This window comes from Anas platyrhynchos, chromosome 3, assembly GCF_047663525.1.
Source record: "Anas platyrhynchos isolate ZD024472 breed Pekin duck chromosome 3, IASCAAS_PekinDuck_T2T, whole genome shotgun sequence".
NCBI classification, from domain to species: Eukaryota; Metazoa; Chordata; class Aves; order Anseriformes; family Anatidae; genus Anas; species Anas platyrhynchos.
Genome location: NC_092589.1, coordinates 9,079,600 through 10,083,584, shown reverse-complemented (window position 1 = coordinate 10,083,584; position 1,003,985 = coordinate 9,079,600). Strand labels below are relative to the sequence as shown.

The following is a 1,003,985-nucleotide window of genomic DNA, read 5'->3' as shown; positions in this document are numbered from 1 at the left end:
GGGGCGGGGCGCGGCGGGGGAGGCGGGGCCGGGCGCCGAGCACTCACCCGCCGCCGCCGCCGCCGCCGCCTCCGCCCTCCGCCGGCCCCGCGCGCCCCCGGAACCGCCCGGCCGCGCCGTTGCCTCGGTGAGGATGAGGCGTCCCGCCCCCACCCCCCCCCCCCGCCGGCCGCCCATTGGGCGCGCCCGGCCACGCGACCGGAAGCGGCGTCGGGAGGGGGAGGGCGCGGCCGATTGGTCGGGAAAGGGGAGAGGCCCGCCCCGCTGAAGGGAAGGAGCCAATGGTGGCGCGGGGGCTGCTATAAAAGGGGCTCGGGGAGGGGCGGAGGGAAAATGGCGGCCGCGGACGGGCCGGGGTGGAGGCCCCTGTGCCCGCGGCGCCGCCCGCGAGGAAATGGCGGCCGGGGGCGGCCCTGAGGGGCACGGGCACGGGCACGGGCACGGGGAACAGCCTCAGGGCAGGCTTCCTCCTCTCTCCTACCTCGGAGAGGCTCTTCAGCAAAAGCGAGCATAAAACTGGAGCTGTCTATGAGGGGTTTCGCGCAGGGAGCGGGGCTGTGAGGGAGCTGCTGCCTTCCTCGGAGGGGGAAGCACGAGCTCTGCTTTCTTCCAGGGATAAAAATAAAATGCAAAAAAATAAAATGCGTTTTCGTGATTTTTCTGTCAGATAATTTCCCATCCCACTTGAGGCTGCCCGGAAGGACCTCATTTAGTTCTCAGAGCCTGTTCTGTGACAGGAGTGTTCAGTTCCCATTTGCTTCTACCCCTTTTGCTCTAAAGGAGACTCAGCACCTGGCCCAGCATCATTTTCTAGAAGTACCTTCCCCGGAATGAAGGCTACGATGAAATCCTGTTTCCCTCGTGCTTCCTCAGACATTAATTTCAGCCAGCTGTACACCACATCACTTATCCCCCCCCATGTCCATTTATCCCCATTTATCTGATCTGAAAAAAAAAATCCTCATCTTCATCGTGGGACTGTAAATCTAGACTTGGGGAACTTCTCTGAATTCCAACTAAAAACCATTTATTTACTGATTCTGGTATTACAAAACAAAGACAGCACTTATTAAAAAAAAAAAAACTTTTCCCCTTTCCCCTGTTCAACTTCCTTCCAGACATCTCCCAACAATGAGGGTTATTCATAAGTTGCAAACACATCAGGGATGTTACCACTCCACCAAAGTTCCTCCTACTACAGTTACCACCATGTTGTTCCTCTTTCTCAGCTTCTTCTACCCTTTCTTATGCATGTTTTCATTGAGGCTCCACCAGCTTCACTGATGGGTTCAGGTTCATCTATGTCCAGTGGTGGGTCCATTGTAGAATTGGCTGCATCCAGCACAGGGCAGCCCTGCAGTTCCATCCTCTCCATGCTGCTACAAAAACCTTACTAAAAAATAGGAAAAAGAATGGATATTATATATACATGTATCTATATATATGTATATAAAATGAACTCTTCCTTCCTGACTTGGCAATAGTCCATCAGTTTTCATTGAAAACTTAGAACTTGCACCCTGAGTCGCCTTTTTTACTCTCCTCTGCTTCTCCTTGCCTACATCCAGGCATCCTTCGACGCAATCTTCTCTGACCTGGTTCCAGCATACTGCCTTGCCATGAAGCATGCCCCTGTACAAAAGGATCCCCCGCTCCCCAATTCCAATTTTTAATTTCAGAGTTTTTATTCATTTACCAGCTTTCTGTTAAAGGAATGTACCACACAAACACAAAATCTTCCTTTTCCTTAACTTCCCAGATTCACTGCTCAGTTAGAATACATTCAGACTCATTCTTCCTCACTGTTTTCTGGGCCACCAGCAGCTTACAAGGAAAGAAAAAAAAAAAAAAAAAAAAAACAACTTTTCAATAGCTATGCAGTAAAGATAGAAAGGCACTTGTGACTTAATGCTGGAGGAAAATAGTGTGAAGGACAGCTCTTCACCCAGCATTGGCCCTCTGCCAGGCTCTACGATGTCTGTCCACCGCTTTGGATTTTGTTATATGTTCACTGTACCAGTGCTTCTGCATGGCTGACCACACTATATGCATGAGAAGTGAATTAGTTTTGTACTAATCCCCAATTCCACACTGTGAGAAAAGAAAGCAGAGGCAAAAAGACACTATATGCTGACAGCACTCAGCTTGAACATAACACTTCTCACCTTTTCCTTTCCAGGACTCACTAATCACTTAGTCACTATGACTTGCTGCCCCACTTTTGAAGTGCTACAGCAATAATCAGATAATTAGATTTCCTAGCACACACATTACAGAGTTGATTGATGTATTTTCCTCCACTCCTCTCATCAGTTTCCCTTGTGCTGCTGGCAAGTCTGAGCAGACTCTGGTTATGGATTAGCAAATGTATTTCAGATCCCTCAAATAAAATAGACAGACATTGACGCTTTTTTATTATTATTTATTTTGTTCTTTTAAAAAACTGTTGAAAATAAGGGAAACAATTTGTTTTAAGAGTATTTAGCTTTTTTATTATTATTATTTTTAAAGATAGCTTTTTATTAAGCACAGTACCAAGACATACTTTTCTGGACCCGTTGACAAGTAAACCACAGACCTATTGCTCACTCTTCCAATAGGAATATATTAAGTCACACCAAGAGGTGCTTGCAGCCTGGTATCACATTTACAAACCTAACCTCATTCCCACCCCTTCGCCCCCCCCGCCCCCCCGACAACAGAAAATAGCACACTGAAGGCAAAATAAAACATATTGAAAACAGCATCAAAAGGAGAAAAAAAAAAAGTGCCAAGCCCAAGTCATTAACTCATGCCAAAAATAATTAATGTTACATGTAAGGAGGAAATAAGTGGAGTTATAAGAAAGACATGCAACAAACAAAATCATAGAATCATAGAAACACAAGGTTGGAAAGGACCTACAAGATCATCTAGTCCAACTGTCCTCCTATCACCCGTACTACCCACTAAGACGCTAAATTGCATCTTGTAGCACCTCATCCCGGTGTTTCTTGAACTCCGACAGGGACGGTGACACCACCACCTCCCTGGGCAGGCCATTCCAGTGCCTGACTGCTCTTTGATATCAATCTTTTTATATCAATAAAGATACTAAACAAGATAGACCCCAGTACCGACCCCTGGGGGACACGGCTTGTAACAGGACGCCAGCTGCACTTAACTCCATTAACCACTACCCGCTGGGCACAGCCCTCCAGCCAATTCTTTACCCAAAAAGTGTACCCATCCAGGCCACAGGTAGCCACTTTCCCCAGGAGAATACTACAGGAGACTGTGTCAAAGGTTTTGCTGAAGTCTAAGTAGTCTACATCAACAGCCCTTCCCTCATCTACCAGTCTGGTCAGACAGTCGCAGGAGATGAGGTTGGACAAACACGACCTGCCTTTCGTGAACCCGTGCTGGCTGGGCCCGATCATTTCACTGTATTCTCTGCCCTACATATGCTTGATATGATCAACACGCTGGAGGGAAGGGCTGCCATCCAGAAGGGCCTCAACAGGTTGGAGAAGCGGGCCTGTGCAACCATCAGGAGGTTCAACAAGGCCAAGTACAAAGTCCTGCATCTGGGCTAGGGCAATCCCAACTACAAATACAGGCTGGGCAGAGAATGAATTGAGCAGCCCTGAGAAGGACCTGGGGGCGTTGGTTGACAAGAGCTCAACATCAGCTGACAATGTGAGCTTGCAGCCCAGAAAGCCACCCATATCCTGGTCTGCACCTAAAGCAGCACGGCCAGCAGGCTGAGGGAGGTGATTCTCCCTCTCTGCTCTGCTCTCGTGAGACCCCACCTGGAGCCCTGTGTTCAGCTCAGGGGCCCCCAGCACAAGAAGGGCATGGACCTATTAGAACAAGTCCAGAGGAGGGCCACAAAGATGATCAAGGGGCTGGAGCACCTCATACCAAGACAGGCTGAGGGAGTTGGGATTGTTCACCATGGAGAAGAGAAGGCTCCGGGGAGACCTTATAGCAGCTTTTCAGTACCTAAAGGGGCGAACAGGAAAGGTGGGGAGAGACTCTTTGTCAGGGAGTATAGAGATGGGACAAGAAGTAATGGCTTTCAACTAAAAGAGGGTAAACTTAGTGTAGGTATAAGGAAGAAATTCTTCACTCAGAGGGTGGTGAGGCACTGGCACAGGCTGCCCAGAGAAGCTGTGGATGCCCCATCCCTGGAGGTGTTCAGGGCCAGGCTGGATGGGGCTTTGGCAACCTGTTCTGGTGGGAGATGTCCCTGCCCATGGCAGGGGGGCTGGACTTACATGATCTTTAAAGTCCCTTCAAACTATTCTGTGATTCTATGAGTGTTATTAGATTGTTAATATACTGCTCTTTTCCTCTTAAAGTGGTATTTGAAGTTAAGTATTCCCACTTGTTAGGTAATGTTTAAGCACGACTTAAGGGAACACATTACTAGTGCACAATTTCTTTTCTCTCTCTCATCCTTCACTACCTCACAAATGATAGCATGAAAAAGCACGACCTTTCTACTTACTGATACTACTGTGCATGGCAATTCTACAGTGCACAGCAAGATTTGCCACTAAATAAGTATATTAAGTTACAGATGATAGTGTTGATCTCTAGGTATTGAAAAGTCTCAATCAAACAGCAAAGATGCAGTGTTTGAGGTCTGAGTGTTTTCCTGATTTCTACACCTCGAAAGTCCAGATTTGCTTATCTCACCATTCCTGGCCAGGAGAGTCAAGAACTTGCACTTGACCCAGGAATTTAAATTTACACATAATGTATTCATTTCACTTATTTCTAGCAAACAAAACTGAGCACTGAATTGTAATATACATTGATATTATTACCTTGTTAAGGCAACTTCTGTTTGGAGTGCTGCACTCTACTCTGGTTTGACAAGGCAATGCATTTATGTGTTTAGAGGAAGATACTGCCTGACCTGCAAGAACTGTCTACAGAACAGCAAGTGACTTCATTTCAGTTCTCTCTTGATACCTCATGGTTTGTTTGTTTTTAAATAACACTTTGGCAAATACCATCATGAAACTCTTGGTATCTTTGTCGTAAATCTAAATGGAGCATCCAGGAGTAAAGCCACAGCTGCTTCCCAAGAAAGAAGAGCAAATTCCAAACAGGTGATACTTGAGCTTTAGTCCACCTGTGTGGGGACACATACCACTTAAAGATGATCAGAGCAACACACGGAAAAGACAACTAGAGATTACACCATCAGAAAGGAAGTTTTTGCTTAGAATATCAGAGAGAAAAACTGAAAATAGACTGCGAGATGATACAAAAAGCCTGATTTAGAGAAGACAGCAGCCAAATAAAGGAGTTCATGGACATTTAACTAAGCACAGTTTATACTTGTAACTGGTTCTTCATCTGACTGGATACTTGTGTGTTTGTATAAGTAAGGACACCACTCACCCATCTCTAAGATAAAACCAGGAAATATTACCACATCTTGTTCTCCCATCTTAGCCACAATTCAGCACTGAGCCAGTTGTTTCTGTTACCAACCAAAAATATTTTTTCAGTCACGTTCTCTGTAATTAAGCTGGACTATATTAAAAGACATTACAAACACACTTCCCGTTATTCTGCAACAGCCAAGTAGAATTTGCTCATAGCTCAAAGCCAATCTCACCTAGCAAATTTAAGACGGGATGTTTTTAAGAAAGCCACATTCCTACTACTTCTTCTGACTGTATCCTCAACAGCCTCTCTCTTTCTAGGGCAAGGGAAAACATTCGCAATAAAGTTTAAGCTTTGCTGTAACTGTAAACAAGTAAGCCTTCCTCCTTTTGTATCTTATATATTTTTACTTTTTTCTTCCCTTTAAATAAATTCAAACTCAGCAGGCCTTTTGATCTATCTGAACTAAATTCTGCTGTTTGACACTACCAAACTGTAAATAAGAACTGGCAGCAACAATATCAACCAGTTGAACAGGCCAAAAGCAACAGGTCTATCACAAATCATAGGCAAAAAGCTGCAAAAGGGGTGGAAAAAACTGGCTGGGACTCACATAACTGGGGAGATAATGAAATGAACAGTCCTCAAGAAAAAAATAAAAAACAAAAAAGGTAACTCAGACTTGCTCTGAAACAGCACCATCAGCTCTAGTCACTTCTTCATCCAACCACAAGCTTCTTCCTAGTGCACCCTAAAGTCAGAGGAACCATCCCTTCCCAGGCTCATGCAAAGCTGCAGCAACAGCCAGTCATATCCTAAGAGGCAGAAGGCATACTTGAATGTTCCTATAAGGGTAACACATTTTCCACTCAGTTTTGATAGTCTCTTGCAGGGAACAGTAGATCCATTCATTTAACAGAAATGCTTTTGGATTGCAGACTGCCTGGTATTGTATTCTGGCATAGCTCCCTTAATTTCTGTGGAATTTGGCCAATTTACTCACCAACAATCTGATTCATAGTTCTATAAAACTCTTATCACTGATCTCAGAATTCACCAGGAGAAAGAAGGATACTTTCACATGGCTCCAAAATGGAACAAGATCAAAACCAAAACAAATAATAAATAATAATAATAATACCATCCCCCCCCCCCCCAAAAAAAAAAAATGCAGACCCATTCTGTAAATGCTCAGTTCTTTCTCAACACAGGATGTGCAGTTCACTATATTGCCAACACATCAAATACTTAGTACCAAGACTAAGAAAAATGCAGATCCAGATCAACCACGCTATTTTTTCCATTATAACACAGCTTTACCAAATGAACAGGAGACAACTGGGAGCTTAAAGCATATTGGTTTTGCATGTCATTTCCAATATGTATATTACAGTTGAAAAACTTCTTGTGTAAAAAAAACACATAACACGGAGTGAAAAGAATTGATTTGTATCACCACAAAACAAAACTGCTTTTTTTTTTTTCTTCTGTCAATGTAAAGTAAATAAGTGAGGCAGCTAAGGTCTTGTATCTCAGATTTCTAAAATAAAGTTAGTCATTCCCCTTCCTATTTTTTTCATCTTTTTTGTAGCTTCTTATCCAAGTAAAAAAACAAGCAGTAGCATTTAACTAGCATGACAAGGGCATTTTCTAACAGTAGCCTTCAAGACTACTTACATGTCAGGGCCAGTGCCCAATGAACTATATACATTGTTACGGGTACTTTTTTTTTTTTTTTTTGGCAATGTGGAAAGAAAGCTTGTCATAATGCATAAAGACTAAAAAACACTAAAAACATAAGACGAAGAGACACTTAAAAGTTGGAAAAGCATGCAGAAAAGAGTATCAAATAATATAACATAATTTCCCTGGAGAGCTTAAGCAAAAGTCAAGAAACCAACCTACACTTCAGGAGTCCCGAGGTAGCACTGTAAGTTTGTGCAATTCTGCCACAACTCTATCTATTCTCAGTCATCACTCCCTCACTTACAGACCTCTGAAAAAGAAATAAAGAATGCTTCACAGATATTTGACCTTGGTATATAGACTTAACGTGCCTAAGGATGAGTTTTGTGGATTATCTCATGCAGTGCAAGCACTTTTTTTGACCCTCACTGTTCAATATCTCCTTAATTCATATCTATCAAATCTATGCAACACATAGGCAAAAAGCAATCACACTTGTGCAAGACACAGAAGCCATTCACAACCTCATTAGCAGCAAAAACCCTACTTCATAAAAGAGGATGCTAGCAGGCAGTATTGCATTCATTTCTAAAAGTACAGAAAAATATGTTGTTGGAATAGCGGCTTTTTTTTTTTTTTTAAATAAGAACTGCAAATGACTTAGGGCATTTTATTAAGCATTCTATTACTCTCATGTGAAAATAATTCAATGTGCTGACCGGTATGATTGCAGCATGTGTATCCGAAGCTCTGTTAAAATCATCTTAGACTTTGAATCAGGAAGGGTTATTTTTCTCTACAGCCAAACAATCCACAGCACATAAGCAACCTTTTCTCAAATAAAAACAGCAGTACACAAACATTTAGCTTATAAATGAAGCAAAAGGCAAGACACCACAAGACCATTTCAGGATTTAGAACAAATAAAGAACACACAAGAACAAAGAAGGGAAGGGAGATTTGTAAGAAAGCAGATAAACTACGGAAAACAACAATTACAAGGAAATCAAATGATAATGAGGATGAAAAGCAAATTTCAAGGAAGATAACACAATCAAAACCACACTAACTAGGGTGAAAGGTAGTTAGAGAAGGTCAGAGGGACGAAGAGATGGTTAGGGGGGCAGGCAAGTGAAAACAGAAGGTCCCAGAGAAAGAGGAGAATGTCAAAAAACAGGTACAGGAGAAGCTGAAAAACATGGCCAAAGTAAGTTGTCAGACGAGGCTCAGAAAGGCCAGAAGAGAAGCTCGGCCCCAGAAAGACAAGGTCCTGCACAAAGAAAAAACATTGCAAATGTGTGAGGTGTGAAAAGTTGTAAGAAGTGAGAAAGGGCAAGATGATAGGAATAACGTTTGACAACACGTTCAAAAAGCAGGTAAGAGGACAACGTAGTAAACAGTGTCAATCTGAATGCAAAAAAGAAGGTCCAAGATAAAAATGGACATGTCAGATGACATGTGGAAAAAGACCACCAGAAAAAAAAGCAGAGGCTTGAATAATTGAAAGGCGGCCATAGAAATGCATGTCAAAAAATACAGGTCTGGGAGAAGGCCAAGAAGGAGGTCCATCAATGGCAGGAACATAATAGACATTATGTTACACATTTAGAAAAGTATTCAGAAGAATGGTTTAGTAACAAATGCTGGTCTGTGTGCCGAAGTGAAGGGCTCGACGTATTTCCTGGGTTTAAAGAGACCCAAGAAGAGATGTCAGAGAGGCCAGGCCAATGCTACAAAAAGAAGAAGGCCCAAGGTGGCCCAAGAGACAGAAAGCACCAGAAGAACACAATATACTAAAGCAGAACAAATATGAAGAGATTTTTTTTTTTTTTTTTTTTAAAGGAGCATTGAATTGGTACAAAGAGCAAAAGAGAAGGTGAGAGAAGATCAAAGTCAGTGAAGATCAGATCAGAAATAATAAAAAGACTTTAAAGTTGGGGAACAGTACGAGACAATATGGGCAAAACAACAAAGCAGAGACCAGAGAGCTGGAGGAGAAAAAGAGAAGGTGTAGGGAAAAAAACAAGAGGTGAGAGACAAACAAATGTGAGAAGATCAGAGAAGAATTTGTCTGTCAATAAGGGTAAAAAGAGGGTCAGAGGGAAACAGATTAAAAAGAATTAGATGTTTGAAAAATAAAAAAATCGTAGGAAATGCTACCTCGGCCTCTGAAACCAAAATCGATGGCCCGGGAGGGGGGCCCGGTATTTTAAAGAGATTGAAAACACTATTTCATCCTTCAGTTAGAAGTTATCTGTACAGCAATATCAAAACGTTATTGAGGTTACTTAAGTAATGCAATACAGACTTTTATCTATACATCTGTGTATATAAATTGGTTAGGTAAAATCCAAACATATTTAGCAGTAGGGATGGAAGTCAACATGCACTTGCTTTGTGCAAGATATCCCTCACCATCAGTTTCATTTCAGTTAAGTTACGTCCTGAGATGTAACCTGCATTCCCTGAATAGAAGCTTGAAGAGTGGGTACTTATTTTTCACAGAATCATCTAGATTGGAAGAGACCTCCAAGATCATCGAGTCCAACCTCTGACCTAACACTAACAAGTCCTCCACTAAACCATATCCCTAAGCTCTACATCTAAACATCTTTTAAAGACCTCCAGGGATGGTGACTCCACCACTTCCCTGGGCAGCCTGTTCCAGTGCCTCACAACCCTTCCGGTAAAGAAATTCTTCCTAACATCCAACCTAAAACTCCCCTGGAGCAACTTAAGCCCATTCCCCCTCGTCCTGTCACCAGGCACGTGGGAGAACAGGCCAACCCCCACCTCACTACAGCCTCCTTTAAGGTATCTGTAGAGTGTGATAAGGTCGCCCCTGAGCCTCCTCTTATCTAGGCTGAACAAGCCCAGCTCCCTCAGCCGCTCCTCGTAGGACTTGTTCTCCAGGCCCCTCACCAGCTTCGTCGCCCTTCTCTGGACCCGCTCAAGCACCTCGATGTCCTTCTTGTAGCGAGGGGCCCAAAACTGAACACAGTACTCAAGGTGTGGCCTCACCAGAGCCGAGTACAGGGGGACGATCACCTCCCTAGCCCTGCTGGTCACACTGTTTCTGACACAAGCCAGGATGCCGTTGGCCTTCTTGGCCACCTGAGCACACTGCTGGCTCATATTCAGCCGACTGTCCACCATCACTCCCAGGTCCTTCTCTGCCTGGCAGCTCTCCAACCATTCCTCTCCCAGCCTGTAGCTCTGCTTGGGGTTATTGCGCCCCAGGTGCAGGACCCGGCACTTGGCCTTGTTGAACTTCATACAGTCAACCTCAGCCCATCGGTCCAGCCCATCCAGATCCTCCTGCAGAGCCTTCCTACTTGGAGCAAATACCGAAGGGGGTGATCCCATGGGCTCAATAAGAAGAATTTAAATGTGTTTGCAGCAAGGCAGACTCACTGGCATTCATGCCAGTACAAGTGCATTCCTACAAAAACACAATGTAGCTGGGAATTTCCATGAGGTTCTATCAAATCAGGCCCTGGTATGTGACAATATACATTAATCATACTAGCTTCTCACAGTGACACAAAGTACAAAGAAAAAAACAGGTGATACCTCTGATAGCTACCACCTAGCCATGACTGTTGATTTTAAACCAGGAAGATCACATAACTTTATTAAAAAGCAAAAAAAGTAATTCATCTACTTCACTTCATAGAAGACCATCTGAAGCTGGCGACGCTAAGTTGTGGCCCTCAAGTACAACGCTTAACTGGCACAGACAAGAAAGCCAAGTTCAGCACAGTTCACATTTATTTCCTAAGACTTCTCTTGCCTTTTTTTTTTTTTTTTTTTTTTTTTTATTATTCTTCTCTTTTGGGGGCCAAGAGGAGACCTGCTTTAGATAGAGACACCCTGACTTAAACTTACTTTTATCCCTCCCTACTCTACGAAAGGGAATCTTCCAGGCAACAAAAAGCTGAAACTTCATTTTGGGAGCTTATAATGCTTTTAGAAGCCTGTTAAAGGACAGAGGAGCTGGAAAAAAAAGGGACTACAAGAGGAGAAGACTCGCATCCTTCTTGTATCCCCTTTGACCCAGATGAGAGGGCCACATCATATAATCCATTCAAGACAACCTGAACCATTTAACCAATAATTCATCTGGGAAGCAGCCATTAAAAAGAAAACACCACTACCAACAACAAAAAAGCAGAAACAAAAGTGGTCCTGTATTGACCATTCCAATTTAGTTCATGAACTTCGCAACTCATTTCTACAATCAACAGAAAAAGAAGCTGAAAACATCAAGTATCAACAGAAATTGTTAGTTGAATGACCACATGCAAAAAAAAAAACAATAAATACAGTATCTGAAGGCAATTATAAAGACAGGAATCAATCTGCTCAGATACTAACTTATTAATCCCCCTCAAAGACTGTCTGATCTTTGCAGGTAGCATAAATAAGCCTGTGGTCTTTTCCAGGCATGCTTGTTGTTTCCTCTGCAAATGAAGAGGCCTCTTCTTTGACTTCCAGCCAGTAAAATAATGTTTTTTCCAGATAATAAGCCAGTTTACATAAGGAAAATACTCCAGCATCCTGGACCTGTCTAAATAGCATTCCACGTACTCCTGCCCGTTCAACACCCACACACAGTTATTTCCAACACTCGTTCCATAGCATCTCCAGAAATTCTAACTCTGTGATTGTGTTCTTCTCTCAGCCAGCTTTCACAGTCGCATCTAGGTGAAGGCCAAGTTGTAAGACACAGGACTTCTGAGAAATGAAGCTTCAAATATGAATTCATCAGCCGTTGCCAGAACAACCACTAGTAGAAAATCCCCAAAAGATTTTGCCTTTATTCCTTAAATAAAGAAGCCAAGTTAGATGTGCACAGGATATGTACTGGCTAATGCAGCAGGACAGTCATCTCCCCATCATCCATTATGGGAAAGCAGTAAGCCAGGACTCAGAACAGTGGTTTTCAGAGTTGCCTATCATTTCACTTCATGCCCACACAAAACAGTGTGGATTTTCATACATTCATTTACAAGTCCACACTTGGGCAAAACAGGCCAAGCTGGTGACTAAGTAAATTGGACTAGATTTTCTCCATAGGTTTTACCATCTCATTATTTTTAGAGGTTTTGACCTGCATGGTGGCTTTTCTGCAGCTCTCCATGGGTAATGATTTAGCCCAAACCAAGGTTGTTTTACTGCATTCAAGGTGTGATACAGTTTCAGTAGGAGTCTTCACAACATCCTCCCGTTCAGATTCTATGGTACTGATCCAACTGCAACAAAGAGTTCAAGATGCTTAAGTTCACTATAAAAGCCTTAATAATAATTGGCAGAATCAATCTCTATAGAAGTTCTCATCCTTGGGATGTAAATTGTGGAAGAAAATTCCATTCTTATCCCTTAGTCTAGTTCATGAGCTCCAAAATGTGAATTTGCTGACAGATGAATTCAGATTGATAAAAGAATCTATGCAAGTTTATTTCAGGGTAGAATTTACACTACTATAGTTTTTTTTTTTTTTTTTTTAAATATATGCATTTAAGTTCATTGCTGTTACCTCTCTTCCATCTATTGCACTTCTTACCTTTTCAAAAAATTTGGCTTACAGCAAAGTAAGGCAGCCAATCTGTGATGAATGCATCATTACTTACGAAAGCAACAAGTTTTGGTGCCAAATGTACGTCTTTGGCCTCTCAAGAAAGCCAGGTAGCTTTAAATTTACTAATAAGTTTACGCTTCTTCTGAATCGCTCTACTTGGTACTGCTCTTTGTTGTTGTTGTTCCATTAGGATAAAATGAAATTAAAATTAAAATGAAATTAAAAAGTGTAACAAAACAGGTATTTTGGAAAAGATGAGCATCTGGACACCAAAATATAGCATAAATGCTTCCCTGCATGGCATTTTCTTGTCAGACCACAGCTCAAAGAAAAGAATGCATTTGCAATAACCAAAACCAAATGCCATAGCTGATTTCACAAGCTCCATGCTTGGTTTTCTCCATGACATGGCTTTGGTTCCTAAGCATTCATGTCTTTATTTTTTTTTTTTTTTTTTTTTTTTTTTTTTTTTTTTACCATCATAGAATTCTAAAATCCACCAAATGAGGAATATTTTACCTTTAACCTGCAAGCTGTTGAACAGACATGGAAGCTTCTCATCAACAACTACGTATTTGGGACAGGGGAAAAAAAAAAAAAAGTGTAACTCATAGTTGGTTTGGTAATTACTGACCTTACTGACCTTCTTTCCCAACTCCAGCTGCCAGGACACCCTGCAGAGCTATCCCTGGGCAAAACCAGACACCTAATTCATCACCTCACATCTTCCTAGGCTCTCTCCCTGCTGGTTGTTGGTCCTGCTCAGTTTTCACTTCTATAGAATTCTTTAAGGAAAGAGACCGACAGCTCGGGCTGTGCTACCCAGCAAAAAAATCTTGCTTGAGAGCAAGGCACCAGTTCTTGGGGCAGCTCAAGCTCCCAGTCCATTCTTTGGTTGCCCTGGCATTAACCTAAGGAGAAAAGCAGATGGGTAAATTGGGTAAATGAGGAAGGTAAAAAGCTTACGCTTAGGAATTTGGTCTCCTCATAAAATCAATCTTAGTTGCATGATTTTAACCCACAGAAATCACAGCCATCCTGAAACAGTCACTTTGCTATTCTTAGTCATTTTGGTAACCGGTTCTGTTAAAACTTCTATTTTCCATGAACAAACCACCAACTCACTCGAGCAGTGGTTCAGCCACACACGCTGCAGACCGCAATAGTTTTTCTGTTATAGCTTAGACTTAAAACGTCAATCTTTGACTCATGCTGTCAGAAGTCAATACAAACCGTATTTGCCTCAATTGTCCTTCCCCTCTCCCTTGCCCCAGAAACAGAAACAGAGGAAGGACTGAGTGCAATGGGTAGAACTGCAGTGCAAAGCCATGAAGCTGTGCAGCGCCACAGAGTGTGTGGGACACAGCCCAGGAGCATTTGCCCAGGAAGACGTGGCAATCAGCCTTTGGATGATGCGTCTCTTCAAGTATGGGACAGGAACAAGGTTTGCCAGTGCAGTCACTGGAGGCTAGAAACAAAGTTGTTTAAAACTTGCACAGTCTCACAAGGCTGAAACACAAAGCTGGAACAGTCCTGAGTACACATTACTCATATGCTAATGAAGAGGATATAAAGCAATAATGACCTTAAGTGACATTTATCGAGATTGAATTCAGAGCCCAGACAAAAATATTCCCATTTGTAACACTACATCAAGTACAGAAAAGATAAACAATACAACAGGCTTTTCTGACAACTTTTCTTGCTTTTTACAGAATGGTCCTGTGTGTGTTAAGTTGCAGCCTTTTAAATGCAAGAAATTCATCTTCTCAAAGTATTTTATGAAAATGACTAATGAAAACTACTTTGCCAGAGCAACTACTTTTGTTGTTCTTACCATAGGTAGAAAACTAAGGTACAGGAATTCAACTCCTGATTTATAACAAGTGAAAAACAAACTAATTACTCTGGTAGTTTTAAATACATGTAACAATTTCATAAGACTATTTTTAGAGACACTAGTGTTTCATCTGCTTTGTTTTTTAAATGTCACAACACAACTTACTGTTATCTTTGGACACTACCAAAGCAAGAAAAGAACAAAAAGCCAACTATTGCTATTAATTGGAAATAACATGTTTAATTTCTAGAAGGAAGGAAAAATAGAAAACATACGTGGCTCTTCATCTTTGGTTGTCTGATCTTCCTCAGTTTTCAAATAAATCACCTTTTTTAAAAAAAAAATTTTTTTCTTTTTTTTTTTCCCGCTCATACTGGATCTTTAAGTGTCTGGCTTAAACACTAGTGTGAGCTCTAATGGCTGCCAACTTGGAGACAAGCTACTTTATACCAAACCTGCCTAAGTTACTAGAAAAGTGAGTCTTGTCTCACTTTAACAGCCCCATTTTGTAATGCTAATCATCACTGTTGCTGGTTACATGCCACTTACTGAAAAGACCATCATAGTTTAAAGTTCAGTTTAGAACTCCAAGGTGCTATTTTAATGTTCTTAAAGGATGAGATGGTCAAAACCATCCTTTTTTCTTGTTTTTGGTTTATACCAACAGGGGTAATGAATTGCAATGAATTCAAAATGAGACATGACCACTGTAAATTTAACTGCAAAATGAATACAGTCTTCTATGACAGAAGCTTGTTTCCTTATCCACACTACCAGATGCATATGCGTACACTTGTATCACTTCTGTATGACACATTTTCTTAGAAGAGTAACCACTGACTCTTTGATCGAGATGCCAAAACACTTCCCTTAGTGGAAAATTCTGTTTCCCAAAGTATCTTTCTTCCCTTTTCTTTGTGAACTTAAATCTTCCTGAATATTATTATGCTCTTCGCTGCTGTTAACCAATGCTCAGAAGCTTCTCACTGTTTCCAGCAGGATAGGTTTTCCTTATTCTCCATTACACTCTGTCAGTTCCAAACTACCAAATGCGCTTTATGGGTCCTGTCATCTTGCTTGAAAGGCCAAGAAGTCACAGAAGCTGGATCAAAGTCATGCACAAAAGATACTGTATTATTTCCTTAGCTTTTTTATGTTAGCTACTCAAAAGTGAATGCGAAGATGTTCACCTGTTTACAGAGAACAACACTTTTAAAGTTCTAGGTTTGCAAGCATTCTTCAGGCACATCAATACCTTTTTTTTTCCCAAGAGTACTTTGTATCTCCATGTGTACTTGCATATTCTGTCTCTTACCGAATTTTGTCCATTTTTGCCATTAGGTATACAGCCTCCTCTGCTAAATCTGACTCTAATCTCCTTCACTTATCAAGACATATTTATGTAAGCACTAGTTCTGAGTATCTGAAGTTTCTAATTTGAACAAAGCACTGTTAAAGCAGAGGTTAATGATGACTTAAAAAGTAACCATACTTCTTCATGATTATGAATTACCTATCAGCTCCATGATTCTAATATTCTCAGTCTTTTTCGGTACAATATTGTATTTCTACTACAGTTGATATAGCAAACACTTCAAAAAACACCTTAAGACTAATTAATCGATAGGACAGTTAATTGAAAGGACTAGGAAAAAACAGTATTTTCTGCTTCCTGTATTTAGCTTCCCTGCACTGTTGACAACTTCATCACTGACACCGATAGCAACAAGGACCAACAGCAGGGTTTCTAAACTTGACTTTAAAAAAAAACAAAAAACAAACAACACACATACCAAGTCTCACAGTGTTTCAAGAGGAACTACATTAATGGGAATGCAAAATTAGGAAGAGAAAGTTTAATTTTAAACACAGTTTTATTTAGGCGTAGAAAAAGAAAACAGAGCTAAGTGCCCAAAAACTCATTTGGGCAAGTTTTAAATGTCTATTTCTAATATATATTAAAGAAATTCTTCTAAATAGCATTTTTTCCCATTAATTAGCCCTTATAAAATCCATGAACTCTTCAATTATTTGGAGTAGAAATTAATTAGGTAGCATATATGTAAACAATTAAACGTATACAATAGACCTGTATACAAAATTTCTTCAGTGTTTAGTTATATTACTACCTTTCTAAATCAGATATTTATAGACTTCTGCAGAATTAAAAACATAAAGACTGAGTCTCAGCTCTAAACCCTCTGCAGAAGTGTTTTTTTTGTTTGTTTGTTTTTGTTTTTCTTTTAATATAACCATAACTATGGCTACTTTTTGTAGCCATCATCAACACTTCTGTTCAGAGACTGCATGATATGAAGCAAATAGATCCGATACCATTAATTCCCTAGGTTTTCAAGGTGTAGTTTTTCCAACAACAGAGGAAAACCATTTTGGGGGCAGAAAGAAAGGGTTATCGTTATTCTAGTTACTTTGGAACTGTCACTGAAGTTAAATGATCTTTCTGGAAATTTTAGGTGAACAGGAATTAGACCAAACTGTAGAAATGTCAACAGATGTTGTCAGAAGAACATCCACAAAAGTGAAGTCTGAGTATAAATGAAGTTCAGTTATTTAATTTTCTGCTTTTTTCTTGCCTGAAACTGTTCCGTTTTGGTTTTGACTGACTTTATTAGCATTGATAAAGCAGGATCTGTAGATTTCTTTGCAACCTCTTTCTTTGCCATCTTGCTCTCCTGCTCCTTGTTTGTCTCCTTAAGACCTTGCTGCTCTTGTTCTCTTCGGCGAGCTTTCTCTTCTAAGATCTTTTCTACTGCTTTTGTCTTCTTGAAATTTGGATCTGAAGGATCCACATTAAATAAGGGGGAAGTAAACATTGCTTGGAACCTTGTGTCAGCAACATTGACCTGAAGCAGAAAAAAAATATATATATTTTAAGTAACCTTTACCCATAATAGCAATGTTTCTAAATACAATATGAGCTGCTTATTGAGCATATGAAATGGTTCATCATGCCAGGAACTGCTCAGGTTGCAAGTTTTCAGTGAGTATAGAGTACCACAAGATCATAATGGTAAACCAGGTGAGTGAATACTTGTACATATTCTGTATAAGCATCAATCAGCAAACCAAGAAAGAGTCTATAGTCAAGAACAATTGACCAGAATCAAAGACACGGTGGAAAATTATTAGAACAAAATGTACCTGTGAGTATTTACTCATTGAGTTGTAGAAGGTCTTATGTATTGCCCTGTTACCTCACACAAAGTTAAAATGTACCCTCCCCTTCAACCTCGTGTCAAGATATTTTTGTTTGTTTTCTAAAACAGCCTGTAAAACCCTAAAAAAGGTAGATAGAGCTGCTTCGCCTTCACCTAGAAACAAGGGAGAAGGATATGGAACCACTAAGTTTATCCCAAAAAGAACTGATACCAACAATTAGTATCTAAGTTATTCTAGTTAATCTTCAAAAATCAAGCATACAACATTACCTGGAAGTCATCTTCTAATAACTCTTTCTTTTTCATTAAGAGTTTCTTTTTCTTCTTGCTCAAGTTCTGCTGTTCTACAATCTGCTTATAATTAAAATGCTTTCTGCCATCGTCTTCATCATCCATCATAAGTAGAGCCATTTCAGCCTGTTAGAAAATAAGAGTTGATGTACACAATGAAATGGAGTTTCCTATGAAAAAATACAGCAACTATGTTAGTGAAGTCTATGATTCTATACACAAGTTGAAATAGGGTTGTTAAAACAGTATTATATCAAGCATAACATTATTGCACCTCAAAATATGTAAATAACACAAATTATTATTTTTTTTAAAAACTGCAGATACACATTTCAACTTTCTAATATGTACTAATAACGTAATTTGAGAACTGTATACCCTAACATCAAAAGAACAAGTATCATTTTTTACGGGTATTTAAATCACAAAATAATTGACATTCACAAACTTCATAAACGTAATAAATTCTGAGAATGAATAAAAAAAAAACAAATAAGCAATAGCAAACAATTCCGTCTTGAAGGTTACAAGCCAATAGGACAAACATGCTGAGACAGCTTTAAAGCTAGAAATTAACCATCCAGCGTTCTTTCCATGCCCATTTACATTTTAGGGTTACTAAACTGTTGATCTGGTGTTCAACTACAGTTTTCCATAAAGATATCCTGGTATAATCTTCGGGGCCAACTACCAATTTCCTTTGGTGATTTATTCCAAAAGCTCTCACTAGTCAAATTATACAGCTTTATTCTATTGTTATCCTAAGGGACTTAATAGTTCCACTCACAAGCACATCTCCAAGTATTTGCAGAATTCAGGCAATGCAACATCTGTAATTCTCAATGTTTTAAGCCACTTTACCTTCTGCTTTTCAACTTCAGCTTCATCTTCATCTTCATGGTCACTTTCAGCTGACTCTGCCTTCTTCTTTGAACCTAAGTGCAAAAATAGACATGCATACATTTATTCAAGCTTTTGCATGAGACCATAATTTACCTATCAACAGGACCTTAAAGTACACCTCATTTTCTTTCTTTCTTCAACATTAGATGCCGAAAACCAATGAAAAATTAGCTAGACTTAAAGCAATAAAAATCTACTGAATATTTGCATAGTTCATAGAGGAAACAATATTTAAATAGATTCTACTCTATTTTTTTTTTTATAGAGCAGTAGAGAGGATCACAACAGTGCAGGCAAGCATAGCAACTCTACTCCCACAGTATTTTAAATCAAAATTATTTTAGACTCCTAAGTCTAACTGAAGTATACTACAGTTTTCAAATTGTTCATTCTTTCTACTTAGAGAATGTAGTAAATACTTTAGAATAAAAAGCAAATGTGCACCTCTTCTCTGTATCCAGAATACAAGCCTGCCAGCTGAGTAAGATAAAACATCAGTCAAACAAAAAACACATTTTTAGAATTTATTTGTAAGCCTAAAACATCATATCTTGCCGTTAAGCATTAGGGTAAAGAAGACTTATTTTCATCCATGGGGATAAAAATATGATTGACTGTTCAGACTGAATTTTCTTCAGATAAAGCTTTCTTACTCTTACCCTTAATGTTATATGCATAATGCTAATTAGAGACAACACGAGTAGTAACAGCATAAAGCATGAGTCAAACGTAAAGTTTATGAACATGTCTGTTTTCATGAACCCTATGAAATTAAATGTATTCTCTTTGGAACACCCATAGAACTGGATCAAGAAGGAGCAGGAAAAGAGGAAGGTTTTGACCTGAAACACATACTCTGACCTTTGAGCTTGGAATTTCATTCCCAGGCAATTTATTACAGTCCACTGGGGGTACTTTTAAGGAAGATTTTGGCTCCATTTTGTTAAGCCAGATTTGTAGTCAGACTAGAAATACAATCATGCCAGAAAAATGTCAAGTTGTATCACTAAGTATACTCTGGAACAGGATGCATTTCTTGAAGAACATTTTTTCCTCCCTTGACTACTCTCTTGACTCTTTCTAAATAGATTCCAAGCTCGAAATGGATTTCTGGAAGAAACTACTACCAGCAAAAAAGTTAACTATCCAGATGCAGTGTCATTAGCTCACAAGCTGAATTGTTGTTCTAGCAGTTCCAAAAAGTATGCAGGAAAATCAGACTCAGATACAATATTGTTACCTAACTTAAACAATTTATTTTAATGTACGAAGGGAAGAAATACCTGTCTTATGTAAGGTTTCAACAACTTGCAAGTCTTCTCTATCTTTCCAGAACTGATTAAACTAGAGCAAAGTAAACAGAGCACCAGATGTGCAAACTGATGACAATTATTCTGAAAGTTAAATCTAAGTCTCTTACAGCCTTTCCACCTACACCTCTAAGAAGTGCCCTCAAAATATCTTCCCCCATCTTTCACTGTGTGAAGAACCACTAAAGCGAGGATAGCTTACGCTTCAGGCTTCAAAGACTCATGATGCTGCAGACCGGGGTGAAATCAGGAGACAGTATCAAACTAAGCTTTTTTGCACAGAGGAAGGAGGTAGAATAAAAATAAAAACTAAAATCCATTAATTTCTTGCTGTGATCTTATGCAGCTAGAGCTGCAGTCTCTCTCAGCACTAAAACTACTGCATTGCAGTGAAAACAGTTGGGTTTCATAAGTCACAAAAGTGCCATTTTCTTTCTTTTTATGATAGTCCTGACATAGTCCATCTACCCACATACACTCTCTAAGTCCATCCCCATCTTCTTCTGCACATACATCACACAATATCCTGAGTTGGAAACTATCACGTTAATAAGCAATTACACCGTTCAGCTATTCCTTTCCCCAGCTTAGGCTGAAACAAGAAAAATACCATTTAGTTTCAGGTGAGCCCACAGAAGCAGACACACTGAGACTGAAATTGGCCGAGCCAATTGACAGATTTACAACACTTTTTTCAACAACAAGTGTATTCATATAAATCAAACGTGACAAGTGCTTTTTATTTCCTTTAACAATACCAAACCAGAAACGAGCTTCTGAAATACAGACATCAAGGTTCATATACTTACAGTACTTCACAGAACTAAGAGTAACCTGACAAACACACACTTGAGTAGACTTTACATAACTTCCAGTCTTCCTTTCCTAGCACTGGTGCTTAAACATAATACGAAAAACTGAGGCTCTTTGTCTAACACCTTCTTATAGTCTTGCTTCCTTTAAACTACCCCACCTCATCAAAAATGAAATAATGCAAAACCCTTGAATGTTTACAATCAAGAAGTCAAACCAGTATGGGAGCAAATATACCACTGCAAAACACTAACAGCACTACTACATCCTCATTTTTTGCTCTGGTTCACCTGAGTCTGTAATATGTTATGTCATACACTTCTCCAGTATAATTTAGTATCATATGACAGGCAGTTTAAGGGAGCAAATTCCATCTTTCAGGGGAATTGTGGAAGGCTTATGTAGAGTTACAGACAGCATTAAGTTGAATGATTGTATCCTAGTTATGAAACTGTTGCCAATAAAATCTTCTCTGAACTAGGCTTTAACTCATTTTCCTCAATCAGGTAAGCAAGCTGTGCTTAAAAAGAATCCCAGCTATTTTACAGAGACCATTCTTAGCAAACTTGGGCAAAGCCTGACAAAGTTGAGCTGTGTAACAATAAAATGTCAGCTGGCTTGTAGTCAACCACTATTCTCCCTTTGAAACTTCTCCAGAGTTAGCCACGTTATGTTTTTCTCCTCTTTCTCAATAGATTATCAATAATCTTGCAGACTGAAGTTTCACTTGCACAACCTTTATGTCTGTTCTGATATCCCCAAGGGCTCCAAGCAGAGTAAAACCTATTCTCTTTATTATGGATGAGAAGGTTCAATCATCAATACACAGTCATTCTCTGCTGAGTCCCTCCACAACACAAGCAATGTCTTACATGATGCAGAAAAACATCTTCCGAGATCTTGCATACAACCTTGAAACATCAAATATTAGTATGAGAATAGCCACATAGTCTTGCTATTAAAAAAAAAACACAAAAAAAAAACAGAAAAAGTATTGGAAGAAATAGCATCTTTCCAACAAGTTCTGAAAAGTAGCCTACACACCACTCATCACAGAAGTCTGGCAGAAAACAGCACTGCATTACGCCTTCCTTAAATTAAGCTGATACTTTCTATGAAACATGAATCCAACTCGCTGTTTTGTACTTCAGATTATTAAGACATTCACATAAGTACATTAAGAAAAGTCCAGCTTTTGTTTTTGAATTATTTACTTTCTCCTAACACAAGCTTCTAACCATCAGGACATAAGCCTATGGTGTTTGATGTCAAATTAGAAGTAGTATAGTTTTGGGTTGTGGTATTCGTAATTCTGTTGCTAACACCTCATCCCCTTGCCCTCTTAATATGCAACCGTATGAATCACTCCTAGGCTTTGGCTCTCCAGAGCCTTCAACTTGCACTTCTTGATTATCCTCACCTTAAAATTTTAGCTACCAAAATCATACTTCAAATAAATTTGTCGTCACAGCAAAAGCTCATTTCAACACCAGACCAAAAACTTGAGAAAGCAGCATCCCAAAAATCTGAACTGGACAAGTTAACTCCCAAAATATTACACTTCAAAACATCTTACTATTGTCTTTGTGCCCATATAATAATGCTAAACCAAATTCCTAGATTAAAACACATATGGGAAGTCTGCTATCTGTTTAGCATTAGATCATTACAATTCCGAAAGCTTGAACAGTTCTCCATTTTCTATCTAGAAAGGGTACGTATACTAAAGATTTATTCTCAGAGAAATAATTAATATATTTTCACACTGTAGATAACTCTTTAAGCTGTCCACAAATAAAAAAAAAAGTCATAGAGGTATCCAGTTTATTATTTCACCGTTTGGTTTGCTACATAGCCAGAGTACACAAGTAAAAACATACATCAGACTGAGAGAAAACAACATTACTTTCTTATGAGAGACAGATTTATTTATTTATTTATTTTATAACATATCAGATGTTTCTGTCATTTATATAACTGACCCAACCATCAAAGGGACCATATAATCTGTCCGGAAAAAGGCTTCCAAGGCAACCAAGACTTTTTTCCCTCCAGAATTTTTAGGGGAGTAGACTGTTTGCTTGTTCTAAACAGCCATCCCCAGTAATTGGCTAAGTGACAGTTTCTGATTACAGCTGGGAGAAACTTTGCATTGCCATTATGTATATTACAGTATGCATCATTTTATCAGGAATCCTGACTGCAATTATAGGCAAGTGACACACAGTTTTTTCCATTCTGAACATGCCATCTCTGCATTTACACTAGCCTTTGTTTCTAAAGCTCGTTATTTAAAGAAAGAGCACACTTATTTTGACTCACCTGTTTTCCCAAGCTCTTCAGCAAAATATGGATCATTGAGATCAACATCAGATGGAATTTCATCTTCACTCATTTCTTTCTCAGCAGTAGCCTGCAACAAAGCAGAAACATTATTTCAACCAACATATAAACTACAAAAGTTTCACTGGAATAAATGTTCCTTCTGTCAGAAACTATGAATGTGAAAACCAAAGCATTACATGCTGAACCATCACGAAACTAGAACCCACTAGAAATTGCTAGTTAAGAACAATCTATTTAAAACCTGTATTACAGATTGCAAGCTTTTGTTTTTACCCAAAAAAGGGCAACTTACATTTTCCGAGGAACTCTATAAGCTTATCACAGACAGCAATGCAGTAGCTAATCATACTAGCAAACATGTGCATAAGCTGTAGTTCTAGGTACATAATTGTTACCTGATTGCTCTTAACTCCTACCCAGAAAAAAATTAAATCCTTACTACATCAAGTAGTGTACTACTATTCTGTTCTTTGTTACTTCAAAAGTGCAATTGAAAAACAAAACACAACTTGTCATGTTCTTGAAGCGAAAACTCTTCCTACCCAGGAAGTCAGAGAATCAAAAACCACTATGGTACTCTAGGAAAATGTAATTCCGTTACTTGCTCTATTCATGTGCTCTTTGCCAGACACTGCTTCTGAAAGACAGAATATAGCGTGCAAAAAAACCCCACAACATACATCTGACATGGCATCATGGGACTGGTGTGTCCTTATGTTCCACAAGGACTCTACCTTGGGGAAAAGCTTGAGTAAAGGGCTTCACTTTATGCTTCAAAAAATCAGAAGGGTCAAATTTGGATTTAGAACAGCAATTTCTGTTACCGGAAGAAATCAGTGATACACCTCGCTCCTTGACCTAATTTATCAGGCCAAACAAGAATATTACACTATCAAAAGTTGCTCTACTACCTAACAGTGCAATTTAGTTCAGAGCACTCATCTTCTGTATGATTAAAGAAGTTATTCATGAAATGCCAGCTAAGCCTGAACTAGAATGGACAGGATACCTCTAGTTACGGGTTACACTTATAAACGTTATTCTGCAACATGAACCGTATGCAAAGTAATTAAGATTATACAGAAGCTAGATTCTATATACTGCATGTTTTTTTCCTTAGTATACAAGCAAGAGTTTCATTTATCTGCCTATTCCTGCACATCTCTGCCACAGGACTCAGTTACTTCACAATTACTTTCTGTGTGGAAGAAAATGAAGCAACAGAAATCTTTGCATTTTTATAGAACAACTTTGCTATCCATACAACAAAAAATTTACTAGATTTGCTTTTGTAGTTTGAAAGTTGAATGATTCTTCATAGCTATTAGTTCTTGGCTGCTACAGCTCTGACAAGAGTCTGTACGGTTCAAAACTACAGCTATCATGCATTCCAACTTTGCACCAAAAGCATACCATAGCAAAAAGACCCTTCCTAATGCATTCAGAAGATGCACAACTTAAAAAAGAACAAACAGATAAATGACGTTTTTTGTAAGAACATTATATATGATCAGTATTAGCCTGATGTCCTTCAGCTCTGTAGATCTGATTAGAATTAAGACTTTCCAAATGAGCAACCACTGCACATTTGAGCCATAAAACAATACTGCACTCCTGCCATAAAACAAAAGTACCCCCCCATTTATCTAAAACTAGAACAGCAACTTAAGAAAAGGAAGGAGCATCTCCTTTTGCAACTCAGAGCAGACATTACCTTTCTCTTCTTTTTAAGGTTTCTTTTTTCTTTCTTCTTCTCTAGGTATTTTTGCCATGGAGTTAGGTTATCCTTTCCTTCCAACCTATTTTTGACCATTTCTTCAGCATTTTCTTTGAGGCCTAGTAAAAATAAATAAATAAATAGGAGGTTAAAGAAATTGGATCAATTTGAACTTTTCCTTAACCAACTGCTTTTCTTTTGCAAAGGAAAAACCTAGTTTTTCCTTCCACAAGTCAATGAGAACAAGTATCGCTTGGAGCAACATCTCCATAAATACGATTGGTTTATAGGTTTTGTTTTTCCAAATATAACATCTTTCCAGTAACAACTCATACAGGAGTGAGATGATGAGGTTGTGTGTGCAATATTTTATTCCCAGCATCCTTACTGTTCCTCAAAAATGTCACCTGTTCAGACAGTAGACTGCACAGTCTATGAAGTCTACCACTTTAAGGCTGAGAGTAACATAATAATGCAGTAATAACAAAGCACCCTTAAATTTAATGTACCTTACTATTATTAGTTAAGCTTCACAAAAACACTTCAAATCCAGTCCAGTCATTCCCATTTTTTGTCCACGGGAAAACAAAGATTGAGCTGACAAAGCTTGTGAAATATTAAATCACTACAGGGCCGTATCACAGCTGGCTTGAACCTGTAGCTTGTGCTCTCTGTTTCCTGTTTCACCCAGAAATATTTGATGGTTGTTGCTGTATCAGTATGCCCCCACTGACGTAATAAAGTTGTTATGTAGCTCCCTTACTAAGGCAATGCTGCAGTGTCTTCATCATCTTCATCCACCATTGTAAGAGAGAAAAAAATTATTTTCACCATGTTTGAAGTCAAAATAAATCTGCAGCTAGGAAGCATGGAAGAATAGAAATAATAAAACAAATAATTTCTTGCATTATGTACTAATATCACAATGTGATACGTGCCAAGTCATTCAAGGCAAGATGTTTTCAAGTAATCTAGTCTTAATTCTGTTGTACCCTCAGGATAACAAAACAAATATGAAAACCTGCATCTTGGGTTTAATTCCAACTAACAAAGGAGTAGAGGGAAGCATATTCATAATTGCAAAGGTTAGGATTTTTCAGTTGTTTAAGTCATGCAGAAAAGCAAGATCTTTCTCAACTTGGATTGCTGTTTCCTACTTTTTATTTTGCCCAAGACACTTCAAATAGAAAATTGCACCTTGTTAAATACAAAAAATAAAAACAAAAAACAGAGCATTGTCTCTTGTATGTAAGTTCACAGAGAACAAAATGTTTTCTAATCCACAAAAGTAGAAATAAGTAATGCCATGAAATCCTGATTGAGTATTATGCATACATTGCACAATCTACCTAATAGCTCTTAACTAAGAAGTCTGTTTTCCTTTTAACAGATAAGAGTTTTATTTCACAAAACTATTTTTAAAGCTATGTAGTACCAGTCTGCTTTAATGACTAAAGCTACCCTAAATTAAGAAATAGTACACCTCTTGTACGACAGGAAAGCTAGATTCAGATTCAATGTTTAGGGTAAATTACAGATGTTTTTTTTTTAAAAAAAAAGCTACCATTGGAAAGAAATTAAGGGACTTAATTTAAAAGATTATAGACCGCTTGAAAGAGATCAGCCTTGAATCAACAGAAAAACATTTAAAAGAATGTCCTCTAGTATCACCAGGTACCATTTCAAGCTGTATTAACTCAAATGAAACAATACCAGCTGCCGTTGTGTTGAGGCTGAGCACCTGAATTTGCACCACTACACCTTGAACTTTAATACAGCTCTCTTGCCAATATGCATTGATAAAGCTTCTCATTGTGTGATCACATTTTACCTTTGCCCACTCTTAACCCTGTTTGATACAGAGGTAATTAACACGCCTCAATATTTTGTGTCACTGTACAACATATAGGTAAGTTACTGAACATACTAGCATATGGCCAAATTACCAAAAATAATTGAACTCTAGAAACAGAATGGAGCTTTCTACAACGTCCATCATTACAGTATTTAATAGTGCAAAAACGTCACCCTAAAAAAGGAATCCACTAACCACAGTGTCCCCATTTTACAGCTGCCTTTATAATCTGAATAAACACTGACCTTGATGGGCACCTACAACAAGAAAACCTCACGATGGAAAGAGATTAAACAACTTGCCTTGCAACACACTGAAGCAGAATTCAGTGGCAAAAAGGCAGAATCTGCTTCCATGAAAAGAAGTAGTAGCCCAAGCAATGAAAGATTTGCTCCTACTTGCAAGTCCTTCATTCATTTACTACACGTTTTTTTTTTTTATTTTTATTTTTATTAAGAAAGCCTTCCCTAACAAAAGAGTCTGATATTCAGTAGTTAACATCCTCCTTTTGGACATGACTGTTAGATCTCGGAACATGTAGGGATCATGTTTCTACTCTTCCCACCTCCAGGTCTGACCCTTGCTATCTCTTCCCCAATCCTCCTTGTTCCAACCATCAGGGATGCTGAAGAGCATCCCTTCCCTTCAATTGCTGCCCACCTCTCTAATTCTAATCTCCCATTTCTCATACTAGCTTTATCGCTCAAGTCATATGGACGTCTCCAGGTGCCCCAGACTGTATTTTCTCCCAGCTCCCAGATTTCTCATTTGACCTTTGTCTGCTCCTCATCAACCCTTCCAGCTCTTCTCAGAAGGAACTGAAAACAGATGGCATAATGGCAAAAAATAAATAAATGGGCAGCCTTCATGGACAGCCCTACCTGTCCCTAGAAAAGCAGGCACAACATTTTTCCAACAAGCTGCAAACACTAATTTCTCTTCTTGCACTTGCCTGCTCTCCAAAAATAATTCCAAGGCTAGAAATCTAGTTACAGCATGTCTGAAACACGAAGTGTGGACAAGGTCTAAAAATGTATTAAGCCATGCTTTATAGGAAGAAAAGAAGGAAGAAAGAAACACCACGTAAAACAGTCTTCTAATATGCTAGAAAGAAGCCAGAATTAACAGTAAGAGGCAAGCCAGTGCCGCCACAGAAACTGGTCACTGAACAAGCAAACAAATACAAAGCCACAAAAAAGTAAAGGAAAGTGTGCTGTACAGGTTCACCAAAAATGTGCCACTAAGAAACCCTCACACAGCCAGGGCTGTAATTTAGTCACTTCCAACAATACATGGTTTTGTCTCTGAAGTCTAGGAAAGGGCAGTCATAATGCTTCCTAGAAACTGAACTACTATTACTTGGGATTATTTTTCAGCAGGTTTTGGAGAAAAAAAGTTACTGGTCAGGTAGCAACCTTGCAGATTCTCTCTAAAGACTGGATTAAGAAATATATATCACATCTCCAGAAGGAGGGTGTATGTGTGGGGTGGGGGGGGATTAAAAAAAATCTCAGGGGAGGTTACAAGATTTCTGATTTATTCGCCTAGAACATGGCATCATTTGATCCATCTGGCACAGAAGGACTTGGAGGAAAATACAACCCTTTCTTGTGGTATTTGGCAGTCTCATGAAAGGCCTTAGAGTTTCTCCACAGATTAGAGTGGCTTACAAACTACTGTCCAGACCGCTTCCCGAGAATAAGAGTGTATTTAAGTGGTCAAAAGACTTGATTGCAGAACTGGAAAGAAGTCATCTGCTTTAGGTAGACTTATTAACTGGCCATACAAAAAGTTAAATTAAGTTTTACCTGCTCCTCCCCGTTTCTATTTTTAAATAACTGAATCACTAGTCATATTTAATTTTTACAAATAAGGGCCATGAAAAGAAGGTGTAAAGTTAATATATATTAGCATGCAACCAAATCATACTTGAACTAGGGGATTAGAAGCGTGAAAAACCCCATACAACATTATCAGCTTAAGTACTGCTTCTCACATTACTGAGGGAAGAAGGCTGAAACAGAAGTTTTGCTTCTCTAAACAATGAAAAACTTTAGGCAATCTAACTGCTTGCAACTGTCACAGTTACTAAAAGCTAGAGAGATGCTTCTCAGTAAATCTATATGAGTAAGATGAACTTACATGTACTACCTCACCTACTCCCCCCAAACAAAAGTAACAAAAGAACTGATACACACACCTTGTTGCAGTTAGATCAAAGAACGGCCAGCAGAAGGACTCTGATAACATTACAATTTGTTTGCCACAAATATAACACATCTTGGGTCAAGACAGTTTTCCTAACACAGCACTACTCCCTTAAAAAACAAACACACACACACACCAAAAAACCCTTAGATGCTAAAATGTCAAGTGTGAAGAACCACAGCACTGAGCACACACTTCTTTGTGCTGCGTGAGGTAGGATTCCTTATCATTTATCTCTCTATCTCTATCAGAAGCAGTGATCTAGATTGAGACAGATTTTGATTCAATTCTGTCATTTTCTTGCCCCACATAATCTGTAACAACATACAGTTGGGGGCCACCATGCACTCTAAGGCATCTGACTGCCTACTGGTCTACTTCTGATGAAAACAAATTTCAAGGTTTCTTTAAAGCTCAGCTACATATTTACATCTCATTCTTCCCAAAGGAAGAATTTAAGTCCAATAAAAAAAGCTGTATGAGAAACTGGCTGAATAGCATCAAGAACAGCAATTATGGTCTTCTCCCTCTTCACCTTCTAAGGAGAGTTTGGGGAGCTGGATAAGAATGCATAGTAATTGTTGCTCAGATCAGCTATGATTAAGAAAACAGATGGATGCTTAAATATAACATTGATTTTGTGCCTAAAAGAAACAGACCAAAGAAAGTTGGAACTACATCTAATTTGTTTTTGCTGGCACTGTGGTTTATTAAAACTATTATGATTCAAGAATAACTGAATCATTCACAAAGTATGCTTTCTATAACCATGTGTAAATATTTGTGCCAAAACTCAAATTTTTAAATTAATTCAGATCTGCCTTTCAATTGAAGAAAGTCGTAGATTTAACTGTTGTAGTTCTCTCTATATTAAATATTTGGGCAGGAAAATGACCTTGCAGTAAGTCCATCAGATTGAGGCAGAGTTTGATAATAAAAGCATTTCAAGACGAAAGTTGGTTCTAAAAGACCTAAGGAGTCTTAAGAGATGATAACAAACGATTTTTAAATTCCCAGAACACTCCAAATGGAACATAATTAGTTCTTTGAGAATTTCAATATGCACATTAGTTCAAGGAAAGGGTAATAACTAACATACTTCTCTCCCATAAGAAATCGTAGCCTCAATTGTGTGTATTTGCCAGAGCTATAAATGATGCAGCAACTGCATTTCACTCTGAGCGCCACCCCCTTTCAGGTGTGCAGGACCTTCTCTCCAAATGCTGTCTGAAGTCTACAAAGGCTACACGTTGCCACATATTAGAACAGTAAACAAAGTGAAGACACTCTTCTTTGCTTTTAAGGCTTATTTCAGAAAGAAGCCATCCACTTAATGAAAAATAAAAAAGGGGAGTTAGGACATGAATAGGATTTTAAAAGCAGACTGACAAACTCAAGAGTTGGTAGGCAAGGGAGCTGAGTAACAATATCACAAACTCAATTCAGGTTTCCAAAGCCTGAATGCTCTTGTAATACGAAATAAAGAAACAAACTACTAACCTTCATGAGGTCAGTCAAAATACCATTACTAGCTATTAGCCCTCAGAATACAGCCAGCACCATCAGTTTTACCCATAGTTTTTGGAGTTTCACTTAAAAAGGCAAGCGAATGCTTCCACGACATCCAGAACCTCTGATCTTGGAAAATACTCCAGAGTATAATACAAGAGGAAGAAATTAAGAAAAAGCTAATACATGCTATAAAATCAAAGTTGCAAAATTGACATCAAACACTGTGAATTCCTAACGTAAGCTTCATCGTGCACACACGTGTGCTTAATCCATCATGATACAAACCCATCTGAAACAGCACCCAGGCATCCTACTGACTCTAAACAAGGCCGTATCTACCAGGATGTATCTTTGCTGTCTGTTTTGATTTTACAAAGCATGTAGCCTGACAGAATAACAGGAAGGATGAGGAATGCTGGGTGTTACCACCACTCCTCTCCATCCCTTCTTCTAGGGAGAGGAAAGTGTAGGAGGAGTCCTAGGAGCTCCACAAGGTGCGATAATGAAGGGGTTGGACTAGATGAGACATGGAACAATGTCAATTTTCTAAGTCCAGTTCACTAAAAAATAAATGAGGGAGTCACTCTATTGGGGAATTTGATTCTATCTGTATTATGTTCCCAAACATCAGTACAAATTTTCTTGCAACATGCAAGGTGCAGCTGATGAAACTACACCCTTCAGCAAACTTGTTGCTCTCCCCATGCCACTAAGTTTCCTGCAGTCTCTTTTCATTTCCTGCAATGGATGGTTTGCTCTAGATCCCTAACTTCAGCACCATCTTAAAAAATAAATAAAAATAAAAAACTTCAGTTTACCTATGTATGAAAACTCAGCTGCCTTGAATGCTCAGTGATACAATCAAAAAAGATACTAACCAAGCAACTCCAGAAATGCAAATACTGACACACTGTGGACAGATGAAGTAAAACATCCCTACAGCCTTGTCGGTAAGCACTTGTCCCATAAAGCACGTTGTATCTTTGATTTCAATGAGTTGGCCCACACCAGAACAAGATATTAAAAGGGAACATACATATTCAACACAAGTCACCCACGTGAATTCAAAGTAACAATAGTGCAAGTCAGATATGCACTTTGAGATGGAATTAACACATCAGTTAGGATGGGGATGAGTTCTAGCACGGCTCTGGTCTTATATGTACAGTAACAGATCAGATCGTGTTCTTGTATAGACTGCAGTCCTACGTGTACTGAGCCAATACAACAACTGTTGCCCCTAGAAGGGGCATGTTACACTTTCATCATTCAACCCTCTGAGCCTTCACCAAACGCTGGACTCTTTAACTCAGCAGTATAGATTCACTTCCTTTTTTTCCAGAGCAGCTCTGCCATTTTAGCAAATTAAATTAACTTGCAAATAAATCTATCAAGTTCTAGGGCTGGTACATGCTGTCAGAACGAGCTTGTGGCCAGGATGAAGGAAGAAAGGCTACAGAAGAAAGCATCCCTTTTTTGGATGTAGTGTCTTGTTCAACTGGCTCATTACTTCTCATGGAAGGAGCACGCTCGTAAACAAAACCTAAGCGTCTCAATGCGTTTTCATTCCGAAGGAAAAGAACAGACAATAGTTTTCAGATCTCAAGAAGCGATCTGCTGGGATTCTATATGGTAAAGTTATCTATACATCACTAAGTATCCCCTAAGCTTGCTTTCCTGGTAGCTTTCCTTCCCACAGAGCTGTCTCACTGGAAGATCAGACTTCTCCCTTTTCTGCTCCCCCAAACCTTTCGCATTAAGCAAGCAAGATTTTAAAACCACTCTCCTCCAATTTCATGCTATGTTTCCAAATCATATTGTTTCATTTTTAGAAGTGTAGGTATGTTTTATGACTCTATTGCAAACATGAATTTTACTCAAATAAAATCTATAAAGCGATGAATGAAAAAGCAAGCACAAGAAAAACTGGCAAGTAAATAAGCTACACAGAGAATCTTACAGCTGAGGAACTGAGTTCAGTCATTATTTCTTCTATTTCCTCCATTGTATTCCACTAGGATTTCAATTTATGGGAAAAAAGTCAGTTTCTACTACTATAAATCATACACCTTACATCGTATCCCCATTAACAGGCCAATACTGCATACTGCCCAAGTCTGTAAAAGAAAAAAGTTAAAGCCTACCTGGAACCCATTTAATCTCCATTTCTATACCCTTTTCCTCTTGCTTTTTCTCTTTTTCTTGGATACTTTGCAGAAGTTCTCTGTACTTGGCAATTTGTTCCTCATCATCTTTTTGGCTTTTCCTGGGTTTATCATCTTCCATTTCATGATCTACATCATCGCCTAGAAAGACAAAAGAGAAGCTATGGAAGACAACCTCAAAGTGATCCATTTACATTCAAGGAACACACCTAAGGAACATTAAATCATTTATAACAAAATAAAGTATTTTCATATATTATTCCCAGAAAAAGTAACCAGTTCTAGAACTCCCCGGCTTCACAAAAAAATAAAATAAAAGAATATCTGAAAAGGCAAAGAGTTGGTCCAACAAAGGAAACCACTGACAGAACACAGCATCCTTTACTGTGTTTTACAACTCTTGGAGTCCCTAATGTCCCTGGCAGCACAGTAATAACATCAAAAAACCTAAACCTAAAAAAAAAGTTGTGCAAAGCATCTTGAAATTTTAACAAATTACTCAAGCCTTTTTATTAATTCAACATGTCACTAAAGATAAAAAGCAAGATGGAAGCAGTTTTGGCTATTTTTGCTAAGGAAAACACAATTACAATGTGACCTGCAATAAGCTTTCAAGAAGCATTTCAAAGAGAACAGGCTTTTTAAGCTTTAAAGATGCTGCAGCTCCTTGAACAGTAGAAATCTAGCTTTGGGGCTCCTTTTTACTTTTTCTGATACTGTTGTTCTTTTTCATCCCATAACCTTAAAATGCTTGTTGTTGGCTAGGATTGGAAATTTTGACTGTTCAATTAACTGCAGCTGCTTTTCCACTTTCCTCATCAGTAGCAGAGAACTCCTAAGACAAAAGCATCTGCTCACACAGCAAGCAAAAATGCATTCAGCTCTTAAGAGTGAGAAAAAAAATAAGTGACTGTCTTTTTTTTTCTTCCTGATGTCATAAGAAACGGTAAGCAAAGCTATCCTGGATGGGAACTGAAGAGATCCTTTGGCTAAGAAATGCTCCCTTGAAATGGGGTAACGAAGGGGTGACTCATTTGTATTATTTGCTAATTTTGCCAGGAGAAATTTAAGCGGTGACACATTGTCACACTTTCCAGTTTTGATACAAGTTGAATTTCTTTTGTCAAAACCAATAGCTTTAAAACAAATGTTAACATTGCCTTCAAAAAACTCCTCAGAGCTTTTTCATTCTATAAGCAAATAAAGAACTTTGAAAACAGCTGCAAGAAAGGAAAGGAAAATTAACTGAATATGTTCTCAAAGTTTGTTCGGAGTTCAAGTAACCTTGCTGCTAGCTTTCAAGCATCACACTGTGTTGCACAACATGAGGAACCACTTTCTGATGGATATTAAGGCAGTAATGTTTTCTGCCAATATGTTTTTTAAAGACTTTTTGAATAAAAAACACGGCCAAAACAAAAAGGTCTGGTGCACTAACAGTTACATTGTAATAGAAATACAAGCAAGAAAAAAAAACAACTTAGCCTGTGAATGAAAAGAACGTAAAAGCAGATGAAATTAGGAATATAAAATACAAGTCAGACTGGGTTCCCATCTAGCCACTTCTGAGCAGGGACATCCTAGCCTGCACAAGCACACACAGAGATATCCTTTAATTCTAAGCCGCTGAACAACTCCAAGAGGTTACATGAATTTTTCAGAAGGAAAGCCAAGTTGACCTTTGTTCTGGGGTTTCCTAGAACTTAATCCATCTTTTTTTTTTTTAATAAAAAATACACACACAAAACACGCTCCTACAAATACGCCTTAGAAAAACCCCCAACCAGCAAGTCATACCAAGCTTCAGGTGTTTCATAAAAAGAAACCATCAGGTTGTGGTGCTTCTATTTTATCCCAAGAAATTCCATCTGGGCTTGGCTAAATCATTAACTGGTAACTCCTCTCTCTGGCTTATGTCCTTAGGAATTATTTTAGCAACATGCCAAAACTAACCCAACAGGAATATTTTAAGAAGTCAGATCCTCATTACCATTGAAGCAGCAATAATGCCTCAGCATCTACAGAGTAGTAAGGGAGAGAAGCCAACCCAAATCACATTGTGTGCAATGCATTTTATAAATACCCATTGAATTCAGCGACAATCTTAAAAAGCTGCATGTTTTATCATCTTCCAGTTATTATCATCTTCCTTCTGTAACAGTCCTAGCAAGCATAAAAATGAACAGTATTCATATGTAAGACACCATATGTACTGTCATATGATAAAATATTAAAGATCCATTTAACATAACTAAGCTAATGAGCAAAATAGATTTAAAAACGTAAAATATTTATTAAGTGTACTGATCTTATTTACCATTAATCACTAAAAACTACATCAGCAGCACAATTAAATGAGTGAATCTCCACCTCGCAAATCCTCCTTCCGAGGATTACATTTTCTTTCCTCACGTGTGCATCTCCAGCATTGGTGCTGCAGCAGAAAAGCCTCCTGTCGTACAGAGCTTCTAACACAAGACTCCACAAAGGCAGCAGAACTCCTTGCTCAGACTCCTGCTGTGCAGAGCAGGGCTCTCTACAGAACTCCCTGCACATAACACCCCATCAAGAACAACTACTCAAAACCACCCCAGTTCAAGCGTTATGTCATATAGTCTCTTTGGGTACTCTGCGTGGCAGAGCAAAGCAGCACGCAAATATGATCTTTTTATTGCAAAGAAAAAAAGAAAAAAAAACAGCACAAAATCTTAGGCATCAACACCATGCTGCTTAATTTGAAGCGTCGTTTAAAATGCCATAAACTAAATCATTGGTGCTCACAATCAGAATAGCAGTTACGGGCTTGAATTTGATGCACGCCACAAAGTTTTACTAACCGCAACAAATGCATCCAAGCAACAGAGTTCAGAAGCAATGTAAAGGAGATGCTTTGTGCCCACAAGCTACTATATACCAAGTCCATGAAATTGAAATACTTGACATTACAAATCTGTTGTATCACAACAACATTGGTAACAGACATTTTTAACTTAAGAAATGTAATAAAAACGAAATGGACCAGGGCAACTAAAGCTGTTTATAAATAAAGCATACAAATAAATAAATTAGATGGCCAGAACATTTCTTCCTTCTTATCACAGTCCTTACCTATTTTTCCCTTTTGTGCATAGTGCCACATAATTCTGCTGGACAAAATCCTGCTTTGTATCTAGTAACTCAATGGATAAAATGTCAGGAACACGTTACAGACATAGCAACACCACTCCTCTATTAACAACTTATTTCTCAAAACCATTATTAGGAATTACACAATTTGAGGTCTCAAATGTGTTAGTGTGATAACATAACTCTAGGTCGATCTCTCTCCCTTCCAGAAACAAAAGTTTACTTAAAATTTCTTCAGTGTTGCTCACTTCCAGATTCTATCACCATGCTGTAACAGACGCTGTTCTTTTAACGCAGCAGTAGCCTTGAAAACCTGAACTCAAAAAAATGAAATACTTCTCTCTGTAGCTACTGCTCCTATTAATACATTTTACTAACCATTACTAGAGAAAATTAAGGTCATGGAGGTGCAGCTTATAAACATATTTTTATGTAATATGAGAAACAAATGGACACTTATCCTGCCAAGATATTGCCAAGTCAAGTCTGCTGCCAGCAGATTTCCCAACTCCATAACCAGAAAAATCTGTCATGCTCTTTTGCACACTTCAAACACATCTGATTACAACAACCTACTTTAATGCTGTATAAACCCATTTTAACATCTGTTTGAAAGACTTGATTAAGGCTTAATGATATGTTCTTTTCCTTGTAATTTAGGCTATATATATGACCAATTAAGAGTAGACTGATTTTTAGAGTGAAAACAAGTAAAGTACTTGAGGAATTTGCACTATATGCAGAAGACTTTAAAAGTTACATGACATTCTCTTCTTATTTTTAAGAAGCAACAGGAATCCAAAAGCAATTAAAATTTGCTGCTACTTCAGTCTTGCTGCTACTCCAGTCTTTCATAAGGTTCCCTTGAACACATTCTGTAACTTACCTTCCTCCCCCATAATGTAAGACTTCGGAGTACCAGAAGTCTCATACCACATTTTTTTTCTCTACTGTCATTCACACTCTGATTACCCAAGAAGAGCTACTGCTGCGCCTAAGGACCTTTGTACAATCTACATCTTCCCCAGGGCCCTCTAAAGTCTGGAACAGGTTCCACGTCCTGTCTAGGGTATCCCAGCAAGCCCAGCCTAAGGACAGCTTCTTCAGTGTGTCCTTGCCCTGCAGAGACTTTAGTACATACACAGAGGGTCATAAGGATGGCAAATCACTACATATATAACACTATACTACATTACTATTACTATACAGTATTATATGCTAAATACCGTAAATAGAATTTTCCAGTTGAAGTATTACATTACCCTGAAAAATAGAGAGGTAGGAGAAAAAAAGAAAGAAAAAGATGTTGTACTTAGAGGCCCAAGCTACTAATCATAAAACAGCCACTTCGAGACTAAATCATTAGGGAAACTCCTGATCGCTCACCATTGGATGTTTTTTTGTTTGTTTGTTTTAATAATTAAGTCAGTGTTACTCAAACTCTACAGAAAAAAAGTTTATTTTTATTCAGAACTGAATGAACCTGATAGCTACCAGTCTCTAGAAAAGTCAGTCAAATGTACAATGAAAAGTCTCTTCTCTTTAACAGTATTATCAATATTAGCAAAAAAGAAGATGAACTATGATGTTTCTATTTGAAAAACTCCATTTATAACCATTATATTTGACTTAATTAAACATTAATTACACTAGGTAAAGATATTTTGCATGACAAGTGAGAAACAGGAAGCTCTTTGAAAGCAAGGTTTAAATATGAATATCAAACTGTCTCATTTATCAATGCTCTGAATAATCTGTAACTCCTAAATCAGCTAATATACTTCACAAATTCCATTGCAAAAGTGTTTCCTTTGTCTTCAACAAAGAATTTGGCCATTTTGAGGTCATAATGGTGATGTTATTTATTTGGAAAATCAGAATCAGGTCTGTATAATGAATTTCAGCTGTGGCTTTAAGAGAAATTTTAGAAATTTGAACATGTGTTTTCTTACTATGGACAGAAAACGCTGGAAAAGTTTGTTTTTGCAGTCACTATTTAACTCAAATAAAAACAAAAACAAAACAGAAAAACAAAGAACAAGAAGAAATAAAGGGGCAAGGAAAAAGGAATGTCAAGTCCCAGTAAATCAGAGGAACTCTACAGCTGCCGTGTTATCAGGCCTAACTCAAAGACTTACAGAATTTTTCAAGTTTTGCATTATCTGTCAGCATTCTATCATCAATCCATTTATCTCCTAATTGAAATGCGTGAATCAAAGATACAAATGTGCTCACCGCCCAGGTCCCTCTACCTTTAGGTCACATATACAGAAAAGTGAATATACACCATTTTCAGATATGTTTAGGTCTGGAGCAAAGATAGGTTATTTTTAGAGTAGAACTTGACCACACCTTCTCTATAAAGAGTATAAGTAGTACAGAGTATAATGAGTCCCTGTAAAAGGAGACATTCAAAGCATTTTCTGATGTTATGGAATTTGCACAGAATTTTGAACATGAGTTAATTAAATGTAGCTATTGACTTTGTGAACAATGTTTATGTAGGTACCTTGCTGCTGTTCTTCCTCTTCTTCACTAGATGAAGCCAAGTAAGCTTGAAAATCCATATCAAGGAGCTCCTCTTTTTTAAAAGTTCTGCTAAGTGACATTACTCGCTCGTGATCTGTTTCATCCCATGTTACATCTACCTTAAAAATAAGAAAGCCACTTCTAGAAGCTGAAGCACTAACATTAAACATGTCAAGACAGTTTTTTTTAAGAAAAAAAATCGCTACCTTCTACTTAAAAAATGTAAACCTATTAGTTATGTTACTACAGAACAATTACCTATAATAATAATTTATTATAATACATTTCATTATAACTTCTTTGAAATTCTTCAGCAATGGAAGTTTCAAGGAGTTTTAACTACATGAAAGAGTAAAGAAGTCTCCCATTGCATTCAAGGGTTCTGTAACATCAGGTCACACCACCCAAGATCTCTGTCAGCCAAGTTTCCTTTGTGGCAGCAGATACCAGTATTGAAGCAGCAGCCTCCAACTTCTTTCCTCTCTTCCTCCAGCACGAACTCATTCCTGGAATCAGGCATGGATTGCAATAGGGACAATAAAGTGTTTGCGCAACTGCGCCCTCAACTAAGAAGATGAAACACATAACTGAAAAATGATCCTGCAGAAATTACTTAGTTCTCAACTAATCACTTCTCCAATCCGGTTCATTTCATGGCCAGATGAACATTCTGGCTGTCACATAAGACAGTAGAAATGGATTGCTACAAGGAAGGGAAGCAACTGTTTAAGCCTGACACTGCCACCAAAAAGCCTCTTGAACTACACCCAAACATCCATTTTCAGCACATTAGAAGATTTAATTGTGGATAACAAAGTTTAGTCCATGCGCAACTTGTAAGAGGGGTATTACGAGGTCAAAATGGAGTATTCAATTTCTAACAGAAAAGCCGAGCCCCTCATACAACAAAATTAAAGCTTATACATTGGGTCACAACGTGCAGCTCTGTAACATGCCTGCGTCTTGTAACATGCTGGATGTCTCTATTTTGAAATGCTTAAGACAAGCAGGAAGCTCTTCCCTACCACTTACATATAATTTAAAATCTGACAACAAAACTAAACAAATTAGAAAAACATTATGAAAGCATTGTAAAGATACCTTTGATGTTCCCATAGCAGCAGATGTGAAGTACTTTGGCTTATATACAGATACATTCACTTCTGAGGCTACATCTTTTGGCTTATCATCAAATGTAACATCATCTGGAATAAATCTTACAGGCAGATAAAGCAGGTTATTATTCAAATATACTGGGAAATTTCATAGTACAAGCAGTCTTAAGCTTTTCACAAATATGGTACGTCAGCACAAAATAATTTGCTAAAATATAGCCAGTAAGCCTGAGAAGGAAACCAAAGCAATACACAAATACCACACACACACATTAACTGTCTGGCTTTTGCACAGCTATTCCACGGATTTTCAGTCTTTACCACCACCATGCTGGGGAAGTAAACTGAACAACTTGCAGTTTGGTAGTAGGCAGAGTTGGGGTGGTATTTTGTTTGTTTGTTTTGGGGGTGATTTTTAGTTTTAAAGGAATTATGTTTTAAGTATTTGCTTTATAGGAAGCTTTCTAATATTAAAAATGAGGAAGAAAAAAGTAAAATACAATTTTAAATCAGATGAATTTAAAAAAATCAAAACATTTTAAGGATGTCTGGTACATCATTAACATTATAATTAGTAGGAAAAAATTTAGAGACAGGTCTGGTATCCAGCAGAAGTTAGATTAAATAAAAACCTTTGTGCACTACATATGAAATTGAGTTTTTATTTTTAATCACTACAAATGTAATATGATGAATACTATTCAACACTAAAATTTAATAAAGTGGAAGATTAGGAAAAGCATTGGAGAATTTCATACAGCTGCCTGCTGTAAAACATTATCTTCCTGTGTTTAGAAGCAAGAAAAATTGCGTGTTTATTTGGCAGAGTTGGTCTCCTCCAGAATGATTCAAAGGATAATGAATTAAACTCTTCTAGACAATGATTCAAAACAAAAAAGTTATCTTTCACCAATTTCCAAGGGTGCCCATTAATGTGGGTTCCAGCAGACAAAGCCAGCTTCTGTCCAAACTTACCATGATTTAGTAACCTCACTTCTGCTCAGACCAGAAGACTTTTTGGTAACAAAAGGAAATACTAACAATAAAGCACCACTAGAACTTAAAATTCTTCTTCCCAAACGTGACTTTTGAAATATTAGAGCTTCCTGCTTATTCACAGGAACTAGCATAGTAATCTATTGCAGCTTCAGGACAACATTCTTGCCCTGTTGTAAGCAACCCTGAAAAAGCACGAGAGCAGCTGTATGTTGTCCCGTTTTCTCAACAACTTGAATTTTACCAAAAGGTTGAAGATGAAAGCAGAACATTTTACCCAAGAATAATCTCTCTATTCAGAGCTCCTCTCAAACTTGCAATTTTCAAAAAAAAAAAAAAAAAATCATCTTTTTTTTTTAAATGAAACTTTCCAGCTAAAGGGAAAACAAACAAACAAAAAGAACTCCACACCTTAACAATGTATCGATTGCCTAATTTAAAAAAAATAAATCTCATTTTGGTTACAATGACAATATTTTTTAGTTGAGATTATTTAAAATTGGTTTTAATTTTATTGGCCCCTCTCCCCACCCAGGATACATAGGTAAGACAGTCAGCACTGAATTTACCTCAGGTCAATAAAAGAGCAGCTACTTTCAAATTCCAACCCATCGCATTCCTCATAAATTTTGTTGGCTGTTTCTGGAGAGTCACATTCTACAACTGCATAGAAGTACTTCAGTCGTTTAAACTGATACTCCCTTAATTTTTCCCTGCAAAGCCTGCAAAAGTAAGAAACAACATAATCAACTTAAACACATACACCATTCAAACACACTCCTCATCTTTTATTAAGCTTATATGTTAGTTTGAAGTTTTATAAACACCCATTCAGCTTTACTCAAAAAACTAATTCATAGTTTGATTAAAGGAGGTGGTGTTTCACTCAGTGCTTTTATAATGGTATTTTCCACAAGATGAGCTAGCATGCTAGGACTGGAGTCGTGAAATTCCCGACTTCTAAATTACTAGCAGCATTCAAATCACTTGAAGACCTTATGCAGCAGCAAATCTATCCAGCTCTGCCTCCTACAGGCATCATGAGGTTAGCGTCTCTGCACAGGACACACAGGGTAGCATCTTTGCATGCCCCAAGTAGTACCATTTAATCTTTCCTGTCCAGGTGTCTGCACTTATTTAGCTGAGCTGGCACCTGAAATCCTGGCTCCTTGCAAGGCTGATGAAAACCATTTTCATACAGAAGTAAAGTTACATGTTAAGAACATTAACTAAAACCACAAGACTGTAAGAGGACAGGATTTCAGATCCTCATGCTTGAGAGAGACAATATTGGAGTAATGAATAAGAAAGTGATATGGCTGAGAACAGGAATCAGGATACTAACTTTGGTAGCACAGGTGGTGCTGTCATCACAGAAGATGAATCAAAAGTTAAAATGAGTAAAAGAGAAGCTTACAAGTAGATGAATTGGTGGAAAAATGGAGACAGATCACAGGGCTGAGGTCCTGGCCTGTGACTGTGAAGGGTTTGTGCAGAGGTATCACAGACGTGTCTGAGATATCTGGATTTCCATTCATTATATTTGAGCGTCTGGAGCCCACTGAGCAGTAAACCCAATACTTTACAGTGCACCTTGAAGCACAGGGTGAAGCTGACTTCAGCACACGCTTTAAGTTCATTATACAATTCCCTGATGCACCAGAGACTTTCCGCAAAGAAATTTACACTGTTTTAGAAGCATCCAAATTTTCCAAATATAGGGCAGTCCAGTGGGATATATTATACAAAACGGGCTCCACACAGGTTGCCAAACATCTGGAAAATCTGGAAAAATATTAAACCAAAACCTCTCCAGTTCCATACAGACAAGACTTTCAAGCAGAACAAGAGAGGAGCAGAACAAAACAAAAAGAGACATGCCTGAAGAAGCCTGGACAACGGTAGGCCTGATGAGCTCAGCCTAGTAAGCCATGGCCGCTGCAGGTGGCATGCAGGAAGTCTCAACCTGGGAATTCTTGGGCTAAGTTATGGTCCCTGTTGGTTACGCAGATAAAAGTTTTGACAGTAAACAAATGGAGTTTGTTGTATGAAAGGCAATTTGCTGAGAAAAACATCTTAAGCTCTCCACACATTCATTCCATTTATTACTGCAACAAGCTACGCAATAAAAAATTTCAAGTCACTTATCAATATGAAAATTTTCTCAAGTTTTATCATAATGCTTCTATTCAACGCATTGACAGCGAACAAGAGTCAGTTCTAAAATCTCTCTCAAAAAAAGGTATAAAATAAATTTGTCCACAGGAAACTCCCACAAATGAAACTCTGCAAAAAGCAGCTGACCAGGCTTTACAGTAGGAATTAAGGTTTCTATCTCTCATTTGAAGACTAAGTTAATACCCGTCTTTTTCTGTGGTATTCTCTGGAAGATCTAATAGTTCTGCAGGTCCTTGTTGTTCTTCCTCTTTCAATCTCTCTTTTCCAAACTCTGAAGGATAAATCTACAAATACAACAGAAAAATAAATTTTAACTGCAGCAGCATAACACATACCAACTAAGAAAACAATCTCACCAAGCCTTTTAGAGTTCACTGGTTTTATCAGAAGAAAAATAAAGCCATCAATTCCACAGTTTAACACCCTCTTACTGTTAACTTACAGAAAAGACTGCGGAATAAACAGGTTTAAAAATGAGAATGCTTTCAGACAGATGAAGAACAGAAGCCCTGACAATGCGGCCCATTTCAAAAAGGACTGCAGTAATAACGCTTCTCAAAAAACTTCTGCTGGACGCAGATACTAAAAATGGAAAAATAGGACTTAACTATCAGAATTTAACCAGTTTATAACAACTCAAAATTGATGACCTCTGAAATAGCAACAATGACTGTAAAGCACTTGGAAACTGCCAGCTTTAAGATTGAGTTATCTACCCCATTGGTTAGTGGAAAAACAAACTAGCTACAGAGATGTAGTCTACAAGACTTGGAGAATTTCACCACTGAGCTCAGCAAAATTGCACTTGGAGTTGATTTCTCTTTTGGTTCTTCCACGGAACTCTCTCTCTTTGCAGACTTTCCCCCCTCTTTCCAGTAAAAGTCACTACCTCTTTTAGAAATCACGTCTTACCTTAACATGAAGTATAGTCCCTCCTTTGGGTACAAAAGAATTAAATAAAGCCAGCAAATCCTTAGCCTTCAGCCTATCCCAATCCATGTTACAAACTGCCAGTCTGCTCGTAATCTGAATGGGAGAAAAAAAAAAAAAAAAAGGACAAAATTTGTAAGTTTAATTCCCGTCCGCTTTGTGGAATACACAATCCTCTAGCAACTTCCTTAAAAAAAAATAAAATTAAATTAAGTCAGCAACAAACTGCAGAAAACATAAAAGTAGTATTTTCCCCAAGGCTCAGTATTTCTTAAACTAGCAAAAGCCAGAAACAGCAATCAACTGAGCAGATAAAAAGACACAAATGGTGAACAAATGGTAAAGCAGCAACTGGTGCACTGGACTGCACCAACCACAAAATTGGGACTGCATTTATAACATCAGCACTTAGGACTGAGTTATCATCACATGGTTAGTCACAACAGCAGTAAATATCAGTGCTACAAAATCACCACACTACTATGATTTTGTATACAATAATTGTGTTCAGTTTTAAAGTCCTGTTTCATTGTCTAGTAAATTAACTTCGTCAAGCATGAATTAAAAAAAAAATCAAATTAGAAAAGTGGAAACAAATAAGTAATCAACATCAGCAGTATTATTAAAACTCCAGAATTTCTTAAAAAGCTCAATTCCATTGTTCTTTCATTTGCAGATAACATTTTCATAGATAAGCCTCTGCTTAGATGCAGAGGAACACAGGAGAGAATGCCCAAGGTCTCTTATTCTCAGCCAATTTCATGATGGCTTGCATTTTGTAATGAGAAATGCTGAAAAAACACTATGAAAAATACTTTCACAAACAGTTATATAGATGAGGATCCACAATCAACTCGTAACAACATACACCTTTGACGTAATCACATAGCAAATTTCCATATGCAGATGTAGTTTTACCTCCTCTCCACGAGGGGCATCTTTATCCAGCTCACCCCATGAATGCTCAATCTCAGGCTCCTTTGGAAATAGGTCATCTAAATCCCCTTCATCCTCTGAGCTTGTTTCAATGTTCCCTATACCTCTAGCTAGATCAGGCCCCATATCACTTTCATCGTCTTCTGAATCACTATCTTCTTCGCCCGTTTCCCCATCGTCTTCTGACTCCTCTTCTTCTGTTTCTGCACACTCAGAGTTTTCTCTCTCAGAAGTTTCTTCCTCTAATTGGCTTTCACTGACATCACTTTCATCATAGGTGTCTCTGTGCACAGTCCCTAAAATATAAACAATACTTATTTTTATGCTTCAACTACATATGATCTTTTACAAAGAGGAAAAAACAAAGGTTTACTTAGTAAGGAGTTAAAAAACCTCTTTTAGTACATAACACAAGAACAAGTTGTATCATGGAAGTACAAACAACAAATCATCAGTATTGCCTCTTCAGTTTGTCTAATTTGTTGCTCTTCAGTCCTACAGCTGTATTAGCAAACTAGTAAGAATAGTGTTATTTTATTTTAATTATATACAGAATAAACAGATTAAAAGTTGGGTTTTAATAATGCAGGCTATACGCACAGAGATAGTATAAACAGTTGTTCAAGTCACCTGTTCTCTCTAATTCCCTCTTCTACTCAGGGCTTATGCTGCTCTTCTTATGCTTTCACTTAACTGCTGATATTAAGTTCTCATGGCATCAGACCTTATATTCAACGTTCATTTTGGCAAATACACGAATGTACACACAACTATACACTTTACTTTTCTAACTATCCTAACAAACTATTTCAGCTCCATCAAAGGAAAAGACAACATTGTCCACGATGTTACAGAAGGACACTCTGATTCTTCAGCAACCTGAGTCAATTATTTTATGGCTGATATTGTGGGGAAAAAAATATTATATGGATAAAACAACTGCAACAACACACACATAAATATAGGTGAATTTACCCGTTGCTTTAACAACTTACCTGATTCTTTTGTTTTTCCTCCTAGGGAATGATCCTTCCTAGGAGCTTTATCTGATTTAGCACTACTTGACTGCAAAGGCTTTTGCTTGTTTTGAACTGAAACCAATCTTCCCCCTGATTCATTTCTTCGCTTGTTTTCCCCGGGGGGCGAGAGGTCCTTGTTTCCCTGACACCCATCAATTTCCATTACACTTTTCTTAGAGTCCTTTTTAAACTTGGTCCTCGATGCAACTTTCTGCCCCTCACTTTGATCATTCAGTTTTGACACTACTTCACCCGTTTGGTCAGCCCCTTGTTCGCTTAGCTTACTCTCTTTCCTAGGGTGACCATCAGCAAGTGGTTTTACACAATCTACTTCTTTCGGCTTAGCTTTTTTCTTCTTTTTTTTCTTCTCTGTGCATACTTCACTATCACCTTCTGAAAGTTCAGAGTCAGACTCTGACAGGGCATAAAACTTCTTCAGGTTCTCCACAGAGGTATAGTTAACAGGGCGCCCTCTTTTATCCACCGCACACTTGAGCTTGAACCTCTTGTCGTGGAACATCGATCGGAAGCGCTTGTCGATCTTGATTTTGCGATCTTTTTCTGGCATCTCCCAGAACCTGGGATCCCTGGTGACACGGCTGAACCGCTCATCGCTCAGGATTTCTTTTTGGGATGCCATTTTGGACGTCAATCAAGGCTTGAATAACTGGAATGTGAAAGAAAAAGTATAATTGTAGATGCACAGCCGCAAAAAGATAAAGAATAAAGTCAAGTTTGCAACCTCGACCTAAAACGCTTCCCTAAGCCATGCGCTCTCAAGCCCTGGACGCGGCGGTGTGAGAGGGACCAACAGCGAGCTCAGACCGCCCCCCAGACAACAGACCCTACCGCTACCCCACACCCACCGCTCGGTAACGACCGTTAAAACCCAGACAGGACCGTTACAGCCGTTAAACGGCCCGCACCGGCCGGCAAAACCTCACCTCAGCGCACCCCTCGCTGCCCCCACGGCTACGGCGGCCGCGGCGGCTCAGCCCGCTCGCAGCCAATGCCGCAAAATGGCGGCGGGGCGCATGCTCGGGGAGGGGCGGGGCGGGGGAGGAGGAGGCGGGGGCGCGGCGCGCATCATGGCGGCGGCGGCGGGCTCGCTGTGGCGGTCGGGGGCTGTCAGGTGGGGCGGGGGGTGCCGCCGGCTGTGGGCGCCGCCGGCCGCCGCCGCTGCTGCTGCCTCCTCCTCCTCCTCCTCCTCCTCCTCTCCCCCTCCGGGCGTGCTGAGCCCCTTCGATCGGCGGCTGAAGCGGAAGCAGAAGAACTGGGCGGCGGTGCAGGCGCAGCGGGCGCAGTGCGAGTACCTGCGGGAGGAGGTGGGGTGGGGATGGGGATAGGGACGGGGATGGGGATGGTGGCACCGTGCCCCCGGCGGCGCTGACCCACAGCCGGCTGTCCCCACAGGTCGGCGGCAGGGTGGCCGACAGGCTGCTGGACATCCCCAGGTGGGTCTCGCTGCCCGGCGGCTGGGGGCGTGCTCGGAGCGGGGCTGGGGGGAGCGCGGCGTTAAAGCGTGTCCCGCCTGTCCCCCAGGACCTTCCCTCTCGCCTTGGACCTGGGCTCTGGGAGAGGTTACATAGCGCAGCATTTAACCAAGGTACTGGCGTGTCTTGCTTCAAAATGTCTAAAATAAGCGCGTGTTCACCCGTCTGTTTTCTATTAGGGCGCTGTTGTAAGATAAAATAACCCTCTGAATGCTAACGAGGAAATTGCTTTATTTATTACCTTGTACATGTATCTACAGTCCAAAGGTGTGTCTTTGACAGGCTCTTAATCATAGAGGCATCCAGGTTGGAAAGGCCCCCTGAAATCAACTAGCGGAGCCTCTCCTGCAGAGAGATCTGGACAGATCGGAGAGCTGGGCGATCACCAACCGCATGAAGTTCAACAAGAGCAAGTGCCAGGTCCTACACCTGGGACGGGGCAACCCTGGCCATATGTACAGACTGGGCGATGAAACAGGGGAGAGCAGCCCCACAGAGAGGGATCTGGGGGTTGTGGTTGACAGCAAGTTGAATATGAGCCAGCAGTGTGCCCTGGCAGCCAGGAGGGTCAACCTTATCCTGGGGTGCATCAAGCACGGCATCGCTAGTAGGTCGAGGGAGGTGATTGTCCAGAGGAGGGCGACCAGGATGGTGAAGGGCCCAGAGGGGAAGCCATGTGAGGAGCGGCTGAGGGCACTGGGCCTGTTCAGCCTGGAGAAGAGGAGGCTGAGGGGGGACCTCATCGCGGCACACAGCTTCCTCACAAGGGGCAGGGAGAGGCAGGTGACCTGGTCTCTGTAATCACCAATGATGGGACCTGAGGAAACGGTGTCAAGCTGAGGCAGGGGAAGTTTAGGCTGGACATCAGGAAGAGGCTCTTCCCCGAGAGGGTGGTTGCACACTGGAACAGGCTCCCCAGGGAAGCAGTCACGGCACCAAGCCTGCCTGAATTTAAGAAGCGATGGAACTGTGCACTTAGCCACGTGGTCTAAACTTTCGGGTAGACCTGTGCGGTGCAGGAGTTGGACTCGATAATCCTTATGGGACCCTTCCAACTTGGGATATTCTATGTTTTAACCTAGTGCTGACAAGTCCACCACTAAACTATGCTACTGAGTTCCACATCTACACATTTCTTGAAGACCTACAGGGATGGTGGCTCGACCGCTTCCCTAGGTAGCCTGTTCCAATGCCACACAACCCCTTCAGTAAGGAAATTTCTCCTACTATCTAACCCACACCTCCCCTGGCACAACTTGAGGCCGTTTCCCCTCACCTTACTTGATGCTTGGAAGAAGAGCCCAATCCCCACCTCGTTGCAAACACCTTTAAGGTAACTGTGAAGTACAATAAGGCTTCCCCTGAGCCTCCTTCTCTTCAGGCTAAACACCCCCAGCTCCCTCAGCCTCTCCTCATAAGACTTGCACTCTAGATTTGAAGATTAGACAAATAGTGCAAGGGAAGCTACTGTTGTGGAGTAGTTAACCTTCAGTCCTCAGTTGGGAGATGCATATTTTTCGGTTGGTCTTTGTTGCACACACTTAACTTTGAACAAGAACTATCAGTATGGAGATTTACAAATGGAGAACAGTTTATCCTTCATAAACCATGGAATGTGTAAATGTACCTCATTGTCTGCTGTTTCGTGGTTTATATCTGACTGAACCTCAAGGTTATTACTTCTACCTTGACTATTCTCCCATGCAGCAATCAGTAAGTATCGTGCTAGGGGAGAAAAATACCTTCAACTTTATGAAAAGTTTAATTGTTAGAAATTTCTTATACATGCAAGTGTTCAAAAATAACTATTGTCAATTTATAAAACAACTCAAATGGATGACAGAGTTTCTTATTTTATTTCAGGAAATTGTTGAAAAACTTGTTCAAGTTGATATGGCAGAGAATGTTTTTGTAAGTGGCTTTCTGAGTGTTAATGTATTTAATTCCATAATGCCAAAAAGCAGAAGGAATACATTTCTGATGATGTTTTTATTATAACCCAACATTAGAAAAATGCTGTAGAATCTGAAGTACCTACGATCAACGTTGTAGCTGATGAGGAATTCCTTCCTTTCAAAGAAGATACATTTGATCTTGTTGTTAGCAGCTTGAGGTATGTGTTAATCGTTTATTGACACTTTTTTTTTTTTTTTAGGTAAAGATGTAAGTCGTGCTGTATGAAATGTGTTTGCATGGTCAATGTGACCATACAGTATGAAAACGTGGTGGCCTGATGGTTCTTAACATTTATTTCCCTCAAGGCACACATACCTTCTCCTTTTTTGATTTTTCTCTACGTTTTTAGCCAGTGTTTCCAAACTTCTGCAGCTTAAAAACTTGTTTGTTGATTTGACTTTTGAAACATACTTAGCATATACGTTCTTTTGCCTTTCCCCAAACTTTATTTATTCTGCAAATCTTTCTGGTATTTCAGTTTACACTGGGTGAATGACCTTCCTAAGGCTTTTAGAGAGGTAAGAAACTGGTTTTTAGTGCAACTATTTTCAAATAAAAAACAACACTTACCGTTACTTCCATTCAGAGCTCTATATATTTCTTGTTCTTTAAAAAAAATAGGCACATGAATAGCTCATTAGTTGGGTATTTTTTGCAGTATTTCTGGCAGTTTGAGGAGTACCAGTTGATACTTCTATTAATTTATTGTCTCAAAGCAATTTAGGACAAATAACTACAAAACAACACATTTGTATAATATTTTATAGTTTTAACAGCTGAGATCATGGTAACTAATGTAACCTAAGTCAGTATTACTGATTTCATTGTCAGTCGCACTTAATAGCTTTCTAAATGTTTTCTAAATCAAACTAGTCCAAACCTGGTTTATGGAATTTGTGTTCAATATTTGCCTCAGCTATCTTTTTGAATTACAACTTTAACCAGATAAAAGCTTTCTGATTCTTATGTGAAGCAAATATTTGTAGGAAAAACCACAAACGTTGTTGAAAAAACTCTGATTTTGGGGTTACCTAAGCTCCTTTTTGCAGATGAATTTTTTATTTTTTTTTAAATCTCCTGGCTTTGGCACAGGTGTGAAGAACATCTTTTCCAGTTTGGCGTTTTTTCCTTTATTTCAAACATACCATATCCTATCACATGTTCATACAAATATGAGTACCCTATTATGGAATAGTAAAAATAAGAATTATAATGCCCACAGTATTTGTTTTAAATAAATAATAAACCAAGCTTGGAAAGAAATACACTATTTCAGATTTTCAATTTTTCAAATTTCCAGATAAAATAATGTATTTTGTGTTTCCTAGTTGTGAATGTAATTTCCAGTGATTCTCTTTCTTAAGAACAAATAGTCTCTTCTGAGAACAGATCATATATCTTGCAGTGTTACCAAAAGCTTTGGTGGTGCATCTTGCCAAGTGGAATAGTCAATAATAAAAATCTGTTAAAGATACTACAATGATTACTTCTAAGTTCATTTAAAAAAAAAAAAAAAGCTAAGAATGTCTTAGTTGCACAATATTAATAAAAATAAAAGAAATAATATAATTTTTCTTCTGTTGTAGATTCACCAAGTCCTTAAGCCAGATGGAGTATTTATCGGTTCGATGTTTGGGGGAGACACTCTCTATGAGCTTCGCTGCTCTTTACAGCTAGCAGAATTAGAGAGAGAAGGGGGTTTTTCTCCTCATGTATCACCGTTCACTGCTGTATCAGATTTAGGACATCTCCTGTCAAGAACTGGCTTTAACACTCTGACTGTGGTAATTATTAAAAAAATAAATAAAAATCAGAACAACGTGGAACATCAGAACTGGTGTATGAGAAATGCTACTTCCAAGAGTACATTACTAATGTGGTACTTCCTTATTTCTGCATGTAGTGCACTTTGCTAAGTAAGTTTCTGAAATAGCCTGAACTAAATCTGTTCTTGGCTGTACTGTGATTTTTAAAACCCACGGAAGAGTATCTTTGGCTAGTGGCCCAGTAGAATTTGCATGGTCGTTGTAGAGAGATGTGTCACAGAATGTTAGACCTACTTGAAAAAATACTCTTGCTGTTTCTTCTAAAAAGAAGAAAATAATGGCACTTCAATTAAAACTTGATTACATTTGAGCTACTAGACAAAGTTCTTCATCAGTGTTGAGGGAGTATATTTTTCTGAGACATACATGGTTCTGTTTGAACAGAAAGTTGACATAGTGCTTTGTTTTTAAGTTGATATGCTCTACAATTAAGATTCTGAATTATTTCAGGATACTGATGAAATTCAAGTAAACTACCCAGGGTTGTTTGAGATAATGGAAGACTTGCAAGGCAAGTATATACTTTGGAAATATAAACATTTTCTGTATCAGCAATACCAATGCACAAGAGTTTCAGCATGTTTATTAACTTCAAATAAAATGTACTGTAATAGTGAAAGCATTACTTTTTTTTCCTGATACCTAGTGAGTCAGAAACGTAAGCCCATCAGTAGACTTTTTTTGGGAAGCAAAAGTCAAAAATTTGTACTTGTGGCCTTCTGTAAATTTTCTGTTGCTTTTTTTCTCTTGTTCTTTGTAAGCCTCCTCAGTGTAAACTGCTGGAAAGCCCTGAGAGGAAGACAGAAGCATATATCCAACATAATGACTTTTAATGTCTTTTTTTTTTTCCCTGTGAGCCTGCCTAAGTAATAGGATGTTCAGGACACCGTTTTGGAGTGAGAATAGACCCTCACGCTAGAGTATGAGGAAAACACACGCAAAAAAAGTGGTGCTTAACAATTGAGTTGGTGTTCATTTGTCATGAATTGCAAAGTAGTTGTTGGTATGCAGTCAGTAGTTACTTATGGAGCAATTCAGGGCATCTTCTTATTTCAGGTCATCTGCTGTTGTGTAGAGTCAATACCTTAATGAAAATAGAACTTTAATTCCCTGCAGAAGCATTCAGATACAGTAAGTGATTAAGGAAAATTATCTAAGATTAGGTTTATGATTTTTTCTTATTAAAAATCTTCTGGGGGTATTTAGTTTTGATGATAAAAATACGAGTTGTGTCTGAACAAACACTTTGTACTTGGTGGGTAAAAAAAAAAATTATTAGAAAATCTAAATGCTTGAACACTCTGGCTGGAAGGTAATAATCTGAAATCATTCCTAGCAATACAAACAGTAAATTGCAAAGCATGGGCATTAAGAGGCTTGGATCTGTACAGGTAAGAAACTTCCCTGCTGTAGGTTGTACTCTTACAGTGAGATTCAGAGGATTCTGTACTTACTCTGGTGTAATAAAAACCTGCCATTAGTGCATGACACTTAACTCATGATATATGCTGTATCTTCTTTTCCTTAAAGCTGAAACATATTTTTAGGTATGGGAGAGAGTAATTGCTCTTGGAACAGAAAACCTCTGCTTCACAGGGATACGATGCTGGCAGCTGCAGCAATATACCGAGGTAAGTATTTAATAGGTGAGTTCACCTGAAATGACTTTAAGAATGTATTTTCCATGTCTTTTCTCCGACCTCTATGTAAAATAAAACCATTTTGGAATAGAAAAAAAATACTATTTTAGTACAGGTATTTTTAACCTTAATTATAATGACAGGATCTGAACTATATTGATACACCAGTAAGGGATATTTTTATTGTCCCAAATCTTTCACTGAGGGTCACTATGATGAATAAGTCACACTTGGTTCTGATGTTTTGGGAACTGATTGTTTCTTAAAACTGATGTTCTGTACACCTTCCCACTTTCTCCCTTCCTGTCCTGGCAGAAATGTATGGAAATAGCGATGGCACAGTACCTGCAACATTTCAGATCTTCTACATGATTGGCTGGAAATTCCATGAATCACAGGTAATGTGAAGCCAAACAATTTTCTCTTTGAAGGTACATTTTGAAATGGCTGGTATTTTAAAGGGTTTTTGTGAAATAACTTTTTTTTTGTTTAAAAAAAGCACTGATTTTTTTCTCTTGTTTTTTTTACTCTTAGGCAAAACCTGCCCAGAGAGGTTCTGCAACAGTTTCACTTGGAGATCTGGCAAAAATAGATGGACTTCTTACGAGAGAAAAAAAATAGTTCTTCATGAAAAATAAAGTTGTTTTGAAGTTCCTATAAAACTCAGTGTGTTTAGTCTCCACTTGTACTTAAAGACATTTTGAAATGATAGCAATCTGCAGGCAGCAGGGGATTTTTTAGTGCCTATGCTACAACATCAGCTGTGTAAAATAGTATTCATTTTTTTTCTAGATAAATATTTGAGTAGTATTCTAAGTGCTCAATTTGATTAAATGACTGTTCTGAGATGTAATGTCTCTTTGAGTATTTCAATAGCAAAGACTGCTCCTGGTATGAGTTGCAAGTCTGAAGTGTACATCACCCTGCATTGTTTTCAAATTATTCCTAAAGGATGGTGGATCATAAAGAATAATAATATTTGGTGACAAATGTATATATGAGGCATACTATAAAAGATATTATCACCAAATACGCAGACCTAACCTAACATGTTTTTTTTGTGGGCTGGAATGGAAATTAAGGCTTCAAAGTTACTGTCAGTATCGTTTGAAATTTGAATGTTTGACTTGCGTAAAAGAAAGTAATTGGGTAAGTGCTGTACTGTAAAAATATCTTCAGTTGCTACCTTTCACCTGTGTCACGCACATTCAATTACTTCTCTCTCCACTTGCAAAGACAGAAATAATTGTTTCTGAAATAAGTGGGAGAGCTTAGCTATAAAGAAGGCTGTATGTTTAATTCTAGCTTGAGCAGAATGTATCCTGATTAGACTAAGTTTACTGAAAGGAGTAGCTAGCAGAAAAGTCAACTAGCACACACGTGGACTTGCACGCTTCAAACCAATTAGCTTACCATTGGCATTCTCTGGAATTTTTGCTGTTTTTTTTTTTTTTTGTTGTTGTTGTTTTGTTTTTTTGTTTTGTTTTTTTTTGTTGTTTTTTGAGTTGCAAGGTATTTTTACACATACATATCACAGCATTTGACAAATTAGAGGTGGCACTTTATCTAAATATTAGTTTAAAATCACATTTGCCTGTTATTTTCTGCTTTTCTACCTTTAGAGACTGAAACGCATGAAGTATATAGTTTTTCCCCCTTTAGCTGTTGCATGGGACTATGACTTTTCCCATAAGTATCTATTAGCAGAAATTGATCTTAATTATGAATATGGCCCATTAACCTGAGTTGTTTAGAAACAATAGCCCACCCAATGATTTCACTTGATCATGATATTGATAGAGAACAGTAGAATGGAAAAGCATGACAAGTATATAATCAAGCATATTGTTCAAGCAGTTCTATCATTGTATGTAGTAGGTGTACCAACACTGGTGTAAAATAAAGCTTCTCTAGGCCTGCTGTAATAAGATTATCCAGCAGGTGGAGTGTGACAGAATGTGGCACAGTCCAAATACACAAGGTAGGCAGAAGCCTTAATATTCTGTCAATGATTTTTGAGTTATGATTCAAAACTAATGCAGATATTAAAGTTACCACCTACTGCTTAACCAGTATTCAATTTCCCAAATTGCAGAAATGCTGTTTAGAAACTATTAATGCGGTATTCAGCTGGCTAGAAGACTAATTTAAGAGCCTACTGTGGGGGCTTATTTTATCTGAGTAAGAAATGGGCAGAGAAAGCACAAACCACCCTGATAAAGAGGGAAAGAATCATCCATTAGTTCTGACAAGCCTAATCCATAATTTTTCAAGGGGAAGGAGCTCATCTTCCATTTTTGTTAGAGAACAGTAATGCTCCTGGGCAAACAGAGATGGATGGGAAATGGTTTTATAACCTTTATTGCCCTTAAAATAAAGACTAAAATCTAAAGGAAGAACTTGTCACACCAACAGCTTCTGGTTCTCAGAGTCTTTCAGTGGCCTCAATACAAGATACTGCCTCAGTTTACAAGTCCTGTTTTAAATAAAGTTCACTTATTTCAAGGGGAACTCACAAGTTTCCTAAATGTAGGCTTCTATGGAGCTGTGTCAAATGACTGCAACTTTATGCATTTTTGCTTCAGCAGGTTAATTTCCAGTCACTTCAGCTGGTGGCTGTGACTCAGATCTGTTAAGGGAATGAGGAGGTGGAATGTGCTGGGTAAATGTTAATTGGAGATGTGCTCCTACTGTGCTTGTGTGAAGCACTCAGGAAGAGAGGGAAGGATTTCCAGTTCTTTGATTCCGTGTTCCAGGGGTGGAATATGTAAACAGCAAAGTAGGTATGAATGTGATTTGGTAATGGGAGAAGGTATCTTCTGGATAGAGAGAAATGGAAGGAAACTATTCTTAGCAGTTCTTTAGCAGTTGGAAGAACACAGTGTAAGTACTTGGGTGACTTGGAAAAGGGTTCGGAATAGAAGAAGTGGTGAGTAATAGAGAAATTACTTGGAGCAATGTTAATTGGGAATTAGGGAGCATGACAGGTAAGGTGTTTGTTTCCCTGACTGATGATGTTTGATAAACAACCTTTTGTGTGTTTGACAAAGAAAACTTTGAAATGCATTGCCATGCTATATGAAGGTCATGAATGTTCAGGTTTTCACTCTGCGCTAGGTTTTTTATTTCTTGAGTTTTTTTCAAGTGGTATATTAGGGAAATAACAAGTCAGTGGCCCACAGAAGTTGAAGAGAGCCTGAGGATTGACCACCTAGTGTATTGGCATATGAGGTAATCTGTAATGCTTGCTCCAGCTGAGCAAAATTCAATGGAAAAAATGGTCAGAGAGCAGCATGGATGCCACTTCCCAACTTTAAATAACAATGCAGAACAGGTTGTGACTTTCATGTAAAATAAGATGAGAATGCCTGTGTTAAGTTGGGAATAAACATTTGCATAATGTTACCAGCAGTGAGGTATGAATGTGCAAAGATACAACCTTATACATATTTAAATAAATAAAATACTACACTGAGGTGCTGCTTCTGACACGAGTAAGTCTTTCTGCTTGCTAAGTTTCAAAAAAAAAAATTAAAAAAAAAAAAATCCCCTATTATTACTTAACTTATAGAATTGCGGAATGGCCAAGGTTGGAAGGGCCCTCTGAAGATCATCCAGTCCAAACCCCCTGCCCAGCAGGATCACTCAGAGCACATCATGCAGGATGACATCCAGGCGGGTTTTGAATATCTCCAGAGGAGTCTCCACAACTTTTCTGGGCAACCTGTGCCACTGCTCTGTCACCCTCAGAGTAAAGAAGTGCCCTCTCAAACTCAGCTGGAACTTCCTGTGAACTAGACTTTGACTGCAATTATTTGGTAGCATTTCTTCTTGGAATTACTTTTTTTCTGGTTCCCAGTAGTCGTTTTCTTTGTATGGCACTTCTGAATACCTTTGAAAAAAAGTTAGTTTATTGTGAACAGAAGTTTTTTTCATGTAAGGATCTTATATTTTGATTCTCTTTTTTAGATTTAAGACTAGTGGTTTCTGAAATTATAATGAAGATGAATGTTATTATTAGTTTTAGTCTAGACTATTTTGAACTCTGCATATTAAAAACCAGCTTTTGCAGAATAAGTAACTTTTAAAAAGCAGTTGCTAAGGTGACATAATGTCTCTTATAAGCTAGGTAGTTTTAAAAATCTGCACATGATATGAAATGTTTTTCTCCTGAAGTAGAAACGAAAATTAATTCAGGAAAATAATCCTTTTGACCAATCAAAAGTTAATAAAAAAAAAAAAAAAGAAAAAAGCTTAGGAGGACATTTACACTTAATGAACATTAGTACCTGAAGGTCAAAGTCAGTGATCCTGATGTTATAATATCTGAGAGTCAGAGACAGTGATCATCAAGGATCCTGCTCCTTCAGGGTCTTTGATGACAAGGTCTGTCAATGTGCAGTTTTATCCAAGGCTACTTAGGGTACAGGGGATGATAATAAAGCCCTACATTTTGTATCCTAAGCATTAGATTTTGCAGTTCCTATGCTTTCAAATGACTCAGAATTTGAATTTAAAACATGGGAAAGGATCCTTGATTACCTCTAATTTATAAAAATAAATAATTACCTCTAATTTATAAAAAATACTTCAGCAGAAGTTCAAAAGGGAGCCTTACAAAGTAGTTTAACTTTTTAAATCTGCTTAAAAACAAAACAAAACAAACCTTTTCAATGTTTTCTAGAAGTGAACTAAAACTAAACTTTTTTTCAGTTGGGGGGGCACATCCGTGTTTCAGATGTTTTTTTCAATGGAATATACTAATGCAAAGACCTGATCTAGTGTTTTAAGCTTATTAGAACATTTTGTTCAAGAAACTACATTAGGAAAGGTAGCATTTGTCAAACCCAGTAACTGAATCTCCACTTTTCAAAGGCATTCTATTTTGGGCCAGATTAGGGAGCTGTTGATTTGGGCAAGTACAGTCACTCTAGCGGTTTGATTGGAAGCAGTCTGAGCACTGAAGCAAATTTGACCTATGTAGAGAGCCAGTTGATTTCCTGCATTCTTAAGTGCCCTCAGGTGAAGGAGAGGAAAAAAATAATAAAAATTAAAAATTAAAAGTTGTGTTTTAGACAAAGGCTGCATGCATAGCAGTGTGAAGTAGAAAACACTGAAAAGTGCACATGCTTGTAGTAGAGGAAAATGACTCATGTCTTAAATCAAGCTAGGATCAAAGTGGTTTGTTGATTTATTAATAGCTTGTAATTAACTGTCAGTGAACTGTATATGCAGGATTAATACCAGCAATATAGCAGATAAATGGCCATCCCGGAGCCTTACAAAATGTTAGTAAACACCTTCAGATACCTAATACACCCTTCTAGAGCAGTCTCCTACAAGTTTGCAGTGATGTGCTCGCCCTCCTGGGAAGGCATATTCCCCTGTCTGCGCCAACTGCTTCCCTTTTTTTGCACAATTACAGATTTTAGTGCTTTTGGCTCTTGTTTTTAAGTTGACTCTTCTTTCCACCCAAAGTCTCCTGGTAACTGGTTGCTGTTTAACCCAGTTGATGGCGGCCTTTGTTTGAAACCTGGGCAGGTTTTGAGCAAACACCCTCTCAGGTTTGGGTGTTGTGTTCACACATGTGCTGAACTCGCATTTCTGTATTAGCAGCTGTTGTGATCCAGGCTTTTTGGCCAGGAGGCCAAAAAAAATCCCTGTGGATTTCCCCCAAAATTTCAAGCTGTTTCTTGGGATGCAAGGCACATGGATAAAATAAGAGAGAAAATAAGTCCTTCTTGGAAAAATGTTTCCATTGAAGCACTGGGAATTAATATTGGAGAATCTTATTTGGCCTCAAATTGTGCATGATAGGCCAGGAAGTATCATGATATGGCTGTCTTGTCATGGTAAGAAGGCTTCATTTTTACCATACCAATGAATTCCATCTAGTTTGTGTATTTGTTCTGAGTTTTGTAGGAATTCCTTATATTACATACAAGTAGAAGTGCAACTTGGAGGTTGAGATCTGCACACTGTGTGACTTCTGATCATGGGCTTATTCTTGTAATATTACACCCAGAGTTTGTGTGAGTACACTAGGAAAACAAGGAAAAAAATGAACCTTGTAAATAAATGTATATATGAAAATTTTCATACTTCTAGTCAAATATAACTTATAGTTTCATAGATGACAAAACTACAGGATCAGGAGAATGTTGAATACATTTCTGCTCTATATAAGCTCAGCTTTCAGCTAAATGTACAACCTAAGAAAAGGTGTGTGGGGGTTAATTAGTACAGGCATTAATTTAAATGGATCAGAACTCTAATCTTAAACTCACTTGTAATGTGAAGTGCCCTAATATTGAGAAATTATTTATTCTGTGGAAATATCAAAAATTAACAATTTATTGGAATCTAATGAGTAACAGATAATACATATTAGATGTATATTAGATTTAATTAACTTCAAATTACAGGAATTTGGATACTTGAATTGCCGGACTCTGTATTCTCCCAGAACTAAGCTGCTAATTTGTGGATGGCTGTAACACCCCTTCTTTAGCTCCACCATCTCATCTCTACAAAGTACGTAATGCTTTAGCATCTAGATGTCTAGCAGGTGCATCCCTTCCTTCCAGCATCTACTTCAGGGATGTGGTTAACTCTCCCTTTCTTTTCTTCTGTGTCTTCTCTTCTTCTTTTTTTTTTTTTTTTTTTTTTTTTTTTTTTTTTTTTTTTTTTTTGTGGAGAATTCATTGGTTTATTAAATTTCTGGAATTATTCACTGCTTTAATTTGATGCAGAACTACAAACATTTGATACAAGGCTTCTCAAGTTACTTCCTAGTATCAGAGCTGTTTTCACTTTTGTAATTAAAAATGTAATTCCCATGAAGTACCACTTTAGACATGATTATCATGTTTCCCAGTCAGTACATTTCCTGACTCAGCCAGAGATTGTATGATCTTTCAGGAGTAATATAGTAGCTTGGAGGCAAAGGCTGTAGCAACATTTAGCTGGTGAACTAGTGCTGAACTTGATAAGTAACCAGGGTCAGACTGTAAACTGAAGTCATAGCTTAATATCCATGAAACATGAGTTTGCATAACATCCCATCCACGCCTAATTTTTGCCTTTGGATTTCTGCAGTTACCTGTAGTTCTTTCTGGAACTCCAAAAAATAGCAGGGATGTAGCTAGTGCCAGGAGGTTTTGTTAGTCGGATCTTGAACAGAGCATTCCTTAGATGATTTTGCCTACAGGAGTTAGCTTAGAAGGCACTCTCAGGGGGCTCTGAGGTGCTGTCACACCGCTGTTCAGTCAACAGAGTCAGAGCACTTGTTTGTTGCATGGGTGACTGATCTTCGATTGCAACCTTTCACAAAACAAACTGAAACATCTGTTGTTTTATTTATAGGTGAGCTTTCCAAAGCATAGCTTACAGGGTTTCGTTTGTTTTTTCCCTCCCTCCTGGCTCAGTGAATTTTTATTGTATGCAAAGTGGAAATTTAAAAACTGTATAGATTGGGTAGATTGGGTATCTATTCAGGGCTGTTACAGCCTGGTGGCTGCTACTTTTTGGTAGCTGGGAGTTAAATTATCCCTTATTGAGAGGGTAGGCTTTAATTTGCAGCTTCTGTAACTCTGTGTTTAGAGATCTCAGAGGTACTGAATTAAAAGGTAATGGTATGATTATTTATTGGCCCCATAAATGTGTTTGGAGTAAACTTAGTTGTTCCACTTCGGGAAAGGATTCAGGTTCATGAACCCAAAGGCCTCGTAAGTGTGAGGAAGTGTTTTCCTGCAGCTCCCTGCAGTGAGTTAGTATAACTTGACACAGACAAAATTACTCCAGTATTGACTACTGGGCAGCTTGGCTTCATTATATTAGCTTTCCTGAGTCTCCGAACAGCCACATAGAGACTGTGCATCATTTTACATGTAAGTCAGAGTCCCCTGGCTATAAAAGGATCTAAGAGTTAGATGTCACAGTACTGAAGGCTGCAGCATAGCAATGTTTTTGTAGGCCTATCTTTTGAGTTTCTGTTTTTGAGTATTGCTAAATAACTCCCTCCATTTAACTGTACTTTAAATATTGTTTGTGTTCTAGCAGTTGACCATCTTGAAAACACATCAGTGTGACTTAGTATAGCACTTGAGATGAATTTACAAATGAATCTTGGCATAAGACAAATGTATTTTAACACTTCGGTTTGTGTGCCTGCTTCCTGCATATTTATTTTCAACCTTCAGTTGATTAGCTGCTTTGTCTTGTATACAGAAATGGCCTGTTTAATGCAGTGGGAAGTCAAATAAAAGCCAGCATTTGTTAATGGATGCTTAGAACAGGCACAGTCAGACATTTTAAATTATTCTAAATAAGCAGTAATTCTAATTTATTTCTAAAGATAGAAGTATAACAACCCAATTACCTAGTTTCCTCACAGACTGTAATGAGTACAGTTAGCATAAAATTGGTCTATAAATTTAATGGGCAGTTTCTTGTTCTGTGGACTTTGAACATACTAGCAGAAACGTGGTAAGCTGTGTTAGATTCTGTAGAGTAGCTTGCTCCCATTGGATGCCTTCTTGACAAAATGCCTTACTGTAAAATGCCAATCAAATCTGTTCAGTACGAGGAGTTCTTAAAGTATTGGCTCAAACAGGGATGGCAGTAGACCGGAGAGGGATGTTCACCATTCCTTCAAGAAAAACAATCATTATTTGTCTGGGTTAGCATTAGGGTGGCTTTTTTTCTTTCTACTGGAGAGTATTATGACTGTGGATTCAAACTTCAAATACATGTCAGGATGTAACTAGTGTAAGGCCAACTCTATATGTGCAGCCTCATAACTTGCATCATTTTTTTCTAAATGTAGCATATGCACAGAGATCAAAGACTTAAAAAAAAAAAAAAAAAGCATGTTAATACCCTACTGATAGAGGAAGGGAGTGCTGGAGTCCCACTGCTGATACAGGGATTCTCAAACCAAGATTCAGGCAGCTGCTGCTGTACGTGTGTGCCAGTAGTTGTGCACTCTGCTGGATGTGTCCCAGCATGGGGCTTTACAGGATTCCTAGCTGATGTGATCCAAAGATAATGGGAAGTTCTTTGTGACCATACTCTCATACAGTAAAAATAACTGAGATGGGCATAGCAAAGTTGCAGTTACTTGCTGTGACTAAAGTAGTAACAATTATGGACCATGAGAATACATACTTAATACGACATAAGCAAACACATAAGGCTTGCAGAATAGAACCAAGTATTTCAAGGTATGTTTTCATGATGGGCTTCTGATTTCCCTCTCCTTTGCAAGCAGGCATTACTCTAAAGAGCGAGCCCAGTCCTACATAAAAACTGATTTCATTGTTTTTTTCTATTAATCCTATTTTCAGCAGTGTTCTTATGGAACAGACTTTCTGACCATACTTCATAAATAACATTATTCTTCAATACAATGCTATTTTTAACAATGCAATTAACTGACAATATTTTTACTAAAAGGTACACCCGAGAAGAGAATAGAGCAGTAATAAGGACATTAAAAACAATATTTAATTGACCACATAAGGTTTGTATTTTAGTAAAACATCTCTTTTCTTTTTGATAATGTATTTTGCAGGAAATACAATGTGATATGTCTGTAGTTTCAGTTATTATCACTTGCATTACATGACCTGGCAGTTTGTCCAGCTCTGAGGAATACAGCTAACTGGATGTTGCTGACTGCTTATATTTAACCTTTTTCTCAAAACACAAAAAGGCATAATTTTGCTATAAAAGTATGAAAATCCCTTTGCTTGTAAGTTTTACTCAACTTTGCAGTATGAATTGACCATAGGAGAATGAAGTCTGTAATGAAAGGAAAATGTAACTTGAAAACGTACAGCCATGGAAGAGGAATGTGTGTGATAACCTTCAAGACCTGCCTCTTTTACCAAGAACTAGAATGAAACTAAGGAAAGAAAAATGTCTCACAACTTGTTTATTGAAGTTCATATTCAAACATACCAACAAAGACTTGAAATGTATTAGCAGATATGAATTTTAAAAAATCAGTAAAAAGCAATGTTTTTTCTTTAATCTGAATACTTCCAATTGTCATATGTGTATTTTTCCATTTCACCTCTTGACGCCCTACCTTTACATAGTATAGTCAACTCTCTGGTTGTTTTTAATTTTCAAACTGTGTTGCTTAGAGGTACTCAATCATAAATCACAATGTCATTTAGTAAATGGAAAGAAACAAACCAGAGTGCACATCATTTCTGGATTGAATGATAAGTCAGGTTGCCACGAATGCTTTGGTTTAAGACCTTGACATTCATTTTCTCTCTATAGGCATTTATGTCAGGAAAACTCAATTGTCTGAGCACTCTCAGAAAGCAAGGGCAAGAAGTGCCCCACTATGACTAAAGCAAATTCACTGAAAAATAAAAGTCTGTGGATGTTTTTTTCTTCAGTATTTTCTATAACGGTCAGACCTAAGAACAAAACAGAAGTTTCATAATTGGTAGCATGTAAACTGTTTTCGTTTGTTTTTAAATTAAAAATGAATGGATATTGACAAGAAAAAAAAAAAAAGAGTTAAAGATGCACGCGTACAAAATTGGAATGTGATATGACAGGAAAATAAGTCTTGTAGCCTGGCTTGGGCTCAGCTTTTTGATTCCTTGTGCAGAAATTAGATAAACAGTCACATGTAAAATCTGACAGTGGGTCACACGAGTCTGTGAGTGGAGCAGCTCTGGAGCTGTGGCCTCCAGATTACTGAGTTATTGCCATCTGCATTTGTCATTGCTGAATTACTTTGCTGCTGGGTTTTAAAGCTGGTGATTATTGCCATGAGCTACTCAAAGGGACTAAAGTGTATAGCTACAGACAGTGAAGCTGGCATTTATGGCCTCTGTTTAAGTATCACTCTTCAGAACAGTCCCAGAGAGTTACAGGGCTGGAAGGCCCAGTTTAAGGCAGCAAGCTCCTGATCAGTGTGCATCAAAGGAAGGGGAGGAGGTAGAAAGAATTAGACAGTCTTACAGTTTCTGTCTGCCCCTTGTTGTTGATCAGGCACTGAAGTGCAAGGCACATGAAGTGGCTTAAGTTTCTGTTTTCCTCCCCAGATTGAGGGAAAGTATCAGTTCTGAGCAGCGGATTTCTTACAGTAGTGTGTTCAGCCTGCAAGTAGAGGGACTTTGGAGCGCAAAGCCTTTGTTTTGGGACATGACTTGAGGTAGCAGTTTTACTTCTTGTTAGCAAAAATAAAATACTATTGAACTAATAATGTTTGGAGCTATGCTAGCGAAAGTTTTGCTTTTATGGCATTGCATATGCATAACTACTTAGAACTTGGCAGAAAAGAAACAGTGTATGAGTGAAGAAATAATAGATATTTTTTTTTAACCTAAAATATGTAGAGGTTATTCCAAGCAGAAGAACAAAATAAAAGTGTCAAAGTAATGATGCTCTGAAAAGGACTCAGAAACAGGGCATTTGGAGTGGAGAACTTGGACAACACCATCAGCTAAACTGAAGCCTCAGATGTAAGTACAGGTAAGAGGTGTCGAGTTCTGAAGCTGAAAATGAAAAGCCTGGATCTGATATGGAAGATAAAGGAATGACAAAACCAAGTGCTGAGAGGGGTATTTAGCAGCAGTATTGCTAACAAACCAAAGAAAGCAGAGTGACAAGCAGGAAAAAGGGTAATGTCAAAAGTATCCACTATGGTTTCAGGATCAGAGAAAGAGGAAAAAGGATTTAGAGAACAATGTGAAAGGAAAAGAGGCATCCCCTCAGCAGTAGCGTAGGGAGAGGAGAAATAGGCTCGAGTATCCTGATAATGGAACAAAAGAGAAAGTTTGATGGAAGAGAAAAAGATCTAACAAAGTTGAAAAAAAAATATTTTTGATAGCTAGCTGGAGGTGACGAGGCACACCTTCAATTCTACTGCTAAGATTGGGATCTGGGAGTACAGCCAGCAGTAAGAAGAGATTTAGATCACTTAAAGACACAAATGACTTTTGGAAATACTGAGAATATATGATGTCACCTAGGTGAGAGTGACAACAGGCACAGAGCTTCCCTCAAGGCTGCAGGAAAATGAGACGTATCTTTTATCAGCTTATGCAATGAGATGAAGTTGTAGAGGGAGGAGTTACTACTTGTCCTTTCTTTGACATTATAAAGACTGATAAGCGAAGCCACTGAGAACATAAAGGACACAATGAAGATGAGATCTGGAGTCTGTCAGCATCTTTCTGGTCACTTTGATAAGTCAAGTTTCAGAGCAGGAAAGGGAGAAGTATGCTGTATATTCAAAGCCATTACAACTAGTGGAGCAACAGGAATAACTTTGCTGTACGAGGCACTGAAATCAAAGTTTTGGAGAGAGGTTCGCTGGAACTGGTTTGGTGGAGAAGATGAGAGACTGAAAGTGAAACAAGAGTCAGCTTGGAGAGTGGTGTAGGCTGCCTACACTGTAAGAGAAATTCAGAGTAAGTCCAGTATTTTTCAGCACTATGAACAAGCCTGAGTTTTAATGCCCAAGAAGTGAGGGGAAGAATGAATTTCTTTTGCCAGAGGAGATGAAAAGCAGCTCCTGTGGCTGCTTTTACCCAGCTGAGACAGAGCAGGGCTGCAGCCATTGCAGATGAGAAGTCAGGTGCTGCAATGGCAGCTGCTGTGAGACCTAGCAAGTCTGTCCTTCCTCGTCTTCCTGCATGGTTCTTTTTCCATGCTGCTGGTCTGCAAGGTTTTCTATTCTTTCCTACACTCTTCCCCCTTCCCAAGCCCAGCCCAGTAATTGCTTGCTTTGCCAATAAGGGAATAAAAATGAAGAAATGTCATATAAATGGTTAAAAGGTAAAGACAGCCACAGGGATGTCATCAACAGCAGAGTGGACTGTTTTTATTGGTCATATGAGAACATGTTTCTGTTCTGAAAGTAAACATTTTGCTATCTAGATGGAAAAGGTAAGTCCAGCAATCAAAGTTAATATTACAAGCTGATTTAAAGATACAGGTGAGGAAGTACTTAAGGATATTTATTTGCTTCATGTTGGCAGCTTCATAAGATGCAATCCGTTTGTTTTTGAAGGCTTGAAAATGTCTTGGAGCTTCTCCTGTTGACTGGTAAAGAGTTTTGTGCTTAGAGTGCTGTCATCTCACAGGGGCACCTTTCGTAACACTGAGCGAGCCTGAATGACTTCAGTAAAGGATCCATAAGACATTTAATCCTGATCTGAAGAGCTTGAGTGTCAGTGAACCTACCACAGGCCTTATTGGCAATGGTTAATTATTTGTACCTTTTTAAAAAAATTGGACCTTATCTTAACCCTAAAATCTTGAGCTTCTAGATGTTGAGTTCGGTATGGATTGCTGTATGAGACAGTAGGCCTTCACTGTCAAAAAACAAAAAGAAACTTACCAGGACTGGATGGTGATCGAATTGTATTTTAACACTTTTGGATGAAGAATCAAGTGAATGTCTCTAGAACTGTTTATTTTTGATGTAGTATTTAATTAAACTAAGTACTATATATTTAACAAAGAACATATTTTCACCTGTTTATATCAATTTCGGTACTTAATTTCCTTCACATTTTTCATGAGTGAACAAGATGACATTTTTCTTTTTCTGGAGTAGATTAATTTAGCTAAAGACAACATTTCTTTTACAGCTTTAGTAACTAGTTATACGGATTGAACACAGTAGATGACTTTTTTGTAGAGCATATTCATGTGTGATGATTATGTAAATGAGAATCACGGTTGTACAACCAAAGGATGTGAAACCCTACTATCTCTCTGTTGTTCTTAATAGGCTTAAGGCTTTATAGTGCATCATATTTTCTGAACTGAAGCAAGAACTAATCCTTTGAAGACAGAATAACTGCAGTTTGTAGTATCAAACCAAATGTGAATCAATTTCACCAATTTGGGAAATAAAATACATAGTACAGAATTTCTTAGACCGGTTTTGCAGTTCAAAAACACTTTGGTAAAGTTGGACAAATAGCTAGCAGTAGAACTAAGTGCGATTTTACATGTCTGCAGCACATCTGAGCAATCAGCCTGACCTTAGTGTTTTAATATGCATAATCTATTCTATGGTTTAATGAGATCTTGAGCTATTGGCTCTGAAGATTATTAGTACCCTGGTGAATAGCCCTTCAATCTTCAGGCATGCAATGAGAATTTGCTTCCTCTTTCAATTCTTCAACTTCTTGGCTAGAATTTATTATTTCCCTAAATATAAGCAGCTGCAGAATTTTATTATACTTTATATTACCCCTTTCTTCTATATTTAACTTTTATTTCAATAAATAGATTATTGCTTTCCTCCTGTAATTAAGTACAAATCAAATACAATATTGTAATATTATATTAAAAACATAAGAAATATGACACCTTTTCAGCTGTCATTCTTAAATTCTTAAAGGCAGGAGCGCTACTCTGACAGCAACGTGTTCTTCCAGAAATATCTAGTCAATATGAAAAGTGTATCTTCTCCTTATAGATGTGATAGTAAAGTCATAAATATCACAGATGAAGCGTTCTGTTCTTTCCCACTTGAATTCCATTTAGAGAGAATTCTTTTTCTACCTAGTTCATCCATTCAGTATCTGGATAATAATGACTTCCTTCAAAAGTTTCTGTTGGATATGGGTTGTCTGGACACCAGCAATCTATATTGTGCTCAAAATATTGAGCAATATTCTCTACTGCTCAAACAATAGTGAAAAAAGTGTGAATCTAGTGAGGGATTATGTGTTAGTTTCATAATCTTTTAGTTTTATGTAGTGACTAAATAAAAATTTCTGTTTACACTATGGATGACTAATGAGAATTCTCTTTCATGTTCTAGAATTTGGTCAAGATGAGCATTGTGGACCCAAACCTTTCTTCATGCGAACTTTCAGAGTCCCAAGTTTAAATTCAACCCTGTAGTGGGTTTACGTGGCAAGGTTTTGGTAGCAGGGGGCCATAGGGGTGGTTTCTGTGAGAAGGATCTAGAAGCTGCCCCATGTTTGGGAAGGGCCCCACTGCTGACCAGAGCCGAGCCAATAAGCGATGTTGTTTTGCGCCTCTGTGAGAGCATATTTAAGACAGGGAAAAAAACGCTGCACCACACAGCAGCTGGGAGAGTGAGAGAAGTGAGGAACAGCCTTGCAGGTGACCTGGCAGGAGCTGCTGCCCGTGGGGGACCCAGGTTGGAGCAGTTTTCTCCTGAGGGATGGACCCCGTGGTACAGACCCATATCTGGAGCAGTTCTGGAAGAGCTGCTGCCTGTGGGAAGCCCACGCCGGATCAGTTCGTCAAGGACTGCATCCCGTGGGTGGGACCCCACAGCACAGGGGATGAGAGTGACCAAGAAGGAGCGGCAGAGAAGAAGTGCTGTAGACTGACCATAACCCCCATTCCCCTGTTCCCCTGCACCACTCGGGGGGAGGAGGTGGAAGAGGGTGAATGGGGGGGGGGGGGGGGGGAGGTGCTTTTGGTTTCTTTCCTTTGTTTATCACTTCTCTAGCTTGTTAGTAATAAGCAATAAATCTTACTGTCTCCCTATGCCGAGTCTGTTTTGCCCGTTACAATAATTATTGTGTGATCTCCTTGTCCTTATCTCAACCTTTGAGCCCTTTTCATCGTATTTTCTCCCTGTACCTCTGTGAGGAGGGGGAGTGAGGTGAGAGAGCGGTTGTGGTGGAGGTCGGCTGCCCACTCGAGCGGAACCACCACAAACCCGTTTAATATCAATCACAAAATTAAGTTCAAGAATTAAAGTTCTCTATAGAAATAAAAGGGGAATCACCTGCACTAAGGGTTTGATCCCTACCTAAGACCTACACGCTTTTGAAGGCACCTTTCTCCCTTTACTGACTTTAAGGTAGTACAGGGCAGCAAAACGTCTGATCCAGAGCTGGCATGTAAGCTCAATGGTCTTCACAGAGCAACCAAAATGCGTAGTGTATCTTGGTTCTTTGTCTTTGGAGTTAAGTAGGCAAATACACAGCATTTCTCCAAGTTTACTTCAGGTATTATTTAAGCATAAACTAAGTGAATGTTGTTAGTCTGTATCCTAGAGATATTTCTTTCTTTTTATCATTAACTCTAATTTATCTGCTTTCAAACTGAGTCACTAATTACATTATTTCTAAGAGCCAAATTCTGTTTCCCTTGGTACATAGAGGTGAGAAGAAGGCTTGTATACTACTGCATATATAAGAAAACAAATAATTTCCATTATGCATGCATGCGGTCTCTGTTCTGCTAAACTCTGCCCTTTACTCTTTTGAACATTTTCCAACCTACATGGTGTGATGCAGGAGCAATCAGCCCATTCTGTTACCAGTGTCTGAGTCAAGCTACAGCTTTTTATTTAAAAGAACAAAGGGCAGGCATCATACTACTCTTGTTTACCTGAGCAACTGCATTAGAGCTAGCCATTATGAAGACCTTAATTACAACAATTTATCAAATTAGCCTTAAAATAATACATACCATTTCCCAAATGCCATAGAATTAGCATATCCTCTTTTAGCTGTCTTTATGAAATTGTAAACATTCTTAAAAAAAAAAAAAAAAAAAGGAAAGAAAAAAAAGAAAAAAAGAAATAAGAAAAATATCTTCTACCACCCCAAGCTGAAACAAGCTTGATATGTCATATGTTTTAACTTTGTTTAAAATTGTTGAAACACCCAAAATGTGTTTCCCTGATTAGGTTTTGAGTTTGTGAATTCCTGTGGAAAGTGGTTAATGCATGAGCATTCCCACTCAGCAGAGTAATTTGTAACAGGGACATGGCCATAGTTTATGTGGGAGGTGGAAAGTGGCTGACTTGAGGTCATATGAGAACAGTCACATATTTCACCTCAAAAGACTTTTCTCTAAAGAACAAGGTCAGGTTAACTCTACGAGAATCATACAAACCTGTAACTTGAAAGGCATCTTGAAGTGAATTGGCATATATGGAAGATGCCTGACTTTATGTGAAAATATGCATTAGTGTTTTTTAACACTAATTATTAACACAATATATTCCCTGTTCTGCCTCAGTTGATGACAGTGTCTCCAGAAGTGCTCAGTGAAATATCAAATGTAATCGATACATACATTTGTGTGTGTGTGACTTATATTTATCTTTTTGAGGGGGCAAGCCTTAGGCTTAAGAAAGTACTCTCATCTTCATTATTTTGCAAAGCCTTGAAGACTATGCTGACCTAGTAAGTCAGAAGTTGTTCCATCTTCTGTTTTGACAGTAGGGACAGAAAGAGAAGAGACTCACTTTCTGATTTAATTCCTTTTCCTACAGTGCTGAAGTGAGAAGGAACTTTCTCCCTGTTGTGGTTTAACCACCTTTCACTCTCTCTGGTGGCCTCAGTCCCCTTTTATCTGGAGATCTAGAGCCTACTTTGATTCCAGATTTGAGGCTTCTATGTCATACTTCTGTTTTATAACTATGATGCTATTAGCAGCTCTTAGGATCTGGATTAGTGTTTTGTTTTTCAGGGCACAATGAAAAGAAGTAGAAGACCTAAATCACACTCTGAAAAGTCTTAAAATTAAGTCTGATCTTCTGTGAGCTCCTTAGTTCTGTAGGCTGTGCCTGTCTTAGCAAAATGGGTGAATCAGTGGATGAGGATCACAAAAACAAGCAGGTGATGTTGCAGACTCACTGGAGTACTCATTAGATATGCATTTTGGAGGGGAGAGGAATTTACATCTAATGAATTAATATCTTACTCTGTGAACTAAACGCACATTAATGGTTTCAGCAGAAACTAGTCTAGTTAGTATACACCAAAAATAATCCACAATGTAAGCCAAAGCAGGTAAGTGTGGACAACAGTGAACCCTTGATTTCTATTTTTTTTCCTGTAACCACACCACAGGCCCTAATGAGTTGTATATTAAGCATCAAAGGCACTTTGTTTATGACAGTGACTATCTTCAGCAACATTTAGGAAAAACTGTTAGAGCGGGGGGCTAAAACACATCCACATAAATACCCAAACCACTGTTTCCTTTCGTGATGTTCCTTTTTTGCCTTACTCCTCTGAGTAAAGCAATTTAGCAAATATTTGAAATTGTCCCCAAACCTTCCTCCTTTCTGTTGTCCAAGACATTGTTTTGTGGTTAGAGGTTCAATTTTAACATTTTTTAAAGATCTTTGATCTTTTTTAACCTAACAGCAGTTGCTTGTGAACTGTAAGACCTAAAGTTGAGATGAAATAGCAGTATATGGTAAAACAAAGATCTCAAACCATCCAGCTTATGTTAAACATAATTAATGAAACTGTGTATAAACTTGTTTAGCTAAATGGGAAAAAAATACACAATTTCCAATGCTCTTCTTTTCTCCTTTTAGTAATTATTGGACTGCTCAAAAAAGCAAGAACAGTATCTAAGTGTAAGATCACTCCTTAATAAAGTCAAACAGCAAAATTCCTGAACAAGTCAGCACAAGGTGGATTGTTTTGGGGGCATGGTAGAGGGTAGGTAGATAGGTTTTATAGTTAAGAAATGCCTTGGCTCTACTACTATTGTTTTAGCATGATTCAGAACAACTGACTTGCCTCATGGTCTTGCCTAGAGAAGCGTATTGGTGAAATGTGAGAAGCAATCAAAAAGCCTCTAACAAATCAGCATATCAGTTGTTTCGCTAATGGCTTGACAGGAGCTGGATTGGAGAATGAGAGAAGCAGAGTCTCCAGTTTGCCCTCTGCAAGGCAAAACATAAGAATTAAAAGTTGGAATAAAAGTCAATGCAAGGGCTTACACTAGAATTTATCACGTTTGCCCTTCATGTGCAGATACAAGGCCAACAAGAGGTGAGAAATAAATTGTATTTACCAAAACTTAGTGAAATTTAGTGCGTTTCTCTAAGCTCTGCACTTATTGTTGCTACGCTAATGTGACTATTTCAGGACTGCGAGTTGGCAAAATACGGTATTTTCATTTTAAAAATTACTCATGTAAACTTGACATTCTACTGCTTTTGCATTAATGGCAAAATCATCTTCTGAGAAAACACACATTAATAGTAGGAGAAACTTCAAATTGCTAATTTTAACTTCAAATGGTAAAACCTTGTTCCAGCTATATAACATACGCAGTTTCTTATGAAACTCACTATACTTTGGAAACAAAAACAGAAAGTTAAAATTAAGAACGTGTGACTTTATAAAGCCATGTGGCCATGTTGTACCCTACTTACAGTATAATCCTGTGAATCAGGAAAGCTGCTAGTTAACAGCTCACTATTGGGGTTAACGTTGCTCCTACCTCTACCCACCTGCTGCTTGCAGAATGGAGCTCGTCACTATGTCCCACAAGAAGCTTAGTCAGCTCTCTTAAATAAATCACAATAGTATGTTTTCAAATTGTACGATAAAACCTAACACTCACTCTTGCAGTTGATGTAGGTTACAGTTAGTTGTAAATAAAAGAAGTATTTGCAGGACTCAGAACTCAACTGGCTGAGCAGATTTTGCTTATGTCAGTGAAGCAGTACAGGTCTCATGAGCTACGGCTCTGCTGGCTGAGCTTAATTTCTGTGAAATCTTAAATGTAGTTCTCTCATGCTTTACAAGACTAAACAGGGTGTAAGTATAATCATGTGAAGACGTTAAAGCTGCCAGTTTCTAGAGTCAGATTCATTTCTTGCCTTAAAGCACTAGTGGACTGCTGAAATTTGGGATGTAATTCTACAATGACAAAAAATGTATCAAACTACAGCTGGTGGTAAACTTTGCAATTCTTCTTCTTATTATTATTTAGAATATGATTAAACCAGAAACATATTTCAGGAAAAAGCATACCTATTTCACTTGGCAAGGATTTCTTAGGCACAATTTTGGAATTCTGGTGAAGAATGGGAAGAGAATTAATTGGGTGGTGAAGTCCAAGCTCAGTGCAAGTCATCTCTTCATCTCTTTTTGCATGGTGGGGGGGGGAGGGGGCGAAGATGTTGGATCTAATCTAGAATAAAAATGCTTTTGAGACCTCAAAAACATTGGCATTTTTTCCAGTGCAGACTACCAAGAATTGGGTACAGTCCAGAAAACTGGTGGCAATGGCTTAGAAATGCACATAAGCACATAATTATAAAGGCTGGGAACCCACAAATCAAACTTCTAATGGATACTGGTATGTCTTTTTTTGCTCCCTATTCCAGGTTTTTTGTTGCTACCATCTGGAATTTAAAAACATTAATGATGATTATGAGATTAGAAAGATAAAAATCTACAGCAGCTCCCACAGCTATTAGAGCAAAGCTCTTTCCGTGCACCTGAGGGAAACGTACTGTACCACATGTACAGTATTCTCAGAGAGATTTTATTTTGACTTGATTTGTTTTTATTAAATATATATATTTGCATAAATATAAATATATAAGTATTATTAAGGAAAACAACAATTCTTCAGTGCCTTTAAAAGGGATGAAGGGGAAAGATAAGTGCATAATTCATGTACAATTTGCAGCCAACCATCCTGCACAGGTGGGAAGGTTCAGAGGAAAAACAAACAAACAAAACAAACAAACAAAAAAAAAACACACACACACAAAAAATAAACACCACAAATATACATTTTGAAAGAAGATGCTACAGTATGAAAATGAGGAAGGAAAAGCAAATTACAATCTTCTACAGTTTAAGCTATGAAATGCTAGTTCAGTATAAAGGAAAAACATGCTGAATCGCTTGATAGATTTGTCCAAGGCAAGGGAAGCTTCATGGTTAAGAGTGACCATTTCTAAAAATGACTGCAACCTGGCACACAGTTTCTTGCAAAGCTGCAATAAACTGCTATCATAACAATTTCCTACTATATAACTGCAGCTTAAATTGTTACCTAGTACAGAAATCCTTGGTCATGGCATTTTGTTTCTTTATAATCTTGCCTACCGTAATACAACAGTAAATGTCTCAAAAGAATTGCAGGAAAAGAATGGTATTTTTCAGGTTCTCTGTGGGAGACTGGAGCAGGCTGCCAGGCAGAAGTTTCAAAAGAAGCATTGCCATGTGAGATGTTACAGGAGTGTGGAGCAGCTGAAGGACAGGGAAATATTGTTATACAAGCTTTCTAGTTCCTGGCTACAAGATTTGTTGTAGAAAATAGAGTTATGAGCTAATGCAAATCCCTAATCTGTGCAACGATTTCCATAGTGAAATGGGAAAAGACAATCATTGACAGAACTCTGGCAGAATGGACCTAAGAGAGGTGGCCACCCCAGGTGTCCATCTGTGGACTACATCACATGAAATTTGGGTGAGTGAAACCGTTTTATTGGCAAAAAGAGTCTGATGCACAGAGAGTGGAATGAGCAGGTCTGGCTCACAGGGACAAGGAAAGGAGGTGAATGGCAGTGGACTAACAGGTGCTTTTTCTTCTTGCCAACTGATGTCATCCAAGGCAGCGTGCATCAGCTCCTCAGTCACAGGGTAGGTACCGAACTGTGCCAGGCTTTGTATCCCACTCCTTTGAAATACAGACTTCCTGGGGAAGAGCAGAGATCCTGCCAAAGTACTCAGTGGACTCAGTCCAGCCTTGAATACTCCTTTCTTCCATTTTAAGAAGGCAAAAAGAAGGGCAAAATGTGTGGAAAGTAAGCCCTCACTTAGAAAAAGGAATTCTTGCTCAATCTAAGTGTAGGCAAAGGTGGTGCAAACCTTGATTTGATTAGCATGTATGCAAACGATTTACAGTTACTTATCTCTTTTTTCCCTAGCGCTTTTGTCCTAAACTGGTTATTTCAAAGGCAAGGCAGTGATCAGCTACTTTTGTCATCCCCTCTGAGGGAAGCGAGCTTTGAGGGTGTTGAACTGCACTCAGAACAGTGGAAAACAACCACCAGGAATTACAGGGAGGCTTCAGGACAATACCCTGCTCAGGAAGAAAAGGAACAGGTTCTGATCAGAGGAAGATAACTGCTTATGCCTGAAAATTAAAAAGATGCCCTTGAGGAGACCACACAGGGATCACAGGTTCAATCAGCTCCAGAGATGAAGCTGACGGGTAATCGCTAGATGGGTCATTTACCTAAGTAGTTTAGTGGCTGCAATAACTATTCATTATTGCAGAGCTATCAAAATGATGGTTCTATTTTTTTTTCCTCTCCTTTTTTTTTTTTTTTTTCTTTTTTTCCATGGGCTTCCTTCCCTTCCCTGATAATATAGAGAGGAAAGCAAGAGAGCCATTATATTAAATAGCTCTTAAATAAGGTGGAACAATGAGGTTGGTTGTAAGTAGTTTTGATAAATGTTACTGAAAAAGGAAAAAAAAATCAGCAGAAGAAAGTATAGCTATTAACACAAATGATACCTACACATGGGTTTGGAAAGTTCTTAGTCCAAATTAACATAACTTCCTAGATTTATGTGAGTAATGCCACAGGAGATTGATAGTCTTTCCTTCTGAGCTCAGGAGTAAAAGAAGAAGAAATTTGGGCATTTAAATCATTGTCATCTGATTAAAGGTAAACTTAAGCCAAAGAAATCTGGAAGTGCAAGCTGCCTAAGAACACAACCTGGCATAACAAGTTATTCAAATTTGCATGCTGGATAGGTTAAAGAAGCCAGAGAGCTTATATCCATCAAAGAAATTTGTTCCTGCAAGGAGAAATCTAATCTGTTTGCTTAGACGTTCAGCTAAGATGCAAAAGAATTATATTCAGTTTTATGGTTTGTAAAGACACCACATGCTCGCTGGACAGTTAGTTACTTGACCTCTGCTGGGGTTCCTATACAATAAATTAGTATAATAACCAAAAACATTGACTTTCCTTTGGTCAAGGTCATGTGCTGGTAACCAACAGAAAAGATCACTGCCAAGGTGCTGAAACTTTGTGCTCCAACCATTAATAGGTAGCTTAGAGAAACAGGAATGAATGTTTTCTTTCTGTAAGCTTTGGTAATGAAATCTGTTCTCACTGGAACGCGTTAATCAACCCTGTTTGATGGATTGATGATCTAATGTTTACTGAAGTCAGCAGAAATCTTTAACTGGGTATTTAATGTATTTTTTTTTCCTGTCTTGCTGCAATGCTTTTGGTCAGTGGACCAGCTGAGGAAAAATACTCAAGAATTTAGAACGAGTATTGGAATGCCCTTGGGATACGTACAAGCCAACAATGATCCAAAGGAAAAACACAAAATCAACAATTCTTCAACAAAATCAACAAATCCAAGAATCTTCAGAGTTACACCATTTGCAGCTTAAAAGTAATGGTAACCTCTTTTAGTTAAGACTGAAAGACCCCAACCACTGAGAATAACCTTGAATACAATCTGCAGGTAAGAAACAGAAGAAGGAAGGGCACATGGTACAACAAAAGGTTGCATCCAACTGCAGCCCATCAAGCACGCATAATTACATGAGAAAAAATGTAGTGGAAGATGGAGGGAAGGGGGAGAAAATCAAATGATTTGTTATTATTAGAAACTAATTGCTGTAGATACTGTGAATCTTGTTAAACAAAACTTTTAACAGATATTTTTTTCTTTCTTTTGTTAGGCTGCAGCTTTATTTCAAATAAACAATGGCTGCATACTGACTGTGTGCAAACTTCTGTTCTGACCCACTCAATAAATCCAACTAAAAGATGATCATCTGGCACTTACAGATCTCCTTCCTTAAAAAATGAAATAAAAATAAATAATAATCTAAAGCTGATTTCATATACATCAAGAAAATGTATAAATTCAGTTTTTGTCTGAAAGTGAACTCAAGAAACGTACAGTTTGGCATTATATTCTACTACATCTTTTATCAGGTAAGGCTAGTCTTGATTCACACCATAAAATACAAGGTCATTCACTAATAAATTTTATCATCTTTGATTAAACCCTGGATGAGGATTAAACCTATACATAGCATGTATAACTGAGATGCCTCTCTAAGAGGCAGCAGGCCTATTTCTGGCCCAGCTGCTTAGCCATCTAGTTCAGCATGAACTCTGAGTGGTAAAATTGCTTCTGTGGTTTTTATTTAGATTCAATTTTATCTCAACTTTAAATTTATGGGGTTATCTTCTGTAGGGTTTCACTTCAGCAATGAAGCCAAGGACATGTAACACGCATATACTGAACCATATGTTTAGTTCCTTTAACAAATCGGGCTCACGGGTCCGTGTGATTGTATGTGGCGCACTGAATTATTTTCAAAAGATGGTAGGCCCAAAGCTATTGCCCTCAGACCAGCAGGCCGAGCTCAAGAAAAGCACTGATGAAACACCGTTACTGAGCTTTTATAAAGCTTTGCAAGGCCAATAAATAAATAAATAAATAAAAGAAATTAAAAGAAATTGTGGTGAGGATGTGGCTGCTGGGGGGGTTTCAGAGAGCTGGTGATGGTAGTGGTAAGGCCCAAGACTGATACGTTCCGCCAGCATCGGCTTTGTACAAACTTTAAGTGCAAGGATACACACAAAGCTGAGGAAAGCTGTAGAAATAGTTTCTGAAATCATAAGATTCTGTTTTAATGAGAATGAAGATTTTAGTTTTTGCCTCTCCTGGAAAAAATGAAAATTGTGTGTAGTTCATTTTGTTTCCCACTTCTTTTCTGTGATTCACACATCCTGATATATTTTACTATAAATAACAGCTACATGACAAACTTCTGTAGTCACCATGTTGGTGTGTTTAGCCTCCCTTCACATCAGGGTACTTATTTAGTAAATACCTGGAATACAGTTTGTAAGTACTGGGATGTTCTGTAAAATTCAGTGTATCTACAAAATGTTTGAAGGAGAGTTATAATCTACTTGTTTTGTCTTTTTGATAATGGTTTCTGGAGTGATTTTTATGTCTCCAGGGCAAATTGATAAACTTGGAATGAAAAGTAGGATTTAGTCCTAGAGACCAAAATCCCTAGTAGGGCTTTAAATTCCACAGCCAAGGCATTTTTATGAAGTAAGGAGAGCACATGAGGTCTTCAGGTAAGGCATTTTTCCACAGTATGTGTACAAAGTGAAAATGTGTTTTGAAAATTATGTTCTCACTTGAAATTTATACTACTATCCATTATATATTGTCTTCAGAACTATATTTTCAATACCATTTTATTGTACAGTGATAAATGGTTGAACAAAATTAAAAAATAATGAAAAATGGGCAATGAGATAACATTTTTACTATGACTTTTCTGGTTTGTACAGATAAGGGAGCATATGAAATATAATGTTATCAGTTTAATCTACATTACTTTGGACACTACCAAACTTATGATTCATTAACAGAAACGTGTTTGCTATGTAGCTTTTGTACCAGTTATGTTGCTTAGCAACCTCAACTCCAAGATAATGATGTCTTACTGCCTGTGATTAAATAATGTTTTTCGCCCTGTATTGTTTCTGATATATCTAGCTTATTTATTTTCTTGTTTGCAAACTTTGTTCCTTATTTTTCATGCCAAATACAGCAAGGTATGTATACATCCCTTGAATAATTTTATACTTAAAATTCATCACATACAGTCACCTACTGAAGAGAATGCAAACAGCACAATAGTATTACAGAATAAAAAAAAAAAAAAAAGGAAAAAAAAAAAACACTGTACAATAATGCAAAGAACATATAATGGAGAAGCAGTCTATGAAATTACTACCGATAGTGCTGAATAAATCCTTAAAACCTTTTCAGCAGAAGTGCATTGCTAATAACCGTGGATAATGCACTACTTTTCTGATTTAATTCTCCTCTTAAATAAATAAATAGGAAGCTATGGGACTTGTCCATATGCAGTGCTAAACTTTGGAACTGGTCCAAAAGAAGTGAAATAATATACTTCAAATGGTAGCAAATGCCTTCCGATGCTGTTAGTAGATGGATCAATGCAGTTTAAGTATTTACAGAAGTCTGTTGGACCTCAGCATTAACAGTATTCTGAGCTATCATCTGAAGGACGTCACACATGAAAATGGATATGGGGTGACTATCTATTGAATATATTTCAAGTGATTCTGTTAATTCCTGCAGAGCTTATTGCCATGGTGACAGTGACAGAAATTAAACAAACTGGAAAAAATTTAATTTGATCCATCCTGAATAAGATTCCAAAGGGAATCACATCTAGAGTGATGATCACATCTAGAGTCACATTTAAGCAGTAGGAGCCAAATTCAAGAGTGACAGCTCTTCAGCAAATTAGACCAGCCATGCCTGCTCCAAGGAAGGGTTCTGTCCACAGATTTGGTCTCTGTATCATACATTAAATTCTGTCTTGCACCATCTAGGAAGTGGTGGTTTTGGAATGGAGGCCTAGATAGGAGCTACTGATGTGAAACGTGTGCTTCCAACATGCTGGCATTAAATCAGTAATTCTGCACGATACAGAAATTTGTGACTGAAGTACAATTCATGTAGAATGTGGATGCAATATGATGGGGAGTATGTGGCAGCACCAGCAGTTACAGCAAAATAAGTGTTAAGAGACTGGGACTTGTATTGAACACTCGGGACACTGCTCCCAGGACTCTTCACCCAGTTGTAGCCTTGAGGAATATGTTTGAATCCTAACGAGAACGCTTGCACTCTATACAACCACAGCACAGATGATTCCTCTGGAAGACCCTGCATCCTAAACCTAGGAGGATGGCAACAAGTTGCAGCATATCATGTATGCCTTTGCTTTCTGGTTTCCCAACAGGAGAACGTGTATTTCAAACAAACAAGGAGAAACACACCACGTGTAGCAAGCTTAGCTAAAACTTATGGAGCTACTGTAGTCAGAAGCAAAACACTAGCTGCCAAAACAAGTAAATGGTTTCTCTTTGTGCTACAGTATTACTTTCATTCGAAATCCTGTCAATTTATTCAAGAGATGTGAACAACTCCTTGTAGTAGGACATTTACCTGCTGTTTTGAAGGGCTTCTAGTGTATCAAGTTACTTATGGTTCTCATCTACTCGCTTTTATTTCAACAATGATCCTTTCTTAAAAACAGAAAAATTCTGTTCTAGCTGAGCATTTGGAGTGGGTTTATAATTACTGAACTTCACTTTCACTGTGGTGTTGAGTATGTGAGGATGTTATAGAAGGCGGGGGGGGGGGGGGGGAGGGAGGTATCTGTAATGTTTCAATTATGCTCATGTCTATAATGACCTTATTGTAATATTGACTGCTTTTGTCTAATGATGTAAAATCTCAGCGAACTCCTACTGGATCCTTCTGGAATTTCATAAATACTCTTGTGAGAAATATTTTGAAAAACAGATGTTTCACCTCAATAGAAGTTGGAAGTTGTCCTGTATAGGGCGCAGCATCTCCACGTAAAGCATTTGTTTCAAATGTATACTCTCCAGATGTGTAACAAATCTGAGACTGTGTTTGGTATCTAGTTTGAACTGGAAACCCTGTCTGCTCATCCTGTTGTTGCCATGGTTGCCATGGGATCTCAAGCAAATAAAAAAGTGTTCTTCAGAAGGAAATTCATGCAGCCAAAATGCAGAAACCTTGTGAAGAGGAATACTGAGGCCTAATGAGAACAGAGAAGGGTCAAATAAAATATCCTCTTGAGTGACGGGAATTCTGTTAAATTTAGTTTATTTTTACTTTATCTTGCACCAAAGAAGAATGCTTATACAAGTAAAGCTCTGGCAGCTGGAGATCCTCCTGTACTTGAAATCAGAGATAGTATAATTAAAATACTTTCTGTTTTGCTGAACTAAATATTATCCTGTACAAAATTGTCCGTGGGAAACATCCAGGAGGCTGTTAACAGGCATACAAGGCTGAGGATCTCATCCACTATTAATTATGAATGAAACTAATAGAATTTGGGCACCTGATTTCTTTTCATAATGAGATCCCCAGTGGGGAGGAGTTAACAGTGATAATGTTGGCAGGCTCTGGAGGTAAAGGTATGCTAAATGATAGAGAGCTGTAATGGGAAGTGAATCTTGTATGAGTCGAGAGAAAACAGCTACTGGGAATAGCAGGGTATTTTTAAAGGAATCCCTATCACCCATGTGGTTAGCGCATACGTAGTCACAAAGGAGTTTTACTCAGACCAAAATTCTTCTTAGTGATATCTGGCATGTAAGAAACTTGAGCAAATTGGAAAGAAACCACTGTGATAACTTTTTTTTTCTTTTCTTTTTTTTTAATTATAGCTATTCTTTTTCCTACAGGAAAACATGTGGATCCTGCTAACATTTATAGACAAAGGTGTAGCTTTGACAGTTAAATATAGTTTTCACTGGTAGCGTACCAACATCTGAAATAAACTGTTCAAAACAACTCTCACATTACACAGTTACCCAAAATTCAGATTTAAAACCTTCTTGGGGAATCATATTTAATATTTAGTTAAACATTGCCAATTACCTTTGGATCAACCGAATAAAACAGAATTCTATTACTCGTCACAAAAAGTGATATGGAACAGCCTATTCCATTACGAACAGAGCTCTGAACATTAGCAATCCTTTTAAAGAATAAAAAGGAGGTGCATTATAAAGGTTCAATGGCTCTCATTAAAATTAGTTATTCCCAACACTGATCAGGAAACATGATCCTCTTAACACGATCTCAGAGAGGATACTGCTGTTTTGATAATTACGAGACCCCAATTTATGTTAAGTTATAAGTAAAAGTAAACTACATCTTACTGCTGTTCAAATATTTATAAGCTTTCCAGCTGAGCAGTGCTAATTAAAGCTTTATACACTTAAAAAGAAAATTTAAAATAGTACTTCTAGCTTGGCTTTTATGAAATCCTTTTTCACCACATTGTCATGTAGCAGCACAGCTGCAATGACTTTGCATGCAGAAAGCCACCACAACTGAAGAGTAAATCAGGAGCTACAATTTTTTTATTGCCTTCAAATTTCCCATGACTGTTGTTTTGTTGGCACTGGTACACCCTAATTCAAAATTGTTGGATTCAAATTTACTTATTTAATTTGAATGTTTCTCAAGGCCTCTAGGAGTAGTCGTAGAGGGTGTAGGGGCACCCATCGGAACACCAATAGCTATTCTTTCCACTGTCTGCAAGCTAACTAGAAAATAACTTTGTTTACAGAGATCTTTCAAGTTTTGTTTTTCCTCCCATGCTCTCAGAGCAGTAGTTTGAATTTAATGTGACTATTACTTAGTAGTATTAATGTTAACGTCAGGTTAGTGTTAATAACATTAAAGGAAAAAAAAAAAAAAAGAAAAAAAAAGGAACTTGAAGCTAACTTAAAAAGATAAAATATCTCGTTCAGGCTTACCTAAAGCCTCTGGTGAGAGACTGGGCACCTGAAGCCCTTTGCATTTTTTAAAGCCAGCGCTGGATTTATGCTGAAAGCTGCAGAAACCTGAAGACTTCGTGAAGGAAGCCACCAGATGGAGGGACAGTAAAAGACTGTCAGGTTACTGATAACTGAGATCAGTTCCTCCATCCAGACCAATCCTTGCACCTGTGCAAAGGGAGGATAGCATGCGGTAAGAACAAAGCACCTACATAGATAAGATCTGTGGTATAAAGGAAGTTATGCAAGAGGATTAAGCTAAAGAGGGGAGAAAAATGAAATTTCCCCCTGCTATACTTAGAAGTGATTACTAGCAGTTCTTCTGGTTGGAAAGAACTGAGGCCTGCTTTCTGAGTAGAAAGTGATTTTGGAGGCCTTGCAGCTCCATGGAGTTTCCCTTTAATAAACAAAAAGAAGAGGCACAAAGCATATATGCATGTGTGTACATCTGCGTGTGTGCTACACAGCCGCTTTGCACCTTTGTGCTTGGGAATTTCTGGGGAATAAATAGAGAAGTACTTAGAAAGGAAAAATACATGCCCTGAAATTGCTGGTTTCAAATGTTTGTCACTAACTAAAATGAAATTTGTTCAGCATTGTTATTACTTAACAAAGGTGACATAGGCAATAATACTGCAAAAAAAGAAAGTACAGGAGTATTCTCCTTCTTGTAGCGTGCTACAGCAAGGGGTACTCTCGGTAGAGTGCTGTGCATCAGGCAGCAGCTCTTTGCAGGAAGGTGGTTTAGCTACTAAAGTCTTTCAATGCCAAGTGCCTTGTTTTCTTACTGAGCACAGGAAACTTGTTTATTTATTCCATAATAAAGAGGAATGAGGGCGTGCTACTTCAGGTTAGTTCCTGAATTGTTTAGTAGATGTTTCTGCTGTGAACAACTGCTAGAGAAGCACAAACTGCTGCCTTGTTATGAAGAGCCTCCTTCCTTCTCAATCTACCTTCCTTCATCTTTAAAGTCTACGTGGGATTTTCAGCTAATTTTGTGTGTGCTTTTAAGGATAAACATTATTATCTTATATTTTTCTTTCTGTCTTTCTTTTACGTTAAAACCCACAACTAATTTAAGCACATCTTTATATCAAAGATTAGTACTTAAAAAACTCTATTAAAGCTCATTGCTGCATTTTATCAGGTGGATCTGGTTATCGTTTGTAGCTAAGCTTCAGTCTTTATATAAAAAAATGCTATTTTACATCCAATTGACTGTCATTGATATTAAAAGCTTTATTTCAATATATTACATCTCTTACATAATGCCTTACAGTTTCTACAGAACTGCTTGATTTGTCCCAGTAATGCACTGGTATGATACAAATTATAGCATTACTTACCGTTGGTGTAGTCATGTTAATATAATTGTACAGAGTAACATCTTATTGCAATAATAGAATAGACTAAAAAACAAAACAAAACAAAACAAAAAACCACCACATAAAACCCAAAAAGAAACCATAGAATGGTTTGGGGTAGAAGGGACCTTTAAAAATCATCTGGTTCAACCCCGTAACCCCGTTGCTGTGAGCAGGGACACCAGATCAGGTTGCTCAAAGGCTGTCCTACCTGGCCTTGAATACTTCCAGTGATAAGCCATCTACAACATCTTTGGGCAACCTGTTTTGGTGTCTCAATCATCCTCACCAAAAAAAAAAAAAAAAAAAAAAAATTCTTCCTTCCAATTTAAAACTCCTTAGTACAAACTGTTTTACAGTAAATGTGATATATTCATGACATTTGACAATGGTCATACAGTTCATACCTGACATTGTGTAGTCCCTTACAATTCCATTGTGTTCACAAACTCAACTTTTTTTGTGTGTGTTGGGTTTTTACTTTTTTTCTCACTTTTTGATTTTTTTCCTCCACCTTTTCTGCTTCATATCTCTTGTAAACGTTTCCTACCATTTCCTTTCCTCTTGCCTTTTGTAGGAGGGACATTCCAGTCTTAGCGCAAGCAGGCTTCTGCTTCTCCTTAACAGGAGCCTCAAAGGAACAGTGGCCAAATAAGAATGTTTCTGAAAGACTAAAACTAGAGTAAGCTTATAGGATACTTTTTAGCCTCCAGCTGCTGGGAAGCTCAGACACTTCTTGACCTGAGCATTTAATAACCCTCAGTGGTTTTATTTTCTTTGAAGTTGTCTAGTCTCTCTGTGTGCTGCTGTAAACTTTCAGCACTCCCTGCACCTTTTGGGAAGGACTTCCTCAAATCTGCTCTTCACATGAAGAAAATTCTCCTGCTGTTTTCAACCAGCACATAATAACTTAATTTGATCCCCCATAATTTTTGCTTTGGAAAAGGCAATGAATACTTGACCTCTATCCAGTCTCCCTCCACCACTTATGATTTTGTAGGTCTTTGTCATATCCCTTCTTAGTCATCGTTTTTCCAGAATGGAGAAAAATTATGTATTTAACAAGTTTCATCCAAAAAAAGTTTATAAAAATGCTTTTAATACTTTGGGCAAACAATACTACATATGAAAGACACTGTCCATTCTGTAGAATGATGGCCAGTGTTCTGTTTGGCTCCATGATTATCATGGTAGAGGTACCTGCTTTTGTTAGGCATGCCTTTATCATCACTGGCATGGGACTGCCCCTTTACTTTAATTTATATAAGAGATTATTCTGGCTTTTGTCTTTGTAAGAGAGGTAATCGGTTTTCTTTGGTTAATGTTATTGTTGAATTATGGAATGGATGAAGTTGGGTTGGACCTCTGGAATTTGCCCAGTTCAATGACATTGCTCAGGCACGGTCACACAGAGCAGGCTGCCCAGGACTGCATCCCATCAGGTTTTGAATATCTCCAAAAATGGAGCCTCCACAACCTCTCTGGGCAACCTGCTCCAGTGTGCAACCACCCTCACATAAATAAGCATTTTTTTATGCTCAGCCAAGTTCGACTGTATTTTAATATGGCTCTTGTCCTATCTCTGAATACCACTAAGAAGAGTCTGTTATGAATTTCTTTACTGCCCTCCATCAGCTATTCCTGAGCTTCCCAAAGCAAAGTTGTACCAGGAAAGATAGAGGTGAAGAAGGCATTGAGCACCTTGGTCTTTTCTCTATTCTTTGTCGCCAGGTCCCATGTCCTTTCAGCAGCAGACCCATATTTTCCCTAGACTTCTTACTGCTGATATAGTTGTGGAAGCCTGTCGTCTTACACTTCACATCCCTCAACAGATTTGGCTCCAGATGGGCCTCAATTTAAATGCAACAGATGATTTTATATAGATTTAGCTAATTCCAAAGCCTTGTCACAAGTCAGTCTGGCTCTAGTAGAGGTTTCAAGACTGAGTTTTACAGATGTTACTTATTACTTGAAGAACAAGGAGGTTAAAAGAAGTAAAAATGCAACTCCCAGCCCAGCACAAGTGTTACTTTGGACCTCAGTTAACTGAAATGTAAGAAAGAAATCTGTTATATTTTTGTTCCGATGAAGAAAACCAAACTCTTCTGGAGCTGGTATATCTGATGAAGCACTTCAAAATGGAATGTCACATATGAAAACTGAATTAACTTTTTGTAATGTTCAAACTGGCCCTCTTTGCTTAATAATTTGCCTTTAGAAGAATGCGTTGTCATTTCATCTCCTCAGAAGTATATCATCACCCACCTGGAGCTTCTATGAAAAATGTAGCTTCTTATTATGACTAGCTTGTAATTAATAACATTTTTGGTGATAATTAGAAATATTTAATTGATTACTGAGTTGGCTGTAAAAAGGATTTGGCATAGATGGTTCAGTGCTCTAAAAGCACTACTTTAGAAATTTCCTTTGCCTCACAAATCCATCTGACACATAGTACAGCACTGTAAATTACTATTGACCACAGTATAGGTTTAAAGTCTGTGTATTTCAGTTAAAATACATCGAATAGTGACCTGAGTTCAAGAACTCATGTTTTTCCTCTATACATGACCATTTCTTCATTTCAATGTGCTGAACATGACCATTTCTTCATTTCAATGTGCTGACTGCACACTTTTCCCCTACTGAGTCACAGCTTTTACCATGACACAGTCTACAGTTGTAAAGTAGTTTTTGAAAACTTGTCTGTAAAATACATAATCTACTTCCAAATGCAAATTAAGTAAACTATGATGAATTGGGCCTGCAGTCAAAAAAAAAAACACCACTCAATTAAAAATCTAAGCAAATGCTCAAACATTTTACCATATGGAAGTACCTTGAAGTATGAATTCAAAATTAACCCTGTATGGGGTTAACATGCTGAACTGGGAAAGCAGATCACAGTTTTTGACAAAAATGTGAATACTTGGAAGTCAAGAGTAACACTTTGATTTACTGACAGATTCATCATCCTCTTTTACAGCAACCATAAGGAAGAAGAGAGCGTGCAATGTGGTCCTCCACCCTTGATCTGCAGGCAAAGAGGTGTTCCCATCTATGTATGTGCCTTACTTGCAACTTGTAGGTTTTTGGTACATGCACGATGAAAATTTTTATACCATATGTGTGAAACGAGATAGAAATGACCTTTTACTATGATTACCATGGTGACAGTCTTCTTTTTGGTACCAGTAAGCTGTTTATTAATATTGAATTAACTACAAAGGGACAGCTGGAGAGGACACGATATAACATGTAAACACAGAAGAATGTGAAACTTCAGAAAATTTAGAGCACAATCATTAACATAGACATCTGTTTCAAAAAATCTTTGCTATTCCATTGTCTTACACTGCCAGCATGCTTTACAGAAGACAAATGGCATGGAGAGAAAACAAGTACTTACAGCTAAGGCTGTCAACTTGCAGAGGAGTTATATCTTACAGTCTTAATCTTTGACTTTCATTCAGTGTGTCCTGGATGTAAAGAGGAAAAGAAATTATGTGACATTTTGTTCAAAACCATTTTTATTTTTGATGCATACATACATTTATGTGTATTTCTATATATCGTTCATCATTCCCAGTAGCAATAATAACTGAAATAAGATGTCACCTGCTTCTCTACTTTTATTCTTGTTATATAGTGTGTAGATTAGAGTCTTTGTTTTGCTGCTGTACGAGATACTGAGCCATATTTGCAGCACTTGTTAAGACTGACATCCCATAAATAAAATGTTTGCGCTTATCTACTTTTGAGATGGCATGAATACGTTCACATACGGTATGAGCTGAAGGAATCTGGGTTTTCTAGATTGAAAGAATACAGGTTATAATTGGTAACAGCAAATAGAGTGATCATCAAGAAGATGTATACCTGTATTGACTTTTAATAAACACGAGTAGTGTCCCATTTTCACTGTTTGGCAGAAGACATTTCAGTAAGTATTTAAAGATTCTGCTTTATTAGCACAGGAATTTAGTTAGAACAGGAATGAGATCTCCAGTGTCACCTATGAAATCTCATATTTGATGATATTTAGTATGTTAGATTCCTCAGAAAACAAAAAGCAAACAAAGGAACCATCCAACAGGAAACACTTAGGTCTTCCACTTGTTACTACCAGTAATTTTGCATATGTGCTTTTTTTTTTTTTTTTTTTTTTTTTTTTTATTTTTCCCTCTGGAATTGTTCTCATTCCAAGATCCTGCTCTTTTCCAGACTAATGCATTTGCTTACGTTTATGCACCACAAATATTTTGACCAAGTCAACACATTTCTAACATTTCTATAATTTACAGACCTGGAACCAAAGAGTGTGTCTCAACAAGTCAGTAAATCTGGTAGATTCTTTCCAAATATAACATCTGCCAAATTTAATGCAAACAAATTTGTAGCAGGGGAGGCTTTCGTTGAGGAGACGGGTTAGTTGGGGTTTACTGCTTAGTAATGTGTCTTAAAATGTAACTATCTCTCTACCTGGGGCCTGGAGCAGTCTGTCTCCATTTCGTGGTAGCTGTGCCACCATGGAGGTTCATAACCCTGCTCACCCACAGCAAATCAGACTTGCAGCCCAGGTGTTCCTGGTTAGTGTTTGCAATCTACAGCATTTTGCTGTTGCCCGCTCAGCTAAATGTTTAATGTAAAATGCCCTCACTTCAGAGCAAGAGTTTGTTTTAGACTAGTGTCCAGCATTTCTTTGGCAATTATTAATTTTGCTGAACACAGCATCAAAATAGCATATTAGCAGTAACCTTACTTTTGTTACACACAGTTTTCTTCTCCTTAAAAACAATATTTGCTTTTCAGTGCTGTCTGGAGTCTCTGACCTAACGCTGAAGAGATATGAACTTTGAGCCACCACACGGCTGTAAATTACAATTTCTTAGGTAGGCATTTTTTAGGATGCATTACCTGAAGTCTAGTCTGTTGTTGCCAAACTGTATCAGTCTCTACAAGTATGATAGGCATGGTGTGAAAGATATTTTATTTAGGGATGGTAGTTCCATCTTATCCAAACACTTTGGTGACATTTTTCATTATACACCTTTAAGAGTCTTGCATTCTTGATTAAAACACAAAAACATCCACTGAAATTCTCAAATTCTCTCAAACTTTTGTTTCACTTAGTGCAAGTGCCATGGGCATCACAATCACTTAAACATTTTTCTAAATGTCTGTCTGTTTGCATTTCGCATTGGCCTGACCTAACTCCCCCACAGCTGAAAGGTCATGTCAGGCTTCATTCACTCTACGTCAGTATAGCCTCTGCTGATGGCCTGGGGATATATATACAGATCTAGTGAAGGTGGCTATATGCCTTGTTTTATTGTTGTTGGAATTTGACCTATAAGAAGAAACCTTGCTTCAGCTTTTATCCTGCAGAAACATTTTTTTTTTTTTTAAGCCAAGGAACTCAAATATTGTTTTTCCCTATACTGCTTTTCTTCCTCATGTTTGAGTGGACTAATGAAATATATCTGCGATTTGTGAAAAAAAACTTGCTGTTTTTTCATTATTCAAATAAATAAATTAAAACTGTCCATGGCTATTGCCAGACATCTTGTTAATGCCCCTCATTGTTGATTCTCATTTGGAGCTATTCTTGATCTACTTTTTCTTCTGCAAGTGGTTGCTTTATAGAAGCCTTCATAAAGGGACAATCTTGTAATTCTTCTAAGAAATCTAATTTCATTTCTCATTATCACTTCATCAGAATTTGGAGTGCATCTTCTTGAATTCAGGTATTTCCTTATCCCATCTTAGTTTTACTTTTCAAAGCATTACTTTTTCAATTGGAATTTGACATCACTTTTGAAAGAGCATTTATGACCGTGGGTGGCATTGAACCATCATGAAAAGCAGCTGGCACTTTTATGTGCAGCAGCTGCCCTTTGGGACTAAAAAGCTCTTCAGACTTCTCTCTGCTCCTGCTCAGATGCAGGAATATACTAGGAAAATGAGACCAGACTCTAACATCAGAGCAGTTTTGACAGTTTTATTCAGTTTACTTATATTAGGCTATCATACCAGAAAAAGAAACTGTACTGTCAAGTTAATGCGAACTTTAAAATCAGGAAAATATCACCGCTGAATCACTGCAGTATTTCATTTGAATAGCGTGATGTGAAACTGCATATAGCAGGTGATGGCCGATTAAACATGGAAAGAAAGGTAGAGACAGATCTGGTTTGAGGCTGGATAAAACCTATGTAACAGTTTGCTGGCAGCGTTATATCTGTAAATGAAAATTTGAGCAAGATTTGCTGTTATTGTTTATCAAGTAAAGTCAGTTTTACTAGCAAAATCCCTTTTACATCAGCCTCATTGTGTCTGTATTGGAAGAATAGTGGAGAATTAGTACAAAAATGTTATAAAAATAAGATTCGTTGGTGTTTCAAAAGCAGAACTTTTTTTCTTTTTTTTCTTTCTTTTTTTTTTCTTTTTTTTTTTTTTTTTTCTGGATTTAAACTCATTTTTTCCCTAAATGACTATTGCTAGTTTTTCTGTTTTCTGGGTTTCATTTCCTTCTATCATGATTTGTATTCTACTGGCCATACCAATCTAGTTTTTAAATTACTTCTATCAAACTAAGATCAAACTATCTTATCTTAGTATTATAATATTAATATGATTCGTTGTTTTCAGCTTGGCACTCTTACTTAAGAATGTACATCATTTACATTCAGTTAAGACTTTATTTGCATGAAGTTCAAGTGCGGTAGCTTTTTTTCCTGGAACGTTTTTCACATTTTAAACATGTAACCATTCTAGATCACCTTTTTCATAGCTTGTGTAACTTTATTAAAATCACATTTGCTCTAGGCAATAACCTAGCCTAAAGCTGAAATACTGACTGTGACCCTTTTGAAGGATGTAAAGAATTTATCAGAAAAAGCATTGTGTCCTTTTGGCAATGTTACAATTAATTATCCTTGTCCCATTATATATCTAGCATGTATATCACTATCAATTGGCCAGGGTGAACTGAAATACATCCTGCTATTCCATATTTCATACATAAACTATGTTATATTTAGGCAGATATTGTTTTTATAGAAAGGGTACAGTTATTAAAACTTACTACAAAACTCTACTAGGGCAGATACAGTCATGCATTTCTTAGTCCAGCATTAATCTAGCATCTTTAATTCTCAAATGCTACGGTGCATACCTTCTGATGCTATCTTAAGTTGTGCATTTAATCAGAAAAATGGAAGTAGAACATACAATTTATCTACAAGTAAAATTGTAGCTGATCTTTTGTTTAATGTGGATTTTACCTGCTGCATCTAGATATGGCTTAGTGTTGGGGGACTGATAAAGAGTTGTTCTGTCAGCTCTACTTGAAGTAACCTCATTACTCCTGAATTTTTCCCTGAGGCTATTTCTACCCCATTTTGTACAACTAGAGCAACATGAAGAGACTGAAGTTTTGCAGAAAGATGGGTGGAAGGCATGAACTACTAATTTACTTTTTTTTTTTTTTTTTTTTTGTGGTCTAAATAGCTGGCTTTCCTTGTACAAAAAACTCACCGAGAATACATTTTCCAATTAGACTGTCAGAAGGCACGGTTCATTATTAAGGTCTGAGAAGGTATGCTCAAGGTGTTTCTTACATGTTCTTAAATCTATTACAATTAAACAATATTTTTGTTTTAATATTGTTATTTACTTTTTAGGGTGAATTTCAATACGGGAAATGATCAGTAAATAAGATGAGCATCAAAAGCAAAAGTCACCATGAAAACTGTTCTGCTACCTTTAGTGAAGCAGACTGTAATGACAATGTTAGAATACATATTTCATACACAAAAGGCTGTTACCATTTCATGATCTACAGAAGTCTTTCATGATGAATGAAGTATTTGTTTATCACATTATTTACCTCTCAGAAAAGTTAACATTGTTTTTAAATGCAATTTGAGCAATGTCCAAAGAACTAAATTGTTTAATAAATACACACTGATTTCAAATGATGTTGTACTGATAAACACATTTATTTCTCCACACTCTCTGCAGCAGCAAAAGAACTTCAGCCTAAAATACATGCAAATCTCTAGCAGAAAGATTATCAATAAAAAGCTTACGGAGAGCAGTCTGTGATAATACCATTCACAGATAAGACCCTTCTTTGGTACAGCTTCTTATTTCAAATAAAAGCATTGAAATGCAACTTGATTTAGGCATAAAATGAGGTATTTCCAAAATTCACTGCTTAATAATTCATACCTGGAAGCAGATATGTGATAAGCACTCTTTACGTACACCACAGCTACAATTTAACACTTCAAATTGAATACATTTAGTAAGTGATATCTTCACAAGTCACATCTATGGAATATTGATTTGGTTACTAAAAATGAACAGATGTAAAATGAATGACCACTTTTCAAAATGTGGTTGCATTCCCACGTTCTGGGACAACTCTAGCTGTATTTGGTGCATTTCTACTTCCATTAGATTACTAGTTTAAGAATCTGGACAGGTTTATCAGTTTTGGGAGTACATTTCATTTTCTTACCCTATCAGCAGCAAGATAAGAGACACTGACATTATATGCTATTATAAGTAACAACTGCTCTTGCTGTTTAAGCTTTTCCCAATAATGATATATTTCACCACAGTAATAATGATATTGTTATCTCAGATTTTTAATAATTTTATTTAAAATTGCAGTTATCAACCATCATGAGGGAACACTTACCATGAGAAACTCTTTTGCCATCTTGGGATTTGAAAATTAGCTCTCATTTTTTCTACCCACTTCAGATGCTCTGTGTGCAAGCATATTGCATGGGCTAGCTGTGTACTGGTGGCTAACTCTCAGGCAGATGGACAGAAGATGAGAGATGTTCGTGGCTGTGCAGCTGTGAGAAGGAGCGTGGTTTCTGTGGGGCAGTGACCACGGGGTCCTGGGGCCAAATGCCAAGCAGCGTATCCCACTGATGGTGGAAGCTACCCTCCGGAGATGTGTTTCAGCCCCCTCTCAGTATTCTGGTACTGTATTTGTGAGTTGGGCTACCATGTGATCTCTCCATGGACCACTGACAGCTATTTTCCCCAGTACCTTGTGTCCGGATGGCACAGAACTCCTTCAAGGCAAAGCCCAGCAAGAAGCATGAGTCCTTAAAGCGTGTCCCAGAGAATGGCTATAATTACGGCCATGGCTTCATAATCTTCTATCCCTGGCAAGCTCTGCGTGTGGCTCGTACCATCAAATACCAACTACACTGTATGCTGAAGGACGCCTGCATCTGGGAAACCCAGCATCCACACAGTGGCTGACCCTCGTTTCTTGTGGCTGCTCCTGCCAGCAAGGTTCAGCTGGCCTCGTTAACACCACACCAGTGGACAATTAAACCATGTTCTCAGCGCCTGCTGGCCTCCATAGTATTGCTTTGGGTATTATTGGATATCACCACAGCCTGCCTTGAGCCTCCAGAAAACTACTTCCCAGGTAGATGCTTAATGCCCAGCTCCAAAGCTTCCTTCAACAGAGTGAATGTAGAGAAGTGCTGCCCATCCCTACCTTTACAGAGCTGGGTGGATGCAGTCTGGATATTAGCATTAAAAACAAACAAACAAACAAAAAGGTATTCAAGACAACTCTTTTCAAATTCATTACCAGAGAGATAATATCCACACTGAAAACAACTATGTGACACAGTTTGTGACCGAGGTGGTAGTACTAAACCTCCATCCTGATAAATTATACTTTGAAATGCATTTCCTTGGTTTGAAACATTATTTTCTCTGTGGTTTCCAAAACAATGCTTTCTGCTTAAAATAAACAAGTTATCAGTCAGGGTACATCTTGTTATAAAACTGTTTTGTTTCTATTCAAACAATATATTTGGAAGATAGATTTTCTTAATTTTCTTATTAATAATGTCATTCTTTTTCTTTAAAGATAATTCTAACACCTTAATAAACCTGTGGGATACTTATTAAAATATGAGATTAAATTCAAATGAGCACAGTACAGACCTCTTCTTAAAAGGACTTCCAGGAAAGGATCACTGTAGGAGAAAAAGATTATATTCATTTTCCAACCTATAACAAAAGGGAGAATGTAGAGCGAAGCCGTGACCACCTACATGAATAACCATAAATTAAGTAGTGTTCTCTGGTTAGCCAGCCATTTATCCTCTAGACAGCTATGCGTGAGCAGGTAGAAAGTCTGCATTTGCACCAGAATGGATGATGGGGAGGCTTGGTTATCTGTTAGGGCTAACTGTGCTACGTGAGCTCTGAGGGATTTATGGCAGAGGATATTAGGACCTTTACTGAGCTCGTGTAGGTGACCCATGGAACAGGACACCCAACGCAAATGCCTTCTGCATCAATGCAGAGCTAGAAAATGGCCCAGGAGAGAGACAGTGCTGTAGAGCCACGGTGATAATGCTGCCAGATTATGGAGATCCTCAGAGGAGAATGAGCAGGGGCTGTCATTATGGCCCTACCCAGCTCGGAGCAGGAGGGATGCATTTTTTACTCTCTGCTTTCTCCCATAGTGTTAGTAGCTAAGCCTTGGATTTGCTGTAGTAAATGAAATTCTGTATATGCAATAAATAACTCTCCCTCAGCCAAAATATTAAAAAAAAAAAAGTTTTCCTGTTAAGTTCAATAAGAGCAGGCTGGAGCTCATAATATGGTTATTGGCCAACTTGCTGGAGAGAACAAAAACGAAAATAGTTTCCCACAGGAAATCCTCATGGAGTATAGATTACTCTAAGGATGTACACTGACACTGATTTTGGCACATAAAGCACAAGTCATTAATACACCAGTGACAAAAATATTGCAACAAGGTAAACCAATAAAGTTATAGGTGATGAGTACTACAGAAATGAAAGTCACCTCTGGGTTAAATCATGCACAGGTATTACATTAAACTCCTTTGATTTGTAGCTATCAGTGTTTACTGTGTTCTCTGAAGATGTGTAAAAACATTTTTGCATGGAATATATCTGCAAATGTAAATTGTATTGCCCATTATGAAAATGTGAGAGATAAGTTAGCAAAAATAAACAAAAATATTCAGAAATTTGTTTCCTAATGAATATATATATATATATGTCCCACTTGTTGCATCATATACTATAACATCGATGATACAGTAACATGCTATACAGTAAAGCAATAAAATACAAGTGATGTGGAGGACAATTAATTAGCAGCATTCAGGCTGAGTAACATTGTGAATCTCCTATAAAATCTGTACTCCCAAATTATGAACTAATTTTTTGCAAAGTGATATAACATAATTAAACGAAAAAAGTACACACAAACTGCTATGATATCCAGGTCTTAGATAAAGCAGTTATTTACACTATTGTTCTCCTCTCACACCAAATAATTATATAGAACAATTAAATAGAACAATTTAGTTGAGAGGAGAGTAGCAAAGCGGATATGGGTTGTATTGAATTAAAATAAAGAAAAATATAAGGAAAAGGTAGATTTGGAAGTATTGTAATTGGAAGTATTGTAAAAAAGGGAAGAAAAGTATGTGTTGTATTTAGAGGGGGTAAAAATACAGAGAACAACTAATGGAGAGATGAGCAATAAACAACAAGAAAAGTTAGGTGAAGCAAAGATAATGCAAGAGAACCCAAAAGAGTAAAATGAAATTAGAAAGAAAAATAACCTGGAAAATAACTGTGCCACTGTTTCCACAAAGTTGAAAGACACACAGACACCCATACCATTATTGTTCTGAAAACCCTGCAATCAGCAAGAAGTTATGTGTTTGGTTTTTTTTTAAACTGGAGAGGTGAAAGTGCAAGATGGGTGTTGACACACTTCAGCAAATGCAGCAGAGGGTGGGACATGTTGCCCAGAAAGGCTGCAGGATCCCCGTCCCCAGAGGTTTTGAGCACACAGCTTGGCAAAGCCCTCAGCACCCCAGCGTGTCAGCTCCCTTAATTCCCTACCAGCTGTAACTCTCTGTGTATCACAAGCGCTATCTCGCTCCTATTAATTAGCAGATGTACTTTTGTAACTGATGTGTGCCTTGACAAGAGATTTCCCTCCGGTCTACAAAAGGTGCATAGAACTGGTGAGAGTAAAACAACAGAATCAAACAGAAATGGTGAGGATGTCCATGGCTAGATGGCGTTGTTTGAAGGAAAAACAAACAAGGGAGGTGGAAAAGCAAGCGGTTGAAAAAATAACTATTTTTTCTTGTTACAGATGAATTAAACGCTCTAGTGATGTAATTTACTGAGTTTGATGATGCAGGATGTCTGTTAAAAGGAGTAAAATGTATACCATTTACATTCAAGGTAGCCTATTTTTTTTTTTTTAACAAAAACTATTTCTTATTAGCTTTGCACTGTACATAATCTTAAAATTTTGACTTGTCTTTCCAATTCTTACATCTTTTATCTCCTGTCTGTGCTCATTCTTTCAACTCTCAGCTCTACCTCTTTTTTTTATTTTTTATTTTTTTATTTTTTCCTGTCTGGCTACAAAGCTGTTGTAAAAGACAAAACAGATAAAATAGCAGAATAATGAAAGTGGATGTCCCCTCTGGTGAGATCTAGAATTCCTCAGTGGAGAATATAAAACCTTCTTTCATTTTTGACACTTGAAAGCTTTCTTTAATGATGTCATTTCAGCCTAATTTTATACACCCAGCATGTTAGATGTCTTTTAAAAGTGTTCCCATCTTTTATTGTTTTTAGCAACCAATTAATCCCCAGCCCAACTAGTCCCAGTTGCTCAGCTGGGTACTGGAGGTTTGGCATAGCCTGCTGGGGTTACTCGCTTACCTATTGCCCCTTGCAGTCTTGAAACACAGATCAAGCCTAGATGTAGACATGTGCAGTAACAGTGGAAGAATCAGTGCAAAAAAAAAAAAAAAAGTATCTTTTTATCCCTTCATATAGTTACCTTACATAAACCTTTCTACTGCCAGGATGTTGTTTTCTCTAGAAAGAGAAGAAGCAATATTCACATAAGGAATTTTATAATTAGGAAACATTTCAACTACCAACTACTGCAACTGCAGAATAATACCTCTGCCAGATCTGATTGCATTTAATTATTTTCTGTCCTTTCAAAGCCACTAGATGATGTGACTCTCTTGACTGCACGAAGGTTGTACATAGCCAGCAGAGGTCAAGTCCCCAGCAGACATGTGTTACGTCAGTAGAGCCTATTGAAGTTAATAGAATTACTTTTATGTACTTTAAGTTTGAGCACATGGTTAAGCTCTGCATTTTCTTCTTCTGTATTGAGGTCACTTTGACTGTTTCAATCTATTTGTGTTTTCAATTTCCACTTTTTACTGAGGGCACTGTAGGCTGAGCAGGAATTCCACATTTTCGAGTGGCATACTGAGAAGCGATTTCCTGCCTAAAAGTTTTCCTCTTCATTGCATACTTTCTGGGATGCATCTTAGTTTGTTCTGATACAGAATTAAGACTTAACAGTAGTTCGGTTTCCAGCGGCCACTGGCAGAGGCCTGAACAGGCTTGTGTGAGCTCCCCCATCAGAACTGCAAACATCTGAACCTCTGCAGACCGCCTGGGACCAGGTGTCAGTCTGGCATTCTGCTACCTGCTCCATTTGGTTGGTTCCAGGGTGGGACACTTCTCTTTTCTCCCTCTTTTCCTCCTGAAACAGGAACAGTTCCAGGAGCAGGAGGTGGTTTCAGTGCAGATCAACAGCTGTTTCTCTTTCCCTTGTATTTTTAAATGTTTCTTATAATGCTGATCCCAGAGAGGAGCACAAGGTGAACATTCCTGTCTATTATTTTTTTTTTGGTCTCTTTTGCTGTGCATAAAAATAATCAGGTCTCTCAGTTTCTTTGGAACCTCTGAAAAGCTCCATCTCCTTTGTCCTTGCATATGCGAGTTTTGATCATAGGATGTGAATTAGGGGAACAGTTATCTTTATTATAGTGCAGAATTCTGTTACAACACAGCAATGACTGGACTAATTAAAACATGGATCATTCTTGCCTGGCATATATAATCACACCTCATCTTTCTGAACTGTAATTAAGTTTGGGGTCTTCTGTCATTTTTGGGAACATACTCCACTCTCATTTACATTACAAAACTGAACTGTGCTAGGGCACTACTGTGTTGGAACAAAGTTTACCAAAATAGTTGACTTAAAATGGGTTTGACTTCAAAGGATCTACAAATTTCTCTTCAAAAAGTGTTTGTGATGTTCTAATAAATCTAATAAAGATAACTGTATATCTCAATATTAGAAAATAAGTCTTCCTGGTCAGAAGATTCACTTAATGTGTTTGTATTAGATTATTTCAATGATTATCTCTAATTGTTTTAAGTGTCTAATGTTTCCTTTGCTATCAAGAATGGCCATTTCTAGATACAGGTCTAAATATCCTTCACTGGATAAAAGATATTAAACTGAACTACTATGAATTTTGAGTACTTGTTAAATAGTGCCTATAGTAAATCATATAAACAAGCACATCAACAGTACAGAAGCATTTTTTTCCTCTTTGTTTGAAGAGTTTAGTTATCACAGTAGTTGCTGCACCAAGATGTATTTCCCTGGCAAAATAGATTAAAATCAAAAAGGTGTAAGAAACCCACGAGTATATTGTCTTTCATTTTTCTCTCCAATCATGATGCTGGACAAAGGGAGCCTGTAGTTGCTTGCCTCATCCTCAGCTCGTTTGCCCAAGGCAACAAACCAGGGAAATTGCAGGTAACAATTTATCTAATCCTTATCATCAGTTAACTCTCTCTCTACCTGTCGCTCGGCATAATTTTATTAACAGAAACTTCACCCAGGTATGCTCGTAGCTTGGAAGCTCATAAGGGGGGATGCGACTCTCAGATAAAAGAGAAATGATGTGCGTTTTCTGTTTCAAATGCATGCTAGTGAATTTGAAAGTGAACGTGCTAGTGAAAGGTGACATTTTATCAATGATATTGTGGAAGCCATGCGAGAGGAACTCAGAGCAGTTTCACTATGTGATACGAATGGACAGGAGGAAAGACTCGGTGGTTAACGTACACGGGCTGTAAATTCGCATTAGAATTTCCTGCTGTGGAAGCGTGTGTTGGCACAGGATTTAATCAAAATCAACAAGACTGTGCTAACACAGCTTACTACACAAACAAGCTCTGATAAGTGAAAATAATGACTATCAAGACAGTTTTTATTAAATATAAATCAGTCAAACACCCACTTTATATATTATATTGCTCTATTATGTTATTGCAATAATAAATTACTTTTGTTTACTAGCTACTCAAATTACACATTTCAAAATGTACATACATCAGGAAGGAAATTTTCCTAACAGAAAAGTTGTGATCTCTTTTTTTTTTTTTTTTTCAGTGGGATAGAACCAGAGGAAATCATCTCAATTTAAATTCACATTTAAAATAATGTCATCAGTTAATTAAAATGGCATTTACATTACGAAAATTCAGAAAGATTTTCTGAGAAAACATTATTTCATCTTTACCTTTTTCATTGTACTCAAAGTTAAATAGTGTAAATACTGATGAAGTAAAGGACTACTGAATTCACTTTAATTTTTTGTTTCACGCCCCAGCATTCAACTTTGAATTCATAACCAAGGCAGTGTCTAGGTTTAAAAAGAAAGAGTGAGAAGAGAAACCCAAATATTTTGTGTTAAACAAGATAGAAACATGTTTCAGTTACACTGAAAAAAAAAGTACTTTGACTCGTTTCTGTTTGCAATTTCTGTATTATTCAGTTGTTTAGATTTTACAAAAGAAAGAAGTATAAAATCTGAAAAGTAAGAGGAAAACATGGCAGTGCAATCATTACCACCTATTATTAAAAGATCATTTGCATTTTCTGCAAATGTAAGAGGTTTCTTATATTTATAAACAGGCATGAACATGCTTTTTGAAGAATAAGGAAGTTCAGATCTATTCTTCGTAACTCATGTTACACAACCTTTGAAATTAGCATACTGACTTTACAAGTACTGAGTAGTTCACAGGCATATTTTAAACTGTTTAATGGGGCAGCTCCAGACTGCTCGGTTTTGTTGCCCTCAGTGCAAAGTCTACAAACATAGTCCCTGGCCCAGCATCATGTTGTGTTTGTGGATATTCACTCACGTCTGACTTGATGTAGGACTGGGCTGTGATGCATCAGTTTGCCATGTTGAAGTGTCCTCCTCTCTTCTGCATAGATTTTCTCAAATATTTTTTTCAGATGACCAAGATCAGGAATGATTGACTTCCATTCCTGTCCTCTCAAGTGATGATTTTCATTCCCCCTTTAAGATCTGCAGCTCAAACTAGCCGTCTTCTTCCCCTCTTCAAGTGTGCCATTGGCACAGATGCCACTACTGACCCTCCGTGGAGCCACTACTCCTCCAGCAGCTACAACCCACCTCCTCCAGAGACCTAACTCTGCTCACTTTTACCCCGCTTACAGGCTCACTGAGGGATCTGTGGAGATGCTTCCTTTATGTTGGTTGGGGTGGTTGATAGCGATCACAATGCTATAGACAGGTGCTGAATGACCCAACAGTTTCCAGTGCGGTTCTAGCTTTTCTTTCATCCATTTATTTACTTATACAGTGTATTATTCATTTTCTTACTAATTTACATTTCCTATTATATCTCTAACAGGAACTCTCTAACCCGTCATTATTTTATCCTTGTGTTAAACAAACATTCATTTTACGATCACAGTAGAAACCTGTATTCTGTGCAGCCTACACATATTTTAAACACTATTTCTGGGCTTTTCCCATCTTCCTGCATAGGATGACAGAGAATGTTCACTGGGCCATGGATGCTCAAAAACACACAAATCATTAGTCTAATACTAAAGATGCATTTTTATGCTCATTATTTCAACAGAACATGTCTAGGCCTTCTAAGTATTGCTTTAGCTGGCAGCGTATATACCTCGCTACAGTCTTCTCCAAAAAAAAATAGATCAGGTTTTTTAGCCTGAGTGGTTTTCATCTAAGTACTAAAATGCTGCTTTTTAGTGAAATTTTCCTGCCACATTTGCCACCGCTGACTGCTTCTCTGAAAGATCACCATCCTTGACTTCCATCCTTCAGCCCTAGCAGTTCTGCTCTCACGTTCCTGGCCATTGTGCTGTTGGTTTTTGCGTAGAATTTTCCTCAGTTTCTCTCCTTCAGCGTCTCCTGTGAATTCTGTTCATGCTCACTCTACATAGTTGCTGCAAATCTAGTGTTGTCCTTGCACAATTTCATCCACTTACATAGACAGTTAAGTGTCTGCCTAGAGGCAGAAGTTAATTACTGTATTGTGTGTTACACAGATTAGCATTGTGTCTAAGCATCACTCCACTTCTAGGATGCTACCTGTTAGGAGATGTTTCTTGTGTGGTAACAACAGGCAAACTTAATACTTCAGGCTAAAACTCTGATCAACAATGTTATGAGCAAGAAAATAAAATGTATTTATATATATTTAATGTTATGCTTCTGTGCCAGCTAGCCTGTTACAGAAAGAAAAAGACATAGCCTATGTTTTGTTCCCTGCTTTCCTTAGATTTCATTGCAGTGTGTTAGACTGCTGCCAGCATCCAGGGAGCAGGATTATTATTCTTGTCATGTGGATATTTTCTTCCCTCTGCTGACTGAGAGCCACAAACTTGTCAGACAGAAAGTCTGATATATTTGTGCCTTTTTTCCTTTAAAATTCACCCATGGCAAACGTTACATGTACTCAACCAAGGAAAAACATCCTTCTTTATAAAGAAATTAGGTGTGCTCCCCAAACTGCATTTCTAATAGCCCATTTCCCATATATTATTCTAGCTCTGGCTGTGGGAATTGCATGCTTGCAGGCAGCTGTGGAAGAACTATTCATGTTTCATATCTACAAAGCTGAACGTTTTGTTCCTATTCAGGAACAGCAGGGAAGACCTAGCCTAAGATAGCTGGTAAATGACTTAAAATTTCACTTGACCTGGAGGATCAGTGATCTTTGGAATCCAGAATCACCACTATAAGAACTGAACACCAAATCATGCTCACGCTGAAGTCAGTGACAGAATTTCTTCCTGCTCCGGTGGAACCAATTGTACCAACAGCAATTGAGAAGAAACAAACACAAAAAGTAAAATAAGTTTTTTCTTACCAGAATTGGAAAATCTAAACACTTCTATTTTTAAGTTGAAGTTTTACTCCCATCTTTTATCTGTGTCATGGAGTTATATCTTACACAACTCTAATGTAGCAGCAATTAAGATTTTTATTATATGACTTTATAGCAAATAAAAAGATTATATGATTTTAACCATACTTAATCTGTATGTAAGTATTAGTCATTTAACGCAGAGATCTAAAGAACTTGCTACAATAAAAACAGCAATTTAGTTAAAGATTTGTGAATGGCGAGGTTCACCCAAGGCTTGCTGCAGGTTCCTGGGGGGTTCTATATCCAGTCGTGTGCTTCCCAAATCCCCCTTTAGAGTGAATTACTTACCTTATTGGAGTTTGTCCATGGATGAACTTGTTCCTGAAGGTGTCAGCCATGAGATGTGCTTCCTCGCAGGGGTACCCTGAGAGACATCCCAGCACAGAGGGGTGATCAAGGGCAAAGCCACTCAAAGAGTTCTTGCTTGGAATCACTATTTAAAGGATTGCAAAGTCATTGTGTTTTGGTGAGTAATTTTCCAGGACTCAGGTGTTTTGCCAGTTTGTTTGGGAATCAGGTTGCACAGTCCCCCTCTTTTGTACTTCAATGCGTCCTCATCAATGAGTCTCACCACAGGGACCAGGTTTGAGCAGAGGGGAGGCCTGACTGTCCGGTGCCTGTCCTGCATAAACCACAGGTGTCAAGGGGAGCGAGGCAGCGTCAGGCTTTGCCACAATCTGTAGATAACAGAGGAACGGTGTTGAGATGAATTTTCCTTTGATTACAGAGAAGAAAGCGATGAGGCGCCACCTTTATTAGATAAAGTGATTGACTTGTAGTCAAGCTCAGATTCCTTATCAGATTGTTTTCTGGACTCTGATTTGATTCATTACTTCCCATGAGAGATTTCATGGTAACGAGTGCTGCCTGCTCATTGTTAACGAGCTGTCCGGTTCAAGGAGCTATCACATTGAGGCCTACCATGGCTCTCAAGCCTGAACAAGACTTAGGCCAAGTACAGGAGCAGAGCATACCCACCACCATCTGGTCTTCTATTTTGGTGCTGGCTCAAATATCAGGCTTTGGTTTTTTTTTATAAAGATATATATTTTCTTTATATATTTTCCAAAATGATGGCTGTTTTAGCTGCTTTTACAAATGCAACTGAAGAATGCATGCAAATGCCCTGGATGAGAAGCGAGTTTTCTCTCTCTCCCCTTCTGGTCCAATAAACGTTGATTTATAAAATGTGGAACAGATCCCACAGGACTTTAGAATATTCAGTAGCTTGGTAAATATGGCAATGATCTAGGATATGGGTTCAAATATCTACTGTACACCATATACACACACATGATTTAAACTAAGATCTCTTTTATGCCTCTTTATCTGTTGGCTTTTCTCTCATTTTCATTATCAAGTTGAGAAAACTGTGCTTGGGCTATGAGAGCATATCACCTGGCCAAAATGAAGAGATCACGTAAAGATACAGTAATGTACCCTTAGGAGCTGATCTAATCTGAATATTGAAATATGCTTTGTGAAGAGGAGGCTTATTCTGATTTGAACTGGTTAAAAGGCAAACTTTGAGTGTTCCCTCGCACCAGTAAGTGTGATAAGACAAAGGATTCTGCTGTGAGGAACTGCACAGTGACTTAAGATTAACATCAACACTGCAGATGCTGTTGGCTCATCAGAAAGGAGAACTTAATAAAATAGCAGGTATTCCTGTAACTGGTGAAGCTAGAATCATGTCTTCTTACAGATTTTTGCTTTATGCTGCTTTAAAAAGGAAAGTTTAAAAGAAAATGTAAAGTTTAAAAGCTTGGTCCTTTTTAAAAAATACTTCAGATATATCACCTCTAAAAGCAATATTTCATTTTATGTAAAGTATTTAAATTAAATTGTACCTCTTCTAAGTTCCAAGCCAAAGTGCACAGCGAGAGGGGGCATTTTGCACTTTTCTGTTTGTTTTACAGCACATTGTTACAGACTTTCTGTAAAGAGAGAGTATTTCACCAAAGACGGATTAGCTCCTTCCTGACATGACCTGATAGAAAATATCTCAAAACGCCGAGAAAAGACAACAATCTTTTCCTCTACTAATCTTCAAAAATTCCTTCAGTTAAACCGAGAGCATACTTTCTACTGGATAATTCAGTCTTTTCTGATATTTTGCCTTAACCATGACAATTGAGACTTGGTAGCTATACATGTCAATTATACATGTCAATGGTTCCCTGAGTGCGGTATCTTTAGGTAGTTTCTCAATAGACCTGCTTTATCTGATGTTGCCTCTTTCACTTTTAAGAATGGCAATGTTGTGTATCTTGTACACGATGATTCCAAATTCACAGTATCATTTCTTGTTGTTTTGTATCAGATTTCTTGATATTTTATTTTTTTTTTAAATTGTGCTTATTGAGCATTTTATATGTAGTTTATTGACTAAGAAAAAACACATGCTGGTGAAGTGATGAGGAATAATGCCTGGAAAAGTTCGTGTTTTTTCAATGTATTTCTGAAAACGGACAAAGCCTTAGTAATGCTGTGTTGTGCCTCACCTATCTTTGTTACAGGCCAACTACAAGAACATTATCACCAAAGACAAGCCTGCTCCTGACAGAGTGAGTCTTTCTATACGATTTAGCTCAAACGAAGTGCAGACTGATGAGTTTGTGCGCGTCCTTCTGTGAAGCTCTGAAGCACCTGCCAGCGCCTGTTTTGTCCCAGGGCTGCATCCTCTCGCCTGCGTGAGTTAGGGCCGGTACATCCACGTGTGGTGTAGCGTGGGCTAGCAGGATCTGTAGGGCTGCTGGCAGGCCTCATTTGTTTCCTTATTATGTTTGCTTATTCCCCTATGTTTACTTATTCAGGCTGCAGAAGTTTCTGTGTTTATGCAGACATGGAAAATAAATAAATAAATAATTTAACCTAAACGCTACCAGCAAGCCTGGCAGGTACCAGCTAGGCGAGGTCAGAAAGTGAAAGAGCACACAGGCTGAGGTGAGGGATGTGCAGTTTCTGAGAGGACCTGAACCCGTGCGAGGCGCGGGTCAGTGGCGGTGCAGGGGAATTTTGGAAAGGACAGCGCAGCGCGCCGGGACCACGCGCAGCATTGATCTCCCCACATCCCAGCGGGTGCTTTTCCTCCCGGCTCTGACTCCTCCGAGCCCCCGTATGCATTTCTCCCCGCCGGGCCGGGCCGGGTTGGGCTCCCGGGGGCCCCGCAGGCCGCAGCCCGGACGCCGTCGCGTAGCAACGCGGCGGAGCTCCGGGCCCCGGCGGCAACCCGGAAGCAGAGGGGGCGCTGCTCCGCCCCGGGCCGGCCGGCACCGCGCCGCCGGGCCCCGAGCGCCCTCCCCGGGGGCACCGGGGGCGCCTCGCCCGTTAATGTCGCACCAAGCACCCCCCGCACACACAGAGGGCCCGGGCTGCGGCGCCTCGTCCCCGTGCATCCCCGTCCCCGTCCCCATCCCCACGCGAGCACCGCCGCTTCAGGCTCCTCCCGGCCGGCTCGCCCGCCGTGCCCGGTCCGGTGTCGGCGGCGGCGGCGGCGGGCGGAGGAGGGGGCTGCTGAGCGGCGGCTGGCGGAGCCAACGGGCGGTGGGAAGGGGGGCGGGCGCTGCGGGGGTGTCGTGCTGGAGCGAGGCGTGCCCCAGCCGCCAGGCACCCTGTGGAGCCGGGGAGCGACGTTTGCACGGCGCTGGTGGTGGTGGTGGTGGCGGCGGCGGGCGGCAGCAGCAGCGGGCAGCTCGGCGTCCCCTCCACCCCCCCCCGTGAGCCTGGGGAACCTGCAGCTCAAAGCCGCCGCCAGCCACAGCGCCATGTACCCCGGCAACAAGCGGAAAAAGCTCTGGCGGGAGGAGAAAGGTACTGCCGCCGCCACGGGCCGGGCCCCGCCGCCCCCCTCCGCCTCCCCACATGGCCGGGGGGCGCCCCCCGAGTCCCTGCCCCAGTCCCTGCCGCCCCCCGGGCTCTGCGGGACCCCCCCCCCCCCCCCCCGGGGTTTTGGCAGGGCAGGAGCCGGACCCGGAGCCGGCCGGGCTCCAAAGGTGCCCGTCCCGCTTTAACCCGTGCTCTTCGTGTGGGGAGGGGGGAGAAAATGGTGTGTTTTTTTTTTTTTTTTTTTAATTTTTTCGGGATTTTTGGCCCCAACGCGATGCTCCGCCGGGCTACTTTGAGGTGCGGAGCCTGCGGGTTCTGGCGCGCCGCTGCGAAATGGGCCCCCCCCCCCCAAAAAAAAAGGAGCCTGCCCCCCTGCCTCCCCCCCCGGGCTCCCTCAGCCCGGCTCCTGCAAGCATGGGGCAGGCGCCTCCCGCTGACCTTGGTGTCCCCGTGGTGGTCACCCGGAGAGCAGCGGGACCCTTTCGGGAGAAATTCACGCAGCAGGAGTGTAAATATTTACATCGGCTATCTGAAGAGGCTTCAGGAAAACAAACCTTGCCGGGGGTGTTTACAAATAACCCAGAAACCTACAAGGGGGAGAGGAGGGAAAACTGAAACGCACCAGTGGGGTTGTTACAAGTTCTCTCTTTTCTCCTATGTTCCCTACGATTGCGTGTGTATTTCGAGGCAGGAAGGCAGACGACCGGTTCAAAGGATAGCATTCGTTCTCTTTGTGGAGAAATCCAGTAGGCATATGGAAGGAGAAAACCTGAGAGCCACAAGCAGGCTGATCGCTCTGTAGGTTAGCTGCTTCCATCAAACTCGCCCCTGAGGCAGGGAGTTACATCGTGTGTCCGTGTTTCTTTCAGAGCTGGCTTGCAATGTGCCTGTAGTCGAGGTGAGACAACAAATTTCTGCCAGATTTGAAAGTTTCTCTCTTCCAGAGCAGAGAAGATGGAGTTAAATCTTCTCGGGTGTCGCTTGTGTGCCATCAGCTGTAAGCAACTTCACCTGTGGAAGCCCTTCCTGCTGCCTGTTGTTGCCTTCCAAGGAAATGCTTTTATGCAGGGGGCAGCTGGGGGAAGGCACCTGGCCAGCCCTGGTGGGAGTTCCCACTGTTCCCCTGTTGCTTCCAGCTTTGTTGTTTGTGCAAGTTTGCAGCACGTGGACTCTAAACCCTAGGTGAGGAGGGTGCAGTACAGGGGCTGGAACAGGTGAGGTGCAGGCACGCCTTCATCTTGATGTGCTGTGAGGATGATGGTCTCATCAGAGCCACGATAACCACCATCTGTTGAGCAGGGTGACACTGGTGAACACAAGCTGAAGCTCGTGACTGCTGCTGAAGTTATTCTGGCCAGCGAAGCATATTTCTGAGCACTAGCTAGCCAGAACTTGGTGTCACTCTACGTAGTGAGAATTAACAGCATTTGCCAGTCTTCTGCTCCAGTAGCTGCTTCCCAGCATTACGTTTGTGGTGTTGGCCCAGGGTTTTTCAGGCGTGTGTGTGAAACTCTGGCACATTACTGCTGATGCTGGTCTTTAGCTTGTAGCCCTGTGTGATTATTCTTACTGAGCATTCTCTTTACTAGAGAGCAAAACTACAGAAGCACAACTTCTTTCCTTCCTATGCAGGTTGTCCTTGAAAAGAAATTTTATGCCAGGCCTGCCTCTGCTGTTCCTGCATACTTCCAGCTCCCCACAAAGCTGATTGCTCGTGCTGATTCTGCTCTTCCCTTGAAGCTTTGGGTGTGATCATTTTGAACCTTTTATGTTTTGAAGAAGTTCCTATTCTCAAAAAGTGCAAACTGCTAAATACTAAGTTCAAACCCACTTGCTTTCCTTAATTACTTCTTAGTAATTGAGGATTAGTTCAATTTCTCACAGGGTAGATCTTTCCTGTGGTCCAGCGAAACAGTAGGAGCAGGACTGTCATTGATTTTGGAGTCTTTATGGTATGCGACTGGTCTGCCCATGAGCTTCCAAAGCACTTCAACAGGTGACATGCAGAAAACAGTCTTTGCAGCTAAAGATGTTGGAGGCATCTTCTGGGAGGTCTGTGTGCAATTTAAACTCACTTTAAAGTCTCACTAGTGACTTGGAAGGGCAAAGCTTCGTACACCCTTCTTCTAGAATTGTGTTTTGGAAGGTGGGGAGCTGCCTCAAACTTCTTCAGCAAAAGGCAGTCAAACTTTCAGTGTTAGTTGGTCCCTCCAGCCTGATGCACCCAAATGTGCTCTCTCTTTGTCTCGTGTTCATGTTTGTCTTCTGTAGTACTTTTAACAGGCACATTAAGTATCTTGTATGTTTGAAGATGAAGCACTAGAGTTAAGTGTGTATCCATAATGTATAATGAAGATTCTAATCACATTTTACTTTCATATTTGTAACTATCCAATTAAGATACACAGCCTTAATAAGGGGAGAGAAGTGGTGTTTTTGACAGTACAATTTCTTCTTCAGTTGACAAAAAACATCAAAAAATATATATCTTTTGATAAGAGTCTGTGCTCAAAACTTACCTTTGGTATTTTAGGCTGTACTGACTATACTCTGCATCATTAGGAAACTTACATTATAATAGGGTTTTTGCAAAATAAGCTATTTTCTTGAAAGGTTTGACCTAAGAAGCAGTTTGTTGAACTCATTTACTGTTCCTTCAACTTGATCTGAATATTAGCATCTCTTTTTAGGTCCATCTAGTCCTTTATGCCAAAGGCAAAAAATATGGATCTTCCTTGCCCACATAGCTCTTAAACTCTTTTTGATCATCAAAGAGTATTTATTCCTGATTAATGTGTCAAGAAAATCTATTAGTATGGTAATAGTAGTTCAGTGCCACTGGTAAAATGCACCCAGAAACTTGATTAGCTCATGGAAGCCTTGACATGGTCTGTTCTTTTTATTCCTTATGCAAGGACACATTTTGTACAAAACTAACACTGAGCATTAAAAGCATATTTCACTTCTGAGTGAAGTCATCCTGCTTGATGGGGTAGGGAAGGAGAAGAGAATGCAGCTACGAGAATCTGGTGCTGGGTCAGGGCCAGTGGGGTGTTTTTTCCTCACCTCAGAACCTACTGCATTTATAGGCAAGTCTGAAGACAAGTGAAGTTGGCACTAGCTGTCAAAATTGTACAGCCCATGCAGTTGTACTTTTTGCTAAATGCCTTTTTTTTTTTTAAAAAAAAAAAAAAAAAAGGACATGGTTACTGTTTCTCAGATTAAAAAACAAAACTAAACAAAAAAAAATCCATGTGTACTTCCGTGGGGTAATCAAGCATGTTATACTGATGTTCAAGTACAAAACTATAAGCCTTAGCCTGAGCTCTTGAATTTAAACCCAGCTTCTGCTTTACAGCACTTGAAATGGTCCTTGAATCGTGCTGGTCCTGGGCTGCTCTTTAGTTACCTGGGCAGCCAGCGGAAGGCAGTGGGCTTCCCTAGTGCTCGGGCTTGTGTTCCACCAGTTTGGCAGTCACATTTACAGACTTGTAGTACTTTTTCTTGGGTAACGAACTGTTAGCTTAGTATTTTCAGTAGCTGCTGATTTTGGCCCAAATCGGGATGAAATGCTACTGGATGTGTTTTAAGCAAATGATAGTAGATTTTGCATGCTGGAAGTTGCATTGTTCGCAGAACAAAACAACCAAACAAAAATGCCTCTTACTTTTTATGACTCCAACCATCAAGAAAGTGACATAAGATTTGACTTTTGCTGACTTCTTTTTGTAATATGTTGGCACTCTGTTAATTTTGTACTATTCTTCCTTTCATTCTTTGCTGGCATACATAAACTTGTTTCAGGAGATAAATGCATCAGTTTTGATGTTCAAGATGTTTTTCTAAATTACATCTGTTTTATGAATACAGAACCTAATGAATGCATTATAATGCCTGGAAATTCTATAAAACAACAATTCCCTACTTAATGAAGCTGCTGTTGGATCTCTGATCTTGAGTTTAAGTGACTGGAAGACGAGGTGCTGTAGTGATGAGGGAAGGAAATCTGGACAGTTGAGAGAGCAGTGAAGCGGCATTTTTTTGCTGAACTGGGATATCCAGAAATAGGTGCAGGCGGTTGTTTAAATGCACTATGTTCAGCTCCTATTATTTGTAACTCATCAAATCACCCATGCTTGTTTCTTTCAAACTGTATTTAATTGCTTCAAGGACATGGAATTGGTCACTACTTGGCCAATGTACAAGAATATATGAAAGCTTGCAAAACTTTTTTTTTTTCCCTTTCCCCTAAACAGAGCGTTTGCTGAAGATGACCTTGGAGGAAAGACGCAAAGAGTACTCGAGGGAGTATGTTGCATTGAAAGATATTCCAACATGGATGGAAGAAATGAAAAGTAAGAATGAAAGTGATGGTAAGTAAAATGGGGGAGTCTTTTTAAATAGAGACTGTTCTGCTTGCTTAGCCTGAAGTTACTGTTAAGAGAGCCAGGACTTAGAAACCCTGTTACTGCTAAAAGTGGCAGCCCTATGTGGGGGCAGGAGTGCTTCATTGAGAGAGGTGGGGGGTGGAAAACACCAAAATACCTTAAAGCCTTGCTGGCATCCACTAATTTTGCAAGTACATGCAGACAGTCATAACAACACTGATAGCCTTAAGTATACGAATTAGTTATTCTCTGCCTCAGTTCTTAGTTTCTAGATAAGATATTTTCTAGATATTCCAGTGATCAGCCATGCGTAATCCTCTTTTGTCTTTAAAATTTAGCAGGCATCATGGAGTGGGGAATCTGGGCAAAATGGTGGTGTTCTCGTAGGTAGCTGAAAACAGCATTTGTTCCTGATGATCCAACATGTTTGCTTGGGCTGAGGTGCACCAGCCTGGCATGCATGAACCCCTCTTCTCTTAGTGTGTGCAGCATTATCAGGATGGCCAGTAGAGTTGTCCAAATACTTGCAGTGAACGCTGTCCAGAAATGTGAGTCTGATTTAATAACATAGATCAAGTAATTGAGGTTTAGATGGATGAGAATTTAATTCTGTTACAGTGCCTCATTCTTTTTCTAGTTCTCCTTCATTCATGTGTGTGTGAATAGGAGGGAATTCTTTGGTGTGATTTCCTTTGTTTTATTTCTGTGTCTTGGCTTAATTTTGATTCTTGCAATCTAAGTATGCAATGTGAAGTGCTCACAATTGCAGTTTTCTTACTGCTGCAGATACAGGAGTAGGTTTCTGGCCCTTTTGTTACCGTTAGGGGCTAATACTTACTAGTATGAACAAGAGTATAGGGTGATCTTGTGACCATGGCTGACCATAGTCTTTATGATAATATTCAGTGTAAGATTGTAGTACTTCCTTTACAGTCTCGAGGGGCTAACAGAGTTGCAGATACCAATGTCATAAGCAGATAATGCTTTCATCTCTTCCTAAAAGCCTCCTTAATGACTTTTGAAGTGAAAATATATATCAGAAGTTGCTGAGCTTTTAAACTCTGACATAGCTTTATTACAACAGTACTCACAGACCTCTTTCTCCCATTACAGTAGGTCTTTGATATCTTGTAAAGAAGCTTGTCCATCTAGAAAACAAGGGCTGCATAATAATCAAAAGATTACCTGACTTCTCCAAAGTTTGTTTAGGAGGTCTTTGACATATGAGAATATGCAGTCTGTCATGTAGTTTAACTGGGAAATTCTTTATCCTTCTTAGCCTGAGCTATGCTTTTATTCTGACAACTCTCAAACTCAGTATGAGCTGCTGAAATTCACAAATCTCCTGCTACATGTCCTGCTGAACCTGACAAGGTGTGGATTTATGTTGCGATTGCTGTTACACCTCACATAAGCAAAATGTCAGTGTCTAATATGTGGGTATTGGATCATGGCAGTAGTGAATTTATTCCGTTGTAGATGTTCTTGCAATCCCTGCTAGTACCCAGTGCTCTGCAAAAATGCTGGAAGGCAGAAGTTGTTCAGAAACACTTTCTTCTCTGCTATTCAAGGCTTTTGTTAGACTGCACATTCAGGAGAAAATATCCTTAGTTTTCTAGATTTATTGTAAATAAGCCATGTGGAATAGTGACCTTGTAGAAGGTTAGAATACAGAAATAATTCCACATTTCAACTGATCAGTGCAATTAAAAGAAATCTGTGTTAGTGTAACTTTTACCGCATCTGTTTCAAACTTTTGTTTCCCTTAAATGTTGACTCCACTCTGAAGGCATCAAGAGTATACGAAGGGATGAAGCTCCAGGTGTGCTGAAGTCTGTGATGACTTGAGAATTCCCTGCTCAAATCCTGCTATTTTCTTCAAATGAAAGGCTACTTCTTCTTGCAGTGACAAACTAGAGAGGTCTGAAGGAGGAAAAAAAAATCTGTACGCTTGACAAGCCAAGACAGCAACTGATGAGGAATGTGGAAAAAGCTTTCTACCATTTACTTCAAACACTGTATACTGTGAATAAATGACAGATTGATTAGTAAAGTGTGGAGTAGCTGTTCAGGAAGAGTGATGAGGACAAGTCAAGAAAGGAACCAAGAACAAATAAATGGAAGCAGGTGTGATCAATCTTCTGCTGGAGTAAGAAGCTGTAGGAGAAGGGGAGAGCCTCTGGGCCAGGCATAATGCCCACAGATGCACCAGGCTGGAAACAAAAGGCATTCAGTACTACACAAATGTTTGTACTGACTTAGGAAAACCATCTTGTGAACAATACAAAGACTTTATGGTACCAGTTTTTAAACGTGAATGGCTTGCTGGAAGGTGTTATGAGATTAGTTTGGCACCCGCTCTGCAATGGAAGTTTAACAGGACATTATTAAAGCCTTTGGAACTGCTGAAGCTGAAAGGATTGAAAAGCTTCCTGTTGGGAAGGAACCAGCCTCTGACTGTTCTCATACCTCTGTCTGGTCTTTAACAGGAAGTTTGGAGAATATACCTTAGTTGTAGAGGGAAGTTTCTTCCCCTGCTCCTCCTTCACTCTCTGGTGTGAAGTGGTATTCAGAACCAAATTGCAAACCATACCTGTAAAGCTTTGAACAAGTTGATCTTAAAGTGAGTTATAAAAAGGCTGGAAATCTTAACAAGTGTGGGATGTGTAACAACAAAGGATTCTGGGGAATGAAATAAGGGAAATCTCAACGGCAACTGACAATTCCTTTGTCTTTAGTGATTTATTTTTTTTACAGCAGCAAATGTGTGAGAATGATGAGGTTGAAAGGAGCTGTGTATAGTTCAGCCTCAGTTTTACTCCTTTGCAACTGAAACAAAATCCTGCAGTTTTATAAGTCATCTTACATGGATGTGGGTCTTGACGTGCCTTAAGAGCTGAAATTGGTTTGTGTTTTCACATGGAATTTGGCCGATACTTCTGATGCTTTTCGCTGTGAGTGGGGCAAGGAGTGATGTGGAATGGAAGCACGTGAGCTTGGTACCCACTGCTGTGAACGGAGAGAAGCAAACTGACACAGGCATGTGTTTTTCTGGGAGGTCTATGGTGTCAGCATCCCTGGGGTTTGAGAAACAACTTGCCAGACTGTGAAAGCGGACCTCAGAGATCAAGTACCATAATACTGTCCATTCTCCTTGCGCTGCTGTTATTTAGGAGCGGTCCTTTTTAGTCTCAGAGGAGATAGTAGTAAGGGAAAGAATCTCTTTATGTCTACAAAACTTCCTCAGGAGTAAAACTTTTGTTTTAACCACTGAGAATATGAGGAACTGTCCACTGCAGGGACTAAGAACGACCCTGTCATACAGGGAGAGGTAGTATGTCAGCACTGAAACCCATCCTTTCTCCCATACCTCATCCTTTGGCTGTACTTGAAGGCAGGCACTTCTCATCTGTTTGGTTACATACTTTGAAGAACAAGTCCTTCCTGACAACTTACAAATAATGGACTTTTTTTCTGAAGTACTGGATTTTCTATACTTCTGTTTCAATGCTGTTTTATATATATACAACCTTATACTAGACACTTATCCTGTACAGAAATGGTAATTTGTGTGTTGTTATGCTTGGTGAATAAAGAAATGATGTAGAAGAATAACTAGTGATGTGTTTTGTTTTTTTTTTGAGCTAAAAGTACTATCTTTTTCGTGAATACACAGTTATTCCTGAAGATGTCTTTAGGTTTCAGCAGGGAAACTTGGGAAAAGGCTTCTTCTTTCAAAGAACTTTTCTTTGAAAGCTTTTCTAAAAATCAGTGTTTGGGGAGTTGTGTTGCTGTTGATGTTTGTTTATCAGTAATAGATAAATGCTTTATATTAATGTAGTAATTCTAACAACAGAATTCAAATTTAACTCCAACATTTTATAATCCTGCTGTGGGCTATCGTAGTTCTCAGGTTTTGTTGGTACAAAGAAAACAGCAAATTCAGGTGATGGTTTAAAGGTGTTCGCTAGTGGTAAGAACTACTTTCGATTCCTTTAAAAGGAAGGATACAGCAACTTGTGGGACTTAAGTTGTTTTTATTTAAATGGTATGAAGGGTCTGCAGTCTCTTTTGTTTTAGCAAGTTTTGAAATACGTAGATGTTCTAGCTGCCTTTGAATTTTCTTAGTCTCTTACTTTTAGAAAATGATATGGTTGAATGTGTTCAAATAATCTACTTGAATGCCAAAGGTTTTATGTATAATAGTAAGGTTTGGGTTTAATACCAGTATCTTTGTACTAGAAATCTGTAGACATCTGAATAGTCACTGGGTTGACACAAGAGTATAGAGACAAAGCAGCTGTATAAGCCACTCAGTGCTTAATGCTAAAAAGAAAGTTTATGATAATATTGAGCTTTATTGACCAGCATTTCTTGAGATTGTTAACTAACCACCAATAATACTGGCTACTTCAGAGCTTCTCCTGTTAGTGATGTGAGTGTCTCTCCTGCAGGAATCATGAATCAAGGTGGTGATTGTTCTTTTACCCGTCTCTATCTTGTTTTGCTTTTTTCTTTAAAAAGAAAAAAAAACACACAGCCACTTCAGAAAGTAAGCTGCTACCCAGCTACAGGTGAAAATCAGTCAGAAACGTACAAGTAAGAAACAGGGTCTTGTTAAACTGCTGTTACCTCTAGTGGGTCATACAGAAGAAGTAATTACGTTCTACAAGAACATTAAAACTTTCAGAAGTTACTTGCTAATGATGGGGTTCTCTCAGTCTGTAATAGCTCTGCAAAATCACGCTTCCAAGATCACATACTACCAACAAAGCAAGTCCATCAGCTTGCATTATCTTCTTCCTTTTAGTGACTTGAACAACTGTCTTTAAAACAGATTTCTACCTGAGTGACAAGGATGAAAGAAAATTGAGACATTTAGCTCTGCGTGATGCTTGCTGTCTGTCAGTCAATGAAAATTGTGCTTTTGCTGCTGGCTCTGTTTGGTTAAGTTAGTAGCACAAGAACTTTTCGGCCGAGCTAGTGTATAAAATGGGAATACCTTGCATGTCACAGTTCAGGTTCATCTGTTGTGGTCTTAAATGTGAATTTCAGCTTCACTTAGACTCAGTGCTGTATTTGCTTGTTTTGTTTCTTTGTTTTTATTTTAATGTTTTGTATATTGGATTAGCTCTTCTAAGCGTACACCTCAGGTGTTCTTTTCCAAAGACGGCTTTGCAATGCACGGAGATGGGAAAATATCTCTGGGAGCAAGTTCATTTGAGAGTAGGCTGAGAAACAGTTATCTTTTGGATTTGGTTTGCTTTTATTAGCAAGTATTCCTACTCATGTGGTGATAACCCTGGCGTTATTAGATAATTCAAGTAGTGTGTTTGGGGGGGAGGTAAGCTGGTGAACAAAAAGAATCAATGTGTATTTGATTGACTGTGTAACTTGTTGGTGAGCAGTATGTATATAACCTTTACAGGATGGACTTCTTGCCAGAGAAATAACATCTGTTTTACAGTTCTCCTCAAAGAAAAATCTTACTTTCAGTGAGATGGTTATTAAAAAGCAAGAATTCAGCTCAGTTTATTTATACAGACATATATATATGTCTGTATAAAGACATAATGTAAATGTTCTTTATATATATATATGTAAAGAACACATAATTCAGAGTGGTTAATTCTATATAACAAGATAAGTCACTTGTCCTTGATTAAGATGATGACTTCTTTGTAAGCTCTTGTTCTGTGATTTGTTTGTTTTTTTTTTTAGCATTTTTTTTTTTTTTAACATCCACATAGCATTAAGCTGAACATGTCCTTGATGAAGCTATCATTTATGGCCCTTTTCTATGCATCTGAGAACCCCTTGCATTTTGATGTGGCCAACCACAGTTAACTATAGGAAAGGATGCTGCTATCAGCAATAAATTCCAAGGTGTTCCTTGGAAATGGCTCGAAGTGTGGTGTTTTCCTAGTTCCAGCCTGGAGTTTTTCTGTGGCTGACTTATCTCAAATTTAAGAGTTGAAGGGGAAAGAAGGATAGTAACTTCTTGAATGAGATAGCTGTTTGATGTATATGGACGGAACAGTAATTGGTCATGTGTATCCATTTCCAGAAATTTCTGTTTATGTATTTGTCTGTTTTTCTTCCCTGATGGACTTATTTTTCCTTTCAGTTTTTGTGTAATGGATGAGCTCCCTTTTGCAAGATCAGATCTCCAAATTAATTTCTTGTTCTATGAAGACAGTTTCAGTAAGTCATCTAGTTTTGCTCAGTAGGGTAGTTTGGCTAAAACCTTAATCTATGACTTATGATAGATGGTAGCATGTGTGCTCACAGTCTTTTGCAGACAGATGTGAGCTGATGTGCCAGCCTGACTAAAAACCATGCGTCTCTGATTAGCTTGAGGCCAAGATCAAGCTGTTAAATTGTACCCTTGTCAGTGCTGAGTAGTGTGGACCTGGTGCTGTGTTGACTGGTTACATGACTTCCAGATAACCTTCACTTCAAATACAGGCCGGTGTCCACCTGCAGAAAACTGGGACCTTCTTTTTACTGAAGAAGAGAGCTGGCGTTGCTTGCCTTGCTTCACTGCAGCTTAGTTGTGACAGACATCTGTAAAGATGCTGAACTACTGCCTCAAGTAGGACTTGCTGCCTGGGGCTAACAACAATTAGTGATCACGCAGGCTAGGCCTGCCAGCTGCTGCTTTCCAGACGTGGGAGGCTCACAGCAAGTCTAAAAGCACATGGATATCTTTGTGGTGGCTACACTCCCTTGATAAGGTAGTGGTGTCACTGATAGTTTAAGCTCATTGAGCTCTCTGAGTGGTAGTAGCCAACTTTCATGCATAGCTGCGTTTGCTTCATGCACAATTAAACACATGATTACATGTGTGTTAAAAAGCTAATCACTGGAAACCAGATAAGCTTGATTTCCCTTTTCTGGTTCACTAGAGCCGAACTGCTCGGTTCAGTAGAGCCAACTCGCTCACCACAGAGAAATGTCTATAACAGACAAGTAACCTTTGAGTAAGTTGTTGTAGTACTTCCTACGTGAGGTGGTATGAGGCTTTCTCTGTGAGGTGGCGTCTAGCTGATGTGCCACCAGAAAATCCAGCTGGCACAGAATTCATCTACCCTGCGGAAAGGGCTGCATACAGATGTTTGCTACAAGGTGCAGGAAATGTTTTCCTGTGCTGGAGAGTAGGCTTGAACAATCCAGTTTATATTTAAGCTTTTATTTTGCACGGTTTTAAAACAATTGAAATTATAATTGTGTGGCTCCATTTCACTAAGATATTTCTTATATAAATGGAGGGAGTTGAGCATCATGTTTGTGCACAGCAAAGGTTTGCAGCTGTTTTGTGTTAAATGGGCACATAGGAGTTTGTGTGACCAAGGGCCTTCACCCAAGTTTCCAGTTGTTCTTGTGGACAGGATGCTGTAGAACTCACATCTTCCAAAACGAAACCTCTCAGCATCATGTTGATGTAGCCAACACATTTATTTCTGCAAGTTGAAGTAGTTCTCTACACATATCCTTGCAGGAGTAGCATCTTGAGGAGTTAATGATCAAGCACTGAGTTGGTAAAGACTGTTGTATAGTTTACCAAGAGGAACCTCTCCGAAAGACTGAGTCCATCCATAATGCGGATCTGAAGAAAGAGTAGAGCTGTTTGCACATTTGTTTTACTTCAGAACACTTACCTGCCCCTGGCTTTTCTCACATAGGCTTTTTTTATGTGAATGTGGGCCGTTTGGATGCTCTCCTTTATACTGATGGTTACTCTGTAAAGGTGTTCAAAGTTGCCTGTCATATTTGTGCAGCACCTGAAAAGCATTTAGTTCAAGTTCAGCCTGGGTTGGATTGATTTCTGTGTGCTTAGTGTCACTCTTTTTGAAAAAGGAACTGCTTAGAAAAAGACACTGCAGGGTTCAGTTCTTGGATGAACATAGTGTGTGTTGTATTGCTGTACTTCTGTTGGAACAGTTAATCTAAATTAGCTGAAAGAAAACCCCAGACTTCGTGGTAACTGCCACTGAGGGTATGGATCAGTTATGTTTGAAGAAGCAGAGGCAATCTCTTTTCCACTTTTTTGCCAACATAGTTTTAAGTTTAAGTGCATTACAGGTAACTAAATCCAGATAAAATAAGGCAGTGCTCACCGAATTATGCCTGCAAGGACTTATGCTACAGTATTCTAGTGCTTTAAGGCTTGGTGTCCGTCCCCCGTCCTCCCCCCCCCCCCCCCCAAAAAAAAATAAATAAATAAAAATTGTATTTTATGTGGATTTGCAGAATAAGATGGTACTAAACATTGCTCCCAACTGTTACTGAGTTGGTATTGCATCCTATTTCTGAGGACCTTACAGTAAGCAACTATGGTTCTCTGTACTGGTGAGAATGGGAAGAGCCCTCTTGAAATACTTACAAGGTTTACTTCGTACCTTGCTGTTTGGATTGAAGTTATATTGTTTCTTAGGATAGTGAATTGCTTTTTTTTTTTTTTTTTTTTTTTGTCTTTCCCCTCAGGTGGGAAAATGCTGCAAGGTAAGCCTGACCCAAGTCTAAGGTCTTCATGCAAAAGACATTTTTTTGTATTTGCATAAAAACATACCTATCTGTACCCCTGGCACTAGAAAACTGAAGTCCCTCTCCCATCTCTAAGCAGCGTTGTCAGTATATCTCATGCAGAGATGTTCCTGAATGCCGATGGCGTGAAATGTTTGCAGGAGTTACGTAGTTTGCTGGTAGTAACTTCTTATTTCCAAGCTCCACAGTAAGTACTACAGAAGGTATAATGCTGAACTAGAGAAATGGTTGCTTAGCAATGGTGTAGGAAATTTATATGACAGAGGATGTAGAGTAAAAATTGGCTGCTTAAAAAGCTAATGAATTTGCACACTTTAAGCTTACTTTAATTCTGCTTGATGCCGCATGTGTTGTGTACGCCTACTAAAATGTTTATACTTCTAGGTGAATAAAACAAATGCTGCTGAAAACGTAACACCTGGTCGCATACTGCTTTTTTCCAGCCAGTTTCTAAAATTGGCTGGAGTAATACTGTGGTAGTGTAAGTTTGGGGTGAAGGTGATCTCAGGAAGTACTGGACTGATTTGGGCATACCAGTAATAGTGTTATGAGTTCTGAGATATTATCAAGACATGGATCTTGCAGTTAAGGTGATCTGGTTTGTCTTTGAAGGAGTCTAGTGAAGTAGCATCACCCCTAGTCTTTCAGCTTTATTAAAAAAAGAATGAACATCTTTCTCTGATGCCATAAATAGTAGTCAGAAAAAGTGCATGTTTTTTTGTCTCTCTGAATTGTCGTTGTTAATTACAAGTTCTCTGCAGTAAAGACAATCAAGTAGGGATTGGGTTGGAAGTGTCACGGTGTAGTTCGTGTCTCTGTGTGGCCTCAGGTGACTGTTTAATGTACTTCCTACAGAACAGCAGTGAGAGTTGGACTGAAGGATCTGTGTATCTAAGTTTTTGGTATCCCTCAGATCCAGGTACTCGTGATCAGGCTTGGGCAAGAACTTAATAAATATTCTGTCCAACAGTGTTGTTAGTCCAATACATTGTCACGAAGCCTCAAATCCCTCTGAAGCCTCACATTAAGAAGAAGAAAAAAAGACAACACAAGATAGTTACTGAGTGAGTTTCTTTAAATATGTAAAGCACAGCTCCTTCTGGGGTTCGGCTAAAGCAGCAGACATGCATATGGCCCCGAAATAGTGAAACCTCAAGGTACAGAAGCAAGCATAGCAGCTGGATGCTGACTCTCCAAGTAAACACAAAAATACCCTAGGGCCTCAGCCTCCTTACGTTGCGTCTTTGCTCTGCCACTGTGCATGGCAGTGAGGTGAGCAGACTTTGATTTATGAATTGACAGCTGTGTGTCCCTGCAGACCAGATCGTATCACAAATGCAGGCTGAGTATGTATTCCTTTTCTTGTTATCCCTGTTACCACTGCTTTCCCAAACTTCATTCTTTGGTATTTCTGCATTGCATATGAAGTCTTCCATAGTTTCCCAGGAACTTCATGAAAAGGTCCAGCCTTTCTGTGCTTTCACCTTCGTCTTCTCACAGACAGTGGGCTAATTTTGCCTCTGCCTTTTTTTTTTTTTTGGGGGGGGGGGTGTAGACTGAGGAAATGTAGGAATGTATTGCTGCAAGGACTACACAAGACCTTTGTAACACCAGAATAAACGCACTGTGCATGAGCATTATTGCATGGATTGTTAGGAACATTGATTTCTTTGTCAATTCTCATGGTATAACCCTCTCTGTCTCTAACCTGTGACATAGCCTTCAGTGTCTTCCAGTTCCATAATATGGCTGAAAAGTAGAGACTCTTAATTATCAACCTGTTTGTGGGCTGCTGATAAATGTGTATTAACGTGGATCAGAGGAGTTACTTCTGGGTAACTCCTGGGTAAGGTCTGGGGCATATCTTCTCCAGCCTAGACCCCAGCTCTCCCAGTCTCTCCTTTATAGAAAAGAAGTCCCGGGTGGGATCTTGTGTTTCTAAACATGACAAGAGGGTGTAAAAGGGACAGGAGGCAGCTCCGGCCTTCTCAGCAGTGCGCCGTGACAGGACAGGAAGCCATGGGCACTACTTGAAAGAGAAAATCCTTTGAAAATAAGAAAGTACTTGCTTCCTATGAATGTTTGAACCCTTCAGCAGGTTGCACAGATTGGAGACTCATGGAGACTCCACCACCATCCTCGGAGATGCTCCGAATCCAACTGGCCAGGCTGCTGGGCAGCCTGCTGTGGGTGGCCCTGCTTTTAGCGGGATGTGCTGGGCTGGACGTCTCTAGAGGTCCCATCCAACCTCATCCATTCTGTGTTTTGTGGTGTCTGTGTGCCCCACTGGCTTCATACTTGACTACAATCCCTGGCTAATCCAATTATGCCACTCTGTAATTAGCTGAAACAGCGTATTGGCAGAGTACCATCAGAGAAGGTGTTGGTGTTCATCACTGAGTGCCTTTAACTTGCATGTAGTGCTGTGTTTTTGGCTAGGTAGAAACCAATTTGTCTATGGCAGCTGTTCCCTCCCTGTGCCCAGGTTCTGTTTGTGTTCAAGTCCAAGAAGTGGCAGAGCGAGTCTGTGCTACAAAACTCAAGTACTGCATCTGTGAATGCTTTCCTGTGATGATGAAACACGTGGAAATAATGCTTATCTTGATTTTAAATAAGCAATTGCCTGTCCTGCACAATCATCCACTGTTAGTAGGAGTGGAGGCAGGCACGTAATGTAACAGATCTTACAATCTGGCTTTCCTAAAGCTCTGTAAGCGTATGCAGAAACAAATGGAATGGAAAGCTGTGGGGTTAGTAATTGCTGATAGTTTGTCATTTTTAATCTGTACAAGACATTTGTAAAACAAAGCATGGGGAGGAGGGGTTGGAAGCAGTGAGGACAACATGCTGAATATTTAGTAGGATGATTGCTGCACTGTTTCTGGTGGTTAGATGCTACAACTTGCTCTACTCCTTTGTTTCTTCAGCAGCCCATGTGAAGAAAAGTGGAGCAGCGTCCTGATCCTGCCTTCTGTTGGGTTCTCCTGGGAGGGGAGGTATTGGCCTTTGCCTGGGGTCGATGTTGGGTCTTGCATCCCTTGCTTGGGGCCTTTACCCAGCACTGCTCGCTGGCCCTATTACAGATTGCTGTGGGAGAAAGCATTGTGGGGACACGTGTTTCCATAAGTAGCTGTTGTGGCAAGGATGAGATAGCAGAGATTTTTCTTGTTTTATTGGAAATAATTTATTTCCTACAGCAGTGAATTCTATAGCTGTCTATAAATGATGAAACTCACCCATTTTCAGCTTTGTTGCTTGCAGTTTAGTTTGTTGCTCATATTTTTATGAACTAGAGGGAAACACTGAGAAATAGGATTTGTTAAACAAAATTTAATTTTAACACTGCAGGCTTTTGAGTCTAGCTGCAGTAAATCCTTTTCGTTTGTTCCTTCTTTGATTTCTTCTCCTATCTGCTTTTGCTCAAGGAATGCCACGAGCTTTCTTTGCCAAAGGTATTGCTTTACACTATGGGTCTTTAATAACTATTTTTTACTACCGTGTGTGTACTCTTTCATTATCAGAGCTGAAAAATTACAATGTGTTTTTAACAGAAGCTCTTCCAGCTGCAGGTTTTTCTCCTCCCTTTGGTAGCAAGCTCTTTGGTATTGCTGCAGGGATTCCTGTAATTGGACGTCTGAGACGGTTTCAAAAATTAAGATGCTTTAAAGCGTATGAGAAGTCAAAATCCTGTTCTGCTAAATTGCAGATCAGGTGTTAGTCAGCACGGGTTACCTGTGATATCCTTTGGAATTTGAAATCTTGATTACGTCTTTGAGACAAGGGTGGGGAGGGAGTACTTGAGAAGACAAAAGACCAGGTGAAGAATAAAAGGGGGCAAAAAAAAAAAAAGCAAACTTTGAAGTATCAGTTTCTATACTGAAGGTGATAATGTAGCGGGGGAAAAATGTGGTTTTCTGATCAGAGGGGTTAACGTGCCTTCTGAAATCTGGACAAACTCTTGATGGAAGTTTCTTGGACACTGGGTATTTTAGCAGGGACTTGGTTTGGGTTGGTTTCACAGAGGTGTTAGGTCTGTGGTGTGCTTCTACGTTGTCATCCCAGCGTGCTCATGCCTTTGATGGGGGCTCCCTCTAGTGAGCTGTTCATAAAGTCCTTTTTCTTCCAAGCTCTGAAGCGCTGCTTGCTTTGGTTCAAAGCATGGTTCTTCTTTGCTAAACCTGATATGGCTTTTTCTGCAGATGTGTAAGGTGCACCTGGGTGCTGGGATTGTCCTTGTCTTTTGGCGCAAGCTGGAGGGAGCTGCAAGTAAAGCAGGGAGGTAGGACTGCCTATTTGCTCTGTCTGGCATTAGGGCCTGAGCCGGTGTACTTCATGTTTGGAGACAGATGTGGATAGAAAGAGCTCAGAGACATCATGAGTGTAGTTGAAGGTCCAAAGGATGTGACCTCAGTGAGGAAGCTAAAAAGGGAAACCAATTTCTTAATGAAAGAGCATGGAAGAAGGAAAATGCCGGTGGTGGGTGGAGAGAGGACAGGGCACCAGATGTTTGCATGGGGATACAACAGGTGGGCTTTGCTTGGCAAGCTTTTCTTGACAAAGCTCTTCAGGATAAGCTAGTGCAGTCTGTTCACAGCTAATGCTTTTTAAAATCAAACTTGGCACCACTGAGATATAACAGGTAGAAATACTATGCAGAGTATTGCTGTGCACAGGTGGTTGAGCTGCAATTTGAGGAATTTGTTTAAAAGAAGTAATAGCAAATAGCTCATGGTTATTTAATACACACTACTTGGCGTGCTTGGAAACATCCTTGCAAACAAAAGCACTCTGTGATATCAGATGAGATGAACATTGTTTATCGTATTGGTCGGGACCCTCTTTTTCTTTGTCCACCTTGGATTAAAAATGTAAGTGTGCCACTACTGGATCGTATCAAAGGTCTGCATTAGCCCAGTGTCTGCTGGCCAGCTAAGGATGCCAACAGGAGACTGCAGGAGCTGAGAAAGCAGATGGAAATGCTTTTCAAGGATACTGTTTTAGCTTTTGTCAGCCTGAAGCAATGGGGTATCTTAATCTAACAGCGGCATCCTTGTGCTTGATGTCTTCAGATGGATCTGATGATACAGATTTGTCCAGCTGCTCTTGGGCTTTCTGTAACTCTTCACTATTAAATTTGTAGAAGAGTATTGCATATGGTGGAAGGGATGTGTGTGTTTGTTTGTTTTTTGTTTGTTTGTATTTTTTTTCCTTCTTTGCCTTTTAAATCTTCTGGATTTATTTGAATCCTTCCTAGTTGTATTATGAAAAACAGTAAGCACTCAGTTTGCTTTCTCCAGCTTCGTTGGTAAGCTCTATTCTGCTCTGCAGGATATGGACTTCTTCTGGTCCTACTTTGTACTTTCAGTTCAGCAATGCTTTTGCTGACATGAAAGCTGAATTGCATGTGGTTTTGTGGATGTGGGTGTTGTGTAGGTTCATGCAGTGGTGTAATAAAGGCTCCTCCCTCCTTTCCTCTTCCATCCTGTTACATAGAAAGCAAAGCTGTCAAGATAAGAGCTTGATACAGCAGTGCATGTGCATTACTGGACAAAAAGTTAGCCTTACTTGGGTATGACTTCAAACAAATGTTACCTTTTTTAATAGGATTTCATTGTGTTACAAATCAGTCAGTGCACTATTGCGTTACATGTCCCTTTGCTTTCCGTCAGCTAAACACAAAACCAAGGTGAGGATAGTTCTTGATCAAGCTGAATTGACTGACTTATTGTAAAAGCTAACTTAATTTTCTTGAGGAAAGGAAGAAACATCAGTGCTGTGTTGTAAGCAAACGGTCAGATGAGAGATGTGTGTGGTTGGTTCAGCGTCGTGTTTCAACAACCAATGCCAGAAACCTTGGGAAGTGTCTAACGAGGGGACAAATGTCTGGTGCTATTTCCTTGCATTTTCCTTAGCCATGTGTTGTTTGCACCTTGGAGGTCTTCTATGCCAGAAGTAGTATCACCGTAATTAATAGGGTGAAACTCCTGAATGAAGTTTCTTTTTATGGGTTTATTCAGTTCTTCTTTCTTCTGATGCAAGTTTATTTCTGGCATTCACAAAAAATGAGTGGGATAAATAATTTCAGTGTTTTTTCTTAGAACTCGTTGCTGTTGGAAGGAGGCTCTCCTATCTCATCATATACGGCAAGATCACCCATACTTGCGTGCTTAAGTTAGGATTGGAACAGGCTCCTGAGGGTAGTGGTCAAAGCACTGAGCCTACTGGTGTTCAAGAAGCATTTGGACAACACCCTCATGCGTTTGGGGTGATTCTGTGCAGAGCCAGGAGCTTGATGGTCCTTGTGGGTCCCTTCCAACTCAGGATATTCTCTGACTTTGGCTCTCCCACTGCTCTGACAGTAGACACATTTGTGGATTGTGTCTGTTTGATTCTTCTCCTTACAGATGGATGCAGTGCTACTTCACAGGTTGTAGGTAAACTTTTTCCAGGCTTATTATAAATCTGACATCAGTAATTTTCAAAGATGCCACTTTCAGTGCACTTGGCCTAAATGAGAATGAGCTTGTCTTTTTGCTTTCCTCTCCCTGGGATTCCTTTTGGATGAAACTTTCTCCACTGCTGCTGTCTGATCTGTGAAAAATTAATCTCCTTTTATTTTTTTTATTTGCTTCTGACCCAATCACATAATCTTCATGGAATGCTTAAAATATTGCACTTAAACTGTAGTTTGAGTTCAGTCGTAGTCATGACTGCTATCTGTTCACACAACATGCATAGCTATTTGCACAAGTCCTGAGATTAAGGAAAAAAATAGGTATCAGAATTGTGGGAGTGGGGTAACTCAAGAAGGCCAAACTAATGCTGTTTATTGCTGCTTTGTTACAGCTCACCACAGTGTGTGTGTTTTGTGTTCTATTTAAGGAGCACCTCCCAGTAAAACCTTCTTTTAATTTTGAGTGCAAGATTGACATGGGATAAGAAGTGGGGTGCAGAGCCTCCATGTGGAGGGAAGGAAAGCCCTAGATACCATCTTACCAGGCACGCATAAGCCCAAATAAAGCAGAAGATGTATCTCATGCTAAAGAGTTTTTATTTTTTAGCAGCTGTTTTAATAACCACGGTTTGATTTAAACTGGCGATCTGAAGGCATCCAGGCTTCTAGTGAAGCTGTTTGGTTGGTATACGTTCAGTTCTTGCTTGTGAGCAATGACAGCTGTGGTGAGACAGGAGCAGTTCTTCCAGCAGAGAGATCCTTCCTAGACAGCCTGTACTGCTCAGCTGGGTGGTCTTGAAAACCTTTTAGTAGTGCTTCTTAAATTTTTCTGTGGCTATGCTGAGATTTCTGTAGAGGTCAGAAAATGCAGTCTTAGTCTGTTTCCTTTTTTTTTTTTTTTTGTCCTGAAAGCTTCTCATGTTCAGAGTAACAGACAAAATTTTCTGATCTTGGAATCAGTGGTACCTCCACCTAGAACTGAGATGGACTTTGTAATAGACTTGATGTAGCTCATTTGTTTCACAGGACATGAGTCCGAGTTGTCCTGGCCTTTCAACTGTTCTGCCCCTTGAAGATGCATTCTGGACAAGCAGTGTTGAGTCAGACTTGAAGTTCTGATTTGCTTTACAGGCAGGTGTTCTTCTCTCCAAAGACTTCCCAGGGATGTTTCTCGGGTTGTGGGCACAGCTGGTGTCTGCTGTGTCTTCTAGTTGGGTATCTTGAGCATCAGCACAAGGTGGGGATAATACAAATTCCTGTTCTGTATCTCGTATTGAGGACTGGTGTTACATAGCAACCATTTTGGAGGATTTATTTCTTGAGGAGGATGTACGTACAGCTGTTTCTTTAATAGAGCAAGAAATACTCCCATTATGCCACAAGTGCAAGGTAAATCTGTCACTGCTAGGATTTTTATTAATGCATTAGTATGTACACGTGCTGTGTGGCCTTTGTGAAATATGCAGTGCTCTGGGCTTGCTGGCTTGTCCTTGCTGGGCTACAGTACCATGAATTACAGTGCAATACCTGCAGCATATGAGTTGCTCAGGCATATTTGATGACAGTGCACCATTCTTAGTCACAGATCTGAGATTACAGCGTTACCTTGGAAGGAAACTTTGCAGTAAATGAGTGTAGTTTTGTTCTGTTTTTTTTTTTTTTTTTTTAATTTGAGGAGATAAAAATGTGTGTGGTTGAGGAAGAGATCGGAGACAAAGCCAGAACTGAGCAGGAGAAGAAAATATCCCCAATAAGATAGCAGTTGGACTTTGTTAGGAAATGCTGCATGCCAGTCCCAGAGATCTAACAGACAGCAAAAGAAAAACAGTTCTCTCCTACAACTATTTGTGTTACATCAGGGTTACTTCTTAATCAGGGGCTTATAAGTAGACTTGAGTGTTCTCGACTGTGGGTGAGACTTGGCTCTCCAAAGCTTCCATCAATCTTAAGCACTTCTCTGCAACAACCAGGATGAAATAGCTGAAGCCAAAATCCTCTCTTAAATCAGCTTTTTTTTTTTTTTTTTTTTGAGGGGGAAGAAATGAGGGTAATTTGCCCAAGATGTACAGGCAGCATGTGCTTTTACTGCCGAGTTGTATTAAAAACAGCAGTGATGGGGGTGGTTCTTGTGGGGCATACAAGGGACTTGCTGAAGAGGATGTAGGAGATCATCTAGGAGCATTAGTTTTTTTGTTGTTTTTTTTTTGGCTTATGACGCAGTGAATTTACTAACTTTTTTTTTTGTGGGGAAGGAGTCTTGCGAGTGGTTTTGCTGAAATGTGTTCAGGACTCATGAACAGGGAGAACTGCAGGTGAATTTGTGATGTATGCAGAGGCCAGGTCAGGAGGCAGTGATGGTGTTGTGTGGCATCCTACAGACAGAGCTGGATGACTTTGCTGGTGAATTGCCTAAAGTAAGGGCTATCTCTGCACTGCCTCTCACCCAGAGGTTAGCAATAATGAGAATTTATTTCTATATTCTGTGCTACCTGTTCTCTTCAAGGCTCTTCTAGGTGAATTTTCTGTGTTTTTAGTGTAGGGTATTGGTATAAATACCCTAACATCCAAAATGTACTTGATAATTAAATTTAAATGGTTTGGCTTGGAGAATTCAATGTGTTGGTGATGTTAGCCTGTGGTATGGGACTTGAGCACAAGGTGGAGGGGAGAAAATTATGGCTGGGGTGTGCTACATTTGGCAGTGATCCAGTAGGACGTTCACTGGAGAAAGGTGGGGAAAACTGTCCTGCTTGCTAACAGAACATCCTTTCCTTGCTAACAGGAAAGCAGATAATAAATCACACTGTGTAAATCAGTCAGAGGTTGATTTTTATTTTAATATGACTCAACAGCAAGCTGCAATGCTTACCTTATGTGGAAAAACTGAGGAACCCTGTAATGTTTGTTAGTTTAGGATAATAAAATATTTTAAATAGGATAAAAAACGCGGTACCTCTTGTGTAGAGATTACTTTTCGTCCTATCTAAGATGCTGAGGCTGATCTGGGTAGCAATGGAATAATAATAGCTTTAGGAACCAAATATAGGAATAAAATTCATGAATATACACACTTCAGTACAAAACAACCTTTATGCTAAATATAAGGCATAGTCGCAATGTATCTTTTTGCTGGAGGTGACATGGACTTTACACTATGCATGTGATAGCTGATCTAAGCCAGAATTGAGTAAGACTAATTATTTTGGAGAGGCTGAGATAAATGATGATTTCTGAGAGCAGTTGTTTGTGCTGAAGTTAAAGCAATATCTAAAATAAATGCAACTTATTTCTATTTGTGGTTGCTTATAATGCTGATGGATTGGAGCAGATGTACTCTAACTTATGGAAATTGATTAAAGTGAAGGTTGATCAGAAATATTTGGAGCCAGATTTGTTTACGTTGCTTCTACTCTCCTGCTAAATCTTCCCTTGTTTGTTTTGCTTAAAGGAAAATACTTACTTTGAGGATTGAAAGCTATTCTCCTCTTACATTGTCACTTCAGAGGCTCAGTTCTGTTTCTGGTCAATATATGAGTTTGAGCTTCTTGAGACCTGTAAAGAACTAAATTAAAACAAACAAACAACAAAACCAAACACAATCTTTCCTTCTTTCCCTACTTCTTTTCTAATGACTTAGGTGTCTTGCAATGCAGACGCTTACTGGCTGATAAGTGCGTGTGGAAGTATTTGAGGTAACTGAACAATTTTACAGATAATATGATGCTAGGGAAGTGAATTGGTGATGCAAAATCATGAGTTTACCAGCATATGGGACTTAATACGACACCGTTCAGTAAGGAATCCATTTGAAAGCTGATTTATGTGGAGTCTTCCACCCCCTTCCCGTAAAGCAGTTGACAGTGGCCAAGCTTGGAGTTGAAATTCACTGGCGTTTTTGTTTAGGTTTTTCTTCTCCCTGCTGTGTCAGGACTAGTTCTCAGTGGTGGGGCTGTTGACAGGCTGCTTGCTCGGTGCTGTTACCCAGCTCCTGAATAATTCTGGGTCTGATAAATTAATTCTGGGTTGGATATATTATTGCTGCAGTGGGAGGATTATCTTAACTAATTCTTTTTTTTTTTTTTTTTTTTTCGGTAATTTTCTACCCTTGCAGCTACCCAGGAAAAGTATTTGATGGAAGTAGCTCTAAAAAAATGTGTATGTGCATGCTGTTTCTTAACCAGAAGGTATTTCAGTAGCTTTGTACCCGCAAACAAGCAGGCTGCAGGGAGATGCTGCTGGAGTCTGCGGGCTGCTGGTGCCCTCGCGAGGCCAAACCACAAAATGTCACGGTCCTGTGAGTGGAAGTGCTCACAACTTACAAGTAGTCATTTTAGAGCTGCTTTTGTAACCTGGTTTTGTTACTTTCTTGTCCCGTAGGTGAAAATGCGAAGGAAGAACAGCAGGGGAAGAAAAGCCTGAGCGAGAAGGTCTCCCTGTACAGAGGCGACATCACGTTGCTTGAGGTCGATGCCATTGTCAATGCAGGTAGGTGACAAATGGTTTATGTTGGTACGGCTTGAAGATCCTTTCTTGCGGGGATATCTATGTTGCGAGCGTGAGCTCTGGAAAGCTGCATAAAATTGCTGTGTGCTTTGGAAACCCGTTGGAAACTTTTTCCTGAGTTTCTCTATTATGTCTGTTCATCCTTTTGTGTCTGTACCTTCGCTATGCAAAGGATTATTCTGAAACTTGAATATCATGGTCACCAGGGGAAAAAAAATCATCCTTTTTTTTGATTTAGCTTGTATAGCTGGGACTTCACACTTGATAGTGGCAGAAAACTGAACTTTGATACTAAACTACTGCAGTACATTATTCTTTTTTTTTTTTTTTTTTTTCAAATCAAGCTGTTTGTAGAGTAGATGATGTGAAACTGTTAACAATAAGGTGATAGGAGAAGTGGCTTACTGTTTTCTGTGGTTAAAATACTTCTTGTAGGGTGATTGTGTCTTTTGAATTTTTGGTTATGAGCTACAGAGTGCTAAACGTTTTAAAACTTCGAGTTTAGTGACTGTGGCCCTGTGTACGTGATTGAAGTGAAGAAATGTGTTGCAGCATCTTGTGACAAAAAAGCATATGCAATTTATTTCTTCATGTTAATTGGAGTACTGGTTCTTTTGTAAGAACCAATTTTTGGTATTATTTATTGGAAGGAAACTTACTGCATTCTCTGTAATGGAATAAAGTATGGAGATCAACTGCCATGCAGCCTTGGGGATGTATTTTGCCTACCATGATAAAAAGCTATATGGAGATGGCTCGTGCCTTTTGTAAAAAGCATAGAAACGTTTGCTTATGCAGCATGGAAGTTGGTATACCTAGTTTCTTGGGTTGCTTTGTATTTTCTCTGTACACAACTCCACACGTGGAGACATGCTAGTGGGTTATGGGAGTACATGTAGAATCATCAGTTACTTGTTGGGGTTCAAAAATTTTAAAGTAAAGACTTTATTGGCAAATACAAGTTGCTATTAGTCTTCTAGTTAACTGATGCATTAAAAACTTTCTACACTACTATGCAGTAGCATCCGCGTGGTAACACAATCCTCTCCTCACTTTTGGGAAGACCTCTGAAGTTTTAATCTTAATGTTTTTCCTGATTATTTCAAAATGACATTTCCTTGAGTACTTTTGCTGACTTCCTTATTGTTCTACAGTAAGTAAATATTAGCATGCTTTTCTTGATTTATATTTACGTTGTCTTTATTCATGGGCCTCCCTAGAATCGCAGGTTGGAATTGGTTGCGGAGTAGCTTTGAAATGGAAATACTTCACTTTTCTTGCTTTTGTAGTGTCCTTAAACCCTACATTCCCAATTTGGAAACGATTCATTCCTCACCAGGGTGAGGATCTGTTTTCTGGCTTCTGCAGAGTGACAGAGATGGTAGCTGAAAATGATGGGAGCTGATGTGTCATTTTGCTAAAATCAGTGTCAGTTATGTACCCCCATTAATGTGCTCATCTTTGAGAATGATTCCTTAAAATTTTCTTGGTAGCAATTGTAATGCAGACAGATAGTAGTTTAACTTCATGTTTTGCCTGGGGTGTCCAGTTATGTTAATTTCCTATCCTCCTTTTCTTAAGGCTTCTATTGAGATTTGCATAAAAATTTGTCTTCTAGTCTTTTTTTTGTGTGCTGGTTATTACACTCCCACTCCAAGCTGGGCATACATGTGTTTGGGGAAGGGAAAAGGGGCTATTTGGTCCCGCTGCCCCTTCCCTCTTTAAACCCATTTTATTTTTTCTGAAGGCAGTTTCTGATGGAAGGCATTTCTGTGGACCAAATGGGTGGTGTGAGGGGGGAAAAAAGTTCCAGATAATACTGGAAAAAGTTTCAGATAATGTTGGAATATTGACACCATAAATGAGCAATAACAACCCCTACCTTCAATCTACTGTAACATTTTTGAGCTTCTACCTCTAAAGTACAACGTGGATTTAGGGAGCAAATCTTTCTGCTGGATATTAAAATTTAGTCCATAATAGGTGGTGCACGGCCTGAGTTGTGGCTCCGAACAAATCGCTTCCTTCTGTCTGCTTGCCCACTGCTCCTACACACATGGAGTATATGATGAATTACCATTAATTAATACAGGGGGAGGGAGGAGGGTGCTTTGCTCTTTATAACATATCATGTGGCAGCTTTTTAATTTGAAGTAGATACAGGAGTTGTGTTTTGAAAGTGGGTGTGATTGTATGTGTCCAAGTAGTCAGATAACTTAAATTGCAGTTGATCGCTGCTGAACAAGTATTAATTCACTTGCTACCTGTTGAATCTTACTGGCCATGTTCTAAGATAAGGTGACATGTACTGGTGTGCTTGTGAGTTAGTATTTACTGAAAGCGAGATCAAGAGGCAACAATTCTGTGGGGTGGGGGGAATGGATGATTTTTTACTTTTATTTGACTGGATGGATGACTTGCAGAATGCTGGAAGAAACGCTACTTCTTAGCTTTGAAAGCTATTCTTTGTACTATGCTTTTGTACAAATACCTAAGAAGAGAAATCTTTGATCTACAGGAAAAAAGGAACATCATTATTCTATTCTAGTTGATGCCTACTGTTAATAAGTCTATAGTGTTATCTGTAAATGAGCAACTAGCCAGTTCCTACGGTTACAGCATCTAGGATGCTCCCTTTAGTGAACAATACTTGAGTACTGCAATCATATCAAATGCTCCTAAATTTTAGTTTACATCATTTGTCTTGCTGTGTGTCCCTGTCCTAGTACTTGAAGCATACAGAACTGGAAATTTCTTGTTTCATTTTAAGTCTCATTCTTGTTATTGAAATACATATATGCCTTTCCTCCCTCAAGCTTTTCTTTCAAAACCGCATTTAAGTGTTTAAAGGTAGTATTTTTCTTAATTTTCATAACTGGATTTTCTTCTGGACTCTTTCACCCCCACCTTTGACCTAGAAATACATAGTCTGTTTAATTTTGAGGCATCCCATTTTTCTCATGTCCAAAATTACGTGTCAAGGTAGGACTATGCATCGGAACAGTGAACTGAATACATTACCAGTGAGTTATGCTCAAACGAATGTGTAAGTGTAGACAGTGGCTGAACTATGCCTTTCCACATAAACAGCTTGTTAATGTGCAATCAGTCACTGCAGTTGCCTTGAACTTGGTGCTTAATGAACAGGTGGGGAAAAAGGATGAATTCTAATCTGGAACAGATCTGACACCAGGCAATTTCGCTGATTGCTAATCCATTTCATTTGGCAACTTAATTTATCACACAAAATGTTCATCTTGCAGCTTCTGAAGTTAGAAATTACTTCAGCAGTGGCCTGTCTGAAAATTATGAGGGGGTTAGAGTTGGTAGCTGGCCCTGAACTAGCATCGCACGTACACTGATTTCCCCACCCACCTTTAAGCTCCCTGTAGGATTTTGCACGGGGTGTGTGCGTTTATCAGCACTGAATTTTCATCTGAGCTAAATGCACAAATGGTTACCTGCACTGAGAGCTTCCCATTGAGTCTGATGTCTAGTAGCATGTTTTCTAAGCACATTTGAAAAGTTTCACCTGGGGTGTGCAGGTAGGGGAACTGAAAACTTGTATTGAAATCAGTCATCTGGCATCTGCCTATAGAACTTGTGCTGCTGTAATTTCCTCTGGGAACAGTACCATTAATGCCTACAAACTGTTGTTAATTTGGTTTTTATCTTTAGCGTGAGCAAGCCAAGGTGTTAATCAAAGGTTGCTCAAGTTAATTTACAGTTGGTGCAATTATATTTATATATATATAACCCCAGATTCATTTATACATGTATTTCCCACTTATTTATCAAAAAAGTCAACATTAATTGTTGGGGGAATCAGTCATTCTTCATCATGGCATCTGTGAGTAAGCTTATTAGCGCTTTCTGTGGCAAATATGTTAAATATGTCTGGCAAGTAGTAGACATGCCTAAAATTTTTGGCTGCTTTATTTTGTCTCATCTGATTTCAGTGTAGTCCTTCTCTTTGCTGTAACACTCATTTAGATGAAAACTGTAAGTTTGTGTTAAGTGATGTTGATCAAGAGAATGAAACCAAAGAAAAGCACATCTAGAGGTGTGATTTAATTCAGGTGGATTACTTTAGCTGTTGTCTTGGTCAAACAACTTTTGCTCTAAGGATGTGACAAAGGCTTAAGATGGAGGAGACAGACTCAGATAGGCACTGAAGCAAATACAGCCACAGTATATTTTGAAAGTATCCCAGCTTTAATGTTACGGTATCGCTTACGTAGCAGAGAAGCCTTGTGGGTGCACCCATTGCTCAGATGTGGGCCTGAGCATAATTCTTCCTGAGTGCTTCGTGCCTGTGAGCTGAGGGTGTCAGGCGATGTAAGGAAGATCTGAAGCCTAAGCCTGCAGCCTGTGAGGAAAGCTTTGCCCCTCAGCCTGCCATATGGCCAGATGCTGCAGACAGCATCTTAACAAGCAGTGGGATGCCAGTGTTACTTTTTTTTTAAAAAAAAAAAAAAAAAAAAAGGCAGAGAAGAAAACACATTTTCCATTGAAACAAGGCACTTAATTATAAGGCGGCTCCTTCGACTAACAGATTGTGGACTGAAGCATGGGCTCTGTCAAAGCAAGTTGAGGTTCAAAGCAATGCTGTTTGACTTTGCATGTTGTTAGTCTCCCCATGCTGCCCTAGAAATTAGGGTGGAATAAGGTGAGGGTACAGAATATCTAAAACCCTGGCACAAAGCCAGGTGGCCAAGCATCTCCTCTGACTGGGTTCAGAATAGCCTCATAGTTTTCTGATAATCTAATAGGAAACGGGCAAGGTAAGAGACTTTGTAGGAGCCTGATCTAACCTGATGGCCTATGGTGCATGTATTTATTTAATTAACGATGTAGTCTCAACAAATGTAGATGCTTTCAGATGTTATTTGTTTGCTGAGACTAGCCTGATATCCTTATTTTTTTGTGCATCCATTGTTGAGCCCACTTACAGTCTAGTACTTCTAGGTTTCCTGGGACAAGAATTGTCTATATAAATCATGCTGCTGTTTTTGTGCATTAAAACAAACAAACAAAAACTGATCCGGCTTCCTAGGTGCTTTATGAACACAAAATATGTCAAGTAACTTTTTTGGCATGTTCTGGAATAGAGAAAGATTGAGTGGCAGAAGACATGACTAGCATCATTTGTGACTTGTGAGGTTTAGAAACAACTCATTGAATTTTAAGCACAGAAAATTGCTGTCTGTGTGGCTTCATTTCAGCTCATCTCCTTACTTCTCAGGTTTGTACCTGGCCACTGGGCAGACTTTGATCACTAAAACCAGGGACTGTATGTATTGTGAGTAGGACAGAGCTGTGAGGGCTCTGCTGGAGATCCACATTTCTAGCTGTGCTCATTATTTAAGTGATGGTGTAAAATGCCAGGCCTGTCATTGTATCATCTTGTCTTGGAGGGTCTCTGCCTCCTGACACTGCTTTATTTTATCATCCATGCTTTGAGGGAGTGGTGATTATAATCCTTGCTCCTGTTTGTAGAACTTTTCCTGTGTTCCAGGACTGTAACATAGGTTTTACTAAATGCCAGACCACTGTGATTATTGATCCTTCATGACATGGTTTCCCTGAACATTTCCGGTATGTCCCTTCTACAGAAAGCAAAGCACCTGTGAAGCTGGATTTTTTCAAGGCTGTCTTGCAACTGGGATGTGCAAGGAGTGCCATGACTGCTTTCTGACAGCAGGTGGCAATAGCTCTACTGTGATTGTGAAACCACTTCTTGCCTGTACACCTTCATTTTCCTGGACATAAAATCAGTAATGACTTAAGCAGAGGAAGCAAAATACACGCATTCTCAGGCTGCTTGTTGGATGGGCTAGCAATGTGGCTTGCACTTAGCCAGTGTCTGCTCCATTTTGTTACGTGTGTTGGAAAGAGAACATGAGACAGCTGTGTTTTGGAAGAACCTGAAGCATCTCTTATTTCACAGAAGAATTTGTTCAGGAAGGATCTTGCTTTCAACCTGTTCTGTCCTGTGTCTGATAGTGGAGCTATGTCTTCCTTAGTGGTGTGATGGAAGTGTAAGAAACTAGTTGAGATCTTGCATAATTACACTTTGTTTCATAATATTAAATCCACTTCTAATCAGGGCTTGTGGGGGATTATCCAAAGGATTTTTTTAAAGCCAATAGTTGTAGCAGTGTGTTCTGAGCTAAGATATGCATGCAGCATAGTGTTTTTTTGTTTTTTTTTTCAAGAGTTTGCATTTAAAAAAAACCAAAACCTTCCAGCAACTGAAAACTGGTAGAAAAGAGACAAAAAGGCTTCTTTAAAGAGTCTGCTCTCTGCAATACCTACAAAATCTTGATAGCAGGTGGTCAGCTGGTGGGCTGAGATTATGCATGCTGTGATAATATTGGCCCCTCATACTTCTCTGTCTACGTGCATCTGTTTGCGCTTTCTTACCTTTTATATTGTAATTATAAACTCATTGGGATGGACTAAGTTCTGGATTTGTACAGATCTTTCACCGACGGAGATCATGTTGAGCTAAGTAATACAGTATTGTTAGCATGGGAATTAGTATTCCCATGTAAAACTTAATCCCATTAAATATAAGCACTTAAAAATAATTGAATAGTGGGAAGCATACATTGATCAGAGCAACTGAACTTCAGGTTTATTTTCTACTGTATCTGGAAAACAGATACAGTTTTAGCTGCTCGCTAAAAATTGAACTGAACGTAGCTTCAGTTACTTGTTACATAAATAATTATGGACTCAATAATAACTCTGTGGGTTAGTCTTCGTTTTGACCTATGGCTGTTAGAAATTGACTTTTTCTGTCAAAAGGAGACTTCTGCATGATGTTGCAAAAGCAGAAGTTGGTTTCTTTCAGAATTCAATGTACTCTCAGTTCAAGATTGATGTTAAGAGTACAGCTTGGCTTTCAAATCCAGTCCAAACCCCTTTGTGTGACCTGATTGTCACAATCACTGCAGTTAGTACCTGCCGGCAAATGTATACATATATATATCAAAGTGTGGTGGAGGTTTGCAAAAGCAGTATTTGCTTGTTAGCTCCAGTATGCTGGTGAGTGTTTGCATCATGTGCAAGTAATAGGGGCTCAGGCACCTGTCCGTCTGTGCACTGTTGTTGAGAGTTGTGAAATATGCTGTGTTGTTAGGTTGTTTGCGGGGATTATTTTAATAGCAGTATTGAAGATGCTGTAAAGCCCTTTGCTTTCTTCTGAGCAGTGCTGTGGTGAGCCACCACAGCTGCTGTACATCCCCGATTCCTGTAAAGTTTGTGCTTTGAGGTGACAAGAATGTTTGAACATGGTTTTAATATCTCCTGACCAGATTGTCACTTGTACAACGTGCTCGAATGGCTGAGAGAGGGGACCTACATAGTGCTCTTCTTTCCTCCTTTGGGTATCGTCCCCTCGGTGCTGGCCTGGTGGCTGGAGCTTCGCTCCTTCCCCTTTATGTACCGGCTGCTCTCTGAGCTGTCCTGCAGGGCAGGCAGTCTCATAAAGAAGAAATTACTTGGCTCTTGTAGGAACTGCATTGTAATGGCCCTTATTCTGTGGTGGTTTCAGCGGCGATGCCTCAACGCCCAGGGCTCTTACTGCCTATTGTGTTTGAGAAGTTGAAGTTTGTGAAAAATATGGATTCAGAAAACTTCTTAGGATTAACTGCTTTTTTTTTCTCTTCTGTCACTTCTGTGCCTACGCTGCAGTAATTTTAATCTGGTGTACAATATGAATTGCTTAAGTATGCCTCCATGATTTCTTTTATGCTTTAAAGTTGGATCCCATATAGTAATAAATGGAAATAGTTGATATCTGGTGTATCTAGTTGTAGGCTGCCTCAAAAAGATGGTTGTCAGCTGCATTGGATTTGTATTTAGAATCTTTTGCATTCCAAATCTCCTTTTAAAAGCGTGAGAAATGCTTTTAAATTTGAAGTGTGAACCATATTGCTTCTTCAAGAGAGCTATACTCTTGTGTCATGTGAAATAGCTTTTATTTAAGAAAGATTTGCTATTGCTTTCAACTGTATCAAATCAGGTTATAGAGGAAAATAAGTCTTTCCAATGACTTAACATGTTAGGTAGTAATAACTGGCAACCTATTTCCTTTACGTTTCTTAAAAAAAATAAAATACAATTGTGGGGTATAGCCTGTTTTAAAGAAACTGGTTGGCTTTTCATCTTCTTGGTTTGTAGTGATTATGTTAAGCAGTAAGGTCCAAGACACTACTTGACTAATTCTGAACTTCTGCAAATCCAAGAACTGATACTGTTCTTCCTGAACCTAAAAAATTTTAATAGGGACTTCCTGAATAGCCTGTCAGTGAAAAACAGTGGATTTTACCCACAGAGCTCTCCAAACCATGTTAAAAATGGAGGGGTAGAAGAAACCTAGAGTTTATGCACAACTTATTTCTGGAGTTACGGAAAAATTTTCTATTTAAGCTGGTTGTTAACTTCAAAATAAAGCAACTGAATCCCCACTGGAGGTGGGCTGGCCTGGGACGGGTAGAGAAGTTAATTTTTGCTTTCACTCCTTGGATAGATGCAGCTCAAAGGCTGGAGGCCCAGTGGCCTTGGCCTTGTATCAGCAGCAGAGTGTTGCCTACCAGCACCTCTGGCCCTGGCCCAGCTCCCCATAGCTGTTGGCTATTAGATGACACAACCCAGTCTTTCAGAGAGCTGAATGATCAGCTGTGGGACTGTTGGGCCATAACTGCTAACTTCTGCACCTTGCACCTCCTTTCTGGTGAAACTGAAACTGCTCCCGTGGCCCAGACTTGGTGTTGTGGCAGGGCTTAGAGCCCAAAGCTTTAGGTCAGTAGTTCACTGCTTCAGAGGCTGAAAGCCCAAGGTTAGACTAGTCCCAACACTAGCAATAGGTTCAATTAAAGTAAAAACTGTTTACTGAATTCAAGTGAATTCACTGACAGAACAAGGGATGTGTTTAGATGGAAGCATTTGTCTGTATGTTGCTGTCAAAAACACAGCACAAGTTTTAAGGTTCCTACTTCCTTGTAAGTGCTCGTGGGCTTTAGTTAGATCTGGCTTTTTGTTCTTTCTTCATGCTGGCATCACCTGACTCAAAGCAGGTTTTGAGCCAGAAAGTGTAGCTTAGCACTGTTGCTGCCACCTTCCTCTCCCCTCTCATCCCCTAACACTAGCACCTAGTGGAGTGGCTTGTGCTGATGGCACTTGGAGCTGTCTTGGGAGAAGGGTAGGTGACAGTGAGTTTGTTCTATGTTGCTGCTTTTCTCCCTCGTAGAAAGGCACTGTGATCTGTTACCAGATGTAGCCTCATAATTGCAGATGAGCATCTCTAATCACAACCTTCAACCTTGGTCTCAGCAGCACTGGGCACCAGCAGTCATTTATTTAAAAGATTTTATTATTACTATTATTATTCAGACCAGTGCTAATCATTCAGGAAAGCTGAGTTTTGTTCTTGTTGGCCTTTTTAGAAATCAAAGGCTGATCTGCTTTGCCTGGGGGTGAGAGTGAAATGGATGTCTCCTCTGTCTTTGCTATAGACACTGTGCCTTGGGGAACTCCCCTGAGCACTGCTGGAGTCACTTCATATTTCATAATCTCCTGCTGACAATTAAGTCAATTCGCTATTGCGGGCATGATGGAGCTAAGCTAGGACATGTGCCTCTTCCAGGCAGGACATGGAGTGAAAAGTTAACTCTTCTGCTTTGATTGAATCCAAAACTGAAGCATATCATTCCCTGTCCCTAGCTTGGAGCATTTATGAGGTTTCTCTTCTTTGTAGGAAGATGATAAACCTTCAGTGGACTTCTTACTCCTCAAGTAATTTTCATTTTATTTTATTTTATTTTAAGTGGAGGAGGAATCGAGGCAGGCATGAGCTTGGTGCATGGCTGGGAAAGCATCCCCCTTCAGCAGGAAAGGATCCAGGGAGCCCTGAGCTTGACCTAAGGGCTGCGGGAGTGGGGAAGGACAAGGCCTCAAGACCCTGAGCTTGATGGCTTGGGGGGCTGAGGCCAAAAGGAAAAGGGGACAAACACCTTGGATCTGTGCAGACCAAGTCTCTCTCTTGCCCAGCATGGTTTCTGACTGGATCAAGGTTTTATTTTTGAAATTCCCCAGCCAAATGCTAGTTTCCTACTGCTGGAAATGCTGCTTAGAATGTGTGATTTTTGTTCAAGTTATTGTGCGTAGTTTTACTGAACATATAACTTGGTTAATATGTTTCTGTTCTAGCTTGGGACTAATCTCTCTTCAGTCCTTGCCTGAATAGTGTTATCAGTTTGGCGTTACTCCGATGAAACAGAGGATGATTTAACTGTAAAAAGCACAACTTCTGGCTGGTTGTAGAGAAATCAGCTTATGAATTGGCTTATGTTTTTTTGCTTGGGGTTATTGCATTTTACAGACATGGGGTCTTTTACTTGATGTTTGTGTACTTTTTTTTAGTGTAGGATTTCATTCTCATGTCTGTACCACGGCAGCTAAAGTATATTTGCACTCATTCTTTTTTGTTTATTTTATTTAGCTGCAGTTTAGGTGTTTTTTCCAAGAATAGCAAAGTAAATATTCTGCACTGTCAGCAGGTTATTTGGTGTTGTACAAATGCCAAAGATAAATCTGGTATAATTAGTAAGACTGGAGAGTTTTGAGTTACGATCTTGAATTCTGTTCACTTGCAATGTACTCCTTGAGTGCCTATAATGAATCTATGAATTAGATTAGAAAGAAAATATGCATATAAAACAGAAATAAGGCTCACTTTCTCCTTTGGAAACCTTGCTGTGAGAAGCTGATACGTTAATGGCTGTAGGATTTCAATCTCTAAATATCTAAACTATTTTATCTTAAGAGTCAGAAGTCCAAATCTGGTACATCTGATGCAGTTTCCTTCCCCTTTGTCCAAAATGTTTGCTTCTCAGAATGCATGACTAACTCTTTTTGGTACTAATGCATTAATCTTCTGAAGTTTAATATCTGCACTGTATGTAATATACCTGCATCATATCAGATAGCTTGCAAGCATTATGAAAACACGGGTTTTAAATAAGGTAGCTGTATTGATTGAATGGATTTGAGTTTAAGCCTTAAGCCTGGAGAAAGCTACACGAGTTCTTAAATTTTAAATTTTAGTGTAGGCATATTCACTTTGGCTTTAGTAGAATTGTTCATATAGAATTTAAGAACATATACAACTCCTGGGGGCCAAAAAAGACTCTTTCTCATCGGAGTTTTCTCCCAGTATTTAATAAAAAGGCACTAATTTTTGTTCTTTTTAAGAGCTGCTCTCTAATCACTGTAGTTCATTATTTCAGCTTCAAAGTGTAGTCTGTACAGAGAGGCAATGAGGTGTATCCACATCGAGAAATTAAGCAATAATCATGTAGTTTGGTGTTTCAACAGGCTTTGTTCATTAGTAAGTACAATGATCCATTGTAAGTACTTGCTGTAGTCATGATGTTCTTAACAATCTGAAACTTAGACTCTCCAGAACATATATTCCTGACTGAAGCAGTACTGCCAGGAGTACCAAATGCACTTCCATGTGTCTTACTGTAATGGCAACTGTTCTGCAGAGTCATTAAGGGAAGAAAATCAGGAACAGTGTGATGTTTGCCTGTGTGTGTGCATGGCTTTGGATTTCCCAAGAATTCATGCCCCTGCTAAGAGTGAGAAGAACATCCAGACACGGTAGAATGATTGTAGAAGCTCCTTGAAATAAAACACAATTGGAAAAATGGAAGCAAGAAAAGGAGAAATATGGACACAGCATGGAGGGAGAGGGGGAGACACTGGGGTAAGGAAACTGGACTTAGATGCAGGTGGCCATGGGTGGAAGAAAGTGCTAGTGGTTTGGGTCTGAATGAACCCAAATTCTTCTTGAAACTCCACTGCCTCAAATGTTAGTGATTAAGACAATGCCTACTGATTGTCAGGCTCTTTTGGTAAGGGCTCTAAGAAAGGTATGCTTTGAATTCATGAGAACACCTGGATGTGCCAAGGATGCAAGTGGGAATGGGAAGTGGTGGTTTGACCAGGGTGGTGTGGGTCAGGGCTGTAATCATTTAGCAATTTGGGAGCTTCTGGGCAATAAAAGCAATTAACACTTCTTTGAATGAGAGGGACCGGTCTGTATGTGTGAACTGCTCCTTTGGAAACTGCCAACCCAAGATTGTCCTGGACAAACATAAAGACTGAAGTCAGCTACTTGGGGAAATCTTTCAGCCTTCCAACCGCAGTAAAGCAGTGCAGCTTGAAGCTGTGTATAAATACGTTTTTGTTCATGGCATGTGCAAGAAAACTGTAAAATGCTTGCATGCAGCAAAAGAGGGGGGGGGGAACAGCGTGTGATTCTTGGTTATTTTTGGTATTGTGAAGAAGTGATTAAGCAGTAACTTATTCCCACTTTGTGCAACTGAACCACCTGCGTGTCAAAAAAAACCACCAACAAACCAACCCCCTGATGTTTGGCTGTGTTACATAATCCAGGCTACACTTGCAGCCCAGGAATGAGAGAAGATGCCCCCGTGTGCCAGGATCTGAGCATGGTGTCTGTACGAGGGTTTCTGGTGCAGCACTGCTCAAGCCCTGGTGCAGTGAGCATGGCCGGGGTTCTGCAGGCGTGCTCGGAGCAGCTGACTGATGCACGCCAATGTTTAGCCAGGGAAACAGAGTACAGAGCAGTAACTCATAATTGATTAACTATTGGTGTTTATATCTGATCCTGAGAAATGGCTCAGTGTATAAAAATCACCGCCTTTGTATTACACTGGGAGCAAAAGGTTGGTGATCCCAGACCAACATTTGGCTGCTCTTTTGCCGCCTAACAAGCATCAGACATTTATAAATGGGCGCAGAGTTCAAACCTCTGCTCTCGAGTCCCTTTGAGCACAGCCCTGAATTTACTGCGGAGATTTTTGGGTCGCTAGAGTGTGCTGCGAGCCCGGCTCTGTGTGGCACGGGCTCTCTCCCTGCTGCTGCTGGGCGACCCTGCATTTTTCATCCCGTTGCTTCGCTGTCGCCTGGGCAACTCGAGCGAGTTCCCCTGCTATTTTCTTTGTGCTGCGCCCTGCTCCTGCGAGGAATAATGACCCGGCGGCTTGTCAGCCCGCTACCTGGGTGCCCCAGGAGAGAGAGCATCGTGTCACGAAGCTTTGCAGCGGGGCTGCCTTCCTTTGGCCAAGCAAGGAGCCAACGCGGGGCTGCCACGCTGAGTTGGCATCACCAGCATTTCGTGGAGCCTCTCTGCAGTAACACGGGGCTGGGCTTCCCAGCTTTGTGCTGATGGGTGCGTGGAGGAAGATGTGGGCCTGTGTGTGGAAGAGAGGTGGTGAACACAGTGCTTGCAGATGTTTTAATTTGCTCGATCCAAAAGCCTTAGTTCAACTTCTCAAAATATACGGCGTTTGTTTTCAGTGTTCCTGCATGTTGTTCTTCGGTAGAGAGGCACAAATTGCAAGTAGTAATTTTTCTGGATATTTAATGCTTTTCTGCTTGGTCAGGAAAACCTCTTATGGTTAAATTCTTTTAATATTTTTGGAAAAGGCTGAGGCGGTTTGAATGTCTAGCTTGAGGGCAAATCCAAAACTGTAAAAAAAAATGTAATTAAAAGATTTTTTTACTTCTGCTGTCCTGTCTTATTTTAATTAAATTCATCGTCTGATGAGAATTGCAGTCTGAACTACAGTGGGAAATCCATAATGTCTTCTCATGGATGAAGTTTGCAGCTGACAGTTCTCCTCGGCGAGTGTGCTGTGAGTTTCTGCCGTAAGAATAAAGGCTCAGCCACGCAGGCAGTGGTTTCCTTAGGGACAGGCGTAAAGCAGGGGGGTTTCATACAGGGAAGAAGGACCATTATGGATCCAAGCACCTTCTATTTTAAGTGTGAGATTGACAATATGTATTTGTGTACAGGTCAAAGCAATAACTTCTGACACCAAAATCCAGATGAAAAAAACTCTACATATTTCTGTACCTGCGCATTGTGCAAGGAGTGAAAGGGGTAATGAGCTTGGGTGTGTTGTTTAATGCTGTGCTGGAAGGCACTCCAAAGAAGTGTGAAGTCACCCTGACCCCTGTGCACACAGCGGATTACCAGCGGTTTCTGCGGATCAGGCTGTGGCCAGGGCAGCCTCTTGGTTGTTACTTGCAGCTGCATGCTCTGCTGCATGCTCTGCTCTTAATCCCACAGCTCATTCTCCAAAGTGGGCAGGTGATCTTGTGCAATTTAACAAAAAACTCTGGGGAGTAGGGGCTTAGATTAGCTAGGAGGAAAAAAAAAATAATTACTTTGAAGTGTCTCCTTTCCTGCCCCCCTGATAATTTTGACCTTAGGCAACAGCAGGTTGTCCAGCTCCTTTCTGTCTCGGTTGAGCACATGAGTAAAGTGGCCACGTCAGGCAGGCAGAATCCCTAAGTGGGGTTCGTGTTTTACAGCGACACGATAGCGCTGTTTAATCTGGAAGTAGTTATGGCTGCTAATATGTCTGGAATTTCTGCCAGATGGTCACTTTCTTGGCTAGAACGGTGCAAGCTACAAGTAGGGGGGAAGGAAAAAACGAAGAAGAAAACACCCCTGCAAGCAGGTCCAGCAGCTTTGCTTTGTTCATGCGATGCATGGAGCTGTTTTATCCCATGTCTGTAACTGGACGTGATGATCCTAGCTTTAGCATCCAAAGCTTTGCAAAGTAAAAATTCTCTTTTCACGTTGGAAAGGGGATAAATGCTGCTTATTAATTTTTGCTTCACTAACGTGAGAAACTTTTTTTTGAGCTTTATGTTAAAGTTGTAAATTTTGTTGGAAAGCTAGCAAATGGAACATGCCTATGAAGAGATTAAAGTAATTATACTGCAATGCCCCACTAGCAACAGAGAGCAGTCTGGGATAAAATTATTTGGAAAGATGCCAAAGCCAAATTTTGTTCCGTTTTAAGCTAAAACTAATTAAAGTTGTCAGGTCTTACAGTGGTCAAAGGTTGCTTCTCTGCTACTTGAAGTAAATGAGTCTTTTTTTTCTCAATCAGTAACGCTACCAGCTACATGTTTTCAGCTGACTTCATACTCAAAAGAAGCCCAAGAACCTTCTAAAACAAGAATGTGCATTTACCTCCGCGCATATCTACCTTAGTGTGTTAATTAGCAAAGCCTGGTCATCATATGGAGCTAACTGACTCACCTTTGAACGCTTCCCTGGCTCTGCCCATTTGTCTTTTTGTCTATGCCTGCCTTCTCTTTGTTAGTCTGTTTTATTTGTGGAGAGGAATTCTTGTGAAGAAACTTTACCAGGAGGCTATTTTAAGACTTGGTTTCAGAAAAGCTGATTCGGGTGATTCTTGTGCTTAAATCCATTTTACAAGGTTGAGATCAAGTACAGTTTCCTAGAGAGTGAAGTCTGATAGAATATTAAGTCTCTAAAACAATTTTTAAAATGTCATATGCCAAAAAATGGTTAATCTCTGAAAGTCTGTGGAATGAGCTATCGATCCTGAAGACAGCTGTGAGCTTGCTACCTTTAAGCAGTGTAACCACCCCAAAACTCTCAATTTCTTTTCTTCTTCTTCTTCCAAACCACACTAAGTATCTTCCTCCCTCATATAAATGTTGGAATGTAATCATTCAAAGCATGCTTACAGCATTTTCAAGAATGGAGAGCCTATACGTACTGTCAGCAGCAGGGTTTTTACTAGGAACTGCATAGGGAATTAAGTTGCTTAAAAAGTCAAGGTGGTTAAAAGGAGAGGAGTTGGAATTTCTTCTCTGTTACGTGTGTTGATGCAGAGGTGGGTGTAGCGGGTGCACATACTTAGGGTTTAATACTGGAATGTTAACAACTGAATTCTTGGAGTCTTGCGTTTTGTAACTTGAGGGTGGGAGGTTTGAAAATGCCTTTTCCCGTGTCCAAATAGCTGCATTTACCTTCCTGCTTCTGGCTTGCTGCGTGATGGAAAACAGCATGAACTTTTGGAAACTGCTCTGCTCACGTGCATGTGTGCACACAAACACAGAAGCTTTTAAAAGCATAACTGAACAGTCATTCTTCAAAGCTTTTCTTATCAATTGAATGCAAAATTTGGGCACTAGTTGTTTTGCCACTAGCTGGGCAAAACTGTGTATAAATGATATTTTTTTTCCTGAGGAACCATCTAAAAATAAATTTGTTTGTATTACTTATCAATCTGTTTACCTTCCCCTCAAAAAAAAAAAAAAAAAAAAAAAAATCTTGGATCATATTTTTTTTTAACCTCATTTGAAGTCTTACTATTAAATGTAGCTGAATCTACATTTGGTTATGGGGAGGAAAAAGAACTGAGAAGATGTGGAGTAAAGAGGCTGACATCAAGCAGAGCTCCTTGCTGAAATGCTGGATGTATTTCACTTTTAAATACCACTTTTCAGTAAACTTGTACATCTAAAGTTTCACCTAGCTCTTTTGTAGACTTACCATAAAATTTAGATGTCAGGCCTGACTGGCTAAATTCCAACTCAGGTAATTAATAACTTGCCCTTGCAAATTCATTTGGGGTTTTTTACTCCTTGTTTTTTCTGCCCTGAGCACCTTTGAAGTATGCTGCACATATTTTTTAGTATGTGATACCTGCTTTGCATGAATATCCTGAAGAGCGTTTGGGAGATGAGCCTGAAAGCGTGAGTTGGGGTTGGATGTCAGTCAACTTTCTCTGCCTTTGAATGTCTCAATCCCGATATTTTGTTGAAGGTATTGAGTTAAATTGGCTCTGTTTCTTCGTCTTAGGAAGTAAAACAGCTTAGGTGGATATTGCAGGTTGCAGAGAGGTGCTTTTACAGCTATTAACTGTGTTGCCAAGGTATTTTTCATATATTGCAAATGCCAAACATAAGAGATCAAACAAGTTGTGTAAGACTTGCTTTGGCTTTGCAGCGTCGATGTATAATTTCAGTAATAATGCTTGAGCATAATTGTGAAGCAATAACATGGCTTTCCTGTGAATTGTAGTGGTTGGAGAGCTAGCACATCTGTAACTATTTGCTGTAAGCTTTCAGCAGTGACTGTGCAGAAGACACTTATTTGACAGGACTGCAATGGCAATCATCTAAAGCAAGCTTAACAAAGCCTGTGGGACTCGGATAACTTAGTTACAGCAGGTGCTCGCTAAATCAGGGTTTAGCAATTTGTTGCCTCAAACCATGCGGAAGGCAACCAGTCTGACCAGAACGTCAGTTTATAACATGTCCGCGGAGATTGCTCCAGAATGGCCAATGTGCAACGTTAAAAAGGAACTAAACCATCTTTTAAAAGGGAAAAATTATACTTGAGAGGAGCAAGGAAGCGCAATTGCTCTGCTTCATCCTTCAGTAAAAGAATCTTAAAGGTATTTAACAACAATTAAAAAAAATGAAAAGGCAACACTTAAAGTCCATTCTAATTGGGCTTGTAACAAATTTGTTTTTATGTGCTGCCCAGCTCAGAGATTTGCCTGCTGCTCAGTTGTGGCACCTCCTTCGTGTTTGCTCAGAGCTTCCCTCGCATTTGCAGACCTGCACAGTTTGACCATAACGTGCTGCCCCATGGTGATGGGGGACTTGTCCTCCACCTCCAGCATCGACCAGCAGCCTTTAAATGCCAACTCCTAGTTCTTTTTAGAGCTGTTTGCTATGATTGCTGCACCATTCCCAGACCACCTTCCCACCAAACCGCTCTTTTTTGGTGGTCTCACTCCCCGTGGAGCACGAGGGGAGCTGCCTGCCTTCGTCCCTCCGAAGAACAGGGCTAACCTGGATGTTAAACTTCCCAACCCCTAAATCTTCTTGCTGTAAAAGTGATTAGACAGATTCACAGTCACCGGGCCATAAATGGGTAGTAAAAGGGCTGGACGTAGATACACACTAACATCCTTAACGGAGCAGTTAGGGATGCGGGGGGATACAGGGAAGGCGCTTGCCCGACTGATATGTTCTCCCCGAGCATCGTCCCCTGTTGCTCCCATCAGGGAGCGAAATACTGGGCTAGACAGACCATTATTAGCCTTACCCCGTACAGCATTTTTTCCTCTTAATAGTAATTCGGAGTAGGTGTCTCTCGCTCTTAAAAAGCAAACTGCTCATGCTTCTCAGGACAGGTTCGTTTCCCCTCTCTGCCTCTGTCACCAGGCATGAGTTTAAATTTGCATAAAACACGGAGGAGATGCTGCTGCAGTATTTCTAATAGCACTGATGTCTAGAGCCATCTTCTCCTTGTAGGAATAAATGTCACAAGCTAATCCCACCTTCTCTAAATATTTTTTCCTTTCCTGTTCGCAAGTTGCCTTGCGATGACTGACAGTTCAATTATTTCAGCACCATGTAGTTATCAGGGGTGTCATGGCATGGTGTGTATGCTGTATATGTGGACCCCAGTAGTTTCAGCCAAACAGAGCAGTGACCTGAGGCTGGTGCTGTGTTCCTAGACACAGGAATATCCAAGTTGGTAAGTGACCTCACTGTGCTGTCTGCTGGGGGTTTGCTCGGGAGCATAAATAAGCAACAACCACTAAAATGGAGACAGCGTGGAGGTGGATGTACCTTTTTAACACAGCGTTTTAATCAAGTACCAGGTACTCAGGAGAAAGTGTTGTCTCAGCATACACAGCACAGCTAAGACGAGAGCATTTTGTTGTGAAGCTCACAGCCGATTGCCAGATTTCTTGCAAATTCAGATTAAAAATCCATGCCCTGACCAACTGCGCTTCCCATTCCGAGTTGCTAACAATATCTAGAAACCTTATGTTAATCGCTAAAACCCACAAGCCCCTGAACAAGCAAACAAATCAAAGAAGTCATGGATTAGCTTGTTTCGCTGTCCTGGATGACTTGTTTTTCAGTATGCTTCTGGGGATTGGTTTCTGCTGCCCACCAGTTATTTAATCCTGTTTTTAAAGCGGAAATTTGGTGGAAAATCTACTAAATCTTCCTTTCCAAAACAGAAGGGCTTTATTGTTTATCACGCAACAATTAAAATGAATATGAATGTCTGTTTACGAAGGCACTAAACCTTGTAATAGCTTTCCTGTTTGTTTGGGGGTTTGCTGAGGTTTTTTGATGATTACCAGTGCCAGGTAGGAAACAATAGCCTTCTGAAGGAGAAACTGCATGCTGTTTTTTTGCAACGTGTTTTTGTTTTGTTTTGTTGGAATTTGAGGATTAGGTAATGAGGATAAAGGAGGCAGGCCTTCAAAGGGTGCCAGAACAGTAACTGGGGTCTTTCAATTAATGAGTGAAATCCTTGAACTTTTGGTGCTCCCATGGCAAAAGTTATTTTTGGGCAAAATGATAGGTGTGTACACGATGCTTGCTTTTGTTGTTGGGTGCCTCAGTGGAAGTACTGAGCGTTTCACCTCCAAAAAGTGCAGAGTTTTGAGGTAGCTTTTAGTTTTATTTATTACTGGTAAATAGCAAATATGCTTTTCACGTTTCATTTCACAACTTGAACATATTATGGGCAGCCTGTGGGTAGAAGACCCTTGAAGCTTTGTGGGTGCAGCTGTTGAGGCAGCGACCGACTGCAGCCACCAGTCCCATCCCAGTTCAACCACTGCCCACAGGCTGACGAGTGGCACGGACACTGGAGCCAAAAGCCAGGGCAGGAGCACAACTCACGCTTTCTACACCAGCCTCGAACATGTGTTTTTGCTTTCATCTGTGGCCTGCAGCTGGAGGACAAAGGGGAGATTTTCAAAAGCCGTAATGAGAATCAAGGGCCGAGATCCCATTGACTTGTGATGAAAGCCGGGGGCAGACGCCCTCGTTGCGCATCACAAGCTTCCCTGCTTTGTCCCCGGTTGTCCCGAGATGCTGAGGGTGGTGACATCCCCGTGGTGCCTCCTGCACCCCTTCGGCACCAGAAGTCGTCTGGTGCTGCTGCTGGCGACCTCTCCCTGCAGTGAAACTGCTTTACAGGAGCAAGCAGCGAGTTGCTGCTCGGGTGCGTTGTGCAGTGCATACCCCCAGGTACCACGGTGAGAGGCAGTTCGGGTTTTCTGAAGCCGTGCTGTTATTCCAGCACACTGGCGAAGTTACATCTGGGGACCTGCAAAAGATGTCGTACAGGCCTCCTCTGAGCAGCCTCAGGAATGTCTTTGAAATACATCTTACAACTCTGCTTACAGGAAAGGTTGTTTAATAGCTTCAAAATACTTCGTTCCATCAGTGGCTGATACGGTTACGGGAGCTAACAGGATTTCTCCCTTCACCTCCCTCCTTCCTCTCATAGTATGTGGGGATACTGTGGTATTTGACATGTTTTTTACAATATTGCCAGTCACAACCGTGGAAAAAAACACTGCTTTCCTTAACCATCTGGATTTTCCTCTCCAGGGCGGCTTTTCCCTGCAGGAGGAGGCTGCTCCCAGGAGCAGGACGGGTCAGTGCACGCTTGCAGAAGCTGCCTTGCAGTGCCCAAGCAGAGCTTCCACCTTCTGGTGCTTGTGGAGCGGGGTCACAGCCTCCCTCTGGGAAGGGGAGGGAGTGGTGGTGTTGCTTTGGGGAGTTTGTGGGCACCAAAAAGGCTGGTTGCATTGATAGTTTAAATGCTATTGGGTACTGCACGGGAGCAAACCTGGTTTTAAATCTCGGTGCTCTCTGATTATCAGCTGCCTCCTCGCTCTGCTGGGAGTGCATCATGGCTTAGATGTCAAGAAAAGGCTTGAAATCACTTGTAGTTACTTCTGGTAAAACTTTTGGATCTTTTTTTTTTTTTTTTTTTTTTTTTTTTTTCCATGTATGGAGACCTTTGCATTTGGTATGCTTATTTTAAGTGCACCATTTGGTTGTAAAACTGCAGGGATCCAAGAATCCCAAATTCAGTCTGGGAAGTCTGGTTCCCTCCAGTTGCTGTGGGGTTGGTGGGAGAGAGCATCTAATTTTGCTTTAGGGTATGAATTTACAGTGAGTACCTCCGTGTCCTTTTTTTTCTCAAATATTTTAGGGGTTAAGGCAGATGCAGCTGGCTAAGAGGTAACCCTTGCTTTATTTTTCTTTTTTTTTTTTTTTGAAAAAGGTCTTCGGATGCATTATGGATGAAGCTAGAGACAAAGTGCTTTTAAAAAAGTTTATCCTGCACAGTCATGCTCTATATGAATGTGCAATCTATACTTCTTATAACGACTCAACTGTTGTCCACCTTTTTGCTTGTGGCTTTCCTCCATAATTCAATAATCATTGTCTTTATTATGTATATAGGAAATGATGAATGATCACTTTATAAACTACACAAACACAGTGTTGCAAAGTATTGGGAATGGTGCAGGCTTGCCATTTGTCTTCAGTTAGGTTGCACAAATGCCTGCATCTTGCCTGAACTGCTGTTTGCCAAAGCTGCCCTTCCGAAAGGGCTGTCTGTGGAACAGGATGGCCTTGCAAGTGCATCCTTTGCCTCAGTGTGCAAAATTTGCTGTTATATTGCGTATGGATGTTACTTTATCATAGCACATAAGACGTTTCAGTATTGCCAAAAACTAAAGCAGTTTTCGTGGCACCACAAAGTAATCTATGTTGTTTTTGGTGGTTCCTCCTAAAAGTTGGAATATATTTTTTTTCAACCTGAACAATTACTGCTGGAGAGCTCAGATGAGGTCTCTGGTTTTGGCTATTAATATTACGCCCTTCAGCTGTTCTGTCTATATCTTTATAATTATGTAACTTTACTTTGGGTTTCATCTTTTCATTATATAAACTTTTGTCAGTTTAAGAACAGATTATGAAAGCACAAGTCAGGAGAAGCTAGTCTTGGGTGCTTCTGAAAAAAACTGAACATAAGGGCAGAAGTATGGTAATATCTTTACTGCTGATAAAAAAAAAAAGAAAAGGAAGAAAAATAAAAGATGGGAAGGGAGGAGACAGGGAACGTTTTTAACCATCTGAGCAATGTTTTCCTGGCTATAGCCAGTACTGCCTTCATACTGAAGCTGTACGGTTACCTGATGCATTATCCTTCCTCTCTGTGGCTTACGTAACGTTTGCCCAAAATCTAAGTTGTTTTGTGAGTGTTTTGATAACTGAGAATGTGACAGAAGGTTATTAAAAAGTAGAGATCTTGAAAGTCTCCAGAATAATTAAAATGCATAAAACAAGTAAGTAGCAGATGGCAAGCAAGCGTTTGAATTAAACCAATAACTCTTTAAATACATAACCTTAACAGCTAATGTACTGACATGGCAGACTGTACCAGAATTCCTATCAGCATTGTTTTAATGATTGCAAGAGCTGAAATAATGTTAAGACGCTATACTAAAAATAATAAAAACCATTAGCTTGGTGGGCTTTAGGTTTGATCTCTTCCTCACTCCCTCCATTCACATGGACTATGTTTTTCCTGCTGGAGTTGCACACGGTTGCATGCGTGGAAATGTATTATTTCTTTGGATTTGGGACTTGGCACAACAGTATTATCAGCTCAAAGATGTCTTTTATACTTGTTTTTCTTCCAAGATTGGTCAAACCAAGGGTCTGCTTCCTGCAGCAGTGGAAGAGCTGATTGCTGTGACAGCACGCACAGTATTGTCACTGTTCCCTGCTTCCCCAGCCACGAACACGGGAGCAGAATTGTGCTGTACACAAGTCAGAGAAACCTGTGCTCTTGCTAATTCTTCAGTTTAAACTATAGAATAAATGCTTAAATGGTATTAGAGACTTTAAGAGCTTTTATAAATATTGTTGTGGTAACAAGGACACGTGAGCTAATACATGGCTAATTGGATTTTTTAAATAAAAATGTTTTGGTGGAGTATTGTTAATCTACTCTTTACTTGCCTCTGTAGCATGCTTATTTATTTTGTAAGAAAATGTGTTTGTTCAACCCCCCCTGCCACCCCAGCTCCCCGTGATTTCTGGCCTCGCAGGCTCCTTTAGGTGTCCCCGTTCCTGCTGTTCTCATTCTTCAGGGCATGGGGGAAAAAAAGGAAGAGTGAAGGGCAGGGGAGTTTCAGTCCACACGTCAGTTCATTTGCGTGCGTGTGTGCGTTAAGCTTCTCATCTTTCTTTCCTCCTTGCGATCACTTCATATTGAAACAAATACATAAATAGTACTTCCCTGGGTTTTCTTAAAGGCCCTTTATAACTTCTGTTTGGTGTATCTTCAGCAGAACTCCTTGGAACAACTCCTCGGTGTTGCTGGCTGCCATCATGGGTGGTGATGCCCTGGAAGCATGGCTGGCAGCCGTGGGTCTGGAGGCAGAAGTCGGCTGTAGGTACGGAGAAGTTAGTGAAACAGCAGCAAGGAGAAATGTGGTAGCAGAGGCATCTGCCACAGTTCTTGTAAATTTTCTTTGTGGTAGAGCTGCCCGGTGCTTCCCTTTGAGTTACATACTTGGCCTTCTCTTGGTCAAATCTTAGCTTTTTACATTCAGAAATCAACAGCTTATAAAAGTCTGAACAATTAAAAAGCAAATGTGTTACAAAGATTTCCTTTTCAGAATCTGTAGAAAGGCAGGATAATTCTTGTAGAACTGAAATGAGGAAGTTCAGCAGGATGTCAAGATACTGCCTAAAGCGTGTGTTAACAGAAGGGTGGCACCAGGTAGTGCTTTTGTTACGACACTGTAAAAAGCTACACAAATATTTCCTGTTACCTCTCTCATGGAAACTCCTATTTTTACTTGGCTTACCACAGTAATGCTCCTCTACTCAGTAGAATGTCATTGCCAGATATTTTGAGTAAATTGTTTTTCCTTCAAAATGAAAAAAATTACCAACAAATCCAATTGTGTAATGAGTTATGCCAGAAATGCAAGTAAGAAACTTGAATATGCACAAATAATTTTGTTTGAATTGCTAATGAAGTTGACAGGCAAGGAAACAAATGGCATGCATTTTTATTCATCCAACTCCATTATTTTATTGGAGAACTTTTAAAACTTATTTGTGATATAATGACTGCTCCTTGAACCTTATCCTTGTATCAGTCTCTTCTTAATTGCTTTTAATTCCGTGTAACGTTTTGTCCCAGTCTCTTGAAGCATTGTACATGCTCTGAATGCAGACATGGGATATGGGGATCTGAGTTACGCTGAGTTATGCTTCTTTTGGTGTTCTCTGTGCTTTTCACCACATGGGTATCCTTATTTTTCTTTGTAAGTCTACTGAAAAGCTTTATCACTTACAGTAAAACAGAGCACTTGCTTTTTCCTTATTGTATTTGTTTTCACTTCTCTAAAAGTGTTTAAAATTGCTGGTAAATAATAATAATAACAGAAAAAAACAAGTAATCCCTGTGTTGTTAGTTGAAATGATTTTATGATGTGTTGACAGCCCAAAGCTCCTACGTGCCTGTCTTGAGCAACCCTAAAAATTTCCCTCTTAGTGTTAGGGAAGAAATTCAAATTTTATTATTATTATTTTTAACATATTAAGAAAGTATCTGTTGGTGTTTCAAACATAAATATCTTACTACAGCAGCATTTTGTTGAGCTTGCTTGACAGCTGTACACAGACTAGGTTTTCTTTATTGTTTGTAGAACTAGTTTTCTTTATTTTGGTCTCTTTCTCAGTGTAGAAATTATGAAATGATACTGATATACAGCCAGCATTGCACTGGAACTCAAATTGAAAGGAAGTATTCCTTTTACAATTAAATTTTGGTTTGAGATAGTAGTGTAAAAAAGACGGATAGGAATGGTGATAGACCCTGGTCTTTTTTGACATTAATTTTTCTTGTAGCGCGTTATGTAGTGAGGTTGCTCAAACATTTTAGCTTGACTAAGATGACGGTTTCTTCTTAATTCTCCTGGAAAACTTCTGTCAAGTAATATTTGGTTAGCTGGCAGCAGAAAACCCATGGCTTTCAGGTGTGTTTTGGCAGGCTGTTGGCTGAGACCCTGCAGTCTCCATTGGTATTAAGCCACAGGGTGAAGCTGTCTGCTGCCTTGGCTGGGTTAAACTTCCCTCTATCAGGTTTTACTTGTGCCTTTGCCTTTTAAGGTTTTCATACAAGTAGATGAGTTCTTCTGAATTATGTGCATCTCAAATTCAAGTGTTTTGAAGTCTTTGTGGTAGCTGTGTTCCTAAAATATGCAGCCGTCTGGGTGACAGACTGGAGAGGCATCCCCAGATGAGAGGAGGAGGAGGAGGAGGATGAAGGCGCGGTGACGAAGCCAGGGTGCAAGTCTGCTCACTGCTGAAGAGCGTGCCTATAAGAAGCCGCTATCGTTGGGAAATTGGAATAATTTGAGAGAGCAAAAATGTCAGCTGCATAATAGGAAAGGCTTTGAGTGTTCTCCCGAGCAAAACAGTCTTACAGCTGAGCTCAGTAATGCGAAGGGAAATGCAGCGCGGCGCCTGCACCAGCTCTGGGCTGAGGCCTGGCCCGACCTCCTGCAGCCTCTGCCGCAGGGCAGCCAGGGCAGCTCGGGCATTTGCATCTCCTGTCTTGCGAAGCAAGTTACTCAACACACACACCTCGAATTTTGGAGCGCTGATCAGGAATGGAGTCAGAACTACCTAATGGAATTAAATTTGTGATGAACTGCTGCTGTTACAAGGAAGGATGTTCATATGCAAGACTCGTAGTTCGTTCATTCATTGATTAACCTGCTATCCAATCGAGCTTTCCCTTCATTCAACAAGTGAGATGTTTATTAGCCACGTCTCCATAAAGCAAAACTACATGTATGAATTCAACTTCTGTATGTTGTCACCAGGAATAGTATCCCTTGCAAAAAACAGACCGGGCTTCGTGCAAGTCAACAGCTTCTTCAATGAAATGTGTCTTCAGACAGGGCAGCACTGAAGCGATTTATGGGAGAGGTTTGTAATCAACTGATAATTTAATTAATGTAGCATCTTAACTACTTGTCTCTGATTTAACTTTTTCCAGATGTTTAGTTCTTAATGAAGAGCTCTTTAGAGGCTCATGAGGAAGGCAACATCTGGGGAGCGTTTATGGCAAGTTTGTGTGGAAGTAAAGAAATGTTCTTTTAGTCGTTACCTTTCACATCAACACAGGCGCTTCTGAGGTTTGGGCAGGTCACACACATTTTTACAAATATACACAGATATAAAAGAATAAAAAATGTAAAAACTTTATGTACTGTGGTAATGCGCTGATTTTTAAAGCAAACCCACAATTGTCTCTAGGCAAGGGGTAAACACCACTGTACACTGGCAGCGTTTTTGTGGACTTGGACAAAAGTACAGAGCTTGTAATAAAGTGACACAAACAGTGGTTGACCTTCAGATTGGTCAGCTGTTCCTAAATAAAGCTAAACTTGCTCCTGCATTACAGCATGACTCAGCCTATAAAATAGAAGAGTTGATCTTCAGCACTCTAATAGGATGCAAGTGATAACAAGAACTGTGACTACTGAGTTTTCTTTTGCTGAAAGCTTTTACCTTAGCGTGCTTGTAAGGTTCTGGTGTTAGAGGCAGTGTGAGCTGGTCATTTAGTTAGCCTGGAAGAGAGCAAAAACCAGCAGGACTTGGAAATGGCTGTGTCCAAGCATAAAAAGCAGTAGCAAATGCTCTCTTGAGCCCTGTGCTAATGGGGCAAACAAAGCATTTTATGTTATTGAATGTGCTAATACAATTAAAAAAAAAACACACTTTTTTTTTTTTTTTGTCCATACGTTTTAGGTAAGTTATCTATATTTTTGTAGAAAGCTGGTATTTAGTAGAAATTCAAGTCTTGTCAGCCGTTCTTAACAAAAGATGTTTGTGATCTGGGGTCCTGACATCCCAGGACAGTCCCATTACTGTAATTCCACAGCGTAAGCCTTAAATGTATCTGGAGATTTTAATGGATCACTTGGGAAGTAAATCTCTTTGTACCTGCCTTAAGCCAGATGTTGCTGATACAAGAAGTTGAAGTTCCTATCTCTTTCACTTGAACACAGCTGTGCACTTCTGTAAGGGTCCCTTTTCTGAACTGTAGAGAGAAGTTTCAGATTCCATCCCCCCCCCCTCAAGCCCCCAAGGCAATCTTATGCTCTGTAATTTCAATTGTGTAATTTTATAGATTTTTCGGGAGGAGGTAATTTTTGATACATTTCTAAATCTAATGATGCTTTAAAAATGCTTTATAACTCTGATGCATTCACCTCATTCTTCAGTTTCTGTTGCCTTTCCTGTTGTTGATCAAGTTTCTTTATGTTCTTACTACTTAAATAGCATGCCAAAAACCTATTTGCTCCCGATTGATATTGCTGAATATTGATGCAAAGCAAAATTAAACATTAGGTTTAAATAATGGACTTGTTTTTCATACTCCTTGTTTTATTGTTTTCTAATATAACTGTAATCAGTGAATATTGTAAACAATTCATATAACTGTGACACAAATAAAACAGGATTGAAATTTTATGCATGATAGGACACACAGACTGTTAATGTCTAAGATGCTATTTATTTTTAATAAACTAACAATTCCCATTTGCAACTCTAACAGCTTTTCTGAATTCTTTTTTTTTTTTTTTTTAGAAGTCATACTAGTTACTTCCCAGTTCTTTCAGGAACGCCTTAAATCACTGGTAGAAATCCTGCTCATGAAATCTGAGACTGTTGTCCTGTGGTAACCAGGACTTTCTCTGCTTAGGAATCCTGGAAAAAAATATTTATGACTAGTAAGTAATGTGTCTTCAACAGGGAGGGAAGGCTTCTTCCACCCTGAGTATCTTGGTAGTAGTTGTAAACCCAGTCTCTCTCCCCTACATACATGACCTGAAACTCGAAGCATTTTCTCTGCTGTCTGCAGAAGGTTTTATTTAAAAATAAAAAGTGGGAGGATCAGGTGTTGGGGAAAGTGCTTAGAAACACATTCCCTGGGGAGCTGCAGGTAGCAGGCAGCTCCTTTATCAAAAACAGGTTTTAAATTGCCGAGAGAAGGCATCTTCACTGAGAAATTTTGAAGTAGAGGGAGAATGGAATGATGACAGCAAAGAGTAATTTTTGGCTACTTTTTCTCTTGGTAAGGAGTGGATGGGGTTTAAAAAAAGGAAAAAAGTGAAGGGGGTATGATGAGGCAAAGTGTCTAAGGGAGAAAGGAGAAGCAAAGGGGCAGGTAAAGGGTAAATATTGGTGAAGAGGCGTAGAGGAGAAAAGAGGTTGATGAAGTTGACCTGTTCTTTTCAGGATGGGGTTACTCCAGCCTAAGATGTAAAAGCCTGTTTTTATGACTTCAGTTTTGAAAGAAAATTATATGCAGTATTACCAACGATGTTTAAACAGGATGCACAGGACTCATAGTCTTAGGTTTAATGAGCTAAGGTAATTACACCATCCCATAACTAACCAAGTAGTAACAGAATGGATTTTTCCTCTACGAGATGCTCTGGGCTTGTAGTTCCCTGATTTAATATACTCGTGTAATTGCACAATGTTATAGTTCAGCAAGTCATCTGAAGGCATTTTGGTTCTAAGTAGCATTAGGAGAGCGTGCAACTTTCTTTCCACTTGGTTTCCGCTTAACCTAGCACTTCTGCTTCCCAGGAAGAACCTTGTTGACGTAAAATAAAAGTAGTTGCTGAATTTCAGCTGTCTGCGTGCATGCAGGGAAGAAACGCTTCCCAGTCTCACATTTTCAATTCCTCTTTTATTTTAATGAGTGGAAGGCAAACTACAGTCTTTCTGTTGTAATGTATTTTTTCTGTAGACTAATTTTACAGAGGAAATTCCCCTCAGTTTGGCCCTCTGCTTATTCTGCAGGTGGCGGAGCAAGGCAGCATCTCCCACAGGCAATTTGAGCTTTCACACAATGGGTGTCTCTCAGCTGAGGTAGCTTCTCCTTTGGAGCTAGCGACTTCTCTCCACTCTCAGTAGACAGAGATGGAAAGTGTTTAACCTAAGCAAAATAGCTAATTTAGACCTTTCTCTTTATTATTAAGCATGGTTTATTTGACTTCTTCATCACCTTTAATGGAAGTTTGCAACTGTCTGTTTCAGACTTTTCTTTCCACCTCGTTGGTTTTAGTGGATGAGACAGCCTGTTTAGATGGAGATAACTGAGTTCTTGTTCAGGAACGTGGGCAGCCTTTGAAGTGGGACACCTCAACGAGCTGCTTCCCCAGCACACTCTGCAGATGTCCAGAGGGTACCGGTGGCTGTCTCCAGATAAGCCACACGGACGTGGTTGAGCAGACAGGGAGGGAGCCCGGGAGTGCTCAGAGATGTGACTGTTGGTGGCCAGGAAAGCTGCATGACACAGCAGGATTTTGGAAGACATGAGTCAGTGGGGTCATGAGACTTCTGTGGGTTTTGTTTTAATCTGGAAGTCTTCATTAGCTGACGTGTCTTGTGCTGTCTCATTCGAGACAAACACGTGACTCTCAGTCCTGGTGATGTGCACATTGTGCAGCACAGCCCTGCATGGTGCTGCTGCTGCCTCACCTCCTCCACGTGATTCTAACAAGCCTTTTTTTTTTTCCTTCTTAAATTTAGCTTAATGATCTTCTTATCTTTCAAACAAACAAAAAAAAAAAAGGCCCAAACCCTCCCCCAGCAGTGAAATAACAGCTTTCTTTACTTCCTTGTAAATTAAAGAGTTTGCAGAGCAGCAAAGGTTATTTAAAATGCATCATAGAATATATCTTACAGATAGAAAGGCCACCAAATAAGTGGATGTAGAATCATAATTTGACCAACTCTGGGTTCTTTTTGAATGCTGACTGATTAGTATCACTTGGAAATATAAAACAAAGCAGCAAAAATTGTTTCCTTTTTCATGCTTTGAGTGAAAATGTTTTAGGTGTAAGTTTTTGTACCAACTATACTGCTCCTGAAATGAGATAGAACTGTTAAGCCGAAGGGCAAGTTGGCCATTATACTTGCCTTTTTAATCAGCTGAAGAAGGCTTAATTTTACCAGCAGTTGTTTTTTTTTTTCCTCCCACTGTCTTGAAGAGTTGGCAGAATATAAATGATGGATACTTAGCGAATAGGTACCTGGTGTTTCCTGTCATTCAAAGTGATGCTGCTTTTGCCATAATGTTACAAAAAAGCATTGAATGCATCTGTTTTCCTGGCACTGTAACAGTCCAGCAGCTGCTTGGTTTTGGTGGTTTTGTCAAGTTGCAGGTCAAAATTAGGACTTGTTTGCTGTCAAGAGAATTCCAGCATTTGCAAAACCAATATTTTATGCTGAATGCTTTTCTATAATTGCAGTCTAATCTGTATTTCTGCCTTGATAGATGAAATGCATACACAGCATGAATCTGATAATTGTATGTGACCCTTCTGGTGTATGTATGCTGTTTAGTTTATAGTGTACAAAGCCTATTGACTATGCAGCTCTGAATTTTATTCTTTCTGAGCATATGGAATAAATATTGTAACCCTGGGAAGTGAATGACATCCTGCTTGTCTTGCAGAAGTGTTGAAACCCCTCGTCAACACAGTGAGGTGTCATCTTGAATCTACGGCTGTAGGAGAGGTTGGGTTTGTGGCTAAGTGAAAACACTTTTGGCTATTTACCGTGGAATTGTAAACTATACATGCATGACAGAAAAAAATAAATGTTAGTCTCACATTTTGAAACATGAGTGAATAGTGTGTACTAACAACTAGCCTAGTATGTTTTTTTGCTAAAAGCCTGAATTTGAATTAATGTGAAATTAGTGACATGTAGCCTTACTTAGAAACCCATTATGGGTTCAATCATTATGTAATACTTCAAAAGATAAGTACACTTAATCTCTTCTGACCTACATTGGTAGTTTTTTTTCAGAATTTGCCATTCATCTCCCACTGTACCTTTTACCTTCTCTTCTGCCCTCCTTAAACCCAGTTGTAAACTGGTTTTTTTTTGCTTTGTCATCTTTTTCCTGTAGCAGTATACCAAGTATAAATAATATAATTCATAAGGCCTGTGAATACCATCAAAGCCCACTTTAATCATTTTTTCTTCCATGTTACTTAAAAATGCCCTTTTTTTTTTTTTTTTTTTTTTGGAGTGACATTAGTGTATGGCGTCAGTGGTGGTTTTAAGTTTAAAGTTTCATGTAAAGTGCCTTACCTTTATTTTTATTTATTTATTTATTTTTTCCTACCATTGCCTTTTCAGCTTGTAGCAGCTCCTGTAATTTAGCTTGTACTACCTGTGGGCAAGTCTGCACTGTAACTTGTCATACTTGCATTGCTACAGCCGTTCTCATTGCTAAATTTTTTTTGGAAGCTGTAAAGCAACAGCTGAGGATGCTCAGTGTTGATGATAGATGAGTGCTTCTGTTGTTTGATGTGGTTTGTATTTGTTAATAAGTGTTAGGCTCTACACTTCCTTTAAGAAGTGGCCGTCTTCACTTTTGCAAGATTTGCGTTTAAATGAATTTTCTTTCTGTAGTGTAATGTCACAGTAACAAATACACTGCATTTTAAAGTACTGGGTTAAACGCACTGCGCATGACTGAAAACTTTTATTTTGAACTTTCACTAATTTGAATTTCCCACAGTTGCTTTTAAGATACATTCCTTTCTTTTTTCTCCTGGCCAGAAATAGGTTCTGACATTTTAACTTCACTTCCCTCTGTAATGATCTCACGTGAAATGAAGAGAGCTGATATTTGAGCCACTCTTTAAAACAGACAGTGGTCTCACTTTGAAACCCTCAACTCTTACTAGTTCTCGTGGGTCTTTAAATTTTTTTTTCCACCATTGAGTTAGCTTAATTCATGTATATTAGTGCTGTGAGTGGTGGTGTACAAAGTTTTTCCGTCCATTAAAATGCTTCATGCTTAGCGTTACCATGCAAATGAAATAATGCAAGAGACATTTTTTCCATGTATTTTTTTTTTTAATAGGAAAGAGCAGTAGAGCAGTAACATGTGCCTCTTATGTATTAGAGCATGAATGATTGGATTGCAGTGACTTTTGAAAAGACAACAATAAAATTCTGTATCTCTGCTTTTATAGCCCAAAATCTGGGTAAGGAAATGTTCAGAACAGGAAAGCATTTACACCAGTATAACTAATGTTTTAGTTTCTCTGGTTTTATACAAGAAAAAAAAATTATTTTTTTTTTGGTCATAGATATAAAGGAAATATATTTTTCTAAAGATTAAAATACTGAGAAAATACAACCTTATTTTCCTTCTCTACATTTACTTCCATCCTTTGGCTTCAGTCTTTTCGAATTCTGGTGTTCTTGCTTGTATTCCTATTCTCAGACAATGTTATGATCTTTTATAACCACTCTTCTCTAATGGAAGGTTGCCATTTAGGGCACCATTTGTATTTGTCCAGGGCTGGTTTGTGCTTCTTTCTTAACCGCCCACCAGCTTCACCTTCATGCAGTGGCACCCTGTTGAAAATGCTTGTGGACAACTCCACGTTTCACTGTGAAAAAATGTGCTATGTGGCAAAGAGGTCTTAATCTGCCACAACTTCTCGTATGCCACAACTTCTTGACACAGGTCAGAAAATAAAAGTGTTTTCACCACACTTTGGAACGTATGTTCATATAATCTATTGCTCGAATGTGAATACTGGCACCAGATTCTGTTCTCTTACCGTGTTTGTAGTGGTTTACCCAGATGTAGGTTTGCTGGTATTTGGCATCCTTGACTTAATTGCTGTTTTTCACAGCTAAAATCCACCTGTGATTCTTGATTATGTTATCATTGAATCAGGGCTGCCAACTACCAGGTAGAAAAAAATTAACTTTGCAAACATGAATAAGAAAAAAGAATGCTCCATGTAACTTATATTTTCCCAAAGTGTTGCAAAATAGCATGAGATTTCTAGTGCGGTTTGTATTTTTTTTTCTCCTACCATGTGCTCGTTGAATTGCAGTCAGTGTAAACAACATTTGTTTAAAGAACGGAAAAAAGCCCAAACCCTGGAACTGCGAATGATGATCAAAAGAAACCAGAAGCAGGTTGGAGGGAGTACTTTCCTCCTGCCCCCTTAGCTTCTTTTCTGGAACAGTATTATTGAATGCTGGCTGGCAGTGCTCTTCCACTTGTTCAGGGCTCTGGCATGGGGATGTGGTGGTGAAACATCCAAGTTTAGGGACCGTCTGTGGGATGGCAAGCAGATGGTCTTCCTTGCCTCTGCTTGCCTCGCTCCAGGTGTTAAATGTTTTCCTCTGTATTGCAGGGGTCTTAGTCCTGATGGTTTCTGCCAGTACCTTCTCATGGCCAACTTTTCAGTCTGGTAGTAAAATCTGACAGAGAAGGCTTGGAGAAGCTTTAAACAAATTCATGCGCGAGTAGGCATTTATTCAAAGTATTCAAAACCAATTTGACTCATTTTTCTCCTGCTCCTTCTCCCGAACTTACTCTCTTTCAACAGCTACCAAACACGGTGTTGCAAAGCAAAAGAATTTGCAAGGCACCAGGAATTAGGGCTTCAGTGTTGCCGAGGAATAACTTTGCCATTAGATGCATCTGTGTCTGCTGGTAATTTATATGGGGTTTGGTAACAGATGTGAAATTAGAATTTGTTCTAACCTCCTGTTTTGTCTTCTGTTGCTCTCAGTGGCTTTTTATTTGGTCATGGTAATTTTCACAGATTGAATTCAGGTTTGTTTGGATATCTTCTTTCCCAGTGCTGTTATGAAACCAAGTTCTCTTGTTATGGATCTGGTGCTGCCAAGTAAGCAGAAAAGTTAGTAAACAGTTTTCAGAGCAGACAGCTTTCCTGTTGCTGAACATGAGCAGAAGCCATCATCAGGAGCTTCTGGAGCTTCTCGGGGTTACTGTTGTGGTTTTAACTTTTGACAAAGTATTGTGTATTTTTGGCTATAAAAACACATTTTTCTGAGAACTCTTACTGATGCCCCCAGTGGCACAGCTCCAGCCATGGGATCAGAGTAATAATCCTCTTCGCTGGACCTTCTTCAAATAGAGTTTGTGTTAGAAAACCCTGTTTGCTTGTTGTTGTGATTTATAGTCTGTTGGTTTGTAGGTATTAGATAAATGGCCCCAGCAGGGACTGAGCGAAGTGGAAAGGAGAGGAACATCCCAGATACCCAATGCTTAAACTTTGATTAAGGAATATTAGTGGGTGTTTTTCCTTTAAGGAAAGAACAAAGTGGGGGAGAAACATGAGGCATTGGTGACTACATGTTATTTGTTGTGAAAATGTTCAGTTTGTATATTAATAGAAATATAAAAGTAGTCATTGTTTTAGCATAAAAGCAGCTGGTACTGTTTGATGCCAAAGATCTTGATGCCAAAGAGAAGTTCCAACAAATCCTATTGAGCAGAAATAGTAAGGGAGAGAAAGGATGATTCATGGCAACAAAGAAGTACTGGTGGAAATAACACACAAAGGTAGCTCTTGGTGAGGACGTTTTCAGGCAGGGATGTTCCACGTGGTAGAGTGATGCTGATCCCTGTGAAATATCCTGCTAGCCTTCAAATTCTTTCAAGAACATGTTGGGAACCTGTAGGGAATCCATTTGAAGCCTGTGCTTAAATGGGTACAATATTAGCATTTGTTTGTCTTTGAAGGGGATGTGACTATGCAGTATTTAAAATCCCTTGGCCAAACCATTTGAGGCACGGTTTTTATGTGATGATAACAAATGCTTTTACAGGTACGTTTGACTTGCCATTTTCTGTTAAGAAGCACGTTGCTATAACTCAAAGTTTTGTATTGTTTTTGCAGACAGGTATGAGACAGGTTGAATGCACTAGGTGTCTTTATGGGGGCGGTCGGGGAGGTTACTGAAGCTGAAATGGGATTGTATCAGAATCCCTGAAGACTCAATCAGGTGTTCATAAAGTTTGATAGATTAATCCTACATAGGGTAGGCGATAGCAAAGCCCTGAAGTGCCTTTCCACATCTAGGGAATGTGGAAAAAAAGAAAAAAAAAAAAAAAAAAGGAAAGGAAAGAAAAAAGGCAGAATTGTAATGGTCTATAAAAATAGAGCCTTAAAAGCAGACTATGTTGGTGGCTGGACTGGTGAATTTGGCTTCCCTTGGTAATGGTGCCATGATGGCTCCATTCAGCTTACTTCCAAAATGTTGTGAGAATTAAAAGCAACAAGCTTCTTCAAAAGTACATTAAAATGTAGGATGCTGTATTTCGAAACAAGATAAGAAATGTCAAGTCTGGAGCAAGCAAGTCGGGATGCATGGTATCAGTTCGTAACTCTTCACACTTCCAAAACAGCCTTCGATGCAGTTTAACAGCATAAAATTTCATGTAAATTGTCAGTCAATAGGAAATACATTGACAATAATAAAATTATTACCTTACTGTATTGTATTGAAAAATACATGATAGAATGTTATTTTCTGAAAGAAATTGATTTAGAAAAAACAATTTTATGCATTGTGCAAAAGGTAGTGTAACGCTTGCAGTATAATGTTTAAATACTGAATTTAGCATGAAATAGCAGCAGAAAACAGATGAGTAGAACAGAATGAAGCTCCTGGGGAAAGGTGAGCTAAGACAGACACCCCAGTGACAGCTTTTGGAGTGCTTATTTTAGAATTAATTATTCATACGCATGTGTGTCTTTTTGAAAGTTAAACCAGTGGTTTTAATACCTAGAAGTAGCATGATGGGTGTTTATATCAATCAGTGTTTTAGTAACTTTTGCCATAAAAAGTTAAAAATCTACAGTGTTCAAAGTAGTAACTCACTGGAACTCATTTTTGCACAAAGTGCACAAAGTAGAATAGCAGACTTGCAGAGAATTGTTTACATGATGTCAGTAGCCATGTTTAAGGTACTGTAAAATCTGTAATTGGTATTTTCTTGTTTAAACCCAATTAGTGCAAGAGCTTGCATCATTGGAAGAGCAGTAACCTTTTTTTTTTTTTATCACATGTAACTTCTGTTGCACATCAAATTAGCAATTATGATAGAAGTGTATCAGCACTTCTTACAAACATGGTAGTATTTTTTTGAAGTAAATAATTACCTCTGTTCCAAAAAGTTAAATTTTTCGTAGACTTCCACACAGTGGAAGTCTGTTTCAGGGTTTATTAATTGAGTAAATAACAATCAGTTGACTAGTCAAAGCTGTTGCCTGTTATATCTGTAGGGTACCAAAATTACCAGCAGCTCTTTGCAGCTCTTCCCCTCTGAGAACATGCATGCTGGCAATCTCAATTAAGCGAAGCATCTTGATATTTCTTATGCAACAAGCGTTGTCGAAAAAATGTGTACAATAGTGTATTTTTTACTGTGGTGTCTGTCACTGGTCTCAGTTAACAAATTCTCTGAAGCACGTTCCTTACCTGCAAGTAACACACAGCAACCATGTGTAACCCTATCATATGGCGCTGTTCTTGACTTCTTACGCAGGAAGCACTGCCTGTAGGGACTGCTCAGAAGTTGAAGGAAAATCAGTTATCTTGCAAAAGTGATGTTTAAACTCCTGATGTTAAAACCATCCTAGAAACGTGCACTATTTTAACATTCACTGCAATTTGATTGGAATTCTGATTTTGTCTGTCCCATCAATAGTCTCAAGTTGTGACACCTTCAGTGGGCACCAACTAAGAGGAATAAACCTAATGCCTTTATTTCATAAACTCAGTACAATTATGTCTTGGCTGATTTAGTCCAGGCATTGTTGGAAGAATGAAAACAGTTTTCCAATTCTTAAGTGTATGATGTCCAGCAATTTTTCTCTCAAGTGTCCAAACAGATGTGCATTAAGATAACTACATTCTTGAACCCAGATGCAAAGAGTGCATTTTTCCCTTCCTGTGGTCCCAAGTACCACCTTTACACTCTTCTTCTCCACAACTTCCTCCTTTTCCTGTTTTTTTTTTTTTTTTTTCACTTTTTTTTTTTTTCTTTTTCCTGGCTGCCTTGTGTACCCTGGCTCACTGTGGGTGTGTGGTGCTTTGTAAAGCTGTGGTGTTTTTTTCAGGCAAGATGTTAACCTAGATTTTTGTAATCCTTGCCGACTCACTGATTTGTTGCCAAACACACAACTAAATACCTTTAATCTCTGTCTCTCTGAAGTTGCTTAACAAGTTTGAAAGTTACTACAGGGTAGCATGATCACAAGTGCCCCTTTCCCTGGAAAAACAGTTTGAAATTGCAAACAGAATATCTTCTGCCCTTAAAATGACCTGGGCTTCATGTCTCCAGCTGCCTCACTGACTGCCAGGGGAGTGCCTGGAGATCTTGGGGATGTATCTTGGTGTATGTTTCCCCAAGAGCTGCAGTTGTGGCACACCTTCCAAACTATAACCGTGTGGCTGTAGTGAGCCTTGTGCCCCTAGATCCCAGGAACTGTTGTGGTGGGTTGCACCCTGTTGGCATCTCCTCCAGAGACCGTAATATTAAGAACTGATGGCCTAGGTGGTTCTTGGGGCTGTTGGACACTGGGAAACTATGCTTGTGATCTTAGACACCTGACTGAAGTACTATTTTAGATGCCATGGGGTGGGCAAAGGTGTTTGTGAGGGACAGGGAGACTGTAGCAGGGAATTACTGGAGACCGATGTCCTTCTGCTTGCAGTAGCTGGGAGTTAGGACGGGCCACGTGTCTCAAGTGGCACAAGACACCTGTGTTTAAACAACTGAATTATTTCACCGTTCCTTTTTCCTAATACCAAAGGTTACACTGGCAACAGCTTGCCTGATCTAGTATTTCTCTATCAATCAGAACTGTTACCATTTGCTACTGTTCTGCAAAGTATTATAGCTCCCTCAGGCATTAAATTTACCAACTTGATTTTAGTGTCATGGATTGCTGTGCTATTTGAATTCTCTTTTTCTATTCCTTTTGATCCTGGTTGCAGCTGAACTTCTGAATGCAAAGGCTTGTGTCAACTTGGACACATATTGATTGCCTTGTCTACACAACTGTGTTGTGTGATGCACTGGGTGCACCTGATACAGCCATTTTCAAGAGCATTATGAAGAACAACTGTAGCATTGATCATTATCTGCCACTTCTTACCTTGGAATAAATTTAGAGGATGGGGCTTCCAAAGTCTTCTGTGATGCAGACTTCTTGCAGATGCAAAACCATCCAAACAAACAAAAAAACAGCACCAAACTATACAAAACAAGAACAACAAAAAATGGATTTCACATTACCAATAGTTCTTAGTTCTACATTAAAGAACAAACATCAGCATTGTTTGATATTTGTTCAAATGATTTCTTGACAAAGTCATCATGGATGAAAATAAACAAAATGTTATTACAAATTTAATAAATTCTTGATTTGTATTTGCAGGAAGATGATGTTTAAAAAGCTTAATGTTGTGAAGCTCATGATCTATCCTTGTGGTTTCCAGGCTCTTCCACTCATACATTTTGTCATTCATCAAAATTTCTCATTTGTCTCCAATGTTCTGTAATTGAAATAAGGAATATGGGATATGGCATTGGCAGTGGCCTCAGTTCTCAGTCCTATTCATGCATAAAAATTTCTTATTTCCCTTTCTCGGGACAAAGTTCGTCAGATGTTTTCTGTATTCATTTAGCAAATTTTCTGGTGCTTAGTATAGCAGATTGTTTTCTCTGATATCATACAATTTCAATGAATATTCTCAGATATTTCTGAGGAGAATGTGTTGTGGTTTTTTTTTTTTTTCATAGCAATGTCAATTTGTATATCTCAAGACCTTGTATCCTTCAAGCTTGCTTGACTTTCATAGTAATGCCAACTTATTTCTCGAGATAGTTAAGGAATGATTTATTTTCTTTTGCTTTAGAGATAGTTTTATTCTTCTGAGGGGAAAAAAGCGAAAGGCATAAAGCAGAGGAAAATTGACAATATTACGGAAAACCCTGAATGTAAAACAGCTGCAACATGTTCATATGTTATGGGAACTCTTGCTTTATGAGTTGACTCCTTTACCAGACTTCTGAAGCTGATATATTACTTCTGAGTAGTACTGATTGAGACTGTAAAAATCTGAGGTCTTGTAACTGTAATGCTATAAAATAGGTTATGAATAAGCTTATGAATTTACATTTTTTTTTGCTCCCTGAGGCATTCAAAGATAACAGTATGTCTAATTTCTCTGGGTAGTTCTGTCTGTTAAGTAGCCCAGGGACTAAAATACTTAATTTGTTTTCTGTATCATATATATAATATCTAGTTTGTAGAAATGGGCTTGTCAATTTAGCGGAATTGGATCTAAGATCATCAATTTTATTCCCTCCCATCTGTTAACCCGGCTTCTTTGTTTACCATGCGATGTCTAGGAAATACCAATGTTATAGAGCTGGAGCGCTGGTGGAAATCTTATTTCTGCATCAAAGCAGAGTCACCTAATTCTGTCACTGCACAGGAATTTAAGCTTAAATCCTGGTGTTCCCAAATGACTGGTGTGGACCCCTTTACCCAGGAGGCTTGACTGTAGTAGCAGTGGCATGCTGTGGTGAAGCTGGGTCGGTTTCTCCCTCAAGTTGGTGTTTCTTGGGACATATGATGGGCTGTACGGCTGCCATAGGCCTCCCTGCCTGAGCGTCGGCTGATGACGAGCTCTGGATGTGCTAGGGAGAGGTGCAAAGCACACCCCTGATGCCTTTTTCTTTTCCCCCAATGTTGTGGGAGAAGCCTTTAACTTGGATTCCTTGGTTCTCCTTTCAGGAGGTTGAGAGAAGGTGCACCACGGTTCCTGCAGCAGCAGCAGGCCTCTGCGGGTCCACCTTGCAGTTTGCCGCTGCTACCCATGTAGCAACAAGCTCCCAGGGTGAAGAATGAGTTCACCTGTTCAAAACTATTCTTTTCCTAGCTTTTAAATGCACTCTAACACCATGCTGTGCATCCAGTTTCTCTGCTGCTTGTGCTTCTTTGCAAACCTGGGTTGCGTCTCACCTTGGCCTGCTCCTTTCCAGACCAAAGAGCCTCAGCCTTCCCAGACCCTCCTCTTAATGCGGCTGCATGCCTGTGTGCTTTTAGCTGTATGGTTTTTAAATTATAGCCTTCTATGTAATCTAGTCGATCCACAGGACTTTGGCAACGTTTGCAGTCTGTGTTTGCTGGGAGATAAGCAGCAGCCAGACTAAACCTTTTCACCTAAGAGAATAAATGTCCTCGCAGAGCTGTATTCTAGAGATTTGTAAAGAATTAAGAAATAGTTTTAATGAAAATTCTCAAGAGACTTTCCTGTAGCACTTCTGGATGACAAAAACATAATGTAGGAGTCAGGCTAAGCCACTCAGTTTTTCGTGATTTATACTCAAGTAAATCTTCTGTGGCACTACAGATCTTTAAAAAGAAACAACAAAAAAGGAGAACTGAACCAAACAGAAGAAACAACAAACCTCAAGCTCACGGAAGGGGTTAGGTTTAACATTAGACTCTCCATCGTTTTTTATTTTGTTCTGTTTTCCCCCCGACCCTGGGCACGCAAGCCCTACGTCCCTCTGATGCCAGGACGCGGGCAGGACGCCGTCATCGCCGTCCTCCTGCGGTGCGTGCTGGAGGCAGGCAGCCCACGCACACGTCTGCCTGATGCACAGCGCGGTGCAGGCTGGGGCTTGAAACCATCAATCTTCTTTCAGTCTGAAACAGAACTTGCTTTTGGAGTTTCACAACAACTCTTACAATTAGCTGCTTCCCCCCACCCCCCCACCCCCCTTCTTTTTTCCCTGAGAATCTTGCTTTTTTCTGCCCTCCCTCCGTTGTAAAGACTATTGTTCAAATTTTTTCTTGTTTTGTTAAATTTGCTTTAGTCACACGCTGGGTGGTGTGAAGAGCCCTGGGGTTGTCAGGTAGCTTGCCAGGGCAGCATCTCTTGTCGGTTTGGGGCAAGGCTCCGTGCCCTAACAGAGCTCTGGGGCTGTGTCTCTGGTCCAAGGACATTGCTTTCGTGTTCTAATTCTGGCAGTAATGTTTGAGCTGAGCTGATTAACAAGCATACTTTTAAATCTTTGTATCCAATATATATATATATAAACTCTTCTTCTGTCGTAATAAATAAGGCATTTGTCTCTAAGTTCTGTGGTCTTGCTGTGTAGTTATTCCCCCTTCCCAGCCTTTCTTTGTCTGTCATTTCTTCAATTTTTTTGCCAATTTATTTTAACCAGACCTTTCATTCTTTGTTTCTTTACAATCTGGCAATTTATGCTTCAGCTATCCTAAGACTTTCCCCAAATATGTCTTTGCTCATACCATTATCTGTGCTCCTTTCACTCTCTGTGTTCATCAGACTTGAGCACGCTTGCATCCTCTCACATGTATCGTGCTTTCCATTTTCCAGTTCCAAATGCTGTCTTGCTCTGGTTCCCTGCTGCTCTGCTCCACTTCTCTATAATCTTACAGAAGAGTGATGTTAGATTGCTTTTCCATGCAAGCTCCTTCCTCTGATTTTTTTCTGAAGAGACGTGAAGAAGAGCAGGAGCAGACTCCAGCCTCTCTGGCAGCATGTGCACTGGGGGGAAACAAGCACAGCTTTAGGACTCCTGATGAAGGTGTCACTGATGACCAAAAAGATAAACCTTGTTCAGTCCCTCCCTTTGTCAGGTGAAGCTTTTTCCAAGCCATCTCAAAATTGCAAAATAAAAACTGCTTTTCCATAAAGACTCGTTTTACAAATGGGTATGAAGGTAGCATCTGGATGATTTGCATAAAAGTAAAACAAGGACTTAAGAAGAAGAAACATGCTACCTCTTATTTATTGGTCTGCAAATGTAATGATGGTCAGAAGATGTTTTCTAGGACTTCCTTCTTTTCATGATTTAAAGCAGTGTGCTCTGTCCAAGGACTAAATAAAGCTGCATTTTCAATTTTTGTTTTCCTAGGTTCTGTAAGTTTCAGGTTTCTACACTAAAAAAAGTTAGGGAAAATGCCATTCTTTTCTTTCAAGATAGGATAGAAATTACCCACAGAGCTAGAGTAGATTTATGTATTTAAGTTTTCAAGTTGTTTCTTTCCCTTTTCCTCTTTCATTTTCCTTGCAACATCTTATCATAATTTTTCATTCATGGAAATGAATCTTTCAGCTTTTTGGAGACAGCGATACTGAGAGATATGCTTGGTTGCACTCAGCAGAAATGGTGTAACTAATATTAATTTTCATCATCTTGAAAACCTGTTAAAGGAAGTTCAGATGCATCTAAAATTCCCTATTAATGTTTGGTCTTTGACTGAATAAGTTATGGGCGTATCAGTTCGGGAAGTGGTGTAGTCCTGGTGGGCAGAGCTCTCCAGCGAAAGAAATTGGGGTGGGGGGAAGGCAGGTTTTATTACACTATAAACCAGAGTAATTGACTGTTCAGACAGAAGTCAAATGATATGGGAAGGTGTAAAAGAAATTAAGAGGTTCAAACACACATCCTTCCTTGACCGTTGTGTCCTGGAGGGTGGATTCATTCTGCCAGCCTTGATTTCAATTGCTGATTGACTTTGTGGTGGCAAGCCCTTACCTCGAGACACAGTGTTTGCTCAATTTAGTGTTGTCTGTGTTTTTAATAAGGACATGAGGGGGGTTACCCTGGTCCGGGTATGATTAACTGCGGCAGGATGCTGCACTGCAAGCATGTAGTAATAAATTTTCCGTGGAGTATTTTTTCAGCCTCCTTTGACTTGTGGCTCAGATTTCTTGAACATAGGTGGTCTCTCTGTTGTTAGCATTTGTCATTTTTTTTCTGCTGTGAATTTATCCAGCCACTTTTTGTGCCTGTTTAAACTGTACTACAGCTTAACTGCAGACACTGGTTTCTTCTGAACTTGCTTCTTGCTAGTTTCATTGGATTTTACCCAACTGTTGCATTGGAAAAGATGGGAAAAAGTGTCCCCTTGCTGTCTGTTTTGTGCCAGTTCCACCTATAAGACCTTTGATTTTCTGTTCACAGTTGCTTCTTTGCAAGTGGAAGATTTCTAGTCCTTGAAACTATCAGTGAAGCATGTTACATCCCTGTTTCACCCCCTCTCCAGGTCGTGTGTGAGTGATGAAGACGGCAGGTCCCAACTCAAGAATGTGGCATTTCCCTAGCAGTCTTGCCACTGAAAACTGACTGTGCGCTCCATCCTCCTGCTTGCTGTCCATCTTAATCACTTTGATACGCATATGAGGGCCTTCAATATCCCACGGCCACCTCTTTGAATGCCATTGATAAGATACTGTAGCATACAGAAGCATAAATCTTGCTTTACACCATTTTTTTCTGATCAGCTGAGAAATGAAAAAATGGTAGTGGACACCTAAAATTGTATTCATGGCTGGGTTTCGCTTTGTTTTTGTTATGATAGATCTTTTTTCTCTTGGCTCTTCAACTTTTGAAAGGCAGCTTGCTTTCGCTGCACTTCACATCAGTTGATTAGGGAGTGCAGCCATTTTAAAAGGTCTGAAAATTAAGGAGAATTAATACATTGAGACAGGAAGGAAGGATGAAATCTATTTCTTCTCTTTGACTTAACTTTCTACTTCAGTGGTAAATTGCAGCAGAAATGTAAAAAGTAGGGCAGCACTAGAAAGTGGGAAAACTAATTGGTGAAAAACATTATTACTTTTTGAAAATAAATACGTCAAAGTGCAATTCCAAATGGGGAAGGCATCTGTTTTCACAGTGATGATGCAAATGGCACAAATCTAATAGTAAATTACAAGACTTCTCTGAGGGACTTAATCCCTTCTCTATCAAGCGGAGGCTGCTGCATATATTTGCATTAGAGTATTCTATTCTTGTTAAAATAATTGTGTGTTTAGCAAATTTCTTGGTGAAATGGCAGCCTCTTAGCCATCTTTGCAATTACAGATCAACAGTGTCCCTATTCAAAAAGAATATGTATTTTGTTACATTTAGTGGAGCAACAATACCATAATATGTCTTCTTCTCCAAAGCAGTGTGAGAAATGCTTAATAACATAATTTTTGTATTCAAGGAATAACTGTAGTGCAAGTATAAAGGATTTATTAAATGAACAAAAAATTTAAACTCTCTCAAGAGACAAATTACTGAATACTTGAATCTTAACATCCTAGGATGAATAATTGTCTTTGATTAGATTTCTGTTTACTTTTTGAAAATCTGGAAAGAGTAACTTTTTTTTTTTTTTTTTTTTAACTTGGTAAATACATTGTATTCCTTGTAACTATAAATACAGCCTTTCCTGTTTTGAAGTGGGTTCACTGACTTTGGCCCTTTAAATGCATATTTTTATCTCCTGTGCACTTGGAGAGAAAGGTTTGTGTTTTAAAGAAAATGATAAATTCTAAAGGGCAACAGATAACATGATTTATCTCCTTTAAAAGAGAGAAGAAAGAAAAAGAAAAAAACACTACACACAACCTCCCCCCTCCCAGATCTGTAGGCATTGGCTTTTTGCTTTCTAATTCATGTTTGGGAAAGGGGAGAAAAATCACGTTCATATTTTGTAATTGGGTATATTGATATGTTGAAGATACCAGATATATTCAAGGAGAATGAGAGGTCGTTTGTGTTTCCAGCTAGTTTCTGCCACACTTTTCTGAATTAAATATGTTAATATGACCAAAAACTTTGAGCCACTGACACATACTTTAAAGACTCTTAAACCTAGAGGCCTGTTCTTATTTCATTAATTTTCCCTTAAATAGCGGTGCCTAATTATGAGACGCATTAGAGCTTATATAAAAGGGGAAAAATCTGATGTGAATAAATCAAATTTTCTTTTCCCTTCATAGGCCTTCTAGAGGCTACTTTTGAACTGGAATAACAATAATGACAATTAAACAAAATTACTCTGATCTCAGGAGTCTTTTCTAACCACGGGAGCTGGACAAATTGGAGTTGAAAGGACCTCTCCAATTAACATGTCGTCTTCTGCTCATGTGTTGGACAATACACTGAATAGCCAATTAATTACAGATGTTTCAGTCTGTGTGGTTTTAGGTCGGATCATAGACATGGCTTATGCCTCTTGATAGCTTTTTCTCCTCTAATGGCATAATGAGAAAATAAGCACTCCAGCGACAGTGTGGTAAGGCAGCCAGCATCTAAGCATCCCAAGTGCAGCACTCTGAGCCTGGGAGAAATGTCAAAGTAGAGTGGCTTCCTTGCACTGGCGTCCTTTCTCTTCTGGATAAAGGCTTGAAAAATAAGGGTAGCACTGAGAAAATGGTTAAGAATCTGCATATTCAAGTCTTTCGAGGAAAATATTGCTAAGGATAATTACTCTTTTTTGGAGGGTAATTCATTCATGAACATTTAAAATAATTTTTAGCTTTTTTTTTTTTAATAACTTTGGGGTTAAAGAGTCGCTTGAATGGATGCAACAGCTGTAGTGCCATGCCTATTTGGGACCTCAAAACTAGGTGAGCTTTGATAATGTTGTCTACAGGTTTAGCAAAAGATCCCAATTCACCTTTGAGGTGCAGGGTTTACTCTCACCTATTTCAGCTTGGGTTGGTACATGAAATTGAAATGCTGTGAATGAAGGTGATAACAAAGTAGGCTGAATATTCAAGAAGCTTTCTGTGCCTTACTAACACTCTTTAAGAAACTGTTGTCGTCCCAGATTTTCAGGAGCCCAAAGGCTGTTAATCTTCATATATTTATTGTATGCCCTGCCTCACTTGAAGGCTGTGTCTCAGGAGACGTGCCTGACTTTTCTCTTCTGCAGTATGGTTGTTTGCAAGGTCAGCAGCTCGTTTCACTGGATGCTGACTACAGTTTTCACTTGGCCTATAAACTGTATTTTGCACCCACAGAGCTGAAATCTGTGCACCTTATGCACTTATGTACTGCTTCCAACTTTCAGCAGCGCAGGGTTTGGAAAAAAAAATGCAGTCCTGAAATGAAATTATTATTTTATTTTTTATAACTTTAACTAGTGCATAATATTCTCCTTTACCCTTCAAACTTTGAGAAAAGTGTACAGTCGGTGACAGATGGCTGATTAGGTAGAAAATGTGTGCATGAGCCGTATTAATAGAAATGTATGTGGCTGAACCACATTAGTGCTAACCTCACTTGTTGAGATCCTGAGAGAGGTTGATAACGCTTATTATGAAACGCTGAAGTGACAGATTAGCCATTAGGTTTTTATAGTCGACATTTTCCTTAAATGCTTGTTGTTGCGGGGTGTTTTGGCCTCAGAAATTCACATGCTAAAGGTATAATATTATTTCATATTTGGCCACCTGAGAACATTATTCCTAGGGAGGATCAGTGATCATCTATTAGCTGCAATGCCTTAAGCAATGCACTTGTGCTCTTGTTCAATATAAGGGGCAGTAGCAGGAATGCCCCCCAAAGAGGCAATGGGGTTTGTTTCGGAGGCAGAGGGTGGCCAAATCCTATCCTTCCCTGCAAGACCAGCTTTAAGGACTTGCTAGGGCATGGGAGGAGGATGTCGAGTGCAGATTCTGTGGTTGAACCAGAAAAAAAATGTATTTGTTGGAGCTGCTTTTCACCATTGTTTTGTCCTTTGGGCTGGGCAAGGTTAGGGGACGGCAGTACACAGCGAAACTGGGCTTTGCTGACTGCTGGGAAACATTCTTAGGTTTGTATTTAAAGCTGCCGTGCTCAGTAGCTGTAGCAAATATGTTATTTTCAAAATGCTGATTGCTGTGGTGCTGGTGGAGATCTAGTGATAACTTGGGCTTTTTTAGTTCCTTTCGTTTGTATGTGAGGAGCTGTTAACCTGATGGAAGAGGCTGGAAGTTCCCAGGTCCTAAATAATATTTTCTCCATTTCTCCCTGTAATGGGAAGGAGGCGTAAGGAGCTCAGGAGTGGTTCTGGATCTGTAAAATTGTATTGGAGCAAATGAAGTGCCTCTTGAATGCAAAATAAATAGGTATATATTGATGTCATCTACTGTTAAGCTAATAAAAGATGTCTGCAGCTTAAAATCCATTTCATTTTCTTATATCTGCACCTCCTAAATAGCTCTGGTTTCAATTTATTTTGTTGACTTCAAGAAAAAAATGTTTATTTGGACATTAAAAATTGAATTGTCAATTCCATTATCTTCCTTGTGCACTTCAATTTCAGGCTTATCTGCATCAATGAAAAAGTGTTCCAGGAGATTTTTTTTTTTTTTTTTAATTGAAAAGGATCTATTATTCCTTGCAAAGCCTATGTAGAAGGTTGCACAGTTACTAATAATCTGGGGTTTCCCCAGTGTATGCTTTTTGCTTGCTTTGAGTATTTGCAATTAGAAGTCTCCATCTCAATGGGATAATTAAAAAATAATTTACCACTTGGAAGGAATGGGTCTCTTCGGGCAATCTGCACTGCTATTGGTTAATTATTACTAATTTTTGGTTATTTGATACAGTTCTTCCTGACCTAACATCTGCATAATGTAGAGGCTAATGAGAACAGAAATTAAGCCTGATAGTTGACATGTCCTCTGTTCAATTTGAGAGGGTAAGGTGGAAAGAGATTAAAAACAAAATTGTTCAAGTAGGACTTCAGCATTGCTGGAAATTTTACACTACGCACAGATTTTTTTATGGATACATAGGTGGAGAGAGAGGCACACAATTTATCAACTTTTCAGTTGCTTTTTCTTGTGCTAGCTGAAAGTCAGATTACAGAACCTGAATGTTAGTGTACTCTGCATAAACTGAGCACCTCCGTGCTGTGGGACTTGCTCTAAAATCCAAAGTTTTTTGGTTTCTTTGCCATAAACAAGCTGCTTACAAGTTGCTAAGGAAATACTTGCATTGCATGACACTCAACGATGTTTTTTGTTACTCTGCATACACCTGAGTAGCATCACTGCTCTCAAACGATGCCAGGCTGTCGGGCTCTCCAGCTGCCCGTGCTGAGGAGGGAGGGATGCGTGCCCGTGGCTCCTCCCCACCCTGATACTTTTTTACATCCCCCAAAGTCCCCAAAGCATGACCAGGGTTTTGCCGTGTATCGATAGACAGTGCAAGGGCAGGAGAGAGGCAACGGGGAGTGCTTTGCAGAGACAAAACTGTCCTGGCTTCTCTAAAAGAAACTGTTCTGTCTCAAAACTGATAGCAAAATTCCTCCTGGTATTTAATTTGTGTTTTTATTTAATTCTTTTTATCTAATAGGAGTCTTTAATGGCCCGTGGGCACAGGGAGACCGATGACATAAATGGAGTGCTTGCACAAAACAGTGTTTGTGATTTTATTTTAAAGCAAATAAAGGTAAAACACATGACAAGACCATTATGGGAGATATTAATCTGATGTTCAGTGTAGGTCTTGTAGCTCTTAGTGGTAAAAGGTTGTTTTATTGGGCTGGGACCAGGTTATTCCAATTAGCTGTGACCATGGACATATTTATTCAGATGCTAAAGGCCACCTATCACATTTCAGAGGTAGTTTACCCGTGTAGCAGTGACCTTTAGTGATCCAAGAAGCATTATTTCATTTTAAAAAATGCTCCATTTTGCTTTTGTTGACTGCAGAGCAATAAAATCATGTTATACTGTGAGTTTTTCTTAATGAGAAAATTGCCATCTCCCAATTGAGAGAATTATTATGATAAATGGGCAAAATCTGCTTCCATCTCAAAAATTACACATTTTTTCTATTCAGCAGCCACATAGCTCACGAAATATGACGACAGATGCAAACAAACAAGTTAAAAAACCCATACAATAAGATCACAACAGAACTTTAAAAAAGGGGGAGTGCAGAATATGAAATGAAGCCATCTGTCTCTGTGCTACAAAGCATTCATTCTCTTTGAGGGTGTAATTATGGATCTGGCTTTTCTGTTGCTGGATTTCTGTACGAAATTGTCCCTAAGAAAAACAGTTGATTCCATATAATGTAAAAATAACTTGTGTTACTGCAAATTCTCTGGAGTACTGGCGCGGAGTTATAACTTCCATTCCTCTTCCCCATTCAGTTACCACCATCTCTCCAATGGCATTACACAACAATAGCCCTATTTGCGTTAGCAGTTTACTGACCTGGCGCCTTGTCAGTTAAAAAAAGCTCTTTTGTGCTATATCAGTAAAGGAATTTGGCATGCTGGAGCAGTTCTTTCTGAGGCTTCAGGTGAATTCTCACTCCTGCTCCTTGAAGTGACTCAAGGCTTTTGGGTCTGGTACATAGTAATTACCACTCTGGAGTCAAATTGAAGGAGCTACATTGTGTTCTTACAAGAGGGGAAAATGAGCAAATTTCAGTTTTGACCCAGAATTCTGGAACATAATTTAACCTATTTTTAGGTAAAATATTAGTACTTCAAATAATATGCAGAAGTATATGTGAATCATTCAAATTAGCCACGCTTGGGGTCTTTCAGTCCCTTGTTTCGCTTAGTCAAATTACTTTAAAAGAAATCTATTAAGACTTAGTGTTATAATAGAATGGACTCGGGTCATTTTTTCTTGGACCACAGCTGAATTATAGTGCTGTCCTAAGGACAGGAAGGCAGCGTGCAGGAATTTCTCACTGTTCTGCGTAAATTATTTTATTGCTTCTGTAATTTCACTCTACTTAAAAATGAGGTTTCTGAAAGAATTACAGAATAAAACAGAATCTTCTCGTGTGAAAATAAGATAGCTTTCCCCTCCTTATATTGCCAACTGAACTTTGTTTCTTGATTGAGGTGGTGTCAAGTATCAACGCAGTGCTGGGATGTGTCTTGGCACAAAAACTAATAATGCAGTTAAGGGAAATGTTAGGAGGAGTGAAGCGTGGTGATGCTGAAGTGCCGAATGCACCGTTTTACTCAGAGAACTTGAGAGCATTCAGGACATAATTAAAATAAAGAAGCTGTTTTTTGTTTTGTATGTACCTGTTCTCCTCCTGAATAACTTCGTTATTTGTTACAGACACACGTAACTTTGCTGCTCTGTTCAGTCCCCGCCTTGTCGTCATTTGCTCTTCCCGAAGCTTGGTGCAGTGTTTGTGAAAAGCCTAGTCCTTGAAATATTATTATTTACCTTTTCAATTTCCCATCAAACCTTTTAGTGAGGTCATATTTGCCATCAGTTAGCTCAGCAGCTTTGTGTCAGCTTAACGTTGTGCACCCTCTGTGCTGGTTTGCTGCTTTCATTTTGGGCCTAGGCCTGCAGTAGGCCAAGCAGGTGATGTGGGATGGAGAAGAGAGACCAGGAGGCCCTCAAAACACCCATGAATTCCTCCAGCCCCAGCTTCGGTATCAGCTGCTGCCTGATTGCGGGTATCCCATCAGCTTCCCAGAAGGGAAGAAGCGAAATTTCTTTTTTCCATGTACAGGCAAAACCTGTTGGCTGCTACGAAGTTAAGAGTTGGTTTTGATCTATATTTTAAATACTTGCTCACAGTTCTGGCTCCGAAACAATACTCTTTGTCTTCCAACCTTTCTTTCCAGTCACTTAGCATAAGTGAAAGGTCTTCCCTTTGAGCTTGGCCCAGCGAGGCCCTTCTTGAATGTGCTTCCTGCCTCTCAGTGGGTGCACAGACGCTGGTGGTCTGCACTCTTCCCTCTCCTGGACAGTTGCGTTGCTGTGGGTGGCATCTGCTCTCCTGCTTTCTTCCAGTCTTCCTTCCCATAGCAGATGCTTGTTTTAAAAACAAGTATTAATGCATTAGTATGCAACGCTCAGAGCGGCAATTTGAGAACACAGTTAATGTAATTTTCCTGTTCTGTAACACTTGTTTTCCTTGTATGCAAACTCTGGTGGAGTAGCTGTGACAATCTTTTCAGTCGAAGTTTGCATATTAATTTTGTGGTGGCTACAGGGGCTGGTGACAGCGTGGGCTTTAATAAGTCTGGCTCTCCGAGGCACTGGCGTGTAGCTTGGGCTGTCTTTAGAGAAGACGAGAACTTGCTCCTATCGCCACGGTGCCAATGAAATCAAGAAGAAGATTGCCCAGGTTTTGTCATCTCCTTGGCAGTTTTTCCTAGCAAGAACAGGCATGGTTTCTTGCGTTCTGTACTTCAGATCTTTTTATTAATTCAGTGATTTGCCTTCTCTACAAGGTGAAATGTGGACACTCTTTGCAGTTCCTGAACATCAGAAATTTGATAATGTAGATGCTGCAGGGAGTGGAGGCTTCTGTTGCTGACAGAAAACAAGGCGCTCTCTAGATGAACTGTATCAGTAAGGATGTTTGAATACAGGAACTTATTTTCAATCTAACCAGTTAAGGAAACTGGAGCAAATTTGGGCTGTAATGTGTACCCAATAAAAAGCAAATTGACCAAGCCTTAGCAAAATGGGCAGTGACAACTGGGTGTGGATGTGGGTGGTAAAAGGCAGGGGAGCAGTATTTGTGTGATTTCACTGTGTTTTCCCACCAGATACGTGGGATGACCGAGTTCTTTTCCTGCTGAGCTGCCCAGAAGCTTTGGCCATGCTCTGTTGGGTTAAACGGATGCTTGGAAGAAAACCGAAGGCTTAAATTGGAAATCTGTGAAAAGATGCTCAATTAGAGCTGAACATAGGCCAGAGGATGTCCAGCATGCTTTGAAGAGCATATTGATTCCCTCCCCACCTGAAATCTGAACACTACGGTCATTTCTTAATTACATAGAGCACAGCATGAAATTCAGAGGAGGACGGATGGCTGACATTATAGCAGGGCGAGTCTGTAGTGTCGCACACGACGTGCTCTGTATGGACACGGGCAGTTAAGTGATGCAGCCGAGTGAGTAAGGAGCAGAGGAGTCGAGGGACAATCAGCAGCTCTGCCACTAATGTGTGCCGCTCGGGACAAATCGCTTCGGCTCGGAGTGAAATATCGTTTTCATTAAATGGAAGGTACACTTCTGTTGCTTGCAGTGGAGCTTGGTTTCATCCTCTGCAGTTTCTTGTGTTTTCCAGAGATGATACGCAGAAGAAAAATGTATAATATCGAACGTCATCAACATTATTACAATTCTGCCAGCAGAGAAACAAGCAAATAAAACCTATTGTGGCTGCATGCATTAAGACTTTCTTTGCACTGATGCTTTCCTTAGTTATTGAACAATTTTGCATTCCTCATTTCCATTTCTTAAAATCCATTGTTTTAATGACATTTTAGTCACGTCTTACATTTCAAGGCATTTTCTTTCTGACAAATTTGCCTGTGGCATTTGCATACATGAGGTTATTGTACTTAATGAGAATGTCTTTTTCTCACTAAAAAACACATTTTTTACAAAATGCATGTAGTAAATTAGAGCTTTTAAGTACATGTTTAGCTGTACAGACTATCAGAAAGAAAAACATTTTAATACATTGTGATCTCTGTACAAGTATTTCTGAAATACGGCATGATAGACTACAATAGACTTGGGTTCTCTAAATGAGTTTGGATCTTAGAAATGGTTATTGAAGATGGTTGAAAATTTGGTGGCAAGGGAGGGTGGAGCTTTGCTTTACGTTACTTTTAAAGCAGGTTGTATGAACCTGCTTTAAAAGTAACGAACCTGAATAAAACCCATCTTCTCTGCTCCCATCCTCACCTGTAGTGCAGTCCATGCAAGTCCAGCCAGTCTTTCAGCTGCTCTTACACATTGGTTTCTAGACTCGAGCTAAGTTGCACAGAATTCACAAAATGCCTTTTATTCCTCACAGAGCTGGAATAACAGCCAGTAGAGACAAGAGGTCTGCAGGTACCAGTCTCCAAGTTTGTAGAGTGAAGAGAGAGATGTTACCAAGGAAAGAAGTCATCGTCTCATTTCCCTTAGTCTGCTGACTTTCAGCTGCTGTTAACCATGGCCTAATTAGAACGGGCCATGTAGTTGTTCACTTTTGGATAGGACTATTTGATAATGCAATTTTATTTGGTCCTAATTCTTTCTTTAATTTGCCATTTCACATTATATCATTGAGATCTACAGAAACTTAAAGCTGTGTAGGTAGGCATTGCACATTCCTAAGCAATATTTTATATAGGGTGCCAGTACTAATGTACATGTAACAGGAGTGGTAGAGTTTGTTACCCTAAGTTCTCAACTACACAAGTGTTCTCAGTGTTTTGCTGAGCTTTTTTTCTTTGTACTGCATTTTGCTTCCCTTTTACGGCCAGTTTATGCAACACATCGGTTGCCATATTCAGAATGAAATGACGGTGTCATTGCTGGCGTGCCAAAGCAGCTTGTATTTCAGCCTAGTGCGACATGGGGAATCGGTGCATTGCTAAGGAAAGAGGTGGGCTGGAGTCTGCTTTTATTAAAGCACTTCCAAGGCAGTGGTTTCCCACCCATTGATTTTTAAACTTTGAAGAAAGCCTGCTTTGTTAGGAATACTTGTTCGAACCTACTCTGCCTTTATTTTAAACACCATAAAGTTCAAATTGAAACTGCCAACACAGGTCAAACAAAAGGTAAAATATAGTGTTGTTTTTTATAAAGGAAAAAAAAAAAAGATTTAGTTATCAGTAATGAGAAGAGTTGAAATGGTTGAAATGTGTCTTTACTCAGAGAATGAGTATGTGAGAAGGAGGAAAAATAATGGCAGAGAAACTTCTTCGTAGGCAGAACAAGGTCTCGCCCCCTACCTCTTTTTTTCAGTATGCTTCATATGGCTAAATAAGGCAGCTGCTTGTGTAAAATCATGGCTGTATGGGGAAAGAGGAAAAACTTCACGTGGTTCTGGGCAAAGCAAAGCTGTGAAGTCCGTAAGTTATTGGCATGAGTCGCTAAGACCGACTGCAAACCCAGAACGCTGTCACTTCCATGATGATTTTTCTGGTTGTAGATGCCAGAGGAAAGAAAAATGCTTTTACGTGCGTCTGCAGTCATCCTGCACATGACTTACAAGCTGTGCTCTCTGTTCGAGGGCAAACTGAGGTTGATGACTAGAAAGACACCTTTACCACGGGTGGCAAAACTCAACTGAGCTCAAAAGAGGTTTCTGTAGAGGCCTCAGACAAACGGGAATTTTCTTCCAAAGAACCTGTTGGGATTTGTAGCTCCCGAAGATGACTGTTGAAAACCTGCTGCATGGGGGCCGTAACTATCACCTTGGGAGGAAGTTCTTAGGGGATTCCTCCTCCTCCGGGGCGTTTTAACAGTTTTACCTTTACATCAGAGCTAATAAAATGCGTATGAACGTGTTTTACTGTGGCAAATTGAAGGTATGAAAGTAAATCCTACTCAGATAATGGTTTGCCATATCTTAGTTGTAGAGAAATTAAAAGAATAGAAAATCCTTTAATGTAATTAGTTGTTGTTTTTTTTCCTGATTTAAAGTCTAATCTCTTTGAACTGAGGACTTGCTACCTTGTAGAAAAGAGCCTAGCCTTTCTGAATCCCAGTCTTTAGTCTTGGAGATGTGTTTTATGTAAATATTTTATCTTAAACTATGATTAGAATATCGTAATAGGCCACCTAGAGAAAAAAGTGCTGATGAAAACATTTTTTTCTAAACATGCCTGCCAATACAGATGTGTATCGGACTCTGTGTACAGACAGCCCATGCAGCTTTAGAGCCCTTTGATGTGCAGTCTGTAAGGATGAGAGATTAACCTCCTTCCCTTGTCAACAAAGAGTTCTTACTTTTTGTCTTTTTATGGGGCCTTATCCTGAAGTCATCAAAGTCTGGGGAAACCACCCTATTTATTTCAATGGGAATTGAATGAGGAACATGATTTCTGTGGTCCAGTGTTTCAAAACAAAAACGGAACAAAAACTTTGCAGTAAAGTAATAATTGCATCCAGATGAGTTTCTCTAAGCGGTTGTGAAGCAGCTGGTGGATACGCATTGATCTGACCAAATTCAGCTCCACTTGTTTCTGAACATGGGAAAATCTGACGCAATCTGGAAGTAATTAACGTGAAACCAACAGCTGCCCCCGAGCAGTCCTTTTTTAAATGAGTCACAAATAAAAAGGCTAGAAATTTCTAAGTACGAGGTACATCATCCACAGTGCACTGCAGAAGGTGTTTTTTATCAGTAATGGGACTTCTAGTTTTTTAGTTGTGTGGTTTGTTTTTTTTGTTTGTTTGTTTTTGATTTTTTTTTCCTTTTTTCTTTATTTTCATCCTGCCTCTGGCAGTGCTCAGGGGCAGGTGTTCAAGGAAGACAATGGAAACAAAACAAAAAAAAGACAAAAAAGATAGTCATATCTTACCTGATCTATGCTCTTGTCTCTAAAAATGGACCATAAATGTATCTCAGCAGTTGAAGTGAATTTATTTGTAGTATTTTGAGTAAGGAAAATATGAGGGCAGTGGCCCCGTGTCTTTTTTCCATGAGGTCTGAACTGCTGAGCTGTTAGTGCTTTGACCAGAGACCCTGAAAATAGTGGCTGGGTCAATAAATAAATAAATAAATAAAAGAAAAAAGAATAAAAAAAATGGTATTTTTTAGAGGCAATGGACACAAGAATGGAAACATCCTTAGGTATGCTTTCCAAAACAGCTGAAGAACATAAGAGACATTTCTTAAGGTAAAGAGAAGAAGAGGGAACAAAGGAGGAATTTAAGCAAAATGCACTGATGGAAAAGCAGCAAGATGTAATATACTCTCAAGCTTCTAAAAGAGAGAAACAAAATTAACTTCTTAAAATTATATTATGACTAGCTAAGCTGTAACATAATATAGTAAATCTCCAAGTATTATGTAATAAAATTAGTCAAAAGATGACAAAAGCATAAACAATGCACTAATGAAAAAGCCTTGCAGGACTCATATTTAAATTGGATTGTGCCAGTTTGATTTATGTGAGTGTATAAGTACGCTCGGCTCAAATGTCTGTGGAAGCATTGACATTATCCCCTCTCCTGCATTCTCTCTCTTTTTTTTTTTGTATTTTGTTGTCATTGTCGTGTTGAAGGATTGGAAATATAATGCTAAATATAGCACTGTTGTCAATTACAGATTACTGGGAATAGATAAATCTGTTTTCTTGTGTAGTCTGAGAATACAATTAGGAACGAGGAGAAAAGCTACACGTTGCTGTACCACGCTAGGTGATGGAGTGGCTCGGCTGAGCTCCCTTGGCTCAGCCCAGCCGCACAGAGCGCCTGGCAGCAGAAAGCCCCTCGCCTGGGCAGCACCGGCGTGTTTCAGAGCAGCGCTCCCCCAGTGCAGCTCACGCTGCAGCCCAGAGCTCTGCGTGTGCTGTGACTTCAGAGAACACGGTGCATGCAAATCCCCTTTTTCCCAGCACTGTTTCTGAAGGTACCCCAGTGTCGCTGTGGTACCAGTGGTGGTGGGGACTGCTGGGCCAGCCGTAACGCCCGTGAGCCTGCAAGCAGGGCAAGCCCTGGTAGCTGCTCCTTATATTTAACACGGTACAAAGATGAACGTTTCACTTACAGCTGTGAAAAATGAGAGCAATCAGAGGCTTATCAAGTCCATACCAGTTCCTTGCATTTTGCCCCTTCCTTTTTCTGCTCCCCCCGATCTGCTGATAAAAATACCACTTGATGCTTTATCAGTGAGTTGTTTCCAGCTGCAGCATGCAAGAATTGCCTCTCTTTTTAGTATTGCAAGGCACTAGAGCTAGCTCTTCCCATTGTGTTTTACCATGAGACAAAAGCATTTGAAACCTGTTCTGAAGAAAAGCACGTGGATGTTGGAGCTGCTCTGTAACACAAGTTGCAAAGTAGCATAACGCAGTGGGAAAGATTCAAGTATAGATATATTAAAACCAACTTCTTCTTTTTTTTTTTTTTAAATAAAGTGGGATCAATTTAAAGAGTTAAAAACAGGAATTTAATATATACAAACATAGTGCTAGCTGCTCAGGCAGCAGCTGGATGCAATAGGACGCAGCAAGCACTTGGATGTTGTCCTGCCCAGGAATCCTCTTTGCTTGCTTGGGCTGCAGACATCTGCTTGGACTGAGTGACCTCTGCTCCCGGGCAGGCCTGGAGAGCAGCCACCCACTTTGGTGGCTCGGGGACGAGCTAACGGGGGTTTTAGTGGGATCCCTGTGGTTCACTGTTAGGTATGCGTAGATTTCTGTGCTCCTGCACGGGCAGCATCCAGCCTGCTCGCAGCCTGTGGCTTCTGAGCTGCAGCGAGGCAGCGCTCTTCCCTTCCCCATCTCGGTCCTCCCACACGCACCATCCGCATAATTTTTCCATAATGCATGGCTGTCTGGGTGCGTATGATCTGAATTTAGGTAGTCACACGTACTCTTATTTCTCACGTACAAACATTTATCTGTATAATTTATCTAACCAAAGCTAATTATTGAACACCCGAGCAAGGTTTTTTTGTTGCGTTTTGAGAACGCATCATGTGATGTTTCCTTTCCTTAATGAAGATCCTGATATCTGCTATCTTACTTCTCTGGTGCTTGCTTGATTTCACTGGATATCTTGCCTTTCTGTTGATAAAAATGCTCTTACGGGAATTTTTACTAAGCGTGACAACACTGTTTGCAAAGCAAGCTATTTTATTAGATAAACGGCTGGCTTTTCAGAATTGCTCATTGTTGGATGAATCCCATCTCGTTTACGTCGGTGGTAAATCCTTCATTAGTATCAGAAGTAGCACAGTTAAGGCAACACACGAGCGCTTTTCAAAACCATGCGCTAAGAAGGTGTCTGTCTGCTTGCAGGACTGACAGGATAACAAGCTCATTGCTTCAGCTACAATGCTAGAATTTGGCTATTTGCATAATATGGAGCAGGAACTTACTTTACAATTCATGAACAAGCCTTTCAGACAGTAGCTTCAGACACAAATGAAATTTGTGAATGCTTCTCAAGTAAATTGCTGGGTTTGAGTGCATTTCGTTATATATCGGGAAGCCAAAATTATGCTCAGATACCCAAGCGCAAAACCAGGGCGTAATTTGGCGTTTGTGCATAAATAGTTTCTGAACGAGGGTGGTGGGGAAGCACCAAAATGATGCTGTATTTAGTTGTGCATGTAATAGGTAAACTTGGTTATTCAGCATTTGCATCGTAAATGCATCAGTTTGGTTAATTAGCTGGCTATAAAGACAAAAAGGCTGCAGTTAATAAGTGCATCAAGATAAGCCTGTGTTGTTTTTTTTTTGTGCGTGTGAATACTGGAGCACAGCGGAGAAGCCATGCTTGCTCTACAGCCAGCAGAAGCTCTGCTAGGTTTCCAAAGGGCTGCTGTGCATACTCAGCGTCCCGAAATGCTGCTGCTGGGGCAAGTGGAGGAAGGTCGAGTCTTGTGTGACGGCTGCGTGATAAAAACTTGCTGAGGAGCAGCTTGGGTCGCAGAGAACTTAGGACCTCTTTGGTGTCTCACGATAATTAAGTGGTCCGTTTTTATTTAACTTCTTTCAAATAGGGTTATAATTAAGCAATAACTTATGCAATAGGAGATTAAGCATCAGCAAATGTCGGCAGCTCTCAGAGACGTGCCCGGGGCAAAGTCCAAAATGCTTCTGTAAAATTAGAGGGTGAAACAAAGAAAAAAAATAGTTGTTATAGGAACAGGAGACAGATTCTGTGAGTGCAAATGGAGATTGAATTAATTTTCTTAGTGTTACGATGAACTGGAAGAACGTGGAGTCAAATATGTATCCCTTTTAATGTGGTTGCTGTACCGTCACCGCAAATTAAAAAAAAAAAAAAAAAGTATCTGTAACCAGATAAGGAGATGCTATCAGACACTTTTAATTTTAATTAAGTTTTAACGTATTGGAGGAATATATATTTAAAGAATTAATTAAAGTATTTGCTGTATAAGAGATTTGAGTATAGGAAATGAGTTAATTGCGGTATCATAGGGGATCTGTGCTTTGCAAGCTGTTTTGTGATGCCAAAGAAGCATCTTCATGTGGTTGATAGGACCTCTCGGGAAAACCAGAAGACGATGATGGCCTTCTTTTCTTATTAGTATGAACAAAACTAATCGCCAGTCTTCCTGAGTCTCCGTGTGTCAAACAGGCTGGTCCTGGTTTTCTCCAGGGTGGGTGGCTTGCACAAGTGCTCGAAATGCCTGAGATAATTCGGTATAATTCGATTGCATCACCGTAATCCATATCTCAGAAGAAGGATTTTTAAGGTGGTTGAAATATCTCAAATGCTGAAGTCTCTGATAACCTTGTAACTCGTACTGCTCTCGGTAACCTTGCATCGCTGTGAGCTTATTTTTTTCATTCCGCTGAACATATGAAGTTACTGCTGGAGTTCCTCAAGGATCAAATCATGCCTTATTTAATATTTTCATTAGCAGCCTTTACAGAAGAATTAGAAAGACGCTAAATAAATTTGCCGATTCTGAAGCCGAGAGGCCTTGGCGAGGTGGCGGAGGATGGGATGTTGATGTGTGGAGAACTGCTTTCCTCTGCTGTTAATTGGCTTTGGGAGAGTGTCGCACACTTAAGGATGGATGATATTAATTTCTCCTGTATGCTCAGCCTCATTGCTTGGGAGCAGCAAGGAAAGAAGGTGGCCTGCGTCTGTTTAGGGAGGTGATTTAAGGGGTAGCATGGAAGGGCAATTTGGCTGGGGGAGGAAGGCAAGCCGGCTGGGGACTCGCGCAACTTCTTCAGCCCAGCAAAATGGAACCTGGGAGGAGGTAGGATTGTTCTCCATACGGATAGGAAAGGACAAAAAAAATAAAATATCCAAAGACCAGGTGTTGGAAGCAGTTCTTTTCAGAAACCTGGGTTCAGCAGAGCACAACGATGGGGGAGCTTCCCTTAAACAGTTGAATTTAAAAGGAAGAACAAAGTTTCCGGGGGGAGAAATATGTTAAAAGTGAACATAACGCGCAGGCAGACATGTGTCTTCCCCGAAGATTTACTGCTCCTCTCGGTGGCTGCGTGGACACGCCAGGCTTTCTCAGACACCTCCGAGTAGGTGCCAGTCTGTCAGATGAGCTCAGCTGAAAGAAACCTTTCTCCCACTCCCCGCCTGCTATCAGCCCCAGAGAGAATTACCTTTAAAGCGTACCGGGGTGTTGGCTGGGCTTTTATTCTGCGGTTTTAAACGAGTTTTTAAATGAGCAGAGAGGAGGTGAGAAACGTCAGCCCTGTTAATACTGTCGCTTAATGATCTCAGCTTTTTGAGCCGGTGTTTGTGGAGAGATGGCTTATCTTGAGCCGTTCTTTCCTTTTCTTGCCCGTTTTCCAGGAGAGAGTCTCCTATTGTGTTAAGCCAATAACCCTTTTTATATAGGTCAGGGATGGTATTAATGAGCTTTTATACCCCAGTTATAAATGTCACCCACGTTTCTTGGAGTAGAAATGGGAAATAGAAAATATTGCCTGGATTTGTTCTTCTCTTTCTAACAGTGGACGTGCGAAGCAGTTGACCTTCTGATAGGGGGAAAAAAAAATCACTTTGATTAATCAGAGCCTTTTAGCTTTGTCATTTAAAATACAATCCCAGAGACCAAGCAATGCGGCCCTTGTCTTCAAAAGCACCTGCTTCAGGAACAAATACTAAAAAATGAAGTTGCGATGGGAAAGGTGTGCCCGTAACGAGCGAATTTCACAGGACAGCTTGCAAGTGGAAGCCGAGAGCTTTTATTTTTGAACAACCCACAGTGTGCTCAGGAGGGCTCAGCTTGGATGGGTTTCAGCTTGCGGTGGAGCAATGTGAGCGCCGTCCCCGACTCGAAAGGCAGCAGGATGAGTGCTGGCAGGCATGTCAGGGAGCAGGCTGGGCTGGCGCCAGGAGTAACCAGCGTGCTTGACCCAGTGTACCATCTCCAAGTCTCTGTTGATGACAGCTGTAAGATATATCACCTGCTCCGGTGCGAAAGGTACCTGAGTATTTCAAGGAGGTTGGCTCTCCAAGGCTCTCGCTCTTGCTTGTCATGTGCCTGGGTTGCAGAGCATCGCGGTGATGCCATCCCCAGGAGTTTCTGCTGTTGTGTTTCCGCCAGCAGCAGCCACTCCAGCACGGCCTTGCTTCTGGTAAGGCAAGACAGCCCCAATGCTGTTGCCTCTCTTTCTTTTTGAGCCCCAGGTATCTTGGTAAACAACGGGTTGAACATCTGCAGTTTTGCTTTATCAAACAGCCCCATAATGCTGCGAGCAAAGAATATGGGGAAGCTGAACACATTTGAAAGTAGCTTAATAAATTAGTGTTGTAATTTGCACCGTCTTTACTTTTGGATTTCGGCTGTTTAGCAAAAATTACTTGGAAGAGCTATTAATTTTAGCATAAGAGTGATTATGCTGTATATAGAAAAACATCTGACCATATGTTTGTATCCTTATTTTCAAGGAGAATGATGATAGTTAATTTAAAGAGAAATAGAAACCATTGGTAGACGTTTCTCTTTCGAAGAAAATGGAGAACAAACAGACTGAGCCCTAATAATTTTTCCACATTTGCAGTATGGCCGTGCATAACGTTTGTTCCTGAGTTCAGAGTACACAACACCTGGAGAGCATTGTTAAATGGAAGAGCATCGCAGGCTTTGCAGTGCTGAACAGCCAAGCCGGTCTGTACTTGCCCACATTTTGGTGTTTTATAGTTGCTTCCATATCTTTAGTAGACGTTACGTTCCTGTGGAACAGCGTGAGGATTCCTTCTGCTGTTGCTGTAGTTCAGCTGAGAATTACTGTCAAGCCACGAGGTTACAAGATTACAAACTGTAAGGTTACAAGTACCTTTAAAAATCATTAGTGAAGAAGCAATATTATGAAAAGGCCTCAAACTTATTTTTTCACTTTGCCTAGAACAATCTTTAAATACTTCCAGGGTTTCTCAACCAAGGTGGAATATGGAAGTCACACCACAGTGAGCAGGAAGGTTTTCTCCCCTTTCCTTTTTACTTCATGCAGTTTTTATTCTAATGAGACATCCCTGCAATTACCATCATTGCCTTTCACTGTACACGGAACATTTTTTCTAGGCAGGTTCAGTGATTACACCTGCAAAACTGTCAGTCCGACAGCAAAACCCCCGGCACTCTGCAGTTTGCAGGCAACCTGCACGCTCAGCGTATAATAACACATCCCAGGTATTAAGTGGTGAGCGAGCTGCCATTAGAGAAATAGCCAAATCTCTCGCAGCCCACGGGAGAGAAGGGTTTAAAGGTCTTGGCTCAGCCACGTGGTGTGGGGAATGGCACTATTTCTATTTTTTTGGGGGGGAGATGAAGTGAACTTTAGTAATCCCTCAGCTGATGATGGACAAATGTCATGTTGCTCTTGGGCACACCTACTCTCTATCCTCTTTCTTACTCCTCCTGCTTGTTTTTGGGATGTGTGTGACACAGTTCTTGTGTCTCGGTTACTGAGGAGGCTGTGAGATGCAAGGCTCAGCCATGACATTTTTTAAGACCAGACACTTGGCAGTGTCTTCAAAATTCCCTATTTCTTGTCCATCCCATTGAGCCACCAGTGAGGTGAGGCACCAGTATTATTGTGCAGAACAGTAGTAAACGTGATGCCTGGCTTTATCAGATGAAAGTTCATCTTGATACGTATTTTTTTACCCCAAAGTAACCAGCACGTGTGGCTGTCCATTGCCCTGACCCAGCAGAGATGACAGCACCTGCGGGAGCCCCTCCTGCTGTGCGTGGGGAATGTGCCCACCTCCGTGCAGGTGTTTCGGCGGGCTGCAAGGCACGCAGGCCAAGGCTTTGGCAGGTCTCCAGAGCCCATCAGCGCCTGGCACGGCTGCTTGCCTCTCTGCAGGAATGCAGCCTGAGCGAGGAGCCTGCCTGTTTGGCCGCTGCTGTGCCGCCCCATCGGGCCCGAGCATCCCCAGGCTCCCGCTGCTCCTGCATTAAGGCATTTCTGTGTTGGTGGCGAACGCTTTTGTTTGCCATCTCCTCTTATTTTCCCTCTGAAGTTGTTGGTCATTCCTTCGCAGCAGAAGCTTTGCATAATCCAGACCTGGTTTCTGTTGATGGATGCTTCGCTGGTAGCCTTTCGACCTGCTGAATGCGTTTGGATTGGTTTAGAGGGATTTTATTAAAGGATGAAGTTAGTCTTTGTTAGCATGAGAAGCAGCAATAGGTAAAGATGTTTTTATTTTAAACCCATCAGTATCAGGGAGTATTTTCTGTCGTGTGGAGGAGTAAAAAACAAACAAACAAAAATACAAATAATAAAACAAATAGTGAATAGTCGCACAGCTCCCATCTTTCGAAGAGAAAAGCTTTTGATTAGATCACAATCTTGCATAAGCACCTCCATAGGGCCTTTGGTCAATGCAGCAGGATTTGTGAAGGTTTATTTCCCCCCGTCAGTAAAGCAGGATATCTACCTGCAACATATTGTAGCATGCTTTTTCCCCTAATTAGAATCTTAGTTTAATGGCTCTCCTTCCTTTCCCTTTCCTCCTATCAGTAGTGTCCTAAAAGCTAAATTGGCAAACATTTTTTTTTTTGGTTTTAATATTTAATGACTGAAAAAGATAAAAACGCTTTTAGAAAGAGTCAGTCAGTTGATAAGGTAGGGAAAATAAGAAGATGTCGATGAAGATGTGCACAAACATTCATTTCCTTCTGCGTAGAATGTGCATTGAAGTGTATCAGGAGGTCTGGGGGGGAAAAAGTCCTTAATGAAAACATGCTCATGGCAGCTACAATTGTTTGTGAATTCAAATAGAGTAGACCTTAAAAGGTATTTCGCAGGGGAAACTGAGCATTGCATCAAAACATCCATGCGTGAAAACTGTGTCATTTATTTTTTATTTATTTTTGGGGGGTGGAGGGGAAAGTGGTATTTTTTTTTAAAGCCTAGGGTAGTAGGAGGTCCCATAATTTGGGATGTCCCTGTCCCTGTTTGCTGGAGGCTCAGTTGCACTGGGCTCCTCTCAGTGCCTCTGTCTGCAGTGGTCAGGGCAGCCCCAGCGTCGATGGGGTCCCCAGGCCAGCAGGCAGTTAAAGACCTGAGCACTTACTGGCACGGATGAGCCTTCAGAAACCAAGCTGTTGTTCTTACGTTCACTATAGTTCAGTTTTGAGTAGCGGAAATCGTGTTTTGTGGTGTTAAATCTCTCCCTAAGAATTCTCCTTAACTGACCTTGTTTATTTGGATTTTCTCAGTATAAATATGGGCCGGAGGCAAGCAGCAATGTTGAGAGCAGCTTCTTAGGAATATCTGATTTATTTATTTTTCCCCTTAGCATCATGTATGCTCGTAAGCTCGGGTAATAGTTGGAGATTTTGAGGGTAAATGTTTTGCAATGTGCCTGCCGTAGATTTAACAGCAAACTCTTTGAGGAGATTTTACCACCTTGCCACTGTATGTGGACAAATGCAATTAGCAGTGAAGAGCTTCTTACATGCAAATTGGTTGTGTTTACTGAACAAACTCTATCAGCTTAATCTAAAAAGAATGGGAAAAAAAAGGAAAAAAAAGGAAGAAGACCTTAAAGGTGGTTACTGCCTTGTTTGTGCTCAACCTTCTTGAGCTTTCAGAGCAGCAGCAAAAACTCCCCTGCAGCCAAACCCAGCTCCAGGAGCCTGAGCAGACCCTGTTGGAGGTGCTCGTGTCCTCCCTGCCGCTGCAGGGTGCATCCTGCCATCGTTACCTTTTCTCCCTTGGGCACGGGGCTGGCGTGGGGCTGGCAGCTCAGCCCCCCGGCAGGATTCGCCTGTAGCTGGCTTTTCACCTCGCTTGGCCACAAAGCGCCGAGTCCCAGATGCCAAAGCAGCTTCCGAGATTGGGGAATACCGGTTCTCATGGTGGTATGCCGCGTGTCGTTACCGCATCGGAGAGAAATGAAAAGGTTATTAATGGATGAAACAGGTAACATGCCATTAAGGTGCTGTCACAGTAAAATAATTGCTTTGCAGACATTAGGCACAGAGGCTCGGCATTATCAGCTAATGTCCTAAAATTATGTTTACTCGCTGGGTTAGCACTTCCCCAGTATTCGGCTTTCTCTCTGTTAATGAGCTCGTGTTCCCTACGGGCAGTCAAGTATTCTGTCAGGCTTCAAAATAAGCGCCTTCGCCGCTTCTCGTGCAGATCACTGAAACCAGGTAAACAAGCGGCCACGAAATGGAGATGCTGCAGTTACCAGGATCCTGCGCCTTGTTCCAGCTGCAGGAAACAAAAGCAGTGTTTGGGGTTTGTTTCTTCTTAGAGGAGTGTGGTGCAAATCACATCTGTTTCTGATTCATGGTGTTAATTACATGGGGGGTGAGCAAGTACAACACGCAGGCTGAAAGGGATGGAGAGTCTGTACAGGCTTGGGTCTTGTCTGTGCTCCTGGAGTAAGAGTTACAGAGTGGCTTCCTAAATCCTCTTCCTTGTCGGAACAGCAGTGTTCCCGGGTAGGTGGTTTCATTTTTTTGAGCATTCATTTAATTGTTTTCCCATTGAAGCCATGGAAAAACAACACTTAAGTTTAAGGAAGCCAAACTAATCCCACTTTACACGTAGAGAGCTGTAGCCTGAGATGATGTGCGAGGTAAGCGTGCTTTCGTATACTCCTCATCTGAGCTGCTAATGCCTGTTCTGGTAATTCAGAAAACGATGCTAATGTAGCAGGTTCAGCGTTGGTCAAAGGCTTAGGCTCGACATGGCTGCTGTGTCTGATTTGTTGTTGTTTCTGATGCACAACTGCCTACATAAATGCAGTTGCTTGTATGCGTCTCAGAATAAAAACTTCCATATTTTACACAGGAACTTACAGCACTGCGAACTACTGTAATTACCCTAGTGCAATTCTTGTAAAAAAAGCAATGCTTTTCAGTTAAAATCCTGAAAAGCATTAATGTGAGAAGAGATGAGAAAGGGAAGTTTGTGGGTGCTATTTTAACCCCCCCCCCCCACGCTTGCCTTAAGCATGTATTGATGTGGGATAGGTGTTAAAATTGTCAACCAATTCACTTTTATATCCAATTTAAACTGAAAGATTTAGAGTGAAATTATTTACGCCTATTAAAAAAAAATATCAACAACTAAAACCAGCAAATTAAACAAAACCAATACCAGTACCCGCAGAAAACACCTGCTTTCATGTGGAAATCCAGCTGCCAGGTAGGCATTTATCAGGAACAAAGACTAGAGGAGGAAATGAGTACTACATGAATAGGATGTGCACTTCTGATCTTCGAGATCTTTTGAATTATTTTGCTTAAATTAAAAAGTTCAATTATTACTCCAAGTTAGTATGTGCATAATTTAGGCCTTCTGTAGATGATGTTCCTGTATTTGATGATGGAAGACCATCGAGCAGCCCCTGGCTTTGAGCAGTGAGACCTTCCGTGACTGCATCTATAGATAGGCAGTGCTTAAGCTCCACACGGGAGCAGGAGCAGGGGCTGGCACTCGGCTATGATCTGCTCCCTTGGTTTGGTTACTTAAGAGGGCTGTTCAGGACAGGGCATCAGCCCATATGAGTGCTATCAGCCCGCTTCAACAAGTCAGATTATTTAATTAGCCCTCCTAAGACACTTCTATTTTTATAACTTATTTTTGAGCGCTCTTGCTAAGCTAGAAGGTCCAGGTTCAGATTTCAAAAAGCGTTTTCAGCTCCTGGTGTTGTTACCACAACTCCCCTGTGTTCTCATCCTGAGAAAACACAAGGAGGTAGTAATAAGCGATTGGGGCTAGCTGATACACTTCAGCCCTCAAACCCTGTCTTTCAGGTTTCAGGGATAGCTTATGATGAAGTTCTGCCTGGTCTGAGATGTGGGGCATGTTGGCAGCATGTTCTCCACAGGGGTCAGCTGCTGGCCATCGCCATTCCTTCCTTGCGCCTTTGACCACCATTAATCCAGGGAGCTGCCAGAGGACAGGTCTTTATTCTGGGACCCATATTTTAGAAGTTCTGTGGTTTCCACATGGAATAGGAAAGTTCCCCAGCAATCATTGAAGACTACAGGAAAATTAGCATCTTGCTTGATGCTGGTAAAATGAAAGCGATGCTTGCCCCCAACTAGATGTTCTGCCATTCTTTTATTTAGTTCCACATAGTTAGTGTGTTTTTTAATCTATTTTTTGTTGTTGTTTTTGAGAGGAACAGGAAATAATCTGATGATTTACTATTAAAATTCAATCTAATGTGCATGTTTAGCAGAAAAAATCTTTTAAACCACCTGTGCCCAGCCTCTGTGTCATAGTTATACCTTCAGAGTGTTTGAAACAACGATTTTATCACAAGGGTCATTTCATCATCCTCCACCATCCCCCAAATTGAATTCATTCACAAAGAAAAAATATGCTTTAAAGTGTAAAATTGTCATGTCTGAATTCAGTCAATTGGCTCTTCCTTTCTGGCGAATCACTCCTGGCTAGTTTGGAAAAATGCGTTGTAAAGGTTTCAGTTGTGGTAAGTGGTGGCTTGTGGCTTGAAGCTTGTTGTTGTGGTGACACTTAAGAAACAGTTAATTAAACAAAGCTCAGTCCCAAGGTGATGCTGAAACACTAAGCGGTGAGGGTGCCTCTGTGGATTTGAAAGTCATGTGAAGCTGTTTTGAAAGCAGAGGATATCCTTGCAAGTGATGGTTCCATCCAAAACTGAAACAAATCTGGTTTGGACAAGTCCAGGCAGGTGGCTTTGCCAGGTCACATTCAAAGATCCTGTCCAGTTGCAGGTGAACGCACAGAAATGCATCCTCTTAAGAGAGAGAAATCTATAATGTATTCAGTGCATTATGTTATCAGTAAATTATTTTACTAGCAAATAAGGCTCTTTATTACTTTCGTTCTTGCTTTATTGCATTTGCTGCTCTACATTCAATATGTACAGCATTGGCACAATATAGCTTGCATGCTAGCTAGTGCATTAGCAGAATTGGTAACTGTTCCAAAGCCATAATGCTTTGATATTGGTCCTGTTAAAGCCAGGGAGAAAAACAAAACAAAACAAAAAAAACCAACCCCAAACCCCAACAGTTGTTGCATTTCAGGCTGTTGTACAGTTAGGAAATAATAGCTTATAAATGAAGCAAATGTAGTTGTGGAAGTTTACTGAGATGAGACAAAATTAATATGGCTTCCAAAATACCAGCTGTTTTTTTGGAGTCAGCTTTTAGTTTACAACAGAACTGTGAGCAATTCGGGATAGCAATATAAATTTAAAAAGGGACAAGAATAAGGAATGTAAAAGATGCCAGGCGTAGAATTTTAACATTGAAGATGCTGATTCAATTAACTCGGCACATACGTTTTGGTTATGTTGAAAACAAAATTTCACTCCATGCTCTGAAATTAAGTATTTGACAGTAGACTGAAATAATGTGGAATTATAGTTATTTGAGATAATTTAATGTGGATTAATTTTGATAAATATGATGAGCAAACTGCTCAATGTAGTAATCATATTTGTCTACATATAGAACTGTCTAATAGAAGGGATTTATGCATGGTGCTGGAGAGCACTGCATGCCCTAACTGTAGTGCTATGTTAAGCAGAAGAGTCTTGGGAGACAGTCGTGGCATGAAGCAGAACAGAAATTTATGTAAATATCAAAAGACAAAAAAAATACAAAGTCTAGTTTGAAATGAATCTTTCACTTGCCAAGTTGACACGTCTGAATATTATGCATGTTCTGTGAAAGCTGCCATAGAACTCAAGAACCATAGATGTGCCGTGGTTTTTACATTGACAGCAACTGCTGTAGGAAGCAACCGGCTCTGCCTGCACACCTGGTCTGTTTTGCCACAGAGGATGGCATCATTTCTCCAGGTTTTCATCTGCTTTCTGGTGGAGGTGAACGTGGAATGACTGGGCCAACTTGTTGAGGGTGCTTTGGATTTGCATGTTTTTGTCTCAAAGTACATTAATTTTATAATGCAGAAGTCCTTGCACGTAGGACTGGTACACAATTACCTCCTCAAATGGCAGCTTGCTGTAGCCCATACCTTTGCGTGGAATCATCCACGAAGTGTAGGTTGATGGTGTGTACCATCACCGGGCTGCCTTTGGATGGTCTAAGTAGGGGCACAGGAGAGTACTCATTGAGTTTTCTGCTACCCTTTACACATCATACATGTTGAGTCAACTACAAGAGAGGTTTTTGCAGCAAGAGCTTGAAAACTCAGCAAAACCCATTTAATTTTGCTACTGGAGAGCTGATGGCAAAGAACTAATTATCTGTTGCCAGTGATCCAGACATTAAATGCATCTCAGGTGTAAGGGTCCCTGTATGCTAGCTTACATGGAAAAAAAACAAAACAGGTCTGTCTTGTCCATTTGGGTTGGTTTTCCTTCCCCACTTACTGCTCAGGAAGCCTTTTGCACAGGAACATAGCAAGGCTGTGTGCCTCTTGGGCAAAATAGTCCCGTGCATCACCCAGAGCTGCACACAGAGCCGCTGAGCGGAACATGCCCCTGGTACTTCTGGCGTGGTGGATCCTGACGATGCTGCCTCTAACAGAGATGATGGGACTACGGGAGGTCGGTGGCGAAGCACCACGCTGCTCCTCTATGGAGACTCCTCCGCCGCACAGAAACTGCAGGTGGTGTTGCCGTGACTGGAAAATGAGGTTGAAATGAGCTGTGTGTTACTGGGACCTCTGGCAGAAGGGTCATTTGCTGGTTGACTGCTGGTTGACCATCAGTCTTGGTGTCTCTCACTTTGTCCCGTCATCTTCTGTCCTGTACCAGTCATTGAGAAACAGACAGGCTCAGCACTGCTAAAATTCTCTTATAATTGAATTGCATTTGGTATACATTCCTTCCTTGCAGAAATATTGTCCAAAATATTACGCTTTTGTAGGTCCCCCTATCTTTTTCTTGGTGTTGAAAAAAATTGTATCTCAGAGGGCTGTAACTCTGTGCTTTCCCTCTTGTTCATTGCTAACACACTTGGAAGTTGTGAAAACTTGCTTTTTCAAAGTAATTAAAGAAATCCAGGAAGTGTGATACTGTGTTGAACAAAGAAAAAGGTGAAACTCATGACCTGAAAAGTAGTAGCTTTCGAGTGAATTTCCTACCAGTGCACTGCAGACATGTGACTTTGCTCTGTACTAATTTTTCAAATTCATTCATCAATAAGAACAATGTTTTTCATATTTAAGTTACATATGAAAAAGTGGGTATTTTATTTTTTTTAATTTTTTTTTGTTTTGTTTTTAAAAGCTTGATACATGTAGCGTTGGATCAAGGCACATACAAGACTAGCCAAAGGGCGTACAATGCACTTTGGTTTTTAGTTGAAGAAACAAATGATTATGGCAACAAAGAGTGGCTTGGGGTTTAAACATGAAAATAGCTTATAGTTCAGCAGGAAGGCAGAAAGAAACGATACCTTACAGATTTACCAAGGAATTTCTGGAAAACTGTGACAGTAATGGGCAGTATTCCTGACTGTAACGGCAGTATAGTTAACACATACCTACGTACTGTTTGAGTATACGCTTTTAAAATAGCTGTAAGCTCCAATTTTGTTTACCTTTGTGACTAGAATTTTTTATACCTTGCTTGCATTGCCTGTTTTTTGTCCTGCTTGTTTTTCTTACGAAACTCTCCTCTCAGCCCATTGCTGTTCCGGAGCAGTTGCCAAGCGTTTTCCCTGTGCCCTGCCCCTGCCTCCCAAATGCCTGTGACCATCCATCACTGTTTTCTCTGTAACAAGCAGACCGCTGGTGCTGATAACCAGAAATCTATCCCTAAAACCGTATCTACCCTGTGGTTTCTGGAGCCTAGTGCATTTTTATTATTTTTTTTTTGAATTCCTTGTTAGAAATTTCATTATGCTTTCTTCCAGGGGTCAATTCTTTCCTTACGCGTGTCAACAGTTTCAGTCTCATGCATGTAATTGATTTGATTATTTTCTTTTCAATTGGATTTCACCATTGTTGACATGGATATATCCAGACAGCTGATATTGCCCATTACTACACGCATTTTTGTTTATTGAATATTGTTGTGGTTTACAGATTTAATAGACCCAACATTTAAAGTTCTGTGAGTTTTTGCAACCACTGCTTGATCTTCTTGATTTGCCAGGTTTAACATTATTTTATTAATACCAAAGTGAAAAATGGCCTGTGCTTACACTTACAAGGATCTCAGATGAATGTTCTGACTGCTCAACACGGCAAGAAAATTCACTTTCACAGTCAACAAGTCATCTTACTCAGTAGAACACAAAAGTTAAATGGTCTGTAACTTCAATATTAGCAAGGAAAATACAGTACAAATTACTAAAAAATACTAAAATAGAGAATTGTGGTCAGGTATCCCCACTACATTAATCGCAGCAGTAGCCTGAAATTTGAAACTTTTAATAAAAAGTTCTTAAATATAAATTATATGGCAAATGTACAGTACATTGCTTTGTCAGTCTTTAATCCAGTGTTTTGCAGTAGAACAGCAACCGTTAAAGTCAGTCTTTTCTCGTTTATAAAACAAAAAACAAAAAGAACCCAAACCAAAACCAAACCAGTCTTTCACGTCCTTCAGTATCATGAGTGCGAATGATCTGAATCTGGAATACCACTGTCTCTGTAGCTCCTGTTACTACTGCTTTCACTGTGGCTGTTCTTGTAGAGGTTCATGCCGTTGGGCGGGAAGATGGTGTGTATTACAAACTCCTCCTTGGACACCTGGTCGTTGGTGATGGGTATCATCTGGAAAGAAGTCTCCCTGATTTCCAGGATGGAGTTGTCCTTCTTGGTTCCCGCTTCGGCGTAGTCATCTTTTCTCCTGCGTCCCTTGCTGTAGGCGCAGTTCCGGGAGAAGAGGGACCCGTTCCTGTGGACGTACCAGCACACCAGCGCCAGCAGCGCGATGGCCACCAGCGCCACCGCCCCGCCGATGATGGCGGCCAGGGGCAAGCTGGAGTTTTTGTAAGGCTCCTTCTCCTGCTCCCGGTTGAGGGTGGTGGTCGGGTTGTACATCTTGAGGGGCGCCGTCTCGGTCTCGATGCACTCGGGCGTTTCGTCGGAGAGATAGATGTTGCTGGTTTCCATGGGAACCATGCAGACGCGGTACGGCGACTCGGGCTCGAGCGCCGTCAGCAAGTAGTCGCTTCTGTCTCCGGTGACGATGGTTTCTGTTATAGATCCAAAGGCAGGGCTGTGGCCCATCTTGAGCCAGCTCAGTCTCAGAGCGGTCATCGGCAGCGCCACTTTCCAGGAGATGTGAATGGTCTCCGTGCTCACGGATTTCACGAATATCGTAATGACTTTGCGCACCGGGCTGGCTGTGGTTCTGTAGTTCTTGTTCAGGTTGGGAGCCTTCATCTCAGGCTGTCTGGTCACAGAAACCGGCCAGTGTCCCTGGGCCGGGTACAAGGTGTTTGGCACCGCAGTGGTGATTTGGATGGTGCTTATATCATCCTTACAGTCAAACAGTTCCGCGTTGAGGTCTTTGATAGCCATCCCACGGACTTTTTCCGGTGCCTGGCACATCAGCCCACGCACGTTCACTTTCAAGGGTAAGGACTGCAGCCAGTCACGGACCCATTTCATTTTGCACCCGCAGTGCCAAGGGTTGTTACGAAGGAAGAGTTGAGTTATGTTGTCCAGGTCATCAAAGACACCCTGAGGTAAATTGCTGAGATTGTTGTTGGACATATCTAGCCGGTACAACTGCCGTAAGTAAGAGAAAGCGTTGGGTGGCACACGATTTATATGGTTTTCTTGAAGATAAAGTTTTCTTAGGTTTGTTCCTGGCAAATTTACTGGTGCGGCTGTGAGTGAATTGCGGACCAATGACAGTTCTGTAAGATTGACTAGATTCATGAAGACCTTGTCTCCTAATCCGTGGTTATTTAGAAGATTTCCGTCTAAAACAAGGCGTTTTAGATTTGTAAGGTCTTGGAGGGACAGCTCTGAAATCGTGGAAATACGATTATCATCCAAGCGTAGCTCTTCTATCGTTTTAGGCAAACCCCAGGGAATGGTGCTAAGGTGATTTCGAGAGAGAAAAAGAAGTCTGAGATAGATGTTGTCCCGGAAAGCTCCGTCCTCAATGCTAACAGCGGAAACCGAATTATCATCCAAATGCAGTTCTTCCAGATAGGGAATTTGTGAAAGTGAATCATAAGTAATGGTCCTTATGTTATTCTCCTGCAAATGCAGTTCTTTAACGTACTTAGGGAGGTTAGTGGGGAATTCATCTAGGCTGTTGTGGTATAAATATATTCTTTCCACCCTAAGCAAGTTCTTCAGTTCTGAAGGAATCCCAGCATTATTAATTTGATTGTTCTGAAGGAAGAGGGTAGTAGCATCCTCTGGGATTCCTGTAGGAATAGATGTCAAATCGCGATCATTACAATATATGAAACCCACATCACAGCGACATACTGAAGGGCATGGTTTGGCACTAACAGAATAAGGTGCCATGTCAAGTAACAGCCCTATTTTAGTCCAAATTAGGAAGATGCTCCAGGTTACACTAATCATGGTCAGGAATGATGAGATTTGTATACAGTTCTGATCTTCAACAATCTAAAAAAACCAAACAAACAAAATTATCCAGATCATCAGCGAAGAAACTCCAATGAAAATTCAACTTCAACATTACAGAAGACATCTGAAACACACACATGAAAATAAATTCAAGTTGGCAGACATTTTACTTTCTCTACATCAGTTATTATACTCTTTCTTTTACTAATTCAATTAATAAACTGTTCTGCCTGGTAATTTAAAGTAATATAATCAGGTATGTCTGATCTGTAAATAGCTCTGTTTAAGCAAGAAAGCTCCTTCTGAGGATTCCTCCATGTTTCACATGTGGGTTTTGTTCATAGATACCCTTGTAAGTACAGAGCTGAAGTCAAACCAGAGTTCAAGTAAATCATTCTGTATCTGAAAGATAAGAATTCCTAAGCCAGCTAACTACCTAGGAGCCCTTACGTGAACTATAAAACCCTCACCAAACCCACGAGTTCAGTGGTAGCTATTCTGCAGGTTCAAGAAAGTCCTAATGGCACAGTACAAAATGCAGACAAGAGAGCAAAGACCAGCTAAAGAGCTTTCTTGATTTTTTTTTTTGAGTGTTCAACATAATGTTGCATGTTTTACAAACACTGCAGCTTACTTTTCTTGTTTTTCAAGCTGGAATGTTTAGAAAGGTGAATATAACAATTGGTGTGTAGGTTACAAACTGACATAGCTGTTAGAGCCGTGGCTTTCTACTTGACTGGATGGAATATTTCATTACATGCTTAATTTCATGTTTAAATATTTGTCATTCTCAAAAGTCTTCTTACTAAAGCAGTACACTAATAAGAGACTATTTGGCAGGTTTAACCACATTTTCACATCTTATTAGTTCAAACTGTGCAGGTAAGGACAATATAAATTAACTCTTGAGACTGAAATTGTGCTTTGCACTGGTTGTATGTTTGTACATTGAGCTCAGGTAATTAGCATTTTTATAGCTTTTAAGACAATATAATTCAATTACCATTGTAATTAGGGTTGTGAAAACTTTTGTAAGATGACCTATGCATTAACAGATGCCATGACCCTTTCCTTCTCTTGTGGGTTCATATATTAATTGAACTTTATTCTCCGAGGCACGAAAAGAAAAACAAATTAATATTGATCCTACCGTATTTAAAGGTAAGAGTAAATTTTGTGCTTGAGGATGTCCAGCAAACGCAATTTCTGTCTCACGAGCTGCTCTTACACTTTACTCCATGGAGCTGCTTCTCCCTTGGCTGCGTTTACTTGAGCGATCCTTCCGGCGGTGCGAGCCTCCTGGCACTACGCTCCGGGAGCAATCCAACAAAGATTTATCATGGTACATAAGCACACCAGGCCAGGGAGGAGAAAAGCTTCAACTTCCTTCTATTTTTGTCCTCATGTAAAGTCTGTGAAAGAAGGACAGCCTCTTTTGTTTGGTTTAACGCCTTTTAACAGGAATTACTTTCTTTGTAACTCGTACCAACTCTTGTGTGTGGTGCAGTTGTCGGCGGTGACTTGAGCGCCGCGTGATGGAAACTATTCATTATGCTCAGGCTGGAATGGTGGTTGCCTCTTCAGGAGGTCAGCAGCGGGCTTTTATCTCTGTCCAGAATTATCCAAGGGTAAATTTTGTACAGTGGCTACATCCTGGTACATCCACGCCTTTTGGAGAGGACCATTTTCCAACTCTCACTTTTTATACACTTGTTCCGAATTTGTAATGCAGGAAAGAACTCCTCCTGCGCCGCGCGCTGATGGCAGGTGGCTCTGCCCTCAGCACGTCATGCAGGTCGGGTGGTTTTCTTCATGGAAAGACACAACAGTCTTCCTTCCCAGAGAACTCCCCTTGAAAGCTTTCCTTGAACTCTTACTTTCCTGTAAAGTAACAAACAGAAGAAATTGTAATTAATAACAAGTGGTGGTGGGCGCTAGTATTCAGAGTTGTGCTGCATCCCCATATAAATTATGCTGTTTATTAACTAGCACAGCTCGTTACACCAAAACGATGGTATTTCAACAAAAGTCAGAGACGTTCGGAAACATCTTTTGCTGTTTAGTCTCGTGCTGCTGCCGTTTTGCTGGAACAAATCTTTTCCCTCCTTCCAGTAGCAAATGAAGTCATCCTGCATTAATAGATGGTAACAAAATCTGTGTAAGTGATGTTTCCCACTGGAGGACAAATGGCAGTCCTGCCTCCTGGGAGGAGGCCAACGTGTTTGCTTGCTTTTTCTCCCTGGTAAACTGAGGCATATCAGCCTCTCCTTGGCTTTAAATCTAAGATGAGTTAAACACCATTCAGTAGCTCTTGGAAGAAAGATGAAAAGTTTTCACTCAAACAGAATTAGTATTTCACATCTGCAATCCAGTTCCTGAATTGTGAACTAGTCATCTGTGTCAGCTTTTTGACAACGGAGGTAATATGTGGGTTTTCTCCATGAAGTGTGCTCAGTATGCCAGGCTGTATGAACCTTTAAGCACTTGTATTTGTCATTTTGCACAGTGGAATCACTATTTAGATTGGTGTTTTATTAATCTGATTTTTCTCATTTCAAGAAAGAAAAATAATCTCGGCTCTTCCTATTTCTTGAGGCACTCTAATTATTTGGTCATTTTTGAATGGCAATATTTTAACTCAGGCTACTTCATAGCACTCCTGCAGAAAGCATTCAGTGAGATACCCAGTCTCTGTTCCCTGAAAGCACGTAGGCACTATCTGTTTGAAATAGAAACGGTTAAGTCTGAAAAAAAAATAAATCCTTAACATTTACTTCCTTTTCCCTTTGGTGATTGCATGTAGTCCAGGGAACAACTGAGTGCAGGTCTCAGCACTGGAAAGCTATGAAGAAACAGCAGGATGAATAATAATAATGCTTGCTTAGCTCCCTTCATACGGGCATAGGTAGAGTTGCTTCTGTCCATCATAAAATAATAGACCTACACAAAAGCAGTCTCTGCTTTAAAACCCTTTTGCGATTTGGAGCAGGTATCATGAAGTCCTCCTTTAGTAGATCCTGTAGCAACAGGAAATTTGCACTGACACAAACTGACTGACACAGATAAAATTATGCTCCTCTTCAATGTAAAAAGGTGACTATTTAACACAAAAAAAAAAAAAAGGCAAACCAAACCCACTTCTGAGATGGTGGTACTGTTCTCTGAGGAAATCGTGAAGCTTTAGCTCTTCTTATGCTGCTTTCATGCTTATCTGAGGGTTTCTGTTTTTGGTTTTTTTTTTTCACCTCATTTCAGCAGTTTTGTAGTGACAATCGTTAGCTTAAAATGAGAGATGCACTGTAAGATTGGCAGAAATAAGTACTTTAACATATGCTTTATTTAAGGTAAAAACTCTGTGTGGCCACATTTGGGATATAAGGGAATTCCTGTGTTGTAGGGCTTGGTTAACATATGCAGTCAGTAGAAAATGGAACAAAAAGGCTCCACATTCTTTGAGATTAAGCAGTGTCCGATTTCCTTGGTCTGTATTACTGAAGTGTTTGTGGAAACTTAAGTCCAGGATCTATTCCTAAAACCTGGAAATAAACACGTGCTTAACAGCTGTATAAAAAATGATTTCTCTCAAGAACTAATGTGAAGTTGTGACAGAGGGTATTTTCTGGAAGTTAAATTATGAAGTAGGAACAAGAAGTTGTTGAGTAGGCCTTCGAAGGCTACAGTAACTTTTAAAAACCTATAAAAAAAATAATTCTATGAATCGTTCTTTGGAACTTTTAGAGTTGTTAAGTAGGCTGTAAAAAAAAGCATGTTAGTATTGATCAAAAGAGAATTTGTAGTATGCCTACATTACATACACATAAACATGAAAAAGTGCGTTTATTTTACCTTTCTAGCATATTAACTGTTTCTTCTTTGCTCCATTTGATAGTCATCCCTTCATTTATTGCCATTGTAATAGCGGTAATGTGTAGGATTAAAATGAAAGCACTAAAGCTCATTAGGGTCTTGGAATTTTTTTATCCGTGCTCTCAAAAATTACATAAAAACAAGGAAGAAAAATAAAAGCAGGTCTCTTTGGAGAAGACGACACTGTTTCAAAAATGTGGATTAAGACCATACCCCCCACTCCCTTTTCTAAACTTAGAATAGTTTTCTTCAGGTTCTGATTGTTTGATATCTTGCACTTCCCTTTTATATCTCAAGCCATAGCTGAAAACAATGTTTTTGCATATCAAAGGCTCCAGTGATCTGTCTACAGAGAAGAAGGGAATCCTGCTGCCATGCTCAAACTCTCCTCCTCTTGAGCTGTCTCTAAATATTCCCTGACACCCAGCCATTATAGCTGATCCTGCAGGATGAAAAGAGAAGTGACCCCCGCTGGGCCAGGCGCTGTGTCCAGGTCTCCGCGACATCAAATTAGGAGGCTTCATGGACACATGGCTTTGAAAGGAGGCGTTAATTTTGAGCAGAGCAGAAAAAGATGGATTTCAGAAAGCAGGTGCCAAAATTCATTTTTTTTTAAATGGGAAAAAAAATAAAAAAAGACTTTTTTGGTAACAAGAGTAATGTCAGAACAACTGAACAGAGCTTTTATGCTTATCTTTATTCGGATTTGAATGTTTTCATGGACTGTGCTGGACTGCAGTGTTAAGTTACTTTTCCTGGGACACCGTGTAAGCAAGCACATTGCTACATCTGGGGGATGCCCGAGACTTGTGCCTGCACTTATCGCTGGGCTGCAGCTACAGGGGGGGGGGGAATCTCATTTTAAAACGTGGAAGGTAATTTGCACTGTACGAGAAAACCCACCAAAGAGCACTGTATTTACTGTAACACGTGGTATCCAGCTGCGCCGCCTGACTTGCATGCAAGCTGCAGGGCGGAAAAAGAAAAAAAAAAAAGAAAAAAAAAAAAAAGGTTTGGTATGTTTGAAAAGCCAGGAGTTTACCTAAAAGCAGTGCCAAACAGATTTCTTCTTTCCAAGCTGTGATAAAACCTGAATAAAATCCAGACCTGGCGCACTTCGGGTCACACAGTGCTTACTTGAATTTCTACTCCACCTCTGCGGTCCCTGCCAGCAGCTCAGGGAGCTGCAAAAAGCAAGGGCTTATTTCTAACCACCAACCCCACAGGGCCAAGGATGGCAACTTCTGTCCAGGCTTTTCAGGTTATAAAGGACAGAAGTAACATTTGAAGTGTTAGGATACGTGCATTCGACAAGCCTCAGTCAGTTTACCTCAATGAGTGCTCGTACACTGCAGAATTACCTCCATGTTGGTTTCTATCCTGAACTGGAGCAGAAACACAACATGTTTTGTGCTCCCCGCCCTTCAAAACAGCGGTGAAGCCACCTATTCCCTGCACAGCCAGGTTACTTCCCAAAAGCCAGGGTTCCTCTCAAAAAGCTTCACAAACTTTTCAACGCCGCCTCCCCACCGCTAACCTGTACTTCACGCGCCGTGTTGTGTTTTTTGAAGTGTCTGACTCGGAGTTAGTTGATCGTGACAGCAAAACGCTCTCTAAGCAAGGGGCTGAAATTTCCACGATTATCGTGTTTCGGGAAGGTGCCCCGCTCCTTTGTTCGGCGCTAGGCAAGCAGAAGGTCCCCTGGCTGCCTTCGGGGGGCTGGAGAATGCAGAGGCTTTCAGTGAGGTGCCGGTGAGCTCCCCAGGGCAGAGTCTGGTGAAATTTGCCTCTCCCCGCCTTGGAGATAGGTGTTACTTATTTTTTTGCCCCCCCCCCCACCTTATGCAGTAGTTGCACATACATAATATTGCCTTTGGCTGGCTGGTTCTGCCGTACTCCCATGTCTTAAAAAATGCAGGTTTCGGTGTGCTCTCTCTCCCTGGCTCAGAAATGGATGCTGGGCAGAAGTTTAACTCCACACCCAAGGCTTGCCGAGCCCCTGTTTGCCGCAGAGGGTGGAAGTGAACCCAGAGTTGTTCAGTGGTCATTCTCCAAAGTTCACTGCCAGCCATATGCTGATGGTGCTCGCTCCGGGCCGTGCTGGGCTCGGGCACAGGCTGCCCATCCCTGAGGCGCTTGGAGGGGAGCGCTCTGCTCCGCTTCGTGCTCGCTGCCTCAGCGCTCGCCTCACCCCCTTTGGCCAGCGATGGCTGCTGGGTTTTCTCCCGAGAGGTGCTGCCGAGGTGAGCTGCCCTGCCTGCGCTTCAGCCGAGAGAACGGAGCACAAACGCTGCCGTGCTTTCAAGGGGAAAATCATTTTTCCCCTCTGACAAATGCAGGTGGCATTATACCTGCCACGGAGCTCCTGGCACAAACCGTTCGGCGTACAAAAAAATACGGCTCAAAGAGATACGGCTGCGGTGGATTTGTTTCTCTCCCTTCTCAAACCCTTGCCTCCTCGTTGGGATTTGCCCCGGGAACAGAAAACTTGGGGCACCATGGAGGGGCCAGGTCGGCTGTTCCTGGCTGCACGACTCGGGAGGATGCCGGCTGCTCCCCAGGGCCCCCAGGACACAGGGGACTCTCCCGCTGGCAACCCCACAACCTCCCAATCCTACAAACTCCGTGCCGCCTCGTGCCTGGAGGCGATTAGGGAAGGCTGCAGGAGCAGCAGCCCCTTCGCACTGCCTGCAGACAAAGATGGCCAGCTACCAACCCAGGCCGCCCCCGAGAGCCGCCGCACCAAGTTTGCAAACTGCAGCCTCCGCTTCTGCTGCCTCCCCCCCAGAGCTACGGGGTGCCGAGGGAAACCCCAAAGAAAACCCCACAGCAAAATCCCCAGACGTGCACCTTTATTTCGTTCTGGCTGCAACACACGCACGCTTTTATTTGCGAAGATGAAAGCTCGCTGCGAGTTTACTACAGAGTTTTTTTGCCCACTGGGGGGTGGTACACGCTGCAAAAACTGTGCTTTGAGAGCCACAAGTCAGATGCTTTTTTGCTGCTGTCCAGTTTTCTCTGCTTTAATTACACCAAAAGTCTCCTGTTGAGAAAAACAGAGGCGGCCTCCGAAGGGGGAATTAAAAGAAAATAAAATAAATCACCCTTTCAGAGACTTTACAGAACCCTTATTTCCCGTGCTGACCGCATGAACAGCGGTATTTTTCTGGTCACTTTCCAGTTAAAATGAAGTGGTTCAAATGTACCAAAAAAAAAAAAAATAAAAAAAAAAAATTAACATTTTAAATGTACACCGAGGCTCAGTCTCCGTTTCTGGTGTACAGGAGGAGCAGGGAAGGCAGGAAAAATAAACACAGCTTTTCGAAGTGATTAAACGTCGGTGGAGAAATTGAGAAGCTCGACAGCAGCACAAATAGGACGATTAGAATAACCTCAGTATATTTTAGGCTAATTGGCCCCGTATAAACCCCGGCGTACCTTTTGTTTATGAAGTATTTGAAAACCGATCTGACACAGGGCTGCATTGTATGGTTTGGGAATAAATTAAAGGAAACTTGAGGGTATTTTAAGGGGGGGGGGAGGAAGGGAAGGGCACCCAAACCTCCGCTACGACCCGCTGCGTGGCTTGGATGGCCAAGGGCAGCGCACAGGGCTCCGTGTTTCGCAGCAGATCGTTCCTCTCCCCGCACACCCCAACGCACAGACGCGGTTTTTGCTCCTAATTCAGCGTTTTTCACCCCAACTCCGAGCGCCGCTCATTAAGGGCGCCGCAGCCCCTGGCACCCGAGGGCGCGCAGTTAATTGCTGCTCCCGTCTCTGCGGGCAGCGTCTTCAGGGGAAGGGAGGGAAAAAAAAAATAATAAAAAAGATCAAATATCGGGGTCAAGATAATGAAGGGGGGGTTTTTAAAGTCGGGCAGCTCCCCGGCCTCTCCGTCCAATGCTCCTCGGGGTTCCGGACCCGATGGGGACCGGCACTGGGACCGGGTTTGGGATCGGGACCGGGACTGTGATCGGGATTGGGATCAGGACCAGGTTTGGGATCGGGATCGGGACCGGGTTTGGGATCGGGACCGCGTGGGCGCCCCGCGGGCTGCAGCGCTTCGCCCAACTCCTGCCGCGCCTTGCCAGCAGCGCGGAGGGGTGTGGGGGGGGATGCAATAATTAATAATAATTAATAGAAATAATTACCACTAAAAGGAGCAGCCCTGCCCGCTGCCGCAGGACCGGCTCGGCGCGGGGACGAACTTGCAGGGATGGGGATGGGAAAACAAAAGGCTCCGGCCGGCTGCCGGGGGACGGGGGTTTGGGGTTGGGGGGGGGGGGGATTTTTGGGGAGGGGGTGAGGACGAGGAGGGCTGCGGGATAAGGCAGGGCAGGGCAGGGGGCTCCGGCCGCCAAGTTGCCGAGAAGTCCCCGGGGCCCCGCTCCCCGTTTCCCCCCGACCCCCCGCGCACGTCGCAGCGCGTAGCCCCGCGCTTACCTGCGGGGCGCGGCGATCCCTAACGCGGCTTTCGGTGCTTGTTTTGCTTTTTTAAGCTGTCGGGGCAGGAGGAGCCGGAGGAGGGGGTTGGGGGGGGGGTGGGTGGGCAGGGGCCGAGCTGCGGGGCCGGCGGCGGTGCGGGCGCCGCGATCCCGGCGCGGTGCCGCGGAGCTGCGCGGAGCCGGGCGCGCGCCCTCAAGTCGCGGCGGGGGCGGGGCCGCGCGTCACCGCCGGGGGCGGGGCTTGGGGGCCTGGAGGGGGCGGGGCCTGGAGGGGGCGGGGCTTGTGGGGGGTGCGCGCGGGGCCGTCGCTAGGGGGAGCAGCCGGCGGCGCCATGGCTGACGGGGGGGGGGGGGGGTTTGGTGTGTTGGGGGAAAATGGGAAATAAAATAAAAAACTGCTAAAAAGCGTTTGTGTGTTTTTTAGCCGCCCCCCCCCCCCCGTGTGTCAGGGCGGGTGGGCTTGGCACTGGGGAAGGCTTTTTGGGACAAAACCTGGCTGCAGGGCAACCCATGAAGAGTCTTCCCCAGATACTCATCCGTAAAGCCAAATCTCCCTCAATAAACGTCCATTTATTGGTAGCCCGGTAATTAGCACCCTCAGTAATTACCGACGAGGTGGGGTTCTCCGCACCCTACCTGTCAGCAGGGGACGTGGGGTCCCCACGCCTGCTGGCACCAGGCCGAGCTCCCGGAGCTCCGTGTCCCTGAGGCCCACGGAAAGCCCCGGAAAGCGGCGCTTTTCCTCCCAAAGTTTGGACATTGGGCGTCCGTCTGTTCGCCTTTCCTCAAAAACAAACCAGGAGGAGTCCAGACTCACCCTTTTTAAAGATTTTTAATGGATTTGTTTGATACTGATTGTCGTACGTGATATTCAGGTGTTGGAAGCGTTATATTTGAAACGCTCTATACGTTCCGTATTTATTCAGAAGGTTTAAAAAAGAAATCCTGGATTGGTCTTCCTTGACAACAAGGGAAAGGGATTTATTTATTTCTTTCTTTATCGCTTCAGTTCGAATCTTTCCCCAAAGACAGTAAAAACTAATAAGAAATTCACTTCGAGTTAAGGTACAGGGGTCTCTGTTGACAGTCCTGGCAGGGTGAGCTGTGCCCTAATCAGCTCAGTATGCAGTGCTGTGTTGCTTATAAATTTTAATGTATATATAGCACATTTCACGCTTGTCCATTTGCGTACATATGCACATGTACTGCACAGACGTGGTACTTGGTGTGTTCGGTTGTGTGGGGCAGGACAATGGACTGGTGACAAAGGAAGACTTTTGAGATGCTCTGAATAACAAGTAGATCTTTTAACGGAGACCCCGTGAAGATTATAGCATCATTTTTCAAAAGTGTTGTGTATTTGGTATTGCTCACGCCTCACTTAGTTGCATTAGTTACCTGATTGCGGTGCTATATTACTGTGCCGTATCACTAAACCTTAGCATATACCTGTGGGATATTCATAAAAGTTGTATACGGCACTCATTCAGCTACCTTTTGGTACTGTTCCAAGTCTGGCCCAGAGCTTGTGGCAGCAGTTAGAAATTACAGTTAGTATTCGTGGAGAATTCCAATGGGCACATGAGAAATAATTAGATTTTACCAAGTCACAGCTGCTCCAGGGTACTAAAGGGTTTTTCATATGTTGTCACAAGCATATTTTTGAATGGGCCCTTTTATGTAAAATCCTTAAATATACTTCGTGAGAACGTGGGTTGCTTTTAAAATCCTTTCCACAAAAAAATGTGTGTTGAGAGCTTGACCCCGTTCTCCATTTTCTTCTTAATCTATAGAAATTCAAGGCCTCTCAAATTTCAGGACAATTGAGGAACTCTGTTAATGCTGATGGGGTAGCTCATGGGTGGGGAATAAAAACATGCATATGTAACGCAGCGGTATCAAGCCTTAGCAATATAATGAGTTATTTTAATTGAATCCTGAAGGTAAAATAGTCTTTTCACCTATATTTTATATATAAAATTAATTAATGCTTGTGACATGGAGATGAAGAGCTTGTCAGACCTATAGGGAAATTACCGTTCGGAAAAAATGGTGATTTTGTTAACACTTCTCAACCTGAGAGGGTTTGGAAGATGGCGGATGGGAAATCCAGAGTGCTTATGCTATACAATGTGTTTCCAGGAATGATAATGCAAGTTTATAACGCACACGTGTAAGGTGCTGTCAGGTCAAAGTGATAACGCTGCTGCTTGTTTGTTTTTCTGAGCACCCTGATGGCATGATAAGAGCCACAGTTCTGGGAGCTGCCCTTAGCCAAAGGTTGACCTGAAGGACTCTGGCTGTGACTCGACAGTGTTTTGGATCTCCTTTGTCCTACTGTAAATCAGGTTTTAGTCATAAATGTTTCTAGGCAAGACATTTATGAAACGTTAAGAAACCAAACACATTGACCGGGAAGCAAAATTGAATCAGAGATCAGTCATCCTTGCTGCAGAGGACAGCGAGCTGGCTTTGCGAGTGGAAACTGAACCGTTGCTGCTTTGAGCTCCTCAAGGACGGATTTCACTTAGATAATGCTGAGAGTAATAGTCTGATATTCAATGAAATACCCTGAAATGAGTGTTAGTGGTTTTTAGCTTTAGGCTTTTATCAGGTTGTATTGATTTTCTCAAAGCAGGCTGTCCCAAATCCAAGTTAGGCATTGCTTGATTTGTGGAGACGTCTAAGAAAAGGAAGCTCTATAATACATGAACTTTTGTCTGATATGTGTCCTATAAGAGTCTTTGTTATTGCCTAAGTACAGGTTCTCAGCAAATGTGTATTACAGCTTGAATTAGCGCTTTTAAAAGATTTGAGTCGTTTTAAAATTAGAATCCAGTTGTGGATTAATTCCTTCAAAAGTAAATGTCTGTCAAACTCAACTTTCAGCATTGTATGTGTACCCACAGTAACTGGTCAAAGTTGGGGCAACATTTCTGTATCGAATGCAACAAAAATGAGAATGTGATGGTGAAAGACGGTCCACAGGAGAGCTAAACAGATACGAAGGGTCTAAAACTAAATACTTGTTTCAAATTGGTTGGCTTCAAGAGTGCTGTTTTGTTGCTGTTGTTGTTGTTTTTTCTCCTAACAGGAATGTTTGAGAGAGAATAGTTGTAATTGTAATTATTCTTTTGTCTGACTTGAAGGACCAGGAGATTAAACCACTGCACCTGTGTTTTCTGCCATTCCTCTCCCTTCTTTCCATGCTTTCTGCCTGTTCTTCTTTCCAGCGCTCCTCAGTAGCCCCAGGGAAAGCCCTGTCAACTCAGAAACACCCGTGATGCAACCACATTGCTATTTTTCCTAAGGCAAATAAACAGTTTTGCTTATCACATCATGTGCTATTGATAGCAAAATTAAGTAACTTAATGGGCTATATGAAATTGCAAAGTCTACAAGCAAGCTATTTATTTTTTTTTTTTACTTACAGAATGCACAGAAATGGATAAAGAGAGCTGACTGGGTAAAGTTCATACCAGGAAGGTTTGTTCCTAATGCTTCAGACCGATTGCTTTCTATGTCTGGGAGGCAATTTCCTCTAAGTGTCAAACCATGAAGCCACCTTGACAAAGTTTTTAGGAGAAGCAGGAGCTAACTCTTTCAGGACTGTCTCTAGACTTTTTGCTTGCAAACTTGACAAAGTAAGTGATGCTGTCAAAACAGAACAGGCTTTCCATACATTTGACATGGCTTTGAAAGATCCCCACCAAATGTGAGCTAAAGGAAGGAAAGATAACAATCCCTCCAAACAACCTTGCAGACTTTAACTAGATTGTTAGTAATGTTTGCCATGCGTGAGAAGAATCCTGCAGAGGACAAAACAGCTATACTTCCCCGAGGGCATTTCTTATATTTGCAAATTTGAGTTTTTATGGGTAAGGCCTACAGTGAGCCAAACACAGTGGGAAATGCATTTTCATATGGATATGCCTGTAGTAGAGAAATACTCAAAACCAAAAGGCTAGATCTCCTGAAGTAGCAAAAATTTCTGGTGCTGTGCTCCGTGCTGCTGGGCTTCTGGTGCTGTTTTGCTGTTGGTGCTCGTGACCTCCGTGCTACAAGGCAGACAACATCTGTTTGGTGAAAAATTCATGTTCTTGTTGGTTTCCTTGGGTCTAGCAGGTCTATCCGTCTGAAGTTTGAATTTGCTTTCTCCGCCGCCTGAAAATCTGAGCAGCTGTCAGAAGTTTTGGATGAAAAATCTGGGTGCTGGGAATTAAATAACGAAATGTGAAAATGTTGCCCTAAGTGCACTTAGGACGCAAGGTGTCTCGAAGTGTTAGTTACGTAAGCATGACGAGTATTTGACTGAGGGTGATTTCACTTTGCAAAATGAAGACCAGTTCTCACATTAAACGTCGTGACTCAAAACGAGATTCGCTGAGACAAAGAAATATTTTCATGGAGGAGGTAATGTTCCCTTGGTGATGGATTTTGGGGTGGAATTTCCCCTCCTCTGAGCTCCAGGATTAAACAATACGTGTAGCTAAAAGAACAGTTGTGTTTTCATACACCGTTTTCATGACCTGTAATTCTTTACAGAGATATACTGAAAAGGTGAAAGTCACATTCTTTCTCACAAGTGTATTTTTAGGCCACCAAAATGGGTCTTCTCCTGGGCCTTTCTCCTTGTTTTGCTTTACCTCCTGATAAGCCCAGGGCTTTTGCTGCATCTCTTCTCCTTCTCACCGTTGTCTGTTGGCACCTTTCTGCTGTCCTTCTGTAAGCACCCTGCCCCTTGCAGCCTCCTCTCCTCCTCCTGCAGTGCCCACGAGCTTTGTGCTCTTCTACACAGCAAACCCACACAGGAGGCTTCACATTCCAGCTCTTTGTGCATCCATCTCCTGCCACGAGAAGCTGCCTCTTCTGAACCCTTCTCTCCCTCATTGTCCTTCTCCTCCAGCCCACATTTGCACGTTAAAGAGTATCCTGTTTTATTCCCTTCTTTAAAGGTCTCAAACTAGCTGAGGAGAAGGTCTGATCTTCTAAAATTGCCGTGGCCAAGTTCTGCACAGATCCATAACGTATTAGTTACCCAATTTGAATATTCAGGATCCTCTGCAACTTGAAGCAATCGCTTGGATATAGTGCTGCTGAAGGCTGAAGGTGATGATCTGCTCTCTACACAAATTTTTTACTACCCCTCCTTCTGCATGCAAATCAAATCAAAGCATTAGCATGCCATTTCGGCCAAATGCACCGCCCTAGCTGCTTGTTTGTCTGGTCTGTGTTACCATCCAGCAGCAAGCTGCAGGCTGTGCGTCCGCTGATTTGCTTGTGTAATACCTGGTTTGGAAATCGCAAGAGGCTGTGTGCCAGTGCTGAATACATGAATAACTCAAAAGTGTTTATTCTCAGGAAGGACTAAGTTTACATTGACTGAACAGATTTGTTTAGTTGTAAGTAGGGGGTGATCGTTCCGCCTTTGTCTATTCAGACGGAGAGGGCGTTTCAGAAATGGTTTTGCTTGACAGCAGCTAATGCTGTTGGCAGGATGTTGCAAATTGATACAGTGATTAAAAATAAGTTAAGGGGAATTTTAAAATTTCCCTGAACGTGAAGAGTGCAGTTCGATTTGATGAGATTCAGGCTCGGGAAGAGGATATACAGGCAGAAACTTTATCTCGGTTGCGAGGACAAGAGTGGCTTGTCTGAGAATCGCCTCCACCAGCACCATCTGCGTGAATCAGTGTGTGGAAGCTGGCTTGTCTTCAGCATCTGCTGGCTGCATGTACTGTGCAGAGCTCCTTGAAGCTAAACAGGGGGAAAAAAAAAAAAAAAAAAAGGAGTTGTAAGGCATATGCGTATTCTACATTTACTTCTCCCACTTACACATCCCAGTGTTACCTTCCACTAGTGCGATTGCCTGGAATGTGTCTAGGAGGTGGAGGATATCTCCTTTCTGAGAGTTGGCCAGCTCTGTTTTCTTGGAGGTCCGTTCATGCTGAGGGTTTCCCTGAGGCTCTGGGGGCAATCCCCCTTTGGTTTTCACCGTGCCCAGGCTGGGGTGGGCGACTGGTACCACTGTGAGCAGACTGCCCTGCCGGGTGTCTGCCCAGAGCCCGCTGGTAAGTGGGGACAGCAGGAGAAAGACAGGATCAGGGAATTGCTTTGAGCAGGCGCTGTGCCTGTGTTATTTAGTCAGCATGCCTCGCCGCTGCTGAGGGTGACACTCCTTGAAGTGGTAAGAGGCTGAAGTTACGTGGGAAATGGGATCTGAAAGTCATTTTGAGCTTAGTATCTGGAGCAGCATTCCACTTTTTTTTTTTTTCTTTTTTTTTCCTTGCTTAATCCATCTTTAATCTCTTTCCTCAAAGTTTTTGTTCTTTTGCCTTCTGTGGACACAAGCTAATTGCTGCTGCCAATCCCAAAGCCTCTGGGGAAATGTTGGGCATCCTGAAGGGAAGCAACCTGTAGAAGCCCATCAGAGACCTTCAGCTCTGTGACTGTGGAGAACGCAGGCATTTTGGCTGGGCTTGGGATGGAGGCAGCTGTGTGCGTGGCATCAGTGCCACAGGCTTGATCTTCATTCCCTCTGGAGAGGAGATCGATGGCAGGTTAAGGACAGGCTGATGTCTGCCAACCCGGCGGGTAAAGCCTGCCCTACAGTCGGTGCAGTGTAAGCGATGCCCTGGCATAGAGGGGTCTGTGAGATGCACTCGTAGGGGGTTTGGCTTTGGTAAGCCAGACAGGATGTAAAACCTGAGTCTGAATCCATTTCTCATTCTCAGATATTTGAACAAAACTTGTAGGTGCAAAGCTCAGATTTGTATGTAGCTGTGAATGCAAAAACTACTTGATGGTGTGACGGGACAAGTCGGACCTGTGATCTGAATCCAGTAGGGTATTTCCATGTTCCTAATTAAAGCACTGATTTACGTCTTTATAGGCAGGCAGACTTTGAGATAAAGCAGCAGGCTCACGTGTGAGAAATGTTTAATTTTGACTTACTAACAAAAAAATCTTCATTCAAGTTGTAGAAAGAGATCAAGTCCCTGAATAAAGCTGGAGGAGTTTTTGACCCTAACAATGGTTCTTAACAGTTGTGTTACTAACCCCAGCCTGGAGGCCTGGATTAGTGTGTTATTAATAGCTGTTGTACACCTGGGACATACCTCAGTATGGCTTTCGATAGGTTAAAAACAACAAAAAAACAGCAAAACAAGCAAGGAAACAAACAAACAAAAACAAAACAAACAAAACAAAAACAAAAACAAGAAGAAAACCTACCACAAGATGCTTGTTAGAATAGGAAAATAGTTTTAATGCATAAAAAACTTCAAACCTTTTGCAAATAAAATGGCCATGGTTTCCCCTGTGATACAAAGCATATTTATTGGTAGTAACGCTGGAAACATTTGCTTTCTGAGTTTTAAAGCCCTAAATCCAGCAGTTTGCCTTGCAAGTGCCTGCAGATGCAACACCCCAAATCCAAGCGAAGTTCAGGAAGAAGTGTTAACAGCTGCACTGGGAAATTACCTCTGTATTTAAATATGAACACATCTAAAAATAACTCCGGTGAGGAATGAAAACATTATTTGTTGCTGGCTTGCTAGCATTTGTCTTTATTTCTATTTGATGTTATTTTACATTATTGTCCGTGGATATAACAAAGCCTGTTTCATTTCTTCTTGATCATTTTTCCCCGGGGACGCAGAGAGAGACTGATTGCAGTTGTAAATTCTTTAGCGAGCAATCCGTGATTGCCACGGGTTGTGCAACCACAATCACTCCGGGCCTGTGCCGGGTCAGCGCTGAGCTCTGCGCACACAGCGGAGCCTGAACGCGTGCAGCAGAAGGGATTCAGGCTATTGGGTTCAGTTCCCTGATGCTCCGGGCAGGCACATCTGAACACGGGCTTTAACAATGCAGCCCAGCCATCAGAGTGGCTGGCTGCTACCACAGAGGGCAGCCCTGTCTCCTCTTTTGTGGCAGTGCTTGTGTTTGGCCAATCCTTCAGTTAGCTCAACAGCCAGAAGATCAGACTTCTCTCCCCCAAAACGAAGCATCTTCTGCTGGTGCTGCCTTTTGATCCAGCTGAGATGGAGCTGGACCAGTGCTGGTGTCTGTGCCAGCGCAGGAGCATCCCCTCCGGCCGCAGCGTGCTCGTCAGGTCGGGTGAGCTGCGCTGCGTCGTAACAAAGCCCTATCAGCACCGCAGGTAGGCCTCTCAGAAGGATGAAAAGTCTCGTTTTAAGCCTCAGTGGGGGCTCTGTTTAGTCCCGACAGCCTCGGTGGAAGCTCGGTGCACGTGGAGCCGTTTCCAGCGGAACACATCAGCAGATGATCCCGGCTGACTGACAGCCAGTGACAGCGCCCGTCACGAGGTGCTGCTGGCTGGGCTCCCTCTGTTTGTTTATTTACCTCGCCCTTCTGTGCTGCCTGCAAAACAACTGCAAAGCCGTGCCTGCCGCCTGCCACCACCGCTCAGAGCCGACTGGAGCCGCATCTGCGAACTGCTGCCTCGAAGCCCGCTTGTAAACTTCCTCGGAAACGTGCGAGCTTGGCACACGCGGCTATCAACTTCCTTATGGTTTATGTTGCCTGTCATGTTGCTACAAAAACAATTTTCTTCTCTGCTTTTTAATGTCTGGAGCTAAGAAACGCCGGGTTCTTGCTGTAGCCCATAATGCTGTATCTGCTGTGCTTTTAGAAGCGAGAGGTACCGTAACGTGCTGCGGCTGTTGCTGCGGAATTATTTCTCTGTTTTCCCTGTGGAGACTTGAGCATTTTGGCAAAATGCCTCACTGAGGGCGTTGCCTTATTGGCATGGAAGTTGGCAGTTTCATCAAACGGCGTGGCAGCTGCTTATTCTGTCATGACTAGTGAGCCTTTGCTCTCTGGCAGCGTGGTGCTTATCTTCCCTAAGGTTTCAAGTAGAAACAGTCTCCTGAAGATATTGATGAAATAAATGCGTGCCACTCGTGGCACCCCTCCTGAGCAGTGGGGCTGCTACTTGGTAGCTACCAAAGACAGTTATTAAAGTAGTGTAGCCATTATGAAATCCAGCCACCTTCTCATCTAACAGTGTTTGAGGTCCTTTTCCCTCTTCAAGATAGGGGGAAGTTACTAACATTGACCACGAGCTGCTTTTGCAGTTCCTACTGGAAAAACATGACCGCCGCCAGCATCAACCTGGGAGCACCACGGAGAAATGCCTTTGCTGCAGCACCCCGGCGTATTGCAGACTGCTGAAAAGAGAACATGCCGATTTGTTGGGGCAGGGAGCGAGGGAGATGCCGTATGTTTTCACTAGCAAACTTTGCTTTGTGGTGTTTGCAGTGAAAAGCAAAGGTAGCAAGAATAAAGCTGAGAATAAAACTGCAGCAGGCACTGACCTGTTGCTGGCCCCATTCCTTTCCTCGTTGAAGCCATACAAGTTTCACAGTTTTACCTTAAAACATTCTAATTCTGTTGAGTATCTTTAAACAACTATAGATACATTCGTGTATATTTTTTATTTTGTTTCACGGCAGGAATAGATTAGCCGGATTGTAGTCATCTTTTTGAAACATCGAATTAAGCATCCTTCCAAGTTTTTGGTTGTGCAGACAGAGCTGTCTTTTGGGGATTGTTTCAAATGTGGGTGTTGTAAACTTTGCAGGCATTGCTGTGGCTTTCAGAAAACAGGTGTCACTGGGTATCTCCGAATCATCTGACTTCATCTGGGTTAGGAGTGAGAAAACTTCAGCCTTTAAAACCCGTGCTGCCAATCTGTGTGTCCTGTTGCCTCTCAGCTCCTTTACCTCTTTCAAGATGGCTTAGTCCACTTAGTAGTGTGTGTTCTGTAATGTAGGTACCTGAGGCCCCTGTTTTGGGTCTGTTACTCAAAGTGCAGGTAGTAGAGTATGCCTTCTTAAATTTTAAAACAACTCCTCTATAATATTATATTGTAGTGGTCTGCAGCATAGAAAACAGTTTGGTGTACAGCAGTAAATAAGCTGGTAGAATTAAGGAAAGGACAATTAGAAGAAAAAAAAAATAATTGTTTTGTAGTATCAAAAACAATTTTTCCAACCGAGTATGACCACATCCCTCTCGGTCTGCTCTGCACACATGTGCACATACATATTTTCCTTACATTCCTATCTTTTTTCTGATCAGAGCAGCTAGTTTCAGGCAAAAATGTAGTTAGGAAAATATCATCCCTGGCAATGGCAGCCATTGAAAGATTAGAAGTGACTGAAAACAAAATCTTGTAAAAGAATTTCTAATGTAATTGTAACATAATTTGCTGCTGCTCTTGCTCTGCTGTGGCATGATTAAGTACTGAATTTGAATCAGCTTTTAAAAGAAAATGCTTAGTTTCATTCCACAGCACAATTGGCAACTAAATAAAAGTTCAGACTGGATTTTTTTTTTCTTCAGTCCTCTTTTCAGAGAGAGAGAAAAATGTACATAGAGTCTTTTGTATTTTGCAGAGAGGAAGTGTAGCACAATAGGCTGTTGGAGGAAAGCAATTCCGATAATCAGTTTTCTGTACTACTTATTACAACTGGTCAGAACTGGGTTTTAATTAAATTTTAAGGATAAAGGACAATAGTGTGTGCTAAGGATGGCGAGTCAGCTTAAACTTAGAATTTCCTGGCTTTTATCCATTTCTGTGCTAACTCAGTACTACTTAAATGTACGACTTCAGATGGGATTCACTTGTGTAGAAGGTAATAACTGCAGAGGCTTTAGGAGTCTTTCAAAGAATCTCTCTTCTGACTTCCAGAGCAGATATTGGCTCCCGGGTGGTAATAGCAGCGTTGCACCGTGTAATGCCCCTCTTCGCTGCCTGGCTTCAGCAGTTGTATTGTTTGAACGATAATTTGGCAAGTTTATTCATTCCTCGTTGTTTTAAAATTAAACTTGCCATATAACAATTTCCAAATGATAGTTTATTAAGAGCCAGTGGTTTTTGACTCTTAAATGCTTTGTGTTGGGTTCAGAGAGGACAAAAATAATTCGGTATGCCATTATGACATTTAACATGCACTTCTCTATAATGGAGGCCAAATAAGCTCTCCGTTTTTATTTTTTATTTTATTGTATCAAAGCTGTCACAGACACTTCAAAAAGCACTTGATCTTCCGAGATGAATTTAGGAATCTACCGCATATCTTAAATACTAATTTTGGGTGATTGCCCTCCAAGCTACCCCTGCTATTAAAACCTGTTCTCTCTAGCTTGTGAATTTGTCTAGTTTCCTTGGCTTTTTATGTTCTCCGCAAGGTTAGTAATCTACCTTGAAAGTTGTCGCACGTTCAGGTTTTTAATGGCTGCAGGTAAAGCACTCTTAACTTTCTGTTGGATACATACATTGATTACATTCCTCCACATTCCCCCACTGAAGCAAATTTGATAAGGTGTTAATTCCTTCTTGTAGAGCTTTTCTGGTGCTTTTCTAGACCCATTATCATTTTATTTCAGTATGGATACAGCTGCAGCAACGATAGCTTCAGACAGTGCTCCACCAACAGAATGTTTGAATTCTTCACCGATAGCACCCATACTTCTGTGTAATTTTTGCTGTGCTTTGGTGTCAGGCTGGCAGTCTGCAGACCTTTTAAAACCAGTTTTATAAATTCTAGATGTATCGAGAGTACAAAGAAGTACTCTTGCATATTTATTAATGAACAGGCACCACCATTTCAGTATCAACTTCATGGGACACAATATTTATAAGGCAATGGAACTTTGGAGTAAGGTACACAAATTTTGGAGAATTCCAACATCCTGCATTGGTATATATTTAATTCACCATCTAGATAATCAAAATGCTTTTTTTTAGAACAGTGTTCCTTCAAAAGAAGTGTTTTCATAATCTGTAACCTTCTACTTTGCACAAGGATCAGTTTTTTCCATTGGCTTCTGTGTTAGGCAGAGAAGTGGTTCCTTTCTGCCCCTTTTGGTGCTGGAAAAAAGGGCCCTGCTCAATAAGCTTTACACATATGTAGGTAATGCACAGAGCTAAAATGACATGTATGTGTTCTGCTGTGCGTATGAAGGATAATCATCAGCGACGTGAAGTTAAAAAACAAAGACACCAAATCAGTACGTAACTTAGATTTCTCAAATCTGTCTGCTTTTTAGCTGGTGTTACAGGTTACATTTTGTGAACCTATATGGCATGGTTTTGGATACCTAAAATATGAAAAGCTATTAGGCTTAAAAACACGATTATAAATTAGTTAGTTTTAATCTGGAATTAATATAATTGACTAAATGGGAAAGCACTTGAAGATAGAGGCGCCTATGAATTTTGCTGACATTCTCAAAGAGAACATCACAGTACACAATAGCATAAACGGTGTTAATCAGCCTAATGATTAAAACTGTAAATATTTAGATTGGCATTTGTTGTAGGGCAAGTTCTGATCCTGTATTAATTCTAAGTCAAAGGCATGTGGTGCTTTTGCACAGATGTTCAGAATCGGTATGTTCAGAGTGCTTATTCCCCCTCGCTTTCATGAATCATGAAAAGAGAGGATGAAAACAATTGACAATTTTATTAAACACAATCCCAGTAACACACTAATAAATACTTTCCACACGCCCCCAAAAGCTTGAATTAACAATCAGCTCAATGTGAGAATATGAAATGGATACCTGCTACCCATCTTTTCCTGTGTTTGTGCTGTAAATGGTACAGGGAAGGCTGTTGAGTAATTTTGCTCAATCATGGGTTATATATTGCTTTTGCAGAGACCAATTTTCTACTTTGGACAACAAAAGCTCCAGTATTTTATTTTTTTTATCCTAATAGCTGAAAAATTATTTCAGCTAGTCTTCCTTATCATATAACAATAAAGCTTTCGGGCAATTGACCTGCTGACCTTAATTCCCAGGAAACTGTCACATTTCTCCTTTATTCCTTTGTTCAGCCGAACAATGTGACCCAAAATACTACCGAGCTTTCAAGTTTCTCAGCGTCGTAAGGTCAGGCTTTGGTCTCCATAGTTACAGTTCAGCTCCGCGGGTCAGGGGGCAAATAGATTAATGATGTCAGACACGTCTTTAAATGCTTCTTACACCGCTTCGCCATGCGGTAAGCAGCTGAGCATATTTGGTATGACAAAGGCCTTCTTAACTCTTGCTAATAGGAGGATCCTTGGAGACATCTGATGGAAAGGTCCCTTGCATGTTGAGCGGCGCTGGGCATCCATAGCAGGCTGCATCGCTTGCAAAGAGGGGAAAAGTGGCTGCTGCTCCTCTGTCCGTCCCGCCTGGGTATCCAGTTCCTTTGCCAGTATTCACTCTGGTGGCTAAAAGCCACGGAGAAGATGTAAAATCATAAGCTGGGAGAATAGGTCAGCATTCTTGATGAAACACTCTCGCTCTTCCCTTCACAATGTTGAGGTGGTGAGCAAGCTGAGGGTAATGTGGTAGTTATCTGTAAAGCCCTCCTTTGTACATGAAATAGTCACGCACACATTGAAATCGTATCTAGGTTCTTCCTATAGCTTATGAGACTTTTTAAATTAAAAGAGGAGATGTGGCCTGCTTAATGAGTTGTACGGGTTCCTGGTGGAGTAGGCCTTCATGGTTTGGTCAGACGTAGTACATTCGTATCACCATTCAACACGGCTAAGCAGCTGTATGGTCACGTTAAGTATTAGCAAGAAGCCTTTGCCCTCACAATAAATCATTACTCACACTGCACTAGTAGGCTTTTTTTTCAGAGAGTGAAGCACGTTGCACAAGGCTGAGGAGCTGTGGATGGTGTGACATTGTCACTACGTTAGTTTAAAAAAGGAAACAAATAAAAAGCCAGGAGAATACTGCAATGTGTGTGGCATCTTGAGCATCTTCAGCAAACCCCGGATTTTGAAGCACCGTCTGTGTGAACCATGAATTTGTTCCTGAAATGGAAACCCAACCAAAGTGAACAAAATAAATAACAAAGTTTGTCATGAAATATGTAAGCAAAATCAATATTTTTCCTTACATACGTATTCTGCCCTTCATCAAAATACATTATCAATTCATCACTGTCATAGCTGACAGCAAGAAAGTAGGACTGTTGATATGAAACTAATTTGACCATAGCGTGGTTTCAGAGCCTTTCCTCAGCTGGGCGTACTGATGCTGGTAGTTGAAGGAGTGGGTTTGGTCCTGGGAGGGCCTTGTTCACCTCTGGCTTTTTCCAGTCCCTTTTATGCGACTGGCAGAACTGTGTGGTATTTCCAAAAGGAAATGATTGTAGCAGAAGAATTTGGAAATACGGTGATCAGCAAAATAAGTGCTGGTCTGTCTGAGCTTGTTGTATTATGTTGTATCAGGGGAATAACAAATACTTATTTTATTTTTATTTTTATTTTTTAAAATACAAATCATTAGCATATTATTTCTGCCTCTGTTTGCCTTCTTACACTATTTTTTTTCTTCATATTTGGTATATAGCAGAATCCGTTCCTTTCAGTCTGAAGTTCTGTGAATGCAATGTTATCTTTATATAAAACTAATGAGTATAAATACTTTTCCAATGAGGTATTTTTTTTTTTTTCTTGTTGCTGTAAGGGGAAAGAAGGGGGCTCTTCCTTGCTGATACTACCTGTCCAGCCTTTCAGATATATCAACTATTTTTTCAGGCAACTCTGGAAGTAAGTTTCAATTCATTCAACTCTTCTGTTGTATAAATTCTTGCAAATTGATTAGAGTTTTGGAGACTTTCATAAGTTGGCAGAGCTTAAGAAGTTAACCGATGATTTTTAAGAGTATTTCTCTGAGAGTAATTCAGTTTGCCTTGCCCTTGGGGAAGACGGCAGTTTAGTCTATGTGACATACCTGGATGCTCTGAATGATGCCTCTTAGCTCGCGGCATAAAACCAAAGTGGGAGAGGACATCCAGATGCAGTAGAGTAGGGCGAGCGCTGCCAACACAGGAAAACAATTTGCATCACTAGCAAATTGTCGGTAGAGCAGTACATATTAAATGAGTGAGGCCCTGCTGCTTCCTGCCCTGGCCCTCGTGCTCCTGCCATCCGGGGACAGCCAGAGTTGTTTTCACCTCTCCCTGCAAATATATTCTGTAGCAAGATGGAGAAAAAGCAGCTGCTGCCAACCCTTTCAGTTTTTCTGTACTGCTGTGGGCACCTCGCCTTGCTGTATGTGTAGCATCACTACCTGGAGGTGTTTCTTCATGTGGCAAGTATGGCTCTCACGGCACTTGTGTCCACTGAGAGCTGTCAAACAGTGTTGCTGGAGTTTAATTAGGCTGTGATTGCTTGGCGATCAGTAATGATGCTGCTCTTAATGGTCATTACTTTGAATCAGTTTTGTGTGATTGACAGAGTGACGTGATTTAGAAGGAAAAAAGCAAAACAAACACTAGCCAGCTACTGGAATGTGCTTGTGATGTGAGAAATTGTAAGTGGTACATAATTCTGTGCATGGATTGATTCAGGCACTGACAACACAACCTGAGGTCCCTGGATTTCCAGAGCTTTGCTCCGTGCACGCCACGAGCTCGCCTGTTACATCTGTGTGGGCACCGTGGTACTGTCCCATGGCTTCTTCTGCCTTAAAATAATTCTTCTTCCTTACGGTCTCCAGGACAGCCCATGCTAGCCACTTCAAAGGTCTGGCTTCTTTCAGGGATATGGTTGATAGAGAAAGAAATTCCCCTAATCCTTTCCTGATATTAATAGAATAGCTATGATTTATGTGAGATATAATTCTTCCAGTTTTAGGTTTTACAGTTTGTAAAGTCGCTTGTGTACAGGATGTTATTAGATTAGGTATCCATTTTCAAAATAAAAGGGTTGGATAAGAAGTGGCTCAACACAAAGTTTTAGCAAGGAAACTGTTTGTTCAAAAACTACCGAGTATTTTAATTATTTTTTCAGGATATTTGGTTTTATTCTAATCTTACTTTGGGAAATAGAATTGCTCAAGCACAACTTACAGAGCATTTTGGTCTACCTCTGAAGAGCAATTTTAATGTGTTGTAATTAAGTAACGTCTGATATGTCCATGCTATCGGGTGCTGCATTTTTTCTCTTTCCTTGTTAAACTAAGCTTTTTGTTGGTAGCTCCAGCAGAGCCAGTTATCCCTATTTCTTCTGTAGCAAACTGCTGCTGGTCTCATCGCTGTAAAAAACTAAATCTGTTGAGAGAAAAGTTGTTTTTTTCTAGTGATTTGTATGTCTCAAAAACTGTTTTGGGGAAGCTCAAAATGAAGACTCTTTCTTTTTAAAGTGAAGCGCATTGTAATTGGCCTGGACTTTGGAAGCAGATTTTTCAGTGTTGTCTTTTTTTTTTTTTAAAAAAAAAAAAAAGCTTGTGCCTTGCATGTGGATAATTGTGTTCAGTAACTTTCAAGCTGTTCACCAATTTAAGGCAAACCTGAATTAAATGATGTAGTATCCAAATAAACTGACATGCTGATTTTTTATTTTATTTTATTTTATTTTATTTTATTTTATTTTATTTTATTTTATTTTATTTTATTTATTTATTTATTAAAAAAAGCACCTTAAGTGTCGAATCTAGTCTGATTGTCTACAGTTTTTAATGGTGTCTGTCAGAGTGGATGTAATTTGTGTACAAAATGAAGCGAGTGCTTAAGGGTAAAGAGTACTACAGTTTTTTTAATATAAACACAAGCATAATGCAGGCTGCTTGCTGAGGCCTCTGTTTTTTCTATGTTAAATCTCATCATTTACTGTGCAATGCTACTTAGTTAGGTTTCATTTTCACTACATTCATAGCCAAAACTTTTTTTTTTTTTTTTTTTTTTTTTTTTTTTTTTTAGCATTTGAGATCTCTTTGGTCAAGAACTCTTTTGAAGTGTCCAGGAGTCCTACTTGCAGTTACATAAATGGTTTTTCACTGTAATTATGATCTCATTTCTCAAAGGTATACAAGGGGAGAAAAAAAAAAGGGTGCTTGCCCTAATCCTGCTTAGATCCAACGATGGCAAAAACAAATCAGAGATGATAACACTAACAATAGCAGATTTAGAGGAAGTCAGGATTTGGCAAGGAGTTGCAGTAGGTACATCTCTTTGCAGATGTTTAAAATATCAACTAATAGTGTGACATACCCAGTATAAAAAAAAGAAAAAAAGAAATATTGATTTAGAAGCAGAATAAGTACAAGTCAGGCTTTTTCTCCTTGATAGAACTGAGATAGGGTAATCATCTTAGAGAAGGCTTGAAAATCAAAATGCATAAACAAAGTTCAATTTAGCTGTACATGTGTATCCTTTCAGCTGGTAGACCAAATTATTCTGATTGTTCCTCATCAGATTTTAGTCCTTCTGTTTCGTGCTGTTTATGTTAACTTCCATTAACCTACATGTTTTGAGTGAAAGTTTAAAATGGGCTATGAAAATTGCTTTCATCACTTCTCAATTTTAAAATAAGCATCAACACTGGATTACTCTGTTCCTTTAATAGATTAGTTGTAATCCACAATAATGTAACGCAGAATGACTGGGTGCTTTTAACATGAATTGTAAAAGTTTAATTTTTATTTTGGTCAGTGATTTTAATAGATTTGCAGCAGAGATTAAAAAAAAAAAAAGTGTTGTGTTTATTGAATACTAGAAGTTATATATTTAGGAGGTTTTGCTTTTGCAGTCAAGATATTGTGCTGCACTTTAATGTAATGCACTTACAATAGCAAATCTATAAATTGAATAGTCTAAACTTGCTTCTTCTATCTATGTACAGTTTAGTTTTGAGTTTGAGTACATTTTCCGTTCTTTTAAAATCATCAGTGATGAATGTAGTCTAAGGATCCGAGAGCATATATATGCATATATCTTAAGCATTGTTGTTTGCTGAATAATTCATGTGAAAGCTGCTCATAAAGCTTGGCTAGTAATGTACCTTTGAAAGGTATTGCCATCAATATCTGACATGACTTTGATTTCCACTAATGATATGTAACCAGGAAGACTGCTTAATCTGTCACTATGTATAAATCATTGTATTTGGGTGGTCAAGGAGACCACTGTTTTGGTGGTTTGGGAATATAAATCCCTAATCTATCACCGGTAAACTGGATTTCTAAACATTGCTTTATACATTCCGTTTTAGGTCTCTCTTTATAACATATTTGATGGTTTTGGAGCTAGTAAGCGGTGAAACTGAGCAGAAAAACATTTATTTAATGCTGAAATACCAGCATAAACTGCTGATTTGAATAAGGAGAACTAAAATGTAGAGCAACAAAAGGTGAATAAACTATAAATGAGCTCTGAACTACTAAACAGCTGTTACCTTCCATTTTAGAAGCAGAACAAATTAATGCAAGGAAAAACAAACAAACAACAACAACAAACAAGAACAGAAAGGGATTTTTGAAGCAAGATACAAATAAACAAGTAGCACCAAGAGAGAAGAGAGACACCATCTCGGTCACGACTGCATGCAAGGATGCAGAGGTTGCTCGTTGCTCAATGCCCAGCCCTTGCACAGTGTGTGTGCATGCAGAGAGGTGGGGTGCATGCACCCAGGGTGTTTTATGCTCCTTCCCCAGCTGAAAAAAAGCAAATGTTCTTTACCCAGTGCATTGGGAGAATCAGTGTGGAGCCCAGATGAGAATTTAATTTCATCAGCTTTTAGTCAGAAGGAAGCACAGTCAAATAGGAAGTGATGAAGAGCCTGTCAATACACCTATAGAAGGCTTTGCTGGGTGGAAAATTTATTCTGTATAGTAAGTGACATGTTTGGGTAATAAATATCACCGACTTTGTAAGAAAGTAGTTCATAATTTCATGTGATTATGGCAGTTACCTTCACAACCACATCGTAGGCTGATCCTGCTGGAGGAAAGCAAAGGGGATGAGGATTCAAAGTTTTACAAGAAGTGGAGAAAACAGCCTTAATGTTTTTTATCTAATAAGGAGCTGGCTTTAATTTCCAGCTAAACATAACAGTTCTTTAGAAGGAAAACCCAAGAAGCTAGAGGATAATAGAGCTGTGTGCAGCAAGTGGGATGAGCTTGAAATAACAAAGCGCTCCTGGAAAAAATGCTCTTTGAGATTATTACAGAACTTTTACACAAGGGAAATAAGATAGTCTAAATAAATCCTGCCTTCTTTACTTGTCACAAAAATAAGCATCCTGAAAAATAAATTACTGTTAAGTACTGTTTGACGCTGCCCATTGTCTTGAGAACTGGCTGAAGAATCATGAGCAGACTCAGAACTGTCAGCTGATGAATCAATTGTCCATTTGCATTTTATGGAGATTATCAGTATAAATGTCATTTCATTGTGTAAGTTTGAAATGATGGATGGTAAATTAGTTTGTTTACTTTGAAGACAATGCTTAGTTGGAAGAGTTCATGAAAAGCCAATGTGCAAAAAAAAAAAGTTAAGAGAAAAGGAAGAGATAATAAATAGCAAAATAATGGGAGTAACTTCACAACTCGTTTGTTCTATGAAGAATTTAAGAGTTTTTTTTTTTTCCCCTCATAGCAAATTCAGGTCAGATTTCATTATGCAAACCCAGCAGTCAGTTGCTAGAGATGGGGCACTGAAGTGCTTGCAGCCCAAAGCTCAGTAGTGTCCTGTCTCTGACTCGAAACACCAGGAAACTCAGCTGCAGCCCCAGATCTGCAGTACCATCTTGTCTCTCCGTGCAGTTCTCTGCAGACGAAGGTGGTCTGAAGGTAGTATGTGGATGGAAAATTGCTCACAGAAGCCAGTTCTGGCAGAAGAATTAGCCAATGCTAACAGAAGCCAAGGAGCTTCAGTCCTTAATTTTTAAAGGTGTTCTTTACACAAAGTTGAAAACTGAAGTTCTTGCCTCGAGAGCTAGAAGTAAGGTAATATAAATTTTCTGTAAAAGTGAGAGGGTGAGAAACGTTACGTGGATAAAGAAAAAATATTGAACAAAACTTAAAAAGAAAAACAACAATGTGGTATCTTAATTGGATCCTATAAAAACACATACTTCAGTACGGTAGTTACCCTTTTATCGTTGTTTTGCAGTTTCTAAGACATTATAGAGAAATCATTTAATTTCTATGTTTACTTTGAAATGAACTAATGCATAGTGCTATGTTTTCTGTTTTATGACTTGCATTATTGCTTCGCTGTATTAAAATCCTTTCTAAGTTCTGTAACCAGAACAGATCTGTTGATAATTGAAATCTAAGAATCAGCTCTCTAAACAAAACAAAACAAAACAAAAAGAACAGATAACTTTTTCCCAATGCTAGAGTAAATATTGATTAAGTAGATTGCATGGAAATAGAAAAGCTAAGCTGAAAAAAAACCACGTTTCTGATCTGTAGATTCCCTTATTTTGGTGAATAAGGATATTTAGCAGTGTGCAGGAGGGGAGATTGTGAGTCTGTATGAATGGAGGCTAAACCTGAGGCAGTAATCAGTTGTTTTTCACTGTTTATTGACTTGAGTGAAATTATCTGCATTTCTTGCAGAACTGGAAATTAATAGGCCAGATTTCTTGGGTTTTAATAAAAGTGAACTCATTTTTTAACTGACTAATCTATGCATATCTCGTATTATAGTCTTTAAAAAGTTAACATGGCTTTTTCAAAGCCTTTAAAAATGGATGAATGTTTTCTGTCTCTTCTAAAGCTGTGTTTGGAGGGGGTTCATTGGAGTTCCTGAAGCCCCACTGGACATCGTTGACCCTGGTCTCTCAGCTCTGTGCAAAGCTCGTGTATTGCTCCTCTGTTTTCAGTTTAATCCTTGTAATTGTCATGTGAACCCCTAACAGAGCAAAGAACGACATTTTACTTAGGCATTTGGTTGACTTTTTTTTTTTTTTTCCTGCTTACACAGAAACAAATATTCCTTTTGATTTTGGTGGCAAGATGCTGTGCATATCATTTTGGCACTGGCTCACAACAGTAATTGCTCCTATGTGACAGTTTGTGAAGCGAAGCCACTATTTGCTTGGTTCTCATGGATTTTCACATTGCATTGGATCACCAGCCTCTGCTGATTATTGTTGCTCAGCACATAATTTTAAGAAGAAACAATGCAGAGGTACTCAGAGTTTCTTGTACCAGTGAGATCAGTGCTGCATTAGGTCATATTCGAGGGAGGTTGATGAAGTATTCTGGAAAACCTTGTTTCTTCCTGTGATGAGCTGCTTAGCTGGCTGAATGGGTGACTCAGTTCTTGACAGCTGTCAGTCCTGATGTTTCCTCCTGAATCTCTGTTTTGCCTCAGTGATCTTCATCTCTGATTTTCTTTTCAATTTTCGTGCTTCGTCTCCTGTGCTCATTCAAGTCCTGGTCTCTGTGGTGTGTCTTCCTTTTGAGAGGCAAAGCTTTCATCGCCTTCCTGGAGTCCTCTCAACATGCAAAGATATAAGCAGGCTGCTGGTTTTCAATTCTAATTTTTGTTTTAAAGTATAGAATCAGCTGGGAAGATGAGTTATTTTAAAATCATGGGAAAAAAGTGGCCTAAAGATGAATAATCAAGTTCCCTTTGTCCAGAATGGCAAATGTAAGATATAGATACATATATAAAAGATAGCTCCGTTGGGAAATGGCTGGCAGAAAATAAAGATGAAATTGCCAGAAAGAATATGTATGTATCTGTCCAAGCAATTTTTGAAATGAACTTTGACCATCACATAAACTGGATTTTGCTGATTTTTTTTTTCTAGAAAGATAACCAACAAAAGGAAGCAGAAGAGTGATGTCTTGGACAGTTTTCCAGAGATGTAGCCTGAAATACATTTTTTGTTACACACAAATCACAGAACCTGCTCTGCAGTTTATAAATAAAGCATTGTTTTTCTTCCATCCAGTTCTGAATTATGAATAGCAATGCCTAAAAAGTGAACAGCTACAGAGAAGGTTCCAGACTATTGACTGAAATTAGAGATGTTTAATATTTTGCTTTTTTAGAAGGACTCTCAAAGTACAGTGGTAGATTAATCTGGCAATTTTGAAAAGAACTTAAATTACATACATCATGCCATGTATTGAACTGAATGGCACATGCATTATTTGTATAGATAGGACTACTTAAATATTAAATCTTAAAACGGAAATAAATTTAGTCCACTGCCAGAACACTAGAGCCAGGAGGCCCAGAGTCGATCCCCAGCTGTGCAGTAATTTTGTGACCTATTGCGTGCAGCCTGTTGATGTTTATTTCCTAGTCTCATGAATTATGTGTATGTTTGTTTGTTGTTTGTTTGATTGTTTGTTTGTTTTGTCTTTTCTTTTTGTAATACTGTACTCGGTATCCTGGATGAAATTTGAATGTTACCAAAAAAGGAACTGGGCTATCACCTTTAATTTAATGTCTTCAAGTCTGTCCATTTATTCAGACTACTTTAAAGATAAAAGGCTGCCCTTTCTTTATGCCATTGCTGCAGACAGCAGATCAAGCACAGCATAAGCGCCCTACATTTACTTTTGCAGCTGAGCATAGTTTTCAGTACTTCTGGAGTACCTCCTCTGGTTCTCTTCTATAGAACATAAGATTACTAACCACACAAAATCAAACCTGTATTGAATCAAAACTTGAAGATGTAATTTAAAAATTATTTATGTATTCTGTTGTAAGCATGGCAGCGTTTCAAAATTAAAGGAAAACTCTTGTGCATGTGCAAATTTTGAAATGGGAAAGGAGAATTTACCTCTACTCCTGCTCTGCACTCCTCTCTGTCAAACTTGCAAATGTATTCTATCTGGTACTGTGTTGCTAGGTGGCACAGATGACAGAAGATGAATTTTCAGTGTTCCTCTAAATTATTTTGTTTGTGGTTGACTGTGTGTATTGGTGCCTTCTTTTTCTGGGGGTGGTGTGATGGTGGGGAGGAGGAGAGGTGCTAAATTCAGGTTTATAAAGCAAGTAATAAAAGATGTTCACACCTTCAAAAATATAATCAGAAAGGTAGTTTGGCCCCAAGTATGTTAGCTTTGCCAAATCTTAAAAAACGATTGCATGAGAGTGAAGTGAGTTGTTCTCCCTGAGCGTAAATTGCCCCAACCAGGGTGACAACCTACTGGGATTGCTTTCCCACAGCTGTCTGCAGGTTATGGTTATGTCTTTCCAGTACGTGATGCTGTTTTCCGAAATGCTGGTCACAGAAAACTTACGGTTGAAAGGGACTTCTGGAGTCTGCCAGTCCAATGCTGTGCTTGAACCATCTGCAGTTAGACCAGGTGGCTCAGAGCTGTGTCCAGCCCAGCTTCCAGTATCTCTAAGCATGGAGATTTTCCAAACCTTCTGGACAACCTGTCCTAATACTTAACCGCCTAAATGATGAAAAGCTTTTCCCCGTATCCAGCTGGATATTGCTGGCTGGTCACTGGACTCAGCTCAGTGTGTCAATGCCCTTCTTGTACTCAGCAGCCCCAAACTGGACACAGAGCTCCAGCTGCAGTCTCAGAAGTGCCAGATGGAGGTCTCTTGACCTGCTGGTGACACTTTGTGTTTGTGCAGTCCAGAATGTGACCTTAGGCTGCCTTTGAGTTGTAGGGTCCTGTCGTCTGCCTTGGTATCGGGAGGGTTTGCACCTTTTATTTGCCACTAATGCAAGTGATCTTGCTGCCTGCATCACGCATGGCTGTCATCAGTTCTCAGATCAGATCATGCTCTTGCTGTAGGTACTGCCTCATCCCACACTCTCATTACTAAAACCTTGGCGATCTCTGTGCATGTTTTTATAGACCTTGCTTTTCCAGCGTTATGCAATGTGTGCTCTCATGAAACTGCATTTTCACAGTTCTTAAATAGCTTGAGTTTGCTATAGAGGATACCTCTAATCTCAAATTCTTGGGGTTTGGGTGGCACATTTTAGTTCAAGGTACCATCCATCTTGCCTCCTCTTGTATGTCCAACCCTTAAACACCGAGGTTTGAGCTATGTACCTCTCTGATTTCTGCTTCAGTCAAGGAAGAGAGAGAGATAAATCACAGAAAATCATTCAGTTTGATCAAATTTAAGATGAGTTAGAATAATTGCAGTGTTAGTTAGAATAATTGTGGTGTTATGCCATTTATTTCTGTCCATTGTCTATACAACTGAGTGTGACTTTGCTATATTAACTTGTAGAAACCTTACCTTCGGTGGGTGAAATCCTGTCTTCCTCTTATTGTACTGCGTTTCTTCTATTCTCCTCACTTAGTCATGGATACCTCTACTTAAGGCAGCAGTTCTGTCTGTTTAATGTCAAAAATTCAATGACAGATGTGCTTTGGAAAGAGATTTTGGGGTGAGCGATGCGTTACGATTTAAATGATTGAAAGTATTGTGATGTGACAGTTACATTGTCTAATTAGAAGTCAGTGTTTTCTGAGTTCTGGGGAAAAAAATCTGTGGAAGGTCAAATGATAGCACTGCGTAAAGAGAGCTGACAGGCCATTCATGGTGGTCTGAAGTTTCCAGACACAAAGACTATACAAATGCTGACAAGACATAAAATATGTAATTGTGAAATATTGTACTTAGTCTGGATAGTCATAAGACCAGTTTCAGTCGAGTTATTTCCACTTGAGTCCAGTGCTCAAGTGTCCGGGAAGACACCAGATGACCTGCAAAAAGATGATTTTTTTTTTTTTTTTTTGAGCATCTAACCTTCTGAACTGCTGGCACTTGCTGTCCAAAAAATATTTGCTGGGAACATGGAGAGCAGCTAGTGTTTTTGAATTAGCAGTAAAGGCAGGGGTAAAAGTTAATGTGGAAGTCTGGATGTATTACAAGCTTTTTTTTTTTTTTTTTTTTTTTTCCCCAATAGTATTGTCAGCTCTCTGTCTGCTGGAGAGGACTGATAACTGTGGAAACCGTGTTGTCTAGAGAGTAAAAGATTAGATGACCAGTTGTTCCTCAGAAAAGCAGATGCATCTGTAGAAAGCAGATGCATCTGACAGTGATAATTCATAAAATAATTTCCTGTAAACTCTGGACGAGGCCTGAGTACTTGTACCTCGAGATGTGTGTGAAGTTGTGTGAACCGTCCATTGTTCAGGAGGAAAGAGTTTCTGACTTGTGGTTGGGATTTGATGTTTATTTTAGAGCTCTTCAAGAGCATGATAGTATTTGGAAGATACTTTAAGAGCAAGTGAAGCTGTCACATATACATGATAAAATGCATTTTATTATGTGCTTTTGCAATTCACCAAATGGATAACCCTACGTTAAGTGTAGAATTTATAGATAGAAAAGCATTGCAAGAATATAGCTCAATATTCAGAAGCACACCATCCATAAGAGGCAATGAAAACATGTCTCGGTGCTCGGAATTGCATTCATTCATAGTTCATCACCAGCAATTGTGAGGGTAAATTTTACTAAAAAACTCTGATTTTTTTCCATATTGGAATGCAAGGCCTCTTAAAGTTTTATAAGTTTTCAATAACTTACAAGGAGTTTTTTCTTTTCCGTATTCATGTTTTCTTTCACCAGAGGGAAATGTTGTGCTTCGACAATATTAACCTTTCCAACATCCCTGTGTGATATTCATGGGGGAATATTGTCTCAGCCTACAGGGAAGTTATTCCCCCTAGAGCTACGTGAAAATGTTGTCAGAACTTGGACTAAAGCTCTCGAGTCCCTTGTTGCAAAGCTCGTGTTCAGAGAGGTAGGTGATGCCTTTCTGTGCAGTGGTGAGCTTTTTTTGGGTGCATCAGTAAGCGCTGGTCACATCAGAACTCTTTTGACTGGAAACAGCTCTAATCAAACAAACCTCAAAGGATAAAATTGTTGTTCCTGAGGGAAGAGTGACCAAATAAAAGCTTATGGCGAGGGCTTAATTCAGTCCATGACAAAGCATCCTCTGACTTCACTGAGCTCAGGTTGCATTCCAAGTATGAGATCTGCCTAAATCTCAGTCTGTCTAAATCCAACCACTAAAATCCCTACAGTTTTATACAATTTAAAAAGTAATTTGTTAATAGTGAATGCATTTCTACTACCATATCAATATACATTGGAGGTTAAAACCACGGACAGTGTTTCCTTTGTATGGTAAGATTTAACTGACTTCCCAGACTTTTGTATGTGTAATAAATGAAGATGTTGTCTGAAAGATTCATCTCAGGATCTTTGTGGCTATTCATTGTAAATTTTCTATACTGTATTTAAGAGTCCCAAAGTAATTTTAAATAGTGCCAGAGCTTCATGATGTCCTTTAAATTTTTGCCATGGTGTAAGGGAATGACCTTTCACTGCTTAAAAAAAAATAAAAGGAAAGGAAAGAAAAAGAAGTAGCTACCACAGGAGAGCAAATGCCATCTGTTGTATTTAGACTCAGGTGTTAAAAAGTCATGCAGGTAGAACAGCCTTCTCTCTTCTCGTTGGTCTGCAAAGATAAATCCATGTTAAACCTTCCAACAGTTGGCTCTTTGAATTAGTGTAACAGCTGGTTAGACATTCTCAACTAAGAAGATGCTGAGGCATATTATCTTCTGTTTATTCCTTCCTGACATTGGACGATAGAAGGAAATATTTTCATTAAAAAGTTTGTCTTAGAAGTGGATGGTCCTTTTAAGCAATAGCGATTTTTTTAAGGGAAAATTATGAACTTTGGGATCATGTAGATGACCAGATGTCCATTTTCCATCCGTTCATTAATGCTATTGTTTGCTTTTTTTTATTTGCCTTTTTTTCTGCTTTCTTTTTAAATATATAATTGAAGCCAATAGTAGCTGGCCTTCTGTTGGTAGGAGGAAAATGTTTACTTTTTTGCAGTGTTTCCATTTATCTTTACAGCTCTTGCCTGGGGGCGTGTGTATGTGTATATTCTTTTGCAGATATGAATTATTCTTTCTGTCTAGAGATCATAAGTTTTTTTGAAAGCGAAACAAAATGATTAAACTGAAGTCAACCACATTATTTGAAGCTGCACTATATGTTTATCCTCATAGTGCTTAATCCTTGACTTTGCCTCAGGCTACTAACCCTAGCTGGTTATTAATTCCTTAAAAATTCCCTGAGCCAGTGTTGCTGCTGTTATAACTTGTTTTGGACTGAAATGAAGTTGACGTTTTTCTTAGCTGCAGCATCTTCCTGCTGTAATGTCACAGGATCAATTGGTTACAGCAGGGCTGGTATTTTACCATGTGCGTCCACAAATTTATTTCTAGTGCAGCATCTGTTTGGACTTCTCAAGTTAGCGTTTAGTCTACCAGGGACGCAGCCTAATTTAATGAACAAATTTAAGCTCTTCTGGAAATGCTCCCTCACTATACATGTACTAAGTGGCCTATTATGAAGAAACCCTTGTTTGTACTGTATGAAACAGAAAGAGACCGGATGAGGAGATGGCAAACTTAGGTCATTATGCTGTAGGAAGAAAAAAAACAGTGAAATTGGGGTAAAATCCAATACCCTTTGAAATATTATCACCTTCTTTCTGTATATGTTTTGGGGCCCATTGTGTAAGCTACTTTAAAATGCTACTGGGGAGCATAACATCGTCCCATACATCTGGTTGTGCCAGACGTATTCCTGGGCGCGCAGGTGAGCTTCTGCCAGGCTCTGGTTTTGGCTTTCCCATTTTGGTGGAAGCTTACCCAAGAAACCTCATAATGGGCTGGAACATTGTGGGTGAGCCCGGGGAGCAGGAAGACAGCCCAGCCAATTTTCTGCTGGCGCTAAAGCAATGGCCTTAGTTTAGTTTTTAGGTAGTTGGGCTGTCCTCCACTCCCACTGCCTCGGCCGGGAGCAGGGACGTGTTGGTGAAGTGCCTTGAAAAGGGGTGAGAGGATCTTTTAACACCTTCAAGAAACAAAGTTTCTTGAACTTCCCTTTCTCTCCACCTGAAGTTTTTCATTTGAGAGGAGGTTCTGTCTCCAGGTTCATTTTTTTCCAGAAATGAATGCCTTAAAAGCCCACTGCATTAAATAAAATCCCAAGCCACATCTGCTGTGTTCCAAGGAGCCATACCCAGTGGACATCTTGGAAGAAAAAACACTTAGTAAAAACCAGTGACAGGAGGAGACTACCAGTTACAGTAAACAGTAATATTTAGCCATCTCCACTTGGTTGCAAAATTCCAAAATAAAGGATACTTTTACACGTCCCAGCGTGCCTGGCCACCGCCCCATCCCTGGTCTGATTTCACCAAACCCCTTCCACGCTGGGCTAATTAGCCCCATTAACAAACCCTCTGTGCACTTTCTTTTGCCACAGCGAGGCCTGAGATGGGTGTTGGTGGGATTGGAAGTTGGCCTTTGGTTGTGTTGATGAAAGACTCTGGCTCAACCTATAGACCGGACGGCTCATCCTATAGACAGGGTGGATAACTTGGTTTCTTATCCTCACGCTGGGGACAACACACGATATTATTTCCATGCGTCTTCACGTCAGTCTATAAAGAAGACCCAAATATTTGAATAACACCATGAATGCATTTAGTCCAACACATGGTTTATTGCGGTTCCCTGACCTATTTGCATCTTGTTCTATTTGTATCACATCGTCGTAAAGCTTCCTCTGTTCTCTGTGGTGACAGAGATGTTTCAAATTATGATTTAAATGGTACAGTTTATCATTATAGATAATTAAAGCAAAGCCTGTGTAAAGAATGCTGTAATTCCGTGAATATTAAGCCAGGAAATTGTTTTCTGTGAGCTTACTGCAATGAATATAATGTATAATAATTTTATCCATGCTAAACAAATGCATTAAATATAATCCACAGTTGGTATTTCTCTGCTTTCCCTCTTGTGTCACTTGTGGGAGACAAGGTTAGCACAACCGTCAGAGGTCTGTAATTAAAAGGCAAGTGGCCTTATGGAGTGTGCCTTCCCAAGCAACTACTTCTGGGTTTCTGAATATAATTTATACTTCTGTTTTCAGCAGATTAGTTAGAAAGTTGTTCAGTGGCGGTGTAGCAGTTTACTGAAGCCCAGATGTGGTGTGCGTAACGCCAGTGGTGCGCAGAGCGCCTCAGGAACAAAGCTGAGACACCCGGCCACCTTTCCTCCAGGGGACAGGGAAAAGCTTCTGGGGTAGCTGCATAAACTCTCCAAGGAGCTGCTGCAAATTTTCTCTTCTGAACGATGGTGGGATGCTTTTCCCCAAAGCAAATTACTCCGGGGAAGCCTGGATGAAGGCGATGCAGCCTGCAGAAGCAATGGAGAAGCTAATTCAGATAAGTGTTATTTCTTCTGCATCGAAGCTGTGATTTAAATGCTGGAAAGGGCAGATCTTAATCGTGAGAAGGCGGAACAGATTTAGTTTCAGTGTTGAACTTGCCTCTTCTGGCTGCACCGAGAAATCTGTGAAGACTTCGAACATTTAGCAGAATTGGGCTCAGCGTCGCTGCAGTTTGGAGTTTGAATCAAGCTGCATCGGTCTTGTTTCGGCGAGGTTCCCCGTCACAAATCAAGCTTCGGCTGCCTGAAATTTGGAGTACAGCTTGCGATCCGTGGGAGAATTAGCAGAGGGTTAACGTGCGGGAGCGCTTGAGCAGAACAGCTCAAATTTTCGTCAGGCTGCTTGTGTTTTCAGAGCCCCATTTGCAGTACTGCTGCTGCCACAGGAGACAGCACAGCCACAGAGGCACGATCTGCTTGTTCCTGGGGGACTCCTGCTCCGTAAAGTGTCCCCTTTCTTGCTTGAGAGTGCTGCCAAAGATTACTGAGAGCCTGTATCTGCTGACTTCAGTGACAATTTCCATTAAGTTTTCCAGCACCAATTTGTATGGTGATGCATGACCAGCAAAGAGCACAGCCTGACTTTCAGATCCAGAGCTATTTTCATGGGGCTGGCTGTTAAAGACGACGAAAAGAAAACATTTTCTCTCTAAGCTGAGTGTATTTGACACTGAAGGTCAGTGGGAGATAATAGTACCAGAAGTCTGGTGTTTACACACACAGTTGCTTACGGAGCAAATTAAATGATGTAATAACCTGACTGCTGCTTCTTCTGTCTTCCCTGAAGGAAGCATAACCCTCATCAGCCCTTCACGTGCCTCTCAGCCTGTCCCTTCACCCTACAACCCCTACAGGATTTTGGCTGTGAAGCCCACACCTTACATTACCCATGCCCGGAGCAGCAACCTGGAATTCCTGAAAGGAGGTTGAGGGGCGTCCTGTGACCCCTGCTGCCATTATGCAGATGGTCATTTCGTCCCTTGCTAATTAATAGCAAACAGCCTAGAGAAAGATTAAAAGGTGCCGTGCGCTTCAAAGCCTTGTCTTGCTTACAGTCTCCAAAGGAGGGGAACAAATCCCTGAAAGCAGTTGGTCAGGGAGACGAAGGGGGTCAGCATCTGTGCATGCTCTGAGCACACGTGGGCCCTCCTCGGAGGAGAGGGAGGCAGGGGAGAGGTGCCAGTGGTTTTATCAGAATGGTTTTATCAGGAGGTGCCGCAGATAAAGGCAGTGACATTCCTGCAGCGCTCTGCTCTGACGGGGGTGGAAGAGTAACGGGATCCTGAATTAGGTGGTTCGCTAATGTGCCTGTTTTTTCCAGTCCAAGTAGTTCTGCATAGCGCCTCGGGGTTCTGGAGCAGTTTTTATGCCACTTGAGGTCTCAGGTTTGTACTTTTCAAAGCAAGGAAAATGGGAGTTTCTTAATTGCTTCATCCTCCAATTTTTTTTTCCAATACTAGTCCAAGTGATGGCTTTGATTTTTTATTTTTATTTTTTGTCAGCTTAATTGTGATACTATGTGGCTAATTTTATTTTGATGGAAATAATTTAATGCAGCACAAAATGTATTGAGATCCTGAGATTTTGTCGAGTTTACAGTCTCTCTTTTCCAATGTGGGCTGTGGTTTCATTACAGTAAGTTCCTGCTTTGGATGCAGAGACTTACGTCAGATTCACCAGCTGCTGCTCCCTCTAAATAGGCAGCGTGCCAGTACCAAGGATTAGCTGGGTTACTGTTTGTCCCACCAGTTGTTTTTAAAATCTTTAACTGCAGAAACATCCTTGTGCGTCCTCCCTGCAGCTCAGCCCCGGGTGCCCCCCATTTTCTCCAGGTGCTCCATTTTAGGAGCTTGCACTTTAGGTGTTCGGCTGCTTGCTTTGGAAAATGCACTCGTGCTTTATTACAAGCCAGCAGCCTTCTGCGTAAATGTCTTTCATCTCTTGTCTTAGAGGGTGGCTTTTTGGGAGTGGGTTTCCTCCCCCCACCGCGATGGCCACGGTATTCAGATGCTGTCATTAAAATGCTTATCACAGGGGGCGAGCGACTCGCCTTCTGATCATCGAGGATGAGAAAGCAGCAGCCGTGAGCAATGCTTACCCGAACCACAGCGTGCTCGGCTTGTGGAACAATTTTGCTAATAAAATTACCCCCTTCCTACAGCGGCCACAGCTCGGGGAGGGGGGCTTGGTGCGAGCCCGCAGTCCATCAGCTTTCCTCGTAGAGGCGAATGGAAATCCTGAACTGACTCCTCATTCAGACTAACTCAGTGCTGTTGAGCACCAGGGCCCTATGGAGGCAGGGGCTGCCTGCTGGGTGCTTTTGGGATTTATTTCCTCAGAGGAGCTGAGGCTGCGAGCGGGGGGACCCGGGCTGAGTGCCTGCGTGGCGGAGCTGGGAGCAGAGCCGTAGCTCGCGCCGCTTTTGTGCTCCCATGGAGCACCTCGGGACCTGCCGTGTGTTTCTTTCTACTAGGATGCTTCTGCAGCCTTCAGCTCTCCCCCCTGCCTGAGCCGACCGTGACAGTTTTGGAGCATGCATGTCCTTCAGGGCAAATAGCGGGGAAGTTAAAGGAAGGCCACGAACACTTGGGCGCGTTTGCTGCCGTGCTCCCTGCAAAGACGACAAGTTTTAGCCCACATTCAGGACCACAGACCAAGCTGGAGCAACCAGCCTGGGCACACAGGAGCTTCGTGCTTGGCCCCAGAGTGGCTGTGCTGGGCCCAAACGAGCAGAGGAGCTGCGCTGAGCTGTGCACCGAGAGGCTGCGGTTCTGTTCTCTGCCCCAGGCTAGCTGCTTCCCTCCAGGCTACGGGATTTAACTTTGTTAACCATGCCAGGTCGATCACATCATAGGTTTTAAGATTCTCAGACCAGACCTACAGAAGGAGTTTTCTCAAAAGCAGGAGGAGCATCCTGAGGCCTGTGAGAGACAGGCTGCGAGTGCAAGGAGGAGAGGTGCCTGGCGGGAGGTTGGCTAGGGAAGAAAACGTGGCAGGTTTAAGCTTATCATTTCTCTCTTCCCCCTCAGTGCTCTTCAGACAGAACCATGGGGGTATTCAGCTCAAGCTATGTTGTTTTTCCAAGCATGGGATTTTGCCAAGTGCTTGCACTTGTGATGGGGAGTATGTGTGGAGCTGCATCGTCTTCAGGACGAAGATAACTGCAGAAGAAACAGCTTCTCCTCTGCTTTCAGCAGCATGGTATCAAGGGTATAAAGCCCTGCAGTGGTATGGAGAGAGCTGCTAACCCAGTTGTGCTAAAGGTTATGGGGCAGAGCCGGCTGGAGGCTTGCTTGGTGGCCAGAGCACTTTGAGATTTAATGGCATAAAACAGCTCCTCCCAACCTGATGAATATTTCCCAGATTTTACAACAAATTCTTCTCTGAATGGCAAATGCAAAAGGCCCTTCAAAATATAAAGAAGTAGGAGCTTCAGTCTTTGTCAGGAGCCATATGTGATAGTAGGATGTGTGTATATTTAAGGCTATTAGTCTGTGTGTTGAATGAATGAATAGGGAACAGCTTTCGTTCAGAGCTCCCCTGGATGCTGCAGCTCTCAGCAGTGGGCGGCTGCACCAGCTGTAGCCTGTACAGGCTACGGGTAGGGCCCGTGCACCGCAAACATCTCTCCCACCGCTCCTGCCACCACTCAATGTGAGGAGCTCTGCTGCTGCTTCACCTGCTGCCGTGCTGCTAATCATGCCCAAGTCAGGCTGTTTCTCCTCAAAGAGCTGTAAGCCTTCCTCCCCATCCTCGCCTCTCCTGGTTTCCTGCGAAGAGCTCGTGCTTCGTCGGCATTTGTGCCTCAGTTATCTGGAGGAGGTGTCCCACCTGCCGTGCAGGAGTGCCACGGGCGCCCACACAGTTCTTAAACGTGTTTCTGTCCGTGCATTTTAGATGAGCTAAGGAAGCCAGAGTGATAATGTCTAGAGGAGTTTAAAAAAAAACAAACAACTAACTAACAAACAAAAACAACAAACAAAAAACACCTAATTCTTGTTTAAGAAATACTGGACTTTCATACATTTTTAAAAAATGTATGTAAACATTGTACATTTCATCAATATGCCTGTTTTCAAAAGGTACTATTATTTGAAACCTGGTAGTTGCCAAGATAGAGAAGATTACTTGGGGAGTTTGGTAGAGGGCTATATCTGAGGAGAATTTTTTTAAAAAACTTTTCTTAATGTTAGTAAAAAAAATTAACCTTCTTCTCGCCTTGACAGGCTCCTTTGCAGTACACAAGCCAAAAAATTAAAAAATTCCAGTGTTTTTTTTTCTTTTTTCTAATTTTGGTAGTGTCTTTTAATATGACAGTGCATAGGCTGTCAGTCGTCTGAATGACAGTGGGGAAAGGTGATTGTGTCTGATGCGTTGAGAGATGAGACCTACTTAGCACGCATCCTACCTAGAAGATACTTTTCTTTGTCAAGTGCCGTGTTTCATTTTGTAAGTGACATATAACTACAGTGGCCCACGTCTCATTGGTTTTCCCTTGAGACGGAAGATAGAAAATCCTACAGTGTTCTGGAAGCATTTCTCTGTCCTACACACTGATATTAAGGATAGTTTAAATGACGCTTATTTAAGTGTTGGCTCATAATCCTGGAGAACTGACATCGCTATTCCGCTGAAGGATGTTGTCTGCCGAGGAGAGAGAAAAACGCTTCCTGACCGTAACCGTTTAAAAGAGAACCTTAAAAATCAACTTAAATTAGGAAAGTTAAATAGAAAAGGTAGTCATAAAACCTCTGCAGTCCAACAAGTGAAATTTAACTTGCATGGTGACCTGGGCAGTGATACCTGAATCATACTCATTTATGTGTAGGTGCCAGTCAACAGCATGGTGTTGACAAACTGATTTTATTGTTCCTCAAAGCCCATTTTTATTTAGCTGTTGTCTGTGGCTGGTAAGCTGCTCTTCCGATGATTCAGTGGACTGTCATAATTGTCCGTCGTTTCTGTGCATCTTTTTTTTTTTTTGTTATTTCCCATGCCATCTTCAGCGACTGGGTTAGCACGCAGATGATCAGCTGCAGATGAAGTGCTGCTGGTGGGTAACCAACTGGGGACTAGGACCTGATCCAGCAAACCATTAAGCATGGACCTCCTTCCATTGACGTCAGTCGTGACTATATGTGTTCCTAAAGGTGAACATATGCTTCGGTGCTCTAGTGAATCAGTCTGCAGGGATATTTATAAGTTGATACCAGGACGGTCATGGAGAGGAAGAAGGTGGCCCTTCCTTAGCATTGCTGCTTTGGTGTTGTCCAAGAGAAATTTTTGGAGACATCACCTGGCAATGATTTCAGATTTTATTATGGGGGAAAAATGCAATGTATGTTCTTGCAGGTAAGATTCATGATGCCCCTCTGACTGGACTCAAAATCTATGAAGAGGCACTTGTATGTGGCTTGGACAGGTGCTGCTTTGTCCTTGGTTGAGTTTTGTCAAGTTATATCCAAACTTTAGAGGCCTGTGACAGAGTTTCATGCTGTTCATGGTTGCACCCATACTTACAATGAAGTAAGGGTCTCTCCAAAATACATAGCTAGCCCTCCTCTGAAGGAAACATTCCTTACGTCATCAAATTTTACTCTTCTTTTACAACAAAAATATTTTCCATCTTCTCATGGCATGTTTGTACAAAGGAAGCATTTGGCTGTTTCAGGGTTGGTGCCAGTGTTTCTGACCTTTCCTGTGCTCTAGGTAGTACAAGGTAGGCCATCCAGCTCTTCAGCTCTCAAAATGAGGGCTTCTTCTTTAGACTTCAGAAAGCCCAGGGAAGAAAATAGTGCCCCATCCTCACCCTTTTCCTGGCTGCTGTGTGAGAATGTTGGAGTTGGGTTGTGGTATGGTTCTTTAAATAAAAGACGCAGATCTGTTAAACACCAGAGAAAGAAAAATGGTGCTCATTGTGTTGGTATTGCTTCAGTCTTCAGTTTATTGTGGATATGAAGTTGAAATTCTAGTTCCAGAGTGCATTCTAAAAATATGTGTAAGTTAAATTATTTAATATACTTCCATAAATGTCAAAGAAATCTTATTAGTATTGCCCAAATTGTCTGATTTTGCTTTATACTAGCAATAAAGTAAGTTTATATGTATGAGTTAATATAGGAAGGATCATCTAAAGCATAAGGATTAAAAACAAATTCCTTCTCAAATGTTTTTAAGAACCCAGACAATATACATTTCACATAGTACTTTAGGAATAGACCCCCTTTTGTAAAAGAATTTAAAAAATAAATCAGGATCAGCCTGATGTGTTTGAAATCAAATATTAACACAGCGGCATGGCATTTTAAAACTGTAGAATCAAAATATTCAAACGCAAGATAGTTGTAATGTTGACACATATTAAAATATTGATATGCCTCATATTATCATACATCAATAAAATGCATCAAAACATGAGAATTACACTTTTAAATGCAAGTGTATTGGTTTGAGTATTATTTGAAGGTAGCGCTCCACATAGCAGAAACACTGCAGAGGACATCCATTCCCGTGGGCTGCCTGCAATCTTTTTCCCTATCAGTTCAGTACTGGGAAACAGCACAGTCCAAGAAAGTTAGGCTGGTGACTTTAGGAAAAACACAGTCTTGTCTTCCTTTAATCTTGTATGTGAGCATTTTGGTGACTTTCCAGCTGTAAAGATTTGCCAACTCTTGTCAGGACTAACCCTGCTGAAGACCAGGTTTCAAGAAAAGGTGCATTGGCTTACATGAGGGCTCCTTTGTAGACACGATTTTATAATGACCAATATTGAAAAGTGAAGTCAGTAACCTGACAGTGGTAAGTATGAAGAGACTATGCTGTACATCATAAACAATCTGGGCATTACGCTCATGTAGTTCATATAGAAATCATAGTTTCTTAGGATATGGGTGCTTTTTTGCTTTGGTAAAAACAGCGTTGCTATAATGAGTTAATCTTGCAAAGTGGACCTTTTTAAACAGCACTGGTAAAAGCCATACAAAGAGAGTCCAGGTGAAGATGCTGAGTTAAATTTTGGGTTTCTTTTTACCATATGAGTTGAAGACTGCAATTAATGCAGTCTTCTTGATCTTTTTGCATTTAGTCATTCAACACAAAGCATGAAGCTCTCAATTCAAGCCTCCATACAGGGAGTGATTGCTTCCTACTATGCTGAATAGGGCTGTTTCTGAACTGCGACTGTATCTAATCAGCAGCGAGTGGGCTGACTTCACACCAGTTATTGAAAACACATTTTCATAAGGTTTCTTCGCTGATAAATATCCAACCAGAATTCTCTTATATGTTGTAGTGTGCATAGCTATTGAGAAATATTTAGAAATGCATGTATAGTACCAACCATACAAATAGGAGTTTGTAATACTTCTTAGCATATTCATTATGAATTCTTGAAATGTTAAGTTATCTCTGTCCTACAGTATATCTGTGCTGAGCAAACCATGGCTGGGGGCCAATTCCATTTTACAGCTATCCAAAGCAGTCTTGTGACCAATCAATCACGTTTACACTTACAAAATGCCCATGGTGTAAGCACCTAAGGCACTGTGCATAATCCATACTAAAATAAATACGATATACTATCTCTGAATGGTGAAGTCAGGTGAAATTAGACATGTGCCTCTGAGGTTGCAGTAGATAAAGGAATACGGTTCTGCAGGAGGAGATGATTAGCACATGGCAGCAATGCCCACGATTCGTAAGGCTGTCACACATTTAAGATGTGAATGGAAAATTGATCGAATGTCTGGAGTGAGTGAAAGGGTGATGCATAAGGAGATTTTATAAATGGGACACAATCAGGCCACAGAAATTTCTTCTACAAATTAATGTCTAGCTCTGAGGAGAAGGCTGCCCTGTCCTCTATCACAATCACAATGAGCTTCAGTTACCACTAATACTTGCCTTCTGTTTGGTTTGGTGCTTTGACAGGCCAGCCCTCGGGCTTAATAGATTTTGCAGCGGGAGCACTGCGTGTTAGTGAGGTGTGCCACTTGGAAGCTAATTTTTTTTTAAAGAGATGAGCTCCATGTGATGCATGAGAAACAAGAGGGGGAAAAAAAGAAAGAAAGGAAAAAAAGGAAATGGAAAGTACCCTCCCAGCATCACCTCCCCTGGGTCTGTGCTCCCCATCCCCACAGAAGGATGCTGGCAGGGAAGGTGGGACCAAAGGTGAGGTTGGTCTGTGCTGCTTGCCCTTATCTGTCCCTGGCCTTGCTGGCCAACATCTTTACACGCCTCAGTGCACGAATCTGCTCTCCCAGGTCCATCCTCCAGTCAGCATCTTCACCTCCTTGTCCCCAAATCCCATGTTTTCCCAGGCAGGTCCACGTGCAGAAGCACGGTGCGCGATCCACCTCTTCATTCCCGGTTCCATCTCGTGTCCGCACCAGCTGCAGCTCGCACGTAGCAGGTTTGTGTTCGAGCATTCAAACGTTCAATTTTGCCCTCCCCGCCCCCAACTAGCTGCCTCCCATTAGCTTCCTCAATTTAAGCTTTTTTTTTTTTTTCCTTTTTCTCTCTTTATTTTTTTTTCCGCTGACACTCCAGCACTCAGCTATTAGTAGCCTGCTTGTGCCGCTCTGAGCATCCAGCCACTCTGAGCGTTACAGCAGTAATGATGGAGAGAAAGCGGTCTTTTTTGGGGAGGGGTGGGTGAAATGGTTTAGGCAGTGCAGAATTTATTCTATTGCATGACTCCAGCATTTAATGTGCAGGTAGGGGGGAAAAAAAAAAAAGCTTCCTGTTCTGCTTATCCTTGGCTGGATGATTGACAGCCTTCTGGAGCTTCATTTCTAGCCTTTTCAGCTTTTGTTGATAAAGATGCAAAAAAGACAGACATGCACAAAAGGACTGTATATAGCGTATAATTCATTTTCTAGAGCTAGAACATCTAGCTGAATGTGCCATTGATTTACCCTGGCACTAATTCCTGGTGAGTGGCTCATTTTGAAAGTAGCTACAAGTTGGCATATTTGCAGGAGCATTGAATTCTGGCACGCAGTCACTGTTGTATTAAAAACATGATGTGCAGTGAGTCTGGAGAGCCTTTGAAAGTGAGATATCAATAGAAGCTATGAGTTGCATTGTTATTCTCAGTACATACAGTGTAAAAAAAAAAATAAAAAAAAACAGAGTAAGCTATATATGTTACCAATAGTGTGCGGTTTGCAGCATGGATTTTTCTTGCACAATGAGTTAGTGATGCTGTGTTTGTTAAAAAATTGTGCTCAAAGCCACTTTAAAGTCCATATGGTATCTGTTATGATTGCCTTAATAACAATAGCATAATTATGGGCATTATATCTTTATAGGATTGAATGTGCAACAAACATTGCTTGTGAGCAGCAAGTTCTCATAAGAGATGACAGCTGTTTTAGAACCAAAATTATAGCTTATTTATTGTGTGTATACATTGGAGCTGGGCAAAAAATAGCAAAAGAATGAAATCTGCAAAAGAACTATTTCTTGCTAAGTGTTATTTTGCAATAAAAAGCTAGTTGTACACTAATGAACAATAAGAATGGGTTTGTTGAAAATAACATATTTCTGTAAAATAAGACATTTCAAAAGGGTGCCTCTGGCTGCAGAGTTTTGTTCCCTTTTCTTGGAAGGAAAGGAGGAAGATGGGAAGAGGGAGCTCCTCCTGGGCTGGGGATCTTCGTTGAGTTGCAGTGGAAAACGTTTAACTGAGAGGTGACTGCAGCCACCACCTCTGTACAGCAAGCATGAGAACAGAGGCGAGAGCCGGAAGGAGGTATTGAAGGTGCATCCTATTCTGTGTGCATCTTGCCATGGCAGGGTTCGCTTTTCCTCACTTTTCCACTGTTTTTCTGTAGCTTCTCTGAGCCTTCAGGTGCCTGAGTCCTTCCCTCGCTGTCATCTTGGTGTTGGAAGTGACGGGCAGGTCTTGCCAACAAAAGTATCGTCACGCAGACTGCTGTAATTGAAAGTTAGATTCGTGCTGGTGCTTACTTGTTTGAAAAATCTGTACCGTTTGTAGGTTCGAGGAGCTCGCTGAGGATGACAGCAAACCCAAAGTTTTAGCTCGCGCGCTCTTACCGCAGAGAAATGCGTGGTGGCAGCTTGCAAAGCTGTGCTGAGGTGGGTGAGAGGAGAGGAGAGGAATTCGGGCGGGTGTCTTCATTGCTGCAGATGAGCTGGAGTGTGGTTTCCAAGGAGGGTGAAAAAATACATGCGATACAGATGTACAGACATCGCAAGGCTCAAAAAGCATTAAAATCCAGGCGCAAATACCGTACAAATAAAAACCAGGGCTCTTGCATATACAGAAAGGAACTTTCATGCCGTGTGAAGGCTCTTGGCACAAAGGGAGCTTTCAAAATATTATAAGGTTGTTAAAAACTGGTTCCACTGCATAAGTTAATGTGAAATCTCTGGTGTGTGCTGCGAGTGAGTTTGCCATAGGCTGACGTCTCGGTGAGACCTAGATCTGGGAACAGGAGTGACAGCTTGGGCTTACCCTGCAGTGATCCTCTGACAGTTCCCCGCCACAGAGGAGGAAGGTGGATCAGAGAGAAAGGAGGCAGCGAAGAGCGAGCTCGGCAGTTCCCCAAATTGGGGTGCAGAGAGGGAAAAAGAAATTCAGCATGCTCCCAACACGGGTCGTGTGCAAGGCTCCTACCGCGGACCAGGGGCCACTGCTGGGCTGTGCATTAGAAGAAAAATCAATGGGGAGAGGACAATTTGGGCAGCAGCAAGGTTTGGAGCTGTTTAGAGGCTTCATGCACCCAGAGAAGCCCTTCGCTGAGCTCCTGGGACCGCCTGTGGCTGGTGCCTTCCCATCTGTAAAATGGGCGGCTGCGCTGAGACGGCGCCGGAGCAGGGAGGTCTCCTTTCTGCACAGGAGAGAGTTCTCCAGATGGCGACGTGGAAAGAAATACCGCCTGATGGCTCTCACTGAAAATGCCTCGTGAACTCAGAACTCCTCCCCGCTTTTTAAAAAACATTTTTTTTTTTGCATTTATTTATTTATTTATTTATTTATTTTCCCCCAGCATCATTTAAAAAGTAGTGGATGCCAAATTCTTGGAACAGCTAGTGCTGGCAGCTGACATACCTCTTCGTGATAGAAGTCATTGTCAACTGTGTGAAGCCAGGGGATGTTGACAATTTATGCAGTGATAGTTGTCTTTAAGTATCTTTAAATTGTGTAGATGTTGTTAATCTCATCGAAAAAGCATAAAACACAGTGGAGTTTAATGATCTTGGGATTTTTATTCTGTGGCTGCATTTTTTTTTTTATTCAAAGCTCTGAAATGGCTGTTGGTCCATAATTTTATGGAAATGCTTTGTAAAATGGTAACCATGCTACTCGGTTTTGTCTGTAGTCTCCGATGCAATTTAGAGTAAAGTGTTAAAAAACATTTTGCAAATTGCCAGAGCTCATTACCTAATGCATTGAATTACAGATGGAAAAAAATGCTGTAGTGGGTTAATTGAAGTATAATGGCTGATCTTACTTGGACCAGGCTGCAGCATCTTTAAAATGTGTGCATCTTAGATCCGTGAAGCTGTAATTTCCAAGCCATACTTGTTGCAGTGTTGGCATTCGTGTGGAAATTGTTTTAATAAATGCCCAAATGCTCTGCACAGAAATCCAACAAATAACGTTACATTAACAGAAAATGTGGTATTTTTTTCCCCTTAACAGTAATGTCAACAGGTTTTCTGGTGGCTTGCAGGCCTGTTTGCAATTTAAAAGGCTGAGGGAAGCTTTCTGAAGGGCTGCTTTTCCTTCAGGAAAATGTTGTGTGATCAGAAACTCGAAGTTCTGATGTAAAAAAAAAATTGGAGCTGATGGTGAATTTTTGCTTCTAAGGGGAAGAAAATATATCTCTTGTAGCTTGAAATGTTTGGATATGAAACAGCTTCCTACTTCTGATTTTTTGCTAATATAGGCTTGTATAAAAAAAAAAATCTAGAACAAAATGTTACACTGCAACTAAAAGAGAAGCTTTTCTTTTTCCAGAAATGAATAGCAGAAGTTGGTGACTGCCTTTTGGCTTTTTTCCACTTCAGAATGCGAAGGGTTTTAGATGTGGAATATGTGGCGTAACAGAAAATGGAGTCCTCACTGAAACCTGGTCTTTGCAGAGGAGTCAGGCAAACCATTGTATTTTGGTTTTAATTTTTTTCAGTTTAGGTTTTGTAAGGGGCACCTTGAAGTCACGCAAGCATCTGCTGATTGGGTGTTACAACACGGATTTGAGGTTAAGAATTGTGTTACCTGAAGAGGTTTGGGATTCTAAGCAAAATAATGCATTTCTGAGACGGTATGTTCGGTTTGCAGGATGCTATCAATGTTGCTTGGGCACCATTCATCTTCAAGGGCACTTCACCTGCCCCGATTTCCCACTATAGGAGTTACACCAAATTGTCATAACTGTTCCTACTGCAGCTGCTTGTGTTTGCTTTTCCTGAGGCTGGCGTTGAGTGAACAAGCTGCCTGTTGTGATGAATCTCCACAGGTTTGTAGTGACGTGTGTTAACGCAGAGCCCCCTTTTGCCGTCTTGGCACAGTCAGCTTCATGTGAGCCCCATCTGCAAACTCTGGTGGAGAAAACGGGCTGATGTATGCCCGTGTGACATGGCAACCCTTCCTGCCAACGGGAAAGGAGATGCAACAGGATCAGATCATTTAAAAAAATAAATAAAAATCAGCCATAGTGAGAGACATTTAGAGAGAGCTAGGATTATTTCCAAAGCAGTTTGTATTTTTCCACATTTGTTTACTACACCCCGAATATTTCAGGGGAACTTTGTTATATAAATTGCACTGATCATCAGAAGTCAGTTTTCAGGAATATTCTCGTACCAAAGACTCGTCTGCTGTCTAATTCCCTAGTGCATCATGGAAAGTTTTGTCAGGCCATGAAGAACGGCACTGCTATGGTGTAATGCACATACCAGAAGGGAATCGCACTGAAATGCTGGTAGCCACAAAGAGCGGGGAATTTTTCTCTGCCAGTTTCCGTTGTCAGAGACGGTCCAACATGGCTTTGAGGGAAGAAGTCCCTGCGTGATGCAATACAAGCTGAGCTCTGCTCTTTGCCTTTGTGGTCGTGGTGGCATCGGCGCGCCTCTCTTGTCATTGAGAGATAGACATTGCAAAAAACTGTGCAATATAAAATTATCTGGTTTGGTTTGTTTTCATTCAGGCGAATGCCAAAAATAAAACTTTCAATGGCTGATTATTTAATGGTCAGGAGAATCAGTTCAATTGAATTAGCATGCTGTTTGAAGGCCTCATTTTTAAATGTAGGCTGTTTTAGGCTAGAAAGGAACTTGAAAATAAAACAGCGTAGGAATCTTAATGTATTAGCATTAATACATTAGACAGACACCTGTATGTTCAACTGCACGTTCTTGCTAAGCATTTCTGCTGCTTAGATATTCTTTGCTCTTCTGGTTCCCTACCTGCCTCTGATCTTTGGGATGATTCCTTGGAGATGAAGGAGTTGAGCCAACCAACAAAAACACAGAAGTGCTGACAGCAGAGCAGAAATCAGCTTTTTTGCAATGTTAATCTAAGAATTGTGAACCTTGGGTTCGTCTGAGCCTGAGCACTGTGAAAGCAACTGGAGGACTGGGGGAATGACCACTGCTGGGGTTTCAGAGCTTGGACTGGGTGATCTTAGAGGTTTCTTCCAACCTAAATGATTCTCTGATTCTGTTTTTCTGAACATAGCATAGACATTAAAGTAGCAAAGTATAGTAAGAAAGCACAGTTCTTTTCCTTTTTTTTTTTTTTTTTTTTTTTTCCTCCTTTTCCTGGCTAGTCAAGATTGCTGGGTGGATTAGACTGTGTGGTTTAGTGTGACTCCCAATAATCACCTTAACAATTACCCTGTTTTCTTTCTCTTTCTTATTTGTCCAATCAGTGATCGGAATATTTTTGCTTTGCAAAAGAATGCAGCCAGTGTCAATAGAAATTGATCTTTTAATTGTGTTCATCACTTTGACTTTGCCAGAGAGGTTGATAGCCCATAAACATTGGGGGAAGAAAAATCATTGTGGTCTTTCTTTTTTCAAAAGACAAAACAAAGAAACTTGATTTGTTTTAGATATACAGAATATTTAATATATTCTAAATAAACTGCATATTGATAGCAGCAGTTCGTGATGAAGAATAGTTGTTCAGATTAGAAGACATTTATAAATAAGAAGTCTATTCTAATGAAAAGTAATTGTTCTTAATACCTTATTCTGCAAGCCTTATGTTTAAAATTGCATATTTGTATTCAAGAAGGTGTGTCAAATTAGTGAATAAAAAGCAAACTCTTATGCTGGAGCTGAAGCTGAAAGGGATGTGAAAAGATCTCCGATGTGTTCAGGGCAGAAAGTCAGCGACTGCCTCATTCCCGTGAGGTGTCAGGTGGGGATATACGAACTGGTGTGCCCCTCCCCAGCGAGTTTCATTTTTCTATCACCTTTGTATTTTGGTTGGGAATTAAAATATATCGTGGAAATCCCTGTTTCCAGTCCCTCTCACACCTTTTAAAGGAGTCTGAAACCAACCACTTGAAGTCAGTAATGACTTTGCCAACCGTGGTCTAAGGCTTCTGGATTGCACAAGGGGTGACCAACAAGGGGCAATAGTTCACCGGACTGGAAACCTGGAGGTGGGACTGGAAAAGACAGAAAGGGAAGGGAAGCATCAGATTTGATAGCGACAAACAGAAAAGGAATAGCTGAGGGTTGGAAGAAAATATTTAATTTGTCTGTATCGAGTTCAAGCCTCAGAACACTTAAACTTTTTTATAAGGTTTGTCCACTTTACGGGAGCTTGCAGGGGGAAGAGGATTTGAGTGTGGCCACAAAGACCTGAGCCAACTGGAAGGTTTTCTGCAGCACTTCGAAGCCTCTGCATGTTCCTTGATGGATCCCAGCTGATTTATACAACCTCAGCTGTGGCTTGTAACCGTGGATAGCTGCTGGGGCCTTTGTTAAGGCTGGGTAAAGGCCTTGGAAAATCTCTCGTAAAGGGACAGGCAACCAAGGGAAAGGAGGGAATACAGAGAAGTGAAATCGTGCAAGGTAAAGGGGACAAAAAAAAGAGTAAGCTGGGGAGCTGCCCTCTAAACAGGGAACAAGGATGCCAAGCAGAGGGTGTAAACAGCAGCGAGGTCTCTAGAGCTCCTGGTGGGAAGGCTCTTGCCTCTTCCACCTCATCCTGCTTTCTGAGGATGAAAATAAGTGATTCGATTATTCAGCTGTGAATGATATAAAAGATTTTAGGGGTGCGAACGGGACTTTAAATAAAACTTTATGAAGCGCAAAAATATTTTTCACTGACTTCACTTAGCGAAACAAAAGGAGAACATGGTCAGAGGGGACAATTGTCCCCGATAATGACAATCTGCTTTAAAGCTGGCTTCTTTTTCCTGCCCCCATGAAAAATCCATCTGTGATAGATGATAACGTAAGGTGTGGCAAAACTTTTGCCACGATGAGGGGTGGTTGCAGCTGTCTCGTGACCACCAACCAAAACCCTGCGTGGCTTGGAAGAGGTGGAGGAGGGAGCATGGAGCCACGGGCAAGGTCCTGATGGAGAGGGGAAGGAAAATCTTGGCATCTCTGGAGGAACCTGGAGAGATTTGTGCCACAGAAAACTCGAAGGGGATTCAAAGGCTGTGTCTGAAGATGAAACAAATGTGGAAGAGGTTGTGGGGAAAAAAATGACAACACCATCAGCAGCACGTTTCCAGGAGGAGATACGGTTTCCCAAATGCTCTGAAGGTGGTCAAGAATGAAAAAGGAGAATTGCTCATGTTGTTGGTGTTTGGCTAAAGCGCCAAGGTGTGTAAGGTGGCACTTGTAATGTCAGTATTTCGAACGTGGCTTGGGGAAAGCTGAGAAGTGCAAGTCTGCAACCTTTGTATGTTCTGAGCAAGTTATTAAAAAAGTGTAATAAAACCTAAAACTCTTAACACCTGCATAAATACAGTGAGCGCCAGGTTCAGAGCAAGCAAAAGCCAGGCTTTCAGTGCACTGGGTGCCAGGCATATGAAACTTGTTGCCAAAGGGTATTGTGAATGCTTATGGTTTAAAGAGAGTCTGGACGAGTGTGTGGAGGAGAAAGCCACCAAGGATTACTTGGAAACTGCAGCCAGCAGAGGAGCTCCCTGAGTGGGAAGCATATGGAGTGTTGGGAAGAATGACCGTATTTGGGAATATTGGGCTCAATCACCCTGTTCTTGTGCTTTTCCTTTCCATCTTTCCATGCCCTGTGTTAGAAGTAGGGTCTCGGACTGGGTGGACCTTTCAGCTGAAGTAGTACTGCAGTTCTTGCTGCCTTCTCAACCAGAACAACATCTGTCATGAAGGAGAGGTGGGTTAGAAAAATAAACCAGCACATGGAAGAAAACACATAGTTTGTGAGAAAAATCACAAGGCAGGAGGCTGGGGGAGAGGTCAGTGGACTGGCTACGTGCCTGTCATGCCATGTCACTGTGCTCCCCTCCTTCTCTCCTCTCTGCAGAGAGGAGATGGCACAGCCTCTTTCGTATCCCGTGCTCTGGACCTGCTCACGTACCATCACCACCGAGCCCGTGCATCACCGCTCTGCACCCTGTAGCAGCACTGGCTCCTTCTTTGGGCTCGGGGATGCTCTCTGCTCGGTGCCCAGGCTGGCGTAGGGAGAGGGGAGGAACAGGAGCTTCTCCTTGGGGCAGAACCTTTCAGATCGTGTTGCACTGCTGCTGGGCGGTGTGGCAGCCTGACTGGTGGTGCTGAGGTTGGTGGGCACGAGGCTGCCAGCTGCAAGCAGCACGTGGAAATGGCAATAGCGGGAGACAGGATTAAAAACACGATGCACTAAGAAGTCGTACATTGAAGCAAAGTGGACTTCAATCTCTCTGTGAGCTTTTTGTGTTGCTGAGAAGCATCCAGTGTGCTCACCAGCTCATCCTTTTGGGAGTAAATGGCACACGTGGCTTCCCTGTTGCTTCAGCCAGCTGCCTTGTCACACTCTGTTGTGGAGGGACCTGAATTCGCAGAGGCAGACTAAGTAATGATTTCCTCGCCTGTCCTTTTGCAAGAAGAGACTGCTTTGAATCCTCTTATTTTGCAGTTCCTGAGGCTATAAATCAGAGAAGTGGTGTATGGGACAGGGGGCGTGGCGGTCTCTGATTTCTAGTTGTCCAGCCATTGGAGTATTAAAATAGTATTAGGAAAAATCCTATTAAACCTTCTGCATTAAAGTAGTGCATTTATACAACTCAGCGAGTTGTTGGGTTGTATTAAATTAGGATTGCTACAGGACCAGTGTAGAATCGATAATTCATTGTACAGCTACAGCAAAACGTGATGAGGTCCTTACATTGGAGAAATGCTCGTCTACACAAGCAGGACAGAGGGGTGGGAAAATTAAAAATTAAAAACTATGGGGCAGGCCTTCAAGATATTTAGTTATATGGCCAACCTGGCTGCCTTCTGCCAGGGGCCACCACAGTGGTCCCATGGCACTAGCTGTGGATGAAAATAACATATAATAAATATATGATATTTATATGTTACATATATGATACATATATAATAAAATATCTGTTTTATCAGCCCTGCCACAGCGATCCCTCTTCTTGGTGGAGGAGCAGGCAGCACTGCTGCATGTAGAGGGCCCTGATTCTCTTAACAGTAAGCATGGGCTGCTGTCTTTTCTTTTCTTTTTTTCTTTTTTTCTTTTTTGGCAGTCTGTTAAGACCGTTAAGTTGTTTAGACATCTAGTTAGTGACAGAGGAAGCAGCAGCGTTCAGTCTGGCACAGGCCATTAAGTATTTTATTTTCAGGATCAGAAAGCCAGGGTTGCTTTAGAAAGAAAAATTAGAGCAGAAATATGATCCACAGTGAAGCCTAAATAACACTCGTAATATTATATATATATGTTTGGATAGCAACTTGTATTGCAATGGTTTTTGAATTTATGATTGTTGTAGAGACTGTTATAAGCAGGATTACAGTATTTTATGTTTTAATTGCAATTGATAGCTCTGAAGACAGCAAGAAAAATAGTGCAATGGAAAAAACAAATAATAAGGGTCTTAAAACCAAACCCAACCCTCTCTAGAGGCAATATTGTTAAGGGTTTTCCCATTGTTACAGAGTGTGGGTTCGGGCTTTGGTCCATAATAAAGGATGCTGAAATAGACTTGATGGAATTATGTGTGAATAATCATCCTCAGTGCATGTGAAAATACAGAGGAATATCTGTTTATATAAATTGCTCATTCCCTGGCAATCAGTGTTTACTAATTTTAATCAGAGAGAATTTAAGGTAAACCGGTGTGTTTTCCGTATCATCTACTGAAGTGTAGTAAAATCAGTACTTCTTATGCACGTAAGTAACACTTTCTGATTTCTGTCCTTCTAATTTCTGACCTTCACTTCTGATTATCCTGAGATTTCCTCAGCAAAGGTTCCATCGAACTCGTCAGGATTTGGTTGATAACTCTTTTAATAACCCTTAGATGTCGAGCCACTTGAAGTTAATTGATTACCATTAAGGCACCCAAATTGGAATTCACTGTCTAGCTTTGTATATTTATATTCTGTCAATAAAAACAGAATGCTTCTTAAATAACAGTATAACTACTTTCAGAAAGCTAGGTTTTTGCTAGTACTATGCATAACTTCTGGAATATATCCTCCACTGCGTCCAGTATCCCAGCGGTGTGGAGGGAGGGATGGAAGCATCCTGGAACAAGGCATTTTCTATCTCTGAGTTGAAAAAGAAAAGAAAGACATAAACTAAAAAATAAAAATAAAAAAATAAAAAATAAAAAAATAGAAGACGTGTCTGCAGCGGGTGGTTTCCTACAAAGGCTGTGGCTGAGTACATAAAGACACTTGCCAGTTTTTACGACTGGTATATGCCCAGCTTTGAATCGTCTGGCTTGTGGTGGGGTCCAAATTTGGTGTTTTTTTCCTCCGGGAGAGGACTTTGGGAAGAGGGCCTGGCCAGCCCTGCACCTGGGCATCTCCCTCCACCTGACTTCTCACCCTCATCGGTGCCTTGCTGGCAGCAGCCTGGCAGGGAGGGAGATTGCTGCAAACCCTCTAATCCCTTCAGACGTCACCGTTTGGCAATTCACAGCCCTCAAAGTCATGCTTTTGGGGAGTCAGGATACCAGCCAGGAAGTCATCCAGCTAATGCTCTCCATTGTTTGTGGTTTTATTCAGCAAGTACAGTGTTCAGCGAGCGCTTTGCTTTTGCTTCCCGGTTGTTTAACCTTTGTTTCAGATGAATCGCCTTGTTTCCCTGCTGGTGCCAATCTCCTTTCTCTTGAGCAAGAGGCATCTTTTTGTGTTTGTTAAATGGGCAATGATGAAGCGTTTTAAGTGGTCCAAAGGTCCTATTAATTATGTAAAACAACAACAACCAAATAGCTACAGCTGTATTTGTTAGAATTTGTTAAGCTTGTTGTTGTTGTTGTTGTTGTTTTTCCTTTTTTTTCCTAGCAGTCTTAGCACTCAAGTGAAAATAATTCAAGCTTGTTCTGTGTATTTGCCTAAAACATCGTGCAGTTGGATGCGTATTTTTGTTCATGGCTTAATCCTGATGGCTTTTTGTAGCTCTGAATACGTTAATGTTTCAGTGGCAAGGGTATTTGAGATTTTCATGTTCTGCTACATAAGAATAATAAAACCGAGAAGGAGGAAACGGGATGAAGAAGCCAGTTTGCCATTAATTTGTCTTTTTTAGTTCTGAGATACTTTGATCGCCTTTTCTGCACTCTGCTCCCCAATGGGCAGCACGCAGAGCATGCTGGTGGAACAAATTGCTTTGAGCAGGACCAAACGCGAGCAAGAGAATTACACGGGGCTGCTAAATACTGCACTGAACAAATACGCTGAACACCACATGAACGTCGCTCCTGTATTCTCCAGCTCGCCTCGGTTAATCACAATGAGCACTGACACTGCCAGGGAAAGCAGGAGTGAGCACACTGCCCCATGACTTGCCATCAGTGCCAGGGCACGTGTCGTGAAACGCCGGGTTTTCCCTGTCTGGGTGCTGCTTCCCTGTTTCTGTTCTGCCTCATCTTCCTCACAAGTAGTGCTTTGAAAGCATCATGTTTTGCGAAGAGTGAATATCTGAACAATTTTATTTTTGGAAGGTTTATTTAAAGGAAAAATATCTGTATGGTAAGTGCTGTAGAACAAATGTCTGATACGTGACCCCATGATCACGGCAAAGTTCTCCTTTGGTGGACCTCAGCTGGTCCTCCTGAGGACTCTCCTTTCAAGCCTCTGCTCTCCAGAAGCTCCTCCTAGTAAAAGGAGGAGCTGCTGGTCTTTTTCTTGGAAGACCTTCTGGACTCTTGAGCACCAACCTCCAGTGACACCCACCAGCTGGACTTCCCATGGCACCTGGGGGTAGTCTAGAGAGGCTGATGACACTGGGCCATGCATTTGGCAGTGGTCTTCCTACCTGGAGCTGAAATGTGCTAAACTTCACTTTCTGCAGAGTTTGGTCTGCACCATTAAGTGCTCAGTATTTTCTTTTACCTTCATAGCAATCTGCAGTGGAGCCTGTATATTTAAGAGCTGTTAGGCAGAATTATTTTTCGAATATGATTGCTCAGTCACTGCTTTCCAGATGACGTATTACGGTGTTAAATTTCTGGTTTAAACATCACTTATAATCTTAACCGCACACAGTTACGGAGCCCAACTTCACCCTGAGGAGTTCCTTGAGAGCAGGTGGCAGGATGCTGGCAGAGGAAATTTATGCCGTAAAGCCTCCAATCCTGTCATTAATTTGGGTTTCCACTGTGTAGTTCTGCGGGTAGAAACTAGATGCTGCCAGCGGTGTTCTTCCATGAAAACACAAGATAAAAATCAGAGAAGTGATGATCAGTAAAAAAGAACTTGGGGCTCTGATGTAAATGTTAGTTTTCAGTTAGTGGATGGAGAAGGGTCGTCCTTCGACCGATTGCAGTTGCAGTGTAATTGCAATATAGGATTTTGTTGGTTTACTTCTTGTTAATTGCATAAACAAGTGGAGGAAAGGATAGGGAGAGTAAAGTTAATCCGAGAAGAGATAACTCTCTTCAGAGACAAATCTTAAATCTTGATGAACCAGAAAGGCTAAAATAGTACTCAGTGAGCACTAAAATGAACTTTTTCAGTATTTATTTCCTGTAGATTGATAACATTGTCAAGGGAGCAAGTTTTTCACATTGTGATAATGATTGGTATCCAATATCCAATTTAAGTTGTTTGTTTAATAATTCGATACTCACGATTAATTTTGTGTAGTGAAACTTCTTGCATATACATCTAAGTTGAAGTAAAAAACAATGGCTTAATGTCTGCTTTTAACACTGCATTTATACATAAATATCTTCCATACTTCTGTTTTTCAAAAACTAATGTGTTTCCACAACACATGTTTCTTCATAGTTTCACAATTATATTGCCAGCATTTATGAGACACCAAGGGGCGAACTTTAAATGATCTATATGGTGTCCAATCAAATGTTCTCAAGAGCTTTGCTTTTGAGAGAAAAAATGACATAATGCATAGTAAAGGATAATGGCTATTCTTCAATCAAGATGCTTCCCAGCCTCATGCGACCTCTTAGCTCCCGAGCTGTCAGGTAAGGTTTTCTAGTTAGCAGCTACGTTCCCTCTCAAGAGGTCTCTCAGATAAATTAATTTGAAGCTGAATTTTTCTTGACTCCCCAAGGGTGTGTTGTCGGTATCTTCCATGAAGGATGACCCTGAAAGATGGAAAGGAGTTGGGAAGTTGCAGGTGGTATTTATTGGGGCAAGGAAAAAAGGGTTATTTTCTCAAACGTGAATATTGCTTGGATGAAGCCTGCTTTAGGCTTTTACATCTACTAGCTGCTTGTTTACATATTTGCCTTCTTTCTAACTTAAGTCACTTTAATCTGGTTACTGGAAACCATATGTGCTAGAACTGAAAGGCAAAATGTCATATTGCAGGGAAAAGCTGGATGGCAAACTGGAAGAGGGCAGCTTGACAGGGAAGCAGATGGAGCAGAGTGGTGCAGGAAAGCAAACTCTTGGGGCAACAGAGACCGGCGAGGCAGAGAAAGTGTCTGGGGTGTGAGAGCACGGGACGCGTGGGGTCTCTCAAAGAGAGAAGTGTGGGGGTTAGAGACGGGGTGGTTTTACCCCGAAATAAAATCTGGGAGACAAATGGTGCTTCCTGGCCTGGATAACAGCGTCTCATTTGGGTATGAGATTATTTCTTTGCTCAGGAGTAGCAGATGCCAAAGGCTTACTTTCAATAAAGAAGTACTTCAGATTCTGGTATTTTGGGCACAACTGCCTGTATTTAAACATATGTGCAGTCGTGAAAGGATAAAGTGGTCATATAGGGCAGTCCACTGTAGGAACCTCAGGCCAGATAGAAGCAGTGAGGAGTGTGACAGTGCAGCTGCTAATGGTGAGCTCGTGCAAGCCGATTTAAACGTGTGGTTTTGGCTGTGAAAACCTGATCCGAATCAGCCCGCGATGCATTTCCACTCACGTGGGGCTGGTGGCCTCTGCATGCTCGAGTTCCCCCTTCGTGCCTGCTGTGCCTGTGGTACTAAGGGCTCGCTGAAGACCTAGATGTGGATTTCTGCTTAAGGGTATTGACATGGGTGAAAAGCTGTTTTTTTTTTTTTTTTTTTTTTTTTTTTTCTGCTGTGCTGTTTGACTGTAGTGCAGCAAAGCAGAAATGCAGGTGTGCTTGCAAGCTGCAGCAAGAGGACTGTTCGATAGTCTGAAAATTGGTATTGACTGTCCCTTACCCTCCTGCATAGTGTAGATTTCCAGTTCCGAATATGCGTGATGTGAATGCTGTAGAGCTGATCGGTCGAATGCTGTTCCTGAACTTAAAGAAGGGTATTCCCAAAAGCTAACTTTGAGCCCAGATATTCCATTTTATGGGCAGTAGAGAGAGAGATTCCTCCATGGGGTGGGGTGTTCGGTGGCTGCATCCACTGCCTGCTCCTGCTGGCTTTCCAGAAGGGCCACAGGGGAACCAAGGAGATCAATCCATTCTGCTAAAGCAGTTATTTGTGAACGTCCCTTCAAATACAATAGCCCAAATTCCCGATTTGCTTTCTGCTCACGTGGCTTTGGCAGCATTAGTTAAAGTTGACTGGTTTAGCAAACATTTTTTGTCATTACATATATTTTCTCTTACATTTTTCAAATGTAAACCATGGAAAAGTAAAGGCATTAACCATTTGAATAATAATAAAAATATCCCAACCCAATGTTCTAGAGATGATATATACAGCCATTTATAAAAAGAGGATAAAATGGAAGAAAGAAGAAAGGAATATCAATTGGGAAAAGTCTTATGTGTTCCTGGCAGTGTTTAGAGCTGTTATAAATTTCAGTATTTTTTTCTTTTTCAACAGGAGAAACTAATATTTTTTCAACGTAATAAATTTATTATGTAGGGGATGTTATACAGATTTTTTTAGTTACAGCTTTTTTTTTTTTTTTTTTTTTTTACTTCAGCTAGGTAAATGTTCAAAGCACTTCTTATTTAACAAAATAAAAGCTGATAATTTAGCATTAAAAAAACCTCTTTTGGGATATAGAGACTTTTCTTACAGGTTTTAGTCTTTCAGAAGATGTCCCATGAATAAATAATATTTTGCGTCTTTTGTCATGGACTTTGATCCTTCTGGTAAGCTTTTAAAATGATGTATTAAAGTGGAACGTGTAATCCCTTTTCACTGTTTTTCTTTCTTTTTTTTTTTTTTGTTATTATCAGAATGCTTTCAGATGCTCGTACAGAACCATTCACAAATGTTCATTGTCTGTTATTAAATAGGTGAAGATGAAAGAAGATCCTTAATGCATTCACCAATTGTCTTAATATTGGTAAAACCTGCTGTGTATCTCGGGAAGTAATGCAAGATTCGGTTCCAGCCTGCTGGCTTTTTATCAACTCTGCTTTGAGCTGATAGCCAGCAGAGACTTCTGCCTCCCGTGTCTGTACTTAAGGTTACCTGTTGAATATGATTTTGATGACAAATGTAATGAAGTGCATGTATGGAATAATACTTCTACGCCATGGAAACGGTATCAAAACATGAGTGCTCTTCCTGTACTCGTTTTCCTTTTCTGGCCAGAAGAAGACCGGTCTGTGACTGGGGACTCTGAGAGGCTTGTAAAAGCGGAGAACTGATTTTTGTTGCCTTTTTTTTTATTATTTTTTTTTTCCCCTTCACTCGATCTATAGGCCCCGTGCAGGTCACGAGTCCCAAGGCAGAAAGCATGCATATATTTAAATTAACTACATCTCCCCCAAAGCAAGCGAGCCAACCCCCAAATAGCCCAGCTGTGACAGAAAGGCATGTAGCACTTTTTTCTCATCTTCTCGATATTAGTCCTACAGCCTTTCTCTCACATCAGGTTAAATCGAGTCCACTGGGGTCACTGGGATCCTTTTCCCTATAAAGCCTGTGAAAACACCTATATTTTCCTCTAGTGATAGGTGCCATTTTGCCAAGAATAACATTTCCCATAGTCTGAAGCCTGAGGAGCAGCCAAAAGCCTGGATCCTGCAGACAGCTGCCAGCATTGCCAGCCCCTCACCCTGTCCCCCTGGGGCGTGCAGGCTGGGTGTGAGGGCACGGGGCGAGGAGCCCCCAAAAACCATCTGGGTGAGGGAATTGGTGGCTGCCAGGGAAGGCCAAGGTGTTGGTGACTGAGACTCCCGGTACTTTCTGCAGTAACTGCAGTAGGTATTAATTTAGTCTGTCAAAACGGACTAAAGCAGTATTTAGGAGCTGAAGATTATTCATTTAAATTATGAAAAGGCAAAAGTTACGGTGATGGATGTTTCAGAGGATGCGAGGGGGACTAAAGTCATATTTAAATATGAATCCACTGTGAAGCTGTCATAACATCCCTTACATTAAAAGTGAAATTGCTGAGCTCTGAGGTTTGTTTTCTGAGACTCAGCTTAGGACTTATCCAGTCTTCTGCTTCCACTGTATTTCTCAGATAGGGAATTTAATCTTCTTCAGCCTGGCTGTTCAGTCATTTCTGACCCTTGTGGTGGCTGTGACTTGGGAGCACTCCACGCAGCTCCGAGTTTTGGCTGGGTCCTGTGGGAGGTTTGTACGTTGTATGAAGGGGGCTTGAACCTCCAAATGGGCATCCTCTGGAATTATTGATTTTGGAGAACAGGAAATGCAGGATAAGTGCATTTATTCTTCACAAGAGTCCTTCGGGTCCACCAATGGTTGAATTTATCTTTGTGAAAAGATGTCTTGCATGCTGGACATAATGCATTTCAAATCTTGGCTTCAATGAGATGGCAACTGTAGAATAGATATTAGTATCCTCTCTGTTACATTAGCTAGTTCAGCTTTTTCTCTTTTTTTTTTTAATATATATTTTTTTTATTTTAAAGAGCCATCAGAGGTGCTTCGAACAAATACAGTTTTATTCTTCTAAGGATTAATTTGGAAATTGTAATGGCAGAACGTATCATCTGCTTGCATTCATAGCAGGTGACTTCACCCTATTTTAAGAGAAGCAGTCAGCATGCGGCTCAATGGAAGATTTCTTTGCCTGTTTACAGAAGAGAAACTCGTGATGATGATAGTGGTATCAGCCCACTGAGACAGCCCCCCACTAACACACACAACTGATTTTTGTGTTTCTTGTAGGACCCATTGCAGCTTTTATAGCCGTAGTTCCTTCTGAAAGTGTCTCAGGCAATCCAAGAGTTGTGCTCAAAAGTTGCAATGTGAATTGAAAATATTTATGCAGATATATTGATGTATCTTGTGCGAAAGAAAACAACAAAAAAGCAGGGGCAAAGTTTCGGCAAATATTCTTTTCTCACAACCTTTGTCTTTGTTTGCTTCCCTGTGATTTGTATTTGTTTTCTGGTCCTATCTTCTTACTCTGTTTTCTAACTGTTGATCCTGAAGAGGAGAAACAAATTTTATCATGAATGGAACAGGCAAAAAATCCTTCAGCTAGCAGAGTTAGTACTAATTGATCCATGCTTCTGGAATACTTGAAGTTGAAATTAATTCCCTATTTTACTCTGTGGGAGGTTATTAGTACTTCAAAAGTCAGAAGCTTCAGGATTTGCAGAGTACTTGCTCTGCAGCTTCCCCCGGCTTCTAAGAGAGGAAAAGTCTAGGAAAAAAATGGCAAGGGATTGGATAAAATGGCCTCTAAAGTGTTTATGATAAAGCAATCAGGAGTGGGTGAGAGTACATGGGGACATCTTATCTAAAGACAGTCTAGAACTTTTTAAAGCTTTGATCGAGATGTATTGTCCTATTAGATATACTTGATCCCATTAACACTGCAGCCTTTTAAATGTTCAAAGCTGGGTACTTCTGAACAAAGGTTGTGAGTAAGTGACTACATTTACATAAGTATGAGGATTCTCCACCCTTGGAGCTCAGACCTTGATATCCCTGATTAGATAGTCCCTTCAGGAGAGCAGGGTAGGCTCAGATACAGGCACGGCGTGTTTGCTCTGCAAGATAGTACGGCAGTCTGCAGACATCTACAAACTAAGGGCACTTCTGAAGACTTCATGGTTGCAGACATCGCGGCACAGAAGGAGATCTTGTGAAAAACATGGGTGCTATCTTGCATCAAAGTGGTCATCTTTTGAAAAACATGACGTATTTCTCTAAGAAAATGCATGGTTTGCTTTATATAAAGTTTATATACTTACCCTTCTCTTGTCACTGTGCAAATTCCAGGATGCCAAGTGCTGCTGTATTGTTCCCTCCCCCCCCCCCCCATCATTTTTCTTTATTGTAAGATTGGTGAAAACAATTAGTTAAAAACTTACCTTGGATTTCATGAGTTTTCTTTTTGGCAAGGGATTAATTTTATTTTTTTTTTCTCTCACAATAAACCAGAATTTCTCTTCTCCACAGTTCACATTATCAAGTACAGACTTGGTTGATAAGTGAGCTCAGCAGAAATAAAAATGACTTATTTCCAATATTTTTAGACTTCTAAGTGCTAGTATTTCCCTTGCTAACACCAGTGCTTGCTTTATGGCAGTTGGTTTTCTACTTTCTGCAGCGACCACAGTGTCTTCTAGTTGTCTGCCAGAATACTCCTACCCCTTTCTTGTAGAGATCAGATAACTTTAGAGTATTAGTCGAATGTAAACTAGCAGTTTAAATATGATTACTGGGATTAGTCATCTCAGCAGAAAAGATTTCAAGTGGGCATAATTGAGGTCCTTAAAATTATGAAGTAGACAATGAAGCTATTATGGTCAACGAGGGAAAATGATAAAAAGAAAGTAAGATGTAATGAAAGAATGGATTTTTGTGTGTGTGTATTTCAAAAAAAAACCACCAAAAAACCCAACCCACACAAAGTGTGATATTACATGGCATTTTTCAGCTTAGCATAAAAGTTTCCTTGTGGCAAAAGATAAGAGAAACATGCCATGAAAGAATGACTTTTAGAAAAGGGAGTTTCATAACACTAAGAAATACTTTTTGTTGTGGAAGTCAAGGGGAGAATAACATGCATACTTACTCTCTAGACATATTTTTGTGTGTCTGACTTTAAGAGACCCATAATCTCAGTTTGTTCTATCCATTTCAATTAGCATCCTTACTTTTTTTTCTATCTTTTTTTTTTTTTCTTCACTCCTTTTCCATCTTATTTTCCCTTTTTATCTTAATCTTGCATTTCTTTTTTAGGATCCATTGTCCTCCTGGTGTTATTCTTCAATATACAAAGTATATACTTGAGATGTTTACCTTTGGTTCCGCCTTCTTCCTTTGCAAGGTCTACTAGAATAATCCTGTTTCAGTGACATGGCAAGAAAAGGTTGTGGCTCCTAGCTTAGTTTTCTCTCCGTGTGCTTGGACAGCTCTGCTACTACACAGTTTTTAGCTCCCCTCTTTCTGTGGGAAAGACAGAATTAAGCTCTCCTGGGCTGAGGATGTTTTGTTTTTCAATTGCTTTGTGTGGCAAGCATTTGACCAAAAGACTCAGTAGGAAGTGCAGTTTGAGAGCAGAGCAGGTCCCATATAGTCAAGGCTTTGCAATACTGAAGTAGTAAGCTCTCCCCCAGTTTCACACCTTGGAAGTAGACTCCTCTGAGTTTTATTCTTGGCTTGTGGCTTGCCATTTCCACCTCTTTTTTTCTGATAGCTGTTGTCTAAAGTATATGAGAATTTGTCTTTATTTTCAGTCATTTCCTTTCTCTCACACGGAGTATCAAACTCTTGCCACCCAGTATTCTTGAACTAGCACATGTAGCCTTTCTCCTTTGTTCTGGTGTGAGAAGTAAGGTGCTTTTTTTTTTTCTTTCTTTCTTTTTTTTTTTTTTGTTGTTGTAATTCTCAGTAATTAAACTGATTAGAATTAAACTGGTGGGGAAACTGCATTTGATTACACAGGCAATACAGAGGAGGTAAAACTCATCTAACTAGGTTCCTTTCCAGCCTTTAGGCTTTTAATAGCTGAGTTAATTTCCTAGAGGAATATGGGCTGATTGAAGGAAAAACTATAATCATTAATTGCGGTAGATTTAATTTGTTTGAAGTATAAAGGAAAGACTGCCTGAGACTTCAGGGGAAGTAGAGAGCCACGCTTTTGTGAAGTCGCTTATTCCAGCCAGAGTGATACGTTTTCTGCTGCCTGTAACAAATTCTGGTAAAATTTGGGGGCTATTTACGGCTTTTATACATTTCAGTGGGAGTGATACTCTTAGATCACAGCATTATTAGAGAGGGATTAACAGGGCCTCTATTCCTGCAAATTATGACCGTAAATTTACACTGTGTATTTAGGAGCGTGTATTTAGTATTCTGGTCTATCTACCTGATGCTTCAGGGACATAAGCTCTTCTCTAGGTATCCACTGAACCATTTCCTCACTAATGTGGTTATAGAATATGAGGTTGCTGTAGTTGCTTTCCAAGAGAAAACAGAATTTTCCTTATTCAATAAAGGCTTTTTTTAATTGTCACTTAATTTCTTTCTCACTGATGATTAGAGCATGAGACTGGCGTTCTGGGGCCTGTCTCTATTAATTGCCACTAGAGAAGTCATTTTATATAGAGTTTGAATGGATGATTCATCTTTTTCTTTTCTGAGCAACTATAAAAACATGCTTTACCTGCCTTTCAGATGCATTTATATATAGCGTGAGATGCCTGTCATATCCTTCGATGTTACTGGTTACTGTATTTGTGTAAGCAGTGTTTGTACCCTGCCTAATTCTGCCTTTGTTTTCTCAATACCTTTTTCAAAAGTACTCAGCTGACTCATAAATCATGTTAGTAGTACTAGAATAATGAAATGAAGTGTTTGCTGTGCACAAATTAGATTATAACATCCCTGTTTGTGTTACCTAGATGTTGAATAGAGGACTGTGAATACATACTAATCCGCGATGCAAAAGGTCCATATGAATGCCTGGAGTGTCTTCAGATTTTGAATTTTCCTGGTATAAGGTAGAGAAAGAACAATAACTGATTAAAATGCCAACTTACAGAGAACCATTTTTAAGGAAGTTGTTCTGGATATTTGGGCTGTGTATGTTGCAGCGTTTTGGAGAGAAACAATTCAGATCAGAGGCATTCAACCTAGTGTGGTTTTTGTGCTTACATGTCTTTTTCTCTCTTTATGCCTTAGAGGGAGATAGGTAAAACGAAAAAACAGGTTATGCTTATTTGATCAACACTTGAAAAATACTCCGTAAGAGAAAAAAAAGAGCAATATATTTCAGAATGATTAATTAGCTTTCCCATTTTTATCTTCAGCCTAATTGTCTGTAGAAATTGTTTGTAGGGTCTTTCTTGTTGTTGTTTTTGTTCTGTCTTAACCTCTGATTAGCGAGCCACAGCCCTTTTTATTGAAGCTTTCAGTGAGAGTAGTTGCAGCAATTAGGTGGTATGGCATATGAAAACTCTTGCAAATGAGTTGTGGTGCAGGGAGAGGGTCAAACCGGTTCATTTATTTCATTTACATGCTGGTGCTTCTCTTGAGTCAGTGGGCAAACTGCTACTGGAAGGAATGAAAGAAATGTTAGCAAAAGCAGCAAGTGCAAGCAGCTCTTGTGGTTTTGGGTAATGGTTATAGCTGAAAGGATTTGTGGTGGAAGTGCTTGCAGCGACGGTGGTAAAATTAACCACAAGCATTTTTGCTGCAAGAGGGTGAATTCGCATCGTCCGCCTCGGGCTCATGTGAGGCAGATGTCCTGCGCTCCCTCCTGGCAGTGCCCACCTCTTTCCACTGGCAATCTGGGGAAATCAACCTGAGTTTGGTCGTTGGACTTGCAGCCAAAACACAGGTCTGCTCTGGAGAGTTCAAGTATGTGTCTAACTGGGAATAGACCTAGAAGACAAGGTAGCATGGGTCCAGGTTGATAAAGACCACATTTCCACATCTAAATTTGAGCAGTGGAATTAGCTGGGAGGAAGGATGGGAGATCCTAGGGATGATGCTCTGGTGCTGATATGATGAAGTTAACAATTTGGTGTTGCAGCTTGTCGATTTCTCTTCCTGCGTGGCCCTGTCAGCGTGTGACAGTGCAGTCAATCCACCACCCTCTTGTGCTTCAGGGAAAATGCTTGTCCAGTCTAACCTTAGTAAAGTTTTCATCAAAGCCTTAATGCCTCTTCTGCCGGGTAGCAGCTGCTGGAAAGTCTTATAACAACGGTGCCTATTTACTGCAATTTTTTTGGATAATAGCTTTAATCTCCATCATCATTAAGAAGCGCCCATAATCGTAGCTTTAAGAAGTTGCCTTGAGAGTGTAATAAAACTGTCTGACTCCTTGCTTTACATCTCAGGCAGCCACGGGGTACCCAAGGAGCAGGTACAGCGCTGATACTCAGGCAAATCAGGGGCAGGGCAGTGTTTGCTGGGCAAGTTACTAAGCAGTATCGCTCCAACCTGACAATTGTGGAGATAAATCCTGAACGGTGCGTGTCTGCAGCTAGGAAAGATTAGAAAACCCCAACAACCTGTCAGGAAAAAAAAAAAAAAAGAATAGTCCCATGGAATCTGAAACGCTGTCATTTCCAGTGATTTCATCTGGGCTCTTGGCTCTGTCACACCTGTGAAAATATCTACAGGCCTTCACATCATTTTGATTATTTGTGATCTGCCTTCTCTATAAAGTTCCCAAGCAGAGTTTTTCAGGGAATGTGAAAATGGTAACAGTGAAAATAGTAATTGTGTTTTGTGTTTTTTTTCCCGCCCCCCCTGTATTTTTCAAACTTTAGATTATGTTTTTCCATTTTGAGACATGTCATGGATTGTATGTTCCAGGAACAGTAAAATGGAGAGGATAACCAATCTCTCTCTGACTAAGCTGACTTACTTTTATCCTAAAAGGGGCATTTTCTGTAATCTCCGGTACAGTAAGTTGATGGCTACACTTTACTCATATCTTTTATGGTCTTCTCAAGATTTTTTTAGCTATAGATTGCAACTTTTTGAAACATTCATTTCGAGTAAGAATAGCATATTTGACAACCGTATACAGAAAGATTTGGGAGGATGTTCTTATGGACAGTGAAAGGTGTATATTCCCTATTTTATGTAATGCATTCCTGCTGGTCTGACTGAAATATCCAGATTATTAAGTTCCACTTTTCTTCATAAAGGAATACATGACTGATGGTGTACACCATTTAGCCCTATAGCAACAGTGTAGGCTTGTGTTGGAAAACAAAATGTACAGGAAAATACATAACCAGATTCTCTATTTCTTCTGTAATGTGGCTCACACTGACCACAGTGGGAGCCGCGTCTAATTTCAGGCTATATAAAGAAATGATCATTAGAGAGGTTATATAACGTGTTCATATGAGCATGTTACATTTGCTCAGCTGGATATGCTTTAAAGTAGACCTTACTTCAGTGCTTGACTTGCAGGCTTCTCAGACGGTACATGTCTGCGCTAGTTGCTTGCAGGAGCTTATAATTCATCGTCAAAATCTTCCTTCCAGGCTGCTCTTGCAAAAACAGTGCAATAACACCTTGCCTTCCTCTAACTTTGCGGCAAAATTTGCAAGTGAAGTCTTGTCTGCATAGCTGGAAAAAAGTGCGAGGGCTGTTTTGGTAGGGCATGATGTGCGCTTTTTCTTTCTTTCTTTTCTCTTTTTTCTTTTTTTTTTTTCTCTCTCTCCCTCTCTGTTTTTTTTTTTCTTTTTTTTTTTTTTTCTTTTTTTTTTAATAACAGTGTTGTTCATGAGTGTTAATATCCGAAGCAAAGCCAGTGGGGTGGCTGCTAACTAATTTTACTCCGAGGTGCCCTGGCTGAGGTTGGCCCTCTGGATGAAGCCAGGGCTGACCTTGCTTGGCCTGCCGTTGTGCTCGGTGTAAAGCAGAAGTGCTGCAGGGTGTGCCTGTATCGCCGGCTGCCTCGTGCTGATGGTTTCCCTGAGGACGCTCCTCTGCTGCTGTCTGGGCAGGGCCCCAGGTAGCTTCTTTTCTGCAATGGACTCAGATTTTATAATGAGTTAGGGTTTTCATTGTTTGGAAACCAGGGTGTTAAATATTAATATTTCAAGGCTGAAATGTGTTAGTTTTTATCACCTTTTGATTTATTTTTCATTATCACAGTGTAATTGTTGTTTTATTAAAACTTTTTGCAATCAGGCATTTTCATTTTTGAAGTCAAATACCGTGCAAGAATTTCCCAGTGAAGGAAACTGAAGTGAAATCTTGTGGTTAGGTGCACCCTAAGCACCAATGCATCAAAAAAAGAAAGAAAGAAAAAGCTCAGAGGGTGGTGTTCTTGTGTACAGGTAGGCTTTGGGAGGTTCAGGGCAGGTTGTAATTTTGAAAACACAAAAGCAAAGAAAGCACGAAGAACTTCACTCTGTTTTTTTTCTGTATTCCAGATAACATGTTCTTGTACCTTTGGGATACTGGAAAGATGCATGAATTATATAAATTTCACTAATTATTCAGAAATAATTACTACCCAAACTGCTTTTGTAATAGTGCAGGTAGAATCTAGGACTACCTCATATTCTGTTTTGAGTAGGCTTTTAAATATTGATGATGACTCTACATAAATGGATTAATTATATACTGCAGCACTTTGATTCCCTTTAATGCTACATTTACAAACCACACAAATAGTCCAAATTATGAGATGAAGAATTGGCTGTAGTAGACTTGAATATTTTTTCCTCATTATTCTGCCCTGAAATAAGTTCCTTTTGCTTTAAGTTTCGTCACAACTATATTTTAAAATACCTTGATCTAGATGGCAACTCTAAGTGGTTGAACAAACCACAAATTGACACACAAAATGGATGAAATCTTAATTCATAGCTTTCCTTTTAGCCATCGGGTAGTGTGTGTGACAATTTATCAACCCGTATTTTAGAATGAAATTATTTCTGTGTTGTGCCTTTCTCATGTTTGCCACGAAGAATGAGAGGAATGCAAAAACCAAGCGCGCCTTCAGCAGAGGGGTTCACACAAAACCTGCTGATGGATGGCTCTGTGCATGCCAGCCAGTTTTAGCCTTCTCTGGTTCCTTCCTATTCAAATTGCAGCTTCTGATTCAACGAGTCTGTCATCTTCTCCCTCCCAGGGATGAGATCAGCCTCACAAAACAGGTTCTTCTAACTGTCCTCCACAAGGCGTTGGCAGGAAACCCTTTTCTTTTGCATCACTTTCATTTGATTTAGGAGAGATGGTTCTGTCTAGCTGAAAATAATACCAGTTGATTGGTATGAAGGGCATGAATTTCACAGGTATGAAGGCGTGAAGTGATGAAGTGCTGCTTTTGCAAGATTTCATCTGAAAATGTTTTGCTGAGTTGTGTTTGGGACTGGAGATGTCCCGATGACTACCCTTGCAAACAAGTTCATCTGTTTGTTGGTTTTTCTTTTAAGTTCTGTTCTTTACTCTGATTGACTTCCCCACCAAGAAACAATTATGGTGACTAAAATCCTCAGGCTATTATAAAATTTAGGCACCTTTTTAAGTTGGAGCCTAGGCTCCATTCTGTATGGAAGTTTATATGGAAATGCTTAGGATGTACTCTTGGCCAAGCGCTTTCTCTCATGTTTTCTGTTTGTTTGTTTGTTTTTCTCAGTGTGTGCTGGACAATTTCAGTCTCTGTTAATTTTCTCTTGCCCTACATTAAGGCTATTAGTGTATTTCACTGTAAGGTAAAAACCTGGCATGTTTTGTTTCTTATAGTCCAAAGTAAGCCTCCAACATAGTTGAAATTCTAAATGCCAGAGTGATAGCTGTGTGCTTGTGTCTGTACTATTTTCACATTATGCTGATGCACCAAATTACTACTGCCTTGCCTGTGTTCAGTGCCTACATTGGGTTTTGTGGGTATATTTATATATGTATATATATTTATATATATAAAAATATATTTGGTATATATTGGTATCACATTTCAGAGATGTTTTGCATATGACTGATTAAGGTTAATGGGTGTAATATATATCTTTTAAAAATAGCTTTCTTGCATAAATGCACATTATATATTGAGTTGGTAATGTATTAGAAGAAGAAAAATACTGAAAAGTTATGACAGTTATTGTTTCCATATTGAATTCAGAATGTTGTGAAGGCAATTACCTTGACAGACTCAACTCCAGACCACTTACTAGTATATTATTATTTTTTTTGCTTAATCTACCTATGAAATACCCTTTAAAAGCTTGAAATTGAGATAATGAGTACTTTATTTGTAAAGATGGCAAAACTTGGTTGAAACAATTCATTCTCCGTAGAGAATTCATGAGAGAGGGAAATAGAGTAGCATAGACTGTATGATTGGGGTAAACCACAAAACCATTTTATTAGGTCCAAATACAAGACCCTTACTTTTAAATTGGACAAAGTCTCCCATTAGATTTTATTAATCTTTAAAGCCAGACAAATTTGCAGCATTTGTGTTGAATATCTGCGGGGGGGTTAAAAAAAAAAAAAAGGAAAAAAAAAAAAGCATGGAAAATTCAGTTCCTTTCTATTGTTTCTTGTTTTGCTACCACAGATGATGGAAACATGAAAATTAATTCAGACTCATTAGGTCATGCTTCTGGGCGGCTTGTCTTCTTAGAAAGAGAGCTTGAAGTTGGTACTTTTAACCAACAATAAACTGAAACGGAGAGACCTTTACTTTTATTTACAGAGGTTTTTGCATGAGCAGAAGAGAAGATTTCTTACTACATGGAAGATTAAGTCCTTGTGAATGTATCAAGAATACGATGTGCTCTCAATCATCCGTTTAAAAACAAACTCCATGCTACTAGGCTAAACTCAGAAGTGGCTTAGCCTCCAGGAGCAGTGTGGCTCAGTCTTTGACTTGTGCAGGGATTGCTCTCCTGCCTGCAGCTCCAAGGTGCAGGGGCCAAGGTGTGCAGAGCAGCCAGCTCACTGTGGGGACTGACGATCTGTGCCTGCCATCCTGGCGTGGCCGTCTCCATCAGCATCCAGCTTGCTCATGAGCTGGAGCATTCAGTCCAGAGGGGTGAAAGCCCTTTGCAGGTATAGAGAGAAGTGACTCATTTATGGAAATTTTCTGCATGGTAGAAAACAGTAAATTACTGCTACCTGTATCACAGAGGTGCTGGTGGTATACAGCTGTGTGCAGGATATAGTCACACCCTCCATATTCAGTAACTGCCTGAAGGTTGTGTTTACAAAAGGCAGGTAGGTGTCTGGAAGATGCTAATAGTGGTACTTACTAATGTGTCTAAATACTTTAAGTCAATCGTATTTCATAGGCTGGGTGGCTTTTCTAATTTATAGTGGTCTCTACTTTGCATCATTAGGCACTTAGATAACTTCACAAATCTGGCTGTGTCTGTTATCATAATGGTATTTTACCTCTCCTTCCTTGCATGTGGTGGCTTTGCGTGCAAGGAAGTATTTCAAGTTAATTATAGTGGCGGTTATACTTCCCTATGTCGTATTTGACTGCATTTTATTTACTATATATAAATATATATAGTAAATATTTTGTGATCTTTAAGCCTAAAGCTTTTTACTTTAAGGCATCAAAACACATCTTGTGTAAAAATGGTTGAATGTACAGGGTGCAGTTGTTAGCTCACTTTTCTTTGTTCTCGCTGCTTTCTTGAGAAAAGATCAAACAAAATGCAGTGGCAGGTAAGGGTTTCTTATTCAGAAAACATGTAGAAGAAATGTAGCTTCCTGTTCCATAAATTACTTGTACTCTGCTCACCAGCTGCCTGTTATGATGTTTTATTGATGAATAAAAATGGTGTCTGAGGCAATAGAATGCCTTGCATCTTACAACACTGCCAGTTATAAAGATGTCTTCTTGAATAAATTTCACAATTAGAAAGTATTGACAAAAATATTTAATCTTTTTTACATCAAAATAAGCTCAAACATCTGCTGCCAAAGTCAGACAATATCAAGTAATCTTTTAAAAGTATATTTTTATTACACTGACAGATGCATGGCTGCATGACATAGATGTCAATTTAAGTTACTAGTGCCATTAATACTTGACAATGACATGCTCCCAGAAGAATTTACGTTTAAAAAATGTTGTCAGATGAGTATATGCCAACAAAAAGTAACCAGAGTTAGTCAGCTATGTTGTTAACAAAGCTAAAAGCATGCTATCTCCAGAGACATCACAAAAATTGGTATTCGCATCATTTCTGTTTTCTAAATTCAATAGAATTGACAGCAGGAAAAAAACATTTCTGTGACTGCAAATGTCGGTTTAAGCAACCCATACATAGGTCCTTTTTCACTTTTTATACATTTTGGCTTACAGCACAGAAAGATTTTCAGTTTCATTTGAGGTGAACTACTTCAGTATTCATTTGCTTTCCACAAATTTCAAATAATCCTTCTTCCTGGCAAGGAGTGTTGTAAAGAGAACATTGAGCAAAATGTTAAGACCTGTGCCAGAGTTTCTGGTCTGCTTATTCATTTGAAGAAGTGTTGGAAAGCTATATGACTTCACTCATTAAGAAGGCTGAGATTTAAAACATTCATGTCCAGTTCGTATTTGTCAAATATGCTGGAATAGTCATTATTCAAATTTGTACGTTTTAGTAACCTGAGATTTCAGTATGGGTATTCCATAATGAGAAACTAAGCTTACTTTAAATTCTTTTCTCCCATGTCTATTTTTTTTTTTTTTTATTTTTTCTTCCCTTCCCTCCCTGCAGAAGTGTTTTGAAAACAATTTTGTTTCTTAGAGCAAAAGTTGAGTTTTCTGGGTAGAACAGGCAAGTGCTTATGGAGTAAAGTAGCCCTGTCCCGGTGCTGTTCCTTTATGTTATAAAGAATAAAAACCTAAACCATTGAGGTGCTGAGTCATTAGAAATACCGAATTTCTGGTTGAATCTGGGGTCATAAACATCTCATTAAGGGCTAAATTGCTATACTCAATGAATAGAGACAGTGTTTTCTGTTATGTGGATTTTTTTGAAATGGCTTTTTTCTTAGAGATGAGCCTGAACTTTGCAGCAACACTCCTTACTGGTAATGCTTCTAATGTATCTAATAATAAGAAATCTAGACCTAAAAGGCTGAAAGGCACATTACTACTCCTGGATGTACTTTTGTTCGATGTACTGAGGCAGACTGGGGTGAGATCTGTCTCAAAATGTAGAGTCCAAGACTCCTTTTAAAGTGGTGCAGATGCGTAACATCTCCTGTGCTGTGATTTGTCTCATCCTGAAGCTGCTATTCAATATACCCCCAGGGAATTGCTCCCTGTATGTGCCTGTTTTTTTTTTTTGTTTTGTTTTGTTTTTAATTGAAGTCTGTGTTAGCTGTTGCAAATGGAAACATGTAAAGTTAGACGAGCTCTCACCTATGCTGCCTCTTGCGGGCCATTGCTAAGTGAGGTGTTTTCAGTGGGGCTTTATCAACATGTGTTATATTGGAGCCTGACAAGGAGCTGTGTACTCTGCTGGCTGCCTGACCACTCTGTCATCACTCCTCTAAGTATAAAAGAGAACATATTAAAATCATATTTCAAGATCTGTATTGTGACTGGATTTTCTGAGTTAATGCCCAGGAATCTGTTATAGCTTGTAAAGAGGCAATTTCAGATAGGTTGGGCAAGTCAGCTTCAAAGGGTGACATGGAGAATGAAATGAGGTGCAAGTAATCTTGCCCTCACATTTTTTTGGAGACCCTCTTATGCTTGTTTGTTTTCTTTTACTGTTCTTTGTCTTGGTAACTTGGTAACAATTCGGTTCTCCCCCCACCCTGCGAAATCTCCTGTTTCCAGAATCTTACTCAGTTGTAGAATAGAGAAATAAGGACAAAAGATTAGTCAGGATGGGTTAACTAGTCAAAGAAAAATACTGTCCTAAGTGCTACTTAGGACTGGACATGCCCTGAGTTAGATGTGGGAGTTGTGCCTGCACACAGTGCAGTGGTCCAACCCAGGAGGCAGTTTGGACTGCATCAGCTTTGGAGGCTGACTGCTTCCATATCTTGTTGCTCATACCTGCTCGTTTCAAGGTGTTTTGCAAGATTCGATCATTTGGGAGCACTGTGGATGAAATGCAGCTGTAGATTAACACTGGAGGCCTGAGAAGAGAGGCTATACTTGCTCCAGTGTAATATGATGTGATTACAGCCATGGGGCTGTGCTGACTTGCTCTCTGAGTGGAGGTGAAAATCCCTAGCTCTGGCTGCAGATGAGGTGTTCTTAGAGGGGTAAGCGACTAGGTACTTCTTTAATGGCAGAGCCTTCCCAAAACCTGAGTGGTATGTTTTATTGAGCCTTATGGGTACAGTCTGAAACATCTGAAAATACAAGTTGCTGGGTTTTGAGTGACAAGTTATCTTTCTGGAAAGGATACTCTATTCATAGTTTGTCCATGGTCCTTCCTGGCATCATAGGAAAAGAGTTTTATTTTCCTTCTAGTACGTAAGTGTAATGCTTTAATAAGAAATAAACTAAAATAAAAGTTTTTTTTTAAAAAAAAAAAGCCTGTAGAATTACTGCCACAATTCCAATAGCTACGACAGATCCATTGGAGCCAAAAATCTGTTTGAAATGTTTTTGCTGTTTCTATAGAGAAGTGTGTGATGCTGACTTATATGTTATTAACAAGTTTTAGAAGGTATTGGAAAGGTGAGCATTGTCAGGAAAACTTCATGAGAGAAACATAATTCTCTGAGAAGCCAGCAAATGAGATTTTGCAATGGGAATATTGGCTGGATATCAGAAGAATACTTTTTTAGCAGTGGAAACTTTTGGAACTTTGAGGTAGAGCAGATCTTAGCTATGTCTCTCAGAGATAATCACTGAAATCCTAGAATTTGACTCATTCAAGAATGAGAACGGTAATTGTAGGTGCATTCTACATTGCCAAAAAGAAATGTTGTATAGCACACTCATGGCAGTAGATATTTCATATGCTGAGAAACAGAATGTTATGCTGATTTTTATCTCAGATATGCTCATTTCACTGCAGGTGATGTTACCTGGTACAGGAGTACTCTGGAGGCTCCTGTAGAAATATGTGACTGTTTCTAATTTGTGTCTGCCCTTAATACTGAATTTCAGAGAGGGCAAGAGCAGGGGAATACATAGAGATTGAAGTTCAGCAGCAGTTTTTGCAGTATGCCTGCAATATTTGCAGATAACACCAAGCTGAGTGGTACAGTTGAGAAGACACAAAAAGGGGATGCCATCCAGAGGGACCTGGAGAAAACTTGAGAAGTGGGCCCACATGAACCTCATGAAGATCAACAAGGCCAAGTGTAAGGTGTTGCACATAGGTCAGGGCAATCCCAGACATCATCAGTACAGATTCGGAGATACATGGATTGAAAGACTTGGGGGTCCTGGTGGATGAAAAATTACATGAGCTGGCAGTGCATGCTCGCAGCCCAGAAAGTTGGTCATATCCTGGGCTGCATCAAAAGAAGCATGACCAGCAGGTTAAGGGAGGTGGTTCTCCCTCTCCATTTTGCCTTCGTGAGACCTCACCCAGAATGCTGTGTTCAGTTCTGAGGCCTTAGCACAAGGACAGGGACCTGTCAGAGCAGGTCCAGAGGAGGGCTACAAAAATGATCAGAGGGCTGGAGCACCTCTCCTACGAGGAGAGGCTGAGTAAGCTGGGGTTGTTAAGCGCTAGAGAAGAGAAGGGTCTGGTGAGACCTCTTTTACAGCCTTTCAGTACTTAAAGGGGGCTTTTAAAAAATCTCTCTCCTTCTTTCCTACAAGGGCTTATAGTGATAGGGCAAGGAGTAAAGGCTTTAGACTAAAAGATGGTAGACTTAGTTTAGGGTATAAGGAAGAAATTCTTCACTCAGAGGGTGGTGAGGCACTGGCATAGGTTGCCCAGAGAAGCTGTGAATGCCCCATCCCTGGAGGTGTTCAAGGCCAGGCTGGATGGGGCTTTGAGCAACCTGGTCTAATGGAAGGTGTCCCTGCCCATGGCAGGAAGGTTGGACTAGGTGATCTTTAAAGATCCCTTCCAAACCAAACCACTGCAGGAATCTATGATTTATTATTACTATTACTGTGTATTTTTTCAAAGTCAATTTATATATATGGCAATATGTGTTCCCTGCTATCATTTGATAGAGGATAGCCAAGAGTGTAAATGATTCTTGTGCCATTTAAAAGCAAAGTAACTGTGACAGTGATGTCTAGGAAAACAGTTGATTCTTGGGATGCAGGTACATTAAAGTTAAGGATCTGGAGTGATTGTAGTCATTTTTGACTGCCAAAAGGGAGGATCCCATCTCGCCAAACTCTGTTGCCACCATTGTCTTTTTTCTAGTCACACAGTTCTTCCTCTTGTGTGTTTTTCCACGAGCCGTTTCACTTCAGTGATGTGTTGGAAAACAGTACCAAAAAGAATAGTGGATTATTTTCACCTGGTTTACTGAGTTGAATCTGAAGGAAGAATTCATGCAGCAAACAGGAAGGTTGTCACTTGCCAGGGATGAGTGATATAAAGAGAAGGGAGTGGGAGACCTTCCCATTTCATCAGCACAAGACTTTAACAGACTGGCTTAACGTGATGTTCACGAAGCACAGATGATCTTTTTCAGTTTTCCATTTTGTGCTTGTGCCTGTCACTCCAGCCTTCCTGTATTTCCAAACAAACAGTTATTTGAAAATGGCTACAAAAGCTGTGTGGGCAATTAGTTTTAGAAACAAAGATTATTCGCCCAATCTTCTTCTATTGAATCTTCTGGTATATTAGAACCAGGCATTGATCAGAAAGGTGTACAAGAACAACCCTCTAGGTTTTGGTCTTAATGAGTCACCCACTCAACAGATGTAGGAACAGCATGTCCTAGGATGGCTAACTGCCCATTTAGTTTGTGGTTTACTCAGATTTGATATTGTCAGCTAAGCTAGATATAAAATTACATATTTATTTCTTTAAAGGACATTGCATCTTGGATAATCTAGAGTGCTGTCTTGAGTTACTGTAAGATAGTGCTAATGGTATATGATGCTTTTTTAGAATCAGAGATCCCTCTTTGATCTTGAGCATGCTACTTTGATGGAAAGTTTAGCTTGCTGATTAAGACAGTTTCACTGCAGTGTGAGGGAAAGCTGGTTGCAAATAGTTGAAAAGAAAGTAGATATTAAAGATGTATGTAGAGTATTGGAAAAAGAAATGGAGGAAAAGCAAGGTAACTGTCGATTTTCTGTGAAAGTCTCAAGAAAGTGATGGAAAAAAATAACATCAGGGAATTTGCTGCTTAAAGCTTTCCAGTTAAGAAGCTGAAGGAAATCATAGAAGCAGTATCTTGACAGTAGGAAGTTTGGATACTGGGAAATGCCTGATTTATTCTATGTATCTTGTCTTGGAGCAGAACAATAGTTCGCTGTCTTGCTTCTCCTGTACTCATCAACAAGTGATAAGAAATACCTTTGTCCATTTGCCCATTTACTGTTGCTTTTATACTGTTTTCAATATTATGATGACAGGGATTGGTTTCCCATACATCTAAAGGGTAAATACTTTACTCAAAACTTTACTTAGGCTTGTCTTCTGTTTTTGCCTAGTCTGTGAAAAGAAAATGTTGGGCTTGGCTCCAATTTTGGTACTTTAATTTGAAGGATCATCTTGGACCACCATGCTCTGAAAACTGCATTCCATAAGCGATTTATCTATTTCTGGGATAGATAGCTGGATGGATGTAGCACAGAAGCAGCTAAGCATACTGAGTGAAATCCCAATTTAATTGCAGACAGTGGTAAAGCACCCTTTGATTTCAATGGGGCCAAGGTTTCTCATGGCTGTTCTCAAAGGTCCCATGTCATAGAAAATGAGGAGAGGTAATCAAAAGTTGCATCAAAGTCACTCTAAAGAGAGACTAAAGTTTCTCTAAAATGAGAGGCTATTTTACTTCATTTGGTAATCAAAAAGAAATGCAGTTTATAGAATTATAAAATCAAGATTGTAATTTCATAAGCTATTCAGCACATTTAGCTTTAATATTGTTTTATTTATTAGCTTACATGTACAAAGATATTGCAAAGGTAAAGATTATGATTACAAATTACATAGATTGTGTTTGCAGTAAATGGTTTTGAGTAAGTGGAGAGTAGCGAAGTTACTGAAATGAAAGCAATGGAAAACATTTTGAGAAACATCTTCTGTTTTGGTACCATCTGTATTTAGGAAGCTCTATGCTAACGATTCTCCTTTTGTTCTTCTTGCAGCTAATTCCAGCCTTCTTGGAGGTGGAGGAGGTAAGCCTTTGCTTAATATTGTATTTATTCTTAAATAAATGTGAAATATCTTATATATGGAAAAGAAAAATTATTAGATGGGAAACCTCAGCAAAGTCAATAATGTTTCATACCATTAAGCAGCAGGGTTCGTGACTGCTGCTGGATTATTTTACTTCTCTGGATTCGGGTACAGCTGACCTGGGGCTAACCAAACTGGGTTATGTTATATTGTGTTTAAGTAATTAGGATTTTTATTTAAGTTACTTCAAGGGAACTTTGAATGTGTATTAAATAGTTTTTTTAAAATGTTACAAAATTAAAACAAGATAAAATGCTATTTTACTAAAGTAACAAGGTTTTATCTCTGCACTTTTTTTACTTGTTTGCTTACCTCATTCTGCTTGTGAGAATTATGAAGTAAATTTCAGTACAATTCTTTTGTGCGTGATGCTGCCAACATATCTACTAGTAAAAGAGAGAGGTACAAGTGTATATAGTGGCCATTGTTTCCAAATATGTTTTATTTTTGGAGATCAGTGCTGTTTGCTTTTTGCAATACTGCAGGACCATGGCCGTAAGAGCTAACATGAGTGTTACAATTCAGGAATAAAACCATGCAGTGCTTGATTTCAGTTTTCTGTTACTTACCCTGTCTCCCAGAGGGAAGTAAAAGAGCTCAGTTCTGGAAATTTCACAATGTAGGAGCAGTGCAGGCAGCTACTAATCTTTCTTCCTGGCTGGAGTTAAAAGGACTTGATGATCAGAGCTTACATATGCAAGGGTAAAGTAAAGGGCTCTGTTAAAAAAAAAAAAAAAGGAAAAAAAAAGATTGCTGTTGCTTGTGAGGCTGAGGATAATAAGTAAAAGCTTTTGTTTTAACAACCTTAACCGAATAAGCAGCTCTTATTTGTGAACCATGAACAGGGGATTGTCACATGAAAAGGTGTTTGACAACTGCACCAAGACATCTAAATAAAATTGTTCATATTTCTCAGCTGTGTATCTGGACGTTAAAGGTACAGAGAAGCCTTACCTGATAATCCTATTGGATTAATCTGTTTCTTTTGATTTTAGTTAGTTGCTTGCAGTATACCAAACTTTTCTTTGTTTAAAAGATAATCCTTTAAAAGGTAATCCTTCACTCGCGAGTCTTGTTCCCATGGAGCATACCTTCTCTCCAGTGCTTACTCCCAGCTGGAAATGTGAAAAAAAAATACATCAATGCAAATGTTCAAATTCCAATCAGGTTCCCAGAGCACTGTGGCTCCTAACAGGATTTGGTTATTGACTTTCAGTGGTATTTATTCAGCTGGACTGTACTTGAGAAGTTGATGTCCTTTCAGCGTGGCAGTCAGTGGTGTGGCTCTCCCTCTGTGGCAGAGGGGACTTTTCCTGTGTTTTATGGATCTTTTTTCTGCCTTCCCCACTGCTGCTCCACAGAGGACAGCCACACAGTTGGAAGGCTGATTTTGTCACCAGTCTGACCCGTGTTTCATTCGTTGACTGTGGGAAGTGAAGGATGCTTGCTCAAAGAACATAAATCACTTGTGAATCTGAAATAATTTTACTAAGGGAATGGGCAAGCAAGCAGCATCCCACAGATGAGTGGTACACTTGAATGTGGTGCCACATTGGTCCCTGCTGCCAAGCATGCCGGCTCTGGGAAAGTTTTTTTGTGGGTTCCACTTCCCCGTGACATCCAGTGTGGACTCTGGAGGGCTCAGGAATTCAAGAAGATTGCAGCAACGAGCAGTCGTACTGCTTCTTGGCCACAGGTTTATCTCAGTCCACATTCAGGTTTAAAATTATGTGCAACTAAGCAGCTCTCATGGATTTTTTTTTTTAGCAGCGGTCCCTGCTGCTAGCCAAAAAATGGGTTTAAATTTTGTGATCAAGTTGATTTATTGATAATATACATGTCAATTATACGTTCTAATGACTGGGTCTGGTACTGGGGAGAAAAAATAAAAGGAGATGAATAAGCAGCGAAAATGCCTCAGCCCTCTTTCCCGCCTCGGGGCCTCCCCTCAGGGCAGGTGGCGCACCGCTCGCTGAGGTGATGGCGGCGGCACAGGCGGTCGAGGTCAGGGTGCTGTTGCTCCTTTCTTCCCAGACTCACCTCTGTCCTCATGCCCTGGCATCATTTTTGGCTTTTGCCACCTTTTCTGAAATAAGTTTCCACAGCAATGCCAGAAACTCCTCCAGTGGGGTGAATTTGGGTGCGCAGTGGGTCCATGTAGTCTGTTGGGGAAGCGACCGCAGCTGGCCAGCAGCCCTGGCCCCCTGACAGAGGAGGTGTCCCTGCATCACCCTGCTTCCAGAAACCTGCAAATCATGCCCAGTGCAATCCCAGATCCTGTGGAGGATAACACTATGTCCTGTTGGATGCTGATGGAGGTAAAATACCCAAATTGTCTGCATTATTTATGGTTTGGAGTTGGATTGGTTACTGTTGCACTCTGGAGGGGCTGCGAGCCACCCTTAAGTAGGGTAGCCACCTCATCCTCTGTTCTTGTCACTGTAAATTGGGCTCAGTTAGGTTTTCCAAGTCTTTTCAGGAAAAAAATCCTGATAATTTCACTGTCAAAGTAGTCCTGACTTTGGCTATGCCCCTTCAGATGAGGGAAAGGTAAGCATGGTCCTTAGACTGGGGGTCACCCAGGGGAGCAGCAAATGGCGACCCGCAGCCATTACAGGCAGGTGAAGCCTGGGCCCCCACTGCTACAGCCTTGTGGAGAAAAAACTTGCTGTTGGCAATGTTCACTTCTCTGCATAAGGTTTCCTTTCCTTCTCAGTTGAAAGGTTTTGGTTTTAAAGTTCTAGATATGTTTTTTTTTTTTTACCTTTTCCAGAATTAAGCGGTAGCAGTAGTCTGTGTGCAATACAGCTAGTGAATTATTAAAACTTTATTATATATGTAAACACCAACATCTTCTTTTGATTGAGGATACTGAATATTTATGATAATGTATAATACAAGTATAGTTTCTCCATTAATGGGATTCAGATCTCTTCAGTAACGCCTGTTAATTAAATCTCTCTGTCACTGCTGGGGGTATGAATACATATCTTAGTTTTAGAGAAAATGAAAACCAGAAATTTCAGCTTGCTCAAGTTCATGCAAAAATGTTTTGTGATTTTGAGCTGCTTTTGAGCTGTTCTGTGTATGAAATCTTTCCACAATTGGACACAAAATAGTTGGAAATAATTGTTTGAAAACCCCGATCTAAAATTTACAAATTACTCAATACACGCGTTTCAAACAGCTTCTGGAGGAGAGCTTCTGAGGAACTCGGTGAGCAATGTTGTTGGTAAACACAGTGCACTTTGTTGTAAGTCCAGGTGCTGGTGGTTTGGGGCAGCTGCTCCTCATTCCTGTGTCACCTTGGAGTCACATCAGGGCATCAGCATACTTTGATTTCACAGAGCTGAAGTAATGATTTGTTCTTGCATTCCCAATTTGAATGATGTCTTTTTCATTTTTATGGATATTCGGAATGAAGAGATAAAAGTACAAAAGATACCAGAAACAATTTTTCACAGAACTGTTTAATCATAAAATCAAGAAACTCACAATAGAGTCGTGGAAGAATTTTTAGTTAATATACATGTCAAAGTTGTTTTTTTTTTTCTGCTTTTCACATAACTCTGAAGTTTCCTGGATTTTATTATGAATTTGGTGGGTAAGTCTTTTTTCTTTTTCTTTCTTTACTGTTTTTAATAATTGATTTTTAATTAGGAGGCATATTTCACTGTCAGGACTAGATTTATCACACATTCAGCATTTCACTGCCCCTATTAATTTGCACAGAGCATTATGACTTATTTGTGCATCATGTATTATTTGTCCCATTATGTTAAACTGTGCAAAGGTGAAAATTACTAAGAAAATTACCTGTATTAGGAGAAAGGGGAGGGAAAAAAAGCATTTGATACGCTGAGAGACGGGGATGCTTTTTTAAAATGCATTTTGAAGTTTTGGCTGTTCAGAAATCAAAACGCCCTTTTTTTGCATGGCAATTATTTCTTTACAGTCAGGTCTGGAGCTTTGTCAAGGAATGAAAGTATGTTATTTCATGTAGTGTGTTAAAGCAAAGTGAGCACGAGATGAAATCTCCCCTCCCCCTTGCTGTTTTGGATAGTCTGAGGTTTGGGGTTTTGTGCCCCCTTCCCAATTACCTCATTTTCAGTTATTTTCCTTGGGGTTCATTTTTCCTTTATTTCATTTTCTGACTGTAATCAAGTTCTTGTTGCATGCTAATTTCTGGATTGGCTTCCTTTCTTTGAGCTTAAATTGAGGGTATATATAAAACAGCAAGCTAGGGAATTTTTTTTCCTTATAAGATTTTGTTGCCTATATTCGAGTTGGGGAAGGAAACATCCCAGTTTAATTTGTCCTATGATGAATGTAATTTTTGTCAGCTCTGTACTTTAAAATGGTAATTTTGTCTTTAAAAACTGAGACGAGACGGGTTATATTTGCAGTCTTTTGGAAGCATTGTTTGGACACAGTTTAAGCTGGTTGCCCCGAAAGGTCTGTCTGCTTTTTTTGTCTCTTTGTTTGTTGGCCCATGTAATGATGTCTTTTCTGGGACTTTTTCTGGCGTGGAAAAAATTAATTCCAGTATAGCCGTAAGCATGTTAGCATATCTTAAATGTGGACCAGACCTACCTCTCCTGTCTGCCAAGATAGGGTTTGTAGGCACATCATTTTAAGCAACTGTTATGGCTTGGGGAACTTGCATGAGCTTGGTTCATGAACTTAGTATGGAATTGGGATTCTCTGTACAGGATCAGGTGGACTCTGCTTTGGAAGTGGGATTTGCTTGCCACCTCTGTTTGCCTTTACCTCCACTTCAGATTATAACAGTGGCAGCCCAAAAAATCTGTTTTCTCTTGCTGGAAAGAATCACAGAATCACAGAATTTCTAGGTTGGAAGAGACCTCAAGATCATCGAGTCCAACCTCTGACCTAACGCTAACAGTCCCCACTAAACCATACCCCTAAGCTCTACATCTAAACGTCTTTTAAAGACCTCCAGGGATGGTGACTCCACCACTTCCCTGGGCAGCCTGTTCCAATGTCTAACAACCCTTTCGGTAAAGAAGTTCTTCCTAACATCCAGCCTAAAACTCCCCTGGCACAACTTCAGCCCATTCCCCCTCGTCCTGTCACCAGGCACGTGGGAGAACAGGCCAACCCCCACCTCACTACAGCCTCCTTTGAGGTACCTGTAGAGAGCAATAAGGTCGCCCCTGAGCCTCCTTCTCTCCAGGCTGAACAAGCCCAGCTCCCTCAGCCACTCCTCGTAGGACTTGTTCTCCAGGCCCCTCACCAGCTTCGTCGCCCTTCTCTGGACCCGCTCAAGCACCTCGATGTCCTTCTTGTAGCGAGGGGCCCAAAACTGAACACAGTACTCGAGGTGCGGCCTCACCAAGCCGAGTACAGGGGGACAATCACCTCCCTAGCCTTGCTGGTCACACTGTTTCTGATACAAGCCAGGATGCCGTTGGCCTTCTTGGCCACCTGAGCACACTGCTGGCTCATATTCAGCCGACTGTCCACCATCACTCCCAGGTCCTTCTCTGCCTGGCAGCTCTCCAACCACTCATCTCCCAGCCTGTAGCTCTGCTTGGGGTTATTGCGCCCCAGGTGCAGGACCCGGCACTTGGCCTTGTTGAACTTCATGCAGTTGATCTCAGCCCATCGGTGCAGCCTATCCAGATCCTCCTGCAGAGCCTTCCTACCCTCGAGCAGATCGACACACGCACCTAGCTTGGTGTCATCTACAAACTTACTGAGGGTGCACTCAATGCCCTCGTCCAGATCATTGATGAAGATGTTAAAGAGGACCAGCCCCAGCACCAAGGCCTGGGGAACACCACTAGTGACTGGCCTCCAACTGGACTTGACTCCATTTACCACAACTCTTTGGGCCCGGCTATCCAGCCAGTTTCTAACCCAACAAAGCGTGCGCCAGTCCAAGCCAAGAGCAGCCAGTTTCTTGAGGAGAACGCTGTGGGAAATGGTGTCAAAAGCCTTGCTGAAGTCAAGGTAGACCACATCCACAGCCTTTCCCTCGTCCACCCAGCGCGTCACTTTGTCATAGAAGGAGATCAGGTTCGTCAAGCAGGACCTGCCTTCCATAAACCCATGCTGGCTGGGCCTGATCGCCTGCTTGCCCTGCAAGTGCCGCATGATGACTCTCAAGAGGATCTGCTCCATGAGCTTCCCTGGTACTGAGGTCAAACTGACAGGCCTGTAGTTTCCCGGGTCAGCCCTCCGGCCCTTCTTGTAGATGGGCGTCACATTCGCTAGCCGCCAGTCAGCTGGGACCTCCCCCGATAGCCAGGACTGCTGATAAATGATGGATAGGGGCTTGGCCAGCACCTCGGCCAGTTCTCTCAGTACCCTTGGGTGGATCCCATCCGGCCCCATCGACTTGTGCACATCCAAGTGCCGTAGCAGGTCACCAACCAGTTCTTCGTGGATGGTGAGGGCCACATCCTGCTCCCCATCCCCTTCCACCAGCTCAGGGTACTGGGTATCCAGAGAACAACCGGTATTGCCGCTAAAGACTGAGGCGAAGAAGGCGTTAAGCACCTCCACCTTTTCCTCATCTCTTGTAACTAAGTTTCCCCCTGCATCCAGTAAAGGATGGAGATTCTCCTTAGTCCTCCTTTTTGTGTTGATGTATTTATAAAAGCGTTTTTTGTTATCTTTAACGGCAGTAGCCAGATTGAGCTCCAGATGAGCTTTGGCCTTCCTAATTTTGTCCCTGCACAGCCTTACAACATCCTTATAGTCCTCCCTAGTGGCCTGCCCACTTTTCCAAAGATTATAAACCCTCTTTTTTCTCCTAAGATCAAGCCGCAATTCTCTGTTCAGCCAGGCTGGTCTTCTTCCCCGCCAGCTCATCTTTGGGTACGTGGGGACAGACCGTTCCTGCGCCATTAAGATTTCCCTCTTGAAGAGCGCCCAGCCTTCCTGGACCCCTCTGCCCTTCAAAAGAAATTACCCAGGCTGATTTCTATTCTGCAAGATGGGTTTATCAGGAGGGAAAAGAGCTGTTCTGTGTCCTTTTGCTGAGCCTGAGCCCAAAATCAGACCAAGGAGGAATTGGACTTTGTGCAAGGCTCAGAATACAACTTCAAAATGCAAGCAGCTATGGCAGGAATTTAATGAAATGTTCTTCCTCATCTGAACAGAGATGGAACACAAAGGGAGGAGCAATATTGACACATTTTTTCTAATTTGTTGTTGTTTTCTCAGCAAGTTGGTTTCTAGGCAGATGGCTGTCAGTATTTTTAGGGCTCGTTTGGGGCTTGGGGCTGAGCTAAGTGGCACAGGTGTCAGGGGAGCTGTAGGTGCCTGTATACGAGCATCCAGTGCCTGCGTATCTCCAAAATACAGGCATGAGTCATGCCGATGTGACACGGGGTTGGGTGGGCATCTGCACCTTTCCAGAGTGATGGCTGAGGCCCAGATGGGGCACTTGGTTTGGGGCAGCTGTAGTCCTCTAGGTACCAGGGTTTGAGCATCTGGATCGTACGGTTTGGGTCCAAATTGGTGGTGGAGTTTGTCTTCAGACGTGGGAATATCAGGTGTGTAGCACAACCATCCTGGCTGCTGCTACTGCTGTGCAAAAGAAGACGACTGCTGATAGTGATGTTTGCCAGCCATCCGGTCTATTAGTCAATTAATTGCAGGCTAATGAGTTCAAAATGCCAGTGTCAATAGTCAATAGTCAAATCCAGTCAATAGTGGCAGAAAAGAGCAGCTGACATAGGTACATTTTTTTTTAACATCCCTCTTCTTGGACAAGGATAAAGTTTTCATTCTCAGAGCCGTGACTTAGGTACAGTACTAATAATTTACAGCCATCTTCTGATGGTTAAATTTCTGAAGAAAAAAAAAGAGATTTTTCACTGTCTGAATAGTAACTTGACATCAACTTACGTGGCAAATAAATATTCATGAACTTGAGAAGTGAAAGTTGTTCCAAGGAAAATGGGAGGCAGGGATGAGACAACTTGCAAAGCACCCCATAATAATACAGAAAGAGAATACTTTAAATAGACTAGCCCTATGCTAGGACATTCAAAATGTAGAACAGGAAAAAGACAAGCCTGTTCCATCCTGAACCAGGATGAGATCTCTCTGTTTTGGATTTCACAGGGCTTGGGCTTGATATTTACATAATTCAAATGCAAGTGAAGCAAGGGTTTAAATCCAAAGTTCATATTTGTGTATGATGTGCGCATAACGTGAACGTATCCCTCAAGAGGAGAAGAACGAGTTTGAGAAAAGAGCACTGACAGAATTCTTTAATCAAGAAAATAAGCATTATTATTTTGTATTTTTTTTGTCAGTCTGGCATTTTCTTGTATCATGTCAAATACATTTGTCAGATTGGGGTGTGCTTGCAACAAATGGCTTCACGGAACAAATGTGCAGCGTTTTGGATTTCAGCTAGCTTCAAAAGCTTTTAGTTGCTTTGTATGCTGTGTCGTCATATCTTAGGTATTTAGATAATAGCTATAAAGGTACAAAGATTTTCCTAGCAAATAATGATCATGTAGAAGAGCTGATAATTTAAGGCAAATGGCCATTTGCCTTTGTTCCTAATTAATCCCTTTCTGCTAGAAGATTGCTGCTGCAGTTCTGTGGGGTTGTTGAAGTGTTTTATCTCTTTTTACTATTTGCATGCTGTTCTTTTTCATCTCTGTAAATAGAGTGGGTTTGAGAGGACTATATCCACAAGTTCCCCCACTGTGACAGTACATCAGCCAATTAAAATTTTAATACTTATGCATTAATGTGTTTCTTTCTATACAGTTGTAATACTATTTCCATCGATAGCCTGGTAGCTCAGGGTAGAGTGTAACCCTTTCAAGGTCTCTGTTTCAGACCAAAATCTTGTTATTATTTATGAGCTTTTTGTTGGATCAGATCAAAGCAAATAGATTTCTCTATAACTGAACCTTTTTTATAGAATTTATTCAAACTTCTTGTGTGAGCTAGGCCTTTTGTTACAGGTCAGTTATTCCCAAGACACTTCCATCTGTGTATGTATGGAAGCTTTTTGCCCTCTCTTACTGCAGCGGGTACTTCTGTGTGAGTTTTAGTTCAGTTTTAATTAAAACTAGTGACTTCTCATTTTGTATTGCATCTAGAGATGTAGTGAGGATAACTATATAAATAAATAAGCACAGTTTATTTCAAAACACCCTTAAATATAATCACAGCTGGTTGAGTTAAAATATGTACTCTACTTTAGAACTTAGTTGTTTGGTTTAAATATCTATTCTGCTTTTTGGCTAGATACAGTGCTAATTTCCTTTCACCAGTCATTTTATACATGCTTCTAGTTATGGGTAATAGTCATAAACAGGAAGTCTCTGGATTGATTATAAGTATTTCTTAGTTGTATGTTGCTTAATTGTATCCTGTAAATTACACTTTCCCAGCAGTTACTTAAAAAGAAAAATTATGCTTTGCTATTTACAGGAACTGATGCAGGTATACGATCAGGTGTTAAGTTTCAGGCATGCACATATACTTGCTGCTCCATATCAGTGACTTTCCCTAATGATGACTTTTTAAAAATACACGTTCAGCATGTCTTCCTTTGAGGTGATGCTCCTGTTCTGGTCAGTGGAATAAGAGCATGCCTATGTTGCTCTCAGGAGAATAATTTGAAATGTAGCACGTCCAGATCACACTTACTTCTGCCCTCAGCTTTATAGTATTGCTCCTGTGTTGACCTGATTAGGCACCAGAAGGTAAGGTTGTATTATTCACTCGGCAGTTGCTGAATGTTGTGTCCACAATACTCTGAGTTCCTGCTGGACTCTGAAATGTTTTTCTTACTCAGGAGGACTTGGATTTCCCATAGACTATCTCATTGACTCTCCTTGTTTAATTTTATTTTGTTTGGAGGTAATTACAGTCTTATCTACCTGCCACTAAATAATGAACATACAGTTTCCTGTGTATAAATGTTTTGCTTACAGCTTTTGTATATGCATACTTGTATATATATATGTGACTGTATACATTTGTGAATGAATCCTGCAGTCTTTTCAGAAAGTTAGATTTCACGTGTGTGCGCAAGTATGTGCATAGATAAATAAATAAAACCATGGCATTAATTTTGTTAGACCAGAAAAGACCTTTATTTCATGTTCATTGAAAATTTAAGGTGCTCTTGATAAAAATCCAAGCTAAAAAGCAAGTGGTTATGTAAGAAATGCGTTTTTTTATTTTTTCCATTTTGTTTCATACTATGGGACAGAGCTGCAAATCAGGATCAGAGACCACAAAGATCCCCTAATCCATAGATATCACGCAATGTGTAAGGCAACTCACAGTGCGTTTGTTATGTGAATTGTATGTATGCATGAACAATGTTAAACACTTCTTTCTATGTAGACAAATACACATCATATATATATCCTCTATGCAGAAAAAAAATAATAAAATCTTTCCTAATTTAACAAGGTGCACTTAAACATCTTAGGATACTTCTGTTGAGACTCTCACCCTGCAGTTGAAGGTGAAGAGTATAGCTCCTTGGGTGAAAAAGGAGAAAATGGGAGTGCAGGAAGCAACACACATGGCTGTGTGTTACAATGAATACACAGTAAGTCAGGCATTTATCAGTACATATATGTGCCAGTCTACAGACGACAGTTTTTAAAATTAAGCATTTGGTTGGTTTCCTTAAAGAAAAATCTGTAAATTGGGACACCTGTCAAGGTTACTCAGTTTCAAGCCTAACAATCTCGACTATGTTCCTTTTGGTGAGGTAAGAATAAGTGAGCTCTGCAGAGCTCACAGCAGTTTTGTTAGGCTCACGTAGCAGTGGTGGTGTTTGGAAATCTGTTTTTCAGATTTGGTGTCTAACAGTTCTTCTCCTGGTCCCGTGACAGATGCATTATTCAGTGGGAGGAAAATGCAAAGTGCAATTTAAAGCATATTAAAAACACATTAATTTGTATGGCCAATCTTAAGGCAAATAGAACAAATAAAAGAGGGGAGTGGTGGAAGTACTTGAGTCATGGAAAAAGAGGCATTTTTGAATATTGGACATTTGCTGAAGTTTACACATCGGAATGGGGAAAACAGCCTAAATACAAACCAGAGACCTTCATCAAGTGGAGAGTTCCTTAACAGTATCTCTAAGCCCCAAGCTCTTTCTACATCAAATGTATGTAAATGATACAGGTGTGAGCAGCAAGGCATGGCAAAATAGCAACAGCCATTTGTTGATCCTATCTGGTTACCTAGCTTGCAATGTATGCTTGTCCAGTAAAATGAAAATATGGGAGGATGGGAGAAGATAGCCCTAAGCGTCTCCACTGTGTACTTGGGCATAAAAACTTGCATCCCCAAAACTCAGAGACAATGGACTCTGAGAAATGAAGGTTGTTGTTAGCACTTCAGCTTCCAGAATTGAAAGAATGTACAAACTGAAAGAATGTACAATAATTTTGTGTTTGTTTGTTTCTAATGAAAACAGTTACTTCTTTGTCATTGCATTTTCAAGAAAAATCTCAAATAAAATCACAGATTAAGCCAGAGGCAAACAAAAATTAAATGTCAAAATTACTGAAATTAAAGAAAGAGTTTACAACCTTCTTCTTGCTACATAAGAGGAAGGATTATGAAACCAGGTTTATGCTCGCTTTCTATTTCAAATTTGCTGCTCTTTCCACAGAGCTTTGCTTCTCATTTATGAGCTGCTCTGTGCTGATCACGTTTTTCCAAAGTTCCTTTGTTCTGTGCAAGACACTTACAGATTATAATATGCGGCTTTTCAAAAGCCAAGAAAATCTCCAGCAGAGCATCTGGCAAGATGGTTGAGTCTTGGAAAGATTTGTCTTTCGTAGTTGTCTGCGTGCCTGTCCATGCAGCTCTCTTCCTTCCAGTTTTGAGAACACTCTATTAAAACTCTTATTAAACAGACAATATTAGCAGGAGTCTTTTTTTTTAGCATTAAAAAAAAAATGCAGTGATTGCTAATGAGGGATTAAAAACTCATATATATGTGAAACTTGTCTTTAAAAACCTGCAAGTCCAAGTCTGTCTTTACAGTTCCTATCTTTCCTTACTGATAAAATTGGATGGTATTGCAATTTCCAGTTGCTGATTTTCATTCTTATGCCATACAGCAAGCTCCAAAGTAGAGTGCTCCTATGATTTAAGAACCGAGTAAAAATGACCTCCCCTTTCCCCAGGCTTCAAGTTTTGCCTGAAACGCTTTGTAGATTCAATTTAGACCTTATTTTTAAAATCAATAGAAGTGTGGGAACAGTAAACTGAGGTGTGAAATAACCAGAGACAGACACCACTGAAAATGGCTTAGCTATGACAGAAAACACATGATGAACCTCATCCATATGAGCATTATTGTAGCAGAATCTAAATGCTCCGCAAACCTTTGGTACATTTATCCTAATTGCTCTGTAAACAGAGATGTAATGTTTTCTCCATTTTACAGTTCAGAAAATGAGACAAGAAAACCGTATGTTTTGCAAAAGGTCCAAATAGAAAAGGGCAAAAATCAGATCTCTGAAGGCACAGCATAACTCACTGGGGTTTCATAATGTCTATATGAGTTTTGCAAATTGGAATTTTAATTCCTGTTTGGAAGGAAGAGGAATTGTAATTTTAGTACCAGTTTCACGGGATGATATTTGGAAAAAGAGGAAACGTACTCTACTGAGAGCAACTTTCTGATAATTAGACCTTAATCGGTTATACAGCAAATTCCCTAGAGGAATGGCAGAAGGACCACCAAATGGAAAGAAGATACTGCTACATAACCACTTCTGCACTGATGAAGATAAAATTTGAGTATGGTGAAAGTGCAGTTTACTCAAAACTACCACCATTAATAATTCTAAAGAAATAGCAATACACTGTTCTTATTCGAGGCTTTTCTATATTAAGTTAGAGAAAGCCTGTTTATTTTTATTTTGAAATTTTGCAGTATTAATAACAAAGCATTTCAAAATCATTCTGATGACAGAAAATAGCCTACTGGATTAAGAAATTGTATTATTTTCTTATCTACTGAATCTGGCCTCTTCCAACAGTAGAAGAGCATCAATGGTTCATCCATTGAAATGCTAGCTTATTTATGTGTAAAAAAGTTTATTTTTTATTTTACCTTCTTTACAAATTTATTTTATTGACATTTCTTTCCTTGTCCTTATGCAAATGCCTTGTAATCTGTAGGGTTTATAATTCACGATTCTTCTAAAACCAATTTATGTTTTTAAAATTCAAAATCCTTTTTTGCCATTTGGACTGACAGAGCTGCAGTGTTGTAGTTTTGGCTACATATACAGTAGCAAAGAACAAAATATTTTTTGTCACACTTCTACTGTTACAGTTCAGTCTGTTCCTTTTACATTATCAGCTTGTTTCTCTAGGCTTTACAGAGGCATCTGGTTTAATTTTTATCAGGCAGGGCTACAATTTAGCAAATGCACGTAAGCTTCACAAATCATTCACAAATGTGAATGATTAAAACAATTATGTCTTGGCTGAGTGATCTATGGGTGTATTATATGCACAGAATCTTAAAAAGAATGTTATTAAGGTAAAAAACCAAGCACTTAAAGTTAGAAAGTGTCACTATTAAAGATGCCTGCAGGCTTGCTGTCTCTCTGCATATTTGTGTTTATGATATTGCCTCTAACAATACAAATGCACGGATTATGTACAGCTGGAATCTCATTGCAGTCATCAACTTTATTCAGTTTTGTAATCCCATGTTTTACTTTTGGGATACTTGAACCCTGGTCTGCAAACCAGTTCTTGCAATGGTACTTATTAGTTTGGCACATGGTTTCATAAGCAAATGAAAGATTTCATAGGTAACTTACTTGTCTTCCACAAACCCACAGTGCTATCTTTACCAAAGAAAAGAAAGAGATGAAGGTCAGTATTTTAGGCCAAAGCTATAAAACCAGGGTCTCATTTCTGTAAAGAAATGCAAGTCCTTAGATTTCAAAAAGTAGGTCTGTTAAATTCGAAGCAATTCTGCAAATTGGAACTTAGATAGCAACTCGGCATGTAATGAAACATAAAAAAAAAAAATCAGACTCCACAGCCACCTCAAGATTCCCACCTTCTTCTCTACTACTTGTTCCCACTCCTACTACCTGCAATTTACAGTTTATTGCTCACTCAGTCACTTCCATTCAAAAGTCTAGTGGCCTAAATTTGCATGATAAAAGGCATTGGTTTTAGGGAGTTTTTATTTTATTTTAATTATTTATTTAGACCATTTCAGGCCTGTCTTAAAAAGGTTTGCTTTGACAAGAGCAAGGAGCTAGGAGCTGATTGAGAGGGAAGCGATGGGTATGGAAACAAGCGCAAAGGGGACAGATGAGTGATAACTTCCTCTGCTGCTGGGTAAACTGAAATGTGAGGCCCTATTCTCAGACGTCTGAGGTGCGGGACTGAGTGTCCCATTTCTAACTTTTTACCTTATGATTCCCTTCTAAAATTTTTTTCTCCTTATCTCGGCAGTCACAGTTTCTCTCTGTTCGGTTTCTGTACTGCGAAATGGCTTGGTTTTGTTCCCAAGCTAACTTCCCAGGTTCTCTCTTCCTCTTTGAATTCCCATGTCTGTGCCCTTTCCTTGCCAGCTCCAGATAAACTGTTACGCCATGTCCTAACCACACCTTTGGTCACCAGTCCTTCTCATCTGGAGTCCTACCATCCATCCGTGACAGCAGGTAGCACCCCTTCTCCCTCCTCTCACCAGTTTGTACTGGGATGAAGGGAGCAGAGTTGTTAACAGGCAGTAACTCGTTGAGCCAAATGAATTCATTTCTTGAACAAATGCAAGAGAACTGCCAACTTCACAGTTGCTCCAAGTGAAGAAAAAAAATATGGAATCCTAAACTTACAGTTGTCATCTTTGTTTATCTTTTAATCCCAATTCTGGTTTAAAATGGTTAGCCGTGCTGTGGTGGTCTCCCCTCTCTGATGCTGCATTGCTCTTAGGAATGAAGGCAGTATTGTCAGTGTAAAGGGATAAAACTCCTGGTGTTGCTACCTTCTTTGTATTTCTTCACCCTTGATGATTTGGCAGTAATTTCTCCACGGGGATTATTTGTCCAAGGGTGTGACCTCTGTTCAGTCCAGATATAACCCAGCTGTGGTGGAATTTAGCCTCTCCTCTGGGCTTACAAGCAATTAGCGCTTCAGCCAGGACTGCCTGCCCTCCCAGCAAACAAAAGCTTCGGTAGAAAACTTCTCCCTCGGAAGTGACAGCTGGACAAAGAATTGGCAGAGTTATCAGACAATTATTTCGAGTCATTTTTCACAGAAAAGTGAAATAGTGTGACCTCACTGTGGACCTGTTATAAGTTTGCATGTATGTGACTAGCAGAATGGGTGTCCAAAAAATGGGTGTTCTTAATAACACCAGGTACAGATATCAGTCATGTGTGAGTTTTAAAGGAAATTTGCTCTGATGACAGGTCAGTTTTTCATCGGGAGTTGGAAAATTGCTAATGTGATTATTCAAATGGAATGATATCTGAAAATAGGGTATACTAAGCAAATAGTGCACAGTTCATATGCGATATTATTATATTCTTCTCCCTTGAGAGTCGGTTCAGCAGAAGCAGTTATTTTTAAACATAAAGAATGTGGATGTTTAGAGGAATTTGTTTCATTATAAAGGAAAAAAGTATCAATGCACATCAAATATTAAATATGATTCTCTCTTTTTCAAAATTAATTCCCAAATTTGAGGCTATGAAATTTTAACAGTTGTGGGAGAGGTCTCTGAAGACCTTTCATTATGTCTCATTATTGCAGCATATGTGAGGCCATAGTACCCTTGGTTGCCATAGTTCCTTACTTAATCAAAAAAAAAAATGTTTCATGGCTGCACAGCTGGGTAACCTTATGCATCTACCATTTTTTTAAGAAACATTCATATGTTCCATACTATTTTAATGTGAAATTTGCTTCAAAAATTCATAAACCGGACTACTTTTTATTTTGACTACATGATGAAGTTAAAGGTCAGGCCACAGTTACACACAATTTTGCTTAGCTCTTCTCTGGGTATGCATAATGAAGGGGGGGGGGGGGGGGCGTTTTTCTTTTATTTTTCATTTTCTTTTTGCAAGGCCAAATGTGATAGCAAGCTTTTAGTATTGCAGCACGAGGAAGGCACAGAGCCCATGCTAGTGGGTGTGACAGGTTTACCATCAAGCATATGGTTCGTTGTATGTTTGAGAAAAAAAATAGAATTTTTAATTATGTGTTTTTCTTTAATTTAAGTTCTTTAAAACCTAATACTTCTTACTGAGCAAGTTGTATCATGTCTCTTCTGCAAGTGCTATCAAACAGCAGTTTAAATATTATCTAGCTTTAGATGCTAGCTTTAGTTAAATATCTGCCCTGTCAGGGGAGACACTAGGAGGAAGACTTGTTTAGCTTCACAATTTCTGTGTTAATGTTTAAATAACATCGCAGGCATGAAATATCCAGGAAGGCTGCTGTGGTCTCTAGGAGCTTCTTAGATCAAATTAATGCCCTAATACTCAGGGAATATTTACAGTTTAATAATTGAGGAAAGTTGATTAAATATACAAAGCATTTAAATACCCATTTTAAGCTCCTATTAATTCCTGGCAAATTAAAGTATCTTGGCATTTAGAGAATTACAGACTTAGAGCAGTAAGTTTGGGTCTTATAGCAGTGCGCCCATTTCATGTGAAATACAATATTTGGGTTCAGAAGGCTGTGATGTATCTGGTTGCTTTTAGTCATAGTGAGTCTGATCTCCTGTGGTTGCTGAAAAAGTTAGGCTGGTTTTCTAAAAGCGTGTGGCATTCTGGTGGCATCTGAATATTTTGGAATGCCATTTCCCCCACCTAAGAGGGGAGAAGACAACTTGTTCTTGTCTTCCAACTGTGGGGATCATTTCTTTCCATTGTGTGAGTCTGCAAACAGACATCGCAGCTGCTGATCTTTAGCAGGTCCAGATAAGAGTATCCCAACTATTTTAAAAGCCTGTAATCAGAGAAAAGTAAGGCTGGAAATGACTGCAACTTCTGAAGGCAATCTTCTCCAGTATATCACTATCTATACTGTTACGATGTTGAAAGATTTCTTACTGTAATCCTGATTTATTTACTTATTTATTTGGTTTGTTACAGCTTTAACCCAGAAATGAAATAATTTTTGTTGAAGTAAGAAAAAAAAAATAGGGAGGATTAAAAAAAAAAAAAAAAAAAGCCGTGTTTCACAACATCTCCTCTGTGAGAAAAGCAGGTGCCTCTGCAGCAGCCCACAAGGCTAATGATGAAGGATCAGGACACATAACAACTCTGTAGACTCGTTAGGATGTTCCAGGCTGCCCAACCCGGTTTTGCCTCTGTAGAGCAAGCTGTCTGTAAAGCGAAGTACACCTTCCGAAGTTCAGGAGAGAGAGGTGAGACGACAGCAGTGCCCTGCCTGCTCCTTTGTGGGTAATTCTTCCTTGGATGTAGTTGCCCTGAAATTACAAAAGGGTGCAAATGGCTGTCTCCTCCTCATCTGTGGGAATAAATCAGACCTGAGAGTTGTAAACTTGGCAGTTAAGCATTTCCATTGTAGAGCACTGACATACTAATGATGGTAATTTTGCATTTGTTACTACATGCCTAATCTAATTAAGTTTTTCTTAGGGTACAATTGTTGTTTTCTGTATTTAATTATGTAAGCACCAGGTGCAAATGTTAACAGTAGCTGAATTCAGAAGGAAACCTTTTATCTTTGTGTTATGCAAGACATTCTTCTGTATCTTTAATTTTGCAGTTAAAAAAGGCATACAGTATATGGTTGTTCCAAAGAGTTATATTAGCATTTCTGATTGATATACATAGGAAACACTAATGAGAGCTAAAAGTTTATATTACTCCTAGTTTAAATGTGTTTAGAGCTATTTATGAGCCATACATTTTTTTGTTTCAGGTGTTGCAATAGTTCAGAATCCTTTTCCCAGCTATACTGCTGGTTTTGAGGGTTGGCAGACTTCCCACGCTCCACGACAGATCTGCCCCTCTCTATTTGAAAAGGTCTGAACTACGTAGGGGTCTGTTGTCTGAATCTGAATTTCGTGGAGTGCTGGTAAAACTGCTTCTGTGACTGCCAGCCTGGCTGTGAACTTTTTGCCACCATTTCATCAGTGCTTGTTCAAATGCTGAAAGAGAATTTTCAGTGGAAATCTTTGCCTGCAATAATAAACTCAGGTACTACTTTTAAAGTACAAGGACCTGAGCTTTGAAGTGATGTAAAAGACTGCTCTGAGGCAAGTGACTCTCAAAAAGTTTTGAAATTACAATGTTAATTTTTAAACACAGTGAACAGGAATTGCACTAAAGATTTCCACATAGAGATGGCTAATTGTTTTTGTCTATTAAGTAAAAATAAGTAAAGCTTATATTTTCTAGTTTCTAGTCATACATTAGTAATCTATATTTGCATAAATTTGGCATTAAATATAATAGAAACATTAGATTGAATAATTGATGTGTTTGTGTTAAAGCCCTGTCTACACATACAACATTCCCATTACTAACGTATGAAAATTGTCTCTGGGAGTATTTTTTAGCCTTCTCTAATTCGTGAATTATTTTAAACTTTGTAGTAGAATTACGGCCTTTATGTACTGTGAGTTTAAGCTTACTGCCAGCATATCATCTTCTCTTAGTAAGTTATCTTTTGTGGATTCCTTCAAAGTAGGACTTTAAGCCCTCCATGGACCACTCGTCAGTAGTAGTGTCCTGGAATATGCTGCCTTTCATTTAGGATCCCCCTCAAAACCCTATGCCCAATGGTCACTTTTGATCCTGCTTTTGAGTATGGTTTTATGGTTGAATTTTGAACAATTTTCAGTACAGAAAAACCTAAAGGTTCACATCTATATTGCTGTAAGATTGACAGCATCCAGTGTTTTTATTCTAGGTTGAGGTAAACAAAGAAGCTGTGTCTGCTAGTTGCTTTGAATTAAGCTTTCGAGTGTTAATGGTAGAGACTTCCCCCATCCCTGCCATTGTTTTGCCAAACCTCAGTTGTTTTAAGCTTGGTTTGTTTCTTAACCTTCAAGCTTTGAATTCAAACTCCACTCCTTTGATGGTTTATCACAAAATTTGTTCAGAGGCTTCCATTTTTTAAGGTAGTCTTTCAGCTACTACTGATTATGCATTGCATCAAAGAAAAGTGGTTGAAAAGTTTGAAACCACAAATAAAATATACCTCAATGAGTTACAGTAATGAATACTAACATACTGTTTCTTCAGGAGGAGCCCTGTAGGGAAAGAAGACCATGTTTCAGGTGATGTGACAAATAGGAAACTAGACTTGTGAGAATGGCCTGCTAGAACTAGGGATCTGGTTTTACTAAAAATGAATTTAAAAAAAAATAAATTAAAATAGGTTTGTTTAGTGTTGCTTTATTTAGGTCTTTATGTTAGTATTATGGTCATGTTTTTTTTTCTGGCAGTGAGGCCCACAAATGATAGGGAATAGTAACTTGTCACTTAGTTTAAATATCTTTTGCTTTTGGATTGATTTTTCCATTATTCCTGCTTCATTTTTTTTTCCCCCCTGAAGTACCCTAATTTGGGTGATAATATACAGGCTGCAGTGTCTTAGGAGCAGATATCTGTTTACACGTAGGGATGCTTAGTAAAAAAAGAAAGTGAAAACTATGTTGCAAAAAATACGTTGGCCTCATTAGGTGCAAAAGTGTCTCAAATGGCCCTTAAGCAACACTTTAGCTTCTCCAGCTTCTCAGCATGAAAACATGCCTAAGTAAGTTGTATTATTTCAGGACAGTGAACAGCTTGCTTCAGATCCAGCAACTGTGTTTATTCCTTGGTTTTGGTTTTTCTTCCAAATGAAGAATGTCACTCTGCATTGTTTACATTTAGATCTCAAAACAATTAAGCTAAAACAGCTTCATAAGATTTGGAGCTGGCTTTCTCTCAGGGAAAGCTTTACATTTAGTTTCCAGAGTCATGCAGTAAATAGACTTTTTTTTTTTTTTTTTTTCCATGCTGGTATGATTGCATATGTATTTATCTTTCTGAAGAGGTTTGAATGCTGTTGGTCTTGGAAACTTAGCCATAATTACTATGTAGTGCTTTGATTATGAGAAGAACAAATAATTGATTTATTGTATCTTTGGGAATTTTTTTTTTATTATATCTTTGGGGTTCTCACTCAAATCCCCTTTTCTTGAAAAAGTTAGTTAAAAAACAGTAACAACTTGCCTTTGACTACAGGATCAGGTGCAAATAAAATACAATGACTTCACTTGTATTTTCCTCTGTTCTTGCGCTATATCCATCTATGAAATACATAAACTTTTCTAGTCTGAGTGCAACTTGGGTTGTAACATAATCGTATCATGCTCAGCCGCAGAAATACTACAGTAAGTAGGGAACCTCAAGTACACCTAGTGTTGCTATGCTTTTAGGGGGTCATCCTGTTCTTTCTTTCATTCCTTCCCCATTTCTATGTTTCATCCTCCTCCTCTTATACAGTCACAGTACATGTTTCTGAATCTGTAATCCCATATTTCTTTACTCCATTTTGTGATAACTGGCATTTGTTCCTCAGCAAACAAAGCTTCAGGAGTAGTTTTTCCCTATGGCAAGCTAAGGGGGTAATAAAAAAATAAATAAAGGGTTGTAAAGCTTATGACCTTTTTATCTTTCTCATTTCTGGATCCTGATTCTGTTTCCTCCGTGTGGGATGAAAGGGGACGCCCGAGGTGTCTGTGCGAATGAGCGGTGTTCTGTGCGCTGTTGCTTCTTCCTGCTGTTCCTTAGCAAAGGGCAAAGAACAGAATGTGTTTTGTACTTGATGTGCTACAGGGGTCGTGCATACGTGGGACTGAACAAATCAGAACAATTGTTACGCGGCTACTTTCATAGCTATCTGCCATAATGACTTGCCATCCAGAACTGTACGAAGACCTTCTGAAGCATGAACAGCACCTTAGGCTGCTGTCCCACATCCCCTGATCTGAGTAAGATGAGTGTTTTCATTTTCCTCCCACTTGCTGGAGATGCGAAGCAGAGCAAATGGGGGCACAGTCCCTTGTAGATTGAAGGAGACCCTAATTCTTCTACAGGCAGTTGTCCTCCCTCTTCCTGAAGGTCATCCCTACAGAGCTGCTGGCAGGAAACTGGGGGGCATAACAGCACTGGAGGGGAAGTGGCTGCTGAGGGTCTCGTGGGCAGCCCGCTCGCTGGAATGGAAGTGGTGAGTACAGACACTGCACTGAGAGAACGGAGCTCCTGCTTCCAGGGCCAGTGCTGTTACCTCTGGCGTCCCTGTGCCCCGCTTCCTCCCCCCAGTAGCAACACGAGATCAGCGTTGTTCCTCCACCAGCTTTGCAAATAGTGCAACCACAGCTAGGGGGTCTGCTGTCAGCAGGGGCTCGGAGGGCACCAGGCAGGATTTTGCTGCTGTTGCATATACAGTTCGGAATAATCCTCTGCTCCTTTGATAGCTCTTGATGAGTTTTATTCAGTTCCAGTCTAATCAAGTTAAATGTTTTAACGCATTGCCTTTCTTCAGACTTCTTGCAGCAGGCAAGTGTAATCTTACTCAAAAAGAGAAAAATAATTCCCCTTTCATCTTTGTGGGGAAAACTTTACTTTATTCATGTGTAGTGACCTGGCTCAACATTTGATAACTAGTGTGTCACTGAAAGTTCCTCATTACGGTCCCAGCTTGCAGACCACCTGGAGTGCTTCATTATTAATGTGAACTTCAGGTTAGACTTTCAGATCTGTGCAGGTGCGTTTGCACTGCTCATTCTTGGCTGGTGACACATGCCTCGTGGAGGGACAAGGGTGCGTGAGGCTGAGCGAGTCTAAAGGCATATGGAACAGTTATTGTTTTGACACCAGCTGTATGAGGAGTGTAAGGACTGAGGCTCGCGCTCTGTGTTGATTATAATCTAACTTTTGCTCTCCTTGGCAATCGTTCTGTGATATATAGGCACTTAATGTAAGCGCCTGGAGAAAAGAAGTAGACAAGTCAGAGGGGAGAGGAAAAAGGGGAAGTCACACGCTAGTTTAAGTCAGTTTCACAGAAAGAGCTTAGTTCTTATTCCAGACATGAACGTATCTTTGGATGTAGATGATAGTTACATGGCAACCAGACACTGCAGAGCCCTCCAGATTGCTACTGGTTGTATTGCAAGATGTAAGTCATCCTGCTGATGCAGCTGGGATGCTGTTAAGATTATGAGTTTAGGAAGAATCCTGCATCTCTTTGATGGAAGCTTAATTCTGACTCTTTTTTTTTTTTTTTTTTTCAATAGTTGCTTAAACCACCAATACTTCACCAGCCAGTCATCTTTGCATCCTGAAATCAAATAAGTGGCCTACTGAATTAAATCTCTGATCTTAACTTGTTTGGCTTATAGTCTAAATAAATAAAATGACAAAAGATAACAGAGTATGATGTGGCAAACAACAGTTCTCTACGGTTGCACAGTTATTCATTGTTTTCCCTGAGATTTTGTTTGCAGATTGTTTTCCTTTTTTCTCTTTATCCTTTTTTTGTCCTTTTTTTTTTTTTTTTTCTTTTTTCTTTTCCCTCTAAGAGGGAACCTCTTTGGGAACCTCTCTCTGTGGTTTTTGTTTGGTTTAAAAGAAGTATGGAAATCACAGAAGTGGGAAGAGAGGTGGTTTCATAGGAGCAGTGGAGCTGGAAGAACAAAGGGAGATGGATTGTAAAGGAAGGGGAAAAGAATGGCTACAAGTGTGTGAAAGGGAGTGGGAAGAACAGGAAATCTGAGTGTGGGATTGAGAGCATTGGGAAATGTGGGCAGGAATAAATTGGACCAGGGAAGAAAACTTCTCTCTCTCTTTTTTTTTTTTTTTCTTTAAAGAAAGCTGCTGCCCTTGGTTCAGTAAGATTCCACTGTTCTCATTGAGGACCAGATCTTGCACGCTCAGAGACAGAGTATTTCTGCTTAAAACAAACAATAAAATACATTAATGCTTTTTTATATGAAGAACTAAAGTACCAAATGGTATTTCCTCATTAGCTTAATATTTTAAACTAACAGTTTTCTTAAATGCTAAAGGATTAATGATTTAAAAATTGAATAAAATTGTGTGTAATTTGTATAGCTGAAATTTTCTTAGTCATTTTACCCTTCCTTAAACTGAAAGTAAACTGTTTTTTTTTCCTATGCATATGTAAAGAGTAGTGCCCTGTTTTTCTAATAGGTTATCAGGTTATCATAGCACCTACTTTAGTTGAGTTGAAAATAACATATGGTCTGAAAATATGAATACGAATTGCCTCTAGGGTAAAATTTGGTCTTAATGACTAAGATAGCTGTGATAGTCTGCTCTGAATTGAAAAACTGATAGAAAATCAAGTGATGTGATGACACTGTTACCATCACAGACTAGAGTTTCATAACTATTTCTGAAAAGTAAAATTTTATGCATAAACCTAATCCATACAGTAGCTCTGTTGAATTAGTATTGACAGAGCTGACAAATTAAAGAAAGAGTATTTTAGGCTCATGATTCTGGTTCTAGCCAGTGTCACTAGAAGATGAGATCTCTTTCAGATGTAACCCAGCTCTTGAACATTTTGTTTTTACATTTAATAATAATAATGATAATAATTCAGCAAATTAGACCTCTAAGCGTTGATTTTCTAAATTCGCTGCTAGTACACTGGTTTTGCCTTTCAGAGTTTTCAGATGTGTGGATTTATCTCTGATAGCATTTTAAAGTGGTAAATTGCCATTTAAAAGATGAAAGAAGTCTGTAAATTTATTGAGTAGTTTAAAATGAATTAAACATACCAATTAAAATTATTTAATATCTGATATCTTTTTTTTTCATCTACACCTCAAATATTTATGGAAAACATCCAAGAATTTGTATGCTGTATTTAAAATGTGTCGGGTGGATGTCCCATGTGAAATAAATTATTTTTATTGCATTTTGGAAAAGTACATATTTAATAGTGAAATGCTTTGCTTATGTACTTACATAACTCTAGTGTATAATACAGGTCCAAAGGTCTTTAATTTATTATAAAGATAGGACTGTAATGACAAAATAATGGCTCTGATGTATCTGTGACTTTGGGATTAGATATTAGAAAGGTATCGTATCTTTCAACTCTTCTTTATGTGACATGACATTGCTGCCCCAGACATTTTTTACTGCATGAGCAATCAACATAAAGGAAAACTAGAAAGCATTCATGTTAGGACAAGAAGCAGTGTAACTTTCAATAAGGTGATTTCAGAAAACTGTCACAGAGATATTTCACTGGAGACAGTCTGGTTTGACCTCGACCTCCCATTTTTTTTTTTATTTTTCATTTTTTTAGATTAAACAGGGGAGAAGGAGTTTGTAAAAACCCTCAAGAAAACTGGCAGTTCCTAGAATGTAGCTCTTTCTAATTTCCATATATTTTCTTGTAGAAGAATGGCTGTCTGAGAGCACATTAGCCTTCAACCTTGGCAGGTGTAGAAGTAAATCTCGAGTATTGTGATTGAAATGTTATACCTGCTTATTCTAAAACTGACATGATAGGTGACAAATGACAGAGGCATTACTGGGTCAGGTGAAGTCTTTGTCATAATCCCTTTTCCCCTAACTTTTAGCAGTTGCAGCAAAGAGAATCCTGTTTCAAGGATTATTAACACCACCTGCTACAGAATTCCTTTGGGAAGGACAAGAGTGCTTTGGATTTGAACACTGACATTGAAACATGCAGGAAAATGGCACAATCTCTGCAGATACTGTAATGGCTGGTTTGGTTTTGTTATAAGCCAGTCTTTGCACTCTGAAAATGTTCTGTTAAGGATATAAAAGCTATTTCTCCCATTTTAGTGTAGAAATGTATAGATTTTGAAGGAAGTCCTTAAACACTTGGGTTTAACAGGATTTAGATGTGCAGTCTACTGCACTGAGTGGTGCAGCAAGCTCTCATTGACCTCCAGGTTGAAGGCTTCTCCCTTGGTTTTTGGATAGCCCAGAGAAAAAGTTCTCGGTCCATTATGCAGGATTTTGTACTCATCTTTCTTTTCCAGCACATTTTTGTAAGTTTTGCCTGGTGTCAGCTTCATGCATAAGGCAGATTCTTCCCTCAGAACTGCCTGTGGAGAAATTCCGTCTCCTTTGGTAGGCAGCTTCCGTCCTCCTTCTGTGGCTCTGTACGTTCCCTTGGGAAGAATCCAACCCTTCCCTGCTGGCCGTGGGGCGTGTGGCTCATCTGCTGCAAGGGATGCCTGCTGGAGAGAGGAAAGATATCCTACAAGAAGCCAGAGCACCAAGGTTGACCCCAGTCGTTTCCTGTTCCCATGTTGGCTTTTGGGCTTTTTCAACAGGCAGATGAGGGAGAGGTGTGACGCCTTTTAATTGGCAAGTGGTGTTGGTATGGTTCCTTTCCTGCTGGAACTGCCTGAAGCAGAACAGGCGGAGCAAAGAAACAGGAGAATCCCTGGGCTCTTTTCATCTCAGTCTCTGATTGCAGATCCCCCTGGAACTAGGGAGTGAATCTGTCCCTTTGTATTTTTGAGTGAAGTGAGTGCTGATTGATTTGTCAAGTGATTACATGCTCAGATGAGATACTGGAATGTATAGTTTGATTCGTATTCAGTACCACAGCAATGCCTAGGAGTAGCTTCGTATAGTATACAATGAAGATTTCAGTCATTGTAGAAGGATTTGTGCATAGAAATCACCTTTCTGAATGTCTTTTAGAACCTTATTCAGCATTGTATCCTTTCATTTGTTTGCTTTTTGGAGAATTTTCTGACCTTGTGCTTGCAGAAAGAGAATACTGAAGTTTAAATGTTTGCCAGAAGGACTTCTATCTAAATAAAAAATACCAAAGTGCACTGAAGTTAATTGCATTTTGAGGGTATATCTGTCCTTTCTAAACTCAGATGCCATAATAAACACCCAGTCTATGAGGAGGGAGGGTTCAGCTCATCAAGAAGGACTTTAAACAAATACTTGGTTTAGCTGGTACATTTGTAGGAAGATGTTGCTCCTGTGAATATGAAGCCTAGGAGGTCAAAATAACTGCCTTCCAAAACTCAACAAGCCACATATTGTTCTTGGCTGTACCTTTTATGCTGTCTGCTTCTGTCTGCCTCTTCACTCATAATCATAGCATTATTCATAGAGTCAAACTTCCATTGCTGGGAATCTGCAAGCTCCTTGAAGACAGCTGCTTTCCACAGCTTTGGAACCTGAAAAAAAAAAAAAAAAAGAGAGAGAGAGACAGTGTTGTGGAGAGTTTTCAGGCAATACCTAGGTGCTGTTTACTACTGTTACTGCTTACTGATGGGATTTGTATGCGTTTCTGAAAAAGTAGTTTTCCATGTTTGAGGTATAACATATTCTGATAAGAAAACTTAAGAAAGAATCACTTTGCTGTTAAGTGAATGTATTAAGTTGTGGTTTCTGAGCTAATCTTGTAGTCTACTTTAGAAATTCAGATGCTGAGGCTATTTTAAACAGTTCTTTTGTAGTAGTTCCATTTACAAAGCAGCAACCCCACTTCCATGAGTGATGGAGTGGGAATAGGTTTTTCTGTATTGAACATTAATCACACATAGTTGAAGCAACTCTCTGATCAAGACCATTGTTTAATGCACATAAATAACGGCTTTATAGGTTTTATTGCCATCAAGTCACTAATTTAAAAAACAAAAAACAAAACACAAACACATTATTAGGACTACTAGCTCTAATAAAACTTGACTTCCTTTGAAGTTGTGACTTTAAGTTGATTGTGAGCTCAGCCAAAACGCTTTCCTTTGCAGTTTGGGCATCTGAAACTGAAAAATAATTATTAATCTTTAATTGTTTGGCAGAGACCTGCTTGGATATTACCAGATTGAAACTTATGGGTCTGTAAATGGAGCAAAGAACACATAGCCTTAAACTGAGAAGGGTGGGGGTTGATAAACCAAAGGAAGGCCAGATATTAAATATGAGCTTGAGTTTGTTCTCTTTGTTCATATGAACATCAATGAAGAGGGTGATTAAATTGCCTTAAATTAAAAACAATACTGCAGTGAGTCTGAATCTCTCCATTGCAAGGTGGTAGTGACCTGAGGTTTAGGTAGTCCTTTGATACTGGCTTGCTTCATGTTAGGGGCATGCACGTATGCTATCTGTGTTTGTGTACATGTTGATATAATAAAATAGATACAAAGATATGTACTTTAGCAGATTTCAGTTCAGTTTTCATGCTTTCACTTCTTTAACAACTGCAATAGTTGCAGGAGGATGTAGCTATATGTTCTAGAAAAGATGGGTTACTGTATAAATATTATTGACTGAATAGCATTTGAGAACTGTTGATTGTAAGTACATAAAGAGGCAAACTTCTGGCTCTTGAGGAAAATGAAAAACACAATTCCAGAAAAAAACTTTAAAGGTGATAGATGGGCACCAAAATGATTGACAAGCCTGTCATATGGGCATGATTTTTGAAGGAGGAAAGTCTCAGAACAGTACAGCTTTTTTGATGGGACCTTTTTGTTTGTTTATTCCATCTCTGGAAGCCAAGTTCTGTGTTTCTTTGAGAGGTCAAAAGACTGCTTTAAACTGCTCTGAGGGCAAAATTAAATTGCTTCTCAGTGGGTTATCTTCTTTGTGCTACCGTGGGCCTCACTTAGACAAGAGAATCATGTTCTCTTCTACTTGCATTTTGTAACAATCTCTCCTACTACCTCTTAATACCGGTGGTAATATAAGACAAAGAGATTCTTTCCAGATGGATATGGTGGTGTCCATATGTCAAAGTACATTATTTAGGAAGCGAGGATAATTCAGAGATGAATACCAGAAAATACTAAAGGATATACTGTTGCTCTGATTTCCCCAAGACAGAGAGGAGGCTGGGATGTCTTCCCTCTCCTGCTTCATGGATAGGGTAGGGGAAAGTGTAGATGTCTGCATGGCCCGAGAGGAAATGGGATTCTTACTAGAAGAAAAACATTAATAAGATGAAAGTGAGTATGTGTGGTACTTGAATGTTATCTGGGCTGCTGCGGGATACTGGAATGAAAGGGAGGCCTTCAGGGAGGAAGCTGTGAGACAATACAGCCTTTCTGGGCACAAGATCTGCATCTTAGGTCTGAAATGATCCCTGAAACATATTACAGAAAGTAATTTTTAAACTTCTTTTTAACATCACTGATAAGTTGAAATGATCAATGTTTTCCTTTTGTTGACAAACCATTTGTTCAAGAGTATGTTGTTGCAATGAAGGCAAGCCCACTGCAGCAGACCTACAATGGATTAAAACGTGGTAGATTTTAAGAAATCTATGGCTCTCTAATGACACTGAAACACAAGAACAAGCATGTTTATAAGGAAATCAAAAATATTCTCTGCCAGTCAGTTCCTATGTGTGCTCAAATCCTCTCTGCATTGGCTGTGTCCTAAACAGGTAACTTCCTTTGTATAGCATAGAAAACTTCTCTTAGCAACTACAGAGGGTCAAGAAGATGGCAGATAGCTCTTCCTTGCCCATCTGAAATGTGCAGTTTTTAAAATGGAAAAAAAAAATGCCTCTGTGGTGGTTTTACCTTGCTACTCAGCTGAACTCCACCACAACTCTTGACCTGCAAAAATAAAAATATCCTTTGGATCCTTTGGAACTGTGGGTTTTATTTTATCCATGTTAGAGCTCTGCATCTATTCTCTTATCTTAGCGTATAACTCTTCGTGCTATTTATGGTAATCTGTGTCAGAATAATTTTAAATTCTAAAAGGTAAAGAGAGCGCTGATGCTCATCTGATTTTCTTTGGCACATGGCATGAGTCTTTTCCAGAAGTCTGTACACAACAAAGACCAACTCATTCTCCGTTCCATTAATGCGCCTCAAGTTTTTTATTTGAAGTTCCTGTCTCGTACATACAATAATTGAAAAGGAAATGAGACTTTAGGGTAGATAAAGTAAACACACACCATTTCTGTGGTTTAACTAAAATGAAATGAATGCTTTGTTTTATAAAAACATAATTACTGCTATACCTTCCATGCATTCAGACTCTAATTCTGGCCTGGCCAAGCCTGTACTGCCTCCATTATTTCTGGCATCAGGTTTTATGCAGTGTAACATTTCATACTGTAAACAGGAGGATGTTTAATTCTCTGCTGTCTTTTGCGCATAAAAATGAAAAAAAAAAAAAACACAAACAATTTCACATCAGTTCATTGATATTTGTTAACTCAGGGATGGGGACAATTTAATTCTCAGGACTTCAGATTTCATTGTGAAGGTGTGTTCTCACTATGTGTTGCATATGTGTAAAATGAACTGAGAACTGGGAATAAAATAACTTAAACATGGCACAGAAATTTGCAAATCAGTACACAGGCTTTCCTGGTCATAAACTTGTCTCCAGTTCATAGCTCTTTTGGCCCAGGTTATTTTCCCATCCTCCCAGTTGGATGTACTACCAAGTTCTTGTTTCTGTCTAGTTTCCCTCCCCTGCCCTGAAGCAGTTTTGATTCAGTCCTTAGATTAAATAGTCCAGACATGTTCTTGAAAGTATTGAATTTTCTTGGCTGAATCTTCTTCTTCTTTTATTTAGTTAGTTATTTATTTTTAATTCTTAAAGTGTAAAATTTAAAGTCTGGTGAAGTTATCAGCTAAAATCTGGATCTTGAAAAAGATTTCAGTCTTTTTTTATTTTTTTTTGAACTGATGCATTTCATCCTTCTTTGCATTACAAGTTACAGAATTGAAAAGAGATTGCATTGCTCTTCTGCATTTGAGTACCTCATCAGTGTCAGTTTTGATGGCTATCTGTTTACATTATCATCCAAAACTGCGATTCCAGAATTATTGTTTCATGTTTCTATCCCTCTTCCTTTTTGCACTTCTATGGGTTGGGTTTTGATAGCTAAAGAGCCTGTTCACTCAACCAAATGCTTATCAGCCTCACTTTTATTTTCTACGCTTGCATTTTATGTTGAAAATTAGAAGAAATACTCTCTTAGATTTCAACTCCAATAAAATGGCCTAGACATAATCAGTGAGTAACATATTTAGATTAGCTTCATAATCCTAACAGAAGGAAGCATTTGAAATATGTTTCTGTGTGTCATCTTTAGATTATGGAGACCCTTTGCAGCAATTGCCTTTGGTCTCTCAGTGGCAATTAAGAAGTTTCTTCTGCCCTTGCCAAATGTATCAAGTAGGGTGTAGTATATAAAATGCTCGTCATTTTAGAACTTCACCTATGCTGTCAAAATACCATGCAGAGATTTGAAAAAAGAAAAAAAGGGAATTGGTACAGTGCAGTCTAGTTCATGCCTCTGCTTAGAAATGATATACAGTGTATATACCTTCCAGTACTATGTCTGGATCCGGTCTCCACCATGCAATGGAGCTACTGGGGAGAGTCTGAGGAGATGCTGGGAGGTCTGGAGCTGCTCAGCCTGGGGAAGAGCAAAGAGCAGGCTCACGGGGATATCATCAACGTCTGTAAATGCGTGAAGGGAGGATGCAAAGAGCAAAGCTCTTTTCAGCGTTGCCCAGTGGCAGGAAAGCAGGTAGTGGGCACAAACTGGAACACAAGAGGTTCTGCCTGAACATCAGGAAACCCTACTTCCCTGTGCAGGTTACTGAGCACTGGCACAAGTTGCCCAGACAGGTAATGGAGTCTCCATTGCTGCAGATGCTCAAAAGCCAGCTGGACATAGGCTGGGCAAAGCCATCTTGGCAAAGCTCTAGGTGGCCCTGCTTGAGTGTGGGGGGGTTGGACCAGATGACCTGCAGAGGTCCCTTTCAACATGAACCATCCTAGGATTTGGTGATACGGTAGGAAAGAACTATTTTGTACTCAGCATTGGTTGTCTGTGTGTCACATGTAGAGAGAATTTTGAAATGACCATGTAGTTTTGGGCAACCAGATTATAACTATATTTAGATACCATTTAAAAATAAGAAATATCACCACCTACGAGCATCAAATTAAACCCTAATAGGCCTTTGAAGGTTTTCCTGTAGTCTAATATGTAAGAATCTTCACTCATATTGCAGGTAGAAAGGATTTGGTGAAGACTTAGACATATAAATCTGATTGATTAAAATGAAATTCCTTTCTCATGCTAGAAAAAGGATTCAAGATGCCTTTTAATACCACTTATTTCTCAGGTTGCCTCTCATCGCAACAGACATTTTTAGAGAGCAGAGTCCAGAGAATTGTGTCAAAAACATACTTAAAATGTGATCTTTGTGAAAAGGTTAACAGGTTTGGATTTGTTTAGTCTGAAAGAGAATAATGATTGATTGTTTTCCGTGTCTGGTGGCTATATGAGATGAAATCGCTTAAACTTGTAGGAAGGGGATTTTAATAGGAAGATATCTCAGCTACATAGCAATTAAATACTGAACAGCCAAAAAAATATGGAATAGGTAAAAACTTGGCATGGGTATCATTGATATCTAAGTAGCATCAGAGAGCAGGATGTGATGGGCTACTTGTCTGAGGTGTGATCTTAATTTCTGTGAATTCTGTCTGTGCAAATATCTATTTATATCAGTATATCAAGGGTATCTTTTTTTTTTTTTTTCTTTTGGTAGAAGACCCATAGTTTCTGAGGTATGCTTCATTTTTTCCATATTCTCTACCACTCTGTGCATCCAAGCATAGGAACTGTCAGATTATATAATTAAGCTTTATTGCTGTCAGATAAAGAAATTCAGAGATTGCCTGAACTGCATAAACCACTGAAAGTGTAGTCTTTGATTGCTGCTTCTAGAATATCTCTACAGCCACACACATCCTTAGGATGCTTTTCTAGTGAAACAGAATAAAACACCTGGATGCCTACCAAATCTGTTTTTGTAGAATACCAGCTAAATATTTTATTCTGTATAAATGTTCTGAAGGCTAAGCTTTAAAACATGTTGATAATCAGAATTGGTATTTGAGACCAGAAGTACACTACCTTATTCACTTTAGCAGTATGTAGGACCAAAGAAATACTTCCTGAGTCTCTTCTTAAAAATGTCCACTACGCACAGTTGAAGTGGTTGATGTCTCAGTCATCATTTTAAATATACACGTAGTTAACAGCTTTAGTTTCGAAGTACATATACTTTTTTGTGGAATTTAAGTTATTTTATTTCAGTGAATATCAGAGTCATTTTGCATAGTCCTTAGTATCTAAGTACTAAGGGCTAACACATGCATAATAATCACAGATGTTCTGATAATAGAGACTATAACTTTGCTAATAACTTCATTGTCAGTTAATAGATAACCACTTGTATTTAAAATCCTTTTGGGAGGTTCTTTAATACCATCAGTTCTCTTCAAATAAGAGAGAAATTACTTTTTCTAGCCATATATTGGGATTATTAGGTTGTAACAATTTTGTATTTGCATTCAGAAAGATGGGTGCCTTGTTATGGTTGGAACAGCAGAAGTCAAACCCACTTAAACCCTCCTCTAAAATCCCTTTCTCTTGGGTCCTGTCAATGACAGGCTGATGTGCTCCGAAGTTGATTACCTAGTAGCAGAATGAGGTTCTACTAACTTTTTTTCCTTATGCATTAAAATTGATGTGCCAAAGATAAATCTATGTCAAAAAGCGCAAGCCTGAAAACTTTGATGTTTTGCTTTTTGTCTGTATTAATATTCTTCCCTCTCTCTTTCCCTTTCTGCTTTTAGTTTTTATGTTTCCTTTCTGGTGTTTCAGCTTCATATTTGTAGTAAGTAGAAACATTGCCTTCACTGCGTTTGCTGGAAGCTGCCAGTATCTGTTGTGAATTTTCTCAGCCTTTAAATCAACAAACAAAGGCAAATTAACAGCTGAGTAATGTCTTACAGTTTTCATAAAATATTTGAATTAAGAGAGATTTGGTCATAAAATACATATAAGTAGCACTTTCAGCAGTCTGAATGAATGTTGTTTTCTCAGGAACAAATTTAACCTGTGTGTTATCTGGAATATTACTTTACCACCTTTCTATACTGTTATCTGAGAAAAGTGGAAGAGAAAATTTGAGTTTCCTAATTAAAAAAGAGAAAGCATAGTGTGTCTGGTGGACTTGAATACTCTGTATCCATCACAATAATCTGCACACTGCAAAACTAATTTTTCCCTGGCAATATTACTTTTAAAGATGACTAATTTCCAGGATGGCCCATCTAAAGAGAATGAGAAATTAAGCAGTCTCTACGTATTGATCATTTGTGTACAAATATATGTGCTTTTTCTACCGCATTGTCAGGAAGATTTGACTGATTATGTGTAATATTAGATCACTGTGTACAAAGAAGAGACATTAGCTTCTTAGTCACCAGAATTACATAAATTCTATCTGTGTACTTAGTGGGGAGTGTGTTTGTGAGATTGGTCTGGTTCTACTGCTTTATAAATTGACTTTTTTATGTTATAATGCTGTTCTCTGAAATGGCCTTTTCTTCTGCTTTTACATGAATCAAACATGTTTCCACTGGTAAAATTGCCCAAACAAGTGTTTTTATAGTTCGTATAATGGTGTTACAGTCTCCAGTCCTAACTTAGAAGCCTGTTGTTGAAAGTATGAAGGTAGTTCAAATGTTCATGAGCTTTTGTTCCTATTAGTAACAGCTGGGGTGATACATACTTTTCAAAGCTAGACTAAGGCAACCAGTTTGTTTTAAACTCTGTCAGGTGCTTAAGCCTTTCAAAAATGTGGGACTCAATGAGCTAGAAGATCCAGATCTTCATCTCTCAAGTCCTGATCCATGCAGATTGCACCCATGGTTTTTAGGACTGAAAGCCTTATGCCTGAGGCACGTTTAAAAAGAAACTGTAGCAGACCAGAGAACTTTAATTTCAAATAAAATGGTATGATAGTTTATGCTGTTATTCACTCACGGTGTCAAATGCCATTACTCTTTATGTCAGCATTAGAGGTTTAAGAAAAGCCGAACACCCAATTACAGAGTAGTTACGAGGTGCTTACTGCAGCTGTTGGAGGAAGGGTGGTGGTGGCTGGGTGGGCGACAGGGATGCTTGCGCAGTTCCTGTCACTGGTGGTAAATTATATGCTGGTACAAAATTAGCATTTCTGCTAGTGACAATTCTTCTACTATTTCAAGTTTTAGTGCATGAAAATATTCATAATTTAAGTGAGGTAAAAAAAATCCAAATGACAAATTTCCTTTGTGACTAAGTATTCTAGATCTTTTGTATCAAAGAGGCCCTTTTACTGAAGTTGATCTATAAAGTGCAAAACACCTTCCCCTTCTCTGAAATGGAAGAAATGCAGAAATACATCAGGAGAGGGTTAGAGATTGATGAACTCAATATCTGAGAAAAATACTTAAAAATCATCATGAGATCAAAACGAAAGGGCAAATAAAAAGAGCTTGGGTCAGCTTTTAAAATGTAATATTCTTTGGCTAAGATCCCACTCCTTCATGCTTCGATTTAATCTGTCAGGGCAAAAGGGCAAAGGTTCACATGATTGCTGGGGAGGGTACAAGATGCATGACAGAGCAATTTGCTGAGTTTCTCTGGATGAGTGTAGACAAAGCTTCCATGTCTTTGCTCTTTGTCTCTCTGACAGTAGCCTTTAACATAGTCCTTATTGTTCACTTTTTGGGTCACTGAAAGGCATTTATAAGGTATTTGTGATGCAGAAAGCACATGAAACTGTTTTCTAATTTGTCTTAATTGCTTGTCTCGCTAAATGGTTAATTCACATTTGTATGTGCTCAGCAGTTTAGAAAAAGGTGTTTGTTCATATATGAAATCTCGGTAATTGCCAAAAGTCATTAGAGGTGTTGGTGGATGATCAGCATTAGACCACCTAAAAGCCTTTATTATCGCATTTCCCACTTTAAGTACTTGATGATGATTGTATAATTTGTAGCACTTCACTGAAGCTGTACTTGGTCCTTTTCCCCCTTCAAGAAATGTTTGGTCATTCTGAATTATACTTATTGCTTTCCTCTGATGATGGCATCTTTGTGAACCCTTTCTAGTGCTGCTGAAGACCGGTAGACTCAAGTTGGCCTTCAAGTTACAAAGCAGCATGGGTCTCATTTCAAGTCTACCAACTTTGTAGTAAACAAAGGAAATCATGTGAGTGTAGATGCATGTCTGAAACTTTTCTTAGTAGGTCAAAACAATTATAAGTCATGAGAATTTCAAAGGCAGGTTTTTGCTGTTCTGTGAAACCACACTACTGCTAGGCACAAGTTCTAAAGAAAATGGAAAACTGCTAGATAGCTTTTCAGGTTTGCAAATTGAGGTATTGATCCCGCAATTGACCGCTCCCAAATAGAGGAGATTTCCAACCAGATGCAATGGTCTGTTTCAGAAATTTGTCATAGATTTGAAATCAAAGTCAATGCAAAATATCTTTTGGGTTTAAAGAATTGAATGCCTTAGTACAGCTTGCAGAAATAGGTTAGAGGCTTCATGTGTCTTGCCTCATTTAATTCAACTTTATTCTGGTATTAGAGAGAGAGAGAGGAAATGTATCGCAGGCATAAGTTTACCATTAGCAGAACCAATGCAATGTTTTTTATACCTCTTTGTATGATAGTAATGTTCAGTAAGTCGGTCTCAGGAACAACAAATGCCTTAGATCAAGGTTAATTTTGTTAGAGAATGGCAAGATTGCTGATAGCCATGAAAAGAGTGGAAAAGACTTCAAAATGGTTTTAGGCAGTTACTTAAAAGCAGTCTGCTTCGGTCTGTGTGCAGATGCATTCTCGCTGCATTTTTGAGCAAAAGATGGAAATGACTAATGAGACTATAGCAGGTCATTTTACGGTCTGGGTTTGTGTCATCATAGAAAATACTGAGTACTGCATATTTAAAGGAAATGATTAAATGCACAAAGGCATTCTGGATCTGATTACTGATTATACTGATTACCGACAGCTGATGTGGTCATGTACACAGGCCATTGGTTTGTCGATACTTCTGACTTTGAGGAAAAAAACATTGTGTGTTGATCAGACTTTGTAATTACTATAGAATCATCCTCATTTGCTTTATAACCACCTATTAGTGTTTCATTTGTTTTTCTTAGAGAGAAAAAAACACATTATGCAGTCCATAATGTTTTTGACAGCTGGCTTGTGTCTGTGCTGGTGTCCAGACACCGAGGATGATTTTAGCAAAGGTTGGCACCTGAGCAAGGGACACAGCGTAGCTAGTGAGGATCAGCCTAGGGCTCACACTCTTTCACCTGTCCAAAGTTTTATGCCAAACAAAGTTTTGACCAGTTTGAGCTGAGTGATGCTTCCCTTTTCAGTTCCCATAATGCTCTTGCCTTTCTGGCAACCATAGTTTCACCAGGTTTCCAGACGTGACAGTGTCTTCATATCTCTGAATGTTTAAGACAAACAATTATTATTTACAAAGGCTTTCTTGCTGTGTTTGGAAGTAGCATCTACTAGCCACACTTTTTATGTGAGCTTGTCATCTAAATTCAGCTTTCAGTTTCATATGTGACCTTCCCAGCATCATCAGCTAATCCCTGTCTCTACAGATAAGTGGATTGCTGCTCTTAAAATTGGAGCACCCCTGCCTCAACTCCCAAGAGGAGGTGGGCATGAAGAACCTGTTCCCGTTGGATAATTTGTCCATTATATGCTGACTGAACATATTTCACTTTTCAGAAATGTCCCAGCTTAGCACAGATAGCTCTTTAAAAGAAATGCAAAGAACTTATTTCAAAATTGTTTGTTTGCAGGAATCACAGGGACAGTGTTTCTGTTAGGATCCTTTAAATAAATAGAAATTCAGTTGTTCTTTTTTCCTTCTAGTATTTTGTGCTGCATCTTGGGACAAATCAATATCCTGGTTTGTAACTAGCTTGATTGGTTATGTCTTAACTATTTTTCTATTATTTTTGGCATACCTTCCTCTGCTGGCTCTCATGCTGACATTTATTCTGATTAGTGTAAATGAGGGTCTTAACCCTGGCTCTATCCTTTTATATTGCATTGCTTGTGAGAGAATAGAAATGGCAATTTTTTCTAACTATGCGATGCATTTAGGTAGTTTCTATTTAAGGTCCATAAATATGTATTTATTTTCAGAGGTAAACGAACCATGTGCATTGCATGAGAAATGTATGTTCCTACACACAGATGCTCAATGCAAAATGATCTCCTTAGTTAGAGTTCATGCAGTACTAAGTGTTAAGCTGTAAACTTAGTTCATTGTGACATGATAAAGGGTTGCGAAGACTTTTGTTGCTCCTGCTTGTATGTATCCAGTGATGTGATTATCAGTTCTCTTTTTTTTTTTTTTTTTTTGTGGTGTTTTGTTAATGAAAAATACATGATACTGATCTGTTCTGTGTCATTCTTTGGTCCAGTTTGGTAAGTTATTGGATTTCTCTGACTGTTGCTAATATGACATGAGGTGAGGGCATTCACTGCCTTGTAGATCAGATTCCTTGGTTGCTGTCTGCATCCATTTTCATTTAGAAAGTTACTTTCATGTCTTTTTCTTGAGAAATCTTTCATAGAAGTTCTTTACCTCCATTCTTTGCTCAGCAGTCAAAGGAGAAAGTGTCAGAAGCTCAGCACGCACAGCTGGTAACAGACATCGCCACTGATGGGTTGAACAGGGGCTTCTGTTTTGAATATAGTTCTTCTACCTGAAGGGTGTCTTCCCTGGGAAGCCGGGACCATGTATTTGGTTGTTTTTGAAAATAGGCTTCCTCCCTACCCCTTGCTGTTCTTAGCGTTTGTGAAACTGGTATGTTTGTGTTTGACAAGATTATGGGTATGTGTCTTGCTTCTAGCTTTACAGATGTTTTTGATCTGAACAGTGTTTTCATTTGCAATTTGGTCCCTAAGAGCAACGGTAGATGAGGATGTGTTTTAAAACTATGACATCTGGTGTGAAATGACATGAAAATCTCATCTTGCATTTGAAAAGGTACGGCTTCTCATGCCAGAGAGAGCAGATTTCTCAAATTGGTCTGTAAGAGGGTACGTTATCCTACAGATAGATATGACCAAGACATCAATTGTGTGGTCCTTTTCTGCATGGGTTTTATCATTTTCCAGCACATCCTGAAAATATGAATCCTGAGCTGAAAAATACAAACATTGCCTTGGAGTTACTCGTGACCATAATATGTCAGCTGGTTCAAAACCCCTCGGACTGGTCAATGTTACGAGTTGGGAGTGCTAGTCAGAACTGGCTTCCTTCATGTTGGCTGCTGCCTCTTACCTCGTTGAGTCTAGGGGAAATCAGCAAGTCTGCACAGAGTTTCTGTCTCAGGTGGCTCCTACATGAATAGGAATGCTCCTCCCACAGCAGTGGTTCATCAGCTTTCCTGGGATACTGTGCTTGAACCTTTTGCTGAATTGTGCAGTTCCCCATTTTAAATCCTTCTGTCTTTTGTAGCTACTTGTTTGAGGACTACTACCTGCAAAGCTACCACCAGACTTGTGTATAAATGTTTTCATTGGAAAAGTAGATAGGACCCATCTTTTTCCTGTATTTAGAGCTTTTGTTTGTTTGTTTATTGAAGTATAAACAGGATGGGGAATTCCTCTCTTCCCCTTTTACAACTGCGGTAGGAGAAAAAACAAAACCACAGAACAATTAATCCAGGACACTAGCGTTCTTCCCTTGGTTTGATTTTGAGAGAGATGCTTCAGGAATATGTATTTATTCCTATACAACCTGTGTCATTCACAGGGGAATATAATATGTCACAGGAAAATGGAGACTACGTATTTGTTGGGGACATGCTGTGCATTCTGCATAAAACTATTTTTTTAGATGCCTGATGCTTGGCAAATTTGTTGATTTGCGTGTCTTTTGAACAAAGGTTTGAGGAAACTAATACAGCCAAATTTGGTTTGTATTTTCTAAGTGAAAATACTCATTTTGATAAAGAGCAGATCCTCAGATAGGTAGTGTACATAAATTATGTGTAAACTATCTGGATTAAATCAGAAAAGCCAAGGATAATTTCTGCAGTCCTACATATCTGGAAGAGCTGGGATTCAGTTACCCAAGCAAGGCGGTAAGCATTTCTGAGGGGCAAAACCTTGCATTGTAAAGTATTCAATTCAAACGTAAGGCTAGCTAATGTAAGGAAGCCTCGATTTAGTTGAAATATATGTTCCAGTCTGTGTTTGCTGACATTAGATCTGTCTTCCCATTTACATTTTTTTTCTTTTTTCTAGCTGAAAGGGAAATAAAAAATCAGCTAGAATTGGTTTGAACTAACTTTTAGCATCAGACTTTTTATTAATTTTCCACATGGAGAGAGAAGAAAGAATAATAGGCTGGAGATGAAGTTATGTTCTTGTGGGCAATGCACAGAAGCCCCTTAATCTTTTTGGTTATATCACTTCACAACTGTAGGTTTTGACAGTCTGGTATTGGCTTGTTGTATGGATATGAACTGAAAAGAAGTCTCCCTGTTTTCTGTAAATAAATCTGAGAGTTTCTAAATAAAATAAAAATCTATGTACACAAAATGTTTATAACAACTTCACTCTTGACAATGAAGGATATCTGTCTCCAGCAACATGCTTACTGTTGGCTGAGTGGGTTTAGTTAACCATTGGTTGGGCACACAAAGAATAATGACAAATTATGCAAAGTAATCTGAAAGTTCACATCGTTTCACCTAACATTTACTTCACATTTTGCTACACATTGTGCATCACCTTACATTTTTGTTGCAGTAATTGACCTTTATAAGTAAGTGGGAATTGATGTACCGGGCTTGCTAGTAGTATGATTTAGGCTATGCAATAAGTCAGGCTTCCCTCTGACTCCAGAGAAATGGCAAAGCGTGCTTCAAGTGATAAAAGCAAATCTACTGTTAAGGCTTGAATTGAATGTTGTTGTGCCATTGTAGAATAGTGTGCGCTCAGAATTTTTCTTGAAAATGAGGAGAAAGTGGATGGTATGAAAGTAAATGACACACAACCCTCATGCAATTAGTACTCCCAGGAAAGGAACCAAAGCAATGTAAGATAAACAAAATGGCTCATGATGAGAATAACTTTTAAGCTAGGTTTTCAAGCTAGATTTTAGATGTACCATTTTGGTTTCATGCGACTGCTTTATTCTGGAAATTTCATTGTGGGAGGTCAGCTGAGAGCCAGGAGCTTGTCAGGCTCAGACAAGTAAAAGCCGTGTTAGAAAACAGGAAAGAGTGCAGGGAGGAGAGAGGAAAGGACAGAAAAACATGTCTGGAGAGGTCAGAGAGATTCTCACATGTACTGGTGGCCAGTTTTCCAGTGATTTGTCTATTTTCTGTTTTAATAGTGTTTGATTTATTGTGTTGTGGAAATAATACTGATTTTTATAATAATCTGTTCTGAAGATTAATTATTAAAGCCCGTTATTAGGGGCAGTGTAGTCTTAACCTTTTCTTTAATTTACGAAGGTCATAAATATATCTGAAAAAGGGCAAGACCACTATCATGAAAGCAGGTGTGAGAGCCAAGAGCTTTGGATTTCTTCCAGGAGGCTGTGCTGGGGTTTGGACCAGCTCTGCACACAGTAAGGGTAAGAAGTGGGTTTCTGGGGGCTCTTGGGTAGAAGTAGCAGCTCTCTGAAGCTGCATGTAGATGAGCTTCCCCACCCTGCCACATGTGAGGTATAATTCTGTCTTGCTGCAACCCAAGAGAAGATTTGCTCCTTTCCCCTTGCTCTCATCTGTGCACCAATGGTCTTTTCGGATTTCCTTCATGGAAGGTATGCCATACAAAAATAGTGCTAGCAAAAAACTTCTGTGGCAAAACCTTGTCACTGTCATTTTTGGTGAATATTTTGAACGATGCTAAAGCTATTTGGTAAAACCTTTTAACAAACTAATTAATTTACAATATTAATGTTTTCTCATATGTGAAACAAAGGTTTGTCTGGTAGAAAAAAGATTTTATCTGTGTGTTGTTCTCATTTCTCTCAAGCAGAAATTGTAGTCAGTGATACAAGGAAGTCTCTGCTATGTTTCCCAGCTGTGAGTTAGAATGAAAAACATTTTCACGTGTTCTTTTTATTTTAACTTGATTCCTATCTGCACGTTTGTTTTTGCACTTTTAAACTATTTCCTTCCTGTTATCAGTAGATGTTTGCTAATTAAAAGCTTCTGAAATGTAATATAAATTAAGTGTAGAGGAAGGAGGTAAGAGTAAACAAATGTTTATAACTAGCTTGTTATCAGCCTGGGACATAGTTGGTTTGGATGGATGGATGAAGTTTAAAAAAAAAAAACAACACAGAAAAACATGAACACCACCACCAACAACAAAAAAAAAAGAAGCCGTAGAAGCTGAGAGACAAATTGGTTAAAGCTGGAATAATACCTGAGACAAAAAGCTCTGTAGGATTCAGTTATTGGAAATATGAACTGGATCATTTACGATGCATTACCTGCCTTTTTTGTCTTAAGGCTATTAGGTTGACTGAATCTTAGCTATATCAAAATATTCTTTTATTCTTTTTTTTTTTTTTCTGTTTAAGTGGTATAAAGTGGCAGCATTCTGACTGAAAGTGCTAACTAGATGTTTTTTGTTGTTCTTATCAAGATGAGGACTTCACTTTGTAGTTAGTGAGTTATAGCTTCTGAGCTAGCTCCTCTTCTGCTCTGTAGCACTGGAAGTCTGCTGAAAGAGGGGTGGAACATAAGAAAGTAGATCTCAGCGACAGTAATTCTGAAGCCATTGACACAAATTATTGCTGTCATAGACGGAGCTGTGGCAGGCTGGAATTGCATTTGGGTGCCTTTTAAGTTTCTTCACTCTTCTCTGCAATTGGGCAGAGCGTCATGCAGAGCATCATGTGAAGACCCTGAGGGCCATGTTAAAGCATCACTTTGCAAATTTATTTCCACTTTTTTTTTTTTTTTTTTTTTGTATGAGTGTCAGTGATGTATTTCTAATTTCTTCCTTTTGGATAGCGGTGATTCTGCCAAGAATAGTAATGTTGGAATTTCTTATGATCAGCTAAATGATGATTTTACATATTTATTTTGGTTGATTTTTTTTTTTTTTCCACAAAAAGTATATAAAATGCTATAGCTAGTGGTCCTACAATAAATCTGTCTTTTTGGACAGTGGAAAGTATAAAGTTCTTCACACTCTCCAGTGTATGTGCCAAAGAGATTAACCAGTAATGAGAGAGGTACCTGGCAAGAATGCAAAAAAAGTGCTAATTACTTTTGATGGGAAAATTAGTTTTTAATTTATTTAATGTCTTCATCTGATATATTCAAGACATTTACTATTAGTACTGATATGGAAAATCAAGAGCAGATGCACATTCGGAGGAGCCATCTATTGGAAATTGGGCTGAGATCAGTAATACTTAACTCTTCATTATTTGAATGAGAAGTGTTGGCATTTCTCTCAATTTTTCAGGGCTTTTGCCATTCCAGGATTTGAAACCTTAGGGTGGAATGGGAACTGCACTTAACCATTTATTACCTAACACCTATGCTCTCAACCATAGCGGGGCACTAATGGTACTAATATTTAGTATTGCTAAAGGACTTTTCGTCATCATATCTCAAAGGACCGTGTGTGAACAGATTGAAAGTTTAATCTCAGCATACAGATAACAAAAACTAAGCAAAATAATTTAGGTACATTTTGAATGGTGAGATGTTTAGGGAGCTAGCCTTTGAGTCATCGATTTTTTAATTTCCCATCTGTTCCTCCAGCAGCTGCACTGTACAGAGATGTTTGTATTTCCCCCAGCTGTGGTAGGAGAACAGAGATAGATGGATGAAAAAAATGCAGAATTGGAGCTTACGTGTTTGCTGATGCTGGCCTAGGCTATCGGGTGTGGATTGGAAGTCATGCAGATGCTGCGTGGGACCAGTTAGAGCAGGGAATGCAGGAGGGGAAGAGGGAGTAGGAAGCTCTGCATGCTGCTTTGCTCGCTGTGATGTGGGTTTAGGAAAGAAGAATGCTGCAGAGATGAAACAGGCTCGGAAGAGAGATAGACTTGGCAGGAGCCTGTAAGACCAGTTGCATGTGAAGCTCTCAGATGCTGGATACGTTCCTGGTCTCCCCATTCCCACCATTTTATATTCCAGCCTATCTGATCCACAGCTGTGCGTTCAGCACACTCCCTTTCATCCATCCCCTCTTAAGACCTTTTTTATTCTAATATGAACTTCATTGCTATTTTCCTTGGTTCTTTTTCCACCTCTTGTTTGTTTCCTTACTTTCTTTTTGTTTAATTTGCCCTTCTGATTATGTCCTTTTTTACATCTTCATTTCTTCTATTTTGCTAAGAGCTTCCTTGCAACTCCCCCCTTCCAGCTGTAGGGAAGGAACACACATAGCTCACTCGATATATATTGACCATCATATTCCTTCTGCTTGCACGTCCTATTAACAAAGCCTTGTCTGTTTTGTCTGCTCCTGGGAGCTGGGATTGACTACTGTATATTGAACATTTAGCGAAGGGGGCTGTCGTTTCAAAAAGGGTTTTATCCCTCAGTGCGTATTTGAGTATTCACAACTCTGTAGCTCGCAAGCAGCTGAAAAATTGAATCCTGTGCAGTGCCAAGCCTTTCTGCCAAAGGTTGAAAGCACTGTCAGCTCTCCCTGACTTGAGGGCAAGCAGCAGGTTAGACTTGCCCGCATCAGATCACTTCACTCTGACAATTTATTTCAATATGTTTAAAATCAAATCAGTACTGCATGTTTGAAAAATCTCAACCATAAACTAATGAATATATTTGTAGTAGCGTAGATTCCCAAAGAAGGTTTTGGACTCTTGTATATGTACTGAGTCTTCAAAAATATGCGTGTGAGTGTGTGTATAGTTATGCATAGACATTGAATTGGTTTTGACTTTTTGTCCATTCATTACATAAATCAAATATGCTTTTTAAAGTATGTCTGTGGCATTCCTAGTTATTTTTTGAAAAAAATAACAATGGGAAATATTCTAAGTACAGCATTTTGTTTTGAATTTAACAATTGCTTTTAAATAAGCTTATTTCAGAATGTAATTTAATAACAATTCAATGCTAATATAGGTTATAAGTAAAGAATAAAGGAGCAGAATTGCCTGACCTTGATTTTTTTATTTTTTTTTTAACTGTATCACTTGCTTGGACACATTATTCATTTGCTATGGTCAAAATGAAAGGAGAATCTGGAATTGTTTTCACAGCCAAAGGAAAATATGTGAGCAGTAATAAGAAGACTGGCCATGTCAAAATCTGGAATCATTCTTCAAATTTGCTTTGAAAATTAAGCTTTTAACACCAAGCAACTGGCTCTCTCAAATATCTTGTTTCAAGGAAAATACATCAAGCAATAAATTGCAGTATCAAATGGCCACTGTAACTAAATCTTATTCTTCCTTCAGTGGCCTCAGGACAATTGGTCTAAAGTCTCCTTTAAAGAAGAAGGCTATAATTACTGTTTCAATTGTTTGCTTTGCCTCAGATGTAGAAAAACGTGCTTCCTCCTCCTTTGTCCTTTTTATGGCTATTTTAGCTTCATCTTTCAATGCATAACTGCTGTTTATGTCTAGGTTAACTCTCTGTAGTGTTTAAAGACTACAAAGGACTAAAATGTAAATAGGCAGCTTTGTATCCAAGCCACTTTTTCTTTTTTGATAAAGTGAGCATCATCAAAATATATTAATTATAAAATTTTATGTTTTTGTCAATGAAATGTGTACAGAACTAGATTTGTGACCTATCATATAGCAAGTGATCTGCTGATTATACTTTTAACATCAGAAAAACACAAAACACTTGAGAACCTTCCAAGTCCTTAGAGTTTAAACCCATTTTGAATTCCTTTGGTTTTACTGGAAATTAATGCTCAACATTTTGACAGGAATGAGGGTCTTGGCAGATCCAAGCAAAGCTGTGTCTGCACAGTTGCTGATATTTATAATCTACAATAGAGAAGAGACTGTTTTATGAATGTTGAGAAAAGATCAGCACTAACACCTAACAGATGGGTTGTATCAGAAGAACATTTGCTAACAATACTTGATCTTAAAGACCTGCTGATACCTTGTGGAAAAGATTGAAAACCAGTTCAGAATAGATTAAAGATGAAGGCTTCTAATGACACACATTTCACAACTGTATACATTGGTTTAATGGACTAATTAAACAGATCTCGTTCTCTGAATTAGTTGTTGCACATGGCAATTTATTTGGTCATGGTGTCTTTTATGGGAATATGGATTTTGAATCCAACTTTATGACCCTAAATAGACTTCTTCTGTATGCTGGATTTTTTTAAAATGCGTATTCAGAAACTTTCGAGACAAATCATTTAATTTACATACTTAATTAAGTCAGTTTAAAGGGGAAGCACATTGTGAACAGATCATTTTATTTGTGCTGATACTTTCTGGCATTTCAGCACGATATTAATTCAGCAAGAAAAGAAGCAACACTTAACACAGTTTAGAACTGGAGATGAAAAGGAATTCAAAGGCAAAGAGGTGGAAGTTCATTGTTTGTAAAATATTTATTTTGCTACAGTGTATGAAAGTAATGGATTTTGGGGGGCATTAAATTATTCATGTTCTTATAGTCTCTTTAAAGGGAAAATCTTGTTGCTCTAATATGAATTATTTTATATATTTTATATATTTATTATACGTGTTGAAATTTACTGTTAGCATAGGGTATCTCCAATTGTCTTAGGTTCTTCTGTGGTTCCCATCACAGACAAATGCAAGCTTGTTAGTGTCTTGGACGTATTAGTCTCTTTTGCACCAGAAACTGAAGGACAGGTCAGTGATGATCCTGGACGAGGGGACTCACCCTTGCCTCTCTCGGTACGGTACAGTGGTTCTACCCACAGTGGTTCTACCCACTCACATCATACCGAAGGGAAAACGGTTAAAATGTTTACAGTAGCATTTATTTTTACAAGTAGAGCTAAAAGCAAATACATTTAAAATGGCTCATTCCCATCTTCTTATTGCTTGTAAGCTTACTCACTTATTTGTTTAAAATGAAATATTCATTGCTGGGTGTTTGCCAAGCTTATTCATTTTTCATATTTTTCAGGTAAAATGGCTTTCCAGTTCCCGAGAATAAGACTCAAATTTTTCGTCTCCTTAAATAGCTCTAGTACCCCTGAGTTTCAGAGTACAAATATGGTATTTGGCAACAGGATGAGCAATTGCTCCCCTTACGATAGTATTGTATTACTTGGACAAGTTCTAAGTACTGGTTGCATGTACAGACTTAAATACATTCAGAAAGAATGCATCTATGTGGAACATTTGGCTCCTTCAGAGATAAAAGAGACTTTTTCGGCAACTGCGTTTCCATGCAGTTCACAAATGCAAATAACAGTGCTATTTCATTAGTATGAAAATAAGTCGAGGAGCGTTATTAAGCACACAGATAATTCCATGACAAATGTCATGAATCCTAGCAGGATACTTTTATAATTTGGTTTTCATGGCTGGTCTCGAGAAGCATGCAAGGAAAAAGTAAAGTGAAAAGTAAACAAGAAGTGACCTCATGCTGAATAGAAAGAATTAAAACCTTGCATAGTTGGTGTTGTCCATTCTTTGTGCTGAGTCAGGGAGATGCCGTTTGGGGTAAAGTAACAACCCATGTAGTGCAATGCAGAGGATTGAGACAAGGGTATATGCCTAAAATTCAAATTGCCATTTCCTAACTCTGCAGGTGTTTATCCATACGACCTTAATAGTCTTCTTAAAACAGAATTATGATGTAATAGGTGAACATTTTCTAGGTAGCCAGTGACACATTCATCAGGCTGTGTGCTGAGAAGACCCATACCTGAAATATATGTGGAATAATTTCCCTTTATTACACATTTTCAGCTGGTCTGCCCCATTCGTACCTTCAGTCCATTTCTTCTGCTTACAGTCCATGTGGCATAAAAGAGTTTGTGTTTCTGTGTAAGCCTGCCTGTATAGAGCATGCCAGTGGACATCCTGCTGCTCTCCAAGTGAAGGATTTGCAAATGTTTCATAGTGTGGACCATGTTGTAGCAGTACTTTAGGGTATCTATGCTATGCATTCCACTTCTGACTTTATGTACAGCCTTTCTGCTTTATCAATACTTCAGCAGTTGCTCAGAAGGAAAATAAATATTTCAGGAGTGTTTTGTTTTGTGTCTCTTAATGCAGCTCAACATTTGAAGAGGACGCACTGCTATCAGATAATAGCAAGCTTATCTATAAACCTCTTTGCTAAGCGCTGGTGATCAACAGATGACAGTATGAGAATCTGTGCCATAACTGATATTTTCCCCACAAATACTGTAAATTTCAGATAATGAACTAAGAGTACATTTCCTAACTTGTCCAAATTAGTTATATGCATCAATGCTTAACAGGAACTTTCTCGTCATCACAAAACTGTGGCTTTGGGAAAGAAATATTCTCTTCATTCCCGAAGGTAAGCTGCTGTTTGAATGGCAGACTTAAAGCCAAATGTTGCCTCATTGTTGAAAAAGCTTTGTTAAATAGAGCTGAATGCTGCCTCGCTTGTAAGCCTGGAAAAATTATAATATCATTGACTTTGTATTCAGTAAATCAGAACTTCTGATAACACAGTTATCTGCAGCGTGAAAATGCCCTTTGCTTTTAGAAGAGAAACTGTAACCAGAAAACTCCATTATAGGCCGTTGTTACAGCTACAGGGTACAGATAATAGGCTGGGCTGGAGAAAAAAATTCCCTCCCAGGTAAATGGCAATTATGTTTTGAAAACAGCTAGAGAAGATGAGAAATGTGGTTAGACTTATCCCTGGCACTTACTTAACTAGCTCAGTTCTAAAAATTTATGCACATAAAATAACCCCAGACTATATATTACTTGGTCCTTAGGCTTCATTTTAAACTTTTGATGTTTCAAATGTGTTAATGTTTCTGCTTCTTGCTTGCCCATTGCTGACTGCTGAGGACGGCACTGTGCCTCCATCCGGTGTGTTACCTGGGAGCTGTGCCCTCCCTTGCCGGATGCCCACTGACATCATGTTGCCACCAGAAGTAAGCCCACAAATTAATTAGAGGTAGAGCTCCCTTCAGCGGAAATTTGGAAAAGGCAAGCAGTTTCCAAGGGTGCAAATGGAAGCCACCCCTAGAGAATTTTTTTTTTTTTTTTTTTTTTTTATGGGCGATCTCCACTGTAGACAGAAGAAGCAGGGGACTGAGAAATTTCCTCCTCGGCTGGGAGTCTCTCTGGGAGAAGGAGCAAGTCCTCACGCCCCAGGCAGCCTGCGGCAGCTGTGCTCGCTCCCTGGTTGTGACAGGGAAGGTTAAGGTGAAGAAACCATCATTTCCAGATGAAGCTATTCATCACCTTTCTTGGAAGCAGCTACTGCCAAGTTTTTCCATTATTCTTTTCCTTCTGCAACGAAATGCTTTTTACAATTTTTGAACTTGTTCTTGTTGTTGCCTTTTTTTTTTTTTTTTTGAGGAGGGGTTGTTTTTTGTGCTTTTTTTCAATCCCTTGAGGTTCTCACTTTGAAGATGAGACTTCTTAGGTCATCTCTTCCATCTCCCGGCATGTTCAGGATTGTCCCGCAAAAGCTGTCATAGCTTTTTGTTCAATTTAGTGCTCCGCTTTCCCCCAGAGACCAGACTTCAGACGATAGTCTGATGCATCTCGCTGTCAGCTGCTTGGTGAGACGTGCCATATAAATGCCTGGATATTTTAATGCATTGTGTCAGCTTATGATTCATATTTTAAATAAAGATATTACTTTACCTGTATGACTAATAACAATTAAAAAAAAAGAAAACACCAAAAAAAAAAACCCCAACCCAGCCCTTTTTAATAATCTATCTATGGTGTGTCTTGTTAGAACAGTTTCCAGAACATGAACAGATTACTGGAGTCAAGGTTTTTTTTTTTATTCAGTTTCCTTTAGAGATTTTGCAGTGCTTGAACTGCACAATTTGTTTGTTTGCAAAGGTTTACGTCTCTTAAATTCAACTAAAAACCTAGCAGCCACAGGTAGTATCGAAACCCCTCTCTGTTGGTAGCTATTTTTGAGCCACAAATACCTTTTCTATTAAAACATTTTATACCAAAATTTACAAGAAAAGACAAAAACAAACAAACAAACAAAAAACCACTATTTACATATATATATATGCATATACTGCATATGTTCCTAGGTAATTGACAGCATCCTGTGTCAGAAGCTGTTCAGTAGTTAATTAATGTTAATTTTGAACCTCGTTTCTATCTGAACTTCTGGACTCAGATTTCAACCCCCCCTGGAACTCGGCTTTGTTGGTTATATCAAAGAGTCTTTTAACGTTGGGTATCTCTGCATGTGTTGTAGGGACTGGTGGGAGGAGGGCACACTCTCGACTGCTGTATCAATTTTGTGGCCATTGGGAAAGCGAGTTACCAGATTGTGACCCATTTCTCCTTGTAGGCTTCAGATGTGGCGGCGTCCAAACAGCAGTGTCTTGGCTGATTCGCGCTTAGGCTGATGGATGCTCTGCTTGGTGTGCCTGGGAAGCCCAGCTCTGAGGTCTTGGTTTGTTATGTCCCAAACACTAAGGACTGACACACAGTGCTGGACATCTGAGCCTGTCCTGGAGCCACAGGCCTCAGCTGTTGCTTTCCCTAGTTTTATTCAGGCATATGTTCATATTTTTTAAAAAAATTATTATTACTTTGAAAGGATACTAGAAAACCACCTGGCATTTATACAGATATTTAAATAAAATACTAACGCTTTGATTAGGGGAGAGGGAGCAGCAGTGAGTTTCCTGGATGTGCATTCACAGCACTTGATTTGATGTTTTTGTCACCATCTTGTGATCAGGCCCCCAGGGAGTTGGTAAATGGCAGTCTCTGTGGTGTTAAGTGATGTTTGGCTTCTCCTGACACGAGAGTATCGTGTAGGCAGGATACTGCCCGATGCTGCACCTTCAGCACCTCGCAGATACAGACCCTCAGCAAACAAGTGGCATATGATCTCATCAAAAATGGATAGACTCATGGGAGGGTACAATGCTAAGTGATAAAAATGGACAAAAGATACCAGAAAAAGCTGAGGAATAAACTGGAAGCTCCTGACACCTTATACTGTAGGGACAGGAAAAAAAAAAAAAAGAGACAAAAATGCTTTCACCAGCTCCCAGGCGAATCGAGGAGTGACACCTCACGCCGGGTCTGTCAGATAACTCTTAGAGGAGATGAATTACAACCTAACTAAACCATACCCCCTGCTGCTGCTGCTATGTCCAAGACAAAAGATTGTTGTTATGAAAGAAAAAAGTAGTCTTAGGGTTTGATTTTTTTATTATCTTTTTTTTTTTTTTTTTTTTTTTTTTAATGACAGCAAAGGAGTACAGCTGCAAACTGATCTGATGCCAACATCTGCAGATACAAATATTTTTGCATGTATATTTAGCTTTTAATTTCTTGGGTTTTTAATAGCATTTCTTTAGGTTGTTTTTGTAAGGATTGTCACTCTTCAGTTACAGGCATCTATTGTGATTTCAAAACCAGATGCTCAGCTTCACTGTGCAGACCATTTTAGATTTGGAAAATCTGTAATTAGTTTGAATTTCTGTCCTCGAGAACTTCCCAGTATTTCTCAGGTAGTTAATATCATTCTTGTGCTATTGACTTCCTTTTAATTTTTATCTGTGGTTTTATTGTTTCTTCCTGTAAAATTATCCTAGCTATTAATGACTTGTTAGTTGTACAAGTTAGCTAAAGACAAAATCTTAATAAGTAACTTCGAAGTCAAATCATATTTTTGAAACCAATTTTAAACAATCCTACAAATACAGTCTTGCAATCAAAAGGCGAGTAGAACTTGACTTGTGGCTACATAAATAGCACAGCGAAGATGTAGTCACAGAAGTATAGCTATACCTGTTAGTAATTTTAGATGCACGTCTATAAATTTGTTCTGTTTGTGTCATGTAATGAACTGAAGCAATGCTGCAGGCAGTTAATGAGGTTAGCTCCAACTTATAAATATAATATTCGCAGAATTCCTCTGCTTGTGTTATGACATTTAAATATGACTCTGCTGTACTGCTACTGACATTGTAACTCTTAACAATGGGTGGTGATTGCTTTTTATTTCAAGTGGGGTTTACATAAATTTTTGCTGAGATTAATGTTCTTTACTGTGTCTTTTTTCAACCTGAAAAATATGATTTCTTATTAATATTTCTACTCTGAAAGATGGAAAATGTATTTCCCTGTTCTCAGACTATTGATCTTCCATTCCCAGCCTATTTTTAATGTAATTTGGGCTTCTGAGGTGACTTGTTATAGCTGGTGTTGTGGTCCCTCTCCTAGATCTGCCTTTCCATCTTCACTTGTATGGTGAGGAAGCTTTTTTTTTTTTCTCTACTTTCCAATTTCCAAGGTACAACAGCCCTTTGGACAAAAAGCTATAGGTGCAAAGCAGGTTTGCTTGTGTTGGAAAGATGCTGTGCTCCTCCATTTTCCTGGTGACCAGGAGTCTCACCTAACGCTGGCCAACCTTTAGCGTGAGGTCGTCCTTCAGCCCGCAGATGCTGCCCACCTCCAGGACCTGCTCTGGCAAATGGTGCCTGCTGGAGATTGTGCTTAGCGCAGCAGAAATAAGTATTTTCTGGAATGGAAGAAGCGCTTGCAGAAACAATACTGCTTTTAAGGATGGTGAGATACCCTACATAATTGTGTGGTGTGTAAATTGGATTACAGTGGGGGAAGGGAGAGGTGAATTTGATGTGAGACCCTGAACTGGCCAGAGCTGGGAAGGCAGTCTGCCCAACAGCAGAGCCTTTAAAGCCAAAAAGCCACACTGCATTTCAGTGTGAGCTATAGTATCTCCCATCGTTGACAGAGAAAACTTGAAGTGATTAGGCAAGACAGAACAAAAATAAAAAGGAGCTTATAGACAATACCCCCCTTTGTCCTGGCAGGCAGCTTCCTGCTTTCATGCTCGGTTTCAGTCAACTCGGTGCCCTCTGATAGCAGCAGGGTGATGGGAAGAAGCTTTCGAAGAGCAGGCTGCCGGCCTCGCGCCCCTGCGACTGCCTTGTGCTGTGCATCCCCCCCTTTCCTGTCTGCCGGGGCCACCAGGAGGGATCAGCCCCTTCCCAGCAGGGAGCCTGGCTCCCCGCTCCCTTCGGAGCCTTTTTGAGGCCAGGCACTGTAACTTTACACCTAGAGGCAGAAGCAGAATAAAATGCTGCCTCTCAAAAGAGATCTCTTTCAGGTGAAAGAAGAGATCAGTCAGTGTCAGTTTTGGGGCAATAAAACCACTTTCAGATTATAACAGTTTGTTGGAATCATTGGGCAGGAGGATTGCTCTTAAGATCTGGGGTAGATACTAAAATTTCTGGCAAAATCCGCTTCTTCTCATAACGCAGTTGTGGCTTCCCTCTTTCCTCCATTAAATTTGGCATTCTTGTCTTCTGAGGATACATGTGGACTGCGGTCGCTGCTCTGATTATAGGGTAAGGCAGATCTTGTTTGGCATTAGCAATAACTGATAGCTGCTGGAGCCGGGAGTCCAGCAAAGCCTGCAAAATCCGTTGAAGAACAAACACCGAACTGGTTAACTTGTGCTTAACTCTGTGCTACCAAAGGGATTGTAAGAGTAGCTTAAGTATCTGTAACTGTAGGAATCTGTACACTGCACTGCAGCATAGATATAGCAGCGCAGGTTGGCCACTAAATTAAGTCCAAATCCTTGTCGCTTGGTTGTTTCAGAATACAAGCATCCCTGACTGCAGTGTGTGCCCATTGGCAGCTCCCTTTTATCATGAGAAGTCCTCCTGGAAGTCCACCTTCTGCAAACCTAGCACTGCTTCACTGCCCCAGCTACCCAAATTTCATCTGTTTCAAGTTACACAATTCTGAGCGAATTCAGTGCTGTGAATTCTACTTTTCACATCCAGTGTCTGTTCCTCACGTGCATGTGATATGCCAAGTGACTCTGCCCAATTTCAGAGTTTCTCAGCTGTACCCTTGGCTTGTGTGTGCTGTGGGGGAGGCAGACATTTCTTCTTGGGTATGTAAAATAATTAGTTACCTTTGTGTTTTTTTCTTTTTTTCCAGTGTTTTGTTATAAATTGTACGAGGCTAATCCTTACCAAAATAGATTTTACTTTCCTGGAGAGAGGCAAATTGATTCCTTCACCATTAATTTCTGTATCTGGCTGCTTTGTTACTTCTGCAGTCAGTAGGAGTTCTGCCCTAAAGTGTGTAATGGACATTACATTTTTTGCTACCACTTAGGAATGATGTCCAGATCAAACTTTCAGTACTGTTCCTTGTTAAGGGCTATTAAAAAGCATCACTGTACAGGTACATTTCATGGGTGCACCTCCCCTGAAGTGCTATTAACATGACTGAGGTATTTCTGCGAGCGAGCCAAAGGTAGAAGGGCTATAAAAGGAAGAGAGAGGAGTTTTGACATTGCTGCTTACTGTAAATTTGGAAATTAACCATTGTCATATAGCCTCTGGACTCACGGAGCTTTCCTCTCCTATTGTGTTGTAAGAGTGTATCTCATAATACAGCATCTCATAATACACCCATCATTGATACCAAGTTTTATGATGTTATACACAGTATGTTTTGACTACTTACAGATTGTCATTATCCCTAAAGTGCCTACATTTTAAAATGAGGTGTGGGGTTGTGAGACAGAATATTCAGGCACTTATCTAGAGTTTGAATCATAAACTAGATCAATGATTTTTTTAGAAAGCAGAAAAGAGAACATTATCTACAGAAAGAATTACACTTGTGGTCTCTTGGCAGCAGCGTGTATATCTCTTGTTTTTATACTTAAGAAACTACATTCAGAAACATACCTCAGGTTTGTTCAGCATAACATCTTGTTGATAGAGCTTTTTGGTGAAAATTATCTATCCAGATGTTCAATCACCAAGAGGAAACAAATTTAAGCAGAAATTAATGCAGTGCTCAATTATTAGGCATTTAGTTCTCATCAGTGGGCAGTTGCAACAAGGTTTGTTGCTCTGTACAATGTGGTTAGGTATTGATTAAATAGAGGGTTAACTTACACATTGAAATATGAGAAGTAGGTAAGTCATGGCAAGGAAAAGCAGTTGGAAAAAATTAAATTAAGTAATAAATAGAAATTATATTAGGTAGCTTTTAGTACCTGATGTTGAATATGGCTTTTCTGTTTCTGCTCGTGGTGGTGTTATTAGGTCTGTCTCCAATTTGTATTGAAAAAAGGTGCCTGTGTCCACTCCTTGCTGTGAGCAAAGTGCAAGTGTGCGGAGCCTGCACTGAAAGCACTGAGGAGGGCCAGGTCCAGACAGGTTCATCTCCTCCAGCGTGGGGCCTGCGCGTGTGTCGTGGCGATGTCGTGCAACGTCGCGCTTGAGAGAAAAGAGCCTCACAAATCAGTAATAAATGGAAAGTAGGACTACAACACAACCGGTTCACTTGAATGCCATTTATTTATGATAGTCCCTTCACGCTGTCATGGAAGCTTGTTATCTTCAACAGAGGCACAGGATGATGTACAACAATGTGTCTTTGGGGCATACGTGCCCTTTCTGTGTTTTTATTGCGAGGCCAGGCAGCGGTATCATGCTAATAGGCTGTATGCCGCTCCATCGTCCCCGAATCATCAGGGCCCCATGGCTCACTAGATCTTTATGGTGTTTTATACGAGGCTTAGCCAGTGACATTGTTCCCTGGTGGCAGAAGCAGAGCGAGACAGATGGCAAAAGCCATTCTTTTGTCGGCAAAGCTGAGCAGAGACAGAAAAATGGAAGGAGAAAGTATCAATAGCAATGTATATGACAGGCAAGCCAGGAGGGATAGAAACTGAAAGCACACATGAAATACAGTAGGAAAAATCAGTGTCTTGTCTGTTGGCTAATGCACCCAGTTGGTTTCAGAAGATCTCTCTTGCAAACAGTTTTCCTTTGTTCATTTGCGTGACGGCAGGTGATCTTGGGGTAATATTTGCACAGTCTGTATTCCTTTCTGGCCTTGAAAGCTGAAATGCCCTGCATGTAAAGATACCACGCTCTGGTGCATAAAGGTTGCTTCATCATCAGCCTTTAGATAGCCAGAGAGTGTGAAGCGTTTCTGTCAGAAATGGGAGTCAGAAACCTCTCTAGTAAATGAGGGGCAGAATACATGGCCATATAAACTCATGCAAATGTCACTTGTACACCTTTTTCTGTCATCATGGAAAACAGTTTGTCATGTTAGCAAGCACCTTTGTCTCTTCTGTACCTGTGCCCTGCATATGTACATACAAAAATCTCAAAGTCCTCAGCAAGTCTGTAGGATCTCCTTAGTAAGTCTCATCACTTAGTCGTTTTAATTGCTTTGCGTGCAAGTACTTTTCAGCGGTGCTATTGAAAAGGCTGAGCTGGGGTATGTTCTGACAGCTGTAAAATTGCATTGCCTTGACTCTTTCTCAGTTTGCTTCATAAGTCACGAAAGATTCGGCATTTTTGTTTGCCTCCTACTCCGTCCCTGCCACCCCAGTTACACACCTAATCATACCTACGTAATATAATCCTAGAAGTTTGTGAAGAAGGAGACAGCAATTTACTATGTAAAAATTGCGTGTTTCAGCTCTGTATGGGCACAGATTAACTGTTTGGTTCAATTATTTTTAAAATGTTACCATCTCGAGAAGTCTATCTCACTTGAGTCCGAGAAGCAAAACAATGGAAAAAGATAGAAGCATCTGGAAATGCTACATTGCACTGGAAAGTCTGCTGCGGTCCTAGCTATGTTTTTTATTTACAGTATCCATATAAGTTATTAGAAAATAACTCATCTTACGACTCTAATTTTATTAGATCTGATACGCCTTCCTGAACCTTTATTCTCCTCTCCCAATTTCCTTAAATCCAGACTTTAATGACAGTTGTTTCTGTCTTCTTCCACCCTGCCCTTCCAGTGACTGTTTCAAAACAAGTCAAGCTTTTCGAGCACATGTGGCTTTCTGCGGATCAGCCATGCTCCCTGAAGTAGTGATTGCTTTACCAGATCAGTTTTCTTGGAAAGGCCTCCAAGCAGTGATCTAATAAACCTGATATGTTAAAATACTTAAGCATTCAACAAGTGTTTGGCGAGACAGAAGGATGTTCTTGGAGTTAATTTCCAAAGAATATAGAACACGTAGTGTCTCACTGTGCTGTTACTTATTTAATATTTTGCTGCCTGCAGATTTTTTTTCCCCATTCTTAGGTTCTTCCCCGGTCTGCGACTGAAATTCCTGAGGTACAAGCTTGTACACGGAGCAGGTCAGCGAACAGAAGTGTCTTTCTCCAGCTGTGCCCTCTCTGTGCTTGTTTGGCCAGTGAGAATTCAAATTAATAGATTTATTTTAACTGGATGATTAGCTGATTGACTCTGTCATCACCTGATAGCTTTTGGGAGATCTGGAGGACTTGGGAAGGCCAGTTGGAGCAAGCAGTGGTCCGTCAGCAAATATTAGCTTTGTTCTTCCTCCTCCCTCTCTGAAACAAACTGGTTGATGCCAAAGTGGTAGGTAGATAGTCAGGAGGTAAAAATCATAACAAGGCATTAAGTAGTTTTATTGAGAGAGAATTCCTCAGCAAACAGAGGAAGACCTAGAATCTTGGAAAGGACTGTGTTTATAATTTTCTTCCTGCGTATGGGTATTCTGTATGTATTGGTACCTACACATCATGTATGCATGTCTATAAATATACATGTATATATATGTATTTTTTTTATAATGACTCTTGGAAAAAAAAGAATGAATTTTTCCTGTCTCTGCTCTAATGGCTGAGGAATTGGTCCATTTCCTAAGAAACTTCTGAATTCTTCTTTCTTTGCTTTTTGCTTCATTGACAAATATGTTGGCTCCTCTAGCATTCATCACCAGTTTGTAGAAACGAAAGGGCAATGGGAAGCCCAGTAAGCAGGGGATGCAGTTGTTTCTCTTGCAGGAAGGCTGCTTATCTGTTGCTTTGTTCTGTCAAGAGTCCTTGCTTGGCTGGCAAGTTCTTGTATCCTGCCGCTTTGCTGCCTCTGATGTCTGATAAGGATTTTAAATTGTTCTCTTTTTTTTTTGTTGTTGCTGTAGCTCCAAGTGGCTCTAATTAGTGACTATGGCACTACTGTTCTCTCTCAGTGCCAACATGGAACTATAAAAGACCATCCCTGCCCTGAAGAACTCACCATGTAAGTGCAGGACAAGAGACAACAAGCAGATGTAGAAAGCAGGCCTGGAAAGCCCAGCACAATGGGGAGATGATTATGAATTTGGGGTTAGGCAGTAGTCAAAGCACAGCAGCTACCAAGGCACTTTCCAGGAAGTCTTCCTGCCAGCAGCTGGAAGCAGCTAGCTTGTTGAAGCAGGTTGTACGTCTTTATTTGTATGCAACCCATATCTGCTCTGGGGATTAGAAGAGAGTATTTTGCAGACATGGGTCTTTTTCTCTTTGGGTAGCAGAAGACCAAGGGCAGCCCTTGCCCATGGACAGACCACAGGCTTCCTCTGCAACTGAATGGTTTCTCTGTTCTGTTCCCTGGTGCGATGCTATTGCTTGGACTCCAGTTGTGTCCAACTTTACTTTCTAGTTTTCTGGGGAAAGTTAGCAGTGATAATTTCCCAATGCATTGCCTTCTGGTTGAAGGGCTTGAGGTCAAATGTCTTTCTTTGGCTTCCTTTCCTGTGCCATGCTGATACATCCCATCCTCTCATCTTCCCACAACAGGAAGAGAGCACCATGCTTTTGCTTGTCACCCTCACTTCCTAGCAATTTGATTTCTTCTTATTTCTCACCTGAGGAGGGGCTTATGTTGACAGCCGAGAGGGAGACTTCGTGTGAGGACCAGAAAAGGCAATGTGGAACTCTGAAGTGCTTCAACTGTTATTTGTATTTACTGTGGTCTTGAGTTACATGTTAAACATACGTTGTATCCGCTCTTTTTTAAGATAATCACAGGAATTTTACCAATTCTGCTTATAAAACTGCTTGTAAATATAGGCATTGTACTGTAAGCAGATTTTAGAAGCAGGGTGAAATATGGTAGTTTAATGAAATATCTGATGACTTGAATTGCTTTTATTTAGGTATAGTCCTAAATTGTTCAAAGACCAAAAATGAGTTGAATAGTTTTAGCTGGCACGCAAGTCCTGTTTTAAAAACATTCGATTTACTCTCTAATCTATAACCCTATTTCCAGTATCTTCTGTGATTATGCAGTGTACTCAATTTTTAGATATAGATTTTCAGGATGTTAGGCTGGACTATCAGCTTTTCTTCCTGCTGTCCAAAAGTTTTGGAATTTGAAAGCATTGCTGATTTAGAATGCTTAAAGGTGTTCTTTCCTCTTCTCCAGCATTAATCAGTGTTAACATTCTACTTTTGTAATAAGTATCCAAGTTAAAACACCATAACAAGATCAAGTGGGTAACAGAGGTTCAAGCTGCCTTGATTTCTTTTCAGAAAAGCACATAAGCTGGTGAAATCGGAGCGCAGACAAATAATTAATTATTGACTTTAAAAATAGAAAGGAAGAAACAAGCTACATAAAAATAATTATCTGCTGCCTTCAGAGAATACTATTTATCCACACATAAAAGAGTAGTGACCTGTGTTTCTCATAAAGAAAATATGATTGCAATTAATGTTTTATTACGAAGCTTTAGTTCTGAAAGATTTTCTGCTGAATTACAAAAAAAGGGTCTAATTGGTATATTACAGAACACAAAAACTAAACGGATGAAAATTAACAGTAAATTGTCATGATCAATTAGTGCTTCCTATCATGTTAAAAATCTGTCCTAATAAGTGAAGAGTTTTAAAACTATTTCCTTTTTCACTTTCCACTCTTGAAGAAATTAAGTAACGTTACAATTGAGACATTTGGTAGAGAAAACAACCTGGATGATTAATCTGTTTAGTTCTCTGACTGACATTTACACAGCTAATTGTGTAGTGATGCTGCTGCTTTAATGGGTCTGAATATTAATGGAAGATTTGGTTAAAGTTGAAAGTTGTTTGTTTAGGAATATCACTGGAGAAATAAGAATGCTTCATCAACTTCAGATTTTCATCACAGGTTTTATGACATATCATGGAACTTAAGTGCTTTTATGGCTTGTAAAAATTGCTTCAATATTTGACATTCTGTGCTTCAAGGAATCCTGATTGGCAGTTGATTAGCCTTTTGCTCAAGTCATTATCTTCTTTAGTGAAATTAGTTGGCTAGAAAATTGCATTGTAATTCATCAAGGGGAAAGTAACATTTCAAAAGCTCTTGAGAGTATGATCCTTTTTATTTAGTATACAATGTAAATTATTTCCCTAGCATGATCTTCTAAAATGTACTATTCATCGTATTATAGCAGTATGTATTAAATTATTGTATTTGTTTTCTTTTTAGTCTTTCAGTGAAACTACATGATACCTGCCATTAAATTGGCTCATGAGTAATATAGAAGGATGTGTGTACAAGAAACAGCTTGGCCTTGAATCAGAAAAGCACTGAAGTATGCATTTAAAAAACTAACCTCAACATGTGGAAAATTGCTCTCTTATTGTATTTAATATAATGCTAGTAATGGGATCTTTTTAATTTGAAAGGCAAACTTTTTGCAAAAATGATGTTAATGAATAATTCATAAATGTTCATGGCAAGGTGAAGAAAATATAGTTGCAGGAAGAACATTACTTTTATAAAGCCAGCAGTATACTGTCAGGATGAGACAGTAGTTTTGAAAAACGTTCCTCATTACCTAAGTGGAAAGCATGGTGCCTGAAACACATTTTTTTATTGGGTGTATATGGGAGGAGCGTGGGGAGGTCACCTGTTACAAGCAGTGGCTAGGATTTTCACCCCCACAGCTTCTCAGAGCTGACCAGTCTCCTCCTGATGCTCTCCTGCTCTCCGAGGTGGCTGTGAGTGCTCTCCATGCAGGTGACGCAAGAGGGAGAAGCAGCACGGAGACAGCAGGAGCTGCACTCCCCCAAAACGGTGGTTTTCTCACCAGCTCATTTGCAGGCACCTGAAGTGTGAGGAACCAGGATGGAGCAGGAGATTGCCCTGCTCTGAGCGAGGGGCTGGGCTACGGGAGCTCACGGGGTTCCTTCCCACCAGCAGTTGTGAGTGCCATGTGCCGGTTTGCTTCCCTTCTTGCTCTTGGGTCGGCAATATGAACAGGTTTCTGCAGTAGTGTAGCATGCAGCAGAGATCGTTTTCTTCTCTTTTCCTGTTTGCATTTCTCCTTCATGCTCCAGCCATGGTTTAAGGTCACATTCAGCACAAGGAGATGCTTTTTGACACATCAACTCCATTAATTTCAGATTGTGTTGCAATTAATGACATGCCTTTTTGGTGTTTTTTTTTGTTTGTTTGTTTTTTGTTTTTTTTTCCTTTCTTTCTTTTATAGCAGGCGTATTATCAGATGTTTTAAAGGAACGTCTTGATACTAAGGCTTCGAGATGAATTACACATGTGCATATATATATATATATTTATATATATATATATATTTATATAGGAATACAACCACATGGGTACCACATAGAAGTAGCTATTGTGCAGTAATTATCCAGTGGAACTTAATTGCTAGCTTGCTAGTAACATTTTCCTACACAGGAAGACAGAAAACATTTTATCATTGCTTTTAGTATTCCTCCTGTAAGATGAATGTCTGGAAGAAAACACACACGTCAGGTGAAATAAGAACATTTTTTGTACGTGATTTAATATGAGTTAACTCACTGGACATCCTCTAAGAACTTAATTAAAGTGATGTTTTTGCATGTAGCTTTGTTCCAGTATTGACAGACGTGTCTGCCCAAGATCATTTTATGAATCACCTCAGCATTGAAAAACATGGCAGTCTCATAAATTAAGTGTCTCATAACTTCACTGTTTATCCTCTGTGTTGGAATAGGCGTATTCTCATTTCAGGCTTTTCCATCTTGTTCACTGCGCCGCTACCCAATGCTGCTGTATGCTACTTTTGTACTGTCTGATAGATGAGTAGCCAGAATCATGTGGGCAGAAACAGGTCAAATCAAATTCCCTTTACTGTAAAAGGTCTGAAAGAAGACTCAAGAAGATGCCTCCTTAGTTTGAAAGTCAGGATTTTATGCATTTTCTGTTATATGTTTCCTATCTTTCCTACTTCAATCATTGTTGTTAAAATAATCAAACATTTTTCTAATGTAAAAAATAATAATAAAAACACGACCAAACAAAAAAAAACAACAACTTAAATTCCTCAATTGGTAATAAAACGTACCTTCATTATACTCTGTAGAAAATATGTCAGCAGGAGTAATTAAAATTAATTAATGCTTCTGGTAAAGGCCTCATTGTCCCCTTAAGGTATAGAGCACTGGACTGGAAGATGCTTTTTCAGAGATTCCAACAAAGTAAACAACACAAATTTCTGTATAAGAAAGGCTGCTTTGAAATCCGATCGGTATGATTACAGCTTACCTCCCCAGCTTATAGATCGCTTATTGCCCTAACCCAGCTCCGCAGCCTCTTCAGAAGCACTGCCAAGCACCCCACACTGGCACCAAGCTGCCCCTCTCAGCGGTCCCACTCCCACCGCGTCACAAGGTATCCCTTCTTATGCATAAAATACAGGCTAGGGGAATTGGTCGTGTCAGTTCCTCCCACCCCTTGATGTTAAATGATGATATGCCTACCGGGAGTCATGTCAGAACCTTTAATTATTTACTAAAGTCATAGTGGCAACCGGTGTAATGATGATGATAGTCTGCGTATCTGTAGTTCTTCTATCTGAGGAATGTGAAGTACTTTACAAACATTAGTTAAGCAAGTGATATCTTTCCATCACTATTGCTAAGTGGCCCTACTGGAATAATCAGGTTGCTATTAACTGGAGTTTCTCTCCTCTCCATTCATATTTAACATGCTAAAATAATTGCCGTATGTACTCTGTGCTCTAATTTCCTCTCTTCCTCTTACCTTGTGCCTTTCTCCTTTCGGGTTTGGTTTTCAAGGAAGGAACTTAATTTTTAAAGGGTGTTTATTGTCTAAATGGAAAATGAAAAAAATAAAAAAGAAAAGGAATTTCCTATGTAGAAAGGGTTTTTTAATAAATAGTTTAAGAATTTGCAAGACTTCGGTTTCCAGAGTCAGGCTCTCCAAGGCCCTCTCTCCATGGGTGTTGCAGAGTAGCTGGAGAGCACGGTGCTGTCTTGAATGTTTGTAGAATTGCCAGGACGCCTCTTAGACAGAGGGGGGAAATATAATTTTAAAAAGCGTTTGGCAGTAGTGATAGGCTAGCGTGTATAGTTCTAAAGCTTCTTGGCAATATTGTGCAACTCTTCTGTCTAGGAAAAATATAAAAGTTGCAGACAGCTTTTATCTAACCTGACAGGGTGCAGTAAAATACGGCACTCACAGCTCAGGAGGTGCTATCTTTCCAAATGCTGCCAAAATATATTGGTGTGCCACAGTACAGTGCTGCTTTATTAAACTCTCTAAACGAGAAAGAAGGATGGGATTTACACATTTCCTGTCTCATTATCCAGAAGTACTTCTGTTCTTTCTTAGGAAAAAACATGTTCTGATTCTCTTGTAGAATATTACTCACTTTAGGATATGAAACTTTATTATTCACATACATAAAAGGTCTGATATAGCAAAAACATCAGAAGGCGTTTTCTCTATGTCTTTGCTGAATCCATTGATGGGCATTTTGTCAACTTCGGTGTTGGTAGGTGAGGAAGTCATCGTAAGAGCAAGGGATATCTTCCAGATATCAGGAGATCTGCTTTACCCCAAACAGAGAAGCCGTGCTGGTTCTTCCACAGAAGAAGCCGTGCTGGTTTCTTTCTCCGACAGACATCAGAGAAACATCCTAATGCCATGTTTGAAAAGGCAGAAGAATGTGGAACATTTTCATCTAGATTATAACTTCAATTGTTTCCAGTCGTCTTCTATGCTAGAGGAATTTTCAAAATATTTCCCTTCCACTTCTGTAGTTTCTGAATCTTCTGAGTTGAGTTGAGGGTATTTGAAAAGAAGTAACTTTCAGTTAATTTCCCATTCTTTAATGCTGTTGACAAAGGGCATTTAATATATTGTGTAGGGAAAAAAAATTGTGCAAGGGTAAGTTTATACATAAAATTTGTAGTATTTCTTCAACTTGGTAAAGTCAACTGGAAGCATAACAGAATCTGAGACATAAGGAAAAGAAATCAAATGTCATGTTTTCTAATCTTATACATATTAAATTATTTTTACAATGATTTTTAACCTGCACTGTGTTAGGTCAGCAATGTTCATTGCCTCTTCTGGGGGAACTGTGCATATGTTCCTGAGTTTAATAACATCTATACTTTTTTTTGTGTGTGTGTGTGCGCATAGCTTTCCTCTTCAGTATTATAAAAGAATTACATTTATCCTCTTGGGAACTGTTAATCGTTTTGATTCACTAAAGCAGTCTTTGTATGAACAGATAACATTTATCATTTGCTTAATAACTGTCATTTTATTTTCTAATGTTGAATAATCGGAAGTAAGAGAGGGAGAAAACACAGTTGTTTGTTTAACAAAGCAATTTGGCTGTTTGTACGCTTTTAAGAAAGGAGGCTATATAACTATATGTGCGAGAGAGGCACATAGGCAACACAGGTATTTAGGAACAATTTGTTTGTTTTTGGAAAAGGGATATGCTTGACAAAAGCTTAATTGTTGTTTTCCCGTACCTGTGCCAAGGCAAAGTACGTGCTGCAGTTAGCATGATGCTTCTGTGGGTTCACTCATGCGTCTGAGTATTCAGGAGAGAATGCTGGCAAAAGCCTCATTTTTGAACAGACCTTTCAGATAACCACATTTACCCTCTGTACTGTACTGTGTGCTATTGCATCCAATTTGAGGGCTCTTGAAAAAATATGCCTCGTTTTGTTCTTTGTAAATCTGTTGCTGCTTCACTTTGGAGCAGGTTTTGTTTTGATGTGTAGTGAAGCGGTATCCAGCCTGGTGTAACTAAATGGAGCGCAAGAGCTGGGGAAACAGTAAGTACAACAATCACACCTACTGTAGCAGAAGTGGGAGCAGAGCCATGAATACCTGGCTGACTGTCGTGATGACTGCCCTGTGCAGGCCTTATTTTTGAGTGCCTTTCAGTGATGCTTCAATTTTAACTCTTCCTCTCACAAAGCTCAAGATCAGAATGTGTTTAGGAAGTGCCATTTATGCTAGGCTGATGGCAACATGGGTGGTCTTCTGACTGGAGGAGCTTTGTGCATTGCAAGGAGTTGCTCCCCTTCCTGTCTGCTGCATCATGGGGAATGCTTATTATGATCTTGAAACTAATTTAGGAATGTACTGGTGGAAACGAGTACAGTGACGCTGCCTCTTGGGGTCTTCTGGCTCACCCTAGCATTTACACTCTAAGAAAAGCTTTAGATATGAATCTCTACTCTTCCACTTACTTGTTGTCTCTCTGACCCATTTGACTGTTTTCTTTGTTTTTGTTTGTTTTAAAAAGGCACTGATCTCTAGGTAATACAATTTTAATGTTAAGATACTTATACATCACTTTAAGTTTAAGCATATCCTGAGTCCAGTAAGTAGAAACAGATTTTTAGAGGAAGAAAGGGGCATTTTTAGAGCTATTCTGCAGTGATTTTTAATTCTTCAGAGGATTCCAGAGATTGCTGTGATGAAGGTGAAGCCTTTCTAGTAGACAAGCAGGTTGCTTGTTCTCCAGGATCACAAAGGCCTGTTGCAGTACGAACAAGGGGCCAGATTTGGACCAAAATCCATTACAGAGCTACCAAAGAACATTGTCTTTTGTGAGAAATGCTGCTGAAATGTGGCACCACGTTTGCAGGGAAGAAGTTTACCTCTTGATTTCTGGGAATTAAAACTTAATTAGGCCAGGTTTCTCTGAGAACCCCAAATAATTACATTCTCCTTTAAAACCCACAGGTTTATGAATAATAGAAGGCAAAGATTGAAGATGGCTATCCAAACTTCTTTTCTTTTCATTTTTTATTCTGTGTGTTCCTGGGGTACCTATTTAAATATCAAGAGGATGTTATTAGTTTCTTAATGACCAACCCTATAGCATCTAAACAAATTTCAAATGCCTTCTCATGGAGCTGTTTTGTTACTTTCAAGTAGTCAGGCTTGCAACACTAACTCATCTTCTGTTTGATAGCAAATCTGCTGAACATGGGGGAAAAAAAAAGGCTGAATGACTTCTCAGTCAATATTCCACCAATAAATGCGGTGGGTGGAAGTTCAAACCCCAGTGTTCACTGAGTCATCTTGTCAATCACATTAGTGATCTCTGCAGCATTTCATAAATGTCGTGACCACAGGTAGACACGCTTCACTTACTCATTCACAGATGGGCAGATTGTTATAGTGAAACCAGGGCTCCATGAAGCCAAAGACAGTTTTGTCAGGGATTTCTTGTCAAACTGGAAAGGAAATACATGATATTATCCATTTGCTCATTGCTTATGCCCTATCCTATATGACCAGGCTGCAAATTTTGAAACACTCATGTTCTGGTTTCCTTGGGCTGTCTGCCTGCTGTCTGTTTCCTTCTGTTAATTAATTCCCAACATGTTGTTTGATCCACTGGCTATTTGCAGATGTGTTTGACAGAGGGTTGCAGATTTCAAAACAACTAGTTTATTTTTATTTTTTTCTGCATGTTTCTGAAAATCAATGTCCAGAGAGAAGCTAATGCATCTCTTCAGGTAAGGAAATCCAGGGAGACTCAGCCACTATAAAGTTTGTTGGCATCACGTGCCTGGTCAGTACTGCAGATTCAGTATAGCACATGGGCATTTATTTACCTTGCCAGCAAACAAAAAAGAACCAGGTTGGGGGTCATGGATGAACTGAGTTTAGAGCAAGTGAGGGGAGACCAAAGTTGTGGGACTTTGTGGAGACATGGGGAGAGTCTGGAAGGTACTGAAATTGCCACATATTGCTTTACCCTCAGTTTCCCTTCCTAACTTCCATACTTGGTGTTCATCTCCTTTGCAAAGTACATAAAATTCTCTAATAAAAAAGCTGTGCAAAGCCTTGAGGAGTTGTTTTGATGTGATGAAAACTCTTGCATTCAAATTATGTCTGGTCTATAAAATATTGCTCAATGAGTTATCTATTCAAAACAAATATTCCTGTAATATCTGTATCTGTGCTGACATGCACATAAGGCATTAATGGAGACAGAAGAACATACTGGTACTTGACAAATAAAATTCCCTATTAATTTTAAACAAAAAATCAAGTGGGCAATGTATTTCAGTGGAGAAAACTGCCTTTCAGATTGTTGTGAAAGTCAGTTTCACCTTTTTACTGCAGTCTGTTCAGCAAGCAACTATATCCCACTGGATTTTACACAGTAATATTTTTAAAAACATTTTTGTTTGGTTGTTTATGTGAATGCTTTCAGGGGGCAAATAGATTTGTTCAGGCAAAACAATACTTAAACTCCAGGCATTGCATGCCAGTGTGAACTAATTAAAATCATATTGTGCAATAGGTCAATAGATCAGGAAGTTCTCCTTCTAATTAGAAGAGGTAGCTATAAAAAAACATATTCTGACTGAAAAAGAAAAGAAGAATTAAGAAAAATAAAATAGACTTGAGGAAAAGGAATCTGAGCCCTGCTTCTCTGCTGAAATCTGTGCTAAGAGTCAGCCCTTTCTTTTTTGAATCACGCTATGTTGCGTATTGAGAGATTTGAGACTTTAAATTACACTTCATTATGAATCTTTGCATTCATCCCTCTCACTACAGTGCCTGCCCATATTATGCATACTTCTTTCTGCAGATAACAACTCGTAGTCTGGCCTCCACAAATGGAGGTCTGACTGGAGTATTTGGATCTGTTTGTATTTGCTGTCAGCTTAGGCCTTTCATCCTCCTTAATATTTAAGCTACACCTCTTTTTTGTGGTTCTTGCTATCACCACAAATAGGTGCTTGGCCAAACTGAATAGGTGTCATCTTGGGACTGTTTTTGAGTGAGCCTTTTGTGCCAATTATTGTTTAGCTTTCATTCTTCCATCTTAGTAATTGGAAAGCATTTATTTTCAATAACACGTAGGTGTTGGGTGTTGTTTCACCCTGGAGCATAAACATAATTAGTAAAAAAAAAAAATAATATATATATATATGTGTATGTATATATATATATATATATATATATATATATAATAACAATAAAAAGATTTTAGATGGCAGAATAACTTCTTAATTTTTTTCTCTAGATTTTTGTCACTTCAGAAGGCAGATCTATGTCAGCCACGCTTTTGTTCTATAAAGAAAAGTTGAGCAGGGGGCCGACCTCCAGAGTCTCATCCAGCTGAAGTTATTCTCTGATTCTATACAAGGATATATGTTGAAAATAAAATACAAGAATCCTATTAAAACTAGTAAATCTAAGATGTCCGTTTACTGTTGTGAAAGGTATTATTTTTCCATAGGACCACGATGAGCTTCTCTTTAGTATGATTTTTGATAATACTGCAACGCATGAAATATTTATGGTGTAGGTTTATAAACTAACTCTAACTCTTCTGGAGTCTGTCTTATGAAGTGTTTCACCAGTCACATGTTTTGCTTATTCAGTTTGATCTGTGTATTTCAGAAGTACTTAGCGTATAACATTTTATGTATGATCTTGTGAAGGGAGGGGGGGTTACTTTTCTCACCATCTTCCCATCAGACGTAACTGTACAACTATGGCATTAGATCATTTTGTGTAAGTCATCTCGATGCTTTCAAAGTGCTTCTCCATCATTCCCTCAGTCTTGTTGCTTGCAGACGCTTCATCCTTAACATCACCACTGCAAGCAGAACGTATTAGTCATTCTAAGACAAGGCTTGTTTGTGCTTGTACCCTAGGGTGACTGTTGAATGTTTTTGTTCTGCCATTGCTCAGTTGTTTGTTAGTGCCTGTTTACAACTAAAACCTTAAGGGATGAATACCCTATCGTGCTGGCTTCTGTGTGTGGCTGGTGCGGAGTTCGGGTTTGATGTGAATTGCTACTTTGATCTTCTGAACTTTGATTCACACATGTTGTTTGGACTCGGTAAGAAAACTTTTGCCCTCTTATAAAGCAGAAATTTGTTTTATGTGAGTGTGAAAATTGGGGCTTTTGTCCATTATTTGCAGGTACTCAGGCATTGCTAAAATTCCTGAAAAATTCCAATAAATCCCAAGTAAAAATAAAGGCTGCATTTGCTTTGGTGTTTGAGTTGGAGCCTAGAGTATCCTTTGAAGGAGATCCCCTTGCTGGCTTCACTGCTCTGTTATTTAGTGTAATCAAGCATCACGGAGCACATGAGCTAGGTTTTGTTTGGGTAAAGCTAAACTGGGAGATGTGGCTCTCAATCATTCTACTGGAAAACTGGCATTCAGCCCATGGGCCGGACAAGAACTAGTTCCCTCAAAGAAGCCCTGAGTCCCCCAGACTAAACAACACAAAAACCTCCTTGCCACCAATAAAAACCATGAAACATGGGCAGTGTTTATACTACAGGTTCTCAGCTTCAGTTGTTTTATTCCACAGATGTGCTCTTGTTGGTTCTCTGTATTTGATAATGAAGATGTAGCGTAAGTACTAAATTTTGATAGAAAAATGAACATGGGGCTTAATATGCCTTTTGTGTAGGTAGCAGTTTGCAATGCTTCTTCAAACTTCCTTACCAAATTCACCTTAGTTTCTTCTCACAATCCCGCGCATGACATTCTATTTGCAAGCTTGCCTTTGAATAATATGTAAGTAAGTAGACAAAGGAATTTTTAAAAGCATGCTTTCTGGCAGTGGGTGGAGTAATATCACACAGTAAGTTGAAACTTATTTTGCATTTGACACCATTGACTTAACTGTTCAGATTATTTTTTAATAGGGGTAAAGATTGTGTCCCGTGTACATTTCCAGAAAGGAAGCTGGCTTTGAAGTGGAATCTATGCCCAGGGTCTATCACTGATGCAGTCTTTGGAGCTTCGGTATCTACAGCCCACATTACATGCCCTCTCGCTTTATTCTTTGGCAGATTAGAATGATCACTTGTTTCTAGTGGTGTCAGGCTGCATTTAGATATGAACCACATATGGCTAAGAAAAACAATAATGTTAATGAGTCCGGCTTAAAATTTGACGTAACTTTTCAGAAACCGATGAACTCTTTGCTATCTTTATTTCTGTGCAAGCTTTATAAACCAGGACTTTCCATCTTTTCTGTAAAATGCTAGAAATGTACCTTTTCCCCCTTTAAAAGAAAGCTGGAAAGGAAAATCTGGAGACCTAAGTATAATACCACGTATCACAAGATGTATGTTGCTCAGTCTTTCTACTTATCATCATATGTGGTTTTGTCAAAACCTTATATGTTGGACAGAGATGCATTTGAGTATGTTTATTGCAGCTTTAATGGGCTAATGTTGAGCTGCTTTTCCCTTTTAAAGTGGTGTCTCAGTGCCCCAGTACTACTTTGTTAATACCGCTCAAACTGCGGAGAACTTGAGACGCTGTGGGTAAATTGTTGTTCAGAATTACCTCTTAAAATCCAGTTAATACTTTACTTATCCATGGAACATTGCTATGGAATTGATGGTGTTTACTCGTTAATTACTGTAGACTGCAGCTCACAGTGCTGGCACTGTGGCTTGTTTGTTACATGTGATGATCGCTTTATAAATGTCAATAAAATCAAGACAAAAACCTCTAGTACAACTGGAAGTAACAACTCAGTATTTTCCTCATTAGTTTTGGCAGCAAAGTAGTCTTACAAAGCAGTATGCAATAAAACACCAGCCAACTGAGTCCCACACTGTGGCTATAATTACATATTTTTGCTTGCTAATCAGTAGAATATTTCTGTGTACACTATTATACTTTAATGGTTCTGTTGCAACACCAAATTTACTACAATGTTCTCTTGAAGAAAATGGCACATAATGATTTTGTATTTACTACAAGAAGATATTAAACTAAATAATACATAATGATGCTGCACAGATTAACCAGCTCTTTAGTTCTTCTGTTCCTTATCTCTCTTTTAATAGTGTTTTAGGACAAACATAAAGTTATTTGGGAGGGAATTGCCAGAATTACTGAACTGGTAGATAGAGCCATCTGAGTGGGATGTCTTGTTTCTTACTTGAGAACTATTAGACTGTAATTTTAAGCTGTGCTTAGTACTTTAATTTCGCTTCCCACAACTGATGGAACATAAGGAGGGCTGCAGCCAACTCAGATAAGTAATAAGTTCATTAATTACAGGCTTACCTTTCTTGTAGGTTAAAAAAGCTTGTGTGGGGCTTGATTAAACAGGCTGCTGGGTATGGACCTGTGCAGGGCTGGACAGGAACAGCACAGAGAGGTTCCATGTGCAACTTCTGGATAGTGAGCCTTCGATTAACTCTAAAGGTCACCTACTACTATTAGGCTTTGTGTCCTTCTCCTTTTTTTTTAATTGTTTTTTTGTTCAAAGTGATTGCACTGCAAAAAAACAAGTACAGTGGGCAATGTGGGAGGCATTTCTTTATCCAACACTATTTCCATTATCTTGCTGTTTCTTCTGACCTTAGATAAATTAAAAAGAAAAAAAAAATCTGGTTATTACTCAACTTCTTTTTAACCATGGCTATGCAGTCACTGAAATTGCATTTGATCATTATATGTATTATATGAATATATTTGAAAATCCTGGCTTCGTATAATGCTTTTCCATTTACCTTGGAAACAGAACTTGCCTGTCAGAGTCAGTCTGTCCAGGAGTGGAAAAGGAAGGCAGCAGGGTTGGAGGATGGGGGCTTATGCCCTTTACTCCACATACCAACAATTATGTGGTGAAGTTGTGCTAATGCCTCTAACATTTTCATACGTTTGTCAGATTCTGCAATGAAATCTGACAAATTAGTGAAAGCAAATAGTTCTCCTCCTGCATTTTATTTGTTGCATGAGTCTCTGTCAGGATATGATACTCTTTGTTGGGGAAATTGTACTTCATATTTGTGACATTTTTTGCATGTTGCTGGAAAATATTTGATAATTCAACATTGCTGAATGCTGTTTGTGTCCTAGATCTTCCAAGCTCCCCTTTGGCAAGCATTTGTCTTAGATCTTTTGCACGTATGATTTGTCATAGCTTCTCAACAAAAGGATGAAGTATTTGAAATTTTTTATTCCTATTTGTAATGCTTGTGTTAAAACACGGTCTGAAAGAACTTTGTTCAGACATCATTTTCTGGTTAATCTAGTGTTTACCTTTTTCTTCCCTTGTATTTATTCCAGTTGAATACATTGTAGTGTGTTCAATGGGATTTACGTATTGCAAGGAGATTTTTGTATAATTAATACTGTTAATTAATCTGGCTTCAGCCATCACTCCAAATTGAGAGGACTCCGTGATTGCAGACTGAGAAGCATCTCAACCAAGATTTCTCCCTTCAGTGGTTCACGATAAAAGTAAATTAGCACACGTGAAAATGGTCCAGGAAATAAGAAAAACAGCTAGTACTCAGTAAATAATTCAGAGTATTCCTATAGCTGCTAAGCCTTACTGTAAGCAAGAGGATATCTGCTTGTTGATACTTAGTCCTACTCCTTTGTATACTCCAGCTGCTGTCCTAACTCTGAGTTCCCACAATCCCTGTGTTTTTGAAGTCCTTTGTATGTCGTGGTGGCTCACCTTCAAGCCAACTCCTTTACTTCAAAAATATATATTTACGTATAAAAATAAAAATCTGATCTAATGGATATAACTTCATAGTAATCTATGCAACAGATGCATCTTAAGTTTTAATTAATAAAGTTCTTACAAAAAAGGAAACTATAGACTTTGGCTTAGACTGATGTTAACCAGAGTAACGTAACTGTCAGTATTTGTCACTATTAATGCTGTTGCAATGCTTGCTGTGTACCTGGGTTTTCTCACTGAATTCAGTCTATCTCAGGGACTTTCTCCATTTTCAAAGATCTCCATGAAGACTGTGTAACCTGTGCAAAACCCATCCTGTTCTTAGTGACTCTGCCTGCTGGGACAACTAAATGCCTCACTGATGAAGGGAAGCCTGTGAAGCTGAGATTTTTTTCTGTGGGAATGGGGACATGCAGAACATATACAGAACCACTGCCTTCCGAACTGGATGTAGTCACTTCTGCAACTTATCTTTCCTATAGTAGTTTCTTCATCTTGTCTCCTGTGGTCTGTGCATCAGCATCACCTAAACCTGCATGGAGATTTGCTGATGCTAAATAGTCAAGCTGAACCGGTATGGGTTAGAGGAGAAGGGAAGAGAAAACTCTTGAAAACAAACAAGCTCATTGCAAAGTTTTTAGAACATAATATTTGAAGTCCTAAGTCATAAAAGCTTTTTCTTTGCACATCTGCTCATCTTTCTCTTGCAAGATTTTTAAGGGAAGGGGAGCTATTGGATCCACCCCCCTTGGGTTCCAGCAGTGGGTAACTTTAGGCATTACTTTGTTTTCAGTATACCTCTAAAATACTTAGGAATGACACGCCAGCAGCTTGTTGGACTGTGAGGATGCACAACAGTTACAAGGCTCCCTTTCACTCCATCCTCCTACAATTATTACTTGGTAGCCTGTTCTCTCTGAATCCTTGACCCGTGCCTGACAACTGTTAGCTGATCATAGTGAATAAATTTGTATAATCACTGTGCGATTACTGCTTAATAACTATACTCTGAGTATGCAAATACCTACCCTGGTTTAATGTAACTCATCTCCCATGCACTTAGTATTTTTGAAGCATTTAGAAGTAATGGAGCATGCTGCTGTATTGTCCTCTCTCTCCATACAGAGCCCTAAAATGCTGAAAACTGCAGAAGAGGGAAAGATGTATTGTTTAAAAAAAAAAAAAAAGTTAACAAACAGCAGAGGGAAAATGATGCTTGGCTATGTGTCTTATAAATGGGGGGAAAAACCAAACAAACAGAAACCTTCCTGAAAAAAAATGCTGTTTTTTTTTTTTTTTTTTTACCAATTTCATTCTGTTTTTCTAAGCTAGGTCATGTTTTTTCTCAGAACAATCTGCAGTATTTATTTCTTTGCTAATGGTTCTGTCCACATTACACAGAGGACTACATAAAATTGGAAGATAAAATTCCAAATGCGTGTACAAATCTGAGATGCTCACAAAATGCTAAAAAAGAAAAAGGCATTTTGGGGTGATATAGATAAGACATCCTGCTAGCTTTTGAGCTGCCAACATGGAAGAGTTGGAAGAGTATTTTATGGAAGCACTGGTAATTTCTTACTCTCTTCTTAACCTCTATTTTAAAGCATTTGCCATTGACCATCATGTGAGATGGGTTGCTGGTGGACACTGGGTCTCACCAGTACGTCTGTTCCTACGTCTTGACTTCTTTTACATGCAGCATCAAAACATTAGTAACTTTTTTTTTTCATTGCTCTTTCAGGAGTGTTTTGTTTTGTTTTAATTTTTTTATCTACTTGTTTCTTTACTGTTCCTCAGAGTTTAGCTTAATGTTTCAGAACAGTGCAGGAGGAAAAACTGACTGCATAGTTCTATGCTCTAGACAGAGATTGATATCTGGGTAGCAGCCTAATAGCTTAATAGGCATCATGGCAAAAGAGAGTTTCGGTGAGCTTTTAAAAGCAATAACGTGATTATTTGCTGTGAGTTCCTCCTGTGCTTGAGGGAGGAAGCACAGAGGTGTTTGTTTAAAAAGGACACCACCAAGGGGCTGGAGGAGGCTGGCATCTTAGTGCAGGTAGCATTGACTTTCTGTGTGGGAAGTGGTAAGCAAAGCAAAGGAGTTCTGATGTCATCTCCCTAAATATTTGCATCTAAGTTCAAGGTAGAGCAGAAGCCTCGATGTTAGGTGGAGGCTTAACTAACAGTTATATTTGTACCTCTGAAATAGGCAGAGCAATGACTAATTTACTCACACAATTTCCTGCCTGTTCAGGTGGACACATCTCTATCTTTTTTATTTTTTTCCCCACACAGTCCTATTCTTAAGCAGGTCCATATTTTTAATTTTTAATAATGAGGGTCTTGTAATAATAGCACAGTAGCATGAATGGAAATCCAGGACAAAATAAAATAAGTAGGCATCCTAGCATCAAAATGAAGCGCGGACTGTTTGCCTATGTGGTATCCAGCTGAAAGTGAGGTACTGTGACTGCCCAGGAGCCTGAGGAAAGGATTTTGGAGTCACCAGTCTCATTTCTTCAGGATGATACTACATTTGAAAAAAAAAAAAAAAAGAAACAAAACAAACTTTGCAGCTTTTTAAGGTAAGAAGTGTCAATTTTGGAAGCAAGTTCAGCTGAACATGAACTGAATTTGGTGTCGTAGCACAGAATAGCCAGAAATTTCACCTGACTTAGCTTCTTACTTCACTTATGAATGAACAACAACATGCAATTTGTCCGCTTGCCACAGCGAGGTATTTCAGGCTTAGCTGTCTCAGTCCCATCTGCAGAAGACTGTGGTGTGTCAGGTGTCTCAACATTAACACAATTAAAAGGAAGTGGATGGTTCCTTCACACATGCCTTAATGTCAGGATTTTGGACTGGGAAAAACTGGAAAAACACTATTGGAGCCTTTCCTAGTTCTTTTTTTACTGCCAAAAGTGTGACATTCAGACAGGTTTATCAGACCCATGTTTCTCAGAGCCCTTATGCTGCTTGAGTGGGCTGACAAAAGTGTGAATCCTATTGACATTATAACTCTGTCTACAGAATTGAAGTGGAGCTAAGAAAGATGACGTCCCAAGTATGAGATAAAACGCATGCAATATTTGTTGCTTGGTTGGTTACAGAAGGGACTTACCAATTGTCATCGCTAATGTGACACAACTTTTGCTCAGCTTTTCGTATAGTTTTAATTTGAGCTTCTGTTACCCCCAAGATATTTGACTAAAACAAAGAAAAGGTATCTGCCAGAAAATGTGAGTTTACCATTGTTATTCTTTCATGTTTTTCAAAGTAAGAATGATTGATTTTATGCAATAATTGTAGCACATACCTAACATTTAACAGACCCATGAGTAAATGAGTTTTATTTTGACATGGACATTGATTGTGTTGGGTTGTGCAGCTGCTCTGGCTATCCTTCAGTGTGAACCATATCCAGATTAAGGACAGTCCTATCATAAAGCGTTGAGTTGGTTTTAAAAACTTTTCACCTTAGCAGGCAAAACCTGCTGTTTTTTAATGGTAAATTTGAAGGATCTCATCTAAACAATATTCTAAAATATAAGTTTCCCAGGGATGACTTTACAATAAAGCTAAGATATGCCGTTGCTTTATGTAGGCTTGTTCCTTGCTGTTTGTACTGGAATAATGTTTTTACTACTTACTATTATTTCATGAAATTCCCTCTGCAGCATGGTTTAGTGGTTGGTGTTGGCTGGACCTAGAGTTTTATTTCTGGCCACTGCAAGGCCCTTTGTGCAATTGGAAATGCAGATTCTTAGCTGAAGACAGGTTCTGTACAGAGAATGGGAACTGACACCCAACCAGTAGCGTAAACTTCGGGGTTTTGAACTCTGGGTTCTGTCTTGGTTCAACTCAGGCATAGGCAGTAAGAATCTATGAAAGCTAGTATTTAAGAAAAACTGCAAATTTTGATTGTCTGCGGTGAGACAGGAATCTAATTCAGTGAAGCAGCCATCTCAAAATACACAGTTCATCTGCGTTTTTGTTTTTAAAATGGAGAATTTTAAGGCTAAGTCAGATCGTGCTTTTCAACTCCTTCAGTTGCTGGCTGGAAAGTACTGTATAAATGCAAAGTATTTAAAATTAATTATGTTGGAGGCCTATAAACCAGTGCATTGATTAAAAATCTTCAGTTCATTAAACTTCCCCATGGCAGAGGCCATCTCGGTAATATAAACTGCCGTTTCTAGCAGCGGCGGCCGACTGGCATCTGTGTAGTAATCTTTTTAAGATCCCCACCTTTGTTCATTAGACCAGCAGCTGTTGTCTCGTGCTGTGCAGGATTTATTTCCCCATGACACCAGTCTTGGAGGTGCAGTTGTGCCTTTCCCAGTACTTGATTCCAGTGAGCTTCCTAGAGGCGCTTTACCAGTTTTGCGGGGCTTTTTGTTGTCCTCATTTTAGCGTGCATTCCTGCAGTGAGCTTTCTGAAAGGACCACAAGTACTGAGGATGTGTATAACACAGGTGTGCTGCAGCTGGGGCAAAGCAGATTCCTCTTGTGTGACCTGAGCAATGTATCTGTTATAATAACATTTTTCTGGTTTGATTCACTCCTGGCATTTACCATGTGGAAGAACAGTAAGGCTTCATAGATAAATCATGCACCGTTAACTTGCTTAAATAAGTAAATCTCCTGAATTTCCTGGTGAAAACCAGAAACAAAAAGATCTGGAAAAGCACCAAGAACAGGAATTACTATGGAAAAAGAGTATATAGTTTCTTGAAATATAACATGATAAGTCTGCATATGTTGTTTACACCATAACTTGAATTCACCCAGCCTCAGATGCAAGGTCACAAAAGAAGTTTGGGGCTTATTATTCCCAGGGGCTGAGGGGGGGGTTGTATTATTTTGCTGTGGTGTTTGATTACCTTACCCTTTTTTATTACCATCTGCACCGCAAGGCTGGTTTTGCTGAGGTTATTTTTTTAAAAAGCAGCATCCCATGATACCCTTAAGTCTCTGCTTCCTGTGCTTTTGCTTCATTTGCAATTTTAAGAGATTTTCTCTAAGAATTAGATTTATTCTACATTGTGCATTAGTAAATTAGCTATTTTTACTATCTAACTTTAACCCTTTAATTCTGGAGAACAAATGCAGTTAATTTACAAGAAATTAGATAAGAAGAGATTTAACTTCTTAGCATCCTGTAGTGTCCAGTAGTGTCAAGAGTTGTTTTCAAAGATGTCCACATTTTCCTAAACTCATTGTTCTTAGTACACTCTCATTTTTCCTAGGAATTTTATTTTGAAACTTAATTTTGTCCATGTATTTTAAGCAATTATTTTCTGGCGACTTTTTTGTGCAACCAACACCATTGACTGCAGTAGTGTCGGAAAGTTTTTCTTCATTAGCAGCTTCTGCTGAATTGTTGGGAGAACAGAGTGCTGTCCCTGGTGACTCCTAAAGCTTATGGATGCGTGCAAAGTGATTGCTAATATTATTTTTAATGAAAAAATGTTGGGGTAGTACTGTTAATAGCTTTACGCAAGCATGAACTACTTCAAGTACAGCGCTAAATCTCAAACTCCTTGAGCCGTTCTTCAGCCCTCAAAATGTAATTCCTATACATACACCTTCAAGACTAAGGACCCCCTTCCATGTGCTTCTCCAGCCGAGGCAGCATGAAGCAGTAAATACAGAAACCCCATTTCTGCTGGCTCTCCACGCATGGCAGTGCAGTGAGTAACTGGATCACATTTAAAAGCACAACTCAACCAGCTTAAGTCTTCGTAGGCATCTGAAAGTAGAAGTGTTGTGTGTTTCCTCCCAAACATTTATCCTATCTCAGGGTGACTGTTGGGGTGCAGAAAAGAAGAGGAACCATCCCGCAGATCGCTGCTGCCTCTCTGGCAGCGCCTCCTGCCCCAGTCACAACTCATCTAGTCAGAGTGCGGTCAAAAATCCTTAGAAATCACTTGGTTATAAGCATGCAAATCATATCAAGAAGCACAGTGCCAGAAGGACAGTTAGCAGCCTTGCCTGTAAGACTTGCCTTCAACTCTTGCCAGTACCTAGAAATGTCAATTCTTCAGCACGCAGACCAGAGGCGTGATTTCTAGTCAGCTAGATAGTTTTGTCTGTGGGGTTTTCCCACATCTTTTCTGTAGTTGTGAGATGACAGCTCACTTGGGTATATAAATGACCCCAACTATGCATATGCGTGGTTTCCATAAACCTGGGCAGGAAGACAGCCTGTAGAAAATAGGCAAATTATGAAGCAGAGTGATGTCTTCTGAGCAAAATGACGTTTTTGACTGGTCGTAGAAAACAGTGATAATGCCTAATTCCTTATCACTGTCACATGATGCGAGTCAGATCTGAGCGTAAGTAAAGTGCCTGGGTTTTTACAGGCAGCTGCACAAAGGAATTCCAGGAAAGGAACAGTGGGTTGTGGCTTTACATTTTCTAAATCTGTTTTAAAAAATGCAGATGAGCACCTATATATCAAACTGATGATACAGATGAAGTATTTGAAATCAATATATCAAAGATTCTTCACTTTCCTACAAAAGTAATTTGTCAGCATGCCATTATTATCATGTAAATCTCTTCCTCCTTACCACACAATAACAATATATCTTTGGACATCATTTTTCCCTCCTGAGGTTGTTGCATTATCTGTAATTTCCATAAAGTTATCCTCTTAACAATGCTTACTTCATTGTACACTTATATTGCTAGTCAGTGCCCTCTCTCAGGAAACAAAATAGCTCACATGAATGTTTTGTGCAGGCCTCTCCATGATTTTTTGAATTAATACAGCGAAGGCATGTTTTAGCAGAGGCTGAAGTATCACATTTAGATTTGATAATTTACTCTATCTTTGCCATTTTTTTTTCTTTATGTTATGCAGCGCTCATATTTAGCAAGATGTTTCACTACTTGGGTTTGTGCTAGAAGAATTATCAAAGTTGTGTCACATCTATATTATTGGAAATATAGGATGTTTCTAGTATGATTTACTGAGTTCTCGTTGTATAAAATGGAAAATGTACACATTGATCAGAGGTCATCTTGCTCAAGTATTTCATAACTATGGTAGAAGAAAAGTTATTTAGACAACAGTGATTTATTTTTTTTCAAAAATCATTCTTCTGTGCGGTCACTGAAGTATATCAAATGCTAATGTCTCAGTTTCCATCTATGCCTGTCCAGAGTATTCAATCATTTTCTGTTAAGCCATCTTTATAAGAGAAGCATGCACTTCTACTTGTTTGTTTTTGGCAGATGTCTTCCATTTTCCTTGTCATATGTCAAAATTGGTTATGATAGAATTGATTTGCCTCAGTTAAGAATTCAATTTTTTTCAATTACCTTTTCATCCTTCTGGAGGCTGCTCCGATTACTAAGGCTCGGAGAGGACCTGTGGGGAGCCAGCTCCAGGAAGCCGTGACAGGCCATCGGTGCCTTGGTTGGGTGTGCACTGAGAGCTTGCTTCTTCCATCGTGAGATGGTTTATGGCTGCAGAGCTGCGACTGCCTTTCTGTTGGCCATTGCAGCCGATCCGGCACATGGTTTGTTAATGCATTGGGTACATTAATGCGCTGTGCATTTAGAAGGGGCAAATCTGTGCTTCCACTTCCCCATCAGAAGCGATGGTTTGTTTTTGCAGGTTTTGTTATTTGTCTGTGCTCTGAGCTGGATCTGGGTGAAAATGAATGCAATTTTGTGAAAAAGAGGTTGATTTATCCATATGATTTGGTTGAGAGGGTAGCTGAACAAGCAATTGTACAGACACAGCTAAAGGCAGGGTGCCTAGCGGTTAGGGACAAGAAATTGCTCAGGGCTGGAAATGCTTAATCCGCTGCCAAGGGATAACTGCATGGATTTGAGTCCTTGTCCATCCAGTGCTCCCGAGGTGAAAGACTTCTTCCTCTGTTGAGGGTTGCACATAAAGTGCTAGTGCTAAGCATTAGTGCTCTTTTTTTTTTTTTTTTTTAAATGTTAATGTCTCAGGAAACAGTAATGTTAGTAGAGATGGTGGTGGTAGTGGTGCTTATAAAAATATACTTGAGGTTTCAACGCATTCTGTTTTACTTATCCTGCTTGGTTTGGAAAAGCACTTAGTAATTAAGCTAAAATAATTAAATAGGATATTAAAAGCACAGGATAGATTTCCAGCATTCTTTTTTCCCCTTGAGGTCACAAAATATTATTCTTGCATTAACATCCTGAAGTCTGTTGAGCAGAGATTTTGGGCACGTTAAAAGCAAAAGTTCAGTTAAGGTAAGGAGTAAGACTTGGCATCTTGGCGTAGTTGGTGCACAACATGCTTACAGCTCCACAAGCACATCCTTCTCAATGAGAAGGTTTCAGAAAATACATTGAAGGTGGAACAACACGTGATTCTGTAATTATCTTTCTGTCTAATACAGAGCATTTCAAAATGATGATTTGAAAATCAGTGGTGCAGCGTCCAGGATGAGTATGGAGAATTATAAGCAAGTGCTTATCTGATTTCACTGTGTCATCTGAGTATTAACCCTGCCAGAGAACACCTCCCAACAGATAGCCACGATTTTAACACTCAGTCGAAGGCTTAATTCAGATAAAGGTGTTATCTGCCCCTCAACTCAGGGACAGATGGGTTCAGAGAAATGTGCAACACCTTGCAAACCCAGCTGTGCCCCTCATGCAGAAAGTTGTCGTTTCCATTCCAGCTTCGGAAATGACTCGGGGGTGAGGGAGCTTCCTGAGCTCCCTGCCTCCTGGCTCACAGTGAGTAGCCAAGTGGCCAAGCCTTGGATGGTCCAAGCCTTTCTGTAATAGCCTGTAGAGAGGTACACAAGTTAGGCTGTGAATAGATTATGTGCATCTCTTGAAATCCCAACTCCAATTAGCTTTTCAAACTTCTTTTGCTTTAATCATTTCAGACATGCTGCTGGGAACTGTTGTAGAGTTGAACTGGTTAAAGACAAAGTAAAATATTGAACAATGCAAATACAGAATCTGTGTTTCGTGTCTGCACAAGTATTTGTTTAGCGTTTCTGCTTCAGCTTATTTTATCTTTTTGATTTGATAGCGTAATTTATACGGTGATTATTGTCTGTACTGGAACTTCATCATTGCTGCTGACTTAGGGCCTTCTTGTAGTTGCTGTGTTGGTGCACATACTATTTCCTTTTTTGTTTGTTTGTTTCCCTTTTCTTAAACTTTTTTTTTGCTATAATTACAGTAAATGATTTCTTTGATTGCATGTTGAGTGAGCAAAAATGCTGTGCCAGCAGCCTTTTTTTTTTTTTTTTTTTTTTTTTTTTTTAACTTTGCTGCTGCTACTATTCTTTTCCTGGCTCCTGAGGGTAAAAAGATCTATGCACTCTCCTAATTTTCTTGCATACTTAGCTGCAATTGCAACCTTTAGTAATTATTATTTAATTAACTCCGAAGTATTGAGTGAACAACGCAAAACAAAAGAGAAAAAGAAAAGGAGGAAGGTCAAAACAAGGTATTTTTGTAATTTTCAAATCCATAAGCATTAACAGGACACTGACATTAAATAGCCTGCATAATTCTAGAAGAATCACAGCTCTGTAGTACAAGGCAGTTTGGTATTTAGCTGGGAATCAATTTTATTTTCATAATTGGTAGTAAGAATTTCTTTGAGCTTTGAATAAGACCACTTTCTGTTATGGAAAATTTAATTCTGCTTTACCTTTTTGAAATGTTTTCTTTCCAGTTAGCAGCTGTTTACTAAATACTATTTTTCTGGTAAACATTGACTAATTCTGGCAGAAAAATGTTTGTATATACTTGAATGTCTGCTTATAGATCTGTAGGTCTCTGCGTTTAAAAATGAGCAGTAAATGTTTGTGGCCATACATTTGTTTGAATACAACATTAAGACTAGCTTTTAATAAACAGAAGTTTCTGGGTTTGCTTTTGTAGTGGACGGCTGCATACACAGAGCTGCTGGGCCCTGTTTAGTTGCTGAATGCCGCAACCTGAGTGGCTGTGAGACTGGACAAGCAAAAATTACGTGTGGATACGAACTACCTGCAAAATGTAAGTCGACTCCTTCTCAACATTTTCTTTTTGTTTTAAGCACGTGGAGCTGGTGTGCATGCTTTATTTCCCTGTAGTCTAATTCAACAAGGTATTCATTTTACAAAATTAGCAGCGGGACTTAATTAAGCATGTTCTGTAATAATGCCTTCCCCTCAAAGCAATTCAGGCTTTTCTCAATGATTATTTCACCTATGTTACCCAATGAAAACTTACATGTTTCAAAAATATAAAGCATCTTTCATGTTTACTTTTTTTTTTTTTTTTCAAGCTAAAACATATCCTTTCATATGCATAATAAAGGATTTGAAATGCTTTAAGAAGTATGAACAAAATATACATTATCATATTTAAGTTCCATGGAGACAGTTTTTGGAAATGTTGCATATTTCATATTCGTCATGCAGATTCCTTGATTGTGAATACTTTGAGAGCTGAGGAGATCAAAGTGATGTATTGTGTTTTCAGCTGCTACGTAGAGGCTGATTGGCAATTACTGTGAAGGCATCTGTCACACTTTAGCTTTCGGCAGAGTGCAGCTCGGTGCTGGAATTCTTTTGCACTTTCAAAGCGGAATTGCCAAAATTCCTTATTTTAAATAGGAAGAAGGCAATTTCACCTTGCTGCATAGTTGTTGAGCTGGTCTTGGAAAAAATTAACATGTTGACACCATGTTGGTTGGACACTCTGTTATGTAAGAATCAAATGTAGGAAATCTCTTCAAGTTTGGATCTTACTAAAAAAAAGTATGTTAAGAAATGATGATACAAATATCAAGCATGCATTACAAACAGCATATAGCTAGAATTGAAGCTTTTTTTTTTTTTTTTTTTTTTAATATGCAGTCTGCACTAGGAACACGCCTCATTCAAATGTATTTAGATCTGTTCTCTTAATTCATTTCAGGCCGTTTCCACATAAAATCAAATGCATACTGCAGAAATGGGCATCTTGTTAAGTTCCTGTGGCCCTTAATGCCATAGGTAAAGAAGAAAATTGTGTTCTAGTCATTTGTTGACACCTTCTATAATGACTATGATGAGAACTACCAATTACTTCCTTGACAGTGAGTTCTTTTGGGTAGACCTGTGCGGTGTTAAGAGTTGGACTTGATGATCCTTAAGGGTCCCTTCCAACTCAGGATATTCTATGATTCTATGATTCTAATTGCTGCATGTGGGAAAACTTTATTTTACACATAATTTTACCACATGTTAAAAAATAAAACAACAGCCAAACAAACAAAAAACAACAACAAAAAAACTTTGCTATATTTTATACATAGTTTGACCACATTAATGATTAGTTATGAAAGGTAAATTTCACTTCAGATCAGGGATGTTGCTGAGGAAGATACAATGTGGTAGTTACGTGTTTTGTTTTTTTTCTTATACGATGAAAATCTTTACCAGATTCCTATAGAATGGATAAAATTATCAAATAACTACTGACAGTAGATAATCTACTGTGGATTTTTGTGATTTAATTCTTCGTTTAAAAAAAAAATATATTTATATATAAGTATAAAAAAAAAAACTTGGGAGGCTCAGAAAAGTTGCTCATCTATTGGTGCATAATACCTCCCATGTATTTTAATGAGAGAAACTAAATGCAAGGTACCAACACAACAAGCACTAACTGCATTTGAAAGAGAGAGTCATGTCTGAAGCATGGCCTCCCTTTAAGTTTTATAGCAGTTTAATGTGTCTTGCTTTAGTTAGGTTTGTAGAATGGGATCTTGCCTGAAGACTGTAGGGAAAATTCTGTTTTGTTCTTTATATAGGAATAATAAACAAAACAATAAGAAAACCCATTATCACTTGCAGTTTGAAATAAAACCTGTAACCACCTGCAGAGAAAAGCCAATATTCTGCTTAATCGATATTCTTAGAAATTGAAATTGCATCCAAGATGCATCTATTTGTATTTGATCATGCATCAGATGAGATGGAGAAAGGATACATTAACTGGCAAACAGACAAAAGGAAAGAAATGTACAGTTTACATGCAGAGTCTGAGAATTAGTACTCTTGGCTTTTTATATTTTTTTCCTTGAAATGTATTTATGTTTATCAACTGTTGTTTTCTTTTGCTTTTCCCTTTAGAAGCTTTTGGTTGTGGACTCATTAAATTACTGTATCTTGTACACTGTTCATCTGGAAGTGATCAAACAGTTCAGACTGTTTTCATGTTTTAAAGAGCCATAGAGCCACTTGATATATTCTGTCATTCTGTGTCACTTTGCCGTAACAGTATGACAATTTAAAAGTCTTTTACGTCTGACTTTTGCAATGGAGCTGCAATACGACAGGAGGCCTGGATTTTCCCATCCAGGTGTGCTATGATGCAATCGTGCGTGTCAGCAATTTGTTTGAAGTCATAGGCGAATGGATAGCTGCCAGCTTTTACGATGAGTTTGCTCTTCACCTATCTATTTGTATACCCGAGGCCAACTACAATAATCCATTAACAGTTTGAGTAGTGTAATGATTATTTTGTTGTCTCAGGTCTTCTTGTGATTGTGGTTGGATGAATAATAATATTAAACGTGAAATGTTTTTCCAACTGTGATGAATTGTTATTATTATTTTTTTATTTATTTAACCGAATAGTAAATGTTCCAATCATATTTCCTACCCCTGGGATTTCCCCATCTCTAGTTCTTGATCTTGAATTGTTTTGCTTGGAAACAGTTTGCTGAACTCAGCAAAGCTGCTCCAGGACAGAGCAGCCTGCACAAGTGCTGTGTGGTGCAGGACTTCTTAAACTGAAAACTCTGCGTTACAGAAGATTTAGTATTCAAAGATCATACAGCATATTGTGTAGTCTTATAGACAACTTGGAGAAAGCTGGAATTAAATTTGGCATTTGAAGGAAGGTATGCTTTGCTAGGAAACTGGTAGTTGGTAAATAAAAAATACTGGCAATCTGCTTTGCGATCTATTGTATTTTTATTGTATACTTTGCTGTATTTACTTAATAAGTTCTTATTCTTATTCCTAAATAAGAACAGGTGTGATAAAGAAATTTCTTCACAAATGAAGAAAAAAAAAAAGACTGAAAAATGCAAAGACTGAAAAATGCAAAGACTGATGGCATAGGCTAGCTTTCTGTGTTTTGTTCTAGTAGTTGGATCTGAGTCAGAGATCAGTCTGTGAAGTACACAAGTAACAGTAAATGCTCAGGGAGAGAATACATAAAATATTTCATATTTTTCTCATCTTGCCATGCTAGTAGTGTGAACAGACCAAAAGTAACATGGCGATAGCCTAGATATGTTGCTCTATGAACTTCTCAAGATACATTTCTGAAAGCCAAAATATAGTCTATATGAAAACAGAGGTGAAATCAAAATGAAAATTATAATTACCAGTTAATGTAATGCTCAGTACAGTTTTACAGAAGTAAGTGTAATCACCATCTGCTTTCTGTGCTGCAAAAGCCTACACAAAGCCCCCCAAATGCCAACTGAGTTATTTACTGAATACATAATTTGGTTGATGTCATCTATTGTTTTTCAGCAAACACCTATGCAGGCACCCAAGTTTTCACAGCATGTCAGAGGCTGGGTTGAAAAGGCACTGCTGTTTGTTTAGATATTTTCCTTTAATGCTCTCCCAGACCAATCATCAGTTACTTAACTTTTGTACTTCATGCTGTTGTTCGTTTTTAAAGAAAAGTTCGTTGTAAATATTGTACAACTGGTCCTCAAACACTGAGCAGTGCTCTGATATCATTGATAGCAGATGAACAGTATCTGTGTCGAGCGCTACAAATGCTTGTTTTCTTTCTCATTTGATTAATAGTCTCAGCTGGCTCTACTGGCAGAAAATGGTCTGAATGTGAATTGTGTTTATAGCTGGAGCCAAGGGTCCATAACAGCCTCATGGCTTGTTACCTGCTTGTAGATGTCTGCCATAAAAAAGAGCCTGTCAGAACACATTAAAAAATACAGTCCCATTCTACAAGGTGTTAAATGGGTTTAAAACCAATTGAAGACATGGTAACAACATCCAAAACAGGTAAGTGGTACCCTGTCCTTGGCAAGAAAGGGCCACCCAAAATAACTTTCTTCTGTTGTTAATATTTCTCGTAATCTTTTCTTTCTTTTTATGGAAAACGTTTGATAATAAAACCCCCAAACCTAGGAAAATAAAATGTTATGGCCTCTAATATGGGACAGAGCCAATGACTGGTAAATTAAATCTGAAAGTTTGACTTTCAGTGCAAGCACCTTGCTGGATATGCTAGGCAGTTTCATTGTTTTATGTTGTTAATAAAGCCTTAGTATTTTGAACAAATTTTTCTGTTTGATATTTTGAGTACTACAAGCAGTGTCCACTGGGAAATGCCGTATAGAGCACAGTCGCCTGGTCCAAAGTCACTGTGTAGATCAATCTGGAGTAATAATGTGCATGTGCTCTCAAAGACTGTTCCTGCTGTGAAATAAGTAGTTAGTGGGAGAGCTAGTATTAAACACAGTAGGAAGAATCAGCCTTTCGATTTGTTTAATCAGATTAGAAAGTGGAGATTAAAAGTAGAGATTAAAAAGTGCACTACTGTTATATAGGCATAATTTTTCAGTATTTAAAAGATGAGCATTTAGAAGGTATTATTTTAAAGTAAGGCTGTAAAGGTACAGAATTTAAATCTCTCTGTATTTGCTTGGAGACTGCTTCCAGATCTGTAATTAAAAGGTTGATTATGCAGCAATGGAACTCCAAGTACTGTACTCCAGTACTCCAAAGGTGATCAGTTGCAAAAATGGAGCACAGCATTTAAGCATATTATATGAATTCATGGGATTCCATAAATAACTTTGTTTACCTTCAAACCAACCCTTGTTTGATTTAATAATATCTAAAATTTTCTTCAAATGATTCTAAATTTTTGATGTGCAGGACAAAGATACTTTCTTCTGTGTTGTTATGATATGCAGAAAAAACATTATCTTTTCATGTTTTTATTTTTTTTTATTTTTTGAAAGAGCTTGTTAAGGGAATTTAAAATTAAGTCTGTGAATTAAAAAGGAAGGCATTAAAAGCAACCAACATGTGACCAGCCAAAAGACAGAATTGCTTGGAGACAACTAAGTGGGCTAATATTTCCTTGCTAGATAAGGTTCTGGATCTTTACCCACCATTGCTTTTCAGTAGCTCAGTGAAAACAGGTGTGCCACGGAATGCATAACTAGACTGAAGTTTGATGAAATTTCAGGTGAAAGAGACTACTGAGAAGCAGAGGGTGACACAATCGTGAATATAATCGAAGCTTCTTAAATATTAGGATTTTTTCCAAGGAGCGATGTCTTTATACTTTTTGCCTTAGCTGAGTAGCATCACATTGTTTTCACCATTGTGCCCAGACTGTGTGACACTTGCTGAAAAAAAGATTTAGCCCAAAAAAGCTCTAGAAAGGTAGTTCCTGAAGCAGCTGTTTGATACCCATTTTCAGTATTTCTAAAATCTTTATCTTTGCTTAAATTTGTACACCAAAATTGAAACTAGGGCAAAGCAAGTTCTTAATAATCAAAGGTCCAAGACCCCTTGTCATTGAGTGATATTTTTTGTTGTTTAGACTTTTTTTTTTTTATGATTAACTAAACCACTTGCTATGTATTTGTGCTTTTCTTTTTTCTTCTGAGTTATGTCTGGTTTTCAAAGGTATTTCTGTAAGCTCAGTTTATGTATTTTATAATGATTTTGAAAGTAAGTGCAGTGATGTCTTTATTGTGTTTTAATTTGGTCTAATTGGTTCCAGTCATCTTAATGACCTGCTATATTTGCCATTAACACTAGGATACATTGCATATGCTGTAAATGTGTTGGAAGGGAAACGTTAACGATTACTTCTTCAGTCCTAGAACCTATTTAGATTTTAGAGAATTTAATGGTGTATTGTAAAGCTCAATGGCTTGTCTCTCCCTTCTGCATATACACACACACACTCACACAGAGGAAGAGATACATTCATGGGGAATATAGTTACCAACTTTGACTAAATGAGCTCAAGCATCACCTTCTCTTCCAAGTCCTCAGTCTGCCATCAGTTTCAGTAGAAAAGGGACAAGTTCTGTAGCTACCAATTGAAAAGTATGCATATGAATCAGCAAGAATCTTCCATCATGAGAGTATATAGTCTTTGCCTTGGATTTGAGCCTAGATCATGTACAGTTTCTAATGGATAGATTCTTTAAAATTTAATCCGTGAATGGGCTGGTGTGCATTTGTTAGTGCTCGATGTAGTGTCATGCTGTGGTTAACCTACTGCACGTAATGTTGGAAACCCTCATTTCACATCAAATTGTTCAGTTAACAAATGTATGCATTGTGGCTAAAGGAAAGGTTTTACTATTGATCTTTTATGCTAAATCTAAATTGTCTTCTTCTGGGCATAGGTTGCTACAGTTCTGTCAGTGAACACTGAACTCTGGGGCAGGAGTGGGCACAGACAAAATTAGAGGACTGAACCGTTTGCTCAGTAGCTGGGTCCACCATTGGCTTGTAAGGTGTGTGCCAATATCATGAAGTGGCGGGCAGCAGAAACCCGATGCTGTGAGCTTCCCCTCTTGGCCTTGTTTCTGTAGCTCTGGACACGTACTGTTTCGGAAAAGGTTTAGTTCTTGGTGTTACTGAAAGTGGTCACTGAACGGAGCATGTTGTGGCGATGCAAGGAGCACCCAGTTTTGTACTGCAGCTCCCTGGTGCCAGCCTCTACGGGCCTTGGGTTCACCTTCAGGAGACCTCATCAATGAAACAGAGAGCAGCTTACAAGATGAAAACAGACTCCTAATGCTTGATTTATGCGTAAGGTGCTGTTTAAATGTTTCTTCTTTCAGTCAAAAGTAATTTTCACTGGAACTTGCCTTACCACACCAGTGGCTGGTAGTCATTCCTCAGACATTTTGGCGCTGATATATTTTATTTCCTCTGTACTTGGACATAGTTGATCCTTTTTACCCAAATAATAATAAAAAGTCAAATGTGTAGCAGAAAAATAAACAATTTTTCTGATAGTTACAGTCAGCTGACAAGGAGAAGGGTTATAATGGGTTATAATGGAGATGTTTATGCTCCTTTAACTGCAGTGCTTGCTGCTGCTCCCACTCTAATACGTTCCCTCAGTAGCCAAAGCCTACACTCAGTACTTGAAAAATTAATCTTTGATGCATGAGATTTTGTCTGCCTGAATTTTGCTTGTCTCATTTTAAATGGTGATAGAAATTGCTTACTGTAGTAAAACACAACATTAACCTCATAGTGTGCTGGCACTTTGTGATTTATGCTGGTTTAGTCTCTGAAAAATATGCGGCCTGTCTCCCAAACCTGGGTTTAGCTTATAAAATATGTTGGCACAGGCTCGGGGCTTGAATTGGAACACTAACTGCTGATCCTCCATCTCCCTGGGGTAGGAAAAAGGTTTAAAATTGTAGCCTCTTGGAGGTCATTAACTTCATATCATTTCTTCAGATTAATTATAATTGTGTTATTGTAGCTGGAATGTTTTAAAAACAGTACAGCCTAATTTTGTTTCTCTTGAGCAAAGTATAGTATTCCTTTTTGTGCTGTGTCTGCATATTTCTCAGACAAAAATACGACAAATTATTTGCAAATGGAAATAACGGGATCATAGTTAATAAGTAAGGACACAGCTATTTCCATTCTACTATTCTGAAATAAAGCAAAAGTATTATCAGAGGAATGAAAGGTGCTCTGATTTTGTTTTTATTGTTATTATTGATGCTTCATTCATTCTCAAACCTTGTTGTTAACTTGAAGTTGAAAGCCACTCATTCTATATTTATTTTTTTTGGGTTGTATTCTTGAATGGATCTTACAGAGGAAAAGTTGGATTGTTTCAAGAGGAGTTCTTTACCTGTAATCTAATTCCTTTCAGTCAGTCTAAAGTGGATAGGATGGGAAGGTTACGTGCAGTGGTTTTTAAAAGGTCCTTGTTTCACCCAGCAGAGAGGAATCCTGAGGCTGTTTTGCATAAACTAAATGCACAGACCAAAACACACTTTAGTGACCATTAGTTTGTCAAAATTGAGGTCAAACATTTGAAACATTTCTCTTCAGGAGGAAGACATCAGGTGTGAGACTGCAGGGCATAAATATCATTTTAATTGCTGCAGTGAATAGTCTAAATACTGATTAACCAGATAGTCGTTTAAAAAAAAAAAAAAAAGGCATCATTTTACATGCTATAGATGCCGTTTCACTGCTCGTGAAAATATGCTTTCATCCAGGATGTTTTATATTTGAGCATGGGGATCTGAATCACGGGTATTTTTAAAGCAAACTTAGCTCCCTATTTTTTGTTTCTTTGTTTCTTAGCATTTTCATAGCATCCCCCTTTCCTCTACAACATTTTCACCCACTGATTCTGGTTTTCGTTTTATGTTTGAAATATTTGGTACAAGTTGAAGAGGATATGTTAGTTTTATTTCTCATTTTCTTAGACTTCTCAGAATCTTGCTTCCTTCTCTGCTATTTGTGAGTTTTTGATAATGTTTATGGAAATTCTTAATTTAGCATTCATGATGTTGTACCTTTTTACAAATTTAAGGACAACCAAGCAGGGGGATACGCTGATCTTGCTATATGTTTCTACAGCTATACATCTGTACACCTATGTATGTGTCTGTATTGTCTGTGCACTTGCATCATTAGTGTTGCAGAACATTTACAACTTTCTGTGGCTTGCAAATGTTACAGTCCTAGGACCAGGTTTATGAAGAAAGTGTATTAATGCAAGGTACAGTACTTTCACTGAAAACTTTTTTTTATAGCTGCTTCTGCCCACATGCTGGTTTGTGGGTGAGTGTAATTTGTATAATATAATTTACACAGTAAGAAGCCAGAAGAAAGTGTTAATTAAACAACTGTCACCAACTTTGAATTACATCTTCTTTACATACTCCTGGTAGCTATTTGTCATGCTACAAATCTCTCTTCTGTCTCCTTGGCAAGTGAGTTCCCTCAAACCTCAGACACAGTGGTCTGAATTCTGTTATATTTTTGACTGATCTACTAGATGGACAGAAAATGTCCGACTATTTTTTTGACTTTACGTGGCCAAAAGAGTGTGTGTATGATACATCACTGCACACTGCTAAGTAAGCTTCCTATTTAGTTTTCAATAAAAATACTTGGTAAGTTTCCAAGGCCTTTCCAGGCTTATAAATAAATAAATTCATAAATGCAAAATGTTTTGTGACACTAAAAATAACCCCTTTTGATATCTAATTATATTTGTGTCTGTCGGGATCACATTTATCTTTTAACTTCCTTACTATTCTTTCAGTATAATTTTATACAGTCTTCATGTTAGAATTAAAACATGTGGGTTGCTTTTTAGAAAGTAAGAATACAGTAAGAATATTGTTTAATTTCTCATAGCCTGCAAGCTGTAAACAGCAGGTCATCAAGACTCTGAACTGTTTGAAGTACCCATGAACACGAAGGAGGAAACAGTTTCTCATTGAAACTCGGTGTTTTAACAACCACATTATTCATTTTTAATTCTCTCCACAGAACGGGGGGAACTCCGCAGATGTTACATGAAGCAGAGAGGGAAAACCCCCCTGAGACATTGAGAGGTGTCATGGATAGCAAAATAATGTAATATAATACGCTCTGAAAGCCTGCAGTTCTGAAAATCACAATTCATTCACATAAAAGATTGCATTTGTGTCAGGTGTAATCCTGTCAAAGGTGTAATCTTGTTTAAAACAACTTTTTCACAAAATGGAACAGAAATGTTTCCAGGGAAGAATGTTCATTTAAAATTAATTTGTTGTAATAAAGCCCTATTCATGAGAAGCTGAAAGTGAAGTTAACGCAAAATTGACTAGGGAGCCATGAATATTGTTGGATTTCTTTCAGTTTAGAGAGTGAACATAAACAAAGGCACAAAGCAAGTCATTTTAAATCAGAATCTTGTATTTGGCAATGAAAGACAACTTCAGAAAATGAATTTTGTCTTTGAAAGATTTGCCAGAACTTTAAAAAAAAGTAAATTAAAACCATCTCTCCGTCACTGCTAGAATTCCCCATTACTGAAGGATTTTTGCAGGCCGTAAAACTCCTCTTCTTCTGATTTACTGTTCAAGGATCTGTATTGCTTTGGGACCATACATAAATGGAGGCTACATTCAACACAAAAATTGTTTTTAGCCAAGACTGATATATCCCTACGGATTACAAATGGAAAAATAAGACAACAACAACCAGGAAAAAAAAAAAAAAGCAGAACAACAGAAAAACCCTATTGGGTTAACATTTTTACAGCGGTTATGACAAAAATGCTCTCAGTGTTGTCCTTGCCTTCCTCACCATCTCATGCCCATGAGTAGAATTAGCTGTAGCATGGCACTGGCCTGTCCTGCTCTTTGTTGGGCTTGGTATGGGGCACCCCGTACTGCGAAGTCATAGAAAATCCAAATCTTGTTTGATTAACTGAAATGCCACTGAGCCACTACAGGAGTAATTAAGGTGGAAACCAAGAAAACCTGCACGCAAGTTCCCCCCCATGGGGAATTCAAAGGCGCTGGAGAACAGGCAGAAGATCCATGTCAGAGGTCTGTCATCCTGACAGATGCTCACATGTCCTGTTGAAGCTACGGATCCGTGAGTCTTCTTTCATTGTGGAACTTTAATTATGCAGTTGGGATATATGGGTTCTTCTGTCTTTAAAAAAAAAAAAAAGAAAAAAGAAAAAAAAGAAAATTAAATATACAAGTATGTAAGTTCCCCAGACACTTTTTGTCAAATTAATGCAGTTTTTAAGACTTTATAGTCTGTAAAATCAGTCAGATTTCATCTTATTCTTTCCCTTTCCTATTGTTGTTGATTTTAGACAATGCTTTAGTTAGCTTTCCCACCAGATGGTTTATCAAAAAGAGCAGTTAGTTCATGGGTCAGGGGATCTCTTGTGATCATGCATAGAGGGTAAGTCCAAAAATGTGAGGGGACTTGTCTTGGTCCTTATTTTTTTTTTCAGTAACAATTTTTTAGGGGCCGAATAATTATGAATAAGAATCTAGGACAGCATAAATGCATAAATCCCCTGTATGGCAGACACAGCATGATCTGGAGGAAATTCTCTAAGTTGGGACAAGCCCTCCCGTCATACAGCAAAGAGCTTCGGGGTCTTTGACCTTTTCACACACAGCAGTGCTGTCCGGTGTCGCGTGCTCCTGTGCTGTAGGAAGACGTAGCTGCAGAGCTCCTTTACCTGCCATTCCCTTTCTTCCCCCAGATCACTCAGAGCTGTGCTCATGCCTGCAGGGGTGCAGACTTGAAGCACCTGTTTAAAAAAAAATAATAATAATAAAAACAAAACCCTGCGTGTAACCCACATTAGGACATGTGGGGTGGCATGACAGGAAAGGGAAATTTTCCAAGTCTGAATTAGGTTGACTTTTTTTTTTTTTAACGAGAGAGGAAAATATTTTATTCAGTTTTTGGAATATTCTGTGCTTAAAAAGTATACCTTGAATTTAAAAGTATCAGTGCATTTCAGCTAATTTGCTGAACGGGCATCAGTTGGTAATGATTTTCTGTCACTGGCTCTCAGGGTTGGATTTGAAGTATAAGCGTATAAGCAAAAGGCTCTGTGACCTTTATCAAATCTAGGTCCTCCTATGAATCTTAGTTCATTAAATAAAAGGGGATTTGTATTAGATGCAGGTGTGGTAAGTCACTGTTTTATTTCCTAATCTGCCCAGTCTTTAAGTGGTTGATTCAGTGGCTTTCAAACTAGGAGAGATTTGGGCAGGGCCAGTTGCACTGAACCCTGCTCTGAAACAAATGCCTCTAAGGCTGTCACCTCTCGCTAGAGCCATTTTTGGCCACATGTGGTACATGTGGTTGTTCTGTTCCCACACTTTCCTCACTTCTCCACATTGTCCAACCTGTCAAAGATATCTCCCTGCCTATGGCAGAGGAATTCAATGTGTTTCTTTGATTCTTAGCCTTAATTTAACTATTAGCTCCAAGCTACCCTTAATACAAACTAGTGCAAATGCTCATTTAGATTAATGTGTATTTTATTGGAGACATTGTCATGGACGTGTGCTGTTGATGTTTGGAAAACAATGTATTTACCTACCATTGTTTTAAAAAAATAAAAACAGCCCTACTTGCTTACAGTAGTTGGATGCCCAACAGCAGGAGCTGTGATTTGGTTCCAAGCCCATCATCCATTATATTCTTCACTTTTAACCTCCAAATTGACAAAATGGCAGGCATAAAAGTAACAGATTTAACTAGAGCATCTCTTATCTAAATGCTGTGCCTGGCAAGTATGTTATCCATACCTCTGTGTTTTCATACTTCTTCAAACATCCCCCCCCTACAGCACTTTCTTGGCCAGTCACTGTTAGTGGTGATCTCCATATTTTTAGTGTATATTTTCAGAGACTGACAGAGCATCCTTGACCATTTTAGTGTTTTCCCAGCCATCCTTCAGCCTTTTGTGGCTGTTTTTCATTTTCCATTCATTGTCCAGCTTGCTTCTGTTTGGTGTGAACTCCTTCTTGATTTTAGTGTTTTCCTCTCTTTCTTTATGGCATGAAAGGAACACTTCCTCTTGAGTACAAAGTTGGGCCTAGATCTTGGATTTCATTAAAGTCCAGCTGTTTTTTATTAAGATTGATGGCTCATTCCTTTCAACATTAAGAGTAGTGTTTGAGATTGAAATAACTGTCAACCTCAAAACGAGCAAAAAGGAAACTGTCCTCATACATTAGGTATCTGTGTAACTAGGCCAAAGCATTTCCATTTTTTCTGGATGTATTCCTTGCTCATCTTAACCAAAACATTAGTTCAGGCTGCAGTTAATTCACAATAAAATTGGAGTAAAAATAACTAAAGATACTGCATTTTTTTTGTCTTGGTTATGTACCTTGTTTTAATATATGCATTACAAATGTGATTGACATTGCTTTTTATTGCATGAGGTGATGCGGTATAAAGAGGTAAGGCACATGGTATGTGCAGTGCTTTTTTCTATACATACAGGGAATACCCCTTCATTATTAACACTCATAACTCTTAAACAGTTGTTTGTATATCATTGAATGAACCAAACACGTTTTAAAATGTATTTCTTCTGCTTCCTTCCTATCAGATGTTGAGAAATGTCTGATTGCAATTTCTCAAAGTTGCAAAAACTAGTCTATGCTTGCCTTTTGATCAAATACAGTCTTAAGACATAATGCTTTATAACAGGCCAGACTCTATGATTAAACACACAGAGTTTTAACTTGTAAATACTTGACCAAATAAATGCTATAATCAACAGCAGTAGATGGCATGTGATGATTTGATGGGTGAGAAAATCCTTCTTTATTAAGGCATTTGTTACTCTCATGAGATGACTTTTATCTGAATCACAGAATCACAGAATTTCTAGGTTGGAAGAGACCTCAAGATCATCGAGTCCAACCTCTGATCTGCTATCAGTCTTATAATATACACAATATCTATGAAATTATCAGTTTCATTAAAACAACAACAACAACAATACATGCTTTCAGATGCTTGAGTTGGCGGTCTTCATCGAGAATTAAGTGTTCAGCTGGTGTTCTGAACAAATATTTCCTTACCTTGCATACTGTAATATCACTCATGTTAGTTATTTTGTTAAAAGTATCTTGAGACCTTGGTACAAATCATCCTTTTCTCCTTTTTTCAGTGCTCATAGTTTTTGAAAGCTAGAGAGACTTCTTTGTTTCTTAGCTTTTAGTCTGAAACGGCATGCATTTCTTCAGTCTTTAAAATGCGAGGTTTCTGTGTAACCAGGGATTGCGAGATCTTTTCTTTTGTACAGTTATGTTTGAAGGTATTCATTTGAGGGTAATTCCAAGTAAAAAGAAACTCTCTTGTGGCAGAGTGGATGTCTGCAGGTGTTCTAATCTCCTGCTGTATCACTGTCTGGGAGATTTCACCTTCATGTTTAGGGAGTTCATTTGGGCTAATCATTTTGGCAACTCTGTGCAAATGAGATTGCAAATGAAGCTTGAAAATTGAATTTATTTTAAAGAAAATATTTGGATTAAAGAGACTGTGATACATTTATCCTTCTGTTTTCCTCTTCCAGATGAACACTCTTTAACATTTTCATATTTTGTTAAATGATATTAAAATTTAAAAATGTAAAGGGAATTGAGGTGGATCAGTGATGCATCCTACTGTTTGTTTGTTTGTTTTTTCCTGAATATCAGTCATACTTCATTTATTAGGATCTGCATTCTGAACATATTTGTAATGTATGGAGAATTCAATCTTAACTAATAAACTGATAAAGAGAAGAGCAAATGGTTTTCCTTCTTCACTTTAATGTGTTTTCTTGAGAAAAGCTTTCCAAAGGGAAGAAGGTTAAATTATGGTTCCTATTGAGGTAGCTCTCTTTTTAGGAGCAGCGAGAAGTGTTGTTAAACTCTGTTTCTCCCTCACGTCCTTGCTAAACTCAGTCAAGTCAGCTTGAAAACTGACAGCACTTTGCCCTTCATTAGTAGCTGGCTTATCCTGATGTTTCTGAAGACTCATGGAATGCACTAAAAACTTAGGAATAAAAGGGATACACTTTATATGTACAGATTTTTATCTATTTCCTTTTCTTTCTTTATTTTCCTCTTTCCTATTGACATTACATCAACATGCAAGGTCAGTGAACCAGGCATAGGCTTTCTCTATTACCACACCATGCTGGCAATGCTGCTCTGCTCTCACAAGCACTCCCAGTTTTCTTTCTTCAAGTTTCTACTTGACTAGCAAACGTTTGCATTGCTCTTTTGCCCAGTTCCTGACAATTCCCTGAGGAGCTGTTTTCACTTTCTGTGGAGCATTTACATTTTATCTTTGTAAGGGAGAAGTCTTGGCATCTACTCTTTTTTTTTTTTTTTTTTTTTTTTTCTAATGGGATTGATTTCAGAGTTACCTACACAACCATTCCTACATTCCTGCATAAGTATAAACCTCAAAAATACATGGAACAATGACCTCAACATATCAGAAGATTAACTAAACCGGAGAACAATAAAACTTAGTGAAGCAGGAAACTTCAAATGATGTGGAATGATTTTTGAAGCTTATGTCAGTTTTGTTAGAGCTTTAATTTTACATTCCTATACTTTTCAGATTACTTGACAATAGTGAGCAAATAGTAGGGTACGCTTTTTCTACTTAGAGAAAGGAATGGAGAAATTCAAAAATAAAAAGCCTCTTCGTCGAGAGGAATGGTGCGTGTTGTTTGGAATGTCTAAGACCAAGAAATTTCAATTTCCCCTCTTACGTCGCTTCAGGCACCTGAACAAAGTGGGGGTGGAAAATTTTGGCTTGGAAATCCTTTTAAGGAGTTTAATATAGTTTGCAGAATTTCTTGTGAAATTTAAAACAGTGGCTTAGGTTGTGGCAGTGATGATCCTTAGTTATGCAAGCAGAGATTGGTTTTCTTTCTCTACCTTGTACCCTTTATGTGAAGTTTGTTGCTGTAGAGTTAAATGTGCTGAGTAAATTATTTTGATATTGTAGATAGCACTAAAATTACATATATTCATGTAGCATATGATCATGTTCTTCCAGTAAGGAAAATCTTTACAGAAGGAATTTTTCACATACGTAAATGAGCACAGATCTTTATGGAGCATAGCTATTTCTGTCATTCAAATAATTTGCCTTTTTTTTTTTTGTCTCATTTTTTTCTGGGGTTACCCAGACACATGGTTACTCTGTGTAATTCTAAAATTACGGAAAGGATAACATTCTGGAATGAAATGCCCTCCTTGTGGCGAAAAACAAACACAAAGCTTGAATGCTGGAATTAAGGCTGGAATAGCTGGGAGAAGATGGTTTGTTAAGAGATGTATAATTTTGAAAGTATTTTTTCTTTACAGATTGAGCTGTCACATTTAAGACTGCTTCCTACAGTAGAATATAAGAGGTTACCAATTCAGATTGTCAACACGGAATAAGCAGTCAAAATAAATTAAAATTGCCCTATGTCCTGAGGAATTTGAAAGAAAGTAGTGTTATTGAGATATGTTATTTTCTCAGCAGGAAGGCAAACTTGCCTTCCCAAGAGTTATCTGTCATTTCCTAAATACCTTATTCAAAACCATGCATATATTTTCATTTGTTTGTGATAGGCATAGAAGTGGGAAGTCTCTATTCATCCCTCCTGCTCCCAACACAATATCTAACAAGGTTGACAGGTCTTGTAATTTGTTTGCTGCTTCTATTCTTTCATTTCTTTTTCTTCGAATCACAAAAGAGCCATATTCCAGTTCCTGTCACTTTTTGTGTTAAATTCACTTGAAGGAAACCTACATTTAAATCTCAAATCTTCTGCTCTGAATTAGAAGGTGGCTGCACTTACATGAATAGATTTTAAAGATGGAAATAATAAGCTTCCGTAGCTTAAAACTTTATTGCCTAAATCTGTTAGTACATACTAATTCTAAGCGCTCCGGTGCTGATTTAGGATCTTACTAGATGCCTTTTCAGAGAGACTGTGGAACAAGTGTGTGGGTGCTAGGCACCTGGGAAGATTTGGCCGCTAAATAATTCTTTAGGTTAAAAAAAAGGGCACCATGAAGCCTGAAGAGTGTTGTTTAGAAGGTGCCTGGATCTGAAAGCTCAGTCCAGAATCAATCATCGTTACCAACATTAAAATGCCTCTCAAAATAAATAAATAAATAAATAAATAAATAAAAAGGTTGCTGCTACTTCTAAATGCAGTGCATTGCCTGATGAAAGATATTGCTCTTAAAACGCCATGTATACAGTTTTATGTCCTGGGAGTGTCACCATAGCCATAAAAACTTTAATTAAGGGCTTAAAGCATTATGCTGTGGGGGAAGAAGGGTAGAGAAGAAGATGAATTTAGAACTTTGACCAGATTTGGAATTCAGGCCAAATCATTGCCTCCGTGCTATTTCAGTATTTAAATTCAGCAAGATGTAGAAGGAAGAGAAGTAACTGGGCAATGAGTTGCTGCATGAAAACTTGAAGGAGTTTGTTTTGTGGCTCTGTGTCAGAGTTTTCTTATTATGTGATTGTTTTATAAAATGAGTGGTGAAGTGGTTCCAAGTATGGGTATAATTGCAGAATGGTAAACTATCATTAAATGATTCAAATTATTTGCCCTGTGTAACACTTCTCCGCCTGTGGTGGTTTTCTGACCACCAGATCCTGCAAGGCTCTGGGTACCTCTAGAGCTCTGCTGAAAATCTCAACTTGCTTTGCAAGTTCTTGGCAGCTTTCCGGAGTGGATTGGAGGGAGAATGTACCAAACTTGTTGGAACAGAGCAATCTGTGAGTGCATGGAAAAAAATCTTCCACCCATACCATGACTGGAGAATAGGGTGTGTCCCATGAAGTTTGGGATGGGAAAGATTGTTTCCCGGAGGCAATCGTAGTCCTCCCCTTGCTGCCTCTCCCTAGAGTGAGCTCAGAGGCATGCGTAGGAGGAGACCCATTCATTACGTCTCAGGTCTCTTGTCAGAGCCCGCTTCTGTGAGCAGCTAGAGTGATCTGCCGGGAGCTGTGCTCATTGAATGTGTTCACATTCTGCCCCCGGCAGGCACTGCTTGCCTTGGTCATAGTGGCGTGCTGCTTGGTCTTTCAAGGAGAGGAGCAAGGTGCTCTGTTGGTCTTCATTATGCCCCGTTTCAGTGGGAATAGGAAATAATCCAGCATGTTAAAATACTGGAGAGGCTTAGACCCATTTATCAATTCATTCTGGATTCCCTTATTTGTAATTCTTCAAGGCATGAGCTTAAGGAAAAAGGAAGGTACATATTTCCCCAGCAGGTCATTAGTAATGGAATAGCTAGCTTTGCCTTTTAATTTATATTGCGAGTCGATCAAACTTTCGGTCGTTTGTTTTAATGCTTATTTTCATGTTTAATAGCTGAGCTAATGGCTTAAAACAGCCAGGCCGCTTCATCATTCTTTCAATATTCAGGGAAAGTTCGTCCAGCTTTCAGGTTTCTGCACTAACGTGCTCCAACCCCGAGCTGCATGACTGGCTCCTAACCAAGGGCTTTGTGAAGCATGGCGGATCACAGGGCACTGGAGGTAACAGAGCATCCCACATTATAACATTCCCTTTGTTTTCCTTTTATGCTTTCACAGAGCGCAGGAATTTTTTTCCCTAGTGTTTACTGAGGGAATCAGTGATTAACTTCTGGAAAATAAAATGATTTTCTTGAAAGACGTAAATGCTCAAACCTAATACCGAAGCAGCAGGTGAAAAATAATAGTGAAGCTGGTTTTAATGCGTGAAGTGGAGAATGCGTAATTGAAACAGTATGATGATGAAAAGGCATTAAGTGAAGCTGTCAGAAGTCATTACAATATACTAATTAACACACTTTGCACTCTTAGCATGTGCTGTTCTGTGCTAATATTTCTTCCCTTTTCTTTTTTCCTTTTTTTATTATTATTATTTTTTAATTTCCTTTTGTATTCCTTAACCTTTTCTGTAGATATTTGAAGGAAGGGCCTGGCATTTCCTGCATTTTGCTGTTGTAGATGCTTTTGTTAGAGAAACTTGTCACTTGCACAGTATGGATTTTCCTCTTGATAGCTATTTAATGTGCATGTTTGAGCTTTTGTTTTGCTTTCCAATGTATAGAAGGAAACACAGGTTGTATTTCAGCCTAGGTAGATAATGTCAGATTGTAAAAGGAAGACTTCAGTTGATGTGCGTGACTGATACTTTCCTTTGCTTGGTGCCTTTCAACCTTATGTCATGAGTCTTACGTATTTCTGGAAACAGAGTAAACCCTGCCTCAGTGAATATTTTCTGAAATGAAGAACCAGAAGATAAAGATAAAAATGGAGAAAGTACCAACATGCTGAAGTAAATCTTGGAAGAGAACAAACATGGTGAAATCAGGCTCCTGTTTCTCTCCTAGGTGATGGATTTGAGATGGGAGCAGTTCCCAAAGTATTTAGAGCAATTCTGCTTCTATCTGAGACCAAACGTGGAAAACTTGAGTTCACCAGGATGGAAAACTCTATGCGTAAGATTCTGTTTATGGAAATCATTGTGCAATCCCTTACTGCCAGGCGTACATGCCCTCATATACATCCCCACTGAAAGTACTACTGAGAGTTAATGCCTTAGGCATCTCTCCAGAGCAGTGAGCATGTACAATTTCTAACATAATACTATGTAGTAACTGTTGGTAAACTGTTCGCTCTGTGATGGAAGTCAACTTAGACTAATTACTTCTTGATGTTAGGAAGTGGCAGCTCTGAGAGGTACAAGCTGTCCCGTGAGCTCCAGTGGCAAGCTACCATCACGTTCAGGCTGGCTCCTCCAGTAATTCGCTGGGCTGGACTGGATGGTCCTGGGGTAGAGCGGGGGGGCAGGAGTGGATGCCAGGCTGGGAGTAAGGGCTGGAGTGAAAAGGGGGGTCCTGGAGGCCCTCCTGCCCTTCTCTAAGGAAAAGGGACCCGGCTGCCCCTTGGGGAGTGAGGGGAGAGGATGAGTCCCCACGTTTCCACATTTGCTCTGCCTCTCTGGGGGCTCATTTCCACTTCGGGGTACTGCTCTAAGCATGGGCTGCGGTTGCTGTCAGCTATTCCTGAACTTCGACAGCGATTGTGAAATTGTGTTTCCTCCTCCGTAAGCTTTTGCGTAATCACGTGAGAAATCACCAGATACACATCAGTCCTGCTGCTGCTTCGGGACTTCACAGTTTCTCACGAACTTGGGGGTAAGGTGGGCCCTTTGGGCTGAGATCCTGTTCTTCACTGAGTTTAGCAAGATATGTTGTACATAGGTGAACTTTTGCAAAAGCACAAAGAAGTAACTATTGGCAGCTTGTGAACAGCCATCCTGAATCCCATGTCTTCTCCACTATGAAAGAAGTAGATAAAGAAAACTGAGAAAAAGGCTTTTGGTTTAAAAATAATAATAATAAAAAATAAATAAATAAATAAATAAACAAACACACGTAGATCCTCCTTTCCAGTTTAATATAACCACATTGATTTTTATAGGAAGATATTCCTGTGATTTTAATTTGGAAGCTCTTTGGTACTCTGAATAACACACATAATTTGAATTATACCTATAAATTATAACTGTTGGAATGTTTATCTTTTAAAGTGAACATCTGTTTGATTTGCTCATTTTCTTTTTAATAAAAGATTTACTTCTGATTATGTCGTTATAGATCGATTGATTTTTCCTTTCTTTTGTCAATGCTTGCCATTCAGTTACTATTGGCAGCTCTGGAATAGTTTTAAGATTCACTCAGTAAATTGAACATTCATCAGGAGTAGTTTTCCACAGCAGCTGATGCATCATGTCAGTTATTTCCTGCTTTAATGAATGTTTGAGTCAGAAAATAGTAGGGTTTACCTGGGCAAACCTGATTCTTCTTCCTCTTGTTTAGTGGATGTACTCTACCTGCCAAATTTAGTATAGGTTCAAATAAAAAATTAATAAAAAGGACATTAATATTAAATCTCAGAGATAAAACTTGCAAATATGTCGCGTGCAGCCTGATGATAAGCTGACTTCTTGAATGTACTTTAAGTACAAGAGTTATTTTTTTCCCTGCTCAGTCTGTGCTATCCACTTGTGAAAGATGATTTATTCCTCTTTTTTTTTTTTTTTTTTTTGTAGGAAAGAAACTACTTAACACTAACAGTAGAAGAAGATTTGCACTTATATAACAAATCTATTAGGCAGTCAAAAAGAGCTTTCTAAATCTTACTCTATATTACTTTCACTAGCACTGTCAGATATTTATAGTAAAAGCAATTATGTTTGGTGGTGGTGGTGGTGATGGGGACAGACAGGATGGAAAGTGGATATAAAATGCCATTTCTCACAAATGGTAGATGTCAAACAAAATGTAAAATCTAAAGGTGTCATGTAAGCTCTGTTCTCAGAACTGTTGTTTGGAAGACATGAGTTTTACTGACAGCGTATGACAGGAAGCTTACATTTTTCAGGGTGGGCTGAAATGTGTCTGAAACCGATGGCAGTCAATCTCAGCCATTCACAGCTCCGGTTTTCACATTTTGATGCAGCTAGAATGAAATGAAAGAAGCTCTAAAGAAGCACAAACGAAGTAATTGGAACCTAATCATGCTTAATTATTAGGCATGTGTTTAATTTTAGGCATATAAATAGGCCTGCTGAAGGGAAAAGGACGTATTCTTTTCATTGCCTAATGCAACTTTTAAAAACGTATGCTCTTCTAGTAGTGGGATGGTTTTGATGTTTTTACAGAAGGATCCTTACAGTTCTCCGGTTATGCAGGATTTTGTCAAATGGGTTTTAACTCTTTCTTATGCTTTCCTAGAAACAAATAATCTGAAAATAGCAATTGTGGTGTAGCTATGTTTCATTGCCTTACTTAGGGTTTGTGTCCAGGTATGCAACTGCTTGCTCTCTGCTTTTTATTTAAGTACAGATTTGCAGTACACCGTCTTTTGTTTCTGTCTTTTATAGTCATCTTGCCTTCATCACATGAGAAAGATAAAAGTATCATCAGTTTTACAGAGCCACCCATATTTTCCTTCTAAAACTTACGTATGATGGTATTTTGCTCTTCATTATTTTTTCTCCTTTAAATTCTTGCCGTGGGAGAGATCCATGCCTGGGGATATGACTAGTACAGCCCCTGATCCTGCAAAGCTGACTGGAGAAAGACAGTAGCAATGATTATTGCTGGCACTATCAACAACATGAAGAAAACAGCATTAAAAATGGGGGGTTCAGGGTCAGAGCTGCCAATAGATGGACACCTCCATCAACTCCCTTTTTTTTTTTTTTAATTGGAAAGATGTTTTGCTTTTGGGTTTCTGCTGAATTGGTTTTCTCAGCTCATCTAGCCCTTCCCTTGCACGGGGGGACAGTTAAGAGCAGTCCACACAGAGAAGAAGGTTTTACAGATGCGCGATCACTGCCTTTTCAGCTTGCACGCTTTGATTTGAACAAGAGAGTTCAAGACCAAATGTCCTGAATTCCCGCAGTTTAAACTCAGCAACCAAGGTCTTTGTGACGGCATCTGTAACAGCATCCCTTCTGCACGGCTCTCATGTAGTCATCCATCACTCTGCACAGGAAATATCCTGCTGCGCCTTCGGAGACGTCGAGAATGTGCAAGATACTGATAACACCAGCATAGTTTATTACTTTTACCTGCCATCTCTTGGCAGTGCATTTCCTAATCTGTGCACTCTTCATGGCTGTCCAGTTAGCCTTTTGGATAATCTGGTGGGTTCTGCACTCATTAAGTGCTGGAGTTTTCATGATTTAAGCATGCTTTGGACTACATTACTTTTTTGAAGAGCTTTGTGTTGTGTTTGGTCATAAGATGGGTTTGTATATTTAAAGATGGGCTACTTAAATTTATGTGTGAGGTTGTATATTTAAAGACGGGCTACTTAAATTTATGTGTTTCAGTAAGACTGGTTGATCAGAAAGCAAGAAATACCTCAGTAGTTCACAATGGTTGCTGAACATTCCTAGTAAGTGATACAAGCTCTGGATTGCTAACCTATGTATATATAAAAATCACACGCATGCCAAAATAAACCTCCAACACAAATGGAAAACCAACCAAGCCATCCACAGAAAAACAAAAAAAGGTACTTCTTCAATCCTCTGAATACCTTTCCAATGAGAATTTAGATGCATAGAGTGACCTATTGGCAAAAAAAAACAAAACACCACGTTAGCAACCGGTGTCCCAGCAGATGTCTGCACCTCCATATGCTCACCATACAAATGGAAGTCAGTATTTGAGGACAGCCGGTGACCAGTGTGATTTATTGGCTCTTTTTGGAGAGGGCAAGTGACAGCGTAATGCCGTCGTCCCTATTCCGCATGTCGGCCCACGCGTGAGCGCTGCAGAAAGGACACGGCACAAATGCAAGGACTGAGCAGAAGGGCCCCCAGCTGACACCCGGCTTAGCCACACCTCACTGCGGTTTTGCTTTATTAGCTTGTCCGCGTGATACCAGTGGCATGAGATGTTACAATTTGTTTCAGCATTTCATGCATTTGTCTCTTTCGTATTTTTTTTTCCCCTGCTGTAGAAGGGAACATATGCTCCTCGCTGCCTGCATTAATGAGCCTTTGATGCCATTGCTAAATTAGCAGGTGGGGGAAACTTAGCCTTGATTTCTGTTAATGATTGCACACAGTATTATTTGTTACTCATTTGAAGAAGATCTTTTCAACATTTTTTTCTTTACATCAGGCTGGATGTTTAGCACTCTTTTTGCCCAAGCACAATAGTTTGTGGCATGAGATTTCTAAACCATGCAGAGATTTTTTGCTTCCTGTGCCATATATTGGCGCACGGAAAACTTCTACGTAAATGCAGCTGTCTGCTTTAGAGTAGCCACATCAGAGAGTTAGATTGTCAATGATGTTATTAAAAGTAAACTCACATTGTCATAGGAAAAAAACATTTAAACAGTAAAGGCCTGTATTTTTGGTCAGAGTGGATAAGAGTTTTAATGTCTATGTACGTTGCAGTAACTTGATGGTCTTTTAATGGATGCGTTCTATTCAGAGAGTGTCTTATTAGAGCAGTGGTGTGTTGCATTTGACATTAGACTTAGGTCTGCTTTTACCTCTAGAGATGTACAGCATAAGTTTTCATTTTTGCACTGACATTCCCATTCTTAATTCATTAGGAGCCCCTCTAGCAGAGAGGCCGAGGTATGCTTTGTGGTCCTGAATTTATCTATGACTGGTGTAACAGTAGAGCCTTGAAAGCTCCAGAGGACTGAGTTTCAAAGCACATGGCAAGCCAAAAGGTTGTCTAAAATCATGTGTCCCTGCACCTAACCCCATCACCTCAGTGTTTTTCAGTTGTTCATAGTCATATGCTTTTCAGTCTTGTTCAATAACAGGTTTGCAGACCTTTGACATCTCTATTTAAAAATGAACTGACAGCTTTCCAGCAACAGCTGGTGACGGGCACTTTTAACTGTTCGTTATGAAATGGATTAAAAAAAAACAACACATGGTTTCACATTTCATGGTTTGTCTCTTAAGTTCAAACTAATATTTACTGATTTTTTTGTTTCTCTTTGACATTGATTTAGCTTATATGTAATACGTGGTTTTTACTTTACTAAACATTTCCTTTCGTGGGAGGTGTGAAACCAACAGTCTTGGCATGATTTTTTGGCTTTGTGAGTAAATTTTATAATTGGTTCATTTCCTTTTAAAATGTTTGCTACATTAATTTATTCAGATGCTACATCTCTGATTTTTCTAAAGAATTCAAAGAGACCATGTGATTGATTGATATTGGAAATGTTTTTTCAATTTAAACATAGCAAACTGAAATCTAACTTGGGGAGTCCCATTGAGATGCTATAACAGTTACTGGTAATTTAATCATTTATTTATAAATAGATCAATTTCTCATTAATATTCCTGGTTATGTCTAACAACTGCATATAGACAGAAAATCGATTTATTTTTTTTTTCTGGAGTCAGCTGGCAAAGGTTGTATTGTATTTTAAACAAGAAAATAATTTCACTAGGTGAAGGTGATGCGCACACTCTCACATTCATTAAGGCAAATCTAAAGCTAGTTTCCATGTAAGTATCCAAACATTTCCCTAGACTGATGGCTGGCTTTTTTTTTTTTTTTGATGGTTTAAAGTACAAGGCTGCGTGTTTGAAAAATCTGAAGGATTAAATCTTCAGTGATGGCACTAACTATCTTCTTAGCAAAACGCATTCATCTGACTGCTGTGATCTTCAGCCACCACTATCACTCTACTGAAAGCTCCCCAACTATGTCAATTTGCTTTCCAACTTTGATCCCTGACACTCTGTTGAGTTCCCCCAGGGCAACATTCCACTTCCCCGACCATCTTGTATGTAAATTGTTTTCAAATGAGTGAATTAATCAACATTGCAGAACCTTAATTGAAAATACAACTGATGATGCATGTCAGTTCATTCAAGTTAGAAATATATTTTAATTTTCATGTTCCCCAGAGAAATTAGCTTCTCTTACTTTAACATCTCAGCCCTTCATAATCACAAAGAGCTTTTAACCTGAAAAGTGCCAACATTCCCATTGTCAAATACTAACTTTTAACTTCCCTTCTGTCAGTGCTCCCTAAAACATCTAAAAAATATTCATCAAAAAGTTTCAGAGAGAGCAGGAAAGTCAGGAGGAAGTTCCCAGCAGAAGATAAAATGAGTAACTCTGTTTTAATTTGTGGCCTGAGATATTGAACCTTTGAATGCCATTTTGGGCATATTCCAGAATGAGTTTTCAGATGTTAGAGAGAATCTCTTTTGTAGTGGTCCTTTTGGGAAACTGTGGCAAAATTGGGAAGTCATGAAAACAGACCGTATATTTCTGACAGAGGAAAAATGGATCTCTAGAAAAAGTGCTCAGTCAACAGTGACCTCTTTGATTGTGTGTTGCACTGTTTGTCCCTGTTTGCTGTTCGTTCGTGCCCTTTGTCGAGGATGTGCTTCGGTGGGTTCTTCCAGTTGGAAGATACCCAGCACTTTTTTTGGGTCTGGCTTCAAATAACAATCTGGCAAGACTGGTGACAAGTGACAAAGTTAGTAAGTCCTTTTTTTTTTCCTCCCTGCTTTTTAAGAGGAAAAAGCAATCTTACGTGTCAGCATGCATCAGTCCCTGACCCTGTGAAGTGCAACTTGATTTCTGTGCTTGAAATATTACCCTTTGTATCTTGCTCACAATGAGTATGTTTATTACTACTTGTCTGCAAGTTACATATGCAATGTAGATCGATCAAATGCTCATGGTAGGTGTAAACATTGTCCCAGCCTTTTTCTGCAAGATATTCCAATGAAAATGGGAAGCATCTGGGTGGTAGCTGTGAGAGGGGCTAGCCTGGTAACTGAGCACAGAGAAATACACGAAACATTTTAGGTCAAGTATCTGACTTTCTGTTCTGTACAGTGGCACCCTTAGATCGTTGCTATTACAATTGTTACTGTCAGCTTAACATAATTCCTTCCCCCACCCCTGTCAGGATATTAAATGAATAAAGTGGTTCATGTGACTTGAACAGCTGTACTAGGAAGGAGGGTTTTTTTTTTTTTTTTTTCAACTATTCTTATTTTTAAATTGAAGAGCTTATTAAAAAAGAAGTACTTCAGTAAGTTAAATTTCTTAATGCTGCACATCCTTGGAACCCTAATCACTTCCAGATGGAGCAATTCATACTTCTAAGAGAGCACTAATTTGAAAGTGAATCGGGGTTTTGGGTATATGCATCTTAGAGCACCCTTGTATACTACAGAGCCAAAGCCCTTAAAAATTAAGCAATCTAGTTTTGAAAATAAGTACTTTATTTTTAAACTTTATTTAAGTAGTTCCCATTAAAAATAGATTTTATTTCCTGATGCTGTTCCTATGGTACTTGTACACGTTTCAAGCTGCAGTAAACACAGAAGACAGGAGAGTAGGGAAGGTAATTCAGTGAAATACCTGATTTCTGGAAAGGTAATCTCTGTGTAAGTGAAAGTGAGATCTGTCTGCAGGTTACGTTTGAGACATTTCACCATAACATTTGCTATGTTATTTCACCATAATATTTTCCGTAACGTAACCATAACACTTTCACCATTACATTTGCTATGTTATTTGATATAGCATTGCTAAAAATCTTAATTTCTCCCCATACATTTTGCTTTCAAATTCTATTTTTAAATTCTCTCTTTACAGTCAATTTTCACTAATAACCAATTTCTGTTTTGTCTTTTGGGCTTGAGAGCATGAGTGTATCATTCACCATTGCAGTATTTGGACATCCTTTCTGTAAAATCAGTGCAAAATGACAGTGTCGTGACTTGCTGCTTGGCCTCTTGGGCCACTTTCTTACAACAGCAAAAATTTCTTAGTGCTCTACATGTTACGCAGCTGCATCTTTTACCCTAACAGTGTTACACAGGCTAGTTGTCACTGCTAAAAAGGTTCAGCATGTAGTGGTGTTTCATCCTGGATGGTACACCAGGCTAAATTCCTGTTGCTCAGAGCCATAACTGCCACATAAAGAGGGGGGTGAGAGAGTCACTGGGGCTGAAAAGAAAACTGTGCATGTGAAGCAAATACAACTCAGACGGTCAGTTCAGTCTGAAATTTTAGGTATTTCTAAGTTGGAAGTGTAATGTTGGTTTCAGTGGGTATGATTTTAAAAGGTAGATATTATCGGGGTTAGTGTCACTTCTGTTTCATTGCTTATTGGAGGAAACAAAAGTGTAATTTACCTAACATGGAAGAGAAGTCTAGCAAATGCTAAATTGCATTTGTTTTGCTGTACAGATACGTGTAAAATACCATCGTGCGGAATGACTTTTCACGTTGGACTGAGCACAGGGTAGGCATGGGGAAGACCATCATTTTGTTCATTGTGCTCGGAAGGAAAAAGCTGAAGCAACAAGGGGGCCAGGATCATACTGCAAGAAACCATGTTGGGAGGACCAAATGAACCATGCCATATTAACAGAGATGTTGATAGCACAATAACACCATATCCGTTTCGTTATTTCTTAAAGCTTGTGACTTCTTTTTTTATTTCTGTGGTGATTTCTTGGATGGCCAAAGGCAGATTCCAAACATAACTCCAGTCCCAAATCCCATCCTTTGCCATCCCTAGAGATGTGAACTGCTGACACTGAAACCCACCACAGACATTGTGCTGGCTCAGTGTTTTGAGCAGCTATGTCATGGCTTGAAAGAATAAAGGAAAAAAGCTGCTGCAAAGTGTTTGTGATTTTCAGACCAAGTGCTTTTCGGTGCTTTTAAATGTGCATTGTGGTCTCCTTTTTCCTGGAGAGAGAGGTTTTATTTAATAAGTCCTGCTTAGAAAAGGCACATTTTACCATCTTTTGTGCTTGTCTGAAGTGTATTTATTTATTTTGAAGTCACTCTTGAGTCCTGAAACACGTATTTTCAGTGGATTCTAGCTGTGTTTTCTCTGTGTTTTCTCCCTACCCACAGCCTCAGTAATTTATCCAAAGATTTGTTTTGTTACATAGGGAGAGATTTTAATTATCTATACATTTTCTTTCCTCATTTTCTCCTTACAAATTGCCATATAAAAACTAATTCTATATATGAATGGGCCAAAACATAGTGTATGCATTTCTCAATACATTTAGGAAGTAGTTTCTCTGTGGTTAAAGGCTAAGGATTTTTCCTACTATGACATGCATTTGGTATGGTATGTTTTAATGATAATGAATATTAGTAAATAATTTCTGAAAGCTACTGCTCCTGATATTACTACCTGGCTATGACTTCATAAACTCCATGTACAGTTAGTGGTATGTACAAACGGGGCTTTTTTCTCAATTTGAAGTTGTTAACTGTAACTTGCATGAAGCAGGCAAGATTTGTGATGATTCTGTTGCTGCAATGATCAGGATAAGGAAAATCAGTACAGGAAAAGGATAAGGAAAATCAGTAAAGGAGCTGCAAAATATTGTCATTAAAGAAATAACCAGCACATCATGAAAGCAGATAAACCCATGGTGTCGCGTTTGGCAGTCTCAGGTTATTGGAAAACCTCTAATTATTGGCTTATTGTTGAAAGCTGCTTTCTTTCAAAGGTCTATAGCAGAACACAAGTATGTGCTGTGACGTATATTTGCCAAACATGTTTATAAAAGCTGACATTGTAAAATGATTTAAAGTAATAACATTTTTTTTTTCTGGAACAGGTCATACTCATGGGACACAACATTTTATAGTTGAGTGTGTTGGTTCAGCTTAGAATTTACAGGCTTGAAAATTTGCTATTGCTCATTTTATGAAAGCTAGATTACAAATGAAAGCCTATGCATTCATGTGATATGCAAAGTCTAGGCCTGCCTTGCCAACTGGTCAGCTGCCAGTTATAAATTATACTGTAGGTATTTCTGTGTAGAATATGGATAACATACTGCAATTTCTGTATTTAATTTATTAAAGTACAGTGCAAAGCAATATATAGTCAGCATTTGCGCACTTTAACTGCACAGTAGGCATATGCTTTTGTTCTAAATGTAATCAAAATTACGGTATCTCAGATACCACTTAGTGAAATCTGTTGGCAAATGCAACAGTTTTTCTTGTGATGGCTATATTTTTACATGTCTTAAAACTAAATGCCGTTGCTGTGGCTGCTGATTTTTGAGGCAGTTTGCTTTTGCTTGCCATGCAATGCACAGCTGCTGAAACAGGTAACATGCTAACAGTGACGGCGCTCCCAGCTTTCAGGTCTATCCTAATTACATAGGGAAAGAAATCAAAATCATTACGCTAACACTCCTCTCCATATTTCTGGCACCTGCTCCGGAGTTGGCCACAGCTAAGTTCACGGGTAGTCCCATGCCTCTGGTTGAAGTGCCTTGGTGTATTTTAGCAGCAGTTCTCTTCTGCCAAAAGGAACATCCCACAGCCGAGGGTACAGTCAGCATATAGTTTCTTGAAAGATCATTATAGTGTACAATATGTGGCTTAGCATAGTTTTTAAAAAAAAAAATTCACATGCAAATTGTCCATTTGGATTCAGTACAGGTAGAGAGAGTAGAATATTATTGCATGATGCCAGGCCTTTTTTCTTTATAAACTAGCTTAAAGTCGATGCAAAGTTATCTTTGAAGGTTCAAATGCCAATTAAAGCAATAGCAACATAATCAGTCATTACAGCATACTTTATTTTAATGAACTGAACAGCTTAAATCTTCTTTTTCATCTTTGACCACACCTCCACATCTGAGATGTCAGACTTGCAAATGGTTTTCAAAAGCTGTTCCTCTATTTTTAAGGGACAGAATCCTTTCTCTGTTTTAGCTGTTCCTTAAGGAAATCCGAGTTTTATGAAAAGCACTTCTGCAGTTTGGTAACTGTCATTGTCTGGTCTCAACTGCCTATAAAGAAGGGCTTGTTTCACTTTCCACCTTTCTTTAAACTTTGCTCGGTATTCCATTAGAGAAGGTATGAGCCCTACCCAGAGAAGAAGTTTTACCCTGTGGTCCTGACACACAATAAAAAAAGACGTATCTTTTGCAGTCAGGGCAAATTTTGGGTTCTGAGCCAAAATCTGTGGGCTTCTCTGGACACTGGGTAGTGAATTAAAATCCCAAATGTTTTCATAGCTATAACCTTGAGCAGTTGTTTTGGGATAGATACCAATAAATATAATGGGTCCACTGGGAAGAGACAGAGCATTTTCAGATTTATGAAGGGGAAAAAATCAATAGTCTCCCTGAGGCTGTATAAGTCATGAGTAGTACCAGTAGTTTTATGCAAAGTTGACAATATCATGAAATATAAACCCTTGGTTTGGAATTTTACCAGAAATTAAAGTGGCATTAAAAAGAAAAGTAAATGTTTTGGCATACGTATTAAGAAGGTGGTTTGTATTTCTTATCATTTCACACTGTAAATTCCTTTCAACCGAGCAATAAAAGACAGTTCAGAAAAGATTTAGGAAGAGTTTGGATATCAGTCCACATCTTTCCTCTGAATTATTTCTGTCTTTTCTTTTTTCTTTTTTCTTTCCCTGATTAAGTATGTCTCTGAGGAACACTCATTCTGTAAATGGCAGGTCACTCATACTGTCCTTTGGCAAACTGGATCTAATGGAATTAGGAATAGATACTGGTTTTGAAAAGGTTGCACATGTGATTTGATTATGATAGCATTTCATTGCCAATATTTGCGTGTAAATACACAATAGTTTTGTTAAGTCATCTGCTCCCAGGCCTCCCTGGATGTTTGTCCTCTTCTGCACTTGGGCTGTTTTCAATGTGTTGTTGTTTTTTTTTTTCTTTTTCTTTTTTCCCTTTTGTCTCTAGAAAGCAAAAAGGAAAAGAAACTGCACTGAAATTAGTATATATATGTATTTGAGGAGAGGGATGGGTTCTTTTTGAGGCAGAAAGAAAAGCAGTTTTTTACACAAAACAGATCAACAAAAGAAATTCAATGCATGAGTAGTAAGAACTGCACTTCTGATCTGTGCATACTAGAAATTGTACTTCTGGCTTTAAAGTATCGCTTCCACAAAGCTGACCTGTATTTGCAAATGAAGCAGAGGGAAAGCAATTCAGTATTGAAAACATTCTGGTTCAGCACCATCCTTACAAGTGCATCTATGTGCTAAATACCTCATCCTGTTACTACCCCATCAGTATTTCTAGAATGATATTTTATCTTGTATCATAATACACTGTACTGTGTCTGAAGAGTAGTGTTGTCCACAAGTGTTTCCTTGCTGGCTGGTTTTATCAGTGTGTTGGTGAGGAATCTGGGATGACTCCCTGATGTGCTCAGTCACACAGTGAATGTGGGACGTTGTTTGAAGGCAGTGCACAGATTGCCTTGTGGAGGTTTCATATTTGTTTTGCTTCAGTATATTTCATATTTAGATACTGCAGTAAAGGTCACAGAAAAAAAATAGTATATCAAAGGGGATGTTTTTGTAAATTGAGTAGTCGTGGCATTATAGTTCTGCTGCCCCAAAACAGAAAACGTGTTGCTGCTACTGAAAAATCGAGGAGCTTAAGAGTATGGAAGACTTTTTTTCACTCCATCTACAGTGAAAAAGGTTTGAAGGAGATACTGATGGGCTGGAAGGGAATCCTGCCTGCTCCTTGCTCATCGTGATAATGGAGGTGTAAGTACGGAGACCTGTGTAATCTGCACTGGCATCTGTGCAGCAGCTTTCTGGCTGAGGCCGCGGGCTGGGTTGCTTAACGCGCCGCCAGCTGCCTCGTCCCGCGCCGGCCGACTCATGTGGGCAGCCGCCTCCCGGCGCCGCCTTCCCCACCAGCCTTTGAGGTGGGCGAGGATGGCTTGGCATCGGGCGTTCTGGCCTCCGTGGGCCCAGCCAGCTGTGCTCTGGCATGCTCAAATAAGGTTGATCGAGCAGGGCTCCGGACATGGACCTCTTCTTCGTGGGGCCAGCTTCTTCCAGCACAAGTGACGTAGCCCACCCGTCCTTTATGCCTCTGCTTCGCATGGGGAAGGGGCTGGGAGCTTTGCACCTCCAGGCTTGGCTCTGTTTGTGGTCAGGAAGATCGAATTGTGCTTTGGGCTTTACGGTAAACAGAGTACCTGCACGTAATTCACAAAGAAAAAAGAAAAGGTTTTAGCTGCTTGGGACGCACACAAAGTTTGGATATGCACAAGTGGAAATAAATTTAAACATGCAGCTCTCCAAAGTAAACAGATATGACTGTGAATATACACAGGGAAGACATCAGTTGAGCTTTACATAGTCATTTTTCAAGTTAAACATGCTTTAATGTAAGCCATAAATTTCATCATATGAATACTTTTATGAGCTGCATTTCATCCATTTATTACGCTGGAGTTCCAGATAGTGACAAGGGGTAAATACTGTGCCAGCTCGGCTGCATGTTGAGACACCGGGCGTCTTCTCTCTCCTGCATGTTGTTTAAGCAAGGCTAACAAATTATCTGTATCATTTCAGACATTATTCGGGGAGGTTTTTATTTGGCCGTGTGGCTGCCAAGATTTCTTGTGCGTGTCCAGGCCGTGGATCTCTGACTTTCATTCCAGGCGAATGTTCTTGTTCTGAGGCTTCAGACGTGGGGGTGATGGCAGCTTCACAGGGCTTTCACCTGTCTGGGGGCAGATCTTGCTTTTAGTGAGGTTGTTGACTCTTGGCTTGTGAATCAAAATAACAATTTCTAAATCTGTAATACTGTGGCGCTTGTGAAGCAATTAAGTACACTGAAAGTAAAACACATTAGAGTAATTTGCGATAGATTTTAGACAGATTACTGTGCTTATGCCATATAAATGCACCTGCGTTATTAAAAAAATAATTCTGTTCAACTAAGAACCCTTTCAGAGGCAGGATTGTGAAAGAAACCTCTGCCAAAGCTTACCTGGGGCAAAAAATACCAATTCCCTAAAGAAATTCAGGTGAATGCATGGAGTCTATTGGGGAGGCTGTGGCACAGCAAGGCCTGGGTTCACGCTGCCGGCCCCTGGGGGCTTATCCGAGGGATCTGAGGTTAGGTATCAGCAGGTGTGAGAGAAGGAGGTCCCCAGGGTGCTTCCCTCCCTCCCTCCTGAGGAGGGACAGCTCAGCCAGTAACTGAGGCATCGGCATTGAGTGGCTGATGGTAGGGTGGGAAAAAGTGTAGCCTGTAAATCTGGGCAAAATAACACGTTTCATCGGAAAACTATGTGTTGTTCTCTGTTCAAGAGGATGGTAGTACGTGTTTGGGAGGGGTGGGGGAAACAGACGTGTTTAGCCAAGCCTGTTTTCTGTAATCATTAAGGAAGAACAGGAAATCTTTTCTGATACAGCACCCACCCTGGAAAGATGTCTTATGTGTAGCAAAGGCAGAGATAAGTGGAAGAAGCTAATTTGCAAGTTATTTATTATCTACTATACTGATTCTTTATACATATATGAATGAACATAGTGTGTATTTAGAAGGTAGCTTTAGTATTTGTCCTAAACATAAAAGCCTGAGAAGTAAGGATCTCTTTTGAAAGTTTTGCTGAACAAAAGTATGCCCTGGCACACTCCAAGTCAGCGTAACTCCCCACATTTTCTTGTGCTATTTCAGTCTTATTGGTATTTTCATCACTAACTTAAAACTGATCAAGGAAGGCAAGTCCTTGCAGCCATGAAATAAAGTGCTGAAGCAGTCATTGCCTTTGTGAGTGCTGTACCATGGCAACCCTATCTGTGGCATGTACCAAAGCATTGCAATTTGAATGTTGGTAGATGAAGGAATAGCTCTAGCATTAGCTGACCTTAATCTGCAAGTGGTACGGTGCTTTCAATGTGAAGCGACCTTGTTTGCCAGGCATAGCACCCCCTTGATAGCTGCATAGTAGCTTTCCAATACTTTTATTTCCCAAGCATAATGACATCTCTCACCCCTGTATTGATGACAAAATTGTCACGTTTCTAGAGGAGAAATTGTACAGTATTGTGTAATCTTTTTTCTTTGGCTTCACCCAGAAAGAGATTATATTTGTTTTAAAATGTCAAGGTAGCAAGAAGCTGACACATTCTGTAAATTTGACAGTAAGTCCTCCACTCTCCCTACACCATCCCAAACAATTTTATTTATTTACTTATTTGTTTGATTGCTATTCATTTTGTTATGCAGGGAAATCCACTGTTGGATTTGGCCATTGCAGCCTCTTATGTCTTCGACTAGTGCTGCGCTGCTTAAACATTTTGTCATACCAATTCAAATAAAAATTATATGCTGAATTGGAAATGTTTTATGGTCCTTACAGTGGATAAAATATGTTAATTTGTGTAAATGCTCTTCTGAGAGCAGATGCTCACACTGAAAGCATGCTTATCTTAAAAGCTGCATGTCTTTCATTCTGGCCTTCTTTTATATGCACAGTTTATTTTTTTTAATACATGTCTTAATATTTGAGAAGAGTTTTTAAAGGAGACATTTGAAGCTAAGTGAAAAAAAAAACCTAGCTTTTTCATAAATATTCATGGTTTCATAGAAAATCTTGTAACTGAATTGCTATTTTCTTTTGAGGTTTTGTGTGTTCTTCCCCTTCCCCCCCCCCCCCCCCCCCTTTTTTTTTTATGCTTCATTTCATTGCTATAGATTAGCAAATTAAGAATGCTAGGTTGGCCGAGCCATTATATGCTTGACATCAAGTCTGGTATGTGAAGTGTTAGTCCGCTCACTTTTGTCACAGAAGTTTTATGTATCTTAATAATGTGTGATAACACACAAAAACGCATTAAGCAGCGTTAATATGATGGACTATTTACTTTCAAGGTTTACAGTATAATCTGAAGTATTTACTTTACTAGTGATTAACTTATAAATAGAAATATATGCAAGTAGCATTTGAGGTCAATAAACACAATATTGCATTATATGTTAATTATGTTATGAAGGAAAATTTTGAAAGAGAGCTTTTTGGAAATGCTTCTATTTGAATGCTTACTATTGTAAAAAGACTTACTTCAGAATTCAGCTGTTCTAAAACCAACGGTCACTTAATTTTAGCTAGACAACAGTTTGGTTCCCAGTCACAGATATGAAAACAGACTACTTCTGATTCAGGGGAAGTTGCTTTTGCTTAATCAGATTCAATAATTCTCATCACAGAAGAGATGTCATCTCACTCTTTACATTTATAGTAGAACCTCTCTGGATAGAAAGAATTTGGTAGAAGTGATGCTAGGTAAAGCAGAAATATATATCTGGTACAAACAGCTGGACAATACTATTGCAAATACTGACCTGTTAGAAAAACACAGTGGATCACATGCAGCAATATACACTGATACATTTTTCTTACAACAAAATACAGGCATATATAATGTTATAAACATTAAATATTCATTTTTTAAGGTTTTCAAGTCTACACCTGTGGTAAATCGGAACACTATATAATACATAAAAGATGGACTGTGTAGTGTGATAAGAGTAATGAATTTCATATTTCCTGCTACGAAACCCACAGAGCTTGGTACCAACTGATCATAAATATATGCCCAGTCAACAGCAATGTCAGTCCCTGCAACAAGAACATCAGGGTAAATAAATCAAATGTTGTTTAGGACATTTTTCTCAGTAGGAAAGAAATACACAAGTGCTTTCCGGATGTTATTCACTGCTGATTATTCACTGCACACTTTTATTCCATCTCATTCACTGAATTTCAATGTGTTAGACATTTAAAATTCAGGCAAATGTTGGAGAGAGGGTAAAAATGGCAAAGGACTAGGATATTCAAATCTCACTGGAGAAGTGAGTATATAAAGCAGAAAGCTGGCAGCGCACTATAATAGCAAAGACCTGTAGTCCTTTTTCCCTGGTCAATAGCTTAGTCAAAAAGACAGCTTTGCATATATTACAAAGATACCTTTTAATAATGTATTTCCCTTTTTAGAGATTTACCCTTCTTCTTCCCCTGTGTTTCTGTAGCATTTTTCAGCACGTGCAATTTGCATTCATGTTACGTATTCCTCTTGGAGTAACGTACACTCATGCTGTCATGCTGTCGTTTTTGCACCTAAGGCTCATCGGTGGCTTTCTGTGGGGCCAAGGCATGGGGAATGGCTTCTTGAGTCCCAAACTTGCCTGTTACAGCTCAGCGTAGGATCCATTGGATTGGAAACTTGTTATGTAGAAAATTCTGTTTTATTTATTTATTTCATTTATTTATTTATTTATTTATTTATTTATTTATTTATTTATTTGCCACACCTCCTTAACAGAAACACTGTGTCTACTGTGTCTAGGAAAGCTAATTACAGGGTCCATAAACAGAGGTTTCAAATTCAGAGAGCTTCTTGTCCTTCCAGTTCCTTATTTTGAATATGGCCTTGGGACTGGAAAAATCAGTGGTTCATCTCTGGTCATATTAGGACAGCAATGAAATGAGAGGTCTTGAAGAACTGAGCTATAGTTAAAGGTGAATATAAAAATATAGTCTGTGTACATGGAAAAGAATGTGCATCTATATTTATATGGAGCTATGCTGACCTGAAATAAAAGTTGATACAAGTCATCCCTAGAAGCAATTATTTTTTAAAAAGTAAAAGTTTGCCTATGGATATTAAATGCAGCCTGTACATCCTCTGGGCTTGTGGTGCTTGTATCCCGCTGGCACGGCAGTTAATGATCAAATCCAGAATGATTCAAATTTCTTCCTCTGTTGCAGATGAGCCACAGTGGAGCACAAGACTATTGTGGTTAATTCTCAATTTTGGCCATCCATTTATATATATATATATATATATTCTCATTGCTTCTTTTCCACAGGATTCTTGTTTAGTGCCTAGGGTGTTAAGAGTTCTCCCCATTCCCTTTTTCGTTAGCATGGTTAAAGCTAGCAGAGAGCCTAAGTGATGAAGAGCTTCTGAAGTGAGTTACATATGTGAACAGACACACCAATGATAACTGTGCCCTCAACTCTCCCCTCTTTCAGTGAACAGACCAAATTATACAATCAATGCATATTAATGCCTCCTTCTACTTCTTTCAAGTGTTTTTTGGTAATAAAGGTCCACCAGCATTTACGTGAAACACATATAAAATTTCTCAGGCTGTTCGTGCTCTGCTGCAACACTACCTAGTGAAAGGGTGTTTCACAACATCCTGCCTCAACATTGAGGAATGCCCAGAATTAATAATGCCCATATGGCATCTACTTTATCAGATTCTTTTGTATGTCAAGAGTCACTTCAAGTGACTGCTTATCCCAGCTACCCATAATGTGTAGTGTGGTGGCCCAGACTTTCACACAAGATCATGATCGTAAAATTTGCCAAGTTCTATATGATAAACACCAGTTTTTAGGCCGAAATTCCTTCAAACTGGACGACTCTTCAGATTGTTCTCCTGGCTGTTTCAGTGGTAGCTCCCGACTTGCTGAAATGTGGAACTGTGCCATGACAGATTGGAGGCTCCTTTTCTTGTTACTTTGATTGTGTGCAGTATGCATCCGTGAAGCAAATATAATAAAGACTATGTGGCCTAGCTCACTGTGAAAGCCAGACCTATAACCTTTTATAATGTTAAAAACTACAAGCCTTGAGAAGTCTGAATTATAATATAAAAATATCCTCAACTTCTTTCTGCTTGGATTCACAGTTTCCTGTTAGCTGTAAGCATAAGTTCCATCAGCTCTATTTGAATTTAGAGCAGGAAAGAAACATTTCCCCAAAGCCAGTAGATCTGTGCTATGGAATAGATGTAGCTTATGGCTTCCCATAGCCTGTTGTAATCAGCACAAATGCTGCCTCTGTAGCACAGTCTACTGGATGCCAGAATAAAATAATAATAATAACACTAATAATGATATCAACTTCCAATACAAGGCTTGAATACTACAGTGACCCTTAGGTAGGTGACAGAGCTTAGCTCTGTATTTCAGCTATGTTGATAGTACAGGTCAATGTAACATGAGATAAGTAAAATTGCTTATCTTTTCTTATTATTGAAAAATAAGTAAAATGATTAGTCATTGTTGTTTAAATACATGTTAATAGCTAAATAAGTACTAGTAAATACTAGGTATGTGAAAATTTTAAAAAGACTCTTGAAATAACTTGAAAGTTCATTGCAGTCATTCTTTCAATCACCATCCCCTTTTGTGTACTTCAGTGATGATAAACGTTTATTAGACTGATAATCATAGCTTCTGTAGCAATATGTCCAAATCTTTTCTACACTGTTTATTTCTGAATGGAGGAAAAAATCTGGATATTTGCTCAGTTTTAACTCTTATCTATGGTGAATAAAAATAAATTTTAAACTGACCTGGCTGAAGAACTATTTAGAAATTAATATTTCTAGATTAGCCACTTCTGGATTTAGTGTAATGTTTTGCTGCTGTGTGAATGGAAATATGTTTTAAGATTTGAATTAATAGCTACATGCTAACCACTATCTTGACTTGTGAAAGTTTTAGTTTCTGCTGTGTAGGGCCGAAATGATGCTTTGTAAGAAAAAGACCAACTGCCAATAATTAGTTGCATAGCCATGGGAGAAAAGACAGCGGTAAATGGAAGAACCAAATATATTCAGCAGGTAAATAGATGTTCAAAACAATGACACTTGATGCTAAATTGAAGGAGCAATCATAAACTGGAGATCATCAAAGTGATAAGAGAATCAAAATAACCTGGATAGTAATATTCTGAATGTATATAAAAGAAATGGTAGTAGATAATTGGAAGCCCAAGAATATAAGGATTCTTTTGCCTAAGCAGAAGATACTTAGGACCTGAATAGGAAACCTAAAAATTGAAGCAGTTGAAGAGAACAACTATTACAAATTCTGCAAGGGGGGAACACGACTGTGGAAGGGACTACTGGGAATGGGAAATATAATGAAAAACAAGAAAAATATGTACTACAGATGACAGTGGAGGACTGGACGTGTCACTGATAGCTGGAAGCAGAAGGGGTTCAGTGAGAAAGTGGAAAAATTGAATTTTTACTGCTCATATATTTGAGATGCTGGTTGACTAGCCAGGGTATAACTGCTGGAAATATGTAAAGTAGCAAGATGAAGGAGAAAGGAGATATAAGGGTATAGTGTTGGTTTATTCTGCTCTAGTATGGCGCATGTAGAATTAATAAATGAAAAGGAAATCATGATATAAAATGGAAGAACAAGTCATACATAAGTTAACACATTTAAAGGACTTGATCTGGTTGGTTTAATGTGTTTAAGAGCTTAGTGTATATCGTGATGCGACTCAGATGAAACACTCATTGATGTGTGCTAAAAGAAAATAGATGAAAGACTCTCAAATTTTCAAGACAGGTATTATTTTTTTAGCTGTGAAATCTGACTGCCTATGCATAAAGATTTCCTGTTAAGTGAAAACAGAGCAAGAGGAAATGGAGATAAGATCTCTTCCATCAAACTGTTGTATCAAAGCTTGAAAAGCAACTCTTCCTCTCATGCTTGTTTAGAGATTCTGATTCTGAGAGGAGACCTTGGCCCACAGGATGTCGTCACTTTCTTTTTGCAAATAGTCTGCTGCAGTTCTTAAGGGAGAAGTGGAGTGGAAGTAAGCATGGCCATACAAGTAAATACCTGACACCATCGCTACTAGCTGCAGAATGGAACATGGGAATGCATTACGCTTCGGAGCTAAATGGTCAAGGCTTCAGAGCTTTAGTATCCCCCCCGAAATGCTGTCATTCCCATCACACAATTTAACCCCTTTGCGCCATGACTTGTGGTTTTGTACTGTAGGACACATTGACAATAGAGCAGCTGTCATTTGCTGGCTCTGCTACCAGTAAGTGAATCAGAAATGTAACTGGAAACAATGGCAGAGTGAGTGGTGCTGCTCACAGGAAACAATCCTGACTTCTACGCCTGGTTTATTAACAGCGGCAGAGGAAACACGGTAAGAATTAAGGAATTTTACATTTCATAATATCACTCTGTTTTTAAAACTTCAGGCCACAGAAAATCAGCCTTGATTTTTGGATCATAAATAATTACACACTTTTTATTGACAGAAAATAATAATATGGAAATATTTGTATATATTGTGTGTACATTTTCGTTTATGTTGTAAGGAGAGGAAGAGAAACCCAAGTATTTGTTTCAAAAGTATGTTAAGCTACTAAGGTGCTGAATTTTTTAGTCAGTACTGACTTTTTTACCCACAGTCTCCGCCCAGATGATCGTAGTATCTAGGTTAGATATGAGGTGACACAACAGAGAATAAGAAAACATCAGGCCTGGGAAAGGGAGAGGACATTTACATAAAGTAAATGAAGCTCTTTGATTGCATTTGGTTACACAAGATAATGGGTTAGTGTGGTCATTTCTTTGGAGAAGGATTTTATGTTTTTGTTTATGAATAGATTTAAAGAGCAGAAGACTAATGCTATGGCTCAAACTGTTCGAACTGAAAGAGAGGATTTGGCCTACTACAGTTTGATAGAAGCATCTACTAAAATCATTCAAAAGGCTTTTTCTGAATTCCTTTGATCATGTAGCTTTCAAAACATAATCAACCTGCTCTGTGGTTCTAAAGTAGGGCATTATCAAAGAACATGTGCTGCATAGCATCTTGCGGCCGTCAACCAACTGCATTACTCAGTCTTCTCTTGGAACAACACAGCATGGGCCGGCATAGTTTGAGTCAGTTTTTCTTGTTTGCTTTTTACATCCTTAACATGTTACATTAATGCTAAAAGAGACACCCCCACACTCTTGAGAGACTGTAATGCCAGTAGCTCTGGGGATGGCATTCCCCGGCTGTGGGAAGTGCAGTGCCACCTGCATGGAAAAGTGAAGGTGTTGTAGCTGCCTCTTGTGTATCGTTGTGCTTCTTTGTGTATAAAGCTCTGCTCTCTGCATTGATCCTTTTTCTATATGCTTCTGCACAGTCTGGCACTCTGTAGACCTAAACACATCTTGGTGACACAACTCTCTGTCCCTTCCCATCCCCTGGGTTGTGTCCAGCCTCTTGAGAAAAGAGGTGGTTATGCTCCTTATCGCAGATGCTGTGAACTTTTTCTTAGGCAACTAGGTTGACTCCTGCTTGTATGTTGTGCAGTTGGAAATCATAGCCATCTGCAGTAATGACCTCTGTGTCTTGGATGTTTAATTCATGCATTAAATAGAAAGCTTTTCTGTGCTTGCTCCAGTTTTGTGATCTTACCACATGAAAGAGATTCTTTGCACTCGAGATCCCATGGGCATTGATCCATAGTCTTTATCTGGGCACATAGTTGCTCTAGGAGAATACAAGAGTTGGAAAGCTCGTCCCTTAGTAAAATCCAGACGAGCAGGTATGTTTGTGTTCTTGGTGGATGTGTTTGTCTGATTGCCTGGGCGAGATAGGCGGTTTGTAGATAGAGTCTGTATCCAACATTCAAGCTTGTTTGCCAGAGATAGCTGATCCAGCCTGTCTCCAAAGTAAATGAAATGCTTTTCATTTCTTTTCAGCAACTAGGAATTTGGGATTTCTGGAATGTTACATTGGGCTCAACTCTGGAAGTAATCCAATATAAGTTTTATAATTTGTAAGAGAGAGCATGCAAACAAGATATGGGTGATTTGGAAAGCACTGCAGCTATTTTGATCAGGAAACTGGGGACGGCTATGATGGGAGTATTCTGGCAAATTTCAGGAACTACAAAGACACTTATTTATGCTAACCTACTATGCCATTTATCACTTAACAACTAAAAATCAAGCATTAATCAAACATATCAGCTGAGATGTGATTGTACAGTACCGTAAGTCTGATGCTGGGTTCCTGGCTCTGCTGGCTGCAAACCATGATGGCTTTTCATCTTTCAGGTAGGGATGGCTCAGGACGAGAGACCTTTGACAGGGAAAGCCAGTGGCCATTGCCTTTCTTCCTCAACCTCCATTGTGTATCACTTGCATTTATACACAGCTTTTCCACGCATCAGGACCACTCTGACCCAAAGGGTTTTGTCTCTCTTTCTAGAAGTCGTCCGTTTGAACATGTCCAGAGGGTTGTTGCCTCCTGAGTGCTGGTCCATTCAGGCCTCTTCAGATGAGCATTACCTATTTGCACTGGGTCATAGTCATAGAGTTTCTCAGGGTATTGCAGACTGAGTATGATGATTGATTGTAGTCTTACTTTTTTTTTTTTTCTTTTTCCAACTGTGCCAAACATAGATACAACAAAATATTTCAGTTCTTCCCCTATGACAAGCCCTTGTGTGGCATGTTGAAGGGCAAACAAGATGTGTTCTATGAATTGGCTGCAGTACAGGGATGGCCCTGAAATGGTATGCACCTCGTTTCACCTACATCAGATAGCATTATAAAGGAATTTAACTGCAGCGTCAGATCCTTTCTAATTGAAGGGATATCACTTGGACTCCTCTCCTTGAAGACTACCCACACATTTTCTTTGAGATCCAATGATGACATCCTTCACTGAGGAGACACCTGTAGGGTAGATGAGCAGGTGCCTTTGTAGTCTATTTGGCTGTCTAAAGTCATCAAAGGTGTGAACTTTTATCAAAAGCATTTTGCCTGTGTTTGTTTTATAATTGCATGTCTTCCTAGATTATAACATAAAAAACAATCTTCTGCATGGTCAGGACAACAAAACCACGCCAATGTCAAGTTACTTGACTACCGAGTCTCTTCACTAAAAAGCAGATTTACTTTTCTTCAGTTATTGAAATGTCTTGCCTCACTTGACTGATTGACAGAATCTGGTCAAGCCAGGTCACTTTTTATCTCCCTAGTTTGATTCCCTTCAGGCCAGTGTGTAACAAGGCTGCACTAAGCCATTAAGAAATAAGACAGTTTTAGGAAAGTCTCTCTGATGGGCCATGATGGGCTATCACTTGATTTGGCTGAAGAGATCCCCTCAGTTTTGCTGCCTCCAAAGTGTTTGGTGCAAGCACACACTGAGCAAGACGTGGAGCTCCACACGGTCCCACCCGAGCCTCTGAATCAAAGGGAAACTGCAGCACCTGTCTCCAACTGAACAAAATACAAATCAAGTTTTATCTAAGTTGTGAAGAAGTCCTGTCATTCCTGCTTTCTTAGTTCGAAGAAATGGGGGCTGAATTTCAGAAATGTCATTTATGTAATCATAGAATATCCTGAGTTGGAAGGGACCCTTAAGGATCATCAAGTCCAACTCTTGAATCACTCAGTGTAACTTTTTTTTTACGAGATGGATGTTATATATGTGACAACATCATGGCTTAGATATATTATAGTCAGGGAGATCTTCCCTCATGTGGACTTTTTCCCTTTCTGAGGCTGTAGCATGTATTATAGGAGTCTAGTGCAAAAGTATAAGAATTCAGAATACCATATTGCTTTCCTATTGTAAAGTGCTGACAAAAATTCTCTTCGTTTCCCTGCTTTAGGATAAAATATGAGAATATTCACTGACGAGTGAAGAAGTGTGCTTATTTACACTGTGCTGGAGTGTTAGTCACCGAGTCTTACTGAAATGTTGCAGGAATTTGGAGAAGTAGTTTCCAGTCATTCTGTGTGTAACAAATGTTCTCTATTAAAATATAGTGCTTCTTGGTTACTATTAAATGTCTCAGAGTGGAATGATTGAGGAAATCAAAATTGCTATTTCCCCAATAGGGTCCTTTGAGAATTCCTGAAAGGAAGCGAATCTTCTGTGAACAGGATGCACTGCCATATATTTAGTTGTCCAGTACTCAATTCTGTTTATGAACATAAAATTCATAAAATCCACCCTCTGTAATGATTTTTCACAGGATCATTACTTCAGTGAGGCTGTGACACCCTAAGATACGAAGGCAGTGTGTCTTATACAGTAAATATTCCCATTGCTTTATAAAGAAATCTAACCTGCTCAGTGTTTGCATGTCATTACCCTGCTCACAGCTGTTTATGAGCAATGCTGCTGTCTCAGCGCTGGGAACAAACAGGTTTGGGCATGCATGCGAATGACATGGATTCATTCCTGTCTGTTTCGCAAGCCAGAATTGTGGAAGTATCTCCCATTCTTGGCCTGACTGTTTTTCTCTGTAGCAAGCCTCATTTTCCCAGACAGATTGTTGTCATGTACTAATAAGCCTCCAAAGAATATAAAATATGTGCTCCCATGGTTGCACATTTTCTAGTTCAAAAGCTTCTTCTTGTGGCAGACCCAGGTATGACAATCTGAAGCAATCTGAGATCATCTGCTATGCTGTTTGCCTATCCCCACCCAGAATGCACATCTACTTTGCTGAGTTATAATGGTTGAGCTGGCTGAGACCTGGATATTAAAGTATAGGTTTGGACTGATAGGCTTTTTGATATACAACTGATTTTCCTTCCTTAGTAAACCAATGCTAATGGTTTCTTCAGAAGTAGAGCATAATAAACTAGAAAGCAAATATATATATTTATATATATACAGCATGCTGTTCAAATAAAATTGTCTTTCAGAATGCAGTGGTTTTAACATGCAAAGTTAGTCTTAAGCCCCACGAACTGCACGCGGCAGTTGGGGCCCTATCTGCCATACATGCATTCATCATGTTTTGCTATAATTTCCTTGAGCAGAGTGAGCTCTCTAAGAAAGTGGTCTTTCGAGCCTCACAGAAGTCCTCTGTAGTTTTTGTTACAGGAAAAGATGGGTTCCTCAGATACCACTCTTTTTTTTCCCCCTGGTAATAGATGTTATCTCTGGCATAAATGGACACCTGCTAACATGTCTCTTATCCTTGTGATCAGAGCAGCCTGTCTCTCTTCATGCCTCCCTGACACACGTGGTTTTCTTGATTGCCTATCAGATGGCTTTCCGTCCCAGCTTCCTGCTTTTTTTGGTCAATGTGAAGGAGGGAGAAGGTGTCTTGAATCCTCTCCATGATGTTTTGATTCCTCTCAAGCCACAGCTGGACAACATAAGGTAGTCAAACTAAATATTGAAAGATAGGTGGTGACATTTTTTCTTATTTGTATTTAATCACAAAGTAAGTCTTGTATGTGCATTCCACTTGTGCACACTTGGCTGTCCACAGCCAAGTAAAAGTTGCGGACACTTGGCTTTGTGAGTCTGAGTACTTTGCCTTTGGACAATTTGCCAAATTCTGGAATGAAAAAGTTAGGTGATTGTAATGACAATATCCCACATCAGCTGAATATAATTCTTAGCATTAATTATCCATTTTTGAAAATGAAATTTCCAACAGATTTATTTTTTTTTACAATATTTTGCAGAAATGTTTTGCCTTTCTCAGTTTAAAAAACAGATGTTCAATAAAATTGAAGACACAGTGGGTGTTTGTATTTCTGTAGTTTCAGAGAAAAACTCAATGAGTTAACTTTTTTTTGTGTGTGCATGAATCTACAGTGCTTTATTTTTATGGTGTACCTGTGATTTAGGCCCCTTTCTCTTCTTTGGTAGAAAACAAAATTCACAACTTCAGTAACTTGGCAATGTGGTTCTTATTTTGTCACCTATTTGAAAGTGTGAAATCATTTTTGGCAGGAAAAATATTTCTTTCTATAAGCCAGAACAAAGAAGCATGAAACTTCACATATGAAATATTGTGAGTTTGGGTTAGCGACCAAAATAGTACCACGTGCTGCTCTACTGTGGTATTTTAAAAACAAGGTTTATTCTTTTTTTCACTGATCAAGGGGAATTTACCTATGTTTTAATACCTCTTTGCTGATTTGGAATGCTGAATAAATTTTCATGCATAAACAGTGTTTGTACATTCCTCTCTTTAATTGTACAGAAAGCAGCAAGTGCACGATACTTGTGCTCATCCCCAGAAAGTCTGTCCACGTGAGTCTGGTTCACTGGAGCATCCATATGCACTGGTACAGGGCAACAGGGCAACCAGACAAAACTCAAGAGGTATCACCTTCAGTTGTTACTGTCATGACGTTTCTCTTAAACTTTATTTCCTTGGTGTCTCTTTTCCTCATAATTCCCACATGTTGGGTGCTTTTTACAGTGTTCTTTGAACTGAGTTAGCTACAACAGGGGTCAGATCACAACCTCATGTAAATCGCTCTTGCCTCTTGAATTAGAGAGCTGAACCTACCTGTTCTCCGTCTGATTCTTCACTTGTTGCACAAGGAGTACTTCTGCTAAACACAGTCGGTAGTTTTTTTTTTGTTTGATTTCTTCAAGTACCTGTTATATCATTAAATATTGATCTAAAAAAAAAAAATCTTAACAAGGCAAAACGAATTGATTTTAAACATAGACACAAAACACATTCTTTGCTCTGATGATAATTTTTGGTGAATAGGAACGATTTGTTTTTTGGTCTAATCCAACCTCTCCAAGTGTTCTTCAGAAATGAAGAAAGAGAAAGAAATGTTTTTGAGAAGGAGGTGAGTGGTGTCTATAGTATGAATCTGAGGTATTAGTATCTTGTGAATAAAGGAGAGTGTGTGTGTGGCGATAAAACTGTGTGAACTAGAGATGAATATACCACATCTTTCAGTTAAGAGTGTGAATAACTCTTTCAGAGGACCAACATAAACTCTGCATACATGACAATGTACACTGTAAGGAAGTTTTCTTTCCACGGATGACTGTATTTCAGATTCTTTCAATTTATTAATATGCCACATATGCTTAAGAGTACCTTTCAACTTTGTAAACTTTCAAATATGTTAGTTCATAACTGTTTTATCTCTGTATGTAATGACATTATAAAATGTTTCTCTGATACTTCTAGCAACAGAATTTGGATAGCTTACAATCAAAGTGCAGTAGCTTGAAAAAGAAGTGTGATGTTTATTAGGTCTAATTGTGCGTAATTTTCAAAAATTGTTTGACTTTATAAGAAGAGATAAACGTTTTCACACTTTTAATGCTCAAACATTGCACCCTGTCTTCACACCAATTATGCCTCTCAGTCCTGTGATGTGCCCTTGGTTTTCAGGCTTCTCCTTTTTATTAATTTCCTTCCTAGAAATGAAGTAGGTACTCTGCTTAAAATTATCATCAAGCAATGGATTTTACTATGTGTTAAGTAAGGTACAGACATTTTTGGAATTAATGTGCCTTAACTTCCTCCTTGAACCTAAAATTCAAATTACATTCACTTCTATATGGAGTAGTACTTGGGAAGAAAAATTTCAAATGACTAGCAGTTTTTCAAAATATTTATAGAGTTGAGGTTCACCTATTGCTCATTGTACAAATTATAGTTACATGTTCATTCATTAATCTTTTTTGTTGTTTATTACAGCAAAACTTTTTATAGAATTTTGTTCTATATTGTAAGGTACTAGTATTATTGGCTTTCTCACACAGGATCTTTCTGTTTTCAGAGTTTCATAACTGATCCAATAATTTGCATATTAATATGTACATGTGTTTCTGTTTACATTTATTTCTCTTCTAAATAGAATAGAGAATAAAGATGTGATGATAACACATTTTACACATGCTATGAATCAACAAAGAAAGGATAAAAAAACAGCAAAGTGATACTGCAAAATTTAAGTGAAATTTAGGTGACATTTTAAAATGTTGAATCTGGTTATTAAGCCTCTGAGGTTTATTTTTCTTAGTTCCTGAAATGAGTATTTTAATTCTCTCTCACAGCCAGAGACTTTTAAAAAATACTAATGCCCTCTGACACGTGGGCATAACAAACTCCAGTGGTCCTTTGAGAGTAATGGTTTTCTGAATGGTGGTTTCTCTGTTATATTCTTCCCTTATTGTTTTCTCTTTTGAGTGGGCAGGTGAAATTGAACTGAGGAAGCAGAAGTGACTGAACACTGTTGGTGGCTATGGCTGCAGTGAGGAGGGATTCTTAGGAAACAGATGGCTGTCTGCTGGCAGTGGAAGAAAGGCCATTCATTTGAGGGGAAAAAAAGGCACATCCCAACTTTGCAGTTGAGTGTAAATGAGAGGCAGAGCTCTCCTGTGCAACGAGTGGGAAAATTCAAACAGCCAGTGAGTGAGAACGAGGAATCTAGAAAATGTGTGTTGGTTAGGTAGAGAAACTTGGATGAAGTTCTTGGTTTTTATGTAGTAGAATAAGAAAGCAATCTGAAGAAAGGAGAAGGACAGACAGACAACATGCAGGAACAAAGAGGTATTGATAGAAGACTTAATTAAAAATTCAGTTTCAGTGGTAGAGTTCAGATGAAAAGCTAGGGAAACATTGGAGGGAAGACTACCTGAACATTAAGGACATAAGGTCTCTGTGTTATCTAATGAAATGTTTGATCAAAAGGCAGGGGAAGAAATTCATCAGATATCACACTTTCAGTGAAGAATGGGAAGAGGAAATCATGTAAAAGAAAGGAGGCAGCAATGGATGCAGAAATACTAAAAGCAAAGTTGTCACTACAGTACTAATACTGATGAAAATAGGTGAGGTAGCGTAGCACATGGAAGAATATTAAATTCTGCTAGCAAACAGAAAGCCTTCTTTTCCTTTAAATATGTTCAGGAATTTTCCTTAGCAGACTCCTTTCCAAAACTAAAAATAATGAAAGATTGAAAAGATTACACCACATTCAGAGAAGTATAAAACAGTTAATGTTGGAGTATATCCAAGTAAAATAATGTCATCAGTTTGGATATGTGGTGGTGTGGTAGTGTTTGATGGGAATCAGTTAATGTCAGGAGAAGGGGGGGAAGTGGTGAGGTGGAGGGGATTCGGGCAGGAAAGGAAGTAACAACTTTTTGATGGAAAATGCCCAAATTGCTCAGGACTACCTGCAGTCTTAGATTTGTCAATCATAACACAGAGTGTCTTCAGCAAACACTAGATGGAAACCTTAACTGTTCTTGAAGAATCCAAACAAAGCATGGATCTGTCATGTTGTAGCATCCGGAATATTAACATAATTATCAAATTCGTGCAGAGACTGAAGAAATATTTATTGAAACATAGCACCGCTGTACAAAACAGCAGACCCAGCACATGAGCTCAGGGGACAGTATAGCTTGCATGCCCAAACGTGATCTCAGAAATACAAGTTAAAAAACCCATTGAAATCCTCTTGTCTTCATTTTGAATACCTAACACAGAAAGGACATTCCTTTCTTTTTTATTTGAAGGATAGAAATCTTTTTCTTTTTTTTTTTTTTTTCCTTGACAGAAATATCAGTCATGTAATAATAAAACACTGACAAATTAATGGGACTTGCCCTGGGTTCAAGGGGACCATGGGAAATACCGTCTGTGCAATATTTTCTGGAGCAGATGTTAAGCGATCCATTTCTACTGCTGGTTCTCAGGTGATGTTTTAATGCTAGCCCATGACAGCTGCATACTTTCAAAAAGAAAAAGAAAAAAAAATTGTCTTAGTAATGAATTAAAAAAATATGAAAGCGACTTCTTTGTACCACACAAGTAGGAAGAACACATTGGTTAACAACAACACTAAATGAAGTGGCACCAACAGTAGTTTAACAATTATAAAAGGATGTTCTTATGGGGTAACCAGTGGACTAAAACACAAAATTTAATAATGCCACATCCAAACATAAAAACTTAACAAGAAAAACTTGTATTAAAGTCTAGAAGGCGTTGTTTTTGGAATGTGTATATTTTCACACCCTATTCTGTTGTTACACAGATGGCTTTCAGTTCTTTTCATATAACAGAAGTACTGTATCAAATCTATGTTTTTTTTTTTTTCCTATTAAAGTAGTCTAGTTGCCTTTTGGCAACTAAAAAAGGAATAGGAAAAGAATTTACATAGCTGTTTGATATTCATTTATGCAATGCTGAAAAGCCATATAGAAAATCTAGGAAGAAATTATTTAGAGTCCCATAAAAATAAGTAAGATTTGTTATTACAAGAAAATTGTTCTTATATAATACTCATTCCACACTCCATTTGATACAATTTCTGTACTCTTCCAACTTAGTTCCATTTTTTTTCATGGTTAAGAGGGTTCTCAAGCTAAGCTCAGCAGAAGAAGAGTGTGCCTATGCTTTTCCACAGGATTGGTGGGCTTGAATTTAGTGAATTTGCCGATTTGCCGGCCATCACAGAATGGGATAAGTGTAGTGTTTTTTTTTTGTTTTTTTTTTTTTTTTTTTTGTTTGTTTGTTTTGTTTTTTTTTTTTTGTTTGTTTTTTTTTTTACTGTCCCTAGCAGTTAGGGAAGCATCTAATGTTTTAAACCAGATAGTTTTGCTGTAGTAGATAGTATCTTTTCTTTAACCAGCTAGCTTTTGGACTGGAACATGGAACAATACATTCCCCTAAATAATTCCCATTATTTATTTTTAATATTTATTTATATATTTATTTATTTCTGTTTAAAAAACGTTTTTAACTTAATGCACTGAGAGTGAATAGAACCTGTCAGCATGACAGGGCCATCTCTGAAGGGTTAGGAATGTCTCAGCTGGGAATATTGGGCATAATAGAAAATTTCCCAATTTCCTAGTCAATTTATATAACCCTTTCTTTGACCTTTTTCCAAGAATCACATAGGTACTGTGGTTGTGGCAGGGAGGATGGGATTCTGTTTCCCTGAGGATATGTTAGCCATCATGTTCTGAAGATGATTTTGATTCTCATCTTTGTAGGTACAATTGTTTATAATGCTTTATATTTGGACTTTTAATTTTTATGTGAATAATAATTTCAGACATTGAAACCAATAAATACTAGATTTACCAACCATATAGCAAGAGAGATTAAAAGGAAAACAAAACAGAGTGTGTTGTTGTGGGACCAAAATGCTTACTTATCCAATCATTATTCAACCATTAATTCTGTTAATTTCCAGAAAACAAAATCTCTTTCTTCAAGGTTGCAGTTACAAGGTATTCGCATATCCAGATGGCTTATGGGTGTATTATCGTGACTTCTGAGTTGAATTAATGTTTATGTGCAGTACGATTTTTCTCATTTCCTTATTTGTATTTGCATAACTTAGGCAAAGGTGCGTTGACTTCATTTTTGTGTGGCACAGCAGTGACCAGCAGTGCCTGAAAACACAATATTTCAAGAGTCTGATAGATGTTCACTGTTTTATATGTTATATAGACTTTTCCTCCAAAACCAGATTTTCATCATTGGTACTTGGAATCACTGATACCTTGTCAGTGGGGAAAAAAAGAGTTCAACATGAACATGATAAATGAACTTGAAAGTCCATGATGTTGCTTTAGAAGCTTTAGCAGCAGCATTGCCTGGGCAGATTACACTGTGGATACCAACATTTTACATGTTATTGTAATAAATGCAGACGCTTCATCTTTATCTCTATTACACATGCTGACATCTGCTATGAGTATTATATTTGCTTGCTGAAAAAGAGTTTTTCCCAACGCCTTCAACTGTGAACAGCTAGATTCTGAAATGAGTCTTTTCCCATATTAGCCACATTTATTAATGACTACTGCAGAACTTTTTTCACTTCTACCAATTCAGAAATTTAACGTGTTCAACTGCAGCACATTGTACTTCAGATCACTGCAGGAAAATTGAGGCTCAATGTTTGCAGATAGACTCTATTTCACTGAATGTGATGGATGTGGATATAGATTCTCTGTACAGTGAATAGGTTGCAGGTAAAAGCAAGTATTCTGTCTTGCACTGAACGTGATGAATGGGAGACTTGAATGCCTGGATATTGAAAATGCACATTGCTTGAATGGACAGGTATGCCATATCCCCTCTCTGATCTCTGCTGCAGACCTCTCCATGCTAGTCATTTTCTTTGGTGCCTGTTGTGTGCCAGCGCACGCAAGTCTAGTAGAAGGGGAATTCAGTCTGAATCTAAAACCCAGGATTTCTGGGCCACTAATTGAGACAACATGGGGAATGGAATTCCAGGAGCATCTGTTACATGGCCTCAAATATTTTAAAATAAAATGTAAGGGATATTTAATCCTTTCATTAGTTTGCTAGCCTTTGATATAAGAAATCCAGGACGTTTGTTGGCATTCAGAGTTCATTTTGTTGAAGGAACTGATTGTGGACAGTCACCTCACAGTGATGCAGGTTACTTCTTTTCTCACTTCCCTGCTGGCCACGTTGAAGGTGAATGAACCATTATTGATTGCTCATGGTCAAGGAGCTGCTGTAGGTTTATTACAGCTCAACAGTCTGGAACTGAGCGTTTTCCTTGGAAAATGCCAGCATAATCTCTCTCATAGGAAGAAGAGACTTGATAACATGAGTCTGTGTGGTCTGACAGACTGAAAAAAACAAAGGCTTTGGTCTCTGGAATCATCTTCTTTTCGTAGCATTTTCAGAGTTGCACAAGCCAGGCCTTTCATGCTGTACAGCCAGAATCTAGAGAAGCTGAGTGCTTGCAATTTCCACTGGGAACCATGTAAGCATAGCTACTCTGAGAGAAGCAGGCCATTTTTAATTTTTGAAAGTAAATAGATATTATGGGAGTATTTGGAAATATAAGCCTGATCTAGAATCAATAGCCATAGCCTTTGAAAAGGGTTTTTAATTGCTGTTAAAATCCATGAAGGAGCAGAAAGGAGTACTAAAAGGATGTATAAGGAGGGAATAGCAGAGTTGGAAGCAGTATTCAACTTGTTAAGAATTATACTATATCTCTTTTCCCCAGCCACCCTACGGGCTTTTCACACTGTCCCTTTGCATGCTCGTGCCAGCCAGGTGTCACAATTCTTTAAAGGTAAAAATGTCCCAAACAGGAGACTGGTGTTAGTGTGGAGTTTGACGAAGATGAAAGAGCATTGATTCAGAAGAGAAAAGAGTGCTGTGAAAGCTTTGCTGATCTGAGACAGAATTTCAGTTTTATTAAGTGGAGTAGATTGTAATTCTCAATGACCCACCTGTGCTTCTTTTCTGATTTGTTTCTGTGGTCATTTCTGATAAAATACTAAAAAAATAAAAAGTTTTAGGGCCCAGAGGGGGTTACAAGGGACTCCTGGGATTTACTGTGTTGATTAATAGAGTATGAACTGTCATATCTGAAAGGCAGCTGTCCAAAAACACTGGAAAGATCCATCTGATACATAAAGTACAAATGCACATGAGCTGCTTGAAATGTGTATTATAGCAGGAACGGGTTAAAGCTTAGCACCACGTGCTGTGTAGTCCTGAGTTTTAAAGTGACTGTGTTTTTCCAGTCATTCTTGACAAAGTGTTCAATCACACATCCCTACAGTGCATAGTACCGACTGAATACATTTAATGACTTACCATTAGTCTTACCAACCCTCTACTGTGTGATTCTTCCTTCTGCCATTATAGCAAAGGACTGGTACACGCATCTTTTTTGGTGCCCTACTACTTTTTATATAGGTTTTTGAAGGAACTGTGAATGTTCTCAGAGTGCTTCTTCATTTTAGGAATGTAGTCTTTTCTAAACAGCAGCGAATTTAGATTTATAAGCCCGTGAAATGGGCTGGAAACATCAGAAGGTGTTTTACAGAACAGCAAAAGGCTAAATACAGGCCATGCCAGGCAAGTACACAAGGATAAGAAGTGACAAGAAATATTTCTTCCTGATATACATACAGGAGGGAAAGAAAAGATAATTTTGCTGCCTGCATTCCAAGAGCTGAAATAGCTGCTTTGCCACGTGGTGGTTGGGTCATCCTGGCAGCATAGTATCTCCACTATCAAATTCCTCAAGAACTGCACAGATGAAGAATGTTTCTCTGAAAGCAAAAAGCCTTTTCTTGACAGTATCAAGCTGTTGCATTGACTTTATCTGATCCTCATCCTGTCAGGACAATCCACATTTTGCCTTGTTGTTTGGTCATATGTGATAGAGGAAGAACAAAACCAAAAACTTTTGTCTTTTCTTCTCGTCTTCAATATTAAACAGCTGTATTCCTCTGTATTGTAATGCAGTGTGTGAAACTGTGCTCTTCAAATTTATGTAAGCCGGTGTACTGGGCATGTGCCAAATGATGATGAAGTTCTGCTGACCCCTCCTTAGTTTACTTATCCCATAATTTTCCAGTGCATAACCTCTGAAGCCTAAACAACGAGATAACATAGAGTGTTTTCCTATTGATTTCTTCACTAGAAGGCTGATAGTGTAGTATGTATCAAACTTGTGACATTCAATGTAAACTTGAGAAAAAACACAATTCCTTCCACCCTGACATTTCTGTAGGTATAGAGCAGGCAAACATAGTCAAGAAACATAATTTCTCTTAGAAATCTAGCATGGATTATTTCTGTGAGAAATTAAGCTTTCTTCTACGAAGAAAAAAACACAAACTCAACACTGTTTTTTTTTTTTTTCTTTGCAAAAGCAATCAATAGAAATTGATTTTGCATACAGCGTACATTTGGTTTAATGGCTTACTCTGTGTGTATAAGGAGCACATGCTATTGGTAATAACTATGAAACTGTATTTGGTAAAAGTACTTCAATAGAACTGCTTAAAGATTATACAATTAATTTTCTGTAAATCTCATGGGGTTTTCTGAGCTACTTAAAATTTTCAGAGTAGAAGGGATACTTGAGTTATTTGTTTTTAATTGGATTGAGCAATTGCCCCATGCAAAGAACTTTGCTGAAGACTTCACAGACAAAAACAAGAAATAGAAACACTCCCTCTTTTCGATAAGATTTCGAATAACTGCTGAGTTGTCTATCGAGAGTTGCAACTGTAAATGGCTGTCATTATCAAGAAATACGAAACCCATTCTAAGTTGTTTTTGTTGGTAAAGTTTGAAGTTGACAGTTCAGCGTATGAGATGTGGCATGAATTTTAAGCCAGAGTGCAGTGGCAGGACAGGCTGTAGAAGGTTTACTGGGTGAAGAAGTGCTAGCACTTTCATCTGTTGTTTAGAGATAGTAATTTTGAAGCAAAACATGTAGGCATCTGAACACATCAGGAACAAACTTTTGTCTTAAATGTTACCTTAAAAATCCTTTTTACTTTAAGCACATTTCAATAATTTTAGTAACTTACTGGTTTATTTTTCTTCAATTTATGCTTAGGGCTATGTAAAATGCATTTTGATGTAATCTTATTCAGACCAAAACACAAGAAAACAAAACAACACCTGAAAATCTCTTTGACAAGCTTATCTGTCAGAAAACAGAGAAGCAGAATGTCTTAAAATCTCATTTCCAGTAATGCTTGTGCCATCGCTGCTAAATACAGTTCTCCCTTTTTTTTTTTTTGCTTCTGAAACTTTCAAGCTGTTCTATGACACTCGTCACAGTCTCTGCTTTATGCACATGTACAGTTTGATAAGAGAGAAAATTGCAAAACTGGAGAAGATGAATTTTGCCTTGATTGCCCTTGGACTCTTAATTGCTGGTTAGTGAAGGAACACTCCTTTGAAGTGCAAAAGCAGTCACTGCATTTAAAGACTTGGACTGCTCAAGTGGGAAAACAATCTCTTGGATATTTTTCATTGAAAAAGTTGATCTGAAAATGATAATCAAAGAGCAGGCTATTCAAATTTCTTCTCCTCTTGTTCTTTTAAATACTTTCTGCATTCCTCAGGCTGCGCTTTGGCATTTGGAGATGAATGCCATCTCATATGGTGACAATAAGGCCAATTCAGTGCCCTTCTGTAGGACATTAGGCTGTATGTCCAGCTACACGTAAGGGATTAATTAAATAGCTGTGAATAGCATATTTGAGACAGAAAGGTCACTGTCAGTGTTTTGTGTGCTTATGCTAACCAGTTATGTTAGGAGAATAAAATGATGCATTAAACATAATTAAATGTGAATTTGTGATGCTTATAAGTAGAACCAGTTATTGTCAATTAATTGACTTGGTGTCGTTTTGTGTAAATGGATCACTTCAGACCTTGTTAATGACAGAATATTTCCATAGTTTTGACAAGGTATTTATTTTCTTAGCAGCCTGATTAAGAGTCTTCTTCTCAAGTGGCCATTCATTCTGATATATAATTGCTTTTATAACTACTTTATATCTGTCTGTATTACCAATCTGTATCCTCTCTGAAGAAAAAATGTGTATTTGGAAAACTAGAGTGTCTAAAATCCCTTTTGAAAGTAGGTCTTATTTCAGTTGCTATCATTTCATAATGTAAAAGTGAGCTTAATTCTCGGGCAGAAAAAAGAGAGAGATGGGTAAAACACTTCTGCTCACTGATGAGAACGTCGACCCCTGCACGTGTTTGTGTCTTTGCCATCTTTATCAGGCTGTGATGTTCTCTCCCTTCTTTATTGCCTTGTGCAGCATGCAGGGCAAGGAGAGCAGAGCTGGAGCAAAACTGAAGCCTCATAGGATTTGCTTCCCTACCCTGGTCTGAGTGTAGTGCCGGTGTGGGTAAATCTCTCCCTGTACTTTTTTTGGTGGGCGGGCTGCAAACCGTAACCCCTCTCGGATACCCACTCCGTGTTACCGAAATGGATGCTTTCTTTTTGGTTACTGCTGGTCTAAATTGAGTACCACAGTTCTGGGCGCTGTAAAACCTAGGGTAATAAATGGAAGTCTTTGTCACAAAGAGTTTTCAGTCCGGATTGTTTTGTGGGAAAGTGATGAGGCAATAGACTGCTAATGCACAAATTGTTCAGGCACATGGGAAATATTTAAGTACTGCTCTCACGATGTTTTCTGTGCTTAATTTACTGGTATTATTACGTCATATTGGTGAGGTCATCACCAGTTCCTCTCATACTGCTGTGTTTTTATAGCCAATACAGTTTTGTTTGTGTGCTTTCTTTGAAATGATCTCACATTTATAGTATATCCTTTTGGGTTTGTTTTTCTAAAAAATGAAGAGAACAGAAATCCAGGCTTTTGTGTGGGAAGGTTATTTGCCTCAGTTTTTAATAAGTGCAGATGAAGATATTTATTACATGCATTCAGCTGGCCTTTTCTCACAATGACAGGTTATCACTTTAGTACTGTAGGGTAAGACTTTAATTGCATTCATTATATTCGGTGGAGGATTGGCTAGGGTAGCCTCTAAGGATTAAAACTGTTTATCTGGGTATGAAGAATCATTTGGTAATCTGCCAGAGCACTCCTGTTATAAGGGGAGGTTTTCCTTTCAAACTGAAGAACCACACAGATAAACACATTTTCTGGGCAGCTCTCTTTGGTGCATGAAATCATCAGTGTAGGACACCTGCATCTCAGAACACTTAGGTTACCTGGTCTGCATCAGACACTTATGCTGAAGTATTAAACGTTTGTATTTTAATCGTGGAGGTCATGTTAACATTCTTTCTTATCATATTACAAATGCAATATCAGAGGTTGTTTTGGACTTTCTTTGCATGTTTTTCCTCTTCAGTTGATAGATGAGTCTCTTGACAAGAACAGTTCATTCAGTGCATAGTAACTGGTAGCTCTTACTGGTTGTAAAACAGGAGCCGCATATGTAGAGCTGCTCTAAATCTTCTGGAACTTTATGGGCTACGCAAAAATATAATTTCTAGCAAAATAAATCCATAATACATGCAGAACATGCCACAAAAGATGCATTGATCTTTTTTTTGTGTGCAAGTGAAAGCAAAGAATCAAAAACAACCTGCTGAAGCAAGAAAAAACATATAACTAAGTTATTTGTATAATTAAATAATAGCTAAATTAATAATTACAACAATGTCTGATATTTAATAGTTCATTTTGTTTTCTTCTTTTGATTGTATCTATTGTGTTCTCAGTATGGGAACTCCACTCCCTTGCAAGGCATCTGGCTGATTTTGATAGTTTTAAAGCTTTAAATGCTTCTTTAGCAAAGGAACATGGCATTTGATATTAAACGACAATCTTCAGTTAACAAATCTGAACTTGTTTTATTGAATAGTGTTGATAGACGAGTAAGTTAAACCTTTTTATGCAGAAACTTGCTCTCACAGGAAGATTCTGCAACAGTGCAAAGTCAGCCTCGCACTGCCAGCAGAAGCCATCCTGGAAAAATAGATTTCGTTTATGAGTTTCTGCTGTGTCTTTGAGGCACCATATAAAATTAACTTTTATCTCTAGACAAGATCTAAAGTGTTTGTAACAGTTCACTTAAAAGGGTGGGGAAAAAGAACACTGTGTTAACTAAAAAGACGACACATTGCCTGAGGCGGTCTGCTTTTCTCTTGGCTCTAGGAGGAATTAGCTGTCTCCTAAAGGTCTGATTCCTCATAAGTTCGTTGTTGTGCTTTATGTTGTTATTGTTGGTGTTGTTTTTTAATCAATAACTGTAGTTTTCTCAGATCTTTTAAGAGTGCCAGTTGCCAAAACAAAGAATAAACATAACCCATATTTCTGGATAAGGTGAACGATCTGCTAGCCTGGCTCATCTTCAGTTGAAGCACGGTGTTTGATTCAGGTAGCTTTGGGAAGTGCTCTAACAACTGGACCCCATAACAGAAAAGTGACCTGATTTTAAGAACAAAAGAAGTGATGGGTCTCACAAGTGCTTTTCAGTGACAAATTGATTATCAAAGGAAGTTTCAGTAGCAATCAAGTAGTTAAGCTATTGTGTTTCTGATAGAAAGAATAGCAACAGCTGTCTGCCCAAAAAAGCAGCATCCTTTTCAGAGTTTGTTTAGGGCCACGATATACCACAGGGCTCAGCTTTACAAGTGTGTTCATGGACAAGGAAATACGGTCTCCTCAATGACACTTCAAGAATAAAATATGACAAAAGATCCTAATCGATTAGCAAATAAGTTTTTCACCAAAAAAAAAGTGCAGATGTTTTTGTTATAGTGTGACTCTATGTGCAGTACGCCTCTCTGTTTAAAAGGCTGTCTAAGGACTTTCATTTCAGAGCATGCAGCTAATAGGAACCCTGATGCTATTTTGAAAATCACCATGGGAATGTCTAGAAATAATAGCAATTTCTGCACAAATTAAAATATAAATGAACTTGTACATAAACACTGTCATCAACTTTAATATTGAAAATGCTACTGAACTTTAATGTGTTTTTCTGTCCACTTAGACAGGAATCCTGTCCTAATTCATTCTCAGGCATAATAGTGGGCCCTGGCTTCAGCTTTGTCCTCATGTAGGAACTGATCCAAAGCCCACAGAAGTCTTACTGAGTTGTGAAATTCGAGTCTGATATCCATCTTATTTTATTGCTTTTTAATGAGGATTATTTGGGTAGAATTATACTTCCTTGCATGTCATAAGACAACATTTTAATTTGGAATTCTGTGTTGTTTTTCTCAGCTTTGTCATCCATGGCACTTTTCACTTCCCATGAGGAGAGCCTGAGGTTGGAGGAGTGTGGGAATAGGTCCTCGTGCTCCATCCTGATGCCTCCTAATGCATACTCTAGGTGGAACGCATGTATAAGGCAGCCCAGCAAAGCTGGGCATGTTTGTGGTCACAAATTTAACACGTCACTCATTTTTGGAAAAAATAAAATCACCTAGGGATAATGTGATAAGAACTGGAAAAGAGTAGGAAGATGAAGGGGGGGTGTAGAAGGGAAAAAGGGAGTGAGAATAGGAGTAACTCTTGTTTGTCTTCCCTGTGCTTCTGTAGCCCTTGAAGTCTGACCCCTGAAATGCCACTTTCCATTTTCAGATGACAGACTGAGCCATCTCCACATCTCTGCTATGCTCTTCTCCTTGCAATACACTCCTCTGCGTGCAGCCCCTTGCAGCCTGCTCTGGCGCTCTCCCTGTGGCTGTGTGTTTGCCTAATGGTGTATGCCTTTCCTTAGGAATGGTCCATTGCATGAGATGATTAAACCAGCAGGCCAAGTTACAAAACTCCAGCTTGGGGGTTAAGTGTGGTCTATATTTGGCACATAGACCTAGGACATTTTTCAAGCCACTGTGAAGCCCTTGTGCTTGCTTATAGTTAGGAGCTCAGAGGGAGCTCCGTTTGTTGATCTATATGAACCAAAAGGCCATTAACTGCAAGGGTCAAGGGGTTAATGGAAGAAATAGTCTCTGCTTGCCATTATCTTGAAACGTTCTGCAGGAACTGGGGAAAGATAACACTTGCTCCCTTATTCCTGTAGGTGTTTTCTAAAAAGGTGACCTCACTGTTCTGTGACTAAGTAAAAGATTAAATGCAAATATAGAAGCCAAGAGAAATGAACTTGCTCAGGCTGCTAGCAGAGAGCCATGCTCCATTAAGTGACCACTTTGGTAGCATCAGGTCAAATTCTTCTTAGATAGGTAAAGGTCATTGAGATTGTATTTCTTAATTTCCTAACTTTGTCTTTGTATGCGCTGTTGTTTTCTTTTCATGTACACCAGGAGGAGAACACTTACTGTCTGCAGTACTTGGGTGTACAGAAGATAGAGGATGGAGAAGGATAAAAGCAAAACTTCAAGTTAGCGTTGTATCAGAGAAGCAGGTGTCATTTGCTTCCCCACACAGTAATAAACAGTGTGAAAGGAGACACTAATGCTCCAACACACAGCAGAATTCAATCTCAGAGTTAATGTCTAACAGTCTTCTCACAAGGAGAAGACAAAATGCAATGGCAGTGGGCGAACACTGCAGCCAGGGAAACTCAGGAGAAGATCTGAAAACTGGTGGCTGTGATCTGGGAGCCACGTGGTGCTGAATGTGTCTCAAACCTGGGCAGCTCTGGTTAAGGCCGCAGGGTTTTACATTAAAGGATGCTTTGCTCTTGTGAATTCTCCTGGTGATTTTTCTTTTTTTAAAACTTTTTAAAGTCTCTGTGCTTCATGCTGGCTGTTCACAGAATGGGGGCTCATATATAGGCTTTTGAGGAATATGTTGTTTCAGGTTATACATCTTAATGTGAGAGCTTTGGCTCCCTGTGAGAGTCATGATTTTGGACTTTTTCAAGGGATCAGTACTGAAACTGGACAGCTGCTGTTTCACCAAACATTTATTTAATGTAATTGTACACCTCATTCTGTAGAGTAAGAAGGGATGTTAGCTGTAAAAGTGTTCAAATGTTAAATATGAGCGCCTCATAGTCTGTAGCGATACTCATGACTTTACTCATCTCACATTTTGAATTCTCAGAAGTGGTGTGTCATGGTGCTTCAGCCCACCGTAGTGGATACAACGGGACAAGGTGATTTAGGAACACTTAGAAAGTCATTGTCATCTTCAATTCAGTTATGCTGGGAAGATGTCTTAGGTTTATTGACCAGATGAATAATTTTAAAAGAATGTTAAAAATGCTTGAAGAATACTTAAAAGCATTAAAACCACAATGTGTTCCTTTCTCAAGGATACACTCATGATTCATCAGATAGATGAGAATATGTACATTTTGCCTCTGAGGGGGATTTCTGTCCAGAAATCTCATCAAGCTGCTTGATATGTTATAAATTCTTGTATCAATTCTGAGTGTTTCTTATAATTTCAGTTTTGATGGTTGTTTATTCTTTTGGAAAAGCAGAAACAAATATAAACCATAATGGTAGTCCATGATATATTGTATAAAAAGGTCACTCACTGACAAAGCAGAACATAAGTAAGTCAGGTGACATTATATCAGAAAATTGGGCTAGATACTAAGCAAGAAAGATTAGAGTCACTCTGATATCCATGTTGCATTTGGTATCAGTTCTAGGTACCTACAAAACACCTGTGAGAAAGAATGATAGAGAGGTCAAAAGCTAAAAAAGATAAGAAAGTCTAGACCAAAGGTTTAAAGAGATGATAGACTGATTTTCCTTTTCCTTTTCCTTTTCCTTTTCCTTTTCCTTTTCCTTTTCCTTTTCCTTTTCCTTTTCCTTTTCCTTTTCCTTTTCCTTTTCCTTTTCCTTTTCCTTTTCCTTTTCCTTTTCCTTTTCCTTTTCCTTTTCCTTTTCCTTTTCCTTTTCCTTTTCCTTTTCCTTTTCCTTTTCCTTTTCCTTTTCCTTTTCCTTTCTTTTATTCTTTTCAACTTCCCTTTTCTTGTTTCTATTCTTATATTTTTATTTATACTTTTTATTATTATTTTTCCTTCAGTTTTAGGCTTGTAAATCAGATTGGGCTTGTGATAGCCAATGAGTACTGAGTTATTACCCACCTGAGACAGCATGGACATGAAAAGTAGAATCTAGCTATGGAGTTTCTTGGCCCAAAGTATGCCAAGCAGCACTTCTTAATGGAGTTTTTAATAGTATACTAAACATCAGGATATTTTGGGTAGCCTTAGTTTGGCTTCATGCATTTCTTATGTTTGTCTCCCTATTATTTTAAAGCTGGCTTAGAACTGAATTTGGAGTAACTAATTTTGACTTCAGATTAGAATGAATATGCGAAAGTGAATTATAATGCATTGGTTAAGCCTATGCATATACACACATATGTACATAAAGAGTTTATACATATCTAAATCTATACATTTTGAGCCTAAAACTGGTTGGAGTAATTGCTGGTGTTCTTGTTCACAGAACTGTATTCTAAATTTAACTAAGTATAAGTATCCCCTTGATACTTTTGTTTAAAAATACTTAATATGCATCAGTCTGTAAGGGGTCATGGGTGTGATGAGGCTGATGTCTTGAGGTCTCTTCCAACCTAGAAATTCTGTGTTTCTGTGATGGACAGGTAACAAACCAAATACCAGCACTGCACCCAAGGCATCGTGTATTCTGGCCCACTGCATAGCAGCGTTGTTCATCCCCAGACTATGTCATCCTGAAGTTAGCTTGAGGTTGTTGATGGCGTTAGTTGCTGCCATGACTTGGCTTCACTAATTCTGATGAGAGAACTGGGTTTGGATAAAACACAAGAATGTAGATCTGTTCACCTTTAACATTAGCCCAGACAATTCTGTCCCTTTACCCTTTGGCTTCAGTTATTTTGGGTCATACAGTAACCCAGTTTTCCATTTATCTTTTTATTTCCACTGCAATAAGATGTGTTAGTGAATGGGGCCACCCTCTCATCTCTAATATCCCCACTGTGGAAAATATTTGGCAAAATTTTGCTCTTCACTGTGTCACTCATCAGTTTTTCTTTCAGTTCCTTTTCAAATTCCACGACTTCTATTCCAATGCATTACTTTTCAGATATTAGACACTCTAGTTCTTAAAATTACAAGTGCTTTGACTATTTTAATCCTGCACAATGAATATGGGGATTAAAGGGACATGCCACATGTTGTAGACTTGTGGTAAGCACAGAAGACACTTTGGGAAAAAGCATTAGACCGTTCCCAATTGCAGTTGAGAGAGAAGACTAAGCTTGAAAAAAATAAACAGTTGTTGAAAACTCTGCCTTCAGTTTGATCTTCAGTATGATTTCTTACTTGACTGCGCTAAACTAAAGTTTGTGATGAGTCCTGTTAAACAATTATGCATTAAAAAAATATTGTAAATCCTTCCAACAGATTTTTCTTTCATTTTATTTATCAAATCCTTCAGGTTTTTGATTCCTAATGCTAGTTTTGACAGCAAGTTACATATAGCTTGTATATAAAACACGTAACCTCTATTTTCTTAATTTACTTGTTAAAGGAAAAATGGACTTCAGGCTTTTTTGTCATACTCATATCCATGAATTACTTCCAATAGAAGTTGCGTAAACCTAAGTAAGAAAATCATTTGCTGTCTTTCCAGGTGGATAAATACTGCTCAATAAGATAAACAATTCACTGACTGTTATTCATTGCTAGAGAAGAAAAATTAATTTCATGTAGCTACACTGGTGATTTCATAAATAAAATTCATGCCAAGTCATACTTGACTATGTAAAAGATTTTAAACATTTCCTCCATTCCCCTGTAAAAGCTCCTTTCTCACTTATTTTGGCTTGTGTGATCTTAAGCCAGCAGACTTTTTCTTTTTTTAAGGTTGAAGGTTAATTGGACAAAGCATTTCTTCATTCATGTTTCAAAGTCTTCTATCTGATTTTTCATTTTGTAGAAAGTCTTTGAACTTCTGTTTGAATGTCAGATCTCTAAAAGACTTCATTCAGGAAACCCAAATTTGATCGTATTTATTTTTCCCTACTTCAGGGGTTGGGGAAATAAAAGATTTCTAGGTCTGTCTCTGAAAACTGTGCTAATTGGCTAATTCTATGTCCTTCAATGATACTGGCCATAAGTCTTCAATAACTTGCCTTCTCTCTCATAGAGAGTGGGTGACCATTTTCAGCGATGCATAAGCAACTAAACAGCACACAAGAAGTCTGTCAAAAGTATTGGTGTGAGGTCACTGAGTGAGGGCCTCTTGGACAAACGAGAGAGAGAACTCGAGACTATAAAGGCTGGAGCTGAGGCAGCAGCTGGGAATTTCTATCACAGAGGTAGAGCAGAGCATTGTGTTTTCACAGCCCCGTAAAGACTTACTGGGGGAGATGTGGCTCTGGGATGTTTGGCTGTAGCCTACAACATGAGCTTGAATGTTGATGCCCATCGACTGCATTGGAAGACTGCTGCAAGTTGTGGCATTGCACCCAGTTGGATTTTTTTGCAGCAAGAAGTAAAAGAGTATAGTCCCCTGACTGGAAGATTAGAAAAGGCTGGAGTAATTTACTTCTAAAACATAGTTTGGTATTACTAAAACTAGTGTGTTTTTTATTTATTTATTCATTTATTTATTTATTAATGCACTGCTCTATCCATGCTGAAATGGAATTCTTAAGAATTTGAGAAACTCAGAATTAATCTTTACTACATTACGTATTTTTAAAAGTTTATCTTATGAATAAATCTTTTCACACAAAGTTGTCAGCTGTTTTTGTAGGAGAACCATATGTTTTGGAAATAATTTTTTATTACCCTTAGTATTTTTACTTTCTGTAGCAGTCTAAATCACAAATATTTTGTAGATGTTGTGTTTTGTACTTGTGAAAGATTCTGACAGGATAACTACTGAAAGTGATGCACTTCTCTAATCTGTGTTTTCTGACATGGATCTTTTATCTTGTCTCTGAAATGGATTTTTTTTTGTATTATCTGGTATGCTTTTTTGCCGTACGTCTTTGGTACCCAATAACCCACACAGAATTTCATTTAAGACAAAATAGTGACTCCAGCAGAAAATAAGTGGAGCCTTCTCCTGTGTAAGTTGTAATTGAGGTTATGGCATGGCATATTGCCTTTGGCAGAATTCTATTACTGAGAAACTGAAACCATGATTTTGAAGCTGCTGCAGTGTAAGCAAAATGAATTAATTATTAGTGACATAGGAAGAATTAGAGGAAAAGAGAAAGGCTTCTTGAATGAAATACAATGTATTGACTTTTAGAAAAAGAGAGAAGCAGAGCAAACAACTTAGTAATGAATAAGCCACTTTCAAGTATCTAATGACTTCTTCAGAGATCTGCAAGAGTTGTACTGCTGCTTGCGTTGGCTCTGTACTCCAATGCATGTCAAATGTTGCTTAGAAAATTTATTTTTGTTGCGTAACTCTTACCTTGGATTTAACTGTGACTTTTTGATGAGTGGGACTTATCAGATGGAAGTTACCGATATTATTGTCTCTAAGTTGTTTTTTAATACATTTTTGTATTAATTGTAAGAGCTCTTTCCTCAAGGAAGAAAATAAGCGTAAAAGAAGCAAACAAAACTTTTTTAAAAACATAAATTAGATGAAAATATTGGCCTGATAAAGAAAGCATCTTAATTGTATGCTTTAAAGTACATGTAATATGCTATTGAAGTAAATCTTTACAGGTATGTGCCTCTTAATAATGTGCTGATTCAAGTTTCTTTATCACAGACATCTTTAATAGGACTTTAATAATGAGTTTCTTCATGTTATCCGTTCTGAAAGGATGTTTGTTTGCAGTCTTGAATGATCTCTCCATGAGTTTAGTTCAGTAGAGAAAAATAACCAATCTGTGGTTGGATTTTCCTGTACCTACTGATGCTTTATGCTCATAGTGCATATGCATTGTGAGCTGTCTTCTAGAGATGTCAGGGAGATGGGTAGATAATAGGGACTACTTGACATGAGAAAAATGTAGCAACTTGGCCTTTTCTCATATTTCTCTGTCTTGCACTTTGTTGCTTTGTTGTTTACCTTTTCTTTGTTTCCACTGTTTTACTTCTACAACCTCTCATTGAGCTCCATTATTTTGATCAGATGTCATTGAAGCCATTATTCGTTATTTTCTGCTGAGAGTTTCTCTGTATTTGTAATAAGGGATTTTTGATCTCCTGTGAGTATCCTCATGTCTCATCCATTTCGTGATTCCTAAGTGTTCAGTTTTGGTAGTAGAAAGGTGCTGTGTGAGTATCGCAGATGGAGTTGATCAGTCTCCCTTTACTAAGCAGAAAATTTAGGGATCTCCAGGTGATAGTACAGTGCAGAACAGTTTTTATTCATACCAGCTATATTTTAATATTGTACGGTATCTCAAGACTATAATGACTGTGGTGGAGCTGAATGGATGGCAAAAAATGCAAATAAAAATGGTTTGCTGCCAGTCAAGGAGTGGAAATTCAACATTACTGCAATTTATTGCCAAACAAACAAAAAACTCTTCCTTGCTTTTCTGTTCCATGCTGCTATCTAGATTTCCTTCCCCTTCCCCTTCCCCTTCCCCTTCCCCTTGAGGACATATTGAAATAAAGGAGATTAGTGAAATCAATATGTACAAAAAGTTTTTTTTTTATTATCAGTAGCTGGATTTTTTGAAAAGCTGACCATAGCAGGGAAATGACCATGAATGTCTTTCTCTACATGTTTTTAGTGCTTTTTTGTTGACATATTCTTCTTAAACCAATGGTCAAGTCAGCAAGAACAGGTAAAGAGATAAAGGAGGATAACAATACTCAATAGTTCCAGTCATCTTGAAAGCTTCTACAGTTACAGCAGCCTTTTTTTTTCTTTTTTTTTTTCTTGCTATTGTTTCATGGTAACTCTTCCTTTGTGTTGTGATTTGAAACATAAACTTGTGGTATTCCTAGGGCTTTTCACCATTTGTCAGTAGTATTTGAAAAGGCAGAAAAACAGTGGATCTGTTTTCAATGGAAGAAAAGGTGGTGCCATGCAGTCAGAAAGCAGCATGCTACCCACAGACACATTTCTGGTGCATTCCCTAAATGATGTTCTGAAGGTGTATGTGAGTATTGGTGCGTCCTGTCTGAGGTTCTTACAGTTCTCAGCGGATAATACAAATGTCCATAATGTTGTGAGAGAGGTTAACACTCAGTGGTTTGAATATAGATTTTGTATTTGTACCATGGCTAGAATTGTCGTTGTGAAAATGAAGACCTGTCACTGACAATAGTAAAGCTTAAAATCAAGCAATACCACATATTAATGTTACGTTAGTAAAGGCCATCTACCAGCCTTGAAATCAGGTGCCATCTGAGTATGAAGAAGACATTCAAACAGCTTGCTTCAGTATTTATTTTATTGCATAGGGAAAAAAATATTAATGGGATGAATTCAAATGTACTAATAATGTTACTTTCCAGCATCAGTCTATTTACTGAGGGGAAATGCTATACTGGGTTACACACTGATAAAACAGGGTGAACCCTCTATCATGCGATACTATTCTTCAGCAGTGCACAGTAATTGGAGCTTACAGGTAAGACCACTGCTTCTGTAATTAGTGTTTTTGAAACATGAGAAAGATTTTGCAAGCATACAGTTAGATCACACGTTTGCATGGTGCTTGTAAAGGTCTGCGGGAGTACTCTTATCTCCTTGTTCTGCTTGTTAAAAGTCATTCTTAAATAAAAAGGGAAAGTATCTCTACATCAGTCATTTACATGCAGCTGTAGTTTTCATCTTCTAAGTAAAAGTCTGTCAGAAAATAAGAAGGGACAGACGTTCTGCTGTGGAATCCTTCTTAAGCCAAGTAAAACTTTGGTAATACGACATCCAAGTAGTTCTCTCAGTAAAACAGCTAAGATCCATGCTAGATCAGCTAAAAGCAGAGGAAAACTTTTGAAGAACCTTGTCCATAAGCTAAGGGTTAAAAAACAAGCAAACAAACAAACAAACAAACAAAAATAGGACTGCTCAGCTCCTCTGTGAGGTCAGGATATGAATTTTGATGAGAGTCAGTTGGAGTTCTGCACTTGAAAAAGACACCTTTAAAAATTGGTGTGTGGTGCATAATGAAGCAGTGTGGCTGCTGTGTACACATACATTAATATTTTTAGTTCTGTTTAGACTGGAATTGTTAGAATGATTGAAGAAGCAGGGGGAAAATGATCTCAAGTTCTTTCACCAATCTTTTTTTTTAATATGCTTGATATTTTTATAACAGACTCTGCCTTACCTTTCTTTTCGTGGTGCTAACACCCCGAATTGAAAATTATGGCATAGCTCAAGGATGAGATGGATTGAAGTGCTTTTTATTACTGACTGTTCCCAGGCAAAATGTTTCAAGCAAACTGGGTAATGGAGCTAAATCACATTATATGGGGTGCTGGCCTTGAAGTGATCTTTCTATTATGCCTTCTGATAAAACAAAATTGCATTTGAGTTGTGTAAAATGATAAAACAAATGAATAATTGCAGTGTGTAAAAATGAAAAAATAATCGTGGTTTGACTCCTTAAATAAGTAAAATAGGAAAAAAAATCACAAATCCGATTAGGTATTTAAGGTATTTGATAAAGGACATCCAGTCTACTTGAAGAAACCTACTCTAATTTTAAAGAAGCCTGAAAAATTGGCAGATAGAAGTTAACAGCTCACCAGAAGTCTGTCGCCTTTTAATCAAAAGTGCCTGTGCCACAGTTACGGAAACAGAGTTTAAAGGTTGAATTCCCCCACATCCATCTACGACTTTTACCCATTTTGAAATAAGAAAATGATGCTGGCTGTATTGGATTGACAAAAAACTCAGAATATTCTCCCGTCTTCCAGGTATTTATAACAAAGACTTCCTAAGGCAAAGGTAGTCTTAATTTACTTAATAACTCTTAACAGGTTTTGGTTTCCTGAATATCCCTCGTTGCTTTTGAACTTGCATAATGCTTTGCATCTGCAGCATTTGGTCACTTTTTTTTTTTTTTTCACATTTATTACATGTTTAATGAAGAGATGAGTCCCCTTGTTTGTGGTTTGTTTTGCGTTTTTTTTTGTTGTTGTTTGTTTGTTTGTTTTTTTCCCAACCTTCCCTCTGCCTCTTATATTTGACTCCAGTTCTTGCATGTGCACATTTAATCATCTTCTCGAGGCCACTCAAAAAACTTGATCCTTCATTATAATTTTTTAAGTAATAGTTATTGTAGTTGATATTTTAAAATACTTTATGTTAATTAATACTAAAATACTTTATGTTAATTAAAGAAATAGAGGGTTTATTTATTTGTTTATTTATTTTTTTCCATATGCTTAGTGGTTTCTACGTATTGGTTATGGCTACATGCTGTGTTTCTGGAGCCCTGAGTGGGCTTTGAAGGAAAACCTACTGGAGCTCTCAGTTTTCAGAAGAGGGTGGTGTCCCTTGTGTTCATATAAACACAGGTAGTAATTATTAGATTGCCAAAGGGATGTGAAGAGCTGCATTTTCTTTGGTTTTATTTTTTTTATTTTTTATTACTTTTTTAAAGCTTCAAGGTAGTACCTTTGATCTGCTCTTGTGGTTTACGTTGCACCCAGAAAGCAGCCTGCTCTGCTCTCTGGGATGAGTTTTACATGTGCTGCCCTTGAGACAGAGGTCCATCATCTACATAGCAAGCACCTTTATTTCCTCATTCAGTGCTGCTGCTCATGTGGTCAGATAACTCAGTTTTCAAAGGGCAGTGTACTCGTGTATTTCCATCTATTTTACATCATGCATGTTTTGCTTTACATCTGCCTTAATGTAATTTGCTTTACATTTGCCTTAATCTGTTTGCTGTAAGAGAGGCAGGCAAGCCTATTAATGTAATTAAGGCATATATCTTGGGGAAGTGAACCCTAATAGTTACAGCTAGTAACTCAGGACCAGATGGTTCTGAGGTACTGAAATCTTCACTCCCAGAGAAGCTGGCCTTCCCAGCTGGCACTGAGTAACTTGCACAAGAGCCTGCCTGAAGAAATTGCAGGCTAGTTGGCAGTCAGGGCAGCGAGGGCATTGCCACATGTGTGCCCTTGTCTGATACATGGGCTTCATCTGTATTCTGCCTTGTGTTCAGATGGTGCTCATACAGACCTCACAACCTTCTTTGAGTATCTCTGTGAAGAGTAAACTTCAGTCACCTCTAGATGACTCGATCTGGCTGGTTTCATGAGGAGTAGAAATGGGCAACAAGAAAGGATGAAACGATCTCTTTTGTAAAAGCATCATAGCAGATGACGAGGGTTTATTTGAGAAGGATGGCAGGCAAAACAGGGAAAGAAAAAACCCCAACACTGAGTAAAGAACGCTAGCCTGAAGTTCATGAAACAGACCTCAAAAGCTCTCTTGTCATCTTTGTCATGAGATACTTCTCTTTTCGTAACAGATTGTCTCTGACAAGGATATGGTGTGTTATTTCATGGATAAACTTCTAAAAAAATCCACTACATATTTAAAAGATTGTTTTTAATGTGAACGTGATTGATGAGGTGATGTGTCTCCAGTTCATCAAAGCACTGAAGCATGTGCTGAAGACCCTTCGTGAACAAATGGCTGATAAGGGAAATGCTCCAGCGGTCTGACTGAAAAATCCATTTTCCCTTTTGTTATTATGCCATTTTCCTGTGAATTGCCATCTTTTAGTACTAACGTTTCCTTGCCTTCACTGTAACATTGTAGTATTACAACAATTGGTACTTGGACGGGGTTTGCTGGATACACTTTGGAAGAATTTAGTGCCACTAAGCTGCAGCATTGTGCACTTGCCTTTTCAATTTGCTTGTCTTCAGCATTTAGTTACTGAGCCCTGAGGACATACATATATTTACTCTTAATTTTTGGACACCCATGTTGTTAGAGCACAGTTGGTCTTTTACCACATAGGTAGAACATGCAGTATTCAGCAAGGCTTTTGAGCTTTTTCTGACTTGGATTTTAGGATGTCATGCCTTGGTGACCAGATTGAGAGGATCTTCATTTGCCTTTCAGAGAGAATTTATGGCCCTCGGCCAAATTAAGTTCACATACTCTCCTGATGCAGTATGTGCATGGGCGTGGAAGCACAGATAGAAGTTCTGGCTTTCCTATAATGGGATAATGGAAAGTCTGTAGGGAATGGGACAATAATTTCCCCATTATGAATGGGCCTAGGAAATGAGTTTTCAGTTTCACTAATGTAAATCTTTTCTATGCCCACTCAATTTACTATCCGCTGTGCCTCTGGGTCTGCACTAAGAAGTGCTTCAGCACTTGTCTAGACTGATTAAGATTCATATAAATAGATGCTTTCTATATGAAACGTATTTTGGCACTGTATTGACATTGGAATATATTGCTCTCTTAGCCTTTAACAGTTGAACAAATTTAAATAAAATGATGGTTCATTTTTACAAGGTGATAAAATGAACATAATTGGCTTAATATCTTAATCTGGCAGCCTGGAATTAGATTGCACATACCTGTATGCACAAAATTTGATTAGAGAAAATCAGATTTTCCATTCCACTCGCTCCTTTTGTGACCTTTGGGTATTCCATCTCGTTGCCTAGTTCAGACCAACCAGTCCAAACCAAGGTGATGTCACCCTTCCCTCCCCTCAATTGCTTTTTGTCCGCTCTGTTTTCTTACTGTGGAAGAACATTTGTTTTCCCTTAATATTCCTAAACAAATTTCCTGTAGAGATGGCAGTAACATGAATAGGGTTTTAGTACAGCTTTGGCAGGTGGCTCTCACAATTATTTGCTGGCAGAAAAAAAAAATTTACTGAGATGAGTTTTGGGATACTAAAAGTGGCTAGTTTGGCTTGCTACTCTTTGCTGTGCAGAATTATCTTGGTTGTCAGTCTTTCCTCCCTCCCTGCCTCCCTCCCTCCCTGCCTCCTTCCCTCCCTGCCTCCCTGCCTCCCTTCTTCTCCTGTTTGTCCTTTCTTGCTTTTCTTTCTTTCTTCCAGTTTTCTGTTGCAAATGAAATCACAATGGACTTGCTTACAAATCCTGCCCAGTCATTGAGAGAACAGAACAAAACCTGCAAGAACCTACTCCTGGACATAATTAAAATTGTAATAAAAGGACTTTTGTAATACTTTCTTGCATACTAAAAGTTCCAGTAACATCTCTGCTTCATATAAAATAAGTTCAGTGACAGAAAATAAGTGAGATAACAAAGCACAGCTTGTTGAGTTTCATGCATGGACTCATAAGTCATAGCTATTATTTACGTATTTTATATCAGTTACTGTTGCTGATTTGCACATGTTTTTTAACCTGGGGTGTGATATGATTTGGAGATGATAGTTTTGTTCTGAATATCCAGGTCCCATGACAAATAATTGATTGACTAGAGAAGAGATACACAACCTGGCTTGCTGTGTTGTACCAGAGCTTGTTCCTGCTGTAGACAAACTCCTAATGAAGGTAATAACTGGGACAGGTGCAGGAGTGAATATTTTTGTGAATCCTTTGAATCTATGTTTGCTGCTGCTACATCAAGCAGTGAGTGGCCAGCTGAGAGCAGTACTTAGGTCCCCATGAGTTTGTCACAGGGCTGGGTTCTCATCTGCTCTTCCGGACAGCGTGGTAGCAGATTTTGAAGGATCTTTCCACAATTTTGAGGATTTTGAAGGTCTTTCCACGCTAGCTGATTCTATGATTCTCTGAAGTTGGACTATTCTAATAAGACATGAGTTACATTTCAGTCTGAGGGGACAGTCATTAGAAGAGCAAACGCTGTAGCTACATTGCAGTGAATTTGGATCATGTGCAATCTTGTAAAGAAGATGCGTGCTTTCAAAAAGAACAAGGCCTTATGAATGGAAGGATGCATACAGAGACTTCCAAACCATCTCCACAAAAATACAAGAGTCTGGTTCTTCCTAGGTGGAAAGGGCTTTCCTAATTCTATTTTATTTTCTGTATTTCCTACGCTGTGTCTACCTAGATCTTACCCCATGCACATACACATTTCTCTCACAAACTCTACTCTCCGTTTCCTAGTTTCCTAGAGTTTCCAACCCTAAAAGTTTATTCTGGTTTTGGCAGATTTGGAGTTTCTATTGGACTGTGTTGCATTCTGTTGATGTGCCTCCATGTGCTGCATTGTAGCCACTCCTTTTCCCTCTTAAAATATTAAAATACTGGCCTGGGACTGCCAGATTACATTTGTGACATATACCCATGATAAAGTGTAGTAAACGAATCCTAATTACCTTATTGCCCCTTCAGGTTGACACACTTATATTTGACTAATTTAAATGTTATTAGCAGCTTAAAAGCTTAAATACCAATTCTTATTCTAGGAAAAAGTTGTTTTAAATTAATCACTTAAAATTCAAATTTAATGTAGTCAAGTTTAGCAAATCAGTAGACTATTAAATAGAGCATCACATTAATAGATCTGGAAGCCTCTAATGTTAAAATGAAAAAAATTAAGGCATCATTGCTCATTATTTAGGGCTTTACGATAAAATACTGTCAAAGCTGAAGGTTGGCAAAAGTTATTTTTTATGGGATGTGTTTGTCAGCCTCCTCCGCCCCCCCCCCCCCCCCCCCCCTTTTTTTTTTGGCTGGGAGGTGCAGTAGCCCTTCCCATATGTTATGAATTATGCTGTATTTTCAGCAGTGTGTGCTTTGATGTGTCACAGTGACAAGTATCATTCAGACACTACAGGAAGATGATCCCTGTGCCCTGGCATGCACCCAGGGAAGGTTTTATGAAAAGTTCAGTTTATATTCTGTCATGGGTGAACTGTTTCTTCCTGTTCCAAGACTTTTTTTGCCTACTGCTCTGTTAATAGCAATTTCCTTCAGTAGAATCAATGATGGTAAAATGCTGTGGCATCATTCACTTCTGGTTTTATTTTAAAATTTGCTTTTATTTACTGTTTGTCAGCATGCGAAGTTTGTGTGTGTGTGTCTTCTAACATAAAGCAGGTTTGGAATGACTATTTCATCCTCAAAAGTTTAGTCCAATTTTTAGTAAATATTTTTATTGTGCTTGTTAACAGATGGTATATATAAACACGTTATGTATGACATTGTAACACCTACAAATGAATGCAGATGAAATTAATCTCAGAATTTCAGACATCTCATCTTCTTTATTTTGTGCAGGTTTGTTTTCGTGATAAAGTACCTTTCTACATAAACATATGTTGAATATTAGATACCTCCTCTTTTTAAAACTTTTTAAGACCAATGTATGGTTACACCTAAAATAATGAACCAAATGTTATTTGTCTACTGCATGAACTGGAAACGTGTGCAGAAGATGTCAGAAGGATGAATTAACGGCATGTCTGTACTTTTGTTGCTTCTTGACATGTTTTCTCACTCAAAAACTGTCACAGAACTTAAAAAAATCCAGAGTTAGGCAATGGAAATAATTTAAGTGCACAGCAAGAATCCTATATACAGAAAGACTCAAAAGATTGTTTTCCCTGTAGAGGAAGGTGTAGAAAACATTGAATACTCGTATGCAACACAGAGGTGAGAACTTGGTTTGTTTGCAGTGCATGAACAAAAAGGTGGGAGAAGTTTAATGAAAGTGAGCAAACTAAAGAAACCAAAAGCAGATACAGAAAATGCATAATGTTTGATTAGTCATAGCTCTAAAATATTTGACTGTCTTTAACAGAACTAAAGCAAAAGAGGGAGGACTGGGATTAGACCTTTGTAGGGTCAATAGTTATGTGTGGAGGGAAAAGCTTCTCAAATTACTCTTTGTTCAGTCTAATGAATGAAACCTGGTTTCCTCTGGGTATGTGTCCTTTGTCACCTGGATATCCCCAGTGATTTAACACCATCTCCTTTCCCTCTCCTCACCAGGGCTGTGCAGGAAACCCTTCCCTCTCCTGGGTCAGAAGGCTTTGGCGTGGGTTAGGCATGATTTGATTGATCAGCCTGTAAGTGTGATGCGGTTGATTGGCTGGATGCTGCCAAAGGAGATGGATAGCTGCAGGCTATGGCCTGTCTTTACCTCAGCAGATGCGCTAATTTAGGTGTTTCTTTAGATGTGTTAGCTTGTTTTCATGATACTCCAGGAATATAATTGTCACTTAGACTTCTGTGCCCTTTCATTTTAGTTTTGATGAAGTTGGCCGAAGATTTCAATAAGTCACATTTTGGTGGTGGAAGAAGGACAAATCTTTTGGCCAGAGCAGTTACAAAAGCTTTCTTGATTTGTGCAATTAGACCCAAATGAGAAAACCCGGGTTTTGGAACTAATTTAAATTACCCTGCTTCAGGGTGAAAGACAAACTCAGATCATGCTGACAATGTGGAGAAAACGTTTATCGTTAAGCATAATTTTATCCCTTAACTATATCCATCTGGATTTCTTGTATCTTCCTTTGAAACATCTGGTATTGGACACAATTGATGAATTGATACTGAAAAAGTTGAATCATCGGGATAATCTTGTCTGGCCATTCCTAGACTGCTAAGGCATCCCTCTACCATGTTATGCTTAGTTATCCTGGTTAATTCAGCTTAGAAATATTCTGCTTCGTTTTCTAAGTAATTTCATTGTACATGTTGATAATTTATTTCTTGTGTAGGCAAGACATTTTTATTCTTTCCAAAAGATACTAAAATGTAATTTCAAACCAAAATGAGAACAGTTTGAGAGCAGGAATGGCTTGTGAAGTGATGGAAAGTGCTACCTTGCTACCTTACTTCTTAAACGTGCCTGGACAGCAAATTGGAACGGCAGTCGCTGACGTTTGAACGTAACATATGTTTTGTGTTGATCCAGCTCTTTACCCTTATAAAAAGGGAGGGAACTAAAAAAGATGCTGACAGGCCAGCATAGTTTTTGTGGTGTGTGATACGTGCCAGATTTCCAGTGATCCAACAAAGCCATCTGCGTTCACATTTATCAAAGGTCAGTACTTATGAATTCAAGCAGCACAGCTGAATTGATTCACTGACATGAAGGTAATTATGAGCTCAGGTCAGAGTCAGGATGAAGGTGTAGCAGTAAAAAATTCTATATTTTGATGTCAATCCTTGATGCCATCTAGACCATACTGAGCAGAACTGTTGCTAAAACCTGTATTTTCTTCAGGGTATACAAACTTAGGTGTCTACAGAACCACCAAATGTTTGAAAGAAAACTGTCAGCACACAAGGATCATCTACGTAATATTCTCATTTTTTTTTTTTTTAACCAAAATGCTAAAATTTAAATTGAAAAAGAAATAAAAAAGGAAACAGAAATATTGTTTCAAAAAGAGGAGAATTTAGTAGATGCATTTCTGGCAGAAAAACAATACAGCAGCTCTCATTTCAATTCTTAATTTTATACTTTCAAGAATATAGATTTTATAATCACATTTGCCTATTAAAATTCATTGATACTATTAATTTTCAGGACCTTTATGAAACAATATTTTTTCAGTTAAATTTTCATTAGATCTTCATATAAAAGCAGCAGAATCTGTTTTTTTCTCCTTTGCTTTGCACATTTGTCTCTAGTTAGTCTAGAATTGGAAGCACTAGAATCTTATTATGCACGTTCTAAAATATGAGGTTATGTGGTTTCAAAGCATCACAGTCATATGACAATCTCTTCTTATCAACAGAGCAGTCATAGCTTCAGAGCGAAATGTGTTGAGACTGAAGGGATGTATTAATATCCACATATGATCTAACTTCCATGTGTGAGAGGCTGAACCTGGAGGACCAGAAGGTCCTTGACTCATGGATACTATTCCACTGATACCATTCCTATCTTACAGATGGGGGATGGAAAGCAAGTTTGACCTAGTGCACAGAACAGGAAGGCAAGAAGCAGCATATTGGTGACAACTACCTGTCTTTTCTTGATTTATGCCATGCCAAGCAAGCTAGATTAGTTTCTTGTATTGTTGAAAATAACAGGCTTCCTCAGAGAATCTCTTGTGCCTGTCTGCCTATGAAGCCTCAGCTAAGTGCTTTGTAGAAGTTATTTTTTTTTTTTTTTTTTGTCTGGGAGTCTTCAAAGTGTAATGCCTAAAATTCATTAATTTGTTCTTGAGCTTGAATAAGTATGACATGTCCTACTTCTGCTTCTCCATGAGGGGGACAGTGATTTGCTGACATGGTAATCTTTACAGTAATTCTTAAAGCCAGAAGGAAGGATTTTTTTATTCCTGTAGTGTCCTTCATCACCATCCTTTGAAGAGAAAGCTTATAGTTTTGAAATATATGAAGATTCATATGCCTCCATCCCAACATGAACTCATAAGAACAACTTTTAAGAAGTCTGCAAGATCCAAATTCTTACCTCCCAACAAAAAGACGTTCAGAGATATTGATTACTTTTCATTCTTTTTTTTTTTTTTTTTTCTGATTTGCTCTTATCAGACAAAAGTTAAATATACTACTAAGGTGAATATTCCACAGCAGATTCAGATGCTTACTATGGAAGCACATCTCGTCTTGCAACCTAGTCAAAACTTAGAATATTTTGGAAGAAAAACACTTAGCAGGTCATCCATTTTTGTCCTTTACATTGTAAAGCACTGCTTATACCTCTGAGCTAAGTTTTCATTTTGGCATGGACCAGAACCACTAATTCAATTATCTAATATTTAAAGAAAACATTCAGATTTCTATATACATCACAAACAAACAAAGCCACAACTGATTAATATGGAAACGGAGTCATTTACTAGTGAATAAAAGATATTCAATCTATTTTAGCGTGTTTTAATTAATACCTTTGCCAGGTGATAACACATTCATTTAGCATACTTGAATTACTCTCTTAGAAAAACATTTTACATCTTGGAAAACATGCCTTTGCGAGATTTCAGCAGTCAGAAGTGAGTGGAAGTTTTGTTATTGACTTCAGCAAGGTCAGGATTGCATCCATTATTTTTTAACACTGTTAAGTGGAAAGACAGAAACTCTTCCTGTCAGTAACCATTAGTTGTGGAAGTGTGCTGGAATTATTGCTATAACTTTAATGGCCCAATAAATCAAACTGGTTCAAGTTATGAGGACAGTCTAAGACATTGCTACAGTGTCTGACAAAGCAGCATGTAGTGATTCCTTTTACTGTTTTTCAGCATTTATTTCTTGTCTCCATACAGCTCACTGTCAACCGCTTTCAGTGGAGAGAGAGAGGTTCGGGAAGGGGAGGGGGGGAAGCCAAACCTGCAGCGCGAAGCTAAAATTCTATTGTGATTTCATTTATTTATTTATTTGTTTCTTACAGGTTTAAAGGGTAACCATTAAACTATGGTTGAATACATTGCTGTAAAATATGGCTACTGAGTGTTTTTTTGCTTCTTAGCTTTTCCATTTTCTACATAAAATTTCTGCTTGATTGGCTAGGATTCAGTGAAACCTCTCATTAGGGCACCATGGTTCATTAGAGCTTAAAGAGGCATCACTGAAAATTGAATTGACTGCGCCGTGATTCTCTAGTTGCTGTGATTAGTAATCGTCTGATGTTATGCTATGTCCTTTGCATGCATAAGCCTTTCTAAACTCTGTGTGATTTGTTAAAGAGTTAATTTCTTTAACAGTTAAATTCCAAATTGCACAATCTGCAGAGAAATTCTTCATACAATGGCAAAAAATATAAGCAATGATTTTTCATTCTGAAATATTTGTAGGAAATTATTCTGATAATCTGCACGGAACTCTAATTTTCACACTTCTTTTTTCATTATTTTTTGATTTGAGAGATGAAAATATGACAGTTCCTTAGACTTGGTACTGCCATTAGCCAGATTGATAATCACAAAGGAACAAATGCAATCATGAAAAATCAATCTTTAGAACTTTTCTCCCCATCCCCAATAAATGGAATAATAAAGCATAATTATCTTTTTTTTAATCATAGTTAGAGTCACGTTTGCCTGAGCACCAATATGATTCTGCAATGTGTAATTCATTGGCAGTAAAATGAAGCCTGTCCTGATTTGAATAATGAAGTAAAATATATGGAAAGGGTTGGGATCTAATTTAAGTAAATAATGACTGAATTAGTGAAAACAGCTACAACAGAAACTCTTTTCTCATTTGCAGACAGGGAATCCTTTTTCTCTCCCTGAGAGGACAGTAGTACCAATGGTTTGCACGTGAAACAGGGTGGGTAGACAATGCAGTGTGAAAGGATGATGTAGATGGTAATTGACCTTTGCTCTGGAGTGATAAAGTGACTATACTTGGCATAGGAACTTTGGCCCTTCTGCAAAAAATTTGAAATTTTACAAAGTTACTGCTCCTCGATAGGGAAGTCTCATTTGTTTTAAACGGGCAGGAAAACGTTCTTTCAAAGAATTAGATTGTTCCTGCTATGCTTTGTAGGTGCAGAAGAACTTCAGTGGACAACAAGCACAGGGCAGCTCTTGGTGGCAGTGGGGAGGAATCTCCTTGGTCTGTCCTTGCAGGACCTGCCTGAATGTGCTGGTCCAGAGCATGACTCCAGATGCCACCACTATGCAAGTAATGCAGGCAGTCGTGCCACGGAGTGTCCAGCAGGGCTAAGACACCAGTCGCTCAGAGTTACATTTCACGCTCCTTTGCTAGTTGCTAGCCCTTTTCCGGCCTCCTCTAGGAACATTTTGCTATCATAACCTAATGGGTGATGACTGGATTTTCCCCCTTGCTATTAAAAGAAACACTAATTCATTTATTTTGTTGGATTTATATGTTTAATAGTCTGTCACTTACAAATAAATGTAAGGATAATACAGAGCCGTAGTTAAACTGTGAGTGAATTTTTGAGTTAGATGAACTTGTTTGAAAGGAGCCTGCAGGTCTGTATTGTGAACATGCTTATTGTTTAAATTTGTTATTATTGAGCCTTAGAAAGAATATTGAAGAGGTATTGTTGGTATCACATAAACTGGAGTTTATCTCAAATAAGAGAGAGCACGAAGTAATGATAATCTCCATTTTAATCTGTGTACTCTGTGAAATGAAACAGTGCAAAATTACTGGGTTTTGCCTCTGAGGAGCTAGAGCACTGATACAATGACATACATTTAATCAGAAGCAATATATTTAATAAGAAGGAATTATGTGACAAAAATGTGACTAAATGACATGGGAACTGCTTAGAGATATCAAGACACAAAATTTACACTTTCAATTCCATTTCTATGAAATGAGCATTTAAAGGTCAGGAAGAAAGGCTAGTATTTGCATTTAAATGGAGATATTTTAAGTTGAAATGGTGATTGCTGACCTCTGTCCTGACTCAAGTGTTTTTTTTCTGCTTTGTTTTTAGGACTCAGAATGAGGCATCCAAAAAAAAGTAAAAATACTATAAATCAGTAAAATGCTAAAACTATCTCTCAGGCCCGGCTTCATTGGTATCTATTTTCACATACTTGGTCTTCACCAAATTATTCTGTGCCCAGTCAGTTTAATGAGCTACTTTGAGCAGTTGTAAATAGAAGTTGGCTTCCACAATGTAGGCACCATGGAGTCTTCTGAAAGTGAATATTTAACACATTCAGGGAATCTGACTAGGAAAACACTACGGGTAACTGGAAATCCACAAGTTCAAGCTACCATTTCTGGCAGAGCACTTGCATTTCTTAGCTTGTGCATGGGACACCTGAGAAGCTCATAGAGCCTGACAGCGCAGTGCTCAGCACTACGTGTACCTGTGTTGTAACACTTCCTCTGTTTGCTGGCATTGCACAAAGTGATGTTCCAGCTTTGGAACAAAACAGAGGTATGTCACGGATGCAGGTTCGACTTGAACTATATTTTTCCTTCCACCTACTCAATGCTGATGGGTGGGACATAGGTAGGCTTTAGCTGGATACCTCCAGACTTGGCTGTTTATTTCCCTCTGGAGCAAGTACTGCTTGTATTGCACTGTGCAGTTGGGAGCTGAGGCTCGTTTCTTGCTTTAATTTGCATTGAGTGGAAATATTAATGCAGCAAAGATTGCTTTTCCTGTTCTCCTCTTGATCTGTGCTGTGGGTAGGCTGTGTGATGGGTGACAGTTGTGGCTTCTCTGCGGTTTCCCATCTGGACCAGGCAGGTTGAATACAGAAGTCACCATCCTGAGATTGAGATTTGTTGTCCTTGTAATGCTGACACCCATTCTGCTGATAGCGTGTCAGGTAAGACTTGGAGAAGCTTGTCTGTGTACAAAGTTCCTGAAGGAGTGTTTACCTAGTGTCACACTGCCTGCAGGTGTGTGGAAAAAAAATACCATGTTACCTTCTGAGAACTGCCTTTAAGTTGTCATCTGCATCATCTTCTAATCTGTCAAGATTGGCAGTAAAATTTTCACTTGTTAAAGATCTTTCTCACTACAGGGGTCGGCTGGATTGAAAATAACATACAGTGTATGGGAGAGGTGCATATAGCCTGAAACAGATTTACAAGGTACTCATGTTTTAAGAGCAGCCTGCTATACTTGAGGCTTGGATAAGTAATTCTGGTTTTCACATGCAGTATATTATGCTGTAGGTAATCTCTGTAATTAGACAGCATTTAGATTGCCTGTGTATTTATTCTTTTTAAACACATGCCACGTATTTCAAATCTACTAAAGAGGGAGTTTGACTAATTTCAGATATTTAATTGACAGAGTCTTCCTGAAAATGTCAGGCTTTCAAATCACATGGTTGTGACCTCTCTTAATCATTTGTAACTATGAAATAGCCGTACAAACTGTTGGAAGTTACCTGGCCCAACTGGCATGGACACGTAGTCAGAGAGCTGGAGAAAAGCAACACAGCAGGATGGGAGGGGGAGTTGGGGGTCCACCCTGGTAACGATCATGTTGTAAGCCTCACTGGTAATAATATGCTCAGCCAGAAATATGAGTTTTTAATTGACCCTGCCCTTTTAATAAATCATGTCCAGTCTTAAAGATTCCTGTTCCCGCAGACTTCAGCAGGGGTGAAGGGTCAGCCCTCTTTGCAACTGCTGGCCTCGCGAAAAAGGAAGAAATCCTTCTTTGCTCAGCTCCAGTTAGGGGCAAAACAAGATATTGAATTTCTAGTTTCATCTGTGCTGCCTCATGAGTGACTTCCAAAGCTGCTGGGGTGATATTTTTTATTTTTTATTTTTTTTTCCCTGAAAATACTGCATTGCGGTATATCTTGGTCTTGTGGTATGAGGTGTCAATACATTTGTTCAGTCAGAAACACGAATTCTTATTTGAACATGACTTTGTGACTCTTGCTCTGTCTGGAAGGGTTTCTCTTCTCATGTTGTTTCTCAATTATTAATTATTTTTATTTGTTATGATTAATACTGATTATGCCTATTCAGTTTCTGGTGACAGTTTGATACGAAGACCCCCATCTCCCCACAATGGACTTTATCTTTGTTTCCTTACTACTGCTGAGAGATGCTGGTGCCCATGGCTGAGCAGTCAAGTAAATGAAAGTTCACAGCTTCCTGCAGCTGTGTTCCCCAGTGACAAAATTCTGCCTAAATAGTTGCTGTTTGAAAGCTGGTATATTTCTATTTTTGCTTTTAAAAGAATGGTTTTAAAACTACTGTGTTTCTGTTGCCTATGCAGACCATTACATAGCATGTAAATAAAGTAATTAGTTGTTTTTCAGCTGCAAAGGAGTTAATCTGCATAAGAAACCTAGAATATTTTGATAAATATATTTTTGCTCTTCCCTGACCTTTACAGTTTTGTCATGTTTTTCCTACCATTATTGCATCAAAGATTTGTCATGTGTTTCAGCATCTGTTGATGTGGCTTTTGGGACGATCTAAAGAAGAGACGTAGTTTTGGTAGTAAACAATTCATCGTGCTAGCAACCAGAGGCAGCAGAAGTGTTCTTACATTAACAAGACCTACATCTTCCTGAATAGGAATTTAAATTAGTTCCACTTTTCAAGTTTTGAACATCAAACGCTTACTTTTGACTTTGGGCTTAACCACTGTATTATTTTTTTTCTGGATGTGCCATATATTAGACAATCAGAGTGCCCGTAGACCAAGATCTTTTTTACCTTAACAGGGTGACAGAAAGTTCTTACTAAACACATAGTGCTTGTAGATGTAAAATATCTTTCTACTAAAACTCTCCATTATAAATTTCACCATCAGGGAGTAACAACATGCACGTATTCTGTTTTAGCTGTGAAAAGTGAGACTATTTAAAAACCCAAATTATTAGTATAGACACTTCTAAATTCAGGGCTCATTAATCATTTTTACAATCAAAGTAGCAAAATAAGAAGTGTGTCATTGGAGCTGTGATTATTTCCATCAACAGCAGCAGTTTAAAATGCGACTTGTTAAACTGAGGAAATAAGTAGGAAATACACAAAAAAAAAAATCCCCAAAGACCGTAATATTTCAAATTGGAGGTTACGTAAGAAGTAGGAAGCAGCCCGGAAAAGTTACAGTTCTTGCTTTTTACAGAGTGAAGGGTGAACTTTTGACATGCTGACTTAGATTTCTTGTCTGAATTTACCTCATTGGAGATATGTTAGCTTCATATCTTGTGACATTCAGCTGGGACCCCGTTATTTCTTTACAGCTCTGGCCAAATTTATGAGTCAGAGGAATCCTTCACTTCACTTCAGCCAAACCCATTTTTACAAATGACAGTAGCATTTTCACATTTCTACTGGGGACATTGATGAGGGGAAGAAAATAAATGGAGTAATAGAAGTGAGAAGATAATTGTCAGGAAAATGAAATGGGAAAAGAGAAAAAGTGATTTAAGCAAAAGAAAGTAGAGCCAGCTTAGGCTAAGGGTTACTTCTGTTTCTTCCAGTCTACTTTTGTTAAAGTGAAAAACTAACTTGCTGAAGGAATGAGAAACTCCTGTGTTAACCTATGGAGAGGAGAAACAGCAGAATACATCTGCAGTGCTGTGACCCTCGTCTTGCTAGCTTCATTTCGATTTCCCTAATGCTAATAGCTTAGAAAACAGCAATATAAATGGACTTTCTGCTGCCGCACCTTATTAAACTCCGCTGTTTAAACATGCACTGAGCAGACCTAATTGATACTTCAGGGCACAGGGGTGATGGTTGGCTATGCGTGCGGCAGCCAGAGGTGCTGCATCCCAGCATGGCCTAGAGGTTTTCAGAGGCTGTCAAGGAGATGGTAGGCAACTGGAGCTCCTGGAGGCCCCCCTACTGCACAAGGGGCTAAGAATTGTACTGTTTTTGTGAAAACAACCTAGAGAAATGCAGCACTCTAAGAAAATAGGTGAATTTTCGTGATATCATATGGAAGCAGAAAGGTAGGGAAAGAGATCCTCAGTTTTAGCATGAGAAGCAGATTTCTCTCCATCAGCCATAACTCTTCAAATGCTCCTCAGCCTCCGCTCAGAGAGCTGCCCAAGTCTGGAGACTCTACTTGCTGGAAAACAATGAAATCTGTGCTTTAACTGGCCTGGGTAAACTTTACATGTGTGATGCTGTTGGGGATTTGAGTTTTCTTGAAAGGCTTTTTAAAACAAATCATCCTTTATTGCCTGATACTGAAGTATTTTCCTGTTTTGAATATTCAGATGCACCATCACCTGTGGTTGGATAAGCATGTATTGCTGTTTAGAATCAATGCCACAAACGTAGCAGTCCCTCTGCTTGTCTATGTAATGACTATTTCATAATTTTCTTTTTAGTAATGTTTGAAAACCATACATAGAGAAAACTATAAAGCTATCTTAATATAACATGATTTTGGCAGCTTTCTGAGAAGTTCATCATGATGTAATTAAGGGTGTTCATGGAGCTTTTTGTTTGCAAATGGAAGAAAGATGCAACAGAGATAGGGACAGACGTGTTATAAACTCAATCAAGTAAGTGGCAACCACTTGGTTCTCAAGCTACCCAAAGTGTGTTTGACATGCAGTCACTTTTGCAATTATGAACACTGTGCAAGACTAATTTGCTGAGATATATTCATCCCTTTGTTACCTTTGTATGGATGTGATTTTCAAGGACAAGCAGTTGCACACTTTCAAAATAAACCACTGCAATGTAAGTCCTTTACTCCTCTGCTGATCCGAAGAAATTCTAGCTGAGTGCTCATCTTCATAGCCTTGCATTTCCAGTTCCTTTTAAAATGCACAGTTTAAGAATTTTGACAAAGCTTACAGATAAAAAGATAAAATTAGGTGCACAAAGATGTATAATGACAGTTTAAGGTGACAATTTCCCTCTATATCATGTCTTCATTGTGTGATGTCAAGAACCATTTGTTAAAATTTCCTAACTGTGAATGGATTTAGGTCCTGTGAAGTTTGAAATCTCTTTTTTACTTCATGCTTAGCTTTTGAAAAAATCTACTTGATAATACGAGGATTCTAACTTGGACTGACACTTCAATGGAAATTTAAATTTGTCTTTTCTGTCCTTGTTAAGTTACTTTTTTGCCAATGAAAATATTGCAGCATGAAGATTGTCAGTCATCAAATAGCACTAGGATTGGTTTCCTTATTAGTTTTGGCTGTCAGCAATGTGTATGGAGCATAACACAGAATGGTTTCAAATCCCTCAGTAACCAGTCATTACTTGATAAAAGAATGAGTGTTGATCCTCCCTCCCCCTTCATTTTAAATAATACTTTTCCCAACACATGCTAAATCCTTGTAGATTTGCTTCTACAACACAAGATCCTGATGTGTTCACATGTGCTGCCTAGTATTTTCTTATGCATGGCATACATTTTGATTTCAGGACTAGTAAGTTGCAATGAGGATATATGGGATATAAGAATACAGCTAGCAATTAATGTTTAATGTCATCAGAAAGTTTCCTATACTCTCTCTCTCTCTCTTTTTTTCTTTTCATGGACTTGCAAGAAGAATGACACACACTGAAGAGTTGATTTAATTAGATGTCAGCTTTGCTAAACTAATGTGTTTAGAGATGTATCTGGCACGAAGTTGTATAGCGCACTGTAGGTTCTTACTTGGATTTGTTGATTTTAGTAGGGCTGCCTTGAGCTGCTCTCCTTTCCTGATCTGATTTTTGTCTGTAGTCAGTCTCATCCCTGTGACAGGCATTAGATCCCAGCCAGAGTCTTTACCTTTCAACTGATTTCAACGAACCAGACTTCCATGGAAGAGATACTTGCCCTGGACATCTGCCATGTGCTAATTGGTTTAGTTCAAGCAGCAACATCCTGATCTGCCTGGATAGATACTGAACGCGGTGGTGGTGATGGTAGGGAAATTCATTTGCATATGCAGGAGAAAATCGTTCCCTATCCCGACAAGCCCATCAAGCCCAATGAAATTGTATCTTTTTGTGAGCCTGCGGCTATGAAGGTGGATTGCACTTGAAAAAATACATATGTGAACCAAATACCTTGCCATCTTGGACAGACTTACTTAGACATCTTCCAAAACCAACCAACTTAAATATGACCAGAGGACATGAACCATAAACCAGAAAAGGGCTATGACCTCTTTCATCCTGCTTGACCAGCCAGTGCTGTTCTGTCTTTGAGGCTGCAGTAATTGTACTTTCTCATTTCAGCTTTGTATTGTGTTAAATGTTTTTTTTTAATTAAAATAAATAGATGAAGTAACTCCTTAGAAGTGGTATCCCAGGAACAGATTCTTCAGGGCGTTTTGCTAGAGTTAGGCTTGTTTTTATCAATTTTCCTGAAGGACATGGCCTGAAGGAAGGAGGATAGATGTCACTTCTAAGATCTCAGTTATGTATGTTAAAGCTCAAGGAATAGTTAAAAGGTTACAGCTAAAATTGACCTTAAACCTGTTTGATGTTCAAATCTTCCATGTGTTGACAGGTCTTCTCAAGTGAAGGTCAGTGCTTCAGCATAAGAAGTTTCCCACTTCTGTGTAATGATTATGTGCCTCATAAAAATATTACAGTCAGAGTAGAAGTTAGGGGCTGTTGACTTTCAGCTTCTGGATAAGAAAAACGGGGTCCCCCTAACAGATTCCACTGATCCGTTTCACAGCAAACATACTTTTAAAACAGGATTAGGTTTTATATTGTTTATCATGACAGGATGTCTGCCTGGTGTTGTTCACCTCAATAGTTGTATGAGGCGTGCTTCTATCCATAAATAATTTGTTACTTATTATTAAGCCTGAATTTCATGTTTCTTCATTCAACCCATTTACAGCCAATAATACATACCTTCAGATTAACCCAAATAACTTATCTTTGTATTTCCATTGACAGCCCTTATGGCTATGGAAACTGTTAAGCCCCATGACCACTGGATCATTCCATTAGCCCCAGACTGGGCTGAGCTGTTCAAGAACTGGTAGATGCTACTCTGCATAGGCCTGGTGCTACACGTCAGAAACATCCAGCACTTCATACAAAACGCTGAACTGAGCAACCTGACCAGTTTCTGTCACTCTTGTTTGGTTCCTTGCTCTGTCACCAGTGGGAGAAATGTGCAGCACTGAATTTTGTTTCTGCTGCGTCTTTTACTGCTGTCCGGTGTGTCTGTTGAATTAAGTGCAGTTATTGGTGTGCAGTTATGAGTTTGCTCATAACTTTGCATCATCTTTGAAAAAATGGGCCAACGCTGCTGCTTTTTCTTTGCATCTCATTTTGTATTTTAGTCTGGCCAGCCTGGAATCTGAGCTTTTCTTTTCTGAACTCAGTGCAGTTTATCTATATCATTCCTGGGAGTCAGCCTGGTGCAGAGGTTAGGTAATAAATCTGGGTTCTTGGCTCTGGCTCAGACTTCCCGTGTGATCTTGATAAATCATTTACCCTTATTGCCTCAATTATGAAGCAAAAAGAGGTAATATTTACTTAACTTGGAGGTACTGTAAAGTTAAATTTTTTTCAAAGCTTCTCCACCTATTACTCTGGCTAGTTGCATGGCTTTTCTCTTTATTCCCTTCCATGTTGAACTTTGTCTTTAGTGTCTCTTTATTCTCCTTTTGTTAAAAATAAATATATATATGTGTATTTATTTATTTATTTCCCCTCATATTAATTTATTTTCCCTCAGTTGCCACTACTGCCCATTTTATACCAAAGTTATTTTCTTACTGTGGAGGGTAATTCTCTCTGGCTTGTGATCTGTCAGGGTGGGGGCCATCCGGAAGCCCTCCTCCTGGAAAGTCTTCTGGAACGTTTTGTTATGCTGCAGTTTTTTGTGGGTTTAGTCCAAGCTTTGCAGAACTGTAGCCTTGTAATGTGTTTCTGCTTTGTTAGTAGCACCTCATTGTTTTCAGTTGTTGTCATATAAATATATGTTGCCCTCTCCTATGTTTTGCTGTTTTCTTTTTTGTTTGTTTCACTTAACCTTTTTATATTGGCATAAGAAGCATCACTAGGAAATTGTGGTATATTCTCAGTTATGAAACAGTAAATTGCTCAGTAGTAATTACTGTCTTACAAACGCGCCTGTATTCTTAAACAAAGTAAAAGCTCAAATTTTAAGGAGAGCAGAGCAGTCCGTGTACCAGAACTACTTCAAAATGTGCCTGTTTGTGCAGTTGTATCATCAGCCAATACATATTTTATGCTTCTTCATGACTGTCACAGGGGTTATGTTAAAAACAGATGAATAAACAATTATGTGAAAATTAATATGCTTGAAATTTGAGTACTGTTAGTCTTGTTATTTGCACATTTGTTTTGCATAATAACAAACCTGCAAGATACGCTTTTTCTTTTGGTCGGTTATTTCCCTGGGACATAAATTCCAATCTTTCAGAAGCATTTTACAATTAATTTGGAGCTCTTCTCCTGTATTTGTTTTTGTAATGATAGAAGAAAATATTCCAAATAGTTGCCAGTTTTCAGAGAATGAATCTATGCTGTGTTTTCAAAGAGGGTTGTGCCTGTTTAAAATGTACTAATGATACCTTGAGACAGATTTATGAGAATTGTAGGGAGAAACCTTCAGACTTCATTTTCCTGGTCTGCACTCAGTGGTGCCCCTGATATCACTGGGAGAAATGTTTACTTCAGGTCCAGAGCCAGTTATGGGCTGCAGGCCTAATCAGCAGACTCCATGAGAGATTGCTAAAAGAGTAATTTAAGCTCTTCTCAAGCTTTAGACATTTTCTGCAGTCCTTCACTTTCCAGGGCATGCAGTGGAACCTCTTCTTAACCCCGGTTCTCTCTATCTCTCTGCTTCACAGGCTTCGGGATTTAGATTGACGTACCTTCCAACTTCAAGGGGTTTTGAGTCTCATGGCACAGTTTTAGAATTGTGGAGTACAGAAGTCATGGTAGACGCTTTTATTCTTGGCAACAAGTCCATTCAGAGGTGTTTCATTTAATGATCCTGTCTCTGGCTGGAGTTCCTGTTCCTCTACGACTCTCCCACAGCAAGGACCTCTGATAGTCTGATAGCGTTTGCAAGCTTAATAGCATACATTCAAGAGGATAGAGATCTGCAAGCTTTAGCAGGAGCAATTTTTGTTCCCATGCCAGTAACCCTCATGCCTTCAGTGCTGAGAGACACTTGCTTGAACGAAAATGTATGTGGGAGTTCTGTGCTAGTAGTTACTCCCTCTTCTGTAATGTTAACTAGAAGGTATCAATTAGAATGATGATTATGCTGTTTAAACAGCACCTGTTTTTCTATTTTGAATTGGCACTTTAAAAGCCAGTGATCAAGTTATTGCTTTATTAACGTAGATCTGGTGAATATACTAACTAATGACTTCAGGATTTGATGTGACATGAATGTTCTATTAATGCAGAGGAAAAATTAGGCTATCATCCCTGTCAAGCAAGAAACAAAGGAATGATAAATGGGGTGAATACTTATCCTAGCTGCATGCAGTTTCACGTAAGTTCGAGGTACCACCCTGAGATTATCATTTGAAGAATTATTTATAGAACAAAAAAAGAATGAAGTGAGGTGGCACTTGCCATGCATCAGAACCCCTGAATGACAAAACCACGCGACTTTCCTATGCCCACGGGATAGGGAAGTCTTGGTGTTTCACCTTCAGCATCTCTCACTGGTGGTTGCTGGGGTGCATGATTGTGAATGAAAGTTAAAAGCCGTAATTTTCAGTAAACTTTAGCTTTAAAATGGCAGTAAAGCCCCCTACAATGAAATCATGTCTACCAAGTGATAGGAAGCTTTCTGTAGCACCTGCAGCATTTATGTTAAGGACTGGCTTAAGGTCTTCTCTCCTTCAGGTACAGTTTAATGGAATGAATGCTGCAGCCATTTGTTCTGGAGATATATTCCTCTAAAAGGTTTCTTTATTGACTTTTTTTTCAGTGTTCCCTTTCTGTAATTTCTGTGGAGTTTAATTATTAGCCCCAGGTATCCTGGTTGAAATCCAGACTATAAGAAATGGAAGCTTAAATTGAGACCTGTCTTTTGAAGTGCTGTTGAATGGTTTTAATATAGCTGTTATAATGTATGTTTTTCTGTTTACACTGTAGGATAAATGAGACAAAAATGATAGCTTCAGTTTGAATTTTGGTATATGAAGTTGGAGTCCCAGAGCAATGGCTATGTGATTAAAGTGGTATTGAAGTGTTATTAAAAAGCTGTAATTTCAAATATTTTATGCTTTGTTTTGCATATAGTCGATCTGCAATGAGGACTAGTTACTTAACATAATTCTGGTGCTTGCGCTTTACTGTAGTTGAAGAAACTTTTCATTGGTCCCTGCTGGCTTTGAATCAAGCCCTTGGTTTAAGTATTGATTAAAAGAGAGACTCAATATAAATGGGAAGCCAAGAGAATTAATACCGTGAATGTAGTGAACTGGGGAGGGGAGGCCAAAAAAGATTTCATCCACAGATGTAATTTGTTCCTTTGACGTGATGAATCAGGTTCCAGGTGCTTATTCAAAAGGCACGTGAGTAGTGGCTTTGCCTGTACCTACTACCCTAATGCTTTTTTTTTTTTTTTTTTTTTTCCTCTGTATTTTTTTTTCTAATAACTCTGCTATTTAATTTGTTTTTCCTAGTACTTATTAGATGGCTATGCAGTAAAACATTATGAGCAGAGGAGATTTAATTAAGGACTGCTACAGCTGTTGAACCTTGTAAGACAAAACTCCGTAGTAGTGAAGACTGTCAAACACCCCAGTAAAACAGTGTCCAATGGAAGAACCAGTGTTGTCACTTAAAATATGGTAGCCTAAGAGGGAAATCAGGAAGATTCAATATATCTGCTGTATTCTTGCCTTTCCTAAATCACAGCCTTCATTATTAAAAATGTACGTTTTTAAAAAGAAAGAGGAAAATAGAACTGAGTAGCTTCTCAAGCAGCTCCCTAATGCCTCCCATATCTAAATACTGTGAATGGAAATTGCAGAATAAAACAAATACAGCCTGTTTGACAAACTGTGTGCTGATTTACCTGGTCTTTGAAGCCTTTTGGAGGATTATGCAGCAAAGGAAACAACTCAAAAATAATAGAAATCCAGAAAACATATTGAAGAACTTTGTTGTGCAAGCGTGCTGTGTTGCAAGTCACGTTTTGATTGGGCAGACCAATGCCTGTGGTTCAGAAACTAAATTTCAACTGGGTAAATAACGTTTTGTATATCCCTTAAGATGTTTGACATGTCAACCATCCAGATTAGTAAAATAAATGTAAATTTGAAGGACATCTAAAATTGCAGTCCGTGTAGAAAGAATAGTAATGAGCGTATTATTCACCACAGTATTGCTCCCTGGGGATGCGGTAGTGCTGTATCTACAGCCAGAAATACAAAAGAGAAGGATGTATTTTAGGGACATACTCCTGATCTTGGCTAGCTTCTCCCTCTCTTACAACATTGCCTTTTTTCCTGTGTACCTTTTTCCTTTGTCAGACCTACTGTGTCAGGAAAATCTATAACCCTGTTGACAAAGGAGCAGACTGCTGTTGAATCTGTCACTTTATTAGACTGTAAGTGAGATCCCTTCCTCACACACTGTGGCCAAATGATCCTTGGCCTGGTCTTTGGGGAGGGAGGAAACTGTGAAGACTCTCAGTGTGCAGAGAAATCATCTGTAACAGCAGAAGGCCATGTATTCTGGTTCTTCATTAGGTCAGCTATTCAGCTGCTGGAGTTAAAATGGTGGGAAAATAAAATTTGAGGACAAACAAAGGAGAAGAGGGAAAGGTTAAGTACCCTGAAGTACCCTATAGCCTAGTCACTCTCAAATCACTACCTACATCTACTAAATGCATTTCATAGGCTTGGAGTTCAGTTCTGCTCATGTGAAGGGGCAACGTGAAATGCTATTTGAACATGTGATGCTGAGTCTGTATGCTTTACAAATTATGGAACCCAGATAATAATCAAAGAAAAATGTGGTTCTGTTACCATACAGAAACATCCATGTTTTGGCTTACTGGAGACATAACGATATACTCTCCCAAAGAGATAAAATGGAATCTTATGCATTTATCTCCCAAAGAGATAAAATGGAATCTAAAAAGGTAGTATGGGCAAGACCCACAGCAAGTTGGACTCCTTTTACGTTACACCGTCCATTAAGACCATTTCACTATAGAAACTATAGTTTCTCAATGTGAAATGACCAGTCTTCGGGCTGCAGCATAGTCCTTGTATCACGCTGTGTAACTTGAACTCAGGAAATAAAAGTATGCAAAAGATGTGTCTCAGACAGTTGGTCACCGCTTGGAGTCCAGAGGACAAACAGTTGCGTGGCCTCATCCAGTAGCCAGCTTTGGAGACTGTTAGCCCCAGGCAATGTAGGTGTGAGCCAAGCTTTGCCTCCGGTCTTCAGGGCAAGAGGTCTTTTGCCGAGTGTTTATTGCCTCGATCCCAGTCGGGATCTGAGGAAACTTCTTACAAAACAGAACTCGGTCCCTCGCTATCAGGCTGTGTACTGCTTGCCTTTATTCTGTGTGTCTTTTTCTTGGTGGATGCTGCATCTTGTACTTCCCAGTTCTGTTTTATTGTATTGCAACACGTGTGTGCACACAAACACACACGCAAAAGGTATTTACCAGCTATTTCCCTCTTTTCCTCGAAACTCGAGAAAGTCTGTAGCACAGCAAATAAAGGAGAAACTGTCGCTCATGACACAGGGAAGTTAGAACGTGCCTGTTTTCAAATGAGTCACGGCGTGAGCTTAAATCCTACTGTGTCTCCAGAAGACTTGTATTTTATGATTTCAATTCATCCGCCTTGTTTCCTGAGAGAGTTTGTTCTCCTTATCTAATGTCTGTAAAAGTTGTTTTTTTTAAAAAAAAAAATCTTTTTTTTTTATCTTCTTTTTCCTCCCCATTTTGATAGGAAACATTTGGTGACTTCAATTTCTGAAAAGACCACAGCAACCTTTGGTCCTCCAGTGCTGCTTTCTAAACAAGAGCAGGCACACAAAAGAAAGATTAATGCATATCTTTCTTTTCAGAAGTTGAGATGGGCTCACCTTACCTTTCAAAAGATTTGTGTTTTATGAAGCAGCTATGTGTGTTGCTGGGTTTTTTAGCTGGTTCGTCACTCCATATGATCAATCTTTTTTAAGTTTCAGAGTCACATCCAGAGAAGATATATTATGTTAATGCTCAGGTATCATTAAAGTATTTTTTACGGTTTGAATTTGTTCTCACTGAAGATTCTGGAAATCACATTATATACGCTGTGGTTTTTAGGCAGACTTGATGAAGAATTTTCCAAGATAAAGGTTTGCCTTCAGAGCTCACCAGTTCCTCGAAAGCAAAATGTTTTCAACAAACATATTTGACATGCAGTTGGTGGAGCTCAGTGAATAACTGAGATCTGCCCATGAGTTGCTTGCTTTTTCAAACCGAATAATTTCTTAATTTTTTGCCTGTTAAGACAGTTAATCACTGACTCAGGTCCGTTTCCCTGTGAATCTTTGCAATTAACAGTTCAGAGCTCTGTGAGAAGGGGAGAATGTACACTCAGAAATAAATTGGGGTTAAATACTTGATAAGCTAACTTAGAATTCTTACCAACTCTGTACAACAGCAGAAGTTTTTTATTTGGGAATGAGTACGTGAAGTTTTAATTTGCAATCAAAAGTATATAGTTCTGATTTTTCTACTTTTTTATGTTACTTTTACTGGAGAAGCGTGCCTCTGTGCTTGATGTTGTTGAATAGGAGACCAACAAGAATGCTTCTAATAAATTAAAAAATAAGTTTCATTCCTGTATTCAAAGGGGAGTTTAATGAGTTTTTCACACAGTAAACAGTAGTGAGTTTATGAAGTCCTACCATGCTTGTGGTGAAGGCTATGTAAATTACACTGATGCATATTTATTCATTTACTTCTTGTGGGAATAGATTTAGGGGCCTATAAGCATATATCAGAATTTGTTACAGGGAAGGAAACTTATGAGGAAGGCTTATTATCCCAAGAGTGGAATTAAGGTGAAATTAACAAGTAATTGAAGTTATCTTTGATCATGATTTTTCATTCCCTTCTTTTCCCTGCTCTGAGGAAGTGAATATTTTTGATGTTCAGTAGAGCAGCACAATGCTGCACAGAGAAGCATAATGCTGAATTTTCATAATAATGTTTATAATGCAAATGAGGGACACTTCAAAAACAGGTTGATTAGCATTTCTTAATAAAATGCCAGTCTCCTCCTTTTTCTTCATTAGTTCTATCAGCAGATTACATAGCTAGATTTTAACATCAGTAAATTTGAAGTGTGTGGTGGCTTCTCATGATATAATTATTTGGTGGCTCTAAATAGTTTCAGATAGTGCGTTTAAAACAGTTCCTCCAGCACTAAAGCATTACAGTGAATTAATGAGCAGTTTGTCACCTCTGGGACCTTTGCTTTGAAATCCAGTCTGGCTTAAAGTGAACTCCTACCATTTCGGGCCAGCAGCTGGTAAAAGGTTAGAAAATGAATGAGCTCCAGGGACATCAGTGAACTTCCACAGGAGCATATATTTACTTTAGTGCTGTTTTTCAGAGATCAAACCGGGGGAAATAGCGTGCCGCTGTGCAGTTCCTCCCAAAGACTGCCTCAGCCAGCCACAGCGTTCCCCCATCGCGCTGCTCCCAGAAGTGTGCTTTGCGCTTCTTCCCTTCCCTGGCTTCTGCAAGGGAGGCATGGCAACGTGAAAACTTGAGCAAACAAATTGCATTCTCCTTCCTGTCTGTCATTTATTGGTTTTCTCCTAATTTGTTTTTTCTTTCTTTTTTTTTTTTTTCCCTTCTTTTTAATTGCCAAACCTTCCTCCTGTTCCCTCTTGTCCTGTGTTTCATTTAAAAATCATTTCTCCCAAGTCTTGCTTTCCCCTCACTGTGAGCTTTTTATTGTCCCTTTTCCCTGTTGTTTCTCAATGGGAGACCCAACAAGCTATCTCAAATTCCACGTGGGGTGCATCGTTCCTCCCCTGCTAGACACCTGTGAAGAGCTATCTTGTGCTCTTCTTTTTTTTTTCCCCATCAGAGAGACTTCAGAGAAAGAAATGCTTGTTGTGCTCCTTTGATTTTAGAGGAGAAACAGGAGTGACATTTTATGAGCTTTTAAGTTCAGAGCAGTTGGTGAGCTGCAGTCTCTGCCCAGTTTTGATTCCAATTGAGCATTACTCTGCTGGTTGAATTTCTTTTCCTTACCAAGTAAGGAAACAGCAAGCTGAGCTTTCAAAGACAGCGTTTAAATAATACATGCAGGTCTTCAGATTGTACAACTGAACTCAGGTATTTAAAAGCCATGGAAGAACCGAATCTTCCTGGAAAAGCACTGAATTAAGGATATGTTAATCTGTTCTAATTTTTATGTCTTAATGCTGTCTTACTAGCGCTTTCTGGAACGGAGCTGGATCATTGTGATAAGACCAGGTAACCACCTCACGTGCCTCAACTTCTTGTTTCTTCCAAGATCCTATGCAAGACTTCCTCCCCCCCCTCTAAAATTTCTAGAGATAATTTAACACCTCCTCTTATTAAGATGGTGCTGGAGGCTCATTTTTGTTATTAAATCTCTTGATATTTAACTTTTTTTCCTTTCACTTGTGTTGATTTGGATTAGGTAATTCATCAAGAGCCTGTTATGAGCCATTGCTTAGACCTTCTGTGTCAGACAACCAGTTGTCACTTTATCTGGTTGTGGATTGCTGCTTAGCAATCAGGCCAAGGCTTGCTGCATGCTGGGCAGCTCCATCCTCTGATTTCACTCCCAGGGAAGCCATATGTAATTCTCCAATTTCTGTACTGTAACTTAAATTCAGCATTCATATTAAAACAATGATTTGCACTATTGGTGATTGTGTAAGCTCTTTGCAATTGACAGTGAGCTGGACCTTAACTGTTATAAAAATAATTGTAGCTCCAACAAGCTCCATAGTTTTACCACCCAACAGTTTAGTTTAATTTCTGTGGCCAGTTGCACTCATGGCTTTTGCTGCCCTCTTCTTGTAGAGGATTTTTCAGGAGGGATGTGTATTATTTTAAAAAGACTGTAGCTAAGTGAGTCAAGTGAAGGAAATGAATTTGTGGCAGTATCTCCATTTAGAAAAAAAATATTGCCTAGCCCTCCTTTTGTTTTCAGTTTTGAATTAGAACCACTGAAAATTTAGGTTGGAAAGGACTCCTGGAGATGATCTGTCTGCCATTCTGTTGGAAGCGTTAGATTTCAAGCCTTAGACAAGGTTATCTGGGACACTATCAAGCTGATTCTTGATTTTTTTCCAATAAGGGGGTTCCACCACTTCTCTGAGCAGCCTCTTCCAATGCTTAGTTCCTCTTTCTGTGAAGAATTTGTTGTTCTAATATCCAGATTTACTTTCCCCTGAAGCAATTTGTGGCTGCTACCTCATGTTATGTAAAAATACATCCTGGTGTTCCTTCACCAGAACATTTTTTTTTTTGTGTTATGTGTTGCAAGATTGTGAGTAGATTCTGAGCCTTTTCTTCTTTAGGCCGAACAAGCCCAGTTCCTTCATCCTTTCTTCAGACAAGCTTTACAATTCTCTAATCATTCTGGTGGACCCTTCACTGGACCCTATCCTATTTTTCAGTGTCCATCTTGAAATGGGGGGGACCAAAACTGGACGCAGTGTCCCAGGCATGCCCTAGCAAGTGCTAACAGAGTGCAGTAATCCCTTGTCCTGCTGCAATCTGGGACGTGGTTTGTCTCCACTGCCCAAGGGTGCTCTGCTGACTCACATTTAGCTTGCTTTCTGCCAGGACCTCCAGGTGCTTTTACAGCACAGCTATTTTATGGCCTTGTGTATCTCCAGTTTGTACAGCTGGTCCCTAACTCAACTATTCTCTGTCTCTAAAGGCATTTCTAAGCTTGCTAGTTGGGTCAGACTGGGTCATGACTATTGCAGCGAGAAGTGCTGGGGGGGGAATTACTTTATGTGTAAGTGTCTTCTGGAGAGAGGACGGGATGTGTATGCACACACCCCCTTCACCTCAGTGCTCTGATACTACTGAATCGGTGTTTTAATTTCTTTATGCCTACAGGAGCTATCTGTTTTTTTCATCAGAAAGATAATGTAAGAGCACAAACTGTTCTCATGTTGCATAAAAATGCCTGCCTGCCTTCAAATACTCGGTACTGGAATTTCTTTTTGCACTTGCTGGGCTCTCACCCTGTCTTGCTTTTTCCCTTCTCTTTTGCAAGGCGACCTGCTCGCTCTGCCCATTCCCCAGGCCAGGCATCCAGAACCTGGCCCCAATCCGGAGGCGGGGGGATCTGCCTCCTGTCCTCAGCCTTGCTGGAAGACCTGGGGGCTCGATGCCAGCACAGCACCGGGTGCTGGGGCACCACGCAAGCTCTGCTCTGCTGTGGAAGCCCTGCAGCACCGCTGCTGCGCTCCTCCCGGGGCCTTACAAGGCAGCGCTGTTGTGAAAGTCTTCTTGGGTCACAGATGGCAAAAGCAAAAAAAAAAAATCTAAATATTAAAAAAAAAAAAAAAAAAAGAGAAATAATTGCAGTTATTATTGATCACCAACTGCTTTATACCCTAGCTACTTTCACAGTCGGTGGATCTATCAATGCCCAGTGCTACTTGACAACAATTACGCAGGACTCCTGATAGATGGATGATATGGGCCAACCTCTGCTAAGCCTGTGGGCTCTTTGCATGATTGGATTAGGTCTGCTCCTAATGGGATCTTTTTCCATATCACAGTCCAGACGCAATGCAATGTAATGAGGGAAGAGATGCTAGAATGCTAGTTGTAATAAAGTGAAAAATCACTTTTTCTTACATTATCACAGTAATTTAACAATTAAAAATTAACTCAGTGAGGAACCTGGAAGAAAGAGATGATACTATTGCTGAAAGTCAGAGCCAGGAAGTTTTCTGAGCGCTTCAGTGCAAAAACAATAGATGACCACCTTGGAGTCTTATAAACTGAGAGGCGCTCCACATATTCAAAGCCTGAATTCTTATTAGGCATCCAGAACTTTACTGCAGGTCTATATTGAGTGGCCTTTTACTTCTCTGTGGGGTCAGGGGGAGGAGAATATAAATACTGCAACTTTGAAAGTTTTAATTTAGGTTTGAATGGACAGTATCTTAGCCAGGTTATTAACATTCACCTTTCAGCAGTGGTTTGGTAATATGGTTTATTTTAAATAAATTTTCAATCAGTAAAGAAAAACAAAAGCCATTTCTCTGGTAATGATAAAAACCCAGTACCCTTTTCTAGTAATAGATCAGAAATGGTCCTTCTGTTTTCCATTGCTTAAAGTTTCTAATTGCTTTTCTCCTTGTTTCCTTCAATTTGAAGCAAAAATACATACAAAATCATGCTCACATCATTTGATAAAGGCAAAATTTCAAAAAGTTAAATGATTAGAAAAAGAGTTAATTTGATTTATATTACCTGTCCTACTGAGAGCATTTCTTTGCTTCCAGGTATAAAGGCTAAGGAAAGTCAGACAGGGCCCACAGCTGTTCCCAATGTAATAAATATTCCAAGACCTAAGGCCTGTGTCTTTTACAGGCTACGCAATCCTACTCCAACCTGTTAGTCATGGGAAGAAGGGAGTTGTTGTCACATTCTGATTGGGACACCAAAAAGGGTCTGAACTGCCTTATTTCCATGGACCAGAGAGCTGTTAAATGAAGGCAGTAGCTAGAGTAAAGTAGAAAGAAAGACTAAAAATATGGTTATGAATTTGATCCTGAAGTTACAAGAATTCTACAGTGTATTGAATGGGTAGATAATGGATAGCAAATTCATGCTAAGAATAAATTTTATTAAGCAAAATAAATCCTCCTAGTTAGTTTCCTCCCGGACTCATTGAGATTAAATTTTCAATAGGACTTGCGTCTAGGCTGGAAGATTGGGTTGCTACTGGTGAGTAGGAAATTGTATCTGGAAGGGCATGATAGGATGTGGGATCCATTTCATCAATTTTGTAGGAAATTAAGTTTTTAATTAAAATAAAATTAATTTATCTTCCTAGAGATAGACCCGTAGAGGCTTATATTTAGAAGATTATCATCAAACATACACAAACAGATGGCTCCCTTCTTTCTTTACTTATACCCAACCCAAGCAAAGAAAACATCAGTCTACTAGAGGCCTGTTAGGGAATTAACAAGCATCAGGTGGGTGGGCGATCCTGATGCTCAAAACTATTGGAGTTATTCGTAGAGGAGAGGTCCTGAAGCAAGTGGTGGAAGAAAACTTGAGGTGACAAAAGTACTCAGCTAAATTCCGTAAGTTATATCAATTTGTCCCAATGGCATATTGTTTTCACAGAAAGCTACTTTTTCTACTGGAGAAACATTGTTAGACATTGTTAGACATTGGAACAGGCTGCCCAGGGAAGTGGTGGAGTCACCATCCCTGGAAGTCTTTAAAAGATGTTTAGATGTAGAGCTTAGGGATATGGTTTAGTGGGGACTGTTAGCGTTAGGTCAGAGGTTGGACTCGATGATCTTGAGGTCTCTTCCAACCTAGAAATCCTGTGATTCTGTGAAGTTGTCTCCCCCCCTCCCCTTTTTTCTTTTAATCTCCCACCCCCTAAAAAAAAACACCTCAAAAACAAAACAACAGATCTGTTAAAATCAAAACACTTTAATGAAATTGTACTGTGAGTCTGGGATACCTCTATGGACTTCATTTTACCTCCATTGGCATAAGGTAAGAAAAGACTGAGAGAGAGATACATAACTCAGTGCTTGGTATCTAAGGCTTTAAAAAAGCTGATATTCCTGAACATATTATTAAAGAAGTTATTTATTTTTTATTTTTTTTTAACTGTATGTTTAAGTGGTAAGGGCTGTGGTCTAATTTGGAGGAAATTACTTGATCTTCCGTGGAGCTGGAAGCCCTGTGCAGAGCTTGGGAAGGTTGTGCAGTTCTCCATTTCAAGATCACCTGTCTTTTCCCCCAGAATACTCCCTTCAGTTGTGTTTACATATTCTTCATGTGTAAAACTTTCCAAAATGTTTGGTTCTGTTGGAAATCACCCTTTCTAAACCAAGGTTCAATCTTTACCCAGAGTTGCATAGTTGATATTTGGTGAGGCTATGGTTTTGTAAAGGAAGAAGTTCTATTCAACATCAGCTCATGCAAGGTAGGTATTTGGGAGTGCTCAAATACTCTCCCTCTCTTCGTCCCAACCCTTCTCTTCTGCAAAGCTGGTAATCCTACGGCTGTGCCAGACATACAGAGGCTGCATTTTTATGTGGGGAAGGAGGAGTAAAAGAGTTAAGATTAAGTAGTGCTCACTGCTGCAATAGTAGTGTGTACAGATAGAGGTGGCAGACAGAAAACGGAAAGATACAAATAATCCCACATTTGCATTCAGAAAAGTATGAAGAGAGAACTTCTCTTCAAAACTACCAGACCCTGAGATGTCTGCAATCAGAGCAGAAAATAAAGATTGAAGGCAAGGCAGAGCAGGGACAAGCACTGACTGAGTGTCAGTCTGGCTTAAAAAATAAAATAAAAAAAAAAAAATATATATATATATAAATATAAAATATATATGGTGGAGGAAAGAAGAAAAGAGGGAAGAAGAATATTGAAAGGAAGCATGTTGAAGAAAGGCTGGTGCTGGAGAGCAGTCTAATGCATTGAAATATCGATCCAAAAATGCCCTGTAAGCTTTGCTAGGGGAGATGGGAATCTTTGGTTTCCCTGGAGCACGTAGGTACAAAAGTTTTAAAACAATTCAGGTCAAGGGGAAAAAAAAAAAAAAAAGCTATCTTAAATCTAGTAGAAAGATGAAGCTTCTGTCATTTCATAAATCCAAATGAAGGCACATTTCACTCTATTTGAAACACAGCCCTAGGTTGGGGATTACTAGGATCCAGGACTGCAGCTCGCACTTGCTGTGGCCATCTATGCTCTGAAAATTGAGTTCTTCCTGTTGTACACGGGAACTTAGGAAATGCATCTAACTAACACATTTTTGGTATGTAAAATAGTGTGGTGAAAAGGACAAATATATAAACTTAAATTACAATAAAAAAGTTTTCTTTGCATTTAATCTCAATCCAAAATAGTTGCTGAGTGTTGATACTGACTTAAAGGAGAGAAAGAATGGAGCCATTTGCAGTGAATAATGTATGAAGGAGTAGTCAGGATGGTTACTAAAATACCACTATTTATACAAATCAAGCTAATTGCAATGAAGCTGTTGGGAAGCATGTGGAATGTCATTTATTGATTTGCTGCAGTATGAATACAGTTTTTGTTTTTTCTTTTTCCATAACACTATCGAGTTTTTTTTTTTTTTTTTTTTTTTTTTTTTTAATTGCTTTTACACAGGGATACGGGATCTCCAAAAAGAACCTGCTTTTCTACTCATTCTAATGTCTCTTTGTGCCATGTGCAAGCACACCTGCACAGTGCTGCATGCAACATGCAGAGGATTGATAGTTCCTTGCAAAAACTTTCTGAATAGCATGCTGAGATTGAAACAGTGAAAAAAATATTAAGCTTGCGTCACAGCATAATGTGATAAGAAGGAAAAAAAAAAGTTAGAACAGTTCTTCAGCATCTTCTGTCTGGAGGTAATGGCTAACAATCTATTTGATTATGACATTATACAGATTTGCTGTTTATTATAAGGACTGCATCCATATCAGTCAAATACAGCTAGAAGACTGTTAAAGATCTTTGTGTTCTCAACTGCAAAACTAAACTGATTCTGTGCCCACTGGAAAAGGCTGAAGTTGCCATTGACAAATATGTACAATATGAAGAGACTTGGATTTTGTATTTTTTTTTACAGCTAAGATTCATACTTTAATGTTTTGAGGAATATATTAGAATACTGTCAAAATGCCCTTTTAATCATTTTACTTGTGATTCAACATGTTTTCAAATATTTATTCAGTCTTTTGCCTTTTAGTATGGAACTTAATCTGTTACTAATCTGTTATCTGTTATTAATATATCTTCAGATACACAAATGCTCTTTTTCCACAGAGGCATGTATGTGCAAAGCAACATGGAGCTACTTAACTGTAAACTTGGAGTCCAACCCCAAGGCACAGATGCTGAATGACAGGCAACAAACCATTAATGTACCAACTTTAGGAAGATTCTAATGAAAAATCTATCGTTTTAAAAATTCACAATTCCTCACTTTGTTAAAATAGACGGGGAAAAAATAAAATAACAAGAAAACAAAAAAAATAATTATTTGCATACTGTAGGTAGGATGTTTTGTGAGTAGGTTGTTGGTTTTCGTGTTTGTTTTTTTTTTTTTTTTAATATATATATTTGTTATTATTATTTTTCCCCTACAACAATCTGTTTCTCTTTATATGTCTTCTCTCAATAAATTATGCTCAAAGTAAGCCTATGAAATAATGGGAAATGGATTGACATGTCATATAAAGGAGGGAATAGAGTTCCCTTCCAAAGAACCGTGATGAATGGTGGGGATGGGCAGATGAAGTGCTTGGTTGTGCTCAGTATGATCCATAACCTCAAACTTCACAAAGCATCCTTAATCATGACAGCTATTGAGAAAAGATAGAGTCCTTCAGGTAGCAGGGCAAAAAAACCTGAGCTGTCGTAAAAATTTCTGTTGTTCATCCCTGAGCCCTCTTGGTGTTCTGCTACTGTCTCAGAGCCCAGAGCTCTGTGAGCCTCTGTCCAGTGTCTTTGGGATCTACCAGGAAGGGCTGACGATGGCAGCATCTTCATGCTTTTTTGGGGGTGTCAATTAAGGTTCCTCCCATCTGCCCTTCTCTTGATTTCCCAAACCAAAGGCAACTTAACTGTCCATCTTCCACCCCTCTTCTAAGTCTGGTTGAAGCTGACTGGTGGTTTCCAAATGTGGTAGAATTTCCACCAAAAAACAATGGCTAGGCAGGAAGAAATTGTCTGGGCTTTATTTGTTCTAGGGAGCCAGGATCACAACAGAGACCATATGGGCATTGCAAGTATTAATCTAACCTTTTCAACTAATGCTCTTTGGGAGGAGGGAAACGTGAACATGCATTCATACTGCGTTTCCAGCTTTCTGATATACTACTGACAAAAGAGGAGAAAGCAGAGATCTTGCAAGATCAAGACCGGGTTAGCATGTAGTGGTTATCCAAAAGCCTCGGTAAATGTGGTTGTCGTCCTCCATGAAATCCCACTCAAGATGGTTAAAGACTTCTGATGCCGCAGTAACATAGCCAGGAGCTGTTAGTGATGGGACCCTTGCATGCACTTCCTCTTCTGGCAGCATAAATTGCAACCTTCATGTCATGACTCTCTGTTCTGAACACAAGGAAGGGTTGTACCCTGAAGCCTTTGTGGCAGGAAATTAATTCTGAACTGTCTGGCTGTCCGCTGGAGGTAGGTAACTTAAAGTTGGGACTTCCGTGAGCTTTGGGTCAGCTGAATAACTGTTTTGGTTACTAGGAGGCATCTTGTTAGTGAGGAATTGACTTCTAAGTAGCAATAATTGTATAAATTAACATTAATTTACAAAAGCATAATATCAAGAGATTTTTGCAAAACTGTTTAGCAAACATTGTATGCAAGCACGAAATAGCTGGCCTCTCAGAGGTTGAGCTGGATGGAAAGACTCGCTGCAAGGAAAGCAGGTACAACAACTGCTACCAGCAGTGATGAAAGGTGTTTAGGCAAATTGACTGCTTGTATGTCAAAGGTGTAAAGATACCTATCCATGGGAACAGTGATTCAGTAATTGTCCCTGTTGTGTAGATGCTCATTCATCAGTGCGTTCAGAATTTTCTGAAGCAGAATCAAGGTGAACTCAGCAGGCTTGGTTTAAATCACATGCAACAAGTTTAGGTTGGATATTATAAGCTTTATTTATTTATTTATTTATTTATTTTTACTGGAGGGTTGTGCAGCACTAGAAAAGGCTGCCCAGGGAAGTCACCATCCCTGGAGGTCTTCAAGAAATGTAGAACTGTGAACTTAGTAGCATGGTTTAGTGGTGGACTTGTCAGTATGAGGTTAAAGGTTGGACCAGATGATCTTAGAGGGCTTTTCCAACCTGAATGATTCTATGAAGTTGTATACAGCAGAAACTGACTGAGCAGAGCTTGGGTTTTGATACCAAAGATGATTTGACCCACTTCTGTCTAAATGATCGTATCCAGTTGTGGCAGCTAGCAGAGGATCTATCAGTAGATGCACTGGTTATGTTTTTTGTTTTTGTTTTTTAATTCTTATTGGCATATGAAGTGATATTTAAAACCAAAATCTGCAATATGTGAAACCATGCATGTTTTCTGTGCACGTAGTCTCTTGATGGTCATTTATATTTTAGAAACTGACATGTTCTGTTTTATTAAACTAGACTGAAAGTAGAGAGCAGTTGTTTAAGACCAGAGCTGTTGACCTTATATTTCATGAGTAATAAGATTTTATTTACTGTAGTTACTGCAGGCTTACTGAAAACTGAGGATTTTTTAGTACTTTGCCCTTTCTGGTACATACATGTAGATAGGCACGCTATTCTTGTACATTGTTCAAATGAACAGCCAAAAAATAGTTTAAAAAAATATCAAAGTGGGCTGAAAAACATCTGAATGCACAAATGCTGTTTTCAGTTCAGAACCTGAGTTTTCAAGCTGAAATATGCAACAGTTTCACAGATTTGTTTATTTTTTTCTTTTAATTTTGGTTTGACATGAATTCCTCGGGCTGTGGATGGACTTGTGCATGAGTATCACCATTAAAAAACAGTAAGATCCATTTCAGCCGAAGAATGGCTGAACATACACTTTTTTTTCCCCCATTGTGTTAATTTTCATGTTTTTGTCCATGATTCCTGCCTATAGTTTTGCTCTGCTGTAAATACCATAGTACTTTCTCAATGTGATTTAGTTACAGATTTATTTAAACTTTAGGAAAAAGAGCTTATTTTTTTCACCATCTGAATCTTTCAGGTAAGGGAAAAAATTCCCCTATCGATCATAGTCTCAAAAGATTTTTGGTTTAGGGAGACCCCAGAAGATTTTGAAAACCTCACTAGGATATTGGATAATGTATTTGATTGTCTCTGGAGTTGTATTAGCAATTTTGTTTGTTTGGACTGCATTATGCTTCTTGCCAAATTTAGTAGTTCTGAGAGAGTGGATTGTGCCTGCAGATCTGCAGCTGCTTGGGAGGGTTGTTTTTCTTTTTTGAGAAAGTACAGAGAATGAGAAAATTAATTCAATTAAGTAATAAAATAGTTTGCAGTGAAGATGTTTTTTTATTATTATTATTATTATTTTTATTTTATTTTTTGGTTCCCCAGAGTGACAGACAAATACTTGAAATTGAAACCTTTCATTCATCTGAAATGTCCATGAGCAGTTGTAGGGAATTATTTTTCTCACTAGGGTACTTCAGCGGTGGACCTGTACATCAAACTGGAGAGTCTGTAGGTTGCACAGGGATTTTGGTTAAGGCTTTAGTTATTCTTACAGGAGGCTACAGCACACATGGAATCCACCATTTTGCTGTTGCCTCTGACACATAAATTTTCCACAGCAAAGCACAGGGATGTATCTACTTTAACATCTGTGGCTGATTAAATAAGTTTTATAACTGCACTTGATCAAATAACTTGTGTGACTTGGTGCTGTAGTATTGTCTGAAGGGAGGGATTTTTAGAGCTGGGGAAAATCCTCACTGGCAAAAGTATAGAAAGTCATTTGGGTGATGTGCTCTGAGAGGAAGAAATATTTCATGAGGCACTATAAACAAAAAATAGAAGAAGAAAACAAATAACTTGTTCAGGTAAATATATATATTATTAAAAAAAATATATATATATATATATATTTTTTTTTTTTCAGTGTTTAAAACTGACCCAGGAAGATACCTACAGATACGCTTATTTTGTGTGTATCTGTCTTTCATGCTGGCTGCGTACAAAGTACATACAGAATAATTTATTGCAGGTTTCAGAACTGATCATCCGCGCAATCCTGTCAAGAGCACAACATTAACTGAGCATAGAGGGAAAATGCAGTTTTGTTTTTGATCTTTCCATGACCTTGCTGGTAGTAGAAATGAAGTAATGAAAAAATCATGCTCATAGTTTAAAATTTGTTATCCCTTTTTTTTTTTTTAAAAAAAAAAAAAAAAAGAAGTATTTCGATGGCGTGATAAAATGCTGAATTCCTAAAACAGATTTTCTACAATTCTTTTTTAAATCAGAAAATTTTTATTCTCTGTAATGTAATGACTAAACCTGAAAGTTTGATGGAGAAGTGAAGGGAAATTGGCTTGGGGGAGTTTTTTAGTATACTCATGTAAAACTCATTAAGAAAGTGGCTAATTTATACCTCAGCCTTGACACATGCCAATAGGTTTGGTATCTCTCTCTTTTAGAAGTGTCAGACTCTTTCTTTGCCATCTGAAGTGGCAGCTAGATATTAACTCATTTTTATTATTCCTAAATGGATTAATAATTACTTGCCCAACCAATATTGATGTTAGATTATGGACTGTGTTCTCTGATGCACAGATATTCAGTAAAGAGGTGGAAGGTCTAAGTTCTCTTCTGAAATACTTGAAAAGTTTGCATTCCCTCATCCTCTCGACTGTGAGCTAGCTGGAAGTGACACTTTCCAAAATAACTTGACAAAGATACTTTTGGAACTGTCACTTCCTTACAGGAATTTAATTACTCCTTTTTTTCTTCAAAGGAAACCCTAGTCTATTTGTAGATCCCCGTGCATGTTTTTATCCGCTGCCTTTGGAATTCAAACATCGTATTGCTGAATGCTAATACTGTAAAACAAATCTAGAGATTATTGCTTACAATTGTAGTTTTTGGTATTACAAGTGTGCATATTTCTTTAATCAAAAAGAAATATTAAAATCTAACCAAAATACTGATTCTTTAGACTGAAGTAGTCACAAAGAATAATTTAAAAATATAAGTTCAACATCTTATAGTTATTTATGAATAATAATAACAATAATATAAGGTTAGATGATAAATTTATGCAAGTTAATATTGTACTTCATAAAATTGTGCATTTCAAAAATAGTTTTTTATTTGATTTTTTTTTTTTTGTATTTATTTGATTCTTCTAGAAGTCCCTGTGGAGAGTGTTTGGGACTATTGAGAGGGTTTTGAGGAGAAGTGTATTCGTGTTTAACGTGGCTGAAGTGATTTTGCCACAATTTCAGGTTAATCGTGTATAACAGAACTCCACTTGATATTTGGGAGACCATCTTGAAAAGCTAGCTCTCTTCTAGAACACAGCTTATTGTAAAATTTCCCTTAGCTTCAGTGACGATATCTGTGGCTAAAAGAACATATATTTTACAACTGCATCCAACTTTCCGGAGATTGTATCACAGAGAATGTCTCATGCTCCTTGTTGTCCTCCTCACAGGACTAACTATAGCCCTGGTTTGGCTTCCAGTTTTAATGCTTGAGCCACCAGTCAGAGGCTCCTCAATCACCTGAAGATTCTGTGGTAAAGTCTGTTTGTTCTTTAATATGCGTTTGTAGACTGGCTAAATTTAGTGAAATATTTGCAAAAATCAATTACGATTTATAGTAGAAGAGCATTCTTTTGGTGACTTCTTTAATGTGTCTCCATTCTTCAGTCTGCCTAAGTATACATGCAGAAATGTATATTCAAATTATTTTTTATTCAAAGATGTGTGTATTTTTAATATTTTTTTTTTTGTATTTTTTTTAGGGCAATGATCCTAAAGTATGTATTCTTTCTCCCTAAGACAGACAGGGTGTCCTACCTGGACACAACCCTAGCCAAGACAAATCCTTGCAAATTGAATTTCAGAAGTGACACTTTCAGAAAACAGTTTTGTCGCGGTAGTACAATCGCCACATACTATGTGGTCCTGTATATACTGCATTATAAATATCCCCCTCCAAAGGGGAACGGCAATACGAGTAGGCATTTTCCTAAAGCTGTGATAGTGAGCGTCTAGGGTAGCTGAATATTGGTGCAAAGACCATTTTTTAAATCTCCAGTATTGGAAGACTCAGCTGAAAAAGCTGTGTGACATGCCTAAAACAGATTCAGGCGTCTCTGCAGAATGTAAGGAAAGACTTGAATACCAGGATTACAGATCCCACAAATCCTCCGCTCGGCTGTGCAGAAGGATCAGGCAGTTTATGTGTTCAGTTAATCTATTTTCACTTCAGGGTAATGACTTGCAGCTGTAGCCCACTTCATTGGCAGATCAGAAGCCACACTGCCCGACCTCCACCATTTGTCTTGGAAGGGGAACTGTTTAGCTTACGGCATGTTTTATTCTCCCAGGCTACCCCTGAAGATAAACACAATCTGGGCAGCTCGGACCCTGCTCCCCTGGGGTAGCTCTGCGGCGTTCCCGGTGCTCGCCGCCACCCTGGGCACTGGGTTGGGGTCCCCGGCCCTGCTGGGTGGCCTGAGGGGCCTGTGCTCCCCCAGGTGCCCTTCGTGAAACCAGTGCTCCCAAACCCCGTGGTGCATCCAGGCTGGGAATGCTGAAGTGGAGAGTCCAGCAGGACAGGCGGGGGAGGCAGGTTTTCTGGCTCCTCGTTACCCAGTGGTAGGAGGTAACCCGGCCTCCAAAAACAGGGCAGGTCTTCTGGCCTGTCATCTTCTGTTTAGTTTTAAAGCACCCCTCTCAAGCTGTGTTATTCCATTTCATGATGAGCGGCTTCCTTTAGAGCCGTCTAATATCTGCGTGTGTCAAGGGCCCGTGTCCGTCTGGAAGTCTGGCCCCTGTTTTCAGGGTAAACACCCGGGCCCAGCTGCTGGTGCGCTGCCCACACCAAAGTGGGGTGCCCAAAACACAGGGCTCAGCCAGGGTGTAACTGGGGTGGAGGTTTGCATCAGATCAGTCTCTCAGTGTTTGCTTGTGCAAAGTGAAAGATCTGACTGGTAGCAGCTGTGAAGACACACAGACGTGACCTCAGGTATGGGCCCTAGGTGTAACCTCAGGTTCTCAAATTTATAGGAGTTTAAAAAATGGCAGGCACCTACAGATAGGCACACAGGCACGTGTTCTTCACTGCAGGTTAATTTGGACTGCATGTCTTTCTGCCCACAAGTCATTAGATGCGCAGTCCAGACATACCAGGGCGTTCTACTTCTTCGCGTACCACCTTGGATTCAGATCCTCTCGCTTGGAGCTCAGCGCTTAATGCAAACTTTGGCAATTAAAGCCTTCCCCATGGCATTGTACCACACGGTGTCATGCTGCAGCGCTGTTTACATAATCGCCTTACTTTGCTAGATGGGCAGTGTTTCATTAGGAACTGCTATGAATTTATCACAACGCAACGTAACCCAATGAAGTCTTGTCTCCAGTCAGGAGACGCAACCAGGTAGGTAAAGCCCCGGTATGAACTGGACTAGGGAGGCTTTTGCACACAGTTATGTTGTCACCCAGAGACATACCTGCAGGGCTTGGTAAGACTCATTGAGTAATTCAGCTGTGAAATACTGAGGAAAAAAAAATGGTTCATTTTAAAATTTCAGACCATTGCCTTAAAATACAAGCAGTAATTGTTTGGAGAGATACCATGGCTATGTAGTATTAGTGTCACTCTTGTTTTTATTGTGGTAAACTTAAATTTAGGATTGTGTTGTAAAGACAGAAGCATGTTTTTAATTTTAACTATTAAAGTATGTTGAAACATTGCCTTACGGGTATTTGAATTGAGCCCTTGTCTTTAATAGGAGAAAAGTTAGTGGTGGGAATTGTTTTAGAGCATGTGATTCAAATTCATTCTTTGGCAAGAATTTTGATTCAGGGCACAATCTAGAATTTGGCATTGCCAACAAAGGTGAAGTATAATTATTTACCAAAGAGCATTGAAATGGCACCCAAATTAAGCACTAAGCACATGCTGAATTGTTTCTATGAAGTCAACCTGTGCTTTCAATAAGGCTTAGTGGGAAAATGATGCAGCTCCCCTGTGAGGACTGCAGGAATTGTCAGCTTTCCTTTCCCCATTCATTTCCCCCTTTTGCTTCCTTTCCCAGACTTTCTTTGTGTAAGCCATAGAGTCAGATTTGTTGTATATTGATAGGAATGAAATGCAAATTTCTAGGACAGTAGGATGCTTTGGCAAATGGGTGGCAACTCAATCTAAGTTTTTACATCTTAAAAAATGTGTCCTCTTTTCATATTTGCTTTTCCTTTCTTTCCATTTTGTTGCCTTTCCTGTCTCTCTTTTGCCCCTTTCTCCTTTCCTGCTGTTTTTTTTTTTTTTTTTTTTTTTTTTTTTTTGTGATTTTGCTTCCTCGATTGCAGAAGCTGCATAGACATAAAATATTACACAGTGGATCTGCACTGTTTTCACCCCATTCTGTGGCTTCTGTATTTACATTTGGACGTTGACTTCATCTGCTACTGGACTCCAGCGCACAGAAGTGGCTCTATGCATGAAAAGGCCTTGGGAAGGACATCGACTACTACTTCAGCTAGTTCCCCTCTGCAACCCTTTCATGTGTAAAGCTTACACAGCCTACTGCAGAGAGAAATGGACTTGGCAAATCCACTGCTCTCTGCAGCAGACTCAGCATGCAAAGGGCTGGCAGGGCTGAGCTACAGAGAAACCCAAGCGTGACATGAAGGCCAGTGTATTCATCATCTGGGCCAGAGTTTGGCACCACTTTATGGGCTTTTCTTTCTTTAAAAAACAAAACAAAACATAAACCCTTATCTCCCTCTGCCTGCGATTTGCTAGCTTATTTTCTACAAAATATATCAGAAGTGGTTGGCGCTCAGCTTCCTTTTAGATGAAAGTTTGAAGGAGCTTTACAAGAGATGTGCAGATACTAACATTAGTGACATATGTTTAAGCTTTACCTAAATAAGGCATTCTTTAGCCAGATGATACAGCTCGTTGTTATGCTGAAATATTGATTTAGAATTATGAATTCCTAATCCCTTCCTCAGGCTCCCACTGCTGGATTCCAGATGTGGGAGATCCTGCGTTAAAGCAGTGCTGCCTCTTTTCCATCCCTCTTTCATTTTTTTCTCTTCAGTTTTGCACTCCCAGCTCATCCTCTAAGATTTGATGTATTGATTCATAAATGGGAACATCATCAGTAGTAAACAACGCCCTGTCCCCACACCATAACTTTAATGTGACTGTATTTATATATAAAGCTAACAATTTCTTTAGCAGTTTGAACTTCTTTTTTCCTCTGTCCCATAAATTTCAACTAACAGGAGTCTTGCTACTTCTGTTGTAGTAATGCTTTAGAATATCAATTAAAAAATGCAGTCCAGGCTGGTGAAATAAGTATCAAAAGCATTATAAAACGGATATTTTAAAGAGATTTCCTAGGGGAAGGTGCTCCCAAACATGTGGACAATTTGTTCATTGTATGTATTTCATTTGCAGATTGTAATAAAATGACATAAATAATTGCAAATTATTATCAGGAATACTTATAAATATTTAATAAGGAATTTATAGCACTCTATAAATGTATTACCCATAGGATTTTCCCAGAACAATGGAAATATATTGCCTGCTGTAGCACAGCTACAGGCTATGGATTCCTCCTTTTGATTCCTTTCTAGGGACTGGATAATGGGAAATCAGGCAGGTGTATCTCCACTCCAAGGAACAGCCTGGTGCGTGTGTTTGTGCATGCACACAGTAATAGGATCCCAGTCTTGCTTAAATTTGTTTATAGCTTGTTCTGTAGCATGCTGAATAGACTGAAGGAGTTTTTATTTTTTATTTTTTTTAATACATACACAGCATAAAGCGCTTGAAGACTGCTTCTTGCTTCCCACTTCTTTCAGGAAGAACCCAACAAACCCAAACAGGTGTGAATCATTCATTTGAGTTTCATATTGCTGTACAGATGGCCTTAAAAGGATTTTATAAATTTATGGCCTCTATCATCTGAAGTTCTGCTCTTTCATAGCATTACAACAGGTTGGCTGCTGAGTTGTGTGTTACTGTGCTCTACTTGAGCTGTTTGGAATATTACTTTGAGAATTGGAAGGGCTCCGGGGTGCTAAAACTGATTATGAGATTTTTCTTTGCTTGACAAGATGAGCAGGTCCATGTGAAGTATAAGGCAGTTAGGTGGATTGACGGCAGACAGGTTTCAATCACAGAATCATGTTGTGCTTTGCTCATCTTTGAGGTGGGATGCCGGCAAAATTGAGTTTCAAGAGGATAATTACAGCCCAATCAAATCTTCAGGTTACGTTTCATAGCTTTTTCTTTTTTTCTTTTTCCTTTTCTTGAAGAGATTCCTTTCCATGAATTAGTGCATTCTGAATGTTCTTCAGAAACTTTGTCATTTTGAGTTTGTGGAAATCAAAAAAAAAGGTAGCAAACAGAGCAAAAACTGTCCCCAAATCTTCATTTTGCTAGTTTTACAAGCAACGTCACGGATGCCCGGTCCTTATCAGTGTTTTTTCCATCCTCCAGTCGGTACGATCCTCAGCATGCTTTCACAGTGGCTCTGTGCTATGCCAGGTAGCAGTCTCAGCAGGCTGGTTCAGAGAACCCCACTTGTAACTGCCCTCCCCAGAGATAACCTCTCATAGCCAAGTGCCTGACCCTCTTAAAAAATCAGGAGTTAACTCTGCGAATGGGTACTGTTTTGAGTGGTAAAATAATCCCTTTAGCTAAGCAGGATAAGCTGTGCGACCAGGCAAAGCCCTGTAGGAAGCGATAGTCGTACATGCCCCAACAATAACGCAGCATTCATGGGTCCCCTTGTATCATTATACTATTTATTGGTCTCGGACCGCAGAGGTTGGATAAGGGCTATGGCTTTTCTTCATCTACTTTCTTCAAAACCATTTGGTGCAGACCCTGGTTTTCATTTGTGTGCTGGAGAGCCTCAGTTCGGGCTCCTGCTGCCTGAGCTGTCCCCTTGCCAGCTGCGGTGCGCTTCCAAGTTGAGTCAACTCAAAGGGCTTCACTTGGGATCAGGTGAGGCCCCTGCTCAGCCCCAAAAATTCCTCGCACGGAGGGTTTGTCTTTTCCAACCCTTCTGGTGTAATGGGAGTACACCCAGACAATCTCCTCCCATGGTTTTGGACAGACTGACATCTTCCACCTGAGTCCCCGCTCGCTGGCATCCCATGCTCTCTGTCGCTGGTGTTCTGCCCGTCCTACTTTCCGGTGTCCCGCACTAGTACAAATGATTTTACTAGGGACAGATCCTGTGTGAAGGTGCTCCTCACCCCTGCGAGGTGGTAAGTGACAATTTTGATACTGCAACACAAAGATCTGTCATAGAAGACTTCCTTGTTACTTTTCGTGTGAATCGTAATCCTGCTTTTGTACTATTCTGAACTTTTTCTCTGTTTCTACTTCTGTTATTTCTACTCATTTGATTACGCCACATCTGAGTTGTAGAAATATGAGTTTTAACTTGGAAATACAGCTAGCATGATTCAGCAGTGCCCTGGCATGTGAGTTGATAAATTTAATGTTGAAGTTGAATTTAATTTTATTATTATTTTTTTTAAGAGGGCAGAAAAAAATAGCTAAATATCAGATTTTCAGTAACCTGCCCCAAACCAGAGGGGTGGGAGCTTGAAATGCCATTTACGCATGACACGGAAAATTCTATCGGTGTATGTTGACAGGAAAAGTAATATGAGATCAGTAGAAAATAACGTAGCTTTTCACTTCTAAGTAACCTAACTAACCCTGGGACTAAATGCAGTGGAGGTGTACCAGTCCAGGTGCACCAGTTCAGGCAATTTTGATGTTTTTCTTCCAAATGTATTGTTTGGCAGTGTGTAATTCCTTAATACAAAGCAGTTGTTTTCATTTTTAATGTTAGTTACAGGGAAATTTATGGTGTATTTGTATTTCTCTGCAAATATTCAAGTGCTCTTCTGGAAGAAGGTATGCAATAAATAACATTGCTTCATACGCAGAGTGGACATTAAATTATTTAATAGTATAATAAGAAAGGCCTGAACTAAAATCCTTGTGGACTTGTGAAGGTTTTTTATTAGATTTTCCAATATTATGTTCTTTAATGGAGGACTTTCCCTCCTGCTAGTTTATGTCCAGTCTTATCTTAATATTAAAATATGGTGGAATATCTACTGTAACTACAAAACATAGATATATTTTCTCTCTTGTGTATAGAGATATATTTTCTCTCTTGTGTATATCTGTATTACATCATTATGCTGTAATTTAAAATATTTCCGTGCCTTTTACAAATACCTTCAAGTCTGAGCAGCTGACAATATAGTGGTGCTTATAATAGCTCAAGTTTGCAAATACCAAAATCGAGGTATGTATTTTTCAGTTTCTGGTGATTGCTCTGAATTATTCTGAACTCTCAGTTTCTTAGAAAATGGGTTGTTGGGTTTCTTTTTTCAGTGCTGCTGTTATATATACATAATAGTACAGTTTTCTCCTTAAGTAAGCTTAAAATGTACATGGAAGCCGGAAAGTCTAAACAGATACAGATATATATTCAGCAAGGACTGAGTATATGGCTGACAGTACCAAAGCCCTTGAGCTGAAGGAGTGACTTCATTAGTGGCGTCACTGGCAGGTTTTTATGATCTTCTTAGGCCTGATTCCACTGCACGACCGCTTCTCTCGCACGGACTATGATCCTCGCAGCCCCATTTCAGCTTAGTAACAGTTCATTGCACCTGAAAAGCACACTTCTAAGCCCTTTTCTTCTAGAGACACACTCGTGCTCTGAGAAGTGTGTGTAGGGAATGTAATTGGAGATGTGAAATTTTTGCATTTCTTTTGTCTCAACGACTCGGGTTAGATGTCGCGCGTACAAATAAAAATATTTGCTTGCATGTTCAGGCTGTTTTGCCAAGAGTTTGAGAGTCAGGCTTCACGCTTTCTATCTAGCTAACTATCATCTCCCTCTGTAGCTTCAGGCTAAATACTGAAAGCACGTGGAGGAGATCTAAAGATAGGAGGAGCTATCTTTAACTTGTCGCTCTTCAGGGTAAAATTGCACTTATGACTAGATTTTGTTTTTTTCTGCTTGTTCCTTTGCTCTGTGTATTTTTGAACTTCCTGCGTACGTGTGCGTATGATGCTGGGAACTGGGGAATAAATTTACAACTCATCTTAAAGAAACACTTATAAAAAATATTCTGGTGAAATTATCTTGTACTTAGTGTCGACTTCGAGCTGCAGTTAACAAAACCCTACTGCCTTATACAGCATAGCAGCTACTTTTGCTTTATGTGTTCACTCTTCCAAGACATTCCACCATGAAGAAATATATTTAAATCTGTGTCTTTTTGGTCTGCTCTTTGTTCTGAAAACGTGGAGTGTGGTATGGTTCAATTCTTCTGCTCACTGGAAATGTTAAAGCCATTTGCTGTTCTAACTGATCCCTGCTTGGAGTGTTTCATTACTGACACAATCTCGAGGTGAGCATTATAAAGTGAAGTATTATTCTTGATTTCACTGCAAAGCAGTAGGGAGTCAAACTGCAGGCATCCAATGTCAAAATCGCCTTTTCTAAAGTTTTTTTTTTCTTTTTTTTTTTTAGTGTGAGGGTGAAGTGCATTTAAGGCTGTGTTTGCTGATCTTGAAGCTCGGGATGTAATAGAGTAAAATGACGGAATATGACCTTGCAAAGAGTGAGACGGCTAAAATCTACATGAGCTTTGGGAATAATGGAAATGAGGATAGTCCAAATGAATGGGACCTTTAAAGGTTGCCTTTCTCTTCACAAAGGTTTCTGATACAATGTGAAACCTCTAACAAACCCTTAAGAAAAGACAATTATGGTACTATCCATAGGGTTTAGAATCCAAGGTGTTCCGACTGGCTGCAGTTTGACAGCCATAGAAAACCATTTCCATTTAATCTATTTAACTAGATTGAAAGAATGTTTTCTTGCTCTTGGTATGTAGAATATTTAGTCATTAATTTGGTCTTACACTGTTTTCACTGTTCAGAGAGTTGAACATATTGTGGAAAATTAATTATCTTAGAGCATACGATATTTTATGACGTATTGATTTGCCTTTTCCAGTTATAGAAAATTGTACCTTTTTTCCTCTTTAATTGAATTTATTTCTTCAGAGGAGTTAGACTGTAAAACGCTTCATGAAAAGCCTGTATTTTGAAAAGCAGGGTGTATTGAGTGTTTGGAAACGAATGTGAAATATTTTGGGCACCCTTCTTTCACAACCACCTTTTACAGCGTGTCAGTCCCAACAGAAATTATGCAGTGCATCTTCAACTGTTTCGGAATGAGGAGTAATTATGTGCGGGCTGGAAAGACATTGGTGAAGGTGTTCCTTGAGGGCCAGCTCCACAGAAAGGCAGATCGAGTTCCCCTTTGGTGACAGCAGCTTAGATCCTTCAAGAGTAAGGTAGCACTGAGGTTTCTGTGAGTGTTTGTTTCCCTGGGTCTGGAAGAAATGCTACTGAGAGCTTTCATGTGACAGAAGTACTCCAGTCTTTCTATCGTATTCCTTCTAAAGTACCATATTCTATTCTATTTATTTTCAGATAGGGCATTTTACCAATATTTTAAATTATTAATAATGTTAAAGACCTGAGCTCCTGCTTCCAACCTATGTAACAGACACTTTTTTTTACACTTAGTTATGTTTTTTAATCTGCTGGTGCAGCTCTCTTCTGCTTTCATGCAGTCATCTTATCCCAGATTTGCAGCATGTTCAAAGCTTCATCCACTGTCCCCTGACTTCAGGTAATTGAATTGATTCTTTCTTCTTTCATTTTACAGTTTCTGTGCTTGGGAAAGCAAAAGAGAGCCGGGGTGAGAAGGAGGTTGATTTTTTTGTTGGCAGTATTTTTGTTGTTGTTGCTTTTAATCGTTTCCTTTTTTTTTTTTTTTTTTTTCATTATCTTTTCTTTTTCCTTATTTTTCTTTTCTTATTTTTCTTTTTTTTTTTTTTCTGATTTCCTTTTTTTCCCAATTTTTTTATTTTTCTTTTTTTTTTTTCCTTTTCCTTTTTTTTTCCCCTCCTTAAATCTGCTTTTCTAGGAATGGAACCCTTGTAGTTTCAATAACTATGGAAAAACATGAATGTTTGCTTTAATTTTTCAATAGTATGTTGGGTTTCTATGCAAAATTTCCCTAGACCCCCCTCATGACTGGCACCCATCACACATTCGTGCTCTTCTTTAATGTCCTTTCGTAGTTACTCTGTGGCTGCATATAATGAACGCTCCCTTTCTCCCTGCCTCTGTGCTGGTGCTCTTCCTTTCTCCCTTTCTACCAGATTTCTTTAGCTGACATATGAATGCTCAGAATTTCAAAACAGCCCACAGCTGCAATTAGCCATTTGTCAAGGTGTGCAGGAACCGACCAGCCTCCTCACTGCAGTTAAGTCTTTTCGTTGCTCTGCTGACACACCGCAAAATTATCTTCTTAGCTCCATGAATGAAAAAAGTCCCACAGCAACAGAAGCCCGTCTGGTTAATATATAAAAAAACATTGTGTGCGTTCACTTTTTTTCTCCCCTCCCTCGGTGTAGAGTTGTTTTCCCCTTTCATCTCAGTGTTTCTGAAGGCAATAACAAAGCTTTGTCCACCAGCAGTTATAAATTTCTGGCACGCCACACCCCCAATTCACTGCTATTATGCTTAGGCTTGTACAGCGGGAACCCCACGAGGCATTTTCAAGTATCTTCTCCATCCAGCTCAAGCAGTTCTCATCACTCCAGAAATGTCTTTCTTTAGCTTATAGGACAGAAGAATGAGCTCCCTTCAGAGCTTAATATACCTTTGCTTCACACAGAAGCTGAAGGGGTGCTGAGGTAATGTAATGAGAGCACAGGCAATCTGAGTTGGAAGTAAAATACATTTTATCTGTGATGTGCTCAACCTCTTCTGCCCTGGGGCTTAAAAACTGAAATCTACGCTTTAATTTAGTGTTCTCCGCCTGTATACTGAAATGCTGCTAATGATTCCAGAGAGTTAACAAGAGGGTAGCAAAAAATCATATGTCAGGAATGTCTGAAACCATAAAAATTCTAGAGGCAAGACAATTTGACTCAAGTCAATGGATTTTGAAAATATAATTTTCTGTCTACTGGAGGCCAGGGAAGAGAACATATTGAGTTCATTTGTATTGCAGTATTTTTACAAACTCCTTATTAAATCAAACTTGAAGCAAAGGTTCGTTTAACAAGTTAGTGTGCTATTATCTTTTTTTTTCTTGAATGGTTAAATAGAATCATTTTCAAAATTAGAAAACATCTAGCAAATATAGATCACTGCTAAATGGAGACATTTTTTTTTCCCATCTCTCTTTTTCTGTATAACGCAATACTCCCAGGAAAAGGCTGGGATTTGTGCTTTACCAGCTCAATTATTCTTATGAACGTGTCATGTATGTCAGTTCTTTCTTTTTCTTTTTCCAATGTATGAATTTCTTGTGGGCAAGCTTGCAGTGTGTCCTGAGTGTAGGGGCACGTGTTCTGAGATTAATATCCATTTCCAGAAAGATGGCAGTATTTCATGATTTGTAGACATGGTTACTTCCACCATCTAAAACCATTGAACAGTGCATCTGTTATTTAACCTGTCTGTATTTTTAATGCTGTAAAGAAGTTCATTTGTTCAGTAAGACAATTGCTTTTCATGACGCTTGAACATCTGTTTCTGAACAGTATCTTCATCTCTTTAGTGAAACTTAAACTTACTTTGGTGCTGGAAGGTAATGCACGTTAGTGATGGTGTATGATGCAACTTTTAGCAATTCCTGTGTATTTAAAGTAAGATTGTTGTACACTAGTTTCTGTGCCAGATGAGTTTAATTTAAACTAATTCTTAATGATCCAAGTGTATGGATGTTAGGAAGAATTTCTTTACCGAAAGGGTTGTTAGGCACTGAAACAGGCTGCCCAGGGAGGTGGTGGAGTCACCATCCCTGGAGGTCTTTAAAAGACGTTTAGATGTAGAGCTTAGGGATATGGTTTAGTGGGGACTGTTAGCGTTAGGTCAGAGGTTGGACTCGATGATCTTGAGGTCTCTTCCAACCTAGATGATTCTGTGATTCTGTATTTAAAACTGGTTCATAAAACCCTCAAATACACAAAGTCAGGTTACTCTAGTAATACTGGCATGTAAAAAAAAAGGATGATTTCCTGACAGCAACCTGACCGGTTGGTTTGTTTTTTCTTGATATTGTCTTTATATAGTCACAAAATGAGATGGAAAAGTACATTACATTACTGCAATATATTGTTTGGTGGACAATATATTTGGCGGTCTCAATTTTTCTGGAGTGGGAAAAATGAAGGAAGATAATGGGGAAAAAAAAACAGTTAGTTGGGCAAGTGACGCTCAAGAAGAGGAATTGCATCCCGGCTTCTCTCCTGTGCTGGTCTGCAAGCAGTTGTTATTACTGCTCCCTTCTGTGGAGAGCTTTTCGCAGAGCAGAGGTATGAGTCCAGAACACCCCATCAGGACGATGCTCTGGCATGGCAGCTGGCTGGTGATAAGCACCCCTGTGGTTAATTTGGGGGTGAATCTGTGTTACGGTGCGGCCAACATTTGGCAATGTGATGTAAATGGAGCCCCAGGTCCTGTTAGGCCATCTTGTCAAGGCAAAGTGAGGAGCGCATAGCTGCTATCAAGGTAACAGCATAGTACCTTGAAGCTGTAAAGTCTAAACAAAATTTCATTTTGGTCCCTAATTTTGAACGTACCTTTATTATTTTAAATGGATTGAGGCTGACAGGAGATTTGTATAAGAAGATTTTGTGTAATTCTAATGAGAATCTGAGTTCTTTGTCAATGCGTGACAAAATCCTACATCATTCATAGCATTTAAGATGGTGTTAATGTTATCCGAGATTATTTACAGCGCGTTGTAAAATGGCTAAATGTTTCCTCAGGGCATAGTGGGTACACTCATGGACTTTTTGTGGTCTCCATTAAATTTGCGAACGCACCCAAGGCCATTCGCCCCGTGTTACGTAGATGTGAAAAAGCCCAAGCCAGCACATAGGCACCAGAAGTCGCTCGGACCTTCACAAAATGGCAGCCTGAGGCGTTCCTGTGGTGGCACCACCACCAAAACGCTCGGAGCCAGGCCCTTTTCCACCCATTTTGCAGCCGATTAGCAGGCTGTCGGCCACCCCCTGCACTACCGGGCAGCAACAGCGGCTGCAGGAGGCGCCCTGCGGCCCCGGCACACCGCGGGGACCCCCCCTCTCCTCAGCCGGGATCGGCCGCGCTGAGGGGCGCTGCCCGCCCTCCTCCCTCAGCCCTGACAGGGCGCGGGGCTGTGGTAGTCCTGGGGGCAGGGCGAGGGTGAGCTGCCCCCGCTGTTCAGCCTCTCTTGTCCTTCGTGTTGTTTCCTGCTCGGCCCCCACACGCCGCTTCCCAGTGGGCTTGTAGCAGTTAAGGGGAGAGGTGGTGGTGGGGCCAGCCACACTGCTCCTCGCCCCCAGAATAATTTCACCTGTGTGAAAGGATCATGGAATGGTTTGGGGGTGGAAGGGGCTTTAAAGCCACCTAATTGCACCCCCCTGCCACGGGCAGGGACACGTTCTTCAACGCCAGGCTGCCCAAAGCCCCATGCAGCCTGGCTCTGAACACCTAGGGGATGGAGCATCCACAGCTGCTCTGGGCAGCCTGTGCTGGTGCCTCACCACCCTCTGAGTGAAGAATGTCTTCCTTATATCTAATTCTATCTAACCCTTATACCTAATTTAATAAGGGAGGTGTGGGGAGCTGGGAGTTAGGCTCTTCTCACAGGCAGCTAGTGATAGGACTAGAGGGAAAGGCCTCAAGATGCGCCAGCAGAGGTTCAGATTGGAAATGAGGAGACATTTCCTCTCAGAAAGAGCTGTCAGGCACTGGGACAGGTTTCCCCACAGAAGCAGCACATTGAGGTGTGTGCCTCAGCCAACAGCAGCAGTGGCTGGGTGCAGGAAGGATATTTCCCCCCAGTTACTGCAGGTGCCTGTTCTTTCCCCAGCAATGGTTGACATGAGGTAATCAGGCTTGGCCTGGTTCGCTCCTGCTCCTGTCAGTGGGGATAACTGCGGTATCCTGCCTACAGCCGTGAGCAAATGAAAGCTTCTGGCAATGGCAGGAAATACCGCATGGAGCATTTAGTCCTTCTTGCATACCTAGCCTATTTTTAATATCTTTCACAAGGCCTTTTCTGTTCTCTTTGAGCATATGGGCACTGCTGGAATAATAGATTAAGGACGGAACAGAATTTTCTCGTTGGCTCAGTAGTGGGCTTCAGTTTCTGGGGTTCGTAGACTTGTACGAAATTTATCTTATCTGCAACTCGTGATCTGGCGACTATTTAGTAATAACGGTCACCCACACAGTGTGCCGGGACATCATGCTGTTTGGTAATGAGAGCTCCTGGAGTTCTGTGAAGGCACCAATTAATCATCATAGTGCCAATTAAAAAGGCCATTAGAAATACTGTCCGTAGCCATCAATCCTGCATAGGTATTTTTTTCTTGAAGAGGTGCAAATACAGCAGTCAGACTTGTACGCGTGTGTGTGCTTCCTTTCCCAGGTCGATGTGACCTGGCAGAGCAGTCGGGCAAAACATGTTGGCAGTGACAATCAATTTATATTCTTACATCATATTATGGTTAGATCCCAAATTTATCGCAATTTATTAAATCAGGTTTTGTTTCTGTAAGTGGGCCATAGTTCTCTGGACAGCACAGTCATACTCAAGCTCTCATCGGAGTTGTACGGCAGTATTATTGGAATATGATTTTAAGGCTAACATTCATAAATTCTTTCACAACAAGGACTTTGATGTTTCCCAGTTCCTGATGGGGAACAGTGTGTTAATTTGGGTCTCCAAGAACTTCAGTAATATAAATGATTGAGGGTGGAGCAGGTAGCATTTCTATATCCATTGTGTGCATTGGCATGGCTTTTTTCCCCCTAAAAAGTTCATTTAAAAACAGCTGAACCATTTATGAGACTAAGAATAAAGAAGAATGCTGTTTTGTCTCTCCTCCAAAAACCCTCCCAAAATTTTGTTTTATTAGGAAGTAGAGCTCCTAAGGGGGGGAAAAAAAAAAAGGCAGAGCTCCAGTGCTTTGAGCAAGGATTTGAGAATTCCGAAGGGGTTATGCTTTTTGATTTTTCTTGTAAACCACCTACTTAAGTTCTTCAAAGTTACAAGGCACTGGAAACCACTATTGTCTCATGCTCAGCAGAGGTGTTAAAAGTTGAGAGCTGTGTGCTGCAAGAGAAATGGAGCCGGATCAAAAGGATCTGTAATAAGTGCAGCACCCTCATCAAGAGACTGGAATTGAACTTGGGATTTTTCTCTGCTGTTAGCAAATACTTTATGAAATACAGTAGCAGAAGATACATGGTATCATCCCGTTGTCATAGAAGATAATCTGCTACCTCTGTCGTTCTCTTCAGCAGCTTAGGTACCAGATTTTTGATAAATGGATCTTCTGGAATGGTTGATATGCTTATCGGCACCAACATGCTGCTCCATGATGGGATTTCAGTTTGGCTTTCCAGGTTACATTAAAAATAATAATCCAGGCAACTAGTTTATATTTAAACAAACAAACAACAACAAAAAAAATTCAAACTCCTTTCCCAACCTCACAAACCCAGAAATGGCACGCAGAAGCTATGCATTAAAAGGACAGAGAGTTAAAACCATTTGCACTCAAGTCTTTTTCTTTGTATATGAACATCATCATTCAGTTTTCTATGACGTGACTGTAGAGCCCAAAAGATTTTGGTTGCAGGAGGCGATACAGCTCTAGGGACTGGGCTTGGGCAGGAGCTATCTGCTAGTTTTGTTGCTGGAATTGCAGCGTGGGTGAGGTGGGAGTCCTCTGCAGGAGAAGAGATGAGCCCGTTCCTTGTCTCGTTGCACAGCACCATTGCCATTGCCCCCAGAGGTCACCCCACGCGGACAGCCCTGCCCTCGCTGCAGTTCCTGGTTTTAACATGGACAGAGGCCTGGGTAACTCACAGTTCTTACAGCTGCCCCGGAATCTGGGGAGCGATGTTCTGAGCCCCATCCAAGTGCTGAACACCCGCAGCGGGAGGACCTGCTGGCTTTTCGCATGTGTGCAAGGATCCTGGAGGCTGTTGGCCTTTGTCTCGCTGTGTCCCCATGTCCCAGCTGTAAAATGGAGGAGATAGAATGGCTTTGTCAGAGGGGAGTGGGAGTGTTTGCAAACAGCAAATACCTTTTTTTTTCCTCCTCCTTTTTCTTTTCCTTCTTTTTTTTTTAAGGGGTCACGTGGCAGTGTGCTAAGCACTGTGAAAACTGGGCTGACACAAAGAACTTTGCATTCAGAGCAAAATCCAGAGGGTGTTACGAGACAACCAGTAATGACAATAAAGCCAATTATTAACTGGCTTCCTTTCAGTCAGCAGGAGCCTGTATTTGTCATTTATATCGGGGCAGAGGGAAGATGCAGCTTGTGAACAAATGTTGGGAGAGTTTAAATGGGTGCAATTTTAAATGAGACTCCTTGTAATGTTAACAGAACATAAGACTTGTATCTGTTAAAAGCAAATTTAAAAATGAAGCCCCTTTCCTGCCCTTCAACTTAAAATCTTACGATTATCTTAAACCCAAAATGTGGCTTCATTGTTCATTTCCTTTTTACCAGAATGTAAAATAACAAGAGCTCGAGGCTTTAGGGTATTTCAAAAAGTAATCCTTTTTCATTATAACTTCTGGTAGTGTTTTAATTAAAGGTATTAGAAGAACTGTCATGTGTGACACAGTTTAAAATGCATGTACAGTGTGCTAGGAAGGGGATTATGTGCATAACTTGTTCACTTGCAGTGAAGTAGGCTAGATTGTTATTTTTCGCTGTTTGTCACCTGCAATTTGATCCTATATTTTTACAGGGCAAAAAGAGAGAATGCTTTCGTGGATGTTCTTTGCTGTTCCTCGTAGCAAATTCAAGCTGTTTCAGGAATGTTTGCTTCATACTGAAAGAAATGAACCTCATTAAAGAAAGCTACATAGGATTTTGATCCACAATTAAAGAAAAGAGACAGGATATTGATTTGGTTTTGTGAGAGGTTTTTATTTCTTACTGGTTTTGCCCCAACGCCCTTTCCCACCTCCCTCCAAAGTGTGCCATCACAGCATGTTTCGGCCAGTATATCTATAGTGAAATTTTCACTATAGCCTTTTTCAGAGAAGGGCACACAGATTAACTCTGACAAGTGGTGCTGAGCTGAAGAAATTGTGTGGTTTTATCTGGCTGGCTTTGAGGCTCACTGCACTGCCAGAGTGGCAAGATGCAACCCTTCTGCAAACTTCACGGCTGGAAGAGGGTGATCCAACAGAATCCTTTGTGGGCTCAGGGTGATCTGGTGATCGAGGTTTTATGCCGCTTTTTTTCCTTCTGTGTTTTTCTTGCGGAGTTTGCGCAGTGTTGCTGCCCAGTAAAACAAGATGTAAAGTAAAGTATGACAACGATGACTGGCCATACAGAGAAATGCAAGAAAATTACATCGATTCCTGTCCAGAGTCGATGGTTTGGGATTTTAACCTCTGATGTTTTGAAGTAGAAAGGGATGGAGGAAAGGATTAGGGGGGTTATGCCCAATCATTGTAATGTACCACTCTTTTATTTGAATAAAATTAAAAAAAAAAAAAAAAAAGTCAAGTGTATGCTTTTCAGGAGATATTTTGGAAGTTGAAGGGTGTTTCTGCCTGGTCCTTGACCCCAGCACAAGTCAGGAGTGTTGCTGATTTACCAGCTGCCGATGCAACTGCCCTGGGTTTGAATTGAAAGATCTTGTTGATTGACGTTTAGACAAAATGTTAACTTATTTACATACCACGTAGTCCTGGAGGACTTGTTTAGATCACCAGAGGCCTTGAAAAGCTGAAGTCTTTGACCGTTATGTGGAATTTGAGCAATTTTTCTGTTTATTGTGCTATTCTCTTTCTCCAGGAGATCAGGTTCATTTGTGAGGTGTCTTTGAGGTGGTTTTACTTTCATATTCGACTCTAAAAAAAAAAAAAAAAACACACAAAAAACAGAGGTTGAACACGTGTCTAAATTCAGCTGAATTTACTGGGATCTAAGCACATAGACCTGATTCATTTGGTGAACCAAGGTTATAGTTTGGAGAGGTAAACGTGTCGCTGAAATAATAGCATGTACTGGCTTCTCTACATGGGCAAGAGCAGAAGTAGTGCTGTGTTGCTCATTTTGTGTTCTTTTTCAACAGCTAGTAAACAATGCCAGTGAACTTTCTTTCTTTTTATTTTTTTTTCCCCCAAGTTGTTTAGCTGACAGTGGGCTGATTGACCAGCCATTCTGGGAAAAATTTGTTCAGGTGCCTTTTTTTTCCCCCTTTGTTTCTTTCCTTTTTTTAAGTCCTCAGGATCTCACCAAATTACAAGGTGTGTACAGTGCCTGTGGCCTAATTCCTTTGACCCAAACAAGAAACATCCATTCAGGAATCTGGGTGTTCCTCAGCATGCTTTCCCCAGATGAATAGATCTTAAATTGAGTTAGCAATTATACAATAAATCTAAATGTATATTGCTATGAACATATGAAAGGGAGCACAAAATAAATACATACTTTCCTATTGTACAAGCATTGATATATTCATACAAAATGGGGCTCTAATGTTTCATCATAAAAGGGAAATAAAATTTTCTCATTTCTTGTTTCTCATTTCTTATTTCACAAAAGCAAAGTATTTGTCTTGCAGTTATTTGAGGGTTTGTAGAGTCCATCATGAGAAATCTGTGCCCATTAATTCACATTGTTAATGAATGCCACCTGTTCATTTAGGATTTTTGTGTATATGAAATTGTGGGTATGATTTTTATGTTTTATTTTTTTAATTGCCCATGACGCTATTTACCTAAGTGTAGATGTCCCACGGAGGTCGTGCAATACCAGCATTACAGCAGGAAGGCCTAGGTGAACGTTAGGGTATACGTCAGGTGTCCCAACTGATGGCAGTATTAAATAGCTACAGAGAACAGAACGTAAATAACAGTTACTTAAAAAGTTATAAAAATTAAATATTTTCAAACTACTTTTATTTGTTGAGATGATACAGGATGCTACAGCTGTGGGGATTTGAAGTGCTGCAGTGTGTGAGCTAAGACATTGCTGCCGTGTGTGGTTGTGTCCTGCTGCACCCGCACCCACCCAAGCACAGGCTAGGTAAGGAACTCGTCCTCCAAGTGCCCTCAGTTTCACGGTCTCACTTCCCCACAGGACAGACCCTGCGTACATACACAGACACACGCACGCCGTTTTTCTTGAACGTCTGAGAGGATGAGCCTGGATCCCTGCAACTTCTGACTAGGCGGCCCTTGCACTCTGCCTGTTACCCGCAGCTGGGCTCCCACCGAGAGCAGCCTGCACAGCGCTTGCCGTCCTGGCCTGAAGTGAATGAAGCTCATGGCTTCACGGAAGATTTTGGAGCAGCCCAGAGGGCAGTGTGGGAACCTGTTTAAATCCCAGATCGCTGGAGGAAACGGCGCCCCTAGGTGTCAAGTGGCCCCATAGCAAATCCAAATGCACGTTCTTGTGGATGAGATGGAAATGAAGCCTCTTCCCTTGGAAAACAGAAGGAAAGGGTCACAATGTAGTGGCAGCATGCAAGGCAGCTCAGGGCGGGTGCTTCAGGGAGCAGGGGAGTGCTCTGGGGTCTGTTCCCCTCCCTCCTCCAGAACTGCGCTTGGGGAGGCAGGGAGCTCTTGCCTTCTTCTGAAAACAAGTGGCAGAGAATAGCTGTCACTGAGATTATTTATTCCCTTTATTTCTTTGGCAAAACCAAGGGAAGCCTCTGACACTTCACACCTGGCGAATGCTTGCCCACTTTTTACTGCCTCGTGGGCTTTTTTCCGCTGTGTCGGGCAAAGCGAACAAGTGTAATATTGAGGCAGGGACGGAGAAGAAAATGAAAAACGGAGAGCGAGTTATGCAGTGCGAGCCTTTAAAGCTGAGGGAAAAGCTGTTTAAAATTGCTGAGTCCGAAGCAAACATCGCCTGGGTCAGCTTTCCAGCGTGACAGCGATAAACACGTGACCGATAACTCAACCCGACAGAAGGGGTGTTCAAGCATACAAATACCGGGAACGCTGCGTGCTGCTTCTGCACCCAAAATGCAATACGTAAGCCTGGACTTCCCCGGCAGCACGCCTCCCGTCTCTCCCATCCGCTCGTTTGACGAGCAGGATGCCCTGTGAAAGCGCAGCCTTTCTGAGCCCATTAGAGAAGAGAGGCTCTGTCTCCGCGCTCCTTTTCGCAGCCCGCACGCTCTGTGAGCCGCACTGTGCGCGGGGGGGCTGCGAAGGGATGCGCTGGAACCGACCGTCTCACAGGCAGCCTTGTTGCGGATGAACCCTCGCTGGCAGAAAAGATTAGCTGCAACCCAGAGAGGAAAACAAAAAGTCATATTTGAAGGAAGATTGTGGTGCAAAATTCTGATTATTTATCGGGCAAGAAGATAGTCGGGGCTTTGTGTTATCGGAGATTCTGTGCCCTAGGAAGCTGGCAGCGAATTCAGCCCGGTGCTGCCAAACTGTACTTCAGAATCTGAGGTTTCATATGAAAAAGGAGAAAAAAAGCAAAACAAACAGAAAACCCTCTATACCCTGCAGCTGCAGAGAAAATACTCCGAAACTCACTGAGACCAGAGCTGTGTTCTTGTCTTGAGTCAGCAATCAGCTTGAAGCAATACCTTTGAGAAGAGCGAACTGTGCTGGTCATTTCAATGCATGCGAGCTATGAAGTCTGACGTGTTTCACAGCAGCTAGCCCGTTTCTGTGCTTTTTTGCAAAAAGCTCGCTGTAGTGTGTGCCGTGTAAGAACGTATGTTCTTGGGAGAGACGAAGGGAAACTAGAAGGAAGGTTTGTTATTATTCATGTAAATTTGGATTAATGCTCAACTTCCTTCTCTTCTTCCCCCCTTCCAAAAAAAAAAAAAAAAAAAAGCAAACAACTTTTCAAATTGTGGAGAAACAGAGAAACAAGGGATATTTTCTTTGCCCACCGGAAAAAGCTTTAGTCATATCCGGACTCTTGAAAAAATCAAAACAAAACCCCCTTCTTCCCACTACCTCCTACATTCTCCTTAGTGCCATATGCCCCAGCTCACAATTACCCGGCTTTTAATGCATTCCACTTCTGCTCTGACAACTATACAATGTACAACAGTTGCACAGAGTCAGAAGGCAAATCTGTGAAGCACAAAGAATCAAGAATTTGGTGATAGTTTGAAGCAAATGTAGAGAACATGGAAGTAAATAACAGAAGTGAAACTGGATGCGGATGGTATTTTTTAATTTCTCTTTGTCTGTCTAAACCTCCTGTCTAGAGTTTACTCCCATAGTACTGTGAATTTCCCTTTTGGCATCCGTTCCACGGAATTTACATTTAGTAGGCTGCGAAATACAGGGGATCTTGTACCTAGTGCTCGTAATCACCCTGAGGAACCTGTTAATCAGTGCAACAATTGTGTGGTTATATGGCTCGCATCGTGTTTGAGCATTGGAGCTCGACGCTAGAAAAGCCCTGTAATTGCTAATAATTAGCACTAGGTAAGCCTCACAAGGTTTACTTAAGAGTCCCCTCATGTCAGATTCATATCCACAGCCTATCTGAAGTATCCGAGCCGTTTAAGGATCTGGGAGGTAATATTTTGTCATTGTGTAAGGCAGAAGACCTGCGTATGAAAGGGCAAGGGGACTGTGAAATAATTACTGGCTCTGCATTTAATTTGAGTCAATGAAAATGCCAGAATGATTGAAGTGTTTATGCTGAAGATCAAGGAGTTAGATTGGAATAGGGTAATCAAAACCAGGGACATCTTTCTTAAGTTTTTAAATATTTCTTAGGGAGGAGATAATGGAGGACGCTGAGAGCATGGCAAGGGACTGTTGGGAGGAAAATCAGGACCAGAGGTCGCACCTGTGTGAAGTGATGGCTTGAAAATGACAAGTAAAAATAGAAGTATGCTTCACTTGACGGTGATGAATGGGTTCCTTGACCTGAGGAGGAAGACCAGAGGTGGCTTTGCGCTGTGGAGATGATTTAATAATGGCAGTTACAGGTGAAAAAGTTTCCTGTTAAAAATACAGTGGGAGAAAATGTCTGGTCTTAACTACGTGTGGGCACTCCTGCCCCAGGCCCCGGGTGCCCAGGCAGCTCTGCTTGGCTGCAGCAGCTGTGACGCGTTCAGTTTGCCACTTTTCCATGCTTTGGACATGATTCTCCCATCCATGTCTTTCCCAGCTGTTCCCCATGAAGATTTTACTTGGTGTTTATCTGTACTTCGCCCATCTCCACCAGCAGAGTATTGCATGCTGCCCCTTCCCTCTGGCATCACCAAACCATTCAAGCACCCTCCTAAAGTTGCTCTGCTGAAGTTCAAGGCTCACAGAGCCAGCATTGCTGTATCTGGGACCGTACATACGGTTTACACAACGTGGGAGGTGGGATCAGGCATATCTTCCTTACACATCTCTCATATCCCAGGGGCAAGGAAACGTTTGCCAGTGTCCTATAACTTTGCTTCTCTGCAAGCAATAAATGCCTGGAGTCTGTCGGCGTTTTGCATAGTAAGACAAAAAGCGTGCTGTGTGCTGCTGGCTGCCTCTGTTCAAACATGAAGCTTGGATTTTGAGGTTAGTGGAGGTCTGTTTGCTTAAAAGAGATTCTGATCAAGACGAATTATGAAAATGTCAATAAATACCACAGTTTAAAAGGTAATAAACTGACTATTAATGTCGAAGGCAGAGCTCCAGGCAAACGTTAGCAGCAGCCTGAACCACCTACCTCTACGTACCTTCTTCCTCCACAGCACGGGCAGGAGGAGCTGAAGCAGCCCTGGACCTCAGAGAGGGATTCTCAAAAAACGTCACCAGTGCTTCACAGACACCGTGCCCGTGGTTTTGTTACTTTCCAGGGGGTTCAGTCACGCTTTTCCATGCAAGTCCCTCACACGCGTGTGACATCAATCCATTTCTCAGCTAAAAATACCCGGTACTTAGCAGTTTAGTATGGAGCAATTAATCACATGTTTGGGCACCACGATGCCGAGTGTTATTTTGTTTTGAAATACTGTGTGTGGAAAATTGGAAAAAATAAATAGGCAAATGCCACGCTTAGCATATTTCTCTTCTGGTGCAGTCCTTTTAAAAGCGCATCAAAGATTTCTCCTCCAGACAGGAGTCAAAAAAATAATAATCTTTTCATGCGCCAGGTCAGGGTTTAATGGCTTGCCCACCCAGTCAGGAGGTACCTGGTACTTGCCAAGTTCAGTCTGCGCGCTCTCACAACACCAGCTGAGAGATTATCAACTCAAATGACCCATTTGGGGAGCACTCCTCTCTGTAGGGCTCGCCCTCCCCCTTTGCTGGACTTGAAGTCTGATTAGTGTTTAGACATCGCTTTGAGATAATGATAATGTGCCTTTTAATTAGCATCAATATTTCTAATCTTTGGGGGAATAATAATGTGCTTCTTTTTTAGCCCTTGACTGTTGACAGATGGCCACTTATTAAACATCATTAAATTCTGACATCAATCATTTTTGTGCTTTTTAAAATATGCTCATCGTTTAAATCCAATGATATGTACGGGAGGATGGCTTTTCAGGCCAGGGTGTTTAGACTTCGATGCAGAGCTGAAACAGCGTTTGGTGAAGGGAGGCCTGGTTTCTTAAGATGCTGTAAGGAGAATCACAGGGGCATTGCTAACGTGTAGCTTCAGTCTGCGTGCGTTGTGTTAAAAGGGGCTCTTGTATGGAAGCAGCCTGAATGCTTTTGAGACAAAGCCACTATTTAAACATTTAGAAACTTGAACTTCTGAAAAGCCTGTGCTCATCTGCAGAAAGCATTCCATGCGTTTACAGGGGAATTCATGTTGTGTGTGTCTCTCTGAATGCAGTGAAAAAGTGAGGATGAATTCCTGTATGTTTTTTGCAGCAATGCTTTATTGACTTGATGCATTCTTGGCTAGAACCTCTGATTTGTTATTTGTGAAACTTTGTTTAATGAGTACAATTACGATCTGCATTGTGTCCTTGCTCATCTTAATAGCAGTATTAATTTGCAGGAAGGGACAAAAATTATCTTGTGGAGTTATCAAGCAGTGTTTAGGCTTTCTGAATGCTAATTAATTCAGAGCTCAAATGCTGTACCTGCTGTTTAAAAGGCTGGCAGCTTGCATCCATCACCTGAGTGACAGCTGTTCTACCTTTTTTCTTTTTTTCTTTTTTTTTTTTTTACCTTTCAAAAGAGTGGGAAAGGTTAACTCCTTGCACACCGATGACTGCCAAATTGAAGTAACAATTGGTTTGTTCAGAATTTTAATTTGCAAGGTTTTGTCTTTAACAGATATGCTGATTTTCACAGGCTCTCTGAGAAAGGATTGGTGGTAGTAGGTTATTAAGAGAGATTGCTAAAAATATCTCCAATGTACTGTTATTTTGTCTGGACAGAAAAAAAAGTTTCTCTGACAGTTAATGTCAGAACCAGATCCTCCATGCAAGCCAGAAGAGAAAGAATTAAAATATTGCTAAGTCAGGTTTGAACATTTATATTAAGCGAGGAATCTGAAGAATTTTCTCTTGGACTCAAATCCTTCATATATATATATATATATATATATATATATATATATATATATATATATATATATATAAAATACTGTCAAGGGTCAAGGAGAACATTAGTTGTAATTCAATTAAATGTTCACTTAAGCCAGTTAAATATCAAACAAAATAGTAAAGAGCGGTTTTACATGATATACGCTGCATTCAACGATTGTTGAGTTATGATTTGTTAAGCTAAACTCCACTGCACTAGGCAGAAATGGTAGTCTTTGGTAGTGAGAGGGGCTTTGAAGGTGTGCAGGTAATTTAATTTAATCTGAGAAAGAGTGTCTTCTGGTGGAAGGCGTACATTCGTATGCAGATTTGAGAGGATTACGCAGTTGCCTGAGTGATGGATGAAGCAAGGCCCTAATACTGGATTACATTCCTTCTCTTTCACAGAGGCACAGATAACGAAGTATGCACGATAAGTCGCCCCTCCGTTCCCTCTTGCCCACCGATGGAAAGTTTAATTGCATTGTTAAATACTTTTTCTTTTTGGGGAAACATGAGGCAAATCAACACTTATGTCATGTCAAAGGGCATCGCTTAACTAACGATACCAAATAGAGAGCCACAAAGGCTTTCTGTTGGTATTTTAGGGAAAATGCAAGCATCTATGCTGCTGATTTGCTATGTGAATATTTCAGCTGTAGGGTAGACATGTCATAATAATACATTTTTCCTTCTTGTTTTGGAGGCCCTGTAGTTTTAGGGAAGTGTGGGGTGGACGTGCTAATGCCTTGGGGCTTTGATTCTGCTCACATTGCTTTTACGCATTGTGATTCAGTAAATCTCATTAAGCACACGTTTAGCTTCCAGTATTCACTGCAACTTCTGTTGGCTTCAATAGCAAATTAAGCACAAGCTTAAACGTTGTTTGGAGCCTTAGGGAAAAGTGATTAACCTAAAGAACAAAGGTATGCTATTATGATATTTTAACTCATTAAAATCCAGTAGATTTGCTGATACTGATTTGCTAAATACTCTATATTGAAAGTAAAGCAATTACCTTCTTGGCTGCAATGCCAACGTGAGTGTATTAGCTAGGTATGTCTGCTGTGACAGTACCTTGTTTTTCACTTCTGACCTACTGTTCTGTTCTTGTAAGCAATTAGTGGTTATAATTCACGATTGAGAATGCAAACTCATTACAAAAATACAAAGTTTTACAAGCTTGTTTACAAAGTGTTCTTGAAAATGGAAATCATTTTTGAGAAATTGTTGTCTTGTTGCGGGTTGCTCAAACATCTTCCGTTATTACTCATCAACTTCAGAAGACGTTTCTGGTCTCCATGCACAGGGATGCTTTTTGAAATGCAGTTTCATAAAGCAAGCACACAGCAGCTTTGGCAGTGTTATCTTAGTGTTCACTGGGGGGGCATTTTCCATCTTAATTTATTGTAGAGTTTGATACAGAGTGAGTGAAATCATGCTGCAGCAAGGCTGAGATGCACTTTTTGAAAAAGCATGTGAGATACTGTAATGAATCCAGCAACTTCTGTGAAAACACACCTCAGAATGTAGTTCTGTCGTTAGGGTGTGATTTATTAAAAACTCTCAACTTTTAGAATTGATACACTTTCTGTCCCTTCTTCCCCCAACCCCAGTTCTTCTATTTATGTATGAAATTTGTAAGACTTGTTGTTTAATCCGTGGGGAAAAAGCTCTAAAATAACCCCATAATGATTCCTAAACCATGAAGTTGCTTAAATACTTGGGGTGGGGGCTTAGCAGAAGGCTGAAGGGAAGGTTATCGTTTGTCTTTCTTATTTTAGTTGCCATATAGGAATAATCAGCTCAAGATGGGAATATCTGGGGGGTCTTGACATGGCATTGTTAGCTTCCCCAAGTTGCTGTGCTAGAGGTTTTAACCACAGCAGTTAAAAAAAAAAATAAATGCACAGCATGGTGTTCACTGCCCTACAGTTACAGTGTGTGCAAAATCATGAGCTCACTGAAATCTTGGAGTGAGTTATTTGGGGTCTGTAGTCTGTCTTCAGCTTCTTGAAATAAATCTGAGTGATAAAGCTGCATAATTGTTGCTACTGTGGTGTTAAAATCTTGTGATGATTCAGTCTCTGTGCTCACTGAGTCAGACCAAGGAACCATCGAGTCTGCTGACTTGTGTTTGCTTCTTGACCTTTTGGCAAAGATCAAGTGTAGCATATGTTTTTATCAATTTAATATCTGTTATGTCCTCAACTTGAGGGTTTTATATTAAATGAGTTTGGGGACTGGGAAATGTACTAGGAGCTTACGCCATCCTCTCCATGCACGAAGCTGGCTATTGCCGTGTTTCTAGAATGGTGTGAAAAAGAAAGAAAAAAAAAAATATCAGGTCCCCAAATGACCATAAATGAGTGTGAAGGGAAGAGCAGGAACAGAGGAGGCATAGATTATGCTGCTCGAAAGTTTTCTCTTAATCTCTACCTGTTTTCAGCTCAGGGCTTTTCCTGAGCTGAAAAAAAAAAAAAACAAACACACAAACCTCTTTCGGTTGCATTTTAGGCTGTTGCTCATTTTCTTCCCAGTCCATATTAATTACCATTTTATAAGGTCCAGAACTGTAACATCAGATTACACCTGCAAGACTGGGCTAAGTAGTGAAGTACCTTTGTACTTAAAGGATACAACGAGCCTACACACAGTCTCATCTTATTGAAGAGTGAGTTACTGCAGCACTGTTGCCATTGATTTGCACTGACCACTCTTACTGGTGCTATTTTTCTGAATACATAAATAAATAAGAGTGAAAATAAAAATTGGAATTAATCCCCAAAACCAAACCAGAAGAAAGGTACTGCATCATGGTGCAGTGGTACCCATGGGATTATGTTGTATTTGATTAAGGACCATTTGAAAGAACTGGATGAGATCGATGCCGTTGGGGAAACACTGCTGCTCCAAGTATGTAAACCATATTCTGAGATATGTAGGAAGCAATGGAGAGTACTTGCTTACTTGAACATTTCTAATTGATTAAGTACCAATCTATGCCATTTTATGCTGGTTTATGAACTGCAGGTCCGGAACTGTTGCTACATGTAGAAGTCAGCGGGTGGCTAACAAAAGCTGTTTTTATTTGGCCTGTGACTTAGTTACCGCTGAGGTCTATGTAATGCAGCAGGTGATGACAAGCATGGCTTATAACATCTTTTGAAACGGAATCAAGCCACTAAATGACAAGTGGAAGTGACAGGGTGGAAATTGGAAGTTGTATGAGAAGCAAAATGGATACAGTTCAGATAGGGAGCGATCAAACTCCTTTCTAGGTGACATAAGAATTTGACCCTTCAAGGATTTCTTACCAAGTATGTGAGGTAATACAGAAAGGAGGTACCTATGTCATCGTAAATTAGCGTCCCCCCGTTAAGTCTCATTACCAAGACACCTTCAGTTTTTAATTATTTGACCTGCCATGGTTAATAAAAAGGCTATACAGTAAAGTTAATCTGGTATGACATTTTTGGTGGTAGATTGGATGCCAAATTAATTGCAATTAAATAAAATAAAAATACTTGTTTCCTTAAAAAAAAAAAAAAAAAGACAAAAAAGAGCACCACAGATTTTCTGTTCTGCATGTCTTCAGTTGGTTGGGGATTTCTTTGTCATTGTTTATGGCTTCAATATTTAAATTAGGACACATTATGTAAAGCTGATGATTTGGGGAAAAAAAATAGGTGCTTATTAATTGTGACAATTTTAATGTTGCTATTTAATGGAAAATACAATAGTTTGATTTTTAAAAAATCTGTTTGAAGTGAAAAAAATAGTGCCTGCAAGATAGAAATCCGCTGCAGCACAATGCCATCTTATTACTATGCGTGCTACTATGCTTACAGGTTATTGTCAATATACAGTGTCTACTGGCAAGGAAGCTTTTGTTTGTCATGGGAACAAAATGATTGCTCCTCATTTTTCTTGACTGCTGAGTTCTTTTAGCGAAAAGCATTTTTATCCTGGAATAAATATTGATTCTCTCTTTTCTCTCTCCGAGAAAATTAATTTAGTGAGAGTTATGTTCACCCAGGTGAGGGAAGGGCAGCTGAAGGCCCAACAGGCTATGTAGAGCTGTGACACGGGCCAGCCTGCAAGAAGTGTCTTTATTACTCTGGGCCAGCACATAAATGCTGGCTCTTTGGAAGAGCATCTCCTGGGGCAGAGCAAGGGAGGATTTGTGGGCCACTTGTCTGTAGCAAGTAGGACTGCAGACTTTCCTGTTTTCAGCCAAAAACAAGTGTAATCTGTTTGCTTTCATTCACCACCTCTTCCCTCCCCTTCTGAGTCCTGCCCCCAAAAAGCAGGCGGACTAGGTGAAGCAAAGGGCAGTAATGCGTCCTGCCTTCCAGGGACAGCCATGGGAGAACCGTAAAGAAAGGCCTGCAGTTCTCTGTGCTGACTTTTAGCATGCAGAAATCCTTTTCACAGGGCTTTGGGGGAAAAGGAGAGAGGTTAGTGAGAGCCAAGCCTTCTCTTTGTAAATCGGCTGAAAATGCGGAGGTGGGAATGCAGAGTGTTGAGGTGCTGCATGGGGACAGGCTCTCTGTCAGAGAGGGATGTGGTGGCACACTCTAGATGGACAAATTGAAAGAATAGGCAGTGGGGAGACTTGGGCAGAGTTCTCCATAGAATTGCACGCTTCATTTTCTGCTCTTCTAGCAGCTCTCTTAAGATGTTGTAGGAAGCAACCAAGCCTTTGCAGGTGGCTGCCTGTGCCTGTTGCTCTTGTAGGGTTTGACTTCAGTGTCCATGCATGTGCATCCCTACCAGACCCGTGCACCAGCCCCTGCTTCTGCAGAAACTGTGTCTTGCAAGAGCGAGACTTCTGCTCTTTCAACTCCAGAAGAAACTGTCATTAATCAGTTAACAATTAGACCACATAGGGAAGGTATCTGGGTTCCTTTTAGAGAGTCATTGCTTTGGTGCCTTAATTTGGCCACTCTAGAAGGAGCAATTAGGGTTCTAAAAAAATGATTTAGTGGAATTTATTGCAGCATGATAAGCTTCAGTACTTGTAAAGTCTGTGTAAGCTCCTGACATGCTGAATCACTGGATACTATTGTGAAACCTATTTTTAGACGTTTATTTGCTGGACACTTGTCTTTGTATTACAGCATTGACCGTTTCCTTAGTAAAACATTTTGAAGAGATGAAGGAAAGCGATAAGGATTGTACATCTCCAGCACAATGTTAATTGTCTGCCTCCAGTACAATGTTATCATGCTTTTGTTCCAAAGCCAGTACTGTTGAATTAATATCAAATTTTCATATCTTTTTTTGACTCTTTTTTTTTTTTTTTATGAAAACACACGTGCACACACACACAAAAGAGCTAACATATAAATAAACCTCTCAGACTCCCGTGCTTCAGACCAATCATAATGCTGCCATTGAAAACAGTATTGTTTGAGAAGATTTTAGGCTGAAACGGGGACTTTAATATAGCCTATGTTAGCTGTCCTCAAGGGAATACATTTCCTAAGGGGCAAACTACTGTTAAACTGATGTTTTGTGAAATTTAGTACTGATGTCAACCTTAGTTCTGCTGCATGAATTAATGCGATTAAAGCGCCAAAACAGCCCAACGCAGGCAGGGCCACTTGGTTGAACTTGGGGATGTTTCCACATAGGTGATTAAAATTTGATTGAACACCGATAGGAGTGTTTGAGGCATGTCTGTGTGAGATGTCAGAAAAACAAGCCTGGAGCAACTTAGCTGTTTCCCCCAGGAGGATTCTGTCCAGAGAGAAGGATGCACTTTTTACATGCAATAGCAGCTGGATATTTTTAGAATTACTTGGAGGTCCCGTGTATTAAGCCTCGATGAGAGGACAGATACAAATCAGGTAGCACTCAGTCCCATTTGTGTGAAGTGGTCTTCCAGGGTAAAATTACAATTTCTTTCCTTCTAAATTTGGTACCCATTTGGGAGCAAATTAATTAAGACTAAGCTGATAAGTATCTGCTGTTGTTCTGCAGTGATGGCATGGTAAGGCACCAGGGGTCTACATGCAGAACTTACTGGTACGTCAGAAAAAATAAAGTGCCTGTTGGTTCTAGAGCTGTTACACGATACTTTAAAGAAGTGACTTAATTCCATGTTCAGAATACCCAGAGGTATAATATCTTATTATTGTTATTAACTCAGATTGCATTAATTCAAGAGCTCTTTCCTAATTTGAGAGCCTTTTCTCATGAGATAGGAAGATGGTCTCTCTGTACTGTGCCCTACGTGGTTTCTGATTTTATCCTTGCTGTGACTTGACCAAGTAAAAATGAACATAAAGTAAGTCAAACAGACTCAAACGCCTTGGTTTATGGTTCCCTCAGCAGTCTTTACTGATGGACAGGAGATGTTTGGAGGTTTTCTCAGTGGGATCATTATATGGATTGCTTAGTTATTCTGTACATGCTGGCAAATGGGGTGGCTTCCCTGTTTCTCATTGAGTGCAGATCAAAAATTGGTGCAGCAGAAAGGTTAAGGCTGCCAGTAATTAAGTATTCAGTTAAGACAACGGAGAACTATACGTGAGCTTTCCACTGAATTGCAGGAGATCCTTGACTTGATGTCTGCATTTGTTTAAGCACACTTGCTTTCTGTGCTTAAACAAATGCAGTTGTTTCACGTTATCCTCTGTCATTTGCTGTTGAAGTGTTTTTCTGCCTTAAAGTGAAGCTAATTGCAAAACCGTTTCACATGACAATATTGAATATAAAGGGCTATGTGTTTCTCCATAACTTCTTTTGTATGAATTCTGTGCAGTGCTATCTCAGTGAGGTGGCTGGAAAATCGAGTGCTGAATCTCTTAAAAATGCCTTTGAATGCTGTCTTTGAGCAGAGATGATGAGGAATGAATATAGCCAGAGCTTAATCATAAACTTTTCCCTTTCCTGACAGTACTGACATTTACTTGTTTCAGCACAAATGGATGAATCACAGCTAATGAGTTGTTTTGATCATTTACAGTGTAAATGCAAACCCAAGGCTCATATATTTTGACCCTGTACCTCTGGATTAACTGTAAAAGACTGAAAGCTGCTGTTTTGTGAGGACGTTCGAACCACTCCCAAAGTCGCTCCATTCGGTAGGCTCCAGCCTGGGGTAACAAGGCACGGGCATGCCGTGGGTGACTGCACGCGCAGGGAGCCTGCGAGGCAATCCATCACCAGGGGATGTTCGCTGGCACGGAGCGCTGGAGGCAGGGTATTTAGTAACGCTTCCCTTTCACGTGAAGCTTTACCTTTGGCTCTTAGTATGAGTGAAATGGAGTAGCAGCCGGTGATCCCAGCGAGTCTCACTCACATCAGGCTTCTTAGAGGGTTTTGCAGTGGTACGTCTGCACTTCTGTCTGCTTGAGTGTCCAGGTATCCTCCGTTTGAACAAGGAAGGGAAATGTGGGTATGTGAAAGAGGGAAAGAGGATTGAACAGGGAGATGCTAAAGAGAGAAAAGAGGGAAAGCTTGACCCTGTTGAAGCTAAGAACATTTACCTGTTCACCTGTTTGTTCTAATACCCCTATATTTTTGTATAAAGAACAAAGTAAAAGTGTGTGGCATTTCAAAGTGGATGGATTTGCACTGGAAGCATGTTGTTGGACACCGGAAGAAAATTCTGTTTGTAAAAATGGCTTGCAATAGTTAGTTTGAGAAGCAGAATATCTAAAGTTTCTCTGGGGAGCAATATTAGACTGTGTAATTCAGCTCAGGTAGCAAATATTGTCCTTGAGTCCTCTGCTCTGCGCTGGTGCGGCCTCCCCTCGAGTGCTGTGTGCAGCTCTGGGCACCACAGTACCAGAAGGACGTGAACCTGTTGGAGAGCATCCAGAGGAGGGCGACCAGGATGGTGAAGGGCCCAGAGGGGAAGCCGTGTGAGGAGCGGCTGAGGGCACTGGGCCTGTTCAGCCTGGAGAAGAGGAGGCTGAGGGGAGACCTCATCGCGGCACACAGCTTCCTCACGAGGGGCAGGGAGAGGCAGGTGACCTGGTCTCTGTAATCGCCAGCGATGGGACCCGAGGAAACGGTGTCAAGCTGAGGCAGGGGAAGTTTAGGCTGGACATCAGGAAGAGGCTCTTCCCCGAGAGGGTGGTTGCACACTGGAACAGGCTCCCCAGGGAAGCAGTCATGGCACCAAGCCTGCCTGAATTTAAGAAGGGATTGGACTGTGCACTTAGTCATATGGCCGAAACTTTCAGGTAGACCTGTGTGGTGCCAGGAGTTGGACTTGATGATCCTTATGGGGCCCTTCCAACTCGGAGTATTCTATGATTCTATGATTCTTGAACCATTGTGTTTCTGTGATTTTAAAAACATTTTGCTGCATATGGGCTTTTTTTTTTTTTTTTAATTTTTATTTTATTTTTTAAGTGGGGATCTAACACAAAGGCCTTGCAAAAGCCATCAAGTTTAACCTTTTCATTTTACGTGACACTGTAGAAGACGGTAAGGGGGCGATGCTGTCAGAGAGTTTACACAGAGGATGGAGTGTGGTGGTACTGGAAAGGATAATGGCTTCAGCTCTGATTTTCTTCCTCCTGCTTCCACAAAGCATCTGTAATCTCTGCTGGGTGCAGTCAGCCTGTGGGAAGCTTTCCTTCCTGCAAACTCCAAGTCAGTCAGCACATCATTTGGGAAATTAGAGAGGCATCAGAGCTGGACTTGTGATGACCTGTTTTAAAAGAAAAAAAACAACTGTGGATGGATGGCGAAGGGGAAGGATGGGAAGAACACGAGGAAGGACTTAGGTATACTTCCATCTGCAGTTTGTTGGAGATAGTACTGGTACGGTATCAGGTGCCACAAGCTGCTCTGTCTCCCATTTCACATGGAAATGGGGGAGCTCACTCAAAAATCAGCGTGCAGCTGGTTGGGTCAGCACTTCAGGGGGGTCACTGGCAGTAGGGAAGGACTGAGAGTGAACGCTTCTGGGATGAGATTAGCTGAAGTCTTCTCTTATCATATAATAGCTTATTATACCACAGTATTCAGGCAAATGTGTATAGTGTAACAGTGCGTCGATTATTTTGTCTAATAATAAGACTCTTCATTTTGTGCTGCAGAAACAAATGCCTTTTTCAATTACTTTAATATGCTACATTCTTTAAATTAGATGGTCTATAGGCAGCATATAAACAGCACTTTCCAATATTATTTCAGAAAATGAATAGCATGTGTGTTCCCTCTGCTCATCTACAAGAGAAACTGCCGAGTGACATGGGCTCTTGTTATTTGCTTCCATACGAACAGTAAGTGCCCATTCTCAAGAAGCACACATTTGCTGTGTTCTGGCTCGTAGAAGGCTGTGTGTCTATTTGACATGCTCTCAGTGGAGAATTGCTTATCCATGCCTGATCCAGACTGGTTTCACCTTCCAAAAGAAACTAGCATAGGTCAAATGTTGGCAAGATGGATTGAAAAGTGTTTCCAGCTGATGGAAATGCTTTTGGTAACAAAGTGGGGGAATTTGAAATCTAATCTATTCTCAACGGAAAAGCAGCAAAACGGAAAAATGTTTCAACACTTACAAGCTATTCCAGTATCTAAAGTGCTGACATACATGACTTTTTCAAAAAACGGAGACCAAGAATCAACTAATTTTGCGTGAGTGGTACCAGTACAAAATATTGTCTGTCATGAGCTGCACTATGCCAAGAGAGCTTTCTTGTTCACTAGTTCACTACAGTGCTAATGGCCACACCTGTATGTGAAGGTCTCCAGACTCCTCTTCCTCCTCCAGTTCTTTTGCTCAGTGTTGTTTTTTTGTTTGTTTGTTTGTTTGTTTGTTTTGGCACTCCTAATTTCTCATTGATTTCCCTTCCTAAATTCTTACTATTTTCCCTTGTGAAGTTGAGTCTTTCCATCCCTTATTTGAACGTTCGTCATTTCCGTCTTCCTTTTTTTTTCCTCATCTGAATGTATATTCACTCTTGCCACGTTCAGATTCTTCTGTATATTATTTCTTCAGTATGTTGTGAAGTTGTTCCCATTTGTCCAACACTTTGAGGGAAACGCATGTTCTCACTTGTTACCTATTCCTGTACACAGAAGAAAGCGTGCCGTGAGCTGAGGAAGAGACAAACGTGCCTTATTGGACACAGACTGTGTTATTCCTCCTGAATTTTATTAGCTGCTTTTCTTTGCCCTCCATTCCCTACATCTGTCTCTGCCTGTAAGCACAGTGTAAGTCAGAGTTAGGGCCAAGTTTGATGGGTTTCCTGTTGAAATACAGAATAACGATGGAGACGTGAGTCACAGACTGAGTAACGCTGGGTACAACAGCACAGATAGTGCTTGACTTATCTTTATTTTAATTTTCTTTTTTTTTTTTCTCCCATTTTTTTTTCTCTTTGTACCTCTCCTAGCACATGTATACAATAAATTGATATATCATAGGAGATATTTAATCAACCTTGGCTGCCTTCTCTTTTGCCTAAGCCAGGAAGCTCTTTAGGAATATGGATGGTACCTCTTACCCTCACCAAGCACATCTTTTAAGTATAGCTGTAAGATGCTTCATGGATTTGGAGATGGTGTCCAAAGTGTCCAGGAGAAAACGAAAGCAGAAAAAAGCAGCGGACCTGAACTGAGTAGGAGTGTGCAGCTGCCTTTCGAGGCTTTGCAGGGCGAGTGAAACCTCTTGATACCCAAACTCTCCCACTGCCCTTTGCACATCACAGATTTCCAAGTTCAACTGGTGTATGCGAATTTCTGGTGTAAATTCAGTACAAAATGAGACAAGGAGTCCTTACAGCTGTTTTGGTGAAATCTTTTAAAATTTCATTTTCCCTGACAAGGGCAATCAGCAAAGAGAGATTTCTGCAGTGTGGAAACAATTGCGTTTGACTGTCTTGAGCAAATTCTCCCACTACGGATTGACTACTGAGATTAAGTGGAATTTCTAGTGAATCCTGTTACAGTGGGTCAAGCACTCTATCTGTGGTCGTGCTTATTTTCTACGAGCCTTGGTAGAAGTTTATTTTAGCAGAACCATTTTATAACTCTTGGAATATGTTCGTACTTGGGATTGCTGCTACTATAGATAATGGATGACCACTTAGTTAATGTTTGACGGCAGTTACAATACACATCTCCAAAGTTAAGTGTCCTTATGTCTTTATATGAGAACTGACCTTCAGGGACAGTAAACATATTGTTTGGCAACAAGTTAATTACAGACTTTATCTTCCAAAAACATTCATGTCACGGGTGGGATAATTAAGATGTCCTTGCAAGTGAAAAAAAGTTCTTGAGTTATAGTAGTGTTTCAAAGTAGGTGTTTGAAACCGAGGTCACAAGTATTACAAGAGCTGTGTACTCACGTTATTTTGACTAAATAATTCTCCTCTTCAGGCTATAAAAATGAAAGATGGACTTAACTGATATGTATGGCAATACATTCTGTAAGTCTGAAAAAACAAAGGGATTTGGGTTTTGCAGGGGTATGATGGGCAAGCAGAACTGATTGTGTTTGATTTACTGGGGGATTGTTTGCTAGGGTTTATTTTGTTTCTCTCCCCTTTCCTCCTTTTAAGACCTGAATCTTTTGTTAAATGGTTAGGGTCATGTTGGCCCCTTCTAATTTTGTAATGTGAACTTCATGGTGATAAATAGCTAATTATTTGCAATTGAATTAGGCTATGAATTTAAATATGACAGAAACAGATGTACCAGTGATTACCTTCAGTGCATTGCTCGGGGGATCCAAGTTTAGCGCCGTGTAAATACCTTCCAGAATTTTTTTTTTTTTTTTTTTTTTTTTTTTTCCTGAAGTGGGGCAGTACAGCTGTTGGAGAATCTCATCAAGAAGTCTGTGAATTCTGCAGTATATGAACATCCTCCAGACCGATGTGTCTCAGATATGGTGTGTGTTTTGTTTTGTTTTGTTCTCTCTGGAAGAATTCAGGGAGGAAGAAGAGGAGTTTTCCTTGCTGGGAACTGAAGTTTCTGCGCTGGAGTATTACATCTCTGAGCTGTGGTTTGGGTCAAGCAGGGATTTTCACGTTCTACATTCAAAAGGGGATGCTGAGCAATTGCCAAAGATGGAGCCCCTAGAGGGGCACAATGCAGTGGAATAAAAATGTTGTTGATTAAAGGCCCAGTATATGCAGTGCAATTTTGTGGGTGGTACTTAAATTAGAGACTTTGTCGGCTGGCTGAGTTATGCCATGGTGGAGCAGGTTAAATATCCCAACGTGCCTTTGTCTTAACATGGAACTAATAACCAATACACACACCAGTGTAATTTCAAGATTGGAATTACAGTATCTTAAAACAAAAAAAAAAAAAGAAAAAGAAAAACTCTGCACATATTCTCTTTCTCAAAACATGATTCAGGAGATTGATAGGTGTACTAATTAGGTAATTCTGAGCTACTGTTTTTCATTTGTTTTTCTATTTGGAAACCTGCGTTCCAGCAGAAAGAAGTCATTCCATCTTTAATGAACGGTACAATATCAGACAATCAAATACTGTTAGAATGATATATACATACATTTTCTGCAATAGAAGAAAAGGCTTATAAAATTAACAAAACATTCCCCCAGTATAGCCAAGATACATGGCTGCTGATGAGTCATACCTTGAAAAATGCAGCAGGATTATGAATGATTGAAACATGCTCTTTGAGACCTATTTCCATGAATACATTTATGGTTTGAATGATAATATTTAAGCAGCCCAACACTGGAGAACAATAGAAAAATGGGATCTAAGCATAAAGACTTTGATTGATGGAACTATGCCATTCATGTGTAATGCAACACTGTTAACATGCCCATATCTAATGGCTACGGTAATATAGAGTGTGTCCACGATGAGTTTATCCGAAGTGCAAGGCAATAGAATAACACTTGCAACATGGTTAATTTTGTTTCTGTCCCACAGACTGTCCTGGCAGTTCAACCTTTTTATCTTTGCACTTGTACAAAGGTTGTCCATAAATATTTAGACATGCAGCAAAAGTCAGATACCTCTTCTAGATTCATTATTAAATGACAGTGCAATGTGATTTTTACTGTAGTTTGATATTCAGCTCCAGTCCTAGCCCAGACATTAACTCATGTTTGTTTTACCTTCTGCAATAAATGGGAATGTAATTGGTTATCTCTGTCAGGATGTGGGGTATCTTAAAATGCCGTATCAATGACCATCAAATGCACCATGTTATGCCTGTAGTTTCATGTAAACTAGATAATTTTTTGTGAGTAAACTTTTCAGTTCCGTCTTTTTATTTTTTAAATATGGGGCTTCCTCTTTAATTTCTTTATTATTATTATTTTTGAAACCTTCTAACTTGTGTTGTTTATTAGATTTACTTAAGAGTTTTACTCAATGTAAAATAGCTCATTTGAGATGTTTTCTGCATAACTGTGTGCAAATAAGTATTCTGATAATCCCTTTCTTTTTAAACGAACCAATTTAATACTTGCTTCTGTGGCTGTTACATGAAGATGAGAGAGTTGACCTATTTTAAAAAATTAGCTTTTTAGGCTTGCAAGCTACAGGAGAGCAGAATTTTAGAATTTTTAGAGTTTGCTTTTTAATTAGACAGCTGTCATTAGGGTTTGCTGGGGCACATATGAATGATATTTTCCTTTTAATTGTTACTTCTGCAATGAATATTACTGGATTTTTTTTTTCTTTTCATAACCCCCTAGTGCTTCCTAACCTTGCTAGTGTTCTCCAGTGTTTGCCTTTGACCAGCTCTATACGCTTCAGCTTTGTTTCATAAAAATTACGTGGATACTGCTAGACTGTATAGACTATTTAATTTCATCTGCATTCATGCAATAGGCATGAAAGTTGATTTATATATGATTACAGTTATTTCTAACGTGACATTTACCCCAGAAGTATGGTAAGTTGTTAGCACTGGAAAAAAAAAAGAAAAGTATTTTGTTAATGCTATTCTCTATTCAATGGCTTTGCTGGTACTTGTTGCAGATGTTTCAGATTACTGTCAAAACTTCATTATCAGTGATAATGTACTAATGCAGTAAGTTGACATGCGGGTTGACTGAGTGACTATTGCAATGTATAATTAGGCTCGTGTAACATGATACATTTCCACTGATCCTACACAGCTTTTAAATGAAATTTGTTTGAGCCTGGATTCATTTGCTGAATTTTTACCATTCCCTGAGTGACTGCTGCCATTTTTTCTAGTACTCTTGCAGGGTGGTGTGAGAACCTTAAAGAAACTCCGTGTTACACAGATCCAAAATGTATTTTCTCCCAGATTTTCTTTTAATATTCATATCACTGGAAATGATGATCCCGTAATAGAATTAGCAGAATGTGTTTCTCTAACTCTGATAAATCAGATCAAAATATACTGTGTTTATATTGTAAATAATGTGTATGCTATATATTACTCGTGTTTATTAGTATTAAGCCATTTGAGAGCTACGACGCTGACCAATTTCTAGCCTGTGTAAACAAAAATACTGTTTGCAGAGATATTTGTCTGCTAAGTGAAAAACTGGAATTTTAATGGAATCCTTCCAATGGCTGTCAGTTTCTTCCTCTGAATTTGATAATTGAAAGTTTTAGTTTGTTTGTTTGATTTTTTTTGTGTGTGTGTATTTTTTTTTTAAGAAAAAAAGGGGAAAAAAAAAGAAAGAAAAAAAAAAAGGAAGATGGTTTCAATTATCCAAAGCTAGTGGAATGTTTAACTACCCTTCTGCTATCAGTGGACTTGTTTACATTGGGATTTTGACTAAATTGAGATTGCATATATCCAGATGTTATCTGCCCGGGTGACTTTTTCATTTGCTTTGGCAAAGGATTTGATGGTATATTGCTACCATCTCTTTGTCAGTTTTCACTTTATATATTACAGGCTACATTCAGGCTTTTCTTTTTTAAACTTCTTCCGCTAAGCTGTTAACTCCTGCACTTCTGCTATTCTTTTCTAAGGGTAAAATCCCCGTTTTATGATAGGCTCATTGGAATCAAGTTTATGGGTATGGAAAGTTGTATGTTGTATCCTGTGCATTGCTATACATGCAGCTGAGCAAATGCTGGGTTTTATAGGTTGTACAGCTTACGTGTGAGTGTCAGACACGTTGGGAATGTAATGTCCTCTAGCTCTGAGGCTAGATTACAGCCTTGTGTTTTGCCCCGTGTGGAAAGTACGTCGTCGTTAGGTTGCCGTGGGCAGCACGGGAATCTAACTGAGACCGAGATGCCAGTCTGATCCTGACTGCAGATTTTTTTCTTGGCCAACATGAAAAAAGCCCAAGTCCCAGACAAACAAACCCCAAACCAAAAAGAATCTTTTTTTTTTTTTTTCTTGTTGTTGTTTTCTCTCTCTGCTTTTCTGTGCTAAGGGGCACAGGTGTGTTTGAAATGCATCCACTCTGCGGTGTCCTTCAGTGAGGTAGGAAAGGAAAAGCTCTCCACCACAACTGCTTTCTTCCCAGTGCACAGCGACCTACGGTGCCAGTAGCCTGTGCAGAGGAGCAAAGGCTCCTCTTAAAGGTAGCTTGCAGCAGAAAAACGTTCCATGAATATCAGCGGGGAATTAGAGAACACATTAACCAGGACTACGAAGAAGTAGAACTGCAGTAGTGAAAAACAGGAACAATCAAACGAGGACGTTGTCTCACTCATTACTGTAACGTCATTTTCCAGCACCGGGGTGGGGGGGGAGAGAAATTACCTGGCCCAGAAACCTGCTACATAGGATGTGCTTGGCTGAGAAACAGCTTGAATAAAGAATTGCATTTTTTATGTCTTTCGAGTGCTAAAGTGGGCGAGTGCTCAAGCTCAGCAGTGATCAGACAGAGCTGCAGCCAACAGAAACAGAGGTTTGGAAGTGTAAGATCCTAATCTATGTCCTAGCGAACCTTTCCATTGAGTTATTTTTCCTCTTTCAACCTCCAGACCTTCTGGTTGCAAATTAGAGAGCTCGCACTAGTGCTCGCGTGACTCCAGATGCATACATCTTACGTGAGATCTGAAAGGAGGTCCCGCTATTACTGTTTATACAGACATGGGTAGAGTTATTCCTATTTGCAGGCCTTTAACATGCCAACTTTTTACTTTAAGTCTGGCTTACTTTAACGGCGGTATTTAGCCTCAGAAATCTCTTTGTGTTTTGTTGTTTTTTCCCCTCAATCACATTTTAAAAAGCGTGAGGATATAAATCAGTAAAAGCAATGAAAATGCATGTGCTCTTTTGAACACATGATTTAAGCAAGTTCATGGTGGAGCCATACGCAGTGGGATTTGAGTCAAGCTGTTTTTAATTGTTGCTAATACTGTTTATTTTGGTAATGTCTGAAGACCAGCTTTGCTTGGTCAAGTAGAAATGCATAGAGATGGGTTTATAATCTAATTAGCCAGGAGTGAGTGATAATGGTAGACGTTTGTGGTAAAAATCCACAAACAGTTGATGTCAGAAAATATCAGACTAGTTCCAGTTTGACTATGGGAGAGAGACGAGAAGAAAAATTGGTGATGGAGATAAAAGATAATTGAAAGGAAATGTGACACTGAAAGAGAAATGAATAAACAGTGTAACTGAGTTAAAGAGCTGGGGCAAGGAGGGGAAGTAAAGATCTGTTGAGCAAAAGAGCAGTTAGCATGGGAAAGCCCATCAAAATGTCAGAAATCTATGAATCACCACAAAATGCCAGTTTTTGCAGCTGCTTTTACTGTTGGAAGAGCGGCTAGGTTTCTCTTTCAGACTTTTCCTCCAGGCCATGTGATGGAGAGAGGTTGGGCATCTGCTGCTAACTATCTGTTGTTAATAAGTTGTTATCAATAATCTGATCTTTTTACATACGTACCTGCAATATACACAAGGCTGTGCAAGAGGTGAATGCAAAACTATCTGCCGTCCAAGGACTTAAAAGCCCACACAATAAGTACAGAGAAAAGGGGCTGTATTTTGCAGTGCTGTTGATGAGAGTTTTTGGTGTATTCCGTTTTCTTCTAAATTTTGTGAGAGAGTGAAGTTTTTCTCTATACTGTGAAGGAATCGTGTTTTCAACAGGCAGTTGACTCACTTTGTAATGCCCTGATGTCTCTGTAAGATTTGCAAGATTTAAGATAATTATTTGTTAAAAGGCAAATATGAAAAACAACATGAAAATAACAGTCTTACGTGTACCTTACAGCATCTGCTGGTTGGGGAGCTGGCCGACAGTGTTAGATCTTGTATAAAGTGGAACAACACAACTTTTAGGTCCAGGAGCATCAGCAGAGTCTCATGAATATCTGAAGAAAATTTGCCAGTGTTGCTTTTCGGGTCAACTGAGCTTCCTCCAGGAGCTCCCAGTAGATCATTCTCCTCTTCGCTCCTTGCCTTGTATATAATTAATTTGGGCTCAATGGCTGCTTTTTGACTGAGTTTAGTTTTAGCTGCTGATTCTGAGAGTGGGGCCAAGCTGTTGGCCGACAGTCTGTTACTGTTATCAGGTGCTTTCTCAGCGGTTGATAATAATTTACTTAGAACAAAAGACAACGTGGGCTCTGCTGAAAACCTGAGATTTCTCCATCCTCCTCCCCTGCAGAGCTGGGAGTCTTGAGAAGTGGAATTTAAAAGCAGAGCAAGGAAACCAGGATTAGTGGTAGGATGAAAATAGCTCAGAGGTTTTTGGAGAGATGGAGGGAGCTGCTGGAGGACAGCGGGGCAGCAGTACATGGAAGGAAAACTGCCAAAGGACATCGCAGAAGGTTCTGCTAAATTCCAAAAGACATTCAGGAGTTGTGCTCTGGGAGGGATATATATATTCTCAATTCCTTTTATCTTGTGATGCATCTAAAATAGAGGTTCACAGGACCTCTTTTCAAAGCCTTATGTTACCTGTGACACCCAGCCCTGGTCCTTGAGAAGAGAGAGACTGTAACCTACAGTGCCCAGAAGGAAGGATCTGTGAGAAAAGGGTAGGTTTGAATCCATCAGGTCGTTAATTTTTTAGGAGAGGTCATGTGAAGGACTAGGGGACCTGGGAGTTATCTCTGTCTGTAACTCATGCCAGAAGAGACCGACTTGATACTTACTCAGACCAAAGGAAACCTGAGAGCACATGGGTGCATAGCATGTCTAGTTACAACATAAGAACTGCAGCTGACACTATTTCCCAGAAAACTTGACAGGTTGAAATAACAGTGGGAGACTTATGAAAAGAGTGGAAAGAAATCTTGTACAAAGAACTGCATGGCTGATTGCATCAGTGCCTTGATGTCAGTAAGTCTTCACCATGAGACGTGCATGAAGGCTATGGAGCATGCATACACATATGGTGGCATATTTATGTCTTGTGAGGTGTCATTAACAATAACAACTGTTTCTTATAAAGGTTTCTAGGTGCTATATTTCAATAAAATGATCAGTATCAGTCTCTACCTGAGTACACTCGGTTTTCAAAATCTAATATTCAGCTCTCTGTTTCATTTCACATTTCATTCCTGTTAACAGGCAAATGGAATTAGATGGATGCAAGAAAGCACAGGCTGTATTTTTTTTTTGTTGTTTTGCTTTGAGTAAAGAAGTTAAATTATACAGTATGAAATGAGCAAAATTCCAGGAGAACTCAAGCCTTAGAATCTCAATTATTAATTATTTTGTCTCTCGAGTCTCTGAAATGTTACTCACAAAGCAAAATGAAACAAAACTCCATTATCAAAAGTTTATCAATCCAAATAAAATGTGCAGAGATCAAGAGAGTGCTGGAAGACAGCAATCTCCAACCTGCTGCGGATCAGGGAAGACGACAGGTACCTACTGTATCTCAGTGAATGTGCCCCACTGACTGGAGCACTTGCAGCCCCATTCCACGAAATGAGTCCCCTGGTTCCGGGTGGGCATCAGTGTGGTTTCACAGTTGTCTGCATGGAGGTCTCCAAGGCCTTGACTAGGAGCTGCAAAGAAAGGACTGCTCCCGGATGGCTTACTTGTGTCCCTACTGTCTCCTCTCTCATACTCTGTTAATTAGGGATTTTAATCAAATTGCTGTCAATCCGCTTTCTCCAGACTAGATTCCACAATGGTTCCACCGTTTTGTAATTGCACTTACATATAACATTACCTCCCAAAGTAAACTGCAAGTCTGAACAGTGTAATACAAATGCAACAAAGACAAAAATGCATATGTTCACTGGCTGACATTTGTCCTTATATCTAGAACAAGAGCTTAATTTCTTTACCCTTTAATCCTTCTTATTTTAAATTTCCTGCATAAACTTTTCACTTTGGTAGAAAGTAACAAAACGAGTACGTACGTTCTCAATACTTCAGAACCAGGAGGAGTTCATTTATTTTTTTCTCTTGAGTTCAGATCCTTTTTCACCTTTTCCTAAAAATGTTTCCTTAGTTCAAATTTGCTATGCTTGTCTCCAGCATGTGAATGTTGCCTTGGATCATTTGCAATGAACAGCTGCAAGGAGATCTCAGAAGAAGAGAATATGCTAAGTAAATTAGTAGTTTAGCTGCACAGCAGTCAGCAGTCTTTCATCTGCGATATTGTGTGCTTGTCTCTGAATTGGGGAGTAAGTTTCCATAGTTCCAGAAAGCTCCCGGTTTTGATGTGTGGAATTCCAATGAGCAGGAACTTCTGACTGCAGCCTTTCCCAATATTTAACCTTCACAATGTCAGGAAAGGAAGGCTTCGATTTTTTTTTTAATATTTTTTTTTCCCTCTTGTCACCCCTAAATTATTTTCTTCTGTTCAGTTAACAGTCACTGTTTAGTAAATCAGCTGCCTGAAGGCAGGGATTAGGATTTATTGATGAACTATGCTCATCCAGAATGTCTTCATGTGGAAGTAGCATCCCTTGACCTTTTTTGCATGAAGAGGTTTTACAGAAACCACCTCTTACCCACACACCTGTTGTCTTGGCTGTCACTTGCTTCCACACCACTCTTTGACGTTGGAGAATTTCAGGGTAAAGTAAGAGTCATATATCTTAACATTTCTGAAATGTTTTGCTACATGTTCTTTAATATATGTTCTGTATTTTGGCCCATTACCTGCTGCTGCAGCTGCAGGGGTTTAGTGGTAAGGGTACAGTTGGTTCGTCGGTTGTTGCTTTTTCTTTTTGTTTCTGCTTGGGAAGTTGTAAGGTATTTAATGCATCAGTGTCATTACAGTATTTACCATCATTTCATGACAATTCATGTAAGGCAGTAGAATATATTTGTTCCTATTTGTCCATTTAAAAGTGGTAAGAACGGCTAGGATAGCTATGTGAAACCGGTGGGGAAAAAAACAATACTGGCAAAACTGGGTTTAAAATATATGTAGAAAGCAACAGACTCTTTTGAAACTGAGATTTGTGCAGAATTTCGCTACTCCCTCTTTAAAATACTTAGAGCAGAGAAGTCCGAAATTGACTCGACAGACGATGAAAGGAGTCTAAACAGAGCAAAACTTGTCCCTCTTACCTACCTTGCATATTGGATGTATGAATAGAACAAAATGAGTTCCTTATGAATAAGATGCTGATAGTAAGGATTATACGAGAGAGATTAACTTGTGCTAACTTTAAAAAATTCTGAAGTTTGCAGAGATTTTCAGAATACGTAGTTGCCTAGCCACCCTATGAAATGCCACTTTATTCCACTGCAAAATATAGGTAAATTTTCTTGTTTAAGTACATGCTATTATTTATCATACTAAGGTTTATCTTTCCTCTAGCATAGGAATAGTAGTGCAGTGTGCTTCTCTGATACTTTATCTGTGACTATCAGTAAACGAGGTTATTTTCATCATTTAGAGTCAAATTTTCATTGTGCAAAGCATCCAATATTTTCAGTTGATATGCCAGAGACCTACTCCGTTACAAAAAAAATGTTATTCAGAAGTTTGCGCTGTAATAGAAAGATGTGTTTGGGGATTTTCTCCTATTAGAGTAGCGGATGGGACTGTTCTATATTAGCACTTGTGGGATTTATGGTGTATTTTGCACTACAACTGTTAAAATGACTCACACAAGCGTCTGCATCTGCAGAAGAAGAATTATCCTACAGCAGTAATAGTTCCGAAATCTGTCATTTTTCTGCTAGAAACTGGCATTTGAATGCAGCATTCCAACTGCTAATGGATATTCAGGGCCCTTCCGGATAGAGCCTTGATTAGTAGATGACAGGCTAACAGAAGAGCTGTGTTTTATGGTTAAGGGAGTTAAACAAAACTCACATTGCTTTGTGGGTGGAGGGGAAGCAGGATCATTCGGAGACTTCACAGGAAGTTGCTGGCGAGGAGTGCCATAGTGATTGATGAAGGTGGTCCATTATCAAACACTTTGAGAAAACTTTGATTTCCTCTCAGTAAATCACAGAGCTTATACAATGCACGAGTGAAGAATTAATGTTGTGGGTTGTTTCTTTTTTTTTGCTGGAAATATGTCAAACAGCATTCGAGGCAAAATTTAGGAGGCGAAATTGCTTTGTGTATTTAAGCCAAGTAGTTGATGGTCCCTTTGAATGTATCTGCATATATTGTTTGGTAAATAACGTTTTGCTGGAAATTAAGTTCTTATATCAAAGTCTTGGAGATTTGTGTCTCCGGGCATATGAAATAGAGCCATGGAAGTTGCAAGCTTTTTCTGTAAATATGTAAATAGGCTGATCATTTTCATCTGACTTCTACTATTGCAATTCTCTTTTATTTTATTTTGACACTTGCCATTAGTGTTTGAGGGGTTGTCTGCCTCCTATGTAAGGAAATGTAAGACTGGGGAGTAATAATTCTGTGTGTGCCTCGTGTTGTGAAAGCGTTAGTTTAGCCAGGTAACATGTAAAGGTATTTGGGCTTACAAAGTTCATTTCACAAATCCTTCTGAACAAGAACAGCACTCGCAGCCATCTCGGGCTTTACAGATCACACAGTCCCAAGGAGTGCAGCAGCCTGACATGTAAAAAGGCAGATATTATCCCTGGTTGGTATAGCTGGGGCTTGTTCTATGGAACGGCTCTGCAGATTGGGGTCAAGGTTTCCAGCTTGAACAGATGTGTGTTGGAATCTAACAGGAACATACAATAGTATCTGTGAGGGACAGTGAGATTTAAATTAATCCCTTCTAGTTGCAAAAGTGCTAATAAGTGTTTCAGAGCAGCACACGCTGCACAAGCTTGAACCTCTGCATTGCTTCTAGGTACAGGTATGCCTACATATGGCAGGGGAATCAATATGGTGCATGTCTGAATCACCGCTGTGGGGACCCTGTCTGTGAATAAAGGATCAAGTGTTAAGCCGTATGCAGGCTGGAGAATAGCTTTCTGTAGGTAATTATTCTGGTTGATCATCTTAATTAAATTATGATTTGAGCATGATTCTAAGCTTCCCATCATGCTGCAAACAAAGGTGGGGAAGCTGGAATGGGAAGATGCTAGCTGGAGCACTAGACACTCCCCAGGAAGTCCTCTATAGAAATGTTCGCATCAGGCTTGTTCAGGTTTATGTTCTACCAGGTGTTCCTTTGTGCAAGAAACTGATACTGGTGGCAGTCCTGAATAATCAGGATTTACACATCTTCTTTTAGACTGCGGAATCGCTTGTAATCTGTGAGACAAAAGGGAGATGAGGCTTAGCTCCTTTTATCTGACTCTGTGTTTCTGTGACCTACATGTCTTACGGCAGATAGCTTGAATATCCTAGTGTGGTTATCCTCTCCATGAACCAAAGTGTGCTATCAACTGAAGTATGTAAAATGACATGGTGGTTACCTGGGTGAAGTGTGTAAGGATCCCGAGTAAGCCAGAATGCAGGGGTTCATCTGTACCATTGCTCCCTTCAAGCGAGCTAGCCCCAAGCGGTGCCAATATCCAAGCTGTGTTCGGCACTTGTTCTCTGTGGCTCCATACAAAAGTCCCCTGTATGGCTTCCTGACTCGTGTAACACAAATTGTGCAATACAATCTGAAGCGTTGTAAAGGTCCTTTAGAATTTCAATCTATTAAAACTGAATAAAATGAAAGAACCTAAAGTTCAAAGACCTCGGAGGCTAATGCAGAATTCTTCCTTGCATATATAGGTACTTGAAGATAATCCCAGAAAAGATCAGAGTTGTTTGTCAGGAAACCTACACAGAAAATCTAGTGGCTAAAGAATTAAATATATCTCATATTTCCTTGTAAGAGAGGCTGAAAAGATGAAGGGAGGTAGGCTGTTCTTTCCAGTACCAATACAAAGTACTCGTCATTTGATTACTTCCTGAAACATGAACGTTTAACATTCTGCTCCAAATTTTTTACAGCAGACTCTGCTGAGTCATTAACAGCTTGTTAAGTGACTTGGGTTTTAATACCTATGTTTCTGCCTTAGGACTTGACGCGTGTTAGAAAAATCTGGGAATTGAAATGTCCGATTTGCCTTTCCTGCTTTTAGCTTCCAGTTTGGATGTAAAGGTGTTTTTGTAACCTCAGTCAGATGCAGTGAAAGCTTCTGCATCTGCATGGGGGCAGCTTCTGCCTTCATATGCATAGACAGTATCATTCATCCTGGAGAATGTCACATTTCTGCATTACCCAATCTAGATTAAAGGTAAAAATCTCTGGGTTTCTATCCCCAGAAATTTTTTTTCATTAATAATCTCCCTTGTTTCACTACTTTGAAAAGTGACAGCATGTCAGTTGATGCTGTTCTTTTCCTCACCTCTTAGCTTTCTTGCACACTCCATTATCTTTGCCTTTTTAGCTCAAGTCTGTGGTTTATGTGCTCAGTCTTTGGGGCTCTTGCTCTGTAAGCTTTAAACCGCATGGTCAGAATGATTGCTTTCTGAATGAATCAGTTATTCTGGTCTCCAGATATTCAGCCATATGCTGTTGTCTTTCCAAGGCCTATACTTACCTCTAGTAACACCTAAATGGCATTGTCATGTGTGAATTGTTAAAGCATAGTTAAAGCTGCTTAAACAACTGGCAGTATCCTTGTTTTGTTTTGTTTTGTTTTGTTTTTGGATGGAAAAGTATGGATACAGGGAGACACTGGTCATAAGACAGGATTTTTAGGTGATAATTTATTGTATTTCTTCCTCTAAGATTTAGACTTGCTGCGTCCATCGTGCCTTTGAAAACAGCTCTGGAAATAATTAGCCAAGAGCTGTGTGTCACCCCGGCAGTGAGACGGGGCCATGCTCACACTCCACAAACTGTGCTGGGTTTCCTCGTCACGGGTGGCCACCTCTGCTGGGTGTCCTGCAGAGCTGTGCAGGCACGGAGACCTCCCCACCCAGGGTGCTGTCAGCCAAGGGATGGCCTTGGGTTGTTGAGAGTTGGTTTTGGGGTTCAAGATGTGCATTCAGGCCGTGTTATGCACGTGGAAATTGCATGTCAGGGATACAATTTCCATGTACAGAATGGATATAAAAATGGGGCATTTCAGGGCCGTCCTTCCCATGGAGCGAGGATGTGGAAGGAGGGAGCATGACGTTGCCTTTTGTTGGGTGCAGTCTGCTCTACCCATACAAAGCACGGTAATGAATTCAAAAGAAGATTCTGAAGAGACCCCCGCTACTGGTGATGGCTCAGTCCTCTCCATTGTGTCTGACCCTCTTTGACTTCTAACACTCACTGGGGCTTTTTAAATTTTTTAAGTGACTTTGTCTTTTTACTTTTTAATACTTCCGTAGAGTGATAGAAGTTTCTCCCAATTAAGATGATGACCAGGCCTTGGACTTCAATACCTTCTCTCAGTTTCTGCCACTTAATTGTCTAATGAGTAACCCCCCTGTCTAAAGTTCCACATGGGATTTCGGCAGGGGAAAAGAAAGTTTCTGAACTTTTCTGTTTTAATTATTTTAAAGCTGACCTCTCTCTAGAGCTGTCTTCAGTTCCAGGAGGTGTGTGGCAGCCATAGTGGGCATTACTGTCTGATGGCGTGGAAATCCCAATGAGAACAGCTCCTCTCTCCCTTTCAAGTGAAGTGTTAACAGTGAAGCAAGGTTCCAGTTGTTATATTATCGTTTTCTATCAATTTTGTTGGTTACTAAAGATTCTACCTGACTTATGCTGTTAGGACTGTAAAATTACCTGATACCAAACAGTGTAGGCCTGAAATTTGTACCTGTGCTAAGAGAACCACAGAAGGTTTTCTACAAATAACCACTCAGGACTTCAGAAGCCTCTTTAAACTCTTCAGCTTTCCAATCCCTTGCCAGTTCAATCTTCATCCTACAAAGTCTGCAAGATCACCCTGCTCCTTCCCTTCTTCATGCCCATACCCAGCCCAATTATTTCAGGTACAACAGTGATATTTCAAAGTTTTTTCCTGCACCCATATTCACCTCAGTGCTGCTTTCCTACTTCAGTCATACAGTGATGTTGTCTTCTACCTTCTGCTGCTTCATTGCAATTCTCATAATTCCTACTTAATTGTATAAAGCAAAACAAAACAAAAACCCATACACACACAAGAACAACAGCGCAGCTGGGCATAGGGCTGTAAACAGATTTTCCATGGTGTGGTCTCCTTATCCTGCTTCCAATATCCTCTTCACAAAGCAGAGTTCCAATTTAATTAATTTTTAGTTAGAGAATTCAGTTTCTGTTAGATTAGATTCCATCTGTGTTCCTCATCTTTCTAACCCTCCATATATAACACATTGATGTTTTTTTTTTCATTTTGGTATTTCGCTACTGAACTTTTACAAATGGTAATGAAGAAATAAAAGTTCTTGTATAGAGAATGTTGTCTGAGATAGAAATACAGACTTTTTTTATTTGTTACTATTCCAGCAGTAATTAGCTGACTTGCTCCTAATGCCAGGATTTTTCACTTTAGCTTGCTGGGGAATGATGGCATGCACCTGAGGGAAGATCCAAATGTTAGTGCTTCAAGTTGCCACCTGGTGGTATTGTACACGGAATGTACTGCTCAGAGAATGGCAAAATCCAAAAATAAAATCCGATGTAGATGACAAGTTTGTGAATGACAGAAGATGATCTTGATGTTCATGCGGAGCATCGTCATCCTGCTTGTGATTTAAATTTTATGTTCATAAATGCAGAAATAGTGAAGATTTTGCAAACCAGTGACTATTTAGATTTATTTATATGTGACATATTTGTTTCCACTGTTTTGATAGCTAGCCCTTCACATTTGCTCACAAATAATTTAAAAAATCAGACCCATACGACTTCTTTCAGACAACCTCTTTAGAATCTGCTTAATGATAAACATACGGGAGGTTCAGCTGGTTTGAATATGAGTTCACTTCTGAATAATCATGTATTTAATTGCTTTACTAAATGGAGCAATAGCTTCCAGTCGGCAATAGCATGTGAGCCTCTCTGCTTAACTTCACCTTTAGATGTTTTTTGAGTAGGGATGTTTTGTTGGCTGTGGGTCCCCAGCACCCAACGGATGTGACTGATCCAAAAGAAGGATGTTTTGGAAGGTGTGCGCAGCAATGTCACAAGATATGGGAGACAAGCGAAACATGGGGGGACTTCTGCAGTAGTGTAAGGAGAGAAAAAAAGGGGTAAATAGCTCTTACGTGGAATGGAAGAATACCAACAGCTCCCCCCATTTTTGGGGGGTGGCCTACTTGTGGGGGCTGGCCAGGGGCAGACCCAGGTGTGCTATCTGCACCTGTGAAGCTTTGTTGAGGAGAAGGTGGCAATGCAGATAAGGTGCAGCTGTGAAAAAAAAAAAGAGAAATGCAGGCTGCAGGGCCTCAGGGAGGAACCCGTGAGTGTTTGGTGTGTAAGATGTGGTTCTGGTCTTCTGCTTTCTGAGAAACTTCTGTGGGAGAGGTATGGAGTTGTTGGGATGTTGGAGAAGAGTGAGCCTTGTTCTCTGGGAGAAAGGGGAGATGTGCCTCGGTGTGGGGGGGTGTATGCCAGGCAGGGAGGTGGAAGGGAAATGCTGGCTGCTAACATGATCTGTTTGCCTCAGCCTGGAAAAAAATTCAAAAAAAACTGAGTCGTGGTGTTTGCTGGGGAGGAAGCAAAGGGGGAACTCAAAAAATAATATAAAAAAGTGTGTAAAAGGGTTTCTGTGGTGCTGTCTTTGAACTAGTAGATACAAGAGGCTCCTATTCTTGACGTTTGCGTGTACTATCTGGGTGTTGGTACATACTGCTACTAGCATTTAGCATGTACTAGGGGAGGACAGTAAGAAAGTCGTAACAGAAACCTTTTGCAAATGCAAATTATTTCCTGAATGTATTTGTTGTGGTCTTTTTCTGCTTTTATTTCTACTGGAGAAGTTTGCACTTGTGGTTTGGTTACTGTAGTGAAATGACTTGAGCTTAATAAGCAGAAGATGAAGAATACATACTAAAAATAACCACTGGTGACTTAGATACCTCTTGGTAGGTACTATTTACTTTATTTTTTCTGATCTAATGGTGAGGGTAAATAACTTATGAGTTAGTTCAATCTGAGGAAAAAAAAAAAAAAGCAGATTCATCTAGTTTTTGTTAATATACTTAGTCTTCAAAAAAACACTGAATTATAACAAAGAGCGTTTCCTTAAAAACAAACAAACAGAAAACACAAAATCTCCAGCAGATATACGTGTGGTGTTGTGTCCTTAATTTTGTCGTCATCTTTTAGCAGGCAATCACATCTATTATTTTGCCATCATTATGTGGTGTAACAAAAATAAGCTGGGATACTCTAAGCACCAAATTGTCTTCATAAAGAGATCTTTAGGAAGAAATGGATTGTAGTGGGGATTGTAATCTGAAATGCACTAGCATACACAAAGTATATTCCATGTTTAGTGACACTACAAAAATATTCATAATTAAATGTGATGCACAGAGCAATTTTCAGGGGAGCTATTTCATGTAATTAATTTCCAATAACTGTGTTACTCGATATATATGCAAGAAGATAAATACTCTGAATTGTAGTTGGGAAGTACAAATAGCTAATTCGTTAGTTCCACATAAAGAACAGATACAGAAATGGCTTCTGCAGGGGGAATTATGCCGGTGAAACCTGGCATCCTGTTTGAAGCAACAGTGCAGGGCTTCTTCCAGCAGGTCTCTGTTGGGAGTGCCGAAGAGCTCATGCTTTGGGTCAAGGTATACTTCTATTTATGTTTCTGCAGCTTACTGGGTCCAAGTCACAAAAGAGTTGGGCTTTTTATCATTTTCAGCTCATTTTGAAATCACAGTGCACAAAAATTCTTTGAAGTAAGTCTGCTTATGCAAGCTGCTGAATGTAACACTTTTTCATAAAAATCTAAGTCTTCTGGCTTACAGCGTATTCAAGTTCCTATGCTGTAATAGCTAATAGGAGGCCTGATTAAAAACATGGAGCTCCTCAGAGTTTGAGGGGAGAGCTTTTGGGCAGCTTTCTGCATAGAAAACTGAGAGCCTCCTTTCTTTCTTTCTTTTTTTTTTTTTTTTTTTAAAAATCTTCCATTTCTCCCCAACTACTTTTCCATTATCTTGTGTAGTGCTACTAATAACAATGAATATATAGTGAATGTCAGTTAAAAGCCAAGTCTCTGTCTATTATAACTAATGAAAATATATTGAATTTAATATACTTGGTTGGAGATACTAGTTTCTGACAGTAAATGATGGCTTGCGCTAATTAGGGTCATTATCATGGAAGTAGAGTGCATTCTTTAAGGCAAAGGTACTACTGGTATTTGAGACTCAAAAAAAAAACAACAACAACACTTTTTTGGTAAAACTTGAATGAAATGCTAAGTAAAGCTTATTGTCAGCGCTGTTATGGTGTTGGCTACTTTGAGGAAAACAATCTATTGCTGCTCTGAAGGCTGGCAAAGAGGTTTGGGCACTTTCAGGGCTTTTTGGCTTGCATGGGAGGCTGGAGGAATGGTGGCATGTTGACTTTTTTCCTACCATATCTTCTTCTTATCTCTTACTTTCCACTAACTGCACTTCATACGTGCAGGGAGTACCTCAGGATAAAGGGAGCCTCAGTGCAAGTGATCCAGGCTGTCAGGATCACAAAGGTCCTCAACAGGCGTATGGCAAGAGATGCAGGATGACGAGGAGAGAGCACTAAGCAAATAGTTTTCATGAGCTGTTAGAATATAAATCAGAATGTTTGGCTTTTTTATTCCTGAAACGGAGAGAGGAGCTCTCCATCTGGGGAAAAAAGTACTCCAGGGGGAGAAAAAGTACTTTACTGTGATGAATCTAACTCTGGCTAGCCCAAATCTCTTAAAGCCAAGATGAAAGTATCCTGTAGTTGCTCTGTGAGATACCTGCTGTCAGAGACGTGGGGTCGGTTCCTTCTGCTGCTGTTTGGCAGATGAGGTCGCTGCTGTTACCTGTTGTTTGGAGCCGGGTGCCCAAACCAAGGCTCTGGCGTTGTCCCCGCTTGGTTCCCCCCAGCCTCCCACGGGGAGAGGGGAAGGAAGCTTCTTTGGTGCTCATAACCTTTAATTATTGTAAGTGACTTTATGTAAGGGGCTCTCAAGTATGTGGCCAGGTAGGGACATATCTGTTCAGCTGCTCACTTCTTTCAAGTAAGTTTTAACATTTCGTTTTAATATTGTTATTACAGCGTGGACACGCTACAACTTAGTGATATTAGTGATAGTGAACCAATTATTGGTTCTGAAATGTATATTTTTTGAATGCCAGATGATGATTCTATGTGTTGCCTGTAGGATGTTACTTCTCTTTGATGTTTTGCCCCTTCCAGTAAGTGAAATAATTTGAGTTATTTCAAATATGGAGTGGGAATTCCCAGGGGATCTACGGAAAATATCTTGAAGCTGTATGTAAGCTAGTGTTCTGTTTAGAAAAAGAAAGGGGAGCAAAATGTTTTGCCTCATGAGACTACTGAATGAGAGATTCTTGCATCACCAGGCCAGTTCCAAACAGAATTTCTGACTTTAAAAGCAATGCTGGCTAAAAATGCTGCTAAATATTTTATTCTGAAGTTTCAGAAAGGCCAAGTAATGCGTCATTTAGAGATGCACATGTATGTTTGTTGGCTTGTTTAATGGTGATCAATGGAAGTCAAGGAGCTGAGAAGTCTGAGATGAGCACAGTGCTACAGAGGAAGGGCTGAGCTCTCTACGAGTGCTTTTGGCCTGAAGATAAGTCAGGTGCTTACAGGGTTGTTTGATTACAGTCATTTGGGTTGAATAGGAGGGAAGAGAGGAAAGAGTAGGTTTAAAGCAGGAAGAGGAAAACTGAAGTAATGTGCCGGGAGAGGCAGAATAAAGTCAACTGAAGATTAGCTGTGCTACACTGAAAGCAAAAGCTCTGAGCAAGGACTTGTTTTCAGGTGAAGAAAGTGCAGTACATGGGCATCACTCCCTGCATCAACTGCTCTGCAGTGTTTCTGTTACAACTTGCTCTTCCAGCTAGCATCTCCATCTATTTCTCTTCCAAGGAAGAAGTTTGTGCTTCTACTGCAATGGTATACGTAGGTTTCAGCTACACGCTTGGTTGTCTTAAAGATAACAAAATGGAACAGAACTCAAAACCCTTTAAAGCTTAGACACTTGTTATCCTAAAACAGTTGAAACAAGAAATTTGTATATTGTAAAATATAGCTGTCTTTAAGAAAACAGCAGAAGAGTAAGAGCACAAGAGCGTGGCTTTAGACTAATTCAGGTTTTTGTTGCACTTCATTACCTTATCAGGAGAAGGACTTTGAGCTGCAATCACCTGTAACTTCTGACATCCTGACAAAGGAAAAATTGGTGGAATCCCCTCGAGGGGGAGGGAACAAACAAACAAAAACCTGATTTATCTCAGCAACACCAGTGTTCACAGTCTACAGGAATCTCTTAAGGAAGCAGTTGCTGAAGACTAATACTTGAATATGGATGTTTTTCCAAAATTGGGCTTTTAACTATTTGTTTTCATCTATTTTTAGTCTGCTCATAGTAGCAGTAATTCAGACGCGGTAATGTACAACTCAAACTGTCAAACTGATTACATTCTACATTCTTCTAACAATTTGAAGGGATGGAAATATTTAGCAAGCATGTATAATATGTTCAGGGTACTATCATGTCTTTGTCAAAGCTCTCTGATCTCACAGGACGTGTGAATAATGGAATGGGTTACTTTTAGAATGTGCAAACAATACCTAATTTTGTTTAGTCTGGATTTAACATTCTCTTATCATACATAAGACAATCTATTTTATTGCAAAATTTAGCATACTGTCTTGAGAAAATTAGTTGTCAGCTGCACACAATTGTTTGTTTTAATTGTGTAAGGTAAGCAGGGAGCATCTCAGAGATGAAGGTGCAAGAATCATGGGAATTCAGAAGAATTTAGGTTTTGAAGTTTAATGGATGGGAGCCTCTGCCTGTTTCAGGCACCCAGGTTTTAAATAGATGCAGGACGCAAGATGGAACCGTAGGCCCTGCTTTTTTAGGTATGCACCATTGGCTGCGCTTCTGCTGTTTTATTGCCATGAAAGCATGGCTGCCTTGATTACACGTAAGTTATGAGAGCTGAATGATTCTGGCAAGTTAAAAATGTAAAAGCGACGTTTTCACTGTTAAAAAATGCAGAAGTGTAGCCACTGATATATTAAATTAAGGTAACCGCATGTAAATGCGCAATGTGTATTCATTTAGTGTGTGGCTTGGACTAGCTGTTGGATGACTAATGGGTTGCTTCATATTAGTCAGCAGATATGGATGTGAAGAACAGGAGAATATCTAGAAGCAGTTAATTCATCTGTGCATCCAGCCTGAGCAGCTCTTAAAATCTCTGCAAGGCCTAGCTGCCTCTCTGGTTTTCCTAATGCAAATAAAATGTAGTATCTACGTTAATTAGGATTTCTGGGAGGCAGCCAAATCGAGGAATGCATTTGTTTCTTAATAAGAAAATAATTATTGTATAATTCATTTGACTACATCAGCATTTTGCAGTATTTTTTTTTTTACTAGCTAATGACAATCTCTTGTGGAAGAAGAATCTTTCTGCCTTGGTGGGGAAAGTTGTGGGGAGTTTAAAAATAACAGCTACCACGTTTGTAATGTCTGTGGCAGTGTACTGCTCAGAATGCACACATTCAAGTCTATGTATTTTCTGTGGTTTTTAGGAAATCTTAGATTGTTCATGCAAGTAGTTAATGGACCAACTTTTTTTAATTCCTAATGCGGATGGCCCTCCTGATGTGCTGCAAGGCCATCTTCTAATCAGTAGAGTGTGGAAGTCTCTAAGAAAATGAGTACGTGTCCTGTATCTAAGTCAAAATACTTTAAATAAAATGGACAAGAATTTTAAAAACAAACAAAAAGCTGTCTCCCAACTTCTACCACTCTTTACATGATGGAAACCTGACAGTCTGAAGAAAGGTAGGGAGCTGTTGATATAAGACATTTTTCTATGTTTTTTTTTTTTTTTTTTTAACTACTGGTCATTACATTGCTGTTTAGATGACTACTTTCTCTATGCTGCTCACCTGTCTGTTATTTGTGGACAAATCATTTAGCAAATGATTATTTAAAGCCTCTGGCTTAAAAAAAAAAAAAGCCAAGACTATCTGAATGTGGGGGAATTAAGTGCTTGATATCATTAATAATGGTCTGGCCAGCACAGGGCTTGATGTGTCTTAGTGGACAATAAGATGAAAAGAAAAGCAAGCATTTAGACCATCTGTATGTCTTTAAAGTGATTTGGGATCCAGGAAGACATCTGATTTCACTAAAGTAACTAAACATTCCCAAGAAGATAGTAGTAATATCAGCAGCTAAAAGGTGACCCTGTTTTATTTTCCTATGGATAATTGGAAGCAGCTCATCTGAGATGGCTTCTGTTTTCTCTAAGAGTAGGCATAATTTACTTAAACTCGAATTCTGTTGGCATAAAATATTTTAATTTTCTTTACTGAATTCTCCCTTTTGTTCTTCCCTCTATGCAGCCATACGTGTTGGCTTGGAATGGGTATTAGGACAGTGTTGGTACAGTTGGTCTTACTGCACCTACACATTTTCTTATATGCATGCCACAAAGATTAAAATGACATTGTTTGGAAAAGGAACAGTGAAATGATGTTCTAAATAATGAAGAAAAGAAGGAAGAAAATTACCTGTGCCTAATAATGGTAAATATCACTACTGAAATTATTGCAGTCCTTTTGTCAGGTCAGAATAAGCTCTCATTGAGTGTATTTTTGGACTTAATGAAAATAATGTTGTGCTTTCCTGATGTCATTATTGTGCAGTGTTTGGACTCTGTTTCCAGACTTGAGCTAGCTGATTGCTTGGTATGCATGAAGCTTTAAGTTTTGTTAGGTGTGAAGTTCGCTTTGACTCAATTTCTGCTTGTGAGTACAAGCAGGATGATCCAGGGTTTTCAGTTAGTTTGGTTTTAGGAGGAGGTAACTTACCGGCCTGTGCATGGATTGTGCCTGTCTAATAGTATCATCTGCTTACTATAAAAAAAAGAAGTCACTCTTGAATGTGTGTGATTATAGGTTTCTAGTCTCTTCTGGAGAGGCATCCTCAATGGGAAAAGACTAGTCTTCTTTTTATGAAGAAAGCTTTGTTCACAGGCATCTAGATTACTTCCTCCAATGTTTTAAAAAAGGAACAAAATTGCTCTTGAACAAATAAAATTGTTCATTAGCAAACAGTTTTCCCAAATTTCTCAATACCACTACTTACTGAAAAGTGTATTGGGATGATGTGCTGACTTGTCATGAATGTCACTGCTAAGTAAGTGTTCTCTGAAGTCAAATACTTGATTACCACCAAAAAGATCACAGTCCTCTGCTGGATTGTGGATGTTTTTTGGAAGGGGAAACTCACATGTGTTTTAACTTTTTTCCTTGTGAAGATTGACTTCAGGTTGCATGAGTGCATAGTTCGGATAGCAGCTTTTTCAATCTGAAGCTCCTCTTTGTAGGCTAACCTTGTAGTAGTCAAATCAGGTAACAGTCCACTGCTGTAGGATGAACTAATTTAAAAAATAAAAATAATAGCTAAAAAAAGGAGGGCAGGACACACAAAGCAAACATGGTCTGAGGAACATTCCAGAAAGGATGTGCTCTTTAAGATGTACTGTTTTAAGACACTGTTCAGTGTGATATGCTCTTCTCTGTTTCTGGCCTAATAACTAAAATAAAGGACCAGCAGCACCCAAACCTTGTGTGGGTCTTGCTTCTGTGTTGCTGTATTTTTTTTTCTGTTATGTAGGTTAGGTCACTTTGTGTTTGTGGTAGTTCATTATTTTTAAAAATTTACCTTATTATAGTTTGGGGAAAAACAGCAACATTAAATAGTATTTTAAAACATTTGCAGTTGTATCCTCATTTTTAAAAGCTATAAATGCTTTGAGAGGGGAGAACTGCATTTTAGTGAGCTTAATGGTATTGATAGAACTTTTGTAGCCTTAATCAGTCCCTGGAGCATCTTAAATCTATAAATAATGAGTGTTCTGGAAATGGCGTGTCTACCTCTACTGTTAGAAAGCAGAGCTTACAGTTTTTTGCTTTTGTAATTGGTGTGATGTTCAGCTTGAGTAAATTTCATTCACATTAACCTTGAAGTAAGGAGCCTCAAGTTGTTGATTATTTTTTTTTTCAAATCTTTAGAGTTTTTTTTTCTCGTTTCTTTCTGCTTTATATCATAGGAAATGAAATGGAGTTAATAAAATTTATTTGTAACATCTTTATATTCTGTGGTTATGAAGAAGACTTATTTCAGTTGCCTGCATAAGGAAAAAATTAAAAGCAGGTGATAGCAGCTCTATTGCTTCCAAATGTACACTTAAACAGGCACACTAACAAGGCTGCTGGGTTTATAGACTTATTGACAGACAACAAATGAATTTTATCCATTCTCTCTGCTGCCTCTTCCTTCTTTTTCCTCTTAGCTGCACTTGTGTGGGCAGGCGTGTTGATGGAGGTGGACAGCACACCAGTGTCACCGATGGGCAGCGTGGCGAGGCAACACGGGCTGCATGTGGCCAAGGCCTCCCGATGTCCTGTGGCAGGAATTAGTCCCTTGTTTTACAGCTTCCACGAGGGAGGGGTTTGAAAGCTAATAACTGTGAAAAGGTAGATGGTGTCTTATTTTCTTGGAAGATACTATTTCAGGAGTAAAATAACAACAAATCATTTAGGGTTCTGACAAATGCCGTCAGTACTTCTAAATGGAATATGGCTCAAGTTGTAGAGCAACTTCTGTTGTCACCAGCAGTATCCAGTGGGCTCCGTGAATTCCTCTACACATTTGAGTCAAAACCTAAGACTGGAATCTCTTCTGATTTTTTTTTCCCCTTGCTTTTTCCTATGGTTTTGGGTTTTGTTAACTAGTCCAGATGTAGGGATTGAAGAGGATTTCAAGAATGTGGATTGTATAGTAGAAAGCAGTCCGAGTGAATAGCTCCAATCCCTGAGTGTTTGTTTTATTACCTAAGAGAATTCAGTTTCCTTCCACACTGCCTTGCTTTCTGCTTTCCCTCCTTCTTGCTCACTGCCAAGATGCATTAGATTTTTAGTATTTTGACATATTTTATAGATGAGCAAGTTTTGTAAAATGTACATTTGGTTAATTTTTAATTCCATGTGATGACATTACCTGTTAAGTATAGCAACTTGAAGTCAAATGCTTTTATGGATGAATACCTTGTATGAAACTTCCAGCAGTAGTATCATGTGTGGAATTTGCATATTGCGTTATGAAATATATTAAAGGAAGCTGCGATTTTAATGATGTTTACACTGATCTGAAAGAGCCAGGATTTTTCTGGTGTCATGCCATACTGGAGAGCACTTCTGCACACAACTGTGCTATTAACTTTTTAAAGCTAGTGTGAAATTTGAATAAAACAGAGTGGAAATTGTACTGATCTGTTTATTTGCAGAGGTTGTGAAATTATGGATCAGGTTTGAGTAGCTGTTTTTTTTTTTTTCCCCTGGTTTTACACTTAGTCACATTAATTCCCTGTTCAGCCACATTATCTGCTTGTTAAATGTATGAGAGAATAATTTTGCTAAGTTGTATACACTTCTTGGTAGCTTATGCACACACAGGTACTAAAAGAAAATTAGCACTGCCAACAGAAATACATTTTAGATAAACTGCTAGGTAAAATGTATAGATACGGATGTCACGCAGTTATTTGATGTGTGCTTCAGAAATGCCCCTGTAGAGGATCTGCAAACTGTTAAGGTCCCGATCCAGCATGCGTTGAATTGGATGAGAGACTTTCCATCTGTTCTGGGTCTGCTTTGTAAAGACAAATGGAATTGTTTAAAGCATTGTATTTTTTTTTTTTTATCCAGTTCACATGGTATATGAAACCTATTAATGGCTTGTATGATGTGAAGTTTGGACAAGAGCCCTTCTTGGTCATCTTGCTGGCATTCTTCCTAATTAACTCCGGCTACGGAAAATGGTTGCTTGGCTTTGAGGAGAAATACCTGTGGGCAAGCCTGGAGCTGCTCCTGAGCATGAGGCTACCACTGAGGCAGCTTCTCCATTCCTGTGCCGTGGGCTTGCAGCAGTGTTAAGCTGCTCCCAGAGGAGTCTGCAAAGGGAAACCGAAGATAGGTTGGGTGAAGGTGGCCGCAACTCATTATGAACACGAGAAGGAAAACACAAAAATGTCTCCTACAAAGAGCTGTTCCTTTGTCTTAGGACTCCTTGTCCTCTCAGACCATGGAAAGCATGGTTTGTTTCGCTGAGATTGTTTTATTTTAATTTTCTTGTACATAAGGAATATCCCAGTGACATTGCTGCCTGGTTACTCAACTTTTTTTAAACTATTTGTCAACAGAGGAGGAATGTGGCTGTGTCTAGGCAAAAACAGTGTTTCAGGAAGAAAAATGCAAGCTCCAAGAGTATTAAATCCCAGTTCTTTACTTACTGCTTCAAACAACTTTTGTAAAACATAATAAATCAAGGTCCTGACAAATCAATGCTCATAACACACTTTGTAGGGGCTGTTTCCAGTAGCAGTCGTTTTGCTGATTTTCCTCGACATAGGTGTAGCAGCATGTTCCTTGCTATTGACAACAGCCGGATGCTGTCTTCACAGTGGCTGAGGCTGGTTACTGTACTCGTGCACACACCAAAGGGTCTTGGCTTTGCCCGGGTGCCTCGTGCCCAGCTGGGGACGTGCATTATCAACAGTGCTCTGTCTTGCTGCTTAATTATCTTTGTGTGCAAAGCTGGAGAGAGAACACAGGAAAGAAAAATGTCTTTGCACAGCGATAATCAATAAGGCCAGCAGTGTTTTAAGCCTTTGGTGATCGCAATTTAGTTGTTTTGAAAACAATCGTAAGAAAGACTAATGATGTAGACCTTGTCATTTGCTGATTGTTCCTGACATCTCAGGAGGAATTTTTAGGAATGGGGCTAATTAAATACTCTGTTTATCTGGTTGCACTAGTGAGGTTATAAAATTCTAAGCCTAAATTATCCTGCATGTCTTTATATCAATGGTAAGCTTCACTTCCTTTCCTGATGTCTCTTGAAGAACTGGGCGCCCTGCACACTGTGCAGCTCCTTGTTAAACCATTGGGAGCTGAAGGAGTTCCTCAGCGTGCGTTTCCAGGAGAGCACTGTAGTTTTTGGCTAGGGACACTAATGACTCATATTTGAAAATTTTACTTTTTTTTTGTGATGTAAGTGGGTGTGGCTGGAAATGCCAGTTCTAGTTTTTCCATAGTTCTGTAAGATTGGAGGGGAAGCACTCTATATTTGTCTATTAGGTTGCTTTGACAAGCAGACAGATTGGAAAGACATTGGAAAGCACTCGAGATCTTAAGTGGACCAAACAGTGCAATCTCTTTTTGTGGAGTTCAAATGCGTATATGTTTCTCCTAGGATAACTTTTCTTCCTTGGCTTTCAAAGGCAAGACAGATAAGTGATGATGGGTGTTAGTCTTCTTGTATGATAGTGGCAAGTTACAAGGTTGACTCTTGGGAATAAAACTGCTGGATGGAGGGAGTTAGCTATTGATTAGCATTTATCTTGTCTGGCAGGTAATATGCTATGTTCAGACTGCTTTATATGAAGAGCTACATGTAAAGTTAAAACTCAGAAAATGTCAAAGCTGGTACCTTTGAGATCCCAAAAATATGGCTGAGGAGAGACTAGGGATCAAAATAGGATCTCCCTCGTGAATTTGTTGCAAACACAAAACCTGATTTTATTAAGTAATTTTGACTGAGCTGCTAAACCGCATAGCAGCTGCTATGAGGGCGAAAGCAATGGGGATCCGAAGCATAGAAATATCCAGTTACCTCTCTTGACTCTAGTATGAAGTCACTGTGACTTCTTTAATGCCAAGAAGTGTTCAAGGGAGCATAGCTTTAGGAGTGTCTTGTGGAAATGGGTGGGGGCTGTTCTGTTCGGGTGGTTCTGAGGCTCCTTGATCGGAATCGTGCTGCTTATTGCAGAGAAGAAATGAAAAAGCATGGCTTTGGAGAAGGAATTGTAGGAATGGGTTTCATTTTGAAGGATGTATGAGTCCAAGAAGCAATTAGTTGATTTTGAAGCAAAGCTGGTTTTCCTTGCATGTCAGAATAGTTTCGTAAGGTCGAAGCTTGTTGCTGTATCATAGTACAGCACTGATTAAACAGGCGGTTTGCGAAGACCAGTTTGGAATGAAGCAAATGAATCTTCTTCCAGTGAGTTGACTTGTGAACTTGCTTTCCAGTCTTCAGATGGGCCAGGATTATCTGAGTAAATAAGAGTTTTAGAAGTAGTTATAACAAATGCTGTCGGTGTCCTGTCTCCTGTGTAAGCAAAGCGCTGCTGTAAGCACTTAGGAGTGTTTGCCTTGGCTCCCATGTGCCGTGTTTTCTCTTTGGGTATCCTTTCGCTGGCTGCCTCCTGTTCTCTCCTCTGGTAAGTTAACTAACAGTTACACGGTTCTTGTGCCCCTGTCAGAAATCTGGGACTGTAAGCAGAAGGTGAACAACTTTGAACTGTTTCTCTTGCCTAGCATGTTAGGAAGAATATTTCAGCGAGTGCCTTGGCAACTCTGGATGTAATGGGAATTAAACTGGGCCGGATTATTCTGGGTTGAGCTGCGCTCAGTTATGCTGCATGTGGAATTGGGCCGCTGATGCTTTCTGCAGCCTCTCCTAGTGCTGCTGCCGGGACAGGGTGGGGTGAGGTCCCTCTCGATGAGGGCTCTGCCTTTGTGGCTTGCTCCGACAGCTCTGCCTGAGCTCTGAGCTGGCTGGGAGTGCTCTGGTAAGGCTGGTTTGCTGGCAGCCCCTGGTCGAGAAGCCTTTTCTTTCCCTGCAACGTCAGCTTGACTCAGAGAGCAGGCAAGGAGAGCACTCATCACTTGGTGTGAGCAGTGAGCTCAAGGCTACAAATAAAAACCCCATCAAACCGACCAGACAAGCAGACCGTGTGGACAGTCCCTCTCCCTTGCTCTGTTGTTGTTTTGTTTTTTTTTTTTTCCTTCAGACTCTGACTTTTTACACTAGCTACTCGGAGCTCCATGTTCTACCAGCAGAAAGTTTCTATTTTTCCCAATTGGGAAGAACACTTCTAGAATGCAAGTCCTAGAGGCTGAAGGGCTAGGACGCTGCTAAAAAGCTTCTTCGATATATTGTGCTTAAAGCTGAGATATTGAAATAGGTGTTCTTTTTTACCAGATCATGATTTTTTAGGGGTAATTCTTAGAACTTAGTGAGGGGGTAGGGTCAGTATGTTGAGCTCTGATGTTTGCCTTTTGAGGTGTTCAGGCTCAGAGGAGCTGGTAGCTTGGGCTGAGGCAGTGCAGAGGGTTGTGCATGTTTTTTTTTTTTTTGTTTTGTTTTGATTGTTTTGTTTTGCTAACTGGTGCTGCTGTAGATAGGAGATGCAGTGTTTGTTTTTTCCAGGAAACACCAAGAAATTAAGGATCAGATCCTTACTACATGGGGCATTGGAGGTAGGAAGGTTCATGGGGTGGAAAGGGAAGAAAAAGCCCCAAATTCAGAAACCAAACCAACCCTGAAGCATGTTGAAGGTAGTTGCTCTAGGGACTTCAGCAACAGTGATCTGCTGTGTAAACAACTGTATGGCACAGTGATTTAAAAAACAAGTGGAAACATTGAAGCAGAGACCACGATGATTGTTTTCTAATAATCTGCCTTTATTTTCTTGAGATTTATTCCTACAAAAAGGCAGTTAACTTTCTGTGCTACAGCATAAGCTATGAAATTAATCCTTAATATTTGCAATGCTACAAAACTCAGTTATAAGTAAGATTTCTGTAAGTTCCATACTGCTGTACATCAAAGCTTCCGACATAATATTAAACTCAAATAATTGAGCTGTAGGTGAAAGAAGTCACTCAGGTCAGTGAAAATATAAATAGACCTTGTGGCTTATTCTGAAACTTCCTGGCTTCGGGACTTCTTAAAATTCTGTGTGTCTTAAAACTTCTGTTCATGTTTTCTGTTTCTCATCTGTGGCTCCAGGAGGGTGACAGTGTATATGGTGTCACTATCTCCATAGCACGGAAGATAAATGCTGGGTGGAAGAGAGGCTTAAGCATGTAGGTAAAGGGAGGGCTTGCAGTTAGCAGTCCCTGTGGGAGAGGGAGGGTGCATTTGTTCACTTGCCAAATAAAAAGGAAGATGAAAAACAGGGATGGAATTGCACTGATGGAAAACAATTGGGAGGGGGCTGGAAAAACAAGGGAGAAAATTTCCAGAGTGAAAACACTGGAAAGCAATTGAAACCTTGTGCTCATCTTGATTTCTTTCTGATACTTATAGGGTGAGTTCCTTCTCAGGTGTGTTTCTCACCCTGATCCACAGGCCTTGAGGACTAAAAGGAGCGAGGAGTTATTTTTCCAAATGCTGTAAGTGCTGTTGTAAGCTTTGGCTTGAAGTTTAGGTGAAAACTTGAGCTGGGAACTGGGGAGACAGTTGTTCTGGGCACCTCACTTCTGGAACTTCCAGCTCTGATGTAGAGATGTTTTCCAAGCAGTCTGCTGTGGGCTTTACATACAAATACTTGCCTTTGCAATGATCTTTAAACTTCAGGTATTGGAAAGGTACTTTTTGAACTTGGTGGTGTGGTCCAGTTAAAGCCAGCCTGCTGCCAATATGGAAAAAGATGCATTTATATGAGCCTCAGGTGATTGCTGCTGTGCTTAGGCACCCAGTGTGTGTTCAACATCACTTAAAGACAAATAGTTCATGGCTTGTCTGTTTGGGAAGGCTCGTGTAGAATATGAAGAAAATACCTTAAAAGAAAAAATAAAAACATTTCAGCTAAAATATTTAATCACTGCTTATGTTTTTTTCCTTGGTATTTTCTCTTTCCTCATGCAAAGAGGAAAAAAACAGCCCTTTATTTCTGAAAGTTTTCCTGGGAGTGTTCAATTCCTAAACCATGCTTTTTAGAGTATGAAGAAGGACAAGGAACTAACTAGTTTCTTGGAAAGCTTGCACTGATTTTAATTTAGCCATGTGACTAAATCAGGTAAATTCCTTCAAGGGATTTATTGTGTTACTTGCTTAAAAACAAATAATAATAATAAAAAAGCTATTGAATTTCAGTGTGCATTTTAAAGTGCAGTAATAAAATAAGTAATATGGCTGAAAAATGCACATTGGAATTAGCTTTGACACTCTATTTGCTTTATGTCTAGCTTTATCTTATAGTGCATTATTCACCGGTAATATACAGACTACTTTATTAAGTCTTAATCAAATGCATTCTATCATAAGCGTCAATTCAATATTTTGCTATTGTGTTTGGTTTTAAATGCTGAGCTTCTTCTAGGAAAATGATGAATGTACACCAGTGTGGTCAGGAAGAGACAGTTTGATATTGGCATGTTGTAAAATTATCTATGAGCTGCAGTTTTACATTGTGTTCTCAAATGTGATTCAGTCAACTTCATTTGCTTGGATGAAGTTGCAACACTGAGGGAAAAAAATGGCTGGTGAGGTTTATCCCATGTAGATATTGGGGGGGTGGGGGGGAAAAGGTGTTTGGAGCTGTATCTGAATTAAACATTATTTGATCACCGCGGGTCATGTTTGCATTGGAATTAATAGAAGATAGATGGAGATGATGTTTAGAGTGCATACACAATGTGCTATATACTACTGTATAAAAACAGGGAACTGGTAATTGTTGTTGTACACAACTGTGTAATGCTATAGCTAAAGATAAATGGGGCTTGCATATATGCCTGCTTTTTAGGGTCCTTAGCTACATGTTTGGGTTTGCACAGATTGTACTCAAAGATCATTTCCTCTGGCTTGAGATGACTGGATAATGCAGAGCAACAATTAGTAGCTGTTTTAAATTAGAATTATAGTGTGCTTTCCTAGCATAACCTCATTGTGCTCTAAAATCTTAGTTGGACAATTAGGACTGTGTGGAGCTGCACGGAGACCATAGTTTTGCAGACTGGTTACAATAAAGGACAATCGCATCGAATTTCCAACATCTCAGCTGAAGGCTTACAGCATCTTCCTTACAAAATACAAACAGGCTAAATTGTTGCTTAACAATCTCCCGTACAGGAAGCAAGAATTAAGTGGTTTCCGTGTCACTAATCAATTTTTTTTTACTCCCATAAATTTACATTTCTCTGCAGCAGCAAAGACTTGCCTAACTACAAAGCATGCTTAAAAGCAACTGCTACTTTGCATTAAGAGAGACTGAGAGATAAAACAACCCATTTACTTGGACTAATACAAAACCTTCATTTTTCTCCATAAAGTGTGAGTTAAGCTTCACTAATGCTGATGGGAATTAAGCACGTGTATGGTAAAGAGCAGCCCTCTGAGGCTGCAACAAGCTCTTTCACAAACAAAATAGATGATGTTCATCGCTGATACTTTTTTTTCCCCCCTTGGGCTGTCTAAACTGTTTGGTAAGAACACATATCATGACAATGAAAGCAGTATTTATTGTAGCATTGGGAAGTTTATAAGCTCAGAATCAGTGTAGCAGTTGCAGTGTTGCAAGTTCTGGCCCTTTTGTCTCAATTTTATGGCTGTGAAGATGTGGCATATAGGGAAAAAAAAATCAGACATTCATTCTTGAAGAATGGCTAGGAAGTGTATGAGTATTATTTCTTATTTCATTTGTTTATAGAGTTGAAGTTAAAGTAGAGGATAACTGACCTGCCTGGGGCTTGATGCTGTTGTGTCTCAGAAATGTGAAATAAATTCACATATCAGAGTGCTTATCTCGCGTCTCAATCAAGCTGTGCCTTGCTGCTGACTGTATTTAATGACCAAAAAATAAAAAGCTTATCTGGTAGTACTGCCGTTCTGATCAGACCCAGTCCTGCCATCCTCAGATGTGTAAGTCTGCTTAAACAAAGCAATGCCTGTGTGCAGAAGCAGCTTTTGACGTGTAACAAAAGGCAGTTTAACCTGCTGTTTTGTGCACAGATATTATCAGAGGCTGCTGTTCCATAGGTGCTTGAATGAATGCAATTAGGCCTGCATACCAGAACCACCAGAACCTTGCTTTGAGCTGTGAATGCCAGAGTTTGTTCTGATTGAGGTTGTGATGGCTCTGCATGTGTCCTTTCTGGGAAAACACCTGTGATTGCAGAGGAGGCTTTCCAAAGTTCATACTGGAGCGGTTAGGTTTTTAATTAGCAGGTGTAAAATTGGCTTTGCTGGCAGTGCCACAGTTTCTGTTGCGTGGAAACATCTCGAGTTGTCCCTTCTGAACACCAAACAACATCCTGAGCCTCGGTCTGGCTGGGGAGCTGTAGGTTTCCTGGTCCAAACTCCGGGGATGTCCTCCCAGGCATTTGGCATGCTTTCCTCATTTGAGTGCCACGATGCTGAGTCTGAACGCTGGGGTATGGCCGTGTCTGCTCTGGTTTGCTCATAGACTTCCCACGTCGCTTCAGCACAATAATGAGCTCTCCAGGCCTTTGTGAAGTGTGGGCATAATGGTGACACCTAAGCAATCTGCTCGCAAGCCTGATGGTTTTGGTGGGTATTGTGTTCGCATCAAGGTGATGCTTGGTGGTCCTATGAGAGATGTTTTCTCTGAAAACCCACACTCATTAAAGAGAAGAGAGATGAGCGTAACAAGCTGTAGACGAGTTATGTGGAGCAAGCGGTACAGCTTTTTTAGTTACATACATTGCTTTTTCTTTTTCCTGGCAGTCATCAGATCTCTTTGTGTTTTAAAAAAAACTTGACAGATGCTGTAATGTTTTCCTCGCTTCACATACTTCATTTTTATGGCTTCCAAAATTTCAGTTTCACTGCTCTTTATAAGCTGGCACCACAACACAGTTTAAAGTCTTTTAATAGAAGAACATATGAAAGCTACTGCAACCTTTTGTCTGTTCATGCATTCCTACTAACAACTAATGTACTTTAGCCTACTCGTTGCTTTTAGTATTTTGCCAGTGGGATTTACAAAGGTTTTTCTTTAGCTTTTCTTCCTTGACTTGTAGAAAAAAAGATGTTTTCAGATCTAACTATTTTTGGGCTTGAAGGTGCCTCTGGCATTGCCAAATGACTTTTTTTCTTTTCTATATGGAAGTAAAAAGTAGTATAAAACTAGAGAAGTGATTGACTGAAAATTTGCTAACATGTCAGACTTCGGATTCAGGTTCAGACAACAGATCTTTTTGGCTTGAATAAGAGAAAACAGTTTGTAGTTGGATGTGTATACACAGACGTTAAGTCTATTGGATTGTTTTGTTTGTTTTTCAAGTATTTTGTGTTTCTATTCTTTATTCTGAATTCATTTTGAAGAAATAAGAACAGTGCTTGACCTGTCTTGCAGAGCAATTACTGGTTCTCTTGGAAGATGTAGGGAACTCCCAACACACGGTGTGCCACAGCTGCACCAGTGGGCTGGGGAGAGGGAAAGCTTATTGTGGCTCCTCACGTGGCCTGAAGTTGGAGCAATTTCTAGGAATTCCAGTCATTATTTCAGTACTTTCTGTACCCTTATTCTCACGTTGTGAGCACCAACTATTTTCCTGTTCTCCTCGGTGAGCCCATCTGTGGGTGCTGCTCGTGCTGTTGTGATGTGTGGATTGCACTTCAAAGCACTGATGCACGTGTTTCTAAAAACCGTGCTGTGGGTCCACAGTATTATTATCAGTATAAATACCAACACTGTGGCATTTAAAACAAAACCTGTGGAACATATCCTTCCTGGGAAGGTAGATGGCTTTCAGAGTGAAGAATGTTGATGTTACTGGCGAGTACGTCCTGTGCAGGGGATCTATTTCTGCTCTTCATAGTGTGAGCCTTTAGATCCTGACAACATATTTTAAACTATGACAGTACTGCCCTTTTAAAACGTGTTTTAAAACATATGTGACAGTCTAGGAGTAATTTGCAAGTGAAGTACCTTTTCCCTTTGGGATGTCATAATTATTTTGGAGACTTAATTTGTCAAGTATTCCCTGCTGAGTTTTTGAAATATTAGTTTGCTTTCTTGAGGTTTCTATGATGTGCAAGGGCAACTTCAGATATTTGATCCTCTGGCTATAACTGCTATTGGTATGACAAATAGGTCAATTTGTGCTTCTAATAATGCTGATAATGTGGCATTCGAATCCTTGATGACAAACAGATATGTATGTTGTGGAAGAAAATAAGAAGCCTCTTCACAAAAAGCAGAATGTTTATATGATTATCTTCAGTCATTATACTTTGAAATGTAACATTTATCTTGGCATTCGGCTTCCTTCTGTACTCATGAAGGCCCCTCTCTCATTTATTACTGTTAGCATACCAGAACAAATGTCTTTCAGATGTGAAAAATCAATCATCTCAAAAACGTCTCCAGTAGTTATTTGGGTGGATTAATGCAAGGTGTTAGGAGAGTAAGGTTGAAATGAGATGTCATAATTGAGCAATGCAAGTCACCAGAGAAATAATAGTAAATTGATCATAGTTCAAGCTTTAGAAGCTTTTTTTTTTTTTTAAAAAAAAAGTACTGATATGCAATACATTAGAATGGTATGGAATGAACACACGCTTTGTGAGTTAAGTTGATTGAATACAGCACAGTTCTGTATTCTTCAGATTTCTGGTTGCTGGCTGCAAATCTGTTTTCAAAGCTACTTCATAGGCCCCTGGAAAATAGAAAATGTAGGCCAATAATGGACTCATTCCGTAATCTCTAATGCTGGAGCATCAAGTCCAAGCAGTCTTGTCAAGTCTGTATAGCCTTGGCACATGCATGGGAGAGGAGCAGCGATGGTTTTGTCAGATGAGTTGCAGACAAATAATCAATTTTTTTTCCCCAAACAATTTGAAAAAGCTGTCTACATCTACTGACAGTTTTTGTTGATTTGAAGTAGAAATAATCCTGTCTGCATAGCAGGGTTGGTGTGGGGGAGATAGTTATCCAGATACCGTGTTCCATCAAGTGTTTTTCCCTTTCAAGATGCTAAAAAGTAATGTTTTTTTGAATAAGATCACCTCCACTTATGCTATTCTTTGCAGAGTCAATTGAAGTTATGGAAAATATGTTGCTAACTTGTGCCACATCCTGACTTGTCTTCAGTGACTGAAGCTTCCATGAGAGGGAGGAGAAGGGTTGTTAATATATTGCCAATAGAATAATATAGCATATTCTGAAGGCAGAGGAATGCTTTATTATATAAATGTAACCTCTTCCCCCACTATTCTGATGACACCCACAGTATGTAGGTGATTTCCCTTTGCAGCATACAAATAAAGTTGGAGAAATGAGATGTGTACCCATGTTAGGGGTTTGTGTATATTTCCTGTGAAGGGATAACTGTTTTCCAGCATACGTGGATCAAATGCTGAAGCTGATTTCAGGAGAAGAAATGATTTTAAAAGCTGAATGAATTTGCTGTCTGTGTGTAGGAAATAAGTGCTGGTAATGCTTTGAGACTTATAGATTTTTAGGGCCAGAAAAAGCATATATAGTCCTTTAATACCTAGGGCTCTTTTGTAGTATGTCTGTTGCAGTGGGTCTGTTAGAGCCCCATGAGGATGTTTTTGTTTTAATTTATAATAGCCACTGTCATGGGTTTGTTTAATTTGCATTGTAATGAGCCATTCTTTTCCAAGAAAGTGTCAGTAAGGCTAAAGTGTCTGTCTGCAAACTACCCACAGGTCATATTATCCGAAATCAGAGTGCTTTTGTGGAAATTGGACAACTAATTATTAAATGCCAGTTGTCATTGCTGTAAACTCTGCAAGTACAAAAGAAGATGCTAAGGGAAAAAAAAAGGCAAAGCAAGAGACCACAGATATTTCAGAATTAACCCTGGGTTTAAAGTGGGAGGGGGGAGTGTTGATTATTTTATGGTATTTTGACATCAAATTAATTCATGGAGTTGAGTTATGCCTTGTGACTTTTTTTAGTGTGAATACAAGAGGGTATCGAGAGTAAAAAGGGAGCAGTGTGAGGCTAAGAAGAGCAGAGATGTTGACTTGGGATCATGGTATATGCCTTTTCTCAGTATGGGTTTCACAGATCTCTAAAGAGCTGTGGTTGAATGGACATTTTGCATCAAAAATGAGTGTTTGCACAGGCAAGTGAGAGACTGTGTTGTTAGTGATTACGATGTGAATATTCAGGTTTAACATTCACCATATTGACTTCAATGGGGCTAAGCTTCAGAGCATACCAGTGTATAAGCATTTTAAGATCAGTGATATAAATAAAAGTCTTTAAAGTGCCAAGGCTACTCCCTTGATTCACTGAGGGAAGCATTGGTTGTATGACGGCTGAGGTCAGAATCACGTTTTTTTTTCCTCTTTTTTTATATCATTTTAGATCCTTAGAGGACAGCTGTTGAATATAATGAATCTTAAAATAAAACCATTACAGATGATGTTACTGTGCAGGCTTTCCTTGATGATAAATGATTAAGTTAATTGAGGAAGATGTACAAGTTTGCGAAATGATGATTTTCTCCTTCCTTGCCCTCAATTTACATGAATGTGGATTGGTCCCTTTAATTGCAATATCCCTCCTCTTACTCTGAGATCTGCATTCATTTGGGAGACTCTCCAAAAACATCATTGTATGATCTGTGTTTACATTGTGCGTTCATTTTAATTCAGTGTTGTCCCACCAATGTGCCTAGACACAGCAGGTATATGCAGCCATACACCACCCTTGGAAGAATCTCCTTCCAGATGAACCGTACCTTCTCTTTATGAAAAACATTTATAAATTAGCAAAGATGAAACAATAAAATTCAAAACCACTAATGAATTAAGTAGTTTTGTTTAGATGCAAAGTAATTCAGCATGGATCATTAAAATTAATTAGAAATAGTTGCGTATTTCAAAGCTGTAAGGATTCAAAGCAGATGGGATTTAGGAGGAAAGGGTAAGAACCCTCTCTGTATCTTCTAAGAATTTTAAAAATAACCAAGCGACTTCAATGATGTTCAGTCCAGTAAGGCTTCTTCAGCTGGTGTGCTGATAATGCAGTGATGTCTCTCCCTTTCACATAGCATCCCTTTGGATGCTTGATTAAGTTTTTTAATTTTCAGTTAAGTACTAAGTTTCTGAAAATATTAATCTTCCAATTAATAAATGCGGTATTTTAAAACTTTCTCAGGAGCCTCCAATCAGAACACTCACAGTTCTGGAAGAAACCAGAGTGTGTGAGCAATGACTTAAGAGGCACAATAGGTGACTAAAAATATTAGAAGATTAAAATACAAAACTCTGCAAAATCCAAACAAGACTCTGTCATGCTTTCAGCATGACACTGCCAAGCTCAGCTGACAAAGCTGAAGCTGTGATGTTGGATGGAGGTCACCGAAACCTACTTGCCACTTGAAATATTCAGCTGCTGCCATGTTGAAGGCTGAAGTGCAAATCAGACAGGTGCGTAGTCAGTGAAGAAGAGCAACGAAGAGCATTATTTAAAGATCCATTTCACTGTTTTATGCTTTAGCATACATGTTGCTCCCACTGCCCAACAACCGTTCTGTGGTGTGCGGGTGTTATTTCATCCTGGTTAACTGGTCTGGCACTGAGAGGTGACTCTTGAAGTGATGGGGAAGCCCAGTATGTGTTGGGAGTCCTTGGGGTAGCACAGGAGGCTGAGGGACCACACCTGCCATCCTCCCAGGACCGAGCAATGACTGGGAAGCCATGGGCCCTCAGCAGGCTGGGTGCCTCAGTCCCACCTCCAGCACGGATTTAGCACACAAGTTGTGTTCCGCAGGAGTTCAGCTGATCTGCAGATCAGCTGGTATCATGTAATATTTTAAAATCTGAAATACTTGAGATAGCAAAGGGAAATACTTCTGTCATTTCAATGTATGCAACAGCAGCGACAGTACTGCTAAGGCAGTCTTTGGCCTCTCTAAACAAAGGCTATGAACAAATTGCTTTTAGGAGAGTTGAATTCCACACTAGAAACCCAGGTATTTGGAACTTACATACCGTTTTCCATGTCCTACTTAGTCTTCTTTCATGGAGTGTAAAGGGAGCCTTTGCTACAGGCTGTTGAAGATGTGAGCTGTCACAATGTAGATACCCACTTGTTTCCCAGAGGGCCAGAGATCATAAACTAGAACTTTAAAGGCAAATCAATAGCTCCTATAATACATTAATTGACACCATGTGAGTTTAAAGGCAACATTCAGTGAGTCAGCTAGCCAGATGATAGTGGGGAGCCCTGGAACAAACAAAGGTGTGGAATAAAATGGCTTTTATAAACGAATAGCTCAGGCTATTTCTTTTTAAGTGTGCTTGTGCCTTGTACACCTGGTCCCCTTTTGAGGGGTGGGGATCTCAATTCTTCTGTTTTAAATAATGTATGCAGTTAGTACTCCTCTAGTACTTGGGGAAAGAAGTCAGCCAGAACCAAGATCAACTTTAACTAATTTAGTTTTCTCTAAAAATGGAGTTGTATTAGTTCACTGCAACTGTAGGCTTTTTCACTTGAGTGTTCACAGCCTCAGCTCTTGGATGTTGAAGTTCACAGGAGTTTAGGCTTAGTGAGGGTTATCATTAACCTATTCTGAATGTCTTCCTTTGTTGGGGAAAAAGGAATCCGAATTCCATGTGTTCTTTTTTGTGACTCTACACCTCATGTAGTGTTTTTTTTTCCTATAGGCACTGTACCAATACATCATTTCTGTATTGCTTTATGTGGCTAGATAGCATAAGCATGAAAGGACATTGGTTGCTACACCCCAATTCCTACAGTAACAGTTGGAAGATGTGATTTAGTTGGGTTGTACTAAGAGTCAAGGGTTGAGCATAGCTTGTTCCCTGTTGATCTTTGAACGTGGCAAATCACATGTAAACCTGCAGAGTATTTCTGTGATGACCTGGGAGATGGAGTGGAGTGCATGCTTATTAAATCTGCAGCCATTTCAAGCTGTGCTGTGAGCACACCAGAAGCCAGGAGTACAACTCAGTGATGGTGAGTTAGAGAAACAAATCCAAAAAGTCAGATAATGTTCAGCATGGATGAGTGTTGTGCTACCAGGAGTAAATAGCAGAAATCAGCTGTACAAATAGCAGATTGGCAGGGATCTTGGGGTTAGAGCAGATCACAAGCTGATGAGGAGTCAGCAAGATCCTATTGGTACACAAAGAGAAAACTTGAAAGTATAAACAGGGCTAAGGCCTGCCAGAGGTACAAAGTAGTTCTCCAAAACTCTGTTCAGCTTTGGCAAAGACTGATCGTAGCTTGCTGTGCCAGCTGGGGAAGAGAACAAACACTTGAAGAAATTCTGAAGGAGACCGGAGGTCTTGAAAATGTGATGCTGCTAGGTATGTATAGGAGATGTTCAGCCTGAAGAAGAGAATAAAGAAAATAGAAGTTGTATTTGTATGGAGTCCTGCAGTAAAAAGAACGGGAACAACCTGTTTTGCCTTTCTGTGAAGAACAAGACTAACGGCAAAAGCTAGGAAGTTATAGCCTAAGAAAAACTACCCATCTGTTTTTAAAACAAACAAACAAAAAAACCACCAGCATCTATAAAAACAACCTGGGAAAGGGATGGAGTTTGCACCTTTGGGAATCTTTAAGGACAGTTAGAATAAAGTTTGTCAGTTGTTCTTCTTCTAAAGCTGGGAAACAACTTCCCAAATCCCCAGCAGCTCTACTACTTTAAGTACTTTCAGACTGGAAGTCGTACCCTGCCTCCGTTTGTGAGAGTGGGATGGGATTGCATACTGGCAAGTGCTTGGGAGACCGAGCCAACGACTGGGTGTGGGCTTGCTGAGATTTTGTCTGGTCACTTGGCAGATGAGATGCACAAGAAGTACAAGTGCTTACATCTCTTGTAAGTGACAACAGCTCTTCTCACAACTAATGGAGGTCTCTTGTAGCTTCACAGGAGAGCCTGCTGCTGTTCTGGATTACAGCCCTGCTGTATGTATGTGGTTGTCCCGAGGAACTGTGAAGTTGTCACATGAAAATGCAGCTTATGTTTTGAAAAAAGGCTTTTGAAATGCCTCTTTTTTTTTTTTTAACACCAAGGGAGTGTAGTAACCTGCCAGACATGTAAAGTGCTGACAGAGAATAAATGTGGTAGCCGTGCCCATGGATGAGCTCCTGATGGGCTCCCTGTAGGTAGTCAGATATTCCAAAGATAGCTTGAATTGGATTGCATTTTTATTTCATTGAAGGAGATGAAGTTCGTTACAAATACAGGAAGTAATGGGTCAGACACCTTACTGCTTCACTGAATAGTCTGATTAATCGACTGTTGATCTGTAGTGAGAGAAACAATGTAATTAGAAAACAGGATTAACTGTAAGTAAGCTTAAATCACGCAGTTTAAAAAAACTGCAGAGAAAAATCCTCTCTTGCAAATCACATTCAAAGTAGATTTGTTTTTTATGGTTAAGCAGGTTGCTTTCCCCTGAGTGAAGAAGCATCATCTACATGAATGATATACACATACATACATACATACATTTATTTATTTATTTATTTAACCCGAAGTGTAGTGACAATCATGTCATGCTTCTGAAACAGGAATGTTCCTGTAGTGGCAGGAAGAGATTCAGCTGTGCCTATGTAATCCCAGGGCAACCACGTCTAGCATACTGGTGATACAGAAAATCATGTTCCAGGGCAGGGGGGAACACCCCACCCTAACAAAAACCTCTCCCAAACCCAACAGTGGTCAGAAGCAGACAAAAATGCAAGCGGTTTGTGTCCGTAAGCGATGCCCGGCTTGGGAGCAGAAGCAATGCTGCAATACGGAGGCTGGAGAGCAGCTTTCTCTCCTCTCAATTATGCCCAGGAAACATGCAATTTGAGGTTACAGTTCCTTTGTGACTCCAAGGTCCTATAAACGTAGGAGAGAATGAAATTTGAATAGTGTGTGAATACGGCTTAGCAAATTAGTCTCTTTTCTTGGCTGTTCTCTAACTCGCTGTAAGCCACTGCATTTCCCTCTCCAGCAGAGAAGTGGCTCTTCCCTCTACGTTTCTTTTTGCTATGCCCTGGCCGGATTTAGGAAGGCAGAGGGGCATCTCTTACTGCAAGAGGAAAAAAAAGCTTTCGTTTGTTTGCCTCTGCTGAAGAGGAGTGTGTGGATGTAGATGCCCTGCTACCTGAGGGGGGAAGGAGGCTGTTCCTCTCCTCCCTGACCCCGTGGGGACAGGGACGTGGTGCGTTGCGTGCCCAGCCCCTGCCTGATGAAGGCTGCCTTTATGCGGGGAGCAGCCCAGCTGTGGCAAATTGCGAGAGGCGCAGGTACGGCAGTTAAAGCAGTCGGCAGGAACTGAAGCCCTAATTTTGCTGTATGAAAGACCTGAAGGGAAAAGGTTGCCAGCCGTTTAAGCTAAAAGCAGTAGGAGGCTCACTTGGCTGCGTCTCTGTCTTAGGGCCTGACATGCGTTTTGTTAGTGCTCAGTATTTCTGGATGCTTAGCCCAACTTTCTGTTGTCAATGAATGTTTAATTTTATCCGTTTTGCATTTGATATGCATCATCTCTCCTCAGGCCTAACCTACTTACGCAGCCAGTGACAACGTCCAAACCTTTTAGTGAGATGCTTTCTCAGTTATCAGCACCGGAGTAGCTATGGACTGGGAAGGTTTTCTGCTTCCTAACATGTGACTGAGCTCTTTTTGTCTTGCAGCATTTTTATTTTTGTTTTTCTTGCAGGTCATTTGCTCCCAACTGTCTTCCAGCAGGAGCCTTGTTTGATGTGCTGATGGCGAGGCATCTTCCTCACAGCCTGTTGCCTGGTGTGCTGCACTTATCTCACCGCTTTCCCAGACTCTCACGCCCTTTGCTTTCTTCTGCCTTACGACCATTTTTCCTCCTCCCAACTTTTTTTTTACTTAAAAAAAAAAAAAAAAAAAATCCCCATTCCGTTGCATCTCCTGTGGCTTTCCCCTACTTCCCAGTGGCTCCCTGTGTTTGAGTGTTTGCCAAGGGCAGGACATCAGTGGGGCTGGCGAGCACATGTTTTTGCAGCTGCTGCATGAGCCCAGAATCCACATTTTGGGTGGAGAAGCTGCTGTTTGCTTGCCACTGTGTGTGTATTCATGAGCTACCACCTTGATAGGTCCCCTGTGAGAGCTGAGGTAGAACGGGAAAAGGATTTAGAAGTGGTGAGCTCCTCATCCATAGTTGAGGGATTATGCCCACAGGGGTGGGTTAGATACACAGCTCTCCAGCACTACAGCTTTTATTTCCCTGGTATCTAACAGTGCCATGTTCCAGTAGGACTTCAATCAGTGAATGCACAAGGGAGGCTTCGTGTTTCCAGGCTTCTGCTTCCCTGGAAATGGAGCTGGTGGTGGGTTCGTGGTTAGAGTACAGTTTATCTGTCATTGTTTTTGCAGTTTGCTGCCCTAGCATGTCTGAAAGCTTTGGCAAGTGTTATGCCTGGTTTAGCTGGCTGGTTTCTAACACCTCCTAAGACAAGGAGAAGCCCTCTAGCCAAGTGGAGGCAGCATGCGGGGTTGGGGGGAGTGAAATTCAATTAACAGATTTGAGACTTGAGCCCACGGAAACCCGGTGTAGTGCTGCTATACCAGTGAGCTGCTATTAAAATCACGCAGTTCAAAAATCTTCAAATACAGTGACCGTGAATTGTGCTGAAGTTGGATAAAGTTTTTTCTTGCTGACCTGATCTGCAGCTTTATAGTCCATGTTTTGCAAGGGCTCCATGGGAAACTCTTGTGGTGCTGCTGAACAATAAGCTCTGCGATTTTTCTGTCTCCTGGTAGATCTGGGTGTATGAAGACAGTGACGCGGCTGGCTGATGTCTGCTACAGAAACAGCAGGGTTCCAGGTGGCAGCTGGCTGCTGGGGGGGGGCTTGGGAAGATGGTATCAGTGAACAGCTGCCCCAAAAGGGAGCCTGGGGAAGTATTTGCAGAGGGTTTCAGGTTTGGATTCCTTTCAGCCTTGTTCTGCACAGCCCTACTGTGATTTGTTGTCCTAACTTGACTCCAAATTAAAACACTGCCATCTCAGAGTGATCTACTATCTGGAGCATGAAGTATATCATCTCTGACTCAAATACAGTGTGAGCAGCAAACCCAGCGGCTTTTGGTGTGGTTTTCTTTTCACTTGGCATAAATGATTTCTCAATACATTGAGAGATGCAGCTGCTTAAAACTTCCAAAATTTTGAGATACGTTTTCGATGAAATGACACTTGTTATCTTACTCTTTTCTGTTGCTGCAGGCATTATTTAAAACTAAATCTGACTGTAGGTACTAGGAGCTATATATACTTAATTTCTATTTTCGTGACACTCCACTAAAATCAAATTCAGTATGATTTGTAATCACTTAACCGTGCCTCATTCAGTCATGGTTTCTATCATGTTTTTCAGCCAAGACTTCTGTTCATGGTAATAGGGACAAGGTAATTTTGCATCCTAAGGGACTGTAGTACTATGGAGTTTATAGTTTCTGGTCCTCCCTTCCTCTTTCATGGTCTTTATTCTGGAATGCAAGTTGGCTGGGTCATAACAGCAGTGTTGAGTCAGAAGACTTTGCAGTTCATTAAATAGGACAGTTTTCTCTTAATCCTTTTCACAAAAATGTGATTCATTGTGTGATTGACTCATTTGTTGGCTGTTGAGAGAATGCTTTTTCCAGTTTTGGTTAAACACGTCACCTTGCCTCATGATAAATTAGAGTAGCCTTAACATCACATGTTGATGTGTGTTTTGTTTTTTTTTCTATTTTGCTGTTGTACTCCATCTCTTGGTCACTTGAAATAGAATTGCTGGGGAAAGCACAAACGTCATGTTTGTGCAATGAACACCAGATCTGGTGGCCTACGTCGGTAAAGGTTGAAATTGTGACACCGAGTTAACCAGCTCATCATTTCTGCACGTGGACTGCTACCGTGCGGGGGCAGAGGGGAATGTTAGTGTGTGGCCATTACAAGCGCAAGGTTAAATCCAGCTCTGTGCCCGCTCAGACCTGTGTGCTCATCCACCTGCAGCAGTGCAGCTGGAAAATGCAGCCACGCCATGGCGAAGTGAGGATGGCTTTGTACCGTAGGCCAGCGAGCATCAGCTTGAATGCAAGCTCGTGTCAAAGAAGCCAGGGCTTTTTTTTTTTTGGGGGGGGGGAAGTGAAGATTTGTTTTTCTTGCTAACACATTCCTTCCACAAACCACCCTAAGCCTATGCATCTGCAGGGCTAGAATTCAGTTTTACTTTCGTTTAACAAGCATACAAAAAAGTGATCAGTGTGTTTCCTAGGTAATAGAAGTAGTAACAATTTTGAATATGCAGCTGTGCCTTCCATGTACTTCTGCTCACACTCTCACATACAAAAGATAAGGGAAGAAATCAATGCAAAACCGTTCCAGTAACTAAATAGATCCCTATTAGTTTTCAGGCAATTGATTTTTAGTAGGCATTGTGCATGTTAGCTGTTCTTTTTTGCTGTGAGTGAGGTGGGATTTCCAATTAGATTTTTAACTGTCAATGATTTACTAAGCGCATTATGTTATTGATTGTTCCACAGAAGGAACAGTTGCAAAAATAATAATAAAAAAACCTGTGCAAGTGAAGGCTGAATTTTTTCAGTTACACTGTAGTTACAGATGACTCTAATATGTTGATTTTTCTCCAGTGCCATTTCTTTTTCATGATTAGGTTTGAGTTTCTTGAGAAATTTATACTATAATCAGATTGGCTTCTTGGAAAATTCTGCTGTATCATTTTAGCGATGCAGAGAGTCCGTGTAAAGAGCAGAATAATAACGGCTTCAACTTTCATATTTGAATTTCACTGCTTTTGAGGTAGTAGCATCAGTCATGATTAGATTTGGTCAAATAAACTCAAAGCTACTGTGTAAGAGCGATCTGTGATGCTTAGTGTAATGCAAGAGATTAATCCATTTTCTCACTGTAGGGCACAGCTACCAACTCTTTCCTTTTAAGAACTCTATTTTCTTTTTAATGATATATTATGAATAATAATTTGTATTCATATCTTACCTGCTAAGCGATTTTGAGTTTCAGTGAATGAAACTGAATGTTTGAGCCACCAAATGTGACCAAAATGACATTGTGATGGCAGGGAAGTCTTGCATTGCAGTAAACTGAGTCTATTGATCCTGATGAAATGAAAGTTCAGTGGAAGAGCTGATGGAAAAAGTAATGGCACAAAAAGAGGAACTCCACAACTGATCCAGATGAACTGGCTGGCTGTGAACATTCTTGTGAAAGAAGCGGAAATGCAAACAATGCAGCAGAAGAAACTGTAATGGAAAAAAGTACTGCAAGTGTTGTGATTTCCCAAATATAAATTTGATGAATTTTCACCTGGAAAAGGACGCATTTGGTTTATTCAACTAAGACCTAAGTGCTCTGTGATGGCTGCGAAAATAGGAACTGAATAGCGAGGGTTTCTCCCCCCAGACAACTGGTGTATATAATGACTAGAAGTTCAGAACTTCCAAAGTATTATTAAGTAAAAAAAAAAAAAAGAATATGATCAGGTAGCATGTTCACAATGTATACTGAAAGGCAAATGCAATCAAAATCCATTACAGCATATTGCTGGGTATGGTAAAACAATGTCAGCTCAAAAGAAATCTTGGAAATAGCTGTAAGGCAGCTGTAGAGGATGCAGACTTCTGTGTCACTTGTTACACACCCGTGAACATGTGGTTTATAGAATGCAAAGCGTTTGACTATGAGGAAGACGCCATTTAGAAATATAATTATTTCTCCTGGGGTGAAATATAGGGAAAATTGACATGGCACCTAATGTTTTCAGCTGAATCAGTTATATTGATGGGTGAAATAAACATACTTTCTTGAACACGTACTTTGGAACTTACAGCTTCGCTGTATATGCAAAAAGATAGAGATTTCCTACGTACTTGACTGAACAATCAGAATAATTTTGGGAACAGCGGTTGAAGTTGATCAGAGGAGATGTCTGTGTAAGAGATGCCACACAGGAAATGGTGTGGCAGCATTTCAGAAAAAGGTGGCAAAATGCAAGGAACAATCAGTGGAGCATTTTTAGTGTCAGCATAAAAAATCAAAAAATGATGTATTCTTTCCCTCTCAAATCAATCATACAACATAGTTGGTCTCCTGTAAGACTACTCAATTCTCTGACTTCAGTATCCCAGGTAACAAAACACAGAGATACAAAGAGATGAGGAATATGATACCCAGACAACAGCCAAAAAAACCCTCAACCCAAACTGAAGATACAGATTTATCTATAACCAGTTATTAAACAGCTAGCATGACGTGCACTCATAAAACTGCATAAATACACAGTGCGGAAGTAGCATGCGTTTATAAATTGGTTCCTTTATGAGCTGTTAGGTAAAGAGAATCTGGATGTTGCTGCTAGATATTGCTGTCAAGTCTCATCTAGCTGGTTTGGTCAGAGAGGCCTACCGTATATGTGATTTGGATCTAGACTCTTAGATATTTGGGGTTTTATGACTGAAGCTTGAATTTTATTGAGAACCTAGTTGTATTTGGGAAAGAAATAATCACTCTGAAGGGTTTCGATTCACCAGTCTTCTGATTCTGACCATCAGAAACTCTCATGAGCTCCATTCCTTTTCAAGTGCTGAGCCACTTCTGTAAGCGCTTCTTGATCTGGTACATACTCACAATGAACTTCATTTGCACCATGCATAAGCTGCACAGCCACAGATAGTGGAGAACTGTGTCAGGGTTTATTTTTTAAAGTGCTTTTTGGCTTTCAAATAAACAGTCGGGGAAAATGATCCAGATGATCAAAATGAAAGACAAAGGATAACCCAGATGAAGGGTCAGCATCTGTGTAAACTTGAATGCCAAACACATGTGTGGCTGTATTGTATCCTTCACAGGAATGTTATTTATCATATCCTTTTACAGTGCTTAGTAGAACAAACAAACAAAAAGAACCACAAACATGCACAAAACAAAACCCTTAACCCTGAATCTCATTTAACTGGTCTAAATACATTTGCATAATGAACAATTAAAAGTTGAAATCAGATTAAATAGTCAGAAATCCTGAAACAGCCATTATACCTAAGATTGAATCAAATAATTAGGTTTTGGCATAGGACATGCAACTAGATGTACAATGTGTGTCCTGTCAGGTTATAACTCTGTTACGTATTTAACCCATGTCACTCTCTGTAATTTCATTTTTTCTGTGGGAATTGGAGATGAACAACTAACCTGGGTTTCAGTCCCAGTTGTGTATTGTTGTGTATTAATGTAGTGAAGCAGACAGCTTTAGACAGAGAAAATACATAAAATGTATTGGGGAAACATGTTAAATAAATTCTGCTCTAATTGGAGAGGATTGTAGCATGACAACAAAGTTCAGTGATTTATTATCTAAAATTAGATATCGCTGTAAGTGCTAATTGAGTAGAAATATATTTTGAAAAGGCTGCTTAGAAAGTGTATATTCACATGACTCCTCCTCTAAAAAAGCTCTGCTTTTATCCTCGAAGGGCATTGCATCAGCGCAGATCAAAGTCATCAGACATATGTTGCTTTACAAATAATGTATCTATTTTCTTTTTCTTTTAAAAGATATGCCAAATAGAGAGTTATTAAGCTTTTCATGACAATTCGAATAAGATAAAATTTGTCGGTGGTGTTGAGCTGCCAAAAACAAATGATATAATGTCAACATTAGGAGAACAAACTATTCCCCAAACAGTCTGTTGGGCTTTTATGCCAATCAGACTGCACCATATTTTATTCTTGAATGTGATCTGTAATTCTGTGATAACTCCCCCAGACAGAGATAAAAATACCTCAGGTAATCTCGAGCACTTCAGCAACTCAGGATGCAGAAGAATAGCGAGTCCTCACCGCGTTGGGGCGGCTCATCCAGCATTGCTCACACTGCTCCCGGTGAGACCCATGCTTTCTTTGCTGCCTATGTCCCTGCAGTGGGCACAGCTCCGGTGACTGTGTGGTTTCTGTCCCGTGCTATCAAGCAGGGATGAAAATGGGTCATAATAAGATTAAATTTCTAGTGAGGTTGCCCTTTGTCTCTCTTGTTGTGAATATACACGTAGAGGAACAAAATCACAAGCTGTCACCCTTCGAGGACACGTCTCCCCCTGCTTGCATTGCAGTTGCAGTATTGAGAAGAAAAATAAGTACCCAGATTAAGTATCATTTATGTGGCTCAACATAAAGGAAAACTATATCTTAGTTGTTGCTACTGCTGCGTTTGTGAGACTCTGCCAGTTGCATTAAGACGTTTTCTTTAAAATACAGGACTGGAAGTGAAAAGATGAGCTGCTATCTCGAGCCAAACTGTGCTAACATGGCAAACATGTTGTTTGTCCAGACAAATCTCACTTTCATGCCTCACAGAGACTGTAAGGAAGCATAAGGGATTCATAAGCTTTGAAGTAATACAGCTTGAGTTTGATTGTACAAATTGACAGTTGATGCTGATGAGAAGTGTAGCTGGTCAGATAAGAAGAAAAATGACTGGAGGGGTGACGGAGATGGATGGCGTTTGCAGTATGGAGAAGCATGTGGCTTTGTGTGGAGATGCATTGGCTTCATTCCCCGGCAGCCATCAGTTCGGAGAAGGAAGGAAGATATTTCAATTTATTACAGATGATGTCTGAAACAATCTTTAGAAACGAAGAAAAAAATCTGATTGCCTTAGCCGAATTCCTTGGAAGATTAAACACAAAATGTGTTGCCGTGCAAAATTTCCCGGCTTCTTTCCTTCTAATTGTGGTTTGTTGTTACAGGATTTCCTCGGAGACTTGACTTAGTCGCAGGACTGTTTTTCTAATTGAAAGGCGGTGTGGAAACATTAGCTTTTTCAAAGGAATCTCTAAACAAAATGAGATAGATTTGCAGGAAAGAAGAGTAAGAAGGTAAAATGATAGCCATGGCTTAATATCTTGAAGGTTAAAATCCTTATTTGGCATTTGGTGTCTGCTTTTTTGGGACAGAAGGCAGAACATATTCAGAGAGGGCAGACCTGGCAGTATGAAATCTGGCTTGTGTGTGGTGAGGGTAGTCTGGACCTTGTTGGATTTTGATTTTTTGGATTTTGATTTTTTTTTTTTTTTCAACCACAGTGCCAAGTATTTAACATAACAGAGCTGGGAGGCATTCCCCAAATGTGTAAACGAGGCAGGGAGAACAGTACAAGCTCAAATCTTTGGTGGGGAACTGTAGTCCAAAGCACGTTCCTGGTTCTTTCCCTAATGTCTTTGATGTTTGTGCAAGTTTTCCAGATTACTAGTTCCTGTTTTGTAATAATATAGGAATAACATGATGCTTCCTGATGTTTGAAATTTCCCTTTTGAGTTAGTTGGATGGCTCTTCGAAACCATCTAATCTTGAATCTGTTTGAATATAAAATGAGAGATGAATTTAGGTGGGAGGGAAAGTGTAGAAATGAAGCAAAAAGTGTTGTATTTCTTAAAGTAAATAGTATGTATAGTTCACATTTAGCTCTTTCGTTTTGCAAGCAATACCGGGACTCACCTTTTTTTGCATGGTTTGACTGACATTTGGATTTGGATAGTTTCAGAGTGAAACCTCCCACAAAACCAGTTGGAAGCAATTAGTCAGATGGTAGCTGCAGATGAATTGATCGTGCTTGTGAGTTGTAATGTGAGAAGCTTTTTATTCCAGGAAAATGTTTGTGATCACTTGTTTTAATCTTATTGTGAAAATGCTTTCTGGTTCCCCTGATGCACGCATGTATGTTATCATGTATGGCCATCAGCACCGTAGGAGTAAGATTAGCATTTCTGTGCATGTGGGCTTGGAGAAAAGTTTTTTTTTCTGTGACTTAAAAACCTTCTTGTCCAATGTTTTGAGCTTTCATGCAAGCAAGAAGGAAAAATCTGAACCCTCAACTTGAATGTGGGAGTGAAAGAGAAAAGCAGTGGAGAAGAACTTCCTCAATGCTTGGTCAAGTGTAATAGAAAGTGATCTGCACTGCTAGTGGCTAGTGAAGTAAATAGGTAGCGTATCTCTGCTCATTGTCCCACTCCTCTTCCACCTATGGATTAAACGTTGTTAGCCAAAGGGTAACTTTCCCGTGGCAAGGACCTGAGTCTTCTCGCGTGGTTGCATTGTATAACCAAACAAGGGAAGTTAGAGAAGGGGAGCGCTAACCTTGTGCTCCTCCAATAGTGGCTGTGCTAGTTCAGGACGCTCCCTATATAAAGTGCATTTAATACGATGTTTACTTGTTATGCAAAGCAGATGTAAATTTATGTAAATATACATACAGAATAGCTTTGACCCTCAGGCTGTTGGCGAGATGCCAGCATGGCCGTGGGTATTGCAGCACTTTGGGTCTCTATATCCTGGCAATTTCCTGGGATTATATTATCATTTGATTTTTTTTTTTAATGCGAGTTTTAGCCACTTAACAGTCTGATCGGTTTCCTTTTCACTACCAGCTTTGCTCGCACAGAAGTAAACAAACGTATTTATCACCCCTGGGATCAGTAAGTGCTAATAAAGTTGCTGTTGCTTGCATTTCGAGTTTGGTTTGACAGGCGTGCTGTAAATGAACTAATAGTGTTTTACTTGCACTGCAGCTCAGCAGGAAAGGTAACAATAGGAGCCTGGAGTGCGGCGTGGGGACAGTAGTGCTTCAGGATGGATACTTCAGAGGGCCTCCTTTGGTTTCAGTTCCAGCAGCTCCATGTTTTCAGGGTAGTAGAGGTGGATTTGTAACAAACTCAAGCCTTCTCTTTTTGGCTTGCTTTTTTGGAAGGGCTACCGACTGTTGTTACACATGGAAATCGTGTACTTACAGTTTTGAAAGCATACTTAGATACCTGTCTTGAAGCGTATTCCTCTGGGTATCCCTAATAACACAGTGCCTTCATTAAAAAAATAAATCTGCGGCATACTCCATCACAAATCAGGATGCTCTGGTATTAGTTCTGTAATACCTAGGTACTCCAGTTGCTTGCCTCTGCTATGCCTTTTTTAAACTGTTTGGTGTTCCTGATGGCTATTTCCAGCGAATATTCAGTGTTAAACGTTTCAGGTTTTAATTTTTGAAGCAATAATTACAAATGTAATTAGTCACTGAAGATTAACAGGAAGCTACTTTTCCAAAAGCAGCACTGTGGACACTTTTAGTATAATATTTCTTTTGCAGTACAGATTGTATTAAAATCTGAAAGGAATTTCTCCATTAGTGTGAGATGCTTGACTCACAGAATAAAACATTATTGTCTAATTTGCTCATGAAACTACTTAAATTATAAGCTCCCACTCCTGTAATCAAATATGTAAAATAAATAAAAAGGCGACAAGTAGAACATCTCTTCTCCCTGCGCTCTGTCCAGGAATTTTAATTCCCTGTAAATTAGCAGGCCTTCTTGTATCTCTTCATTTTGTGGTTTCCTTAGACAGTAATGTTGCAGGGCTAACAACATTTTCTGGACATTAACTGTTAGTTTTGTGCACTGAATAATTCTTGGTGCGTTTCCATTTCCCTGTTGTTACTGGTGAACTTGCTGTTCGTCAGCTTGTTACAGGCCTTGGAAATGAGACCAGTCCCCTTCCCAGATGTGTTGCTGTACGTTGTTTTTCAAGAAAACACGTGCACAGTGGGTTTGTGAAGCAGAGAGGTCGTGGCTTTGACACAGGCATCAAAACAACATACCGTGTTATGAAGTCACCCAGAAAATACTTAGTTTGATTCATGAAATAGTTACGGGGGGGGAAAAAAAATATTGTCATCATCATGTTTTTCCGCTTGAGGATGCCTCACAAATGCTGCCTTTTCATGTAGGTCTTCACCTGTGTGCAGCATGGTGACCTATCCTCAGGTTCAGCATTTCTTCTCAAAACCATGTGAGGCGTAAAACATAAAATAAATAAAAAAGGCAGTGATGGCATAGATGCACCTCTTCCCAAAGGGTTGTCTCCTCTGTCGTCTTCACCTGGGGGACCCAGACCAACCTGCGGTGTAGGATTCTCAGCGTGATTCCTTAACCCACGCTGAGGCTTCTGTTATGCCATATCGTGATGGCGATTGGTATTTACAGTATGGAGATGCTGCTTAGAAAATATCTCTAGCGGAATTCTGTGCTTGGATTGTGCTTTTTGGTGTGTCTGGTAGCTGTTCGTTTTTCTTGCTAGCCTTGAAGTTCTCTTCCTAAGTAAGCAGCAGCTTCCTTGTTCCCTGGATGGAAAAATATATCTATACAAACGGGACAATGAAAAAACATGCTAAAAGAGTGAAAAGCATAAAGCAAGTAGCTTTGAGCTAAAGTTTTTGAGATTGCTCTCAAAGACAATTGACAGCATCTGCTAGATCTGAGTCTCATGTTGGCCTCCTTATATTTCCCTAAATGTTTTCCAAATAATAATCCCAGATGAAATTGAAAATAATGTTTCTACCAGCTTTTGAGAGCTCTGATGCTAAATGACATCATGGTTGCATTATATTTTAGAGGCAAACAGCACACAGAAGCATGGAACAAAGACTCCACACAAAAAGCAAAACCCACTTGCACAGGTTTAAAGGGTGTTTGATGTTTTTATCCTGCTCTGGACTTTGATTGCAGAGTCCTGTAGTGTTCTGTAGGCACTAAGGCCTCTGCAGCACTAAAATCTTTTTCAATGAAGAACTTCAGTGATTTTATTTATTTATTTTAGTAAATAACTTTCATTTCCAGTCTGGCTTTTTGTATAAAAAGCTTTTGGATTTTCTTGTCATATTTATTTAGACATGTAGTTCTGAGAAGGATTCTTGCAGAAGGGCATTGTCTTTGTGGGTTTTGTTTACTTCCTTTTAAGTGGAAAGGCTTACAGAGCTAAGTACTTATTAAGATGGCACTTTTGCTCATTCTGTTCATATTGGTATAATCTATCTTTGGAGCAGTGTTGAGCTGAATCAATTATTATGATGGCAAAAGGAAAATGAGATCAAAAAAATTGATGCAGTTGTGTTGCCTATCAAAGTTGTCATTGGATCTCAGATACAGAGCAATTAAGAAGCTGTTGCACTGGTCTTTAACTGCAATGGATAATACTGCTCGTTTGTAAGGTTATTAATGTAGTCACTTGGCTCTGTGGCTATTGATGCCATTGTATCAACCACTCCACTGCTTTCTCAAAAAACTGACAGCAGTAGAGTTTGTCTTTTTTTTTTTTTTTTTTTTTTTTTGTAGGAGTATTTCATCGAGGGCTCTAGAGATACCTAGCTTCCGTGTCTTAGAATGATCTTGAGCCTTTCCTGAAAACTTGTTTCTACCGAGTCTTTTTCCCCTCTTTCTCTAGACTTTATATACCAGTATCTGAGTCTGGACTCTGTTAGAAAGGAACACATAAGTTGCTCGTGTTTTCCATTTCTTTTTTTTTTTTCTCAATTTGCTTTCGGATTTCCTTGTCTTTTGGTTAGTCCTTTACTTTTATACTTCAAAGGTGGCCACTGTGGTGAAAGCAATGCTTTGCTCTGATTTCAAGCATTTAGGGCCAAAAGTTTAAAAAAATAAAATGAAAAACGTAGTTATTTCTCTGCTATAGTGCCCATTTTTCTGACTATTAGAGGAATTACAAAACCTATTGCAGTTTCCCAGTCCTACTCAGATGGAAAGCTGATGAACAGAGGAAGAATATGCTACACCTGAGTCTACTTGGAACAACTGTGGCAAAGCGGAGCTAGTCCCAGGTTTCTTAAGAGCAGTCCTGATGCCAGCAGTACATCTGTAAAATGGTTTCATTGTTTAGAGTCTTTGAGGAGAAATAAGAGGAATAGTCCATTTTCAGTAATGAAAAACAGGGAGTAAGTTCAGAGTCTGAACATACTCATTTCCCAGTACTACCTTATCCTTACTGTCACGAAGACTTGATAAGGCAGGTTGCGGTGAAACACTTCTGTGTTTTTGGAGTCCTCAGATTGTGAAGACCTCAATCAGAAGATGCATATAGGGATCAGTATGTTTGCATGTTCTTGCTTGATGAGTGTGTTTTTGGTAAAAGCCTGCCCTGGTTGTACTGCAGGGCTTACTCTGTCACCAATACAAATATGCTCATGTTGGAGCTTATGGGAATGTCCATCCTGTTAGCAGCTGCCACGGTGCAGTTTTTGGGCAGGAAAGTGAGGCTTGATCTTGGAGGTCAGTGGACAGAAGAGTTCAGAATAGGCTTTGCATATAGAGAAGCACAGGAGGGAAAATTAGATTGAAGAACTACTCTTACCAGAGCTTTCAAAGTCACCTTTGAAATTTGTGGCATTTGTTCTGTCTCTGCTATTCCTTGATATGTAGACTTCTCTTACTGCTAATTCAGGTCGGATGATAAGTATTGCAAAGAAGAAAATCTCAGCGTTTATTATAACACCTCTGTTAAACACCTGAGTTAGTGGCAATCTGCTTATTTATTTATTTATTTTTAAATAAGATATAGTGTTCTCTCTAAACTGCTGTCAAGTTGCTCATTTGTGTCTCAGATGTGCACATCAGATAGCCTTGCAAAGAGAAATGCCAACCTTCTGAACTAGTTCGGTTGCAGTGCAGAATGTATGTTCTTTAATTGTTCACTTCAGGATCACAAAAACAGAGATGCAATCTCATCAGTATTCACTTGAGGCTGAAGAGCTCCATGCTGTTACATCTGTGTAATTTAGGAAGTTTAAAATAGGCTTTGCAGATGTTGGGAGTAATGGAGTACGTTGTTTACTTTTTATTCATTTCTATCATATGTCATACTCTGTGCATGAATAGTCAATCATACTGGAGTATATCTTCCGTAAGGATTTCCTGTGCTTTCAGTGTGTCTTGTTTATAAATATTTATCTTTGGTTTGTTAAATGTGGGTTAGGCATGGTTACGTGAGGGTCTCCTTCATAAGTGTGCAACGCAAAGTAATTGGTTCTATAGGCAGCAACAATTCAAGTTATTGCTAGTTGATATTGCTAGTTATTGATGATATTGATAGCAGCATGGATACCTTGCAATAATACCCTAACGCTTACTAAAAATGTTTTTAAAAGCAAAACAGCAGCAATGTCAAAAAACAACCAATAAACCCAACCCTATTGAAACAGCCAGGAGCTTAATACCAAAGATCAGGTGCCATGGCTTTGCTGGTGTTGCTGTGATTGACTTAACGTTCAACAAGCTGCGACTTGGTTACAGTGATACCAACAAAGAGAGATCTTCACTGTAAATTGGTAAGTCGTTACTTCTCTGGAAAATGATGCTCTTAGTAGAAGATCCATGTGATACTCATTTGGCTGGGCAGAGTGTCTTTGTAATGCTTTGAATTTTGCTTCAACACAGATTCAAATGTGCAAACTAATTATTCTTTATACTAAGACACATTACTGTATCAGTCATTCCTGTTCCATATATGAGCAAATCGGGAGGCTTTCATTACTGCCTGAGTATTCAGTTGCTGCTACAACACAATGTTTTCACTTGAGTTCCTGTTAGGAAGTGATTTACTTATGTATGTGCCATACTAAATGATGAGATGAAGGTGAGACCTAACTCAGTCAGTCTCGATGTTCAGACGTGCCGTGTGCTTGGTCCACTGCTTGTTTTGTGGTACACAAATCGTCCCCTTCTCAGAGAGTGAAGCTGTGAGGATGCCAGTGGGCTGGGTGGTTTTCAGTGCATTTCCTTGCTTTACTTTAGGAAAGAGTAAAATGTACAGCAAGCATCTGCTGTAGGTATGATCAAATTTACTATATTGATTCCACTAGCAACTGCAGTTTGGGGAAGAAATGTTTATATCTTAGCCAGCTGGAACTGCATTGGACTGTAACTTAGCATTCATGCTGGATTTTTGGTGTCCATGTGTTCATAACCACAAATCTTGTTAAATTAGATCCAGTACTCGCGTCTGTGTGCAGTATATTATCTTTAAAGATAAGCTGTTATACATCTACATATTTTAGTGTACAATCAGACTTTAGCATATAAATGGTCATCCTCGATGCCAAATTTTGCTTGGAAATTGCTTGCAGTGTTCAGCTCGTTCTAAATCATCATTTTTCAATTACATAATATTGTAGGTATTCAGCATACAAACAAAGAAACGTTGGGTTTTGACTTGCTTCCATATGCGGTGGTTTCTTCACACATACTGCAGCTAAAACTTGGGGGCTTTTAAATTTCTGAACGATGCACTGCTAGCACTTAATATTTAAAATAGGCACAGAATGTAAGTAATTGTTTTACTGCAATCAACATATGTCTCTCCATAATTGCTTTGTGCTGTGTACTGGATGAGTTAAGAGGAGGCAACTGTGACTTGAGTATTGTTTCCCCCCCCCCCCCCCCCTTTCCCGTTGTTACAAAGGATTGGGTTTTTAAAAAGTTCCAGAATAAACTCATACCTGTGCCTTTTGGTCTTGGTCACGTCGCGGCATGGTGAGGGGAAAAAAGGATATGCTCTTGCATGGAGAACAGTCCTAGAGAAATGAGTGGGTGATGGGCAGTACTTCTCCTTATGGAATCAAAAGGAAGAAGCAGCATTTACCCCCTTTACTCAAGGATGTACAAGTGGGGGAGCATAACTTGGAGACTTGGTGTGCACAGAAGTCCTTGCTTGAAAGGAGGAGCTCCCTTCCTTGGGCTTTTCTGGGAAGGAGCAGTGGTCTGCGTGGTGTGGTGAAGTGAAAGAGTTGCCAGCACCTTTAGAAATGAGGTGAATAGAAATCAGTGAAGGTTATTGTTAATAGTCCTGTCTGCCACAGTGCTATGCGCTGCCATTTGTGGGCTTGCCAGGGAACCTCAAGGAGTTGATGTTAGCTTCTAACAGCATGAGCAGTGTTGCAACTCTTCAGAGGGAAAACGAGGCGTTAGAGTAAGTTATTACATTAATTGTTTAAGTTATTCAGCAGAAACACATCAGCTAGAGAGGGTTTTTTGTGTCATAGCTTTGTGGTTTTTTTTGTTTGTTTTTTTTTTTTTTGTTTTGTACTGAGCGTGAGAGGGCTCTGTAGCGTGTTACTCTACAGAGTCCTTCATTTGGGTGTGCTTGAAAAACTGCCTTGATCTGAGGCTGTCAAGGGCTGGTTGGGTAAAGTGAGGCTTCTTTGGGGATCTGTGAGATAAGCGAAGGGGAATGGATGGCATCAGAATAAAGCTAATAGTCAAATTATGTTCTGGCTCTGCAGTTTACTTTGGCACACTGCTGCACGTGATTGTAAGCTGAAAGGATGAAATAAATGGAATTGACTCAGGAAAACGTTTGTTTGTACGGAGCGATGTGTAAGGATGGTGGGACGAGGAAGTAGAAGTGGGGTGGGAGGCTGTGGCTGACCTCTTGGCTGAATCAACTTGCAAAGCCCCTTTGGCACGGAGCAAGTCCCTGGGGTTTCCGTGCTGGGTGAGCAGCGCTGCTGCAGCAGGCGGCTGCCGAGCGTGCCCAGCTCCACTACAGGGAGACCAGGGCGCGCCGGAGGCTGCTGCCCAGGGATCCTCTGCTGCAGGAGATGGAATGTCACCCTTAATATTTGTAATTACAAAGTGCAATAGTGACATCCACAGACAGGAGGTATGGCAACAGTGGATTTGTGACAACTGCCTTTGTGCCTTGCCACGATGCAGCTCCGTCCCCAGAAGCAGGGAACATCACGGTAGCACCCCAGAATATCTTCAGGTTCGCTTTCTCTCCTTTCAAGATAGGTTACAAAATAAACTTGCAAGGATGCTCCTTGTTTCCAAATTGTATATAAAGAAGGAAAGATTTTAAATGAAGGATCACTTCTGCTTTCAGTTTGAAACCTACTGCTGAAGAGCAAGTGTTTCTAATGTCTTCAAAAATAAGTTTATTAATAGCTGGGGAGAAAGTGCAAAAGCTCAACTGTACTTATAATATATGCCATGTTGGCACTAATCACTTTGTGATATGTGGCATGATTCCACTAATCACCTATGAGAACTTTCAGAAGTTGTTAACATTTTCTTTCATTTGTACAGCAATGTCAGTCTGTTTTTTTTTGAGGGAAGAATAACCCTCTGTTGGCTTATGCAAATAAATCATCTCTTAATGCACTTGAAACGGAATGATTCCCAAAGGAAGATGAGTGGCAAATCAAACTGGCTGCAAATGAAAGTAACCTCTCAGACCAGAGCTACAAATGTTTTATTCAGACGAACAAAGACTCTTTATTTTAGCACTTCAATCCATTTTCCTTTTGCTTTTTACCAAATAGTACTGTCATCCTGAAATGACAAGGATTGATCGTTAAATTACCATTGCATAATTTGCCTCATCACTCCTCTGTAGACAGTGTTTGATTGAAAGTTCAAGTTTGTTGATGGGTATTGCTAATAATGGAATTTTAAAAGTTTTGGGCAATATATTATAATTTCTTGACAAAGATGCAAACAGTTTGCCACTTAAATGATTAACGTTTAATTAATAGCTTTGTTAAAAAAATCCAATGTGTTGTTTCTAATCAGTTAAAGGATTGTATTCTTTGTGCATCCCAGCGTGACAGGTTTTCTCAGATCACCTTTGTAGCTTGTTGAAAATTCTGAATGTTGCCTTTAACACGGATTGCTTTGCAGTCAGTACATTCAAAGTCATGTAAGTTTTGCTTTTCTGTTGCTTTGTCATGAATTATCTAGGGGATAAGGTTTTTCAAACTTCTATATAGGGTTGTCCTTATAACACTAGAAGGGTGTTGTCATTGTTTAGGAGGGGAAAATATTTTTTTTTTTTGCCAGAGTTCTCCAGGTCAGCTAGTATGTTTCTGTAAAACTGCCCTCTGCCAGCTGCTGTGTATTGTGTAACTGTATTTATACTTGTGGTACTCATGTAGGAAGTTTTCTCAGAAAGCAAAAACGTGGCAGGTAAACGTTGCATTGCTTCTGCCAGTTTCCAAAGCTGAATGAAACACGATTGGCTTCTTACTGTATGCACGGGCTGTGCTTCCTCTCTGAACCCTGCTTCGCTGGCTGTATTGGCTCTCTGTCTCTCTGCCAGCACTGTGTGTGTTTCCATGTTCAGGAGGATTTTTGATGATCCAACTTTCAGCTGCCAGAAGCGTAGTCGATGAACTGATGCTCCCAAGGTCACCCGTAATGTGCGTGGGTGTATTTCCTCGCTGCAAACTGTGTTCGCAGCCATCCCAGGAAATGGAGCTGGCTTTGATTTTTGGCTTTGGCCGTAGCTTCAGACAAATCTGCCTCTTCCCTTACAGCTGAGGAGAGAGCGAGCTGACAAATTCAGGGGGAAAAAAGGAGGAGAAATAATACAGCTTATTGGACCCTTGGCTTTAATTAAAACCCCAGCGCGAAGTTTACAAAATGCATGCTGCATGGCTTATGCTGAAGTTCAGTGAAAGCACATTTAAGTGCTCATTTGTTAAGCAGCTGTGGAGCTGTACCTTTATTTTAAGCCAAGGATAGTTGATCCAGGTCGTGTAAAGATTCGTTTGTATCTCTGGAGCAATGCTCTTCTGCTGTTGGTTTTATAATATTTCCTTTTAATACCAGGCAAAGGAAACACTAAGCTTAATGAGGGATTTTAAAATGTGTTTGAAAACAGAATAAATTCCTGTAAACTTAATCCAATTCTTTGTAAGGCAGAAGGCTAAGATTCCCATTTGTATATGTATGAATGCGATGTACATATACTTATTGAGAGGACTTGCATTTTTTTGTAGTATGAATAGTCATGCAGATGGCCTTTATTTCTTTTTAATTTTCTTTTTAAAGACAAGGTAGTTTTGTATTTGGACGTATTCAGGGCAAGCTCTGTGCTTAGTTTTTGCATGAATGGAAACGGATACCGAAATCACTGTAGTCATCTGGTCTGACTTTTTATGCCTCTTCATGCGATGTAGGAAGTGTTTGAGCTGGATTTCCCTGATCTATAAAATTGTGTGGTGCGGGCACCACTGTTGACATTAGCTGCTCCATAAGAGAGCTTTATATTTGGCTGTGTTCACAGTGGGTTGCATATAAAATACAAGGAACAAGCTTATCAGCTGGGCACCTGGGCACCGGCAAGGCACGTTTATCTTGGTGGTGCTGCAGCTCGAGCCCCTGCGGGAGCCCAGATGAAGCCTAACATATATCATATGCTCGCATATGAACCTGTTGTCCAGAAAGCAAGAAGCAGTGAAAGTCTCCAACGTGAGTCTGTTAGTAGCTGGGGAGATGTAACAAGACAGCTGTAGGCTGCTTCTATTGATTTCTGTCTTCTTTAAATTCAGGACCTATGACCATGCTCTCACCCCGTCAGCAGCACAGGAGGACCGTGACCTTGTTGTTGCTGAAGTCAATGGGAGTTTTGCTGTTGACTTCAACAAGAGCAGGAGTCCAAGGTGAGAGAACTGGCTCTTTTTAAAATAGAAACAGCCTAACGCTTCTTATTTCTTTTGAGAGTTAGTTAACTGTTTCAGTCTCTGTCAGCCATCGATCCAGAGAAGGTCTTCACTGTGGGAGTTTGTCATCAGACTGAAGTTAGATGCTGTTGTGCAGTGTCACGGCTGCTCGCGTAAGGGTTTTATTACTTGGCATTATTATTTTACGTGTTATAGAAGATGTATAGGGATTGAGATTTACTGACTTTTTTTTTTCCCCCCACGTAATGTTAGTTTGGATTTTGAAGATGCTAGAAGCTGATGGTAGCTTAGCAGTCTTAATATCAGACCTACCTCTGTGACAAACAAGTTAAGTAGCTAGATGCATCGGAGGCAAGCCCCTGGAGTTGTGCAGCAGTTCATCAAAAACAGAAGTAGTTTTCTGAAGAGGTTTTAAAGATTACTTGGGATTATACGCACAGGCTGACTCCCAGTGATTTGTTCCTGAAATCCTGCAGAAACTTCTTAACCTTTGAACCCTGGGGATTCTCTTCTGTGATCCTGCAGGGGCCTGTTTGGCAGCAAGGACCGAGAATTTTTCTTGACCAGACTTAATGCTTCGGAGAAACCAGAGACAGGTGATCCATTGAGAGGGGAGTTGAGCCATCCAGGTTGCCTATTATTTCTCCAACTATCCTGGAAATTTCTTGTTAAGGGTTTAAATAAGTGGTCTGAGACGAGAGAATTTAGGGAGCGCAATAAGTGTGGTGAGATCATGATTCATGATCTAGATTCTTACGTATCCTGGTACTAGGCTTTGGGGCCTTGTATGACTAATTCATGGACTGAGGACCCGGCTTGCAACAATTGATCATATCACAGGGATTTTTTTAGGTGAAATTAGTACTTTCCTTTTTGTTGTGTGCAGACTTGCTTTCTGAGTTTGTGGTGATGGGAAAGAAAAAGAAAAAAAAGAGGTTTAATACATATGCTCCCCTGTATGTTGTTTCTCTTTGGTTTCACTTGGTTATTTCATGCACCCCTTCTTTTACCTTCGTATCTAACTGGTGTTTGCTCCTTGGTGAAGGGCTGTCCTCTGTGATCACACACCTTTCATGCGGCGTGGAAGCAGGAGCTTCTACAGTCTTTAAAAATAACTTTGCTTTTCCATTTGGAGAAATGAAAATTAAGGAAAAGCAAACTGTTCATCCATGTGGTCTGGTCTCTGGGTTTGTATTTTGAAAATATCTTGCCAGAAGGACTAGAACTGTATTTTAACAACAAAAATAAGGGAGGGGGGAGCGAGCAGGTAATGGGGGTAGGGCCCTACTGAAGAATTCAATGTTAGTATATTTTTATTTGGAGTAGTTGGTTTGCTTTAGCCATGCTTGATATGGGGCAGGACGACTGGTAGAAAGCATCAGCAAGTGTTAATATATTGCTGCTGTGACCTGATCAGTAGGACTTGATACTATGTGAAGTACTGCATTGTGTTTTTCTTTCATAGCTCTTGCTGATATTTCAAAGGAGAAGGTGCTAGAATACCATTAGGCTTCATTTGTTGGAAAATTAACTAGGAGTATGCAAAGAGACTTGACCAAAGAGTGCAACCCGTCATTGCTGAAGATTGGAACAATAACTGGATTTTCTTGCATTTATGTGCATGTATTTGGCAAGTGCTTCCTAAGCTGCTCAAAAGGATGTATAGGAAAGGATCATACGGACTTGTTTATCCCTAATGACCTTTGCCTTTCTAGGACTACTTTTTCCAGTTTTTATCACTCTAAGATGAACAATCTTTGAGTGGTGCCCCTGTATTTGAAAAAGGTGGAAGGTGTCCTCTGAAAAATCCTGGTGGCTTTGATATTCAGGTGTGTTTCAGTAGGTGCATCTGATCCCCAGCTTTCCAGTTTCGCTTTAAGGGTGCGAAGTTACTGGCAGTCTTGCACATACACAAAAGGGTAAGGAAATGAATTGTTATTAGGGAGCGCTGAAAGAAGAGATTGTCATTGAAGAGCTAGAAAAATGTTAATGTCAGGATTGACAAGGAGGTAATTATACCTCTGTAGCTTCGTATTCAATTGACACTTACTAGCAGGAAATCTGTGGAGCGTTTCACTGGCCTGTAGCCTGCCTCCTCCTCATTCACAGTTTCTGCCTCTCTTCTTGGTCTCCTGGTCTCATTTGTGCCTTTTGTATATGTGCACCTGTATGCACCTTCTCTAAGGGGGTGGGGTAGGTTACAGCCCTCTTTCTGCTTTCACCAGGTGTAAGAAGGTAGCTTCATTCAGATGGTAACTGCAGACTGTAATTCGATTCACTGGAAGCTATTCTCAGTGGTGAGAATAAGGGGTGTGCTTCGGTATTTCACGTGCCTTAAGTTAGTTGTGCTTTATGTGGCAGGGGCTGGAGAGAAGTTCTTGTTTTAAATACACCATGTAAAAATTATGGTTAAAATTATATTATTATTTAAATATCACTGTCTCTTCTCAACTCTCTGGGTATTCATGAGGGTGCTCGTCAGCAGAACCCACACCTTTGGGCTTCTTTCCCCCACAGAGGTATAAATAAATAAATAAAATCTTGCTATAAACTGCTTGGACTAAAGATACAGGTATTGTAATCATCTAGCTACTTAACATACCAAAAACGATGCACTCTTTGCGGTACTATGGTCCTTTCTGGAAAAGGGTGAGCGAGCATGGGAGGCTGCTCTGTTCACAGTCCAGTTCCTAAAGGCAAAATAAATGCCGGACCATGCTGAGTGCCTGTAATTTGTGTCGATGGGGAGGCAGGTGCCAGGAGCTCTTCATAACCGGCCTTCCAAAACGATCGGCTGGCAATTCACGGACATAAATAGCTGTGGTACTAATTTTTAGAGGTGCTCAGCACCATCTGCTCTTAGAGAACTCACCTTACTGAAGAGAAGGTTAAGTGGCTATTTAATCATGGTCTGTAAGTACCCACTGAGGGATAAGATGTCTGGAGCGAAGGACTCGTTAAAGTAGCAGGCAAAAAACACAAGATCCAGTGGCTGAACCGAAGTCAGCAAAGATCAAATGGGAGATGCAAGGCGTGTTTTGAAGTGAGGGCAATTAGTCCTTGGAACAACTCGCTGGTGGACGTGGCTCAACTGCCCATCGCCGCCAGGGTTTAAATAGCGTCTTATGCTCTGTTGGCATCCCAAGTGGCTGGGCTAGACGGAGGCGAGGTAGGGAGGAAGGCCGTGACCTGTGTGGTGCAGGAGGTCACACGAGACGGTAACACAACCCTTCTGGCTGCCCAGCAGTGCACCTGGAGCCCGGGGAGCTCCACAAAGCCCCGTGTCAGAGGGGAATCTCTTCCAGCGGCTCTCCAACGTTCACAATTAGCTTTCATTCTCCGGGGAACTACAAAAGTCTCTTTGTGTACGGAAGACATATAAGCCCTACAGACGGACAGTTACTTTACTGAGATGGAAGTATAAATTCAAATCCCTGATCTGTGTCGGCCAGGGCAAGTTTTTCATCATACGTTGCAAAATGAGACAATGCATGGAACTGAGTCCAGCCCTCCTGTCATCTTAGCTACTGACCTGTTGGCTTAAATACTTGAAGTCTAACCCTGACAGCTAGTTGGGGGACAGGAGGAAAAAAAAGTCTCTATGAAGTGCTTCAGCTCCAACAAAATGTGGTATTTTCATTAAAATTTCCAATTAGATCATGTGCTCTGGACCTGCGAAAACCAGCTTTTGGTGAGCAGGAAATGAGGCAATCACCGAGTGATTCTGGCTGGAAGAAATTGAGCTATTCCATTGACGAGAGGATGCAGTTCTGCAAGCAGAGGGCTGACCGTGGTGATCTTTGGGGGCACAAGGTCAGGGGGAGATGTTCTTGTTGGGGATGCAGAAGGGGAAGACCCTCCAGCTGCAGGGTGCGGGGGGTGGCAGGAGGAGGGCTCCCCAGGCTGGACCACAGGTGGGCTGGGGTCAGAGCCTGCAGCTCTTGCCTCCATCCAGTAAACGGAGCTGCTGGGTGTGAGCAGGAAGAGGAGATCTTGCCCTCGTGCTGCTGGCATGGGGTGCTTTGCACCAGCACACTATTGCTGGGGTCTGCAGAAGTGCTTAGGTTCACGTGTGCTGTCATGCTTTAGCAGGGGATGGTTACCAGGGCTTCATTTTTGTTTTATTGAATGCTTTTTGGACTGCTTTCTGGATACTGAGAAAACGTCTGCAACCTGAACTTCCTACACCTCCAACAGGAAGGATCCTTGCTGCCTGCAGCACGAGTATTTGTCAGCTCTGTTTTTTTCTGTTGATACTGAGCATCCCAGAGAGGCACCCTTCGTCTGCTTTCTCCAAGAGTAAACTTCCTTATCAGCCTCCCCTGTATCCAAAATCCTCATGCACGTAGCTGGCACAGCAGTCGGATCAGTTGGCAGGTCTGCGGTGCCTGGGATCCAGTAACACCTCACCTGCACAGGATACTTTCCTGCTTCTTCCCTGAAAATGTCTTAGTGGTGGGAGTGGAGGGCAGGGAAAGAAAGGTAACATTTAACCCCAGAACAGGGCAGGAAGAGCAAGAAAAGCTTGTCTTGGACTCCTCAACATTTGGGGCCAGTCAATTGCTGCTAATTGCTGTCCGTGCAGGGCTTAGCTGTGCAGGCAAAGTGCTTCCCTTTGCCATGTCACTACAGAGCTCAGTGGCTTTATTTAAAGCTTTAAAGGAAATGAAGGGCTTGTAGGGATGCGAGCTTTTCCTAGACTCATCTGCCACTGATACGGTGCACAGTTAATGCTAATAAGTTAATACCGTGTGTGCCTGGAAACAAATGCCTTTTCATTAATGCTGGAAAAGTCTGGCGGCTATTGGATTGGTATGCTTGTTTGATGAAATTACAATGAATCGGTGGTCAAAAGGATGTTACATGGTGATTTACATGACACTTGGGGCAAATTGGAGCAGCTGTAGCTGACACGCGTGGTAAAATGCAGTGGTTACAATATTTTTGGTTCCTTAACTTGTCTCTGAAGTGTTACAGGGGTGTTGGCTTTCACGGGACATGTATAACTCAAAAAATTTAGATTGAGCCTTTTTAAGTAGCTTGGTGTGCATTTTTCCTACATGTTTTAATCACATCTGAGACCACTTAAAAAGTTCACAAAGTAATTCAGAAACTGTAGAGGGAAAGACATAAACTTTAACAGCAGGATGTTTTGGGCCAATAATCTCCATGTGCAAGGCTGGTCCTGCAATAGCTGGAGAGGAATCGCGGATGTCCAAAAGGGCAGGGAAACTGTCATGGTCTGAATGCCCAGTCTGAGCCAAACTTTGGCAAATCCTATATTTTTTTCTTTTAGAGAGCAGCGGTATTATTTAACAGCACACTATTTTGCTTCCTAGGAGAAGGCAGTCTGACCTTATTGAATAAGATGTGAGCATAGTGTACAAGTATAACAAGAGAGAACAATACGAGAAGATCAGAAATAATATCTTGAAAGCTTGCACTGGAAATCTCCAAAGAGGCCTGCAGTCGTCTTCTTTCCATCCCCCTTCTACAGACAAATATTAGACTAAGTTGTTCAAATAAAGTGTGCCCAGGGGAAGGGGGCATGGATGGCTTCATGCTGCAGAATATACATGAACAGCCTCAATTGCAGTCAGGTAACCACAAGTAATTTGGACTAACATCTGGCATTTTATATGTATGGACTTCATTCGGAACTATTATCATCAAGGGATTGGGGTGGGGAGGGAGGAAGGAGTAGACTAGGTTGGCTTCTGTATTTTGGCTAAGAAGATTTAAACTTTGTGGGAGACATCTGCTTTATTTCACAGAAACAGAAAGCAGATGGGGATGACGACATAAACCAGACAGCAGCAAGGTGCAAGGTTAACGGGAATAGCTGTGTCTGCTCTTGAGATACCTGTGCATTTCTTCAAATGAGATAATATATGATTAGAAAAGATTTAATGGGATTTGTATTCATTATCAATATTGGCGTAGTAATTGTTCTGATAATGCCTAAGAACTACTGTGCTGTGTTCACAGGAAAAGATTTATTTTGCTGACGTATGTTGCAAAAAAAGCTGGATCAGCAGTAATAGGATAAACTGATTTCTCCTGAAATATATGAGAAATATTAAAACACTGCCAGTAGCATCACTTTAGAGGGCGTTTCCGTTTTAAAGCTGACTGGTTGAGAGCTGTCTCTGCCAACAGAAGCTTGCTGGAGTTAACCCATGCCCTCACAAGCCTGATTTCTGGACTCACTGTGCCCGAGCACCCTGCGTTGAGCACCAGCACTGTCCAGACTCTGCTACGCTGCTGGGGGGATGCTGGTGAAAGCTCTGACCTTTTTTATTTATTTATTTATTTATTATTATTTTTTTTACAGCAAGGGATTTCTCTGATTTGGGAGAAAGATAAATCTAATCCTTTCTCTACTGCAAGACCAAGCAAGCTGCCATTCAGCTGAATGTCTAACTACATTGATTTTGAGGAAGAAAAAAAAAAAACAAAAAGAGCAGCTGTAGTCATGGTCTCTCCCAATGCCATGGTGAATACGGTGTGGGAGTGACTCAAAATAATAAACAGTGAGTGCAGCAGTAATTCAGGTTTGGGTAACTCGCCTGCTTAATTGAGAAAGCTCCCTTGAACCTGAGCTGTGAAGCCCTGGGTGTGGTGGGTGCAGTAGTGCAGCCCCATGGCCCACCTCGTTGGCACCTTGAGACCATGCCCTGTGTCAAATGCAGCAGCTGTGTGAAACCGGGGATTTACAGCCCCAAACACAGGCTTCCATGGAAGGGAGAATGAAGTGGAGACTCATCTGCCTCTGTCTCCGTGTAACATCTCTCCGCAGAGCCTGGTGCGGGTTCCACCTGCAATGGTTAAATCCTCCCAGTGCCCTGGGCAGCTGAAGTCACGGCTCAGGAGCTCTGGCAGCCTGATGTTTTATTACTGTTTCTGCAGATCTTTAATGGGAAACACTTTAGTGTGAACTTCTTCCATTATGTTTACGCAGTCATATGCAACAAGGCTTTTTGGAAGAGCAGTTTTGTGCATCTTCATAATAAGTATATATTTGTGTGTGAGATGAAGAATGAGCACACGTGTTCAGGCAAGCGCCCAAGCACATACCTATATGCGTGTGTATCCCTTCTCATTACTTCTGATCTCATCGTGATGTGGTTTTGGATGAAAGAGGCTTGCATGCCTCTGGACTAAATATTTTTAAAGAGTGCTTTAAACGTATTTATAAATGTTAATATTTTTTAACACTGTATGTTTTAAAACTATACTTGTTTACTTGTTTATTTGTACTAAGTCTACATGCTGGTATGTTTTAATGACATTTTTCCAAGGATAAGTGCTTTTCAAGAAAAAAAGGAGTTACAGTAAATATCTTAAGATGGTAAAAATATTTCTAGACATGATTGTAATGATTTCAGTTGGCAATCTCAAATGAAATACACAAAGGTTCCTGTATTCAATGTGAGAACTATAAAATGGCAAAAAGCAGTTAGTTCAGAAGCTAAGTTAAGTTTTTGTTTCTGTACACAGCATGTTTCTGTTGGTTTGTGATGCTTCATAGCAGTGTTTTAGAAACTACAGGCTCCTGGTGTTTCTAATATTAAAGTATTAAATATTTTGTTTGTGCCAGAAATGCTATATTTCTGGCAGAAATATTTCTGGCATTAAAAATAAATAAAATCTGTGACATTTCAGTTTTTGGAGGCTTTGGAAAATGTCCCAGGATTTTTGGGTTTGGTCAACTTAACAGTGATTAGACATGAAATGTACTTTGGACAGGACACAGGATGTCCATGCATTTTCTTTTAAACACTTTTTTTAGTACTGGGTGTTAATTTCATTTATATTGGAGCAGCTAAATTTATAAGCTTAGGATCCAATTTGTTTGGTCTCGGTTGAAGCTCTTAGCTCAGGGATGAGGTGTTGGGATGGCAGTAACAGAAGCTTTGTGCATGAAGACTGCATGGGGTTCTTGCTGCACAGGGCTGCCGGTTCCCAAACCATGCCTCTGTGTGCATACATCTGGATCCTGGGCACAGGGCTTGCCTACACCCAGGAGTAACCTGCACACTGAGAAGGAACACGAGAGCTGGGCAATAGCCCTTTGAGTCTGGGGAAGGAGAGAGGGCGATGACTTGCTCCTGATGAGAGTACGCTTCTTGTTTCGTATTCTTACTGCTTATGTTACTAGGCTTGGAGGCTCAGAAAATGATTTTTCAGCAGGAAAAAAAAAAAAAGGCTGGAGTTGCTGAACTGTGGCAAAGAGAACTTCTTGAAATTCATCTGATTCTGCCCAGCACAGATTTCGTTTCCTTACAGAGAGCTCTGGAAACTGGCTGGATTTTGAGCTGTCTTTAAATGCCACTCTTTGGCTGCCTGCCTCTGAGAAGCCAAGGGTCACTGCTCAACAACTGAGTATAAATGCGGTCGGTGCAGTAGGCCTTCGTTTCAGTCATGCAGAACCAATTTTGGTTTGATGGTATCACTGTTGCATACTTTTAATTGAAACCGTTGTGAGAAGTACTGACACAAATCTCATTATTATTCTGCTTTTCCTGTCAGCTTATGGCGCTGTCTGACGGAGTTTGAAATGGCTGTGATCACCAGCCCTAATATTCACACACAGATGTATCCTCGAGTTTGGGAACTGGGATAAGAATTCCCTTTTGATGATTAAAAAAAAACAAACACAAACAACAAAGTTACCAGTGTGTTCATTAGACTGTTGATCAAACGCTTCTACTAATGCCAGCAGTTACAAAGATTTAATAGGTTTGATACGGGGCTGTGGCACAACCCCAGCAGCCCTTACTGGTCTTACTGAATCTAAATATTCATCTGGTGGATGTTCCCTTGCGTTGATTCCCTGGTGTTTGTTCCCCTGTGTTCCCAAACAAACCAAGCCCACCCTCAAGTGTATGTTCAATGCTTCCTTTAAAACATATTAAAAATAACAAGAGTTTTCCTTGGAAGTAATTTTTTCTGCCTTGTTAAGATGAACAGTTCCTGTTAGTAAGCCATCTTTAGAAGATAATTATCTTTTATGAAGAGATTTGTTTAATCAGTAACTTATTGTTTTAAATGACTCCTGTGCAGCGATAGATGCTGAAAGAGGCACGGTTGGCAGAGTTGATTTGTAGGTCGCGAAAAGTGAGGTGACTTGCACCGTGTTCTTGACTTCCACGTGGGGCCATGTGTCTGGGAAGCTCTTCACTCTATGCTGCCTGGTACCCGATGCCTGAGAGAAGGGCAAAAGTCCTAAAGAGTGAATTTAGGCAACAAGCAGGGTCATGGAAAGGGGAAAGCTCATGTGGTCAGGTTTTGAAATTCATAAAATGCTTTCTCTTGGCCTTGTGGTTGAGATGACTATACGCAGCTTATCTTGGTGACCTCTTCCAGCCTCATCAATCCTAAAAGTATCTGAGGAAAAAACTTCAAATGCAGCTTTGCGATCCCTTTACCATGCAGGGAGATGTGACTTTCCTGTTCCATTTTTAGGATGGTGATGCCGAAGCAGAGGGGAGAGAGAAGGACGGAAGCCGTTTGCTGTTTTGAGGAAATCTCTTGTGGTCTGTGTGCTTTCAGGCAGCCCCTGAGGGGTTTGGGGGATGTATTTGCTCAGGGACTTATCCCAGTAAGGAGCCCAAGGCAGTGAAAATAATCTTCCTTGCCCCTTTTTACTTGGGAGCTGAACAGATCTGTTATTTTTTCTTTGTCTATTTATACGTATTAAAATAACTCTGTTCACTAACTGATTTGTAGCTCTTTTATGGACTCTTGCGATCTGAGCTCTTTAATGTGTGAGATAAGGTGATGGAAATTAATAGCAGTATTTAGCTCAAGTGATGGCAGCTAATGCCTTAATATCAAAACATCTCATTTCCTTTTCTCTTCCACGCATATCTGAGTGTGTTATATTGTCTTACGTGACTTTCCCGTGAAATAAACCTGGGATTTCAGAACTGGTGCAAAAGTTCAAATACTTCTACATTAACTTTTTGTGTTTCCTTCCTTTTAAAAATAACCCCGATTATTGGTCAGGGTAGATCTCATTATTCACTTTGCTTTTTAATTCTCCTATGGCAGTTGATGTTTCTGTCACCTGTTATTGTTTCAGCTTTGTAACTGCAGTTTAAGATCATAGAATCATAGAATATCCTGAGTTGGAAAGATGCTAACATTCACCTTTAGCTCCTCGCTGTCCCACCCACTTTAAATGGGTGACACTCCCCACTGGAAAAGTAAATTTTCAGGTTTCATTCCGTGTGCTGAACGTGTTGTTAAATATTTGAATGTTCTCAATACTTAATCACTTAGTTTTTTCAAAGCCACAGAAAAAAGCTGGCAGTCCCTTTGTTTACTTATAAGTAGGAGGCTCAGGTAGGGCGATTGTGTGTTGTGTCAGTAGCAGCATGAAAGGAATGTTTGGGAAGACTCTGAAATGTAAATTTGGTGAACAGCCTACCATGAGGGAACAAAGGCAGGGATTATAGGAAAGAATTTGCAAGCAGAAACAGATTAGAGGGACTTTGTTTTTCTCATTAGTTTCTGTTCCTTCAGGAGATCAGCTACAAATCACCCTAAAAACTCAAGAGTCCACTTGCAGGCTCTAGGATGTGAAACTGCTTCCCCCCCCAGTTCTTCTGTCCAAAACCAGCCGAATAGGAGAGAGAAAGGATGAAGACGTGTGCAATGTGTATGCTGATGGGTAACACTGGTCTGCGTGCTTCGTCTAGCAATCTGATCTCTAAAATGAGAGAACCGTGTTCCAACGAAACTTGGTGAGTGGGTAGGAGGATGTCTCCTGAGCTGGACTTGGCCGAAGGACCCTGCTCCTGCATTAGGGGCAGGACGGGAACAACGTGCAGCAGCTGGGGTCTCGCGTGCCCCCTACTTCTGGCCTGTGGCTCTTACCTCCTGTGAGCTCTGTGGGTGTGTAGTCTTGAATCGGACCATGCGTTATTCTCAGATATATTTTTTTCCTCTACTGAAGCCTTCAGCGAAGATCCCCAGTATCTGTAGGCAGTGTTAGGGCTGTTTTCTTGGAAGTGTTGTAAGCAGCTTAGGTAACTGTGTGAGGAAGGAATTTTGCTTCTAGCTTTCAAGGAGCTGCAGGAATCTTCTCTTGGCGTGGGAAACCCACCAGACCTGAAATCTCCTTTCCGGCTCAGTGTGGCGATCAGTCAAAGCCCCGTGTCGATCACCGAGCAACACCCAATTACAGCACGGATTTCCTAATTCCGTCAAAAGTAATTTATCCAATGGCTTGGCCAGCAGTGTAATTGCAGTCTGAGAGTCACATTAGATAATCTGAGCAGACAGGTAGAATAAATTAAAGTAATAACATGGTGGAGCAGGCTAGGTTTGCAGAGCATAGCTCGCTGTCCCCTCATTTCCCCTTCAACCGTATGAGCAGCGCTATGAATTTTTGTGGACCCTTCGAGCCTTGTGTTTTGCTTTCCACCAGCTCTGCTTTCGCCGGTCATTGCACTACGAATAGTGGCAATCACTGCAAGTTTTCTTTTGGACATGCCAGAGTGAGAAGTCAGTTTTAGAAATTGTGTGTTGATGAACTTCATGTGATTCAACAATCTCTATTCCGATGGTTGCATCTTTTAAAACTCTGAATGCAGTTTATGTTGCAGACTAAAGTTTGCCATTCTGTTCAATACATACGCTTGTAAGACCTCATGTCTTACTGTCCCATGGCATATACATGACACTCAAATTTTGTTTGCTGTTTTAAAGCAAGGTTTCAAACACTTTTTCTTTCAGTTTATAGAAAGTAATAAATTTTCTGGGTTGTGTGTTATCAAATTAGCACAGTTAAAAATAGTGTAAATGCAAGAGATTTTTCTGTAAGATGCGTAGTGATTGAATATAGTATTTCGATTGCATACTGTGTTAAATGGTCAAATACAAAAGAGATTATGAATGGTAGGATCAGCTTGTTTGGCATAACCAAAGTAATCCACAGGCCAATGAAAATCATGTGTTGAATATTTGTTAGTGATTTCTATTTTATTTTTTTCCTGCACAATATACTCTCTAGGGATTACCTTGCTGCTTCACTGTAAGGAAATTGAGATTGGGAGGTACGTTGTTCTTGTTGTTAGAGAAACAAAACAATAAAAGCCAAGGCTTGATACAGTGAGGCTGGAGATTGATAGATCAATATTTAGAATAGTTTAACTTTCCAGTGTTGGCATGTTTACTGTTGAATGGTTTCTCTGTTCTATTAACATATGTATATATATTTCCAGTTTAAAGCAAGATGGGCTTTTTTGGCTTCTTACTCTTAAAGTCTATATTTATTCAGTGTATATATAAGGTTGGCTCAAAAGATAAACATGCTATGAAGATGCTAGCTGTCAAGAAAATGAGGAGAATAAACGTGTCATTAGGTATTCAAAAAACATTAACTGTAGTTTGCCTTAAGCGTTGTAGTTGGCATTCACATTCTTTTCTATTGAAAAAAAAAAAAGACAGGGTGTGAGGATGTTTCTATGAAAGTGTTGCTTGTGCACGGAGGATCACTTAATGTAATATAAAACTACTCAATAACTGCCACTCTAAAAATCTTGCAGTGGAAGACTTTTATTTGCATTATTTTAATGTTAGGAAATAGTATTTCTTTTTGTGAGATGGTGCTCTGATTCTTTCAAAAGGATGGCCAAGTGACGGAGGGTGGAAAAATGAATGGAGGGTGTCTTCAAAGATGTGATAGCGTCTTGGCAAAAATTCCTATCTCTGCTGAAAGTCAGACTTTTTTTTTTTAAATCTCTTCCTCTCTTCCTCAATAGCAGATGTTTTCTGCAAATGCCTAACTGGAGAGGAATGAATCCAGCAGTTTCCCAGTGCCTCATGTTCGCATCATGTGAACACGTGAGCTCGCGCAGAGAGCCCTTAAAGCCAATTAGGTCTGGCAAAAATGCTGCCAGAAGGCCAAGGAGTAACTGGCACAGAATTGAGCCGAGACTCAGTGCTTCAAGGAGACCCAGCTGGGACATGGGCATGACAATAAAGCAAAACATATTTTTGTCACTGGTTGTTCGTTCAGTGGTTCAGCAAAATGCCTCAGTCCTTTGCAATCACAAACTTCAGTGCTGAAGAAAACCTTCCCCAAAATAAACGAAGGAAACACTTTTATTTTTCTTGGTTTCCCTCTCAACATTTCATGTGATGATATTCTAAATGGTTTTGTATTTACCATGCTGGTACAATCCTTCTCGCATTTTGTGATCAGTCTCTGATCTCTGAACTTTATAATTTAGTGTTTCTCAACCTTATAACCTCCTCGTCGTCTGCATGCATTCATTTCCATATTTTTGAAATGTTTTAGCGTTAAGCACTATTTTAACTGTAGAGTACTTTTTCTCATGTAACGTACAACAGAAGATACACACTTATGAGATTTCTCAAATTAAAATTAATTCTTGGCTCAGGTGGCCAATAGTATTCTCCTGTGTTTTTTTATCCTGATAAGAAAGCTATAGGTTTCCTTGCTCATGATGGAATTGCCATGTAATTATAATACTAGTAATCTACAGTGCCATTTTGAAGCTACCATAAATGCACAAGAGTTTAACTTTTTTATTATTATTCTCTGTATGCTGTCTAACAAATCAGTTGGTGGTTATCAAATTGATTTCAGCTCATTCAGTTGAGAATTGATGGGTGGGTTCTTGGTAAGTATCTTGGGGTAACTCGGCTACTGGTCCAGGTAACTTGTTCAAACTTCTCTGGTTTGCCTCATCAGTGTAACACTTCTTTGATGTAAGGCTTCTTAACTACTCAAAAAGAAAGTAATTCAAGGCTGGGTATTAAGTTACTAAATGGGTTTGAATGATTTACTCTTATTTTCCTGCTGTTGAACTGCTCAAAAGCTGGTAGGAAAATGCTTCTCTCCAGAAAGTTGGTGGTGTCATTACAGAGGTGCAGGGGTGTGGTTGATCTTTTTAGAGTTGTATGAAACACATGCTAAAACGAAATCTGGAATTGCGTTCCAACTTGAATACCAAACAGCATCACGTCGAAATGCTGATGCATGTCTGGTTGCCTCTAGTAGCATTTAAATGAAAGGACACGGCTGTGTGCTACTCTTGACCTGCCTGCCTATTTAGAGCTGAGCATCTGCCTACGTGGCTGAGCTCGGTGGAGGTGACTGCTTTCCCAAAGCTGTCCGTGCCCAGGGCCGTTGTGAGTCCCGGTGGCCCGGGCTCGGCCGTGCAGTGAGGCAGCTTTCTCTTGATGTGCCAGCTGGGGAATTATGCTGTGGAGGTATTAACTCAGTGAAGAGATTTGACCTCCTGCTCTTTAGCAGGAATATCAAGTCACTGGATAATGGTGTTGTGTGCTTCCACTAACAAGGAGGTTGATTTAAAGTCTTATCAGTTGATGTTCCCACGTGGACCTACGCCAAGGAACCTTCGTTGAGAAAAAGTACTGAGCTAAAATGGAAATAATGTGCGCTGGGGGGGAATAGCAGCAGTACAAAAATATTCATAATGGCTTGTGTTTAAATAACACACTGCATCGTCTTTCCACGGATGCACATTGTGGGTAATAAAGTAAACACATTTAGGTTAACTGCTGTAGACAGAGGCTGCGTGCCAGTGAAGCAAACCCTTCTGCCCTTTGCGTGAGGGATTTCGTGGCGGTGCCTCGAAGATGAGATCTCGCTGCCTTGCTTCACCCAGTGCGGCTCAGCCCTCGGGAGGAGCAATTCATCGTGGTGGCTAAAAGGGAAGAAAAGCTCTGCCACGTGTGTGGCTGCAGGACAGGTGGCAGAGCGTTTTGATGCCATTGTAGTGTGAAATGGGGCAGTTTGCTGAGCAGGGCCCTCAGATGAGCTGCCTGGTATTGCTGCTGCTCTATTTACCAGACTTGCCAGTGTATAGGAGCATCCCCTGTTCAAGCACAGGGCTTTCAAATATGAACTATGGGGTGCCTTTTGGTGCATCAGGGGCCAAGCTGTTTGCTCGGCCATTATTACTCAGTACGCTGGCATGGGACCTGGGCTAAACCTGGCCTACGTGCATCGGCTTTGAGAGTCGCATCAGCCTGCTGAGGCTGCTGTGGCTGTTCTGATGGCCAGGCATTTTGCAGCATATGCTGCCTACTTTGAGTGCATTATTTTCTTTGAGTGCATAATAGTTTTGCTTCAAGCCAATGAATAGATTTAACAATTGTTAATCTGTGTTAGAGTTTAGTTTCAATTCTTCTACTGCTTCTGCTTATTCTCCCAGTCGCCCTGTTTTCAAAGTGTATTTCTAACCCTTTATTATAGGGACCACGTGGGAAGGTGCTGGCTTGTTGGTGGCACTCAATCTCATGTACGTGTCTTTGCAGAGAGGCATGGGTAGATGTCCAGATACGTGTTCAAATCCCAGAAAGCACTCTTAATTGTTCACTGTCCTTCATTTATCTTTGTGAAGATATGGATGCAAAATCCCGTTCCTCTGCTAGTCTTCTTACGCAGCATATATTTGATTTCATAACTGCTCCATAACTTTTACAAGAACTAACAGAAGAGATCATCAGACCCTGCAAATCATAGTGCTGTTTCTTTCCAGTTGGCAATGCAGCACAGCCATCCAGCGTGAGGATCGTCAGTCTTCTAATAGGCTAATGAAAGAGAAAAAGGAGCAGCAAGAAAAGGCACTGAAAATGTACTGAATGCAACAGAAATACACCTTAGCTCAGTCCTGTGAGGGGTAAAATACTGTGCCTTTCAGCTAATAATCTGGAATCCCATTACCACTCAGCCGTAAACTGAATTATTGGTGACGTACGGGCTGGATTATTCTATCTGCTTCTCGTACCATATATCCCAAAGTTGACACTTAATTATGTTGTCCCACAGCAGATCAAGTTTTACAACAGCAACAAAAGATTAAAACGGTTTTATATTGGGGACGTTCAAAGGATAAACAGCACTGTGTTATAGCAGGGAACTGCAGTCAGCTGTGTTGCCATCTGGGAGAGAAGCATTTCAAGTGCTATTAATATTTAAACCTTTTTGTTTTTTAGTTGGTAGCATTCCTAAAAAACTGATTATAACTCCATAGTAAATCTTTATGTCAAAGAAAGCTGTGAATAGTATTACAGCAGCAATTAACATGGGCTGAGCTATAATCTCATTTACTCTTAAGGAATCTTCTTCAAACACCAGTACAGCAAGAGAGATCAGATTAGGTAACATTTCTGGTGATAAATCTGCTGTTTCATAAACACTATTTGATGCACAGGAGAACAGTGCAGACTATCTCTTTGCTATCTCAGCAGAGCTTATCCATTTTTTTAGCTAATCTTTTTGATTCAATTTGGTAATCACTTAAATATACTAATTGGCTGATTTTATTATTATTATATTCAATGCTAATGTGCTAATTGTTTTTATTTCCATGAAAGTTTTAAAAAAAAATACTTCTCTATTTCAATTTGTTTGTCTTCTGCTCCATTTATTTCTATTAAAACATGATTTGTTTTAATTCTGTATTTCAGAAAATCATTATCATATGTTAGGATGTTAATGAAGAAGGGTAAGGGCAGAGTGAAAAAGGAGAAGCAACCTTACACGAGAGTATTGAATGCAAGGTAGAAATTTTGGGTTTAAATAGATTTGTGCGGTTGAAAGATGTCTGGCTGCATTTCATTCATTTGGTTTACTTGCAGTAAAATGCAGAAATAAAAAGCCAATCAGTGCCAACTCTCTGGGGTTTTACTGTCCCGGTTTCTGGTCAACAAGGCCCAATTGCCTCTTTACTTTCTTGAAAGCCTCATCCCTCTGAAGAAGGCTCCTGTAGCTGTGCCTAATTGCGGGGTGCCTTTCTGCGCAGCCCTGAGCCGTGGCAGGGAATTAGCTCCCCAGAGCAAGGATGCTTTCCTCTGAGGGAGAGCAGGGGAGAGGAGCAGCTTCTCATCAACATGATGCCAGTCCAAGGTACAGAAATGTCTAGGTCCCATCTGGGAGTGGCTCACTCCGTTACAGGCAGAAAACTCTCCTGATAACAGTTTCATCAGTGTGTTTATCTTTTTCGCAATGTTAATTATTGTGGTGGCTGTGCTTAGTTACTCCATAGGCCAGCACTGACACCTACAGTGCCAAAACCAAGTAATTGCTAAGAATATGTTGCAGTTATAGTTTTTTCTTGATTCCCACTGAAGCTGCAGAAACAGTGCACATAAATAAGTTTATGGTTACACTTCAAATTGAGCTCATGCTGCACACGGGCCTGTACATTTAGAGATTTTGCATTTACTGGGTCAAAACTTGGAGTAAGACCCACGTGTTTTGAGTCTCCTCAGTAGTGACAATGCCCTCTCTGAGCTAATTCTGGAAACTTTACCCAGACGTTCAGCTTGCTCTATTTGCAGAAGGTACTCGTGGGTCTGTTGTCTCTGGTGCAGACGGGCTTCTCGTGGTTCAGAGCTGTTAGTGACCCTCAGTATGGTTAGCAAAGTGCTCTTAGCTCTTTGAAATGTGAAGGAAAAAAAAAAACATATTCCCAGCTGGTTTTGTTCTAACACAACCTAGAGTCCTTGTACGCTTCATTAATAATTTAAAATACCAAGGTTCAGATTACTTTTTAGTCATGGGAATAAGGAAGGAATTGGAATTCCCTGAAAACACAGATAGCGTGAAGGAATCTAATACAGCTTTTGGGCGGATCAGCTGTGTAAGGGCTAGATTCGAGTAGCATTTAATGAAGAAATTTAGGAGGTTTTTGGAGAAAAGTTTTCAGGATAACCAAGTGCATTGTTCTGTGTCCTATGTATATCAATCACATTTCTATCTTCTGTTTTTCTTTGTCATCCTTTTTAAAAGAAATAAGTATTTCTAAACTCTCAAATGAAAGGCCTTTGGTTGTGTGTGTGTGTGAGGGGGAAGTTGTTGTTAACGCTCTCAGGTCTCCTTGTAAATCTCTCTGTGGCTTCCAGCAAGATTTTGGAAAGCATAGTGTTAGTTCACAGATTATTGGGAAGTTCGGGTGCTTCTAAGTTGTGAATTTCACAGAACCTCCTGTGTGTCCACCCCTTCCTGTATCACGCTATAACTAATCCTCGCTTCCATAGGAGCGGTCTCCCAGATTTATTTCTACTGAGGGCTCTCCACTTCATGTGTGTTATCTATTCCTAATACGAAATTTCAACAATATGCACAGCTTGTATCCACAGTAGTCATCTATCACTTGAAAGAAGGCTTTAATTAACGCAACCCTAATTTTAATAAGGTACCGAGCCATGATCTTGTAAATCCTGCTGCACAGAGAATCACTTAGTTCAGGTTCACTTGGAGCAATCCTCAGCAGTGTGGTGCTTTTTATGACATTGTTAATCTAGAAGGCCTTTTTGGAGTAACTGTGTGTGTGTGTGTGTGTTTTTTTTTTTTTTTTTTTTTTTTCCTTGTAAGCATATTTTGAATGACTTCTGTTACGCCTTTCAAGTAATGATACTGTTGCTTGCCTCCTGAACAAAAGTTCTGGTATGGCTGAACTCTTCACCCTGTGACCACCCTGGGACTCCAAGGAGGTTCACCGCTCTCACGGCCTTTCCAAAAGCATCTTTGCCGCAACACCTAGGCCAGTCAAATTCCATTATTTTCACAGAAACCACTCACGCTCATCATTTCCAGCAAAGTAAATGGGTTATGCCACATCCCTGGCTGAGACGTGCTGGTATAAACATGCTGCGCTTGACACGAGAGCAGAAGGTGGGAAGCGAAGCAGGGAGGGGTTGGTGCCAGCTTCGTGGCCTCGCGTCGGAGCCAGCTGGTCACCAGTCCTCACCTGATCGCAAGTGACAGCAGCACGTTGAGCTGCTTGAACCTGCCATGAGCTCTCCCTGCTCCCAAGGGGCTGTCCCAGTGGCTCTGGAGATGTCAGGGCTGGAATGGAAAGACATTTCCACGAGTGCCCTGTCCTCGGAGCTGCTGCGTGGAGCAAAAGTGATGGTTCCCCAGCACTGTGCCGAGGTCCCCGTGGTGGCAGGGATGGCCCCCGGGCAGCACTGCCTGCTGCCTTCCTGATGTCACCCACAGCCCTTGCTGCATGCAGCACATAGGTGGATTTAAGAGCAATTCCCTTACTTTTTTTTTTTTTCTGAAATATCACCGAAAATGAGCTGCTTGGGCTGTAGTGAGTGTTAGTTCAATGGGGCTATCAGACAGGGCTCCCCGCTTCCAAACCAAGAACCAGAAACACCGGTGTATTTCCCTGACAATGGAAGTCAAGTATATTATTCTGACAGATTTTTAGCACTAAATATCTGATTGCTTAGCCACAGCAAAACAGAAAGCTCAGAGGATTGAAAAGCACAAGGCATGCTTTTTCAGATAATAATGACACAAAAATACAAATAATTTGGTTGTGTGTAATACAGATACTCTCAGTATTAACTGTTTCTGAACTATTTTGGACCTTCAATCATTTTTTTAAATGAATGCTACATTTTTCCAAAATTGATGTGTTACTTTGTATCACACTGGCTGAGGATTCATTTCCTCATGCAGACCATGTTATCTTCTATGCACTGTTGGGGTTCACGCAGTACGGATTTCTGTATTCAAAAAATAAAAAAGCTTTTTTTAAGTTGAGCATCGTTGTTCAATTTCCTAATCAACCTGTATGATCAAGGAGCTGCGTTTCTAAAACTCGTTGGCTGGTGTTTTTGTTTGTGTTATTAGTAAATAACTGAGTCAGCAAATGGTAAGTAATTTCTTTTGAAACTAAACAATCTTCCTATTGAGGGCTTTTAGAAGAAAACTTAAATGAATATTCAAGTTGCTATTCAGACTGTGTTTATTTTAACTGATGATACATTTTCATTGTCTTATTGTCCTACTTGTGACAAGAATGTAGAATTAGACCTTGTGGTATTTGTGGCTCATAACATGAATAAATGTAATGCGATCTCATTTGTTCATCAGCTGGTAATTGAAAACATCAGCTGAATGGGTAGCATTTCAGTCTCAAGCTCCGACAAATTTCCCTCAGTTTAGCCGAAGTGAATATGAACTTACTTTGGTCATGTTGCTTCAAGGGAAACGATGGGAACTTGTTGGATGAATTGGTGTAAACTTTTTGGACCTGCGCTTCTGTTGAACGCTTTTAACTACTCAACTAGTTTTCACGATCTGTTGTCCTGTAAAGTAATAAATGGCCCAAATTTTCTACACACTAATTAAAATTCCATTTCTCATGAATTCCTTAATCGAGAGCAAGTCATTATGTGCTTTGTTGATTCTTAAGTGCAAAGATAATTGCAATGGGCAGCATGAAAGTGGTTTGATTATTGCCTGTCGGCTCTTGTGAATTCTAATAGGTCTAATTGCATAGCATCAATTCATCATCTCAGCATCACTTCTTTTTATTATTAGCTCTCTGAATTGTAATGTGCTCATAAAGAAGTGTAGTAGTATATCAGGGATGACATGGTACCTGTCCTATTGTAATTTTCCTTCCTTACCTAATGTTACTATGAAATTAAAAGTTTATTATACAGTTCTCCTTTGCAGCAACTGGTTGAAAAAAATCCCTGAAGAAAAGGATATTGTTTTCCTCTGAACATGCATGTATTCCTCTACTAAATGACAGTCCTGTGTTATTTTTTTTTACTGTGCTTGATCATTCCCATAAATCCTAACCCTAATATTTGTTGAATAATATTATATCAAAAGTTTTGTGAAAGGGCGTGTTGTTACTGAAAACTATTTAGAAGGTAAAGACAGTAATGAGGTGAACTTCCCAACAAAACCTTTGCTGGCTGAGAAGCAGGAAAAAAGGAAACATCCAGGTACACTAGAATGGCGTTCTGAGGGAAGTCAGGAGGGGGAGTTGGTTTTGCTGGGTGTCCTTTTTTTCTTCCTTTTTCCTGTTCCCTCTCACCCTGTCCCCACCAGGCAAGGGTATAGTTCAGAAAGTTACCATGAAGATATCTATAATACCTGTAGATGAAATTATAATTTTGTAGCTGAAGATACAGTGCTATGCATTCAGTTATTTTTAAGGACATACAGCAAAATAACTGAAACATCCTAGCTTGATTGGAAGATCAAGTTTCTGCTAAGCCCTGAAGTATTACTAATACTTAAATTATAAAACGCTAACAGTCTGCAGAAATACTACTAAACTATATCTGGGAAAACTTCCATCTTGAGTGTTTTTAAAAATGGGAAAATACCATTTTGCTTACATAATGGTTTGCCCTTTTCTAAATTTTCATGAACACAGTGAAGTTGGCACCCTTGATTCCTTGTGCTTTGTATCTCTCCCATCTGCTGCTGTAGTATCAGTGGCATCTGCAGACTTCTCAAAGTGTTAGTAGCCACTGACACACAGTGATCTTCTACACACTGGCCTGGTGAAGTTTAAGCACATCACCCTGGAAATGACACCGCTGAAGCCACTGGGTTCAGCTTTTCCTGCTGTGGTGCCTTGGGACATGGGAACTACACTGAAAACATTTATGTGCAGAAAGACAAGATGCTTACCTTGAGTAATATCAAACGTTTGGCTTGTCTTGAGAAAAAAAATTGCAATGACTTAATGAAAACACATGAAATCACCTATCTATGTAGGGTTTTTTTGTTTGTTTGTTTTGTTATGGCTGTTTTGTCAATCATACTTTTTCTTGTTTGACTGTATATTGTTCAGCTGGCAAGGTCAGCCAAATTGTTTGCTGCTTCATGTGCTGTGACTTCTGGCTTTTTGTAAACACACAGAGCTGACATTCTTGAAGGAAGTGATTTCACTGCTGAAATAGCAGTAGGTCTTTCCAACAGCCTGTGCAAGGGGAGATGATGTGAGGTACAACTTTATATGTAGTTCTCTAAAAACTCCACCTACTCCTCAAGCTGACATTAAAGTGGGTAATATGAGCCTGCAGACTCTTCCTGTCTTCGTAGAGAAATGATGCTTTGAGCTTGTGGGCACTGCAGGCTGAAAAAGACTGTTTTGATTCAGTAACAGGTGCAATAAAATTCAGCAAATATTTTTCTCACTGTGTTTTCCCAAGTATTTTGCAGTTTCCCTCAGCAAGTTACAGCCTTGCATTTGGAAATGGCGTGTTCCAACACTTCAGTTGTCTTTGCAAGTTTTGCCATTGCGATTTTTTTTTTCTAAAGTCATTACCATATTTCCAAACCCCTGCTATCGTTTCTAGCCCTGCTCTGTCTAGTTCTCAGCTCCTACACACCTATAAACTATTTAAGGGGCTTGAGCCTGACATCCCATTCCTGTGGTTATCAGGAAATGCTAGTGACAGGCTAACGGATGCTGCGATATTACTTAGAGCAGAAGTTAACCTTATTTACATCAGTTTTCCTTCTACAGCAAGGCTAAGCTCAAGACTGCCCTTCAGCAGCTCTTTTAGGTCATTACCTGACTTTCCAAAAGGTCGTTTAAGTACATTTTCTCAATTGAGCTGAACAAGGTATGACACTAGTGTTTTTTTAAGAGCTTTTTGTAGCAATGGTGCTTGACATGAAGGAGAACAGAAGCAGTGCAATAAGCCTCTGTGAGTTACTAACAGTTTGCTTTGCAATACGCTTGTTTTTTCTTGACCAAAAAACAAAACAAAACACCACCACCACCCCAAAAAGACAAAAAAAAAAAAAAGTGAAAAAAAAACAAATCACACTTGCCTTGCTTCTGATTTTATGCATTTCCTTCTCTTGCAAATTCAGCTATTTGCAACTTCCACTGATGCAAAACACGCAAGATGTTTGTCAAAGCTTGTTTTTCACTTGAATCCACCCAAGCATTATATATTGTACAAAATACCATACCGCAATTTCTGTTAAATATCCTTGCTGGATAGATTTCATTTCTCCACTTTGCTGTTGTATCTGCCAGCGCTCAGAGCAGGCTTGCTGGAGCCTTCCAGCTCCTTCCCACCTCCTTGGTTCTTGCCTGTTTGGGGGCTGTAGCAGGCACCTTGGGGACCACATGCCATGGGAGCCTCACTGATGTGGTTGCAGTCTATGATGGTCACTGTGTGCTTTAACATGAATTCAAGCATCTGCCAAATTTAGGCATTGTGGCACAAAAGTAATCCAGGCAGCAAAAGGAGTACATCTTTTTCTCATATGTGCAAAGGATCGGCCCTGTGTCTCGACTGAAGCCTTTCTATTACTTCTGTTAAAGCAGCATCCATTTTTATCGCTAATACACTTACTTGTTCTAGGTTGCTCAATTAGTTTGCCATATTCAGAGAAGCAAGAGCTGTTTACTAATATTGCATGCAGACAGCAAAATTGAGGCACTGAATTTCTTCTCTAAGTGTTGCATCTACAATGTAATATATAACCTGTGTAGCATGTGTTTTCCATCATATTTCATCATACCTTTTCTGCTGTTTCCTACTTGGGTGCTCATACCTCCAGCATCTGTTGGGTGGGTTTGCTTTTAAGCTGGGTTGCAGAGTAGTGAATTCCAAAAGCTGATGTTTGTTTTGTGGCCAGCTGATGAAACTGTTTTTTGAAGTAGAAAGTGACTCTGAGGAAGAAACTGGGAGGAAATGGTCAGAAGAATTTATCACTGATGCACTCTCTGCATTTTCATGTGTTGCTATCTGAAATATGTTGATATCGGGAGGGAGCTTTAGTATGGTTTCAGCCACCTAAATTAAAGTAGAATTGATGATAGAAAGTGAGATTCCTCTTCTAGGCATGAAGACTCACGTTACGGTTCAAGGAGCTGTCCAGTTATTTCTCTTGTCACGCTTCTTTGAAGCAATTGAAGTGGCACTGCCAACTTGAAATCTACTCGGCTCTTACAAACGAGTGAAACTTGCTTTTGGGTACCACTTGCGTGCCTGTTCCCATTCATAGTGTTTGTGTGAGACTGGGGGAGGGAAGAGCAAAATTGATAAATATTTCATATTCTTCTCTCTTTATCGCATTCTTGTGGGCCTGAAGGTGCAAAGGTAGAAAACATTTCTGAGGGAGCTGCTTAGACTGGAAGGTGTCATGTCATTTTCCTTTGCTCAAGTCCTTGCTCATCTTTAGGCACCTGGTAGCCTCACTGCTTTCAGTGGGACCGCTCTCACGCTCGCAAGCAGATTGCAAGTTGAGAGCTATAAGCACTGCATTTATTGCTTATGAGGGACATAGCATATCTCCCGTACAACGTGCAGTCTTGTAGCAGAGCTTCCATGTTTTCCTCAACTGCCTTGTTAAACTCAGAACATGCATTTTTAAAAATACTTGGTGTGTTCAGAGTTCTTTCCACCTTTCTCCTCCTACATCCACTCTGCTTGTGGAGACGATAGATCCTTGTGCAGCCTGTTCATACCATTTCATATCTGTATTCGGTGAGCGACATGTTTGTGGCAAGGGAAAAACTAAACTTTTCTAGCCAGGTTTCCAAAGTCTGAAGAATCAAATTGTGAAGGTAATCAGGCTGATATAACTACCACTAGTTTCTTTAGAAGATGCATGGAGAGTCTGTAATCTAATCACTTCTCTTTCTTGATGAAAATGAGCAAAATCCTTAGAAAAGCATGTATTTTCTGCTGTGCAGGTTACATGCATTAGAGAAGTGTTGCATGAAAAAGGTGTGCTCCAATATTGAAGGTGGAAGGAGTTTATTCTCAAGAAAAGATCGTGCAAGAGAACTAAATGAAAAAATGAACACGGTAACTTTTTGTGGTGTGTCGCTGTCAAGGAATAGATGAACCATAATAAAGCTATGAATATAATAAATTTTTCCTTGAAACTTTAAACAGTTCTTTATTGCTTCTTTAAGAATCCCATAAAATTTTCTATTAGAGAAACAGCTCTAATTTTTAGAAATCTTTTTATGTGAAGTGATCTGATTAAAAGATAAAATAATTAAAAAAATAGCTGTCTATGAAGCTCTTCTGGCTTCCCTGAAGGAAATACGTACCTTTCAAGCGTGAGACTGAGGAGATGTGGTATCTTCAGTCAGTACCCAGCGACTTGGCCCTCGTTTAGGCTTCAGAAATTCGCCTGAAGTGATGCCTCCTGCCTGAAAGGGAGCCTGCTTCTCTTTGAGACCCGGTTTGAGATTTCCCATGCCTGAGGCAAGTGTTACATGTCACTTTCTTGGCTTGTTAGTCATTTCTCTGTAGTTCTCTGGGGATGCCTTCCTTTATTTCAGTGCCCCTGCAGCAACCTCAACCTCATAATAAAATGTAGCTTAATAAGAAATGTTAGTGATGTGCAATTTCTGTTTTGCTATTTGGAAAACCCTTTATCCAGGAAATCCAGGGCTTTTCCTATACTTTAATGTTAAATATTAGAGCACTCCAGCTCTGTTTGCCACTTGGAGGACAGTGGAAGAATTGAAGACTTTCAGTTCTGAATGTAAATCTTTTCTTGGATAAAGTTTTGTTGGTCTGGTATTACGTTCTGCAGTGAGGCTGATCCAGTCATGGTTTTTGTCATGTTCCCATCCAAAGGGACGTATCTATGCTTTGCTTGTGCGGTACCCCAGCAGAGGTGACTATATGGGTTCTCATGGAATGGGGTTATTGGGCTGTACGCTAAAAGCAGCCCAAGTGTGGCAAGGGGTCCGAGTTGCCAGAAGCTGAGAGCTTTAGCTCATCTCAGATTTCTGTGCCCCTGTGTTTTGTCCAATTCCAAAACTGTGGAACCAAGATTAATTTTAAAATGCACACTGTAAATATTTTTGCATCTTCTTCATGTTTTTATTTGTATGTTTTCTAAGGGTCATGTTTTTTGAAGCTTCTGCTTTGAATTGAGTGTGAAGTGAGGTTAAACATACTGTGGATTTATGTGGCCGCTGACAGCGTTACGTCCTTTGCCATGCTACCTACTTTGCTTTGAAATTTGTGTGGAAGAGCAGGCTGAAACTTCCTCTTATATAGTGTCTTTAAGAATGAATTTTCTCAATTTAAGAGCAAACAAGTTGTGTGCTGAAAAGCTGCACGATTAAATTATTTGACAGATCAAAAGCAAACACCTCCCCTATCCTCCCCCCCCCCCAACATCTCTTGCTGCTCAATGAAGAGAGAAATAGAGAATCTTTTGTGACTTGTGCTTTCCTACATCCAAAAAGAATAATCCGAAAGACAGATGAGGGTTTCTGTGTCTCTTGCCTTGGCCACTTGCCAGGAACAACGGTCAGAGAAAGGTGGGGAGCATTACCTGGGCTAAGGAGGTCCCTCTGTGTGTGTTTCCTGAGCCGCACGATGAAGACTGGGCTTGGCAGAGCTCCTCTGTTGCTACAGCAAAATGGAGTTTGCTGCGGTGCGATGAGGACAAAATATCTGCTTGGGGCAATGTACTTTCATTTTCTGTCCTGTTTTCCTAGTTATTGTAAGGTCGTTGTTTGGATAGATGGCTTGCAGAGGTGAACAGGGATAGCAATTAAGCGTTTCTGCTGCTACCGTTAGAAGTCCAGATTAAAGAAGAAAAAAGAAGCAAGTCATGGATGTTGTAATTTCATGTAAAGTCACGTCGTGTGCCTTTCAAGTTTGCTCGTATCGCATCGCATTACGAATATCCCAAGTGGAGCCATCGCGTTTCAGTTTTACATGTAGGCAATTATTTCCATAGAAGTGGTGGGGCTGTCTGTCTAGTCGCTGCTTTGACATCTGTCGTCGCAGTGCTAAATTGCTTTGTGAAACCTATTACTTTGGGATATAGCGGAGTGTCTCTTAATTGCACCTCTTCTCTTGCCTGAACAGAGCCTGCCGTTGTCTCGGGGGCTGATGGGGAGGCTGCGATGGCAGCTGGGAGCGCACCGATGGCAGGGGGGAGCTCACTGGGATCGCACGGGCACACCGTGGCCTTCTCTTTAATGACAGCTATGAATGCCAAAAATGCTTGGGTTTCAACCTGCGGGACCTAATTCTCCGTCCGGCTGTCGAGGCAGTGGTATAACTGCTGTGAACAAGCCCTCTGTGTGTTCAGTGTCCCATGGAGGCTGAGCCATTGCGCTCTGCTAAACGCCAGCTGCTGAACACGGGCTGCTGCGGCTCCCGAAGGACCTCACGCTTGGCCTCTCCCTTGGGGATTATTGTTTTCTGTCTCTCTCTGCTGTCTCATACCTAAAATACACACCTAGCCTGCAAAGACAGATACCAGTTAATCGTTTAACAGTAAGCATTCTTTACCTTTTCTTGGGCAGACAATGTCATTTAGGTGAAAAATGGCTTAGATGTTTTACACAAATGGCTTTTAGATATCATAGCTTCTGCACCTAATGAAACATTGGTTGGTTCATCCAAAACACCTATTTAAGCACAGGAGGAAGCTGTGAGGGGGACAGAGTTCAGGCTGAGCTGTGCTTATTGATTCAAGCCTAAAAACTGAGGCAGTCGCTTTAAATAAATGCTGATGAATGCAATTTTTCTCTCTGTGTAAGTGATGTGCTTTTACAAAATTTTTGATGATTGCAATAGCTAGAAATGTGAGAAGATATAAAGCAAATACTTCATAACTGGAGAGCTGTGTCATACGTCAAGTGATAGCATTGTGTGATCTACAAAAGATGTTTTCTTGCTTGTAAACTATTCAGCTCAGCTAATCAGGTTTTGGAGGCATATATTAGTAAATAAATTAGGCAGAGGCCCTGGGGGATTCATTTAGGTTGAACTTAAATTAGCAGTTGCTTATTACATGTCAAAACCACACATTTTATGTGCAAGCGCATGTAACGGGCAAGAGAAAACGAACAAGCCAAGCAAACTTGTATGCCAAGGCAAAAGGCTACGCGTGCTCTTCAAGAGAAGGGGTAGTGGCCACGTGAGAACGCCTGGAGGTAATTCCACCTCCTCTCTGTTGAACCCCATCTGCATCTTCAGGACCTATATGGTGGGTGCTTATTGTGTAAATCAACCGGTAAGATTTACAAATGGTGCCCTAAATTTTCTGGCATTTTGTTCGATTTATTTTTATTCAACAACACACAGTGCTCTTCTTAAAAATCCCCTGTCTCAGGCTACAATGGGCAGGGGACAGCCTCGTTACGCGTTTGCAAGACAGGACAATTATGGCTCTGAGTGCATGAATGGGATGAAGGAGGGAAACCTGTGAGTGATGCTAGCCTTGGTCTGCTGGCTTGTTAACACTGTGAATGAGCTGCCCATGCTTCTGTGAGGGAAGACATGAGAGAAACCTTGTACTTTTTCTTTTTTTAAAAAAAAAAAAAATACAAAAAAAAAAAACTAATATTTTTGCTATTCGTGTTACTTCTGTGGAGAACAATGGCAGTGTATGTGACATCAGTGTCCTCCGTGGGGTCTGTGAGTCACAGCTGCATCCAACTCGGTGCTTTTGCAGCTGGAAGCTTGTTTTTCCTCTTGGCCCACACTGCTCTGCCCACTTTCTGAAGCACTGTGGACACACAGTTGTGAGGAAAACAGCGAGTTAAGATTTATGGACTGATTTATTTAATGAAGGAGGCCAGAGAAAACAAGCCTCACTGGTCATTTTACATTTAGGCCTTGTACGATAAGGCAGACATGGTCTCATTTTTCACTGGCCAATGTAGGAATTTGAGGGAAGAGTCCCTGTGCTTGTGAAATGTTGATTAAATGCGTAAACTACATTTATTCTCACTAATGGCTAAGCAAGGACAGCGATATTTGAAATGACAAAGTGCCTGTTATACCTCAAGGTTAGTTAATGGTTTGCATAAGATGCCTGCTTTCATTACAATGCTTCTGATTAAAACAAGAAGAAAAACTGAATGAAAACAAGCCGAGTTGATGCAGAGCCTGTGCGCATTCAAATCAATGTGTCGATGCTGTGTGTCCTCCATTTGGCTGCCGGAATTTCTAAACCAAAAGTCTGAAACTCAAACAACGGGGGGAAAAAAGAGCAGCAGATCCATTCAGATCTCCTTGGATCAGCCCCGTGTTGCAACACAAACCTTAGAGATACCAGTGTAAAACTAAATTGTCAGCCCTAACGCAGCTCTGAAACATGTCTGTAGAGCACAGATCTCTGCCAATGCTTTTTCAGCCACCCTTACCTTTCTTTAGAAGTGTTTCTGGAGGAAAATTAACTCCTTCCGTATTATAAACATCGCTTTAATACTGAGTAGTTTCATTAGCGTTAAAAGCACTTTGATCCATCATTGTGGCCTGAATTCCAGATGAAAATACACCTACCTCTGGGGCTCTTCACCTCTGTGTACTCTTAAAAATGAGAGCAAACATATCTGTTGTGTATGGACAGTGAAAGTGATTTAGGAAGGCAGGGATTGCAGCTCTAATCGAAGTTCTCAGCCTGAAGGCTGACCATGGTAAATGAGAAGCTTCAAAGCGATGCTGGCCCCTCCATTTGGCATAAAAATGTGAATGTTACAAATGGTGAGTGTGGCATTCTCTGAGATCTGGTTGTGCCTAATTTTACTCTTTTGCCAGTTTTTTGAAGAAAAAAAAAAAAAAAACAAACATCTGGAGACATGCTGGGGAGCTGTCTGTATCTCTTACTCTTGCTTCACCTCCTTAAGGAACACCCTGAGAGCAAAGGGAGTTCAGGAGCTCCAAGGAGGAGCCAGTGGTGCTTGGTAGCAGGCATCTCTAACAGTCTTTCCCAACCAGAACAAATCTTTTGGGTGTTTCTCTGGATTTCCTTGAGTTTAAGAATCTTTGGGCGATAGGACCACTTCTCTGTTACGCTGTTAGACCTCTGTGAGCACATTGGCCTAAACTCCTAATTGTGCTCATCCCTGTCATTGGTGGTGCTCTTGTTTGTTTGTTTTCCCCTGGTTTGCATTCTTGGGCAAAATGCATCTCTGTGCAAGCTCCCCATCCAAGTCCTCTGCTATCACTGGAGTCTAATCCCAGAAGTCATGCTTGTTTCGGAAGGGCTGTGGGCTTCTCTAGTGTGGATGCCTGTTTTGGCCATGGGTAGGCTGATGTGGGAGCCCAACATATGGGGCTTTTGTCCTGCCAGCAGTGCCACGGGTTTACATTAGAGGCTGGCTGCTGCTGCAGGTGGCTGGAGTAGCAGGGCAGAGGGTTTACAGTTTTCTCAGGGATACCAGTTAGTTTTTTTAGGGATAGATGTCTGTAAACCTCCTCATCATCTTCAGCTCTGCAGCATCTGAATCTCACCAGCTTTGTGCAGCTGGGTGAGCGGGGACATGAGAGCAGAAACAAAACTTTCTTGCGACAGAAACGCTGGAAGATGGATGCTGTCTTTGTAGCTATATTAAAAATAAACAGCTCTGCTTTAGCCTGTGAAGTCTGATCCTTATATATTAACTTCTTGGGCTGGGGGTGGTGTGGAGTCAGTTCTATTTTCTGGTTTGTTTGCTTTATGCCTGTATAATCTCAAAGGATTTTGTCTGGCTTCAAGCCTTAACATATTGGGGAATAGCTTCAGCAGAATAATAGATAGTTCAGGCAATGTATGGATACACAGATTGTATTGACAAGGTACAACAATAAAATCTTTACTCTCCTGTTAATCTGCTGACCAAGAAACAGACTGGCATGTTAATGCTGCTCTGCTTGTAAAATCTTACTGTCACATATTTCTGTATAAGAATGCATTTAAGAAAAGCAATTTTTGAATAATAAATTCTTAAACAATTATATTTTTGTTGGATTATAAACCAACTTATAGCCAGCTTAAGAGTCCTGTCCAAAGAGGCACCTATTCTCAGCTTGTAGAAATTAACACACAAAAGTCAATAATTATATTAAAGGTTACCTATTTATATGAAGTATCTGGTGCAGTGATAGAGAGTTGGTAATGAGGTACCTTGAAAATGCTAAATCAGGAAATTCTGGGAAAAAAAATACAAGAAATATTTCCTACTGTTGAGATGAGAATTTTTAAAGTTAATGTTTAGCAACAGAGGATGAAAGAAATGGAGCATAACACTAAATGAGTGAAGAAAGTTCTACCAACGAGGGCTGAGGAGGTGTTTTACAGAAAGATTCCAGCAAGAATTTGGTGCTTGGGCTGTTCCCCAAACCCCCCATCTTGTTGGTTAGTAACGAATTTTTAATTTAAGCTATTAGGCTTCAGCTTTTGAAATGAGTATAAATCCTTTATACTTTGAAATGCAGAAAGAGGGAATTGTTCTGTGACTTTTTGTTTGTTCATCTTTTATGCTGGGCTGTTAAGTTAGTTTTATAGTCATTCCTTTATTTGCTTGTTGGCAAGTAGGTGTTATGAATTTAAAATGGATCTCAATACCTCTGATCTTAGTGTCTATAAACGTAAAATGGCCTTGATTGAGGTCAGATGTACTGGTATATTCCTTCCCTGTGCTCAATAACCGCAGCTTGCCTCTTTCAAGAACAAATAACAAAGAAAAATGTGTCAAGAGATGCTTTTTCTTTCTCTGAAGTTGCTAGCAGCCAAGTGCTAATGCTCCCAAATGAAAACCTTCCCTGGAAAGTTTCAACCTGAAGCAAACTGCTGTACTTACAGTTTACAGACACCTGAAATTATGGCCTTTCCTAATGGAAGTGCTCATATAACCTTATCTCTCTAAGCAGAAGCAAATTTCAAACTAGCTGTGCTATTTCTTTCTCTTCCTAGGTCTTAATAGTACTCAGTTTATTGTAGTAGCTAAAATGTGTTTGTGAAATAACTTTTCTGAACTCCTGGGTAAAACCACTCTACTTGTTTCCGTCACCTGCTTGCATTCCCATTGTCAGCAGACCAAGGCTGAACACCTCCTCCTTGTTTCAGTTGCCTGAAATGCTGTGGGGAGGGTTTGCTGCTGTTATTGTACAGCAGCTGCGGCGCTCAACAGAAATTGTCCAATCTATCCGTCTTGTTCCCACAACTGGAGAAAATTGCTGTGATCGAAATGAAAAGAAGAGTAGTTAACCTTTTTTATTCACTTCTTGGCGTGGTGGGTTTTCACAGTACTTAGGAAGTTTAGATTCAGGTTTCCATCACATCCAGTTCCTCTGCGTGTCTGGACACTGGGATGCTCTTAGATACTTTTATTTACTGAATATCAGCGCACAGAGTTCTGAGAGAAAAGCTCAGTATTAACCAGAAAACTACTGTGAAGGAACTTTCCATACCAGAGGTATTGCAAGATGGTGGCCACCAAGATATTTCTCTTTTCCGGACTGAATTCACGACAGAAAAGCAGAGGGTTCTTTAAAACACGTAGAAAGCTACTGGGAGGTATGTGAAGGAATTTGGAAGGATCAGAGGGTCTGGATAGTTATGTGCGTTATACGGATATCCAATATTTCTGGCTAATGTCAAAAAAGTTTTGGAAATGTTCAAAATGTGGTTTCAGCACATAAACTGCCTTTTAAGTTGTAGAGACCAGGACTTGGCAGATGATGTCTGACTGGAATAATAACAAATATGAAGATAACTGACATTTCAATGTTTGGCCAGTTTCACAAATGGTTTGGTATAGATTGGTGGGGAATAATCAAAGGCCACTTGGACAAACAATAATGGTGTGATTTCTGTAGGATCTGCCAGTAAACTAAATTATTTTGGGGTGTAACAACAGCAGATGTTGCTTGGAAGCCCATCACATATGGAACAAACACAACGTAGCCAAAGGGGACTGGTGGTGCCTGAATTGTACGGCATTGACTGAATCCTTTTTTGAGGCAATATTACAAAAAAAAAAAAAAGGAAAAAAAAGGGTGCAACTGTTTATTGCTTCAGGATGTTGTAGGGGATGATAAAGGGAAAGTGGCAGGAAGGATGCACCTGCCACCATAACTCACTGTGGCATGTTTGCACATGGTGTAAGAATGATGTTGGAAAAGTAAATGTGCTTACTAGTCTGCGTGTGTGTGTGTGGGGGAAATAGTTTTTCATGATACCTTTTGGTTTGTATGTTTCTGGTTTTTTTTTGCTCTAGGCTTTTTACTTCATTTCTCTTGCAGCACTTTAAAGACACTGATTGATTGCAACATTTGATTTCGATGCGTCCAGAGGCATCATACCTGAGATATTCCCTGACTGTACTTTCTCTTTTTGTTCATTAAAATTCTTCAAACAGAATAAGATGCTCTTGTTTTATTGCACAGTGTTTCCATCTGGTCTGATGTGAGAGGAAAGCAGATTCTTTGAATAACTAGTGCATTCATAGGTCCCAACTTTTACTTCTCTTCAAGTGCAGAGGAAAGGCTTTAAATATTAGACAAAAACTCCCTGTATATCGCTGCTAATGTGCCAAGGTTTTGAGGTGAGCTTTCCTGATGAGTAGAACTTGAAGGGATGAGGGTAACTGTTTCAAACTTGTGACCTTTCCTGTGTGTGGTTTGTAGTACACATGCAACAAACATTTAGTATGTTTTTCTTAGTTTTTCCTTTAGCCCAAATGTAGTCTTGCTTCAAAATTTAGGATTTACAGTTTCTCACTTTCATTTAATTTGTGCAAGTGTAGCTTAAAAGACATTTTCTTAGAGTATTGCTCCTACATTTGCGTCTCCATACATATCAGAATGGATTGACTTGCAATGTAGTGGTTCTGTGGAGTCACAAGGGAAATACTAAACCATCTCAAGAACCATAATTAATAGTTACGCCTTCTTTTCCCATTTCTTGCAGATGTGATCCATACTGTTGGGCCAATCGCAAGAGGCCACCTTACTGACACTCATAAAGAAAACTTGGCGAATTGCTATAAATCCTCTCTGAAACTGGCAAAAGAAAACAACATCAGATCACTTGTAAGTACTTTATGCAAGCATGTCATTTTGCGGAGGGTTTTATTTACTTGTTATAGAGTAATTATTGAAATAATAATAGGCTTCCAGAAGAAATTCCTGCTTGCATGTGATACGAAAAAGCAAGAAGTTATATATTTGGCCAAAATAATTGCTAAACAAAGAAGAAGGTTATTCTATAAAAGAGTAAGAAAAACTGCCTCTCGTAGTGTACAGCAAGTATAGGTGTACAAACCTCTCTCCCATTAAGGTAAGTAGCTGTTCCCGTTGTTCGTTTCATACTCTAATTTACTAAAGATGACCTAAGAAGTTGCCGGTCAAGTGCATAACTGTATGCAGCACTGCCTCAACAGCTGAGAAGTGATTAATTGTTGCTTATTCTGTCCGTTAATGTACCTTCCTAAAAATAAGCATATTGGCCAAGTGGCAGGGTTTTATAGCCTCACCTTGCTGAAATAAATCATCATAGGTTTAAAATAGCTTCTTATATGATTTCGCTTTTAATTGTGAAAGTTCTTTGACTGCTTGAAGTGCGCATTACACTTCTGTACCTCAAAATGCCAGATTTTCAAGGGCCAAACACGCAAGTGAGTAGTTTAATGTATAGGGGGCCAAATGTGCATGCGTGGCTCTGCTCAGGTGTGTGTGTGAAGCAGAGGTGACCTTAGCAGGGACTGATGGGGAGGTGGTGGAAGGGGACAAAGTGGTGTAGCCTTCATGTGGGTCCCCGTGCCACAGAGTGTGCATCCCCCAGCCTGTCCCACGCCCCATGCAGGGGATGTCCATGCAGAGGCATGGCAAATGTAGATGCACAGTTGCCAAACCTGGCACACCATGAGCTCTGGCCACACGTTAATGTGGGTGAAATAAAATCCCTGCGTGGAGGGGACTCTCACTGTCATGAACAGCCAAGAATCCTTCTTCAGCTATCTTCTCTCATTGCAGTGATTAAATATCATGTTGCCCTTAACTAAAGGGTACAGAGAAAGGCTGTAAAGAAACCATTTCTCAATAAATGACCAGCTAGGGGAAGTGTGAGATTGTTACTGCAAGATTTGGGAAGGAGTAGGTGGATGCAATCTGGTGGAAAAAGTCAAACCAAAATTATTCCAACTGTGTAAGAAAGGAAGGAAAACACTTTTTCTGTAACTGTTTTAAGTACAGTAGCATACTATACTATGGCTTGATAAAATGTTGTTTGTCAAAAAAAAATTAGCTGCAAAGTAATCCAGCTTGAAAGTAACATAGGCAGTTAAATGTCTACATGTATGCTAATTCCACCCCCTAATTCTGCAGCTAATTCCCCATTTGTTATGGAAATTATAGTGCAACGTGAGCTTTATGAGGTGGAATTTTAGAACAGTTAAAAAATACTCTTTAGCTAAGTGGACTTTGCTGTTGATAATGTATTCCGTCTCTGTATGTAATTATGGTAGTGATGTACAGTTTATTTTCTGAAGATCAGGCTTTGCTCAGAAAGGAAGATAAGTCCAGGGTTCTGTGCATTCATTTGATGTTGATCTAGTGATACGGTGTTTTGATTTTTCTGCAGCGGCACAAATACCAGGCACTCAAGTTCAGATTACTTGAGCAAAAGAATTTTTATCAAGCAATGCATCATTAGGTTAATTTAGCTGAACTCTACTACCTGTCAAATCTGCTGCCAAGAGTGAATTATGTTTCATCTGTTTATGTGATAGCATGTATGTTTTGCAACTTGGAATGTTAACTAAATCCAAAAAATGTTAATTGGACAAATGGTGTTATAATAGGGTGAAATATCCTGCAAGGGAAAGCTATTAACATATAAAAATGTTAGTACATTATAATAATTTAATAATATTAAATAATACATCATAACAATATAATATAAAATATATAACACAATTTCCTAAACTGGAAAACAAAAGTTTTTTGAGGAGAAGGACATGTGAGACATAGGGATTTTAGCCCAATTTAGATTTAGAATTAGATTCTAAATAGAATCTAATATCTAGATAAGATAAAAATAAAGATAAGATAAAAATAAATCTAAATAAATTTAGATTTAGCCCAATTTAGAATTAGATGTGGCCTACTGAGCCAAAGCAGTTAAGTATTTCTTACTTCTTTTCTGGAGCAAACTATGCTCTTTACGCTCTTCCTGCTAATAAAATCCTCTCTATACTTACCAACATTTTGCCCAATGAGCCCTATCTTTGTCATTATCCAGCCACTAAAGAAAGCTGATACCAAATGGAGTTATTAATTGATTATGATTGTATTTTTCTTTTAACACTATGTACGTAAAGTAGAATGGAAAGCAGTATCTGGGGATGTTCTGAACTTTTCTCCAGGACTGTTCAAACACATGGACATTTCTCTCTCCTGCTGTGATTCACACTGGAGGCACTGAGGTCCCTGTGCTGTTGTACCCACATGCACCCTTGTTCCTGCCTTCAGGCTCTGGGCAATTACATGCTGCTTTTGTGCCATTCCGATATGGGGGGGGGGGAGGGGAGTTAAATGATGTGAGTAAGGAAAAATAATGAAATTAAAAAAATAAATAAAACGGCACTGGGCATTGGTCAATGCCCAGTAATGCTCATACCTGTAGGGATTCTGTAATTTTAGGACATTATAGGTGGTAGCTTTGTATATAACATGGAATAATAAAGAATGGTGTTACTCAAGCCTTTCAAGGGTTTCATTAAAAGCTAGCTTGATATTCCAGTAAGTAAAAATGACCATGGGAGAAATCATCCACGGATTATTTCCTTGCTGGTTAGGAGCTGTTGACTGTGCACCTGCTTGAGATAAAAATAAATAAAATAAAATAAAATACACAACACCCAGAGTTTCAGGACACAGCTGCACAGGCTGAGCAGGAGCCAAGAGCCATTCATTCACACCAGCATTAAGAAGCTTAGCAAGCAATATGGATTTTCAAGTCCACATGACAGATTGTGAGCTGTTCTGAAAAGCCCAAAGTCCAGTGATTTCAGTGATGCTTTAGGAAGCAAAGGCTACTTGAGGGTCTACCCTAATGAACAAATCAAGCCTGGAGCAAAGTTAAGATGTATAATTCATTCAATTAAGGAGCACTAGATTACTGCAAGTCTGAAGAGAAGAATACAAAGTGCAAGTGGGTTTTACAAGATCCAATATAGTGGACTTGAAGAGAAGGGAGAAGAAAGGAGAAGAAAAAACACAGATTTTTAATGCTTGTAGAGAGCTGTTACAGAGAACAGAATTACTTAACTTGACTCTAACAGGCAACACCAGCATGGACTGGATTATGGCATCAGATATATTTGCAATAGGGAGAAGATAAACAAGATAAACTTGGGGGGGGAAAGGTTATCCATGTTAAATGAGGAAGAGAAAATCAGATGTACTGAGTGATGGCAAATTTTGGTTGCCTCTTAGAATTGAAATGCATGTGGATGGGCAAGAGGAAACCAGAAGAATTTTGTAATAGGTACAGAGTGAGTAGAAGCAGTATGCTGTTGACATATATAGGAATTGGTGATAGCAAGCCCAGGTACCCTCTAAAGAATTGGCTAAGCCTGAAAGCATTGGAGCACAGTTTGTAGCAAGTGAGAATGAAGTGGGAAGGCATTAAGGGGTTGCAACAGTGTGAGTGTGTTGCTCATCTTCAAAATAGAAAAAAACAGCAAGTCTAGGAATTAATGCAAAAAAAAAAAGTAAACTGTTCAAACCATTTTGAATGTGAATTGTGTCATAGGATTCAGAATTGCTTGAGGCGTTATGAATGAGGAGTAGTGATGAATGGCAATGTATCAAGTTGGACAGAAGTGTGCAGGGTGACTCAGGGTGCACCGCTAAGCACAGTTTAATTTAACATCTTTATTAATGATTTTTGAAGAGTACATAAACAGCTCATTAATTACATTTACAAATGATGCTACATTAGGCAGTGTTGCAAACACTAGAAAAGGACAGAGATGTATGATGACAATTGATTACAGAGACTGCGAATATAACCTCATCTAGCATCCGTCACAGCTCCAGAAGGGAGTTTCTGCCTTCACTTCAGTGGAAGATAGGTCAGAACCAAAGCTGACAGCTACAGAGTAACTCAGCTTGGGAAAAGACGAGGTAGCATACGGTGGGGAAAAATAACCCAGTTCACAAACAGTCGAAGGCAGAAGAGTAGTGGAAAACTGGCTTAATGAGGAAATGGTCTTGAATAATAAGCCTCAAATTAGATATACTTAGAGCAGTGACTTGTTTTGTTTCGGTATTACATATTGTTGAGCTGCCTACAGAGAAATGATGGATGCCACGGAGGTTGTAGTCTCTGTTCCAAACAGGCTGGGGAGAACAGGAATGAGATTCTGAACAGCTCAAACCTAACTGTACATGTGTGTATAAATATATTTTATACCGGAGGAAAAGAGGCTTGCCATGATCTTGACATGCCGTGCAAATTGTGAGATGCAGCTTTATAGAGGGGGGAGAGAGAAACGTCTCGCTGTGTGCATGACAAAATGACAGTTAAATGGTGTAGCTGATAATAATTTCAGTTGTGTTAGTGTCTGAGATTTCCAGGCATGGATCAGGGCACCTCTGTGCAAACTCTTGAGGGAGCACTGAAATCTCATCTGAAAATGCTGTTATCTCAGTGTATAAAAAAGATGTGATGGGTAAAACCAGCAATGAGATGAGGGAATATAATGAAATGCTGGTCAGCATGATTGCCAAGGTTCATAATTCACCAGCAGTCCAGCCATGGGCAAGAATTTGCATAGCCATTATGGCAGAGGAGTTTCAGGATCAAATTTGATCGTCCATGGAATTGTTGAGAGAGAAATCACAACCCCTGATATTTGTCTCCTGCCTCTTTTTTTTTTTTTTTTTTTCCCCCAAACATTTTATGCTCCATATGAAATTCCCAGTGTCACATCAGCCATTTTCAGTCTCCTGAAGGTCAGCTACTTCATCCAGCTTTTAGGATACCAAAGTGTGTGTGCTTGGTATCCTGCATTCCCCGAACCACACCTCTCTTTTGCCTTTGCGCCTGTTGATGTAGCTGTGCCTGCTGTAGGACATTTATGCTGTTCTCTGGCTATTTGTGAGGTTATTGGCAATGGATGAAAATTTTACACTTGATGAGTCTGTTACATATACAGCCGTTTGGTTAAGTGGATACTTAATGCATTGTTTCTGTTTATCTCCACTTACGTTGTTACAGTTCAGTGGGGAGGAAAAATATCTAACATCATACAAGGAGTTTATTTTAGGAGTAAATATTGGCATTTAAGCAAATTAAGATTCTTAAATGCACAGAATAATTTCCTAATAATGTAAGAAATTGTTATTTGTTGTTGGTCTCTTAATGCGTTAGTAGAAAATGCTATGCTGCATCAATTAAATCTCCGCTGTCTGAAAGACTATGAATACATTCCAGGCACCAAATCTTCTCTGAAAGGAGCAGAGGTAAAAAAAATATTCAAATACATATCCGTTCTGCCTGTATCTTTTTATTCTGTAATAGTTTTACATGCCAATTAATCATTAGCTTGGGCAGACCAGGGGAGTTGTAATCGCTGTTTTGAAGGATTATTTTGGCCCGATGTTTGCACACAGTTAGAGATTATTTACTTGGTGTGTTCTGACTTTGGAGGATCTCCTGCTCTGCTGTGCTTTGCATACGATGCTTTGAAGCTATTCAATACCCTGGAACTTGCCTGTACGTCGAGCGCTTCCCTGCCATGTACTTCATTCAGGCTTTGCCTGTGATTGAAAAATTTCAATCCATCAAGGTCAGTCAAAGCTGTAGTTACAGAGAAACTTTCTCAACTACACAGAGAACTAAATAATGCACAGCATTATTATTCATTATTATTGTGGCTGGGACCCAAGTCAAAATGTCATTAGTGCGTTTGAAGAAGAAGGAAGTTAGTGCTGGTCCTCACGCAAAAGACAGGCTGCTTCTGCCACTGCTACCGAAAGGGAGAAGTTTTATATGGGGCTGTAGCTCTGTTCAGGACCGCACAAAGCAGTGCCATCTTTGGGATCACTTCTTTTTGGCAGGGGTGATTGTAAAGCTTGAACATGAAGTATCCCACTTTAGACCACACTCTGTGACCTCCACCTATAGGGAGAACTACAGCTAATGTGGGAATGAGAGGAAATCCTCAAAGAATGAGGTTTTGTGAGCTGTCAAAAGAGTCCTGATTACCACCAGCAAATGTATTGACAGGGTTAGATACAAAAGGCAGAAATTTTTCTGTTGGATCCCTAGAGTCAAACTGGAAGAGATCATGCTGATCTAGAGCCTTGCTAGATTAGCTTGCTGTTGAGTTAAAAAAAAAAAAAAAAAAAAAAAAAAAAAAAAAGGAAAGAAAAATACAACCAAAAATACCCACTTGTCTTTCTGCCTATGTGTTTGTGCTGTGAATGCAGAAGGTGCTCCTTTGGGAGAGCAGTTGTTTGGCAGCGGGCTGACCTGCAATGGCAGGCTACTTCTGGGAGGGCAGGCATCACTCCTGGCACTGGGTGCTCGCGCTGCCCTGGGGCTGTGGTTAGTACAAAAGGATGCTCTGCAAGGTCAGAATGTGCTTTGTGACATATGCATCCATATCTGGGGTCTGAAGTCAGTGTGCACAATGCATATTACTAGCTGCGTATATGCAGTGCTTTAAAATTGAGGTATTATTTGAGGATTTCTTGAGTAAATATTCCTTTCACATAAATATTAATTTAGTCTATGGGGAGTTCCTACTCATATCCTTTTGAAGGTGTTTTTCACAAACAAGTGACATTTACTCTAACTTCATTCATTGTCCAGTTTTTGACAAAGTTAATACCAATACTAACATAACTTGTCTGTACATAAACACAACCTATTCATTATTCAGAGCAGCACACAAGTAATGTTAAGAAAGGTACATGCCATTTATCAATTTATAGTGCTGCAAAAATAACTAAACTGTATTTTTGATTGCCTTAGATATTTGTCCCCACCTATAGGCAGGGATTTAAAAAATACTTTGCAGTTATGTAGTCGTATTCTTGGTATTTGTATTTACTTTTGCAAGCAAGTTCTCCTGATAGGGTACACTGTGTCTTCGAGCTTCATGTCAGTGGAGACATATAGCCACTGTCACACCCAAATCTTCTGTTATGACCTGTGGACTTAAACTTTTAATATCATTCTTGAATGTTGAGTGTTCTTCCCCCCCCGCCTCCCCCTCTTCTAAACTATAAAATTAATCAAATAGGGATTTTACTTGAATTGTAGAAAGGCACTTGGAATGGGGTGCTATAAAGGATCAGTCTAACAGATTGTTTTTACATTATTGCCTGTACCTGTCTCTTTCTTTCATGATGTAGAGTTATGTTTTAGGGAAAAGTCAAGTAATTTTTTTTTATTTTTTATTATAAGGAAACTTATTTCCTGCTGAGAGTGTTACCATAGCAATGAGTTAAGTCTGAAATTCCTAAAGGTTGACTTTATTTTATCATCTGGTTTTCTGATATAGATTCATATCCATCTAGCAGAAGAGTTGTTTGGAAGGAAATTTCTGCAAGATCATAAATCCACTTAATTTGTTTTGTAGGTTTATTTTTTTTGAAACACTTGTTTAACTTCTAAGCTTATGATAGGACTGATCTTACATTTTCAAACAGCTTAGCCCTACTTTTTTGCTTAACTTTTTTCTTCTCTTAAATAGTTTCTAGATAATATCTTTAAAACTAATGTAGCTGCTTTAATTTTAATTGGCCATAAATTATCAATTTAGCTTCATACATCTGCCTTGGTTCAGGAGGTTATGATCTTTTGGATATAGGAATTGCTACAGTTAGTCCTGCTTTTGTTAACCCATGGTAAATCTGCTGTTGGTTATCTCATGTTCTCCCAACCATTTCTTCCAAAGTGATCTTGGCAGATTAGAGAAAAAGGATTGTGATTCAATAAGGATTTCATTAAATGAGGTGGAATTCAACAAGATCAAATGCAATTTGTCACACCTAAATGGAGGTACTTATTAAAGCAAGGAAGGTTACAGAATGACTGTAACCCCAGTCTGAGGTTCCTCAGAAAATAAGCTGGAGTTTGTAAAGGGGCATGCATCAGAAGTGAGTCGTTGTGGGGAAAACCAAGAAAGGAGCAGCTGTAGCATTGACACTTGAACAAGTGTGGCCTATGAAGTTCACATATTGCCCTGCTATGTCCTCTTTGGGGAACTGGAGACAGTTTTTCAGCCAGGGATGATTGGGGAGCTAGAAACAGCACCAAAAATAGTGAAAGAATGAATTATATTTTTTTAATCTAGAGAGAAGTCTAAAGGTGAGAAGAGGAAGATAAATTTTGATGGATGAAAGGCTGCTGAAGAGTCAACGTTAACAAGTTGTCTGAGGATAGGACAAGAAGTAATGGTCTGAATTGATAGGAATGGAGTGCTAGGTCAATGATTGAGTAATTTTCTGTTTGGAAAGATGGTGAAACACTGGGAAAATTGTGTAAGAGTATTATGGATCCATCAGTGTATGTTTTAAAGAGCTAGCATGACAAACATTTTCCACAAGGGGTTTGTGCTTTGGCTGAAGGGTAGCATGAAGATTCCTTGCAATCAGGAGTGATTTGTAGTAGAGCTGAAACTTAGCAAATGTGTGTACCAAAGTTGGGGTACCATCACTTGCTGACTGTTTATTGTCTCTTTAGGTGCAAGATTGGAAAATGACTTCAAGTCATCTCTAAGGGTTTGAAGCATGAACCGTGATGTTCTAGATGTTTTGGGATGGGTCGAAGTAAAGGATTGCATCTCAGTGTGTGCTGATGCCCTCTGACATGACCTAGCTAGCTGGTAAATGGAAAGGGTCCTTGGTCAAAGTAGTCATATTCTTGGGTTTGTGGATCTCCAAAGATGTTCTTACAACATGTGTAAACGATCTGTGATCTAGGCATGTTGAAGGTCTGCTTTTCTCACGCAAGGTCTGTATGTGGGCAATCTGCTACCATTTGTTTAAATTTGGGCTTTTAGCACATAAACCACTGCTAAAAGCCTGAGGGTTGCCAAAGCCAAAAGGATGAGCTCCAGCAGCAAGGCTGCTGCAGCCTCGTAGAAATCGGCAGGTAGCCTAGGTGCTGTGAAAGCTGGCTGTGCAATGCAGAGTGAGATGGGTTGTTTTGTCACAAACCAACAGGAAAAAGGTTTGCGTCTTTTGTATTGGCACTATTTTGGTCACGTAGTTGCACAATTTTTTCTATTTCCTTGCCAGTTTTTCTTCTGTCTTGCTGGTGTGCTGCTGGGAAGTTTTCCTGTTGAAATAAAGGCACTTGATTTCCTGCTATCTTGCTCACCACAGAGGGTTTTGTGCAGACATGGAGAAGATAACCAGCTTTGGGTGTGCGCATGTAGCACATGTAAAAACATTTATGAGGATTGCATGCACTTTTTTGAAAAATTAGGCATTTAAATTTTGTTTCTGCTGTTGTGCAGTTACATATTTGGTATATGTTTTCTTAGAGGAAGCAGATTATTTTATTTTTTTAAATTTGATGCACATTTGAAACACATTATGGTGTTTTTCTGTTTTTTTTGTTTTGTTTTGTTTTGTTTTTTGTTTTTTGCTATGATCAAGATTGGAAGGGGCAGCTCAGAGGGATATCTAGATCAGTCACAAGTTTGTTTCTTAATAACATCCCATGTACCAGTTACTTGTGGTGATGATGTGAGCTGATGCAACTCTTCCTTTAGGTATGGTACGATGACTCCTGAATAGGGATATCCCTTTTTTTGTCCCTCTTCCCCTACCAGCTGTTTAGAAATGTTTTAAGCACAAAGACAATACAGCCTCAAAATGAGTAAGTGCTTGAATTCCTGCCACCAGATGGGTCTCATGATGCTGGAGCTTAGGTACTGCACCGAATGGCGTTAGCAGAAGACAAAGTCACTGTAGCCTTTCCACCCCACTGGTCTGCCCAGGAACAGCTGTCTAGGTAGTATAAAGAAATAATGGCTCTGCTTTAATAAACAGGTTGCGTTATGTCATGACTCTTCATTTGGTTGTTCTGTGATGGTGATGTAGCTGCTCTGTGACATTGGTGATTTTGTGATGGAAAAGAGGGAGAAAGGTTGGTTTTATTCCATCTACTGAAACACAGAATAGACGCTTTAAAAAACTGCACTTGAGGAGTAAAAAGGAAATGGCCTGTCAAGGAATAAATTTTGCAAGTTTGTGTATGTGATGGGTTTCAAGTGTGATAATTCACCCATCACCCTGTGGGAATCCTGTGCTTAAAAGGTTGAAACTTTTTAGAAACATGGCCTGTTGGCTTGATAATTGAGGACCTGTCTCATTAGGGAAGGACAAAGTACAAATCTGTCAGGCAGTGGACCAAGATGCTAGTTATGAGAGACAGCTCGTAAAAACTGGGGATTGCTGGAAAGTGTGTTCCGTAACACTCAGGGGAAGAGGATGATTTATGTTTGTCCAGAGGAAATTGTACTGAAAAATCTTCATTTTGATAGAAAAGGGAGAAAAAGAAAGTTTATAAAAGTAGAGTAGAGGAATTCTTATTTGCATATAAATCTCAGTTGTCTGGACTCAAAACATTTGTCCACATTTGAATACCAGGTCCTGGTAAAGGAAATTAGTAGTGCAAGTTGGTGGCGCATACAAATTCCTAACAAAGCCCATAGCTGTGGCTATCAGGCTCTGTGCGAAGGCATCGTTTTGTGTCTCTCCATTGACCTTCTCCTTGTCATCTTGTTTGCAGTCTGTGGGCTCTTTTGGAGGGCTTGTATTTGCTGCAGAAGGACAGTCTTAAAGGTGTAATCTCTGTTAATACTCATGGGATTCATAGCAAGAGCAGTAATGGAAAATGATAGTTGCAACTGGGTCAAATCCTTTGATATGGACTGCAGTGACTCTCTCCATCAGAAGTGAAGTTGAACTCTGGTGGAATTACAAATTGGTCATTCACAGGTTTTCCTGCTGGAGGTAGCCTCTGAGATGCCTACAAATGTATGAAGGGCTGCCTGGCAGATACTGGCTTGTCACTATCAGGTTTTTGCACCCCCCAGCTTAACGATGGGGAATAGAATGTGTAGTGCTGTGGTGTAGCACTGTGTGGTGCTCGACAGGTCCCTGTCGCTTGACATTTTTCATCTGATAATTTCAAGATTCTTCTGTATATCCCATTTGTTGTTGTTTAAACATTGCCTTCACTTATTTGTATAAAGAATTATGGTGTGAAATTTCTATCTGATTCTTTCCACGAGCGAGTCTATTTTTCAAACAGCATATTAGAAAAATGATCATTTTGAACGTTACAAGTTTTATATAGCGAATATAAAGCAAAGAAATAAAAAATTAAAAGCACAAATGATTTTTTTTTTATTGGATGGGCATTCTGATATTTAGATAGGTTAAAAACATGTATTATATTGCAGCGTGATACCTATTTAGGATTAGAATAAATATACTGTGAATTGGTTCTGAAAAAATAAACAAAAGGGGCTTTTTTTTTCCATGAGCCTTATTTGCCAGCTCATTAAATGTGTTCTCCCTGTATGGCTAATAATCACTTTGAGCCATGTACACTGTACAGTAATGATATATTGTGTCATAACTATGCATAAAGAAATAGCAATTACTAGTAGTTGACTACAAAAATTGCACCCTTACCTGAGATTTTTTAATATTGTTTTGGTATGATGATATCATGTTATTGTTTAGGCTCGTACACTGTAAAACCAGTAAAATTTGAATAATCTAGTTGAAATAATGACTGGTACTTCGGTATTGTGTTCTGATGAAATATTCGTTTAATTGGAAAAATTGTTCTCACCAAGTATAAAGTGTGTGCAGTCTATATCGAAGTAAAGAGTTTAAGCAGCCTTATTTTGTCAAAGCTGAGCTGCTTATCAGATCTTAGTGATGTCTGCCAATTAGGATTTAGAGATTTGTTCATAGCTCAGATGAAAGTAAATACAACAAATTTAGTATTTATGGTAAGGGAAACAATTAAAAAAAAGTATTTTAGCATGACTTACTGTGGCTTGCCATAGGAAAACTTCCTGAGAGGGGAAGAGATTTTATTTTTAAATTGAGTTAATTACAGGTAAAGGAATTATTTTTCTCTTCTCTTTTGTTCCTAAGAAACGATTGCCTAAATAAAACTCTAAGACTAGAACACATGTTTCTGTAGACTACAGCTCTCTTGAGCTTTACTAGTGGTCTTATTAAAATATATACACATACACATATATATATATATATATATTTCAAATTGGAAAGTAGAAAATACTACATTGCAGATGTTTTTCTAAGGAAAGAAGTCAGCATATTCCTAGGTGGGCTTTTCCTTGAGTTGTCACACATTTCTGAGCTTTCTCTCAAATGTACTGTCTGGATTACATCTTCATTAGCTACATCTTTACCTTCATCAATTGCACACAACTGTGCATTTCCAGAAGAGAAGTAGACGTACCATGATCATTTTTGTTCAAACTAAATGAAATAGTTTGAACAGAAAGGTTGGATAGTGTTTGGGGCAGGATTATCGCTTAGCACGTTCTCCTTGGACGGCTGGTCCTGTTGCTGTATTTTGATTAACATGGTGCAGTTCTTCACACCACCGCTTATTTATTTTTTCCCCTGCAAAGAGGAAAACTGCAAGTGTGTCAGAGCATATATGGAAGGTAAGAGCAGAAGCCCAGCAAGTTTTTGATATCCATTACCTGTTGGTGTGCCCTGCTGAGGAATTCATCCCTCCCCAAAGCAAAGCAGAGAGAGGCTTTGTGCAGGTAATGTTACTGGCATAGTTGTGATCCTCCCAGCTTGTAAGCAGGTGGTGCTAGTTTGATACAAACTCTTCGTGCTTTTTGTTTTGGGGTGACCTAGATTCCTCCTGGCCACCCCTGTAAGTATGCTTCTTTATTTTGGCGTGTTGGAGCTGAAATGTCTCCCCTTTGCCATGTCCCTGAAGCTGAACATCTGGGTGTTTGCTTGATACACGAAGCTTCGTACTGCGTGCCTCCTGCAGAAGGATGACACGTTGCTGCTTATGATTGCGGATTACCTAAACGTTTTTGATATTGATCTTAAACCTCCACCTCCTATTTAGTCCTTGTTTATGTCCTTTCTAAGTCCTTGGCTGAGTGACTTTGCCAACTGGATCACTGTGTATCAGAATTTTATTTTTCAAAACAAAATATGCAGCGGTGCAAAGCATTTCTTCATACAGCTGCTACTTACAGGCATTCCTGTTTGACCTTTTCTTATCTATTCTTCCAATCTCAAATACACAGAGACAAAGTTTGGTGACAAGGACAAGCTCAAGACAAATATAACTCTTCGAACTGGCATTTTTTCTTTCTTTCTGTTGAATTAATGTCTCCCTTGCATTCTAATCCCCTGTTTACGAACTGCAGTACCGTATTTGCTGCCTTTAACAGACAAACACTGTGTTCCAAACACCATATTATTACTTACAGCAGTCTTGAGTCATTACGTGTGTTATTGCCTGTAGCTTTGTTCCTTTTAAGTATTTACATACTTACCTTCTTTGATCCCTCACAATGTGTTTTATAATGTTAAATTCTATAGGGCATTTATTTATTCATTTCCCTAATCTCTCTCCATCTCCATTTTGTTCTGTATTTTCACATATCTTCATTATTACCCCCTTTTTAATCCTCTGAAAAGCTACGAAGGGGCTTTGACTATCGGAGCTGCTGAGCTGAACCACAGCACTGCATTATATAGATGCAAAGTTGTATCCAGTCCTAACTAAAACAGCAAATGCATAAAAATTCCCTTGTTTATCTCGTACATTTTTTTTTTTTGTCTCTCTGATCCTGGCACAATGGTGAGGATGCTGGCATATAAGCTGAATTTTTATGCAGTATTAATATCTGAAGGTTCATAATTCACCAGTTCAGACAATGCAGCTTCCTGTGTTCTTAGGAGAGTGAACAAGCCTACAGCACCATATGTAGACAAATTCAAATTAAAAAATTGTGCGAAGTAACAGGAATCATAAAAAATCTTCTTCATTAGACCACCAACCATTTGGCAGTCCAAGAAGCATATTACTTAATAAATAAAATTAAAACAAGCAAAAAACCACTGCAAGGTAGCAATGCTGTCTGACATAGGTTCATTTAAATGCCTAAAGTTGTAATGTGAGAGGATGTATAACCATCATATTTCATTTCAGGACTTTCCCCATAGAAGTTGACATTAACGACAGCTAATTCTACTTAGGCCTGATGCTACTGGTGACTACAGCTTGTAATCAGGTGTTGGGACCAGCCCACCTGATAAATTTAAGGATGCTGAGCTAAATCATTTGCTGCACTGTTGACTTGAATTAAGATTGTAACAACCAGTGTTATTAAAAGCAGGTACTGCTGGTATTTTTCATCACCATTTGCACGTGCTTTCAGTGGTATGTTTCCTCCATTTAATTTTTTTTTTTTTTTTTGGGGGGGGGGGAGGATGTTCGATGTTTTTCCTTTTTGTTGTGAATTTGGCTTAAGTAGGATTTGTTTTTTGGAAGGCCTAATCCAGAGCTTCTGTCCTTGTTTGAAGGGGACTACAGATATTAATCATGAAAGTATTTACCTGGCATGATTTTTGGTAACTTTTTAAGTGTAACAAAATAACCCAAGATGAATGCATTTTAGTGGGGTTTTAAGTGTCCCCGTTTCTCCTACTACAAAGGCAGGTGGAAATGCCCATAGGGCTCCAGAGATGTTGCAGCAAGCTTCAACTGGGTAGGAAAGTTATCAGGCTGATTCCAGAGCAGTTGTGATGGCTGGAGAGTCAATCCTAGCTGCAAGGCCCCCCTGTCCTGGCTCTGTGCTCAAGAACCTAGACCAAACAGAGCTTTGCTGTAGCTGCACCACCTGTAGTCCCTGAGCTGGGTAGCCTGGATGTGTTAGTACGATTTATCATCCTACTTTTCCATTGCAGCGCAGATGTACTTTAAGTAAATGAAACCATTTTTCTTTATTATCTCCTTGTTAAGAAAGCCAGCCCTTGCATTTTCCCCAAGCGCAGGACTTCTCTGAATAAATATGCAAAGCATCATTTTACAAAATGACATTCTGCTGGATCCCTTGTACTTAGTCCTGCCAGGGGAGGGAGAGCTGAGATGGTTTATAAAACAAATGCGTGCACCTTGCAAGTCTTTACGAGGTAGTTTGGGGAGAATAATGGAATGCTACACAAGTGTCGGGGAGGTTTTAGTTAAATGACAGGCTCTAGAAAAGGCTTTGGAGTAAAAAATACAAAGTTTAATTCTCACTAGTACCGAGGTAACGATCTGGGCTTGATAAAAGTGCTTCCAGCCAAATAAAACATTAGATATCTTGGGCTGATTTTGTTAGTTAAAGATAACAATTCCCTTGTTCATATTCTGATTTGTGAATAGCACGTATTTCTTCTGTGACATCTGAAGTGGAGGATAGAGAGTAGGCAGAAATACTCGCGAGTGAATGCAACCTAAGCATAGTTAAGGAAAAGCTTGAAAAATAAAAGCTTGGAAAACCCAAGGCAAGCCTCAAATTGTAGGAATGCTTACGGAGAGTGGTAATTACACACAGATGCTTAGTGCTTTTGAGGTACAGTGGGACTAGTGGCCTCTGTTGGTAATGCTGAACTCAGACTTCCTACAAGCTTATTTGATGCGCTGGCCCTTTGACCACTCCATGTATTATATTATGAATGTATGGGTGGTGACGCTTAATTAAACTGCCCTTAGAGTTATGGGCTGCTGCTTCGTTGTGCCTCCATTTTTCACCTTGGTATGCCATGTGAGCATGGCTCGTGGGACAGTGACAGTAGAGAAGTTTTCACCTTGCTTGAGATGTTTGTCTCTCATCTCAGAGTCTTCTGGTCTGCAGAAGAGGTTGAATTGCATTGTAGAGAAATGGCTGCTGATCAAGATTAAGTGCTTCTCCAGTAATTAGTAAACTCTAGTGGTGCTATTAATATCCTCAGGTCTCTCTATCAGTGGGAGGAACTGTTTTGTACTGAGCAAAAAACACTAATTGCAATGAGTGGGTGTCCAGGCCTTTGCCTTAGGGTGTCTTTGGAAAGCTGTGCTCCTAGACTGTTAGCTATCATGGTTTTTCTTTTTCCTTGGGTGGCTCAGGAAAGCCTCATATTGTAAACGTTCTGGGTTCTGTGGGCTTCAAGGAAAGCACTGTCCTGAAAGAACTGGATTTAGGGCCAGTGAGCTAAGTTTGTGACAAATGACAGTTAGTTTAGGAGTAAGAATAAATTTTAATTTGGTAAATTTTCTGAAGGTATGGAACCTGTAGGAAAAAGGAACACATGCAATGTGCCTGTTTCCTATTTTCTGTAGCTTTTTCTAGGGTGCTTCTAGTATGTTTAAGCTCTTTCAGACTTCATCGTTGTGATATTTTATTCTGAATAAATCAAATCCCCTTAATGCAGCAGGTTCCCTTAATGGTGAAGAGTAGGCTTGCGGCTATACCACTAACCTTTTCTGAGGTATTATCAAGAGAAATAAAACATTTTCAAGGGCTCTTGAACACAATGGTGTCGAGCAATTGCTGAGGTACACATGAGGAAATGTTTGTTTTTACAGAAATACGAAGTTATTTGACTTCCAAATAGTCTGATCACATGCTTTTTCTTTTCCCCAACTGTTCTAGATGAAAATTTGGCCTTGGCCAAAGCAATTGGAGTTGAGTTTCCATGTTGTGTGTCTGGAGTAAATCTTAGAGTGTGAATGTAAACTCTCATCACCCAAAATGTCTTCAGCTGGCATAATGACTGCAGTCAATAATTAATCAAATCACAGATTGGAGAAGGAAGGGCTCTGTAAGTGTTCTGGTACATTGCTCATCAGCAACTTCACATGAGAGAGTGGCATCAGTGAAAATGATCCAAGTGGGATGGTGTGCTGTGGCAGAAGAGCCCCAAACCGTTAATTTTTTTTCAGAAAGATTTCTGTGGATTCTTCTACCTTTTTTATTTTGAATTTGACACAAACCATTGCGTGCTTGGGGTTTCACTGCAGAAGTGCTCAGCTGTTGCTGCAAGCCATGTAAATGTGCTTACTGCAGCTGATGGTCCCCGCTTCCAATCAGCGCAGTGTAACAAAAATGATTAAAGGCTTAAGCAAAGTAATAATTTAAAAGACAAAAATGCTGGTATACTTTGAAATCTCGTAGGCAATTTTTGCCGTGAGGAGCAGTGACAGACAAAGCCACAGCAGTGGAGGACTTTGTAGTAATTGGATGTGTGCTGAGGGCAAATGCAAGAGTAGCTCTCCCTTGTTCAGCATGATCCTCTGTCTGCAGGGAAATGTTCAGCTTTCATGGATTCCAGATTCATAAACTGCAGCAGGTAATACAGTGTGCATGGAAAACTAAGACCCTCCTTATGTTTGCTTTGTTTTTCTTTTGTTTTAAAGCTTTTTCCCTACTGAAGCAATATGACAGCGTATAGGATGGCTGAGAGCTGATGGAGGAAGCATGGTCTGCGTGTCCTGCCCAGTGTAGCTGATGGAGGGCAAAAGCCTTGCTTCACTGAGCTTTGGAGGCAGCCCTGTATTTATGTCCAGCATGGAAAAAGACAAGCGTAAGGGGACAGGAAATGAAGTCTAAAGGGGCTCTGATTATGGGATTACTAACAGACCAGAAAGAGTGAAAGATAATGCAATAGAAAGATGAAATTAGGTTATCTCATTAGATAAATGATCTGGTTGCAGAAAATGGTTTGAGTCACGGTACCATAGAACTGGAAAGAGACAAGTTAGACAGCAAGTGTCAGGTTTGTGTGTGTGTGATTGTTTTTAAGTATTCTAGGTAAAACCACAGCTCAGTTTTGGTAGAAGTCCTAGGAGGTAACCTCAAGGTTGCAGCATATAAGGAAAAGGTCAGGAGGAGTGGCTAGTGAAGGAACAAAATGAAAAAGTGAAAAGTAGGTAGGCAGGTGCGGTGTGGGCAGAGGTAGGCTGGGACAACAGTGCAGGAGGTTCCAGGCAATGCAGTGGCAGGGGTGCCTTTGTGGCCCTGTGGGTCACGCACAGGGCCAGTATTTCTTTACAGGGAAAGTCAAGTTTACTCCTTTCCATGCACAAAACAGCTGCCATGAAACAGGTACTGCTAAATCCTAATTACCCACTTTCCAGCTGTTACTGAACTGGTGTGGGCTGGAGGAGTGAGCAAGTCCCCAGGGATGCATGTAAAAATAGTAGGGACTGTCACTGGAAATCATAACCTGACTCATTAATGCAGTCTTTGTAGCAGTGGGAAGAAAACTAACTTTTTGCTGGTACATCCAGAGTCGGTAATTAGCCACATTGTCATACTGTCAGTGTTGTGCTAGTACTTTTACAGTAGCTGCGGATGAGTGGCTCGTCACTCCATGCTAGGAACTTGCACTCGAGTCCACGCGGAGATGTGAAACGAAGCAGCTGGGAGAAAATTCCAGATTTCTCCTAGGGAGCTGTGTGGGAAAAGCCTGAGCTAACAGGACGGCATGTACTGCTGCTGCACGTACTGCTGAGCTGGAGCTGTGTCTTCGAGCAAGAGTGATTTCCCTGGTGCTGCTCGCCAGCCCAGCACAACCTGGTGGTGTGTGCTTCACCATCCTCTGTGCTCGCAGGGGCCCTGGGCGTGCAGGCTGGCTCGCTGAGCTCATTCCTTAGCCGGCTCTTGGGGCTAGTGGAGTGCTCACTGCTGTGTTGTGGGGGAAATGTGTTGTGCTGCCTTGTTCCCCTGCTCCCTCTCTTTCTTATAATCAATGCAGAAGGTTGAAGGAGAGATTGCAGATACACCAGAAGCGTGTTATTGTTAGGAGCTTTAATGTATCTTCTGTTTTCTCAACAGACACTGATTTCCACATTTTTGTTGTTGTTTTTGCCATTATATAGGTAATGTTAAAAGCAATGATAGCGATGAGAAGTCTTGTTGTTGAGGTAATGCTGAGCGCAGCAGCTTAGCCTCAAGTATTTTTAATTATTTTTTTCATTGTTACCCAATTAAACTGAACAAATGAAGAAAGTCTAATTGATTTACCTTGCTCAATTTATCTGAATGCTTTTGATAACATTTGACATCATTTTATTAAACTTGATGGAGAAGGGAGAGTGATGGAATGTTTTGTTCTTCCTGCTGTGTTATTTTTGGTAAGTGTCTAGGGTGCATTTAGATAAAGTACAGAGCTAAGTCTGAACAAGAAAGACCTAAATATCCAGTGAATTACTCCTATTTGCATTGAGAAATTAACTGTAATTAGCATTCAAGTTTTAATGATATTGTATTTGTGAAGTTGATAAGGCCTCTGGGAGCGTGGTTGCAAGGAACTTCTATTGTTTACTATATGCAAATCTCTCCACTTAGCTTTAATTAGAGGTTGAAACCTGGAGCAATTATCAGCAGTTGCTTTAGTATTAATGAGCCTGACAGAGTTGTCCATCATGGTGTTTTATATGATTGAGAATTATAATATTGAATCCCAGTTGGTTCACTGTTCAAAGAACTTGCAGCCTTCATCAAGCAGAACTATTTCATTTAGTGTGCCGTGCATTTTGTTAGTTCCAGTCATCGGAGAGACTGAAGTCCTTTTAAATTTCTATAGCTGCTATTTTTGTCATGGTGATGGGAGAATATATGAGAGAATGTCTTTTAAGGCATACATTGCCAATAAAATTGGTAAAATAAATGGTTCTAAGAGCGGTTATATGGTTGCAATATAAAATTTAGTTGCTTGACGTCCCAATAATACAGTTTACAATAAGTGTTGGCTGATGAATTTCCTCACAAAATTAGCTGACGTCTCTTATGTGCTGGCACTAGAGTATTTCCATTCATACACTGCTTTTGGAAGAGGACAACAAGGGGAGAGGTAAGGGAAAGAGAAAAAGCTTACAATGTCTAGCCCTGTAAATGGCTTTATTTCACACTCATGGTAATGGAAGCGCTAAGCCCTGGTTGCTTCTGTTGCTGCTCTTTTATGTTCTTTGGGAGAAGCAGCTTTTGTGTGGAAGAAATAAAAAAAAGTTTCCATGGAAGATCTATAGAGAGGAAAAAAAAATTAGAAAATGCCACTTGATGTGAGTACTTGCAGTGAATGCTGTGGAAAGTTTTCTATTTTTGGACTGTTTCTTTGTAAAATGAGGCTCCTTTCCATGATGCTTTGAAGGAGTAGAATAGCTACAAAGGTATATAAACAAAATTTACGTGTAATTGATGCTTGATATCTGTGTGTGGGTTTGTTGTAGTTTGGCAGACAGCGGAGCATAATTATGAAGTCTCTTGTGCTCCGGCAGGCGTGGCCAAAGCAAAGGGCCAGCGGTGTTTTTAGCATCTCAGAGTCCCTTAGGACATCAAGGGCTTCACAGCACTGAATGACAGAGCAATACCACCGACACTTCTGAGCATTGGGGCGTCGAAGGCCACGTTACTCATGTGTGGGAATCCATCCTGAAGGTGGAAGTTGTCTCAGTGGGGATTAGAGGCTGGAAGCATTTACAGAGCATCATTTCATGAGGTGCTATTGAGCAGCCCTGTGTCAGAAAGCCTACAGGTGTTTGTTCACCTGATGGGATGGGAAACATCTCCACACATGCTTGCAGCGTCTCCCTGCCCCTATCCGTTTGTCTCCTCCCCAGCAGCCCTCCCTTGCTGCGGTGGCCAGAAAGGTGGGGAAGTGACCCTGGAGCAGCTAGCGATGCTCCCCAGTGGGGAAAACAAGCTCTGGAGTGGCTTATGGCAGGAGAGGAGATGTGCTTGGGGTGTGCTGCCCTGCCTCAGGGACTTGAGTTTGGCTTCTCGTATGGCCAGGGACTGTTGTCCTCACTGCAGGCAGGTTTTTTCCTTTAGCTGCGGGTTGGGGTGACCTCGCCTCCCTGTGCTGCTCGGGACCAGCTGCTGCTCACCAGACAGAGCCTGGTTAAGCTCAGGGAGCTGGAAGGATAGCACTGAAACAGCGAGCCTTGTTTTTTTCACCAGGAGGACAGCTATAGAAAGTTTTAAAAGGCTAAATAACAATGCATGTTCTAGATCAGTATCTTTGACAGCTAAATACTGCGGGGAGAATAACACACCGAGTCTCAGTTGTTTGTAATTCAAACTAAGCTAGCTTTAGCTAGGTGGAGCAGAGCTATGAATCAGATATGCAGTGCCGGCACCAATTTATTCCTCCAGGAAAACACACCTCGTAAGCCATGAGATTTTTAGTGAAACCATGGTTTTTAATTTATTTTCTAGGTGAGCAGAGTGAGGTTAAGGGACGAATACTTTATCATGTAGGCAATCAGCTGGTTTTATTATACCGGTTTGTTAGGCAACTGCATTGTATCAGAAGTGTATGAAACAGCGATATTGTTAGCTATTTCATCTTTGGGAAAGGTTAGGTAGGGATCACCAAATTAGTAATCGGGCTGGCTGATTAGAAGCTATTAATTACTAACTAGCTCACAAATCATCATCTCTCCCCTCCTGGGCTGTGAGTCACAGCTCCTGTCCACAGCTGGGGCCAACTTGGGTGTAATGGTATGTTATAGTGATCTATAATTCACACAGTGCCTGGTAATTTGATTTAAGCAACAGACCTCACAGACGGCTAAAGGATAACAGGCAGCAAATAAGTTACCTCCATGTGGCTTGTGTGGGCTGTCCTTTGCCAGTTCGTTATCATACAGTGCAAACAGGATCTGCTTTGCCTCCCCTCACCCCCCCCACAGCGTAAGAGGAAATTCAAAAATTGCTGCGCATAGTTTCTTATTGATACTTCCTCTGCTATTAACTTCATAATAATACCGTACTTACTGTTCATACCTAAATTACATGCAGCATTCATTCTTCAAAGGTTTGTTTTCCTCGTGTGTTTTAGCAAAGAAACTGCGGTTTAGTGTGGCCCTCACTCACTCAGGTTGTATGGTTCCAAGAAAAGGAGAAACTGCTCTGTTGTTTTTAGATACCGTGAAGCTTTTTAAGCATGCTGACTGTTTAACATTCTATTATTAATTTTTGAACATATAGTAATACATATTTAACTGTTACTGCCTTTATGGCTCCTATTAGTTATGTTCGCAGAGATAAAAGACCTATAAATTACTAGTGAATCAAAACCAATGTTTAGCTATATTTATTCATCCAGTCAGGCAATGTTTCTGTTGTGGTTAAGGACTCTCGTTCTTGTTAACGTCCCATTACTCTTTCATATTTATAGCTGTTCATCAGCAACAGCTTTGTTAAAATTTCCCAAGCATGTGGCACAGTTGACATTTCTTAAAGGCTTCTGCTGGCAGTGGTTTTTGTTGGTATTTTGGTTCATCTTCTTGTTCCACCTTGTTTGTTTGCACATGTCAAGTCTGGGTGGCAGAAACCCAGGGAGAGGGAGATCAGGGTATTTTGTATTATGCATGTTTTGTTTTACTTGAAAATTGGAAATGTGCTTAATGCTAATATTTCTCTTAAGAAAGCTTTTGCTCAGTCTTGGATCAGATGCGAACCGTATCAACCAGTAACTATACTGAACATATTAAATTAGGGGATTGTATTTGCTGGGTTACAATTGCCATTTTAGAAGATGCTGTTGTTTGTCCTAGATTTAACTCTTTGGATTGCTTGCATCAAATCTCTTCAGCGCTTGCTGGAGTGATGAGTCTGATAAGTTTCACAGTAAACAACTCAAGGTCACTGCGACTCATGCTGCAAGTCACTTCTCACTGTGGAGCAGTCACTTCACGGCATACGTTCCCTGTTTAGCGGCAAGTAGGAGAGATGGGACTGTGTCTGCTTTAGAGTGGCTTTGATCTTTTTTCCCCTCCCTAACGACAGTGCACAATGGTAATTACAGTTCCTTTTAAAACCATATTAGAGAGGTAGGATAATAAGTGAAAAGGGAATTTTCAGTCATTTTCAGAGTCGATGAATGCATTATTAACTCCCAGTGATTTTGCAGATGCTATTTCTGCCAGATGAGCCTGAATGAGTGGTGCTTGCCAGATCAGCTATTTAAGGACTGCTGTTTTCCACACTCAGCAAGGAAAGGTCCCAGTCCAGCCTGTGTAATTCCCAACCCAGGAGGCTGGGTGTCTGTTAGGGCTGCCAGGATTTTATGTTAGCTCAACTCCCATTCCTTTGTCTACAGCAAGACCAAAAACCCTGCTAGAAAGCGCCCTTTTTGATTAGCGGAGCCTCGACTGTCTGCCACCGTTCTGCATCACAGATGAGCAGTTCACTTTGTGGATGTGTACGGGCAAGTTGGTGAAACTGAGGAGGGCTGCTCTAAGGTGGCCCCCTCCAAGAGGAAACAGACTGTCCCTTAAAGATGCTGGAGCACCGACACTTGTGCAAGGACATCGCACATTTTCTCCGAAGACCTAGCAGATTGCCCTTGTGCAATTGAGTGGTGGGCTTGTTGTCTTTGTTTTACAGCATGCAAAACTTGAATAAAGATGTTGTGTGTGACTGTGCCTCCCTTGACATCAAAATATTATTACAATCCAACTGATATGCTAATTTTAAATAGGAAAAATTTGAACTTTGGGAAAAAAAAAAAAAAGTTTTTAAAATTGTCCTTCCCAATAGGTCTGTATGCTTTTTTAGGTTATTTTGACTTTTTAAACAAATTCTATGTGTAGTAAAGTCTGTAATGGAATTTCTGAGCTCATAAATAGTAACACAGCTAAGTGATCATTTTTAATAATCCCCTGGCAGTATTGCTTAGCAAGAAAATGTGTACATCTCAAAATGACTTCAGCAGAAAACTAATCAAGCTTAGTCACACTCTTTGAATGACTAACTTCTGCCTAGCAATTTTGTTTGATTTCTCATATGCTATAAGAAATGCAGTTTTGTGGTTTCATGGAAGATTATCAAAACTAATAGCTTTTCAGAAGAACTCTGCTGTTGAAGAATGTGATAGGATTTCCATTATCTTTTTTTATTTAATTTCTTTCCTGGACAATATTGCAGGACTAAACCTGTATTTCTCTATTTTGTTCAGTCTTGATGGTTGTAGTTCCTAATATGCTGTAGTTATCATTCTTGATACGTCTGTTTGGATGTGGTGAAGGAAGAAAATGACAACCAGTCAAAACATCCATGTGATGCTGTAGAGTCTTTATTCTGATTACATTAACAAGTGGGATCTCAGATGCGTAGTTTGAAATCTGTGTGCCATAAAATGGCAAACAAGAACAGAATTTCCCAATCAAACGAGTAATGCAACAGAAACTGTAGGATGATGACTGCAAGTTGTTTCTTTAAAATGCTGATTTTTCGGAGATCGAGCAAAACCTTTGTTCCTAAGAGATTTTCTTAATCAGACCTGTCATTTATGTGAAAGTTTTTGAAAGTTTTTAAGAGGTCTTTGTTGATTCTTAAGCATTTTGTTGTATATCCTGGTATAAAATATTAGGGGAACAGCTAAATGTAAGGAAAAGTCATATGATATTACAATTATGTTAAAGAGTTGCCTTAACAATTTCATTCTTTCACAGACAAAATAATACTAAGGATATAGAGTAGATATTTTCTGAAAGGAAGCTTAATTTATCTTTCATCAAATATCTTTTCTGAAGACGTCGGTCCTTTTCAGGATTCACTTGCAGAATTATTTCTACTGAAGGAAGACAAAAAATATTTTAACAGGACTTACAGTTGGACTTGACTCTTTTCTTTATCATTAAGGGATAGAAATGGAGTTTAAATCCTTCCTTCTCCATCTTTTAATTTTCTCCTACTGAATAGTTACTGCTGTGTTTTAGTGTCTCGCTCATTTGTAATGTTTTTATTTTACTTTATTTCTTCCATCTTGCCCTTCAATGCACCTGTTATCTTTCAATAGAAGGCATCAAATGGTTTTTACAGTAGAGTGGCTTCAGAAAGAGGGGAAAATAGTTCTAAATGCAATAATTGCTCAGCGTATTTGTTGTCTGACGAGCTTTTGTTTTGAGTCGGCAGCAGGAATGATTGTGCAGAAGCGTTCGTGTCCTTGCGGTTCTCTCAGTCACTGGAACAACTGATGTTGGAGCTGAAGGCGTTAAGCTGGCAATGATGTCTGATTCATACAAAACGTGCTGTTTTAAATGACTTTTAATGTGATGTCAATAAAGAGTTGGTTCTAGGAGAAGATGGGATTAGGCTGTGCAACCAGAAGTGATGAGGATTGAACTAACGAAGCCTGGGGACAGAGAAGGGAACTAAGTGTCTCCTGGCCTTAGGAGAGAGGACCGTGCATCACCCTCGCAGTGCTGTGGAGCACAGCATTGGCTTTGTGATGAGGCAAGCAAGAATGCAAAACCATTCCTTTCAACACGGCTACTGTTAGCATTGTCAGCAGGGACCTTTTGTTTTGTTTACTGAGCACACGGTTAGTTGTGCTCTTCCTTATGCTTTGAGAAAACAAGGAAAAAGAAGAGTTAACAGTTTTATACAACAGATTGAGCTATTTTTACTGTGGTTTTAGTTGCTTGTCCTCTGTGATGGTATTGGATGCCAGGAATTTGTATGGAGGTACATTTTAAAATATTTTCTTTTTTTCTTCCATAAGCTATTCCTTTGTGGTGGCCTCAGTGGTGCTCAGAAAGAATGATGCCCTGGATTTTGACTTGTGCAAAATTTTGCATTCTGTACTTAGATCAGGAGGCTGGCCCTCAAATACAATGTGTTTCTCCTCATGACATTCTTTGGTAACACATTATTATGTAGCATGAGATGAATGAGTTTTTGAGGTGGACTGCAGTTGCCTGTTCTCTATATGTCATCACTATTAACTAAACAAATGTCACCATCAGGGTAGAAGCCTGTTCCAGTTCCATTAATGGCATTTTGCTGCTGACTTCAGTGGGATTTGATTTCGGACCTTTTACAAGTTCTACAGTTTTCCTCTATTTTCCTTATTTTGGCAAAAATAAATAATAATAAAAACATATAAGCACAGTGTTAGTGTGGTGAGGTACCTGGAAACTTGACACATCATGTTTTGCTTCGTTTAGACCTGCGACAGCAATATACGATAATAAACCTTTCCAAATTTGTATCAGTTTTTGTTGAGCCATCTGGCTCATCCTGTAAATAAAATATGTAACAATCAGGAAAGCGTTTATAGCCTATCTAGTGTTGGTACTAGTAAATTGAAATTCTTGTAAATTTAATAATGTTTTAATTTTTAGTCCCTTTATCAAATTGCACTGTTCTTGTAGGAGGAGCACCAGAAAGGCTGTAATGATTCAGAACAGAAATCTAGCTTGCTCAGTCTCTGCTTGCAGAGTGGCTAATAGCAAATGCTTGAGTAAAAGTATGAGAAAAGGAGAAGCGTGCAGAGATATGGATATATTTAATCTTTGTTTGCTTTTTTAATCTCCACTAAGCACTGAGCTGATGTTTTTGTAGAATTACATACAACTCCAAGCTCTTGTTTCTGAGTTCTAATAGCTAAATTACAGCTTATCATTGTGTAAGTGAAGTTAGGAATGTTTTTTCAATGTGTTAATTTACATTTGTCAACATAGTATTTCATCTGCCATTTCATCACCTAAGCAGTCAATTATTGTGGCATCTTTCTGCAGCTGTTTGCAGTGGGATTTGGTTTTTAGCTGTCTTGAATAGCTTCTCCCAGGCGCTGGTCCCTGCCAAAGGACAGGTTTCTTGGTTGGCTTATCGATGTTTTCTTGGCTGTCTGTGTTGAGCTTTAGAGGAGCTGGCAAAGGGGTGTGTGTGTGTATCTGTCCTGAGACTTCAGTCTTGAGGGTTGAAACTCTTCCAAATATTTCATTAAGGGATTGATTGCACCTATCATTGTTAGAAATGCTTTTGAGCATTTCTTTGCCTCTTTACTGTAAAATTTATAGTAGTTCATTGGGGTGGTTTTTTTTGTTTGTTTGTTTGTTTTTTAAACTGGTAGATGTAAGACTGGCTTTTCAGAGTCTTCCTCATGTGACGTGCCCTTCTAAATCAGCTTCTGGCTTAGTAGTCTTTAGCTTTTATAGGAAACACATTTAGAATCAGAAACACTGCACCCTCACAGATGTTGCTGATATTTTCTATGGGTTAAGGCTTCCGAAGTCAGATGCTCCTTTTGGCAGGCCATGGTCCAAATCTGTCAGACTTCACAATTGAACACTTCTTCCAGAGATTGTACTCCCCATTGCACTGCTGTTAGAAAGATCAGTGTGATTTCTCTGCTCTTACTGCTTGTGCTGGTATTGCTGTCCATCTTTTTTTCCATAAACGATCCATTCTCACTGTATTGCAGAAAACATTTCTCTGTGCAGCCTTCTTCTCTGCTGGTGGCTAAAGGCATTGTTGGTGAGCTCCTGCTCATGAACAAACTCTGGATGTTCACAGGAAACTAAACTGCTGTCAGCATTTCTAGATGGATGCCTCTGAGAGACATTGGGTTGCTTGGCTCCCAGCAGGGAGTGTAAGTCAACAAATGACTTCGCTGGTGAGAAGATAATAAAGGAGTTTTGCTTAACATTTGCTACTTTGTCTTTCATTAGTGTCTGAAGAACCCTACTCTCAAAAGATTTTCTGTTTCCCGTGAAGAAATGGCACACATCTGTGGTGTGGTATTCTGGGAAAGGGACCACATGCCTTAGGCAGCCTCATTAATTCATGTGCGTGTGTTTAATAGAATCATTTTAAGTATGACCCACTAGATTGTCTAGATGTTTTGTGAAAATCTTCTTCCCAGATCTGGCTATGTTTTGATCATTGTGTGCCTGGGGAGAAAAAGCACTTTTATTTCCTTAGAGAAAAGTCAGTCTGATAAGGATTGTCAGGAGCATTTGTATTTTTAATTAGTATCTGTCTTGTTCTCTGATGTTGACTTGAAAGCCAAAGACCCTCCAATTATAGACTCGTGGAATTGTAATGTAAAGTCTATATGATGGTATTTTCTCCTTCCATTTCTCTTCAATGCACTAAAAGTTTCCCTTCCATGGTAGAGGAAGAGGAGTTGAGGCAAGGCTGTGTCATCCACTATGCAATCCTTCATGTTGAACTTTAGGCTCTCTTTTTCCTTCAGTACACATGGCTGGGAAAGGAAAATTGCAGTGATCTGTGTCTTTCATTGCAAGAACACTTTGGGATACTCCTCCTGCCTATTTTCTATTTACAGCAGAGTTTGCCCAAGTGGAAAATGCAGCAGAAGACACTTCTTTCTTCCCCAGATGCCACCTACTGATTTATTTCATGTTTTCCTTGAAAATAAATAATTCTTACAGAAAGATTTCTTGCTATGGCTCTCATAGTCTCCAGTTTTCCCATTTTACTGCTGTCAGCTTCACGTGGGCACGCAGCACTTCCCTCTTCTGTAGAGTGACATAAGACAACCAGCTGAAGGGGATTTTGAGGTGTGTGCACTCACCTGGCTGCGGTTAGAGGTGTAAGGAGCAGTAGTGTCAGAGTGATGCCAAGAGATGGAAAACCTTGGAGGACGGAGAATTAAGCCTGGGGCTTGCTGAAAGCCAGGACATGGGCAGACACATCCCAGCGACAGCCTTTGAGATTTAAAAAAATAAAATAAAATGAAGTAGACTTTCCTTGGTAATGGGACAGATCCAGAGCACTTCAGAAGAGGAGTGGAAAACCCACTTCTCTTTGAAAAGCGAATATGAAATCTCTGTTGCAACCTGTTAATTGAAAGACTGTCTTGTGTATCTTCTGGTGTACGTTTTGAAAGGAAAGACATCAGAGTCACTTGAGAAGGAAGCTTTCCCCTAAAGGAGTATTACGCAGGGTAGTTTAGGAAAATGTATGGATGATGACAGAAGAGAAAATACAACCCAGTGAGAAAGCATGTGACTGAGATGTGGGGCTGCATTTAACTGGTGGTGATGTTTTGCTTTTAAACAACTTTAAATAATAATAATCACTCCATCCTCTTTCTTCCCAGACTAAGTGATGCTTCAAAACATTGTCAAGATGTCATATGGGATTTTGTATGTTTATAGGTTGTTTAAAAAATACCAAGAGAGCTTCAACAGAGGCTACATTTTGACGAAAAAAAAAAAAGTCCTTTATACATTTAAGTGACTACCATAGGATGGCTTATTTTCTCAATAATTATTACACTTTGACTTTTTTTTTTTTTTTTCCCAGAGAACACAATTTAAATGTCAGGCTTAAATAATAGTTTTAATAATTTTCTTGTTTTTATTCTTGGTACTGGAAACTTTTAGTAAAGATTTTTAAGTCATTAGCAGTTACGTTTCTTGACAGTTAAATGCAAATTTCATAATCTTATCAGTTTTAATTTGTCCTGGAATGATGTGAGAGAATTAGGAGGTTGGTGTAATGCATGTAGTCAAGGACACACACTTTTAAATCTGTCTCTATCTCAGAAATCTTGCAAAACTGGTGATTGGGCAGCCTTTGAAGATGTATATAAATCCTTGCTGACTGTCGGAAAGTGATAGACAGAAGGTTTTCAAGTAGAAACAGGTTGTGACAAAGCAGTTGGCAGGAATATTGGATTTTGGAAGATTCATTAAAATCTCAAAATCTGATCTCACAGGCAGGAAGAAGCAGCACTTTACTTCTGAATGATTTTTGAAGGACCACAGAAAGATACAGCAGTTTAACTGCCTTATTAATCACGCTTTATTGCTCTTTTACCCATTGGAACAAGGAGAGTCAGAGGTGTCCTGCCATTTTGCATTACAGGCTCTCATTTTGTTGGACTTGGGTGTTAACGTTTTGGTCCAGCAGAAAGCTTTGTGAGTTTTAACTGCATCATGATTCCACTGATGGATGGATTTGCAGTTCTGTGTTGAGAGATTTGGGAGGGCGTGGGCTTATGCAAGCTTCATTATTTTTTAAAATCAACTATTTTGAGTTCTAATTCAGTTTTTTGAAGGGAAAAATTGGTGATTGAAAATGTCACACTACTCCACTGAGGTCTCTTAGTGGGGAAAAAAATGGAGAATGAAAGTGGCTGTCAGAATAAGAAAGACAAATCACGGAAATGCTGCACAGTATGAATATGCATCACGGAGAATAATCTTTCTCTAATAATAATCAGCAAGCCCATATGGATGTGTTTCTGTCTTATTCAAATGTGAAAAGGAAGTAGTCAGCACTAGATTCAATTTCCGTTCAGAGATATTTTAGGTTTCATTGTTCCTTGCTATGTTGAGACAGCTTCAGAGGTTTCTGGTACCTTCAAAAAAGCCTCATCGCCAACTTGTTCTCAGAGCTCCCATCTAAACTTAAAATCATGTCTCATTTAATATTAGGAACACTGAAGCTTTGTTGAAACCATTGGCAAGAAGGCTGGTATTAAATCTTGTGGATTTACTTCAGAGCTCTCCTGTGTCAGGGAGTTCCACAGTTTAATCGTGTGTTATAGGAAGGGAGGGTAATGTGACACACAGTTTCACAGTATGAGAAAAAGAAAAAAAGAAAACAGAATTGTTTGCTCTTTCTGTGTATTAACCACCTTTGTACTTCAGTCTTCTGTGTTATGCATCTTCCTTCAGACATGTGAGCACACCGAATGTTTAAGCCAGTTTAAAGCAAGCCTTCTGAGACACCAAAAGCAGAGCAGGAATGTTGTGTGGGTGTTTGCACAGGCTGATTTGATCTGCTTCATTGCATGTAACCCAGTGCAATGTAGATGTAGCTGAAGGTAAATGATTCCAGTCTTCTCAATCGCTTTTCATGAGGGCTTTTCTGCGCAGTTCAGGAGTCTCTGAACCCTCTCTAATTCTACAAAATACGTTTGGTGCTACTTGGTGTGCTCATAACCTCTCAAATCAACCATGCTGACACCTGTCCACTGCGTGCCAGAGTTTGCAGTATTTTGGGCTTCCTTTATAGGAGTGATCCCAGTTAATATTTTTGCAGTATCATACATAGGAACTGTTATATTTGTTATCTTTAACTCTGACTCAACACAATTTTATTAATGTTAGTCCATGAACTTTAGTCAAATGCTTAATATGCTCTGATATCCTCAGATTATTTCTCTACTTTTTCCACCCATCCTTAAGGGTGAATATACTTTCCTTTTACGTTCTTCTGAGTGCAAGGAATTGTTGGAGAAGATGAGGCTCTCATATATACTCTTGTATATTCTGAGGTCAGTGTGCTCACACACAAACTAAAATCTGCAGGGTAGAACTGGAAGCTTAAGGCAAGATATTTATCAAATTAGGTATTTCTGAAGATGTAGAGCCATTTGAAATACAAAGGAAACCATTGTCACAATTTTTTGTTTTTCTGGGAGTTTACAAATGAACTAGAGGTAACTCTTAAGTGAGGACAGAATTGGCTGAGCAGAACTCTTTCAAAATGCCATTCTTCTTGGTTTGTGGAGCGGGAGGTGGGGTAGTATATGTTAAGCTACATTGTGCCTTAAAATTCCTGGCACGTGCTAATTTTCTATTTAGACAGGGATTTAAATGTCCAAGTGAAATGGTCATGTTTTGTATGCCCAGAGGGAAAAGAACAGCAAGAGTAAGCAAGTAGAAGATGGTCTCTCGCCATTCTTATTTGCATACAGGCATTACAATGTATTGACCAATACTAAGAAAATGCCATGTTATTTTAGAGGTGTTATACTCCATTTAAATTATAAGAGGTAATTTTCTAGGGAAAGATGGAAGATAGTCTCTGAGCTGTTTCAATATCTTAACTTCTTTGGAAGTGGAGAAAATGAAGTTATATTAAGTGCAGTAAAAAGTTTATCATAACCAAACACATTTTTTTTGTGGATCTTTCTGTATAGAACCTTTTGAAAAGGTAGAAGAACAGTGTGAAATGTTAATGCATGGCTCAAAGCCTTGTTGGTGGGGAGCAGCAGAGTTTTCAGTATGAATAGATCGAAAGTTTAGATAAATTACACTTTTAATTATGATTTGTGGCCACTTAACAATATGAGAAACATAAGAGTTACATTGGCATAGTGTTATTGATGATACAAGTTGGAAGGAATAGATCATTCTCTTCATTAGTTACACCAACAGCACACTGTTTAAGATGACAGAGTGCGACAGAATGACTGCTTGCTGCAACACGGGAGGACTCCTGAAGAAGCAGGGGTGGTTCATAGGAAATGTGGAGATATTTTTTTCTTTCTGAGAGTGGGCCAAACAACAAAAGTATCTGTATGTAGGCATTACGGCTTTTCTCCTCTCTTTATTCAACCTTTCTTAGGCCTGATTTAATTTCTCTGCTTTTTGGGCCCCAAGCCCATGCTCAGAGTCTTGCCTGAACCCAGTTTAGTACTTAAAGGGTTACAGTGCATTTGGGAAATGATTGATGATTTAGACTCTCAGGGAAGCTCCCTTTAATGTTTGGTACTTATTCATGAATAAAATACTATATTCGTAGTTGTTTGCCTGATGCATAAAGCATGGCACAGTTGTGCATCTGCTTCCAAGAACATCTGATGTGTTTGGAAATGCAATATGTAAATTCTCACTTGGCTATATAGGCAGGTGCATTCATTTCGTCTGTCTTTTGGAGGGGGTGAACAGGAGGAAGAAGGAAAGGTCCTTCCTATTTACTGCATACAAAACCAAACTAAGTGAATAAAGTGTACATATTTCACATATAGTTTCAAAAAGCTTATTCAAATAAGTTATCCGGTGAACACTATTTTTATTTACTTATCACTGAAGGATACTTTCCAGAAAAATGTCATCTTTCAACGCCCAGCCATTTCAGTCCAGAAGTTGAACAAAAGGATTTTTTTAATGGTATATTTCTGAGAAATGTTTTGACTGTTCATGCAGAAATAACCAAATCAATTTCTTCAAAGTACCTAAAAAAATCAGCTTAGGATACAGTCTGATAGGTGGAAATTTTAAACTATATTGAGAAACTGAAATAGTCTTCAGTGGAAATGCTGTTTTTTTAGATGACCTTATTGCTCTGTAAGCTCTGCTCCTCCCTCTATTAAAATAAGCAGTCTGAAAAAAATTGGTGTAATATCTATCTGTAAAGAATCCTTTGGCAAGAGTGTAGGTCTGTGAAGGAATTGTATTAAGCTAAATAACTTGCTGAATCAGGGACTCAACCATTACACGAAAGTAACTTAAATGTGTATAAATGAACAAGGGCAATAGATGATGTAAGGTAAAACTTTAAACTCAGCTTTTAAAATCCTTTCTGCCCTTATCTCTTTCTGCTATTTAAAGGCTGCTCTGAAACTGCCAATATCTATTTGATCCACTAATTCTGTGGGCCACACAGATAGTACTTGCTCACTTTGTCCATTTTTTACAGCAATTTTTGTATCTGATAGTTTTTTTTTTACTGTCAGTAATAGAATAGATCATCTCAAAAGCTGCAACTTCATTGGTGCATATAGGTTTTAGACCCATGACAGGTAATTGCTGTGTCACTCGCAGCTGGACTGTCTGCAGCTACCAGGAGCTTATCTTTAGACAAAAGTGAAGCAGTGGATCTGATACAGACATCAACTTCTAGCAGCAAAAGCTGCAGGCTCCAGCATTGCTACCTGGTGGGTTACGATACAGGCATTGATAAAAAACGTCATACTACAGTGGTGCCACAAAGTTTCAGTGCTGCACCTTTATATCACTGTAGACGTTACTGTAAAAGCCACAAGAAATTAGTGGGAGCTTTCATAGTGAACCTGCATGTTAATTGTAGGCTCAGTCTCTCACGAGGGCATGTTTCCAGAGCCTTTAGGGAGGAGACCATTTTTGTGGACTGCCAGTATCAAAAATGCATTGCAGCTCATCAGGACAGAAGTGCACTGCTGATATTTCACTAACCCAGCCTCAGCATAACTCACAGATGACTTGGGGTCGATGTTTAAGGGACTGTTCCAGCCCATTCCGTTTACATCTTTTCTGTCATACTTTAACTGCTTCCTAATCTTATTTTGCTCTTCAACAACCTTCAATACTTTAATGCCTGAAGGATTTTTTAGATTAATTTTTTATTACTACAGTACAACCAGGCTGTCATAGCTCAGTTGTCCCTCTCCTTAGATTTGGTACTGCGATAGGACTTGCCTTCCTGGATTAGACGTGATGTCCTTCCATCCCTGACCCTGGCAAGTCTGGCCGCTTCAGGGAGGCAGTTTTAGTACTGAGCTACTGAAGTGGGGACAAATCCCTTTGTTAATGAGTTTGGAGATCAGACTGAAGATCTTGATGCTTCTTTAGTTTTTCTTTCTTAAACAGAGGAGCTGGTACATTTTCTTCAAAGCTGACACTTTTTAACGTGCTGATAGCTAGGCAGCTGATCTTTGACAGGCTCCTAATGATGAGCCTCCTAGCAACTTGTCTAAACCTCCTTTCCAGCAGTTTCTAGCTCTGAGGTGGGAAGATTACTCATTTCTTCCTGAATTTTGAAAGTCGGTTAATTAAAACACTTGGATAATGAAATCTTAATAATTGAACTGTTCAAAAGACCAGCTCTACAAAGAGTTTATAGATATTACAATTTTCTTTTGTTCCAATTGTGGAATGAACCAAAACCCTTTTTCTGAACAAATGAATCTTTTCCCCCAAACAAAGCAATATGCAGGAACTTGGCTTGAGGCTAAGCTAGAGCCTTACGTATAGGACAGTCTCCTGAGCCATGAGAAATGCATGCTCCCCTGGCTCTTCACCATTTCTCTCAACATTTGCTGGCCATGCTAGCCTCTTCTTTGGCTTCTCATGATGTCCCCATCTTATTACAGTTAATTAAATATTCATTGGGATGAATATTTGATATGGATAGAGAGATTGATGCTAAAAATTAGGGAATTTGTCATCATGGTGCATGTGAGTCTGTCAGTCCTCTTGCTGAGAAAGCAAACATCAAGTTGTCTGTATAAATGGAACAGTTTCAACTGGAGAGCTTGAGTGACAGCCCTCAACTCCTCAATCTGCTGGCTAGCAAAGTTGCTCTCGAAATAGGTGTGAAAAGGAATTTAACTACTGTCATCACCTTATACCACACGTGCTCTTCTACCACACTGAAGGAATGTCCACACACAGAGTGAATGTGGAAGAAATAGCTTTAGGTTCTCATTGGGTTTTATGAAGTCCATCCTTCACCTCATGCAATTTGCGTATCTAAAACTTGTAGTCAGTTGTGGCGGAAACCTTTTTCCTCCACGTGAAAGAGAAGGAAGAATTGCATATGAGTTGGAAAGAGATGTCAAACAGGCCAACTCTGAAATCGGTCCGCTTCAATAAGCTGCTTTATTGATCTGCTGTATGCTGTCATTATGGCTACATCTGACTGGGAAAAAAACCTGTAAAACTTTTTGTTTTTTGGCAGAGTTAGATATAATGTGATTGCTTGCTCTGTGACAGCTTCTCTTTCTTTAGTCTCCCGAGTTCAATACAGTGTCTATCAAGTATGCATAAGGTTTTTGTCAGATGTTGAGTTGTTTTTTAATCTGAGCTTAATTGAAGTCTGTTGCATATTAATGGCACCCTTTTACTCTCTTGCTGGAAGTTAGCTCTAAGATGTTAAAATGGAGTATTTGCTATCTCTGGTACTTGTTTAGAGTCTTCCTTTGGGGTGAAAAAACAAGCTTTGCAAGAAGAAAGTGTGCGTTTGATATAGTGAATCAAGTAAATCTCTAAGGAATGTTAATGAGTCTAATTACTCAAAATTGTGATGCTTGATTGTTTTACTAATTTGGGGGGAGTTGGTGTTTTATCTTAACTGCACTAAGCAGTTTTGATGACATTTAAGAAAACGTTCTCAGGAAAAGAATGAATCCAATTTTCGTTTATTCTTTCATTTGCTTTTGGTTCTTGGCAAATATTTTCAGATTAAAGTCAAACAATTAAGGTGGGATTCTGTTTTGCTTACCATAGAATATTAATTCCCTAATATATTATTGTACACAAGTGAAGATTAGATAGGTTTCGGTAAAGGGCAAATGTCTTTTAGTTATGTCTGGGATTTTTTTATGATATGCCCTAGAACCTTTGTTCTGATCTTTTCAAATCACATGGAGAAAATATTGAACTGAGGTTAGAGACAGGCAAATAGTTATGACCTTCATTTGAGGCATTAAACCTTTGTTTTGGAACAAAGATTTTGTTAGGCTGAAGTGCTATAGATTAAATTTAGATCAAGGTAGTGCTGAAGTTGAGGATAAACTAAGCAAGTACGTTTATTCCCTCCACTTTTGACTGAAGATGGATCTAACTTGTATAATAAACACCCAAGACAGTGATTCACAAACTTTTTGGAGGAAATGGCTGCTTTCAGGGTCCCGGCGTTTGAAGAAAACATCATCGTTCTTCATTGTCGAATGATTTAGAGCTGAGACCTGGCGGTTTTACTGGTTAATGCAATTTGCTGGAGCAGCTGCGAGCTACTGGCTGTGCCTTGCTGCCTGTCGGCTGGGAGCCACTGACCCAGCACGTGAGGAGCTGTGGGGACAGAAGGAGGTCTTGCATGATTTCCTTTAAAAATGAAGATGTAGCTCACACAGCATGTTCACGTGCTTCTCTGCCGGTGCCTTTGTCTGTCCTGAACCTCACTTTTAGCAGGTTTCTTTTTTTCCACCTTTTTATAAGTGAACTGCTTGCCATAACTCAGAGATGGAATTAATGATTATACTTTTTCATCTCTCTGTATTTTATGCCTGAAGAAATACCGATTCCAATAGCTAAGAAATGTTTAACAATCGCATGCCTGCAGTTAGCCTTTGGCAGATGATGTGTAATTTTGTGTTTTCCTCTTGCTTGATTGTGCTTTGGCTCGCTGTTTCGTTTGATATTATTTTGCTTGCAGAGGCAACTTTGCTTGTGTTGCTTCACCTTTTTCTAAGGCAAAGCATCTTTTTCTTTGTCTTCGCTTAGTGTGTATCTTAGCTCTGAACTTAAAGCCATGAATCAGATGCATAATTGTATCTCATTACTTAAATCACCAATCACTGTTAACTACAAGTGTTTTTTTTTTTCCATGACGAGACCTTTTATTATTAGACATTATCTAATAAGACAAATCTTGACCAAATAACATGAAGAAGAGGTGACCTAAAATTTGTGTAAGACGTACCCATAAATTTAACTATGTTAATACTGAGGGTGGATGGATGTGGGTGCTATTTTAAGCAGGAAGTAAAATTGGTTCCAAATCTTTCTCATCTGTTTTGAGAATTTGTCAAGGTTGCCTAACTTGTATTCCATTCCTGTTTGCTTACAAAGCTCAATGTGACCCCCAAATTAGTAAGGGCTACATTTACTCTTCTTTTAGTCTCCTCAGCCTGTAAAGATGTTTATGTATCCATACATCGTAGTGTGATACATAAGTATGAATGTTATGTATAACATGAATGAGATTGTGCCTTATGGATTGATACATTAAAAAAGAATAGTAATGAGCCATTTTGAGAAATGAAAGGTAAATATTGGAGTGTCAAAGGGGTACTACAGGAAAGAAAAAAAAACACACTGATAGTCCTCTAACACAAGATAGTCCTCCTTTCCGCATAAGGAAATACTTCAATATGTACTTTAAGAAAGTTTCTTGCCTATTCCAAATTTTTATCTCCCTCTCCTGTGTACAAGAGGTGTGCGTTGCATCATTCAGAAAAAAACAGAAATGTAATAAAATATCTGAAAGAAGCTTAGCCAGTTTGGTTGGCTCGGGTTCCTTTTCATGAAAAATTGAGAACAAGAAATGGTTTTTGGCTTGATGTGTTACCATTTACTTGTACAACACAATGTGAGCAGAATCCTTAGGCATTAATTTGATGTGGCTAAAGTATGTGAGAGACAGTGATACCACTTAAGCAGAGAGAGTGCTCCACACCAGCTAGTCAAAATGGAATCTTTATGCTCAGTTCAGCTGAATTGATTTCTTATATTTCTTCTGTATGGATTGTATGCTGTCTTATCACAACAATAGGACAAACCTGGTTGGAAAAAGAAAAATCATTGTATTCCAAAACTTCTTTGCTAGAGGCTGATGTAGAAATGCGCAGTTCTTGCAGTAGTGGAGGTTCCAGCTATAGCCTGTCGACTCTAATTTTTTGGGGGTAGATTTCTTAGTAAAGGCTTTCTTCTCTCTAAAATGTGAAGCTCCAATCAAGGAATATCTAAGCAATGTCGGAACAGTCTTGTAGATGGGAAACTTACCTTAGAGCTTTGCATGTGCTGTGCTGTGTCAAGTAGTAGCGTTTGTTTGACTGTTTTTTGTTGTTGAAAGTAAGATTGCTAATGTTTCTTAAGAAAAACACTAAAAATTATGAACACTTAGATTTGAAATATGGTTAGTAGATGTGTGTGTATTCTGCACATTAACTACTAGGAGTAATGCATTCATGGCAAGTGGGGGGGAAAAAAAAAGTGCTGGTGAAATCTTGCCTTGAGGAAGTCACAACACCATACCATTGTTTTCTGTTATGCTGTGGCCAGTTGTGACAATAAATTCATGCCTGGCATGTAACCATCCCCAGCTAGCTTAGCCATGTTTGATGCACGCATGCTTAGTTAACATTTGTGTAACTATTTTGGTCAAATTGCTGTAGGTGCTACAGATGTAGAGGAGGAAAAAGCTTCACTGAGAAACAAGAAAAGCACAGAATAATATACTTGGAATGGGGGAAGAAGGTGCATGAACATCATTGTGTATTGCATTTTTAATTCTACTGCTAGTTGATGTTTATTTGCCTCAGATCACTATTAAAAACAATTTTAGTCAAGGTTCTGGTCAGAGATATTCAAGAACGTTAAATTAACTGAAATCCATTGTAATTCTACCGTGACTTCCCAACAAATGAATAGAATAGTGCTCTGAAATCACTGAAAATCCTTCTCTTACTGTTTTATGGTCAATGTGGAATATGATGTTTTCCAGAAATTCCCTTACGGCTTTGGGAGTAGTGCTCTCTTAGTACATGCAGGAAGGCATCCAGTTCTGCAGCATGTCTCTCAGGGCTCTGGCCTCCTGTGTACTCCTTTGTGTACTCTGGAGACCTAAGGATGTCTGCCTTTTCCTCATCTGAACCTTAGGCAGTGGCGTAAGTAAGATGGGAAGACAGCAGGGTGCATAACAGAGATAACTGGATTTGCTGAAATCTCAAAATGGATTTCAGCAGATCAGAGTTTTAATCTGTAGGAGTATGGGAAAGAAATCTATACTGCATTTTTTCCTTGGTAGGTGGTTTGAGGCGTTTCACTTCCTGTAATCTCAACTAGTGCTGGTTTTATCCACTCCTGTTGGTAGGTCACTTCCTTGTACACGGAAAGTGAATTACCCCAGAGAGATGAAAAGATGGATGGCTTTGTGTAGCACCCTCACTCTCTATGATAAATATGTGTTTTTTAATATGTATTACCATAGTAAATGAAGATGACAACTCTGATTTCTGGGTAAATACCTCAAGTACGTGCACAGAATTGGTGGGTTTCTGTGTTCATTAGAGGCTTCTGTTATAAGCAGTTACAAAAGGGGAAGGTTTCTCCACTTTATAACAAAAAGGCTATAGATCTTTATTGGGGTCAATGGCTTGTTAAGTTTGAAAAAGTATCTGCAGAGCTTTCTGAATTATACGGAACTCCAAGGGACAATTAAAGGAGTTGTTATAAATGTTTATATATGTGTGTGTCTGTTTATGTATATAAAGTGTCACTGATGAAAATGGAGGATCATAAAAGGGAATTTAGTGACCAAATGCAAAGTTAGAGAAAAGAATGATTGCTGTTCAGAAAGTTACAAGCAGTAATGAGTAAAAGACTTGCATTGCTCTTATTCCCTAATACATTATAGTCATAAGATTCATGGTATCATCCAGAAGCAGTTCTGGCATTTCTACTCAATCAATTAATACAGCACTGTCCGTTTGTGTGCTTGGACATGTCCAAGAGTTAAGTGAGTATTCAGAACAAAATTGCTTTTCTCTGTGAGGCAGTAGAAAATGGAGATGATTTTCCATATTAGCACATTTGTATGCTCCCCTGATAACATGGGGATTGGGACTTACGTAAAAGCCTGATTCGTTAGTGCTGTCTTGTCTGTCTTTTCTAAAGTAAGAATGTTTGAGTTTTATTTTACAAAGTGGGGGGAAAATTACCTCATTTGTAAAGCCCAGCAGAACTGTGCTGACCTAGCACAGCAGTGTGGTTCATTAAGGGAAACTCAAAGCACTCCCATTTTGATATCAGTTCTCCCTCATATATTGGAATCTGCAAAAGTAGATAAGATTTATTATTTAATATGACCTTATTCTTTCCAGTGGCATATGGAAGATATTTGACTAAGCCTTGTTCAGTGTTGACTTTTTTCTATGTGTGTACAAAGCAAGCTGAAGTTTTAGCCTCACAGAATAGCTTCTTGATATGAAGAGTGTTTTATGGTAGTGGGGATGTTTCTGTGACTGCAGAGTTTTTTCCATATGAAATCCACCTAAATTTTGAATTAGAGTTGGTTATTAATGAGCCATGTGCAGGCTGAAATTAATTAGATCTTCTATAGAATACAGTGCAGTGATCTTACACTCTGAGTTCATGATTACTTTTGTTTTCCACAGAATACCTGAGGTTGGGCAGGACGTTTTGATGTCCTTTTGTCCAGTGCTCCTGCTCAAACCACTGTCACTTATAGCAGGTTGCCCAGGACCATGTTCAGCTGGGTTTTGAATATCTCCAACGATAGAGACCCCACAACCTTGTTGGAAAAATTGTTTAGGTATTGGACCACCTTTACAGTAAAATGTTGTTATTAACAAGGAATCAGTGAATTTTTATGTCAAGGTTGCATTTTTTGAGTTCTTCCATTGAAATTGTTAGTTTATGTTTGGAAAAACAGTGTAGACTATAAAAACTAGAGTTGGTAAGTAACTCTTCGGAGGTGTTTAACGGCTCCCCTGTGGTCATTTACTCCAAGATACCTCCTGCTGAAATCTGTGAAAAGCCTACTGTTGATTTAAGTGGAAGCTTGGGTGATAGCAGAAATCCGGAACCTCGGAGGAAACTGGATTACTGTTGTCTTTTGGAGGCATAAATCAGATACACGCTTCAGCAAGGTGTTGTTTGATTTACAGTCTGTTTTTCTATCACTGCTGTGGCAGATTCACTTTATTTGTCAAAATAAAGAAATCATCAAAACAATTATAGGACAAGTCTTCCAATCAGATGAGCAATCTATGCCTTGCTTTTCAAGCCTATGTGCGTGTGTTAAAGGTAGTGTTTGGGGCAGAATGATCAAGTATAAGTTATTTTGTCAAGGAATGAGTGAAATGATTTCTGGTGCAATGCTCACAAGGGCTGCAAACTACCAAGAATCATTTCTGTTTATTAGAATGAATCCTTGAGGTCATTCTCAGCATATCAAAGCAAAGATCTTAATTAGGATAAGTTTCAGGTCTTGAAGAAATTGATTGCAATAGCTTAGGAAATTGGAAAAGATCTGAAGAGCGTGCTGCTCTTTGCATTGTCAGTGCTGAAATTTTTGATTGAATTAGAGGAAGAGTTTTAATGGCTTTTTGTGTGCAAAAGAGACAATTTTGTTGTACACTGGTTAAAGAAAAATACAGTTTTTAAAGGCATAATCTGTTGAAATCAGCCAGTGAAGCACGTGTTACTCAAGTAACTCCTGCATTTGTTATTTGCATCAATCCAAGGCTTTCTAGTTACTCTGGACCTATAAATTCATATATACGTGGGTTTATGTATGGATAAATTTATATTATGTATGGACAGGAGGTCTTTCAGTGTGGAATTATAATGAAATTTGTTGTGTGATGTATGGAAGCAATCTAGTTCAGGTTTGTTTCACTTTAAGAAGTGTTGTATAATGACTTTGCCTGTTTGCTCCCTTTTTGCTACGCCTGATTTTGATCCTCAAACAGGGGAGGGCATTAAGCAACCAAAATGATACACAGTAGTGCCAGGTTTTCTGGAGACTATGGAGGACTGTGTTAGTCTTTCAGTACAAGAAACTATGTCTTTTGATCCGAAGAGAAAAAGAATTCAGTAATACCACTCTGGGCCCAAGTCGCTGCTTGTTGACATAGCGGGACCCCCACCTAGTTTGACACTTTTTGCTTGCCTGATTTGAGAGCAATTGAGAAGCGAAATAACAGGTGTGCTTTAGATCAGGATTTATATGTACAAGCAAAGCTCTACAAAGAGTTTGTCCATAGCTGCTGGCACTCTGCCTAGGGCTGTGTAGGAATTGCCCTTACAGATCAGAGCGGGAGTCCGTCTAATTCAGGGCTTGCTGTCTGACAGCTGCTTCAGAAGAGCAAGGAAAAAAGGCTGTAGCACACAGCTAAGGGATACCCTGCCGCTACCTACTGCTAATCCCTTATTAGCAGAGGCTAGCTTAAACTCTCATGCAAGAAGACCTAGCATCTCTTCTGGAATGCTTATAATGCCAGATACCTTATATTCAAATTGAGTATTTGATTTTTTTTGGTGTTGTTTATCTGCTGTTTTCAATTGCATGCTCTTGAAGTTAGTTCCATAATTAATTCTGTATTGTGGAAAACAAAACACAAAGCAACAAACAATCACCAGTTCCTTTTGCATTTTCAACTTCCTATTTTTCAATTTCATTTGCTGCTACTTTGATCTCTGCGAGAGGGGCTAGAAAATCCTCGTACATGTTTCTTATGCAATTTATTCCTATATCATCTTGAGCTTCGCGTGCTTTTATCTTTATCTATGCTTTCCGTGCCGTCCAGCAGCACAGTGATCAGAACGGGGTCACGCCAGATCTGAGCAATGAAAACAAGTCCTGTTCTGGCATGCAGCTTACATAATACATGCAAGTCATAAACAACAGCAGGAGTCACTTGCAGGCAGATCTCTAAGGCAAGAAGATTATTGTGCTCTTCTCCGTTCAATTAAAATAGATCATTCTGCCTGCTTCATGCATCATGTTTTGTTATGTGAGCTGGTTTTGAGATGCAGAGCATATGAGCTCTTCCTGCATTGTACCAGGCAGCACGAACGGGCATGGGATGACGGTATCGCATGTGCATTTTCAAGTTGCAGAATAGAAGTCTGCCTGATCTGTGGATTTTTCTTTTAAGTGGTATCTTTCTCATAAATAATGTATTTCAAGTGGTTACTACCGGCAGGAGAAAATAAAGAGGAAGTCGAGGAGCATTGAACATTTCTATTGCTGCTACGAAACTACAGTCAGTTGCTATGATTTTCTAGCATAAAACACCTATATTGTTTAGCTTCACTGTTATTTTCTAATAGTTAAGCTTGATTTATGATACATATTGAGACCTGTTGGAATGCTGCTATACATTAGGATAAACATAAATCCACTTTTTCCTTTTTGAACTAGACATTCCTGCTTACCCCAGTTTGCCACTATTAAATTCTGCAATATCCTTTGCAGGTATTTTCCAAGAGTCAAGCTTGTGGTGGCCAGATAACTTTTGTTCTAAAGGTGTTAAAACAATGAAAGAGCCTATTCTTAGAGCTCAATTGCGCTGGGTATGGATCAACACATGACTGCATAATGCTTCTCTGTGAGCTTAATGAAAAAAAGAGAAAAATGACGAGGGAAATATTGTTAGTTTTTATTTATTTTTACAACTGTTAGTTCTGCCTATGCTGCGTATGACTGACCACACATTAAAGATAAAAGGGTAGCCTGGAAAATTCTCAAGCTTTAAAAATGGTTGGAGAGGAAAAATCTTTTGCACCTGGAACAGAAGGACAGATGTAACAGACACGTTTCCAGTTTCCCAACTGGCAGTAACAGCCTGCTGCTGCTAAATCAGCTTGGTTCTTTATTATTTATTGTTTACAAGTTTATTTAAGAGACCTTCATAGTAATAGTCCCATGTAATTGCTGTCTTTCTCTATAACCGCTTTTCCTCAACTGCTTCATTTTCAGCTCATGCATTTCAATTGCACGACACAGAGAGAACTGCTGTTAGTTGCTGCTTTATGGTGGAACACATTTCTGCTCAGCAGCGAAAGTACCTTGTGTGTGGATCTTAGGTGATATATTTCGTCTCACACATTGATTTTGAATATGTTGTTTTTAAGAATGAGCAGAGAGCGAGTGAGCCGAATGCAGCATTAGGAGGATGTAGCAGCCTGGCCAAATCTATCACTGACTTTACTAAGTGACAGAGGCAACACCGAGGCAATCAGTGCAACTGTCTGCTGTGCCTGCCAAGTACCTACGAGTTGAGTTATGTGCCAAAAATACTTTCCACAGCTTGCCATGTATTTACTGCAATGACTGGAGTCAAATGCGGGTGCTGGAAGGAAATATCAAGGAGTAAGAAAACCAGGTTGGTAGCTTTGACATGAAGCTGCAGCGTAGGAATGGATGAAATTCTGCTGTTAAGCCTTCTGTTGTTGGGGGTGATTTTGAACCTTTGAAAATACTACACCGGAGATTAATGGTTTTCCATCTTGACTTTCTTTCACTTAAGCATATGAACTGCAAGCTCTTCTCATGCTGATCATTTGCCCTCTTCCTTATCACTTCAAGGGATTTTATTTTTTCCTTTCTTACGTTACCTTTCCTATGCTCACGATTTCTTGTGTTTGGTTAAAAATAATACCAGAAAATACCCTTATCAAGTCCCAGTGTTGTCTTTCCTACTGAAAATGATTCAGCAAGCAGTTTTCCTTTCTACTTCTGGGTACCTTCCCCAAAGATTTATTACAGCCTGGCTTTAGTTTTGGCTGTAGTACAAAAACAGCTTTCTTCTGTGTTTTATGGTCTCCCTCACCTTTCTGCTTATGACAGTCCCCTGCTTCCTCACCGTACTACTTGCCCTCTGAAAATATGGACTGCTACCTTCTCTGATGCCACTGCCTCAGCAATTTCTGTTAGGTTTGCTTGTTTGCTTCCGACATCCTGGTGCTAGCCAAGAAATTGAAGAGAGATTTTTTCCTCTCTGCTAGTGACTGTCCTTCTACTTCTTAACTCTTAGCATGTAAAAAGTCGTCCTAAATGTTGAGCATTCATGGATCTGAAAACTCTTTGCCCAGTTCTTTGCCAGAAGGACCCAGCCAAATGCCTGTGTAGGGATGGCCTTCTTCATGTGCCTGGTACCTGCTACCAGCAGTCCCCAGCTGAAGCCTGGCAGCCCCTGGGAAAGCTGTGCCCAGGCTCCGGAGAGGCACCCAACATGTGCAGAGGCTCTGCCTATTCATCCTCAGTAAGAGGAGCTGGCAGCTCCCGTGGGGCTTGGGGGCTCTGTGTCTGTCCCTGCTCCCAGACATCTTTGTCGCAGTTCTGGATTTGTGAGTGAAGACGAAATGAAGTTGATTTGATTACAGTAGGAAAGGAATACTTGATAGGGGCCCGGAAATAAAGTTGCTAGACAGACGACAACACGACGTGCTGTCGCTATCAGCTGGGTAACTGGCAAGTCCCTTCCAGGCTCTGGAGGACGTCCTGCTGCTCTGCTGGCTGCGCCCACGTCCCAGTGCATCCCGCTGCCAAGCCACAGCCTGAAGGGCCCGCAGGATCGCGCCGCCTGGAAGGGACCCCCGGCTGTCATCGACGCCAACTGCTGGCTCAGAGCAGGCCTGGTGGAAGTAGAAAATATGATTTAAGAAGCGAGAGTTATGCAAACATCTGATTAATATCATGCCTTTGGCACTGCATGGAGATTAAACGTGACAGTTATCGGGAACAAATGCTGGCGCTGGGAGAGGGGTGCCTGACCTACACGGCGCTCCCTGCGTGCTGATTGCTTGGTCCTTGGGATGCCACTGCAGCATGGAGAAACGTGGTGGTGGGCACGTTCAGAGAAGGGAAGGCTACCAGGTGAGGACAAGAGGTTGGGAGGTTTTTAGGAGAACCCACTGAAATGTAGGATTAAAACCCAACTATTGTTTGTAACTTGTATGCTGTGTACTATGCACCTGGGAAATTGATGGGATGCCATAAATCATGACAAAGTAGAGTTACATACCTAAATATGAAAAAATATGAACATTGTCTACATCTTGCCTATTAAGAGCCTTAAGTAGTATTCTGGAAGCTGTAAATGGGGGGTAACAATCCCATGCACTGCTCCATTTTCCCAGTGAAGGTCTGTGTGGAGCCAGATGTGGGGTGCATAACTTAAAATACAGAGGGCAGGGTTATTTGGGCAGGTGTGTGGTCTTTGATGCAGGTGTGGAAGAGTTCTTAATTCACTGCTTTTGAGATAAAATTCCTGTAATCTGATATTGCTGTTCTACACCTTGTGGAAATCTGAGAGATTTCGCTGGTGCTTGCAGGATTCAGTTATCAGTATTTCATTTGAACGTTATTTTTGATGACACGAATCTTTCCTACTTCTAACTTCTTATTTCACTTAGTGCTTAAATAATCAGGATTCCGTAACATTGGAAAAATACTGATTAATAGCTGCATCCATGCATCATAGTCATTTCTGTGTCATACTGTCGGGTGCGTGACACAGCCAGGGATTGGTTTTGCTCTGTTCCCAGGCATCGGCAGAATGCACACGGTGAGATACCAGTGGTTTTCTAAACAAAGCTTTGTGATTGAAACCAACCATACTGCACTTTCTTAATACACCCAGGGAATTGTGGAAGAAAATTACATATGAATCTATTGATTCATAGTGATGTAATGTAGACCCAATTTGGGTTTGCACTCATTGTTTACTACAGAAATATATAGGTAGGTGTAAGACACAAACACCACAAATTGAGTATAAATGTAGGTAAGACCTTGTCAAAACTGCTGAAAGAGAATGACGTGATATTTGGAAATGAAGAAGTTAAGCCTCCAAAATAACAGCTGCACAGTTTTTATCTTCAGTGTTTCCACTTCTGTTGCAATGAAAGTGAAATCTTTGAACAAGGAAACAAATAATTTCAATTAACTGCACTCAGTGTTCTACAAGGAGCAACTGATTTGAATGAAACACCTGAAAATTACCGATAATCTCCTCCAGATCTCACACAAGGAAAAGAAATACAGTTTCTGCAGCAGACAGGCACTGATAAGTACAAGATAAGTTACCAAAGAAATATTCTCTCACAGAGCTCGGGATCCCTTCTCCTGCTGAGCTGTGGGTGTGAGAAGCATTTTAGCAGCCAGTTCCTCCATCTGTACTACAGCAGGCTGGCAGCCAGGGGTAGAGCTTGATCAACAGCCTTCAGGGGATGTGGCTTACCAGCCAATGAGTAATCTGTTTGGCCGTTTTGTGTTTTGTAGATTGATTTCTTTCTATTTTTTCTTTTTTCCTTTTTTTTTATTTTTATTTGGAAATTGCCATAGTAGCAGCCCACCTGCCAGCAGTCCAGCTTTTGCCAAATAATTGTGCTGGCATCCAAATTATCTGGAAAGTCCAAATCAAAAAACAGAGCTGCAGGCAGGAGGAGAGGAGCACTGAGGACATTTTGAAACTGCTTCACTGACAGGAAAAGATTTTTCACAGGAACACAATTGTTTGATTTCTGCCTCTAGAAATGCACAGTGGTTTCCTGCACAGCGTACAGCCTGCAGCGGGGGTGCAAAGCAGCAATTGAAGCAATCTAAGATGAAGGAGGCCTTGATAGAAGTCCTCCAAGGAAATATCCTTGCACTGCAGGCATGGGAAGAGAGGGCTGGATGGTTTGGAAGGCAGCTCTCTTTCCTCTGGAGTCTGTCCCTCAGTTGTATGGGCAGCAGGCTTCTGCAGCATGCTGAGCTTGGTTTTACTGAGATTGTGCAGCTTAGAGTTGTATTAATTAACAAGAGAGCAGATTAAATGCTAGATGAAGTGAGTTGAGAAGCAATTGAGCACATTAGTGTGGCTCAGCTAGATAGATGAGCTATGAAATGGGGCAATGAGGATGTGGATGTAGAGAGATAAGAAAGAAATTACATGGAAGATGGCAGCTGTAGTGTCATCCAGCCAGCATGTGCCACAGAAGCTGAATTTTTCTAAAAAACAGGACATCCTGGGATGTTGAGGACTGGAAAGCTTTGGCTTCAGATATGTTTCTAAGATGTCCCAAAGAATTTGGTGGTGAAGGGAATTGGGTCCTGCATTATCTCTGTGTCAGGAATTCTGTTATGGGGATGGTGTGAGTCCAAAAAGTTTTTAGAGTAGATGTTTTCTGTCAAATTCTAGTCAATGCCTTGTGATGAGCAGTATTGTACATGTCCTGTATTTCGTTGCTTGCACCACTACGGCAGTGCAGTAGCTCAAGGTACGCCTCCTCTCAGAGGAAGTTGGGCAACCATGAAAGGTGAAGGTGGGTTTCAATGAATTCAGTTCTCCTGAACTGAATGTTGTGCTAGCTTTAAGGTGATGTATTTGTCTAGAACAGGTTTTTGTGCCCACATGATTGAAACTCGTAGCCTGTAGGCTTCTGCATTTCTCAAATATCTTCATCTTAACAGACAGAGCCAAAGGCATTCCGCAGCTAGCAGGACCTAGTCATGGGTACATATAGTTTTCTATATAAGTGTTTAAGACCCAAGCTATAGTAAACCCTCCTTGGCACATGAACGAAGTTTTATATGCCAGCTTGTGCTAGCCTGGCAGAGTGTACAATCTTGTGCAGTCAGGCTTAGCAGAACATTGTATTAGGACTCAAAAGTATTTAAGTACGTGCTTAACCTGATCACGATTTAGCAAATCACATAAGAGCCTTAATGCTTTGTTCAGCGGTGGGCCATAGTGCAGGAATTCAAGTAATTTTCACAATCAGAACTCACATTGCTTCTTAGGAAAAGAAGAAAAATACCAGTAGAAACTGGCTTTAATTCACGTTATTCAGTTGCTACAGTAAATATAGCCATTTCTGAAGACTTACTACAGGAATGCTACAGTTCATAAAATACATCTTATATTTTAAATATGGAGAGCAAATAAGATATATTGTAAAGGGACATTTACTTCTGCAAGAACAGTGGGTTTGGGGCTACAGTGATTACAGTGTTCTTTTTCCTCATTGTATTGCTGGCTAATATAGTTATTTGTTATAACAGGAGAATTTGTCTGAAAGGAGATGTATTATCTTATGTTGGTTTTGGTGAACAAAGTTGTTTTTAATGATTTCTTCTGCTTGCATGAATTTATGGAGTGCACTTCACCAACATTTCCAATTGCACGATGTATTGGATGGTTTTCTTTCAGCGCCTTTCATTTGTATGCCAGCATTGCATACAAATAGTATATCCTGTGCCTTATTATTCGTTATAGGATTGCTTTTAAGATCTGGCGTTTTCATTACTCTTTTGTTTTTCTTTCTTTTTTTTTTTTTTTTCCATTTGGTATAATTATGTGTTCATGATTATTACCTGCATAAGTCAGCTAAGCATTTCTTTCCTTGAATGTTAATCTTTCTCAATTTTTCACCCGCTAAGTGTGAAGTTAATAGTATTGCTAACTGGTTTCTGTGAGACTATGCTGAAGAACATTTCACATTAACAATGTAATTGAAACTGTAGCTAATGTATTGGTCAGAGTTGGTAAATTTTCTAAAGGCTTCTTGCAGTGATCCTATGGAGTTGTCCTGTGGCCATTGTTTTAAAGAATAGACAATGAATATACATGTATAATGAACTATTCAGACTAGAAATTCAATGCTTTACATGCCACCTGGGGGTTATGATTCCATTGCTGTGCCTCTTTTGGGCATTGGAAGAGGACTGTTGGTCTCAGGTCTTAGAGTAGAAGTCACTATGATTGTTTTGTCCTGTTAGAAATTATTCTCACAATTCAATGTGCAGTTCATGCACGGATCATGTGAATGTACTTCTTCGAATATTTTTTTTACAACTTTTTTTTTAAATTTGTTAAAGCTTTCAAGACTTCAAATAGTATTGGAAACCCTTACATTTAAACTATTTTCACCCGCCTGTTTTTAAATGTAAGGGATATGATTGCTGTGGTCTTCGTAAGGGTGAAATGAGCTTTGTGTCTAACATCTGGTTTATCTCTCTCTTATGTGCACTGTCTACATAAGCCAGTTGTCTAAAATTTTACATGACTTTGAGTTGTTCCCCTTGAGGAAGCTGGATAAAATGAGAAAAAAAGAGGTCCAATCTGTCCCTCTTAAAGTTAGTGGCAAAGCTCTCTCCATTGTAATAGTGCAATATAATTCTAACCTCTGCTGATTCTTTTAGAAGATGGGGCAAATTGGTTGACATAGAGATTCCAAATTGTTCTGATGGATTTTTATAGACTAAACCCTCACTCATTACACAGGCATGAATCATTGAAAGCAAGCCGTGTGGAAAAAAAATGTATTTGTCCTCAATTTTAAGAACAAACCTTAAACCAAGAAAACCAATAGAATGAAACTGATACCAGTTCAGCTACCTAATGTATTCTGGCTTTTATGCCAGAACAACTAAAATAACTGGAAACCACTGAGTGGTGAGTAGGGAGAGGATGGGAAGTAGAGAAACAAGGAGAAATAGCATAAAGGGAGCTTAGATGGTTCCCTGTTTTGTTTTTAAATAACTTTTGTTTTTCTCTGTGCTCTATCCATTGATATTATCAAAAGCAAAATGCTATGTCTTCCAAAAATGTCTTCTGGTCAGCTACAGTTACTGAGTACATGATAGGTACTGTTTGACAGCTACGGTTATATGGTCAGAATTTACTATTATAGTGGTTATTTCTTGGTTTGCATTGTTGAAAATTATATTAATTTGCCTTTTGGCTCCTGGAAAAGGAAAAAAAGTTCCAATATACGGTTACTGTAGCAACTATGTTTTTCCCTGTGTAACTGTAGTTTATTTTGTGCTGTTGGATGCTGTATGTATGGATCCCAAAGTGTCTCAGTACTTCGTTTTGGAGTCCCATGTGCGTACCGAACCAAGGAGGGACATGGCAGGCTTCTGGGGTATTTTGCACAGAGGAACTTCAAGGACAATATAGGGTCCTGGGTCCTGTTTTGCCAGAGGAATGTACAGAATTGTTACAGCATTTGTGCTACTAATCCAACTCTTAAGCACAGTGGCATGTTTTGCTTAGCTTAACGAAACAAAAAATGTTTATGTCAGGCATATATAGACATTTCTTAGTGAATATTAGTTAAAATAAAAACTTTTAGCCCGTGAGTGTTTCCAGGAGAAAAGGGGAATCAGTGTTATCTGTTCGTGATGAGAGGCAGAGAGCCATAAGGTAGCAGTTGAAGCTTTTAATATTTTCCATTCTCACTTGTGGCCTTTCTTCATTGTCTCAACCAAAGGACAATGGTGGAACAGGCATTGGTGAGACTACACACTGCAGAACATTACATTTTGAGTACGGACCAAATGATTACATGTCTTGCAACCTCTGCCCCATAGAAAGAAAGCAGTGCTTTCAATCACCCAGGAATAATATCAGTAATCCCCTTAAACTTTCTCCTAGTCAAAAACAGCCAACATCTAACAGGGCCAAGGCTCTCCCAATACCTGTAGAAGCATACAGTTTACAACTTCTGTCATAGCCATGATAAATTTAGTTCTAATCTTGTTAACCTTCTCCACAGTCAAGATTGATGGCTGAAAGACTAATAGTCATTAGCTTGACCCAAATGCAGGATTTTGATCAAGACTTCATATACGTTATGATAAGAGCCGTGACTGATTTCTTGGCCATCACTACAATTCACAGTGAGAATACTTGTTTCTGGAATTCCCCATCCCCATTTCTCAAGACCTCCTTTCAGGAAATCCCTTCGAGGCTTAGAAAATGTGAGCAATTAGTAGTTGTTAACTGATTTTCTTGCTGGTGAATGCATTATCAGGTTTGGTGATGCAGACGCTATATCTTTTCTCCTTTAGTTCTTTGCAAAAGAGGATTTTGTCTTTGCATTGTGCTTAGCAAAATTCTTTTGACATGTAATTTCAAAATTTCAGCAAGACAACACGTGAAATCAGGGTTTGGAATGGGGAAGCTAAGCTTTGGAGTTGTTTTTACAGTTCTGGTGAAATACGGTCTTTTTCTTCATTGCTGTAATTTGTCCTGTCAAGGTCAAGAAAGCTTACTGCTGCTGGTTGTTAGCATATCAACTTGCAGCAGAGCTGAAAGGTAATCTTACAGCTCAATGGGGATTTTACAAGATATATACAATATTTTAAGGCAGTTATCAGGAAGAAGTATATGTTTAAAAGAGAATGGTGTTCAGGGATAAAAACTGGGGTAGGTAAAACCTAAGAATATCTCTGCTCATTAAATAGATGCTGTTTAGTTTTCTTTAATTAGTCATCTTCCACAAATTCAGTGTGGGTTTTCTGGAGGGAGGAATACTTAAAGACAACACTAATGGTAAACTAACATGGAATTTAAAACCTTGAAATCCAGAATTTCCTTCCATGTTTTCCCTATTCTTCTCAGTTTCTGTTTCGTGTCAACTTTTCTTCAATTTAACAGGCATCCTTTTGAAAAGCTAATTTTATTTCTAGACATAGGGGAGGGGGGGGGGGGGGAAAGGAAGCTACCAGGATTGTATCTGCTGGGAGATCTTGCATTAGTGAGGGATGTGTGTGTGCAGTTACATACCAAGTCATATCCAGCCACATGTTCCACCCTACACTTTAAAAAATAAAAAAAAAAATTGCTCAGAGCAATTATGCAACATGAACTTTACTGGTTGTGCACCAGTCCTAACTTTCGGCAGTTAATAAGTATGCTAACCAAATAACAAATCCTGAATCTGTTGTGGAAATTAATGAATATGTTGTCTTGTAAGATGAATTAGGGTGGCAGTCTAAAAAGATCCCAGTAGAATACTGTAAGTCAGTCAATACTGAAAGAATGGATGCTTAGAGCATGCATGCTCCGGTCTTTCTCCTGTAAACCTCCCAGCCTGAGAAAACTGTACCCTTCATTTATACTACATTTACCTTATATTTAACTTTTTTTTTTTTGGGTGGGGGGAGTTATTATTAACCAAAACATTGCTAATATTAGAAGAAAACCTTATAGCTTGTTCTATCCTGACTTGATAAGGTCTTTGTAAAAATATGCATTTTTACCAGTCTCCACTGTTGTTGAACACACACATATGCATACAAAATGTGCTAGACTAGAGTATTCTTTTTATATTTGTGTGTATATGAGCACTTCAAAAGAAAACTGAACTTTATTTGTTTTAATATGAAGGTTAAAAAGGCAGAAGTTTCATATTTATGCTGAGTTTATTTGAAAGCTGATGTTGAGCTTTATCATTTGAGTTGAGGCTTTATCATTCCTAATCTCTTGATTACTTGGTCTTTTCATTACTGTTATCTGTTTCTCCATGTCATTTCTTATGTTTGTCAAAGGTGTTTCTAATTTTTTATTGAAACGATCTTCTTAACACTTGGAAGACAATCCCTTACCTTCTGCTTCTTCACCGACATGCTTGGAAGAGCATAGAGAATACAGAGTTACAATTCAATCCCTGTACTGGAGAATCAAGCTCCCCCTTTCATTGAGGGAACATCAGCTAACTTGATCAAAATAATAGACAGCTAAGGTCTTCTGCAGACATCCCTACCCGCAGTCCAAAAAGCTTTCTTTTTCACTAAAACAAAGATGAGATATTTTGAGAAAGGACATTGAAAGCCTTAGTCATCATCTCTTAGCCACTAGAGGTATAAGGAATTATTGGACATGTTTTCAATAAGCTGAGACTGAACATTGAAAAGCTGATATGCTAGCAGATTAGCCAACGATGCAGTAAGAATGCAGAGCAAAACAGGTTTGTTTTTCCCAGTTAAAATCTCAGTTACGATGCTTTCAGCATGGGGAAAGACTGGTCTACAACAATCTGTTACAGCTAAAGACAAGTGGCATCTTGACAGCCATTATCCCAATTGCTGAAAATGTTACCCTGGTAATTTTAACTTTCTTCAGAAAGATGCCCAGTCTCTCTATGGAACAGCTGGAGAAATAGGATTTCTTTTTTGAGGTTCCCTTTTTAAACAGTTAAGGCAAATCCCAGATGATAAACGGCAATTTTATTCCTTTTTAAGCCTTTGCTGGGCTTCAATCCTAGTAGTAATTTTGGTATCTTTGGAGCTGTTTGCTGCTAGACTTACAGTTAAGTATAAGCTGCAGCAAACAAACCACAATAACTACTCTCTCAGTTGTTAGTCATGTCCATACTGCACCCATTGCAGACAAAAGGAATATACACGTCACTTCCCCATTTTGTATAATAAGGTTTTTCTGTCAGCATATTCAACACCAGACATCCCTCTGGCTGGTACAGCTGCAATCTGTGCGGGCTGGCATGCGAGGGTTTTGTCATAACAACTCTGGTGTGTGGGTCTTGCTTCCAGGAAAATGACGTATGGGGTCTTTTTTTCCCCATGTAATTAAATCAGCCCATGATGATGATTGCATTATTGGCCTGAGTAAAGAAAATCCATCTTCCTGCAGGTTGGGAAGGTAGCGGGAATGATTTCTGTTGTCCTAGGTATGAACTGGAAAAAAAAATACCTTATTAGTTATGGGCAGTGGACTCTGGCAAATAACGTCAGAGCTAGATTTGGCGTAACCATTGTCTTGGTAACATCCAAATGGCTATGATGCAGTTGGTAGAGGAAAGGTAACTGGTGCTACCATCTTTACAGCAGGGACAACTTAGATTAAACTGCCTAAAAATAGCTACAAGAAGAAACCTATGAAAATAGGTTAATTAAATAGTGAATGGGTATTGGGAGAACAGACAGGGACTAATGTGATCATTAAGTTGACTCTATGCTAAATTTATTCAGTGCTAGAATTCATTTTTTTTTCCAAGGTTAAAAAATGATAATTCGAGAGTGCAGAGCTCTGTAGGTCAGCTGATGCAGATTCCCGTCCCCCTCTGTTCACCAAAGCACAGAGCCTTTTGGGATGATAACCGGACTCTTTTCTCCTTTTATTCTCTCACAACTGTGCATTGCGCAGTAATAATTGTGGGGGTTTCTGATCACTATTATAATTTTAACAATGGATGTATTTGTTGTTATGTGTCATACAATGGTCAGATTACAGAGGTGGCTCTGCTGGGGCCTGCTGTGTCCATAGCTCAGAGCAATGGGAAAATACTTTGGGAGGCATGTCAACGGCTTGGAGCTATGCCAGCTTTACCCTATTCATTGTTATTTTTTTTTGTGAGGTATTTTGCTTTTCATAGTTGAAGCTGGAGAATGCGAATAGATGGGTATGAAGCCTGTAAGCTTCAGCTGTGCATATGAAGCTGGTGATTTGTCTGTTGTTACATTTGAACCCACAGACAGCTGACGAGAGAAATGCTGCACTGTGTCAAACCCAGCCCAACCTGACTGAGCTCAAAGGAAGAAAGAGGAGAATAGCAGGAGACAAATCATCATTTTTTCCAATTTTTTGCCCACTCATTTTCATTGGGATCCTTCTGGGTTCTATTGTGATCCAGCCAGCAGCAAGTCAGCTTTGGCTTTGCCGTATCAACTAGCTGTGTTGCACCTACCCTGCAAGGCAAAATCTCGTCAATGAGGAAAATCTTAAGGCTTTTTCAGGATTATGGGAGATTTCGTGTGGTTAGATCAGGGTAAAATACACTCCTAGGTGCAGATACGGGTCAAAACCTGCCACTGGAGTAACCCTGCCTGTCTCCTGAGCAATTCTGGGGATTTGAGCACAAACAAGTTGGAATTTAAAAGCTGAGACACTTCACAGCCTTACAGGAGGAGAGGTGCAAGTTGCAGGCAGTTTATTTTATCGTTTTTCCATTAATTTATATGTTCCCACATGTGAAACTGAAGAAAACATCTGTTACAAGAAAGCTCTCTTCCTATTTCAGTGGCCGCAGCTCCTGCAATAAGTAGGAGGAGTAGATGGAGGTTGGTGGCCCTGGAGCACTGATGATGCTCGGTGCTGGTGTTCAGCACCCAAAGCCTGGGAGAGCTGTTCAATGCCTCCATGTGAGGTGTGGGGGATGAGCTTCATATCAAGTGCTTGGTACCCAGCAATGGGTCTCAGGCCTTGTTTTTGTTTACCTAATATCCTTAAAATGAGGGGAGTACTGTTTGCTAATGCACAAGATGGCTGGATTGGTGATAGATGTGGATGTGCTTGGTGAGGAGAGCTGGAAAAAATAATTGTGGGTGTAACTGCAAGTGGAAATAGGCAAGGGGGCTTTCTGGTCATAGGGTTTACTAGAGCATGACTGAGGCTGTGCAGAGAAAACCTGGTGAAGTCACCCCTCTGGCAGAAGACATCAAACTCCATTGCTGTGTCACCTCTTGGTCTTGCAAGAGCCTCTGGCTCTTGGCTGCTTCTTCAGGACAGGAGCCCCCCTCCCCAGTGGGGTGGGACCCACTCCCTGGCTCGACCTTTTGGCATTTGCTGGCTCTTTGCAGACATGGGAACAGCCGAGCTGAGAAGTTGCCTGTGGTTGTTTGTTTCTCCTTTGCTAGGGAAACAGGATTTTGATGTGTGGGGGTTTTGTGAGCTAACAAGGTTATGTTAATGATGTACCTGAGTCATACTGCTGATGTATGACATAATGAAGATGACTCTGTGAAGCTCCAGCCTTGGGCTGATCTGTCAGGGCAGGCTATGTTGAGAGCCAGGGCTCTCTGGAAAAGGTGCTTGGTTTGATATGCTCAAAATAGAGAACCTCCAGCTCTTTCGCAGGTGGAGCATGCAAGGTTATTCCTGCACTCCTTGTGAGGTTCAATTAGCAGAGCACAATTAGGTAGTGTGGAAAACTTCTGAGAGGATATTGGAGATCTTTTCCAGAAACAAACAGTGAAGAAGAAAATCTACAAGCATTTGTTTGATTTAAAAAACAGAAACATAATCCAGCTGTGGTAATTAGATCCCAGTAGGACAAGTACTGATTTTTTTCCCCAACCAAAGATTGATATACATACAGTAAGATGTCATTGCTTCAAGGATGCAAATAGAAATGGAATATTTAATAAAGATCATGATAGCAAAAACAATTTTGTATTTGGGAGCATACCAAAATGCAAATGAATCCTAAATTTCTTGCCTTTGTATTTTTTTAATGGGTAAAAAGATTTTTCCTTTCTTTTCCTTTTTGTAAATACATGAAAGCTTTCTTTAATGCTCTGTAACCAGACATTGTCTGATGCTGTCTCGTGCTTTTTACCTCTCAGATACTTGGGTGCCTCATCAAGTCACTTTTGCTCTGAAATTCGTATTCTTTTAAAAATAGTTTTCGAAGCAAACATTTCCAACTTGTAAAGCAAATGATTTCAGTAGCAGGAAAGGGAAAGGCTGGTATTTGTTGTGAGGCAGCTGTATGCTGAAGGAGCAGAACTGAGAGCCTGAGCGATGTTGCTGCTGTTTGAAGGCTGCCTGCAGCCTTAGCATCTCAGCCTGTGGTACGGCCAGGTTTCGTGAGCCAGGTAGTGTTGGGTCACAGAGAGTCTGGAAACACAACGTGGGGCTCCGTGAGAAGCACGTTTCCTCTGCGTTGCTGACACCAGTACAGCACAGTTTTCATTTTTTCATTACTGGGAGTGGGAGAGGTGGCAGGACCTGCGATCGAGCAGCACAGCCCCGTGATACGCTGCAGGACTGCCTTCTAGCCAAAACGGAGAAACAGGTAAGTGCTGCTACCTGCTGCAGTTCGTTCTGGTCTAGCTCCAAAACGCTAGATGTAAGGGAAGCGCTTCAGTGATCCAGAGAGACATGCAGATTTCTCCCCAGCTGTAACACACCTCTAGTCAAAACAGGGCAATGAGTTAGGCAATTGTGTGTGCGACAGCTCATGTGAAAACCCCACAGAAAGAAATCAAGTTGTTTGTATTTCAGCTGTGGTTTGATATAGTAAATCTATCTTGGGGCTCTCACGATTGCAGTAGGGCTGCAATGGCCATCCATTAAAAAACATTGGTTCCACTAGTTCCCAAGAACTGAATGATCTAATTGGTAGCTCAGAGAGCTTATCTATATAAAATTGTACATGAGATGGAGGTGGCTGAATAAAAATTGTTCGGTGTGCCAAAGGAAGTATTTTGCAAGCTTCAAATATGTTTGCGTTTGGAAACTCTCTCTTCCATCTTGAATGTCGTGACGACACACTCTGTAACCAAGTCTGTTTGTACGCAAATAGTTACCTAATGGAGAAATGGGCTTAGTCGAGAGTGTGCAGCAGCCTTGCTGGAGCTTGCAGGTTTTGCAGGGCCAGTAAGATCTCTTATTATGAGATGCTGCAGATAGGTGATTGTGAGTGGCATATTTGTGTCATTTAAATCCTCAAATGTTGACTTTTGCCCCTTCAGTAAGGGACGACTTGAGACAGTAGCTCCCTGGGAAATTGTTCCTGGATTAGGTTCAGCTAAGCCTATTGCTGCGGTGCTGGAAGCATCGAAGCTATGTGTGTTTTCTTCTTATGTAGAACACAATGACATGTCCAAAGACTGTTTCTTGGGTCAGCTTCAGATTTTTGTGTATCTGACTTGAAAGAAGACAAGCCCTGTCTGCACAGGGACACCTATACCAGAAGTACATAAGGAATAGGTTTTCTGTACTGCTTTTCTCTAGGGTTTCCAAATGCACTGGGAGTTTGCTGATGTGTTTATCCCACAGTGTTTTAACAAAATATTTGCTGGCTGTCCTTAAATTTTGGTTGAATATAGCACAATACCTTTGTGAAGCTGATTTTCACATAGTATGCATAATCCAGCTTGAGTATTGTTTCTTCCTCAGTTATTCTCTGTCAGGAAAGAATTGAGTATACTGTTGAGATGGAAAATCGTTTTTATCTGTGGCTAAACTACTGCTGTGTATTTAAAAATATGTGGAACGAGCATGATAACAACACAAAGGCATAAAATGTTTTAATGCTATTGGAAATTGAGTGCACTACATAGATGCAGCCATTGACAGTCCCATTTGTGATGTGATTGACTTCCTCCCCACACCGCGAGTGTTTTTGGAGAAGAAAGTACACTTCTTTCTGTTAGTTTTATTTGAGCAGATCACTATTTCTACTACAGAAAGGACAATATTGTAAAACTTGAGTGCTAGAAGCTTGGTAATTCAACACAGAGCTGCTTCAATGTCAGAGGCAGTGAGGACTGGACATCCAGCCCTGTGCATCCCCAGTGGCTGCAGTGCTGATCCTGCAGCCTCTTCCACTTTGGCAGAAGGTCTAGGCTCCCTCTCCATGTGCTGTATTGCTTTCCAGCCTTGTGCTCTGAGCATAGGCTCTGTGAAATATGCTGGCAGTAGCAGGTCTCTATCACATACGGATCCTTTCTCTTCCTGGCTAGTGCTGCACTAAAGTTTTTTATCATTTTAGTTTTGTTTTTTTTTTTTTTTTTTCCCCAAATTTGCATTATTCTAGTTGATGACTACAAAGCTTTATCACTTTATGCTGTGTTTCTGATAGTAATTCATAGCCTGGAGTTGGGATTTTGGCCATTACGTGTGGATTTTGTGGTGAAATGTAGCACCTAGGTTGTGGAGTAAAGTATTTGTCTATCACCTTTTTCTTCTGTAGAGTAAAATTTATGACTTACTAGTTTCCTTTTTCATGTAAGTAATTAGAAACAGAATATGTCAATGCTGTTGTCTTTTGGCATGAAATACAAGCAAATGGACTTTCCTGCCATTCATGAAGAGTTATTTCAGAGAAGGAAAACATTGAAGCTATGCTGTAACTTGTTTTAATGGCACTAAAGATCCTTCTATTGCTGAAGTGGATTTAACAAGTAGAGATGATACTGAAAAACTTACATAGTTAGTCGTTTATACAATGGTCTACTGAATCTGTGCTCGTGTATATCGTCTATCTTCTGGAGAGGTTGATTGTTTCCTGGCATTAAGGAAAAATAGTGAAACTATTGGTTTTAGGTCATTTGGCTTTTTGGGATTTAATTCTTGCTTCCTGAGAATTAACTTAAGATAATCAGGAGAAGTTGTTAATTACCTTAGGAAGACCTTGTTATTTTTTCATGGAAACCTGTAACACAGCAAATGCTCACATCTTCAGAGGTGGTTTATCACTGCACAGAAATTTGCAGCGCTGGGTGAATTTCATTAAATGTGATCATAAGAAATGAGCAACTTGAGCTGCATAATAGAGTAGTTGGGCTGGATTTATCTTCAAAATCGTTAAATGCACATCACCTGAAGATGGTTAACACATAACGTACAGAATCATCTAGGTTGGAAGAGACCTCCAAGATCACCTAGTTCAACCTCTGACCTAACACTGACCAAGACTATTTACAAGAGTTAGAAAGAAAATATGATGCATCTCATGCTGTAGTTTGATTGCACAAGGCCACCGCATTTTACCAGATCATGCATGGTTTTTCTCTGAGTCACATTATGAAGCTGCCCATTTTCTGTTCTGTACTGTAATGCTAGGCTTCTGGCTATATTTATTGCAATACTGTAAAACATAAGCGTTGCTGTTAATTACAGGTGAAGCCGCAGCCAAAATTCTGAATTATAATTAAATTGGTTTTAGCTTAATCTGTATATATTTTAATGTTCTGCTTTTTAGTCCATAAAGAATTTATGGGTTGTCTTTACTAACTTAATCAATAGAAGAGAACAAATCAGTCATAGGTGATGTTTTTCCTTGCTGGTGTTTAAGAGCACTGTGTAAAGACCAGGAGCCTACTGAAGAGGTGCTGGTAGTTGTCATGATTTGAAGTGGGCTCAGCATAACACCAGATTATATTTTGACAAGGTGCTTAACGGTGACGTAAAGGGTCAAGGTTTTAAGGAATAATTTAAAGGAGAGAAATGAGGCAGCTTGGTGCCTCATTTGTGGTACTTGATAATCAGCCAAACTGCTCCAAATATACTACTGTAACTCAGGGTATTAGTCAATGTGCCGCTATTTTTCTGAATGACACTTACTGTCATTAAATTTATAAAATAAAAGCTTTTCCTTTTAAGAAGAAACTCCAAAGACCTCAATCAGTGCTCTGTGTCCTGTGGTGATCAGAATGAGCGAGCTGAAGCCAGCGATGCTGTCACAGTGGTCCATGTGCAGGGGAAGGCAATGACTGATGTCGCTTGCGGTGTATGAACGTATAAAGGTCAGGGACCACCGCTCAATAACCTGTAGAGTACGAGCCATTTTTCTCGTTTATTATTAGAACAGGTCAAAACTCAAATGTTACATGCATTAGCCTCTCTCACTTCTGTTCACTTACGGTTAGTATTGGTATTTTTTTTGCCCAGAACCACGTACCAGTCCTGGACAACGTGGGCTCCTTCACTGAGCTAAGGTGGAAGTCTCGAGGGTCTTGTCTGGTAGCCCCAGAATCTCATGTTTTGGCTCTTATGTTTTTCTGGCACCAGCTAGACAAAGAAGGCTTGTGCTGCAATGAGAACCCCACCTTCATTGCTGGATATTGTTGAGAAAATGAGCAGCATTGTATATTGAGAGTAAACCATAAAAATTGTCATAGGACACAGAAGTGTAGAGCCTTTGGAAGATATGGATTAAAAATCAGTTAGCAGATGAGAAATGAATGCAAAGAATAAAAAATCAATCTTCTTGATGAAAGAGGTGCAGTAGTATTAGGGATAGCAATGTCAGGACCAGTTTTGCTCAATATATTTAAGTGTTTTCAGCAGTGCAGTAGAGAGGGCTATAATTTGCTGATGACTCTGAATGACTGACATTGTATATAAACTTCAAAGACTTTAGATAAAAATTGCAGAATCCACAATGGAATCATGTAAATGACTAAAACGCGCATGGGTTCTTAATTAGTTGTAACTCCTTGGGGAAAAATTTTCTGAAAGTGATTTTGGATGACTTCTTGAAAACAGTCCTGGCTGGGGAGACAAATAAAATGCTCAGCTCTTAACGATGTGGCTGGAGATTAACCTTTTTTTTTTTTTTAGGGGGGGAGAGGAGGGAGTGTAAATTGAATGCTGCTGTCAGGTGGAACAGTGAGTTACCTGAAAGGATATAGCAAAAGTAGTGAAGATCTGTCAAATATATAAAATATTATGACAGTCATTGTATTTGATATATTTCATGAAAGGAGAATCTAAAATGTGCATCTTCCTCATGTTTATTTTGTTATAAAGCAAAAGGGTAATGATGATGATAGACGACGTAGTGTTTTACTTCTCTGTTTTGGAGAGTTGTTTCCTGTTGTGGGGTGAAGTCCTTCATAAAGCCTGCTGCAGCAGCACGTTGCGAAGGCATTAATGAAGGCCAAAGAGAAGATCCTCACGGGGAAGGGAGAAGGTTTCCTTGTGGCTGTGGGTAAATCAAGCAAAGACACGGAGGGTCAGTGGTCCCTTTTGCAGTTAGCACTGACCAGTGTGGTATGTGATCCTTACTTGTGCCAGAGGGAAGCAAGAGCACACGCTGTTGGTGGCGAGCTGGTGGCTCCCCAGGTGATGTGCCCATGAGCCGACTGTCAGCTCAGTGATCTGGGCTTGCTGCTTTTGGTAGCTGTCCTCCTAGATGGCCATTAAACTTGTTCTGATGTAACTTGCTCTTTTCATACATTTTAGCATGAAAAAACAAATAAACAAAAAAACTTCCTCTTCTTTTGGCAGCTTGTCCATACATTTCCTTCATAGTTACACAGAAAGATCATTAAAGGTGACCAAATGCATGTTGAACTTGATGTCCTGCCTTTGCCATGGCCAGGAACCAATGCTTAGAGAGGAGTGTAAGGACAGGGCAAGACTTAATGACAGTTGTCGGAAACACTTTCCTAGCTTGAGCTTTTTATCGCTCAGGGACTTCATGATCCACAAATTTTATTTTCGTTCTTTAAATCCCTCATTGGCTTTTTCTTAGGTGAATTTGTAACATTGATTTTTTATTTATTTATTTATTTATTTTTAACTCCCATAAACTTTCGTACGACATCCACTGTGCTTTTTGTCAAGAAGCATCTCCTTTGGTTTGTCTTGAACTTAAAGCATGCTGGTTTCATTTAATGTCCCCAATTTTTTTTTGTACACCCGCAAGTTTGATTGGAGGATCCTGAGTTATTTTTGTTGCAATGTCATGTGCTGTAACTGTGTACCACCCTATGACAGTTTTATTGTGGTGGTTATTTCAGTGTGGGGTTTTGCTCATGTATAAAAGGGACAAACTTTCATTAAAGGGGGGTTTTGTTGTTTGTTTTGTGTGTGTGTGTGGTTTTTTTTACTTCAGCTCCTCATTTTTTAGCGTGGAATTAAAGTCTTGATAATCTTTTAAGTTTAATGTAGTGTTACTTCGTGCTATATTGCAAGTGATTTAGCGTTTGAATTTAAGACTACCATGTGATTATTATCCAAATATATTTCTTCTCTCACAACTGGGTAAGTCTTGGCTATCGGTAATTTGGGGATATTACTTCATTCTTGAACTGATGGTTAATAATGTCAGCTTTTAGGGAAATGAACACTTTGTGGATGTGTCTCCATCTACTGGAAAAATATCCAAAAAGACCCACACATTTTGACCACGTATAATCTCCTGTTTGCTAGCTAATGTGGCAACAACTGAGCGAATGTGGGTGGTAGGTCTCTCAGATGTGGGTGATGGATGAATGAGTCCCAGGTGGGGAGAGTGGGCTTGAGGGGAGAGGGACAAAAAGGGACAGGGGGAGAGAGACATTTCCCAAAGGAAATGTGTGAAAGGTCAGAGAAAGTGTAGTACTGCCTCCACGAACAACCATAAAATCCCATAACTAGTTAAAGGAACATTTAAAGGACTGGCAAAACAGATGGTGCATAAGTTAAAACTGTACAGGAGCAACTTACCTTCTGCAGCGATTTCAGCAAGACAGTTATTTCTGTGGTTGTTACTCTATCATTCAATCACAACATGCAATTACTATAGCAAACCTTCTGTCATATTGCGCACGTTTTCACACTTGTCAGAGGAAAAGTCGTAGATTAAACAATATGGTTTAAAGCACTGTTTAGTTATGAATTTCGTAATTGTATTTTAATGTAAGACAGAAGTGTTCTGCTGAAGCAGATCTCCAAAGAGCAAGAACCAGGGGAATATTCTCAGGAAGAAAAACAAGTATCGTTGGCCATACAGATCCCATTAGCACAAATGGAAATTTCTCAGTGCTAATGCCTTTGCATCAGTCTGAAAACACAAGCAATTAGAGCCCCATTTTGGAGGTATTGCATGTACAGAACTCTCACTGAAATCAATGGGAGCTTGGAGAAAAGACAGACAGAAGAACCAGGGCCTTAACACTAACATACCCCGTTTTCTTTTGTACAGTCCTTACCACACCACATGGTACAACTTTTCAGTTATTTCTTAATCCTCTTCAGAGTATTTGAAAACAAAACAAACAATAAACCCCAAACAAATTTTAAAACCACTTTTCAAACCCTTTTGTTTTTATGTAAGACATTGCCATCCACAGATGCAAGTTTTCCATTTAATTCTATTTCTTCATTGCCTCCTTTCTGTTTTTTTTTTTCCTCTGCTGTTTGTTCTCCAGAACTGGTATCTGACATACATAGCTGTTTAGATGTATAGATGTTGCTTTTGTCTCTCACGCTAAATGGTTTGTGTGAATGATGAAGTATTAGTAATGCAAGTGGTTGTTCCTTGTAACGTTTCTTGAATAATAATGCATCTCTGGTTTAGAGCTTTTCATGTCTGCCTTTCCTTTAGGGAGAGAAAAATAAAACAAAAAAATCACAACCAAAGTAAACCAATTCAAAGCAACAGCACAAGGATCCCAATATGCTTTAAAATAAAAAAAAAAAAAAAGAAAAAAAAGAATGAAAGGGGGATCTGGGGGCAACTCAACAGAAAAGACAGGGAAATCAAAGCAATAGCTATATTTTTCAGTTCCATTTTGATTAGTCTGTGCAGGTTTCATTTGGGAAACATGTATTTAAAAAAATCAATAAAACTTTATGCCTTTTCAGTTGTGATTCTTTTACTATTTTAAGAATACAAGTACCAGCTATTTCTAAACAAAACATTTGGAAATAAGAAGAATTTGACAAGGCTTTAAGTGTTACTTGAATCCAATACAAAAGTCTGTCTGGTTCATTATATTACACAGGAGGGCATAGAAAATTAAAGTCACACTTCCATTTTAAAATAGTTAACCTCGTATTTTTGCAGCAGCACCTATTGAGAGAGAGAATAAATGTCTAGAAGAGAATGAAAGCTGGAAGAGCTTACAGAAAATATTTTTACTTTCTCTCTTTTTTGACGTTTCTAATACATGTATGTGTGATGGCCATTCTTGCATTGACATTGAATTTTTATTGAGCCTTATTCTGACACATTTACTGATGCCAAGTGAATCATTATTCAGATTCAGTGAAATTGGTGGAAATTCTGTCAGGGGTTACTTGTAAGGACAAAATGTGAGAACCTGCAAACCTGGATTAGCCTTTCCTCAAGGACTCCTCATTTTCTGATTGCTCAATTGAACACATTGCCACTGATTTATTTTTTTTTTCCAAAACCTTCTTTGACAGAAGGTTTCCATTTTGTAAAAGTGGTGATTTCCATTTTGTGAACTGACACGAGGTACCAGAAATGAGGCATCTGGAATTGTTGGGTTATTTTTGGCAATATTGGCACAGCTTGTTTATTCACATCATTTGACAGCAGCCTGAGAAGAGTAACAATGGTAGAAACAGAATTTGGATTCCAGCTGAAGTTTAGGATTTCTTGCTGCCTGCAATGGCTCTGAATCAAGCCACAGATGGTAACAAGGCGCCTCTAGCTGCTGCTCTCCTTGCACAGGCGTTCCAGCAACACTGAAAGCAAGGAAGGACCTCAGGAAAAATTGTGAAGTGCATCTGAAAGCAGATGTGCCACAGCTGTAAGGGAAGTGATAATGGAAGCAGTGAATTCAGAACGGAGTGGATGGCAGCAATCTGTCATTTATGGGGGATGGAAAAAAGGAAAGGAAAAAGCTCAAGTGGGGGAATAAATAGGGGGAAAATGCTGTGCTGAGGGAACTCATAATAGCTGTGGAAACACTGGTGTAGAGACTGTGTCTGGGAATAGTAGAAAATAAAAACACAATCTCCTTGGTCTTTAAAAAGAATCTCAATTTGTCTTTATTGTGATTTATGCCATCAGCCCTCCTCAACAGTATTACAGCTGCGTAATCCACAACTGCTGTTATTTATTCTGAATAAAGAAGGCAATTTTAACTGTGATCTCCCTTGACATTTACCAAGGTCTGCTCCTGTCTCCTACCTTTCATCATCATGTACTACTACAAGGCAATCAACGTCTCTCTTGCCTCCCTCAAAAAGAAACAAGCAAAGAAACAAGTTTCAGTCGCTCACCCTGGACCAGAGTGACACAGACATTGCAGGTTAGGGGAGATCAATTGCATAGCCCTGCTCCTCTTCACTTGGGACAATTTCTGCGTGGGCAAGGTTGGAATCCAAATCAGACATTAACCCACTTTGTCACAGTAGCTAGGGTGGCAGGAAAGACAGAAAATAGTGTCTTACCCAACAAGGTATCTTCTCTTTTTCATTTTATAATCTGTGTCAATGGCAGTTGGAACCATTAGACCTGCATTAAAATTACATATTACTTATATAAATGGGAGCTATAAATATCACAAATAGTAAAACTAAAATTGCACCGAGGTTCAAGAGACAGTATGTCTAAAACCTACAAAATTAAGGGCATTTAGAGGAAAGCCTCAACCTCCATCTCGCCTTAATTTACCTCATTATTCTAAGTTGTCAGAGAATGATCTCAATACTATGTTAATGTCATATTATGGCTTCTTCTCTCAAGGTTCCTCAGATCTGAATCAGACCACAGTAAAAAGTGCAATTATATTTCCTTGTGTGTGTTGGTTTAGGTAGAGCAATAAGGATGATGCAGCCTCGAGTTAAGGTGGAGCATTTACTGAAATCAGTAAATACTTCTGTAGCCAAATATCTCCTTTCAAATGTTTTTATGTTATTATAGTTATTGTGGGTCCTTCTTTTTTTTTTTTAATATTGTAAATGCAAAGCTGTTATTGATCTCTAGACATGTTGCAACGTGCGAAGACTACATTAGGTATGTCCTCTTGTATCAGCCTGCGTGGGCTCAAGCCCACTGGCAAAGCGATGCCTGTTCTTCTGAGAATAAATGCTGTGCATCTCAGCTTGTGCATCCCCTGGGGGTGAAAGTCACGCTGGACTACCAGAAGCCAGCGCTGTGGCCAGCAGACCTGATTTTCCCAGCTGTGCTCCTGGAAATGAGACCAGTGTGCAGGACCGAGGATGCTGTGTAGCTCTTAATTAGCCCTTTTTGAGAAACAGAATATATTAGCTAGCCTAGAGGTGCCTGCTCGGTGCCGGCGTCTGTATTTGTCTGAGGCAGGAGTGTGCCAGACATGCCTTTCCTGGACTGCTTTAGGCTCTCCTTTGCCATTGCACCCACGAGGCTGACTACCATACATGATGATTTCATGAAGCTGGGGAAGTCTGGCCCATCATTTTTCATTAGAAGTAATTCTGTATTGAATCAGTGGAAAGAATATTCCTGCGGTTAGGGCTCCAGAGAGAGAGAGAGAGTTCCTGAATATGCTTTCTGGCAAATATGTCTGATTTCCTGTGCTTAGGGAGAGATTTGTTTCACCTAAATTTAGCTTAGGTATCTAGCTTCGCTCTGTAGTCAGTGGTTCCCCATGAGAGCCATTCATTTGTCCTGAAACAGCTGAATTACCTTCATTATTAACTGTCTGCAGCGAGAATCATAGACCTAGAAGTCCAGCCTTGACGTGGCTTAATGCAGATGAAGCTGGATCCTACTTTTCCTCTTGGTTAGCGATACAGGTGTACGATGAGGTCAGTGGATCCTGCAGGATCTCATGAGTGGAAGTGTGCCAGTGGGAGTGAGATGCCCAAACACTGAAGGAGGACTTTGAGGCTAAAGAAATGGGACCTTTTAATACAACAGTATTTTTGAAGGAGGTATGATTAAACAGTCTTGTGAAAGTGTTTTTTTTCCTTGATTTGAAATAGTACTAAGGGCTGTGTCCGAGTTGTTCTTATAAAGGAAGTTGTATGTTCGAGCTCTTCTTGATATAGTAGTTGGATACTAATAGTTTAATGACTCCAGAGGAAAACCTGCCAACAGTTCCATGTTCCGCAGTACTGAAAGGTTAATGAATACAGGGCATGTAGGTGAGCATCCCTTTCCTTTTTTGAAAAACGCAAGGGGACTTTTAATTTATTCCTCTTCAGCATCAAGGAAACTCCTAACTGTTCTCTGTCTAGTAGGACTAGAAGCACATCGTAGATGTTCAAAAATCAGGTAGTTGTCATTCACTTCAGGCCCAGTGTAGGTTGATATAGGAAAAAATAAAATAAAATTAAAAATCTGTTCCAGGTCCTCATTCAGAGTTCTGTTCTTTCCTCATTTGTTTTTAGTGCTTTAAACGGTGAGGTTTTGTTCCAATTACGATGACTTGTGAGCACCTTAAGTGAATGCTGCCTTATACATCCACTTACTATGAATCTGTCTGTATTTTATTGTTATGTGTGAGATGGATTGAAAACAGGCTGAGCAGCTGGGATTAAAGGGTTGTGGTCAGTGGCACAAAGTCCACCTGGAGGCCGGTCACTAGCAGCGTACCTCAGGGGTCAATAGTGGGGTCAATGCTATTAATGACTTAAATGATGGGCAGAGTGTACCCCGGGGAGTTTTCAGACATACAGAGCTGGGAGGGGAGTGCCTGATAAACCAGATGGTTGTGCTGCTATTCAGAGACATGCTGACAGGTCAGAGAGTTTGGGGGGGGGGGGGATGACACCTCATGAAGTTCAGTCCGGAATTGCAGAGCCCTGCCCCAGGGAGGAATTGCCCCATGCCCTAGTGCACACTGAGGGCTTGCTGGCTGGAGAACAGCTCTGCAGAGAAGGACCTGGGGATTCCTGGTGAATAGCAGAACTAGGATTGTTCAGCATGGAGACGAAACAGCTCAGGAAGGATGTATTATCAGTGATACCATAGCTGATGGGTAGGAGAAAAGACAATGAGCCAGACTTCTTCCAGTGGTGTCCAATGAACAGACAAAAGGCAGTGGGCACAAACTGAAATTCTATTTAAATATAAGAAAGTATTTATTCTGAGGTTGGTCAAACTCCAGAACAGGTTGCCCATGGAAGCTGGGGAGTCTCCATTCTTGGAGATGCTCCAGTTCGACTGGGCGCAAGAGTCCTGGGCAACCTGCTCTGCATTCCCCTGCTCTAAGTGGGAGAGCTGGACTGCATCATCTCCAGAGGTGCTTTCCAACCTCAGCTATTCTCTGTTTGTCTGAAACATGAACAGCTCTGTTTTCTTTTCCTTTCTTTTTTTTTTTTTTTTGAGAAAACATTTCCATAGACTATATAATTTTATTGCTGAGGATTTCTAAATGTGAATGTTGTATGATTTTCAAAAATGTGTACCAAAGTGTTAGTCTCTAGTTCCCCTATCAGCCTTTCATTCTTGCTACAGATGTGTGAATAGTTCAGGAAAAAAAAAAAGGTAACTGCCCCATAACTGAGTTTATACTCAGGGAAATCAACTTGGGTGATTTTCAGTCCAGATCTTGATCCACCTAGTTAACTTGAGCTATTATTTTTATTTTCTGAAAAATAACGGATTTCAAATTATCTAAATAAAATCTGGTGAGAATCCTCAAGTAGTGTATCTCCTTAAATAGCTTCCACTCTGTTTCAGTAACTGTAATGTTGTACAGTTATGCATAGATCACTTTAGCAGCTGGTTTCAATGTCTTCAAAAATCTATTTTAAATTCATATAAAGTTAGAATACACAGCTGCTAAAAATCATTTGTAAATTTTCATGATGGCTCCTCTTTTTTTTTTTTCCCCCACATTCTCACTGTTGACTGAATCTTCTTTGGTTGAGGTTTGCAATTATTTAAGTAAAAAAATAAAATAAACAAAATGTCACTTGGTTTGCATTGCTGGTTTTGTGGCAAACAGGTCATCAAAGGAAAATCCTCCCCCACCACCTCTGGTCTTGTTTACAGGAAACATTAAAGGTGTTTTTTCGACCGGTTTAGCCTCTCAGGTGGCCTCTTTCAGCAACTGTGCTTTTGTATAAACAGACCGTAGCTTTTCATGCAGCCTGTATTTGTGGTGAATATTTGTATGGAGCAGTCTGAGTAGGGTCAAAAGAAACTTGTGGAGATCTTGGAAAAGCTCTAACACTGTTGTGGATTTCTGCGGTCTCCTGACTTACGGTGAAGCTCTCTACATGCTTGTTGCAAATCATTTTTACTAAGTAGGAGCCCTTCAGTCAGCCTTCAGTAGTTTTGAGACAGGTCCCATCTATCAATAAACATTTGCAATCCAGCTGTTAGATTTTAATCACTGCCTTATATCATTATCTAAGCCAGCTGTACTTTGACTGTGTGGTATTGACTTGCATTTTGGTAAATGGAGGTGCATAGAAGAATTTAGATACCTGGTATAGAGAGGATGATTCACGTTGGGGCTGGATCTGAACTTCAGCTCTGGTTCCGTGACAAGCATCTTCTCAGTTATCACTGTCCTTCGAGGATATTCCCTGTGTGAATGAGGAAGCTCGTATGAAAGCGTGGAGGTTTGTATGTGCTCTGCTGTATTCAAAAGAATGTTTCCTTTTTTTTTTTTTTTTTTTTTTTGAGGCAATGATTACTTTTGTGTTCTTAAAGACAGATTAATAAACATGCTAATATGATCTGTAATGAAAACTTAGTTTAAACATTCTCATATTCAGTTCTTCCACTTAATTTCTTCTCTTCATTTCCTTCATTTTCAGTATAGGAAACTGTATTAGAATTTTGTTAATAGGTCTTCTCTGAATGATAGTAATTTGCAAAATTCGTTGTTCATTAAATTACAGTTCAGAATTATGACAACTATAGAATTTATGACTGGAGATTAAGACTGGGAAATAACATAAGTTTTTCTTTTTTTTTTTCTAAATAGTAACATAAGGGTTTTTAAAAGGCGACAGAATAGTGTTATAATTAGCGGTTTGTGAAATGGTTTGGTTTACAAATTTAATCCTTCTATTAAAACTAGGGGAAACCTGACTCTCAATGCTTGATGTTACTGCTATTTTAAATATGTGCGTATTTTCCCTATGAATTATTTGTGCAGCTTAGGAGGTACAGCAGGCCCTGAAGTTTCTAGATTTAGGTGCCTTTTGGAGTTATGTGGTTTTACAGAGTATGGAATCCTGAAGAGCACGTAAGCCACTCATTTTCGAGGGAGCGTTGGCTGACCAACAGGAGTGGCAGTGTAGCTGATGCTGAAGTTAGTTGATGCTCACTAGGAAACGATGGTACAACTGGATTCAGGCTGTTTAGACTTGGAAAAGTTAAGCAGGGTCAGACTGGTCATGGCAAAGGGAAAGGAACAGTGGTTCTGTTGTTAACTCTCGTTGCCTGATGAGATGGCCAGCTAGCGTGCTTATATCCCTTGTGCTGTTCTGGAGCTCTATAGATCATCCTCCTGTCGAACTGTGGGCATAGGTGATGGATGCCCTGTGCAGTTGCATACCACAAGTCAATGTCTGCACAACAGGGCTGTCAGCACTGCAGTATGGCTGTGTGCAGTTTGGGTTTCTTTGTCCTCTCCAGAGCCTTCAGGAAGTACGGTTGTGGCAGGGATGTATTCAAAGCCATCATAAAAGGGAGACCAGGCGAGGTCTAGCCTTGCATGCTCATCGGTTCCTAACCACTAAAACAAGGAGCTGTAAGCGTTTTACCAGAAAGCCAAGCCAAGGATGTAAGGCACAGTCAAGGTCTCTGCTATATGATCAAAAGGAGGTGCAGGAGGTGTACTAGGTGTTATTGTGGCACTGAAATGCTGGGGGCAGTGGGCTGCAGCATGTAGGTGGTGTCCCTGTGCATGCCTGCTGGTAGACTTGTGCATGCCAGCTGTCCGGGGGGATGCTATCGTGATGGGTATAGATGAGCTTGAGGGGGTTCCAGTTTTCAGTCCCTCTGCTTGTACATCCAAAATAAGGATTGCACTTGGTTCGGAGCACATGCCAACTAGTGGTTTAAATGTCATTTGCTGCCTCTGAAAGAATGGAAAGGTTCTCTCTAAGTTCATCCAGGACCGTGCTTTCTCTGGCACTTCATAGTCCAGCTCTGCAACCACAATTCATCCCTAAATGTCAGCAATACTTAGGGGGAGTAAGAACTACACGTTGCCAGCCAAAAAAGGGACATGAAGAACAGCCTGATGTCCAGCCACACAGAGCTCTTTTCCATCTCTTTTCCATCTTTGCATTTCCTGGCTGAGGTCCTGTACGCTCCCTGCCTTTGTGGCACCCTGACCAAATGCACTGAATTATAAATGAGCAATGCTATATTCCCCCCACACCTCTTCACCACCTACTACATTTGAATCGTAAAACCTTGTAGTGAATATAAATGATTAATTTCTCAAATGATTGATATCCTTTCAATTAGTTTAGTTTGTGGTTTAGCTTTCATAGTACTGTGCCATAGTCCTGGTAATAGCACTTTTTAATGCTGTGATGTATTTGCAACAGCTTTTTTGGGGTTCTGTGTTGAAAGATATTCATAGTATCCTATCTAGACTTTTTTTTTTTTCCTGGTAGAAAGCATAGGATTTAGGCAGTAAATGCATTTTTTTTTTAAGGTGCATAGGAAGTGTTATAGAGGTAGATAAGTGACAAGGAAACAAGAACATTATTAATCTGTGATGTTCTATGAAGTTATTACAAATACTATATTTAGAGTGAACTCTTTTACAATACACATGGGAACTTCAGGTGTGAAAAGTCCCATATTACTACTTTAAATCTATGCAGCAGAGCTTGTTGTAGCATAGGCAGCTTTCCCTTGCAAACCTCTGCTTTGCTTCTGCAGAGTCCCTCTGGCATTCACCCTAGTGAATCACGGCAGAGCCGTGTTGTCAGGGCTCTTCATAAACACGCAATTTTCTCTCTGCCCACTCCTCTACCACTTCGGCTCATGAGGCAATCACCAACCACACAACAAACAATCTAGCAAAGGTGCTGGCCATGCTCCTTTTAAGACATGGATGTATGCTGCACAGAGGAGCTCATCTTACTCTAATATTTTGGTGTAAATGAAGGAAGATGTGGGGGGGTGAGGGGGTGGAAACAAAAAAAAAAAAAACAACACTTGGGTCCAACTTTTTATTATTATTAAAAAAGCTCTGTGAGGCACTTAGAGCACAGGTTGGCTAAGTTTGGGGTCAGGTCCTCTGAGTGGCAGGACGGGGCATTCTCCTGTTGAAACCAGGATGCAGGCTTGGCAAGTGTTTTGGCACTTCGATTTTTGGAGCTTCGGGTCTCTTTGGCATCAGATGTTAGTGCTTCCACAATTGTGAAGACAGTATTTCAAAGTGGAAGGATTACATTTGGTCCATAAAAAAAACAGGCTGCATATCATTTTCTTGGCCACCATGAAGAATAAAATTGCACTGGTGTGGTTCTCAAAGCCAAAACCCAGGGCAACCTCCCACTTACTGGAAAAAAAAAAAAAAAAAAGGGAGAGGGGGAAGGGGAGGAGGTTCAGAAGAGAGGCTCTGAATGGATAACTCCTAGCAGTGTCTCAAGGGGATAAAAGCAGGCGGTTCAGGAGCACGTGAGGCTTTGTAAGGCTCTGGAGGAAGGTGGGAGAGGGGAAGAGAAGTAACCCAGCTTGAGCTGATAGAGGAAGGCATCGTGTTAATCAAGCAAAGGCTGGCTGCTACTTCAGATTATGGAAAAGAAGAGGAAGGTGAAGATGCAGCTTCTAGAGATGTCGGCGGAGCATGGTGTTTGTTGAATATGCCTTTACCCAGCGTTGGTTACCTGTACCTCCACCAGCAAAAGGTCTGTAAGCTCAGGTCCCGGATTGCTCAGGATACATGGAGTGACTTTGCTTTGTGAACAGTCCCCTTCTGCCCCTCCAGGCTGATTTGCTGAGAACAGCAATGTTTGAGTGTCCCCAGGCTCAGGTGGAGAGTTTTTTGCCGTGCTGTCATAGGCCCCAGCTAGCAAGGAGACTGGCCAAGAAAAAAGTCCAAGTATGAAGTGTAAGGCCATTTTTTTTTTTTTCCATCTGAGGGAATGTTTGTTGCCTTGAATTTATTGGAGAAGTTTGTGTTTTGTGTAACACAGTTAGCTACCTTCAACACAGAGATATTGAGAAATTTTGATTTCACTGGACAACTACATATTAAAAAGAAACATGTTTCTACCTGCAATGTTGGTAAAAACACAGACTCTTTAAAAACACCATGAATTATTTGTGAAGATTCGGTAATGAAGGATTCTGCATGAAGAAATGACTCCCAAAGATGAATATTAGTTAGTGCACTTCGTGAGGTGGTGCATTGAAGTCAGAGAAAGCTCAGTTTGTCTTTGATATTATTGTTGTCTGCTGTGTGTGTCCTGGGAGAAAAGTATTTACCTTGTATGGGGCTCTGTTGTGGCAGAAATGAACCTGGGATGCCCAAGCAGAACACTGAGCACTTAATTTAAAGAAAGTTCTTGCTCTGTGGAAGCAATTATTAGGCCTGCAGTGGGAGGTATCTGCTCATGTAGACGTGGCGATTGTGTGCATCTAAGGTATAACAGTTAATACATTGCGGCTCAGTGTGAGCTAGTACCCCTTGTTGTAGACAAGCCCTTAAGTATTTAAATACCCAGGTCTCTCTCACTTAAATGCCTGAGAGTCCAACCTGGCCTCCACATGGTGACTATTGTAAGTTTTCCTCATGAAACTGCATTATGTTTCAGCCTAATTAGTGCTGCTAGCTGTAGCCTTAGTAAAGAAACATTAGATTAGAAAGTACCAGAGGCTGAGTGCCCACATCCTCTCCTACAGGAATTAAATCAATTTCAGTCTTGCCGTATTCACACAGCTGATTTAATTTGGCCTCTTTCTCTAGATGATGGCAGCAGCAGAGTAGGAAGCTCTTGCCATTATTACTTGTGTTTTACTCCAGAGCTGAATCTGTTCTGAGTGCTGTCAGGGTAGCATTGCTTATTAGCCCCCAAGTAAAGCAAACACTATTTCAGTAGCAAAGAAATTAAAGGTTAGTCAATAAATAGCAGTTACTGGCAACAAATTAAGATGAGGAACATTTTATTGTGGTAATAGGAATGAACGTTTCCTACTGTGAAATTGGATTTTTTATTGAAATCAAATATATAATTAAGATATTATGCACAGAAAAGGTTAGAAACCTTAACATCTTTTGTCCATCAGCCAAATATTGTAGTATGTTGATATCCATGCTGTGAGTTCCCCATTACTGCTCTGCCAGTAATTTCAACCTGGCATCTAGACTAAATTGTCTCCCTAGGAGCCAAGAGGAAACGTAGTTGATATGCGATCTGAGGCACGGGCCTTTCTTGAATGAATAAAAGCGCTGTCATATTTTACGAAATTACATCTGCTGGTTATATGCGGTGATCATCTCTCAATGAGGGAGAGGGCAGAGTTCACCTAAGTTATGGCACAGGCTGGTATTTGGAAGACACTTGATAGGATTTTACACAATCTTTTAGCTTCTCTCACATATATTTAAGGTACACGATAGAAACTGAAAGCAAGGTAATGATTATGATGCGTCTACACAGTAATTTTAAAATAGGTATTAAGGAACATGCACAGCACAAATTGCTTGCTAAAGCTTGCTAAACAGCCTCGGAGCGGTATATTCCGTGAAGGAAGATGGAGAAATGTGATAAGCGTCTGTCATGCAATGCCAAAAATGCAACTCTGTTTAATCTCCTTTTCCCTGAGCAGAGCTCAAAAGGAAGCCCAGTCACCTGTGGTCTGCAGGCTTCCCCTTCAGTACTGAGCTCCAGGGGCCCCAGTGGACGCTGCAGCTGGGCACTGGCTCGAGGTGGCCCTTCTGGAGCAGGGGCTGGACCTAATGGCCCCCAGTTTTTATCTGAAATCTCACCAGCTCAATGCTGGTGGCTCCGCGGCCCCAACAATGGTGGCTGTGCACCCGCGCAAGGATTTGAGTTGGTGGTGCTGCATCGCTGTGTGGTGCAGCCCAAGGAGCTGTGGGGCTGTTGGAGCTGTGGGACTTGAGAGGAGCTGGAGAGTTGTTTCCCAGTGTCCGGAGTTAGTGATGGGGCAAGAGCAGGAACCTGAACCCTCCCTTTCTCATTCCCTTTGGCTGGTAGGAATATTGAAAGCATGTGCATGACTTGAGTTGTAGAAAATACTGAGAGCAAAGCGCTTGTTTAGAGCAACTGTCTTTCAGCACGTGGAACTACAGTGCTGGTGAATTTTAAAATCTCTTGCAAAACTGGACAAAATCATCATTTTTGTCTCTCAGTGCTGGAGTGCCCGTTGCCACCTCAGCCTGAGCTCTGTAACCATATGCATTTTTTTTTCTATTCCATTCCTCATTTCCTTAAAGGGCTGATTTATTGGGTACAAACTACAAAGCTAAGTATTTTTCAGGATGTAAGTCATAGTGGTTGTGAGAAGGAGTGAGACTATAATTCTCCCCCACTTTATTTTACTTCAGTATTTTCAGAGGGGAGGGGAAGGCTGTATTCTTTCCATTAGACCTCTCCTTTCTTAATCACCATTCCCTAATTAATTCCCTGGTTAAATATAAAGCTAGCATTAGCTTTGAATAATGTTTTCCTGTGTGATTAAGTAAAGAAGAATTCCTTTCTTTTGTGTGATGACTCATCGCCAGGGGATCTGGAGCAAGCCTGAGGGTGGATATTTGAGACTCCTGTTCCAGGTGCTCTTGTAGCTTGGAGCTGTGTTTGCTGTCAGTCCGGAGGTGGGAGGCAAAGGTGATATCACGTATCAGCGGCATACAAAGAAAATTGTCTCTCTGGTGAAGCCATGTCACTAGTACAGCTGGGGTTTCTTCTGGTGGAAGGCTGAGTCTGACTCTTGGAAATGCAAATCTCTAGACAAGGCTTACGGTTTGGAGACATGTAAATCGCTGCTCTTTATAGCACAATGTACATAATGATTTTTTGCTGCATGATACATTTTCTTTGGTATCCAAGCTGGCCCCCAAATTTACCAAATTTCTTTTTGCCCATCACTTTCTCATTCCTCTCCCTGCACCAATTGGCATGCCTGACCTGTACCAGTGCAGCTGTGTGTTGGGTGGCATCATATACCTTGTGGCTGAAAGAACCCAGCTGAAAAAAGAGCCTCTGAAACAAAAGGGGAGGTTGTAGTGAACCAATGTGGCCAAGAGGCAGGGGAGGGAAGGGTTTAAGCTGGCCAAGGTTACTTCACCACTGAAGCAACATGGTCTAACTCTATCCAAAGAATACAACCTTCTTCTACTGCATTAGCTCATGGCATTCATTTTCAGCTCATGGTGATAATTTTTAGCTCAAGAGGGAGTTTTAATAATGATTCTTGGTTCAAATGTTGCTGATAGCTTGAGATGAGAAAAAGAATATGGCTTTATTAACTTAGCAGCAAGGAAAACATATGGAATATGTTTCATATAATGACATGAAAATGCTTGTGGAGTGAATGCTGTAACAGTGAAGTCTCCAATATGTAATTGCTGGGTGTTGAAAAACAGGCACTTAAAAATATGCTCAGTTTTTGATAAAAAGTTCAGAAAACAGAAATCCCACTAATGTTTGTTCTTTCACTTGTTTTACAGGCATTCCCCTGCATTTCAACGGGAATTTATGGTGAGTAAGACCTTAGGTATCACTTATTACTTACTTGTTTTTATTGCTATTGTTAGTTGTTTAACCAGGGGTATTTCATATCAGATGTCTTGTCAGTCATTTTGACCTGTGAATCTATTTGTACTGTGTTAAATAAGGGACCCAAAGCCTTTGACTGTGACTGGGTACTAGCGTGCTAGTAAATGGATGCTATCGTGCAGCCCTTAGGAGCTTGCCAGCCGGGGCCCATGACTGTGATTACACTCCTGTAGCTCTGGTAGCTCTTAAACACACTGCTTGTGGCTTCAACACTGGAAAAACACTGTTTTGATAAAATTTTCTATCCAAAAGGTAGACAAGCAAGGCTCTACAATGTCCAAGGCTGGGGGAGAAAGTGTATTTTCCTCAAACAAACTTGCTAGAATACCATGAAGTTTAGTTCCCTGGAGTTGTGCTTCCACGTGTTTAGCTTACTAATTTAAACCCAAATTAATGCTGCCTGAAGATACGAAGGAAAATGGATATGACAAAAGTTAATCAAAAAAAAAAACAAAAAACAACTCAGCTACTTTTTGACTGGCACTGTGGAAGAAGTGGGCATGACATTTAAAGGAGGAAAAAGATGCACTATTCCATATTGGGAAATATATGTGGAGAACTCTGTGAGGGGATGTGCAAATTCACCAGGGGATAATAGTATTTTGCCACAAAAAAAACATGTGGGCTGTGATTTTTTTTTTCTCTCATTTAGCTTCAGCGAGTACGTAGCATTGATAATAGGTTAGGTTACTTCTACAAATCAGGGATATTAGAGGGGGGAAAAAAAGCAGCAATTAAAAAAAAATATAGTCATTGTGTATCACCATAGTATGATAGAGCTATTATGTGAAAATAACATCTAGTAGTTTTTAGCTAAATTAATTTCAGCTTTAACTTATCAGGTATTGCGGATGTTGGAAAATTATTAAAAACAAAGTGACAGGAGTATTTATTTCTTTTTTCTTTTTTTCAAGAAATATTTGGAGAAGCTGTTATTTAAAATTGTTTGTTTGGCTGTAAATGTGAATTAGGCCTCAGAGGGCATAATATAAATTAGTTTGGTGTATTTTTTGTCACTTGAACTACACCTTTGTTAGTGCAGAAGAACGTGCAGATGCGATTCCTGCAAACACCAGAAGTTACTGAAAATGAATCTGGCTTCAGCTACAACTCTGTCTTAGTCTGCAGTTCTGGTCCACCTCTTGAACTTTCAGGGAAGGTTCTGTATTTTAGTTCTTGACTTTGTGACCTAAGCCTTGATCTCTAAATCTCTAAACAGACGTGTTTTTATTATTTCACAAAAATTGGCAAGGTATGGCGTCAATATATGGAAATTACTAGTGGTTGGAACTTGCGTATAATAGCAATTTAATTGTATAATTGGCCTAGTTAATAGAAAAGGTCCCAACAGGTGAGGAATATAGTTACCTAAAGTTGATAAAGGATGCTGGATCTCCAGTAGGAATCTAGATTTTACTTTCCTGGGCTAATGGATGCTTTTCTTAATCAGCATTGGCTTTTAACTGGTACGCTGTGGCATCATTGAAACATCACTTAGTGTGGCAGATGCTGTTTGAATAATTGGTTGCTGTTTTCACCTTTGTTAGGAGAATTGAGGCATATTTCTTGTAAAATATTCTGTTTCTCTGATGATGTTTTTTGTATAGCTTTTTTTTTTTAACCTCTAATTTGCTTTTACTTTTTTATTTTTCAATAAATAACTTCTATTCCTCATTGAAAAAATACTTATTCGGGTGGGGGGAGAAGGTAGAATCTTCTTTCCAAATGTACTGGGTGCTGGCATAGCAATTAAATGGGCAACCCTGTTTCAAGCTGTGCTACATGTTGTGCTCGAGGTGTAAGGTACACCCCAAACACACAAAGGTATGCTTTCATCTTTCTGTTTTTTGTTTTTTCTCCCTTCTATCCATACACATTCCTTTAGATAATGTCAGTGTCTAGACAAGCAAGCGTATCAGTTTCATTCCTGGTGGTCTAGCTGATTAGTAATGCTTCATGTATTGTACAATTAATGCTGGACTATCCCAGTAAAGTGCTGGTGAAGGAACATACAGCCCTGATTTCCCACCTCAGATCCAGATGAACAAATGTTGTCCATGCAGAAACTTTGGGCTCATAACTGAGTTTCACCACCCAGTGGAAGGGGGCAAATTTGCAAGAGATTGGCTGAGTGGATGCAGTTGAAGAATCTGGATTGCATTTTACTCCAAATTCTTGTAAATGCCTACATTGCTTGTCTTCTCTATTATCATTAGATGAAAGTAGTCACACTTCTCTGGAGAGCAGTCCTTTCCTGTTTGCATCACTGCTGATCACTCCCTTTTTCCCATAAAAAGGAAGCTGGGAAAAAGAAAGCAAGCCTCTTTCAGAGGTTTCGGCCAAGGGCAGATTGCTTTTCATGAGAGGGTGTTGGATGGAGGAAAGGTCTGCCTTTCCTCCCCAAACACTTCCACAAGCCCCACCTCCACCCGCAGCACTGGGGAGGTTCCAGCCTGGATGGGTTAGAGCCCCAGGAAGGCCATTTGCCACTAGGGCGCCGTGCCAGGAGTCAAAACTTTGCTTTTAATGCGCTCCTATTTAAAGAGCACTGGCAAAAGTTTCACTCATGAGGGATGTATGCTTTAAAAGTCTGATACTTCAAACAAGGGATTAAATCTTTAAAAAATGAGGTAGAAGCAACCGGTACTGAATGTTTGTAAAGTCTGCAGAAAAAGTATGGGTCTACCCACAGACGCTTTGGAGAAAAAAACAGCGTTATCTTTTCCTGAGAGATCTCTGTCAGCTCTAATATGCCTCTAAACTGATAATCAGTCTAAGAAAGCAAAGGTTATGAAGCCTCATGTCCCCACGGATCCCTGGGTTACTCCTTTCTGTTGCAATAAATGCTTTCCTTTATAACAAGAGCATGAAGCTTCATAAATAAAACTGCTCCAGGAGTACAGAGGACTTGTACTTGCTCCCATGTCATTAGGGATTGCCCTGTACTGGGGCAGCAAGTGGCAGAGCTACAGTTCAATAATTCTCAGCCTTGAGCCAGGAGCACAAGGTTAGCATTGTCGCAGCTTTATTAAGGCCAATTTCGTTTTTAGGGATATTCTTTTGTTTTGTCTCTTCTCTTTTTCAAAGAAATTTTGCTATTAAAAAAATAATAAAGGTGATAAAAATAAATTCACAGACAAACTTGTAGTCCAGAGGGTAACAAGAGTTATTTTAGGCTGTATTGTGTCTGATTTTTACTTTATACGCAGTGATGACTATTTATGCATCCACTTTCACCATCATTAACACCTTCTTATATCTGAGGTACTGACAGAAGATAAAAAAAAAAAAAAAAAAAAGTGACTTCCTTGGGTAGTTTTTATGGAAGAGCATGTCATTATCATGTCTTTAAGAAGCTATCCACAAGTTATGGTGTTTGCAGCCTGTGAAGTGAACAGGGATGTCTGATATGGTGCTACAAATCTTATGAGCTGCAAAATTAAAACAAGGCTTTGCAGATGGATATGAGAAGACGGGAATTTTCATGCTTTGTCACATGCTCTGTTGAGAGATCATTATGGGCTGGACTACATATGGAAGGATTTGGGGATGTTATGGTCTATGCACACCTTATTTGTTACCTTTCTTTTATTTTACAGTAATACAGGCTTTGGCTTCTGTTCCCAGATACTTATTTTGGCAATGAAAGCTGCTCTCTGGCAAAATAAGCAAGAATTTAAATGCTATTTTAAGCTTAGGGAAGGAAAAAAGGAATGAGGGGAAGAAAGACGAGAAGAAGAGAAATCTTCAGCTGGTATTTCTTTTTGTCTCTACACCAGTGTACCTGTATATTTTACCATAGCTTGACTTTCATCAAAGTATCATCTAGCCTTTCTGAGAAAAAAGATAATGACAGTTCTTAGATTTTGTTGTGAATGCTGATTTATTTTTTTTTTTAATGTAGAGAGGGAAAGGGAAAAAAATCTAAAAGCCATCAAAGTATAGAATGGGTCTGCAGTGATGTAGGCAGTGGGAATGCTCCGGTTCACCACATTTTAAACACCCTTATTACATTGGAGTAAGACTTATTTCTTTTAGAATCAGGCCACTTAAGCTTACTTGTAGCTTTTGGCCTGGTCATGGCAAAACATTGCAAGGTTAAATTTATTATGTGTTGCTGCAGGAGAGTCTGAAAAGCAGGCGTGGAAAGCAAGGAGGGAAAAAGAAGCAGGGGTGGGGGGAGGAGTGAAATAAAGTGTGCAGTGTATAATACAGTCTCAAGGCAGGATGCAGGGAGGTATCACATATCCTCCACTCTGCCTTGTCTCCATCTGCGGAGAGAGGTCCCTCGGTGCAGTGCCAGCTTGTCACGCAGCTGTCCTGACCTCCAGCACGGCGTCCTCTGTACCCGAAGAACAATTCATCCCAGCAATCTACACAGGGCTGGGAGCGTGTCCATCAGCTCTTCTCGCTGTGAGGTGATCCGAGATAGAGTGTAACAAGGGATTAACCGACAGGTGCGCCACCGAAGGATTATAAAAGCCCTCTGAAAATCTGAGTCAGAAGACTAAACCAAATGTTTTCAAAGGCAGAACAAATTTCTGACACAGGGCTAAAGGTTGAGGCAATCTATTTCTATCTTTCCCATCTGTTTCTCCTCATTTTCTGTTGGCATTTTGTTCCTAAGAGATGTATTTCTTTAATGAGCAATTCTAATAAGGGTTGCACTGTTGTCTTTCCAAAGAAGGAGTTAGCTTCAAAATTTTCAGAGCCGCTATGCACAAATAATGCACGTGGTATAATGGTAACCATGAAGCAGCCTGGTATTCATCTGCAGTCTGGTGCTCTGAGTCCTTGTAGCCGTCCTAATGGCCTGACGTTGTATGTGATAATCAGCATTTGAATATTGTGCTGTAGTGGTAACCTAGGAAAACAGATGTTATAATATGAATTTTCTGACTGGAAGAATCCAGTAGGTCGCATAAGGAAATGTTCCATTAAGATGAATCTTTCCTATTACTAAAACATTTTCTTAACCTGATCAGCAGCTCCTCATCCCTCAACCCAGACTGCATCAAGTATTTGACACCACAGCGTGGTTTTAACAGTCATTTGCCGTAACTCATTGGGAAGTTAATTGCATTTTGTTATTTACTCCGTAATTTGTGTAATGTAATATTTTAGTGAAAATGAAGATGTATGATAACTCATTTTTTGTTGCTTCTTTTGGGACTGATTGCCAGTTAAATGAGACTATTATTAAAATTAATAATAGGAGCAGCTATGAAATGACTATTATAATATTCAAGTAATCCTAGAAATCTAATTACTACTTGTATAAAAATTTGTTGCATACATTATTTAACAGTGTTCTTATTTCAGACAGTGTAGTGTCCGTGATACTAATCGGTCTTTTCCCATATTTTAAATACTAAAAAATGATTACTGGAAAGTGTAAATCAATGAGCTCTCAGCAGTCTAAAATTAACATTCACATGACATACTTAGAAAGGAGAAGCTCAAACTTGATTCCAAAAAAGAGGCTTAATAAGCTCTCTTTTTCTGTGGAAATTGGCATTTTGTGGATATTGTAGTAAGGCTATCATGAAATTTATCTATTCTGAAGTTCTTGCTGTCTGTCCGACTTAAAACATTTCACCTAAACCTTAGAGGACAAATCCTAACCTTCATTAAAATACTGTTTAGGTACCATCCTTAATAAAAAATAAATAAATTCAAAAGCTTAGACTGAACACTTAATATTCTTTCCTCAGTTGCCTTCTGGTATCGTTAGTTGTTTTTTTTCCCCTTTTCTTTTTAGGAAGAGATAGGTAAAGTTCCAATGTAGTTGCTTCTCTTTTGAAAATGGTAGAAGCATAAAGAACTTAAGGCTTTGTAAAGTCTGGGAGGTCTGACTTCTTTGTTATATTTACTGCTCTGATTTTATATTTGTATATGTTAATTGCCTGCTTCAATCTTGCAACTTCACAGAAACAGTTGTTTTTGTGCTCTCTTGCTCTTGCTTCATAGTGGCTTCTATCTTGAAGTTCCTAGCATGGCTGTAACTCATAGGTAGTGTCTTTTGCAATGACCTGTACAGGTATTGCAGACTGGTGAGGAAAAGCCAGTGACATCTCCAAAGGCATCGAAACCAGATTGCACTTTGGGGGCTTTTCCTCATGTTTCTGTCACGTTTTTATTTTTTCCCAGGCAAGCTATTCTGCAACATATAAAAAAAAAAAAAAAAAGCTGGAAAAGATTTGTAATGTGCAGAAACCATACTGATGATAAGAGAACCAGGGCTTCGGGTGTTATATTTGTTCTGGTATTTGTTGTTTTGCATCCAAATAATTAAGATCGTCTCAATTATCATGACAAAAATTGAACTCCTGTGTCACTGTACACCAATAACATCATTTAATGTCCTCTTGTAAATTTTACTGGCCAGTGTCAACAAGGTCATCCATCGTATGTGTGTTCTGCGGCTTTACAATCAGGAAAAGCTGAGGCTTCTTTGAAGCCAATTTATTAAGATATGAATTTAAGGAAAAAAAAATGAAAAAATAAAGATATGGACCTTGTACCAAAGACTTTAAAATAACATGATCTATGCACTATAAAATAGCTCTTGGTAAAAGGCCCAGTTATCAGTATAGTTTTTTTTCCTTGATGTAATCTTGCCCCTTCTTCCCAGAAGAAATCTTGGAGTCCAATCCATTCATGAATTCCATTGTCTGTACAGGCTTTAACGAGTGTGGAATATACCACAGAATCAGAGAAGCAGCAAATAGCTGAAGGATGTCCACGTTTAAAATTAGCAAGTTTCACTTTATTTATCTTTAAGTGCATAAAAGGAAATGAAGTGGCCTGACGTAACTTAAAATTGACTGCCTCAAAGAGTTTTGAGACTCCAAGCAACTAGTATAATTGTTTGGATGCCTATTTAGACAATTAAATCAATCAACAGTGTGTATGTTGCTATTTGCGGCTATTTCTGCATATATTTTTCATCTTGAGAAGCAAAGACAGTGCTGTGCACCCTTGGGATTCCCTAAGGTTCTGAGTAACCTCATCTAAGTTTGATATTTCTCCTGCTTGGACAGAAGGTTGGACCAGGTGACCTCCAGAGGTGCTCTGGTGATTCCAACCTCTGTTTTTCTGTGATTCTGAGTTGCTTATGTTTTCTTCATTGGCAGAAATTCCTTGAGCTTCGCACCAAGGAATCACACTGTTACTACAGATTCCTTGGTGAGATCTCATCAGGTGCTATAGCAAAGCTTTTTTATTTTTTATATAATCATTAAGTGTAGTGTGACAAATTAGTAATTCTTGGAACATCTTTGTCATGCCTTCCACGATTTTAAAGTGTATGTTGTATGTGAAGTATGTTACCTTTTGAGTTTTAAACATATTGTGAAAATAAAGACAGCTATTTTAGTGGTTTCAGTCAAATTTCATGATGTAACTGAGCTTCCTTGAAAGGAGGAACTACATATGAAAGTAATCTAGTTAAAGAAAAATAGGTATCATCTTGACAGCTGTAAAACTACTCCTTGGTTTGAAAACTTGCACTGGAGCTGAGGTGTGCCATAGGAGCAGTGATTTCATTTACCCATGCACTTCAGCATGACTAGTCTTGTAAGTAATCTTAGTTATACATCACAAATACTATAGACTTCAGCAGCTAGGAAAACTTAATAAATAAATAAATAAATAAAAATTGCCTAGGGTAAGATTTTTAATCCATCAACCACAACCACTTCAATACTGAATAATTGTTTTAACTCGCATTTAGAAATGAAGTGGTAAGCATATTCAGTTAATATTGGATACAACTCATGACTTAAAATGTATTCCAGGAGAACAGAACAGTCGCACTAGCCTGTGCTTGTGTGCCCTTACGTAGTTTTTAACAGCCCTAAGACATAAGCGCTAACTAGGAATAATATTTGTGGTGTGATGTGTATCAATTAGTTTTACCACAGAGGTATTAACTGCATCTTTTTGAACGTTTGTAACTGTGTTATGTATTTAATACATGAGGAAAACAGCTTGCTTGCTCTTATTCTTTCCTTATTTCTGGTGCACAGTGATACTCTGGTCAGTGATGCCATGGCCTAGCCACAAAATGTTGTGGAGATGCCCATTATTTGCCTCATTTTCTGTTCTTCATAGCAGGCGGCTTCTCTTTCTGTGTATTTATGTAATATGTGTTGCAATGGTCCTCATCTGTGTTGATGACCCTAAATACTCCTCCAGTACAAATACAGAAAGGCACCATATGCTCAAATTTACTACAAACTGCCAAGATGTTTTCCCAGATGTTTGATGTCTGGAAGTTACTTAAAGAAGTGTGCAAGAGGTATATGCAGTAATATTGGGGCTTTTACATAGCCTGAAAGATTAAAAAATAAAAAACAAAAAATGTTGCAAGTACAAGGACAGATATTTTCTCATTCCCTTCAAGCAAAATAAAAGATGATCAAAACAGACTTGCTATTTTGCATCTCATCATGGTACCTGAAAGACAATTAATTCAAAGGTGTCTCTGCCACTGTCTTGTCCTTTTTTTCCTGCATCTTTGTGAGATAGGAATGCTGACATATATCATTGGAAAGGGCAACAGCTGCTGAGGCAGAAGACAACTAGAAAAGTCAGATGAACATTGCTGTCTGTGGTGTTGGTGTTATTGAAAGAGCGCCATGGGCCTGGGAGGGAGTTCTGGCTCTTAGTCTTCAAAACCTGTTTGAGGCCAGTGTGCCATTGACTTTTGGAAACTTGTTCACTCATTTCTTCTTCCTGAAGAAGTGATATCCAGTATAAAATACAGCTAATTACAGCAATGGAAAGAAACACGTATTACAGTGGCCTGATTTTTCTTGAGTGTTTCCGTAAAACTGATTTTTTTAGATTTGTATACCTGCTTTAAACGTATGCAACTTCAGTAATCTGCTGAAGGTTGTATCAGTGCATAAAATAAATTGCATGCATGCGTTGTCAGGATTGAGGTATTATTTCTCAAATTCTGTATTAATTATTATTAATACAAAAAAATCTCATTCTGGAATTGTTTTCTGTTTCATGAATAATAGGATTCTGATAGATTAAATTTAAGCTAGTTGTCTGTGTTAATGAAATATTAAACAGCTTCTGAAAACATATGTGGCTTACTGCAGAGGAAACACAATAAGAGTCAAAAATTACCTTTTTGTAAATGCCATTCAGAAGAAAGTTTGAATGCTCTTAAGAGCATCTGTGCAGAGTAGGATCGTAGCTGCTTTTGTTTACTGAGCAGTAATGGTATACATATTAAATTCCCCTTCAGGCTTACTCAGGGTGAGATGTTCAGAAACAAATGTGTACCTTGTTGAAGTGTTAAGTCAGAAGTTCACTACTTCTTAACAAGGTAACTACAGAAAGAAATGTGGATAGCCTTTTAGTGTACCTGCCAGGCAGGCAGGATAGAAGCCAACCATCTACTCAAAGGACTGGTTAGAGGAGGATGGGAAAAGTCACCTTCTGATGCTTTAAAATACACTTTGGGTCAGGTTTCTGCTCGATCGAGCCGAATTCAGTTTATTTCTGAGCTGTCACTACTGCAGAATAGCGCCGGTTCGAGAGGTATTCTGTGAGAAGACTAACTGTAATTGGCAATCCATTTCTTCATTTCCATGCTATAGCCAGCTTGACAAATTAATCACAATCAAATACAGGCTGCGGGAAGGGGGCGACCTATGTAGCACAGAAGAAAAATGAGGCCTCATGCTGGCATGACAGGCTAATCTTTCAATTCACCCCGTTAGGCTGAACGTGGGGACTCACTGGTGTGCCTGTCACCAGCACCACCCATAAACAAACTGCTCGGGCTCAGTGCTAGGGTTTGGCGGGCGTGATAAAGGTTATTGAGTGCTGCCCCGCACCTTGTCCATCACTGCTGTGGGACAAGGATCGCCTGGATTAGTCCTGATGAGGAAGAGTCACTGTGCAGTGTCTTACGAGATTGGTGGAGAGAGCGTGACCTGAATTACATTGCGTGGAGTGATGTTGTGTCTGATCCCATAAGAATCAAAATGGCTCCTTGTTTGGGGTGGACGTGTTACGGCTACCATGCAAGTAGCCTGTCACAGCAATGATTATTGCGAACAGGTCTGAGTGAAGCTAACTCATCTCTGAAGCTGTCCCAGGGAATAGGACCTCTGTGGCTCCAAGTGAAAAGGGAAAGGATGGCAACTGAAATGAACTGAAGTTATTGTCAGCTATCAAAAAAAAATGAGAACTCTTGTTAGATGTTTTAGTTAGTTTGCTTTCAATATCTTTATTGGAGTGGTGCAACACATTTGTGACATGTTGGGTTATATTTAGAGTGTAAGACTCCAATTTAACAGACCTACTGTTGTGGTTTAACCCGGCCGGCAGCTAAACACCACGCAGCCGTTCGCTCACCCTCCCCCCTCCCTCTCCGGGACGGGGGAGAGAAATGGAAAGTGAAGCCCGTGAGTTGAGATAAAGACAGTTTAATAAGACAGGAAAATAATAATAACAAAATAATAATAAAAATAATAACAATAATAATACAATGATGATAATAGGAAAGTAATAATAGTATGTACAAACAAGTGATGCACAATGCAATTGCTCACCACTCGCTGACCGATGCCCAGCCTAACCCCGAGCAGTCCGGCCCCCTCCCCCCCAGCTAGCCACCCCTATATATTGTTTAGCATGACGTCAGATGGTATGGAATACCCCTTTGGCTAGTTTGGGTCACCTGTCCTGGGTCTGTCCCCTCCCAGCTCTTACTGCACCCCCAGCCTGCCCGTTGGCAGGACAGAGCAAAAGGCTGAGATGTCCTTGGCTTAGTATAAGCACTGCTCTGCAACAATTAAAGCATCGGGGTGTTATCAGCACTCTTCTCATCCTAAGCCAAAACACAGCATTCCACCAGCTACTAGGAAGAAAATTAATTCTGTGCTAACTGAAACCAGGACATCTATCCACCCCTTATTCCATACCATTTATGTCATGCTCAGGTTACACTCTTTTCCATACATTCTAATTAGTCACCTATAGTAATCATGGTAGTGATAACATACAGTATAATATACTATTTAACATGGTACAATTCAGTTCATGGGCTATTCTCACCCAGTATTAAATCTCCTTGAGGTACACACCGGACCTCTCCGTTCTTTTGCATCACCCACCAAGTGTATCCAGGTCCCTGAGCGAAAACAATTCCACGAATAGGTTTGCCTTTTCCTGAGGCAGGAGTAGCCCAGACTGTTTTACCCAGCATATTTTTTACATGCACTACAGGAACTTTATCCCCATCTACAGTACGTAACAGGTTTGATTGGGCAGGTCCAGCTCGGTTGGTAGATCCCCTAGTATTGACTAACCAAGTGGCCTTTGCTAAATGCGTATCCCAGTTTTTGAACGTCCCAGCGCCCATTGCTTTCAAGGTAGTCTTTAACAGGCCATTGTATCGTTCAACTTTCCCGGAGGCTGGTGCATGATAGGGGATGTGATACACCCATTCAATACCATGTTCTTTGGCCCAAGTGTCTATAAGGTTGTTTCGGAAGTGAGTCCCATTGTCTGATTCTATTCTTTCTGGGGTGCCATGTCGCCATAGGACTTGCTTTTCAAGGCCCAGGATGGTGTTCCGGGCGGTGGCATGAGGCACAGGATATGTTTCTAGCCATCCGGTGGTTGCTTCCACCATTGTAAGTACGTGGCGCTTGCCATTGCGAGTTTGAGGGAGTGTGATGTAATCAATCTGCCAGGCCTCTCCATATTTATATTTCAGCCATCGTCCTCCATACCAAAGAGGCTTTGACCGTTTGGCTTGCTTGATTGCAGCACATGTTTCACAGTCATGAATAACCTGTGCTATAGCATCCATGGTCAAGTCCACCCCTCGATCACGAGCCCATCTGTATGTTGCATCTCTACCTTGATGGCCTGAGGTGTCATGGGCCCATCGGGCTATAAATAATTCACCTTTATGCTGCCAATCCAAGTCCACCTGAGCTACTTCAATCTTAGCAGCCTGATCCACCTGCTGGTTGTTTTGATGTTCTTCAGTAGCCCGATTTTTGGGCACATGAGCATCTACATGGCGTACTTTCACAGCCAGGTTCTCTACCCGAGCAGCAATATCTTGCCACAATGCAGCAGCCCAGATGGGTTTGCCCCTACGCTGCCAGTTGTTTTGCTTCCATTGCTGTAACCATCCCCACAGGGCATTTGCTACCATCCATGAATCGGTGTAGAGATAGAGAACTGGCCATTTTTCTCGTTCAGCAATGTCTAAAGCCAGCTGAATGGCTTTCACTTCTGCAAACTGACTCGATTCACCTTCTCCCTCAGCAGCTTCTGCAACTCGTCGCGTAGGACTCCATACAGCAGCCTTCCATCTCCGATGCTTCCCCACAATACGACAGGACCCATCAGTGAACAGGGCATATTTCTTTTCATTCTCTGGCAACTGGTTGTACAGTGGGGCTTCTTCAGCACGACCCACCTCCTCCTCTGATGATATCCCAAAGTATTTGCCTTCTGGCCAGTCCATGATCACTTCCAATATTCCTGGGCGACTGGGGTTTCCTATTCGAGCCCGCTGAGTAATCAATGCAACCCACTTGCTCCATGTAGCATCAGTTGCATGATGCGTAGAGGGGACCCTTCCCTTGAACATCCAGCCTAGTACTGGCAATCGGGGTGCTAGGAGGAGTTGCGCTTCAGTACCGACCACCTCCGAAGCAGATCGAACTCCTTCATATGCTGCCAATATCTCCTTTTCAGTTGGAGTATAGCGGGCCTCAGATCCTCTGTATCCCCGACTCCAAAACCCCAGGGGCCGACCTCGAGTTTCCCCAGGTTCTTTCTGCCAGAGGCTCCAGGTGGGGCCGTTCTCCCCGGCTGCAGTGTAGAGCACATTTTTTACATCTGGTCCTGTTCGAACTGGCCCAAGGGCTACTGCATGGACTATTTCCTGCTTGATTTGTTCAAAGGCTTGTCGTTGTTCAGGGCCCCATTCAAACTCATTCTTCTTACGGGTTACTTGGTAGAGCGGGTTTACAATCAGACTGTAATTTGGGATGTGCATTCTCCAAAACCCCACAACACCTAGGAAAGTCTGTGTTTCTTTTTTGTTAGTTGGTGGAGACATAGCTGTTATTTTGTTGATCACATCCATTGGGATTTGACGACGTCCATCTTGCCATTTTATTCCTAAAAACTGGATCTCTCGTGCAGGTCCTTTGACTTTATTCTGTTTTATGGCAAAACCGGCTTTCAGAAGGATTTGGACTATTTTCTTCCCTTTCTCGAAAACTTCCTCTGCTGTGTCACCCCACACAATAATGTCATCGATGTACTGCAGGTGTTCAGGAGCTTCCCCCTGCTCTAGCGCAGACTGGATCAGCCCATGGCAAATGGTAGGGCTGTGTTTCCACCCCTGGGGCAGCCTATTCCAAGTATATTGAACTCCCCTCCAAGTGAAGGCAAATTGTGGCCTGCACTCTGCTGCTAGAGGGATGGAGAAAAATGCATTAGCGATATCAATTGTGGCGTACCACTTGGCTGCCCTCGATTCAAGTTCATACTGAAGTTCCAGCATGTCCGGCACTGCAGCACTCAGTGGTGGCGTGACTTCGTTCAGGCCACGATAGTCCACTGTTAGTCTCCACTCGCCATTAGACTTTCGCACTGGCCATATGGGGCTATTGAAAGGTGAATGGGTCTTGCTGATCACTCCTTGGCTCTCCAATTGACGAATTAGCTTATGGATGGGAATCAGGGAGTCTCGGTTAGTGCGATATTGCCGCCGGTGCACAGTTGTGGTAGCGATTGGCACTTGCTGTTCTTCGACCCTCAGCAACCCCACAACAGAGGGGTCCTCTGAGAGACCAGGCAAGGTAGATAATTGTTTAATGCCCTCTGTCTCTAAGGCAGCTATACCAAAAGCCCACCGGAACCCTTTTGGGTCCTTGCAATATCCTCTTCTAAGATAGTCTATGCCAAGGATACATGGAGCATCCGGGCCAGTCACAATGCGGTGCTTTTCCCACTCATTCCCAGTCAGACTTACTTCAGCCTCCAATACAGTCAACTGCTGAGATCCTCCTGTCACTCCACAAATATAGATGGGCTCTGGTCCTTTATAGCTCGATGGCATTATAGTACATTGTGCACCGGTGTCTACTAAAGCCTTATACTTCTGTGCGCGTGATGTGCCAGGCCATCGAATCCACACAGTCCAATAAACTCGATTGTCCCTTTCCTCCCCCTGGCTGGAGGCAGGGCCCCCCTAATCCTGGTCAGAATCTTCTTCGTTTCTGTGTTTGAAGGATTGTCTGCTGGAAGTTGGAGCAGCAAACTTTTCGGAGAATCCTTTTTTCCTGATTGTTTTCTTTTGCAACTCACGTACCCGTGCCTCTAGGGTCGCGGTAGATTTTCCATCCCATTTTCTCATGTCCTCTCCATGGTCTCGTAAGTAAAACCACAGGGTGGCACGGGGTGAGTACCCACTATATCGTCTTCCTTGTGTGGATGAACGCCTACCCCTGATAGCTGAGACACTGCTTTGTACAGGTGCGGAGGAGAATAATCTCTCCTCAAGTTGGTGAAACTTTTCAGAAAGTTTCTCCCAGGTGTTCTCTTTCGGTCGTTGGACACTGGTTGGTTCAGGTTGGGGGGAAGATAGATTCTCTTTAAGTTGGTGGACCTCTTCAGACAGTTTCTCCACAGCTGAGACGCAGGCCTGTAAGGAAGAGGAGAGACTTTCTTCGTACTGCCGGAGTTGTTTAGCCGCTTCATCCACTGTGGGTTCCTCATCCTCTTTCCAGGCCATTACTGCCAATGAGCTGGCATATGATGATGGTGCACTCCGTACAAACTTCCGCCACATGGGTCGTGTACACTTGACTTCATCTGGATCTTTGGATGTTTGTGTCTGGTCTGGATCCTCATAAATCACTTCCCGTACGGCTAATTCCCTCAGGTACTGGATTCCCTTCTCCATAGTGGTCCACTTGCCTGGTACACATAAAATATCTTCCTTGAAGGGATACCTTTCCCTCACAGCTGAGAGGAGACGCCTCCAGAGGCTGGTGGGTCGTGCTCCATCTGCAATTGCTTTGTCAATGCCGGCGTCTCGAGCAAGGGATCCCAACCGTCTGGCTTCCCTGCCGTCTAATTCCACACAATTGGCTCCAGAGTCCCAGCACCGGAGCAGCCAGGTGACAAGCTGCTCACCTATACAGCGACCAAAATCTTTTCGCACATCTCGTAGCTCGCGCTCGTTTAGGCTTCGCGTAGTTACTGTTGCTCTTTCGGCATCCTCATCTTCCTCCTCCTGAATCCTTGATGGCCCAGCGTCGTCATCATCTTCGTCATCTCTATACTTAGTTTTGGCAGAAGCCTTACCTGGATTGGCAGAAGACTCTCTGCGTTCTAAACGACTTGAATTTCTGTACCATATTTTCACCTTCTCTACAGGGGCAGCTTGCACTGCTACTGCTCGTTTCTCTGACTTTGTTACAGGGTCTGCCACAGGGATTGGAATACCCTCTGCAGGGTCAACTTGCACTGCTACAGCTCGTTTCTCTGACACGGCCACAGGAGCTGGAGCGGCTGCAGGAGCTGGAGCAGTTGCAGGAACCGGAGCTGTAGCGGCTACAGGAGCTGGAGCTGGAGCTGGAGCAGTTGCAGGAGCTGGGACTGGAGCAGCAGTAGGAGCTGGAGCTGGAGCGGCTGCAGGAGCTGGAGCTGGAGCTGGAGCAGTTGCAGGAGCTGGGACTGGAGCAGCAGTAGGAGCTGGAGCTGGAGCGGCTACAGGAGCTGGAGCTGGAGCTGGAGCAGTTGCAGGAACTGGGACTGGAGTAGCGGCCGGAGCTGAAACTGGAGCGGCTGCAGGAACTGGAGCTGGAGCGGCTGCAGGAGCTGGAGCTGGAGCGGCTGCAGGAGCTGGAACTGGAGCGGCTGCAGGAACTGGAACTGGAGCGGCTGCAGGAGCTGGAACTGGAGCGGCTGCAGGAGCTGGAGCTGGGGCGGCTGCAGGAACCGGATCTGGAGCGGCTGCAGGAGCTGGGACTGGAGCGGCTGCAGGAGCTGGGACTGGAGCGGCTGCAGGAGCTGGAACTGGAGCGGCTGCAGGAGCTGGAGCTGGGGCGGCTGCAGGAGCTGGAGCTGGGGCGGCTGCAGGAACCGGATCTGGAGCGGCTGCAGGAACCGGATCTGGAGCGGCTGCCGAGTCCACCGTAGGGGTCACAGTGGCCGTTGGATCTGTCACAGGGCTTGGAGTGGCCGCAGGGTCTGTCACTAAGTTGATAGCAGTATCAATGGCAGCTCGATAGGCATGAGCCAGGCCCCAGCACGTTACAATGATTTGTGTTACTTTAGAACTGCCAGAATCATGACACCTTTTTTTCAAGCATTCTGCCAGTTTTTGAGGATTTTGCCATTGTTCAGGGGTGAATTTCCAACACACTGGGGGTGCCAACTGCTCTAGATGCCTGCCCATATCCGCCCATACTCCCTGCCACCCACAACTATCCTGCCCCCGGGCAGATCTCCAGAAGAGCTTCCCAAGTAGTTGTTTAACTTTAAGCAGAACCTGAAGTGCATTCATGAGGCAGAACAACAAGACTATGGTACTCTGAGTATTCCAGAAATATTCAATATCTTGGAGAGCTATTGTGACAAGCTCAGGGGATAAGAGGGTGGTGAAGGAGGAAGGCAGAGTGACCCAGGAGGATACAGGGGTGGTGAAGGAGAAAGGGAGAGTAAGCAAGTAAGGAAAAATATCCTCCCCTTTCCCCTCCACAGATTGACTCCTTAATGGAAAAAAACAATAGGTATAATTGCTAATAGTTTCCAAGATACAGTTTCCAAAGTACAGAGTCGACGATGTTACTGAATACAAATAACAAGTTAGAGTCATGACCACATATTTCATCGTCTCATAAGCCATTGCTACAACACACAGCACCATAATGATCTGAAACCAGGGCCCGGAGAGGATAAACAACACGACAGAGAGTAAATACGGAAAATAATGTACTATAATACTCAATTTGGAAAACAGGCGCAGCAAAGTTGAGATTAAAGCAATCAGCATTATGACAAGTGACTATTAAGCAGGTCTAATCCTTACACCAATTTTAGTTTAACACACTCTGGTCAGATCTGCCGTTATCTCAACCTTTCGGGCCCCACGTTGGGCGCCAAAAAGGCTGTTGTGGTTTAACCCGGCCGGCAGCTAAACACCACGCAGCCGTTCGCTCACCCTCCCCCCTCCCTCTCCGGGACGGGGGAGAGAAATGGAAAGTGAAGCCCGTGAGTTGAGATAAAGACAGTTTAATAAGACAGGAAAATAATAATAACAAAATAATAATAAAAATAATAACAATAATAATACAATGATGATAATAGGAAAGTAATAATAGTATGTACAAACAAGTGATGCACAATGCAATTGCTCACCACTCGCTGACCGATGCCCAGCCTAACCCCGAGCAGTCCGGCCCCCTCCCCCCCAGCTAGCCACCCCTATATATTGTTTAGCATGACGTCAGATGGTATGGAATACCCCTTTGGCTAGTTTGGGTCACCTGTCCTGGGTCTGTCCCCTCCCAGCTCTTACTGCACCCCCAGCCTGCCCGTTGGCAGGACAGAGCAAAAGGCTGAGATGTCCTTGGCTTAGTATAAGCACTGCTCTGCAACAATTAAAGCATCGGGGTGTTATCAGCACTCTTCTCATCCTAAGCCAAAACACAGCATTCCACCAGCTACTAGGAAGAAAATTAATTCTGTGCTAACTGAAACCAGGACACCTACTCTTAATAATGTTCCTTATATTGTCTACTATTATGATTTTAGGTTTTCATCTGGTAACTAAAATAGAAACAGAGCTGAATAATTCTTACTAGAGTTGGTCAGCGTACCTTGGTTGCAGAGCTATAATGGTTTCCATTGGCAGTGAAATAGTCCGTTGCATTTAGAGGAAGAGATCTAGCTTTTTTTTTTTCCTTTTTTTTTGTTTTGTTTTGTTTTAATTGACTCTATTCACTTTGGCTATAATTTCATTGATTTTAGCAGGTGAAATATCTGGTCACTTGTATCATACCTTCCCAATAATGTTTTGTTTGGTTGGTTCGTTGTTTGGTTGTGGTTTTTTTTGTTGTTGTTTTTTGTTTGTTTGTTTGTTTTTGGCAGATAAGACTTTGCTATCTTTTTCTTGAAGGGGTTTCTAACCACTTAGAAAGGACACTATTTTAAAATCTGTTCTGTAAAGAATTTGTTTGTGTGCCTCTTTTTATTCTTTTCAATATTTTACTTATATACAAGAGTGGAATGCATTCTTTCCTAAATATTAGTAGATGATAAACTGTATTTATCATTTTCCAATTTAGTTTTGGACAGTGTAGCATACTTTTTTGTTTTTCTTTTGTTTCTTCTCTCTGTAATCTTCGAAAGAACCCTGTAACAGAAATAATGCATAACACTATTTATAAGGTAATAATTTACAGTATGTTATGTCGTGGCACTGGAAGGCTTTCTGTTCCTTTCTATTTTCATTTCTCTCAGGAATAAGAACATTAAGCCTTCACTTTCAAAGAGTTTGTAACACTGCATATGGAAAACATCATCTTTCATCACATATTGTGACTGTTGTTTTGTCAAAAGCCAAATTCTCAATTCAACTAAGCAAACCAGCAGCACTTAGAGGTCTCAGCCGGTCATTTGCTGAGGGAAGGTGCTGCTCAATGTAAATAATGTTCTGGTGATCCTGCATGGGAAGGGCTGGGTTCAGAGGTCCCTGAGCTAAACACAGACCAGTATGGATGTCGGTACATTGGTCTATCTGGCAGCTGGGTTTGAATGTTTTCCGTGTCAATTTTCCCATTTCTCTGTTTTATGGCCAAAAGACTATTTCTAAAAGTGGAGAAGATTGCATGTACTGTTGGACATGCACATGAGAAAAATACAGGACAGGCAGATTTAGAACCTGATCATAAAAACAACCACCACAACACACAAGAAAACAAACCGAAAAAGCCCCCCTCTCCACCCTAACAAAACAAAACAAAAAGCAGTTTCGGCTTTAGGTTAAGGGTAAATCAAGTGTTCCAGAAGAGAAAAGAGAGTGCAGTGTATAGTTTTAGCTTTATGTACCAGGTCATTACCCGATGCTGGAAAAAAACTGAGTATCAGTCTTATTCAGAATGCTTATCAGTGTAAATTGCCCCATGTAGGCTGTGAGCTGTAGACAGTGCAATCATAATAGCTTTTGAACTGATGCAGTTTTGTGTCTTCAGAACATTAATCATTTTCTTATGCCTTTAATTACCATAAGGTAGTTATACTTGTGTCCATAATAGGCTCTGAACATTATGCTGCTGATAGATTTTTAACCGTTCTTTTTGTTGTAGCTAGTAAACATAATACATCAGAGCATTACAATTCCAGAACCTTTTTTTTTTTTTTTTTTTTAAAGCCAAGTGCTGTTAGGAACATTACTATGTAAGGCCAACAATGTTTTGAGCTCTATTTGCTAGTTGATTGTAGTCTTCTGTTTTTCTGTCTTTAGGAATGAGAGAAAAGAACAATTCAATTGCTAGACAGGCATTGCTTAATAAAGCTAAGATGATTTTTGTCTGATTTAATAGGAAGGAACAATTACTGTGTTTTCCACAGCACCAAATACAATATGGAAAAAAGACGCTAATGCTAGTTAGGGTGCTTACCCATTGCTGGTCTGTATTCTCAGAATCTCCTCTATTTTATTTTGCTGTGGACTTCCTAAGTTATAATTTACTAGTTCTCAGTAATATTAATAATTTACTGATGTATGGTGGGCTCTTCACATAGGAAGGTGTTAGATTCCCTTCTAATTGAAGCTGTCGGCCATGATGTAGATAATGAGGGTGCATATTGGCAATGCTTCTGTGTCATTCCTAATGAGGACTTCAGGTTGTGGAACCTTATACCAGTCTCCTTATTGTGTGGCCTGATTAATGAGTTGTCACCATTTTATTGAATATAGGTAATCAGAAGCAGCAATTGAATTTATCATATTTGGCAACCAAGAAATGGAGAATATACAATAACTGACAAATTGAATGTGCAAGAATCTCTAGCTGTTTAATTTATGTACATACACAAGGTTTTATTAACTCCCCATGTATGTTTTCAATTCATGTTTTCCAAAACTACACTAGAGTTCAAGATGGGAAAATACTGTTCTATCTATTGAGTTTCTTTAATATTGCCAACCTATTCAGAATCGTCTCATTAAGAGCAGTCAGGGATGTCCTAGTTGTGGAATTTCAAGCACTTGATGTTAAAGAATTTACTTTCTAAGCCTTTTAAAAGCTTGTTTTGTTTTTGATATATTTTTTTCCTACTGGTTGACCTTCTGAGTTTCCCATGTTGATTGCATGGCATTTATGCTGACCTTAACCTAGCTGAACACTTCCTGAAAAGGAACAGATAGAAATGTTTCTACATCAGTGCTTATTCCAATAAAACAGACCTGTAGTTGATAAGCATGCTTAAATTACATATGATTTCAAGAAATTATGAATTTAAAAAATACTTTGGATTATGAATTATGTTTACTTAATATACAAATTAAAAATTTTAATTAAAAAATAGACAAAATTTTTGACAAATTATTGAAACTTATTGGTATTGTGGTTAGGAAGAGGTCACCTTGATATGTGCACTTTGAGTATATTTTAGCCTTGGCTCCATGCCTTGTCAGAAGGTGTCTTAAATTTTGTTACCTCTACAATTTTTTTTAATCTACTTATTTTTTATTATTTTTTCTTATGACTATTACTGTCAACATATTTCATTCGTTTTCTACTTATTAAGCAAAATGGCTCTGCCTGAATTTCATGTGCAGTCTTAATTTTGTAACTTTTAATGTATGATCCCTGCTATTTAGATTACTTGGTATTTATTGCTTGTTTTTGTCACCGCCCACTGAATATATTAATGTCTGTGAATCTCTAAATGGTGATGCTCCTCTCTTCCCCCACAATGTCAGATCTGATAAAACTGTCTTCCTTCACAACAAACCTAAATATCTGCATAATAAACACTAGGAGGTAATCATGTGCTTCATCCAATTCTGAATTATTTGTCTGTAATTTTCAGTGGTTAAGACAGTATCATATTTGGCTACCGCCCTTCGTGAGTGGTGTGCGTTCCATGAAGCCTTCTGAGGGTTTTAAGGTGATGAGTTGAACCTCTCTGTCTTGCTGCTTCCCGCAGCCTGTCCAGTGCAAGGAGTCATGGAGAATATTTACACAAACATCTCAGCCAGCAGATCTGAGCATGGGGTAACTCCTGGAGGACAGGGATGAGCTCCTTGAGTCAGCATCTTCTTGTCTTGTTATGGCTGGATATGAAGATGACGTCTTTCCACCCTGATCTTGCTTTGTTAAAATTAGTTGGTGTTTGGTGTTTTGTCTTTTCTAAAAATATTTTCCATTCATTCATTCACTAAATTTTCAAAAGTACCTCCACCCTTCTCAATCATCAATTATTTTCAGTGTATAACTGATGGTATTATCCTAGTCCTTCACATATACAGAACAAGGGAAAGGCATCCTCAGTATCTTTATCAACGATCTGCTGTGCACCCTTCCTCAGGGATCAGTCTCTTCTCCCATGCACCAAGTGATAAGACTAGAGGAAATGGCCTTAAGTGCTGCCAGGGGAGGTTTAGGTTGGATTTCAGGAAGATTTTCTTCGCTGAAAGGGTTGGGAAGTATTTGAACAGGCTGCCTAGGGAATTTGTTTTGTCACCATCTCTGGAGGTCTTCAAGAAATGTAGAAGTGGAGCTAAGGGACATGGTTTAATGGTGGAGTTGGCAGTGCTCGGTTAAAGTTTGACTAGGTGATCTTAGAAGTCTTTTCCAACCTTAATGATTCTATGATTCTAAGAAACATTATACTTTCAGCACAAAAAATGTCCCAGAAGCTCACATGTGCATCATTTCCTCCTTTGACTCTTAGCAGTGTTATTGCAGAGTAGCTCTCTATTCAGATAGTTTTTTAACCAGTTTTGAAACTGTTTGCCTAAGCTAGTCTGATTGCCATCCTTAGCATTTTTTTCCTTCCTGCTCTTTTGATTTGTGTAGGGAATTTTTTTCCCCAATTTCTATAGAAGAGGCGGTTTCTGAATTTGAGCTTGTGTTCCCTTCTTTCAGTGCCTGCATGAACTCAGGTTACCTTGTAGCAATTGCTCATTCTGTTCATTCAAATTCTTTTACATTTTAGGGAGGTCTACTTACAATCTCCTATTTTCAAAGGAATACAAATCTTGCTTCTTTGACCTTTCTGAACTTCGGAGATCCTTCTGTCATTGCAGTGTCCACCACTGATTTTTCTCAGTTCATAGAATACTTTTAAGTTAAATACCAAGTGCTGGATATAAGGTGTTTTAAGATGGCTTGATTAGCATCTATTACAGTGTTCGTATAATTTCTTTGGATTTATTCCTAACTAGTTCAGAGAGTGACTGTATCTTTGCTTTTTCAAATAATTTTAGTAGTGATATTAAGACTTGCAGTGGCATAAACATACCAACTTTGTTACTATTTTCCTATCTCCAGGTAGGTAGTGTATGCTCCCTAACTTTTATTTATATAAGCATCAGGCTGTGTAATAGTATTTTGCAAAGCACATATACAAATATGTGTAATTTAAATAAACATAGATATTGAGCCTATTGGTCTTGACTCATTGGCACTGTATGTTTTATTGCCTTGTTGTGGAGGTCCTTTGTTTAGCAATTGATTTATAAAAATAAACACTCTTCTTATAGAATGACTATTAGTTTTGTAAATCTAACAAGAATTGCTCCCCCACCCAACATGCTTTTGAGCAAATTCTTATGTTGATCTCACAAATTTGCACCCTCGTGCCTTCATTTTCCACTCTCTGCCTTTTTTATTAGCTTCTTTCTGTTTCCTACCATGACTTCATTTTACAGTCTTTTAAATTTTGTGTTCTGGTGAAAGAAAATGGAATTGCCCAGCACCACACTGCCCTTCCTTCCAGCTGCTGAGGGGCTGGGCCCTGCCCTGTGGCCGCCGGAACCTTCTGGAACCAGTGTGGGGCAGCCCCGGCTCCCTCACAGAGGCGGCGCTGCAACCCTTTGACACCTACACAGGGGAAGGGCAAGAACATAGAGGCTGGGCAGTGTTAGCGAGTTTGATTTTCGTTTAAATACACTCCTCAGCATCTCGTATGTTATCACTGTACTCTGAGGAGGAGAGCTGGTGCGATGTTTTTCCCCGTTTTAAGGTGTAGTGCTGTGAGAGGCTGTTCTCTGCCTCCAGCCTCCTGCTGTGTGGAGCACTGGTAAAACCGCAGCTACCTTTCCATGTAAATCAGCCTGAATTGCCACGACACCTAACTAGATTTTGTCACATGTGGTGATAATTCTTCCTCTTCTGTGCAGTTTTATTTTCTTTTACAGGAGGAAGGGGAAAAGCTGAGGGCTGTGCTGCAGGGTTCTCTATTCACCTCTGAGAGCTGTAGGAAGGGCAGAGACCTTTTCCTTGAGTGAAAGGACCCCGTATTTCCAGCTAACACAGGGGGCACATGCGGTCGGTCCTGTGGAAGTCACTGACTGCTGATGGTGTAAATGACTGTGAAATAAAAATAAATAAATAAATAAACTTGTTAGGGCCAGTTTTATTCCACCGTGGAGAGCCCCCTGTCATAGGATAGGTCCTCCACAGCCATGTGGGGACAACTGTGCCATGGTGGGTGGTGACCACAGCTGGGAGATTTTCAGGTGGATAATTTAGTGAAATAATTCAGGTCCAACTGTAAATGTTATGGTAGCATTTCTCACAATCTAGAGATATGCATCTCTTGTGTAGGCTAGCTATCTTTAATGTAATTCTGTATATAGAGAGGACCTTTTGATATGATTAAGAAAATAATTACAGAACTCTCATTAGTTGAAGCAACTCAGTAAGATTGACTTATTCTTACACTGTTTCAGTCACTTCAAAAGCTCTTTTGAACTGATTCAGTGTCAGCAGTGTGCCCTGATGGCCAAGAAGACCAATGGGATCCTGGGGTGCATTAAAAGGAGTGTGGCCAGCAGGTCAAGGGAGGTGATCCTCCCTCTCTACTCTGCTCTGATCAGGCCTTTCCTGGAGTACTGTGTCCAGTTCTGGGCTCCCTGGCACAAAAAAGACAGGGATCTCCTGGAAAGTGTCCAGCTGAGGGCCACAAAGATGATACAGGGCTTGGAGCATCTCCTCTGTGAGGAGAAGGCTGAGAGACTTGGGTCTGTCCAGCCTTGAGAAAAGAAGACTGAGAGGGAATCTTATTAATGTTTATAAATAGCTGAGGTGTGGGAGACAGAGGGATTTGGCCAACCTCTTTTCAGTGGTTTGTGGGGACAGGGCAAGGGGTAATGGCCACAAGATAGAGCACAGGAAGTTCCGCATCAACATGCAAAAAAACTTCTTCATGGTGAGGGTGATGGAGCACTGGGGCAGGCTGCCCAGGGAGGTTGTGGAGTCTCCTTCTCTGGAGATATTCAAGACCCGTCTGGACACCTATGTGTGCAACTTGCTTTAGGACATGTGCTTTGGCAGATGAGTTGGACCCAATGATCTCTTGAGGTCCCTTCCAACCTCTACAGTTCTGTGATTCTGTGATCAGTCTGGGATTTTGTGTTTCTGAGAGGGTTAGTTGTGTTTGTGATGTAAAGCGTGGTTATCTGTCTTGAAAGTATGGTTTTCGAAGGCGCAGTGTGGGTGATCTCACACTTAGCGTATACACAAGCTAAATTTAATAAAGTACTGGAATAAACCACCACTTCTGCTGCCATGTGGCCACATTTACAAGGAAATTGAGGTGGGAGGTCAATTTTCACATAAGGACTTAGGTTGGAGATGCCTGTTTCTTAAGTGGAGGTCTTCTAATCTCACTTGTCTGACAGGTGGTAAGAAATTTACATTTAAATTGTTCAGATCAGCTGCTTATTTGTACTGGGTTGTTGGACAAAAGAAATCTTTTAGTCTTCCATAGTCTTCCACTGCTTGATCTAACCAACCATAGCATAGGCTCCTTCTTTTCAAATATGGGCATTGTTTCTGACTGAAGTAATTGTCATTTGCATTGGCCTTTCTCTTTCTCCTATATCGGTGTGAATGTTGTTCAAAATGACATTGATAATGTTTTATTTTTCTTGGAGAATGGCCTTTTGCACAATGACATCTTTTTACTGTAAAGCCAAATATGCCACTGTCTGTCTAACCACAAGCACTGATAGTTGTTAAACCTTTGTAAACACTGGGAATTTCCATTACTTGCTCAAGCAAAACAGATTTGCTTGTATAATGTTTTTTTCAAAAAAGTATCACACCAGTAACTTGTAAGAATGCATGCTGAAAATGCTATTTAAAACAACTGTTAAGATGTAAAGTTCATATCAAGACTAAACTGGATATGAATTCATAGGATTGGAAATGCCATTGACTAGTTATTTAATTTCCTTTTTAATTGAAGTATGCAAGACTCAGAAAATGCATAATTGTGAGTGAAATGCAAATTAGAGATATTAACAGAAAACATAGTTTAAAAAAAAAAACAACAAAAAAACAAGCAAACACTTGATCAACAATTAATACTGTGATCTTTTGAAATCGTGAAGAAATTGATGAGCTCCAGGACATTTTGTTTATCAACTTGTGTATTTTGGATTTAAAAGATTTGTCGTGCATTGGAACAGGCTCCCCAGGGACGTAGTCATGGCACCAAGCCTGTCGGAGTTTAAGAAGTGTTTGGACTGTGCACTTAGACATATGGTCTGAATTTTTGGGTAGACCTGTGTGGTGCCAGGAGTTGGACTCGATGATCCTTATGGGTCCCTTCCAACTCGGGATATTCTCTGATTCTATGGTTCTAAAAGGCAACTGATGCCAGGGGCTGACTGGCAGTTAAGAGAAGCCTTGCAATAGGGGTTGCCAACAGAGGCGTACATAAAATTGAATTATCATGTGAGAGAATGAGACCTTAAAAGCAGGAGGCCAAAGAAGAGTCCATGTTTTGCAAGAGATTGATATTTGTGTATTTTACCCTGTAGTTGTTGGTTTCGTGCTCTTTAGCATATGAGGACTTGTTAAGAGCATTGGAAGTATGAGATGCATGGTTGTACCTGGTCAGGTGTTCTGGATTCAAGTTTTCTGTTCTGTTCTGAATTTCAAGTTTTCCTTATCCGTGGTTGAAGTCAGCTTTCCCATTAATCCCCCAAACTCTTTCCAATTACATTTCTCTTTTTGTGTAACTTCCTGTGATCTGAGAGAACAGAACGAGGACAACACATTTTCAGTGCAGCATTTGGCGGGAGTGTGAAGTAGCTGCTGGCAGCTCCCATGCACTTTCTGTTCACTTCACAAAGGTACGGCAGTACAGCCTGAAATGAAGTTAAGTATCTAGACTGTGTTGTCAGGTAGGATGATACATATATTAGCATAGAATCAAGTGAGGTGTGCCGTAACCCTTGCCGTACATAGTTTTTTTCATATGGAGTTCATCTCTTGCCTGACTGAAATGTATTTTCTACAGAAGTGATACAGCATCTGTGCAAGGAGGAAAAAATGCTGCCTGTTAAAAAATAAAAATAAAAAAAAAGAAGAATGCAAAAAATGTTAATATAATGATGTCCCAGGCCGGACATCTTGCATGAGCACTTGTTTCAGCAGCATTCATGTAGTTGATGTTGAAGGAATTATGAGGTACCTCAGTGTTCATTGAAAAATAGTAGCCATTAAGCATCAAATAAAAAATGCAACCCTGTCTAAGCATCAAATAAAAAATGTTCCTCGAAAATGTACTGACAACTTTGAAATCCAGATTATCTGGAAATATTTCAGTTTTGAGCTGATGTAGATTTCTTGAGTACAATAGCTGTTGGTCTGTGTGACCCTTTACCATGGTTTATCGCTACTCGAGGCAATAATGGAAAAAAATCCACGGTGTGAGTAATATACCCAAACCAAGAATCAATAATGTATTTGTTAAAAAGAGTAAACTAAGTATATTAAACATGCCTCACACAGTGTATTCCTTTTTCACCCAACCTGCCCTATAACTCTTTTCCGTATAAGTCTTTTGGGGGAAAAGATAAAAGAACATCTTTGTTTCATTTTTGTCCACAAGGAGCTGAGTATATGTAGTTTCAGCTGATTTTCTTTATGTGCTCTTAGGAAATCTTTGATTTCCCTTGGAGAGGAGATAAGAACTGTGCTTCAGTAGAAATAATGTCAGATTGTTTTGTTTGTTCTTGTACGCTTATGGCCTTCACCAAGTACTCTGTTGGTTTTAGATAATCCAGCTAGGTCTTTGGGTTGCATCTGTCAGAGCAATTGAATGTGGTGGAAGTGATTTAAAGGATAGAGCTGGGCTGACAATGCTGGCTGTTTTCTTTTGAGTGTATATTTTTGTCCATTGCCTATGTATGTCCTATTCCTCTGAAGTTTCTCAGACTTTTTCTACTGTCATCTCTTTTCATTTCACTGTAGCAGCTTGTCTTCCCTTATATACATGCGTATCCCTAAATCCTTGCACTTCTAACTCATGCCATGTTCTACTAACTGTTCTCAGTCAGGATACTCTGAGCTCTGGCAGAGCTGACAGCCCTGACATTCTCTTGCAAACCCAGAACTCAGAACCCCATCCTTCAGCAAGAGCTCCTGTGCTCTCCCCCTTTTCTTGCTGCACCTCCCATCTTGCTGCACCCGAGTGCACTTACCCTCACTATGATCAGTGCCTGTTCCCCCTGTCTGCGTAAAGATCATCTGAGCAAGGAGGAGAGCGAGCCTCTCACAGCGATTTTTCCCCTGACCTAGCCTGTAGCGCAGGCAGATGCATTAGTAGACTTCAGGGACCTCCAACATGGAGAGGCACGTTGAGAATATCTCAACTTCAGGCGAGGCTTCAATTAGAGTTTGCAATCAATTTCAGGATGCTTTCCTGTGGGGAACAGGGCTTTGTGAGGTCCAGGATTGTACTTTATTCCTATTGCTGAGCAGCAGATCTCTGGGTGCTTAGGCTTCCCTCAGTGCATAGGAGAGTTGCGTGTGAAGGAAGGCCTGGGATAGTGTCAGTGAAGGTTAAGCATCACTGTATCAGACAATGTTTTTTAGAAAAACAACCAGTTTAAAATGGAAGTAGGAGGGGGGCATTTTTTTCTCCTTTCTTTTAATCTCTTGAAAGACACTTCCAGAGGGTAGGATTGATTTCCTACACCTTGGCTCAGTAAAGAACAAGGCTTTTTTTTTTATTCAAATCAGTGGGTAGAAATACATGTTTAACCTTGTTGGAATTGTAATTACAATAAAGCCAATATCCCACTGATGTTCAATTCATTGTATGATGTCAGATTTCACAGTTGACTAGTGCATTACACTTTGTATCAAATTGCTTTTGTTGTATTCTGTTGCCACCCCCCAAAAAATACGACAAATAAACCAAAAAAACAGCAACTTGATATATATGGATGAGTAGAAGATGAAATATTTTGCATTAAGAAGTTCATGTACACTTTGAAACCTCTTTCAATTAACATTTCTCTGTACCCTTGTTTCTGGAATGGCAATTCTAGATAGGGTGCAGAGTGCATTTTGAGTAGAATGATGTACTTCATCTCATGAACAACTGTATACATATGTCTAAATGGCTGTGTAATTTACACAAACATTGAATAGACATCCTCATAGGTAGATTTTATAATACCTCTCTAAGTATATCTTTTGCTTGCATTTGCATTATATATGCTTTCTCTTACCATATTAGGATGCTTATTGCCAGACTAGTGAGATCTCTTCACTTTCAGTGTTGTGGTATCTTTCTGCTGTTCCCCTATTATGTTCAGCTTGAAGCCTTAATGTTACACATGAGCATTTTAAAATACTCTGACAGACAGAAAAGCTCCATCATGCAACACAGTAAACAGCACAGCTCTGAAACATTTTGCTTCTGAGAATGTCTGAGTATTGCTTGCCACATATTTTTAGATGACGTTTAGAGAATGCATTTATCCATGATGTGGTCCCCCTGCAAGCATACTCCCTATAAAAGCTGGAAAAAGAATGAAACCACAATCTCAACTTCTAATAAAAATGTACTGACTGATGCAGAAAAGTAAAATTCTTGCAAAGAAGCAGCTCTCCTGCAGAAGTCAGGTATGTTGTCTCTCACAGTAAGGTAGCTCTCATGCTCATAGGGAAGCTCCTGTCCTTTTTTTTTTTTTTTTTCATTCCTCACCAATGCTAACAAACATCAAACAGCTAAGTAAGCTTAAAATCTTTTTTTTTTCTTCTTCTTCTCTGTAGTGGAGTCCTCAGACTTGTTAGTACAAGGCGCTCTCTGCTCAAATGGCCTAAGTAATTATAGTATATTTCTATATTCAGCTGATACTTTTATCTCCACTATATGATGGACATTTTCTGATGATATCTATGTAGTAGAATGTGAAATGAAGTATGGTATGGTAACGTGCATGTCAGAGAGCCAGCAGATGGCCTGTTTATTTCCATCCCAGCCGCCTTCTTGTAACTGACCTCTCCTCAGTGCAGCTGTAAGCCAAGCCCAGATTTGCACTTGTACAGAACCGCAGCTGACCTGTAGATGATGAAGGTGGGTCACCGTGCTGATGGGGCAGGAGGCCGCTGTCGCTCAGCACAGCGATGAGTGTGCTCCGGGTGTCTTTGACAAGCTGAGACAGAGCCAGCCCTGCTGTCAGGAGCCAGTGCTTCTTGGCCTGCAACTTGTCTTGTTTTTGCTGACTTGCATGGTTTGGTATCTCCTGGTGCCAGTGCTCGCCCTGGTTGACTTAACTTGGGATCACTGAGTTACCCGATGAGCTTCCGTGAACGAAGGAGGACCCTCTGTTATTTCAGTACTCCACCTGCTTTGTGTCACTGTGGCAGAGCAGAGACGTTCTGTTTCCCATATTCACTGCTAGATGCACAAGATGCACATTTTGGGTTTATTTACTAACCATCCTCTACCAGCTGCCTCATTATCATGTCAGTGGTTAAATGCAATTGGCAGTCATTCTTCAGGAACTGTATTTATTTTTCTGTTGCCGCTGAATTTCTTTAGTCAAGGAAAATGAATAAGCATGCTCCTTGCTTGAGAGAAGCTTAAAGACATTTCTTCAGACAAATATTTTTTATGCATTTTGAAATTTTCTAATTTTCCTTTGTTATTATATTTGCATGCTAATTACATACTCTAGCATAGTTTAAAGTGAATACAGTGAGTAGGTGCAGTTTTGTTTACTGGAGTAACAGAAGTTACTTTCTTTCAAAAATACTTATTTTTAATGTCTTTCTGAGACTTAATATTTGAGTGGGCAGCTGGTAAGGTTTCATTGGCTAAACAAGTTTAATAAGGCAAAGTAGGCTATTTGGCAGTAGATTCATGGCTTTTCTCTTTAGTCTTCAATGCATCCAATCCAAATTAGGGCTGCAGCTGATTTCTGATCAGGAGTATCCTCAAAAATATCCAGCTAGGAGCCTTTTCAGCTTGTTTATCCAATTATCATACGACCGCGGTGATTAAAAAATAAAAATAAAAAAATGACCCAACAATAGTGACAGCCTGAACTTGTTGGTAGAATGCTACTATCTCAGCTTCCAGAAAAGCTGGATTTACCATGGTAATGGGAATCAGCCCAGCATGAGTGAATTCATTTTGACTACTAAAATACGCCTTTGACAAGATGATTATATGGGATCGGTTGCAAGATTATACTCCTGATAGTTTCACAACTGAAGGACAAGTGAGTGTATTGAGTAACCTCACCTCAGGCATGCTGGGCTATGCATCTCATTTGTTTCTTTTTATTGTCATACATTGATGAGGTTGAAGTGTTATGATTACTGTGTTGTCAATAGCCAGCCGTAACCCACATGACCATAATGAAGCTCAGTTGTTCGCATGTCTGTTCTGAATCAGAAAGCAGTTTTAGTTCTTGCAATAATATTGGATTTCAGAATATATGGGATGAATGTTTGGTGCCCTTTTTAAAAAAATAAACCTGGAGAAAGTTGGTTTTCCATACCATCTGGTGCTGACGATTCCCACACAACAAACACTAGATGTGTGGTGGAAAATACCCTGTTGTACTGAGTGCAGAGAGGACCTTCAATGTGCTTCCACAGTGTCAAACGTTACTGTTGAACTACTGTTAGAACTTCCTTCATACGTTATTAAACATTGTTTAATATAAACTAAATAATGGAAGTTGTTACATTTTGGCAGTCTTGTTGCCTAAACAAAGGGAATTGGGTTTGATTTTAAAGCACAGGAGCAGTCCGTAAACATCCTAAAGTACATCCTCAATATATGCACAAACATGCCAGTGTAGATATTTTTCTGAGAAAGTGTGAGAAACTCCTAATGAGTATTTGTGTTGATTTTTTTTTTATTTTTTCACGATTTGCTTTGAAATGAAACCATTAAAGCTGGCAAATAAGTATATTAAGATTATGATGAGGTGTTTGGAAACCACAGAGAAGGGAGCAGTCTGAAATGAATAAAAACCTATCTAGTATTTAGACTGTGCTAACAAAATAATAATAATTAAAAAAAAAAAAAAAAGATGCAGACCTTTTTTACAAGGATAGCTTGATTTACAGAAAACATCTCGGTTAAAGTGACAAATTATAACACTGACCCCTGCAGCGATTGAAATGATTTTCTGGATTGACGTTTGCTTGTTAGCATTATAACCTAACAGGTATTGTCTCTTATCATCATCTTCAGCTATGTCATGCTAGAGGTTGTTTATTTCGTACTTAGGTTTTCTTAATGGACTTTTCATGGGGAGGTAGCATTACCTGCTTGTATGCTGGACATTTTTAATAATATGCAACAGTGGACTGAGCACACTAAAAGAGACAGATAAAGCTACAAGCATCTCCATACAATTTGGGAGTCCTTGAAATAGATTTCTATTAATTTTATCTCACGAAATCCTTGTTACACTGTTATTCATTGAAGAACTCGTGGTATATATTTTCCAGATACTACACAGACAAATTAGGCATACAGTAATAGACATCACAATAGTATGAATGTTTCTATGCTAAATCCCCTAAGCACAAAAGGCTGAGCATTTGCCCTAGAGTGTCTAACAACAGGGAGTTCATCACATATTTTCTGAATGTTAATGAAACATGGGGACTTGTATGTTCTTACTAGTTGTTTTCCAGGGAATCAACTGACAATGTAAGAGGAACTTCAGCATGCATCTTCACACTTCTTTCTCAGTCCCCCCTCCGCACTTTTTCTCTAAATGAGCACATTTGTTTAATATCAAATATATGAAACAGTTCTGTAAGATCTTATCACTCCTCTCAAAAATTATGACCATTAGAACCTGCATAATGTCCAGTTTGTTTCGCCAGCTATGCCTCAGGTCAGTGTTATAATTTCCAGGAATTAGGTGATAAAGTCCTGGAAACAGATGAGGAAGCTCCTAAGTTAGAAGATCTTGTAAAGCCTTCATAGACTGTCTCTGCGTGTAATAGTTGTACAATGATGTACCAGAAGCAACATAATCCAGATGAGGTGTTTTTTTGTGTGATGATACTAGGATGTGTTGTTTTAGTGTTTTTGGTGAGTATGAAGGTGTATTCATTAATCATAGAGAGTGAATGTAGGAGTGTATACATCTACTAGCAATATGCAAAGAGGAGGAAAGGAAACGAGCAATATGCAAATGTGGCGCCCATCTACAAGAAGGGCCGGAGGGCAGACCCGGGAAACTACAGGCCTGTCAGTTTGACCTCAGTACCAGGGAAGCTCATGGAGCAGATCCTCTTGAGAGTCATCATGCGGCACTTGCAGGACAAGCAGGCGATCAGGCCCAGTCAGCATGGGTTTATGGAAGGCAGATCCTGCTTGACGAACCTGATCTCCTTCTATGACAAAGTGACACGCTGGGTGGATGAGGGAAAGGCTGTGGATGTGGTCTACCTTGACTTCAGCAAGGCTTTTGACACCGTCTCCCACAGCATTCTCCTCAAGAAACTGGCTGCTCGTGGCTTGGACTGGCGCACGCTTCATTGGGTTGGAAACTGGCTGGATGGCCGGGCCCAAAGAGTGGTGGTGAAAGGAGTCAAGTCCAGTTGGAGGCCAGTCACTAGTGGCGTCCCCCAGGGCTCAGTACTGGGGCCGGTCCTCTTTAATATTTTCATCAATGATCTGGATGAGGGCATTGAGTGCACCCTCAGTAAGTTTGCAGATGACACCAAGCTAGGTGCGTGTGTCAATCTGCTCGAGGGTAGGAAGGCTCTGCAGGAGGATCTGGATAGGCTGCACCGATGGGCTGAGGTCAACTGCATGAAGTTCAACAAGGCCAAGTGCCGGGTCCTGCACCTGGGGTGCAATAACCCCAAGCAGAGCTACAGGCTGGGAGAGGAATGGTTGGAGAGCTGCCAGGCAGAGAAGGACCTGGGAGTGATGGTGGACAGTCGGCTGAATATGAGCCAGCAGTGTGCTCAGGTGGCCAAGAAGGCCAACGGCATCCTGGCTTGTATCAGAAACAGTGTGGCCAGCAGGGCTAGGGAGGTGATCGTCCCCCTGTACTCGGCTCTGGTGACGCCGTACCTCGAGTGCTGCATTCAGTTTTGGGCCCCTCGCTACAAGAAGGACATCGAGGTGCTTGAGTGGGTCCAGAGAAGGGCGACGAAGCTGGTGAGGGGCCTGGAGAACAAGTCCTACGAGGAGCGGCTGAAGGAGCTGGGCTTGTTCAGCCTGGAGAAGAGGAGGCTCAGGGGTGACCTTATTGCTCTCTATAGGTACCTTAAAGGAGGCTGTAGCGAGGTGGGGGTTGGCCTGTTCTCCCACGTGCCTGGTGACAGGACGAGGGGGAATGGGCTTAAGTTGCGCCAGGGGAGTTTTAGGCTGGATGTTAGGAAGAACTTCTTTACTGAAAGGGTTGTGAGGCACTGGAACAGGCTGCCCAGGGAAGTGGTGGAGTCACCATCCCTGGAGGTCTTTAAAAGACGTTTAGACGTAGAGCTCAGGGGTATGGTTTAGTGGGGACTGTTAGTGTTAGGTCAGAGGTTGGACTCGATGATCTTGAGGTCTCTTCCGACCTAGAAATTCTGTGATTCTGTGAAATTTTTAAGTTTGTCTGCGGATAGACAGATTGATGCTGGTACCCAAGTTGTTGTGAAAGCTCGCAGTCACATTTCTATGGTTGTATACGAAGGCAGCTGATCTGTCTGGAGAGACACCTGATGACTTGAGCTGTGAAGCAACTGGGCAAAAACATGAGAGTTTTCCTAGCAGGACTTGCTGCAGGACCTTCATTCCTCCTGATGTGCCAGGCTTGCACGAACCCCACCACAGCACGTGAGCAGTAGCGAATAAAGCCGTACTTTAAAGGAGGGTTCCTGAACTGAGAGGGGCACAAGAGGCAGCGGCTAATCACTCCTAGCATTTTCTGCACTTGGAGGGTCAGGAGTTGATCCTGGTAATAGATGGTGAGCTGCGATTAATGGGTACTGCAAAATGTGGAGGGCTGCAGCACAATCCCCCCTTGCTGGAATAGCAAGGAACCAAGGAATTTTTCAGCAACCAAAGATATCCTGTGCTGGTTTTTGTGGCATAGCGGGATTTGTTGCCAAAATGCCAGTTTTGCCACTTGGGCATGTAGGAAGGCCCGTCCATGTGGAGTCCTGTGAGCACTGGTAGGTACACGCTATACACCGTGCCTATCGATGACATATGGCCTGCAACCTTCCCTTCGTCTGTAACCACATAAACCCAGTGAGGTCCTTCAGAGGCACTGCTTGCCTGCACCTTACGGCAAATGCTTCTTTGCCTTTTTGTGCCCTTGTCCTTTTCAGTATTCTGGAGGAGCGCTCACTGCAGTAACATGGGCCAGTGTCACTCTTATTACTTTACCTGTTTTATCTTTTGTGAAATTGAGCCTTTAGCCGGAATTGTCTGAGCTGCTGCTCCAGCAGTCGGTTAACTGTGAGGCTCCTCGAGCTCATTTCTCTCAAGTAATTTGATTCCCACGTGCTCACTGAGATTGCTTTTTTGCTGAAAGAAAGTGGGGAGGGGTGTGTGTGTGTGTATGGGAGCAGGCCAGAAATGTTATGGCAGACAAATGTAGCTTAGAGATAAAAACAACACAAAAACGTGTTTAAAAAGATCCCATCTCAGTTTATCTCCCTTTAACCCAGTGCTATAAAACCGAATGTTTTTGTGTTTGAGAATCGGAGACACAGAGCCTTTTGTGCTGGTGCAGGGTATGGAACAGGAAGCTAAATTCCATCCTGCCTCTACAAAAAGCCGAGAAGGTAATCCTTTCATTAAATTTACCAGAAATGCGTGTAAAACACTAAAAACATTTTTTTTTTTTTTTGTAATTGTGGTCATAAAAGCTTTCTATGGATTTTAAGGTGTTTTCTGAAATCATAAACAAGGTTCAAGTTTTTTTTTTAATTATTATTATTATTTTTGTTGCTGAACAATTTCTTTTACATTGTGGTTACTTAGGAGTAATTGAACACCAGTTTTGTAGATAAGCTTCTATATAAGACTGGTTAGTAAGGCAGCAGTTTCCTAAATAATGAACGATTTATTGAGAGATTTATGATTCTATAAAATTGCTAGTGTGTTATCACAGTTTTGGGCAAAGGCCCTACTGCAGGGGAGTGAAAAACAAGCCTGAAAAGTGAATCTTACTGGAGGGAGGATTGTTCTGGAAATAAACCATTCAGTGCATAAACAATGGTATATCAGTTGTCTGAAATATGCATTCCTCCCTCTGCATGGTGTTCATTGTATGTCCACCCAGACCTACCAAGCTCTGGACACAGCATTTCTGTGTTACAAAGTTGTGGTTTGTTAGAGAAAATATTGCTAATTTGAGCAGACTGCTCAGAGGTCTGTTCCTACATATGACCAACATCAGGCTTGGGGTTCTGTTAGCATTCATTAGCTGCTGTTGTAAGACACGTCCCTTGATGGCATCAGCAGCATTATTAAATGTCATAAGAATACATCTTCCTAGCAGCAGCGGAAGTATCCATAGTTGATGGATCTTGGCTAATTTTCCATCTTGGACCTGGGGGTGGGAGCAAATAAATACATCTATACTTGTTTGAGAGGTGTGAGGAAAGGAAGCTCATACTAAATGTCAGTGTTACCCAACCACTGACTACTTCACCTACTACTGTTGCTACAGATTGTTGTCATTTCTGACTTTAAAAGAGTGTACGTACCAATACAAAAAATCGTTACAAAACTGAGTTCAGTTCTGGGCAGTAATGTTTTGGGGACAAAGAGGGGTAGAGGGATTTTTTATTTATTTATTTTTTTTTTCATCTAGCACTGAACTGAAAAGAGTTAAACAAGATAGATTTTGGAGGATAACGTGCCAGGTCAAAAAGCTGGGTGCATCTACTGATAATTGCACTGTCTGCATTTTCTGTTTATGTGCTACACTGTTGTGTAATGTAAAAAAAAAAAAAAAAAAAAAAAAAAAAAAAGTGTATGTATGCAGCTGTATGCCAGATTTCATGACTGTTTCTGTCTAGAGCCTTTGCTTGCTTGTACATTGTGCCTGCAGCTCCACCTCTTCAAAGGCTGTTCTATTAATCTAACCTACTGAGGGCTATTCATACAGCTTATGGGTTTTTATATTTAAATCCTCACAAAAAATGATTTGCTGCCCTCAAGTTAGAAATTTAAAGGAAAATTAAATTAAGGCTGCCTAAGTAATGAAAGCATCTTTAGATTTGATAGATAGAGACCATCAAAGCAAAAAGACTGTATCCCTAGAAAGATTTCTGATATTGTTTAGTGCTGGGGGGAGTTGCTATTGCTAGTATATCATGCAGTATCAGGCCTTAAATTCATATGCTTATGCTTCATGAATTCTTTAATTTCCAAAGTTGTTTGTTATGTTTTAGGTCATAAATTAAGAGATTTATAACTCAAACATTTTTATCCATATGAGGCCTATGGCATTAGGATCATAGTGTTGTATAGTTTTGCTGACAGATGGATTAAAGAAAGAAAGATCTTACGCCTTAAGAAATGTCTGAATTTTTCTTGTGTGCCATGAGATGTAAGCCTAGCATTTGTTACTGTGATATATGTTATATCATTGCCTGCCTAGCGCGACATGTGTATAACTCTATTGTTTCTAGTGGTCTTGTGCTGTGAACTTCTAACCAGACTTAAAACAAAACAAGCAAGCAAACAAAAACAAACCTGGGAGTGTTTTAGGGGACACCTAAATAGTGTCCCCTAAAACTTCTAACCAAATCTTTAGAATAGAGCGGTCACCAAATGCAGTCTCAAACCTAGTCCAAAGAAGGTGGGTGGCAGAATCCAGATTTTTATTTTATTATTGGGGTATAAAATGTGTGCCTTCTATTTATTTCTCATTTCTTTTGTCTTTAGGTTTTCCAAATGAGCCTGCTGCTGTCATTGCCCTTAACACTATTAAGGAATGGTTAAGCAAGAATCACAACGAGGTATGAAATAAAATATAACTTTCACAAATTTTTATTTATGCTTATGGACTTTGGCTCTGGAAATGTAGAAAGAGTAAACACCAGCTTGAGCCTTGAAGTGAATATTTAGTCTAAAACAAATGAAACCAGGTTAGGACAATGTGACTGGGGGAAGACTGTTACATTTTAAAAGCTTCACTGGAGTTCAGGGGAAATACCTTTGTTTGAAACCATACTGTGCATTTCCTTTGTATTGTAATCTTTCCTGGCAAAGTAAAAGACTATTCTCTTTCTAAGCCGTTTCTGAGCGTCACAGTTTTCATCTAATAATGAGGAGATTCTTGGAAAGGAAATGTATATAATAGTTGTCAGTGGAAACAGTCACCAAAGGTCAGCGGTGTTCCAGAGGTCACTTTACAGTAAAGAGCTGTATGATAGTATTTCCTATTTTTATTAATTTTTGATTTGCTTACAGTTAAGTGTTCATTTTCCCTGGAACACCTGCTAAACTTGTGACACAACTGAATTTTTAACAGGACTGGTGTTCTTCCAGTGACAACACTATGGTGATTATTTTTACAAGACAAAATGCTTTCAACAGAATGATATCCATATCTTCCCTTTCTAGGTTTTTTTCTTGCTCTGGTTTTTGTTCTTAGCAGGCTGATAGTTTCTAGCATTGAATTGAAGAATGCAACAAAGTGATAGAATAAAATAATCATTATGTCTTGAACTGAGGATATGCCTGTTTCCTGGTAATGACAGTCAGCAGGCAGATCTCACACGGCTGAAGTTGTTGAGTATTTTTGTATGAAGGTATTTAACAAAGCTTGGAGTGGAGAAATATTAGGCACAGGAGCATAATTAGTAGTATATTTCTTTTATTCATATGTTTGGGGGGCCTTATTGTTAAGAGATTCTGATAAACAAGGGTAGCGATTTAGTAGGTTGTAGGAGTTTTTTGTTTGCTTTTTGACCAACTTTGAACTGAAAGGAAATACTATGATGAGATTTGAACAGTAAATTGAGATATACAAACCTGAGTGCCAAAAGGTACGCCAAGAAACGTGCATGTTTGGACAATGCAGTATGAAGCACTTAGCAGCTTTCTTTCCATAGATTAGATATTTGAGCAGTGAAGCAATTTTGGATGGACACTCATCTTTAACACTAAAGATGCGTAAGTGTCATCTTACCAGCCTAACTACAGTCTTTATGTTTTTTGAAAATGGAGTGTTAGTGCTTAACTATATTTTAATTTCATTTGGTTGTATTTTTGCTATATAATGGAAGAAAAATAGGCTATTTATTTATTTATTTATTTATTTATTTTAATTTTGGAACTAAACTTTTCTATTTCAAAAGCTGAGTGTGTTGTATATATACCCCTTAATTACTTGTTTCTTTGTGGCATTACTAAAAACAAAATAAAATGGTTTGGTAGACTGCCTATCAAATGTGTAGTTGTTTTCTCAGTGAAAACTCTTTTCTGGAGTATTCTGCTCTGGAGTTCAGCTGTTGCTTCTCAGCTGTAAGACAACTTTTGCTTCTAATGTACACTTTGAGTCTTCCCTTTTTCTGCTTCTGGCATGACTTGGCCTGCAAGCCCTTGTATGCCCTACACATTCCTTCTTTCTTACTTTTAGTTAGCATGTGCGCTGCTTCCCCCTATTTTTTTGGTTCCTGTCATAGGCTTCTGGTGAGTTCCTTCCCTTGTTTTCAGAAACCTTCAGCTTTGTCTTGGAAGGAGACTTGCGGTTCACAGCACAGTGATTGAAATGGCAGTGTTTATCGTATATGTTCTTGTCTTTTATCTGAGCATTAAGCACTTTGTGCAAATGTTATTGAAATGCATAAAATTCCAACACATTTGTGGTTTGCACAGGTTACTGTAAACTAGGAACACCGAATAAGCGTGATTCCTCCTTCCTCACTCAAATGCCTTCCCTTCTATTTCCTTGGTTGTCTTGGCACTCTAGCTCTAAACCTACTTACTCACTCCCCACAAATTCCAATTTCATCTGTGTTCTTTTTAAGTTAATAGTTGTAGTTTACAAAGTTTGGAGAGTGAAAGGAGCACAGGCTGTCCTGACCACAGATGTATTGTTAAAAATTATCCTATTAAGCTTACATCACAGTTGTTTTTTTTGTCTTATTTTTGTTGGTTTTGTTTTTCAGTTTGGATTACTATAGTTAATAACTGTAGTATTAAACATTTCTGAACACCCTGAGTCAAAATGTCATGATGCTCAGGTCTCATGCTATTTGGCGTGCCTGAAGGCATGCATATGATCAATTTGCAGCAATTATTACCTATCAGAGAATTCAGAAGCAAACTCAAAGAGCTTTTGTTAATTATTGAAGAAAATGGCATACTAGATTTCAGTCAAGATAGGTTTCGAGGGTAGGGCTATCCATAGCTTTGTACTTTCTTGTACAGTGGTTTCTCTCTTCATAAACTATTCCTGCAATCTACTGTCTTGAATTTTAGATTGTGGCATACTGGCATATTTTACATGTCATAAGTAGGTCAGCAGCAAAATAAAAATATTTAGTACTTCTACTGAAGAAAGCAGTGACTTATGCAGTGAAAGGGATCTTTGAGAAGCATAGAGTTGTTGGGTTCCTGTTTAATGCTTATAGGAAGGTGTGTATAATTCAGCTATATTAAATAAACTGCCATAGCTCAGTGTCAGGTGTTATTCTGACCCATCGTATTTTGCATATCTTTGTTCCCTTGGATTAGATTTTGGGCTTTAAGTAGTAATATTGTACATCACCCAAACTTTTCCTGAAAGTAGTTCGTTGTACAGCAACCTAAATGACAGGGACTTTTTAATGTCTCAACAATATAGTCTATTCTTACTGCATACCTTGCAATATAGACCTTTCTGTAAACTTTGCTCATGAAGACAGAACAGCTCCAACTACAGCCACTGGATATTTAAATGTATTTAAACTCACATGTTCTAGCCTAGGAGCAAAACCTTTTCCATTTGCTGTGAGGCCAGCTTTTCAGAAGGCTGCCCGTGTTTCACTCCTGTTACGTCTATCAAGAACCACTCCCTTGATGCTGGCTGTGCTATCAAATGGGTCAGTGTCCTGCTAACAGCCTCCTCGCCTGAACAAGAGGCCTTTTGCTTTTGGCTGTGCTGAAGTTCAATGAATCAGTTGCCTTCTTCCTTTCCTTCCTTCTTGTGGAATCTGCCTTGTCTTCACCTGAGAAATCCTGTCTGGGTTCTGCTCCTTCTCTCACAAAGATGTTTGGCAGCCAGTTATCCCTGCGATAATGTCTGGTGCTGGTCATCCTCAGATCTCAGACTCTGCGTGTAGGGTGTGTATTGAATGAACTCATGAAATTTTAGTGAAAGATAGAGACCAAAATGGTAATCTGCTCACTAGGAAATGTGCCTACATGGCAACACACTTAGCAAAACCAAATAGGTAAATAAGATGGAAACACCTGACATAGTTATAAGTCTTTGTTGTGCTGTACGGCAGCTGTGTCTTATCTGTCTTTCTGCATCCCAGGAAACTGTGACAAATTTGTGAAAGATAAGGCAATATTGTTGTCTTCTCCTCTCTACCTTCATGTAGTGCTTTGCCTCCTTTGATGCTAAAATGAAGATTTTATCCAACCTGATATTAATTCAAAATACAAATAAATCAGTGGCTATGTTCCTAAGTCTGCCTGGGGCCCTGAAAATAACTGAAATGACTCCGAAATGTCTTGCAAGCTGTGTTAGAGTCCCAGGAAGTTCTCTGTCATAGTATTTACAAGAAAAGTGATTTGCAGTTAATGAAAGGTTTTCTTATCCAAGTCCATTGTTGTGCTTGACCCCTCAGGTGTTTGCATAAAAACTTATTAGCATGCTTAACTTCGATGTCACTCAGATGAATGTCTCATTACCATGCAAATGGAGTTAGCTCCTTTCTGAGGTTAATTGTTACAAAGCAACAGAGAGAGATCTATTGTAATTTACTGAACGCCAAACACCAGCTAGGCAGGGCAGCAGCCTAAAACTTAACTACATAAAGACCGCTAGGGAAAACAGCAATATTGTAAGTAATGGTTAGTACTTACTTGTATGTAACACGCAGCACTCTTCTGGTTTTGAAATGCAACTCTAAGTCAAACTAATTTCTGGCCGTGTTTTACACCAAGGTCTGCTGACTTGCAGCCAGAGGGCAAATCTAGTTTAGAAGCTGGTAAATGGCGTTACACTGTAAGCATAGAAATCCCTCGGAGCAAGCTTGCAGGAATGGCAACAGTCAGCACTACTGGGTTAATTTACTGCAGACCACCTAGGCTATCTCTTTAGCAAACTGCATTTTCACATTTCGCAAAGTGCTCTGAAGGTTTAATAGAATTCTTCAGAGCACAAAATAGAATTGGATCCCATCCTTTAGGAATTATACACTGGCATTCATTTAAAAATGCACATTAAGCTCTTTGAACAATTTGAAATGTTTCTTTCTGGGATAATTTGGGAAGGTCTGAGATGCTGCCACTTGACTTCCCATAACGTATCACAAAGGAAATGTGACACCTTTAAATACTTGTCCCTCCCGACATTTTAGGAGAGATGGTGGCGTTATGTTTGTTGGTGTTCGTTTTTGTTTTGCTTTTGTGGCAGAGCATTGGGAAATTTAGTAATTGTTATTTACTTGTACTTTAGGATCATGCTATGTGTCTTGAAAGGGTGAAAAATAAAAAATGTTCGTTGTGTGCCTTACCTTATGTCACTGACATGAAAAGCCTCAGGACCTTTTCCCTGCTCAAGAAAATGCTTTAATTTAACAGCACATTTAGCTCAAAGTATTGTTCTTTCTCTTGCACAATATCTCTCAACATTTATTACGTCCCTCAGTAGAACAACAACCACAGAAGTGTGATTGCAATATATGCTTCATTGAAATAACTGATGCAGATTAAAAGCACATAGAAGGAAAATAAATCAGCACATTCCTGATTCCTTTTCATTAGAATCACTTCTGAAAAGAGACTTTTTTACTTTGCCTGAAGCACAGTAGATTTAGATTTTAGCAAGTAGTTATGCGCATCATCCCAGTGTGGTGGTGTTTGTCTGTCTCCTCCCCCCCAGTAAATAAATAAATAAATAAATAACATCTGCATTTCCAGCATAACAGGGTGAGCAACGTAGTCCTGGTACAGGTGAAATTAGTGGAACTCTGTTTTCAGTGGCTGGGGCAGGATCCCAATAGCTCATTACTTGTGACCAAAGTTTTCAGGAGGAAACACCTGGTTTCTCAAGTTAGGCACACCACAATACAGATGCCCTGCACCTGTGCTTCATTTTGTACTGGGCTTCATCCAAATCGCGGTGGTATTTTCCACTTGGGAGATAGTTCAAGTGAAATTACCTTTCCTGTGCACCACTTCCCGTATGTGCGTGTACTTTGCCATACACAGGGAGCTGGGGTGTGGGAGCTGAGGAAACGTTCCCTGCAATGGGACACGTGGAGGTGACTGCACAGATTGTATCAGCTGGTTTGCAGAGAGGTGGACGTCCTTCTGGGGAGGGACCTGGGGGGACAGTGCAAGGAGTTGCCACCGTTCTCCGTTGCGTACGGCAGGGTGACAGGCATGCCTGAGTGAGCTTTCCAAGCCACTAGAGCATTGTTCGGGGCACATGAACGTGGTCACAGCATCGTGTTGCATGAAGCGCTCTACAGGTGAGCATGGCACCCCGTGGTACCCCTCCAGGTACCGCATTAATCTTGGCAGTACCTGTGCTACACAGCGGTGCCTTACATAGGTATATATGTTGGAGGTGTGAGTCACCAGGGAAGGATCACTGCTCATGTCTGTCCCTTCAAAATTGGGTCAGGCGGCTAACAGAGTTCCTTTACCCCTGAGCCCATCAAAACATCAGGGCAACTCAATTTCAGTATTTCTGTAATGTGTGACTGAGAGGTTGTTTCACTGTATTTTTAACTTTCTCTCCCCCCTCCCTTTGGTGGTCCCTGCAACCTAATTTAGGCTCCTCATTTTTCAGAGACAATTAAACAAAGTGGCATCTTGAGATGAGGTCTTGTCTTTATCTCTGCAGATGGATGCAGATGGAGACTGTGTCTTGGAATATGTTGTCTGATGTAGTTTACTTTAATGTAAAGTCAGTTATATTCCCCTAGGCACAGCAACTAAATTTCTACATTTATTCCAGAAAAGAATGGAATAGCAAGCTGACAATATTTAATTAATGCAAGCAAATATTTTTCTAAAAAATGACACAATACAGACAATTCCTCCTAAGATAGTATTACTTTTGGTTTTGGGCAGCTAGTTTTTATGCTTATGGTTTTACAGTTGTCAAAAAAAAAAGAATTTTTTGGGGAAAAAAAAAAGGCGCATATATTTATGCCTAAGGTGACATCTTTTATGGCAAGTTTGGGCCTGTGCTGACATGTATTTATTTTCAAGTATATTTATTACTTAAAAATAAAGCTCTCCAAATATGGGTTTCTATTGAGCCACCGATAGATTCTCAAGGACAGTAAGGGTGCCAATAAAAATTCAGGCGGCTATTTTGGTAGCTCTTATATGCCACTATCATTTGATTAACATAATCCCCCCTCTCCCCCCAACACCGTTCTCTTGGGTAGGTTAAAAAATGATCTCCTTTCTATTTCTACATTCTAATTAGGTGGTAATCATATGCTGCTCTGATTGAAATGAAAATCAGCCATCATGCCACTGTCATCTAGCTGAAGTCGAGGAAAAAATGCTTTTCAACTTGTACAAAATTAAAATGATTTACTCGCTCTGTGTAGCTGCTCTCTCACTGGGCTCAAAGAGATTCAGTGCTGTCCCTAAAGCCCAAACCTAACTATCATCCCAACAGACAAGTCATTTTCTGAAAAGATAAGTAAGCTGCCAAGGCAGTGATGCTTTCTTATATGTTCTTCAGACTGCTATTCAGGTGGAAGGATGATAAAGCAAAGCAGACAAAGCCCATATTCATTATACACAATACCTTATTTATTAAACTTAAAAAGCTTTTGTTACTTTTGATACAGCTATTAAGGGAAGGCAGGAAGGCATCCCTCTTGGAAAAACATGTTGCAGCTCGTGATTGCTGTGGTTGTCCCACGTGGCATCTCTGTCGCTCACTTGTGACCAAATACAAAACCTTAAGAAGGGAATAAGGGGGGAGACGTGGCTTCCTGTCACCCCATCCTCACCCAGACAGTTGAGGAAACCCACTTCTATATATGCTGTAGGTCAATACATCTTTGTGAAGATTTAAATACACGTAGTGTACCACAGAAATAATGTCTCCTATAACTCCAGTTCAGCTAATTAATGCCATGAATACAAGACAGGTCTCTGCATGGGTTCTTTTGTGTTTACACTAGTTAACCATCTAATAATTGAAATTTGCCAAAGCATTTGTTCCTTTTATCCTTACAATTCAACAGCAGTTAAGATAGCAAGAAGCTGAATAGTTAGATATGTCTGTAAAGCATGTAGGTAAATTAACAAAGGGATCTTGCTTTCTTTTTGTTCTCTTGCTTTCTGTGTATTTGGAGGAGCCTGGTTGCTGTAGTGAGGACATGTAAGAACAAATTCCAAAAACGTTACTTTTTTCTTTCCTGTTACTTCTTGTATGACAAAAAGATCATGATAACATCCCTTTATTTCAGCATTGGCTTTCAAACAGAAATCCCAATAATGCTAACAAAGAGGCCCAGCCTTCATTTTGGGAAAATTTAGTCATTGTAGCTACATTTTAGGAGACAGTTTCCTTTAAGTTGGCTTCTGCTCCTCTCCCTGTGGATACCTGGAAATAAATAACAATCTGTTTAGCTCTTGTGAGATATGTGGATAAAATACTTCATGAAGTAACAGAGAAATTGCTGTTAGAATCTGTTTTCAAATGAGGGAGAAAAAAATAGTTGTAAATGTTTTGATATACCTTCATGTCCTACAGAACTGTATCGTGTGTTGTGGCTGGATCCTAGCAGGAACTGAGCAGGTGGGGGAAGGGGAAGTGCAGGCAGGAGAAGGTTTGCCTCTGGCTCTGTGGAGTGGTGCCAGGAGGATCCTGTGATGAAGATGGAGTTTTGGGAGACTCAGCAGAAGGATGTGAGGCGTGACCTCCTGAGGAGCACCCAGCCTCCTGCTCTGCAGCTTGCAGAGGATGTCAGATTTGGGATTTCCTTGGGCTGCAAGGGTATCAGCTCTTTGAACCAACTGAGGTGACGTGTCCATTGGTCTTTGCAGACGCGGAACACCTGGCTGTGTGCTCTGAGCCTCTCTGAGTACCCTGGAGGTGCTTAGCCCTGCACCCAGTTTGAGCTGGATGCATGCGCGGCCACGGACCAGCTGACGGCTGTGCCGCCTGCCTGGCCGCAGCACACAATGCAGCGCTGAGTGAAACCGCGCTGCTGGCATGGTCAATGGCCCTAACGCGTGAGCCAAGAGCACACGCTTTGTTCTGCTGGCACTTTCCTGGCATCCTGCAGAGCGTACGATGTCTGCTTTTCGGTGCTCTGTTTCCAATAAACTCAAGTAGCTGTTTTGCTTCTGGAAAGCTGCCGCCTCTGTTCAACTTAAGCTCTGTTCTGCTGCCTACAGTTTTGCCCAAGTAGAATGTCCAGCACGGCATGTGAAGGTGAAATAATAAAATGGAAAAATACTTTAAGTGATTCTTAGTTGAACAACCATCTCATATCATGCTACGCGGGGAGAATCTAGTGCGAGGTAGCTACCTGTAAAGGGAATATTTTCCTAAGTTTTATTCTGTCTTACCATCTAAGATTTTTATCTGACCAATGTCTACCATCATCTCTGAGCATGTTAGCCATCAGCACTAGGTCACAATCAAATCTATGCAGGATGAATCCCGCATGGGATTCTTATAGCCAGAGTGCATTCCCTGTGAGGGAAAAAAAAAAAAGTTTATTGCTGCCAGACTACAGCATCTTGACATATAGTTTGAGATATATGATTCTGACATTTAATAGGTTAGATGATATTGGCCACATACTTCATAGGTTCTGTATCATACTGTATTCCTGGGAAGGTGAAAAATGAGTCTGTCTACTATATATGAAATGACAGAACAAATGAGAAAGAGTGCTGTGGATGTGGGGAGCATTGACAATAAGAACATGTTTAAATGTGGGAATGACTGACAGGCTTCCAAGATGAAATACCTGTTAATTAACACAGAACAATTTGTTTAAATACAAAGGCACAGATTAAGGATGTGTATTGCCTTCTTACTTAGCCTTCAGGACAGATTATTCGACTCTTCCATTTTGAGGGGATTTATGAAAAGTGGAGAATAAATTATTCCTAAGGTGAGCTATGATATTGTTTCCTTTAGTAGCAGCAGAGGTAAACAGTGCTTCCTGAGAAGAGTTTTGGGAAAAGGCTACAAAAGGACTCCTGCTCAGATTCTCACCTTGCTCATAACGTGTTCTCTCTTGAGATAAGAGTGAAGGTTCATATTTACTTCCACAGGCTGTTCACTGGCATTAAATCTAAACGAGGTTCATTGAAGTCTTTTTTTTTCCTTTTTTTTTCTTTTTTTTTTTTTTTTAAATCAAAAAGACATGCTTTGGGACTGGTAAAGTAACTGGAAAACAGTCAATAGTTTAGATGACCAATACTGGTTGAGGATTAAATCAGAATTAAGTAGGTTAAAGAGCAACGTAATTGTACAGTTGAACTGGAAGTCAGTGTGGCAGAGCATAGGTGTCATGTACACGTGTGATGCTGCCTTGTAAATAACCAGGTTGGAATTGCCCATGTCTTTTCTTTTTCCGTCTTTCCTCATCCTGATTCAGGAGTGCATTGTAATATTACCAGAACTGAACTGTGTGTATGGGAGTTCTCCTGAATTTGGGATGCTTTTCTGAACCATCGGTACTGAACTTTTCTAAGCCAGTATATGTCTTGTCTTGGCTATTAGAGTGAAAATTCCATGTGCTAATACACTGCTGTGTTCTTTAGTACTGTAGTCTTAGGGGGAAAAAAATAATCTAAGAAGCAGCAGCTACATGGATGATCAATGGACAAGAAATCCAGGGGGATAGGTGTGTCTTTATGATTTCTCCCCCCTGCAAGGAACTACAGCCTTTCATTAGCCCATCTTTAATCATGCCAGGTTTGACGAGGTGTGAGGAAGGGTTTTTCAGGGTCTGCATTCTTTCCTGTTGTCTTTCAGCCAGCTTTTCAACACACCAGGGCCTGAGTATTCAAGCCTCAGTCCAGCTACATGTTCTCAGGTTGGGGGGAAGGGTTTTATATGCATCTTTTAACCTCTTTTGCTGGAAATGTCACCTTCCATCTCACCTTTGGGTTTTGTAAGCCAAAAGTTAAAAGGTTTAGCATTCTAATTGCATATTCATAATCTTATCCTTTAGTTGAGATGTTAATTTATAACTGTTGCTTTATTCCCAAAGTACAGCATATTTGATTAATTTCATTAATTCTTTTTAATTTTCCCTTGTTCTGCAACACTATACGTCAAATGTCTTTTCCATGTGTGGAAGAAGTCTTTGAGCTTGCACTGCTGCTTGCTGTTTTGAAGTGAATGCAAAACCTTGCCCTAATGTGAAAGAAACTTATCATACAACACTTTGAGTCCCCTGAACTCAATCTTAGAACCTGATATGTGTCAGATGATAACCTCTTCCCTTTGGGCATTTAAACAAATATCTTCCGTTGGGAATTCATACTAATAATATACAACCTGTATGATGATAACCTCATGATGGGTGAATATTTCAGAAAGCACAATAGGAATTACATGCTTTAGCCCTACTGACTTTCCTTGTGACTCTGTTGCGTCGATGCTCTGTGTTCCCTGTTAAAACTTCTCCCTACAGACACCATATTAAGTTCATTAATATTTACAAAGCAAACATATTTCCCTTCAGACAGTTGAAGAACAACTGCCCTTGATTTTTTTTTTTGTAATTATATGTGTATCGATACAGCTTTGGAGATATCTTAAGTTCAAAATCTAATTAATATGCGTGCTTATATTTGTAAAATACCCTAGGCCTGTTTTGTTTTGTTTTCCAAGAGTGATCTTTATGGGATATGTCGTATGAGAATAGATCTCATTATAACTAAAGGTTTCTCATGTGTGAATGCTCTTAGGATGGGGTTTGAGTCTTCATGGAAATTTGGAAACTGCCTGTCACGCTGTTGGTACTGAAGCCCCTATTAGCAAGGTGGAGATGTGGATATAGGAAACTGCAATAGCACAGACGATCAAAGATATTTGTAATTCAAAGCTCTGAGTGTAAAACTAGAGGGTAAGCTTCTGTAGACTAACACTAGTTCTCAAAGCTTTCCTAAATTTCAGCTGAGAGAATTTTTGCAGCACAGTCACTAATGAGGAAGGGCAGGCATTCGTATCTTTAATGATGGCAGTGTTGGCGTTTGTTAGAGAAGGTAGATGAAAAGAATGAATTGGCTCCCATGTTTAAAGTGTAAGTATTTACAGAAAGGATAGTTGTATGTTTACTAGTGCTTGTGTTGTTGCGAGCATGGTGTTTCAGATTCTGCAGGGCTCAGAGACAAAGATGTATTTGAGGGACAATCCCATCACAAGCAATTTATAGCTGTGGTATTGCAAAAATAAATCTAGCTTGTGTGATGCCTCCAAATAGTAGTAGCTGAGAAAGAAATAAGTGACTAAGATTTTTGGAGACTATTAGAGAATAAAGAGTTCTCTACAGACAGATAATAACAAGTATATATATTGCTTTAGCGCTCAATTGCCCAATGAACTGGGATTTCCAAGTAAATGGTCAGGAACCTGTCATTATTGGCAATTTCTGGTCACTTTCTAGGTTTTGTATGTGGGGAAAGAAGGGTCCTGCTGTGATCTGATGAGCAAGGGTCTGGCAAAAGACGGCAGACGCCTAGCAGTGGATAGCAATGAGCAGTACATGCACTTTTTCCCCTTGGTCAGGACTGGGAGTAGGCAAGAGCAAGGTAGGCTGACATGGTGTCTCGTACCTAGAGTATTGCAGGAACTTGAGGAGTGAAGTACTGAGAAGCTATTTGATCTGGTTTCTCAGCTCCCAGATAGCCTAGTTGAAAGGGAAAGCTGCAATAGACGTTGAAAGCACAGTGTTAGCTACTGGGCTTTCTGAGCCTTGCTGGTGGAAAAAAGTTGATTTTGGATGTCCTACATATCCAGAGTGGTTGTGTAGACTAAAAATGAACCCTTGATGTAAGGATCTGGCAGGTTCCGTGCTTCTGGCTCTCCCCTCGTTTGTACTTTCCTTCTCTTTGCAGGTTTTTCTTTTCACTCATCCCTGCTCTGCCCTCTGCGAATGGCAAACTTGTCTCTCTATTTTGTGCTCTGTTGCCTGGACATTTAACAAAGCATTTTGCATCAGGAGAGAGGAAACAAAGAGTGTACCTCTGCTCTGGGTCTATCTTGTGTTGCAGCTGTTGTTTTTAGGTAAGATTTCAAGTCCAGCTGCTCCTTACTGACCCTGTGGGAAGTGGCAGGTTGAATCAATTATTTGACATGCACATTCTCTGTTGGCAGGATTCTCGAGAGCCTTATAATGGCACAAATGATGTTACTTACTAGTGCAAAAGAAAGTTACAATTGGGTATAGCAATTAATATGCAATTAGGAAGGCATTCTTTTCTGTCCAAGTATTTTTTTTTTCTAGTTATTTTTAGATTTGAATTGACTGAATGGTTGAAGAACTCCTTTTGGAAAAATGGAGGGGGTTAGTATTTTTTCTGCATTAGCTTTGATTTTTTTTCCCCTCCCACAGGGACACTGTTACAGCACAGACAGCTGTTACGTAAAACAAAATTGGACTCAAAATGCTGTCAAGCAACTTAGTATCTATGAACTATAATGGAGCCCTCCTATGTCTTAATGATGCATTGTTTGTTATACACTGCATTACTGCTTGAACCTACATCTGTTTAGAGAAGCAGTGAGATTTGAACTTAATTACAGGATATCTCTAAAAACAGTCTACAGATGCTGTGAAGGTATGTTGGTAACTCACTGTTGTTGCTGCCCATGGTAGTGATGCTGCCCAGCAGGCTGCAGGGAGGGAGGGTTGACAGGCGTTAGGCTGTGGGCATGTTGAGATGTCAGCATTATCAGAAATGACAATGTCCGTGAGAGAAAGAAGAGAGCAGTCGTAAGCCCCCTTCAGCCGTCGGCACCGCTGCCGAGGCTGCCAACAAGGGTATCAATTTTTGCCAGCTCCTGGAGCATTTCTTGTGGTGGTGACACTTGCTGCTTTGGAAAGGGATTGAGACAATTGGCACATTTCATGCAGACCACCAAGCAGCCCCTGCTGCTATCTGCATCACCTGGCTGTGTTTGAGCTAATGGAGTACAAGCAAAAAGGGCTCTATGCTTTATGATAATCTCCTGAGCTCTTGCATCTCAGTTTCAGACTACATTAGAATTACATGGGTGCTAAGTAAACTTAGTAGTTTAGAGCTGTTGTGTTCCCCCCCCCCCCCCGGTTTATTTTCTCCTGTTCTAGAAAGGTGGCTTTGAAGAAATGTTCTGTGGTTAATGAAAACATCTATGAATGTAAAGCTTTGTTTCGTGTATAATTTAGAAAGTTTCATCAAATGAAAATATATGGCAAGTATAGGGTCTTGCTGTCTGGGTGACCTCTGTGGGCTCTTGCTAAAAGAGGTCAAATTGGATCTGTGAACTTAAAACCACAACTAAACTAATTAACGTGGTAGGAAAAGGTTAGCAAATGTGATATAATTATTCTTAGAACTGGGTCATAATTTCTTTTTCAGTTGGTCTTCTAGCATGTTGCCACACCACAGTGCTTTCCATTAATAATGAAGACATTTTGGAGAAATAGTATTAGCAGCTGGTTGACTGTAGTTAATTGACATATTATTGTATTCCAGCACATTCTGTCAGGGACTGCTGTGAATGGCTTAAAGGCTTCTAGGGAGAACTTAAGGAGAGATAACCAAAGAAGTTATTTTAACTTTAACAGTTCTCCAACTCCGTATACCCTGATTCTAGAAGGCAATTTACTAAAATACATAGAGAATTTTGATTTAGAAAATACTGATGCAATGGTCTTAATAAATTTTGTCTGTGGGGACGGCACATAAGCTCCTGTAGGAGTAGGGCAAGGCACTGAGCATTCAGAGTGTTTTAAAATCAGAGTGACTAAACGACATAAATCCATTTACTTATGGATTTAATCCTGGCTGCTTTGTCAAAAATTGGAGTAATGAATTGACAAGGAGTTTAAGAAATGAACCATGTATGTAACTGAGGCATGCTAATTACTGTCTTTTCTCCCCCTCAAACTTAACAGAGTTTCAAATGAATGAATCTTTGTTTTTAGAATGAGGACTAAAGAAGAGAGTCTGCATGAAGGGGGATGGGGGTTACTTATTGAGAGAACAGTTTTGTGAAACAAGATTAGCAAGGGGATAGCAAGCCCTTCACCTCTAGGTCATCAATTCAAATCCAGACCATTTTGTTCTTGTCTGAGAGCTTTTTAGCCTTTGCACCAACCTGGCCCGTGTAGAAAGAGATGCAGAGTGTGGTTTTGGTCCCTATCACAGCTGACGTGACTCTAGTAGTACTGATTAATATTACATATTTAGAGTCTGATCCTGAGGTAGCAGCACCCAGCTGGAGGTTTTACTGTTCTCTCCAGAGTAGCTGGGATTAAGCACAAAATAGAAAACGGCAGCCTCTAGTGCTGCTAGTTTCAAATGTTCATGGACATTTAAAGGAATTTCTTCTCGGATGTGCTTATGGAAGGAAATGGAAAGCAAGAACTTCAAAGGAACTGAGCTATTTGATCACAGAACATTTTATTGTGCAGTTAATTACGTAAAATAGGCTGAGCTGAGATAGAGCTCTTAGTGATTTTTTTTGCTGTGTGTATAATTAGATATACCGAGCTGTTTCCTCAGCTGGTGTCAGTCTGCTGAGCTGTATTTAAGTCAATTTGCATCAGCTGAGTAGCTGGACCCTAATATTTAAGGAACCATTGACTGTTTATTATGCCACAGGACATACAGCCAACCTCCGTACCCTAAGGAAGCTCCGGCCAGGATGTATAAAATAAGAAACATAGTACTCTCTTCATTTTTAAAGTAATGATGGACTAATCTCAACCTGCAGCACTTTTATTTGATGCTTATTTGAATCTATAGCAATAGGATATAGAGGTAAAGAAGGTGTTTTGCAGATGTACTTAGGTTTTTGGTACTTTGGAAAGGAACTTGTGGTGAAGGGTTTTGATCTCTGTAGGCTGTGACCAGGGGGCAAAAATAGCAGGCATGGAGAAGTTTAAGGTCAGGGAAAACAAACAAACAAAAACCAGTTTGAGCTCTAGAAAAGCTCTTATCATTGAGTGATGCAGGAATAAAATAGTAAATGAGGTAATGGTAGTTGATAAGGAACAGCCAACACCACTCTGTTCCTGCTTTCTGTTCTTTCAGAGACGTTTTACATGTTAAAAACAGGGAAACTCCCAAATGCAAGTTTCCAGAGTCTGGTTTTAAAAGACACCACTAAAAACATCTATCTGCCAATATTTAAGAATTTAAGTTTGAGGCCAATGATACTCTGAAGCATCCTACAGCTGAAAATGCAGCAATCTGGAAGAGGAACAGCATTCTGTATTAATTAAATGATTAGAACAGTACTTCCTTTGAATACTGCTCAAGACATCCATGAATATTTTTAGTACTGTATGCCTTGAAGTGCCCGGTTTCTTGCACTCTGCTTATATGTCCAATACTGCCAGAAACAGGATTGACAGAAGCATTAAAATCGTTTTAGAGAATGTCAGTGTCTAAGTCACTGGGAGTAAAAGTCTGGTTTTGTTATTTGAAATAATCATGGATATCCTGTCTTCAACATTAATTCAAGTAATAGAGACTTGTGTCAGTTGAGAGACCTGACTTTACTATCAATATACACACGGTAGTATTTTTGTGGTGAGTGTGTGAGACTGCTTCCTCTGTACTTTGCACCCAGTGAGTTGCTACTTTTCTGCACCAGAGAACAGCTGCTTGGGTCTGAAACAGCATGGTAAGATTAATGGATTCAGAAAAAGTGGCAGTGTTCATCTTTTCATCTTGTTCCATCCAGAATAAGAAGAAATATCTTTCTTTATGGCCTGAATAGCCTTGTTGTTTGTTCTTAAATACTGATGCTTTTTGATAATCTCAGAATAGTTATTGTATGATCAGAATTGTATCTTCATGCACGGGGTAGGAATGAGTTGCACAATGTCTGAAATAATTTCATTTCACTTTCCTGATTATGTATAGGGATTCAGTAATAGCCTGTATTCCTCTGTGGTGTGAAAGCAGTTTACTTGAAAAGTTTATAATGCACCTAGTGATTAATGGAGTAACAGTCGTTTACCTCAGAACTAATTCTGCTTAGAAAAGATGATTTGCCTCACACTAATTATTTCTGTATTGTCCTTATTTGCATCACAGGCATTTCACTGCTCTTCATCTTAACTTATTAAATCCTTCTTGCTCATGCATGAATCTGGACAGCTGGATACCACTAATGGGGCAGCTAGTGCTACCCAGTGGTCTATAATCAACATTCTGTTGCCACACATTAGCATCACACCACATGCCTAAAAGGACTAAAAATTTGATTTGTAAAGCAACAGCTGATTAGTGATGATTAACAAAAAGACTAGGGGGTGGTGGATATTGTGTAACACTGCTTCCAACCTTTCAGGATCCAGCAAAGAATGGCATATCTGGAATGTCAGTGTGAACAAAAATAAATGAACCATTATCTAAATGCTTTTATCACTAATCATTTCTCTAAGGTTGCTTAAAACTAAATGCATTTAATATCATTTAAATAAAAACAGAGGTGGAATTTATAAAACCATGACAAAGAAGGTGTGTCTATTTTAAACAAAACATATATTAATTTGTTCATCTGCAGTGTCAAAGCAAAACAAGGTGACATAACCATCATAACTATATAAAAATATCATATTAATAAATATACCTTAAAAGTCTGGCAAAATACAAGAGACTCCCACACACTGAGGTTAATTTGTAATCTGTAAAGGGAGAGAGTTCATTTTAGATGCACGGTGAGATACATTGTAAAAACTCAAGTTGCAGCAGTCAATATCGAAAGACCACTGAAAACTATATTCAGTGGCTTCTGTATAACCTGCTTATACCTTTGTAATAGCTCCGTTTCTTCAAACTGCTCCATATGTGTTATCTACAGAAGTAGGCAGAACTATTTGCACTTTGAAGTTTTGGATGATGATGTTTGTCTTTATTTATAAAAAGCGAAATGAACACACATGCACACACACGTCCAAACCCCCTTCCAAGCCTGTGTGAATCCACCAGTTCATGTTTTTTTTTCTTCATCCTGGGAACTTAGTATATTTCTCTGTTCATCTTCTGCTCCTCTAGCACTGCAGATTGGTCAAAGACAGGAAACAACTATTTCTTCTTCTTGCTGAGGTGGGATTTTAAATGGAAAACATCTTTGCTGCCTGTGTTCAGGTGCTGTTGGTATTAGAAGAATCACTTGGTTGGGAAATTCCTTTTGTTGTGTTTTTACAGTATTTCCCTTATTTCAGATTCCTGCCCCCCACAGCCTAAGATCAAATGTAAACAGGGCCGTGGGGATGGAAGCCACTCAAGCAAGCAATATGGCATTCCCTTGGTCCAGTAATGCCACAAGTCCAGATATGGTCTCTGCTTAGATTAATTTTGTGGGTTTTTTTTGGCAGCAAAAAAGATGACATAATATACCTGTGTCTTTCATATCTGGTAAGGATTAAAAAGCAAGCAATAAAACCGAACAAACAAACAACAAACACTCATATATCTAAACACTCAATATCTAAATATTATACAAAAAGTGCATAAGTTATTCTCTTCCTTCTGTCATACTCCCACTGGCAGCCTGGCAGCTAGTGAAAAGGCAGAAATATTTGCTTTAAAATTTGGAAAGTAGGTGAAATACTAGTTGCTGCTCTCTTAGCAATAAACCACAAAGTGATGTGAATTACAGACCTGATGGTGCACTTGTGAGGTGACTATAGACAGAGGAACTTAATGCAATCAAAGTGTACGTAAATAGCCTACTAATGCACAAACTGCTTCAGTTTATCATTGCAGTGGACATTATTAAGATAATTATTTTATCCTTCATGACTTGTTATTTTGTTGTGCTGTTATATAAATCAATCTAGTCTAACTAATATGTTTTGAGGGACAATTTTCATCTCTTCTTGCAGAAAAGGATTATTGTGGAAGGCAGCCTTATTAAAGACTTGTCACTTCAGAGATCTGGTGACAATAAACGCTTGGCTGTTCATTTACTGGCAGGACACGTTTCTGTTAAAAACAAAAGCAATGTAGGAAGTGGCATGTAAAAAAAATTGGCTGTCTAGCTTGGTGTCTTGGATGGTTCTATTTCTTGTCATTTTGCTTCAAATCATGTCAAGTTGGGCTTCAGACAATGTCTTCAGGGCATTTTGTTTCACCTTCGGAAGATCAGGAGGTGCTTCTCTAAAGTGTATAAAATGCAGATCAGGATGGAAGGTGAAATTAATTCTTGACCTAGGTCTTTCATTTACATCTTATCACTTTGCTATTTATTTGTTTGCTTGATTGAAAATTGGAACGTGAAGTTGTACAACAAGATCATAGTTCTGTGTTCCAGCAACAATGTGCTCCTGTCCTGCTCCCCATCTCTCGTCCAGCCTGGAAATACTCATGTGCTGGGAATCGTGGCTTGCTAGCTAAGGTCTGGTGCTGCTGGGCTAGCTTTGGTGGTGGACAAAACCAGGGCTTTTCAGTGATGCGCAGAAATGTTTTCTGGCCACCTGTTTGTTAGCATCACTTGGAAAGGCAGTGTAGATGGATTTGTGTTTTGCTGTGTAAGAAATGCATCTTTTCCTTCTTCTGGAGAGGTCTGTGTGCAACCTGTGTCCCTGCAAGGTATGGGGACGCTTCAGGCTCAAGGCAAGGTGTTAGAGCTGAGTTTGAGAGCCACTTCTGCCACAAGGTTGAGAGCAGCAAGTCCTGAAGTCAGGAAAGCATTTCTAGGCCTCCAGGTTATGGTTAGTTTCTTGCTGTGTATTTCTTGCTTCTTTTTTCTGCCTCTCCCTAGCTTAGTTACCTTCTGTGTACCTACACAATATATGACGTTTGGGTGGAGAAGGTTCTCTTGTTTACTGTCTTTCATTTTCACTTCATATGCTGTAATAAAAAACAGCAAAAGCATTGTTTGTACTTGGTAGACATCTGTGTATGTTTTGTGCTTATATATAAAATGTTAAGGCTGGCCTGTGAATGTCATCAAACATCCCCCTCACTCCCAAATTGTAATTAAAATTGCAGTGACCTTAGCAAGTACTGGGGGGTGATTTATTGTTAAGTATATGTTGTACAGTATAGGCCTTTGAGGGGATCAAGGACTGTAGTTACGGTTTTGTATACCAAGAGAGAAAGCAATTTGTTGTGCATTGCCTTGTACTCTCATTTCGTATCAAACCTAAGTTCTTTACGATGATCCGTGGTCCCTCTGACTGCATCAAGGTGCCATATAGGGCGTTTCCTATTTCATGAGAATACTGAAAGGGTTTTCTCAAAAAGAAAAAAAAAATCCACATTTAAAAAAATCTCCCTGTGACCTAAACATTTTCCAGATGATTATGAACAGTCAGCCATCTGTAACTGCCACTGTGAACACCCAGTTAAATATATTTCACCCTTCCCATGGGCACATGGATCTTTCAACTATTTACTCTGCTTGTTAAATGGAGAGTTGCATGGGAGAAATAAGAGTAGGTCGTGCTAACTTCAGAAGGGAACAAATTTAGTGGAAGTGAAATTCCAGTGAAAGTCATGCTGGTAAATGTATACAAATGATTGTGTGACTGGGGTGTTTTGAGTGACTCGCATACACCAAAGTAAACATTGCAGCTCATCATGGCCTTAACGAGACTTGAAACAGTTGCCATATACACCTGTTGTGTTATTTTTTTTTTTGTGATTTATGACTTTACTAAATATAATCTGATTTATCTATATGGCTTCAGTAATACATTTTTGACTAAACTGACCTGGTTCCTGATAATGATATGGAGCAATGCTTCATTGTTGTAGTACAAGTCATGCATTAGAGTGATGACTTTACAGAATATTTGTCAATAAATTCTGCAGATTTTTTGGTCTCTGGGGCAATAAGAATCAAGCAGTGCTTGCTGATCGGTCTGCATGTACCAGTTCTAGACGTATGTGTAAATAACAGTGGCCAATAAAAAAGTCTATTTATAAACAATAAAATATTAAAAGGAAATAATTTCTTCAGCTGTTTTCTGTGAACAGAAAAAAATCAGAGAAGTGACATTCAGATGCTTAGAATACAGTAAATACCAGCTTTGTTCTGGCTTTGCTTGCAGTGAAAATGAGTCAACAGGGAGGCCACAGGCTTCTTCACGGTGGAGCATAGATCATTACCTTTGGTAAAGCCTTCTGCAGAGGGACTCCAAGGCCTACAGTTTTGGGTGGGTTTGGGTGGAAACACATGGATACTTAAATTTCTGTTGTTGTAAGCCTCTAGTTGATGGTTTGGGGATTTTTAGGTCTGATTATTGCCAAAACATCTACAAATTTTACATTTTAAACTAAAAAAAAAAAAAAAAGTAAAAATAGCAATTTACTGTGATAGCTTCAATGTACACTATATGGCAAGCGCTTGAACACTAAGAGAAGGTGCACCAAGAAAATTAGATCAAAACCTATTCTCTGGAATTCAATGTTTAAGTAGCGTTTTACATCTTTGGAATGATAGTAGAGGAACACAAGGCATTGTTTATTATTGTAATTATAAGCTCACTAAAGATGACAATAGGCAGCAAGTTTAAGGCAGGTCTGCCAAAGTGCTCCATGTGACAGCTCCTTATACTTGTCAGCAGTTTTTTTCCAAAAGCAATTTGCTTTAGTGAACAAATTCAGCAAACGAACACTAATGTATTTGCATACAGCAAAACAGCAGTGACTGGCAGTTGTTGATAAAGATGCATCACCCTCTGGTTTTGTTTCTCCTCATCCACATGGAGGTGAACTGGGAATGTGAAGGCTTTTTATCGCTTCCACATGGATTGTCTTTGTACAATGACAACACTGCAAGGCCAGGCACTCATTTCTCATTCTGTGTAACAGTGAAAAGAGTCAATTATTTCTGATGCTTCAGAGGTTGGTCTTCTGTAAGAATACTTAAAAAAAAAAAAAAAAAAAAAAAAAAAGTAGTGGCTACATATTAAAGGGCTCAATGGCTTTTCTCAGTAATTTTTTTTACCTCCCTCATCACCCCTCCCCTCCCCCCATGAAAGAAACAAAGCTGTAGCTTTCAGACATTCATCATGAACATTAATTATTTTACTATCTTTGGCTTCCAGGACTAGGAGATTATGAGGAATGTAATAATCATTTTGTTTTTTGTTTTTTTTTTTTTTTTGAAAATGATTCATATTTAATGTGGTTAAGTAGGAGTACTGGGTCAGCAAGTGAGGGGAAATACACATCAAGAGAGTTTATTGGATTTTGGAATAAATATTTTATCATAAAGCACTCCTTAATTACATATGGGTAAATACATCTGGGGAGTGTGAAGTGTGAAGTTTATCCTCAAAATTCTTTTTCAGGTCCAGGCTGGCAAAATCTTTTCAGTCCTGAAGTAAAAGTTACTTTGGGGAACAAACTGTGATTCATATAGTGCAGAGTTATGAGTTAGTTTGATTCTTTGTAGTTCTATTTACTTTTTGATGTAGGACAAGATACCTTCAACATTTTGCAGCAGTAATGCTTGCATAATAAAAGCTTTAACAAATGTATTGGTTGTAAGGGACCTAAATGCAATCTCCCTTCTGAAGAAATCCTAAATGAAGTCTTCCTGTACTGTCATTATTATGGAAGGATGCTACAACGAACTGATAATTACTTGTCCAGGCAGATTTATAATTTAATTCGCATACTGATTCTTTTAGAAGTGACACTGAAAATATTCCTACCGGATGCCAATTTAAAATCATACCTAGAAACCAAACCTTACTGTGAAAAACACGACAGGATATGTCTTTTTGAGTAACATCAAAGATTGCTAGAGATAAGCTGACAGGGAAGTTATTTAAACCTAGATGTATCCAATCTCCTTGTAGTAGAAAACTAAGTTTTCCAAACAGTGAAAGAATTTGAATTTCAACTTCAACTGTTGAATAAAATATGTGAAAGAATAATTTTAAAAAATAAATGGAGCCAGTGCACAAATGAATAAAGTCTCTCACCACTGAAGTGTAATTACAATGTCACTGCCACTTCTCAGCTCCTGGCAGTGAGGCTTGGACAATTTATTGCATGTAAAGACCAGACACTATGTGACATCTAATGTATAGCCCATTTATACGGCTGTACTCTCTAGCCCCTGTCAGGATATGACAACTATATCTCAGAAGATTTTCATTGTTGAATCGTATACTACAAAATTTCATGAGAGCATTGGACCATATTGGACCAGAAAATTGGTGTGGTGTTGGATTGTGTCTTGAAAATTAAATCTGAATTCCTTGAGTCTGGAAGTTAGCACTGGCAAATTTGCCAACTTTACTTGTACAGTGATTATTACTGCTATATTGTAGGAAGCTCTCTGTGCCTCCAGACAAGGCATGCAAGACCTTTTACTCTACAAGAGTAATGGTGAGGAGGATGTTGTCTGCAAGTATTCTCTTCCTTTTGGTCCTTATATCTGCATAGCATAGCAGAAGGTCAAAATAGACAATAGAGTGGAGTCATCAATTAATTATTCTCTTTCACCCGTGAGTATGTTGCACAATTTTTGTAATTTCCTCAAGGATTATTAAAACCTCCCTTGAGACCAACAGGAAACTTCTGAAGTTTTGGGTGAGTTTACCATCCCCTTTTTCTGCATCCGTTTAGGCGGATGCAGCTTGTTACTCTATACGGAAGGTAAAGATATAGCTTACGTATGGGCTGTATAGGGCAGAGGATGTTGTGGTTTAAAAATAGGTTATTTTTCTATGCTGAAAGTCTCCATGGGCCTGAGAGCATAGTGTATATGTTTTGACAACTCTGAAAATTGCCTCTTCTTCTTAGAATATATGTGTAGGCATTGTGCCCTAAAATAGGAGGGTGAAGCCTTTAACTGTTTTTTTTGTTTGTTTTGTTTTTTAAAATAAATATAGTTTTGTCAAAATCGGTAGCAGTTTGTGTTACTTTTTCCCACAAGTTCAAGACGTTCTACAAAACATTTGCTTGATTGTTTTGTTGCTACTGTTGGTCAGATGCATACACATCTCCCTTCCCTGCAGCTGGCTTTCTGGTGCTGAAGATGTGTTTTGCACAGGTGGAACAGCAGACAGGTGACTGTCTACATCTGAGAAGAAAGTCACAGCTGACGTTTTATGTCAGTTCACACTAAAATAATCTGTTGCGGAGGGTTCAATTTTCATCTGTCAGAGCATTTTCTGCTGCTGGGGAGGATGAAATTGAACTGCTCTGTGGAGGGAAGGCTTCCTTTTTCCTGAGCAGGTGAATTGCATGACTGTGGTCACTGTGGAAGTTCCCCTGAATTGAGCTAGGTGCGATGGGCAAGCAAGCTCTTGGAGGATAATCAAATAAAAGGTGTTTATGTAGTGCCTTTTTTCCACTGTTTAGAAGCAAGGTGTAGATTATCTTACTGTGGGATAAATTATTTCAGAATACTGCCTGTTTTCTTCCTTTGCCAGATAATAGTAATTATTATTATTTAACCCTGTGTTGAGATTAGCGTGAACTCCAGAAAAAAAACCTCAGTTACTGAGAGGTCTCTTAGGTAGAGATTCAGGTGTTGTGTAGTATGAATGCTACCTTCAGTGCACTTAAAAAAAAAAAAAAAATAAAATAAAATCCCCAATGATTTTAGTCTGTTCATTCTCTTATCAATTTTAGAGAGAGTTTTATAATACTTCCATCACCTTCTAGGATGCAAGGGATAGGGAGTAACATCTGTAAAAAAAAAAAAAAAAAGTACAGTGATTCAATAACCTAAAACTCCTAAAACTGACTACAATTAGGATTTATTACCATATTTTTGTAATTTTGCCATTAGCCCCTAAGTTTAGGATGAATACAGTGCACTCAAGTATTTTACATATGCCTATGTTACTCAAATGTTTGTCTTATGTCAAGCATATCTCATGAATCTCCAAAGCAAACTCTCATTAACTTTAAGTGAGGGTTCACAAAAGTTTTCCATGAAAACTGGTGTCCTGAATAATCAAGTAACCTTTGGAAACGTAACCAGAGCTCCTAGACAGTGAAGTACTTCTGACAATTTTATTTCAGCTGGACTCCGATACCTCAGATGGAAATACAGACACATCTGAACTGCCAGGACTGTGCCTCAAAGTAATTGTCACCATATGTCCACTGTCATTTCCAGTCTAAGGTTCCTTCAACCAATATCATACTGTGATGGTGCTACTATGTTGTAGGCTGGTTTGTGGGCACTGTGCCTAGAAGAAAATCAGTGTACCTTAAAGCAAAATGATAGCACTATTATTTTAGAAGGTCACTGAACATCTTTTTGGCATCTGGCATTTATATATTAAATGGGGAACCCTTCAAAATGACATTTCAGGTAATGAAAGCTAAACCAGTTCGAGGCCTGGTACATACCCATACAGTGCTGAACCAGTGCCAAAGCACATCAGTGCTTTTCTGTGGGATCAGTGACATTTAAGACCTGGTATTACGAAACCATCACATTCAGAAATTCATGCCTTCTACTGAAGACAAGTTTGCCATTGTTACTTTGTGGTACTCTAAAGACAGATTTCTCAAAATCTTTCAATTTAGGCTTGGTTTTTAGTAGGTTCTTTTCCTAGACTGATTACAACTTATAATGCAGGCCTTGTGGTGACAAGCTTACGTTATCCCAGAAAGCCCACTGGGGCCATCATACTAGTTCAGGTCTCTGGTTGAGAGTTCCTTGTCATGGGTGACTGCTTTGAGGGGGCATGAAGCAGGCATTTATTTATTTATTTATTTTTTAATAGATCGCAGTAGCAGATAGGCTGCAGTAACAGACATGACTGGATCGTGTAAATCCCTGGTGTAAATTGTTGATCTGTTGTTCCACGTTTGTTTTCAGGTTACCAAGAGCCCATTCCCAGTACTGGAATGATTGGATTTTTTCTTTATGTGAAGCAACTGATTCAAACGTGTCTGAAAAGTAGAGGCCCTCTGAAGTGGTGTGTTGCATCTTTGTGTGCATAACAAGAAAATGAGACTGGAGATTTTATGCAGTAGAAAAGTATCAAACATATGACTTTACAGAGCAGGACAGTTTGCTGAGCTGTCTTTATAAACCTTCTCATTCTGAAGCCATGTTTCTTTGGCAGAATATATGCAAAACATTTAGTGGCTAATATGCTTTTTAACCAACTACTCTCATTCCCATTGCACTCTGCCTGTTTGAGGCTTCTTTGATTTATGGTTTCTTGACTTTCAGACACATCAGTGTACACGTATTGTTATTTTTTTTTAACTCAGTGTCAGCAAAATCACTGAAGCTGTGCACAGAAGTGGAGATTCCCACACATGTACTCTTAAACTAAAGTAGTTATTTAACTTGTCCTTTGCTTCCAAGCAGGCAGAATTTTGATCGATATATTTACTATGAGGAAGGCTTGAGCCTAAGGAGAAATCCAATCAAATGATGTTCTCTTCATTGAGAAAGCATTTATCATTTGGCTATGGAACTATCTAGGATGCTGCAAAATTATGACTTTTGGCAAAGGTACAAGAAGCACATTGAAAGATGAAAGAATTGCATGGTATGCTCATAGTCCAGTAAATACCTCTGTGCCTGTAAATCAGTAGTACAAGGTAAATATTAAGCTGCAAATCAGCTACATGAGACCCCAGTTGATCATATAATGTAATCCTGATAAACTGTTTAGTTCTCTGTTGTAAGCAGATCTCTCTTCTAGACAGTTATCTAAGCTCATCTCCTTCCTGAGTTTTAAGAAGAAAGAAAATGATAAGGAATCTTTTCCTAAGTTTGGTTGCTCAGAGAATTGATCCCTCATGATTGTTCAGCACATGCACAACAGCTTGGAGGAATAAATCTCTTGCTTTTATGAATCCATGGAGTCCTTGCCATTTTTTTTTTCTCAGCAGGATGAAGCCCTTCAGGCAGGCAAAAGCAGTCAGCTATTTGCGTCTGTTTAATTCTTAGTTCTCTATTATTGTAATTTAAATCTATCACTCTGCAATGGTTCTTTAAATTCAGCTGAAGCCATCCTCTGAATATTTCAGAGGAGAGAAAAGTGTGTGCACACGTGTGTGAATACACAAATAAGCATTTAACAAAAGTGTTATATTTGCCTCATATTTAATGATAAGTTGGGGTTGGCCCTCTTTCAGGAGTTAGCAATAGAAGAAATGATAAAAATTCACCATTTAGCTTAGCAATCTGTTTCATTGGCTACACTGAAATGGGAAAAAGGTAGCTCGCAAGTCATTGTAAATGTGCATGTAAGTTGGAGATGTGCAGGAAGTAGAGGGAAGGTGTAGAATCTGTCAAATATTTGGATTTTTTTGTCTGTTTATCATCTGTGCTTGCAAACTGGTAGTTTCTATGGATTTGGCATAGGAAGAAGGATTTGATTGATTTGTGATGTCACTTTCATAAAGATTTATGCTGAGTAACTGATTCTCTGGCTCTTAACACCAGTTCAAAAATGTAAGCTTATGAAGTAAAAGGCAGTTACGTTTCTAATGAGATGTTGAAGAAATGTCCAGTGTTTTAAATGGTATTGGTAGAAGTTAAATTATGGAACCTAGGGAGCTAGATAAATCATACAGCATTTCTTAGGATGCTCTAAATGCAGTAGGTGCACTATTTTTGTGTGTGTCAGAACATGACCATCTCCAGCATTTGTCAATGATGTTCCTTTTTCTTTGTAAGAGTTCATGCCAAAGCTGTATGTTATTACTCAACCTAAATACTTGATATAGACTTCAGATTTCTCATTAAATTTTTTAGTATTCATTATGTCCTTTGTCTTGGAATATATAATCCAATAATATCTATAGCAATTATGTAGATGATCATCTGTAAAATATGATAATATAGATTTTTGCATTAGGCTTCATTCTCTAAGTTTCTGGCTCCCTTCTGAGTGTTGGTCCTTAGAAGGTGATCTGTCCTCTTCAGTAAATGACTTTTCGATATTGAATTTGCTTTGTGTTAGGATAGTTGCATTCCTGTGTTTATCTGAACTTGTTTTCCTATTTTTCTTTCATCTGGACATTTTTAGGGTACATCTTACATTTTGATGCAGAGTTTCTTTTCCTTTGGCACTTCTAATCCAACTGAATTTAAGCTATGGCATTAAAAAAAGATGGCCAGCATTAAAATAGCTCTTAGAGTCTTGAACCAAGCTTGGATGTGTTCTCTTCTTCTACACGTAAGTTGCTTTTAAAATATAGCACAAGGAGCTCTGACTAGATAATGTTCATTTCCTTCCTCCCAGGCATATTTCCAGCCAAATGTTTCTTGCCACTAAGGAGACTCAGCTACAGATCGCGTCACAGAGAAAGCTACAAATGTTCCTACTTGTGTCTTTCCCCAGACTGCAAAATGAGTCAAATTCTTGGATGGAAGAGCCCAGAAATTCACAGCTTGAACCAAAAAAGAAAACTTCTTAAGCGTCCCCATTTGTTTTAGGATAAATGCAAAATACATTCCACTAACTTTTCAGCTCAGCACCCTGCTGACCACAGGTCCCTGCAGAGACAGCTAGAGAAGCTTCACTACAAGGAACTAGCATCGTGATGCCTTTTCTTTTGATCTGTTCTCCTCTGGCTAAAGGGAATAGGTAATATTTTCAGCCCCCTTCCTACCTGTTGCCAACAAGAAAGTGGAAATATCCATGGAAGTGGCATCCTGCCCCCAGAAAGAAAAACAAGCTAAGAACCCTAGATATTTTTGATCAGGAGCCTGTTGAGGTGTATCTATTTACAGCACCATTTCCAATACAATAGAGCTTCTCTATGCATCCTCGTAGCACATGTGCCTTCCTCCTTGCCCTTAAAGAAAAAGGCTCTTCCATTGCTGAATTCTAATTCAGTGGCAAGCAGCAAGTAATTGTTCAGTATCTCTCCAAGTGTTATCTGGACCTGTTTTTATGAAGTAGGTCTTTGCTCCTCATGGTGGGGTGGTGGGGTTGGCCACCACAAGGTCTACCTGTAGGATCCATTATCACATGCAGTCCCTGCACCATTGTTTACAGTGCTTTTTTGTGGAATTTGATGTCATGTTTTCTCTGCGTATCTTTTTCTTTGTCCAAGTTTCCGCTTTTCCTTAATTAGTCTTTCCAAAAGCAGAATAAAAGTTAGGTGCTTAATGTGGGGAAGTGCAGTTTACACTCACCATCTCCTGACGTGCTGTCCTCTTCTGATGGATGTCAGTGCAATGATTCCTAGACGTTTTGCCAGAAGCAGCATCTGGCTCTTCGCCATTCTCCTCAGGCACTATATTTGCAGCTTTGAACTTGCCTCTGTATATATCACACAGTTAACGTGTCACTATCTTCCATTAGCCTTCTCAACTGCTGTGCACTTGGTTGGCAGTTTCCAAAGGCAACCTTTAAATTTTCAGTAAATTGTAGTCTCTGTATTGTGAGTTTTTCGAAAATCTAACTTTCAGGAGGGATCCTGTCTTTTTATATATCACATTGCAAAGCGCAGGAGTTCAGGTTACACGTTCTTGTGCAAAGTAAATAAAAAGATCTATTGAGGACTGCCTGAAAGCTGTCAGAATTTCTGCATTGCTTTTACATGGTGTTACTTCCTGATAAAAACAATACTTTTTTTCTCTACCATCCCCTATAAATCCTGAAGTGCTCTACTGCTGTGTAATGTGTGTGAAGGGTCTAGAATTGCTCCATTTTGATGTTCCTAAAAAACATTGGCAATGCACACATCAGCCTTAATTGTGGCAGCGAAGACTTTCTGTTACGAAATGCCTGCTTAGTTGTTATAGGCATATCGATGGGAAATAGCTTACTATTTTACTAAATTTTAATTCTGAGTTTATTGGCTTGGCATGGCTAATAGGCAGGTATTCTTAAGGAGCCACAGGATAAAGCTACTGTAGTACAGAGTGCTTTGATTCCTCTAAATGAGGATGGGTTTGAAAAATTGGTTTCATTTTTTATGAAATTTTCATGTGGCTTATTCAGCAAGAGAGTTAATGCCTGGTAGCTGTAGAATCATTTTGTTTATCCAAAATGAATTATGCATGAATTTACACCTAATGTAAGAGCAGTACCAGTTGTGATGAGATCAATATCCATTTTGGATAAAATTCACTTCCATGCTAGCGTCCAGTTGAAGGCCTATGCATCACTTAAGTGCAGATTTAAAGTCTTAAACGAGTCTGAAGTGGTTCACAGGTTTTATGCTCTATCTCTCTGCACAGGACTGATTTTTACCCAATACGCACACAGAGAAGACATGTGCCAAATGACCTTGATGCCTCTGGAAAAATACTTAGTCATTTTTGCTTCTGATAATTCTGCTTTTTGCTAATGTGATTTTACTGTTATTTTGCATACTTTGCTTGCCTTAAAGCATGAGGTAGTGGCATCATATAATCACACAAAGAATCTTAGTTTTCGTGGAAAAGGAAAGAGCTTTCCTTTCCTGCTGGCTACAGAGAAAACTTCAAAGACCCACACTAAAAGGCTGGGTCACTTTTACTTCTGTTGGACAGGCATCATAAGATAATTAACTTTTAGGAAAGTACTAGATGTGGTGTGTTAAATTTGAGATTGTCCTCAAGTCTTTTGTCATGGTGCAATCTGGCTCACAACAATCAGAGATTGATACGTGTTTGGATTGTGTTGGCAGTGTGAAGTTAATTTGTTGCTGATCGGTGCCACTAATGAAGCTTCTTTGATGTAAACAGAATATTAAGTATTTATTTGTGTATGTGCTGGAGTAATCACGGAGTTTTGACATAGGCAAGTTAGATGCGAGCTTAGATAAGCATTGGGAAATAAACACTTCACACACAATGTAACTGAGGCTCTTATGTTTTCCTTTACTCTAGTTGTAAGGAATCTTACTTGGTGAACACTGAATAGCAACAAGAGACTATGACTGACTACGAGTGCTTGTTTGTTTTCACAAGCAGCTGTTCTCACTAATAGATCCTCCAACCTCAACAGGATCTGTATATAAAATTTTGCACTTACATGAGTAAATAGGATTTTACTGTGGTTTACTCAGTAAGTTATTTTTTGTTTAACATCGTTATGAAAGCATCAAATGCTTCACTGAAGCTGCTCCCAATTCAATCCTGAGAACTGGACTTTTAGTTTACATGTCAGTTGATTCAGCATGGAAAGAATTGTTCTCTCACACAAATTTCTTATGCTTCAGGTTTTATTGTTTCAAGTTTTGCATAGGGAGCACTGGTGTAAAGAAAAAAGCAAGTGCTGATACAATTAAGAGAAAAAGAAATGCTAAATTCCATAACCCAACTCATTTGGGGAATGGTATTTGTATTTGAAGTTCCTCTACGTGGGAATTAAATGCTCATATAGTTTCCTAATTCTTTGGGTGCTTTAAAAGCTTCAGTGCTAAGACTTAGTCCTATGAAACACTTTTTTTTTTTTTTTTTTTTTTTAATACCCAACTATCTGTCAAGGCAAAGTGGGCTCTTTGCCAAACCAAGCTAACCAGAAATCTCTTCCTCTTGCTGCTTAATGTTTTATTTTGTACTTGCTAATGTGGTCAGGTCTATCACACATTTAACAAATAGGAGAGAGTACTACTTTTTTTTTTTTTTTCCTAAGAATAAAATGAGCAATTTTTAAAAAATGAAAAGTCCTTAAAAAAATTAAAAAGTTCTGTATCTCTTTCTGAGTCTTCAGACTATTCAGGAATAGTTCACTGGCAATATTTGCCATTCATAATTTTTGAAGTACTAATTAGACTTAAGTCACATGGTGATGTTGATGTTACAGGGTTGAATGATCAGCCAGCTCAGCATGAATCAGAAAATCAGCATGTGAACATGCTGTAGATAATTTTCCTCTGAATGTTTTAGTATGTAAGATTAAAATGTGCTGTTGGTGAGAAGCATTAAGTAAATTCCTCTGCTTTGGTTTTTGTGAGTCATCAGCACATAACTAGGTGTTCAGAAATTTATTCTGCAATGAATATTTGCAGAGAATATTTTCTGCTATCACCAATTTCCTACTTTGGCCATAAGAATTTGGCTTGGATTGTTCTAAGTAGCATTTCCAACTGTGTAAAGATAATTAAAACTATATAATGCAGATTTATAACTATAGTTTTCTGCTTCTGTAGTTTTAGCTGTTCAAAACATAAATTTATTATGTGATCCTATTAACACTTGCATGTTTTATCAATATAATTTAATCTAAAAATCATTGCAGTAAAGTAGCCTACTGGATGGTGGTATGAAGATGGTGTCATAACCAGGGAGCTTTCCTCTAAGGTGAAAATAAATTACTGTGAATATTGAATGTCCGGTGAGATGCTGATGAGAAGTGATGACATTTCAGGTTTATGGCTTATGCTTATCTTGTTCAATGGGAATTCTTCACCCGAAGCAATTCTGCAAATTAATTTGGGTGTGCAAGTGTGATATTTACAGCTCTGCAGTGTGTCTGGATGGAGAACAAGTATCTGTTTGTGGTCTGGAGGTAGTTTGCTTGGGATCCACTGCCCTGATCTTTACTTCTCTGGAGTCATAAACGGAGCCCTCGCTTTAGTCAGTCTTTGAGACCTGCTGCTGAACTGTGTCTTGTTCAGTGAAGCATGCTATCTTGGAGGAGGAAAATTAAAAAGGGTCATATACATCTGTGTTTTCTTTCAGGCATGGCATGAAAACAGCCATTCTGGGAACATCATAAAAGCTTTACCCATCTGTCCATTTCAGACTGTTTGGGGAGTCTTCAGTTCTGGCGTCTCAATGAATAGTGCAGTAATGATATGATGCACGCTAACAAGATAAATTTCTTGGATGATGAAAATTTGATGGAAGCAGTGGATTTGTTCTTTTTTTTTTTTTTTTTTTCATACAGAAACATTCAGATTTATGGCTCGCCTGAATTAGACTATGAATTCTTGCTTGTTTTTCCTGAAGTCCTTGTTTATATTGAGTTGATTTACTTATGACAAAAGAGAGCTTGCTGTGTGAATTGTGTCAAGTGAATAGCAGATTTTGATATACTGCCCTCTTGTAGTTTTCCTATTAAATGTAGTATGTTATTTATGGTTATATGTTTCCTCCTCAGTGATCTTGAGTACTAAAGTGTGTAACACAGTGTAATAGTTTTTTTTAACTTCTGAAGACCTTGTTTAAAGTTAATGCTTTTTTAAATTAGTTTGATAAATTGCGTGTATATGGATATACAAACACATTGCAGCCTTTTTGGAGTATGTATCGTGCACTGCAGGAAGTTGTTCCTGAGGGATGGAGAGTTTTCTTTCCGTCCCTAGAAGGGCAGGGCAGTGTGGGGAGAGTGTTCTAGTGAGCACTCATCAAGCACCAGGAATAGCTACTGGAAAGCCATCATTTTAGTGGCCTTGCTCCACGGTTAAGTCCCCCACTCAGCGGAGTGCTGCAGCACGTGTGTAACCTCCAGCGTGCGCCTGGATGCCTTGCTGACCCGTGTGAACATGTGATGGAGTACTTTGTGGAATGTAATTTCAGGCTTGTATCATTCCTTTAGATGCTTGGGTGGCAGTAAAAACAGAAAACAAATGCCCTGGCTTTGTATGGAGAATTGAAATGCAGCTGCCTGTCCAGCCTTTTATTTTATTTTGTATTCTGGAGAGGTGTGAGATGCTATTTTTTATTATAAAACATATCATCTGTATATGTAATACAAACATGTATTCTACAGAAGAAGTAGAATATTGAACCAAAGCTGATATCCCTCTTCTCTACTAAGCTGTTTGTCTTTTGGGAAGCAAGGGAGGTTTAAATCTTCCTATTTCTTGATTTGCTATCATACTACCTTCTGAACAAATTTAGCATACAATTTATTTTTATATATGCTATTCACCATGCAGAACACCATAAACCACTTTACAGTCAGAGATAAACCAGAAAAAGAATTCTTTAGTTACAAACAGTGAGTTGCAGGCAGCCAAAGATGGAAAGAACAGTGCATTAAGATGCAGTAAAAAAATGAAAGATGAAATTTAAAAGTAGTAAAAATGCAAATCAGCATGCTGAAATGATTCATTGTAGCCTTTTCTGAGATGTGTGCTGTAGTATGCTGCTTTCAATGCTGATATTTGCAAGTATCAGCATATACTGCATGGTATACATTCCTAGCTTCTGCTGGATGTGGAATGTGGATGTGGATGAGACAGAAAAAGAAAAACCTTTTCTGAGAAATTGCCTTAGAGCTAGGGAAAGGAGGGGGGGAAAAAAAAAAAGGAAATGAAAAATATTAAGTTCTGTATTTGTAATGATCACAAAGATCTGATCACTTTTATGGAATCTACAGTTTGTTCCATTACCGTTTTGCAGGTCAGAGTTGGTATTTGTGGTTATCTGAAGGTTTTAGCAAGCTGTTTGTTTAATGTGTTTGCCTGGGTGCATTAGAAAAAAGTTTTCTTTGATACTGTGACCAAAAAAATGTTCATTCCATATAAATGGGTAACAGTGCCCCATGCTCCTCTTTTTGATTCAGTCACGGCTTTGCTGAAAGAGATGGTGACCATCACTATGCTTAATATAGCATAGCTGTTACTGTAGTGTGAAGAGGCATGTGGGCTCTTTTATGTAAGATGTAGCGTGCACGATCCTCTTCTGTTTGCCACTCTTCAGCTAGCTAGAGAATTCTGACAGATAGGGCTCCCCAAGCTACCAGTCGTTATCACTGTTTTTTTGTTGTTTTTGTTTTTGTTTTTTTTTTCCTAATGTGGATAAGCAAATGTTGCAGAGATGATTCACATAAGAATAGTTGCGAGTTTAATCTCTCAAATAAAAATGAACCTCATGGAAACAAAGCCATCTTGCTTTCCAAGTCTATCAATAAAGTCTTGAATTTGTTTATTTCTGGGATGTCTTTGGAGCTCAAAGCAGGAGGGACAGGCTGTATGAGAGGAGCAGTTCTTGTGAGATTATTAGGCCTGCTACAATCAGTTCAGAAAATAGTATGAGTTACTACTTCTGGGCATTTTCACTGATGAAGATTGGAATGTTTTGGTGCCTGTATGTTGTGCCAGGCAGGATACCACTATGCTTTATTAAAGGACAAACACAAACTTTCCCTGGAAAACTGTTATTTCTGTGTATGCTACTTGTTCAAAAATTAATGCTTTAAAAAATAAATCTCAGTACTCGTGATGCTTGGGAGATTTTAATTTCAGAGTGTCTAGCTGGAAATGGGAAATGGCAGCATATTTCACAACTTAAACCCAAATGACACAGAGTATCCAATTTTACTACAATTTTACTAATAAAACTTTTTTTTTTGGGGGGGGGGTGGGGGGGTGGGGATTTATGTTTTAAAATGGAGAATTACAAATTGCTAGCAGAATTAAAATGCTGACTTTTAAAAATTAACTTTCCACTGTGTATTATTATCAGCTGCATGCTTCTGTAAGTAGAGCAGACTTTTATCATGTTTTATTAGTGTATTCTATATGAAGTTGCATAAAAGTGACATATCTGCCACCAGTAGACCAAAGCTAAATGCTGTCATCACCACAATTGCTTTCTTTTCTGAAATCAGCACTTTTTGCACCTTGTTGTCAGTGACAGGGTTTTGCCTTTGGATAAAAATCAAACAAAGTCATTCTGCACTGAAATTAAGATGGCAAAAGTGCACAGAATGATCCCGTGGAGTCTTCAGATAACTCTTTAGCCTTTGCTTGCAGTAAATTTTGTAGCAGAAGTTATCATTAAACTGGCACATACAGTGGCTTTGAACTGCTTTTTCCTTCATAGCAATATAAACCTAGGGAGATGTTGAGGGAATTAAAAAAAAAATAAAAATAAAAATCAAACTACAGCATAGTGAGAGATTGCAGAATCTCTTCCTGACATCTCTGTTAAACAAGAACCTATTTAATAGCCTGAGCACGTACTATCATTTATTAGTTTAGTATTGTCATTGTCCCATTGTTCTATATAGGTATAAGTCCCTGTTCTAAATAGGTAACAGACTAATAGGAAGCACAAGTGTGATGAATGAAAGGAACAGAAGGGGATAATAGAGATAATACAAACTAAAATGGCATTGTTACGCTGGCTATTTGTTGCATCACTGTTTTCAAAAAAACTTTTTTTTTTTTTTAATCCGCTATCCCCAGTTACTATTTAGCCATAATTGCTTGGCTGCTTTCTTCCAGGCTTCAAAGTAGAGGTGAATCTCGAGGACGAATTCAAAGAGGGAGAGAGAGAGGAGAGAGAATGCAGCTTGATTCAGTTCAGACATTTTTCACTTCTGGCCAGCAAATCTTTGGAAAGAGATCTGTGCTGGACCATGGCATCTCTTTTTGCTGCATGCTGGGACAGTAGCTTAGAATATAGATGCAATTATCTTCTTGAATGTCTTTGGCACATGAAGCCATGATAGCAAACTGGGGAAAGCGCTTTGGGTTTCCTATGATACGGACGTGATTGCTTCTGGGACGGGGTACCTATTGACCAAGGCCAGGATAATAAATGCTTTTATAGGAATTTGTTTCATTTGACATGTTCTCTTCTGTTCCAGATCAGCTACAGTGTTGTGAGATGAAGCCTAATGCGGCAATATTGCGTTGTTTAGTAGGAGTAACTTTCTGTTTTTCGGCCTTTATTGCTTCACTTTTTTTTCTTCTTACTCCTTGTCCTTGTTGCTATCACCAGGCTTTGCACTCCTACTCGGGTAGCAGTAGCTCAGAGCCCTCCTACATCTTAAACAGCTTTTTCTTGCCATAATGGGTTGGTGTTTCCTGTTTCTCATTTCAACCTTTCTTTCCCAGCAAAGGCTGATCGCACCTTTCACTATAAAAGTGGTTTTCATCCCGGCTTAGTTCACACATCCAGAAGCTATCTCTAACTGTCAATTTTAGCTGCCCAAGTTGGCAGCTCTCCTCCTGGGATAGATTAGTTTCACATTCTCAGCTTAGTATAGATTAGTTTCATATTTCTGACCCAGGGAGATGCTGCTTGTCCTCAGCTACTGTCACTCTCTCTGGGGAGAAAACCGGGTGACCACAAGAAGGCAAAGCAAGGCAGTGTTGGAGGTGCTGCTTTTCTCCTCGAGCAATGTAGTCTGACAGTTGCCCTGGGCTATTTCCTATCTCAGAAAGGTGCAGGCTGTGATTTAGTTGTGTCTCTTGTCCTGACCCTTCCTTCAAATAACCTGGCAGAAGGCTCCTCATTTCGGTGTGCACTTGTCTCAGGAATGTGGAAGCAAGTACACTTCTGCCTTTCTTTTTTTTCCCTCACAGAGACTGAATTCTTTTCCTTCCAGGTTATCCTAAAGATGCTGTTCAGTTGGTTTGTTTCTCAGAGCAAGTCTTAAAAGCCTTATGCCATCTCTTTTCACACCAAGTAATTTCTTCTCTGTGAGAAACCCTGCTGATTTCTGCACCACTTTCAAAGTAAGATATTCTCAGTGTGCACATGGATAGCATCATCTCACTCATTAATATTGACTACATCATGGAAATCTGCTTCTCTGAAAAATTAAAGCTAGCACAGATACTGTTCAAATAAAGACATTCACTGAGAAGGTAGGGCAGAGACAGGGGGCCTCGCAGGAATTAGTATATGGAAATGAATATTATCATAATGAAGGTGGAAGCCAAGCTCTGAAGTCCTTACATAAATGCCCTAAAGTCATGGAAGTCAACATAATCTCCTCTGCAGAATTCAGAAAGACCTGATAATATGAAATAGTTTCTCTAATAGCATGGTTGGTAATAAATCTTTCAAATCAGGGGTGACCAATCAAAAGAGGAAGACAAAGTGATCTGGCCCACTACAGGCTTATTAATCTGTTCTGAACAATATGCAGATTTTTAGAGCAAGAAAAGGAGTAAAGAATAATTAAAGACACAGAGATTAATGGAGGACTTGGATAAAATGGAACCATGGCTTTGCCAAAGGTATTTTCAGATACTGCATCAATATTTCTCATTGTAGTGGACCTGACTCCGTGTTTGAAGGGAGGCATTAGACATTACCTGCACCTTAATGAAGCACATGATGCGAAATTATGTATAATACTGTTGTTAGCTGAAGAAGGAGGAGAGCTGAGGAGAATTTTACAGGAACTGGCTGAAGCTATGATAAGCAGTGGGCTAGAGGAAGGTCACAGTTCTCAAGCTTTGGCTATGGTTCTGATTTTCTTTATTTCCACTGAGAGCTTCAATGTGAGAGTTAGATGAAACCAGTGGAGTTTGTTGAGGAAACCCGTGAGGCATTATCAATAATAATAATGAAGAATGTCGAAGACTGAGTAGCAGAAGCTGATTAAATTTGCAGGGCAGTTATAAGGTAATACACATTATGGTTAATAATTTCTGCTATATCATGTAGGTTTGTCAGCTAGAAATGGGAGAGGAAAAAGACTGAGGATTATTAAATCATATAATGACTGAGAGTGAACAGTGTGTTGAAGCCTTAGCCATAGGCTAAGGCAGGTGCAATCTTAGGATGTATGGTGTGAAATATTCTAGGGAAAATAGGGACATAATCATGATGTGAAAGACTCTAGCAAAACCTGGTCTTGGAATCAGCAAACCATTGTGATAATTCGTGTTTACGAAGGATGAGCACAGGCTGGAACTGCAAAAACAATAGGGAGAGCTGATTTGTTAAAGAGGAGGCAAAAAGAATTTGGCTTGTTAAACGTAGCAAAAGTAAGCTGAGAGGATATTGCTGCTCTCTGTAAATACATCAGGCAGGTAAACAGCAAGAGCAGCTGCTGAAGCTGGAGGGCAATGCTGGCACAGGAGCAAATGGAGATAAACTGGCCACAAATGAGTTGAAGCTGGCAAATGTGTGTTTAACTATCGGAGTGGAGAAATTGTGAGCAACCTGTCCAGCAGGGGACAAAATAGCTTCATTAGTTTTAAGACAGAGCTTAATCACTTTATGAAAGGGAGTTCATGACTTGTTTGCCAGTGGCAAAAGGAGGCAGAACTGAGAGAGGCAGTGCTGGAGAGCCCAGGTTGCTCTTTGGCTAAATTTTCAAACAGGAACACCTAATGCTGCCATGTTAATTCTGTGTTTAAGCAGCCAAATAGTCTAGCTTTTTTGGGGGGGTTTGGTTTCCCCAGCAAGTCCTGGCATCTACTTGGGTTTAATGAGATTTCTGAAGAACTCAGGCTTTTGTATAGATACTTTGGCATTTAAATGTGTTGGGGAGAGGGACATTAAGAAGAGTTGCTGCTGTAGCAAAGTATTTAAACATTAGAAATCTAGAGAAGCCAGATATGAGGTTTCAGAATCTGACCTCAGTGTTTTAACAACAAAAATGAAAATGCTGTATATGCTGTTTCTTCAGTTAGTATTTTTTAAACTACATTAGTAGGATCTGCATAGTTACTACAAAGGGTATATTGGATACTCTGTCTTGTTCCTGTGTCTACAAGATGCTGATACAGGGTTGTAATTTTGAAAGGGAACAGTTGCAAGTATACCTTGACGTTTCCAAATGGCCACCTTCTACACATTCAGTACTAGTGGTTTTAAATGCATATTGAGGTGAAATTCCTAAGCTTCAGATATATCTTTCAAGCAGTTTTACAAAATACAGTGGTAAAATCTGACTTTATTAATTCCTCTGATGGCAAAATAACACCTAACTGATAAATCAAAATATTTCCAACTCTCCCACCCCTATCCATTAAAAAACAAGCTAACAAAGACCCCACTCCCAGAAATAGATTTTTTCTTCAGAAAGTGGGAGAAATAAGGAAGTGATTATAAAGATAAGCTAATATACTTTATCATCCTCCAGAGTTTAAAAACTAGCACTGTACTAGACTTGAGCAGAATCTTGATCAACAGTGTAGATTGTAGTTGGCTAGAAAATGGGTGCATGGCCAGGTATATCCTCCTGGGCTGATGGTGGAAAGAGCAGAAGTTGTTCTGCGATCTTACTTTAGTGTGGTCTGGTTTGATCATTGCTGAAACAAAGATCAGTGTTTGTTGTTGGTTTTTATTCCCTTTCCATTTGTTTTTACATTAATTCTTGACATTAAAAAGGAGAATTGAACAACTTGATTGAAATCAGCCAAAGTTTGTTTGAATTAGGTCCCCCTAAACTTACATGTGCACGCATTTATTCCAGATGGTTTACATGTTCCCAGCTAAGTATCATTGGCAAGTGACACTGAAAGAGCATTTGCTACACCACTATGGTCCTTGAAGGATAATTACCCTGTCAGTTGCTATCACTTTAAATTATATATTTAAAGATAGTAAGTCTATTACAGTACAGCCCCAAACCAGTAACAGTTTCAAATAATGCATTAAGAAATGTTAGCACATTTTAGTTGCTATCCTTCTAGGTTGTTACACACAACGTAACGTTGATCGGCATTTGACAGAAAGTGCCTGCAGGTCATCTTTTGTTACAGGCTGTAGAATATGTAGAAAAATTAAAAATGATGAAAAGGATGTATCTTATCCCATGAGGGAATATGAATGAGTCTGCCTTTTTTTTTTTTTTTCCCTGCCACCACTTCATCTTCTGCATATTGAACAGCATTTTTATCTTAGACTTCCCTCTCCTCGTGCAGTGGCTTTCTGTGCGCATCACGTCGTATTGTTCTGTGGAATCCACTCGAAAACACTTCACGTCCTGTTGAGGATGCTGTACCATTGATGTAGCTGGTAAAAGGCTGGTGGATGGTACCATTGTCCTTGGTTAGCAGAGCTGCAGATCACAGGAACAGAGAGTAGATTGCTCTGTAGGCTGTAATAAAATCTTTATTTGCAGACAGTATTTTGACCATTCTTTTCATAAATGATGCAATGTTTTCCAGCTGTCAGCAGCTCCACTTAACCTGTCGGTTAACCTGTAGCCTACTTAATACAGGTTTCTGAGCAGAAGGCTGAACAAATGCAAATTTCCTTTCAGAATTCCCCAGAGAGGTTGTGTATAGGTGAAAACTGAAACAATGATAAAAGATGCTTCTGAGGACAACTTGTAAATCTGTGAAATGCAGTATTAACTGTATGTATGATTCTGTAATCGGCTCTTTCAGAAGAAAAATGGAGATGTTCTCATTAAAACATTTCTATTATGTAGGCTAATAGCTTGGGTGTTGTTCTAAAGGGATTTTATTTGCTTGTTTTGTTTTGGCAGAATTGAATAATTTTAACAGAACACAGTATTGTAAGAGAATCATCTTGCGTAATAATGTTGAAAAGTGCTTTCCTATGAATCCAAAGAGAACTGGCTCAAGTGCTTGAAAAATGGCATTGAGACTTTGATAAAAAATAAATGTTATTGCACAGATATGGCAAAATGTCAAGGACATGTACACTTAAGCAGCATTAATGAGCATGAACTTTGCTCACATGAAGGTTTTTTGATAAAGTAAAAATTTGAAAAGTCGTATTTAAGCCATTTTATTTTTTATTTAAAAAAAAAAAAAGTTGAGAAAGGATGGGGTTTCTTCAGCCTGATGATACAATACAGCACTGTGCACCGTACAGACACATGCTCCATTCGGTTCCTTTGTTCTTATGGTCTCATTCCAAATAAAATGCTTCAAAATAATAAAGAAAAATAGCACAAAGAGGACCATAGTTATTCCTAAAATCTCTGTGGGTCTTAATTTTCTGGGTCGCATTCTGCCATCCTTTCCTATTTTGCTTTCTGGACCAGCATCAGGAAAATGAATAGACACTGGCAGAGGTGTGAGAGGGTCTTGTGGCTGCTGCTTTGAGGGCCCGTACTCTCAGCTGAGAACTGGCCAGAATAGTTGAGCTCTTGCAAGCCCAAGGGAGCAGCAGAGCAAAATGATACTGGTAGGCTTTTTGGTGGTGCTACGCGTCTGAAAGAGGAAAGGGAAGAAGAGCCATAACATTATGACAAGATGTCACATTTTACATTGTTCTCTTTCCCTCTTTATCATTCTTAGGACTTTTTTCCTAGAGTTTCCCACAGAGAGGCTTTTTCCATGGTGTCCAGAAATCATTGTCACTCAACAGCTTTTCACCTAGGTGAAATCAGCTGAACAGTGCAGTGCCAGGTACCCGTTTCACAGCATGGGAAGTGTTACTGTAGTTGGCAGTAACAGCGTGCCTGCTGGCAGCTTCACAGGAGAAGTGAAGGATTGAATGGTCTGGGAGGGAATGGTCACCCAGACATGTTGGCAGAGTGTTAAGCTCAGAGTCTTAAAAGTGGATGAACAGGGTTTCCTTTCCAGGCTTGTCACTTTTTTTTTTTTTTAGTAAATGTACAAGAAATAAAAATCATTGGTAAGTGTAAACCTGGGTCCTGAAACCTGTCTCTCACTTTCAGTTAGGAGGAATCTCTTGTTCTGCTTTGCTCTCTGAGTGAAATTACTTGAGCTCGTATGTGTAGTAGTCTGTCTTTATTAAGGAAGAAAGGCCACATCTTTTTGATCAGTGGTGGACCATTAGGTGTTTGCTGTGTTGTAAAAAGGCATTGAAGTATATTCTTATGCCTGTCCAAATTTCCAGCAGAGAAAAAACTGGTAGTGATGATGGTGGCTTGTCATCTAGATCTGTAATTTAGATTTGTGCATTGCATCAATATGCAACAGCAAAATTAACACATAATGCTTTAGCATGTATAATTTAGGGAGGTCTGGTTTCGAGATCTGCAGTTGACGTAGCCCATTATGTCCCATTTTATGACCTGCTTTTGCTTGCTTAAAAGTTTGCCAAGCGTTCACTAGCTACAGTTTTTTCTCCAGGAGGCACAGATGGCATGTGCTTTGGACAAATCACAGCTAAGTAGAAAAAGGATGCTGTTGTTTCAAGGAGCTTCTTAAGGATGTTGTGTCACACCATATGTAGCAGAATTGAGAAGATGAAAAAAATGATGGATGCGTGTAAGAGAGAAAGGATCATGCTGTGGCCAAGAAAGCTGCCTTGAGAACTAGTGCCTGTCTGGGCCTATGTATGAGTCATCCTGCACGATTTCAACAGAATTTTTTCACGTGTTCAAAGAGAGATGGTAAGGTCTGGCTTTGAATGGCTAAAAGGCTAGACTAGGCATTAGTGAGAAAGCTAAGTTACCCCAGTTAGGATGCTCAAATTATTTTTTTTTCTCTTATCATTTTTAATGTTCCTGGCTCCCTGTCTGTAAACTAGATTGCAATATTGCTTGTTTGCCCTGCTGGCATAAATCCATGAATGCCTGTAAAGCTTGGTGAAACACCATACTCAGATACTAGGGAAAAGTTAACATCATCTACATTTTTCTTTGGCCCAATTTAGCAAGATGGGGATGTGAGGAAAGAAGTTCTTATCTCTTTATTTCCCCCTCATGTTCAGAGGTACAGTATATTCAACCTGAGCTTATTCTGTGTTAGTATGCTGTGTGCTGGAACAGTGTGGAAAAAATGTAGTGTATGTTGATGTAATTATATAATTCAACTTATTTAGCTCTTTACATCTGAATGCTTTAGCAGACTTTGTGTGTGTGTATGGCAGTGAACAGAGCAAATGGGGAACTTGGTGTTTCCGACACAGGGAGGTAGCATCCAGAGGACAGGATGTCGAGAGCAAGTTACCTGATGTTTGTGTAAGCACATTCTTGGGGGCAAGGTGTGGATTATCTTGCTTTATGCTGTAGTTTGAGCTGCCAGATAGATGTTAAGGTTTTATCAAATGACAGAACATACACAGGAACCGTGTGCCTGCATTGAAACTGCCAGGCTATCAAAATGATTTGCTAGAAGAATGAGACATCCATTTATTCACCTTGGGGGAGAGTCCGTACAATGGGGAATTGTTAACAGGGCGAAGCTTGTACTTATGGATGAGGATGATAAACAGGAATTTGTGCGTTTATGCCTGTTGTCAGTCTTCCTGATGAGTTTTAAATGGTTCCAATTGGCTTGGGCCTATTAATCTGTAGAAAGGCTTTCCTTGGTCCTGACTGAGCACTGAGTCCTGTTTCCTGCCCTACAGGGAAAGGACTGATGTGGTATGAGGGAAGTATAATGGAGCAAGTCATCTTATATACCGTACTCTCCAACTGCCCTGAAGATCAGCTTTGCCCATACAATTACTTAAATCTCCACACCCACCAGGTATCTGCACTCGAAATGTCAAGTATTCAGTCCTGGGCAACAGCTGGAAACTTGTTTGAAAGACGAGATGAGTCTCCAGGTGCTTACTTGAAGAGCAAGTTCTGTTAAGAAGGATCCAGCAGATGACTCCTGAGACAGCTGGATATACCTTTGTGCTGGGGTCAGAGTTTAAGGAAAACAATGGGGGCTCCTAGGCAAAACGATGCGTATTTGTGACCATGTAGGTGTAACACCAGCATGATGTGAGAATAAAGATATAATGTGGTATTTAAAACAAGGAGAAGGTAATCCCAGACCCATTATCACCCCAAAGAGATTTATTAGCATCGTGTTCATCCAGAGACAAATCAGGAGTTACATGTTTATGATCTCTAAGATGTATCTGCTGAGCAGGGAGAGGTTTCCTTCCTTTGTGAAAGTGAGGAGTTGCTCAGTAACCATTCAGTACTGGCTTTATATCTTATGGAGACATTTGCATCTCTAAGGAAGGAAACAAATGATTATTTTATTAGAAAAAAAGTACTAAGACCATCTTCTGGATAAGGAGAGATTAGAGTGCATTTTGGAATGAAAGATCAGATCTGTCTGGACACCTGGGAAACTTCAAAGGAGAGATTAGCTCTAAAAGCTTACATGCTCAGGGAAGATGGAGCCATGTGAAGGGGAGCTCTGACAGGTGCTTCCAAGGGGTTTCTTTTGTTGGAAGCTCTCCATGGGGAAACTCTCCCTTACAGGGAAATTTTCTGACAAAGCTCAGATGTAGGCGCTGTCTAGTGGATGCAACCTGAGGCATAAATTATGCACAGAGTGAAACTGTGCAATAAGCAAGGAGATCTCTAAAGTTTAAGTAGTTTAAGCATTGCTCTCCTTTCATTTCCTTACCAATGTCTTGGCAAAAATGCTGCCTATTTTGGATATCCCAAATGAAATGGCTTTATTTTTGCTTATCTTCAGTAAGCTCTAAGCCGTAACACCAATTTAGTTATGTGAGCCAGATGGGGAAGCTTGGCACTGTGAAGTTCAGGAGGGACAGGAGTGCCACACTATGAGCCTGGCCAGTGTTTGGGAAGTATAGGAGTGCCTGCGTGACAGAGTTTTCAGGGACTGTGTTGCACATGCTGGTTGTCTAAACATTATTTTAGTCATCTTCCTCTTGTACTTCAGGAGCATGGTGTGGCCAAACCACTGAGCTGGGGGATATTCTGTGATTTATCTGGATTTGCCTCTAGCAAGTATGACTTAAGGATGATTAAATGGACTGAGCTTTTGACCCAATTCCATTATAGTTTCATTATAGAAGTTTGAATCAAATGTAGTAAAAGGCAAGCTCTGCTTTTACCTAGGAGTTTTGTTTTGCAGGGAGAGCCATATCCTGCAATTCACAGTTTGTTAAAAAGGGTTTGGTAGGAATGTAAAGTGAAAAACATGTACATGCGTAGAATCCTATAGTGCTGTGTTCTGTTTGAATTCATCCACCCTAGAAAGGTTGAGACAAGCTGCTGATTGCTTTCTAGTCTGCCTTGTCAAACTTCACTAGGCATGTGCACAATGTCTTTTTGTTAAAAGTTTTTCGGATTTGAAAGCTTTGCTCCCTTTCGCAGCTGTGCCAAAAATAAGTCGAATTTCCTAGCTATATTAGTATTAGCCTAAATGTACCAGCAAAATTTACCAGCAAAAGCTGGTTTGAGTTTTAGCTTGCGAAGCTGTAGAAATCCATGTAATAAAGCATGTTGTCTTCTTTACTAAAAGATCACTTAGTTTCATTGGAAAAGTTGTTTGTGCTAATTGCCTGTCAAACCCTAATATTTCATTTTTAGTTCCTCTGATAACCTCCTAAAAACACTGTGAGTTTCTTCCCTAGGGCAGACAGTAGTATCATTGAAACCAACACTTAAAGTAAAACAGTGGATATGTAAAATGATAAATACTGCTTTAGATACAGCATTAGGTGTAGATGCCTATAGATGTTGTAAACCTATGGTGGGACTTGAGGATGTCTATTGTTCTCTTTACACCATACATCCCTAGCAGAAGAGACATTTGTGATGTTCAAGCTGCCTTTTATGGCAGTAAATCAGATAGGGATGAGGCCTTCTACCATGCAGATATTCCCTGCAGCTAAGTGACGTTAAGTTGTAGGAGGAGACAATAGCACTATTTTTTGTTATAGCAATCTGAATGCTTGCCAAAAACACATGTATGAATTGCTACCCACAAAGCCATAAACCCTAAGTATTTAGACCAAATTAGTAATTTGATCGACTCCTGTTGTTTTTTATAATGCTAACCTTTTATCAGCTTGTGCAGCAACATATTTTTTTAGCATTCATTTTTACATAGATCCACAGAGCTGGCTGGGAAGGGGAAGACGACTTTTTTTTTTTTTTTTTTATTCTTAAGGAAAGATATTGGGGAATTTTGTAGAAATATAAAACATCAGTTTTTCTGCAAGATGTCATCTGCAAAATTTGTACCTGCACTCTTGCAATGCTACCTTAAAGGCAAGTTTATTAAAGGCAAAAAATGTGTATTTGTTTAAGGCACATTTGCTCTGAGGAGAGGAACTAGAAAGGGTCATTCAGCAGAAGCCAATGGGTAATTGCACTTGTGTGCTAAGACTCCTTAGTTAAGCTGCTTGAAACTCTACTGGCCTCAGGCACATCTTACTCATCTTATTAAGAAAAAAAGTCAGTGGACATTTTCATAACCCTGAAAGGAGTCAGAAATTTTTTGGTGTTTTATTCAACCTTAGGACTAAACTACTTATTTTGTACTGTATAATCATACTTATGGTTCCCCAAGGCAGCAAAGACAAGTAGTGCGGAAAGCCTGTGAAGCAGCAAAGGCGAAAGTAATGAAGGACCCTAATTTTCCTACTTTTTTTTTTTTTTTTTTTTTTAAAGGAGATTTCAGAAATTCATTTTTAAGTCACTTTTCTTTAATAGAGTTAAACAGAGGGAGTTTATTTTTGTAGTCATTATATATTTTTTGAAGATTACTTCCCCTAACCTCTGGCAGGTTCAGAGCATGGCTTTTAAGTGGATTTCGCAGGAACCTATCAACATATGCCTCCAGTCATGGAAAGAGTGAAAGATACGACTTAAAAATATGATCCTAAAAATCTACAGGATACATTTTTATTTAATTTACATCATTTTTGCTTGGAAGCATCTGAAGCTAAAGGAATTGTGAACTACTGCAAGACTAGATTTTTTCCTTTCGCATTTTGCCTAATGTTGCATACATGATACAGTTAGTAGAATCTAACTTCTTGTGAGGGACAGACCAAGCTCTCCAGGATGTCATGCTTAAAATCTGGAATGAGATTATTTTTATTGCTGGCAAATGCAGCTAAAGGGCATGAAGGAATTCAGTTGTTCATGACAGAATAGACAGTCTTCCGTATTTATCCTCCTATTAACTACGTTTATTTTCTATTAAGTTCGTATGTGAACTTACTTAAAACTTTCATCAGCCTAGTATGTAATTAAACTCCATGCTTGTAAAATCAAATGTTGGTTGAACTGGGTTGTTGCTAATGTTTCTCTCTCTCTTTTTTTTTTTTTTTTTTTTACCCTGCTTATAAATATATGTATTATTCTGATCTCAAATGAAGGTAAAATTGCCTGTTGATTTTCTAGACTGTGAAACATCTCTTCAGACACTGCAGTTCAGTTCTTCTTCTTCTTCTTTTTTTTTTTTTTTTCCTCATATGGTCCTTCAGTATTTCCAAGAGTATAATTATCTTTTTTGAGGAAGGACTTGGTGAAATAATTGCATTGTCATTTGGAAGCTGATTCCTCTTACTCAGTCTGCTAATCCAGTTGAGAGGCAGCTTGTGTTGCACTGAGGCTTAAACTTGCATCTCTCTCCATCTTTAAATGTTTGAATTTGTGTGTGTGTGTGTGTGTTTTTTGTTTTGTTTTTTTAATTAATTAGGATTACACTTTGTTTTCCACATCTTTTACCAATTTCTCATTTTCTCTTGCTCCTGAATAATTTTAAGAACCCAAATGATTTGCACAGCGATGTTCTGGTCTATGTGAATATTGCGTGCAGGAAGAGGACTCTTGCCATCCTGTTCGCTGAAAATCTGATGTAACTGCTGTCACTGGTGGTCTTGTGTGGCACATGCTTTAGTCAATACTGGATCATTTAAAGAGATTGAGGAGTATGTTTTATGGAGGGGTGACTGAGGTGCCTGTGTCAAGTTTTATTTCTGGACTTAGGACAGGACACTAGCTGTGTGGAAGTAACACATCAGTTCTGTGTTTAGTCTGTCTGAAACTGGAATTTAAGCTCTGGTATCTTCATGATAGTAGAGAAATTTTGTTTGATTGCTGTAGGTTAGAGCTCATCTGTCTACATTTGAAAGACATTTTTCACTCTGTCAAAATTTTTGCAGGTTTGCAAGCATGAATAGCTGTGGTTTTTTTTGCAGTGAATGTGGTTTGTCGAAACTATTGAGTGCCCCACTACTGACCCAGGGCTGCGTGTCTGCTCCTCATCTTCAGCTCAGAGTGTGCTGAGTACTAGGAACAAGGTAGCAGCCGAAATTAGAAACAGCCTTTGTCAGGAATTTTTTCTACTGTGAGAAACAGAACTGTTTGAGATGCTTGCTCTCCTGCATCTATGTTCCATACAAATTTTTGACTTAACAGTGTCCTGAGTTTTCATTCCTTTATGTTATATTATTAGTAAATGTCTATTCACAGTTGTGAGATGATTTTCCTTTGTGAGTTCATCAACTTGTATTGTTGCATTGCTGTTTTGATGACTGTTGTAGCTAATGTTTCAGGCCCAGGAGGATGTGAACCAGTGAGTAATCCCAGCTTGCTATTTGAATTATGTATATAGCTATTGGCTGCTCTCTCCCATGTAACAGTGTAGTTCCGGATAATGATTCTTCTGATTATAGACTTTTTTGATATATAAAAATGTTCTTCTCCAAGTAGATCATAATTAAGCCAGTAAGCAAGTGTGTTACTTAAGCTGCTCGGATATGTAATGATTTACTATTTGCGCTTGTAAACTTGTCTAAGGCCTTCTAATTGAAAGCTGTTCAAGGACACTGAGTTTATGACAATCTGTTAATCTCTTGGTGTCCTCTGTGCCTCTCTCTGTAGTGCCATTAATACACTCCGTTATATTCTTGCCATGTCGTTGCCTGTATCTGTTTCATCTCCTGCTGGCATTTGTTTTATTGAGCACGGTTGAGCTAAGTGACCACTTATTACTAGTTATCTTAACACAATTGAACACCAGCTTTATTGAAAGCCCATTGCTTGGTTAATTAGATAGAGAACTTAGAACCTGAAATATATAAAACACGACCAGCCCCATGCCAGCAATGGATCCTCGTTCTCTTACTACATTAAATGAGGAACCTAAGGTTGAGGCTATCCCTTAGGTATAAAGATACTTTTGTCTATTTGATGAAAGGTACAGTGATTTTTTTTTTTTTTAATGTGATGTATCTGTCTATTAATAGAAATGTCCTACTGACATAACATTCAGGAGAGACATTAGAAGAGACAGTTTCATATACTGGTTACATCAGGAGTGCCTCAGCTTGAAAATCAGGATTTGCTTTTGACAATTCCAAGGTCAGTTGTATTGTGGATGTTCTGTGGAGGCGTCAGGAATATTTAAGTATATAGCACGTGCCCAACTTGAGGAAAAATACAAGAGAATATCTTTTTAAAGTTCAGTCCCAGATTGTAATGCTATTTAAATTGAAAGGCCTGAAATATCTTTAAAATACTGGACCCAAATTCTGGTGTTGCTGGAGTCAAAGCTTCCACATGCTGACAAGACCTTAATGCGGAGAGAAGTGTATCAGGACCGGCTGGTGTCTGAGCAGCTCTGTTGTTGGCCTTCACATTCACATGTACCTGCATGTGCAACTGTCTGTATTTCATATTTAGGCCCTTTTAGGGGGGTGGGGTGGTGCAGTGATTACACCTGAATGTGTCAGTGACTGAACGCCTGCATATTAGCGAAAACTTTAATTCCAGCTGATTTATTTATTTTTTTAATCTAACGGCAACTGTATGTATTAACCTTGATTTGCATCACTCAGGCTACTTTCCCATCTCTGCCTGTGGTGTCCCATCTCCCATCCTGCCGATAAAAATGGAAGCGCTATTCTTCAGCTAAACTTACTTTTACCTTTGATCATCATGTAAATTTCAGGCCAATTCAGGCAGAGCTTTTCAAACCAAAATCCACTGAGCAGGGGTTTTCAGTCACTCTTCATCACAAAGCCTCGCAATCTAGCTCTTTGTTGCTGGCGCTCAACTTGCAGGCCACGCACCCCATAATAGTTACTTGTTCCCCTGTAATTATTCACAGCCCTATTTTGGCTCTTTGTGAGGGAATTTGTCGGAGCATACAGTATACCGCATCTGTTGCAGATGATCCTGCAGTTGCTGTGTCCGCTGCCTCGGCAGTTTAAGATCGATGAGGAGCCATATGAGCACCTCGAAGCACTCTGTCCGTGACCTTGCAAGGTCATGAGCAACAGCCTGAACATCTTGCAAGGTTATTCGTCCACATCCAACATTATTTCTTCCATGTTACTGTCTTTGTGTTTTGTGTGGATTAGATCTAGGAAATATAAGAGGATTGGGGATTATTTTTCAAGGATGTTAAGCCATTTATCAAGATACACTTTTTTAAACATTTTATTGTTTTTCATTTCTGAGTATACTGTTGGAACAGCTGCCCAGAGCGTAGTCTAATTCTCTGTCTTTCAGTTAATTATTCTAGCATTAATCTCTGGTGTCATCCTCCATCACTCCTTGCAGACTCATGTGTTACCGCTTCCCCTCTCCCACAGAGGGAAGGCAGGCATGGTGGGGGCAGACTGTTCTTTATATCCCTTTAGGTTTTTGTGGAGCTGTGATACCTGCAGAGCACAGCCCTGACTGCAGGGACGTGCTGGTACCCTCGTGAAGAAGAGTTACCGCGTCTCTGCCAGGAATCAAGTACTCCACGTGGGGTTAGGATTTGTGAGCCACAGTGTGTGTGACCCTTTTTTAGTGTTGGTTTTTTTTTTTTTTTTTTTTTTTGAGTGCAAAAAAAAATATTATTTTAAAATCAAAGTGCTGTACATCAGGCAGGATAGAGGATAGTACTTTTTTGTTGTTGTTTTGTATTGTAAGTAATCAGATGTATAGACTGAGCTTTTAATAAAAGCCAAACAGTACAATGACTGCAGCAATAACAAATTCTTACTGCATTGAGGTTTAGCTGGGATCTGCTAGTATGTTAGCTGGATTTAGACGAAGATAATTATAGGTATTTTTCACTTCCACAGTGTATGGCTGTAAAGATGTTTGCTGTTGAATTGCAAATCCAATTATAATACATAGAATTGTACGTAGATCCCAGATGATCTTGTTTTATTATTACAGGCTCTAGCATTGCTAATAGGTTTGGCCGTCCTTTGGCCTCATTAGCCACACCATCTCAAACCCTTTTCACTTCTTTGATCCTTTGTTCTGTGTTCCTTTTAGGGGAACTCTTTTAATTTGATTTTGCGAGTTAAAATACTTCCACATGACAATTTGTATAAAAGCTCTTCATGCTGCCTTTGTTAACGCGTACAGCCCACCTAATGGTGTTTTCTCTGTGTAAAGTCCTGTGATAATGCTTGTGAAGCACACCCATCCCACACTGGAGAACTCGCTACACTGTTGTTTTTCAACATGAAGTGAGTCTTTTGCCACTGTTTATTTTAAAATATATAGTTCATGGCATTTCAGCTAAAAGTCCCTTCTTTTCTCAGCTCACTGTGGAATAAAGTTGTTTTGCATCTGAGCTTTGGACTTTCACAAGTCCTGGCTCTTATTTCATTGCTGCATTTATTTTTTAGCCTCTTAAACCTCCCTCTTTCCTGAAATACACTGAAGATTGAATTAGATGAATTTTGAGTTCTGTCCATGTAATCTGGTTGATAATCATTCCTGCAGGTAGTCCTATATATGAGCATTCATACTAATGCTGAGATAAGAACTGTAATCTTTTCCAACTAAAAGTTCTTCATACAGTTAGTTTTTGTCTCTGTAGTTCATTGCTATCAGTGATTGCTTTGACTTTTTCCCGTTTCCTGTGAGATAGTAAATATATCCACAAATACCTATGAGTGGGGATGGAAGTACTGGGTTCCTGGCCAATATTTATGAAATAACATTATAGGTTAGGCTGTGATTTTCAAAATATTTTGAATAACGAATCATTTGGTTTCTCATTCTATTTTGGCCAAGTTGATTTACCTTGCAAACTATTTTTATTTTTCCACCTTCTCAATAAATGTGATTCAATAAATGAATTTGACCACTTCTGTGGTGAGAGAAACAGCTGCTTATTACTTTGCAAAATTGAGATAATATGAGCAACCATCAGACAATTTTGAAAGAGTTAGAATTGCTTTTGATCAAGGCTCTGATGCATATTTAAAATGTGTTCTTAGAAAACTGAATGCGTATTATGTGGGTTTAGCATCTGACATTTTCATTGCGCGTGTGTATTTTAGGCCTTTTAAAATCTCCTCGAGTAACTTCTAAGGTTTGCGTATAAGGTTTATTGAATGTAAGCTTTGAATTGCTGTTTTCCACGTCTCCGGACTTCTCAACCAAGCTCATCTGCAGGAGCACATGTTTTCATTAGTTTGGAAATCGGTGTAGAAAGCTTATCTTTTTGATTTAGACTTTGCTAGATGTTTAAATTTTATGCCAGTGTTATACGCTCAGGTGGTGTTTTATCTGCTGATTAGTCTTTTAATGTAAAGTGCCTGGTGATGCATTGCATAGAAGATGCTATGAAAATAGTTTATGGTGTGATAACAAGGAGAAAGGTGGGGAGCGCAGATTCACTTTATTAGAGGAGCAGGAGTCCCTAAGCAATCGTTTGTCAACAGTAGTTAAAGATTAATTTGTATTTTATTATTGAACCTTCAATAAACATGTTTTTAACTGAAGTAAAATGGTTATATTGAAAATAAAGGGAATTTATATGTTTGTGCCATTTTTATCTATTGAGAGATTAAATGAACTTGTGTCTGATTTTTCACACTAAATATCTTTTCCAATAATCATGTTGAGGAAAATAAAAATAAATTGTCCTCAACGTTATGTGGACAAGGACCCCTCCTATGACAAAAGCAACTGAGATTTATTTAATTTTATGCATACCCATGTATTATTTAATAGTAATAAAGCACAGTCTATATAGAGATAGCATATTAACTGCAAGCATAATTGTTCCTTAAAGCTATTTTCAAGCACAGCCTTTCATATTGTGGCTTACTGGTAGCGGTCAGCTTGTGTTCAGGCTTTATTTGAGGGCAGCCTTGGACAATGAGAATCTCAATGAAGTCGGCACCGAAGAGCAGATTTGGGACTTTGCTTTTGTATCGCAAAGCTCTTCACAAATACTAGCCAACGAACTTCAGACAGCCCTGGTAGGTGACTTTGGTGTTACTGTCGTAGTCTCACAAATGGGGAACATAAGGCTCAGACAGCTTTAACCGAAGTATCTGAATTCGCATGTGTTTGGTGGGGTTTTGTTTGTTTTTGTTTCTGTTTTGACAGACTTCAAAAGTAATACCAAAATTCTTGAATCTCTGAATAGAGCTTGTTCTAAATCCTTTCCGAAGTTGGCAGTAATTTTACAATGGCTACTTGTGTGACCACACTGCAACAGCTTGGGTTGAGGCTGGAGTTGTGTGCAGGAGAGACATTTTTCATATGTGGGCAAGCTTCTGCTGAGCATAATTGATATCTTATGTTAGCTTCAATGTCTGATTTTTTTTTTTTATTTTTTTTATTTTTAGAGACTGTTAATGGCACATAATTGTTAGCTGCAGATAAAAGGATTGTCTTGGGATGGGTTTGTCTGCTCATGTTTTAGGGACAGCTTTGCTCATCAACTCTTGCTGAAGTCAATGAAATCAAATGAAATTGGCTTTCAGCAGGAGAAATGTAAGCATTAACTGTATTTTTCAAAATATATGAGGACATGCTTTGTTTGTGTGTAATTAGATAACCAGCACTTTCAGCTGTGACATCTGATCTTTATCAAAGACGTAATATGAGACTGCAAAATAATTAGCATTTTTAAAGTAAAGATTAATGGGGAGAACAGCAACCTACTGTCTTTTCTCTTATGTGTACTGAACTCTGAATAGAACTGTGGTAATGTAATTGTGACAAGCCATAGAGTAGTCTGATTATTATCAACTTGCCTCAAAATTCATCCATGAATCATATCTCAAAATTTATTTCAGTAAAATAGTTCCCAAAGCAATATTTTTTTCAAGTGGCATATGTTCCAAGTAGGTATTGAATAAACATTTAGATACAGAGGTGCACTGGTGAAGTTGTCCACAGAGCTGGGAGAGACCCCTTGGTCCCTAAAGCACGATGCCAAGGGCAGCTCCACCTCCAGGGAACAAAGTGCCAATCAGTTGTGGATTCCAGGGGACATTAGGACTGTACGTGCTTTGAAAACCTCTTACTGGTGTTCACCTGCATACTTGTGGAAATGTGCGTTTTTTTCCTGTTCAGTTGTCGTGCCTCCAAGTGGCAAGTGGTTCTCCACCAGCTGAGATGCAGAATTTCTTTCCTCCTGTCTATTGTTGTAGCTATTGCTATTAATTTACCTTCAGAAGCAGTTTTACTTCTAATTAGCTTACCAGAAAGGCATTGAAACAACATGGTTCTGTTCTGGTTCTAGATAGCTGAGGAAGGTGGGGAGTAGACTGGGGGAAGTGATGCTACATCACTCTAATACAAGAGCAGTTTAAAGACAATTTCATCTGAGGGTTCTTGATGGCATGACAATTATCTCATAGCACCCATTTATATTTTTAGATGTCTAATAAACCAACTAAAATCGACCCTATTATTAAAAATAAAGACCTAGCTGCAAGGTACTGAAATCTACAAGAGGATAGTTCAGAAATACTGAAAAACTTGAGAAGAAATAATGTAAAAAAAAAAATGAATTTTTAAAAGTCACTATTTTATAAACATGCCCTGTTTAGGTTAAAGAAGGAAGGAAATATTACTCTGCTTGGTATATATGCTCTAATTTTCAAAATAAAGGAATTGTATATACATCAGCCATTCATGGAAAAATATGTACATTTAAAATTTTATTTTTAAGTGTCTTGCCTTCAAATTCTAAGATATTTAGTGGAATATGAATGGCTTTTTCCTGTTTCCAAAGGGAGGATGAATAATATACATTATTAATGAAACTGAAAAACAATCTCGTGAGTGTTCAAATTGATCAGTTATCATTTTCTTAAAAACACAATCTATAACAGAAATTCACTGCAAGCCCGCCTGAGTGGCATTGTTATAATAATTGAATATCAGAGTTAATGAAATATTCAAAAGGTTCCCTTCCTCGTTTTCTCTCTTGCCCGTCTGTTAGCGAGATCGGCAGTTAATGAATCTTGAGGTAACACAATTGTTCTGTTACCCTCTCAATATATATGGACTTTGAGAAGAAAGGAAATTTTTAAACCTACAATTTAATATCTTTTCATTGTCTAAGAGCTGTCTCTTGCTAAAAATATTATTTCTCTGTATTGAAAGGCTTAGAAATGAAATATGCTAATAAAATAATATCTGATTCGTTATCCAGAGGATAATTTAATGCAGGAGGGATTAGAAAATGTATGGTTCATATTAAAACGTATTTTTCCATTGAATCTGTGACAAATATTTCTGTTCTATTTTTGCGGTAAAAAAAAAAATAGATTACGACTACTATTAAATGGGTGCACTTGCAGGGCAAAAGAGGAGGAAGTTTTGTAACAAACTCAGATCCTCAGAGCCAAATCACCAAGTCAGTCACAGGCTTTCTAAGGGTAGGTTTACATAGTAATCCAGTTCACAGTCATACCTACACTCCCTACCTGAAGAGTCAAGCACTGCACAGAGACCCTTTATAGTACAGATCCTGTCCTGCAGGTCTCAAACTTGAGGAAGGGAAAAAATAGGATGAGTAAAAGAGCACTTCTGCCTGGTAGTTCATTGACTCTGGTGAGCTCGGAGAGGGTGGCAGGAGCTGCAACAGGATCTCTGTCCTCCTGGTGCCATCTGTGTGGCCAAAAAACGTGAGCACTGCGAGGGGGAGTGGGGCAGGTGGTTCCTGAGGAGGTGCTGAAGCCTGGTTGCACCTACCAGTGCTTACCTAAGTCATCCACTTTACACCCCAGAGGGAGAAAAAGTAATTTAGATCTACTCTTGGGCATCAAATGTGGCACAGAAATAGGGGCATCTCTTCAGGATTACAGAGCTAATGTAGTGCTATGAGAATTTTAGGCACAGTATTCAAATTTTCGGTTAAAGTACTCTTGTAAGCATGTTCCTTGCAATAAGAGCTTGTTTGAAGCTAGGGATCTTGTTCAGTGGAGATGACAGACAAAATCTAGAAATCTTTCTGAGCATTTGTGCAAATGTAAAATAGTTCAAACTGTGAGGGAACAAAATGTGTTGAGAGAAGACTTCCAATAAACAAACTGCCTCTCTGATTTTCTGTGGGAGAGAATTATACCCATTTTCTTTGACACGGGTATCTGAGGTTGTGCACCAATAGGAACAGCCTGGTTTTCAGGAGCACTGTGCCCCTACATTTCCTGCTGCAAGTGAAAGGACTGTCAGAAGTCCTGGTGAGAGGCACTACCTTGGGCTGTAAGAATCTCATACTGAAGCATACTTGGTAAGAAGACAGCTAGTACAGTGCTTGTGTTATGAATGGCTTGATTTCTAGGGTGAGCAGCTGCCCCAAGATTTCTCTGTAAAGCAACTACGTAAGCATCACACATACACTCCAGTCAGCCTTTAAGCCCTACATGTGCAAAATGAGTCTTAGGCAATTCTTTCCTTGTAGATCCAAAACCAATAAACATTCATAAAATTCTGAATGCTCCTCATTGTTTCCAAGCTTAATTCTAATTATTCTGATTCACCTAATAGTTTTCAGTAAGTATGTCTATATGTTTACAGTAAGACTAAAAAATTTCTCACTTAGCACAAGAAACATGAAATTGTCATTAAACATTAACTTAGTTTTAAGCAGCAACTGCTTGGTATAAGCTAATGTTTTAAGCTACAATGGAAGAATGTGGACAAGAAACCCCATGGAAAACGTGCTTCAATACAGCTCTCCAATCCAGCTGTGAGAGCAATTATCTTCCATTTGGTGAAGCTGGCACATGAAAAATGTAATCAAAAATGGGAATTTATAGCAAGATGACAGTGACTTTTTTATGGTTTCAGAAGCACCTATTGACTATTCTTGATTATTATCAGTAAGCATAAAAAAAAACATGATTAATTGCTAAACTTCTTCATTAACTTTCTCACTTTTTAAAATCAAGATCATTTAACACCAAACATCTAAATCTTATAATAAATTGTCTGGGACTAGTACAAAAAATGAACAAGATAAGTAGGAAATAATTTTTCAGTTAACACATTTAGTTGGACAACTGAAATGCATAATGCTGCTTCCCTATTTCAGAATATTTTAAACATGGATTTTAAATAAGTTAAACTAATGATTAAAAGATGAGAAGTGGTGAGAAAGACTATATAGTTAGGAATTTGTAGAAGCAGGCTTTTAATATCATCATTATAGATTCAGGGTTTCTTGGAAGTTAGATGCTTTTATTGAGGAAGAAAAGATTAGGCAAAAATGTAAAAAATGTAAATTTGTAGTGAAACTTAGAATGAAAATAAAGGAAAATTCTTCTTTTTTTTTTTTTTATTGTTATTTTTAAGTTTCCAGCAATAGTGGAAAGTATGGTCAGCAATACTCTGATGAAAAGCCAAATTTAAAAGTGAATGCAAGTAAGAAGATATGAAAATTGAGGACAATTCTTATGTTTATCCTAGATAGCTACAGCAATTACTGTGGTGCCTTTAATGCTGGCAGGGAGGGCTTGTACCACTTTCAGCTAAATAATGGAAACCACAACAATGGGTAACTACTGATGCAGCACACTCATGGAAAAATTACTTTTTTGAAAGGTATAACAAAAGCTTTATAGACTTAGAGGTTTTATTTTATAATAAAAGTTATTGCTTATTCTTTAAAAAGTCCCCTCCAAGGGAGATACGGTATTTTTAGCCCGTGACTTTGAAAGACATGCTGTGCATCAGTTTTAAACCCACCTGACCGAAAATTATCATAAATACCAATTTCTTCCATATACTTATGTGCATTTAGTTCAGTGACCCTCAGCTTGAGAGTTTAGTGAAGGAATTATATGTGGACCCATCTCTTGATATTGAAGAATGACCTGACACTGAGCTTTTCAGATGTTTTGGTTAAACATTAACAGATGTTTTTGTTAAATGAATATCTGATGGCATTCAGAATCATTACTGCTGATAAGGATGGAACTTAAAGCTGAATTCCTGGAAAAATAAGGAAAATGCAACAGAAATTGCTGGCTAGGTAAATAACAATTGAAACTGGGAGTTAGACTGCAGTTTTATCGTTACAATTTTAGGTTAGATGTTAGGAAGAATTTCTTTACTGAAAGGGTTGTTAGGCACTGGAACGGGCTGCCCAGGGAGGTGGTGGAGTCACCATCCCTGGAAGTCTTCAAAAGACGTTTAGATGTAGAGCTTAGGGATATGGTTTAGTGGGGACTGTTAGTGTTAGGTTAGAGGTTGGACTCGATGATCTTGAGGTCTCTTCCAACCTAGAAATTCTGTGAAATTCTGTGAAACACTAGATCTATACAGAAGTACAGATTTTACCTGCTCTGATGTGGACATGTTGATGATCAAATTACCTCAAACGTGCACTATGAAGCTTATGATAGCTTAAATTATTAGGATCTTGTAAATTTATTTCAGTTGTTGCATCATGGAGTTGGAGACTCCTGATTTAATGCTGGACACAAAAACTGGACTTTCCGTATGATTTATCTCACAGCTATCATGGATCTGTCTGTCTGAACTCCATGTCAGATGGGCTCTGTTGTGGGGTTGTGTGTCTTGGGACAAGGTCTATGCATCATATTTACAGTTGAAGGTGACCTCTATATACAAGATTTATAGAAGTGTACTGTAGGATTGAAGCTATTATAAGAAGCAAATAAGGGCTTATAGTAAGGGAGATATCAAGATCACTAGGTTTATTACAAGTGCAAAAAAGTTTAGATAAACAGCTGTGTTACTACTGCATTAGCGAGAATGACGAAATTGTCCGTTCATGCTGTCCAAACGTAGAAAAAGACGGAGCAAAATCAAAACCAAATAAATGTAACTGCTTTGCTTTGTTTTAATTGATTCAAAGCCCTTGAGTTTTTTCTGCTTTATCAGTATTGTTTGGGTTTTGCCTTGACTTTTCTGGTCACTTATTCTTGTGGACTGTAACGAATATTTTTGTAGGTGGTAAAATTGTGGTGAAAAACTGCTTAATTTTGAATCCCTCATTACTGGAAATATTTTGATATGTATCCTAAGATCTGAATCAGATTGTCCCATTTGAATATCAACATTTGGTTCAGTAGCAGAAATGCTTTAATTCTTTTCTTGCTTTGCTGACAGAGGAGCATAGAAGTTCCCCAAAAGGTAGGAAAATCTACTTAGTATACTGTGAAAGTGAATATGCTAGTTAAATTACTGACAACTGAAAATCCTACAGGGAGGAATCAGGAAAGAAGTCTAAGTATGTAAAAATACCTAAAGTTTCATAAAAGCTAACGATGCCTGATGAAAGCTTAAGATAACTTCTACAGGCTAATGTGAGTAATCTGCAGGTTTGTAAGCACTTTGTTGGTGTCCATAGCACAGACAGAGGAATTTTTACAACTTCTAAAATATGAAATTGGCTGCTAGATTGCAGAAAATTGAAATAAAATTTGTTGCCCTCGTTAATGTTGTTATTAAATAGTGTTGGCGTTCTGCCTATCTCCTCTTAAACCACACTAAATGGAGCTTAGAGTTATATAGGCGTAGTTGAATATCCTTTCTCTAATGCATACATTTAATGCTCGGATTTTACTTCCTGGTGAGCTGTATGTCATGTTCGTCTGTCTGTGTGTGACAGTGCTAAGATAATATGAATATTTATCAGCTTGATAGAAAGTATACTAGAAATCAGCATCATTAAATTAATTGACTTTTTTAAAAAAAATTAATCAGTACTTTAAGGGACTCGTGGTAATTTTATGTAAAGTCAAACTCTTGTATCTACTTAATGTGTTTTCCTTAATATATTCGTGCTTATTAAAACTGTCCATTCTGCATATTTTGGCCAAGGAATCTTCCAAGGATCTTGCAAGCCAAGATCCAATTATTCTCTTAAATTACTTTATGTAAAATATTACTTATTATTTATTCATTTACATTACCCTATGAACAACATACGAACTTTGTATTTTGATTTTCATTGGCAAACATCAAAACATTTTGCAATGGACATCGTATATACAGCCACCAGACTGAACCATTTAAGATGCCCTCTGAGATGCAAGGCTGATCTTGGCAGCATGAGACCAAGCCCCCGGGTTAGCCTTCGCTCCTTCCCCTGGGCAGCATGTGCAGCTCTGTAGGGCTGTGTATGGAAGCGCATAACTCTCCTCTTATCTGCAGATCTCTCCAGAACCCTATTTGACATAAATTATTTTTATTTACAAAAATCTCAAGCAAAACCTATTTTTTCTTCAAGGTAACATCTATTTTAGTGAATCTGTCCTCACGTTGAAAGCTGATGGTTCTAAATAAGTATAAGTATACAAACACAAATATGCAAATAATGAGAATACGCTTGCAGGCACAGACAGTGAGCTGCAGAGTCCATGGCAAACATTTGCTGACACATCTTAGAAGTTGTCCAGGTTGGCATGTGTTGAGCAGAATGGAGAAAAACTGTTCATGCCTGAAGTTAGCCATACCTGTTCTTTTTTGTTTGTTTTTTAAATTTCTTTTTTTTTTAACAGTGAGGAGCATTGTTCTGTCCTGAACAAGGTAAAAAGCACTTTATCTGATAAGTGTTCTGTAATGTCTTTCATAATTAGTAATAACCCGTAGTCTTTCTGTACTGTGTGAGATAGCATCACATTTGAATCTTGAATTCCACTGAAATTTTGAGTTCTGCTTTCTAGTGAGTGGGAAAGAGTGACAGTTTGAAAACAAGCCAGAACTTTGTCACAATATGGAAATAATTTTAAGTGGCTAATCTAATTGGCAATGCAGTATTTGCAGCCAAATGCAAAAACCAAAGAAAGACTTGGAGTAAGACACATAGCTTAATTCTTATCTTACTGTGGTTATTGGTTTATGGGATTATTTAGAATATAGCTTGTGTGCGTTTTAGTGTTTCATATTGTTATGTGGGGCTGTAAACCAGGTTTCCATTATGCTACGCTGTTTAGACTCATGGCCTTACAAAACTTTTTGTGGCCTTTAACCTAGATGACAGTGCCGGGGGATTCATTACATGGTTGCCTAAGCACTTTCTTTTCATATCAAAATGATTTATATGTTTTGTACTTTTCCCATTTCCTCTTTTGCGAATGCCAGAAAAGGAAGACCAGTGCAATAGTCACTGTGATTGATACTATGCTTCTGAAGACAGATGGGAATTATTTAATGCTGGGGGACTTTCCAATTAGCTCTATATCCTACCCGTGTTTAGAATTATCAGTTCATTTTGTATGCTGAGTTAGCTCAGCAGCTTTTGTCACAGGCATGCTTGCAGCACCAGGAGCTGAGAAGCTAATATCAGATAGTTTTCAGCTGATTATTGTATCATATCAGCTGGAATAGTTTACCAGATATTTATTCATGAGTGGCCATCAATATTTAAGATATTATGCATCAGTATTGGGCCACTGCCCTTAAGCAAATTTTTCCCAAGTCAAGCCATTAGAAGTGAACTTGTTTTATGAGCTGATTATCCATTACTAATGAGGAGAAGCAACACTAAATGTGACTGATATTCTGTCCCCATTTGTCTACTTCAAAACTTAGCAAATAAAGTTGAAACATCCCGAAGCCAAGGTTTTAGTAACTGGTAAGCGTCCAGAGATTATCCAGTCACTGGGCTTATGAAGTGATGCGCTCCAACACCCAATGTAGAGTATGGACAATCATGATATCTTTTGAGCAGTTTTGCTGTTTGGTGTTATACCCAGCAATAAGGGCTCCTGAAACTGCCATTTTAACAAACGCATTGGGTGAAGAGTCTGATGCCAGAAAACAATTGCTTTGCTTTTTAGGAGGAGGAATTAGAAGGCTGTAAGCAAACACTGAAAATCTGTAACAATTTTTAAATCAGACGGAAACCTCCACAAGTAATAGTGAATATTGCTTCATTGAGAGAAAAAAAAAAAAAGGGCAAGCTTTTTCTCTGTAATAACTTGATAGTTTGAGTACTTTCCTGCTCTACCCCCTGATAACATGAAGTCACTTGACAAGAACAAGCAATTTTCAGAACCTAGCAACTTGAAGCGTGTAGAACTTCGAAAGAACCTGATGGCTGGAGCAACAGCCCTGTTTTACTGGGAGATAGCATGCTACTACACTGGCTTTGTATCATTCCTCTCAGCTAAAAAGCTTAACTCCTATTGCATTATCATTATCATGTCCAGTTCAGGTTTACAGTGACAGAGACAGAAGTTTGAGTAAAGCATTCTCCTAGAAATATCCTTTCCTGTAGAAGCATATTTAGAAACAGTGGCTTTATGTAACATATATTTCTGTGAATATCCAGAATTACTGATGCACTCCTGCACTTGCTTGAGAAAATAACAACTACTCATTAGGAACAATGAAATTCTCTATAAGAGGTATTTCTAGTATTTATCATAAATAATAGCGATTACTCTGTTTCACTGCTGCATAGCCATTTTGAAAAGTCATTTACCTTCAGTATGAAAAGAGAAATATGAACACTACGTATACATCTTCTCGTTATTTACTAGACAATATGTCATTTAATCTATGTAGGTATAGATTGTGAGAACCAATTATTTTCTTACTTTATAATAATCAAAAAGACTGGCAGGTTTTGTGCAAATGTATTTATTGTCTTGGATGTGATACATTGCTGTCCTTTGCTTTATTAAACAGGTCTCACACAACAAATATGCTAAATCCAGTCTCTCATTAGTGAGCAGATTGTTGTGAGAAAACCCACATTTCTTTAAGGGAAAAGGAGAATACGTGATGTGTGTCTAGAAATCCCAGTGAAGTATATTCCTTTAAAAAGAATGTTTCTGTAATTCTAATGAATGAGAATATCAAGTGTCACCGACGCTTGCATAGGTAGTCAATATTAATTATTTTTAGCCAGTCTTTTTTTCCTTGCCAAGTACTCATTTTTCTTTTGTTCAGACAATCAAGCAACAAGTACCTGCCAATTATTATCTTCATGCTAACTTGAATGTTGCACAGTAATTGAACTTTTTCTTTAACCTTATCACATGAAAAACTGAAGTGAATTGAAAATCTCTTGTATCTTCATCATACATTACTTATCTTTCATAGATTAGGAGGTAAAATACATCCATTGAGCTCAACTAGCCTAGAAGATTTATAAAATACTAGCGCTCTGAAGATAGCTAGCTTAGCCTGTTTAGATTCCCACTTACATTGCAGGCATACTTATTTTATATTCAACTCATCCTGCTGTCCAACCATTTTTATGCCTCTCTATCTACGCTGTTGCTAAGAATCAAAATCTCAAGCTTTTTGTAGCCGTGACTGTAGGCTCACTCCAGCTCTAATGACATCAATGCGAATTTTGTCTTTGGCTCCTGTAGGTCAGGGTTTACTTCACATAACCTTCACTATTTTTGGTGTCTTGACAAATAGCATCCTGATTTGTTGAACCCTTGAGACTACCAGTGATAACAATGCACGAATATTTAGAAATGTATACACTTCTTCTGGTCTATGTGTAAGGTCATAACTTAAATCTCCCATGCTGTTGTGAGGAAATCTGCCCCATTATATTAAATGGCGTTCTCTTATTAATTTGTGTAAATAATTGTTAAATGCTTTCTCCATATGCTGCTTACCATAAAGAGACTTACAGTGCTGAGTGTTCCTGACATTCATCCTTTATTCAGTGTATTTCATACCAGGATTTTATTTTCATGCGTTCGGAGATAGCTTGCCTTTACAATAATTGCAATAATAATAATAATAATAATAATAAAATTACTAGTTAATCTCCGGAGTCTGAGAGTGATTGCGTTTCTTGAGCTGCATTGTGGCTGACATGGGATACGAGCCCCTGGATACTGTCTGTTTAGGCAGATGCCTAATAGTCTTTCTTAAAACTATAGCTAATGCAGTCAGTTTTTCAGAACACCTCCTGCTTTTGCACAGCACTGCAGTGTATTTACTCCTACAAATCCTTCCTGTTTCTTCAGCTCCCAGAGCTCAAGGCCAGTGTTTGGTGAAGCAGTCTGAGCACTCTGCAAAACCCATTTTTTTAAACCCACATGGCTAGATTATTTCTGTCTTTATTTATCAAAACTCTCCTCACCTAACTTTGGGTTAGTTGAGACAAACAGCAAAGCTGGATGGGAGGGCATTTTTTTTAAATCATCTGTCCATCTTCCACCACTTAAGAACTGGGTTGCAGAATTGTCCTCTAGAGCTTTGCTATAGCCTGATAAGTTGGGCTTACAGAAAGCTGTACACATCCTCCTTTAGCTGCAGGGGAGAAAGAAGTAGGAGCTGAGCTGTGCTGGCGGTGCTGCAAAGCTGCACGTGCCTTTCTAAGGGTTTGTGGGCAATTACAGGTGCGATGCCAGGTGTCAGATTTTGACTTAAAATCAATTCCCTGACTCTCTTTAGTAGCTAAAGGTTTCTAAAATCAGGACTTGTAATAGAGCTCTGCAGGTAGGCTGTTTAGGTTGTTGTGCTGTAGGTTATTACATTCTGGCTATTTGTAATTCTTGTATCTGTCTTGGGCTGTGAGTGCACACAACAGCCATGGCACATGTGAATTGCTTTCCTGGATCAGGGTCTTGCTTTCAGGGCAATGTCACCACTGTTTTTGTTTTTAATACAGAAGAGGTTACGTCTGGATATATAGACTATACTCCGCTGTTGGAAACATAATCCTCTGTATATGTTTTTACAAACCCGGTTTCTGGCACATCATTTTGTTATGACATCATTCATTATAGCCCTGTTCCCACCCGAGCACATTGGGCTTCTCTCCGTTGGCACCGTCTCTTCTATTTGCAAGTTTGCTCTTGTCGACTGTCACTCACATTCGAAAGCAGACTCCTGCAGCCCTGGCACTCGTACACCTCCCGAATCCCTGCATTCCCGGCGGTGCTCATCTCCGAAACAGCCGCGATTGGATGCGAGGATGTATCCTAGGAGATGCACTCGGCCTCCCAAAGCCTTGCAGTTTACATTATTAATGGCTGGGTTGTGGTTTGGGATGTTCATACCAACAGAGATCATGCAGGTCCCAATTATTTTTGCACTTGTCTCACCAATTCCCATTTACCGCTCTAAGTCAGAAATTTGTGAAAGAGAAACAAAAGCACAGGAACAGCTTTCAATTCCTTGTCAGATATCTGAAAGGGGGAAAGACATAAGAAAGCTTTATATCGGCAAGCACTAAATGAAAATCAATTAATTAGAGCTCATGCTTTAGAAAAGGGTATTCTTGATGCCTCTTCACTTGATATCAGACAGCTTATGATTTGGAATCAGAGGCTGAAATCATATCATCCTAAATTTTACTTAGGTCTAACTTACATAAATATATAAATATAAATATATAAATGAAATATTGACAAACTGAAGAGAGATGCTTTTTTATTATTATTATTATTTCCCTTTTCTTTCTCTTCCTTCCCCCTCCTCCTCCTACATTTTTTTCAGGAATGGGCTGCATTTCTTCTTTTTGTAAACATCTGTGTCTTTTAGTGAGTCTGACTGCTACTACTGCTTTTATTTTTGTGTTACAGCATCCTACTGAAAACATGTAATTGATTGTCAAAATGGCAATGGACAAGAAATTGTTTTGGAGTCAGTTTATTCATACTGAAATAGTTTTTGTGTCTGTCCCTTGTTTCACAGAATCTCCTCTTTGCTTTATTCCTGACGTTCGTTATGTCAGACACATGCTCGTGTGCTGAGCAGAGGTAATTAAAGATCAGGTCTGTCATGTCATGGCAGTAGTTTTATATTCACAGGAAGCACTTGCTTTGTGAAAGTACTGTGCCTGCTCTAAAGCTTCTCAGACGGCTTCATGGTTTTATATCAGCCACAAGTTTCCCTTTGGCTGCTCCAAACCATGGAAATTGAAATAAGTACTTCTGTTAATGTGACAAGCTGTGATAATACAAGATGAAAGTGCCTTGCATTATGCTGTCCACCAAAGAAAATGTCTGTTTCCACATATCCTCATGAAAATCCTCCACTCCAGTACAGCTGGGCATTTATAACTAGCAAATGCTAGCGAACTCATTTGTTTGCTGATTTGTATGTTTTGACTGTCAAGGAGCCGCTGTCCAGCAATTTAAGTCATAACATTTGAAAAATATGGGATGTGCCCTTTTGGAAGTGCCTGGATAACCTGTTTTTGTTATTTGAATGTAGATCATCATTCCTCTGCTATTTCCCATTGTGGAAATAGAGCAGGTAGGTAACAGATGTGCTGGAGCATGGTGCCCCCAGCATGGCACCGAAGGTCTGTTGGGAGGCAGCTCAGTGGAGAGGCCCTGGAGCCCAGGGCAGCTTGCGGGACTGCGGCTCCTAGCACTTCTTGCCTTGCTTGGGAAGGAGGAGAGCCCAGGTGAGCCAGGGCAAGGGAGGGCAGAGGGCTGTGTGAGGCAGGTCACGGCCAGCTTGCTTGATGTGTGGGTTGCGGGTGCCATTGGCAGCACGGAGGTGCGCTTGGCTCCAGCTTTGCTCCAGCAAGGCACCGGCTGCACGTTCCAGCGTTCGGGAGTGAAGGAATGTGTTCCTGTGCTCAGCGCGAGCCCTCGCTCCTCTAAAAGGCCAAATACTGCTGCTGGGGAGTAAAAGGTTCCCAACTGCGTCTCAGGTGCGGTCACGGCTCGGCAGGTCCCCATGGTGCCGACCAGCAGTGTGGGGAGCACTGCTCCTTTGCATCTGTATGTGCTGGTTACAACAAAACCAGAGGGGTTCAGATGGCAAAGTGCTGCGTACGACCACGCTTCCAGTGCTGTCTTCAGCTCTAAAGTACACAGATGAAAGTGGCATCACACAGATCTTGTTAAAAAGAGAAAAAATCAAATATAAAATTAAAAAAAAGGGGGGGGGGGGGGAGAGAGAGAAAGGGAAAAGGGTTCAGGGTCTGACATATCCATAAGCTCAGTGTTGCAAAGCATTTTAGCATCTCTTGTGAAGTGCTGGCTGCTCTCAATTCTCACTTGCTTTAATGGACATTCAAGGCACTTAGCACCTTGCAGGAGGCATTCAGCACTGTTTAGCATTGGTCCCTTCCTAGGTCTTCACTTACAAAATAACCAGCTTTGCAAAGCAGAACAAAAGTTTGACAACCTGCTGTGATGTATGGGTTCCATTACTGAAGTCTCCAGACTCCAGTGAGTTCTGGAAATTTTTTGGAATAGTAAAAGCATAATCTGAAACAAGGATTTCTTCTGTATGTTACATTCCCTCTAGGCAAAAAGAAAAAAAAAAAAAAAGTAAATATAAAAAGGAAAGGAATTAATGGAGACTAAGTCATACTGTTTTTGTTTTTTTCATATACATTACAATAATCTGCCATGCTCACTTACTTTTCCCCATCATTCTTTCCCCAATCCCAGTTCTCCCTTCTCTTACCATGTTTTTATATCAGCAGAACTTTTTGGATTTCATAGGCTCCACTCCTAATTTAATCTGATGCCAGCAACATGGATGTTGGAGATGTAATTTACACCATCAAGTTGAACTGGGGCCAGGCACTTCTCTAAGAGCTGCACCTGCTTTCTCTAGGCTGTTTTTAGTGGAATTTTTCCTTTCATGTTTAATTCATGTTCCTTCTGGGAAAATATTTAGCGAACTAACTATTGAAGTTAGGGATAGGGGAACTTAGTACAGCTTGAAGTTCTGTAATGCAGATAAAATTCTTTCCAAACGTTTTGGATATCACAAAATGAGTTTTGAATTATGTGAATTTCTGCCCCTGCTCATTCTCATTATTAAATCCATGTTTCTTTTTATTTCATTTCCATTAAAAGCAGATACTTTTCTGCCCAAAAGGAAAACTTTAAAAAGAAAATGAATAAATCATGAACGAGTAAGCTTTACAACTTATCCTTCTGTTCTGGAACAGTGCTTGATCACTGGCCCTTTCCTTTTACAGGGGAGAAAGAAGTAAGTTTCGTCTTGTGAAGCAAACTGTCATTTACAACATTTCAGCATAAAAAGCACTTAAGTCAGTGTTCAGAGATGTATCAATGAGCGTATAAAGTGTTTAAAATGAGCATTATTAATGACTTTGGGGGTTGCCTGATGAGCATATGATGTTATCTAAAGCCAGTGCAATTCAGTTGAAGACAGCTATCTTTCTGCGGTTCTACATTAAAACCCAGCTGATGCTTGCTCTGTCACCTATGTTGGAGCTGCTTCCTCCCTATTTCTGATGCAGGTCAGTAAAGATGGATGTCCTGAGGTACGTGGGATTAGGAACAAGCCATCTACTCTCAAAAAAGCTGTTTGCTCTTTTGCTGCCTAGTTTTTCACCTTTCCATCTTTCAAGAGCAGTTAATCCCTGGCAACAACAATATAATTTTTATTGGGCATGAAACAGGATTCTGTGACCATGTATTAAGAGCTCAGCCCTGAGAGACAGCAGACAGTAACAAAAGAAGTTTGATGGTCGAAGCGTGGGGCAGTGACTCCAGCAGTCTGAGGTCCTTTCTGGCTCTGACCCAGAGTGGTTGGTGTTTGAAAATCAAATAGTCACTGCCTTGCTGTCATCTGCAAAATGGGGAAATAGGACAGACTGGCGCAAACCAGAGGTGGTCCAAAACCCTTCATCTCTCAGCAATGTTGTCAGACTCTGAGACAACCTTTGAAAAGTTTTATTCTCCTTTATGGGAGTGAAAATGAAGTGTTGGCTGATGGCTTGGACTGCTTCAGTAGGGCATAGCTCTTCGTTGATCCCATTGCAGTAACAAGAAGCTACCAGACTTCTGTTGTTGGATCTAAGAAAACACATGAGCTAAGCATATTTTATTGGACTGCATGAAGACCCTGGCACATGTACCCAGCACTTCTGAAAAGCACAGTGCCTGTAACAGAGGAGAAGATGCTTTTATAAATTCACCTTGCAATTTATTAGCAAAATTATACTCTTGTATGGATGTAATTTTTACAAGGTCTTGTGTCAAAAATGATAAATCTCCAAATTGCTGGTACCAATCTGTGTCTGCTATTGTATTGCTGCTTGGCTAAACATCCACTTAGAGCATGTACTTGTTAGAAAGCACAACAATGCAAAGAGAACTTAAAATCTGAAGACCTTTTTTTTTTTTTTTTTTTCTGCTGTAAACGGAAATAGCTTGTGGTACCTTTAAAGAGCTCATTGAGGTAAAGCCAAGAAAGGGGGGGAAAAAAAAAAACAGGAACAGATTGCTCAGCCTGTGGCTGGACTGGTACAAGCAATCTGTGCAAGATTTCTCCAGAGGAAAAATCTTGAGACTTATGCTGCTGAGAAACATGGAATAGTGGTGAACTAAAAATTGTTGAAGAAGCAGAACCTGTTTTGGCTTGAGCCAAAAAAGAAAAAAAAAAAAAAAGGCACTAGAGAGATTCACTGGGATCTGTAATTCTCCTGTTCAGCATGCTTCCTCTTTGCAGTGTTTTTCTGTTAGAAATGGATATTATGCTAGGATAGAAATGAAGTATGGGAAACTTCTTTGCCACCTGTTCTGTTACCGGAAGAATCCGGTCATTTTCTTGATTTTACTTTTGGTCTACTGCAAAACTTCTCAGCTGTTTGCACTTGTCTAATCCACCGCTTGTCTAATACACCGCTTTCTCAGTATTTACATTATATAAAAGACTTAGTTAACTATTAAAAGCCTACTTAAGAAGTTGCGTCTTGGAGTCTCATACCAGAGAAGGAACAGCAGTCTTGTGGCTTTATTGAAAATCATCTGTTTATGAGAACTTGGTTCATCTTGCAGTTCACAGTTGATTCCAGATGCAAATTTGATGCAAAATCAATACTATAATGCTTTCTTGTTTTCGTGTATTAATGTTGTTTCTTTCCATAATGGCAACACTGTCAGTAGCTCTGTGTTCACTTGGTGCTTTGCTCAGAAGTCAGTATTTTCTCTCCTAGAGGAGGCACACAGCTGGGATAAATACAGTGCCTTGTGTAAATTGTCTCTCTGTTTGATACGTTTTTGATTGTCTTGAATTTGTTGCAAAATGGGAGGAAAGTGGCAACTAATGATAAAGAGAGAATTCCTCACTTTGGCAGAGTAACACTCCCTTTGCTTGCTGCCTGGGCTGGCAATTGCCAGCTGCAGTCTAAACTGAGTTTTGGGGAGAATCCGCCAAAGACAATCAGCTCTCGACTCTCTGGAGGTGTTGGCAGGGTGGCATGGCCTGGACGCAGCAAAACCTGGATACGATGTACATGAGGCCATTGACAACGATCAGTCTTCCCCTTTGATTACTGGCAGCTGATTTCTGTGAGGAGCAGGGCTGGCGGAGCAGCAGGGCTGGACGATAGCTGAACGCCTGAGGCCCACGCTCTGTATCCGAAATGCCACGGTGCTGTGTTGCAGCTATCAGCATGTGAGGACGGGGGCTTGTTTCATCCTCGGCCTAGAAAACCCACTTGCTGATTATCAAGAGCTGGAGGTTAAAGCTTTTTGCTGGTACTTTTGCCTTCACCCCCTGTTAGATGTTGGCACAAAGCTGGTTTTTCAGAGTGCTTCCACGGGATGGCAGGAGAGGAGACGTTCTCACAAAATTACTGGTAGTGTATCTCTTTGTAAGCAGCACGTGGACGCAGCGTGTTTCTGTTCGATAACATCCTATAGCATATGCCAGGCAGGGTTTTATGTTCCAGCCACATCCTGGATCTGTTTTTCCTTTTTTCTTTCCCTGCCTCAAGCTTTTGCCTCTAAGCTAAACAAGACATTCAGATTCTTTGCAGAATGAATCAAACACCCACTTTTCATGTCACTGAAAACATGTTCACAATTTTGTGATTCAGAGTCCCAAAATGCCAAGCTATGTATGTGTCTTATGAGTGTGTGCAAGGCGTATCACTTGTTGAAAGCCTTATCCTCAAGTGTTTTAAGACTGTCTGGATCATTGTTGTTCACCTTGTTCTCAGACTGTTTGAAGAAAATATCACTTTTATTTCTAATTAAACTGCCTGCAGATTAAATAGTGTAAGCTCTTGAAAGGCTTCCGTAGGGATCTGTGCCATTTGCAGTAGATATTGTCAGAGGAAGTCGATGAGCAATGACAGCTATGTCATCTTGCATCCAGTTGCCTGAAATGTATCACTCTCCCCTCACTTTCTTTGTGACTCTTTAGGACTGAAGCACATGCAGCTTAATGTTTTAAGGGAGTTTCTTTCAGGAAGACTTCATTCTCCTAAGAAAAAGTACTACAACTCTGTACATGCAGTAAACTGCACCAGTGCTGTCACCTCAATTATTTTTTGAGGGAGAGATTACAACAGATTATTATTTTTTTTTCTGTTGTTCAGAAATTTGCTTAAAGCATGTGCTTAAGTGAGGTCAAACTCTTAGCCAAGCACGAGCTTTACTGTTCTTAAATCCTCTTCTCCACTCCTAACAGTCACAGAAACAATTCTCACCGTCCCTTTCACTGATCACTGCATCCCAAATGGCTCACCCTGTAAAACCCTTCATCCTGTAATTCCTGTAATGAGAGGCCATTGCTGCTACTCTGTAGAAACTCACATCCATGCTGTGTCTAAGGCTGGAAGATATTTAAGATAAACACCTGTTACTAGCCACAGAACTGAAACTCTGGCCCAAATATCGTGTCCCATTTCACTTTCAGCTATCTTTTTTTTTTTTTTCTTTTTTCTTTGACTCTTCCAGATTCAGCTGCGGCCTTTTATCTGTTTAGGATGCTGCTGTAAAGGTCATATCCTTAACTCTTTCTTAACTCTTTAAGGTCATATCTTAACTCTTTCTCACTCCTTTATTTGCATCGCTTTTTTTCTAGCACAACAGATGGACTTGGTCACTTCTGTGGCCTTTTTTATTTACAAACCTTATTCCACACTCCTCAGCTGGGCCAGCCTCTCCTCATATATTGTGGTAAGACTTCGTATGTGTCCTGCAAACGATTCCCCTTGTTCTCCCTGGAAATATTTGCTAAAATCCGTTAAACCATTGAAGTCCTTCCTTAAAAATATCCTTTGGCATAATACTTAGAAAAGAGTTGACATCCCTCTGAATCCATCTGTTGTCTCTTATATTGTAATGAGGCTGTAAAATTCAGGACTATTTTTTTCGTGTTCACACAATATTTCTTAAGTGAGCTTTGCCCATGCCAGTGACCTCTAAAGTACTGCAAACAGCTATTGTTGTCAGGGCCAGACAGGCTGTTGATAACTGAGGGGATTCTGCCTGTACATTATCATCATGCTCTTTGCCACTAGCATCCCCTTTGTATAACCTATTTTTAAATAACACCACAGGGATGTTCCCAGATGGTGAGAAGATTCTGTATCTGCTTATGCTTTGCTAAACTATACTGTGTGTAGCATCCCTGGAAATCCAGAAAATACACCTCCTAGATAACCAGCTGGTCTTCATTCAAAGAACAATAGGCTGAGATTTGCTGCTGGAAGCGTAAAATCCCATCATCATCTGTATGAGGCGCAGCCTAGTCTACTTACTGCACCTCAGTGCGGTTCCTTGGAACAAAGAAGGAAGAGGCATGCTCTTGATGGATATTCATTATCACGTAAATAGATTATTAGTTAGCAATGACTGTGCCCACATGTGAGTGTTGCTTCTTTGTTTAAATAAGCAGGCATTTTTTCAGTCATAGGGCTCCAAAATCAAGGTATTTACAGACTGATGGTGATGCTCTCAGATTAAGAAAACCATATGGGCATGAAAACTGTTGATCCCTCTCTCTGAAATGTGACAACAGTACCATCCCTTTGTACAGTATGATCAAAGGACTTTTACTAGCAAGAGTCACAGCTGCATCTTCCCATTAATTCACAATAACAGCACACATTCCGGACAGCTCTGCATAAGCAGTACAGTTCCTCTGAGGCGTCCTGAGAACACTGGATTTACTCAGTAAGAGTGGGACAACTGGGCCAGGCAGGCACTGCTTATCCAACTTGTGTCACTCAGCAGTGCACAGACAGCATTCTGTTCCTGTGTTACTGCAGCAAAGAGCCCATCAGGAATTTGAAGTGACCTCAAACCACAGCTATTTGGTAAGGCCTACTGCAGCCAATTCAGATCTTGTTGCAGTTATTACAAGAAAAGAAGCTGAGTCTTAAACTGAAGTCTAAAATAAATGAGGTGTGGTTGTACATCATCATTCATGCTGTTTATGCTCTATTATCCTATGGTGGCATTTGCCAGAGGCACAGTACAATGGCATTAGATCAGGAGCAAAGCTACATCATTTACACAGAGTAGAGGCTTTCCTAATTCTCTTTTTCCCTGTCTTTCCTTTGGTCACAGATCCTTTATGTATTTCATATGCCATTTTTTTCTGTCTCTTCCCTCTCCTGTTTTTGTTTCCTCCTCTAACATATTCACAGAGGAGTGCAGCCTAGAGTGCATGAAGGTTGGAAAAGTATTTCTGGATTTCTAGTCTAGGGGAGTCTACTTCATTCAGTAAGGAGCTCTCTCAGTCAGGAAGGGAGCACCTTACTAGCTAAGAAGCCAATGTGTATGTTACCAGGAAAACAAACAAACAAACCTCCTCCTCTTAAATAAACTTAACTAACTCAACTAAACTAGTCTGAACTGGGTTTCTTTTGACAACAAGACATCTTTATCCAGGACTTACTGATTTTAGCAGCATTCACTAAACTGTCAGGATAGCTTCAGCTGTAGTTACGTTTCTGCTCTGCTGTTTCTTGTTACTATTAGACCTACATTGCTGTTGGGTGTGTATTATTTGCTGAGACTAAGCAGACTAATATCATCAGCCATAATTTTGTGGGTTTCTCCTGAAGCCATTACCATAATTAAGATAATGATATTTAAAGTGAATGTTTATTTCATACTACTTTGTATGGCAAAATATAATTAGATGCTAGGCTGCATATCTATATGGCTGAAAAGGATTTTATGTTTTGAAAGAGGCAGTAGGTAAATCAGAATAAAGCAGGATTTTGACTCTAGGAGTGAGCAACTCTAAAACTTCAAGCGTGCCATGAGCACACCGTGAAATTTGCTAATACAGAATGAAGAGACTCTTAACTTGCGTTCACTTTGAGGAATTGTTCATCCAGAGAGATGACTGTAACTTTAATTTTACAAAATTCCCACAAGTGTTGTGCTAACTGTGCTAGGCTAATCTTTTAAATGTTTTTCTGCCTTGCATTTGATGCTAAATAAAGAACATGTTCTTATCACGCTCTGCAGTACAATGTGGGCATTACCCTGTAGGAGCTTGTCTGTAGTGCCCACGTAGATTCTTAGTGTCTGAGACCCTGAGCACGGAAGCAGAATGCAGGTAAATGAATTCAGTTGGCTATCTTGTGTCTCTGATCCCTTTTTTTATATTTGAAAATGGCAGGCGTTGGCAGTATCAAAAACATTTAACCGTAAGTATGTCAGCTTTTTTCAGTACTAGTTGAGTGCTGTTGTAGTCACGTTGATGTTTACTGCAAATACTAGTAATCATTCAAGTTTGATATTAGCTAAACTATTTAGATGCTATCGTATCTTTGAGGTAAGCCTTTCTTTATTTTCACGCTCCCAAAAACCCTGGTTCTAATGCATACTTTCTTATCCAAGGCCTGAAGAAGACGTCACTTTTTGCAGCTTTCAGTTTTAGCACGTGCTGCTCCCCTCACCCATTCCATCTTTCCAGATAACACCCTTTTTATGTTAACCAGTGGCTCCTGCACATATGTATCCTTCCCTTTTATAGCGCAGTGTAGAACACTGTAGACCACATCCATCTTTGTGGAATGCCTTTGAAAGTTAATTTTTGCATCAGCATCACTCTTTCTCAGAGTTTCTAGTTAAACTCTTCATCTCTCACATTGGACTAGATCATTCATCTGAGGGATTGTTATGCTGTGTTCTTGGAACTGTCTTTTCACTTTCTTGTCTAGTTCCTTAGACTTTACTGTCCAGTTAACCTAAACCAGATAGTTTACCTATATTTCTGTTACAAATCTCCCCATAAAATTTCAAGTTTACCCTATAACCCTGATGTTTTTGATATTTGTTACTGTTATTTTCGTGTGTCTTTTTAGTGTTGACCAATTTGTAATGGATACTATTTGTGGTGGCTTCTAACAACTATTGTTCTCCACTTCTCTCAGTACTTGCTTTGCACTGTGTGAATATTTCCTGGTAAGTGTTCCTGGTAAAGCACAATTCATGATCAGTATACCTAACACCGCTACCGAAGTCTCTTCTCACAGCATGTAGGCTAAGCATATCGGCCGCTGCTCTTCAGTCAGTATAGCAGTCATGCGGGAAGAGTCATGCCAATTCAGTGCCCGAATCAGGATGCTAAATCCCAGGACCCCATCAGCTGATCTTTGCTGAGAATTGAGTTCGCTCTCCAATTCAATCAGTATGAGTCACTACAATTTTGACCATGTTGGATACAATCATCAGTCTCTCGGGTGGAGCTTAGCTGTGCCCTACCAAGAGACCACTGAAATCAAGAACATGAATTTGAAAGGATGGCCCTGGATGTAGTATGAATTTGGGAAAGGTTGTGACATTCCTTCTTTCTTCACTCAAAGTTCCTTCTAAGTCTCAGACACATACAGATTCCTTGGACAGAGCTATTGGTAGGAAAATATGGGAGCTTCTCCCTTTTTATTTTGCAAGTGTAGCAGGGCAAAGTTCATGATTTTTTCTTATTCAGAATTTTAGACTCCAAATTACTGTAACCACTAGCCCTTCCTAATTGGCCTTGTGTAAAATGATGAAGCTCTTTTAGTAGCGAACTTGGGAAAAATCCGTCACCATGAAGAGCAAGGTGAGGAATGTGTAAGGTCTCAGCTTCTGACTAACTACTGTGTGAGATGATCATTTTCCATACTGGAACATGAATTAGAACATCTTTAAAAATGGCTGTTTGCTCTTGTGTATGTATGAGTATACACAGGAGCTAGCAAATAGGTCTTGCCAAGTCTGCCTATATATTTTCAAAGCAGGTTGTTGTTCTGAGGGATCTTTTCAATTCAGTTCCGTTCTCAATTTGTTTTAATCTTAAATCTAATAGTATATTTCTGTGCATTTTTAATTTGTTCTCAGCTCAAGGCCTGTTCTTGACTTAAATGATATTCTGATCGAATTTTATAGAAAATTCTTTGGTTTCAGTGAAATCACATTTTATTTCCTGTGTTTAGCTGTATTTCAAAGCATTTTGCCAGATTTGGCAAAATAAAGGGAAACAAAAAATGTAGAGAAATTAGGTCATTTATATCATTTATCTAAATAATGCACATACATGCCTGCCACCTGAAGCTAATTATGAAATCAAAATGACATTCATTTGGACTGGTGAAAGGTACAATTAAGATATTTGAATTGAAGTAAGACCTACGAAGAAGATATTTCTCTTAAAAAAATGTTTCCAGCTTTGCATTTTGCTGTATTTGAAGTTTTCCTTCAACTGAAGTGTCTGTTGAAAAACTGAGAAAGAGCGTGAAAAGAACCATACTATTTTATGGTAAGGAGAGGTGTTGCAAATATTCACCTCTTACACATATGTTTATGAGAGTGGTTGTTCTCCAGCAGGCAGAAAAAAAGGGAAGGAAGAGAATGTTGCTGTTACTACCAGAGTGCTAAAGCATCTTCTAGCTCTGGTGATGAACCAAAGGGGACGAAGCAATACTGCAATCACAGTTTCTTGTGTTCAAAATAATCAGGAAGGCTAGATTTAAAAAAAAAAAATAATAATAAAAAATTAAGTTAAATGAAATCAAAAGTATTCTTAGCGGTTTGGGGGAAAACAAAACAAAAAACAAAACAAACAAACAAAAAAGAACAAAAAGCATTAGCAATTCTGTTTTATGACACTTGAAATCATCAAGTACCAAAAATTGTATCAGTTTGTTAAGGTATTTGTCTTCGAAGTTACTGAAGGCTGACAAATTTTAACCTTTGCATCTGATGAGGAATGTGCAGATTACTTGAACTGGCTATACCTGTATTTAAGCTTCCTCTCTGCAGTCTAAAATAATAGTTTCAGGTGTCATGCTACTTGCTATATACCTGCAGCTATTTAAAACATCATGGGCTAGGGTATGTCTTTATTGTGAAGTTTCTTAAGTAATTATTCCTGAATGTGGTAAGATGCAAGTTTTAGAGGAAAAATTATTTTGAAATATAAGGTGCATTTAGGATTGAAATGGCTTCTTTTGTGGAAAGCGCTGTCTAGGAACTTCAGTACTTCGGGTGTTTTTGAAAATATGTAGAATTCAGTAGACCCTAATAGCAGCAAATTATTTTTCAGTACATGTTTTTTTTAGAGTTCTGTTACTCTCGTTTTCCTCCACTTTCCTCTTTTGATTTACTGGCTTTGTGTGTGAGATTCAGTACATTTGGGCAGATGCAAGCAGCTGGAAGTAATAGAGTTAGAGCACTTTGAAAGGCTGAATTTTCACAAGTGGTTTGGGGTTTAGATGCTGGGAGTCATTATCTGGTGCTTCAGAATAACATTTAGAGAACTTGCTCTCATGGCAGAGATTTGAAAGAGGTTATTCATGGGTTGTATTTCACTTCTAAAAAGTTGAATAAAATTACATTGCATTATATTTTTAAATGAAGAAATCTGATTGAGCTATACAGACACATTTTAGAATAATATATATTCTAATGGCACAAATCACTACTTTTATTCCACATATTCAGAAAAATGCATGCTCCCAGAAGCTTTGGAGAGAACCTTTTTTCTTGCCAACTGTATATAGTGTAGTGAGTGTTTCCTTTAAACTCAAGCCAACATCCCATGTAAACATGATAAAGTTAGCTATGGCAGTTTTATGGTGGAGCAAGAATTTGTGGTCTTACATTGTGCATTTTTTGTTGCTGCATTTCTTTCACGGCTATCTTTTCTGTCTCTGGAGGTTAGTTTCATTACTTGTCATACAAACACGTTTCCCCTGTTTTATCCATGCCTTTCTCTGATTCCATGTCCTCCACTTACTTTATGTTTGCTTTTAGTAGGGTTTTTTGATACTGAAAAATTCTTGAGGGGCACCTACTTGTAAAGCACATGGTGCATTATTTTCTCATATTGTATCCTCTGCTTCTTCAAGGCGTGTCAGATGGAGTACATTTTCTCAACAGCAACACAGGGAATGGAGCCACTCTAAAGCAGCATAAAAGGTCCAGATCATTCCTGTGGATGTCTGATTGTTGTAGCTGCCATTCCAGCTACGGTGCAGTGGTTCTCACAACAAATTGCTCTGCAGGCATGGGCGATGTGTAGCACATCTGCTGTTATCCCTTCCTTGGTGGCTTTGCTGCTACTTCTGTGACTGGAATACTGGGTAACTTTTCCCACATCTGTTTATTGCCTCTCTTAAGGCATGTTGTAGGAGAGCAGTGCTATACCAATTATACACGCTCTTTGGATACTGTTGTATGCCATCATTTAGAACAGAAAGCACAGACGTGTGTGACCTGTAAAGGTACAGGAGAACAAGTACTGCATCCCTGCCTTCTGTAGAGCTGGGATGCAGAGCAAGGAGGCACAGTGATTACCTGTGTCCATACATCTTTAAAGGGCTTAATACTAAATTTGTATAATCAAATATTGGAATAAGAGACCAATCACATATTTTTAGCTCCTCCTCTCCCGGGGGAGGAAAAAAAATAAAAAATAAAAAAAAAAAATCTGGCCTCTTTTAAAATGAGTGTCTCTCTGTATAAATGGGTATCAGCTTTTTAAAGAATATGATGATTCAAAGCAATGTCTGCAGGAAGCAGAAAGTTAACAGGTCTGTGCTGGATTTACAGAACAAAAACATACCATTGTAGAAAGAACTCTGAGATAAGGCTGTAGGGGATGTGGCAAAGTCTGAAATTCTTCAAAAAGAAAAGGTGAAATATCATAAGCTACATTCACTTCTAGTTAAAATTTGCATGGTTTTAGTCTTTGTAGGTGACTGTAATACTAGTTGCAGCTTGTGTTCAGGACCAGTTCATTTTTCTTTCTTCATGAAAAAGATATCCATGCAGGCTTTATTATTTAACTCTGTTGATATTGGTCTTGAACTAGATTTTACTTTTTTTTTTTTTTAAAGTATACCAGGCTTTGAATAGGTCTAAGAAGGTGATTTTAGAATGATTGTAACCTCCATGTTACCTTTGTTTAAAGGCAAAACCTAGTTATTCACACTCTATTATTTGAATATCTACTGCAGGGATGTGATTTAAAACCCACCTTTAACAGAAGTTGCATTTAAAAGATATCACTTCCATGTGGTTTCAAAGTGATATCAAGATAAATCTTTTACTTTTCTATATGGTCTGAGGACTCTCTGGGGTAATTTCTAGCAAAATTTGGTGATGATTTCTGTAGTTGATATATTCTACCTAGGGAAATAAAAAATGTGAAGTAAAAGTTGGAGTCAGCAGCTGAAATGGTCTCATTTCCTGCCAGACAATTTGCCTTTGGTTTGTATGGAAGTTAATGTCAGTCTGGAAGAAAATAATGCTCTGGTTTTACATTGCTGTTCTTTAAAAATAATTACCCTTATCTTATATTCTGTTCAACTCTACTACTCCCAGTTTAAAAGAAATTGAGGTCAAAAGGCCCATAAATAACCATCTGGTCAGTAACAATACAGAAGACTGATAGTAGTGGTTTCCTACAAAATTTCAGGTGCCAGCTGTCACTTGCCGTTTTCCTCTCTACTTACACAAACAAATTCATCAGGAATGTTTTCACTTCCAAGATTTTTTACTGTTTGCTTTTGGTGTGTGACAGGATAAAATGATTCCCCCTTTCAAAAGGGACAAATTAAAAAAGAACACGCATATATGTGTTTTCTGCTCAGTGCTTTTGCTTTGGAAAATACATGTTAATTCTGTTTTCTGCATCCCCAGTTTAAGTACATTTACAAGTCACAAAAGTTCTAGCTTACAATGAAGTATTCTGTGCCAGATGCCCTTTCTCTTTGGTGCCTCATATTACCATGTTGAAAGAAAAATATAGCCCGAGTTGCTCAAGTAACAGATGTTTCTATCCATACCCATGGTCCATTTACCAGTGTTGCATTATACAGTTTTCTTTTCCAGGGACACAAACAGTCAGTGTGAATTTTCCATGACTCCAAATTCTTAGCATCAGAAGGCAAATGTTCATAACAAACAGAGCTTTTTACTTGCACACTGTGAAATTCTTCACCGAAAGAATCAATGATTCATTTTGCTGTTCAGTGTACAAGTGCTGTGTAGACGACATCATCTGGATTGATGCAATGCTGCCCAGCAGAATGCAAGATCCTTCCCTCTAGTGAGGACGTGCATGGGAATGGATTCATTTTTGGTCCCAGGGAGGCAGTGAAATGCTATTTATCTCTAAGATTTTGAGTGCAGGTTGCAGCACGCAGCGAGTACCTGGAAGAATGAATGGGTCAAGGTTTGGTATCCTCAAGTATGATCCCAAATGGGGAGCATTTCCACAGGTGAGCCATTGCCACTCTGTCAGCACGTTCAGCTGCTGCTGCCAGCAAGTCACCTAGAGGTCCCAGAGGCTTTCTTCCAGGAGCACTGGTCCTTGGAAGTGCTCTCTCTGTGTTATTGAAGCAGTGTCCAGAGGTGGCACTGCTACTTGCATGCCCAGATCTTTCTGTCCTGTGTGAGCTTCCCTTACTGGCCAGTTGTAAAGGCAGTTAATTGCCTGTGCAGACCTTTGTCTTGCTCTGGTGTAGCTGTTCTTACATTGGAAGTGTCAATTTATTTACAGACTTCAGTGTAGGATTATGCCAAACTCGGTAAGGTCAAAGTTCACAATTCTGCATTGTTTAAATTGGTCTTATCTTTTATATATAAAAGCTCCTATTTTAGGGCACTCCGAAGCAGTTGCTGATTTATGCTGAAGGCTGATCCCACTCTGGGCTAGATATTGATAGCTAACTGGTCGATAAGGGTTAAGAGGCCAGAGTTGCCACAGATGATAGTAATCATACTTTCCACCGTGGTGACATTGGGTACGGAAGCTAGTATGCTCTAGCCAGGCTAGACTATTGGCTATGTAAATAGAGGACAGAAATACTGCTGCTTTCTTTAATCTCTTTCAGAAAAATGAGCTGTATCATGAATTTGGACAGATAGTCAATATAGGTGTAAGAATGAGTGATTCTTGAGAAGGCCATTAGAATCTTTTACAAATATAATCACAGCTGCTATCGCATGGCTATCCCCAGTTACATGCACTCAGAATTCAGAACTGTTCAAATCAAGTATTGCTAAAATTGAGGTTCATGACCAAATAGCTTGTAGCCAAACAGATTTCGTTGCTTGCTTCAAAACTATCTTAAAACTCTGTGGGTGGGAGGGAAGCAAACTGAGCCATCTAAACTCCAAACGCTATTGTTTAGCTCCAATAATCAATCCCAGAAGACATTTACATATACAATTGGATTGGCTCATTAAAAGTTAAGCTCAGCTGCTGCCAATTAGGATGTGCTACTTTGCATAGGCAACTTGATTGTGTAGCATTGTTAGAGATGGCACTAGAACTGTCATCTGAGGAAGCAACAAAAAATCTTGCTGAATTGTCAGACAGATCTAGCTGATCTGAAGTCAAAGTGGTTTTGGTGTATGTAACACGGAATACGTTCATAAATGTTTGGAATTTCTTCATATTTGATTTTTACTACATTTAATACTGAGACAGGTTACCTTTTTTTTTTTTTTTTTTTTTTTTTTCCATGAGAACTTGTTATTGAGTAAGATTTCTGTCTTCCAGCCTAGTACAAAAAACCTTTGGAGGTGTCAGGAAATAGAACTTTTATGGCTCTTGCTTTTCGACAGGAGATCAGCATGGCATGTAGTTCCCAAGAACTGCATTCCATCATCTGGAATTTTTTTTTTTCAAGTTCTCTAAATCCTACAGTTTTGAATATAACTAATGATATAGCTTGTAAGGTTGAGAGACAGTAAAATGGCTCAGTTTCATTATATATATATATATATATATATATATATTTTTTTTTTTTTTGCAATGCATCTCAATATATTTCTGTTCTTTAAGGAGATGGGCACATTAGCCATTAGAAAACAATGTCACTGCTCAGCAATATTGACAGGTGGAAAAGCATTGTGGTGCATCCCACTTCATTACCTTAGCACAAAGCTACAGGAGAAAACTATATAGTGTTTCTATGTGAATATCATATTTTTTTTCTTCTATTTGTTCTCTGTCTGGCTTTTTGAGTGGAATGGTTTTAATTATAAGCAATGTAATATAACAGTATATCTCAAGAGATAAAGCGTTAGAAGTTTTACCATTAGAACTTTAGGTATGAACTTATAAATTTAGTATAGCTTATTCTGGTTTCGCACACTAGATTTCCTCTGGCTACCTACCTACATCCATTCATTTGTCCAATTGAATGAGAAATCACATGTTTTCAAATTGGAATATATTTAGTTGTTTAGTTCTGTTCCCTTTCTGCTTTTCCTAAAATAGCTGTGGTCTGCAGTAAAGCAGTGGGTTGGGAGTAGTACGCTGCTTTTATGTCTCAGAACACCTCAGGCAGGTGAGAAGTTAAGCAAATTTGTTCCGTTTCTGGAGAGTATTCATTTTATTGCAGCAAAGAACTAGTCATTGAAGTTTATACTGTTAAATGAAAAGTTGTACAGAGCGAAATAGCGTATTTTTTTTATTAAAATTTCAGTCGTGATTACTACAACTAGTATGTCTGGTCATAGAAAATATTTTTAGGTTGTTTTATCACAGACAAAGATAACTTCAGCTATGAACACTTTTTTTTTTTTTTCTTTAAATACATGGCGTGGTCAGTCTCGACATGCCAGGAGAATGCTGAAAGTTTAGAGGCTTTAGGCTTGACTACTTAAACTTGAGTGCAGGTGGGTAATTACAGAAAATTGTGATATTGTTGGATGGTCATTTTTATGAAGTGAACAATCTGTTGGAGAGTGGGCACATGCTTTTTTCTGCTCTTCTGTGTTTCCGTTCCAGACAGATTTGACAGAGGTCAGTGGTGAAATGGGCAGAAAATCTGAATAACCCTCTTGGCTCCGAAATGTACTGGCATTGTTAGAAAGTTTGGACAGAGGATTTCAGGATCTGGGGCTATTAATCTGGCTTTTTTGAGCAGTGACATTTTAAAAGTGTTTAAGGAAAGAAGGGAAAAAAGCAAGGCAAAGACAGAAGATTTTGTTTTAGTTTTCACTGAGTTTGCCATTGTTTAAAACTTAAATTTGAGGCATTACTCTAAAAAGAGTTAAGTATATTTTTCTCTAATTTTAAGTCTCTGAGCAGTTACATACAACTGCTTTCTGTGTATTGGCTTTTTTTGCTCGCTTTGTTTGCATTATGAGCTCAGCCTGGCTTCATGAGCAGTCCTTGAGAACTTTTGCAAATATTTATGGACTCTGAAGTTTGAAAACATCAGATCACTGGGTTACGGTAAGGTTCTGGCCAAGTAAATGCACCATTGTTCATCCCAAATGCTAGCCAGGATTATAGCATGCCATTTCCATCATTATTCAAATAACAGAACCACTGAGAGCTTTTATTTCTTTCTTATTTTTTAAATTTCAATTAATCTAAAATAGGGGGAATATAAGAAGTGTGCAGAAGTGGATTCCACATCTTGTGCGTTGTCAAAACTCGCACTGAAATGAACTGCTAGACCAGCCATCAGAGCCAGAAGTCGGCTTTCCTTTCTAGAGGCCCAGATATACTTGATGCAAGGGGGAAATTAGGAGGGAGCTGAGGGAGCGTCGCTCTCCGGTGAGTTCTTTGCCCCTGTAGGAAGCGGAACAGCTGAATTTCAGCAGCAGTGTTTGCTATTCCAGTGGGCACTGCCTCATCCTGCAGCTCTGACTGGAGCAGCTGAAACAAACTAGCTGCCCAGGAGCTGGCCCTGGGCACAGCTCCTCCACAGTGGGTGCTTCTCTTTGGGATGTTCCACGTGGTGGAAGCTCCCCATCATGCTGGGTTTTTGCTGCCGTATGGCAGTGATAGACATTAAAATTCTCCATGCGTTAACAATAGAATATTGAGGGAACTTTCTTAGATTAAGAAAGAAGTGCAAGTACTGATTCTAAAACTAGGTGCATAAAAATACTTCCGCTGAGAGAATGACTGTGTTGTTTGAAACACCACCAAGCTGACAGCTGTTCGTCCTTCTGCAAAAGGTACAGGAGACTTGGCTGATGCATAAAAGCAGGAAGGGAGCAGCTCTTTCAAGGAAAATATCCGGTGTGGTGCTAAGGACTTTTGAGGCTGGATCCCCTCAAGCGTGAATTCTGGGAACTGACCTTTGTTGCCTTTTAAAAAATCTTCATTAACAGGTGTCTCACACCTGGAAGGGAACGGGTAACTGGGGATTGCTTCTAAGAAGCAGGAGAAAGGCTTGGTTTGTGTGGCTGCAAACCAGAAGCTCTGTGTGGCTGCTGCAGAAGATTGTGCCCTGCAGCCACTGGCACACCGGCGGCCTTCACCAGCCCTGCTGCCCACAGATGCCTTGCAGGGCTCTCGTGGCTCCCAGAACAAGATTATCCCTGGTGGGAAACTGATTCCTGAACGAGTAAACATTCACTGAATTCACTGATATGTTTGTGCAGTTCTTTTTTTTCCTGCTGAGGATTTTTGTTACTTTGGGATTTATTTATTTTTATTTTTGACCAGGAATCAGCTGTGGTATGCTAAGGCTTAGCTGTGTTTAGCCCCTGTTTTTTCTGGTAAAACACAGATGTTTCTTGAGAACTCTTTGTTTTAAATATTAGAAGGTTTTCACTTTTTGTCAGCTATTTGAAAATTTGATGTTTGTATATTCCCGGATAATTGCTTACAGTTACTAAAAAAGAGAAGAAATTTCATAGTTTGTGAAATTGGGTATAGATACAAGCAATACAGTATATTTTCAGTGGAATAGTATAAGTAGAGAAGAAGTTGAATTTAAGAACAGTGCTTCCAGCAACTAAATACTAACTTCAGAGTTGGGAACTGCAAAACCAGTTAATGAGTGTACAATCCAGCGTTGTAAACGTTAGCCGTAATAAGGTACAAGGCAATAGCAGTTCAGTAGCTGTGATACTTAGAAGGGAATGAATTCCTGGCACATAAAAATTTAAAAAATTGTCCTTCTGTTTCCTGGGATATACATCAGTGTCACTTTAGTGACAGTTAAAGGGCAGGGTAACAGAGTGAGAAATGACAAGTTGGTCTTCAAAGTGGAAAGTATTTGGCTTGTGTGGCCAAGATGCAATTCAATGGGACATTGTGAAAGCCTGACCTCAGCAAACTGAACAGCAGAGTTGGCAATGGCCTCACCGGGGTACCACGGTGTCTTTTGTGAGACGCTGTCTGCTTTGATTCTTTTCTGGTTGGGGTAAAATGGGTTGAACATCTCTTGTTCTCATATGTCTGTAACCTACTCACTTGCCTCTGGAAGAACTGTGTATTACAGCATATGAATCAAATAGAGTTTTGAAGGGTAAAATATCATCATCCTTGTCTTGGTTTTGCTGGGGCAGCAGACAAGGGGCTTTTGTTGTTGTTTCTGATGCATGAATCTTCAGAACCAGTTAACTGCTCTCCGTTTTGCATTCCTACATTGTTTATTGTATGTGAAGAGAGATCTTGATTTCTTCCTCTTCCCAAAAGGCTATCAGTTTTTGTTGAGAAGGGTCCTGGGATCACAGTGGACATGAGTCCATTTGTAATACTTCAAGTGCTTTCGGTTTTTAAAGCTGGACATTGGTCAGCGATATCTAAAGGTTTTCTATCTTTGAGAAAACGGTTTTGCACTCTTTACAGCAGTTATCAGTTATATCGGTTCTGATGTTTCGCTCTGCTAGATATAAAATATGACCTCAAATGCTGCTCTCTCCTGGTTCACTGTAAACAGTGTATTTTAGAGCTGTCGAGTCCGTGTATTTATGCTCCCATCCATGCTCTTTTATTTATCTTTATGACAAACCTTTGAAGTTCTAGCTAATAAATCAGTAATGCAGCAACTAGTTTTGAAAAGTACAAATCTTGGCAATTTTATTGGTTCCATAATTTACCTGATCTTTTGGTTAATGCCAACAAAACTGCCTAACTCTGGATGTTTTCTAAGTCAGCTGATGTGTCCTAAATATAAATCTATCTTTACAAAGATCAGGGGTAAAATACCTTAAATACCAAAGCTCTGCTCAGCATTTGTATAATTGAACTATTAATCTGCCCCAAGCTTTTAGAGTAGTCAGAGTGAAAAAGCACAGTATCACTGCTGTCCCCGAAGTTTGATGTTAACCAAGTTTTGACTCCATGTGCTTAAAACATTTGAGGCATTGCAAATCATTTAAACTAAGTTAGGAGACGCGAATGCTGAACAGGTGCCTTAATAGCTCGCTGTAAAGAATGTCATTTAAAATGTGCCTTCTGTTATCTGCTGTGTTGACCTTCAGGGCACACTGCAAAGGCTCATTTCTTCTCAGGGCCATGGGTGGTAAGTAGATATGTCTGCTAGGTGGAAGATGCGAGTTGTGTATGTGTACCTGTGCGTGTTACTGTTTCCCAAACGCTTCAGCACTGCCTAGCTTTATGCATGCTGTTAGTCACAGGGCTTGGATTTAAGCACATCCTTTAGAGTTTCTTGAAAGAGCATTTGAATCATTGTTGCAGTTTATATGCATGCTTTTAGGTGGTTTTGATGCATACATGTAGGCACTGGAATAAAATCAATTAAAGAGGTAATCTTTCGTTTCCTGCTGTATCACTGCATGGTAAACAGACAAAAAATCTTTTTCTGTGACTTCAAATCAGTGAAGGAAAGATCAGTCAGTGGATGACAGGAAATACATAGAAATACTGTGTAAAATACAGGCTCTGATTTTATTTTATTTTTTTTTTAAGCAACAGGTGAAGGAACCGTTGTAGCCCATTTGAATCTTGTATGGAGGTGGCAATATTTTCAGTGACTGGTTTCTGATGTCTCTTGGTTTCCTTTTAGGACTATGTCTATAGCAATACTTGGGTCTCTCGTGTTTGAATTCGGATTAACCAAGGGGCTTAAATTTCTGTCTGCCTTCAGTTACATATGACCTGGAAAGCATCCAGTGTTTCTGTTGCCTTTAGGAGTGAGCGATCTGTGGATGGTGTTCTTGACACAGTGAACACAAGATCCGCTGGAGTTATTAAGCCCTTAGAGAGCACGTAGCATGTATGGGTGAAGACCAGAGGCAGGCAAGGTTGGAAGTCTGTAACTATAACCACTGCAAGCCCAGAAGACAACAGGAAAATGACTGAATAAAAGAGACCATTCTTCTTGTAGGTGGCTTCTGTAGTGGCAAAGGCTCTCAATTACTACATTTTTTTTTCCTAGAATTTGTTTTGTTTTCAGCCGTAACAAGGGAGGGAGAACTTGTTAGGGAACTTTGAGCATAGGGTGAAGTACAGTACAATACTGAAATATTCTACAAAGGACAGGACTAAAGCTAAAAGTAGACACATCTGAACTGTTTTGGCATGGGCTGCCTAATCTGGTAGTCGAAGGATGCTATACTGCTTCCCTAGGTGAGTTGGTAAAGGACCTGCCCAGGTTATGTACCCTCAGGGAGTTACCTGCTGAAGTTCTGGGCTCCTCCAACAGTCTTGGCTTCTGCAAACCTGTAAGCCTGACTGGGCGTGGCAGAAGTGGTGGAAAGCAACTACCACTGACAATTTTGGCATCATTAACCACCCAAAACAGTGGGAGGAGAGCTGAAGCTCAGAAAATTGTCAGGTGCCCTAGGGGACGTGAATCTTGCTTGAAAGAGTTTTGCTGATTTATTACTCTCTAATTTTCCAGCTTTTCCTGGCATTTCTTCCTTTCCCACCTACCAGCAGAACTCTCTTTGTTTTGAACTCTGCAATTCAGTAAAGTAGTATTATCTCTAAAGATTGCTCAAGGGAAGTCATCAACTTTTCTCACATTTCTGGGTGAGGACTTGAGTGGTGTAATTTAACTTTCAAGGAGGAATCCCTGGATAATTGAAAAGGGCTCTTTTGGCCTCTGACTGCACCTGGAACAACCGCAGTGGTCATTAGTGACTGCTGTGCGTTTTTGTATGGTAATGACTAGTATGCTGGGCTTTTTACCTGAATTTTTATTAACAGAAAAACAATGCAATATCATTTTCAATTAACTGCCCAAAACCATATGAAGTGAGATTGCCATCTGCACCAAACTAGTAGTCCAGTTTATCTCACTTACATCACTGACAGGTGCAGAACCTGAAGCTAAAGATTTTTTCTCTTTCTAAGCATAGGGACGTTCAATAAGAAATTGAATCACTTCATCCCTAATTTTGGCTAATATTCAGTATTTGTCAGTGCTGCTTTCCTGCAGATGGTGCAGCCAGGACCTGGTTCTATCTCAGTTGCAATGACAAGTTGTGTGTGTGTCATTTCTGTATAACATCAACAATTTGTACTAACAACCTCCTAGGGGAGGGCTGAGATTGCTTTGAATTTTTGTTATGATAAAATCAAAAATGGATGATTAGACAGAGAGCACCGTGTCTAATTTTACTCAGTCAACAGTTCTATCCCCAGAAATCACTCCAGACATGTTCTACCCTTGCATTTTAGTCTTGCAACAGGTTTTACTTGTAAGTATAAATAGTGGCCTTGAGGCACTTTGAGATCACTTATACTCTTCCTCTCTTTCTTGCAGCTTTTGGAATAATTTGCTTTTGGGGATTTTTGAGGCTTGTAATATTCTTTAGTGCTGCAGTTGAATCAAATGCATTTTCTTGATAGACAGTCGAGGAATTTCAGAAACAGCGGAGTTAGTGACTTGGGAGCATTTAAGTATCGAAGTCTTAATGGATTTTCTTCATTTTAGAGATTTAATCACCATGCAGTAGGCATGTCATTGATTTGTAAGCATATTTCATTATTGACTCCAATTGGGAGTTCATTTAGAAAAATCAATGGCATGGTATGGCCATGTGTCATTCTACTGTTTTCTGCAATTTGTACAGTGCTGTGGATTGGGCGTGGGGTTGTTTTAATTCTATGAAGTGGTCATGGGCATAGTTTATATGGAAAAGGCTCTACTGCTTGAAGTTGATTCATGATTTTTGAGTATGTGAAAAAGAAAATAGGCAATGAGATGAATTTACTGAAGGCGCGTGGTCTGAAGCAAGTGCCCGGTGATAGACATGGCAGATTGAGAGAAGTGAAGCGGCGTTGCATCTGCTGCCATTTAGCTGTGACAGGAGGGTGTTTGTGAAATTGGTGAGGAGTTCGTCCTTTACCCTCAGTGATCTGCTGCTAACTTCGGTGCACAAAAGATCACCGCAATTTTAGGATCTCAGCGTAAGGCCTTTTGATCTCATTTCACCATCACTTATCAATCTGTAGAACTGCAGAATTTTGTATTTTTTCCCTGATTTCTCCATATGTGGGTGTCTGCCACCATTTCTGACCCCAGCAGAGGTTTTAGAAACGGAAAATAAAAATAAACTGTTAAGTTATTTTACTTCAAAGTTGTTTGCCATTTTGGGTAGCAAATTTAGGGAACAAAGCAGATTTTTAGGTCTGTGGAGCTTTGCTTAGACCTATGAAATATAGATAGAGAAATAGAGATTGGTATCAATGAAGTATTGAGTTAAGAGAGAAGATTTTGATCAAATCATTTTGGGTAGGGGATGGTTTGGTACAAAATAGCCAAGAGAAGGAGTTTGGTGTCAGATGATTAGAAGCGGATTGATAGATTTATCTTTAGGGCAGGAGGAGGGAACGGATGTAGGAAATGGTGTGGAGGATTAGCTGCAGTTCGAAGAAAGGGAGGAGGGAGGAAAATAACTGACAATAATTTACAGCAATGATTTATATCACAAAATACTATTTTCAACTAATGCTTCGTACCTTCATGTTTCCATGATATAATGACTGGAAATGACCCCTTTACTTTGTTTCAGATATAGATGAACATAGTAAAGTACAAAAGAATCAGAAAATCACCCAGCATGGATACAAAAAAATAATGGTTGTGTGTGTTTTTTTTTTTTTTAATTATTATTATTTTATTTTTTTTAGGCATGTGAACGTACAAGTTTTGTTGGGGTGGTGTGGGGGTCAGAAATAGAGAAAATCACTAAAATCTCTTTGACTTTTGCAGACTAATTATATTAATGACAAAGAAGAAAGTTGCTTGTTTTGGGGTTCGGGCATTATAGCAAGGAAAGGCATGTAATTTATCAGCTTGGCATTCCCAACAGTTGTTACGGTATCATACAGTCTGGTTTAGGGAGTAACGTAAGATTTAGATGTATCGAATACAACATAGCACCTTTGGAATCATAAAATTTATTGACCGAATCTTCTGTATTCATACGGGACAAGATTCAAGAATGTATAGATATGTAGTGTTGCTACTAGCAACGCAATAAAAGGAGTTGTCTAAACTCCGCCACCTGTCCATAAGATGTCTGCTTTACCTGTAACAAATTTGTAAGAAACTGCAAATGCCTGTCTGACATTTACCATTTGCAGCCCAAGGACTGATGCCTCATTAATTCCTCCTGGGACTTCGCTGTCCATGAGAGTTTTGAGTTACTGTAAACAAAATGCTGAAAAATTTGCTCATCATATTTTACTGTCAAAAACCTTTCTTCTGTAGCCTTTTCTGCTTGTGGTACAGGAGTGTGCAGCGGAGGGCTTACTGGCACTTGTGTCTAGCTATGCTTTCAGAAGAGGCCATTATTTTATAATAAGCATATCTAAAAAGAAAGGTATTAAATTCTGCAAACTCTGTCATTGCCAGCTGTTCTAAATGCTGTTGCTAATTCACATTATTCATCTTACTTCAAGATGTAAGTCAGAGCTTTCTTGCCATCATCTTGGTGCCCTATTAACTAACTTACTGCGTCTTTCCTTCTAAAAGTGACCAAGACTGTTTCTCAGAGTGTAATATTAAAACTTGTGATTAATGAACAGTTTATCCCAAATGTACTAAGTGGCAGCTTGTATAATATTTAGAAGTCACTGTTTGTTTGTTTGTTTGTTTTTTTCTTGCCTTGAAAACGAACATGCAACATGTTTGAATACCAAGGAAAAATATTGGTTAGAATGCCAAGAATAAATGGACGTTTTTCTCTGTGATTTTCTTCAGGCAGAAGTGATGCTACAGCAGAGATACTTAATCTCCTTTCAGCACCTATCATAAAATGCAGAGCTTCTTGCAGAGTAATTTTGTACTGTAATTGTTCACAACAGACTTAAGTTGTTTTAGTACATACATAACTTGGGAATGAATTGTTCTTACAGTTTGGGGGAGTATGCTACCTAGGACTTAAAGAATAATAACATCTGGAGTCCCTGTTTCACAACTTTTATTGCAAGACTTAAATATTATGGTTGCCTTTAGATAGGGTATGTGCAGCACAGACAAGACAGTATGAAACAAATAAGACATTGGTCATTGGGAAAATTCTTTATAAGGAACCCTGTAAGGGACTTTTATTTTTCTGAAAGCTGTTTTATTCTGTCGGGCTTTTCTGCTTAAGGATGTAAACAGGGTAAAATAGAGCAAGTGAATCTGTAGGATGTTCACAGCTCCCTGCTGCCTCACAGGGTGGGCCTGCTTGCCCAGGTGCTTTCTTCAGCAGTGAGGAGGCTTCTCTCTGGTGGTGACAGAGAGCAAGGACCTGCCCTGAGACCTCCAGCGGCTGCCTTCTCTCCAAGGGAATATCCATGCTGATACAGGTTGCTGAAATAGACTTCAGGTGCCTGAAATTAGCCAGAAAACAGTCATACTGAGATTGGTGTAAAATAGCATGTTGTCAGCTGCTGTCCTAACTCATTTTCTGCTAGCTTTTCTGTAGAGAGCGGGCCTAATTTAAAATACCTAGAAACCTGGCAAGGACATGTTATGCTTACTACTACGCTGATAGTGTGCATGACATGCCGTGATAATTTTGGAAATAACTTGGTAACTAATTATTTCAAATGGCAGTTTTTGTTAGGTGTGCAAAATGAATAAATTGTTGGCAGCTTTGTTCACGTGTGTAATTTAGCACAGCCTGATGAAAGCCCCTTTGTCAGGTGCAGCAATGTTGGGAAGAGAACTGCCAAGAGCTACATCCACAGTACTAGCAGGCTTCCTACCAAAAAAAAAAAAAAAAGAAAAAAAAGAAAAGATATATCTATATACTCAGGAATTCAGGTGGCTCTCAGGAGCAATTACCTTGCCTGGTTACCCAGGCTCTTGGTTTTGAACACAGGCCAGGGTGTAATTAGCTGTAATTAATGTGAGGGTGGTGCTAGAAGTGAGGAAAGCAGCTAAACAGCAAGGAGAAGGAAGGCTGCCCATCCCCAGGGGAGCAATGAGGTTTTGGGTTAGAGTTGGCCATGTGCATCTCGGAAGGCTGTGAAAGTGTGGAGCAATCACTCATCTATACGGTAGGTCTTTCTGTTTTGCATATATAACCTCTTCGGGGCTTTCTGGCTCGGGAGAAACCACTGAATCTCATTTAAATGCCAGCAGCAGAATTATGCCTGAACTTTATTCAGGCCAGAAGAGTGCTCCTGTGTCTTTTCACGTCTGCTACATTTTGGCCCTACCTGGAGCCCACTCTGTTTCCCAGATTGATTACGTATGGGGTACTCACATAATGTGGTTTCTAAGAACCAGCCCTTTCCTCTTGCATTTTCCACTTGTTCCCCTCTTGTGTGACATTTTCTTCCCTGTTAATTTTCTGCGGAGCAGATACTCATTCTATATAACTGCATCCCTGATAACAGTAATACCAGAAAGAAACTTTTCACTTTAAATTGTTTATGGACACAACGCTCAAGAGCTGAAGTGGATTTGTGACCCTTTCTGTGTAAAGCAATCTTTAGAATGGCATGATGATTTTGAAAGACTCTGTCATCTCTGTGGGTATCGGTAATACAAAAAGTACATTTAATAAGTTTTTCAGGAGCCACTTTATTACCTTATCATTGTTCCTAGTGGCAGCTTATTGTAATGGACTGAGCATATAAAACACCCCTGGGAACTCCTGTGATTAAATTGAATTTCTGATAATGATTTGCACTGTGAACTTAACAGAATCATTTAAAGCCCACCTGTGAACCTTTACGTCCATTTTGGAACAGCTATTTCACAGACTCATCACTGAAACAATGTGATGACTCTAGCGAGCAGATGCTTACAGCCTGGACCTTGATCCATCTGTGCTTGCTTCTATAAAAAGAAATGGGATACTTACCTGTCTCACAAATTATTGTGAGGATTGACTGTTTGATGTTTAAGATCTGTTAAACACGATTTTTCATGGAGGAAGAACAAGGGAAAAGGCTAATTACAATTGCTCTTCTTTATGAAAGATAAAGTAAGCGTGAATCTCTTCTATCGTTTCTAGGCTTTGGGTTTTTTTCATTTTGCATTTTATTCTTTGGCCAGTTTATCTATGGCAGCATATATTTAGAATTAAGCATACATTTTTTTATATTCAACAACAAAATACATATATTTAAAAAAAAAAAAGAGTCGATGGGATGAAGTGCATGTGTATGTGTTTTTCTGGCCCGATGCCCTGCTAATTGTGAGAAGCAGAGAATGGCACGCTGAAGACAGGTCGCTGCGTGATGCAGAATGCCTGGAAGGGATAGCTACGTGCAGTGAAATCTGCTTTGCACTTTTTTTTTTTCCCCTGGCATAACTTATGCATCTGATATAGAAAATCTGATCCAGAATGTTTTACAAACAAACCCTAGAGGCTGCGTGTATGCTAAAATAGCACTTTATATTTTGTTTACATCCCTTGCAGAAGATTGGTATGATATAAATTACTGGTTGAGAGATCTTATTTCTGTACTTGCCTTAGACACATGCTCATTTTAGCTTCCTAGTTCTGGAATCTTATTTAAAAAATAAAAAGGCAGCCTTAGAAAGTTTTGAGCAGAAATAACCATTGCTTTATACTACTGCCTGTTGCCCAAGCAGGGCAAACAGCGCTCACCCTTAGAAGGTAGGCTAAGATCAGTATGCTGATTTTGCTGGCTGAACTTGTGACTCGAGCTGAAAAACTTAAAGCACCTAGTAGTTCCAGAAGGTGCCATGTGTACACGTTGACAGCCCCACATCTTCTTTTCGGCCTTTTGCTTTTTATCAACATCACTGATGTTTAGCTCTTGCCAGGTGTGTTTTGAGATTCATGTGTGTGTCCCATTGAAGTAAGAAGTAAACTTGGACATACCGTCCACCCTGTAACGGTGCTTCAAGCAGAAAGCTCAGTGTTATAAATACTGAGTCACAGCTAGTCTTCGGAAATGTGTCACTTAATCATGAGATTTGGGTATGTGTTCACTTTTAGTCCGAAGGGGCAAGGACAGGTTAGAGATGCGTTGTTCCGTGTGAAAGTGAGCTGTGCTGAAGGAGCCCCGTTAGAGCACACGCCTTGATGCGTCTCATGGTTCTCTCTCACAGTCACCACATCATGGGAAGCACTAAGTGGGTGTGCAAAACCTTTTACATGATTGTTGAAGGCTTATACATAGCACAGTGCAATGAAATATAGTTCAGCTGAAAAAAAAAAAAAAAGGCAAAGAGCTGGCATTCCCAGTGACTCAATTTGAACTAATTGTAAAACTAGATTGCAGTTCATCTGACTAATGTAATTGTTACTGAGCAAAGTGCGTATGAAAGCAACTTAGCAATTCAGAAGTACACTTGTGTAGGCTGTGAGCAAACATAGAGGCAGATCAGAGACCGGCCTGTGAAGACTTTTGGGAAGATGTTTGGTGGCTCCTCTTGATCTGCGGCAGTACTGACCTGTCTTTAAACCAACCTCCGATAATGTGCATTGCACTACTACTTAAGTTACTTTGTTCCAGTGCTTGACTGTGAAAGTACAGTGAGGTTATTTGATCTCATATCTTAAATTTATGTAGCTGCCAGTTGGGCTGATGAGATCTCATTTTTCCCCTGACCGGACTTGTGGAGCGTTTGATTGCTGTCCACTCAGCCACGTTTGAGTGTGTTGCTGGATCATCTTCCTCAGTCGTGTTTTTGCAGGCTGAATATGTGCACCCACACGCTTCTTTAAGCCTTCCTAAAAGCACCATTGTCTAAACTTCTCCTCTGTGTCCTCCTTTGGAGTCTCACCAGTTTGCCTGCTGTTACCTTTTTTGTACTCAGTGGAGACTTCTTTGTTGTTGGACTAGTGATAACAATGGACTAATTGCTCTCAGTTATTACAAATTGCTCTCATGTTGCTTCATTCCTAGAATAACGTTTTTCATCCTTAGTGGCAAACTTTGCATTGCGCTATTTACTCATCTTGTAATGTGTGTTAATATCCTCAAATCCTGTTTTCATAGTCTGACACTGATCATTTGTATTTATGAATTGTGTATTGCAGGTGAAGTGCTTCTCTCTTGCCTTTGAATTGAGACTGCTTCTGCAATTTAGCAAGATTTGTTTTCTAGTTTCATTCTCAAGAGCAATTGTCCTTCTTCCTGGCTTTGTTACCAGCCTATTTTATATGTGTGTTTATTCCGTCGTGGGTGGTATCAATGATAAAGCATCAGAGGCACTGATGCCTGGGTGGTTTCTGGTTTTGCCAGTAAATCAATTGTAATTGTTCCTGAGAGCAGTTTTTCAGATAGGCCTGCACCTGTGCTGTTCTGGGTTCACGTTAACCTACATTTCTGCAGTTTGCTTAGGAGACTGTCATGTGGAATATGTCAGGAGAATGACTGAAGTCAAGATGGATCTCATCCAGTGCTTTCTCTTTAGCTCTCTCTACACCACTCTAGGAAGTTATGTCGGTTTGACAGCATTTGTTGTTAGCAGCTCCATGTTAGCCATCTTCAAGCATTGTTATCCCCTGCATGTTTGCTTAGGCATCTGGCTTTTTTTTTTTTTTTTTTTTTTTTTAGACTAGTGTTTCTATGTGGTAACCTTTCTGCGTTATTTTATTGCTCTTGAATTTCTGAAATCCTCCCTCCTTACCGCCCCCCCCCCCCCCCCCCCCCCGTTTCCTATCAGTCCTTTGGGATTTTTGGGATTTCTCTCCTCATCCCTGAATTCTCAAGGAGTGTGGTGAATATTCCCCTGGACTCTCTGGAATGGTTTCATTAGGATCATTCCTTTACCTAAACATGTTCAAATACATTCCTTCTCAGTTTTTCATCCCTTTTCGCTATTGTTGAGTTTAATTATGTTACGGGTTTGATCTTAATGGAACATTTTTGTGAAGAGTGGAGCAAAAAAGCATTGAATGCATCAGTCATCTCCATTTATCCCGTACTTCAGTATTTTTAAGTAAAGGACCTTTCCTTTTCTTCATTTTTATTGCTTCTAATGTATTTACAAGCTTTTTTTACTGCATCTTTTCTTACAGTATTTTATATCCTCAGACCAGAATGTTGTTGGGCTAACAACCCATCAGTTCAGTAACTGTAACCAAACAGTAGCTGTTGCTTATTCCACATGATAGTCATGAAAATCTGAAATAGATACTTAGAAGTTGCTCTCCATCTCTTTGTTATTTGTTTGCTTGGTATTTTTTCTGTCCTAGAAGTATGCTAGAGAACAAATGGAAAAAAAAAATCACAAAAGGAGGGAATCTATCTGTTCCTATACTTTGATTTTTGGCAGTGTTGTTCTGCAGAAAACTCTGCCTGGATCAAGCTTGGCATGTTTTGAGAGTGGTCATCAGCTGTACTCATGCATGCTCCTGTGAGGGCATGGAGTATAACTGCATGCATGCTTTTTCTCTGTGGTGCTGCAGATGTTCACATCTCTGGGCCACCATTTCCACCCTTGCTTTGGGTTCATCACCTCTTCACTTTGCCAACTCGCTTCTTGTTTCAGGGAAATTGTCTCAGTATAATTTAGGAAGGCAAAAAAGATTTTGCCTTTTCTTTTTTCCTTCTCCCCATTTTATTTTTTCTTCAGGGTAGGGGAAACATTTGGCCTGTTGTCAGAAAGCAACACGAGAAAAATCCTCAAAAAATGATAAGAGAAGTGTAAATGACAAAGCCTACATATACTGTGGACATTACAGAACGTGTTCCATTGCAATCCAAACTGTCAGGCCGTGTGGGTGGTCGGAGATGAAAGGATGATACGATAGCAGAGAGGGGATAAAAGATAAATCTAAATGGCATTTGAGTCTTTAACTATATTTAAAATGGGAACTGTTCCTATTCATCAAATGTAGAAGAGGACAAATCCAAATATGGATGAACTAGTGAAGCTGCTTCAGCTTTTGGGGATCTCTTTTCTGAAAATCTGGTGATACCTTGGCCTTTACACATTACACCTATCGAGTTTGCTTTCATCATTTGGAAAATAACCAGAATCTTACCGAAGAACTTTCTTGGTAACAGGAACTAATAGATACAGTGGACAGAACCAGTTGTACAAAAAAGTTGCCTATGCATTCATAAAAGATTATAATTGTTAAATAAACTGTTAAGTAATTCTGGTGTCAGTTCTGTTTTTAATTTAAAAAGAGAAAGAAGTACTTTGTGTAATTAACTTCTTCAAATTGCCTGTGAAACTATGACCAATTTTGATTAATCTTATTTTGAAAATTGTATCCATGGAATTCAGTATATTGAGTAACAGCATAGCTGTTACATAATGAAAAATATTTTTTTCAAATTTTTGTTCTTAATGGGGAAATCTACAAAAGGAGTGCTGTAAATCTTTTGATTTCAGGTGTATTGAAATTCAGCAGGGAAGGTTTATTAACAGTTTTACTTCCTAACTACATTATGTGTGTTTTGCAGGCTTTAGTACCACTTCTTTTTTTTTTTTTTTTTCAGTTCACAACTTTTAGCTCTAGCAGATGTATTCATCAAATGTTTATAGGGAAAAATATTTTCGCAAAAAATGAGATCTTGTGAAGTAGTAAGATTTTTTATTATGTCTCTTTATGCACAAAGCATTTGTTTTTGAAACACTGTGGGCATATAAACATTAAAGTAGTGATGCTGTATATTCACAACATGATGCGTCTATCACTTCTCTTTGTCAGAATTTCTCCCCAAGTGATACTTGCAATTGTGGAGTTCCTAATAGTTTACCCAGCTTTATACTTCTGATGGCATCCTGGAGCAGTGATTTAATGTTCTGACGGGACTACTTTCAACGTTTGGATTCTTGTATGCTAGAACATTACTCTTAGTTTATTTGCACTGCAGTTGTTTCACCTTCCCTTATTATTTCTTCCTTCAATCACTGGGATAATGGAGTATAATTCTCCTAAGAATTAGAAGGGGGATAGGAGGGGGAAGTGCTTTCTTGTCAGAGATGCGCAGATTATAAGGTTGGAGAAGGATTCTGATCAACTCATGGGCCTTTTGGAAGAGGCAATATATGGAAGTACCCTCACTTTATTTTCTTATTTTTGAATTGGAATACATCATAGAGGGAAAGAAAAAAAAAAAAGGCAGCTAGAAAATCCATCACTTCATTGTAAGGTCGCTAAAGTTCCAGTTGCACTGCTGTTAATGTTTTCACCTTACGTCTAGCCTGAATTTACCTAACTTTATATTTTATCAGTTTTCTTTAGTCTCAAAGGTTAAAAATCAGTAATGTCATGTTAGGAACTCAGAATTTTAGAGTCAGAATGAAAGGGTAAATCAGGTTGGAAAGGATTTCTGGAGACACCCAGTCCAAGTTCCCTGCTCAAAGCTCTGCTCAGAGCTGTGTCCTGTTGAGTTCTGAATCTCTCCAATGATCAAGATTCTATGTCATAGACCATTTACCCAAACAGCCTTACAAGAATTTGACAGCAGGTTATTATGAGTAACAGTCATGACAGCTTTGCTAAAATGAAGTTCAGCAACACATGCTTATCCCTTTGTCCATTGAGTCAAAGAAAGGTTTGCCAGGCAAGATTTGCCCTTGTCACATCCCTGATGGTTTCTCCAGCCACCTACTTGTCCTTCATTTTCTTGGAGACATCTTCAAGAGGGTTTGCTCCACAGTTTCACTAGGAGCAGAGGTGAAGATGCCTGGCCTCATATCCTCCTTCTCTCCTTTCTTGGAGATAGGCACAATTGTCGTAAGTTCTTGAAGATGAGGTTGCAGTGGCATCAAGTGGCATTAGTTATTGCGGACAGCATGTCCTTCTCATTTGCTGCTTTTCTAGGATGAAGTCCTTACTATTTGAGTATAGTTTTTATTCTTTGTTTCTGGATTTATGGATTTGATGTTCAGTAGCATTAGGGTAGAGATTTGGTACCTTTTGGCCTCTGCTTGGAAAACATCCAGTTCAATTGAAAAACCTGTCAGTTAGCTGAACTTTCATATATTTAATGTATTACATTGAATTCATAGTGTTCTTAAAATATTACACAACGCAGGATTGCATACCCTAGGGAACTATATCAACTCTGCACCTTTACCTTTATTAACCCTATACTGTGTAATGTCATCATCACATATCTTTAGATTGACAAGATCATAAACTCAGCTGATTGATACAGTCCTTCTTTAATTACCTATTTAAAAGCGGTGTGCTGCTTGTTCCATAATTTTGCCTGAGATGATTTCAGGTAGCAGGTCTCTGCCTACTTAGGTCACTAAGTACTCCTTTTGCTATATTAGTTTGTTTACTTTCTTCCAATGCTCTTGAATTTCCTTAGTGTTCAATTAGTTATTCAAAATTGATGTTGAAGGTAAATATTGCTCCTTGGTAAATAGTCTTTGAAAGTGTTAGCCTGAAGCTCATGAAGGCCTGCTGCTTTAAAAGGGTCTAACTTAAGAAGCTTCTCTTTAACATCATTTTCAGTTACTTTTAAGAAAAAAAAGATAAGCGTCTCAATCATTAAATGGTATGACTTTGTCTTTTGGGTTATTTTCCAGATACAGCAGAGAGAAATTTATTGAATGCTTGTGCCTTGTACATCAGTATTGACTAATACATCATTTTCATTTGCCAATCAGCAGGTAAAATTGCTGTGACTTATTTTATTCCCAACACAGTTTAACAAACAAAGGAAAAAAAAAAAAGAAAAAAAAACAATTTGTATTACTCTCAGCTCTGATAACTGCAAATTTCTTGTCTCCTCTTACTTTGGCTTTAATTCCTATATGCAGTGAGTGCATCATCACCTCTGTTAATTGTCTCAGTGATACATCAAGTAAGAAAAGTAATAGAATTTATTTTAGAATTTATTTGTATGAATATCCTTATCCCTGTTTATGTTGAAAGTCGATGGACCTGCATATACCGATAAACTCAATCGTTTTTTTCCCCTACTCTGTTTTTAATGGCCACCCATTTTCTTCCCCTCTATTTTAAACAATTCTGAATATGTGTGCCTGTTTATTCACCAGTGGCTGTTTTCTCCCTCTCTTGCCTGTGCCAATTTTTTTTCCTGTATATAGATAGCCTTCTTTCCTGATTGTAAGTTATGAGGCAGTTGGTGACATATATTTAAACAGTTTTTAATTATCTGACACATTTTGTACTCAAATTCCTTATTTTTGTTTCTTGATCCATAAACATTTTCCTTTTTGGTGAAATCAACTCCTTAAAAAGCTTCAAACTATTGCAAAGTATTTTCTTCAAACAATGAAAATAGTCATGTCTTGAGCTTTTCCAGAAAGGTCCTCTTTGAGATGTGGTATCGCTTTTTAATTTTAAAGATGAAATCTACTGCTGAATATGTGTTTGTGTAGATTTTAAAATTTTTGATGTGTAATTTTCTGAAATTCTGGGGAAATTGTCCCTATATCTGTGGCTATACATGAAGAACTTTTCCCCAGTTGACTGTGTAATATTAATTGTGAAATTACATTCATCTTGTTCTTGCTATTATGCACTCTTGGGTTACCTGATCAGGGTTTTTTCATTTCCTCAGACAAGGTAACCTGTAAGCATTTCAGGGTAGTAAGAAGTTTGAAAGATGGATAGAATTATTTTCTTCATTTTTTTTTCTTTATACTCTAAATCAAAAGTATAGAAACACATGCTTTTGATTAGCTAATAAGCAAAAAAACACAAAGCTCCAGGCTTTATCTTCTGATATGCTAATTCTTGAAATAAAAAAGAGCAATGAAACCCTCTGTAAATGGAAAGCGCTGAACGTCTGACAACAATACACTTGCCAGAACGCCGAGAACCATTTCTTATCTCAGCAAATCCTTCCAGCCTTGACTGTCATATTAGCTAGTTTTATTCTTCATTGCTTGTCTTTGATCATCTGCTGCATATTCCCATGAGAGAAAGTTATGCCCATTTGCCTGTGAGCTACTTGCAGTGTTTAATGAGTATCTGCACGTTCTATCAAGGTTTTAAAAGCACTTCTGCTTGGATAAATTGAGCAATCCTTTCATTAGCTTTATATATGCAGACTTTTTGTTCCTCTAAAAGACAATAAGGCATTAGAGTATTTATTTTGTGGGTGGACTTGCACATCACTATTTTTTCTAAAGGGTATTTTTGCCAGCATTTTCATTTCAACTGTATCAGAAGACCTAGTTTGTACCACTTTCTGCCTTACTGTGTAATGCTACCTCGGAGTCATTTTCCAAAGAGACAGCAAAAGATTACATTTGTAAACACTAGTGTGTAACATGTTAAAATAAAATATATCTTATTGATTATGACATCTGACAAGTTGTATATCAACTATTTCCCAAAAGGGCCTAATAGTCAGTGGTTTTGACACTGTCTTCCTTAAAATGGTATCTCTTTTGCTGATCTGTCTTTTCAAGGATGAGTTTAGAAACAGCTATTTTAATGCAACCCTTTATTTTATTTTTTTAATTTCAGATTATTTTCCTTCATTTTTATCTTGCCTGGTTTTCCATCCTAACAGTGAACAGCTTATAAGTAAAAAAATGACCTAAAGAACTGCAGTTGTAGGTATGTGTGGGGTAAATCTTGTATTCGTTGAATTTTAAGTGGGTATTCATTTACTTTCATTTCTGTTATTATTTTTAGGATGTCTGCATTTAGTTTTAAGTTCCTCTGTGCCAGTAAATTATTCAAAGTTTAAAATCATTAAAGCTGTCAATTTGTGACATTTGTTTCTTCAACTATTGTTTTGTTATCATGGCAAACTATGATTTTGAGGAGGAAGAAGGATACCTGGCTGGAAAGACCTCTCTGCAGTGCTGGTATCCTCATGATATTTAGGAGGAAAAGGCCATTGCTGTGGGGGGAAGAAACATTTTTCAAGGTTATAAAAGGGTGCAGTGTGATTGATCACTATGGTCCCTGTTAGCCAGCTGGATCCTGGGAAGAGAAGGAGCCCTTTTTGTGCCTAAGTACAAATATCAATATGCCTTTGCAGTACAAGCTGCATTTAGAGATCAGACCAGCCAGAAATTAGAACATTTTTTCAAGAAGGTTACTATTTCTTATTCTTTGCTTTATCCGGGAAGTTTAATTTCATGCATAGATTAAAATTGCTTCTCGTTATTGTAGAGTGGCATGAAAACAAATCATCTTTAAAAGATAAATTTCATTCTTCTTTAGCAGACTTCTGGAAAAAGAGTGTGGACCATTTGAAGCTTTTATTTAAAATTAAAACATGAATGAGTGTCTGAACCATGTAGGCAGATATACTGCTCTTTGAAGTGTGAGCAGGCTGGTGGGAACAGAGGCCATCTCCCCACCGTGGCTTCCTCAAGCACACTGGAACCTCTTCTCTTTGTCTTTTCCATGTGTGCAGAGTATAAAGAGCTCCTGTTCAAAAGAATAGACTAATACCTGTAGTGTTGGAGTAAAGAGTTAAAAAGGTGGCTTTCAGGTAAACTGGAGTTACTGTTTCCTTGCCAGCATCTTGCTGCCTGTGAACCAACAACTCTCTGCTGCTGCTTTCTTCATAATTATGAAAGGCAACTGGGAATCTGCACAGCAGCTTTAATTGCTAGAGGGCGTGGGCCAAAACTTGCTCAAAATCTTTTTCTTTGCTCTGGTGGACTTGGCGACTTACTTCCATTGTCTGCCAGAGAAGGATGTTGTCTAGATATGGCAGATGCCATGCAGGGCTGTCATAGCGTCTTCTGTGCTTGATTAACCAAGCAAAGCTCCAGAAATCACAAAGTGCCATATGGCTGTCAGGTTCCCAGCACATAGGGGCAGAAAGCCTGCCCCCCGCTCTTCTGCCCCCTCTTCAGGGAAAGACCAAGTAGTCTTGCCATGAGGAAGAGGAGCATGAAGTAAAGTTATGGGAAATCAGTGACTGTGTTTCCTGGGTTCTGGGAGTACAGTAAGATAAGTAGGATTTGGAAGGTTATAACTCAGGTTTTGATACAGGCGATGCTAGCTTCAGGAAAACAAGCAATATTGCCTGTGTGCAGGCAGGGAGCGTGCTGCTGCTGTGATAGCTAAGAAGGAATTACTTAGGTAATAGATACCTTTGGTTTTGAATCAGAGATATCACTCCTCTGGGAATTTTGAGTTATGTGAGTTAGTCTGCAGGAAGTGTCTGAGAAAGGGAGAAAAACTTGGGCAGCAATGCTGGAGTGGGGGGCAGGTCTGGGACTGGCAGATGTGTGTCACTGAGCAGATGTGAGAGACTAAATGATGAGAACAAAGGAACAATAGGAATTTCTGAATAGGCAGACAAGAAGAGATTTGAAGGGAGGAAGGAATTAAGGAAAGAAAGAATATGACAAATCAAGGGGAGGAGATCTTTTTAAAAAAAGAAGAAAGTGATAAATAATGGAATAATTTGGCATATAATAAGATAAAGAATGGGAGAAAATAGAGTGAGCGGTCTTAAGGAATATTATAGAGAGTCATTAGTAACAAAACTATGCATTGTTTTCTTCAAATAGACGAAGCATTAGGAAAAAAAGCAGTTTCATCATGGTAGATAAACATATTTTGTCAACTGCACAAGACTGAGAATCAGTAAGCAGATATATGACTTGATTTAAGTGGCATACATTAGTACTCTCATAGTAGGCAACAACATGTGGTATGGAAGATGAAAATGCACTACAGAGAAGCCATAATGCAAAAATCTCCTGAGGTGATGTGGTTACCTTCATGAAAATTCCACAAGTTAGTGTTCTGTATCCATTGAGGACCAGCTCAAGAGCATCAGTTGGCTAATACTGGATCAGAGAGGTGAAACACTTTTCAAGAGTGTCTCACTGAATATCTTGAAAACTGAGCAGAAAGGAGCTGCCTGACCTGCTAGTTCCAGGTAAGATATGTGACCAGCAGTTAGCAGTTCGAAAATATTTGGGAGGAAATAATACACTATTGTTATCCTGGAGAGTAAAGCAGGTTAGCTTTCAGGTAATTTCAGATCATTGTTGCAGAGATGGCATTCCTCGGGATTAAGAAAATAGAGCAGGCACAGCTTTTCTGGTCATGTATGTCTTATCTGGACATAGAGATAGAAATCGTGTGGCACTTTATTTACAGTTTAATTTAATTGCAATATATCTGTTCCTATATCCTAAAATGCAAAACAGAGAAAATGATCAGGTCCAGCAAAAAGTCATTTCCTTAGCACAATGTAGGATGTCACAAATGGAAATCGCTTATAAATAAACTGTGAGTAGAAGATGCTGCAATACTCTACGAGGCAGGCCCACCAAGTAGGTCATTCCTCTTTCACACCAAGCAAGTAGCTAGAAGACCTCAGGGTTTCCACAGCAAAGAATTTGCTCATCGCTACCTGCATTAGCACGCAACCATATGGGCAAAGATTCCATGTTATCCTGGTGGTCGGCTTGTTAGCGAGAGGACCATCATCTTACATGCCAACTTCATTTCATGGCTTTGCAACTCAGCTGATGATAGTAAATCTGCCTGGTAGGGAAGGAGAGCTTGTACACTAATACATAATCAAAATTCATTGACAAAGGAAAGACTGCAGTGTTTAACCATGTGGAAGTTTGACAGCCAGAACTTCAGAACTGGGCTGTGATTCAAGGGATCTCCAGTGCCGTGTCTGCAGATGTATTTCTGTATCATGCAACTCTTTTTCTCTCTCTCTCTTTTTTTTTTTTTTTTTTGTTGGACCCCTTGTTCTTCTGTCAGATCTTACTAACTTTGGTAGGTTTGGGAATTTGCCATCCTCTAGCCAGTTGCCTGTTGGAACCTGCCCAGAGCATATTAAAGAGAGGTAGGGAGTGTTGGCAACAGAAGAATTAAATATTAAATGAACAAGTCTCCTACTCAAACCCCAAACTTTGTTACTGCTTATGATAGGGAAAGGAAAAAGAATTAGCTCAGTAATTGGAGGACAGAGCTCATGATTCAGAAAATCCAGTTGTCAAATCCTCAATAATAAATTTAAAATCCTAGTTTTAGTGTATATTCCTTAGCTGTCCTTCAGTTCTGTGATATGACTTAGCTCCCTTCTCATGCAAAAGATCATTTACTGAATGTATTTTGAGTACTATGGAAACTGTTGTATGTTATGGCTGGAAATGTTTTTCCCTTCAAACCATTCAGTTAGTGTATGTGACAGCTCCTCTACTTTTATACCACAGTATATCAGATATACCAAATCACTTCCAAGATAAAAGTAGTTGGAATGTGTTCATGATCTTTAAAAAGGCGAGTTCCAGATGTTCCTTAACTCCTTGACTGCCACCAAAAGAAGGATGTAAATACTGATGTTGCACAGCATTTTTAATGGAATAGCAATGGCCTTCAGCTACTAGCACTGTAAGGGTTAACAAAGTCTGTTTTTTTCCACATGTGCTCTAAGTCCCGTCTATTAACTTGGCACAACCTAAGCTTCATAAAGTAATGACAACATGCTGCTCAACAAGCTTTATTTATAACTGTCTCACCCTAATATTGCTCTTTAGTTGCAATTAGTAAAAATAGAAAATTATGTGCTGCTACTCACTTTCAAATTGATTTAAAAGAAAGATAAATACGTTTTGAAAATCTATAAACAGATCTTCTAATAAGGCACCCTTAGCACAGACTTACTGATGACATTTCTGGCTGTTGCCTCAACAACTCTGTAATTAATTATTATGAAAAAGAAAATACTGTTTGATTTCTAAATAAATGCAATAGTGTAAATAAACCCTAATTTTAGTGGGTTTTGGTATTATAAAGATTTCCTGCCTTGATTCCTTCCCTGCTAAAGATGAGCGTCAGTCTTGCATCCGAGATCCCTGCTAGCAAGAGAGGAGCTGTTGATTTCAGTTGTCCTTAATTGGGCTTGTCTGCGTGGGATGGTTGTGTGCAGTAATTCAAGGTGGGATTTAACAGAACATTAGCTACTCTGCTTTACCTCTCATGTGAACAGACTTGATAGGCACTAAGAGTGCAATTATGCAATATGGCCTGGTGGATTGTGTAAGTGGAAATGCTGAGCTGGGTAACTTGGGGGACTTCAGTTTTCCTCCGTTAGCTTGATGAGATGGAGGAGTTCGGTTCTTGGAGATCTTTGGTGTGTTTTGGGCCGACCCCTTGGTACCCTCATAATGCCAGGCATCTGATGGGATCCAGATGAAGGATAATACACAACGAAGATACAGGAACAGTAACAATAGGGGAGAGAGATTTCAAGGGATTAGGCTTCAATTCATTCATTTTCATGCAGTAATTCCCAAAACTGTCAGAGGAGCGCGTTCAGGCAGGCAGCCAGCTAGGGATGCTGCTGCTAGCACAGACTTTGCACCAGTGCTTTCCTAATGACTTCTCAGTAAGACCTGTAACTTTCAGAAAACTTTTCCTCTATGGGAGCATCTTCCAGAAACAAAACGCCAGGGGAGAAGTACCTAAAAAGGGAACAGTTGGACAAAAACCACCATCTCCTAGGCTGGGAAGAGGGAAAGGAGCTTAATACTGTTGCAGATACGCAGTATTATTATTTAGCTGTGCTGTCAAAACATAGTGAAACCATGCTGAGCAGATGCCATAATAATGCTGCCATGTATAGCTGAATAAGAGTGATGTTTTTGTTTGGGTGGTACAATTACACTGAAGAGAAGGCACAGGACTTGACATTTAGGTACTCCTTATCGATCCACATCAGCTCATTGTCCTCACGGATATCTTTCCATCATTTCTTGGTGGATGAGCGATATGTCGATATTGCCAATATAGCCAGTACAGTGATGCTTCTTTTCCAACAGTTGCCTCGTGCTTGTAAAACCACTGTAAGAATCCCTGGGAATGGTTTTGAGGATCTAAGACAAACATCCCAAATTTAAGGAAGTGGTCGAACTCCTGATCTCATTACGCTGCTGGAATGACTGTTCCAACAGCTAATAACGGCAGTTGTAATTTCTTCCTCGTGGAAGTCTGCCTTGATTTCTTTCTTTTGCTCCTAAATGATAAAATAAGCTGAGAACAGCAAAAGATTTAATTGGGTCACTAATTAAATGTCAGGCATGGGCTGCCTGTTAAAATCGAAGGTTAACTGGCTGTAAGAGCATTTGTGACAGAGGGGATTCAATGTCTAGAGATATGCAAAGTAATAAGATTGATTCTTATGAAATGTATTCATTGTCCATAAAATGCATTTTTAGACTTATTGCTTTTTTTTTATTTTTTAGTTTATAGTGTTGCCAAACAGGAGATTACATACTTTTTTTTTTTTTTTTTTTTTTTTTTTTTTTCCCTCAGTAAGTGTGCTTTTTAAAATTAGCATATTAGAAGATGCAGTAATTATTCTGCTGGGATTGCAGCCATCTCAGGAGACTATTTTTGTTCAGATTCTGCAGAGGAGATGGTTTCTGTGTTTTAAAAAGAGATGTTAAAATATAATACTGAATTAAAGCCCAAAACTTTTTGTATTGGAATCAGAAGTGAGCTTGTTTGTGTAATGGTGCTTAGGAATTTATGTGGTTCATGTGATTGAAGAACCTGACACTCTTTAATATATTACAGAGCTCCTATTTGGCATTGACTAATATCCCTATTTTATAGATGGGGAATAGAGTACAAAGAGATCAAGGTATGTTGACACTCCCGGTGGGAGTTCAGTGTAGATAAAAGCTTTAGAGGAGCTATTTAGCCCTGAAAGTGTGTGGAGGCTCTGCTTAGATTCCTTTACCCTGGTTTTCATCAAGGTAAATGAACCTTCATGCCGACATAGCTAGGACTGCTAGCTCGTTCACTGTTCTGGAATAAATTTGAAAATCTCTTTCTCATACGGAAGAATGAGAGATCTTTTTCTTTCAGTGATGTTAACTTGTGGCAGTACTGATAGAAAACATTGAGAATTATAAACCATGATTTTGAATATCTATATATAAATATACCCCTTTACATATGCATACATATATGTGTGTGTATACATTTAAAAAAAAAAGTTTCAAAAAAATGGACCTTGAGAGTGAATGGCAGGTGAATTTTTAAATAAGTTTTAAATTATGAACTTTCCACATATTAGAGGTGTATTGCACCAAAATACTGGAATATGTTTAAAATATGAACTCACTGAATATGTTTTAAAAACAAACAAACAAAAACACCCACCTTATGACTCTTATCTTGTGCTATATGCTTTGTTACCGTCATGAGGATTGGCAACAAATCCTTGAAGTCCTTGCATTAGCTGGGTAGTGTGTTCGTATTAATTGGGTGAAACAGATCAAGTAATGCCTCAAAACATTTGAAGAAGGCATTCTTGTAGCCTCAAGGTAAGTTTATTGTAGGCTGAAAGCTTTTTGCCTTTATTATGTCAGACTTGTGGCTAGTTTGTCAGTTCATCTATTGTTGATATAAAATGGAGATCAGATGGTCTGCTTTGCAGAGGCGGGTGACCTGCTTTGATCAGGATCCCCAGAGTTTACAGTCAAGCTTGTGTTTCCACTTAAACAGAAAGTCAGCTGTCGTGAGGAGTTTCCCACTTGTTTATCACACAGATAGCTTTTGGGGCTGCTAGTCCACCCTCTCCCTCTCCTGTCAAAAACTCCAACTGGTGATTGAGAGTGAAGCCTTAATGTTTCATAACAAACCAGCTTTTTCTAGCATTTCCATTTCATTTGAAAACTCGTTTTGAGCAGCAAGGAGACAATTGTCTGTTTCTATATGCAGAGCTGGCAGTTGTCTTCAGACAAGAGGCAATGTTGTTTCTCTGCTTCTTCTGAGCTGTGAAATGAGCATGGGGGAAAAATCCTCAAACCTTTGCAAAGCAAATACTGGGTTCATGAAGACACCTCCCGTATTTTTGCATACTTAGAAATATATGTTTGTTAGTCATAAAGTGTTAGCTCACTAAAACTGAATGACTAGGATTACTGCCTTAAAATAAAGCACACATTTAAGTGCTTTCCTGGGTCAGGGACTACTCCTTCATCATGTTCAAATTGGATCTCAAGCCTTGTGTGACTGCCAAGAAGTTTCAATGCGTGCTCCAAATGTGCCAAGTTCTCAACCCTTTTCTATGCAAAAAGAGAGAGGAAGGAAGGCCCTCTCTAAGAGAAAATTAGTGAGAGCACATATCTTAACTGTACGGTCATTGCATTGTAGCAGTCAGATGGATAAACTCGTCTGCCGTGGGCAAAATGGTTTACTCACAACCCATCTCCAGAAGGAATAATTTTACTCCACTTCTTTAGTTTCTTTGTCCGCAAAAGAATGGGAAAAGGAGCAAGCCCTAAGCAGGGTGATGGATATTTTTTCTCAGGTGATGAGTTTTGATTTGTCCTCCTAAAGAAATGCAAAGGCCTTCTGCACTTTGGGTTGATAGAAGTAACAATCCTGGTCAGGTTCCCATTACGATCTCAGCATCTGAGAGGGATGAGAAAAGAAAAAGTACTACACAAAAACATTTAACTAGCCTGTACAGATGGTAGTACCAAATTAAGTTTGCACTGAGGCTCCAGGGCCATATTAATCTCTCTGTAGCTCAGACTAATAAAGTAACTTGGGCTGAAGATTTTGTAAAATCCTTGCGAAGTCTGACAGTTTTTATATTACAGATCAGTCAGTGTCAGAGCTTTATTCCTGCTGTGTGGTGCTGTACTTTGTGAGCAGTCATTCAGAAATCTATCCGATGTTTAAGGTCCTATTAAAATATGAAGAAAGGGCGTGTCTTAAAACTCAGCATGTTTGGAAACTGGAATTTTTATGTTAGTCTGGCTTCCTTCAACCTTCAGATTTTCTCTGTGGGCAAATTTCCTTGACAGTTCGTCTTGAACAAAGCCGTTGTGAATAACAGCTATGGCTAAGTGAGAGTTACGATGTTTTACTCAGAGGTGGCCCTGTGGTGGCTCTGTATTTTGGAAGTTTCCTTGTGCCACCTATTCAGCCACTCTTTTCCACCTTTCTTCTAGTGCTCATCCAAATGCAAACTGAGGTTCCTGCTGAGATGTCACAGATGGAGTGGTTTGGGTTAGTGGTGCAGAGCTTGCTTTGCAGCGGGTAATGCTGTGGTGCATGGTGGCACCAAATGATAGACCTTCTGTTAAGAAGTTTTTGAGGTGGAGTGTTTGCAGGAGGAGTTGTTGGGAGCTTCTTTTAGTTGTGCAGTTACTGCAGTCAAAACTGAATGAAGATTTCATGGAAACCCTTGTGCAAGTACTGCTTGAGTTGCATAGACAAAAAAAAAAAAGATTTGACTATTACTTTTTTTTCAATTTGAAAACAAGTGGTCGGACTTCTCTAAGCTCTGGTTCTTCACAAGGATAGCTATTTCAAAACACTAGCCAAATTCTGATCCTGTCTAAGCTTCCTCCTTTTGACTTGATTTTCTAGTGTTATGTGAATGACTTCAGAATTGCACAAAAAAAAAATAATCAGAAACATTAATGAAAGTCTTATTGGTGATGAATAAATGGCTGGTAAAGGTACAGGTGGACTTTCGGTCTCTTCAGGACTGGATGGCCACCACATATTAGCGCATGTTTTACTTTCCCATCATTGACAGGAGGTTATGGTCTGTGAAAGCTGTAGATTCATAGCATTGATCTCAATTTCTGGTCTGTGTACAAAAGGTGGCTCGATGTGAGTATTGTTGGCTAATAATGAAGAAGTTAATCTGGAGTATGACTTCTGTTTGGAATACAGAACAGCTTTTTGCCTGTATTAAAGTACTCAGCTTATTTAAATTACTCTGATGTATTGTCACACACATAGGAAGTGGTTTAATTAGACCTTGTCCATTTAGCACCTGCAAATCTGAGTGTTGAGTGGGTCAGTGCCCTGTGGATGATAAAGAGATGAGATGATGAAGGAGAGGGAAGTTTTTCATCTCTTTATTAGAGAAACATCAGAGGTCTGAGTTCAGAAGGGAACGTGAAGTGAACTTTCCTCCTGATTAGTGAAGTCCAGCTGTTGTTACTTGACGGTGGGGACACCTTGTAAGGGGTAAATCTTAGAATTTGGAAAGGTGATTTCTGCTTGCAGGAAGGCATGACAAATGAGAATTACAGCATACTACATATTTAATTGCATTTACCATGACATCTAACAGATGCCGGGAGAAAATAGGATCAATAGTTTTGTGCCCCAAGGGAGGGTCAGCTCACACCAGATGTACCAGTTTTCTTCCCCCTTTTTATATTATAAAAAATGTGTTCTGAATTGATTTAAATCTTAGTTGAATCTCCCTAGAGAAGTTATGTATGTAATAGTATTTCAGCTTTACTGACAGTATAGGTACCATTCATTTACTCAAACTCATTCCGCCATGCTAATGAGGTAATCTTATTCTGAAAGAACAAGCCATTAGGAGTAAAGTTTGTATACAGATGCATAACACTCCTTAATGGGGTGTTGCTGTCTTTTGCTAGTAATCACTGGGGAGTTGAAAGTATGAAAACGTACCTTTTTTATGATTTATTCTATTGAAAATGCAAAGCTTAAGTTAAGCTTGGATACAGACTTAGAAGCAGGAAAGAGAATGACTTCTGTAGGAGAATATAAAGTGTAGGGTGATGTGTTTTGCAAAATGTCGTTACTGTAGCAGTGGAAAGAAAAATGTAAACTTCGGGAAGAGACTCAAAGCTGATGGACGGTGTGTTATAAAGATTAATTTTGACACCTGCCTATCTTTTGATCTCAAATAAAACATCTACTCAATTCTGATTTTTTTTAATCCTTACTTTATAGCCATCTTCCACGTTAGATAGCTGAAGCTCTGTCTGAAAAATGGCAATGGTTTAAGAAGAGAGATAATTAATTAGTGTGTTCACCTTCAGAATTCAGACTGTTGAAAACAGGGGAAGTTGCTATATCTCTGCTTAGATGAAAGTTAAATCTGCTGGATGCTGTCAAACATTTAATTTGATGAAAGAACGATGTTACAGATGGGTCTGTCATTTTCGGATGCCACCTGGGAATTAAGTGTCATGTAAAGGTCAACTGTATTTGTAGAGATCTGTAGTCTCTTGGTGCTCAGAAAGAGATTTCTTGGAGAAACTGTTTATTAACTGTGTGGTATGGTATGCAGCCTCATACTTTTGATCATACAGAGCAAGTGGCTATCAAAGAGAGGGCATTGCAAGGTCATTAAATTCCTTTTCATGCTGGGTAATCATACCCTCCATGGATAACCAGTTGCCCTGTATTCTGCATCTCACAGCGGGGTAAATTACAGAATCCCTACGGGTGCTCTTACTGATTTTAGTGTTTCGCATCTGCAGGTAAATTATTCACTTACAGGAAATACAGGGTGTGTAGTTGGATGATACAGGGCGTGTGTTCTCTTTTGTCTGGCATTTCCAAAATGTAGGGGTGAGAAGATCTCTTTTCTGACTCCATTTTAAAGAGTGGCTGTGTCTGAAGCATTTGATCTTGTTTTCACTGATGTCAATTAAAATGTAAGTGATGTTTGAAGATTCTGTTCAGAAATGTCTGTGCTTTCATGGCCATCAACCTTTAATGAATTTTGATCAGTTACTTTCTGGTTTATCTGGTCTATAAGGATGATAAGAATTCAGGTGCAATTGATGAAGTGATAGTCAATAATGTTCCCTTAGTCTTTATAGTGTAGACAAAAAGAATTAGTCATTGAAAGAGGTCAGTTTGAGATCTGGGGATGCTGAGGATTATCTGTGATCCAAGTGCTTTTGCCTTAGGTGCTGGTAGAAAAATTGATGACCGAAATTGGTGTTAACCATCCAAATTTGAGCTTAACTTATGTGCACAGCAATATTGGGAATTTGGAATTTCACTGTGGGATTTTTCAGTGTCTTTACAGCCCCTCAAAGAATAGTAAGTGAATAGTCAGTTTTGGTACCTTTCTTGCGGAAAAAGTTGGAGATGATTCCTTTAAAACACCTCTTTTTTGGCTTCTACAGCTCTAGCACAAGGATATTAGATGCAAGAGAGAAGTTATCTACAAAAAGGGCAAAGTAGAGCTGGTGAAGTTGGAAAGGGGAGTTTAAAGGCAACCAGCTCAAGTCACTGGCCACACTCAGCCAACGAGCCATATCCACCTCTGTTTTATTATCTGGGAACATCCTGGGAGAATGTGAGCAAAATCCATTGTGTCCTTTATGTTTTGTATACACTTTTGTCATGCAAATTGAAGGTATAACATAGTAACAAGGAAAGCACTCTTTCCAAAGTGATTATTATTGTTTTCTTAATAGTTTTGGAAAATCTGCTCTCAGTTTGGAGCCTACAGCACAAATTTTATTGACTGAATTATAGGTGTTCAACACCTGTCAAGCAGGGCCTTTCCCCAGGAGCAAGGAAGAGACGGGCTGGGAAGATGACAAGATTTGGGGCTTTCCAGAGGGGGTCTAATGCGTGAGTTTCACTCTTCTTAATGGCTTTATTGTTGCTCCTTTCAGCAGACCTGGGGAGAAAGTTGTAAAGATGTTCACTTAATGTAATGAATAGTCATTAGCTGATGTTGCCATAAACACATCAGAGGGCATTCTTTGAACAAATGCTTCTTGCTGCAAAAACCCACCAGATCTCCCTCCTCCTCAATTTTAGTGTACAGAACGTGCAGGGAAAGAAAATTAGTTCCAGTAATCTACTTATCCAGCCAGAAACATATAGAGCCCCCAAAGTGCTCTAAAATGTAGTGTTTTCTGTTATAAATTGTTTTCCATTTTTTGCGTTTATTTTTAGGAACAAAATATATTTGAAACATTTTAAATTAGTATAGATAAAATATATTTCTTCCATACTGCAACAAATGTTGAATTGCTTTTGTTGTTTGAAAGAGTTCTCATCTGGCTTAATGACAGCTTTCCGACATTATCCCACTGTGTTGGGTTCAGGACCTTTCAATGTAATGGATTTTTCTGAGGAAGGACAGAAGTACTGTTATTCTGACCTGTCTGCCTGGATTTCCTGGATTAGATTCATAATCTGACACAAACCAATTAACCTGGTTTTACTCTTGGCTCATAAAATATTAATTATGCTGAAGTATTTTGAATAATTGAATAATAGACATGACTTCTAGCTGTATGAAATTTGGTCAGATTAATAATTATGTAATAATAATACTTCAGGGGTGATGGCGAGGGAAGCCTTAAAAGTGCAGGAAGTTTTCTGGACCTTTGCTGTCCTGCCTGATTTTTTTTGGTTCGCTAATAGCACAAACATTGTTTAATGAGCTTGGTGAAGATGTGACTAAGCTGCTGCTGCCTCATGTTTGTTTTGTCTTTTCATGACACTTTGAGCATGATGTGGGATCTTGTCCAAAAGGTTGTAAGTGATAAAACATTGCAGCCATGGGAAAAATGTACAGTGAATGGCATCTCTTAGTTGTGATTTCTGCCTTCCATCAGCAAGAAATGATTGAATCTACTAAATGAGAGGAGGCTGGTGAGCCGGTTCGGGTATTATTGAAATGGATTTTGACATAGACTGCTGCCTAAACAATCAAAGATTTCAGCAAGAGTAGGGGACAGTGTACGTAGCCTGTCTATATATCATTTCAAGCTCCTTGAGGGTTTTCTTGCCCCTACCTCCTGGCTGTGTTTCCCTCTGTTTGTGGAACCAGTATGACTTGTCTTTGTTACTACCTTACAAAAATGAAATAAACAAATCGCATGATGCTCTTGAATATTGGAATTAGAAAAGAAGTTACTTACTCTTCTACCAGGGCTCATTGACTGGCTCCCATCTTCTCCTGCCTCTGTCCTTGCTCATACTTTTTAGTGTCATTGCTAATGTGTAACTCGAGGAATGAGCCAAATCAATCGGTTGAAACAATCTCAGGCTGGTGCCACGGGCTACAAAACACTCAGTGAAGCAAATGGCCCAACAGGGAAGTTGGCTGCTGCAAATGCACACCGGATATCACTGCCATTGCTTTTTATATTGATGTTCGATCACTGGGCTGATCTGGAAAACTTTTTTAAAGCTTCTTTTAGGCAAAGCAAATTAGGGATGCTTTAAAATGCTTTCAGTGGTTTTATATTTTTGTGTGTTTTATACAGTGGAAAAAGGTGACAGGCTTGTTTTACATTTCTGTAAGCAGTAATAGCATTTCAAAAAGAATACAGCTAGAAATATTACATTGCAACATCCTGGCACAAAAAGATAATTTAGGTCAGATGGGTTTGTATAGCATTCTTTTAGTTGCTATCTGAGCTATGGTATATACAGCTTCAAAAGCATCTGGAAATGTTATCAACAGTAAAATGTTTAAAAGCAGCATAAAATAAGCACAGCTTTTTAGTCATCTCTGGTGGATTGTTCTAGGAGGAGTCAGATTGCTATTACATCAGCAAGTGAGCAGCTCACGAGGAGTACCCTCAGCAAACTATTGCTTCTGTAGAATCATCTTTGGCAAAGCTGTTTTTGTTATGCTATCCCAGTCTCATCAGATTCCGCTGATTTGTGGCTCACATGGAGTGGGATTCCTCTTTGTTAGCTCTGTGGCAGCTTAGGTATTCTTTCAGCAGCCTAGGAATGGAAATTTGTTTTGGAGAACTTTGGTTTTCCCTTCCTCCAGCATTTTCTTATGGTGGTTGGCCGCTAGGGCTGGGTTTGCAGGGTCAGGCCACGTGCTTCCAGGGAGAAGAGACATGAGAGCTTTGAAGGATCACGGAAAGGCCCACGACCTCAATGAGGCCATTATAGGGGGAGGCATTCCCGGACAAGCTCCTTGTGCACTCCCAAACAGCATTGTCAAAATGCATTAATTTGGAGTGGAACTCCTCTTTAAAAAATTGCTGAGCAAAGAGAATGCTGAAATCCCAGATCTGGCAGGTCTGCTTCTTGCCTGCTTCTTCCCACTGCTCACTTGGGAGCCCGGGTGCAGCTGGCAGCACCCAGGAGAAAGCCACAGATCAGGAAAGCTCCCAGTGAGCGTTTCAGCCCCGTGAGGGGGCACGTCACCACCGCCCCCCAAGGCAGGCTTCTGTCAGCTCTCCCAGTGACCCCATCCGTCACTTGTACCCTGTAAAAAAAATAGCAACTCAAAGATATTGTTACGTTGTGTGAACACAGGACCTGACAGCATGTATTACAATCTGCAGTTGTCCTGGTTTTATATTAATTAGCTATCTAATTGCATGTCCAACCCTGGCTGATGCATTTGCATTTGTAAGTAATTAGGATTTATTTGAAAGCACGCTGTTTTAATGTTTTGTCTCCACTTTATACAAATGAAATTACGGATAAATTTAATTTTGAAGTAATAAAAAAACAACAACACAAAAACACATAGATGACAACCCTGAACGTGTTGATCAATCCCAGCTCACAGAGCACGGGCTTCTGTGAGCTGCAATCATGGAAGAACTCGCCTTAAATTCTGGGGACTTGCCTGAGCCTGAGTAAGATTTACTCTCTAGAGTAACGGCTGGAAGCACATTGTGATGCTGTTACAAATGCAGCCACATTGTAATAAACTTTCACACCCAAGTACCAATTACAAGTATGTACCTGCCTAATAATTTGTTATACCAAAATTATGTCCCACAGTATCTGCCTTTTTGTCTAAATGCCAACAATCTCATTTGTCTTTCTCCTAGCCTGTACGTTCAACAGAGATTAGACAGAATAACAAATGATATCATTATCCTTCTAAATGAATATAACGGAGAGAAAATAAAATTAAGAGTGAGGCAGGAAATTGTTAATATGTTTATAGAATTATCATTATTGCATTAGTGAAAATAGGTTTTCATCTACTTCTGGCTTTCCTTTGGATTGCAGCAGTCATTTGAGTAAAGCAGGATCAAGATATTAGTGGCTTTTCAAATTGTTCCTATGCAATTGCAGACGGATATTAAATTAATGAGCAAAAAGGTGTAAATGCATATATTACCATAAAGGCAAAACATTTTCAAAGTTCAGTTGTGATTGACAATTCCAGATGATCTGGGTTGTAGAGCTTACTAGGAAAATATTTGTTATTTGTTTTGGTGGTTTGTTTTCGTTGTTGTTCCGTTTCCCTGGGGAGAAAGACAACATCTCAGGGAAAAAGGCTTAGTGTCAGAAAAGCCACTGATGCTCTTCATAGCAAATTCCCTTCAGATGCCTCTTTACCACCCCCGTGATTTTCTTACTGCGCTAGGAAGAAGGTATACTTGGAAGAGCCATAGCTGCTATAGTCTGGCTTGGGAGTCCAGAGCAGGAAGAAGGAGAGCAGAAGACTGATGAGCAGCTTCTCCGCAGGCATTGCAGTGGCCCATGCACCACAGGCTGGTTTACGTGGATGCTTTCAGTTCTCAGGTTTTTTTTCGCATTGGGGGAAGCGTGTCCACTACGTGCTTGCTTTTGGAGAAGCAGCGACTAGACAGAAAGCTACTTCTTACATCCAAGGACATGTCCAGCCTGAAATGCAAATGCTCCCTGATTGCACTCAGAATCAGAAGGTCAAAGCCTCTGAGGACCTTACCACAACTGAGGTGGCATTGGGCTCTTGCTTGGTTAAGCCGTGACATCTGAGAGGCTGTAGGACAGGAAGGATATTGTGGCCCGTCCCCCAACCCAGAGTGGGCATGTGCCCATTACAACTGCATCACTAGGGAAGGTTTTTGCTGCGAGTCTGAAAAAAACCCTTTTCAATCTCTAGCAAGATAGCATAACTATTCTACTACTTTCTACTACTGTTTCTACTTGACTTCCACCAGCTACTTAATGTGTAGTGTAAAAATATTCCCACTTATTTTTATGTGACATTGTGCATGTGGTTAGACCTTATGGGATGCATAAAATGTATGTTTTGAAAAGACTGCCTTTTAGCTTTGTGGAGCTTTTTTTTTTTTTTTTTTTTTTTTTTCTTCCTTCCCCTACTGTGGGCAACATCAGCTGGGAAGTAGACTATTTATGAAATAATGTTGCCCACTGGCGGTGAAGGAAGAGGCAGATACAGTAAGTGTTTTATGTCATTGTGACAGCTTTCAAAGCAGCTCATTCCAACATTTCAGTCCAGGAGGAAAAAGCATTAGTGTTTGCCTGGAGGAATTTTAACGCTACAAGACCTACATATAAGTTCATATTAGAAAAGATTACATACATTGAACAAAAAGGCTGAAAATCTCAAGGGGCTTCAATTTCAATACCAAGCCTCACAAAACAGGTACAGTGAAAGTGGTGTTGCATATGCTACACTGTAATTACAGCATTCAGAAGCCCCCTACATATGTATTTAGAACATAAAAATGGCCTTTAATAATGTATAAACAAGCAAACCTTATTATGGTTGCAAAGCAGTCAAAAATTAAAGAGCATCAGTGTTAAGAGCATTTCTTCAATATGAATCCAGCTGCCTTCTGCTGCGCCGTGCTCTGGGTTGCCACGACCTCTGCACACGCAGAAGGAAGCTGAAGGAAGGTAGCATGGGTGGTTTATTTTGTGCATTTCCTGACTTTATTGATGACCACTTTCATGGTGTTCCTTTAGGTCTTTAAATGCAGTTGTGTAGGGTGTAAAAGCAGAAACCACGATGAGGCATCCACTTGATGCCTTTTGTTACCCTTCAGGTCCCTCTGTGTTAGTGGAGAGAGGAGCTGGTGGCAGGAGTGGGTGTTAGCCTTCACCCTGTGCAGCACGAGAGAGGCACCACGGAGCACCTCAGAGAGATTTCCTGGCAGAGAAGCACGGTGAGGTGCCATAGTGGCTTCTCCTCCAGGCACCCTGCCAAAAAAACTTTCTGGTTCCCTACGCTGGACTTTTTTGGTGTCCCCCGAGTTGTGCCTGTCCCATTTGTTTTCCAGTTGCCTGCTCAAGCCAGGTCTTTGCTCTGGATCTGCTCCATGGTCATTGTGCCTGAATGCTATTCTACTCCTGTTCTGTAGCCTCCTTCCTCGCTTGGTTGTAATGTGATTCTTGTCTCCCCTGTTTGTTTTCCCCAGCCTCCGTGGTGGGTTTAAACCTTTATCTGGTTACACGGAGTAAGGGCAGCCCTGTTCTCTGAGATGCTGCCGAAATTTGCCTGCTTCCACACTTCTACAGTAGACTTATTTCCTGCATGTCATTTTTGCTTCTTGCCAGCATTATTATTATTATTATTTATTTATTTTTTAGCACCATTTAGAATGCGAGGCAAGTAAAATTTTTAAAATGACTTATGTGCTGGTGATTCTCACCCTGGATAAGCCTGCTCCAGTAATCAACATTTAGAAGTAACATTCTTGGCAGAGATTTGATGAAACCTCTGAGCAAAGCATGAGTGTGAAGCCTGGTGGTGTTTTGATGGTTCATTGGATTCCCACTGCAGTCCGTCCTGTTTGATCTGGATTTATAAATATCAGAGCAGTTAATGCTACCGAGGAGGGTATTGGCTACGTGCAAATGTAAAGCTGTAGAGTAAATATGAATGGGGATGTAATGTATAATATGAATAATTTGCTTAGAGCTAAGTGATCCTTCTGCTGTGTGTGTGTTAGATTAATTGGTGACATCTTGGTATATCCAAACTTGGATTTCAACAGAGAAAAGTGAAAAATGTAATTTAAAAAAAAAAAAAAAAGTGTACTTTACGCCTTTATAGTTGCATCTGGTCTGCGATTGCTGAGGTTAACAGCTACTCTTTTTTTTTTTTTTTTTTTCTATTTTTACAATTGGAAGATAATAGTTGCCCTGCTCCAAGCAGAGGGTTTGGGGAAATTATTGCAACAGATGAACAATATTAGTAAGTTGCTAACTAAATATAATAGAGGAGGTATGCATTTCAATGTATTCAATTTTGTGGGATTATGGAGTTGGCATAGCAATAACATGGGTTTTTAGTATTAAGCCATCAGCCACAGAAAATGATTACAGGTAGTAATATCGTTTATTTGATTTCTAATTTGGCTTTAGACAAACTCTATTAAGCAAATATTTCTCTAACTATAAAAACTGGACAGTCAGTGTAAGCATGCTGCTCACTAGGACTGAACGGATCCAAGGTGTTTGCTGACAATATAGAAGGCAGCATATTTTTCAGCCAGTAGGCAGGCAGAAAGAATAAGGGGTTGTCTTCAGAAGCCTTGAAATTTTCCAGGTCCTTAAAACAGTTCACATAGGGAAATACTGATATTTTAATTAGAAAAAATTACAGCTCCATCCCACTGCTCGAAGGGACCACTTCATAATATAAAGAGCAAGACTGTATTTTCTGTAATCGTTACTTTTTAGAACTGGCTTGAAGAAAGAATATCTTTCATTGGTTTTTAGAGCTCTGCATTGTGTCTAGCGAGCCTATCACCCCACAAATCCCTTTTAGTGTGAACCTGCTCAGGGCCTAGGGATGTATAGATTTGGGGTGCTTTTGTGAGCATGCAGTACTACTCTTTTTTTCTTCTGTATCTAAAATACAAGACATAGTGGAATTGAAAAAATAATGTATTCATTACCAGTATAAAAAGTGATAGCATGCCATTCTAGTTAAGTCTTGCACTGTCTTACAGATCCATCACAAAGTTTAATCATGATTTATATTTAGTATTTGTTGTGATATTTAGACAATGCATAATATGAATAACTGCACAGAAAAATCTGGAAAATTTGATTTTTCCTTTTCTCTTTTCACTAAGAAGCCAAGCGTTCACTGATATGGTCCATATCTGAGGGCATATTTTTGATATGACTTCTGTAGGATTTCTAAGAGAGAGCTAGAAAACCTCCTTTTCAGCTGAAGCAAGACCCTGTGCTGCAGCCTGTAGTGCCCAGCGATCGTGCAGTCGTTGAGGTGGGCAGAAAGCAGGAAAAAAAGCTGACACAACCAGCTCGCATCTCGCATGGGTGCGCTGGGCAGGCGCCAGGATGGGGCTGCGCTCAGGAGATGCTCAGCCTGGGCAGCAGTCTGAATCGTGGGGAAGGCGCCAGCTATTTTGGTGCCGACTCCACTGATCCACAGCTGTGGACCTGGGCCCATCGGCCCCATGTCAGGAGCTCTCCCTGGGGCAGTGTCACAGAACTGGGATTTGGAAACGGGCTCTGTTGAGCAGCTTTGGGTCTGCACTGCTCATTTGTGGGGCTATAGCATATGGTTAATCCCAGCTCTGGAATAAATGTTATCTGAAGAGTTAATGAGACGCAGTGCTTGTCTTTGTCCATTGCTTCCATAAATATTAAGTAGATCTTCTGTGGCTGAGTAAATTGTTCTCAAGTTGGCTAAATAATAATTCCTGTTGACTCGATAATCCTGCAAGGCAAAAGACATCAATTCTGTCCTGCGAGTGTATTTGAAGTCGGGCAGTATTCAACATCAGATCTCTGCTTCTGTAGATGCTAAAATTTCTGTGATTTTCTGTAGATGTTTAAAATTTCTGTGATTTTCACTAGAACAGCGTTCAAGAAGCCCCTCTTGACCTCTGCAATAATAGTAATTCTGTTGAGAATCAGTGTGTGTGCACAGGGGAGACTGTGAGCTGGGGAGGGCATGGCCCAGAAGGACAGGTAGCTTACACATAGCAGACATCCAGAAAGTAGGCTTTTAATTTCAAAATCATGCAACCAATATCAGTTTGGCACTTTTTTTTTTCTGTTTGGATGAATGTGATGGAAAGGGTATGTTTTGGTTATCAGTTGTTAATTTAGTATCCATGGTTAATTCATAACCCATGAATCTCATGTGCTATTTATATTTTTTTTGAAGACTGATATGATCCCATTTCCCAGCTGTAATACAATCAGGGCACCAGTTCAGAAGCTGCTGCCATATCCTCTTAATTAATGTACAATTTAAAATCTGGGTGAGAATAATGGATTAGATGAACACAGATGCAGTCAAGGGAGATGTCAAACATCTATCTAGCAACAAAACCCAACAGGCAGAAAGAATTTAACTTCTGCTCCATTTCAAGTGTTTTCCTGGATTTTTTTTTTAAATTTATTTTCATCTCGTGAAGCAATATGTGGGAAGAAAACACCCCAGCATTTGCAGAGCAGCAGTAGTTGTGCACTTAGCACACAGCAAAGTCTGCAATATTTCATAGCTGTTTCAAGGGAAAACATTTTTATCTTTTTGCCTATGCTGCCTCAGCGTAATAGCAGTGCTTCCCATGTAGGTCAAGAGACCGTGATTTCGTTGGTCTCTTTACCCTAACGTCAGAAGCATAGAAGTGTTAGCTTATTTGAGTGCCAGTGGGGCTTTCTTTCTGATTTTTATTTTTATTATTTGGGTGTAGAGAGGGTGAATGAAAGGTCTTGTTAAATATAAATTGGAGCATACCAAGAAAAAAAGATACATATTATAAGAAAGTCACAAGTAGTGCGCTGTGTGATAGCTATGTTAAACATCAGTAGATAACACGGCGCTTTTCACGGTAGATCTCTGATCTTTTTGCCTTTTTTTTTTTTCTTCCATTCTCCCTGTGATTACACTTTACTCTCTCTGTGGTCTCTTCCACGCCTTTCAGCCTGTACTGACCGACCTGTGTGATATTGGAAGTGCATTTAGCATCAGAAACGCCCTCATCCCAAGGTTCGGTCACCCTAACGCAGAGTACTTTCTTCAGGGTCAGTGCCAGCAGAGCTCACCCTGATGCTTTTCCACAGAGCCACTTCCCCACTGCCAAACCAGACCTTTTAAGTATGAGCAGTAGCCACGTGCAGAGTGAAAACAGAAATGTCTGGGACAGCGAGGCTTGTGGTAGAGACAAGTCAGTGGCTCTGCCTGTTCCCTCTATGTCCTATTCCATCTTGTCTAAACATTTTTGTATGTCAACATCTAAAAAAAACTTCTGCATGCTTTTGTGAACCAGCAGCCTTAAAATTTAACTCAGTCGTTTGTTGGTGCAGGTTCAGTCTATAAGATTAGAAGAAATTGTGGCGGTGGCCCAAAGGGTCGAAGGGCATACTGGTTTTTGGTCTTTAGGCAGCCCCGGTCAGGTACATTTATTTCCTCTACCTTAGATTTGAGCTGGGCTTTTTTTTTTAAAGGAAGAATAGTGTGATATTTTGTGAAATGTCAAGTGATTATTTTGTAAATTTCTCAGCAGATATTGAATATCAGTGGCTTAGCTGGACTTAAAAATGAGAGAGAGAGAATCTTTGTCAAAATTAGAGAAAAACCTAAATAATTCTGTGGGCCCAGACCTGTAATTCATTGTAGGAGCACATCAGAAAGCTTCCCTGAGAGCAGCACTGTGAGCAAAGTGAGCCTAAAGTCACCCATACGTCTGTCTGTGCTCAGCACTCAAGCTTGGGTAACGATGGACAACAAATGAAATTATTCCATATATTCAATAACACAAAAATCAAGAAAATGTTAATACATATTCTAGTGCAACTGGGAAATTTAGTTTTGCTGAATGTAGGGCACAGCATGTAGCTCTGTTCATGTAGGGCACAGCTACCCATTGCAATGCATGAAGAAGTGATACCTGCAAGGTTTGAATGTAGCATACTCAAGACAGTTTTTGTTAAGGAAACGGAAAGGTTCTTGCGAGATCACCCTGGAAAGCAGTAGTTCAGCACTCCCTGCTCCGGCCCAACCTTCCTCTGACAGAGGGCCCTGACAGAGATGAAAATTAACCTTTCCTGTCCCCAAGCAAATATAGCATCATCCCACTGCTCGAAGGGATCTCTTCAGGGTGAAAGCAACGCAGGGGTAAGGCAGCATTCAGGGTGGATGGAAGAGGGCAGGCTTCCTCAGTTTAGTTGTTCAACTCTATGGCTTCTGTCCATGAATACACGTTATGAAAAATTTGGCATCGATCTCCTCTGTAGGCTGGGATAAGTAATGATGGAGTGAGCTACTGCAGTGCAAGTGTTCATTGTAAGTAGGAATAAACATGTATACGTGTCCACAGCTACAGCTACACCTGTTTGCACACATTGTTTCTGTTCAGTTGGAATATGCTGAAATATTAATTCCCAGATAAATAATGAAACACGTCAATTCATTTGGGGAAAAAGCAACTCCTGAAATATGAAAAATGCCTAGTGTCTTTTGCATGTGATTATACACCTTATTCAAAGCAGTGCCTGAGTGCATGCAAACAAATAGACGAAAATACTGTATTTGTGCGTACATATTAATTATATTCATATTATGTATGTCTCCATGTAGGCATTTACAGTAAAATACTGGCTCAGGTGCAGGGAGGTCAGCTACACTGAAATTATTTGCAAATGATTTCAATTTGTTTGTGTTGTATGAGAGAAGCACGCGCTTTTTCTTACAGTTGCTGCTTGCCGTGTTTTTGTGTTGACTTGTCTCTCATACCTCGAAATACTCCGATGATAAAGACAAAAAAGCAAATAAAATACTCCATGAAATATTCTGCAGGAGGCTTGTTTCTTGGTGTAATGACTTTCTGACCAGTTATAGACACTCTTCGAGGGCTAGTGCTTGATGTGCCCATCTCTGTCTGTTAGTGTAAATTTTAATTTAGGGGATTTAATTTGTGTTGTTAAGTGCCAAGAATGTGTGTTATTGGAGTAATTACTGTAAAGCTACTTAATTATTGATTTCCCCAACATAGCGGGCTTGACATTTTACCAGATATAATGAAGGAAAAGATGCACATTAGCAGGATGGATATGGAACAAACAAGCATTTTCAATAGAGACTTAATTCATTTTAATAGATATACAGTAATTACCTAGGAAGTAAGACTGTTTTCTTCATTGTGACGTTAATGATTCAGATATAAGTGACAGAGGGGTAATGTATAGGTATATAATGACTGTATTTAGAACACCAGGGCTGGCTTATGAGAGTCTTGAGGACACCAGCTTTGGCTTTAAAGATGCATAAAACCTTCAGATATACCCATCTTTTTGCTTTACCACTGAACATAGTTCTGTAATAATATGTATTTACTTTACCCCCCCAACCACCTCATTTTTTAATGATTTCTCCATTGGGAGTGCACAGGAAAACAGGAATCGACTTTGCTCCTAGCTGCAGAGCACAGGGACAGGGGCTGAGGCTGGTCTGACACAGCCCTGTGGGATTTCAGGGGTCCCCAGCCACTTCCAACTTGCTTTGTGGTCTAGCGAGCTGTCTTGTCATGCCAAGCACCTATAGAGTAGTTCAGTGACTCAGCCACAACTCTCCGGGACAAGATTAAAAACAAAAAAGGTGCCCATTGGGCTCGGGAAGCCCACAGCACAGCTTCTGTCAGCTCCCACCTCCAGCGCAGGGAAGGAGCAGAGCCGCCCCAGCCCCTGTGGCACCAGTGCCCCCCTGCACCCTGGGGTCTTGTCACACAGGCTCCAGCATGGTCCCAAATTCATGTAGCCCACTTTCACAAGCAGGAGTGTGGTATGGAGAAGTATTGGGCTTGCTTTGAAGCAGGTTTTAGTCATGCAGTGGGCTGTAGATCAGAGCAGAGAAGGATGCTCCAAGGGCTACGCTTTATCTAGGATTTTAGGATTTCTGTAATATAAGGATGCATTCGTGTCCTGGGAGAGCGAAGACACCTTCAGCTCCTGTGGCTTCCTCTGCAGCTGATGGTATCCTATAAAAGGCAAATCCAGGTGCCTTGCAAAACAGCATAGAGCAGTACCGTGGAGACATCGCTTCTGATAGCTGTTGATCACTGGCTCTAAAACAGAAATTTCTCCATGCAACCATGGCTATGGGGCTTTCCTGTTTGCTGAACAGCACCTACACCGTGTGCATTTTATCATAGGGTCACCGAGTTGTGTGTTAGGAAGCTGTGAGCAGTCTGTTTTGGTCCAGGCTTCAGTCCGTCCCGTGCTTGAATTTTACAGCTATGAAAAGAAAGCAGCCTGCACAGAGTCAAAGGACTTGCATGGTGGGCAAATAGTGAAGTGAGGCAGCTGGTGTTGAGGCAGTATTTTGGACCCATGTCTTTTTGTCTGTCGGGTTGGTGTCTGCATGCACAGAGCTCCTGCCAGGGCCAGGCTGGGTTGTGCACAGCCAAATGGGGAGCTGGCAGTGGGCTGCAGCCACCTTTCGAATGCACACGTACATGTACAAGGTCTGCTGGTGTTCAAAGCTGCGGAGGTTAACATGAGGAAACACATAACACACCATGGTAGGATTGCTGGCTTCTGCCGTTTGTGTGAAAGTGAAATGGAAGATTTCCTGGCATCTGCAAAGGTTTAAGTCCTGACTGAGGGAGGCTGATTGCAGGAACTGCTGTTATTGTGCGGTGCGTGGAATAAAGAAGCGAATGGCCAGATTGTAGCTAGGCAAGTTTTTCTTTGTTCGTTCAAAGCCAGCTTCCCAGATTGTACCCGGGGACTGAGCAGCCTGCGTGCAGCTGCCGCACCATTTGCAGCTGGGTTTGCAGCCAGCGCTCTGCAGGAAATGCCCTGCAGAAGGTCTCCGCTTTGGACGGAGATCTCACCTTTCAAACCAAAGGAAAAACCCATCGAGCCAGCATAGCCTCTTGTGACAGCAGTTTTACATGTGTGACAGCTGTAAAAGCACATTTTTTCCCCCTGCCTGTCTTCCAAGGATCAGTTCACTAATGCTGGGCTCGTGGCGCAGTCTGATGCAGGACAGGACTGGACTTGGCTGGCAGGAGGCAGAGGCATGCATCACCCAGGATGAAGCACGGCCTTCTTGCAGGGGTCAGGAACAGGAGCATGTCCCTGCCAGCCCAGACAACCCACAGCACCGAGGTCACAGTGCCAAGAAGGAGAGGCAGTGAAAACACTGTTCCTGCTGTCCTTGGCTTTCATCAGAGATACGCAGGTTCTGTGTGTGCTTGTTTCCCAGACCAGTGGGAGAGGAGGCTTACAATCATGCCATTTAGTCTGTTCCTTTTCCTCACGAATATTCCTTAAAGAAAAAAAGTTCAATTTAATACGTGTTCATGTAATTTTACTATACTTTTTGTTTGTCTTATCGTACAAAGTAAACTGGTAAAAGTACTAAATTCAGTACGTGGGCTATGCAAAATTCTTTGTGCTGGTCCCCTTGACGGCATGTCCAAAAGCATCAGAAACTCGCTGTACAGCTGAAACAGAGAACATCTCAGCAGAAACTCCTGTAATACACACAGTCAAATAATTGACAGTCTTCTAACAGAATGATCATAGTGGCCTGGTGGTGGATAATGAAGAGAAGAAACAAGGAGGACAGGGACTCGGCGTTAGGCGTATGCTGCGAGTCAGGGAGCCTTTCATGTCAGTATCCCAGCTTGTCAACTGCAAAGTGACAAACTGTAGTGCCCTGGGTATCGCCTGCCCACAGAAAAGCTTTGTCCCTTTTTCTCCAGTCACAAATGTTTTAAAGCAATTATGTTGGAGATTTCACGTTGTACTTTTACTGCTAATGTGATGGTGTCATTCTGGATGCAGCAGTGATTTTGCTACAGTGGTGACTTTGGTCTCTAACCTGAATTAGCTGACGATTTGTTTCCCAACCTACCAATTATGATTTAGTAAATATTGAATAGACTTAATGTAAATATCAATATGTAAAGAACAAGAGTCACATTCTTGGATTGTATAAATCTGCGTAAAGCTGCTTCTTTACAAGCCTGCTGCAAAACTGTGTAACGTTTTCTAGAATAGTTTTTCAGGAAAAACACCTTTAAAAAAGGAAAGGGATAGATTACTAATGCCCATTTAAGACTATTAATAGGTTTTCATTAGCTTTGCTGCTGAGAAAGGTAGCTCTGAAGTGAGAATAAAATAATTAAAATCCCTGATTTTTGAAATGTGCCTTCTAGGTCAAAAGTCAGAAAGGTGCTCTCTTTAAACTTTTACATGCTCAACTACAGAACAGGGGACAATTTCCTGTTCAAGAAGAAAAATCATGTTCCTGTAATAAACATAGTTCAATTTTTATATAACATACGTGCAAATATACATGTGTAGTACGTTACAGTTGCAGACCTAAGTTATATAACTTAAAGAACGCAGTCGTGTTTGGAGTTGGTATTCCTTGATACCCACGAGCAAGGGCCTTCAGTGTCTAATGGCCGTTCAGTCGAGCCCTTTATGATGTGGACCACTGTCCTCATCAGCATGAGTTTTCTTGCAGTGCTCTGCTTTAGAAGTTGTTCCACTTGAAGCTGGTGGGCTGAATAAGATACAGTCCACTGGATTTGTGCTCAGCGTGTGGTTATTGGTCGAAGCTTGGTTCTGTAGATACCACTTAAAAAACTTCCTCTAATTTCAGTGAAACCTGAATTGAACCAATGTGTAATTACAAAACTAAACATGTATTGATACAGAACAGGAATGTTTTGAATATGCATCTCTTTGGAGTTATATTAGTCTTTCAGTAGAGGGGAAAAAAGCAAATTTTATCGAAGAACTTTTTTTCTAAAGAACTTGATAAAATTATTACACTACCCGCTCCATGTATTTCATTATGTATTGGGAGGTATTGGAAAAAGCCAAGTGTCTCATTGTTTGTGAATTCAAGTCTGCAGTATTCTGAATAATTGAAAAACTAAGAATCTAAAAGTAAATCTCTTTCTTGCCATCTGTGTGATGCCATATTTTTGTTTGTTTGTTTGAAAAATTGTAACCTTTACTTGAGTAAGAATGCTATTCCAGCACAGTGGCTGAATTTCATACCGGTACTCAAGGTAGTACACTTTTGCAGAAAAGTAATTCCAAATTTTTAGGAGAAAGATGCAAACATCTTTCCTCCAAGAGTTTCCTCTATTTTGAAACTTTCTAGTAATTCAAAAGCTAATCCTTGCATTTAAAATGAGCGACCTTTACTGGATTCATTAATGTTCTTAGAATGGGAGCAGGTTTTGTAATGCTGTACACTCGTGCATAACATACTGCATACTGAATTTCAGCTGTAACTCCTGTAAATAATTAACAAGAACTCCATGACAGAAAATATACAGAGACAATCTTCCGTAAATTACTATCAACAGATTGTTTCAGTTGATTTTTACCTTTTTCTTTTGACCCATCTTTGTGACAATGATTTCACCAGTATGAAGGGCCAGATTCTCACAGTGCAGTTTTCATAGTTAAAGATTTAAATAATAATAAAAAAAAAATAGGTCTTATTTAGGTAAACTATGGAAAATAAAATTTTAATTTTGCAGTTCAGGTTTATTTATAGCATTACTGCCATTACTTCTACAGGCTATCTTGTTATTTTTTAATTAGGGTAGGGGTTGTATCTTTTACAGTATTTATGACATAATGGATATATATGATGAAGGGAAAGATGCCTATGCTCTCCTCCAATTTGGAGTTATTTTTACATTTCTGGTTCTATTTTTTTCTCTGTTGTGTACAAAGTTTTTTTGACCTCTATTGTTTACATAAAGTGTCAACAGGAAACATTTGAGCTTTGAAGGTTAAGACTTCTGCAATTGTGCAATCTACTCTTGTAATAAAATCTCATGCACTTGCTCAGTCATAAAGATCTCAGACTTCTTCCTTCTTTTTCTCAGTAAACAAGGCAAACGTGTTTGAAATAAATAGTTGCTTTGAAGAGACTTTTTTTTCCTGAAGTGAAACTTGCAATGTTTTAAGTCTTAACATCTTCAGATTACACCCACAATATATTCGTTAGTTCTGCCTTTTTTTTTTTTTTTTTAAAAAAAAAAACTTTTGGTCACTAAACTGCACCAATTTTCTTTCAAATAATATGAAAAATATTTAAACAGAAAGCAAAGACAGTTGAATGGTTTGGACAGATCTTACAAAGAGGCCGTGTGATGCACTTAAGAAACCCTATAACAATAATAATTTAATGAGCAATCACATATGCATTCTTAAAGTCTCAAGTAGTTAAAAAAAAAAAAATAAAAAAATCTGCCATTTTGAGAGTGACATATCTCTTTCTGTTTTGACATTCAACTGCATTAGTGTACACTTGTTAGATTTGTGTATCTAAATCCCCCTTGTCAGATATTCCAGAATCTACTTACACTCTCACCTAGGGCTCGAGTTGCACCACTTTGAAAGCACTTAACACATTTCAAGTGCGTAAGTGCTAACAAAGTCTTCCCTCTGTCACAGAAAGTGCTGCTATTATAGCTACCCAAAAGTACTTTTAGGCATGCAATGGACAATTAATAAACTTGAATGTTAATAATAACGAAATAATGTTGCTAAAAGCAAGGTGAGGCTGAAAAGGGGCCTTTCATTAGAATTCACTTAAAACACTTAAAATCCACTTCAGCTCATGGAAATCATCCCAGACAAACTATCTTGCCCGTGCAAGACAGTGTTTTCAAACCTACTTTACGGCCTCTCTAGCCATCTCCTAAATTTTTCTCCTTTTGGATTTCACTCCCAATTTTTCATTTTTCTCGAGGTTTTCCCAGGAGATCATTTGTACTTTTTATACTCGTGGGATGAGAGGTTGCCTACCACACTTCAGAGGCCTGAGCTTGTTTTAAAAGAAGAGCGGCTGAGCTTCAGCTTCAGCACAGCTCTGCCGTGCTTCCACAGTGCCAGCAATGTTTCCCAGCTAGCACATGCACACCCAAACTTGTCAGACTTTTTCACATTAACACCGAGCATTAGCAACTCCCGATATAATGGCAGCTGAGAGTGTTTATCTACTGCAAGATCAAGCTGTTTGGACTGAATTCTGAAAACAGTTAATTCTGTAATTAAGCATTTGCTTATGGTCTAGTGGTTTTAAAGGCCCTTAGTGCTTAGCTCAGGAATATGCTAAAGTGCTCTCCTGAACTGGAGCCAGAACTGGTACCCAAGACCCTTGTTCCTTTTGCCCCTGAGTAGGATGTTGAAATGTTCCCTGCCTGACAGCCTTTCGCTAATGTAATTGTATTCTTCATCACGTTGGTTAAACATACATAGTGGTCAAAAGGTTATGTACACCTGAAGGATGCCATCTCCTTTCCTCCAAGAAAAATAGGGCTGTCTTAGAAATGTACAGTAACCCGATACTGATTTGAACAAGCGAGTTAGACTTTCACAGTGCTTTAAAAGTGACAGGCAGATGAGATAACCTTCTTAGGAACTTGATGATAAGGAGGGATACTTGTAACACAGTACTAAAAGGTTGCTTAAAATGTTTGTTCAACACCCCAATTCAGTGGCCTTCAGATGTGCCTGCTAAATATTTGATTATTTTCTTTCCAATTTGTGCTTGTAGATAGAGTTCTATTACGTGTTTGCTTTTGCATTTGTGATTTATCTTATTTGTACTATGGCAAGAATTCCGTTCAGTGAAACCACTGGGTCAGACACGGTATGAAGGGACAAGATATAAAATCCTTTCCATTATTCATAAATGCAGCATACATGGGACCTAAACAGACACTCCACTTAAGAAATGAGAGATTTATATGGATGACCCGATTCATTAATCTTTCAGAACTTCTGAATATATTTATCCCAGAGGGAACAACTCGAGATTTAATGTTTTCTCTTATTTTATTTCATGTCATTATGTTCATTATTTGTTGTGCATCTCCATTGGAACATCATAAATTGTTGTCAGTAAATTAATAAGTCCATCTGAGACACCCCAGTGTAGGAATCTTTTTTTTCTTTTCTCTCCACACCATTGTAGCCAGATTACTTTCATTGACATTAAAAACTGATATGAAACAAGAAATGAAATTGTGGTGAATCTGATTGAGGATTACTTTATGGAAATCTCTGCTTAAACTACTAAAACTTGCACATCTGTGATAGTTGTTATAAAAAGAACTTGGGAAATGGAAATTTTATTAGAACTGCTTGTGTATTTAACTTCAAACACCTAGGTGTTTCTCATATTTATTAATTCTTCCATACATTTTTTCCTTTACAGTAACTGCCATGTAAACAATATAATCTTAATTGTGTGTGCTCCTAAGGTCTCACTGTAAACTACAAGAAGAGGGCAAATTTCAGAATTTCAAATAATTCTCATGCTTTGCCTAAGTGAGCCCCCTTTTATTTATGTTGGATACACACCAAGACATTTCAGTTACTGAGTACAGCAAGAGAGAAAAGAATTGAGCTTTGGTGCTTTTAGCTGCTCTTTCAAGTAAACAGTGCTCCGGAGGAGTGAGTTACCCCTTGCATTTTTGGCCCAGGTGTACAATGACAGCTGTATTTTTTTTTAAGTCATTTAGTGCAGCTTCATTGATGTTTGCATCTTTTGGAAGAGTGAAATGTGCTGCTCACTCAAAATACCAGAATGGCATGCGTCATTATGTCTTGCTAGCTTCCTACTAAGGAGTTAATCCAAAATCCATTCCAGTCATGAGATTTTTTAAAAAGTTATTTACCTGATTGATAGCTAGACATCCTGTGCGTATGAACTGTGATGGTTGGTTTTGATTACAGTGAGAGGCTGGGATCATCAGTGACTCTCTTGGATAGAAATAGGTTTTGAAAGTCTGGGTAGGGAAGAATGCAGTTGATGTAGCATAACCTGTTTCAATCATTCACAGAAATAGTTCAGATGTTGCTATATGGTAGTTTCTGCATTTCTGAGCTATATTTTCATGCAGTGCCTGTCATGGTGGTGGATCTAGAGACTTCTAAAAGTGGCCTGTCCAGTGATTCTTTCTGCCCTCCTGTCTCTTCCTCAGAGAGAGATCTGGAGCTTCTGCCTAATCCTCACCCAACTTTCACTCAGTTCAGTTCAACCTTAGATCCGTGAGGTTGATTACAGAGCAGAATTTGGTGCTCCTTTTAGGAACAAAAAGAGAATCTGATGGTTTTGATTTGGGAACAGCAATGCCTTTCCTTTTTCTCAGCTAGAAAAGACCCCCCAAAAGTATCAAGACCCATTTTGGCTTGCTTTCAAAAGGGAAAGCTCATCTAGTTGTATATTGTCGATATTATACATGTTGAACTGTGTGACAGTCCCTCTCTGAACGAGCAATAAGATGAAACTTTGAAAGGTGAGATGTGAGCAGCTCTGGGCGGCAGCCTTCGAGCCACCACGCTCCCAGCCTGGTGCTGCTGCACTTGGCTGCTTCGCTTTTGCCAGGAATGAGCAGGGAGCTGAACTCTGATGTTACTTCTCACCTTAAATTAGCGCTCAGTTTTGAGAGATCAGTTTTCTTGCCTGATACCTTGATGCCGAATAGAAATTGTATGCTCACTTGGCAGTCACAGAAATAGATTTGCTGTTAAATACACGCACACATCCATAGTTAGCCCCGTTGCTGTTTGATACAGTGACCCAGCAGTGGTGGGAACAAGGCAGAAGTAGCTGGGACTGTTGTTACGTGAAGGTTAAGTGCCAGCTGTCCCTGCGTTGTCTGTTGTTCTTGCAGACTTTTGTACAGAATGAAAGCTGTCTGCTGTGAGCAAGCAGAACAAATGCTGCGTGAATTTAATTCATTCTGAAAAGCACATATAGTAAAACACATTTGTTTACTTCATGCTGTGGAATGGGGCCTTTAAGTCTGTTTCTAATTTATTCCAACTTAGAAATATGAGGTAAACGCAGAAATCATGCATTAATAAAATCTCTATGTTCCCAGCTGGCATGAGAAATAACAGTTGTGGTTCACTGAAAATGACTTTGGGCCAACACTTTTGATGTGATTTTAGGTTTTATTTTCAGCCATGCAAGAACTTTCCTGTGATGCTTTCTTTTTAGTGTTTTATGAGCAGTTGGTGTTTTTGCGTGTCACTGAAGAATGAGTTAAAAAATTATTATTTTTTTTGTCAGAAAGGAGCATTATAAAAAAAGTCTATCAATAATAATAATAATAATAAAAGTGGTGATCATTTGCAGTTACAAAGCAAGCAATGTTAGTGAATTACTTGATTCTATCTAGCAGCAAATTTAGCAGTTAAGAAGTACCTTTTACTTCTGAGATCCTTACTTCCATGCTGAGCATCAGCCTTGTTTCTGTTGCCATTTTCACTTTGCCACTTTTTCCTTTGTCCTTAGAACATGCATCCTTGCACTTCTTTTTCTGCATCTTTTTCTATCTGTGTATATTCTGCTTTCTCTTGTTACCTATATCTTTACTCACTTTTAAAATATTTTCTCCTCTGAAAACCTGTCTGTACCATGAATTCCAGCAGTTCCATGGGTACCCTACCTGCAAATTAACTTGGCCTAAAAGAAACAACTGCTTTAAGCTGTATCTTGACAGTGGTAATGTGTTTGTATTTTTTAATAGAAACGATTATGTCTTGTCAATTTGCACCACATTTTTCAAATGAACTTGTTCGTATTCTGGAATGTAGAAGAGAAGAGGTATATGATTAGTATGCAAATTGACCTCTGAAGTACAAAAATGTACAAGACTGGAGTCTCATTTTCAATAAATTGCCATATTTCCACTGGAAATACAGAACATTAGGCACAAAAAGAGGCAGTTCCATATTAAAGAGAGAATATTATCTAGTAATTAAAGTGTTCAATACTTCAATAGTGTTGTACTTTCATATGATATATAGAGGGAGTCTGTTTTTTATATATGGTAGAGCAAGACATTTGTTAGAAAATCTATTTTGCCTAACCTTACTGTTCCTTAAATAAATGACATTGTTATTTTCTTTATTGTTAGAACACTGACATAGACACTTAGTGTATCCCCAGTCAGAGACTCTTTACAGGCACAAGATCTTCATCCCTTGACTTGACTTCCACTAGGCGTGGATTTTCTTTCTTCTTCCTGAGTGAGTAAACTTTTGTAAATCAGCATCTGCATTACTATCCTTCTAGCCTCCAAGGCTGAGTGTACAGGGATAATGATAGGGCAGTCCTTCTTAAATTAATTCTCATGTGCTGTAATGCTCACCTCTAAAATAAGAGCCATTTGGGAGTCAAGGATTGTTTGCTCCCCAGGCATTTCGTTCTGCTGCTGCAGCCATTAATGCCACAGAGCATTATTTGTCTTGCTGACTGTCAATTTAACCATCGTTACTTGAAAACTTTGTCAGATTTGAGCTGTAGGATCTATACTATTTTCTTAAATATCTGTCTACCATCCTCTTGCACTATTTAACTTGAAAATGGAATCAGTGTATCAAAATTGGATTTCTTATGGGGTGATCAATGAGTCACGCTTTTCTTGTACTTCAATATATCATGACGGAGGGCAGTATTTAAAAATAGTTCAGGATTGGTCTGCCTCTGCTGTCAGGGATGAAACACCCATTTTTCTCAAGCGCTTCCAGAAATGCCACACGTGAGGCGGTGCTGTTAATGAATGCCAGCAAGTTCCACCCAGAATAGTTATTTCTTGTGCTGTTTTATTACTGAATGCACTAAGGGAGACTTTTTTCCTAACATAGGAAATTCCATTACATAGAATTTGAAATCTCATGGGAAAATGATTTACTGAAAAGAAAAAAAAACAAACAAAAAATTACTTAAATTTAATAAATGTGCACTGTATTTAATTCTCATTTAAAAACAAAACAAAACATCAGGTTTTATTTCTTGTCATATTGAATGACACTTGTCTACCTAATAACATTTGAAAAATGTGGCTTGAATTCTGCAAACATTTCTCACTGTTTCCTAAGGCTGGAACTTTTCCTATATATTGATTGCTGTTCTCTCCAGCTTTATTCCAGACGTCTCACACAACCTTGGCAAGTTGTTCTATCTTTCTCCATCATAAAAATCCCATATGCAAAACGAATAGAAAAATTCTTACCCCACAGGGATCCTTGTGGCTTAGCTCATTAATGTGTGTAAAGCAGCAAATAGAAAAGGGCACTGCAGAAGTTTAGAATATCACTATTGATATAGCTGTGAGTCTGCAGGCATCCACTTATTACAGTCCAGAGGATGATAGGATTCACATCAAAGCTACAGTGCAAATTTGTATAAATGTGATCTACATCTGGAGTGAGAACCAATGCATGTGTTGTGTACCCCAAAGAAATATTTACTCAGCTGTAGAATATGTATTGTTTTAGCAAACATCAAAAATGATGGGAGTTTAAGACACTCAACTGGCAGTAACCTAATTAACTTGCTCTTGATCAAATATTTCAGATGCCGGAATCAAACTGATTACATCTGCAGTCCCAACTGAGGACAATACTCTGGGAAATAGCGTAGGGTCAGTTCTTGGACTAGTGTTAAATAGCGCAGATTTGTTGATTTCAGTGGAGCCATGCTGATTAACTGCAGATGAGGGTTTGGCCTGTGCTCATTCAGCTGGAAGCTAAGAGTTGTATTATTTTTTTTTTTAAAGTATTGTAAAGTTGAGCTCAGTCTTTAAAGTCAGAAAGGTTGTGCTTTTCACTGGCATTGAGAAAAGGTTTTTGCAGAATATGCTGTTGTGGAGGAGAAATTCAGATTGTGAAGCACTGGTGAAGTACTGTGTCTGTGTGTTGTTTGTCCTTTAGGTCAATTAGACTTGGCATATATCTAGCAGAGTATACTGTTAATTACTTTCTAAATTTATTCATCATTAATTTATATTGTGGTTTTTGCTGCTTTAGTTGCTTTTAACAAATTTAGCACAACACGCTATCAATTATTGAGCGTATTATGTTTATCTTGCAAGATACACTTAATCTAATGCTAAACTATGCCAGAAGCTGATTTGATTGAGAGGGAAAATCTGCAAAATCTATCCAGGGCATCTCAGGCTCTGACGTGGGATCCCTCATGTTTTAGACTCACTGACAGTGAATCTGAGAATAATTCCTGCCATTTGAATGCTTTAAAAAATACTCAGAATTATTTTATTTATTTATTTATTCTGAAGCAGCATTTGTTCAAGCTGTTGGTTAGGGAACAATCACCATGAATGATTTGGGTAGTAGCTTTGAGAGTGCTTGACACAGGTGAAACTTTGTCATTGCCAAAGCCGAGTCATGGCTTTGTAACTTACTTGCTCACTTGGTATTCAGTGTGAAAGCTGCAGACTTTCCGACCTTCTGGACCTTTGTTTTTCAGAACATAAGAGCTTCAGAAATATCAATACTACATCTTGATTGTTTCATTGTGCTGGACTGCCATCTCTCATCTTCCTGATTCAGTCTTTGGCTGTTCTTCCATATTCAGATTATTGATTTGTTTGTGCAACCATGAGATTTTATAGTATTACTTCACACTATTAAAGGAGTTTATATCTCTTGAATATTAAGTGTGATTTACTCCAAACTCAATCAAGCTGCTGTTACGAGAGTTTGCAGATAGAGCCGAACATTTAAGGGCTGTGTTCCCCACTGATGATTCAGTGGCAGGACCCAGGACTCTCCTGGCTGCGTGCTCTGAATCATGTACTTTGTTGCCTTCCACCATTTCAAATGCTCACCGTTCAGCATTTTGGTCTTCTCTTTTGCATTTTGTTATTTATTTGCTGACTAGAAGGGGGTGCCGAGAACACACCTCAGCATTTTCTATTTCCCAATATTCATCCTGTCGCTTCCAGTGGCAGTCCTTCCAGGTGATGCTTCCCTCTTGTTCTTTTCTAAGCAAGAAAGGGCTGAGGGCTTTCTAATAGCTACAGAAGTGTCCCTAAGATGAGAAACAAAGGTGTTAATAGTCCATTTTGTGCTTTCATTCTTGCAAAGTATACTCTGGAATGCAGACCAGCTAGTAAAATAAACAACCCCTGTGTACTTTGCCTTAGGATGTGATAACATCAAAGGGTAATTTATGAGTCTGTTTGCCAGGTGTCAGTTTGTTCACAGGGCTAATTGAAGTTGTATGGGAATACATATTGGACCAACAGTGGAAGGATCAATGAATTGATTTATTGTAAATTGCTGTCAACAATTTAACCTTTTGCAGCACTTAGGAGATGGAGTTTGTGTGTACTGGGGCATGAATGAGCACTGAAAGATGCACACAGCTAGTGTAGTGCTAATTCTTCTGAAATGGTTTCTGCTTTTGGTAGATTCTTTCAATATTGACCGTCATGGTTCAGGTACAACACAGAGGTTGGTAAAGGATGGGAAGTATTGGCTTATGTTGCACTCTCAGTGGCCCTGCAGGCCTGGGGAAGAGACTCAGCATGCAGAAGAGTGGCTTTTTGCTGTTGGAGTGCCTCAGTTTTTTATTTTGTCACGGAAGTTGGCATGGGAACAGACATACAAAGAGGTTTGCTTGTGTTCAAGCCTCCCACCCATTCTTTCCCTGTGGCCGCTGTGCTGTTCTGTTCAGAGAGCTGTGTTCACCTGCAGTGCAAGGTAGGTGCCCCAGACATCTCCCTGTGTGACGGACAAGCAGGAGGTCGGGGCAGGGAGATTCCCACCCCAGCTACCCCTTCCTGTGATCCATTTCTGGATCCACACCAACATGCGAAAGAACTTCACAGTGAGGGTGATGGAGCACTGGAACAGGCTGCCCAGGGAGGTTGTGGAGTCTCCTTGAATATCTCTGGAGATACTCAAGACCCGTCTGGACGCCCACCTGGGCAACCTGCTCTAGGGAACCTGCTTTGGCAGGGGGTTGGACCCGATGATCTCTGGAGGTCCCTTCTAACCCCTACAGTTCTGTGATTGTTTCATTGTGTTGGGGGGTTGCGATGCCCCAAGGAGAAGGATGTGGGACTGAGCCCCTTGTGTCCTTGGTTTCGCATGTCTGCATACACCAGCTGGCTGTCAGGATACGGCTAGGGCTGTGGGTGCATGAACATGAAAGGCTTTATTATAAGAATACTTAGATGCATATAAATTATATATTTATTTTAATTGATGCATCATTTAATATATCTTTTCAATATTTACTGTGTATTAATCTGTTGTTTTAATGCATTTCCAATCATCATATCTTCTCCAGTTGGTCTCTGGTGGCTACTCTGTGTATACACTGCACTTCCTGGAATGGATTAATTATTGAAATCTGTTTCTCCTAATGCCTACCTTTCCCTCCAGCTCTTTTTTCCAACCGCGCCAGTAGTAGGATTTGTTATTAGACCAAAACATATTGACCTTCTTGTCATTGTGTTTTTGCATCTCCCTCCCTGATTACACCTAAGCACTACAGCTGGATATCCATATTCATGTTGCTCTACCACAGAAAAAAACACTCCATCTGCATAGACTTAGCAGTACATTCCCACCTGAAAAAGAGAGCTTTACCCCATCCATCAAACTGGGAATATGCTTTCTAAACCAGGATTACATCGGTGACATGCACTGCGGTGGTGTTCTGGGTATGGCATTTTAACATCCTGGGATGAATACGGTGTAAAAAGAAAACAGAATCTGTGAGAATTAAAGGAAACAAGCAGCCTATAATTCCTAGGAAATGAGGATTCAGAGAGATGAGGTGATATATATGGCCACGCAAGGAGCAGAAAGAGAGATTTGAAATGTTACATTATGCCAACAGAATTTAATTAATGATACGAGGGATGGATTGTCCTGATAAGCTGTTCACAGTACAAACTAAATAATGAAGTGCCTGTAATTAAAGGGAGTGTTTAAAATTAATTGACCTGCATTTCTGATGCATTTCTTACCCTTGCACCAAGCATGAAATATTCTGCCTCTTTGCAGCGTGCTCTAAGTGCCAGGAGAGGAGCCAGGAAAACAAAAGCCAGGCTGCCAGGGAGACAGTTCCCACTAATTTTTGGGAAGTGGGAGCAGGTTTGCTCCATTCAGGAACTGGCCAGATGAGCACAAAGTGGGGGCCTGGAGGTCTGCTGGTTGAAGGGCTGACATTTCCCGTGTTTTTCCTGTTGCAGTGCAGTGACACTGTGGTTGCATGACAATTGCTGCTCCACTGGCTGTTAAAAAATAAATAAATTGGTGTGGACCGGAGAAGGAAATAAAAGCTACTTCTCTGGCCTTAAAAAAACCCTGTGGAGCTCACAGTGAAAAGCCTGGCTACCTCTCTCAGCCTGTGTCAAGAGCTTTGAGTGCATTGGCAAACTTTTCAAATGTCCCTGAGTGATTTAGTGCATAAGCCCCACGAAAAGTGAACAGAACCAAAGGGCTAGGAGCTGCGTGGGCACTTCTGCAAATGTTATCCTGTAACATTATCCTCAAAGATCAGAACGCCAAATTGGATACACTAGCTTAAATGAAAACACCAGTGTGTGCCAATCTTTTATCAGTCCTTTTGCTCCAGGGCATCATCTGTTGTGGTCAGAAGAAAGCTTTCCTATTTTCTCGTGCTGTAAATTGTACAGTAAGGGTCAAAATCTGGTCTAGGGCTCACCACTTTCTTGGCTTCAGTCGAGTTGATTGGAACTTGAAATTAATCTTGCTAGCAGCACAATTTAATCTGACTTGTTTTGAAGCATCTGGCGCTGACAGGGATACGGGACCCGCGCTGCATTCCATGCAGCAGTTCCTATGTTTCAGAGCACAAATGAAGTTAACGCGCTTCGGATGGGAGTCAGCGGTCAATGACCATCTAGTAGTAAGAATGCTGCTTAATTCAAAAACAGAAAATGCTTTGAATTAAATTCAGGGAAATTACGAATTCAGGGCTTGGAGTTTCGCTACCGGTACCTTGTACAAATGTGCCTACCTGCATAAAAAGCCCCACTTGGGTACGTCTCAGGAGGCTTCCTGCTACAAAGCTAAGCAAATATGATCAGAAAAAAGCAGAAAGCTTTGGTTCTGAATTGGTTAGCTTATGACACTTCACCTTGCATCTTGCAGTTACCAACACTGCCGTTTGTCTTCTGTCTCTGCTCCAAGCCTCCTGTCTGTAAGGGAACAGACTTCCTCGGGGGTCTGGCAGAGTGGAGGCAGTGGGGAAAGGCGACGTCAAGTCCCTTGGGCTCCACGTACCTACAGGCTGAGGGATCATAATCCAGGATGGCTTTCTCTATCCACTATTGAAAAGGGTCTTTAGTCTATATAAATAATATTTCTCCTTACCATCTTCGTTCTTTGCTCTTTCACCAGTTGTAGTTTTTTCTTCTTTTTCTTTTGAAATTGATTTATTTCCCTTTTGGTCCTCTTGCTCCTTTGACACAGACAGCAACACTTCGTTTTGGTGCATCCCCCATCTGCCCTCCTATGGGTGGTACTTGTAGAGGAGGAAAGAGAAGGAAATCCTTCTTGAACACCCCTGGGCACACCAAGGGGCCTGCACCCTGTCCCTGGTCACCAGTCCTGCAGCAAAAACTGCCCCCGCAGAGTACCAGTGCAATGGGGGCATCGTCTTTATTTCCCCAAGCACACGCAGTGTCCAGCCCTGGTAGCCAGGCTGAGCACGGGCAGCTAGCAAAGGCTGCAATCTTTTCGGCTTAGCTACAGGGGATCCCTTATTACCAATTACACTCATTTTGTAAAGCTAATTGTTCTTTCCTTACATTGGCTGGTATCATTGCATAGCTACTTATGGATGTGTGCTCTTACCACATTAATGCGTTTGCACTGAAGTTAATTAAGTGTGGCTTTTTGTAGTGATTTTTATAGGAAACAAAACAAAACACATTTTTTTCCCCTTTTTGCATGAATTTTACACCTGAAAGCAAAGTGCTGAATCAGAATCTGCTGCAGTAAGAATAGTTTATAGCAGTAAGGCAGAAACGTCCCATATAAATATAGTTAACACCTGCCTCATATATCTGCAGGATTTTAGATGGGTCCAGCTGATGTTTTATTTAGTAATGACATGATGAAAAAGCTTATAGAACATTAATAATGCTTAACAAAGGGGCCCTGTAAAATGTCTCGGACCACTTCCCTGGAAAAGCAGATTTCAAACTTGCCTGATTTGAGAACAATAAACTCCTTTTTCTATGCAGTTAAAGCAAATACTCAAGATAAAAGCAGCAAAACGCACTGTGCCTGTTAATATATATTTATACACATACTGATGGTCTTGCCTGCACGCACTGAGAAGCTTTGTGCATGTGTGCAGGGGCAGGTGCCCCTGCCCAGACCTTTGCTGCCCTTCATCATTACTCCCTAGCAAGTGAAGAGGGTTTGTTGGTTTGTGCCTGACGCCTGCCCTGCAGTGTCTGCACCTTTGCTCTTGGCTGCGTGCCACAACACCTTCAAGTACGCCACAGAGACCTTCTGTGGGGCTTTATTCCGAGCATCACACAGCAGTTTAATGCTGTTTTTCATAAATATGCATTGGATAGGTTTGTGTTTCCCAGTTCTTCCAGTTCTGCATTTTAAAAGCAGTTACCCCTTCATCTGAATGCATTTCTCTTTATATCCATTAAAAAAAAATAAACAAAAAACAGATTAACTGCCTAGTTTCCTGCATGGTGCCAGGGGTGTGTTTTAGTGATATTGTTTGATATTTAATTAAAATAAGCATTGAAAGGAGAGATTCTCCCTCAGGGAAGAAGTTGACTAACTGAGGCTTCTCTGCATTAATTCAGAGCATTAAACCATTAACGCTTTTATAAAGCTCTCTCTTTGACCTGCACAGGTTCAGGTAAAGTTAGAAGCTGCTGTCAATGGCTCTAATTTGTCCATACAGGAAAAAAATGCAGGGATTTCTCTAATGCTTCATTTAAAATGGCTTCTGATGCTATTTAAGAAGTCCATGTGGTAAAGTTATGGGGTTAAAGTACTGTGCTTCATGTTAAAGTGTTTCATTTATAAATGGTGAGTGCTAGGAGCGAGGGGTAGGTTGCTGTGCGTGGGTAAGGAGCTGTACATTGTTAAGTTGCATTCATTAACTTGATCACCTTTGTTTGCTTGTAACCTGAATTTTCAAATGCAAAACCACAGCCTCAGCAAAAGGCATTGTGTTTTTCGACTGTAAGGAACTTGGCAGTAGATCAGCTCCTCTTCCTCCTCCCCACTGAGGATGCTTTCAGCAGGACATGGTGATCCTCTCCATGGTCCCCAAATTCACAGAGGACATCTTTTGGCTTCATTTCAGCCCTCTGCCAGCTTTTCACACCCTCGCTGCAAACCTTGCACAATCCTCTGCTCCTGATGACCAAGGGGAGAGGGCACTTGATGCTCTTTAAGCTTGGCATTTGGGATTCCTTTCTTGGCTCTCCACTCTGGCCTCATCTGGCTTCCTAGTGTGGAGCCACACCAGAACCAAATCATATGGATATCTGCATAGATATCTAAAAGGCTCTTTATAGCTCTGTGTTTATTATTTTTAATTTATTTTATTTATCTCTATAATATAACTGTCTCTCTTTTCAGGTGTAAACTATGTTCTTCAATCCATTCTGAGTAGGATTTTGTTGAGATGTGGCTTTAAGAACTTCCATTTGTTTTGGTTCCACTGTTTTAAATACACATTTTTTTTCCATACTAATGCGTACATATTTAAGTCTTTTTTACATACTGAAGATTTGCCTAAATGTGAAAAGTATTTCTCTTATGAAAAATTACTGTAAGATTTAAGAGATAATGATAATATTTCTGCAGATTTTTTTAAAATGAAGCACAAAGTGTTATGCCCACGGGATAGAAATCATAACATGGTCCAAAAATACATAAAAAGGTTGTCATTCTCTGATAAATTCTTCAGCTTTTCAGGCTATTTTCCTGTTCAACTCAATTAGTTACAGTTAAAGGCATCTAGAGGCATTTTTCTTATAGGAATTGATGAGACTTATTTATCTGGTAATTCCTATTATTATGTTGTAATTATACATAATGATTAATTTTTCATGCAGAAACCTTATCTGTTTTTTCTGAAAATGCATCTGATGATTTTTATCATCATAAAATGCTTCTGGAAAAGCCCTTACAAGTGAGTGGTAATGAAATATATGATTTCTGTGGACATTTACTAGGTCTCTGCAGTTGCTATCCTGGAAAACAATCAGATTTAATGGTGAATATGGCAGTTCCTGAATGATGCTGTAGAGTTTTATAGGATCATAGTGCATTTAATAGAATTGGTTGGACTCTTCCTGCTCTCAGGACTTTAGTGCTCTTCATCAGCGTAGTGCCTGAGAATTGTCCTATAATTTTCTGAACGTTTCCACTTCTGAAAGTTAAGAAAACAATATATATATATATATATATATTTTTTTTTTTTTCCATTGGGAACTAGGAAACAATGACTCCAATTTTCTTCTAATTCTGAAGTAATGATCAGCGAATACAGGTGTTGATGGACTTTTATTTCAGTTTTCTACCTTAAGCTATTTACTGTAAACACAGTCCTCCTGGAGATTTTAGATAGCTTTTTGCTTTGTATTAAATGAAATTAATGATAAATGACCTTTAGATCCCTTAGCACTAGTGTATTCCAGTTCTAATGAGCTGCTAAAGGAATAATAAATGCAGTAAACTGTGTTTGTCACTGCTAACGAGGATAGAGAGGGCTGGCTTTTGAGAGGAGTTGAACTAATTGACTTAAAAATAGTAGAATGGTCCCTGTGGGTGGCAGGCTACAGGCAATCCTTTTTCTTACTTAAATCAGAACTTTTAATATGTTTGTACTACTGCATGTGCATGATCTGCCCTTTGCATTAATTATTGGTTCTGTCGCAGCTTTAGAAGAGGGTGCTGAAAGTAATGGCACGCTTCCAGTTAGCGCCTTTGAGACATTGCTTGGTTTGTAGATTAAAGAAATTCTATGCCAGTAGAAATTCTAATAACTGTTAGCCTATCCAAATATTACTATTCCTGAGTTGAAGACGAATAGATTTACAGCTTGGTCCCTACGACTTTAAGGGAGCTGTGCCAATTTAGATCAATTTAAGATCTGTCTCATCCTTTTAGTTTTGCTTTCTTCTTTTGCATTGGGGAAGCAATGTTAATTTACATCATTTATGCTCTGTTAAGTTGAAATGCCATATATGTTGTCGTACTCCCGTGTTTATAGCAGAGGACGAAAAGACAAGCACTTCGATTTTTAATCTTACTCATTTCCCTGGTTGCATTTCTGTGGCTCAGTTGTCCTACTCTCTGCGCATTTGTTTACATGTAAATAAGATGCGTGTCTGTTCAGGCTGACGTGACAACCGAAAATGCACTTTGACATCTTCAAACAGGAGTTGCCCGTGCAGTTCAAAGTATTACCAGTTTCCAGCTCAGGGACCTGTTGCCAAAATGAGAAATTTGTGCTGAGAATTTCGGAGTTGTGCCAAGCACTTGTTCAGAAAGGATTACCCAAGTCACACCGGTTAAGTAGGAGCAGGCCTGCCTTCTTAGCAGTGGTTTGCGGCATTGAAATGCTGACTTTCTGCATACCCGTTCACAGGACACTTTGTCATTAACTCTCCAGAAATCCCTGGGTTGCAATTAGAAGCTCACAGTCAGTGCTGGCTGCTGCTTTCTTCTCACAAAGCCCACAGGAAGAGTGCCCACAGCTGTGTAGAAACCAGGCACTGAAGGATGTCGGCTGCTGCCTGCCTATGTGTCGATGGCCAAGGGACCATCAGGACTGAATCTGGACTTATCCTGAGCAACAGAGATCAGACCTTCTTTTAATCTGTAGACTCTTTTTTACTTTTAGCCCAGCAAATGATGTAAAAGTTAGGCAGGCTCTTTTAGCCACTGTGTTTGCAAGTGTAAAATGTAATGCTCATTTCTAAAGGCAGACTTTACAAAGTTTCCTAAAACTCCAAAATTGGCCTGTATGGTTCCAATCAGAGCGGTTCTAACAGTTCCCTTTCCTTTGCCTTACGTCAATCAGGGTGATGGGGGATACATTTTTGAGGCAGTGTGCAGGACGCACATACACAAGCCTGCTTGTCTGTTAACCAAATTTAAGCGCATACCTCCCAAGTACCTCTTTGAAATATTACTCTCAATTTAGCTCTTTGCTGCAGGTGTCAAGCAACAAATTTCAGATCCCGCTTGTGCTGACATTTGCTCTTGGGGAGAAGGAAATTAGATTTCTACTAGTCTGAAACCAGAAACAAATGTTAGAACTGAGAGCAGTTTGTTTGAGCTGTAAGTTATAAGACTGCAAAAATAATGAAGTTGGTAGCTGAAGCCGCTTTTTGCCCTTCTAAGCAGCAAAGCTGAAATGACTCCTCCTTTATTCTTGGATTGTCTTTTTTTTTTTTTTTTTTTTTTCTTGCTTTCTTTAATGTGCAAGATAAAAGGAAGGCCTTCTCTGATAGTAACTCATTGCTTCATAATGGCCTGGTCTTTTCACACTTGTGTCCAGCTGGCACTGGCACAGACTGTCTTTCCTTTCCTCACAGCTCTGCACGGAGGCTGAGAAAAAGCTTCTCCCCAGTTTGCTTCACCTAAAGGTGTTACAGGCTGGGGGCTTTTGGTGCCTAAGGAGAAGCGAAGAAGCAGCCATGGCTGTGCAGAGGAGCTGCCCCATGAAATGGGGAAGTGGGGTCCCATCAGGGAGTCCCTGACCTCTGGAACAAGACCCGTTCCCTCCCCAACACCTCCCTGTGCAGGTCGGGTCCATGTGCGAGCCGAGCTCCTGGTTGGGGTGAGCAGGAGCACCTCACGGGTGTCCTCTGCATGTGCCAGAGCTGCAGTGTGTGTGTTGGCAAGGACTGGGACCATACTTTCCGCTTAAAGAACAGCTTTTTGCTGTGTTGATTGATATTCTTAGTTTATTTATCGAGCCATCTGCCAGTTACGGCATAAATGTTATGAGTTCTTTCTTCGATCGTGTCCAAAGCAAGGCCATAGCAATTGAAACCTAAAATAGGTCCTGCTTTTATTTTAAGGGGAGGAAAAAAAAATGTTAAGAAAAAAAAAAAAGGAAATGTTAGAAACATGGTCCTTTCAAGTAGTGTTAAGTTTCATAATTACCGTTTGTTCTCTGAGAATAATTGTCCAGTCCAGCTTGTACTTGTCAGTCTGGAATAAACCTACAATTTACTGAATGTTTAAGGGCAAGTTGAGTCCCAGGGATGGGGTTATTTTTGTCTGTTATTTGACCTACAGGGGTACATATGTCAGAAGTCTTGTTAGCATATAGGTAACAAGGCTTTCCTCTCATCACTGCATCCTAGGGGCTGATTTTCATAAATACACACTTCTGCCATGAGATTTAAACACCTTTTTTTCTTCTCCCACTGAAATTCATTATAGTATATTTTCAGTAAAATAGCATAATATGTGTTGTGTTGCGTTTTTTTTTTTTTTTTTTCAGTAGGTACTGTAATTAGTCCCCAGCCACAGGCTCAGAGCAGATGATTAGATAGAGCGTAGGTAACAAATCTTTAAATATCCTTTGACTGTTGGAAGAAGGCTTTTCCTTGTTATTCTGACAGACATTTCCGTGGTACCAAATGATGACAGAATTTGCTGGATTTCGACAGTGAACAAATTTGACATGCCAGGGGAGATTCTGCCCCGGGTATTGGTTTTGTTGTTCTTGTTTGCAAATGTGGCAGCACTAACATTTTTAGAGACCATCAAAAATTTGGTACTTCGACTTTTAAACTTAAATGTACCTTCAGAAAAAAAAAAAAGGTCTGTCATGTAGCTGCTGCTTTTATTTTTTATTTCTTGGTCAACAAAAATTGGAATTTAAAAGACAAACAAGGAAACAACAACAACAAAGGCCCAAATACCACCAGAATCCTGTAGCATTTGGATTTGGTATTATGGCTCATTATCAGGATTATAGCCCAATGTCTATGTCTTTGCACAGTGACTGGATTAGCCTTTATGATCCATATGATGACCAGGATTTCCTGGAATATATCGCTTTTCTTTGTGTATGCAGGAGACCATAGTTCAACAGGGAAATGTAGCACAAATAAGTAGAGAGAATTTTCTCTGCCTAATTGGGTTTTATGGACTAAAATCTGTTGTGGAATCTAGTTCACGACTGCCACCAAAATCTCCAGCAGCTCAGGAAAAATATTCAAAAACATCGAAGGAAGCAGCCTGTTAGTGGCAGAGCATCTGAAACTGTATCAGATGTGTGCTCCAAAATAATTCAGGCTCTTTTGCATATCTCAGACTGATGCGTGCATCAGCAGGTAACATTGCATTACCATCCTCCGAGACGATGCAGTGAGAGGGGAGAGCAGGATTTCTGCAGCACCTTCCCATAGCTGCTCCTGGAGCTGTTGGCTCCCGCAGCTGCCCTGGGCCCCCCTAGCTCCTGCCCTATGCATTTGGAGCTGTAGCATTTCCATATCCTGCCTGTAGATCGCAGCTCCTGACCCTTTTGGACACGTGCTGGCACTGTGGCTGCACAGCCGAAGGACCTCAGACCAATCGCACACTTGAATGTGTGCATTTCAATGAGATGGTCACCTCTGCAATGAAATCCTGCCTAGGAGCTAACAGGGCTTTTTTCCCTTGTTACTCTCTGAAAAGGCAAAGTATGTTTTCTTCGTCTTCCTTGGGCCTTGTGGTGAGTTTTAAGAGGACTGTCAGCCATAAATAAAGAATTTTTCTTTATGTGATTTAATACCAAACATACAAAAGGGAAGTCCTCAGGCCTTTTACAAATAAATATTAGAATACTTCTGGCCTCTCAGCCTAATGTATGCACGTTATCAGCATTACAGGAGTATATATATATATATATATATATATATATATAAATGAAAAGGCATATTTGCAGTATCTTATAATTAGGGATGGCTTCATTTCAAATATCACAGACTTGCTTATATGCAAAATATATTGAGCCATCTGAAAAACTTCAATGGGGAGACAAAAGATGCTTTTTTAAGAGACAGTAATGGGATGATGAGAGGAGGTGATGGGCCAGGTACCGCTACCAGCCACTGTTACAGGGAATGAGGTGCAGACAAGGGGATAGAGACGTATGCATCCATAGCTGCAAAAGCATGCTGATCCCCTGGCATAAAACCAACCCCTCAAAATTCTTCACAGCCTTGGCACTATTGCAAAGAACACATTAGGGCCTTGTTCCCCAAGAACTTTTTCCTTGATTTTTTTTTTCTTTTCTACCCTCCCCGCCCCCCCCCCCCCCCCCAATATCACCACTGTGGGACATGGCCACTTGTCTTTCCCAATGCAGCAAGGAGCCACATCTGCCCATGGCTACTCATGGCAGGAGCTGAGGATGCTTCACAAGTGGGACATCCAGAGCCATCATCACTAAGGGCACCTTAAAGCCTCTGGCTGAACCTCCCTGTAAGAATGGTGTCCAAAAATGTTGGGGTGCCTTTGGCCACCCTTGGGCAGAGCCTTGCAAACACCCCTGCTCCTAGAAAGCCACAGGTTGGCTGGAAGTTAGGAAGGACTAAGGGTGGTAAGCACTAAGGGATTTGGGAACTCGTTTCTCCTTTCAAGGAGACTGAAGTGACTGAAAGCAGTAAGGGATAGGTAGAATGAAAAAGAAATTGTGCAGCGTGGTGGAGTGCGGTGCTGCAGCAAGGAAGTGGCACATGTCATTTGGTTTGGGTCCCACCGAGGCAATGAATATGTTAATGTAGATACGGGGATCGTATGGACTGTGCATAGTGAGGAGCAGAACCATGACTTCTTGTAATTAGTGTTAGTTAATATGTAAATGTATTCACAGAGCCAAAAATATTTTGAATATATTTTAAGTTGCTACTTTAAAAATAGGCTGAATGAAATAAGCTCAAGGTAATGCCAACATATTTATGTATGCATATTCATTATGGAAGCATGTATTTTCATTACAGCGTACATCAGAGGCTCAGGGACAATGCAACACTGTGAAGAGATACGTGCACCTTCACTGTTCTGCTCAATCCACAGTTTTACTTCTTTTCCCCTCAGCTACTTAAAGCCCATTAAAAATCATACTCATTATAGTGTCACTTGACAACACATCAAGTGGTCGGGCTTCTAACAATGGTATTTTAGTGAATGCTGAAGTGTATATATTCCATTTAAATGAATACTGCAAATTTATTAAGATTATTTTATGAACACTTCTATGCAAAGTGACACAGCTGGGAGGAGGAGATCTAACATGCAATGCTGTGTATGAAAATTATACGGAATTATTTAGCCCATTAGCTTGTTAACCAGGTGCTCTTTGCACTTAGCCTTATTTTCTGAACTCAGACTATGCCTAATATTTACTCACAGGTAATGAGGTAATGTCGTGAGATTTAGAGGATACCTAATTCTTTCCTGGAGTTCTTCCATTTCCAGGCTTTGGCAGTCTAGCAGCTTGTCAAAGGCAGACATCTGGAATGTGTGATTGTTATTGGAGATGGCTGAAAATATCTGTTACAGCTTTTGGGGGGGACAGGAGATAGGGGGGCTCATCTCATCTGAAATTCATGGAGAGTATCTTACTTTCTTGGTTAACGCAAGTCTTTGGAAAAGGCAGCCTCACTCCCCCCATCTCTCTTATGGCCCTCATTTTGGAGCTGAAAATACCAGTGGTTTTTGGTCTGAGAAATTTTAGCTTGGGTTTTATGGGGAAAGGCCTAAACCATCATAAAAAAGACACTGTACAACAAGAAATCGCTTATACTGTACATTTTCCTTGGTTTTCATATCTGAGCGTCTTGGAAAGTTTTCTATATCTCAGTACTTGTAATCTGGCCCTAACTCGTTCCACTTTATTTTGACACTTAGAAAATACAACTTATTCTTATTTGTTCTTCTTTTCCAGTCCATAATTGTGCTCGTTTTAGTCAAGGCTGAAAGAAGTCTCAGCACAACATCATAGCTGTTCCTTTCATCAGTCCAGCTCTGATTCTGGCACACTGTGCAGCGTTTCCAAAAATACAACTTGATTCTGCTCCCCTTATGTGCATCGAATAGGCCTTTCCTTTGTATGTTGTCTGAGCCCTGTAAACATGGACGCTGCAGGAGTCCCTTTAATAAATTAGCTGTTAGCACATTCAAAACTTTTAAATGATAGGGTGTTTTTCTGAAATGAGGAAGGAATTTTCATCAGATCAGAAGTTGTTCTCATCACGCTGTGAGTTACAGCTCAGGAAACTGCCACTAGTGTTATTAGCAGCAGCTCTGCAAGCATGCCCAGGGAACGCTGCAGCACAGAGATTGATTTTTAACCCTCACGTTGCCCTTGTTTTCCTAATTGGTCAGCCAAATGAGTGCAAGAGAAATCTGTGCGCAGGCTCTGTGTCTTCTCTACAAACAGAGGTCTCGATCCTAAAAAATGCACACAGTCAAGATTATTTTAGGGCAACTGCTTTTGGTACTCAGCATCAGACCCAGAGGTAAGAGGTCAGCTGGATAGCCTGTGTTGGTTTTCATTTGCTTCCCTATTCTGTAGGCTTTGCAAAGCAGCTGTAAACAGTGTGCCTGTTGCATTTGATTTGATGTAGATGTTGGAAATAGATTCCTGTAGGATTAGAGGTGCAATCACAGTGCCTGACTCTTGAGACTCTTCTGAATAACAAGTCCTCATATTGATTTTCCTTTATGGTGAGAAGTGAGATGATCAGGGGAGATGGATATAGACAAGCACACTTCTACTTAGACAAGAGCTGGTTTGGGTCTGCTGAAAATCACATCGCTGGGAAAGAGAAAATCCCCTGTTGCTTTCGAAGCTATTAATCTGTTTGTGATAACTTTAATAAAAATTCCTGCTCTGTTCTTATAAGATTGTCTTTTATAGGGTTAACCGTGCAATTATCTTCTGGTATTCACTGGCTATTTTTGTTCCTGAGTACTCCCTTATTTATTTAAACAATTCGCCATGAAAAACTAAGTGATGCATTTAGATAATGGCCACAGGTAATTGCTTTAATAGGAGAGTCACGAGTGAAATTGCTGTTTTAATACCAGCCTGGGAGGACATTCCCTGTTAGGCTGTAAGAAAAGCGGTGTCATATTATGGTAAACCTCACCAGTTTCAGAGGAAATCATGTGAATTCCAAGCAGACAGGAGTTTAGCAGCAAAAGTCAAGCAAAGACCACAAGTATTTCTTTGTAGAAGACCCAGCTGTGTGTTAGGTATAATATGCCTAGGAGTGGTCGCCGCTGCAAATGGAAAACAGAAGGGGGAAACGCTGTGTGCCTGCCTAACCTCTGGTCATGCTAATGAGAAAATCCTTGGCCTGCATTCAGTTGGAGTTGGTGTTTTTCTTGGAAGGCGCGTTGGCCATCTTGCGTGGTATATAATGCACAATGTCTGCCCAAACGTGGTTTATGAAGTGTTCTGTGTATATCTGCTCTTGGAGATTTGGCATTGTCTGTTGGGTTTGTGTAGCATGTGTCTTTAAAAACAACCTCCCCAAAAAAAACACCAGAGAGCAGAGACTCAAACAGCCTCCCAACACATCAGTGTTGGTAATTCAACACTGCCACACCATTCCTTTGCTGCTGAGTAGACAAAAGAAGTAGAAAGGACCCCACAGCTTGAAAGCTGATGCTATTTTGGTCTCTAACAAGACTTTGCTTTGGAAAAGAAGAGAGATTTGTTAAACTACTTAAGGAGTTAATTTTCAGGCACTGAATGTAGAGTTGAAAGGAGAAAAATAATAATGTTAAAACACGTGTGGCAAGACATTTTTGTTCTGTCAGGAAATTAAAACAATAGTTTGTGGATGCGGATGCAGATTCAGTGTTTAAGAAGAATGCGGCCCAAGGGGCAAATCCTCCACCCTGGCAAGTTCGTGGTGATCTTCCAACTTAATGTGAGGTCCTGCCCTTTCCTGTTCACAGGCTTATGTGAACAGAATCTTTTTTTTTTTTTTTTTTCCTGCTATCTTTTATTATCGATTTCCCAAAATTAGAAGTCTCTTTCTAATAGAGAGGAGGCTTAAAAGCAATCAATAGTGTTTATCTTAAGAGACAGTAGTTCAAACTGCAGTGGAAGGTGGTGTAATTCACCCTTTCCCTTGTTACTGATTGTCTCGTTTAGGGTAGTACTGCATAACAGCTCCAGGTTTTAATGTTGTAAATGCCTTAATTGTACACTCACCAAATGTGTTAAAAATCATTTAAAAGTGTTAATCAGGCATTTCTGACTTTATCTCTCCCCTCCCGCTCTCATATTCCGCTTGCAAATCACAACAACTTAACTATGTGATTTGTATTGGAAAGATTGGTTTTTTTTGGTTCATTTCACTTTATTATCTTTCAGCAGAGCTGTGACATCTATTTAAATATCTTTACTGCAATTGTTTCTTGATGAGATCAGATTGCCCACTGCAGCTATATCACAATAACAGTGAGATAAAATTCAGACCACCTTATTTTTGATGAGCTGCTGTAGCTTGGCTTCAGAAAGAGGAAAAAAAGAAGTATGACTAAAAAATTTTTTTTTGCAGTCAAAATTGCTCTGAATTAAGGCAGATTGAACCTTTTAAATAAACACAATGTGAATAAAAGGGAAAGAGGTGGTTCTGAATGTTAAGACAGAATAAAAAAGTAAAAGCTCCTAAAAACAGTGATGTGTATACTTGTCTCATTTCAACAGAGAACATGTTTCAGTTCCTCAGATTGAAAATATTTTTAATAGCTACTTTCTGTTGCCAGAATGTGTTTAGTAGCAGGCTTTAAAAGCCGTCCATGGCTATGTTTACTGTAAAGTGAACGTTTTCATTTCTAGTTGTACTGATATTAACTGGGGGAATCCTGTCTGCAGCACTTTACCACTCACCACCTCCAATCATGGACTCACATCAAGCAACACGTACTTGCAGAAGTTTGCAGCACACAATGTTACTGAAGTCATTAACTTTCCAGGTAAACTTATTAGGTCAGGCTGAAACTTCATACAAAAAGTCCCAAAGAAGGCTTCTAAGGCAAAAGGCAAGATCCTTTTGAGATTTTTGGACAGTGGTGGAGTTTTGAGCGTGAGCTCCGTGCCTGGCAGCACTTCTGCACCAAGTCCTCCATAGCGTTGGTGTTATTCCCTAGCACCACGTTACCAGCTCTGGTGGAAGAGCTCTGCAGGGAAAAAAAGCCTAGAAATACAGATCCGGATAGCAGTGCTATATGGGGCACATGGTAAGAAGTAGTGCAGCAGAAAAAAAGCTTGTTCCCAGAGCTGCTCCATCTGCTGCTTCCTCAAATCCTCAGAGCTTTTCTTGGATGTTTTGGGAGAAAATTACACGCTCCACAAAAATGCTGCTTCCCATTTCAGCACAGCAAAGAGAAAAAAAAAAAATTCTGTGCAGGGATGTGTGTAGGCAGACAGGGGCAGGGGAGACCGTGACCACTTGTGGCCATGGCAGCAGAAGTGTGCAAGGACTGAAGGACTGTCGAGAAAGCCTGAAGTTTTCCTCAAAGCCTGAGTTTTGGAGATGTATGGGACACAGGTTTTTTGTTTTGTTTGTTTTGTTTTTAAGGTAGTACATGTGTGTTCTTTAAATGTTCTTAGTCTTCGTAGATGGAAAGCGCAGGGGAAACGTGGCCTGAGTTCCTAAAAACTCAGAAATTACAAGGCAGAAAAGATGCCCACAATTACGGGTTTGTAAAATGCTGGTATTTTTAAGCTGTTGTCATGGTTCTGAATGGATAAGGATGTAAGTATAGTGTATACAGCAACAGTACGTTTTCAGTTCTGTAGAGGGAACGAGGCACACATTCACTGAAAGTTGCACTAGTCCCATAGAAACTCTATCATTTATCACTCCAGCAGGATCTTTTGTTATTAGGCAAGGAGTTGCTTTCTAAGAAAGAATCGGCCGTCTTCATTCCGTGCTATAATCTGAAAATAATGAAAGCCTTCCTCCCCCAAGAAAAGATCATCTTGCCATGGATCAAGAGGCAGTTCCAACCATCATATAACATCCCTTGAAAACTAGCATTTGTAGGAATGTCACATTTGAAATGTTATAGTTACAGGACTTCCATTATATGTATTATAAATCCACATTTTAGAGGGTTGTAATTTAACTGTATACAGTCATTCTACTTTGAAGCTTGGCATAAAAATCACAGCCCTGGAGCTCATATTTTTATAACAGAAAATACATGAGAAAATTGATTTGGCTTTTCAGAGATTTTGACATCTTGAAGTTGTCGCTCAGTGCATTAGGCTTAAAGAAGTGAAATTTGCTGGTGAACTACCAGATACAAGAACATGGAGCTTTGGGTGGGTGTTATGTGGTCTGCACCAAGTAATAATTTGCTTCTGGTAACCATGAATAATGCATCCGCAGGAGAGTGCTGTGTGGATTTTAACACAGGGAACTGCTCAGCATTGAAGCTGGAAGTTCAGTCTTTCGGAGGAATCTCTGAGATGAGCTTCGCAGAAGCTCTCCAAAGTCATTGCAGGCAAAGTCAGTGGTAATGGATCTGAATAGGGCCACTTGTGTCTGTAGGTGTTACAGCTGGGTCCTGGTTTATTTCGATGGGGAAAAGTGCCACAAATTACCCTGACAATGAGATCCAGGGCTCCCCAGCTTCTTGATGTTCAAGTTTGTAGAGACCTGGGAACTGGTAGGAGTTGATGAAAAAGATGCATGGTAGATTCGTGTCTGCTGTGGGAGTTGGTATTTTTAGTTGAAATGATTTATTTACCATGTCTGCATGAGATGTGCTTTTATTCTTCCTTTGTTCACCCTCTGCCTCCAGCAGATTAAAAGGCTGTGGGTATTACATAATTCTGTGGCTGATAATTACTGAATTAGGTATATATCTGGAGTCCTGACTGTACCAAGAAGAACTGAACATGGAGAGCAAGTGCACGAAAGCAATGCACTGGACGAGAGACTTCGCTGGTGTATGTTGCTGTAGCCCTACAGCAGCTAACCAGGCTACACCGACTCACAGCCTGCATTTCCCCTTTTGCTGTCTGGCTAAAATGGGCTTGAGGCATTGCTTTGCAAGCATGCAGGGACAGGTAGAATAAGAGCAGGTGCTGAGCAAGCTTTCCGGCTGTGCTGCTGCCCCTCAACAGGCTCAGTGCAGCCCCGCTTGTGCTTGCGGGGCCACCCCACAGCGTGCTGGGGGCCATGAGGCAATCCAACCGTGCTTACCTTACGGGTAAGATGTGCGGTGTGGCTGCCCTGGAGTGGTTTGTAAACTGACACTGTAAACACCATAAAATGTTTCATCTGTTCAGAGTCAGTTGGTTCAAATATCCGTTCATTCTTTTCTTTGTTCCTTTTTTTTTTTTATTTTTATTTAATCTCTAAATTAGTTTCTGTGCCTCGAGTAGAGAATATAGAGCCAAGCTTTATAGATCGATGTCAACCGCATCAGATATTTCCCACTTTTGTTTTTCTTTCTGCATTAGTTAAAGAGTGAAAACCAATGAAGAATAAATATAGTTATCATGTGTCAGGGGTATAGTAGGGTAGCTGTTCATAGGAGACGGGTGTGGTGCATTACAGGCCAGGTTCTTTACTTTCAAACTGTCTAAATCTGAACATCCGGGCAGACTTGTAGAAAAAATAAAAAACTTGGCTAGGTTAATCCCACACAGACTAATTTATATTATGGATAGACATGTGTTTAAACAAATACAAGGCATGCATAAAATATCTCCTGATTTGGGAGTTAGAACAGTGATGGAGCATATGAGCACCAGGTCAGCCAGGAAGGCAAAACCTCTGGAAACCCTGGGGCCAACCTGACTGCAGGTGGTACTCTCAGGCCAGCTGTAAGTCATCACTGTTCTTGTTAACTAATCAGAAGAGGAGAATGGCAAAGTTCTGCTGGTTTCTGGTTATTTTATACTTAAATTTCCTCCATGAACGTGATCACGGAGAAGCAATTTTGTGCAAGGATGGGATAGCCAAGCATATTTGTTTAAGGCTGATGCAACACATGTGCTTGTAGCTGTGAAATGTGACCTTGCAAAAGATGTCTTAGCTTTCTCACATGGGAAGGAAAACTCACATGCATGGCGGTCTCTTCACTTGCAAAGGTTAAGGTTTGAAAAGAAAAAAAAAAGTCTGGTCAGGGTGATCAGAAGGGAAGAAGTCACAGAGTGGGGGTAGGTGATGATGGTACTGTCCAGTTCTTCTGTAATGCCTTTCACCAGGAGACCACAAAACAGTTTGTGACAGAGAAGGAGCCACAGCTGACACAGGTAAAAGAGAATCCCTCTCCTCTGTTATATTCATTGTGCTCAATGCACCTTATACAGATCGAAGAGAAGCAGTTAAGTCAGGGCTAGCTCTAGTTTGTCACTGTTCTCAAATGTTTGGGACAAATGAGTATAAAACAATAAAATGTTTGCTGCCTTGCTATACAAAGTTGATGACAAAGCTGTGAAAGCACCTGATTCCTAACATATATAGCGAAGAACTAATGAATGTGTTGCAGAAAATTTCCAGCTGAAACCCAAATAGGACCATTTACAGATGCTTTACTGAATAAAAGTGCCAAATCTTAGGTTAGGCTTTGGCTGTGGACCAAAAATACTTTCCACGAGAGGTGATTATTATGTATGATTCATACAGTGAGTCCACACGAGTAAAAATAATATTGCATAGCTCTTAGCGTTCAAAGTGCTTTTACATTTTCAAAGTGCTGTGCAAACATTAGTTAATTAATGGCATAAAGTAAGTTACATTTTTGTGCTTTTAGCATTGACATTTTGACAATAAATGGTTTTGGAGACTTTGTATGCATCAGTGTGTTTGAGCAGCTCGTATAAATTGTGCTAATGTTCTCAATTGTATTTGAGCAATGTCTTAGTAATTTAGACGCTTTTTATCTGATGTTGAGCAGATAGAGCAAAGGAATTCTGTAGATAGCAACATACCATAAATATGGTATTTTCTTGTCCTTTCTAAGAAATTGTAAATCTGTGCTTACTCTCATCTCTGTGGCCTGTATGCTGTGATCTGCTGCAGAAATTAAAACATCGGTAAAAGTCAGAAACCACGAAGGCATCATTAGCATTCCAGCTGCAGAAACAGAACTCGGTCTAGAAGATGGATTTTGTGGAATCGGTGTACCCAAGGTTAGACATCGAGACTTGGTAAAATGCTGGAACATCTGCTGGCTATTTTCCGAGAACTGTCATCCCATTAGCATCTATTAAAATCAATTGAAAACCAGTCCCTGAGAGATGGATCTCTTTTTTTTCCCTTCCCTCTCATTGTGAAAAATGCTGGCATACAGTTGACATTTATATCCCGGCAGATTTTTTTTCTAAACAACCTATATTAAAGTTGCAATATCCCCTGTGGAAGACATTCATTAATTGTATCAAGCTGCCTTAATGACCTTTCACATGAGGACGATTTGGCTGAATCGCAGACCAAGCTCACATGCCAAATCTTTAACCATGTCTCCTCTCAAGCATATATCTTCCTTAGTGGTCCCAGACTCCCACAGGTGCAGATATCCTGAAAGCAGACTGAAGTGCAGCCATTCCCTGAGTTGACCCGCTCAACTTTTTGAGGAATAAGTATTTTGTATCAGATTTTCTTGTCTTGCTGCTCATTGCTCCTCCTGATCTCCCTTCTGAGCAGCAAGAAACACTGCAGACATTGTGCTGAGATCATACTGACTCGTGACTTAGTTTCTTTCCGGATGCTGTGCATCAGACATTACAAATCTGGTGAAAGTAACTCATCATGCTACAGTCATTCTTATTTAACAAAAACACATGTTATTGTGTTGTACCTCTTGAAGTGTCTAAGGCATGAGTAAGGTGTAATTGTAACTGTAAGAAGTGACTGTCTGCAGAAGAGAAGAACTTTTACGTAGGAAGGAGAATTTATTTATTTTTTATTACATTTATTTTACTCAGCATCTACCTGACATGTGTTAAGTAAATGATCCTGAGTTGATCTCCTTTTTTGAGGAGACTCTGGAGTGAGCATTTGGGGAGCAGGAGTGTTTTTTCTAGCAGGACAGGAAATTTAATAGCTTTCTCTTCTGTCTGGTTCTGTCTTTTTGTGATGGCAAAAAAAGATTATCTCTAGCATTAAAATGAGAGTTACAGTGTTTGAGAAAATCAGCCTTTGTCCTTTAGAAATGGTCTTTAATAGCTTGCATTAATGAGTTTAATTTGATCTATAAATGACAGATAAGTTAATCGTAAAACATTTTCTTCAAGGAGAGAGATAAAGTAATATTTATATAAATGAGATTCAGTCCAGGTTTCAGTATTAGCAGACTTCAGAGCTGTTTCAAGTTGTGTGATGTGGCTTATATTCTTCAGAAACCAATTTTTTTTAGAAGGGCTTTTTCTTTTTTTTTTTTTTAATCTACAGTAAACCTTTTCAATAAGAGTTTTGCAAACTCTGCATCTATATACATAGATTGTTCTTCTATAGCCTGGATAGCAGGTATGTTACGCCTTCACTTTGCTCCCACAACAGGAGTTTTAATTGCTTTAATGGGGACTAATTGCTAACTTTTCACACCAGTGTTATCTCTACCTACATTCTTCCTCAAATAAAGTGTAGAGAATATATGGAAGTGTTGGGGAGGAGAGTTCAAAACCTGTTGTAGATGATTGCAGTGTTAGTGCTGTTAATACAGGTTAAGTGCAGATCAGCTTAAAGTGCAGCTTCTATGACACTTGCTGCTTTTTTGAAAATGAAACTCTGGTCAGGCAAACTCGATGCCCAAAGTGCTGCTGCTGTCTTACCATCGGGGCAAAGGCGCTTAGTTGCACTGATCCAAAGCCCACTTGAAGCCTGTGGCTTTCGGATAAGGGCTAACCAACCTGAGTGCTAATGTAAGACGAAGATGAGTGATTAAACAAGTGGTAGCGAGCAGGTGAAATACCCACTGCTAGATTCCTTCAGGAATTGCTCTCAATTGCATTAGGTCTGAGGGACTTCTAACTTAAATTGTAAAGGTTTTTGTTTGTTTGTTTTTTGTTGTTTTTTTTTTTCAAACCTGCCTAAGGCAAAACCTTCCAGCTTCTCTGGCTGTTTGTGTGATTTGATTTGAGAGTCGTCTGGCCTCTTTTGATGGAAATACTTAATTAATTTGAATTTTAAACCAACTTTATAAGACCAAGCCAGAATTTTTTCCTCTGTCAGTCATTTCAGAAGTGATGTGAAATGCCCAAGTGACAGCAGTCACCAGCTGTAAAATACCCCACCTCCACACCTAGGCAAAATCTTTGCTCAGCCTCGATGAGAAAATTGTCACTGAGTTTTATCATGACTGCAAATTTACCCTGCTTGTAACCACACACTTAAAAGTTATTTAAGCCATCATCTGCTGCTTCGAGGAATTGCTTCTCCTGCTCTTTCTTCTGCAGTTCAAACATTGATTGTACCTCCTCAGGAGCCTGCGCAGGACTTTTTGGCAGCATGGCCCCAAACAACCTTTTGTGTCCTGGCCATGGGATGCCAGCACGCTGCAGCAAGAGGGAGGGAGGCAGAGCTGTCGGGGCATGTGGCTTCTGCTGCAGAGGGACCTGGTGGCTTCTCCTCCTGGGACAATGCCTGGAAGTCGCTGCCATCCCCTGCAGCAGCTGCACGGCAGCAGGGAGCCACAGCACGAATCCCCACTGGTCCCCAGCCTCGGGCAGCTCTGCCTCCTGCTGGGGCTGGCTGTAGCATCCAAACCTGAACTACTCATCCATCAAAAGGGTAGGAGGTACCACCACCGGGTCTCCCTGTGTGGTGCAGATCAGAGGCTTTTGAAATAAAATCAGAGACTTTTATAGTTTTCAGTGTCGTGCAGCAGCTGCAAAGATGATAGCAAGGAGGAGATTATGTCTCTGTTGTCAAGCATATTTTTTTCTGGAGTGGTGGACTCTGAACAAGCAGTGATGTTTCTCCTGCTGGCCCTGGGAAGGAGTATAAATATTTGTACTGGTGTATATTACTTGACACTACAACAGAGCAGGGAAAAACATCGAGAATACGAGAATTTTTCCAAAGCAATACCCCAGCCTTGGAGAAGGGGAGTAGGGGAGGGACATAGCATCTTCTGGGAATTGCTCTGCCACAGGTTGGATGCTCAAACAGGCTTCAGGCTCTCATAATTACTGGGAACGTGGGAGTATCTAAGCCAAAATGGTTCTAAAAAGATAGGGAACACATTATGTTGCAAGGTAAAATATGGGGCAAAAAGTTGGCTGATGGGATTACAATGCCCTGCCTCACTGTATGCCACAATCTCTTATCTTATTCAGCGGAGATCCACAATGAGGATATAATGATAACTTAATGTAAGCTGATGATTTATCTCCTCAAAAATGCATGGCAGTTGTAAAACTGTCTATCAGATATTTTCAGAGTACTATCCTTCACAAGCCCTTATTTAACGCAGTTATATTTGCATGCATACCCTCTCTTCACATTTGCCATTTGTCACTGAGATAGCAAATTACATTCATCAGAATCCATTCATTCCCCCGGTTTCGCTGAATACAGGATTATCTTGGCTGTGTCAGCTGCCCTATGACTGGTAACTGTGAAAAATGGAGGTCGCCTTCAGATATTCCAAACATGTATCTTCAAAGGACAGTAGGTATTAAGCTAGAAAAGATTAATGGGCTTTATGTCACTGTGTTTGTGTGGCATAAATGTGGATTGTGCAGATTGATGGATGTATTGGTAAAAACAAATGCATTTTTAAACTACTCTCTTGCCCCTTTCCTGACAAGTTATAGTGACCATCAAAAGAAATATACTGAGGCGTGGCCTTAAATTCTAGACTGATTTTTACAGGTTTTTTCACCCCTAGGAGACTGACAAACTTTTAGTTGTTGACCAAAAAACCCACCATGCGGACTGTTAACTACTGGTTGGTTTATTGTCTATCTGTGTTGACGTTAGCACTAAAAGACTTTTGTGTCTTATTTATCATGCAATCATATCATCCATAAGTAGCTAGGACACGAGAAATTTTCTTGTTGGCTATTTCAAAATTCCTCAAAAATTTTGGTCATAATTTCCTCTATAAAATCCGAGTTGCTTCTTGAGGACAGCCCTTCTGCTTGCCTGGCAGGTGCTTTGTTCTCAAGGAAAAGTAACAGCACAAAGAATGTCCAGGTCCAAAAGGGAAGGAAAGCTCTACCCGTCCTTAGGTAACGCACTGCCTTAAAAAGGTGTTTAGGGTAAGGAGTGGACTCTATTGGGGAGGCTAAGTAACCTTTACAAAACAACCAATGTATTAGGAAAAAGAGTTATCATTATCGATTCTCACAATAAATGGGTGTATTGATAGGATGTGCCAGAGGGAAACTGCTGGAGTGCAGTGAAGCTTGTGACCATTGATAGGATTTTTTTATTTCTTTTTTTCCTGTAGCATCTTAAGAGAGAACAGGAGAAAAAATCCCAGGGTTCTGGTCTAACTCTGCTGATCTCCTTATGTGTGACCTTGGGCACATGGAATATCCATGTGGAAGCAAAACTCTATCAAAAGTTTTGCAAGACTGTAACACTTAGCTTTGTTTGAGATCTGTGGATAAAAGCTGTTCTCCCCTGGCTAGTACTATGGTTTTCAATGCTGTTCGGTCACAGGGAGACAGGCTTACGCCACAGCGATAATTGCAGTGGTGCATCTGACCCCCATACGATTCTGGGAGTGATTTGTTCTCATCTGTTGAATGCGAGCAGAGCTGCAGGAACAGGCTCGATAGAAGGCAGCGACATCCTGACCATGTTCAGAATTTATCTTGGGTTTCACTGCTAAGTGTGTTGCTACTGTGTTTGAGAGGCAGGGATTGTTGCAAAGCCTTATCTACTGTTCCTTTGGGATGTTTGCATTAATATTTTAAACTTGTAATGAATTTCTGATGGTGGTTGGTTTTTGTTTTTGTCTTTAAATTGCCTTTGGACTTTTAATTATCTTTCACTCCGAGCAAAGTGTGCTTTCACTCATGAGTAAGATATTAAAGCACTAATAATAACTTTCTGTTTTTTAACTTCAGTAAGACGACCGTAGAAAATATTCCACTCTATTTGTGATAAGCATAAATCATTTTATAATTGATGTGTTTTGTATTATTTTTTCTTTCAAAGACTGCTTAAGTAATATGATGGTTTAAGTAATAGTTGCTTCCTTACAGCTAGTCCTTGATGGGTGTTTGCTCTTGATGTGAAATCGTAACGCTTCATTAATACCACTACTTGCAGGAGGCTTGCAGTAATGTGGATTTTAATTCAAATTTTTGGTTTTGAATCAAAGAATCTTGAAACTTAAGTCCACGAAAATCAAAGAGCTTCGTCCTGAGAGGGTATGCCTTTCTCCCCCCACCTGCAGGGTGATCCTAGAGGTTTCCTGTTTGCCTGGAGCTTGGCTCATTTCGGTGCCTGCAAATTCAAGTTGAGTGTGTTTCAGCTCAGGCCTGAAGGGGAGTGGAGCTGGGCCAGGTGTACGGATCTGAAGGCTAGGTGGATTTCTTTGTGAACATCATCGCACAGTTCATTGATTGTCAAATTTGCCACATCACCAGTCTGACACCTCTGCCCTGCTTAAACCTTCTTATGAGGATGGAAGCGGCGCCGAAGCTTTGTATTTGCCATAAATAACTGGACTGAAGTTCTTTTCAAGAGTAATTCTGCAATTATAGACCATGATGTCATGCCGAAAGGAGCAGACAGTCAGCTAGGCTCTACGCTTTAATGGTTTCTGTGAAATTAGTAATAATACTAGGAGGCTAAATTTTAATTTACAGTGCAATGAAATGAGTAGTTTTCATAGGGCCTGAAGCGTTCACCTTTAGAAGGCGTGTGTGAAAACTTCTGGCCTTGACCACAGCTCATTTCCAAGTGGGATGTGGCCCTCTCTGCTCTTTCTTTTGGTCAGGCAGGCTGCTATCCGGACAGCTGGCCTGATGTGCATGGGATTTGGGAAAGGCAGCGCCGCTGGTGAGGTGGCTGACAGCTGCTGCGAGGGATATGGCAGCTGCCTGGGTTATTTTACAAAGCTGCCGTTTCCATCTGTTAGTTGGTTTGCAATAGGATTACTAGAGGATCAGATCAGGCAGAGGTTAGGCTGAATGGAAGACGGTAAGCATCAAGAGCATCACTCACCAGTACTTGAAGGGAGCAGAAACAGGCATCAGTCTCTTTGAAGCGTGTCTCTGTGCAGAGGGAATGCAAGGCATCAGCTTGGGGCTGGGCAGGGAGGAACCCTGGTGGAAAACCAGGAAACAGAGGTAGAAAATGGGGTCTGTGGTGACTAGCAGGAGAGCCTTCAGACAGCAAGCTGAACCCCAGCCACGGAAATGAAATGGAAGAAATTTTACACAGTGGGCAAAGGCCAGGCAGGACACCCGTAGCCTGACTCTGCAGTGCATTAAAGGTCTTTCCTTATTCGTTTTTTCCTGCCATTGAAATTTAGATTCCATGAGAACACGTCTTGAAAAACTGACTTGTGTGGCTTTGTTCTCACTGATCTCCACATGGGAAGCCTTGTCAGGCAAGGAAAGCCGCTGAGGCTGCCCCAGCAATCGTGGTCCAAAGAGAGGGGAAAAAAATGTGGGAGTTTGGCACAACAAGGGCTCAGGGCCTCTTCCTTACAGGCAATGTAGTTAAGGAGACTTAATTGCTTCAGACAGCTCTGAACTGTGACTGTTAAGGCTATGTTTGAGAAAGTATCTGAAGATTTAGGGTAATGAAATTTGAATATCAGAAGAATTTTAATTCTTAAGGAGGCAAATGTTATTTCTGGCGTTACGGGGTGTGGGCACTGATCCAAGCACACTGAAGTCAATACAAAGCCTCCGTTTGGCTCCACTGAGTTTTGAATTAAGTCCACAGAATGTCTGATAAACTAAAAATGTTAGAGCAAGCTTCTGGTGTTAGCCATGTCCTTATGACAGTCGGTTCTGGTGGGATCAGATAAGCGTGTTTTGTAAAAGAGAGAAGCTACAAGTAAGCTGTTTCTTACTATTTTGATTTGGGATTGGAAAAAAGTTTTTTTTTAAAAAGTTGTGGTTTTTCTCTTGTGCATTTTCTGGTAAGATTTAAATTATGATCAAGCTTATTATTGGGTAAAATAAAAGGTTGTCAGCGCCTGCTGGGTAAACGTCTCGGTACCGGCGATAGGCGTGGAACGCTTGGAAGTGCTGAAATGCAGTTGGTTGTGTTTTCATTGAGAGATATTTTATTAGGACACAGGTGGCAAAGACATGGAAGCATTTGTTATATGAAGTAGTCTGAAATGTCCTGTGATTGTCTGTCTGCTTAAAAGGTGTGCCTGATGTATGGCTTGGAACCTGTGTATACACACAGCTGTGCTTATGAGTGCGTTTGGCAAGTCCTGTGGATCGCGCCTGCCTCTTTGTAGTGATATTTAAGTGCACAACTAAATATTGCCATCCCCTGAAGATTGAGGGAAATTAGGTCAGAGGAATCAAACAAACCTGCCAGAGGGCGCAGTGAATGAGCTAAGATAAAAGCAGAAATGTTTTCCATCCCAAAATGTCTGTAGGTACCACCACAGACTCCTCCTGTATCAGTGGCCGTGCGTGCAAATACGCAGCAGGCTCTCTTCCCTTCCTTGCGTGTGCAGGTGTGCACATACCTCGTGTTGGTTAGCAAGCAGGTGCTGTTTCTTCTTTTCACAGAATTCCTAAGGAATAGTGTCAAGTTGCCAGAAAGTATCAGCAGACTTATTTTATTGTGGCTTGGATGTAGCAAGCCTGGTGGTCATTTCTCCAGGCAGCACGTGTCCACCTTCTCTCTCCGCCGGTCTTCTGTGGGCAGAGCATGGCTGCTGCAGAGGGGTGCAGCCCCAGCTCTGCCCTGAGGTTCGTGGGACCCCTCAGCAGCTTTTCACAGGTTGACTGTGCTGCTATCAAGACTGGCACTGCTTTATACCCAGCAGAGTGGTTCCCAGTGCCGCATCCTTGGGAACTGCTGGCATCAGTGGCTGAGTTGGGGTTCACTCTGCTGCAAAGCAGCCGGAGCGCCGTGAGCTACACAGAGCCCCAGAAGGTGGCTGATCTCCATCCATTGCAGCTAATGAAACCACTGGGAAGGTACCCCACTTGACATTAAAGGGGGCCCGGTGAGGAGAGCAGGTCCTGTGACACAAAGGAAAAAAAAAAAAGAACAAATCAGTGTGGTCACAGCCTTGGGCTGTGAAGCTGCCTACTAACTGAACAGCTCATGCAATTTAACTCCCTTCTTCCTGTGTTGCGGCACTCTTAATTTTGGGGTTCTTTGATCCACCTATTCATAGCTGTGAAGCGAACAGAATTTAATCAGGCTCTGACAGGGGACGGTTGATTTTAATACTGGCCTCCAAAAAAGAGCTGTCGATCAAGGATGAGCTTTAATACCTTCAGCTTGCAGCTCCTTTAAACTTCTGCTGCAGCTGAGTGGTGCTTGGTCAGCTGTGGAGGAGCCGGGCACCTACAAAAGGCCCCGGGGGCTCCTCAGGGGAGTCCCTCGGGGTTCCTGCCTGCCCTTTGCATGAAACCTCTCATCAAGCTGGCATTTCCAAGCCACACGAGGGGAGAGCTTTCCTCTTTGAATGGGGAGCGCCTTTCATAAGCGCGCATCCCAAAAGGCCTGCTGAGCTTTTGTCAGCCAGCCGGCAAAGGACTTCTGGATTGACTCAGATTAAACCTTTGCTTATTGTAGCTGGAATGGGGAACAGTGAGGACAAGGGTTACTTTCCGTACCTAATTTCAAGTTATTTTAGCTGGGGATGTTAGATAAAATAGTCAATGACTGGCAGGATGATAGAATATGGTTTAATTTCAGATTTACTATCTGCCAACACATGCCATTCAATCAGATAAACACAGGATTTCAGCTGTCATCACAATACCTTATGCATACTTAAAAATAGAGTACTTTTTCTCACACCAAGAAGAAATTGAACAGGTTTATATATAGGATGTATACAGTCAGGATGCTAGAAATTTTGAAATCGTGTGCCATTTCTAGAGAGATTCCCTATCTTTAAATTAAGCAATTATATTAGAAGTAGTAGAAATTCTCAGGATTGCAGAAGTTTTATCATTGTCAACTGCACGGAATAAATAAAAGTAAAGGAAATGTCGTGAGAAGTTGAAATATATAAAGTGAGGGAAATGTCTGTAGTATTTAGAGCAGAGAATTTGAGACCGTATAGAGGGCGAGACAACTCAGAACTTCTTTGCATGGGAATAAGATTCATCCTCTGGCTTATAAGCTCCCGTCATTGCTGTTTAGTCTGTCCTGGTGCATGTATTGCGCCTATCGCTTGAATGTCTACTCTGCTCGGGAGCTGCAGTTAGAAGATGGCAATCTAGGATTGCCCCAGCACTCTCCTAAATCGGCTTTTACTGTAAATTTAATTTACACGTTCTCCATTTGAAGCTTCCATCCTGAAAACACACAACTTCCCTTAAGTGGAAACACTTGTATAGGTAAAATGTTGCTGTATAAACAGTTGCCACTGATGCTTTATGTTATAAATATGCAGGTACACAAATGAGCATGCCTTTTTGGCCCACGCACTTCTCCTGTATTTGTTGGTTTCTTTTTTGTTGTATCCCTTGTGAAGAGTAGCTGATGACACAGTCCAGCGTTTTGGTGTGGTCTAGCCTGGTTTGTTTATGAGGGCTGCACAGAACAGCTTGCTTCTCTGAAGGTCATATGAACAAACAGCAACAGGCATTTTCCTGCTCACAAGTCTGCTGCTGTGCTTCCCCAGCAAGCACCCAAGCCCTTCCCTGCTGCTGCTTCTTTCCTGTTCACTAGCCTCTTTATTCCTTAACGCCTACATAACCTGTACCTACACTCTCATATTTCCTATTTTGCTGTTTCAGCTTTTGAAGTTGGCGTTTACTCAGAGATGTTCTTGTTAGCAACCACTAGCACTTTCCAGAACAACTGATTATTGCCTGCCCTTGTTCCTTTCCGCATTCTACTGGCTGCTCCAAAATGAGCTCTAAAATGATGGCCTGAGCTGCTCAGCGTAATGGTAGCTTTGAAGCCAAGACTTGTACTTTGCTTTGAAGAGCATCTTTACCAAAAGGACAGCATTTCCTGGTGGACATAAGGGAAAGATGGCACTTTGTTTTGAGAGTGTTTCTCCTGCGGGTTTCCCTGCTGGTGCCAGGCTGGTGCATTTTGTAGCATGTGCAAAGATGCTCGTGAGCAGCTCTGCTACAACAGATCGGCTTATTGCCCATGGGGACTCGAGGACAGCAAAATGCCAGGCAAAATGCTGAATTTCCTATTGCTTCGTCGTCATCCCCTTCTGGTTAAGTTTTCGTGCACTTCAGAGAAAACCTTGATTACTGGGTGGCAGGTCCTTTGGCTCAGCCTTACGAGAGCCTTCTCTACTTCCACCGCTCCTTCCAGGAGCTGGGTCTTGGCTGCAGAGGCAGCTTGTGCTGGGCTAGGCAAACAGATAAAACAAAGAAATAGCAAGGCTAGAATGAAGTCAGCGTGGGTGTTTTTCAATCTTAAAGGCTCTGGAATTTAGTTTGGTTTTCATTTTGTTTGGTGTTTTTTTTTGTCTCTCTCAGAAAAGCCCTTCACATACAATGACGTCCTAAACAATTTATTTGAAATCATTGGTGGGTGGCGCACACATTACAGGCTGTGGTTTCATTGATATGCTCAGCCTCGCTAAGTAGATGGCATATTAAATGTTTTATTTACCCCATGTGCTACCTGTCATCTAATCAGCTTTTGTTTTTGCTGCATTCTGCTTGTATTATAGCAAGAGTAAGTGGTTTCATGTAAATTAAAACCACATGAAACCTTTTAAAGCCATTTAAAAATACTAAATGGTTTTGCAAATAGGTTTGTCCGACAAGGATTGGAAAAAGAGCTCTTTGCTTACCCATTTACTCTTTTGTATGCTTATTAGAAGCCCCCCATGTGACTCTTTCATCAAACATTGCATCCTGGTACTCATCTAGAATGCCAAAAGTCATTTATACTGTGCTCAAGAGTGGTTTGCATAAACAGGAGGCAGTTAACAAAGAATACAGTTTTGAGCTGTGATTGCAAATGTTATTTTATAAATTACAACACAGATGCACAATGAAGTCAAAACATGCATTCCTGTGATGTTTTCTAGCGTGCCTGGAGCATAAAGCAGTGTTGGTATTAACTATTATTGCATTGTTTCACTGTGAATAATTTTGTTTCTTACAGGTGGATCGTATCATCTTCTGTGTCTTTTTGGAGATTGACTACAAAATTTTCAAGAAGAAAATGGGCGAATTTTTCCCTATAGGTAGGTATAGTAATTGAGTGCCATCTGACTTGAAAAGATGATGCAGAAATAGACAACAGTTGGCATCTTTTCTCCTTTCCCTGCCTAAGCCAGATATTAAAATGTGAACTTTCTTTAGAGATCAGCTGCACGTAGAGGCCATGATGCTGGAGAAATGCAGACATTTAAAATTTGTGAACCACTAAAGCTGTTTTGATGATGCTTTTGCAAAATCAAGGCTTGCTTTTGTATGCTCAGTACAAGTAGTTTGTTAATTCCTTACTGTAACCGTGTCTTCTCCCAAAACCTGGTGTGTTGCACTGGTTCTCTCGACTCCGAGAGGAAAATCATTTGCACTAATGTATGTAGCTCATAGTGGTACGGCTTTTCCATGCGCTTTGTGCATGCTCTGCTCTTTCATTAATGATGCTGGTAGGGTTTCTCTGGGTCTGAAAAGATACCGCAGGGGTTAGAGCCCAACTGTGTCTGAATGAGAACTTTAAACTTGAGCTGTCCCTGTGCAAGAATGAATTGGAGAAAGATGGCTCTCACTGGAGCACTTGGGAAATGTTAGCCATTCATCTTACGTTTCACGCAGGAGGTTACTTTCTAGAATGTAAGAAAACCTGATAGACAGTAAATTTGTTCACACCCCTCCCATGCCCGTGATATATTTTTGTCATATATCATTAGAAAACTGTTAGTTGTGTGTTTTGTTTTTTTTTTTTATCAACCCTAACCTTCTTCCATTTTATTTTCAGTGACATCAGTTCTACGATATGTGATCCCAATTTTAGTGTTTTGTTTTATCACCCCTTTCACAAGTGGCAGTCACTTAAATACTCTGCGTGGTCTGTCTGGTGGAAAGGGCCTGTGAGTAATAGGAAGCAGAGCTTTGGTGTGTTACGAGAGTCTCAGTTATTTCTACAGGAAATTGCAATGTTTCTGTCTCATCTTGCTAGAATGAAGATTTTTGTAGACAACTTTGTAACCTCCAGTTTGCAATGATTGGCGACAGAAACCTAAAAACCCATTGCATTATTCTGGTACATGGAACGATGTCTGTCTGAGGAATAATATTTTGGGCTGGAGCACACTGAATATGCACTTCAGGCTGCATTCATATCTAATCCGTTCAGTGCGTGCATTTTTTTTTTTTTTTGGGGGGTGGGGGGTGGTGGTGAATGTAGTCCACCCAGGTTTGAAAGACCAAGAGACAAGAAGATGCTTCAGGTGCTGAAGCAGGACAAATCCAAAGGAGAAAAGAGAGGAATATGGGAGATTTATTTCTTTTTTGGGTTGTCAAAACCTAGCGTTGTTGAATGCCTGGGCAAAGAGGACCTGTGTGGTTGGATGTCACGGTGTATAAAGATTTCTAACTGCATTATGCTACATTGTGCAGATGATCAGTTTTACTGTACTTTTAAAAGCATGTTTATTCTCATGCATATAAAGTTTTTACTTTTTTTTTTTTTTTTCTTGAACTAAAACTGGCAATTTGATACATGACCATAGCAGGGTGGTGGTGGCAGAGATCGTTTTAGTGCAGCACCATCCAGCAGTTCGCAGCCAATCCAGTGCCTTTGCAGACTGTTCTGGAGACAGATGCTTCATTTTTCAGCGGCCACAATTTGCTATAGATTTCTAAAAGATCTCAGGACCTATTTTCATAGGCTTCATAGGTTTTTGGTTCATGACTAATGATTCCAAATACCGGTTTTGATATGTCTTAATGATGCTGGTTTCCGAAGGACCTAAATGTCCACTGGCTGATAAGCTGGAGCTTTACAAATAGCTAGGTTGGTTTCTAAAACCTTATCCCTGAGTCAGTGAAGGATTTTTCATGGCTAAGTCGGTAGTCAGTGATTTGGGAGATCTGATTTTAATCTGTTGTATCACCGTGGGTGTGTGGTATGCTCTTATAGGAGTCGCTTAGATCTGCAGCTTGTGAGGAGAGAGGCAGAAAAGATGCGTGCTACCAAAATGACTTTCAGTTAGTGTCCCTGGAGAAAAGATCAGTGTCTGGGTATCTGTCCTGTAGGAATGCCCTAAGAATGAATATCGGGTCAGGCTTTCTTCGCCCTCCTGAAGTGGCACTTCTCTGCTGGGTACCTTTACAACAATAGGTGGGCTGAAGTTGACCCCATCCTAAATTGCCTATAGCTGAATGGTGACGGCGTTGGCTGGAGGTCTGAATGGTTATCACCAAATGACTATCATGTCTGCTGTTTGTTCCTTTTTTCTCTTGTGAAATGGTATCTGCATTTAACTCTAATAGAGGTTAGACAAGTTCTCTTTGGGCTCTCAACCTGTAGGGATATTCTGTCTCACTGCAAGACTGGTTTCTTGCACAAAGAACTTAGTGTGATTCTGTGTGAAGGAACTAGCATCTCTCTCTACCTTTGCCAATAAATTCCTGATATTTAGGCTCTGGAAGAAATAGCCACAATTCTGCTGTTTGCTGTTTTGTTTGTTTTTTGGTTTTGTTTTTAAAGTGAATCTATTAATGCAGTGAAATGAAAATCTTTAAAGAAAGACTTGCTGTAAATTTGAGCTGATAGGACACAGAAGAGCTGATGCTCACAGGAGAGAATAATGTGGAGATATTACTTTAGGCTTAGAGGAAAACCATTGAGATATTTTAAAATGTGCATCTCACATTCAGAAACATTACGAAATGTATCTACTTTAATAGATGTGGACAAAAATGCCTAGAAAGAAGAATATATTCATGGAGTTATATACATAAATAGTTATTTCATTAAACCTGGTGCATTAATAAATCTAAAAAGACATCCAAGTGCTTGAGCTAGTCAAGTGATAATGAAATGAAGCTAGAGTTACACCTCAGTGCATTAGAGTAAGTGGAATATAGATATAGGGAAATTGTTCCATTAGTTGAACATATCATTAGACCTATTTTGAGAGTGGAATGCCAAAGAAATTAGTCGAGTAATAGTACTGATATTAAGACAACTGCCAAGAACCTTGTCATTTGCAAACTTTAAATATATAGGGGAAGAGGCAGACTTCTAAGTAATTTCATATCTTAGGAGTGTAGCATAGCTGTTCAGTAACAGACCAGTTGTCACAGGCTCAGTGTTTCAAATCTAATCTCAGTAAGCAGTAGCCTATGCACAACCTGAGCCAAAGCCGGTGTGCTCTAAGGGGAAGCACCGCATAAGCTTTAACTAAGAGTCAGGATCTCATCCCTGTGATGGCCCAGAAAAGTTTTAGAAGGTAAAGGTCCTGGTCCACACAGAATTTAGTGTTGAAGCACTGGGGTTTTGCTGAGAAGCTTTTGTATGCCCTTGTTGAAAAAAAGCAAGGGTGAAAGACTCTGTAGGACAACCAACCTTGTATACTTAAAATGAATCACTGTTTTAACATAATAGGTGAGGCAAACAGGGATTTTATTTTATTTTTTTTTCCTTTTACCGGTTGTGTCCTATCTTCTAGTGGAATGAAATAACTCAGATATCCTCCCTTAGCTGTGTTGGGAAATTCTCTCTGCTTAATCTGAGATGATGTCTTGCCACATATCTTTCAGACAAATAAAATGCCCTTGCCTGTAATCCTGGCTCAGATGTGTAGTTCTTACATTGCTGGATTCATCGCTACTGGTATTATGCATGAGCTTTCCCAGAAAGCAGCTGATACTCGTATCATTTTTTCTTTTGGAGTTCATTGTTTCTTCTAACACAATTCTATACAAAGCCTGGAATCTAGGCATTACTTTTATTGCTAAATATATATTTATAAGACCTACCAGGAAATGGTATAAAAGCAGTCTCCCTTGAATAACCTACCTTACAGTGATACGTGCTTCTACGATGCTATTCATGTGAGTAAAATTAAGCACATTTGTAAACAGTTGCCAGCTGGAGGCAAAGACACCATATTTTTCTCCTGTATCCTGTGTAAACCTAACTACTTAATATGTCAGATAGATAATCTTGTGGGGACCTTTGGCAAATGCCTATTTTTCATGGTGACTGTTGTATATTATGAAAGGTTTATTTTAAATTGTAATGCTTAAAGTATTTCTCAATCTACCACCTGTTATCAGTGGATTGGAGTGGGTAATCATTTTTTCTGAATATGTTCTTTAGACAAAAATAATGTTATAAAAAGTACGTATTGTGAAGCTGCCGCATTCCAGTTTATATTACATTCTTACTAGTTTAAACAGAATAACAAAATTACTCCACTAAAGCATCACTAAAATTGTTAGAGAGGAGAGGTTTGCACTTTTTTTAGGCCAATTGATAGATGGAAGATGCAAGCTTTTAGACTCTGTGTCCTTTCAGAGCTAATGAAAGGATGCTGAGCTCAAGAGCTTGTTCATTTTTTCTGAGCCGTATCAGTTGGTGTTGAGAGAGAAATTGCTTCTTGAAAAACTTTCTCTCCCTTCTATTCCAGGTTATGACATTTATTCCTTTTTTGCTTTTTTTTTTTTTCTTTTACCTTGGTTGTCCCGTGTCCAAAGCAATATGGATAAGAACCACTGTCCCATATTAATCCTGCCGTTCCTACATGAGGATACACAACTAGGAAGTTGTGCATAAATGTGCAAATACATTATAATTGCAGAGGAAATTCATTGTTAAGAGGTATACTGGGCTTGGAGTCAAACTGGAAACTGTCTAAACGCCTGAATGAAGGGCTTTGTGTTAAAATGGCAGATCCCTGCACTAATACGTGGGTGAACTGTTAAGCAGAGACTGTAATTCCTGAACTGGCATTGAGGAGCGCTGCCCTCTCCTTTTAATATGGCACTGAGACTACAACAGTCTTCAGCATGAGCAAAAGAATCATAAGTTAGCCTTTCGTAAGTAATCCTGTATCAAATGGGTAATTCGTTTGATAAATTTAGCCTTTCTATTTGCATTTGCAATGTTCATGAGCAGATTTGTTGAGTTAATTTGTCACCTGAATGCATTCCACAAAATATTTTTCATAGGCTCTGTTTTACTGCATGGATGGGTGCCAGATGGTTTACTGGAAGTCCGTGATATCCTTTACTTGAGGTCTCACCTGGGTAGGGGTTTGCCTCGTAAGTCACGTGGCTGTGATTTCTGGCCAGTTCAAGCCTCCGGGGCCAGATGCTCAGAAGCACAATTTGGGAAGTCTGGGGACCCACTAGCCTTTTCCTCACCACCAAGGGCCTCCCTGAGGGCAATGGTGGTGGCAGCTACTTTCTTTGTCCCCAAGCAGAGTTTTCCGGTTGCATTCACAGCTGATAACCGCCTGTGCCTCTTACAGGTTTGATCTATAGGACTGTCAGGCTGTCATCCCCCTGTCTGCAGTGTTCCTTGGCAAAGCTTTAGCTCCATGCCACCATTTAATGTTCCCCCCAGCTTGGAAGTCAGTGGGGAGCCTCATGTTCAGGTAGCGATGCATGAGGACTCTTTGGTGGGTGGAAGGGGCCAGTGTTTTTGGCAAAGCTGTGGCAGATGGATGGTGTTTTCACATGGAGGGGGAATGTTGGCTGAGTGACACACCATGCAGACGTTCAAAATTACATCGTAATAATCTCAAGCTAAAATCTGAAGGTGTTCATAAAACTGTGAGATGAAGTTTTTCTAGGGCCTTCTGTCTTCATTAGCCACGATAGTGATGGTTCCAGTTCCACCCCATGTTGAGGTTGTCTTTCTTAGCTCCACTGGACAGTATCTCAGTCCTACAGGTCGTCTGTAGTGCAGGAGGTTGAACAAGGAACAGCTCAAGAGCAGTGCTTTGGAGGCACACACCAAGAGGAGGTCCCTGCTCCTTTTAATGATAGTGGTTTTCCAGTACCTAATGAAAAGCTAATGGGGAGTTTTCTGCTCCTGCCTAAATCATAATAAGACTTCCCTTCTGAATTATTTCCTGGCTGTCTGCTGACAGAGTGATGCTCTAGTGTTTGGCTGTGTTTTGAGTACTGGTCACCCCAGGCCTGGGGATTGGATCCTCATTCAGTTTGACAAGGGCTTGTGGTATTGTCTGCTATAACATGGTCTATAGAAAATTGTTTGCTTGTCATTCTTGATAGTAGCAATAGCACTGCTTGGATCAGGATATGAACAAACACTGGAACTGTAGTGTACTTCAATGCTATAGCTGGGAGCTTTAGGTCTGCAAAGCGAAGTAACTGCTCCCTTTTTTTTTTGTTTCCTGTGAATGTTTTCCTTCCCTTGCTTTGTGAGAGTGACCACAGAGCCAACAGTGAGCCCAGAAATCAGGGGGAATGGCTGTTTCTAAGTATTTGTCAACTTGCTCTACAGTCCTGAGCTCTCCAGCTCCTGGTGGATAAGGTCCTCATTGAAATAGCGAGGTGGCAAGCGATGACGATGCTCTTTGAGGTATGGGAGTCATGCAGATGCAAGGATCAGGCTGCTGCATGTGCTAGCCTGGGAGAGGGCAGGGAAGGTGATGAGTGAAGTAATTACGAGGTGAATATGGAACCATTGTTTACCATTTCTTCTAACACAAGAAACATAAGGTATGCCCAGGAAATGATGAACCAGGATGATAACAAAAAGGAAGTTGTTTTTCACCTAATACATAGGGAGTAGCAACACTTGCTGAGAGGTGCTGCAGAGTATGTAGGGCTTGAATACAGCTGAAAGGAGAATTAGCTCAACCAACAGAGGCCTAGTCCAACAAAGGCTATTAATTAGCATAGTCTATACGTTACTTTACGCTCAGGAAGAAGCAGCTAGGGGGAAGGGAAATGTGTTGCTGTTCTGTTCAGTCCTCCACACATGGATGCCTGGCACAAGAAGGTAAACAAGCATAAGCCTTCTCCGCATAATATCTTCTGGGTATGCATTTTTGAACAGGCATCTTTTCTTCCTGCTGCGTTGCATGGCGTTGTATCCCACATAAAACATTCCAAATGCATTTCATGTCATGCTCAAAAATATCCCATCCTCTCCGGACACTGATGCTGAGTCACTTCACGTGCTTGAGTGCTTCTAATTGCCAAGGATGCAGTTAAATTTGTGTTTGTCTCATTTGATTGCCTCTCTCTTAGGTTACTGATGAGATTTTGTTAGAAGCTTGTATCTGCATGTGGCGACACATTTCTAAAACATAACATTTTGTGAATACTACACTAGCATATACGTGGGTGACAAATCCACTTTAGCATTTGTGTAAACAAAACTCAGTTGTTTTCAGTATTTTAGGTCATGGAACAAAAAAGGAAGTTCTGAAATAGGTTATTTTTTAAAAACTGATGCATATTTTCCCGAAGAGTGCCTCATGCCTCTTGTGTAAGGTAGAAGCATCTGGGCAACAGAAATCCAGATCTGATCCTGGCTGTGAGCACCACTTCCTGCACTGGAACAATGTTGTCCAGTTCACTCGCAGTGGGAATGGCAGCTGCCGCATCTCCTCTGCGTGCAGCTGGGGCTCATAAGGGTATATGTATTTTACTGCAGATCAAGTGATACGATGCATAAAAGAAGCCATGTATGTGGCGAAAAAAAAAAAAAGAAACAAGGAAAAAAAAGAAAAAAAGCCTTCTTAAAAAGCCGGTACTAAGGATTTCTATTTGATATGGCTTCAAAAGCTACAAACATTTTACATTCAGTGAGACTCCGGTGTTGTGGGACTGGTGTAACTAAGCAACACAGGAAGAAAAACTGCACCGATGCTGCAGTAAGGCCATGATGTACAGTGTGTATCAGTGGAAATGTCTTTATAATCAAACCAGACTAAACAAAATTTGATTAAACTTGCTTAGTGTCAGGTGCGGGGCCTGTGTAGTGCCTTTTGCTCTCTATGAAGGATTATGGGATACAAATGCTCAGAACTAAAAGAAGTTCCATATCTTCTTCCAAAGCAGAAAAATGTGTTATTGTTGTTTGTTTGTTCGTATTCTTATTGTTGTTGAGGCTCTTCTTATTTTGCGTTTTTTTTTGGTTATTTCATTGTTGTTGCAATTCTTGTTTTTGTTCTTCCTCTTATGTGCACTTGAAGATGAAGGAAAGCTTTATAGAAAAGATATTTTTACAGGTAGAGGTGTTAAGAGTCAGGCTGGGCTTAGCTGATCTCATCTGGCAGAGGTTTCCAAATCTGCTTTTTCTAAAAGAAAATGTTCCCCTTTTTTGTGCAATTGGTCAGTTGGTTTTACTCTATCAGAGGAGAGCAGAGTTTGAGAGGTCAGAACAATCAAAAGAGCTTGTGAGCTCCTCCATTATTGTGAGCCTTGTGTGTACCTAGAGGCTTTATCAAGCCCCAGGGTGTTCCTGTGTGTCTTATGCTACAAAAATGGCCAGTCTTTTATGTTGAGATGGAGATAGTCTGTACGCTATTACGAAGATCCTGTTGGGCAGTAGCAGTGGTCCTGCGCTATCAAAAAGAAGTGATTTTCAATTGGAAGTAGACTAGATGAATGATTAGAAAGCTTCATAAGGCTGTTCATATATTTGCGCAGATAGGTGGATGAAGCTTTGGGGCAAAGTTTCAGAAAGACGAGTCTAGTAAAGAAGAATAAGGAGAGTGAAAACCCACTCAGTCTTTTCCACTTCTGGGAATCTGATGATACCGTGGTTTAGACAGTTTGCAGCAGGCTGGTACCCTGACCCACACCGCCACCCGATCCACAATTTGACAAAAAGCTTTTCATTTGAGCATGCGGAGACTGCCCTAAAATGGGATCTATTTTTCTCCATGTCTTGAAACTCGATTACCACACATCTTCTGTTATTCTGGTGGAAAATGTATGGGCAGGTCATGAAGTTCCTGCTAGGCAAATGCTTGAGGGCAGGAACTTACTCAGCTGGAACCCTGTTTTAGTGTAACAAATAAAGCTCAGTGGGACAGCTGCAGCTGTCAGTGCTGAAAACTTTTATGTATTTTTAATTTTTGTTTTGAGGCATCGGCAGTATAATCACCAGTTTGTCCCTTCAGCCTCCTGCACAGCTCATCTCATTGCTCCGCTAGCCATTGTGCTGTGTATACAGGCTGCAGAGGGGAGTTTGGGCTGTCCCACCATGCCCTTCCAGCCCCTCTGGCAGTTACCCTCAATCCATGGAGCTGCTCTTGCACAAAGGATCAGGCTGAGACACGTGGGTAGGCTGGAAATCAGGAAGCAGCAGGAAGTGCTGAGAAGATGGACAAATACTGAAGAATGAGACGAGGAAGCTGAGGAAAGGTAGAAAGAGGAAGGCAGAAAGGAGCCAGCAGCATGCAGTGCTGCTGGGGGGTGCTGGGAGTCTGGGATGCAGGTCCTGAATGCAGATCAGATGGCTGCTTCCCGCAGCTTGGAGCTGGCCCTCCTGTAAGGGCTCTTCAATGCGTGCATGGTTACAAATAAAAGGTTTTTGTGTAGCACTGACTCTCCGCGTGCTAACATGAAGAACAATGTGAATAGAAGCGTGAGCAACAAGGAGGAGGTTTAATGGCTTTGGGGATTAGCAGCGGTATTTAGAGCCTTCCACCTCTTTGTTCCTAACATTAATCTTAACACAGATTCATCGTTTTAGCCATCTGGCTTGTGTTTGTGTGTATACAGCAACTAGTGAGACAGAAAAAGAACCTGACCAGCAAGGCAAAAGTAAAAATAAAACAAAAAAACAACAACAAAAAAAGCACGTATATGACAGAAGGCGGCATCTTCTTCTGTGTCAGTAGGAGCAGGTACAGTGCAATCATTCTGTTTCACCGAGCTCAGCAGGTAATGAGAGAGGGGAACAAAAGGGTAAGTGACATCTCTTGATACATGAATCTACCACAGAGCCTGTGAGTTAAACAAATGTGCATGTGCTGAGCAGCTTGCACCCAATTGCAAAGCTCCATGATCTTCTGAGATATAGTTAGCCCAGATAATGCGAGAGTTAGAGGGCCAGTTTCAACCACAGGTTGAGTCCTCCCTGTAAATTATTTTATAGTTGATTAGAAAGTGTTCTCTCAAACCTTGTGCATCTTTATTTCATATACCATAGCCCAGACGTTTTTGGAAAAAGTTGTGCTCTCAAACTTAGGAAATGTTTTGGATTAGATGTCTTCCCTGTACCCTAAGTCTTCTAAATACTGATGTGAATTTTCTTGGGAGTGGGCTGACCCTTTCAGGGAGTCACTGTCAGTTTCTCTCTCACTCCAGGCTGCAAAGTCTGTCATTTTTGTCCAGTAAGAGACAAGGTGGCGCTCCCCAAAATCTGGAGTTTTAATTGGGGGTTCCACGTGAAAGGTCACTGTTCTTCTCTGCCAGACACAGGAGTAACCAAGAATGGGTACTTGTGTGCATACACTCAGAGCATGTTTTCCTATTAAATTGACTTTTTTAAGATCTCTTGAGTACAAGTGAGAGTTACAGCGGGTTTCGCCTCTGTGCTTTCAAATGTGAGAGTTTGGGGAAGGAATACTGACCATATATCTTCAAGGAAAAGGTTACTGGTATCAAAGATTCACTCTTGGGTTCTTCTATGGTTTTACTCAACTTTGCTTTGGGACTGACAGTCTGGTTTGCTTTGGTTTGAAATATGCATCACTCTAGAAAGCTTATTCTAGATGGGGTAAAAATGTGCACAGGGAACATGAAAAATAAAACCAGATATTACAGAGCTGATTTAAAGCAATCTTGGCACTGATTTAGCCTTATATTATGTATGTAGAGCTTCAGTAAAAAAAAAAAAAAAAAAAAAAACAGGTTTACTTACGTTTACTTCTTCATAACCAGTAACCCAGAAACTGCCTGTAATATCATACTTCTGGGCAAAAAATGAAAGAATTTTGGATATAAATTTCTAAAATAATTGGTTTTGGCATAGAGCTCTGACAGCTAAACATGGTGTTTATCACTTTAGCCAGCCACACCAAGGTCAGTGAAAGAGACTGCTTTATATATGACAGAGAAGCACTTCCACCAGCTGCATTAATAGCATAAGAATAAGAATTATAGACACGTGAAATGACTGGGGAGTGCTGTGTGCCAAAAGAAACTCAGACTCAGATATCAGTTGGGGCAGAATTTTCAAAGGCACCTGGAGATCATGTCACAAAACAACTGGGAGCCCGTCTCCCATTTTAGGAAACGATGTAAGGACTGTACTGCCTTTCAGCGAGACTTAGTTCTTTTTTCCAGGAAAAAAAAAAAAAAACAGCACTTAATTCACAATTAGTTCACAAAAGAAGTCTTTGCCTCTTCATAATTATATTGCATAATGACTTCACTACTTTTTAATAACATCAGATTTCTTGTCTGTGTCCATTATCACCAACTTAGAAGCTATTCTGTTGCTTTGGGAATTTCATATTCCAAGTCACTTACAGAACTATAATTAAGAACTTCCACAGAAGACCAGGTGATATATGTATGTTAAGATATTATATTATGCTGATTTAGTGTCAAGTTGTAGATTAATTTGAAATTGTATCATGCTGGTTTCATTATAAATGCTTCCATGGAAAGAACATGTTATTTGGAAACTGAATAATTAATAAGCTTTGTATTAACCAAATGCTTTCTGAGTGGTTTGTTGAAAAATGTCAGGACTCTGTTTGAAAATCCTGGCTCTACTGAAGTGGCAGAATTCCCACTGGCTTCCTTCAACAATATTTCTTTATCTCAAAAGCTACTTGTCAAAGCTCCTTAAAGTTCCTGTGTACAATTTTTTTTGTACAATAGGGGTCAATATGCTATTCTGAACTCCAAAGCAATCATTTGCAGAATAAGGGGAAAGGAAATGAAATGTACAGCAACTTTGTTCAGTTCTGATCCTTTGTGCCGGACTGAAGCGTACTCGAGAGAAATGTAACCTGCTGTCATTTAGTGCCTTCTGCATGTCTGCCCTCCAGGCCATGTCTGACTGCGATGGGAGGGGACAAAAGATGGATACAGGTCCATCGACCGTAGATTCAGAAGTTCCCATAAAAATTCTACAGCTCATGGTTATTTTGTTTTAATGTTTTGATTCAAGCATAACTCCCAGTGAAGGACTCTGTTATTAACTGATCGTTCTTCTCTCCTTGTACTTAAAATAAGTTTTCAGGCTCCAAATCATGATGAAAGCAGAGCTTCAGTCCTTCCAGTGTGTGTCACAGCATTTGAATCTCAGTGGAGTTTATGGCATAAAGATCTGATCCTGTGAATTAGGACATAAATACTACTGTTAGTTTCCAAGACCATTGATCATAATACTGCAGAACTGCTCGGGTTCAAATGGTGGTCATGATTGCATATACACAAGTTTGAAAAATGTAGTGCTTTAGACAGAAATTGTAGGCTTGCTACAGAATTTGCACCTGCCCAAATCCATTTAAAAGGATATAAATACAGTCTATATGAATTAGCAACACCGTTGTCAAACTTGTGGTCAATAAGCTCTCCACCACACGATTAAAGCTCTGAAACATTGTATTATTAGATGTTAGCAAAGGCTAATTCCACCTCCATCACCCCGCCCCATCAAAACAGCTTGAAATGAGAAATGTCTTTGTTCCCAAAATGTAACTTTTTTCCAAAGGAACCTGCTTTCTGCATATTATCATCTTAATAATTGTATGTGAATTTTGAGAGGAAACTTCTTTACTGTGAGGGTGACAGAGCACCGGAATGGGTTGCCCAGAGAGGTCGTGGAGTCGTCTTCTCTGGAGACATTCAAAACCCGCCTGGATGTCATCCTGCACAATGTACTCTAGGTGATCCTGCATGGCAGTGAGATTGGACCAGATGATATTCAGAGGGCCCTTCCTACCTCAACCATTCTGCGAATTTGAAGAATTCTGTATATTATGCCAAATTTTATTCCTATCTTGGTGCCTTGCATTCACTGCATCTGCACAGTAAAAGTCTAGAATCAAAACTTTCTTTTCCCATCTATCTCTAGATCTCAGAATGAAATGTTAAATGGGAGGAGGTAAACTAGCATATGTGGAATTTCAATCATGGAATATTTTATTTTAGATTTTTCCTGATATTAATTGCTTCTTTTTTTCTTTATTTTGACAGATGATAATGAAGAGACCGAGATGAGTGAAGAGACAGGTGAGTAAACAGCATTTTATGCCCAAACATATCACATTTAGGAAGCATGAACCAAACTGAGAACGTTCTTAAAACTAGTTGCTTTGGTTGTGATAAGCAGTGCCAATCGTTTATTGCCAACATTATAACAGTCTTTGCTGTTTTTTAACATAATGTAGGGAAAACCATCCCTGATGATAAATAATATATAGTAAGAATGGCAGAGACTAACTTTTTAATATCATCTGTTATGAGCCTCTGGGTTATCTTTTACTTTTTATTGGTAAGTAGTTTGAACATGAATGGGAAATAATTAAAATTCTACAGTCTCTTTGTGAAAAGGTGTTAATACAGCAATCCTTGAGTCATTTGCAATTGTGATTAGTGGCCATGATTTGTTTGCAATGAAAACAGTAGCAAAACTCTCCCAGCAAACACTTAAATAAACTGTGATTGGACAATATTTCAGAGTACTTTTTTTTCCTGGAGCTGACTATTGACTGTTGGAGTACTTACCTTGTTACCACAAGTTAGACATAAGCCAATTTGCAGCTCATCTAACTGTGTTTGTCCAGCCAACGCCTCTGAGCATCTCAGAATGCTGCAATACCTAGTAGCAAACGCTATTCAAAGCTGTCTTATATGTACTGTTCTCCCATTGTCCACTGAGCCAGTCCTTTCTTTACAGAATGAAGTCATGTTGGTCAAGCATAACTTGCCCTTGCTAAATCCATGTTGACTATTCCCAGTTACCTTCTTGTCCTTCCTCACCTGTTTGGAAAAGGATTCGAAGAGGACATGCTACATGTTCTTCCCATGGACTGAAGTTAAAATGACTGCTTATACTTCTCTTGATCCTCCTCCATGCCTTTCTTGAAGGCTGATGTAATGTGAGCCTTTTTCCAGCTCTCAGGGATGACTTTTTTGGATGATAAACAGCAACATTTAAATCAGATCAACCATCTCCACTCCTCCAGGCTATCATTAGCCTACAGCCTCTCTGTTCTTGGCTGCTTTCTACTTCCCAAATGATGCTGGAATGTGTGGGGTTTGGGAGAGAGCTTTGCCCATGAGCAGAGTACCTCAAGCTGTTTCATATTGTCTGTTACTAGGTTGCCTCCCCATTCATCCAAAGAGAAATATTTGTCTGAACCAGCTCTTGCTAATGGCATGCTTATAGGATCCCTTTGTGTTATTCCTCATGTCCCTACTTGGTTTTAGCTGCTGCTGGTCTTGGCATTCAGCCTTCGTGATTGCATCCCTGAGTACCTTTCTCCTCTCCTTTTGTTGCCTGTCACTCACTCTCTTTCTTTGTTCTAGTTCATGAAGTTCCTTGTTTATGCAAGTGAGCTTTCTGCTGAAATTCCCATTCTTTCTGCAAAACAAGATGGGTTGTTCCTCAGTGGTCAGTTCCTGGACATCCTTCTTCAGGCCAGCTCCTTAGCACATTCTGTCTAATAACCTTGAAGTGCAGAGTCCTTACTCTGTCCCTTACCTTCCCAGCTTTCTCCTCAACTCAGTTATTCCATACCTCATGATTCTTGACGCCCAAGTTTGCTATCTCTGGCCACATTTGCTACCGATTCTCCCACATCTGAGAGCAGCATACCAAGCAGAGCATTACTTCTCGTACTCTCTAGAAATAATTTGCATTATGTATGGTCCAGGAGCTTCCTGAATTGCTCACAGTCCTATTTTGCCCTCACAGCAGAGGTCTCAAGGGTTAAAATTTCACACGAGCATTAAAGCTTCCAGTCAGAAGACTTCTGCTAGTTATTTGAAGAGAGCTCCATCCACTGACATTTTCTTGATCAGACTTCCTATAGCAGGCTCCACCATACCCTGTGTTATTTTCTCTGCTGACCTTCACCTAGAGGCTCTTAATGGGCATCTTCTGTTTTATATGCAGTGTAGCTTTCCCTGCTCTTCTTCTCCACCTGTCTTCCATGACCATCTAGTACCCTTCTGTGATGGTACACCATGTGCATGTACTCCCAAGTCTCTGTGAGCCTGGTTGCTCGGTGCAGGAGCTTCCAGCTCTTCTCTTTATGGAGGGACACCGGAATCAAAAAGGAGAGACACTTGGAAAAAGGCAGAGATTATACCAGCCAAAAAACAGAGGTAAAAGCTTTTGAAGCAGTGTCTTGGCTGCCTAAATTGGCAGGATTGTCCTAAAGACAAATGGATTATGATGATTTATGCAGCCAGTTAATTAGCTTAGAAATTATAAATTCTTTAATAACAGTATGTATGCATTAATGTGCAAACATGGATATACACAGATAGATATGTGTTACTGTGATGGATTAGCACATTCTTTTATAGCTTTCTGGCCTGTTGATTTTATTACATATAATTGTAATTACTTTTTGGTATCAAGATTACTGGATAGGAACTTCCAGAGATTTTAATACAATTAGTGTGATTAATATAGTTGTACATATATACATAAAAGAAGAAAAATGAAGACTGTCATTATACAACAAACATTTGCCAAAGATTACCCTACGGTAGAATTTGCAGTATTCATCTAATGTTTCCAGTTTCATTTTTTACAGTTATCATGGCATGTATGCTTTTTTAAGTCCACTTATTTTGCATTTTTTGTCTTGTTGTTTTTATGGAGATTATGCAAATTACATTTTTAAAGCATTTAAAATTAGAATTAAAAGGAAGTATATTTCCACTTAATAGCCAGTCTTTTCTTTCTTGCCTTGTATCCTTCACAGCTTCATTAATTTAGGTGAAGCTGCATAGCTGCTCTGAGAAATAATCATTGAATTATATCTTTTGAGGAAGATATTCCCCTACATATCTGCCTTTTTGCGTATATGAGGCAGATGAGATCACAACTTCTTCCACAGGTTTACTTGTAGGATGCTGTGAACTTCAACAGTGTGTACTTGGTCCTTTCATTCTGATTTGGAAATATTTTGGGAGTCAGTGCGTTGATTGTCAGCAATCAATAGCTACATGGCCAAAGAGAAATACATTCTGCATAGTGACTCCAGTAGTTAGGAGTTCTGTCATTTTGACTTATCTGTGTACCCACTTTTTAGTGATTGTAAAACGCATTTGCAGGAGTTATAAATGCATACAAAATTTCTGCACTGAGAAGAGTTTTTGGTTTTATGTTCAAATAGTTATCAGTTTGAAAGAGATTTACTTTTAACCGTTTTGAGGGAAAAATAGAGTATCAACATCTACTCACCTCTTCAAGATAATAATTGAATAATCATTCTTCATTCCACTTGACTTCATGGGTCATGACTCCAGCAGATGGAATCAGCAGTTAGCACCAATATTGATGACCCTGTTTTGTTGAGCTGTCCATATCCAATCTGCTTTTGGGTTATTTCTCCAATTCCTGTGGTGTGTGGTTTTTTTTGTTGTTGTTGTTTGTTTTTGTTTTGTTTTAAAGAGGGAAAAGAGACCAAAGAAAAGAGAAGAAAAAAAGAAAAAGCAACTGTTGGATTCATGGAGAGCACATGCTTCAGGCTACACACATATATGACCTTTGGCAGAGATTCATGTGTGCTAAGTTTTTCCTAAATCCATGTGCCTACAACATGTTGTTGGCTAGTTGTTTCTGAGGGGCCAATATCTGGCCAAGAGAAAACACAGAGAAGCACAGGGACTCAAATGAAACGTAGGTTCTCTGTATTTGTACCACTTTCAGTTTGAAGAATCTAGAAGAATGACATGGGTATTACAGAATCAATCCTAATTAAAACCTGGTGGCAAGCGTTATAGGGGAAAAAAAGCTGATGCTGGTCTGGTGTCAGCTGAAGGCAGTGGGTATATGCCCATTGGTTTCAGTACTCACTGATTTAGGCCTTGGGACTGGCTAAAGAATTAGCCAGGAGTAAGGAATAACAAATGACCAAATGTGTATCTTACTGAGTGATGTACGCATTATGAAAGTAATCTCTGTCTTGTGTTTCTACCACCCTGAAGTACAGATATCTCATTACTTGCACAAAGACCATTCTTTCTATGATTTCTCTTCAAAATAAATAAGGGAATATCTTAATTGCATGTCTGCCAGGTAATGTCCGTTAATATCTGTGTTAATGTTATACAATCAAACAGACAAGAATAATCATTTGAGTGAGTTAATCACATAACGTCACTGCATATATTGGAAATACTAGAAAAAGAAAAACATCTGAAAATACAAATAGCCTAGTCTTATTAAGTATATATACTCAAGACCACCCTTTTAATGGCATTTAACTTACAGGATTTTAACCCATTGGTTTGTTATTTTGGATGCTGTTTCTTGTAGCAGCTGCTAGCTTAACTGCACCATTTAATTCAATGAGCTTTGATATTATCATATTTCATATGGCTTGCTGTTAGAATGGCTTGAGGCAAAAGGGCAGGTATGGTAATAGCAGGTATGGACTTTTGCAGTTCTACATCTCAGCTTTCCTTTATGAATGATACCCTACAAAAGTAAAGAAAAAGAGCAGATGACCTAATGGTCTTGTCTGCCTTTAACTTCAAGTTTTTAATGCTACAGAGTCATGATGCTTAATGTTTTCAGCCCCATTAAGGGAAGATTATTCTCAACTTTAACTTCTGAAGGACTTAGCTTTTATACCCATAGCTTCACATATCCACTCATAGAAGCATGCAAAATAAGTCCTAATACTGCCATAATTTTGTGCGCAATTGCAGTGATTGCACCTGGAAATTACAGAACCGTGTGCTATTATGAGAAGTGTAGTCCAGATATGGAATAATACTACATTATTATGCATGGACATAAGTTAAATCTCCTACCATTATTAAAAAATAATAATAATAATAATAAAGTGTTTCAGTTCTGAAGTTATGTTCTCCCCAGCCTGTTTGGCTTCACTTCCCACAGGGGTACCAAGGCCTTTTGGCCCCCTGTGTGTGAATGTTGCCACGCTACTGTCTCTTGTTTCCCATCTAATAGTTGTTTATATGAAATGTTCTGCTGGTTAAGCCATTTCTGTCCCAAGTGTCCTACCTAACCACCTATTCGTTACTTCAGAAACTGCAGCCAGCTATAGGATGGCAGGCCAAAGGATCTCACTGACACTAACAAGAGAAGCACAATTATAAACAGTGCTGTATAAATACAGTATTTCCTTGTACACTCCACTGTGTACACAGTCTTAAACTTGGACACATTTTTGTTGGAGGAGACTTTCTCTTTTACTGAGAGGAAAATAGCAAACATTTGCACACGGTAAGATTTGGAAGCTGTGAGGGATTTTGGAAATAGCTTATTTGGAGAGACACTGTCAGATCTAAGTGGTTTGTTGACCCTCTGTATTAGCCTATAAGGAAGAATAATTTCTACTAGTGTTAGGTCTCAGAACACCTTTTTTACAGATAGATGTTCATGCTCAGAAAAACTTTGAATATGATCAGTTCAGACACTTACCTAGGTGTTCTGTTTTTAAACAGAAATTTGCAAGCAGAAAGAGTTTGAGGTACTCAGCTCATGGGCAAAGACAGGGATACTGTTGTAGAGCAGAAAGGGTTAAGACTTGGTGTTTTAATCATAACAAAAAGCCATTATTTTGAATCTTGCACAAATCCTTTTCTGTCTCTGAAATGACAGAAAACTGGTAAAAAGCAGTGAAATTGTGATTGAAATCTTATTCTCCTGGGATAGTGCCTCTACATCCTTTTGTGAGCATTTTAAGATCCTCTATAGAATGCAGAAAGACCATTTCTTTTGAGATAGCAACAGCTCTGACTTCTCTGAATATGAGCCTCCTCCTTCTCCGTCTTTGTGCTGTCAATTAAGATGTTGGTTGTACTATCTAATGTGTTCAGATACTCCTGAAAGACCTGGCTGGACACTTGCACTTAAGCTTGATTGACATTTGACTTGGGAGCTTGGAGGAAGTCTCACAGATTGGTTAGATGATAAAATTCATCATCACAGGGGTGAGTGTTGATTGAAACACTGCTATTGATTTAGTCCCCTGATGTGAATCATTGCCAACCAAAAAAGGGAAAATAGCAGGTAGTGCAGAACGGCATTAGAACTAAAGAGTCCATACATCAATGTGGTCCATTATAAATATTCAAGTTATTTTTTAAAGGAATGAGAGAGTGTTGGCAAGGAACAAAACTTTAAAAGCCTGGTTATTTTCAGGATCTCTCTTTTGTATGGAAGTTGTTGTTGAACATTACTATTGCTCTTGAGTAACCCCTTTAAAAGTGTTGACCAAGTGTGTATTTCATGTATTTTTGCCTTTCTTTTTCCCCCACAGTATTTCTTGTGGTTACTTCTGCATTCTCAGCAGCCTATAAATTGATCTTAGTACTTGCTTAGTACTTAAAAACTCTTGTTTCCCTCAAAATATTGTATTTGAATCTCAAATTCAGATGAACCAAGGTGATGACATGAACGTCGTGGTCCTATGTTAAGTGCTACCAGGACAGGTCTACTTACTGATAGCAAGCCAAACCTCAAAGCTTTACAGCACAACACTTATTTACTGATCACTAAGGGCCCTTCGTGCTTTGAGCTATATAGAATTCTACAATGATACAGAAATTCTGTGCTGGAAGCAATTTTTACAATATTTTGACAAGTTTGACAGTATTCAGTTTGGACTTTGGGGGCTGAAATTTAATATTCATTCCCTAAAATGAAGCAAGTGAAATTGAATGTAATTGTTCACATGTAAATCTCCATTTTTGTTGACATTTTTAGCTGTGACTTCTTGTAAACTCTTGCCAGCTTCTAAACCCGTGGCAGCTCTTTTTGGACTTAGGCACAGTAGAATAACCAGTGAATGTTTCCTGGGTTCCATATGGAGCCAATGATTTGCTCCCTTTTTGTCTCTCAAAAGAGCACAGTCTTCCCTTTGCAAGTGCAAGTTCCGTTTCCTCATTTCTTTCATACCTTGTGTTTGGAAACCTTTAGCACTTCCGTTCTATGTGTGTGTAGTTGTGGGAGGTCAGGAGAAGGTTACTGAAGGCTCAGCTGTTAGCAGAGCCAATTCCTCTATGAGAAACTGGGCATCTGATTGCCGAGGGCTTGTTACAAATCCAGTGACATACGGTGTAGATTATTGCATGGAGTATGTATGACAGCAGAAGAGATGGGAGGATTCCCAACATGAAGCAATTTATAATGCACATGTAATTTTTTTTTTCCCGAGTTACTAATGAGGTAATTAGTTTGAGATAATACTTTATCGCAGCATGGCAATAGGGCTAGATCAAGCAAGGTCGTATGCTTTCCTAAGTTTCCTGGTTACCTGCATTCATTTCTTTCCAGCAAAAACCAAAAATACATTTTCTTTAGGCTTTTCCTCCACCCAAGCCCTCAGTTGACCATAAGGAACTGGGAGGTCTGATGGAAAGTCAAGTGGCAGAAAGTCATTTTCCCATCTCTGCTGAATAGATTCAATATATGTAAGGAATTGAGTTTTAATTGTCTGCCATTCTCTTCTTTCAGTCCAGGCTTTGGTTAAGCAACACTGAAGAATGTTCTAATTAGTGAGCTTGTTTTCATTAAACGTCTTAATTTACAAATACTTTTTATGATTAGTTTCCAGGTTGGCCCCCTTTCTGTGCTAACAGACTTTCTGTGCAACCAGTTTATGCCTTGAAGTCTGTCTTAGCAAGCAAACAGTGATGTGATTTGGTGCTTATGTGAAGATGACAAGATATTCTGAAAATGCTGTAGAAAACCTCATAATTTTTAGAACATAACCAACTAATTATAAATACTGTGAACTTCAATCTCCACAAATACAGAAAATCTTAAACATCACTGGCTTCAGTTACTCTTCTGCTTAGAAGGATTTCCTTTTCCTCTGTCTTCCTGTTGCTTTCTGGCTAACAGGTTGGAAAGATTTTTGGTTTAGTTTTTTTCTTTTTTTTTTTTTTTCCAAACTGAACATTTCTGTTTCATAAAACTTTCATTTCCTTAACTTTACTTCACTATCAGACTTGCTTCTCTACCTCTCATTTCATTACTAATTTCAGTCAATATTCATTTGTTGCCATGTTATAACACTGAATGGAAAATTGAACTGAGAGGGAAAAATCACTTCATTCAGATTATTTCTCCTCAGCTCCAAAATGCCGTATAATGTATATTACTTTAAAAACTACAAATGATTTTTTTTTAATTTATTTATTCTATTATATTCTAGCATGAGCTTTCTTCACTGCTTTGTGTGAAAGTTAGGGAAAGTCCAGTCCAAGCTGAAAGATAGCTATTACGATCCTTTTATAGAAGATGATGCAGTAATTAATTTTCATAATAGAAAGATAGGCATCAGGCACTGAACAGAGTGGTGAGGTAAAATGTACTCACAGTTGCATCATGCATAGTAAAATTTGATAAAATACCAGTTTCCAAATCATACATGTAATATTTATTTATTTATTTATTTTTAATGTTTTAAAGGTTTGGAACAAAAAGGCCAGCTTCCATCTCCCACTAAGTGCAAAGCAGAGAAGCCTGAGAACATGCAAGACAATGCTGAAGGTAGGTGATCTGACAGCTTTCAGAGCTATTAATCAATTTTATATTTTGGGGGAAAAGTTTATCCTGAGTTCTTACGAAAGAACTGGAATACTTTTATTTAAGAATGTTATTTGCACACACTTGGAAAGTTCCTTTTCACCTAGATCATGACACTAATTCTGAAGTGTATTTCATCTCAGGGTAGATTCAGAATTACAAATGGTATTTTTACTGATTATCGCTGATATAAAACGGGAAATTGTTGCTGTTTTATCTCTAAACTGTTCTGATTTTATGTAAGTAATAATAGAAAATGATTGCATGTTGTTCAGTGCTTGGGTCACTCTGGTTGCTTAAGCTGCTCAGGTAAATCAACTAGCCACAGCAATACACAGAACAATATAATTCTTGCTTTCCTTCGCTACAAGAAAATTTTGCTGTATCCCTTTCCAATCCACTTACAGTGTTTATGGCTTCAAATCTATGCAGTGCATTACGTCCTTCCATGGTCAGAAGTCACAGATGCATAACGTTACGCCTACAGTGCTCTGGAAAGAGCGCTTTTCTGCGCTCCAGTCTTCACAGGGCAGCTAGTCCATGTGTACAGAGGCAAATGCAGTCTGTGTTACTCTAAAATTGGATCAAGGTATCTTTTCTAATGTGTATCTCATTGGGAGAGTTGCTAAAAGACGTTAACATCAAAGACTAATTTTCGGAGTGCAGAGTTTGACGTTACTGTTCTATGTGTGGAAGAGCAAAACGCCCAAATGCTGCAGAATTCCCCTTAGGTGGAACACTTAAAAGGATGAACCTTAATCTTTAATCCATGACAGTTCCTTATCATGGATTCTTTTTGACCTAATGTTCCTAAATTGACACATCTCATTCTGCACCTCAACCGGTGGCTCCATGTTCTTCATCATTTTGACCTAGCGCTGTGGTTTCAGCTCCTAAAATATTCTGACTGGGGTATAGTGTGAGTCATAAAGAGCAGAAAAATGTTAACATCTATCACTTTAAGTAACTGCTAGTAACATCCTGTCACTAACATTGTGACTGGTTGTTAATGGCAAGTACTTAAAGTAATAGCTGTCATCGCCTGGAAGGTGTGGGGGGACCCAAGAAATCTCATCCTGACTGGTCTTCTTTCATGCTTGCTTTCATGCTGCGCTAAACCCATCTGAAATTAAAATACCAATTTTATGTTTGGATTAGAGAATTCCGTGATGACAAACCACACATCGATTTGTATGTAGGCTAAATGGGGTGTGGGATCATGGTGTCATTTTCCATACTCCTAAATAGGGAAAACAATAATTATTTTATATATATAGAGAGAGAGAGAGTGCTACTAAAAACTTTTGTTGTACCAGTGTCTTAAAAAAAAAAAAAAAAAAAAAAAGGAAAAAAGAGGAGGAGGAGTGGGGAAAAAAGCGTCAGAAAACTGTAAGCTTTTCTTTCCATTGGAAAAAGAACTGATGTTCCACTAACTATTTCTGTGGTTTACTAAATTCAGTCCCCTAGTTTACTATTCCTGTCAATGTTTTCCTGGTGACCTACAGTTCACTTTGTGGAATACAAACAAATGCGTCGGAAGGGTGAAGTAAATAGCGTGGCCATAGAATGATTGCATTACCCTCAAGCTGTAAAATGCCTGAACTCCTTGAATTTGATGCTGCAGAGTAGATTTTGCTGATGCAGAGTTGAGGCCTGTAACACATAATCACTGCTGCAGAATTTAATCTAGCAGGTGACGGACTCCTTTCCTCCTTAGGCAGAAATCAGGCCTATAATGTTCAGGACTGAAAGTCTCAATTTAGTCTTCAGAGTTGTTGTGTTGGGAAAAAAAAGTAATTAAAGCGTTTTCTGGGGGGAGGTGGTGGTGGGGGGAACCTGGATCAGATGTCGGTGGAATTATCTGTGTCTCTGTTTTGAAGAGGAATCTCACAGCTAGGCTCCAGACACTGAATTCCTATAAAGTTGCAGAGTGGCCAGAGTCTAATGCAGCACACCTGTGAGTCGTTTCCATTTAAGTAAATGGGATTTGCACACATTTGTCTGAGAATAGGACTTAGTTTCTGTTGTTCTAATTATTAGCTGTTGGTTTTGTCTAATTGAACGTAATGTTAACGTGCAGCTTTGACAATTATGAAAGCTGTGAATACGTGACATGAACCAGGACCGCATGACCGCATGTCTGAATGATTTTATTTAGATAGGTAGGGGTTTGGCTTCACTTTTAAGGAAGTGCTTTTTTTTTTCTATTTTTTTTTTTTTTTTTTGCTAAAGGGTACCTAATGCATGTAAGCGGTCTCAGATAAAACACACTAAAGCCAAACTCTGTCTGAGGTCAACTTTGGTGAATTTTCCTCGTGGTGCTATGTGTTCAGAGTGTTTTAACCTTTAAGTAGTTAACATGCTTTATGTACCCAAAGCTTTTTTTTGTTTGTTTGTTTGTTTTGAAAAAATCAAGAAAAAAGAAAATAAGTAGCTTTTAGCAATAAAAGCTAGTCCAAACACACTTATATTTTCCCCTTGGTGCCATGGCTAGATATAAAATATTTAGCAAATATACACTGAGACAAAGAAAGCACCAGATATTTTTTTTCCTCTACGTAGCTGTCAGTGCCCTTTTAGACAGACAGTGTGAGCACAGCTTGCTGTTTTAGCAGCCTCCCACCACCCTGAGACATGTGCCCTCGTGGCAGCTTGTAAAAACTATTCCACCAGGTTCAGTAATATTTCTGCAGTAATATTTTCTACGGCACGCCAAGCTGGTTCATTGGCTGGAGGTAATGGAGCAATATCTTTTCAGTGCGTGTAAAAGTCTCCACAGAAGATCGCGGAAAGTAGGCTCCTTCATTACTACCCTCTCCGCAATCAAGGAAAGTCGAGTAAGTGGCTGTATGTAAGGAGCTTGTTTTGCAGTAAGCTAAAATAAACACTTGACATGCTAATGAAAGCAATTTTATACTGAACCTCTAAAGTATTAATGGTGTCTGTTATTATGCTATTAGATATATTGTTCTCTGCATTCAGACCGTTGATAGCGAAAAGCAAATGTGAACTGCATAGCAGATTCTCCTGTCAGTTGTTGTATTTGGAGAAGTGGATAGGCTGGATACACAGAGAAACTTTCTTCACTGCCAGGTTCCCTGCAGGATTCCAGGTTTTACATGTGCAAACATGCAGTGTAATTTATTTATTTATTTATTTTCCCTGAGTCCTGCAGGATGCGTAAAATCAGCCAGTGATGATTTTGCCTTTCCCTTGGTTAGGTGCATTCATTGACCAAGCAATTCCAAGCAAGTCTGAGGTTAGAAAAATAGATTATTTTTTGCAGTAAGCTGAGCTTGGTGTGTCTTCAATAGCTTCATAATGCAAGGATGGAGTAATTACATAAACAAAATAGTGCTCGTTGCAGCACAGCAGCCCTGAGCTAGCATGAATACCAAAGGTCACATGTTCTCATCCTACTTATCCCTACCAAGCAAAATCAAACTCTTTTTAAAGCAATCTAATGAATTTTAAAATGTTCCTTATTTCTCGTCATCTCCCCAAATGGCCTCGTATGTGTGCTGAACAGTGAGGGGTATGCAGTAGTTTTTCTTGATGCTGGGAGAAGCATAGCTGTTTGCCATTTCCTTCCTTCTGGATTTCTCAGGGAGATATAAAATGAAGCCTGCCCAAGAGCTGCTTCATCTATTCCCCTGTGGCCTGCAGGTGATCAATATCGTATCAAAGATGACTAATACAGCCAATAACAGCAGCATAAATGCCTGATCTTTCTCCTCCAGGAGAAAGCCAATCAATCCATGTGGCAAAAGTCATTTCTGTGCCTTTCCAAGGTCAGGATCCTACTTGTTCTCCATCGAGGGATGTGAAGACAGAAGTGGAGTTCTGCAAAGTGTCTTGAGCTTTTCTCCTCAGCTCCTCCCAGGACGAAGTACTGGATTTTTCTGACAGATTGATAGCCTGTTGGTCTCGCATGATCACCTCAACTGAGGCCCAGAGTATGTGTGAGGAGCTGGTGTGTTGGAGTTGCTCATCTAGGATAAACTTAGCCTGCTTTCTCATCTCCTGCTGTAAAGGAGGACAGTTTGATGGATAATCCAAACCAGGAGGATCAAAATGAACACAAATCACCTTTAGGATAGTTGGTAGAGATGATTCTGTTGCCTGATGGGGGTCATTGCACTACCAACCTCAGAGCTTTCAAGGGCAGCATCAAACACCTGAAATGTTTGGCAGCGTCAGCAGTCAGGGCTCACTAGCAAGCTCCTGCCTCACTCCAAACAGTCATGCTGCGTCTACAGATGTCAGTCTTCTGATTTGAGTATACGCTACAAATGAGGCTAAATGGAGTTGCGTCTTATCTCAACAACTCCTAGCTTCAGCAGGTCATGGCGATTAGGTAGGATTCTCACCAAGAGAGAGGAGACATTCTCACACCTCATCCCTTCACCAAGAAAGCCTTTGTCCAGTGACAAAAAAAAAAAAAAAACTAGTCTTGGGACTAGAAAATAAAGTTTATTTTACAGCTTAATCCCATACTTGTGACATTAGTGTAAGGCTTCCCCTTCTTGCTTCTCCTTTCTATACCATGATTTTTGCAGCTTTGCTGCTCACTGCCTTGCTTCATGGAGTGGGGGATATATTGTACACACTGACAAAAGCCAGCAGTGCTGGGGCTTGTGCTCCTTCCCTGATGCTGGGGAGGCATGTACAACAGCTGTGGTGTCTTAGGCGTGCACAACAATGTTCAAAGCATCTTTCCTATGGTCTTTCTAATACTACTCAGACCTGATTGTCTGTCTCTTTAAGGTATGGATTAATATTAACAGGAGTCGACTTCTGATTAAGTTTGAAAATGTTACTTGATTTATAGCAGGCAATTCTTTTATCATTTGAGAAATTGTAGCTACATTTTTTCCTTGCATCCTACAGGGCAGTAATATTCTTCAATAAATTTCTGCTCCACTCATAATATACCAGAAATTAACATCTAGACACATAATTATGCTTCAAAAACACATGCTCTTCTTCGGCCTTAAAAGTGCTACTTCTTATTAAAGTAGCTTAGAAGTTACTGCGTTCTTTTTTACCACCAAACTAAATCCTTAAATAAAAATTTAAATTAAGATAAAGTACTACAGATGAAATTCCCTGGGAAGCATGTGTATCAAACATGTCTGTAAAATGTTTCACCTTAATGTAGATTGGTTATATTTAAAGTGATGCTATTAACCCCTATCCACTTTGGTTGATAGCTTCTTTTTTCACTCTTGTTTTGAAGTCTACCATCTGTCTTGACTGATTACAGCTCTCGGAGTATCAGGTGATCACTTTCCACTTAACCTGGGAAAAAACAGGACGTTATCTGTATTTTTATTCGTATTTGCTCTCCGAGCAACCCCCTCTTAGAAGATTCTTTTCATTGCTGAAGTGGCTACTACTCTTTCATTAAATTGCTGTGCAGTGGTCACACAAGGCAGCTTGGAAAACACAGCTCATTTTGGCCTCCGTCGGTGACACGCGGTCTTGTTGCCTCAACCATTTACATGCTCGGGTTTCTTTTAGCAGCCAGCTGAATGTGTATGTAAACTGTACCAGGCAAACAGTTGCAATTCCTGTTTTCACACTACATGCATCAGAGCAGATTTTCTTTCTCCTGAGATGAGCTAAGGTGCAAAATACTAGGTTAGTAAACTGACTAATGCGATGTTGTCAAAGAAGAATTATACGCAGTGACAAACCGGCATACCTGCAGGGGACTCATCTGTCACGGAACTCCTTTCTCATTTCTAACCGTTAAGTGAATAACAGTAAAGCATTGTGATCGTTCAGGTCCAGCACAGAAGACAGTTAGTCCCTTAATTCTGAAAGGTTAAGGCAAAATGGTAACAGGCTTGTTTTGGTTCCTGTTTTATGATGTTTTAGCAAGCTTGATCTGCTGCATGTTTTCCCTGACAATTTCTTCACTTTGTTACATTGCTGCAGTGCATGATATCAGGAACTGTATGCAAAAAAAAAAAAAAAAAAAAAAAAAAGAGAGAGAGCTTTTATGTTTCACTTTACCTGTGGTGCTTGGTTACCTAGTCTCTTAGGCACACCAAGAAAGTATGAACAGGTAGTAAATTGACATAGTAATGAAAAATTTATGATCATATCATGCACCTTCGCATATGGGGTCTCTTTCTTTTTCTTTCTGGTAAATAGAACTGCCCGTAGGAGTGGGAGTCAGGACTCCTCCCTTCTGCTCTTAGCTCTGCCTCTGCTTGCTGCTCTTCAGCACGCTTCAAATCACATGAGCAGTTTCTGTCCAATTTTCTCCCCTATAACAATATATGAATAGGAACACTTGCACAGCACTCTGTGTGTTTTTTGCATCAAAGTGCAAATTGTATCTTTGTCCTCTGTATGGACTGTTTATGATGTCTAGGGCATGATGTCCATATTCTGGTTGTTTTGGAGAGCTCAGGCTTCCAGGAGATGTCTGCTTTCATCTGTTTTGAACAGACACAGTTGCGGGTTGTCAGAAATAGCGATGATCAGCATCTCTGGCAGTGAAATTTTAGATGTCTCTTGCCAGGCACCTGCATTGCAAAATCGGAATCACGGTATGTGTCACGCAGAAGAATTACATCCATTGAGAAACCAGCCTAGCACAACATTCCCAGCAACGTTACAGATGAAGAGGGTTGGGACAAATCTGAGCGCTGCTGTCTTCTAAGCACCTCACTTGGTGCTGTTGCTGTTGGCCCACACGTTGTCCCCTGGTTCTTCCCTAGCTAGTAAAGACAGAGTGATGCTGAGTTGCTTGCCTTGTGATCCACAGAGGAGAGAGGGAAGGGGAACACACCTAGCGACTTTGGTGGGCTTTAGATTAGACTCCTATATTTCTCAGGATGTTAAACAGTGAAATATAATGGTGTTATTTTTAACCTCTGAGATAATCCTCATGAGCTGCAGTTTTCTCATTCTTTTCCCACACTCCCCAACAATTCTTGACAAAATGCCGCATGAAAATGAAAACCTGTTATTTATTAGGCTGACAGCTTCGCAAGGCTCAGTGCATTGATAGCAGAGCATTCAGGTCCGTGTCTGCAGTGAGGAACACTGTTGAAACGGCAAGGGGGGAATAAGTCTCATAACTCCATTAAACAATTACTGCAGATAATTCTTTACTACCCCTCCTAAAATTTACCCTACAGGGGTTATATGCAAGTAGTGATTAAAAATGACCTAAATCATAATTTAATTAAAATAAATTAAAATGCAAACTGAAAATGTTCAGTAACCTCAGGCCACCACCCTAATGATTCATTTTAATGCATGTGTGGTTCTACAATAATGGCCTTTGTGTGTATCTGCTTTTTGTTTTATGTCTGATATCATTTTGCCATTGGAACAGCCTTAAAATGGTTGCAGGCTGTATGATCTTGAGTGTACATACAGATCTACGTGTGCTTTCTTTTCGTATATTAGGAGTTTCACTGAAGTCAGCAGATCTGCTCATGTGCCTAGAATGTAACAGCTGTAAGATTGGGGTCTGTATTATTAATTTTCTCATTAATTAGTTTCCCTGTTATCCTAGAAGAACCTTCACATCATTAGTATGATTGTTGTGGCAATATTTTTGTGCTGTGAAAAGGACAAATCAAAACTGTGGCATCTCTTATCTGCCAGATCCCAGTTTGCATTTGTCACAGAAGTGTGGCCTCGCTTTGGGAGAGATTTGCCAGCCTGACCGTGGGAGATTTGCATGGTTGGTTGCCCCCAGGGGAACTGGGGATGCTCCTGGGATAGCAGGAGCCATGCGAGGATGTCACAGGGTCAAAGCCGGTGCTCAGGGTTACGATGCAGATATCTGGGAAGGACAAGCGAGATGCGACCCTCAGGCGTTGGCCCTCTGTATCATTTATTCCTTCTCTAAGAAGGAGGAGGTAGTCTGAAAGAGCCTTACTCTGACTGTAGATGCTCTGTGACTGATAGTGTACTATTTTCTGCGTAGTGAAAATAAGTTTATTATTAATAACTTCTGTGTTGGAAGGGTAGAAGTAGACTGGTTAGGCAGAAATTCTTCCTTTGACTAAAAGCATGTTATCTGCAATTCTGTTTTCTTCTGGAAAACGTCTTTTTGCACCAGTTCTTGAGACATTGACTGTAGCCTTAGCTCTAAAAATGTCTCTGACTAGTTATGAAGAAAGGGACTGCTGAGGAGTAGGTGTATGAGAATCTGGCACTCATTCAGCTCTGAAATGGGAAGAGCCAAGAGGCCAGCAGACTATTAATATTTTTGACTTGCCATGTTTGTCGCAAGAGCAGTGAAAGATGTAAAAAGCCATGCGCCTCCGGGCTCTGGCAGAGCAAATGGGAAGAATACTAAAACCTGCTCTGGTGCTGCTGCTGAGAGCTTGTCCCCTGGACATTCACAGGGTTCTTGTCTCAGCCCTCTCCCATCTGACTGCCGGCTTATTATTTGTCATATCATCTGCTTCGTTTTGGGGCTGCTCCTGCAGCTGGCATATCACTGTGCATGCTAAATACCTCTCCTTAACATAAAGTGGGCAGACGCTCGCAGAGTATCCGGTTTTGTAGCTTAGTTAGAAGTGCTGCCTGCTTTGCCAGCTTGCTGAGTGTGCTGATTGATTGCTGCTTAGCCTGTTTGCTACCAAATATAAATGAGGGTATATATCATTTGGGGAGAATTTCCTTGCTGATCCCAAAGAAAAAGGCCAAGAGGGGAGAGCAAGCTCCTACTTTGCAGTAGTCAGCTTGGCACAGGAAAGGAATATACATGGACAGGAGTAGGTATTTTAGTGTCTGATGTGCTTATTTTGTTTGTATCAAGCTACTGTAATTCTCAAAGTCCTGTTTTTTCATCTGACTGCCATGCTGGGGAACAGAAACAGATGTTCCCATTTGTCTTTTGATGTGGCTCAAAATCATTTACATTTGCTGGCCTAAAATGACACGACATGTCATTCACCACTTTTTCCATCTCCTTTGGAGTGAGTGACAGATTGCTGTTCAATTACCAGTATAATGAAAAAGCAGATATTGCGAGGACAGTTTTCACCTAAAGGAAATGCAATCACCAGTTGCTGCAGTAGTGGAAAAAGAAGGATGGCAGACACTATAGAAGCCATCCAGTAAGAAAAGACATCTTTAGTATTAATAATGTCAGGGGGAAGACTCAAGGGAAATGCACAGGGCCTGGCTTTCCTGCCTGGAGAAAAGGAGAGCAGGGGTGAATAAAAATATGGTGAAAAACGGGCTTGCTTCTCTTCTAAAATATGTTTTCAGTTCTTTGCCTTGAGCTTGTGCTACTTAAAGCCTTCCCATTTTCTCGGCACCCAGCTCCAATGGAGAGCAATAATTACAGAAAGCCTCTACAGTAGAAGACACTCGGCGAGAGGTTCATTAGAAGAGAATTTAAAAAAAAAAAAAAAAGGAAAAAACTGTTTGTCAAATGCTTTGGGATTAGCCACTTTTCCAGCCAACAGTTGGCTTTCTTACCAGTCTGTTCTTACTCTGCTTCCTCCCTTTCTCCTGATGAAGAGGTTCTCCAGGCCAAGCAGAGCTTAACCCTTTGCTCTGCGAGTCACTGCCTTCAGGATCACTTGCCCGCTCTTAATTTTTTAGTGTTTCCCTTTCTCTAATTCTAGCAAAGTCACTTTGCAGGCACAACATGTACTTTCCATATGCTGATCAAGATTAATTCTCATGTCCTAGTCCAGTCAGTCTGTTAGATTGGGTCAGAGTACAAGAGGTGAAACTTCTGCTTAAAGTCTTCTACATTTTTATTTCGAGAGGAACAAAATGAAGTGTTACATGGAAAACGTGTTAAGAATCCAATATACAGTGCTGTAAGTACCATTCCATTATTCCAGTTTTAAACAGTGAACCCCTAGTGAAATAATAGCCTTAGGATGGACAAAATGTACTTATGAATATGTGCACTGTCCGATAATCTGGTGAAGGAGGTGATCTGTTAAGCTTTCTTTTGAGGTGTAAGCTGGGTATGGGAAAGTGACTTTAAAAACAGGTGTAGTCCCTCGAAATAAATATGAATGAATCCCTTAAATAATGTATTTTAGCCAAATAGCTCATGGTTATAGTCATGCTTATTATAATGGATGTAGCAACAAGTATCATCTAGAGTTGTGGCTTTGCATTGTGAATGCAGTAAGGTAATTGCTGAGATGATTTTCAGTGATGTATTGGTAGCTACTGTTTTTGCCTGACCTGCTTTTTCTGAATATGAAGTTCTTCTGTGCGAAGCGAAACATGTTGCACTTGGCCATAATGAAATCCTTTCTGTTTTGGCACTGCTTGTTTAACAGTGATGCAATATTCTCTTTTGATCTGACTTAATGGTAAAGATTTTTCAAGTGTCACTGTGCTATTGCGTTACAGTATTGTCTCGAATGTACTGTTCCTTTCCACAGCTCTCCAGCTAGACGACTTTATCCCTCTGAAACACAGCCTGGTGACATAGAGGATTTTTTTCCTTTTTTATTAATTGTCTTCTGCAAAGCTTGCAAAGTCCCAGAGCTGTGTTTTAAAAGAGAAAGGGCAGGGGGAGAGAAGAGTTTGCCTTCTAGCAGGACTAACTTTCTAATTTGCGTGCAGTCCTTGTATTGTGCGTGGACAGGCAGAATGATTTAAACGGAGTGGGGGCGAAAAGCCCAGCTGGTTTTATCAAGCCCTTTTGGTCATCCATGTAATGCAATTTTTTACAGGTTAGAGCCCACTAGTGTCGTAAGAAACGACAATCTCTAGTCATCCGTTAAGGCTGGTTAAAGCCAGGGCGGAGAGCTACCAAGCGGGCAGGAGGCCCGAGCCATGGCCATCAGCTGCTCCCTGCCTGCCTTGCTGGTCGCAGGCGGGGTGTGAAACTCTCGCTCCATCTCTTCTGAGAGCAGCTCTGTGCAGGGCCGGCCAGGAAATGCTTCTCCACGAGTCCCATCTGCTGGATGCCGAGATGTATTGCCTGCTGGAGAGAGGGCGAGCATCATACCTCAGCCTCTAAATCTTAGCCGAGTGCAGCGTGCAACCAGGAGATGCACGCTTGCTTCTGAAAAACACTTTCTCTGTTTTACTTCCATCCACCTAATTGCATTTGGGCTGCTGCTGTTCTCTTCAACAGACACCATGTGTTAAGTAAAAGCAAGGTGGCAGCGCGAAGAACTTCAACCGTGCTGCTTTAGAGAAGCTGTAATCAGAAAAACCCAGGAGCCAGAAAAGATCACAGCAAAAAATATGCGTATCATTATCAAACCATTTACAGGCCCGGGAATGAATTTCCTTTCTCCCAGCGTATATGCTCAGCAGTCAGTTTTTCAAATGCCTCATTAGGGCTGGTAGTCAGCTGCTCCTCGCCGTCTTTCTCGCCATGCTGGAAGAGAGGGAGCACAGCCATCGCATCTGATCCAGACTGCTGCACGGCAGCCTCTGATGTTGTTATGAAGCTAAAAGAGTGTTCTCCATCACTGCAAGTACACATTTCCCAATACGTTTCTGAGCAGGCCAAGCGAAGGTTAAGAGAGCTTGGTCTGGTGTCCATAGTCTGGCTTCCCCCAGGGTATTACTTTTCTCTGTGGTAATTCACTGTTTGGTACCTGCCTTCAGAAAGGGTGCTGGAGGGAGGAAAATGGATAATGAATGCGAAAGCAAAGTAGCGGAGAAAATTGGGAATGAATGTGAATGTAAAAAGGGGGAAAATGCATTAAATCCTAGCAATCTCACTGTGGTTTATTTTGCCCTCTCCTTTGCAGTCATTTGTGATGCATTTTGATACTTTATGTTAAGTGGCATTGAGCCTTTTGCTTTAAAATAAAATTCAGGCAATTCTCCCTCTCCTCCTCTTACCTTCCACAGCTATTAAAGTAGGTTCTGCAATCTGAAGCACAGCCACTTCAAGGCTCTTGTGGAAATGTTACTGGAGGAAAATAATCCTAGAAAAAAAAATCTTTAGAAAATAAATAGAATAAGATCAAGCAACAATTTTATCTATTGCAGACAGTGTTTAGGGAAAGATACATTTATTTTGTGTACAGATATTTATCATGTGCCTACTAAGGTAAAAATCTTTAATCTAACCTCTCTTGCCCAGCTGGAAATGTGACGCTTTTAAATGTAGCTGGTTATGCTTGCCATTTGTTCAGTTTACCTTTTCCTCTCTTCCCTTTTATCACAGGGCCTTGCTGTAAATGAGCAGTTTGAGCTGCATTGGTGACAATTAATATTGCTGCTACTGTTATCAATAAACAGATGCATCATAACTAATTGTTGTGTGGTTTTCTCGATAGGTGGTAACAGCACAGAGGAGAAGCAAAACATGGAAGATACTGAGGGCCCGAGCCGAGAAGCAGGTTAGTGCACAGTTTCTTAAAGGACTTTGAGGTTTTATCCACCCTGGAACAATAATCCTCGTCAAATGCTACTGAGGGAACACACTTGTAGATTTTCACTAGATTAGCTCTGAGCTCATGCAATTATAGACCACAACTCCATTCATTATGAACAAATGAATTGCAATGCAGGAATGCAGACTTCCCTCCTTAACCTACCAGCCCCACATTCCCTCTTTAAAGCGGACTACCTCTACCTGATCCTCTAACTAGAGAGAAATATTTCTACTACTCTGTCTACACCAGAGTAGCACTCTGCATACAATACAAAAAAGGAGGGACAGGGGGGAAGGAGGGGAAGGAGCATGGGGCAGGGGAGAAATTTGGGAAAGGTGGAAGCAGTCTGTCTGTACGGAGAACCATAATTCTGAAGTTTTCAGGTTTCAATAAATTGTCTACACAAGTCTCTGGGGTTATGAAGATTTAAATCCATACAGAAAGACATTATATAAACTGTGAACAAATGCCAGAGTTCACGAGCAGTGGATTTTGCAGATGGCATGATTATAAATTACATATTACAACGTAGCAAGTTCAGTATTTTAAAATGCAATGTCATTCCATGTTTGCAATAGATGTTTTTCTATATTTCTTCCATTTCTAGTTATATTTTCCATCGTGCCCAACTCTGTTCAATGCAAAAGACTTAAGAATTAAGCAGCTATCAACAGAGCTGATGTAGCAATCAAAATGCCTGTAAATACCGTTCTTTCCTAGGATTTCTTTTCGTAGCATTACCTGCAATACAATATGTTTCCTGGTTATTTTTTGCTCATAGTAGTGCAGGATGCCACCTTAATTCACAGAGCATGAAAGATTTTTATAGAGAGATATCTTTTTAATCAGACTTAAAGATTGTTATAAATATGTGGAAAACTGAGCTGAAGAAGGCCAGCCAGTAAATGCAGCAGAAAAAAATAGGAAGCCTGGAGCCTTGTCTGATCTGTTTTGCATACTATATCTTGGCTCCTTCCAGAAGAGGAGCTCATTTGATGGGGCCCCTTGTTTGTCCCACACGGTGAGCACCATGCGTGTGGTAGCACAGCATTTCTCCCTGCACTCCCCTGGGCAGTCTTCTGCAGCCGTGTGTTAGCAGCTGATGCTGGTGGCCTCAAGTACTTGAAGTCCCTCTGTATTTTGGGTTGCCTTCATCTCTGCTTCTTTACATCCCCACGCGTGGCACGCAGTGCGAGGTGAGGACACAGTCACACAGCACTGTAGCTTTGGACTGGGGCCCTTTATCCTCCCCAGGATAAACATACTGGGGTATTTTGTACACGCTGAAGGATGTTTCCTTTCCTGGATTTTTACTGTTATGCTGGTCGGGCAGAAGTGTGGAAGGAGTTGACCTGTCTGAATCCAGGGTCTGTTTTAATCTCTTGCTAGGCAGGGTGATCTCTTTGCTCAAACAATGCAGAGCTTTTAACTGTACCACATAATGCTTGGCTCCTAGCTCAGGATTACTCCAGCTGCAGAGATTCCTGTTAAACTCAGTTATGTTACTGTCTATAGATGCCAAATATAGCCCATTGTACTTGTCAACTATATTGACTCTGATGGTATGTATATTTCCTTGGTGTTTTGATTTGCAAAACAGCTGGAGTGATTGTGATACGTTTCATTTTTCCCCAGAGAAGTGAGGGGAATGCACATCTCTTAATTATTACTTTGCTGCTGGAGGTGTGTTAAATGCATTGTGTTTTTTTTTTCTTTTTTTTTTCTTTCTTTTCCAAAACTGTCATTATGACTTGTTATGTTAGTAGCTGTCAGACCTGGTTTATCAGAGATACCGTGTATGCTCTCGTGCTATCTCATATTGGTAGTCATGTTTTGTTACTCTCATGAAGAGTGTCAAAGAAAGGATCGAGACTTTTTAAGTCCCAGATCCAGAAAATGTCATATTGCAGGAACTCACCTAAAGACAGCATTGTTCCTACACATGAATCACCTCCTCAGACACAAGCACACAGCGTTACAGAAAAAAATTATTTGACTTAACATTTATCGCTACTGGTTCACCTACTGATAAGAACAGAGAGGTGAACAATTACCTCAAGTGAGTAATGTTCAGCTGATGAATTGCTGCCACTTTCCACATTCCTCAACTGGGGAGACAAAACATCATCAGGAATTTCTAGGGTTGCTGCTTGTGTTCCCTTCACTGGCGGTAGGAAATGACCCAATATTCTAAGATACATGGTTGTATGGCTAAAACAGTTCTAAACGCCATGAAAGATAATTGTAAGGAGCAATCTCTTCAAATGTTCAAGTTCTTATTTGTGTTTTCTAAACTAAAAGGCATAACCTTCATCTGAGTGTGACAAATCACAAATCATTACTTTAATATCTTAAAAGAAAATGTTCGAGAAAAAAAATAGAAACTGTTGTCTAAGCCAGTCCATTACATAAAGATTTATATGTTCTTATTACATAGTACATGAAAAAGCCAGTTATAGCATACAAAGTCTGGCCTAAAATATTTCAGATATTACATTGCTGTTTTTTTTTTAATAATCTGCCCTCTATCCTATCATCAGTGAACTTCACAGTTAAGATGTGGAAAACAAAATGGCAGGTGGTTCAGAGCTCTTGTTTTAAGCTTGTTAAAAACACTCAATGACTATATTGTGGGGTGTAGGAGAGGGTCAGAATCACCAGAGGCAAGTCCAGTGAAAGAAAAGAAAGAATAAAAATGAAAGCAGGTTTCCAAAGGTTTTAGATTACAAAAAAAAATGCCCAGAAAAAGCAACAGTGAAGGAGAAAAAAGTCTGTTAAATTCAGGTACTAATTACTAATTTAATCTATTAAAGATCATGGTTTTAGCAGTGTGCTTTGACATTCAACATCTATGCACCACAGATTTTCAGGGACTTGGTAAATTTCGGGCCTGATTCAGGAAAGCTTCTGTTTTCAGGAAAGCGTTTGCATTTAATCATTTTGATTCCAATGGGATTCAAGGACATGATTAAAGTTAAAGAATGGCTTAATTGTTTTTTTCTCAAAATAGATGGATTAAATGAAAAAAGGAATCTCAAAGCAAAAAGCAACAGCAGCCTATTCATGAAATTGATAGCTGTTCCTCTCTCTCTATTATGGGAAATTGAAATATGGACTTGAACTGGCAGTACTGTAATGTAAGTTTACCCCTGGCTTAGGGAAGACAATCAGACCAGTAATGGCCAGTGAATACAATGTGAATGGATGGAAGCCCAGAAAATCAAATTCAAGTATAGTATCGTGCCTCAGATAAGGTGTAATGCCTTTTTTTTTTTTTTTTCAGTAAACCAGTTCATCATTTTGCCTTCTAATGAATAACGTCTCTTTCATTTCCTTGGTTCTTATAGATGAGACAAAACCTTCAGCTGTAGCCAGCCTATCATCATCAGAAGCCACAGAGCCGTGTGAGGATAAAGGTACAGATTGTAAATTACATTGCAAAATATCCAATCCCGAGAGGACATTTCATAAAGCTGTATTTTTCTTTGTCTGGAAATTGCTAAAATCACAGTTAAACCATACTGAAATAGGTAAATGCTTGGATTTTGATTTACAAAAGTCTTTGTAATAAAACTACTTGGCACCAGCTGTTGTGCTGGTAGGAGAGATGCCATGAATTCCTAAGTCCCCTTGTTACGGAGGTAATGCTGCAATATCATACATGACATGTCAGAAATTAGCCTGAAGCTTGGGCTCGCCATGATGACTCACACGCGTAAAGTTAAGCGTGCACATCTATCTCAGCTGTGTTAGCTCCCTATTCAGTGCTCTCCTGATGGGGAGAAAGAAAAACACAATAGCTATAAACACATCAAGAGGAGACAGAAGGAGTTGAAGTCATAATTGAGAGGGAGAAGGTAATGTTTATCTTGTGCAGACTGTGCTGGGCACTCAGATCATTTAGTTTGTGATAAATATTTGAAAGTGTCACGGGGCCAAATGACAGGGAGTTTAGGAAACAAGAAAGAGAGATGATCTAATTTAAATGTTTCAAGCTGAGATTTTTCCTGTGGAGTTGTTGGTTTACAGATCGGAACCAGCGCACAGACCTACCGTTTTTGATACTGTTATGATATCATGCTATTAACTGCTTGTGCCGCTCTATGGTTTTTGGCATTTGGGGGGGGTGAAAGGGGGGTGTCAGGAAAAAGCCTGGGTGATTTATAAAATGTTCGCTACTGGTAATTCAAAACAGGAGTTGTGCTATCTATAATAAATGCAGTCCATCAGTACAGCCTTCAAGAAAGCCTAATAGAAAATTTTAATGCATTTTACTGAGATAACATAATTATTAACATCCATTAACTTATTTATTTTAAAAGATTGAATGTTTAATTCAGTGTCACTGCTTAACTCTCTTCTCATTTTTCTAGATAAGTGTGATGGGGTGTGAGATCTTGCCCTTTTGTTCCAAAAGAACATGCTAGAGAGCCCACATACTTACCTGATTATGAGTTCAAAGCCTTGCACAGGTTGATTTAAGTGCTCTCTCAACTGATTGATTGGTACTGTGTGGAAAAAAAGCCCTCAAACCCTTGCCAGAGTACTGGCTTTTGCTATTGATATCTTCACAGATTAAGGTCATGGCAAGGCTAGTTTAAGGCAGGAATACTGATAGATTCAGCCCTAGCCATAGCTGGCAATTACCTGTCACTCATCACTCTTTTCTCACTGACACTTGGCCTTTTTATGTATACTGTATTTATGTGATCACCCATTGGATGTGCTTTTTGATGCTGTGTAATGTGGGGCCCACAGTGCGTTTTTGGATTAGGATTTCTTGTTGTCTGCAGTCTTTACCAAAGATACAAATGTTTTGCTAGTGCTTTGAGTGCTTGCTCATGACTGACACCCGTTCCTTCTGATATGCTGTTCAGTGACCATCTCTGTGTGTGTTTTTGATGCTCCAGTTTTTTGACCTTTTGTATTAGTTGCCTCTTCTCGGGAAAGTAGCTGTTTTTGTGTTATGCCTCTCGCTTTTCCTATAGTATTCTAAGAGAATAATGTTTTCTCCTCTTCTCTCAAGAGGCTGGCAGAAGAAGAGATGGTGACCTGAGAAGCCCAAAAGGTCATTTTACTTGGATGTCCTACTTCTCCTCAAAAATAAAACAGAAAGCATCCAGTAGGGGAAAAGGAATGAGACAGACTCTCCTCCATATATTTTGTGTGTAAAGTCATGCTAGTACAAAGGAAGGAATGCTGGGGAGGAAAGCCTGTTTCAGAATTAGATTGCTAGTTGCTTAAGGGAAAACCAAGAGTTTTGAACAACGAGACTGCCTCATCCATCAGACCATTGTTTCAATCCTTATTTGCATTAGCATATTCTCAATTTTTCAGATTTCAGATGTTGAGTTGGTTTAACATTGAACACCGGTGTTACAAAACACTTGCTACTGCTTGGGAAATGGCACTTTTACAAAATCCTGGCATTTCTGAAAACACCTGCTGCTCCCGAAATAAATTTCAGCCTTCAAATTGTTTGCCCACTGAGTTAACACAGCTAAAACCTGCCAAGTTCTGGAACATACTAATTTCTGTAGTTTATCTTCAACTAAATGACCTGGATGTAAAGCATTCAAAGAAATTATGTTTTTCTATTCCTTTCATCTAATTACCATGGAAAAAGATTTGTGGTGAAGAAGTCTGGGCTACAAACTTCCAAAATGCATGGTTCAAACCACTCAGAATAGGAGGTTTCCAAGCCTGCTGTGGCAGTTCAGCAGTCTCTCTAATGCCAGTGCACAGAAATGAGTATTTTGACGTGGATTAGCATCAGCTAGTAACTTTTCCACTCCCTTTTTTCCCCCACATATTTCTGGGATCAGAAAATAGTGAGCACACTGAAATGCTTCTTTTCTGTTCTAAAACGTGAGGCTGCTCAAAACGGATCTCACTGTCTCTCAGCCTGAACACTGTGGCTTGGCAGGCCAGATACAGTGAAATTTTTTTCTCTCCATTGGTTAGAATGATTTCTGTGTTGACTTTTATCATAGCTTTCAATGAATATTGCCAACGGCAGACTGTCACAAAGAAGGTTCTACCAGTCCCACATTAGCACGGCTCAACACTTTTTGGTAGGGTCCATGGCAAAAAACTGTAGGTCTCACACCAATTCATGCTCTAGTGGAACTCACGCTCTTCAGGAACATGTTCCTAGTCAGGAGAGCACTTTAACTTGTTGGGAGTTTTTTCAAGCGTTAATTTTCTTCTCTTCCAAGGGGCATTTGAAGAAAATGCATCTCCGCTATCATGAAGTTCTAATATTTTTTCTTAACTGGAGCCTTCTTTATCCTTTTATTTATTTATTTAAACGAAAGGGGAAGGATGGGAAAAGGGAAGTACAGCTCATAATAGAATGTGCTGAACGGTGCACGAATAATGCTTTGAGGAGCTCTGAAAAATGAAAATCTACTGTGGGATTACATGTCCCACATTATTGTGTGCTCTTATCTTTCCTGTCATTCATAAGACATTCTGTCCAGAAAAAAAAGTTCACGTGGGCACAGTTCACATATGGCCTTTGAACAGACAGAACTTCCCGAGTGCCCCGTCCTCAGGAAACAAAGCAGAATAGTCATATTACAAGAATATCAAGATGTTTCATGTTATGCTGTGGAGGTGTCCTCTTACTACAGCCTGTGCCAAGCTTCTCTTTCCACTGTCTGGAAATAGAGCAAAGAAATGTTGCAATTTTACCCTTGAAAACTCGCATGCATATCTATTAGCTCTTGAGGAGAGAGCTGACACCTCTCGGCAGCACCTTCGTAGTGCTTCATTACTGTGCATATGGAAGTAGATCCTTTATACACAGCGTATTTCAACTTAGAGATGCTCCTCTTTATGGAGTGGAAGGACAGAAGAAAGTGATTAAGGCCATTAATGTTTATGCAGCAGATAAAACACGTATCAGACAGGCTGCGCTCAGTCTGGTATGCCTGTCCACACAAGATTGTGCTGGGACTACCAACTCGTTTTAAATGGACCGAGTGCTGTGTGAGAGAGCGTGTGTTCTTCATTTTGCTTCTCATATACCTGTCCTACCGATTATTGTTTAACCTGACTTAATGATGGGGCTTTCTGGCAGAAAAGTTTTAAAAGGAAATGGATTTAGCACAGATAAAGAATGAACTCCCCATTATGTAATCATGGGAAAGTTTCTGTGCACAATACACTGATTTTAATTCATTAGCACCTCATAAGAACTGAATTTTCATTTGAAGGTCAACTAAATTAAATCATATGCTAATTAATTTTAAAAATAAAGCAGCGATTAATTATTTCCAGGTGTTCACCAAAGTCTGTGCTCCTGCGGGAGTGCCATTTAAAGCAAGTCACTATTTTTCTACATTCTCTGAAATGGAGTCAGGTTCAGTCAGCTGGAGAGTTTATGTTGTCAGAGACTGTATTAGGTATATGCCTTGGCTAGAGCCGAGCCCTAAAAACTCACTTTGTGCAACCCAGAAGCCTGCAAGTATCTTGCGTGTAAAACATACAGGATATATAATTCCTGTTTGGCCAGCTGTAGTTCTCACCATGGAAAAATCTCAGTGTCCTAAAGACATAAATGATTGAGAAGGGATAAACGGAAAGATACAGCATTTCAAATCCAGGGGAGCTGGGTAAATTGGCATAAATCAGACATTGATGAGTGGCTGAAGTAGACTGACTGGAAGGTCAGTGTGCTCAAAAAGAGGTGTTTAAAATCAGCTCTTAAGTATATATTAAGACATCTGAATGAATGACCCGATTTTCAGAAGTGCTGAGCGCTCAGCAGCCACCAATGAAATGTTTTTACTTTACCCTTGGGCTATGATTAGGCCTGGAAAATTTCAGCCTGAAAAATTTCAATTATAGGTAACTGAGAAAGAACCTTTTTAAATGGAAGAGTTTCAACACCCCCAACCGTAGCTGTGGCTCCGCATGCCAGCTGCCAGGATAACATTTTTCTCTCCCTTGGTTAGAATGATTTCCATGAAAGCAAATTGGCTAACGCAAGCTAAATGGTGTGGTGGTGGGGGGTTATTCATTTGTTTTTATTTTCAACCAGCTATGTAACCATCAGCATCTCACCAAATGCCTGTTCTCTTAGCACCCTGGTAATGGTCAGTGTGAGCTGTACGTGATGCAGGTTACTCACTTTTCCTTTCAATCTGACCTATCTGTAGCGTTGTGCATCCAGACAGGGTCAAGGCCATAAACTACTCAAGAGGTATTTCTGCTTTACCATTCGCCTGCACAGGCAGCTGCAACAGCTGACACTAATCTGCTTAGCTGGTTTATTTAAATCCTACTTATTTTTAAATATTAGCTGACCCGAAGCCATCCAGCTGCGCTCCCGTCAGTCCGACCAGCACCTACTCCTTGCAGCTCCTCTCTCCTACCTTCAGCTGGGCAGCACCTTCTCCTGGGAAGGGTCTAACTGAGACTGCCAGGTTTTTCTCAGTGTTTTCCTTACCCAGTGCCCCACGCAACGGGCCCTGCCCTGGCGGCAGCAGCAGGGTGCCCGGTTATCTTACCAACTGCACCTTGAATGCCTCTTGTGGACAGAAGGGGAGGTTAGAGGAGATGCCCTCCTGGCAGCTGGAAGCATGAGCGAGTGGGAGTGTTACCCGCTGGACCCCACCTGGGGAGATGAAGTGCCTGCTGCATCACCTGAACACTTGCAAAAATCTCTCTACAGGTTGTTGCACCTAAAAAGGTCTGTTTTACCAAGCCGTATAAACTTGGGCTCAAATAAATCTAATCCGTCATAAAGATAGATTAAAATGAAATCTTGGTGGATATAAAAATAACATTTTAAAGTCAAAGCTCAAGAATATCTCCCTAACTTCTTATAAATCACCATTTTATAGTACTTCATTTTAACACATTTTCCTCGGTTTATGAGGCAAAAGAATACCCTAATCATGTGGCAGCCTCCGTGCACACCATTACCTGTAATTTTAGACGCCTGCTTGATTTCTTTCACTCTGGAAATATTCCAGTCATTTTTCACAGTATCATGCTTAAAAAATAAAATGCACTGAACCTTCTTCTTTCATAATGGCCAGCTTTTTCCCTCTTTAATCGTCTTACAGCTCCCTAAAATGTGGTGATTTATCTATGCTGTGTGCAGGACCCAGGTGTGTTGCACATTAGAAATGACTCAGTAAATAAGCCATACAGAGAGTAGCTGGGGAAGTGAATTTTAAAAGATCATTAAAACCACTTAACATTCAGATCTTACCATTTCTCCTCTTCCTAAGCATTTGCAAAATTTTGTTTGAGCAGTGTTGCTTTGTACAGTCAAAAAAAAAAAATGACATGGAAAAACAGTGGGGTTTATGCAGTCTTTATACAAAATAGTGTTTGATTATTGGCAGGAAGGGTAGGATTGATAGCTTATTGCAAGCTACACAGTTTTCTTGGAGTTGAGTTCAACATGCAGTTGGTGTATTAGAACAGTAATATGTGTGGTGAGTATTCTGACCCTCTTAGTTAATGTCCAAATATTTTCTCCAAGAGTTTTTAAAGGCTGGGGTTAATTCCCATGTCTGTGTAGCCACACAACCCCACGAGATAGTTGTTTCAATACAACGGAGGGGTGCAGAGCAAGCGGGGTCAGAGTGAGCCTCCTTACGTGGATACTGCCACTGCAGGTAAAGCAGCCACCAGGTAAAAGCAGGTTTGAAGGAATTCATGGGTTTTACGCTCAGATGTTCACAAGCACTTCATTGCTTTATGTGCAGTAGATTAAAGTGGCCTATCTTCGATTTATTTATGTCACTAAATGTCGTGCTTGGTTCATTTGTTTGTGATCAGTGATGACACCAGGAACCGTGCTACAATGCAGTATCAGAAGCACTGCTTACTTTCAGTCCCGCCTGGTGGAATGCTGACCCTTTACAGCCCCAAAGCAAATGGTGCCCCATGTACATCACCAAAAAAATAAGCATACTTTGCTGAGAAATGATACCCTCACTAGGGTTCTCTGGTGCAACTTGACAGGTGAATAGCTGTGTTAGGAGATGAATGACACTGCTTGATACCATTTATACCACTGCTTTATACCATTTAAAAAATCGGAGTTAGTTCCTAGCCATTTGGTGATGAATGAAGGCTGTAGGGATGTCCAGAGTTTGTGCGGACATGGGGTCTTTTAGGACTATCGTACTGGCCTAAGCCCAGTTCTGTATGGCTCCAGAGGGCTAAGTCAGCACAAAAGACCACCTCTTCCTGAGCAATACTGCTACTCTACTGAAAACTTTCAAAGAGAAACTTGTATTTAGTCAGCATTTGTGGGATTCCCACCACTGCTTGCCAACTGAAACAGATGCAGCGTTCTTGCCTCATATCCAATTTGGGACCAGCTTTTATTGACCCGTGCATTTAATCTTAAATTTTTCACTCTTGCCTGCCTGAGATTTTCTTCATAAATCTGGGTTTATTCCTTTGCTTTATTTTATTCTTGTTAATCCTAAAAGTAAATCTGTCTTTGGACCTTTTGGCTTGAATATTTGATCTACTATTTGCATTTGAAAAGAAGAAATCTTTGATATGGTCTTGACCTTAAAGATTTTGAAACTCAGAATCTACATGCTAATGCAGCTACTGATCTCTCCTGCTGAAATAGGAACCGCAGGCTCCTTCAACGAGGCAGCAGCTCCTGCCCGTGTTCTGCTTTTTTCGGAAACATGCTTGACAAAAAAGAACACGTGCAAAATGAACATTTTATGTTGCCTGGAATAATTTTGAATCCTGTGCAACTGAAATGCTTTCTCGAACCCTGGAACAATTAGGAAACTCTTTACATCCAAAATGAAAGTTCAACATTAAATTGCAATCCCATAAGAATAAACTGTGCGCAGCCAGGTACGGGAATGTCTGAAGACGGGCCAAACAGCACGGATGGTCTGTTGCTGTGGTGCCTAACGCTGGCACTGAGCACAGCAGTAGGGTCAGACTTCCAGCTGTGCCCAGGGATGGAAGTGCAGACAACTCCTCATGCTGCACAAGAACTGTAGTTTGCCATAAGCTATTTGGTGCTGCACGACGAAAAGCAATGTGAGGGGGCACATACATCAGCGAAGCACAAGGCTCCTTAAACTCCATTTGTTGCTATTGACCAAGGCGCGTAATTGTTCCTCTGATGCTGCAGATTGATTTTTGCATGAAATTGGAGTCATTCCTCATTCTGGGAGGAAAGGTGGCACCTATGGACTGAGATTAAAGGCACAGGTCTGGCAGTATGAAGTACTATGCAATCAGCACTGGATAAGATGTCTCTAAGAACCATATGGGACAGAGGAGTGTGCACCTCTCCCACCCCCAGCAGGTAATATCACACTTTTGGCTCTTTGAAGGGCCCTCGCTGCAAGGTACTTAAGGAAGAGGACTTCTGAGTCCGTGTCAGTCAGTAAAGTACCATTTGCAAACATGCAACTAAATCATACCAAAAAAAGATTATATGAATTCAGAATAGAGGGCTAGGGATGGTACAAACCTTGGCTTGCTTGATATCCCGCAGGCTTTGTCAAAGACTTCAGTGAAGCCAGAATTTCACTCGATGCATTTAAAGTTTGTTTTAGATGTTGACAAATTCCCTGAAGATTTTTAGTGCCTTTCCCATTGAAGACCAAGAGGTCCTTCAACTTGCTTTTTGATTAAACTTGCAATTTGACGAGATTCTAATTTATTTTTGCACTGATTCAGGCTGATAGGGTAATCCCTTGTAACTCATAGCATGATGTGGCATCCTAGTATGAAAGGGCCAGCACAGTGGCCCAGCTGATAGCAGTGCTCAGCATTTTAAGTCCACAGTAGGGTAGAAAAAAAAGTGCAGCAAGGGCAAATTTTAGCAAATTGTACATCAGTGAGATATTCTGCTTTCAAACTTGGATTTATAAACTTATTGTCATGCCATGAGAGAAGTAAGAAGCTGTGCAGGTAATTAAATATTTGCCTTGGGGGATTATTTGCAGTTAATTAAAGCCACACACTTTCACTGCATACCTTTTCTACAGATTATTAAATTTGGATCAGATGTTAACAACCCAGCTTTCTTGCTTATCCATCAGAGATTATTCTTGGCAAGTTTCAAGAAGAGAGTTTTACCCAGGCATCCTTTGGTATGTTGTAAGATCTGCTCTGCCATGTGATAGAAAGGGACCCTCTAGAAGTAGTGCCATGACAGAACTGTCATAAAGTAATTTATTGTCATGCGCTGTAGGTCTTTGCGTGCCATAGATCACTAGGGAGTGGCTCTGGTCAGAAAATGTTGTTTGACACACAAAAATTAATGCCCGGTGTATACGAAGACCACAGATAGAGTGTAGGGGCTGGATTTATACTGTCTGATTTAAAACCTCACTGTGCTACTGGTTCAGAGTATGGCTTTGGGCGCTTCATTTGCTAGTCTCCCTGAAAGCAAAAGCAGTCTTGGCCATGATAACAGCCTTGGGAGTTCTGTCATCTAGTGAAATGAGGCCAGGATTTGCAGTGGGATTTATAGGACTTAATGTTTGTCAAGCTAGGGAAAATACAGCCACGAAAAGCACTGGTATTGTTATTATTATTTTTTTTAAAAAAGTCATTCTATTTATTAAGTAGGTGGTCCACTGTGTTTCTCCTAGCTTTGTGACACTCATTTCATTAGAAATAAAAGTCTCAGTAGCACTTCTCATTTTTCTTACATATCCTTCCTTGACAACTCCTTGTCTAAGGTTTGTACCGCAGGCCAGAAGCTGCTCAATAAGTGTACGGCTTCAGAAATCGGTTTGAATAATTGAGACCCACGAGTATGCTTTTGTAGTGTGCGAGTCTGTGGTGAAGCAGCAGGAAGTGCTGTCCGAGTATCAGAATGCCAAGTATGAACCTCGCACCTAAGGGGCCACCAGTGTCTGAGGAAACAGCTGGACTTTTCCAGCACAAAAACCGCTGCAGGACATGTGTTTGTGTGTTTGCTGTTTCCTCAGACTCCCTGAAAGACTCCAAAGGCGCGCAGGAGAGTGACCCAGCACATCCTATGGGGTGCAAGCAAGATCAAGCCGAAGGTAAAGTTTTCTCTCAACATTCTTTGAGACACAGATAATGAACCAGTTGGGAGCCTTAGTTCCTCCAGTTACAGCATCCAGTGGGTTTCAGCCTGACCTCTGCTGCCTCAGGAAAATGCTGTCAGCAAGCAGAGGTCCCATGCCACACAGGCCTGGTGCAGTAATTGTTGGCGTTGCTGGCAAAGACACATCTCCAAGTGCGTGGGCTTCTAACCATATTGATCCAGAGGGCATAGCATTGTTGTTGTTGTCTTTTCCTTCCTTTCCATTTTTTGTTTTCCCTCCCATCATCATTCTAAAAGCCTGTGGGGTGATTCTGTTCCTTCTGATAAGCTGACCAGCAAGCGGGGGTGCTTTGCAACAGCTCCTATGAGAACCAGTGTGTAGAGGCTGACCTACAAACAAAGGAAAAAAAAAAATTGGTTCCAGGTCAGTTGTGACCAGACGTTGAACATCCTTAATGCTTAGTAGGTGGTATTTTCATATATGAAATAGTTCTAACATTGTTCATTTAATAGCAAAAGGCATTTCATGGCTGAAGAGTTCGATGCAGCATGTTAGGTTCGTGCCGTGCCTGCCAAACCTGCTACTGCATGCATGCAGCCCTCGCACTGATGTCATTTTCAATCTGTCGTGCTAACAGGACAGCAGGATGGTGCTGCAGAGGAGGAGATGAAAACTGGGGCAGATTCCCAAAGCTCCTGCATGGAGATAGAAGGTACTGCATATGCATCACACTGTTATTGCTCAGATCTGAGCAGTAGTGTTGAAATTCCCTTTTGTTTTCCGTGCTTCCAAGAACAAAACTGTGGAGCTGAATCATCTTCTGGTAACCCTGACTTCAGCCCAGAGCAGGGGAGTAGCTGTGGGTTCTCAGTGACATCGGATGGCTTTTTAACGACTGCTTCCATTAGAGAAAGAAGTGAACACTGTGTGTTTTGTTCCTCTCACTGAGTGCTGGAGCCCTGTAAGTTCAGAGCACAGAATGCTCTGTCCGCTGACCAGTAAAACGTTGGAGTACTTGTGCCCCTGGGCTTGTGATGAGTCCTGGTGAGGGATGATGCTTCAAGCTAGTCATGGGAGGCTTTTTTGTGCCCAATCCTAGAAAGCTCAGCATATTGGAGGGTTGAGGCCTTGCTCTCAACTACTGCCCTTTGCATTTCCCCGAGATAGATAGTGTATCTGTGCTCTTGAGGGAAAGGATCCTTTTCCTTTTCCAGTGTTTTTAATGGTAATCTCTCTAGTGTATGTTAATCCTTTTATACAATGTACATTCTGAAAAGTCTTAGTGTTCATCTTTTTATCAAATTTATTCAGAGCCATTGTTGAACCAAGAAGACACAACAGAAGAGGAGAAACCTTTGATTCCCAATGCAGAGGAAAAAGAAAAAGAAGGAGGAGGAGGAGCACAAGTAGAAGAAGAGGAAGGTAAGGTTGCTTAAAAAAATAGAATGAGATAGGGAATTCTGCTGGGCTCACATTCTGCTTTTCTTCTGCTTGTCAGGAAACATGGTAATAGCACGTGTAGAGGGATTTATTGAAAAAAAAAAAACAACAACACACCAACTTCCATATCTTTGAGTGTTGTTTTGATATACTGGATGTGCAGTCATGTAGGAATATAAGTGCAAGAAAGTGTACAATCAGATTCTAAAGTTATTTAAAACAAGCATACTTCTCATTATTTTTTGGTATTAATGTGCTGATTAAACAACCAATTTCTGTTCATTTAAGTATCCTCTTGATCACATTCACTAGAAGCATCAAGAATATTTACTATAAATAGGCATGCAAATGAATTGTGAGGCCATTAATAGAGATTTAGGTAATTAACTGAAACCAGTAATTCTAATAAAGAAACCAATATTTGGAGCGGGAGCACAGGGTCTTGCTGAAGCAGGATTTTTTTTTTTCCGAGAGTAAAGTATTTAAATCCTTAGTAATGCTTTTGTAAAGAAACTTAGAAGTTTAATTTTCTGTGTTGGATACTCTTCTGGGAGCATTACATTCAGTTCACCATTTGTAACAGCCATGTGGTTATGTAAAAAGAACATGTTATGTAAATAATTCTCTAATTGTAAAGTCACTGCAAGTTAATAATTATATGGTTGTCTTCCGCAGAACACGGAGATTAATTTTATAGTTCCAAAATAAAACCCAGACATGATTTTTACTGAAAATTCAGGTCAATACTAACTGCATTGTCCTAATTATGAACTCCTTTTCCTAGCCACTTTGACAGCAACTTAATTGCAAATGTGTGTTAGTAATATTGACACTTTTCTTCACAGCAAACCCCAGTTAATAGAACTTCTGTTCATATACAGCTAACCAGTATTTCTGCTCTTTTTTTTTTTTTTTTAATTGCCTAGCCAAATTAAGACTAATCACATCTCTTTATTATCAGTCATGTTAATAGTATCGGGTTTGTGCCATATTACTGACAGTGAAAACAGAATTCATGTAATCCTTACTTCAAATCCAGGTATATGGTATTGCTCTACTTCAATTGCAAATCCAGGTTATGTAATATGAGCTCACTCTGATTGCAAATACCAAAGTCATTATGTTAATTTCCTTCTAATAGAAATTATTTACATTTTATTTTATGCCTCATCAAAAGCAAGTTGGACAAAATGTACTTTCATTATTTGTGCATTTCCTTCCCTTTAATACTTGAGTGTCCCCTACAGCTAGTGGCTGTCATTTAGTTCTCAGTGGAGAGATTGTATTTCACCATCTGTTCTACCTACTATTAAAATATGCAACATTAAAGAAAAGAAGGTAATGTCAGAAAAGGGTTGTTCTTGGCACTTTTCCTTTTCCTGCCCCTGAATTAAAAGGCTCAGGTACTAAGTAAAAGGTTCTTTCCAAACATTGTGGAACGTGTTCCTCCAAGGGGGCTCAGGTATTGCTCTTGAACAAGATCAGTCTGATCCAAAGCTTACTGAAGCTCATAGAAAGACTCTCATTGATTTAAGTGAGCTTTCGATCAGCTCCTTAATAGGAGGAGATGCTGTGCTGAGTCTACGTGCGGGGTAATGGCACTTAGGTAACTCCACGGATACTGTGTTTAGCTTTTTCTGAACATACTGGCTTTGTGTCAGAGAAAATAAATTGGTTTGGTTTTTGTTGTGTTGTGGTGGGTTTGTTGTTGTTGTTTGGTTTGGTTTTGAAAACAAAATGAAGTTAAGTCTTTCCCTTGCATTGTTTCATTCTTACACCCACAAGAACATACAGGGGAACCTTCAGAGCTATTCTTGTCAGATGCTTCCCATTCTGTGGGCACATTGTCAGCCATGTGAGATTTGAAAGTTTGCCACGATGCAAGGTAAATCTGGACAAGGAGCTGAAAAAACAGAAAATCAGCTGAAGTTCAAGCTGATAAAATAATACATACTTCCCAAAGAGAGTCTCTTTTTAATAGGAAGAGATTACGGGGCATAAAACAGAGATATAACAACATTTCAGGTAACCCAAGTGCTATCACATAACCTAATTCTTTGAAATTGTTTTCCAGCAGCATCCACAGTACATTTGGTGTACAATAAACCAGCATATTTTTGCATAAGAACACTTGGAAAAAAGCTGATGTGGGGCTGCAGTTCCCATTAAATAGAAATCCGGTCATAAAACTGAATCCTAGGTGTCACAATGGTGGTTTTGACCTGTATTAGCTCTACATGCACAGCCTTGCGTAGCAACTACTGATCTGTAGCTATCTGCTCTCTCTGTTCTACATCTGATTTTTTCCTGTTGTGTTACCGAGCTCATCCTGGAGCGAGGGGTATCACGTAACTGCCTCTCTGCTCTCTCTGTCTCACCGGGAGCCATTAGATGAATGGGAGTCCACTGTGACCTGTGCTGTCCCCAGCACTGGAGCTGTGGAATCCACTAAATTGCCAACAAAGATCAAAGTCCCTTTCCCAACCTAAAGCTAAATTTCTGCCTAGTTACTGATGGTGGCTTTGAAGCCTGCTAGATTTTTTTTTTTCAGTGATCTGGTTTTCCTTGGGGAAAAAAAAAAAAAAAGTCTGTTTCTTGATGGTTTAGAGGCGTGTCTCAGTTCTCACAAACTTCTGACAAACTGTAGGTGTGCGGCTGATCAGCTCATCCATGTGGTGTTGGGGATTTTAGGGCTTGCAGGGTCCTTTCTTACATAGCCCACGTGGCTTCACAGCTCCAGGGTGACTCCATAGCCTGTAGTTTTACCGAGGAGCCGTGGATCCTGGCGCTCCCCAGGTTCTGGGGCGCCGTTCTGGGACTTGAAGAATCCAAGTTTTAGCAATTTAACTGCTCCATTGCCAGCAGAATGAAGTAAGCCAGATTACCCTGAAGAATGTAACATTGTAAAGCACTGTGTGTGTTTCATAAAAACCTGGTGCGGCTTTTTCCAAAATCAGTAATAAAATACAGCGTGTGCCAATTATTCCCTATTTTCCTACTGTAACTTGAAGTTATATGTTATTAGGGAGCACCTGAAGAAAAAAGACCAGCTAAGATGCCTTTTCTGTTATTTTCCAACTACTATAACGCACCCATTCTAGTTCACAAAAGAATAATGAAAATATGTGTTTCTTATAAGATTAGGGAATATTCTCAAATCCCTTTATTAAAAAGCAGAGTCAGTGGTGATCGCTGACCTAGTTGCTGACTAGGGAAGTGTACGTGTTGTTAATACACCGCTTGGCAGCCCCTTTATACGTCCACCTAGAAGTAGTCCTGTCATGCTGTAATGATCACGTGTTCAACATTTAGCTGCAGTTTTGCTCAGCTCAATTTTTCTAGGAGACAATTTCCAGCATGTCCGAATATGTAGCCATTTGCTACTCGAAGCCTCCTCTCCCTTCAAGTTCTGTTTCTCTGTTTGATCATCTTCTGTATTTAGACTAAAAAATTTTGTCCTATGCTGCTGTTTGTAGGATTACTTGGGCTTGGCTTGGCATTCTTTTCCCCCTAAGAAGCAATTTTCACATCAACTCATTTCACAGCTTTGTTCTGACCACCAGAGCTGTGGGAGAAACCCTGACCTGGTGGCAGTGGGCAAGAGGAAAGTGGTGAAGCTATTCTGCCACTTCTGCATGGTTTTGGTGATAGGCTGGTTCATGCCCCAGATGTGTGGCTGGGCGGCATCCTCCCTGGGAAAAGAATATGTTTATTTTCCTCTGGACAAGTCCCGAAACACAGAAGCAGGTTATTGCTGAAGCACAATCAAGCATCAAAGCGCTGTAATTAATGCCTATGAAAAAGATATTAGTGCCCAGGGATTTAGCTTAAGAGCAGGACACAGCCCATGCAATTAGTCTTTCGGTGTGTAGCTGCTCCCCAGCCTTTCTGAGTGCTGTGTGTAGGGGACTGCAATAACCACCTTGGTTGTGCATGACCCATGTGATCCTAAGGCAGGCTTGGGAAGGGACCAGAGGGAGGTTAACTGGTTTAGATCACGTGCAATGTACACGATTTCCTGCAGTGCCAGGCCTTTGGTCACTGCCATTTAATGTAAATTTGAATTCTGCCTCATTTGCTTAGCTAAGCCTGGCTTTGTTCAACCATCTTTGTTAAATGAATAGATAGGTACCTTTGTAGCGACCATGCCACCCGTTCTTCACTTAACTGGATTTCCAAGGTAGTTATCCATCTGTACTTTAGCAAAAGAGATCGTTTGACAGCATGATCTTGGAGAGAATTAAATATTCAGAAACTTCAGGGAGAAGAGCTCTCCATGTTTTACAGTTTCATTTTCATGCGTTTATATGATTTTTACATGCATTGGTACAGTTGCAAATATTGTCAAAAGAAATTACTTTCTCTGATGTGACATTGTAGTTATAGAGAAACAAGGTACTTGAGAAAGATCTTTTGAGATGAACCTGACATCTTTATTCTTGAGTCATGGCAAGCATAACTGCCTTTTATTTCTTAACCAAACTTCTCAGCTTCAAGTGGAGATGGATGGGACATCTTAGAAGAAAAAAAAAAAAAGAGAGAGAGAGAGATGTTAATAATCTTCTGTATGCATCCTTAAAAAGACATACTTTGTTTTGCCTGGGGAGACAAGAATGCAGAGATATTTGGAGCGTGGTGGCTGCTGAAGAGATAGTTTAGAGGCTCCAACTCCTTTTATTCAGGTTCCCTGAAAAAGAAAGGAATAAGTATTCTGATTCAAATACACAGTGCACAGGTCTTTGATAATGACCCACACTGAATGGGTCAGATGACATTTTATGTGCTGTTGCAGAATAAGTCTGACCATAAATTTGGAATATATCTTAAAAATCTGCTTCTAACATGCATTGGTAGATGGCCATGAGAAAAAAAAAAAAAAGTACACCTTTGGGCCCTTTGCAGAAACGCTGATTGTTCTGGGGAAGTAGAAAATTGTGAACTGGTATTTAAACTCACGTGTCTAAAGCTGAGCTAGAGATAGCAGACTGTTGCAAAGAATGTCACTGGAATTAGTTGGAGGTATGCGGTAACCAGATTGTCACTGGAACACCAAAAAAGTGCCTTCATCCAGGGTGATATCTTTGGGGTTTAAGAACTCTCCCTTTTTACATGTGTTCGTTTTCTGGGGAACTTTACAAAAACTCAAAGTGTAAAATCTTGAGCAAGGGCCATAACTGTAGGCAGGGAAAAGAAACCTTTCAGCCTAGCCAGAGGTTCCTTTTGGAAGGGGAGGGGTCACAGGCTTTTCTAAGTTGGCAAACAGTATGTCAATTGTGATGAATGCACATAAAATGTTCTGCGTGGTTCTGGGGTTGGGGTGGCTTTGTTTAAATGCCTCTGAATGCAGGTGAGGCTGGCGTGCCTGCGAATGGCTCTGCGTGGGCATCTTCTGTGCTCCTCTTGCGTGTTGCAGCTTGGGGGAAAGGAATGCTTTTTCTGGTGCCTGTGGTTATATTTGCGGTGGCTTTGTCAGTGCTGAACTGGGAGGTCTCCAGGCTCCGAGACTGGGTGCTAAGAACAGTCGCTTCAGTGATGCTGAAGGATCAGCACGATCAGTAGGAGGAAGTGTCACTCGCAGGCTGTCGTGACCAGCAGTGTGATGGCTTTCTTTTTTTTTTTTATTTATTTTTATTTTTTTTCATTTCCTAAGGACCGTCTGGTGCAGCAGAAGAGCTGCACCACATCGGGCAGCACACAGTGCTCCAAATGATGTTCTGATGTTCCTTCCCTCCTCTGAGAGGCTGCAAGCGGGAAGCAGACCCCTATGAGCCTTCCCGAAGGGTGCTGCCTGGGCCGTACTGAGCAGTACTGTGTACTTGCAGGATGGGGTGGTTATTATACTGTCAGTATTCTGCTCCAGATATTGATTTCAATCTCCTGGGGGGAAAGAAGTCTTTTTTTTCTTTTTTTTTTCCTGCCACAGAAGGAATCTGTTTCTTTTCATTGCTCTCCATATATCAGGTACTAGCCTGAACAGGTGGTGCAAGATCAGTTTTAAGTTTTAATTATTTTTCATCTCTTTCAGTTACAAATGATATATTTTTTCTGGGTGCTCTTCTAAGAAAAAGTGGAAAACGTAAGGAATTTTTCAGCTTAAACATTTTGCCTGCTGTCACGGTCGCTTTATGTTATCAGGCGTGATGGCAGGGTACAAGACAAAAAGGCAACAGGAAAGAAAAAAGAAACAAGAAAATGGACCGCTTTAGCAATGATAGTGTTTAAGGTTTACTGTGTGTATTTGATTGCTTTCTTCATGTCATTTTCAGTAATCAGAATAGAAATACTATTATGAATTGGCAATTTTTATTTCATTTAAAAATATCATCTCTTTGTTCCTTCTGAAAGCATTGGCAGTGTGGCCTTTGTTTGGTTTAATTAACTCATGTTACAGTACTGAACTGAAACACATTCAGCGTTAAATCTAATAAAATAATTTTAGAACTCTTCCGTATACAGAAAATAAAAAGAGAAAAGATTAAATCCTCTGAGAAGCTGGAGGAGAAACTGGATATTTCTAATGGCATATTTTTGAAGTGCCGTTTACATTTTATTTTCATGGTAAGAACGACAAATTAATATAAAGTCATAAAATTCCACTGAAAAGCAGGTGCTGTGAAGTCATTCTAAGTCCTCATATGTTTATAATATTATTACATGATGTTGCATGTTTTGTACTTTTGACATACAAGGCTTAAAGGGCTTTAAGAGGCTGATAATGCCATTGTCGTGTATGAAAACTGGAAAGATAATGCATATTTCATGTGGTTTTCAAGTCTGCTAGTCCTTGGTTTTAGCTCAAATCTCCAGAGAAGCAGGGCTACCTTATGCAAATGAAGGACGTATCTCTTTCAAATCATATCAAATGGCATCCGAGTGACAAGCAAAAGGAACACAGGAGAGATTTCGACACCCTAGAAACTTTTTCCTGTAACGTAAGTGAAAAAGGAGAGCTCGCTGACCAAGGCCTGTGGTTTTACAGATGGCATCATAGTTAATGATGCATCTGGAAATGAGGTGTAGCACTTTCAGAGAAACGGTACCGTTGTTTTAAATGTAATATACAGCTCCAGAGGGCTCAGTCTGGGCAGTGGGTTTCATTCCCATTTGCAGCAATAGGAATTTCAGGATTAAGTAGAATAGATCCACCAGGCTGTTTCAGTGCAGTGGAGGTATGCAAGTAAGAATTTGATCTCTCGGGAACAAATGTTAGGTTCCCGTGCCCTGCGTGCTACAACAGGAGGCTTAATTTTGTTATGTAACGATTCATTTTGGACTCTGACCTTTAATAAAGTTTGTCCGTGACAGGATGTACACAAGATCCAACTGAGATGGCTTTTGGAAATTCTGTGCTTCCCCATGCTTTACGTTGTATATAATGTACAGCAAGCAGAACGTACCATGCTGCTCAGGTTGTTATGCTGGTTTATGCAAAATAAAATAAAATAAAATAAAAACTAGCAATGAGGGTAGGAAGAGATGATCTGGGAGGGCTTTTTTTTTTTTTTTCATTTTCATTTTGAGTACAGAATGAGAATGAAATCAAAGAAAGCATCGTATCTCCTGAGATGAAAAGGTTCCCTGGTTCCCTCGGACATTCTTGTTTGTTTTAGGGGGGTGGATGTATTGTCCCTTCTTCTGTGTCAGTAGCTTTATCACTGTAGTTGTGCCCAGCGGTGTGGGTGAGTAGTTTACCTGTGTTCTATTATCAGAAGGGAGGCATTTAACCATTTTTCACACTATTGGCTGGGTCAGGAGACCTTCTTTTTGATTCAGCTCTGATCTGTGTTTTTCCTCTGCACGACACTGGCTCTGCCAGGGAGGTACACTGGCTTCCTAGGTGCCCTGGTGCCCTTGCTCCTGGTGCTTGGGGAGGAAGGCTGGTGCTGTACAAGGAGGGACTATTACACCAGCAGGGGGAAGATATGCCTACAGCTTGTCAAGTGGAGACTGCAGTGATAGGGCCTGACCCAGACTGAGAGTAAATCTGCCTCTCACTACTGCTGGCCAGAGCAGGAAAAATCCCATATGATATTATTCATATCTCAAAGCGTTATCATTTCCTCCTACCCCTACATATCCTCTTCCTTTGTGTGCTTGTTACCCATAATTTTTAGGCAGCAGGCTTTCTCTGCCCTCACCTTTTCCTAATGCAGTCAGCAGGTGAGTGTTCTCTCAAGCAGATCTCACCATCTGGAAGAGTTTTCCTGCACTTGGTTGGCTTTCATCAAACTTCACCTCCAGATGAGCTTGAGGTCACTGCTGCTATACCTGGCCCCTGGTGTTAGCCCAGCAGCCCGAGCTGACCCAGAGTCTCGTTGCTGTGAATTATCTGCCAGGGAGGAAGCTAGCTTTTGATCTCTCCTCCTACATCTCTGTGGCTGCACCCATACCTTAATCGTGCCATAGTGGTGCCTCAACATATTGGTGTGGGATTGCAGCTGTTTGGGACTTCCCTTTACCTTATGGAAAGTTCAGCTTGTCCTTTTTTGAGTCTTCTGTGAGCTCCAAAGACCCTTTCCTGGAGCACTGCTGTGTGCTGTGAACGCATTTTAATCTGCAATTAAACCAGTGCGGCAAAAAAGGTGTTCTGGATGATGTGCTTCAGGTTGCAGCTGTAGACAGTCTGTGGGAAATGGCAAAAGCAACCCGTTTTCTGTTTGAGAGGTCCAGGCAAAGTACAAAGAGTACGGAATAGCATTGTCTTTTACTTTCCCTTACATTTGCTGGGATGCCCAAATCAGTCACTACCCGATTAACACTGTTCTTTCCTCAAGCATTTATTTTTTTTCCAGATTCAGATTTTCCTTGTGCTTTCTATCCTAAGTTTGAAAATCCATCACTTTCCTCAGCTGGCAAATTTCAACCGCAAAAAGCCCTTCATTATTGTTCCACTGGTGCAGGATCCTTAGCTTGAAATGTTGGGACACATAAGCCTTTTGTCTCATTATTCCGTAGAGTGGATGTGTAGCCTGGTTTGTTTGTTTTTTCCCTCAATCACGAGTGTGAAGGGCATAGCTCTGCCAGCAATCATAGCTACCACAGAGGCCAAAACCTCCTTTATTCCATTTACAGCATCCTGTCAAAAAACACTTGATACTTACATTACTTGACAGCCCTTGAAAGACGGCATGTTTACACGTTCAGCATTTTCTCGGCGGAGGAAATAAGCAGTTGCTTACAGGCTCTACCTTTCTTACCTGGACTGAAAATCAGTTAAACTATGTTCTGGATTCTGAGAAGAAAAAGTCAATAATCTTTTCTCAGTGCCCCCTGGTTACAGCTAACAATGGTATATAGTTAGGGGGTCAGCACGGCAAAGTCACCATCTCAGTGGCTGGAAAAAAATGAGAATCCTGATTTGTGGCCAAATCCTATCATGGTTACAAGGTATTTCATCAGTTAAAACACATTCTCTGGGTGTGTTTGTATAGTCTGTCAGCCTGAAACGTAGCACAAAAACATCAAATGGGCACAAATGGAGATACCTCAGGTGCTTCAAAATAAGATGTCACTGTGCTGAAAAATCGGTATCTAACTCCAGCAGCTCGATTCAAGGAAATTAAATTGCCTGATTCTTCCAGCTGTCCAGGCAACGAGGAAGATTAGCAGAGAAGCTCACGGACTAACCGGGGAGGCAGTCAGCAAGGCATGTCTTAGCATCTCTCCCTCTCTGGGGTGCAGGTACCCGAGCGTGGCACCTCTGTCAGCCAAAGATCCAGCCACCAGTCCGGAGAGGACAGAAAACTGAGCAGGACTTGCTCTTTCAGGTGTAGAACAGCTGTGCTGCTTGTCGTTGCGCTTCTCCCTGAGCGTCGAAAGGACTCTATCTTAGACAGCATTCACTGACAGCAGCCCATCATGCAAGGCAAGGGTGGAAGGGGCTTTCTCCCATGGCTGCCTTGCAGGGATCTCTGGGACACAAGGGTCAGGGATTGAGTCCTTCCAGCATGGAGAGGGACTCAAAAGCGGGTTTGTTTCCAGCCTGCTCAGCAGGGTATGAGGCCAACAGTGAGCACCGTCACTGTCCCTCTCCCTTGCTTGCAGTTGGATGCTCGTGGCCAGGAGCTTTGAGTGGCTGCTGTGCTCTCATTGCAGTTCAGTCGCTGTCCCTTCCTCTTGGCTTCTCACCTCATGGGTCCACAACTTCTTGGCCTTGTCCCTGCCAGCACACCCAGTCCTTCCTGTGAATGTCTGGAACTCATCTCTGCCTGGTTTCATCAGCCTACAAAGTCGGGTCTCTGACAGAGGCTAGAGTTGTCCTCTCATTTTCTCTGGCCTCCTCCAACGGACAGCAGATCTTTTCCAGTTCCTCTTACGTGACTGTAGATAACAACTCCCCCTCTGGTCTCAGAGTGCCAAAACTGTCATCCTCTGTGGTTTTGTCTGTCTCATCTCTCCTTCTGCCAAAGCAATAACTACCCAGCGCATAGCGAGTACAGCTATTATGGTCACTTTATGCAATTGCTGTTTTTGTTGATGCTTGTCTCATCCCTGATCTGCTTGCACAAACCAGTGTCCACGCTGGATGGATGGCTCAGTAACCCCACAGCACTCCACAGCATCGAGGGCCAGCTGGAATAGAGCTGCTTTTCAGGATGGTGTCCAGAAGTTCAGGTGCTCTTTTAGTTTAGTTTTGAATCTTCTGGTCCTGCAATGCTAGCAAGCTTGCTCAAAAATGGAAAGGAAGAAAAAGGAAAAAATCCTCAAAGAATATTTCTAATCATGCCTGCTTCCAGCCTTACATAGGAGGTAGAGGGGAATAGATTTTCTGGATGTGTTTCTGCTTGCAGCTCCAGCTGGCTCTTGAAGTATGCGAGCATGAAAAGCAGATGATAAGTACGTATATATCCGGTACCTATCTAAAGGAACCAAAGTTATCTTAGAAACTGATATATACAGAGATTACAGTATCTGCTTGTGAAACCGTTCCCTCTGGCATTAAATGCAGCCAATGTTTAACAGTACTGAATAAAAATGTGACAGTTTAAGACACAGCAACTCTTTCCAAATGAACCTTCAAGGAGAACCTAGGGGAGAAAAATGCGTGTTGAGATTTGGCCAAAGAGCAGGGCTAACACCATTTGTTCTTATCAAAACTGCTGCAGCATATTTAATGGCCGCAGGTAGTCAGGGCCTGGGTTTTCTATCTGATCTTGGAGACAGCAGTGCTGTGTGACGCGTTAGATTATCAGTACTGCTTTCATGTGTTAATGAGGTCTCCCACCCAAGGATGCATATAGCTTTCTCTTGTGCAGCTCGTGAATCAGACTGGATCACAGCGCATGGCCGAAATAATTGGAGAAGAATGCATGTGTGGGAGGGAAAGAAATCAGCTGCACATCGTCGCATCCCAAGGCAAGAGTTAGCGAAGTGCTAACTCTTTTTTGGCACAGGTTTGGTCACAGCTTCTGGTGTCAAAAGCAGCTTGCTCTTTGCTAGCCTGCACCTGTAGTCTGCCGTAGCCCCATCCAGCTCATCTGAGAGGAGAAGGCAGGGGAGGGCTCTTCATTTGGAGTGCCCTGGCGCTTTTGCAGCTCATGGCTGACAAAGCCATTTAGTACAGAGATAGCTCAGATCGTGCTCCGGTGTGCGAAGTTTGCCCTCTGAATGCTGTGATTTTCTCTAGCCAGTCTTGGAGATGGGAAAACACAGATGAGTCGTAACCGGGCCTGAAGAGGCTGGAGCACATAAGCTGCGTGCCATATTGATGAAACACCTGGGGCATTCATTCTGAAACCTAAATGCAGGCTGTTCACCTGGATTGCCAAGTACAACAGAAGCTTCCTTCTGGCTGGCAGGGTGGTATTAATTTAAACAGAGCACCATCTGCAGGGCCTTGGAGAACAGCAAATTGGAGGGGAGAGGTAGGGAGGTCGCCGGGAAAAGTCTCTCTGCGATCCGGGGGCCTTGCTGCCCCCATCCATTACCTATCACTTCTAATTAGCAGACGTCTCTCAGGGAAAACCGCTCTGATTCACTTTCTTGCGGATGCTTTCCTTGCTAAGAGCTGTTGTTTTTGCTGAGCCTCCTAAGCTTGTTTTGCAGGCTTTCACTGGCATTCGGAGCAGTAGTGGTCTCGGTGACCCAGTAATTAAAGGAGTCCTGTACCTCCTCGCCGCAGAGAGCTGCCCCTTTGTCCTTTCTCTTTCTTCTCCCTGCAATGCCACTACCAGATGGTTGGAGATTTTTCACCCTTTCAAAAGCCTCGTGTTTTTCCCATCTCATCAAGCATGTCTCAGCCTTGCTTAATTAGCTTAAGGCTTTTCAACCCCCCTCCTGGCTCCCCCTGATTCACCCCCCAGGAGATCAGTTAAGGACCTGAACAATTTCAATAAGGAGCTCGGAAAGCAAATCCTCAGAGGCTCAGCATAGCTGCGGGCGGATGTAATACCAGTGTCGGGGATCGGTGGTTTGTTCTTTCTTCCCTCCCTTCCTTCTGTCTGTCCATCCTCCCTTCCATCCTTCCCCCTGTCCTTCCTTTCCCACCCTTCTTTCTCAGAATATTCAGGGATGCCCCTTGGCTCTTGGCAGCGTTCGGGAGCCTTTGGTAGCTGGTCGCGCTCACCCTTTAGGCCGGTGCCAGAGCGCTGTTGCTTTTCATCTGTTTCAATTAGAAAGTTCTGTTCAGGGCCCCCTGAACAAAGGCCAACATAATTAGCTAACCAGTGTTAAGAGACTGTTGGGTTGGAGCGTTTTGGTTTAGTTTGTTTTGTTTCATCGCCTAATTCCTAGACTTGTTTGAAACCAGCTCGTGAGCTTTATTTACAGATCAGAGCAGTTGAGATGAAAGGCTGGTTAATTAACAGAAAAATAAAATCGCGTCTTGCTTTGCTTTTGACATGGAGCAGCATTTGTTTCTGCATTGTCACATATGCACTTTTATTATTAATCTCCAAGCTTTAGCTATACAACTGCAAATGAGATTTAAAACAAAACAGCTCCCTCCCTCCCTCCATCCTTCCCTCTCTCCATTCCTATAAAGCACCGGGGAGAGCTGCTTAAACACACGAAGCACAGATTTTGTGGGGGATGTCGGATACCTCAGAGGTACCTGTGGGCAGTTGCCACGTAACTGAATGCAGTGTCTTGTGTTTCACATGGACAGGCAAAGGAGAGCACCCAGCCATCAGATCTTTGCATCACTACAATTAAATGCCTACCAATGTAGCCACTTATATCTAAGCCATTAAGGTGCTGTTAAACTGTAAATCCATGACACTGTCTGTGGATGAGGGAGAAGTGTGGGAGGAGGTTCTTCACAACCATGCAGGATCCCTGCAACTTTCTTCCCAACACTCCCCGTCATGGTGTGCACAAAGTGGGTGTTAACGGGTGTGCGCTGCCCGGAGGAGAGCAGTGCTCTGTCTGAGGCTAGGATGAAATGCTGCTTTTATGCTACTGCAGTTCTTGGCATTTTTAAGGCATCGAGGGAAATAAAATGCAAAGAGTGTGCTCTAAAAGAACGCACGATGTAGCTTTGTGTCATGGGGAAGGCCTGTGACATTGCTACCCCTGTTGGAGTAACTCGGGATGTCATTAAACCAAGAGGAGCTTGATTCCCCGGTGTACTGACGGTGCTATTTACAGACCACGCGGTAATCTTTGAAGTGCTAACTGGCTCTTTTATTAAGAGAGATGGTGTGTTTTTCTTCTGTATTTGTTTTCCCCCAAAAGAAATGTTAGTATTTTTATGATGGCTGCTGCTGCTTACTTGAGATCCTCTGTGTAAAGATAACGAAGGAGTTATGTGACCTGACATTCTCCCTGGGAATGTGCTCAGAATGAAGTGAGCCAGTGGCATTTCCAAATCTGCTTTGAAAGTAGCTGGTTATGTACTTTGTTTATCATAATTGCTAGTATATGCCACTTCTCTGGTATTTTGTACCTTCTCTTAATTGACTGGAAGGGGCAAAATCTTTGGGCAGAGACCCCAGGACATGAAGGACTCAGAATAAAATGCAACATGTGAAGCATGATGTACCTCCAGTGGCACGATGTGGAGACTTAACCACTCCTCCTCCTTTTTGGTGCTTGAGGTCTTTTGAGGCTTAGGTAAGGTTTTGTTTTATTCTGCTTTCACATTTTTGCAAGACTGTTTTCCTCGCTATAACCTAATGTGTGTAAATCTGGGCTAGCTTCTGCTGCATAAATTCCTCTTCAACTCTTAGCATGCAGTGCTTACATCAAGGCCAGCCTTGTCCAATACTCCCAAATTCTGGTAGGTATTGCCAGGCAGAGGATCAGTGGCACTCTGTGCTTAGGACCCTCATAAGATTTTCAACCCGCTCTGGGCAGTCGTGGGCGTGTTTTGTGAATCAAGTCAACCCGTTAAGGTACAAGGGTTATTTGCTCTTGCCCCCAGATACTTGCAACAGCTGGTAACTGAAAGGCTACAGACTTCTAACTTTAAGCATGCTTCATTTAGGGACCAATTGTTGGGGTTTATGGGGGAATAGCAGGGTAACAAAGTAGGACAGATATTGTATCTAGACTTGCTGGGAACTAACAACTGGCTAGGCACAGAGCTGCCTATTCTCTACATGGCCGGTCCTTTAGAGTCTGTGGTATTTAAAATAGATGCAATGGGAAAAGAGCTATCCAAGGGGTTTATTTTATTTCTCTGCCTTTGTTGTCTACATAGAAATGTCCTGCGAATAGTTGCGAAAAGAAGTTGTTGGAGGCTCCTCAGACTGTTTGTCAGGTTGATGGTTTTTAGCGCACTGAAGTGTAGTAAAAAATGGAAACTATAAAGCAATATAACGTGAATTGTCTAGACCTTTAAACCTACTCAGGAAATCAAGATATATATGTATTTTTAAGGAAACTCAATAAACCTTGTTTTTAGGATGGTGAAACTGGCTGTTGACAGGGCTGAACATAAACACAGTTCAAGGCCAGTGACTTAATTCTAGGTGACACCACTCCTAATCCTTTATGGCTGAATCCTTCAGTTTTATCTGTGACTAGGAAAAGGTCTGTCAAGGCTGAAGTCACTTGCACCAGGGGATTAGCAATTTTTGCATTCTTTTGAAAGCTTCAGTAATTCCCATGAAGGTAGCAGACACCGAGGCATTTGTGGAGACCGGGAGGGAGCAGCAATCCTTTACACTGGTGTACAAATTCTTTTGGAGCTGGACCATGAGAAACAGTGCACATCTGAAGCCTCCAGGTCTGACCCTCGTGCCATGTGCTGGCAAAAGCTCTGTGTTGTACTCTCGCTGTGGGTCATCAAGGGGAGGAGAAGAAGGGGAGAAGTTGCTGCTGGGTGACCCACAGGTGGAATCACTATGTCAATGTCTCTCTTTCTTTTTCTTTTTTTTTTTTTTTAAAGCCTGGAATAGTTGAAAGTTGTCTTATAAAAAGGCTTTGGGCATCTGCAAGTTCATGAGCGAAGAAGCTCTTCATAATGAATAAATCATAAAACGTGGTCCAAATCCAGCAATCTGAAGGAGTTTGCCTTGAGGAAATGCTTTTAATGTGTAGATGTCATCCTCCTTTAGTGGGACAATTGTCTGCTGCTATCAGTTGCTAATACAATTATTCTCTTCTGGCTTAATTGGCAGAGGTCTTAATTTTGGCGCTCAGATCACGGGCAGTAGCCTCTAAGTTTTGAGGCACCCCATTGTGGGAGGATGGCATTACGGAAGGGCTGAGGATTACAGTGTGCTAGCCTGGATTTTGGTACTTTAATGATTGTTGTGTCAGAGTATCTTGTAGCAATGGCTGCTGTATTCCAGCTGGACCTCAGGACACCTCGCTGTAAGGAAACTTTGCAGGCCATCAGTTATTTAGGTGGATTTGGGGAGCTGTTACAGACCCGCTCAACAGCGTGAAGGAAAATTAGTCTTATCTTAGTAGACTTGAGAGTCTGACAGTTTTCATGACAGACACCGGTTTTATTAGCAGTTCTGTAAACTCTGCTGTGGGAAGAAGAAGGCAAAAGCCAGTTTGTTAGTTATAATGTCACTGAGCTCTCTACACACAGGTCCTAGAGGTGGCGTCATCTTCAGTGCAGTAGGAATTGACACTGAATTTATGAATCCCCGTTTAGGATGCCAGATAGGCAGCCTGATTTTCAAGAACGCTGAGCACATCCCAAGCATCCTATGAAGTGACACCCTTTGAAGCCAATTGGATCTGCTGGGTGCTTGGAGCTTTTGAAAATCAGGATCTAAACTCCATTTTAAAGTGCTCCTAACTTCAGTCACCTATTTTTGAAAATACTGACCTACGTCTGCCGCTATCTAGAACAATCCCTGTGTTAAAGGAGCGTTTGATGGAGAAAAAGGGATATGATCTCCAGTGCTAAAAGGAAAAATCCTGGCCTATTTGAAAGTATATTCTCTGATAAGAAACATATTCAGACAAAAGTGAAAGGCCCCCCCCCCCCCCCCCCCATTTTCCATAGAGTTTTCTGCAGTCTGTGTATTATGTGGTTTATGGTTTTGGCCTCCAATTTCTATTTGGTGCCTCAAGATATAACTTGGCTTTGAGGAATCTTCAATAATTTGGAGTGTAGGTGAGATTGTTGAGGAAAAACTGTGCCAAAGCTTTCCAAACAAGTCGCTCTAATTTCTACCCAAATAAATTTAAAAAAAAATGCTCTAGTCACGAGCCACCCTTGGCATAACTCTCTATTTGGGTTTGCTTCCTTTTCACACAAGTAAGTCTCTGGTACATGTGAAATCCAGAGATTTCCACTAATTAAGAAAAAGGCAAAAAAAATAACAACTCTGAATGCTGACTTACTGGAGAAAGAGAAAGAAACATTCAGCTTAAAGCAAATAATCAAATAATCCAGATCCCTGTTTTACAAAGCTGAGGTCAGGTGGGAAGTACTCTGGAGCTGTTTGGAGGGGGGAGGATTGTAGTTGTTAGTATTCTTTGCATTACATTATCCAAATGTGAATGTCTCTCTCTGATGTAGCATCCTAGTTAGACCCTAGCATTTATGAACCAAACAAAGGATTAAATGTGAAAAAGTTGAGAAGAAAAATCTGCAGCTCTGTCTTTTTGTAATTCTTCCCGAGAGCTGATATAAATGGAAGACAAATCAAAGGCAACAATAGCGCCGCACATTTTATCTCACACCCTGTGATGCATATTAGTGTTGTTTCCCATTGTGAGCCCGAAAGAACATTTACAATTTTAGAAAACACTGCATAATGGCTTTCCGCAAGGAAGAGAAGCAAGCGTATGGCTGCCAGCACCGACACTTGCTCTGTCCTGGCCTGCAAAATTGTTTTCCTGGAAGCTCTGTAGCAGAAAAAAATTCAAGCCTGGACTTTTGCCTTAAAATTTTCCCCATGCAATAGAGCAGATAGATTTGGTACTCAAAATCCAGTCGATGGCCCTGAAGGACTCCAGGAATACCAAAAACTGATCGCTGTGCGGTGGTGAGCTCCTAAGATGCGGGTGGTAACACCCAGGGCTGGTGATGACTTTTCTGGGTGTTGCTTTGGAGAAATCTTCCTTTTCATTTTGCTTTTTAGTGTTTTGGAAACATTCCTAGTGTTGTGGGAGATGGGCAACCGTCAGGAGGACTGATGCAAGTATTTTGAGTAGCTAACACCAGCTACACTATCGCGGTCTGGCTCTGCACCTCCCTCGCTCACCAGAACATCAGTAGTAAAAGCTGAGCAGAAAAGCATGATTGCCACCACCGAGCTGAAGCAACTGCGGTGGTAACTGGGCTGTTCCTTGAGGCTTGTCTCGGTCTGGGTGTATGTAGCATGCAGTTCCCTCCGGCAGTGCTGCGATTTAGGGACTTTGGCCCCTCTCGTGGTTTACTTCTACGTGTGCTCTGTGTTGAAAGGAGGATGGGGTCATTCACTGCTGGCATGGGGCACCCAGAGCTGAGCCCTGCCCTTGCCCTGGCCTGTCTGTACCCAGCTGAACTCTGAAAGCTGCCGGGCCAGCACCCTGTAGGGAGATGCCAGGTGAGTGCTTCAGCTCTTCTCAGCTGAGCCTCAGCTCTCAGTGGACAAATGTGACCGGGAAATGCCAGTGAGTGGGGTTCCAGCCCTCCTTCCTCTCTGGAGGTAAAACTAAGGCACTTATTTTCTCTTGCCCTCCTACTGAATCTGCTTGCTGGGCTCTATCTTGTTTCAAAATAAGCTGCAGGTATTGCTCAGTTATCTTAAACAGTCCTCTGCTTGAAAGCCAAGCACCACCAAATTCAGCATTTGGTACAACGAATTTATTCAGAATATGAAATGTTTTGATGGGACTATAAACACCCCAAAATGAGAACCGAGTAGACGAGTGCTGAATGGTGCTTCCAATATCACAGCGTGGTTGAGCTGACCAGGAGCTCTCAATTAAAGCGGGGCAGGAACAGCGGGTGCCTCCTTATAGTGCAATTGTGGTAAAATTTTTCTCTTACATTCATCAAGTTATCGGTAGAAATGAAAAATGGCATCTGTGCTTAGGAGCTAATACAGCAATATAGCACTCGCTATACGTTTGTTCTTCCCTCAGTTCCTTTCAAGCTGGCTAGCATTGGCTGGCTTAGCGCTGTAGAGGAGAAAGCCAGGCATTCACTGGAGGATTGGGTGCAGCAATCAGCATTAATGACACCCTCTGACAGTGAAAGCAGCCCGAATCTCCAGCAGCCAGATTTCAGCGATGGCTTTTCTCCATAGGGCACGTGGCGCTTCCCAAGCAGAGTGGGGAGCATCGCCTTCAGGAACACATCCAGCACTGTCATCTGTCACTCAGCTGTCCCCTTTACAGAGGGAAAACCACCCCCAGCCATTTATTTACAAGAAATTTCCTACTGCCCTTGGAAGTAACTATATATGCACGCACACACATACATGGGCAAGTGTGTGTATGCGCATTGCTCAGACATCTGATACGTTTTGGGGAGTCACTGCCTAGGTCCGAAGCAACAGGTCTGACAACAGAAACAGGTGAGGGTCTCAGTAGCAAAATTATGCCTTGACAGCAGATCTGTGTTAATCACCATATAGTTGAAGCTGGCTGTACAGCTTCGGCTGTGAAAGAGTCAGAGCAGAACTCAGTATAAAAAGGAACACACAAAACAGTGTATAGTTCTTTAATTGTTTTTGAAAAAGGATCATTACCAAACATGCGTCTTGGTAGGGGAAAAAGATATGATGAGTATCACCTGTGAGGCCTTTGTTACTGAGTGCTGCCAATTACCACTTCTTTTCCAGCAGATGAGTTTCATATTCTGTTCAGCTCGGTTCTAGGAAGCTAGCAGGTTTATAAAAATGAAAACAGAGTGCTCGGCTGGGACCTGATGAGCCTTTAGAAAAGGAAGTGCTCTTTCTGACTAGCGAGATGTTTCAGCCAGGTGCGATGGATACTCTACTTCTGGTTACCCAGGGTTTTAGTAAGTGGGCTTCTTTGTTCTTTTTTTTTCTTTTTTTTTTTTTTTTTCTTTGCCCTCCCCCTCGCTTTCTCATGCTGGCTGTTGCATCTTTACCTCAGAAAACATTTGCAAATTCCAGCAGGCCTGCGAGGTCCCATCTGGTAACAGGACTTTGAACCTTGCCACCTCTGGCTATTGAGAACATCCCATCCATTTTAAGCTGCAAAAGGCGGGTTGGATAAATTACAGGGAAGAGTCTCCTCTCTCACACGGTATTTTGTTGCTGCCTTTCAGGTGGAACCACACACCCTCCTTATTTACTCTTCCACTGCTCTTCCCTGCCACTTTGAAGCTCATTTTTCACATACTTGGCCGCAGCCTCCTTGAAAAGGAAGCAAACAGTGTTTTCCAGGGCTCCTCTTTGACTCCGCAGTAGTCTCTTTCAGAAGCAGTGCCCCCAGAAATGAATGGTTGCGGTCGTAAGGGTGAGCAGCCCTGGCTACACTTTAAAAGACACTCAGGCAAAGCCTCCTTTTGTCCTGTGCTCGTGGTTCACCCTGTTGTTCTTGCCGTCGTAGCCAGGGTTGGGGACTTTGTAAAAGATGTGGTGGCTTGTCCGAGAGTGTTTTAATGTTTGACGGGGACTTTTGTCTCTTCCAGTTCTCGAGCAACTCTCTATTTGTGTCCTCTCAGGCTCTTACCCTCTGCCTCACCACCCATTCTGTATGATTTCTCTTTCTTGTAATTATCACTTCTGTCCCCTCCCAAAGCCTGCCTAGTTCTGGTACAGCTGCTCAGGCTGAGGATCAATGTGACCTCTTCTGTCGGGGTGGCTCCTGTAGAGGGGAATGGAAAATCTCTGTACCATTTCTGGAATAAACAGCGCCATGTTCTGACAAATCCATCCTGCTTGTGAGATCTGGGACCTCTTTGCTTTCACAGTCTTGCTTTGCTGTAGCTGCATCAGGATTATTTGAAACGTTCAGAAAGCACGGTGAACGTGAGGTGGCAAGGGAGATTGAAAGGGCATGGTGCATGCCGATGGAGAATCCAGCAGCAGCGTGGGCTGTTCAGGTGTTTGTGATGGAGGGGAAAGCAAGGCCTACTGAAGATACCAGGCACCTGGGTCAGCTCTTCAAAATTAAGGATCCGAGCCCTCACCCCAGATTAGTGGCTCAGGGAGGGGTTCAACCTGCTGTGCAAGAGTATCTGGAGACAGACTAGAAGCCTGGCAGTGTGTGTGGTGGGTGGGCAAAGTGTGGTGTGATGGGGATGGATGTGCTGGTATCATTCGGGCAGGCAGTGGTTGCTCAGCAGGCTTGTTCCAATAACCGAGGGAGCAGAAAAATGTTTCCAAATGCCCAAAAGTTGGTTCTCCCCGGTGGAAGCTGAGCCTGGGGAGACCTGGAGGGTTCCTCTGGCTTACGTGAAGAGATCCTCCAGTGCTGCAGTTCCTCACACCATCTTTACCATCAGGGTGCTGGTGATCAGGAACTGAACCCCATAACTCAGGAATTTTGGTAAGTGGTCAGAAGTGGCAGGGGAAATGACAGAATGGGGAAGAAAGGAAAATAATCATTCCTAGAGACCTCTGTGTTTTGAGAATACCTACACTTTTTGTAAGACCTCTGAGCATGCTATCTGCCTCATTTTCAGTCAGGCAAATAGTGCACAAGAGCCTTGAAAGCAGTTTGGGCCAGGTAATCTGGTTTGAATACTACCGGGCAACATTTTAGTTAGGTTAACAGACAGTAGTTGAAGAATGCGATAAAAGCCTCCGGGTGCTCCATTTCTGATATTCCCTGCCATAGGACTCTTCTCTGATGAAAGGTTTCACAGAAAGAGCATCTGGAAAACAGCACTGTGGCCTTTCTGTCAGAGTAAAAACTCAGAAAGGCCTTTTCTTAAAATGACATGCCCTTGCATTCATCAAGGGCCTGCTGCGTGCAGGTTTATCCTGTTGTGGCAGAGAGACAAAGGATACAAAGAGCTCCTGATGGGCATTAGTGATTTTAGAGACGCCCAATTTGTAAGGGTCTTTTGGGCTGTATTGCTGTGAGACAATCCTCCCTGCGCTCCCATTTCCACCATTAGGGAAAAGGAAGCATAAGGAGATTTCCTAAGAGTATGTTTAAGAAAGAACTGGAAGGGGATAGCAATAAGTGGATCTAGGACACTTTTAAGTCGCATTCAAAAAGTTGCAGTTCAGCTTGAGCTGGAAAGAGCAGTGACTGGCAGCAGTGCGATGCCTTTAGGCACAGATGCACGCGCAAACACAGAGGCGACACAATGCACACTGCACTGGAGGGACAGGGAGCCTCACAGCACTGGTTACTCTAGGAGACAAAGCCAAGATGCCAAAAGGGATGATAAATTCTCCCTTTAATGATGAAGGGGCTGTGAATCCTGATAGCCTGCACGTGGCATTAAGAAATGATGCAAAGCTCCTTCCAAAGCCTGGTGAAGCTGGCTTCCCAGCCAGTCGAGATTTCATTTTCATCTCCAGGGTGTCTAATTACCAGGGAGTTCTTTGATCAAGCTAAAATATTCCAGAGGTAACAGATGGAGATGTTTATTGTTTGTGAAGCTGCACTGATCGCACCTCATACTTGACCTGGGCATCGTGGAAGGATGGCGAGGGAGAAACTGTCCTCGATCATCAGCATAACAAAATTAAGATGGGCCACGAGTGCTGTGATTTAGAGCCCTGAGAGCAGCAGGTGGGGGTGGTTTTGCACATAGAGCCATACATGAAGAGATCATAAATCTTTTTTGTGAGAGAATTTGGTCTGGCTGAAAGGGTCACTCGTGCCAGATGGAGGTGGTGAATAGGAGTCAAACCAGGCCCCTTAGTTCCTAAGTGAAACGGCGTTTATGCTACTAAAATACAGCAGTAAACAAAGCCCGTGAAGGCTTGACAGTAACATTAGCAAACGGCTACAGTGAAATGACTGGGAAGAAGGGAAAAACAGCCCTGGCTATTTGCAGAGCAAGAGAAATGGAACCGGTTTTGACAGATCAGACAATGCAGCTCTGGGTCAGAAGAGCTTTGTCTTTCATTTTTGTGGCTGCGGATGAAAAATGGTGCCTTTGCACTGTAGCCAGAGAAATTCAGATTTTAACGAGCCTCTCTTTCTCACTGTCTCCCAATTAGGGGAAGCATATTTACAGCTAAATGCAAAAACAATAAATTGTATTTCATGGCTCTGAATCAGGGAAATCTGGATCGCTCAGAATAGCTACGATGTCGTTTTCACATTATGTAACTACGGAGGTGATTTTTTTCAAGGTATATAACCAGAGCAGAAGCAACTGCTAGGCAAATAATGTAATGAATGTCCCCCGGCTGCAAATCATCCATGGACAGGATAGCATTTTGTTAGAAATCCTGCGGTGTTACCTGAAACCATTGGGCAGAGGTTTTCCAGATGCAACAACTGTGCCGTTTTACTGGAAAAAAAATAGCCTAGCCTTGAACCATTGTGTTATTGGTAACTGTTTTTTCTTCAAGAGTTCAGAACGGTCCTAGGGCAAGGATTTCACACGTGGTTGCAAGACGTCTAGGATGGGGGATTTGTGAAGGTTTAAGTTATCTTGGTGTTGGCTGATTGCACCGGTGCACCTCACTCATGCATGAAATCTCATATTCTGTTTGTCTTAAAGCTCGGCCCTGGCATTAGAAGAGGCTGGGAACTAATTGCAGAAATCCAGCCTCGTGCTTCAAAGCCCATCTGATAAGCCCTTGCTCGGGACCGGCAGGAGGGTGCTGCCAAGGCGCAGCTTGGAGGCTGGGCTCTGCCAAGAGCACCTGATCTCCCCCGCTCCCTCAACAGCTAATGGTGAGAAATAACCCCCCGGGAGCTGGGCAGCTGAGAGCAGAAACCCAATTGCGGCACCTTCCAGGAATGAGATTCATTGATTCTAGAGAGACTGAGGTAGGATTTTGCTTTGAATTACCTGGGAGAGGAGCCTGCTTCTCTCTCCTGATTACAAAGGCACTCCTCAGTATACAGCAAAGCCTTGCTGATGATCGGGCAAAAATGAGTTTTATGGATTGCTCTGCATTATAGCTTCTAAGCCCACGTAGTTGCCCGATTTCATCGCTCGATATAGATATAAGCCTCGTGAGGAGGGAAAAGGAGGAGGGTTATGCTTTTCACTTATCAATTTATCAGGAGTATGGAGAAGCAACAGATATCTGACCTCTGTAGTCAGGTACTTTTAGAATTGATGCTAACAGACCACAAACACATCTTCATTTTAATGTCGTGCATTGAACCTCAACTGGGAGCTGTGCTTCCCAGAGAAAGAGTGGCGGGGTAGCTGGAGCCACGTGGAACCACGGACAGATTGTAACCGTAAAGGAGAAAAAAAAGATGAAATAAGAGCACAGAGATTTCTATCTCCCTAGTAAATATTTATCTTGCGTGTTTAAAAAGGGTGGGAGCCACTCTTACCTGCATCAGAATCCAGTTGTCACCCACGGCTTTGCTAGTTCTGTAGGCAGCCTACAAAGGGCTGGGGCAATGAGCTCTGTCAGGAGCATGATTGGAAATGGTAATTGGAATTGAAAGGGATATCTCCCAGGCTTCTTCTGAGTCCGTAACGCTCAGCTCCCGCTCAGAGACCCAAAATACCTTGCTTGTTTGTGCTCTAACCTGCAGCGATCGAAACCAGTGGGGGGCAGGGGAGGCCTCTGGAATAAATTGGCTGTCAAGGCGGTTCTGGTCTGGTTCAGATTCTGCCGCTTTTGTGAAATAGGCTTGCTTCTGTAAGGTGCTCAGTTTTATGGCACGGCAGGGGAGAAGCTTTGTGGATCATACCCTTTCCACATATGTGTCAGGGTAGAGACTACAGCTACCCCCCACCCACAAGAAGAGCAAGGGAAGAGATGAAGGTTTACGTTAAAAGAGTTTGAAAGTCTTCCCTAAGATCAGCTGGTACAATGTACAAACGTCCTTGCAAAGCTCCCAGTGGTACTCAGTTTTGCTAAGGATTAAAATGTCTTCTGCCTTTTTTGTCCCTGAATGTTGTTTTTCGCTATCGTGTTCTTGCTCACAATATGCAACAATCAACATATGCCATAAAAATCATGATGTGGCCATAATCCAGTCCCCAAAGGGGTGGGAATTCAACTACTTGGTCTCGGGAGGAAGGGGAAAACACAGATCAAGCCACTAGTGTTCTTCTGACAACGTTCGTGGCCCTGAACCTTGTGAAAGGTCATCTGGCCGATCTGCTGCTGCTGTTGTAGCCCCCTTCCTGGCCTCAGCTTTTGGTATTGAGGGCCCTCAATGCCTTCCACTCCCTGCACCAGCAGCCCCAATTAGCACACACGTGCACGTGCACACCCAAACACGCACATGCGTGCTCAAGGTGTCGGGGCTTTAATTAGGCTCTGTCCTCAGCTAGCATCATGCCAATAATCCTTTGCACCTGTCAGCTGCATGAGAGGTTTCTGAAATTGAAAGCAAGAAACCTTTTGGCAGCGCAGGGCAGCCAGGCATGCCGGCTAGTTAATGGGAGATCTTGGGATAGGGCTGGGGAGCTCCGTGCAGGCGTCTTCAGAAGCTGCCAGCCGCCACGGTATCTCTAGCTGTTAGAGGAGCTGGGAGCCCAGACACAACCTGTCACATCACATCTGCTTTATTTGGTTAATAGACGGTGTTTGAGAGGAGGCAAAGCCTGATTCAGAGGCATCAGCTGCCAGTCGGAGTGCGCTGGTGCTGAGCGAGAAGCCCGGATCCCCACAGGAGACATCTGAGCGTCCTGGTGGGAAACGCTGCATTCGGCACGGGCTGCACTGGTGGCGGGGCAGTAATTTTCCCCAAACGTTGTTTTGCGTACAGCTATTTCCCCAAGCTAATCAAAAAGGAGCACAAATGAGATCTTTCAGAGTAGCTTCCTCAAAAAGGAGTGCTTTGATGGCTGCCCAGATTTCGTGGTGAGTTTGCTCAAAGGAATCAGGCAGATTTCAAGTGTTACCATCCTTGTGCTTGGCAAATTCCTGGTGTGTGCATACGCACTTCCACGGTGGAGTGACATGGGCTTACCCTCTGTACGAGCAAAGAAGAGCGATGGGCTTCTTGTTGTGTGAGAAGCCTCAGGAGAAAACCAAGCTCGTTCTCCTCAGTTCCCGGGAGGAGCATCAGGGATCTGACGTGCGCGTGAAGTGGCCATCACCGGCATTCGCTGACGTGCCAAGTTCACCATCGCAGGCATTTTCAGGCATTTTGTGTGTCTGTGCAGGGCGGTGACTTACACCAGTGAGGAAGAGGTGAAACTGGTGGTATGACGACCCACCAAAGGGCTTCTGCCATACAACTAAGATCTACTGAAAGGATGAGTGACATCTCTCCGACTGTAAAGTCATCCATCGCCCTTTCCCCCACATTCACTGAAACGGTGAACCAAGCTTTCTAGTGGCTGCTTTTTGTTGGTTTCTGTATTTGCTGGCTCTTTGTTTCAGCATTTTCATGCTTAATAGAACTTCAGGAGCATGCTGGAAGTTGCCTGTGAGAGCCTTGCTGTCACAGGGAGCGTGGGGGAGGCTACCGGCTCCATCAAGGTGTGTCGGCTTGCAGGTACATCAGAAGGAAAACTTCAGTGGTAAATATGTGTTTAGGGACAAAACAAACAAACAAAAATACAAAACCAAAACAAAATACAGTAGAACTGTATAGGAAAGGGACAGACTTTGAATGTGGGACTTTGTTTTATATCTGTTACTGAGGTGGTAAATGGTTTGTGCTCAAAAGGAAAGCGTTTATGAAACATTCCAGTCCTTGCTACGCTTGGCTGTCTCGTAAGAGCAGCCTGAACGGCTCGATTGCTAAGCAACCAGCAGCTTGACATCCTGGCGTTGAACCACGGGATAGGTGCAACAGGCTTACGGTGGCTGCAAAAGTCAAGAAGCACCCTGGTGGAAATCAACGAAAAACAGGCTTCTGAGTGCTCTGAATAGCAGAGCATGAGGAGAACTGTGTATGAAACTGCAAAAAACATTTTTTTTTTCCCTTCATTTCAAATATTGTTAGGAGATTGAATCTAAGTTTCCAGGTAAGCCTGAGGCAGAAGAGATAAAAATGTTGAGTTTCAGCAATAAAATGCATTTTCCTACATTCAAATTCTATTTTGCATCTGACCACCAGTGTATTTGAACTCTCACAGTATCCATTTTTATTCTGCTGGCTAGAGAAACTTGAGTGTGATTAGGTCCCCATCACATATAGCTGTTTATGAGCAAAGAGCTCCTTTGAAAATGATGAGGGAAAGGATGGCGGGGAGGCAGAAGCCCGCACTGTGATGGGGTTTGCTGTTTAGGAATGGGTGCAGACAACTGCAAATATTCGATCAATTATTTTCAAACCATGTTCCTCCCCCTATATCCTCTGCCCTTTTCCTTAACAGCTGCCTCAATGCAGCAGTAGAGTCTGCAAAGATAAGAGCATGCCGGGAGAGAGAGAGAGAAAGAAAAAAAAAATACGCACACACTTGGCGAAGGTGAGAATTATTTTATTATGCACTTAAGTATAATATTTTCTCCTTTGGCTTGTCTTACAGGGATGCAAGAGGAGGAGGAAACTTCTGCAGAGCCAATGAAAGTTGAACTCACATGCGAAGCAGCAGAAGCTTCAAGTAATGATGGTAAGTTGTTCTAATAGTTTAGTTGTCCTAAAGTGAATATGTAGCATAGTTTTCTAGCATTTGTCTGTACATTTCTCCTCAAAATAAGAGGTTTACAATGCCTTCCACCGAGTCCTCTGGGAGCTTATGTGATGTCTACTGTCACCTGTTAAGAGACTTATGCAAGTTCATGCAATGATGCCAGTTAGGTCTCTGATGTCTGGAGCCGTGTTCCGAGTGTCCCATCAAGATACAGCAGAGTATGTTTCTCATGAAACGGAGTCCCTGGGACTTCTTGGAAGTCTGGTGGAAGTACCTTTCGGTGCCATACTCCCACCTTGCTAATTGACTCTGTTTATCCGGTCAGTTGGTATATTCAATCTGCCTGCCTTGTAACTCAACGGTAGTTTAGGCCTGCAAGAATTTTGTTTCACAGGTTGTTTTGGCCAGGATGTATCTGGTTTTGGAGAGCAGTCAGAAAGGAATAGTTCTGAAAATTTCTGAGCTAGTGTCTCTCTCTGTCAAGGGGGTAGGAGTGTGAACTCATGTGCTGACCTCTAATAGGCATCAGGCTCCATCCAGCTCTGAGCTGACTTCCTTTCTCTTCTTCCTTGGAGTCCTAGCGTAGCTTGGGCTGGTAGAAAAGAGAAGTTCTCTCCCTAGAGCATGTACTGCTAACAGTACTATGACGATTTTGTCATAGAACCCAGCAGTGGTTCTGCTTGGATTTATGAACATTAGCAGCCTGAGTCTCCCGACTTGGAGCTTGATGAAGTTGTTCTGGTTGACACCTTCAGTAAGCGGGTGACCTAGCTGCCTGGCTGAGTACCGGGACCCTGCTCCAGCCCATCGGCATGTAAACAAGAAAAAGGCCTTCTGTGCTCTTTCTGGACGGGATCAAGGCCCCAGTGCTTAGACTTTGGTGAGGCCAAAAATTTACCACCCTCATAGATGCACTCCTATAGCTGAACAGAACTACATCAGGAACTCTTTGGGTGCTCTTTGTGGACTCCAAAAAGCAGTGTTCTCAGAATTGGGCTTTCCAGTCACCATCTTCTTAGTTATCCCAGAGTAGTCCCCTGTCTGTAGTGAAGACTGATTCCAAATCCACCCTTGAAACTCTTTGGCATTTACGTAATAACAATTCAAAGTGTACTTTTTTAGATCTCCAAGTTAGAAATACGACTATAAGAATGTGATAGCGATTATGCAAAGAACTGAATGCTGATTTCCTTTCTCTGCTGTCAGATCATGCTGCAGCATTTGAACTGGTGGCCGATGCTGATACTGGCTGTAGAGGAGCTTTTGCGATTTTAGAGAATGGAAGCATGCCTAATGGGTTTTGTTGCATTTGTTTTGTAAATAGTGGAGATTATGCTTTCGATAGTAAGCGTGCCAAATAAAGCCAAAACAGCCTTCTCTCCTCATCCCCCCATAACAGACCTGCCAAAAAATCTGTAGTCGCGTTATGTTGCTTTAATTTCTGATCCCTGGAGTGGCATGAGCTACTTACAGAAAACAAATTCAGATTTATCAGAGGAGTGTCTGTAGGAATTTCCCACTGGAAAGAGGAGCGATGGCACAGCTATCGTGATGCACGCTGCAGTGCAGCACAGTGGGGTCAGCAGATGGCTTCTGAAGTGCCGATCTTTGTAGGTTTCTTTGTTTCCATTCTCGCTCATCTCATAAGGTCTTCTACACATAGCTCATCCTGTAACTTTTCTGCAAACTTCCTGTTACATGAAATGATGGGAAAAGTGTGTTTACTCAAGCTGCAGAAAAGTACTCTGCTCTCAAGGGAAGCCTTCACTCCTCCACAACTTAACTTGCTCTCGGGATGGTAAACAGAAGGTTGTTTTTCATGTGGTCATACAGTACACATTCAAAAAACTATTGCGTGGTAAAAATAAAAAATAAAAAAAAATGGAGGAAAGATCTAACTCCTCATGCTTTATCTGAAGCGTCAAGTTTCACTGTAAAAGCCCCCACATTTATAAATGGACAGGGAACATTTACAAAACCTAGTAAGTTTCCCTTTGACAGTTTTCGTTATGTAAACTGCCTGTTTTTTCTCTGGACCCTTTCTATCGGAGCTCATCGCTCCACAGCTGAAAGCCCAAGAGCAAATCACCAGGTGCCCCCTGGCAGCCCAGCTCTGTTTTTCAATCCCATGTTCCGTGTCACAGGACAAAGCACTCCATAGATGCAGCGTTTAGAGAGATTAGCTAGATCTCAGCGTTGGTCCACCTAGCGAGCAGGGATGTAATGTAATGTGGCGATATATTTCAGAAATTCCTGGTCTCAGAAAGTTGGCTGTGATTGTCCATTGGGAAAGCTGCCTGATGGGCCAGGGCCGGGGGTGCACGTCAGCCTGAGTGGGCACAGAGAGACAGGGATGCAGGGCCCTGTTGCCAACGTACAGGTTGCTGTCGGCAACCGCAGCAAAGATCCCTGGTAATTAAATTTCTTGTACCCAGGACAGAGTTGCCAGTTAGTATTTTTAACAACGACAAAACCCACCATTGGCGATGGGTTTCCCAGGTGGTGTTTCTCTGTGAATGGGCAATTTTTTCTCTTCCACCAGAGCTGTGAAGATTACTAAGGTAGCTGTTAATTTCCAGCTGCTATTAGGTGGCTCGAGCTCTTCACTCCTTTAATAATGGAGTTCCTTGCTTGCCTTTTTTATCCTGAGCCTGCGGAGCGCTGCGTCTTGACTTGCTGACACAATAGGAGAAAAGAAAATGAGGCAGTGAGCTCAAAAGAGGCGTTAAACCCAAAACTTGAGCTTGTTTCTTAAGCCGCCATGAGCCGATGAGCTCGGCACCAGCACCCCGACCTTCCGTGGCTGACAGGAGCGATACAAAATCAAGAGCTCAGCAGCTAACGCCGCCACGCGTTTCTGTTGTAGATGCAGTACCCAAGGAAAAGGTAACCACCGAGTAAACAGGTGCACAGCTTTCATCGCGGCACAGCGGGTTCAATTCAAAATAGGTAATTTGCTTTCCTGAGCAGTCGGGAGTTACAGCTGAACGTGCTATCGCAGAGCTATATAGGTGGAAAGGGAAACATTGTTTAGGAAGCAGCTGAAGAAAGAGGTTATGTTTGCAAGAGTCTGACAGAGCTCCTATTTAAATCAACACAATCATACTTTTTGTCCTCTGCTGCCTGGGTCTACAGGGTAATATCCTCTGGGGGGAAACAGGCTGTCTCTCCTGGATGACTCTATGCTTAGTTTTCCAGTCTCCCATTTACCTGTCTCCTCTGCTTAGATGCTGCGCTGTGATGCCCAGCTACCTGACCTTTAAGCACGTAGTTGTCCCACAGGGTAGAGGCGGGATGCTGCAAAAGCACATCCACCCCTTCAGCTGCCGGGCTCTGGCGAGTGCAAGCCATGTGCCAGGGTATTTTATTGTCCTCTTGCGGGGAGCTTGCTTGCTTTTGAGGGGAAGCCATTCCCCAGGCTTCGCTTGAGAGCTGTTAAGCAGCTTGATGGATGGAGGGAGGAAAAGCAGACAGGCCCTCCCCTGCAGGCAAGAATTGAATCAGAGAACGGATAGGAGGAGTGCAGAGAGATGTCCGTTTCCATCACACGGAAATGTCTGCTCCTGCTGTAGCAAGCCCTGCACACAGGTGTGGAAGGGGCAGGTAAAACTGAGTGTAGGTGGTGGGCAGCCTCCTGGAGCTGGAGCACCTGGCTGAGCTGGTGGCCGTTGTAGCACATCACTGTCGGCACAGAAGACTGTTGACATGAGGTGGTGTTTAGCACCTCTAAAAATGTTGGGGAAGCAGTAAGAAGGGCACTGTGGGCTTGTGACGTGATTGAGCGTAGTGCGCCGGGGCTAACCTGCCGGGAGGCAGCGTGGGTGGCAAGTCACAGCCCTTCATACCCAGTGGCGGTCCTTCCATCTGCCCTCAGGGCAGGCTCTTCACGGCTCTGTTGTTTTTGGCCTAACCATAAAGGATTATGTTGGAAGCATCGTAGTCACGTATCTAGCCTTCAGTTAGATCTTCCTGTCCCTATTGGCGTTCGTGTGGGGAGCTGGGTTCAGTCAGTGACGTGGAAAGAAAAGCTGATAGAGAAACATGTTGGCAGTAAGGCACCGGTGAGTGCACACGCTGGTTTCTTTCAGGACTGGCCTTATGGGATGCCCAGGTGTGGTTTCTGTCATGGAACAGTGGGACTCAGTGCTTCCTCCTGCCCTCCCACTGGCTGTAGGTGTCAGGGCTTCTCCAGGGCTCCACTGGGCATTTGTGTCACCCTCAGAGAGGTCCTGAGCGGTTTCCGACTCACCAACGTCAATGCAATGTGCTGTCTGCGGCAGTGGGGCCAGCTGCTCATCCCTGTAGAATGGGAAAGGGTGGGAAGGAGGCGTGCTCGTTCAGCATGCCAGCAGAGCTTTGCCTCGGGTTGCAAAGGAAGCTTGTGTTTTGAGAAAGATCTTGGAGAAACATGAGCAAAGCCTGATGGCACTATCAGAAAACCAAGCCGGAGAAACCAGCCAACTTAATAAGGCTGAGAAAGGCATCGGTGTGCAGCAGCCTTCCCGTAAGGATTTTTTATTAAGTATCTGGCCTTTGCCATGCAGACACATAGGAGGAACGCGACCTCGTTCGATGCGATGTGTGGCAGAGCTCCGCAATCTGGAGCGGATGCTTTCCTTGTTATTCTCTCCATCCATCCAGGAAGCCGTTACGGGATATGTTCTGCGTACGGATAATGAATAATTTACAAGTAATCCATCAAAGTCCTAACAGGTGTGTTGATATGATATCAGTTTGGGAAGAGGTCATACCGCCTGGCTGGAAGTAGCTCCTAACTGTTGGCCCTTTGCTTCCCCTTGCCTCCTCTTAGTTTCCGAATCTTCTATTCAGGTGTGAGGGTTTTCCCTGACCCCCACATCAAACGACTCGTAATCCACAGCTGAGGCCACATCATCAAGCAAAGTTAAAAACAGAAAACAACAGCAAATGACCTTGATTGAGTTCATTCCAGAACAAATACCAAATGTTCCTTCTGAAAATGCACGTGCTGAAGGAGCCCTCTTGTACGTGTATGTAGCCTAGCGAGGACCGATCTGACATGCCAGATCATGTAGATGTTGTTTTGGACAAAGATTGTACTGAAATTGACTTAAGCCTTCTCACATTTCAGTACTTCTATACGGAAATAGAAGGTTGTCTGTGTAAACTGTTCGTAGGCGAGTAAATGAGTATGTGTAGGAAGATGATGCGGTTGCCCCTGTCTGCTCTCCCAGGCTCCTGCTGTCTGCAGTTCAAGAACAGCCGGAGGCAGAGGCAGCTTCTCTGTAATTAGAGATGGATCCACATCTGGCCCACGGCGTGGTCCGCATCCCGCTGGGGACGTTGTCAAAAGCCCGCGGACATTCAAATCAAAGGCTTTGCTATCTCGGCCGAAGGCTCCACACAGGGAATCCTTCTTTTTTGCTCCTTGTGCAGGGGAGCTGAGGGATCCGCAGGCCTCGTTAGCATGGCCGATGTGAAAAATCTCCCTCTCAGATGCCAAAGAAACAATCGCGCATCTGTACAACCCCCTTGCTGCAGCACGGTGACATGGCAGCAGCGACAGGCAAGGGTTGAGTCTGCATTTCCTGGCAAAACTCTAAATTGCCCTTTGGAGGGTCCTGTGTCTCTGTCGGTGGCCTGCAGAGACCAAGGAGGGTCAGTAAGCTCTTGAGCTGGGCACCTCCACTAGGTGCCGGAGTGAAACTTCGGGCTAGGAGGGGTTATTATGCAATGGGATAAACTGAATGGGTATGGTGGCTAGCGTGTGACAACTGTCCTGTTTTGTTTTCAGCTGAAATGAGTAGCCAAGGTGAGAGCAAGAAGGATCCCACAGAAAGCGTGCCAGAAGCGTAACCAACAGGTAAGGTGTTTACTGCTGTTTTCCCCCCAGCTTTCCATTCCAGTTCTACTTGAACACTTGCTCAGCAAATGACCACAATTTAAGTTAGAGCTCACCAAAAAAGAAAAATGAAAAGGAAGATGGTGCTCCAAAGGAAAGAATTTGGCTCACAGGGCTTCTCGTGCACAAAAAGATAAAAATAGCTAGTAGGTTGGATTTGTCAAGTAGATATCATAGTAGCATTCTGCAGCGGTAATGGATTTTGACAGTGCCTGGTCCTAGACTGTTGGAAGGCGGGACAGCACGGAGAAGAGTAAGCGAGCAAATGGTTGTTGGCATCGCTGAGGAAAAGGACAGGCAGCCTATACTGGCTGGTACAGAGTCCAGTTGCGTACAGTCTGTGTTCTGGGAAGAACAGGTTCATGTCACGAGGGCTTTATTGCCCTCAGCTCTGCGATGCTTCACGTGGCTTGTAGCTGTGCTGCTGTAAAAACGAGGCCAAGGTAGCAAGCTGCTCTCTGGAGCCATGCAGATTCTTGAAGCTCTGCTGTTTTATGCACTGAATGACGGGTGGGTGCTAGCACAAGAGCATGCTACAGTGGTTATCACCGCCCTGAGATTTGTCACGGGTGTAAATGGCCTCGCCCTTAAGTAAAAAAGAGCTGTGAGGGCACATCTCACTGTTCAAGTCCCAGGTGCACCCTCAACTACCAGAAGCGGTTGCGATTTCTCTCTCAAAATTAAAATTTCCAAGTGTTCATACACAACCCTACCTCAGTGCAGGGTAACGGCGAGCTGCCGAAGTCGTATACAATGAGGTGTGTTATTTATGTTCGGAATAGGATTTCATGTAGCTCAGGACCTGATATAGAAGCTTTGCTACAATGGCAGCCGTCTCAGTGAGATTTGAAATAGAAGGCCTTATTAGCGAGCCTACCCCCTTGTCCTTGTCAGCGTTTTGACAGCGTGCCACCGTACCGCCAGAGCGAGAAATGCAGCCGACGGGGTCGCTGTGGAAACGTTCAGAGGCAAAACGAGAAGGCGCACTCACAATTAAAATACAGCTTCTGCAGCTCTTCCTTCCCCCTTCCTGAGCCTCTGTTTGCATGGTCTGTTAGGGACAAGGACAAGAAACCAATGAAATCTTCACTGTTAAAAATGCATTGAAAGGGTAATACCCTTGCATTGACTGAAGAAAAAAGTATCTTCTGGTTTTTGTTAGAGAGCTGGTGATGAGGAAGCAGGGGAGAGGAAAGTAAAGAAAGGGTACTCTGGAGCAGGAAAAGTCACTCTGCACACAGCCCAGGAAAAACAGGCAGGTTTCCTTCTCGAAAAAGGCAGCAAACAGCAGATGGGCAATGGCTCGTGTGGACCAAAGAAAAGCCTCACTGACGCTTTCTGCCTCATCCTCGTGGAGGCAAATTATTGCCTTGAACTCACAAGGGAATAAATGTGGATGGCAGGAGGAGGCCCCAGTTCCCCAAATAATACCAGGACTGAACTCTGGCACAGGAATCAGAAGGTCAGCCAAGCCCAGCCAGCAAGCTGGTGTGATACGCTGCAAGCGAAGGAGGGGACATATTCTGGCAGGTCATGGAATAGATGCAGGCTACAGACCGTAGGTCACAGTACTGCCAAAACAGGCACCAAGCTGGCTGGGTCTCCCTTGGTGGGAGAGAGAGGAGCTGTGCCAACCAAAGATGCTGCAGAGGGAACTGTAGTTGTTAGGTACATGTATATACTGCATACTCTGTACATGGTGGATAGCAGAATGCTAGGCTGCCGCGCTAGAAAGATGAGATGTGGGTCCCATGCAGCCTTGCTAACTGATGCCTTTTTTCTTTCTTTCTCTATTGTCTGCTGTGATGAACAGGAAGGATGCAGGAGATGAGAGACCAGACAAAACCCGAAGGGCAGGCGCTGACACCCTACGGCATCGTCCTTGGCAGAAAAGAGCACGCGGAGGTGCTCCGCGGGTTGGGAGGGAGGGAGCTTTGGGGAAGTGACTCTGCTTTAATTTCTCTTTGTCCTTCATCGCGTTTTGTTCTGTAAACCTGTTGGAAAGAAACACAACTTCCCAGGTCTAACGCTGTTTTGCAACTATCCCTGCAATTACAACAGTTTCTTCTGAACAACAAGTCCCTGTGTCGTACTGGGTCTCTTTTCCTCTTCCATCATTTCGTTGGCCTGTCTCCAGGCCCAGTCCTTTTCTAGTATCCTTATCTTCTGTCCTGGTTGTGATACCCTCTACAGGTGATGTTGTGTGTCTATTTCTGCCCTGCCCCACCCCTTTTATTAAACCAATCCCTAGGATACAAATGGAGGTTTACTTTGAGAACACAGACCGCTGCAGTGTGATCATCCCCAGGCACCGATAAAAAGAACCCTCCCCATGCTAGGGATCAGAAAGACGGGCCGCTCCCAAATCTGTCAAATACCGACAGGGACAGCCCTGTGTGTTGCCCACCTCCAGGCTTCTCAGCTCCTGGCACCTTCTGCCCAGGCTGAGCACTTGGTGGCTCCAAACCCTGCCCACTACAAGAGGTGCTGGCTGGATGCAGAGTGCGTGCCTGGGGCTGAGCTCACACACGAACTCTATCATCTCATTGACCCAAAGCCTCAGGATTTCCCCTGACCCTGCTGCTTGCCAGCCCGGAGAAGGTCTCTCTGGTGAGATAACAATGAACCATGACCAGCTACCACACAGCTGGCCCTTCTGTGGTTCTCACAATGGAATAACACGTGGGGCTCGAACAGTCAGCACCTGACTGCTTCCCAGGTAAGTCTGCACTCCTCCAAATCCACAGCCTGTAAGTGCCGTCTTTGGGTAGGGGGAGGCAACAGATCTTTCCCAGAGCCTGTGAGTGAAGGAGGAGGACAGGTTCTCTGCACTCAGAACACCTTTAAATAGGGCATCTGGCTTTAACAGCTTCACACGTATCTTGCATGAGCCCTGGTTACATTTTGTACTGCATATGCATGCCTTTAAAAAAAAATAATTAAAAAAAAAAGAAAAGGCACCATCCAAATAGATATTTGGATAAGGACATCTCCCCACCAATGTCAATTGCTTTGTTAGTGAATGTCACATGGAAATTTGTAGAAAAGGAATAAAAGGGTTTTGTGTCATGCCCTCAACTACGCCATCACTGGAATGGGCGGACAAAATGCACGATGGAAGGAGGAGTGCTCTTCCCTCGGCACAGCCATTTGTTTCAGGACACACTGAACAGTTTTCAGGTGTTGCGGAAAGTGGGGCAGAGGCTTTTTCTCTTTCCATCAACCAGGCATAGGCGAAGATGTGTGCAGGTCCCCTCTTATGACAAGGCCAAGATTTCTATCATCAATCGGTGCATTCAGGGGTTTGTCTCTGTGTGCCAAATACCTTCTGGAGAAGGGCTAATTCACTGAAGTTCGGCCTTACATTTTTGAAAGGAAAGGAAGAAGGATTCAGATCTCCTGTGAAGAGTGAGTAACTTTCATCCCTCCCCTTTTTGCATAACATGAGGATGAGAGGAATGCCTCTGCTGTCATAGGTGGCAAAGAAGGCTGCAATGAGGTGGCTTTGCCCAGGCTGCTCGGAGCAGGTAAGGTGGAGAGGAAAGGACAGGAGGACAAGGTACACCTGATTGTAGGCCTGTAGTCTGTGGCTGGGTTGCCGCCTCCCTCAGGAACACATTTTGGGGAAGCTGTGCCTTGAGGCAAGCCAATGTCCCTGGGTTGGTATAACAGGGGTCACTCTTAGTCAGCAAAGGTGAAGGTGTGGGTGCCCCGGTCCTGCTTGGCCCCTTAGTGACTTCCCAGGGCAAAGTGCGTGTGGGGAGGATGTCTGTAAGTTCCGTGCAGACCCCCACCCTTCTTCAGAGGCATGGTGCCTGCTGTGCATTGGTTTTAGTCCCAGACCACACCCAACCTTCATAAATGTTTTTCTCTCTTAAGGTGAGATTTATTTTTTTTTTCTCCTCTAAGTAAAAGTGATGCTGAAATAGTCTAGGTTCTTACTCCATCTGAATTATCAGCAACCCCTGTGACGAAGGGGAAATGACTTTTCATTGCTTTGGAATTCACTGATAAAACCTTTTCCACAATGAATTCCCCCAACCCCCTCTTTTTTTGTGCAGGGGGAGTTGTCATCACAAGAGAGCAGCTGAGCAGGGCAGGGGCCCAGGTCTGGGGTGGGGGGCCGGCATCCCATGTAGACAAGGCAATGAAGCATCATCACCCTGGGCACTGCAGATGAGTGTAGCCTCAAGTCCAGTTGAGCACCCAAGAAGCCGAGGAGGGCTCCTGTGGGATCAGAGCCCGAGGTGGCCCTAAGGGCTCTCTTACACTGATAGGACTTGGGGTCTATGGGGAGGGTTGGAGTGAGGCCTACCACTCTGCTCCCTGCCATCCCCCAGTGCCAGGGTGTGTGCTCTGAAGGGTGCAGGAGATGAGCAGAGGGGGAAGGTGCACTTGTGGTGAAGAGAGAGATAAACCTTGTGGGGTCTGCAGGGGGAGAAGGGGAGGTCGAAGGAGTGAGGCCCTGTTGTTGCCTCAGCCCTTAGCTGAGTCAGTACCTGCAGCCTCATCCTGGCTGTAGCCTGTAGCACTCTGACATGCCCCTGTTCAGCCCTGTGCTCAGCCCATGCTCATACCCTCTAGCTACTTCCTCACCTACCCATTTCCAGCCTCGTGTGGTCAGCTTCACAGGCAGCTGGCTTGGAAACGCCTGTGTCTTACCTGGGCTTCACCCTGGGGTGCTGCCTTCTCAGCCAGGTAAATGCTGTGCCACGCATTAACTGCTGTAACTCTAGGTTTACATAAAAATAAAATACTGAAAATAAAACGTGAATAGGAACCCAAAATCTGAATAGAAACCACACATAAATACAGCAAGAAACCAAGAACAACCAACACACCAGTCCTCAGTGCTTCTCTATTTCCTGTGGTATCGTGGTTTAACCCGGCCGGCAGTTAAACACCACACAGCCATTCACTCACCCTCCCTCTCTGGGATGGGGGAGAGAAACGGGAAAGTAAAGCCTGTGAGTTGAGATAAAGACATTTTATTAAGACAGGAAAATAACAACAACAACAACGATAATAGTACTACTACATGTAATGTGTACAAAACAAGTGATGCACAATGCAATTGTTCACCACCCACTGACCGATGCCCAGCCTCACCCCGAGCAGTCCAGCCCCCCTCCCCCGGCTAGCCACCCCTATATATTGTTCAGCATGACCCCAGATGGTATGGAATACCCCTTTGGCCAGTGTGGGGCAGCTGTCCTGGATCTGTCCCCTCCCAGCTCCTGCTGCACCCCCAGCCTGCCTATTGGCAGGACAGAGCAAGAAGCTGAGATGTCCTCGGCATGGTGTAAGCACTGCTCTGCAACAATTAAAACATCGGGGTGTTATCAGCACTCTTCTCATCCTAAGCCAAAACATAGCATTCTACCAGCTACTAGGAAGAAAATTGACTCTGTCCTAACTGAAACCAGGACAGTAGGGAAAGGAGGAGAAAATACAGGGCGCTCTGTGTACAACTGCCTTCTCTTCCTTATGGGGAGGCCGCAGGCCATCCAGGCAGTGTTCCCCTATCCCCAGTACAACTGCCTGCTTTATTCTAACCTGGCTCTCTGCAGGAACACGGGCTGAAGTTCCCAACAGCCTGATGTGCTCATGCAGCAACATGGAAGCTGCTCCGCAAGCTCCGTGCATTTACTTATGGTCAAACAAAACCAAACGCCACTTTGTCCTTATAAGCGACCAACAAAGGTCACTGATGTCTGTCGCTGGGGTTGGGGCCCCACTGCATGACGTCAGGCATAATTCTGACCCAAAATTGGACTGATTTCGGTCACACCAAGACTGAGCTTAACGATGTCCTTCAGCGTTTCCTTCAGGAGTATCTTTGCTGTTAAGGGAAGTGTCCCTGCAAATGATATATACAATTGACACCACTTCAGCTGCTTTCATTCTTCGTAGAGTTTTGGGATTTCTTAGCTTTTCCTTAACTTTACCCTTTAGCTGAAATAAAGTTCATTTCAATGAACTCATTTCACCTTTGCTGAGCAGCTGCTCTTGCAATTGCTTGATTCCCCTCCCCAGAATCACAACCCCTGGCTTTGGGCTTTTCCATGTTTATTTTTCACTTGGTTCTTCTTTCATGCTCCCACAGTGGACAGAACAGACGTGTCACCCTGAGCAGAGATGGGGGGCAGCCTCTCCCCTCCCAGCCACACACACAGGCAGTAACGGGACCGACCCAGGGCACGCTCCTGGCCTCTTCCCCCTCGGCGGGGAGCTCTCCGAGCCCTGCAGGGCAGGCAGCACAGCCCCAGCCATACCCCAGCATGCTCCCACAGCCTGCTGGCACGGTCCCGCAGCCCTGCCCAAACACCAGGACACCTTTGCCACCATCCAGCCCGGGCCTGGGCTCCGAATCCCCTGCTGCCCCCCCACTCCCGGTAACACCCTGCCCATGGCACAGCAGGCAGGGGGTGCCCCGTGTCACAAAGGGGCAGGGACGGCCTCGCCCCAGAACGCTGGCCCAGCTGTACTTGGGCCCTGCCATGGCTGCCCGTGCTAACGGGGAGGCTGCTCAGCTGCCTGCTCCTCTCCTGCAGCTCCAGCTCTGCTCTGGACACAAACTCGAGCACAGCAACTCAGCTCCTCTCTCCTCAGGCCCTCACCTCAAACAGCTCACAGCACCCTACAGGACACTGACCAAACAGAACCACTGCACACTGCCGGCCGCTCCTTTCCAGCGCTGTGCTGGATAATTGTACACATCCTACAGGACCGGTAAGATGACCCCAACCCACACCCACCACAGTCCCCGGCAAACAGGAAGGTGACACGAGCAGGCCAGAACGGCAGTGACAGCTCCATCAGGACAACAGGACACAGATGGATGTGGTGAGATGCTGGAGACTCTTGTGCAGAGAGGTAGGGGCTGCCCATGGTAACAGGGATGCTGCTCTGTTTGGTGCTTCTTTTCTTTCAGCCAGAGACATAGCGATGGGATCAGTCCGCATCACACTCCTGTCCACTCGCTCCTCGAGAATTCAGCTGGAAAGAAGGGCTTCTAATGCTCTACAGGACATGTAAGATCGCCCCAACCCTCACCCACCACGGTCCACGGCAAGCAGGAAGGTGACATGATCGGGCCATGATGGGAGTGACCACTCCATCAGGACTCCAGGACACAGACAGCCTCGGTGAGACACTAGAGACTCTTGGGGACAGAGGCAGGGTCTGCCTGTGGTCATGGGGGGATGCTGCTCCTTTAGATGCTCCTTCTCTTTCAGCCAGAAACACACAGCAATAGGACGAGACTACAGCACACTCCTGGCCTCAATGCCCTCGACCACTGAGCTGGAAGGAAGAGCTGCCAATGCTCTCCAGGACAGGTAAGATCGCCCCAACCCAAACCCACCACCTTCTCACAGCAAGCAGCCAGGTGACACGATCAGGCCAGGATGGCAGCGACCGCTCCATCAGGACAGCGGGACACGGATGGATGTGGTGAGACCTCGTGACCCTCGGGCACAGAGGCAGAGGCTCCCCGTGGTCACAGGGGGATGCTGCTCTCTTTGTTCCTTCTCTTATGAAAGCCAGACACACACACAGCGATGGGACCAGACCACCGCACACTCCTGGCAACTCTCCCCTTGAGAGCTCAGGTGGAAGGAAGAACTGCCAACGCTGTACAGGACAGATAAGCTATCCTCAACCCATTCCCCACCACCGCCTCACAGCATGCCAGAAGATGAGATGGTTGGGCTGGGATGGGCATCTCCTGACCATCAGGGGGAACATGAGATAGACGGACTTGGAGTGAGGCTGGGAGAGCCTCACGCAGGGATGCAGGGGCTGATTCTGGCAACAGTCTGGGGCTGCTCTTCTTGGTCATTTTCCTTTTTCTGCCCAGCTGAAACCCCTGAGCACACCAAGGTCTGCCACTGGCCTTTCCTTCCTCTGCCTAATCCCTCCGTGGCCACTGACCTGAAGGCTGGTGCAGCTTTCTACAACCACAGCCCTCAGAGGAGCAGGAAGCACACAAGGACCCCATCTCTACTCGGCTATGGTCCTACAAGCACACCAACAGGCCCCACAGCTATGGACAGAGAGAGCTCTGCATGCCTCTGCAGCACCCCACGTCTCTGTCAAACCTCGCTCAAATAAAGGTTCTGATTCACAACCTCATCGGCTGCTTTTTCTTGCCCTTCTTGGGGAAGCTTTGGGGGGCTCTGCCTTTTGCAGAAGGAGCAAGTGCACCAGCCTTCTTCACGTGCTGGCATCAACAGAATTTCAAAGCAGGTTAAGTGTCCTAAGCTAAGACCAGATTCTGCAGGCGTTTCAGATAAGCATTTAATGATAAACACTTCTGCGACTCTGGAGGAGAGTAGTCTACTGTGTTCTTAATTTATTCGTGCAGATGGAATACAGCATTACAGTTCAGTTGCTGGATCTGAACACATTTTGCCATTAGTTCTTCTGATGCACCAGCTTCATCTACAGTTACATGAGGTCAAAAACCTTTAGCACTAGTTTACTTCAGCATGACTTTTGTTGTTGTTATTCATTAAATGCAGGCATAAGTAATCACTTTTTTAAAAAAATAAAAAATAAAAGCAGAGATTAACACCTCTTTCAAATTAAGTCTGTTTTCTCTGAAGGGCACTGTTCAGAGATCCCAGCTCCTTCCTTGCCCTGGATGCCTCCCTCAGCCCCTCTGCTGTGGGGAAATCCTGCCACGGCCCTGCAAGGGGCATGGGTATGCTTCCCACAGCAGGCCAGCCCTTACCATGGTACACCTGCACTGCTTTGTCATCTTGTTAAAGCCATCCCAACAGCTCACAGCACTGCTTTGACCCCATCCCTCACAGGGTCCCCACATCTCATCCCACCTGCTTACACCCAGCTGAGGCCAGAGCTGCAGGATCAACTCCCACCTCCCAGATTTGCTCTGAGGTCCCAAATACTATGGATTTGAATTTCCTCCCCCACCCCAAACCACCTTTGACTTACAGAGTTAGGGAAAAAGGAAAACAAAGCAGCAGCACCTAACACCTCCATCTAGCTATGTTGCTCTGTGCCATTAAAACTGCAGTTGCTGCATTCAGATGACACCTTGACAATGTGGGGCATTTCAGTTTGGTTATTTCCAGTCAAGCCCACTGCCACATGGAGAAGATAAAAGTAGAGTTTCATTTATTAATGAAAGCCAACAACAAAAACAGCTATAGCTGCTATCTCCTGCTTTACATGGCAGTTATGACAAAGCCTAGGATAAGGATGAAGTTTCCTGGCAGTGCTACATCCTTGTTTCCTCTTCTGCCATGAATCTGAGGCAGAGAACACTTTTTGTGGACCCCATTCATGTCTGGGAAGGGGAGGAGGTAGTGGGAACATGACAGGGGCACAATAACCCATGGAGTCATCCTCAGAGGCGCACAGCAGCATGAGTACTAGCACAACCCCAAGGGAATATTAAAAAAGCAGAGTGCTTTTGACAAGCTATCAGCTAAAAAAAGGTGAAAGATAGTTCCTGATGCTTTAGTCTCACCATGGCTGGAGAAAGTAGACTGGCGGTGGATCGCTGCTCCATTTGTTGAGGAAGCTATCATCGCCCATGGTTCCTCCTGCTCTCAGGGACAGGCCACAAGACGCACTGAACTGGTCCTCTGCACTGAGCAACTATGATGTGATGACATAACTCAAGTTATTTTTGCAAAAGGTCCACACAAAAAGAGATGAGGAGCATCTGCTTGATCTGAAAAACCACAAAAAGAACACCGCCGAAGTGGCAGCAGCACAGCCATTGAACAAACAAAAGGGGCTGCAGAGCAGCCCCTCCTCAACCCCCAGTAATAGGGAACACAAAGAAATGCCACTGCCACTGCCCTGCTTTCAGACGGGGCCTTTTTATTGCTGCCAGAGCTGCGGAGGCTGCTGGTCCCAAATCTGCCCCAGCTGTGTCTGCCTGGACTCCATCAGCCCCTCCTGGGGCAACCTTGTTGGGGGAATGGCAGGCACCTGTGGGGCTTCCTACATCCTGGCACCAGCTCTCCAGGTTAATATTTATTTATTTATTTATTATGTATTTATTTATTAATAAAGCGGGAGCAGCAAACGGTGATCCCCATGGCCAGACACACTCCTACTTTTCCCCCAGTTTTCCCAAATTCTCACCAGACATGGAGGATGTGTTTCTTGGTTTACAGTGTCTGAGCTGCGTCGGGGTGAGGCGGGTAGCACCACGACAAAAAGCTTGATTTAAAATCTCCCCCCAAAAAATGCAAAACCACACAACAACACAAAGCCCGCCCTGTGCACTGAGGACAGTCGGCACAATGAAGGTGAGCTGAGCGCGGGTTTAGCTCGGCCCTGATTCCCTCTTGGTGCCTTCCTGCAGCTTCCCCGCCAGGGAGGGGAAAAAGGAAAGAAGACAAAAAGTGGGGTGCCCGATTTCATTAGCATCAAACTTCATTACTGCCAGAAGCTGATAGGAAGTGTAGCTTGATTGTTTTAATTTGCCTATTAATTTATGAAACTCCTGTTTCCTCAGAGCGTGTTTCCTGCCTCCATCTCTTCGCCCTGTCACCGGAGCCCAGGGCGCTGTGCCCCCTCTGGCGAGGTGCAGGGGGTTTGGAGGCCAGGTGCCCCCCAAGCAGCCCTCGGATCCCCCCAGGGCAGCAGACAGCAAGGGCTGGAGTTTGTCCCACTTCCACCACTGGGGAGCTTTCACTGAGCACTGGAGGAGCTGCATGCAGAACAGGCTGCCTTGCCGAGTCCTTCCCTCACAATGTCAGGTGCCATTTCTCGATATATCTGCCTGCCCTGGGCACGAAAATTTCTTCCCGATTTTGGTCACTCTCTCACCAGCTGCTGTTATACACCCATGGGCACACCAGAAGCTCGGGCCCTCCCAACAGAGCGGGCTTTCTCAGAGCTTTGATACCTCATGTTTGTCACTGGCAGCTCCTCAGGGAGGCTTGGGAAAGGCAAGTGGACCTTGAGGGCTGGGGCGATGTGAAATCTAACTTCATTTGACCCTGTGCAATTTCCTACGGCCTGGATGTCCATGGACCTGGGAAATCAGCCCCTCTCACGGCGTTCCTTCGTGGGCCAGTGCGAGATGTCCCATCCCACTGGGGCAACCCGTGCCCTTAAGAGGAGCCCCACTCACTCCTGCCTGTCCCTGCATGTGGCAGTGGACGCAGAGGTGGACGAAACAGGCAGGGGAGAGGTGTTGGGGAGGGGAACAGAGAGGCAGAAAAAGAAGGGCTGAAGAGGGCAAGCGTATAAAACAAACTATTAGCAAAGGCTGGTTGGAAGTGCAAATTGGCCACAAGGAAAAGAAAAGATAAAGCATTCACAGCTTCATAGGATTTTCAAGCTGTTACGATGCTTGAAAGACTTGGAAGTCCCCACGGTCCCATCATTGCCCATCTCTGCCGCTCATCACGCTCAGACCCAGTCCTAAGAGTCCGCGGGTGAAGGAATCCCACTTTGAGACGTGGGAGGATCTCATTTCATCTCTTTCTTCTCGGGAGATGATGATGGCAGCCCCTTTCTGGCACCGAGCGTCTCTACTTTCCCCAGACCGTTCTGCTCCCCCAGAGACTGCCGCTTCTTGGGACGGCATCACCTCAATCAGCCATCCCCTAATTAGATCCCCTACCACCCTAATGCATATTTAAATACCAACAGGAGCCACTCGAAACCTCCAACGTGCTGCTGAGAGGTAATTGGAGTGTTTCGTATTTTGAAATGTCAGCAATTAAAACGAGACCAAAAGGGCCAAAATCTGATTTTTTTTTCTTTTTTCTTTTGGACTTTCCCTTTCCCCCCTTCCCTTCCCATTTCTTCTCTGGGGCCCAGCTAAAGCTGTTGGCCCAGAGAGCTGACACCGCCATTCACACGTGGTATCTTGGGGTGCTGGTGGGGGCACTGGGGATGCCTAGACCTTACACAGATTTCTAAGCATCTCCGGTGCCCATGGAGACGTGTGTGTACACTTGGGAACATGCACATCCATCTATCGCTCTTCGTACAAAAGACTCCTTCAGCCACAGCCACATGCCCTGTTTCAAAGTGCTTCTCCAGGACCAGCAGCTAATGGCCAGGCATCCACTGAAGCAGCCTCCTGATGGGAAAAAAACTGCACTGTGGTGCATGAGGGGCACATGCACGAGGCTCCTCAGCATGCTCGGGTCACTGCCGATGGCACTTCATGCGGATTCACCTTGTCTGCAGTGCTTTTAGCCAAAATCAGCTTGCAGACCCAGTGGAGGTGGGCTGACTGCTGGTGCTCGAGCACCTGAGCGCAGTCGCAATGCTCCGTGCCCTTGCTTCGTTCTCGTTTTGTGCACCGGTGAAAAAAATAAAGGTTTCAGCTGCAGCTTCCGTTGTCACTTCAAGCTTGGCTCAGTGGCAATGCCTGCTCCATCGTAGCTTGCAAAAACACCAAAGGTTATTCTCTCAATCGCAAAGTGTAAGCAAATGCAGAAACGAGGAGGCCTATGCACCCACCGAACTGCAGACCAAAAAAATCAGGTGATGTTTCTGTTCTTAGGGAATCACGGCACTGGTACGATCCTTTTACTGATTTGAAATACTGAACAACCAACTCTAATTAAGTGGAAAGCTGCAATGTTCATTCAAATGTGCTGTATCGATCATGACGTGCTCTGAAACCAATCAATCTTTCCTTTTAAAGCACCGAGCTGTGAACGAAACAGCAAACATGGGCAATGCTTCCTGGAGACTATGGATAACTTTACTCCACCTTTCCAAAACCCTTCACCTGTCCAGCCATAGAGAAGATGTCGAGCAGCTGTGTGCTCCTGCCAGAATTTCCCCAGCTCCTCCAGCCCTCCTCAGTCCCCCTGCCGACCTGGGGAGGTTTGGCAATGCACAAAATGCTAAATCAGCTTGATGAAGCATGGAGGCCAAATTTAGGTATGACTTCTGGGCCATGCACAGATGCATGAATGTTGCTTAAATGTGTTTTTTGATAGCAGAAGAAAAGATGTGCTGTAATCAGCAGATTAGCTCTCAATACGAGATTTAGTTTTCTGTTAATCTGCTTTGTAGGGTGCACAGCCCCTTGCCCCGGGGCAGAGCAGGGGCACAGAGCATCCCTGGAGGACACCCCAGCTTACAGGCACATGGTGGCCCACGAAGGGACCTGGGTCAATGTGTCTCATTTGGGCAGGCTAATAGGTTTGTGTTTTGTGTTTGTGTGTGTGTTGTTTGTTTGTTTTCATGCAGTGAGTTGAGGAGTGGCTCCCTTGCTTGCGGTTGCCTTGTGATTCTTCTGTTTTGCTTGGGAGGAGCAAGTTGCTTTCATGGAAACAAAGATGATTCTTAAACAGTCACTAACAGATGGTTTCCATTTCAATGCAGCAGGCTTTACCTCCTTGGCAGCTGTGCTCTGACTCCTTGTACTTCTCCAGATACTCCTGCCTTGCCCAGGCCAGACAGACAACACCACCAACCCCAGAGTGGGTCCCGAGGTGGTACCATGCGGGCACAGCCCCCACGCCACCAAAGCCTGCAGCAGCCATGCAGGAATGGCCACTTCTTTGGGCTTTCAGGAGAGCTTTTATCACCCGTGCTTCTGGAGAGAGAGGCATCTCCTTGGTGCCACAAACAGTGTCGGATCTGCAGAGAGCAGATGGGAAAAAAAAAAAATGGACCCCAAGGCTTGTATCTGTCCTTTTAGGTCGGTTGCTTTAATTTGCTGGAGAGGAGAGCTGGCTCCTTGGCCTGACCATTTGGGATTGCTGCAAGGAAAGAAATCACCTCCTGGTTTCGAGAAACCGCTCACTGTTCAGAACTTTCCTCCAGCTCTTTTCCTGAGAACCTGCAATCGCATTATCACGAATTACAGAGCGTGTCCTAATGCCCCGGTGCTACACAAAGATGTGAAGTGTAGCAAAATAAGCTGGGTGCTAGGATTTAACTTAGTAAATACAATTCTGTCTCGAGAAATTATTTCCTCGGTCTGCAGACTCCGGTGAGAAACTTGTAGCCGTTGTTTAGGAGTGGCAGGCAGCAAAGCAATGCTGAGATAACAGCAATTAGCCGCGCAGGGGAGCGGTGTGAGCTACGCTCAGAGTGAGTTGGGCACATATCTCCCGTTCTTGAAAGGCTGGGAACGGAAAAGAGGATTTTTTGGGTAAGAGTCATGTTTGCTGTCAGAGATGAAATACACAAAAATCAATATTAATGAGAAGCAGATAGTGGAAATGCTATAAATCCGATCACGCTGTCTGCACTGTCTTGCCGAAATGCTGTTACTTCCTTTAAAAAACATGACAATGAGAGAGGAAGGAAAAAAAAAAAGGCAAAACCAAACCAAACAAAGAAACAAAGAAGAAAGGTAAGGGGAGAACAACCCCCAGGCCAAGGACTTTGCTCGCAGATGGGCCGGTCTCTTTGCTGCTAGCTTGGATGAGCTGGCTCTGCTTGCCAGGCTGTGCACTTCTCGAATGCTTACACCATATGTGTGCCGCTGATTGGATGCCGCTTTCCAACAAAATGAATTACAGAGGCTCCCTCTGGTGCAAATTGGATGCGCTCTCGGTTCCCCTTAACTTCCAGGCCCTGCGTTTGCAGCCAAAGCCAGTCCTTAGCCGCCTGGCGCGGGAGCCTGTGGCAGAATGAGGAGGCGAGGAGGCCAAGCGGTGGGATGGCACCTCCCCGGGGAGCCCCTCTTTAAGAGCCCTTCTGCTCGCACCAGCCAGCGTCTTCAGGGAGCAGAGCTGACGGCTGGGGAGGTGGGGAGCGAAGAGACCAGATGCCCTCGCTGCTAACTGAGCGCACAGCGCGAGCGAGCTGCGTTTAAGAAGCCTACAGGAAAGAGGGGTCGGATCCATTTGCTTGGTTTGGAAGAAAGCTCTCGTATGTGTTGCCTGCGCAGAGAGGAAACGATCGCTTTGTCACGCACTGGCAGGCATCCCGCACGGCTTCCCAGGCCTACCTCCGAGCATCTGAAAAGCAACGGGCGGGCTGTGCTGGACTTGGTGCTTCTGGATAAGGTCCCTGAGAAAACTTCATGAACGTGTTGCTGTGTTCCAGCAAAGTTTCGAGTTCTTCAGAAACCCTTCTAGATGTTTCATCGAGGAAACAGACAAGCTATCAGCAAAGATCCAGGGAATTCCTGTTGGGAAACCCCAACAGGAGCAGTACAAAAAACGAGGTTCTGTACAGGATTGTGAAGTAGGCCCTGGCTCTGACGGCCTTCAAAAAGGATTCCCATTTTACTGCTGATCCTTCCACTAACTGCCCAATTCTGGACAAGCTATAATAACCTGCCACACCAGGAAATGTGCTTAATTGATACTGTCAGCGAAAGGCTTGCGGAGCCTTCCCCAGCAGGAGTGCTGAGCAGACGGGCTCCCGTGGCCCCCACAGACCTCACCACACACCTTATTGCAACGGCGTCAACCCAGAGCTTGTTCCCTCTGGTTCTACAGAAGGCTGTCGAAGCATCACACTAACTACCTGGTGGTCCAGCATGCCTCTGCTTTATTGATCCAACCTTATCTCTGCTGTTAGGAAGGCTCTCCTCCGTGTGTGGGCTGGTCTGAGGTGACACAGGTCCTTTGGAGAGAGAACGGGTACAAGCCAGTGTACACCCACTAAAGAGCAAGCCATGAGGTGTTTGTCCAAGTGGGTAACTGAGATCTTTGAGAATAAAAATTTGGCCAACAAAGTACCTACCTCAGGCATGCACCACCCAGTCTGAAGGAGTAAGCTGGGCTCTGTAAAATCTTTCTGAAGGCAAAGCAACCCCTGACATCAGTGAGGCTGGGTGTCCTGTAGGAGATCCACAATTTCTGGAGTCTGATGGGATGTACGGCTGCTTCCGAGGACTCTCCTGCATTTGGCAGCTGCCCATTTGCCCGGGGCTCATTTGTCACTAACTTCCTCCTCTCTGCTCTCCAGGAGCCCCAGAGATGCACTGTGTTGCTGATTCTCATGTGCTTTACGAGCTCGGACCTTTCTTTATGGTTATCCTGCTACCTTTTTCCACTGCCTACTTCAGTAATCCTTACCAAACGTTCATGCTTCTTTATTTCCCTGCTGCAGAGCATTTCATTGTCTCTACTCAAAAAAAACTTTCAGATCGGGTCCTAAAATAAAACTTCTCTAAAATACGGATATTTCTAATTGTCTTTGAAAGAGAATCCTGATGTTTTTAGACTTTACTGGAAACAATTCAGGCAGCTTACTGAGCGTGAAAAATTGTGCCTGGGACACTACTGTGGGGCACTCCACAGCGCTTCTGGCAGGGAGCAGTGGGGAATGAAATCACACCAGAAAGAGGGGACTGGGGGGAAGTTCCCGAGGACTGCAGCAAGCCCCTGGAATAAGCCTGCTGCCCTTTGAGACCTGTAGGTGTAAGGAACGAAAAGCAGATCTCCAAGTGTTATCAACTGTTATGATTATTGCAAGCTGGGGAGCCAGCAAAGAGAAACTTCCAAAGGTAAAATCCTGCTCTGAGGGTCTTGATCATTAAATTTCTTCATGGGGAGGCACACAGACTTAAGAGGCTGACCTGAGATGAAAGCAGAGTGGTGAGGGGCTGTGCAGCGTGGGGACGGCGTGGGGATGGCTGCACTTTGCCAGAGAAGCCCTTCAAAGGCTGAGTGCCAAGGTGCACATCAGGCAAGGAGCGAAGCACCCACAGGCAAAGGCGCTGCTGAGCAGAAAAAGGGTACAAATCAAATGAAGCAGCCCTGCTACTGGGCCAGGAGGCAAGCAGAGCTGCTCAGCTGAATCCAATGCCCATCACTGCACCTGCTCCCCAAAATAAGAAAAGGCACTGGCCTTTGAGGACAGAGATGAAAAAACACAGCTTATCTCAAGCTCAGTGCATCACACCATGCAGGAGGCTTGGGCAAACTGAGATGCTCCATATTCCCAAGAAGGAAGAGCACGGCCTGACGGTGTAGGATGGTGTTAGCTTTCTTCTTGATTCCTTTATTTAAAAGTTCATCTTGTTTTTATTAAGTCAATTTTAAGTGTCACCTTTACTCCAGCCCGCCAACGCAATTTTAGGAGATGAGCAAGGCACCGCTTGGACATACGCATGCAAGAGGCCTCATGGGGACGCGGCACCAGATCGATACCCCGTGAAGTTAGCGGGTTATTAAGATAAATGATTGTCATGAGATTGGTTTTAAAGTTTGCAATGCCTACAGAAATGTAAAGGCCCACTTAAATTATGGCAGCAAGACGCTACCATGCAAGAAAAACTCCTCTAACGGCAAGGAACATGAGGAGGAGGATGTATAGAGAAAAGTTCACAAATGCCTTGTGCTGGAACGAGGACAACCAGAGAGGAGGGACAAAACCTTCTGCTGACCAAATGCAAACCAGAGCCTGCACCATGGCTGGGTCCAAGCAAATCCCCAGCATGGTAAACAGCTGCTTTCTGGTGAAACTTTAAAGAAAGAGGACATCGTAGCTTCCAGCTGTGAAAGAAACAACAACAAACATTTTTTTTTTAGCATTAATTTCTTGTGTGCAATGTGATGTAGCCCAAAGGTTTAAGGTCAGGCTGAAAGCCACCGGGTTAACTGTTTTGTCATTGTTTTCTTCTTCAGAGATGAGCTTTGAACACAAGTCACTTCCTCTCCTTTGTACTTGCTGGCTTTGTACCTGCGGGCGATGAAAAGCCCTTCAGACAATTCATGTCGCTGAGCTCACCCACAGACGCAGCCCCTACACTTAACGTCTGCATTCTGGGTACAGCATGGAGCTGTGGTTTGGTCACAGTTTGTTTTGACCAGCACCCCAACTCTCCCCTTGGTACCTTGGCAAATGGGGGCACCCAAGGAAATCTCTGGAAACCTGCTTTAAAGCATGCACAGTGGCATATCCTACGAGCGTGGGGACATCTCAGGAAACGTCTTCTTCAGCACGCAGTATCGATGCCGCAGAGATCTCTTTGCTGTCTGCGAAGAAGAGAGGCAAAAGACAACTTGACCAAACTTTTAGAGCTTAAGTCCTATCCCATGTTTGCTGCTGAAAAGAATAGCCTAAAACAGGATTAGACGTGGTTGCGAGGCATGCTGGAGAGAGAGGTTAGGAGAGGGAGCGCTTGGCGAAAGCACCTCCAGTGGGCAACTGAGCAGGGCCTTTTAGAAGGAAGAGGGCTTAAATGAAAATGCTTCCAGGGTAGGCAGTGCAGGTGTTGGCACTATACTACGGCCAAAGGAAAAAAATTAAATTTAAGTGAGGCTGCAGGAAGGAACAGCAGGCTTTTTATGGTGTAAGAGCTGCTGTTCAAGGTCAGCGATAAACAATTCCAGCATTTAAGATAACCCCAAACCTGCAGGATGAGAAATAAAGAGAAATTCTGCAGAGGAAGTGGGCAGGCTCGCACGCCAAACCCCTGCAGGTGTTACAACCTGACGGTAATAACAAGGACCGCACGCGGGCACCTTGCAGGGGAAAGGAATTGGAGAGAGAAGGAAAAAGCCCTGCACTATCTCCTCATACTGAAGGAGCCTCCGTTTCACATCCTATACCTTTCACAGGGTGCTCTTCCTCTCGGCTGAAGAGGACCAGGACTGAGCAAGGAAACACCAACCCCAGCTGATTAATGTGCCCAGCGGGTCACTTGCTCTGCTCTCTGGTGCCTCGGGCACTGCTGGGAGTTCCTCAGGACATCAGGTGCCAGGAGGCAGGCTGTCCGTGGGCAAAAAGGGAGGACTGGCAAAGGGAGCATAGCCCCAAAGGTGGGGTAGGGACACGAGACATCAGCACATGAAAACAAACGGAGAAAGTTGAAATAACTTTGAAAACAAATGTTTGGAAAAGATTGGGAAGATCAAGTAGAGAAGACAGAGTGAAAAATGAAACCATCAAGGAGATAATGAGGCATAAATGGTTGTCAGAGAATAGGAAGCTCCAGTGGGTGGATCAGATGCTCATGACAGAAAAGCGAAAACAGCCAAAACAAGTGATGAAGCGGGAGCTTAGATCTTCAAAGAGTGCCAGGCTATTCACTGGAGGGCTGAGATGCTTTGAAGCAAAGGATACAGTCAGGAAGGTGTTTGAAAGGGGGTGGGAAGCAGACAGCTATTAAGTCAAGGGCCACAGAAAAGCGGTACAAAGCGTGGCGCCGACAGAGACCAAAGGGAGCCGGCATCCCGTGTGCTGCGGCTGGTCCAAGTGGACGGGGCAATGCGGTGAGTTTGGGCTGATCTGCTGCAAAGTGAGCAGACCCGAGGGAATGAGGGCATCGGGACAGCAGCGAAACAGACCGGCTGGTGGCAAACGAAGGTGCCAGTGCGCGGCTGGGAAAGGGGAAGGGTCGGCGCCCGAAGCCTCGGGTTTATTACCTACGTGAGGAGCTGGAGAAGCCTGGAGTCCCTGCAAGCTTTATGGCCAGACTAGAAGCTGCTGGAGCTTTCAGGAAGCTGTCCCGCCATCACTCTGTAATGAGACGTTTTTACAAGTGTTGATTTTCTGTCCGCTAATTTTATCCAGGTTTAATTAAAGGCAACTAGAGAGAGCAGGAGAGATGGAGGGAGGAGGAGAAGGGGGGAGATAAAGCTATTGTGCGTTGCATTCCAGGGACCCGAGCACAATTTGGTGACAAAGTGAGGCTCTTGAGGGTTTTTTCCCTATTTTTTCTTCCCTATTTTAATGATACGTGCTAAGCTCATATTTATAGAACTTCAGCTCCCTGGCACTGCCACTTCCAGCCAGCCTCATTACAGCTCTCGCGGTACATGGCCGTTAATACTAATTCCATAATGACAGCGGAGCGCTGAAGTAAAATTTAACAGTTCCTTGGTTAATCATTAAAATGAGCCTATCTCAGAGGATGCTGGGTCTTCTAATGTTTTGGTGCAGTGCGATTTCAGGTAATAAATGAGATGGTGGAAGAGGGATTTTAATGCGCGATCACCCCACGGAGGGCAGTAACTGCACCTCCACCCCGGCTCGGAGACGTCGGAGGGGGCCGCACGCGTTGACTCCTTCCCAGAGTGGCTCGCCAGGCAAAATCTATTTGGACACAGCTACGAGGCATCAAAAGGTCAACGATGGTTAAGCAAATCAAAGATAACCGGAGCGCAGCGTGCGAACAGCCATGCCATATTTTCTGATGTACCTTTAGAGATGTTGCTGGGCAAAGGGAAATGAAAAGGGAGGCGCAGAATCGGCCGGGATGATAGGCTCTGTGATTAACCCCACCGGGCACAGATACCTGGGGCTTTTGGGGGAGCTTCAGATTTTTTTTATTATTATTATGATTCACTATTTCGTATCTTGTGATTCCCAAATTGGATGGCGCTGCCTGCAAGATGAAATGCTGTGGCATGAGCTAGAGACTGACGTGGCCTCAGAAGCTAGGGGGGACATCTGAAATGGCTCAGCAAAGGGACAGCTGTCTTATCAGGTTAATGAGGAATTCCTGCTGATGAAGGCTTTTCACCAGACCAAAAAAAAAAAAAGGCATTTTGTAGCTGGAAAGACAAGAGTGGCAACAATAAAGGATGAACATTTTGTTCTTCCTTACAATCGGATGGCTGGTGGGAAATCATTATTACAGATACTTCAGAAATAATCACCATCGTCTCTTCTCAAACGTTGCTTCTTAAAAGTCGCAGACAGGTTTTCTTAAATAATGGTCTCCAAATCTTTGCCTCCTTCCATGAAGAAAACCGCTGAGCTAAATAACTGCTAGGCCAATAAGTACTTTAACTTTTGGTCGAGTTGCTCCTTTATGATCTCCTGTCTTTAACACCGTTGCTGCCAGTGCTGTGGCCGCACCAATCTGCCTGCGCACTGCAGGGGGAGGATGTAGGGTGTAAGCTGGTGTGGGTCAGCACCGCTGAATCTGATTCAGTGCTTGAAGCCGATCGGTGCTGTACACGCTCCCTTTGGATGGAGTGTGAAGTGGTTTGGGGAAGGCGGACCTGGGGTACCTGTGCTCGTGCCATGCCACGGCTCTCGGCGCTTGCTTGGCCTCAGCCCCTAGGACAGACCACAGAGGTCTTCCACAGCTGTGTGCCCCTACAACATGGGATGACCATGCACACCTTCACCACGCTGGGGACACACCGCCCAGGGGTGTCACCCCACAAGAACGACTGTGTCAGAGCACGATCCTGACCCCAGGTCAGGATGCTGCCAGACAGCCCCACTAAATCACCCAGACACCTGGACACTCGTGTTCTTGCTGACGCCCTGCCTGTCCTCTTCTCCTTCCTCCCCCCTCTTTGCCTCCTGCCCAAGGCCATCCGCCAAGCCAGGATTTTTCCTAACAACTGCTGTGAGTCCGTGACCAAAAACAAAGCCTGGAATATTTTGAACAGGCAGATGCTGGTACAAGTTGGCCGAGGTTCAGAGCGACCGATAATACCACATACTGTGCTTATCTTTCCTCAGCAACGAGGCTGCAAGGAAAACACAACAGCAGGCAGGAAAGCTCCACTTTCTGGACTCGATGTTCTCCCCTCTCCTTTTTGATGTTTGCATATACTGTTTTGTGTTTTCAGGACAACCGGAGCAGCTCTTTATAACAAAAGTAACCGCAAGTTACTTCCATGGTGGGTCTGCAGAGATGGGGTTGAGAAATGAAGCTTCGTGGATGAGCTGGAGAGCTGCCCTTGGCCAGGACCCGTTCAGCAGCTGCTGCAGAAAACAGGGGAGGTTTCCTTGGACACACGAAGTAGCTTTTTCAAAGCAAACCGCTGCTAAATCACCAGGCGTGGTGCTAAAATGAAAATGGAACAACGTGTCTAATGAGCAGGGAACAAGATCGGAGCCGAGTGCTGAGCTGCAAGGCCTTCTGGAGGCCGCGAGAGCCAAACAAAAATATATGGAATAAGGTTAGTTAACTTCGTCCGTCCAAATGAACATTATAAGGACAGATATTCTGTGCACATGTACCCTTTCAGCAGCATGTTTAATTTGTTAAGCCCAAGTGGATTCATAAAGTGAGCCCCTTTATCTTCATTAAAACTGATGAGAATGAATTGCGAGATGTGGCATTATTATTCTGGCTTGATTCATTCGGCGCGCGAGGCTCCGAAGCGTTACAGAGCACAAACAGGCTGCAGCACGGCCACCTTAGGCTCTGCCACTGCTGCACTGACAAACCTGAGCCATCGTCTCCTTCACCCCAGGATACGTGAAAGTAATGGCAGCCCAGCAGCAGCAGCAGCAAAAAAAATGGCAAAAAGCTCCCTCGTTTACAGAGGAATTAGAGGAATTGGTTGTCAAAAAGAGACTGTCACAAACACAGCAAGCAGACGCTGAAACAGCTCTACAGCCTTTGCAAAATATTGCTTTGTGTCCCTTGTTATATGACAAAATAGGCACTTAATTTTGGAAACGGCTCTTTCTCGGCTTACAAGGATTTTAATTAACATTTTCTTCATTACAAAGAGGCAGAGCCCTGTCACTTCTTGCTCTCAGATTGCCCGTGGTATGTACCTTCTTTGTGTTCTTCCCCCTCGTGCTGACATCGCTCCCAGAGCTTCTCAGAGCTTTCTGAGAAAGCTCGTTACTCGGGCCATCAGTCTAAATTAGGTTGAAAAAGAAATCTCAGAGTAAGCAAAGGCACGCAGTCAAACTGCTCGGCTATCGCTGGCCTGTGGGCTGGGCAAAGAAGCCCTGAGGTATAACCGCATGCTGGTGCTTTTGCCTTCCAGGGCATGACTACAGCCTGGTCACCTGAAGCCACCTGGAAGAGTTCCAGCTAGTGTCTCATCAGGACAGACAACGTCCCAGAAACATTAAGTGCTAATTGAAATGCATCTCCAGGGCAGATGTGACCTCCTGCACAACAGCTTCACTGCTTCTTCTCCCCAGACTCCCAGTCAGGACACAGTCAGGCCACGAACGCCTTAGCAACTCCTCTGTGTTCTTCATAGCTGAGGGTGCAACCTGATCATACACTTCATTCGTTCATCCATCATCTCATTTGGTTACAGTTGGTGCTTTGAAATCCTTTGGGCAAAGACCAGGCGGCGAGGAGGCCTGTGTCGAGTTCTGAGCATGACCGGTCTGCGTCCTGACTTCCCCAGAGAGGCACTCGCCCAGCAGCACAGCTACAGGAGGCTCCTTGCTGCAGTTTAACAGGCTGGTGCTGTCACCCCCACCGTGGATTTGAGTCCAGCTGTCGACCCAAATATAACAGGAAGGTGAGTTCCTCGGGCATAAGGTGAGCCATGGTCCAGCTGGCTTCGCAGCTTAAATTCAAGGCCCTGCACTCAGAGGAGCAGTTGCTGGCTGTAAAGCCCTCACCCGATGCATGTTCAGACCAGCTCCGCTCCTTTGGCTGCTCACAGACATGGCATGAGTCAAAGGCATGGTGGGTTATAGGGCAGGAGGCTAAGGGAAAGGCAGTCAGAAGGTGGTGGAGAGCCTGGAGACAGGTCTGCACCCCACACTCCCACGAGGGATGCACAGACATGACCATGCATCGGAGGGGCAGCTGCTCCTGTGGGCGTGCGGCTCTTGGCGAGCAGGAATGAGCCAGGGGCCTCTGAGGCTTCAGCTCATTTTGCTTTTCAGAGGGCAGGCATCCTCACCACGGCCTGGCAATCAAATTTTGGCTGGCTTTGTGGTTTCTTTTTCCTCCCCTCTCCATTTTGTTAAACTCCAGACAGTTGCTGCTTATCTGTGTCGTCTCACTGGTGCAAGCTGCGACATCTGTTTCATGTGCTGTCGAGCAAGGAAGAGGAGCACAATGATAGCAGCATATTGGCTATTAGGTTTGGAGGAGCTAAAGGCTCTTCCTGGCGTTTGGCGACAGAAAGGTGACAGCTCCGTTCTTCTTCGGGGGGACTTAAAACATAAATACGGCTAGGAGCACAGCTTCAAAAAGCAAAGGCAGGGCGAAGCACACAGGCTGGCTCCAACCTCAGGGTGGGCACTGCATTAAATCACTAAATGCACATCGCCAGGGTGAGTGAGGCTTTTCCTTCGTGTGGCTGTACAGACAGGTTGGTGTCTGGGTACCTCATGACTCCTTCGGAAGATTCACGTGTTAAAATCCCCTCCTGCTCTGGGCAAACTTTCTCGTGGCTTCTCCGTCTCCACACAAGGCTGGCTGCACAGGACGGCAGGCAAAAGTCTGACAGTGCCCTGGCTGTCCACAGCGGGACATGGAGACAGGGGAGGTATCAGGAACCTGTCATTCCCCGAGGAAAAAAGCAAGCAGGCATGCAGATTAATTTAGAGCAATTAGGAGGTAGCCCGCTGAAAGACCTAGACACAGCACTCAGTGCATGCAGTGGGAAGCCCATGCCGGGCAGCTTTAATTAAACTAACCAGCTTGCAGAGCAACAGCGCAGAAAGCTGGATAAAAAACACACGGTGCCAACAAACTATCGCTGCAAACCCTCACCTGACGCCTCCCTAGCCACTAATCTGCAGAAGCAGCCGATTTCGGATGCACCAGGCGCAGAAGAGCCCACAGGAGCTGACAGAGGAGGCAGTGGCCTGCCAGCAGGGATCCCAGCCCGGGGCTGGAAGCGCGCAGCACGGCCGTGCCGTGGGGCTGCCAGCCACCACCGCGCTCGGCACGGCCAGCTCAGCTCTAATTACACAGCCCCCGGCTGCTGGCCCAGCTCCCGGAGTTTCCTTGCCCCTGGCTGCGAGCAAGAAGCCAGAATCGCTCCATCTGGGATGCTGTGCATGCATGCAGATCTTGCAGAAAGGGGTGGGTTTTTTTTTGGACCCTTCTCCTCTCCGATGGCACAGCTCGCTTGGCTCAGCTCTCTCAGATTGCATGTTTTTGTCCCCGGGCATTGCTGGGCAAGGCTTCGGCACGTGCTTGGCACCAGTATTTTTGCTGCCCTTCCTTTGATGGCTCTCTGACTTGGGATGCTCTCACTCTCATCTGGTTGGGAGCCCCAGGTTGAAAAATCCAGGCACTGGCTTTACCGGCATTTCATTATGTTTTACGGTCACGGCTGAGAAAGGGATCTTCGTCTGAAACTGCCTCCTCTGATTATATAGATGGTGGGGGGAACACAAGTCTTACCAAAAAAAAAAATCTCATGGTGTACAAAAAGCATACTCGATCGGGTGTGATTCCCTTCGGTACACGATAACTAGCTGAGCAGTGAACTCTGTGCTCCCGAGTGAGCCAGCGGATTACACGACTCCTCATGTGGGACTGCACACAGACAAGAAATCAGAAAAGCCTGATAAACCAGGGGGTGGACCAATGTGAGTGCACTTGACCTCTGCCAGAGGCAAAAAGTCCCATCTGGCCCCGCTCGTGGTGCCCTGCTTGCTTTGGCAGGGGATCCAGGGTGCTGGCAGAGGTAACTGCGGTGAGGGTTCAAGGGGGAGCAGGTTCAGAATTCATTTCTGGTTTGTTATCACTGATCTGGATCATCACAGGGGGTCAAGTTCAGACAGATGGTTCAGCATCAGCATGCAAATAACGGCACTTGCCTCTTCTCTGCCCTGCAGCAGGCAGACGGGTTGATGGGTCATCCTTTTGGGGCTGAATCACTCCTTTGTGCTACAGCAGAGCCCTGGTGATGGTGTTCCACAGCCCATGAAAGAAGCCAGTGCAAGAGACGCCAAGCATCAAAACCACCTCCTCTACCAGGCCCTGCTGTACTAGGCCCAGAGGCCAGGAGCCTGGAGGATGCCAGTCATGCTGCCCAAACCCCTTGGTGTTGGTACTAGGTGCTGCAAGCCTTCTTCCAGACGGACACGCAACGTGAGGGGCTTGGCAGGTCGCCTTGGCCATGAGGGGTGGGTGGGTGCACGGGGACCGTGCTCGGTGCCCGCTCCTCTGTGGCTGGCCTCCACACGTTGCCAATCCATGGGATCTTTTAAATAATCAATTTTCGAGGGAGGGATAATTACCAGCTTTTAGCTTGCCCACTGACATCAATACTATCAAAGGAGCCTAAATGCATGCTCTCTTTTCTGAGGAATTACCACCCTGTAACGCAATACCTTTGGCTTGTATCGATCCACCCGTGGCGGATTATGCACAGCTGTTGACAGATAAGACGGAAAATATGAACCAGCCCCCTCTAAGTGCTGGTATCATACAAAGCATTTATTGAGTACCAATCCAAACATCCAGGCTGCTCCTCTCTGATAACCTAATCTTCTCCTGCGTTAACACCTCCACGCTGAAAGGAATCAATTATGTCTATCAGTCCATATAGATTGGGTGCTGTGTTTTTGGAAGCTTCGTCTTGTTCCTTCATTATTGGGTGATCAATAAACCCTTTCACTAGGAGCATTTTACGGTTACGTAATGAAAAACATCATGTAAGTTTGGCTTCAGCTGATTCCTTCTGTTGTTCCTTTTGGGTGTCAGGTTTCCTTGGGGAGGGGGGGAGGTGTTTACAATTAGGAATTGATTACATAAAGCAAAAGTCCTGAATCAGAAATCCAACCTGTGTTTTTGCAAACTGGGCGTTCTTTTTGCCACGTCTAAGAAAAAAAAAAAAAAAAAGAAAGAAAACTAGCAATAACAAAAGTCTGCTGTAAATATTTTATGTTTCTCTTTTCCCTGAATTAACCATTCCTCTTCCCTGATTAGTAAGCTACAGAAGAACTGCCATAGCAACGGTGGCAGCTCGTTGGGGAAACCAGGAGAGAAACACAACCCTGAACACACGGCGGTGGCTGCAGCAGCATCCTCTGCAGACAGATGGGACTGGAGAAAGGTCCGGCGGGGCTCCAAGGGCACTCCGCCAAAGGCTGAGCATGTTGGCAGCCCAAGAAAAAAGGTGCAAGCAAGCTCATTGCACCAGTGTTTGAGGCACTTGTGCTGCTCCTTGTTCTCCTGGACATCTGGCCTCGTTCCCCTTTTCTTCAGAGATGATCTGCTGTTGCCGTTGCCCCTTCTATGCTCCTATGATCCTTCTCCGACACTGAGCTGCAAGAAAGGTGTCAAGGAATATGAATTTAGCAGACAACCTTGAAAAACACATACCCCAATTTAAAAAATCATTGGAGAGGGAGTTTCCAGATTCTCCTGAGAAATGTCCTTATTTCCCCAAGGTCAGTGTGAGATAAGCTCATTTTTTCTGTGCAGACAAAATATGCTGTAACACGGTATGGGTTTAGCCAGTTTTCAGAAGGATGTTCTCCGTTTATGAAAAAACTTTGTGTCTCAGGAAAAGTGGCGCCTTGAGTTTGGATGAAGGTTCAGCACTCTCCACGGGAATTTTATTTGAAAAGAAGTTACAGAGCCTTTTTACGGTGTGATTTTTCATTAATATTTTCTGCAGAAGAAAAGATTGATCAGCTCTATGTGGGTCACTTTCACATTATGTCCAGTGGGGTATTGCCAGCACCAAACACACACAAAAACCCATCAAATTTCCCAACCCTCGTAAGATTAGCTATAAAGAGTAAGAACTTAAAAAATAAATCTGACTTTCAGGATTTACTTGTATGATGTTTCCAAGATTTTCTCTGTGTAAGAATGAAGGATACGACCCTGGAAGGTGCAGGAGACACGGTGGCTCCATTTTTGGTGGCCAGAAGTTGGTGGAAGCCAGGCAGGGTGAGCTAGCCACGTTTTTCTAGGGAGCGGATGACATTTCTCTGCCACACTTTCTCCTCCTTCAGCCCATCGGCTCTGTTAGAAGAACAGATGCAAAATCTGGGATGTTTTCCAGCCTGGTTTTTCACATAAGTGACGGCTCAGAGATGGCACCATCGAATCCGTGCCCTCTGCCTGCACCGAGGCCATCAGCAGTGCCAAGGGTGCTCTTTGAGCGCTGGCTGGAAAGAGGCCAGCTCCGAGGCTGTGAAGAAGAGCCACTGCTTTTTCCAAAGCTTTCCTCAACTTAAAATAAGCCAAGGGACTTCTCGGATATAAAGTAGTCTGCAGAAAGCATCCCTTCTAGCACGAGTCTTGCAGCAGCAGTACATATTCCTTGGCCCTGTAACTCAGTGTCAAGTGAGAACATGGATGGGCTGGAGCCGGTGGAGGCAGAACACCCTCAGCTCCCATCTCTTCTGGTCTGGCTGCTTTGGCTTTCCATTTGATAGCAGGTAAAGCATGCAGTTTGTAACACTGATGCACATCGGCATCTCACTCATCGTTTGTTTGCTCCCAGCTTGTTCATAAAAGACTGTCATACCCTCCCTCGCAGATTGGAAATAGAGGACCCTGTTCAGCTTTCAAGTGTATCTGAAAGCGCTTTCAGGCTTCACCTCCTGAAAAAAGCTGGAGAGCAACCGAATGCACAAAGCCATGGCTCCCACGCGCGTGCCCAATCGTTGTAGGATCACGGTGACTACGTGTGGATGAACATCAAGGTGTAGAGCAGCTACGGGAAAGAATGAATATCAGATGAACACACGCAGCCGTAATAATTACACTGCACTAAAGAAAATGTCAGGGAGACTCGATGAAGTGTTAAAGAAAATGGTTTCCCAGGCTTTACTGCTCTAGAGGAAAAAAAAAGAAAAAAAAAAAAGAATATGTGGCCCAGGAGCCATCAATGCAGTAATAATTTTGTAATTCTCCTGGAGAGCCTGAGAGAACAGCTCTGGAAAGGACTCCGTGTCTCGGAGCTTTTCAGTGGGTGGTGGCAGAATGCCCTAAATCCTGCAAATGGGGAACCTCAGGCACTTGTGAGCCAAGTCACTAACAGATATTAATAATATATTATATGCACGCTATTTGGAAACACCACAACATAGCTTGAATTGAGAGGCTGGCAAAACACTGTGTAAATAATGTTTTTTCATAACGCCTTCCACAGCAGGCTGCGTGCAGCAGCAGGTTGTGCTTGCGATAACAAGCCTGCTGCAAGCCCTGCTTTCCAGGAGGGTAAAACTGCCAGGTGATGCTCTTCGGGCACCTGCTCGGCGGTGTGCAATGCTGTACGTGCATGCCTACATGCCTGGGGCCATCCAGGGCCCCCATGGCTAGCAAAAGGGGTACTCATGTGTGCCCAGAGGTGCCTTCTCAAAACCTGGAGGATGCCCACATGCAAAAGAGAAGCTCCACCAGGAGGTGAGCACCTGAACCAGGAGATAATAAAGGTACATCTGAACCATGGCAACACTTCTGAAGAAGCAACTGAATTATGAAGTATAAATGGAAATGAAGAGCCCACAGAGAGGGTTTGTCTTGTCAGCAGATCGTGTGGCCATGTAGTGCGGGATGCTGCAGTGACCATAGCTAACAGAAGCTACAGGAGAAATCTCATGGAACAGCAGCTAGAATAAGTTTAGTTGTGTTGTCTTCCTGGTTTTCTTCTTGACAGCTTTCCCAGCTCTGGAAAACGTCATCAATCTTCTCTAACAAAGTGAACTCCTTGCAGAGACTCCAGACAGACCCCAGCCTCTCTGGGAGCAGCTCCTCTGCCCCTGCCCTGGATGGGGACATCTCCAGAGCAGCTGGCCAACAAGGAATTTCAGCAGAGCCTGATTTGTTCGTTTCTGAAAACTGTTCACATGGCCTTGCAGCCAGATATAGCAGCAAGCAGGAGGGCCGGTGACAAGAAGCGTCACATCAGTGGAGAAAAAACCCTTTGGCATAGAGATGCAATGCCTTAGTTTCCTAGGCAGTCAGTAGAGAGAAATATGGACCTCAGAGAGACAGCCTGTCATCTTTGGATTAAACACATACCTCAGGTTCTCCCTCTACGTACCTTCAGAGCTCCATGGTGTCTCTCCAACAGGTACTTCACATTACAACTTAGATTCCTAAATTACATCCAGCTCTTGGTATTCCCCCACACCGACTCCATTGCATTTATTGCCCGGTGCTTTTCGACTGTTCCTGGTATAACCACTGCTAAGCAGGGAAATAGGCTGAGCAGCTAAGTATGGTATCACAGGCAAACAATATATATAAGCACTAACAACATCCTCGGCAGAAAATAAGGTGACACCAGGGATGTCTCTACAGTAGCAAGACACACTGAATCCTACTATGATCCATTAAACCCTGCCCTTCGATCCAGAGCAATCCGGTGTCTTTTGCCTGTGCTGGGTTATCATTTGCCTACTTCGTTTGTAACAGCCAATTAACTGTGGCATAAAATACCTACAAACCATTAGCCTTCTGTAAAGCAGTCACAAATGCACACATACAACAGTTTCTGGCCACTTCTTTGGAAGAAAGAAAAAAAGAAGTCTACTAGGAGCACTTCCAGCTGCAAATTTAAAATTCATAAATATTTGAGCATTGAAATTTTCTCCTTCCCGAACCTGATCGCTTTAATATTCATGCTAAGTGAACTCCAAAAGACTGGAAACAAAATTATTTTTACTTTTAGGCAAAGAGACACTTTCCATCTGTGTTCACCTAATAGAGCCTCTCTGAGAAAAGGTCCTTTTCTCCCACGCCTTGTCTGCAGTAAGTGCGTGCCCCCCTGGGTCTCCCTCTATCTGGAGGAACGCTAAGCTTTAAACCCTTGCCTCTGCAACTCACTCAAAGGCTGAGCGTATGCTCTAAAGCCCAATACGGAAAATGAAGTAATTAATATGGACCTAGTCCGTGCAATTTTTTTCTGCAAAGTAGCTTATAAGAGTCCAGAGCTTATTAAAAATAAATAAATAGAGGAACTGGCTAGCCTGCTGCAACATTTGTTTGTTCAGAAAGCCTCGGTCACAAATAAGCCCTGACCCCACGGTATCCTGAAGAATTTCTTAGTGCATGGAAAACTCAAGTATTAACTGAGTAACTGCTATAGCTCTTAATGTCGTTGGTGTAAACTCGTCAAAGTGGAAAGACTAAATCAAATTATTAAACTAGTCAACAAGCTGAAAATTTACCTTTTCCTCTAATGCTGCTGGCAATGGCTAAATGAACTACTAAATCAAACACATCATAGCAAATTAGCAAAGTATGTTACAGCAAAAATGAAGTTTAATGGCACACAGCAATTGCCAAGATTTTTAATCAATTCTTTGCAGCCTAGGTCCTTAAATGTTTAACAATGGAGGCATACTATAAAGAAGATTAGCTCAGAACACAAAAGGAAATTCCCTGTTGAAGCTAGCAACACGGAAAGGATTTTTTTTTTCTTCCCTTCAGGACTGTCTCTACAATGCTACTACATTTTCACACTAATTTCAATTTGAGTTTTAGTTCTGCTTAAATTAAATCACCAGAACAAAACATAACTGCAAACACGCACATGCACTCACATCCCCCTACGTCTTTGGAAGTATGAAATGGAAGACAGGAAAATTACTCAGAGATAATCAAGTTATGGGCCCCCCTTTCACACCAGTAGGGGCTCCTGCTTGGGACAAAAACAACATATTGTGAGGTTCTTAAAACTCCTACAGCTGTTTGCACATTTTATGTGGCTCTTTAATGTCTCCACCCAATATGCAATTTCTTTAAGATGTGTTTTCTCAGAAAAATGTTGACTTCTCTGAACCATTTTCCTTCACCAGTAAAACAAAAGGGTTTTCTGGTGCTAGTGCAGCCCATCTGAAACTGCTTCTGTCTATAAGTCAACCTTCTTGAAAGACCCGACTTTTTCTACCCTGACTACTGCCCCAAATCATGCTCGAGTGCTGGGCAGTTCATTTGGGCAGCAAGAAACAAAGGTGGACGTCAAAGCGAGAGAGAAACCACCAAACACCACGGCCGACTTGATGGGCATAGGTAAGACATGAGGCCAGACAACCCACTGGTCTTGAAAAGCTGTGTTCAGTGTCTTGGTGTTCAAGTCTTTGGTCTTAGTTCACGCTGATCTGCTGCAGAAGACTTGGGCATTACCTCCAGCAATCAACGCAGTGACACTAGCAGGAGCAAAAGGAGGATTGAAATGAGTTGCTACAGCACTTGCAAAGCAGCAGGAGAGGTACAGGGCTGGAGGCAGAGGCATTTGTGACAACGGAGAGAAATGGTGAGAAGACACATACTTACAAGGGTGGAAATGTACAGGTGACCACCGTGACCACTGCTCAGTGTCTGAAGACAAAGGCATCCCTAGTCCTGAGAAAGAGATGCAGGTGCACCCCCCTCCCCACACCGGCTAAACTTTACTATATGCCTGAAAAGCTAGAATTACCAAAATCGCCTACATCACCAAAAGCTGTTGGGCAAACTCGCATAATGGCAAAACAAACATGAGATAAAAGCTGGTTGTGAGCTTACATAAGGCTAAAGATACCTTACATTAAGGTCAGGAAAACATCAGCAGCATTTTTCGCTAACAGTTGGCACTCGCCTGTTCCTCGTGGGATGTATTTTGGCAGCTTTGTGCTCATTTCTGCACCGATGTGGCTCTGTGCTTATGGCAGAGGTGAGCCAAAGACCCATGCTGTGTCCAGGGAGCAGAGGTGGGATGTCCAGGGGGCTGCTGTGAAACTCCTGTGTAAACTCATCCCACAGCCCCAGGCCAGCGCCAAAGGCAGCGCTGGCTCCTCTGCAGCCCAGCTTTGCCCATGCAACGAGCTGTGCATCTCGGCCAACATCCCAAGCCCCAGCGCTTCCCCAGACCAGACTGTGCCGGCTGGGGTATGAATATTGCATTGGGTTCACTGAGGAGTGCTTAAAAACAGCCAGCAACTCTCTGTGTTCCTCTGGGCAGGCCAGGGGAGTGCGGCAGCCTGACTTCACCCACTGAGAAGCAGGAGACGAGGGACCTGCACTTGGTTGAGCAGCCTCTGCTCGGGGACAAGCCCCGGTGCTGTGAGTGCAGCGTGGGATGTGCCGGGCTGTAAAAGAGCCATGGGCTGCCTGGCAGGACCTGAAAATAGTGGTATCCCCCCTTGCAACAATTCATTTCTCATCACCTTTCCTGATGGTACCATAAAATGGCAGTGGCATTTCTCGCAGTGATTGCTAATTACTCATTATTAGCTTTATTTGCATTATCTCTGTGTCTCTAAGCCCTGAGGAGCAAGACTCCGTTACGCGACACTTCCCTGAATACAACCCCCAGCTGCAAGGAGCCTCCAGTCTGTGAGGTGAGATGCTGCCAAATACTTAGCACCTTGAATCGGGGCTGAGTTTTGCCACCAGGTGTGCTTCTCCTAAAGCGAGAAACAATGCTTTGATCAGCAAATGCACAACTGAAATGCAAAGAGAATAAAGCTCAGCATTCTCCAAGAGATCCAAAGGGAAAGCTCTGTGTAGTGCTAGCACCGTGTCTCCCGACGTGCTGTGGTGAAAAGCCCAGAGAAGAAAATATCACGCTGTCTCATTTTCTTCTGGGGACATCAACCAGGCAACGTGGCCCCGAGGTAAGTTCACAACATGAGAAATGATTTCTGCACAGCTTTCGGGTCAAGGGTCTCAAAGCCTCCTTCTCACAAGATAAGCATTTTTAATAACTGAGGATTTTCATTCCTACTCCTCACGTATCTGAGATGGCACTGCACAGTGCTGGCATTACCCTCCCGCCACCACCCTGGCCGGCAGAGCTTGTCGTGGAACAGCGACCTCAGAGCCACCAGCACGCAAGGGAATAGCCCTGGCTCAGGACTCCGAGCTCACTTTTACAACCTCAATTGCACGCGTGCATGCAAAAAGCCATTTCAGAGACGTTTTCCACTACATCGAGATGCAGAAGTGGGAAGCAAAGCTTAAAAGGTGAAGAAATGAACTGATGCAGCTCATAAAAACAGCTATGAATCAAGATGAGGGATCTTCAAAGTCAATCTTTAGCTGCTTTAATCTGCCCTACTTTTGCCTTGTTGTGGTAGGGAGCAAAGGGTTCCCCCCTTTCCTCCTTCAGTCCTCAAGAGGATGGGATTTTATCCAGAAGAAAGGATAAACACTCACTCAGCAGGGCATCTTCACCCTCTTGAACACTGGCAGCAGGCAATATACTGGCACGCATGCTACCTTTTTGGTGATACCACATTACATGAAAGAAGGGGGGGAAAGGTTAAAGAAGAGCAGAGCAAAGCTGGAGCTGCTCTGACTCACCTGAGAAGCTGCTGGGCAGGGGCTGGGAAAGCTGGAGGAACAGAGTGTGATCAGAGATATCGCAGCTATCAAAACAGGCTAGTCTCCAGTATAAAGCATTCCTATTTCAACATGTGTAAACATAATTCAAAATACAGCACAAGCGCCTCATCCCCACTGCGGCTATCACAGGATTTCTTCTCCTGCCGCATCCTCCTGTACATCCGCCCTGCCCCTGACTTCCTGGCATCACACCACAAGCAGCTGTAGTGCAGGCAGTAACCTCGTTTTGTGGAGGAGTAAGGGAGTGCTTGAAGCACATGCAGAGCTTTTGCATGTAAGTTGAGACCAGGAACTGGCCCTGTGAATCTCCAATCTATGTAACGCTAACCAGGTGTTTGCCAGGACAAACTAGGGTAAGGGCATATGCCACATTTTGAAGACGTTGGCCTTACAGACTTAATTAAGCCATCGTGCTGGGTGCATTATGCTTTGATATCAAAGGCAGCGTGTGAAAGCCTCTCTGGGACTGCAGGGTGCCTCCCCCAAAATCCAGGAGGGCTGCACCCCCGCCACCCCCACACCATTTCCCTACCTATTTTTCCTACCCTGGCTCACAAGGAGCAGCACTGGGACACTGCTTTGTCAACCACTGCTCTTCACCATGCCCCAGGCACATGCTGACACACAAATTCCCAACCGAGGCATTGAACATGTGGCAAACACTTCTTGCTGCAAGAGAAAAGGAGAAACATTAATACCATCCTGGCAATGTCTCCCTGATGATGCCCCAATCAACCCACACCCCTGTAGCGGTGGCTTCACCTCTCTCACCTCACTCGATCACTTTTTTTTCCCATATTGCTCTTCCTCTCGTTTCACCTGTTCACAGTGTTTCAAAGTCAGTGTCAGATAACTGATGCAAAAGTCAATATTTAAGTGGGAAAGAGCCATTTTGAAGTAACACTTTAAGCAAAAAAAATCCCACTTCTCTTCTCCAAGTACTTGCCAAATGCACACTGCATACTTGAATATTTTCCATGACTCCCCATGGCTTACTTGAACATCACCTCTCCCATGTTTGCAGACCCACTGACCACAGCACCCAGCACACAGGAGGGGAAGCTGCGCCTTACACCCCAGCTACAAACTGTCTCAGGACAGCCACGGACGTCCCAGCCATGACCCTCTCTGGTCCTCCAGAACAGACATAGCCTAAAAAGTCAGGTTGGTCCAAAGCAGCTGACAACCAGAGAGACAATCTGCAATCCAGCTGGATCTCCCCAGATACACGTGTTTTTTCTTCCACGCCTGCCTCCTCCTGACACACTTGCATGTGCCTTGGGCTCCAGCGTGGGCTTTCGCAGATGCTCCGGGCACGTTTCGGCACGTGAACCATCCTTCTTCCCGATGGAGCTGAAACCTTATTTTTGTATTCATTTAGCCCGCTGCTAATAGCATTTTTTATTTAAACAAATCCTCAGTTATGCATTCTAACTATGAGCGATGATTCATGAGCAACAGATGTTGGCGCTGGCGCTAACAGAGCAGCATTACTCGCTGCATAGTTTCAGGTGCCAAAATACCAACATTTATTAACCATCTCCACAGAGGCCTCACGAGCTTAAAGGTAGAATTAACTGCTGGCACACCAAAAGCAGAAATGCAAAAAAAGCCAGTGCAGGTAACATTAATAAGGCAATTGCAAAATATATGTCAAAGCTTAACTTCCCTCGATGCAGATGTGTGTTTTTTTTTTTTCCATTTTGATTTGTTTGGACTGAAAGACTTGTATTATGAGACTCGAGATACTTTTAAATCAATAAGAAATGCCTAGGTGCTTCTTATTTATTTATTTTAAGGCAATTCTCAAGGTATAATGAAAGGTTTTAATCTTATTTCAGAGGTGTAATTAAAAAAATCTCAGCTTCTAAGAAGGTCAATATGGCTTGCTAAACAACATTGATTTCTGGGATATTACTGATGCACACTGATTTATTTTTTTTTAAGATAACTTCCATCCCTTCAAGTACTGTGTCAGATATAATTTGATTGGTAAATACCTACTCTAAATTAAACTGGCACAGTAATTACAGGTGCCTCATCACAAGTTATTGGAAAATTATTCAAAAAGGTGAAGCAAGTCTGAGGACAACATAACACATTTTTTCCAAGCGCACATTCTGAACTAGAATTTTGCTTGTAGCTGTTATTGGGGACACTGTACCCCGAAGTCCATGAAGTAAAAACTTGGTCCTACAGAACCGAGAGGAAATGTTTCCATCACTGTGCACAGGACAAGGATTTGAGCTCTGGCTTTTAAATTAGATTATTTTGCTGAATTGGGTTTTTTTCACCTGCAAACTGGGGACAATAACATACTGTCTGTCTCATACAGCACTACTGTGCTTAATTAATGCCTGGCAAGTGCTCTGGAAGCTCTAGTTGAAAGGGTCACTGTGTTTTAATTAATCATCAATGTATTGCCCACAGAGAAAAACAAACTCGTGGGGGGGCACCGCCACGATGGATCTAGCTGTCTGACCAACCTGCCCCATCCGCTCAGCTTTCCTTAGCAGAAACAAGCTTGTGCAGAAAGGAGCTCGTGGCTATTTCTTGGTGCTGGTACCTCCTTCCAACACCTTTAGTTTCTGACAACACCAGCCTGAGGGCAGGGACGAGGGGACAAGCACTCCAACCTGAGCTGACACCCCATTAAAACTAGAAGCAGCCATTTTCCAGTGGAAAGGCCACCCTGCCAATGCAGGAGCCTGAAAACTGCATCTTGCCCTCAGCCCTTTCATCTTCTGTCTCACTGAAATTATTCCACGCAATTAGGCCCTGGAAAACAGTCATGGCTGTGCCTTCAAGGGGCAAGAGAGAATAAGGAGTAAGGCATCGCTGCCGCTGCAGTGAGGGGTTCCCACCACCAGAGCAGCCCTTGTGCAACAGGGACACTTTCACAGCTGTCACTAAAGACTATAAATAAGACTTTCCTTCCCTTCCACGACCCCACACTGGCAGACACGGTTTGGAAATGGCTTCATTTCGCAGTGGTAGGCCTGCACGGCCTACAAGATGGCTGTCAGAGGCAAGGCCCAGCGGCCCTACGTGAGCGCAGGACGTAGTTTTGGGCCACCCCAGCAGGGCTGGGGGCTATCAAGGGGGTCCCGCTGGCTCAGCGGGCAGGCAGGGAGCGATCCCTCCCAGTGCCACATCATCCAGGTGAATTCGTGGCTGCAACTCTCCCTTTACAGAGGTGCTAATGAGTGCTGAACCAGGCTAAAAGGCTTGTCTCCGAGCTGCATGCATCAAACGAGGTGCCAATTATTGCTCGGTTTCCCAGCCCAACACAGACAAGTTGCTGGGTTTCTGTGAAGCTATGCTGATTTTCCTTTTTATATTGACTTTTTTTTTTTTTCTTCCCAGCACACAAGAAAAAAAGGACTCCAAAGACAACTCCCGGCACATTTGCAAATATTATGGGGAGATTACTGTGAATCTCTACTCATTTCTGGTGCATGAACAATTGTTTTCCCCAAAAAGGTTTGCAGGAGAGAAGGAAGCTGAGGCAATGACCCATGCATGGGTCCTCTCTGCTGGGCTCCCTGGGGGTGTCCCCAGGATGGGGACACCTGAAGTCCCTTGCAGGCAGGGATTTGACTGGGGCTTTCCTACAGAAGGGCCCGGTGGTGGGGTAGCACATCCCAGGCAGATGCGGATGTGCTAACGCTCACACCCACCCAAACGGGTTTGCTTTGGAAAGCCCCGTGCTCCCAAAAGCTGTGCAGCACCCCAGGTCTCACCCATGGCCCCTGAGGGACCCCAGGTCACACTGAGCACTGCCACGAGCCACCAGCGACAGACCGAGCTGCACGGCTGAGGAGCACCCATGTGGGAAGGTTTTGCAGAAGCTGCTGTTTCTGCAAGGCACCAGTGACAGCCTTTTCTGGCAAGAGCAAAGCAGAATCATCGCTCGAGGCATACAAGAGGGGCCGAGTGTGAGCAGGCGGCCAAGCATGGCGTTTCAGAGGCAAAAAGCATTCCCCTTCTCCAGCCCAATGCCAGCAAATATTAAAGAGGCATCAGAGATATTCCCTTGCTGCAAATGGAAACCACTCATAGCCAGGCACTCTTTGAGGTTCACGAGGGGCAGTAGGGTGCATCAGCAAAAGAAAAAATTCTTGGTCTATATAACCTATTTCCCTGCCATTCCTACGATAAATTTAAAATAATTCGTATTCCACTCATACATGCATAAAGATGCAAAATGTTGCTTGTTATTTGGCATTTCAACCTACTGTACAAGCACCTGTCAATTTCAATTAGAGAATCTCCACAAAGTGCTGGGCAGGAATTTAGGACAAAAATCACCAATATCTGACTTCAGCTCACAGAGGGAAAAAAAAAAAATCCTAGGAAATAAACTTCTTCCCATCTCATGTATCAAACTGGACTCATCCTCGTTAATGGAGGAGGGACAAATTAATTTTTGATCAACTTAAAGATTTGAGGCGTAACCTAGGATGTGGCTGTGGGAAGCAGTGCTGCATCAGACACAGGGTTTAATGTTGCCCTGAGATAGTCCCTGAGCACGAAGCATCCCTCATTGCTGCAGATGCTCGGCAGCAGACTCGAGCTCCAATTTCCCCCCACCGTCCCCCCCCCAAAGAGACTGGATGCTTTAAAATTATAACCCGCAGCACTCCAGCTAACAGGGATTAGATAACAGAGACTGACTCAGGGAGCAAAGTGCTGTGTGATGGGGGCAGAATCGGTGCCTGCAGCATGCGGCTTACCTGAATATGCTCCCTTCCCCCCCACCCCCACCCCGCTTTCCCATGTGGGAGTAGCTCTAGAAAGAGACAAAAATAGGACCAGCAGAGCAGACTGCTCTCTCTGACATAGTGATGGAAAGTGATACTCCTATAGGGCAAGCCCAGTCCTAAGTTTATCTTGTCATTACGCTGGTCTTCTAGCGGTTCAGCTTTTGTGTTCATACCCAGATATGATTTCCATCACAGTTTCAAGTTTGCAGCACTTTTTTCTTTTTCTTTTTTTTTTTTGATAAATGTGTTCAAAGAAAACAATCTTTCAAAAGATGGTTAATTCCCTAATTAAACATCCGTCTCCCTCTCTCATCAGTAACACCGAAAACATATCAAGACAAATTACCTGTACGCAGATGCCTGGCAATGGCATCTTATCCTCCTAAATCCCCTGGACGAATGCAGTAAGCTGCAGTACAAAGTCTGAGAGATAACACCTGAGG

General features: G+C 40.4%; 4 protein-coding genes, 5 long non-coding RNA genes and 1 other non-coding gene across 23 annotated transcripts; 6 read left to right on the top strand and 4 right to left on the bottom strand.

The window, feature by feature from the left end:
• Positions 1-16,347: 16,347 nt before the first annotated feature.
• On the bottom strand, positions 16,348-46,694 carry ESF1 (ESF1 nucleolar pre-rRNA processing protein homolog). Of its 2 annotated transcripts, none has more exons than XM_027453326.3 (14): positions 46,565-46,694; positions 45,597-46,287; positions 44,584-44,897; positions 43,648-43,761; positions 42,919-43,019; positions 41,127-41,279; positions 39,548-39,662; positions 38,427-38,565; positions 32,771-32,932; positions 25,049-25,170; positions 23,311-23,401; positions 18,824-18,897; positions 17,942-18,088; positions 16,348-17,356 (listed from the first exon to the last, which is right to left on the bottom strand). In XM_027453326.3, exons 2-14 carry the CDS (start codon positions 46,258-46,260, stop codon positions 17,060-17,062), a joined length of 2,493 nt encoding a protein of 830 aa, XP_027309127.2. In that variant the 5' UTR covers positions 46,261-46,287; positions 46,565-46,694; the 3' UTR covers positions 16,348-17,059. The 2 variants fall into 2 exon arrangements, with proteins under 2 accessions (XP_027309127.2, XP_027309128.2); XM_027453327.3 differs by lacking the exon at positions 46,565-46,694 and adding an exon at positions 46,487-46,543.
• NDUFAF5 (NADH:ubiquinone oxidoreductase complex assembly factor 5) lies at positions 46,625-53,197 on the top strand. Of its 5 annotated transcripts, none has more exons than XR_003496028.3 (11): positions 46,625-46,945; positions 47,034-47,074; positions 47,163-47,226; positions 48,977-49,024; positions 49,123-49,226; positions 49,548-49,587; positions 50,656-50,853; positions 51,346-51,406; positions 51,952-52,026; positions 52,443-52,526; positions 52,851-52,906. XR_003496028.3 is itself a non-coding variant. In XM_027453328.3 (11 exons), exons 1-11 carry the CDS (start codon positions 46,640-46,642, stop codon positions 53,154-53,156), a joined length of 1,116 nt encoding a protein of 371 aa, XP_027309129.3. In that variant the 5' UTR covers positions 46,625-46,639; the 3' UTR covers positions 53,157-53,197. The 5 variants fall into 5 exon arrangements, 3 of the variants coding, with proteins under 3 accessions (XP_027309129.3, XP_071891381.1, XP_027309131.1); XR_005264394.2 differs by having other exon boundaries at positions 52,426-52,526; positions 52,851-52,867; XM_027453328.3 differs by lacking the exon at positions 51,952-52,026 and adding an exon at positions 53,070-53,197 and having other exon boundaries at positions 52,851-52,933.
• A 45,235-nt stretch (positions 53,198-98,432) lies between these two features.
• LOC110352770 (uncharacterized) lies at positions 98,433-106,141 on the bottom strand. Its single transcript, XR_005264079.2, has 3 exons — positions 105,518-106,141; positions 101,540-101,928; positions 98,433-101,114 (listed from the first exon to the last, which is right to left on the bottom strand). It is a non-coding gene; the product is annotated as an uncharacterized lncRNA (long non-coding RNA).
• On the top strand, positions 104,836-966,995 carry MACROD2 (mono-ADP ribosylhydrolase 2). 8 transcript variants are annotated; one of them, XM_027453320.3, is made up of 20 exons: positions 104,836-105,064; positions 109,336-109,452; positions 128,846-128,953; positions 281,828-281,857; positions 363,421-363,537; positions 382,466-382,573; positions 600,074-600,195; positions 677,562-677,592; positions 715,102-715,175; positions 883,642-883,723; positions 896,643-896,678; positions 905,077-905,157; positions 917,454-917,516; positions 920,900-920,968; positions 930,506-930,583; positions 931,227-931,301; positions 931,901-932,011; positions 958,932-959,015; positions 964,810-964,878; positions 966,731-966,995. In XM_027453320.3, exons 1-19 carry the CDS (start codon positions 105,019-105,021, stop codon positions 964,869-964,871), a joined length of 1,494 nt encoding a protein of 497 aa, XP_027309121.2. In that variant the 5' UTR covers positions 104,836-105,018; the 3' UTR covers positions 964,872-964,878; positions 966,731-966,995. The 8 variants fall into 8 exon arrangements, with proteins under 8 accessions (XP_027309121.2, XP_071891376.1, XP_027309123.2 ...); XM_013099839.4 differs by lacking the exon at positions 104,836-105,064 and adding an exon at positions 106,237-106,261; XM_027453322.3 differs by lacking the exon at positions 382,466-382,573 and having other exon boundaries at positions 104,840-105,064.
• On the bottom strand, positions 195,401-210,326 carry FLRT3 (fibronectin leucine rich transmembrane protein 3). 2 transcript variants are annotated; one of them, XM_027453319.3, is made up of 3 exons: positions 210,135-210,326; positions 202,975-203,705; positions 195,401-201,948 (listed from the first exon to the last, which is right to left on the bottom strand). In XM_027453319.3, exon 3 carries the CDS (start codon positions 201,816-201,818, stop codon positions 199,875-199,877), a length of 1,944 nt encoding a protein of 647 aa, XP_027309120.3. In that variant the 5' UTR covers positions 201,819-201,948; positions 202,975-203,705; positions 210,135-210,326; the 3' UTR covers positions 195,401-199,874. The 2 variants fall into 2 exon arrangements, with proteins under 2 accessions (XP_027309120.3, XP_071891375.1); XM_072035274.1 differs by having other exon boundaries at positions 195,401-201,863; positions 210,135-210,323.
• On the bottom strand, positions 282,412-284,641 carry LOC140002082 (uncharacterized). The gene is made up of 3 exons (XR_011807962.1): positions 283,959-284,641; positions 282,873-283,033; positions 282,412-282,635 (listed from the first exon to the last, which is right to left on the bottom strand). It is a non-coding gene; the product is annotated as an uncharacterized lncRNA (long non-coding RNA).
• On the top strand, positions 459,169-493,580 carry LOC113843077 (uncharacterized). Its single transcript, XR_003496027.3, has 2 exons — positions 459,169-462,786; positions 489,677-493,580. It is a non-coding gene; the product is annotated as an uncharacterized lncRNA (long non-coding RNA).
• Positions 497,193-497,382, top strand: LOC113843386 (U2 spliceosomal RNA). The gene has a single exon (XR_003496669.1). It is a non-coding gene; the product is annotated as a U2 spliceosomal RNA (small nuclear RNA).
• LOC110352769 (uncharacterized) lies at positions 521,434-550,787 on the top strand. Its single transcript, XR_002402310.4, has 3 exons — positions 521,434-521,765; positions 535,660-535,745; positions 547,984-550,787. It is a non-coding gene; the product is annotated as an uncharacterized lncRNA (long non-coding RNA).
• Positions 700,731-701,322, top strand: LOC140001988 (uncharacterized). Its single transcript, XR_011807823.1, has 2 exons — positions 700,731-701,019; positions 701,096-701,322. It is a non-coding gene; the product is annotated as an uncharacterized lncRNA (long non-coding RNA).
• Positions 966,996-1,003,985: the final 36,990 nt, after the last annotated feature.

Bases quoted from the DNA above. Each gene is read 5' to 3' on its own strand.
- ESF1 (XM_027453326.3), bottom strand. From the start codon at position 46,260: ATGGCATCCCAAAAAGAAATCCTGAGCGATGAGCGGTTCAGCCGTGTC. The intron at 41,280-42,918 runs GTATTAACTTAG...TTACTTTTGCAG, and splicing joins AATACCACAGAAAAAGACGG to GCTTTGCAGGGAAAAATTAA. The intron at 18,089-18,823 runs GTAAAGTGGCTT...ATTTTCTAACAG, and splicing joins CTGAAGTTGAAAAGCAGAAG to GCTGAAATGGCTCTACTTAT.
- NDUFAF5 (XM_027453328.3), top strand. From the start codon at position 46,640: ATGGCGGCGGGGCGCATGCTCGGGGAGGGGCGGGGCGGGGGAGGAGGA. The intron at 49,227-49,547 runs GTATGTGTTAAT...CTGGTATTTCAG, and splicing joins CTTGTTGTTAGCAGCTTGAG to TTTACACTGGGTGAATGACC. The intron at 52,527-52,850 runs GTAAGTATTTAA...CTGTCCTGGCAG, and splicing joins AGCTGCAGCAATATACCGAG to AAATGTATGGAAATAGCGAT.
- MACROD2 (XM_027453320.3), top strand. From the start codon at position 105,019: ATGTACCCCGGCAACAAGCGGAAAAAGCTCTGGCGGGAGGAGAAAG. The intron at 105,065-109,335 runs GTACTGCCGCCG...TCCCCTAAACAG, and splicing joins GCTCTGGCGGGAGGAGAAAG to AGCGTTTGCTGAAGATGACC. The intron at 600,196-677,561 runs GTAAGTACTTTA...CTTGTTTTACAG, and splicing joins AAAACAACATCAGATCACTT to GCATTCCCCTGCATTTCAAC.
- FLRT3 (XM_027453319.3), bottom strand. From the start codon at position 201,818: ATGATTAGTGTAACCTGGAGCATCTTCCTAATTTGGACTAAAATAGGG.